Below are 1,153,433 nucleotides of genomic sequence, written 5' to 3'. Positions count from 1 at the left end.
GTAAACCACTTTTGCATAGAAGTCACTCGGCAGATGGCGAGGGCCATCGGGAAGGTGGTCACCCCCCTCCCCACAGCTGTGCCTCCTAAATGTGTGGGATTGGACGGACCTTACCCCGGCAGAACAGGAGTGGGTGATGTTGGGTTGGGCCATGGCTAAAAGAAACATTGCCCAGAAGTGGGGGGTAGCTACTGTGCCATCGTTGCACGCCTGGGCCAAGGATATGGATTTATCGATGGTGGCGGAGAAAACAGTCTATAAGGGTCGAGGCTGCCCCAAAAAATGGGATCACAAATGGGGACGATGGAATAAGTATCGGGGGACATTTGCATTTCTCCCACAATAGAACTCCGACGAGAGAGACAGGCCATACTAGACAATCTGGAAGGGGCTGAATTGACCTGAATGCTTGGAGAAACCTTGCCGAGGTACCGTGTGAAGGGACCCCCCTGGCCCTAAACTGTTCCGGGGATCACCTTGCTAATGTGTCGCTGCTTGCTGAGTCTCTGCCCTAAATGCCCTTGATGTACTGCTTATTGTCTCAAATGCTCAACGTGTATTACGTCTATGAAGGTGTTATATATGTGTCACGATTGCTGTATTGCTGCATAGCTCGTTGTTAATAAAAAGTTATTTTAAAAAATAAAATAATTAACTAGTCAGTTATTAAAGAAACCTGCAGGCAAATGTAACCACAGATGCCATAGTGATATAACTATAATTCCTATACATTCACTGTATTGAGCCACCTGGTTAGGGGGTCCCATATCTCTAGCCCTTGTTTTTTGCACGTCTGCCTTTTTTGGCATATATAGCCTTCTCCAGTTTGTAAGTGGCCAACAGTCGAGCCTGCCATTGGGCGCAAAGGAAGGAGGGTTCAGATCTTTCCAGTACGAGGCAATACAAATCCTGAGAATAGTCATTGCCACGAACAGTAGAGCTCCCCCCGTCTTAATATCAATTGTGTCATGCAGCCCTAGCAGAATAGTGGTTGGTATGAGTTGGATGTCTAAAAATAGAACTCCACCCAAAAACCGCTGCACTTTATCCAGTAAACGTTCCAGCTTTGGGCACATGGCAAACATATGCACCGAGTCTATGCTGAACTCGGAGCATCTCGGACACGTTGTTGCGCTACTAGTTCTCCATTTAGCGATTCTGCTGGGAGTTATGTATAGAAAGTAGCCTGTTTTATAAAATTGTGCTTGCAATTTAGCTGACAGGAGATGGGTTTGTGCCAGACTTAGGGCATGACAGAAGGTGTTAGGGGGGTATTCAGTTTCAGCTGCCACTTTTCGTCTATTTTACATAAATTATCGAGCGTTTGTTTATTTAGCATTATATAAATACTTCCAATCCGTGGTAGGCTTGGCCCTAGTAATTTGTCTATAAGGTCGATCTATGCGAACCCTGCTAGTCCACCAGACTTGTGTGTCAAATGGCCTGTAATAGCGTGGTGCTGAAATAACTGATTGTTGTCCAGATTATAGCAGGTTTTAAGATCACTGAAGGACCCGATGCCTTCGGAAGTAATCACATCTCCCAATTTAGAAATGCCGGCTTGGTACCACTGTTTAAGGTATGCTTTTTCAAAAATAAGTGGTAGGTTATTATTATTTCTGATGGGGGTATAATGATTCAATTTGCCAAGTCCAAACAGCTTACGTATATTAGAAAAAACCCTATAAGCGTTTGTCAAAGTCTTGAATCTGACCCGCTTGTAGTAACCAAATTCCAGCTGACACCAGAGATAACCCCTAACACTTTTGCCTAATAGTGATGTGTAGGGAGATGGCAGTCCAGAGGGGTACTCAACGGGATGATTGTGCATTAATTCGGAGCTATATTGCAAAGCGGCAGCCCAATAATACAGTTTAACATTAGGAAGAGCCCACCCTCCTCTATCTCTAGGTAGTGAATGTAATTTGAAGGCCCTTCTTGGCTGTGAGTAGGCCCAGATGAATTGGGAGAAGATTTGTTCAAATATATGCAACATGTTGTTGTTAAACTCTAACGGGATTGTCCTGAAAAAATAAAGTAATTTGGGGGGAAAAGGTCATTTTTAAGACATTACATCTCCCTACTATTGTCAGATGTAAATTGTTAATTTTCTTGAGTGACTTCTTCATATCGGCTGCTAACGTGATCAGGTTTTTTAAAACTATTAAGTCTAAGTCTGCAACTATAAAAACCCCGAGGTATTTGGCCTTTCTTAGTTACTCTATTGTCGGCCCAGTTTATTTTCCCATTTAAGATAATCTGCATTTTTGCTTTGTTAAGGGCATATCCAGATATCTTCCCAAATTCTTGAGCCTCTTGCTCCAGAGCCTTAATAGCCATCTTAGGTTCCGAAGTTATTATGGCAAGGTCATCGGCGTAGGCCATAATCTTCGTGTCCGTGCCAAACCTACTCACTGCCATCATTTCAGGATTAAATTAGATTTTTTTGATCAAAGGATCAATATACAGGGCGAAAAGCAACGGGGAACAAGGGCATCCCGGTCTCATTCCTCGTGATATCCTTATTTGCTCTGTCAAGTGTTCATTAATTGATATTCTGGCTGTAGGGTTCTGGTATAATGCTTGCAGTGCCTGCACTATCCTAGGACCGAAACCAATCCGCAGCATGACGATCCATAAAAATTGCCAGGAGACCCGATCAAACGCTTTTTCCGCATCAAGTAGAATTAATGAGATCGGATCTCCTGTCACTTTGGCAGCGTCAAATAAGGTGATGGTCCGACGGATATGCTCAGTGGTGCCATGCAATCTATGCCTTTCTGATTGACAGTTGTAGCTGTATCTTTCTATTTGGTCATTGCATGGCTCATTAGGCAACAGCTAAATAGTTTGTGATGCTAGTTATGTTTCTTTTAAAAATGGAAGTCGCAATTTTTGATTGAATGTGCAGTTTAACTTTTTCATTTGGGTATGGGTTATAAACTAACTAGACTTGATTGTTTGATAAATAATCATTAATAATTGAAAACAAAATTATATTTAGTTAGCAATCAATACATGTATTACAAAATCTAATCAATAGTACACAAAATCTCAATTTGGCATGAAAACACAGCAGAAAATCCTCTCCTATCCTGACTCCATTCACATTTGCTGCAAATCTCACTTGTAGGCAGTCAGTATAATGGACTCATTCCACCGCAAACCATATCCAACTGATTGCTGCTCACAAGGCACCTTTTTACAGAACTGTTTCCTTTGACCATGCCAGGCTGATCAGCAGTATCTTTACTTTACAGAAATCTGTAACGCAGTCAGGTGTGAATGTGGGCATGCTCTGTGCATTTGATTGGCAAATAACAGCATGGGAATAGAAACATTCTCCGAAAGGGTCCTGTTCTCAGCTTCCTTTTGCACCCATGGGTCAAACTCATTAATATACAAAGGGAACATTGGGCTAGATTCTCACTCCTGGTTCACAGAGAAATATTCTGCCTATTCTTCCTTCCTGAAGTGAACACTGTCATAATAGAATGGATACTACACCATCATTTTAAAGAACAATAGATGGTGAGATCACTCTTTAGTTATTCAGCAGGGTCTTTTATTTAGGAATCCACATAATGTACTCTTTTACATTTACATCTGCAGAACCTGCTGAAGGCTTGGAAAAGTGGCCTGAAATAGGATGGTCTCTCATGGCCACTAACTCCTTCCTTAACTCGGATGTTCTGCTCTGTCTGAAGTTCAGTCTGAAATAAATATAACATGATATTAATGTAGAGAAACATGCACCAGTGCATTTCACTAATACAGCATTTCATTTTGATTTACTTTCAGGTCATAGTAATTTCTTCATTCCATAAATCAAATCCATCAACTTCACCCTTCAACTAAAGGTTGAAACTCTGCTTTGGGCCTAGTTCATGTTGATTCCAGCAAAATGATTTAACCCACTCAATAATATCCAGTCAAAATAGTTGTATACTTATATATACTAGTCATCAAAAAAACTGCAGACGATATGTTTCAATATGGGAATAACTATTGATTAGTTAGCCACTCTGTAACCCTAACTAGATTTCGGTGTTTAGCGTCTTGTTAGCCCTCATCCAAGTTAGCTGCATTTGAGCAAATGCTTACATTTGAGCGACTGCCTTCCATATTTTCCTCAACATCAAAATCTGCATGTAAAAAGAAGGCGCTTGGTTCATAGTAATTTGCGAGTGTAGGATAGACTTTTCTTATAACCAGATTTTATAGATTTTGTTGCAGAAAGCAGTACAGAAAACAACAGTGCCTCACATACATACATTGCACTCACTATGACCTATAATATACCCAACTAGCATCCTCTTAGATGTTTTTAATCTTGCCAAAGGTATCCAGAATTAAAAAAAATTAACTATTCAGACGGCCATCCGAGATACCCGCTCCGGCAAAGCCATGGGTCCCAATGGCATCCCGATAGAATTTGTTAAATCTATGACTCTGAAGCTGGCGCCCCACCTGCTCGACTTGTACAAGGAATGCTATGAGACCGGTACTCTTCCGGCCGAAATCCGTGAAGCCACAATAGTGGTAATCCGCAAACCTGGTAAGCCAGCGGATGAATGTGCATCATACAGGCCCATCTCCTTGATCACAGTGGAGGCCAAAATCCTGGCTAAGCTGCTGGCCAACCGACTGCTTCCGTATCTCACGGCCCTGATCCACCTGGACCAGTCGGGTTTCATGCCTGGCCGAAATACCGCGCGTAATCTGCGTCGTGTCCACGGGGCCCTGGGTCGGGCGAGGACACTCCAAGAGGAGGCTCTATTGCTTGCCCTCGATGCCAAGATGGCGTTCGATACGGTGGCGTGGGAGTACCTCTTCGCCGTCCTTCCCGTGTGGGGTTGCGGCCTCGGCTGATAGGATGGATCCGACTGCTCTATACCCTGCCCACGGCTCATGTATCAGTCAATAACCACCGATCGACATCCTACTCCCTCGGCCGTGGCACGAGGCAGGGCTGCCCCCTATCGCCGCTCCTTTTTGCCTTGGTGCTTGAGCCACTCGCGGTCTGGATCTGGACCGACCCAGAAATCAGGGGCCTTAAATGGACAGCGGATCATGAAGATCGCATCTCTTTATATGCGGACGATATCCTGTTATACCTGGCCTCCCCGGCACGTTCGATCCGTCGAGCCCTACATATTTTCCATATCTTTGGGGCCCACTCTGGATACCAGATCAACTGGTCCAAATCCCAGATGTATCCCCTTTGGGGAGACCCGCCGCTTAGCCCTCGGGGATATAATATACCGGTAGCGCTACTGGGTTTTCAATATCTGGGTATTTTCATAACAGCGGACTCGGCATTATTCTATGAGCGAAATTTGGGGGGCCCATTACAACGGTTCAAATCCGACGTGTTCCACTGGAAAACACTGCCCCTTACCCTCCTGGGAAGGGCAGCCCTTTTTAAAATGCTAGCTCTCCCCCGTTTTCTTTATGCCCTTCAGAACACACCCGTACCGGTCCCTGAGTCCTATTTCTTAAAGATCGACGCAGCGCTGCGTGGGTTGTTGTTGGAGGCCGGGCCACCGCGCATCGCAATGCAAAAACTGACCATGGGCTGGTATGACGGTGGGATTGGACTGCCGGATTTACGCCTTTATTACCAAGCGACGCAATTGATTGTGATTAACCAGTGGGTGTTCGGGTCACATGACGACCCAAACTTCCGGATGGACCGCTGGCTCATGGGGAAGGGAGGGTACAACCGAGCGCTGTACTCCAACCCCAAGAAACTAGGCTTGACTGGCCCCACGGCCAGAACTGTGGAAATTTGGCATCTACTCCAGAGGCGAATGGGATGGTACGGACGGCTGACTAAGGCCACCCCCCTCTGGGAACCTGACTGTCTGGGCCGGCTGAGCTCCTGCGTCGGATTCGATAAATGGGATCTTATTGGCATCTCTAAGGTGGGGGATGTGTGTGGTAAAGGTAAGAAGGCGACCTTCGCAGAGCTTCAACTTAAGTACCAACTTGCACCCTCTGAGCACTTTCGCTATCTACAAATAAGCCATGCTATTGACCTCGCCCTACCCGCGGGTACTCCCCTTCCAGCTTCCTCGCCTTTGGAAGACAGATTGTTACTAGATCCTATGGACCGTAGGGCTATCTCCTTCACATATAAAAAGCTAATTAATAATCGCACTGACGGGAGGAGGAGCCTAGCGCGCATCCAAGATGGTCGCGTGAGCACAGGGCTCCCCGGACCCTCGCTGCTCCTCGGAACTTATCCTGACTTTATCCTGACTTGGTGGACGGAATCTGGAAGATGAATGCTGGCTGAACATTGACCTCCTTTCAGAAACCAAATCGGACCTGGGAATCCTGATCTATGGTGGTTTGAACTTTTGAGGCCCAACCGATGGCTGTGCCCGGCGCGAGGGTGAACTGTGGAGCCGGGGCGTAATTGAACAACAACGGCAGCGGAGCTGTGACAGTGGCCGCTCCATCACTGTCGGTTTCACTTTTGGATCTCTGAGGGGCTGGACAGTGGAATTGCTTGGTGCGGCTGGGTGTTTACTTGGCCTTTGCTTGATGCCTTTGTCTCCGCCTGCCACCAGTGTGCCCATTGACTTTGGTCCCCTCGCACCGCCACATTGCGGTCTCTGGTGCGGCTCCTGTCTGCTTTGCCTGTGCCCCTTCGACGCTTGATCGGTGGTCCCCTTTGGCGAGCGTGGTTCTCATGGGTGGCAGGGGGGGCCCCGAGGGGCGTAAGACTAAGACATCCCTCCGTGGGGGACCGGTCCAGACGAACAACATGGACCGCTACACTCAAGGCAGAGGGTCCCCTGGAGCGGCCAGTGTCCCCCCGGACGATGCCGGTGGTGGCCCGTCCGTTTCTCCGGATCTGTCCCTGCAGGACATCATGGGCGCCATTAACGGCATCAAGGAGACCATCGCTACGCAGTACGAGGCCTTGGCCCGTAAAATCGACACGGTGGCCATTGAGGTTACACTAATTCGGGCGGATCTCTCTAAGACCAACGAGAGGGTTCAATCGCTGGATGTGCGGACGTCTACCCTTGGTGCGGATGTGTCGGACCTACAGACCACTCTCGGCGACCTCAAGTCGGCCAACGATCAGATGGCCCGGCGACTGGAGGAATTTGAGGGACGGGCTCGACGCAATAACATCCGCGTCATAGGCGTTCCGGAGGCCTCCGACAACCACCCGGTTGATCTCATGGTTGAGGAGCTCATCCTCAAACAGCTTGCCCCCGCTGGCCTGAGTAAGTTCTTTGCCGTGGAGCGGGCCCATCGAGTTCCGGGCGGTCGGCCGCGACCGGGGACCCCCCGAGGCCTATTGTTGCCAAACTTTTCTATTACAGAGACCGAGATGCGATTCTGCAGGCCTCACGGGTCCATGGCCCGGTCCGATATGAGAATTCGTCTATTAACTTTTTCCCGGACTTCACCCAACTTGTCCAGAAACAGCGGATGGGTTTCCAGGGGGTGAAGCGTCGTCTCCGAGACCTGGGTCTTAAGTACTCTATGCTTTTTCCTGCTAGGCTCCGAGTGGAACACGAAGATCGGACTACCTTTTTTGACTCTCCCGCGACTGTGAGTGACTGGCTGGATTCGCTGCCGAACCGGGGTGACCGGCCTGGGCCCTTTGCCGGTACCGAGGGTGGCGGGTCTCCTTCGGAGTGACTTTTGGTCCTTGACTTTGCCATTTTGTATTGTTCGGCTGGGTTCTACTTCTTTTATGCATTTTGTTTCATTATGATCTGTGTGGGGGGCGGTCGGGGACGGGTCCCTTTCCTCCTCCGGGGTCTTTTCGTAGAATGGGGTTTGTAGGGCGACAGGCACACTGCAAGTTGGGGTGGTTTTTTGGACCGCAGGGGTGCAGGGTGGGGGGAGTTGGATTTGGGGGGGGGTTGGGGGGTGGGAGGGGTTGTTTTGATTTGTGTGTTTTGTATTCAAGGCGAGGTATTGGTTCTGGTCCAGTTTCAGGTGTTGCGCTATCTGCTGGGGGACCCTTGATTTATTGGAGGGGATGGGGGGGACGGGTTGAGATTGATGTCATGGAACGTCAACGGATTGGGGGACCGTATCAAACGGGGTGTTGTGCTGCAGTATTTGCGTCATTTGACTCCTGATGTGGTGTTTTTACAGGAGACGCATCTGGTTGGTAATGTTTGTCATGCCATGAACAGGGGGGGCTACCGACTCGTGGCCCATTCTGGTTTCACCACTGGCTCTAGAGGGGTAGGCATTCTCCTGCGATCTTCACTTCCGTTAGAGATCACCAGGGTAGTCCCGGACGATAGAGGGCGCTATGTGGCTTTGACTGGGAGGTGGGAGGGGCAGTCCCTTTCCTTGGTCTCTGTCTATGTTCCCCCGGGCCGCCAGAACTCCACCTTCTCAGACTTGGGTCGTATGCTGCTTGAGCTTCCTGACAGTCTTTTGCTTATGGGTGGGGACTTCAATTCGGTAGTCTCGGGTGACCGGGATCGCCACCCGCCCAGGGCCCTCCCTGCGGCCCAGGCGTGGCTTGGCGGACTCTTGGAGACCTTCGTTCTGGTAGATTGTTGGAGGTTAATGCATCCGACACAGTGTCAGTACACCTTTCACTCTGGGGCACATGGGAGTCTCGCCAGATTGGATTATTTTCTTATGCCCGCGGCCCAGACTGCCCAGATTCGAGAGGTTAAGCACCTGGCCCGGGGTATCTCTGATCATTCCCCACTGTGGTTGCTTTTTGACACTGGGACGCGGTCTGCTGGGCGGATCGCTCCTATTAACCCTTGGTACCTGCGAGACCCCACGATCCGCGATAGCCTGGTCAAGTCGATTGATCAATATTTCCTCAAGAATGAGGGGTCGGTGTTGTCCGCAGTGTCCCTGTGGGAAGCTTTTAAGGCAGTGCTCCGCGGGCATGCCCTATCCCAGATAGTGGTGGCTAAGAAGGTTAAGAATGAGGCGGTGGTGAAGCTGGAGACTGACATATCGGGGCTGGAGGCAGCCTTGGAGGCGGGTGTCTCTCCGGATGGGCTCCATGCCCTCAGCCTGAAGCAGTTTGAATACAAGTCTCTTGTTACTGACGCTGCCAAGACCATGTATAGGGAGCAGCAGGGTAGGTTGTATGATGCCGGGGACAAGGCGGGTAAACTGATTGCTTGGCTGGATAAGAAGGAGAGAGTGAATCATGTGGTCCCGGAGCTTCGGGTTTCGGATGGAGTGTGTGTGACTGAGCCTGGTGAGATTGTGAAGTGTTTTGCTGACCACCTCCGGGCGGTGTACTCCCCGGTGTCTGATAGAGATGAGGACGACTCTCGTCTTCTGCTGCGGGATATTGCCCTGCCCGGCTTATCCGTCGAGGACCGTGAGCAGATGGATGCCCCCTTGTCTGTCGAAGAGATTGCTACTGCGATTCGCTCCCTTCGCTCGGGCAAGGCTATGGGCCCCAACGGCCTGCCTATTGAACTGTATAAATTACGCCCGGATAAAATCGCGCCTTTCCTCCGTCGTATGTTTCAGGAGTCGCTCGAGAGGGGTTCCCTTCCCGCCGACCAGCGTCTGGCTACTATAGTCGTGATTCCCAAGGATGGTAAGCCACGAGACCGCTGTGCCTCATATAGGCCTATTTCCCTATTAAACGCAGAACCTAAAATCCTTGCTAAAGTCCTCGCCAATCGCTTGCTGAGCGTTATCTGTGATTTGATACATCCGGATCAATGCGGCTTCATCCCTCATCGTAATACCGCTCTCAACCTGCGGCGTCTGCACGGCGTCCTCGCTAGGGCGGAGTACTTCTCTGAACCAGCCATATTGGTTTCTTTAGACGCCACGATGGCCTTTGATACCATCGAGTGGCCATTCCTCTGGGCTGTCTTGGCGAAGTTTGGCTTTGGGGAGGGATTTCTTAGCTGGGTAAAGCTTCTTTATGCTGGACCAATGGCTCAGGTTGTTGTCAATGGGCGGGTTTCTCAGCCTTTTGCTCTCGGGAGGGGTACTAGGCAGGGGTGCCCGTTGTCCCCTCTGCTCTTTGCTCTCGCCTTGGAACCGCTCGCTGCCTGGCTCCGCTGGGAGCCCTCGATCAGAGGGATCCGGTGGGCCCCGGGCTTCGAGGATCGGGTCTCGTTGTACGCGGATGATATTCTCTTGTACCTCACCTCGCCGCGGCAGTCGCTTAATGTTCTCTTTGATGTCCTTACTTCCTTTGGGAGAAATTCGGGTCTGATAATTAACTGGTCCAAATCTTGCGTGTATCCTATCTCTGGTGACCTTCCTCTCTTGCCGCCTCGGCTTCCGATCCAAACATCTCAATCCGGCTTTAAATACCTGGGGGTGTACGTTTCGTTGGATCCGGCGGTCCGCTATGAGCAGAACCTCCTGTCTCCACTCCGGCGTTTGAGGGTGGATACGGCTCGGTGGTGTAAGCTGCCCTTGTCTCCGCTTGGTCGCGCGGCACTGTTTAAAATGATGTCCCTTCCCAGATTTCTTTATGCACTTCAGAACTCCTTCGATGTCATTCCGGTGGCCTACTTTCGGGAAGTGGAGAGTCTGCAGAGGAGACTGGTTTAGGACGGGCGGGCGCGTATCGCTTTGGCAAAGCTTACTCTCCCCTGGTATGACGGGGGCATCGCGCTTCCTGACATTAGACGGTACTATTGGGCCTCCCAGCTGTCGGCCATTAACCATGCCACGTATGCTCCTGGTTTGAACCCGGCATATGAGATGGATAAATTCCTGCTTCCCGGCGGTAACTATAACAGAGCGCTTTACTCTCGATCGGCTGGTAGGACCCTTACGGGCCCTACTAGGATTGCGGTACGGGTGTGGAAGGCGGCGAATGTAGCGATGGGCTGGAGTGAGCGTTTAACGTGTGCTACTCCCTTATTCGCCTCAGACCGCTTGGGAAGCCTCTGGACAACGAAAGGCTTTGAGCACTGGGACACGATCGGCATTAGCAGAGTGGGGGACCTATGGGTTAAAGGCGTGGTTAAAACCTTCGCGGCGCTCCAGAGCGAGTACGAGCTTAGTGAAAGGGAGTTCTTCCGTTATGCCCAGGTTCGGCATGCCCTGCTCTCGGTCTTTGGGGAGGGGACCAAGGTCCCTGTTTCTTCGCCCCTCGAGGACCGCATACTTGACGGTCACGTTCCCGACAGTACTATCTCTCTGATTTATAAAAAACTGATAAATAATCGGGCTGACCTCTTGGTGCGTCTACGGGAGGCATGGACGGGAGATGGGGTTGAGTTGGACGACGAGGACTGGCAGTCTGCACTGTCATCCCCTAAGGAGGTTGCCATCCCGGCCCGTCTCCGTCTGGTGCAGCTTAAGATTCTCCACCGTGTTTACGTGACGGGTCCCCGTTTGGTCTCGATGGGGTTTTCTGAGGACGGGCTCTGTAAGCGTGGCTGCGGGCTCAGTGCCACCTTTCTCCACATCCTATGGGAGTGCCGCGAGGTGGCGGAATATTGGCGCCAGGTGCATGAGGTTATGAGACGAGTCACTGGGGTCACTCTGTTGCCGGAGATGCGTCGCTGTGTTCTGAATGTGTGGGAGCCCAATGACTATAATGCGGCCCAGGCTCGGTGGGCGGCCCTGGGGAACATGATCGCAAAGAGAGATATAGCACAGCTTTGGGGTTCGCAACGGCCTCCCACCGTGTCTGTATGGAAGGAGAACATGGACTGGTGCATGTTCAGGGAGAAGACTGTGTATGTGGCTCGTGGTAAACCGGGGGCATGGGGTAGAATTTGGGGGCAGTGGAATGAGTATCGTGGGACTATCTGTGCTCCCCCCTGGTGGATACGTCTGAGGTTGCCTTGCCCCCCTGATCCTTGAGGGTTCCTTGCTTATCTGGCACATCTGAGTATAGATTCGGTTCTCCCGTGGCCCCCCCCCTACCTCTCAGTCCTCCTTCTTATTGACCGCTATCGGGTGGTCGGGTGTGGAGTCCCCCTGCTGTGGTCCGACGCCCATTTCATGTCGTCTCGCCTCGCCTTTTGTTTTTTAGTTGTTATCTATGTTAAAAGGGTGTATCCTGATTTCCCTTATGTGCAGTCTGATCTTCTGTAATATGCGGAGCCCCTGTGGGCCAGTCATTGTTTTTGTACTGTTTGATCTTTTTTGACTATTAGCGGCCGGCCCAGGCGGTTGTAGGCCCGTGCTTGTACCCTTTTCTCTGCACAATAAAACTTTTTAAAAAAAATAAATAAATAATCGCACTGACACAATGCAGAAGGTACGGGCCAGGTGGGAATCAGAGATGGGCGACTTGTCTGACGAAGAATGGAGGGATGCGCTGGCCTCCCCTCGGGAGGTGGCGATACCAATGCGGCTCCGGCTGGTTCAGCTCAAAGCTCTACATTGAGAGTACTTTGATGCAACCCTGCTGTGTAAATTAGGTAGGCGTACTGATGAGCTCTGCCTGCGAAATTGTCATCAAGTAGGCACATTTACGCATATCTTGTGGGCCTGCCCCCCCCCGTAAACCACTTTTGCATAGAAGTCACTCGGCAGATGGCGAGGGCCATTGGGAAGGTGGTCACCCCCTCCCCACAGCTGTGCCTCCTAAATGTGTGGGATTGGACGGACCTTACCCCGGCAGAACAGGAGTGGGCGATGTTGGGTTGGGCCATGGCTAAAAGAAACATTGTCCAGAAGTGGGGGGTAGCTACTGTGCCATCGTTGCACGCCTGGGCCAAGGATATGGATTTATCGATGGTGGCGGAGAAAACAGTCTATAAGGGTCGAGGCTGCCCCAAAAAATGGGATCCCAAATGGGGACGATGGAATAAGTATCGGGGGGACATTTGCATTTCTCCCACAATAGAACTCCGACGAGAGAGACAGGCCATACTAGACAATCTGGAAGGGGCTGAATTGACCTGAATGCTTGGAGAAACCTTGCCGAGGTACCGTGTGAAGGGACCCCCCTGGCCCTAAACTGTTCCGGGGATCACCTTGCTAATGTGTCGCTGCTTGCTGAGTCTCTGCCCTAAATGCCCTTGATGTACTGCTTATTGTCTCAAATGCTCAACGTGTATTACGTCTATGAAGGTGTTATATATGTGTCACGATTGCTGTATTGCTGCAAAGCTCGTTGTTAATAAAAAGTTATTTTAAAAAATAAAATAATTAACTAGTCAGTTATTAAAGAAACCTGCAGGCAAATTTAACCACAGATGCCATAGTGATATAACTATAATTCCTATACATTCACTGTATTGAGCCACCTGGTTAGGGGGTCCCATATCTCTAGCCCTTGTTTTTTGCACGTCTGCCTTTTTTGGCATATATAGCCTTCTCCAGTTTGTAAGTGGCCAACAGTCGAGCCTGCCATTGGGCGCAAAGGAAGGAGGGTTCAGATCTTTCCAGTACGAGGCAATACAAATCCTGAGAATAGTCATTGCCACGAACAGTAGAGCTCCCCCCGTCTTAATATCAATTGCGTCATGCAGCCCTAGCAGAATAGTGGTTGGTATGAGTTGGATGTCTAAAAATAGAACTCCACCCAAAAACCGCTGCACTTTATCCAGTAAACGTTCCAGCTTTGGGCACATGGCAAACATATGCACCGAGTCTATGCTGAACTCGGAGCATCTCGGACACGTTGTTGCGCTACTAGTTCTCCATTTAGCGATTCTGCTGGGAGTTATGTATAGAAAGTAGCCTGTTTTATAAAATTGTGCTTGCAATTTAGCTGACAGGAGATGGGTTTGTGCCAGACTTAGGGCATGACAGAAGGTGTTAGGGGGGTATTCAGTTTCAGCTGCCACTTTTCGTCTATTTTACATAAATTATCGAGCGTTTGTTTATTTAGCATTATATAAATACTTCCAATCCGTGGTAGGCTTGGCCCTAGTAATTTGTCTATAAGGTCGATCTATGCGAACCCTGCTAGTCCACCAGACTTGTGTGTCAAATGGCCTGTAAAAGCGTGGTGCTGAAATAACTGATTGTTGTCCAGATTATAGCAGGTTTTAAGATCACTGAAGGACCCGATGCCTTCGGAAGTAATCACATCTCCCAATTTAGAAATGCCGGCTTGGTACCACTGTTTAAGGTATGCTTTTTCAAAAATAAGTGGTAGGTTATTATTATTTCTGATGGGGGTATAATGATTCAATTTGCCAAGTCCAAACAGCTTACGTATAGTAGAAAAAACCCTATAAGCGTTTGTCAAAGTCTTGAATCTGACCCGCTTGTAGTAACCAAATTCCAGCTGACACCAGAGATAACCCCTAACACTTTTGCCTAATAGTGATGTGTAGGGAGATGGCAGTCCAGAGGGGTACTCAACGGGATGATTGTGCATTAATTCGGAGCTATATTGCAAAGCGGCAGCCCAATAATACAGTTTAACATTAGGAAGAGCCCACCCTCCTCTATCTCTAGGTAGTGAAAGTAATTTGAAGGCCCTTCTTGGCTGTGAGTAGGCCCAGATGAATTGGGAGAAGATTTGTTCAAATATATGCAACATGTTGTTGTTAAACTCTAACGGGATTGTCCTGAAAAAATAAAGTAATTTGGGGGGAAAAGGTCATTTTTAAGACATTACATCTCCCTACTATTGTCAGATGTAAATTGTTAATTTTCTTGAGTGACTTCTTCATATCGGCTGCTAACGTGATCAGGTTTTTTAAAACTATTAAGTCTAAGTCTGCAACTATATTAACCCCGAGGTATTTGGCCTTCTGAGTTACTCTATTGTCGGCCCAGTTTATTTTCCCATTTAAGATAATCTGCATTTTTGCTTTGTTAAGGGCATATCCAGATATCTTCCCAAATTCTTGAGCCTCTTGCTCCAGAGCCTTAATAGCCATCTTAGGTTCCGAAGTTATTATGGCAAGGTCATCGGCGTAGGCCATAATCTTCGTGTCCGTGCCAAACCTACTCACTGCCATCATTTCAGGATTAAATTAGATTTTTTTGATCAAAGGATCAATATACAGGGCGAAAAGCAACGGGGAACAAGGGCATCCCGGTCTCATCCCTCGTGATATCCTTATTTGCTCTGTCAAGTGTTCATTAATTGATATTCTGGCTGTAGGGTTCTGGTATAATGCTTGCAGTGCCTGCACTATCCTAGGACCGAAACCAATCCGCAGCATGACGATCCATAAAAATTGCCAGGAGACCCGATCAAATGCTTTTTCCGCATCAAGTAGAATTAATGAGATCGGATCTCCTGTCACTTTGGCGGCGTCAAATAAGGTGATGGTCCGACGGATATGCTCAGTGGTGCCCTTTTTCGGAATGAACCCATGCTGCCAGTTGGATACTAGAGGCTCAATATTTGAGGATAATCTAGATGCAATGATTTTAGAGAATATTTTAGAATTAGAGTTGATAAGGGTTATGGGTCTGTATGAGGACATCTCCAGTGGTTATTTGTCTTTTTTGGGGAATATTACGAGCTTTGTGGTAGACCAAGAGTGTAGTGGGGAGGACCCATAAATGATAGAGACTACCACATCCGAAAAAAGATCTTTTATTTGCTGAGAAAAGATTTGATAAAATTCAACTGGAATGCAATCCACTCCAGCGGCTTTGCCATCTGGAAGGCTTGCAAGTGCAGTTGCAATTTCTTCCTAGGTTGGAGAGATTTCCATTTGATCGCCATTCTCAGTGTTGAGTTCGGCTACCGGTATTGCTTCCAGATAATCAATAATCTCTTTTTCTATATATTCTGTAGGTCTCATATTCACTTCAGTGTATAATTTCTCATAAAATTCCCTAAAAGCCTCCTCTATTTTTATACGTTGGTTATTCCTTCTGAGTTTGTTTGAATTGAGGAGATTACATTAGTCGCCTGTTGTAGAGATGGCCAATAAGCTCGCTACATTCATATATCTTTTCTCGGGATGAGGCCCATTTTGCTGCCACTCTCTCAGCGAGTATGGTCCCCATCTCTGCCTTAGTAACGGCTACCATCGTTTGTGCTTCTTCAATTCCTGTTCCTGAGTGAACAGCCTGTATTAACTTCTTTTTTTTTTAGCTTTTATTATTTGGTCTTGTAAGGAATTAACCTGCTGTGAGAGGGATGGGCGAAAGAAAAACCGAGGAGGCCGAATTTGGGAATCAATGGTGATAGGATTTATTACATAAAAACCAAAACACAGGTATGGGTATTCCGTCTGTTGATTAACTGGATATCCTCGGAGACTTCCTTTCCTCTGTGTGGTTGTTCGCAGGGTTGCTTCTTACTGGCGGACAGGCTTGTAGTGGATACACACCCCAGCAGCCTCGGGAAAGACAAAGACAGAAGGGCGGTAAGTTATCTGGCTTTGTTTCTCTGTGGAATGAGAACCCTTCACCGCAGTAGGATACACCCGTTGTGTCCGTTCAGAAGACCGACTGGTAACAGCCAGATCGTGCCGAGAGCACAGGGAGGCAGAGAATGATACGAAAGCGGCAGAGGTAATAAGAAAAGAAAAAAGAAAACTAACGAAGATTCAGGACGCTCAAGCAGAGCAGTTTTATGAAGGTTGTTTGGGCTCGGTGGGAGTTCCCCACGAAGGTTGACACGTGCTCAAAGATAAGAAAGGAAACGCAGAATGGTGCTTGGTATTCATAGACACAGGAGCTTTAACAGTGGAGTGCAAAGAAAAAACGTTGTGCGTGCAAATACTATGTACAGTGCCCCGGTTACCCTGCCATCCTATAACCCACCCCGTTCTTCCTCCACCCCCTTCCCTTGTCACGTACTGCGGGAGCCGCAACCCTCCGGAGTTGCGGCGGCTCGTCAGCGTCTACCGGGGTGTCCACCACTCTTCGGACCAGAGCTCTGCTTCTTCCTCCTTCCTGTGAGAAGCGCCGGGGCTGGTTTCCTCGCTCGTCTCTTCTGGTTGTCCTCTGTTGTCCTCGCTACTCTTGTTCTCCGTCTGTCTCGTCTCCTCGCTGTCCCGCTTTCCTCCTCCTTCTGGTTCAGGCACACCGAGCTGTTCTTCCGGGGGGCTTTCGTACTCCACTAGTCCCGCCTTCCTGTTGTCCCATTGGTTCCCGCATCCGTCCGACGGGACTCCTCCCTGTGAGCAAGAGGCAGTGGCAGGGATTAACTCTTTCTCTCCCTGCCTTTGAAAGACGGGTTGGTGCGGTGTCAGGTGCAACGGTAGGAGGGGAAGGGGGTCTACGGAGGTCGCCGCCTCACACCTGTGCTTTCTCTTTTTTGTTCCTTCTGATGGAGAATTGGAGAGTCTCCCCCCCTTATACCTGCCTTTAATGTGTCCCATACAACCATTATCAGTGCTGATCCGGTGTTTATATCCCAAAACTCTCGGATCCAACCCTGCATGTGTTCACGATAGTTGTTGTCATGTAGGAGTGCTTTTTCAAAAGTCCAGTTCGAGTTTGGTCCTCCGTCTCCCCATCCCTCTAGATTTAAAATGAGTGGGTTGTGATCTGACAAGAGACGGGGAGCGGTATCAATGAGGCAGTCTTGGGCCAGTGAAGAAGAGACTAAAAAGTAATCAAGCCTTGCCAATGACAGATGAGAGGCTGAGAAAAAAGTAAAGCCATCTTGTTCGGGTTTCACATGGGTCCAAACGTCCTTTAAGCCGTGAGTTATCAAATTGAGCAGTGCCTGGAAAACCTTAGGTTCCCTGCCTCTGAATTTCCAAGATTCATCAAGTTTCCAAGCGCTAGGCAGATTTAGGTTTAGATCACCACATAAAATTAGAGTGAGTGGCCAGTGTACTAACTCCTCATTTATTCCATTGATTATCTCCGGATCGTCTAGATTGCTTCCATAAATAGAACAAATTGTGAAAACAAAATTAGGGGAAAGAAAACATCCTGCTATCACCCATCTCCCTAGAAAGTCAGTTTTTGCCTGATTAACTACTAAAGGTACTATCTTCGTGACTAAAATCCCAACTCCCTTAACCCTGGCCCCTTGCGTAGTTGCCCCAATAACTTTATAACCTAGAGAGTTCAGCAGATATTTCTGAGCCCCTTCGATGTGTGTCCCCTGGAGGCAGACAATGTCGGCCCCCAGTGTACGCAGAGCCTGAGCAGCTTTTTGCCTTTTCCCAGAATCGTTTAATCCACAGATATTTATAGAGACAATTCTAAGTTTATTTAGCGTGTTCATTATCTTTTTTTAGATTGCTTGACTCTGTGTAATTATCCAAGACCCCTTTTATTGGGGCCACATTTTGACTAAAGATAAGGATCATTCTTCTACCGACAACTAAGCAGTTCGTAATTCTTCCCTTTCTTTCCTTCACTCCCCCACCCTCCTCCTCCCACCTGACTCCCCTCCCCCTCCTCCCCCACCCCGGATCCCCCAAGCTCCACGCTCTCTCCTTTTTTTTCTCTCTCTGTTTTACTACCTCTCATTGAGTGTGCTGAATTTCCTGAATCCCTTCCCAAAATGAACACCCAGAGATTTGAACAGTAACATCACTTTTTCCCCCACTGCATTCATTACCCTATCTTACGATCTCTGCGGTTCTGCTTCTGTCTTTCTCTTTTTATCTCTGTTCTTTCTCGTGTATAGGACTTAAATATTGTTACATTGATTTCCCATTATTCTGTAGTCTCTCACTGCTTGTAATAATCACTGATAATGTTGATGGATCCGGGGAGGGGAACTATGTCATGAAATGAATTATTTGACTTTGTAATCTATTGTAAGGTTTAAATACAAAATAAAAAATAAAAAAAAGATGCCATAGTGATAAGAGTGTTACAACAAACAAATGATGGACGGAATGCTGACAATGCATACATTCTCCCCCAGTCAAGAGATCTGGGTTAAATCCATCGTTCTTTTGCCCACTACACCACCCCAGTTTAGACATGGCCATATGCAAATCAGTCTTGACCCTGTGCCTCATGGGAACAGTCCAGCCCGAACTGCCAAGCCATGTCTTCCCTGGACCGGAATCAAGCATCCTAGGACCGGTTTCTGGCTATCAGCCGTCATCACCCAGGATAGCTTGACTCCAGTGGCGTAGTGAGCACGGGTCCCACGTCTGGGAATACCCATCCCACTTAGGGCGAAAAGCGTTACAACAAACAAATGATGGACGGAATGCTGACAATGCATACATTCTCCCCCAGTCAAGAGATCTGGGTTAAATCCATCGTTCTTTTGCCCACTACACCACCCCAGTTTAGACATGGCCATATGCTTGTTTCCAGTCCAGGGAGGACCTGGCTTGGCAGTTCGGGCTGGACTGTTCCCATGGGGCACAGGGTCAAGACTGATTTGCATATGGCTGGGTTCAAACTGGAATGGCATGGTGAGCAAAACAACGATGGATTTAGGCCCAGATCTCTGTACTGGGGTGAATGTATGACATTGTTCTGCATTCTGTCCATCAATTGTTGTTTTTGCATTTGTCACCCCGAGTGGGAAGGGTATGCTCAGACGTGAGTCCCTTGCTCTCCATGCCACTGGAATCAGGCTATCCTGGCTGACGAGGGCTGAAAGCCCGAAACCGGTCCTAGGATGCTTGTTTCCAGTCCAGGGAGGACCTGGCTTGGCAGTTCGGGCTGGACTGTTCCCATGGGGCACAGGGTCAAGACTGATTTGCATATGGCTGGGTTCAAACTGGAATGGCATGGTGAGCAAAAAAACGATGGATTTAGGCCCAGATCTCTGTACTGGGGTGAATGTATGACATTGTTCTGCATTCTGTCCATCAATTGTTGTTTTTGCATTTGTCACCCCGAGTGGGAAGGGTATGCTCAGACGTGAGTCCCTTGCTCTCCATGCCACTGGAATCAGGCTATCCTGGCTGACGAGGGCTGAAAGCCCGAAACCGGTCCTAGGATGCTTGTTTCCAGTCCAGGGAGGACCTGGCTTGGCAGTTCGGGCTGGACTGTTCCCATGGGGCACAGGGTCAAGACTGATTTGCATATGGCTGGGTTCAAACTGGAATGGCGAGCAAAAAAATGATGGATTTAGGCCCAGATCTCTGTACTGGGGTGAATGTATGACATTGTTCTGCATTCTGTCCATCAATTGTTGTTTTTGCATTTCTCACCCCGAGTGGGAAGGGTATGCTCAGACGTGAGTCCCTTGCTCTCCATGCCACTGGAATCAGGCTATCCTGGCTGACGAGGGCTGAAAGCCCGAAACCGGTCCTAGGATGCTTGTTTCCAGTCCAGGGAGGACCTGGCTTGGCAGTTCGGGCTGGACTGTTCCCATGGGGCACAGGGTCAAGACTGATTTGCATATGGCTGGGTTCAAACTGGAATGGCATGGTGAGCAAAAAAACGATGGATTTAGGCCCAGATCTCTGTACTGGGGTGAATGTATGACATTGTTCTGCATTCTGTCCATCAATTGTTGTTTTTGCATAGTGATAAGAGTGACACTAACAAACAGCATTGAGCCCACCCACACACACAAGGTGCAGTGGGTGAGGATCCGATGAGGAAGCATGCCACTGGTGGTACTAGTGGGCGAGATTCCTTTTATATTAATCTAAGATATTCTAGGGTTCTTCACCCCACCACCAGGGTCCTCTGGGACGTAAGCGCAAAGTGAAATTAGATTGGGAGGCCACAGGAACACTAATATACAGGAGTGCCCACTCTCAGTGATAGAGTGAATTTAGAATGGCAAGCTGAGGATATCCTGAGCTATTACATCTCACTCCTGCTGTTGAAAAACATTATTAATATTCTAGGCAACATATAGAGTGCACATGACAACTGACTTGCCTCTTAGTTCACCAATGGCATTGTAGCCAGGTAGGGAACAGCACAAATATTTCTAAGTTCATGTTTGAGAAATATCACGTTTAATAAGTACTGTTGAATGTACTGATATATTCTGATGTGCCAAGGTGACACCCTTCTGCATGTTAAAGACCTACACATTTTTACATTTTGAAGAGACTTTATCTAATGTTTTACATGTTTGTTACACGTGTTTAAAAATTAAGATGTTCCTAAAGAAAAGTGGTGCTAAACACCCTCTTTCCTTCTTTTCTTTATACATAAGTTATTGGGTAAATAAATACCTGCCCTTCAACATCTTTCTTAATGTGAGCACTAAGTAAAGTATCCCTGATTTAGAACAGTGCCTACATTGTCACCAACTGCTAAATAAGGACTAGGCAGCTTCCTTGTGGATTGCAGGTTTGTATACCATATCACTTCTCATTCCTATTTGGGTTTTTTCCCTTTCTACTGCCCAAGAAGATATTGTCGCATGATAGGTATTGATGTAGATCCACCACATACTGTCCAGCAGTAAAGGCCTATTATAACCACCTCACAGGCACCACTCAGCCTTCAAAAATGTGGCACAAGCCAATCCAAATGCAACGAGTATTCTGATCAACACTGATGACCATCTCCCATATACCATCTTGGTTAAACATATGGCAGTCTAAATGACACCTGCGCTTAAAAGGGAGACCAAATTCCAACTAAAAGTTGTAAGTCAATTTAAAGTAGGAAAAAATTCTTAGTTCAGGGGCTGTTAAACTTGAACTCTCTCCTAATTCAACTATCTATCCACTCTTCCTGTTGTGTGGAGAAACCTGCTACAGAAGAAATGTGTGTCACCACGTCAACCTCCTCTCCAGTAGACAACCAGCCAGAATCTGAGGTATGTGCCATACAAGATTTGAAATGAGTAGGACTAAGGCTCCACAATCTTGCTGAATGGAAAGGCCATGGATCACAAATATGGAAACCTGTCAGTGAAATGCATGTACCCAAGCCACATCTGGCAAATCCACCTATGTTATCCAACAAATTCAAACCTGGTGGGAAGCATCTAGGGAGGGAAGTAATGTCTTGTCCCAAGGGGTTCTATATTTCTTAAACATTCTCAATGATTTCAATGCTCCTTGAGTCCCAACATCCTGAAGTCAATAAGTCAGAATTACCTGTTTTGTCCACTGCAGAAATATCCAGTGTCCATGGACCACCCCTTCGACATGAACTGCACTGGTAGAAGTGCAGGACAGGAATGTGCTAGAGATGACATCTCTCATTTCAGCAAGGCTTCCAAAGTCTCAAAAAAACAGCAGCCATCACGAGCGTGGTGCTATATCTATACCATGCCCGATCAACCTCGCTTGGCTTACTATTGATGCTTTACATCAGAGGATTCCTTTTTCCTTACTCTGGAAGCTTTCATGTTGTTTCACCTATAGAACATTTGTCCGGGACATAACTTCATGCTTCTCTTCTGTGTTCTGCCTTCTAGAACTTATATTGTCTCATGCCTCCTGCATCCTCCTTCCTGCAGATAGCAATACAAAAACGATTAAGTGTCATCCTTAGAACAAGGTAAAGCTGAAGCGATTAGTGTTGCACTCCTTTGTGGACCTGTACAACACTTCAAGCGGCTCCTCAAACAAAGGCTTCAGAGAAGAAAACAAGACATCTAATGATCATTTCAGGAACTTCAGACAATCAGTAACCTTCCTTTGCATAATCATTAACTTTGTGGACATTGGTAAATGTTGATTTCAGTGACAACGTGTATGAATAGGACACTGGATAGTAGCATGGTATAATGCTGTGTGGATGTTACGTTGCAATTGAAATCGCTAGTTACAGGTAAAACTGAGGCACAGCTATGAGGAGCAAAAAAATAACATGCATATTCCTATCTCTTACACTGTTGAGAAACAAGAATCCAAGCCCAGTTAAATATGTCACATGAGAAAAGAATTTATTCATGTTTAGATGCAGGATAATTCACCAATATAATTCACCAAAGTGACTTTGTTTAGCATCTCAGTCTTTGTAAGGGCCTCACCATTTATAATATATTTATTTTGTAAATAGTGGTAAGACATACAGAAAAGAGTAATTGAGTACTATTGCAAGTGACTGAAAGATGGCGGTCAATCACAGTAATACTTTTAAACCGCAGTGCTCGAGTTCAACCATCTTTTTTGTCTTTCTCGCCCCATTCCCCTTTCCAGTCTCCTTGTTGCTTCGGAATTCTATTGTGGGACTCAGGATTAGAAAGAAGAGTCAGTTGGGACCTGCATCAAGGTCAACATCAATCCCGTAGGATTAGTACTTCAAAGGTTGGTGCTTATTGTTCTTGACAGATGACAGCTCTTCTGAGCCAGATTCCGACTGAGGAGGGTGAAGTTTTTGGAGGAATGCCAGAGGGTGGCAATCAAAAGTATAAGTGAATGAAAGAAACTCTTCCAAATGTTTTGAGCTGGAGCCAATTAAGTACCTTCGGAGATTCAGTGTGAAAAATATAGATAATGGTGTTAGCAACTAATAGCGGCTGAGTAACTCATAGAGGAGTCTCAACCCTACTCTGGGAATACGTATCTGAACTGACAGACAATGAACCTAGAAGCCCGGAGTGTTTGCTGAAAAATGGTTATCTAGCAGGGCAAATAAGATAAAGCTGGAACAGCATGGTTTGAAGTCCAACTGGGAGAAGAACTTGCAGAAAATAGCTGGTAGCACAGATATTATTCTAGGAGACCAAAACCTGCACTTGAATAATGCTGAAGATTCTACAGCGCTAGCCCTATCCACCCTCCTGGAAGCTAACGATCTCACTCAACACTGCAATAAAAATAAACGCATATCAAGGGTTCTACCCTTGACGCAATCATCTCTAAACATAACATACTATCCCTCCACTTTATCCTACCATAAGACTGTACTGATCATCATCTAATCCGCTTTGATCTCAACACCACCCAACCAAAGTCACCCCCCCCAGCCAACCTGCCCAAGCACTGGGTGAGGAACATGCACCATATCCCCCAGGTTGAGTTAGAAAAAATAATCAGTTCTAAAATCATACCCCCACCCGATCTCTCATTCTGCCGATGACCTTTCCAACCACTACAACACAAAAATAGCAGAACTGGTAGATTCAGTTGCCCCTCTGAAACTCAAGAAATGAAGATCCATCCCCTCCAGATATTCGTTCAATAAAGAACTTAACAATGAGAGGAGACAACTCCGACTGGCTGAAAGAAATTGGAAATAGTACTGAAACTAGAGAGGTGGCCCCACTGTCCCAGGGAACAGGGCACTGAAATCCACTAGAGAAAAACTTCCCCTGGGTGTATAAAATAGCAGCAACACTTTTACTCACTAGCATACCATCCTCTCTAAGCATGTACCTTTACCTAAATCAACACGTAACAAATATAGTATTAAAAACGTATCCAAACTTGAGATGTAGCGCTTACAAATACTTTTATTTTTAATAAAAAAGAAGAAGCTCTGAAAATCAGAGTAATAAATAACATAGCATACAATACATCAGTTAAAATTCATACATGGCATGAAATAAACATCCTAATACATTAAAATATGACCAAAAAAACCTATAATGGATCAAGCCAAAAGCACAAGAAAATCCAATAGGAAACCCTTTCTGCACAGTTCTACATAACCTGTTACATGGATAGATCCAACATCACATAGTTAGAAACTGAAGAACTGGTAGGATAACTAATCCTTTTCCAGAAGTTCGTATGGTTGGATTCTGACAGACAGGCGTCGAAAACAGGTGAATACAGGGGGTTTATTCGAAATTATGCTCCAATACTCGCCCATAATATCCTTTGTGCCCCATATTTTTATACATTAACAACATCAACATGATTTCTATTCTTTTCATCTAAACCCATTTGCACTACATCTCTATTCGCGGTATGGTGGTGAATTTCCAACAGATTTAAGTTGTAAAGGGAATGTACCCCGCCCAATTTTATTGTTTCATAAATATATGGGTCTCTTTCCCAATTTTTGGTATCCGATCGGTTTCTTTTTTCATATACCGCCCAGCAAGTTAGGTAATTAATTTACCTGAAGGAAAACCAACATTATATACTTTAACCCTTGCAATGGAAAAATATACTGTATCACTATTTGTTTTTAACAAAAAAACACTAAAACTGCCACACATACTTACATTTTACCTATATTCTGCTTTTCTATGGACACCTACCCCATGACATACTTTAAATAATCACTTAGTGGAATTGTCAGCTAAAACCATTTATTAAATTACTTACTTTGTATTACAGGCGGTATTGTTGTGCCAAACTATTCCCCCTGCTTTTATATTACTTTATCTGTTCGCGTGTGCTGACAAGTACTCGTAAAATAACTCGGCTACACGTAGGAATGACCATCTCTGGGCAAATTTAAATCAAGAGCCCCAGGTTGACGATTATCGTATTTTGAGGGTTTGTACTTGGTTATCACCCCAAACTAAGAAAGCACAATGGAAAACATGATGTCACTACACGATATACATTAAAAGAAGTCATAACTATTCCGCTCGGCTTTAAACGTCTGTTTTACCCATTTACGAAGTTGATTTCTTTTGCTGAAAAATCTTTCCAGCCCCCCGTTCTTACTTCCTGACTGAGCCACGGTAGCCCTTACCTTAAAAATACGGCGTTACAGCGTCCGTAGTTGTATAATTTCTTTGCAACAAATGGCCCCTGTTTTAAAGCTCCATCTATTAATCAAAAGGGCGCGCAATCGCGCGTATTCCCGGCATGAATCTCCTCTTCCCTGCGCATGTCCGGCGGCCATCTCATAGTGCATAATAGGTAATACTGTTAATCCTAATCTGTTTGTATCAATGATGTGCCCCGGCCAATACTAACTCCATGGCAAACTTAGCGTAGGCTTTTTATATTTTTATATACAGATTAAAATATGCCAGCAAACCCTATCTATAATTTTTTCCATGGCTATTGTAAAGATCTTTTCAATATTGGGAAATCAACTTATTACGAACCAGTTGGCTAGGGATAATCCCATGATATTAACAGATATACCATCATTTAGAAAAACAAAATTGAAATAGATTTTTGTTAGAAAGAAATGTTATAAACCAATAGCTTACTAGGGGCGCATTCTCTTTTCTGGTGTTTATTGCAGACCAATGCTCACACAATCTCTGTCTGAATTCTCTCCCCGAACCCCAAACCGCAGGGACACACTATGAGGTACACGATGTTCTTACTCTTACAGTTGTTAAGTGTAGTAATTTTCTGTGTCACCCCATTGAGGGCTGCTTTCTTTGTTACAATGCATAAATCGCATACACTGCAATTGCCACATTTGTGGTTTCCCATCGCCTTGTTCCCTATGAGGGTCCTTTGTGTCTCCATTGCATCTTACCTGTAGGTAAACACTAGGGAGTTGCGTAAGTTCTTATTTTTCCTAAAAGCATACAAGGGTTTGGAAAGACTGGGATTTTCCCCATCATTGAGGATTTTCCAGTTTCGGTTGATTATATTTTGTTACTGATCGTGGAGAACTGGCTTACCATCACTATTTTATCTTGTGACTTATCTTTCTTTCCTCCTTGGAGAGGAGGCTATCCCTATTATAGAACCTAGCCCTCTTACAGGCGTGGTTGATTAACTTCTTCAGATAGCCTCTTTCTTTTAGTTAACTTTTCAGCTTTTCTGAGTGCATATAAAAGTCTTGCAGTGATGTACAGTTTATATGCAAATGTAGAAATTCCCCAAAGGGAATATTGTCTTTCTGACATTTTGGATGGTGGCTGCTATAATGCAGCAATGTATATTTGCCAGTGGGTTTTGTAAAAAGCTCTACAGCTAAATGTCCTTCCTCATATTTTATGCAAATATCTAAAAAGTTAGTCTTACTATTGCTGCTATGGGCGGTGAATTTTAAATGTTTATCGCCCAAATTCACCCATACTAAAAACTCATCCAACTTGTCATGCGGGCCCCTCCAAATAAAAAAGATATAATCTATAAAAAGATACTAGTGGTGGATATTTCCGTAAAACGGGGAAATTTCATTATATATGTGTTTCTCTTCAAATACGACCACATATGTGCAGGCCAGACTTGGAGCACAGGTTGCTCCCATGCTTGTCCCTTTAAGTTGTACATACAAATCTTCCTTGAAAAAAAAAAATATTATTCAAAAGCACCATTGATATGCACTTTAAGATGAATTCTTTATTAGTCCCTTCTGTATCTGATTTATCAAGAGTTTTTCTTACCTCTTCTATAGTATCTAGTTGAGGTATATTTGTATGTAGTGCCTCGATGCCTAGGGTCACCATATAGTCCATGTTGCTGTTGAAGTCCAGGGCCTTCTATCTTAGTGATCATGTCTGCCGTATCTCGTACAAAAGACTTCTGTTTTTGAACGAGGGGATTTAAAAACGCATCTGCGTACTTACTTAGTGGTTCTAGTAATATGTCTATAGATGCTACAAAAGGTCTAAGAGGAGGGTTTAAAAGATTTTTGTGCACTTTTGGGAGTCCATAGAAAGCAGGAATTTTAAGGTTCCTGTTATTTAAAAATTGGCACTCCTCTTAGCTAATCCACTCCTCGTTCTTCGCTAGCTCTAATAATGATCCTACCTCATTTTTAAGTCTATCTAATCTCACATGAGGAACACGCTGATAGTGTTCAAGGTTGGAAAGCGGTTCAAGTGCCCTTCGCTCGTAATGTACGAGTTACTTACCTTCGGTAACGATGTATCTGGTAGAGACGATTCTAGCCGCAGGTTCCTTCACGTAGAATTATCCCCAGGCGTGAGAGTGGATCCGGAAACATTTTTGCCACAGCATCCCTGCGCACCAGGGGTGGGGCGACATCATGTGACTCCGCCCAGGCGTCGTCCGCGCATGTGACGTCAGGGAGGTCACATAAGACCCGGCACGCCTACGTCAGTTTTATTTGGAGAACTTTTCCGCAGCACAACGTGGAACCACCAGATAAAAAATTGTGGAAGCATGTGAACAATGTGCGAAGAGCAGAAAAATTGGAAAGAAACAGTGACTAACAACACCACCAGAGTAGTGCCAACACCGCAGAAACCAAGGGCAGGGAAAGAAGAAGCAGAAACCTGCACAGTCACTCTGCCAGCACATAGACAGCCTCCCATCCCTGTGCCCCGGAGGCAAAGAACATGCGTAAAAGTCATGGCACACGTAGTAAACCTCCCCCCCCCATCCTGAGCAAGGAATGGGACCAGTCCCAAGAATGGGACCAGTCCCAAGACATACTATGACAACAAACTTCCTAGCCACCCCAACCTAGAGGGCAACCACCCACAAGGACAAGGGCAAGACATGGCCAGAGCACCCTCAATCAGAGGATAACAATGGAAGGAAGGGATGGGAGGGAGGACAGGGATTGAAAGCAATCCCCCCCAAACCTGGAGCAGCCAGAGCAGCAGGGCACCGGAAGACTGGAACCCCATCCTCCAAAGGAGGAATGAACCGCCCCCAGACGGAGGCACCCGTCAAGAACAAGGAAGGCACTCACAGGAGACAGCCCCCCTACCGGGAGGCGAGTACCGAAGACCAACCCAAGGGTCCTCGCAGAATAGGGGAGGAAGGGCGGGCCGTGAAGGAATCTGTGGCTAGAATCGTCTCTACCAGATACATCGTTACCGAAGGTAAGTAACTCATACATCTGATAGAGACTACTAGCCGCAGATTCCTTCACGTAGAATAGATACCCTAGCAATACCCACGTGGAAGGAGGGTCTGCGAAAGGACCCCACCAGCCAATGCAGAACAGAGGGCCTCACAGGGGACCAGATCTGTGGACCAGGTAGAACCTCGCCCCTGTCAGGCCAAGGGGACCCCCACCAGCAGAACCCTACCGACCCCAAGGGGATGTAGGAGGGAAAGAAGGCTGAAGAGGCTCGTGCCCTCACAGCAGAGGAACCAAGGGTAAGGATGGAGAGGCCGAAGCACCCACTCCCCCATAAGGCAACATAGCTTCTGCCCAATGCCAAGGCAGAAATGGCAGAAGAAGAAGAAGCCTAGAGGGCCCAAGGAAACGAGGGAAAAGAAGGCGAAACCACTCCAGATGGACAGCAGCCTGCCAGCCAGAAAAGCGCCGGCAGTCAAAGCCGCCAGAAGCAAGAAGAACGGCCCGAGGCCCCAGGAAGCCTGGCAAGGGAGAACACAGGATCATCCCAGACCTCAGGACAGGAGCAGGGAGAGGAGGAGATGCCCGGGCCACCAATACGAGTGGCTGCACACACGACCTCAGGAAGCAAAAGCAACCTACCTAAACGCCATGGAGAATAGGCACCCGAAGGCGACCAGAACCTTCTAGCAGAGCGCAAGCTAAATGACAGCTACCACTACCCCACATAGGGTACGTCAAGTCCCAAGATATGGGAACCCTCTTTGGAAGAACTTCTGCAGCAGAGGAAAAAACAAAAGAGCCACAGGGAAAAAAACACCCACCGCTGAAAGCTTGACAAGCAGCCCGAGCAAAGCAGAAGGCCCAATCTCAGGGCCAAGTCTGCGCAACAACTCCAGCAGAACCCACACACCATCAACACAAGGGCCGTCCAGCAGCCAATAATGCCAAAGCCCCAAGGAAGGACGTAAACGGCCAGAAAACACTCCACAGCCAGAACAACTGGCCTAAGAAGGCCCCGAAGCCACCCAACTCAGCAGTCACTGAGGAGGGGACGGGGGAGGAGGAGGATAAGGCGGAGGAGGAGAACGGAGCCCTGCCAAGAGCCTTAGGATGGCGGAGTCGGCCGGGGCATGGAACAACAGGCTGCCATCAAACGGAAGGTCGATGAGTCGCTCCCGAATAGTCTCAGGGAATACTCTGTCCCGAAGCCAAGCATGGCAACGGAGAGCGATTGAGGAAGCCATGGCCCGGCCCAGCACCTCTGAGATGTCCAGAGCGGAGCGGAGAATAAACACCGCAAGCTCCCGGCCATCCAATGCATGATGCCGTAAGTCCATTGGACCAGACTCCTGGGACGCCGCAGATCCCAGAGACTCAGCTGAGTCCCACAAACAGTAGGAGGCCCTAGCCAACACACACAAGGTGTTAAGGGCTCGCAGGGAAGTTCTGATGACACGGTGTCTTTTGGTTTCTTGGATTGACATGTTGCATGGAGTAATTCTATGTTTTGGATACTTTAATGTTTGGTGTCTATATAGTTGGCGGTGTTTGGGCTTGGTTTCACTATATCGGGTGGTCATAATAAGGATACACCTTTCTTCCTTCAATGTACAGACAATATAAATGTTTAGAACTCAGATGTTGGGATGTGAGAGATGTTTGTGTAGTAATGTAAAAATATTTTGTATTTAGATACATGTGCAACTGTGGTCCTGAAGATGGTCTCGGTGATTAAAACTTTCAGATAGGAGACCGAAACGTCGACGCTGTGACACTTCTTTGTTATAAACAACTTTCATTTGTTGTCTTCAGATATTACAAATTTTGAAACGAAGAATTTTTTGATATATGACCAACTGTGGATGGTGCATATGTGTTTATAAAAAAGTGTCATTAACTACTGCTTATATGTGCTGAAGTGAGACAGTAGTTTTTTGTTGCCATTGTTTAGATGAAAACTGTAGATTCCTTTATTGTACATAAAAAAGATTTTTTGGAGGGAGGAGCCTAGCGCGCAACCAAGATGGCCGCGTAGGTGCGAGGCTCCCGAGGACCTCCGCGACCTCCTGAATTAATCCTGGCGATATCCTGTCCTTGTTGAGGGGACTGTGTTGGGGAACCGGAGCTGAGGCGCCACCCGTTTTTTGGGCTCGAATCGGACCCCGAACGCCGGTGGGAGCATCGATCAAAGGTTGCGGCCTTCTCCTCGCCGGCCCCCCGGATTGGAGTAGTGGGGCGATCCGGGGACAAAGTGAATAACAGCGGCGAGCGGGGCTGGGCGACTGGCGTACCCCGCACTTTCACTTTCGCTTTTGCGCCCTCCTAGCTCTCAAGCCGGGTCGGGCTGCGGAGCGGGGTGCGGTGGCCTTGTCCAGGAGCCCGGCTGACCCGCCGGCGGTGGGTTGACCCGCGGTTCGGTGGTCGCCCCTGCCCCCCCCCGGCACCCGTGACTTGGTATAGCGGCCCGTTTGGGGAGCTTGGCACGACGGTGGAAGAGCCAGCATGTCCACCAAACAAGATGGCGACCGGGCGAAGGTGAAGACGACCCGCCGTGGCACGGCGCACCAGGCCAACAGTATGGACCGCTACACGCTTCAGAAGGGTTCTCCGGAGACATCGCGTGCATCCCCGGTGGGCCCGACGGAGGCATCTGCTCATCCGGTGGATCTGACCCTCCGGGACGTCATGGGCGCCATCGCAGAGATGAAGGCCCCGGTGGACCAGCGTTTCGACACCTTAGCGCAAAAAATAGACTCGGTCCTTGTGGATGTGAGCCTTGTGAGGGCAGACTTGTCCAAAACAAACGACCGAGTCGACTCCCTGGCCCACACCACAACGAGCCTCACGACAGACGTGGTGGCCCTCCAGAAGGAGGTGCGCCGGCTTGGCCAGGCGAGCGCCCTGATGGACCGGCGATTGGAGGACTCCGAGGGTCGGGCCCGGAGGAATAATGTCCGTATTGTGGGGGTCCCGGAGGGACGAGAGGCGGAGGCGGCGGATCTTTTCGTGGAAGATTTGATCCTGACCCATCTCCAGCCCCGGGGGCTGAGTAAGCTTTTTGCGGTGGAGCGTGCTCACCGGGTCCCCGGGGGCAGACCTAAGACTGGTGCCCCGCCGCGGCCGCTCATCGCCCGGATTTTTAATTTTCGGGACAGAGATGCTATCCTCCAGACCTCCAGGCAACAGGGACCGGTCAAGCTTGACAACATGGAGATACATTTCTACCCAGACTTTACTCCGGCGGTCCAGAAGCAGCGACAGAGCTTTCTTGGGGTTAAACGTCGCCTAAGGGACCTGAACCTCAAGTACTCAATGCTCTTTCCAGCCAAGCTGAGGGTAGAGGTGGATGGTCGCACGCACTTCTTCGACCGGCCCGAGGCGGCTGGGGACTGGCTGGACACTCTGCCTGGAGATCGGGGCCGGGGGGGCGGGGGGGGCGCGGCTGGCGAGGAGGGCCCGCCGGATCAGAATTGAGGGGTGACTGAATAGGCCTTGCTCTGGACGTTGTTCCTTCACCATTTATTGATTGCGTATGTTCCCCTCCTATGGAGGTTGCGTGGGGTCTGTTGGGGGCTTCCCTCCTCCTCTGGGGGACTAGTTAGTATTTTAGCTATGGGGCGACAGGCACACTGCACTTTGGGGGGGCTGTCTGAGCTCATGCAGGGGTGCAGGGAGGGGGGAGTTCTGTTGGGACCGGGGGGTGGGGGGGTGTGTTGTTTGTTAGCACCGCAGGGCAAACCCGCTACTATGTTGTTGTTATTAGGATGCTCGATGGGGGACGACCGATTGATTCGACGTATGATGGGGGGTAGGGATTTGACTGTGTTGTCATGGAATGTTAACGGCCTGGGGGATAGGATTAAGCGTGGTGTGGTCCTGCAGTACTTAAAACGTATTTCACCAGATGTTGTCTTCCTGCAGGAGACGCACCTTATAGGTATCTCCTTTCATGCAATGAATCGGCGGGGATATCGTTTGGTGGCACATTCCGGCTTCACCTCGGGCTCGCGGGGGGTGGGTATTATGATCAAGAACTCGCTCCCGTTGGAGATTGATGAGGTGCGCCATGATGAGAGGGGACGCTACATGGTTCTGGTGGGAAGAATGGAGGGTAGAGTGTTTATCTTTATATCAGTGTACGTCCCGCCTGGGTTACAAGCCACCACATTCGCGGACCTGGGGCGCCTCCTTCTGGACCTTCCGAGTGGCCTGCTGGTGGTTGGAGGGGACTTTAATGCGGTAGCCTCTGGGTCTATGGATCGCCATCCCCCTAGGGACCTCCCCCGGGCACAGGCGTGGCTGCCCGGCCTTCTGGACACGCTGGGCCTGGTGGATTGCTGGCGATTAAAGCATCCCGCATTGCGACAGTACACCTTCCACTCGGGTGCCCATGGTAGCCTCTCGCGGCTTGATTACATCCTTGTCCCGGCGGCCCATGCAGGGAGGGTGGGGGAGGTGCGCCATCTAGCGCGGGGTATCTCAGACCACTCCCCATTGTTGTTGCATTTCGATGTCTTCCCGAGGGGGGATGGCGGGGTGGCCCCAATCAATGCATGGTATTTGCGCGACCCCACCATTCGTGCCGATTTGATCAAATCCTTACAGCGATATTTCGACGAGAATGTGGGGTCGGTCTCTTCCGCCATCTCCCTGTGGGAGGCTTTCAAGGTAGTCCTTAGAGGGGAGGCCCTCTCCTTTATCTCCCATGCCCGGCGGCTCGAGCGGGAGGAGGTGACCCGGGTAGAGGCCGAGATTGCAGAACTGGAGGGTGACCTGGGGAGCGGGGTAACAGACGCCAAGTTGCATGTTCTACACCTAAAGCAGGCGGCCTATCGGGCCCTCGTCACGGAGGCGGCCAGGGGCCTCAGTAGAGAGCAGCAGGGGCGATTGTATGATGTGGGTGATAAGGCTGGCAAATTGATTGCGTGGTTGGATAAGAGGGAGAGAGCGAGCCGCGTGGTGCCTTTGATTGAGAGTGTTGATGGTGCGTGTGTCACCGAGCCGGAAGCCATTGTCTCCTGCTTCGCGGATTATTTCCGCGAAGTCTACTCCCCGGTTTCCCCCTGCTCGGAGGAAGATTCCCATGCCCTGCTTCGGGACATCGCACTGCCCTCCCTAACGGTGGAGGACAGGGATTCGCTGGACGCCCCTCCCACCTCGGACGAAATTGCCTTGGCTATTCGCTCGGTTGCATCCGGCAAGGCCATGGGCCCCAATGGTATTCCCATCGAGCTCTACAAGCTACGCCCGGATGTGTTGGCGCCCCACCTGCGCGCGATGTTCCTGGCGGCCCACTCGCAGGGTTCCCTCCCGCCGGACCAGCGCCTGGCCACAATTGTGGTGATCCACAAGGAGGGGAAGCCCCGTGAACGGGTCACATCCTATAGGCCGATTTCGCTTTTGAACGCGGAGCCCAAAATCCTGGCCAAGGTGTTGGCCAACCGGTTGGTTGGCGTGGTGGGCGACCTGGTCCACCAAGACCAATCTGGCTTTATACCGCACCGCAACACGGCGCTCAATCTGCGGCGCTTGCACGGGGTGCTCGCGCGTGTCCCGTTTGTGCGGGAGCCGGCCATCTTGGCGTCCTTGGACGCCACCATGGCGTTTGATACGCTTGAATGGCCATACATCTGGGCGATGCTGGCGAAATTCGGGTTCGGCCCGGGTTTCATTAGCTGGGTCAAATTGCTATATTCGGGCCCATTGGCGCAGGTGGTAGTGAATGGGCGAGTCTCGGCCCCATTCGCGCTGGGGAGGGGTACGCGACAGGGTTGCCCCCTGTCGCCTCTCCTGTTTGCCCTGGCCCTGGAGCCCCTGGCGGAGTGGCTGCGGTGGCACCCTTCTATCCGTGGTCTCCGCTGGACCCCCGAGCATGAGGACCGTGTGTCCCTCTACGCTGACGACATCCTTCTGTATCTCGCCTCCCCGCGTAAATCACTGATCGTCCTGGTTGATGTTTTGCGCTCATTCGGTCGCAACTCAGGCCTGGTCATCAACTGGGCGAAATCCTGTGTCTATGTGCTTTCCGGGGAGGCTCCGGCCCTACCACGGGACTGTCCGATCCAGATTGCCTCCCAAGGTTTTCGGTACCTGGGTATTTATATCACACTTGACCCGGAGGCCCGCTATGAGCGGAATTTGCTGCCCCCCCTCCAGCGCTTGAGGGAGGACGTGGTGCGCTGGCGGCGTCTGCCGCTCTCGCCGCTCGGCCGAGCGGCTTTGTTCAAAATGATGTCCCTGCCGCGATTCCTCTACGCCCTCCAGAATACTATGGACTTGGTCCCGGCACGCTATTTCCGTGAGGTGGAGGGCCTCCAGCGGCGCCTGTTCTGGGACGGGAGGCCGCGCATTGCTCTGGCTAAATTGACGCTCCCGTGGTACGATGGGGGGGTCGCCCTCCCGGACATTAAACGGTATTACTGGGCCTCCCAACTAGCTGCAATTAATCATGGCCTTTATGGGCCCGCCTTGAACCCGGCATTTGAGATGGATAAAATGCTCCTACCCGGTGGCGATTACAATCGCGCGCTCTACTCTGGCGCGCCCGACTCCCGTTTGACGGGACCGACGCGTGTTATGGTGCGTGTCTGGCACGCGGCTAATGCAGCTATGGGGTGGAAGGACCGTTTGACCCGGGCGTCACCGCTGTATGCGTCTGAGAGGTTGGGCTCCCTATGGACGTCGAAGGGCTTCGAGAAGTGGGACACGATCGGAATCAGCACGGTGGGAGATCTCTGGACGAGGGGGGGATTCAAAACTTTTGAGACGCTGCAGGCGGAGTTTCAGCTGCAGGGCAGTGAGTACTTTCGGTACCTACAAGTCCGCCATGCGCTGGGCTCCGTCTTCCCGGACGTCGCATCCATTCCGGAGTCTTCCCCCCTGGAGGACAGAGTGCTGGACGGCCATGTACCGGACAGCACGATCTCCCTCATATACAAAAAACTGATCAACGATAGATCGTGCCTGCTGACTAGTCTCCGCGAGGCCTGGGTTGCCGACGGGCTGGAGCTGGACGACGAGGATTGGATTTCCGCGGTGGCCTCTCCGAAAGAGGTGGCCATCCCGGCTCGCCTTCGTTTCGTCCAGCTCAAGATCCTTCACCGGGTTTACGTGACGGGGCCAAGGCTTCTGCGTATGGGTTTTGCTGGTGACGGACTGTGTAAGCGTGGCTGTGGTGCGCTGGCGACTTTCATGCATATACTGTGGGAGTGCCTGAAGGTGGAGCGATTCTGGCGTGGTGTGCATGAGGTCCTGCGTGTGGTTACGCGTGTCGCGCTGCTGCCTGAAGCGAGGAGATGCTTGCTGAATGTATGGGAACCGAATGACTATTCGGTCCCGCAGACGCGGTGGGTGACTCTGGGATACATGATAGCTAAGCGTGACATTGCTCAATTGTGGGGATCCCAGAGGCCCCCTGCGGTGTCGGCCTGGAAAGAGCATATGGATTGGTGTATGTTTCGTGAAAAGGTGGTGTATGTGGCGAGGGGTAAGCCTGGGGCGTGGGTGAAACTCTGGGGCCCCTGGAACGCCTACCGCGGGGGTATTTGTGAGCCACCACTGCTACCGGCTGCCTCGCCTGCTCCGTCTCCCTAGACGGCCCCCCTCCCTCGGCCGCGGGCGCGCGGTCCCCCAGTCCCTGGCCTACTCCCATTCCCCTCCTCAGAGTTCTGCTGCTGGTTCGGATCCCCCACTTATGGAGCACGTGCTGTCACTTTGGATTGCGGGTTGCCTTGCGGGTGTGGTTTTTTGGTGTTGTTTTGTTTCAAGAAAAGGGAACCGTACGGTGGGCTTGGAGCTGTGTGGCCTGCACCATTGATTACTCCTGTTTCACTGCTCTGCACTGCCGAGAGACTTTTACTGTATGTATGCAATATGCTTTTGTCATTCTAGCGGCCGGCCGGGTGGTTGTAGGCCCATACCTGTAACTTTTACGACCTGCAATAAACGGTTTCAAAAAAAATAAAAAAATAAAAAAAAAAAAAAGATTTTTTGTATCAAAGTACTGAAACCTATTAAGATAAAACAATATAAAAGATAAACAATAGAAAAAATGAACTGTGGTCACTTCGCTAATTGGTTCCTTGTCTGAGTTCTGTGAAATGAAGTTCACTACGGTGACTATTTAATTAATGAATACAAGTTGAGTAAATCCTCAAGGTGTATTATTGAGCAGATATATTATACCCAATGCCTTAGGGTTAAGTGGGTTGCCCTATTGTTTTGTAGACTGCAAACTAAGGCGGCCGTCCCCAAGGCCAAGCGGGATGGGCAAGGGCCAGACCTGGAAGTCAGAAGGAGCCGAAGAATGAGCAACCTGCCGCTCTTCCGACGAACACCTCTGGAAGGGTGGGGAGCCGCCCTTCGATGCCGGTGATAAAGACACCACACAGCGACCAGTCTCTGGGGAGGACGACACCAATATACAGCCTGCCTCCGGAGAAGAAGGAACGTCCGAAGACGAATCCACGGTACGACCCCTGCGCGGAGCCATAGAGTCTGCTGCTTAAGGTAGGACGTCGGCACCAGCCGGCAACACCGGACAAGGTACCTCCAAGTCACCCCGCACCGGAGATCGGAGCGGAGATCGGAGTAGAGCTGGAGCGGCACCGTCCCCGGGGTGGCCTCAGAATGACGCCGACCTGACCCCTGCCGAGGCAGCCACCGGCGTGGGGGAACGAGACGGGCCTGGGGAGTGACACGAAGCCCTCCGCCAGCAGCGGCCCAGAAGGAGGCGACGATCGCTCTGCAACCCATGTGGCGGCGCCAGGGACGATTCAACATCCGACTCGCCCTCCGACGAGGCAGCCGCCTGTGGGGAGGGACGAGAGGGACGAGAGGTCTTCCCTCAGCCTCGACCCAGAGCAGGATGAGTGTCCACTGACCCCTGTGGCTCCGCACGGTCCAGCTGCTGCTGGCGCCGTAGCGGCGTCACCTCGCCCTTAGACAGGACCACCTTGTCAAAGGACCGAGAGGGGCTCGGAGATGTGACCCGAGCCCCGGCGACCTCCCGCGACACCACAGGGACCCCGGCGGGAGTTTGCGGCGAGGCAGAGATGCCGTGGCCTGAAGGAGGTGCCCCAGAGGAGCCGCACCCAACAGTACCACATCCTCCAAGCCTGGATCCGAACCAGTCAGCGCTGGGGCCGGAGCCACCAGCAGTGCCGCAAGGGCCCTGCGCAGGGCGAGGGATCCGCCGATGCCCAAGGAGGGGAAGAAGGTGGAGACGCCAGCGAGGCCTGCAAAGCCGTCGCATATGTCTCCATTTGGACTCTCGACGCCCCAACACCGGGAAACGATGGATAGAACGACACGCCGGGCCGCATCACCCACGGAGAGTCCACGCCCCCAGTAGGCCGGAAACCAGCCCCCGGGGACAAACTGCGGAACTTACCCACCGGTGAGCGACGCTCACGTGACATCGTAGAAGGGCGAGGAAGACGACCACAGCCGTATCTGAAGCCGTCCGCCGGAGCAGACAGACTGGAGGACGTCCACCTGGAGAGACGTGCCGAGAGAAGTTTCATCCGGCGCTCCTGCCACGACTTCGGCTTCAACTGTTGGCACACCGTACAATCTGTGGTGCCGTGATCCTCCCCCAAACACCACATACAAATCAGGTGAGGGTCCGTCGCCGACATAAGACGCCCACAAGACGTGCAAGTTTTAAAGCCCGAAGGCATTCGCACACTGTTCCACCAAAAGAAATGGAAGAAAAAAGGGCCCTAACAGGCCCGTAGCAAGGATTGGATCGGCGTTGCACGCGGAAAAGGAAAAAACTGACGTAGGCTCGCCGGGGCGGGTCTTATGTGACCTCACTGACGTCTCATGCGCGGACGACGCCTGGGCGGAGTCACGTGATGTCGCCCCGCCCCCGGTGTGCAGGGATGCTGTGGCAAAAAAGTTTCCTGATCCAGTTTCACGCCTGGGGATAATTCTACGTGAAGGAATCTGCGGCTAGTAGTCTCTATCAGATCTACTGCATCAAAAACTACTATCCCAGCCCCCTTATCAGCTGGCTTTATTGTAACAGTACTATCTGATGCTAGAGATTCAATTGCTAGTTTTTGCTCTTTGGACACATTATACGTGCTTTTGTTTCGGGAGATTACTAACTTCCATTTTGACCACCATCTCAAAAGTTTCTATGTTTTTACCTACCATACCCAAACTAGGGGTGAAAGTGGATTTCAGACGTAATCCAGAGTCTTGTGAGGGTTCTCTATCTTGTCTGCATTCAAAAAATCGGCGCAATCTCACTTTCCTAAAAAACGCCCGAAGGTCTTTCTCCAGCAGTGGGAATAGTTTGGCACAACAATACCGCCTGTAATACAAAGTAAGTAATTTAATAAAAGGTTTTAGCTGGCAACTCCACGAAGTGATTATTTAAAGTATGTCATGGGGTAGGTGTCCATAGAAAAGCAGAATGTAGGTAAAATGTAAGTATGTGTGGCAGTTTTAGTGTTTTTTTGTTAAAAACAAATAGTGATACAGTATATTTTTCCATTGCAAGGGTTAAAGTATGATAATGTTGGTTTTCCTTCAGGTAAATTAATTACCTAACTTGCTGGCCGGCATATGAAAAAAGAAAACGATCGGAACTAAAAATTGGGAAAAAGACCCATATATTTATGAAACAAGAAAATTGATTTCTAAAGTACGCTTGACTGCGAGGTAAGCAGCTACACCTTAAATTTCACAGGTGTAATTGTTTCAATATGAGTTTTCTAGACTAGAAGAGTCATCATCCTACCCTTTCCTTATTCATAGAATCTGCATTTGGCCATTTGACCTTCAGGGCACTGGATGGCTGAGAAATCACTGATATATGCCTAAGTAACAGGCTACTCAATAGTAAAAGAAAAACAGAAGCTACGTAAACTAACCAGCCTGTTTAAATAAATGCCCCAAATTTTGGGAGGTAAGACTTTTTCATCTCCATATCAGAAGCTTACATAAAACAGATTAGAACGTTTTGTCTTTTTCTTCCTTTTTTTCTTTAAACATTTCACTATACTTTTTATGCTGATCAAAAAAGATGGCACCACAAGATTAGAGGCCATTGAAATGCCCTATCTAAACGTGTGACAAACTACACTCGCCACAGTGAGTGTTAAGATGTATGAACCTAAATGGAGTGAAAGTGCAGAATGAGTGGGAGACTTGGGTGGGGTAAATTCCCTTTACAACTTAAATCTGTTGGAAGTTCACCACCATACCGCAAATAGAGATGTAGTGCAAATGGGTGTAGATGAAAGGAATAGAAATCATGTTGACGTTGTTAATGTATACAAATATGGGGCACAAAGGATATTATGGGCAGATATTGGAGCGTAATTACGAATAAACCCCCTGTATTCACATGTTTTCCTTTTTCGTGTAGCTAAAACGTTACTCTGAGGAGGAGTAAATCCCTGATTTTTTAGTCCTGAAGAAGGTGTTTTTTCTAAAATTTGGTTCTCTTAACACCGAAACGGGTCGACGCCTGTCTGTCAGAATCCAACCATATGAACTTCTGGGAAAGGATTAGTTATCCTACCAGTTCTTCTGTTTTTAAATATGTGATGTTGGATCTATCCATGTAACAGGTTATGTAGAACTGTGCAGAAAGGGTTTCTATTGGATTTTCTTGTGCTTTTGGCTTGATCCATTATAGTTTGTTTTGTCATATGTTAATGTATTAGGATGTTTATTTCATGCCATGTATGAATTTTAACTGATGTATTGTCTGCAATGTTATTTATTTCTCTGATTTTCAGAGCTGCTTCTTTTTTTATGAAAAATAAATATATTTGTAAGGGCTAAATCTTAATTTGGGGTACATTTTTAATACTATATTTGTTACATGTTGATTTAGGTTAAGGTGCATGTTTAGAGAGGATGGTATGCTAGTGAGTAAAAGTGTTGGTGCTATTTTATACACCCAGGGGAAGTTTTTCTCTACTGAAAGAAATTGGTGGCAGCAGCCCTCTCTAACCAATCTCTCAATCTTCCAGGCTGAAAGGCCAAAATACAAAAAACACATCTTCAGAGTAAAAAGCCTCCTTTTTCCCAAGACCAACTGGACTGGTCTAAGAACAGACCCACAGACCTCTTCAACATCATCAAGCAGCAAAACTCTTCTTTTCATTAACAATCAGTCAGTGACTGAACCAAGCGCTGCGAAGAATTTGCCACATTTTTCTATGAAAAAATAACATTGAACTCTCTCTTAAACCACCCACCTCCACACTCTGCACTGAGGATGCCCCATTGTGCAAAAAGGGACCTCCCAAAGCCCTTCCCCTAAATGATGGCTGTCTCCACTCCCAGCAACACAGCACTCCATCCTCAACCCTCTGCAACTGAAAAATCCTGCAAACTGGACAACATTCAACCTTATCCATGAAGAAGAAATCCTCAAATTGCTCGCTAGCATGAAGCTAACATAGCACATCACCCTCCCTGCAGTGTTGGTAAAAAAACCGTTGTCACATCATCTCTCAGGTGCGGACCAAAATCATCAACTCCACTCTATCGAGAGGCTCTATGCAAGCCCCCCTCAAACTCAATCAAGTCACCCCCTTATCATAAAGCCAGACGCCGGCCAGAGTAACCTTAACAACTACAGACCAATTACTAACCTCCCTCTCCTGGCCAAACTCATCGAAAAATGTGTGCTTGTACAACTCAACAACCATATTGAAAGATACAATTTACAGAACACCTTCCAATCTAGGTTCAGGAAAGGTTACAGTACAAAGACTGCAGTGCATCTTAGACGACCTAAACAGATCTCTTGAAGATGGCCAGGCCTCCCTTCTAGTCCTCCTGGACCCCTCAGCTACCTTTGATACTATCAACCATGACATCCTCCCAAACACCCTCTTGGAGCAGGCAGGCATCAAAGGAACTGTCCTTCAGTGGTTCTCGTCCTTCCTGTAACAACACTCACAGCTAATCAAACCCTCACCTCAAGAGCAACGCTAATCTCACAAGGAGTCTCTCAGGGTCAATCATGTCTCCTGCCCTTTTCAAACTCTATGTTGATCCCCTTGTAATGATCCTGAAGCAAGCCGGAATTGCCTATGCAGATGACATCCAACTATACATTAAAGTCTTGTCAGTCACAGACATCTATCACTTAAATAGCACTCTCTCCACAATTCAGTCTTGGCTGTCCAGCAACCATCTTAAGCTCAACCCAAACAAAACCAAACTCCTTTGTATCCAACCCAAAGGAAAATCATTCCCCGTAGACATCTAGCTCAACAACCTCACTGCCTTAACCTCTCTGGCTTAAAATGCAAAATATCCATCTCCAACTCAGTTAAACCTCTGGGGATTACACTAGACAGTCACCTGAACATGAAAGAGCATATAAATGCCTCTGCCAAAAGTACCTTCTACATGCTGAAACAACTTAAAAAAGTCAAACCCTTCGTCCCCATTGAAGACCTAAAGACTGTGGTTCAAACCTTAGTCCTCCCCAAGTTAGACTACAGTAACGCAATGATTATGGGTGCCATACAATCACACCTAGCCCCTTTGAAAGCCACACTTCACACAGTGGCTAGACTACTTTCGGGGGAGAATCACTTCGACCACATCATCCCCACTCTCAGGAAACTCAACTGGCTACCAATCGAGGCGAGAGCTATACTCAAAACCTCTTGCATAACTCACAAAGCTCTCTACATGGATACACCAGTCTACCTCACAAATGAATTTTCAAAAGCCGGTCAAAAAAGGCCTCTCACGGCCTTCTCCTGATTCCACCAAAATTTTAAAAAGAGAATTCTTGCACCAGCTCCTTCTCCGGTAATGCGACCAGAATCTGGAACTCACTGCCTCAGGAGTTACCTGATAATCACTCATTCCATCACTTCAAGAAGAAATTGAAACTTCTTCTCTTCAACAAATATCTAAACCCTCCACCCTAGACCATCATACTGGTCTGTTTGCTTGCACCCCTCACCCTATAAATAACTTTGAACATCAATACCATGGGAAAACTGTTCCTCTACTCTCCGCACCTGCACAACACAATATTTTAAATACGCCTAAGGTATCCCGTCCATTGTTTTCACTGTCTGGCGCAAATTTCGTACATATATTGTTTTTATGTTTTTTATTTACCCCACATATAGCTCATGCACCTACTGATGTGCTAAGTCTGTAAGGCGCTATATATATTTAGAATGCAACTATCCCAAGTGCTGCCTTATTTATATATACCGTCTCAACCTCAATTATAGTCTATATACACTCCTGTTTCATCACAGATCTTTCTTTATATATTGTCATTATGTATTACTGTCTTTACTACTCATGTAAACTGTGCACCTGCTTTTTGTGATAACTTGGTAAACGCACATTATACAGATACACTGTACATACCTCAAACCTGTATCGTCAACACATCCATAAGTCTGACAAGTATTTTGTTTTCACTCTATCACTTTGTATTTATGTTTACTGTAAATGTAACTCATGTATTTGCTGATATCTTCGGGTCAAGTTCATGCTGTAAAAAACTAAAAAAATAAGAAGGGCCAGAATGGTTTGCAAGAGTCCTAGTGTGCATAGAAGTATAAGTGGCGCTAGGCTCCTATTCTTAGCTTGTACATAGAAGGACCGCAAGAAAGATGCTTTTACAAGAAGAACAGTACCATTAAGGTTCATTCATTGACGCCCCCATCCTCCATAGGCCGTATGCTATCTGTGAAAAGGAGTGCCTGTGAGGGCGCTGTAAAATTTAACCTGGTATCAACATCTAGGGAGAGAGATACTGCTCCTCACAATTACATTCACAGAAACATCATAGGGTTTGTGGTCAATGGGATATCTGGGGTTGAAAGGTTCCTGCCATAAGGGAAGCTAGTAGCCAGTGAAGACAACATAGAGTACCCAATTGCCAGTACTGAGGCAGAATTAAATGTTAGGCGAACCGTTGTTGTCAAGGGGTTAGAGAGAAGCAGAGGGTGCCCCATTATCAAGTGGAGTCTATAATTAGACCACAGACACAAGCACCAAATGGAGCATTGTGAGTGGAACAGAGCAAGCTCTGAGAAGCTATTGTTCATGGAAAACTCTGCCCCTACTCCAGATTATCGCTCACTATGTACCTCCAGACCAACACCGTCTCCTCAGCCTGCTTTAACACTCTCCGCTTACTCCATGAAACATTCAAATGGATCCCCTCTGAATCCATAAAAAAGGTCACACCTGCCCAAATCACCAGCAGACTAGACTACTGCAAAGCCCTCTATGCCAGAATCAACAAAAAACTCCTCCGCAAGCTCCAAACCATCCAGAACGCCGAGCCAGACTAATCCTCGACATCCCCAGGCACAACATCACCCAGCACCTCTGAGTGCTCCACTGGCTACCCGTCGAAAGAAGGATAACTTTCAAGCTGCTCAAGCACACGTACAATGTCATGGGTCTAGCTACTGTATATATATATATATATATATATATATATATGTGTATATATATATTCACTTAAAAAACCATAGGTTTCACACAGGTTATAGTTAGGTGGATATTTCACTCGTAAAAAACCAATGAAATTCCCCCGTTATAGTTAGTTCAGATAACTATAACTCGCGCGCCCGCAATCCACTGCTCATGATGTCACATATTACATCACTCATGACATGGTCAGTGGCATCACTCATGACATCACTGATGACATCATCCTTGTGAGAGAGTGGCGGTCGCGCGAGTTATAGTTATCTGACTGTCAGGGATTGTCCGGGACTATGTCAGGAACACAGTCAGTGACTTGAGCAAGGACTGGGGACTGGGTAGAAAATGTACTGTGGACAGAAAGAGTAATACAGCGCTGCCCAGAATCACACAGGAAGATCCAGGAGAAAAGATCCAAAGGGGAAGCCTGTACAGTGAACAAGATGGCTAAGACTCATAGAGGAAGGGCACTCACAAGGCAATTTAGCATTCAGACTAACTACACCTAGGACAGACGTGCAAGACATATATAATACAACATTAACAATAAAGAGGAGTGTGGGGTAACGCACTCAGGAGCTCCACACGTTAAGACTGAAGTTCAGTAAGTTCCTCACCCACAATTGCTGTCACAGATACTGACTGAAAATACCCACATAGGCAGGGTCTGTGGAGCTTATACCTATAGTGATGATATAACTAACTCAAAGACAATACTCACAGTGAACAAAAAACACCACCTAGGTAGTCAGCTGTGCCCACGGATCCTGGAGATCGAACAGGAACATGCAAGGCAGTAACTGCAAAGGGCTAGAACTAAACACAAGCACAATATACAAGGAGCTAGCAAGGAGGAGTGCTTAACAGGAAAGGAAGGAAATCACAGGGCACACTTGACAGAAAGCAGGTAACAAACATACAAGGTAACAGAAGCAAAACAGCAGAATAGAAAGAGAGCAAACTAGAACTGGAACCAAGGAAATGGGAAGAATGACAGGGACTGGAAAAGGATATACAGAAGGGGAGGCTACAAGAGTATACCAGTATAGTGCAGGTTAAGGAATCAAGAAAACAAAGTAGCATAGAAGGCAGTGCTGGGGCAGGAACAACAATGGAGCTAAGGCTCAGGAGTCAAGGTAGCACTGCAGGCCGTGCTGGTTCAGGAACAGGGAAATTACTAAAGCTTCAGGAGTCAAGGTAGCACTGCAGGCAGTACTGGTTCAAGGAAACAGGAAATAGCTACAGCTCAGGAAACAAGAAGTCGAGAGAGCACTGCAAACAGTACAAATCAGGAGCAAGAAATAGCTGAAGCCCAGGAACAGGAACAAAGAATAACTATAGGTCAGGAACACAGGAAACAAGGTAGCACTGCAGGCAGTGCTAATTCAGGTACAAGGAATAACTATAGATCAGGAACTCAGGAAACAAGGTAGCACTGCAGGCAGTGCTATTTCACGCACAAGGAATAGCTATAGCTCAGGAATAAAGGTACAAGGATTAACTAGAGCTCAGGAATCAAGGTATTTCAGAAGCTCAGAAAACAAGGATCGGTCTCACTGGAAAACAGCTACATTGACCAACACTGGGCTGAAGGATGCTGGGGTTTAAAAGAGCTCACAGTAATCACATGCAGCATGTGTGAGCAGGCTAGCAGCAGCCAGCCATAGGTGAGCTGAATTCCTCCACCCATCCTTGACTTGCAGGGGTGGAGACGAAGCAGGGAATTCTACATAGTGGAGTTCCAAACATGAGCAGGCTGGCTTCAAGTATGAGCAGGTTGGCTTTCACAAAACCCGGCATGGATTGGGAATGGATGTCAATTTCCAAATAGTGTCCAAATGTCTGGAAGTAAGGATATGCATGCAGGGGAGGGTCTGGAAGGTTATTAGAAAACTGGAAAGTCCCACTATGCGGCCCCCTGGTGGTGGGTCCGAGAGCACAGGGAGCGAATCGCGACACAGACTTAGGACCTGATTTAGATCTCGGTGGATGGGTTAGTGCCAAATTTTAAATCCCATAGGATATAATGGGATTTATATTTCAGTGGACAGGATATCTTTCACCAATGCAGCGGAGAAATCCATCTGCCAAGATCTAAATCAGACCCATAGTCTCTGAAATGGAAGTAAGAAATTCTCAGCTGGTCAATGCAGCAGGCTGTGGCCTAGATGGGTTCCACAAGGCCATATAGCCATTGGACGAAGTCACAGTGAAGCAGCTGACTTTTGGTGGGAAATCTCTGAGCATAAGAAATTTAAAATTTGCGCCCAAGGAAAGTCCCTTGCCAGTTGGATACTTTTGGGGCCCTCAGCCGGTTAAGATTCCTACCTCTGGTCTTAGTCCTTTTTTTGGAAATCAAATTCCTCCAGTGGGGCAAGGAAGAAAGCTGTGGCAAAATAAGGTTTAACAATGCGAGATACCTTCTCCGTGACGTCACGGTGAAAAGGATTTGCTGCTGCGAAAAAGCTGCGAAAAAGCTGCAAGTGGGAGCAGCCTGAAATTTTAGCCCAGTGGCAAATTACCTTTGTGGGATTGACTTTGCAGGTTTGTCCTGGTCTTCTGTGAGTTCTCCATGCAAAAAGTCTGAAAATGTTTATAAAGTGCCATGCTTTAGGGTTAAGCAGGAGTACACTCTGATTACAGTCAAGGATTCCAGGACCTCAGGAACAACACTTGGGGATCAGGACTTACTCTAACAAAAGGCACCAGCAGGGTCCCGGGCACGTCCAGAACTGATCAGCAGGGCTCTTCCATGAAAGTGGGTTTCCTGCAGCTTTAAATCCCTGTAGTTTAACTGGAGGTCAGCCACCTGACCCGTGGAGTCTGCTTCTTTGTCCTGCATTCAAGTGGAAGCAGGCCCAGCTCTTGGGATTCTCCTCACGGGTCTCAACAGCAGGTGCAGTTCTTCTTCTGTCTTCCACGGGTCCAGTAGCGTTCTGAAGAAGGTACCCCGGGGTGCCATATTTATGCCTGACACTAGACTGTGGCTGGGGGTGACTCCTGGTCTCTCCCTAACCAATAGAGAAAATGTTCCAACATAAAACCCTTTCTACTTTTGCAGCAGTTCTTGCGCGTCCTACTGTAAATATTCCCAGAGTGCCCCACTCTCCTAAAAACCGAGATTACAAAACCTTTTCCCTTGTGCTGAGCTCCTGTGCGCACCCTAGAGGTGTGGCCAGAGAAATGAGCAAACCCTGCCCGTGGTCACTCAGAACTGGTTCTGGGAGCCACTCCTCTCCCACTGGGGGTTGGTGCCTGGCTTGCTAGAAGAACAATAGACGGGGTAGGACAAGGTGTTAGCTACATCTGCTTTTGACACTGTAAGCACCCTTTGAAGATATGCAAGGGAATGTGTACAGTTCAGGAGACCATAAAGTCAACTTCACACCACACCCAAGGCCTTTTTCTCACCTCTGCCAATTCACATCTAATCAAAAGCCTTCCAGCTCCTGAGTGACAGTTGGAAACTCAGGCAAATGGACTTCTGGCGCTTCAGGCACTCTAAAGGTAATTTTGTAAAAGTGCCTTTTGTAAAATAATCATTACAAATCCGACTTTACCAATGAATTGGATTTGTAATAAATATTTTTGAATGTTCAGGCGGAGATAACCATTTACACTTTAATAAAGTATCATAATGCTTTCTTATGGAACAGCTAATCCTCTACTGGTGCAAATAGGTTTTAGGGCCTTTTCACTGTAAGGACATGTTTAACATTAAACTTTTACCTTTCCTAAGTTTACATATCATGCAAACTGCCTTATGGGAATGTAATGCCTTCTTAGAGATGGCTTATTATGGGGGCGCTAGAGAGCGCGCGGCCAAGATGGCTGCGTCTGTGTGAAGCTCCCGAGCAACGGAGCCGTTTTCCTCCGGTTCTCCTGCCCGGAGTGTGCTGCGGGGCTGCCAAGACTGCCTGTCCCTGCCTGTGGGGTCCCGGCGCCCGGTGAATCTTACAGTGGCGGCGGGGGCGGCCTCAGCCCGCATGCCGCCCCCCTTGGAGACCTGACCGGAGGACAGCACGGAGAGCGCTGGAAGCGGCGTCCGGCCGCGCGCATCACGCCGCGGCCTGCCACGAGGCGGCTGGGCCGCACGTCAAGAAGCGGACCGGCAACGGGAGGACTGAGGACCCGCGAGGGGGTCCCCCTGGGGCGACGGTGCACCTGACGCCTGCTGTATTGCCTGCACTGTGCTGACGCCCCTTACGCCGTGCTCCTGCCAGTCCAGGCACCCCAGGACAGCGGAGGCCTGCCGTGGTGGACGGTGGTAGAAGACGTTGCGACCAGAGGCTCTGGAGGTGGACATGACACCTGCACCGCCCGGGGGCCCGGTGAGTGACCTGCTGTGGAGGACCCCTCCCTGGGAGTGAGGCTGGGGACGGGCCCCTGGCGAGCGCCCGACTGCTGCCCCTCGGAGGCGAAGCGGATACCTGTGGTGGCGGGGGCGACCCTGGCGGCCGCGTTGTGGCCCTACTGCTTGCGCCGGTGGATCGGGGCGAGACGCCCAGGGGACTGACCACTCGTCTGCTGCTGGACGCGGGGGAGTGACTGCTGCGGACCCGACGGAGTGCGGCCTGGCGCACTTTGGCTACTGGTTGCCCACGGCTTGCGGTGCACCTCCCCCGCTGGCGACGCTGCCCTGCGCCCTGACATCCTTGGCGCTGGCCCGACTCGTGACGGCGGGACTGGACCCCCTTTGTTAACGGCGCCTGGTAGTGATTGGAGCCCCGATCGGCCTCGTGCACCACTGAGCCCTCTGAATGCCATCGGCGCAGCAGCTGGCCATGGGGCGGCTTCGGAACAAACAGGCTGAGACCAGACTGAGGGTGGACGGCCCTGATGCGACGCCGGGGCGCCCTGATGTGACCGCGGCGCCGCCCGCATCGACCCTGGAGGCCAAAATGGACGCCATGTTGGCGGCGGTCGACCGGCTGAGCAACACGCTGGAACAAACCCGCACCTCACTGGAGTCCCGAATCGACAAAGTCACGGTTGACTTCACCCTGCTCCACGCCGACCATCGCAGGCTGGCGGACACTGTTGCCGGTCACGGCCAGGCGCTACAGGACGTGCAGCCGATAGTGCGCAATCACTCCGCCACCTTGCAGGACCTGATCGACCGCGTTAACACCTTTGAGGACCGTGCGGAGGATGCGGAGGGCCGCTCTCGGCGCCAGAACATACGCGTCGTGGGCCTGGTGGAGGGCGAGGAGGGGCGGCGACCCGAGCAGTTTGTTGAGGACTGGTTACGAGATATCCTGCCCCCAGGAATGCTCTCCCCGCAGTTCGTGGTGGAGAGGGCGCACAGGGTGCCGATGCGGAAGCCTGTCCCCGGAGCCCGGCCGCGTCCTTTCCTGTTTCGCCTCCTCAACTACCGGGACCGGGACGTGATCCTCCGGGAAACGCGGAAGATGGGAGCCCTTACAATAGGGGGTGGCCCGGTGATGCTGTTCCCGGACTACACTGCGACTGTTCAGAAGCGGAGGAGCAACTACCTGGAGGTGAAACGCCGGCTCCGAGAGCTGCACATCCAATACTCGCTGCTGTTCCCCTCGCGCCTCCGGGTGGTCACGAAAGATGGGACACGATTTTTCGATGCCCCGTCCGATGTTTGGGACTGGCTGGAGGAAACGGGCCAGCATGGTGGCCCCCGGCCCGCGGAACCGGTGCCCATGGTGCGCAGAGAGAAGAGGCTGAGACGGCGGAGACAGAGGGACCGACGCGGTGGGATGGGGCCGAGTCCCCCGGCTGCGCCAAGTCCGGAGAGGATGCGTGTGGAGCGGCTGGAGGCTCTGGAGGCGGTGGCCACTCTGGGGTCTGTGAGCAGCCAGGGGGACGTGGCGGCTCGCATTCACAGTGACACTGAGACTGACCTGTCCTCCTCCCCGTCCATCCTGATTCCGGAAGACCAGGTGTTACCAGAGGTGACCCCCCAGACAGCCGACCTTCTGGGGTGAACTCTTGTTGGCTTGCATTGTGTCCACTGCAGGTACCCTGGGGTGTCGGGCGGGTTGTTCCGAACTACTCTCGGCGGGGGGGGGGAAGCCTTCTGCCTCTGCTGTCCACTGGACTGTGACTTTTGGGGCCCTGTACGCTTCCGTGAGTGAGACGAGGGGTTGCAGGGATTGAGGGGTAGCACGGGTCCCCCTTACACGTGGGCCGGGGACCGGGGTTTCGGGCTTGTCCTGGTTGCGGGGGAGCGGGGTGATGGCGATCCCTACTCACACTCCTCTGGGGAGAGGTTGGGCGAATGGCGGCCCTACAGACACACGAGGCCCTGACGGGGGTAACACGGGGCTCTTGCAGGCCAGGACCAACGGTATTGCTCTTTAGCCCCTCGCAAACCCATCTCTGACCTGGTAGTTCATAGGCGATTGAGCCTTACATGTTTGGACGAATGCCCGGTTCTGGGGTTCGCCCCTGTGGTTATGGAGTTCCTTTTGTTCACATTGTTTTTACTCTTGCCTCTTTACATTCGGCAGTGTTCTGCAGTTCTCTCACACACCATGTTCTTGCAGCAGGAGATCTGGGTAGCGGTCCTTCTGGTCTTTCTTCCCCCTCCCCTTCCCCGGCTGGCCCGCGTCGGCCGATGAACCTAGTGTTGTCCGCGCTCTACCCCAATGGCTGACACTGCAATCGTCACTTGGAACATTAGGGGCATGCACACACCGGCCCGCCGATATTCTGTTTTTGCCTATCTCCAGAGGCACAAGATAGGGGTGGCCCTTCTTCAAGTGACACACATGACACGGCTGGAACTGGATAGACTGCGCGCCCGATGGAGGGGACAGCTTTTCGGGACCACATACTCCGCGCATGCTCGGGGTACACTGGTTTGGGTACGGGCAGGCACGCCCTTCATATGCTCCGAGATGGTGCTTGACCCTGACGGTAGATACACTTTGGTGCGGGGGCGACTCAATGGTCACCCTGTGCTCCTGGGTTCTATCTACGCCCCGAACGTTGACCAACCGTCGTTCCTTGATCGCCTCTCGGTGGCCCTGACCCCGTATGTGGGTCTTCCCTGGCTGCTGGGTGGGGACTTTAATGCCGTGCTGGACACGAGCCTTGATAGATCCTATCCGCCACTCTGTAGTACACAGGCGGTCTCGAACGCAAGGAACCTTACTGATTGGCTGTCACGGTGGGCCCTTCATGACGTCTGGCGCACCTTACATCCCACTGACCGGCTCTATTCATATTATTCTGCGGTACATGATCTTCACGTCCGCCTTGACAGGGTGGTGAGCTCCCCGTTGCTGGACCCTTTGATAATCCAGGCGGATTACTTGGGCCGGACTCATTCTGACCACAACCCTCTTCGACTGCGTCTCTGCTGGGACCCGGGGAGACCCCCCATCCCCACTTGGAGCTTGCAACCGGCTGCTCTTGAGGACGCGGAGTTCCGGGCCTCGCTCGGCACAGTGGTCGAACAGTTCTTCGACCTCAATGAGGGCACGGCGGGGAGCACATTGACGGAGTGGGACGCGCACAAGGCGGCCATGCGGGGACACTGTCTGGGGGCGACGGGAAATATCCGTAAGCAACTTACGTTGCTACTCGCCGCTCTGGAGACTCGGCTACTGGCATGCGAACGTTACGGTGAGGGTGGTGGGCGTGACTCGACCAGGCTGGCCCGGCTTCGGGCACGCCATGCTGAGCTGTTGGAGAGGTTGCGCTGCCACAACTACGCTGCCCATTCGGCACGGGTCCACGCCACATCGGACAGGGGGGGCGATTGCTGGCCGGGCTGATCCGACAGGAATCGGGCTATGCGCCAATAGCCTCCATTTGCGGGCTGGACGGCACGCTGGTGCACACACAGCGGGAGATCCACCAGATGCTCACGGCACACTACAGAGATCTGTACACCTCGGTGGGGCGACGGCAGGCACAGGATCTTGATCTGTTCTTGGGGGCTGCCGGCCTCCCCACAGTTCCGGATGCCCACCAGGAAACACTGGAGGGTCCCCTCACTCTGGAGGAGATAGGGGACGCGGTGGCCTCGTTGGCCTCTGGCAGGGCGCCTGGGCCGGATGGTCTCCCGGCAGAATACTACAAAGCATACCGGGAGTCTCTGGTGCCCCGTCTGCACGCGTTATATCTCACAGCCCTTGAGGAGGCGACCCTGCCCGCCTCCATGAGGGAAGCCTACCTGATCTCTTTCCCCAAGCCGGGGCGTGATCCTACTCATCTAGGGTCCTATCGCCCCCTTTCCCTCCTCAACACCGACTACAAGATCCTGGCCAAGGTCCTGGCGGAGCGGCTGGCCCCCACCGTGCCTGTACTGGTGCACAGGGACCAGAATGGGTTTGTGCCGAAGCGCAGTACTTCGCTTAATCTTCGCCGGTTCTTCCGTGTTGCCGCACACGGTGCACAGCATTGGCCATGGGCGGGCTGTCTAGTGTTAGACCTCGAGAAAGCCTTCGATAGCTTGGAATGGGGCTACCTGGTGGCAACACTATCACATTACGGACTAGGCCTTGGGTTTCTGCAAATGGCGGCGCTCCTCTATAAGAACCCTGTGGTCCGGGTGAGAACTGGCCCGTATATTTCCGAGCGGTACAAAAGGGGGTGGTGATGGACGGAGCATCAGAACCAATCAAACACTCACGCCCAGTCAACAGATCTGGGTTTGATCCATCACCGTTCTTTAGCCCACTCTGCCACCCCAGTTCAGACATGGCCATATGCAAATCAGTCTGACCCTGTGCCTCATGGGAACAGTCCAGCCCGAACTGCCAAGCCATGTCTTCCCTGGACCGGAAACAAGCTTCCTAGGACCGGTTTCAGGCATTTCAGCCATCTTCAGCTAGGCTTGCTTGAATCCAGTGGCAAAGTGAGCAAGGGACTCACGTCTGAGCATACCCTGCCAACTTATGGCGAACAAAGCGGTACAAAAGGGGGTGGTGATGGACGGAGCATCAGAACCAATCAAACACTCACGCCCAGTCAACAGATCTGGGTTTGATCCATCACCGTTCTTTAGCCCACTCTGCCACCCCAGTTCAGACATGGCCATATGCAAATCAGTCTGACCCTGTGCCTCATGGGAACAGTCCAGCCCGAACTGCCAAGCCATGTCTTCCCTGGACCGGAAACAAGCTTCCTAGGACCGGTTTCAGGCATTTCAGCCATCTTCAGCCAGGCTTGCTTGAATCCAGTGGCAAAGTGAGCAAGGGACTCACGTCTGAGCATACCCTGCCAACTTATGGCGAACAAAGCGGTACAAAAGGGGGTGGTGATGGACGGAGCATCAGAACCAATCAAACACTCACGCCCAGTCAACAGATCTGGGTTTGATCCATCACCGTTCTTTAGCCCACTCTGCCACCCCAGTTCAGACATGGCCATATGCAAATCAGTCTGACCCTGTGCCTCATGGGAACAGTCCAGCCCGAACTGCCAAGCCATGTCTTCCCTGGACCGGAAACAAGCTTCCTAGGACCGGTTTCAGGCATTTCAGCCATCTTCAGCCAGGCTTGCTTGAATCCAGTGGCAAAGTGAGCAAGGGACTCACGTCTGAGCATACCCTGCCAACTTATGGCGAACAAAGCGGTACAAAAGGGGGTGGTGATGGCTTTGTTCGCCATAAGTTGGCAGGGTATGCTCAGACGTGAGTCCCTTGCTCACTTTACCACTGGATTCAAGCAAGCCTGGCTGAAGACGGCTGAAATGCCAGAAACCGGTCCTAGGAAGCTTGTTTCCGGTCCAGGGAAGACATGGCTTGGCAGTTCGGGCTGGACTGTTCCCATGAGGCACAGGGTCAGACTGATTTGCATATGGCCATGTCTGAACTGGGGTGGCAGAGTGGGCTAAAGAACGGTGATGGATCAAACCCAGATCTGTTGACTGGGTGTGAGTGTTTGATTGGTTCTGATGCTCCGTCCATCACCACCCCCTTTTGTACCGCTTTGTTCGCCATAAGTTGGCAGGGTATGCTCAGACGTGAGTCCCTTGCTCACTTTACCACTGGATTCAAGCAAGCCTGGCTGTAGACGGCTGAAATGCCAGAAACCGGTCCTAGGAAGCTTGTTTCCGGTCCAGGGAAGACATGGCTTGGCAGTTCGGGCTGGACTGTTCCCATGAGGCACAGGGTCAGACTGATTTGCATATGGCCATGTCTGAACTGGGGTGGCAGAGTGGGCTAAAGAACGGTGATGGATCAAACCCAGATCTGTTGACTGGGTGTGAGTGTTTGATTGGTTCTGATGCTCCGTCCATCACCACCCCCTTTTGTACCGCTTTGTTCGCCATAAGTTGGCAGGGTATGCTCAGACGTGAGTCCCTTGCTCACTTTACCACTGGATTCAAGCAAGCCTGGCTGAAGACGGCTGAAATGCCAGAAACCGGTCCTAGGAAGCTTGTTTCCGGTCCAGGGAAGACATGGCTTGGCAGTTCGGGCTGGACTGTTCCCATGAGGCACAGGGTCAGACTGATTTGCATATGGCCATGTCTGAACTGGGGTGGCAGAGTGGGCTAAAGAACGGTGATGGATCAAACCCAGATCTGTTGACTGGGTGTGAGTGTTTGATTGGTTCTGATGCTCCGTCCATCACCACCCCCTTTTGTACCGCTTTGTTCGCCATAAGTTGGCAGGGTATGCTCAGACGTGAGTCCCTTGCTCACTTTACCACTGGATTCAAGCAAGCCTGGCTGAAGACGGCTGAAATGCCAGAAACCGGTCCTAGGAAGCTTGTTTCCGGTCCAGGGAAGACATGGCTTGGCAGTTCGGGCTGGACTGTTCCCATGAGGCACAGGGTCAGACTGATTTGCATATGGCCATGTCTGAACTGGGGTGGCAGAGTGGGCTAAAGAACGGTGATGGATCAAACCCAGATCTGTTGACTGGGTGTGAGTGTTTGATTGGTTCTGATGCTCCGTCCATCACCACCCCCTTTTGTACCGTATATTTCCGAGGCCATCTCGGTTGGCCGAGGTACCAGGCAGGGGTGCCCCCTCTCACCCCTCCTTTTTGCGCTTGCCATTGAGCCCTTGGCGGCCACCCTGCGGGGGGTGTTGACGGACGGCATTCCAATGGGCGACGCCACCCACCAGGTTTCCTTGTACGCGGATGACCTCTTGATCTTCGTGCGGGACGTGGCGAATATCTCACGGGACCTTGAACGGGTTCTCACGGAGTTTGCAACGCTTTCCGGGTTAAGGGTGAACGCAGCCAAATCGTGTCTCTACCCGTTCCGTGATGATACCCTGGATCCCCGGTTTCAACTGGGAGGTGTGCCTGTCCGGTGGCAACCGGACACCTTCCGTTACCTGGGCATTCAGGTGTACCGGCGACCCGCTGACTTAGTGGAGGGTAACTTGGGCAGGGCGGTGACGGTGACCAGGGCCCAGATGCGTTTCTGGGGCACCCTCCCCCTTGCAGTCACGGGTCGCATTGCACTGGTCAAAATGGTGGCCCTGCCCAGACTCCTCTACTATTTTGCTAACCTGCCGACCTATATCCCGGCGTCCTTTTTCGCCGCCCTGGAGCGCTCCCTTCGGGATTTTGTGTGGGGCACCGCACGCCACAGAGTGGCGCTCTCTAAGTTATACCTCCCCACGGGTCAGGGGGGACTCGCGATGCCCTGCTTTGCGCACTATTACCTAGCAGCACAGCTGCAATGGGTGGCCAGGTGGTTGGCCGACCGGGAGAGGGACGACACGGCGTCCGTGGAGCCACCGCTCCCCCTGACGGATGTCATCGCGTTGTTCCATCCGACGGCCAGAGCGGTCAAGCCGGGGCCCCTTCTAGTGGCGGTGGCCTGCCAGTGCTATCGGCGTGCCCTCTACCTGACTCGGTCGCATACCCCATATGCCCCTGCCATGCCGATTGAGGGTTCACCTAGCGGTCGAGGGATATTGCGCTCGGCAGAGCTTGCCGACTGGCATACGGCGGATATTTGTACGCTGGGGGACCTCTACCACGACGGTGCGCTTATACCGTTCGCTCAGCTGGTGGAGGAGACGGGGTTCCCGGCCGGTCAGTTCCTCCATCACCGCTCGCTAGTCGCGACGCTGACGAGTCGGTGGGGTGCTCTTCAGGAGGAACCGGCGCAATACCTCATGATGCAGTACCTCCACGTCATGGGACGGGGCGGTCACATGATTCGCTGGTTCGCGGCCTCCTTGCGCACGATGGTGGCGGCGGACCTGTCTCCATTGCGGGGTAAATGGGAAGTGGATCTGGACCGTCCCCTGACCGACAAGGAATGGAGGGATACGCTACGGGGGCCCACACGGATACCCAGGAACCTGCGGTTTCGCCAAATCCAGTACTTCATCCTGCACAGAGCATATCTCACTCCCGACTCCATCAATCGCTATTTCCACCGGGCGGACGCTGAATGCCCACGCTGCAGGGCTCTGGATGCTGGACTGGTGCACATGTTATGGAGCTGTCCAGCGCTCGACTCATACTGGCAGACGGTGCATGGAGCGTTACGTACTTGCGCCGGCCCGCTGGCGCGGCGAGACTGGCCCGCCTGTCTGTTACACTTGTTTCGTAGAACTCCCCCCACGAAGGTTGCCTGTCGTTTCCTCGACCTGGGCCTGATTGTGGCGAAGCGGTTAATTACCAAGCGCTGGAAGGCGGCTGAACCCCCTCGGGCGCAGGCGTGGCGGAGTTCCTTGCTAGTGTGGGCGGGGGCGGAGGGTACGGCTTACTTGCGAGAGGAAACGTTAGGCCTCAGACGCACACCCATAGCGAGTCAATGGGACGTACACTTGCAGGTCCTGATGCAGCTGGATGGGGATGCCCTGGGACTCTGTGGGACACATACTGCGGAACCACTTCCTGGAGGGGAGGGGAATGGAGGTGAGCCTGGGAGACCCACTCTGGAGATTGGCGGGGAGGTCCCAGCCGAACCGGGAGGATGTGCGGACAATGCCATTTGCCTCTCATAGAACGATATGTCACGGGGGATGGGGGGCCGGGTCTGGGGGGGAGGGGTGGACTGGGGGGGTATCCTGAGGGTCGTATAGTCTAAGATCGAACCTGCTGCTGTTGTTCTGTTGGGCATCTGTTGTTTAACCTATCTTCTTTTACCCCATTTCGGTTGTTACATGAATCTGTTCAACTGCGGGCGGTGGCCCTGACACTTATTTGTTTGCATTACTCCACGCCTCGTAGTGGCGCTGGATCCTGCGGCTCACCGCATTCACAATTGGCGGATACTCCTCCGAGTACCGGACTCATTGCCTGTGGGATATCAAATTTATGATGTATGCTATGTCTATACCAACAAATGCTAATAAACAGATTTCATAATAATTAGAGATGGCTTATTATTATTTAACAGGAGGGTTTAGGCCTGTTACAAGGGGTTATTTTGACAGATTGAATTTGATGTTTAAACCTGCACATTAAAGTTAATGGTGGCAGACCTTCAGTCATGCATTGCATTGTCACTTTCGTAAATGCACAATATATGCGGCAGACCACTACTGACATTTAACATCAAAGGTCCTGGCTAAATTTTGTACCATATACTAGGGACATATAGGTAAGTTAAAGGTGCCAAATCGGAATTTAGCCATCTCAACATGTTTTAGGGATCAAAGCACAGGAACTAGATAGCAAAATCCCAGTGTTCATATTCCAAAATCCAGAAATTCAAATTTGGGGGTGACCACACAAAAAAGAGTTGTTTTCCTATACTTTCTCTCAATTAAAGAATATGGAACCTAATCATGTGACAGAAACTTTTTACTTTGAGCAAAAACGTATCTAATGAGCCAGTGGCATGGTCTTCTCCCATAGGAAGTGTAAGACTTCCTTGAAGATGAGATATAATTTGTAAATACAATACTGGGCTCATTATTCTCTTATAATCCAGCTTCCAGTTTCCAGGTTTGAAAATAAGGTTGCCCTTCTTGGAAATGTGCAGTCTTGGACAACATGGCTTCTGGGTCTACTTGGATGATGAAAATTAGCAAACATAAACAGAACTATGGAATGGTTTAAACCAAATCGAATTTACATACTTATTGCATAACAAATATGCATGCATTCTTGGGCATGTATGTAAAAATAAAGAATTTCACATGATCTTTCTGAATTTGAGTTTGAAGCAGGAGGTGTCAGAAAAGTTACCACCTGGAAACTGGCTTTTGATACCCAAACATTAATATAGAGATTGCTTTCTGATCCTTCCAATTGTGCACTTTAGTCAATGTAAACCAAAATTTACCAACTGTTGGATTGTTCACTCATTGATGGGGAATCTGAGCTGGGTCTAAGCCATGATGTCTTATTCAACAGTAATCGTACTCAGTATTAGAGAAACCTCTGGTTTAGACATTTGGTGTGTGTGCTTGGCAGATGAGCCAATCCGACAAAGCTACTATCTCTGTGATTTTGACAGATCACCTCAGGGGCCTTCATCATGAGTGGTTTCCAAAACTCGATAGGCCCAGTACCATCCAGCCCCATCTTGATTGAGATCTGCAGAAACACTGCAAATCTGTTTATTTTCTAATGGATATATTGGCTGCTGAAAGTAGCCAAATTCTATGTGAGAAAAACTGGGGTAAATGAGGAATCACAAGGCAAATTAAATCTAGAATTACTGATTCCCTCATAAATTCCTCCTTTCCAAGGACCCTCAAAGTCACATTTTAGTGGTGCCCTTGGTAACTTCAATAAGTCAAATTTGGCAGGAGGTTAACAGCCCATTCGTAATGAGGGCCTGTGTCAAAATTTCCATTAAATCGTAAAGATACTACTTTGAAGTGAATTATCTGTGGGCCTGGGGTAGCTAGCCTCTGGTCCCTCTGTAGAGAGCCACTTGAGTACTTAAACGATGACTGAAGAGGTTGTCTCTATGCACCACATATTTGGTGTTAATCTTTTTTCTCCATTGGTTCCGGCACCAGCATTGCTCTACTGCCAGAAAGAGATGTAGCCCAAGGGAGGCTAGCTCCATGTCCAGTGCAGCATGTGGGTTTCCTTCTTCTGCCCTACACCTTGATGACCAGTTGTCCCGATGGGGCACTGGCAAAGTTGCTGAATGATAAGCCAGTCGGTGGCACTAATAATTTGGGTATTCAAGTCAGCTCTCTGGTCTTCTAGGGTATTCTGTTAGGCAGCTCCATGTTTGAGCTACCTAGACAGTGGCTGCCCTGGGTTATCTGGTCAATGATTAGCTAGGTCCATCTGACTGGTGACTGGCAGGGCCAGCTGGTTGACGGCTGGTGCACCAGCTGGCAAGAGGGCTAACTACGGCAAGTGTCTCCAGCTTGTAGCTTTTCCCCAGTTCCATGCTTCCACTTCATGGGGGCATAATAATCAATTAATGATGGTTTCCTGTGTAGGCTCAAAGGATGCAAGAAACTTAACCCATCTTAGCTAAGCAGACGTGGGCTCCAAGAACATTCATAGCACACCTGAGCTCCAGAGACAACTAGTGGGCTCGAAGTCCTAGGAGTCCAAAGCACCCTGCTTAAACAAGACTCACTGAGATCTCTGTGAAGCCCCCATAAATGCTTGGCCAAACATGGGCCAGATCCACGTTCTCTAACTAGGTCATTGTCCCAACAGACTGCAGAGGAGTCTCATCCTCCTACGGGGCATGAAGCTCAGAACAGACTGCAGTGGAAGGTCAGTTAACCCCATGAAAATACCTGACGCCTGACCATCCTATCCTCACCCCCACAGTGGCTAGGACTCCCAGGAGCCAACTCAAGACACCTTCCCTAACCTAGGCAAGTTGAGGCAAGAAAGTAGTGGAATCTCCAGGAACCCTGCACAAATACCTGGAGCACAGACCCAAAAGCCCGGCCTCTAGGCACTGGCCAAAGCCTCTTTCCTACAGAAGAGTTGCCAGGTTTGCAAACTTTAAAAACATCAATCTGTTAAAGCTTGGCGGTTTTGAATTTTGTTGTGCACAAAATGTCACCAGTGAAATTTGCCCTTCTTACCATTCATTCTCTTGGCAAACTGGGCCAGTGGCCAAAAAAGGCACGCCAACTCTTGAGAATCGCTCATGAAACAATTTTGTTTTGTATAAAATGTACCCAGCTAAGTAAGTATGATAAATTGTGCACTCTCCTAGTCATTAGCATGGAACAGTCAAGTCTGGATAGTTCTCTTAAGAATGACTTGTGATGGCGGGAGAACATGGCGGCTGTGAGCTAGCAGCCGCTTGCTCTCCGAAATACCCGCGCCCACCTTCGGTCATAATACGGCTCATTAACGTATAACTCACCTTCCGGCTCTGCATTCACGGCCTTCGGGAGTCTTCTTGCATCTTTTTTCACCTTCTCTGCGGCTGTGGCTCGCGGGATCACGGGGGCCGCGGTGGTTTCTTTCCAGCGAGGGTGCTGGACCAGACGCGGACTTCCTGGCCGGGGATGTGTTGTTGAGAGGCGGGGCAGCACTCTCTCCTCCCTCGTTGGTCCCAGGCCGCCCTGGAGCTCCGCAAGGGATGCAGAGCGGCTGCTCGGGGTCAACTCCAGGGGAGCAGCTGAAGAGATAGTGGTGGCAGTCCCTTTCAGGTTCGGGTTGCAGGGCACCAGCAGCAGGAGCAGGAGAATTGCGGCGAGACATCGGAGCCTTTGGTGTCATCAGGTACAGGGGCTGCTGGGGCTGCAGGAGTGGGGACTGATAGCCCTGAACCAAAGCCTGGTCAGAAGCTGGTTGTTTTGGAAGCTCAAGCTCCCCACTGGGGTTCTGTCTCTGTTTGCAGTGTCCTGCAGCCTGCTCTTGTTACTTAGAAGGGCTCTAAAAGGAGCAGGAAGGGCGTCAAGGGCATCGGGGGGACTAAGTGTGGCTAAAACTTGGCAAACACAACTGAAAAGTAATTCTAAAATAGGCACTGAGAAAAAAATCAAAATTCCCCTGATTCCTGTCAAGATTCTGTTCTGAATGCAGATAGCGCCAAGCCTATAAGTAAGTTATTAGGTTTTATCTCCGGAGCCTCTCTACCAACGCAAGCTCTGATTAGCACCTCTGCTTTTCAGTCCCACCAAGTTAAGGCCAGATCTGTTAAACCCAGGAGGTCTAAGCATACCCCTGTCTGCACCATAGGCAAGATCACCCCCTCATTGCGCTCATACTTTAGAGTGCTACCTGAGGTTTTGCGCATAACCACAAAGGGGGGTGCCACAGGGAGAGTCTCGACGTGTCAAGTATCAAATCAACCTCGCTTCCACTGGAGAAAGACATGGAGGCAGAACAGGAAACAGAAGCAGAAGCAGATTCGGGCTCACAGGTGAACCCCAGTATGGTCTCTGACCCTCTGGCAACCATGATAAGTCCTTCTAGTCCTCCTACTCCCTCTAGCCTGCCTGGTAGCACTTCATCACAGCCCCAGATGACACTTTCGGCTAGTCTCGTTTGTGGGTCCGGGGATGCCTCTTCACCTTCAGCCTTAGAAGCCCTCTTTGTCACATTATTGGAAGATATAAAGAAGGGCTTCGCGGTCTCCGCGGCCAATCAGGGGGAAATAAGAAGCTTTTGTGAATCCCTTGAGAAAAAAGTAGATCTCTTGAATTCTAAAACGGCAACCCTTGAAAACAACGTGGGTGAACTGAAAGAAGTTCTTGGAATGGTAAAATCAGACATTACGGCGTTTAAAAAAGAAGAGGCGGATTTGCAGGATAGACTGGAGGGTTTGGAGAATAATGCTCGTAGAAATAACCTACGCATTTTGAATGTTCCTGAGGGAAGGAAGGTTCTGATCTAAGATCTTATATTATTTCATTGCTTAAATCTTCCCTACACCTTGAAGACTCTGAAGATATCATAAATCTTGACATACAGAGGGTGCATAGGGACCCCTTCCATAAGAATCCAAACAGAGCAAAACCCAGGAAGATCTTAATTAACTTTCTTACCTATGCGTTAAAAGAAAAGATATTGAATCTGGCACTGAAAACGAAGTCTGTGAACACCAAAGACTTTTCCTTTGAAGTTCGCTCTGACCTCTCTAGGTAGACTCTGGATAGGCAATGGGAACTGGGAAAAAGCTTGAAGAGTTTAAAAAGTTAGGTGCAGTTGTCCAGTTGAAATTCCCCGCATCCCTGAGGATTATGCACAATAACAAAATGTACAATTTAAGATCAACCCAGGAGGCGGATGAGCTGCTGGACTCCATCAATAAGAGGGCTTAATAAGGTCTTATAACGACGGGATTCGGATCAGGGCCTCTAGCTTAAATTGGGCCACTGGAAACATTCTCACCGCAGCAGCATATCGATACTATTTAATAGAGCATAGGGTTCAAGTTAGATATCTTAAGTTTAAACATGAAAGGAAATTTGGGGGGAAAATAAATAAATGAATAATTAAAATAAATAAGGTATAACCCTGAAAAAAAAAATAATAATAAAAAAAAAAAAGGGGGGTAATATAATTTAGTATGGAACTTAGAACTTCCAGGCCGAAAGGTTTTTCTTCTTTTTGTTTTTTCGTTTGTACACTAGGTGTTGGGGGTTGGGGCCTCCGAGAGCAGTCTCTGGACCTTGTCCAGATTTCTAGGGTAGGGGTTCTCCACGGGGGGCAGGTGGGGACACGGACACGAGGTTGGGAGGTGTTGCAAGGTAAAAAATGTAATAGAAATTTCTTCATTCTCCTTTTTTTAACAGTACCAATCTCATCTTTTAGAGTAACTATGGAATTTTTAGGGAGCTTTGCTGGTTGTAGGGTTGGTCTTTGGTGCTGGTCCTTGTGGTTGTACTGGTTTGATCCACCATGAGTGTTTTCCAGATCTTGTCCTGGAATGTCAATGGTCTACGTACAAGACCAAAGGGGAGATACGATTTTGCAATACCTTGGGGACTCCCCTGCGCAGGTCATTGTCCTCCAGGAAACTCATCTTCGTAATGAGGAGGTAACCGCCCTTTAAAAAGATAAAAAATGGGTAGGACCATATGCCTGCACTAGCCAGTCAGCTAACATAGGAGGGGTTTTAATTCTTTTCAAGACATCGGCCAGGGCACGTATCTTGTTCCAGTTAGCTGACCCGGGTGGTAGGTGGGTTATTGTGAAAGCTGCTATTATGGGATTCCAGCTCACCCTGGTTGGCTATTGTTGGCCAAATCATGACGACCCTTCTTTTCTGAAGACTATCTTTCTCCACTTGGTCGTTATACCTGACCCAGTAGTACTAGCCGGCGATTTCAATATTGTTTTGAATCCCCTACTTGACAAGACACCAAATAATAGAGCCAGGGTCCCATCTAAATAACGGGAATTTTTATTGGGAGCCATGAAGCAATTTGCCCATTCAGATACATGGAGGGAAAAATCCGGTCAGCAGATAGGAGCTTCGTTTAGAAACTTTAAGTATCTGCATACATCTAGAATAGACTATGTATTGATTAGTCAGACACTAAGAGGAAGAGTAAAAGAGATCTCTTACTTGGCTTCACATCTGTCGGATCACTACAGTATTTTGTTGGGGTTAGAGCTGACAAATCTTAGCCTCATCAGGTCATGGTCTTTCGACCGTACCCTTTTACTGGAGGAAGAGGACACTTCCTTCTTATCTCACTCAGGAAATAGTTTTTTTTGGAGGGGTTAATGTGGATTCGGCTCCTAAAGCAGTAGTTTGGGACTCTCTAAAAGCTTACCTGCGGGGTCAACTCATAAGTAGGTCAAGCTTTAGGAACAAAAAATATAAAGACGAGGTTTCATCGTTAGAAGCCAAGCTTAAAGTAGCAGAGGTCGATTTAATTGGGCAAGTCCCCCCCGACACCCAACAAGAGCGCCAGGCCAAGTATGATAACTTGAAGGGTCAGTTGGAGAGTGTCCTACATACCAGGCTTACTCGAAGATGGGAAGCTAGTAAGATTGCCCATTTCGAGTATGGAGAAGGGGCTGGGAAACTCCTCGGGTGGAAAGCCAAATCAGACCGGGTAAGGAACCACATTAAAGAAATCATTAGGGGAGACACCACTCTTTCCACAGATGAGGATATATGCAATGCCTTTCAGACCTTTTTCCAAAACATCTATTGTGAGGACAAAAGGGCGGTGAACTCTAGTGTCTAGAGTTGGCTCGAGGATATCTCCCTTCCCTCCCTGAACCCTGAACAGCAGCAACAGTTAGACCGGGAAATTACCCAAGCGGAGGTCAGGGAAGCTATATCGTCCTGTAAGAATGGGAAAGCTGCAGGTCCTAACGGGCTCCCAGCGGAGATCTATCGAGCAGTGAGTGATACCAGGTTCTACAAGAGGGGTTAGTGCTCCCTGCTTCGTGCAACGACACCACAATTATCTTGATTTTGAAACCCGGGAAAGTCCCTTCCTGCTGTGGGTCATATAGGCTAATTTCACTTTTGAATGCGGATTATAAGATCTTCGCTTCAATTTTGGCAGCCAGCTTGGGACGTGTGCCGGGTGATATTCTCCATCTAGATCAGAAGGGCTTTGTCAGGGGACGGCAGTTATCAGATCTTAGTTACGACCTCATTAGGGGCCATTGATGCGGCATCTGCGTATTCTCTTCCCTTAACAGCAATGACCCTAGATGCTACTAAAGTGTTTGATAGGGTGAACTGGAAATATTTGACCAAAGTCCTGGGGAAATTCATCTTAGGGCCAAGATTCATTCGATCGGTGCAGCTGATCTATCAGAATCCAAAGGCCAGACTTTTTGTGAATGGGAACACCACTGAGCCCTTTAAAATTTCGAGTGAGGCAAGACAGGATTGCCCACTCTCCCCTCTCCTTTTTGATTTATATATCAAGCCCTTTACTCAACGGCTCAGGGACGACCCTAATATTCAGCCATTTAAATTTGGAGAGTGGGAGAGGAAAGTCGCCTTGTACGCTGACGATATTTTAATTATGTCAGCCAATTTGTTAACAGCCTTCCCTGCAGTGATAACTCAGGCACAGGAGTTTGGTCTGGTCTCAGGATATGAGATCAATGCTGCTAAAACCGAAATTATGGCGTGAAATCTCGAGGAGACACAGCACCAGCACCAGTATCAGATTAGCCCTAAAATGAGATACTTAGGAAGTAATGTAGTTCAGGACATCACTAAGATTGCTGAGACCAACTTAGCTGGGGTGGCCAAGGAGTGTCGGAGGTTGCTGAAATCTTGGGCCCTGCTTCCATTATCCATCCTAGGCAGGGTAAACCTAGTCAAGATGTCAAGACTCCCCAAGGTTACCTTTCGTTTTAACTGTATCCCCTTACACTTTGAAACATATGCGATTGATAAGCTCCAGTGAGATATAAACTCATTTGTTTGGGCACACAAATCACCAAGAATAGCCTGGAAAAAGTTGAGGCAAGGAGAGAGAAGGGTGTCCTCGCCTTGCCAGATTTTCGGTTCCATGCTTGGGCTTTCCAACTCACCCATGCTCCTATGTTGTTGAAAATGCCGGTTAACACAGGTGCAGGGGCTATGTTCCTAGCAATGCTCAGAGGTGCCAGTTTAGTTGAGGAGGGTTTCTTGTTTAAATTCGGGGACCCGAACTTTTTCAAAAAGATTACGTTGAAGGTCCTACAAGGATTTGCAAAAACCTGGGCGAAACTTAGGGGAGCAACTACACTCAGCTACTTTTCCAGCCTGTTGCCTTTGTGGGATTCTCCTGGTACTCCAGAGTGTTTAAGGGATAGGCTGGCACCACCTTTGAGAGATGCTGGTCTAGCGGTTTGGGGGGATTCGGCTCACGACAGTACTCTCATTTTATGGGATCAACTCAAAGATAAAGTCGGTGAGGGTCCCCCCAGGTTCAAATATCTCCAGTTGAAAAGCTGGGCCCAATCTAAGCTAGATCATAGGAACTTTGTGGGGGAAGGCACTTTTTTAGAACATCAGTTGGTGTTTAAGCCATGTGGGAGAAGGGAGGTCTCATTTTGGTATCAAGCCATTGCAGACTCCATAGATGGCGAATTTAAGTTCGCTGAGGAACTGGGGGGGGTTCCTTACCTGCACAAAATTGGCCTCACCTTTGGCAAAGTTTGTGTAAGCTCTTATACGAGACGTTAAAACCTGCGTGGGTGAAGAGAAACCACCTGTTTACCATTCATAGGGCCTACTTCTCCCCACTCAAGCTTTATAAAATCTCTTCTGGTCCTCCGTCTGTTGTAAGAAAATGTGGGTTGGCCTCAGCTTCGGATATCCACATGTTTAAAGAATGCCCCGCTCTGTCCCTGAGCATTTTTGGACTTTCAGATAAAGTAACGGGCCTTTCTAGAACATTGCTTTTTTTATCCTATTTTGTTGGCCAGGAGAGAAATCTGCAAAAGGTGGACAGATCCTTCCCCTCCCATCTTCTCAGACTGGTTGTCATCAGCTGTAGTGGTCTCTTGCAGCAAGAAGAAGCTGGCATTCTGGGATTTGTTACTACTCAGATTGGGCTCAGGAAGTGTGTGAGTTTTTTTTCCCTGACTCCTATGATTATGTTGCCTCAACACACTCTGGGCTATGCCGTGGGTTTCCTACTTTATGTCAAGGGTCCCTCAGCTCTTGGAGCTTGGCAGAAGAGCTATCTCAGTTGCTCCATCACTGGCACCCAAGTAGACCTCTGGTACCTGTAGGCGGGCTTTTATATATTTATTTGCCCACCTTCTTCCAGCTTGCTGAGTTTGGTACAGAGATCATCGCTGCATAGTGAAGCGAGATGGGTGGCGAATGAGGACAAAATAAAATAAAAAATAAAAAAGAATGACTTGTGATACCTATTATGTTTAAACATCAGCGATAACCTGTGAATTTGAATTTAAGAAGATCACCTCAGGTCTTTAGCATAGGAAATTTGTTTCTTTAGCTGGTTAAAATCACCGCTGGTAATAAAAAAGAAAAAAGTACAAAAACAATATTCACAAGGAACTCATTTATAAGCAATGATCTATCGTTTGCGACTTCAGTCGTCGCTCTGAATCAATCACAGTCATAAATTTCAAAAATGACCTTGTAAGAAATGTAATATCAATCAAATAATAACATTCATAATAAGCCCTCACCGAACCTTTTTCCTTCCGGAATATACCTAACCTCAGCCGAGGTAGGTGTTTTTTAATATACAATGTCTATATCGCAGACTTCTTATCCAAAATACATATACAAAAGGATTAATTTATTCTTGACATTTATAGTGATTTGTGACCCCAAGTGAAAAAACCATAACCCCTTATTATGTGACAAAGTGAAAAAGACTTAAAAGGTTATTGGAAAATTATATAAGGACAGATTTAATACAATTTACAATGATTCAGTCAAAGCTGTCTCTTTTATATGTTATCAACGGCGTTTCGACCCGCTCTAGATACGGGGTCTCTTCAGGACTGTATTTCTGGGGACTAAAGAGAATAAGAAAGTATAACTATACAATAGTGAACCTTAATAATGTGGTATTAATGAAGGAATTGGGCTTAAGGGGCAAGGATCGTGGCTTACCAGTAAAACGCATACATATGTCCATGTAGGATCCAGTATGTGGTTGGTATGCTGGATGAAGGAATCTATCCAGACCTGAAATCAGGGAGTACAATATTTCAGTTCTTATACTAGATTCAATTATTAAAGGTGATCACCCAGGTGAATTAGAGGGTCATACTTACTTGGATTTTTCTTTATCAGAATTTATTTGATTGAGATATGTATCTTCTTATTATGAAAGGAATCTTCTACAATATAGATTCCTTGAGAGTTAAATCACTCAAGCGCTGGAACTCTGTAATATATTAATGGCTTAAATTACTGGCGAATGGCCCATGTTCAGTGTAATTCATTGTTGTTCGAGGCAACATTATACCATATTTCATAAGAGCCAGACTTACTTAATCTCACTCGTCTGTACTCTTGTTAATAGGAAGAGGATCTTCTTACATTAATTGTCCTTCGGTGGTTAATCACTCTAAGGCGCTGACCCACTGAAATTAATTAAACGTGAGGTTAGCGCAAGATCTACAACATCTAATATTGTCAATTACAAAAATCTCCATAAGCATATTAGGCGCCAAACCTACTTGATTACAGTGGCCCATTCCACAATCGAAATGCTTCCGTGATGAATCCGGCTGACAAAATCCTGCTGTGCTAACCGGAAATGGAAAATCACTATATATGCAAGACTATGTATTTCTCGCAAGTAAAAAGACGGCGAGATTGCGGCCATCTTATAGTGGTAATATGGATTGTTTTAACGCATGCAGGATACCAGATAGTGTGTTATATGCTGGGTCGTATTAGTTAACTGTTAACTATTTCATACTAGCGCTGATCTTCTTCTTAATATCAGTATAATATCGAACTATGTATTTCTCGCAAGTAAAAAGACGGCGGGATTGGCGGCCATCTTATAGTGGTAATATAGATCGTTTTAACGCATACAAGGTACCGGATAGTGTGTTATACGCTGGGTCGTATTAGTTAACTATTAGCTATTTATACTGGCGCTGATCTTCTTCTTTATATCAGTATAATATCGGACCCTGTTTAGTACATATTGAGACTAATTGGCTAGGTGTATAACAATAACGATAACGGCGGCCATCTTAAAATGATTGAGGGATTCAGTGTTGTATATTCCTTCATTAAAAAAGCACCAATTTATACTCTTCTTCTGCAACTTAGGATAATATATATTTCATAACACACCAATAATAGTCATATATACAGTGACATATTAAATTACACCATACAACAATAGTGTCATATATCGGCAAGTATTAAGGACAAAAATCTCTCAATCAGAGGACCAGTATGTTATATTAGCTAATCGATCTAGGTGCACAGGTGTCAAATGGTGTCGTGTCGCGTCATCAATTTCAATGGGAGCTGGCAAAGAAGTTCTGCTGCCGGGAAGATGCGAAGTGCCCGAAGAGATCTAAGCCTAGATCGAAGTGGAGAAGAACCTGAAAGCAGAGGGGACAGAGTCTGGGTCACTTGCCAGTGACCAGGAGCACGATAGGCGAATGCCCACCGAAGTCGGGTGATTTCAGGTGAAGAAGGTGAAGCTTGCCTCTTTAGCCACGAGGACCAGGAGGTGTCGAGGACAACCAGGAGCTGGATTTGAGCTGTCCTACAAAGGATGTCGAGTGCTGCAGCATTGGTACCCGGATTGGACACAACAAGCCTTGGCGACAGCAACCCATGCAGAAAGGAGAAAGATGCTTCGGTGCAGACCAGCAAGGTCAGAGGGACTCATCACGCGGTGGGGAGTCAGGGCACGTCTGGAGCAACCAGGGAAGCCCAAGGAAAATCGGAGTTGCCTTCTCAGGGACCCACCAGTCGACGGACCAGGGTTCGTGAAGGAGCCTTGAGCGGAAATGCAAGAACCGGGCTCACGGAACACACGTGGAGTGTAGGCCCACAATCTTCGGTGTAGATGGTGTTCAAAGTGGGGTCTACAAGTAACCCCAAGCACGACTTCAAGAGACGTCGAGAAGTCAATGCACTTGCAAGTGTGCACGGTGACCAGGAGTTCTGGTTCCACGTTACTCACGAAGGCTACAGGTCTCAGCTTTGCTGGGGACTCGGGTCGGTCTGTGAGATGTCTGGAAATCCTCTTCCTGGGCTGCAAATACTTCGGAGTCCGGCGGGAGCTTCGGAGATGCAGACTGGCAAAATGCTTTGTTGGTGCCTGCCAAGCAGGGGAGTCACTCCTTGACCTCAAGGGAGATTTCTAAAGTCCTCTAGTCTTGAGTAGAGCGTCGAAGTTCCAGGATTCAGCTTCAGAGTTTCATCCAGGGATATCTAAAGTCCTGTTGCCAGGGGTTCTTACTTATACCTAAGGAAGGGGTTGGGCTAGCTCTGGGGACCCACCTATGGGAGGGTTTTGAAAGAGGGGTGGCTACACCCATTTCCTTTGTCCAGTTTCGTGCCAGAGCAGGGGCTGGAAGCCCCTGAACTGGTTTGAGCTGGACTATGCACAGGGACACCAAATGTGCCCCCAGTGCAGGATTTCAAAGCACTCTGAGAGTGCTCCCACCCAGCCCCAATACACATAAGCCTGTCTGGGAGGTGGAGGCCAGACCCGTGTCTGTGGCTGCAGAATCCATTTTCTGATGTCAGGGCTCTGTTTAGTTGGTACGGGTATACCGGTGCTGCCATGTCTCTCCCTCTAGAAGGGTGGGATCATATTCTCACATCAGGAATTGATGTGTGGGTATGATTCCAAGTGTTTGACACCAAACACGACATGTTTACGTGCAGCCAGTCCAAAGTTAGCATTAACCGTTTTAGATATAATGCACTTAAGAGTATATGGTCAGGCTGCACCACTGACAACCCCGGAGAAGAGATTACGAAGGCTGCAGAGGGGCTCAGCTCATGCCCGGGCACCCTGCCTTCAGGATTGATAAGGCCTGCCATTGGGGTGACTGATAGGTTACTATGTGCAGTGATACGGGAGGTATAGTGAACCTATACCTCAGTAAGGGGTGCATGCACCACTTTACCCAGGCTGCAGTAGCAGACCTGTGGTGTCATTTTGAAGGGCTTTCCAGGGATAGCACAATACATGCTTCAGCCCCTGGTAGTCCTTTGGGGTACCTATGCCCTGGGTACATAGCATACCATATACTAGGGACTCACAAGGGTACCCCAGAATCCTATCTGGAGTGTACGTAAAGTACATACAATCAATTTAGAGAGGAAGCAGCTAGGCTGGGGTCCTGAATAGCAGGGCCCCAGCCAGACTAAAGTCGAAAAACAGTGAAACACCAGCAAAAAGTGGGGGTAACCATAAGAGGCAGATCCTACTCTCCTACAGCTTGCATACACGGTTCAAGACTGATGGGTGGTAGGGGTACACCCAAAGTTGTACTCCTCTTATTATGGGAAACTATTGCACAATTGGTGGCAGCTGAACAATGTCTACGGATAACAGGCAATTTACTTGTATCTGGTTCTCCCTGTGTAAATCTGTGTATTCTATCATCACTGGACCCCCAACGCCCTGACTGTAAAAAAAGGGGGGGGGGGGTGTGTGTGTGTTAGCCTGATGGGTTGGGAATCCTAATCTGAAGATTCAGATATGTACGTAGCCTCAACTGGTGGAGAGTGCAGACGTCTGCTGTCTCCCCTCCCTTATATGTCCTCCCAACCTTGCTACCTACAGCATTTGGCAAGAAAGCTTTGTTTGTGGTTTCTATTATTATCTTCTTCTACAGCGTAAACATCTTCCTTTATGCTCACCTTCTCTTGCTCAAAGCAAGTCTAGCAGGTCAACCTGTGGTATGAGAGGTGATAGTGATGATACACTTAAACAAAAAAGTGTGTGTGGGGCAATGGCCACAACAACACATCTATAGAAAGGAAAGCATTTTTATAGCATGCCCTACACCCTGTACTTGTCAGCCCAAGAGTTAAGAACCAAACAACAGCTCTGAATTGTTGGAAATTTTACTGTAAATCACAGCACAGTGGGCTTTGTGGTATGTCAGCCATCCTGAGGAAATATGAATTTTATGATCAGTTATGTCCCCTATCTTAGACCCCAACGGCTCCATGTACATGCTACAAGTACATGTATGTTCCCTCCAGTTCCAGCTATGAAGACGCAAATACATGTGCGTCCAACGTTAACATGTCCTCTTTCAGATCCGCCATGAATGGGTCGGATATTCCATTCCTAAGTATGATTGGCCACCGACTTTATATGGTATACTTTTCACGTTTTACAGTTCAGGCGAGTAGGCCCTGAATCCTGTCATCAAGTCTTTTCTTGCCTTCTGCCTCTGAAAGCTCCAGCCTGAGTTCGCATCTGTATCCATGAACTTTGTCCTACTCCCTGCGCGGCTAACGGGGCCTGACGCGGCCTGTTGCCTGCCAAAAAACTGTATTTCACCTTCAAGTTATCTGCTCCGCTCCTCATCCAATGCATTCCTGTCTAGTAGTTTAGGTAAACATCCTTCCAGCTACCGAGCAAAGGGCCCGGCCTCACTGTCTTTATGCAAGTAATTCATAGCCCCTGTTACCATGGAAGATCCATGCCCCTTCGCATCTCATGTAGACACTTAGACGCTTGTACACGCACTAACAGTCAGTATAGAGTAGATTCTGTCCGAGAGACCTTTCCTTTTGGATAATACAGTTCCTTAAACATAAGATATTAGATATGATTTGGGATTAGGTTGACCTGACCCCCCAGACTTCTGTCTCCTCACGTAGGGCTAAATGTCACGTTCCCTTCACCCCCTAGTTACACGTCAATCACACGTCATGCGGCTGCGCGCGCATCTCTGCCAAATATTTCTGCTGACATTGCAGGATTCTTTTATGGATCCACCCACTTGTGACATCATTTTAAATGACGTTTCTAGTATACGCCTATTATAACGCCTTTTTCATTACGTATGTGTATTCTTATCTGTATTATCAGCTGTTACGCCTCCTGCATCTGTCTTAATGTAATGCATTTCATATATATACTGTTACTTGTCAATAATGTATTGCCTATCCCTTCCTGAACCTTCGTGGTGATGGAATTCGATTGCCTGGTTTGAACCATAATTCCTTTGTAAGGAATAAAGTCCTTTTTTAGAACCTCTAATACCACGGATTCTGCCTCTTATTTTACTGAGTTATTCTTACTAGACTTTACCGCATAAAAATAGTACAGGTAATTTAAATATTTACCACATAAATTGGCGCCCGAATAGGGACACTTTCCCATCTCACGCGCCGGAGGTGCGTTGCAGGCCCGGTCTCCTGCCACAGCTGGACGGACAACTACGCGTACCCGCAGGATTTCCTGTATCTCCCTCCGGCCAAGCGGGGGTGACTGAGGCTGCGATCAACACCCAGACGAGGCGGTGAGAAGTGCGAAGTATCCCGACCAGAGCCTAGCTGAGAGAGCAAGATCCGAGGTATACAGAGGCCCACCAGGTTCCGAAGTTCCGAGTCGAGTCGAGTCCAGTCCGGTCCAGTCCAGTTCAGTTCCGAGGCCTTCCGTTCCGTGCTACCCGGTGAGTACCGTTGCTGGGGAGGCATTTAGACGTGCACATTAGTTTGTGCCGGTCAAGACGGGTTTGGGTACACAGATCCGGTCTGCACTGTTTCAGCAGTGTATCTGTACTGTTTAGCAGTATATCTAGTATATCTTGTGTATAATCCAGTATTATCTAGTATTAGTGTTATGTCGGTAACTAGTTTTCTTCTAATTATCATTGTGCGTTAAATGTTAAATGTTTTAATATGTTCTAAAAATTGTGGTATGAATGAGTGTTCATTATTGTGTTTATTGTATTAATTGTGTTCAAGTCCAGGTATCAAGAGTTTGAGTAAGAATCAAGTAGCAAGGTTTAAAGATGCCGTTCTTTTCAAAATTAAGACAGATCAAAACTAGAAAAGGGGTACTCGAAGAAGCTGTTCCCATTCCACCTAGGGACACTCCAGGGTACTTTATGTACCACAAGCATGGCCTAGATGCCGTATTATATCTTGATTTATGGGTGGACTACACCAAGGATTTAACAGAAAGTCAGAGATGGCCCGCAGCTGGGACGTGGGATGCAGATTGCATCATGAGAGTAGAAGAAGAATTATGGAAAAAGAAAGCCAGACAGTCACAGAAAGATGCCATTGAATTATGGCGTAAAGAAGCGCATAGACGCACAGAGAAAGCGCTCAGAAAAGAAGAGAAAAGTAGGGAGAATTCAAATAAAGCCCGAGAAAATATATTAATTGAGGAAGGTATCCGAGTAAAGACAGAACAAGTAGACAGACAACGAAACACTCTTATGAATGGTATGTATCCTCTTCTAGCCGAAGGTTTACCTAAGGCCACCCCGGAAATACCGAAAGATCTGCCACCTCCATTACTCCCAATTAAAGCACATCCCAAAACCGCAAAAGATATTTTCCTTTCTTCCTATTTAGACGATGTAGCTCCCGAATATGTTAATGTTCCACCACACGCACCACCTGTCGATGGTGCTCAACCCCAAGATCATCCGCCCCCAGCTCTGCAACAACAAACTCCTCCTCACATTCCAACCGTTCCATCTGTTTCTACCGCTTTTCCTGCATCTACAGTGTCTACCTTACATTCAACGAATCCTTTCGTGCCTAGCACCTCAGAAGGTGCGACAGGAGGTGCGACACCAATTTTTTCCACGCCACCGCCAGGAAATAAATTGACTTTTAGAGATTTAGCATACCAACGTACACCTCAAACAGCAAGATCCGACATGTTTAAGGAACATCTTGCAGATTGTAGATATGATCCAGTGCCCGGTAAAAATGACAGAATGCTGCTGTCATCACTACGTATACGACGAGCGTCCACATATTTAATGACACTACCAGGAATGGTTGCTTATCTAGACAATATATATCGCTTTGTCCAAACAGGGCAAGGCCCTGAAAGTATTAACGAGGCCATGGAATACCAGAAAGTAGATATACAGAGACTACTGTTAAGCTTCCTCATAAACTGCTTGATCAGAAACAGAGATAGGCCTGAGGTGGATCAGGATGAAATGCAAGTGCTTACCAGATGGGGTCAGAATATATCAGAAGGGAAACACGATAAACAGAAGTGTATAGTAGCTATGTGCCGAAAGATCCGTAAAGAAATAGAACGAATACATAAAACCAGATTAGAGGCAGACAAAACTGAATCAGAGGGAGAGGAGGAGGAAGAATCAGAAATGTCCACAGGACAATTAGAACTACAAAACAGAGAAACGATAGCTTATGTAGGTAAGGGAAGATCTTTTAACAATACCAGATACTTTAATGATCCAATACGTCCGATACGTCCAGAATGTAACAGAAATTTTCAAGCCCCTATGTTAAATACGAGGTCCCCTGAACACCTATTCCAGGCTGCTGATAAATTACTCCGAGACCGAAGGGGGTATCATATGCTCGATTCTATGGATGAACAAGAATTAGCTAGGTCAGCAGTACAATGGGCTGACAGTTCTGAAAAATACAGTGATGATGCGTTAGCACACACGTTTCTGAACCTTACCCTAGACGAACAGCGTTTAGCTGGTATATACATGATACAACACCTCCTTATATTATATAAAAGCCAACACTCCGATCCTGGTCCCCTACCTGATATATTGATAGAATTACTCACGAATAAATGGAGAGGTTCAGGTACTGATTTAATTAAAGAAATTCTAGAATATCGACACCAGTATATTGTCTTCGTATGCCCAGAACATGTTTCAGTTCCCACCGTGGAAAGAAAAACGTATCACATAGACAGACAGAATCCCTTACGCGAAGTGCACCCAGTCAAAGGTGAAGACAATACTTTTAAACGCGTGTTTGTGTACACGCCCATAACTAAAATTGAATTATTGGAAATGAAAAAAGTAGTACCTAGCCATGACAAAGACCCAGCAGGTTTCCACCGTGAGATAAAAGACATGTTACTCATGGGAGATTATACCTACCCTGACATTATGAAAATATTAAAAGTATTATTGCCTGCCGGTATTTACGAGAAACTCAAAGAGAAGGAATGGGAGGTGGGAGACCAAAAGATAGATTGGACAGTATTAGAAAACGAAGAAAAGGCCCGAGCTGCAGGTTCAGGGCTTGGGGAAAAGACTACAGCATTACCAGGATTACTAGTGCAAGTACTGCCACGTCTATTAACTACGAAAAAGGAAGACTGGGGTGCAATTTCAGCCTGTAAACAAAAACAAGATGAAGACACTAGTGATTTTTATTCCCGATTTGAAAAATGTTTTGGTATTAATAGTGGCATAAAAGCAAATAGCGAGTCGTATCCACATCTGTTTGTGACAAAACTAGTTGAAAATTCCCTGCCCCAAGTTAAGAATAGAGTATTGAAATTCGAGAGTACTTGGCAAGGTAACACCCCGTCACAGATGTTACAAATGTTACAATATCATCACAATAGAATTAGAGAAGAACAAGAACATGAACAAAGACGTATGAAAGACACGAAAATGAAAATGCTTGTTGCTCAGTCAGTTCCAGCTGACGGTCATAAAAAGGGTACGACACAGTCCAGTGATTCAGCGGTTCCTGTAAAAGGGACATGCAACTATTGTAAACAGCCAGGTCATTATATACACGATTGTGCAGTTCTGAAACATAATATCTCTACGGGTAAAACCAAGGAGAGACCACGTCCACCTAGACAGGATCAGATCCAACAACAAGTACCTCAGCATGTGCAACCTATGCCAGTTCCACAACAGACCGTAGCAATACCACAGCCGCAGCCTATTGCTGCAACACAAGCCACGACACAACAGATGTACCAGTATGCACAAGCTGACTATCCCGATTATCAGCGATACACATGAAATAACCTAGAGAAGGAAGTTGGCTTACCCCTTATTGAGGTTCCTGTAGACCAAGAGGGACCTTATGTACATAGTCAAGTATTAGGGAAAGACAGAAAATTTCTAGTTGATACAGGGGCAAGCAGAACAACTATAAGTCACAACGAAGTTCCAGGGGCACCCCTCTCAGGCTCACAGAATATTTCCCTTGGATTCTCAGGAAAGCCTATTATTAATGATGTATCGCTACCTCTTTCACTTACGGTTGGTCCATTGACACGAACTACAGATTTATTGCTTACTAAATCATGTCCAGAAAACTTGTTAGGTATAAAGACACTGAAAGCTCTAGGAGCTATAATATGTTGTTCTCCAGAAGGAGTACGATTATTTTTGCGTGACTTTAAAGGTCACTACGTGTCCAGAGACATGGATCACCGGTTACAGAATCTACCTGCACATTTATGGGCACAAGGCCCCACTGATGTTGGTTGCATGCACATTACACCATATCGAGTCACACTCAAAGCAGTAGTGGTACTACCACGAATGCGACAATACAAGTTACCTCCAGATGCTGTAGTGGCTTTGCTGCAAATCATTGACGAGCTCATTGCACAAGGAGTGGTTGTGGAAACAGACTCAAATGTATGTAATTCCCCGATAATTCCGATTCTTAAACGAACTGATCCAAAAGCACCGCCAGTATATCGATTAGTTATTGATCTGCGCGAATTGAATAAATGCATTGTACCACAATACCCCGTGGTCCCAGATATCTCTTCATTACTAACAGCTATTGATTCCGAAGCAACGTCCTTTACTGTAATTGATCTCAAGAACGCCTTTTTTAGCGTCCCAATCGATCCGGAAAGTCAATATTTGGTCGGATTCAGTTTAAATGGACGAAGTTTTAAATTCGCACGCGCACCTCAAGGATTCACAGAAAGCCCCAGCATCTATAGCCAAGCACTGAAAAGACAACTTGACAGTATCCACATGCCAGTTAACACTGCCCTGCTTCAGTATGTCGATGATCTGCTGATCACCGCCCGAAGCGAACCCGAATGTGAAAAAGCATCACTGACGGTTTTACAATTCCTAGCCGACAAGGGGCACAAGGTGTCCCCTTCAAAGCTGCAATTCTGTGTCCAGCAAGTTGTGTACCTTGGGCACTTGCTGTCCAAGGGGGGAAGACAGCTTACACCTGACCGCATTCAGTTAATTGTTAATATGCCGCCACCCAAGACACAAAAGGAGGTGCGGGCATTCATAGGCCTCACTTCGTACTGTAGGCAGTGGATCCCTCAATATGCATTTCTAGCAAAACCACTCATTCAGTTGACAACACAGGAGGCAGCGACATCGACTGTCCTCCCTTGGACTCAGGAACATACACAAGCTTTTGAAAGCTTAAAGAAAGCTTTATGTCAAGCACCTGTTTTAGCAACACCATGTTACAGTAAGCCTTTTACACTTTTTGTTACAGAACGCGAAGGTACTGCCTTGTCAGTACTCACTCAGGAACAAGCAGGATCACACAAACCATGTGCTTATTTTTCTAGTACGTTAGATCCCGTAGCTCAGGCTCTTCCTGCGTGCCTGAAATCAGTCGCAGCAACAGCTTTAGCGATTAGACAAAGCGATGCCATAGTATTAGGGCATCAACTGACAGTACAAGTACCACACGCAGTAGAGGTTCTCTTGAACCGGACACAAACACAACACTTGACTATAGCAAGACTTACCGGTTATGAACTTACATTGTTTCAGCCACACATAGAAATCAGACGTTGTAGTACACTAAATCCTGCCACACTTTTGCCATTAAGTGGAACAGACCCATTGGCACATGATTGTATTGAAGTCATTACTGTTACGACGAAACCCAGACAAGACTTGACAGATATTCCATTATCAGATCCAGACCTGACATTGTATGTAGATGGTTCATGCATGAGAACAAGTACAGGAGAGTTAGTGGCCGCTTATGCAGTCACAGCAGACACTGAAGTTATTGAAACCAATTGTATTCACACCTTGTCAGCTCAAGCAGCAGAGCTCATTGCTCTGACACAAGCCTGTATTCAAGCTACAAATAAGAAAGTCAACATATACACAGATTCACGTTATGCATTCGGAGTCGTCCATGACTTCGGCGTTCTTTGGCGAGAGAGAGGTTATTTAACTTCTCACGGTGCCCACATCCAACACGGACCCCTCATTCAAGCTTTATTAGATGCAATTCATCTACCTACTGCAATATCGATTATGAAGTGCAAGGCCCATACGAAAGTGACTGATATCATTTCTCAGGGTAACGACCTAGCTGACAGAACAGCTAAACAGACTGCTCAGAATCAGACTCATACAACTGACTTGACAAAGACAATAGTTCCGACACCAACACACTGCATGACAGTTAAGGATCCCGCCCTTGATGTAATTGACATACAGACACATGCTACACCAGAAGAAATAAAGAAATGGACTGAACTAGGAGGGATCCAAACGGATCAAGGATGGATGACGAAGGGAAAATCTATATGGTTTCTCCCCGACTCCATGGTTCAAGTTATCATTAATACAATACATAGCCCAGCGCACCTAGGAGAGAAAGCCATGCTAGATAGTATCCAACACATTTGGTTCAACAAACACTTGCGAGCAGCAGCCAAACAGAAAGTACGTACCTGCATGATTTGTTGTCAGTTCAATCCCGGTAAAAGCATTCCTGTAGAGCAAGGTGGATTTCAACCTCCTGATCACCCTTTTGAAGTCCTCCAGATGGATTATATCCAGATGGAACGATGTCGAGGATTCAAATATGTTCTCGTAGTTGTATGTGCTCTTTCCCGTTGGACAGAGGCTTATCCCGTCTCAGATTACACTGCCCCGACTACTGCCAAACAGTTAGTTCGAGAATTCTTCCCACGGTATGGTTTGCCCCGTGTCGTGTACTCAGATAACGGCCAGCCGTTCTCATCCGAGCTAATGAAACACGTTTCACTTCTGTTAGGCTATCAATGGAAATTCCACTGTGTCCGACATCCCGAGGCAGCAGGTCTCGTGGAACGCCATAATCAAACTCTGAAAATTAGACTGTCCAAAATCTGTAGAGAAAAAGGTGTCGACTGGATAGTAGCCTTACCAGTTGCGCTCTTTTACATGAGAATGGTAGCACATTCTCGAACAGGGCTATCCCCGTATGAGGTGATCTTCGGTAGACCACCAAATATGTGGGGGACGCCTATACCTCGTAAAATCACTGATGTTGATTGTAATATGCTGACAGATTACCTGGCTTCCTTGATGTCTGCACTACAATCTTGTCGTTCACAGGTAGCTGCAGCTTTTCCCGATAACACTGAGGTGAAGCCCCATGACGTGGTTCCAGGCGACCTGGTGCTTGTGAGAAACTTCGACAGGAGGAGCCCGCTGGAGCCTCGCTGGCAGTCGCCGAAGCTCGTTCTTCTCACCACAAGGACAGCCGTGAAGATTGAGGGCCGCAAAGGGTGGCTGCACTCGAGCCATATCAAAAAATTTCATGGACTACCCTCGGACGTGAACTTTCAGCCCTGCATTCCCTCACAGACTGACTCAAAACTCCCCCTGGTTGAAAAGACTGAGCGCGAGAATTATAAACTGAAACTAAGGTCTAGCAAGTCAGACAATTTGATTGTTTAAGTCCTCTCCAAGGTGAATCGGTTGAATTTGTCTCTGACATGTATCCTCTAGACCGAAATAGAGAGAGAAATAGACAGAAACAGCTCAAGAAACATGCGTACTGTAAATCACTTCGTAGCCACTGTATAGTGACATTATTAATTATGTTTTTTCTAAGTCTTCTGATCATTATCGCAAGCATACTATTACACATGTATTACCCTATTTCCAAGCATGTTTTCAATGCTACTGCCGAACATTCTTTTAGCGAATTACCTCCGCATGAGTTGTCCTATAGATTTGCGCTGCGCAACAACACATTCATTAGTATGTTACATCATTCCCATCAGACCAGCAATGCTACAAATTGTTGGATATGTGGCCGACTCCCTCCCTATCAGAACTACAAGGGAGTTCTGCCTCTCTTTCCGTATCCATTCACACACAATGGCTCCTGTGGAGCATGGTTTAGTTTGATTAATTCCTTAGATTCAAATTCAGTAGTTTACCAAGACAACTGGGTATGGGGAAACCTGAACCTAGTTTTACTTAAAGTCTGCTACCCTAACAAGGAGGGACTTCCCAAAAGAACAGGAACTGATCTAGAAAATGAAGTATATGGATTAGGTAACTTTACACTTAACCTCATGATTCTGAATGTTGAATCCGAAGCTGTACCAATCTTGCCCGCTATGTCAGTATTTCCAGTTAAAGGTGAATTATGTGTAAGAAAGAATGGTTCAATACACATGGGCCATAGTAAATGTACCACTGTAATCGAATTCAGTGATCAAGGCAAGTCTACATTTAGAGCTTCTCGTCATTCCTACTTCATATGTGGTCAGACCGCATATATACGTTTACCTCTAGATTGGGATGGTACCTGTTACATTGCATTCCTTCTGCCACCTGTTTTCCTAGCCCCTCCTGATTACCATAGGAATACCCATTTAGTACACAACAGACAGCAGAGAGATCTCCCGATTGTCGACTACACTGAAACGGCATGGGAGCAATACACAGATTTCAATAAAGGTTTCTTTCCCTACATAGGTACAGTCACTAATAGTAAGCTGATACGTAGATTAACTAGAACCCTTGAAGCAGTAGTGAATGAAACTACTTCCGCCCTAGGCAACTTAACAGAGGAGCAGTCTGCGATGCGGATTGTTGTTCTTCAAAATCGTCTTGTCCTTGACGTCATCCTGGCCGATAGGGGCGGAGCTTGTAGGGTCATCGGATCAAGTTGCTGTGTTTTCATTCCAGAAAACGCGCCGTCAGTATATAAAGCCATAACTCGCCTTCATAAGATTGTAAGCCAGATACACCAGAGTCCAGGCACCTGGACTTGGTCCGGTTGGTTCTGGAGCGTGTTGTCAGCCTGGGGATGAAGGATCCTATCCTTCCTAGGTATTGGCCTTCTCATACTATTCAGTTGCTGCTTGTGTCTACAATGTGGGCCAGCGATTTGTGGTCTGTGTGCCACATCGTGTATCCCGCATTCAAGTTTTCATTCAAGATCCCGGAAGAAGAAAGAAGAACAAATGATGCTATATGAACAGATTGATGGATTGATGAAGATCGATATTTCATGAAGGGTCCGTAGGGGACAAGGAGGGAATGAGGAAATATGAATTTTATGATCAGTTATGTCCCCTATCTTAGACCCCAACGGCTCCATGTACATGCTACAAGTACATGTATGTTCCCTCCAGTTCCAGCTATGAAGACGCAAATACATGTGCGTCCAACGTTAACATGTCCTCTTTCAGATCCGCCATGAATGGGTCGGATATTCCATTCCTAAGTATGATTGGCCACCGACTTTATATGGTATACTTTTCACGTTTTACAGTTCAGGCGAGTAGGCCCTGAATCCTGTCATCAAGTCTTTTCTTGCCTTCTGCCTCTGAAAGCTCCAGCCTGAGTTCGCATCTGTATCCATGAACTTTGTCCTACTCCCTGCGCGGCTAACGGTGCCTGACGCGGCCTGTTGCCTGCCAAAAAACTGTATTTCACCTTCAAGTTATCTGCTCCGCTCCTCATCCAATGCATTCCTGTCTAGTAGTTTAGGTAAACATCCTTCCAGCTACCGAGCAAAGGGCCCGGCCTCACTGTCTTTATGCAAGTAATTCATAGCCCCTGTTACCATGGAAGATCCATGCCCCTTCGCATCTCATGTAGACACTTAGACGCTTGTACACGCACTAACAGTCAGTATAGAGTAGATTCTGTCCGAGAGACCTTTCCTTTTGGATAATACAGTTCCTTAAACATAAGATATTAGATATGATTTGGGATTAGGTTGACCTGACCCCCCAGACTTCTGTCTCCTCACGTAGGGCTAAATGTCACGTTCCCTTCACCCCCTAGTTACACGTCAATCACACGTCATGCGGCTGCGCGCGCATCTCTGCCAAATATTTCTGCTGACATTGCAGGATTCTTTTATGGATCCACCCACTTGTGACATCATTTTAAATGACGTTTCTAGTATACGCCTATTATAACGCCTTTTTCATTACGTATGTGTATTCTTATCTGTATTATCAGCTGTTACGCCTCCTGCATCTGTCTTAGTGTAATGCATTTCATATATATACTGTTACTTGTCAATAATGTATTGCCTATCCCTTCCTGAACCTTCGTGGTGATGGAATTCGATTGCCTGGTTCGAACCATAATTCCTTTGTAAGGAATAAAGTCCTTTTTTAGAACCTCTAATACCACGGATTCTGCCTCTTATTTTACTGAGTTATTCTTGCTAGACTTTACCGCATAAAAATAGTACAGGTAATTTAAATATTTACCACAATCCCAAGAAACTGGGCAACACCAGCAGGAAATATGCACTATATATTTTTTGTTTCTCTTGAGTAGTTTGGAGAGAACCTTTAATTTAAATAGCCAGTGAGCCTGGCCCAACTACTGTAGTTTCTGAACATAAGCTGGTACTGTAAGGGCCTGGAAACACCTTTTAGGGCATCTGTACAGCAGAATCCACAAGAGGGAACATTTTTCTGCTGTGGTATGGAGTCATACTGTACCGTTTCCTACAACTGGGCAGCTTTGTAGCATAACCACACACCCTAAAGGAAGGGAGCTATGACTAGCTGGCATGGGGAAGTTTGTTAATGATTTGAGCTGTTCCTTTGTACCTATTTTCTGTAATATCCTTAATAATACCAGGACTCTGTAAATAGTTTATATGGAGGTTTATTAGTAACACCCCAGCCATCAGCTACTCAGGAGCAACTGACCCAAGGACAATCAAATGCATACAGAGTTCTGTGTTCTGTAGAACTTACCAGTCACAAGGGAATGTAGGAAGACACCACATTTTCCATACTACATGGTGTGCTATGCACCCCTGGAGTGCTTTTGAACCGCATCTGAGTTTGGCAGCACCGCAGTGGCTGCATATTCCAGAGGTCACATGAGGCAGCAAAACTGTTGATGGCTATCTTGGTTTGTCGCTGTGTACTTAAACAGCTGACGTAATCTGTTTATTTAGCTCCTGTTGCATTGTATATATTTGAGATGTTCATTTAGGAATAAACATTTCTCAGTTATAAATGCATGCTGCATATTGTTTGCATCTGTACATTACATGCCATTTGTATTATTAGAGTTGGATAGTACATCAATTATTCATATATTTATATATGTAGTCCTTAACCTCATACACCAGGTTCACATCATACCACAACTTTGGGAACTCCACTGGCTCCCAATACACAAGTGCACGTACTCCTCACCCACACCCAGGAAGCACTACACAACGCAAGCCCGGCAACCTGAATGGCCACATCCATTTCCACTATCCTTCCAGACACCTCCGCTCTGCCAGGCTCTCCCTAGCATATACACCACACACACACAAAAGCGTAGCAGGGGGGTCGCGTCTCCTCATACCTTGCTGGTAAAGCCTAGAACGACCTCCCACAACACATCAGAATCTCCTCCTCTCTTTCTGACTTCTACAGGAAGCTAAAGACCTAGCTCTTCCAGTAAGCCCTCCAGGGCTGGCCTCACACAGTGGCTACAAAGTGCATGGATACCCTGGCGTGCGATAAGTGCACTATAAATATACTGATGATAGAAGACAAGATTTATGGTGCTTTATAGAAGTGAAAAATGCAGCAAGATTAATATGATATTGATATCAGCCTGTACGAGCTTGCCCTTTTCAAAATAATCAGAAAAGTGTATTTAAGTAGGGTACAGACAAAAGCATTAGGCAGAGCGGAGAATCTTCACTTTTTAAGGAGGTTCAGATTGTGCAAAAAGAAGGTGTAAACACCTCTGTTGAAGGCCATCAGCAGCCTGTTTGCTAACAAAGTCTGGAAAGGGTTAGTGACCATCATCACTTTTTTAAATGATTTAACCGTTAGAATGTGGCAATTCATTTTATTAATGTGTTTAGTAACAATATTCTTTGCCACCAGATTGTTTATTATAATTACAGCAGTTTCTGTTTGTGATAAAAGGTGTATCAGAGCTCACAAACAAATAATCCTATACGTCTCGTAGGAGAGATGATTGCCCAGAACGCCCAATCATATTTATGTCTCCCAGGTTTTACTTCTGGTGGCAGACACGAAAGATTTACATCAGGCCACCCACTCTAAACAGTGGGTGGTATAATGATCTTACACTCCAACGACCCCTACTCCATTGGGCCATCAGATTACGTTTTCTGATGGCAGAGGCAGGATGCAAGTCCCTGAACCAGAACACAAGCAACCTTAGGCTGGTTTTGTCTTTGTTGGGGCTTATCTGCCCTCGGCGCATCCCAGTCTATTGGTGGACCTGGCCTGGCAGTTCAGGTAGGACTGTTTCCATTGCAGCAAGGTCAAGATTGATTTGCATATGGTTTGATTCAAACGGAGATAGCATAGTGGGAGAAAAACAATGAACTGGAATGAGGACTATGCGACTCCATCCATTACCTTGTAGTTGTCTTAGTCTTTGTTCTTGCACAAAGTTAGAGAATAGAGCTGCAGCCATTTTCCTGGTCTGAAGAACTTCTTTTGAAAAAGTAAGAGCGAGATCACAAGTTAATGCAATTAAGGATCCATAGAGGACTAGATCAAAATAATGTAAAAGCATACAATAACAAGCATTTGCAATGGAATAGGTCTCGTATTTGCTAGAGTTTAAGCTATTGGCATTCTAAATGACAATGCCTTTTATTTATATGGTTTGCTAATTAACATAAATAAAAAGCATTGCCACTTACTTTTTTTTTTTTGCAAAAACAATTTTTATTGCATATCTCAAATACAACTGGCATCTGCAAGAACCAAAGCATCATTGGCCTTCTCTCAAACATCAACACCAGCACGTAGTATCTTGTAAGCCAGTTCCGGTTACCAAAGCCGTGACCCCAAACAACCCCCTGCCAAATCTCCCTCCCCCCACCCACATGTCAGTGTGCCATACCCTCAGGTGCCGGGATAATTCCGTCTCGTAAGCAGCCGTGTTATCGGCCGCAGGCTATTCCTCACCCCCACGGGCAGGCGCCGAGCAAAAAGGGGAAGGGAAGCCCTCCCGCCCTCATACGTGACCCATCAACCGCCTCTCCACAGCTATACGGCTGCAGGCCGCTCCAGCGCGTCAGTGTCCTCCTCCGCATCTGCACCCCACCCCCGGAGGTCAGCCACTAGCGCTTCCCATGCATGTGCCATGGCTAATGCTTTTTCATCATTTCCCCGCAACGCTAGCTGCAGCCGGAGCGCACTCTCACTACCCGCCCATTTGGTGAAGGTAGTTCTCCACCTCGCAGCGCTGGGGCCAGATCTCGATTTCCAGTGCAAGGTAATTTCTCTTTTAGCCACCACAAGGCCTAAGTCACAAAACTTGCTCGTAACTTTCGTACGCGGCGTGTGGGGAAACCACAGCAGAAGACAAACTCCCATTTCTACCCTCAATTCCCGCCCCGTCACTTGGGTCAAGCAAGCGATGACCTCCCCCCAGTAGTCGCTTAGAACACCACAGGACCAAAACATATGCTTAAAGTCAGCTCCTTCCTCCCCACATCTAGGGCACTGCGGGGTGGGACCCCCAAAATATTGATATAATTTAGCTGGCATCAGATATGCCCTATGCAAGATGAAATACTGCACCAATTGAAACCTGGCGTTACGTGTACTTTTCCAGGCCCTCCTCTGCAACCTGGGCCACGTCAGGTCCGGGATGGGCTTCCCGATGTCCAGTTCCCATTTATCCTACAACGCTGTCAAAGGGGCTAGGTGTTCCGTTGCCATTCTCTGATAGAGGCAGGTAATGGCCTTGACTGTGCCCGCAGCCATGACCACATACTGACAACCGGCCGCCGTCTGCGGTTCAGAGAGTCCCGCATTCCAGTGCTTTTGTAAAGCCGCCACCAGGGCCGCGTGGAGTAAATAGTCTCCCCTCGGGATCCCGAAGGAATCCTGCAGCCCCTGGAACGGCTGGAGCGCCCCTTTGAGGTACAGGTCCCCCACCATCTGTATCCCCAGGTCTTCCCAGTGAGCCAGCCTCGACCAATCCCCTCCATGAGGGAGGGCCGTGCACATACCCAACAGGATCTCCGGGGCATAAGGGTGAACAATGCCGACCCTTCGCAGGCTACGATTCCAACACAACCGGAGCGTTCGCTCCTCAAGCGTTAGCTGCGACAGCTCGAGGCGCTGCTGGAAGACAATAAAAGAAAGCACATGGCGCGGGATCACTCTGCCCTGTGGGCCTTCGGGGCCTCTAAACTCCCTAGCCACTGCCTGCGTGAGCCATTGTAGTTGGGCAGCCAGATAATACCACTCAAAGTCAGGCACAGCAAGCCCTCCCTCGGCTCTGGGCCGTCGCAGTGTGGCCAGCGCCACCCGCCGCCTGCCCGATCCCCAGATAAAGCCCGTGATCATAGCTGTGAGCTTACGGAAGAGCGACACCGGTACCCAAATAGGGAGCGTACGGAAGAAATACAACAGGCGTGGGAGCACCACCATCTTCAGGAGCGCTACCCGCCCGGCTACCGATAGTGGTAGGGTGCTCCAGAATCCAATACTGCCCGCCAGGCCCCTGAGCGCCCTCCCTACATTCCCCTCCAACAAATCTTGTTGGGTGCGGTAGATACGCACTCCCAGGTACGGCAGACAGCTAGCCTCACAGCGGATTGCCCCCAGGGTGGGGGGGGTCCGCTCCCACTGGGCAATGGGGTACACACAAGTCTTGCCCCAGTTGACTTTCAGGCCCGACAAGTATCCGAAGCCCTTCAGAAGTAAGCATTGCCACTTACAATGCCAATAGCTGACACTCTTGTAAATGCGAGACCTATTTCCTTGCAAAGAAGCAGCCGCCATTTTCCTAGGCTGCTTGGAAAGTGAAAGCGCGCATGGCGTGCTGAATGTTGCAGGAAAGCATGTCGTGTCTGCAGTACGAGAAACTCGTTAAAGAAAATAGTGCTTACAGACTAAATAGCACATACCGTGTAACAACAGAAGTAAAAAGGCCAGTCCTCATGGGAGGTTAATGAAGACAAGATGGTACTAAGGAGGGACTAACAAGCCTATTAGTGAATCAGAAGCCAGAATTTACAAAGGACATTGACACAAGCAAATAAAAAATATGGGTGGAGAGTGGGCAAAGCTTCAAGTCCATACTCTAATACAGCAGTGCATGCGCTGCCCAGGCTCGACCAGAAAAGGGCTAGACCACTCATTGTGATATGAGACAGCTGAGTCAGGGGCTGCTTCGAAGGGACAGAGCTGTTGCTGGAGACTCACTGATGTAGGTTAGTTATCACGTAGGCACAGACCTCAAACTACAAAGTATTCAATTTACTACACATATTGCTCATGATGCCAGTATCTGTTTTCCCCAAAATTGAACACCAAACATTCTCAGGCACTGGGTCGAGTTAGTGCTATATACAAACAAGCATTGGCATAGCCAATAGGTCTCGCTTTTGGGACCTTATAAGTATTTAGTTATGCAGCACAATATCCTTGGTGCAATAATATCAACTGTTGCATGGCTAAAAACTTATAAGGTCCAAAAGGCGAGACCTATTGGCTATGCCAATGCTTGTTTTTAGAGGCCTGGCATGCAGTTTTAAATGTAGGCTGGTAAGAAAGGTGCCAACCCGAGGTGCAAGGTCTAAAGAGAAATAAGATAGGAAGAGAGGTGAGTTATAATGAGATAGCACAAATAGAAAGGTGAAGCACCGAATGACAGGTCAGGTAAACAAAGTAGCAAGGCAGAGAGGCAGGTAGAAATATATGAGAAGTAGAGAGTAAAGAGGTGCAGATGAGGTAGAGAGATGAGGCTAATACAGAGGAAGGGCGAGGGAGAAGTAGAGAATGGTGAAATAGGGAGAGAGAGAGACAGAGGTAAGACAGATGTATTAAACAGGCGAGACATTGGAAGCAGAGAGAGTGAACAGAAACAGTGAAGGAGATAGAAAGAGAGATGAAAGCAAAGGGAGTGATAGATGGAGTGGAAGAGGTAGAGAGAGCATTGTAGAGAGAAAGAAAGAAAATAATGGGAAAGGTGAGGGAAAGAGGACATCAATAAAAAGAGAGACATAGAAGGCCAATAGGTGAGGTAAATTGGGAGGCTAGATAGTGTATGAGAGGTGGGGAAGAGAGAGATGAGGCAGTGAGTTGTGAGGCAGAGAGAGAAATGGAAGAGAGAATGGCGAGGTAGAAAGAGGCATGCAAGAGGTAGAGAAAGTTAAGGTATAGATGGCAAAAATGATAGAAAGGGTAAGATAAAGAGAGATGAAATTAAGAGGGAGGTGAAGTAAATGGAAGAGAAATGAAGGGGGGTGAGATGCAAACAGAGCAGCAAGATGCAGAAAGAAGAGAAAGTAGAGAGAGAGAGAGAGAGAGAGAGGGGGGCACTTGAGGAGAAGAGAGGGGCAGAGAGCTGACCGAGAGCTAGAGATCTAGAGGTAGGATCGGAGAGAGGTGGCAAGTTGAGGTCATGAACGGTAAGTGCTGTGGGGCACTGAGGCTTATTGAAGGAGAGGTTTGACGTACAGAGAGAGTTTAAAGGTAGAGCAATAGTGTGGTAGGTACGTAGCCATGTATAAATAGGTAAAAAGGGAGTGTTTAGGTAAAGGAATGAGACATCGGACAGAAAGGTGCGACAGAGAAAGAAATGTATTGGGTGGTATAAAGAAGTGACAGCTATTCACAGAGTGTGGTATGTAGAGACATACTTTACATCACACTCGAAAAAAGGGATAGAAAAGCTAACGGTCTGCCATTATCAGGGTGGTGCGTATTTCACGTGTTGCCCATATTGCCTCCAGAACTCCTTTAAGGGCAATCCTCTGGATGCTACAGACCTCTGTAGTACAGGAGGCCTGTTGTCTCCAGCAGGCCTTAATCCCTGCACCATATGAATGAGAGTAGCCAAAGAGTATATTTGACTTTGGTGTATTCCCACGAAGTGAGATGTGCAAAGATGCACACAATAGCAGTCTCCCAGAAAAATGCAAGCCATTCTATTGAATGATGGGCTTGCACATTTGTTGAAGCTGGTGCAAAGTTTCAGAACATATGGTATGTCGGCTGATGGGGTCATGAGTGGAAAGAGTTGAATGTGGTGAATCTTAGCTTTGGTTGTGCTCTGTTCTGTTGCAGTGGATATGTAGACTTGGGTAAAGAGGTACATGAGAAAGGGTGACCACTGGGGGACACTGGCAGTGCTATTGAAGAATGCCGACTCTGGAGGGGAGGGGGCCTTGGAGAATCAGGGAGCGCAGAGTCAACCCTCGACTATGTCGGGCTAGTGGAGTACCGAGGGGATCAGGCACTGCCTTACTTGCGTTCCCAGTGGTCCTGTGTTAGGGTGTCCCATACGGAACTGAATGTCTGCCCATATACTAAGACAACAAGTCATGCCGGAGGCGATGGGGGGGGGGATAGGGGGAGGGGTTGTACTCAGGGTTAGTTGATCAGTTTAGGATTAGTCATATTGCTTATGCACTGAACCTGTTGAACGGAGGCTCCATGGTTAATATGTCTGTAAATGTGGCCTTGCAAGCTGCTCCGATGGTGGAATTGCTAGTGACTTTATTGTAAGGTTTGTAGGAGGAGCGATTAATCAGAGAATATGTCAGCGGGGTTCAGCGAGCATGGTTATTCTAGTGCAATTGCCCACTTAGATGTTTTCAGCGAGGGTCGATTACTGATTGTCATGTATTTGTATGATCTTGAATGTTAATGAACATATTTACAACAAAAAAAAATGAGAAAGGGTGACCACGTCACTCAAGGTCACGGTCTCTAATGCTGAAATGTTCACATACAAGTCACGGTTTCCAATGTGTTAGTCTACTTAGGACAATGGAAGAAAGGGAAGACAACAGCACCCAAAAATCATTTGTTGATCACACGAAAGGCCAGGCCTGGACATAGTATCTGTAATGACCTGGCGGGAGATGTTCTCTCTAGATGGGTGAAGTCTTCCTATGTGGGGAATTTGGGTGTAACTCAATACTGCAGTGGACTCACAGAAGCTTGTTTTGCAAAGATGTTAATATCAAATAGAGTGCTCTTTCCACACATAAACCCTTGAGTTGTCATCCAAGTATACATTGATCATGTTGGCAGTGCCACTGTATGGACATACCTCTGTGTGTCTGGAGTTGAGCTGCGTGTGAGCCAGGAGTTCCAACATTACTGAGGTGGAGGAACCTCCCAGGTGAGATTTGAGGAAACAAAGCATTGACAGATTAATCTGGGCTTTTTGTACTGACCTTTTGCTGGAGGACCATTGGTGTTAATCCTAGACCCTAGCAATGCTTCGAGTGCCATGTTGAGCATCTCAACCAGATGCTTCTGGTGAACGATCGCCAGTGGAATGGTTGAAGAATAATGGGGAATTGAATTGGTTAGACTGGAACCAATAACCACCTTTTGCATATGAGTAACTCCGGAAAGTTTACTGGGGGAAACTATGATCATGCATTTGTCTCGGAAAATAATGTTCTATGCACAACTTAAGAACCATGACACTGGCATCAACCTCATACGAAGTCGTAGTGCCCCTGACAAGATGGGCATGGAGTAGGAATGAAGGACAGGCCGGGTTTCACTGAGCCATGCATCGAAGTAACTTTCAACTCATAAGGTAACCTACACTGAAGGTATGACCACTTCTTCATGATGCATCTGCCACGGATCCTACTTGTTATGAATTAAGCACTGGTGGTGACAAGAATAGAACAGGTTATTTCAATAGTTAAGATAAGGCCAGCTCACTACTCATAGCAAGCTTTTTGCATTGCTGTTGGAAAAGATACTTTTATTTTGAAACCGGGTATTTTACTGGTTAAAGACTTGAAGGTCAACTCTCTTGTATTTTGGCACTAGTAAACATGTATTCGGATTGTAATTATAATTCTTTACCTGTCACGTCTGCTAGCACTTTAGTTGTAACCTGTAGGGGAAATACAGGGGAGTCAAAAGACTATAGATATGATGTGCACAGAACATCTGAATTCTACACCTATAAGACTGACCCTATATTTAGACTAAATTCTCGACCTTCTTGCAGATTCCCACCCTGAAAAATATATAGGCTCAAATCCCTGACAGAAATACATTGACGGCTGGTCTCTGGGTTTCTTGGAATGAAACAACCTAACAATAATTGGAAAAGTCCACAAACGTGCAGATTTTGTAGTTGTTCCCGTCTATGGTTTTAAGGAGGTTTCCTCACACTGAAATTGAACCACACTGTTTGCATTTTAGATGCGGATCAATCCAGCTATTTCTGAGTGTGAATTTGTAATAAACAATTATAGTATTTATACATCATCAAGTTTCTTGGATGGGCACACAACTCTGTGAACCTGGCCCTTCCTTATAAAGGCAGCTGTTGCTACAAACAGTTCTAGTTTCCTGCCCGCATCTGACCCCTTTCTCATCCCCATTGCACATTCTTTGCGCACTGCCAGTGAGCACGCACTGTCGTTAGTCAGGCTGAACAGTTCCTTCCTTCATGCCCTGTCTGTTAATTAATCTTCGCAGGAGGCTGATTGACCTCAGAGAGAGAAAGAGAGTTAGTAAGAAGAGATAGGAGGAAGCAGAGAGACAATGATACGAAAGTACGCGGAAGCATGAATAGTGCAGTAAAAAGACAAGCCTAGAGAAAAGTAGAGACAGAGGCTCATATAGAGATTGAGAGGGCAGTGGGAGGAAAGTAAGGGCTGGGAGAGCAGACAGAGATTGAAGTGATAGAAATATAAAGAGTGAAGCTCAGCCAAGGGCGGGGGAGGGTAGAAGAGGTAACGAGAGATGACATAAAAGGGTGCCCGGAGAGAGGCGCTTAATTACCCATGACAACAAAGGAAAGGCAGATGGGGGCTGTGCACATGCACGTGCACTCAAGCTTGTGGCTAGCAAAAGCCTGGGTAGCACTTTGAAAATCCACTCACTAAATGTCTCGCCAGAGCAGCTGCGCTGCCTAGCGAGACCTAACAAGCGAAACGCACAGTGTGATGCTGGGCAACTGGTGTTATTGTTATTGTCCTGTGCCTACTTCCCTTATCTGCCAGAACTCGCGCCTTGAGGCCATTTTTATCCCGATGGGTGGCATGTAAATAAATACATGTATTCATAGTCATGCCTTTCAAAGTGCTAGCGCTGAAAACCCTCTGTTGTATGAAACAGTGTTAACAATTCTCAGCTTTGTATGTATATCAGACTGATGAAATATCTCTTTCTAACGCAAGCAACTGGAAAATTATTCATATCCGTTTCTCTGCAGCATAATCGCCTTTTGGACGTGGCTGAATGCTGACGTGGGATCCGGCAGAGTATGTTTCAATAACACGTGGTTTGTACGTGCCAAGAAAATCAATAACTTCGAGAGGCTGTTGTGGTCAATTGTTTCAACCCTATCGGCATCATATTAAGCGTCACTTGCATTGCAAATATAAGCTAATGAAAGTTTTGAAACATTTCAGTTTGGGAAGACTGTGACCTTTTCACACTTCACTTTACACTTATCACTCACTCATCAGACAGATCTCGTCAGTGTAGAATCTTCAGAAAAGGCCGGTGAGTGCAAACCATCAGCTGAGAGGGGCGCTGGAGGAGGGGAGCTTTTGACTCTTGTCGCTTCGCACTGCTGATTCTGTTGCATTTCTTCCCTCTCCAGTGGTGCAGGTCGGTAGAAATGTGAGCACACATTTATTTTCTCGGCGGCTACAGCACATGTCTGTGGCGTCTCTTCACGCGGCCGGATGCAGCCTGAGCCGTCTCGGGCTGCCGCGCAGCAGCTGTATCGAAAACGTCAGTAATTAGCTGAAAGCTTGTGTCCCAAAGACCTTTTGAAGCCATGAAACCCCTTTCTTTCACCGGAGTGAAATTAAATTGCCCTTTATTTCAAACGCGGTTGAAATATTGGAGTCAGATTGTTGCATCTTCAACCCTGGCCCCAGAGGTTATGCAAACAGATTAGGTTCGAGTGGGGCAAGAGCTGCGCAGTATATTAATGAAGCCCCTCCGAACTGCAGCCGGGGGTGGTGCCTGGATGCTGCATCATGCGCTTGTCGAGAATAATCTAACACCAGCCTTTTCTTCCATAATTAAGTCTCGCAGCTCCCGGAGTAGTGACAGGTCCTGAATGTTAATCGGAGCCGACATGGCGGCCCGGCCCGTGACTGCCGCCGGAGAGCGGGCCCCGGTTGTTAATGACACAGTTTATAATAAGTTGGCATGAAGGGCTAATGGTGATGACAAAGCAGGCGTACCTTCATCTGGTCGCTGCCCCTACTCGCAGAATTTGGTGATTAGGCACTCCAGAGTCACGTGCTTCGCCGCAAGCAAAAGAGATGGCATGCGCATGCACAGCTCCTCTCCGGGCAGGCACAGCAAGTAGGAGACAGGGAGGTAACAAAACATGCCTCACTCCCAATAAGAAGCACGCATTTGGGAGCCGCGCCAATAAGAAGCATGGGTGAAGCTTCCACCCCTGCTTCGCAAGCTAAATTGACGACAATAGATCTCTCCAGAGCGAGCAACGCATGCGCTGCGTCGCTAGGCGAGACCTAAAAAGTATCATTGTAGTACAGTCAAATTGGGTATTAATAAGGCATGAACACAGGATGATGGTGTTGACGTTCATTCAGGAATAGTCGTTTGACCAGTTTTTTAAAGGATGTCATGGAAGGATTGGATCTGATCTCGGATGGCAGGGAGTTCCAAATTCTCGAAGCAAGACCAGTGAAATCACGGTTGTAAGATCTTTTCTTTTTGAATCTTGGAGGTTTCAAGAGAAGGGTGGACGTACTTCTGAGGTTCCGGCTGGAGCCCCATAGTTCAAGCTTATTTGCCAGGTAGTACGGGGTGTAATAGTGTATGGCTTTATGAGTCAGGCAAGCTATCTTGAGTCTGATTCTGGCTTCAATAGATAGCCAATTTAGTTGCAGAAGGTCTGGGGAAATGTGATCAAACTTTCTTGAGTCCGTTATGAATCTATCCGATGCGTTAAGGGTAGCTCTGAGTGGGGCCAGGCTAGCTTTAGGAAGTCCAGCAAGGGTCACCAGCCCATATTCCAATCTAGAGATAATCAATGATTGAACCGCCGGCCTGAGGTCTTCGGGGGTGAGGAAAGGTTTGATTTTCTTAAGTGTGTTGAGTTGGAGATTGGCTCCCCTAGTAGTAGCACTGATGTGCGCTTGCATGTTTAAGTGTTTATCCAAAGTGATACCTAAGGATTTGGCAGAGTCTACAACATGAGGGGTGCAGTTTAGGGCAGTGAGATTTTAAATCCAGTCAAGGGGTAGGAGCCGAGTGCTTGGGAGGGGAGATCAAAAGAAATTCTGTTTTGAGAGTATTTAGTAGGAGATGGCTCTGAGCTAACCATTGTTGGGTTTGTGCAAGTGCAGCATTTAATATTTGTATGTCCTCTTGAGATGAGATCTTCAGGTACAGTTGCGTGTCATCAGCATACATGTGGTACTGAATGTTTGCTCATTTCAGAATGATAGCAAGTGGCTCCATAAAGAGGGGGGGCGAGAGCGCTAATCCTTGGGGGACTCCAATCATGACAGGGGTAATGGAAGCAAGGGAGTGTTTGACTTTGATCCTTTGCGTGCGGTTATGCAGGAAGGAGGCAATCCAATTTAGGACTGGGCCAGAGAGACCCATCCTATATTGAAGAAGATCAATTAGGTTTCCATGTTTGATGGTATCGAAGGCTGAGGACAGGTCCAGAAGGATCAGAAAACATGGGACAGTTTGGTCAAGGGCACTCAAGGCGTCATCAACAAAGTGTGTTAGTGCCGTTTCAGTGCTGTGCCCTGATCTGAAACCTGACTGATGGGGGTCAAGGAGCTGATATTTCTCAATGTGGTTGCAGAGCTGCAAATGGATGCGTTTTTCAAGCAATTTAGCTAGAGTCATACTGATGGTTATGGGTCAGAAGTTGTTTAGGTCTGATAGATCCGCATTGGGCTTCTTAGGAATGGGAGTAACTTGCCCAACCTTTAGGCAGTCTTGAATCTTTCCCTGTAAGAGTGATTCATGAATGATACTGGACCAAAGCGGGAGAATGGCTGAGTTTAAATCTTTATTTAGCTTAGCAGGCAAAGGATCACCAAAATGGTTAGAGGGTTTAAGGGATGCCATGTTGTGAAGGAGCTCCTTGAGATCTGGGAGGAGAAAAGAGTTCCACGAGGCGTTGTTTTTGAGCAAGCAGCCCGAAGGCGAGGATACTGTCGAGGATTCTGCCAACTCTATTATATGGCCAACTATTATATGGTGCGGTTCTTCAACCTCATCATGTAATACACTTACCAACCCCTTTTGGACAAGTAGGTTTTGTTTTTCAAACCTTCAGCTCAACCCTGGGAAGCTGTAGCTCTGAGCAGCAAGGCTTACACAAAGGAACAAGTGTAAAACATTTAAAAAGCATCAACATAAAGTGAATTCTGGCCGCTCACGAACCCCCTCAGAGTAAAGAAATAGTGCACTCATGGGGGCCCCCCTTCCGTATTGTTTTTCACTACAAAGAGAAACTAAAGCAGATCAGAGATTGAAGGAGGCGCAGGTAGTCCTGGGGATCAAAGACAATATGGTTCAAGAAGAAGGAAACACTCTCCATTAAGGCACTAGAATCAATGCTCCTCGCTGGTGTGGAGTCCGGACGCCCGCCTCCAACCACAAACCAGACATAGAAACAATGGCAAGAGAAAGAAAGGCAGAAAATAGCTCTCTTGCTGGGTCACCGGACCTTTCGATCGCCCTTTGACTTAGAATGCATAGAGGATGGGAGACTTCACTGGGGAGCCATTGTTGCACTTGCACTTTACAGAGGAGCCCTTGCCAGCCCGGTGAAGAGGGGTCACCCTGCTATATGGCGCAGGAGCATTATAAAGGCCAGAGAGGCATCTCGCAGCGCGGTAGCCGTTGTTGCAATCACACTTTACAGAGGAGCCCTTGACAGCCCGGTGAGGAGGGGTCACACTGCTTGATGGCGCAGGAGCGCTATAAAGGCCAGAGAGGCATCCCGCAGCGCGGGAGACGTTGTTGCACTTGCACTTTATAGAGAAGCCCTTTCCAGCCTGGTAAGGAGGGCGCAGGAGCGCTATAAAGTCATCCTGCAGAGCGGGAGCCATAGTTGCACTTGCACTTTACAGAGGAGCCCTTGCCATCCAGGTGAGAAGGGGTCACACTGCTTGACAGCGCAGGAGCACTATAAAGGCCAGAGAGGCATCCTGCAGCGTGTCTGTCTATGACGGGCCCATCTTAGCCCGTCATAGACAGACAGAGGCCAGGACCCCGCTCTTGGTTTTTGGAAATCTTCGGTGCCTCGCCACACAGTCTCAGTGAGTGCATATCATAAGGAAATTAACAAAAGAATACATGTTGTAAACTCTCCCCATTAGCGTCTTGGGATTTTAAACAGTCCTTAACCTCTTGGACTTGCTCAAGATGAATGGAACCCTGATACACTATCATATTGGGTGCCTTATATAGAACAAACAATGGGGAAAAGAAAGGCAGAAAGCAAGAATATTATGGCAACTTCTAAAACTATAGCCGGTCCGTGCTTGATGCTTATTAACTACCTAATAGGGGCAATGGGGGGCAATAGAAAAACAGATAATGTCGGTGGAAGAGACTTTGAATTCTGAAAATGGGGAGCAGCTGTAACATTGATTAATGGACCCAAAACAGGCCTGTCCATCAGTAGTCCAACAGTCCACTAATGGCTGTGTCCAAAATGTATCTGATCATATACTAGTTAGCGATCAGGAAAGGGAACGAGGACTCCAATACAGGATCAAGAACTCCATGTACAAAGACACATAAAAAGTTATTCAAGCGGGGTAAAATACCAGCCCCATCTGAGGTAGGCACCTGTGGGAGATCACTTGTAAATACCCGGCCTTATGAGATGCACTAGTTAATTTAACTGAGCGATTAGCCTCAAATGAGGAGACCATAAGTAAACATCTAGGCAATATCATGCACTTTAATACCAATAACACAGCAAGGAGCAATGCCGATACGCCGGCAATTATGGGTAAGAGGATATCTCTCAGGCAAGCCCCAGAACTACTATTTTCAGTGGACTTGAAATGTGTAGGTATTAACCCTGAGGATTGTCCAGCAAAGTTAGCACCAAAAACTACATCTGGACCTATAAGGGCCTTGTTTGATTCCTCTTCTGTCGATACTAACAGAGCGAACCAGGAGAAGGGAATAAATGCCCGGACTCCTTTATTTACTAAATTTAGCAACGGCTATTCTACCATGTCTCGAACCCAAAACAGGCAACAGCCAGAGCTGGTTTGTTTAGACTTACCACCAGATTCTACTCCATACACGATAATTTTGGCAAATGTCCCTAAACGTCCAGTACAAGCTCTGGAAGCCTGGGATGTTCTGAGGAATAAACCTCTATTTTGGTTGGGCACAAAAACAGGGCTAACAGAAGCTCTTTTCGCTGAATTTAAGATGGCTAGGAGAGTTAGCTGGGTTGGTAAAACATACAAAACCCTTCCAAGAGATTGTGTGGTTTTAACATTTAAATCCCCACACTTAGTGCAAAGTATTCTGAGGAGAGCAGGGAATCATGTAATTACGACTCAGGGTTAATATAGTACCCTTAGGCTACTTTTACCAACCGCCGAGGGAACAACTCAGAAGACCCACTAGCAGGAACTATTTGGATGTGGCACATTACAAATACAATGTTTCAATTAGTAATCGTTTTGATAGTCTACAAACCTTAAAAGAGGTAGACTGACTAAATAAAGAAATAGATTCACATATTACACGAATTGAGGAACCTAGTCAAAACACGATAACTGAGTCACAAATATGTAGAACTGATCGCGGCCCAAGTCATGACATAGCAAAAAAGTTAGATTTGTTCAAACTATCCACAAAAAATATATGTGCCAAGTAGCTGGAACTCAGAGTACTATAGACACCCAAGTTAAGAGTTCAAACCCTGTAACACTCTCTATTCCCCGACATCCTCTGATAATGCCAAAGTTGTAAACACCATAGGCAGTAACAATCCAGATCTTTGTTATCTTGTTTTCTGGAATATTTTGGGCATACACTCAAAGCTCGCTAACCCACTATGGTTGGATTTCACACTGAAGTTTAATATAATGTGTTTTCAAGAAATCTGGGCAAAGGACATAGTGCACATTAATGAATATATAGAACTTTTCATACTGCAGCCATACCAGTGGAACATGGAAGGTCTGAGGGCGGGCTATCTAGATATGTATCAAAGTTTCTGAATATGGGTTAAGTTTTATTGAAAAATGCGGAAATATAGTATCAATTGATCGTATTCCATACTGATAGGTTGCATTGTATAGTTTTGATACATTTTTACAATAATGTGCCTTCTGAACAAATCCGGTGGTAATGAGAAAATTAGAAAATGAGTTAATATCTGCTCAAAAGGATAGTGCAAAAGATATGTTTATAATTTGGGGCGAAGACTTTAACTCTGTTCTATGCCCAAAAAATAGGGGGGGAAGTGTGCAGGTTTACGTCTGAGGATGGCAATAGTTACACACATTTCTCACGCACAAAATATGGGGAACTTCTAAATGAAGTTATGTTTGGATTTGATTTGAGGTTTGCCAATGAGTTATGCGTCCCGACTGTCGCCCTCAGACACACTTTCAATGGAAGAGGATGCTTTTCTATCACAGACTACATATTGATGTCAAATAGACACTCAACTAGAGTTAAGTCTTTTACAACTCACAAAAATGCCCTGAGTGACCATTTTCCATTAAGTGTTTCATTTACACTAATAAATAAACATTCAAACTTCAAGGATAAATTCTCTCAAGCTGCACAGAATATAGCCCTAAGTAAAGTAAATGGTTATTCCCTGCGCTGGTCGATGGTGGATCCATTGGAAATTAAAAAGAAAGTAGTGACCAAATGTAAATCTGCCATCTTGGCTTGTCTAGATGAAACAACCGCCTATGAACACTTTTTAAAAAAAATATCTTTTTATTGAGTTTTCATTTTGGTTTCAACAGGTAAACATGGATGTCCTGCCTGGTCTTCAGATATCAACAATCATTAAGTACTCAACTTGTGAAGTAGTCACTGTTTCTTCTACTTGATTTAGTGCATAGTTACCAGTAAAATTTCAACAGCTAATTTTTCACAAATTGGGGATCAGCTCATCGTGCATATCACCCTGAAGTAGTATCTAACATTCAAATGTGTATCGAACAGTTACTCATGAAATTAATTAACAACTGGGGTACCCAGTAAACTTAGACAGGCTATATTTGAAACAGTCTAAATAACTTAATGGTGGTCAGCTTACATAGATCTTCAATGCCTTTGAATGTTCACAAAGTGGGCAGACAGGAAACATCTGAAGAGGTAATGGGTCTTCGCTCCATGATAAACCCTCGGAGAATGATGTTTTTATTCATGGTGATGTGGCAGGTTGAAGGGTTTCGGGGGAGCTATTTCTTTCATCAGCATCCCTAGCTTCCCATTCTCTTACCACTTCCGACACTAAGTCCGCTATAGGGTGCCGTATAACCCCCTCCTATCTTCTTCTATTAATGCTCTTTCCTCCTCCCGGGCCCAGACTGTGACATAATTTTCCCAATGTGAAATATTAGGACCTGCGGGGGATTTCCATTGTAGCGCTATTCTCCTTTTTGCCAGAGCTAAATCTAAATCTATAAATCGAGATCCTACTTTTCTGGATTTAGCCTAGAGAATAACCCCAACAAGCAAGCTTCAATCATGTAGGGAATGGTGCGTGTGAGAACCTTTTGCAGGACTGTAAGGATTTGATGCCAACATTTAGGCAGGGGTGGGCAGTCCCACATCATGTGCTTAAAGTCTGCGTCTAGCTGTGCACAACGCGGACATTGCTTATCGTTACTATCTAACATTCTGTTAAGCCTATGTGGAGTGAGATAGGTCATATAGAGGATATTGAATTGGGTGTTCTTAAAGCTGGCGTTTCTAGAGATCGTCTTAGGCGACCTCCGCCCCTTCTTCCACTCCGTTTCAGATATGCTACAGTCAGTGAGTGTTACCCATTTCTGTTGCAGTGTTGGCAGTGTATTTTTGGCCATCTCTCTCAAGGCACGGTACAACCATTTAATTAGGTGTCTTGCCGACCCCAATGAAATCATGGCTTGCAAAAGTGCGTGTGCTTTCGGTTCTCGGGTACCCCTGCCCCATAGGTACTGGATAATTCAAAAACTGCCCTGGGTGCAATTCGTATTGTGAGATTAGGTCACCCAGAGGGATCATCACTCCCTTCAAGTAACAATCACCCGCTCTTACCAACCCCACCTCTTGCCAACCTCTCATTTGGTTACCGGTGAATAATGAGGAGGCATCCCCACGAGACAAGCCAACCAAGGGGAGGTCCAGGGAATAAAATGGATTGTCTGGTAGATGCATTATGCTCCTGTACCAGCTTCTCAAGGCCAACGTGAACAAGGTTCCCTGGGGCTGAGCCCGCTTCCTGGGAAGCATTAGCCCAACTATCAGTTTCCCCCTAAGGTCTGAACTGGGTGGGATATCCAGTTTCTCCAACCCAATCCCCTCCAGCCACTGGGCCAACCACTGCAGTTGAGCAGCCAGATAGTAGGATTCAAAATCTAGTGCTCCCAGTCCGCCCCCCCCCCCTCTGGTGTCCTCTGGTCAGTAGTCAGCGACACTCTGTTACGGCCCACATCCCAAATCAAGTCCCTCAGCAATATATCCAATTCCCTAAAACAAGTCTTCAGGGTGACAACTGGTAGATTTGCAAAGAAATTAAGCAAACTTGGCAACATGATTATTTTAGAAAGCGCCACCCTCCTAGTGAGGAGGCTAAGGGACCTCCAAAATGCAACCGATGATTTAAGAGAACGAAGAGCTGGGTTCAGGTTGCTCTCAAAAAGGTCTTGCTGATTATAAAACACTTGGATCCCTAGTTATCTAAAGGATCACGGGGACCAGTTAGTGCCCGTTGGAAGTAATGGGGGATGGAAGTTGCAGGGCAAGGGGGAAAACGTGTGTCTTGAAATGATTTACCTTCAAACCAGTTAGAGTAGCATAATCATTCAAGATTCCCATTGCGTCTCTGACCCCATAGTCTCCATTCCGTAAATATAAGAGTATATCATCTGCATAGAAGGAAATCTTGAACTCTCTCCCATTTAGCGTCAGCCCAATCTACCAAATCTCTGTTCTAAACTGCACGGCCAACGGTTCCATCGCAAAAGCGAACAGGAGTGGGGACAGGGGGCATCCCTGCCTGGTTCCCCTGTGCACTACATATGAACCCAAGATTATACCTTCCGTTCTAACTCTAGCTGAGGGAGAAGTATAAAGTAGTTTGACCCATTTGATCTATCCCTCAACGAGCCCCATAGTATGCATTACCTCCATCAGAAAATCCCATCTCAAAGAATTAAAAGCCTTTTCAAGGTCCACAGCCATAACCACTGCCTCAGGGTTGGTTGAAAGATCCTGGTGGAACATGACATAGTATAGTCGTCTGAGGCTACCTGATGTAGATCGGTTTAGGATAAACCCATTCTGGTCTGCGTGGACCAAAGTGCGCATGTGTGGAAGCAGTCTACTAGCTAGTATTTTACTTATATTTTAAAGTCCAAGTTTAGCATGGACAATGGTCTGAATTCTGAGACAGTAGGAGTGCCCAATGTAGTTTTAGGGAGGGGCTTCTCGAGACAAGGGGCCAGCTGATAACAACCACCTATGAACATGTTTTAAATTCATTCCAACAGATATCTGGAGCTATAAAAGAGACCCTATTTGTGCAGGAAAACTATCTGCACAGTAGAAATCAAGGGTTGTTCGATACTAAATGCACCTATGCATATTTTAGATTAAAACATGAGATACATAAATCACCTAGAAATATCAACAATATTAGATTTGCCAGAGGGGCATATCAATCAATCAATCACAACATTTGTATAGGGCGCTACTCACCCGGAAGGGTCTCAAGGCGCTGGGGGGGGAGGGGTACGTTACTGCTCGAATAGCCAGGTCTTGAGCTGCTTCCTGAAGGAGAGATGGTCTTGGGTTAGCCGAAGGTGGATGGGGAGGGAGTTCCAAGTCTTGGCTGCCAGGTAGGAGAAGGATCTTCCTCCGGCAGTGGCTCTGCAGATGCGTGGTACGGTGGCGAGGGCGTGGCTGGTCGATCGTAGCTGGCGGGTGGGCGTGTAGAAGGTCATGCGGTCGTTGAGGTACTTGGGGCCCAGGTTGTGGAGAGCCTTGTGTGCGTGGGTGAGGAGTCTGAACGTGATTCTCTTGCTGACGGGGAGCCAGTGCAAGTCTCTCAGGTGTCCGGTGATGTGGCTTTGTCGGGGGATGTCCAGGATGAGTCATGCGGAGGCGTTCTGGATGCGTTGGAGTCTTTTTTGAAGTTTGGCTGTGGTTCCGGCGTAGAGGGTGTTCCTGTAGTCCAGTCGGCTGGTGACGAGTGCCTGGGTAACGGTCTTCCTGGTTTCTGTGGGGATCCATCTGAAGATCTTGCGGAGCATGCGCAGGGTGTTGAAGCATGATGAGGAGACGGCGTTGACTTGTCTGGTCATCGAGAGGGAGGAGTCCAGGATGAAGCCCAGGTTGCGCGCGTGGTCCGTTGGTTTGGGAGTGGTGCCCAGGGCAGGGGGCCACCAGGAATCGTCCCAGGCGGAGGGGGATGATCCCAGGATGAGGACTTCCGACTTGTCTGAGTTCAGTTTCAGGCGGCTGTTCTTCATCCACTCGGCGACGTCTTTCATCCCTTCGTGTAGGCTGGCTCTGGCGGGGTCGTTGGTGAGGGAGAGGATCGGTTGGGTGTCGTCGGCGTCGGAGATGATGTTGAGGTTGTGTTGGCGTGCGATGGCTGCGAGGGGGCTCATGTAGACATTGAAGAGGGTTGGGCTGAGTGATGATCCTTGTGGTACGCCGCAGATGACTTCGGTGGCCTCGGATCTGAACGGGGGGAGGCGGACTCTCTGGGTTCTTCCGGCGAGGAACGAGATGATCCACTCCAGTGCCTTCTCTTGGATTCCGATGTTGCTGAGGCGCTGCACTAGGGTGCGGTGGCAGACAGTGTCGAACGCAGCAAAGAGGTCCAGGAGGATGAGGGCCGCTGTTTCCCCGTTGTCGATCAGGGATCTGACGTCGTCGGTGGCTGCGATCAGGGCGGTCTCGGTGCTGTGGTTGGCCCAAAACCCGGACTGCGAGAGATCCGTTCGTCTCGAGGAAGGCGGCGAGCTGTCTGTTGACGGTCTTCTCGATCACTTTGGCAGGAAAAGGAAGGAGCGAGATGGGACGGTAGTTCTTGAGGTCGGTGGGGTCCGCCGTTGGTTTCTTCAGGAGGGCGCTTAGCTCGGCGTACTTCCAGCTCTCCGGGAAGGTGGCGGTGTGGAAGGAGGTATTGATGATGTCCCGGAGATGGGTTGCGATGATGGCGTCGGCCTTGTTGAAGACGTGGTGGGGGCAGGGGTCGGTGGGGGATCCGGAGGGGATGGTGTTCATCGTGCGGGTGATGTCTTCGGTGCTGATCGGGGTCCAGTTGCAGAGGGTGGTGGTGGCGGGCGTTGGTTCGGTGGTAGGGTGCGTGGTCTGTGCGTCGAATCTGTTGTGTATGTCGGCGATCTTGCGGTGGAAGAACGAGGGGAGTGAGTTGCAGAGGTCTTGCGAGGGAGTGATGTCGTTGTTTCCGGCGCTGGGGTTGGAGAACTCTTTGACGATGCTGAAGAGTTCCTTGCTGTCGTGGGCGTTGTTGTCCAGTCGTTCTTTGAGTGCTGAGTGAGCACTTAAAGAGCGCAAAGAAATGCTGAGGAATGAAGCATGGATAGTCTTGCATGAAGCTTCTTTACCAAGAGACAGTTATACATTTTGGAAGGCAGTCAAAGTCCCTTTTCTGGTCACCCAAGACGTTCCTTCCATTGAGATAGCAATAGCAGAAGAACAATGGGTGGAGCACTATTCTACTATGTATAAATGTAGCATGCAAGAAAAATCCACGAGAACGCAACCATCACAGGACATTGTATTGTTATCTCCCTCTTGTCCCATTGATCTCCAGTTCACACTTGAAGAAGTTACTCGTGCTATTATAGCAAGTGTGGGTGGAAAGCTCCTAGGCCCAACTGGGTCCTCTTAGATCTTTATAAATCTAATTTGCTGCTATGGGGCCCGCTTTTAACTCGGGTAATAACAGCGTAGAAAGTTGGTCTGATTCAATCCTGGTTTACATTTTTTAAAAGACGATCACCAGGACAGAGTTGTTATCGGCTCATATCATTACTAGACTCCCTGGTCAAAGTAGTAGGGAGAATTATACTCAAAAGACAACAGGATTGGGCCTAACAATAGGATAATTTCTGAATTACAATTTGGTTTCTGCGAGGGTCTAGGTACTGTTAAGCAGAGTCTAAATTTGAATAATATTGTTGGGAAGTACACGCTAGCGAAGCAGGGCAGGCTGTTTTTAGCATTTGTAGACCTTACATCGGCTTTCAATTGTGTAATGCATGACAGGTTATGGAGGATCTTGGAGGAACTAGGTGTCCAATCCCCAATAATGTATTTTTTAAGGCATTTATATAGTGACGTAAAGGCAAGGGTGCGGCATGGTGTCGAGGGGAGTGCACTACCTTATTTAAAAGAGAGGGGTAAGACAAGCCTGTGTGTTGGCTCCCTTTTTATTTACACTCTATATTAATGGACTAGGCCAAGCACTGGTGAACCAGAGTCAGGACCTCCCACAAATTGCCAGATGGCCCATACCTGCCCTTCTCTATGTGAATGATGCCGTTTTGATGTCACGCACCCAAGTGGAACCTCAAAGGGTAGTGACTTGTTTCTCCTCATTTATGCATGATCTGGGTCACAGAGTAAATACATCAAAGACTTTTATTATGAGATGTGATGCTGGTAGTTCTAAATGTAGAGATATCTATATTGATGAGAAAAACGTTGAAGTCACAAAAAGATTTTCTTACTTGGGCATCCTCTTTGATCAAACCGGATCATGGACTCGGGCAGTCCAAGCAAAGACTAATGTTTATGAAAGCTACTGCTGCCTTTGCTAATTGTGCTAAAAAAATTGGGCAGACGACTACCGGTAGAGCTACTCCAAATCTACCAGGCTAGGTGTGTTTCTACAGCTATGTACGGCTCAGGGGCCTGGGGACACGCCGATTTGCACCCATTACAATAGTTGAGAATGCGTTTTTAAGATTCTTATTAGCAGTCCCAAATAGTACATCCTCTTATGTATGCCATTCCGAATTAGGTGTGCCATACATTTCAGATCTCACAAAAATAGAACCTATTTTAGTATGGCACAGGATCTGAACATCATTAAAAACGATGCGCAATTGGGACATTTTAAATGATAGTTTTAAACTTGAACGGGTATCGACTATACTGTGGCTAAAGTATGTTAACATTTTTATGTATTACCTTGGCCACCCCCATTTTTATAATGAGCCTATTTATTTATTTGGAAAAGTTTTATAACCTCTTCAATGCCCGTGACGAGCTGGTCTCGTCATGGGCCGCGGTTGCGCTGTGCCCATGACGAGACCAGCTCGTCATAAACCCCGCCCGCTAATGAAACGGCCGGCACAGGGCGGGGAAAGGGGCGGGCACTGAAGGGGATAAAGCATAAACAGGACTCTTACGGGTATGAGAGCACTGTACGAAGTGGCGAAAGCAAGAATAAAACAACACAATGGCACAAATGCTGTAGTTAAATAAATAAACTGTCAAAACAAATGAGGGGAAAACAGGGTCAGGGCAGGGCCGTCAGACAGTCTGGAGGGCCCAGAAGAGCTTCAGAAGGGAAATAGAACGATATAACAAATGAAACAGAACAAGCATAAAATAGATCGCCCTTTGACATGTTTCTTGAAAGATGCAGTGGATGGGTTGGATCTGATCTAGGGAGGAAGAGCGTTCCAAATTCTTGGAGCAAGACCGGTAAAGGCATGATTGTAAGTTCTTTTCCTTTTGAATTTGGGAGGTTTTAGAAGTAGGGTGGACGTACTTCTTAAGTTCCAACCAGAGCCAGATAGTTCAAGCTTTTTAACCAAGTAAACCGCAGTGTTGTAATGTATGGCTTTATGCGTCAGGCAAGCTATCTTGAAGCATATCCTAGCTTCGATAGACATCCAATTTAGATGTATAAGGTCAGGGGTGATGTGGTCATGACTTCTGGAACCTGTGATGAGCCTGGCCAATGCGTTTAGAGTGGCTCTGAGCGGGGCCAGACTAGCTTTTGGTAGCCCAGCAACGGTCACCAAACCATATTCCAGATGAGAGCTAACCAGGGATGAACTGCAGGCCGGATGTCCTCAGGCAGAAGGAAGGGCTTGATTTTCTTAAGGGTGTTGAGCTGCCAACTGGCTCCCCTAATAGTTGCACTGATGTGAGCTTGCATATTTAGGTATTTGTCCAAGGTAATACTTAACGATTTAGAGTCAACCACATGAGGGGTGCAGTTAAGAGCAGTGAGTTGTTTAAGCCAGTCCAGAGTAGGTGCAGAGTGGTTGCAGGGGGCAATCAAAAGGAATTGTTTTTTGAGAGTATTTAACAAAAGATGTTTCCGAACTAGCCATTGTTGAGTTTGTAAGAGTGCATCATTTAAAGTTTTTATGTCCTATGGAGAGAGATCTTCAAGTACAGTTACGTGTCATCGGCATACATGTGGTAATGAATGTTAGAACGGTTAAGAATATCAGAGATTAGCTCCATAAAAACGTTGAAAAGAGTGGGCAAAGAGTGCGGAGCCTTGAGGAACTCCAATCGTGACAGGTGTACTGCTTGCAAGGGAATGGTTAATTTTGATTCTTTGTGTGTGGTTGTGTAAAAAAGAGGCAAACCAATTTAAGACCGGGCCGAGAGACCCATCCTATGTTGAAGAAGGGCAATCAAGTTTTCATGTTTGATGGTGTCAAATGCTGAGGACAGATCAAGAAGGATCAGAAGACACGGGACATTTTGATCAAGGGATCTCAGGCCGTCATCAAGAATGTGAGTTAATGCTGTTTCAATACTGTACCCTGCTCTGAAACCTGACTGGTAGAGGTCAAGGAGTTGAAATTTCTCCATGTGATTACAGAGCTGCATGTGGATGCATTTCTCTAGCAATTTAGCTAGAGTCATGAAGCTGGTTATAGGCCGGAAGTTGTTAGGATCTACTAAATCAGTGTTGGGCTTCTTAGGGATGGGAGTGACTTGACCTGTCTTGGGGCAATCGGGGATCCTTCCCTGTAAGAGAGATTCATGAATGATCCGGGACCAATGACTGCTGTTACAAGAAAAGATCTTAATGAAACATGCCTGATATTATTGGATTCGCTTACACTATCTACAGAAATTGTGAAGACAACAGTACTGGCAAATCAAATTATTTTAACAACCTATAGTATTCAGCCCTATCTCAAAAGTTTTCCTGGTGGATATAATAGATTTTTATTGACCAGATTTAGACAGGGGATTTTATATAGATTAACAAATTTTCCAACTATTAACGATTGCTCAAGAGTGATGAACAAGTACCCTTGTGATGATGTCTCCGAACAATCAACACTTCATGTTGTTTTATTTTGTACATTTTACTCTGTGTAAAGAAAAATATGCATTTTACCACTTTTAAAGTCATTTGGTCTTAGGCAATGCAGCCCTGCATTTATAGCCCTACAATTTCTCAAAAATTAATATTTTATATGGACTTTATCATTGTTTGAAAAAAGTGTACTCAAATATATAAAAACTATCTTAAGGTGAATTTTTAAAAATTCTTACCGATATTAATGACTATGAAATCAAGATTAAAAAGTAGCATAATCTACCCAAACAGATTCTATATATGATGGTTTAATATTTTGTTTATGTGATATTGTTTGCTTTTATGATTATCTAAAAAGAAATTGAATAAAGCTTGGTTGACTTGACTTCACTGCAGGTGGGGGCGGAGGGATCCACCTGCCCAGACACGATAAGACTCTGAGGTAACGCTCCGGTGAATGGAAGAACTGAAGATATCCAGACACCTGCTGGCCGACGGCACCCTCGGGCTTACCCACCTTGACGCACTGTTATGAACTGGTTCATATGCTTAGTTCATTTTTGGATTTTCAGTTGTTGTTTTGTAGACATCCTTGTCTTTTGTCTCCGCACCAGTCCCATGCAGAACCTAGAGGTAGAGATAAACTGAAGCTCTAATGTACCTGCAGCTCACATGTGGTATCAAGTCATTTAAACATGAACACTGCATTAAAAATCCTACAACTAAACCATAGGTAAGGTCTTGAAGATCGTAAGACTCAAATGTCCGAGGCCCCAATCACCCAGTAAAATGCACCTGTCCCTGTTAGAGAACTCGGGGGAGGATGGGAATTATGCCTGTTGCAAGAAACGAACATCCTGTCAAGAGACACGGCATGCATGCGCTCTCGCCACTTCCCACACCAACTTTGGTCCTCAAGCCCAACCAAAAACAACAGTGTTGCTGTTCCCCTGAGCGCAAAATTCAACAGCAAGGTATTCTCCACTTTCACGGAGATCAAGGGGCGCTACTTGCAATTAGAATGCAGTGGGAATCTACACACTTCACCCAAGCTTATATCTACGCCCCAAACTCTCAGCAGTAGCCCTTTATCATTAAGGCCCTAACAGATGACCTAGCAACCCACAACGCAGCAATTTTGGTGGGAGGTGACTTCAACTAGTGATGCACTCTGTAATAGATCACTCATGCCAATGGTCCCCGCAAACAGGGGCCTTTACAGCCGAGAGCATGTGCTGGCTAGTGGATAATAGCCTCCAGGGCACTTGGCGCCACCAACACCCAGGAATGCGAGACTATACATTTTATTCAGCAGCACACAAAACATACATGTGCATAGATAATTATTTCGCTTCAGCGGCGCTGGCGCCTAGACCTGAAAGCATATCCATCGAACCACGATCCCTATCAGACCACGCAATGATCACTATCATGACACAGGCAGATACCTCTCAGCCGAGCCCGTCTAGATGGCGGCTTCGGGAAAGCCTCCTACAATCCCCGGCGGTCATGGCAGACATGCGCGCGAAAATGACAAACTACCTGCACACGAATGACATAGGGAACATATCCCTGGCCGCAATCTGGGAAGCACTAAAACTAGTGATGAGGGGAAATTTATTACGGTCTCGAAGGCCAAGAACAGGGTATGCCAACAGAAACCCCAGGGTTTGGAGAGCATTGGAAAGAAAAGGCTCCTGCTGAAGCACCTAGACCTAGCCAGAGTGGAATATGCTCTCCTCAGACTCTGCCACTATTTGAGCAGTAACCTCTGCGGTTGGATGCTTGCACAAAGGCTCAGAGCCAAGACGACGGCTGCAGCGATCGCCTCGGTCAGACAGGCCACTGGTGAGGAAGTACACTCAGATAAGCAGAGTGGAGATGTTTAAGACTTTTTACCGGACCCTATATTCTGAGCCTGACACTTCACATAAAGAGGCTCACGCTTATCTAAATAGAAGCCCAGTGACAAGATTACCAGAATCTATTGCATTCCAATTTGAGCAACCGATCCGTATCGAAGAGGTGATTTCAGCAATAGCTCACTTCAAGCTGCAAAAAGTGCCGGAACCTGACAGATACCCAGCTCAATTTTATAAGGCCTTCTGTCAAGATCTAGCCCCACTCCTTATGCGGCTGTTTAACTCCTTCCTCAAAACAGGCTCACTCATGGACTCCATGGCGGAAGCCTCCATCTCAGTGGTTCTCAAGCCATTGAAAGACCCCAGGGAATGCGGGTCATATCGACCCCTATCCCTACTCAACATTGACGCAAAACTCATCGCCGGAATCCTGGCAGCCTGGCTAAATCCACTGATGGCAGGGCTAGTAGATCTGGACCAGGCGGGTTTCATCCCCACACATTAGGGGGAACACAATACCAAAAGACTGCTTCACCTCATGGACGGCATCCATAGATCGCGTAGAGAAGCACTATTCCTATCGGTCGAAGCTGAGAAAGTGTTTGATCGGGTACGATGGTCTTATCTCTTTGAAACAATGTGCCACTTTGGGTTCCGGGAGACATTTAACAAATGGGTCCGCTGCATTTACAATGCCTCAAGAGTGTTTGTATGAGTCAATGGCACGTCCTCAGGCTCGTTCTCGATTGCCTGTGGCACCAGGCAGGGCTGCCCATTGTCCCCCCTTCTCTCAGGCAGGGCTGCCCATTGTCCCCCCCTTCTCTTCTCGCTTTACACGGAACCGCTACCGCAAAGAATCCGAAACGACCCACATATAGAGGGCATCTGTTTTGGAGCAGACACCCACAAGATTAGCCTCTAAGCAGATGACATTATCCTCTTGCTGGCGAATCCTGTGGCATGACTGCCGGCATTGCTAGACAAACTAGAGAGCTTTCGGGATTCAAAGTCAATCCAAACAAATCCCAGATCCTGAATCTATTGGTACCCACGGCCCACAAAGAAAGTCTGCGGAGACAATTCTCCCTGTCCTGGGCAGAGCATTCCATGCCCTATCTGGGCATCCTACTGGCCCATCCATCCCAAAAATTCTAGCACCAAACTATGCTGCACTCATAGACCAAAAGGCTAAGGCATTAGATGGTTGGAGCCACCTGAAGCTGGCATGGTTTGGACATACAGCGTCCGTCAAGATGACTGTACTCCCACACATTCTTTACATCTTTCAAATAGTACCACTGGCCCCACCCCTGAAAGCACTACGCACTTTGCAACTAGCAATTGATACATTTGTTTGAGGAGGCAAGAAACCACGCTTACTGATCGCTCAACTAGCGCAGCCCAAACATGAGAGTGGTGAAGGGCTTCCACCAGTCCATAGATATCTACAAGCAGCACACCTCCGCTATATAGTTGAGTAGAACCACCCTCTATCCGAAAAACACTGGTCCTTTATGGACCAAACAGTCGCAGGAGTAAATATATGGTGAGAAGCATGGCTACCACGCAAATACAGAGCATGAGGTCTGTAATCCTCCCTGATAATATCTTCCACTCTAAAAGTCTGGGATAAGGTGGCTTGCAAAATGGGGGTAACAACATTTCTATCGCCGATGTCCCCAATAGTGGGCAATCCCGATTTTCCCCCGGGCCGCAACTCAGAAATGTTCAACAGATGGAGAGAGCAGGGTGGTAAATAGGTGGGCTCCTTGTATGACCCCAATGGAATAATTCCCTTTGATCAGCTAAAGCAGGAGTATTCACTCCCACAGGTCGATGCATCCCACTATCTCCAACTCCGACACTGGGTGACCTCTCTGGCATATCAAATAGCGGCCTCACAACCACTCTCAAGTTTTGAAAAATGGCTTGTGTGCAAATACAGCGACAAACACCTAATCTCTGAGCTCTAAGCAATGACTTCTATTGGCAAGGAGGGAGGGCGAAACAAAGGGCAACTGCGGTGGAAGGAAGAACTGGGACACACACTCTTGGATAACTAATGGGCATACACTACAGGGCGCACCACACAGCGCACAGTACAGCTGGAACAGAATCAGCCTACAAAGTGAATAACTTACTGGTATTTCACACAGGCTCATATTCACACTTGGGATAAATGACTCTTGGGGAAATGTTGGAAGGGGTGTGGACTAACGGGCTTCCTAATCCAGCTGCTATGGCACTGTATCAAACCGACGTGCTTCTGGGCACTAGTGTTAAATGATATAGATAAGGCATTCAATGCCACTATTCCTCGCTTTCCAGCGTACACCATCCTAGGAACACCGAATCCTCTAACATTCCCTCCACGTTCCCTGAGAGGTAGACAGATAGTGCTATCACTGCTTGCAGTGCGGCAAGCAATACTGGCCTGATGGGGCTCCACAAATATCGCGGATCATACAGCATGGCTACATAAACTGTGGATAACATTAGCGATGGAACGTATGTTCCTAGTAGCAGACCACAAAGGGGAAACTTACACTGAGCTCTGGGGTCCTTTCATCCAGATCCTCTCTAAAGATCTTCGGGAAATCACCTGACCCAAATACTGCAATTACTCCCAGGGCGCTGGATAGATTTGTTTTCGCCCCCACAGGGAGGAACCACAGTTCAACACAGGTCCTGAATGGCCCACAATTTCCACGTGAGTTAGAAGGTTAAACGACTGGTGTGGAGACTGGGTGGGAGGGAGGAATTGGGAAGAACAAGTTACTTACCTTCGGTTACGCTTTTTCTGGTGGATACAGTATCTGCCTGTGGATTCCTCACCTTGTGAATATCCCCTGCGCCAGCAACATTTGGAAATTTTTCGTAGCTCTCCAAACCGACGAGGACGACGTCACAATAGCATGGCTCCGCACGCGGCTCCGCTGACGTCACTGGAGCCATAAGAAAGCCTCGTCGGCGTGATGACGTCAGTTCCGCCCTTTTTTTCAAATGCCTTCGAAGCACACGGACGGACTGACAACAATATATATACAGTATACACAGTACATAATATTCAAACCAACACACACAGTGTGAAGTCAATGCAGGAAAGCAAAATAAATAACACACTTCCTTTGAAAGTAACAGATAGATTTTATCACATTATCACTATTGTAGGTATACAAGGGTGGAAAACGGGGAGGTGGGTGGGTCAGTGAGGAATCCACAAACAGATACTGTATCCACCAGAAAAAGCGTTACCGAAGGTAAGTAACTTGTTCTTCTGATGGATACATCTGCCAGTGGGTTCCTCACCTTGTGAATAGAGTCCCACAGCAGTCCCCACTCCCGGAGGAGGGTGTCCACCCTTCTATACTAAAAAGTCCTGAAGAACGGAACGTGCAAAGTGTCCGTCCCTCCTCACCTCGGAATCTAAGCAGTAATGCTTCGCGAAAGTGTGGATGGAGGCCCAAGTTGCCGCTCTACAAATGTCCTCCACAGGAACACCTCTAGATAAGGCAGATGTAGAAGACTTTGCCCTGGTAGAGTGAGCCCTTATACCCTCTGGAGGTTCCTTACCGGCCAAAGAGTAACAGATCTTGATGCACAAGATAATCCATCTGGAAAGGGTGCGCTTGTGCACCGCTCTGCCTTTCCTGCAGCCAATGAAGCCCACGAAAAGCTGGTCATCCACTCGAAAGTCTTTAGTTCTATTGAGGTAAAAACTCAGCGCCCTTTTAGGGTCCAAGCAGTGAAGCCGCTCCTCCTCCTTGGAAGGGTGAGGGGGAGGAAAGAAGGTAGGAAGGGTAATGGACTGCCCCAGATGGAAAGGAGTTACCACCTTAGGCAGAAAAGCAGCCCTGGTCCTGAGTACCATTCTTTCAGCATGAATGGTCAAGAACGGGGGTTTCGAACTCAGAGCTTGAAGCTCACGTACCCTCCTTGCCAAGGTAATGGCAATGAGAAAAACTGTTTTAAAAGACAATAGCCTTAAGGGACACTTGTGCAAGGGTTCAAAGGGAGAACCCATCAAGTAAGTTAAGACAAGATTTAAGTCCCATCGAGGCACAATAAATGGAGTGGGCGGAAATTTGTTGGTAAGGCCCTTAATGAACCGTAACACAATAGGTGATTTAAATGAGGATGGCTGATCCGGCAAGCAAAGGAATGCCGACCAAGCCGAAAAATAACCCTTCACAGTAGCTACAGCAAAACCTTGCTGAGCTAGAGAGAGAGCAAATTGAAGGATGTTGGATAAACGATCCCTCAAAGGGTCAATAGACTTCTCCCCACACCAATGGACAAATTTGGACCACCTATAGGAATAAATAGACTTGGTCGAGTGACGCCTGGCAGACAAAATCACGTCCACCACGTCAGGCGGGAGAGAAAAAGAATTCAGGTTGCCCCGTTCAACCTCCAGGCATGAAGGTGTAAGCTCTGGAGGTGGGGGTGTAGATCCTGCCCCTGCGTGGGGAGGTCTGCCCTGAGAGGGAGACGGAGCGGAGGGCACGAGGAGAGGTGGAGAAGATCTGTATACCACACCCTTCTTGGCCAATCCGGGGCGATCAATATGACTTGGGCCCACACTTGGCGAATCTTCCTCAGAAACCGAGGAATCAAGGGTATGGGAGGAAACGCATAAAGGAGATGTGAGTCCCATCTCTACTGAAACACGTCCCCCAAAGCTCCCTGCATCGGATACTGGAGACTGCAGAATTACGGGCAGTGAGTGTTCTCATGAGTGGCAAACAGGTCCACCCGAGGAGTTCCCCACGCCCGAAAGACGTGACGAACCACCTCCGGTTGGAGCCTCCACTCGTGGTTAGCAGAGAACTGCCGACTGAGACTGTCTGCACGCACGTTCAGAACTCCGGCCAGATGATTTGCCATCAGACAAATCTGATGATCCTGAACCCAGGACCAGAGATGCAGAGCCTCTCTGCAGAGACAATGCGACCACACTCTTCCCTGCTTGTTGACATACCACATCGCGGTAGTGTTGTCCGTCAGGACTTGAACCGACTGACAGCGAAGGGAAGGGAGGAAAGCCGTGAGTGCCAAACGTATTGCCCGCAACTCCAAAAGGTTGATGTGAAGCAACCTTTCCTCTGGAGACCAAAGACCCTTGATCTCCAGATCCCCCAGATGCGCACCCCACTGTAGGATGGATTAAGCCAAGCCCTATTTACAACACTAAGTTAGCATAACCGAGATAATTGTTAGCAAGCCAGCTTGTCGTTTCTGCTGCGCTGCACACGACACTGTTGTTATGTGTTATTCATTTTAGAAATGCTGACTCGACTTTGCCTTACAGGATAACAAACTGTTGTTTCACATTCTTAACAGTGAAATGTGCCCTTGGTCTGTACATCATGTAAAGAACGAGTGTGGGTCACTAGAAGGTACAGAGTGTTGTGATTAGATTGATCGTACCACTTTTTAGACATATCATACATGCAGCTGCCAATATCTGAAGGACAAGCATCTTTAATATTGCAGAACAGTTTGGGTTTGCACACATTCGAACAGAAGAGCTGATGCATGAGAGAGCTAGCTGATCCTTTGATGTGATTCTACTAAGCTGATCTATACGGTATGGGGTCCCCCCTGTTAACCTAAGAGACCTTCTAATAGTCTAATAATAATGTATTAGATTCTAGAGAAAGGAGTGTGGCTGTATACCACTGTCATTATTATTATGATTGCTCCTTTCATTTTGTATGGTATTGTAACAATGCTTATGGTTCTGATCTGTACCGTTAGTCTGCTAGTGTTAGCCAAAGTACTGCATCTTAGGACGCGAGGTTTATAAAATAAACTCTTTCAACTTTACCGTGTCTGTATTATTCAGTTGTGGACTAACAAATAGATACAAACATGTATTTCGGATTCCCACCACTCCTGAGATATATCTAAGTCGCTTGTTCTGGTTTGTCTATACATTGGGACCGCCTAGCTAGATCTAGGCTAACGAATGGGATACTAAGCTAGTCGGATAAGGGGTTCTTGGTTCTGAGGGGAGTTTCTGGTACACCACATTTCTCTGAGGTCCTGGTCTCCTGCGCATAGTTCTGTGCATAAGCAGAATCCCTGCAACATGGCGCACCTAACGTTTGGTCTTATGATCTGAGACGCTTTAGTAGTACTTGTGTTAGTCCACAACCACCCTCACTCTCGTTTCCGGATAACAGGAGTGACGGTTTAACCTGCCTAGGTTTTGACTAAAGGTTCGTTCAAGCTTGATAATTAAAAAGGTTACAACTTTTGAGCCCAAGTGCTACAGTAGATATCGTTGTTGCTCTTTAGTGTGTCCTTATGGCGGTTAATATTCCCGCTCATAGTAGGGTTCCTCTGCGCACTCATTTGAGGGCGTATGGGGTACCTGATGACGGGATGGCCGTGGTCTTTGTGGTCAGTGCTGATGCCACCTACCCTTATGAGTTGTTTTACTCTTGGGTCACCTTTGAGGAGGCGGATACGGACGATAATTTGTTCCACGAATATACAGCCACGCCTGTGCCTGCGGTTTATGTCCCATATAGGACGCTAGAAATACCTATTTCTGCTTGGCAGCATACGATTTGGTTTAATGGCACCCTTCCCCATGAGGTCGTACCGGCGAGAATGGGCCCGTTGTCCATTGCAGGGGCCACTTGGCCAGTACTGGCCGGATATACACCACACCCACGCTACCTGACGGTGGGAGTGGGTGATTTACGAACGCTACACACAGCCCTGATTTTGGTCCATAGGGCTTTAGTGCAGTATGTGTCACGCACAGTACAGGTGGGAGCTCCTGCGGTTGCTGGGCACGGGGCTGATCCCCATCACGCGGTGGTGATAATCCCTGTTATGATTATTACGGCACTTTCCCTCTGGCGGTCTGAAGCGTCAAGTATGGATTGTCTTTCCGGTTTCCCTTTTTTACTTGTGTGCAACCTGTCTTTCATTGCCTAGATTGTCCCTTCCAGTGGGCTCTGGACTTGTGCCTGTCACACTTGGCGTCACCTGACCCGGATTTTGATGAACTAATGTGTCCCTTAGTGGCTCATGATTTTGATTGTTCTGGTGTTGGGTTTATGGCTTTGGGTGCTGCACAAGGAGTCCTTGGTGACTGGGATATCGGAGAGGCGGCTATTGAATTCCTTGAAAGGAGTTATATCGAGGATGCTGACAGTTGTCCTATTGTGGTGCTGGATGCTCCGATAATTGATGAACACGTGTGTTCCTTTCCCTTGCTAAATTGGATTGCAGATACTTTTGCGGACCGCTTCAATGATTTCCTCTTGGAAGCTGTTGCAACTTACGGTGCATATACCTTTATGGATTGACTGATTGACATTGTCACTCCAGGGTGCATCCAGGGCTGTTAATTTTTCATCGAAATTTTTTTAACTATTTTTTTAATTAATTCTCGGACTTTACACTTACCTTATATGGACTTATAGTTCATGCCCTTGGTTCCGTTCTATATCACTTGAACTCTGCGTTCTTGATAAGTGTATCCCTATTGGTTCGTGCTCCGATCATGGGGGGGTGTAGGATGGATTAAGCCATGCCCTATTTACAACACTAAGTTAGCATAACCGAGATAATTGTTAGCAAGCCAGCTTGTCGTTTCTGCTGTGCTGCACACGACACTGTTGTTATGTGTTATTCATTTTAGAAATGCTGACTCGACTTTGCCTTACAGGATAAGAAACTGTTGTTTCACATTCTTAACAGTGAAATGTGCCCTTGGTCTGTACATCATGTAAAGAACGAGTCTGGCTCACTAGAAGGTACAGAGTGTGTGATTAGATTGATCGTACCACTTTTTAGACATATCATACATGCAGCTGCCAATATCTGAAGGACAAGCGTCTTTAATATTGCAGAACAGTTTGGGTTTGCACACATTCGAACAGAAGAGCTGATGCATGAGAGAGCTAGCTGATCCTTTGATGTGATTCTACTAAGCTGATCTATACGGCATGGGGTCCCCCCTGTTAACCTAAGAGACCTTCTAATAGTCTAATAATAATGTATTAGATTCTAGAGAAAGGAGTGTGGCTGTTTAACACTGTCATTATTATTATGATTGCTCCTTTTATTGTGTATGGTATTGTAACAATGCTGATGGTTCTGATATTAACCATTTGTCTGCTAGTGTTAGCCAAAGTACTGCATCTTAGGACGCGAGGTTTATAAAATAAACTCTTTAAACTTTACCGTGTCTGTATTATTCTGTTGTGGACTAACAAATAGATACGAACAGGTATTTCGGATTCCCACCACTCCTGAGAAATATCTAAGTCGCTTGTTCTGGTTTGTCTATACATTGGGACCGCCTAGCTAGATCTAGGCTAACAAATGGGATACTAAGCTAGTCGGATAAGGGGTTCTTGGTTCTGAGGGGAGTTTCTGGTACACCACAATTCTCTGAGGTCCTGGTCTCCTGCGCATAGTTCTGTGCATAAGCAGAATCCCTGCAACACCACCCTAAAGTGGATGCATCCGTTATCACTGTGGCCACCGATGGAGGTAGATGGAAAGGCTTCCTTGAGACAGATTGCCCTCCACGTTCTACCAAGATAGATCCGCTGCACCTTCTCTGGAGATCCTCACAGACTCCCTGAGATCTCTGTTGTGCTGATACCACTGCCTGCGGAGGCACTACTGGAGCGCCCTCATGTGCCAGCGTGCATGGTTGACCAACAGAATGCAGGAAGCAAACAGACCGAGCAGATGAAGGAGCTTCAGGACTGCAACAGCCACTCCATTGTAAAACATGGGAATAATTTCCTGTATGTCGAGAATCCTTTGTGGAGGTGGGAATGCTCGACACACAGTAGTGTCTTTTACCGCCCCTATGAACAGGTTGCGCTGAGAGGGCACCAGGTGAGATTTTGGCACATTTATCTAGAAACACAATTTGTACAACAGCTGAGTTGTAACCTGCAGATGATGAAGCACCTTCTCTGGCGACTCCGCTTTGATCAGCCGGTTGTCCAGATAGGGGAAAACTGGAATCCCCGACCTTCTGAGATGAGCTGCCACCACTGCCATCACCTTGGTGAAGACTTGAGGTGCAGTAGTAAGACCAAACGGGAGAACTGCAAACTGATAATGTTGCGACCCTACCGTAAAATGGAGATACTTGCTGTGCGACTCCAGGATCGGAATATGAAAATACGCATCCTGCAAGTCGATCGACACCATCCAGTCCTCCTGTTGCAGCGCTTGAAGAACCTGCGCAAGGGTGAGCATCTTGAACTTCTCCTGCTTCAGAAAAAGGTTCAAGATCCTGAGATCCAGGATTGGACGTAGCCTGCCATCCTTCTTGGGTATCAGGAAATACCAGGAGTAGCATCCCTGACCCCTTTCCCGCTCTGGAACCACCTATATCGCACCTTTTTTCAGTAATGTTAGGACTTCCTCCTGCAGGAGAAGAAGGTGGTCCTCCGAGCAAGCACCTTGGCAAGGAGGGTAATTTGGAGGGAATTCCCTAAAGGGAAGCGCATACCCATTTTCCACAAGATTTAGAACCCAAAGGTCTGTAGCGACCGATTCCCAATCTTGCAGAAAATGGGTAAGCCGACCCCCCCACAGGACCAACATGATCCAGAATGGTTGATCTAGGGCTGCTTTGCTGTGGCAAGAGGGAGGGAGGTAGAGGAGGAGGAGGAGAAGGGCTGACGACCACGTGGACGACCTCTGTTCTTGCCCCTGTAGGTCTTATACAGGGTATTTTGCTGCTGCTGAGGCTGCCTGTAGGTCCGAAAGGACGACCTCCCAAAACCTCTGTACCTTCTGTAAGGCTCAGAGACTTAGCTGTGGCTTTGCTGTCCTTGAACCTTTCCAAGACTGCATCTGCTTTCTTTCCAAACAGTCCAGAACCATCAAAGGGTAGGTCTAGAAGTGTTGCCTGCACATCTGGAGAGAACTCCGATGACTTAAGCCAAGCACTTCTTCTTGTGGCAACCGAGGAGCCCATGATCCTGGCAACAGAGTCCGCAGTGTTCAAAGCACTCTGAATAACTTGACGTGCAGCTGCTTGAGTGTCCGACAAGACCTCATTAAAATTCTGCCTGTCCTCCTCAGACAATTTAGGAGCCATCTGTTTTGCAGAGTCCATTAGGGCTTGGATGTAACGGCCCAAAAGACAGGTGGCATTTGTGGACTTCAAGGCCATACTTGACGAAGAGAACACCTTCTTGGCTGACTGGTCAAGCTTTTTTGACTCTCTAGCCCCAGGAACTTGAGGAAATGCTCCAGAAGACTTCTTCGAACAGGCAGCTTGAACCACCAGGCTCTCAGGAGAAGGATGGGATGTTAGTAAGTCAGGATCTCCTGGAGCCGCCCTGTACCTCCTAGGACAGATTTTGACACTGCTGGAGCCGAAAAGGGCTTACGCCAAACCTCCATAACTGGATCAGTGTTGGCATCATTGAAAGGAAGCAAAGGCTCTACTACAGTGGAGGGAGAATGAAGAACCTCCGTCAAGATATTGGACTTAAATTCAGCCGTTGGGAGCTGCAAGTCTAAGAGCTCCGCTGCCTTCCTTATAACTGTGTGGTAAGGAACCACATCCTTAGAGGGAGCATCTGAAGGAGGAGAAAGCTCCCAATATGGGGACATATCAAAGCCACTTGCCTCCCTTAAGTCTTCAAATAAGTCATCTGACTCTTGAAGTTCACCTTCCTCCACTTCTATTGCCCGATACCTCTGCTCTTCCAAAATCCTCTGCGCCTCCCGCCTGGATCTTAACCTCGGAACCGGCATTGGCGGCACCACACATGACTTCGACAGAGCCGGAGCCGAACACGGATTCAGAGGCACAGCCTGAGCCAAACGAGGTCGAGCTGACGGAGCCGGAGATTAAGGGAATGGCGTCGACGTCCTCGGTGCCGGGAAATGCCAGGACGGCGCCACTGGAAGGAATGGCATAAAGGGAACCTGAGCATAGACCCGAGGAACCCCCAAATTAATGGCCACGGGACCCAAAGGTGCTCCAGAGGGGTACATTGCTCTTGTAAAGCCACCATACATGGCATTCAAGTAATGCGATGGGTCTTGACCCGGGCCAGGGAAAGGTGGGTAAGGGCCCGATAAAGGCTCAGGCTGAGGCATTACCGGACTTGGGCCAGTCGGCGCAGACGATGGAGCCAATGGAGTCGACGACTCATCAGGTACCGGAGCTTCTTCCACCAGAGCCGGAGAAGGAGCCGGATCAGGAGACCGCTCTGGAGAAGCTGCAGGCAAAGCCAGACGAACTGGTGAAGCCGGATTTGAAACCGAAGAAGAAGGAGAAACATAGTCCTTACGATGCCGAGGAACTGGAGAAGTCGATTTCAGAGCCATCTCCTTATCTGAACAGTGTAGAGAGCCGTGCCTTTTCTTCTTCTTATGCTTCTTTGATTTTGAAGCATGACCCGACGTCGACTTCGAACCCGACCTCGACCCGGACCTCGATCGCCTTCGACCTCTCTTCTCCTTCCTCATCTTCGCCATGAACAGCTTGGCCTCTCTCTCCTTTAAAGCCTTCAGGTTCATCTTACGGCAGCAAGAGCACCCCTCGACTTCGTGATCCGACGACAGGCACCAGACACAATCTTCGTGAGGATCTGTGATGGACATATGTCCTCCGCACTCTCTACAGGGCTTGAACCCTGACTTCCTCGACGACATCTTCAGGAAAGAAGCAAGAGAAGACCAGAAACACAATCCAGAAATACAAAGTAACTAGACAAGCTACGGAGAGTCCCAGAAAACCGTTAGCGTCGACGGCGCGAAAAAAGGGAACTGATGTCATCACGCCGACGAGGCTCTCTTATGGCTCCAGTGACGTCAGCGGAGCTGCGTGCGGAGCCATGCTATTGTGACGTCGTCCTCGTCGGCGTGGAGAGCTACGAAAAATTTCTGAATGTTGCTGGAGCAGGGGATATTCACAAGGTGAGGAATCCACTGGCAGATGTATCCATCAGAAGGGGTTGTTATTTTATATGCTTAAATTGAATTGTTTTGATTTTATATAAATTACAATCCATTTATCGTCGCCAGCCTCCGGGATGTAGGCTGTGTTAAACTTCACCATCTGATATACGTCGACAGCCCATGGTTGTAGGCACTCAGCTGTGTTAAGACGCGTTGGATCCTTTTAAATAAACAGAATGGTTCCATAAAAACCATCAAAACAATTGAACAAATAGACAAAATCATCAAAGAAATCCAACAACAAATTATAACAATAGACTATATTTTTAGACAATACAACTGCCTTTACTTTACCCGCCAAAGTCTAAATCAGGTCCATTCTATTTGTAATCAGGCAATTTTATTTTGATGATCTACAACAATGAGCAGCCATAAGTTATCCTAGTTAAATCTATGCCTTTCTGATTGACAGTTGTAGCTGTATCTTTCTATTTGGTCATTGCATGGCTCATTAGGCAACAGCTAAATAGTTTGTGATGCTAGTTATGTTTCTTTTAAAAATGGAAGTCGCAATTTTTGATTGAATGTGCAGTTTAACTTTTTCATTTGGGTATGGGTTATAAACTAACTAGACTTGATTGTTTGATAAATAATCATTAATAATTGAAAACAAAATTATATTTAGTTAGCAATCAATACATGTATTACAAAATCTAATCAATAGTACACAAAATCTCAATTTGGCATGAAAACACAGCAGAAAATCCTCTCCTATCCTGACTCCATTCACATTTGCTGCAAATCTCACTTGTAGGTAGTCAGTATAATGGACTCATTCCACCGCAAACCATATCCAACTGATTGCTGCTCACAAGGCGCCTTTTTACAGAACTGTTTCCTTTGACCATGCCAGGCTGATCAGCAGTATCTTTACTTTACAGAAATCTGTAACGCAGTCAGGTGTGAATGTGGGCATGCTCTGTGCATTTGATTGGCAAATAACAGCATGGGAATAGAAACATTCTCAGAAATGGTCCTGTCCTCAGCTGCCTTTTGCACCCATGGGTCAAACTCATTAATATACAAAGGGAACATTGGGCTAGATTCTCACACCTGGTTCACAGAGAAATATTCTGCCTATTCTTCCTTCCTGAAGTGAACACTGTCATAATAGAATGGATACTACACCATCATTTTAAAGAACAATAGATGGTGAGATCACTCTTTAGTTATTCAGCAGGGTCTTTTATTTAGGAATCCACATAATGTACTCTTTTACATTTACATCTGCAGAACCTGCTGAAGGCTTGGAAAAGTGGCCTGAAATAGGATGGTCTCTCATGGCCACTAACTTCTTCCTCAACTCGGATGTTCTGCTCTGTCTGAAGTTCAGTCTGAAATAAATATAACATGATATTAATGTAGAGAAACATGCACCAGTGCATTTCACTAATACAGCATTTCATTTTGATTTACTTTCAGGTCATAGTAATTTCTTCATTCCATAAATCAAATCCATCAACTTCACCCTTCAACTAAAGGTTGAAACTCTGCTTTGGGCCTAGTTCATGTTGATTCCAGCAAAATGATTTAACCCACTCAATAATATCCAGTCAAAATAGTTGTATACTTATATATACTAGTCATCAAAAAAACTGCAGACGATATGTTTCAATATGGGAATAACTATTGATTAGTTAGCCACTCTGTAACCCTAACTAGATTTCGGTGTTTAGCGTCTTGTTAGCCCTCATCCAAGTTAGCTGCATTTGAGCAAATGCTTACATTTGAGCGACTGCCTTCCATATTTTCCTCAACATCAAAATCTGCATGTAAAAAGAAGGCGCTTGGTTCATAGTAATTTGCGTGTGTAGGATAGACTTTTCTTATAACCAGATTTTATAGATTTTGTTGCAGAAAGCAGTACAGAAAACAACAGTGCCTCACATACATACATTGCACTCACTATGACCTATAATATACCAAACTAGCATCCTCTTAGATGTTTTTTTTTTTTTTTTTTGAAAACCTTTATTTCGAAATTCAGGACACAGCTATTCAGCCGACAGCCCGAAGGTTCGGCAGCATTGCAGGTTAGATACAGTAATGTGTCCCCGATACAGTACGATGAGTAATGCAAAGGTCCAATTTTAAGTAAACACAGAAAAAACACACAACAAACCCCAGCAAGGCAGAAACATTGAAATCCCATGGCGAAAGCCTCCAGGGGAGGCAGGACCCCACTCATCTACTAAGTATAAGACTGTGTGCGGAGGAAGAAGGGGAACAGCAGAGGCCCAGAACAGTTACCAAAACCAAACTGTGCTGGAAGGTAGGTCAGGGGGAAAGCTGTTCCTCGGGAGGTTCCAGATCCGGGGCAAGACATATTCCCCCCCTGTATTGGTTCCACCGCCCCCAGATGGCATGCCACTTCCGGGGGCGACCTCTAGAGCAGTAGACCGTCTTCTCCCTAAACATGCTCCAATCCATGTTCTCCTTCCACGCGGTCAGTGTAGGGGGTCCCGAGGAGCCCCATAATCGCGCGATATCCCTTTTTGCTACCATGTTACCCAGAGTCACCCATTGGGTCTGCGCCTCATCGAGATCAGTGGGCCCCCAGACGTTCAGGAGGCAGCACCGCGCCTCCGGCTGTACCACAATGCCCGTCACCTCCCCCATAACTGCATGGACTCTCCTCCAGAACTCCACAATGACGCCACATTCCCAGATGATGTGCAGGAAAGTACCCACCATACCACATCCCCTTCTGCACAGGCCGTCCTCCGAGAATCCCATGTGGACCAGCCTTGGCCCCGTAACATACACCCGGTGCAGTATTTTAAGCTGCACCAGCCTCAGACGCGACGGGATCGCAACCTCCTTAGGCGAAGAAACCGCTGACTGCCAGTCCTCATTATCCAACTCGAGGCCATCCCTGGTCCACTGTTCTCTCAGCCCCAATAGCAAGTCTGCCCGGACGTTTATCAACTTCTTATATATGAGCGAAATCGTGCTCTCGGGCATATGACCATCAAGGACTCGGTCCTCAAGGGGAGAGGACTCCGGCACCTTCTCACCCTCCACAAGGACTGATCGGAGGGCGTGACGCAGCTAGATATACCTAAAATACTCAGAAGGCCCTAGCTCAAACTCAGTCTGCAACTCCTCGAAGGACTTTACCCTCCCCTTATGCAGCACATCTCCTACCTTGGATATACCTATCAGGTCCCACTTATCAAAGCCCTTCGTGTGCCAGAGTCTTCCCAACCTTTCCGATTCAAACAATGGGGTAGCGAGGGTGAGCCTATCCTTCCAGCCCAGCGAGTCGGTCGCCATCTTCCATACGCGCACCGCCACACCTGTGGGCCCCGTGAGGGACGAGTCTAGGGACCGCGAATACAACGCCCTGTAGTAGTTGCCTCCGCGCAGCAGCCACCTATCCATGGCATACCCAGGGCTAAGGGCAGGGCCGTAAAACCCATGGTTGATCGCGCTCAGCTGCGTGGCCCAATAGTACCGTCGGATGTCTGGGAGCGCAATGCCCCCATCGTACCATGGGAGCGTCAACTTTGAAATAGCTATTCGCGGCCGCCCATCCCACAGCAACGTCCTTTGGAGGCCTTCGACCTCCCGAAACTATTTGGCCGGTACCCAGTCCAAGGTGTTCTGGAGGGCGTAGAGGAAGCGGGGAAGGGACATCATTTTGAACAGGGCCGCACGCCCAACAAGGGAGAGCGGCAGCCTCCGCCAACCTTCAACATCTCGCCTCAAGCGTGCCAAGGGGGGGAGCAGGTTCCTCTCATAGCGCACAACAGGATCCATGGATATAAAAATCCCCAAATACACAAAACCTTGCTGGGCAACCTGTATCGAACATGTTCTAGGGATCGGTGGGACCTCGCCACTAAGAACGTACAAGTACGATTTGCCCCAATTAATCACAAGCCCCGAGTTCCTACCGAACGATGCGAGTACGTCACAGACCACTATAAGTGACTTCTTCGGTGAGGCAAGATACAACAGGATATCGTCGGCATAAAGCGAAATACGATCCTCGTGATCAGGCGACCACCTAAGGCCCCGTATATCCGGGTGCCAACGTATCCACGCAGCCAACGGTTCAAGGGCGAGGGCGAACAACAGAGGCGACAGGGGGCAGCCCTGCCGAGTACCCCTACCAAGCTGAAACGGAGTAGATGCCCGACCATTTACCACAACATTCGCTAGTGGCCCCTCGTACAGCAACCGGACCCAACTCACAAACCCGCGACCGAAACCAAACTTGGCCAGCACGGCCCATAAGTATGCCCACTCCACCGTGTCAAAGGCCATCGTGGCATCAAGAGATGCCACAACAGCCGGTTCACGCAGCGTGCCCGCCCTGGCGATGACGCCATGAAGACGCCTAAGGTTCAATGCTGTGTTTCGGTGCGGGATAAAGCCAGATTGATCCGGGTGGACCAGATCGCCAAGTACCCTAATCAGACGGGTAGCCAGGAGTTTGGCCAGAATTCTCGGCTCAGCGTTGAGGAGTGAAATGGGCCGATAGGAGGCGCATCTATCTCGGGGTTTACCCTCTTTGTGTATGACCCCGATCGACGCCAGCCGCTGATCCAACGGAAGGATCCCATCTCCCCGCGCCTCCAAAAACATGGCGCGCAGGTGAGGGGCGACCCTATCCGGGAACAGTTTGTACAGATCGATCGGCAGTCCGTTCGGTCCAGAGGCCTTACCCGAATTCAACGCGCGAATCGCCCCCGCCACCTCATCGACCGTGATGTCGCCATCCAAATCATCCCTATCTATGTCAGAGAGGCAGGGCAACTCGATATCACGGAGGAGATCAGTCGAGTCTTCGGGCGGCCTGTCCGACACAGAGGAATAAACCCTATGAAAATACTCCGCGAAACACTCCACAATCCCCTCAGGTTCCACAATCGCCTCTCCCCCCTCTCCAATCAACTCTGGCACCACCCTATTGACCCGTTGCTTCCTATCCAGCCACGCCAGGAGTTTCCCTGCCTTATCTCCAACATCATACAGACGGCCCTGTTGGTCCCTGCTAAGGGTCTTGGCGGCTTCCGTCACCAGGTCCCTATACTCCGCCTGCTTCAAGCAAAGCTCATGCAATGAGGACTCTGTGACCTCCTCCTCCATATCCCCCTCAAGGGCCGCAATCTCCTCCTCCACTTGCCGCACTTCGCAATCCCTCCGATTCTTGGCAGTCACCACCAGGGAGAGGGCCTCCCCCCGAAGCACGGTCTTAAAAGCTTCCCACAGCGAGATCGCCGAGTCCACGGTTCCCAGATTGTCCTTAAAGTAATTATCTACCTTCTTTACCAGGGCGCTGCGCATCTTGGGGTCTCGGAAATACCATGGGTTAATGGGGGCCACCCTCCCTCCTCCCTCCCGACCGAGATCCAGCCGGATCCACACTGGCGAGTGATCAGAGATACCATGTGCCATGTGCCTCGCCTCGGATATCAACGAGGCATGTGCGGCCAGAGTGAGCAGGTAGTCAATCCTGGAGAGGCTACCATGCGCCCCGGAGTGAAACGTGTATTGACTCTGTGTGGGGTGCCGGAGCCTCCAGCAGTCTATCAGGCCAAATGTGTCCAGGAGGTCTGGAAGCCATTTCTGAGCCCCCCCTGTGTCCCTGGGCGGGTATCTATCCAGCAGTACGGAGCCCACAGCGTTGAAATCCCCTCCCACTACCAGCATGCCCCCCGGGAGAGTCAGCAAAGCCCTGCCCAATTCAGCAAATGTGGCGGCCTGCAGGGCCGGCGGGACATAAACCGAAACCAAAACCAAAGTCCTTCCTTCCCACCGCCCCGCCACCGCCACAAACCTCCCCCTATCGTCAACAATGGTGGAGTCCACCTCAAAAGGCAGTGATGCTCTAACGAGGATGCCCACACCCCTGGACCCAGAAGAGAATCCCGAGTGTGCAATGAATTTATACCCCTTCCTATTTAGGGCATAGCACGTATTGCCTATGAGATGCGTCTCCTGCAGCAGTACAACGTCTGGCATTGAGCGTTTCAGAAATTGCAAAACAATCCCCCTCTTAATGCGATCCCCCAAACCATTAACATTCCAGCTTATAACACTTAGGCCTCTACCCCCCATCCTCAAACGGAAAGAGGCCCACCCCCCACCCGAGGCGCCACCATGGAACAACCCTGAGGATAATCATCATGCCTTGCAGAAATAAACCCCCCAACAACAAATTCAAACTCCCCATAACTCCCCCCACCCTGCACCCCTGCTGCAGCTTAAAAAGCCCCCCCAACTTGCAGTGTGCCTGTCGCCCTACAAAAACAAAAATCTACAAAAAGTACCCCAAGGGAGGAAAAGAGCACCCCTCGTCCTCCCGCAACCCTCCACAGTTACTGCACACTGTTCAAATCTTCAAATATGGTCAAATCAAGTCAGGCCGGCTTTGAGATATCAGCCCTGTCCATCCCGGCCACTGTCTCCATGCTCAGCTGTGTCGTCCCCGGTCCGTCGCCGGGGCAAAGCGTCCAGCCATTCGTCGGCCATAACAGGAGAGTCAAAAAAGAATGTCCGATCTTCATGCACCACCCGTAGTCTGGCGGGGAAAAGCATGGCATATTTTAGGTCCCGTTCCCGAAGTCTTCGCTTCACCCCCAGGAAGCTCTGTCTCTGTCTCTGCACCTGCTGGGTGAAGTCCGGATAAAAATTCACCGACGCATTCTGGAAGGGGACTGGGCCCGTCACCCTCGAGGCTTGCAGGATAACGTCCCGATCTCGAAAATGAAAGAGCCGGGCGACAATCGGCCGCGGCGGGGCACCCGCCTTGGGCCGTCCGCCCGGCACTCTATGGGCCCTTTCCACCGCAAAAAACTTTCCAAGGCCCTTAGGCTTCAGATGATTGAGGACCAAATCTTCCACCAGCAGGTCCACCGAAGCCTCATCCGAGGACTCCGGGACCCCGATGACGCGCACGTTGTTGCGCCTGGACCGGCTCTCGAAGTCCTCCAGCCGGCGGGCGGTGAGGTCACTCTCGGCCCTCAGCTTCCGGACCTCGTTCTGCAGATCCGCAACCTCATCAGTGAGGCCCGTGGTCTTGTGGTCCAGGTCCTTAACGCGTTCGTTTGTCTTGCCCAGGTCCGAGCGGATCAAGTTGACATCCACCAGGATGGCATCCACCTTATGCGCCAGGGCCTCGAATTGCCTCCCCATCGAGGTCTGCATCCCATCAAGCGCGCCCATGACATCCTGCAGGGAGAGCTCCGGTGTCCCAGGCGAGTCCTCCTTCTGGGCATCCCGCGCCTGGCTCGATCCACTCGGCGATGTCTTCAGGAGGGCGTAGCGGTCCATACTGTTGACTTGGGAATACGTTCCCCGCCTGGTGGACTTAGTCTTCAGCCGATCACCTTCTGCCTTGCCCGACATAATGGACTCCAGGCAGTCCAATGCAGTGAAGACCGTCCCCTCTCAGAGAGAGGTATAAAGAGTGAGCAGGTCCGCCTTGTTCTGCCAAAGTAGCCCACCGAGCGTCCCCGGGGTTATAAAGCCACCCAGAGCACTACAGTGTCCGGGCAGACAAAGAAAACGAAACCGAAAGTGAAAGAGCGAGGGCCTCCGTCCGACAGTTCACACCTCACCAGGCCGTTGTTGATCAACTAGGAGTCGGGCATCCTGCCAACTCCAGCCCCTGGCATCTCCGGGAGTTAGGCCGCAATCTTACGCCAGTCATAAGTCCGGTTCCCGATGGGCGATCCGACCGCAGGCAGCATCAATCGCCTCCCTGGCAACTCAGCAACACGGTGCCATGCATACCATCAGGATTGGAGACAGGATAGTCGACGGAGGGCGCGAGGGTCTCGGGAGCTCTAAGCTCACGCGGCCATCTTGGTCAAGCGCTAGGCTCCTCCCCTCTTAGATGTTTTTAATCTTGCCAAAGGTATCCAGAATTAAAAAAAATTAACTATTCAGACGGCCATCCGAGATACCCGCTCCGGCAAAGCCATGGGCCCCACCTGCTCGACTTGTACAAGGAATGCTATGAGACCGGTACTCTTCCGGCCGAAATCCGTGAAGCCACAATAGTGGTAATCCGCAAACCTGGTAAGCCAGCGGATGAATGTGCATCATACAGGCCCATCTCCTTGATCACAGTGGAGGCCAAAATCCTGGCTAAGCTGCTGGCCAACCGACTGCTTCCGTATCTCACGGCCCTGATCCACCTGGACCAGTCGGGTTTCATGCCTGGGCGAAATACCGCGCGTAATCTGCGTCGTGTCCACGGGGCCCTGGGTCGGGCGAGGACACTCCAAGAGGAGGCTCTATTGCTTGCCCTCGATGCCAAGATGGCGTTCGATACAGTGGCGTGGGAGTACCTCTTCGCCGTCCTTACCCGTGTGGGGTTGCGGCCTCGGCTGATAGGATGGATCCGACTGCTCTATACCCTGCCCACGGCTCATGTATCAGTCAATAACCACAGATCGACATCCTACTCCCTCGGCCGTGGCACGAGGCAGGGCTGCCCCCTATCGCCGCTCCTTTTTGCCTTGGTGCTTGAGCCACTCGCGGTCTGGATCTGGACCGACCCCGAAATCAGGGGCCTTAAATGGACAGCGGATCATGAAGATCGCATCTCTTTATATGCGGACGATATCCTGTTATACCTGGCCTCCCCGGCACGTTCGATCCGTCGAGCCCTACATATTTTCCATATCTTTGGGGCCCACTCTGGATACCAGATCAACTGGTCCAAATCCCAGATGTATCCCTTCTGGGGAGACCCGCCGCTTAGCCCTCGGGGATATAATATACCGGTGGCGCTACTGGGTTTTCAATATCTGGGTATTTTCATAACAGCGGACTCGGCATTATTCTATGAGCGAAATTTGGGGGGCCCATTACAACGGTTCAAATCCGACGTGATCCACTGGAAAACACTGCCCCTTACCCTCCTGGGAAGGGCAGCCCTTTTTAAAATGCTAGCTCTCCCCCGTTTTCTTTATTCCCTTCAGAACACACCCGTACCGGCCCCTGAGTCCTATTTCTTAAAGATCGACGCAGCGCTGCGTGGGTTGTTGTGGGAGGCCGGGCCACCGCGCATCGCAATGCAAAAACTGACCATGGGCTGGTATGACGGTGGGATTGGACTGCCGGATTTACGCCTTTATTACCAAGCGACGCAATTGATTGTGATTAACCAGTGGGTGTTCGGGTCACATGACGACCCAAGCTTCCGGATGGACCGCTGGCTCATGGGGAAGGGAGGGTACAACCGAGCGCTGTACTCCAACCCCAAGAAACTAGGCTTGACTGGCCCCACAGCCAGAACTGTGGAAATTTGGCATCTACTCCAGAGGCGAATGAGATGGTACGGACGGCTGACTAAGGCCACCCCCCTCTGGGAACCTGACTGTCTGGGCCGGCTGAGCTCCTGCGTCGGATTCGATAAATGGGATCTTATTGGCATCTCTAAGGTGGGGGATGTGTGGGGTAAAGGTAAGAAGGCGACCTTCGCAGAGCTTCAACTTAAGTACCAACTTGCACCCTCTGAGCACTTTCGCTATCTACAAATAAGCCATGCTATTGACCGCGCCCTACCCGCGGGTACTCCCCTTCCAGCTTCCTCGCCTTTGGAAGACAGATTGTTACTAGATCCTATGGACCGTAGGGCTATCTCCTTCACATATAAAAAGCTAATTAATAATCGCACTGACACAATGCAGAAGGTACGGGCCAGGTGGGAATCAGAGATGGGCGACTTGTCTGACGAAGAATGGAGGGATGCGCTGGCCTCCCCTCGGGAGGTGGCGATACCAATGCGGCTCCGGCTGGTTCAGCTCAAAGCTCTACATCGAGAGTACTTTGATGCAATCCTGCTGTGTAAATTAGGTAGGCGTACTGATGAGCTCTGCCTGCGAAATTGTCATCAAGTAGGCACATTTACGCATATCTTGTGGGCCTGCCCCCCCCGTAAACCACTTTTGCATAGAAGTCACTCGGCAGATGGCGAGGGTCATCGGGAAGGTGGTCACCCCTTCCCCACAGCTGTGCCTCTTAAATGTGTGGGATGCGACGGACCTTACCCTGGCAGAACAGGAGTGGGCGACGTTGGGTTGGGCCATAGCTAAAAGAAACATTGCCCAGAAGTGGGGGGTAGCTACTGTGCCATCGTTGCACGCCTGGGCCAAGGATATGGATTTATCGATGGTGGCGGAGAAAACAGTCTATAAGGGTCGAGGCTGCCCCCAAAAATGGGATCACAAATGGGGACGATGGAATAAGTATCGGGGGGACATTTGCATTTCTCCCACAATAGAACTCCGACGAGAGAGACAGGCCATGCTAGACAATCTGGAAGGGGCTGAATTGAACTGAATGCTTGGAGAAACCTTGCCGAGGTACCGTGTGAAGGGACCCCCCTGGCCCTAAACTGTTCCGGGGATCACCTTGCTAATGTGTCGCTGCTTGCTGAGTCTCTGCCCTAAATACCCTTGATGTACTGCTTATTGTCTCAAATGCTCAACGTGTATTACGTCTATGAAGGTGTTATATATGTGTCACGATTGCTGTATTGCTGCATAGCTCGTTGTTAATAAAAAGTTATTTTAAAAAATAAAAAAACTTAACTAGTCAGTTATTAAAGAAACCTGCAGGCAAATTTAACCACAGATGCCATAGTGATATAACTATAATTCCTATACATTCACTGTATTGAGCCACCTGGTTAGGGGGTCCCATATCTCTAGCGCTTGTTTTTTGCACGTCTGCCTTTTTTGGCATATATAGCCTTCTCCAGTTTGTAAGTGGCCAACAGTCGAGCCTGCCATTGGGCGCAAAGGAAGGAGGGTTCAGATCTTTCCAGTACGAGGCAATACACATCCTGAGAATAGTCATTGCCACGAACAGTAGAGCTCCCCCCGTCTTAATATCAATTGTGGGATGTATGACATTACAACGCGGGTTTTTACAACGCGTGCAGTTACATCGCATGCGTTACAACGCATGCGATGTTACAACACTATGCCATTACAACGCAAGTCTTTACATCGACTTGCGCTAGATGGCGTGCTAACATTAAAAAAGTGTAATTTACTATTCCAACTCCAGTCCACTTAACAGTAGGGAAGGTGTTGGGATAGTAAACTACACTATTTGTAATGTTAGCACGCCATCTAGCGCAAGTCGATGTAAAGACTTGCGTTGTAATGGCATAGCGTTGTAACATCGCATGCGTTGTAACGCAGGCGATGTAACTGCACTGCGTGGTAAAAACCGCGTTGTAATGGCTGTTCCCCCAATTGTGTCATGCAGCCCTAGCAGAATAGTGGTTGGTATGAGTTGGATGTCTAAAAATAGAACTCCACCCAAAAAACGCTGCACTTTATCCAGTAAACGTTCCAGCTTTGGGCACGTGGCAAACATATGCACCGAGTCTATGTTGAACTCGGAGCATGTCGGACACGTTGTTGCGCTACTAGTTCTCCATTTAGCGATTCTGCTGGGAGTTATGTATAGAAAGTAGCCTGTTTTATAAAATTGTGCTTGCAATTTAGCTGACAGGAGATGGGTTTGTGCCAGACTTAGGGCATGACAGAAGGTGTTAGGGGGTATTCAGTTTCAGCTGCCACTTTTCGTCTATTTTACATAAATTATCGAGCGTTTATTTAGCATTATATAAATACTTCCAATCCGTGGTAGGCTTGGCCCTAGTAATTTGTCTATAAGGTCGATCTATGCGAACCCTGCTAGTCCACCTGACTTGTGGGTCAAATAGCCTGTAATAGCGTGGTGCTGAAATAACTGATTGTTGTCCAGATTATAGCAGGTTTTAAGATCACTGAAGGACCCGATGCCTTCGGAAGTAATCACATCTCCCAATTTAGAAATGCCGGCTTGGTACCACTGTTTAAGGTATGCTTTTTCAAAAATAAGTGGTAGGTTATTATTATTTCTGATGGGGGTATAATGATTCAATTTGCCAAGTCCAAACAGCTTACGTATATTAGAAAATACCCTATAAGCGTTTGTCAAAGTCTTGAATCTGACCCGCTTGTAGTAACCAAATTCCAGCTGACGCCAGAGATAACCCCTAACACTTTTGCCTAATAGTGATGTGTAGGGAGATGGCAGTCCTGAGGGGTTCTCAACGGGATGATTGTGCATTAATTCGGAGCTATATTGCAGAGCGGCAGCCCAATAATACAGTTTAACATTAGGAAGAACCCACCCTCCTCTATCTCTAGGTAGTGAAAGTAATTTGAAGGCCCTTCTCGGCTGTGAGTAGGCCCAGATGAATTGGGAGAAGATTTGTTCAAATATATGCAACATGTTGTTGTTAAACTCTAACGGGATTGTCCTGAAAAAATAAAGTAATTTGGGGGGAAAAGGTCATTTTTAAGACATTACATCTCCCTACTATTGTCAGATGTAAGTTGTTAATTTTCTTGAGTGACTTCTTCATATTGGCTGCTAACGGGATCACGTTTTTTAAAACTGTTAAGTCTAAGTCTGCAACTATATTAACCCCGAGGTATTTGGCCTTCTGAGTTACTCTATTGTCGGCCCAGTTTATTTTCCCATTTAAGATAATCTGCATTTTTGCTTTGTTAAGGGCATATCCAGATATCTTCCCAAATTCTTGAGCCTCTTGCTCCAGAGCCTTAATAGCCATCTTAGGTTCCGAAGTTATTATGGCAAGGTCATCGGCATAGGCCATAATCTTCATGTCCGTGCCAAACCTACTCACTGCCATCATTTCAGGATTAAATTAGATTTTTTTGATCAAAGGATCAATATACAGGGCGAAAAGCAACGGGGAACAAGGGCACCCCGGTCTCATCCCTCGTGATATCCTTATTTGCTCTGTCAAGTGTTCATTAATTGATATTCTGGCTGTAGGGTTCTGGTATAATGCTTGCAGTGCCTGCACTATCCTAGGACCGAAACCAATCCGCAGCATGACGATCCATAAAAATTGCCAGGAGACCCGATCAAACGCTTTTTCCGCATCAAGTAGAATTAATGAGATCGGATCTCCTGTCACTTTGGCGGCGTCAAATAAGGTGATGGTCCGAGGGATATGCTCAGTGGTGCCCTTTTTCGGAATGAACCCATGCTGCCAGTTGGATACTAGAGGCTCAATATTTGAGGATAATCTAGATGCAATGATTTTAGAGAATATTTTAGAATTAGAGTTGATAAGGGTTATGGGTATGTATGAGGACATCTCCAGTGGTTATTTGTCTTTTTTGGGGAATATTACGAGCTTTGCGGTAGACCAAGAGTGTGGTGGGGAGGACCCGTAAATGATAGAGACTACCACATCCGAAAAAAGATCTTTTATTTGCTGAGAAAAGATTTGATAAAATTCAACTGGAATGCAATCCACTCCAGCGGCTTTGCCATCTGGAAGGCTTGCAAGTGCAGTTGCAATTTCTTCCCAGGTTGGAGAGATTTCCATTTGATCGCCATTCTCAGTGTTGAGTTCGGCTACCGGTATTGCTTCCAGATAATCAATAATCTCTTTTTCTATATATTCTGTAGGTCTCATATTCACTTCAGTGTATAATTTCTCATAAAATTCCATAAAAGCCTCCTCTATTTTTATACGATCGTTGGTTATTCCTTCTGAGTTTGTTTGAATTGAGGAGATTACATTAGTCGCCTGTTGTAGAGATGGCCAATAAGCTCGCTACATTCATATATCTTTTCTCGGGATGAGGCCCATTTTGCTGCCACTCTCTCAGCGAGTATGGTCCCCATCTCTGCCTTAGTAACGGCTACCATCGTTTGTGCTTCTTCAATTCCTGTTCCTGACTGAACAGCCTGTATTAACTTCTTTTTTTTAGCTTTTATTATTTGGTCTTGTAAGGAATTAACCTGCTGTGAGAGGGATGGGCGAAAGAAAAACCGAGGAGGTCGAATTTGGGAATCAAAGGGGATAGGATTTATTACATAAAAAACAAAACACAGGTATGGGTATTCCGTCTGTTGATTAACTGGATATCCTCGGAGACTTCCTTTCCTCTGTGTGGTTGTTCGCAGGGTTGCTTCTTACTGGCGGACAGGCTTGTAGTGGATACACACCCCAGCAGCCTCGGGAAAGACAAAGACAGAAGGGCGGTAAGTTATCTGGCTTTGTTTCTCTGTGGAATGAGAACCCTTCACCGCAGTAGGATACACCCGTTGTGTCCGTTCAGAAGACCGACTGGTAACAGCCAGATCGTGCCGAGAGCACAGGGAGGCAGAGAATGATACGAAAGCGGCAGAGGTAATAAGAAAAGAAAAAAGAAAACTAACGAAGATTCAGGACGCTCAAGCAGAGCAGTTTTATGAAGGTTGTTTGGGCTCGGTGGGAGTTCCCCACGAAGGTTGACACGTGCTCAAAGATAAGAAAGGAAACACAGAATGGTGCTTGGTATTCATAGACACAGGAGCTTTAACAGTGGAGTGCAAAGAAAAAACGTTGTGCGTGCAAATACTATGTACAGTGCCCCGGTTACCCTGCCATCCTATAACCCACCCCGTTCTTCCTCCACCCCCTTCCCTTGTCACGTACTGCGGGAGCCGCAACCCTCCGGAGTTGCGGCGGCTCGTCAGCGTCTACCGGGGTGTCCACCACTCTTCGGACCAGAGCTCTGCTTCTTCCTCCTTCCTGTGAGAAGCGCCGGGGCTGGTTTCCTCGCTCGTCTCTTCTGGTTGTCCTCGCTACTCTTGTTCTCCGTCTGTCTCCTCTCCTCGCTGTCCCGCTTTCCTCCTCCTTCTGGTTCAGGCACCCCGAGCTGTTCTTCCGGGGTGCTTTCGTACTCCACTAGTCCCGCCTTCCTGTTGTCCCATTGGTTCCCGCATCCGTCCGACGGGACTCCTCCCTGTGAGCAAGAGGCAGTGGCAGGGATTAACTCTTTCTCTCCCTGCCTTTGAAAGACGGGTTGGTGCGGTGTCAGGTGCAACGGTAGGAGGTGAAGGGGGTCTACGGAGGTCGCCGTCTCACACCTGCGCTTTCTCTTTTTTGTTCCTTCTGATGGAGAATTGGAGAGTCTCCCCCCCTTATACCTGCCTTTAATGTGTCCCATACAACAATTATCAGTGCTGATCCGGTGTTTATATCCCAAAACTCTCGGATCCAACCCTGCATGTGTTCCCGATAGTTGTTGTCATGTAGGAGTGCTTTTTCAAAAGTCCAGTTCGAGTTTGGTCCTCTGTCTCCCCATCCCTCTAGATTTAAAATGAGTGGGTTGTGATCTGACAAGAGACGGGGAGCGGTATCAATGAGGCAGTCTTGGGCCAGTGAAGAAGAGAATAAAAAGTAATCAAGCCTTGCCAATGACAGATGAGAGGCTGAGAAAAAAGTAAAGCCATCTTGTTCGGGTTTCACATGGGCCCAAACGTCCTTTAAGCCGTGAGTTATCAAATTGAGCAGTGCCTGGAAAACCTTAGGTTCCCTGCCTCTGTATTTCCAAGATTCATCAAGTTTCCAAGCGCTAGGCAGATTTAGGTTTAGATCACCACATAAAATTAGAGTGAGGGGCCAGTGTTCTAACTCCTCATTTATTCAATTGATTAACTCCGGATCGTCTAGATTGCTTCCGTTAATAGAACAAATTGTGAAAAGAAAATTAGGGGAAAGAAAACATCCTGCTATCACCCATCTCCCTAGAAAGTCAGTTTTTACCTGATTAACTACTAAAGGTACTATCTTCGTGACTAAAATCCCAACTCCCTTAACCCTGGCCCCTTGCGTAGTTGCCCCAATAACTTTATAACCTAGAGAGTTCAGCAGATATTTCTGAGCCCCTTCGATGTGTGTCCCCTGGAGGCAGACAATGTCGGCCCCCAGTGTACGCAGAGCCTGAGCAGCTTTTTGCCTTTTCCCAGAATCGTTTAATCCACAGATATTTATAGAGACAATTCTAAGTTTATTTAGCGTGTTCATTATCTTTTTTTAGATTGCTTGACCCTGTGTAATTATCCAAGACCCCTTTTATTGGGGCCACATTTTGACTAAAGATAAGGATCATTCTTCTACCGACAACTAAGCAGTTCGTAATTCTTCCCTTTCTTTCCTTCACTCCCCACCCTCCTCCTCCCACCTGACTCCCCTCCCCCTCCTCCCCCACCCCGGATCCCCCAAGCTCCACGCTCTCTCCTTTTTTTTCTCTCTCTGTTTTACTACCTCTCATTGAGTGTGCTGAATTTCCTGAATCCCTTCCCAAAATGAACACCCAGAGATTTGAACAGTAACATCACTTTTTCCCCCACTGCATTCATTACCCTATCTTACACTCTCTGCGGTTCTGCTTCTGTCTTTCTCTTTTTATCTCTGTTCTTTCTCGTGTATAGGACTTAACGCTTAAATATTGTTACATTGATTTCCCATTATTCTGTAGTCTCTCACTGCTTGTAATAATCACTGATAATGTTGATGGATCCGGGGAGGGGGGACTTTGTCATGAAATGAATTATTTGACTTTGTAATCTATTGTAAGGTTTAAATACAAAATAAAAAATAAAAAAAAAGATGCCATAGTGATAAGAGTGACACTAACAAACAGCATTGAGCCCACCCACACACACGAGGTGCAGTGGGTGAGGATCCGATGAGGAAGCATGCCACTGGTGGTACTAGTGGGCGAGATTCTTTTTATATTAATCTAAGATATTCTAGGGTTCTTCACCCCACCACCAGGGTCCTCTGGGACATAAGCGCAAAGTGAAATTAGATTGGGAGGCCACAGGAACACTAATATACAGGAGTGCCCACACTCAGTGATAGAGTGAATTTAGAATGGCAAGCTGAGGATATCCTGAGCTATTACATCTCACTCCTGCTGTTGAAAACATTATTAATATTCTAGGCAACATATAGAGTGCACATGACAACTGACTTGCCTCTTAGTTCACCAATGGCATTGTAGCCAGGTAGGGAACAGCACTAATATTTCTAAGTTCATGTTTGAGAAATATCACGTTTAATAAGTACTGTTGAATGTACTGATATATTCTGATGTGCCAAGGTGACACCCTTCTGCATGTTAAAGACCTACACATTTTTACATTTTGAAGAGACTTTATCTAATGTTTTACATGTTTGTTACACGTGTTTAAAAATGAAGATGTTCCTAAAGAAAAGTGGTGCTAAACACCCTCTTTCCTTCTTTTCTTTATACATAAGTTATTGGGTAAATAAATACCTGCCCTTAAACATCTTTCTTAATGTGAGCACTAAGTAAAGTATCCCTGATTTAGAACAGTGCCTACATTGTCACCAACTGCTAAATAAGGACTGGGCAGCTTCCTTGTGGATTGCAGATTTGTATACCATATCACTTCACATTCCTATTTGGGTTTTTTCCCTTTCTACTGCCGAAGAAGATATTGTCGCATGATAGGTATTGAGGTAGATCCACCACATACTGTCCAGCAGTAAAGGCCTATTATAACCACCTCACAGGCACCACTCAGCCTTCAAAAATGTGGCACAAGCCAATCCAAATGCAACGAGTATTCTGATCAACACTGATGACCATCTCCCATATACCATCTTGGTTAATCATATGGCAGTCTAAATGACACCTGCGCTTAAAAGGGAGACCAAATTCCAACTAAAAGTTGTAAGTCAATTTAAAGTAGGAAAAAATTCTTAGTTTAGGGGCTGTTAAACTTGAACTCTCTCCTAATTCAACTATCTATCCACTCTTCCTGTTGTGTGGAGAAACCTGCTACAGAAGAAATGTGTGTCACCACGTCAACCTCCTCTCCAGTAGACAACCAGCCAGAATCTGAGGTATGTGCCATACAAGATTTGAAATGAGTAGGACTAAGGCTCCACAATCTTGCTGAATGGAAAGGCCATGGATCACAAATATGGAAACCTGTCAGTGAAATGCATGTACCCAAGCCACATCTGGCAAATCCACCTATGTTATCCAACAAATTCAAACCTGGTGGGAAGCATCTAGGGAGGGAAGTAATGTCTTGTCCCAAGGGGTTCTATATTTCTTAAACATTCTCAATGATTTCAATGCTCCTTGAGTCCCAACATCCTGAAGTCAATAAGTCAGAATTACCTGTTTTGTCCACTGCAGAAATATCCAGTGTCCATGGACCACCCCTTCGACATGAACTGCACTGGTAGAAGTGCAGGACAGGAATGTGCTAGAGATGACATCTCTCATTTCAGCAAGGCTTCCAAAGTCTCACAAAAACAGCAGCCATCACGAGCGTGGTGCTATATCTATACCATGCCCGATCAACCTCGCTTGGCTTACTATTGATGCTTTACATCAGAGGATTCCTTTTTCCTTACTCTGGAAGCTTTCCTGTTGTTTCACCTACAGAACATTTGTCCGGGACATAACTTCATGCTTCTCTTCTGTGTTCTGCCTTCTAGAACTTATATTGTCTCGTGCCTCCTGCATCCTCCTTCCTGCAGATAGCAATGCAAAAACGATTAAGTGTCATCCTTAGAACAAGGTAAAGCTTAAGCGCTTAGTGTTGCACTCCTTTGTGGACCTGTACAACACTTCAAGCGGCTGCTCAAACAAAGGCTTCAGAGAAGAAAACAAGACATCTAATGATCATTTCAGGAACTTCAGACAATCAGTAACCGTCCTTTGCATAATCATTAACTTTGTGGACATTGGTAAATGTTGATTTCAGTGACAACGTGTATGATTAGGACACTGGATAGTAGCATGGTATAATGCTGTGTGGATGTTACCTTGCAATTGAAATCGCTAGTTACAGGTAAAAGTGAGGCACAGCTATGAGGAGCAAAAAAATAACATGCATATTCCTATCTCTTACACTGTTGAGAAACAAGAATCCAAGCCCAGTTAAATATGTCACCTGAGAAAAGAATTTATTCATGTTTAGATGCAGGATAATTCACCAATATAATTCACCAAAGTGACTTTGTTAAGCATCTCAGTCTTTGTAAGGGCCTCACCATTTATAATATATTTTTTTGTAAATAGTGGCAAGAAATACAGAAAAGAGTAATTGAGTACTATTGCAAGTGACTGAAAGATGGCGGTCAATCACAGTAATACTTTTAAACCGCAGTGCTCGAGTTCAACCATCTTTTTTCTCTTTCTCGCCCCATTACCCTTTCCAGTCTCCTTGTTGCTTCGGAATTCTATTGTGGGACTCAGGATTAGAAAGAAGAGTCAGTTGGGACCTGCATCAAGGTCAACATCAATCCCGTAGGATTAGTACTTCAAAGGTTGGTGCTTATTGTTCTTGACAGATGACAGCTCTTCTGAGCCAGATTCCGACTGAGGAGGGTGAAGTTTTTGGAGGAATGCCAGAGGGTGGCAATCAAAAGTATAAGTGAATGAAAGAAACTCTTCCAAATGTTTTGAGCTGGAGCCAATTAAGTACCTTCGGAGATTCAGTGGGAAAAATATAGATAATGGTGTTAGCAACTAATAGCGGCTGAGTAACTCATAGAGGAGTCTCAACCCTACTCTGGGAATACGTATCTGAACTGACAGACAATGAACCTAGAAGCCCGGAGTGTTTGCTGAAAAATGGTTATCTAGCAGGGCAAATAAGATAAAGCTGAAACAGCATGGTTTGAAGTCCAACTGGGAGAAGAACTTGCAGAAAATAGCTGGTAGCACAGATATTATTCTAGGAGACCAAAACCTGCACTTGAATAATGCTGAAGATTCTACAGCGCTAGCCCTATCCACCCTCCTGGAAGCTAACGATCTCACTCAACACTGCAATAAAAATAAACGCATATCAAGGGTTCTACCCTTGACGCACTCATCTCTAAACATAACTTACTATCCCTCCACTTTATCCTACCATAAGACTGTACTGATCATCATCTAATCCGCTTTGATCTCAACACCACCCAACCAAAGTCACCCCCCCCAGCCAACCTGCCCAAGCACTGGGTGAGGAACATGCACCATATCCCCCAGGCTGAGTTAGAAGAATTAATCAGTTCTAAAATCATACCCCCACCCGATCTCTCATTCTTCCGATGACCTTTCCCACCACTACAACACAAAAATAGCAGAACTGGTAGATTCAGTTGCCCCTCCGAAACTCAAGAAATGAAGAACCATCCCCTCCAGATCTTCGTTCAATAAAGAACTTAACAATGAGAGGAGACAACTCCGACTGGCTGAAAGAAATTGGAAATAGTACTGAAACTAGAGAGGTGGCCCCACTGTCCCAGGGAACAGGGCACTGAAATCCACTAGAGAAAAACTTCCCCTGGGTGTATAAAATAGCAGTAACACTTTTACTCACTAGCATACCATCCTCTCTAAGCATGCACCTTTACCTAAATCAACACGTAACAAATATAGTATTAAAAACGTATCCAAACTTGAGATGTAGCGCTTACAAATACTTTTATTTTTAATAAAAAAAGAAGAAGCTCTGAAAATCAGAGTAATAAATAACATTGCATACAATACATCAGTTAAAATTCATACATGGCATGAAATAAACATCCTAATACATTAAAATATGACCAAAAAAAACCTATAATGGATCAAGCCAAAAGCACAAGAAAATCCAATAGGAAACCCTTTCTGCACAGTTCTACATAACCTGTTACATGGATAGATCCAACATCACATAGTTAGAAACTGAAGAACTGGTAGGATCACTAATCCTTTCCCAGAAGTTCGTATGGTTGGATTCTGACAGACAGGCGTCGAAAACATGTGAATACAGGGGTTTATTCGAAATTACGCTCCAATACTCGCCCATAATATCCTTTGTGCCCCATATTTTTATACATTAACAACATCAACATGATTTCTATTCTTTTCATCTAAACCCATTTGCACTACATCTCTATTCGCGGTATGGTGGTGAATTTCCAACAGATTTAAGTTGTAAAGGGAATGTACCCCGCCCAAGTCTCCCGCTCACTCAGCACTTTCACTCCATTTAGGTTCATACATCTTAACACTCACCGTGGCGAGTGTGGTTTGTCACACCTTTAGATAGGGCATTTCAATGTCCTCTAATCTAGTGCTGCCATCTTTTTTGATCGGCATAAAAAGTATAGTGAAATGTTTCTAGGGAAAAAGGAAGAACAAGACAAAAAGTTCTAATCTGATTCCTGTTACTCGTGTTTTATGTAATTTTCTTATATGGAGATGAAAAAGTCTTACCTCCCAAAATGTTGGGAATTTGTTTAAACAGGCTGGTTAGTTTACATAGCTCCTGTTTTTCTTTTACTACTGCGTAGCCTGTTACTTAGGCATATATCAGTGATTTCCCAGCCATCCAGTGCCCTGGAGGTCAAATGGCCAAATGCAGATTCTATGAATAAGGAAAGGGTAGGATGATGACACTTCTATTCTAGAAAACTCATACTGAAACAATTACACCTGTGAAATTTGAGGTGTAGCTGCTTACCTCACAGTCAAGCGTACTTTAGAAATCAATTTTATTGTTTCATAAATATATGGGTCTCTTTCCCAATTTTTGGTATCCGATCGGTTTCTTTTTTCATATACCGCTCAGCAAGTTAGGTAATTAATTTACCTGAAGGAAAACCAACATTATAAACTTTAACCCTTGCAATGGAAAAATATACTGTATCACTTTTTGTTTTTAACAAAAAAACACTAAAACTGCCACACATACTTACATTTTACCTATATTCTGCTTTTCTATGGACACCTACCCCATGACATACTTTAAATAATCACTTAGTGGAATTGTCAGCTAAAACCATTTATTAAATTACTTACTTTGTATTACAGGCGGTATTGTTGTGCCAAACTATTCCCACTGCTTTTATATTACTTTATCTGTTCGCGTGTGCTGACAAGTACTCGTAAAATAACTCGGCTACACGTAGGAATGACCATCTCTGGGCAAATTTAAATCAAGAGCCCCAGGTTGACGATTATCGTATTTTGAGGGTTTGTACTTGGTTATCACCCCAAACTAAGAAAGCACAATGGAAAACATGATGTCACTACACGATATACATTAAAAGAAGTCATAACTATTCCGCCCAGCTTTAAACGTCTGTTTTACCCATTTACGAAGTTGATTTCTTTTGCTGAAAAATCTTTCCAGCCCCCCGTTCTTACGTCCTGACTGAGCCACGGTAGCCCTTACCTTAAAAATACGGCGTTACAGCGTCCGTAGTTGTATAATTTCTTTGCAACAAATGGCCCCTGTTTTAAAGCTCCATCTATTAATCAAAAGGGCGCGCAATCGCGCGTATTCCCGGCATGAATCTCCCCTTCCCTGCACATGTCCGGCGGCCATCTCATAGTGCATAATAGGTAATACTGTTAATCTTTATCTGTTTGTATCAATGATGTGCCCCTGCCAATACTAACTCCATGGCAAACTTAGCGTAGGCTTTTTATATTTTTATATACAGATTAAAATATGCCCGCAAACCCTATCTATAATTTTTTCCATGGCTTTTGTAAAGATCTTTTCAATATTGGGAAATCAACTTATTACGAACCAGTTGGCTAGGGATAATCCCATGATATTAACAGATATACCATCATTTAGAAAAACCAAATTGAAATAGATTTTTGTTAGAAAGAAATTTTATAAACCAATAGCTTACTAGGGGCGCATTCTCTTTTCTGGTGTTTATTGCAGACCTATGCTCACACAATCTCTGTCTGAATTCTCTCCCCGAACCCCAATCCGCAGGGACACACAATGAGGTACACAATGTTCTTACTCTTACAGTTGTTAAGTGTAGTAATTTTCTGTGTCACCCCATTGAGGGCTGCTTTCTTTGTTACTATGCATAAATCGCACACACTGCAATTGCCACATTTGTGGTTTCCCATCGCCTTCTTCCCTATGAGGGTCCTTTGTGTCTCCATTGCATCTTACCTGTAGGTAAACACTAGGGAGTTGCGTAAGTTCTTATTTTTTCTAAAAGCATACAAGGGTTTGGAAAGACTGGGATTTTCCCCATCATTGAGGATTTTCCAGTTTCGGTTGATTATATTTTGTTACTGATCGTGGAGAACTGGCTTACCATCACTATTTTATCTTGTGACTTATCTTTCTTTCCTCCTTGGAGGAGGCTATCCCTATTATAGAACCTAGCCCTCTTACAGGCGTGGTTGATTAACTTCTTCAGATAGCCTCTTTCTTTTAGTTAACTTTTCAGCTTTTCTGAGTGCATATAAAAGTCTTGCAGTGATGTACAGTTTATATGCAAATGTTGAAATTCCCCAAAGGGAATATTGTCTTTCTGACATTTTGGATGGTGGCTGCTATAATGCAGCAATGTATATTTGCCTGTGGGTTTTGTAAAAAGCTCTACAGCTAAATGTCCTTCCTCATATTTTATGCAAATATCTAAAAAGTTAGTCCGACTATTGCTGCTATGGGCGGTGAATTTTAAATGTTTATCGCCCAAATTCACCCATACTAAAAACTCATCCAACTTGTCATGCGGGCCCCTCCAAATAAAAAAGATATAATCTATAAAAAGATACTAGTGGTGGATATTTCCGTAAAACGGTGAAATTTAATTATATATCTGTTTCTCTTCAAATACGACCACATATGTGCAGGCCAGACTAGGAGCACAGGTTGCTCCCATGCTTGTCCCTTTAAGTTGTACATACAAATCTTCCTTGAAAAAAAAAAATATTATTCAAAAGCACCATTGATATGCACTTTAAGATGAATTCTTTATTAGTCCCTACTGTATCTGATTTATCAAGAGTTTTTCTTACCTCTTCTATAATATCTAGTTGAGGTATATTTGTATATAGTGCCTCGATGCCTAAGGTCATCATATAGTCCATGTTGCTGTTGAAGTCCAGGGCCTTCTATCTTAGTGATCATGTCTGCCGTATCTCGTACAAAAGACTTCTGTTTTTGAACGAGGGGCTTTTAAAACGCATCTGCGTACTTGCTTAGTGGTTCTAGTAATATGTCTATAGATGCTACAAAAGGTCTAAGAGGAGGGTTTAAAAGATTTTTGTGCACTTTTGGGAGTCCATAAAAAGCAGGAATTTTAAGGTTCCTGTTATTTAAAAATTGGCACTCCTCTTAGCTAATCCACTCCTCGTTCTTCGCTAGCTCTAATAATGATCCTACCTCATTTTTAAGTCTATCTAATCTCGCATGAGGAACACACTGATAGTGTTCAAGGTTGGAAAGCAGTTCAAGTGCCCTTCGCTCGTAATGTACGAGTTACTTACCTTCGGTAACGATGTATCTGGTAGAGGCGATTCTAGCCGCAGATTCCTTCACGTAGAATTATCCCCAGGCGTGAGAGTGGATCCGGAAACTTTTTTGCCACAGCATCCCTGCGCACCAGGGGTGGGGCGACATCACGTGACTCCGCCCAGGCGTCGTCCGCGCATGTGACGTCAGGGAGGTCACATAAGACCCGCCCCGGCACGCCTACGTCAGTTTTATTCGGAGAACTTTTCCGCAGCACAACGAACCACCAGATAAAAAATTGTGGAAGCATGTGAACAATGTGCGAAGAGCAGAAAAATTGGAAAGAAACAGTGACTAACAACACCACCAGAGTAGTGCCAACACCGCAGAAACCAAGGGCAGGGAAAGAAGAAGCAGAAACCTGCACAGTCACTCTGCCAGCACATAGACAGCCTCCCATCCCTGTGCCCCGGAGGCAAAGAACATGCGTAAAAGTCATGGCACACGTAGTAAACCCCCCCCCCCCCCCACCCCCCTCCCCATCCTGAGCAAGGAATGGGACCAGTCCCAAGACATACTATGACAACAAACTTCCTAGCCACCCCAACCTAGAGGGCAACCACCCACAAGGACAAGGGCAAGACATGGCCAGAGCACCCTCAATCAGAGGATAGCAATGGAAGGAAGGGACGGGAGGGAGGACAGGGATTGAAAGCAATCCCCCCCAAACCTGGAGCAGCCAGAGCAGCAGGGCACCGGAAGACTGGAACCCCATCCTCCAAAGGAGGAATGAACCGCCCCCAGACGGAGCCACCCGTCAAGAACAAGGAAGGCACTCACAGGAGACAGCCCCCCTACCGGGAGACGAGTACCGAAGACCAACCCAAGGGTCCTCGCAGAATAGGGGAGGAAGGGCGGGCCGTGAAGGAATCTGTGGCTAGAATCGTCTCTACCAGATACATCGTTACCGAAGGTAAGTAACTCATACATCTGATAGAGACTACTAGCCGCAGATTCCTTCACGTAGAATAGATACCCTAGCAATACCCACGAGGAAGGAGGGTCTGCGAAAGGACCCCACTAGCCAATGCAGAACAGAGGGCCTCACAGGGGACCAGATCTGTGGACCAGGTAGACCCTCGCCCCTGTCAGGCCAAGGGAACCCCCACCAGCAGAACCCTACCGACCCCAAGGGAATGTAGGAGGGAAAGAAGGCTGAAGAGGCTCGTGCCCTCACAGCAGAGGAACCAAGGGTAAGGATGGAGAGGCCGAAGCACCCACTCCCCCATAAGGCAACATAGCTTCCGCCCAATGCCAAGGCAGAAACGGCGGAAGAAGAAGAAGCCTAGAGGGCCCAAGGAAACGAGGGAAAAGAAGGCGAAACCACTCCAGATGGACAGCAGCCTGCCAGCCAGAAAAGCGCCGGCAGTCAAAGCCGCCAGAAGCAAGAAGAACGGCCCGAGGCCCCAGGAAGCCTGGAAAGGGAGAACACAGGATCATCCCAGACATCAGGACAGGAGCAGGGAGAGGAGGAGATGCCCGGGCCACCAATACGAGTGGCTGCACACACGACCTCAGGAAGCAAAAGCAACCTACCTAAACGCCATGGAGAATAGGCACCCGAAGGCGACCAGAACCTTCTAGCAGAGCGCAAGCTAAATGACAGCTACCACTACCCCACATAGGGTACGTCAAGTCCCAAGATATGGGAACCCTCTTTGGAAGAACTTCTGCAGCAGAGGAAAAAACAAAAGAGCCACAGGGAAAAAAACACCCACCGCTGAAAGCTTGACAAGCAGCCCGAGCAAAGCAGAAGGCCCAATCTCAGGGCCAAGTCTGCGCAACAACTCCAGCAGAACCCACACACCATCAACACAAGGGCCGTCCAGCAGCCAATAATGCCAAAGTCCCAAGGAAGGACGTAAACGGCCAGAAAACACTCCACAGCCAGAACAACTGGCCTAAGAAGGCCCCGAAGCCACCCAACTCAGCAGTCACTGAGGAGGGGACAGGGGAGGAGGAGGATAAGGCGGAGGAGGAGGACGGAGCCCTGCCAAGAGCCTTTGGATGGCGGAGTCGGCCGGGGCATGGAACAACAGGCTGCCATCAAACGGAAGGTCGATGAGTCGCTCCCGAATAGTCTCAGGGAATACTCTGTCCCGAAGCCAAGCATGGCAACGGAGAGCGACTGAGGAAGCCATGGCCCGGCCCAGCACCTCTGAGATGTCCAGAGCGGAGCGGAGAATAAACACCGCAAGCTCCCGGCCATCCAATGCATGATGCCGTAAGTCCATTGGACCAGACTCCTGGGACGCCGCAGATCCCACAGACTCAGCTGAGTCCCACAAACAGTAGGAGGCCCTAGCCAACACACACAAGGTGTTAAGGGCTCGCAGGGCCGCGCTGGTCGAGGCGAACATGCTACGCCCCCAAGAGTCCAGCCAGCGGGCCTCCCAGGATGGCTGAGTCAACAGTGACGGCAGGGAGGGAAAAGCAGTCCGCAAAAGGGCGCTGGCGGCCGAGGGGTGAAGGGAAAGACACGGCGGGTCACGTGGTGCCGGGAGGTGCCGGCGCAGAAGATGCTGAGGCACCGGGTCCCCTGAGGCAGGACGCCTCCAAGCCCCCGTCAAGGAAGAAAGGAGCGAACCTTCAAAGGGAAGTAAGATTTCCCTCCCACCAGAGCCCTGGTGGAGAACCTCCAAGAGATGGTCTGCCGGAAAGTGAGCCACCGGGTCACCCATGCGCAGGATGCCCACAGCCGTGGACACCGCGTGAGCGAAGGCCGCCCCCGCCTCCGTAGGGCCCCGCGGTGGAGAAAGCAGCTCCTCCGTGGGCGACGACTGCAAACTAATGTGATGGTCGTATTCCCTCATGGAACTTAGGGGGACGAGTCTTTTAGTGACTGGGTGTGTGTTTTGTTACAGATTACAGACTGAAGAAACGTAGACGATAGCTGCCGTCTTTTGTAAGTAAGGTGTGGGAATTCAATGTGGATGTGTTCCGCCTGTTTTTCCAGTTGTGACGATGCGTAGGCTAAGTATTAAGGATTGTGTTCTGTTGGTCTTTTGATTTTGATTTAGTGTTTAGCTGATTGAGTGCCCCTGCGGTGGAAGACCGTGAAAGAGATATATAAAGAGAGAAAACAAGAATTAAAAAGGTTCAGTGCTAGCGAGGGAGTAAGTGTATATCTATATATTCCCCCACGAGAGAGACATTTACAAAGTGGTGTCTCTTTGAGTGTCTCTTGGCAGTTTAGAAGTTCTGATGACACGGGGTCTTTTGGTTTCTTGGATTGACATGTTGCATGGAGTAATTCTATGTTTTGGATACTTTAATATGTTTGGTGGCTATATAGATGGCGGTGTTTGGGCTTGGTTTCACTATATCGGGTGGTCATAATAAGGATACACCTTTCTTCCTTCAATGTACAGACAATATAAATGTTTAGAACTCAGATGTTGGGATGTGAGAGATGTTTGTGTAGTAATGTAAAAATATTTTGTATTTAGATACATGTGCAACTGTGGTCCTGAAGATGGTCTCGGTGATTCAAACTTTCAGATAGGAGACCGAAACGTCGACGCTGTGACACTTCTTTGTTATAAACAACTTTCATTTGTTGTCTTCAGATATTACAAATGTTGAAACGAAGAATTGTTTGATATATGACCAACTGTGGATGGTGCATATGTGTTTATAAAAAAGTGTCATTAACTACTGCTTATATGTGCTGAAGTGAGACAGTAGTTTTTTGTTGCCATTGTTTAGATGAAAATTGTAGATTCCTTTATTGTACATAAAAAAGATTTTTTGTATCAAAGTACTGAAACCTATTAAGATAAAACAATATAAAAGATAAACAATAGAAAAAATGAACTGTGGTCACTTCGCTAATTGGTTCCTTGTCTGAGTTCTGTGAAATGAAGTTCACTACGGTGACTATTTAATTAATGAATACAAGTTGAGTAAATCCTCAAGGTGTATTATTGAGCAGATATATTATACCCAATCCCTTGGGGTTAAGTGGGTTGCCCTATTGTTTTGTAGACTGCAAACTAAGGCGGCCGTCCCCAAGGCCAAGCGGGATGGGCAAGGGCCAGACCTGGAAGTCAGAAGGAGCCGAAGAATGAGCGACCTGCCGCTCTTCCGACGAACACCTCTGGAAGGGTGGGGAGCCGCCCTTCGATGCCGGTGATAAAGACACCACACAGCGACCAGTCTCTGGGGAGGACGACACCAATATACAGCCTGCCTCCGGAGAAGAAGGAACGTCCGAAGACGAATCCACGGTACGACCCCTGCGCGGAGCCATAGAGTCTGCTGCTTAAGGTAGGACGTCGGCACCAGCCGGCAACACCGGACAAGGTACCTCCAAGTCACCCCGCACCGGAGATCGGAGCGGAGACCGGAGTAGAGCTGGAGCGGCACCGTCCCCAGGGTGGCCTCAGAATGACACCGACCTGACCCCTGCCGAGGCAGCCACCGGCGTGGGGGAACGAGACGGGCCTGGGGAGTGACACGAAGCCCTCCGCCAGCAGCGGCCCAGAAGGAGGCGAAGATCGCTCTGCAACCCATGTGGTGTCGCCAGGGACGATTCAACATCCGACTCGCCCTCCGACGAGGCAGCCGCCTGTGGGGAGGGACGAGAGGGACGAGAGGGACGAGAGGGACGAGAGGGATGAGAGGTCTTCCCTCAGCCTCGACCCAGAGCAGGATGAGTGTCCACTGACCCCTGTGGCTCCGCACGGTCCAGCTGCTGCTGGCGCCGTAGCGGCGTCACCTCGGCCTTAGACAGGACCACCTTGTCAAAGGACCGAGAGGGGCTCGGAGATGTGACCCGAGCCCCGGCGACCTCCCGCGACACCACAGGGACCCCGGCGGGAGTTTGCGGCGAGGCAGAGATGCCGTGGCCTGAAGGAGGTGCCCCAGAAGAGCCGCACCCCAACAGAACCACATCCTCCAAGTCTGGATCTGTAACGCCCTGAACGTCTCAGGATCGTTTACAGACACGATAATGAGAACGCACCCACTTGTGAAGGTTTAGTTATTTTAATGAAGGCAAAATTAATACAAGGAATAAACAAAGGTTATAGTCACTGGAATCCTCCAGGCAAAGTACGTTACCAGCCCACAGCACGGATGGTCCTAGCCGTCCTCTGCATATACGCCGATCCCGGCGTATGCCAACAGAGGGCAGAAATGAAATGGCCGACAATGCCAATCGGTAGGCTGTGAGAGGCACGAAGAGTGTTGGGGAGAATCGAGGAGTCAGGGAAACACCCAGCCGGGGTCTCTACCTGAAGGGAGCAGCCGCTCAACCTCTTCCTCAGACTGCACCGGGACGCGGAGTCACCTCCTGGTGATGCGTCACCGATACCCCAATCACAAGCAAAGAAGACTGAACCGAGAGCAGCCGCTCGATCGATCCTGTGGACTTCCGAGTCTGTAACGCGGCAAACACCTCCTGGTGTGCGTTACAGCTGGCAGTCCCTGTATCTCTGGTCGGGCTGGGAGTTACGACTCCAACCAGCAAAAGCGCCACTGCGCTTTGACTCAGCCGAGTCAAAAAGCGAAGCTCAATGGTTATCCGGTAGAGCTTCCGGGTCCTTCACAGGTGACGATGGGGCAAGACACGGCCCAGGGAGTAACGACTCGACCTACCTCCGTTCTTGCCTTACTGGAGCACCACTCCGGAACACTGCTCTTCACTAAGCAGGTACGTCGGTGTAAACACAATATCCGACAGCGTTGTACCTCCCGGTTCCTCCCTTTATAGGGCGTGTTTTCCTTGAGTTATGTAACAGCTCTCCTGTTTACATAAGGGCGTGTTTTCCTTGAGTTATGTAACAGCTCTCCTGTTTACATAAGGGCGTGTTTTCCTTGGGTTATGTAACAGCTCTCCTGTTTACATAACCTCTCAACCGCTAAGCATCCTGGGAGATGTAGTCCGTTTTCGCTGGTTACCGTTTTCCTCCCCTCGCATGACAGGAATTCTTGACAGTACATTCTCCCTCTCAGCGGCTCCCCACGGGTCCAGCGCTGGCAGGAAAACGCCGATGGAACAAGGAGACCAAGCGCGGAGCATGAACCCCTTCAGCCGGTTCCCATGACTGCTCCTCCGGGCCATAGCCTTTCCATGCAACCAGGTACCACAGCTTCCCCCTGCGCCATTTGGACGCCCGTATGCCCGACACTTCATACTCCACCTCCGACTCCACGCATACCGGCCTAGGTGTCCCAGACGGCTTGGAGGGCGCTGGTTTGAGCAGTGATACATGAAAGACAGGGTGTATCCGCAATGACTGGGGCAAGCACACCTTCACGTTCACGGGACCCATACACTTGGTAATTCGATAGGCCCATGTACTTGGGATGGAACACACTGTTCTTTCGAAACCTCATGTTTCTTGTGGATATCCAGACGTAGTCTCCAGTGCGGTACAGTGGCCCGGGCCTTCTCTTCCTGTCTGCCGCAGCCTTGTATCTTCTCTTGGCCTCTATTAGGACAGCCCTTGAGCGCATCAACGTGTCTTTTATGTGTGCCACCCTGTCCGCTGTGGCGGGAATCCTGTCCTCTCTGAACGGATGTAGAAATGGCAAGAACCTGGGATGTTGGCCATAGTTGCTATAGAACGGAGATGCCTGTGTGGAGCTGTGAGTGGCGTTGTTATAGGCTATCTCCGCAACCCATAGCAAGTCGACCCATTCTTCCCTGCCCTGGTCCACAAAACATCGCAGATACTGTTTGAGCGTTTGGTTCAGGCGCTCGGTTTGGCCGTCCGTTTGAGGGTGGTAGCTGGTGGACAGGGCGGTCTTAACATGCAGCGCAGTGCACCAAGTCTTCCAGAATTGCGCAGTAAACTGCGACCCCCGGTCCGACACGATCACCCCAGGTAATCCATGCAGTCGTACCACATTCTTTAGGAGTAGTGACGCCAATTCCCCGGCCGTAGGGACTCTCTTGCAGGGGATGAAGTGCCCCATTTTCGTCAAGTAATCCACCACCACCAGTATTGCCGTCATCCCCTGGTCTACCGGTAGGCCCACCACGAAGTCCAGTGATATGCTATCCCATGGTCTATCCGGGTCGGAAGTGGATGTAAGAGCCCTTGGGTTCGGCCATGGTCGGCCTTCATGGTAGCACACGTAGGACACTCCTGTCCCCACCTCCTGACATCCACTCTCATGGTTGGCCACCAGAAATGCCGTCCCATGCTAGCCACCGTTTTTTCAAAGCCCAAATGACCTGCGCATGGAGAGTCATGGCACCAGATGAATGCTTGTTTCCTTAGCCTAGGCGTGGGTATCAATAGGCACCTGCCCTTCAGGGGTATCCCGTCCTTCAGCTGCCATTCTCTGTGACTGAGGAGCCACCTCCGCCATGCGAATGACCTGATCCCTCTCTTTATTCCCCTCAGGAAAGTATCCGGTTGGATAACCCCCAATACCATCCTCGGGGAAATGATGGAATGCTCGGTCGCAGGCAATGGTTCCTTAACTGCAGATTGACGGGACAGGGCGTCCGCCTTCCGGTTTTCCGTCCCCGGCCGATATGTGATGCGGAAGTTGAACCCCGCAAAGAAGATCATCCACCGCAGCTGTCTGGGAGAAAGGTGTCTTGTGGCCGTCATAAACTGTAGGTTCCGATGGTCCGTGTACACCGATACCACATGTCTTGCCCCCATCAACCAATGCCTCCATTCGGTGAAGGCGTCCTTGATTGCGAGAAGCTCCTTCTCCGCAATATGGTAGTTGCGTTCGGCGTCGTTGAGTTTGCGGGACATGTACGCAACGGGATGAAGCACCCCTGTGTCGTGGTTGCGTTGGGACAAGATAGCCCCCAGCGCCACATCCGATGCGTCCGCTTCCACCACGTAGGGGAGATCCGGATCGGGGTGAGCCAACACCGGCGCCTTACCAAAGGCGCTTTTCAGGGCCTCAAAGGCTTTGTTCGCTTCAGGGGACCAGACAAACTCCTTGGACTTCCTCAGTAGCTGTGTGATTGGGGCCACCAATCCTGAAAATCCATCTATAAACCGCCTGTAAAAGTTGGCGAAGCCAATGAAACTTTGGACGTCCTTCACGCTTTGGGGCACCGGCCATTCTTTCACCGCCTTGATCTTTCGTTCTGCCATCTCCTGTCCCTCTGGACTCAGCATCACTCCGAGGAATTCCACGGATGTGACGTGGAAGTCACACTTGCTGAGTTTACAAAACAGCATGTTTTCCCTCAGCTTTTGGAGCACAGCTTTGACGTGGTGTACGTGCTCCTCCACACTGGACGAATAGATGAGGATGTCGTCGATATATACGACCACGTAGATATCCATCTCCTCTCTGAATACCTCATTCAAAAAGTACTGAAAGGCTGCCGGGGCGTTGCACAGACCGAACGGCATGACGAGGTACTCAAAAAGGCCGAACCTGGTCTTAAAGGCGGTCTTCCACTCGTCTCCGTCCCTCATGCGCACCAGATGGTATGCCCCTTTCAAATCCAGCTTGGTGTAGATACGAGCTTTCTTGACCTGTTCCAGAAGTACACTGATGAGAGGCAAGGGGTACCGATTCTTTACGGTTATCGCATTCAATGCCCTAAAGTCCACACAGGCTCTCAGCTCCCCATTAGCCTTCGGGATGAAGAAGAGTGGCGAGGCGGCCGGAGACTTGGACGGGCGGATGAATCCTAGCTTGAGGAGTTTATCCAGGTACCCCCGGAGATGCACGTTTTCAGGCTCCGTCAGGGCATACAGCCTGCCGCTGGGAACGCTGGCCCCTGGCACCAGGTCGATCTGGCAGTCAAACTGTCTATGTGGTGGTAGCACTTCCGCCTTCACCTCATCAAATACATCCTCAAAACTGTGATAAGCCTGGGGGAGAGCCACATCTTTTTCTGCCGCTGTAGCCACCGTCTGACTCCCGCTCTCATCTGCGTCAAGGGATTCCGTTCTTATTCCACAATGCAGGATGCAATACGGTGACGTCAGTTCGATGCGATGTGTTGGCCAATCCACAGAGGGGTTGTGTTTCTGTAGCCACGGCAATCCCAATATGACGCCATATTGGGGCGCTCGGATGATGTTAAAATCGATTTGTTCCAAATGGTTCCTCCCACATCTCATCGGAAGGACCCCCGTGTGCTGCCCGATGGGCCCCGTCACCAATCGCCTTCCGTCTACAGCATAGACGTCTTCGGGTACAGCTTTGGGAAGAAGCACTAGCCCTAGCCTGCATGCCTCGTTGTGGTCCATAAACATGCCAGTGGCCCCTGAATCCACCATGGCCACAACGGGTATCCACTGGTCATGCACTCCCACGTGCACCGTGAGAAACAGGTGTCGTTGTCCCTTAGTGACCGAGTTGGAAAGTGAAGGGATGGATGAGTGACTCCGAGATGCCCCTTCTTTGGTCTGGGAGTCCTCTAGTTTTCCGCCGGTACGTCCACCACGGCTGTTACCGACCGGTTGGCCCGATAACGTGACGTCTTCGGTTTGGCAGGGCATTCACGTACGTAGTGGCCTTTTTTGCCACAATATAGGCACAATCCTTGTTTACGGCGTGACTCTTTCTCCGTAGCTGTGAGGCTCGCTCGTATTGCGCCGATGTCCATGGGTTCTCCCTTGGATGCGGTGGAAGTTTCAGGACTTCCCACTGTCACATAGGATGGAAGGGAGTTTCCTTTTCTCCCATGATCCCCCTTTCTTTCACTTAGCCTATGTTCCAGCCGTAATACCAGGTTGATAAGGCCCTCACATGTCTTGGGTTGTGGGTCAATATGAGCCACGGCGTCCTTGAGCTCATCGCACAGCCCGTGATGGAAGAGCGCCGTCTGTTTAGCAACAGGCCACTTGGTTTCCGCAACCAGCCTTCGGAACGCGTTGAGATACTGTACCAGGTCGTTGGATCCCTGTCTCAACTCAAGCATTTCACGGTCCGCCGTGTACGAGTCCGCCCTTCTGTCGAAGACTTTCAGGAATTCCTCGCGAAAAGCACCCCAATCACATAAGATGGGGTCGTCCCTGCTCACCAGAGGTACGGCCCATTGTGCCGCATTTCCAGCCAAATAGGATATAAGGAAAGCCACACGAGCCTGACTCGTGGGGAACGCCCTTGGTTTGCACGATAAATGTAGCGCCACTTTTGTGAGGAATACCTGCACTGTGTTAGGATCCCCACTGTACCTCTCTGGTGTTGCCAAGGGGACGGCTACCGGCATTTCCACTACTACCGCAGGGGTCTGGTTCGTGAGGGAGGTGCTGGGCGTGAGCGGGTCCAATTGGATAGCATCCAGTCTGGCTTTTACATCGGCTGTTTCTTGCCTGGAGGCAGCCAATTCAATTTGCACGGTCGCTAAAGCAGCCAGCACATCATCAAGTGTTGCCATGTCTGTTATCGACCGGGAGACAGTTAGTGTTATTAAGGTCGGATATTTTGTAACGCCCTGAACGTCTCAGGATCGTTTACAGACACGATAATGAGAACGCAACCACTTGTGAAGGTTTAGTTATTTTAATGAAGGCAAAATTAATACAAGGAATAAACAAAGGTTATAGTCACTGGAATCCTCCAGGCAAAGTACGTTACCAGCCCACAGCACGGATGGTCCTAGCCGTCCTCTGCATATACGCCGATCCCGGCGTATGCCAACAGAGGGCAGAAATGAAATGGCCGACAATGCCAATCGGTAGGCTGTGAGAGCCACGAAGAGTGTTGGGGAGAATCGAGGAGTCAGGGAAACACCCAGCCGGGGTCTCTACCTGAAGGGAGCAGCCGCTCAACCTCTTCCTCAGACTGCACCGGGACGCGGAGTCACCTCCTGGTGATGCGTCACCGATACCCCAATCACAAGCAAAGAAGACTGAACCGAGAGCAGCCGCTCGATCGATCCTGTGGACTTCCGAGTCTGTAACGCGGCAAACACCTCCTGGTGTGCGTTACAGCTGGCAGTCCCTGTATCTCTGGTCGGGCTGGGAGTTACGACTCCAACCAGCAAAAGCGCCACTGCGCTTTGACTCAGCCGAGTCAAAAAGCGAAGCTCAATGGTTATCCGGTAGAGCTTCCGGGTCCTTCACAGGTGACGATGGGGCAAGACACGGCCCAGGGAGTAACGACTCGACCTACCTCCGTTCTTGCCTTACTGGAGCACCACTCCGGAACACTGCTCTTCACTAAGCAGGTACGTCGGTGTAAACACAATATCCGACAGCGTTGTACCTCCCGGTTCCTCCCTTTATAGGGCGTGTTTTCCTTGAGTTATGTAACAGCTCTCCTGTTTACATAAGGGCGTGTTTTCCTTGAGTTATGTAACAGCTCTCCTGTTTACATAAGGGCGTGTTTTCCTTGGGTTATGTAACAGCTCTCCTGTTTACATAACCTCTCAACCGCTAAGCATCCTGGGAGATGTAGTCCGTTTTCGCTGGTTACCGTTTTCCTCCCCTCGCATGACAGGAATTCTTGACAGGATCCGAACCAGTCGGCGCTGGGGCCGGAGCCACCAGCAGTGCCGCAAGGGCCCTGCGCAGGGCGAGGGATCCGCCGATGCCCAAGGAGGGGAAGAAGGTGGAGACGCCAGCGAGGCCTGCAAAGCCGTCGCATATGTCTCCAGTTGGACTCTCGACGCCCCAACACCGGGAAACGATGGATAGGACGATACGCGTGGCCGCATCACCCACGGAGAGTCCACGCCCCCAGTAGGCCGGAAACCAGCCCCCGGGGACAAACTGCGGAACTTACCCACCGGTGAGCGACGCTCACGTGACATCGTAGAAGGTCGAGAAAGACGACCACAGCTGTATCTGAAGCCGTCCGCCGGAGCAGACAGACGGGAGGACGTCCACCTGGAGAGACGTGCCGAGAGAAGTTTCATCCGGCGCTCCTGCCACGACTTCGGCTTCAACTGTTGGCACACCGTACAATCTGTGGTGCCGTGATCCTCCCCCAAACACCACATACAAATCAGATGAGGGTCCGTCGCCGACATTAGACGCCCACAAGACGTGCAAGTTTGAAAGCCCGAAGGCATTCGCACACTGTTCCACCAAAAGAAATGGAAGAAAAAAGGGCCCTAACAGGCCCGTAGCAAGGAATGGATCGGCGTTGCACGCGGAAAAGGAAAAAACTGACGTAGGCTCGCCGGGGCGGGTCTTATGTGACCTCACTGACGTCTCGTGCGCGGACGACGCCTGGGCGGAGTCACGTGATGTCGCCCCGCCCCCGGTGTGCAGGGATGCTGTGGCAAAAAAGTTTCCTGATCCAGTTTCACGCCTGGGGATAATTCTACGTGAAGGAATCTGCGGCTAGTGGTCTCTATCAGATCTACTGCATCAAAAACTACTATCCCAGCCCCCTTATCAGCTGGCTTTATTGTAACAGTACTATCTGATGCTAGAGATTCAATTGCTAGTTTTTGCTCTTTGGAGAAATTATACGTGCTTTTGTTTCGGGAGATTACTAACTTCCATTTTGACCACCATCTCAAAAGTTTCTATGTTTTTACCTACCATACCCAAACTAGGGGTGAAAGTGGATTTCAGACGTAATCCAGAGTCTTGTGGGGGTTCTCTATCTTGTCTGCATTCAAAAAATCGGCGCAATCTCACTTTCCTAAAAAACGCCCGAAGGTCTTTCTCCAGCGGTGGGAATAGTTTGGCACAACAATACCGCCTGTAATACAAAGTAAGTAATTTAATAAATGGTTTTAGCTGGCAACTCCACCAAGTGATTATTTAAAGTATGTCATGGGGTAGGTGTCCATAGAAAAGCAGAATGTAGGTAAAATGTAAGTATGTGTGGCAGTTTTAGTGTTTTTTTGTTAAAAACAAATAGTGATACAGTATATTTTTCCATTGCAAGGGTTAAAGTATATAATGTTGGTTTTCCTTCAGGTAAATTAATTACCTAACTTGCTGGCCGGCATATGAAAAAAGAAAACGATCGGATACTAAAAATTGGGAAAAAGACCCATATATTTATGAAACAAGAAAATTGATTTCTAAAGTACGCTTGACTGTGAGGTAAGCAGCTACACCTCAAATTTCACAGGTGTAATTGTTTCAATATGAGTTTTCTAGACTAGAAGAGTCATCATCCTACCCTTTCCTTATTCATAGAATCTGCATTTGGCCATTTGACCTTCAGGGCACTGGATGGCTGAGAAATCACTGATATATGCCTAAGTAACAGGCTACTCAATAGTAAAAGAAAAACAGAGGCTACGTAAACTAACCAGCCTGTTTAAACAAATGCCCCAAATTTTGGGAGGTAAGACTTTTTCATCTCCATATCAAAAGCTTACATAAAACACGAGTAATAGGAATCAGATTAGAAGTTTTGTCTTTTTCTTCCTTTTTTTCTTTAAACATTTCACTATACTTTTTATGCTGATCAAAAAAGATGGCACCACAAGATTAGAGGCCATTGACATGCCCTATCTAAACGTGTGACAAACTACACTCGCCACAGTGAGTGTTAAGATGTATGAACCTAAATGGAGTGAAAGTGCAGAATGAGTGGGAGACTTGGGCGGGGTAAATTCCCTTTACAACTTAAATCTGTTGGAAGTTCACCACCATACCGCAAATAGAGATGTAGTGCAAATGGGTGTAGATGAAAGGAATAGAAATCATGTTGACGTTGTTAATGTATACAAATATGGGGCACAAAGGATATTATGGGCAGATATTGGAGCGTAATTACGAATAAACCCCCTGTATTCACATGTTTTCCTTTTTCGTGTAGCTAAAACGTTACTCTGAGGAGGAGTAAATCCCTGATTTTTTAGTCCTGAAGAAGGTGTTTTTTCTAAAATTTGGTTCTCTTAACACCGAAACGGGTCGACGCCTGTCTGTCAGAATCCAACCATATGAACTTCTGGGAAAGGATTAGTTATCCTACCAGTTCTTCTGTTTTTAAATATGTGATGTTGGATCTATCCATGTAACAGGTTATTTAGAACTGTGCAGAAAGGGTTTCCTATTGGATTTTCTTGTGCTTTTGGCTTGATCCATTATAGTTTGTTTTGTCATATGTTAATGTATTAGGATGTTTATTTCATGCCATGTATGAATTTTAACTGATGTATTGTCTGCAATGTTATTTATTTCTCTGATTTTCAGAGCTGCTTCTTTTTTTATGAAAAATAAAAATATTTGTAAGCGCTAAATCTTAATTTGGGGTACGTTTTTTTTTTTTTTTTTTTTGTTTGAAACCGTTTATTGCAATCTCAAATATATACAAGTGTGGGCCTACAACCTTCCGGCCGGCCGCTAGAGTGACAGGAGCATGTGACATACATACAAAAAAAGGCTCTTGGCGTTGCAGAGAGGTAAATCAGGAGGTATCAATGACGTGGGCCACATGACTCCGAGCCCGCAATACGGTTTCATTTTATAAGAACACAACAACACAAAAAAACCACACCCGCAAGGCAACCTGCAATCCGAAGTGACAGCACGTGCTCCTTAAGTGGGGAACCCCAACCATCCACAAGAATCTAAAGAGGGGAGCGGGAAGAGAGCAGGGACTGGGGGACCCTGTGCCCGGGGCCGGGGGAGGGGGTCAACTAGGGGGACGGAGCTGGCGAGGCAGCCGGCAGCAGCGGTGGCTCACAAATACCCCCGCGGTAGGCGTTCCAGGGGCCCCAAACTTTCACCCACGCCCCAGGCTTACCTCTCGCCACGTACACCACCTTTTCTCGGAACATGCACCAATCCATGTGTTCTTTCCAGGCCGACACCGCCGGGGGCCTCTGAGATCCCCACAGCTGCGCGATGTCACGCTTAGCTATCATGTATCCCAGAGTCACCCATCGCGTCTGCGGAACCGAATAGTCAGTTGGTTCCCACACATTCAGCAAGCATCTCCTCGCTTCAGGCAACAGCGCGACACGCGTAACCACTCGCAGGACCTCATGCACACCACGCCAGAATTGCTCCACCTTCGGGCATTCCCACAGAATATGCAAAAAAGTCGCCAAAGCACCACACCCACGCTTACACAGTGTAACGCCCTGAACGTCTCAGGATCGTTTAACAGACACGACAATGAGGACGCAACCACTTGTGAAGGGTTAGTTCTTTTAATGAAGGCAAATAAAATACAAAGAACAAACAAAAGTTATAGTCACTGGAATCCTCCAGGCTAAGTACGTTACCAGCCCACAGCACGGATGGTCCTAACCGTCCTCTGCATATACGCCGATCCCGGCGTATGCCAACAGAGGGCAGAAATGAAATGGCCGACAATGCCAATCGGTAGGCTGTGAGGGGCACGAAGAGTGTTGGGGAGAATCGAGGAGTCAGGGAAACACCCAGCCGGGGTCTCTACCTGAAGGGAGCAGCCGCTCAACCTCTTCCTCAGACTGCACCGGGACGCGGAGTCACCTCCTGGTGATGCGTCACCGATACCCCAATCACAAGCAAGAAGACTGAACCGAGAGCAGCCGCTCGATCGATCCTGTGGACTTCCGAGTCTGTAACGCGGCAAACACCTCCTGGTGTGCGTTACAGCTGGCAGTCCCTGTGTCTCTGGTCGGGCTGGGAGTTACGACTCCAACCAGCAAAAGCTCCACTGCGCTTGGACTCAGCCGAGTCAAAAAGCGAAGCTCAATGGTTGACCGGTAGAGCTTCCGGGTCCTTCACAGGTGACGATGGGGCAAGACACGGCCCAGGGAGTAACGACTCGACCTACCTCCGTTCTTGCCTTACTGGAGCACCACTCCGGAACACTGCTCTTCACGAAGCAGGTACGTCGGTGTAAACACAATATCCGACAGCCTTGTACCTCCCGGTTCCTCCCTTTATAGGGCGTGTTTTCCTTGAGTTATGTAACAGCTCTCCTGTTTACATAAGGGCGTGTTTCCCTTGAGTTATGTAACAGCTCTCCTGTTTACATAAGGGCGTGTTTCCCTTGAGTTATGTAACAGCTCTCCTGTTTACATAAGGGCGTGTTTCCCTTGAGTTATGTAACAGCTCTCCTGTTTACATAAGGGCGTGTTTCCCTTGTATGACAGGAATTCTTGACAGTACATCCTCCCTCTCAGCGGCTCCCCACGGGTCCAGCGCTGGCAGGAAAACGCCGATGGAACAAGGAGACCAAGCGCGGAGCATGAACCCCTTCAGCCGGTTCCCATGAATGCTCCTCCGGGCCATAGCCTTTCCACGCAACCAGGTACCACAGCTTCCCCCTGCGCCATTTGGACGCCCGTATGCCCGACACTTCATATTCCACCTCCGACTCCACGCATACCGGCCTAGGTGTCCCAGACGGCTTGGAGGGTGCTGGTTTGAGCAATGATACATGAAAGACAGGGTGTATCCGCAATGACTGGGGCAAGCACACCTTCACGTTCACGGGACCCATACACTTGGTAATTCGATAGGGGCCCATGTACTTGGGATGGAACACACTGTTCTTTCGAAACCTCATGTTTCTTGTGGATATCCAGACGTAGTCTCCAGTGCGGTACAGTGGCCCGGGCCTTCTCTTCCTATCTGCCGCAGCCTTGTATCTTCTCTTGGCCTCTATTAGGACAGCCCTTGAGCGCATCAACGTGTCTTTTATGTGTGCCACCCTGTCCGCTGTGGCGGGAATCCTGTCCTCTCTGAACGGATGTAGAAATGGCAAGAACCTGGGATGTTGGCCATAGTTGCTATAGAACGGAGATGACTGTGTGGAGCTGTGAGTGGCGTTGTTATAGGCTATCTCTGCAACCCATAGCAAGTCGACCCATTCTTCCCTGCCCTGGTCCACAAAACATCGCAGATACTGTTTGAGCGTTTGGTTCAGGCGCTCGGTTTGGCCGTCCGTTTGAGGGTGGTAGCTGGTGGACAGGGCGGTCTTAACATGCAGCGCAGTGCACCAAGTCTTCCAGAATTGCGCAGTAAACTGCGACCCCCGGTCCGACACGATCACCCCAGGTAATCCATGCAGTCGTACCACATTCTTTAGGAGTAGTGACGCCAATTCCCCGGCCGTAGGGACTCTCTTGCAGGGGATGAAGTGCCCCATTTTCGTCAAGTAATCCACCACCACCAGTATTGCCGTCATCCCCTGGTCTACCGGTAGGCCCACCACGAAGTCCAGTGATATGCTATCCCATGGTCTATCCGGGGTCGGAAGTGGATGTAAGAGCCCTTGGGTTCGGCCATGGTCGGCCTTCATGGTAGCACACGTAGGACACTCCTGTCCCCACCTCCTGACATCCACTCTCATGGTTGGCCACCAGAAATGCCGTCCCATGCTAGCCACCGTTTTTTCAAAGCCCAAATGACCTGCGCATGGAGAGTCATGGCACCAGATGAATGCTTGTTTCCTTAGCCTAGGCGTGGGTATCAATAGGCACCTGCCCTTCAGGGGTATCCCGTCCTTCAGCTGCCATTCTCTGTGACTGAGGAGCCACCTCCGCCATGCGAATGACCTGATCCCTCTCTTTATTCCCCTCAGGAAAGTATCCGGTTGGATAACCCCCAATACCATCCTCGGGGAAATGATGGAACGCTCGGTTGCAGGCAATGGTTCCTTAACTGCAGATTGACGGGACAGGGCGTCCGCCTTCCGGTTTTCCGTCCCCGGCCGATATGTGATGCGGAAGTTGAACCCCGCAAAGAAGATCATCCACCGCAGCTGCCTGGGAGAAAGGTGTCTAGTGGCCGTCATGAACTGTAGGTTCCGATGGTCCGTGTACACCGATACCACATGTCTTGCCCCCATCAACCAATGCCTCCATTCGGTGAAGGCGTCCTTGATTGCGAGAAGCTCCTTCTCCGCAATATGGTAGTTGCGTTCGGCGTCGTTGAGTTTGCGGGACATGTACGCAACGGGATGAAGCACCCCTGTGTCGTGGTTGCGTTGGGACAAGATAGCCCCCAGCGCCACATCCGACGCGTCCGCTTCCACCACGTAGGGGAGATCCGGATCGGGGTGAGCCAACACCGGCGCCTTACCAAAGGCGCTTTTCAGGGCCTCAAAGGCTTTGTTCGCTTCAGGGGACCAGACAAACTCCTTGGACTTCCTCAGTAGCTGTGTGATTGGGGCCACCACTCCTGAAAATCCATCTATAAACCGCCTGTAAAAGTTGGCGAAGCCAATGAAACTTTGGACGTCCTTCACGCTTTGGGGCACCGGCCATTGTTTCACCGCCTTGATCTTTCGTTCTGCCATCTCCTGTCCCTCTGGACTCAGCATCACTCCGAGGAATTCCACGGATGTGACGTGGAAGTCACACTTGCTGAGTTTACAAAACAGCATGTTTTCCCTCAGCTTTTGGAGCACAGCTTTGACGTGGTGTACGTGCTCCTCCACACTGGACGAATAGATGAGGATGTCGTCGATATATACGACCACGTAGATATCCAACTCCTCTCTGAATACCTCATTCAAAAAGTACTGAAAGGCTGCCGGGGCGTTGCACAGACCGAACGGCATGACGAGGTACTCAAAAAGGCCGAACCTGGTCTTAAAGGCGGTCTTCCACTCGTCTCCGTCCCTCATGCGCACCAGATGGTATGCCCCTTTCAAATCCAACTTGGTGTAGATACGAGCTTTCTTGACCTGTTCCAGAAGTACACTGATGAGAGGCAAGGGGTACCGATTTTTTATGGTTATCGCATTCAATGCCCTAAAGTCCACACAGGCTCTCAGCTCCCCATTAGCCTTCGGGATGAAGAAGAGTGGCGAGGCGGCCGGAGACTTGGACGGGCGGATGAATCCTAGCTTGAGGAGTTTATCCAGGTACCCCCGGAGATGCACGTTTTCAGGCTCCGTCAGGGCATACAGCCTGCCGCTGGGAACGCTGGCCCCTGGCACCAGGTCGATCTGGCAGTCAAACTGTCTATGTGGTGGTAGCACTTCCGCCTTCACCTCATCAAATACATCCTCAAAACTGTGATAAGCCTGGGGGAGAGCCACATCTTTTTCTGCCGCTGTAGCCACCATCTGACTCCCGCTCTCATCTGCGTCAAGGGATTCCGTTCTTATTCCACAATGCAGGATGCAATACGGTGACGTCATTTCGATGCGATGTGTTGGCCAATCCACAAAGGGGTTGTGTTTCTGTAGCCACGGCAATCCCAATATGACGCCATATTGGGGCGCTCGGATGATGTTAAAATCGATTTGTTCCAAATGGTTCCTCCCATATCTCATCGGAAGGACCCCCGTGTGCTGTCCGATGGGCCCCGTCACCAATCGCCTTCCGTCTACCGCATAGACGTCTTCGGGTACTGCTTTGGGAAGAAGCACTAGCCCTAGCCTGCATGCCTCGTTGTGGTCCATAAACATGCCAGTGGCCCCTGAATCCACCATGGCCACAACGGGTATCCACTGGTCATGCACTCCCACGTGCACCGTGATAAACAGGTGTCGTTGTCCCTTAGTGACCGAGTTGGAAAGTGAAGGGATGGATGAGTGACTCCGAGATGCCCCTTCTCTGGTCTTGGAGTCCACTAGTTTTCCGCCGGTATGTCCACCACGGCTGTTACCGACCGGTTGGCCCGATAACGTGACGTCTTCGGTTTGGCAGGGCATTCACGTACGTAGTGGCCTTTTTTGCCACAATATAGGCACAATCCTTGTTTACGGCGTGACTCTTTCTCCGTGGCTGTGAGGCTCGCTCGTATTGCGCTGATGTCCATGGGTTCTCCCTTGGATGCGGTGGAAGTTTCAGGACTTCCCACCGTCACATAGGATGGAAGGGATTTTCCTTTTCTCCCATGATCCCCCTTTCTTTCACTTAGCCTATGTTCCAGCCGTAATACCAGGTTGATAAGGCCCTCACATGTCTTGGGTTGAGGGTCAATATGAGCCACGGCGTCCTTGAGCTCATCGCACAGCCCTTGATGGAAGAGCGCCGTCTGTTTAGCAACAGGCCACTTGGTTTCCGCAACCAGCCTTCGGAACGCGTTGAGATACTGCACCAGGTCGTTGGATCCCTGTCTCAACTCAAGCATTTCACGGTCCGCCGTGTACGAGTCAGCCCTTCTGTCGAATACCTTCAGGAATTCCTCGCGAAAAGCACCCCAATCACATAAGAGGGGGTCGTCCCTGCTCACCAGAGGTACGGCCCATTGTGCCGCGTTTCCAGCCAAATAGGATATAAGGAAAGCCACACGAGCCTGACTCGTGGGGAACGCCTTTGGTTTGCATGATAAATGTAGCGCCACTTGTGTGAGGAATACCTGCACTGTGTTAGGATCCCCACTGTACCTCTCTGGTGTTGCCAAGGGGATGGCTACCGGCATTTCCACTACTACCGCAGGGGTCTGGTTCGTGAGGGAGGTGCTGGGCGTGAGCGGGTCCAATTGGATAGCATCCAGTCTGGCTTTTACATCGGCTGTTTCTTGCCTAGAGGCAGCCACTTCAACTTGCATGGCCGCTAAAGCAGCCAGCACATCATCAAGTGTTGCCATGTCTGTTATCGACCGGGAGACAGTTAGTGTTATTAAGGTCGGATATTTTGTAACGCCCTGAACGTCTCAGGATCGTTTAACAGACACGACAATGAGGACGCAACCACTTGTGAAGGGTTAGTTCTTTTAATGAAGGCAAATAAAATACAAAGAACAAACAAAAGTTATAGTCACTGAAATCCTCCAGGCTAAGTACGTTACCAGCCCACAGCACGGATGGTCCTAACCGTCCTCTGCATATACGCCGATCCCGGCGTATGCCAACAGAGGGCAGAAATGAAATGGCCGACAATGCCAATCGGTAGGCTGTGAGGGGCACGAAGAGTGTTGGGGAGAATCGAGGAGTCAGGGAAACACCCAGCCGGGGTCTCTACCTGAAGGGAGCAGCCGCTCAACCTCTTCCTCAGACTGCACCGGGACGCGGAGTCACCTCCTGGTGATGCGTCACCGATACCCCAATCACAAGCAAGAAGACTGAACCGAGAGCAGCCGCTCGATCAATCCTGTGGACTTCCGAGTCTGTAACGCGGCAAACACCTCCTGGTGTGCGTTACAGCTGGCAGTCCCTGTGTCTCTGGTCGGGCTGGGAGTTACGACTCCAACCAGCAAAAGCTCCACTGCGCTTGGACTCAGCCGAGTCAAAAAGCGAAGCTCAATGGTTGACCGGTAGAGCTTCCGGGTCCTTCACAGGTGACGATGGGGCAAGACACGGCCCAGGGAGTAACGACTCGACCTACCTCCGTTCTTGCCTTACTGGAGCACCACTCCGGAACACTGCTCTTCACGAAGCAGGTACGTCGGTGTAAACACAATATCCGACAGCCTTGTACCTCCCGGTTCCTCCCTTTATAGGGCGTGTTTTCCTTGAGTTATGTAACAGCTCTCCTGTTTACATAAGGGCGTGTTTCCCTTGAGTTATGTAACAGCTCTCCTGTTTACATAAGGGCGTGTTTCCCTTGAGTTATGTAACAGCTCTCCTGTTTACATAAGGGCGTGTTTCCCTTGAGTTATGTAACAGCTCTCCTGTTTACATAAGGGCGTGTTTCCCTTGTATGACAGGAATTCTTGACACACAGCCCATCCTCGGCATAGCCCATACGCAGAAGCCTTGGCCCCGTCATGTAAACCCGGTGGAGGATCTTTAGCTGGACGAAGCGAAGGCGAGCCGGTATGGCCACCTCCTTCGGAGAGGCCACCGCGGAAATCCAGTCCTCGTCGTCCAACTCCAGCCCATCGGCAACCCAGGCCTCGCGGAGGCCAGTTAGCAAGCCCGAGCGATCATTAATCAGTTTTTTGTATATGAGGGAGATCGTGCTGTCCGGAACATGGCCATCCAGCACTCTATCCTCCAGGGGGGATGACTCCGGAATGGAGGCGACGTCTGGGAAGACGGAGCGCAGTGCGTGGCGGACCTGCAAGTACCGAAAGTATTCACTGCCCTGCAGCTGAAACTCCGTCTGCAGCATCTCGAATGTTTTAAATCCCCCCCTCGTCCAGAGGTCCCCCACTGTACTGATGCCGATCGTGTCCCACTTCTCGAAGCCCTTCGAGGTCCACAGGGAGCCCAACCTCTCAGACGCATATAGCGGTGACGCCCGGGTCAAACGGTCCTTCCACCCTATAGCTGCGTTAGCCGCGTGCCATACTCGCACCATGACACGCGTAGGCCCCGTCAGGCGGGGGTCAGGCGCGCCAGAGTAGAGCGCTCGATTGTAGTCGCCACCAGGCAGGAGCATCTTGTCCATTTCAAATGCCGGGTTTAAGGCGGGCCCGTAAAGGCCATGATTAATTGCAGCTAGCTGGGAGGCCCAGTAATACCGTTTAATATCCGGGAGGGCAACCCCCCCGTCGTACCACGGGAGCGTCAACTTCGCCAAGGCAATACGCGGCCTCCCGTCCCAGAACAAGCGACGCTGTAGACTCTCCACCTCACGGAAGTAGCGCGCCGGGACCAAGTCCATAGTGTTCTGGAGAGCGTACAGGAAGCGTGGCAGCGACATCACCTTAAACAATGCCGCCCGGCCGAGCGGCGAAAGCGGCAGGCGCCGCCAACGCGCGACGTCCTCCTTCAAGCGCTGGAGGTGGGGAAGCAAATTCCGCTCGTAGCGGGCCTCCGGGTCCAGAGTGATATAGATACCCAGGTACCGGAACCCCTGAGAGGCAATCTGGATCGGACAGTCCCGCGGAAGGACGGGAGCCTCCCCGGAAAGCACATACACACATGATTTAGCCCAGTTGATGACAAGGCCTGAGTTGCGGCCAAAGGAGCGCAAAACATCAACCAGGACAATCAGTGATTTACGCGGGGAGGCGAGGTACAGAAGGATATCATCAGCGTATAGGGACACGCGGTCCTCATACTCGGGGGTCCAACGGAGACCACGGATGGAAGGGTGCCACCGCAGCCACTCCGCCAGGGGTTCCAAGGCCAGTGCAAACAGGAGAGGCGACAAGGGGCAACCCTGTCGCGTGCCTCGTCCCAGCGCGAATGGGGCCGAGACTCGTCCATTCACCACCACCTGCGCCAATGGGCCCGAATACAACAATTTGACCCAGCTGATGAATCCCGGTCCAAATCCAAATTTCGCCAGCATCGCCCAAATGTATGGCCACTCGAGTGTATCAAACGCCATGGTGGCGTCTAAGGACGCCAAGATGGCCGGCTCCCATACAAACGGAACACGCGCGAGCACCCCGTGCAGGCGCCGCAGATTAAGGGCCGTGTTGCGATGGGGTATAAAGCCGGACTGGTCTTGGTGGACCAGATCGCCCACCACGCCGACCAGCCGGTTGGCGAGCACCGTGGCGAGGATTTTGGGCTCCGCATTCAAGAGCGAGATAGGCCTATAGGATGTGACCCGTTCTCGGGGTCTCCCCTCCTTGTGGATCACTACAATTGTAGCCAGACGCTGGTCCGGCGGGAGGGAGCCCCGCGAGTGGGCCGCCAGGAACATCGCGCGAAGGTGGGCTGCCAGCACATCCGGTCGCAGCTTATACAGCTCGATAGGGATACCGTTTGGGCCCATGGCCTTGCCAGATGCGACCGAGCGTATGGCAAGGGCAATTTCATCCGAGGTGGGAGCAGCCTCCAACGACTCCCTGTCCTCCACCGAAAGGGAGGGCAGCGCGATGTCCCGAAGCAGGGCATGGGAGTCCTCCTCCGAGCAGGGAGAAACCGGGGAATACACCTCGCGGAAATAATCCGCGAAGCAAGAGACAATGTCTTCTGGCTCGGTGACACGTACACCATCCATTCTCTCGATCAGCGGGACCACACGATTCGCTCTCTCCTTTTTATCCAACCACGCAATCAATTTACCAGCCTTATCACCCACATCATACAGTCGCCCCTGTTGCTCTCTACTGAGGCCCCTGGCCGCCTCCGTGACGAGGGCCCTATAGGCCGCCTGCTTAAGGCGTAGAACATGTAGCGCGGCATCCGTCACCCCACTCCCCAGGTCACCCTCTAGTTCAGTAATTTCGGCTTCCACCCGGGTCACCTCCTCCTGTTCGCGCCTCCGGGCATGGGAGATAAAGGAGAGGGCCTCCCCTCTAAGAACTGTCTTGAAGGCTTCCCACAGGGAGATAGCCGAAGGGACAGACCCCACATTCTCCTCAAAGTACCGCTGCAAGGATTTAATCAAGTCGGCACGAATAGTGGGGTCGCGCAGGTACCATGCATTGATTGGAGCTACCCTGCCCTCCCCCCTCGGGAAGACACCAAAATGCAACAGGAGCGGGGAGTGATCTGAAATACCCCGCGCCAGATGGCGCACCTCTCCCACTCTCCCAGCATAGGCCGCAGGGACAAGGACATGATCAAGCCGCGAGAGGCTACCATGGGCACCCGAATGAAAGGTGTACTGCAGCTGCGTGGGATGTTTTAGTCGCCAGCAGTCTACCAATCCCAATGTATCTAAGAGGCTGGGCAGCCACGCCTGTGCCCGGGGGAGGTCCCTAGGGGGTAACGATCCATAGTCCCAGAAGCCACCGCATTGAAGTCTCCCCCAACCACCAGAAGCCCCCCCGGGAGGTCAAGGAGGAGGCGCCCCAGGTCCGCAAAAGTGGTAGATTGTAACCCCGGTGGGACGTACACTGATACAAAAACGACTACCTTGCCCTCCAGTCTCCCCACCAAGACCGTGTAACGTCCCCTCTCATCATGGCGCACCTCATCTATTTCCAGCGGGAGCGAGTTCTTAACCATGATGCCCACCCCCCGCGAGCCCGATGTGAAGCCCGAGTGGGCCACCAAGCGATAGCCCCGCCGATTCATGGCATAAAAGGAATTACCAACAAGGTGTGTCTCCTGCAGAAAGACCACATCTGGAGAAATTCGTTTCAGATACTGCAGGACCACACCTCGCTTAATCCTATCCCCCAGTCCATTAACGTTCCACGACAACAGAGTCAAATCCCTACCCCCCATCACATACAGAAGCCATCATTTGTCCCCCAAGGAGCACCTCAAAAACACCAACACAGTAAAGGGTTTGCCTTGCGGTAAAAACAAACAACACCCCACCCCAACCCACCCGTCCCAACAGAACTCCCCCCTCCCTGCACCCCTGCATGAGCCCAGACAGCCCCCCCAAAGTGCAGTGTGCCTGTCGCCCCATAGATGAAAAAACTAACTAGTCCCCCAGAGGAGGAGGGAAAGCCCCCAAGAGACCCCGCACGACCTCCACAGGAGGGGAACATACACGAGCAGTCAATGATAACAATAATATTGTCCCGAGCAAGGCCTACTATTTGTCCCTCAGTCCTGATCCGGCGGGCCCTCCCCACCAACCGCACCCCCCCACCCCCCCGGCCCCGATCCCCGGGCAAAGTGTCCAACCAGTCCCCGGCCGCCTCGGGACGATCAAAAAAGTGCGTGCGGCCATCCACCTCTACCCTCAGCTTAGCTGGAAAAAGCATTGCGTACTTAAGGTTCAGGTCCCGTAGGCGACGTTTAACTCCGAGAAAACTCAGTCTCTGCTTTTGGACCGCCGGAGTAAAATCAGGATAGAAATTGACGTCCATGTTGTCGAGTCTGACCGGTCCTTGTAGCCTAGAAGTCTGCAGGAAAGCGTCCCTGTCCCGAAAATTGAAAATCCGGGCAATGAGAGGCCTCGGCGGGGCTCCGGCCTTAGGTCTTCCTCCGGGGACCCTGTGGGCACGTTCCACCGCGAAGAGTTTACTCAGCCCCCGGGGCTGGAGATGGGTGAGAATCAAGTCCTCCACAAACAGATCCGCCGCCTCCTCCTCTCGTCCCTCCGGCACCCCAATAATGCGGACATTGTTCCTCCGGGCCCGACCCTCGGAATCCTCCAGTCGACGATCCATCAGGGCGCTCGCCTGGCCAAGCCGGCGCACCTCCTTTTGGAGGGCCGCCACGTCCGTAGTGAGGCCCGAGGTAGTGTGGGCCAAAGAGTCGACCCGGTCATTCGTTTTGGACAAATCGGCCCTTACCAGGCCCACATCCACGAGGACCGAGTCTATCTTCTGCGCCAGAGTGTCAAAGCGCCGGTCCACCGAGGCCTTCATCTCGGCGATGGCGCCCATGACGTCTCGGAGGGTCAGATCCGCGGGCAGAGCAGGAGCATCAGTCGGGCCCGCAGGGGACGTACGCGGCGCCTCAGGAGATCCCTTCTGGAGGGTGTAGCGGTCCATGTTGTTGGACTGATGGGCCGTGCCACGGCGGGTCGATTTCACCTTTGCCCGGTCGCCATCTTGCTTTGTGGACATGGTTGCAGTCCCCAAATCATGCCAATCTCCTCGAAAGGGCCGACAAACCAGTTCACGGGCTCCGGGGGGGGGGGGCGACCACAGGTCTGCAGGCCGATTCACAGACGGCGGGTCGGCCGGGCACCCGGGCAAGGCCACACCACCGCACACCGCCCCGCAACCCTACCTCGCCCGTCGGCAAGGAGGGCGCAAAAGCGAAAGTGAAAGTGCGGGGTACGCGAGTCGCCCAGCCTTACCCGCCGCTGTTGTTCACTTTGTCTCCGGATAGCCCCACTACTCCAATCCGGGGGGCCGGCGTGGAGAAGGCCGCAAACCTAAATCGGTGCTCCCGCCGGTGTCCGAGGTCCGATTTGGAAACGGAAAACGGGTGTCACCTCAGCTCGGGCTCACAAACACAGTCCCCTCATCTAGGACAGGATATAGTCAGGATTAATGCAGGAGGTCGCGGAGGTCCTCGGGAGCCTCGCACCTACGCGGCCATCTTGGTTGCGCGCTAGGCTCCTCCTCCCCAGGGGTACGTTTTTAATACTATATTTGTTACATGTTGATTTAGGTTAAGGTGCATGTTTAGAGAGGATGGTATGCTAGTGAGTAAAAGTGTTGGTGCTATTTTATACACCCAGGGGAAGTTTTTCTCTACTGAAAGAAATTGGTGGCAGCAGCCCTCTCTAACCAATCTCTCAATCTTCCAGGCTGAAAGGCCAAAATACAAAAAAAAAACACATCTTCAGAGTAAAAAGCCTCCTTATTCCCAAGACCAACTGGACTGGTCTAAGAACAGACCCACAGACCTCTTCAACATCATCAAGCAGCAAACCTCTTCTTTTCATTAACAATCAGTCAGTGACTGAACCAAGCGCTGCGAAGAATTTGCCACATTTTTCTATGAAAAAATAACATTGAACTCTCTCTTAAACCACCCACCTCCACACACTGCACTGAGGATGCCCCATTGTGCAAAAAGGGACCTCCCAAAGCCCTTCCCCTAAATGATGGCTGTCTCCACTCCCAGCAACACAGCACTCCATCCTCAACCCTCTGCAACTGAAAAATCCTGCAAACTGGACAACATTCAACCATATCCATGAAGAAGAAATCCTCAAATTGCTCGCTAGCATGAAGCTAACATAGCACATCACCCTCCCTGCAGTGTTGGTAAAAAAAACCGTTGTCACATCATCTCTCAGGTGCGGACCAAAATCATCAACTCCACTCTATCGAGAGGCTCTATGCAAGCCCCCCTCAAACTCAATCAAGTCACCCCCTTATCATAAAGCCAGACGCCGGCCAGAATAACCTTAACAACAACAGACCAATTACTAACCTCCCTCTCCTGGCCAAACTCATCGAAAAATGTGTGCTTGTACAACTCAACAACCATATTGAAAGATACAATTTACAGAACACCTTCCAATCTAGGTTCAGGAAAGGTTACAGTACAAAGACTGCAGTGCATCTTAGACGACCTAAACAGATCTCTTGAAGATGGCCAGGCCTCCCTTCTAGTCCTCCTGGACCCCTCAGCTACCTTTGATACTATCAACCATGACATCCTCCCAAACACCCTCTTGGAGCAGGCAGGCATCAAAGGAACTGTCCTTCAGTGGTTCTCGTCCTTCCTGTAACAACACTCACAGCTAATCAAACCCTCACCTCAAGAGCAACGCTAATCTCATAAGGAGTCTCTCAGGGTCAATCATGTCTCCTGCCCTTTTCAAACTCTATGTTGATCCCCTTGTAATGATCCTGAAGCAAGCCGGAATTGCCTATGCAGATGACATCCAACTATACATTAAAGTCTTGTCAGTCACAGACATCCATCACTTAAATAGCACTCTCTCCACAATTCAGTCTTGGCTGTCCAGCAACCATCTTAAGCTCAACCCAAACAAAACCAAACTCCTTTGTATACAACCCAAAGGAAAATCATTCCCCGTAGACATCTGGCTCAACAACCTCACTGCCTTAACCTCTCTGGCTTAAAATGCAAAATATCCATCTCCAACTCAGTTAAACCTCTGGGGATTACACTAGACAGTCACCTGAACATGAAAGAGCATATAAATGCCTCTGCCAAAAGTACCTTCTACATGCTGAAACAACTTAAAAAAGTCAAACCCTTCGTCCCCATTGAAGACCTAAAGACTGTGGTTCAAACCTTAGTTCTCCCCAAGTTAGACTACAGTAACGCAATGATTATGGGTGCCATACAATCACACCTAGCCCCTTTGAAAGCCACACTTCACACAGTGGCTAGACTACTTTCGGGGGAGAATCACTTCGACCACATCATCCCCACTCTCAGGAAACTCAACTGGCTACCAATCGAGGCGAGAGCTATACTCAAAACCTCTTGCATAACTCACAAAGCTCTCTACATGGATACACCAGTCTACCTCACAAATGAATTTTCAAAAGCCGGTCAAAAAAGGCCTCTCACGGCCTTCTCCTGATTCCACCAAAATTTTAAAAAGAGAATTCTTGCACCAGCTCCTTCTCCGGTAATGCGACCAGAATCTGGAACTCACTGCCTCAGGAGTTACCTGATAATCACTCATTCCATCACTTCAAGAAGAAATTGAAACTTCTTCTCTTCAACAAATATCTAAACCCTCCACCCTAGACCATCATACTGGTCTGTTTGCTTGCACCCTCACCCTATAAATAACTTTGAACATCAATACCATGGGAAAACTGTTCCTCTACTCTCCGCACCTGCACAACACAATATTTTAAATACGCCTAAGGTATCCCGTCCATTGTTTTCACTGTCTGGCGCAAATTTCCTACATATATTGTTTTTATGTTTTTTATTTACCCCACATATAGCTCATGCACCTACTGATGTGCTAAGTCTGTAAGGCGCTATATATATTTAGAATGCAACTATCCCAAGTGCTGCCTTATTTATATATACCGTCTCTCCCTCAATTATAGTCTATATACACTCCTGTTTCATCACAGATCTTTTTTTATATATTGTCATTATGTATTACTGTATTTACTACTCATGTAAACTGTGCACCTGCTTTTTGTGATAACTTGGTAAACGCACATTATACAGATACACTGTACATACCTCAAACCTGTATCGTCAACACATCCATAAGTCTGACAAGTATTTTGTTTTCACTCTATCACTTTGTACTTATGTTTACTGTAAATGTAACTCATGTATTTGCTGATATCTTCGGGTCAAGTTCATGCTGTAAAAAACTCAAAAAATAAGAAGGGCCAGAATGGTTTGCAAGAGTCCTAGTGTGCATAGAATTATAAGTGGCGCTAGGCTCCTATTCTTAGCTCGTACATAGAAGGACCGCAAGAAAGATGCTTTTACAAGAAGAACAGTACCATTAAGGTTCATTCATTGACGCCCCCATCCTCCATAGGCCGTATTCTATCTGTGAAAAGGAGTGCCTGTGAGGGCGCTGTAGAATTTAACCTGGTATCAACATCTAGGGAGAGAGATACTGCTCCTCACAATTACATTCACAGAAACATCATAGGGTTTGTGGTCAATGGGATATCTGGGGTTGAAAGGTTCCTGCCATAAGGGAAGCTAGTAGCCAGTGAAGACAACATAGAGTACCCAATTGCCAGTACTGAGGCAGAATTAAATGTTAGGCGAACCGTTGTTGTCAAGGGGTTAGAGAGAAGCAGAGGGTGCCCCATTATCAAGTGGAGTCTATAATTAGACCACAGACACAAGCACCAAATGGAGCATTGTGAGTGGAACAGAGCAAGCTCTGAGAAGCTATTGTTCATGGAAAACTCTGCCCCTACTCCAGATTATCGCTCACTATGTACCTCCAGACCAACACCGTCTCCTCAGCCTGCTTTAACACTCTCCGCTTACTCCATGAAACATTCAAATGGATCCCCTCTGAATCCATAAAAAAGGTCACACCTGCCCAAATCACCAGCAGACTAGACTACTGCAAAGCCCTCTATGCCAGAATCAACAAAAAACTCCTCCGCAAGCTCCAAACCATCCAGAACGCCGAGCCAGACTAATCCTCGACATCCCCAGGCACAACTACATCACCCAGAACCTCTGAGTGCTCCACTGGCTACCCGTCGAAAGAAGGATAACTTTCAAGCTGCTCAAGCACACGTACAATGTCATGGGTCTAGCTACTGTATATATATATATATATATATGTATATATATATTCACTTAAAAAACCATAGGTTTCACACAGGTTATAGTTAGGTGGATATTTCACTCGTAAAAAAACAATGAAATTCCCCCGTTATAGTTAGTTCAGATAACTATAACTCGCGCGCCCGCAATCCACTGCTCATGATGTCACATATTACATCACTCATGACATGGTCAGTGGCATCACTCATGACATCACTGATGACATCATCCTTGTGATAGAGTGGCGGTCGCGCGAGTTATAGTTATCTGAACTAACTATAACGGGGGAATTTCATTGGTTGTTTACGAGTGAAATATCCACCTAACTATAACCTGTGTGAAACCTATGGTTTTTAAAGTGAATTTGCAAGGTTTTTTAAATGCTAATTCCTAACTATAACGTGTGTGAAACCTATGGTTTTTTAAGTGAATTTGTATGGTTTTTTTAAATGCTAAGTTACGTATTTATTAATTATTATTTTTTTCAAGGCTTTTCACCGTGCGCTTTGGGCGCACCGTGCGCGCACCCCGCGATTTAAAAAAAAAAAAAAAAATGTTTTTTTCCCCTTGGGGGTCCTTCTGTGACCCCCTGACAAAGGCTAGGGTGTCAGGACCTCTCTTCCGTGCCCCCTTTTCACGTTTTCCACCTTTTTTCCCCATTTCCTTTTCAGTGCGAGAGACAAAATGGTGGCCGACACTTCCTGATTTCGACCGATTCGAATGTTTACCGACATCTAACAACCAATCAGAATTTCGCTCGCGTACGGTACCGTACGCGCACGTGCGCGCACCGTGCGCGCACGGTGCTCGCGTATAGATATTTATATGATTTTAAATGCTATTTTCTCAGGAAAAACTGAACAGATTGACACCAGACCTGCAAAAGGCACTTCCCTGACCTGAGGACTACCTCTCTGCCAAATTTCAAGTAATTCTGTTCAGCCGCTCGGGCTGTACCTTCGACTAAAGGTCCTATGGAAAAATGCATGGGGAACACGCGTTTTGGGACCCCCCTTTTTGCTCGGCCCCCGCTTGACGAATCACCCCGAGACTTTCAGGGTAGGAGCTGAGCAGAGCGCCCCATTTGTTTTGAAAATTTCGCGAGGATTCGTCAACCGGCGCCAAAGTTATTCAAAATAGAATTTTCAGATTTCCTACGGAAACACGGTCCTAACTATAACTATCTACTGGCGACCGCCAGTAGATTATATATATATATATATATATATATATAAATACTTGAAGATGAAGGATCACAAGAAAACAACAGCCAGCCAGGGCAAAAATAGGGATCCCAAAGGATACAATTAGTCACAAAGAAATAAAATATCCAAGAAAGAAGTGACTCAAACAGATAGATTCACCAAAGAAAAAAAATATATTTCCACTACAACGTTTCAGCTTCCGCCTTCCTCAGGTAGTACAAGATGGTTTGCTCTGTGGCTGCACAGATGACAGCTGAATTTTCAAATAGCATCATGAGTGAAGATTCCATTTGGAATGTGGAATCAATGCAGTCCTGAGAGCTCTTGAGATATGCAGTAATCAGGTTGTGTTGTCAGTAATGTTCAGTCCATCTGGATACAGTGATTTTAAACGGTACATCCAGAAGTTTTCCCTGGAGTCCAGTAGTTCTTACTTTGAAACATGTTCCACGGGGAAAATCTTCAAATCTGATAGTGAATGATCCACAAGGTTAAAATGATTGGCTACAAGCTGGTCAATTTTCTTATTAATTATTGCAGATTTGTGGTTCCTGAATCGTGTATGGAGGTCATTCACTGTTTGACCTACATATTGCTTTTTACAGCTTTGCCGTTGGCACTGAATCACATAAATAATGCATGTTGAGCGACATGTAAGTTGCTGCCTTATTGCATAGGTCCTTCTCGTAACAGAAATAGTTACAGATGATGTTTGTAAAAGATATTCACACGTGATGCACCTTTTAGAGTCACAGCAATGAACCCCTGCATTTGTTACAGCTTGCTTGAGTTCAGCTCTCACAATAAGAGATCGTAAATTTGGAGCTCTGCGGTAAGCAATGACTGGTGGTTTTGGAAAAACCTTTTGCAATTTTTCACAAGTGGACAGTAAGGGAAATGTTTTTTGCATTATATTTCTGTAGTTAGGAGCTGATGGATGATAGTCAACTACAAATGGAGTTCTGTCACTTTTGTTTCTGCCGTTGGTATTCCAAATAAGTGCTTCTCTGGGTAACTGCAAAGACTTGTCAATTTGTTGCTGTATGATATGCAGAGGATAGCCTCGCCTTTTAAATAATATAGCAAGCTCCTGTAGATGGTCTTTACAGGTTTCCTCATTGCTGCAGATGCGTCTTATTCTGAGTGCTTGGCTGTAGATGATGCTCAGTTTAGTGTGGTGTGGGTGACATGAAGTTCAGTTTAGATACAAATGAGCATCTGTAGGCTTGTGGTACAGATCAGTTGTAATTTTGTGTTCATGAATGGTGAGTAGCACATCCAGAAAAGGAAGATGAGGATTCTGTTTAGTATTGCTGCTGGTAAATTTGATGGTAGGATGGATATTGTTGATATAAGCTGTAAATTGTTCCAATGTTTTACTTCCTGAATTCCATATTATAAATATGTCATCAATGTATCGTAGCCATACCAGTGGTTTGATGCTAGAAGTAGCAAGTATACAGTTCTCTAGTTTGCCCATGAAGATATTTGCATAGGATGGAGCCATCCGAGTACCCATGGAAGTCCCTTGTATCTGCAGATAGTGTTTACCATTGAATGTAAAATTGTTGGATTTAAGGATAACTCTTGCAAAGTTGGTAAGCACATTTGTTGATGGCTTTTTCACAGTTCTTTTATTAAGAGCTTCAGATAATACCATAAGCCCATCCTCATGTGGTATATTGGTGTATAATGATGTAACATCAAATGTAGCCAGAAGAGTATCATCATCAAATGTGTAGGTTTGGTTTAATTTTTCAATAATCTGAAGGAAGTGACTGGTATCTTTAACAAATGCTGGAAGTTCCTGTACAATGGGCTGGAGGTGCAGGTCGACAAATAAAGATAGTCTCTCAGTGGCTGTGTCATTGCCAGAGATGATGGGACGGCCAGGATTGTTCATTTTGGGAATTTTGGGAAGCATATAAAATCTCCCAGGTCTTGGTTTGGGATGAACAAGTATATCTGCTGTTGTTTCATCAATGAGGTTTAAGCTCCTGTATCTTACAACCATGTTCTTAATTTCTTTGTTCAAGTCTTCTGTGGGATCAGTTTCTAAAGGTTTGTAAGTGTTGGTATCCATTAGTTGTCTCATTCCTTCCTCAATATAATCACTTACTTTCATGGCAACCACTGCACCACCTTTGTCTGCCGGTTTTATAATGACATCCATTCTCTGTTGAAGGAGGTGGAGAGCTTTTCTTTCTTCTAGGGTGATGTTATCAAAAATCCTTTTAGGTGTTGATTCCTTGATGAGTTTCTTGATGGATAAAATGTATGTATCAAGGACAGGATTTCTACCACATTGAGGAGTCCATGATTTGGGATGGCGGAACTTCTTAAATGGATCTGGATGGTAGCTTGGCAGATCAATATTAGAATTATTGTAAAAGTATTCTGCAAGTCTGCATCTTCTCTCGAAGGTTTTTAGGTCTCTCATCATGTTGGCAGTATTATGGTCCTTCGGTACAGGACAGAAATAGAGGCCTTTGCTCAAGAGGTTCAATTCGCCTGGTGATAGGAGCCCTCCAGTCAAGTCAATAACTGGGTTGGATGTCTGGAAGGGTTGTAGCTGACTGATGCTATTCAGCCTTTTTTGTCTTATAAATCTTCTATTCTTTTTATGCTGTTTACTCACAGGGCTTTCACTGACAAGAAAATCTCCGAAAACAGAATGATTTATGAAGTGGTGAGTTGGAAGAGGAGGTATATGAAATCTTAACATATCTCTTTTTAGTTTTGCAGATTTAATTTCAATAGCTTTCCTGGCAGTCATCTTTTTTACTACTGCAATCCTCTGTAGTATGTGTGTCACTTCAGAGTCACTTTTTGTGTTCTTTAAAAGTTCCAGTTCTTTTTGTAGCTTGGCTTTAAGCATCTGCATTTTTCGAATGGTTACTTTAATAGATACCAATAGTAGGGCCATTGATGAGTTATGCAGTAAAATATTCCATGTAGCGGGCCATTCACAACTAGTTAGTTTAAAAGGTGGCTTAGACTTAACCTCCAACCCCATAGGATAGATGTTAAGTTTTTTATAGATTTGTAAATGTGTTATTGGAAATTGGCACTTACTGATTTTCTCCTGGATGAACATCGCATATCTAGGATGTAGATTTGTTGTTGACATGGTGGTTGCTTCTGGCTTGAGTATCGGATCCAGGAAGGATACAGGTTTGTAATCCCAAAAACAGTATACTTGAAGATGAAGGATCACAAGAAAACAACATGTGAAGAAAACAACCTCTTGTCTAACCTATCTTAATTGTCAATGATAGTTATTCATCCATTTGGTAATCCCCAGAGCCACAATACATTTCAAGGACAACTTACTCTTGAGTCTATTTATTAGTTTTTATTTTTATGACAAATCATTTATATAATTTCATTTAACACATAATTTGTATACAAAATAGATATTTCCATACAAATATTTCCCATTAAATTGGGTGACAACAGTTTATAAGAATAGAAAGGACAAATAAAGACAAAAATATTTTTTGGTTCAAATAATTGAATTTGGAGAGACAATTAGGAAAACATTAAGAGAGAAACCCCATGAAAACATACCATCACACTGTCATTCTCACCTGTCACTCTACCCTTGCATACTATAAATCATACCACAAAAAGGTTTCCTTTTAAAAAAAATAAAAATAAAAAATAAAAATAAAAAAAAAAACACATCTGGTGTGAGATCCTGTTTAAGTTGAAGTCCAGGAATTGGTAAGATTCTTGAGAGAAACACAAAGGATTTTGGTCAAAACATTAACACATAGTTCTACTATGGGTCTCCCAGATATGTGGTCGCTGGTCGGTCTACGCACGTTTTGGAGACTGTATGCGAATTTCACGTCTCCTTCTTCAGGACAAATATATTTTTAAGAATTTCTTTATAGTCTGTGCGGCGATAAGGAGGGGTTCTCTCTAAAAATATAATCAGAATTGTATATATGAATGCAGACCTGGGGAAAATTAGTAGAGTAATTTAAGTATTACTTTTAATTGGTGCTCATACTAAATTAGAGCTCCTGCAGCCAAAAAGCAGAGATAAATTGCATCATTTAGTTATTTCCGTAAGAATATTTCAAAGAACAAAAGAGGATAGTACCCAAGATTTTAGATAGTCCAAATGTGCTCTCACAAAGAGAAATGCCATGTGAAAAGCCAATCTTTAAATATAGTGCTTAGTGAGAAAACACCCATAACTTCTAGAGATGTAGATTGTGCAGAGTCAGAGAGAAAGGGACGATATTCAGGTAAAAATTGCCTACATGTATAGTGCAGCGTAGAATACTCTCTGGTTCAAAAGGGACTGATCCGTTTTTCAACTTGCAGCATGATAGCAAATGCTCATTGGTTTAGGCTCTGTTGCTAGAGATAGAAAAAAGGTTTAATATTCTGTCTATGATCCTAGTGTTTTTAGGGCTGATATCAAAAAGGGCGACGAGTGGCATCTTACCCTATCATAGGTTAGTTTGTACAAGTATTAATATGTTTGAATCTGTTAGATGTTTGGTTCTTCTTATTTTCTTATTTTTCTTATATGCAATGCAGCAGATAAAAGCCACGCTTTCTAGGAGGCTATCTTGGTTCCATCTGAAATAAACCATTTTAATAATGTATTTATCAGAGGTCATATAGTGCGATAATTATTAGATGTATTTAGTTTTATTTTAGGCTTCGGTTGAGATCTTACCTAGATGGTTAAAGTACACAGTTCCACAGAGAATATGAGAGATATACTTCTTCTTATCTTCCGTAAGCTTTCTCAGTTAAGGCACTTTTGATGCTCAAAAATACATTCTATAAAGGGGAGATCAAATTCCTTAGCATTTAGGAATGGTGGTGTTCAATTGACAGCCATGTATAAATATGCAGTCAGTATAGCATGTGGATATCAATGAGTTGGATATCCCCAGATGCTCAGTATTAAGGTGCACGTGGTGCTCATACAAACAGTGTATAGGTTATCATGTTTTATCGCAGAAAATACAGAGCTGGTGTCAAGATAATCCGGGCATTAAGTGATGTTTTCTATATGCATATACAGACAAATGAGAGGTTAGATTCACAGTAATACTCTGTGGGTTACGTTACGGGTTTTCATGAAAATGTTGTACTTATGGTCAGGATCTAGACAGTATGGAAATTTAAGCCCACTGGGGCAGGATTGTGTGAATGGGTAGTACCGAAATTATCGGGATAGCCTTTGGTTTCATGGCACTTTATTGACGTAACCCACAGAGTATTACTGTGAATCTAACAGTGAGTACATACCGGGGCGTACTGGGGCCCAATCTGGTTCCTTGATAATGTTCGGAATCTGTGCCCACTAGGGCTTTAATATGTCTATAATAATTTTCTGCAATGATACGGTACAATGAAGGTATGAGCTTCCCAGTTTGTTCATGTGCGCACCCGCGCCTCGATAAAGTTTTTGTATTTTGAATTTCTTTATGCAAAGGATGAAGTTGCTCGAAGTTCCATGTATATAATTATTTGTCTTGTGATGAAATATCGCTTGAATCAATGGCCATATGATTGTGATTGTAATCTTGAAAAACGCAATGAATGATGATGAATTCAAGTATGTTGTCTATGTCTATGGCACGTGACCGGCACTTGCGCTTTAATTCAAAAAAATAACACAGTCTGTTGCCCGTGAGAAAGGAGTGATTTGTAACTCCGAAACGCGTCGGACCTGGTGTTAATAAACACGCATTTTGATTGTGGCCTCGGCTCCAGTGTTCTTTCGTCCCGTGAGGGGAAAGTGAGACGCAGTGGTATCGAGTGGATATATATATATATATATATATATATATATATATATATATATATATATATATATATATATATATATATATATATATATATATATATATAAATATAGGGATCAAAATGTATTTAACATGTATTATAACAAATTTATGTATGGCAAGAAAACTGTTGACATTTGTTTTCAAAATAACGACGCCAAAAAATCTGTTGTCTATGTTCATGGTTACGATGTCACGTTATCACGCACTTGCACTTTAAAAACTCAGGCTTCTATCGTTAGCGTCATGTGATCAAGGCCTCCAGTAGGTCGAAACGCGTCATGGCGGCGGTGCAGGTTATGGATTAAAATAAAGAATTAAGAGCACCTACTTCTGGGTCCGTGTTCGTCTCTGGCGTATTCATGCAGCGCATCTTGTGAGGCGATTCCTTGTGGCATATAAATATATATATATATATATATATATATATATATATATTATATATATATATATATATATATATATATATTCACTGAAAAAACCATAGGTTTCACACACGTTATAGTTAGGAATTAGCATTTAAAAAACCTTGCAAATTCAGTGAAAAAACCATAGGTTTCACACATGCTATGGTTAGCTGGAGATTTTACTCATAAAAAACCAATGAAATTCCCCCGTTATAGTTAGTGCAGGCAACTATAACTCACGCGACCGCAATCCTCTGCTGATGCTAATACTGTATTTAGACACTTATTTGCCCATGTCTTCTTCCATTAAATTTTAGCTATACATATATTACAAATATTTTTTTTTCATAAAGACACATATGTCATCAGCAGAGGATTGCGGTCGCGTGAGTTATAGTTGCCTGCACTAACTATAACGGGGGAATTTCATTGGTTTTTTATGAGTAAAATCTCCAGCTAACTATAGCATGTGTGAAACCTATGGTTTTTTCACTGAATTTGCAAGGTTTTTTAAATGCTAATTCCTAACTATAACGTGTGTGAAACCTATGGTTTTTTCAGTGAATTTGTACGGTTTTTTAAATGCTAAGTTACTTTACGCCGTTCGTGGCGTGCGCGCCCACTTAACGCAGTTCGTTCCGTGCGCGCACGGTGCGCTTCGCGCACCGTGCGCGCACAGTGAGCACGCGGTGCGCTTCGCGCACCGCGCGCCCCCTTTTCGCAGTTAGTGCCGTGCACGCACGGTGGGCACGCGGTGCGCTACGCGCACCGCGTTCCCACGTTACGCTTGATGCGCACCGTCCGCACATGGAGTACATATTATGCGCTTCGTTGTGAAAGGTAATATTTTAAATGTTCCTTACATAAATTATTCCATGCACAAAAGGTGCCCTTCCGGCACCTTTTGCACACGGGGTGGGGAAAGTGTGGATATTTTTTTTTTAATAAATAATTTTTACCGTACGCGTACGGTAAGCGTAATCGGCGTTTTTTCGAAAAAAAATAAAATTGAATTTTTTGCATTGGGGGTTCTTTTGGGACACCTTAATCAAGGCTAGGTGGTTAGGAGCTGTATAAACAGCCCCTTTACATGTTTTTTGCCTTTGTTTTTCCTCCCCCCCTCAGAGTGCGAGAGAGAAAATGGTGGCCGCCGCTTCCTGGTTTCGACCGATTCGAATGTTTACTAAGATCTAACAGCCAATCAGAATCGCGCTCGCGCACGGCACCGTACGCGTACGGTAAGCTTACCGTAAGCGCACGGTAAGCGCACCGTAAGCTGGCTCAGATATATATATTGATTTAAATGCTATTTTCTCAGGATCTACTGAACAGATGTACACCAGACCGACAAAAGGCACTTCCTTGACCTGTAGACTACCTCTCTGCCAAATTTCAAGTAACTCTGTTCGGCCGTTCGGGCTGTAGCTGTGTCTAAAGGTCCTATGGAAAAATGCATGGGAAAAACGCGTTTTGGGACCCCCCTTTTTTCTCAGCCCCCGCTTGACGAATCCCCCCGAGACTTTCAGGGTAGGAGTGGAGCGTAGCGCCCCACCTATTTTGAAAATTTAGCGAGGATTCGTCGACCGGCGCCAAAGTTATTCCAAATAGAATGTTGCGGATTTCCTATGGAAACAGGGTCCTAACTATAACTACCTACTGGCGACCGCCAGTAGGTAATATATATATATATTTATATAAAAGACTCAGAAGGCTTTCTAACTTTAATGAATTTAGATGTTCAATCAGAGTCACAACATGTAAATCTGGAGGAGGTGTGTACTCAATTGGGAGCGGGTGAAAGCAAAATGAGACCAAAATCCTACTTCTATCCTCAATTACCGGCAGGAAACAAGATAGACACCTTCCATGAAGCTATCATTCAAGATATTTACAAAATAAGAAAAGAAAGATATGTAGATAATCTTAAAGTGGAAGAAAGGAAAGCCTTGGAAACACTAACATCGGATGACAAAATTTAAATAAAAATAGCCGACAAAGGTGCAAACATCATCGTTTGGGACAAACAAGACTATGTCAAGATGGCATTTGAACAACTCAATGACATTATGTATTATGAAAAACTCAAAGTAAACCCCACAGCAAAAATGAAAATCAATCTGGATAATAAATTGAAAGAATGGTTGGATGCGGGGTTGATAGACCAAGATTAATGTAAATACCTAACAGTAGAACATCCAGTGACAGCAACAATGTATTTTTTGCCTAAGATCCACAAAAATCGCACTAGACCACCAGGACGTCCGATAGTGTCAGCAAATGGATCTTTATTCGAACCCATGGCTAACTACATTGATCATTTTCTGTTACCGCTTGTTCCTAATTTAAGTTCATACATTAAAGATACCAGCGACGTGTTGAAACATCTGAATGGTACCCCATGGCAAACATCTTATAAGATGATAACGATGGACGTTGTGTCCTTATACACAAACATTGACCATGAAATTGGGATCTCAGCCTGTAAATTCTTTTTAGGAGAAAGAAACATCCATTACAACAAACATAACATCATGTTGGAAGAAATGATCAGAATGTGCCTAACACAGAACGTATTTTACTTTGGGGAGGACATCTTCAACCAAAGAAAAGGTACTGCGATGGGTTTTTCTTTCAGCCCCAGCTTTGCCTGCCTCACAATGGGCTGGTGGGAACAGAAATGGGCTTGGCAACCCAATAACGACAAGTTTCTGAATAAAATAATCCTTTGGTTACACTTCATCGATGATCTCCTGATTACCTGGGATGGAACGGATGAGGAGTTCAAAGAATATTTTGCAATCTTAAACACAACACCAGCAATTTTCAAATTCACATATGTTTTAAGCCCAACAAGAGTAACGTTTCTGGACATTGAAATCTATATTTCGGAAAATCAGCTTCAAACAACTCTACACAGAAAATCTACTGCAACAAATGCTACATTACACGCAAGCAGTTTCCATCAACAATGCCTGTTCCAAAACATTCCATACGGCGAATTCCTACGACTTCGAAGAATCTGCTCTGAAAACAAAGAATGGATAAAGCAGAGCAATTTAACATCTAAAAGATTTGAAAAAAGAGGTTACCCCAAAAAACAGATCCAAAGTAGTTGGGAAAGAGCAAACGCTTTTGAAAGAAAAAATCTATTACAATCAAAAAAGAGTGAAACAAAAACCAGCACGGATGAAGAACCGATAAGATTCATAACAACTTTTTCAAAAGAATCTAAACAGATAAAAGATATCGTCAAGAAAATTGGAAGATTCTAAAGCTAGACACCACGGTTGGGAAAATCATGGGCAAAACACCAAGTATAACCTACCGAAGAGCTACAAATCTGAAAGATCGTTTAACACACAGCCACTACAGAAAAGAAAAGAGCAAAACATGGCTTCAAAGTAAAGGTTTTAAGAAATGTTACAATTGCAAAGTATGTTCAATTGCAAAAAATATTCAAGACATAAAAATGGCCGATGGAAAAAATTGGAACATCCAGGAACTCATTACATGTAAGAGCCAATATGTGGTCTACGTAATAGAATGTCCGTGTCAACTAAGATATGTTGGGAGTACGATATGTGAACTGAAAAAAAGAATACTGGAACACGTTCGAGCAACCATACATAAAGATAGAAGTAATGCAGTGGCAAAACATATGGAGGCAAATCACAATAGCAATTGGAAACTGTTAACCTTTTTTGGTATTGAAACTGTGAAGAAACAGGAGAGAGGAGGGGATAGAGAGAAAAAACTAAGACAAAAGGAATCATGCCACATTCTGAACTTACGATCTCTCACCCCACATGGACTCAATCAAAATGAGGAACTCTATACACATCTGTAAATGAACTGATAGAAACTTAGGATGGAGCGGTATAATGTACAATTCTATTTGCACCTCAAACATGTATGTACATATAAGGTTTTTTAATGACAATGTTCCTTGCATATCAAATGTGCGAATTACAAATGGGAAAATTCCAATCATGATTTAAAGTAGAGTTCAGATTTGGGTTATTTAAGACATGAATTATGAGAACTCACTCTCCACTGGAGGAGTCGCATTATATCATTTTGTATGTGTCTTGAAAATGAATTTACAAAACATGTAAAGAGGATTTACAAGCGAATGAGCTGATGTTAAAATCTTTTAATTTAATTCAACATTGGGAATATATGATCATTTTTTCACAATGCAGGGTCCATTAGAATTAATTTGTTAAGAAAAACATAATTTTCACTACAATTCCCAGAATGCCCCTTCACAAAAAACAGGAAGTGATGTAATGAAAAAGATAGGTTTATAACATGTGACCTAGAATGGGGGCGTAACCGTGAGCAAGGTCTCGGGGGAGACCGAAACGCGTTGGTTTTGTTTGTTATGGAGTGACACTACAAACATTAAAAATCATCAAAGTGAAAAAGCCAGACCGGAGTGCGACCCGTTTCTTTCAATGTGAGAAAGAGTGTGAAATTTATTGGCGGCCAGGCTCGGTCGCGGGACAACGCACAACTCTCAGAGCGCCATATCAGTGAAAGGAGCCGAAAGAAGGCTTAATATATATATATATATATATATATATATATATATATATATATATATATATATATATATATATATATATATCCCCTTGGGGTCTCCCAGAAGGTATAACAAACTGGAGTACAGGTGAGTGGCCAGTCTTAACATATAAGACCCTCCACAACATATATATGTGACTGGTTACAAAACCCTGTGTACAATCCGTCTAGTATAAAGAAACAAGCTATCAGAAATAAGGAACACGAGTTGCATACACAAGTATGCTATTGCAAGAGGCACCGGCAGCTTCCTTCCACATGTGCGCATGTGTAAACTGACAAAACGTGCTACACATGGAGAAGAGCAACAGCAGATGAAGGTACAGGTATTTAAACCGGTCCCTCCTTTGAGACTCGCTTAGCCTTGTTGATCGTCTGTGTTTACCTGGCTCCAGTCCCTTCGTTGGCGGTGTCTCTTCCCGGATTCTTCTCCTGGGCTCCGTCTTCTTCCTATTGGCTGCGCATACGGCTAGTATGTTCTCCTTCACTCTCCTTCTTCCGGTTTCACAACTGGGAACATCGAACCGAAACAGAAAACACAAAGAGAACCAAGAAAACAATGTTAAACAATCGCGTATTCAACTAAGGTAAAACAGAAGAAATTCTTGCAACACATTCCGGTGAGTTTTAAAGATCTTCTTGTAATTGTAAAAAAAAAGAAATGGACAAAGAAATTTGGATTGCTCGCTATTGAGCAATTTTGACTCAAGAAGCATTGAGACTTTAGTTGCGCCTGACAATTCAGATAAGAATCTCTGCAGTGAGATTAACCGCAATAATCTGGAACTAAGTGGTTGGTAAAAAGACATTGATATTCAATCAACCTACAGAGACAATTTATATATTTTTATACATGTGATGTGCAATGTATGATTTTCCTTAAATGTTTATTTGATAACATATGATTCTCGGCAATTACAAGTCAAAGTCAACTAGCAAGTCACAATAGAAGAAACATTTTCTTGTTTGGAGAGATCCTTCATTCAGAAGGTTAACAATTTGTAATAACCCTAAACAGAAAGGTTTTATCTTAGATACGATATATTGCGAAAAATGTAATATTGAGAATCTAAATTCTGGAAATGGAGCTACTTACTCATGCATACCTTCTCTTTTGTTTATGTTAGTGACAAAACAAAGAACAGTGTATCTGCACAAGAGTCATATATATATCCAGTCCCTCCTGTTTCCCCAAGATTTTAAAGAATCGCCAGTTATCCCAGAGAGAGAACCATTCGGTGCAGCCAGGCCCACCAGAATTGTCATCTTCTCTCCTCTTTATCTCGTCCCAATCCCCTTGGGGTCTCCCAGAAGGTATAACAAACTGGAGTACAGGTGAGTGGCCAGTCTTAACATATAAGACCCTCCACAACATAGGACCACAATACCTCAACAACAGTCTCTCCTTCCAAGCCCCCAAGAGAAACCTCTGTTCAACCAACCTCTCCCTGGCCACCATCCCACGCTTGTACAGGAACAGAGCAGGTTGAAAGTCCTTCTAGCTCGCATCCAAGACCTGGAATGACCTACTCCTCCACCTCTGGCAAAGCTCTACACTGGATGGAGTGCTGAAACTTTTCAGACACTCACCCCAAGTCACCGATCTGGGTTGAATCTATCATTCTTCTTTAGCTCACTTTGCCACCCCAGTTTCAGGAAAGACCTCAAGACCTGGCTCTTCAGATGATCCCAACGGAGCTGCCCCTTCCTACCCCCTCAGCACCTAACTGGTGAGTAATGCCCTTTACAAACCACTAGTTGATTGATTCAGTATGAGGTACCAGATGTAGTCTTGTCTTGGAGTCTGAGTCGCCACACGATTTCTTAGCTGCTACAGGACCTTCCTGTGAGGAGTTTTGCTTGGCACAAGTTAAGCACTACTCCAGAGAATTTCAGAAAGAGACTCAGGAACAGATCAGCATGGAAGGGGCCCTTAAACACTATTGTCCTCATTACAACTGGCCTCTGTATTCACGTGTGGATGGTACCATCATAAGGTCTCTTTAATGAGACATTTAGGCATCAAAAAACTAGGAGTACAGCGTGATGCTTTCGAACCTGATTAGTTTGCCAAGTAAGGGGTTCGTCAGGAGTTAGGACCAGTGCAACTATGGTGCTTTTACCTGTAGGAGATGCCCCATTTGAGCAGGTGGGCATTGAGCATATGGTTCTCTTTGACAATCCCCCTGCATCTGGCAACAAGTATATCTTGTTTGTGATGGCAGCTCTAAGGAGCAGGACTTCTAAGGTGCTAACGCACAAGTTACTACTTGTGTAACAATATATCTGTAAGAGACATTAGTTAGTGATAGATTCCTTACCTTAGAATATCCCCAGGCATCAGACTGGATCCCGAAAGTTTTTGTCAGCAGTACCCCTGCGCGTCGGAAGGTGGCATCGTGCGACTCCGCGTGTCCGTTGCTAGCGTCGTAAGCGCCGAGATGACATCACGGAGACTACTTAGGCGCCACCCATGCGTGCTGACGTCAGTTCGGTACACGACTTTCCGCGCCAGGAACGTAGAGCCATGTAAGAAACTGACCACTGGTGCCATGAAACTAGGGCCCTGAAAAGGATGACCTTAACCCTAGAAATCAGTTCGCAGAACGGGGAGGATGGGTGGGGCTGTAAGAAATCTATCACTAACTAATGTCTCTTACAGATATATTGTTACACAAGTAGTAACTTGTGCATCTGGAAGAGACACCTTAGTGATAGATTCCGTACCTTAGAATAGATACCCCAGCAATACCTACCCCGGAGGTGGGTCTGTGAACCAAAATCACACCAGAAAGTCCCGGAGAACCGAACGGACAAATAAGCAGTCTCTCCAGACTTGGTTGTCTAGGCAGTAGTGCTTGGTAAAAGTGTGCAGCGAGGCCCACGTAGCTGCCTGACAGATGTCCTGCAAGGGAACGCCGCGTCCCAAAGCAGTAGTGGCTGCCGTTGCCCTGGTAGAATGGGCACGCAGCCCCACAGGAGGCTCCTTTTTAGCCAACGAGTAACAGGCTTTGATGCAGAGAACGACCCACCGAGAGATGGCCCGTTTGTGCACAGCCCAACCTTTTTTGGCGCCCATGTGGCCAACAAAAAGTTGGTCATTCACCCAGAACTGTTGCGTGCGCTTCAAAAGAAAACGAGAGCGCACGTTTTGGGTCCAGACGATGGAGCCTCTCTTCTTCTTTTGAAGGATGCGGAGGCGGAAAGTAGGTGGGCAAAGTGATGATCTGGCCGATGTGGAAGAGCATACCAAGCTTTGGCAAGAAAGAAGGACGAGTCCTTCAAACCACTCTGTCCAGATGAACAAAGAGAAAAGGAGGTTTAGAAGAAAGAGCCTGGAGCTCACTCACTCTTCTGGCAGAGGTGATAGCTGTAAGGGCTATCTGCTGTTCCGCAGGAGCGTCAGGAACCTGAAGCGTATTCCTCAGCCTTCCCCAACGGTCTCCCGACTCTATCAGACTCTAGAGACTCAGGAGACTCGCTAGGGAAAACAGGGAAACAAAACAAGGGAAGGAGGGTTGCACTTCAATGAGTCACCGGCGTCTGGTTCGGTTGATACGGAAATCTACGCCTGGCATACACCCTGTAAAAAAAATACTGTGTAAACAATGTTACATACAAACGACCCCCCCTGTGGTACAACTCCGCCCTTGACCTCACCTACCCATGTGTCGTGTTTTCTAATCGTGTAACGGGAAGGCGTCAATACTTCACTGTAAGACCTATGCGAAGGAGAGTACAATGTTAGAACGGAGTAATGATCATTCCCCAACCTTCTCCTCTAACTCTGTTGTCTGCTTACCCCCTTGTGATGGTGTAGAGGAACTACCAACTCCCTGGCCTCTATTTGTCTGATGCACACTGTGGAAGGTAGTCTACAGAAACACATAACACAACAAGTCAGAGCAAACCTGAACACCCATTGAGCTCTTTATAAATGGAAGAAGTAGCGCAGTGCGCCTTTACCGTGTTTCTGTCGAAAAGATCAGCAACACACAGTGATTCACGCAAACCCCAGGGAGTGACAGGAAACGGATGGAGAAGGAGAGGTCTGGAAACACCTCACTAGAGGGGATACTCGAAGGAACACTATAAGGGTAGTAGTATCCTGAACCAGGTATGTGGCAGATGGAAGGAGCGGTGCCAGACTATGAAGTGTGTATCGTAGGGATAAACAAAGGAAAACTAAGGAGAGGTCAGAATAGGGAAATGCCTGCTAGGACGAGCGGAAATAGGCTCCCCTGGCTAACTATGGAAGGTTCAGGGGACCGCCCGAGATCCATGCAAACAGGAAGGGGTCAATTTTCTTTGTGGCATGAACGAAACCAGGTTACCGGAGTACCTCTCTCTTGGGTCCAAAGGGAAAAAGGGCAAGGTCCGCCCCGCTATCGTTGGTCAGGAGGCGGCCAGGAACCAAAACGCCACGAGGATCACTGAATGCGGCGATAAACAGCTAGCCGGCTTCGTTCAATAGAGCGAGGCCGGAAACAGGAAATACCAAGACCGGAAGTCAGGCAGCTGAGCGTTGGGACAGGAATGAATCTCGAGACAAGAACGCTAAGCGCGTTTCCTTGCCTCGAGATCTCTTAAATACTACCGCATCGGGCGTCGCGGACCGCGGGGCATGACAGCACACTCCCCCCACAATGTCCCCCCGACAGTTTGGGTTTATCAGGATATCGCTGGTGGAAAACGCGTGCACTGCGCTAGCCGGTTCCCATGTACGTTCTTCCACCCCATATCCCTTCCAGTGCAACAGGTATTGGAGGGTTTTCCCACTATACGAGAATCCACAATGGTTTCCACTTCATATTCCTCGCTACCCTGAATGTTAAGGGGCGCGGGCCGTCTCGGTACCGAAGTGCCCGGCTCAACTGGTTTAATTAAGGAGACGTGGAAAACAGGGTGAATCCTAAAGGAGGCAGGCAGGTCTAACTTCAAGGCCACCGGGTTGATTACCTTCAAGACTCTGTAGGGGCCTATAAATTTGGGATTGAACTTGCGTGAACCACTGAGCATCAAATGTTTAGTGGAAAGCCACACCTTATCCCCCGGTGTGTAGACAGGTTCTAATCTTCTATGTAAATCCACCCCCTCCTTGTAACGCACTTTCGCCATGTCAAGAGTCTCTAAAGTTACTTTGTGCAGATTTACAAGTTTGTGCACCAGATGATCCGCTGCTGGAATAGGACTGTCTGGGGAACACCCGGAGGGTGATAACTTAGGATGAAACCCCGCAGAACAAAAGAAAGGTGAGTGCTTGATGGAAGAATGTGGGCTATTGTTGTACTCTATCTCTGCCATCCACACCCACTCATCCCAATCCGACGGGGAATGCAAGACCTGGTTTCTGATATACTGCTCGAAACACTGATTAACTCTCTCAGTTTGCCCGTCTGACTGAGGGTGATGGCTAGAAGATAACCTGACATCTATGTGAAGCAAGGAACATAAGCCCCTCCAGAACCTAGACACAAACTGGGCCCCCCTATCAGAAATCAAAACAGAAGGGAACCCATGCAGACGCACCACCTGATGCAAAAATACTGAAGCCAATTCCATGGCGGTGGGCAAACCCTCTAGAGGGACAAAGTGAGCTGCTTTCGTGAATAGATCCACCACCACTAAGACAGTATTGTTCTTTCTCTTGGTAACCGGCAACTCCACTATGATATCGAGGGATACCGTATGCCAGGGACCTGGCGGGGAGGCCAATGGCAGGAGGAGACCTACAGGATTTTGGTGGGACACTTTAGTTTGGGCACATGTAGAACAAACCCTGACGTAAGTTTCAATGTCCTTTGACATGTTAGGCCACCAAAACCGTTCACGTAGGGGGGAGGAGCCAAGATGGCGACCAGGACGGCAGCGTAGACCCCCGGCTCCGTGAGCCTCCGCATCCCGCACGGATATCCTGCCTGAGATCCTCAACTTGTGCTACGTGGTCGTGTTTCTGAAGGAGAGGGGCTCCCGACTGTGTGACTCCGAGGTTTCTAGCCGTGCTATCGCCGGAGAAAACTGCATCTGAACTTTGCGGCCTGTGCGGCCCTGGAGCCGGGACATCGAGTGGACGCCGTGGCCGGGTGGCAGTGCGACAACAGCGGCCGGTGGTGACTGGGTGGAGTCGGCCCACCGGAGCGGTGCAAAACTCGGCCTATATTTCGGCGTGGTCACTTCTACTGCCCAGTGTAGCTGACCGAGTGCATGACCGGGGGTGCAAATCTTAGATCCTCCGGTGACTGCCCCTGCCTTGCTGGTGAGCTGCCCGGCCGCCGTCCGTATCCTGCCCCGATCATTGCGGGCCGCCCCCGGATTTCTACGGGAGCTGGTCCGTGGTGGGGACGACTGTTGCCCGTGACCACGGATAATTTTTTGCCTGCCCCCGGAACCCGGTCACCCGCGACGTGGACATCGCGACGCTTGTCCTGGGGTCCCGGCCCCGGTGAGGGTCGGGCATACTTGGCGGCCATCTTGGGTCGATGAAGCCTACCATCCTGTCCGCTGGGCCGCAGCGGGCCTGTGAGCGTACGATTTTTGTGAGTGTGGCGGCGAGATCACAGAGAGCTGAGCTGGGGTACGGCGACCTCCTCGAGGCTCTTGGTACTCTTCACTCCTCCTTGGTTCATGGTTTCGTGATCTTGGGGAGTAAGCTCGATGGTGTGGCGTCGGAGTTGGGGCAGTGGCGGCCCGCCTGTCCGCACGAACACAGAGTCTACCCACACTGCGCGCAGGAGGACGCTGTGGCGGCCCCCCCTGAGGTTAGTACACGACTGGACGCCCCGGCCAGTATGCTACAGTGTGTTCGACCTTCTGAGGGCCTGATCTGTCCCGGAGGCGTTGGACCTGAGTGGGATGTGGTGGCCTCATCCCGTGCATGCCCTCCTGCGACCCAGAGACAACTCCAGCAACTAATGTCTCTTTCGGCTGCTTCTGCCTTCCTGAACCTTGCGTGCAGTGCAGATCCTAGGGCAGCACTTGGAAGCCTGTTTCCTCACGCGGCGGACTGTGTTGATGCTCAGAGACTTCCACCCCACCTGTGTGCGTCGCTTCTCTGTCGTTGTTGGACATTCCTCTGCCTAGGAACATTGGGTATGGTGCTGGGTCGAGGGGTTGGCATGGGCAGAATTCCACTGAGTGGTCAGGGATGAGGCTGGCCCCTCGGGGGTGGTCGCCTAGTGGACGGGCGGGCTTGGGGTGGTGTGCTCTCCTGACATGGCTACTGGCACAATAGACGCATAATGCTCCCCATCGTGGTTTGAGAAGATTGTTTTTGTGCTGTTCCTTGTTCACTTTAGGGGAACCTTACCGTGCGGGAGGGAGAAGCCGGGGGTCTGTTATGAAGGCCCTCCTCCAGTTTATGAATACTTTCTCTACCCCCCCGTCTGGTGGGGGTCCTTTCCTACTTCTTTTTCCCTATTCTCCTACATTTCGGGTCTGGTTCCAGGGCGACAGGCACACTGCTGGGGGGGGGGGGCCGTACTCATCTGCAGAGGTGCAGGGTGGGGGGTTGGGGGAGGGGACTCTGTATTCCTTCATCTTTTTCCATGGCCTCCTTTTTCTTCTCTGATTCTTTTTGTCTTTCTTTTTCTGGGATCAGCGTGATACACCTCCTTTTGCTATGTCTCGTTGCCGTTCCATGTGTTCACAACTTCCGGGGTGTTCTTGGGGAGTTCTGGCAGGGGACTGTGGGCGCAGCTGTAGACTATGTTTTTCTCCATCCTGATGTTCTTGTGTTTGCGCCATTGACCGAATAGATTGCTGTAAATCGCTAACGTTCATTACTCTGCATATCCGTGATCGTTGTTTTAAAATTGCTTGTCACCTGATCCTTCTGCCTTGTTTCATCATAAAATGAAAACCTTTTTCTCCTGGTGCCCTACTTACGCTGTTCACAGTATTAGCAGTACGATTTTGCTCCCTGAAGTGCTGCCTGTGTTTATACTTGTCGTTATTGCTCTGATTGCTTAGCGGCCGGCCCCGGGGGGTTGTAGGCCCATACTTGTTCTTATTGAACTGTCAATAAAGGTTTTCAAAAAAAAAAAAAAAAAAAAAAAAAAAAAAACGTTCACGTATCGTCTGGATGGTTTTCTTTATGCCTGGATGACCCGCTAAAGGATGGGTATGATACCATTTCAAGACTTGTTCTTGTAACTCATGTGTAGGTAACACCACCCCGCCTTGAATGCAGACATACCCATCGGTCACCACCGTCTCGTGGGTGCCTACCACCTCCCGCATCTTGTCTGAGGCTTGAGCTAGCCGAATCCTTTTGCAGAACTCGTCTTCCATGAACACCCCACCTAAGATAGCGTCTGTGGGTATGATGTTTGGTATTTCTACAGGCTCATCGGGTTGTGTGAAACCTAAGCGAGATAAGGCATCAGCTTTACCATTCCTCCTCCCAGGTCTATAGTGAATTGTAAAGTCATATTCCCCAAAGAATTGAGACCAACGTAATTGTCTCATTGACAATGCCTTGGCGGATTTGAGGTATTGGAGATTGCGATGGTCTGTGTACACTGTAGCTGGGAAACGTGCACCCAAAAGATACTGTCTCCATTCCTCAAAAGCCTTCTTTATCGCAAGGAGCTCCTTCTCCCCCACTCCCCCACTGCGTAATTGTATTCTGCAGGCGTGTATTTGTGCGAGAAATAGGCTACCGGGTGGCAGTGCCCTAAAACAGGGTTCTTCTGACTAAGGACACCTCCCACTGCCACCTGTGAGGCGTCCACTTCTACCACAAAGGGCAAGGCCGGATCCGGATGCCTTAGGACGGGAGCTCTCGTGAAGGCCAGTCGTAGTCGTTGAAAAGCATCCTCAGCTTCCCTAGACCAGCTAAACAAAACACCTTTTTTCAACAGAGCAGTGAGGGGGCTTGCCAATTCCGAAAAGTCTCGTATAAAACGTCTATAGAAATTGGCAAAGCCCAGAAAGCTTTGTAGTTCTTTAACCGAACCGGGTGCAGGCCAAGAGAGAACCGCCGCAACCTTACCGGGGTCCATAGCTAGGCCCCATGGGGAGACAACAAAACCTAAGAACGGCACCTCCTGTGTGTGAAAGGTGCATTTTTCCAACTTACAGTACAACTGATTATCACGAAGGCGTTCCAACACCTTTCGCACGTGGAGAACGTGGTCTGACATAGAGGATGAAAAGATCAACAGATCGTCAATGTAAGTAATCACATAGTCGTCAAGCATATCTCGGAGTACCTCGTTTATGAAAAACTGAAATGCTGCAGGAGCATTACAAAGCCCAAATGGCATCACCAGATATTCATATAGTCCATACTTTGTACAAAATGCTGTTTTCCACTCGTCTCCCTCCCTGACACGCACTAGATGGTAGGCGCCACGCAGATCCAGTTTCGTGAAGAACTGGGCACCACGTACTCTGTCAAGGAGGGAGGAAATCAGGGGCAGAGGATACCGATTTTTGATGGTGACCAGATTCAGTTTCCTGTAATCTATACAGCAGCGGAGACCCCCCTCTCGTTTGGGTATGAAAAATAATGAAGAAGAGGCAGGAGAGCGTGAGGGGCGGATAAAGCCCTTTGCCAACATGGGTGCCGATCACGATCCGGTAAAAACCGGGTACGAACCGTCGGACGGAGCATATTCTCCGTCCGACGCGTACCCGGGCTCAAAAATATACAAACATGGAATTACGATTCGCACGGAAACACCATTTCCGTACGAATCGTACAAAACCCCGACCGACGAAAATAAACATACAAATGTGATCCGGGAAAGCGCCGACGTGACGTCGGGACGCACGCAGCCTGCCATTCACGAACCAGGAATTACGATTCGCACCGACGTCATCCCGCACGGACAATATTTTCCGGCAGGCAAAAACTGCCGGGAAATCAGGACGACGCGAACAAGGAGTACCTGCACGCGACGGACAGACATGGACCCGAACCTACGTGTCATCCCGGCCCTCATAGCAGTCAACCTCCTCTACAGGTTACGACGCAGACGCCGCAGAAGGTCAGAACAACAAAGGGAGGGGGGAAAGGGGGGGGCAGGAGCAGGGGCAGGCCACAAAACCCCCACCAAAGTCACACAGCACACATGCCCTGGACATACCTGACCCCCAGGCCCTGGTCACTACAAGGAGGTGGGGGCGTGTCCAGCGAAGCCAGCGTCCGCCACAACAGAAGTGCTTGACGACGCGAACCGGCAACACAACAATACAGGTACGCCTTAAGAGCGTGGGTACGAGTCGTACCACGCCCACACCTACGTCACCCCAGCAATGGCGGGACGGCTGTACCCACGTGGCAAAGGCCTGGGTACGGCCTGCACAAGCATTCCATAGCGTGGGTACGGATATGTACGGACCGTACCCCCACCCCCGTATGCATGGAGCGTACCCCCCACCCCAACAGTGTAAGTATGACCCGTACCCTCACCCGCGTACGTATGGATCGTACCCCCCACCCCAACAGTGTAAGTACGACCCGTACCCTCACCCGCGTACGTATGGAGCGTACCCCCCACCCCAACAGTGTAAGTACGACCCGTACCCTCACCCGCGTATGCATGGAGCGTACCCCCACCCCAACAGTGTATGTACGACCCGTACCCTCACCCCAACCGTGTATGTACGACCCGTACCCTCACCCACGTACGTATGGAGCGTACCCCCCACCCCAACAGTGTAAGTACGACCCGTACCCTCACCCGCGTATGCATGGAGCGTACCCCCACCCCAACCGTGTATGTATGACCCGTACCCTCACCCGCGTACGTATGGAGCGTACCCCCACCCCAACAGTGTAAGTACGACCCGTACCCTCACCCGCGTACGTATGGAGCGTACCCCCCACCCCAACAGTGTAAGTACGACCCGTACCCTCACCCGCATATGCATGGAGCGTACCCCCACCCCAACAGTGTATGTACGACCCGTACCCTCACCCCAACCGTATATGTACGACCCGTACCCTCACCCGCGTACGTATGGAGCGTACCCCCCACCCCAACAGTGTAAGTACGACCCGTACCCTCACCCGCGTATGCATGGAGCGTACCCCCACCCCAACCGTGTATGTACGACCAGTACCCTCACCCGCGTACGTATGGAGCGTACCCCCACCCCAACGTTGTAAGTATGACCCGTACCCTCACCCGCGTACGTATGGAGCGTACACCCACCCCAACAGTGTAAGTACGACCCGTACCCTCACCCGCGTAAGTATGGAGTGTACCCCCACCCCAACAGTGTAAGTACGACCCGTACCCTCACCCGCGTACGTATGGAGCGTACCCCCACCCCAACAGTGTAAGTACGACCTGTACCCTCACCCGCGTACGTATGGAGCGTACCCCCACCCCAACAGTGTATGTACGGACCGTACCCCCACCCCAACCGTGAATGTACGGCCCGTACCCACACCCGCGTATGTATGGAGCGTACCCCCACCCCAACAGTGTAAGTACGGACCGTACCCCCACCCCAACCGTGTATGTACGGCCCGTACCCACACTCGCGTATGTATGGAGCGTACCCCCACCCCAACAGTGTAAGTACGACCCGTACCCTCACCCGCGGACGTATGGAGCATACCCCCACCCCAACAGTGTAAGTACGACCCGTACCCTCACCCGCGTACGTATGGAGCGTACCCCCACCCCAACAGTGTATGTATGGACCGTACCCCCACCCAACAGTGTATGTACGGACCCTACCCCCACCTCGTATGCATGGAGCGAACCCACACCCGTGTATGTTCTAAGCGTACATATCCAGAGACAGGAGGGGTGTGTGCAGAGTCCTCCCAGCAGTGCCCAGAGACAGGAGGGGTGGGTGCAGAGTCCTCCCAGCAGTGCCCAGACACAGGAGGGGTGTGTGCAGAGTCCTCCCAGCAGTGCCCAGACACAGGAGGGGTGGGTGCCTATCACTCCCAGCAGTGCCCAGACACAGGAGGGGTGTGTGCAGAGTCCTCCCAGCAGTGCCCAGATGCAGGAGGGGTGGGTGCAGAGTCCTCCCAGCAGTGCCCAGACACAGGAGGGGTGTGTGCCTATCACTCCCAGCAGTGCCCAGACACAGGAGGGGTGTGTGCCTATCACTCCCAGCAGTGCCCAGACACAGGAGGGGTGGGTGCAGAGTCCTCCCAGCAGTGCCCAGACACAGGAGGGGTGTGTGCAGAGTCCTCCCAGCAGTGCCCAGACACAGGAGGGGTGGGTGCCTATCACTCCCAGCAGTGCCCAGACACAGGAGGGGTGTGTGCAGAGTCCTCCCAGCAGTGCCCAGATGCAGGAGGGGTGGGTGCAGAGTCCTCCCAGCAGTGCCCAGACACAGGAGGGGTGTGTGCCTATCACTCCCAGCAGTGCCCAGACACAGGAGGGGTGTGTGCCTATCACTCCCAGCAGTGCCCAGACACAGGAGGGGTGGGTGCAGAGTCCTCCCAGCAGTGCCCAGACACAGGAGGGTGTGTGCAGGGTCCTCCCAGCAGTGCCCAGACACAGGAGGGGTGTGTGCCTATCACTCCCAGCAGTGCCCAGACACAGGAGGGGTGTGTGCAGAGTCCTCCCAGCAGTTCCCAGACACAGGAGGGGTGGGTGCAGAGTCCTCCCAGCAGTGCCCAGACACAGGAGGGGTGTGTGCAGAGTCCTCCCAGCAGTGCCCAGAGACAGGAGGGGTGTGTGCAGAGTCCTCCCAGCAGTGCCCATGGAAAAAAAAGGGTGGAGTACCCACAGATCCAATTGCCAGAATTGTCAGTCAGGTGCACAAAGACCCTGCAGTACATGTAACACATGTGTGCGAGGCTGGGAGTACACACATGCATACAGCCTAAAAGGGAACATGTCCACATGAAGTCATGTCAACAGACTACATACACAAGTACAGTGATCACCAAGGATGCCACGAATGATGCAGGTGGAGACATCGCTCTGCATGCATGGCTAAAGTTGAAGGGGTCCGTCACACACCCAGCTAATGTAGACACAGCTCAGCGCTAAATATTGGGAACACCCTGCAGGGAAGATGTCAGGGTACACAGAGGAAGGAACACACCTTTGGACAATTTCACCATGCAGTAACTGCTTACATGAACAGAGAAACCTAGCTAACACCTTGTGATGGCACACAGATACCAGGGTACCCCCTATGACCAGCACACTACTACATTTCCCACACACCCAACACAAGATCACCACCCAAAATCATGTAGCAGCCCCACCAACAGCAATACCACAAAAGCAGTAGTGTTCTAAGGAAAAAAAAGGCTTTATTCAGCATTTCCAAATAAAGTGTGTGTGGATAAAGTTCAATATTTACAAAGCCCATAGGGCAGTCCATGAGTCACAGCTGGATGGGGGACACAGTGGGACGCGTGTCCCCTAGCTTGCCTGCACAGTCAGACTCCTTCGTCTTCCACAGCGGGGAGGGCATCATGTGGGGGGGAAGGACCAGGCACCGCAGGGACATGAGGGCGAAGGGTAGGCGTCGTGGGTGCAGGGATGGAGGACTCCACCACAGGGGGTGGGGCAGGGCCAAAGGCGGAGGCCAGGATGTCGCTGCACACCTTAGCAAGGTCCTCCAGAGACTCCCCTGCACCCAAAGGAACCACAGGCCCCAAGGAGGGGGGGGGGGCTATGGGATGGGTCGCAGCGCCACTGGGGGAGGGTGTGGACAGGGGGGGGGGGGACTCAACCACCCTGACCGGGGACTCCCTTGACCGCTTGCGGGGTGGTGTCACAGTGGGGCTCAGGGACAGAGCGGCCATGAAGGAGTCCTTGCCTGATATGTGGCCAGGAGAGCTGAGGGGAGGGGATTTGGAGGGAGTGGATTTGGTGGAATGCGGACTCCCACTCTGGCTGCGTGACTTACGTTTGCCCTCCGACCCAGTGGGTGTGCCTACTTCACCCTGTGTGTGCGTGCCAGGAGGTGTGCGTATGACCTTCCCTGCTGGTGTGGTGCCTGTGTCTGTTGTGGTGGGTGCATGCTGACGTCTGGGTGTAGGTGGGACAGGCATGGGAGTGGGAAGTGTGGATGGGTCAGGGGTAGGGGGTTGGACGTAGCGCTGCAGGAGACCCACTGCTGCAGTCAGTGTCGAGTCAATGGACCTCAGCAAGTTGCGTTGGTAAGCCTGCGATGAAAAAATGGCCTCCAAGTATGCCTCCATGTTGTTCAGCACTTGGCTGTGGCCATGAAGGACATTAAGCATCGCAGCCTGACCAACCTGCAACTGCCGCTGGATGTCCACAGACTCGGCATTGGCGGCAGCAGTGGAGACAGGGGCAGGGGGTGTGGTGCCTGGCAGGAAGGAGACATGTGGTGACCGGGCACGCTAGGAAGGGACACGAGCAAGTGGGAGGCGGCTGATGGCAATGGAGGGGGTGGGGTGAGATGTTGTGCCGCTGTCAGCTGCTGGTGCAGCCTCCGCCCACTCGGAGAGATCATCCTCGGACCCGTCAGCCTCATATTCTGTCGTGCCAGTGGACAGGTCCTCGGCCTCACTCTCCTCCGCCTCAGTACCACTCAATGTGCCAGCCACGATGTCAACGCTGGCACTGGTGCTCGGTCCCTCCGCTCCGTCTGTGCTCATGTCTCCCTCCGTGTCCCCCGACGATGCTGTGGGCAAGGTGAAGAGACAGCAATTAATCACACACCTGTATACATATGTCACATGAGTCCAATCTACATAGGTTACAGTGCATAGCCTGAAAAGAAAGATCAGTAACATCTACAAAACAAGGTACAGATGTAGGGCATGCAACACACAGTTGGTTGACCCACCATGCCACCACTGAAAATCCATGGAGAGCATGACACAATAGCAAATGACATGAAATGGAGTTTGACATAGGAGCCAGGCCCTGGGGACAATCCAGCACTGCATCTGCACCACACAGCGTTGCCGAAAATAGGGATGAGCAGGGACCATATCCATGAACTTGAGGCACATGCTGCATAGGTAATACTGAAAACATGCCCACCATGACTGGCTCACTGCACCTTGAGTGTATGTCCAGACAAACATCACACACTGGCCAGACCTAGCAAGGAGAATTCTGGTTTTGACATGTAGGCTTGTCCCGCACCAACCACCCCCTACATGAGACAATTTGTTGAGACACAGGTGGCACTTACATCTCTTAGTCTGGGTGAAATACACAGGGGCTACATAAATGCAAGATTGGACGCCAAATACCCAAGGTGCGCCTGTCCAAATAATCATGTACAAATGGCCATCATCAGATGATTGTAACAAGACACACAGGCACTGGCCACCGTGAGTATGAACAAGGAAAATCAGGTCAGGCTGTACAGTGGACACTTGTACTACATTTTACGTCAATATACATGGTGCCAGGGGACAATGGCACAGAGCACAACCTATGCTGTAGACACTGAGAGTGTCCACGTTTTGTGATGACACACATGACACCTATGAAAATATGCCCCAGGGGACATTAGTGGCCACACAACTCCATGGTCCTGAATGGGAATGACTGCAACACACGCCACCATCCCTGCACTATGCGTATCGCACACTCATGCACATCATGTCACAGGCCACAACATAGGACATGCGTGCTGTAAGGCATGACACTTGAGAGACTAACTCCCATGTCTGGACTCAGCATCAGTGCCAACTGACATGGAACCCACATGTACTGAACTGGACAGGGCACTGTGGAAATGTGGATTTTCCTGATCAGTTATGTCCCCTATCTTGGACCCCAACGGTTCTATATGCATGTTACAAGTACATGTATGTTCCCTCCAGTTCCAGTTTCGAAGACGCAAACATATGTGTGTCTACCGTCGACATGTTCTCTGTCAGATCCGCCATCAATGGGCTGGATATTCGATTCCTAAGCATGAAAGGCCACCGACTTTATATGGCTAAGTTACTCCATTTTTACAGTTCAGGCAAGTAGGCCCGATTCTGTCCTCAAAGCCTTTCCCTGCTCTCTGTCTCTGACAGCTTCAGCTTGAGCTCGCATCTGTATCCATGAACTTTGTCCTACTCCCTGTGCAGCTAACGGTGCCTGCCTCGGCCAGTTTTCGCCTGCCTGCCAAGAAGCTGTATTTCACCTTCGAATTATCTATTTTGCTCTTCAGCCGATGCATTCCTGTCTAGTGATTTAGGTAAACATTTCCTTTAGCTCACAAGCAAAGGACTCAGCCTTTCCGTCCTCCTGCAAGTGATTCATAGCCCTGCTGCCATGAAAAGCTTTCTGCCTCTCGCTTCTCATATAGACACTTAGGCGTTTGTGCACGCACACAGTCAGTATAGACTAGATTCTGTCCGAGAGTCCTTCCTTGTGGATAACATAGTTCTTTAAACATAGGATGTTAGATATGATTTGGGATTAGGTTGACTTGACCCCTCAGACTTCTCGTCTCCACATGTAGAGCTAAATGTCAAGTCCCTTCACCCCCTAGTTGCACGTCAATTACACGTCATGCTGCTGCGCGCGCATCTATGCCAAGTATTATCTTATAGATCCACCTATGTCTGATAATCCTAACCAATCATGTTTCTTTTATTCCTTATTACGCCTAGTTTCGATTACGTACCTGTCATGTCACTTTTCTTATCAAATGTTACGCCTTCTACATTCGTTTCATTGTAATGTACTTATTATAAAAATGCATGTCTGTCAATAAAGTATTGTACTTCACTTCCTGAACCCTCGCGGTGACGGAACCTGAAGGCCGCGACTCGAGTCGGCCATTTTGAATGGAATAAAGCCCATTTAGAAACTCTTATACCACGGATTCTGCCTCTTGTTATTTTGAGCTATTTTACTTTATTTTAAGATCCCGTATGAAATTCAGTCCGGTAAAGAAGATTTTATTTACCACATAATGGCGCCCGAACAGGGACACTTTCTCATCTCACGCGCCGGCGGTGCGTTGCAGGCCCGGTCTCCTGCCACAGCTGGACGGACCATAAACGCGTACCAGCAGGATTTCCTGTAAGCTCCCTCCGGTCAAGCGGGGGCGACTGAGGCTGCGATCAACCCAGACGAGGCGGTGAGAAGTGCGAAGTGTCCCGACCAGAGCCTAGCTGAGAGAGCAAGATCCGAGGTATACAGAGGCCCACCAGGTTTCTCGAAATCCCGATGTCCAGAGGGTCCGCTGTCCGCAGTCATCGAGTCCTGTCCATTCTCTGAGGCCTTTCGTTTCAAGGAGCTACTCGGTGAGTACCATCGCCGGGGAGGCGTGTTGACGCGCACATAGGTTGTGCCGGTCAAGACGGATTTGGGTACACAAATCCGGTCTGCACTGTTTAGCAGTGTATATGTACTGTTTAGCAGTATATCAAGTATTCCGAAGTATTCAGTTATTGTCAAGAATTCAGCGTGGTGATTAGTTAGGCAGACTGTCATCATTGTCGGTCGTTGTTAAAATGTTTAATGTTTAATGTTTAAAGTGTTCAAATATTGTGGTATGAATGAGTGTTCATTGTTCACTGTTCATTATTGTGTTTTTCGTATTAAGTGAGTTCAAGAGTAAGTATCAGATCAGTTGTCAATATGCCGCTCTTCTCGAAGTTAAGACAGATTACTACCAGAAAAGGGGTGCTTGAAGAAGCAGTTCCTATTCCTCCTAGGGACACTCCAGGGCATTTTATGTACCATAAGCATGGCTTAGATGCCATATTGTTTCTTGATCTATGGGTAGATTATACCAAGGGATTGCCGGAAAGTCAAAGGTGGCCCGTAGCGGGAACCTGGGATGCAGAATGCATCATGAAAGTGGAGGAAGAGTTATGGAAAAGAAAGGTCAGACAATCACAGAAAGACGCTGTTGAGTTATGGCGTAAGGAATCTCATAGACGAACAGAAAAAGCACGTAGGCAAGAAGAGAGGAGTAAAGAAAGTTCAAATAAAGTTCAAGAAAATCTATTAATTAAGGAAGGTATCCGAGTGAAATCAGAACAAGTAAATAGACAAAGAAATGCTCTTATGAATGGTATGTATCCCCTTCTAGCCGAAGGACTACCTAAGGCTGCTCCAGAGATGCCAAAAGACTTGCCACCCCCATTATTTCCAATTAAGGTACATCCAAAAGGGCATCCCAGAACCGCAGAAGATGTTTTTCTTTCCTCATATCTAGACGACGCAGCTCCCGAGTATGCTAACGCCACACCACATAGACCGTCTGGCGGAGGGGTTCAACGTCAGGATCAGGTATCTGTCCCCGTGCAACAGCAAGTCCCGATACAAGCTTCGGCAAGCACATCTGTTTCCGCATCTGTCTCCGCAGTCGATTCTACAGGGGTATCGACACCCATAGTTGCTGTGTCACGTTCAACGAATCCATTCACACCCGACGCCCCAGATGGGGCCACGGGAGGTGCTAGCAGTACCTTTACACCACCCAGAATAAATAAACTTGTTTTTCAAGAGTCAGCGCATTCACGTACACCTAAATTCGTAAGTGAACGTACGCTTAAGGAACTCCTTGTAAATTGTAGATATGACCCAGTGGTTGGTAAAGAGGACGAAATGGTCCTGGCATCATTACGTATCAGGCGAGCCGCAGAGTATTTAGCAAGGTTACCAGGAATGACTACGCATCTAGATAACATATATCATTTTGTTCAAACAGGACGAGATCCAGGATGTATTAACAGAGCTATGGAATTCCAGAAAGTAGAGATACAGGGGGAACTGTTACGTTTCCTCATAAACTGTGTGATCAGAAATCAAGACCGCCCGGGGGTAGACCCGAATGCAATGCTTATTCTTACAAGATGGAGTCAGAATATATCAGAAGGGAGACACGATAAGCAAAATTGTATAATAACCATGTGCCGAAAAATCCGTAAAGAAATAGAGCGTATTCATGAAGAAAGATTGGGAACAGACGAGTTTGAGCAAGATGAAGTGTCCGAATCAGGGAATTCCGCAAGACAGTCAGAGACCATAGCCTATGTAGGCAGAGGAGGATCCTGTGATAATGCTAGATGTTTTTCTGATCCCATACACTCAGTATGCCCAAATAATAGCAGAACGTATCCGACGCCTGTAATGAATCTGAAGTCTCCAGAACATTTGTTTCAAGCCGCAGATAAAATACTACGAGAACGAAGAGGTTACCACCTCCTCGATTCCATGGATGAGCAAGAATTAGCCAGATCAGCCGTTCACTGGATTGACAGTCCTGAAAAATACGGTGATGAGACCGTAGCACACACGTTTTTTAATCTCAGTACAGATGAACAACGTTTAGCTGGAATATATATGATTCAGCAACTCCTCATATTATATAAGAGCCAACATGCTGACCCTGGTCCTTTACCTGATATATTAACGGAACTACTCACGAACAGATGGAGAGGTTCTAGTAACAAGCTAATTAAAGAGATATTAGTGTCACGTAAGCAGTATGTCCTTTTTGTAAGTCCGGATCCTCTCTCGCTGCCCCGCAGAGAAAGAGCGCCGTACTATATGGATAGACAAAATCCCCTACGAGAAGTGCACCCAATAAAAGGCGAAGACAATGAGTTTCACCGTGTATTTGTTTACACACCCATATCAAAAATGGAATTATTAGAAATGAAAAAAGTAGTACCTAGTCATGACAAAGACCCAGCGGGTTTCCACCGAGAAATTAAAGACATGTTACTGATGGGAGAGTACACCTTTCCTGATATTATGACGATATTAAAGGTGCTTTTGCCTGCTGGCATTTATGAAAAACTGAAAGAAAAAGAGTGGGAAGTGGGTGACCAAAAGATAGACTGGACAGCATTAGCAGAGGAAGAAAGGGGCCGAACTGCAGGTTCAGGGCTCGGGGATAAAGTTAAACTGTTACCAGGTTTACTAGTACAGGTACTGCCACGTTTATTAACTACAAAAAAGGAAGATTGGGGTGCAATCACAGCCTGCAAACAAAAGCAAGATGAAGACACAAGCGATTATTATGCTCGATTTGAAAAATGTTTTGGTATAAATAGTGGTATAAAAGCAAGTAGTGACTCATACCCACATTTATTTGTGACAAAATTAGTGGAAAATGCATTGCCTCCAGTAAAGAATAGAATATTGAAATTCGAGAGTACCTGGCAAAGTAACACTCCGTCGCAAATGCTACAAATGTTACAGTATCATCACAATAGAATTAGGGATGAACAAGAACACGAGCATAGACGCATGAAGGATACAAAAATGAAAATGCTAGTTTCTCAGACAGTACCAGCAGATGGTCACAAAAAGGGTGTGACACATTCTGGTGATTCTGCAGTTCCTGTAAAAGGAACCTGCAATTACTGTAAACAACTGGGCCATTATGTACACGATTGTCCAGTCCTGAAACGTAATATAGCTACAGGTATTGCAAAGGAGAGACCACGATTAGTTAGACAAGATCAGAATGAACAAGGAACTATGCAGCATGGACAGTCCATGCCAGTTCAGCAACAGTCCATGCCAGCCTCACAGCAACCCATACAGTTTGTGCCAGCTGCACCACCGTTGCCTGCTACTGCCACACAAACCACGACACGACAAATGTATCAGACTGCACAGTATGAATACCCTGAGTATCAGCGTTACGCATGAACCAGCCTAGAGAGGGAAGTTGACTTACCGCTTATCGAGATTCCTGTAGATCAAGAAGGACCTTATGTACATAGTGAATTATTAGGTCAGGATAGAAAATTCTTACTCGATACAGGGGCAAGTCGAACAACTATAAAACGTAGTGAAGTTCCAGGGGCACCCCTCTCAGGCTCTCAAAATGTTTCCCTTGGTTTTTCAGGAAAACCTATTGTTAATGAAGTATCACAGCCTCTACCACTTACGATAGGACCTTTGACACGAACTACAGATTTATTGCTTACTAAATCATGCCCAGAAAATCTGTTAGGAATTAAAACTCTGAAAGCACTAGGAGCCATAATATGTTGTTCTCCGGAAGGAGTAAGGTTGTTTTTACGTGATTTTAAAGGTCACTATGTGTCTAGAGACATGGATCCCCGACTACAGACTTTACCAGTACATCTATGGGCACAAGGCCCTGCGGATGTTGGCTGCATGAACATTACACCCTATCGAGTCACACTGAAAGCAGGAGTGGTACTACCACGAATGCGACAATACAAGTTACCGCATGATGCTGTAGTGGCTTTGCTGAAAATCATTGATGAGCTGATTGCCCAGGGAGTAGTTGTAGAAACAGACTCCAATGTATGTAATTCACCGATAATTCCGATTCTTAAACGAACTGATCCTACTGCCCCACCAGTGTACCGATTGGTTATTGATTTGCGTGAACTAAACAAGTGCATTGTACCACAATTCCCTGTGGTCCCTGATATATCATCATTGTTGACAGCAATTGATTCCGAAGCAACATTCTTTACTGTAATTGATCTCAAGAATGCCTTTTTCAGCGTCCCAATAGATCCGGAAAGCCAATATTTGTTCGGATTCAGTTTAAATGGGCGCAGCTTTAAATTCTCACGCGCTCCCCAAGGATTCACAGAAAGCCCCAGCATCTACAGCCAAGCACTGAAACGAGAACTTGACAGTATCCACATGCCAGTCAATACAGCACTGCTTCAATATGTCGATGATCTGCTGATCACCGCGAGAAGCGAGCCAGAATGTGAAAAAGCTTCTCTGACAGTTTTACATTTTCTAGCCGACAAGGGGCACAAGGTGTCTCCTTCTAAGCTGCAATTCTGTGTCCAGCGAGTTATTTATCTTGGTCACTCGCTGTCCAAGGAGGGAAGGCAGCTTACACCAGATCGCATCCAGTTAATTGCTAACATGTCAATACCCCAGACACAAAAGGAGGTGCGGGCTTTCATAGGCCTCACTTCATATTGTAGGCAGTGGATCCCTCAGTACGCATTTCTAGCAAAACCACTCATTCAGTTAACCACACAGGAGGCAGCCACATCGACTGTTCTCCCTTGGACTCAGGAGCATACACAAGCTTTTGAAAACCTAAAGGAAGCTTTATGTCAAGCACCTGTTTTAGCAACACCATGTTATAGCAAACATTTTACACTCTTTGTTACAGAACGCGAAGGTACTGCCTTGTCAGTACTCACTCAGGATCAAGCAGGATCACGCAAGCCATGTGCTTATTTTTCCAGTACATTAGATCCCGTAGCTCAGGCTTTGCCTGCATGCCTGAAATCAGTGGCAGCGACAGCTTTAGCAATCAGACAAAGCGATGCCATAGTATTAGGACACCCATTGACAGTACAAGTACCACATGCAGTAGAGGTTCTTGTGAACCGAACACAAACACAACACTTGACCATAGCAAGACTTACCGGTTATGAACTGACATTGTTTCAACCACACATAGAGATCCGACGGTGTAATACATTGAATCCTGCTACACTATTACCTGTAATTGGAACAGACCCACTAGCTCATGATTGTGTTGAAATCATTGAAATAAAGACGAAACCTAGACAAGACTTGACAGACGTTCCATTGTTAGATCCAGACCTGACGTTGTATGTAGACGGATCGTGCATGAGAACAAGTACAGGAGATTTAGTGGCCGCGTATGCAGTCACAACAGACACTGAAGTTATTGAGACAAATTGTATAGATACTTTGTCAGCCCAAGCAGCAGAACTTATTGCTCTAACACAAGCCTGTATTCAAGCCACAAATAAGAAAGTTAATATATACACTGACTCACGTTATGCATTCGGAGTTGTACACGACTTCGGCGTGCTGTGGCGAGAGAGAGGTTATTTAACTTCCCATGGTGCCCACATTCAGCACGGACCCCTCATTCATGCTTTGTTAGATGCAATACATCTACCCACTGCTATATCGATTATGAAATGTAAAGCACACACGAAGGTTACTGATACCATTTCTCAAGGCAATGATTTAGCTGACAGAACAGCTAAACAGACTGCTCAGAATCGCACATTAGACATGACAAAGCCAATAGTTCAGACACCAACACAGTGTATGACAATTAAGGATCCCGCACTTGACGTAATTGACATACAGACACATGCCACAGCAGAAGAAATAAAGAAGTGGACTGAACTAGGAGGGATCCAGACAGATCAAGGATGGATGACGAAGGAGAAATCTGTATGGTTTCTCCCTGATTCCATGGTTCAAGCCATTATAGCTACAGTTCACAGTCCAGCACATTTAGGAGAGAAGGCTATGCTAGACAGCATTCAGCACATTTGGTTCAACAAACATTTACGAGCAGCAGCTAAACAAAAAGTTCGTACCTGTATGATATGTTGTCAGTTTAATCCAGGAAAGAGTGTTCCCGTAGAGCAGGGTGGATTTCAGCCTCCTGACCATCCTTTTGAAGTCCTCCAGATGGATTATATTCAGATGGAACGTTGTCGAGGATTCAAATATGTTCTCGTAGTTGTCTGCGCTCTCTCCCGTTGGACAGAGGCGTATCCCGTATCAGATTACACTGCCCCGACTACTGCCAAGCAGCTAGTTCGAGAATTCTTCCCACGGTACGGTTTACCACGTGTTGTATATTCAGATAACGGCCAGCCTTTCGCATCCGAATTAATGAAACATGTCTCACTTTTGTTGGGATATCAGTGGAAATTCCACTGTGTCCGACACCCCGAGGCAGCAGGTCTCGTGGAACGACATAATCAACTTTTAAAAATCAGACTGTCTAAAATATGTCAGGAAAAAGGTGTGGACTGGATAGTAGCCTTACCAGTTGCGCTATTTTACATGAGGATGGTAGCACACTCTCGAACAGGGCTATCCCCTTATGAGGTGATCTTTGGTAGACCACCGAATATGTGGGGGACGCCTATACCCCGTAAAATAACTGATGTTGACTGTAATATGCTGACAGATTACCTGGCTTCCTTGATGTCTGCACTACAATCTTGTCGTTCACAGGTAGTCGCAGCTTTTCCCGACAACACCGAGGTGAAACCTCATGACGTAATTCCCGGCGATTATGTTCTCGTCAGGAATTTCGATCGGAAAACCCAACTGGAGCCAAGGTGGAGGCTTCCTAAGTTGGTCCTGCTGACGACCAGAACAGCTGTGAAGATCGAAGGGAGAAAGGGCTGGGTGCATTCCAGCCATATAAAGAAATTTCATGGACTTCCTCCTGACACAAACAGTACTCCCCGTGTGTCTTCCCCCATTGACTCAAAGCTACCTTTGGCTGAAGCCAGTAGCACCGAACTCTATAAGCAGAAACTCAGGTCCAGATCCAAACTGTCGGACGATTTGATTGTTTAAGTCCTCTCCAAGGTGAAGCGGTTGAATCTGTCCCGACATGTATCCCTTAGGTCTGAATGATGTAGAGTCCAGAATCATAATGAAACGACATGCTTATTGTAAATTACTGCGTAGCCACTGTATTGTGACTTTATTAATTTTGTTTTTCTTGAGTTTTTTAATAGTTACTGCAAGTATATTGTTGCATATGTATTATCCTGTTTCTAAACGTGCTTTCAATATAACTGATGAACATTCTTTTAGTGAATTACCCCCACATGAGTTGTCCTATAGACTTGCGCTGCGCACCAACACTTTCATTAGTATGTTACATCATTCCCATCAGACTAGTAATGCCACCAATTGTTGGGTGTGTGGCCGACTCCCTCCCTATCAGAATAACAAAGGAGTTCTGCCTTTCTTTCCACATCCGTTCACACACAATGGCTCCTGTGGAGCATGGTTTAGTTTATTAAATTCCATAGACCCAGACACAGCAGTTTATCAACAACATTGGATATGGGGAAATCTGAATCTAGTTTTATTCAAAGTCTGTCACCCTAATAAGGAGGGTCACCCCAGTAGAACAGGAACTGATTTAGAAAATGAAGTGTATAAATTAGGTAATTTTACGCCTAATCTTATGATTTTGAATGTCAAATCCGAAGTTGAACTAATTCTGCCCACTATGTCAGTATTTCCAGCTAAGGGTGAATTATGTGTAAGAAAAGTTGGTTCCATACACATGGGCCATAGCCAATGCGTTACTACAGTAGAATATAGTGATCAAGGTAAATCTTCATTTAGAGCTTCTCGCCATTCTTACTTTATATGTGGTCAGACTGCATATATGCGTCTGCCTCTAGATTGGGATGGTACCTGTTACATAGCATTCCTTTTGCCACCTGTTTTCCTAGCTCCCCCTGATTATTATCGAAATGTTCATTTAGTACACAATAGAGAGCGAAGAGATCTCCCAGTTGTCGATTATACTGAGACGGCATGGGACAAGTATGTAGATTTCAATAAAGGTATCTTTCCCTATATAGGTACAATATCAAATAGTAAGCTGATACGCAGACTCACCAAGACTCTTGAAGCTGTAGTAAACAAGACTATAGCCGCCCTAGGCAATCTGACAGAGGAACAATCAGTGATGAGAATTGTTGTTCTCCAGAATCGTCTTGTCCTTGACGTCATCCTGGCCGATAGGGGCGGAGCTTGCAGGGTCATCGGATCCAGCTGCTGCATATTCATACCAGAAAATTCGCCATCTGTATATAAAGCTATAACACGCCTTCATAAGATTGTAAGCCAGATACACGAGAATCCAGGCACTTGGACGTGGTCCGGGTGGTTTTGGAGTGTGATATCGGCCTGGGGATGGAGAGTTCTATCCTTCCTAGGTATTGGCCTTCTTATGCTCTTCAGTTGTTGTTTATGCCTGCAATGTGGACCAGCGATTTGTGGTCTGTGTGCCACATCATGCATTCCATATCACAGTTCTCGTTCAAAACACCGGAAGAAGAAGGAAGAAGAAATGATGCTCCATGAGCAAATCGATGGAATGATGAAGATTGATATCTCTTAAAGGGCAAGTAGGGGACAAGGAGGGAATGTGGAAATGTGGATTTTCCTGATCAGTTATGTCCCCTATCTTGGACCCCAACGGTTCTATATGCATGTTACAAGTACATGTATGTTCCCTCCAGTTCCAGTTTCGAAGACGCAAACATATGTGTGTCTACCGTCGACATGTTCTCTGTCAGATCCGCCATCAATGGGCTGGATATTCGATTCCTAAGCATGAAAGGCCACCGACTTTATATGGCTAAGTTACTCCATTTTTACAGTTCAGGCAAGTAGGCCCGATTCTGTCCTCAAAGCCTTTCCCTGCTCTCTGTCTCTGACAGCTTCAGCTTGAGCTCGCATCTGTATCCATGAACTTTGTCCTACTCCCTGTGCAGCTAACGGTGCCTGCCTCGGCCAGTTTTCGCCTGCCTGCCAAGAAGCTGTATTTCACCTTCGAATTATCTATTTTGCTCTTCAGCCGATGCATTCCTGTCTAGTGATTTAGGTAAACATTTCCTTTAGCTCACAAGCAAAGGACTCAGCCTTTCCGTCCTCCTGCAAGTGATTCATAGCCCTGCTGCCATGAAAAGCTTTCTGCCTCTCGCTTCTCATATAGACACTTAGGCGTTTGTGCACGCACACAGTCAGTATAGACTAGATTCTGTCCGAGAGTCCTTCCTTGTGGATAACATAGTTCTTTAAACATAGGATGTTAGATATGATTTGGGATTAGGTTGACTTGACCCCTCAGACTTCTCGTCTCCACATGTAGAGCTAAATGTCAAGTCCCTTCACCCCCTAGTTGCACGTCAATTACACGTCATGCTGCTGCGCGCGCATCTATGCCAAGTATTATCTTATAGATCCACCTATGTCTGATAATCCTAACCAATCATGTTTCTTTTATTCCTTATTACGCCTAGTTTCGATTACGTACCTGTCATGTCACTTTTCTTATCAAATGTTACGCCTTCTACATTCTTTTCATTGTAATGTACTTATTATAAAAATGCATGTCTGTCAATAAAGTATTGTACTTCACTTCCTGAACCCTCGCGGTGACGGAACCTGAAGGCCGCGACTCGAGTCGGCCATTTTGAATGGAATAAAGCCCATTTAGAAACTCTTATACCACGGATTCTGCCTCTTGTTATTTTGAGCTATTTTACTTTATTTTAAGATCCCGTATGAAATTCAGTCCGGTAAAGAAGATTTTATTTACCACAGCACAAGCAAGGTCCCAAAACCTGTTACACACCACCCCCACACATGATGCTACAGGCATAGTTCATGTGGAGAAAGCGCCAGCCTACATTACCTTGTGAAGGAGTGACTACACACAGACCAGGGAACACATTGCAAGGAGGGGAAGGGAGGCAGGAGAGCACCGCTATACTGTGGGTAACAGGATCTGCACAGCACCTTTAAACCCTGGCAGTGTATCCATGCAACTGTGCACTTACAAATGCTGGTGACACACAACAAACACACATGTACCTACCCCCTTCCTGCTGCTGCTTCTCCTGTAAGCGCCTCTCCAAGTCTGGAAATACCACCGCCAGCACACGCTTGTGGATGTGGGTCAGACGGTGGCGCCCGCGGCTCTTATGGGTCTCAGGTGAGTCCCCCAGCAGGACCCGTGCGATCCTCCGCGTCCAGCACCGGATATCCTGCCAGTGTTTCCTCACCTGGGCCAGGCGCCGCTTGCGACCATCCGCACTCCTCACGGCACTGACGGCGGTCAGCCATATCTGCTTCTTGGCAGAGGCGCCTACCTGTGAGGATGAACAAGTGACACTACATCAATACACCAGGCACATGTGACAGAGAGACATATTAGAACAAACTTGCTGTTTACAACAAGGCATAGTATGCATCCAACGCATTGCACCATTGTCATAGGGACATGATCCTCTGGGGAAGGGCAAAAGCAGTACGTGCCATTGAAAGTACACAGGTGGAATGAGGGCAACTACACAAGCAATGATCCAGGCTCACACTGTGCATCACAAGCTACACCAGGATAATGTGCAGCACCTCTAAGCAGTCACATGCCACAGGCCACTGACGCTACCGCAGCAGAGTACACAGACACACACAGGCACAGGACATTCACCTGCCATTGCCAAATGCTGCGACAAACCTCACTCTGCACATGTGCCACTAGACGGGGGGGGGGCTCACAGGTGTGGGGCTGGCCCTGCACATCAGACACACAGCACTGCTCCCTGCTCACATCACATGGGCAGGGTATATCCATCCCTCATGCAGCCTGGGTGCCACACTCCACATATGCACCCACCCACATGACAGGGGACTTACACACACACCGATGTCCAGGGTACGAACACATCATGTGGACACTCTCAGCACAGGTACACAGAACTAACACACATCTGTGGGTACAGTCACCTGTCACACTGGGCTGACCACATAATCACATGAGGACTGTAGAGGCCACATTCCCAGGAGGACAAGACAGGCAGAATGTGGCATGCACCATGCAGTGATTGTCACAGTAAACACAATGCAAGTGAGGACGGCAGACATGCACCACAGCATGCACTGGCTGGGAGGCATCAGGCATTCCCCCCCCTGGCACCCCCCTACAGTACATAGCATGTGTGCCACACCTGGACACAATGCCAGAAGTCACAGTCACAAACAAGGGACACAGTCTGTGCTAGTATACTCTGCACTCACCTGATGCCCTGGTCGGCTATACAGCAGGGGGTACTGTGGGAGGATCACATCCCGCAAACCCAGGTTCTCCTCCAGGGTGAAAGGCTGTGACCTCTCCACAGACCTTGACATGGTTCCAGGGAATCAGTAGCAGCAGCTGGGTCGTCGAATACAAAGATGTGCAGGCAAGTGCTCCCTCATGGGACCTGGCTGCCTTATATCTGCCTTGCTGGCCTGTTTCATGCACAGGAGTACAAAGTGATTGGTCACTCACATTTGCATCCTATGTTTCCTCCACTCCCTTCAAACCTAGCACAGTCAGTGGGTTCTTATTGTGTTTTTTTCTTGAGCATGATGTCAACTCCAGAAACACATTGCAACAAAGTAGATTCATTCAAACTGACTACTGCTGTGCACCTGCTTAAAAAAATTCAAACTTTAAACTTGGTCTCCATGACAACCAGCATGCATGTAGGCCTTTCTACTTGTCCCTCATGTGTCCCCTATGTAATTTGGAGTTTCACACATAGGTACGGTGCGTCCCAGGGCCCTAGGGCACCACAAATGCATAGCAACGGCCCGTACAGGCGTGTGTATGGTCCGTATCACTATGGGTGTGCTTGCGTATGCGTACCCATAGTGAAAGTGAGCGTACGCACGCGTGTACGGTCCGTATCACTATGGGTACACATACGCGAGAACACCCATAGTGATAGTGAGCGTACAGGCGTGTGTACGGTCCGTACCACTAGGAGTACGCATACGCGAGAACACCCATAGTGAAAGTGAGCGTACGCACGCGTGTACGGTCCGTATCACTATGGGTGTTCTCGCGTATGCGTACTCATAGTGGTACGGACCGTACACGCGTGCGTACGCTCACTTTCACTATGGGTGTTCTCGCGTATGCGTACTCATAGTGGTACGGACCGTACACACACCTGTACGCTCACTATCACTATGGGTGTTCTCGCGTATGCTTTCCCATAGTGATACGGACCATACACGCGTGCGTACGCTCACTTTCACTATGGGTGTTCTCGCGTATGCGTACTCATAGTGGTACGGACCGTACACACGCCTGAACGCTCACTTTCACTATGGGTGTTCTCGCGTATGCGTACTCATAGTGGTACGGACCGTACACACGCCTGTACGCTCACTATCACTATGGGTGTTCTCGCGTATGCGTTCCCATAGTGATACGGACCGTACACGCGTGCGTACGCTCACTATCACTATGGGTGTTCTCGCGTATGTGTACCCATAGTGATACGGACCGTACACGCGTGCGTACGCTCCCTATCACTATGGGTGTTCTCGCGTATGCGTACTCATAGTGATACGGACCGTACACGCGTGCGTACGCTCACTATCCCTATGGGTACACATACGGCAGCACTCCCATAGTGATAGGGAACGTACACAGGCCCTCTGAGCGAAAGTACGGTGCCTTTCACACATCACAGTGGTGACAGGCAGCACACAGGAAGGAATAGGGCTGACATACTTGTCCATGGATGGACATCAAGGCATTGTCTGGGCAGTACTACATGTGTGGGGCACAGGTGTAAAAGGCTGTGATGTGGCACATTACTCCTGAGTCGAGAAGGCACCAGATGTATGATGAGATGTGTACAGATGTTATGTGTGACGGTGCAATGTGTGCCAGGCATGCCCTTAACTCCTTTGACATGTGTGCATGTCGTACTGCACACTTGGGATGAGCGTCACTGGCATGGCACGGTCAACAACACACGCAAGTGTCCCCTGATGCCCGCCACAGGGGTTACCACACCAGACATGTCACTACCCACGGTGCACGATGTGACAATGTCATGTATGTGAGGGGGGTTCCCATTAGCTTGATGTTGGAGCTCAATCAAAAGCATCAGCTGTTGCAGCAACCAACATGTGTCTGTGTGTAGATGGACATGGCACACTGTTCCGCACACCAGGCCACATGTGGTATCGGATGTGAGGTGCGTATGTATGCATGGGACACGGAGTAGCATAACAAGGACATGTCTGCATCCTCTCTATGAATGTGTGGTGAGTCATTACATGTACACCTTCATGGCAAGGTGTGTGGGCTGTCCTAGTGTGATGTCATGTGACCTGTGGCTCTAGTGTTCCGCTACCAGTCTCTGCAATCGACATCCTACTTCTGCTGATGTGTGGATGTATGTCACTCCTGTGTTGCGTCTGGCTGTTCACTTACACTGGGACACAGCTAATCCCATGCCATGGCATGTGGAGGTTCACAATCTCCGTGTGTAGCTGGGTCTTGGTAGGAGTGTCACCTGGCAGCCATACGTGTCCAGTGCATGTGGCACATACCTGACTCCGTATGTCGCATATGTGTATTGACAGATTAACATGTGCTCAGCACCAAAAAATTGTTGTTGTAGTGCACTCACTCTTCCTTGTCACTTCCAAATTACTGCAGAGCGCCGCCTCTTCCCCGAGCAATTCCGGACTTGGCTGACATGCGGGAGAATGACTGTATCCGGTGCTACCGCTTCCCCCAACCGTTGATTGTGGAGTTGACGGCGAGGCTGGCACCACACCTGCAACCGCTGCACAGGTATCCTACGGCACTGACACCCAAGCTGAAGGTAATGGCAGCCCTACATTTTCTTGCCACGGGTACCTTTCAAAATACCATAGCTCATGTTGGTGGCATGTCCCAGAGCATGTTCTGCCGTGTGCTGCATGATTTCTTAGAGGCCATGTTGCTTCACCTGGATGAGTTCATCCATTTCCCAACCCCTGAAATGTTGACTGGTGTCAAGCGTGGATTCTGTGCCCTGGGAGGGATGCCCCATGTCATTGGGTCCATAGATGGGACACATGTGGCTTTGGTCCCACCACAGGAGGTAGCGTACAGGAATCGCAAGCACTACCACTCCATCAATGCCCTTGTGGTGTGTCTGTCCAACATGGTGATTTCACATGTCTGTGCTCGTTTTCCAGGATCAGCACATGATGCCTACATCATGAGGCGTAGCAGGGTGCCTGAAATGATGACGCAGCTGCGCAACGAACGAGCATGTGCTGTTGGTGGGTACACTCTGTCTGTCCTGTATTTTGCGTAGACTTCCAGCACGACCGCTTCTCCTGTCCTACTTATGTCCATGTGCTTTCCATGTAGGGGACGCTGGCTATCCCAACATGCCATGGCTGATCACACCTCTCCGCAACCCCATCACGCCAGCCCAGCTCCGCTACAACACCGCCCATGGCCGGACAAGGTGAGTGATAGAGAGGACATTTGGCCTCCTGAAGAGCCGTTTCCGATGCCTCCACAAGACCGGCGGCGCCCTCCCATATGCCCCGGCGAAGGTCTGCAAAATCTTCATGGTCTGCTGCATGCTGCACAACATGGCAGTTGAGAAAGCTGTGCCACTCATCCTGGATCAAGATGATCAGGACCATCCACCCGTGGAGCACCAAGGTCTTGGCAATGGGGCTAGTGATGTGGAGGATGTGGTTCCGCAAGAGGACATCCGGACTCGGCTCATACGCGACTTCTTTGCTTAGTGGTGAGTACCAGTGTCTGTGTGTGCACGCATTGGTCCCCGTGTGGCATGTGTTGCGATGTGTGTGTCCATCTGCATGTATGGCACGTGAGTCAGAGGTGTGTGTGGATGTGTCACTGGAGTGATGGTGCCAGTGATGTGTATTTCCCCAGTCATAATTGTGACCTAGCATGTTGTCATCCTTACATGTGTCGAGTACATGCACATGCAAGTGGCTGTGCTTTTTGTGGCTGACTTCTTGTGTGTCTCTCTTCCCCAGGTACTTGCGCATGCTGTCTTCTGGTTGCATTGTTGTGGCACTGCTATTCCTCATGGACACGTCATCGTGTGCTGACTCAGCGTTACACGCACGGACAAGTTTGGAATTCTCCTTAGGGTAAGGGATGCATCAGGGGTGTATTGGGTGTGGCAGTTGTTTACGATGTATGCACACTGCCCCTGTCGATGTTTGGTTCCTCTGCAGACATGTCGCATCACCATGGTACACATGACATGCAGCTGGGTACACCTGAATAGATGGTCAGACTTGTTGACAGTCATCAGTGATGGGATTGTGGAATGTGATGATGGCATCAATGTGTGTTACACTGCCCTCGGACACATACGGTTTGCATTGGCTTGACATGGTGTGGGACTTCCACATCAGCGGATCAATAGTGTATGGCAGTCTCTCCGTGAGCAGCAGGGGGTGTTTAGCTGTTAGCCGACACTTGTGTGCCAGTTCCATGGCTATCACGCATTTGTGCTGCAGAAGGGGGGTTCCAGTGTTGGACCCACATGTTACTCCACATGACCCGTTCATGTGTACTCCGAGTTGCCTCTGCAATCCCGAATACATGACTAATAAAGGTGTCCCTATGCCTCCAAGGTGCCTCTTCTCAGTCAATGCTGGTGTGTTGCCACGGTGCATCCGGCATGTCTGGCATGGTTTTCCGTGATAGTGGCTATGTGTCTATTTGTAGAGTGGCAAGATGCAAGCTGTTTGTGTGGGATTAGACTGTGTATTGTGCATGATGTCCATGACTGTGTGGGTATTGTGACATGTGCCATCCCCATGCATCCAACGTTGGCCAGGCCACCATTCTCTGCATCCACCTGACTCAAGCTTGCAGGACATGGTTCTGCCACCTGTCCACACATACCTGGGTGCCACCCAGGACACTCCACATGATCCCTGACCTCTGCGCATGGCTGTCGCTGTACTCAAAATGTCTGTCGGCACGGTTGTGCGGCCACCCCCTCAGCTGGTTGGGCCCATCACGGGTGTGTATGGTGCTCCATGTCTGTCTTGCCTAATACAATGTGACCCATGTGTGTCCTGTGCCAGACTCAGGCCCCAGGGTGTGGATGGTTGAAGTCAAATGAGAACTCAGGCATGGTTAGACTTTACAAGACACATGTAAGGTAATAATGCAAAAGGTAGGCATCTTCTCTTTATGGTGTAACTTTTTATTTTGGTTGGGGTACGTGGGGGGGGGGGGGGGTATGACATGAGGGGCTTTCCGGGTGTGTGGAATCCAAAGTTCACTAGGGGAGTTGGTGTCCTTGCCATTTGAAATCCTCAGAGTCCATGCCACAGTCTTTGTCAACATTGGTCAGACAGTGACCAGCAAGTCCATGTGGCAGAGAATGTCTTTTGCTGCTGTGCTGCTGTTGCTCCAGTGGGCCAGGTGCCAGGCCAGGTGTCCTGGGAGATGGTGCTGTTGCGCCGACCCTCACGGTCTTTTCCGTGGACGACCCGCCCTCCTGCGGGGACCCTCAGAAGCAGGCCGTGACGATGTTTGGGATGCTCCGTCGGATGTCTCTTCCTCCTCCTCCTGATCCCTCCCTGTGGGTGGTGATGTTCTACACCTGATGGCACAGGGAGGGTTGCCCATGTTGTCGGCTATCCGACGGAGTGTACTGTGAATTCTCGTGAACACCGTCACGAGCTCAGCCTGTCTGTCCTCCATCCGCCCTTGGTGTCGCAGTAGACAGGCATGTTGCTCCGCATGTTGCTGGGCCTGCTGGGTCTTGATCTCCTCGAGGATGGACACAACCTGGGCCATGCCCGTGGTGTCCTGCCGGTATGTCTCCAGGATGTTTCTGACATGGGAATATACCGGTTCCCCAGCCAACTGGTCAGGCTCGCGCCTCCGCCGTCCTCCACTCCCACCACCCCTGCCCACTTGCACCTGGCCTGCCCTTGTGGGCACATCGGGTCTCCGGGACCTCTGAGGGGTGGCATTGGCGTTGTCGCCTGCCTCCTCCTGGGTGCCCGGTACACCGTGTCCCTCCTGGCCAGCCTGGCTGCATTGTGGTGGTGGGGCAGGGATCCTGGGTGTCTCCTGGGATGTGGCAGGAGTGGGGGTGGTGGTTGGCCCAGTTGTACCTGACGCAGGTGCTGCAGGTCGTTGGACACCAAAGGGGCCAGGTTGGTCGGGGTCGGGTTCGTCCACAGAGTGGTGAGAGTCGTCGCTGCCGGTGGCTCCGTCATCCCGCCGAGCCGGGTCCTGTGATTCTTCCCCCCCAGTGTTGGGGGGTGATCCATGATGTTGACCTGTGTGTGAGAGAGACAATGTTAATTTTGTTCCATGCAACATCCATGTTTCATTGGTTTCTAAGTTGGCACATTTCCTCAGGGAATTTGGATATGTCTTGCATTCCACTCACAGTGCACTTGTGCATGGGTATGTCCCTTGGCCACAGCTTTTGCGACTTTACCTATGTGTGGCACAGTCTTACTCGCTGCGTCAATTGTGACTGCAGTCAGCAGTGGAGTGGGCAGGTGTGGCGAGCCATGCATTGGCGCCTTCCGTGTTGCACTGTACGTGGGCACATGGAGTGGTTCCACACACTTAGATAATGCAGGTAGCTGTCGTTGTGCTCGTGCACAGGTTGTGACATGGCCCTGTGTTTTGCCATGGAGAAGAGGGGGGGTTCTGGCACTGGCCACCCTTGTCTACATGCACGCAGTCCACCTGCTGACGAGCAGACATTCCCACACCCCACAAGGCTGATTTGCTCTCCCTGTGTGTCCCTTTCTCGCTCCCTCTCTGTCCCCCTCTCCCTCCCTCTGTGTGTCAGCCTCCTCCCTCTGTCTGTCTCCCTGTGTCTCCCTCCCTCTCTGTCCCCCTCTCCCTCCCTCTGTGTGTCACCCTCTGTCACCTCAGCCCATCTTCCTGGGCACACACTGTTAGCAGATCTTTGAATGGCCCTTGGATTGTTGATGTGAGTTTGTTTCTGATCTCCAGGCACCCATTGGGTGTAGTGTCTGTGTCTGCGCTGCTGCTGTGGGGGTGTGTGCTGCCACTCTTTCACAGTGTTGGCTGTTCATTAGCTGCTGTCATGTGCAAGAACGTGCCGTCACCCCCATGTGTTAATGCAAGGCGTCCGCCATTTGCTGGCAAGTCTTTCCTGTGTGGGGACACACTGTTTGTCTGGCTGTGACCTAGGCCATATGGGCAGGGGGCATTGTTGTCTGCTTCTGAGTTGCACTATGTGATTTTTTGGGGCCCACACTCCCGCCATCCGGCTTACCGTGTCTTGTGTTGGTGTTTTCTGTGGCCTGTGACTTGGCATTGTCCAGCTGGGTGCATGGGGCATGGTGGCGCCAGTGGCATGTGCGTGTTCATGGAGTGTGGTTGAGTCATGCGATAGCTTGGGGTGGTTGCGTGCCTGTTTGTGAGTTTGGTTGTGGATGACGTTCCCCCCATGTGAGGTGAGTTGTTTGTGTACTCACCCGGGTCTCGGAGTCCTTCTAATCCATCCACTGCCACCACCGGCAGTATGGCCATCACCCTCTCCTCCCAGGGATGGTATTCTACGCATCTGCGGGGCGGCCCTCCTCCAGTGACGTTGGCCTGGTTGTGTTCGTCGGTCATTTTGGCTCAGACCCTCCTCCGCAGATCGTACCACCTGGCTTGGCATTCATGCCTGGTCCTTCTGGTGTCCGCAACTGCATTCACAGCATCGACAATCGGTGTGTGTGGATGGTTGTGGGTGTGCAGGTGTGTGTGTGAATGTGATGAGGGGGTGTTTGTGAAGGTGTGTGTGTGAAGGTGTGCAAGTGTAAGGTGTAGTAAAGGTTCTAGTATGGTGCTGTAGGTTGTCTGTGGGGTCTGGCAGCAGTGAGTCTGTTGCAAAGGCTCATGGTTTGTGTGTGTGGGCCCTTTTTATTGGTCCATTGGTGGGTGTGGCTGTGTTTGAAGTTTGGGTGGGTGTGTTATAAGGAGTGGTTGTGATTTGGGCCTCTGTTTGGAATTTTGGCAGTTGCTGGTCAGTGAATGTGTTGTTTTTGTGATTGTTGGACATGTTTTGTGGCTTTGTGCCATTCGAATGGTGTATTCCTGTGTTGTTTTGCTTTGTCCTGGTTGTGTACGTGCGTTTTTAACGTGTGTACGGTGTGTACTTCGGGCATTTTATTGTACAGTGCTGTCCTTGTGTCTGGCTTGGTACGACTCCTACATGCGCGATGTTGTGTGAAGGTGCTGGTGTTGGGGCCTGGGGTGCGCTCCGTACTTACACTGTTGGGGTGGGGGGTACGCTCCATACGTACGCGGGTGAGGGTACGGGTCGTACATACACGGTTGGGTTGGGGGTACGGGTCGTACATACACGGTTGGGGTGGGGGTACGCTCCATACGTACGCGGGTGAGGGTACGGGTCGTACATACACGGTTGGGGTGGGGGGACCGGTCGTACATACACGGTTGGGGTGGGGGTACGCTCCATACGTACGCGGGTGAGGGTACGGGTCGTACATACACGGTTGGGGTGGGGGTACGCTCCATACGTACGCGGGTGAGGGTACGGATCGTACATACACGGTTGGGGTGGGGGGACCGGTCGTACATACACGGTTGGGGTGGGGGTACGCTCCATGCATTCACGGGTGGGGGTACGTCTCGTACATACACGGGTGTACATACACGGGTGGGGATTCGACTCGTACATAGGAGGGCTGGGGGGGTGTTGGGCGCGTATGCGGGCACATGTCTCCATGGTTGCTATGGGAGTTCGGTGCGGACGGTGTTTTTTCCATACGGTTGTAACATCGGACGCACGGGATGGATCGTGATTCCGCGGTCGGACTTCACTTTTCACATTTGTACGGTAAATCGTCCGAGAACGTGTCGGACACATTTTACGACCCGAGGACGTGTGGGGAATAATTCCCAATGCGGTTCGTATGGACTTTTTACCATGCGAATCGTGATTGGCAGTTTGTACGGCACTTGTACGATTCGTACGGTAAAAAGACCGGATACGAGTCGTACGGGGAATTTTTTTACCGGATCGTGATCGGCACCATGGTGTCTAGATATTCTCTCAGATATGTGTTCTCTTTTTCAGTAAGTGAATACATCCTGCTGCATGGTATTCTGGCTCCTTTCTCTAAATCAATACGGCAGTCATATGCCCTATGTGGGGGAAGGACTTCCGCCTCTTTGGGGTCGAACACTGTAGTTAAATCCTGGTATGAGGAGGGCAGCTCGGGAAGGACTACTGCTCCTTTCACCTCAGCGGTGACGTGTGTACTTGCAATTGCTACTTCTGGTTCCGCAAGGGGACGAAACATAAGGGTGGATTTCTCCCAGTCTATTACAGGGTTGTGAAGTTTTAACCACGGTATGCCCAGTAAAACTGGAATCTGTGGAGAACGAATTAAATCAAACTCTATATCCTCTTGATGGCCGGGATCTATAACCATGTGTAGCATGATTGTTTGATGGGTTACTGGTCCTGAGACAAGGGGACGCCCGTCAATGGTAGTGACCCTGTTTACTGCACTTTTCCTTCTACAGGGTATCAGATTTTCTCTACCCCACTCTGAGTCCATGTAATTCCCTGATGCACCGGAATCTATCATAATGGCCACCTGCAACCCAATGTGTGCGACGGAAAGCTGGGCTGCTACGTAGAGATGAGTGATGGGATTAGTAGGGTGAACAGAAGAGACAAAACCATTTGAACCACCCGGGATCCTTGCCTCACAGGGCCCCGGGCTCCTTAGTTTCCCGCCTTATCCGATTGAGTGGGTTTAACCGGACAGGACCTCAAGAAATGGCCTGCTTTCCCACAATATAAACAGAGTCTATTTCTGCGCCTTCTTTGTCTTTCTTCCGGTGTTAGGGGACCCTTCAACACCCCTATTTGCATGGGCTCACTTTCATCTGCGCCTTTGGGAGTTTCGCTCTTCTTTTCCCTAGAAGGCACGTAACGATGTTCGACTCTTCCCTTTTCTTGCTTTCTCTCTTGTAGTCGATGTTCTATTTTGACTACTAGGTCGATGAGTTCCCCACATGACTCGGGTAAATCTACAATTTGTGAAAGAGCATCCTTCAAATCATCGCGTAGTCCCCTATAGAAGAGGGTGCTACGCTTTTCTTCTGGCCAGTTAGATTCCACCACTAGTCTACGAGAGGACGTAATATATTGTACCAAATCCTGATTGCCTTGTTTGAGTGCTAACAACTCGGTATCTGCTGAGTGAGTGTATGTGTGCCGGTCAAACAATTTACGGAACTCTCTTTTAAAGGCTGAATGGTCATGCAGCAATGGATCATTTCTGTCGACCAAAGGGATGGCCCAATCTGCAGCGGGGCCACTCAAATACGAAATCATAAATGCTACCCGGGATTGATCAGAAGGAAAACAAGTACTTTTACAAGAAAAGTGCAATTGGCACTGGCTAAGGAATGCGGCACAACGAGCAGCATCCCCCGAGAACTTCTCTGGGGGTGCTAGAGGAATGGAAGGAGGTGTGGTGACTTGGATAATCGATGACGTGACATCAGAACTCCCTCCTTGTGCTGCTCCAGCGTGATGACGTTGAAGAGCATCTACTCTCGCCGCCAAGGCCTGTGTTTCTAACTGTAAGTTCCCTATCATGCCGGCTACATCGGCTAGGGAAACTGCTCCTAGTTCCATGACGCTCGGGCAGAACACACCACTAGGGCTTAGCGTTCTGTAAGGGCAATCTGCTGTTCCGCAGGAGCGTCAGGAACCTGAAGCGTATTCCTCAGCCTTCCCCAACGGTCTCCCGACTCTATCAGACTCTAGAGACTCAGGAGACTTGCTAGGGAAAACAGGGAAACAAAACAAGGGAAGGAGGGTTGCACTTCAATGGGTCACCGGCGTCTGGTTCGGTTGATATGGAAATCTACGCCTGGCATACACCCTGTAAAACAAATACTGTGTAAACAATGTTACATACAAACGACCCCCCCTGTGGTACAACTCCGCCCTTGACCTCACCTACCCATGTGTCGTGTTTTCTAATCGTGTAACGGGAAGGCGTCAATACTTCACTGTAAGACCTATGCAAAGGAGAGTACACTGTTAGAACGGAGTAATGATCATTCCCCAACCTTCTCCTTTAACTCTGTTGTCTGCTTACCCCCTTGTGATGGTGTAGAGGAACTACCAACTCCCTGGCCTCTATTTGTCTGATGCACACTGTGGAAGGTAGTCTACAGAAACACATAACACAACAAGTCAGAGCAAACCTGAACACCCATTGAGCTCTTTATAAATGGAAGAAGTAGCGCAGTGCGCCTTTACCGTGTTTCTGTCGAGAAGATCAGCAACACACAGTGATTCACGCAAACCCCAGGGAGTGACAGGAAACGGATGGAGAAGGAGAGGTCTAGAAACACCTCACTAGAGGGGATACTCGAAGGAACACTATAAGGGTAGTAGTATCCTGAACCAGGTATGTGGCAGATGGAAGGAGCGGTGCCAGACTATGAAGTGTGTATCGTAGGGATAAACGAAGGAAAACTAAGGAGAGGTCGGAATAGGGAAATGCCTGCTAGGACAAGCGGAGATAGGCTCCCCTGGCTAACTATGGAAGGTTCAGGGGACCGCCCGACATCCATGCAAACAGGAAGGGGACAATTTTCTTTGTGGCATGAATGAAACTGGGTTACCGGAGTACCTCTCTCTTGGGTCCAAAGGGAAAAAGGGCAAGGTCCGCCCGCTAGCGTTGGTCAGGAGGCGGGCAGGAACCAAAACGCCACGAGGATCGCTGAATGCGGCGATAAACAGCTAGCCGGCTTCGTTCAATAGAGCGAGGCCGGAAACAGGAAATACCAAGACCGGAAGTCAGGCAGCTGAGCGTTGGGACAGGAATGAATCTCGAGACAAGAACGCTAAGCGCGTTTCCTTGCCTCGAGATCTCTTAAATACTACCGCGTCGGGCGTCGCGGACCGCGGGGCATGACAATAGCTACCAGGAAAGGCATCTTTAGAGTGAGAAGACGTAAAGGACAGTTATGAAGTGGCTAAAAGGGAGCACACATCAGATAAGTCAAGACAAGATTTAAGTCCCATGGAGGCATTATGAAGGGCACAGGAGGAAACGTGTGTGTAATGCTTTTCAGGAAGCAATCAACAATTGGGGACTTAAAAAGAGAAGGCTGATCTGGAAGCCTTATAAAGGTGGAAATGGCCGAGAGATAACCTTTGATAGTGCCCACAGTAGAGCCCTGCTGGGCCAAAGAGAGAAGGAACAGAAAGACCTCGGAAAGAGGGTCAGCAAGGGGGTCCACAGCCTTTGCTGTGCACTATGGCACAAATTTCTTCCACCTGCAGGCGTATACCGTCTTAGTGGAGGGACGCCTGGCTGCCAGAATAATGTCACAGACTTCAGAAGGAAGGTCGAAAGCTGTCAACTGTCGCCGCTCATTCTCCACGCATGGAGGTGGATGCTGGCCAGGTTCGGATGGAGGACCGTCTCCTGTTCCTGCGACAGAAGATCCTCCAGAAGAGGCAGTCGGATCGGGGGAGTGATTGCCATGCTGAGTAGCTCGGGATATCAGTATCTTTGTGCCCAATCCGGAGCCACAAGGATGGCTTGGGCCCAGTTGCGCCGAATCTTCTTCAGCACTCTGGGCAGAAGTGGTATTGGCGGAAAGGCGTACAACAGACAAGCAACTCCACTCGTTACGAAATGCGTTGTCGAGCGAGTGCCGCCTTAGAAATTCCAAAGCGCAGAATTGATGACATTGCGCGTTGTCTTCAGAGGCAAATAGATCTAACCAAGGCTCTCCCCACTGCAGAAAGAGACCTAGCGCCACCTCCGAGTGAAGACGCCATTCGTGATCCATCATGCACCGGCGACTGAGTATGTCCGATCTGGAGAACCTGCCAGGTGTTGAACCACCAAGGTAATGCCTTGATGTTCTAGCTATGTCCAGAGGCGGAGAGCCTCCTGACAGGGCCCAGGAGGGATGCATCCGTCACCACTGTTTGCTCCGGTTGGGGAAGGAGAGGGATCTGCCATTGACCCAATCGCGTTTCATGAGCCACCACTGCAATTGTCATGCAGTGCCCTCCGAGATCTGGACGTCATCGGACAGGTTGCCCCGATGCTGTGCCCACTGGATCTTCAGATTCCAGTGCAGAGCCTACATATGCCATCTGACATTGTACACTAGCAGGATGCAGGAGGCCATTAGGCCCAGGTGCCGGAGGGTCATCCTGACTGAAACCTGGGATAGAGGCCGAAAGATTGGAATCATAGCCTGAATATCCCGGACTCGCTGCACAGGAGGATAAACCCGAAACTGCGTCGAATCCAGAATCGCTCCGATGAAAGGGAGCTTCTTAGAGGGACTCAGGTGCGACTTTAGCACGTTGATGGAGAACCCCAGCAAATGCAGAAGGTCGGCCGTTGTCTGGAGGTGGGAGACGACTGCCTGGGGTGAGCCCGCCTTCAACAACCAGTCGTCGAGATAGAGGAAGACTGGAACCCCTGATCTGCGCAGATGAGCTGCGACCACCGCCATCCCTTTCGTGAACACCCGACGGGCACTGGTAAGGCCAAAGGGGAGAACGGCAAACAATGTGCTCCAGGCCTACCGTGAACCGCAGGTAAAGCCGGTGGGCCGGCAGGACGGGGATATGAAAATATGCGTCCTTTAAGTGCAATGCTACCATCCCGCCTCCAGGGTCGAGGGCAGCCAAGACCTGAGCCAGAGTCAACATCTTGAACTTCTCCTTCCGGAGGAAGCAGTTGACGTTCCTGAGGTCCAAGATGGGACGCAGACCCCCTTTTTTCTTCTCGGGGACCAGAAAGTAGTGGGAATAACAACCACATCCTACTTCTGGCCCGGGAACGCGCTTGATGGCCCCCTTGGCCAGGAAGGCCGTGACTTCCTGCTGGAGAAGCGCAAAAATGTCCCCCAACATGCGGTGGAACTGAGGTGGCATGGCTGGAGGGGCAGTCTCGATAGGAGGGAGTAGCCCCTTCGGGCGATATGCCCGGGAGTCCTTCAAACGCTCCAGCGCAGTATCTGCCTTATCGCCAAACAGGCGAGTACCATCAAAGGGAATGTCCATAAGAGAACTTTGTACATCCCCTGAAAAACCAGTGGACCGCAACCAGGCGTGGCGAAGGAGGGCCACTGTTGTGGAAATCCCCCTACCCAGTGAGTCCACGGTGTCTAGTCCACACCTAATGGCGAACTTTGCTGCATCTTTCCCTCAGCAACCGCTTGGGAAAGCACTGTCCGAGCCTCCTCCGGACACTGAGGCAGCACCTGCGCAACCGTGTCCCACACAGCATGGGAATAGTGGCCCAAGAGGCATGCAGTTTTCACCCACCGCAGCCCTAAGCTGGCAGATGAAAACAGTTTCTTGCCGAACTGTTCCAGCTTTTTGGATGCCTTATCCGGCGGAGCAGTAGGGAATGCGCTTTGGGAAGTGGAGTTCTGGATGACCAGGCTCTCCGGGGTTGGGTGGGTGGACAGAAAAGCAGGGTCACCCGGGGCCAGGCGATGGCGCCGGGCCACAATCTTATCCAGGGGAACCCCCGTGGCCGGTCTAGACCAGGTGCCCATCAAGACGTCAGTTAATGCCTCATTGAACGGAAGCAGGGGCTCAGAAGAGCTTGTTGCCGGCTGAAGTACTTCAGTGAGGAGATTAGTCTTGAGGGTCACTGTAGGCAGGTCAAGGGCCTCAGCTGCTCTACGGAGCACCATAGTGAATGTGGTGCACCTCCTCCATAGCCACAGCAGGAGGAGAAAGAAAACCAGGATCAGAGGAGAGGTCAAGGCCACTGGCATCCTCTAGCCTTTCCTTCCATTCCTGTTCTGACCCGCACTGTCGTGCGAGAAGGTCCGCAGACCCCTCCCAGTCGTCCCCTTCCTCAACTGTCCGTGGGACAGGCCGCGGTGGTGGTGGTGGTGGGGGGGGGGGGGTTGCAGGGGAATACAAATGGTCAAACGGCGCCGGGAACCAATTAGGCTCCTAACCAGGAGCAAAGTTGTCTGGGATCCCGGGCAAGGGCGGAGGTGGAATGAACGGAGCTCACTGCGGTGCTGGGATCGGAGCCGCGGGTGGCGCCGGGGCCGGAGCCACCGGCAGAGGTACCTGCGGTGCCAGGGCCGGAGCCGGAGCTGCCGGCGGAGGTCCCTGCAGTGCCGGGGGTCGGAGCCGGCGGCCATGCCGGCAGCGGAGCTGTCGTAAGGGAGGGCCCTCAACTGGGACCGCGGGCCCGAAGGCACGCTGGCGGGAGCCCCACACAAGGGAGGGCCCTCAACTGGGACCTCGGGGCCGGAAGGTTTACCAGCGGGAGCCCGAGGCCTGAGGAGGCGGTCCAAGGCTGCAAGAAAATGTTGCACCTACGCAGGAGTCGCTGACGGACCAAGATAAGGTGGGTAGGCCGTAGGTAGGACCCACAGGCTCCAAAGGAGCCGTGGGGGTGGTACCCCCGGCCCCCTCGTCTGCGTCCGGAGACTGACGAGGGGACGTCAGAGAGCTTCTTATGACGTCTCTTACACGAATCTGAGTGGGAAGACTTCGGCCCCGGTGAGCGATGACGATGGCTCCGTGAGCGATTTCTCGAGCAACCCCTGGACGTCGAACGGCGCGGAGATGACTGTCAGGACTCCAGTAGCTTACAGGACCGCTCCCGCAAGGCCTTCGGAGCCATGGCCAGACAGTCGGAACATTATCAGAGTCATGGTCACGCTTCAGACAGTAGAGAAAGACGCCATGGGGGTCGGCCACCGACATCGTACGGTGACAGGCCCCGCAGGATTTAAATCCACGCATCCCTATGTGGCACCAGGAGTCAAAGACTCAAAAATGGAAGACAAAAAGTCTCAAATGTTTAGTCAAAAAGTGACTAGGGTACGTGCTCTAACCGGATCTGCGCTTGCCGGCGCAGAAAAAGAAAGAACTGACGTCAGCGCGCATGAGTGGTGCCTAAGTAGTCTCCGTGACGTCATCTCGGCGCTTACGACACCAGCGACGGACACGGAGCCGCACAACGCCACCTTCCGCAGGGGTACTGCTGACGAAAACACCTGGGGATATTCTAAGGTAAGGAATCTATCACTAACATGTCTCTTTCAGATGAAGCCCCTTCTATGGCACAAGTTGAGCACTACTCCAGAGAATTTCAGAAAGAGGCCCAGGAACAGATCAGCAAGGAAGGGGTCCTTAAACACTATTGTCCTTATTACAACTGGCCTCTTTATTCACGTGTGGATGGTACCATCATAAGGTCTCTTTAATGAGACATTTAGGCGTAAAAAAACTTGCCGTATATACAGCGTGATGCTTTTGAACCTGATTAGTTTGCCAAGTGAGGGGTTAGTCAGGAGTTAGGACCAGAGCAACTAAGGTGCTTCTACCTGTAGAAGATGCCCCATTTGAGCGGGTGGGCATTGAGCATGTGGTTGTCTTTGACAATCCCCCTGCTTCTGGCAACAAGTACATCTTGTTTGTAATGGCAACTCTAAGGAGCAGGACTTCTAAGGTGCTAACAAAGCCCCTTCTATGGATATTTCCAAAGGTCAGATTTTGCGGGAAAGTAATTACCGACAGAGGAACTAACTCCTTCTTACATGAGAAAGTTATGGGAGCAAGCTGGTGTTAAATATCACTTCTCAACTGCATACCCCCTGCAGACCAATGGGTTGGCGAAAAACTTTAAAAAGACCTTTAAGAGCACAACTGATACTTTACTCAGGAACCCCAAGGAGAAATTATATTTTCTGACATGTCTCCTTTTTGCCTATCTGGAGATTCTATAGAATGATGTATAGCTTTCAGTCACTTTGTGATTCTGTTGGACATCTGTCTGTGGCACACTGACTTTGGTCAGAGAATGCAAACTACTCCCCCGTCCCCTGTAAAGGCCTCAGAAAGCTCATGCTGAAGTACATGTACGTTCTTCAGGCCAGCCACTAGCTGAAGAAGGAAAGGCATGACAGGAAAGCAATGCTGGATGGATATCGGGGGAAGAATGTACTGGTACTAACGCCCATTGGCCTTTGAGAGGTGGATAACAAATTGTATGGGGTATACCTTTGTTGACACAGGTGCTGAATGGTTGTTATATGATAATAGGACGAATATGTTCCATATGAGTGTATACTGTGAAGATCCGCACAATTGCAGGAGAGGTGGCTGAGTACAATAAGCCATACTGTTAGACTATGCCCTCTTTCCAGGGTCACCCCGAAACGTTTTGACTTCACCCTCATATTTTTGCTGAATTTGATTGTGGTCACTATCTCAAACATGGTAAAATTGGCTTACACCTGATTTGCACATTTAATTTACTTTTACGTCCCTAGTAAATATACCATAACCCCAGGGCTGGTAAATTAAATTTCACTAGTGGGCCTGCAGCACTTATAGTGCCACCCACTTTAGTAGCTCCTTAAAACATGTCCCAGGCCAGTTATTGCACCCTGAATCCTTTTTAAACCACCCATTCGACCCGTGCAAAAAAAAATATTGCCAAGCCTTAAACTCCCCTTTTATTGCATGTGAGTCACCACTAAAGTAGGTCATAGACAGCCCATGGCATGGGGCAGGGTGCATTGTAATTGAAAGGTCGCACATGTATTTTAAGTTTTATTTGCCACAAATCATTTTTTCACTACTGTGAGGTCTATCTGTACCACAGGATGACATTGGGTTGCCTTATTATATTTATCAAGTGCTAACTTTTGATTGGGAGTAAGGAGGACTCTCATGTTTGGTGTCTGAGAAATTGTAATTTAAAGTCCTTTTTGATGGTAATGTCGGTTTGTAAGTCACAATTTTTAAAATGTCACTTTTAGAAAGTTGGCCTTTTCCTGCACTAGATATTCGGTGCCTGCAGCCTGGTCCTGGATCATATGATTGGGTTTAGTTGGCAGAAGGACTTTGTGTATTTGTCCCAGACGGGCACATAAAAGACATAACAGAGGGATTAGGTGTTCCTGGATGGGCCATAACTGGTAAGATGGGGAGGGGAGCTGGGCACAGCCCCACTTGCAGATCAATAGGCTGTGGCCTGCTTGTACACAAAGGACTTCACATAAATTAATTGTGCCTGTTGCCAGGTTTGAGCCCAGGCAGGGGAGACAGGAAATACTAAACACATCAAAGGTAGATCTGTAGAACATTCTCCTACTTCAAAGAAGGACCTAGGTATAAAAAAAATAGGACTCTCAGACCCACTCTTCAGTTCACTTTCTAAATCTGCGGAAGGACTCTCAGAGTAAGGACTGCTTTGCTGTGTGGAGTCTGCCTTAAACCCCAGAAGCCAGCCTTGCATCTTCACCTGAACCCAGGATTACCCAAGTGACTCCAAGGAGATGTATGACGGAAGCCTGCATGCATTTATAATGCAGTCTCTACCCCGACTGCAACGTTATCACGCATTCCTTTACCACGCAAGTCATTGCAATGACTTGCCTTAGGGGAGTGCTGGACTTTGCAATAGTATAATTTAGTATTCCAACCCCAGTATACGCAACAGTATCCAACACCAGTCCAACAATGCGCCCCCTAAAGCAAGCCATTGTAACGACTAATGTTGGTAAAGGAACCCGCTGTAATGTCGCAGTTGGGGTAGCGACTGCGTTGTAAAGGCAGACAACGGTAATGACTGCGTAGTAAACACAGTTTGCTGGCCTCCTGTTCAAAGCCATAGGGACACAAAAGGCTCTCACCAGCTTGAAACTGCACCTGGACCCAGCCTGAGTGAGTCATGAACCCCCAAGAGGTGTCCCAACAGTCCTGGACCCTTCGTTGTAGTACTAATGGTGCCCAGATGGCCTAACCCCAAAACTGAGGACTTACAAAATGTTTCAGCCCAAAACTGATCTGAGAGCAAAGAGGAGACCTAGACTTCGCAGCTTATCCCGCAACTTTCTTCTCCGCCCCAGAAAATCCGTTTCAGCAGTCCTTCGCAAAAGGGATATCTGACTTTGTGGAACTGTCTTCGGCTACAGCCCTCTGCCTTGCCCTGCTGGAGATTTCCGACTTCCATTTCTGCAACAAAGTCTGAATGAAGAAATCTTCACTGCAGCTTTGACCCAAGGCCATCTGACAATGATGCTACCTCCTCAGATACCTCCTGCAGCCTTGCCCCACTGAATTTTACGTTCTCAGACACTTTTTCTCTGAATTTCTTTTAAGTCGGAAGTTAAGTGCTGAACGGGCCCAATCCACTTCTTGTATCCCAATGGCACCCCATTGTGGTCAGACAAACTTTTACTTTGACCCGGTCTCGTGGCGCAAGATGCCTGCAGTTGGCGCTATACACTTTTAGACACTAGTTTTTACTAAAACTTTAAAAACTCATAACTCCTGTTCTACCGATTAGATTTTTGTTGTATTGGTGTCAATTTATTAAAATGTACTCTATTGTTCTAAATTGATTTGGGATTTTTCACTGTATTACTGTTTGTGTGCTGCATAAATAATTTACACATTGCCTCTCAGTTAACCCTGAATGAATTTGTGCCAAGCTACCCAGGGTTAAGCACAGTTTAATTCAGTGGCTTTTTGTGGATCACCATGCAAGGGATTGTGGCTGATGCTCGATCAGGGCTCACAGCCCAGTCAACCAACAATCAAATTTCTCAGAGGCACTATTGTTACTTATTGAGGGAGAATGCAGGTCTTGGTTAATCTACCAGTAACTCCTGCCACCAAAAGCACATCCCAAGAACAGCTAGGATGACACTGCCAAGGAGTGATCACAATACTCTTTCACTCCTCAGGATATTTTAATTGCCAGAATTGACAAATTGAGTGCTTGTTCCATACTACCCAAAGTTGTCCTAAAACAGACTTGGCATGAAGCCAGCGTATTATTGGTTCTAAGCTCACTAAGCAATCTGTGGTTCCCAATTCCATCCAACAGGAAAAGGTATAATATTATGAAGCGGAAATACATTCCCACTTTTTAAAGACTGCATTAATTGTAAGCCTGGGCGTTGAACTACGCTCCACTCGCGTAGCTTGCAAAGTTTAGGCAACTTCGCGATTCGCGTAGAGCGCGAAGTTGCAGATTGCTACGCAATCTACCGCATAGCGTAGTAGTTTTGCTTCCTAGCCCGCTCAATATTCATTCTCGCGAGCGCGGTAACGTCTTACCGTGATTCTGTGTTCGCCAACTCGCTTTTCTGTCCATTCGCGTGAGCCACGAGATTTGTAATATGGCCGCCTGAGCCCGCGAGAGTGTGCGAACGCGAACACGTCATTCGGGCGCGCGAGCTGACTTCCGGCGGCTGTCTTGGTAAGATCGCGATCACGAACATGCAAAAACTACAATCTGGTGAAGAATATCTTTCGAGCTTCATAAAACCTTCTCTAAAATGATCATTTTGCTCAGAAAAACTCCTCAGATTGTGATTTTGCTGTAGTCTTTTGTGTACGGAGTCCTTTAATTTTTTTTACTTTTTTTTCAAGAGGAAGGAAGTGCCCCTGGGTCTCCAACTTCCTGTTCCTGTCCAGCAGGCTCCTCCCAGTGCTTTGTCCATGTGCTGTTCACTTTCATTTGGATTTGGAGCTGGAAGGATCACTTTGTGTGTCTCACTGCTGCATCATACCATTGGATTGGATGTATTTGAGGACTTTTTGATTTGAGATTTAATTTACTACAAGTAAGTTGGGGAATTGGTGTGTTTGTTTCATTGGGGCTTGTTTGTACCTACATTTTCTGGTATTTTCATTGTTTTTAAAAATTATTGTTGTGGGTGGCCTGTACTTTCAATAGGGGCCTAGTTGTTTTTCTCTGCAATTTCAGCCAGTAGGGTACCCATGGGTCCATGTTTCGTGGTGTCTGTTGAATTTAAACATTATGTAGGGCATGGATGGCATAGGATTGAAATGCTAAATGTGGTGTATTTCACTGTGTGTGTGCGTGTGTGTGTGTGTGTGTGAAATACCTTTGTTGGTTGTGTGTGCTTGATGTGTAACTTCTTTCCAATCCTTTCGTTGCCCTGTTGATTTTCATTTTTGTATTAAAGCTGTGTTGTTTAGCAGGCCTCCTTTGTCCGGTCATATATAGGCCTGCTTCAGTTCATTGTTTTCCATGGCCTGTTGTGACTGTGAGTGGCCATGATGGTTGTGGCAATTTTGGGGTGGTAGTTTAGTAGTGTGTGCTTCTTTTTCCATAAAGGCCTGCATTTCTTTTCTTTGTTCCCCTTGGTTTATGCTTGTTGTTGTTGTGTCCTGGCCATGTGTGTGGCGGCCATTTTGTAAAGGCAGGCATTGTGCTTTTGCCATAGGCTTACATTGTCTGTCTTCCATTTCTTGTTTTTGTGGGTGTGTAGCAGCCATTTTGTGGAGCCATCCAAGCAGTGTGCTTGCTTTTGCCATTCTGTTCCAAGCTTGTGGCCTAGTCTGCCAGTAGGCCCAGAAGTAGTCATCCTCAAATCTTTGGTGCATTAAAAACAGTTTGTGTTGTCTGTTGAATTTTTTACACCATGGATGGCTTTGGATTGAATTGCAAAAGGGGTGGAATAGGAGTTTTTGGGTCTGTGTTAAATAAATAGGGCTTTTCAGTCAGTAGGTAAGCCTAGGGATTCAGCTCACGTACTTTTGGTAACTCTGCACAGCGCGACAACGCGGACTTACAGTTTTTGTCATTTTCGCGCTCTCAATATGCGTGTTCGCGCACGCGATAACGACTATTTGTACAGTTCGCGATCCCGAACACGCAGCATTTGCAATCTGGCAAACAATATCTCGCGAGCAACATAAATCCTTCTCAAACGCTGATTTTGTGCATTTTGCTAAAAAAACTCCTCAGGTTGTCATTCTGCTGTAGTTTTGGAGCACGGAGTCACTTTTATTTCTTTAAAAATATTTTTAGGAGAGGAAGTAAGTTCCACAGAAACTACAACTTCCTGTTCATGTCCTTTGTAATCACTTTTTTGTTATTATTGTGGTGGGTGGCCTGAGCATGTGGGTGGTGGCCATTTTGTGGAGGCAGGCATTGTGCTTTTGCAATAGGCCTGCATTGTCTGTCTTGTATTCCTGACCTTTTCTTGTTTTTGTGAGTGGCTTGGCCATGTGGTGGCGGCCATTTTGTGGGACCAGCCACTGTGCTTTTTCCATAGGCCTCCAAGCTTGTGGCCTAGTCGGACAGTAGGCCCAGGGGTACTACTCATCAATCATCACGAGTGCATGGAAGTTAAACAACTGTTTATGTGTTGTGCGTTAAATTTCAACATCATGTATGGCTTTGGATTGCATTGTAAAATGTGGGCTTTACTGTTTTTCTGGGGTATATTTCACTTTTTGGGTGTTGTAAATAAATGCCTTTAGTTTTAATGTGTATATGTTCGTCGTTGTTGCTCCCTGATGCTGCACCCATCCCATAAGATGCACAAATTTGTATTTAGGGCAAACAAGCTACACTACATTTATGTTTTTGTTCTTTGCTATTCTTCTTGCTGAGTGTACACAGTACAGTACAAGTACACCAGGAGCCCTGGCCTTGCCAGTCTCATAAATGGCTATACTGTTGTTGTTCACCGACTCCATAAAATTTAATAATTGTGACCACCCACCAGACACTAAGAAGTTATATATTATATTATTGATCTTTTGACTGATGTTCTGGCTTTTTTGCTTTTAGGTGCACAAAAGACGGAGGAGGTGTGTCATCATCATCGACCATTGTGGTGCCAGACCGACGTCCTGCTGCTGTACACGACGTGACGTGTGAGTGACCTGACCAGGCATCTCTGCAACTTGTGCAACTGAGTGCTGTTTTGACATCTGAAGAAGATGCCCCCAAAGAAAGCAGGTAGCAGGTCCTCCGGTACCAAGAAAGTTGCCATGGAGAAGAAGGAACAGAAGAAGAAGGAAGTGTCACTTAAGTCTGGTGTGCCTCCCGAAACCTTTTTTGGGACACCAAGAATGACGCCTGCAGCAGCGGTGTCCGGGGGCTAAGCTGGGGCAGCACCTCCGCATCAGTGGGCCCAACCCACCAACCCAGGCCCAAGCAGATGAGTGTGGAAGAGGTAGCCAGCCTTATGGTGGAAAGCAGTGATGCTGAGCCTGAACTAAACTTATCGCTATCTCAAAGTAGTACACAATCAACGCAGGAGGGAACACAGCAGATAAGTGGTCAACAACAACAGCCGCAACCACCGCCAGCAATAGTAGCTGTAGTTCCTCTCGAAGTAGGGGCAGTTTAGGAAATTGAGCCTCATGCAGAAGAAGAAAAGGAAGCCACTCCTTCAGAAGTTCCATTGTCTTCCAAATCCCCAGCAAGGAAAAGGAGGGTTAGTACATCAAGTTCTTCACCAAGCCCCCCTTCTGATGATCTAGATGCCACTTGGAAGCCACAAACTGAGTCTGAGAGGGAGACACGTCACAAGAGCAGGCATGGGAAATGGAAGTTTCCAGAAAGCCTTACACGTATGGAGGTTGATGTAGAAGAGCAGGATGATGATGATGATGAAGATGAGCCAGTCATCACGAACATCACTCCTGGGCCTGAGGAGATGGAGACCAACATTTTTACACTATCCAAAATGACTGCGAGGGATGTAGCACGCATACCTCCAACACAGGTAACACCAACACAACCTCCAGCTTCCATATTTACATTAGCAAAGGGCCGGCAGCGTCCTACATCCAGCACAAGCACCACCTTAGCAGAAGTAGGTAGTGGTACTGCACAGAGTCAAATTCAACACACACCCTCCAGTTCATCCGGCATTGGAAGTGGCACCTCCAGCAGGAGACAAAAGTTAAGCTCCCCAGTGTGGGACTTCTTTACGGTTAGCGGAAAGGAGGAGAACATTGCTATATGCTCTGTTTGTCATACCTCTGTTAGTCGTGGTAAGCTTGGTACAAACTATGGTACCGGAGGACAAATGACCCATCTGAAAAAACACCACGCAATCCAGTGGGAGGAGCACCTTTGTCGCAAAAAAACTGGAACCATTGCTGTTGGTGGGGATAAACCAGTAGAAAGTCCGCTCACGGTGGAACAGGAAGAAGAAAAAGAGGGAGACATTCTCTGTGGTAGTGGTACACAAAGTAGCCCTGTCCCAAGCACTGCAGTGGTAACGCCCACGTCCTCAGCAACATCTCAGTGGCACAAGAGTAAGAGTCAGCCTGAGACACCAAAGAGTACTGCTTTTAAAAAAAAGTGCGATGTTGAGCACAGGAAGGAATACCACGCAGCCTACCATTCTTAGCATGTTTACTAGGCCGGAGGGGCAGTATGAACGCAACCACCCAATAGCATGTTTGTACAATGCAAAGCTGGCTAAAATGTTAGCACTGGACCTTCTCCCTTTTTCTTTTGTTGAAGGGGTGGGTTTTCTTGAATTTGTGACCATCATCTGCCCAAAATGGAAGGTTCCCAGCCACTACTATTTTGCAAGAGTTGCTGTTCCAGCACTACATCACGACGTGCTGGAATTGCTTGGAAAAGCCTTAAAACAGAGTGCTGTTCAGAGTATCCACCTGACAACAGACATGTGGACCAGTTGCCAAGCCACTGATTACATGTGCATCACTGCACACTGGATCTCTTTTTCGGGTGTTAAAGATATGATTTCTGAAGGTGTTGTTGACACCGCTGAGATTTTTAAAGACACTCGCAAACATGCAACTGTAGCTATGTTTGCTATGGAGAAATCTCATACTGCTGCAAACATTTTGGACGAGTTTAACAGCAAGGTGTTTGAGTGGCTGTGACCAAGAGGGCTAAACATTGGTTTTGTTGCCACGGACAATGGCAGTAATGTAGTTAGGGCCATGAAAAATGGTGGCTATTTCAGGGTCCCGTGTTTGGCACACTGCATTAACATTGTTGTTCAAGACTTTCTGAAAAATGAAAGCAAAGTCAGCAGCTTACTGACCACCTGCAGAAGAATATGCACACATTTCAACCATTCTTTTAAAGCCCGGAAGCAGCTGAGGGTCATTCAACGTGAGCATAAAATGCCAGTCAAAGCACTCATCCGGGAGGTGCCAACACGTTGGAACTCAACTTATTACATGCTTGAGCGTCTGTTTGAGCAGTACATACTGCTCAATGCTTATGTCATGAAAAGGTCAGGAGATCCTACTGTGAAAGGCATGACCGTTGAGATGGCCCAATGGGACCTCATTAAATGCCTGACAGAGATGCTACTTCCTTTTGAGGTCTTCACACGTGAAGTCAGCAGGGAGGACTGTACTATGGGCCAAGCTATCCCATTGTTGTACATGCTAGAGCAAGAGCTGAAGGAGGTGTCAGAAATGTTCGCAGGTGTGGATGACAAAGTAGACGCATATTATTTGGCGGACACCTTAGCCGCTCGCTTATCTGACAATACAAGGATTTAAAATAACATTGTGTCACATCGACATTATATTACTGCCTCAATTTTGGATCCACGTTACAAATTATTGCTGAGCAGTAATGAAGTAATTCCTTTTTCAGAAGTGGATGTTGCCAAGTACAAAACATTGATAGCTGAGGAAGCCACTGACTTTGAAAATGAACGGATCTTAATTAGAGGCCCGCCACCCCAGGGCAGAAAAAGTACTACAGGGCACCCAGAGTCAAGTTCTACTTAAGAGGCCGAGAGCAGTTCGTTTGCCTCCCAGCAGTCAACAACACTGCCAGCAATAACATCAACAGCACCAACAGGATCATCAGCCACATTTAAAAAAACGGCAGGTGATTGGTTTCTACGGAAAGGGTTTTGTACGTCCATTACTGATGCAAAGGCAAAAGAGGCCAAGCAAATCGGAGCACCCCTGAACATTGAGCGGATGGTTCAGGCCTATCGAGATGACACAACAGAGGTCTTCATGGAGCAAAGCCCATTGGTGTATTGGTATGGGAAAATAAGCCAATGGCCAGTGCTCAGCAGGCTGGCGATAAAGTATGTGGCTTGCCCTGTTGCAAGTGTCTCTTCAGAGCGTGCTTTCAGTGCTGCTGGTGCCATTGTTACTGTGAAAAGGACCAGTCTCTCGCCCAAAAGCGTGGAGAGGTTAACCATGATCAAAATGAATCAGCACTTTATACCACCGGAGTACAAAATACGTGATTCACAGAAGGAAGAGGAGAGCGACTTCGATGACATAAGTAGTGGGTTCTTACATTTTTTTTAATTGACATGTTTTTATTAGGGTTTTTTCATGTAATGCATTACAAGTAATAATCATCAGTATTATCGTAAGTTATTGTACTACGGCACAACATAACATTAGGGATCTATCAGGAAGTTAGCGTGTGTGTGTGTTGTAGTCCGTCAGTGGCTAAGATCTCCCGTGGTGTCTTGAGAGACTCGTCTTCCCAGTGGTCGGCTCCATCTGGCCCCCATGTATGTCGTCCCGGTCGTGTCTACATTTTCGGCCTCGGTCGGGGGTCGGTTGTCCCTTCCTATCGAGGTCCGAGCTGCGGTCCCCTCCTTCCTGGATTCCCTGTCATGTCATGTAACTACAAACAACGGTGTTGAAACCGCTAACTGGGGCTCTTGCTGCCAGTAGTGGGTTCTTACATGACGTACTTCTGTCCGAACCACCAGAGTTTGAGGATGAGCTCCTCTTCCCTGACAACTAGGCTTTCAAATTGTTCTTCCTTCCTTTAATTTGTGTATGACTGTGTATCTGTTTTTCTGGTTCAAAATCTAATCACAACAAATCCATCAACAGTCTCCTCTTTTTATTTCCCTTTTGGAGTTGCACGTCTATGCATAACTGTCCACTCCACTCCTCAGAATCCTGCTCCATCTTCCTTACTCTCCCTAAATACATTCAAGCAAGCCAGACATTGGATGGAGATGGAGAATAGTACAATACATATTGCCTCTAACAGTCCCTCCATAAGAAGTGAAACGTGACTCCAGCTATATTCCGTTTTGTTTCCAAGCCGAAAGAAACTCATCACTGACTGTCAGAAGGCTAAGCAGGCATCTGATCTGACAGCCAAAAAGAACAGCAAGACAGGTAATGAGTGATTATTGTGAATGATGGCATGCATTGCATTGGATGCTTGCTGACTACGAGTGAATGTGCATGAAGTTGAACTATACTAGTTTATCTACAAAGTAAAAGTGACTCAGGTGACAGTCAATGTTTCCTTGATGTTTAATAACCACATTGTACTCCTACCACTGCAGGTGCCGCCCAATATCCATTGCAATTTTGTAATATGGAATATATTATAAACGTAATCAGTCACTACAGACTGAGTTGATGTTGGAGAACACGTACCACACGGTCATGATGCTGCTGAGCATACTATCTTTGCACACAGTCAGTCAGTTGGATCGGAGATAATTGATGGAATAACTGCATTTCATGGACTGCCTTAAAAGGTAAACAGTTTCAACAAGAACCACAGCAGACCTAGGCTACATGTCCGTGTAGTGGTGTGGACTGGAGTAGAGTGTAGTGGTATGAGGGACAGTGGCGCATTGATTTAGTAACTTCATTTGGAAAATGGCATAATGCTAGGTTGCTGCAGTGCATATGCCTTTTGTCTGGCTCGGTCAAAATTTAAGGTAAATGGGGGTAGGGTGCCTGGCCTGTGCCGTGGTTGGCCTGTTCTGTGGCTGTGCTGGCTCCTGTCCCGTTGTTGTAGCTTAATGCTGTAGAGTAGACACTATGTATCCTATCCAAGCTGCCTCAGTCTGAAAGTGTTCTCTCAAGAGTCTTGTCTTCTCTTCTTGCACTCCACTGTAATTGAGTTTATTTTTTTTAATTCAGTTATTTTTCAATACCCCTTTTGTTTTTCCATCTACACTTAAAGGCCGGCCTTTAACCTGTGCTATAGTGGGAGAAACAACTCACACTTACCTTACCAATCCACATCAGGCAGGCAGTGGTATCCAAGATTGATGTGCGGAGTGTTCATGGAAGGGAGGACCTAGAGGAATGACGAGAATGATGCAACTCCACATTTGGACCAGGATAATACAGTAACTTTAGTATCATTCATCATTCGTCTTTAAATTTATTTGATTCCTTTTTTCTCTTCAATCAGTACGACTGTGTGTTGTGGTTTGTTTGGTAATTGATCCCTACAACTATTTTTTCATTTCCTTTGCTAGCTTGAAAAATAAAAGTAAGCCCGGTACAGCATGTAATTTGGTTCGGTCTGAGGGCGGCAGACAGGCAAGGCAAATTTCATATTAATAATTTCTGCCCTATACTGTCTAATTGTGTAGTAGTAGTTAGTAAGTACAACTCATTATCATTAACCCTCAAGTTCTCATCAGCATGCATGCATTTACTTTTTCTCACTTTATACTTTAATTCAGTTATTTTTCAATACCCCTTTTGTTTTTCCATCTACACTTAAAGGCCGGCCTTTAACCTGTGCTATAGTGGGAGAAACAACTCACACTTACCTTACCAATCCACATCAGGCAGGCAGTGGTATCCAAGATTGATGTGCGGAGTGTCCATGGAAGGGAGGACCTAGAGGAATGACGAGAATGATGCAACTCCACATTTGGACCAGGATAATACAGTAACTTTAGTATCATTCATCATTCGTCTTTAAATTTATTTGATTCCTTTTTTCTCTTCAATCATTACGACTGTGTGTTGTGGTTTGTTTGGTAATTGATCCCTACAACTATTTTTTCATTTCCTTTGCTAGCTTGAAAAATAAAAGTAAGCCCGGTACAGCATGTAATTTGGTTCGGTCTGAGGGCGGCAGACAGGCAAGGCAAATTTCATATTAATAATTTCTGCCCTATACTGTCTAATTGTGTAGTAGTAGTTAGTAAGTACAACTCATTATCATTAACCCTCAAGTTCTCTTCATCAGCATGCATGCATTTACTTTTTCTCACTTTATACTTTGATTTCTATGATAATGGATCATGGTCGTCTTACAAGATTGTGTTTTACTTTTGTTGTGTCCGTGCATACTGTCTGTTTTTCTTTGTCAAACCTTTCCCAATACCCCCCTTCCCATCCATTCATCAATCCCTAACCCTCTTCCCCCAGGCTGTGTGATTTATATTGAGGTGTGATGTAACTACATTAAATGTACACCAACAATTGATCACACGCTTGCTGGGGCAGATGTGGTGAAAGCAACACTAATTGAATTTCAACTAAGGCAGGGCAAGGATCTTCTTCTGCTTGCACACCCATGCTGTAGTTTACTTTGTTCTACTACTCCTCCCACAGTCTCTCAGTCAAGTGACTTTCTCTTTCTTTTTTCAAATGCTATTGCCAGTGTCTACTACTACCACCACAATAATGGCATCTTCTCCATTCATTTGGGAAACCAACCATGTAGCCATCATTGTGCCGAACTTCATCATCATCAATCACAGGTAAGATACGTTTGGTGGGAGGTATAATGGACGAGGAGGAGAGACTGACAATACTAGTATGACAATTAAAAATAACTCAATGAGGGGTACCGCATCTATCGGTTTGTGTGTTACAAAATCGGCAGATCTTTTACATCAAACACAGGCTGTGGGCATGCAGCAGCAAGGAAACAAAGTAACAAACCATCTAACTTACATTGAATTCGGAAAACAGTAACCCACCACAAAACATTAACATCATATGTTTAAGTAAATAATATAAAATTTAATATACCCTAACAAAAATAAACTATCCCACTCTGACCTAACCCACCCCCCTCCCTAACCCCAACCAATGTCCAAAACGAAAGTCCAAGTCCCAATGTCCGAGAGTGAAACCCCAACGCCCAAAAACCCACCCACCAACAAAAGGAATTAAAAAAGGGGCAAATGACAAAGTCCTCTATAGTCGGCGGGCCTTCAGGTGTTTATCCACCAGGATTTTTACCCGCTCCTCTAGGTGCTCCTCCAAGCGGGTCATCCGGCGGAGCAGCTGGCGGCGAAATGCCCTGCAGTTACATGCAGGATGGGGGGCAGCAGTGGTAGAGATGGAGGCGCGGCGGCGGGCGGCTGCCGGACCACGGCGCCGTAAAGCAGGAGGCAGGGCCTGACTGGGGCCCAGGGCACTGGAGGAGGCTGCAGCTGCAGCCACCTCCTCCTCCTCCGCCTGAGCCACCAGCCGGCGATAGTCATCGCAAATGGCCTCCAGTTTACGGCGCCGGGTCCTGGCGGCCAACTCCTTCCTCGATGGTTTTGGTGTGGAAGGAGTATCTATATCAAGAAAGAAAAAGAACATGTTATAACCAATACTCTTAGCAAAACAGAAACACTAAAATCATTCAACACATAGTGTCACAGTCTCACTAGCAAGCACAGTACATAACATTTGTGATTTGCTGGTAAGTATCTATACTCCTACTTCCTCGGACTCTAACATTTGTGGGAGTTTCCGGCATTATACTCGTACTATGTACTCCGGTACACCAGTCGTGTTGTTCTTATCTCTAGTTTAGCGCAATTACATAACCTTGTAGCCGGCATGCCAGCTCAGTCAGCTAAGCTTGCACCCAAGAGAAACAGATATGAGTCACATGATGCAGACTCACGTTAGTTTTATTTACTACTAATGTCTGCAGGTGGGAAAGCTCATATTTTTGTATTACGGCGGGTGGCACTGGCCATAGTCTGTCTGTTACATGAGGGCAAATGATCAATTTCACTTACACCCTGCCCTGGGTAGTACAAAAGGCTGATTATTTATCTGATCCAATGATCATTGCTTATATTTATATTATAGATGGTAATACGACATCAGGTCAGTAGCGATCCCGGAGTTCGAGTTTTACTATCTGGCGGCACAGCAGCAGGTCTTTACACAGGAGGTGGCAAGAGTATATTGGGGGCCGGAGCAAGACAGAGAAGGAGGCACCCCCCGCCATGTGCTGGCGTATATCACGCTGCAGCAGAGGCTGGTCATCGGAGACTTGTCCATGGAGGAACAGACGTTCAGACAATGCTGGAACCGATCGCAGCGACGAGCGGGAGTGCGGCGTCCGTATGCGCCGGAGATACCGCTGGGAATGGTGACGGCGCTCCCGCACGGAGGAGGTTGGTCGGGATTACAGGTGTGGGAGGAGGCGGGCCTACAAATGTTGGGCGACTTGTACGAGGAGGGAGCGTTGATCCCTTATCACACTCTGCAGGAGCGGTTTGGTCTTCCGAGGGGAGATTATCTGATGCACGCGGCAGTGACTGTAGCGATGCAGGAGCACTGGGGAGAGGGGCTCCTAGAGCCTACCACATCTGCGGCTTGCCAATACACCATGATGTCTGCTGGCACTTACAAAGCAGTGGCTTGTCTGTACTCCAGAATGATGCGCGAAACCTTACAGCCGATGGCGGCGCTGAAGGCGAAATGGGAGCTGGATATACAGACAGAGATCCCTGACACCACGTGGGCGGGTATAGTGAGGAGGGCTAGGAAGAGCACAAGGAACGCACGCTTCCAGTTGATACACTTTTATGTCCTCCACAGGGCCTACCTAACACCAGGTAACATTGGGAAATATTTCGGAGTGGAGGAGGCGCATCGCTATGGCAGCCTCCCTCCAATCTTCTTCCTCCAGTGTACGCATGTCCTCCTCCCACACCTTCCCCAGCTTATCCAATGAAGGCACACTGTGGGTGACCAAGGACTGGTATATCCGCTATATTTTTTTGGTTGCAAGGTCACCCATGACAATCTTCGCCTCCAACGGGCTAAACTCGGGCTTGGAGGCGAGGCCCTCCAGACTGGGGGGAAGCGCATGTCGAGCTGGAGGTACCGGTAAAACTGTGTCCGAGGCATACAAAATTCTTCCTGCAGATCCCGGAACGATTTAACGGACCCATTCCGCACTACATCACCCAGGGTGGAAATGCCGATAGCATCCCACCTGCTAAAACCTTGCAGGGCCGCCAGGTCGGGCAGGTGTCCGTTGTGCCACAGAGGAGTTTCCCCCATTAGTGTATTCCACCGCCCCATTCTTCTTAGAGATTGCCGCCAGACCTGGAAGACTACCCCTGTCACCGGCGGCAGCGCACCCCGCAATTTCGCCGAATAGAGGATTGTGTGTAGAGTGTACCGCCCCATGAGGTGCCGCTCCAATGCATAAGCCGGGCCCCCCCTGTCCCCATACCACCACTCATTGAGGACTAACAGATGTCAGGCCTGGTAGTATGAAAGGATATCTGAGGTCGCCAGGCCTCCACAGTAAGTGGAGAGAAAGCATGTGTGCAAGCCACACGCACCGCCCCTGCCCCCACAGGAACCGGCTCAGCGCCAAATTCACCAGTCGGAACCAGCGAGGCGCGATCGGGTACGGGTGATTCTGTAATTGATAGAGCAAGTGGGGGAGCGCAACCATCTTAAAGATCGCCGATCTACCATAGATAGGCAGCGGCATACGGGACCAAGTCGTAAGATCTGCACATACGCTCTCCCACACCGGTACCAAGTTCCGCTCCCAGGATAGTGTCGGTACCTCCGACAGGCAGACTCCCAGATACTTAAGTCCTCCCTCCGCCACCTGTAGCGCCGACGCCCACATGCCCAATCTCACCCGAGGACCCAAGACCCACAGTGTGGACTTGCGGGTCTCATATACAGCCCGGACGGTTCCCCAAAAATCTGCATTATCTCCAGTATGCGCGGCCCGACCTATCCATTGCCGTTAAGAAGAATAGGACATCATCCGCATATAATGCGATCCTGTCCGAAAGCCCCGGGCCCACTCAAATCCCTTCAGCTGTGCATCCATACGCACCCAGGCCGCCAACGGCTCCATGGTGAGGGCGAAAAGATAGGGCGACAGGGGGCAACCCTGTCTGGTACCACGTCGAATAGAAAAGCTGGGCGAGACCGCTCCCGCCACGCGGACCGAAGCTGTCAAGTTGGTATACGAGAGCATCACATACGACAGGAACCAAGGACCGAGGTTAAGCCGACGAAGGAGGGCGAACAGATAAACCCAGCTCAGGGAATCAAATGCCCTGTCCATGTCCGCCAGTAGGAGCGCAGCCGGCTTCCCCGTCTGCCGGACCGCCCCCAGTGCCACGTGTGCCCGCCGTATGTTGTGCCGCGTCGCACTCTGAGGCATGAACCCGGCCTGGTCCGGGTGAACCAATGCCGAAATGTGAGGCAGGAGGCGATTAGCCAGGGCCTTGGCCTCAACATTGAGGAGGGAGATAGGGCGGTATAAAGCATGCTGTTCCGGGGGCCGACCAGGCTTATGGAACACCACCACTTCTGCGTGCCGCCAGTCCAGTGCGAGCCGACCGGCCTCCCTGGTCTCTTCCACTGCCGCCCAGTAATAAGACGCTAGTTGTAGATTATATCGACGATGGAACTCACTGGGGAACCCATTGGGTCCCGGTGCTTTCCCAGAATTGAGCTCACCTAGGGCCTTACACAGTTCCTCTTCTGAGAAGGGGAGCTCCAACTGCCGGCACGTCTCGTCAGACACAGCTCTGGGCGGGAGATCCTCAATGAACTTGTCCACCGTAGCCTCCGGCAAACACTCCATAGAGGCGTATAGGTCCGCATAATAAGCGGCAAAGCTCTCCGCTATGGTCATAGGGTCAATTATCGGCGCCCCTCTCTCATCCAGCACCCCCGGGGTGACCTGGGGATGAAAAACACCCTGGCAGAGCCGATGTAACATCTTGCTCAACTTGTCGCCCCAGTTGGTAGATTCTGCTACGTGTAGCAAGCCATGTTGGCGAGCCTCATCCATCAGGAGTGAGGCGTAGGACTGCCGCGCCAACAGTAGCTGTCGCACCCCCGGTCCGCCGCCCTCCTCCCGGCATTGACGCTCGAGCCCTTCAATCTCCGCCTCGGCCCTAACCAACCCGTCTCGACGCTTCCTACGGGCCGCCACGCACCATGCAATGTCCACCACACGTAGAGTGGGCTTCAGTGCCTCCCAAAGTGTTACGGCACTGGGGACCGACCCCGCATTGGCGACAAAGTATTCCGCAATCGCATCCCTCATAAGCTTCTCGAACTCAGCGTTCTGCAAATTCCACACTGCTAGTCGCCAACGAAATGGTTGCCACCCCCTACCTAACCGCAGCACCACGAATACCGGCGAGTGGTCCGACAGCCCCCTAGGAAGGATCCCAGCGGACAGTACCCGCGTTGCAAGCGCCCGAGGGACGAAAACATAGTCTAGCCGAGAGAAAGACTTATGGACCGCCGAGAGGTACGTAAATTCCCTCCTATCACCATGTACGTGCTACCAGGTGTCCACCCAATGGAGGCTCCTAACCAGGGAGTGCAATTTCGTGTGCTGAGTGCCACCCAGGCCCCCTCCCGCCCTGCTCCCGTCACTCCCCAAATCCATAACATCATTCCAATCGCCACCCACCACCGCGGCCACGTCCGGCCTGTCCGCTCACAGGGAGAGCAACCGCTCCACCAAGGACCACTGTAATTGGGTGGGGCGTATACACAGCCTAGCACAATCGAGTCCTCCCCAATCTTGCCCCGAAGAAACAGGTACCGCCCCTGTTGCGCATGTACGTATGGGACCCTGCGATGTATCAAGACCGCTACTTCCCTAGAACCCTGCATGAACCCAGCATGAAAGACCTGCTGGAAACCATATCGCTGCAGGCACAGGGCCTTGGAGCCCATCAGATGAGTTTCCTGCAAAAGGAGAATATCAGCTCCGACCCTTTTCGCCTGATGCAGGACTGCCCCTCGCTTAATTTTATCCAGGACCCCTCGCACATTCCAACTAACAATACGAAGGGTGCCCAGGGACACCCCAGTCTCTACCATCCCACTAGCCATTGGGCAACAAGCCTTGATGTAGCGCGGATATAAGGTCCCAGCCACGGGTGTGTATGACAGAAGTGCACAATGTGAAATCGCAACTCATATCCCTAACCAAACCCCTTCCCCATAACAAACCCCCCTCTCCATACCTCAAAAACACTGAAGTACCTGTCGCGGCGGGGTTGGCTCCATGTCCCACAAACCCTGAGCTGGTGGGGATTCAGCCCTCCTAAGGGCTCCCTCTAGACCCTGAAAGCAAACAGTCACACAGTCCAATGAAGGAAGCACCCCAGCACCACCCTATTCACAAGTATCAAGGATCTAATGTCCGGAGCTGGGAGGCAGAGACCTCCCGGGACGGGGCTCCATGGGAAACAGAGCGCCTCCGGGATCGCGATCTCCTATCCCCCTTCCGGCGCTGTCCACGAGGATTCTTTGATGGCCCCTCGCTCAATGAGGAGTCTGACTGCAGACCAGGGGTCGTATTCACCCGCACCCGTACGGTTTTGTCAGTCCACTTAAAGACCTCTTCCGGAGAATCAAAGAAGTGGGTGCGGGATTGAAAGACCACTCGCTAGCGGGCAGGGAATAGTAAAGCATACGGGAGATTAAGGTCTCTAAGTCTGGCCTTTGCTGGCATGAACGATTGGCGTTGCTGCTGCACAAATCGGGTATAATCCGGGAACTCCAGGATACGTTGGTTGTTATAGAGCAAAGGTTCTTTGGCGCGGGGCTGCTTCAGCACAGTGTCTCAGTCAAGGCAATTTAGCAGTCCCCCCCATTACCGGTCTTGAGCGAGCCCCCACCGGGGACTTCTGTAGAAGCGCTCTGTGGGCTCGCTCCACGACGAAGCACCTGGATAGCGCATCCGGTGGGAGCCAACTCTCCACTACTGCGTAAGAAAGCGCTCCATATTGCCATTCTCACACCCCTCCGGGAAGCCAACAAAGCGCAGGTTGTTCCTCCGGGCCCGCCCTTCAGCATCCTCGACCCGAAGCGCCAAACCCCTCTGGATGCTCTCCAGACCCACCACCTTCTGCTTGAGAACGCCGACGTCATCTTCCACCCCAGAAATGCGGGTCTCTGCCTCCGTGATGCAGGACACAGCGTTCCGAAGATCTTGGCGCAGAAACATAACGTCTGCTCCCATTGCGCCAATTTTTGTATCCAGCATATCCCGGGATTGGGTGATTGCCGCCATCAGGGCCGCGTTGTCTGGTACGGCATCTTGAGACGGCCCGACGGCTCCACACGTCGCTCCCGGGCCCGTGAACTTGTCGATAGGCCCATGCTTCGTGGAGCCACTACCACCCTTGTCCCTCATCATGGGGCCTTTCGACGGACTCTTTGCACCTTCAGACCACGATGGACAGGACGCCGACACCAGGGCCTCCCCCGCGCAGGCACATCACAGATGAATCAGTCGCCCGGCCCGCGGGAAGGAAGAAGGGAAAGAAGAGAGGCGGGAAAGCACCCCCGAATCGGGGCCTGCAATCCACCGATGTGAGCCTCAGTCCGTGAACAGACCCCGCACCAACCTGCCCGTCGAAGTCGCCGGGCACCAAGGCCACGTGGCCCCACCAGGGACGCCGTCCTCCGGATCACAAACAGCACTCCCACCGTCCCAATGGGCGCGGCGTGGCCGCCGATCACCGGCCCCGCCACCACAGCCGAGGCCGAGATGCCTTCACCAATGCTGGCCCGCCAACCTGCATGCACGCCCAGGGCCCATAGTACTGCGACGGTCCAGCAAGATCCACCGTCCTCACCCTGCGGCCACGCTGTCCCTCCTGGTCTTGCTCTGGCCACTGGCCCGTCACGGGGCACCCCCGATGGAGCACACTCCCGACCCGGCGACTCTCCTCGTCAGACCTGGACTCCCCCAAGACTAGAAGAGCACAGGGTCCCCACTCCGGGGAACAACCAGGCAGCTCCCGTGGGCCCCCCCCCAGCCTCACCACCGCAGCCCGATGCAGCCACCGATCCCCCAGCGCAGTCACCAGTCCGGCAAGAGAATAAGGTGGGGGGGTTGGTGGAGGGCCCCCCGCCCGCCCTCCTGCTACCGCCTCACTACTGCTGCAAAATGCCCGGGAGGAGGGCCCCCGGCTCCTGAGGCCCCAGGCACCGGCATGACTCCTGGACGCGGTGTGCAGGCCCAATCGAGTCTCTCTGCTGGCCGGGGCACCCAGCCTCCCCCTAGCTCCTCACCGGTGTCCGCAGTGCAGGCTCCCGGGGCCGATCTGCCCGGCGAAAATCGCTGCTGCCACCGGGCCGTCTAAGCCAAAGGCCGCCGCGGCAGGCTCACCGGGACTGCCGCGTGGCTTGCGTCGCCTCTCGGGCACGCCGGAATAGACGCCCCGGCTCCGCCTCCGAATACTGGGCCGCACCTCGCGAGCGCGTCTGCATCCGCGCTCCACTGCCCGATCACTGCTGCCGCTCACCGAGCAGTCCCCTCCGGTAGCAGGTGCCGTAGCGCTCCCTCCAGGACTGATCGCGGGTCCGAGGGAGCCAGGATAGATGGCGGATGAGTGATGGGCTGGACGGAGCTGACTAGCACGCGTCCGCCATGTCGGCCCGCGAAGCCACGCCCCCATGTGCCTGCTCTTTTGAACAATGGACTAGTCACTTTTCTCCATTTACTTTCTTCAGTCGACATCTTCCAAATGGCAACAATTGTAGCATGCGATGACTGGGCTGCTTTGCTCCTTCTCTCCATGTTTGCATCTTCTTTTCTACTATAGTGAGCACTAGGCCCCAATATCTCTGGCTTGAAACCCACTCATGGCAGACCCCTTTGTGCACCTCCCCTGCCTCTGTCTCTCCACCAGCTGACATTCCTATGACATTACCTCATCACACAAAATGACCAGTGCACAATGGCCATCTTGAGTGAAGAACTGCTGTTGATGCTCTAGCTGTCATCCCACCTACCAGTGCCAGCTTTCTTTATAGCGCTGATCGGTTTATAGCTGCCATTGCTGCCCTCACTGCCCTCAAATGTCCACCAGAATTAAAAGCTTTGAAAACGAACATGAAGAAAAGGGAAAATGTGTCGGGAGACCGGGAGTATTTTTAAGCCCAAAATAATCAAGTTAGGGTCAGTCAGTCAGTCAAAACAACTTTATTTCGCCAACACAATGATGGCATAAAAAGTATTCTACAAGCACATCAGTTTCCGTTATTATTACAATTTAAAATTACATGTAATCACACAAATTTATTACAAAGATTTAGATAAAAAAATTATTCATATTTTAAAAAGGAATAATAGATCATGAATATACACAGAGTTATTGCACAATTCAATGGATTATGTTACAGTTTAAATATCAAGTTGGCAATATAATCTTCTTTTCTTCAAGTCATATAAAAAGAATGAGGCCAAAGCACAACATATAAAGGGATCAGACAATAGCTGTAGATAATACAAAGCCACACAACACTGTTTAAAATTCATTTTGCGTATGAGAGGGACAATAAATCTTTTCCTTTCTTCAACATAGAATTATCAAAAAACCAAGAAATTAAGGTCATTCTGGGCAGATCTTTTGTCACAAGGACAAGGTGGCAGTTCAGAAATCACATAGATTTTAAAAGGAAGACCTAACCTCAAGGGGATATAATTTAAACGAAATCTGATTAAGATATAACTATGTCGCAAATTTGTAACAAATGATATATAGGTTAGGTTTACATTAATCGGTGTTATGCTCGGGACAGCGTAATATACTCTGACTGTCGACAGTTTAAGATTAATATCCTGCCTCCTTGCTTGTAACTCGGTCAATAGATGGATGTTCACCTCTTTCTTAGAAATGGATAGACACGTCATTGGATCTTCGTAAAGGTGGTGTAGACCAACCATCTTAAGGTTGGATTCAACATATTTTAGTCAGCTGATATTGTTCACACCTTCTAATTTCAAAACATCATTTATGATGTCCCTAGTCAATGAAAGAGTCTCCTTACGCCAGACCGAAAGCCACATCAGAATGGGTGCGATGAGAATTTTTCACTGATATAGGGAGCTCTCAATTCCATGTGACAATTATAGTTGGAACACGACTTGAGCAAAGAAGCCAACTTTTTCAAAAAGGCATCTTCTATACGTTGCAATTAAGAGGGATCTGAGATGCCCCAAACAGCTGCCCCATAGGTGGCGGCAGAGACAGCTTTTGCTTCATAAACTTTCTTCACCACTTCAATAGGTTTGGTCCCAATTTTTTCGCAAATTTAAAAGGAGCCCCAATATTTCTTTCCAACAATAAACCCCTATTAGAGACCAAACTTCGCCAATTACTGCCTCGGTCTAAAATGATCCCTAGATAATTAAGAGTCCACAACAGCTAATTTCCCCCCTTCAGTATAAATTTGTGGTGATTTCCGCTGGTTTGGACCTGCAACAAAGACAAAAGACTTAGAATAATTAATTTTCAGGTCCAAACTATTAATAAATTTCACATACTCCGTTACGAGTCGGCGCAACGCGTCACTAGTACGCGCCAAATTCACTGCGTCGTCCGCGTATAAGAGTATCGGTACTTGAAGGGAGTTAATATAAGGAACATCTGGAGAGGACCCCAACAAAGCAGATTTTACAGCGTTTGTATACAGCACAAATAAAAAGGGGACAAGGACTCACCCCTGCCTCACGGCTTTAGTGATTGTAAAGTGGCTAGTGTATTCTCCTCCCTAGCCAAAATGAACACAGGCAGTTGCTCCAGCATACACGTCACGGATTATATTAATAATCTGTAGGTCAATCACCATTGCCTCCATGATCTGCCACAGCCTGGACTGTGCCATGCAGTGAAAGGCTGCCGACAGATCCATGAAGGCAAGTTATAAGTGACCTTTCTTAGCTGCTGTATATTTGGCTATAATTAAATTCAACTTCAGGCACTGGTCCAATGTGCCCTTTCCTTTTCTAAAGCCATATTGGCATGGGATAATAATGTTCTCCTTTCCAGAGCCCATTCCTCAAGCCTGTTTAAAAGTAGCCGGCCCACTAGTTTAGCAGTAGAATCTAATAAAGATATGAGCCTATAATTTTTCGGAAGCATTTTATCCCCCTTTTTATGAGGTAGGAGAACCTGTTTGGGCAATTTTTCTTAAAAACATTTGTTAAATGCGGTGCCAAAAGATCTTGGTTATCTAGAAAAAAGTCAATTGGTACACCATAGGGTCCAGGTGCCTTCGCACTTTTACACTGCTTAAGAGCGTATTTTGTTTCTTCCAAGGTGAATGTGACACTGCTTCCTGAACCAGCTAAACTTAGAGGGTGAAGTTAGACAGCGCCTCCTCGGTATTTCCAAATAGGCCTTCAAAATGAGTGACCCATGCCTCCTGCTCTACATGAGTGTCTGTTGTCATCCTTTTGTCGTCTCTCAGGAAAGGCGCATTAATCAACGACCAAAAGGACTGTGAGCTATTTAATAAGGCAGCCCCTTGCAATTTTTCCCACCAGTCCGCTTTTAAAAATGTTAACCTTGATAGCGTTGCTTTCCTGTATACCTGGCGTAAACACTTGAGCAAAGTTTGGTCTCTAGGTTTTGATTTTAAGGCCATATGGAGGTTCTTAAGTGATTGGGCACAATCATTATCAAACCAAACAGGACCCTTACGGTGCCGATTACGTATAGAAAGTATTACATTATTTTTAACTTCCAGTAGGATTTGTTCAAATGCTATAATTATGCCATCATCAGTTATTGGGTCTAGACATGTCATTATCTCCGATGCTCGTTTGGAGACTACGTTACCCACACACTTCACAGTGTCGACTCTCTCCCACTTCAATGCGATCCCATTCTCTCTTGCAATCACTGGGTTAATATGGAAATTAACAGGATTTTCACTTTTTAATAAAGCAGGGATGAGAAACGTGATTGCAGCGTGGTCAATGAAAGCATAAAAGTTGGTCTTAAATTGAGTAAAGATCTTCGAGAAGTGGGGGGGACTAGAAAAAGTGAAGCTTAACTGTCCAGTTAGGGGTTCAAAAGTATTTATAATTGTAGGAATATTTATAATTAGCAGCCTATTTAAGACTTTACCATAATCATTATGATTAAAATGGGTTACTAAATCCCCGTCTTCATCTACTAGCCCACACACTGATGGATTAACCTTATTACAAGGGTGAGCATTAAACTCCCCTAGCCAGATTATATCAAAGGGTTTATTATATACTTTCTCCAAATTGACAATCTCTAACCAAAGGATCCAAAATCACTGCATGATTATGTGGAAATATGGATTTTTCTGGTCAGTTATGTCCCCTATCTTGGACCCCAACGGTTCTGTGTGCATGTTACACGTACATGTATGTTCCCTCCAGTTCCAGTTATGAAGACGCAAATACATGTGCGTCCACCGTTAACATGTCCTCTTTTAGATCCGCCATGAATGAGCCGGATATTCCATTCCTAAGTACGAAAGGCCACCGCCTTTATATGGTTCACTTATGCCATTTTTACAGTCCAGGCAAATAGGCCCTGATTCTGTCATCAAGCTTTTCTTGCTTTCTGCCTCTGAAGCTCCAGTCTGAGCCTGCATCTGTGACCATGAACTTTGTCTCATTCCCTGCGCGGCTCACGAAGCCTGACATCAGCTTGCTGCCTGCCAAGAACTGTATTTCACCTTCGAAATTATCTGTTCCGATCCCTGCCCAATGCATTCCTGTCTAGTAGTTTAAGTAAACATTCTGCCAGCTACCGAGCAAAGGCCCGGCTTCTCTGTCTTCATGCAAGTAATTCATAGCCCTGTTACTATGGAAGATTCCTGCCCTCGCATCTAGTGTAGACACTTAGACGCTTGTACACGCACTAACAGTCAGTATAGTCAGTATAGAATAAGATTCTACTCTAAGAGACCTCTCTTCTGGATAACATAGTTCTTTAAACATAGGATGTTAGATATGATTTGGGATTAGGTTGGCTTGACCCTCCAGACTTCTGTCGCCACATGTAGAGCTAAATGTCAAGTCCCCTTCACCCCCTAGTTGCACGTCAATCACACGTCATGCTGCTGTGTGCGCATCTCTGCCAAGTATTTCTGCTGACATTGCGAAATTATTTCATAGGTCCACCCATATGTGACATCACAACCAATGACGTTTTTTTGTTACTCCCAGTTCCACCTACTTTTGCTACGTATGTATGTCTTATCTACACTATCAATTGTTACGCCTCTCGCATTTACTTCACTGTAATGCCTATTGTATAAAAGTGAATAATTATCAATAATGTATGTACTTCACTTCCTGAACCTTCGTGGTGATGGAACCTGGAGCAACCGATTATAATCGACCATTGGAATAAAGCCCATTCTGAACCTCTAATATCACGGATTTTGCCTCTTATTTACTGAGCTATTTTTATTATGTTCTGTATCAAATTAAGTCCCGGTAATTAAATTATTTACCACATAAATGGCGCCCGAATAGGGACACTTTCTCATCTCACGCGCCGGTGGTGCGTTGCAGGCCCGGTCTCCTGCCACAGCTGGACGGACAACAACGCGTACCAGCAGGATTTCCTGTATCTCCCTCCGGTCAAGCGGGGGCGACTGAGGCTGCGATCAACACCCAGACGAGGCGGTGAGAAGTGCGAAGTATCCCGACCAGAGCCTAGCTGAGAGAGCAAGATCCGAGGTATACAGAGGCCCACCAGTTTCCGAAGTCCCGAGTCGAGTCCAGTTTCCGAAGTGTTCGAGTCGAGTCCAGTCCGGTTCAAGTTCAGTTCAGATCCGTTCCGAGGCCTTCCGTTCCGAGCTACCCGGTGAGTACCATTACTGGGGAGGCGTTCTGGCGTGCACATAAGTTGTGCCGGTCCAGACGGGTTTGGGTACACAAATCCGGTCTGCACTGTTTTAGCAGTGTATCTGTACTGTTTAGCAGTACATCTAGTATATCTAGTATATAAATTCAGAATAATTCAGTTAATGCCGAGTATTATGTTCAGTAATTAAGTTTCCTTAGATCGTATCATCATTGTTGCTCAGGAATGTTAAATGTTAAATGTTTTTAGTACGTTCTGCATATTGTGGTATGAATGACTGTTCATTATTGTGATTACTGTATTAAGTTTGTTCAAGATCAAGTATCAGATCAGTTCTCAATATGCCGCTCTTTTCGAAATTAAGACAGATCACAACTAGAAAAGGGGTACTCGAAGAAGCTGTTCCTATTCCTCCTAGGGACACTCCAGGGTACTTCATGTATCATAAACACGGCTTAGACGCTATATTATTTCTTGATTTATGGGTAGACTACACTAAGGAATTACCAGAAAGTCAGAGGTGGCCCGCAGCTGGGACCTGGGATGCAGAGTGCATCGTGAAAGTAGAGGAAGAATTATGGAAAAAGAAAGCTAGACAATCACAGAAAGACGCCATTGAATTATGGCGTAAAGAATCATATAGACGTACAGAAAAAGCACGTAGACAGGAAGAGAAGAGTAAAGCGAATTCAAATGAAGTTCGAGAAAATCTATTAATCGAAGAAGGTACACGAGTAAAATCAGAACAAATAAACAGACAAAGAAATGCCCTTATGAAGGGTATGTATCCCCTTCTGGCCGAGGGACTACCTAAGGCTACTGCGGGGATACCAAAAGACTTGCCACCCCCATTATTTCCAATAAAGGTACATCCTAAAGGGCATCCTAGAACCGCAGAAGATGTTTTTCTTTCCTCATATTTAGATGACGCAGCTCCCGAGTATGCTAACCCCGCCCCACACAGACCGTCGGCCGGGGAGGTTCAACGCCAAGATCCTGAATCTATACCTTTACAACAACAAAACCTGACACAAGTTCCGGCAAGCACGTCCGTTTCTACATCTGTTCCTACAGCTACTTCTATGGCTGTGTCCACACCTATAGTTGCTGTATCGCGTTCAACGAATCCTTTCACGCCCGATACTCCAGACGGGGCTACTGGAGGTGCTACCAATATTTTTTCTACGCCACCCAGAATAAATAAACTTACCTTTCAAGAGTCAGCACATCCACGTACCCCCAAACTCATAAATTCCCGCACGCTTAAGGAACTTCTTGTAGATTGTAGATATGACCCTGTGCCCGGCAAAGAGGACGAAATGATCCTGGCGTCATTGCGTATCAGACGAGCCGCGGTGTATTTAGGGAAGTTACCAGGAATGACTATGCATCTAGATAATATATATCATTTTGTCCAAACAGGGCGAGATTCTGAAAGTATTAACAGAGCTATGGAATACCAGAAAGTGGAGATACAGGGGGAACTGTTACGTTTTCTCATAAATTGTGTGATCAGAAATCAAGACCGACCTGGGGTAGACCCGGAAGCAATGCAGATTCTTACCAGATGGAGCCAGAATATATCAGAAGGGAGACATGATAAGCAAAACTGTATAATAGCCATGTGCCGAAAGATCCGTAAAGAAATAGAACGCCTACACGAAGAAAGATTAGCGGTAGACCAGTTTGAACAAAATGAGGAGGAGGAAGGATCAGGACTGCCCACAGGACAGTCAGAAACCATAGCCTATGTAGGTAGAGGAAGATCTTGTAATAGTACTAGATGTCTTACTGACCCGATACGTCCGATACGCCCAGATACTAACAGGAATTTCCAAACACCTATAATAAATATGAGGTCCCCCGAGCATTCGTTCCAAGTCGCTGACAAATTACTGCGAGAACGAAGGGGTTATCATTTTCTTGATTCTATGGATGAACAAGAATTAGCCAGGTCAGCCGTTCATTGGATTGACAGTCCCGGAAAGAATGATGATGATACAGTAGCACACACATTTTTGAATCTCACCCCAGATGAACAGCGTTTAGCTGGGATTTATATGATTCAACAACTTCTTATACTATATAAAAGCCAACATTCAGATCCTGGTCCCTTACCTGACATATTGACTGAATTACTCACGAATAGATGGAAAGGTTCAGGTACTAAGTTAATTAAGGAAATACTAGAATCCAGAAGGCAGTACATTCTTTTTGTATGTCCAGAACATGTTTCATTGCCCATCAAGGAAAGACCGATGTATTACGTGGACAGACAGAATCCCTTACGAGAAGTACACCCAATAAAGGGCGAGGACAATCAGTTTAAACGTGTATATGTATATACGCCCATATCGAAAATAGAATTGTTAGAAATGAAGAAAGTGGTACCCAGTCATGACAAGGACCCAGCGGGTTTCCACCGAGAAATTAAAGACATGTTACTCATGGGAGAGTATACCTATCCCGACATTATGACAATATTAAAGGTATTAATGCCTGCTGGCATTTATGAAAAACTCAAGGAAAAAGAGTGGGAGGTGGGAGACCAAAAGATAGATTGGACAGCATTAGAAAATGAAGAAAAGGCCCGAGGTCCAGGTTCGGGGCTTGGGGACAAAACTAAAGCACTACCAGGTTTACTAGTACAGGTACTGCCACGTTTATTAACCACGAAAAAGGAAGACTGGGGTGCAATCTCAGCCTGTAAACAAAAGCAAGATGAAGACACTAGTGATTTCTATGCCCGATTCGAAAAATGTTTTGGTATAAATAGTGGTATAAAAGCAAGTAGCGAGTCATACCCACATCTGTTTGTGACAAAATTAGTGGAAAATTCCTTGCCCCAAGTGAAGAATAGAGTATTAAAATTCGAGAGTACCTGGCAAGGTAATACCCCATCACAAATGTTACAAATGTTACAGTACCATTACAATAGAATTAGAGAAGAACAAGAACATGAACAAAGACGCATGAAAGACACAAAAATGAAAATGCTAGTCTCCCAGACAGTTCCAGCTGAAGGACATAAAAAGGGTACGACACATTCCGGTGATTCAGCAGGACCTGTAAAAGGGACATGCAACTATTGTAAACAGCCAGGACATTACATACACGATTGCCCAGTCCTGAAGCGTAATATCGCCACAGGTATTACAAAAGAAAGACCACGGCCACCTAGACAGGATCAGAATGAACAAGGAGCACCGCAGCATGCACAGTCCATGCCAGCTCCACAACAGTCTATACAGTTTGTGCCAGCCGCACCAGCGTTGCCTGCTGCTGCCACACAAACCACGACACGACAGCTGTACCAGACCGCACAGTATGACTACCCTGATTATCAATGATACGCATGAACCAGCCTAGAGAGGGAAGTTGACTTACCCCTTATCGAGGTCCCTGTAGACCAAGAAGGACCTTATGTACATAGTGAATTATTAGGCCAAGATAGAAAATTTTTACTTGATACAGGGGCAAGTCGAACAACTATAAAACGTAGTGAAGTTCCAGGGGCACCCCTCTCAGGCTCACAGAATATTTCCCTTGGTTTTTCAGGAAAACCTATTGTTAATGAAGTATCACAGCCTCTTCCACTCACGATAGGACCTTTGACCAGAACTACAGATTTATTGCTTACTAAATCATGTCCGGAAAACTTGTTAGGTATAAAAACACTGAAAGCTCTAGGAGCTATAATATGTTGTTCTCCGGAAGGAGTAAGATTGTTTTTACGTGATTTCAAAGGTCACTATGTGTCTCGAGACATGGATCCCCGACTGCAGACTTTACCTACACATCTATGGGCACAAGGCCCTACTGATGTTGGTTGCATGAATATTACACCATATCGAGTTACACTGAAGGCAGGAGTGGTACTACCACGAATGCGACAATACAAGTTACCACCAGATGCTGTAGTGGCTTTACTACAAATCATTGACGAGCTCATTGCCCAAGGAGTGGTTGTAGAAACAGACTCCAATGTATGTAATTCACCGATAATTCCGATTCTTAAACGAACAGATCCAAAGGCCCCGCCAGTATATCGATTGGTTATTGATTTGCGCGAATTGAACAAATGCATTGTGCCACAATTCCCTGTGGTCCCAGATATCTCGTCATTACTGACAGCTATTGATTCCGAAGCAACATTCTTTACTGTAATTGATCTCAAAAATGCCTTTTTCAGCGTCCCAATAGATCCGGAAAGCCAATATTTGTTCGGATTTAGTTTAAATGGACGTAGCTTCAAATTCTCACGCGCACCTCAAGGATTTACAGAAAGCCCCAGCATCTATAGCCAAGCACTGAAACGAGAACTTGACAGTATACACATGCCAGTCAACACTGCTCTGCTTCAATATGTCGATGATCTGCTGATCACCGCTAGAAGCGAACCCGAATGTGAGAAAGCATCACTGATAGTTTTACACTTTCTAGCCAAAAAGGGGCACAAGGTGTCCCCTTCTAAGCTGCAATTCTGTGTCCAGCGAGTTATTTACCTTGGTCACTCGCTGTCCAAGGAGGGAAGGCAGCTTACACCCGACCGCATTCAGTTAATAGCTAACATGCCAATACCCAAGACACAAAAGGAGGTGCGGGCTTTCATAGGCCTCACTTCATATTGTAGACAGTGGATCCCTCAGTATGCATTTCTAGCAAAACCACTCATTCAGTTGACAACACAGGAGGCAGCCACATCGACTGTTCTCCCTTGGACTCAGGAACATACACAAGCTTTTGAAAGCTTAAAGACAGCCTTATGTCAAGCACCGGTTTTAGCAACACCATGTTACAGAAAACATTTTACACTCTTTGTCACAGAACGAGAAGGTACTGCCTTGTCAGTACTCACACAGGAACAAGCAGGATCACACAAACCGTGTGCTTATTTTTCTAGTACATTAGATCCCGTAGCTCAGGCTCTGCCTGCGTGCCTGAAATCGGTGGCAGCGACAGCTTTAGCAATCAGACAAAGCGATGCTATAGTGTTAGGACATCCATTGACAGTTCAAGTACCACATGCAGTAGAGGTTCTTGTGAATCGAACGCAAACACAACACTTGACTATAGCACGACTTACAGGGTATGAACTAACATTGTTTCAGCCACATATAGAAATCAGACGTTGTAACACATTGAATCCTGCCACACTTTTACCTGTAATCGGAACAGACCCACTAGCCCATGACTGTATTGATGTTATTACAATCACGACGAAACCCAGACAAGACTTGACAGATGTCCCATTGTCAGACCCAGACCTGACGTTGTATGTAGATGGCTCATGTATGAGAACAAGTACAGGAGAGTTAGTAGCCGCTTACGCAGTCACAACAGACACTGAAATTATTGAAACAAATTGCATAAATACCTTGTCCGCTCAAGCAGCAGAGCTCGTCGCTTTGACACAAGCCTGTATTCAAGCCACAAATAAAACAGTCAACATATACACTGATTCACGTTATGTATTCGGAGTTGTACATGACTTCGGCGTGCTGTGGCGAGAGAGAGGTTATTTAACTTCTCACGGTGCCCACATTCAGCACGGACCCCTCATTCATGCCTTATTAGATGCAATACATTTACCCATTGCAATATCGATTAGGAAATGCAAAGCACATACGAAAGTTACTGATATCATTTCTCAAGGCAATGATTTAGCTGACAGAACAGCTAAACAGACTGCTCAAACTCAAACATCCGACATGACAAAGACAATAGTCCCGACGCCAACACATTGTATGACGGTTAAAGATCCTACTCTTGACGTAATTGATATACAGACACATGCTACACCAGACGAAATAAAGAAATGGATTGAATTAGGAGGGATCCAAACGGATCAAGGATGGTTGATGAAGGAAAAGTCTGTGTGGTTCCTTCCTGATTCAATGGTCCAGGTTATAATTAACACTGTACATAGTCCAGCACATCTAGGAGAAAAAGCTATGCTAGATAGCATTCAATACATTTGGTTTAATAAACATTTACGAGCAGCAGCGAAACAAAAAGTTCGTACCTGTATGATCTGTTGTCAGTTCAACCCAGGAAAAAGCATTCCCGTAGAGCAGGGTGGATTTCAGTCTCCTGATCACCCTTTTGAAGTCCTCCAGATGGATTATATCCAGATGGAACGATGTCGAGGATTCAAATATGTTCTCGTAGTTGTTTGTGCTCTTTCCCGTTGGACAGAGGCGTACCCAGTATCAGATTACACTGCCCCGACTACTGCCAAACAGTTAGTTCGAGAATTCTTCCCACGGTACGGTTTACCACGTGCTGTCTACTCAGATAACGGCCAGCCGTTCTCATCCGAACTAATGAAACACGTTTCACTTTTGTTAGGATATCAGTGGAAGTTTCATTGTGTCCGACACCCCGAGGCAGCAGGTCTCGTGGAACGACATAATCAAACTTTGAAAATCAGATTGTCCAAAATATGCAGGGAGAAAGGTGTCGACTGGGTAGTAGCATTACCAGTTGCACTCTTTTACATGAGAATGGTAGCACACTCTCGAACAGGGCTATCCCCGTATGAGGTGATCTTTGGCAGACCACCAAATATGTGGGGGACGCCTATACCACGCAAAATAACTGATATTGACTGTAATATGCTGACAGATTATTTGGCTTCCTTGATGTCTGCACTACAATCTTGTCGTTCACAGGTAGCTGCAGCTTTTCCTGACAACACTGAAGTGAAACCCCATGACGTAATTCCGGGGGATCTCGTTTTAGTGAGGAACTTTGATCGAAAGACTCAGCTGGATCCTAGGTGGAGGTCGCCTCAGCTCGTGTTATTAACGACGAGGACAGCCGTGAAGATCGAGGGCAGAAAAGGCTGGATTCACTCAAGTCATATCAAGAAATTTCATGGACTACAATCAGATGTGAATACCACACCTCGTGTGTCTTCACCCATTGACTCAAAACTTCCTCTTGTTGAAAGGAGTAATTCCGAACATTATAAACTAAAACTCAGGCCCAATCAGTCAAGCAATTTGATTGTTTAAGTCCTCTCCAAGGTGAAGCGGTTGAATTGTCTCTGACATGTATCCCTTGGACCCGAATAGAGAAAGCACCCGAAAAATGTTGAAACGACAGGCGTACTGTAAATCACTGCGTAGTCATTGCACAGTGACGTTATTAATTTTGTTTTTCTTAAGTCTTTTTATAATTATTGCGAGTATATTGTTGCACATATATTATCCTATTTCTAGACATGCTTATAATATTACTGCTGAACATTCTTTTAGTGAATTACCTCCGCATGAATTGTCATACAGATTTGCGCTTCGCAATAACACTTTTATTAGTATGTTACATCATTCCCATCAGGTTAGCAATGCTACAAATTGTTGGATATGTGGCCGACTCCCTCCCTATCAGAATTATAAAAGAATTCTACCTCTTTTTCCATACCCGTTCACACACAACGGCTCCTGTGGAGCATGGTTTAGCTTAATTAATTCCTTAGATTCAAATTCTGCAGTTTATCAAGACAACTGGGTATGGGGAAATCTGAACTTAGTTTTACTTAAAGTCTGCCACCCCAACAAGGAGGGACTTCCCAAAAGAACAGGAACTGATCTAGAAAACGAAGTATATGGATTAGGTAATTTTACGCTTAATCTCTTGATCTTGAATGTCGAATCCGAAGTCACTCCAAGTTTGCCCGCCATGTCAGTATTTCCAGTAAAAGGTGAATTATGTGTAAGAAAGAGTGGTTCCATACATATGGGCCATAGTAGATGCACCACTGTAATAGAATTTAGTGATCAAGGCAAGTCGACATTTAGAGCTTCCCGCCATTCCTATTTTATATGTGGTCAGACGGCATATGTACGTTTGCCTCTAGATTGGGATGGTACCTGCTACATTGGATTCCTTTTGCCACCTGTTTTTCTAGCTCCTCCTGATTATCACAGAAATACTCATTTAGTACACAATAGAGAAAGGAGAGATCTCCCAATAGTCGATTACACTGAAACAGCATGGGAAAAATACACAGATTTCAATAAAGGTCTCTTTCCCTATATAGGTACAGTTACTAATAGTAAGCTGATACGTAGATTAACCAGAACCCTTGAAGCAGTAGTGAACGAAACTATTTCCGCCTTAGGCAACTTAACAGAAGAGCAATCTGCTATGCGGATTGTTGTGCTTCAAAATCGTCTTGTCCTTGACGTCATCCTGGCCGATAGGGGCGGAGCTTGTAGGGTCATCGGATCAAGCTGCTGCGTATTCATACCAGAAAATTCGCCATCTGTATATAAAGCTATAACCCGCCTTCATAAGATTGTGAGCCAGATACACCAGAATCCAGGCACTTGGACTTGGTCCGGGTGGTTTTGGAGCGTGTTATCAGCCTGGGGATGGAGAGTTCTATCCTTCCTAGGTATTGGCCTTCTCATACTATTCAGTTGCTGCTTATGCCTGCAATGTGGACCAGCGATTTGTGGTATGTGTGCCACATCGTGCATTCCACATCAAGATTTTCGTTCAAAATCCCGGAAGAAGAAAGAAGAACAAATGATGCTATATGAACAGATCAATGGATTGATGAAGATTGATATTTCTTGACGGGCAAGTAGGGGACAAGGAGGGAATGTGGAAATATGGATTTTTCTGGTCAGTTATGTCCCCTATCTTGGACCCCAACGGTTCTGTGTGCATGTTACACGTACATGTATGTTCCCTCCAGTTCCAGTTATGAAGACGCAAATACATGTGCGTCCACCGTTAACATGTCCTCTTTTAGATCCGCCATGAATGAGCCGGATATTCCATTCCTAAGTACGAAAGGCCACCGCCTTTATATGGTTCACTTATGCCATTTTTACAGTCCAGGCAAATAGGCCCTGATTCTGTCATCAAGCTTTTCTTGCTTTCTGCCTCTGAAGCTCCAGTCTGAGCCTGCATCTGTGACCATGAACTTTGTCTCATTCCCTGCGCGGCTCACGAAGCCTGACATCAGCTTGCTGCCTGCCAAGAACTGTATTTCACCTTCGAAATTATCTGTTCCGATCCCTGCCCAATGCATTCCTGTCTAGTAGTTTAAGTAAACATTCTGCCAGCTACCGAGCAAAGGCCCGGCTTCTCTGTCTTCATGCAAGTAATTCATAGCCCTGTTACTATGGAAGATTCCTGCCCTCGCATCTAGTGTAGACACTTAGACGCTTGTACACGCACTAACAGTCAGTATAGTCAGTATAGAATAAGATTCTACTCTAAGAGACCTCTCTTCTGGATAACATAGTTCTTTAAACATAGGATGTTAGATATGATTTGGGATTAGGTTGACTTGACCCTCCAGACTTCTGTCGCCACATGTAGAGCTAAATGTCAAGTCCCCTTCACCCCCTAGTTGCACGTCAATCACACGTCATGCTGCTGTGTGCGCATCTCTGCCAAGTATTTCTGCTGACATTGCGAAATTATTTCATAGGTCCACCCATATGTGACATCACAACCAATGACGTTTTTTTGTTACTCCCAGTTCCACCTACTTTTGCTACGTATGTATGTCTTATCTACACTATCAATTGTTACGCCTCTCGCATTTACTTCACTGTAATGCCTATTGTATAAAAGTGAATAATTATCAATAATGTATGTACTTCACTTCCTGAACCTTCGTGGTGATGGAACCTGGAGCAACCGATTATAATCGACCATTGGAATAAAGCCCATTCTGAACCTCTAATATCACGGATTTTGCCTCTTATTTACTGAGCTATTTTTATTATGTTCTGTATCAAATTAAGTCCCGGTAATTAAATTATTTACCACAATTATTATAAAGAGAGATATTGGCTACTCATAAATTTTTCCAATAATAATTTTGATGGTAATCAAGTTAGGGTCATTCTAATATCTTGGTGAGACAACATTCATTATCATTTAAACTTTTTCCCTTAGTGAAGGTCAGTGCCACTGGAATTATGCAACAGGGGAGAGGCAAATTATGCAGCAGGGTTGAGTAAATTATATGGCAAGAAAAGCCAAATTATGGGGCATAATGGGGCAAACTTTTGAAAGTATTACTTCATTATTTTGTGATTTTTTAGGTCGCGCGTTGAGGTTCTGGACTTTTAAGAGTCCAGAGGTGTCAGGGAAACAACACCCGAAGACCCCTGAGTTCCTCCTGTCTCGGTGCACAAAATAAACAGAGACGCGGGTTTCTCAATGGCGACGTCAAAGACCAAGGTTTATTTACTGCAGGGACACAGAAGTCATAGGAACCACACAGAGGCAGAATCTACGAGACTGTTCAAATTGCATTAAGTGGGTCGCTCCTTAAATACACGAAAAATGTCTTGAGGCAACATTACACGAATATTTCTCATGCCCAACCCGGTATCCCAAACAGACAATAAATATACATCAAACAATAATTAGTCGTAGGTTTTCGGTATTCGATCAGATCCCCTTGTCAGTTCTCCATTCTTCGCCCGATCCTCCCCATCATAAAAATCGTAACCTCCCCATTGTAAAAGCCCAGAAGGAGAGGAGCAGAGCCAGGTGCAAGGATTGAGAAACAGGATAAGAGGTGTTTATGGATCATAAATGGGCATGGCTATCGTCTTCGGCCTCTCGGTCAGGACAATGGACACGAGAACCAGTATAGCAGGACTGGCCTCAGGCAAGGGAGGCAGCTTGATTCTGCCTAGTCATGTAGCGTCAGCCTTTCTCGGGACTCGAGCTTACATGTCCTTAACAAGGTGATCCTGCCGGGGTCATCGTCCATTCATTGACTATGTGAGGGCAAGAAACAAAATGGACGCCGTATCTAAAATGGATGCCAGGACTTGACAACAGAATGCCCTATTCTTCAGTGAATTCAAGCTTGTTGCGTAGCGAAAATACTGTCATGTATATAATGGATCATTTGCGGTTCATTGGTACCAAAATCGTGTCAGTACTACGATACCGAATACTCGGGTTCGGATCGCTACGGAACCTCAGACCGTCCTTTTGCCCTTACATAGGCAATAGCTTACTCTATGTCAGAGTCCATTTCTATGTTCATTAGGTCACTGATATGTTGTTGTAGCATTACTCTATCCCGTGGCGTATCTCTAAAAACAGGTGGTCTTCTTACGCATGACGAAACACAAACGCTACATAAGGCAGGACCACGCTGAACGATGAGACAGCACGAGAATAAAAATACCAACGCAACACCAGTGACCATCAGAACCTTCCATCCCCACGCAGATAACAGGCTCCAGAACCATCCCATTAATGACCAGTCACCTTCCTCTACATGAATGGAATCAGAGATTTTGTGCAACTTAGAGATGGCCTTGTATACCGTTGGCGCATTATCTGGGATAAAAACACAGCAACTTGATTGGATCATCTTACATACCCCACCTCGATCTGCAAGTAACACGTCAAGGACCATACGGTTCTGTAACGTCATGAGGCGATCCGCTTGAAGCTCAGCCGTTAGGTTACTAAGGGCACCCGCAGTTTCGGTAATGGTGGATTCAACTACCCGTGTTAGTTGACATAGGTTTCTACTGTTGGCCATAGGCCCCCAGAACGGGAGGAAACCTTTGAAAAAGTCTCCTGCTTCTTGACCAGCAGTATCTTCTTTACTGAAAACACCTCTCACAACTCTCGTTTTGTGATAGTCCGGTGCAGCAGTGTATGTCGGAGGTAACAGTTGAGCGATATAACATGAGCCTGAGAAATCAGCGGGCAGCCATGTGTATGCTCTGTCTTGACAAACAAAATAGGTACCCTTAGCAGCTAAAAATGCAGGGGAAGATTGTGACGGGAAAACGTATGTTTCGATACAGTCACTCTTCCCTAGTCGAGCTTTCGGATTCCTCCCATTTCCTTGCAAGCAGACTTGACCTTGGTGAGGTACGACCCAGATCGGAGTCGAGCTTTTACGTTTGTTCTCACCCAAAGTAATGCCATATTCCGTAATGTTCCACCCCATGTAAACTCGCAATTCATCTTTGGGAATAAACGGAGTGTTATTGACGTCTCTAACCATGTCAGTAATTCCCTTTACCAAGGCTCTGTTAGCGGAGTTATACCTAGTGGAACGCGGAGGACGTGGGGGATAGGTCTCTAGAGCATAGGCGAACATGGTCTGAAATGCCCAGAATGATCCATTATAACTAAAGGGCAGAACTAGATAAGGGATGCCCTTATCCATGGTATGTGGTATCAAGCCACATACCCAAAAGTTCGTTGTGTTTACCACTAGTTGATCTTGGTGCAAGAGCTGAATGAAAGTGTTATTTATAAACTCGGAGCGTCGAGCTTGCTCGTGTGCAGGAAAAGGATGGAAAGAATGAATAGAAACAATAGTCGGAGAAACAGAAATATGGGGAGATACTGTAGACGTAACAGGTGCAAAGATCAATTGAATACCAAAAATAATTCCGCCTACCAGAGTTATAAAAACAATCAGAAGTGTCAGGGCACATTGCATTAGGAAACATTTGCTATATAGTATATCATATAGTTTGGTCTTGTGCACATTTATGACATTAACCCGTCGCAGTTCAGGAAGCTCCATCTTCTACAACCGTTCGCAACGGATGGTTTGTACCTGTTAAAAATTGCCTCTGTTTACCTTGGGAGTTCCCAAAGTAGACAGAAAAAACCGACCTTGTGTCTGGTTCCCTGCAAGTTTTAAAACAAGGCACACGTTACGACCCTACGGTAACCCAGACGGCAAGGTGAGAGAACAGTAAAAACAAAAAGATAAAAAATTAAAGCAAACTTCCTGACTGAATGGAATGCAACAAGATCAACACAGTTTTCAAACAGTAAAGTAATTAAGCAACGTCATTAGTTCATAGCATGAGAACGTAGATTATATCTGTACTTTCCAGGTCTTGTCTGATCTTGAAATAGCTGGTCTACAGGTGCAGAAATGTTCGACTCCACAGGTGATAAATGTTCACTTTGTACAACACTCTGTTCAGGGTTTGAAAGAGCAGTTCCTACTGAGGTGTCAGAGTTTTGCGTTTCAGTTTGTTTGTCCGCTATGTACTCTGCATCACTGAAAGGGATGAGCCTAGGAACAGGTTCTGTCTCGGATACACCAAATCCCTGTCTAACCCAGTTGTCGTAGGGGAGTGGGAGAGGGACACGTTTCGTATGGCTAGCGTGTACCCAGTTCTTTTTCCCAGCTAGTCGTACAGCAGTTCTCGTTGCCAGGAGCACCTGGTACGGGCCCACGAATCTTGGCTGGAGGTTCCGAGTTCGTTCGAAATTCCGGACCACCACCTGGTCTCCTGGTTTCAGCGTGTGGCCTGGACTCTCTGGCAGTTTAGGCAAGGATTCAAATACCTGTTGACGAATAAGGCTTAATTTAGTAGTCAGATCAAAAAGGTAATCAATTAACATAGGATATTCGATCTGTTTGAATTCCTTTGGCCTAGGGACTCCCCAAACATTGGCAGGACGACCGAACACAATCTTATATGGGCTAAGCCCTACTCGAGAGTGTACAGTCGCTCTGGTGGACAGTAGAGCTAAAGGCAGTGCGTCTGGCCAGGAAAGACCAGTGGAAGCTTGAATTTTAGCACGTTTCAGCTTCAAGGTACCATTGTACCCTTCAACCAAACCTGCTGACTGTGGGTGATTCGCACTGTGAAACTTCTGGACAATCCCCAGACCCGCACACACACTCTTCATAACTTTCCCTACAAACTCACTTCCGTTATCTGACCAAACAATCCGTGGCATACCATACCTAGGGAAGTACTCTTTGAGGAGGATTTTGGCAGTGGACATAGCAGTGTTATCCTTTAATGGGTATGCCTCTACCCATCTTGAAAAGGCACAGACTACCACCAGGACATACTTAAGATTGTTACACCTGTCCATGTGGATATAATCCAACTGAATCACTTCAAAGGGACATGAAGGGGGAGCAAAATGACCGACTGGGGTTGGGGTTCCCTTACCAGGATTATGCATCAGACATATCATGCAATTTTTCACCACTCTTTCCGCACACTTAGTGATTCCATCATTCTTCCATACTGGAGCTAACATTTTACAGATCCCTTTCGAACTGATGTGCGCCGCTCCGTGCGCCATCGTGACTACTGCAAGCACATACGCATCAGGTAACATCCAACGCTGCTGTTCAGACAGATCAACCCAACATCCATTCGAATCCATTTTACCCGTTCTCTCCCTCCACGCATTCTTCTCATTTTCAGTTGCTTCATTCTGGATTGCCTTCACACTTTCAATCGTGTTCTCACACATCCCTGATTCAGCAATCCATCTCGCAGACGTTGCAACGTACATTCGGCTCATCATGTTCTTGGCCGTCTCTTTGGCGACCTCATCAGCAAACGCATTCCCACGGCCAACATCATCCGTAATCTTTCGATGTGCACTGCACTTCACAATCGCAACTTCATTCGGTAGGGTCAGGGATTCCAATAGATCGCTGACTAACTGTCCATGTTGGATCTTAGTCCCATGGGACGTGAGAAAACCTCTTTCTTTCCACAGGCGTCCAAAGCTATGTGCTACGCCGAAGGCGTATTGGCTGTCAGTAAACACATTCACTCTCTTTCCCTCAGCTAAAACACACGCTCTTGTTAGTGCAATTAATTCTGCAGCCTGGGCAGAATTCTGACTCACTCTTGCGGTCTCCACAATTGTACTCAAGGTCGTAACTGCATACGCGGCCGTCACATCACCATTCTGTAATTTGAAACAAGACCCATCGACATATAAAGTGCCGTCTGGATCTAGTAACGGAGTATCTTTTAAATCAATCCGACCTTTTGTCTCTTCCTCAGTTCTGAAACAACAGTCATGGGGCTCTGAATCACTCGACTCTAGAGTAGTCGGCAACAGCGTTGCTGGATTCAGTGTGTTGCATCGCCTGATCTGAATGTGGCTTGCCAAAAGTGTCAGCTCATAGCCTGATAGTCTAGCACTGGTGAGGTGCTGAGTTTTCGTTCGATTCATGAGTGTATCCACAGTACGTGGAACCATGACTACTAACATGTTGTTCATGACTAGTCCAGCAGACTGTCGGATAGACACTGCGGCTGCTGCTGTGGCTCTCAAACAACTTGGCAATGCTCTGGCTACCGGATCTAATGTGGATGAGAAATACGCACAAGGCCGCTGTTTGTCACCAAATTGTTGTGTTAATACACCTAATGCACAACCTTCTCTTTCATGGACATATAGTGTAAACGGCTTACTGTAGTCAGGAGTACCCAACACAGGAGCTGAACACAGCGCATCACGTAAGTTGGAGAAACTCTGTTGACATTCATCAGACCATGGCAAAGGGCTCGGAACACCTTTTCCAGTCAGGGCTACCAATGGTTTCGCCATGAGAGAAAAATTTGGGATCCATTGCCTGCAGTATGACGTAATACCCAAAAACGCACGCACTTCTCTCTGTGTGCTTGGTACAGTCATCTGCGAAATTGCTTTGATTCTCTCTGGGGTCAACCTTCTTCCCTCCTTTGACAAAAGATGACCTAAGTAGGTCACTTCTTGGCAACAATATTGCAGTTTAGAAGGTGACACCTTGTGATGTAAGTCTGACAAATGACGTAATAAAGAAATTGTAGCTGTTTTGCAAGTTTCCTTGTCATCGGCAGCTAGTAAGAGATCATCTACATATTGGATCAGAGCAACACCAGGTGGAAGTACAAGAGCATCTAATTGACTTTTTAATGCTTGGCTATAAATTGAAGGGCTCTCACAATAACCTTGTGGAGCGCGCTTGAACCTGAAACTGCGACCTCCTAGGGAGAAACCAAAAATGTCTCTACTTTCTTCCGCTATCGGAATGCTGAAAAATGCATTTTTCAAATCGATCACTGTAAACCATGAGGCCGATGCAGGAATCAATGTCAATAATGCAGTGATATCTGGTACCACTGGAAACTGTGGAATCACAATTTTGTTAACCTCTCTGAGGTCAATCACAAATCTGTAGATTGGAGGTTTGGAAGGGTCAGTGCGTTTCAAAATCGGCAGGACAGGACTATTGCAGACTATTGCAGACATTTCCTCTCGTTTCCTCTATCACATCTTTCTGTATTAAGTCTTTCACGATCAGTAAGAGTGCTTGTTCACCTTCATTCGAAATCCGATACTGTGGGATTCGTGGGAATTTAACATTCGCTTTTAGACTTACCACATAAGGGGGAATTTCCAAAAGGCCTACATCGTTAGGACCAGTCGCCCAAAGAGTATCAGGGAGAGAACGCAGCTCCGGTGGGAGCTTATCCATCGACATGTACATTGGAGAGATGACTCTTTTGCCTAATGTGAGCTGTACTCCCGAAGGAGAACAGTACAATGTCGCATGCAGGCGTTTCAACAGGTCTAAACCAAGCAGATTCTCATTACAACCGGTTGTTAGGATAAGGGGTGCTTCTAGCTCGCATGGCCCAACAGAGATAGATAAAGGACTGGACACAGGATTGTGAACAGGGGCGCCTGAGAAACCTACTGAAGTGTTCGTTAAGCCAGACAAAGGTGCGCCAGGGAGTTTCGCATGCATGATTGAACTTTTTGCCGCACCAGTATCCAACAGAAACGGTTCGACCACGCCTGATGTAACTACTGCGACATAAGGTCCACTCTGATCAACTGGAACTGATACTACTCCCTCTCTTTGCCTGTGGCTGTCCTAGTACTCGCTTCTCTGAATCTGTTCATTATGATCGTAGTAATCCTCAACATGATACTGTGAAGATCTACTTGGCTGTGCAGGTTGTACATTTCGCTGATCGAAATAATTTGATGGGCGATCGGCCTGTGGTATCATAGTACCACGTCCTCTACCTCTAGGAGTTTGCATAGACCCAACACTACCTCTCTGAGCTGGGACACCACTGGTCTGTGCGTGCAGTACTGGACACTCGTTCTTATAATGGCCCTCCTTTTTACAATAGGCACACTGATTCCATGCTAACTGTTGTCGAGGAAATCCATAATTAAATCTTTGTGACGTCCCTTGCTGGAATTGCGGCTGTTGCTGAAACGGGGATCGCTGCTGTAAATCTGACTGGTTCGAGCGAGGCGGATATGCCTGTTGCAATAGTACTTCAGTCTTTAAATCTTTTGTTTTCTTTTCTGACTTTTCCTTCTCTTCTTTCTCTCTATTCTCGTAATACTGGGCAGTTGCAAGTATCTGTGCTGTCGTCGATACTGCCCATGCGCTTTCGGAATCCTTTAACTTATTACTAAGCTCAGGTAGTAAATTAAACACGAACTTATCGACAAACAACCTCTGACCTCCCTCAGTACTCATATCTTGCCCACTGTGGTCTACGAAGGTCTCTTCAAATCTAGTGAAGAAGTCAGAGACGCTTTCGTCCTTCTTCTGTTTGCATGCCGATAGTTTATCCCAATTTACCCGTAACGCTGGCATCAGCGTTTTCATCAGATTAATTATTCTGCCAGGTAAGTCAGCAATCAGAGGTTCAGGTTTAGCTCCGCCAACTTGTTGTGCGTCTGCCGCTACAATAGCTGGCCAATCACCTCCTAAGGCGACTGGGTGGTTCTCTTGTCGAATCTTGGCCCATATAGGCTGTGGCACTACGTTGCCAAATAGCATTTCAATATCTGCCAAATTCATGATACACGCCTGGACTGTTTGCGTCAACTCTTTATAATAACCAGCAGGATTTTTACGCGGGTCTGGCAACGCTTGTTTTACTGCTAATACTTCAGCTCGCTTCCAAGGGATGTGTATCCACACTCTCTGGAATTGTGCTGGAGCAGCTGCAATACCATTAGCCGCATTAGCGGCAACTGCTTCGCGCCATATGGGCGGAACTTCCCTCATCGGATACTGACCTCGTCTTTTCCTAGTAATCGGTGAACCATCATGGTCCCTTGAAATTCGAGGAGGGGAATCATCCCTATATGCTAAAATCAATTCTATCGCTTTCCCTACTTCTGAACCTATCACCCTTCCTGCGGCGAATTTCTGCTGAATATTTATCAGATCAGAGGGGACAGTATCTAAGTCATCATCATCCCATTCTTTACATACAAGAGAACACATCACGTCAAAAACATAACTTTGAGTTGGTTCGTTCCATTGCATAAAGGTGTCTAACACTCTTTGTGCATCATACTTCGCAGCTTTCGACATCCACCTAAGAGCTGTTGAATCTAACATTTCTCGTTCCTGGGGACCAGGAAGCTGGCTACGTCTCTGTATAGAGTCAGAAACGGGGGTCCCAATTAAAGACCTGTAGAGAGGAGTTAAGATGTTAGTTACAGAGTCGGTTATCTTCCGACGAACGGAAAGCGGAGTCAAAATCACAGGGCTTGGGGACAGGGCAGCTGAAGCAGATGATATAGTAAGGGTGGGAGTAGTAGGTAAAGCAGTTTGTGAAACGACAGGCAAAGGCGGAATAGGCGACCCAGGAAGAGGGGGCGCCGTGGGATCATTAATCACGGGAAGGACAGGAGCTGGAATCAAAGGAAGTGGAGCACCTATTCCAGGCTGACCAGCAGCTGGCTGTACAACAGGTAGTAACTGTGGTGCTGTAATACCCTGTGCATACGGTGGAGGTGAGCTCAACAGGTAAGACAACAGAGGATCCTTTTCAAGGTCCTCTATCGGCTTAGCAGGACAAGATGGCAATACAGGGTAACATTTATCAATTGCCAAATTATATTTTCTATTCGCCATCTCCATTGCTTTTTCAGTCTCGTTGACATGCAGCTGCCTAGCAGACTCCATTAAAGTCAACCCTTTCTCTTTCTGTTCTTTCTTTGTCTTCCTAATTTCTCTCTGTTTGGCTTCTTTACGCCATACGCGAAAAGAATCAAACATTGCCGGCCGGGCTTTCCTCTTAAACAACTTCATTTCTAGATTGTCTAGGATTTCGAAGCTACCATGCGGTGGCCAACTAAGGACACCATCTTTTCTGGTATAACGAACCCATACTTCATTATACGCAATAGGACCCACACCATGTTTACAATAGAGCTCATATGTAGGAGTTCCAATCGGAGGAACCGAACACGAATCCTCCAACCGGGAATCCCCGTTGCAACGTAACAAGGACAAGAAACAATTACTACTTTTAGTCATGACAAACGAAGACAAATTCCAACCAAAATGCGCAGAGAACTTAGGCCTACCAAAATGAACCAATACCAAAAACAAAGATTATCCTAACAAGAGCAACCAATGATAATCTACGAATCCAAAACGTATCCAGACAACCAAACTGAGCACGACCCACTTAATACTTAACTGAAATGTGGAAGACGTCACCAAGGAGAACCCGTCTACGTCTCGCCGTACTAAGGTCTGCACCTCGGGTCCAAGACAGGGCGACAGTCAGGGCAGCGGTCCTCTGTAGCCGTCTGGGAACGGGAACCCTCGTGGAAGAGATCGTCGGGCCACTTTTACGACATGCAGGGATCGATGAAGCGGGGTACCTCCCTCCGGAATCTTCACACGAAACTTCTCGAACTTTCAGGCTTTGGACCGGTACCGGATGACGTCGCCCAACGTTGGGCGCCAAATTGAGGTTCTGGACTTTTAAGAGTCCAGAGGTGTCAGGGAAACAACACCCGAAGACCCCTGAGTTCCTCCTGTCTCGGTGCACAAAATAAACAGAGACGCGGGTTTCTCAATGGCGGCGTCAAAGACCAAGGTTTATTTACTGCAGGGACACAAAAGTCATAGGAACCACACAGAGGCAGAATCTACGAGACTGTTCAAATTGCATTAAGTGGGTCGCTCCTTAAATACACGAAAAATGTCTTGAGGCAACATTACACGAATATTTCTCATGCCCAACCCGGTATCCCAAACAGACAATAAATATACATCAAACAATAATTAGTCGTAGGTTTTCGGTATTCGATCAGATCCCCTTGTCAGTTCTCCATTCTTCGCCCGATCCTCCCCATCATAAAAATCGTAACCTCCCCATTGTAAAAGCTCAGAAGGAGAGGAGCAGAGCCAGGTGCAAGGATTGAGAAACAGGATAAGAGGTGTTTATGGATCATAAACGGGCATGGCTATCGTCTTCGGCCTCTCGGTCAGGACAATGGACACGAGAACCAGTATAGCAGGACTGGCCTTAGGCAAGGGAGGCAGCTTGATTCTGCCTAGTCATGTAGCGTCAGCCTTTCTCGGGACTCGAGCTTACGTGTCCTTAACAAGGTGATCCTGCCGGGGTCATCGTCCGTTCATTGACTATGTGAGGGCAAGAAACAAAATGGACGCCGTATCTAAAATGGATGCCATGACTTGACAACAGAATGCCCTATTCTTCAGTGAATTCAAGCTCGTTGCGTAGCGAAAATACTGTCATTTATATAATGGATCATTTGCGGTTCATTGGTACCAAAATCGTGTCAGTACTACGATACCGAATACTCGGGTTCGGATCGCTACGGAACCTCAGAGTGAGGCAGCAAGCAAGCACTGCTTTGCGAAGAGCTGTGGTAGTTGAGTACGGAGAGAAGCTTTGCCCACTTTTCCCACCCTTATTTTTCATTGGCTTGTGTGTTTGTCCTTTGTAAATGCTGTCTTCTGATTCATTATGACGCTTGTTAGTACCTCCTTAGTACAGGCATGTCGTCATTCGTATCCTCCGATGGCTATTGGCCCCTTTTATTTGGTTGTTACACGGGGCATGGACTATTTACTTCGTGCACACGTAGCGTCATGCAGCTTTGTCCGGGCCTTCTCTCCTTCCCCACCCCCAGCCCACCCTCCCGTTGTCCGTGCCTTCTCCCCCCTGCCCGCCCGTTGTCCGTGATGCCAAGTTTGCCCACCATTTCCAATGCAATCGGTCTTGCTTAAATTGGAGACCTATCGCATTGCAATTGCTTGTTATGAACCTGCGATTGTAGATGTAAATCGGGCGCACATGTGACTTCTGCAGCAGCCTCCCTGTGCAGAATCAGAAACATGCAACCGCGGATCCCAGTTTCACAGAAGCCTTTGGAACCATTTTAAAATCGCAAGCAGTCTTGGGCTTTGCACCGGCTGAAGTTTAAGATAGAAAGGCCAAAGGAACTCCTGAAAAAGGAAACTGTTTCTCAAACCCAAAGGCCCTCTTGCGGTCTTGATGCACCAGGATCGTTGAGCCTGAAGAAATGGTTGTACAGTTGCTGGCAGCTTGCGTTTGTTAACCTTGCACTGGCACTTACAACTACTGTGACTGCTTTTAACCCCCTTGATTTCATGATTTTAGCATCTGATGTTTTAAAAGTAAGCGTACCTTTACTTTTTGCTAGAATGTAGTTGCTGGTTGTTACTAAACCCCCTTTATTACCACACAACAGTAAGGAGTTTCCAATACAGAATATTTCACATAAGCCTTTCACAACATCAAGGGCCATATGTAGGTAAGTGAAATTTACCGATTCCTAAATACTGAATTTTACCGAATCGGTATTTAGAAATCGGTATTCCGTATGTACCTAATTTTTCGGTAAAGATTACCGATTCGGTAAAATTCGGAAAATGGTTACCGATTCCACAATACCGACCGGTATTTCTGAATCGGTATATACCGAATCGGAATTTCAAAAACACATCAATTGAGGAATCAGCCAATCATGTGCAACCAACACCCCTCCCAACCAGGAAGTGGCCACACCCAGACAGGTGCACACAATCAGAACCCTCTGAAGAGGCTGGGAGTGCTGAGGAGTGCAACAGAGCCAGTGCCTGAACATTGTTAACTGATCCTGCACAATGGCCAGCCAGGACACAGATGGAGGTGAAAGGAAGAGGAAAATGAAATACAGCCAGAAGGAACTGCAGGTACTTGTGGAGGAGGTGGTGAAGCAGCACAATAAGCTTTTTGGAAAGCAGTCCCTGCAGGTTGCAGAGTCTGAAAAAAGAAGGATCTGGCAAGGAATCCAGTCGCAGGTAAATGCCATTGGAGTGACCCCCCGGGACATTGATGTGCTGAAGAAGCGGTGGTATGACATCCGGATCATCACCAAGAGGAAGATGGCTGATCTTAAAAAAACAGGCCAGCCAGACAGGAGGAAGGAACAGGGCACCTGCCCTGACAGACCTGGAGCAGCTCGTGGAGTCCACGATAGAGCCTGAAAGTGTCGTTGGGATTGGTGATGCAGACAGCTCAGCCAGAGCTGCTACCAAAAAAGGTAAGAAGCATGCGCAGCATTGTGCCCCCCCTTCCCCTATCCCAAATCCCCAATTGGGCAATGTGATTCCCACTCCAGTACAGGTTTTTGTTCAGACCAGCAATGCATTATGGGTGATGTAGTCAGGGAAACCCCCATCATGACAGGAATCGCACCGAACAACAAGGCATGTGACACACATCTGCGATAATCAGTTACAGGACAATGAGACAGTGTTGCAGAAATGTATTATGATGTGAGCAATGTAGGGCTGCAGGTACACTGAGCTAATGTAAATTTCTGTCCACAGGCGACATATCGCGCAGGACTGCTCAGGAGAAGGGAGAGAGGGCACCCCGGAAGCACATCACTGAGAAGGCCACCACGAGTGCAGGGCACACAACACCACCAATGCCAGCCTCACCACCACAGCCAGCCTCACCACCACAGCCAGCCTCACCACCACAGCCAGCCACGCCACCACAGCCAGCATTGTCACTACTGCTAGCCTCACCAGCATCAACACCACCTGCAGTGGTGAGACCTAGGAGGCGTGCTGTTGCCAGACTGCATGTGTCCGAGTCCTCCTCAGAAGACTCGAGGGGGGGATGAATCAACCACTGTGCCACTGGATGATAGCAATGCTGGGGTGCTGTCCACCGTTGAGGGAGCACACACAGGTGCCAGACGCCGCCGCAGGGCTCGTGTGAGCAGTCCGCCTCCACAGGGTGAGAGCCATGGTGTCTTCGGAGGGCTGGAGGCAACCATGGTGAAGGTGCAGCGCCTACAAGGCAAGGCAATACAGTCGGTACAATGACAAATGAAGTGCCTCAATGATAAAATGAGCAACATTGACAGGGGCATTTCCTCAATGGCTGAGGGCATGAGGGAGATGGCTGCGGGCATGCGGGACATGTCCCAGTCTGTGATGCTGCTGTGCAGTAAAATGGAGGAGGACAGAGCAACACGGCGAAGGGAGAGGCAGAAAATGGAGCACCATACGAGGGCAGTGAACCGACTAGCTACTGCCACCTCTCTGCTCTGCAGGCGCTCCGTGGCCATGCAGGAAGGGCTTGCGCACTGCAGCACTGATGTATCTAGGGGGCTGGCTAAGGTGACCACTGCTCTTGAGGTGCTGCTGACGAGCCAGTCTGCCAATACTGGTGCTATGGATGTTGTGGACAGCGAGGACACGACCAGTCGGAGCAGCATTACTCCCCCTGTCACAGACACACGGAGGAGCAGCAGTCGGCATGGGGCTGCCACTGGTCCCACAGCCAGTGAGGACAGTCAGTCACTGGCATCCCACACTGTAGTGCGTGGCCACAGACGCTGATGCAGGCCACACTGCCAGGACAGAGTTGGGTGAAGTAACTCATGACTTCCTACAATGGATGTCACCAATTTGAAAGCCCAGTTTGGCTGTTTGTGTTGTGGCGTAGTGCCCACAAATTAAAACTACGTCATTGCATCCAACAACTGGCTATGTCTCCTTACTTACTTAGAAATAGTTGCATGTGATCTCTGCCCGTCTCTCTCTCCCATCTGTTGCTGCTGGCACTCCTGCTGCGTTGGGCTCTGGCTGTGCAAAATCATCATCATCCTCCTCAAAATCTGTTATTTCCACTTCTGTACCTTTCTTTGTGGCAAGGTTGTGCAGCATTGCACAAGTAACAATGATCCTGCAGCAGATGATGAGTGTGTACTGGCGTGCGCCTCCGCTCTTGTGGAGGCAGCGGAACCTGCTTTTCAATAGTCCAAACGTGCGCTCCACCACGTTGCGTGTTGATTTGTGTGCCACATTGTATCGTCTCTCACTCAGGGTTGATGGGTGTAGGTAGGGAGTGAGGATGAATGACCGCACGGCATATGCACTACCGCCTAGGTGAGAAAGAGGGTGCCATTAGTCACATACACCAATATACATAAATCTGCGGTAAGTATAAGGGAGTGTCACAGTGATTTACCTAGCAGGTATCCTCCTCCAAATTCTCCCGCAACCAGGCGTGTGTAGATCCCACTGTTCTGGAAGATGTAGGAGTCATGGGTGCTCCCAGGAAATTTGGCTACGATGTCAGTAATTATGTTGGCAGCATCGCAGATTACCTGCACATTTATGGAGTGGGTGGACTTTATGTTCCTGTAGATATACTCAGTGGCTGCTGGTGGGCAGATTGGAACGTGTGTGCCATCGATGCAGCCTATGACATGCGGGAACTGTGCTATCTGGTAGAAGTCTGTCTTGGTTTTCAGCAGTTCAGCCTGTGTGTTTGGGAAGCTAATGTAGTGTTTCATTCTCTGCATCATGGCATCCAGGAACTTCCTGAAGAAACGGGACAGGCAACTCTGGGGTACCCCGCCTACCGCAGCTATCACCCCCTGGTAACTGCCAGATGCGAGTAGATGGAGGCTATACAGCACCTGCACATGTGGTGGTATGGCGTGCGCCCTTGTTATTGGATGGTCCAGGAGTGGGTGCAAGTCCCTTATCAGGTCCATGATGGTTTGGGGGTGTAGCCTGTACCTTTCATGTATCTCAGCCTCAGTCTGTTGGAAGAGTGTGATGCGATGTCTGTAAATGCGCTCCTCCCGTCTCCAGATCCTCATTCCTGCTGCCTGTAGACGTAGGCGCCTTGCAATCACATAGAGAGCCGCTATGGTGATCACGCTGTTGCATTTTGAGATTGCTTATATGCACTGTAGCTGATTACCACCTGCTTTCACTCAGTGTTAAATACCGACTCTTAAATACCGAATTTCATGCAATTCGGAAATACCGAATTTACCTACATCTCTTTTCTCGTTTTACCATTTCCTATTTACCGATTCGGTAAATAAGAATTCGGTAATTCCGATTCGGTAAATAAGAATTCGGTAATTCCGATTCGGTAATTTAGAATTCGGTAAAGATGAATCGGTATTTACCGATTCATAATTACTGAATCCTGCTTTTCGGCCTCCTACATCTCAATCGCCTAAATACCGGTCGGTAACGTGATATTTACCGAATTTCGGCCGTTACCGACCGGTATTTAGCTACCTACATATGGTCCTAAGTCATCAAAGTCAATGTCCCAGTAATGCCAACTCCAGCAGTCACTGGAGGTTAGGGGGTGTGCAACGTCACTTCTACTGCTGATGAGTCTGCGGGATGAAGCCACTGAATACAAGAATGAATATCGATGTGCTTCTGATTAGCTTTTTTGGTTTCGATTAGGATTTATCAAAGAATTGTTTCTCTTATCACTGGACTTTATTACTGTGTTTTTGGAACAGAGTAAATTGCCATTAATTTTCCAGCTAGTTGTGATGTTTTGCAATAAAATGTGCCCGCAAGATGTTGCCTGTAGTTTTAGAAGAAAATGCGAGGAGGAAAATATTAGAAAATGCCCATTGTTTTAAGTGACGCCTACAAAATGAAACTATATTAATACGGTCTGTTATATTTTAATGTTTTATTCATTTTCTCCTAGCTTTTCAAAACGTCTTGTAAGTGATTGATAGCAGTATTGCAGTTTAAGATATTATGAATTTATGATTGTAAAGTTGAGGAAAACTAAACAATAATGATATCAAACTGATCGGTGTTTCATGGGTATTCTCTACAGGCAAACTGGAACCCATTGTTAGCCATTTTTGGGGAAAATTACATCAAGCCAACATGTTCAGGGGCAGCAATGAAATATAGCTGTGTTCAAAGTCCTGCCTTAATGATTACATCTTTACGGGTTCAGTCTTCCAGGGAAGAGAAAAAAATCAGAGATAAAAAGCATTAGTAAAACCAGTACTTCTAGGTTTAATGTACTAACACGTGCAGCATTAGCAAATTAGAGCGGGAGGATGTCAGCAGAAAGGGTTATAGTTGTAAAGTAGTCTCTTCAGTGCAAGCACTCCAGTGGTGGATTAGGGATACACCCAAACTGCTAGTAAAATTAGGTGAGAGATTGATGTTTCACTGAGCTAGGATAGAGGTGCCCCTGCTGTTTGATCACATGTAAGCCAAAGTACGACAGATCGCCATTATTACAAGGATAAACCATATTTGTCTAACACTTATGTGGTGCAAAACTTTCATGGGCATTCAAGCGTAGTAACAAACTCTCAGAAGAGAGCAATACAATAAAATAAAAGGCCATCATTGATCTCTTGAATTCTAAATTATTTTCACCTGTTGATAAATCAATAACGGTTTTTATCTATAGACGGTCAGAACAATTTACATTGCACTTTCTGACATGCACATAGGAAAAACTTGATCGAACAGCTTTTTAAGGCTACAGTTTATATGTTGAAGAAGTGTAAATAACGAGCAAAAACATATTTGGTAAATATTCCTAAGTATTGACATGGACAGTACTCAAACACATTAAGGATTTATGTTCAGGTACCATCCAGCCATAATAACTACTGAATAAATTAAATTCGTCTGTACAATGTTCTTATTGTTAACTATAGATAAGGCATAAAACTAAGTCCAAATACATGTACATTTGAATGATAAAATGTACATTCAGACCTTTAAACGAATTTTCATGCCAACTAATCCACAATCGAACCTTCCAGAATATGAGAATGAGAAATGTACATTACTGTGCTTTGCATACTTCTTCTTTACTTATCGCTTTACCCAACACCTATTGTAACCTGGACTCCGATTCAAAACATGTTTCTTTTCAATCTAAGATTTCATAAAATGTGTGATTCCTCCTTTTTAGGTCTCGGCTAGCGAAGGCTGCGCTTGCGCAGTCTCGCTTGCGAGATTTAATGACGTGGAGAAGAGGGGCTTGAACCCGCCCCTCTTCTCTCCCCTTCTCCATTGGCTGGCCTCTTAAATGCTGGCCAGCCATTGGAGAAGAGGTTTGTCTCGCAAAACAGGCCCCGTCCTTTTCGGATTCGTGGGTGTTTTTTTTCGATATTTTTCCTGGGCGTGTTTTTCTCTCCTCCAGCCAATGGCAAGAGGAGAGAAAAAGAAAAACACGTCCCCAATCCGAAAACACGCCCCCGAATCCGAAAATGCCGCTGCCTTTCTCCAAGGCATTTCTGCTTCACCTCGGAGAAAGGCGGCGGTGTTCATGGCTCTCGCCAGGTAAGGCGCTGGGACGTGAGACACTTTCACCCGTCTCAACAGAGTCACAGAGAGAGTAGTGGTTCTAAACCGCAGTGAGGGGAAGGGGGGCAAGTATAGCTCCCTTACCCGCCAAAAACATGTGCGTGGCGTTCCGTTAATACCGGCACCCCACCCCGTTCTGGAAGTTGTTGCCTTACTTGGCTTTTACTGTGCCAAGGGGACTCACAGGCCACAACAAATGTTCTTTAGCGCAAAAAGCCTTGTATATGTCACGGGTCTAGGTGTCAACCAGTATATTGGGCCTGAGCCGGCCTCTGCCCATGCACCACAACCAGCTGTCATTAACCACAGAGTGCCAGCCCCTGGTGACGGCCTTCCAACGTGGTGGAGTTTAAGACTACTTAGATGGCCCCACTCACAGTGGAGCAGCCCCGCTGGTCCGAGCGCGGGGCACACGAAGGCCACAGTGTCTGACTCCCGGCGCTGGTGCTTCTCCGCCTCTGACCCTGGCCCTGTGGGCCCCGGAGTCGGGGCTGCAGGCGGCGCCAGCCACCCCGGCAGCCCGCGCACACATGCTGGTGGATTTTCCGCCACCGGGCAGCGTGTGTGGGGTTTTCTTTTCAACTTCTCGTTTCCTGTCAGTGAAACGAGAGAGGGGCGGGGAAGGAGGCTGGCACGGAAAAGGCTGCGCCGGGAGCCTGTGGGGTTTCTGTTGCTTTGTTTTCGGAAAGCGCACAAGTGTTTTCCCGTAGTCTTGGACAGCTGCCTTTGCATTCAGTTTTAATTCTGTTCGCGAGACGTCCTCCTAACTGGTGATGGCAGAGGGAAGCTGACCCAAATTTGAAGGCATCTATAACCTTGATAACCGTGCTTTTTATTCCTCAATATTCTAGAAATGCCCGGAAGTGTCCTGTTTTCTTTTTCTTCAGACGTGTCTACCCCCGAACGCACTCCCTGCCATTAAATGTGCTTATTGTATTGTCGACTGTTTTTCCTCGCTGTATACAAGCTTTAACAGAAACATTTTTTTCTGCTCTGTAAGTTACTTGGTGTCCAATATGAAAAATGTCACCCGGTGCCCGAGGGTCGGTTTAGAAGACCGAAGTCCGAGGCTGCGTGGTCCTGAATCTACTGCATGCCTCTTTAATCCGGGGCTACTGCTTTTCTCTAAATTTGCAGCCTATTGATAACAAGTGCTACGTGATTGTAAAGCGCAGTTTTACCCATGGTTTAGGTGTAGTTCGCTATAAACACTGAAGACGCGGGGTCCGCCGTGCACTGCCCCCCCCACACCTTAATTAAAATGGTCTCTTTACAAGAGGAGGGGGTCCTTGTCCAACTAAGAGCAAGGCGTGGACCCACCCCCAAACTCCAGGGGGTCATCTTGCGCGGCTACACCCAACGCCATCACCCCAAACCGCGTTCCGTTTCCTGTGGGATTTCCACAAGATCAATCCTCCCCAAAAGTTCATGTCTAGCTCTCCAAGCACGCTGGAAGGGAGGGGAGGGTGTTGTACACCGTCACCTTCTCAACCGGATCTCGGTTTCCCCACTAAGCTGTAATGAAGGGTGGGGGAGGCACCCATGACCAAATGCAGCTCTGCCACTAGAGGCTTTGTTATTATTATTAAGCATTTATATATCACGTAGTACCCTTGGGCATCCCAACGCGTACGGGTTCCATTGATGGGCCCTGCAGAAGGGGAAACCTGTTTGACAGTATGTTTTGTGTCTGTGTTGGGGAACGGCATATAAAGCATGCAATGACCTTGCCCCGAGAAGTTTGCCGTGAATCGTCTGCCCCTGCTCTCGTGCTGTACCATCCCCTCTCCATCTGCCTCTAAGATGGCGCAGCCGGGATCGGAAGCCGTGGCTCTGTGCGCGATGAAGGAGTTGATTTGCCCGTGGCGGCGGCGGGGAGGAGGAGGAGGGCGAGGCGCCTGGAAAATATTAAGAGCAGCAGCGTGTGATCTCCCGTGTGGCTGGATGCCATGGCCGGCTCATCCCCGGCAGCAGCTCCTACAAGGGTGGAGGAGGCGGGGGCCCCCACCCCCTTTCACCGTACTATGATTAAAGCAGGATGCGCGCGTGTGTGGCGTACACACCAACCACTCATTTTAAAAGTCCGATCAGTTTTGCGCATCGGATTTTTTGTCTCGCCCTGCCTCTGTGACTTGTAGACTGAACCTCGGGCAGGGCCGCCAGCGTGCAGCGTGACAACTAGCCAGCAAGACTGGGGCACTTCTGGGCTCACGGGCCAGTGTTGCCTGGAGTAGGCGACAAAGGCACAGACACTGCCGGGAGGGTTGTTTCAAGGCGGGTCTCACTCTCAATGGGGACGCCATTGCTGTGCCGTGTGTTTCTGGCCGTGCTGCTAAGAAAATGTCAGTAGCAGCAAAGTCCAACGTGAGAAAACAGCCATACACTAACAACGCCACTTCCTGTCCAGCATCAAACTGGTTTACCTGTCACTCAGAATCGACTTTATTCAGCTAAAAATAGCCACAAAAGCCTACAGGATATGTGCTAAAGAACAATAACATCAAAATACACAGCCCACCGTAGAAATTAAAACACAGGAATAAAATGCATAAAACATTGTTATATCATATCAGATAAAACAACAGCGTTCAAAAGTGTGCTAGACCCGCATGCTGCATAGTTGAGCGACCTTAGCGAGATCCATCAATACAATCATCCTAAAAGCACGGACCTCCTAGTGGGTTCTGGAGCTTGGAAAAACAACTACACAGCCACAAGTTTCATCATCTGACAGAAGTTTGTTAAAAAAAAACGATAGCCCTGCGAACAGGATCGTAACTTTCTAAGCCTCCTAAAAGGCACAAGGAATTGTTTGGTATACAATTTATAATAGCTGCAGAAACAGACAAGAAATTGTTTGGTATACAACTTATATTAGCCACAGAAACTCACAAGAAATTGTTTGGTGTACAATTTATTTTAGCTGCAGAAAAAACAGAAAGTGCAACATAATTTGTTTAAACAGATTACATGGGCATATTATCAAGCTTGTGCTGGTATTCAAGCCAGGAGCATAGGAAATATTTCATTGTGCCAGCCCTAAACAGTAGAAATCGTTCCCAGCTCCTACTTGTGTTCCACAAATAATTTGTGGGGTCCTCCCCTAGGTTAAGGTACAAATACATGATAACACTGTTTACCAAGGAGCTGCCTGTCACTCAGAGACAGTGAGTTGAACAGCTGACGCCATCAGAACTGTCAGTGTCTCTCACAACAGACTTGTGCACAATGTTTCAGTTGTTTTCGTGTGGCCTTTATTACCTAGGAGGATCACTAAGTGTATTTTTCTAAAACTGTATACTTATGATTGATGTTTAATGTTCTTCCTAGAGAGAGATCGGAGTTTTGTCTAGTGGAAGTTTTGACTCCTGGAAAGGTAGCACATAGGGTTAATGTGCCTGCAGCAAAGAACATGTACCATGCAGATCACAAAGTGCACATAATGTAAATAGGTCAGTGGGCTACTGCGTGTGTGTGTGTAGGTGGCTCTATTTGTGTGTGGGTTGCTCTATGTGAGTGGCTCTGTGGGTGGCTCTGTGTGTGGGTGGCTTTGTGTGTGTGGGTGCAAATGCAATAGGTCTTGCATTGGAGAGTGATTAAGCTATTGACATTGTAAATAACAATGCTGTTTCTTTAAATGTTTTAAAAACAAAAATAATGTCATGAGCAATGCCAATAGCTCTAACTTTAACAATGCCGAGACCGTTGCATTGTAAATGCTTGTTACTTTCTTCCTCCCAGACCTGTCCCATTCTGCAATGTTATCAGAAAAGGAGTGTCTACCTCTTTCTGTGCCCTATGCCAGTCTTTTCTGCTCCCAAGTCTTGGTCTCCCGGATATCAAAATCAGCAGGGGTCATTCAGTGCTTTGATTTTAAGGGTACCGCTTCTAAAAATTCATAAGAATGTCGCACCTTCAAAGGAAGATTTTAGGATCCGTTCAGCTGTGCGCTTACGCCTTTCAGTCAGTAATGCAGAGCAAACTCTACTCCAAAGCATAGGAGCCGTTACATGAGCACTAATCACATCACATAAGGTCAGATTCATTTTTTAAGGAGATGGAAGATTCAGTTACTTGCCTAGATCCCAGAATGTTGAGCCATTCCGTGACTCGAACCAGGTTCCCCAGGGCCGAGCACGGTAGCTCTAGCTCTAACGCCCAATCCACTCCCCAAAGTTACTTTAACAAAAACATTCATTTGTGTGTTTTAGAGACAGACTATAGCACTGCTTTAACAGGGATGTACAAGGTAAGTCTCTTCACCAAAATGCAAGGGGTAGCATAAGGGGCATCCCACTCACATGCCTAAACACACACGCACTCCCTCTCAGATAAACACACTCACCTGCAAGCATGCCTAAAGCATACTTTTAAAATAATTTTATTTACGTACCTTAGCTGCCAGATACAGCCATATTCCCGCTCATTATACTCCATTTTTTATTACACTCATAACGAATAATATTATTCAATATTTGTGTTATAAAAAATTGACAGAAAACCCGGAAAATGGAGTCTCAAACGACGTCAATTAGAACGAGCTGCTCCTGTGTTCCAGGCACTGATTTTGCGACCTCTGAGGCCAGGTGTCGCAAAGGCAGTGCCAGTTGTAGCAAGTGGCAAGCCAGAGGTCACGACCACTAAATTACGTCCATGGCACCGCCAAAGTAGGATAACTAGGAGTCCTTTACAAATGGTGTATCCTAAAACATGTGAATGGGAATCCTGCTCATGCACAGCATGCAGCATGTCACCCGAGCAGTATTTGGCTGCATCTGTGTCTTTTCTATTAGTGCACACCCATAAAACAGGCCAGACTGACTGGCTTTGCCAGTGCTTGTTATCACTTATTCGTATGCAACTTCAAAGAAATGAGTAATAACAACGTTCATGAATAGGTAGGATGGAAATTGATTACATTCAGAGCATATTAGGTAGGTTAATTTAACCTTATGAATTTCTGTTGAACAGGGAATTCCCTTCTGAGTGTTTTATCACCCCTGTTCTACCTCGGGATTAATTACTGACACCCTTTTTGTGCCCCACAGGCCACTTTCTGAAGTCATTCCATCTGATTGCCTTACACTTCAACTCCTGCTTTCCTGTTTTCGAATTCACCTTCCTGTCTCTTACACAAACTCTACTCCCCACCTGAAAACAGTAAATCCTCTCTTCCTTTGTCAATATTTTGCCAGCTGTGCACATTCTTCACAAACATTCTCATAGAATGACAATTACATTTGGCACATATAGAAACGAGTGCTTTTCAGAAGACAACAATATAATTTGAAAACGTTTATAACCTAGACATTGTGAAAAACTTCCACTGCCTTTACCTTCAGCTTTAGAGATGTCAATCACTTCCCCTTCAGAGAACCCTGAACTCACCCAGGCACTTACAGGCAACTCAGTTCATAGTAGTTATTCAAGACTTATGTTGCATACAAGGCAAAACTACGGAAATATAGCATTAAGGAAAAGGAAATTTATTTAAGGAATTGAGACACATATGACATGAAACATGAAGTAAAATGTGTGTAATGTAAGCAAGAACTGCTTTTACGTTAAGGGTTCTTACACTCCTTGTTGAAAAAGAAAGTTAAGGAAATTAAAACAGGACCTGGTAGGGAAACGTATTTCATTGTCAATTATTTGTTACTGTTGGTACGAAATACAGGCAGAAATCCCTTCCACTCCCTCTTTTAAATCCTTTAAATCCAGTGCCCACCCTTCACTGTATCCTTCTGTTTTGTTTGAATTGGTTTGCAAAGGAACTTTATTTAACACTTCTTACACTTGAATAAGCTTCAAAGCGCTTCCACTGGACAAGAAATAGCTCAGTGGCATGAACAGAGACTTTGATTCTATGCCTGAGTTGGGTACAAAAACGCCACAGAAGGCCCTTCCTCGTGAGGCGGTCTTGTTCCTCTAAGTGGCGGTGCTCTGACAATAAAATCACACCCAGGCTTAGTTTCACCTCTTTTATCAAACAAACAAAATACATTATCATATAAAGCCTGCTCTATTTTGAACGGATAATTTTTTTGTCAAAATGTTGATAGTTCCTATTTTAAACATATTTTTATGTCCCTCACTTCAATGCAAGCCCGAATGCAGACCCCATTTCATTAGTTCTTTTTAGGTCGAGCATTCAAGACCTCTTGTATATACTTTAGTATATACTTATATGTGTATGTACTTTGTGGGCTCTGGAGATCAGCCCTAGGACTTGTCTGTTTCCGCTTGGGGACTTTATCTGTTCAACTACCTCCATTTAGCTATCTTGATAGAAAACGACCAGTAGAGGTCAGTAAAATACAAGAATTGCTTTCTGCTTGTTCAACTGCCTCTATTTAACTGTCTTGATAGAACATGACCAGTATAGGTCAGTAAAATACCAGAATTGCTTTGTGCTGAGGGAATTTCTTTTTTTTAAACATTTTTCTGCCAACTGCCTCTATTTAACTTTCTTAATAGAAAACGACCAGCAGGGGTCAGTAAAATACCAGAATCACTTTAGCATTCTCTAGATTCCAGTCCATAGAAATTGTCTACCAAGAACAACCGTAGACAATGATATTTTTTTCAAATCTTGTATTTTCAGTGATATGACCACCGAAGGCCCTGATTTTATATTAAAAACAGAGCTTTGAACTATACAATTTCCTACTGAAAGGCAATATTTCTCTCCATGTGTTCCCATACCTGGCGTGTCACACAGTTTGGTGCTTACTTTCCCTCCATGTTAAAGAGCAGTAGATGTTTCAGCACCCAGGCTAATGTGCTGCATAGCTAAATACATATAAAGTCCCAAAGGCGAGACCGATTGCATTGCAAATGCTTGTTTCACTTGGTAACACTGTCTGAGCATTTGGTGCACTTCATGTTAACACCCACCAAGTAACCAGTGGGCCTTTACAAAGTGCCTTCCACAGGTCGCTGTTTTTAGTAACTTTTCAACCGTTTGAGCTGGAAATAATTTGGGGGGGGGGGGTTAAAACCTGCAGATTATGGAGCAGATGATGGATTATGTGGCACATGCAGCAAATCATATGCAAAAAATGCCACAGCTGCATAATTCCATTGGCCCTGTTGAAGGTATACGTATCCACATTTTCAGCGTTTGCCTTTATTCCAGGACCTTACTTTAATATTGGACCTTTGACTTGCCATTTGATGCCTTGCTGCTTATTAGCCTAATATTCACTTTGTCCCCAATTCAAAAATTTCTGGCTAGCCCAAACATGTCGGATTCGGGAAACCTTCGGGAAGGCCACACCCTAGGTGCCTAATAATGCTTTGAACTGCACCTGCGAGTTGTTCAATGGAACTGAGATGACACCTAGTCCATTAGATACTAGTAGAACATCTTCTAAAAGTAAGCAACCAGAAACGGTCCCCTTTTTTAGGTCGCTTGAAAAATGGTGCTAAAGAGATTCAGGAATTGTCCCCCATCAGATTCCACAGGTCCATACTGCCCTTGCTTCTTGTATTGATACCAAGCATAGATCCAGTGAGCTGAACACTAAGGGCCTTAGTCCCTCACCCCAGGCAAAGAGTGAGGAGGTGGAGTATTGTCTTCAGACGAGGAATCATTCTTGGGCATACCAAACTCTAGCTCCGTTATGCATCTCTTCACACTTTTAGCATTCACCTACCTGCAGGTGGATAGTGTAACCTGTTTTTGATACATTTGAGCTCTGGCACTTTAATTACAGGGAATGTGGCCGCCCCTCCACTGTATGGCCAAGTTTGCAAAACGTGTTGACCGAACTTTAGTAGAGGGCCCAGAGACTACTCTCTGGAGCAAATGCCCATGAAATACCTTCATAGGTAAACCCTGTCATTCCATGGAATTGGACCGAGTCTTGGGTCTTTCTTATTGAGATCTGGAATAGGACCAAGGAAGGGTTTAGCCAGCACTCAGATGCGACCAGACCCTTAGTTTAAATTCTTGATATTTTGGAGCATGCTTTCCCCTCCTATGACCCCCTTGCCTACCCAAAGATCACAGTGCCTTTATGGAGATGCCAATGCCACCACAATTACAAATGCTGCAAGCCTGTCCTTATGTAGATTTTTTTTGTTTAAAGTTCAAACCATAGAGGTTTATTAAAAATTGAAACAGTCAATACACAAGGCAAAATACATTGATTAGTCATTCAAATTCAAAATATGCAAATATGTGTAATATCTTTGGCAGCATAAATTAAGCCCTAATCTAATCATTGCCAGAGCCGAATACAGGGTAGCACATAGGCATTATCAATCAAGAAGAATCTGTCATAAGGCCTGCTCAATAAGTCAAGAGAGAGGGAGCATTTAACATACTCTAAATTCAGAGTGATAAACAGACCAACATGGAGACTGGTCTCTGATAATTGGGAAAGGAAATCTTCTCGTCCCCAAAATAATGAGCCTTTATGCATTTTCAGACAGCAACTGTGGTGTGACAAAGACAATTACATACCACGACCAATAGGTAAATAGAAAAAACATCACATGGTAATACTGACGTCTAATGAATATGTTGTACTATGCCCTGCACAAAAAACAATACTGCATTCAAAACAGCATCTCCGTTCGACCAAGGAAGTGTCCTTCATTTGTTTAATGTAAATTCGTCTGCTTAAGGAGCATTAGGAACAGGAAACATTACATTTGTTTTAAATGTTACAAAGCAAGCAAGACCACCGAACTCACTGAATTTCATTCTATTAAATAAACAATGAAAGTGACATTTGAGCTCTGCGGTGCACTGGCCGGGAGGAGGAAGATGAGCTTGAAAAAGTGCTAATCTAAAAACACAAGTTGGGCAAGGCCCCCCTAATGTTATCAACATGTCCTTTGAGACAGCGACCTTGCCGGAGAGCTGGAACCACGCCGAGATCAACGCCTTACTCAAGAAACCCAAGGCTGACCCCAAGGACCTCAAGCACTTCCGGCCACTCTCCCTGCTCCCATTTCCGGCGAGGTCATCGAGAAGACCGTCAACAGGCAACTGACCCGCTACCTCGAGGAGAACAGCATCCTGAACCCGTCCCAGTCCAGGTTCCGCAGCAACCACAGCACCGAAACTGCCTTTTAATCGCTGCCACCGATGACATCAGAGCCCTACTGGACAACAGAGAAACCGCGGCCCTCATCCTCCTGGACCTGTCAGCTGCCTTCGACACTGTCTACCACCGCATCCTACGCACACGCCTCCACGACGCTGGGATCCAAGTTAAGGCTCTGGACTGGACAACCTCCTTCCTCTCTGGCAGAACCCAGAGCGTCCGCCTCCCCCTTTCCGCTCCAAAGCCACCGAGATCATCTGCGGCCTACCCCAGGGCTCATCCCTCAGCTCAACATTCTTCAACATCTACATGGCACCACTCGCCCACGTTGCCCGACTGCATGACCTCAACATCATCTCCTACGCCGACGACACCCAGCTGATCCTCTCTCTCACAAAGGACCCCCTCACCGCCAAAATCAACCTCCACGAAGGATTGAAAGCCGTCGCTGAGCGAACGAAGATCAGCCGATTGAAGCTAAACTCGAACAAGACGGAAGTCCTCCTCCTCGGCTCCACCCCCTCGGCCTGGGACGATTCCTGGTGGCTGACCGCACTGGGAACAGCTCCAACACCCACCGACCACGCACGCAACCTAGGGTTCATCCTCGACTCTACTCTCTCCATGACAAAGCAGGTCAACGCCGTCTCGTCCTCCTGCTTCAACACCCTCTGCATGCTCCGCAAGATCTACAGGTGGATCCTCACCGAAACAAGAAGAACGGTCACCCAGGCCCTCGTCAGCAGCAGGTTGGACTACGGAAACGCCCTCTCCGCAGGAGCCTCGGCCAAAAATGACTCCCGCGCATTCAAAACGCCTCTGCCCGCCTGATCCTTGACATCCCTCGCTGCAGCCACATCACACCCTCTTGAGAGACCTGCACTGGCTCCCCGTCAACAAGAGGATCACCTTCAAGCTCCTCACCCCCATACCTCAACAGACGACTCAGCTTCTACACCCCCAACCGCCAGCTCCGCTCCGCCGACCTCGCCCTCACCACAGTCCCCCGCATCCGAAGAGCGACCTCCGGTAGCAGATCGATCTCTCACCTCGCTGCCAAGACCTGGAAGACCCTCCCCATCCTCCTACGGCAGACCCAGGACCTGCTAACCTTCAAAAGACTCCTCAAGACCTGGCTATTCGAGCATTAGCAGCACCCCCCCTCCCCCAGTGCCTTGAGACCCTCACGGGTAAGTAGTGAGCTTTACAAATGTCCTGATTGATTGATTAATGTTAACAAAATTTCATATGAAACACAGTAAAACATTTCAATTGTAACTCTCTACTATGTTTTTTTTAAAAACATATTTTATTGATTTTCATACTTAACAATCCAGCATGACAGCGAATCATATGTTACAGAATACATAAAGGTGTTCCATTCTATGATAAGAGGGCGATCATTACAACTTACATATCTTCTGTACAGAGATGTAACCACCATAGATGTTGCAGTGACAGTATCGTAAATCGTAGTAACAGTGTTGGTCTCACTAGTGTATGCATTCATCCTACGTCAGCTTTACATCCCCCCTCCATCCTATAACTTACAACGTAAACATTCCCACCCTCTCCCTCCCCTAGACTCACTCCTGTCCTCCCATGGGCCTATAAATAGTTGGTTTAGTCCCTGTTCGTTTGTATTTTCCAAATAATTGGGTGACAGCTATGCGTACATCTGGTTTGTTACTGCCTGGGGGATCTGTCTTGGGTTTCTACGTTTTGTATTGGTTAGGTGAGCATCTAGACGACAGCGTCTTATTTTAATGAAGCTTCAGAGGATAGAAAGAGTTCCAGCATTGCGTCCCATTCTAGTGGAATTGGGGTCTTTCGTAAGCCCGTAGCTTCCTCCCTCCTTATTGCCATGCTTTCAGCCCTACCCCATCTGACTACTTCTCCATGCCAGGTGAGTATTGCAGGGGACAATGCGGATTTCCACCTCATAGTAATTGAGCATTTTGCCAATATTACGGCTAAGTTAGCAAATCGGGATTGCACTGTTTGATTCTTGCATTTACGGCGCATTTACTATATTTGTAACAGTTCCTAGGACCTTCATCACATTTTCCCAGAAGAGGCCCAATCGAGGACAAGCCCATAACAAATGTAGCAAATCAGCAGTCTGTGCAAAGCATTAGGGACACTGATCTTCCTCCTCCGGGTACATCTTTTTTAATCGGTGCGGTGTAAGATGAATGAATGAATACAAAAATATTTATAGAGCGCGTAGCAACCCGAGGGCATTCCATTACTAGTAGCAGCTGTGCACAAACGATGGCAAATTACTGAGCGAGATTAAGGAAAAACCATGTTTTGAGAAGTTTCCGGCAGGCTAAATGGTTGGACTCATGACAAATGTGAGGGAGAAGGGCGTTCCACAGCCTGGCAGCGTTATAGGAAAACAAACGGCCACCGCTATTCACCTTTTTTATTCTGGGAACTGAGGCCAGATGGAAGTTATCCAAGCGCAGGCACCTGTTAGGACGATAGGGCGAGGTGATGGAGCAGTTGATAGGCGGTCCCTTCCCTTGTAAAGACTTGTGAGCAATACAGAGAGACTTAAATTGTATTCTCTCCATTATGGGAAGCCAGTGAAGGATGTTGAGTGCTGGTTTGGCGGATTGGCGGTTAGGAATCTGGAGGAGCATGTGCGCTGCACAGTTTTGCACAATCTGTAGCTTTGCGATGGTTGCATGGGAAGCTCCTAGATAAAGGGCATTCCTGTAGTCCAGGTGGGGAAGAAGGATTAGTTACTTACCTGTAATCCTAGTTCTCATCCAGGGGTATACTCATCAAAGTCATAATCTATGAATAATCCCCGCCCATGTGCGGGATCCCGGAGCATATAGAAAATACATATATATACATATATATATACATATGTGAAAACATATAAATGCAGCCTAATAATGTTCAACACATGGCAATGCTGTAAATTACATATCTTTGCATAGTAGTGCCCCCGTGACCCGTAAGGAAAAAAGGAAGCATCAGGCAAATTATAACACAGCACTGCTTTATTGCCATAAAGCAACATGTAATTGTAGGCATTCGCCAGTAGGCTGCAGTAGAGTATCAAGAAACCAAGAAAACTGACACCCTGCCTTTAAGGCATTAGAGTAGGGGGACCGTGCCTTTAAGGCCTGCCTGTGACCCCCTGCTCCCATGATGCACTACAGGTGGCAGTTGGGCCAGTTCTTTTTGGCGGTGCCTCCGCACCTGAGTAGATCTGTCTTCCATACATTACTTATTTAAAGAGAAAACATTGCTCGTCCGGGGAGGTGGGCGGGTCGCTTATGACTTTGATGAGTATACCCCTGGATGAGAACTAGGATTACAGGTAAGTAACTAATCCTTCTCATCCAGGGGATACTCATCAATAGTCATAATCTATGAATAGAGTAGCAAGCCCATACCCAAAGTCTCGCGGACGAGCAAACAACAGTTAAAAAGCAACAGCAAAACAAATTTTGCATCTACAGTTATGCAAACAGGTTCCTCAGAGAAGCCTGCCCCACCTGGGCGTCGGCCTGCGCGTCTGAATCTAGGCAGTAATGGCGCGTAAAAGTATGGACTGAGCGCCATGTAGCCGCTTTACAGATCTCAGACATGGGAACGTTGCGAAGGAGTGCTACAGTAGAAGCTTTCCCTCGAGTAGAGTGTGCTCTAGGTTTACCCTGTAGAACTTTGTGGGACAGTTGGTAAGCCAAAGCTATACAAGAGACAATCCATCTAGAGATAGACCTCTTGGCCGCAGCCAGCCCGGTATTAGTGGGCCCATAGTTAACAAAGAGCCTGTCTGACTTTCTAAGAGTAAGGGTCTTAGCTAGATAGAATTTCAAAACCCTCCGGAGGTCAAGAGAGTGTAGAGCTCTCTCCGGGGGAGTGGTCGGCTGAGGAAAGAAGGTGGGCAACGTGATCACCTGATTAATATGGAAGTCCGAAACCACCTTGGGCAGGAAGCTCGGATGAGTACGGAGCACCACCCTATTAGCATGAAACACAGTGTAAGGTTCCTTGCAGCAGAGGGCCTGAATTTCACTAACCCTACGGGCCGAAGTGATGGCTACTAAGAAGGCAGCCTTCCAGGTCAAATGTTGCAAGGAGGCCTTATGAATCGGCTCAAAAGGAGCTCCCATCAGCTTAGAGAGAACGATATTAAGTTCCCAGGAAGGGGAAGGAGACCTTACAGGTGGGTAAACTTTCTTAAGCCCTTCTAAGAAATCTTTTACCACTGGCATCTGAAAGAATGAGGTCTGGGTTGGAGACTTCCTATAGGCTGTAATAGCCGCTAAGTGTACTCTGATGGACGAGTACTTTAACCCAGACTTCGCCAAGTACAGTAAGTAGGGTAGAATAACCTGTTCTTGACCCCGGATCGGATCAAGGGCGTTATCTCTACACCAGAAGCAGAATCTTTTCCATTTAAAGCCATACGACTTCCTCGTGGAGGGCCTCTTTGCCTCCCGAAGAATGCTCATACAGTCCGGTGGAAGATCTAGATGTCCGTACTGGATGAATTCAGGAGCCATGCCGTCAAGCGGAGGGAGGGGAGATTGGGATGGAACACTCTCCCCTTGTCCTTGGTCAGCAAGTTCGGCAGGCATGGCAACCTCCTCTGTGGTACCTCCGACAGCTGGAGTAGATCTGGGTACCACCACTGCCGGGGCCACTCCGGTGCTATTAGGATCATCCGAGTTCTGGCCCTGTAGAACTTCTGAATCACACCCGGGATGAGAGGGAGAGGAGGAAAAGCGTAAAGCAATGTCCTCGACCAGCTGATCAAAAGCGCGTTCCCCTGAGATCCCTGTTGGGGGAACCTGGAGGCGAAGACGGGGCATTTCTTGTTGTCCGCGTCTGCGAACAGATCGATGTCCGGTATGCCCCACAAGCGGAAGATGTCTTGAGCGACGTCTTCGTTGAGCACCCAGTCGTGCGCTTCGACGAAGTCTCTGCTGAGGCCGTCCGCCTGCACGTTCAGGGTCCCTGGCAGGTGAACAGCGACGATCGTCAGGTTTCTCGCCAGAAGCCATTTCCAGATTGACTGGGCCTCCAGAGACAGGACCCGTGATCTGGTCCCTCCTTGCTTGTTCAGATAGAACATAGTTGTGGTGTTGTCCGTCTGAACTTGAACATAGTCGGTCTGCAGGGATGGGTACAGGGACTTGAGAGCGAGATGGACTGCTCGGAGCTCCAAGAAGTTGATATGATAGCTCTGTTCGGTAGCGGACCAGAGCCCTTGTACTTGAAGCCGGCCCATATGAGCCCCCCAGCCCTGCATGGAGGCGTCTGTGACCACTGTCTGTGTCGGAGGCGCCTGATGGAAAGGGACGCCGTGAAGCAGATGGGAGCGCTTCATCCACCACCGGATGGAATCCTTGGCGGCTTGATGAAGGGTAATGTGATCTTCCCAGCGGTCGGACCTCTGCGACCACTGATCCTCTAGGTCTTGTTGCAGAGGACGCATGTGCAGACGTGCGTTGGGCACGATGTAGATGCACGAGGCCATGGATCCCAGGAGAGATGACACTTGTCTGGCTGTGGGATATTCCGTGCTGAGAAGCGTGCGGCTTTTTTGCAGCATGGAGGATAACCTCTCCTCCGAAGGACACACGCTTGCGCTTGAGGAGTCTAGAGAGGCGCCCAGGTAGTGGATCCGCTGAGTTGGATTGAGGATCGACTTCCTGTAGTTGACCTGAAGGCCCAACGAGTGTAGAAGGTTTAGGCAGAACGAGAGATGACTCTGGAGTCGAGCCGGAGTGGAACTTTTTAAGAGCCAGTCGTCTAGATAGGGATAGACGAATATCTTCCGTTTGCGGAGAAATGCAGCCACCACCGCCATGCACTTTGAGAATGTTCGTGGCGCGGACTTGAGGCCGAATGGCAGGACCTTGTATTGGTAATGTTGGCGAAAGATGCGAAATCTGAGAAACTTCCGATGTTTTGCCGAGACAGGAATGTGGAAGTATGCATCCTGTAAGTCGATGGCACACATCCAGTCCCCCTGGTGTAGATGTGGGAAGATCTGGTGCAGTGCTAGCATCCTGAATTTTTCTCTTCTGAGAAATCTGTCGAGTAGGCGGAGATCGAGGATGGGTCTGTAGTCTCCGATCACTCCTCTTTTCTGAACAAGAAAATACCGGGAATACACTCCCTGATTTCTCTGCCTGTTTGGAACGTCCTCTATGGCGTTTTTGGAGAGGAGAGTGGCAACTTCGTTCTTTAAAAGCTTGTTTTGGCTGGGAGGGAGTGGCTGTTTCCGTGGGGGTACCTGCGGAGGGGGAGATTTGAACCTCAGCAAGTAGCCACGCTCTACAATACTCAGCACCCATCTGTCGTTTGTAATTGCATTCCACTCTGCCAGGTGAGCGGTGATACTTCCTCCTACCGGAGTGGCGAACGAGCGCGGAGGAAGTAAGTTTTCACTGCTTGGGAGGTTGCTTGTTAGAGGACTGCTGCTGTTTAGCATTTCCTCTTCCTCTGCCCCGGCCCCTTTGCTGAAACTGGGACCTCTGTTGGTTTTGAGAGGACCATTGGGGCGTTTGAACGCGCTGGTGAAAGGCACGTTTGTCGCCCTGGCGAAAGCGCTTGCGGAACTCTTTGCGTTTCTCCAGTCCCACAGCCTTTACGGTGTCCAATTCCGTTTTCATCTTGCTCATTTGGTCGTCCGCATGAGCTCCAAATAGCGATGATCCATTAAACGGCAGGTTAAGAATTCTTTTCTGCGCATCTGGTTTGAGGCCCGTTAATCTGAGCCAGGCCGAACGGCGGGAGCAGATGCCATGGGAGTAGCCATAAGCGGCTAGGTCTGATGCATCCGCCGCTGCGCTTATTACTTGGTTGGCCACCAGTCCGCCTTCATGGAGGATCTCCGTGAAGTCCTGCCTGTCCTCCCTCGGCAATTTCTCCACGAATCTGGCCAGGGAATCCCATAGGGAACGATCATACCTCCCCAGCAGGGCTGAAGCGCTAGCGACCTTCATGTGCGAGGCAGAGGTGTTGCACATTCTCCTGCCGTAGGAGTCCATCAGCTTGCTGTCCTTCTCAGGGGGGACAGAAGCAGATACTGAGGCTGAGTGAGACTTCATGGCCGCCGCCACTATCACCGAATCCGCTGGCGGGTCCGCCCTCAAGAATAAAGGGTCCTCGGTCGGAGCCTTGTACTTCTTTGCTATTCTCGAGGGGACCGAGCCCGCTGTAGCTGGTGTAAGGAACGTGGCCATCGCTGGTTCTAACAATCCTGGCACCAACGGGAGCAGAGGTCTGGGAGCTGACCGATGGTGTAAAGTATCAAAGATCACAGAAGTGGGTGCCTGAGGGACGTGCAGTGCGATGTTCAACTTCTGCGCCCCTCTACCCAGGACGTCCGAGAAAGTTATAATGTCATCCACCGGGGACACTCGCGATGGAGGCGTGGATGAAAAAGTAGGTGAGTAGTCCCGGACTGAGGATCTTGTGGAAGAAGTCCCAGTGGACGACCTGGTGCGTCGCCTCTTGTGGGAGCGTTCGCTATGGTGAGCCCTTGATCCTGATCTGCGCTTGGACGGTGATCTTGGACGTTTTGGCGTGGTGCGACGGTCCCTGGAACGAGACCGGCGTGGTGAAATTGGCCTTGGATCCCTCGGAGGCGATTTACTCTTGCGCGGTGGGGAATACATGCGGGAGTAGTCCGGTCCCGGACTCCGACATGCGCCAGCGCCCACATCTCATAACCAGCGCGGTGACAGTCCAAACCGCTTGGGTGATCTTTACGGAGATATTTGCACGATGTGCAGTCCCGGAGATGATGACTGTTCTCCTGGGGACCTCTCCGCGGGCGGTCCAGTTTTCGCCCTCGACGTCGAGTCCCTTGACGTCGACGACGTCTGCGTCACCATCGGCAAGTGTGAGGTATGCCGTTCTGGTCTCGACGTCGATCTCGACGCCGATCGCGGAGACCTCGACGTCGATCTCCTCTTCTCTGGCACCTGACGTCGGCTAGATGACCTCGACGTCGGCCTCTCTCGACGTCGACTGGGCGACTTCGACGGCGACCTCTCTCGACGTCGACTGGGCGACTGCGACGTCGACCTCTCTCGACGTCGACTGGGCGACTTCGCCGTCGACCTCTCTCGATGTCGACTGGGCGACTTCGACGGCGACCTCTCTCGACGTCGACGTGGTGATCTTGACGCCGATCTCGACGTCGGCCTTCTATGTCGCCAAGTGGGGGTAACCATTGACGGCGACCGGCCCACTCGCGGCGGAATTTACGTCGCCGCATCTCTCGACGTCGACCCCCTCGAGGGTGGCGGAGAGTGTCTCGACGTCGACGGAAGCCTCGACGTCGACGGAGACAGTCCAGATGTCACTAGACTAGCAGCCTTCGAGCCCGAAGGGCCGCCTCTCGACGCCGACTTACTTCTGTGCGGCGGAGACTCTTGATGGTGGGATGAATCCCTCGACGCCGAAGTTCTCTGCCTTTTCGCCGGCATCCTCGACGTCGACGGCGAACCTCTTGGACTCCTGGTCTTCTTGGAGCCCAGGGAGCTGGTATGTCGCCGTTTCTGTACTTGCGTAGCTGAAGAAGGTGGTCTTGATGAGGAATGCTCGCCTTCACGACGGCTTCGTGCCTTCTCCAGTCTTGCATGCAGTTTAATGCGCTCTCTGTCCCTCAGAGTGCGCTTTGAGAACTTCTGGCAGTGGAGACACTGGTCAGGATCGTGTTTAGATGGTAAACACACAATACACACCGAGTGTGGATCCGCCAGTGCCATTTTATTACCACAAGAAGGGCATTTCCTAAATAAAGGAGACATTCTGACTGGAAAAAATTGGAAAATTCACTGGAAACCAGCAGAATCAGCCCTTAAAAACCAGAAAACGTCGAAAAAAGCTTGAAAAAGCTGTAATTCAAAATTTCAGTCAAAAAACTGAAGAGCTCAAGCTCCAGGATCCTCACAGAAGGAGCCGGAAAAAAGAACTGGCCCAACTGCCACCTGTAGTGCATCATGGGAGCAGGGGGTCACAGGCAGGCCTTAAAGGCACGGTCCCCCTACTCTAATGCCTTAAAGGCAGGGTGTCAGTTTTCTTGGTTTTTTGATACTCTACTGCAGCCTACTGGCGAATGCCTACAATTACATGTTGCTTTATGGCAATAAAGCAGTGCTGTGTTATAATTTGCCTGATGCTTCCTTTTTTCCTTACGGGTCACGGGGGCACTACTATGCAAAGATATGTAATTTACAGCATTGCCATGTGTTGAACATTATTAGGCTGCATTTATATGTTTTCACATATGTATATTTATATGTATATATATGTATTTTCTATATGCTCCGGGATCCCGCACATGGGCGGGGATTATTCATAGATTATGACTATTGATGAGTATCCCCTGGATGAGAATTAGAGCCTGGACCATGAGTCTCCTTGCAAGGAAGGGTAAAAGAGGAAAACTTTCCAAAGCATCCTGAGGATCCCATAGCAAGTGGCCGCCAAATTCAAAGCTTAATGCTTGAAATTCAGATCGCAGTCAAGCCATATGCCCAGGCTTTTGATCTGTTTTTTAGGGGCAGGAGCAGGGCCGAGACAGTCTGGCCACAGCAATCCTGCATTAAAGATAGGGGAGCTGCCTAGGAGCATCAGCTCGTTCTTATTTCCGATCAACTTCAGATATGAAAGCTCCATCCACTTGACCATTTTCTCCAAGCACGCACCTAGGCCGGGGGAGGAGTTGTCAGAATGGTTTAAGGCCACGACGAGTTGTGCATCATCGGCATATGTGATTTTCTTGACGCCAAAAGGAAGAATTATCTCAGCTAGCAGGATCATATATGCATTAAACAGAGTGGGACTAAGGGACGATCCCTGCGGAACACCACAGCTGAGAGACATACATTTTGAGATATTATCTCCTTCGAAGATCTGAAAGGACCTATCTTCCAGGAAGGATTGTATAACACCATGTGTTGAATAAGTTTAAATTTGGCATTGCGGGATTATGTTTTTGGGGTATTCCAGTATGAGGTCCCATTCTTTGTCAATTATTTCTCTACCTATATCAATGCTCCATTTTTCTCTGAGCGCCGCAAGTGAAATTGCAGCGTGGGAGCGAATTCCCTTGTACAGTCATCGGGTTAAATGCCTTCCATTGCCAATAAGGTGTAGTGTATGTACTAAATTGTGCGTGGGGGGGCTCTCTACTGGCTGGTGCTGAATTCCGTCTAATGTACCTAGTGATGCTCGCATGTAGAATGTAAAGGGAATTTGGTACCCCTTGTTCTCTAACAAAGTTCTCATGGTCCAATAACACACTGTCAGCGAACAGCATCCTTACATGTTCACGCCTTCTCGTGTCCATCTGGAAATGCTTCTAGCTGTGCTTACTCTTGCTGGTGTGGGGATCCTATCAATGGAACATTAAGGGCGTAGGGGAGTAACCTATTAGTGTATTGTATTGCTGTTTTCCAATACGTGAGAGCTGTTTCAGCAAAAGGGGAGCCGCTGTTGTGATCCTTCCTCCAGGTAATAACATAGCATGGAGGGTCCCCTGATCTAGTGTCTGTTGCATCATCCCTATATCATGGAGGTTATGAACTGCAGCCCAATATGATAGCCATTGGAGTTGACTCGCATAGCAGTATGCCTTGAAGTCCGGGACTCCTAAACCTCCCTGGTCAGTACTCAGTTAAATTTTCGAGAGCCCTACTCTCGTGCGGCACCCACCCCATATTAATTCTAATGGAAATGTGTTTGAAGTTCTAGAAGATGTTTGTTGGTATTACCATAGGCAAATTGGTGAAATAATATAGCAGTCTTGGGAGCATAACCATTTTTGAAATGGCAACTCTCCACTCCACCGAGAGTGGCATTGAGGTCCAGAATGCAATCTGATTTTTAAGTGCCTTGGTTGCACATAATAAATTACCGTCCAGCAGTTCCTGTGTTCCCCTATATATTTGTATACCAAGGTATTTGAAAGTAGTAGGAGCAACTGGGAATGTCCAGGGGCCAAATGGGATCGGCTCTACCCATGCTGTATCCTTGAAATAGTAGGCATACGATTTGGACTCTGATGGAAAGGCCTGAGAGACTTTGGAATTGAGCACATATACTTGAAATGGGTTCGAGATCACACTGCAGGTTGTTTAAATAAAGAATGATATCATCTGCGTATGATGGGAGAATATAGGTGGTTTTCCAATCTTAATACATTTTTCCATGGCAACAGAACTAATTTGATGGCTAATGGTTCGAGTGCTAATAGGAACAAAAGTGGAGACAGCGGACATCCCTGACGCGTGCCATGGGCTACAGGGTAGGACTGTGAAATGTGGGCTCCCGTGTGCAATAAATTAACCCATCTCACAAACTCCAGCGGGATCTCAAATTTTAAAAGGGCGGTTAGCATATATTTCCAGTTTAGTGTATCAAAAGCTTTCTGCAGGTTTAGGGATATGCAACCAGCTCCAGAGTTATCTGCCATTGTGAAAGTCAATACGTGGTATAGTCGTCTAATAATGAGGGAGGTGCTACGGCCAGGCACGAAACCACATTGATCTATGTGTAATAGTTTTGGCAAGTATTGAAGCAGTCTGCGGGATAAAATGTTGCTTAATGTTTTATATTCAGTGTTTAGTGAAGAGAGAGGTCGGTATCCAGACATGTCCGCAGGGTTCCTGCCTGGTTTTGGGAGAGATGTGACCAGTGCCTGTCGTGTAGTGGGAGGGAGGGAGGGAGGGGCCCTGTATCTAGTGCTTCCCGGTATAGGCGCTCTAATTGGGGGACCAATGCTGACGAGAATGTCTCATAAAACTCCACAGGAGGCCATCCAGCCCTGGGGTTTTATTCCTTGAGAGTTCTTTAATTACTTCTTTAACTTCAATTTTTTTTTTAAATAACTTTATTTATTAGTTTCAAACAGGCAGTCGTATAGGCAAACAGACCCACCACCATCTATGTGCGGCCTACCGACCCCCGTACTTATGTGTAGTGGCGTAGCCCACTTTTACGTAGCCGAAGCCATTTCCTTAGGATCATGTCCGAAAGAAGAGAATGTCCAACATTAGGCCCGGCACGTGGTGTCTAGTTGAAAGGGCCGTACGCAAGAAGTCCATTCCCTGGTCAGACCCCCCCTATTTTCGCCCTCCCTATCCCAACTCCCCCAACTCTCCCCCCCCCCCCTTCCCTCCCCGGTACCGGTGTGCAGCTGTGCCGTGTGAGCGTGTCAATGAGGTGTCTCCTAAGCTGTATTCGCGGACTGAGGGGCGTCAGTAAGTCTGAGCAAGCGGAGGTATTTGGGGCATGTGACTTCTTAAATTCCTGTGCCAACAAAGAAAGGATGGGGTGCCAGATAGTACGAAAGGAATCTGCGGAGTGGGTGAGATTAGCCTGTATCCGTTCCATCCCAATAATATACCACAATTTATGCAGCCACCCAGTGTGAGTCGGGCGAGTTTGCGTGCCCCAAAGCGATAAGATATGGTGTACTGCTGCGCCCATTTGTTTCCCCCAAATGGATTTCAATGGGAAGGTGAGTGAGTTGGGCAACCCTAGGAGGGCATAGGCAGGAAAGCGGGGTATTTCGGTTTCAAAATAAGTGTCAATATCATTGAGGAATGCTGTCCAGTAGCCTGTCACCTCCCTACAGTCCCAGAGGATGTGCGTCAGCGTTCCCTCCTCATCGCAGCCCCTCCAGCAAGTGGGACTCCGATCTGGGTTCATTTTGTGCAGTCTGGCCGGGGTCAGGTACCAGTAAAGGGCGACTTTAACTGCCGCTTCCTTGCTGGCTGTGTTCCTGGCAGTGTGATTCGCTCTATAATAGATCTGTTGCCATTCCTTTAGCGTGAGGGTCCTGCCCAGTTCTATCTCTCACCGTTGCTGCCCCGCCGAGCGCTCCAAGGGTGCCGGTGGGCGTAACAAGAGGTATAAGTCAGAGATCAACTTACGGTCAGAATGCTTTGATAATAGCCATTTCTCATAGGTCGTAAGGTAACCAGAGTGTGCGTGTCGGGGTGAAGTAGCCAATGGCGAAGTTGGAAATATCGAAATCTTTTGGGGTCCCTGATCGTATGCCAAGTAGACAACTCAGTGTACGGGAGGAACCCGTCTAGACCGAAGAGGTGTCCAGCAGATCTACAGGCCGAAGCTCGCCACTGTGGGAATGCCCGTGTATCGAATCCCGGGGGGAAATCCGGGTTGTCAAATAAGGGTGTGAGCGGCGACGGGAAGGAAATAAGATTCCGTTGGGTTGCCACCACATCCCACACACGTAGTATGGAGCGAGTGATGGGAGGTACTTTGGTCTATCCGAAGGTTTCAGAAAAGGTATCTTCCACAAAGAGAGGCCAGCCATCGCTCTGTCCTGGAAGAGCCATCGTTTCTCCGACTCCGGTCGACTCCACTCTACGAGATAGCGAAGTTGCGTCGCTCTGTAGTATGTCAGTAGATGGGGAATGCCCAGGCCCCCGTCATCCGGGGGTCGGCAGGCTAAGTCCCTACGTACCCTCGGACGTTTCCCAGCCCAAATAAAATGGTGTATCTCTTGTTGCAATGAACGATTATAGCGCATGGGGGGTCCTACCGGAATAGTCTGAAATATATATAATATTTTAGGAAAAATTGACATTTTGACCGCTGCTACTCGGCCCAACGACAGGGGATGAGTCTGCCACCTACGAAGATCCCGAGTGATTTGGTAGAGGAGATTAGAATAGTTGCACACAACTGTTTGGTCAGTGGACGGAGTAAGAGTGATCCCCAAGTAGGGGATCTCCTTTTGGGGTCGCAGAACCCCGAGCCCTGGAAACGTGCCCTCAGCAGCAGTTTCGTTAAGGCCCAGGGGCAACAGCATAGATTTCCCAACGTTGACTGTAAAACCCGAAACTTTGCCAAAAGCAGTCAGCTCCTGCAAAAACGCTGGGACCGACCGACTGGGTGTATCAAGGGTCGCTTAGATGTCGTCTGCATATAAATTAACGGTGTGACGTTCCCCCCCAAAGGGGATACCCGAGATGTTGGGGTTGTCTCTGATCCGTTGCGCTAGGGGTTCGATGTATAGCGCAAAGAACAAAGGAGAAAGAGGACACCCCTGTCTAGTGCCCCGCCAAATGTCAAACGTCCGAGAACTGACCCCATTGACCCGGATCGTCGCTTGGGCTGGTCGTAGCAGCTTGCGACCCAGGCCCGAAATCGGTTCCCAATACCAAAGCGCTCTAATGTTCTGTCCAGAAAGCCCCAATCCACTCTGTCGAACGCTTTCTCAGCGTCGACCGAGAGTAAGATAGCATGCAGTCCCATATAATGGGCTTTTTCTATCAAATGCATTAACCGTTTGGTATTGTCGCTGCTTTGTCTGTTGGGTATGAAACCCGATTGGTCGGGTTCAATTATGCCCGGCAGACGGGGGCCCAACCTGGCCGCCAAGATGCCCGTAAAGAGCTTTAGGTCAAGATTGAGTAGAGAGATTGGACGGTATGCTGCGCACTGAGTAGGATCCTTCCCGGGTTTGGGAATGACGACAATATCGGCTGCTAGCATGTCTGCAGGGATAGAACCCGGGCCCTCGAAGGAGTTGAACAGGCGAGTCAGGATCGGAGCGAGGGATTGACAGAAGGCATTATAGAAGCCCGCTGAAAACCCATCCAGCCCCGGTGATTTCAGCGGCTTGAGGCGGGAGATAGCGCCTATGACTTCCTCCACTCTGATGGGTGCGTCTAACGCCGTGGCACCGGACGCATCAATGGCTGTTACCGCCGCCTGGCTGAGATAAGCTTCCCCTGAATCGTCGACCGTAGGATCCCTGCTATACAGATTTGCGTAAAAGTCACGAAGGGCTTCTGCGATCTGCTCGTCGCCTTCAACCCGCTCTCCGGATGAAGTGTGAAGGGCCGCAATTTTGGAGCGTTGAGCCCGGGCTCGAAGTTTGCTCGCAAGTAGCTTCCCGGTTTTATCCCCCCCTATGTAGTAGGAGTGTTTAAGCCGCAAGGCGGCATACTCCGCCCTGTCAAGGTCCAGGCTAGCCAATTGGGCCCTGGCTGACTTCAACTGCCGCCACATTCGTGGGGCCCTGGTGCGACTGTGTACTCTCTCGAGTTCTGCCACCTTAGCGGCTAACTCCTCCCTCTCCGCTGAAATGGCTATTAGTTCCCCTCTCACCACTGCTTTAAGGGCTCCCCACAATGTAGCCAAAGATATGTCAGGAGTGTCATTAGCCGTCAAGTAGTCAGTGATGCATTTAAGAACCTGCTGAGTGACGTCTGAGTGTTGTAGCAGGGACTCCCGGAGTCGCCACCTCCTGTTTAGACGGCACCGAGGGCATATGTCCAAAGTCACAGTCACGGCATCATGATCAGACAGAGCGGCCGGGACAATCTCGACGGTCCGGACCAGGGTGTGGAGGTCGGATGACCCTATAAAGTGATCGAGGCGAGCATATGTTTGATGTGCATGGGAGTAAAATGAGTATTGCGTGCTGTGGGGATGAGCCGCTCGTCAGAGATCCACCAGCCCCCTGCTCTGCAGCCAGTCCTGCCCTGCACTCGATATCGCCCCTGCACCCCCATGACGGTGACCTGATCTATCTTTTCCAGAGTCCATGACGAGGTTTAGGTCGCCACCAATTAAAATGTGCCTGTCATGATAGCAAAGTACCTCCGACAGGGAGTCTGTAAGAAAGGGCTCCTGCCCAGTGTTGGGAGCGTGGAGGGATCCTACAATGACGGGGGTGTCCCCCACCCAAAACCTGTGAGCCAACAGTCGTCCCTTTATCTCTGCTATTTTATCCCCAAGTCTGCCATGGAAGTGTCTCGACAAAAGTATAGCCACCCCTCCTTTCTTATCCGGCCCAGAAGAGTAGAATTGGTGGGGGAATGCCCGAGCTCTCATTCTATGCCAATCCTTGGACAACAGATGTGTTTCCTGTAACAGGCAGATCGAAGCCCCAGAGTTCTCCAAATAGCTAAGAATCGCCCGTCTCTTGATGGGGTTATTCAGCCCCTTCACATTGAGAGTGAGTGCCTGGGTTGCAAGGGTAGACGTGGTAGGTCGCTGAGTGTGTTTCAGCGGAGCCATAGGAGCTTGTGTGTAAGGGAAGCTAACGTGAGGAGTCCGCTGTGAAGCACCCACTCATAGATGTCACCTCCAACCACGTTCTCCCTTTGGCTGCACACCGGTATCGCCCTCCCCCCCTGTCCTCTCAACTCCCATCCCTGCCCTCCCTCTCCCCCTCCCCCCACCCAGCCCCCAACTAAACCTCCTCCAGGGTGACCCACCAAAACTTCCCCTGTCTCCCCTCGTCCCCCTACCCATGCCCCAACCGACCCCCCCACCCCCCACCCGGTACCTCCCCCCCTCCCTAACCCCAACAGAGCACCCCCAACAAGCCACCATTGTCCAATGCCCGCCCTCCAGAGATGCCAGCAAATGGAGAGGAAAGAAAAGGAGAGAGTAGGGTCTTCGTGTAGCCCCATCAACCCCGGCTCCCCCCCCCCCCCCCTCCCCAATTCAGCCATATTTTCTTGCTGTGGAATCCCCATGTGCTTCTTCAACGTCACTCGGGAGTCGAAGTATCATGCAGCGCCGCTTCCAGGGCCGATGCCCTCTCATGGAATATAGCCACTGCGTCCGGCTTTGATTCAGTTGTGGGCGAGCGCCTGTACCCCACCCTCCGCCATCCGTTCCCTGTCGATTGCTGCGAGGGGCTGGGGGAGAACGCCCGGCTTCGGTGCGTTAGGCCCAAAAGATCGCAAGTTTCTTGGAGTGAGCGCAGCTGCTACAACTTGCCATTCCATTTGAAGATGAGGCGGAAGGGGTGTCCTCATGAATACGGCACACCCTTGTCCTTCAAGTAGGCTGTCACTTCCTTGAATGCCTTCCTCTTCTGCAGAGTGAGGGAAGCCAGATCCTGGAAGAGGGCCACCGGCCGGCCCTGATATAGGAGAGGCTGTTTCAGCCGGGCCTCCCTGAGAATACGTTCTTTCAGATGGAAGTCCGGCAGGAAGGCAAGAATGTCAGGAGGAGGCGCCGAGGCCCGCCTCCCAGTTCCCACCCTGTGTGCTCGATCGATACGAATCTCAAAGTCCGAAGGTTCACCAAGAATCTCCCTGAAGAGGTCCCGAAGGTATCCAGCCACGTCTGCTCCTTCTTCTCGCAGCGGCACCCCCCTAACGCAAATGTTGTTGCGTCTTGACCGATTCTCCAAATCTTCAGCGTGCGCTTGGAGTTCTACCTGTTGCTCCTTGAGGCGGATAATTTCTTGCTGTAGGAGCTCTACTTCCTCGCTCCTGGACTGTTCTCAGTTTTCAAGGACTGCTACACGCTCCCCAAGGCCGTCAACCTCACGGCGTATTTCTCTGACTTCACCTGCAACCTCCTGTTTCAGAGTCTGAAAGTCGTCTCGGAGCGTGTTAAAGAGCCTCTCCAGAAACTCTCTAGTGATAGGCATGTCCTTCGGCTCCTGGTCAGGGTGGGGCTGGGACGCCAGCGCAGTGTCCCCCGGCGCAGAGGTTTTGGTGAGCATTTCTTTGAGTGTTCTCTCCCCCTTCTTCCTCATACCAGCCATCTTGCGACCCCCACCAGCGCCGTCTAGTCGCGCACTGCTACTCTGCTCGGGGGTTGCTAAGGTGTCCAGCTAACAAAGGAAACGCTGCTCCACTGCCAGACCTGTTCCGCAATCGTCCCACGGCTTCACCTCCGCTTGTCCGCACACTCACTGCAGGACCCCCGGCCGAACCCCCAGCAGTGGACTAACCTGATGTGCCCGCCGAGGTGGAAAGAGGGGGTCAGGGGGCTCTCCGCCCCCCCCCCCAGGAGCTCCGGAGACAGTCCAAGGCGTCTTATCCGTGCATGTTGGCTTTCGGGCCCGGGCCGCCCCCCAGACCACGTCGCTTCTCCTGCCGCTTCACCGGCGGGCGCTCCTGCGCAACAGGCCTCAGACGGGCGGCCCTGCAATCTGGCGAGGCACCCCCAGCACCGGGTATGTGATCCGGACCTAGCTTAGGCCCCTGGTGCGTCCTCAGTCACCGTTGCCAATCTCACATGTGGGGGTGCCTAGCGATATCAGCCAACCTTCGCCGTGGAGGCGGCCCACCCATCTGGGTCGGGAGCGAAGAGAGGGCCTCCGTACTCGGACCCTTCCCTGGCCGCTATCACTTGTCTGGCGAGGGCCTGCCCGCGGGGCCCGACACCCACTCGGGCCGCCCTCCACCTGTTGCTAGTGGGCCACTGTGTGCGACTTAAGCGTGTGCGCAACGCAGTCCAGCAACCGCCAGCTGCCCTCTGCTGGGAGGGGCACCTTGGGAGGCCCAGGTCCTTCTCTCTGCCTGTGTAGGCCCTCCTGCTGGTCTCCTGTGCCTCGCGCTCACCCTCGATTAGGGCCTACAGGCGCGCACCCACTGCCACTCCCGGCCGGGCAACAGGACTGCGATAGTGCTGCACACCACTTGGCGCTAAGTCCGCCTCCAGGCCTCCGCCTCACGGCGCCCCTGGCTGCAGCGAACACCTGTTGATGGAGGCCCCCCGGCCCCGGGCGCGATCACTCAGGTTCCCGGCTCTCCGCCTCGGGCCGCTCCTCTCCCGATGTCCGGAGCACCCCGTCACGCTCAGCCGCCAGCCTTCATAGAACAGCAGGCTCCTCCGTCGGAGTCTGCGGCCGGTCCGGAAGCGTCTCCCAGCTCCAGGTACTAGCGGCTGCCCGCCGCGGCGTCCACACTCGCCGAGCGCGGCTCGGACGCCATCTTCATCAGGACGCGCCAGGCAGAAGGAGAGTCACCACGCCGCCCCGGGCCATACAAGCAGCTCCCGGTGACGGCGGTCCGTGTGCCCAAGCTGTGCCACGGAATTGGGGAGCTCCATTGGGGATCTCAGTGGCGGTGAACCGGGGAGGGGGATCCCTAACTAGGAGCTTCCGGGAGTTGCGTCCGGCTAGGTCGCCATCTTGGCCACGCCCCCTCTTTAACTTCAATTTTTGAGATGGGTTCTGTTAACTCTTTGTGGTGTGCTTCTAATAAGTGGGGGAATACGAGACCATCTAGTAACGCCTCCAATGCATCTTCCTTGGGATCGCTAGGAGATGCATACAATGTTTCATAATACTTCATAAATGCTGTATTTATGTCCGATTGCCTGTCTACTGTGGTTCCCTCTGTCGTGTTGATTTATGGTATAGGGGTGGAGAATGGAGCATCTTTCAAACTCCTAGCCAGGAGAGAGACAGACTTATCGGCCTCAGCATGTTGTTTTTGTGTATATGTCAGTAATCTATGACTCGTAGTCGCTCTAAGAGGTCAGCATGTGTGATGCGGGCCTCTTGAAGAGTCGACTCCTTTGAGGTGTCAGTGATTGCTGTCTGCTCCAGTCTGCTTTCTATTTCTTTTAACTCTTTATTAATCGTTTGTCGGGTTCCCACTACTGTGCCGATAGCTACCCCTCTAATAACTATATTAAATGCCTCCCATTCTACTTTTCGTGATGCTGTAGTATCTGCATTGTCAGAGAAATAGTTAGAGATAGCTGTGGCTAGGGTATTGCGAAATACAGAGTCTTCTAGTATTTGGAGCTTCATTCTCCATGTTGGGATTGGAGTAGGAATTTTCTCCCAGGAGAATGTTACCTCTAGGGGGTTGTGGTCCGACAGTGTTTTCACAAGGTATGTGGTTTGTGCAATTTGTGCAACCAGCTGTAGAGAGCAAAATATCCTATCTATTCACGTCGTAACATATGTGGGGGAGAATAAACTGAATATTCCCGACCATTTGGGTTTTTAATGCGCCAAGCATCAGTTAGTGCCCATCCCTTCGCCCATCCATGCAGAGAGGCTGCTTGTTCCCTGGCGCCTGCTCCCTGCAATGGAGGGTGAGAGCGATCGAGGTCTGCATTATATCTCCTCCCAGAAGCCAGGGGAATTCTACCCAGTCAGCTAGGACTGTGTTAAGGGTACCTAAGAATATATCCTGCTCTGCATTTGAGGCATATATGCTGGCAATCACTATACGTGTACCGTCTAGTGTACTGTGGATCAGTACATATCTCCCATTCACATCCACTCTTTGGTCTAAAGCAACAAAGGGAGTGCTGTTTCAAATCCATATAGCAGCTCCCCTCTCAAATGCAGAGTATACTGTGTGGTATATTTGACCCCTCCATTTTTTCCGTAACTTGGTGGCCTCTGAGTTAGTGAGATGTGCCTCATGCCATAAAACAATATGTGACTTCCTCCTATTCAGTTGGGCATATATTCTGTGACGCTTATGTATAATCCCATTCCTCTAAAATAGCCATACATTTGTATATGATTTTTCTTACGACTTGTCATTCCTTGACATTTTGTATACATGGTGGACTTATCTGGGAGTGAGTCAACTGCTTGAATACCCTTAGCATTACCCAATACAAGGTTTCTCCAAAATACTACGGTGGACCAAACTATAAAATAAGTTTGAGTATAATACAACTTGAACTTTGGTGCAGTCGCAATGGGGAAGATGGATACCATAATCTGCTGTGTTTCTATGGGCGGAGTTCTCTCAGCTGCTATACGGTGAGCAGTCTATATATCGACTTTTTAATATCGAGGGACATAAATATCGAGTCAAAAATATCGAATGTCCAAAATATCGAAATAGCTAATATCGATGTGAAAAATATCGTTTTTTTTTTTACTTGTATGTCGATGTAAGTAATATCGTTAGTAATAATATCGACATGTGAAAATATCGTCATTGTGTGTTTAGTAAATATTTTGAAGTTGTTTGTATAAATAGTTAAAATGTATATAATATGAGAAATATTTATATTGTTTTAGGGGCGGGATGTTGGGTTATAGGGGATAAGGGTGGGGAGTGTTTTAAAAAAGTTAATTTATTTTTTTTATATATTGTAACATTTAATTATTAAATTTAATTTAAAATGTGAAATGTATATTTAATTTTAGGAGCGGGATGTTGGTTTATAGGGGATAAGGGTGGGAAGTGTATTAAAAATGTTTATATATTGTTTTAATTTTTTTTTAAATTATTTAGAAATTGTAAATTAAATTTAGAATTTTAAAAATAATTTTAGGAGCGGGATGTTGGTTTATAGGGGATAAGGGTGGGAAGTGTTTTAAATTTTTTTATATATTTATAAATTTTTATAAATAATTTTCTAGAAATTGTAAATTAAATTTAGAATTTTAGAAATAATTTTAGGAGCGGGATGTTGGTTTATAGGGGATAAGGGTGGAAAGTGTTTTAAAAATGTTTATATATTGTTTAATTTAAAAAAATAATTAATTTACAAATTGTAAATTAAAATTTGAATTTTAAATAAAATTTTAGGTTTATAGGGGATAAGGGTGGGAAGTGTTTTAAAAATGTTTATATATTGTTTAAAAAAAATTCAAATTTATTTAGAAATTGTAAATTAAATTTAGATTTTTAGACAAATTGTTAGGAGCGGGATGTTGGTTTATAGGGGATAAGGGTGGGAAGTTTTTTACAAATTTTTATATATTTGTTAATTTTTTATTAAAAATATTTATAAATTGGAAATAAAATTTTGATTTTTACAAATATATTTCGGAGCGGGATGTTGGTTGATAGGGGATAAGGGTGGGAAGTTTTTAAAAAATGTTTATATATTTGTTAATTTAAAAAAAAAAAATGACAAATTGTAAAATAAATTAAGAATTTTACTAATAATTTTAGGAGTGGGATGTTGGTTAATAGGGGATAAGGGTGGGAAGTGTTTTAAAAATGTTTATATATTTGTTAATTTTTTAACAAATTAATTTAGAAATTGTAAATTTAATTTAGAATGTTACAAATAATTTTAGGATCGGAATGTTGGGTTATAGGGGATAAGGGTGGGAAGTTAATTTAAAATGTTTATATATTTTTAATTTAAAAAATATTAATATTTAGAAAATGTAAATATATTTTAGAATTTAACAAATCCCATAATTAAATATAGATTTCAGTCAGAATATTAAATTAATTAAGTTCACTCTCCAGCACTTATCTTAATGAAATACAGACTGGAGTAGGAATAGTAAATTAATTAAGTTCATTGTCCAGCACTTACTGTAATTTAATATAGTTTGGAGTGAGAATAGTAAATTAATTAAGTTCAGTGTCCAGCACTTATTTTAATTTAATATAGACTGGAGTGGGAATAGTAAATTAATTTAGTTCAGTGTCCAGCACCTACCCTAATTTAATATAGGTTGGAGTGAGAATAGTAAATTAATTAAGTTCAGTGTCCAGCACTTATCTTAATTAAATATAGAGTGGAGTGGGAATAGTAAATTAATTAAGTTCATTGTCCAGCACCTACTGTAATTTAATATAGTTTGGAGTGAGAATAGTAAATTAATTAAGTTCAGTGTCCAGCACTTATCTTAATAAAATATAGATTGGAGTGGGAATAGTAAATTAATTCAGTTCAGTGTCCAGCACCTACTGTAATTTAATATAGTTTGGAGTCAGAATAGTAAATTAATTAAGTTCAGTGTCCAGCACTTATCTTAATAAAATATAGATTGGAGTGGGAATAGTAAATTAATTCAGTTCAGGGTCCAGCACATACTCTAATTAAATATAGGTTGGAGTGAGAATAGTAAATTAATTAAGTTCAGTGTCCAGCACTTATTTTAAATTAATATAGACTGGAGTGGGAATAGTAAATTAATTTAGTTCAGTGTCCAGCACCTACCCTAATTTAATATAGGTTGGAGTGAGAATAGTAAATTAATTAAGTTCAGTGTCCAGCACTTATCTTAATTAAATATAGAGTGGAGTGGGAATAGTAAATTAATTACGTTCATTGTCCAGCACCTACTGTAATTTAATATAGTTTGGAGTGAGAATAGTAAATTAATTATGTTCAGTGTCCAGCACTTATCTTAATAAAATATAGATTGGAGTGGAATAGTAAATTAATTCAGTTCAGTGTCCAGCACATACTCTAATTAAATATAGGTTGGAGTGAGAATAGTAAATTAATTAAGTTCAGTGTCCAGCACTTATTTTAATTTAATATAGAATGGAGTGGGAATAGTAAATTAATTTAGTTCAGTGTCCAGCACATACTCTAATTAAATATAGGTTGGAGTGAGAATAGTAAATTAATTAAGTTCAGTGTCCAGCACTTATTTTAATTTAATATAGATTGGAGTGGGAATAGTAAATTAATTTAGTTCAGTGTCCAGCACCTACCCTAATTTAATATAGGTTGGAGTGAGAATAGTACATTAATTAAGTTCAGTGTCCAGCACTTATCTTTATTAAATATAGAGTGGAGTGGGAATAGTAAATTAATTAAGTTCATTGTCCAGCACCTACTGTAATTTAATATAGTTTGGAGTGAGAATAGTAAATTAATTAAGTTCAGTGTCCGGCACTTATCTTAATTAAATATAGATTGGAGTGGGAATAGTAAATTAATTTAGTTCAGTGTCCAGCACTTATCTTAATTAAATATAGATTGGAGTGGGAATAGTAAATTAATTCCGTTCAGTGTCCAGCACATACTCTAATTAAATATAGGTTGGAGTGAGAATAGTAAATTAATTAAGTTCAGTGTCCAGCACCTACCCTAATTTAATATAGGTTGGAGTGAGAATAGTAAATTAATTAAGTTCAGTGTCCAGCACTTATCTTAATAAAATATAGATTGGAGTGGGAATAGTAAATTAATTCAGTTCAGTGTCCAGCACCTACTGTAATTTAATATAGTTTGGAGTGAGAATAGTAAATTAATTAAGTTCAGTGTCCAGCACTTATCTTAATAAAATATAGATTGGAGTGGGAATAGTAAATTAATTCAGTTCAGTGTCCAGCACATACTCTAATTAAATATAGGTTGGAGTGAGAATAGTAAATTAATTAGGTTCAGTGTCCAGCACTTATTTTAATTTAATATAGACTGGAGTGGGAATAGTAAATTAATTTAGTTCAGTGTCCAGCACCTACCCTAATTTAATATAGGTTGGAGTGAGAATAGTAAATTAATTAAGTTCAGTGTCCAGCACTTATCTTAATTAAATATAGAGTGGAGTGGGAATAGTAAATTAATTACGTTCATTGTCCAGCACCTACTGTAATTTAATATAGTTTGGAGTGAGAATAGTAAATTAATTAAGTTCAGTGTCCAGCACTTATCTTAATAAAATATAGATTGGAGTGGAATAGTAAATTAATTCAGTTCAGTGTCCAGCACCTACTGTAATTTAATATAGTTTGGAGTGAGAATAGTAAATTAATTAAGTTCAGTGTCCAGCACTTATCTTAATTAAATATAGATTGGAGTGGGAATAGTAAATTAATTCAGTTCAGTGTCCAGCACATACTCTAATTAAATATAGGTTGGAGTGAGAATAGTAAATTAATTAAGTTCAGTGTCCAGCACTTATCTTAATTAAATATAGATTGGAGTGGGAATAGTAAATTAATTCAGTTCAGTGTCCAGCACATACTCTAATTAAATATAGGTTGGAGTGAGAATAGTAAATTAATTAAGTTCAGTGTCCAGCACATACTCTAAATATAGGTTGGAGTGAGAATAGTAAATTAATTAAGTTCAGTGTCCAGCACTTATTTTAATTTAATATAGAATGGAGTGGGAATAGTAAATTAATTTAGTTCAGTGTCCAGCACATACTCTAATTAAATATAGGTTGGAGTGAGAATAGTAAATTAATTAAGTTCAGTGTCCAGCACTTATTTTAATTTAATATAGATTGGAGTGGGAATAGTAAATTAATTTAGTTCAGTGTCCAGCACCTACCCTAATTTAATATAGGTTGGAGTGAGAATAGTAAATTAATTAAGTTCAGTGTCCAGCACTTATCTTTATTAAATATAGAGTGGAGTGGGAATAGTAAATTAATTAAGTTCATTGTCCAGCACCTACTGTAATTTAATATAGTTTGGAGTGAGAATAGTAAATTAAGTAAGTTCAGTATCCGGCACTTATCTTAATTAAATATAGATTGGAGTGGGAATAGTAAATTAATTTAGTTCAGTGTCCAGCACTTATCTTAATTAAATATAGATTGGAGTGGGAATAGTAAATTAATTCCGTTCAATGTCCAGCACATACTCTAATTAAATATAGGTTGGAGTGAGAATAGTAAATTAATTAAGTTCAGTGTCCAGCACCTACCCTAATTTAATATAGGTTGGAGTGAGAATAGTAAATTAATTAAGTTCAGTGTCCAGCACTTATCTTAATAAAATATAGATTGGAGTGGGAATAGTAAATTAATTCAGTTCAGTGTCCAGCACCTACTGTAATTTAATATAGTTTGGAGTGAGAATAGTAAATTAATTAAGTTCAGTGTCCAGCACTTATCTTAATAAAATATAGATTGGAGTGGGAATAGTAAATTAATTCAGTTCAGTGTCCAGCACATACTCTAATTAAATATAGGTTGGAGTGAGAATAGTAAATTAATTAGGTTCAGTGTCCAGCACTTATTTTAATTTAATATAGACTGGAGTGGGAATAGTAAATTAATTTAGTTCAGTGTCCAGCACCTACCCTAATTTAATATAGGTTGGAGTGAGAATAGTAAATTAATTAAGTTCAGTGTCCAGCACTTATCTTAATTAAATATAGAGTGGAGTGGGAATAGTAAATTAATTACGTTTATTGTCCAGCACCTACTGTAATTTAATATAGTTTGGAGTGAGAATAGTAAATTAATTAAGTTCAGTGTCCAGCACTTATCTTAATAAAATATAGATTGGAGTGGAATAGTAAATTAATTCAGTTCAGTGTCCAGCACATACTCTAATTAAATATAGGTTGGAGTGAGAATAGTAAATTAATTAAGTTCAGTGTCCAGCACTTATTTTAATTTAATATAGAATGGAGTGGGAATAGTAAATTAATTTAGTTCAGTGTCCAGCACATACTCTAATTAAATATAGGTTGGAGTGAGAATAGTAAATTAATTAAGTTCAGTGTTCAGCACTTATTTTAATTTAATATAGATTGGAGTGGGAATAGTAAATTAATTTAGTTCAGTGTCCAGCACCTACCCTAATTTAATATAGGTTGGAGTGAGAATAGTAAATTAATTAAGTTCAGTGTCCAGCACTTATCTTTATTAAATATAGAGTGGAGTGGGAATAGTAAATTAATTAAGTTCATTGTCCAGCACCTACTGTAATTTAATATAGTTTGGAGTGAGAATAGTAAATTAATTAAGTTCAGTGTCCAGCACTTATCTTAATTAAATATAGATTGGAGTGGGAATAGTAAATTAATTTAGTTCAGTGTCCAGCACTTATCTTAATTAAATATAGATTGGAGTGGGAATAGTAAATTAATTCCGTTCAGTGTCCAGCACATACTCTAATTAAATATAGGTTGGAGTGAGAATAGTAAATTAATGAAGTTCAGTGTCCAGCACCTACCCTAATTTAATATAGGTTGGAGTGAGAATAGTAAATTAATTAAGTTCAGTGTCCAGCACTTATCTTAATTAAATATAGATTGGAGTGGGAATAGTAAATTAATTCAGTTCAGTGTCCAGCACATACTCTAATTAAATATAGGTTGGAGTGAGAATAGTAAATTAATTAAGTTCAGTGTCCAGCACTTATTTTAATTTAATATAGAATGGAGTGGGAATAGTAAATTAATTTAGTTCAGTGTCCAGCACATACTCTATAGGTTGGAGTGAGAATAGTAAATTAATTAAGTTCAGTGTCCAGCACTTATTTTAATTTAATATAGATTGGAGTGGGAATAGTAAATTAAATTAGTTCAGTGTCCAGCTGTCAAGAATTCCTGTCATACGAGGGGAGGAAAACGGTAACCAGCGAAAACGGACTACATCTCCCAGGATGCTTAGCGGTTGAGAGGTTATGTAAACAGGAGAGCTGTTACATAACTCAAGGGAAACACGCCCTTATGTAAACAGGAGAGCTGTTACATAACTCAAGGGAAACACGCCCTTATGTAAACAGGAGAGCTGTTACATAACTCAAGGGAAACACGCCCTTATGTAAACAGGAGAGCTGTTACATAACTCAAGGAAAACACGCCCTATAAAGGGAGGAACCGGGAGGTACAAGGCTGTCGGATATTGTGTTTACACCGACGTACCTGCTTCGTGAAGAGCAGTGTTCCGGAGTGGTGCTCCAGTAAGGCAAGAACGGAGGTAGGTCGAGTCGTTACTCCCTGGGCCGTGTCTTGCCCCATCGTCACCTGTGAAGGACCCGGAAGCTCTACCGGTCAACCATTGAGCTTCGCTTTTTGACTCGGCTGAGTCCAAGCGCAGTGGCGCTTTTGCTGGTTGGAGTCGTAACTCCCAGCCCGACCAGAGACACAGGGACTGCCAGCTGTAACGCACACCAGGAGGTGTTTGCCGCGTTACAGACTCGGAAGTCCACAGGATCGATCGAGCGGCTGCTCTCGGTTCAGTCTTCTTGCTTGTGATTGGGGAATCGGTGACGCATCACCAGGAGGTGACTCCGCGTCCCGGTGCAGTCTGAGGAAGAGGTTGAGCGGCTGCTCCCTTCAGGTAGAGACCCCGGCTGGGTGTTTCCCTGACTCCTCGATTCTCCCCAACACTCTTCGTGCCCCTCACAGCCTACCGATTGGCATTGTCGGCCATTTCATTTCTGCCCTCTGTTGGCATACGCCGGGATCGGCGTATATGCAGAGGACGGTTAGGACCATCCGTGCTGTGGGCTGGTAACGTACTTAGCCTGGAGGATTCCAGTGACTATAACTTTTGTTTGTTCTTTGTATTTTATTTGCCTTCATTAAAAGAACTAACCCTTCACAAGTGGTTGCGTCCTCATTGTCGTGTCTGTTAAACGATCCTGAGACGTTCAGGGCGTTACACCAGCACCTACCCTAATTTAATATAGGTTGGAGTGAGAATAGTAAATTAATTAAGTTCAGTGTCCAGCACTTATCTTTATTAAATATAGAGTGGAGTGGGAATAGTAAATTAATTAAGTTCATTGTCCAGCACCTACTGTAATTTAATATAGTTTGGAGTGAGAATAGTAAATTAATTAAGTTCAGTGTCCAGCACTTATCTTAATTAAATATAGATTGGAGTGGGAATAGTAAATTAATTTAGTTCAGTGTCCAGCACTTATCTTAATTAAATATAGATTGGAGTGGGAATAGTAAATTAATTCCGTTCAGTGTCCAGCACATACTCTAATTAAATATAGGTTGGAGTGAGAATAGTAAATTAATTAAGTTCAGTGTCCAGCACTTATTTTAATTTAATATAGACTGGAGTGGGAATAGTAAATTAATTTAGTTCAGTGTCCAGCACCTATCTTAATTTAATATAGGTTGGAGTGAGAATAGTAAATTAATTAAGTTCAGTGTCCAGCAGTTTTGTTTATTAAATATAGAGTGGAGTGGGTATAGTACATTCATTAAGTTCAGTATCCAGCACCTACTCTAATTTAATATAATATAGGTTGGAGTGAGAATAGTAAATTAATTATGTTAAGTGTCCAGCACTTATTTTAATTAAATATAGACTAGAGTGGGAATAGTAAATTATTTAAGTTCAGTGTCCAGCATCTACCCTAATTAAATATAGATTGGACTGAGAATAGTAAATTAATTAGGTTCAGTATGTAGTGGGAGTAGTATGTTAATTAAGTTTGGTAAATAGCAAATATTAGAATTAATTATAGAGTTGAATAGGAATAGTTAAATTAATTGGATTTAATTGACAAAAAATCTGTAGATTTTAGTTTGGGTTGGATAAAAGATAGAAGTTATATCAGAATGCAAATTCCAAATTATTTTTAAATTAAATAGTAGAAAGGAAAATAATATTTATTTTATAGTTGTTGGAATGTATATTCATTCGAGAGAAAATTTTGTTTATTATTACGCATATTCTAATAATTAAATCATTGAAATAAACATGTAATACATTAATTAATATTTAACATTTGTATTATAGTAATAATTTTTTTATAATGGATATATATTTGTTTAATGTATATTTTGGACATGAATATATGAACACACAAAATAAGTAAAAATTAAAAAATCAGATTTTTATAGCTGTATAATATTTATAAATTTATATTGTGTACTCTGAAATTTTTTAGAATTTATTTGAATTTATAAGGAATTGTATTTTTTGAAATATATGACAAATATATTTTAATTAATAATATTTATATTATATATTTAATATTGAAATTGTTAACATTTTAGAATATGTATTTTTTTAAATTTATTTTTGGTATGTTGTAGAGACAATATATTAATTATATAATGTTAATATATTTATTTTGTTAATATATACTGTTTTATTGATATATTAATATAAATATTTTATTTATTAGATTTATTTTTATACGTTAAAGATTTTTTACATAGAGACAAAAATTAGGTATTCTTTTTGAGTATTGTATTCTAATGTTTTACTAATTTTTAAAGTAATGTGTAATGTTAAATAAATAGTTAGGCTATTTATTGGTATTTTTTTAGTTGTTATGTTTCAACATGACGGTTTCCATCATTCCTCGGACCTCGGACCTCGACTGTTTCCTAACCACTCGCTGTTTCTACACTGACCAGTTAGGAGAAAGTGACTACACATTTTACTGTCTGATATATACCATACGAACGGTCTAAAGCTATCGACCTATTACCTAGATTGAACTCTGGGTCCTGCCGCTTTCGTCATACTACCCCCCGTTTTGACGTGTAAATATTTCTTATTGTTGAAACTCGCCTTGAAAATCCCATGTTTGGGCGAAATGCGTTGGCTGCGGATCTGGTCTCACTAAATCTTGGAATAAAGGAATTCAAGCAAATACTCAACTACTGTGTGGATTCGAAACACAATTGTTTATTTTGACATTAATTTACATTTCTTCCAATATGTTGCCTCTCATACTTGTGGATAATTGTTGTCTTGGTGGTCATTTGAGCAGCTGACCATTTGAGGTGGGCAATATTATCCTTACTGATAAAGTGAGAAGTCCAGGCTGAGCGTTCACGTAAAACCCTGCTGCTTTAATTTCCAAACTTCCTATGTTTGTTTGGGTCTTTTATTTTGTAACCGCTCGCTGTTGTTTTGGGTTATTTTGGTCGAATCCAGGTCGCGGTTTGGAGATGTTTCGCGTTTGAGAAGGTAAGAGTTATTTGCTTTATTATTAAATAGTTTTAAGTGTTTTGTGGAAGTAGTTATGTTGTAATAAGTGTGTATTGATTGATGTTTTAGAAGTTAGGGTGTTAGTAATAGTTTGTATACGGTTTTATAATTAACGTTGTGTTCCGTGTTTGTGGCTTTGTTAGTGTTTTGTTATTTCGGTGTGTTAAAGTTTTATAGTGTTTGAATAACGTTTGTAGTGATGTTTGTACGTGCGTTTTGTGTGTTTGTGGGTGGGTGGGAATGTTTGTTTCTCTTTTGTAGGTTTTACGGAGAAGATATTTTCGTCGGTTTCAAACACCTTATTTTTTTTAAAGGAAGTGTGTATTAGTTGTGTTTACTAATGTTTATTTAACACTTCCTTTATTGTTCGGGTTTCCAGGAGCGGTTATTTAACTTTTTAATATTTTTTGGGATTTTTATGGTTAATGGATAGTCGTTTTTTGGCGTAGACGTTGTTTTCGATAAACAGTTGTATTTTTACATTTTATTGGGATTTTTTTTGGATACCTATGGATTTTGAACTCCCTGGATTTATTTGGAAGGAATGTTATTATCCCATTGGAGCTACTACACAGGTAAGTTCATTTAAATATTTTTATTGTTGGTGGCCAAACCTTATATATTTAATATTGTTGTTGTGTACTTGGTTTGTTTAATTATGTTGTCTAAATATATGTCCATATAATTAATGTATATATTTTAGACCACATAATTAAATATGTGATATAATAAAGTGGATTATTTATGTTGTGATAGTTGTTTTAGTAGAATTGTGGGTTAATATTTAGAAAAGGGTTTAGAAGAGAGTTTGAGCTATTATATTTAAATACTCAAGTCCTCTTGTGGATGGGTATAGCTGTACCTGTTGTTGTAGGTAATTATACATTTGAGTAGTTTGTCTAGACTGTTTTGGTTTTAATTGTAGGACAGATTGTTGCATTCTTAATTCTTGGAAACTTTGTTCCTTTTGTATGGCAATTAGTAGTTTTTGTAGTGTTGGAGTTGTTCTCCCAGTAGAAGTTAGGAATGCATTATGCCAGCCCTCGACGGCGTTGTTAGTTTTGGCTTGTTGGTTGAGTGTACTTACATATACATTCCACCAAGGTATTTGGAACTTGGGCTGACGTCTATGGCCTGATCTGTGTAGTCTCCCCACCCAGGTATCCTCAAAATAATCTAACAGGGGAGATAACTTTACTTCATTTTGTTTGTAGAATGGACTTTCTAATAAAAGATTGTAATGTTCTGCAACATCTGTGGTTGGTACATAAGCTAGGGCTGTTAGAAGTTTTATTTGATGTGCAAAACTTATGTTAGTGGCGTATTCTACACTTAGTGAAGATTTTTGTAAATGTCTCTGTGAGAAGTTGGCCTGATATGTAGTGCTCACTATTCTAGTGATCACTGTGTATCATTCCAAACGACCCTTATTGATGATTGGTTGTAAGTCAACCTTTTAGACCAGCTATCCTAGTAGCGTGGATACGAGCAGTCTTAGGCTAAACTCTAGAGGGCGTGTTAAGCCAGCTGTTTACCATCACATATACCCCTTGAACACCAAGCGAAAGGACACCACACAAGTTGTTATGAAAATAAAGGATATTTATTTATAACAAGACTACCCTGGCTCTTTATGAGTCAGGGAGCTAAGCACAATACAAAACTCTTAGGAAAATACTTCTGGTTGCACAATTTACACAAATGCCCGAGGGCACGAAACCATTACACTGCAAGTGGAAGGGGAGAGGTTAGAAAGTCTAAAGTTACTGATTCCGGAGTGATCCGATCAGTGGGACTGAACGAAAAAGGAACTGGACACTTGTAAAGCGAACCTGCGATGGAGCACCGAAATGCTCGTGTTACCTAGCCCAGAGGCTGCGGCTGTAGAGGGTTCGGCGAGATGTCGGAAGTCCTCGTTGTAGTCTCAGGAGCCTGAAAGAAGAGTTGCTGGCAGGCGACCAGTGTCGATATTCAGCGAGATCCAAGCCTGGATCGGTGATAAAGAAAACCTGAAAGCAGAGGGGACTCAGTTCTCAACCGCTAGCCAGCGATCGTGTGGGTACCAGGAGGGTACCGGTTGAAGTCACCTCGACCAGGTGAGTGGATGACGTCGGACTCGGCTGTTCCTCGGACCAGGAGGCGCGGTGGCGACCAGGATGGAGGGCGAGCTGTCCCACGAAGGTGTCTGCTGTCGATGATGCTGGGCCCAGGAATGGGGCAGCGGTTCTTGGCAGGGGCAAGCCCACGTGGTGGAGTCAAGATGGCGTCTGGAGTGGACTAGGAGGGTCCGTGGTACTCCTCTGTTGGAGGGGAGCAAGAGCCAGTCTGGAGCAACCAGACTAGTGATGAAAAATCGTGGTGCGTCGTGAAGAGGGCCACAAGCCGGTCAGCCAGTGGTCGAACAACGCGGTGAACAGCAAGGAGCGGAAGGGCCCCCACGCAGATCTCGGGGATGCTGGGGAGGCAGACTTCGATGCTGGAGCTGCTCAGGGTTAGGGCTTCTCAAACCCTAGGTGCACTCACTCGAGGGTCCCTCGGTGGGCGTGCTAGATAAGCGTCGTGCAGGTTCTGAAGATGGCCGGTCCCGCAGGTCTCGTCACACCTACGACTCTCAGCTGGGCTGATGAGGCAGGTAAAAGGTCAGAGATGGCAGGGACTCGGGTCTCGTCGAGCTGGGCAGTCTTGATCCGTAGGAGAGACTTACAGCAAACCGCAAGCGCTTAGGTGGTGCCTGCTGGTGCAGGGTGGCTACTCCTTAGCAACAAGGGAGAGTCTTCAGAAATAGTCAAGAGTTCCTTTCGTGGAAAGTGGTTCGTGATTCGGAGTTATCCGATTATCTGATTATCCAATTTGGGAAGGGGACTCGCTCCTACCTTTATTCTAAGAAAAGGGGCTGGCCCGTGACTAGGTTCTACCTATGGGTGGAGCCAGGAGGGGGGTGGTTACACCCCTATCCTTTGTCCGGCTTCGCGCCAGCTCAGGGGCTGGTGTGCCCCCAAAACTGGTTTGAGCCGGGCTATGCACAGTGAGCACCGGGGTGCCACTTGCAATCACCTTCCTTTCAGCCCTGCCTACCTGGGATACACAAACCCTGTCTGGGATGGTGCTAACACCGCCCTCGACAGGAAACCCTTTGTCCAAGCTCCCTTTGCTGGAAGGTCCCCCAGCAGCAGGAGGTCAGACTTGTGTCTGGTGGCAGCATCCATTTTGTGATGCTGAGGCTTGAGTCAACTTTAACCGGGGTTCAAGGTTAGTTCCATGTCGTGTCCCTCTAAAAGGGGGGAATGCTAACCCCGTCGCCGGGACTGGCGAGGGGTTCGTATTCCCATTCGTATGACACCTTACTCGACATGTGTAGGTGATGCGATGCCAAAGTTAGCAAATAACCGCAAGGATTATAATGCATTAAAAGTAGTTGGCCCGCGTCACCATGGAACGGCTATTAGGACTTGGTTCCGCAAGCCGTCGACGGGCTCAGCTCGCGCCAGAGCACCGTCCCACATGATTCCCTGCACTCTGCCTTCAGGATTGATAAGGCCTGCTATAGGAGTGACTGATAGGAATCCATGTGTCCATTTTTAGGGTTTAGGTGTAGAAATACTACACCTACAGCAACGGGTGATTACACCACGTGGCCCCAGCTGTCGTGCAGCCAGTTGTGTCAGATTTGGGCGGCCATTCCAGGGGTGGCATAATACATGCTTCAGCCCCTGGTAGGCCCTGGGTACACCGATGCCCTGGATACCTGTGGTATGCTGAGACAGGGACTGACAAGGCGGCCCAGTTCCAATTAGTGGATGCACCTAATGTACATGTGTGTTAATTTCGAGAGAGAACAGCTAGGCTGTGGGTCTGATTGGCAGGCCCACAGCCGGAGAAAGTCGTAAACCAATGAAGCAAAAGCAAAAAATCTGGGTGATCATAGGATTGCAGACCCTACTCTCCTACATGACCCCCCCCCCAAACTTTGGGACAATAAGCTAACCTTGACCAGGTGAGTCTTCTTGCTCTAAGTGGAAATACCTGGAGAGCCCATCTGCATTGCCATGATCAGTGCCAGGTCTATGCTCCACTGTGAAGTCCATCCCCTGTAGGGAAATGGACCACCTAAGTAGTTTGGGGTTTTCACCCTTCATTTGATTTAGCCACAAGAGGGGCTTATGGTCGGTCTGAATCTTGAAGTGAGTGCCAAACAAGTATGGCCTCAACTTCTTCAGGGCCCAAACCACAGCAAAGGCCTCCCTCTCAATAGCTGACCAATTCTTCTCTCTGGGGGTCAGCCTCCTGCTAATAAAAGCTATGGGCTGGTCATGACCATCAAAATTCAGTTGCGATAGAACAGCTCCCACACCCAGCTCCGAAGCGTCTGTTTGGACAATGAATGGTTTGGAGTAGTCTGGACTCTTTAGGATAGGTGCTGTGCACATGGCCTGCTTTAGGTCATCGAATGCCTTCTGACAGCTTGCTGTCCACTGAACTTTTTTTGGCATCTTTTTACTTGTCAGGTCGTTTAGCGGGGTCACAATGGATCCATAATTTCTGACAAATTTCCGGTAATAACCAGTCAGGCCCAAGAAAGCTCAAACCTGAGTCTGGGTGGTTGGAGGAGCCCAGTCCTGGATGGCCTGTATTTTGCTCTCCAATGGTTGAACCTGGCCTCCACCTACAAGGTGGCCCAGGTATACAACCTGTGTCTGCCCTATCTGGCACTTGGTGGCCTTGATAGTGAGGCCTGCCTTCTGCAGGGCCTCTAACACTTTCCTCAGGTGGACCAGGTGATTCTCCCAGGTGGAGCTAAAGACAGCGATATCGTCCAGATACGCCGCACAGAAGTCGTCCAACCCAGTGAGAACTCGATTCACCAGCCTTTGGAAGGTGGCAGGTGCATTTTTCAAACCAAAGGGCATTACCACGAACTGATAATGCCCACCCGGGGTAGAAAATGCTGTTTTGGGCTTGGCCTCCTCAGCTAACCTGATTTGCCAATACCCAGCTGTCAGGTCAAACGTACTTAAGTAGTTGGCCGAGGCCAACCGGTCGATAAGTTCGTCTGCTCTTGGTATCGGGTGGGCGTCAGTCTTAGTGACCGCATTGAGGCCTCTGTAGTCCACGCAAAACCTCATCTCTTTCTTACCGCCCTGAGTGTGAGGTTTCGGCACGAGCACTACGGGACTAGCCCAGGGGCTGTCCGAGGGTTCAATGACTCCCAGCTCCAACATTTTCTGCACCTCTGTCTTGATGCAGTCTCTGACATGATCAGGTTGCCGATAGATTTTACTCTTTACGGGCAGACTGTCCCCAGTGTCGACCTCATGGGTACACCACTTGGTCTGACTGGGTGTCAGAGAGAACATATGTCGAAAGGATTGAAGAACCTGTTTACAATCCTCTTGTTGATGTCCAGAGAGGCTGCCGCAAAAGACAACACCATCTACTGATCCATCGTCAGGGTTCTGAGAGAGCAGGTCCGGGAGAGGGTCACTCTCCTCCTCCTGTCCCTCATCTGTGGCCATGAGCAAGCCCATGCCCTCCCTGTCGACATATGCCTTGAGCCTGTTTACATGGAGCACCCTGTGGGGGCTCCGGGGAGTTCCCAGGTCTACCAAGTAGGTGACCTCTCCCTTTTGCTCAATGATCGTGTGGGGCCCAGACCATTTGTCTTTGAGTGCTGCTGGGGCCACTGGCTCCAGCACCCACACCTTCTGTCCAGGCTGGTACACAGTTAGGACAGCCTTTTGGTCGTGCCAAGCTTTCTGTAATTCTTGGCTCGCCTCAAGGTTTTTAGACGCCTTTTCCATGTACTCCGCCATCCGCGAGCGGAGACCGAGCACATAGTCCACAATGTTTGATGCCGGCTTTCTGAGAGGTCTCTCCCATCCTTCCTTTACCAAACAAAGGGGTCCCCTTACAGGATGTCCGAACAGAAGCTCAAAAGGGCTGTAGCCAACCCCCTTCTGCGGGACCTCTCTAGGCGAACAAGAGGCAGGGTATCAGGACATCCCATCTCCGCCGAAGCTTTTCAGGTAGTCCGTGAATCATCCCTTTTAGGGTCCTATTGAATCTCTCAACAAGCCCATTGCATTGTGGGTGATAGGGTGTGGTGAACTTGTAGTTGACACCACATTCCTTCCACATAGCAGTCAGATATCCCGACATGAAGTTTGCACCTCTGTCTGAGGCGACCTCCTTAGGGAAGCCCACTCTGGAGAACACTCCAAGTAGGGCCCGTGCCACCACAGGTGCTGTAGTGGTCCTAAGGGGAATAGCTTCAGGATACCTGGTGGCGTGGTCCACCACCACCAGTATAAACTTGTGCCCTGATGCTGTCTGGGGTTCCATTGGTCCGACAATGTCGATCCCCACTCGTTCAAAGGGTACCCCCACCACTGGTAGTGGTATGAGGGGGGCCTTTGTCGTGCCACCTGACTTACCACTGGCTTGGCAAGTGACACAGGAGCGGCAAAACTCCTTCGTATCTTCGGACATGTGGGGCCAGTGAAAGTGTGGAACAATTCTGTCCCAAGTCTTATTCTGGCCTAAGTGACCTGCAAGGGGAATCTCGTGGGCCAAGGTGAGAAGGAAACCTCTCAGAGACAAGGGGATGACCAGCCTCCTGGTCGCGCCAGGTTTGGGGTCTCTTGCCTCGGAGTACAGGAGTCCATCGTCCCAGTACACTTTGTGGGTACCTGTGGCGTTCCCTGCAGCCTCAGCAGCAGCCTGCTGTCTGAGGGGTTCAAGTGAGGGGCAGTCTAACTGTGCCTTCCCCAAGTCTTCCCTGGAGGGTCCCCCTGAGCCCAGAAACTCAACCTGACCAGGTTCAAGCTCTTGCGGCTCAGTTTCCCTCAGTTCTTTAAGGTCAGCCTCCTCGGAGACTTGATCCACGACCTGGGGCAAGGGGGAAGGCGAAGCCTTACCCTTACTGCTCCTTTTCTTGGAAGGTGTCTGGTCTGTTCTTCCAGGATCCAGCACCTGTTCAGTGGGGCATCTTTTGGCCTGTGACCTGGTCACAGCAAGGACATGTGCTGGCAAGCCTAACATCTCCATGTGAGTCCTCTGCTCCACTTCTGACCATTGTGACGTTTCCAAATCATTGCCCAACAGACATTCTACGGGGAGGTCTGAACTAACCACAACCTTTTTCGGGCCACTTACCCCTCCCCAGGAGAAATCAACCACTGCCATACTGTGATTGGTAGTGACGTTGCTGGCATTGGTCACTAGGTAACTGGTACCTAGCATGATCTGTCCAGGGTCCACGAAGTTAGGCGTCACCATGGTGACACTGGCACACGTGTCCCTGTAGGCCTGAGCCACTTTTCCATTTATCAAAGGTGTCTGTCTGTATTTGCCCAAAGTATTGGGACTGGCATCAGGGGACATATCCATATCCCCTGTACAGACAAGGACGGCCTGAGTGAGCGTGCCGACTAAGTCGTCACTCCCCTCGGTTCCCAAGGTTAACCCAACTAATGCCTTGGGAGGCGCACTACCACTGCTGACTGTACTAGGGGGCGCAGGTGCCTTAGGGGCTGCAGTGGCAGGAGTTTGCCCTCCTTTCTTGGTGCACTCACTAAACCAGTGAGTCTTACTTTTACAGTATTGGCACCACCTTTTTGACTGGCCTTCTTGAGTCTTCTTCTTCTGTGAAGCCTGACCCCCACCCTCTTTGGTTTGTTGGGGACCTGTCGAAGACTTCTGGTCATTTTGTTCGTTCTTGTTACTACCCTTTTGGTCTGCTTTCTTCTGACCACCCTGGTTCTGATTCTGGTTCTGCTTGACCCTTGTTCTGACCCATCTGTCTGCCTTCTTTCCCAATTCTTGGGGAGAGGTCAGATCCGAGTCGACAAGGTGCTGATGCAACAATTGGTTCTGACAGTTGTTTAAAATCTGTTCTCGCATGATAAGATTGTACAATCCTGTGTAATCAGTAACCTTGCTACCCAGTAACCAGCCTTCCAAAGCCTTAGTGGCACAATCAACAAAGTCAGTCCAATCCTGAGACTGAATTTTCTGGGTGTCCCGGAACAGCACCCGGTACTGTTCCGTGGTTAAGCCGAACCCATCAATCAGTGTGTTCTTCAGGACTTGGTAGTTGTTAGCATCCTCAGCTCTTGTAGTGAGGAGCTTGTCCCTTCCTTTACCTTCAAAGGAAAGCCACAGTATAGCTGCCCACTGACTTGGGGGGACGCACTGGACAGTGCAGGCCCTCTCCAAGGCAGTTATCCACTTGTGGATGTCGTCCCCTTGTTTAAAGGGGGGCACTATTTTACTCAGGTGTCTAGTGTCTATACCCCTGTCTTTCTCTCTAGGGAGAATGCTGCCACCAGTGGGATCTTACCCACTTAATTTCTGCTCTCGGGCTAAGGCAAGTCTTTCTTTGGCGAGGGCAAGTTCTTCCCGCTCGATCCTCAGATTGACCTCTCGCATCTTCGCTTCATGCTCCCTCCTCTGAGGGGAAGTCATTCCTCTCTGAGAAGGTGCCTGAGAGACATGTGTATGAACCGATCTGCCAGAGCCTCTGGAGAGAGACCTAGCTCGTCCGTTCCCAAGGTTAAGCCTGCTTGAGCGTGGGCCCGGGGCTCCCCCAGTTCCATTCTCATGCCTGCTTAAGTTGGTCCTTGTAAGCCTGCCGACTACCACTGGACCTTTGTCTGCCTCGTCTCCCGATAACTCGTCCTCGTCCTCCTCCTCTGTGTGGAGGTCGAGGTCGGGGTCACCGAAGGTTCCCTCTAAGGGAGGCATGTTCCCATCTGCACTGGGGGGACCTGGGTTAGAGGACCTCCTAGCATCGTACGCCTCTAAGAGACCTATCAGTATTGCGATGGTAGGGTTAGAACCCTGGTTTAGCTTCCTGGAGGCACACAGTTGTCTCATCTCCTTGAAGCTAAGAGTTGCATATCGTGACACGACCTGTGGAGGGTCACTGACCACTAAGGGAGTCCCTGCAGACTCTCCGTGGACCGACATGCTTTTCTAGTGAGGTGTAAGTGTTGCACCTACCTACACTATGGGTTTACCTACTGATCCCTTGCTAAGAGTTGTAGTCAGGGTGTGCTAAGCCCTGTTACACTACAACAGCCGGTTCAGTAGAACTCGGAGTATTCTAAGTTAAGTTATATGTACCTGGGTACTTATGTGATCTTTCACTGCGATATTCTTAGGATACGTGTGGTAAAACAACAGCAAGCTCAAATCCCAACCGCTGCTCACCAATGTGAGAAGTTGGCCTGATATGTAGTGCTCACTATTCTAGTGATCACTGTGTATCATTCCAAACGACCCTTATTGATGATTGGTTGTAAGTCAACCTTTTAGACCAGCTATCCTAGTAGCGTGGATACGAGCAGTCTTAGGCTAAACTCTAGAGGGCGTGTTAAGCCAGCTGTTTACCATCACATATACCCCTTGAACACCAAGCGAAAGGACACCACACAAGTTGTTATGAAAATAAAGGATATTTATTTATAACAAGACTACCCTGGCTCTTTATGAGTCAGGGAGCTAAGCACAATACAAAACTCTTAGGAAAATACTTCTGGTTGCACAATTTACACAAATGCCCGAGGGCACGAAACCATTACACTGCAAGTGGAAGGGGAGAGGTTAGAAAGTCTAAAGTTACCGATTCCGGAGTGATCCGATCAGTGGGACTTAAACGAAAAAGGAACTGGACACTTGTAAAGCGAACCTGCGATGGAGCACCGAAATGCTCGTGTTACCTAGCCCAGAGGCTGCGGCTGTAGAGGGTTCGGCGAGATGTCGGAAGTCCTCGTTGTAGTCTCAGGAGCCTGAAAGAAGAGTTGCTGGCAGGCGACCAGTGTCGATATTCAGCGACATCCAAGCCTGGATCGGTGATAAAGAAAACCTGAAAGCAGAGGGGACTCAGTTCTCAACCGCTAGCCAGCGATCGTGTGGGTACCAGGAGGGTACCGGTTGAAGTCACCTCGACCAGGTGAGTGGATGACGTCGGACTCGGCTGTTCCTCGGACCAGGAGGCGCGGTGGCGACCAGGATGGAGGGCGAGCTGTCCCACGAAGGTGTCTGCTGTCGATGATGCTGGGCCCAGGAATGGGGCAGCGGTTCTTGGCAGGGGCAAGCCCACGTGGTGGAGTCAAGATGGCGTCTGGAGTGGACTAGGAGGGTCCGTGGTACTCCTCTGTTGGAGGGGAGCAAGAGCCAGTCTGGAGCAACCAGACTAGTGATGAACAAACGTGGTGCGTCGTGAAGAGGGCCACAAGCCGGTCAGCCAGTGGTCGAACAACGCGGTGAACAGCAAGGAGCGGAAGGGCCCCCACGCAGATCTCGGGGATGCTGGGGAGGCAGACTTCGATGCTGGAGCTGCTCAGGGTTAGGGCTTCTCAAACCCTAGGTGCACTCACTCGAGGGTCCCTCGGTGGGCGTGCTAGATAAGCGTCGTGCAGGTTCTGAAGATGGCCGGTCCCGCAGGTCTCGTCACACCTACGACTCTCAGCTGGGCTGATGAGGCAGGTAAAAGGTCAGAGATGGCAGGGACTCGGGTCTCGTCGAGCTGGGCAGTCTTGATCCGTAGGAGAGACTTACAGCAAACCGCAAGCGCTTAGGTGGTGCCTGCTGGTGCAGGGTGGCTACTCCTTAGCCACAAGGGAGAGTCTTCAGAAATAGTCAAGAGTTCCTTTCGTGGAAAGTGGTTCGTGATTCGGAGTTATCCGATTATCTGATTATCCAATTTGGGAAGGGGACTCGCTCCTACCTTTATTCTAAGAAAAGGGGCTGGCCCGTGACTAGGTTCTACCTATGGGTGGAGCCAGGAGGGGGGTGGTTACACCCCTATCCTTTGTCCGGCTTCGCGCCAGCTCAGGGGCTGGTGTGCCCCCAAAACTGGTTTGAGCCGGGCTATGCACAGTGAGCACCGGGGTGCCACTTGCAATCACCTTCCTTTCAGCCCTGCCTACCTGGGATACACAAACCCTGTCTGGGATGGTGCTAACACCGCCCTCGACAGGAAACCCTTTGTCCAAGCTCCCTTTGCTGGAAGGTCCCCCAGCAGCAGGAGGTCAGACTTGTGTCTGGTGGCAGCATCCATTTTGTGATGCTGAGGCTTGAGTCAACTTTAACCGGGGTTCAAGGTTACTTCCATGTCGTGTCCCTCTAAAAGGGGGGAATGCTAACCCCGTCGCCGGGACTGGCGAGGGGTTCGTATTCCCATTCGTATGACACCTTACTCGACATGTGTAGGTGATGCGATGCCAAAGTTAGCAAATAACCGCAAGGATTATAATGCATTAAAAGTAGTTGGCCCGCGTCACCATGGAACGGCTATTAGGACTTGGTTCCGCAAGCCGTCGACGGGCTCAGCTCGCGCCAGAGCACCGTCCCACATGATTCCCTGCACTCTGCCTTCAGGATTGATAAGGCCTGCTATAGGAGTGACTGATAGGAATCCATGTGTCCATTTTTAGGGTTTAGGTGTAGAAATACTACACCTACAGCAACGGGTGATTACACCACGTGGCCCCAGCTGTCGTGCAGCCAGTTGTGTCAGATTTGGGCGGCCATTCCAGGGGTGGCATAATACATGCTTCAGCCCCTGGTAGGCCCTGGGTACACCGATGCCCTGGATACCTGTGGTATGCTGAGACAGGGACTGACAAGGCGGCCCAGTTCCAATTAGTGGATGCACCTAATGTACATGTGTGTTAATTTCGAGAGAGAACAGCTAGGCTGTGGGTCTGATTGGCAGGCCCACAGCCGGAGAAAGTCGTAAACCAATGAAGCAAAAGCAAAAAATCTGGGTGATCATAGGATTGCAGACCCTACTCTCCTACAGTCTCCATATACATTGGTTTAGATGGAAGTAACATCCTTGGATAGCTGTATGGGGGTACAGTTTTAGAATGGAATTTATCATGGCTTGCTCAAAGTCTATGATAATTGTTTGAGGGTAAAAATCATTTGATTCTTGTTTTAGTTTTCCTAGCATTTCATTATATGTTTTGTTTTGTTTGTTAGGTAATAGTGCATAAATTAAAGGTATGGAAGTGTTGTGATATTGACCGTGTATTGTGTAAAGCTGGTAGAATGGTTTTGGGCATATTGTAAAGGTGCCATCCATCATCCATGTTTGGCATTGTTGCAGTTTAGTTATATTGTTTGCAGTAGCAAACATTATGATTCTTTTTTCTGGGCTTTTGTTATCAAAAAAAATAAAAGGTTCATTATTGTGGGTGATACTTAATTCTGGTGGAATGATGATCTCTTGAAAAGTTTTAGGGGATGGTATAGTTGTCGTGGTTGCTTTTTTGGTCCTAGCAATAGTTCTTTTTATAGAAGCAATTGATGGTAATTGGCCTCTTGCTTCTTTGGGCACTCTAGGTAATAGTTCTTTTAGGATTACACTTGTAGCAGTTTGTGAACCTGTGCTTAATTCTTTGATATTTTCAAGAGTTGATCTGACTTCTATTTCAGAGAGATTGGGTGGATGGTTATGCTCTCTTGTATATAGTACAGTTGTTTCTCTTGTTGTTGCTCGTCCGTAGCATTTGTTAGAATAATATTTAGTACACTTCCAGTTCACTTTTCGGTCAGTCTGCTTTTCTTGGGTGTATGTGTAACCCATGTAACACAATAGGAATTTTCCTTTCTGCGAAGTTATAAATTGGGCTTCTTCTGTCATCGTGATGTGTTACAATTCTGGAAAAAATGTATATGAAAATATATGCAATAGTACTTTATATATTTATATGAAAATAGCAAAAAAGCATTTTTTTTATATATACTTACCAAGTGTTTTTGGTTGTATTTGAATGAAGATGTTGTTTGTCGCCAAAATGTTGTTTAGTTGATTTAGTCTCTGAAAGATAAAGAACATTTATTGTTGTGGTTGGTTTAGTTTTTTAAGTGGGGTGGTATTGCTGTTTGGTATAGACTATATTTTTATTGTATAAACGCATTTTATTGTTTTACAAATTAACAACTCAAAAAACATTCCCCCGCCTTCACCTGTCCCGGAAGTACCACACATTTATCATCAAGACCAATTATTTAGGAGAATGAACAACCTTTCCACCCAGTTCTCTACCCCCCCCTCCCCCACCACATGTCAATGTACCCCCGTCCCCTACCCCTCTTACTATGTGCCCCTCCTGCCTAATAAATAAGATGCAGTAGCCTAACCTCTCACTAAGCAAACAGAGCCTACCCTCATGCCCAGTGGTATAGACTATAGGTGTTAATTTATACAGGTTTTTAAAAATTTAAAAAAGAGAACATGGATTTGTTTAGGGGTTTAGGATGTTTTGGGGTTTGAGTAGGATTTAATTAATATTTTATAAAGTATTTTGATAGTATACTTACTTTTTAGTGAGTCTTTTCTGGCAATCTTCAATATTTTCTTTAGCTGTTTGGAGTAATATCTGTAGTGGAAACATAAAGAGTTGGAATATATAAGTTAGTTATTTATTTGAGTAAAGATAAATGAGTGTTTTAGTTTAATTTGGCAGTTTAGTTAGAAAAGAATATTTACTTACGTTTTTAGAATAGTAGTAGGATGTAGGTTTCTTCTGTTTAGTAGAGTTTCTTCTTCGTTCAATGCTTTGGTTTAAGGCACCGTAGAAGACTTGTTTTAATTGGTTTATATAGTGGTTTCAAATTGTTTCTTGAATGTTATTGGTTGTTTTCTGTATGTGGCCTTTCTATTGGATGGTTTGAATTTTTTTTAGTTCATTGGTTTCCTTTTATGGAAAATGCTAAGTAAGAGTATATTTAGTTTTAAAGGAGGAGAGTTTTAAATCATTATATATAAAAAGATTGTTTATAATGTGTAGTAATTTTATTTAAATGTGTTCGAAATGCCAATGTGATAATTATTTCAGTGTTTTTTTATTATGTTGTTAAATATTGAGATCGCTATAAATGTTATGTTTATGTTTAAGTAGAATCTCATTTGAAAATGTATGTTTTGGTAAAACATTGTCTTTATGTTGTTGAAAGTATTGGTTTTATTAGTATTAGAATTGTCGATATATTAAAAAAAACGATATTATTGATGTCTATATTTTGGTTATCGATATTTGTGACATGTGTCATATTTATTAACTCATGTCGATATTTAGTATTGCGATATTAATGTGTGCGATATTTGTGTGATCGATATAATTGTATTACGATATTGTAGTGTCGATATTAGTGTAGTTTTTTAAATAAGTATACAATGTCGATATTTTTGATGTCGATATATTTGATGCGATATTTGTGTAGTTCGATAATGTGTCTGTCGATAATATGTCAGAGATCCCTGCTATACAGCTGGCCGGGCACAGGCCTTTCATAATGTAAATAAACTGCAAGGCCAGGGGGGCATATAGCTCAGTGTCTCATCTAACTTAGGGTATTTCCCAAGGCCAGATTAACCTCGGAGTAAGGTATTCAGCCCAGGTAATCGTTTATAAATTGTGGAGTGATGGAGGGGAAAAGAGCCATACTGTTCTCAGAGTCCGAATGTGGGTTAGTATCTTCGGAGGATTCGATTGACTCAGCCAGGGAGAGGGTATCTCGGTCGTCATGTGCTGCTGCTGTCATTTGTGCTGATTTTTGGCTTTCTATTACTTGTTCTGGAGATGGGCTGGTCTTCTTGTCTGTACGGAATGGTCCTCTGCGACCTGATCTTTCTTTACGTGACGTATGCGATTTTTGTGGTTTCTGCTTGGAGGACTGTTGACAACCCTTGCGATGCGCCGGGATTTAGTGTGACCTCCGGCCATTCCGCAGCCTCTGGGTTTTTGAAGAAGTAAGTTTTCTGTTCATATATCACTTTTAGTTGGGCCGGGAATAGGAGGGCATATTTGAGATTGTGAGCTCAGAGCGTCTTTTTGACCTCCTGGAAGGAGGCTCTCTGTCGTGCCAGCGTGCAGTCCGGGTACAGCGAGATTTGTTTGTTCTCAAATTGATTTGGGGCCTATTCCCTGGCAGCTTTAAGTAAAGTGTCCCGGTCTTTATAATTAAGTATTTGCACTATTATTGGTCTGGGTGGTGCACCAGCTATCAGTGGTCTCGTGGCTATTCTGTGTGCCCTTTCGACGCTGATGAATTTGGTTAGTCCCTCTGGGGCGATCGTGTCTCGGAGCCACTGTTCTACAAATTGTGTTGAGTTTGTTCCTTCGCTTCATTCCGGAAGCCCCACTATTCTTACATTGTTCCGTCATGAATGGCCTTCGGCGCCGTCCACCCTATCTTGCAGGCTGGACACCTGGCGCCGCAGTTGCTGTATCTGTTCTGCGTTGGCTTTGTGTTGTGGGACTATTTTAGTAAGAAGCATTTTATTGTTTTTCACAGTTGTAGCTGATTTGTCATGATCGGACTTTAAGAACGTGAAGCCCGTTGGTAGTGTGCTCATTTATTGCTCAATCGCCTTCCTTGATCTCGGACTTCCTGTAGGATAATATCTCATTTATCTGGAGGGTCTCCCATGGCTGTTGGTGGAATGCAGTCTGGATCAGGTACTTGGGCTGCGCCATCCTGCTCATTATGTTCTGCTCCCTCCTATGAGAGTGGGTCTGGTTGTTCCCCCCTTGTGCAGCCCATCTTTGGTTGTACAAAGGCGTGATTGGAGAGGTGATTATCGTTTAGGTTAGTGTCCCCTTCTTTCACAATTAATTCAGCTTCTTGGCCCCTTGTAAACAGTATGAGGTGATTTGCCGGATAGCCCCCAGATGAAAGGAAAAGGGTCTCTATATGGTGATGGAGCCTTACTAACGAGTCACCACTGCTTTTGGAGGACACTTGTGCCAGTTCAGTGGTGCATGCCCAGGGGGTTCCTTTCATTTATACCTGGATTCTAGTGGGCAGAGGCAGTTCTGGTTAAGGGCCACCTGGTGCAGTGCATAGCCTTACAGATACGCCGCACTCACTGCTTATCGGGGGCCTGATGGGGAGCAGGTGATGTGTGGCACTCGTCGCTTGTTGGGGCCCGCTGGTGGCAGACTCCAAGGCTCGTTTGTTCAGGCCTGGTCCGCCCACATGGTTTATGTAGCAGAGAGGCCCAGAGCCCGGGGTTCACACCACATCCGCAGTTCTCCTCCTTGACCCTACTGTGAGGGGGCTCTAGTGGATTTGGGCAAACCATAGACCACTGCGCAGCCCCCGACCCGATAACCCTGCAGCACCCGTTGTCGATTGAAGCCTAGTTTGGTGTAAGCCTCCGGGTTCTTGCAGGGGCGATGCGGCCTAGTGGCTCAGTGCCGGTCCAGCCTCAACAGGCTCCGGTCTGAAGCGGTGGATAGCAATCCAGGGTCCCTGCTGATTTTCTCACCATATACTGCAGTCGCTCCGCTGCATAGGTCCTCTGGAAGTTTTGTTACCAGGTATAGTTATGGGGCAGTTCCCGATCCGCCACAGCTGTCGTCCGACCAGGCCTAAGTCTGCGTGGGCCCCGGGGGTTCAACAGGGACGTCTTGATTCAGTGCTGCACTCATGGGCCGGTCTCGGAATCCCTTTTTCCGCAGCTGTGGGCAGGGTTCCGAGGATCGTGTCAGTCATCTTGTCTCTTGTCCCGGTCGATTCAGACAGTCTCGGCGACACTAAGGCCCAGTGGGGTCCAGACTCCAGACACCAAGGCGGCGTATTTTACCCGCGTCGGCTCCCTTGTTTAATGTGGCCGCGGCAGACACCTACTGTTCGGGGTGACTGCCTGCCCAGATCCAGCTCGGGGTAAAACCCAGGAGGCCCGGATGCGGCGTCTTATCCCGGCACTGCGCCGGCTGCCCAATCCTGGGGGACCCCCTCTCCGCCGACCAAGGGAGGGGTCTCTCAGCCCTGCATAGGACGCCCAGCTCCTCTTCGCAGCTGATACAGTTCATCCCGGCAGTAGCATGGGTCCGTTGAGTTGTGAGCAGTCTGGTGAGCGTCCTGTTTCTCAGGGCAGCATATTTTGTGCTATCAGGGCCCTCGCTCAGTGTGCTTGCGGCGGGCCTCTCCGGATCGCGGCGGCCTCCGCACCCGTGGCATTTGCTGGGTCAGTAATGTTGGTTCGACTATATCTGTTCTGCGGGCCGGAAACCAAGTTTTTCTTCTTTGCTTGTGTGGCCCTGGGCTTCAGGAGTTTGTTGGTCAGGTTTGTGGCTCTGGATAGACTCGTTTTTTTTTTAATTTGTTTTTTTAACGGAGTTTTATATAGCGCAAACTTTTCCCGAAGGTATTGGGTATCAGAGCGCTTTACATAACATCAGTTGCGTTACATGAGGACACAAAAGCTCGCAATTGATATTACGCGGTTTCTTTCAGGATGCAAGGCCTGGCCCGGAACTCAGCTAAAGCACGTCCGCCATGTTCGGGGCCTAGCCACGCCCCAGCCTGTCCTCATGTAGATACACAGTAAGAGAGCTCATGTGTTTCCCTGCACTCAGTTGGGCTCCAATAGTGGCTTCCTTTTTGAGGGTCTTTTCTTGAAGGAAGTCACCAAATGAACCAGCATGCACTATATATCTTTTTTAAGTGGTGTGATTTTGACAGTGCTGGCAAAAGAGGAGGCCTCATTGCAAGAAGGCAAGGTCCTCCGTGGCTGTGGTCAAACAGTAGAGCTCGCAGAGTAACCAGCATTTCTTCATGTCTCCAAGTGAAAGGCCAGTGGCTACGGTGGCCAAGGCATCATCTTTGTAGCTTCCCGGAATACTCAATCAGGTAAGCCTTTTTTCTCTTGCTGTAAAAGTCAGCAGTTACATTTCATTTTCCCTGCAGGAATAATAGTTCTAGCTTAACAGTCTGCTGCCTAGAATGTTCAGACTTCCCCTTTTAACAAAGAACAATCTGGCTATCTTTTGTCTTCCACAGAGAATGCCATGGTGAATTTTCAGTAAAGGTCTATCATCGCATCTCTTCTTTAAGAGGCTTCCCCAATACAATTATTATTGTGGCAAGCAGCTCAAAGGCCTGAGCTCTTTCATCAACTTCAGTTCCTTCTATAAATATTTAATTAACCAGCATTTAAACTGGAGCATATCCATCTTGAGGGACACCTTTTACCGACATGATGGTCTGCCAAGACTGGAAGGATACCTAGTTTTCAATTCCCATCTGTGACATCCATTTGCATTACCTCAAACTCAAGTACATCAGCTAATTCTTACAGTTCTGCTGCCTTCCCTTTAGCCTCTCATATGTCCCTTGTTGCTTCACCAAGCTTCTCGCATAGTGGTATGCCGTCTTAAAGCCGTAATGCCCTCACAACTCTAAGAATACCTGCAATAACCCATCTCTCTTTTTCTTCTCTATCGGTTGAGCTTCCAAGTGACCTTCAAAAAGCTTGCTTGCTCTCCCTCACTCCTAAGTGATAGACTTCCATGGCGTTGTTGTAGACACAAACCTGTGTCAGCTCCCAGTTCTGAGCAAATACTGATGGCATCCAGGTTTGGTAGTTTAGTGGACTAATGAGTCAACTGTACGAGCCTGTGTTTGACCTCATGGTCAAAGGTTCAAATCCCTGCAGATCCACTCAGCCTTTCATCCTACTGAGGTCGATGAAATAAGTACCATTGAGTTGGGTAACAATAAAGATCTATGATTCAGCGCCAAGATACCTGTCGCGGTGAACATGTGCTTTACAAATATGCATATTGTGTTTTGTTTTATCCAAAGAAGGATCTACATCAGAAATTGGACCACAGGTGCTACTCCAAAGAGGATAGGCAAAATCGTCCAAAATATTGGTAGCAAAACTATGCACAAATTGTGCAAAATACACCTTTCACTCATCAAGTGAAAACTGAACACAGGGAATGCCTTACATTCAAAGTTTCCTTGCGATTCTGACAATGGAAGTGGGTTGCATACAAAAGGTCTACTGCAAGACATTTTCTGCTTCAATCAGTTCATTGCAGCGCAAATGTGTGCAATTTCAGGAGCACATAGTAGAAAGGCAGCCTGGCTAACTGGCCAGTAGCATGCTTGGGATGTAGATATTTGATACAAATCCCCCAAAACATTGTATATTTGAGCACTATTGGCAGTGTCATAGTATATAACGTGACATGGAGATATCATTATTAGGTCTCGCCTAGCGTTGCAGTGCATGCGTTGCTCGCTTTGTGAGGCATGTAGTATATACTATAGCGGGGAAGCTTCGTGTAAGCTCCGCCCACTTTCCCCCCATCTTTTTGTTTGGCTTACATCCTAAATGCTGCCTTCTGATTGGTTTTCGGCTTGTTAGTCCCTCCTCCTGACGGCTATGTCGTCATTTGTATACTTCCATGACTATCGGCCCCTTTACTTTAAAAACAATTTTGTTCCCGTGGCTCACCCCCACCCCTTTCGCAGTCCGTGACTTCTCGGGCCACCACCCCTACTTCCCCCAAACTCCTGTTTGTGCCTTTTTGCCCGCCCAAACTCCCGTTTCAAATGCAATAGGACTCGCGTAAATGCGAGTTCTATTGCATTGCAAATGCTTGTTTTTAAAGTAGTGCGCATTAACATGCATTACATCGTACGCATGCCCCAAAAGTCTCGCACAAGGAAAAACAGGAAGTGATGTGGATAGGAGGATGTTTGGTTTCCAGGGCTCGCACACACCACTCGCGGTGAGCTGTTGTTTAATTTATATTTGTGAAAATGTACAGTTAGGCGCCATAGGTAGATGTTTCTGGACAAAACTACATATGTCTGGTGATACGTTGTTTATTATCAAAGGGTTGCAAATAATCTAGGTTACCACCATTTTATTGATTTCGGGAGGATGAAAGGCAGAGCCGCCACTACTGCGATTCGAATCTGACCGGGTTGATGTATCTACACGCACACAGAAGCCTTTGTTCGTTGCTCAGTGATGACACGTTGGATATGTATGACTTTTCCCCTTGACTTAACTAACGAACAGCACTCGCAACACTGGTACTCCTATCCAATCATCTCTCTTCTCTCTGACCCCCTACTAACACCCACCCCCCCCCACACACACACAAGTGTACTGGTACATTCACGAAATAAGACACCAGTCCCGACCGTATTACACTACACTCCCTTTATAGTCAGAAAACACCACAGCACAGCGCTGCAGACCACTTCAAATAGAGCAGCGCTACATAACTTAGTACTACACTTATTCACTAAATACTGGATTCACCCACAGAACTGCACCATGCGGCGCTCTCTGGAGCGAAATCATGTCACAGCACATCACTAGACAGCGCGTGCACACAGGCGCACAATGTACAGCCAAGGGCCTACCACAAGCCTATGCAGCGGCGGAAGGGTGGGGAGCCTCCAGGGGGCCCCCTTTCAGCTCAAGATCAATGAATATCTGTCACTTATGGGAGATTTGGTGGCCCCTCATCACATTCTGCAGGGGGGTGAGGGTCTCATTTTACACTACACGGCTATGCAGAGCACTGTGCCGATGACAGTAAGAACCACCACGTGTCACGGAAACCTCAACTATTTGAAACATCACCCAGAAGGAATGAGGTTGCCCTAAGACTATTACACTCTGAAACATCTAGTACCATTGTCATTGCCTTGGAAAAGCTTCTGAGTTGGGCTTGGGCCATTAGATCGCATGTTCTCTCTTCATGCTGATGGCTGATCTTGTTGTTCTCTCCATTGTATGCACTGTAGGTGCTGGCAATACCTAGGGTGGCCTGTGTTATAGATGTTGATTACTTGAACAATGCTAACAAGGTTTTTATAGTTTTATCAATTTTGATTACAATTCTATTTGTGCACTTTTCATCGTACTTATGACTAGTTTTAACTTTTAAACAAAAAGATTTTTTTTTTATCTTGTGCACATTTGTATCATATGAATTTGTCTCTTTGTACTTATGTGTGTTTCAAGAATTTGTGTTCCTGTAGTATGCTTTGATGACATATTTGTTGAATAAGGCTATTTGGATTGGATTGGACACGTCACCCTTGAATGCGCTGTGATGCCACACAAATGGCCGGTAGTGCCGCGCTATTTGTGCCAAATAACAATAAGAATTGTGACTTCTGCACTCATCTGACTGCGCTAAAGGGCCTCCGTAGAGCAACTCCAGAAAATACGTGAGCAATTTGATCTGGAGACAAACTCATGCATACCACATGCAGTAAAAAAAATGAGCACACAGAGATATAACCAAAAATCACACTTACATTACGTAAAATTTCCACTGTGAAGAGTAAAATTAGCAAATTAGTAGGGTCATAGCAAATGGGACACTGGTTTTTTTTGCATGCAAGCAAAATAAAACAGAAAAATCAGGGTTAGGCATGCCCTTTAGACTTTGGTGCCACTGCACCTGATGCAGGTAGATAAGCCCCTGCAAATTAGGCATCCACGCGTTACTTTAACGATTTCGCCGAAATTCAATGGTGGTGAAAGCGACCGGTCTGCCCATGGTCACATGGCAGGTTAGCATGGCACGCCGTCTGGAAATGAGAACAGGGCACGGACTTACCTCTGTAAAGCGGCTGCTCCCCCGCCTGGCTGTGTACCGCCCTCCGTCACAAGCTCCACCCCCGCCCTTAAGCCCTTTGCCTCGCCAACGCCAAACCCACCACACTTCACAGCAATCTGCCGGCTCCTACCCTCTGGAACCAACCCGACCGTGCCCAGACTGATCCCCTTGCATGCCCCCCAAGCTTCAAGCCCGTGACAACCACCACAACTCCCGTCCTCCAACCCCCAACCCCAGGATGCGCTCTGCCCCACACAGATCTCCTGCACTCCAGTCCACCCGCCGAGCCCAGCATCACACCCACGAATTGCAACCTTCCAACCACCACCAAGCCAGTCCCAGAACCAACACTCCAGCCCCACCAACAACCTACTCTCCCACACATTGTTCCAGTCCCGCTGCCATTCAAATCTCGAGATGGGGGCAAGGCAGTCCCCCATGCGCGCTGCTGCTGGGCCTGCATTTTTAGATGTTTCAGCACCCAGACTAATGTGCTGCATAGCTAAATACATATAAGGTCCCAAAAGCGAGACCGATTGCATTGCAAATGCTTGCTCTTTTTACTGTCAGTCGGATTGTCTAAAGCAGTTTTCTATCCATTTGCAAATGCTATCCAGTGAGCAGTCTGCTAAACCTCCAAGTGTAAATAAAGGGTCAAGAATCTAGTTTGCTTAAGCAACTAATTTGGCCACAGTTATGAATTAATTTTAACATCACAGGTGGCAAAGAAGAGAAATAGAGACTCAGATGCTAAGTGGAAACCCAAACATTAAATGCAGATTGATTCACACTAATAAGTAGCCGTAGCAGAAGCAATTGCAACATTTCAGACAAAATTGAGCAGCTCTTCCTATGTTCACTTGTTGACAGGTGAAGGTGCTTCTGACTCATTTTCAACCATATCGATAACAGTCACCAGACTTGTTTGGTACACGCCTACTGATGTCAGATGCTGCCGCAAGGACGGAGGAAGTGAGCGCGTGAGCCCCCAATCAAGTCTCATGAGAAACCCAGATGCAAGCTCTGTGGTTAGCCGTTTTGTCAGAGGGGGAGGGCACAGTCAGCCCTTAGTCAGCTCAGGGGCGACAGAGGGAACGCCGACGTTCACATTAGCGGAAATTACGGCAGGGGAGGGTCTCAACCATATATAAACTTATTTTGACTTGTACTTATTTTGGTTGTCTATTTACTTACTTATATACTATTGTGCTACCTCCTCTGATATGTCTGTAAAACGTATGTTTTGTCCCAAATTTTTGTCCTGAATTTTGACCTTCTTCCCTGAATTTTGACCCTTTGTCCTGAATTGTTACACTGACCGTCCTGAATTTGCACCCATGCCAGTTTGTCACCTTAGGTGCGTTCTGCCCAGCCTCCTAGCTCCGCTCTTTCGCTGGATTGTTTGCAGCAGGCCAGCCGCGGGAGAGTTTTACAGTGGGGGAGGAGGCAACTCACCCAGCCTCCTAGCTCCGCTTTGCTGTTGAATTGGTGGTCTGCTTCCTTTTTAGGTCGAGGACTACCGGTCTGCCGAAGGCAGAACCGGAAGTCGAGATTTAATGTTTCCTAGAGTGGCTCCTTAGCCCGCCTCTCTTTTTGCCTCTCCTCCATTGGCTGGCTTCCTAAACGGAGGCCCGCCATTGGAGGAGAGAGCCGTCCCTCCAAATAGGCTCCGTCTTTTTCAGATTCGGGGGCGTGTTCCTTGCTGTTCTTTCCACTTTTTAGCCACGCCCTTTTAGAACAGCAGGAACACGCCCCCGAATCCGAAAAAGTTTCGGAGCTTCCATCCGCCATTGTTTTGCTGTCCTCTGGCCGTGAGGATCTTCGTGCTGTTGTGAGTATAGTTGGCGGCGCTGCCCTTCGATGAGCAGGGATCCGCACCGTGCCTTGGACGCCTTTCCCCCTTGTTAGACTCTCTCTGTAGGTGGGGCCCCTTACAGCTAGTAATCACTCCCGACATGAGACATAGCGTGTGCGAACACCATGTCACTCGGACAGCACCACTGACTGAGCGGTGCCTTGCAGCTTTGCGCAAAAAGGTCGCGAATCCGAATTAACTCATTGGTTCGATTGGAGACTCACCCTGTGAACAGCCTTGAAGCACACACAATGGTCTGCACCGATTGTTTCACCGAAGTGTCACGCTTGGAGCATTAGTTGTTTTAATAGCCCCGTTGGCTTTAACGGAGGCTCGCACCGGGGAATCGCCGTCATTATGACAAAAATATCTGGCCTCTAAATTCATCTAGGGATATAGACAAAAGTTTCGAGGCGTGCGTATCCTTGCTATGTGTTTTAGCTACCCAAGGCCAGGGGGGAGGGGTGGGGGCTGGCTTGAGGAGGGAGGGGGCTGGTGAACCTGTTGAACTGCTGAGTTTGAAACCAGAGAGCACGAAAGCCGAGTCCGGCTCTCAATCCGGAACAAAGGTTGTTTTCGGGTAGAAACCCCTCTTCGGGACCACACAGAGGTAAGGACACTCGCGCCCGGGGCTCTTAATAATTGCACATGTATTCGGACCTGTACAGCCACGCTGTTAGGATGTTTTGCGTTCTCAGTGCTTGGCGTGGTTTATTCCATTCAGTAGGAATGTGGTTCTCTCTCTCTCCTTTTAGTTGTTTTTAATTATCGTATGTGTTTTTAAACTACCATGGACGTTGTTTGCTCGGTACAAATGGCGGTGGGCTGTGTTAACCTGTTGGGTAGCAGAGACATGAAAGATTTGGATGGTGTAGTTGATAAGGTTCGAGTCTCGGCGATGACTCCACATCCTGTGATTTTGGGCAAATTATTTAATCTCCCCGTGCCTACCAAAAATGAATGTATCTGTGTATAATGAGATTGCTGCTCGTGTAAAGCGCTCCAATACCCCCGGATCGAGTTCGCGCTATATAAAACTGAAGAAAAAACTCCCTTGCATGCATTAACTAAAACTCTCAATGAGTGCGCGCAGTTTTGGGTCGCTTTCTTGCCCTTTCGGTGATACTAGAACATACATGCCAACATCTTAAAACTAGCAAGAGGCACATTTTGGAGAAAAAAAATCTAGTTCAGTATTGTTTCTCGGCGCTTTGGCGGTATGTCAGAACACCGAGGCTAATAATATAGACATGTATTGACCCCCACGAGATCGACGACTATTATATGGTTTGGATCACCATACTTGTGGAGTGAAGAGTCACTATTTTACCTCTCCGGTGAGGGAGTGGCCGCCTGGCCATTGGAAGGATGACGTGCGTCAGCCTCTGCTCCCCAGAGAGTCTCTGTACCCCCAGCCAGCCTCTGTAGATGCAGTACCCAGCCAGTCAGCACGTCCCTGCACCCTCAGCCAATCTCAGCGCTACCAGTCTCTGTACCCAGCCAGTCTCTGTACCCTGCCAATCTTTGTATTCGAACCAGTGACCGCATTCCCGGCCAATTCTCGTAGCCACAGCCCTGCGATTCTTCAGCACAAATATAATGAAGTCCATGTTCTCCACTTTAGAACACAATTAAAAAGTAAATGTAAGTACTGTAACACTTATTTGTATTCGTGAATGAGCTCAGAGCAAATGCACTTTCAACTACTTCTCTCTCTAAAAAGATCACTACCTCACTCTCTCACTCCCTCACTCTCTATATCACAACTTCACTCTCTCTCTAACTCACTACATCACTCACTCACTCTCTATCTCTCTACCTCACTCTTTCTATCTCACTAACTCACTTTCACTGTCTCTTTCACTACCTCTCTCTATCTCACTACATCACAACACCACTCTGCTTACATCTCACTACCTCACAACATCCCTCTCCCTCACTACATCACTGTTTCACTACCTCACTCTCTCTCACTACATAACTCTCTCTACCTCACTACTCCACTCTATCTCACTACCTCACTATCTCACAACTTCTCTCTCTCAAAACATCACTACCTCACTCTCTAGCTCACACCCTCACAACTTCACTCACTACCTCAATCACTCTCTATCTCACTAACTCACTTTCACTCTCTCTTTCACTACCTCTCTCTCTATCTCACTACATCACAACATCACTCTATGCTTATATATCACTACCTCACAACATCCCTCTCCCTCACTACCTCACTCTCTCTATCTCACTACCTCACTCTCTATCTACCTCACTCTCTATCTCACTACCTCACTCTCTATCTACCTCACTCTCTCTCACTACCTCACTCTCTATTTCAATACCTCACTCTCTCTCTCTATCTCACTACCTCACTCTCTCTCTGCTAATGCAATAGGTATCACATATGCAAAAAAAGCTAATGCCAATAGAAATGACAATGCCATTTATTTAGGGATACAAAAATGATATAAAAATAATGAGCAATACCAATAGCTCTACCTATAATATTGCCGAGACCATTGCATTGTAAATGCTTGTTATTCTTCACACTGTAAGCAGAAGGCAGGATAACAGTAACATAAGGTAACTGGAGTCAGACAGCTGGGGCCTGTAATTCTGTGCTACAGCAGACGACTGTGTGCATGAGAGGCTTAAGACAGTGGCTACCTCGGTGGCCCAGAGGCAGCTGGCATTTGGCCAGTGCGGCTTGTGGCTCCCTCGTCTATCCCCCATTATCCTTTTTAATTTACCTAACAGACTCACATGTCCTCTGCTAAAATTAATTCATATTTCCATATACTCATTCACCACTTGTACTTTTTGGGTTCTGGAGTAGCGTGCTACTCGCTGAAAAGCACTTCGATGCCTCGTCTGGGTAATAAGCACTATATAAATGCAATTACAATTACATATATTTTTTCACTCTTCACCTATACTGTTCATCTATTCACTTGCCATCTGGATGTGTTAACTTAACGTCTGTCTGTTTCATTCTGTTGCTTGCTGCTTTGCCCGCTTTCCAACAATGCTTGCTGTTTATTGCTAAATCTGAAGGCGAGCTCAGATCCATGGAAAGTGGCCCAGCAAGGTCGTGCAGTGCATTGTTCAATGGAATAGCTGATGCAGATTTTTCTGAGCTTATTGATGTTGCTTGAGCATTCTCTGAACCCTTGGCCAGTGCGTGTGGCAAATCTTTTGGCCTGTTCAGCTGCCTATAAGATCGTGGGAATGGGGAGTTTTGAGAGGAAATGGTGACATTGAAGGAATTGCGTTCTGGTGGAGTAATTTCTTCCTCCCCTGAGTCAAAATCCAGAAGCAAAGAAATGTATCCATGGCACTAGAAGCTCCCAGCAAGTTTAACAAAAAAATCTTATCCCATTATTACTTTTTCCCCCCAGGAAAATGACTAAAATTGCCTCCGAGGCAGTGACAGAAGTCTCCAGTTTTTGTCCTTCCGTGCCGTCACTTTTGGCCATATCTTCTTCTCTGGCCTATGGATGTCCGAAGAGGGTAAGTGATGGCATTGGGACTTTGATGGCTGGCAGTGTTCTCGAGGGTCCGGTGCATCCACCTCTGACTTTGTCTGTCTTCTGTGGAGCTTTCTGCAGCTGCCCAGTTAACGTTTTTTAACCCCTTTGACAACATTATAGAAGACTATTGTTTTTAAGTTTATCTCAGGAGGGTGACCATTGTGGGTAGCTATGCACAGCCTCTGAAGCATCTCCAAATAGTGAATTTTGTGATGAAGCCGCTACAGTTGCCAGCAAAGAGGCAGTGCTCGGTGAAGATTTTACTCTCCCTGATATTGACATTAATTTGCAAATGGGGGATAGGGGGTCCCTCCGACTGTGGTCCGTCCCAGAAAATGCCAGATTAAGGGGATCTACTTAACCCAATTCCCCCCTCTTGCTCTCTGCGTCCATCACTACCTCCACTGTATTGTAGTTCTTTTCCATTGGCATGGGTTCCCTTTCAGAATTAGACCATGATGTCTTCCTTCCGATTACCCAACTGAAGACTGAAAATGCAGGAGAGGGTGCTTCATCCGTTGTTTTATTTTGTATTAAAAGATCTTATTTTCTATTTTATCTTTATTGAAAAAGACTGTGCTAAACTCTGATTATGTATTGGAAATGATGTCCTCAATTGTGTTTGAAGTATAGAATGCAAACAAGTTTGGCCCTACCAAGTCAAAGTCAGTTATAAATCCTATAAAGGATAACATCGTGAAACAAAAGTCTAAGATGGTTGTGCCCCTGGGAGGGGTAAAAGATACTACTGTCCCGGCTGGTACACCACTGCATTATGTGGTGTCCCCCAAAAATTATTGCATTCTTGATAATGAAGAGTTATGTTTAAGTATGTTGTTTGTGGACCCGGATCAGCTCTCCTCTTTGGGCACGACTAAGATGGAGATCTTTCGAATGTTTAAAAAGGAGTAAAAAAAAGCCAGGAAGATAAATGGATCAGCACCGCAGTTAGGTATGGGGCTGGAAGAGGAGTTGGCAATTAATAGTACATCGACCGCATTGCATCAAATCAACCCCGAGTCAAGTGGTATGCTAAGTAGGGTTCCAATTGAGTCTTCTGTAAAGAGATAGAAGGGTACGAAAGAAAAGGATAAAGAAAAAGAAAAAGAAGAATTCCTTTAACAAACAAATTGCATTTCCCTAAGGATTATAATATGAAGAGTCTGAGGGTTGGGGTTGACAAAATTCCCCCTTGAACAAAGTGCCTCAACTGCACCTATTACTCAGAATATTCTTTCTGACATGTCCCCCCGCCCTGAAGGGGCCTTGATTCCCATATTGAATGCTCCACTTGAACCTCTAGGAGTGGGAGGGAACAGGAAGTAGGGTCTCTTTCCCCTTACCAGACACAGGTTCTGGTCACGTTAGCAATCTGGTTGTGTGGTCTTGCAGGGAAAGTTCCCACTTAGGAGGGTCAAATAAGGGGTACCACGTGTCTTACCCACCAAGTACGAGAAATGTAGATCATGGCACTACAGTAGCCTCTGCCTCGTACCCCTGCCCTCCGTTCAACTATGGGGCAAAATCCTTTTGTCCAATGGTTGGGGAATCTCTACGGATGCCCCCAAAAGCCCGTCAAAAATAACTTGTATGGAGCAGAGCACTATGTAATCTGTTTTGGATTTTTTCCTGTTATTTGATAATGAGTCTCCCCCGTAAATAGCTCTATGCTAAATTTATCATGGAGATTGACACCTTTAAGTTGGTGAAAAGTGGTGACATTAAACATTTGATTATTAATTTGTTTCGTTCATCCCCTTATTCTAGAGTCACTTTTGGTTCCCTGGTTATCACAAATTTGGTTGTTCTGAATTGTGAGTATTTTCTAAAGCGAGGGATTGATGTCATCCCTGTCATTGAGTATTTGTAACCTCCTATTCAACAATCGAATGGTCCAAAAGTATTCAATAGTGATAAATGCAGTTGAACCTGGCACTGATTTTACACACGGGAATCCCAAAGACATAGATATTTCACTAGGGCATGGGGTCAAGTAATTAATGGGGTAGAGGGGCCTGCAATCCGGCCTCGGGCTACTGACTTGAAAGATGATCTCTCCCAGTGGAATTTGGTGGCGGATGCTTTGAATAACACTGGTCCTTTATCTAGGACCAATGAGCCTTTGAGATAGCTTGAGTAGGTTATTTCTGTCATTATGTGCGGATTAAGTCAAGATGAGGACAACATTTATCTTTTGAAATCTTTTGATCCTGTAATCGTGTGTTTACAAGAAACCTGGTCATGTACAGAGTTTGATTGCAGTGGTTATTTTATACTTTCCTGTAATGCAAGGTGTTTGGAAAGGGGCCATGTCACTGCGGGGTGGCAATCTTGCTGAAGAACATGGTTAACTGGAATCATGTAGTTTATAAACAGCCATTGAATTTGTTTCTATGCTTAAAGTTGTCCTTCCAGGTCGCTTGTGGCTGTCCATCCTTCTTTTGATAAGTGAATATGTATATTTCACCTGGAAAAACATTTGATTTCCTGGTGAGCTCACTCTTTGCTTGTGTTTACGATATTTGCATTACTGAAGATTGCCCCCGGGTTATAATCATGGGAGACTTAAATGCAAAGGTGTCTAACTCTGCCTCCGCAACATTTGCAAATGTTGACAAAGAAATATGTGCAAGAAATTGGCAAACTCTCCGCCACAATAGAAATGAGAGAAAAACAAAGTTTTTCTTAAAAAACCCTCACCCACCAGGGTTGCCCATGGTGGCATGCCTCATCACTGGGGTTCCTCCCGATCTGCTGTGGATCGAGGCGTGCTGTAACCAAGCAAATATTGGGTAGCACTTGTTGGTAACGTTTATGATAAAGACGGCGTTAGTGAGAGGGGAGTGGAGTGAAAGTGTTATCAAGTTAAAAATACCTGACTAGTAGAACACCCTGCTTTATTCCTGCCTCTAGCCGGTATGGTAAATATCAGGGGGTTCGTAGGAAGAAATACGTTTACAATGAGTCTATATTCCTCAAGCTCCCGGACCCATCACTTTCAGGGACCATAACCTAATTAACATCACCTGCCAAAAACGCTGAGGACAAATGGCTCCCTTTTTTCTGCAATTGCCACAAAGTAGCTTAGGTTTTGCCTCTGACTAGATGCACATATTGTCCTTGGGTTGAGTATTTCTGTTCCAGATTTCTCATTTATCAAACAGTATCTCTCCTCCTTGTGATGAAATGGAAAGGACTCATGTTTTGCTTACCCTATGGGTTTAATATTCACTCTAGTGTGACACTGTTTGTGGTAAATCCTCAACATTTTAATGTCATGTATCTTATTGCCATTTGAGGTTTATTGGGAGAGTTGTGATAGTGGCTGCAGAAGTTCTTGTAATCCTATGATATTCTTCCAAAACCTGTAGCCAAATGCCTATAGCCTTCCCATCCAGATAGCTGGTACCCTTCAACATTTACTTATCTACTGAATGTATGTACCAGCAGGCCAACTATCACTGGTTGGGTACTGCTAAAGAAGTATCCAATGTATGAGGCAGAGCGTCAACAGGCCTCTCTATTAACATGCTCAACCAGTTCTTGCATAGACAGGTCAAATCTCCCCACTCTCAGCAATCAAGTCACCTTAACAGCTGGGCATACTATTTTCAAAGGAAGTGTTCTGTGGCTGAAATAGCCATTAGCACCTGTGCCAACCAGAAGCTTCAACTAGGACTCCTCATGGTCTTCTAGGCAAAGCTTGCACTTTGCTCATCTTCGAGTCCACTATCAATTCCATGTGCAACATGGACTACTTTGTGTTTTCCTTTCTCCCCAGTCTCTGAAACAGCTGGGAAAAAGGTGGGGGAAGCCCCCATGCATTTAGGGCTATACCTCCAACCCAGACCCTCCCAGTGCTCCAGGTACCTTACAGCTTTTTCTCCCGCCAGCCAGAATTGGCCTCGCTGCTAGCAGCTTTTTGTCATAGAGACTTCAACCTGTCATGTAATTTCACTTCCCTTCTTCCAGGTCAATGCAGGATATCTTCTGTTTCTGCCTGTGTCATGAGGTCAATATCTTGGTGCAACCATGGACTGTCAGCTTCAGATAGGAAAGGTGTAGAAAGCTGGGTTTCTGTTGCAATAACCCCCACTTTTTGCCAGACTTCTGATGTACTTTGACTTGACGTGCCGTGGGTCCCTGCCAATCAGGTCCCCACGGCCTGTGTTCATTCCCCATAACTGTTCCTTGTACCCCTAATTGGCACCTCTCTGGCCACGTCAGTCAGTCCCTTGTAAAAGGTACCAAGGGCACTGTGGCTGGGGAAGGCCTCTAAGGGCTGCAGCACTTATTGTGCCAACCTTAGAGGCCCTGTACCTTTACACATTCTGCCATTGCAGGCTGCGTGTTTTGGTGAAGAACAAAGTGAAGAGTCGACATGGCACACATCCCTGTATGAAATGCCTGCAACCCACTGCCCTGGCAAAGGACAGCCACCTCTCCAGCTGGGTGCACTATACCAGTGGTAAGGGTACAGGTGCGTGAGCCCTGTACCCCTACAGTGTCTAGACCCATTCTTAAAACTACAAAAGAGTATCCTGCATGTGGTCACACTTCATCCAGGCCAGGAAGACCCATCTGTGGCAGGTAGCTTCAAAGGCCCTGCTGCCTTTGTAATGCGACACCCAGCCTCTCCTGCAATCAGGAGCAGGCCCCCTTCCTGTCTCCCCACCTTTTAGGCGGGAAGGAAGGCGGGAAAAATAGCACAGCCCAGAAGGTGTGTCCACCTTTGCCAACCCCACCCCTCAGGTGGGGGAGGCGAAGTGAAGCTCACTCTTCAGTGCCAGCCATCTTGCAGATGGCTGGCACTCTCCAATCAGGATTAGGAATTGTGCCCACTCCCCCAAATGGGGTGAGCACACAAAGGGTATAGTCACTCTAAGGTCAGTAGCCAATGCTGACCCTAGACCCCTAAAATGCCCCCTAAATACAGTATTTAGGGGGCAACCCTGAACCAAGAAAGCAGATTCCTCCAACGTAAGAAGAAGAAGGACGAAAGATGACACCCAGCAGAGGAGACTGCAGAGAACAACTGATTTGGCCCCAGCCCACCGGCTCGTCTGCATTTTTCAGAGATCCTGCACTAAAAGTCGCCTTGTCTCGCAGCCAGCGACCTCCAGAACCCCTGGGAGGACTGACTGCCTTCAACAAAGACCGGATCTTCTGTGTACAGCAGCCAAGAAAGACTCCAAGCCTGCTGAGGACAAAGAAACTTGACGCCTAAATCCACCACAGCACCTGATGCCTACGGCTGAGTCCGAGTGGCCCACTGGTCCCAGCGAGGTCCCCCAGCGCTCCAGAGTCCGGATCCACCGTGGGTTGACCCCTCCAGGACTCCCCGACGTCGCCTGCAGCCTCTGCACGAAGCACTCCCCCCCCCCCCCCCCCCAACTGCGAGTGGCCCGGTAAGGTAAAATTCGACCTCAAAAGACAAGCCTGCATTCAGCCACCCTGCACCCTGGAGGAACGAACCCAAGGTGCACCTACGTCCAGAGCCCTCCAACTTACCTGCCCAGCTATTGGTTCCTCACAGAAGTCTTCCTGGACCGAGCCTGCAGCTAAAAACCAAAACCGGCATCACCATTGAAAACAACAGGGCACCCGACGCCAAAACAGCACTCTGCACACAGCCGCCTCTGCGCCACTGCAAGTGCACTTTGGGTGCTAACTCGGATCCCCCTTTGCCCTGAGCCTGAACACTAGGAGCTTTACTCCCACAACCTTGTGGCCTGCTCGTGAGCAGCCACCAACCCGAGGTCCCTATCCCCTTTTGGATAACCTTGGGCCTCAGCACTCTTCACCTGGCCGCCCTAGTGCCGCTGAGGGTGCTTTGAGAGTGCATCCTTGTCCCTGGGGGAACCCTGGTACTCGCACAACAGAGTACTTATCTGTTAACCTATAACTTCCTTTCTCTCCATAGGAATACATTGACTGTTTTTCCTTGCAAAAATGTTCTAAGTGTGGAGTTGGTTTTGTATTGAACTTTTGAAAAACTACAAAGAACAAAAAATTGCTTACTTACCTTTCTCTCTAGGAAATGTCCCAGTGGGATATCTAGGTATCACACGGAGTAGAAAAAGTAATCCAGAAAGTAATTCGTACAGTAACTAAAAGTAATCTAACTAATTTCAACTGTATTGAAAGCATTTACAAACCTGTAAAGGCATTTTCATTCAGCTTGCTTGTATTGTTCAACCTGCCTTGAAAAGTATCCTATACACTTACCTGTGCCAGGCTTGCTTGGTTCTAGGAAATAAATACAACTAAATAATATTTTTATACAAATCAAATGGGTCTGAGTTCAGTCTTTGAGTGTGTGACATCATTTGCTGATTGAGTGTGTACAACAAATGCTCAACACTACCCTCTGATAAAGCCTTACTGCTCGCCCACACTACCACAAATAGAGAGTAAGGTGCTATCTACTTTTACCTTTTTCTACCTTTGTGGTTCCACTGGACTCTGTGCACACTATACCTCATTCTGGTATAGTATGTACAGAGCCAGCTTCCTGCAAAAGGGCAAAGAGTTTCATAGGATATTACACTGCCATACTTTTTAAAGTTACACTTCACCTAGGGAACCACGCAATAACTGGAAAGCATGTCTACATTTAAACCAACCTCCTCACATCACTGTTTATTTTATTTTATTATTTATTTATTTTATAGTTTTATAGAGCGCGAACCAGACCCGTGAGGTTATTAGAGCGCTTTACAGGATTAAGGGGGTGGTTGGGATTGATGGGAAGAAAGATGACATGCACTAGCACAGGCATGATTGGGTACTCCATTTCCTGTAACTCGGTCAGTCGCAGCAGGCATTAATCGCGGGTGGGGGCCGCGCAGGGAGGGGGGTTAATACATTTTAAAAACGTAGCTGTCCGTTGGCCGGCCGGGTCCTGCGTTTTCATGCTCTCCTGCCACCGGCCGGAACAGGAAGCAGACAGCTTCTCTCCCCTCCCCTTAGCCAATCACAACGCTGCAATGGCATCATTGTGATTGGTTGGGATGCCGACCAGCCAGGCGCGTATGAGGAGGTCATTTTCTCCATATAGGCTGCATGCAGCCTACATGGAGAAAAGGCAGAGTGTGCATGACTGGTTTGGTCGGCCCCAGAGGGCCGACCGAACAGTCGGCGCTCTCAGCAGTGGACAAGCCACTCCTCCCCTGCCCTAGAGCAGACCCGCCCGCCCCCAACCAAACCCTTCTGCCTTCTTGCAGTGCAAAAAGCAGACACATAAAATGGCAGTTTTACCATTTTATGTTTCTGCTTCTCGCACTGCGATAAAGCAGTGTGGCGATGCTCCTCCGCCCTAATGGAGGAGCCGCCCCTGAATAAGGTTCTAGTTGTTGGTTGAAGAGAAAATAGCCTTGGTCCTACTAGAGATGATTCTTGCCTGTAGTTGTTTTTTCCAAGGGAATGGAACGGCTGTTTGGGATTGGCTGAAGACCATAATTAATGGCTATCAAGCAGGCCCTATTCAGAAATCGTAAAACTCTTGTTAATCCAATTAAAAAAACCTATTTAAAACTATTGACAACAGTATCCCACCTTCAGATACCTGCCATAATACCATTATATTTTTATTAACATCTTGTATGTTTGTCAGTGCTGGGCCTCCATTGTCTGTGATAAAACTGTCCCCTGGACATGCTACTAAACTACCTAACGCACAGAAAGGGTTAAGGCTGCAGAGTAAGATCAACATTGTTTATACACTTTCATTATAGCATATAACATAGAAGGGTACTATAGCATCTCCAATGTCAAGCAGAAACACACACTACAATGTTAGGAGGGAATACAAGTGTATTTTTCTGTTGTGAACCTTTAACATGTTACATTTTAAAGGTCCATAGGATTTTAATAATTGCCAGCATTTAAATTCACATAAAAATGAATTGTGCTTACTCTGTTCAGTTCCAAACGTTCTTTGTCCTTTTCAACTGAGGAAGGTGTAATTCACTTTTATTTTTGGCTACTTTAATTGTATTCTCCACCAGGTCTTCAGCAGTGACATGCAATGGAAGTTCTGTCTGAACAGTCTGAAAATTAAAAAAACAAAACACTCATAATAGTATAAATAATCAGCGTTTCTGTCTTTCTATAAATGTTTATGATCATTAGGATAATCAGTTTGTTTTTAGAGTAAAACAAGTCTCCATCAAAGAGGGTTTCAGCCAGGTTTATAATGCATGTTGTGGAAACATTTAAGTAAAACAAACTATAGGCAAAAACAATTTGTGTCTGAAAATCCAAACCAAAGTGATCGCGGTTTCACATGGGACTTAGAGAACGGCCTCTCCCATCCTCAGCTATCACGCTTGACGCGGTATAACAGCCGCAGCCACACCCACACTATTAGAGAGCACAACTGGTACAACGGACGTGACCTGACAGACTGGCACTACTGCTGGGAGTTAAACCACAGATTAGTAAATTATCTTTAACTTCATTTTCTTAATATCTGAGCACGAAATGTCCGTACAATCTTTATAGTTTTAAGTTTAGTCGCCGTTTCTTTATTTGGGAGGATAGTCCCCATCTGGAATTTCCTTCTTACCTTTGTTGCATGAGGTTCTTGGTCCACTTTCTGAAGTACCGATATATACTTATATTTTGAGATGGGAAATCCAAACTACGACTGTATGCATCTCGTGTATTATTTATACATTCTGGAGCCCGATACAAGTGAACGCCAAGAGTCTTCTAACCGAGAACTCAACTGTTTTTCCATTTGTTGTCTTGTAGAAACATCGTTTGAGGCATGCAAGTAACCAGGCTTTTCGTCTTCAGGTGCTCCATGATGCATGCTTCCACTTTTTTAATCGGTGTCAGGCACTCACCCTTTTGAGCATGCGCGGTTACCTAGTCTGGGTCTATAGCGACACTCTTGAATGTTTTGTGTATAACCAGAACACATGTAGTATCAGCCTTCCTTACCTGGTGACGCCTAGTACAGCCTTCGGTCCACTTTGCTGGGGATTTAGCCACGACTTAAACTCTTTTGCCCGGCACTAGTAAACAGCTGACAGAACGGTGTCACAGTAATTGAGCCACACAATGCACTACTACAGACCTACTCCCCTCACCTCTTCTCTTGTTATCTTATATTATTTTTATAATTTGATTGATTCACTAACTTGATTTTGGCATTATTTCATTTGAAAGTTTGTGTGATCTCGTTCCCGCTTCATCCTGAAGAGGCCACAATTTAGAGGCGGAAACGTGTCGACCTTTACAAACTAGGACGAGCAATGATTACTCTATTAGTCATGAAAAAAAATAGGTTCGAGGCATATGAGCTGCAGATTACACACTTTTGCATAGATCGCCATCTGGTGTTGGGCCCGGAAGTTTGCAGTTTGTTTTTCCTCTTGGAAAGTCTTTGGAAGTCACGAGATCGGTGACTCCTCCCTTGGTCCGTATTGCGCATGGGCTTCGGCTCCATCCTCAGATTGTTTTTTTCCGCCATCGGGCTCGGATGTAATACTTTGCGCTCCGGCTCCGAACATTTCCAGTTCGACGATCGAAGCGGAATCCTCGCTCATCGCGTTATTGTTCAGATCCTGATCTCCTCATTCACCTTCTCTTCGACACACCTTCGATTCCAGTCGTCGATGGCGGCCTTCGGGCCTATCCAAGCTCCGGTCCCGGCTGATGGAAAGAACTCCATTCAAGAAGTGCCCTCGATGTGGGTCCAAATTCCCCCACACCGATCTTCATGAGGTGTGCAACCTCTGCCTCTCCCCTGAACACGAGGCTCGAGACTGTCCCGCCTGCAAGTCTTTCAGATCGAAAAAGACTATTCGAGATCGAAGGGCCAGACGAAACATGGCACACTCCTCGACCTCTGTTCCAGTCGACATCTTCGGGGACGACTTCGAAGCTCCGGGACAGCAGCACACCTTAGAGGACCTCGTCAGTGCTTCCGAAGCCGACGACTCGGATGTGGAGGACATCACCCCGGCACAGAGGGTCGTGAGTAATATACCCCCTCCCACACCCGCGCCGACACCCAAAAAGGCTTCAGTCACGCCTTCGCCTCCGGGCCTAGGCATTACCAAAGACACTGCTTCGAACACCCCACCTTCGGGCCCGGTGAAGAAGCCTAATAAACCTTTCGGCAGCTCGGGCTCGAGCCAGCCTGCCAGCGGTGCCGATAAACACACTTCGGCACCGAAAAAGAGACCGGCCTCTACCTCGACACCGAGCTCCGCACCAAAGTCCTCGGTGTCGAAACCCAGCCTTTCGGTGCCGACCAAACATCATAAGGCCCTCGACACCGACACTCCCGCGACGAAGCCTGCCTCGGCGCCGACCAAAAAATCGGAGGTTCCAAAAAAGCACGGCACGGACAAGCCTAAAAAGCCTTCGAAACCTTCGGCGCCGACCGAACAAACATTGTCTCAAGAACTGTTTACACCGGATCCTTTGCAAAAGACACTTACCAAGGATCCAAAAACTGGACATTTGGCACTTTCTTCTAAAAAGAGACATTTGGACAAACCGGCTCCGCCTCCACCTACAAAGAGGAAAGACTGTGCTACCTCCCCTTTCAGAGTGCCTCCCCCACCTCCTCAACCTCCTCCACCCTCTCCACCTCCGCCCCCTCCGCCTTCTCCACCCCTGCCTCATCGCTCTCCGACCCCGTCTCCAGACCATGATGATCAGGGGGACCCATACTACGATCCAGGGGATGTGCCAGAAGACCCCACCCCTACAGGACCCCCAGACCCATGGGACAATTATAATAACTCAGACATTCCAGATGTCCCACAAGATAACCTTTATCCATCCAGGCCATCTCCACCAGAGGACTCATTAGGTTTTCACCACCTACTTCAGAGGGTGGCACATTATCACGGGGTAGAGCTACACACTGACCCGGTGGAGGAAGATTTCCTCCTAGACACCTTTGATACCGCACATAGGTCTACTTCTATACTACCTATGCTCAAGGGGGTAATAAAACATGCGCCAGAGGTTTTTAAAGACCCAGTCAGGGCTAGGGTCATTAACCCACGCATAGAGAAAAAGTATAAAGCTGCCCCCACAGATCCTGCCTATATCAAAGGGCCAGCGCCACTGGATTCCCTAGTGGTATCCACTGCACGGAAGAGGTCAAACTCCCAGGCGTCAGGCGAAGCACCACCACCTGACAAAGAGTCAAAGCTACTGGACGCGTCAGGAAAGCGCACTGCGTCACAGGCAGCCTATATATGGCGTATCGCCAACACTCAAGCGCTATTGGCCAGATACGACAGAGCGCATTATGATGAACTAGAAACCATCATGCACCATCTCCCAGAGAAATACAGAAATAGGGCCAATGAATTAATTCAAGAGGGTAAGACCATAACTAACACCTCTATACGCTGTGCCTTAGACGCAGCAGACACAGCCTCCAGGGCCATTAACACTAGCGTCCTCCTCCGTCGCCATGCTTGGCTGCGAGTTTCAGGCTTTAAACATGAGGTACAAGCCTCCATATTAAATCATCCATTTGATCAAGAACATCTATTCGGTCCAAAGGTAGATGAGGCCCTCGAGAAGATGAAGAAGGACACAGATACGGCGAAATCTATGGGAGCCCTGCAGTCACACCCTCCTAGGCGCTCCTTTCGCCGCTCTTCCTTTCGGGGCACGGCCAGAGGCTACTCCTCAGATAGCGCGTCCACTTCCTACAAATCCCCTGCTCAATCCACCTTCACAAGGGGTTAAAAAAGAGGCGGCTATAGAGGCAATAACAATAAAGGCAGAGGCAAAACAAATACTGCCCGCTCTGCCACACCGCCTACCCAATGACTTCCCCCTGCTCCCTCCAGACCATCCCACTCCGGTCGGGGGCAGGCTACAAAATTTCCTTCACGTCTGGGAGACCATCACATCAGACAGATGGGTGACCCAAATTATTCGTTCAGGGTACTGCCTAGAATTGACATCTACCCCCCCCCCCAACATTCCACCCAGGCAATGCCCAATGTCACAAGAACATTCCACGTTACTAAAACAGGAGGTAATCTCCCTCCTACAAAAACAGGCGATAGAACAAGTCCCGCCCAATCAGCAAAATTTAGGGGTCTACTCCCTATATTATCTGATACCAAAAAGAGACGAGACTCTACGACCTATCTTAGATCTCCGGCCTCTAAACACATACATACATTCGGACCATTTTCACATGGTAACACTTCAGCAGGTACTTCCGCTCCTCTCCCAGAACGACTTTCTCACCACACTAGACTTGAAAGACGCATACTTTCACATTCCGGTACACCATGCTCACAGAAAGTACCTCAGATTTGTAGTGGACGGCCAACACTACCAGTTCAAGGTGCTCCCATTCGGGGTCACAACAGCACCAAGGGTATTCACCAAGTGCCTAGCCGTAGTGGCGGCACACCTCAGAAGACAGCACATTCACGTCTTCCCATATTTGAACGACTGGCTAATAAAAGCCACGTCCTACAACCAATGTGTACATCACACCGCCACTACAATCCAACTACTTCACCAGCTAGGCTTCACGGTGAACCACCAAAAGTTCCACTAATACCATCCCACACAAAGCAATATCTCGGTGCCACCATAGACACCTCAAAAGCCATAGCCTACCCCAATCCTGCCAGGATTGCAAGCATTCAGGCTTTGCGTCAAAGATTCATACCTCAACACTCTCTCCCAGCAAGAGTGTTTATGCAACTGATAGGGATGATGGCCTCTTGCATTTTCATAGTGCCTCATGCAAGACTCCAGATGCGTCCACTCCAAGAGTGCTTAGCGTGCCAATGGAACCAGGCCATAGGGCAACTGACAGATCTGGTGTTGGTAGACGGTCGCACCCATCACTCTCTGCAGTGGTGGAACACCACGAATCTTTCCAGAGGTCGACCGTTCCTGGACCCGGTTCCACAAATAATCCTAACAGACGCATCGCCCTCCGGCTGGGGAGCTCATCTATTACACCTCACAGTGCAGGGCACATGGACGCCGCAACAAAAGTTACTCCACATCAACCATCTGGAGTTACTGGCAATCTTTATAGCCCTAAAATCCTTTCACACACACATTTTAGGCAAGGCAGTCCTTATTCGCACAGACAACATGACGGCCATGTACTACATTCAAAAACAAGGCGGCACACACTCTCCACAGTTCTCTCAGCACAGAGGATATGGAGATAGGCAATTCCACACAAAATCTTTCTCCTAGCCCAACATGTTCCAGGAGTCCAAGACACCATGGCAGATCTGCTCAGCAGACAAACGCAGCAGATCCACGAGTGGGAACTTCACCCGCAGGTTCTTCACCCGTTCTTTCAGATGTGGGGGCGTCCACAAATAGACCTCTTCGCCACCTACGAAAACAAAAAATGCCCAAGCTTCGCCGCCAGATACCCACACCCATTGTCCAAAGGCAATGCGATATGGATGAACTGGTCAGGCAAATTTGCATACGCCTTTCCACCTCTCCCACTAATTCCATTAGTGGTGCGAAAGCTACAACAGCACTCCCTCACACTGATTCTAGTAGCTCCAACATGGGCCAGACAACCGTGGTACACCACGCTGCTGGAACTCTCGGTAGTGCCACACCAAAAGTTACACCTCTCACCATGCCTCATAACCCAGAACCATGGAGAGATCAGACACCCGGACCCAGCTCAGCTCAACCTTGCGATCTGGCTCCTGAGATCCTAGAATTCGGATACCTTAACCTTCCCCCTGACTGTATGAACGTCATCAGAGAAGCTAGACGCCCTACTACTAGAGCCTGCTACGCTGCAAAGTGGAAAAGATTTGTTGTTTATTGCCATAACAACACAATCAACCCTCTAGACGTATCTATACAGCAGATCATATGCTACTTACTCCATCTGCAAAGGTGTAACCTAGCATATACATCCATCCGGCTACACCTCGCAGCAATTGCCGCCTACCTACAAAACAAGGTAAGTGCAGTGGACAACCCAATATACCCTTGAGGGCTCGGGCAAATATGAATAAACAGGTAGAAAGGTGCCTTCAAGGGATTTGTTTGGTAAATAATTTGTATAATTTCGATTCTTAATTAAAGGTAGGGCAGTTATATACCTACAAATTTATTAATTATCACTTTTTCAATACTTAAATCAGCTTAGTTTGTCAGAATCAGGATTGAATAAGGTGTGAGTGAATCATCACATATTAACCTGAATACAATAAATTCAATAAACCTAAAGGAGGAGAAACAAGCGGGGGCAATTTCTGCGTTTACGCAGGAACTGCACCTATAAAGAAGACTATTTCTCAGAGGCAAAGAAATTAAAAGAGAAACTTAAGGCTCGAGGATATCCATCCAAACTGCTCAAAAGGTCCATGAAACGTGCATGGTTCAACAATAGAGATGCACTACTGACAGTCAAGGATCGTCCTAAAAATCCCCAAATAGTCTGTGTTTCCACATTTGGAACTCACACAAATGTCATCAAAAAAGTCATAAATAGACATTGGAGTCTCCTAAAAAATTTACCAGTTTTCGTTGAAAAACCCTTATTTGCTTTCAAAAGGGGTACCAACCTTCAAGACAGACTGGTTAGAGCATATGATGACAAACATCAAGACACAATAGACAATATGAGACAAATATCTCCCATTGTTGGTCATTATAAATGCAACATGTGTTTGGCATGCAATACCACTCAAACAACTAAAACTAGTGTCATTAACAACACGACTATCACCCTCAAAACCTTTTCGAACTGTAACACACCAAATGTGATATACTGCATACAATGTCCTTGCAACCTATACTACATTGGAAAAACAGTTCAACCAGTCAAAAAAAGAATTTTACAACATCAGTCTCGCATTAGATGTCGTACAGCAAATGCCCCCCTGGTAGAACACTACCAAAGCCAGGGTCACACAGATAAAGAAATGCGCTGGTGGGTCTTGGAAGTAGTTAAACCAACTAAGAGACAGAATAATGTGGATCAACTACTAACCATCAAAGAGGGTAGACTTATTTGTCAGACTGATGTAGTAAACCGGGGACTGAACTCAGCAACGGAATGGCATACTCTGGCCTGTATCACTTAAATATTCATCAAGTGACCACTTATAAAAAGATCATAACTACTGTAAATGAAATAGGGTTACACTAGAGAATGACTATTAATCATATGAGTCTCTATGTACAACGATTCCCTTTGTCACTATCTATTTTTTGATTATGTCTGACAGATTTATTCTGATGAAATACTTCTCTCCAGTGTACAGCAGATTCATCATTATTTTGTGTTTTCTCTCACGAAGTCTACCAAAGTTGATGTATGGAATAGAGATTTTGACTATAGCAATGTTTCATCATTTAATTGATTTAACATGTTTATGTTTAAATACGATTTGTAGCATAGTGACTATTGTTATGTACATTTTAGATTTGTATAGGTAGTTGTTTATACTCTAAGAACAAATCAGTGCTGCAAAATAAAATATTCTAGTTTTGTATAGGCAGTTTTTTATGCTTTAAGAGTAAATCAGTGCAAAAAAAGAAAATATTGAGTTGTGAAATGACTCTGATTAATTTATAAAGTCGAGTAAACGTCCCATTTAACATACTAAAGGGCAATCACATTGATCCTATATTTAAATCACTATTTGAATGAATTTACAAATCGATGTTTAGAAAGACTAAATTTCAACACTTCTATACATCGAACTATAAGTAACATTACTCCTAAAAACGGCAATGTTTGGTCAGTTCCAACTATATTGGACGATACAATACGATCAATAACAACAACAACCAATCCAATTGATTATTCATTATGAAATATTCACAATGCGAGAAGACAAAGTGATTTTTAACATATACTGGCACTCAAGATCTTGAATGAACAGAACAATCACTCCATTCAAAGATGGCCACCTTTTAGCGTTTTAGTCATTTGACAAACTTCCCCAAGTCCTTTTTCGCTATCTAAACAGCATAAATGCTGTCGTCAAACGAACCCTACAGTTGGTTCGACGTCCAGACGTGCATGCAAGACTCAAACCTTCAGAACAGCCAGGTATGTTATAAGTAGTTAAGCAGTGGAGTGTAAGACCCTTCTCCAACTTCTAACCTCAAACTAAATTAGATATTTTCTTCGTTTTAGATTAATTCGCTGACATCTTCACGACCACTTGAGTGTTTAACGGTGTCGGTAAACAGACACAAGAGTAGTTTTGCCACACAGAGGCTCTTTTGAGATTTAAATAACCTACAGGTATGTTCTAAGTAGCTCACTGCCTAAAATCTAGATCCTTTGTTTACCGCTGACCCAATAATTGATTAAATATATGTTTGATCTTAGATTAAGACGGGAGCTTTTTGACAATCAACTGAATTTCTTTGACTACAATATACTGATTAGTTACGAATTTAGGACGTCCCGCTTGATTTTCAGTGGATAAAATAACCCGCAGTGATTTGAGGTATGTCTTCATTGATTAATATACTTCAGTCTCTCAATATCTGGATAAGCTCGTTCCTATTATGAACTAGAAATACCAAGATTAATATGTTTATTCATTATTGATATCTCCTGATCACCTTCTTGGGCTCACAACATTAGAAGAAGTGCAAACACATCTCATGTTACGTATTTACAAGTCGTATCAACTCTAGCACAAACATTAGATCAAATAATGAATAGATTTCATTATTTTCTTCTATTTTTGCAAACAAAGACACATTAATGTTCTGGTGCCCTCATTTCAGTTAAATACTACAATATTCTTGGCAGGACTAAGCTAAATATCCTGACTGTTTGCACTGGGATAGTGTCAAGATACTAAGATATATATACCTTGAGGTCTGGAATAGATTGAAAATGTTTATTAACAACCTCTATAAATGTTGCCCCCATAAAAAGCCATAGGGACAACATTTAAGATCAATACGATGAGGATAAGAAAAAAATGGACTACCATTGCTTATAAAGACTAACCTACATTTTATATGTCTGACAACAATGATCAAAAAGCACAACTGATAAATGAGTTTAAAGGATTTATAGTATTAGGCTGACGCTTTTCATTATTTATTATGACTCGTTCTGGATCATTGCTTTGTTTATTCATTTATGTAAAACAAGTATGTTTTTCAATAGGAATGCGAAATAATTGTGACTATAAGTCTAGAGTAATATCCTAGATGCATGATTAAGAATATCACTAAGGAAACGACATATACTTTTTGGAGGAAAAGTATCGTTATTTAGGGTGTTGATTTTTCGTTAATTAAGACAATGTTCTTTTATTTTATTAGGGGTCAACCTTGTAAATAAAATTGTCCTGAGGATGGTCTTGGTAAAGAAAACTTAAAGACCGAAACGTCGACAATCACACTGTTTTCCAGAGAAATGGCTATATATTGTTGTGAAAAAGTGTTGGATCAATTTGAAAGTGAAGGCATCAAATATTGAAATATTTCCTTTCACTGTATTTAATTGTTGTAATTTGAAGTACCCTTTGTTTGAACTAGAAATATAAATTCAATTTTTATATATACACCCGCTTGTTTCTCCTCCTTTAGGTTTATTGAATTTATTGTATTCAGGTTAATATGTGATGATTCACTCACACCTTATTCAATCCTGATTCTGACAAACTAAGCTGATTTAAGTATTGAAAAAGTGATAATTAATAAATTTGTAGGTATATAACTGCCCTACCTTTAATTAAGAATCGCAATTATACAAATTATTTACCAAACAAATCCCTTGAAGGCACCTTTCTACCTGTTTATACCTACAAAACAGACAGCACCTATCATAATTCCCCCCAGTGTAACACCCTAACCTGTGTGGAACTTAAATATAGTAGTTCTCACAAGGCTAATGGGACCGCCTTTTGAACCTTTGCATAAATGTGAACTGCAATTTCTCACATGGAAAACAGCTTTCCTTGTAGCCATCACTTCCCTTAGAAGGGTCAGTGAGATACAAGCACTTACTATACAAGAACCTTATCTCCAAATGCACCCGAACAAGGTTGTCCTCCGTACCAACCCAAAAATCCTACCCAAAGTAATTTCTCCCTTTCATCTAAACCAATCGGTAGAATTACTGGGTTTTTTCTCGCAGCCTCAGACTGTTGCGGAAAGGGCTCTACACACACTGGATGTTAAAAGGGCCTTACTTTACTATATCCAGAGAACACAACCTTTCAGAAAGACAAAACAACTGTTTGTCTCTTTCTCTCCACCACATAAACGTAACCCCATCTCTAAATCAGGGATAGCTAGGTGGATTGTGAAATGCATACAGATTTGCTACCACAAGGCAAAACGCACGCTATCTGTTCCCCCTAAAGCCCACTCTACACGAAAGATAGGGGCTTCTATGGCTTTTCTAGGGAACATCCCATTAGATGATATCTGCAAAGCAGCTACATGGTCAACACCGCACACTTTCACTAAACATTACTGTGTAGATGTGCAAAACAAGCAACGAGCTAGTGTGGGCCAGGCTGTACTAAAAACACTTTTTCAAACCACTGCAACAGATACCGGTGGTCGCCGCTAGGGTTGGGAACTGCTATATAGTCTATGCAAAAGTGTGTAATCTGCAGCTCATATGCCTCGAACGGAATATGCTACTTACCAGTATGCATCTGTTCTTGGCATGTAGAGCTGCAGATCTACACACACCCACCCGCCTCCCCGGCTCCCTGTAACTGTTCCAGTCTATCTTATTTAGATACAACACACATAGGTTCCTTCACTATTATTACTACGCTCCATCTTTCCCTGTTGGCGAAAAACAATCTGAGGATGGAGCCAAAGCCCATGCGCAATACGGACCAAGGGAGGAGTCACCGACCTCGTGACTTCCAAAGACTTTCCAAGAGGAAAAACAAACTGCAAACATCCGGGCCCAACACCAGATGGCGATCTATGCAAACGTGTGTAGATCTGCAGCTCTACATGCCAAGAACAGATTCATACTGGTAAGTAGCATATTCCTTACTCGGACTGGGTGAAGACCACAACATTTTTGTTGCAATTAATTATCTTTAGAAATGCACTAGAAATATATGCTGGCACATGGAGACAGTGTTTTCACTTGTGTCCTCATATAAGGGCTAGCTATACACCTTTTGTGGACACCTATTTCAACTTGTACATTCTGTCAATAATTTGTGTGTATATATATTTTTTCAATTGAGTGTCAGCCACAATGTTGCATATGTTGTATGTTTTCTGAATCCGTGACTCTATGTAATTAATACATTTTGAGGAAGAGTGTTAGTCTAATTTCTGTACATCCCCAGATTCGGCTCAGCAATTCTGTTCAGAGTCTAATTCAAATCATATCCCTCCTGTCCTGTTTGCATAAAGACGATAAACAACTACTGTAGGTGTTATCTTCTTAGGAGTGTAAAGAAACAATAACAATGCCACTACTTTGTATCTGAAATCTACCAATCTCTTCCTGAAATGAAGCCAATGCAATATTGGTCATTACTGGATTACTCATAGAAAATCAACCATATTGGTCTGAATGATAAACCAGCATTTCCATTGTGATTCACTATATTGAAGATGATAAAGAGTAGCCTCTGTTCATTTTAACGTGTGTGAATTGGTACAGTCCTTTTCAAGTGATAATCATAATTGTGAAACACATATGGCATTTGGATTTTCAGAGGCGTATTCAGAAAAGCTAATTAACAAATGAATCAACATTGTTACAAATGCAAGACTATATTAACAGGCCACAGATGTGATAAATTTGTAACAATATTAATATAATTTAAAGGCAATACACTGCACTGCTAAGGAGTACGCTGGGTGGTTCCTCCTCACAAGTTGCCTTAATGGTTGAAATGATCTAAATACCTTGATTGTATCAATGGGTGCTAAATTGTAAGGAACGTAGCTAGTGAAATCTAAAACTTCGAGGTTTTATAAATTGGTAAGATTTAAGGTGCTCATTTTTCATACCATGTATAACTGGTACCCTCATCCAACATCCGATAGTGACAAGTCTCACGGAAAAGGACCTAGTGGTCAATCGAAGCAATTACCAACTAAGTGAGATGGAGAAACAAGTCTTGGAAAAGGGCCTTGGTTTTGTCCAAACTCGTGCATTAGAATGTTTGAATTGGGATGTGAACTGACTCAGTTTTTTGGTAAAGTCAGACTCTAGGCAGAGAGAATGTCCCAAGTGAACCCAGACTGAGAAACCCGGATTTCAAAACAAATTCCTTTTTCAACCCCCTGCCAAGTGCACATCAAATGAAATGATTACTTTTGAGCAAACAGACATCACTGAATAAGGAAGTATGTGGCTACATAAGATAAAACCGTTGGAATCTGTCTAAAAGACAACAATTAGCACTTAAGTCCCTCCAGAATACTAGGAACCTTGTGATCAAATCTGCTGATGAAGGTGGGAAGACTGTGCTCATGGATTTAACCAACACAGAATTTCTCAAACTACTCTCAGGCTCAGAGTTATGAAATGCTTCCAGAAGACCCTAGCCCTAGACTCAGACCCACCATCCACAACATGGTTGAGAAGGCTCTCACTCTTGATTGAATAACCAAAAATGAGGTGGACGTTCTAGTGCAAATCCCTGCTCCTCCCCATCACCCCCACTAAATCCCTTTATTTCACACCCTAACTAAGATTAACAAACCCTGGTTCCCTTCACCAGAATGGCATTGTATCCAGCCTCAACTTGATTCTTGAACCATTATCCCAGATTTGTGATTGGTTCTTAAGACCACTGGTTTGTAAATTACCTTTCTACTCAAAGGGCCCAAAGGATGGACTGAGGCTTTTACAGAATCTCGGAATGAACACCAACAATGATATCTGAATACTACAGATATAGAATCTCTCTATACCAATATTAGCCAAATTAGAAAATGTTAGGTTATAGAGCACATCATCAAGGACACGGAATAGGAATATATCACTCCCAGACATTATGTGATAGAATACATCTAGTTAGCCCTCATAGAGAATTTCTTTTGAGTACAATGGCAGCCTATACCATAAGATACAGGGTACATCGATGGGCATTACCTTCACCCCCAGTGTTGCCAGTGTTTATGTACACCAATTTGAGACTCAATTTATCTGCTCAGAGAATAATCCCTATAAGGATAATGTTAAGTTATGGAGCTGTGATATTGACATTCGTTTGGTAATTTAGCAGGGAGACAGCACTTCAGCAGAGGGATTCATCACACAGGTCAACGGGTGATGTCCATTTTTGCAAATTCTCCCACACCAACGATAAGATCTCTTTTCTGGATCTATCAATAAAAATGATTGACACTGAGTTTGAAATACAGATTTACAACAAATCCACTGACAAAAAATAATCATTTCCAACTTAACAGTCACCTTCTCAGGGGCCTTAGTGAAAACTCCCCTTCAGGAAATGTTTGAGAACCAGATGCAACTGTACCGACATCAATGTGTGCGATAAACAAACATCTCTCTCACCACAAACTTAGAAGTCTGCAAGTTTAGTGGGCCACTACATATGTGAGAAATTTCTATCTGTATTTCCACCAGTCCCACAAAAGCAGTAGACATAGGCCCTAATAGACTATGGCTCATCAAGGGATAAAGTAACTGACAATGTCATTTATCTGATCAAATGTCATTAATGTAGAGATGACATCACACAAAATACAAATACAAATTAACAAACACCACAATACCACCTGGTGCAAAAGAAGTACAAGCAAGATGTTGATACATTACTTGGAAAAACAACTTTCTGAAAATGTCCTTAAATGGGTCAGTTTCGAAAAGAAATGTACATTAGTAGTGGTGGGATGCACACCAGTGTACTCCATTATACAACCATGTTTGACTGCTTCAGGCATATATAGGCGTGCAAGCTGGATTCGTGCTCCGCCCAATTGCGCGTTGCAATCTAAAACAGACACAAGGGGACCTTTGCCAATCCCTCTCCAGCTGCACAGCCATATCCGTTACGAATTAATCGAATAAATCAATTTCATATTTCTATTCTTCAGTTCATCCACTTGTTTGCTCAATCGCTTTTCACCTTTCACATTTATCATCAATTCATTATACTCATTTACATATCACATTCAAGAATATCCATAAACAGGAGATGTTTCCACATGTCACGACTTTATTTAAAATTCACCCAATGCATTTCGGGATATTTCCCTTCGTCAGGGGTATCTATAAAAAAATTAATAAACACACCATCAGCCTGAATATTATAAAACTACTTGCAATGCAAAAACATGAGACCTCTTATTCATTTCTTCATAAAAGACCTTTCTTTCAAAAACACTACATGCTAAGCAACACAATAACGACATCTTCCGTAATCTACCATTAGTCATGTCTGCATTAAAACATTAATTCCTGTCAAACCACCCCGTTATCTGGAAAGCATCACATATCTCTAAATAAAGCACTTGCTTTTTTTGTTTCCAATTGTCTTAACTCCCGTGCGACTACCGAGCCGTTCTTTAACCATTCTTGCTCAGTGTTTAACCGCGCGCTTACCGTGACTTAGTACTCTAAATAAAACTCTCTCAGTTCCCACTGTTCAACAACAACAAAAAAAAATGCGAGGTGAAAGGTGAAAAGTGATTGAGCAAACAAGTGGATGAACTGAAGAATAGAAATATGAAATTGATTTATTTGATTCATTGGTAACAGATATGGCTCTGCAGCTGGAGAGGGATCGGCAAAGGTTCCTGTGTTTCAGTTTAGAAAAGAACATTGACAATCAAATAAACATTGCACAAAGCCTTTGGTAAAATAACAGCATTGGATATGCAGACTTCACACCCATATTGCAGGGTTTAATGATGAAATCCCATTACTACTAGTTAGTTAACCATGGACTATACCAATTCCACACCGTGAACGCTGACCTTTAAACACCTAACCTTTGTACTGGTATAAACAGGTCCACACTGTAATCCAAGGAACTGGAATTTTCAATACATCTGTAGTATTAAGTACACTAGGCATGGTCACAAGCAGCTACAGTTTACCCCTTCTACACAACTTATATTTTGAATCATTTATGGCTCCCAGCTGTAACAATCCTAGTGTAATGTTATAATTTGCAGTCAAACTCTATGACCATGATCTATTCTAAACTGACATCCCCCCCGGATAGACACTTTGGCTACATTGGATGACGTATACAGTACCTACTGGTGGTCGTTTGGGGGTGAGCCATGCAGTTGCGACCGAGAAATAGGGGTGTGAAAAAATGGTGTGTGTAATGTTAATTACTATAGAAACGCGTTGTTGAACCTACAGCCCGAACCACTTGGCGGAATTAAAACAAATTTGGCAGAAAGGTAGATGTTGTTACGCAGATTGTGCTCTTTGATATTTGGTGCAACTCCGTCCAGCAGTTTTTGAGAAGTTTAAGCCAAAAATGATAGATATATTTCTGGCCGCAGATATTTTGCGACAGTTTTGCGAAGAATCACAAATGCGCACGCCACAGGAACGCTCTGCTTGGCTAGATGCAACATGAACAGAAAGTTGCGGCTGACATTTTTTCGTCTGGGAACGGTTCCCGGGCTGAAAATGTGTGTGAAAGCTAACATAAAGGGTCAGGTGGAGATACTCTGACTCCATGTTTTAGAAATGGGCGTGTTAGTGGGTATTCAGTCAAAATATTGAGTTGGAAATGTCGATTTACACTAATATCGAGTATTAAATATTGTGACACATAAATATCGACAGTAAAAATATTGTGGTCAAGAATTTCGACTTTAAGGTACGAAATATCGATTTTAAAAATATAGAAGTCATTAATATCGTTTGCAAAAATATAATTCTTTGAACTATAGATTTTAATTAGTGTTATGTATTTTAGTATATATTTTAAATGTATGTGATGTATTTTTTTGTAGAAGTATTGTTTATGTTTTTTGATATGTGTGTTAAATCTTTAGTAGTTATTTATTTTATTTTAATAACATTTTGCGTTTTTTAGTTACGTAGTGGGTTGTGGGTTTATAGGGGAATAGGGTGGGAAGTAATGTAATCATAGTAAATTAATGAATATTTTTTATTTATTCATATTTATTTAATTGAGATTTTATAATGTTAATTTTGTTTTAAATTTTTTTGCTGTACATTTTAGGTGCGGGTTGTGGTGTATATAGGGTTAAAGGGTACAAAGTTATTTATTTGTAATTAATAATCAGTTTATTATTAACTAATTGACAACTATGGTAATTGTGTAATTAGTTTTAGGTGTGGGTTGTAGGGTTTATAGGGGTACAGGGTGGGAAGTAATTCATTTTTAATTAATAATTAGTTAATTAATAATTCATTGACAATTAAATATGGAAATTGTGTGATTACTTTTATTTGTGGAGTTTTAGGGGTACAGGGTGGTAAGTAATTTATTTTTAATAATTATTAATCAGTTGATAATTAATATTAAGCGATTGATCATTAAGAAGGGTAATTGTTTAATTATTGAGTGAAGAGTGGGGAGTAAATACATTTTACTTACTTTTTTTGTTTAACATTTTTTTATTGAGTTTTTTACATTTCTTTATCACAAATCAATATCTTCCATCGTTATCATACATTCACACATATCTGTCGTTGGGAGCTGAATAATGGTAAGTAGCTACACACCTATTGTTACTGCCTCACAGCCGTTATGAATTCTAAACATTGAAAACTGTTTCTGGGGGGAACCCTCCTTCTGGTTTGTGCTGTTATAAATACATTTTACTTACTTTATAATTAGTTGTTAAATATTATAATTTATTTCATTGAATTTTTCTTTTAACTGTGTAATTCATTGTTTTTACAGTTTAATTTGAGGTGTGGGTTGTGTGGATTATAGGTGTAAAGGGTGGGAAGTTAATTACATTTTGTGTTTTAATTCGTTTTTTAATTAATATTTGTTTGATAATTATTTATGCAAATACATATTTTTTCCTATGTGGCCTATGAGTTGTGTGGTGTTATAGGCTAGGAAGTAAATAGACTTAATTTATATAATAATTAATGTTTGTGTTAATGAATAATTTCTAAATAAAAATATTTGTTTCAACCTTATTTATTCTATTTAATATAATTTTTGTAGGTATACGTGATATGTATTTAACATTATAATGTGTTTTTATTTTTAACATTAAATATATTTTTATTTTTAACATATTCATATTTGTTTTACTTACTTTAAAAACAAAATGTATTCTATTGATGATATTTTGTTTGTTTTTATTTTTGAACTTTCCCTATTGCTGCACTGACTGGAGTGTGAATAGTAAATTTTTTTCCTCCACTATCCAATAATTTCCATATTGTTGCACTCACTGGAGTGGGAATAGTAAATGTTATTCCTCCGTTATCCAACATTTTCCCTACTGTTGTACTCAAGGGGGCAACCCTGAACCAAGAAAGCAGATTCCTCCAACATAAGAAGAAGGACGAAAGATGACACCCAGCAGAGGAGACTGCAGAGAACAACTGATTTGGCCCCAGCCCACCGGCTCGTCTGCATTTTTCAGAGATCCTGCACTAAAAGTCGCCTTGTCTCGCAGCCAGCGACCTCCAGAACCCCTGGGAGGACTGACTGCCTTCAACAAAGACCGGATCTTCTGTGTACAGCAGCCAAGAAAGACTCCAAGCCTGCTGAGGACAAAGAAACTTGACGCCTGGAACCACCACAGCACCTGATGCCTACGGCCGACTCCGAGTGGCCCACTGGTCCCAGCGAGGTCCCCCGGCGCTCCAGAGTCCAGATCCACCGTGAGTTGACCACTCCAGGACTCCCCGACGTCGCCTGCAGCCTATGCACGAAGCCCTCCCCCCCCCAACTGCAAGTGGCCCGGTAAGGTAAAATTCGACCTCAAAAGACAAGCCTGCATCCAGCCACCCTGCACCCTGGAGAAACGAACCCAAGGTGCACCTACGTCCAGAGCCCTCCAACTTACCTGCCCAGCTATTGGTTCCTCACAGAAGTCTTCCTGGACCGAGCCTGCAGCTAAAAACCAAAACCGGCATCCCCATTGAAAACAACAGGGCACCCGATGCCAAAACAGCACTCTCCACACAGCCGCCTCTGCGCCACTGAAGGTGCACTTTGGGTGCTAACTCGGATCCCCCTTTGCCCTGAGCCTGAACACTAGGAGCTTTGCTCCCACAACCTTGTGGCCTGCTCGTGAGCAGCCACCAACCCGAGGCCCCTATCCCCTATTGGATAACCTTGGGCCTCAGCACTCTGCACCTGGCTGCCCTAGTGCCGCTGATGGTGCTTTGAGAGTGCATCCTTGACCCTGGGGGAACCCTGGTACTCGCACAACAGAGTACTTATCTGTTAACCTATAACTTCCTTTCTCTCCATAGGAATACATTGGCTGTTTTTCCTTGCAAAAATGTTCTAAGTGCGGAGTTGGTTTTGTATTGAACTTTTGAAAAACTACAAAGAACTAAAAATTGGTTACTTACCTTTTTCTCTAGGAAATGTCCCAGTGTGATATCTAGGTATCACACGGAGTAGAAAAAGTAATCCAGAAAGTAATTTGTACAGTAACTAAAAGTAATCTAACTATAATTTCAACTGTATTGAAAGCATTTACAAACCTGTAAAGGCATTTTCATTAAGTTTGCTTGTATTGTTCAACCTGCCTTGAAAAGTATCCTACACACTTACCTGTGCCAGGCTTGCTTGGTTCTAGGAAATAAATACAACTAAATAATATTTTTATACAAATCAAATGGGTCTGAGTTCAGTCTTTGAGTGTGTGACATCATTTGTTGATTGAGTGTGTACAACAAATGTTCAACACTACCCTCTGATAAAGCCTTACTGCTCGCCCACACCACCACAAATAGGGAGTAAGGTGCTATCTACTTTTACCTCTACCTACCTTTGTGGTTCCACTGGACTCTGTGCACACTATACCTCATTCTGGTATAGTATGTACAGAGCCAGCTTCCTACAAAAGGGTAAAGTGTTTCATAGAATATTACACTGCCATACTTTTTTAAGTTACACTTCACCTAGGGAACCACGCAATTAATGGAAAGCATGTCTACATTTAAACCAACCTCCTCACATCACTGTTTATTTTATTTTATTATTTATTTATTTTATAGTTTTATAGAGCGCAAACCAGACCTGTGAGGGTATTAGAGCGCTTTACAGGATTAAGGGGGTGGTTGGGATTGATGGGAAGAAAAATGACATGCACTAGCACAGGCATGATTGGGTACTCGATTTCCTTTAATACGGTCAGTCGCAGCAGGCATTAATCGCGGGTGGGGGGTGCGCATGGAGGGGGGTGAATACATTATAAAAATGTAGCTGTCCGCTGGCCGGCCGGGTCCTTCGTTTTCATGCTCTCCTGCCACCAGCCAGAACAGGAAGCAGGCAGCTTCTCTGCCCTCCCCTTAGCCTATACACAACGCTGCAATGGCAGCATTGTGATTGGTTGGGATGCCGACCAGCCAGGTGCGTATGGGGAGGCTATTTTCTCCATATAGGCTGCATGCAGCCTACATGGAGAAAAGGCAGAGCGTGCATGACTGGTTTGGTCGGCCCCAGAGGGCCGACCGAACAGTCGGCGCTCTCAGCAGTGGGCAAGCCACTCCTCCCCTGCCCTAGAGCAGACCCGCCCGCCCCCAACCAAACCCTTCTGCCTTCTTGCAGTGCAAGAAGCAGAAACATAAAATGGCAGTTTTACCATTTTAAGTTTCTGTTTGTCGCACTGCGATAAAGCAGTGTGGTGATGCTCCTCCGCCCTAATGGAGGAGCCGCCCCTGAATAAGGTTCTAATTGTAGGTTGAAGAGAAAATAGCCTTGGTCATTCTAGAAATGATTCTTGCCTGTAGTTGTTTTTTCCAAGGGAATGGAACGGCTGTTTGGGGTTGGCTGAAGACCATGATGAATGGCTATGAAGCAAGCCCTATTCAGATATCGCCAAACTCTTGTTAAACCAATTAAAAAACCTATTTAAAACTATTGACAACAGTATCCCACCTTCAGTTACCTGCCATGTACCATTATATTTTTATTAACATCTTGCATGTTTGTCAGTGCTGGGCCTCCATTGTCTGTGATAAAACTGTCCACTGGACATGCTACTAAACTACCTAACGCACAGAAAGGGTTAAGGCTGCAGAGTAAGATCAACATTGTTTATACACTTTCATTATAGCATATAACATAGAAGGGTACTATAGCATCTCCAATGTCAAGCAGAAACACACACTACAATGTTAGGAGGGAATAAAAGTGTATTTTTCTGTTGTGAACCTTTAACATGTTACATTTTAAAGTTCCATAGGATTTTTATAAATGCCAGCATTTAAATGATTAAAATAAATTCACATAAAAATGAATTGTGCTTACTCTGTTCAGTTCCAAACGTTCTTTGTCATTTTCAACTGAGGAAGATGTAATTCACTTTTATTTTTGGCTACTTTAATTGTATTCTCCACCAGGTCTTCAGCAGTGAGATGCAATGGAAGTTCTGTCTGAACAGTCTGAAAATAAAAAATAAAAAACACTCATAATAGTATAAATAATCAGCGTTTCTGTCTTTCTATAAATGTTTATGGTCATTAGGATAATCAGTTTGTTTTTAGAGTAAAACAAGTCTCCATCAAAGAGGGTTTCAGCCAGGTTTATAACGCATGTTGTGGAAACATTTAGGTAAAACAAAATATAGGCAAAAACAATTTGTGTCTGAAAATCCAAACCAAAGTGATAGCGGTTTCACATGGAATTAGAGAACGGCCTCTTCCATCCTCAGCTATCACGCTTGACGCGGTATAACAGCCGCAGCCAAACCCGCACTATTAGAGAGCACAACTGGTACAACGGACGTGACCTGACAGACTGGCACCACCACTGGGAGTTAAACCACAGATTAGTAAATTATCTTTAACTTCATTTTCTTAATATCTGAGCACGAAATGTCCGTACAATCTTTATAGTTTTAAGTTTAGTCGCCGTTTCTTTATTTAGGAGAATAGTCCCCAGCTGGAATTTCCTTCTGACCTTTGTTGCATGAGGTTCTTGGTCCACTTTCTGAAGTACCGATATATACTTATATTTTGAGATGGGATATCCAAACTATGACTGTATGCATCCCGTGTATTATTTATACATTCTGGAGCCCGATACAAGTGAACGCCAAGAGTCTTCTAACCCAGAACTCAACTGTTTTTCCATTTGTTGTCTTGTAGAAACATCGTTTGAGGCATGCAAGTAAGCAGGCTTTTCGTCTTCAGGCGCTCCATGATGCATGCTTCCACTTTTTTAATCGGTGTCAGGCACTCACCCTTTTGAGAATGCGCGATTACCTAGACTGGGTCTATAGCGACACTCCTGAATGTTTTGTGTATAACCGGAACAGATGTAGTATCACCCTTCCTTACCTGGTGACGCCTAGTACACCCTTCGGTCCACTTTGCTGGGGATTTAGGCACGACTTACACTCTTTTGCCCGGCACTAGAAAACGGTTGACAGAACGGTGTCACAGTAATTGAGCCACACAATGCACTACTACAGACCTACTCCCCTCACCTCTTCTCTTGTTATCTTACATTATTTTTATAATTTGATTGATTCACTAATTTGATTTTGGCATTTTTTCATTTGAAAGTTTGTGATCTTGTTCCCGCTTCATCCTGAAGAGGCCACAATTTAGAGGCGGAAACGCGTCGACCTGTACAAACTAGGACGAGCAATGATTACTCTATTAGTCGTGAAAAAAAATAGTTACTCGGACTGGGTGAAGACCACAACATTTTTGTTGCAATGAATTATCTTTAGAAATGCACTAGAAATAGATGCTGGCACCAGGAGACAATGTTTTCACTGGTGCCCTAAATAAGGGCTAGCTATCCATCTTTTGTGGACACCTTTTTCACCTTGTACATTCTATCTGTCAATAGTTTGTGTGTATATATATTTTTTCAATTGAGTGTGAGCCACAATGTTGCATATGTTGTATGTTTTCTGAATCCGGGACTCTATGTAATTAATACATTTTGAGGAAGAGTGTTAGTCTAGTTTCTGTACATCCCCAGATTAGGTTTAGCAATTCTCTTCAGAGTCTAATTCAAATCATATCCCTCCTGCCCTGTTTGCATAAAGACGTTAAACAACTACAGTAGGTGCTATCTTCTTAGGAGTGTAAAGAAACGATAACAATGCCACTCATTTGTATATGAAATCTACCAATCTCTTCCTGAAAAGAAGCCAATGCAATATTGGTCATTACTGGATTACTCATAGAAAATCAACCATATTGGTCTGAATAATAAACCAGTATTTCCTTTTTTTTTTTTTTTAATTTTATTTATAAGTTTTATGAAGTTATACACAGGGCACAACACATTTGAAATGAAATAATATACAAAACAATACACAGGAAAAGAATATTATTGCAATACACAATATCTTTATAAAATACTCTCACTACTTGAAAACTTCAGTAGGGAGTCAGGTAGGATCCTCTTTCCATTTCTTTAATGAGTCCCAAATTTTTCTTCCTAATATTCTCCCTCTTTTCCCTTTTCTAGCATATATAGCATTCTCTAGATTATATATTGCCAATAATCGAGCAAACCATTGATGATACGATGGGGATATAGGATCTAGCCAGGCTGAAGTTATGCATAGTCTTAATACTGCCATTGCAACAAATAAGAAGTATCCCCCCTTCATGTGTATATCATTATGATTAACCCCAAGGAGAATTATCGATGGAGATAAAATTATTTCTACAGCTAAAACTCTAGATAGAAATTCCTCGATATTCTTTTGGATGGATTGCAAATGGGTACATGTTACAAGCATGTGAGTCAAATCAGCCTCTAAGCTTCCACATCTCGGGCATCTAATTCCCGAGAATCCTCCCCACTGAGCAATTCTCGCCGGAGTGTAATAAAGATGATAAATAGTTTTATAATGTTGCGCCTGTAGGGGTGCCGAACATAAAATACTCTGTCCCAACTCTAAAGACACATGAAAACACTCTTCTATTATATCCAGCTTCCTCCCCCATTTCTGCGCCATTCTATCTTTATCGTCTTGTTTAGCCTTTATCAATTCTGAGTAAAACCTCCGAATCGTGCAGTCTGACCCTGCTTGTACTAAATCCATAATTGGAATCCTAGAAAACCCAGCTGGGCCCCCCCGCTTTGTTTCAACATAGCTTCTTATTTGCTTTTTTTTTTATTTTTTATTTATAAGCATTTATTATTTAATGCAAGCAAGGTACAGCAATGTATAAAGAAAAAAGAGAACCAGTAATACAGTCCACAAATACACTTAATGATACAGAAAAAAGAAATAACCAAGTACATTACTTAGGTCAAGGTATCGTTAATCCAATTCTCTAAAGGACTCCAGAGTTCTTCACCCAACCTTCTCTTTTTCCTACTTTTAACACTATATATGGCCTTTTCCAAATTATACTTAGCAAGTAAACATGCTCTCCAGGTAGGAAAAGTGGGAGAGTCTGGGCTCAACCAGGCTTGAGTAATGCATGCCCTCCAAGTGGACATACAAATAAAAAGAAAATTTGTCTGTCCCACAGATAACTCAGATGGTGTCAGACCTATTATTATTAATTCTCCTGTCAAAACAATTGTCTGATCCATCAATATTGTTAAAAATGTTTGGATTTCTGACAATACAGGAGACAAACGAGGGCATGCAAAAAACATATGGAGAGCGTCTGCTGCGTAAAGTCCACATCGGCTACACAGTGTACCTACAGTAGTTGACCATTTGCTGATTTTGGCTGGTGAATAGTATAGATCGAATAAAGCCATATAGTGCTGTGTACGTGATCTTCCAGTTATTAGTATTGTGTTGGCCAAATCAATTGATTCTTGGATTTTGGTGTTGGTTAACCCCAATTTTTCATTCCATTTTTTTTGACATAGCAAAATATCATCAGGCAATGAGGCCAAAAGTAGATTGTAATATGCGCCGATCTTTTTTTTAGTGTAAAGACTGTCTATAAGAGGGATCCTAGTCAGCCGTGTTCGGACTGACGGGCAAAGGGTATTAAAGAAACTATGTATCTGCACATATTTAAAATAATCATTACAGGTTAGGTTGTATTTGGTCTCTAACACTGAGAAGGGGGTTAACTGGCCGTTCTCACAAAGATCGCCTATACAGTTGATACCTAAGTTACGCCAACGTGTCATAACTGTATCCTGAAAAATTGCAGGAAAGATATTAAATGACTTGAATGGAGTATACACCAAGATTTTGCCGATACCCATTTGCTTTTTAATTAGCCGCCAAGTACCGAAAGCCGCACTCAAAACCTTAAACTTTGTTTTTTTACACTTGTGTTTCTCGATAGGGGCATGCAGGAGTTCATGGCTGAGCCTATTACTGTGGCGGAGGTGCGCGGGGCGATTAAGGTGCTTCGCGGGTCCACGGCCCCCGGCCTAGATGGCTTCTCTGGGGATTTTTATAAGGCGTTCTCTGATCAGCTGGCGCCTCAACTGATAGAGGTGTACGCGGAGGCTCTGGAGCGAGGCTCCCTGCCAGCCACCCTCAGCGAAGCGGTGATAGTTCTCCTTCCTAAACCAAACAAGGACCCGACGTTGTGTAGTTCCTATCGGCCCCTCTCCCTTTTAAACTTCGACTACAAGATCCTGGCAAAGATAGTGGCCAACAGGCTCTCTCAATTGATGGAATTTATCATTTCGCCCGTCCAATCGGGCTTTGTCCCGCGTCGCTCCACGTCTTTAAATCTGCGAACGCTCTTTACGGTCCTCCATAGAATTAACCCTGCTACGCCGGCGGCGGCGGTCCTCCTGGATACCGAAAAGGCCTTCGACACCCTAGAATGGCCCTTTTTTCTCGCCGTCATGCAACGTATGGGCATGCCGGAGACCTTCCTTGCCACTACGAGGCTTTTGTATAGCCGCCCCACGGCCCGATTGCGTATAAATGGCACGCTGTCCTGTCCCTTCTCTTTAACACGTGGTACGCGGCAGGGCTGCCCACTCTCACCACTGCTGTTCATTTTGGCCATGGACCCTTTGATCTGACATTTTCAGGAGCGCCACCTCCACAGGGGTCTCCAGTTCCGGACGGGTCCATTGCTAGCGTCCCTCTACGCAGACGACACCATACTGTATGTAAGAGAACCGCAGGTCAACCTTGCCCCCCTGATACGGGAGATCCTCCGCTTTGGCGCACACTCCGGGCTGGGCATCAACTGGCATAAGTCCGTCATCTTCCCCTTAACCAGCGGCACCTCCCCTTGGCAGTGCGAGTACCCGTTGGAGTGGTGCTCGGACTCGGTTCGGTACCTGGGTGTGCAGATCCATCTCAACACGGACGAACTTATTCGTCTCAACTATGGCCGCGCTTTGGACAGGCTGGAGACGCAGGTGGAGGGATGGTTGAGACTCCCGCTGTCTATGTCGGCCAGAATTGCAATCATAAAAATGATAGTTCTCCCTAGATTTTTATACCTCTTCAATAATATCCCCGTCCCCATCACCCGGGCCTTTTTCACCGCGTTGCGATCCCAGCTGATCAGGCTGGTATGGGGCGGGAAGCACCCCCGGATTGGTTGGAAGACCCTCACGCTCCCTCCTGATAGGGGCGGCCTCGGGGTACCGGATCTGTATTTGTATTATCTGGTGGCGCAATGTGCACACGCCTACGCCTGGTACCACCCTGACGCTCGTATTCCGTTCCTGCGTCCCGAGGCGGATTTCGTTCTCCCGGGCCGTTTGGCGGCGGTGTTGCCTAAGGGGGTCCCCAGAGACCCAGTTGATATCCAAACGGTGTCCACCACAAGTTGGGCGTGGCACCGTCTTACTCGCTATCTAGCCCAGCCCCTCCTTTACTCCTCTTCTCTTCCACTTCCTAATCCCGGATTGCTGTCTGGCACGGGGGAGGCTCTGGTTCAGCGTACACTGACCAAGTTTCACCTTGCTACGACCGGGGACCTCTACCCGGGGGGCCACATATTTTCGGTCTCGGAGGAGGAGCGCTTCAGTGAGGCCACGTTCATGGACAAATTTGTCCTGCGCCGGCTTTATTGTGCGGCTCGCTCAGACATTGCGGGATTCCCTCTCGAGCCAACATCCTTCGAGCCTCTAACTCTCCTCATTGACAACGACTCGGGTGCCCACATGGTATCTAAGCTGTACAGGGCATGCGCGGCGCTGGTTCCATGTGAGGATGGCCGGTTGAGAGCGGCCTGGGAGACGGACTTGGGTAGGCCGATCACAGATGACCAATGGACCGCTTGCTGCAAGGTCACTAATGCGATCTCGCTAAATAGTCGGCATAAGCTCCTCCATTATAAATTTCTTCGCCGCGGCTACATGACCCCGGCTAGGCTCCACGCCATTGACCCTGCGCGCCCGCACACATGTTGGAAATGCGCTGCACCACACGCTGACTTTGCACACCTGTCCTGGACGTGCCCCAAACTGCAACCATATTGGACGCAGATCCACGAGATCCTTGGCGCTATGTTGGAACTCACGCTGGTTCCCACTCCGGAGGTTGCATTACTGGGCTATACAGTGAACTTCCCCAAGGGCGTCCGCAGGCTTGCCTCCCTGGGCCTGCTACTCGCCAAGAGGGAGGTGGCAAAGCATTGGGGCGGTAGGTCGGCCCCCACGGCCGGGACATGGCTCACGTCTATGGCTTATTGCAGCACAAACAGCGAGATATATGCCAGTCTCCTCCCTGCAGTTGCGCGTCCCAAGGATATCTGGGGCCCCTACAAGACTTATATCGCTAACCTCCCGTGCGCTTCCCCACCGCGTGCCAGCTCTGGAATAGTACCCACGGGAGTGGGGTAGCTATGGTGGTCCTCCCTGTGGGGATTGGGGGGAAGGAGTGCTCGCTGTGCGGGCTGCATTGGTGGAGCTGTGCCGAAAATGGGGGTGCCCACTGCAGATGGTTGGGGAGCCCTGACTGAGTCATTTCCCTTAGATGGGCACGGGCGGAGGAGACGGGTGGGCTCTGAATGGGGGGTCTTTCTATGGTCTGCTGCCATAATATCGAACTGCTGCTTGTATATGAGGGGGGAGTGTAATGATGTATCTCCGCATTTGTTCCTACTGATCTGCACAGCCGATATTCTTGCATTGTTCTGTTTTTCAAAACTCAATAAAAAAAGTTTAAAAAAAAAAAAAAAAAAACTTTGTTTTTTTAAAATAACTAGGTTCAACAATTCTCAAAAAACTACCATGACAGTCTGTACCCATTGCAAATTCATAAATAGAAGGTGTGTGGCTAACTGGAATACGTAATCGTGGCCCTATTATCAAAGGTGAAATAAACTGCAGCACTGCAGCAAGATAATAAAAAAGAAAATGTGGGATTCCCCAGCCTCCTCTTGATTTGGGAAGAATCATTTTTTTGTATGACCTACGATGACCTCTATACCCCCAAAGAAATCTTGCCGACATCCTTTCCAGCTGTTGAAAAAAAGTCAAGGGAAACGGTAGTGGGATTGTTCTGAACATATATAAGAATTTGGGTAAAATCAGCATTTTCAGAACGTTACATCTGCCAAATAAAGATAAATGGAAATGATCAATACGTTCTAAAGATGACTGCGCTTTTTTGAGTATGGGCATAAAATTAATTTCAGGAATGGCGCCAACTGGGGATGTAATTTTTATACCCAAATAAGTAGCAGCTGAGACTATATTTAGCTGTTCTGGGGGATTCGGTCCTACAAATAAAATTTGTGTTTTTTGTACGTTTAATCTATAGCCAGAAAAATAACCAAATTGCAATGCAAGGTCTTGTATTATTGGCATTGCCCCCTTAATATCTGTTGTCAATACAACGATGTCATCTGCATATGCAAGGGCTCTATATATTGTGGCAGACACTTGAACTGGTTTTATGTCCTCTGTATTATTAAGTCTATTTAGAAAAATATCAATATATAGGGCAAAGAGAAGAGGTGAAACAGGACACCCCTGCCGAGTCCCACGGTTTATACTGAAAGGCAAGGATTTCTTCCCAGCAATACTAATACAAGAAAAAGGGGCAGCATACAGTGCTTTTAGGGCTGTAATCATTTTAGGACCGAAGCCTTTTCGGATGAGAAGATCCCAGAGATATGGCCAGGCCACCCTATCGAATGCCTTTTCGGCATCCAACAGGGTGATACCCAAATCTATGCTTGAAGCGTGGGCCCAGTCCATCAAAGCAATCACTCGTCTGACATGATCAGAGGTATCTCTATCAGGAATAAACCCGTGCTGGGAGTGTGAGACTAATGTGGAAATAACCCCCGAAAGGCGTGTTGCTAATAATTTAGAATAAATTTTACTATCGGCATTTAAAAGAGATATAGGTCTATAGGAGGATGGTTGTAAGGGTGGTTTCTCCTTTTTAAGGAAAGCCATAATGATGGATTCACTCCAAGAGGGGGGTGTAACCCCTTTCTGTGCTTCCAAGCATGTTAAGAATAGTGCCTGCTTTAACACATGTCTGAAAATTTTATAAAATTCAAGAGGAATTCTGTCCGGTCCCATGGCCTTACCTGCAGGTTGAGAGAGAATAGCTGCTTCTATCTCCTCCCAGGTTATATCTTTGTCTAATGAAGCTTTCAACCTAGGCGACAGCCTGGAAAACTCATTATTGACGAGAAAGTTTGAAAGTGATTCCGTTGAATACGTGGTCACCTCCTCCATATACAAATTTTTGTAAAACAAACGAAACACCTCCAATACTTTGTCTGACTGATCATACACCTGACCAGATTCATCCTGTATTTTATTTATAGTGTTTAAGCTGGCTTTTTGCCGAATTTTCTTTGCCAAAAGATGTCCAGACCTCACGCCCATCTCATAAACCTGTGTTTTGAAAACAGCAAGTTGTTCTGCGAGTTTTGAGGCAAAATTTTCATACAGCCGGGACTTAGATATAGCTAAAGTGGCATTGATTTTCTTGGTATCTAAGGAGTTCTTAATAGCATCCACTAATGCTACCTCACAGTCCTGTATATCATTATAATAAGTTGTTAACTTACGTTGGTATTCCCTTTGCTTATTGATTGAATAAGATAGAGTTTCTCCTCTCACCCCTGATTTGAAGGCGTCCCATACCATCTGAACAGTCGTTGAACCCATATTAATTTCAAAAAAATCCTTAATCCATCTTTCCATATGTGCAATGTAAGATGGATCTACTAACAACCTCCGTTCAAATGACCATGTTGTTGCTTTGCCAGATAATATAAAATCTGTTTTAAATTCTGTTACTATGGGATTATGGTCCGATATTATTTTTGGAAATATCTCATACTTACAGTTGGATATTAATATAGATGATATGAAAAAATAGTCCAACCGAACAAATTTTTTGTGGGGTGCCGAGAAGAAAGTGTATCCCGGAAGAGTACTTCTTTTACTGAAGCCCACATCCTGAAGACTGAATTCGGAGACCAAACCATGTAATGCTTTAAAGATCTTCCTTTTTGAACCTGTATAGACTACTTCATGAGTGATATCATAATCAGGTTCCAAATGAATATTTAGATCTCCGCAGAGAAGAAGAGTAGAAGGCCAGTCAGTAAGCTCTACACTTAGAAAATTCAGCAGATCAGGATCGTCCGTGTTTGGACCGTACATGGAACAAAGAGTCCACGAGGTACACTCTACTACAATTTCGGCTATTACCCAACGACCATATTGGTCGGTCTTGATTCGTTTCAGAACAGCCTGATTTCTTCTACTAAGTATAGCTACCCCTTTGGTAGTAGTGCCTTGATTAGTGCAGCCAAGCACATACATGCCCAAGTCAGCTAACCAAGCTCTATTGTCCCATTTAAGATGAGTTTCCTGTATGCAGAGGAAGTCTAGTCTCATACTCTGGATTATTTGTGCACATATACCACGTTTCTTTTTATTATTAAGGCCACAGACGTTCCAAGAACATACTCTGATGCTAGTCATCGCGACAAGTTAGTTTCTAAACAGTAGATTGTCATTTGACATATGGGATAGATTGAATACTGAAAAAAAATTGAACCATCAAAAAATAGAAATAGGTACAGGCATAGATCAGAAAGTCCTACAAAATCATGCTCACAGTAATTCGCAAAGTAACTAGAGCTGTCCTTGCTTGCCCCCCCACAAAACACCGCAATCACCCACCACCCTTTGAACCCCCACCCCCCACCCTTCCCAGCACCCACCCACACGGGGTATAGGGACTGAGCAGTCCCTAAGATGGTGATGAGAAGAAGAGCTAGATGTAACTCACCGCATGTTTCCAACTGCCTAGGGTATCATAAAAAAAAAAAAAAAAAAAGGGAGAGCAGATGAGGATGGTCAATATATCACCTAAGGTACAATCCTTCAAGAGTAAGGGAGTAAGGGAAAAAAAGGAAGAGCAGACTTGATTCTCTATCCATCTCGTTGCATCGACCACTCTTCTGATTCTACTTAACCCTTGTATGCTTTGCGCATATCTACTCAATTCATCTCTAAACAAAGCATGAAATACATGATACCCATAATAGTCACATGATGCCCCTAATATGCCAGATAATTGACTGTTGTGGTGAAGACTTTATAATAACATCAAAGTGAATGTAAACAGTCTTTAGCAGTTTTCTCCGTAGTCAAAAAATATATTTTCTCCTTATTAACCACTTTAAGCTTTGAAGGGTTAAGTAAATAGGCCTGGGCGCCTTTGGCTTGGAAAAGGGGAATTAATTGGCGTAGCTGCCAACGTAGTTGAACTGTGGCATGGCAGTAATCTGGTCGAACAAAAAAATCTAAATTTTTCCCCTTGCGTTTTCGATCTGGACGAGCCAGATTATATAGAGCCTCCCGTGCCAAAAAATTATTGAGTTATTAAAATAGCTCTAGGCATCACTTTTGAGGCATCCCTAGCCTTCCTCTGCGAAAAAGGGAACCTATGTGCTCTTTGTATCTCGACTTCCCACTGCCACTGGGAAAGCTCAGGGAATGCTTCTACAAAAAGCTCGACTACAAACTGCCGCACATTTGTCCCTTCACTGGATTCGGGAATTCCAAGAATTCGCAGATTATTACGCCGAGACCTATTTTCTAAATCGGTCAATTTCCAGTTAATGTCATCCTTTAAAGTGTTGAAAGTGGAAAGTTGAGATTTCTGTTCTACTATGACGTCCTCAATAGCTGAAATTCTTCCTTCTGCTTCCAGGACTCTTGCAGATGTCTCATTGCATGTTCTCACCACTCTCCTGAAGTTATTCTGAAGGCGTCGGACTGCACCTTGTATCCGCAGATTCTCGGTTTTTGACTCCTCTCGATGTTGCAGCATGAGCTGGTATAGCATATTAAGTGTAACCTCTGGGTTAGTTTGATCAGCCATGACGCCTGCCGAGGAGACTGCCAGATCTTGAGAAGCCGGAGAGGGTAGCGTTGATGTTGAAGCTACAGGAGCCCTGCGTACTGTGTATTCTCCCTCACCCCACTCCCTTCTATCAGACAAGGGGGTTTCGTTGCAGTCCTCCTCTTCCATAGACGACTCCTGATCCTGATCCTGATCCACGTCTTGGAGTGAGAGATTCAAGCTGGTATCATCTCCCCAGTCCTGTGCCTCTACATCCATACTCCCGGCCTCTAATGCGTTGGAGAGGTCGGACATTGAGTAAAAATTGCCTGCTGAGTCAACAGATTCAATATCTTGGTTGGATTCTGTATTTGGGAGATCCTCTGAAGCAGTGGGTACGGGGTCCAGCAGCACATCAGGAGGTGCTAGAGAGGTGTCGGACGGAGCCCCACCTAGGTCCGGGCGCTCACTCCCCAAACTCCCCAAACTGTCCCCCGACAGAGTCTCCAGTAAAGAAGCGGGTGAAGTCTCCCCTTTTTGCTCCGAGGTTTCAATGATAGTGTTACTATTATCACATGACTTGACAGGTGGGTCAGATCTGTTAAGTACAGTAGTGAGAGAGGCAGTCTTGACAAGAGAGGAGCGCCGGGACTGCACCAAGGTCACATCTTTAACTATTTTGAACATACCTGGAATTTTCGGGGAAGCGCCAGTACTACATCCCCCAGAATGCACCACTGTGGCTCCGTTTTGCTTGGGAATATCCAGCTTCTTATTTGCAGAAACTTAAAAAAATGTCTCGTCTCAATTCCATAGTTTGACTGTATCTCCGAAAATTGGAGGACCCCTTGTGTGGTCCTGATGTCTCCCAGCATCCTTATCCCCTTTCTTCCCCATTCTCCAAAAACCCAACCTGAAAAAATATCTACTGGGAAAGTAGAGTTCATACTCATTCTAGTGTATGCATTATATTTGCCTAAGCCAAAACTTTTTGAGAATGCTTTCCATATATTATAAGCTGCTAGAATCGTCTTAAATCGTGTCCTTTTAAAGTAACAAAAATCGGTTTGTTTTAAAAATATATTCTCAGCTTCTACCCCCATGACTAAGCCATAAATTGCCAATGTACCCGCCTTATCTTGTCCTTCGACCTCTGCCCCTCCTATCAGACCCAGCATATTTTGTAGGGCCGCTGCCCAATAATATAGTTTTAGATCCGGAAGAGACCAACCTCCCCTATCACGAGGCAGTGCCATAAACCTAAGGGCTCTCCTTGTTTTTCCCTTTGCCCAGATAAATCTATTGATCATATGTTCACATTCCTTAAACCATTTTGTTTCAAATAATAATGGTATTGCCCTAAAAAGATATAAAAACTTAGGTAAAATCAACATCTTTATAATATTAGTGCGCCCCACAAGGGAAAGATGAAGATTCTCAAACCTATCTAGATCCCTTTTTGCCTTAAGAAAAACTGGAGTTGTATTTTTCTCTACCAATGTATCTAAATCAGAAGAAATAGTTACCCCCAAATACACCGCATCCTGCACCACCCGATGATCAGGGCAGTCTACGTACTTGTTCTTAATTATCTGAGTCTTATTGGCATTCATTTTGTAACCCGATATTTGTCCAAATCTGATGGCCTCAATTTCAACCTGCGCTATAGCTTCTATGGGATTAGATGTGATCACTGCCACGTCATCCGCATATGCAAGGACCTTACTATATCCCATGGGCGTGCATACTGGGCGAATCATATCACAGCTCTCTAGTCTTCGGACCAGGGGGTCAATATACATCGCAAATAAAAGCGGAGAGCAAGGGCAGCCCTGCCTGGTACCTCTCTTAATTTGAAAAGACTTAGTTAAACCTGAGTTAATCCGGATCACAGCACTTGGGGCTCTGTATAGCACTTGAATTGCCTTAATATAACCATCTTTGAGCCCTACTCTTCTCAGGGTATACCACAAATAATTCCAGGAGACCCGATCAAATGCTTTTTCTGCATCTAATAACATTACGGCCATCGGGTCTCCTGAAACCTCCGTGGCGTCAAAAAGTGTAATAACCTTACGAGCATGGTGAGTCGTACCCTTCCCTGGGATAAATCCATGTTGATTAGTACTCACAAGGGAATCAATTATTTGTGCAAACCTTGTAGCTAATATTTTAGAGAAAATGTTTGCGTCGGTATTCATGAGCGTGATTGGCCCATATGATGTTGGCATGGTGGGAGGTTTTCCTTTCTTCAAAATTACCACTATTTCAGCACCACCCCATGACTCTGGTACAGAGACCCCAGATTGTGCTTTCTGTATCATTATAACGAAGTCTTGTGAAAGAGCATCCCAGAATATCTTATAAAATTCGATTGGAATTTGATCAGGACCTGATGCTTTACCCGAAGGGAGATTCGCTATAGCGTTTTTTATCTCTTGTAGGTCCAATGGATCTTCCAACCCCTCTACTACTTCCTCTTCTATTCGCACCACTGGGATATCTTCCATATATTTCCCCATCTGATCCAGGTCATACCCATTTTGCTCGTCATAGAGGGAGGCATAGAATTTCCTAAATACCTCTCTTATTTCATCTTGACTCGTGCACAAATTACATTCTGAATCTATAATTTCTCTAACCTCACCTGAAGCGATCCTTTGTCTTGTGCGAATAGCTAATGTTCTCCCAACTGCTTCGCTAAATTCGTGGGCCCTTTCTCTATTAGTAAGATATATCTTAGCTGCCTTATTTGCAATAACCTCTTCAGCATCCATCTTTGCCTTTGTTAGTTTTAAAAGGGCCTGGTCTAGGGGAGCCCCTGCTAAAACGCAGTGTTGCAATTCTTCCTCCGCCTCCAAGACTGCCCCAGTTAACTCTCCTATTCTAGATTGTTCCTGCTTGCGTTTAAAAGTATTAAAACTAAAAGTTTCCCCGCGTATCCCTGCCTTAAAGGCATCCCAGACTATCCCTGTCTCTGCGCTATCTCTATTGTTTTCAAAAAACTCTTTGATCCAAAGAGTCATATGCTGGATATATTTCTGGTCTTGGAGAAGCCCGCGCTCAAATGTCCATGTTCTGACTTTCCTAGATCGGATAGGGATATTTAAACTCATAATCAAAGGGTTATGATCACTAAATATGCGGGGAAGTCTTTCTATCTTTGTGTAGGGCAGCATTATGTTAGAAGCAAAAAAATAGTCTAATCTTACACAGACCTGGTGAGGGGCAGAATAGTACGTAAATCCGCTATCTCCTTTTTTTAACTTCCCCCAAATATCAGACAACATATTATTCCTTACAAGCTCTCCTAACGCTCGATATACTCTTTTCTTTCTTCCCTGATACCTCCCATATGAGCCTGTCTCTACGCCTAAGCCATCTGCACCATTTATGTTAAAATCTCCTCCTAGTATAATCTGAGGTGACCAGGAGGATAATTCTGCATCTAGGAATTTAAAGCTCTCTGGGTCATCCTCCGTTGACCCATAGATGACCCCGAGGGTATACCACTCTCCCTCAATAAAACATTCAACTAGTGCCCACCTGCCCCATTGATCTTCCAGTTTTCTTCTAATATTCAAGTTTCTACTCTTTGATAGTATTGCGACCCCTCTATGTTTAGAACCTTGCTTTGAGTATGCTAATACTTGGAAACCCAACTGGTCCAAAAGATAAACCTGTGAAACCATAATATGCGTTTCTTGAATAAATATAAAATCGGCATTCATTTGCTTTAATGACATGGCAATTTTTTGTCTTTTTTGGCGATCGTTCAAACCACTGACATTCCACGTCGCTATTCTAATCACCATTGTATCTCAAGTAAAAACAATATTCTTGAAAGAAAAAATAGTAAGAAAAACAGAAATCATGGGAACTTTGCTTCTGAAGTATCACTACCTTGCTACCAATAATATTTTCAAATTTTCGTGCAACCTGCTCTCCCTGTGTATTTAAAATACATAACAATACTAATACTAATCCTCCTATTAATTGCTTATCTTCAGTTGTGCGGTTCTTAGTTTGTTGTGCCCTGTCCCCCTTCCCCCCACCCCCCCCCCACCCAGTGTCCCCCCTGCAACCCCACCCCCCCTTACTGGCAAATAGGTCAATCTTGACCTATATATGGCTACCTTAACCCTGAGATGTCATCTCCTCCTTCCCCCACCCACCTACTGCACTATCCTTTCCTACTTTTATCCCATACACTACCGGTTGATTCCCTCAGTACTACCCTCTTGTACTTATACTCGCCACAAAGATTATATTATGAGAATTCCTGTTATTCATCATATTCCTCGTACTGATCAGATTGTGTCTGAAATAATTACTTAACTCTTCTGACCCCTTTTATCCTTCAATTCCACCAGGTATTCCTGAGCAAGTATTTCAGAAGAGAACACCCTATGCTGCCCGTTAGCTATCACTTTTAAGCGAGACGGGAACATCAAATACACTTCGCAGCCAGCATTTTGAAAAGGAGTTATTAATTGTCTCATCCGCCATCTTCTTTCGACGGTAGTGTGGCAGAAGTCTGGCCGAGCGAAGAAGTGTATATCTTTATAAGACCTCTTTGTCGCTGGCTTTGCCTTACTCATAATCTCTTCTTTCGCCAAAAAGTTTCCAACGTAGACAAGGATCGCCCTTGGGTTACCTTCTGTATCTCCTCTTCTCTGGTTTAATGGGAACCGGTGGGCCCGCTGAATTTCATTTTCCCAGTTCCATTTAGTGATTTCGGGAAAGGCCCCTTTAAACAAGTCCACCACAAAGGCCCGGACATCCTGGCCCTCTTTACCTTCTTCCACACCAAGAAGCCTTATATTATTCCGCCTTTGTCTATTCTCAAACTCCTCAAGCTTCCAAAGGACATCTGTCGCTGTCTTCTCTTGTAGACATTTATCTTCCTGAAGCTTGGCGACTACATCCTCTAGCTTCCCAGTCCTTTCCTCTACCTCTGTAACTCTTCCAGCCATATCTGCATATAGTTTATTTACTTTGCGCAGGGATCCTTCTATTTTTTTATTGGCCTGTCTAGCTCTCCGGCCTTCTGCCCTTGCTTCACTCTGCATTTGTTTTAATGTTCAAAGTAGTAAATCAAAATTAGAGTTAGAGCTCTGAGCTGCGGCATGCTCCGGATAACCATGTTGAGTAGATTGCTGGGGTTGCTGGGGTTGAGGGTGTACAGTTCCCTCTTGATAGATCTGCGATGTAGCTGAATAATCCCAATCTAGCTTCTTAGCCACCTCCTGCTGCGTAGGGCTCGCTAGATTCTGTGGTAGGTCATGCCCTTTTCCATATGACCTCGTTCTGACGCTCTTCGACCTACGGCCTCTGAGGTCTCTACTCCCGATTGCAAGGTGGCTGCCGGGAGTCCGTAGGGGAAAGTCGTTTCTTCCATCCTCTACCCAGAGTGTAGTATTATCCCATAACTATGCTAGGAGATTTCAGGCGTCCACCCTTTTTTCTTCGGCACATATAGTGATTATGATCTGCACTTGGTCGAGTGATTTTTCAGCTCTGAGACATGAGGCATGGGACGGCGTCTACAGACACTGTTGAAAGTCTTGAGCCTAACGAACTCAACGGTGCTCTCTCCCAAGCACCGTACTGTGAGCCAGCTGAGTATAACCTTAGCTATTGTCTGGACCTCCAGCGTTCAGTGCGGAATAACGAAAAATAAGAAAATGACCTCCAAAAATCTGCAAGCTACAAAAGGGCCAAGGGACCCCGGGGCAGAAGAGAAAGATTATCTGAATGACAGTCCGGGACATAGCGATCCCGGTGCCCCTGCAGACAATTTGAGAACAAAGACTCGTTTGAAGATGCAGGCACAGAAGGATAGCGGGAAAAACGGTCGAGCAGAGAGATATGAGAGGGTCTCTAGGAGTGCTCCGAGAAAAGAAAAAGAAGTTAAGAAACCGAAGGTTTTGCCGGCTAAGAAGATCACTAAGAATCATACAGCTGATACGGCAACGGGATCGTCTGGGCTCGAAGGGAGAGATGGGAGAGATGCAGTTCTTCGCCAGCCTACCTTGAGAGAAGTTCTTTCTGCCACAGTGAAGACAACAGTAGCTGACCGAGGGCTGCTCCAGGATCAAGAGAAGGCTCCCCCCTCCTCCGACGATGTTGCTAGAAAGGACGTTGTTAGCAGCGTAGCCTCACGCATGCGGAGTGAGAGGGTGAGCGGTGAGCTGACTGAGTCCGACTGCGCACTGGGAGTCCGGAGCAAGAATTCAGTTCGAATTACAGCCGGGGGCGTATTCCCTGAGAACATAGCTGTATCAGATTCACTGCAGCACGAGAAGGACGATGACGACGATGTTGACACTGACCTCCTTGGCGCTTCCAGGAAAACCCAGGTACAGACACAGCCATGGGGGGGGGGCAGAATAAGACTATACAGTTGGTAAATGTAGAAAGTGAAGAGAATGATACTGGCCCACTCCCTGAGATTGCAGAACCTGAGCCTGGCCTCCAACCTGGGACCAAATTAGACACACAGCCCACTGCTACGGGAGAACCAGGTGATAGGCAATGCTCGGTTGAATTTCTAACTGAAACTGTTCAAGCTATTACTAGCGGCAAACAAATATTACAGCCCCTAAAAACAGTGCAGGGGGTAGCTATCCCAGGCTCGCCAACTGATGATTGTTTTTATTCAGTGGATGATGACGAGGAGGGCCAGGCGGGCAAAAACAAGGGTAAGGGTAAGGGCAAAGGTTCTTCCCATTTGGACTTAGCTACGGACTCAGCCTCGGGGTTAAGCAATAGATCTGATTCAGATTTGGATTCAGATTTGGATTCAGCTTCAGGGTCCTCTTCATTCTCATTGTCTTCAGGACACCAGCCCAGAAAATCTGAGGTTGAAATCGAGACCTCAGAAGTAGAATCATAAACCAGTATTTCCATTGTGAGTCACTATATTGAAGATGATAAAGAGTAGCCTCTGTTCATTTTAACTTGTGTGAATTAGTAGAGTCCTTTTCTTTTTTTTTTTTTTTTTTTTTTTTTGAAAACCTTTATTGACAGTTCAATAAGAACAAGTATGGGCCTACAACCCCCCGGGGCCGGCCGCTAAGCAATCAGAGCAATAACGACAAGTATAAACACAGGCAGCACTTCGGGGAGCAAAATCGTACTGCTAATACTGTGAACAGCGTAAGTAGGGCACCAGGAGAAAGAGGTTTTCATTTTATGATGAAACAAAGCAGGAAGATCAGGTGACAAGCAATTTTAAAACAACGATCACGGATATGCAGAGTAATGAACGTTAGCGATTTACAGCAATCTATTCGGTCAATGGCGCAGACACAAGAACATCAGGATGGGGAAAAACATAGTATACAGTTGCGCCCGCAGTCCCCCGCCAGAACTCCCCAAGAACACCCCGGAAGTTGTGAACACATGGAACGGCAACGAGGCATAGCAAAAGGAGGTGTATCACGCTGATCCCAGAAAAAGAAAAACAAAAAGAATCAGAGAAGAAAAAGGAGGCCATGGAAAAAAAGATGAAAGAATACAGAATCCCCTCCCCCAACCCCCCACCCTGCACCTCTGCAGATGAGTACGGCCCCCCCCCAGCAGTGTGCCTGTCGCCCTGGAACCAGACCCGAAATGTAGGAGAATAGGGAAAAAGAAGTAGGAAAGGACCCCCACCAGACGGGGGGGTAGAGAAAGTATTTATAAACTGGAGGAGGGCCTTCATAACAGACCCCCGGCTTCTCCCTCCCGCACGGTAAAGTTCCCCTAAAGTGAACAAGGAACAGCACAAAAACAATCTTCTCAAACCACGATGGGGAGCATTATGCACCTATTGTGCCAGTAGCCATGTCAGGAGAGCACACCACCCCAAGCCCGCCCGTCCACTAGGCGACCACCCCCGAGGGGCCAGCCTCATCCCTGACCACTCTGTGGAATTCTGCCCATGCCAACCCCTCGACCCAGCACCATACCCAATGTTTCTAGGCAGAGGAATGTCCAACAACGACAGAAAAGCGACGCACACAGGCGGGGTGGAAGTCTCTGAGCATCAACACAGTCCGCCGCGTGAGGAAACAGGCTTCCCAGTGCTGCCCCAGGATCTGCACTGCACGCAAGGTTCAGGAAGGCAGAAGCAGCCAAAGCAGACATTCGTTGCTGGAGTTGTCTCTGGGTCGCAGGAGGGCATGCACGGGATGAGGCCACCACATCCCACTCAGGTCCAACGCCTCCGGGACAGATCAGGCCCTCAGAAGGTCGAACACACTGTAGCACACTGGCCGGGGCGTCCAGTCGTGTACTAACCTCAGGGGTGGCCGCCACAGCGTCCTCCTGCGCGCAGTGTGGGTAGACTCTGTGTTCGTGCGGACAGGCGGGCCGCCACTGCCCCAACTCCGACGCCACACCATCGAGCTTACTCCCCAAGATCACGAAACCATGAACCAAGGAGGAGTGAAGAGTACCAAGAGCCTCGAGGAGGTCGCCGTACCCCAGCTCAGCTCTCTGTGATCTCGCCGCCACACTCCCAAAAATCGTACGCTCACAGGCCCGCTGCGGCCCAGCGGACAGGATGGTAGGCTTCATCGACCCAAGATGGCCGCCAAGTATGCCCGACCCTCACCGGGGCCGGGACCCCGGGACAAGCGTCGCGATGTCCACGTCGCGGGTGACCGGGTTCCGGGGGCAGGCAAAAAACTATCCGTGGTCACGGGCAACAATCGTCCCCACCACGGACCAGCTCCCGTAGAAATCCGGGGGCGGCCCGCAATGATCGGGGCAGGATACGGACGGCGGCCGGGCAGCTCACCAGCAAGGCAGGGGCAGTCACCGGAGGATCTAAGATTTGCACCCCCGGTCATGCACTCGGTCAGCTACACTGGGCAGTAGAAGCGACCACGCTGAAATGTAGGCCGAGTTTGGCACCGCTCCGGTGGGCCGACTCCACCCAGTCACCACCGGCCGCTGTTGTCGCACTGCCACCCGGCCACGGCGTCCACTCGATGTCCCGGCTCCAGGGCCGCACAGGCCGTAAAGTTCCGATGCAGTTTTCTCCGGCGATAGCACGGCTAGAAACCTCGGAGTCACACAGTCGGGAGCCCCTCTCCTTCAGAAACACGACCACGTAGCACAGGTTGAGGATCTCAGGCAGGATATCCGTGCGGGATGCGGAGGTTCACGGAGCCGGGAGTCTACGCTGCCGTCCCGGTCGCCATCTTGGCTCCTCCCAGTAGAGTCCTTTTCAAGTGATAATCATAATTGTGAAACACATATGGCATTTGGATTTTCAGAGGCGTATTCAGAAAAGTTAATTAACAAATGAATCAACATTGTTAAAAATGCAAGACTATATTAACAGGCCACAGATGTGATAAATTTGTAACAGTATTAATACAATTTAAAGGCAATACACTGCACTGCTAAGGAGTGCACAGGGTGGTTCCTCCTCACAAGTTGCCTTAATGGTTGAAATGATCTAAATACCTTGATTGTATCAATGGGTGCTAAATTGTAAGGAACGTAGCTAGTGAAATCTAAAACTTCGAGGTTTTATAAATTGGGAAGAATTAAGACTTTCTAGTGCAAACCCCTGCTCCTCCCCATCACCCCCACTAAATCCCTTTATTTCACACCCTAACTAAGATTAACAAACCCTGGTTCCCTTCACCAGAATGGCATTGTATCCGGCTTCAACTTGATTCTAGAACCATTATCCCAGATTTGTGATTGGTTCTTAAGACCATTGGTTTGTAAATTACCTTTCTACTCAAAGGGCCCAAAGGATGCACTGAGGCTTTTACAGAATCTCAGAATGCACACCAACAATGACATCTGAATACTACAGATATAAAATCTCTCTATACCAATATTACCCAAATTAGAAAATGTTAGGTTATAGAGACCATCATCAAGGACACAGAATAGGAATATATCACTCCCAAACATTATGTGATAGAATACATCTAGTTAGCCCTCATAGAGAATTTATTTTGAGTACAATGGCAGCCTATACCATAAGATACAGAGTACACCGATGGGCATTACCTTCACCCCCAGTGTTGCCAGTGTTTATGTACACCAATTTGAGACTCATTTTATCTGCTCAGAGAATAATCCCTATAAGGATAATGTTAAGTTATGGAGCTGTGATATTGACAATCGTTTGGTAATCTAGCAGGGAGACAGCACTTCAGCAGAGGGATTCATCACACAGGTCAACGGGTGATGTCCATTTTTGCAAATTCTCTTTTCTGGATCAATCAATAAAAATGATTGACACTGAGTTTGAAATACAGATTTACAACAAATCCACTGACAAAATATAATCATTTCCAACTTAATAGTCACCTTCTCAGGGGCCTTAGTGAAAACTCCCCTTCAGGAAATGTTTGAGAACCAGATGCAACTGTACCAACATCAATGTGTGCGATAAACAAACATCTCTGTCACCACAAACTTAGAAGTCTGCAATTATCTGTTTTAGTGGGCCACTACATATGTGAGAAATTTCTATCTGTATTTCCACCAGTCCCACAAAAGCAGTAGACATAGGCCCTAATAGACTATGGCTCATCAAGGCATAAACTAACTGCAACATTGACAATGTCATTAAACTGTTAAAATGTCATTAATGTAGAGATGACATCACACAAAATACAAATACAAATTAACAAACACCACAATACCACCTGGTGCAAAAGAAGTATAAGCAAGCTGTTGATACATTACTTGGAAAAACAACTTTCTGAAAATATACTTAAATGGGTCAGTTTCGAAAAGCAATGTACATTAGTAGTGGTGGGATTCACACCAGTGTACTCCATTATACAACCATGTTTGACTGCTTCAGGCATATATAGGCGTGCAAGCTGGATTCGCGCTCCGACCAATTGCGCGTTGCAATGTAAAACAGACACACGGGTACCTTTGCCGATCCCTCTCCAACTGCACAGCCATATCCGTTACCAATGAATCGAATAAATCAATTTCATATTTCTATTCTTCAGTTCATCCACTTGTTTGCTCTTTTCATTTATCATCAATTCATTATACTCATTTCCATATCACATTCAAGAATTTCCATAAACAGGAGATGTTTCCACATGTCACGACTTTATTTAAAATTCACCCAATGCATTTCGGGATATTTCCTTTCGTCAGGGGTATCTATAAAAAAAATTCATGAATACACCATCAGCTGAATATTATAAAACTAATTGCAATGCAAAAACATGAGACCTCTTATTCATTTCTTTATAAAGACCTTTCTTTCAAAAACACTGCATGCTAAGCAACACAATACCGTAATCTTCCGTAATCTACCATTAGTCATGTCTGCATGAAAACATTAATTCCTGTCAAACCACCCCGTTATCTGGAAAGCATCACATATCTCTAAATAAAGCACTTGCTTTTTTTTTCCAATTGACTTAACCCCCGTGCGACTACAGAGCCGTTCATTAACCCCTTCAGTGCCCCACCCTTTCCCCCTCCTGTGCCGGGCGTTTTATTAGCGGGCGGGGTTCATGACGAGATAGTCTCGTCATGGGCACAGCGCAACCGTGCTCCATGATGAGACTATCTCGTCATGGGCATAGAAGAGGTTAACCATTCTTGCTCTCAGTGTTTAACCGCACGCTTACCGTGACTTAGTACTCTAAATACAACTCTCTAAGTTCCCACTGTTCAACAAAAAAAAACGAGGTGAAAGGTGAAAAGTGATTGAGCAAACAACTGAAGAATAGAAATATGAAATTAATTTATTCGATTCATTGGTAACAGATATGGCTGTGCAGCTGGAGAGGGATCGACAAAGGTCCCCGTGTGTCAGTTTAGAAAAGAACATTGACAATCAAATAAACATTGCACAAAGCCTTTGGTAAAATAACAGCATTGGATATGCAGATTTCACACCCATATTGCAGGGCTTAATGATGAAATCCCATTACTACTGGTCAGTTAACCATGGACTATACCACTTCCACACCTTGACCGCTGACCTTTAACCTTTGTACTGGTATAAACAGGTCCACACTATAATCCTGGAATCCTATAAGACCTGGAATTTTCAATACATCTGTAGTATTAAGTACACTAGGCATGGTCACAAGCAGCTACAGTTTACCCCTTCTACAAAACTTATATTTTGAATCATTTATGGCTCCCAGCTGTAACAATCCTAGTGTAATGTTATAATTTGCAGCCAAACTCTACGACCATGATCTATTCTAAACTGCCAGAGACTCCTCCCGTAATCAAGGCTTGCAGAAGCAGAAACTTTGGGAAAAGGATGCCTATTGCCTTCATGCTTTTCCATGAATAAATGAAATGCAGTACTTCAGCCAGAGTCGGTGTGCCTCTTTGTAGTACAAGGAGGAAGGTTTGGTGGTATTTATTACTGGAAACCCCGCACCAGCCACACTGGCCACATTGATATTTTGGTCACAATATTTTTGTATGAAGATATTTTGAGTGTCGATGCCAATGCAAGCTTCATGAGGATATCATGTGTTTGAAGTTTAAAACCTCTTTTAGCATCTGAAATGGTATTTTCTGGGCTGCTTGGGGCCTTTAAAGGTAGCTTTAAATACGCTGCATGTCTGTAGACAAGGTGCACTGACATAAAAGAGTTGTCCATTGGCTCTAATCTGATACGATCAAGAGTGCGCTAAACATACACATTTCCTCAGACTAGAAATCCAGTTTCAATAGCCGCAGTCCATGGCTACCTATTTTCTAATTGTTTTATAAAGGTCACCAAGATTATTTACATTGGACCCTGGAGAAGATGCACACAATTGATTAATAGCAGATGACAGTGACATACTCTTTGTTGACTTTAGAAAACCATGATAATGAATACTTACCATTTTGGCAGACTAATAACGTGTTTTTCTTCATACAGTCAGTATGGCTTGCTCCTTCTAGGGCACCAGAAGTACATCTAGTTTGTGGGGTAACACAAGGCTCCTCCCTATCCCTGCATCTTTTTAACATCTACATCTGTCTCCTAATCCAAGCACTAAGAAACATGTTTTGCTCAATTTATACCCATGAAGATGATTTGCAGTTACTTTTTAGGCGTGATGGTTCTTCAGCTTCTACGGATAATTTTTAAAATGCAATACATTTCAACTATGATTGGATGAGCGGCAATTATCTCAAACTCAATGCAGATAAAACATAAATTTCCATCACAAACAGTAAAATGGACTATTGGAATGCCTCTTTCTAGCCCATCGACATGGGGGACCTGTCGTCCCCAAAGAAATCAGTCAAAAGCTTGGGAGTTATCATTGACAATAAGCTATTGTGATGAAGTCAAACACCCATGCAGAGTAAGTGTGGTGTCAAGAGGTTTTTTCAAGTCAGCAGTATACAGGAAACGTCCCATACACCACACCAAATAGCAGTAACTGACAATTCATGGACATCCCAGGACCAGTACAATAACACCATTCTAACTATAACATCATACTCCGTATAACATTCTATGATTACTTCATACAATACATTTTGCTCAACAACTAGACAGCAATCTATTACTAAGATACCACACATCTTACCCCCATTGTTTTTTATAAATATATTTATATATGTAAGCCTACCTAATGATAACATATAAAAGTGAACTTGGAGAATTAATCAAGTAAAACAGTAATTCATAGCAAAAAATGAGCATCATACATAGTCCTTGATGAATTTGGGAGGGTCAATTTCTCGTCTACTCCTTCTCAGTTTAAACTCATCACCCACGTTCGTGTCATTGGAACTTGTGCAACTCAAAGAATCGGAGCGTACAACTGAAATTCTGCTTAAGTTCCAGATACGGTTATCATCGGGCTTTACCGAGTTGTTGAACAACTTGATAATCCTAAATGGAGTTGAACATTTAGGCACTCACCACTTCTCACAGTACCTTTTTCTCACACAGTCACCGACTTTTTTTCAGTTTGAGAGGTGACATGTCATACGTCTAAGTTTTGCTTTATTTTCCAAACCTTTTCTTTCTGTGTGTCCTTCCACAACTCACTGTCCAACCCACCTCCCACATTCTTACACATCACCCAAGCCGGATACATCAACATATTAGGTCTTCTGCCCGTGAACAGGCCAAACAGCACTTTGCCTGAAATCGAATGAGTCGTAAGATGATATAGTCTCACTCTCTCAAAAACGTCACTTTTCCAATTCCTGTTCTGTGTATTAGTAATCTGGCTGGACTAATTCAATACTCTTTTAAATCTCCCTACCATCCCATTGGCTTCAGGGTGGTAGAGGAAACATGTTTTGTTATTAATCTCTTTTTGTGCCCAAAAATCTTCCACCTCGTTGCATACTAGATGTATCCCATTGTCTGTTAGGTTACACTTAAGAATCCCCCCTTTATCAATAATGTCATCAAGAAACCTGATGACATTCTTGATGTCTATGCTATGTGTACTACACACTTCCAGCCATTGCAAGAACATGTCTACTAAGACCAGAATTTAGGAATTACCTGACTTTCAAGTGGCTGGCCATCAGATATCCAACGACACCTCTCGCCAAATTCCGGGGCCTCCCTCACTACCTTGGATTGTACTCTGGTTTTACATACCTTATCACTTTCCTTGCATGCTATACAGTCTCTCACAACTCTTTCCACCTGTACATCAATACCAGGCCACCACAAATGTAGTTGAATTCTTTCTTTAGATTTTGAGATTCCCTGATGATCCAAATGAATGAGTCTTTCTCTGACTAAAACATGCCCCTCCACAGCAACCCATCAGCCACTGATAATTCCTCTCTCACATTCCAGTATTTAAGGCCACCTTCACTCTCTCGAATTTTAGTGTCCCAGCCCTTGCTGATCACAAGATCACTTCCTGCAATGCGACATCACTCCTCCTAGCCTATTATAACTTCAGTGAGCTTGCAGACCTCGATCTCCACCAGGACCCGCGGGTCTCTGCAGTCTACCTCAGTTTCAGGTTCTGTCTGTACAGAGACCAGGCTTGAGAGACAACCAGCCACCCGATTTCCGCTCATGGAAAATACTACACCGTTAAGTTATAATCCTGCAAAGCAACTACCCATTTGCTAATTCTGGAAGAATGGTATCTAAGTTCTTTCTACAAAAACATCTTTGAGAGGTTTGTGATCAGATCTAACCACAAAATCAGCACCACAGAATAACTTTTTCAACTTATTAATAGCCCAATAGCTACACAGTGCTTCTCTTTCCATAACTGAATATCAAGTCAAGTTAAATTCTCTTTATTTCAGCATTATGCCATAAAAGATAAACATAAATAATTAAAAAGCAGTACAGTAACATTTTTAAAACAACCTTGGAAAAGGATTGAACTTTTTAATACAGTTTAAAAGTATTTGTTTTTTTCTTCTTAAACAGGAGAAGATACATTACTCAACCCTTTGCTCATTTTAAAACAGTGAGCAAAAGTACAGGCTAAAATACATTACACATCCCTTCATTGATTTTTGGACAATGTGCAAAAATGCAAATCTCACCCCACCCATCCTCATAGACTATACAATAACCAACATCAGATTACAGAATAATAGTTTACAGCAGTCAGTTATTGTACTATTCTAGCAGGCAACTCTAGTGCTGCAAATGTACTGCTAATATGCCAATATGGAAATAAATACTTAGATAGTACAAATACTACGGGTTGACGGATATCAGTTTTAAGAATTCTGAACGTCTCCTTGTGCTGAGATGTCCCAATGTTCCTGCATGTGCGTACTAGCCACTTTGACCTAACTGTGCTGTATGCAGGGCAGAAGAAGAGCACATGAACCTGAGTGAGTTTTGTCAGCTAGACTGCTCTCCATTATTGGCCATGGGACCCCTTTTATGGAAGCAGTGGAAGAGTCCCAAATCTAAATTGCACAAATAACTATGGCCTGGGTTGGTTCAATTTCATCAAAAAAGCCCTCAATTTTATAGAAATCCTTTTGTGATATAAATCTGTGAGTCATCATTGTTAGACTTGGCATCTTTTGACGTGTTTCCCCAGAGTTTTTGCTTTCTGACCTCCTGGTTTTGTCTCTGTTTTTGCAGGTGTAAGGATTCTGCGCACTTTTCTCACTGCTGTCCAGTGGTAAAGTGCAAGTGCTCCTGGTATACAAAATATTATGGATTGGTGCTTCCATGATTGGCCTATTTGATTTATGTGTCAGTCCCTAGTAAAGTGCACTGCGCGTGCCAGGACCTATAAATCAAATGCTGTTGGTGGGCTGCAGCACTGGATTGTGCCACCCACACAAATAGCCCGTAAAGTGTAACTCTGGCCTGCCATTGCAGAGCCTGTGAGCAGCCTGGGGCTGCCATGTCGACTTGGCAAGTGCACACACTTGCAAGTCCTTAAGCCTTCACTTTTCTACATGTGAGTCGCCCCTCTGGTAGGCCCACGGTACCCCCATGGGCAGGGTGCATTGTATGTGAAAGGTAGGGCATGCCCTGGTATGTGTGGCATGTCCTGATAGTGAATTACAGCCTACTTCGTTTTTCACTATTGCAAGGCTACCTGTTACCCATAGGGCAGAATGGGCAGTTTGATTATTACATCCTATAATCCTAGCTGACCCAGGGAACATGGTAGAAATTTGAGTTTAGTATGCCTGAACTCAGAATGATAAAATGCATTTTTTAGTGAAGTTGGTTTTAACATTCTGTGTTTGAAAATACCACTTTTAGAAAGTAGGTATTTTCTTGTCTAACCATCCAAGTCTGCCTCTGCTAGGTTGTGTATTCCTTGTCTGGAGTTTGAGTGACAGGGGCTGGGGGATTCCAGGAGACAGGGTGAGTCAGCACAGGGCTGAATAGCAAGATCTACATGTAGATGGGTGGGAAGAGTTGCACCTGGGACCTGAATAGGGCTGTGCCTTCACTCCACAATGCTGGCTCCACCTCCTGTGGTGCGTCTGATGTCCCTGGCCTACACTGTGAAAGGAAAGAAAGAGCCTTGTCAACAAAGTGCTCCAGGACTGACCAAAACTGCTTTGGACTAGGCAAAGGCCTCTCTGCCTTCAGAGAACAAAGAGAAATTGAGGATAAAAAGGGGGACCCAGACCCCAGAATATTAGAACTCGCTGGAATCAAGGAACCTGCCAAGAAGAAGAGCTGGAAGAGCTGCCAGGAGGAGTACTGCCCCTTTGCTGTGTTGTTGCTTTGTTGGGTTGGCCTGCAGCTGCTGCTTCTGCCCTGGGCAGTGAAAGGACTGGAGTGAACTTTCTCTACTTGTGCTGAGTATCTCCAAGTGCCTGGAATCGAGCTGGCCTCCTGTTCAGCAGTCTCAGGGACTGCAAAGACTTCACCAACCTCTGGGTACCGCTTCTGGAACCGTTGTTTCAGTTGCCACAGAGAAGAGGGAACCGCGACCGACTCTGTCACCGTCTCTGTCGCTGGCCTTGTGTCCTGAAGGTACTGCCGGACGCCGTCTGCACGATCGTCACTGAGCCGCTGCATGCACTGCATCGAGAGGCACCGCAGCCCGCACCGCCTCGCTTCACTCCGCTGGCCTGGACTCCCCGACACGATCACCGCTGGCTCGACACCCGTGACCGCTTCGTCACGTCTCGCCCTGCACCGCAAGCCTTGGTCTCACCGACGCCGTCTGCACGATCGTTACCGAGCCGCTGCCTGCACTGCATTGAGAACACACCGCGCCCTACACCGCTTCCACTTTGCACCGTAACCGCAATGGATGCTAAGACTGACTCGCACCTCTGTGTGAGCCGCACTACGAAAGGTACTGTTAACGAGTCTGTTCACGCTGTTGTTGGCCCGTACCGACGAGCTCAGCTGGAACTGCGAGACTCTGTTATTTTCAGCATCGCTGTAGGCTCGGACCGAGCTACCGACTCGTACGAACTGTGTTTTCAACGTATTTTTGCAATTTAAAGACATCTTGCGAACTATCTATTTTTAAAGTACTGTATTGTGGATTTTTACTCGTATTTGGTCTTGTCTTAAGTATATAAAAATATTGGGTAATTTTTCTAAACTGGTGTGGTGTCCATTTGTAGTGGTTACACTGTATTACTGTTGGTTATGTGCAAATGCTTTACACACTGCCTCTAAGATAAGCCTGACTGCTCGTGCCAAGCTACCAAGGGGGTGAGCAGGGGTTATTTTAGGAGTGTAACTCCCTTATCCTGACTAGGAAGAAGGGTCCCTATTTGGACAAAGGTGCATGCCCTTGCCAACTAGAGACCCCCATTCCTAACAGTCATCAAACTTTATTTTGGTCATACAACCATAAAAGTACAGTGTACATTACAGCTCATACATAAAAAAAATTAAATTAGAGATAAGACATAAGTTACATAGCGAGGCTATGAAGGTGCAATGTGCAATACAGCTGAAACATAAGAGATTAAGAATAAGTTACAACATAAATTGCATAGCGGAAGCATCGGGCCATGTTGGACTACAGCCAGGTTTGTAATTCAAGTGCTAAACAACCTTCTATCTAGTACGAACGAGACAGTAACAACAAAAACCTCAAAAGAAACCATAATCTTCTAACAGGGTCCACTATGTTGCCATTGTTCCTCTTGCATGCAACCAATACAAATCTTGGATTTGTCCACAATAAAGTGCTATACTGATTATGCTTTGAACTATTTAAAAACAATTAAAATACAGAATTTTCCTCATCCTGCTAGCAGCAGCTTCCTCCTGATACCCCACATGTGACCAAAGAACTTTGTAACTGCCAAGGCGACCACTGGTCTTGGGTCTGATCTGAGTAATCGCAGAGCCTCACCATGGTTGCGTGTCCCCAACTGCTTGGATACAGGTGTAAACCACTTAGCTCTTGGATGTGACTAGGCTGGGAAAGCAAATAGTACATGTGCTGGTGTTTCAGTTGTAGCAGTGCAAATGGAACAGAACCGAGATGACGCTGGGGCATTGTGCAAGAAACTGAGAAAGGCATCGAGGGAAAACGTGCTGAACCTGAACTGTATTTATAATTTCCTATCAGTGGGTGCCTGTATTATGCCTAATTAGTGTTCCAAGGAGCCAACTGATTGAAAATCCATGACTTCTGAGGTTAGTCGGCCCCCATTGGAGTTAATGACTGCGGACTGATCTACCCAGCCCCAGTACTGCATTTTGATGTGAACTTTGGTAGGAAGTGAAATTGGCTCCCTATTTCCTTAGCCAACCTCTTTTATTCTGTTTGTCTAGGGAGATAACTTACTTGAGGGCCTTGGTGTATGAGCAGACCTTGGGGGTGGACCTAATCCTTCACCAAAACAGCAGTGGTCCTAGCTTAGCCTTGTATGCAATCAATTTCCTGCCCAAGTCTAGCCTTAACAGCTAGAGGGGCTGAACTATACTGTTCAAAAATGTGTTCTCGGATCTGGAGAGGTCTTTCATCCTTTCACATTTCAACTCATTATAGGGCTGAGCTCATTGCTTTAGATTCGTATATCTGCAGAGCCGCTGCCACTGGTTTGCTGTAGGAAGTACTATGCCCTTTACTCAAGGCCCCTGCTATTTGCGTGTGCTTCAAAGTCGATTTGGCCAAATGGGGCTTCCAGGACATATCTTCGGCTAGTGTTATACCCTGGTATTCGAAGGTGCGAACACTCTCAAGTAGGGTGTCTCTCAGAGTTGGTCTAACCTTGTAAGATTTGTAGGGATTAATCATCAAAAATTTCATTTTTGAGGTATTAATCTCTAGACCGCGCAAGCTACAAAAATCATTGAATCGGTTGAGCTGTAACTGTAGCCCCCCTGGAGTTTGTGCAGTGTGTCGTCCGGAAACAGGAGTGTCACAATCTTTTCGCTCCCCAGCATAGGTGCATCAGCTGGCACCTGCTGTAAAAACTGCACAACATTATTCATGTAGAGTGAAGAGTGTGGGAGCCAAAACATACTCTTGGTGAACGTCAATTGAATCGGTGAGTTGGCCTTGGGCACTCCAGCATACTTTTGGCAAACTTTGCATCATGCAGACGGATAACTAAAAATAAAATCTCCTTCGGCAGCCCCATATCTGTTAAGACTTGCCACAGTTTCTGTCTGGGGATAAGGTCAAAGGCAATTTTTAGATCAATGAAAGCCACATATAAACCCCCCAGTCCAATGACCACTGTCTTCCACAAGAGGGCTCGACAAACCACTTTTTGTAAAGAATCGATGAGACTAATGGGTCTGTAGTTACTGGGTAATGACCCGTTTCCTTTTTTGTAGACAAGGATCACCTCTGCTCCCTTCCATGACTGAGGAATTGGGGCACCCCCTGCTATAGCATTGGACAGGGTCAAGATATAAGCCAACCAATTGTGGCTGCCGTGTAGGAACAAATCGCCAGGGATGCAATCAAGGCCTGGAGCCTTGAGCGATTGAGTTGATGGAAGAAAGTACTTCGCTTCTCATAAAGAGCTCCTTAGAATAAATAAGGGGTGATTCTAACTGGGGTGTTGCCAGGTCAGGCAGACACAGTCCCACATACAAAACCTTAAATTGGTCATACCAAGTGGATATTGAAATGTTATTCGTTGGTTGGGGGGGGGGGGTCCTTTTAGAGTCCCCCTTTGTCACTAGGAGCCAGATTTTTTTTTAATTGTTGCCGGCACATGATTCCCCAACTTTCACCTATTCTCATTCCACTCCTTTTTTGCTCTGTATTGGCTTTTTATAGGACCTTTTCAGGTCTCTTACTAGGTCAATGTTATTGGACCAGAGTGCGGACGATAGTTGTCATTTTAGCTGCCTGCCCTCACGGTTGAACCATGTAGTCTGCGGGTATACACTAGAGCTAGACTTTGGACGGGGCAATGGATCGACAAAGTGAGTAGCCAACTGTTTGAAGAAGCAGGAGTGGCTGTGTGTTATAGCTTCCAGCCCTCCTGGTTGCTCAAGCAGGGCTGTAAAGCCTGCCATGCACCCACTCAGTTCTTGTTTAATTGACTGGAGCTTGTCCTCATCCAAGATCACCTTTCGCCACTCAAGGCAGCGATTGTCATTCATTGGGTAGAGCTCTCTTGATGTTAAATGGGGCCAGACCTGTTACAGGGATCACCCCAAGGGGACATTAGGCTCATGCATGGGGAGTTGTGGTCACTATCAGAACTTGTGCCCACAACCATGTCTATTAGCAGGGGCCATAATCTCAAATCTAGAAGAAAGTAGTTGATGTGACTTATACCCTCAGATCTATTGACGGTATTGGCACCTAATTTATCTGACTTGGTCAGCCTGTTTGTGACCCTCTTCCCAAAACCCAGAGCGATGGCATTTAACTGTAGTGCCTCTTACGACCATTTTTGGATGGGGGCAGGTCGAGTTGGGGAACTAGCCACAGATCATCTTACTATCTTGCCTCATAGACGTCCTCCCTCTCCAGGGGTTCGAACATCACATTGAAATCACCCGCTTGGATCAGGGGGTGCAGGAGACGCCTTCCCCCCAAAGCTCCTCAAGTACCTTTAAAATGGTAGATCCTGCGACCTGGCCTCCCCGGTTCCTCTCGTATAGACGTTATAAATGTCAAGGGTAGGACTTGTCTCCGCTTTGAGTTGGATTCTCAAGATGTCGGAGTTATTACTGGGAAGCTCACAAACCTTGCTATTGAGTTCTATCTTAACCCAAAGTAACAGACCCCCTGCAGGGTGTCCTGATTTACAACGAATAGCGAGGCGGTGGTAAGTTAGATAGCCTGACATGTGTAATGGAATAATGCTCCAGGTTTCTTGGAGAATACAGATGTCAAAAACTTCCATGAATTTGATCCAGTGCTGGAGTATCATCTTCGACCTCACCCCAGCAACGTTTCACGAAACCATCTGAAGCTTGTATATGTCCTTTGGCAACTAAGCCTTTGGAGAGATAGAACTTAAAGCTAGGGTTTCTACACAGGTCTGGGGATGACATGGGATAGTGGGTATTACTCCCATCGGGGACTATTCCCTAGATATTAATGGCCCCCTGGTGCCCGAATCCCCTTGACATGGCTAGTTACACTACTGCCCCCAGTTGTTGTTAAAGGGGCTAGCTGGCTCACCAAAGCAGGGCGTGAATCATGGCAGTACAGTCAATTGTTTGAGGCTAGAGTCTAATCTTGACCAAGGTGAGGAGCGATGGGAAGGTTACTAGTTGATCTACGGCAGTTAGGGTTGGTGGTACTTGAGTTGGATACAGGTTCTCGCAGGGGGGCAGGATCTTGTTTCCAGTGCGATTAAACTATGGACCAATCTACCATCTGTCAGGGACATTTCTATACAATCCATGAGGCTATTGGGGAGGACAAGCCTTCTTACTCACAGAATATCGTCCCTGAGCACCGACCTGCAACCTCTCACATGCCTAATTGCTTTATTCCTGAGAGCGTCTTCAACTTCGTAATCTGTGAATCATTACGCCCAATGTAGAGCTCACAAGTAGAGAAATTAGTTTAAAATCCTTTAAGCTTTTCTTTAATTTAACCAGGATCATACACAAGACTAGCTATCCCAATACTTCTCAGGGAGTCTTTGACAATTCTGATCCAGGGCAGACTACGAGGACCCTGGATGTGTAGTATCTCCTCCTCTCCTTGTCTATATGAAATCAATTCTGGTGTTGACCAGACTCTTCTCCAGAAGAGTAATGGCCTAAGAGCAATTCCCTCTGATATGGACCTAACCCCCATATCAAGTCTCAGAGGTACTAACTGCGTACTGACAGGGAGATTCAATAATTGCCTCAAAAAACAGTTTGCAGTCAAAACAAGAGCATTGGTGGGTTTATGGCCCCAGAGTTCAGCCCCAAACATAAAAGCCTCTAGTGCTTGGTGCATGTAGATCTTAATTACCAAAGAGACAGGGTTAGTGAAGGACCGCCTGAGTGCCTTTACAAACCCTTCAGTGTGTTGTGCTAGTTTGAGTCTGCATTTTGAAATGTGAAATGACCAATCAATCCGCTCACTAAGGGGTATCCCAAGATAATCAAAAGTAGATACCTGTTCTAGCGCAATCCTATTTATACTGGGATATGATCGCATGAAGTGGTATGCATTAAAGACAATAAATGTATTTCCAGACCCCTTAGATCACAGAACTTACTGAATTTGTCGAGCACTGTCTGAATGCCCAAGGGTGACCTCGAAAGGAGGAGAGTGTTGTCTGCAAACATAAGGGCCGGCACCTTCATCGAGGTTAATTTAGGGGCATCACGATCACAGGTATTCAAATAATCGATTAGCCATTTATGTATAAGGTGAATAGTGTCGGCGCCAACACAAAGTTCTGCCTGACACCTCTGCTAACCGGGATGGGTTTCGGTAACCTCCCCCGGTCTGCCACAGTGAACCTGCGCAAACTCCCGTTCATGTAACTGTTGTAAACAATGTCCAGTAGCCATAGTGTTGGTTGTAAGAAGGTTTATTAGAACTTAGTCACAAATAGGTAAGTAGATATCTAGCCCCGCCAGGAGCAGGATCTTGCTGCTCAGCCCATATCTCTAACTGAAACTCCAATCCCACAAACACTCTCTACATTCTAGATGACCTCACACACTGGCTGAGCAGCAGGGACTTTGAACACTGAGGAGGACGCATTATAATAAAACACATCTCCCTTTCTTTGTAAATATACAATGAAGAAAATTACAATTGAAAATATCGTGGGATGTAAGATGATAAATGATGAAACAGACCCATGACATTGGAGGCACTAAATATCAACGCACTTAAAAACCACAACGATATAATCCTGCAATTAAATTCACAATTGAACAGAGTACTAGGGAATAATGCATTGCAGCATACATCACCCCATCTTCCCCTTTTTGATAACAACAGAAAATCCAGTGAAATGTTAGGTGTTACATTCCACAAGCAATAAATACGTCCCACACAGTTACAATGCTAGTGTACAGATAGCCCAACACTTCTTTGCTTATCTATCAGGAACACTAACTAACCATTCCACTACGCAACACATCCACTCAAACAGGACCAGCCTGTTACCCTTCACAACATAAACACTCAAAGAGGACCAGAGTTCTTCCACACTCTACTACAATGGGGTGTAACAACATACCCCCTGATAACATTAGGCTAACCACATTGCCTCTACATCCTAAAGGCCTTAGAAAGGATTGTAAACTATACAACTCTGGAATTAACACACTGCCCCTACATCCCAACCCCTTAGGAAGCCTGAAGAACATAAAATGAAAAAATCAAAAACATTCTATTTCATTATGGTCTCAAATGAAGACCAATCTCATGCACAGACACACACGAGGGAAAAAAGCTGGCACAACTACACAAAACACAGGCAACACCACAGATTAATCTTGATTAACAATACACTCAGCTGTGAGCAATCTCAAAAATATTCGCCTTGCAGAAGCCCAGACCAACAATGACCAACGGCGTATGCTATGAATTTTAAGTACAAATAATCTTGTAGCATGGCATAAATTAGCATGGTATCATAAACACAAGTGGCATGAAATAGCACACACTAAGGCAACCACTTCTCACAAGGCATCACAAGACGTACACCAGCAGCTCGTTAGATCCAAAAATACATATTTCCTATTCTGAACTTTCTACACACCTTTGTCACATTCGCAACATAACCAACACCGAAGCATGTATAGCACCCAAACAAAAGTACTAACTGGCAGCTAATGTGCACTAGAAATATACAACAAATATTAAATAAATACATCTCAAAGTAAACATTAAGAATAGTACAGAATTAAAACATTCTAACAAAGACAGATCATAAGGCTTTTACACCAGTGAGGGGTTACTCACCCGAAGTTCCTCATGAATGCCTGACCCATTCATCACAAATGTTGGAGCCCCATAGGCATCGGGAATGCATAGTGAAACAAATGACAACAGATGAGGTAGTGTCCACAAAGCAGGGCTCCTTTTACTGCGTGGATCACGGAAGCATGCTTCCCACACCAAAGCGCCTCTCATGTTACTTGCTGTTAGCAACGACAACGTGTGCTGCCACACAATGAGTGCAACTTGAGTTCTACTGTTCTCCTTCTAGTTTTTAGGTCTTGCCTAGTGATGCAGTGCGAAAGCGCTGCCATCGCTTTGCGAGGCATGCAGTATACACTATACCTGGGTGAAGCTCCGCCCACTTTCCATCTATTAGTTTAATTGGCTTCCATTATAAATTGAGCATTCTGATTGGTTTTTAGCTTCTTAGTCCCGCCTCCTGACGGCCATGTCGTCATTATTATTCTTCCGAGGCTATCAGCCCCTTTACTGTAAAAACCGTTTTGTTCCCCTGCCTCTAGCCCTTCCCTCCCGCAGTCCGTAATTTTTTTCACCAGAACCACCCCCACCCCCTCCCATTCGTGCCTTCCTTAATGCCCGCCCCTCTGTTTCAAATCCAACAGAGCTCGCGTAAATACGAGTCCAGTTGCATTTTCAGTGCTTGTTTGTTTTCTGATTGGTGGCCCAAATTGCACTCTTTGTTTCACATGCGTGCGATGCCTTACATCATACGCATGTGTGACAAATCAGTGCTGTTTTTTTCCATTTGACTGTGGGAGGCAGAGACAGCACAAGCAGCGGCCGGGAAAATGCTGGGAGAGAGATAATGAGTATTTTCCCGGCCGCGGCTTGAAGTCACGTGTCTTTTTTTTTTTTTAAATCCTATTTCTTTAATGCTCAGTTTTAAAAAATGTGAGCCTTTCTTTGCTTCGGTGCAGCGGCTTCCCCACTTTCGGGTTGTGCTCTCTCAATGTATTATCTGCCTCAACTCTCTGACTCATATCAAACCTTATTCTACTACTATTTCCAATGCACTACTCTATTTATCACCCTATATCTCTCTCAATATAACCTCTCCCTCCACTCACTCATACCAAACCCCATTCCAATACTATGATCCCTAAAATAACCCTTTCTAAACTCTTCCCTCCTCTACTACTCCTTGCATTGTTTCATACCTCTTTTACTATTCAGATCTCCCAAGCAAGCCTTTATAAATCCTTCCTCCTGACTCTTCCCCCTCTACCTCCCCTGTACTCATCCCAAACCTCCTCCTACTGCTATGAACTCCATTAAAAAAACTTTTTAGACCCTTCCACCTTCTATCCCTCCACTATTCCTTTTCAATCTAAATAACAGACTAACCTGTCCACTGCTTAAATTAATTTGATATTTCACCTATACTAACTCCCCACTATTCCTGTTTGGGTTCTGGAGTAGCGTGCTATCCATCAAAAAGCGCTTCAACATCTCATCAGGGGCAGCAAGCGCTATATAAATGCAAACCCTTCCCTCTTCTATCCCTCCACTATCCCTTTTTCAATACAAATAACAAACTAACATGTCCACCGCTCAAATTAATTTCATATTTCCCTATGCTGATTCACCACTAATCTTTTTTAGGTTCCAGAATAGCATGGTACCCGCTTAAAAGAACTTCAACACCTCATCAGGGGTAGCAAGCTCTATATAAATGCAAACCCTTCCCTCTTCTATCCCTCCACTATCCTTTTCAATCCAAATAACAGACTAATATGTCCACCGCTCAAATTAATTTCATATTTGCCTATACTAATTCACCACTAATCCTTTTTGAGTTCCGGAGTAGCGTGATATTGCCAAAAGAGTGCTTCAATGCTTCGTATGGGGTAGTAAACGCTATGTCAATGCAAGTAGGCCACTGGTCCTTAACTTTTTGACTTCTGTGGACGTCTACTTATTCATTGTTGGAATCCAGACTCTACATTGACTAATTACTGGAACCCAGAGTCCCGACCTAATTTTGATGATTTTAAATGCAAAACAATGCACCGAGATAAGGTAAAACGCAATCATCAAACAAATACACAAATCATAGAGTCAATCACCCAAAAAATGTAAAAGTTACAATTTTCATTGGAAGGTTGGAGCTTTACTCAATTCAATTGAGACCAACCATCGTCCAAACTATACTCTGTTTCCTGCACTGGCAATGCTCCCACAAATAAAAATAAAAATACCAACTTACATTTTATCCTGCAATTTCAAATAACTTGCCATTTGCAGAATCTTTACAAATATTCAATTTTCAGTTTTGCTTTTTTATTTATATATACCTTAAGGATCAGTTTGTGTTTTATGTTTTTTTTTTTTTTTTTTAAAAAACCTTTATTCGTGCATCTTAGTAGAACAAATACGGGCCTACAACCGTCAGGCCGGCCACGATACGGTTAAGCACTGATACCAACATTACATCCCCTGTGCTTCAACGGTCAAGATTAACAACGAGTTATGAGTTATATACTGGAGAGATCCTTGACACCAGGGGAAGGAGAAGTGAAGGTTAATTTTAAGTTTTTAAGGTAATTTTATCAGGGAAAAAAGTCAGTGAAGGATAAGAACAAAATAGATTCGAGTCCGCCAGATAGCTTCACCACACGGGAGAGCAGCAGCATCATTAAAACAACAATGGAAGCAAAATCTCAAGCCGTGAGGCGGTGCAGTGATATAACAGGATAGTCACATGAGCAATTACGCACCCCTCCAGAGCCGCCCCCACTCAATCCACCCCACACCCGGACCCCGAATCGAAGCAAGTATAGCGCAGAGACATAAAAGAAAAAGGCCCATAGAACTAATTAAGAACAGAGAATTCCCCACCCCACCCTACACCAATGCGGAGGCTACGGCCTGCCCCCCCCCAGCATAGTGCCTGTCGCCCAATGAACCCGAAATATAGACAAGAGAGAAAGTAGGAATAGAGTAAGGAAAATAAGAAAACAGAAAAGAAGGTGGGGAGGAGCCCACGGAACACCAGAGCGCCCCAAACCATCAGCCAGCTATGGCCTCCACACACTGAGAACCCACTACGCCAAAAAACTGCGTGCGAAAATAACGTGTCACAACAATTTAAGCGAAGGAAGACAAATCGCGACGAGTGCACACAACACATACATACAGTTCCAGTCCCAGTCCAGCCCGTCCATGAACCATGGCGATATAAGTCATTCTAGCCCTGGCCCGATCGCGGGCTTGGGATTAAGCCAGCCCCTACATGAAGGCCCCGCATCCCGAGCAGACAAAGACAAGATGGCCGCTTGTGAGAAGATGGTGAAGTAGGATCACGAAATGGCCGCCGACCATCTATTGAGGTCTCTCTTTGCACCACATAAAATCCAGACCTGGCAAGTAGAGTACAGGAGTTCCACAGAAAAGAAGCAGTAGGCCACCGCGGACGATTCCTCGAGGCTGTCAGGTATCGCTCAGCAGGATACTCTTGCGGACGCGGTGAGGCAGGCAACAATGAAGCAGGCAGCCATGACCAGGGGAACAAAGTATCCGCAGTTGAGCTGGAGAGCGGTTGATCCTGGGTGCCGGGGACGCCGGATGCAGGCACCAGTGTAGCACAATCATACACCGCCGTTGCTTCCTCGCAAGAGGACAAAAGCACTGGTAGACCCACGCCTTGTTGATGACAAACAGAGCGCTCACGACCCGCAGCCGACAGTATGGAGTCAAACCGCTCACTCAGCGCCTGCAGGCCAGCACACATTTGTAGTCGAAAGTCCCGCAGGACAGCCAGAACGGAGCCACATGTCAGCGGAAGCTGGGCCCCCACATCGGCAGCAATCCGGGACGGCACTGTGGAGCTGGTGTCCGGAAGAGGGAGGGCGAAATGGGCAGCGGGCGAGACCGGAGCATCACCCCCCAGCCGCGAGCAGGCAATCAACGCCATGTTTTACCGCTGTACGGTGTAATGGCCAGGGGGGGGGGGTCGTGGCAAGGAGTCAATTCCCCTCAGGTCTGCGCCGCAACAGGGAAGGCCGACAGTCGCTTCTCTTCCCGCGGGTTCTCTTTGCCGCCGGCTAGGCAATAGAAGAAGGGGGTCAGCAGCCTCCCACAGCGCGGTCCTCAGAGCGGGGCAGGAGACCCGCCGCACCGGGGCCCACCCCACAGCTCCAGCCCGTCAGGCGCAGGGTGCAGAAGGTGTCCGGCCGTCCCTCCCCGGGCTCATCCGGCGACGATCCGTGGTGCGAGGTGAGATCGGGACCGCGGGGCTCAGGTTTGCGCTAGCGGGTACGGAAACTGCGGAGCTTCCAGGGGGCCGGCAAAGGCCACAATGGCACAGGGGTCCAGTGCAGAGAACAAAAGCACCCAGAACTCCGGCATCCGGGCGGGCTGAGACTCCGGGAAAGCGGCGGCGCGGTCAGCGCGTCTTCGCACACGTTGCACCTCGAGAATCGGCGAGGATGGGCATCAGGATAATAGTCCGAGGCCAAGGGCCGACGGAGCCGGGCGCTCAAGCGTCTGCTCCGGTCGCCATCTTGGCTCCTCCCTGTGTTTTATGTTTTAAGCAGTGATGGACCCCTTGAGTAGGTGTTGCGGACTCCAAGGGATCCCAAGACCACAGATTAAGATCCGCTGGAGTGATCTGTTTTCTTGGAAATGCTAACTGTGCATTGACTAGTGAGAGGAGACATTATCTTTCTCAAAATATACTAGAGGATAAGGGCTCTTACCCCTTAACAAGTTGGACACAAAACTGAGGGTTGCTTATTTGGACAATACTTTATCAGGGAAACAGAGAAATTCTTTGATGCCTTCAAATCTTTAGACATGGAGTAGATGCCTTATAACCCTTTAAGTGCAGTAGATGAACCGTTTGCATTCAAACCACTACCTTCAAATTGTGGTGGATGTAAATGTTCACCAAATCACACTGCAAATCAAAATCGTTCTGGGGCTTGCATTAAAAAAATGTTGGCTTTTAAAATTAATTTGAGAATGCATAGAAAGAGCATACCACATGTACTGATTTTTTTTTTACACTGTAACAATCATTGTGCAGAGCACATGATGTCACAGTCATCAATGATCAGGAGCACAACTCTGCCTCCAGGCACCAGTCAGTGGGGGAGACAATGTCCCCTTTCCAGCTGTACCTGAGCTTAGTGAATCCTTGCTTTGGGATCATACCCAGAGTGCAATCCCTAAGCAGGGATACACTTAGTATGGAGGGCAATGGGTAAGTGCTTTATTTCACATATAGAGACGCTGTGGAGATGGCTTGTCCAGGCATCAGGCCATGCCCAAACCATAATGATTCTATCAATCGGTCTTTCTGCACCCCAGCGAGGGATTGGGGTGGCGTGGAGAGAAAGACCACTATACACCTGGGATTTTTTTTTTGTGAAAATCTTTTTATTAACGTCGCTCAAGGTCTCACACAGTGTACAGCAGTGCTCAAATGCCTCGCAAACCATCAACATGACATTGCACATTTGTGGACTGACTGGGCAGCAAAATGGGCCCGCTACAACTGCCCCCCCTCCCCCCCCACCCCTCATAGCTCGATACCTGTGCCACGGACCCCACACCCTCTTCCATTTCTTAACACACCCTCTAGACCTATAGATCGTTTCCTCCGCCCTCTGACACCAATCCAGGTCCCTGAGCCATTGGTCCCATTGTGGGGCCGCCTGCGCCCCCCAACTGCTCGCGATATTCCTTTTTGCCACCCCGGCCGCTGTTGCCAACCAGATCTCATTGTACCTGGACCAGTCCGTGGCTCCCTTGATCAGAAGAAGTAGCCAACTGGGTTCCACCGGGACCGGCGAACCCACCACCTTCGCCATCATGTGGGCTACTTTGGTCCAAAATGGCACTATGTTCGGGCATTCCCACAGGATATGGATGAATGTGCCCTCCCCCTAACACCCCCTCACACACAGCGGGGACAGGCTCCTACCCCATGAGAATAAGTGGGTACGCGGGTAATACACCCGCTGCAAAATTTTAAATTACACGAGGCGGAACCGCATCGGTATGGCAATTTCACGGGGGCCCTGCAGGGCGTCCTGCCAGTTCTCGTCTTCCAGGCGTCCAACATCACCCTCCCATTGTCCGGGCAGACACCAAAGGGTCAGGCATGTTATTAATGAACTTACGGTAGATGGTGGCTGTTAGTTTCCCTGGAATAGGGTCTAGAAGGAGCCTATCCTCCAACGGAGAGTATTCTGGGAGCGAAGACCCCAAGTGGATGTGCGAGCGCAGGGCATGTATGAGGCGCAGATACTGGTAATGCTGGGAGTCGTGCATGTGGTACTCCTTTTGGAGGTAGTCAAAGGATCTAGGGGCGCTCCCCTTCCATACATAACCCAGGTAATCTATACCAATCAGCCGCCATCCCCTGAAGCCGGACAGTTTCGAGACCTCAGCTAACTGGTCCCCGAACCAGAGCGGCGTCCTACCCGTGAGGGTGCCCGCCCACCCCAGGAATTTATTGGCCTTCCTCCAGCACTGTATAACCACCGCGGTATGGGAATGTAGGTCCCTGCAATGCTTCCGCGAGTACAAAAGCTGTTCACAGTTGCCCCCCAGCATAGCATGCCTATCCACCCTGTAAGCCGGCTCCGATCCCGCCGCGTACACCCAGTCATTGACCACCTGCAACTGGGAAGCCCAATAGTACAACTGGACGTCCGGGAGGGCCAGTCCCCCGTCGTACACTCCCCTTGTGAGCTTTCGCAGCGCTATCCTCGGGTTTCCACCATCCCAGAGCAGCGTCCGCAGCGACTGGGAGATGCGGTTGAACACTCCCCCAAGGATCGGGTAAGGCGAGTTTTGCAGGATGTAGAGAAGGTGCGGTAGGGCCAGCATCTTGAGGAGCGCGGCGCGGCGCGCCCCATCAGGGACAGAGGCAAGGATCTCCAGTGATGAACGTGCGATGCTAATCTTGCCAGGTGAGGTTTAGTGAAAAACTCAACCCTGTCCCTGGTAACATACACCCCCAGGTACTTGAAGCCCTCAGACACCGACAGGCAGGGCACCCAGCCGGAATTCGTGGAGGGGGGCCGGAGAGGGGTTAAATCAGTGATTTGGCCCAATTGATCCTATAACCGGAGCAGCTGCCAAACAGGTCAAAGAGATGAAGCGCCTGCGCCATGGAGTGATACGGTCTAGCCATGTAAAGGACAATATCATCGGCGTATAAGGATATACACTCCTCCCACTCCTCGCTAAGCGATAGGCCCCAGAAAGCCCGGTCTCTACGAATCCAGTGGGCCAACTGTTCCAGAGCCAGGGCGAAGAGGAGAGGGGACAGCGGGCACACCTGCCTGGTGCCTCTACGCATGGGAAATGCACGGGACAGCGCCCCATTTACCCTCACCCTCGCCATCGGCTGTTCGTACAGCAGGCGCACCCAACCACAGACCGGTCCAAAGCCCAGTAGCTGTAAAACCATAAATAAGTACGGCCACTCGATGCTGTTGAAGGCCATTGATTCGTCCAGCGCCATCAATGCCGTTTGGGTGTCGTCCTCCCCCTTCAGTCATATAGAGAACCCCATAGAGCCCCGTAAATTGAGTCGAGTGCTCCTGTGCGACATGAACCCCGATTGGTCAACATGTACCAATTCTGAGAGAACCGCGAGCAGTCTCATTGCCAAGGCTTTGGCTAGGACCTTGGCCTCCACATTAAGGAGCGAGATAGGCCGACAAGACGAGCATTGATCGGCCAGCTTCCCAGCCTTGTGGATGACCACAATTGTGGCTTCTCGTTGATCCGGCGGAAGCCTACCCACTCTCCGCGCTTCAAGGAACATCTGCCTCATGGGGTCAATTACAATGTTAGCTTGCCTCTTGTAAATCTCCACAGGGAGTCCATTAGGCCCCTGTGCCTTACCAGCCTGGAGGGAGTTAAGGGCCTCGCCCAGTTCCTCCCTCGTGAATTCTACCTCCAGGCTGTCCGCTTGCTCCTTAGACAAGGTGGGCAGGGCAAAATCCCGAAGAAATTCCTCGCAATCCGACTCCGTCCTGGTGCACACCGGGGTGTAAATCTTCTCGTAATATGACGCGAAGACCTCGGCTATTGCCATGCCAGTGGTTACCAAGGACCCAGACTCATCCTTAATTTCAGCCACCCAGGATCGTTCCCGATCCCTCCTTGCGAGCAAGGCCAGTAGTTTCATACATTTGTCCCCCACGTCGTATATCCAATGCTGCGTGGCCAGGGAATATGCACGCGCCTCGCTCTCTGCCAGCGAACGAAGTTCCTTCTGCTTGAGGGCTAACTCATTGCCCTGCTGCATGGAAGGAGCCCCTCCGATACCCCTCTCTAGAGATGCGATTTCACTTTCCAACTGTCGGATCTGGAGCCCTTCCTCCTTCATTTGGGCGCCAATCAGCGCCAGGCCTGACCCCTCATCACCGCTTTGTAAGCCTCCCACAGGACCACCGGGGAATCGACCGAACCCTGGTTCTCCGCGAAATAGGATAGGGACCCCTCCCTTAACTTGTCAACTATGGAATCGTCCCTGAGGCGCCACGGGTCTATCCGGGGAAAAGCAGCCCTAGCAATTGCCGGCCCCCTAAGAATGACCCGCACCGGAGAATGGTCTGATATTCTCCTAGCCATGATATTGGAGTCCACAAAGTCTCCCAACTGGTCCCCAGGCGCAAATATATGATCTATTCTGGAGAAGGACCTATGCCTAGCGAAGTAGAAGGTGTAGTGCCTTTAGGAGGGGTTATGTGTTCGCCATACATCACAGAGCCCCAGTGCTGTGATAAAGCCCTGCAAGCCCATTTCCCCCCTAGTCCCCTGCCTCTCCCCTGAACGATCCAGGTCCGCATCCATAACAGCATTTGTATCGCCCCCCAGCACCAGAGTGCCCCGAGGAAGGCCCGCTATATGAGCCCCCAGTTTTGTGAACATCGGAGCATGCAGACCGGGTGGGATGTAGCATGAGCTCAAGACTATTGTGCGCCCCTCCCATCTGACCGCCACGGCTGCCATACATCCCGTGTCTTCCGTCCATGTACCTGTGGTCACAATTGGAAGGGCATTACGGACAAGAATACCCACCCCCCTGGAACCAGACGTAAACCCAGAATGGGCCACCATTCTATAGCCGAACCGGTCCAGGGCCCTGCATTTGTTACCCCGCAGGTGGGTCTCCTGTAGAAGCACCACGTCAGGTGAGTGGCGCTTCAAGTATTGTAGGACCAAAGTGCACTTTATTTTATTGCCCAGCCCATTGACGTTCCACGTCCATATCTTTAGGTGTGCCTGGTCCCCCATTCCAGATCCGCCCCCACAGACCCCTCTGGCCGCTTGCCTCCCACTGCTGTACTAGCATAATGTAACCTCTGAGTTTGAAGTTGAGACACCTAGAGCTAAACATAAACAACCCCAGAACTCCCTACCCCCCAACCCATCCCATACCCCCCTCCCTGCTACGTGGGCCCCCTACCACCCACCTGGAGAACACGCAGAGGGGCTGTCGCCCCATCATCCCCAACACAACAAAACGAGGGAACATGTGTCTGCAACCGCAGAAGAAGACAGATTATGGACTGATTGCCCAACCCATGAACGGAGCGCAGTTAACGGACTCCCCCCCCCCCCCCCCCTCCGGCCAGTGCCAGAGTCCTGAGTGTTCACCACCGGGCACAATACCCACCCAGAACCAGCAACTTTGGAGGTGTCTATAGTCAAACCAGCCTTCACCTGACTTTCCCAGAGTGCCAAGGACCCCAGTCAGCCCCCCCCCCACCTCCTGGGTACAGATCACCATGTGCCGGCACTCCCATTGAAATCACTCAGGTGCTGTCTGCTCAAACTGCCTGGACTCTCGTGGCTGAGTAGTGCTGCTCTGGGACCCCTGGCCCACGCGGTTATGGGTCGATCGGCGCGAGCTGTTCTGACGGCCCACGGTCCGCCATCCCTCCATCCAGTCGTGCGCCTCCGTCGGCGAATCGAAAAAGTACACTTTCTCCACATCCAGAACCTTGAGTCGCACAGGATAAAGCATCATATACTTCAGGCCCTGATCCCGAAGGGCTCTCTTAACTCCCTCAAACGACCTGCGTTGGTGCTGTACATTTAGTGTGAAATCCGGGAGGAAACGGATTGTGGCCCCCTCCAGCAGTAGGTCCCCGAACACCCGAGACGCCTGCAGTACAGCATCTCGGTCTCTATAGTTCAAAATGCGGGCGATGATAGTGCGCGGTGGAGCCCCCGGTTTAGGCCTCCCCCCCAGCGCTCGGTGGGCCCTCTCCACCGAGAAGAAGTTAGACAGGCGCTTTGGCTTAAGATGCTTAAGTATGAGATCCTCCACGATGCGGAGATTATTGCGCCGCGCCCTGCCTTCCTGCCATGTCCGCTTGATTTTTCGTAAGAATGGCCACCTGCTCCTCAAGCCTCTTCGTTTTGGATTGGAGGCCGCCAATGCCACTTTCCGCCTCCGCCACCTTGTCAGACATCTTGCTCAGGTCTGCTCGGAGCAGGTTAACCTCCTCGGTTAAGGAGTCCAGCTCGAGCTCCATGGTGCCACGCATTTCCATTATGGCCACCATAATGTCCTTAAGCGATGGGTCAGGCCCGTCCTAAGCCGCCCGCACCGCTGGCTCCCGCCCTTAAGATCATCCTCTCAGCCCATGGTGACCGTGTATTTGTCGATGTGGTTTGCTTGGCTCTGAGCGATCGGTTTGTTGCGGCCCATGGTCCCAAGGGGCCCGCACCCCAAGGAACGCACTCCCCTGTAGGCCGGGTGGCACTATGCTCCACCCCACCGACCACAAGGCTCTAGATCCAACGATGCGCGTACAACTTCCAATCGAAACAGCACCTCGATGACACACGTGGCCTCCCTGCCTGCGCCACTCGTGAGAGCCCAAGCACCAAGCGGATCCCGTCGCACCCTGCAGGGGGCTCAGCCAGCGCCCCGCAGGGGCCCGCTATACCGCCGGCCTCAGTTCTTGGTCCGGGCTCTAAAGGTCCAAAACTCTCCGCGGCCGCTCCCGCCGTCCCCTCCAACGCGGGCCCGCCAGAGAGCACGTATGATATGCTGCAATTTGAGCAAGGCCAGATCACAAGAAGCACCAACACCTTGCTGTCAGCTATGCGCCCGAATTGGTATGGTTGGAGAATTCCTGTCGCGTGCCAACTGCTGACTCACGCGCCTGGGGCGGGACGCGCTTCGTCGAGTCCAGTCACCAGGCCCTCCGAGGCCACCAACTTGCCTGCCGCTGGCGCTAGCAATGCACTCTCCCGGGACCCACCGCCTTCTTTGGGCCCTCGCACTCACGCCGGGTCTGGGGCCTCCCCTCTGACTCCGTGCACCAGTTCCAGTGCTTCTCCCTTCTGTGTCCGCCCGCCTGTGGGTCCCCAAAGGAGTGCAGCGCCTCACCGTCCTCCACCTCTGTCCACCACCGCTCCAATCACTGTCTCCGGCTGTAGACGCTTTGTGCGTGGAGCCAGCCGATGCGCCCCCACCTCAGGCACACCCGGTCCCTCGCCGGCACTAGGTCCCAGGAGTCAAACCTTAATACGGGGCGGCCACCGCCATCAGCGTGCCCGCCGCCCCGGAGCACGGAGCTTGTCATCAACAGGGCTGCGGCCTCTCCAGCTCCAAAAGCCACAGGACCGCAACGCTCAGCCCCGCTCTTGCCCGCCAGTCGCCCAGCGGGACACTCCGTCCGGCGCAGAGCTTCAAGGACGGAGCTCAGCGGTGGCGGGCGCCATTTTACCGCTTCTGGTCTCGCTGTCAACTCCTCCGATCGGCGGCCCGGGATTGCTGCAGGCAGGCCGCCTGGGGGGGAGAGAGCGATATCCCACCGCACTGCAGCTTCACAGAGCGGTAGGTACCGTGAGCAGTGTCAGAGTGTCGGATTGCGGGTGAAATGGTCGGATCTACTACCGCAGCTCTTCTAATGTGCGGCCATCTTCTTTGGCTGCAGGCCACGCCCCCCACACCTGGGATTTTTGATTTAAAAAAGAGGAGAGACTAGAGATTTGTTTAAAAGAAAAACAACAATGCACTATTAAAGCCCAAATCGGGCCTGACTATCACCATTAAAGACCCGATTCTTTCTGCCACCAACTGGGGGCATATTGGGGGTTTTGTCTCCATTTGATCCCTGCCTGTGAAAAGCAAAAAGCCCACAATACACCTGGAGTACATAGAAAAAAACACCTCTAAAAGACTCCACAGCCTTTTTGTGCACAAAGCCAACTGGACGTCAGGGTTAATTCTGGTAGACTGATAATTTCAGACACTGAATCCCCTGTAGAACGTGTCTCAGAATACATTGAGGTCTACTTGTCAATATTTTACCTTCACACATCAAAGATACCAAAGGTTTTTGAGACAAATTACAAATGGTACATGGGATTCTGAGTATTTGTTGGTGACTATTCATGTTAATAGTTTGCATACATGTATGAAACATCAAGCTGACTTGGAAGCAATTAGGTTTTTTATTTACTAAGTCAGTAAACTTTTTACAACATTCTCTGTTGATCATGGATTTATCAGAACTTGTACTCACCAACAGTTTTTTTCTTTGTCAAAATGTACTATTCTAACAACAGAGAGGGTCAGCGATTGTTATTGGTATCAATATTGTATCGAAAGCCGACTTCACTAATGCTATTCTACATGCAGGGTCTGGTTAGCTCAACAAAATAGGTCAACAACATTCCATTTGGAGACTTTTTGAGAGCTATCACAAATTGTACTTTACAAACAGAATATGAGAAACAAGCTGTGATAATTGCAGAGAGATTGCTCCAGAATGGTTACAATGTTATGACGGATTTTGGTCAAAAAGCGAGTAAATTATATAAAATGATTTACTGGAAGTTAAGATTTCTAACCTGGAGGAGAAACAAGATGTTGTTAAATGTATACCCACGTATAGTATAAGTAATAATTTAGTCTATAGAAGCCTTTTGAGACATTGGGGGAGTTTTCTCCCTAGATGCGGATATTTCTGTTATCCTATCGGAGGAGTTGTTAATTGCATATACGAAAGCACCAACATTGAGGGCATTTCTCAGTTCCAGTGATACAATAGATTATAAGGAACAGTTAGACCCTTTTCTGATAGTGGGTAATAGGTGCTGATGTTACAGAGAGAATTCTTTAAATGTGGTTTATGTATATGTTGTAAATATGTGTTAGACAGCACGAAAAGATTCACAGATGCCACCAAAAGGAATGATTTTGAAATTATGTCTTTTTTGAATTGTAACACTTGGAACTGTTTTTATAAGGTAATGTGCATTTGCACAAACACTATGTTGATTCTTCTTTGAGGAAATTGAAAGAACAATGGGAGGAGCACAGTTGAGTTATGAAGAATTATTAATTATCCTTCAGCGTTGCACTTTAGGAAATAACTTGGTTTGACAGAACTAGAAAGAATCAGATTTGTGGGTCTTAAACATATATTTTTCTCTCAGGAGAGTAGGTCATTTGGAAAACAAGGGTAGGGATAGAGAGATACATTAAATACAGTCAGACTGGGGTTGAACATTGACAGGGAGCTATATGCATTACTATAACTAACACCGTCTAAAGAAAAGTTTGTTAGAATACTATGTTGTTGGGTACTGAGATAGTGATATAGGTTAATAGAGCTACGGAAAATATCTTTATAGCTCCTGTCATATGAGTCATGATATTATTGTTTATTAGAAGCATCATGTTTTTTCTTTTGTGAATGATTAGTTATTCATTTTTAGTTACATGTACCTATTTTTGTTGTCATCAATTAACTGACGGATTTGTGATGTGACATTGCAATGTTGATTCTATGGTGATTGATGCTTTATGGTAATTAAGTTAGTTCAGGTAGATATGATTCAATAAATAGACTAATGCAAGAGTAATAACATAACAGTTAATGGTAGGTATATATTGAGCCATTGACTAAGGGGTTAGAATTAAAACTAATCCCTTCATAAATAAGCAATTGAAGGAGATTTAGTACAGAGGATAAAGTAAGGTTGGTTCGAGACTACAAGAAATGGGGGTTGAATTGAACCTAATGGGTTATTGAACTTTGATTATTTTTTGTAATATTTTTCTTATCGGTAGGAAAAATATTGTTAAAGTCGATTCAGAATTTTGTGTCTATATATTTATTCACACAGATTTTAGATGGATTTCTACTCATCATCATTTGTGGTGGTTGCAATACAGAATATTAACATTAGGTTAAAGAAGTAACTCAAATAACCAGGAAAGAGATTGGTTCACTTCAGGGGTCGTACCATGTGGTTAGGTTTGGCAGGCAATTTGAATTTAGTATCTAAAGGCAGTTTGGACTGATGTTTGGTTTGCTATTGCACGGTTTGAATTGCATCTTCTCCTTTACTAAAATACTGATAATGGGTATGTACTATCAGGTAGACAGTTTATCTTTTAGCAGTTAGAATTTTTGTGTTGAGTGATATTATGGTATACTTTGTACAATTTTGTTTTAAGGTTTGGATTTCAGATTCCCTTTTTTGGTGAATCGACCATTTCATGTAAAGCGCATTCCTGACAACTTATTACTGTTTAATTCGTTTTGAGTTATACGCACACTAGGCTAGTAGAGTTTAGAATGTAGTGATTGTTTTGTGACTAGTACCTATTTTTCGGTTAGATTCTCATTGTGACCTATTATCGCTTTAAAGATTTCATTCTCCATCATTAGAAGGACCAATGCGGAACTAGTAGAAGCTTTTGAGGTGATTGGAAAAGGTTTGGGTGAGCATTTGGCCATGCGCAGCAGAGAGTTGGCCACAGAGCCTCCCCTCAGACAGTCAGCCTTTTGCAGGCTGCCAACCCCATACCTCGCACAGCCTTCGACTTGCTCGTTGTACGGTTTGCCTTCAGGCAGCAAGGACCCCATTCCCCGGGACATTCTTTTTTAAAGAGGAGGAGGGCAGCGTAGGCCAGGAGGCGCAGGAGACCCTATGTCATTTAAAATGGAATAGGGGGTGGACCATGATAGATTGCTTCGAGAAGCTAGGGGAAAATGTAGCAATTGTGAGCTACTCCACCAATGGCCTTGAACTCTGGAAAAGCTTTATAGGGCCCGCATCCAACTGACTGTAGGTGCTGGAGATGTACGGCATCGGATTGCAATATCGTACATATCCTATGGGACTGTGCAGCACTTGCACATTAGTGGGGATCAGCATGGGACACGCTGAAGGGTGAGCTTGGTGTAATGGCTTAGTTAATGACTTATCTGACCTTGCTGCATGATCTGCTGGTCCTCCTAGATATGCAACGCCATTAAAGAAATTATCTGTCCACGGCATTGGCGAAAGTGGAAAACTTACACCATTGGAAATACACCACGCCGCTGCTTTACAATACGTGACTCTCAGATATGCATGGCATTGCTTCCGACAATAAGATTATATACAAAAGTAATAACCAAATTCAAAAACTGGAAGAGGTCTGAGGCTTTTTTTACATTTGTGACTAAGTCTGAACAGTGAGACATGGGGAGCTGGCAACAACTGACTATTCTTCCATCATTAACACTCGTAGACCAGTGGTCCTGTTCATAGCCAAAGATCTCTGACATAATTGAACGGTTTTGACATTACATACTCAAGCCCACTGGCATCCATGCGTTTATATGTCCCAGGGCAGTATGAGACGCGTTCACAATGCATTCACCATACAGATCCTATACCGGCCCTGACCTTAGCATTGTGTTTCACGATTTTCAGGAAGCAGGGGTGATGTAAAGTGTTCCCATCCTGAAGAAAAGGGGAATTGTTTATGGTACCGTCAATCCACACCTACCCCCTATCCACAATCTCACACCCTCAGTTGCTCTCTCTCCTAGGTATTTACCCACTTATGTTGTGTAACTCCTCCCTCTCACAGATAGAGGCTCTTTCAGTATCAGTAGTACTGTCATATAATGGTATCCGATGATGTTGTTACTCTCATGTACTTTTGCACTCAGACTGTGTTTGAAATTATATATACACCCAATAAGGAATTGAAATACAAAAATATTAAAATGGAGAGGCGCTGCACAGTTCCCCTCCCTGAGCCTTATTAGGCCATGAGACCATATCCTTCGGGGCTAGATTAAATTTTAAAACAGGAGACGGGACCGCAGGCCCCCCCTCCCTGAGCCTCATTAGGCCCCAGGGACCCCATCCCCTGGCACCTAATTCAATTATAAAAAAGGAGAGGGGAGCCACGGAGGCCCCATCCCGAGCCTCATTAGGCCCAGGGCCTAATTCAACAAAAAGGAAAGGGTCCACAAAGCCACCCTCAACAAACAAAAAGCACATGAGGAGGGTTGCGCCGCCCTTCCTCGCCGAGCCTTCTCAGGCTCCAAGGACCCCATGCCCCAGGGCCAAATTTTATGTAAAAAGGGGAAGGTGGCTGCTTTTATCCTGGGGTCAATTAAGCACACCACATGACAGCAGCAGAAGATCTGGTGAAGTGGCAAAGAACAACAGGACATGGCCAAGACAAGTATTGGCACCGAAATGGAAGTAAAAAAACTCAGCGGGACAAGGCGGATGGATATAGCCTAAGACAGTTCCATGTAGTCGAATACCCCTTTGGCGAAAGACCACTGATACCGATTTGCTGCTGTGTAGAAGAACGAAGCGGGAGAACCCACAAAGTCAATCCGACTGGCGATGAACTAGGGCAGATAGGCGAGCAGGTTGGTCCCAATCTCCTCCTGGTTATCAAACAAATGTTGGCAAAATTCCTCAGTTTTAGAAAGTGGTTATCTGGACACCCTTAGCACTACAACCAATGGTCCTGGACTGGTGGGACACCTCTTGGGGGTGCAGGACTCACTCAGGCTGGGTCCAGGTGCAGGTTCAAGATGGTGGGAGCCTGTTAAGTCCCTGTGGCTCTGAACAGGAGGCAAGCAAACTAGCCCATGGACTCAGTTCTGGTAGACCAGGGGCAAGTGAAGATACAGGGCTCAACAGCAGGGCTGGCCTCTGAGGGTTTGAGGCAGGCTCCAGGGAGCAAAGCAGTCCTTCTTGGTATAGCAGCAGTCTGGCAGAGGGCGCAGCAGGTCTCAGCAGTAGGCAGTCCTCTGGAAGTCCTTCAGCAGGTCTAATAGTGAAATAAAGAATGAGTCTGAAGGTCCTATTTTTATACCCTGGTGTCATTCTTCTGAAACGCAGAAGAAGCTTCTTGAAAGTTTCTTTGAAGTGCATGGAATTTCCTGACTCTCCTACCCTGCCTCCAAGCTGGGTGCAGTGACAATAGAGGGTTGATACCCCTATGTATGAAGGCAGAGTACAGGCTATTCAGGTGTAAGTGGGGCTGTGCTTAGCTTCGCCCCATCCTGACAGCAAATGGACAACTAAGGTACACCTAATCCCTCTATTGTGTCACTGTCTGGGAGAAATCCACAAAGTCCCACTGTCAACAACACCCAGACCCAAAACAGGCTACAGGCACAAAGGATTGAGGGCAGGAAAATGCCAACTTTCTAAAAGTGGCATTTTCAAAATTGTAATGAAAAATCTGACTTTACCATTGAAGAGGGTTTATCATTACAATTTCATAGGTACCAAACATAATATATAAACCTACTAGCAATTAGGAATTACAGCTTATTAAAAGTAATAAGGAATATCCAATGCTATCCAATAAAAGGGGTAGGCCTCACAGTAGTAAAAAACAAACTTGGGAGTTTTTCACCAACAGGACATGTAAAATGTACATGTCCAGTCTTTTAATTGCACAGCACCCTGCCCTATGGGCTACCTGGGGCCTACCTTAAGGGTGACTTATATGTAATAAAAGTGGAGTTTGAGGTGGCAATGGAGTTTAACTATCAAGTCGACATGCCAGTGCTACACTGCATTCAGGCTGCATTAGCAGGCCTAGGACAGATTTTGGAGGGCTGCTTAATTGGGTGGCACAATAAGTGCTAAAGGTTCACTGGTTGCATTTAATTTACAGACCCTGGGAATGCAGCATACCACTCTACACTGGACTTAAGAGTACATTAAATATGCCAATTAGGTATATGCCAATCAATCTGTGTCTAGCGGAGTGAGCACAAGCACTTTAGCACTAGTGAGCAGTGAGAAACTGCAGTGTCCTAAAGCCAACAAAACTGAACTTTAGCAAAAATGGAGGTCAGTAGGCAAAAGGTTTGGAGGAAGACCACCCTAAGGCTGACAGGTCTAACAGATAAATCTATCTGGGGGAAGGTTGTATTGTAATCTGGCATCCAGGATGAGTGAGGGAGGCTTATGTGCAAAAGGAATCGGACCTCATGGTGCATTAGCTGCAAGAAAATGTCAAAAGCCCTCATTAAGATTTCAAGGGCAGAACAGAATTCTGAAATCAGAGTCCATTCCACAAAGGAGGTTCTTTGCATGTGCATTTGTTTGCCTGAATCTTGTTGACGCTTTCCAATAAATTGCCAGTCTCTGCCTATTGTAGTTTAACTCCTAATCTTGAGCCACACAAAATAAAAGACACAAAATAAAAGGGTGGTCTGGCAACAATGGGCTGAGTGGCTGGAGATGCAGTTAGGGAAAGTATACCCCACAAACTTGTGTTTAATTGCGGCGCAATTGGCAACGTGTTGTAGAATTTGATGTGACTTTGAAAATACCGTTTGCCTTTGTACAATTATTTTGACTACTGAGCTAGCTAAAGAACCAAAACTCTGTATGGCTCTGCATCTCTATAATAGTGCAGTCAGCAAGAATTTTGCCAGATTATGAAATATGTTTATGGAGTCGAAGGTATTTCATGAAATAATACTGTTTTAAATAAATATTAAGATTAATGTAATGAATTCATTTCAACGATGAAAGAGAAGAAACATATAGAGACTTGAGTATTATGCCATCGTACAGATAGTACGAGTACAGGTTCACTGAGATTAACATCTGTAAGTAAAGCAACATACATTATTATTTCTAGTAAGATTCATTAAAATATCAGATATGGCTGATGTATGTATACTACATTCTGTTTCGCCGATTCCTCAGCACTTTTACCTGTGAGTGATGGGGGATCCCCTTTGTCATGGTCAATATCTCCAGCAGTGGGTCATGGGGGGCTTTCTTTTTGAAGTTAGTACTAAACCCCCTCCGTCATCCGCCTTCTCTCCGGTCGCTTATGCTGCCTTCTACCTGTGTCACGTGCTGCTGGAGCCCTTGTGCACCTCCTGCACTGCTCCGGAGGTTTTTGGGCCCGCGATCGGTGCTACCGCCGCCAGTGGGCGTCAGTTTACCCGGCCGGCCGCCGCGGAGTTAAGATGGCGGCCCCGCTGAAGTCCCGCTTTGCTGTGGCGGAGCCCTGAGGTGGTCGACCCCCCCACCCCCTTGGCGGGGGCTCTCCTGGTGGTGGGGAAGGCGGAGAGTCCTGGCTGCACCGTATGAGAGTCTTCGAGCAGCACTGCAGAGGAGCTTCATGGACAGGCGGTTCCCGCGCTGTGCGCGGGAACCTGCAACCTCTTGACTGCGGTGAGTGCGGACCTCAGGGAGCGGGAGATCGGCTGCCGGTATCGGGCAGCGGCGGTGTGGGGGGAGGCCGATCGCACCTGTGTACACCAGCCTTGAGGGCATCTGTATTTTCACATCGGCTCTCTCCCTCGCGGTAGTGCTTGAACTGCGGGGGAGGTGCGGCAGTCCTGGTCAGCCTCAGCTATCGAGCCTCGCTTCCCTGGGGGCCCCCCCTCCCCCCCTTTGACTGAACCGGCTGTGCGGAGTGGGGGACCGGTTGGAGGGTGCGCAGGCCTGTTACCGCTGCTCTGCGGGCTTGGTTCGTCATCCTGCTGGTTGGCCTGAGGAACCCAGAGCATTTCACTTGGGGCGGCTGGGGGATCGCAGCGTGGCCTGAGCTGTTGGTCCCCTGGCAAGTTCTTTCGGCACCCACCTCCAGCCTGGGTGGGCCTTGGAGGTCTGGTGAGGCGCTGACCTCGGCTACCAGGGCGGGTAGCGGAGGGTGGGCCCAGGGTCGGGCCGGCAGTTCGTCTGGGGACGTTGGTGGTAGCGGAGGTTACTCCAGGGGTCTGCTGACCACACCGAGGGTGTCCCTGGTGAGTGGTGTCGGGGTTGGAGATCGGCCACTACGTCGGGTGTCAGGCAGCCGGGTGGATTGATGCCCTGGCCCCCCCTCCCTCCCCTCCAGTATCACCCTCCGTTTCCGCTCTTCCTCTGGTTCTGGACCGGTCCCTTCCACCCGCCGTCAGGGCCGAACATTGGGTCTGCATCCCCAGCGGAGCCGCTAGGGGGGGGCCAAGGTGGGATTCGGCCACCGTGTCGGGTGGAGGCGGGACAACGCCTCCTGCCCCCCTTGTCGGAGTAACGAGCCCTGCGTCCTTCTAAACCGCGCTCCCTGTCGTGAGGCGTGTCCTTGACCCGTCTGGCGGGAGTTTGAAGGTCTTTTGCTGATCAGATTCCGGGCCTTGGCCCCCACACGGACTGCCTGTTTGTCGCGGACCTCTGCTTTGCCCCCGAGGGTGAGGTGGCGGCTATTAGACGGGGGGACCAGCTTGAAAAGGCTGTAGTAGTGGTCGCCACAAGGAGTGACCATTCCCCGCTGGGTTATCATGTGGGTCCTACCACCTGGAGTGACCCATTGGACTGCGACCGCCTTCCTTGGGCTCGGTGGGGACTTCAGGCGCCTGGACCTAAGTACCGACGGTCTGGGTGCGGCAGGTCCCCCCCCTCTTCCTCCGTGGACCGGCTCGCCCGTCCTGTGTCGATAGGAGCCGGCTCTGGTGGCCATAGGCAAAAGCTGTACCCAGCAGGCTCCGGCCCCCCAGACCCAAACGAAGATGGACCAATTTACCACATCGGACAGGGATCATGGCAGCGGAGTGCCCAATGGGTCGGGCGCCCCCGGGGGCGACCTCACCACCATCCTGCAAGCGATAGGCACATCGCAGGCATCCGTCGAGAATAAGATCGGAGAAGTACGGGTCGACATGGCTCTCATCCGTCAGGATTTGCGCAACGCAACGGCACGAGTTGCAGAGGCGGAGGCCCACATCTCGTCAGCGGAGGACGACATCGGCCAACTCAAGACCCAGGTGGCGCGCCTTCAGACTCAGACCTCGGAGCTCCACCGCAGGGCTGAGGACGCCAAAAACAGGTCGCAACGTAACAACCTGCGTCTTGTGGGGGTTTCCTGAAGGAGTGGAACATGGTCGTGTTGACACTTTTTTTTGTGGAATCCTGGGTGTGCTCCTGGATGCCTAAGGACTCCCTCTCGCCATGGTTTGCTGTCGAGCGGGCTCACCGCACCTTGGCTCCCCAACCTCCGCCCGGAGCCCCTGCCCGTCCCACAATTCTGAGGGTCCTTAAATTCAGAGACAGAGACGCTATCCTGGGAGCGGCCAGGGCAAAGGGCCCGTTACACTTTCAGAATGCCAGAATCATGGTCTTCCCAGACTACACCAGGGAGGTGCAGGCTCAGAGGCGAACTTATGACGAGGTAAAGCAGAAGCTCCGGAACTTGGGTCTCCGGTATGGCCTTCTCTTCCCGGGCCCGGCTCAAGGTCCTCTTTCAAAATCCAACTATCTTCTTTGATACCCCACAGGCGGCCTGGAACTGGCTCACGGAGGAGCGGCCCCTTGCGGCTCAGTCGCCCTCCCCTTCAGCACACCAGGTTCCTTCACAGGCGCTCTTGACTGCGCCTCAACCCCAGAGGCGCCGAACCAGATCCCGTAAGAAGACTGCCTGTCGGGGGGGGCATCCCCATCGCCAGGGGTATCGTCCGGGCGCCCCCCCTCTCAAGTTTCGATCCAGGGCTCCGGTTCCCCAGGCCCGCCTGCCCGGCGGGTGGACTTGAGTGGTAACCCGGGCCGCCCGGAGACCCCGAGCCAGACCGTGTTCGACTCTGACCTGTCTCGGAGCCCGGCGCTCTGCGGATCTGGTGACAACGAGGTTGCTTGACTAAGGCTGACATCGAACACTTTCCGATTTAACTCTCGAACTCTTAAGTGTGGAGCCGCCCTTCCGCCCCCTGGGGCAGAGGCCCTGCGGCCTTCGGCTGGAGGTCAATGTCGGGCTCGGTCCCCTGAATCGGTTCTGGACCCGCTCGTCTGTCCCCTTGGTTCTGGAATTGGGGGGGAAGCGCACGCTCTGGGGGCTCTCCACTGTTGTTTGACTCATTTCCTCCTTCATTCCCTGAATTCACCTGCAATTCATAATGTATGTAGTTCTATGTGTAGTGGCAGCTGATGTTGCATTTCATCCGTACCAAAGGAGGGGGGTCCATCTTCGCAGTATTCCTGCCTCGCTAACCGTTTTAGCTTAGCACATAGTCTGTTTGTAAGGTTGCTGTTTTGACCTATTTCCTTTCAGGGCGACAGATGCTTCCTTTTCAGAAGTGTAGGGTGGGGGCAGTTGGGGGGAATGGGAGAGGGGGAAGACCGTTATCTCCCGATTGTTTGTTGTTTTTAGCTGCCCACGGGCCGCTGTCTCTGGTTTTTCTTGATAGACACACACGTACAAATGCCTTCGACGACAAGCGACTCCTTACCCCACGCGCCCCTTGCACCGAGGCCTCGGGTGAAGTTCATTGTTTCCCTTGGGTTCTGGGACCGCCCGAGCAGCGGTCCCCCTTTACGCACACTACCCACCAAGATGATGTCCACTCCACATAGGGCCCTACACATCCTTTCCTGGAACGTGAATGGTCTTTTGGACCGGATCAAACGTACAGCGGTTCTACGCAATGCTCAGCGCCGTGGCCCTGACATCCTGCTCCTCCAGGAAACACACCTCCTGGGTTCCCGATGTAACTTCCTCACCCGCTACGGGTTCGACAGGGTTTGGCATTCGGGTTTCACGCGAGGTACCCGAGGGGTGGCGATACTGCTCCGGAAAGGGCTTCCCTTCACCCTGACACAGCCTGTAACGGATTTGCAGGGCCGATACGTGGCCCTAACGGGCAAGATCGAGGGGCATCCTCTTAACCTTCTGTGTACTTACATTCCTCCCGCCACTATGGCCTCTACCCTTAGCCAACTAACGCAGGTTCTTGCCTCCCTTCCCCAGGGTCTGATGGTTGTGGGGGGCGACTTTAACGCTGTCCTGCATCCCTCGCGTGACGCGACGGGCACCCCATCGGCTTCCCGTTTGTCCTCTGCAAAGCGACTTTCTGACTGGTCCTCCGCCTTAGGCCTCTGTGATGTCTGGAGAGTATGGAATCCCCGTAGAGCAGAGTAAACACATACATCCGCAGCCCACGGCACGCACTCTCATATTGAGCTGCTCCTGTTACCAGCTGCAGACTGTCAGTTGGTGACCGGGGCCGCGATCCTACCAAGGGGCCTCTCCGATCACTCCCCCGTCTCCCTCCGTCTCGGAAACCCCCTTGCTCGCACCCGCACAGTCTGGCAGATGAATGCCTGGTTCCTACAGGACGCAAACTTTGTTGAATCTCTCAGGCAGGAGTTGAAACCTTACTTTTCCACCAACGCCGGCTCGGTCTCCTCGCCGGGGACCTTGTAGGAGGCCGGCAAGGCGATGATGCGGGGGGTGGATAGGGGTCTGGTACATGCAAAGCGCAGAGAGCAGTCCGCCAGGCTGGCGCAGTTGGAGGCCCAGGCGGCACGGCTGGAGGGCGCCCAGGGTGACCTTGAAGATGCCGTCTCCATTCGTCAGCTCGCACTGATCCGTGAGGAGATCTGCCAGATCTCGCTGGAATCAGCCAAAACGCTTTGGCGCTCCTTGGTCACACGCATTTACGGTTGGGGCAACAAAAACTGCAAACTTTTGCATAACCTGGTGTCCTACCCCAAGGCCAACCGCATCATTCCGGAGATCCGGGGTGAAGGGGGGGCTCACCATGTCACCTCTCTGGCCATCGCTCGGACCTTCGCCAGCTATCACGTGACCCTTTATGCAGCCCAAACCCCTCAATCTTCGTTGGGGGCCCTATTGGCCGACACTGGGACCCAGTTGCCCTGCCTCTCTCAGACGGATTCTGCAACTCTCGACCGCCCCATCACGGCCGAGGAGGTACACGGGGCCATCTCGCTGTTGCGCTCCGGCAAAACGCCCAGGCCCGACGGCTACCCCCAGGAGTATTATGCGGCATTTAGGGACATGCTGGTTCCGTGATAGGTGGAGTTGTTCAATGACATGGTGGAAGTGGGGTCCTTTCCGCCTGAGACGGACGTGGCCACTATTGTAATCCTTCCAAAAACGCGGCCGCCCTCCCTCGCCTGCGCGGATTACCGTCCCATCTCCCTTATTAATACGGAGATCAAACTTTTTGCCACAGTGGTAGCCCAGAGACTTCGCCCCCTCTTGCAAACGCTGGTCCATCCGGTCAATGCGGTTTTATGCCTGCCCGGGGCACTCGGCATTGCATACGCCACCTCCACCTCGCTCTGGCACACCGCAGCCGTCTCACCCCGTATCTGGCCCTGCTCCTACTAGACTTCGAGAAAGCCTTTGATACGGTGGACTGGGGCTACCTGGGAGATGTATTGGAAAGGATGGGTGTTGGTCCCGTGTTCCGGCGTTTGATCTGGGTCCTATACTCCGCTCCTAGGGCTAGAGTCCTTGTCAACGGTGTACTCTCTGAACCCTTCCCCATCCAGAGGGGCACCCGCCAAGGCTGCCCGCTCTCCCTGCTTTTATTCGCCCTTGCGATGGAGCCCCTGGCTTGCCTTATCCGCCAAGATCCCCTCATTCGGGGTTGGGCCTGGGACCTGACCCAGATTGACAAAATAGCCTTATACGCGGATGACGTCCTCCTCTTTCTGGCGGATCCCGAGTGTTCCCGCTCGAGATGTCTGGATGCTCTTTCGGCTTTTAAGCAGATTTCCGGGCTCAGGCTTAACTCTGCGAAATCCACGCTGGCCCCCCTGCACCCCACACGGGCATGCTTTGATTTTCAGACATCCATCCCCCTGCGTAGGCAATCCTTTAAATATCTAGGGGTGTGGATCGCTTTACACCCGGAGCTCGAATGGGCCTTGAACATCACCCCTCTGGTTACTAGGGCAAGGGCGGACCTCAAGAACTGGCAATCTCTCCCCCTCAACCCTCTTGGCAGAAGCGCCCTTTTCAAAATGATGGTCCTCCCCCGCTTCCTCTACATACTACAAAATGTTACCTTGTATCTCCCGGGGAGTTGGTTCCGGGAAATGGACGGGGTCCTTACTCGCTTCCTGTGGGGGGGAAGGAGGCCGCGAATGTCCCTGGCGAGCTGCCGCATACCCCCCTATGACGGGAGAATGGGGGTGACTAATCTCCACCTTTACTACCTGATCAAGCGGCTTATCATGATCCATGATTGGTTTGCGAGAGGCTGGTCCGACCCGGCGTACAGAGTGGAACTTAGATCGCTAGATTTTTCGCAGCTCCAAGCCTATCTATATGGGTGCCCGGTGCCACAGGCTCTTCCCACCGTCACCAGGGCAGTGTTTATGGCCTGGCGTGCGGCGCTGAGATATGTAAAGTGGGATCGGAGACTTACCAGGCACACGCGCCTATGGAGTGGGACGTGGCTGGCGGAGGTTTCCTCTCTCCAAGACTTTCGAAGGTGGGACCTCATAGGGATCTGGCTGTTGGGGACGTCTGGGTGGGGGTGGGACCTCATAGGGATCTCGCTGTTGCGGGACGTCTGGGTGGGGGACCATGTCAGATCCTTTGCAGACCTACAACACCGTTACTCCCTCCATTCCTCCCAATTCTATAGGTATCTACAATTGCGGCACGCCCTTCAGGTCCACGTCCCTTCCCCCATGTCCTTCCCCGAATTCAGCCCCCTGGAAGCCCAGGTGATGATGGGGAACCTGGGTAGAGGAGGGGTGTTGCGGATCTACCGTTCCCTCGTGAACAACAGCCCTGGGGTCCTAGATCCGCATCGCGCTCGCTGGGAGGGGTGGTTGGCTCCCATGGAAGACGCGGATTGGAGGGACGCCCTTATGGCACCCAAAATGCTGACTACCTCCTCCAAGCTGCGTCTAGTCCAACTCTACTATCTCCACGCAGCTTACCTCTCCCCCGCACGCCTGTACAATGCCCGCGTGCGTCCCTCTCCGTGCTGCCAACGGGCTCCAGCTGACATCTACCACATGGTGTGGCAATGCCCCGCCCTAGCGACATTCTGGAGGGGGGTTGAGCAGGAGCTCACGCAGGCCCTTGGGTGGGAGGTGCCCCATGAACCGCGGCGTCTGCTCCTGGGGGTGTTTGACGGCCTTGATGGATCCCGGGCTGATAAGCGATTGTTGGGCACGGCGTTGGCGGTGGCAAAACGAGACATTGCGGCACTGTGGTCTCAGGCTAAATCCCCCTCAGTCCGGAGATGGAGGAGGGGAGTGGACTGGTGTGGCACTCAGGAGGAGCCTCTTTTTGAAGCCTGGGGATGTCCTGAACTGTTCGGTAAAATCTGGGGCAAATGGTTCAACTTATTGAGGATCTGAGGTTTTCGTGTGCTTCTTGTATATGGTCCTTTTCTCAGTGGATGGTATGCCCTCCCCCTGAATGCTTTTATGAATTCTTGTCATCTCTGATGATTGCTATGTGCATGAATAATGTGTCTGATTTATTGCCACTGAATTTCTTGTTCTCTTCAAAACCTAATAAAATTGATTATAAAAAAACAACATTTGTCGCCAATAGTGGGAAATACTCGGCTAAAAATACAGGTGGCCATAGCCACAATCCAATCCAAAGTACTTTGTCAAGCCATGAAGGGTCAGAGTCAACAACGACGGCAGCACTGGAGTAGAAGAGGACTCACAGGTGGACCTACAGAAATTAGGGGCAACTCGGCTCTCAAATTGTAATTATTTGTCAATGATTTCAACCAATCCGGGAGCCTGTCCACAAAGCAATTGTAATGTAGCACACGATCAACCCCAGCAGGGGTTACAGAATAGCCTGATTTGTTCAAAACAGAAAACATTTAGTTCATTGCTTACCACGTTGTCTAACACCAATAATTCAACATTGTCAAACACCAATAACTTTAAGCAATTATCTGACGTTGTCAGTGATAACTTATCATCGCTTGGGTCAGTTGGTGTGATGGCGACCGCCCAGATTCTGGGAGCAAAGCTGTACTCTAAAGTTCCTTTCAGTAGTCGATCGGAGTGCCAAGTATCACTTGCTATCCAGGCTGAAGTTTAAAGAGCCCTGGATACATCTGTATTTAATTTTTCAGGCTCTAAAAGTAACTCAATCTTTGGGAGAGATGAGTTTGAGGAGTATCTACCCTATAATGCATCACCTCCCTCATCAAGATGAAATCAAGGCCATGCTCAAGTCAAGTCAACCAATATGGTGACCTCAGACCATGTCACAGGTGAGAAATATGAGTTAATGAGCTCTCTTGACAACTCAGAACTATTGAATGAAATTAATAGAATTATCACAAATCTAATTGTTAACGCATCCCCCCTTCGATAGACGGAAGTTGTAGAGTCTTCGATTTGGTCAACCAAGATAACTCAGTAAAGCAGGATTTTGAAACTGCCCCAGTATATCCTGTTCTTTCTGCAATGGGTGCAATCAGTCCTACTGACAGAGGCCTTGGAATCCCAATCAGTTCTTATTGGTGAATAGGTCATAATATTAAAATAACTTTCAACTGCATGGAGCTCTTTCAATAAGAGTCTAATTGGAATGGATACAAAACCTTCAATACTATTAGATTGCACATCCAATCTGACAAGGATTGATGATTTAATTAGTTTACTTCAGCTTCACCCTGCAAAAATACATTCAAGTTTAAAATCAATGCATACACCAACTTCTTCACCAAACATTGCAACAGCCGTTTCCACAGTGCAGGACTTAAGCACACCTCGTCAAATTAGTGCCAAAGAATCAAATAATTCTTCTGCTACATCTATGCTTTTAACTATGCCTACGTCAAAAGTTACATCAGGAACACAGACTCAAGCTGTGGTTACAAATCTCCATGGAGGGACTCCTAGCACGGATGAAGAGTATGATGTTGAAGCAGGAAAAATCTCTGTAGCTCATTTAGTAAGATCCTGGGTGGCAGAGGCTGCATCAATTGTAGACAAGGCTCAAAGTAGTAACTCAAACTACTCAAAAGAACCTTTAGAGACTTATGTAAGCAAACGTCAATTAAAAAAATTGAAAATCCTTTTTAAAACCTAGACAAAAATTAAGCAAAAGAGGTCTGCTTGCTGATCCTACTAAATGAACGGGGACACACACCTTTTTTCCAATTTTTAGGAACGCATCATATTCATACACCAATACGGAGCCCTCTTCACGTTTACTCAAGTTGTCAAAAGAAATTTCTACTATGAAAACCATAACTCCTTCAAAGTATCTCCCTAGCTCCAAATCTTATGAAGTTCAAGCTTACAGTCAAGTTATAGAAGGGAGTGTCTCCAATATGCCTTTACAAACCACTTCATTGCAATTAACACTGTTATCGAAGCAGGACGTAGATGAACCATCCACAACAGGTATAATTACAGTGAAAGAACAGCAGTAAATCCTATACAGCAATGTGATTTCCATCTCAGATCAAAGCCTGGAAACCTCGATACAATTACCAAGCAATACAACTGCACAATACAGTTTAATAGTAATTTCTGCCAAGCAACACCAAAGGGTTTTATACTCCAATGATGTAAATCCAATTTAACGATCAGAGCATTTAACTAATCAAATATTCAGTGACATGACTGAACAGCACTGACAAGCAGTGATGTCTGCCAAGGGACTTAAAATTGCAGACCCCACGGGAGGAGCCAAGATGGCGACCGGGACGGCAGCGTAGGCTCCCGGCTCCGTGAACCTCCACATCCCGCACAGATATCCTGCATGTGATCCTCAGCCTGCGCTACATGCCCGTGTTGGTGATTGAGAGCGGCAACCGATCGTGTGATCCTGAAGTTTCTGGCGGCGGTACCGCCTGAGAAATGTTCATTTGAAGTTTGCGGCCTGTGCAGCCCTGGAGCCGGGACCTCGGGTGGACAACATGGCCGGGCGGCAGTTCAACAACAGCGGCCATTGGTGACCGGGTGGAGTCGGAATACCGAAGCGGAGCGAATATTGGCCTGAATCTCGCTGTGGTTGCTCCTACCATCGAGCATGGCGTAGCGGGTGCATACCCGGGGTGACGATTCCAGGGTCTTTCGGCGATTGCCTGGGCCCTCGCCAGTGAACTGATCTGACGCGGCCTGTGGCTCGTCCCGATTTGCGCGGGCTGCTCCCGGTTTTCGCGGGCACTGGCCCAGGAGGAGAACGACTGTTACCTGTGACCACACACTGGATGCATATTTTGCCTGCCTCCGGAACCCTGTTTGCAGTGCCATGGAACTTGATGCGCTTGTGCCTGAGTCCCGGTTCCCATCTGGGGTGGCCCTGCCCTGCGGCCATCTTGATGGGATGGACTCTATCATCCTGTACATTGGGTCACAGCAAGATTGGGAGTGTGTGGCGCAGAGGAGCGTAGCGGAGCGAGCGCAGGGGGCTGTGCTGGGGTACGGTGACCTTCTCGACGCTCTCGGAGCCCTTCATTTCACCCTGGTTCACGGCGCCCGGGTATTGGGGAGGAAGCTGGATGGTATTGCGTCAGCGTCGGAACAGTTGCGGTCTGCCTGTCCCCAGGTACACAAGGATCTGCTTCACCCTACACAGGAGGAAAGTAACGTGACCGCCTCTGTGAATAAGGGACAGCTGGAAATTTCGGACACTGTGGCAGCGGGTGGTCGGCTGGCTGTGGGGTCGGCCTGGTCCGGAGATTTTGGACTTGAGCAGAAGGTGGTGACTTTGTCCCATGCGCGGCCTCCGGCGACCCGGGCGATCTTCCCGCAGCGGTCGCTTGCTCTGGCTGATTCCTCCTTCCTGGACCTTGTGTGCGGCGCAGGCCCTGGGGCAGTACTGGGAAAGGTGATCTTCCCTGACGATGACTGTGTTGGTGTTCAGAGACATTCTCCCTACATGTGTGTGTCCCTTCCTGGTCTTCTTTGGACGCTCCTCTTCCTTGTAACTTTGGACATGATAATGGGTCGCTGGGTATGCATTGGTGGATTCGCAAAGCGTGGCCAAGGATAAGGCTGATCCTTCAGAGGTTGTCATTTAATAGGCGGGCGGGCTTGGGGGTTGTGTGCTCTCACGGCATAACTAATAGTGTAGTCTGTGAATAATGCTCCCCATTTCTCTTAGACATGGTCGAATTTTGGTTGTTTATTGTTTGTTTTGGGGAGGAATATATTGTGCGGGAGGGAGAAGCCAGGGGCATGATTGAAGGCCCTCCTCCAGTTTATTACTACTCTCTCCCCTTCTCTGTTGGGGGGGTTTCCTCTCTTTCCCCTTTTTCTCTGTTTCTTCTATATTTCGGGTCTGGTTCTGGGGCGACAGGCACACTGCGGGGGGGGGGGGCCGTAGTCATCTGCAGAGGTGCAGGGTGGGGGGTTGGGGGAGGGGCTTCTTTAGTCCTTTACTTTGTTCCTATGGCCTCCTTTTTCTTCTCTTATCCTTCTTTGTCTTTCTTTTCCGGGGTCAGTACGGTAGGTTTCCTTCGTTGCCAATCATTGTTTTTTATTTGTGCATCAATTTCCGTGATGTCTTCTGGGTCCTAGGGCAGGGGACTGCAGGCGCAAACGGCTCGTGACATTCCTCCACATCCTGAACCTCCTGTTTCAGCGCCAGTGACTTGATAGCTTGCTGTTCATTGTTGACGTTCACTACTCTGCCTGCCATTTTTCGCTGCTGAGAACTTGATTGGCACCTGATCCTTCTATCCCTTATTGTAAAATGAAAACCTTTTATATCCTGGTTTCCCCTTTGGGCTGTTCACTGGACTAGAGTATACTAGCATGGAGAATCTGCTTCCCGAGGTGCTGCGTGTGATTGAGATTTGCTTGCTGTTACTTTAACTGCTTAGCGGCCGGCCCCGAGGGTTGTAGGCCCATACTTGTCTTTGGTTGCAATGACAATAAAGGTTTTTCAAAAAAAAAAAAAAAAAAAAAATTGCAGACCCTACAAATCTAATTTAGGGATTGAACCAATCATCTAATCAGATATCCTCACTGCATGTGATGGATCTATTAAATTGTGTGGCAGACAGATTTCTAACATTGCTTAACAAGATGTCCATCCAGAGTCCAATGAAAAATTATCCGATCCACTTGTTAAAAATGATGTATTGACTGAGCGTAATTTAACAACGTTGTATCATCTATCAATTCAGTCTTGCATTAAGCCTTCGCTGGAGGACTCGGCCCTCAAAACGTTTCCGGGGATTGATCCCACTTGTAAACAAAATCAAGGATGTCAAATCAGGGGGTGCACAATTCACACAACGTAGGTAAACTTGTGAAGGTAAATTATGTTTTGGATTTCAAGCTAGTCTACCAATTAAGGGGGGCCCAAGATATATTAGATAATCAGAACGTATTAAAAATAATAGGATCTTTTTCAGATCTCAGCTCTATGTCCTCAGCTGATCTCTTCTGTCAGTTTGCTTTCTTGCAGATAAAAACAATAATGTTGAATTCACCAGAGTAACATGGTCCATGGAGGAGATCGCACATAAGATCTGGGCCAGAAAAGAAGAGCTCGGGGACTGGGGCATTCTAGTAGCACAAATGGACAAAGCCAAATACCTGCCCATTTGTGTACAGTCAAAGGAACCGTACTGCAAGAGGAACAGCCTTAACTTTAAAACATTGTGTGCAAGGGAACAACATACCTAACATCAGTACTAGAGACAGAACAGATTATAAGCAATTTATTCAGATCTTTTCATAGAATATTGCTGATATTGTTCACCATCTAAAAAGGTCAAAACATGATCTCTATACTTTCTTCAATAGGTTTCATTTTGGCATGGTGTTCTTGGGGAAATGACAACTTAGCATACCCAACTTTACAACCTTTGAAAAAATAGCCACAAACGCTAAATCTGGCCGTCTATCCGGAGGGTTACTCACTTTAATCAATAACCAATTTAAATTCAGCTGCAGAGAGATGCCGACTCTCTCTACTCTCTCTTAAACAAATTCTGCCCATTAAGGCAGGCAATTTTAAGAAGCTACATCTATATATTGTAAATATATATTTCCCATCTTCTAGGACCGACTTAGTTAACTTTACAAGAACCTTGGAAGAGGTGGAGTATTTAACCAAACTTTACAGAAACTTCCTCTGCATAGTTTCAGGTGACTTCAATGAATATCTTCTTGACGTTTTTCTTGATTCCAAAGAAGGGGCAGATGAAGCTTTCTTGATTCCTTCGCCTATGTTTTATGGAAAAAAACGAACCCATTCTCAGAAATTCAAGCATCTGTAAATGTCACATTCCGACATAGGTAGTGATTGGGGGCTGCTTGAGGGCATGTATGTATGCAGCGACACGAATACATAACACTTCAGCACTACATCACCCATAATCCTGTGGGGAACCTCGCCTGGCTTTGTATCTGAGCAATACATAAGCATCGCCTGCAGGGGGCTCGGTGCTTGTCACTAACGAAAGCTGTACCCGGAGGTTTGCTGAACGTAATGGTGGGCCAGCCCGGTATTATCTGCCTTCCCGAACGTCGGAGAAGTCTAGGGTGACCAACTGGCATTGGTGCAAATTCAGGACGGTGTGTGTAAAAATTCAGGACAAAGGGTCAAAATTCAGGACACAAATTCAGGACAGGAAGTCAAAATTCAGGACAAAACTTCAGGACAATAAGTAAGTTTTACAGACACATCAGAGGAGGTCGCGCAATAGTATATAAGTGAGCCCAGCCATACAGTGCTTAATTTGTAAAATATGAAATCTAGGTGCTCAAATGTTTGTAGGAGGACACATCCACTTTCCCTGGCTCCACTCACTTCCTTCACTGACTCCACCCACTTACTCTAGGAGCATTATCAACTCTGCGGGGGTCCTCGCTGCTGGATGGCCACCTGCCAGACGGGCAGTAAGTTAGCCACAGAAACCAACTGGCTCACCTCGCCGAGCTGTTATGCAATGGCCTGGACGAGGATGGCATGAAACCAGTACATGAAACCAATTGGCCACCAAGTGTTTACGTTTATGAAAGTGCCCTCAAATTCAGCCCTCTAGTGCTGGTCACGCACATAAGTCCCTAGCCCGAACCATCCACTAGTCACGCACATACAGTCCCTCGCCCGAACCATCCACTGATGGTTACACACATACAGTCCCTTGCCCGAACCAGCTACTGATGGACACGCACATACAGTCCCTTGCCCGAACCATCTACTGATGGTCACGCACCCAGTCCCTCGCCCGAACTGTCCACTGATGGTCACGCACATACAGCTCCTAGCCCAAACCATCCAGTGCTGGTCACGCACATACAGTCCCTAGACCGAACACTCCACTGATGTTCACGCACATAGAGTCCCTCAACCGAACCATCCAGTGCTGGTCATGCACATACAGTCCCTCACCTATATATTCAATGATGGTCATACATGGCAGTCCCTTGCCTAAAGCATCAAGAGATGGTCACTCATGGCAGTCCCTCATCCGAGCCTTCCAGTGTTGGTCACACGTGGCAGTCTCTCCCCCGAGGCACCAAGTAATGGTCACCTATGGTATTCCTTGAGACATCAAGTGATGGTCATTCATGGCAGTCCCTCGCCTGAAGCATCAAGTGATGGTCACTCATGGCAGTCCCTCACCTGAGACATCAAGTGATGGTCATTCATGGTAGTCCCTGAGGCATCGAGTGATGATCACTCATGGCAGTCCCTTCCCTGAGGCACTGAGTGACAGTCACATGCACAACAGTCTCTAGTCCGAACCTATATTAACAACGTGGCCAAACTGCAGCAGTATATATGTAGCATTGATGCAGATGCGCCGAGTGTATTATGCTATTTATTCCCACTGTGAAATGTGGAGAGGGGCCATCAATAAAGATGGGCAAAGCCTCAAGTGACTCCTGATGTCCTTATCCACTCTCAGCAAAGATGCCACCAAGTACCATTGATAACTGGAATAATACTCGTTAGTTACAGCGCTTAGAAGCATGAGAAGTTCTTTAAGGAGCATATTTACTTCATATGATAAGAAGTTAGTGGGCACAGTACTCTTCGTGGGTCAACGCATATATTGCAAGTCATGCTGTTTTATTATTAATAAAGTTATGCTTACGGCTCCATACCACCCTTCTGCTTCTTTCTACGATCTGTACACAACAGGTGTTAATATTTAGCAGGTCAAAGGGTCTCAACTACTCACCATGGAGAATGAAAGGCTGAGTGGCCCTGCCAGGATTCAAATTTGTGACTTAAACAAAAGCCCACAACCCCATTCCTCTTAACAGGAGGATGCCATACGAAAATACAATTTATACACAAGACAAATAGACCAGTTCTACAACTCAAGAAAAAGAAAACACATTATGCAGCCAATGACCAAAATAGCCATTTCACAACACCCAAGGAAAAACACCCAGTGAAACTAAATTCCCAGTTCGCTCACAGAAAACGGAAGCCCCAAAAAGCTGTGAAATACTATTTCCGATAATGGAATTATTTTCCAGCTGTAGTATAGTCGGCCCACAGAACACCACTAAACTGTGTAATCACCCATGCCTCAAGGTGCAACTCGGCACCCTTCAAGAACATGCAACATCCACCCCCTTAGAATGTGCTAGCATAGTAAGGCGGCGTCCTATCAGGAGGCAACCGCAAGGCCTTGTTAAACTCCACATGATGTACCGTAAATAGGCATGACCCCACGTCACATGTGAAGTGTACATAACACAGAGAGCATCTCATGGCTCCTTACTCAACCACACCCCCCCCCTACAACATAACGCTATCAGGTACCACTGACCGGACGTCTCAACCGTCACAAGAGCACAGCAGAATCACATCCATCCTTACAAAAACCTCCACAAGAGCGCAGCAGGGTATCCCCTTTGTTCATGTGTTTTTTTTTTTTTATTACGTTCACCACCACTGCCTCCTGAAAATAATTTATAGCCCCGGCCCTGACAATGAAGTGCCGGTGCTGAGCACCGGAAAGCAGCGGCACAAATTAAGCACTGCAGCCATATCCAAACATATTCAACCATTTGCAAACCTATCCATCATGTATCCTTCCATCTATCATTTCACTCATCCATCCCTTCATCCATCCTTTCACTCATCCATCCATTATCCATCCATTCACCCTTTCACCCTATCCATCTATACACTCATCCATCCACTCTTCCACCCATCCATCCATCCATTCACTCATCCATCCAGCCATTTACCCTTTCACCCATCCAGCCACCCTTTCACTTACTCATCCATCCACCCAGTCACTCCTCCTTCCACTAGGGTGACCAACCGTCCGTAAATTTCACGGACAGTCCGTAATTTCGGCCGTCTGTCCGTTGTCCGTGAAGGATTCTTTAACGGACGCCATTTGTCCGTAATTTTAACCAGGCACCGGTCGCAACACCCTAAAGCCGGCACAGGTTCCACCCACCTCCCTTCTTGACGCCGATGCAGTACCAAAGCTCAGATACCCAGCAGCACTGGAGCGGCACAGCGGGATGGAACCCTCCACCTTCCGCCCTTGATGAGCTGTTAAGAGGTGTTTGAAGGTGACAGAGGGAGGGGCTGCAGCTTCAGGCGCATGGGCATCTATTCATATGCAAACAGCCCTGAACGCCTCATGTCTCTGCAATTTAGAGGGGCCTCACACATTCCCTTTCTGCCCAGGGCCCCAAGCACCCTAGAACCGGCGGCCCATATTACACCAGGCAGCAAGTGGTTCTCTTCACAGAGCTTAATTACTGTCACTAAATTGTAAGCAAACCTCGGTTCTTCAAACATGCAGTATATAATGTAATAAAATAAAGAAATGGCACAATCGCACCCACACTGATTAACAAAGTATGGAGGACAATTAGTTAAATCAGTTCTATTGGAGTATCTCCTTTAAGTACTGTACATCACAGTGGGGGATGGCAAAACTAACATTTTGGAAAGAGAGTGTCTTCTCGTTGTCTTGTCCAGGAGGGGGGTGAGGAGCCCTACCCCACCCTGGAAGAGACCAAGATGATACTAGAATACTGAATGCCCACCCCTGTGCCCACCCTGGTGGATCCTGTCCCACCTCCTGTGATGGCTCCTGCCCCCCGCCCAGCGATGGCTCCTGTCCCCCGATTTGGTGGCTCTTGCCCCCCCACCTGTGATAGCTCCTTCCCCCCCCCCCCCCCAGGTGGATCCTGTCTCCATCCAGGGTGGCTTCTGTTCCAGCCCTGGAATAGCTCCTGCAGCGAGGGTGAAGTTCTTGATGGGCCTCTTCTCAAAAAAGACTCAGCTCAAAATTAATATGAAAAGGTGGGCGAGTGAGTAAATTAAGGGATGGCTGGATGGCTGAATGAATTAGTGAAAGGGTGAATGGATGAATGAACGATTGAATAGATGGATAATGAGAGAGGATGGATGGATTGATGAGTGAGTGGAAGGATGGATGAGAGAAAAGGTAAATAGCTGGATGTATGGGTGGAAGGGTAGCTGGATGGGTAAAAGGGTGGATGGATGAGTGAAAAGGTGGATGATGAGTAAGTGGGTGGATGGATGAGTGAAATGATGGATGGATTGATGAATTGATAAGTTCAAGGGTGAATGGATGGACAGATGAGTAAAAGGGTGGATGTAAGGATGGATGAGTGAGTGAAAGGGGGGGTAGATGGACAAAAGGATGAATAGATGAGTGAAGGAGTGAAAGGATAGATGGATGGATGAAAGAAAGGATGGATGAGTGATAGGGTCCCAATGGATGGATTCATGAGTGGATGAGTAGATGGATGGGTGGGTGGATGGAAGGAAGGATGGCTAAGTGAAAGGGTCGATGGAGAGAGAAAGGAAGGATGGATGGATGACTGAAAGGGTGGATGGGTGGAAGGTAGGGTGACCAACTGGCATTGGTGCAAATTCAGGACGGTGAGTGTAAAAATTCAGGACAAAGGGTCAAAATTCAGGACACAAATTCAGGACAGGAAGTCAAAATTCAGGACAAAACTTCAGGACAATAAGTAAGTTTTACAGACACATCAGAGGAGGTCGCGCAATAGTATATAAGTGAGCCCAGCCATACAGTGCTTAATTTGTAAAATATGAAGTCTAGGTGCTCAAATGTTTGTAGGAGGACACATCCACTTTCCCTGGCTCCACTCACTTCCTTCACTGACTCCGCCCACTTACTCTAGGAGCATTATCAACTCTGCGGGGGTCCTCGCTGCTGGATGGCCACCTGCCAGACGGGCAGTAAGTTAGCCACAGAAACCAACTGGCTCACCTCGCCGAGCTGTTATGCAATGGCCTGGATGAGGGTGGCATGAAACCAGTACATGAAACCAATTGGCCACCAAGTGATCCACTGGGGGGGGGGGGGGGGCAGGAGCTATCACAGGTGGGGGGGCAAGAGCCACCACATCGGGGGACAGGAGCCATCGCTGGGCGGGGGGCAGGAGCCATCACAGGAGGTGGGACAGGATCCACCAGGGTGGGCACAGGGGTGGGCATTCAGTATTCTAGTATCATCTTGGTCTCTTCCAGGGTGGGGTAGGGCTCCTCACCCCCCTCCTGGACAAGACAACGAGAAGACACTCTCTTTCCAAAATGTTAGTTTTGCCATCCCCCACTGTGATGTACAGTACTTAAAGGAGATACTCCAATAGAACTGATTTAACTAATTGTCCTCCATACTTTGTTAATCAGTGTGGGTGCGATTGTGCCATTTCTTTATTTTATTACATTATATACTGCATGTTTGAAGAACCGAGGTTTGCTTACAATTTAGTGACAGTAATTAAGCTCTGTGAAGAGAACCACTTGCTGCCTGGTGTAATATGGGCCGCCGGTTCTAGGGTGCTTGGGGCCCTGGGCAGAAAGGGAATGTGTGAGGCCCCTCTAAATTGCAGAGACATGAGGCGTTCAGGGCTGTTTGCATATGAATAGATGCCCATGCGCCTGAAGCTGCAGCCCCTCCCTCTGTCACCTTCAAACACCTCTTAACAGCTCATCAAGGGCGGAAGGTGGAGGGTTCCATCCTGCTGTGCCTCTCCAGTGCTGCTGGGTATCTGAGCTTTGGTACTGCATTGGCGTCAAGAAGGGAGGTGGGTGGAACCTGTGCCGGCTTTAGGGTGTTGCGACCGGTGCCTGGTTAAAATTACGGACAAATGGCGTCCGTTAAAGAATCCTTCACGGACAACGGACAGACGGCCGAAATTACGGACTGTCCGTGAAATTTACGGACGGTTGGTCACCCTACGGAGAACGCCGAGCTGCATTCCCGGGCTTCATTACATCTGAGGCGCGGTGCACGTCCTGGAGCCGTTGTTTGGCTCGGAGGAAGCTTCCTGCAGGACTCACCATGCCATTTTGACCGGTAAACACTTGCGCTGTAGCGCGACCCAAGAGCCACCTGAAAGGCTTGGATCGGGGCCTGTTTAACTATTCCGAAGTATTTTGTACTTTTCTCGTGCAAGCGCTGGTGCGCGTTCCAAGAGCCACCTGAAAGGCTCGGATTTACACACGTTTTTTGGGTGAGATATTACATGCGCAGGAGCGCGTTTCAGCGCCGGCCTGAGTTCCTTTTATTTTTACTTATGAGCAGAAGTGCTCTGGGAGTCTTCCTGAAAGGCAGCCAGCATCTCTTGCCTGGCTTCAACTGGATTATTCTTGTGGGGTTGAGCATCTGGACTACTCTGCAGAGGAGGGTGCTTCTTCTGCCCTGTGCTATGTAAATCCTATCATACTGTATTTCAGACAATAGTGTTAGGGGAATAGACTCTGACTCAGAACACTTTCAAGGAAGGCCTGCTTATTTCTTTTATGCTTTATTTTTGCTTTTTTGTGACTTTTCATAGTAGCTCATGCGGCATGATGAAAATGTAAGTGCTTACACATATCTCTCACTATCTTTCTGCTCAATTACATACTGGCTGTCAGATAAATGTATGTTGTGCTTGTGTATTGTTACAGGGAACATGGGGCTAAACAGCTGAAGTGACAGAACAGGAATAACGTTTACAACTCCACGTGCAGTCCCATCGTGTGATTTCGCAGCCGCATCTTTATTGTCTCTTTTGTCCCTTTTTTCCCTTTCTCCTTGTATGGTCTAGTCTGTTGAGTGATATTCTGTACTCACAGGTCATTCCATAGAGGGGATAGGGTTAAGCAGCATCATTCATTGCGCCCGCTGTATCCGGCTTCGAATGTTAGTGGTAACCTGTCGGGGGTCTGACAGTAAAACATTTATAGTTGAATAAGGATTGCTGTCTTAATGGATGTTTTCCAAACAATCAACCGGCAAGAAAGAAACTTCTTGCAAAAAACGTGAAGTTCCATTATAGACTACACTATCGTCCATTTTTCCTTCTTCCACTTGTGTGAGAATCAAGAAATCATCTTAAGGGAAGAAAGTAAGCACAATCCACAGGTAATCACTTTAAAGCACACACTCATGCTTTCAGATGCCCAAGTCTCTGCCAGCCTTCGCAACAATCATGCATAATAAAAAGTTTATATGGAACTCAAAATAATCATACAAAATTTCACCATTAGCTAATGTTAGGAGAAGCTCTAAATATAATCTGCAACATCGATGCAAAGGATTGCACTTGCAGAGAAAGGTGGGACAACATAAGAATTATCTCTGGCAGCACCACAGGGAGTCTGCGTTGCAATTTCCTACCAGACACGTGTTGGTGTCGCTCTACGCAGATGACATCACTCAGAACTATTGCCACTTAGCTCCAGACCCCGAGATATATGGAAGCCGCTAAAGACTTAACACACACCCCACAAGTAACAGACACTCTAGGGGCCTGCATGTATTACATCAGGACAATTCTACTTTAACTATGTTCTGGTTATGTTAAAAACAGTCTGGTTCTCATTGCTTAGCGATACTCTTATGCTATGAAAAAGTACTTACCTGTAATACTGAAAAGATAGTTCTGTGGAATTCCTGTGTGAATGTTAACTGAAATCTCAATAAAAAAATTAATTAAAGGATTATCAATGATCATCTCTTGCAAGACATAAGAACCACCTCACACCCGTTACAAAGACACATCTCCAAACTACTGATGGAAATATTCATTATAAAGAGGAAATACAGGGGATCCATGAAAAGCCTACTAACTTTTCCAAAATGTTCTGAATGATCTAATGCAATCAAACAATTGAAAGTGGCTTAAATACAGAAAATCCGTAAAGCGAAAAATACTAAGTGGGTTGGTAAGAAATGGGCCGCACTGCATGAAGTTATTGAAACAAAAGATGCTAAAACGTTCTGGCATCTTAAAGGGACCGGTATATCTTCACATAGGCCAGTAACATATTATGACATTCCTTTCAACATATGGGAGATGTATCACAAGACCCATTATGCGAGTTATGATACTGCAACGTCTACATTAAATCAGTATGCTCACAAAAGATTAGAAATATCAGCAAAAATATTGGCATAATTTGTAACCAAAAGTAAAAACTTGTGCAGCCCCGGTCCCAATGGGATCCCAATTTCAATAATGAAACCAGATCCTTTGTGGTGGAGCAGAACATTAAAACCAGTGTTCGATCGTGCACTGCTGTCCGGCAAGATACCAGTGTCATGGCAACGATCGATAATACAACTAGTCCACAAAAAAGAAAGCAGGAAATATCCAGCTAAATTTCGCCTATCAGTTACAACAAAACTCCTTTATCTGGAGACTGATATGATTTTTGCCCGTAACTTACGATGGACTAAAAGCAAAAGACATCCCTAATTAGTATGCAAAAGTAACAACATAAATTGTATGTGCCGTAAAACGGCAGGATATTTTTTAATTTATTAATTATGATCCCTATGTATGATAATCTGTAATTGGGTGCTTATTGTCTCCTTTTTGAGCTCATTTAATTTATGGTATTTTGTAATGAATGTAAAAATGTATACAATAAACAATGGTACTGCTATTGCAAGGCAACAAGGGCTACTATGACCTTAAAGTGGAACAAGACAGAAGGAGTTCATCTACAAGGTCATAGAACTCTGAGTTGACTTTCAACAGCCTTTTAATGTACAACAGAATGTATTTAAGAGCAGAATGCATTTACTGGTTACAATCTAGGTTCCCTTAACATGTGTGAGTGAATGCCCGCACAATGTTCTCCCTTGTACCATGCACACACAAGAAGAAAAAAAAACACATGGACTACTGATGGATGTCACCCAAGAGCTCAGTGTACCTGCTTTTTTAGGTCTCGGCTAGCGTAGGCTGCACAGACATGCGCAGTCTCGCTGGAGAGATTTTGTTTTTGGGTAGCTTTCACTAGCGGGTTTTAAGCCACGCCCCTCTTTTCCATTGTCTGGCGTCACCATTTATGCTAAACGGTGGCCAGCCATTGGAAAAGAGCTTTCAGCGATGAACACTTTTCTCTTTTAGAGCCGTCCCAGTTGGACTGACTCGCTTGACTTATGTGTGTGGTAAAAGGTTTCTTATCTTTATGGGGCCATGTGTTTCAAACACATGGCCCCATAAAGACAAGAAACCTTTCATGGCAGAAGGAAAGCAGGCCGCATATTTATTTTTGCATCGCGCTTAAAGTGACAGCGCGATGCAAAAATTAACAGTGGCTGACTGGCGAGCGCTTTTTTTTGCGTGCGTTTTACCTTGTTTTTGGTAGTTAGGACATCGACTCGTGATCTCTGGCTTGTGCTAGTTCGTAGATTTTCTGTTGCAGAGTGGACATTATCAGAAACTATTTGACTTCTGGGGCCATATCATGAGGGTGTATGTTCACGTGGATCAGAGAGTTGTGTGTCTTTTTTTTTTTTATAGAGTTGTAGTTTTTGAAGTGTATATAATTAACTCGCAGTTTCTCTGAGTTAAAGTGTGCACAGCTCGGAATCAGTATGAAGCAACTGACTACTCAATGTTTCTGAGCTGTACTTTCAGCAGCGTGTGCACTAACACGAGAAATTCGGAGACCGGTTATGCAGACCTTTAACACCATGGCACCTGACTTTCTAGGAGAAAAACCACCGTTTAAAATAGGACTTCTGACCCAGGTGCCCTTTCCGGGGCACCTGTATAAAAAGTCGCACAGCGTCCCTTTCAGTTGACATTCTCTGCCCCGTTGTGTGTGTACACGAGTGAAACTCTCTGGGAGAGAAAGGATGATAACAGCGCCTTTATCCGGGCTGTCTGCTGCTTAGCTACTCGGAGGGCGGCAGCCTTCAAAGAGACTGCTGGGTGACCCGATAAGGAGCTGAGCCCAGTGTGTGCTGAAGAAGGAGGGGTTCTGTGTGCTTGTGAACTCCCCCTCCCCCCCTAGCCCGCCGGGTTATTTGAATTTCCCTTTTCTATTATCACCAACAGCGTCTCCTGGAGCCTCGCGCTGCCTTTCCTTATCGAGAACGCCTCTCCTCCACTTCCTCTAGTGAACTTTTGTCAAGTCGGAAGTCGAATATATTGGAAGACAACCCCCTGCCACCAGCTGTTTCCAGTCTGCCCGCAATCCTAAGTTAGACCGGCGGCATCCACCAGATTCTGGCTACCCTCATGGTCACATTTACTCTTTTTGTCCCTCTACCATCGGCGGGAGAGGATGCTGGCTGTTCTTGGTGACCTTTCCTTGGAAAGTCATTTCATAATCATAATGTCACTTCAGAGCCTCCTTTTCTGCTCTACCCAGCCCAGTGTTGGATTGGGATCAACAATGGGCGCCAGCAACCTAAACAAGCATTAAAATGCAATAGGTCTCGCCTTTGATTAAGTTAAAGCCATTTGCTTTGCTAATGGCATTGTATAGCATAGCAAATGGCCTTTAACGTAATAAAAGGCGAGACCTACTGCATTTTTTTTTATTTTTTTTATAAAACCTTTATTTTCAAAAGTGAGGACACAGCTATTCAGCCGACAACCCGGAGGTTCGGCAGCATCGATATATAGAAACAGAGATGCGTCCCCAGTAGCGTGACAGGAGAAGTGCAAAGGTTCAATTTTAAGTAAACACAAAACACACAACAAACCCCAGCAAGGCAAGAACACTGAAAGCCCATGGTGAAAGCCCCCCAGGGGAGGCCGGACCCCACTCATCTACCAGTTACAGTACAGTGTAAAGAGGAAGAAGGGGGAAGAGCAGAGGCCAAAAAAGGGTCCATTAACCATACCGAGCTGGAAAGAAGGTCAGGAGGAAAGCTGTTCCTCGGGAGGATCCAGATCCGGGGCAACACATATTCCCCCCCTGTATTGATTCCACCGCCCCCAGATGGCGTGCCACTTCCGGGGGCGGCCTCTAGCGCAATATACCGTCTTCTCCCTTAGCATACTCCAGTCCATATTTTCTTTCCACGCGGTCAATGTGGGGGGCCCCGCAGAGCCCCACAGTCGCGCGATATCTCTCTTAGCGACCATGTTGCCCAGAGTCACCCATTGGGTCTGTGCCGCATCGTGGTCAGTGGGCCCCCAGACATTCAGGAGGCAACACCGCGCTTCCGGCTGCATAGCAATGCCCGTCACCTCCCCCATCACTGCATGGACTCTCCTCCAGAATTCCGTAATGACACCACATTCCCAAATGATATGCAGGAAAGTACCCACCATACCACATCCCCTCCTACATAGGCCGTCCTCCGAGAATCCCATGTGAACCAGCCTTGGCCCTGTCACATACACTCGATGCAGTATTTTAAGCTGCACCAGCCTCAGACGCGACGGGATCGCAACCTCCTTAGGAGAGGAAACAGCAGACTGCCAATCCTCATCATCCAACTCGAGGCCATCCCTAGTCCACTGGTCCCTCAGCCCCAGAAGCATGTCCGCCCGGACGTTGATCAGTTTCTTATAGATGAGCGAGATCGTGCTTTCGGGCATATGGCCATCAAGGACCCGGTCCTCCAAAGGAGAGGACTCAGGCACCTTCTCACCCTCTACGAGGACTGATCGGAGGGCGTGACGCACCTGAAGATATCGGAAACACTCGGAAGGCCCCAGCTCATACTCCATCTGCAACTCTTCAAAGGACTTTACCTTCCCCTTATTCAGCACATCTCCCACCCTGGAGATGCCGATCAGGTCCCATTTATCAAAACCTTTTGTGTGCCAAAGCCTTCCCAGCATCCCCGATTCAAACAGCGGGGTAGCGAGGGTGAGCCTATCCTTCCAGCCCAGCGAGTCAGTTGCCATCTTCCACACACGCACTGCCACACCAGTGGGCCCCGTGAGGGACGAGTCTAGGGACCGCGAGTACAACGCCCTGTAGTAGTTACCACCACGCAGCAGCCACCTGTCCATGGCATACCCAGGGCAGGGCCATACAACCCATGATTAATCGCGCTCAGCTGGGTGGCCCAATAGTACCGTCGGATGTCTGGGAGCGCAATGCCCCCGTCGTACCATGGAAGCGTCAACTTTGCAATAGCTATTCGCGGCCGCCCATCCCACAGCAACGTTCGTTGGAGGCCTTCGACCTCCCTAAAGTATTTGGCCGGTACCCAGTCCAAAGTATTCTGCAGTGCATAGAGGAAGCGGGGAAGAGACATCATTTTGAACAGGGCCGCACGCCCAACGAGGGAGAGCGGCAGCCTCCGCCAGCCTTCAACATCCCTCCTCAGGCGTGCCGGGGGGGGAGCAGGTTCTTCTCATATCGCACAGCAGGGTCCATGGAGATAAAGATCCCCAAGTACACGAAGCCCTGCTGGGCGACCTGTATCGAGCATGTTCTAGGGATCGGTGGTACCTCGCCACTAAGAACATACAAATACGATTTACTCCAGTTGATAACGAGACCCGAGTTCCTACCAAATGAAGTGAGTACGTCGCAGACCACTATAAGTGATTTCTTGGGTGAGGCAAGATACAGCAGGATATCATCAGCATAGAGCGAAATACGGTCCTCGTGTTCAGGCGACCATCTAAGGCCCCGTATATCCGGGTGCCAACGTATCCACGCAGCCAGCAGCTTAAGGGCGAGGGCGAACAACAAAGGCGACAAGGGACAACCCTGCCGAGTACCCCTCCCAAGCCGAAACGGAGTCGACGCCCGACCATTCACCACCACACTCGCAAGAGGCCCCTCATACAGCAACCTCACCCAGCTCACAAAACCGTGGCCAAAGCCGAACTTGGTCAGCACGGCCCACAAATATGCCCATTCCACCGTGTCAAAGGCCATCGTGGCGTCGAGAGACGCCACAATAGCTGGTTCACGCAGCGTGCCCGCCCTGGCGATTACGCCATGGAGGCGCCGAAGATTTAACGCTGTGTTTCGGTGCGGGATGAAGCCGGATTGATCCGGGTGGACCAAGTCACCGAGTACCCTAATCAATCGGGTCGCCAGGATTTTGGCCAGAATTTTCGGCTCTGCGTTAAGGAGTGAGATAGGCCTATATGAGGCGCACTTATCTCGGGGTTTGCCCTCTTTGTGTATAACCACAATCGTCGCCAGTCGCTGGTCCAACGGGAGGGTCCCACTCCCCCGCGCCTCCACAAACATGGCGCGCAGGTGAGGGGCGACCCTATCCGGAAACAGCTTGTACAGATCGACCGGCAAGCCGTTCGGTCCCGAGGCCTTGCCCGAGTTTAACGCGCGGATGGCCCCCGCCACCTCGTCAACCGTTATGTCACCATCTAGATCGTCCCTATCTATATCGGAGAGGCAGGGCAACTCGATATCACGGAGGAGGTCACACGAGTCCTCGGGCGGCCTGTCCGACACTGAAGCATAAACCCTACAGAAATAGTCCGAGAAACACTTTACAATCCTCTCAGGTTCCACAATCGCCTCTCCCCTCTCTCCCATCAACTCTGGCACAACTCTATTGACCCGTTCTTTTCTGTCCAGCCAAGCCAGGAGCTTCCCTGCCTTGTCACCTACATCATACAAACGGCCCTGCTGTTCCCTACTGAGGGTCTTAGCGGCGTTCGTCACCAGGTCCTTATACTCAGTTTGCTTCAAGCAAAGCTCATGCAGTGAGGCCTCTGTAACCTCCTCCTCTAGCGCTCCCTCCAGAGCCGCGATCTCCTCCTCAACCTGCAGAACCTCGCCATCTCTCCGCCGCTTGGCAGCTACTACAAGGGAGAGGGCTTCCCCTCGGAGCACGGTCTTAAATGCTTCCCACAGCGACACTGCCGAGTCCACGGATCCCTGATTGTCCTTGAAGAAATTATCCACTTTATTTACCAGCGCGCTGCGCATCTTGGGGTCTCGGAAATACCACGGGTTGATAGGGGCCACCCTTCCTCCTCCCTCCCGACCTAGATCCAGCCGGATCCATACTGGCGAATGATCCGATATACCACGCGCCATGTGCCTCGCCTCGGAGACCAATGAGGCATGCGCAGCCAGAGTGAGTAGGTAATCAATCCTGGAAAGGCTACCATGTGCCCCGGAGTGGAACGTGTATTGGCTCTGTGTGGGGTGCCGGAGCCTCCAGCAGTCTATCAGGCCAAGCGTGTCTAGGAAGTCTGGAAGCCACTTCTGAGCCCCCCCTGTGTCTCTGGGCGGGTGTCTATCCAGCAGACCGGAGCCAACAGCGTTGAAATCACCTCCCACCACAAGCATACCCCCCGGGAGATCCAGCAAGGCCCTACCCAGATCTGTGAACGTGGAGGCCTGCAGGGCCGGCGGGACATAAACCGAAACTAAAACCAAAGTTCTTCCTTCCCACCGCCCCGCCACCGCCACAAACCTCCCCCTATCATCAACAATGGTGGAGTCTACCTCAAATGGCAGCGAGGCTCTGACTAGGATGCCCACACCCCTGGACCCGGAAGAGAATCCCGAATGTGCTATGAATTTATAACCCTTCCTATTCAGAGCGTAGCACGTATTACCTATAAGATGCGTCTCCTGCAGCAGGGCAACATCCGGCATTGACCGTTTCAAGAATTGCAAAACAATCCCACGCTTAATGCGATCCCCCAAACCATTAACATTCCAGCTTATAACACTTAAACCCCTACCCCCCATCCTCAAACGTAAAGAGGCCCACCCCACACCCGAAGAGCCACCATGGAACAGTCCTGGAAATAATCACCATGCCTTGCAGAAATAAACCCCCCAACAACAAACCCCAAATCCCAGAAACCCCCCCCACCCTGCACCCCTGCTGCAGCTTACAAAGCCCCCCCAACTTGCAGTGTGCCTGTCGCCCTACAAAAACCCAAAATCTACAAAAAGTACCCTAAGGGAGGAAAAGAGCACCCCTCGTCCTCCCGCAACCCTCCGCATTTACTGCACTCTATTCAAGTCTTCAAATATAGCCAAATCGAGTCAGACCGGCTCCGAAAAATCAGCCCTGCCCATCCCGGCCACTGTCTCCATCCTCGGCAGTGTCCGCCCCCGTCCGTCGTCGGGGCAAAGCGTCCAGCCATTCATCGGCCATAACAGGAGAGTCAAAGAAGAATGTCCGATCTTCGTGCACCACACGTAATCTGGCAGGGAAGAGCATGGCATACTTCAGATCCCTCTCCCGGAGCCGCCTCTTCACCCCCAGAAAACCCTGTCTCTGCACCTGCTGGGTGAAGTCCGGATAGAAATTCACCGACGCGTTCTGGAAGGGGACCGGGCCCGTCACCCTCGATGCTTGCAGGATAGCGTCCCGATCTCGAAAATGAAAGAGCCGGGCGACGATCGGCCTCGGCGGGGCACCCGCCTTGGGCCTCCCACCCGGCACTCTATGGGCCCTTTCAACCGAAAAGAACTTTCCAAGACCCTTAGGCTGCAGATGATTAAGCACCAAGTCCTCGACAAGCAGGTCAACCGAAGCCTCATCCGAGGACTCCGGGACCCCGATGACGCGCACGTTGTTGCGCCTGGCCCGGCTCTCAAAGTCCTCCAGCCGGCGGGCGGCGAGATCACTCTCGGTCCTCAGCTTACGAACCTCGGTCTGCAGTTCCGTGACATCATCGGTGAGGCCCGTGGTCTTGAGGTCCAGGTTCTTAACCCGTTCATTCGTTTTGCCCAAGTCCGCACGGATCAGGTTGACATCCACCAAGATGGCGTCCACCTTATGCGCCAGTGCATCAAACTGTCTCCCAATCGAAGTCTGCATCCCTTCGAGCGCGCCCATGACATCCTGTAGTGAGAGCTCTGGGGCCAAAGGCGAGGCCGCCTTCTGGGTATCCAGCGACTGGCTCGACCCACTCGGTGATCCCTTCTGCAGAGCATAGCGGTCCATGCTATTGACTTGGGTATAGGCTCCCCGCCTGGTAGACTTAGCCTTCAGCCGATCCACCTCTGCTTTGCCCGACATGGTTGACACCAGGCAGGTTGGTTCAAATAAGACGGGTCCCTCTCAACGAAAGGAATCAGGAGTGATCAGTTCTGCAGTGGGCCGCCAGAGTAGCCTGCAGAGCGTCCATAGGGTAATAAAGCCACCAAGAGCTCTCCAGGGGCAGGGCTGACAAAGGGAGAGAAAGCGAAAGTGAAAGGACGGGGACCCCTGTCCGACAGTTCACACCTCGCCTGGCCGTTGTTGTTCAACTAGGAGTCGGGCATCCTGCCAACTCTAGCCCCTGGCATCCCCCGGAGATAGGCCGCAATCTTCCGCCAGGCATAAGTCCGGTTCCCGGTGGGCGATCCGACCGCGGGTAGCATCAATCGCCTCCCTGACAGGTCATCCACACGATGCCATGCATACCGACAGGATTAAAGACAGGATAGTCGACGGAGGGCGCGAGGGTCTCGGGAGCTCTGAGCTCACGCGGCCATCTTGGTCAAGCGCTAGGCTCCTCCTCCCGACCTACTGCATTTTTAATGCTTGTTTGATCACTGATGGGTCCAACACTTCCAGAAAGAGAAAGAAATTAGTGCAGTATGAAGCTAAAACTCAAGAGACCACTTGGTATTTATAGAACAAGCAGATTGAATGCTGTGATCCCTAGTTAATCATTTCCTGGGTGTCACTACGTCCAGGATACCTTGCAGTTTATTGTATAATAATTCTATGAAACTTTCTATGTCAGTCGTCCTCTTGCAATTTGCAAGAGCTAAGCCATATGGTTAGACACAATATTCCTTCCTTCAGAGGAAGACTCCGTGTTTGGGCATACTAATCAGTAGCATTAGCAGACTTCTCATTGCAGTGTTTTCTGGTGCAAAAACAAGGAGAGCTGGGAGGGTGGGATCTCACCCATTTTGTAAAAGGTTACTGACTCACTAAATGGGTTTAGGAAACAATACCCAATCTGTATTTAGACGGCATGTGTTTTGGGCATTCATTTCACACACGATTCCTTATGGAATGTATTATTGTTTTGCAAATGAAATCTGGTGAGAAAACATTCAGATTTTACCAACTACTGAAAGGTAGTGGTAACCTAGACGTGGATGGAAAGAGATTCCCAAGGGATGCTTCTCCTTTTGAGTGATCAAAAAGTTTACAGTAATAATGATATTGGAGACAGGTTTTTATATAATGATTAAAGGCTCCTGTTTATTATAAATAAAAGTAAATCGTTGTAACTGTTCTCTTTTGATATAAGCATTACAGGAATATTACATAAGTCTCTCCGGTTCCAAGGTTTGTAGAGGCTAAGTTTGGTCATGTGTATTGTCTGGTGTAGCCGGAGGAAATGTGGAGGCTCAGGTACACTAGTAAATGTATTAATTGTATGAAGCTATCTCAAGATTGTAAATAATAGAGCTAATGAATCCAGAAATTCAAAATATTTCCATTGCTAAGCCACACAATATACCAAGGCTTTTTACAAAAGTTATGGACAGTGGTTCAAGGCTGTCATCAATGAATAACTATGGGGCTCATCATGATGGCGGCGGACATCAGTCCGCCCGCCATCATCACGGTGATGGGACCGACGGCCAGACGTGCGGCAGTCCCACCGGCCCAATTAGGATGCGCCCGCCATACTTGCAGCACCGTCCGCAATGGTAAAAGGGCATGCACAGCATTTCCCTGCACCACACGGTGCCTGCCACTTGGTGCAGGGAACTGCATAGGGGTACCATGGGTACCTCCCCCAGTGCACCCCTTCATGGGGACCGCAACGGTCCCCCAAAGCCAATCCCCACCAGCCAGCTGCCTGCTCGGCACCATCACCATATTAGTGGCCCAGCTTCGCCCGGCCGGCAATCGCAACAATTGCCAACCGGCAGAAAAACAGCGGACGGCCTTTGCGTCCGCTGTGATACCCAACGCCATCATAATATGGCGGGGGTATTTCTCATTACGATAGCGTAACGATCGCCGGCCCGGCGGTGGTGATGGTTACGCCATCGTAATGAGCCCCCAAGTTATACACTGATACCATAGCACACCTATAGTTGCACTAAAATATTTGCAAACCATAGTAAGTCAACAAAAGACAGGACTTTGGTCTACCTTCTTATCAGAGAGTACTTTATTTCCTAACCTCATCCTCTGTATATACTGTTCCCAAATAGGTACAGTGTGCACAGAGTCCACAGTCACCAGAGGCTAAAGTTAGATATAACCTTACTCTCTAAAGTGGTAGCTTGGTCGAGCAGTAAGGCAGTATCAGAGGACAGTGTAAAGCATTTGTTGTACACACTGTCAGCAAATGGTCTCACACACTCAAGAACTGAACTCTAGGCCAATGGTTTTGTATAAAAATATATAGTTGTTTTATTTTAGAACCAACAATAGGTATCCAAATATACTTTCTCAGAATGAGATGCTTTAGATAAATACTTTTCAATTGGCAATAGACTTTTGAATGCAATAGTTACAGTTGTCGCAATAGGCAACACAATTTCAAACACAATATAACATTGAGATCAATGGGAATTTCTAGTTAAATGCAATTGATTACTTTTTGGATAACTTTCCTTACCACAGAACTGGATCCTAGATTCAGTCCTGGGACATCTCCTGTAAACAGTTGAGTAAAAACGTTTTGGTTACAGTAGTGATTTTTAAGGAATATTATTGTATTTTAAAAGTTGACACAAACTTTTTCACATAGAATCACCAATGTTATCCTATGGGAGGAAATTCACTTAGCAGATAAGTGGGGTTATTGTTACTTTTTCTAACTCGGTGTTGGATCCTGGATCCAGCACTGGGGCATCTCCTGTAAAAAGTAGAAAGAATGTGTTTTTGTTATACAGTCGATTTTTAACGAATATTTGTAAGTTTGCAAAATCGACACAAGAATTTCTGGTGAAAACCAAGCAATGTTATCCTATGGAAGAAAAGTGAGTTATCGGCTGTTGGGTAAGTACTCGACTGGCAGAGTTAAGGTTCTGGGCATAGACTCAGGGGTCTCCCAGGGTCAGGGTCAGGTAAGTACAGTTGTTACACCCTCAGCGGCACAGGGGCAGCCAGGTGCAGAGTGAGTTAGGCCCAATGTTATCCTATGGGAGGCAGGGGGCCTTTGGTTGGTGGCTGCTGGCTAGCAGGTCACGCGGCTGTGGGAGCTGGGCTCCTGGTAACTTGCTCAGGGCAAATGGGGAAGTAGATTAGAGTAGAGGTTGCACTCCCAGGGGCACTCGGGCGGCTGGGTGCAGGGTGCTTTTGAGCCGTCAGGCGCTCAATGGATTTCAATGGAGAGGCTCAAGAACGAACAAGGCTGCAAGCTCGGGGACGAAGATTCTTCAGGTGCGACTACCACTTCGAGAGGTAAGTTGGGTAGTTGGAGGATAGGTAGGCACCCAGGAGTTGGGCACAGGGGGCCGCCGGGTGCAGGGGTGCCTTTTGGTGTCGGGAAATCTTACCCTCTGCGGGTCGCGGTTGGAGGGGTCCCTGGTTCGGAGGCTGCAGGCGTCGTCAGGAGTGTCGAGGTGAGTCCTTGGGTGCAGGATTCGGGGTCACAGTCGCCGGGTGGATGTCCTCGTGGTCTTTGTTTACTCCGGCACAGGCCAGTCTTGGCGGGTGCAGAGTGTGCAGGGTTCGCGGTTCCTGGCTGATGCCAGGGGTCAGTTACTTGCTTTGAGCAGTACCACTGCTCGTCGGAGTCCCAGGTAGTTAGAGTCACAAAGCAGTCAGGTCGTCCGGGGTTTTTGAGGTTACTGACAACCGGAGATGCCGGGGTTTAGCAGGAGCAGGTTCGAGGGTCGACAGGCCGGTAGGGCTGGGGCCAAATCAGTTGGTGTCTTCCTCTTGTTAGCAGCTGCACGGCAGGTCTTCTTGTTCCTTGTTCTTCTTTCTTGTTTCGGAATCTGGATCTGAGGAAGGAAGGTTCAGGGTGCCCCTAAATACTAAATTTAGGGGCGTTACAGGTAGGTAAAGGGCAGGGACCAACGGGTCCCTTCCCTGGGGTGGTTACACCCCCTGTCCTGCCGATCTCCTGTGGGAGGGGGGCAGTAGCCTAGTCCTGATTGGCCAGGGCTTCCCATCTACAAAACGGCGAGAGCCCGGAGATGTGCTTCACCTCGCCTCCCCCACCTGAGGGGTGGGTTAGCAGAGGCTGGCACACCCTCTATCCTTCCTTAGGGTTTCCGGCCAGTCTTCCCGCCAGAGTGGGGGCCAGAACCGGTAGGGGCCAGTTGCTGAGTATAGCAAGTGGCCTGGAGAAGCTCACAAAAGGCGGCACGCCTTTGAAGCTTCCCCTGCCCATCCTGGGAGAGGAGACCTAGCACCTCGCCCAGGATGTGCATTATTGCAGGCCCAGGGGTCCAGCAACATGTCTGCTGTGAGGCAGCCTAGGCAGCCCCTCAGACAAGACATGGATTGTAGGTTAGGTTCAGGGGGCATCTCTTAGATGCCCTCTGTCGTGCATTGTACAATAAATCCCCCACTGGCATCAGTGCGGGTTAATGTGCTGAGAAGTTTGATACCAAACTTCTCAGTCTTCAGTGTTGCCATCATGGTGCTGTGGAGTTCGTGTAGACAAACTCCCAGCACCATATACTCTTAGATGGCAGCACTGCACTTACAGTGCCCAGGAATGGACCTGGGTACTGTGGAGGCACAGGGCTCATGCACCCATACCCACACCACTGGCATAGAGCACCCAGCTAGAGGGGTGGCTGATGTATGCCAGGGCAGTGTGTGTTGTGGGCATGGCACACAGGGATGTGTGCCATGTCAACTCTGTTTTGTTCTGCACCCAGACACTCAGCCTGCAAGGGCAGTGTGTGTGTGTCAGGATACAGGGCCTCTAAGGGTGGTACAATAAGTGTTGCAGCCCTTAGGGGCCTTCTCTGGTCACAAGGCCCTGGGTACCTAGTGTACCATTTACATGGGGCTGACATGTGGCCAGAAATGCCAATTGGGTTTAGGCTTCAACACAGTTTTAAGGAAGGAACATACTCCCTGGGTACCTGATTGGCAGGAGCCCGGGGCACACTCAGTCAAAGTACATCAGAAATTCAGCAAAAAGTGGGGGCATACCATGCAAGAAAGATGGCACTTTCTTACACATGGGTACCTCCCCCAGTGCACCCCCCTATGGGGCCCGCAAAGGGCCCCCAAAGCCAATCCCCACCAGCCAGCTGCCTGCTAGGCACCGCCACCATATTAGTGGCCCAGCTTCGCCCGGCCAGCAATCGCAACAATTGCCGAAAGATATACATATACACAAAATTCAGAAAGACGAGTCAGATGTTTTTCAATGTATTTTTCTGTGTTGGTAAAACGATACAAGACTTTCTTTGTGTTAGAGCTATATTTACACGCCTTGCACGCCACACAGGTTAAAAAAAACTTGGATTCATATTTTCAAGGTTTTGGTCAGTGAAACGTCATTCCTACAGAGCCTATCTTTGAGAGAATTAGCTTTTCTAAATGAGATGTTAGGAGATCCCTTCAACACCTCCTCCTAAAGTAGACTCCGTTTTCAAAATCTTCCAATGTTTTTTAAGAGATCTCTTCAATTCATATGAACCGCAATTATAGGTAGTTATATATCGGATTACATTATCAACTTCCTTTTTGCTGTTGGTATTCCTAGGAGCTAGCAATTCATCTCTATCAACAATTACCACTTTCTTAAGTGCACTTTTGATAGATCCAGCGTTATAGCCTCTATCTAGAAATCTAGTAGTCATGCATTCACAATCCTTTTCGAAATCTCGATCTGAACTACAGTTCCTCCGAGCCCGGAGGAACTCCCCATATGGTATGCTCTGAATAAGCGTTTTGGAGTGACCACTCTCTGCATGGAGAAGTGTATTTCCTGCAGTTTTCTTCCGGAAAAGTCTAGATGTAATTTGTCCATTCATCACTTCCAACTGTAAATCCAAAAATTCAACATTGATCTTACTCATATTACATTCAAATTTAAGATTGACATGGTTAGTGTTGAGAAATGTGACAAATTCTGTTGCTTGTTCCTGACTACCTTGTCACATGATAAAAAAGGCCATCAATATAACGTAACCATATTTTAACATGGTCGTTATATTGGGTGTAAGCTCCCACCACCCCATAAAGAGGTTAGCATAACTGGGAGCAAAGCAGGTGCCCATCGCAGTGCCTTGTCTTTGTCTATAAAAAGCTTCATTGAAAACAAAAAAATTGTTTTCAAGACAGAACAGAATCATCGTTAGTATCATTTCATTGTGTTGCAAGAAAGAAATTGAACGTGATTAAGAAATGCTTGCAAGCTTGAATACCATCGGTATGTTTAATGGATGTATACAAACTGCATACATCCAAGGTTATCAATAAGCAATCTTCTTGCCATACCAGACCATTGATCTTATTTAGAAAATCCTTGCTATCTTGAGTGTAGGACGGAAGTGTCTCTACATAAGGTCGCAAAAAATAATCCATATACCTCGAGGTTTTTCCAACAATGAGTCACTAGATGACACAATGGGTCTCTCCGGTGGTCTAAGTGGGTCCTTGTGCAATTTAGGTAGTAAATAGAGAATTGCTGTCTTAGGAGAGTGATTCAGAAGGTAAGAATACTCATTCCATTCCAGAATTCTCTGAGTGTGCCATATTTTCAACATACCATGGTAAGTCACATTGGCATTTTCAACATCATCTTTGGGGACCCTTTCATAACATTCAGGGTTCTCTATCTGTCGTAATCCTTCCTGTACATAGTCCTCAACGTTTAAAACAACAACATTACCGCCTTTATCTGATTGGTGAATGACTATGTTTTGATCCATTTGTAACGTTTTAACAGCCAATCTCTCTTCCTTATTTAGGTTATCCTGCTGCCATTTCTTTTTCTTGGCTATTGTTTTTAAATCATTGATAACCAAAGTTTCAAAAATGTCAATACCACAAGGTGGAAGTGCGGGATTGAAAGTAGATTTTGGCTTGAAATCATTAGGACAACTCAGGTTTACCTTGTAAAGATTGAGCACTGATAGGTTCTAAGTCAGGAAAATCAGAGAAGCATTATAAAGTTTAGTGATTAACTCCTTGCGCCCATCTCCTGACAGCATCGCCTGCAATGCCCGTTGAGTAGTGGGCTCCTCAGGGTACGCCGTGCGAATGGCCTCACGGACTCGGACGTATGTAAAGCCAAACATAAAGCCACGTTCCATGCCATTCTACGCATCCTGCAGTGTTTTAAATTGACCATCCTTATAGAGATCACCAATCCGAGTTATACCCACGGCAGCCAGCTCTCGTAGGGCCGGCGTCTCGCACGCTGCAGAGATGTCAGGGTGTGAAACTAAAGGAAGCAATGGAGCATATAAATACAATAATTGAGCCTGTGTCGGCAGCATTCGCTATGCCCATGCCGTGCACAGTGCAGGGTTTATTTCAGTCCGTGGGCCACCCGATCCCCCTGACAGGGTTGCAGCCTGCAGTGGCATTGGCAGGACAGCATCCGATTCTATAGCCACATGAGGCTGAAAACGCTGGGGGAAATGCCAGTAATGCGCAAACTACGCCTGTGCGCACAAGTAATATAAGCAAAGGTCAGGTTTCTCGAAGCCACCCAATTCAAAGGGCTGAACCAAAAGGTCCCACCTGCAACGGGGTTTCTTGCCGCCCCATACGAACGTCAGCAGTACCGATTGCAGAGTACAGAACATTGCCACATTTAATTTTATAGGGATGTTTACAAAGAAATAAAGTAGTTTAGGAAGAAAGGCCATTTTCACAACCGCTATCCTGTCTGCCAATGAGAGGGGCAAGTGTACCCATCTCTCAGCCAGTTACGTGATGCGCGTAACCGCACGGCCATAATTCTCGGTGACAACCGTATCAGGATCTCTGTGCACCCATATGCCAAGATATTTCACGGGATCAGACGTCCAGGTCAGTGGATAGTCCATCTCCACTGCCTTCGTATGTGCAGTGAGAGGGAATACCACCGATTTCGACCAAATGATCTCCAGGCCTGAGAATTGTTCAAACCGGACATATTCCCGGAGAAGCGTAGACAGGTATGTAGCTGGTTCGCGAACATATAGCAACATGTCGTCTGCATATAGGGAGACAATCAATGGTCGTTGCCTAAACCGTAGGGCAGGCTGCCCTGTGTTTTTGACGTAGTTTGCAGGCAAGGGGCTCCAAGGCAAGCGAAAACAGCATAGGTGACAGGGGGCACCCCTGCCGCGTGCCTCTCTCAATATGGAACAATGATGACACCCACCCATTTACCCGAACCCTGGCCACCGGATCACAGTACAACACCCTGATCCATTGTAAGAAAAAAGGAGGGCAGCCCATCCTGGTCAGAACCGTGAACATAAAAGGCCATTGCAGTGAGTCGAAGGCTTTTGCTGCATCGAGCAACACTGCCACCGCTTGGAAGTCTGGCTCAAAGTAATGTAGGCTGGAGAAGAGCGTTCGTAAGTTGTGAGTCGTGGAACACGCCATAACAAATCCAGATTGGCCTGGCAGAACCAGAAGAGGAACCAGAGGTTGTATCCCAGCAGCTATCATTTTGGCTAATATTTTTGCATCAATATTGATGATCGAAAGAGGCCTATATGACCCACACTGATTCGGGGGCTTGTCCGGCTTCAGTAATGTGACGAGGAGGGCCTCTCGAAGAGAGGGTGGCAATGTCCCCTTCTCATAGGTTTCAGCATAGACTTCTAATAGCCGAGGGGCCAGATCCGACGCGTAAGCCTTGTAAAATTCGCTAGGCAGTCCGTTTGGCCCTGCAGCCTTACAGGTTGGTAGGGACATTATGGCCTCTTTAACGTCCTCTTCATCAAACGGTTGCACAAGGTATTCGCGGTGAGAATTGGATAGCCACCCCCACGCGACGTCATCCAGGTATGCATCTATCACTTCGATCGGCGGAGAGGCCCTAGAAGCATATAGACTGGTGTAAAACCGTAGAACGGTATCACAGAGCTCCGTTATCGAATGGCGGGCTACCCCATCTTCATCAATAAGTTCTAGTATATTCTCCTGCCTACGCGGCTCTGCCAATTTTTGTGCAAAGGAGCGGCCGGGGCGGCCCCTCTCCACATAGTACCGTGCTATTTTCTTTCGGGAACAATGCAATACTTCTTGGTCTACCGTCTCATTATGTTCCGAGACAAGTCCCCTTATGGCAGCTAGTTTAGTGGTGGAGGGAATCAATTCATATTCACGTTCAAGTTTAGAAATATCTGAGGCTAACTTTTGTATCCTCCGACGAAGATCACGTAATACACCTGATTGGGCACCTATGCAGGCTCCTCTGATGGTAACTTTAAATGCTTTCCATAGTACTCCCGCACTGTCTACTGATCCCTCTTTTTCCCTAAAAAAGTTTTTGATCGCCTCAGCGATAGTCTGCCTAAATACCTGGTCCTTAAGTTCCGAAGGTTAAAGTCTCCATGCAAAGGCGGCTCTCATAAGTGGGAATTTGCAATTCCAGGAGTACAGGGGAGTGGTCGGATAGGGTATGCGCCTTGTGTGTCACCGCAATTGTCCAGGCACCAACCCTATCCGACACAAGCCAAAAGTCTATCTGAGACCAGGACCCATGCACAGATGAAACAAATGTACTCTCTCGACCAGCGGGGTGATGGCTGCGCCAGATGTCATAAACGTGGCCTGCATCTATTAATCCCATTAGCACTTTCCCAGCTTGTTTAGGCCGCATCTCACTACTGCCAGCTCCGTCGATGGTAGCATTCAGGCAAACGATAAAATCACCCCCTGTCAGGACCAGCTCTTCTCTTTTCGCTGGCGGGTGACACAGGAGCAGAACGACGTAAGCTCCCAATTCCTCCTCAGAACTCCCCAGCCACGTACAATATTAAATGCGTAGCCAGAAGAGCCCCAATGGGGAAAGGGGAATTGGACAGAGAAGAGAATGCACACACGTGTTGTCTTCCTTTCTTCTTCTTCTTATGTTGTCTATTTTTCTTCTGCTCTACTGTTCTAGTATGCTGAAAAATAAAATTACATGTAAATCACTCTCTGACTCCTCTTCTCTTTCTAACCTTGTTCTCCTAAATTCGCTCTAAACCTACCCAGGAGCTGTGTGCCTTTGCTTCTCTTCTTATGCTACTTGTTCTTCTGTTCTTAGTATCATTCACTGTAATGTAATGGACTTGTGTTATTTGTTATTCTTTCTCTTATTTCTAACTTCTAATTTCTCTCCACAGGTGCTCACTTACAGGACAGAGAACTGCAGCCTTGGTAAGTTTCCTTTTCTTCTTCACCTATATATATATATATCTTATTATCTAACTACAGTTGCTTCACTGTTGTTATTTTTCGTCACTGAGGTTAGACGCTATTTCTATTCTCTTAACCTTTTCTGAGTCATATGGATTCTGACCTCATGCGTGTTTTCACTCTCTAAATTGTATGAGAGACTATTAGGAAACGGCATTCACTTCAAACGAAAATGCCGCCACCTCTCAGAACTCTCGTCGAGTACCTTGTACTATTTAATATTCAAGACTTGTGCTGACTCTAGACTCGTACAAGATGACTTATTCAGAAATACTGTGCACTCGCTCTAAGGAAAAGGAGCTTCTGGCGAGCATACGCAGTTACAAGTTTTACGGACCCTTTCTCAAGCAAAATTGGAACTGTCTTACTTAGAATAGCTGGCTGTACATGAACTCAAATATTTCCTCAGGATTCTGGCGACGCGTAGCTTCTTTTCCCTAAACTAACGCAACGCGTTGAAGACACCTCCTACTCCTCCTACTGTTCCGGTGAAGTGCGCAGCTCTCCGCGCGCCTCACCTGTAACACTCCAATCTGCCAATCTGACTAGAGCGCTGACCCGTTTCCTATTAAGGAACACACTGCTGCCATGTTGCAATAGACCTTGAACCCAATGCTGTTTACACAGTTTAGACAACACGGCAACCATCATTCCTTTCTTCTTATACTGGATACCTTTCTTGATATGAGACCCTTTAGTTGGGGACCTGACACCCCCCCAAATGATTGCCGCAGGAGGGAATGCAGATATTCTACGCCAAACACCGGAATAAAAGGAGAGATCGTCTACATTGAGGCCATACACATTTACAAGCAACACACTTTGTCCACGCAATTGCCCATGCAGAAGCACCACTCGTCCACAGTCATCAGTTTCAGATCGGACCACAGTAAAAGGGACACCCTTCTTTTCCCGGGTCAACACACCCCTAGAGTAGGTAGAGTAGGATGAAGCAACTTTGGCACCTGCCCAGCGCGCACCTACTTTATTTGCTGACTCTGACGTTAAGTGCGTCTCCTGTAGTAAGGCTATTTGCACTCCCAATCGATCCAGGCAAGCAAACACAGAACTTATCTTTTTTTAGGTGTGTTTAGTCTGCGGACATTCCAAGTAAGGAACCTAACTATGCTTTTCATCTTTTAAATTCAGCTTTAACTGAGCACCGGCGTAAGATGACAGGCAAGGTATCCCCAAATTACCAGTACACATCCAGGCAATGGATGTCCAAATCGGCACCATCTTACTTCTGCCTGCCCCCAAAAAACCCCTCCATCCCCCCATCCACTTCAGCAACCCCAACATGCCAAAGCCATCCCAGTACCTCACCATACCCCCCAACATACCCAACCACAACAAAAATAGTAAACATTTGGGATACTCCCATTTGCGGGGGCACAGAGTGCTTCTAACCTCCTACAGAGTAGGAAGAGGCCGAGTAGGTCGAGTTTGAGCTAGGACAGTAAAGCATCAATGTCAGACACATATTGTCCCATACTACCCCATCACCCTGGGCATCAATACATCCTCATGAAAAATAAATTATTCATAGGTCACATCCAAATGCAGAACAAAAGTATTCAGTGGGGAACATCCAACCCATGACAGTTTATCTGAGCGTACAACCCATCAGGAGCAGACTGAGACGTCGTATGTCTGGGTAAGCATACAGTACACTTGTATCTCTTACTACTGCTCCTCCTCCTCCGGCGTAGGATCAGCCACCCGTCTCCGTCGCTTCAACTGTTTGGCATGCTCCAAAGCAGCCTTAGAAGATGAACATTTTTTACAGTCCCCGTCCGCCCCTATGCGTAGGAGAGCAGTGTACAACATCGCATACGGGACTCCTTCCGTTTGTAGAAATGTTTTCACTGGGCCAAATTCACCGTGAAGTCAGGGAAGGCCAGTGTGTTTCCTTGGTGCAATATAGTGCCCTTTTCCCTGGCTAACCTCAGTAGTGTCTCGGTCCCTATAGTTCAACAGTCTAGGTATGATGGGGAGGGCGGGGCCCCCGGCACCGGTCTGGCCGCAAGAGAGCGGTGGGCACGCTCCACAATGAACATGTTAGAAAGTTGATCAGCGCCAAAAAGATCAGAAATTAGGTTCTCTATGTAGGTTTCCATTCTTCCCATATTGGTGGATTCCGGCAGTCCGGTAATTCTGATGTTATTGCGCCGGGACCGCGCCTCCAAATCCTCATTTTTGGCCTGAATGAGGACTAGTACTTTCTCCATATTTAGTGTCTTGTCAGAAACTGTGCTCAGGCCATCTTCCGTAGCAGACACCCTCTGCTCCACCTCCCCCATGCAAGCATTTTGTTTTTCTGAGAGGACATGTGATCTAAACGAAGATTGACTGATGCCATTGTACCCTCAATTGCCTGAAGGCTGCGCTGCATGGATTCCAGCGTGGGGGGGGGGCATCGGCCTGGGCATCTGCCTCAGAATCCGAGGCAGAGTCTTTGATGATTTACGTGCCTTAAAATTTAGGCGAGGCTGTGACTTATCAGTCCTCCCCATGGTTCCTGCAGTGTAAAACACCTCCGCTGGCTAATATTAAAGCTGGGGTGCAATGCGCAGCAAGAAAACGTAATTTCACCCTGGGGCTCACTGCCTCGTTCAACAATATTCCGGAGAGCGCTTTAGTTCCTGTTAGGTGCGCACCCGACCTCCGAATAAGGCCACCAGCTCAGGCTCTTCAGGTTCACTCACTGTGCACTGCCAAGCTGTACCCCACGTAGGCCCCACCACAAACAGGCCCACACTTCACTTTATGGTGTGCTACACATTACAGTCAACCACATTTACTCTGGTGTTGGCACTCAATGATGGCAGAACAGTGGAGCATTAATATGGCCTTATCAGCTACAAGGCACCACCCAGGAGTATGAGACGCCAATCCCCGCCGATGAGTCGGTCCTAGCCTTGCACAACAATACTCTCCCTCGCGCCCACAGCTCCCCAGCAGAAACCGGGTCTCCAGATGCCACCCCCCACACCAGCCACAGCTCGTAGGCCGCGGCCCCAGCCCAGACCCCCGCCCGCCTCGGCAGCTGAAGCCTGGGCCGAACCGCGCCCCCACCTACCGTAGCTGGCGCCGGGCGGTGCAAGCCACGTCTGGCACCAGCAGCAGATCTCCTCGATGGGGGGCCAGCTGTACAGCCGGGGCGCGTACCTCCCGCTCCGTCCGAAACAGCCGCTGCACTTCGCAATCGCCGACCAGCTCCTCGCAGTCCTTCCCCAGCTCGATCAGCCTCCCAGCCTTGTACGTCGGCGAGGATCTCCGGGCAATGTGTTCAGAAGCGCCCAGCTCTGCGTTGTGGACTCGATGAAGCAATCCGCTACTACCTCGCGGCAGTCGCCATTTTCACAGCAGAGGCGTCGGGTAGGCAAGGAGCTCAAACACACACAATGAGCTATTCTTCAGGGCGGCAGTCACTCCCAACCAGTGCCACAGGTGGGTACAGCGTCAAATAAGTGTCCGAAACACTTAGATGCAGCTCATAACAGAAGGATAATGGACGGATTTCAACTCAGACGGGCAGCCTCACACAGGCGCGGCCATCTTGCCATGCGCCCTCTAGTGCCCCCCTGTAATGTATTTCTTTTCTGCATCATTTAAACCTCTTGAAATTAAGGCTACAGTATATTCTTTGTCATCAAGCACCTGAGTGAAAACAGCCCCTAGCCCTATTCCGCTAGCATCTACTGTGATAATATTTCTTCCTTTTAATCATAGGACTTACGTGCCGGGCAATCAAAATCACTCGTTTAATTTGTTCAAAAGATAGTTCTTGATCATTGTTCCTCTAAAATTTCAATTTTTTTTAAGTCTTCTTAGAGGTTCCACTAGGATGGCATAACCCTAGATAAAACGTGCATAATACTCAGTCATACCTAGGAACGATCGCAAAGAATCTTTGTTTTGAGGTACGAATGCTTCCCTGATGGCCTCCACTAAGTCAATATTGGGTGTGATCACTGCAGCCGATACGGTGTGCCCCAAATATTCAACACTGGTCTACAAAAAATGTCATTTTGACTTGTTGACAGTCGTTCCTCTATTCTCCCATAATTCCAGAACTTTGTTCAAAATACGAATGGTGGTTGAGAAAACATATTAGAATTCGCCAACTTCCCAAAACCTTTTTTTTCAAATGATAACAAAAGAGTGATTTATAATCTATTAGTAAATATTATGTTTAGGAATATCATACCACTTTGACTTGCTGCTTTAATGGTCAATATGCCTGTAGCCTGTAACTCACTAAAAACACATGCGAATGCATCGTAAACTTATTCATATTCAAACATTTGTGAATGGCATTCACAATTTATCTATGGTGTGCAAATAACCATTGCATGTACTTCAAACTAAACAGTGTCCTCAATTAGGTGTGCAAATCACCGTTTTGAAGTATCCTTTTCATTCTGAATAAATATAAAACAGAGTTCGCCAGAGGTGTGCAAATCACCGCTGTTGTTTGACAAATAAAAGAATCTTGACTTTGCGCGCCTGTCGCCGAAAACAGGCCAGTGATGGTAAATCTGTTTAAAAAATATGGCTGCCACAACCAAAACACCTTCTTCCCGTATCAAGTTGGGCTTGTTAGCCAACGTTGTGCTTGCGGAATGACACAGCCTTCTACAGAATGCGCACAAGCACAACCATGCTCTCACTACATCACCGTAGACTTCACGTGCATGCAGATTCTCAGTAAGGGATGTTGTGCGCTGTATTAAACATTTTCCTTACTTCAAAATGCCTTGCGCTGGTCGTTATTGCGCTGCTCTAAATCTTTAGCGTTAGTTTACCAAGGAGCAGTCACATTACTTTTCTTTAACCTGCTAGTAATACACCATTTTTTAAAATTCGTGTTACTAAACTTTCGCTTTCCTCTTTTGTAATATATATATCTATATATATATATATTTTTTTATAAAAGTGCCGATTCATGTAATTCGTCTCTGTAGGAAGCTGGGATTCTGTTGCAGTAACAGCCCACACACACACTTTTTGCCAAACTACTGATGCACTTTGACTTGATGTGCCCTGGGTCCCTGCCAATCAGGTTCCCAGGGCCTGTGTACCTTCCCAAAACTGTACCTTGTATCTCCAATTGGGACCTCTCTGGCCACGTCAGTCCCTTGTAAAAGGTACCATGGGCACCAAGGGCACTGTGGCCAGGGAAGACCTCTAGGGGCTGCAGCACTTATTGTGCCACACTTAGAGGAACTGTACCTTTACACGCACACACTGCCATTGCAGGCTGCATGTTTTGATGCAGAACAAAGTGAAGAGTTGACATGGCACACATCCCTGTGTGCCTTGCCTACAACCCACTGCCCTGGCATATGTCAGCCACCCCTCTAGCTGGGTGCACTATACCAGTGGTGAGGGTACAGGTGCATGAGCACCTGTACCCTTACAGTGTCTAGACCAACTCTTAGACATTGTAAGTGCAGTAATGCCATTAAGCCATTGTAAGTGCAGTAATGCCATTAAGAGTATATGGTACTGGGAGTTTGTCATTAAGAACTTCACAGCCCATAATGGCTTTACTGAAAACTGGGCAGTTTGGTATCAAACCTTAATGAAAAATGCACTCAGAAGGCATCTTAGAGATGCCCCCTGAAAAACAACCAGCTTCTGGTGGGATCCCTGACTGGTACACACCAGCCTGCAACCTCAATACATGCTTCTGGCCCCCTGGGGTGGGAGCCTTTGCTCCCTGAGCCCAGAAACAAAGCCTTTCCTGGGCAGAGGTGGTCACACCTCTCCCAGGCCAGGAACAGCCATCTGTTGCAGGGGAGCTTCAAAAGCCTTGCCGCCTTTGTAACACGACCCCCAGCCTCTCCTGGTATCAGGAGAAGGACCCTTTCCAGCCTCCCCTACATTTCGGCAGGAAGACAGGTGGGAAAAATTGGCAAAGCCCAGAAGGTGTGCTCACCTCTGCCAACCCCACCTCTCAGGTGGGGGGAGGCGAGGTGAAGCCCACTCTTCAGTGCCCGCCATCTTGCAGATGGCAGGCACTCTCCAATTAGGATTATGGACTGTGCCCACTCCCCCACTTGGGGTGAGCACATCAAGGGTGTAGTCACCCTAAGGGCAGTAGCTCATTGGCTACTGAGGAGACCCCTAAACGCCCCCTAAATACAGTATTTAGGGGGTAGCCCTGGACCAAGAAGACAGATTCCCGCAACCTACGAAGAAGAAGGACGAAAGAAGACGCCCAGCAGAGGAGACTGCAGAGAAGAACGGACTTGGTACCAGCCCTACCGACCCGTCTGTAGTATCCAGAGATCCTGCGCCAAAAGTCGCCTTGTCCTGCAGCCAGCGACTTTCAGAACCCCTGGGAGGACTGATTGCCTTCAACAAAGACTGGATTTTCTGTGAACAGCAGCCCTGTTCAAGAGAAACTCCCAAGACAGACTCTGAGCCTGCTGAGGACAAATAAACCGGACACCTGGAACCACCACTGCAGCCGACGCCTACGGCCTGAATCCGGGTGGCCCACTGGTCCCAGCGAGGTCCCCCAGCACTCCAGAGTCCGAATCAACTGTGGGTTGACCCCTCCAGGACTCCCCAACGTCACCTGCAGCCTCTGGACCGAGACACCCCCACCATGAGTGGCCCGGTAAAGTGAACTCCGACCTCAAAAGACACCCCTGCATCCAGCAGCCCTGCGCCCTGAAGAGAGCCTGAGGTGCACCTACGTCCCTGAGCCCTCCAACGTACCTGCCCCGCTGTTAGTGCCTCCCGTACATCTTCCTGGAGCGAGCCTGCAGCCAAAATCCAAAACCAGCAACTCCCAATAAAAACAACAGGGCACCTGATGCCAAAACAGCACCCTGCACCCAGCCACTACTGCGGTTGCACCTTGTGTGCTAACTTGGATCTCCCTTTGCCCTGTGCCTAACACCAGGAGATTTACTCCCACACCCTTGTGGCCAGCTCGTGAGTAGCCACTAACCGGAGGCCCCCTATCCCCCATTAGATAACATTGGGTCCCAGCACTCTGCACCCGGCCATTCTAGTAAAGCTGAGGGTGTTTCAAGAGTGCATCCATGACCCTGGGGGAACCCTGGTTCTAAACCCAGAATACCAACTCCCACAGACTAGTACTTACCTGCAAACCGATAACTTCATTTCCTCCCGTAGGATTGCATTGACTGTTTTCCTTAAATTCTTTTAAGTGTGGCGTTGGTTTGTATGAAACATTGAAAAACTGCAAATGTACAAAAACTGATTTACTTACCTTTTCTCTAGGAAATGTCCCAGTGTGATATCTAGGCATATCACACTGAGTAGAAAAAGTAACTTAAAAAGTAATCTAAAAAGTAACGTATAAAGTAATCTGTATAGAAACTGAAAAGTAATTTCGAAATATTGACTTACCTGTAATTCAACCAACTGCATTTGAACCTGCATTCAACTGTAAAACATTGCATAAGATTTTACAAAGTTTTATGTCACTTACCTGCACCAGAGGCTTGGCTTGGTTTTGGAAATAAAATAATTTATTAATGTTTTTGATACAAACAAATTGGTTTGAGTTCAGTCTTTAAGCCCGCTTACGATGCGGTAAGGAATGCATTGTAATCTCCTGTTTGGAATAATTTCCGACCGACCCATTTTGATGGAGTCAGTCGGAAATTATTACAAACAGGAGTTCCGAATGGCTGGCGACGGAGAGCCCGTCTGCCATTCAGAAGGCTTTAGCAATCCCTTGGCTGGCTCTTTCCGGCGAGGGATTACGATGGCAGTTTCCCACTGCCTTTCTGTGCCAACCTTTCCGACACAGCAAGTCATTGGGAAACTGTTTTTAGGGGCCCCCGAACAGGGTTGATTTGTATCCTAACAGCTGGCTGGAACCGATGACAGGAGGTCATTCCGTTCCATTTCCAAAGCGATGTCAGATAGACTCCGGTCCGTCCGACATTGCAATTGGGCCCTTTGAGTGTGTGACATCATTTGGTGCCTGAGTGTGTACAACAAATGCTTAATACTACTCTCTGGTAAAGCCTTACTGCTCTCCCACACTACCACAAATAGAGTGTAAGGAGCTATCTACTTTTACTTCTGCCTACCTTTGGGGTTCCCCTGAACGCTGTGCACACGATACCTCATTGTGGTATAGTATATACAGAAGAGAACAGCACAGTCAAACTTGAAAGTGTCTCCCTGGGCACACTGGTGGGTCTCGTTGTGGAGACCAAAGTTTGGAGTACAAATTGAATTACGCGTTGTGTATAGTTTCCACTGATTTTATTCGTTGTTTGTCTCTATCATTACTTGTTCATTTGTACATTAATTCATTCATTACTTGAGGTTATACTAGACATCTTGTAATTCAGATGTTTGTTACTTGTCCAATGCATTTCGGGTTCCTTGAACCCTTCATCAGGGACATATCTGTAAAACAATCATAATAAAGCAATCATAATGAGGAGACTAATAAATCACTAATACATAGCGATGGGTTATACAAGTTCAATCATCTATTTTATCGTTATAAATGAGGCTAAAGTCATAGTGCATTTAATGTTTGGGGAAAGAACTAAGTGTTCTCGATATGTCGATGTTTCAGTCATTACGTGTGGAAGCCAAAGCATGAATTAACATGTAAATGATTTTTCGAAGAAAAAGTACAGTTAATAAATTAAGATGTTCTCATAGCATGTTGTTCACTATGTGTACCAAAATTCCGTGAAATCTGTTTGAAATGTCGGAGAGCCTTCGCGCATTTGTTTCGCGATGTGTGCCAAGTTGCGTGAATGCTCTTCCAAGGTGTCAGAGTATCATGCGTTTGTTAGATGAAAAAAGCTAACTAAAAAAGAACCCTTACTTCGAGTTCGTGAAGAGTTGATGTACGTCTTGGTGGGGTTGTAAGGCGTGTGTTTGGATCTAACTATAAGTAACGATCTGTTCTATTGGTGCGTGAGGTCAAAGAAAAGGGATAAAATGTTACTTTGAGTACGTGAAAGGGTATTTTGGCGGCCATGTTGGAATTTGCGTGGTTGTTATGTGTATAATAAACTCGCTAAGAACGATATATTATGTGTTTTCTCGTATGGCGATGGTGATATGTTGGTCACCCAGTTAAGTTGGTGTATTTTAGGAAACAACGGTGTACTCAAAAGTGATATACATAAACGTCATTCATATATAATAGGAAAGGTTGGTGGCCATCTTGTGTTGGGAACATTGGTGAGAGCGGATTGCTCTAGATCTAGCGTTCGTGGTGGATCCCATTAGTGCTGTTTGTCCTTAAATAAAGGCTATGTTAGTAAATATATATGAGTGCATTTGTAAAAAATGCTGCTATTAGGTGAGTGTTGTTAACATGATAGTTTATGGGGCGATGTGAAAAGGGGTGACGGTGAGTAAATTTAAACTCTGCAGATGAACCTAAGGTGGTATATCAATATTAACAGTGAAGTTATAAAGGATGTGACATCCGAGTGTATTGTTGGTGTCTGAAAATAGGCTTAAATATGTTAACAGAAACACATTAAGGATTGGAGTTTATAAGATTGAAACAAAAAAGATCATGATGAACCCGATATACAGGTGGATTGATAGTCTCTATAGGTAACATTGATATTCAATACGGTCATTGAGTCCGTGTGGTTTCAGAGAATCCATTTTCTTGATCCAAAAGTTCTCACGTTGTAGAAGGTGTTTGTTGTTGTCTCGACCTTCTTTTTTTTGTCACAGTTTCCAAAATTTAAAAATTTCAGTTGGCTGATGTTGTGGTGGTTTTCGTTGAAGTGGATCGCAATGTTGGATTTAGTATTGTGGGTGCGAATATTGGATTTATGTTCATTGAGTCTTATTTTGATTTTTCGTTCCGTTTTTCCAATATAAGCAAGCCCACAGGGGCATTTCAATAGATAGATCACGTTGGTAGTGTCACAGGTGGCTGTGACATGTAGTTTGATTTTATATCCTTTCCGTGGATGTGTGATGGAGGATCCTTGAATGATGCTGTTGCAATTGTTGCAGTTATGGCATGGTTGGGTACCCTTGTAAATTTTACTTGTTGTTTCTTTTCTGACTTTCAGCAGTTCACCTAGATTTTTGTTCCTTATGAACGCAGAGATCGGAGGTTCGTTAAATATGTTGTTGAAATCTTGTTCTAATCTAAGGATGGGCCAATGTCGTTTGATGATTTTTTTAAAATTGTGGCTTACAGTAGAATATTTTGATACTAAAACGTTCCGTTCACTCGTTTTTGGGGTTGATTTTAAGAGTAAATCGTTACGTTGCTTGTTCAATTATTTCATTGGGATATCCTCTTTGTTTGAAACAATCATTTCCTGTGTCCTTTCATTTGCCTGTTGTGACTGTGAAACGATGCGTTTGACCCTTAGTATTTGTGAGTATGGTAGATGGTTTTTGAGGGATTCTTGATGGAAGCTGGTATAGTGTAGAATGTTGTTGCGGTCTGTTGATTTCCGATGAAGATCTGTGTGTAGGATGTTGTCGACATTGGTAATGGTCACGTCCAGGTAGGAGATGGTTTTGTCCTGTATTTCATAAGAAAATTGTATGCGTTCATTAACGGAATTTAAATCATTTAAGGCTTGTATGAGTGTATTTTTTGATCCATTCCAAATGATGAAAATATCATCAATATATCGAATAAACATCCTGTTATGTTTGTTCCATGGGGCTTTTGAAATGATGTGATCTTCCTCGAATTTCTCCATGAACAGGTTGGCATACGCTGGCGCTGCACAGTTGCCCATAGAAGTGCCAGTCATTTGTAGAAACCAGTCATCTTTCCATTTGAAATAGCTCTGGAAAAGGGTAAAGTGTAATAGTTCCATTAGAAAGAGTTGCATTTCCTGATTGATGTTGGAATGCATTAATGCATGTTCAATGGCTTCAATGCCAAGGTTATGTGGAATTGATGTATTAAGTGTTTTAACGTTGATGGTACATAATAGGATGGATTCTTGAGGGTCAATTAGTAATTTGTTGATTTGTGATAGGAAGTCCGTGGTATCTTTGATATATGTTTTCATTTTTGCTACACTTGGTTGGAGATATTTGTCGAGAAATTGACCAATGGGCTCATGTAGACTTCCTCTTGTAGATACGATTGGTCTGAAGGGAGGGTTGTACAGATCTTTGTGAATTTTTGGTACCATGTAAAATGTAGGGCTTTTAGGGTTGTTCTGTATTAGAAACTTCATGGTTTTGCCATTGATGACTCCGTTGCTGTATGCTTTGTCAACAATTGTTTTAAGCAGATTCAAGAATGACTCAGTAGGGTTATTATTGAGTTTGATGTAGGTGGTTTGGTCCATGACGTGTTTAGTTACTTCCCTGTCGTAATGTGACGTATCCAGGATTACGATAGCTCCCCCTTTGTCAGCTTTCGTGCACATTATGTTGGGATTGTTGGCCAGTCTCTTAAGGGTTCCAAAATCTTTATTTGTCAAGTTACTGCGTCTTTTTTTCTCGTAATTGATTTTCTTGAGGTCAGATTGTACGAGATAATCAAAGGAATCAAGTGTTTTGTGGCTGATGGGTGCCATATATGTACTGTGAGGTCTTAATCCTAGTAATTGATCCAGTTCATTTGGTCTTTGATTTGATACCACGTTGTCAAAGAAATGTCGTAATCTGAGTTTTCTCATGAACTTAAACAGGCTAATCTCTAGTTCGAGTTGCTTTGTCGAAGATGTCGGTACATATGAGGTGCCCTTTTGAAGTAACTTGAGTTGATACGTATTAAGGCTGTGTTGAGATATGTTGATGACTAAGTTTGTTGTGTCTGTTTCTTGCCTTTGTCTTTCTTTGTCATAGCTGTGATGCTTCTGGTAGTTGGAGCTCCTTTGTCTTTTTCCCCTCCGTGGTCGTCTCTTTCTGTTTGACCCGTTTCTAAAAAAGGCTCTGCTGGAGTTTGTTGATGTTGAAGGTTCTTCTCTGTGTGTTGTATGGTTTCTTGATGTTGGGGATTGTCTAGATCCATGAGTTGTTTCGAATCTTTGGACTCTTGGTTTATTTGACATGTTGCTCCCAGAGGATGAAGTATCTGTTTCTTGATGATAAGGTTTGTTTTGTCTTCTGCGAGCGTATATTTCAGCACAACCATATACCTCTCCTAGTTTGTAGTCGACAGTATCTCGTCGAAACTTGCGGATCTTTCTTTCGTTTATCTCTTGTGAGTGTTTAGTTATTTGTTCGTTAATGTCTTCTAGAACTTTGGTCCATTCATCCGATGACATGGAATTGGTTAATTCGTTAGAAACTGTAACTATTTCTTTTGATAGTTCTTCGAGGATACTAGAGAGTTCAATGATTAATAGGATGAGGTCAAGTGAACACTTGTTGAGTATGACGTACCAGCGATCTTTAAATTTTTGAGCATTTTTGCATAAGGAAGGTTTGAGAGGGATCCGCAGACCCCTATGTATTCTTTGTGCACTGTGGTATTTGATTAGTGTGCTGGCGTGGAGGATTTGGTTGATTTCGCGTTTTGAAAGGTATAATAGTTGTTTTATATTCTGTTCCTTATTACGGTTTGTGCTGGTTTGTGTGGTCTCCTCATGTATGAGTGCATAAATCCTGTTTACTTCGTCTTCTGCGTAGGTGAAAGTATCTGCCCTGAGGTCAGTGATGTTTGAAATTTCTTCATATGCCATTTTTTAGTGTGTGCTGCGCACGTTGTTGGCCGACAGTAATCGTGAGATAAAGTTATAGTGCGCGTGACGACGGGTTTTGGAATGCTCGTTTTTTTGTAGATTTATTTAAAATGTAAGTAGAGTTTTGTAGGTGCTCCTGGGGTGACGTTTCGGTCAGAACGTCGCTTTGAATATAGAAGAGAACAGCACAGTCAAACTTGAAAGTATATACAGAGCCAGCTACCTACAGTCTCCTGAAACCTGCGCCTAAACTTTTAACAATCATTTCTCCTCTTCCAGGCAATGCAGCAATTTTAAAGCTTTTTTAAAAAAATACATACAGTTCGTAGACGATGATCTTGTGAAAACCACTTTGTGAAAAACACAGTATTGCTCCAAATTCCTTTTCCTTGGTGGGCGTGTGAAGTTCTGCATTCATCCTCAGTTCATCACCAAATTGTAGTAAACACACAAATGCAGAGCAATTCAGGAAACTGGTTCATTGAGCATAAGTATAATTAAGCCCACAAGGGGCAGCACATCTGAACAGATGAATGCTCCTCTGGTGCAGCTTTCAATCTGCCACCAACATTTTAACAGACAAAATAAATACCCTAACTTACATTCTAACTATGACCTCATAACCTTCTGTCACAATTCACAGGCTAATACAACACCCATGCAGAGCTTTCCTGGCCCCTATAAAAGAGCTCCTGGAATCCTCAACTACTGATGTAAATAATCAGGATAAAACAAGTTATAATAAATAAATAATTCATATTTTACTTAGGGTTTTAAGGCGCTGGGGGCTGTCGGGGATCGAACCATGAACCCTGCCTATGGAGTCAGCCACTCTGGCCTCTGTGCCACACCTATCCCAAAGAGTTTTTTTCCCCACTAGTATTCCACACTGCAATGCTTTCTGTCCAATCTCAGTAACAGGTTCTTAAAACTGAAGTTAAGGAATTGAATGTTTAAAAGGTGTGCCGGTGCCTCCAGGGACCGTACAGGGACAACATCCCTATGCACTCACTCCAACACGTAGCACAATGGCAAAAAGATTTGTTATCAGCAAAAGCATACCCCAGCTTCTCAAAGGCAGTCTATTCAGCAATTCTCTGACATGCATATTACTGCATTTCCAATTCTTCACATTTTGCTTTGACGCAGTCAATATTTTTTCTGACAGAGATGGTGGCTTAGTAAAGGACTAACCGGCATTTCCAGGTGTGAAATACGTTTTTCTGCTCCACCAAGCTCAGTGGCCTGTTTATCAAGACGTTCCTTCATTTGGCCTCCTCGTAGGGTTACTGAGCCAATCTTGCGATCAATTATCTTAGGGTTACTTTTCAATCAGGATATGTTTTATTTCATCAAAGGATGAGAACGAGGGCTCCGACTGTGTGGCATCCACACCAGTAGCCTCGTCAGTATGTGCACCCATGAGGATTTCCTGCATTTAGAGAAGAGCTTGAACTCTCTGGCATCAGCCTTTCCAATGGCGGGATACTACAGGGAAGCAGGAGGAAGTAGGTATGGGCCTTAGCAGAGTGTCCAGCAGCTGTAGGAACTATAAATAGTAAGGCACATTCGGTGTGTGATTACGAAGCAGATGAGTACCTTATCAAGGAAAATCTTAATAGGACGTGGCAACACTATTTTTTTCCTCACTGATTCTGGTGACCATTCAACTTGTTTCGATACAGGCATCCAACCAAGATCTTTGCTCAAAGCCTGTCTACTTCTCTTCAACACAAAAGGACTTTTGACTGTGATGAAACTTGGCATTATTCTATACGCCCAGATTAGCTAAAAGACTGTTCCTGACAATTGTATGCACCCTTTAAGCACTCTGTTGAAACGCTCAACAAGACCATTCCCTGCAGTGAAGTGGTGCTGTGCTTGATACAATTTCTCTCAACAAAAGCTTTGAAGGATGTGGACGTGAATTGTGAGCCGTTGTCAGTTAAAATGTATTTTGGTAACCCTTCGCTCATAAAGTGTTTGTCCAGGAATTGGATTATACTGGCACTATCTGCATTTAATTTCTGGCCATTTTGAAAAATGATCCATCAAGACCAAAATACATTTGATTGTGCCATCATGACCCTCTACAGGTCCCAAAATGTCCAAACCTTCCCTTTACCAAGACATGCGTGGACACTCAATAGGGTTGAAAGAAACTTTACAGGATTTAAGACTCTTGTCAGAGTCATAGCAGGCTACACATTCCTTGACTTAACATTTCGATTTGTTTATCAAGGCCAGGCCATCAATAATTACTTTTGATCCTTTGTTTAGTTTTGGAAATGCCAAGATGACCTTCATGGCAAAGTTTGAGTAATTTATTTCTTAAACTGACTGGGGCAACCACTTTACCCATGTGAAACAGTAAGTCATTCTCAACGCACAACTCATTCCTGACTTCCCAAAAGACTCTTTCATCCGTATCAAGATTCTTTTTCTCTAGCCATTGGCTGTTAATGAATTGACAAATGCGCTGTAAAGTACAATCTCTGTACAAGTGATCTTTCCATTCAGACAATTCAATGCCTTCCAACTCTTCGCAGAAAAGTAGAGCCACTTTATCATCATCATCCTCATCCAGATGGTTTTCTCCATCAAGGGGCAAAGTTAATCTGCTCAAAACGTCTGTGACCCTGTTCTTGACTCCCGGCCAGTATTTTACATCATAAGTGTAGTCTAGTAATTTTACAGACATTTTACTTATTCTTGGTGATGCATTTTGCAGACCAGCTGTTGACAGAATTTTTACTAGAGCAGTATGATCTGAACGTAGTAGTCCATGGTAACCCCAAATGTACAAAAAGGAATGGTTGAGTGCCCAAACACACGCTAATGCTTCACGCTCAATCACAGAATATATTTCTTCTGCTGTAGTTAGAGATCGTGAAGCGAAAGCAACCACCCACTTTTTATTCTCATTGTCTCTTTGTGATAAAACTGACCCTAATCCTTCATTGCTGGCATCAGTGGTAACGATTATATGTGCTGTTGGATCAAAACCTTTGAGGAAGAGTGCATTGCAGATCTCTTTTTAAATGTTCTCAAATGCATTTTGACACATAATGGACCACTCAAATGTAACCCTGTTTTTGAGAAGTTGCCATATGTGATGTGTTTACTGAAAAATTACGAATAAACTTGGAATAGTACGCTGTTGATCCAAGAAACGCACTGACGTCATCCTTGCTAGTTGGACAGGGTGCCTTAACGATGGCCTCAACCTAACCTTGTTTGGGTTTAACTCCCTCCCTGCTGATGCCGTGACGCAGATACACAACTTCACTTTGAGCAAATTTACACTTATTCAGATCAACTGTAAACCCATTGTCTTTTAAGGATCTCAAAAACTTGCCTTAACCGTGCAACATGTTCCATCTTGTTATTACCCATGACCAAAATATCATCTTGGAAAAACTTCACACCGACCACCCCTTCAAAAATATTGGACATTATTCTTTGGAAAAGGGCGGCAGCAGATGCTAATCCAAATGGTACTCGGGTGTAGAAATAACAACCAAAAGGCGTTATGAATGTGGTGTACTTCTTGCTATCCACATGCAATGGTACTAGGTCATATGCCGATTTTAAATCGATGGTAGAAAATCATTGCATGCCTTTGGTGACACTAAAAATCTTGTTAATATGTATCCAGTCCATGTATTGTGGTGGTATCGTGGTGGCCAACGTCCACGCCTACTATTGTGCTTCGCACCTCCTGGTGATCAACGAATGGTGGTACGGCTCCCAGACAGATCCGTCGTATTCAGTTGAAAGGCTCGCCAAGGTGGGCACTCTGCTGCTCCATCTCCTGTATAGTTGCTCGTCCCTGGAGGCGCTACCCCCGGCCTGCCGGACAGTCATTCAGACATGGAGGCGGGTGGTTCGGTCCATGGGTTGGTGGGGTACGTTGACGGGTGTCACTCCCCTCTGGCAGGGTACACACCTCCTGCCTGTCTCGGCACTGGTGGGGTTTTCCGGTGGGATGATATTGGGATATCTACTCTCGGAGACATTATGCAGGGGACCACCCAGTTTCACCGTTATCTGCAGCTCCGCCACGCATTGACCCCCCCCTGTTACGGCATCTCGAGTCATTAACTGAGTTCCACCGCTGGAAGGTCGGTTACTGATGGGGGATCTGGGGGCCCACAAAATCTGGGAAATTGATCAAACTCTCACTACACACTCCAAGACCACTATCCACAGAACTCGGGCAGCGTGGGAGGCAGACCTGCCCGCCCTGACTGACGATGATTGGGAAGAGGCGCTGGCTAGCCTCCGGTACGCCGCCGTCTCCACCAGATACAGGCTAATTCAATTTAAATATCTCTATAGGATTCGCATCTGGAAGATGGGGGCTATTCAGTCCCCCATTTGTCTCCATTATGGCACAGACATGGGGGTCCTTCCTTGGGACTGCGGGACATTGCAGCTCTTCTGGTCGGGCGTGCTGTCTTGCATGGGGCAGGTTCTGGCGTGGGACATTCCGGCAGACCCTAGACTAACGCTTTTACGTAGCACAGAAGACACTGGGGGGAACAGGTATAAAAGACATCTTCTGTTTTTGGGTCTCACATTGGCGAAGCACAACATAGCGCAGCACTGGAAGGATACGTCCCCGCCTTGTCTAGCTAACTGGAAAAAGGCCATGGATAGATGCATGTCGGCAGAAGTTGCGGTGTTTCAGGCGAGGGGCTGTCCACAGAAGCATGGGAAGATCTGGGCACGGTGGGCCAAGTACTGGAGAATTGACTTGTCCATAATGGTGCAGCCAGCCGCCTGAGACCCTATTGAACGGCTGGTGGTGAATGATTTGCCAGTGTAAAGTGATGGTGCTACACGTGCACAGACGGGATCTCCATTGCCATGTCCATATAATGTATTTTAAGTATGGATGGTGCATGTTTTGGGGGTGGGGCCGGGGTGTTTTCAGTGATCTGATGTTACGCAGACCTCAAGGGAGGGTAATCTGCAGTACCTAGGGATTTTACGATATAAATTTCAAATGTACTTTGCTTGCTGGGCTCGGCCCATCTGGTACTATGGAAAATCAAAAAAAATCTGTTAAAAAAAATCCTGTTAATACGAGGCAGGGGAAATTGATCAACGAGAATATAATTATTCAGATCTCTAAGGTCAATACAGATTCTGACCTTAACATTGGGGTGTTTAACAACCACCAATGGAGAAACCCATTCACTTGACTCCACCTTCTCAATGATGCCATCAGAGACTAATTTTTTAAGTTCACTGTGTACTTCATCTCTAATGGACATTGGTAGGTGTCTGACTTTGTGTATGCATGGTGTTGTGTTATGTGTCATTTCACTCCGGTCTTCAAAGTTGTTTAACAGACCACTGTGCCAGAAAATACTTTCGGATATTCTTTATGAATGCCTGAGCTATCCTTGTCAAGATTATTTACTGACAGAAGGAGTAGTTTCTTTTCTGTAACTCCAGTTCTGTAGTAGGGGTATCTCTGTTATAGTCATAATCTAGTGAATAGTCCCGCCCATGTGCGCGGACCCCGGAGCAATAAAAAATAATCTCTAAAAGGTGACAAATCATGCAGACCTGCATACACCTTTAAGAGAGAATTTAATTTAAAGACAGATAATGCAGCCTATACCCACAGGCTACACTGTCCAGTACTTCAACTAGAATTCCACCAACATCCACAAACAGCCCTGCCTGTCTAGTTTTTCTCCACAAAGGAAAAAACCCTGCCTCTACCAGCAAAAGCCTCTGGAATGATAGAGAGGAAGGAGTGGACAGACAAGCCCCATAGGCTGCCATTATGTGGCTTGGAACAGGATACTGTGCCTTTAAGAAAACTTTCCAGTTTTCCAGAACTTTCCCCAGTATCCCAGAATGCCCAGCAGGTCCCATTTACTTTCAGTTCTTTTTGAAGGCGTAGCACGCCAGACCTGTAGCATTCTCCATATGAATAAGTATCTCTCCACCGGGGAGGAGGGCGGGCGCTTATGACTATAACAGAGATACCCCTACTACAGAACTGGAGTTACAGAAAAGAAACTACTCCTTCTGTAGTAGGGGATCTCTGTGTATAGTCATAATCTAGTGAATAGAATGGCAAGCCCATCCCCACACAACAAAAGCGGTGAAGAACACATAAGACACAACCACTACTGTGCGAACAAATTTCGCAGCGAAGCCTGCCCAACCTGAGCATCTGCCCTGGCATCCGAGTCCAGACAGTAATGCGCAGCAAAGGTATGGACCGACTTCCAAGTGGCCGCCTTACAGATTTCCGCAATCGGAACATTACGCAGCAAAGCCGTCGTGGCAGCTTTGCCCCTGGTGGAATGAGCCTTAGGTTTACCCCCTAAGGTCTTATTAGCCTTTTGATAACACAACTGTATGCAGGACACAATCCACCGAGAGATGGACTGCTTAGAGGTCGCAAGACCAGTCCTGACTGAGCCATAATTAACAAACAATTGGTCAGACCTACGAATATCCTTGGTCTTATCCAGATAAAATTTCAACACCCTTCGGACATCCAGGGAATGGAGAGCCCTTTCCGCTGGTGAAGAGGGATTCTGAAAGAACGTAGGTAAAGTTATGGTCTGATTGACATGAAAGTCAGAGATAACCTTAGGAAGGAACTTAGGGTGAGTACGCATCACAACCTTAGCAGCATGAAACACAGTATAAGGTTCTTGACAACATAATGCCTGAAGTTCACTCACCCTGCGGGCCGATGTAATGGCCACTAGGAACGCCGCCTTCCAGGATAGGTGCTGCAATGAAGCCTTGTGAATAGGTTCAAAAGGCTCTCTCATCAGTCTGGACAGCACCACATTCAAGTCCCAAGAAGGCGAGGGAAGTCTGACAGGAGGGAACACCTTCTTCAAGCCTTCCAAAAAATCCTTGACCACAGGAATCTGAAAGAAGGACGTCTGTGAAGGGCACTTCCTGTAAGCAGTCAAAGCAGCCAGATGAACCTTAATGGAATGGAAATTAAGGCCAGACTGCGCCAGATGCAAAAGGTATGGAAGGATGACATCTTCCTTACATGTTGTCGGATCAAAGTTCTTGGACTTACACCAGATACAGAACCTCTTCCACTTGTAAGCATAGGATGTCCTAGTGGAAGGTCGCTTAGACTCCTTCAGAATGTCCATACAATCGTCTGGTAGATTCAGATGACCGTATTGCACTATTTCAGGAGCCATGCCGCCAAACTCAAAGACGAGAGGTTGGGGTGCACCATCCGCCCCCCCGAACTTCGTGAGAAGGTCCGGCCTGCACGGCAACCGCATGTGAGGAAGGAGAGACCGGTGAAGAAGGTCCGTGAACCACCACTGCCTGGGCCACTCCGGGGCGATCAGGATCATCCGCGCCCTGGACTGGGACAGCTTGATGAGCACCGCCGGAATCAGGGGAATGGGTGGAAAAGCGTACAGAAAGCTGTTCGACCAATCGATCCATAGCGCATTCCCCAGCGTCCCCCGCTGGTAGTACCTGGATGCGAAGTCTCGGCATTTGCTGTTTTCGGCGGTGGCGAACAGATCTACGTCTGGAGTCCCCCACCTTGCGAAGACTTCTCCTAGTACTTCGTCGTTTATGACCCATTCGTGGTTTTCCTGAATCAGCCTGCTCAAGGCGTCCGCCTGAGCATTCTGCACCCCTGGCAGATGCGTGGCCGTGATCGTCAATCCTCGGGCCAGAAGCCAGTGCCAGATCGCCTGCGCCTCCTGCGACAGAGTACGCGATCTCGACCCCCCCTGCTTGTTGAGGTAATACATAGTGGTTGTATTGTCCGTCCGTATCAGCAGCGAGTTGGTCTGGAAAGACGGCAGGAAGGCCTTCAGTGCCAGGAAGACAGCTCTGAGTTCCAGGAAATTGATGTGGTACGTCGACTCCAACGGGGACCACGTTCCCTGAATCTGCTAGCCCCCGGAATGCGCTCCCCAGCCTTGGAGAGACGCATCCGTCACGACACTTTTCGTGGGAATGACCTTGTGGCAGGGAACCCCCTGAGGAGGTTTTCCACCGAACACCACCACTTCAGAGACTGAAGAGCATGTAGCGACAGCAGTATCTTGTCGTCCCAAGAAACCTGTCCTCTGATCCCACCGATCCTCCAAGCCCTCCAGCAGTGGCCTCATGTGCAGCCATGTGTGAGGAAGATACATGACGCCATCGATCCCAGCAGCGAAGACACCTTCCTCACTGTTGTCGATGGAGCGGTCATAGGGGCCTGAGTCTTCCGACGGAGTGACACTCGTCCCTCCTCCGAAGGAGACACGCTTACTGACAGCGTAGAGACGGAGGCCCCCACATACTGTATGCCCTGGACCGGCGACGGGACAGACTTGGACACGTCGATGTGCAACCCCAGCTTGTTCAAGAGAACGCACGTCTTCTGGAAGTGCGCTTGTGCTTCCGAGAAGGAGTTTGCCTTGATCAACCAATCGTCAGAGGCGAGACCGGCCCCACCGTAGGGGAGGGCATGATTATGAGAACTCGAGCCTTCCGAAGGATCGAAGAGTGTCTCCCCTCCGAAGGACATACAGTTGTTGAGCCAAGACAGACCTCTTGAGGTTGGTGCGGCGGCCCAAACGAAGTAAGAGAGAGAAAGTCCGAGTGAAATGCAGGCGCGCTACCTGAAAGTAGCTGCCTTGATCAACCAGTCGTCCAGAAACGGATAGACAAAGACACTGTTACTCTCATATGCGCAGCCACTACGTCCTTGCGTATGGAACATTCCGAGGAGTTGGCTCCAGGCCGAAAGGAGGCACAACGCAAAGATAATGGTCGTTGCCCACTGTGAAAAGCAGGAACTCGCGATAATTTCCCCGCCAGGGGTACGTGAGAATCTGTGGCCTCCAGATCTAATGCGCATAGTACGTCTCCCTGATGACGTTGAGGGGAAATCTAATGCAGGGACCTCCACCGGAATTATTACTCTTTGCCCCCACGAGTCGGCTTGTCGCCCGCCGAACACGGGTCCAAACTCGGTCATGTCTCCTTTGCACACTAGAAGGAACAGCGAGTACCATCCCATTCCATTCCGTCCCCGAGGAGCCGATCCTATCTTCCTTTACTGGAAGAGGGTGGTGGCCTCCTTCTACAACTCGCGCATCTAGCGCGATTGAGTTGGAGGGGCTGGAGGAGAACAGGAAGAGTCGCACGACATTCAGCACCTGAATGATTCAATGGCGGCCCGAGACCGCAGAAAACAAAATCTGGGAGGCATAACGCCGCTGGAGAGGGCAGGCGGCCTTAAGCCGATCTCCATGCCCCTCCCCACCTACCGCCTTCAAAGCCTCTGCCTCGGCCTTCATGCGGGCCACCTCGCTATCCGCATGGGAGCACAAGAGTTGTGGCAGAGAGCGGGAGATTAGAAACACCCTGCTGTGCCGCAGGCTTCAGAGATGTCAGACAGAGACAAGTATGTCGCCGTAGAACAAAACCATGGCGACGCCCAGGTTTCGCCTGAAGCGAAATATCTGCTGCAGAGCCGAAGAAGATATCCCATCATGCCCTCTAGACTATCCCTGTCTCTGGGCAGGAGATCCACCCTTTGGGGAAGGACCTCACACAGGGATTTAGCACAACGGCCCAGCAAGAGGTTTCATCTGTAGAGTCTTACGCATCACTGATGTCAACTATACAGGCCGCTCCGAAGCCAGAATCCACTGGCCGGTGACCGCATACGAAATTTCCTTTACTGGAAGTCAAGAATCACACACCAGTGAACAACCCGCTAAGGGGGAAATTCGTAAGAGCAGGAGAGCCCCTCTCCCTACTCACGTAAGATGCATCCCTGGCATGCCTGACCCGAGACCTTCCATAACGGTGACGACGGGATCTTATGGAAGACAGCGGAGTCCATGGGACCGATGCCGGCTGAGGAGCCACAGGCCCCTCGGAGAATGGGAGATGAGCCGGAGAGAATTCTGCGGCATCCCCGTGGTATCACCCGTGGGGGCGGAGCAGGAGGCGACCTAGATGGTGAGCCGGTACGCAGACACTCCCAACTAAGCGAAGGGACCAAAGTCCCTCGCTTCTGAGCGGACCACGTGTAAGTAGCCCCCGACTCCGAAGGGTTCCTCTGCGTCCAACCCCAGCTCAGCGTCGAGAGTCGACGTTGCCGGGAAAACGAAGTCCCCGCCTATGATGATAGGCTCCCTACGGAGCGAGGTCCAGAACGGGACCTCCCCATGACATCACCATCACTGCGACGTCACCACCACAGCGGTGTCGACCCTCACTTCACCGCGCCTCGACGCCGAGCATCACTGCGCCTCGACGCCGAGCATCACTGCGCCTCGACGTCAAGCATCGCCTCGACGTCAAGCATCGCCTCGACGTCAAGCATCACTGCGCCTCGACGTCAAGCATCGACGCCAAGCGTCGCATCGACGTCAGGCGTCGCCGTCGACGTCAAGCGTCGCCGTCGACGTCAAGCATCGCCGTCAAGCCTCGGCGTCGCCGTCAAGCCTCGGCGTCGCCGTCAAGCCTCGGCGTCGACGTCAAGCATCGCCGTCGACGTCAAGCGTCGCCGTCGACGTCAAGCGTCGCCGTCGACGTCAAGCGTCGCCGTCAAGCCTCGGCGTCGCCGTCAAGCCTCGGCGTCGCCGTCAAGCCTCGGCGTCGCCGTCGACGTCAGGCATCGCCGTCGACGTCAGGCATCGCCGTCGACGTCAGGCATCGCCGTCGACGTCAGGCATCGCCGTCGACGTCAGGCATCGCCGTCGACGTCAGGCATCGCCGTCGACGTCAAGCATCGCCGTCGACGTCAAGCATCGCCGTCGACGTCAAGCATCGCCGTCGACGTCAAGCATCGCCGTCGACGTCAAGCATCGCCGTCGACGTCAAGCATCGCCGTCGACGTCAAGCATCGCCGTCGACGTCAAGCCTCGCCGTCGACGTCAAGCATCGCCGAAGTCGACGTCAAGCGTCGACGTCAAGCGTCGACGTCATAGCATCGACGTCGGCGTCAGGCGTCGACGTCATGCAGCGACGTCATGCATCGACGTCATGCATCTACGTCAAGCCCTCGACGTCAAGCCCCCGACGTCAAGCCCCCGACGTCAAGCCCTCGACGTCAAGCCCTCCTTGACGTGGGCTTTTTCTTGGGGCGACGGAGAGCCTTCGGTGTCATACCTGCTCTCGACGTCACCGTCCTCGATGCTGACCACAGCATGGGACGTGGTAGAGGAGCTACCCTCTCCTTACCCAGAGGCTGAAGAAGATGCCTAGACAGGTGTCAAAGACAGAAGACGCAGGCAAGCACAGAAGACCAACTCTGTGAGCTTCAGCTGTGGCCTTTATCTCCTACCGCAGTCAAAGCCCTTGTATAGAGGCAAGACAACTGCAGAAATTCTGCTAAAAAACCACAGCAGAATGTAGAAAAAGGCCAAAGACGTCGAGTGAAACTTCAAAATCCAGAAAAAAAAATCACTAAAAATGAATAAAAACTCAAAAAATGAAGAGCTAATGCTCCAGGGTCCTGCTAGCAGGAGCCGGAAAAAAGAACTGAAAGTAAATGGGACCTGCTGGGCATTCTGGGATACTGGGGAAAGTTCTGGAAAACTGGAAAGTTTTCTTAAAGGCACAGTATCCTGTTCCAAGCCACATAATGGCAGCCTATGGGGCTTGTCTGTCCACTCCTTCCTCTCTATCATTCCAGAGGCTTTTGCTGGTAGAGGCAGGGTTTTTTCCTTTGTGGAGAAAAACTAGACAGGCAGGGCTGTTTGTGGATGTTGGTGGAATTCTAGTTGAAGTACTGGACAGTGTAGCCTGTGGGTATAGGCTGCATTATCTGTCTTTAAATTAAATTCTCTCTTAAAGGTGTATGCAGGTCTGCATGATTTGTCACCTTTTAGAGATTATTTTTTATTGCTCCGGGGTCCGCGCACATGGGCGGGACTATTCACTAGATTATGACTATACACAGAGATCCCCTACTACAGAAATGGATCTACACAATTTGGGATTAAGAATAATACCCAGTTTAGCCTGATCGCTCCAACCAAGGACAGAAGGTCCTTTCTTAGCCACAAATAGTTTGCATATTGCCTTCCTGTTTTTAAATTTGAATTTGAGATTACGAGTTCCAATGAAGTCTATGCTGTCACCCGTGTAGCTTTTTGCAATTACATTGGATTTTTCAAGACATGTGCCCAGTTTCTCTCCAAAATGCTGTTTCTAAATATCCTCATTAACAATGCTTAAGGGTGACCCAGAATCAGCAACTACATTCATCATTACACCACCCATGTTCACCTCACACATGGGTTACTTAACCTTAATAAGATTTACATTCAAAATGTCGTAGTCTGTGCAAAATGCAGAATTAACATTAGAGGAATCTGAATCCTCTGATTCTTCTGAGTTTACAGCATTATCCTTATGTACATGCTGAACTCATCTCCCACGTTTTGTATTTTTCTTTTTACAAACCTTTGCAAAAAGCCCCACCATACCACATGATGCACATTTCTGGTACTTAGCAGGACATTTCTTATAATTGACTAGATGTTAACTAGAGCCACAACTAGCATTTCTGACCAGACTGACAATCACCAACTGGCTTTCCAGTATTCTTCCTTTCATCATTGGCATTTTTTCTATGATTTACCCCTGAACTATTATTGCTGTTGTTAACATACTTATTGTATTTGTCAGAATTGGTCTTATGAGTTTAATCTTATTAGACTCACCTAACACAGCTTTAGCACATCCCCCTGTGAACTTTGCCTTCTTGACCAAAGCAACAACCTCTTTGACTGGAGACTTACCGTTGACCCACAGATTATCCTGAATGTTAGGGTTGCTCGTGTGCATAATGATTTGATCACGGATAAATTCCTCCTGTAAATTTCCAAATCTGCAAGTAAGTGCCAAAGTACTTAATGCAGATACATATTCACCAATATTTTCTGTTTTCCATTGTTTGCGTTGAAAAAACTTAAATCGGTCCACAGCTACACAAACATTTGGAGAAAAATGTGCTTCTAGATCGTCCAAAGCGATACCAAAGGGGATGATGGACGCAGCGTTTGAGCAAATCAAACACTCACCCCCAGTCAACTGATCTGGGTTTAATCCATCATCATTCTTTAGCTCACTCCACCACCCCAGTTTAGGCATGGCCATATGCAAATCAGTCTGACCCTGTGCCTCATGGGAACAGTCCAGCCCGAACTGCCAAGCCATGTCTTCCCTGGACCGGAAACAAGCATCCTGGGACCGGTTTCGGGTTCATAACCCTCATCAGCCAGGCTATCTTGAATCCAGTGGCAAAGTGAGCAAGGGACCAACGTCTGGTCATACCCTGCCAACTTAGGGCGAACAAGGCGATACCAAAGGGGATGATGGACGCAGCGTTTGAGGAAATCAAACACTCACCCCCAGTCAACTGATCTGGGTTTAATCCATCATCATTCTTTAGCTCACTCCACCACCCCAGTTCAGACATGGCCATATGCAAATCAGTCTGACCTTGTGCCTCATGGGAACAGTCCAGCCCGAACTGTCAAGCCATGTCTTCCCTGGACCGGAAACAAGCATCCTGGGACCGGTTTCGGGTTCATAACCCTCATCAGCCAGGCTATCTTGAATCCAGAGGCAAAGTGAGCAAGGGACCAACGTCTGGGCATACCCTGCCAACTTGGGGCGAACAAAGCGATACCATGCCACTGGAATCAAGCTATCCTGGCTGAAGAGGTGTGAAACCCCGAAACCGGTCTTAGGATGCTTGTTTCCAGTCCAGGAAGGACCTGGCTTGGCAGTTCGGGCTGGACTGTTGCAATGAGGCACAGGGTCCAGACTGATTTGCATATGGCTGGGTTCAAACTGGAACGGCATGGTGAGCAAAAAAAACGATGGATTTAGGCCCAGATCTCTGTACTGGGGTGAATGTATGACATTGTTCTGCATTCTGTCCATCAACTGTTGTTTTTGCATCTAGATCGTCCAAGGCATGTTTAAAGACATTATCACCCTCATGTGGTTTTTTCTCAATTTGATCGTATGTTTTTAAACCACCAGGCCCTAAACAATACAGTAAGACTTTTTTCTTCTTCTCAGGTGTAAAATCCTCATCATCAAAAGTATCCATCTAATTGCAAAAGTATTCCTTCCATTCCTTTCATGACATGCATGGTTCTCCCTTAGAGGGAAGGAAAGGTCGAGGATTGGTCAAGTTCATTAAATTCATGACACACATTGGACCTTCAAACGCAGTTGTGTCTAAATGGATAAATGCAGGAAATGGCACAAACTTAAGACCAAACAGTTACCCAACCAATCTTTAATTTCTAGAAGTAAACATTTCTTAAATGATCTATCTAAAAGTTATTCAAATTTGCTAGACGCCAACAAGATATCCAATTACTCTGTGTCAATATTCAATGCTGTGCTGCTGAAGACAAAAGGAATCGAAGTGCTCAAAAGGCAGACTTCAGTTCACCCAATATAGGCAATTTTCCCAAATAGACTCTCCTATTTCCGTTAAATTCGCATTTTCATGCAATTAGTAATGTTCAGGATTTTAGCCCGTTACCTTCAACAATCCTGAGAGAATTACTTGTGACGCGTTGCTAGCTTTGCTTCGGGATCGGTCGCTGTGCTCTGAAGGAACAGCGTTTTCTTAAACCCGATGAAGTGTAAGGTCAATTAAAGTAAATGTGTGCATTAAATATGGCCACCGATGTTTGCTTATGTATTGTTTCCACGGGCAATGGGCACACACTTTGACAGCAAACGCGCGCAATGAGTGCATTAAACATGGCCTCTGAAGTCTGCTCACATATGTTCTTCACGGGCAATGGGCACACACTAACTGCGTATGCGTGCACAGGCTACTGCTGATGATGTATGGAATTCCACGTCATCCTTTCAATTAAGCATTCGCTGTGTACATATCGGCAGGATGCTCCCAGTACGCATCCGCTCCACACTATAGTTACTCTCCTCACAGGATTTTCCCCACATTTTCTCACCGCATTAGACGTCTTTTGTGAATCTGCACTCTCAAAGTATATGTTCTTCAATACCGTCAATTATCCTTGTCGTATGTTCAAATTCAGATGACCTTCATAAAGTTTGCCTTCGAAGTCTTCCGTGTATATGGGCGTAGTAAGGAGCTAGACATTTGCATGATGCCACATTATAGAAATGATGAGAAGGCGCATGGAGTGGTATAAAGAGGTAAGTTTATTATAATAAGTCCCTCACACGTCAAATACAGATGCTGGCTCCCAAGTAACTGTCAAAACATTACCAGTAACTGACATAATGGAATGTGCTGGTATGGTGTGACAAGGGGTACCAATGGGAGAGAAATAATGCAGTTACATCATAAGGTTATATCTTGTACCACGATGTATCTGGTGCCAACCTACCGCATTACAAGTATTCACAGTTGTCAGCACCCCAGATGACAGGATGGTGAGCCATGTATCGAAGTTCTGAGGTCCTGCCGTCCGCATACCCAAAAGGCTTGCCCCAGGGAGAGAGGCTCAGCCCAGGGGCCATACAGTTTATTGAAAGAGGTCTGTGCTCTTTGGCATCCAACCACGAGCCACCATCACAAAATGGAGGGTACTGTGTCCCGAACGGGTCTCTTCAGTTGAGGAGGCACAGTAGAGAAGGAACCGCAGGTGCATTCAACCAGCACCCTTGGGTGGAGACCACAGCCAGGACACTGCCCGCACTAGAATAGGCCACCTAGTCTGCGTGGTGCTGTTTATAACAACCCCTAGCCCAGTGTGCTGTGTGACACTGATCCCAGACGAGACACGCTTTATACCCTTATCTGCAACAAGGACAGAGGTTTAGAGCCTCAGATGGCTGTCCACATTACAGCTGAACATCAAGATGTTTCAGTGCGAGCAGGAGCTTTAGGCTCAAGGAGCCATCACCTCCCGTGTGCTCACGATGTTTAATTTATATTTATTGTTTTTACTGGTCAGGTGAATCTCCTGTAAAAAGGATAAATTGCATCCCATGCAATTTGAAGGCTCAGATCTACTTTGTCATTCAAAACCTTGATATTCCAGATAACATATTTTACAGACACCACCAGTCTGACTTCCAAACAGGTTGGCAATGGTAACTAGTTAAGCTAATGGATTTCCTTGCCACTTATTAACTGACTTTAGCACGTTCTCTCCAACCACCTAATTTTCATCACCCATGTGTTTATAAATATCAATTCCCAGTGTGAAACTGATCCTGCACTATTCACAACTACTCCCCCACAACATGACAATGCAACGCGAAACCAACAAAAATACACAAGTGAGGTACAAAATTAAAGTTTCACCCACAATGCTGGTGAAGTTGGGTAATTCATCTTTTTGAGCCGAAAGACGAAGTTTTCCAGCATTATCTAATGTGATGTTTTGTTTCAAACCCGCTTTCTCCTTCAGTAATAAATCCTGCTGGACATATAACAGCCGGGAATTGATATTTCAGCATACCTCAACAATCACATTTGCATTCACAAAAATTTCAGACACCTCTGCTCATTTGGACTCCGACTTGCACATAACCTGCCGCTACACATAAGAGCCTCATCCCTTCATCAACTGTGCTAGAAGCTTAAGACCTGCTTTTCAAATAGTACTGCTCGCCCTGAGTTTGGCTAGACTCACATTTTCTCAGTGCCAGAATACCCTTACAGGTGATAGTAAACTCTGTTCCATTTCTTTAGTAAATTTTACTCGATTTTTGCGAAGTATATTGTTCTACCACTTGTCAGAATGCATCATTTTGGCCAATGCAAAGTTGCCATTAAATTCTTGCAAATGCTATGTACTAAGGAAGTATGTCAGCGGATTGGGTGCTTTTTGAAGTTGGCTGATAATGTCGATTCTCAGAGGTTTAATGCATAGAGAATCGTGATTTTATTAAAGACAAGGAGGCTAGCATTATGCATAACCATTTATTAACCACTTCTGAGCAGCACTTTAAAAGCTTTCTTAGAACTTAAATGAAGTCACACTACCCAGAACTCTATATAAGCCATCAACATTCCAGGTTCATCCTCTTTTGTTTCTGCCTCTTACTTGACGTCTTATTACTTCTTTTTCTGCCTTCCTCGAACTTTCTTCAAATTCATTATCTATCTAAATCTAAATAAATAAATTGTGTGAACAAAAAAAACAATCAACACTTTCCAAATATCTGAAAATTAAAAGAATTAGCCCCTTCTCCACTCAAGGGTGGGAGGGAGGTATAATGCTAGCCTCCTTGTTTTTAATAAAATCACAATTCTCTATACACTAAACCTCGGAGAACTGACATTTTGTGGCAAGATAGGAGGCTAGCAATATGCATTTTTAAAGTTCTTAAAAACTCCTTCGGAAACATGCTCCACTGGTCTGAAATAGAAGTCACAAAACACTCTATCATTTGACCAATCCACCGCTTTTAAAATCTCACTCGGACTACCTCCTGCTTCATACAAGTTTGAAGCCATAGCACCGCGCACAGCTTAAACCTTTCAAGATTTACACCAGCGTCACGTATTGCACCTTTTACCCATCTTGCAATAGTCGCTGCCGACACCGCCTTATACAGCTTGACATACGAAATTAATAGCTGATCCGTAACAGCACATCTGAATTCACTAACTCTCGTCTCACACTCTCTAACACATTTTTCCACACACAATTTAGGATGTTTCTCAAACGTAGGATAAAAAATTGTGTCTGACATAGTGTTGCTACGTCTTATAATTCTAAAAAACACAGCCTCTGGTTGAAAAAATTCACCTGAAATATCTAATGCCTTAACATCAGAAACCCTCTTGAAAGAAATCAAACACAATAATGTAGCCAATTTCCAAGATAAATGTTTTAAAAAATACTTGTAATTCTGCCATTTTTCAAACAAACATGTTAGCAAGCTGACATCCCATAAAATATTAAGCTTTGCATCTGGTGGTTTCTTCAAGCGAATCCCTTTCATAATCCTGCAAATCAACTGTCTTCTACCTAGTGATAATCCATCAACCAACGAACGACCAGCAACCACAGCTGATCTATAACAGTTAATCGTTCTATAACTCAAACCTTTTCTAAATAAACTCACCAAAAAGTTTGCGAACATCACTTCACCAGCCTCAACGGGATCCAAATCCCTTTCCGCGCACCAGCGTAACCAAACGTTCCACGCACTTGAATACCTCTTCTTAGTTCCTTTTGCCCAAGACTCCGATAATAATTCTGAAGCCTCTCCTGATAGATTTTGAAATCTCTCAGATCTCCTGAAATGCTCCAAACTAGAAGGTTGAGCATCCAACTCCACAAGAGGATGCTCATTTCCTTCTACATTTTCCAGAAGACCCTTCTCCGCCATCAATAAAAAAGGATCTGCAATTGCCAATTCCATTACTAAAGGGTACCAAGCCTAAATCACCAAAACGAATCTGCATTTCTGATTCCTCACTTGCATGACTACCCCCTGGATCATTGAAAAAGGGGGGCAAGTAGACCCTTTCATTTCCTTCCAATTCAGAGAGAAAAAATCCACTGCAAACGCTCCCGGATACGGCCTCCAACTCACATACCTTTCCAACTGATACGTCAGACGAGAAGCAAATAGTTCTACCTCCAATGGACGTAATTCCTTCTCTATTAACCCAAAAACCATCTGATTCAACTTCCAATCGCTGTAATCCCTTAGATTCCTCGAATTCCAATCTGTTATCACATTCTCCTTCCCTGGTAAGCACTGAGCAGTCACATTCACCTTCAATTCCATGCAAAATTTCCAAAACTCTTTCGCTAACTCTGATAACGTTCATTTTTGATCTGCTTCCGCCTAGTTTGTTTATATAAGTCACAGCAGTTATATTGTCCATCTTCAATAAAATCGAACTCCCTTTCACTTGATACCTGAAACCCTGAATCGCCAATTCTCCTGCCGTCAATTCCAAACAATATATGTGCTCCAATCTCTTGCATTTCTTCCATTTTCCACCTGTCTGTTGATCCTCCAATCTTGCGCCCCAACCAAGATTGCTCGCATCCGTCACCCACACAAAATCCGGACAAATTCCAAATATTTCCTGTCCATTCCATGCTTCCTAATTCTCTAGCCACCATTCCAATTCTTCTCTTGCCTCCGCATCCAGCATCACCATGTCTCCATACCAAAGCCCATTCAGAGCTACTTTCTTTACTCTCTATAGATTTCTGTAACGTAACGGTCCAGGTAACACTGTTTGGATTGAGGAAGACAAGAGACCAATAACCCTTGGAACTGTCTTAAAGTTACTGAAACATTTTACAATAAGGTCCTTACCTCCCTCTTTATCAAAGAAATCTTCTTCTCTGGTAACTCCAGTTTCCTTCCCACTGTGTCCACAACAAATCCCAGAAACTCCATTCTCTGTTCCCCTTTCAATTTCGACTTCTCTAGGTTCACTACATAACCTAACCTTCTTTAAATGTCCAGAACCATATCCACACTTTCTTCTAACCTCGTCAAATCCTGGTTCATTACCAAAATTTCATCCAAATAGAATATCAGACGGACTCCTCGTCCTCTTAAATGACCTATAACTGGTCTCAAAACCTTTGAAAAACACCAAGGTGCTGATGGAAGACCAAACTGAAAACATTTGAACTGATACAATTGGCTTTTCCACCTGAATTGAAGATATCGCTGGCTCTCTTTTGCCATAGCTACTCAAAAATAAGCATCCGTCTATCTTTGCTAACCAATCTCCTTCCATGAGAATGTCCCTTAACAGATGGATACCCTCCATCTGGAAATGTCTGTAAACCACAAAATATTTCAACTCCCTTAAATTTATTGCTGGTCTCCATCCTTTGTTTTTCTTTTCCACTACAAAAACTGTGCTTACATACCCTTTTTTCTCCTCGGATACCATTACTATAGCTTCTTTTTTCTAAATCTCCATTATTTCCTGTTCCACAACCTTCTTCGTTTCTTCCATGAACACTATCTCCCTTGGTTCCTTCTTTTGAAAAGGTTCTGTTATAAACTCTATTACATATTCTTATATTGTCTCTAATACCCAAAAATCCTTTGTCAAAAATGTCCACTCTTTTACAAACCGACTCAATCTTCCTTGTGTATTTGTCAGGATAGAACCAGTTACTTTCTTCATATTCACCTTGATTTCCTGTTTGAAAGAGCCCGGACCTTCCTTGAGCTCCCCTGCTCATTGATGCCCTCCCACGTTGTGGGTAGAAACGTCCTGAAAATCCTGTTCCACTTCCTTGAGAGAAACCTCCCTGATAGTATTGACCTCTAACAAAACTACGGCCGCAATATTGGCCCCGTCTTCCGGCCCTTCCATATAAATTTCCATCTCCAAACACCCTTCTCATAGAACTATGCGCCTTCTCTGGAGCCGTGAAGGGCTGTACATGTTTGCCCAGAGACTTCACGAAACCTTCTCCCAAAAAAAAAGTCCCTTAGATTTTTCACTAGACTCTTTGTTTGCCAAATTACCCAACTTTGGGCTAATTCTGAAAAGAACAGCTTTCCTCCTCTCTGCGATCAATCCTGCATTCGCGTTTCCAATGTATCATATAGACCTTTGATTCCAACCTCTCAATAAATTTACATCAATATCGGTTTCATTTAAGTAGGATTCCTCAACCCTATCGAATATTTTTGCAACTGGACCTAGAATGTCCAACAACATATCCTCACACTGTTTTAAGGATCTCTCTAATTCATTTCTCGGGTCACGGCCTAGTTTAAATAGATATGTGATGAGGACTGGGTCAAAATTAGGTGTCATTGTTTCCTTTACACCAATTACTGGGCAAGAACATTAGAGTCTCATGAGATTTCTCTCTGCCCTTTCTAAAGGTCGTTTTATCCAATGCTTGATATATTCCGCTACGTGACCTAAACGCCACCATTCAGAGCTTCTTGGATGACGAGTCTGTGTTGGATTAAATAACTTTTCACCTAAAGGATCTCTAATTTCATTTTCAGATTTACTGTTTAAATCTGAAAACTCATCCTTAAAATATCCTAGATCTAAAACATACTCATCTAAATCATCTTGATTTGACCAGGACGGCATTTCGCCTTTTTCTCTTGCAGGGTTTCCCTACCTCTCTTTTGTGCCGCTTAGGAGACCTGTATTTGTTGCACTTGCTTTATTCTTATTCTCTTTTCCTGATTTATTATTCATCTCATGTGTTTACTTTTCTTTAAACATTTTCCACCTGGTCCTCTCATTTGAGCTCCCTCTTCTTCTGAAAGAGTCCATTATTCTTCCTCCTCTAGCTGATCAAAACCGCTTTTCTGTTCTCTTAAAACTTTATCTACGGCCTCCTTAAATTTTCCTTCCAACTCCTTTTCAATTAACTTTTTAATTATTTCCTCCTGTCCTTCCTTCTGTATATTTTCGTTTTCACCCATTTTTAATTTTTTTACGTTTATTAAACGTTATTTGCTAACACAATCCTTTGTTTTTAGTCAACCCAACTGTAACTATTGTTTTATTTTTCCTCCACCGATGCTCTGCTGAACGTTGCTAAGCAACTACTCCCTGCTTTTTCACACACTTTCCCTACTTCGTTAAAAGCTGATTGAACAAGCTCAATTTCCCTTCAAGAGACACGTAAACCGCGTTCTCGTGAAGGAAATTTAGCTGTGACACAACAGGACGGCCTGCAAGCCATTCCCTCGTGTCTACCACTCCCTCGTGGGCGAGTCATTACACTCGCGCCTGCTTCTCCAGCAGCAATGGAGTCGCGAGCCGTAATGGTTGCACCTGCTTCTAAGGTACGATTACCTTCAATTCCCAAAACAGTATCTCTGCATGACGCTCGTGATCGTCGCGCTACGATCTACAAAACTAATCTGCTCGCGCTACGATCGACCTCTGATTTAAAAAACCTCCATTTGTGGTCAAATTGATACTAAATAAACTCTTAAATCTAATAAACAATTTTCTAAATTCCTAATACCTGCCTACCAAAACAAAAACACTCTCCTCATAACAACAGTATCCAAAAACTGGGTTTCTTCGCTTTCACACACAAAATAATTCTCTAAGTACTAAAATACAGTTTAATTATTAAAGTTCAATTTATTACTCACTAGTTTAATTAAATATTAGCATATCAAATTAATCATACCCAACACATTATCCACATAAGGTAATCAAACCAAATATATACTTATCTGCTCAGAAGCAGCAAACAAAAGAGGATGATTCTGGAATGTTGTTGGCTTATATAGAGTTCTGATTATTGTGACTTCATTTATGTTCTAGGAAAGCTTTTGAAGCGCTGCTCAGAAGTGGATAATAAAAGGTTATGCATAATGCTAGCCTCCTGTCTTGCCATAAAATTCTAGAAGCATGATTAACTAAATGCATTTTAATATATTTTATGTAGCTTATAAATTATGAGAAGATTATCATATTTCTGTAGTTTTGTTTTATCTGCTTTTTTGTGTTCCTATGGTATGCGAATAAAGGCTTTTGACTGACTGACTTTCTTGTTATGCCTGGTCATTCGGGGTACCTTCATTGTAAACCACCCTGACAGTACAAATTGTTTAATGACTATTTGGTTATGTTAAGGTATGGTAGTTCCATGAGCAATCTTTGCAACTGAAACCTATGCCATCTTCTTATGGGTGAAGTTGCTTAGGTGTTCTTTACTCCTAGTTCACTTGGTTTCTCACCTACCGGGTCATTGACCATGCCTCTTTGTAAAGCAAAGGCCCCGAGTTAAAATTCTTTCTCTCATGTACTAGGTGTTGGAGGGACTTCACCTTTCATGTCTCGGAGGAATTACACCACTGCTACACCAATGTGACCCAGTTCCCTTTCCCTGTTTGAAGTTCCATTCAAACTTATGCACACGTACAGTAGATTACTTAGATATTTGGCATACATCTCTGCAATGATACCTCTTCCCATACCTCTCCATAGCTTGCCAAATCACTTTTATCTTAGGAAGGATCTCAAAACCTTTTTTGTTTGTTCCCTAGTTTCTCTTTTTTTTCTCATTTAGCAGCTTATTCTCACAGCACTAAAAAGCAAAACAGCAAATCCAGTCACCCTGCTTGCAGCTTCTCTCCTGCTACAGATGTTTTAGCTCCCTGTATTTTCAAGACCTACTTCACTTTCTAATGCTTGTGATCCGTGCAGTGATCCTTGCCTCTGTGTCCTCCTAAGCTACTGAATGTGCTGCTCTATGGCCCAAAGATGCAGACATTCATCCATGCTTCCACATACTTTAGTCATCTATCCACACAAAATGTATACCTTCATCCATACCAATATACAGTCTTTAGACCCATACAACCACCTAGTCACCATCTACTCACCAACAATCCTCGATTCATCATACATGCCCTAAACATTTACCATCCACCACCATCCGATTGTCATTCACCACTTATTCACCATCCATAGTTGTACTAATGAATATAGAGCCCCCAAAATGTCATGGCACAAGAATATTGAGACTACAAAGCCCTAGTTATATATCACACATATATATCAAATTTGCAGGGGAATGTCACACAATTTCTTTTTCTAGTGAGATAGGGTATTGGTTTATTATCAAACTCCCCCATGTGTGTCTTTAGAGAATAAATTAAAAACAGGCCGGTATACTGCAGTGATGCTTGACAAGTGTTCAAAACTGAAAATTGAGGTGAGTCTAGGAAGTTCCTCACGTAAGCAAGACCTGAGGAGCAATTGGCAAGTGTTCACCAATTAGCTCACTGTGTCATCATCAGCACGTCCCTGACAAAAACGGAAAGCAACTCCCAAAGATCTGTGAATAAGGAAAAGCAATGTGTCCGCTAAAGTGATATTTGTCCAAATCAAAATAATCCAAACCCTAAAGACCCCAGTTGAAAAAGGAGGCCAGTTGTGCTGCTCCAAAATGGTAAAAGTGAGTTACGGAAACACAAAAGATCTGTCTTTAATTTTTGCTGTGTTCGTTTCATTTAAAACAACAGTGTCATGTTTAGACCATTTTAACCTAAATGTCCGACATGTTTTATTGCCATTGACTTTGTGGCAATTTCATCAGGGCCCCAATTCCACCTCAAGGATGCACCAGACCTATACATTTTGTATATAGAAAAGGAGATTAAAGGAGAAAAACAACAAGTAGTACAGGTAGTACATATATTTTGTTATGTTGAGCCCAGTAAAATAGTATTTTCTAGTGCTTGATGAATGGTATATTTACAAGGTAGTTGCCAGGTGGAGTCCTACCAGCAAGCCACCATTTAAAGTTATAAGAACATAAGAACAGAGTTACCTCTACCGCCTGGAAGTAGATATGTGCACATTATCAACCCGGGCATCCAGCATATTTCAAGTCTTGCCTCCGAGGTCGGCGTCAGCGTCTTCACTACAACCGCCGGTCCACACAGCTTGCTCAGTTGATAAGAGTGATACTTGGTTATAGATACAATATTCTAGATGAGACCTTCAGAAATGCACACATATGAATCTTTATTAGCGATGAATACTCTGTACAGTTGTAACACAACCTCCTTTTACTGATGGCTTTATTATCGCTCCCTTTTCTGTCCCACAAACTGGTCATATTTTTACCCACGCGGAGGTCGTCCAATATGGGAACTCCAAGATGCTGAAGGAAAAGTAAACTTGCACAGATTCTTATGAATATTCTACATGTACTTCTTGATGTGGTGTATTATGCATGGTCATGTAAACATGACCACATTGAATTAAATATGACTTACAGAAAGAAATAGAATAATTAGCAGCACCTATTGCACAGTGGCTAGCTGGCGCTCTGGTGGGGCCTCAATAGCTTGCACCAATTTGCTCTGGCACAGTACTGGCGGTGGCCCCTGGTGCTTCCAGAATGGAAATCTGATTATTTTTAGTTTTGTTGTTAATCTGTGGAATAAAACAAAGTTCAGTTATAGAAAACATGAAGGGAAAAATTATGCTAAATTTCATTAGAAATTCAGTTGCTTTTACATAGGAACAGTATATCTTGAATATACCATCTCAATGAGCAAAACAGTTTTACAACTCTGATGCACAATCCATTTGAATGAGAAAGATTATGGGGAAATGATCGAGATTCAGTGCACGCAGGAGGAGGTGGCCATCTGCCTAATTTTAACTAATTAAATTAGCAGATTTTTCTTTTTGGGACTTTTATGGAAATATATGATATTGCTCTGGATTTTCCCAATGGTCAAATAAATTCAATCAATGCAATAGAGAATTGATATAAAATTAGTGCTTCTCTTGTGTACAATAGATTGCCAAAGGCTACAAATCATTTTAGTACAGTCACTTAGAAAGCTATAAAATCTATTTAGAAAGTAATTAGTTGTGATAGGCAATGTCTACTACAGAATCCAAATTTTTTGTTTACCTTCTCAAACATAAGGATTATTATTTATTTGGAGTAAGTAACAACTTCATAAAATCAGTCATCCATAGTATGCCTTCTTTTGGATGCACTGTTTAAAAAACAAGTAACTGAGTTAACAGGTAACACAGCCCGTGAGAGGGAAACAATCCTCAACATATCTTAACCATGGTATATGGCGACCTTTCTCAAGGAAGATAATGTTCCAGAATCTCCCCATTTCGTTCGGTTTCCAGCCTGGTCCAGACTTTTACCCAACGGAGAAGCGGGTGAAGTGCTAAAACAGCACATAAATACCTGCGCCCAGCTCCTCATACACTACTTAAGATGGTACACCTTGCAGCACACTCAGCAGGTGCCTAAATTATTTGTTTTCAATGATGTGGACTTATTTAAGATCAGCTTAACCTCAAATGTCACAGGCAATTTTGACGTACATTTTGCTTGATATATCTTTGTATGGCTTTCTGCAGTTCCTTGCACAACCCGGACGTAAAACCTGAAATCGTAGAAATCACTATCAATAATTAATTATTTTTTGTTCCAACGAGGGGCTTCCAATATAATTTTGAATCACACTAGATCTCCAGTTTGGGGAAGGTTGGGACCTTGCACCTGGAAGTTTCTTACATATAGTGGGCTTAAGACTTGCTAATAATATAGAACTAGTGCTTCTCTTGTGTACATTAGATTGCAAAAAAGTCTACAATTATTTTTAGTACAGTCACTTAGAAAGCTAAAAAATCTATTTAGAAAGTAATAAAATGTGATAGTTGCATTTGGCAGTGTCTACTACAGAAGCCCAATTTTGTGTTTACCTTTACAAACATAATGAATTTTATGTCTTTAGAGTAAGTGACAGTAACATTACACACATAAAATTATTAAAATAACTCCATCCCAGCAACATATTGTACAACTTCCACCGCCTTGCCTGTCTAAAGATGTCTGTACACAATGAGAGCCGTCATTAAACTCACATCGCTTCATACAGGTCCAAATTATTTATAAAAGCAACAAACAAATGTAATAGTGTTTGCAGGCCCAACACAGTTCTAGCTCATGGAACGCATAAAGCAAAGCTGTAAAGGGTTATTTCCCGTCAGGAGGACCATGAGCTTTTTACGCTAATAATGTGAACTCTGATCTGTTTTTATTCAGGGTAAATAAGAACTAGGCCAAAATACATGCTTGATTGGCTCCTCTATTTTTACTAAAAGGTCATGAACAAGAAGACTCACTAGAATATTGTATTGAGGCAGATGTATCCTTAAGAATATCTCTCAAGAAAACCATGATATCTGAGTCCACACCCATTTAGAGAAGAATGTTCCATGGTTTGGAATGATTGACTCAATTGAAGGCTGAAGTGAGGGCCATAAAGGCAACATGGATCAAACTGATCTTGGCTATATGATACTATCTGATCCTTGGTGGTTAAGATTTGCACTCTAGGCTAGGCATGTCGGATCATATTAGATCATGGTAGGAAGAGTCTATGTCAGATTTTCACGATAACTGGTGAATAAGAATAAGTCCTATTTAAATTCACTTCACTTAGGTTTTAATTTTTTAAATATCCTGAAAATGTGGCATGGATAACGAGAGAGTAAAAAAAGGAGTTCTATTTGGATTCACTTCATGTATGCGGATATGTAAATATTCTTACAACTTTGGCATGGATAGCCAGTGACCAAGGTAATAAGTTCAATTGAGATTAATTTTACATAGATGTTCCTTGTCTGCATATACTGAAAATCAGATCGACATGGACACCCATGGGCTTCTTCATTCTACTGCAACAAAAGTCAATACCCAACATCAGCCACGCTAACATCCATTAAATAATGAACATATTACACTTCCATGTGGTCTCCCAGGATGTTACAAGGTGCAGACCATAAAACAATCAGGCCTGTCACAGGTCAAGCATTCACAAAGTAATTCAATGAGATCTGGCAGACTTCCAAGTCAAGAGGGCTGCCAGAAAATGAAAGGGTAACATAAACATCCTGCAGGTACATTTTTATCAGGTACACATAATTTGAATGGCACAGACCTACGGCGTGCAGCAAATGGCTAACAAAAAGAATGGAAAATAAAAGCATATTCAGGAACGAGATAGTACTGAGTGAAATCTTTAGCGCAAAAGCATGAGAATCGAGCTGTCTGGTGGTGGGAGTGTTGTGCTTGGAATAACCAGTGGGTGAGGGAACATATCAAACAAGAGCAGATTATGAATATGCCACCTGGTTTTCTGGATGTATTATGTATGGTCATGTAAACATGACCACCTTGAATCAAATATGACATACGGGCAGAAATAGAATAATAAACAGTACCTTTCACATGTTAACCATGTGGCTCTCTGGTGGAGCCTCTATAACCTGCACCACTTTGTACTGGCACTGTACTGGAGGTGGCCTACAGTGCTTCCAGAATGAAAACCTGATTTTTTTTGTTTTGTTGTTAATCTGTGAAAAAAGAAGTCCAGTTATAGAGAACATGAAGGGACACATTATGCTAAATGTCTTTAGACATTGTTACTTTTTCATAGGAACAGTATAGCGTGAACATATCATCTCAATGGGTAAAAACAGGTTTACAACTCTGATGCACAATCCATTTGAATAAGAAGGATTATAGGAAGATAACCAACATTCAGGGCATGCAGGATAGGTGGCCATCTGCCTATCTTTAACTAATTAAATCAGCAGATTTTTCTTGTTGGAATTATCATGGGAATATATGATATTGCTCTGGATTTTCCAAATGGGCAAATAAACTTAATCAAAGCAATAGAAAATAATATAGAACTAGTGCTTCTCTTGTGTACATTAGATTGCAAAAAAGTCTACAATTATTTTTAGTACAGTCACTTAGAAAGCTAAAAAATCTATTTAGAAAGTAATAAAATGTGATAGTTGCATTTGGCAGTGTCTACTACAGAAGCCCAATTTTGTGTTTACCTTTACAAACATAATGAATTTTATGTCTTTAGAGTAAGTGACAGTAACATTACACACATAAAATTATTAAAATAACTCCATCCCAGCAACATATTGTACAACTTCCACCGCCTTGCCTGTCTAAAGATGTCTGTACACAATGAGAGCCGTCATTAAACTCACATCGCTTCATACTGATACGGCTTTTTTTCTTCATTGTGAGTTATTGTCTTTGAATCATGGGGAAAATAGAGGTTATTTGACAGTGTTTGTGCTAGTTACTGTCTTTAATCACTGGTTTGCCAGTACTTCAGATAGTGTTGCCTTCCAATTAGGTAACTAAGTTCTTCTTTATGTACTTCTGCTTCTTGAAGTGTAACTAGGTTCAGTAGTAAGGGCTGTCTCCAGGAGGCAGAAGATGTTTTTTAAGTAAGATAGAGTATGATAAAGTGATCATGTGATTCATTTGTTTATACAGCTGGTATACCTAGAGTTTTAGTTTGGTACAATGAAGAAAACCAGAAGTTGCCAGCAACTTATAAAGTCAAGTTATATAACTCCAAACAAGGTTTTAGTGATTAACTACTTCAAACCGAAATGCAATAATTGAAAATTGTATTCAATTCAATATTCTAGTCTCGTGGAACACTGAGGATTATGTCTGACAAACCAGTCATTGTTGAGGCAACTGGTCACAACAGTATAACTCTTGTGCTATGGGTGTTGTATCCTTTGTTCTCGTTTTCTTAGAGATCAGGGTTCTTCAGAGTAATTCACTGGTGCAATTATGGTTCCCAAAGCCCAAAAGGTCACCACTCAAAAAGAAAACTGTATCCCAACACATAACTTTAGGAGTACTGCTGGTTTGCAGAGAGTAAACTTGACAGCATCTGTAGTTCTGGATTGTTCTCGAACATGTCAGTTGGAGATACAGCAGACACACACAAATTAAGAGAGATGGCCTATTTTCCTTTTTTTTAACTTGTCAAAAGTCAACATTGTTGGAAGCCACTGGTGTCAGGAATTAATACGTTTATTGATCAGTTAATTAAAGGTTTTACGATGAAAATAAAATTCAACATGGCTTTGAATGCACTCCGGAGATATCTGATCCTATAGCATTACATGCAGATGATGTCCTATTCTTCCTCACTGACCCAAAAGGTCTGGTTCCAGAATCCTTCAGAAAATGTGTATCTTCAGCGAGATGTCCGGCCTCCACATGAATAGTACAAAATCGTTGGTCTGCCCGTTAAGAGTGACCTTAGGGAGCGGCCGCTGGGCAGATGGCCTTGTCGGACAGCCAAGCAGTCTCATGGGCACGAAACCTAGAAGCAATGACAGAACGGGTGAAAACCTAGTCTAAACTCCCCTTGTCACTCTACAGAAGATCAGACATCTTCAAAATGGTTTCTCTACTCCTACTTTTATATCAACTACAGTCCTACCCAATTCCTTTGTCCTGGTTCTGTCAAATTAATGCCATACAAGGACATTTCCTATGGGGAGGTAGCACAGCCCAAGTCGCCTTACGCACTTACTTTCAATCCACATACTGCGGTGGTATAGCTGCCGCCGACAAACAATCCTACCTTCCGGCAGCACATCTGCAGATCTTGAACAAATAGTGGTACGGGCTCAGTGACGAGTCCGCATATAAAGTTGAACGATGGATCATGAGAGAACCCTCCATATACACACTCCTATACAATAGGTCTGACCTGAGAGACCTTCCTCACAGGTAGTGATCATGACCTGGCGACAGTCCCTTCATCAAAGGGAGATCCACTGTGGCGTAATCGCCTGCTCCCACAGGTTGAAGACCTTCAGCAGCTGGGATCGAATCGGAATCTCAACCCTAGGTGATGTAATGAAGGAGCATATCCTCAAACCCTTCCAAGACCTCCAAAAAGAATTTTCCATTCTCTACAAGTACTTACAACTTAGACAAGCCCTTCATCCATATATTAAAGACCTAACCAACCTTCCAGAATTCAGCCCACTGGAAGGCAAACCTCTTATGGGGGACCATGGGGACCACAAAATATCGAAAATCGACTAAAACCTGATTCCTATTAACCCCATTACCCTGGCTACCCTAAGAGTAACATGGGCTACCAATTTAGGACCTACTGATGACGATGACTGGGCTTAAGCACTCCAATCACCACGAGAGGTGGGAATCTCTACCAGACTCCGACTTATGCAATTTAAATATCTACACAGGGTATATTATACTCAACATAGACTATGGACTGCAGGGTTAATTGCTTTCCCACAATGCCAACGGTGTCAATCAGATGTGGGCACACTCACATACACGATATGATCATGTCCAGCCCTAGATCGCTTCTGGCGAGGTAACTTTTATTGCCTGACTGAGGTGCTGGCATGAAACTTACCTGGATCCCTGAAACTCACATCCCTACATTGTACAGAAGGAATCAGGGAAAAGAAGTACAAAAGACACCTGCTATTTTTAGGCCTTACATTAGCAAAACAAGACATTGCCATACAATGGAAGGCGGAGGCCCCACCTAATGTAACACTATGGAAAAAAGGAATGGGTTTTACTATGGAGTTGGAACTGCCTGGTTTTATTGCACGCGGCTGCCCGCAGAAACACACTAAAATGAGGCAGAGGTGGGCCACCTACAGAAACCTTCCTCTGGAGTCACACACTACAGCAGATTGTCAAATAGAAAGAGAGATAATGACATATGAGCATGAATAGTTTGAAATATAGCTTCACCAAGAGCCGTCTACACTGGAGACGCGAGGGACCAAGATAATAAATGTATCATGACATGGTGAATAGTTTGGTATAGTTTTGATACCTTTGGTATTGTATCATGTTTTATTTACATAATGTTTATACAGCAACTGGGACAAATGGTATTTTTAACATATCCTACATGTGAAGTGTATGTCTCAAATTGCCCAGATATTCTGGGTCTGAAATTACAAATGCTAATAAAATGTGTTAACAAAAAAAAATTACAAAAATTTGACAGACCCATCGGCTCAAATCACAGTAAAATTCATCAATCCTTAAAATACGATTTCAACAATACTGTCAACCAAAGCCACAGTAGTACTTGAAGGTTGTTAAAATACTATCACTAGCTCAAGTGTTAATCAGTACTCCTAATTCGTCAGTTTACAATTGGAGGGAGTGCAAAACAGTAATTTGCTACATGAAATGCGTCTTGAACTGCCATAACGATGCACTTATTCAGTGCACGCATCACAATAAAGTGCAAATGTGTAATTTTGGAAACGTGATGTGTACAAATGAGCCATTGGGCATTATTTGTATCCCAAATATAGGGATTATGAGAGGCTCTCAGTTTAAAATTGCTTACTTAGCAAACACATCTTGACTTTAAAATACGGTTACTACATCAAAAGCTAGTAAAAGCAGCTAATCATTCTGATTAAAAAATGTACATAATGCAAAACAAAGCGTTTGCTAGCAGAAGGCACCTTGAAGCAGCATTTTAATTCCCTTATTCCATGCTTGGAAAACAGCAGATGTATTGCTTTATGAACAATGGTGTCAGGATATACATCTACAACCACAGTGGGCCACATTCGGATATAAAAACATTTAGGGGACTATTTACAAATATACATTTACTTGTGAGTAACTCATTATAGGGGTGGAATCTGAAAGAATATCACATATGACCATACAGTTACACTAGTAGTAGCGAAGAACACCCCATGGAAAGGTTTAGGGGAAATTTATAAAAGTTTATTAAATTTTATAAGTATTTGTAAAACTATGTTTATGTTACAAATCAATGTAAAATAACTATTGAAAATGTAGAAAATAAAAAATGCAATAGCTCTATTAACTCACTCTTGAATTAAATATTTGATTAGTTAGCATATAATAAAACACATTTGCACTTAAAGCAAAAATGTTTGTATTTATTTATTGTGTACTAAACATTACTGCATGGTATGTATTTTTATGTTATAAAAGGTTATTAAGATGTTTTATAATAACATATTTAAACAATTCTATTTAATTAACCTAACAGTAAAATATATGTATATATTTTTGAAAAGTCAAAATAAATTAATTTATTAAACATTATTTTGTCTGAGATTTTAGTTTAAATACCTCCCTATCTCAATCATATTCTTTAGAAATGTGTTGCAGTACCAATGCCGGGCCATGTGTAGTGCTGGCCTTGCTCAACGTCTGAGCTGGAGCACAATCATTACTGTTTTGGGTCTGTTATGTTTGTAGTAACTATAGAATGCAGTTTTGGACAAGCAATGCGCTTACCCTTTTGAGGGTGGGTGCCTGGTGTTCCCTAAACCCATCCATCTTTTTTGTTTGAATCTGTTTAATGTTTTTTTTCAGGTTGATCGCAAATCATACAAACAACATGAAATGCTTCAGTTACATAGGCAGTGTAGATACCAGGAAGCTGAGGGCTATGACCCATAATAAATTGCATTCTACACAACAAGGCAGTACTGAGTGAAATTAGCCATTCACCAGCATGCAGGTGTCAGTTAGATTGAACGCAACCTCATAGGAGGTAAGATGCAATACAAATATAGTAGCCAGCCAAGAGGGCCAACAGCAAATGCATAGAGAAGTAGACAAACAGTTCCACTTTTGAGTAATATAACAATGAAAGAAAGGGAACCTAAGACCCCTCACGTCCCACACATACATTTCATTTAGTCAGGAAAACACATGGTTACACTAGTCAACGTACAAGTTCTGGGTCCTGGAACAGAGTGAACAGGGAAAGGTTAGACACCCCGTGGGTGCCATGTGGTTAAGAAAGGTCCTGGTCATCCGCTGCTCCCTCCCCACCCTCTAGTGGGCCATCTGGAGCCTCAGGTGCATGCTGTGTGGCGACCTGAAGATCGGTCAGCATTGTGTCCCAATTAGTAGCAATGGGAAGTTTGTGCAGCCCTAAGTTGTCTTCCCTGTACAGCAAGACACCTTCTGCCTGGGCCCATGAAATGAGAGATTGCATCCAGGCCGCTAGAGTCGAAGGCTCAGGTGATTTCCAACGCAGAGTAATGAGATGTTTGGCTGTCAGCAATCCCAGAGTAAGGAAAGGGGTGACCTTCTGTTTTTTGTCCCTGTGGTAGAGGCCTAAGAGGCATATTTCCCACAAGTGCAATGCAGGCGCCTTGTGCAAGTGTAGCACTTTACTTACTTTATTTCGCCCATAAGGTCATAAAAGTACACAGCACAGATAATTTACAATACAAAGGACCAAGTTAAAAACATAGATAAAAACAATTCATGTCACAAAAGAATACACATGCGTTCAAGATAAGGTAGACCTAAGGTGCTTGCTAGACACTGGATCTATAATGCATATCAGTATTTCCATGGCTGATCAAAGACCATCATAATATACATTTGGACCTTTTCAGCCACAGTGCGTGCCAATACCTCGATAACCCAAAGACCACAACTATGCTAGTATTCGTGCTCAAAGTTCTAAGCACCTCCAGGTAATGGCCAGGACCATTTTGCAAAGGGGAATTATCCATTTTTAGGTCTCGCCTGAGACAGCGCTTTAGCGCTGCTCAGGCGAGACTTATAGTAAGCGAGTTTTGGAAGTGCAAACAGTGGCTTTTCAGGCCTCCAAATACAGTGCATGTGCCCCAGGCGCGCGCACCATTTGGCAGCCTGAAAAGCACTGCCTGATCACTTGCTTTGATGTCCTCAGTGAGCCGTGCGGACACTGAGGACATCAAAGTGCACACCATTTGCCACCCCCTTGTTTTTTCCTTTGATCCCTATCTTTCCCTTCCTCAATCTCACCCTCTCCCTGCCTTTTACAACTGCGGCCCGCCCCCACTCCCCCCTCCCACTCCCTCCTCGTTTAATGTCGCTGTCATTGTCATCGTATTTTGGAGTGAATTCACAGTTTGAGTCCGCTCGCACTACGGTGGTTCAGCACATTAGATAGAGGCGAGCAGTTCTGGCCTGCCGGTAAATTGCGTTTGGCTCTAACTAACCAAAACCTTTAAAGTAAACATGTTGTTCCTGACTAGATTTCACATGCTTTACTTAATCTTGCATTACCTATGTGTTTGTTTTTTCAAGGATTTTGTTACTTATTTTTCACGCACCTATCACTCTTGTCTCCCCTCCCTTATAACCTATTTCCAGGTTCTCCAGCGCCACAACGTCATATAAATGGCAATAGCACTATGCAAATATAATCACTCCTCTGCAAATGAACAGACTAAAGTAAAAAAACATTAGATTTCAATGCTAAAAACTCTAACTTTCACAAATGCGAGACTGCTGCACGCTGCACACTGCTGCACGCCGCACACTGCTGCACGCCGCACACTGCTGCACGCCACACACTGCTGCACGCCACACACTGCTGCACGCCGCACACTGCTGCACGCCGCACACTGCTGCACGCCACACACTGCTGCACGCCACACACTGCTGCACGCCACACACTGCTGCACGCCACACACTGCTGCACGCCGCACACTGCTGCACGCCGCACACTGCTGCACGCCACACACTGCTGCACGCCACACACTGCTGCACGCCACACACTGCTGCACGCCTCACACTGCTGCACGCCTCACACTGCTGCACGCCTCACACTGCTGCACGCCTCACACTGCTGCACGCCTCACACTGCTGCACGCCGTACACTGCTGCATGCCGCTGCACGCCGCACACTGCTGCACGCCGCTCACTGCTGCACGCCACACACTGCTGCATGCCACACACTGCTGCATGCCACACACTGCTGCATGCCGCTGCACGCCGCACACTGCTGCACGCCACACACTGCTGCACGCCACACACTGCTGCACGCCACACACTGCTGCACGCCACACACTGCTGCACGCCTCACACTGCTGCACGCCTCACACTGCTGCACGCCTCACACTGCTGCACGCCGCACACTGCTGCACGCCGTACACTGCTGCATGCCGCTGCACGCCGCACACTGCTGCACGCCGCTCACTGCTGCACGCCACACACTGCTGCATGCCACACACTGCTGCATGCCACACACTGCTGCATGCCGCTGCACGCCACACACTGCTGCACGCCGCACACTGCTGCACGCCGCACACTGCTGCACGCCACACACTGCTGCACACCACACACTGCTGAACGGCGCACACTGCTGCACGCCACACACTGCTGCATGCCACACACTGCTGCATGCCACACACTGCTGCACGCCGCTGCACGCCGCACACTGCTGCACACTGCTGCACGCCACACACTGCTGCACACCACACACTGCTGAACGGCGCACACTGCTGCACGCCACACACTGCTGCATGCCACACACTGCTGCATGCCACACACTGCTGCACGCCGCTGCACGCCACACACTGCTGCACGCCACACACTGCTGCACGCCACACACTGCTGCACGCCACACACTGCTGCACGCCACACACTGCTGCACGCCACACACTGCTGCACGCCACACACTGCTGCACGCCTCACACTGCTGCACGCCTCACACTGCTGCACGCCGCACACTGCTGCACGCCGCACACAGCTGCACGCCGCTGCACGCCGCACACTGCTGCACGCCACACACTGCTGCACGCCACACACTGCTGCACGCCACACACTGCTGCACGCCACACACTGCTGCACGCCTCACACTGCTGCACGCCGCACACTGCTGCACGCCGCACACTGCTGCACGCCGCTGCACGCCGCACACCGCTGCACGCCGCACACTGCTGCACGCCACACACTGCTGCACGCCACACACTGCTGCACGCCACACACTGCTGCACGCCGCACGCTGCTGCACGCCGCACGCTGCTGCACGCCGCACACTGCTGCACGCCACACACTGCTGCACGCCACACACTGCTGCACGCCACACACTGCTGCACGCCACACACTGCTGCACGCCACACTGCTGCACGCCACACACTGCTGCACGCCACACACTGCTGCACGCCACACACTGCTGCACGCCACACACTGCTGCATGCCGCTGCACGCCGCACACTGCTGCACGCCACACACTGCTGCACGCCACACACTGCTGCACGACACACACTGCTGCACGACACACACTGCTGCATGCCGCTGCACGCCGCACACTGCTGCACGCCGCACACTGCTTCACGCCGCACGCTGCTGCACGCCGCACACTGCTGCACGCCACACACTGCTGCACGCCACACACTGCTGCACACCACACACTGCTGCACGCCACACACTGCTGCACGCCACACACTGCTGAACGGCGCACACTGCTGCATGCCACACACTGCTGCATGCCGCACACTGCTGCACGCCGCTGCACGCCACACACTGCTGCACGCCACACACTACTGCACGCCACACACTGCTGCACGCCTCACACTGCTGCACGCCGCACACTGCCGCACGCCGCACACTGCTGCATGCCACACACTGCTGCACGCCGCTGCACGCCACACACTGCTGCACGCCACACACTGCTGCACGCCACACACTGCTGCACGCCACACACTGCTGCACGCCTCACACTGCTGCATGCCGCTGCATGCCGCACACTGCTGCATGCCGCACACTGCTGCACGCCGCACACTGCTGCACGCCACACACTGCTGCACGCCACACACTGCTGCACGCCACACACTGCTGCACGCCACACACTGCTGCACGCCACACACTGCTGCATGCCACACACTGCTGCACGCCGCTGCACGCCACACACTGCTGCACGCCACACACTGCTGCACGCCACACACTGCTGCACGCCTCACACTGCTGCACGCCGCACACTGCTGCATGCCGCTGCACGCCGCACACTGCTGCACGCCGCACACTGCTGCACGCCGCACACTGCTGCACGCCACACACTGCTGCATGCCGCTGCACGCCACACACTGCTGCACACCACACACTGCTGCACGCCACACACTGCTGAACGGCGCACAATGCTACATGAAACACTGCTGCACGCCACACACTGCTGCACTCCACACACTGCTGCACACTGCTGCACGCCGCACACTACCGCACGCCGCACAATGCTGTGCACACTGCTGCATTACACACTGCTGCACGCCGCACACTGCTGCATGCCGCACACTGCTACACGAAACACTGCTGCATGCCACACACTGCTGCACGCCGCACACTGCTGCACGCCGCACACTGCTGCACGCCACACACTGCTGCATGCCGCTGCACGCCACACACTGCTGCACGCTACACACTGCTGCACGCCACACACCGCTGCATGCCGCACACTGCTGCATGCCGCACACTGCTGCACGCCACACACTGCTGCATGCCTCACACTGCTACACGAAACACTGCTGCATGCCACACACTGCTGCACGCCGCACACTGCTGCACGCCACACACTGCTGCATGCCGCTGCACGCCGCACACTGCTGCACACCGCACACTGCTGCACACCACACACTGCTGCACGCCGCACAATGCTGCACGCCGCACAATGCTGCACGCCACACAATGCTGCATGCCACACAATGCCGCACACTGCTGCACGCCACACACTGCTGCACACTGCTGCATTACTCACAGCTGCATGCTGCACGACACTGCTGCACGCAGCACACTGCTGCATGCCGTACACTGCTGCATGCCGCACACCGCTGCAAGCCGCTGCACGCCACACGCTGCTGCACGCCACACGCTGCTGCACGCCACACGCTGCTGCACGCCGCACACTGCTGCACTCCACACACTGCTTTTATGCGAGTTTATGCTACTGACATTGTAAATGACAATGCCTTTTATTTGTTTTAAAACCAAAGCATAAATAAAAGGCATTGTAATTTTACAATGCCAATAGCTCAAACTCTTATAAATGCGAGACCTATTGCATTGCAAATGCTTGTTCCCTAAGAGATTTGTAACTTGGGCAAAAACATAACAGATGAACAATGGATACGGGACTCACATTACAAGCAGGGCATTGGTCATCATCAGTTGGATCCTTACTTCATTTTTTACAAAAATATTTAGTGGGTATTGTTTTGTACCGAAACAATAACTTCCGAGCCAGGGGAGGGACAACTTCATCCATTGAATCCTCAAACCAGGGGGCTCATTTAAAATTGAGGAAATTGATAGTCAAGTTGCCCTTAACCTTAAGCAAAGCTTGCAATAGGGTTGTTTCCCAAAACATTTCCTTCAGCTTCTGCCTGGATACAGAGGACATGTTACCCGGGTCTAGCCAAAACCCCATCTTTCCAAGCCTCCCTAATAGCACTTTCAATGCTCTAAACCAAGGAATTGAGCTAGTCGAGGGAAGCTTTAGTAGCTTTAAAAGATTCACCCGATAAGAACAAAGATCATCAATTGTCCACAATCTGTGCCAAACCATCAGGAGTTTATAACTTATTTTGTGTACCAGCTGCCTTTGCACTAGATCCAAGAAAAGAGGCACCAGTGGGGTACTTGCAGGTAGATCTGTCAAAGATCTAAGAAATCGATTTTCAATAGATGACAGAAGGTTTATCGAGCTTGTGACCCAAAGTTCAGCCCCATAAAGAGAGCCCCCGAAGATTTTTGTGTTATAAATTTTAAGGGATGGTGCAAGCTGCCTTGAAAGTGTGTTGCTATGTATTTTACTAAGGTTTGCAGTCTGGAGTGTAAGTTGCATCTTCAACTTTTCAAAATGTGCCTCCCAATTAATTGTGGGGGTCAGGAGGATGCCCAGGCAATCAAAAGCATCAACCCGTTCCAGATTGCTATTACCAACTAGCACAGGTCTTTTATTAGATTTGGCCTTACCTTTCCTAAAAATCCTATAGTTAGTTTTGGTTTCATTCAAGACCAGGCCTCGCTCATCACAGAACTTGATCAAATCATTGAGGAGCTGCTGAAGTCCCTGCGATGTCTTTGAAATCAAGAGAGTATCATTGGCAAAGAGCAAGGCAGGGACTCTCTTGTTGCCGACTTTCGGGGCATCATACCCGTCTCTATCTAAAAAGTTGATAACATCATTAATCAAAAGAATAAAAAGAGCGGGGGCAAGAACACAACCCTGCCTTACTCCACACTGGACAAAAAAAGGGTCGCTACTTTGATTTCTCCCACCCATTCTTACCTGTGCTGTGTTCGATGTGTGAAGTCTAATTAAAACATCTCGAAGGTTCTGTGGCATACCCTGCTTCTTGAGGAACCTCCAAAGGTTAGCGTGCAGGACTAGATCGAATGCAGACCGTAGGTCTATGAAAGCCACATAGAGCTCTCCTGCTTTTACATGTACTTCCTTCCAATATATGCACAACAAACGGAAGGTTTGGTCCAGGGTGCTAGTTTTTGCTCAAAAGCCTGCCTGGAAATCACTCAGGACGTTTGACTCTGTGATTCAGTCCTGCAACCGAACTAAACACTGCTTAAAGAAAATCTTTTGCAAGGAGTCAATGAGGCTAATTGTCCTATAGCTGGATGGCTTCACTCTGTCCCCTTTCTTATAGATGGGGACAATCTCAGCATTTTTACACGAGGAGGGAATAGGGCTACCTCTAAGGATCGAATTAGATATATATTATATAATTATATAGATTATATAAGAACCCCAGAGTGCAAAATTAAGCACCGAAGCCTAGGGGAGATCGGTGGTGTGCCTAACATACCAAACAAATACTGGCTGACGGGGACCGTCATCTCTTAGAGAAAGAACAACGTGACACCCACGGCGAACAACAACCTAAATCTCGCATAGACGGCGGGGGGAAGAGGAATAAGCCCAACATATAGGAGAGGGCCACTATCATAAACTGGGACAATACGGTGCACCGAAGCCGGGGTGCCCAATGCCCAAATTCGGCCTGAGCGAAACAGAAACTTCTGACTGGGGGCTGCCATCTTTTATACCGCCAGCTTTGAAACTACGAACCAACAAACGTAAGCACCGAAACATAGCACAACTTTTAGGAGAGGGTGACTATCATAAACTGGGTCAGTACGGTGCACAGAAGCCTAGGGAGAAGATCGGAGGGGTGCCCAACGCCCAAATTCATCCCGAGTGAAACCGAAACTTCTAGCTGGGGGCCGCCATCTTTATACCACCATCTTTGTAACCACGAAGAAACAAAGCTAAGCACCGAAACCTAGCCCAACAAATAGGAGAGGGCTACTACCATAAACTAAGTCAGTACGGTGCGCCGAAGCCTAGGTAAAGATTGGAGGGGCGCCCAACGCCCAATTTCAGCCCGAGCGAAACCGTAACTTCTAGCTGGGGGCCGCCATCTTTATACCGCCATCTCTGTAACTACGTACAAACAAAGTTAAACACCGAAAACCAGGGGAGATCGGTGGTGCGCCTAACACTCCGAACAGATACTGGCTGACGAGGACAGTCATCTTTTAGGGAAGCAACAGCCTAAGTCTCGCATAGATGGCGGGAGAGAGAGGAGTAAGCCCAAACACATAGGAGAGGGCCACATCATAAACTGGGTCAGTACGGTGCACCAAAACCAAGGGAAAGAACAGAGGTGCGCCCAACGCTCAAAATCGGCCCGTGCGAAACCGAAACTTCAAGCTGGGCGCCACCATTTCTGTAACACACAACTACAGCGTTAAAGGGTGAGCAGTCAAAGCTAAGCAAGGGACAAAGTGCCCACCACCCATAACTTATGAGGGGCGACAGACCACTAACGGAGAGAAAATCATAAACCTCCAGGTAGAAATGAATCATAGCTAAACCTTTAGCACCAATCCGCCCACAGGCCCCACTCGAGCCAGCCTACAGTGCTACCTAGACATACCACCCCACCGACTAAAGCACAGTGTAAGATCCGCTGGGGAACACAGCCCAAGAGATTTCCAGGGGAGACCCAAGACGCAACCAATGAGAGCATAGATCATACCCAGAACGAAAGCTCAATACACCACAGAACGATAGCACCAAAAGGACTACAGCACAGCCTAACTGAGGGGGAGGCATAACGTGGAATAACCAGGTCATACAGAGCAGCTCACCAAACAGACAACTAACTTACGGCCTAGATACACAAACAAAGGACCATAAGCAACAGTCAGAGGACAACACTAATCGGCAAGTCAAAACAGATAGCAGAATCGGAAAAGGATAAAGACTTTCACATCCAATAAGGACCCATAAGAGAACCAATCATAGAAAGGAAGATCAGAGGAAAGCTCACCCTGAAACAGGAGAAGAGAGGATGAGCAACGATGGCTGGTAACGATGGGAAACCCTCGCAACAAGCAAAAAAAAACAAGAGTGAGAATCTGGATTCACCGATCAAACATAAACCAGACATTATCTTTAAAAAACTGGCAGACGTGCAAGATCTAGCGAAATCGACAAAACAAACCACAGATGCTATCCAGCTGGAACTGGCTGCAGTGAGGGCAGGCATACACGCAGCAAACAATAGACTAGCGGAAGTAGAGCAGAGGATAAGCGACGTGGAAGATAAAGAACTAAAATCCAACAAAGCCCTGCAAGAACTATCAAAAACAACAGCAATTCTACTAAAACAAACTGCGGAGCTAGATGATTGCAATAGAAGGGGGAACATGAGAATTCTAGGCATAGCAGACGGTGAAGAAGAGAAAAACGGCTCATGCATGACCTTTCTACAGGAAATAATACCTAAACTCACCAACCTGAAGTTCAATGCGCCTCTGGAGATAGACAAAGCATACAGAGTTCCAGCATACAGACCCACAAATACGATTGCGCCACGACCCATTATATCCAAACCATTGAGACTCCAACATACGGAAGCCATATTCGCAGTGGCCAGGAAAAAACAGAACTTGATGTGGAATGGTCAAAACACACGGCGGACATAAGAAAACGGTTCCTTGTACAAAGAGAGAAGCTGAGGAAAGAAAACATCCTCTTCTCCTTCATAGGTCTAACGAAATTCAAAATCGCAGACAGGGGCAGAATGCACATCTTCGAGGACCCCAATGATCTAACCAACTACCTACGAGGGCCACCTACACAAGATATGGAACTGTCGTAATCAAATGTGAACAAGAGAAGAGCTATATTATCAAAAAGGGGGGACCAAAGGGCTTATAAGAGGTCCAGCATACGTACCCAGGTAAACATTGAAAAAATGAAGAGTATGCAGTTCCTCAGGTGGAAGGAAGAGAGAGGGTGTAGGTGACAAGGAGACCGTAAGGAAGAGAAAGGGAATTCCTCTAGTCGGAACTAGGGTCCTCACACACCAAGCAAGCTAGGTGTCAGGCTTCATCATATGGACCTGCTCCTCGTCGGGACGGCGCTGCAATTCCCGACGGGCACCCTTAAAGGGGCTCTTTATCGGAGATCTTCTGTTCCTGGCCGTATGGTGAAGTGTGTGTGAGGGGTCTAGTGGTGTAGATGTGAGTAAGTGTTGGGGATTAAAACAAGTTGGATAATCCAAAAATGAAACTTTATTAAGGATGGCTATCCACTTGATTAAAAACAAAAACAGAGTGGCAGCTAGCTGACGTAAAGGTTCGGCTTAGCTATGCTCTTCTGTGGAGGTCAACATGTTTCATGCCTAGCGGTCCTAGTGATCCTTGGCAATTCTTCAGGACCTATTGAAAGTGTTAACTATCTACACAGTGTGGTGGATGCATATATTACCTACCACCTATGATATGGGAAACGGTCTCGCCATGTATCAATTGGGAACCTAAAAAAAGAAGAAAATAAGGTAACCAAGACAGAAGTATGGTAATCCGAACGTAGATTACAAACAAAGTCTCTCCTCCTGGGGGGAATGATGATAGACTATGTCCCTTCCTCTTCCTTACGGTCTCCTTGTCACCTACACCCTCTCTCTTCCTTCCACCTGAGGAACTGCATACTCTTCATTTTTTCAATGTTTACCTGGGTACGTATGCTGGACCTCTTATAAGCCCTTTGGTCCCCCCTTTTTGATAATATAGCTCTTCTCTTGTTCACATTTGATTGCGACAGTTCCATATCTTGTGTAGGTGGCCCTCGTAGGTAGTTGGTTAGATCATTGGGGTCCTCGAAGATGTGCATTCTGCCCCTGTCTGCGATTTTGAATTTCGTTGGACCTATGAAGGAGAAGAGCATCACCGGAACTGGGAGAGAACGTATAAACTACTTTCAACTTTTTGATAGTGAACATAAATATATATATATATATTTGAACATCTACCTCATCGTCAACATCTACCTCAATCAAAGTACTATATCCAATATAGCTAATCAATCTACTACCTCAATAACCAGAGGCCGAGATTTTTGACTTTCAAGAAGGACAGTGAACTGGGAGCTGATATGCATCTGGAAGGAACAATCCCGCGAACTCACCGACGCAGTCACACGCTTTTTCCCCTAGTAGCGAGAAGAAAGAGAAATAATATCCTTCTATACCTAAGTCAATGTCATAGCACAAATTTGCAGCCAACTATGTTTGCTAATAGATTAACTAAGATGCAAGTAACTGGCGCGTAGATGATAAGCATTATACTAATAACACCCCAGGGGAATGGAGCGGGAGCTTTGCTGTAACACGTCCAAATTTCAAGTTGTAGGACGCGGGGTGGGAGGGAGGGTTTCTGCGGGGGGGGGGGGGGGTATTTGTTTTGTATGTCAGTCTAGTAGTAGCACTGTTTTGTCAAGCACTCGTATTTCGTATCTACGCCATGTGCCCTCTGGCTCCCCACTTGTGCCACCGACATTATCACACACAGAAGGAGGGCGATCAGAGCACGGGTAAAGATGGATATATACACACAGAGAGACCGGAGATAAGGATTACACTCACAAAACACCAGGAGCCAACGTGAATACTTTCACAATGATAGGGATCAGGGCCCGATCTTTACAACCTCAATTTAAACCCACATAATGTCACTGAAACAAGATAATGCACTATCACTCTCATCCAACCTGAAGATAGTATCCCTAAATGTCAAAGGCCTTAACCATCCAGTCAAAAGGAAAAAAGTACTAGACTACTTAGCTAAAATGAAAGCAGACAAATTTCTCCTCCAGGAAACTAGGCTATCACAAGACGACGCAGGAAGGATTAGGGCTAGATGGATAGGGCAAATGGCGTGCTCACAGGCCACAGGGAAAAAACGGGGAGTGATCACTTTGATAAACAAGAACTCCAAGTTAATCATAGAAGACCACGAATGCGACCTAGAAGGAAGAGTCCTAATGACGCACCTGAAAAGGGGTGACGATAAATTTCACATACTCAATATATATGGCCCTAATACGGATGATACCACCTTCTGGGAGAACATATCAGAGAGAATGGATGCACTCCCACAAAATGAGATAACAGTGCTGGCAGGCGAGTTTAATATGGCACTAGACTACACATTAGATAGACAATCACAATGCCACACATTACCGCCGGGGGGTCATAAAATACTTAAGAATCTATGCACCAAATACAACCTGAAAGACACATGGAGACTTCAACACCCAGACACTAGAGACTACACCTTCTACTCAAACCCACACAACTCATACAGCAGGATTGACTACATTTTGATCGCTGGCTCTCACTCACATCTGATAGAGAACACAGATATAGCCACAAGAACAATCTCAGACCATTCCTGTATCAGCCTAACACTAAATGGTAGACATAATGAAGACCATCCGCGTAGGTGGAGATTCAACAGCGATGTCCTAAACAACCAAAGTAATAGAACCAGAATAGAACAGGCCATAAAGGAATACATCGACTGTAACGACACACCAGATTCGGACCCCAAAATAGTCTGGGACGCCCTAAAAGCCACAATTAGGGGTACGATCATGAACATCAAAGGCAAGATGAATAAGAATGCCAACACCCATTTAGACCAACTAGAGCAAGATATTCAAAAACCAGAATCAACACACATCTTAGACACAAAGAACGTAGGAGCACTCACAGAACTCGCAAGGAAGATGTATGAATTCAACAGAATTCTAAGCGAGAGAGCAGGTCTGTGGGTAAACAAGTACAAGGCAATCAACCTGTGCGAAGCCAACAAATCGGGGAAAATCCTGGCATCCTACCTAAAACACAAACAAAGACAACATACCATCTCCGCGATCACTGATTCCCGCAATATCACACACACACATCATAAAGAAATTCTACGCACATTTACTGGCTTTTACCAGGAGCTCTATAACAGGGACCAAGCACTAGATAAAAAGGGCAGCATCGAATACCTTAGCAACCTGAACCTCCCAAAAATAACACCAGAAGACGCACTTAGCTTGGCGAAAGAGATTAAAACAGCGGAAATAGAAATGGCAGTTAAATCTCTTAAATCTAATAAGGTTACCGGACCAGATGGCTGTACAGCCACCTTCTATAAAACATTTATCACGCTATTACAGCCAAAGTTGAAAAAAGCCTTAAACCACTGCGAAGAGACCGGGACGGTGACACAAACAATGACAGAAGCGAATATTATAGTCATACCCAAGAAGGGTAAAAACACCCAACTCCCACAAAACTATAGGCCTATATCCCTGATTAACGTGGATTGCAAGATATATGCAAAAATTCTGGCGGTAAGGCTGAACGAGGTACTCCCAAAACTGATACGGAACACACAAGTGGGCTTCCTCAAATCACGCATGTCACACGACAACACCAGACTTTTATGCCACATTATAGACAGGGCAGCCAGGCAAACAAACCCAGCAGTGGCGATCGCACTGGACGCAGAGAAGGAATTCGACAGGGTTTCGTGGCATTTTCTAGAACACTGCATGCGAAGCTTTAACCTAGGCAAGGCCTTCATAAAGAAAGTTATGGCTCTATATGACAAACCTATGGCCCGCATAGTGATCAACGGGGCCATCTCCGAACGCCTTACACTCAGCAGAGGGACAAGACAAGGATGCCCATTATCCCCCTCACTATTCTTACTCGCTTTAGAACCTCTAATCAGAGACATTTAGTCAAACAATGAGATGAGGGGTTTCACCATTAAAGACACTACAACGAAATTAGCTGCATATGCGGACGACATACTTGTCGTCACCGAAAGTCCGGAAACCTCCATAGTGGCTCTCATGGACTCCATAAACAGATACTCGGCGCACTCCGGCTATAAGCTCAACAGAGAAAAGCCGGAATGTAAACCCCTCAACATACATACCACCAGGAACACTTTGGGAGACTCGGGCCTCACCTGGCAAACCGGGTTCATCAAATACCTCGGCGTTTACTTTGACAAGGATCTTAAAAACACGCTAGAATACAACAAGAAAATGCTCTTAACCAAGATTAAGAACCTGCTTGAGGGGTGGTCTCCGAAATTCATCACATGGTGGGGGAGGATTGAAACAATTAAAATGATGATCACACCTATGATCAACTATCTCACTAACATGCTACCCCTAACCCTCAGTGTCGACTTCCACCACAAAATAGACAAGATACTAAATAACTTTATCTGGAGAGACAAGAAACCAAGGATGAGCCTTAAAAAACTAAGATTGACAAAAACCCTAGGGGGTTTAAACCTGGCAGACTTCAAGACTTTTCAAACAGCCTCCCTAGCAAAACTACTGGATTATACCAGACAAAGAATACACACCAGCGTGGCTGAAAATAGGGAGAGCCATACTAAATAACCTAGAACCAATAGCACTCCTAACAACCAACAGACATGGCACTCTAATGAACACTGTACTTACAAACACCATGAACGCCTTACTGAAAGTGGATCAAAAATTAGAAAATAGAATAACAGACTCGAGATGGGCATCATTATGGTCAAATAACAAAATAAAATACAAAGGCAAGACACTATATATGAAGACATGGGTGGAGGCAGGAATATCCCTTCCCATACAACTCGAGGATGAAGGAAGACCCGCCACTTTTAGTTCGCTCAAAAACAAACACACCCTACCGGACTTTGAATTACACAACTTTCTAAACATTAAAGCTGCACTGTCTAGAGCAAGAATGTCCAATGCCACACCTTCAATCTTCCAGTACATGTCTAGCCTCAACAAAACGGGACACCATGTGTCACACATCTATAGACTACTGCACCCAAACACATCAAGCCTCAACACTAAAACACAAACATATTGGGAGTCACAGCGAGGTAACTCTATAAATGAAAAGGAAAGCCAAACACTATGGTCCTCCCCCACACACAGTAAAATTACCCCGGTACTGGCTCAGACAAAATTCGGGATCTTACATAAACTACACTGGACTCCTGCTCGTCTGGCGAAACTGGGCATAAACACAAGCGACCTATGCTGGAACTGTAACAGCGAGAAGGGAGATCTTGCACACCTCATCTTTTACTGCCCTAAAGTTAAAACCTACTGGGGGAAAATCTTCAGCATTCTAACAGACATGCTAGGATGTTCCCTTAATCCATAGTTCGCAACCCTAGTAACTACACTTATCACTACAGACCCATTGTCTCAAAGAGATAGGGATCTACTTGACCTTTTGCTAACTGCCGGGATTAAACTGATCCTAAACAAGTGGAAGGACACATCCAAGGCATCGTTCAAAGGGTGGCTCAACTGGGTAACATACCTTAGGGGGGCAGACGCACTGTCCCTACGAGACTCACCGTGGAGACAGCCTAACAGAGGGATGTGGACATCCATGGATAAGTACCTAGGCCCATTTGAACCCCCCTGAAGAAGGCGTGACTGACACCTGCCACCTAGCTTCTATAATAACACACCAAGCTCCCTCTATCTCTCACGGTGCTCCTTTAAACTCACCGCAGAACAGGTAGCTTCCCCCCACCTACACACCCGAGAACTGTTATTAGAGTAGAAGGGGAAGGCAGGCTACAAAGAAAATTGAATGTTACGGAAGGTACTGTAGATCTTAGAAATCGCATATTTTGTGCATGTTTTATGTTTATGTACGACTAAATGTTTTAGTTTTGTGTGCGTATGTTTTTGTGTTGCCTTACTTATGCAAAAATCTCAATAATACTTTTGGGGGAAATAAAAAAAAAAAGAACCAAAGAACCCCAGAGTGCTACATCCTCTTTATAGAGGTCCTTCGACATTCGATCGGGGCCGGGGGCACGGGCCAGAATACAAGAGGCAATTGCTACTTGGGTCTCTTCTTTGGCAAAATGAAGGGGTTCACCCCCTACTCCCTCTTCAACTAGGCCTTCGTCAAAGCCCTCAATTGTCTCATCCCTAGATTCGTACAGGGTCCCAAAGTGTGTTTCCCAGTCCAATGGCTGTACTGAGAATTCTAGGGTGCTCCTATTCCCCTTAAGCCAATACGCTGCCTTGCTCCAGAAACATTTCGAGTCTCGGTCTAATAGTGCTTTCTGCAGAGATGACCATAGGGAACCCTCCCACTCTGTTGAAAATTGAAACAGCGATATGATTAAGCATTCACTAAAGACATGAATCTCCCTTCCTTAGACAAAAGTTTCTCTCCTTATGTTGCCTAATGTCCGGACTCCATTTTGTATTGTCATGTCTCCACGTGCTTTGCACGAGAAGAGTCCTACCTTTTCGCTAGTTGCTCTTGTAATCTGCCTAGTAACAGTCTATAAATAGCTCCTTTGACCGTCTGGCGCATGCCCAGACTTGACCACATCTGTTATCAGTTAGTCCTTGCTTGACCATGTTTTCGCGGGCTTAGGAGTTTGTTAACTCCGCCCACATATTGATCCTGCATCGAAAATGTCCATAAATGGTAATAAGTTCTGCTCTATGTTGTATCCACCCACTTATGAGCCCCTCTGTTGTGTATAAAAGGGGACTGTGTACGCAAGTTCTTTGTGCTACTCTATGCAATACTGAAGAGTATTGTATAGGTTGTAGGACCACCCTTAAGGGTTAATAAACTTGGTCTTTGTATTTGCAGTTTCTGTGCCAACTTCCTTCTAGCTTTTGTTACAGGAGAGCGAACCCTTGTATTCTGCGGGCCTAGCTGGGGCCTGTATTCATCAATTGGCGCCCAACGTGGGGCTCATCGGCGACTCGGATGCTCGAAGGACGGGTCGCGACGAAGGTGAGGAATTCGGCCGGGGATGTGATCACTGCCAGCGGCGTCTTTTAGTCCTGGCATCCCGAGGTTTTTTCCTTCCCTTCCGAGCTGACCATCTGGGTGGCGCCGGTCCCCGACTGAGATCTCTTCTGTCGGTTTGCCGCGTGATAACCGTTTGGGCGAATTTTGGAACTTGGCAGTTGGAATCTGGACACTCTTGATTGGTAAGAACCGTTGTACGGTACTTGCTCCGAGTATTTGAAGCCTGGGTTGGCTATTTGAGTTTGATTTGTGATGACCGGTCATATTTTGTATTTGATTACTGTGAGAATATATGCGTTGCAACACATATAGGCAGGTAATGTGGAGATATTTCTCCGGAGTTGTTTAAATCTGAACGGCGCAACGTTTAAGTGCCATTTTTGATAATACTGCATATTTTGCATTATTTTTGAGCATGCCTGCTTTTAGCGCACTCCGCAAGTGGTGCTGCTGCTTTGGAAACCGGTTATACCTCGAGGAATCTGCTCCAGCCCCCCCAGAGGGGACTCCTAATAGGGACATGTATGTGAAGCATGGTCTTTCCTCTATAATGTACAGCACAGTGTGGAGGAAATACACCATAAAGGATCCTGAGTTACGATGGCCTTTGTATGGATCGTTTGATCTGCGAAAGATTGAGTATGTGGAACAGTGTATGTGTAAACGGCGTGCTCGTCAAGACATGTTTGAATGTGTACGGTTATGGGTGAAGGAAGTGCGTGAGCGAGAGAAACGTGAGAAAGCGCTGTTTGATAAAGAGCAACGGAAAAATGATCATGTGAGAGTGCAGGAAGCGAAGCGTCGGGAAGAAAGAGAACTGGCGGAGAGACAAGAGAAAGAGCATAGGTTGCAAGTCTCGGGTCAATATGCTGTTCGCCAGCCACTTTATCCTGTCCTTACTAATCTTGAAGATGATTTTTATTTATTAGATCGTTCTCCGCCCCCTTATGTTGGCGCGTCTGCCCCGAGATCTCAGGATTCTGGATCGGTTTCGGATAAGGTAGACACGCGGTCCATGTTATCAACTGATCGTATGGGTGAGCTTCGGAAAATTTCTTTTCGTGCGCTTAAGAACAAGCTATCTCTTTCTGAATTATTGGAATCTTTGGAACATTGGCGGGATAAAGAGCAGCTGTATTTTCTTGAAACTTTTTCTCATGACGTGATTGCTGCCTTTCGGAAATATTCAAATGTTTTCGAGCCTGATGATGTAGTATCAGATTCTAAAGCATTACGTAACGGTGTTTTTTCTCCCTCCAAGGTACCCGATGCGGTTCGACGGCTGTTTGCATTGCGGGACGCGGTGTTTGAACTTAAAGTGAGACTGCGCCTGCAGGCAGGGGAGAAGGAGCAATTGGATTCACATATCGGCGGCAGCCAATCATCTACCTCCCATTCAGATAAGAGTGAACTAGTGCATGCTAAACCGATGCGAGAGGCGGCACCTTTGTATGTTCCTCCTAAAGGAGCAGGAACTAGTCCAGACATGTCTTCCCCCGATGCTAGAGGATATTTTGTGTATAATTGGGTTTATACTCCCTGGCATAGGGCTGATGTTATGGCATTAAAGAATGCATTACCTGACCCCCGCAAGAATCCAGCGGCCTTTTATGAAGAGGTCGAGGGGGCCTTGAATTCTTGTACTATGACTTTAGCGGATATAGATTTGTTTTTTGGGCTTATTTTACCACCGGATATGTGGCGATCTGTACGGAAGGTGGATGATAGAGCCGTTTTCAAGGCCACGTGGTCTGAGATTGAGGATGAGGATAGGGAGAGAAAACACGCGCAAAAGCCGCCCCAGCTTATTTTAGATCTTCTTGCTGCTATCTTGACTAAGTGTTAAAAAGATTGACTGGAATATGTTAGCCTCATGTAAACAGAAGGTCGATGAATCAGTTTCAGATTTCTTTACACGCTTTGAGGAGACATTCCATGATTTCAGCGGTCAGTCGCTTACGGATGATACGGGTCGACATCTTTTTGTTGATAAATATGTGGCGAATTTATTACCGGGAATAGCAGCTCGATTGAAAGCGAGTGAAAGTTCTTGGTCCACCTCGTCTCCGGCATCCCTCCTGACTATGGCTCAGTATTATGAGCGTCAGCAACAAGAAGCGAAGGGAAATGAGGAGAAGAAATTGAAAGATTTGAAAACTAAGGTGATGTTAGCACAAGTATATGGTCCGCCTCGTCGGGGTGTAGAAAGAGGTAGAGGAGGATTCTATGGTCCCCCCTCGGGTCGGTCAGATGTTAATAGGAATCAATGTGCGTATTGTAAACAGTCGGGTCATTGGGCTAGAGATTGTCCGGTATTATATGCATCCCGTCAGGGACGTGGTCAGGGACCACCGAGAGGTAGAGGGGGCTTTTCGAATTTCAGGGGGAATTCTAATGATCGTGTTCGCTTTGAACCTAACGTGCAGCAACGAGATAGACTTAATGTATTTGATCGGCAAAATCAGTATCAGATGTCTGGGAATGACCGCTCTGGGTACCATGATTCGCAGCATGCATAGGATTGCGTTGGATGGGGGTTGGAATCAGTTGAAGTACCGGTTGATCAGAAGGGTCCTTATGTTTCAGCAAATGTCTTGGGTTCTACTGATCGGTTTCTAGTTGATACAGGAGCCACTCGCAGTGCATTGTCCAAACAACTGGTTCCGAGGGCTCCCCCATCTGGCTTAATGGTTACATCGGTAGGGTTTGATGGTACACTCTCTCGAAGCCCTCTTTCTCGACCCCTTGCATTCCATGTTGACCACTTTTCTGCACCCTGTCCGTTTTTGCTTGTCCCGAACACGCCCGACAACATTATGGGTCTTGATATGCTCAAGTACTTCAGAGCAACGATCCGCTGCTCCCCTACTGGAGTGCGTGTGATCTTAAACGATAATCACCCTATGACAGAACGCATGTGTGTGGTTGCAGAGGATACTGTCTTAGCTTCCCTCCCTCGTACTTTGTGGGCTACTTCGGATACTGATGTGGGACAGATGGTGATTCCGCCTGTCCACATTAGTGTCCAGGAGGGTGCGGTGTTACCACGCCTCCCTCAGTATCGTATTTCCCAGGAGAGAGAGGAGGCACTCACACAGATAGTGCAGGATTTGATTAAGGTGGGGGTAGTGGAAGAAGTTCCCTATAATGTCTGCAACAGTCCTATTTTGCCCATTTTGAAGAAAGATACTGATACCAGAGTTTATCGTTTTATCATTGACTTAAGGGAAGTTAATATGATAGTGATACCTCAGTATCCAGTGGTTTCTGATATCACGACGTTACTTACTCTGGTTCCGCCAACGGCGACCATGTTTTCAGTTATTGATTTGAAAAATGCCTTCTTTTCGATCCCTATTCACCCTGATAGCTGATACCTTTTCGGTTTTACTCTGAATAATAGGTCTTATAGATTTTGTAGAGTCCCTCAGGGCTATACAGAAAGCCCTAGCATTTACAGTCAAGCATTGAAAAGGCAATTGGATTCCTTTGTTCTGCCCGAGGGTGTCGTCCTTATACAATATGTCGATGACATCTTGTTGGCGGCCGACACCCCGGAGTTGTGTGAAAAGTGTACGTTATCCTTGCTTTCCTTTTTGGCATCTCACAATCACAAAGTGTCGAAGAAGAAATTGCAATTCTGTAGACCAAAGGTGACTTATTTGGGTCACCTTTTGTCTAAGGAGGGGCGTGCACTCACACCAGATCGTATTCAAGCAATTCTGGACACGCCAGTACCTTCCACACAGAAGGATGTGCGTGCATTTTTGGGTCTTGCTTCTTTCTGTAGGCAATGGATATTGGGATTTTCACACATAGCTAAGCCGTTGTTAGCACTTTTGACAAAAGACACACCGATCCCTCTTCCCTGGTCAAATGAGTGTGAAATTGCCTTTCAGCAATTGCGACAAGCCCTTTGTTCAGCACCAGTGTTAGGGACTCCTGATTATACGAACCCTTTTCACTGTACGTGCATGAGAAAGATGGATGTGCATTATTAGTTTTAGTGCAGATGCACGGCGACAAGCAGCGCCCTTGTGCATATTTTTCGGCCGTACTTGATCCTGTTGCCCGAGCATTGCCTGGTTGTTTTCGCTCGGTTGCGGCGACAGCTGTGTCAATACGCCAAAGCGAGGGAATTGTGTTATCTCATAAGTTGTTGGTATTAGTCCCCCATGCTGTTGATGCCCTGCTTAATCAGACAAAGACGCAGCATTTGACCAGTGCTCGTTTAACGGGATATGAGTTGACGCTTTTGGCTCCTCATATTACGTTAAAGAGGTGTGCAACGTTAAATCCGGCCACATTGTTGCAGTTTCCGGAAACTCAGTCTGAAGCACGAGAAGCACATGACTGTATTCTTGTGACTGAGGAACAGACAAAGGGTCTTATTGATCTCCAGGATACGCCCTTTACAGATGTAGATGGAGAACTGTGGGTGGACGGATCATGCCTGAAGCTACCAGATGGTACGACTTCAGCAGCGTATGCAATTACCACATTACAAACAATAGTGGAGACAGCACGCATACCGCAGAAATCAACTCAGGCAGCGGAACTGATAGCATTAACACGAGCATGTGAGCTCAGTGCAGGATTGTGTGTGAATGTTTATACAGATAGCCGCTATGCCTTCGGAGTAGCGCACGACTTCGGCCTACTCTGGAAGGAGAGAGGGTTTCTAACGTCACATGGAGCACAGATAATGTACGGGGAGTTAGTTCACAACCTTTTAACTGCATTAACATATCCAAAGAAGATTGCTATAGTTAAATGTAGTGCCCATAAGAAGGTGGTTGATAAAATTGGAGAAGGGAATGCTTTGGCAGACCGAGTGGCACGAGAGACTGCGATGCAGCCTGGGGCTACTGCAATGTATGTTGTAAAGTCGCAGGCTGAAAGATGGCACGATGCAAGGAGGGAAGTGCTGGAAATGCAGAGGACCGCTTCCGATAAGGAACGGGAGCAATGGTCCAATGATGGAGAATTGGATGATGAAGGGTGTTGGAGAAGTAAGCAGATGGATAAATGGAAGTTACCCACAGCCTTCGTACAACCTATGGTTCAGATGGCACATGGACTAGCGCATGTCGGAGCTTCCGCAATTGTTAAATTACTCACACGAGTTTGGGAGCATCCGGAGATCGCTAGTACGGCAAAGAGGGTAGTGCAGACTTGCATGATTTGCCTGAGGTATAACCCAGGAAAGGGTACACAAACTCCAGCAGGAGGATTTGCAACACCTACTGCACCCTTTGAAGTTTTGCAGATGGATTACATTCAGCTTGAGCGCTGTAACAATCTGAAGTATGTTCTAGTAGTGGTTTGTGCCTTCAGCAAATGGGTTGAGGCATACCCTACGAAAGACAATACTGCAATGACTACAGCCAAGATGCTATTGAAGGAGTTTTTCCCTCGATATGGTGTTTGCAGATTGTTGTGGAGTGATAATGGACCTCATTTTATACCAGACGTTATCAAGTATGTCCTGAAAGGCCTAGGCATTACTCAGAAGTTCCATGCAGTGTTTCACCCTCAGTCTGCGGGATTGGTTGAGAAATATAACGGTACTTTGAAGCTTAAGATCACTAAGATCCAAGCTTCGACTTCTTTGACTTGGCCAGACGCTTTACCGCTGGCATTATTGTCAATTAGATCAATACCGCATTCTCGGACCGGTCTCACACCTTACGAGATCGTGTTTGGACGCCCAATGAATATTTGGGGTCCACCGAAGCCAAAGTCAGTGTATGATGTACCTTGTGTGATGATGAATGATTATCTGGCACAGCTAACGGATAACTTGGTTTCTATTCATCAACAGGTTCGAGAAGCGCTCCCTGATCGGTCCACAGGTGAAGGACATAACCTCCGGCCTGGAGATTATATCATGATTAAGGTATTTGAAAGGACGAACAGTTTGGAGCCGAGATGGGTTGGTCCTGAGCAAGTCTTGCTCGCAACGAGGACAGCTGTGCGAGTCTCCAATCGGAAGAACTGGATCCACTCCTTGCACTGTCGTAAAGTGCCGCCTGGATTGGTGAAGCCTGCTGTGTTGACCGACCATCGAGAAATCCTGACTGCGGAGAAAGGCCGTGCTGTGGAACCGAACGACACTAAGGAGCTCTTCCCGGACCAAGTGATTCCTGAAGGAGGAAGATATCATCTTCGACCGAGGAAGTGATTTTTTTTTTCCAGTATCCAGAGATGTTGTCAGAACAGCCCTTAGGTTAGTGAAACGGAGAGCCAATGAGGCAAGGGGGGGGGGGGGGGGGGGGGAATCAGCCCTGCATTAGTGTAGTGACACCCGTCTTGGCCCGCTGGTGAAGAAATCAACGGCTGCCTAAGGGGAAGAGTTCTTTTAGTTTCAGGAAGATATTGACTCTTTATTACAAGATGGAAAAGAAGAAGATTCTTTGTGCGACGAGTTTTATTATCATTGTAGCTATTGTTGGTATAACCACATGGTTTGTTGAAGACGTGACTCCTGCCCGTGAGTTGTTTGTTTAAACCACTCCAGTGCCTGAGGAGCACTACTTTTATACCCTTCCGTATCAAGAATTGAAGCATAGTCAGTCTTATTTGAATAACACTTTCATCCAGATGTTACATCATACCCATGTTGCCACCAATGCTACGAACTGTTGGATATGTGGTATGATGCCAGCTCATCAGAAGAAAGGAGGAACACCGTTCATACCTCTTCCTTTCTCTCATAATGGCTCTTGTAGAGCATGGTATACTTTGCTTTTTGCCACACGGAAACCTACAGTGGGACGATTACTTTTTAGACTTAATAGGGAATGTCATCAAGATAAAGATGGTTATCCACAAGCGAATGGGACAATATGGGAATGGGAAGAATATCGACCAGACAATGAATCGATCCCCTACATTTTGACGAACACTAGAGACACTGTAGGGAAGGAACAATTCGTGATTCAAGTGGCACAAGCTCAAGCGGACCTGTGTGTCCAGAGTGTGGGTTATATTCCTGTTGGTGTTAGCGACTATTATTGTTGTGAATATCGACGGACTAAATAATAGTACTTTCTTAGCCTCCCATAACACATACTTCGTATGTGGGAATAAGGGCTACTATCGTTTGCCAGCTGGCTGGTCCGGAGTATATTATGTAGCGTTCTTATTACCCCCTGTATTTTTAGCACCTGCATCTTATCATAAAGATTTGAAGTTGTTGAATAATGTGACTGTAAATAGATATAAACGTACTCTATCTATTGATGATGTTGATCAAACTGATACTAGCTTACAGCAGTATGTTGATTTTAACTTAGGATTGTTTTTCTTTGTTGGAGCTGCCCTAAATAGTAGGAAGGTTCGAAGATTAACGAGAGTTGTAGAGGCTGTGACGAATCAAACCGCTGCTGCTCTTGGGAATCTTACAGAAGAATTACAAATTACTAGAATTGTTGCATTACAGAATCGTATGGTATTAGATGTTATGTTAGCTGATAGAGGTGGAGCATGTAAAATTATCGGAAGTAGTTGTTGTGTGTTTATTCCTGACCATACGCCATCAGTTTATAATGCTATTAATAAATTGCATAAAATCGCAGCTGAGATTCATACAGAAAATGGCACTTGGACCTTTTCTGGATGGTTTTGGGCATTGATCACTACATGGGGATGGAAGATTTTAACTGGTTTCTGCATTATTGTGGCAGTTCTGTTTTCCTGTTGCATCTGTGTCCAATGTGGTCCTTTACTCTGTTCTCTATGTGTGTCATTCTGTATTCCTGATAAGAAAGCTATTGCCAATGTCACCTATCAGAAACATTTAACCAAAGAGGTGGAAGAGATGATGAAAATTGATATATATGATGATTATCCTAATAAGCCTAATGTCTTCAGTAAATGCTGAAAGGGTCGTCTGTTGAAAATTGAAACAGCGATATGATTAAGCATTCACTAAAGACATGAATCTCCCTTCCTTAGACAAAAGTTTCTCTCCTTATGTTGCCTAATGTCCGGACTCCATTTTGTATTGTCATGTCTCCACGTGCTTTGCACGAGAAGAGTCCTACCTTTTCGCTAGTTGCTCTTGTAATCTGCCTAGTAACAGTCTATAAATAGCTCCTTTGACCGTCTGGCGCATGCCCAGACTTGACCACATCTGTTATCAGTTAGTCCTTGCTTGACCATGTTTTCGCGGGCTTAGGAGTTTGTTAACTCCGCCCACATATTGATCCTCCATCGAAAATGTCCATAAATGGTAATAAGTTCTGCTCTATGTTGTATCCACCCACTTATGAGCCCCTCTGTTGTGTATAAAAGGGGACTGTGTACGCAAGTTCTTTGTGCTACTCTATGCAATACTGAAGAGTGTTGTATAGGTTGTAGGACCACCCTTAAGGGTTAATAAACTTGGTCTTTGTATTTGCAGTTTCCGTGCCAACTTCCTTCTAGCTTTTGTTACAGGAGAGCGAACCCTTGTATTCTGCGGGCCTAGCTGGGGCCTGTATTCATCAACTCCTTCTTAGCAGACTCAATTTCCTGTTTACACTTAGCTCTACAGATCACTATATCTGTACGAGAGTTTGGCTTTACAACCCTTAGTAGTGCATCCTTACTGAGCCTGCAGTCCTTGGTGTACCATGCACCCTGTTGGTCTGGTCTCTGTTGTGGACTGGATCTTTCTTTCTTTTGGGGATTTCCCTTGCGGCCTAGTAAATCCCTTATCTCTTTATATAATAGTTTGTGGCTAGGGCCTATTGTCTCATCAATGTACTCAACAGTGGAGCTAGCAGCTTTCTCAAGTAACGTGGAGACCTTCCTCTTCACTACGCCTGGCGCCTCCGGGTGTGCCTCCATCCAGTCCCATTTAATTCTCCTTTGATTATTTGTTACTGTAAGAATTCCTAGGTCTGGGCCGCCTATATTAGCAGGTCCCACAGGTGCCTGGTTAGTAAAAGTAAGGGCAAGAGCGTTGTGATCGCTGTCAACCCTTTTTACCACTTCCATATCAATGACTAAGTGCCAATACTCTAGGGATACTAAGCAGTAATGGATTCTACTTTCCTGAGCTAGCCTATGGAACGTAGGTTCCCCGTTGGGGTCAGATAATGTCCTTCCGTTGGTCGCTCTCAAATTATGCTGCATTGTGAGTGCCGGCAACCGCGCTCCTCTCTTACTCCACCTTACTAAAGGCAGGTCTAACTGAGGGACCTGCCATTCCCTATCCCATTCATCAGTCAGGTTTGGGGGGATTGGGGCAAGTGGCTCAAACGTACAATTAAAATCCCCACCCACCAATACCTGAGAGTTGTTGGAGTGTTGCGTCAGTGTTGTCAGGCAGTGACGAGACGAGCCGCGCCTACCCCACAGTGAGACGAGAACTTCAATTCCCAGCGACCATCACTGGGGGGGGAGGAGCCACGCGTATATAATCACGTGCGACACTGGGAGCGTCGTACGTGATACTGACTAGTTCGTCCTGGCGAGGATTTCGGCGTTTGCGGTGAGAACGCAAAAGCAACGAGAGAAACAACCCCCGGGCTCATTGCGGAGGCCCGTTTGCTGAACCGTCGCTCGGCTGAGCGGCGAGTTACCAGGGAGAACGCTGTGTCCTCTGCCGCGGTGGCGAACCCCGGTTTGCCCCCCCCTCTGATTGGCCGAAGGATTCACCCAGGTCCGAGGCCGTTTTCTGCACTTGTGACTTAAGACCCACCAAGGGAGACCCGGTTCCTGGGTTTGGAGCATCTACCGGAGGGATCCGATGATCAGTGGGCAGGTCGAGGAAGAGACCGGTAAGCCTCTTGATGTCCGCGAAGGATGTTAAGAGAATCCCGCAACGTTTCAGTGTACCGTTGGTCACATACCTTTGGCTTCCGGTGAGGAGGCCATGAGATAACTTTCCTTTTTTCAATACTCGGGCGAACTGGGAGCCAGTTCGCTTTCTGACTTACGAGGCCATTGTTTTTTGCAAAAGACTTAAAGGGACTGTGGTGTTGGGATTTTTTGCAGTGTTTTGGAATCTACCGTACATGCTTTTGCAGCATTCACTAGCCAGCTCAAGACTTTGCCGTATCATTTCCCTCTGTCGTGGGGGCCTAGTTCTTTTCATTTCTTTGGTTCTTGGAGTTGGCTGAGATCTTCTATGATTTATAGGGGATAGGAAGTGGTACGTAAGAGAGGGCATAAGGGGTCATTGTGAGATACACATGTTATGAGCCTGTCACTAACCCGGCTTTACCTTTTTGTGTGTCACAGCTTCCCATTGGTGAGAGAAGAATCTTACTTTCGGTACGACTTGGGGGAGCTTTCAAAACCAGAGAAAAGACTGCTAAGGGTACGGAACCGACTTAGCGAGAATGAAATGAGAGTAGTTAGGGAACATTACCTTGTTAACCTTTTTGTTTCTCTCGTTTCAGGCATCCCTTCCCTTGCAGCCCCTTCCCTACCCTATCCCTCGCTTGATTACCTCTATGCTCTGTAATTGGTTGTATAGTCAGAGTGTGGGGAAATCAGGAGGTGGACCCATATGAGCATCGCCCTGATCCTGAGGAGCTTGGACTATCGTGACAAGTGTCTAGAATTCGCTAAGTGTTAGTTTCTTCTTTGGCCTTCTCTAACCTATTATAAACATAAAAAATCCTTGTTTTAGCACCATTTTTGAAGCAAAGCTCCAGTGCAAGTATGTCTTTTGGGTCCACATGCAGTAATCTCACTTTAATCCCTAGTGCAATATTGACCCATACTGCTAGTCCTCCCGAGGGTCTACCCCGCTCTTTTCTAGTGGCATCTTTGGCATAGGTGGAAAAGCCACTTCTGTATGGGCAAGTAAGACTCCAGGTTTCTTGAAATAAAATAACATCAAAGGAGTCTACAGATGAGCACCATTCTCTATCTGCCATTAGCTTAATAATCCCCGCCACGTTCCAAACCAGTACCCTTAAAGAGTGGAGCTTCGACAACCCCCCTTTAGTGCCTTCAATTTGTTTGAACTCTTCTCTATGAATTCCTACAGCAATCCCAGTTCCAACAGTGGGAACACACTCACTGTTCGCATCTTTGGCTAGGGCTGTGGCACATGCTGGATGAGTGGAGTTTGAATTTAGAGGGCAGCTGGTGTGGATCATCCCTAGGGGACTAGAAATACCTATCCTATCAGCAGATGTTAGCTTCACAAGTGTAGCGTAACACCACGCCTGTAGCAGTGAGAATGGACAGGCCCATAGTATGTGGAGTAGATCTGTGTCCAACAAATTACAGTGAGGGCAGGCAGCATCTGTGTGGTGGAAATAGCGGCTTATTTTGGCGAGGGTAAGGTACCCCTGTGTATGATGTAAAAGTGGCTAAGTCAGAAATGAGCATTGCATGGAATATGAACTGGGCTTTCCAATAAGTTGACCCACCCCTGGTTTGTGCAGGGGCAAGCCAGGTCTTCTGCCTAATGACAGCGCAGGGGCTTGAGCTGCAGTGCAGTTTGGGTTCGCAACGAATCCGCAAACCAATGCATTAGGTGACAGCCCGGTCCCATCACATGAAGGCACTGTATAGTGAGGTGTGTCAGGAAGTGCTCTTGTGCCATGTCGCCCCATGTGTTCGCTAGTGTCATAATCAGTGAGGGGTGTAAAAGGAAATGACCAGGGGAAAGCCATTGTTGTCCATCAAGGTCTCATATGGGAATAGGGTACTGTCGAGGTAAAGTTCCCTTAGAGTATGAAGGCCGGCTGCGTGCCAGGCAGTTAGTGCTGCCAAGGAAGCGATGCTGTGGCCCCTGGGCGTACCGAGCAAGGCTATTGCTAGTGCATAGGGAATCGATAATCATGTGAGGTAAAGACATCGGCGAAAGCAGCGGTATGCCACTCCCAGAAGCAGAGAGTCAGGTGTTGATGCCCGGGTGCATGGGTGGAACTATTGAAGAGTGCTGGGTAAGTTCCAGGTGGGCAGCATTGTTGCAGTGTCAGCCAGCTGCAAGCCTGCCAGCCATTTAGCCACCAATTGGTAGTGGGAAGCAAGGTAGTACTGTTCGAGGTTCGGTACAGTGATCCCTCCCTAGTCTATGGGCAAGTAAAGCTTTGAAAGCGCTACCCATCAGCGAGAATCTTTCCATATGAATTCCCACATTAGTTTCTCAAATGAACAAAAAGAACAAGTTACTTACCTTCGGTAACGCTTTTTCTGGAGGATACAGTATCTGCCTGTGGATTCCTCACCTTGTGAATATCCCCTGCACCAGCAACATTCGGAAACTTTTGTAGCAGTCCACGCCGATGAGGTCGAAGACGACGTCACAGAGACACGGCTCCGCTCGCGACTCCGCTGACGTCACCGGCTCCATAAGAAGACCTCGTCAGCATGATGACGTCAGTTCCGCCCTTTTTCCCGTGCCTTCGAGGCACACGGACGGACTGACAGCAATATATACACAGTATACACAGTACATAATATACAAAGCAGCACACACAGTGTGGAGAATAAATAGGAAGGCAAAAGAAATAACACAATGTCTTTGACAGTAACAAATACATTTTGAAACACCATCATTAAAATTGTAGGTATACAAGGGTGATCAACGGGGAGGAGGGTGGGTCAGTGAGGAATCCACAGGCAGATACTGTATCCACCAGAAAAAGCGTTACCGAAGGTAAGTAACTTATTCTTCTGATGGATACATCTGCCAGTGGATTCCTCACCTTGTGAAAAGATTCCCAAAGCAGTCCCACTTCCGGAGGAGGGTGTCCACCCTTCTATACCAGAAAGTCCTGAAGGACGGAACAAGCAAAATGTCTGTCCCTCCTCACCTCGGTATCTAAGCAGTAATGCTTCGCGAAGGTGTGGAGGGAGGCCCAAGTTGCCGCCCTACAAATATCCTCCACAGGAACACCTCTAGACAAAGCAGACGTGGAAGACTTAGCCCTAGTAGAATGAGCTCTTAAACCCTCTGGAGGTTCCTTACCGGCCAAAGAGTAGCATATCTTGATGCACAAGACAATCCATCTGGAAAGGGTGCGCTTGTGCACCGCTCTGCCTTTCCTCCAGCCAACAAAGCCCACGAAGAGCTGGTCATCAACTCGAAAGTCCTTAGTCCTGCCAAGGTAGAAGCTCACCGCCCTCTTAGGGTCCAAGCGGTGAAGCCGCTCCTCCTCCTTGGAAGGGTGAGGGGGAGGATAAAAGGTAGGAAGGGTATTGGATTGCCCCAGATGGAAAGGAGTTACCAACTTTGGCAGAAAAGCAGCCCTGGTCCTGAGTACCATTCTTTCAGCATGAATGGTCAAGAACGGGGGTTTTGAACTTAGAGCTTGAAGCTCACTTACCCTTCTTGCCAAGGTGATCGCAATGAGGAAAACCGTCTTGAAAGACAACAGTCTCAAGGGACACTTGTGTAAGGGCTCGAAGGGAGAACCCATCAGATAAGTTAAGACAAGATCTAAGTCCCATTGAGGCACAATAAAAGGAGTTGGAGAAAACTTGTTTGTAAGGCCTTTCAGAAACCGTAAAACAATAGGCGATTTAAACAATGATGGTTGATCCGGCAAACAAAGGAATGCGGACAAGGCTGAAAGATATCCCTTTACAGTGGCTATAGCAAAACCTTGCTGAGCAAGAGAAAGGGCAAACTGAAGAATATCAGATAAACGAGCCCTCAAAGGATCAATTGACTTCTCCCCACACCAGAGCACAAATTTAGACCACCTATAGGAATAGATAGATTTGGTGGAATGACGTCTGGCAGACAAAATGGCATCTACCACAGCTGACGGGAGAGAAAAAAGAATTCAGGTTGCCCCGTTCAATCTCCAGGCATGAAGGTGTAAGCTCTGGAGGTGGGGGTGTAGAACCTGCCCCTCCGACTGCGAGAGGAGGTCTGCCCTCAGACGGAGACGGATAGGAGGGCACGAGGAGAGGTGGAGAAGATCTGTATACCACACCCTTCTTGGCCAATCCGGGACGATCAATATGACTTGGGCCCGGTCTTGGCGAATCTTCCTCAGAACTCGAGGAATCAAGGGTATGGGAGGAAACGCGTAAAGGAGTGGAGTGCCCCAACTCAACTGAAACGCGTCTCCCAATGCTCCCTGCATCGGATACTGGAGACTGCAGAAAGACGGGCAGTGAGCATTCTCGTGAGTGGCAAACAGGTCCACCCGAGGAGTTCCCCACATCCGGAAGATGTGACAAACCACATCCGGATGAAGCCTCCACTCGTGGTCGGCGGAGAACTGCCGACTGAGACTGTCTGCACGTACGTTAAGAACCCCGGCCAGATGATTTGCCATCAGACAAATCTGATGATCCTGAGCCCAGGACCAGAGACGCAGAGCCTCTCTGCAAAGACAATGAGACCCCACTCCTCCCTGCTTGTTGACATACCACATTGCGGTAGTGTTGTCCGTCAGGACCTGAACCGACTGACCGCGAAGGGAAGGAAGGCCTTGAGCGCCAAACGTATCGCCCGTAATTCTAGAAGGTTGATGTGAAGCAACCTTTCTTCTGGAGACCAAAGACCCTTGATCTCCAGATCCCCCAGATGAGCATCCCACCCTAAAGTGGATGCATCCGTTATCACTGTGGCCACCGATGGAGGTAGATGAAAGGGCTTTCCTTGAGACAGATTGCCCTCCACACTCCACCAAGATAGATCTGCTGTAGCTTCTCTGGAGATCCTCACAGACTCCCTGAGATCTCCCTTGTGCTGATACCACTGCCTGTGGAGGCACCACTGGAGTGCCCTCATGTGCCAGCGTGCACGGTTGACCAACAGAATGCAGGAGGCGAACAGACCGAGCAGACGAAGGACCTTCAGGATTGGAACGACCGCTCCATTGTAAAACAGGGGTATCATTTCCTGTATGTCGAGAATCCTTTAAGGAGGAGGGAATGCTCGACACACAGTAGTGTTCAGTACTGCCCCTATGAACAGGTTGCGCTGAGAGGGTACCAGGTGAGATTTGGGCACGTTTATCGAAAAACCCAAATTGTACAACAGCTGAGTTGTAACCTGCAGATGATGAAGCACTTTCTTTGGCGGCACTGCTTTGATCAGCCAGTCGTCCAGATAGGGGAAAACTGAAATCCGCGACCTTCTGAGATGGGCTGCCACCACTCCCATCACCTTCGTGAAGACTCGAGGTGCAGTAGTAAGACCAACAAAAGGACCGCAAACTGATAATGTTGCGACCCTACCGTAAACCGGAGATACTTCCTGTGCGACTTCAGGATGGGGATGTGGAAATATGCATCCTGCAAATTGATCGACACCATCCAGTCCTCCTGATACAGAGCTTGAAGAACCTGCGCAAGGGTGAGCATCTTGAACTTCTCCTGCTTCAGAAAAAGATTCAAGATCCTGAGGTCCAATATTGGACGCAATCTGCCTTCCTTTTTCGGAATCAGGAAATACCGGGAGTAACATCCCTGACCCCTTTCCTGCTCTGGAACCACCTCTATCGCACCTTTTTACGGTAATGTCAGGACTTCCTCCTGCAGGAGAAGAAGGTGGTCCTTCGAGCAAGCACCTTGACAAGGAGGGTAATTTGGAGGGAATTCCCGAAAGGGAAGGGCGTACCCATTTTCTACAAGATCTTGAACCCAAAGGTCTGTAGTAACCGATTCCCAACCTTGTAGAAAATGGGTAAGCCGCCCCCCCACAGGACCAGCATGATCCAGAATGGTAGATCTAGGGCTGCTTTGCAGTGGTGGGAGGGGCTGAGGAGGAGGAGAGCAGTCAACCTCGAGTGCGACCTCTGACTCTGCCTCTGCAGCTCCTTTACAGTGTGTTTTGCTGCTGTTGCTGCTGGGGCTGTCTGTAAGAACGAAAGGTAGACCTTCCAAAACCACTGTATCTCTTGAATGAACCCCTTGGCTGAGTTTGAAGGCCCAAAGATTTAGCCGTGGCCTTACTCTCCTTAAATCTTTCAAGCGCAGCATCCGCTTTTTTGCCAAAAAGTCCGGAGCCATCAAAAGGCAAGTCCAAGAGCGTTGACTGGACATCAGGGGAGAACTCTGAAGACTCGAGCCACGCACTCCTCCTCGTGGCAACAGAAGATCCCATGATTCTTGCTACCGAGTCAGCTGTATCCAAGCCACTTTGGATTACATGACGTGCAGCCGCTTGGGTATCCGAAAGGACCTCATTAAAGCTCATCCTATCCTCTTCCGACAGCTTTGGTGCTAACTGCTTTGCTGAATCCATAAGAGCATGGATATATCGGCCCAAAAGACAGGTGGCATTCGTCGATTTTAAGGCCATACTGGCAGAAGAGAAGACCTTCTTGGCCGACTGGTCCAATTTCTTCGCATCCCTGTCACTCGGGACTTGGGGAAAAGCACCTGTAGATTTTCGGGAACAGGCAGCCTGAACCACCAGACTCTCCGGAGATGGATGAGATGTTAAAAAGTCTGGGTCCCCTGGAGCCGCCCTATACCACCTAGCAATAACTTTAGAAACTGCAGGAGCAGAGAAGGGCTTACGCCATACCTCAATTACTGGTTCTATAATGGCGTCATTAAAAGGGAGCAAAGGTTCCGATGCAGTAGAAGGAGAGTGCAGAACCTCTGTCAGGATGTTAGGCTTAAACTCTGCAGAGGGCAACTGCAGATCTAAAAGTTCAGCCGCCTTTTTAATAACAGCGTGGTTTGGAGCCACATCCTTTGAAGGGGCATCAGCAGGAGGAGTAATCTCCCATTCAGGCGATAAATCCAGGCCATTAGCCTCCTTCAAATCATCAAACACATCGTCCGACTCCATCAGCTCACCTTCTTTTACTTCATCCATCAGGTACCTTTGTTCATCCAGTACCCTTTGGGCCTCCCTCCTAGACCTGATCCTCACTGCAGGAGTCGCCGTGACCGAATCCAATGGCGCCGGAGCCGGCGTCGAGCGTGGATCCAAAGGAACAGCCGGCGTCGAACGAGGTCGAGTCGGCGCCGGTGAAGAAGGGAGCGGCGTCGATGTCCTTGGCGCCGGTAGATGCCAAGACGGCGTCGCCGGAAAAAATGGCATGAAGGGAGCCTGAGGATAGGCTTGGGGAACTCCCAAACTGAAGGCCATAGGACCCATAGGACCCAAAAGTGCACCAGAGGGGTACATGGCTCTGGAGAAGACTCCATACATGGCATTAAGATAATGCGTAGGATCCTTACCTGGGCCTGGAATCGATGGATAAGGCTCAGGCTGAGGCATCACCAGACTCGGGCCGACCGGCGCCGACGGTGGAATCAGCAGAGCCGAAAGCTCACCCGGAGCTGGAAGCTCCTCGATCGGAACCGGAGACGAAGCCGGCGTCGGAGATGGAGCCGGTGCCGGAGCATGCTTCGGGGAAGCCACAGGTGACGACAGGCCAATAGGTGAATCAGGAACAGGAGAAGAAGATACAAAGTCCTTACGGAGTCAGGAGGACGATGTCGATCTCGGAGTCGCATCCCTATTCGAGTGATGTCGAGATCCATGCCTCTTCTTTTTCTTGTGCTTCTTGGACTTAGAAGCATGCCCCGAAGTCGACTTCGACGCCGACCTCGACCTTCTCCGGCCTCTTTTTTCCTTCTTCATCTTGGCAATGAACAATTTTGCTTCCCTCTCCTTAAGAGCCTTGGAGCTCATCTTGCGACAGCAAGAACATCCTTCAACATCGTGGTCCGATGATAGACACCAAACGCTGTCTTCATGCGGATCCGTTATCGACATGTGCTTTCCACATTCCCGACAAGGTTTAAAACCAGACTTCTTCGTCGACATTTCAGCTGAAGAAGAGAGAGAAAGAAACCAGCAGAAAACAAAGTATCAAGTACAGCTACAGAGAGAGAGACCCGAAATCCATTGGCGTCGACGGCGCGGAAAAAAGGGAACTGACGTCATCACGCCGATGAGGTCTTCTTATGGAGCCGGTGACGTCATCGGAGTCGCGAGCAGAGGCGTGTCTCTGTGACGTCGTCTTCGACCTCATCAGCGTGGACTGCTACAAAAGTTTCCGAATGTTGCTGGCGCAGGGGATATTCACATGGTGAGGAATCCTCTGGCAGATGTATCCATCAGAAAACAGGGTTGGGATGTGAAGGGGGAGATTAGCAAAATAATGGATGAATAGAGAAGGTGGGGGAGGACAACCATCTTAAGGAGGGCTATTCGCCCCGCCACCGATAGTGGTAGTGTTTGCCAAAAGGCCATCCGAGTCCTTAGGGATGTGGCAGCACATATGAGATATGCCATCAGATAGGTCTGTTGGTGAGTGATATACCCAGACGCCTAGATACCAGAAAGTAGAGGGTTGCCAAGTTAGTTATTGGTACCCCATTTAGAGTAAAGTCTGATTTTGGCAGGGCAGGTGTGAAGGGAAACAGGCAAGATTTAGCCCAATTGACATTTAAGCCAGAGGGATCAGCAAAGCGATTTGAGCATCAGATCGACCGTGTTGAGAATCAAGTGCACATCTCTAAGGTAAAGGAGCAAGTCATCGGCATAAAGAGAGATGAAGCGGATTCTGTCACCCAGGGCAAAGCCCCAGTCCTCGCCCTGCTCCCGAATAGCAATTGCAAGTGACTCTATTGCCAGGGAGTGGGGAGAGCGGGCAATCCTGATGGGTTCCTCTGTGTGTGCGAACAGACTGGGATAAGAAAGCACTTTTGGACCCTGGCTAGTGACTGGGTATATAGCAATTTACCAAGATAAGAAAACTATTCCCTTATACCATAGAGCAGGAGTATTTCAAACAAGAAGGTCCACTCCAGGGAGTTGAAGGCCTTCTATAGGGCCAGTACCAGACATTCAGCTTAAGGCCACTGGCACGGAGAGTACTTTAGGACACAAAAGAAATGCCGTAGGTTTAGAGAGGTGTTACAGGCCGAGAGAAACCCATTCTGCTCTAGGTGGACCACTGCTGGGAATAAGGGCGCTAGCCAGGTCGCAAGGATTTTGGGCAGCACTTTATAGTCAATATTAAGTATAGTAAAGGGTCTGTTCAAGTCCAGAGTGGGAGGATCACTATCTAGCTTGGAGAAGGAAATGAACTTCGCGGAGGGAGGCAGAGAGACCAGAGGCTGATAGGGATTCCTCGTGCTGTGTTTGTATGTAAAGAGGCAAGAAGTGGGGCGTAAGCTTTGTAGAATTTAGCAGGCAGGCCATCCGGGCCCAGGGTCCTGCCTGTGACAAGGACGTGCATTGCTTCTTGTATTTCAAAAAGTGTAATGGGGTCATTAAGTTCCATCCGTTGGCCTTGCATGATACAGAGCAGGGGCACAGTGGCGAGGAAAGAACCAATGTCTCGGGGGTTGGCATTAGACACTGACTGGTATAACGAGGTATAGTTCCATATCAGCTTGTTGTGTATGCTGCGCTTAGTGTAGAGCAGAACGTCAGCCGCAGAGCGCAGCGCCATGATGGGGTGCCTCAGTTGATCTTGGCATATCAACCACGACTGCAACGAGACAGATCTATCAGCTGTGACATGGGTGTGAGCTGAATGAGCAGCATAGTTAAGACAGCGCAGTCTCTCCAGTAGCGAAGTGTGTTCGCAGTGTGCCGTTGCCAGGTGGCAAGAGTTCGCCGGGTTGCACATTTTGTTTTCATGATCTAGGAGTTTACGTTCTGTTTAGGAGATGTCTTTGTCGAGCTGTCTGCGTATTATTTCAGTTGATCCCTAAACAATGGATTGTGATGGCCACCTTAAACGCGCCCGCTCGATCAATCTGGTAATTGCTGTGTCACTGTTTTTCTAAAAATAATCCTCAAGAGCTGTGCCAATAGAGGCGCGAAGGGGAGGTTCTTCTAAAGCTGCTGTTTGTAATCACCAAGTGGGAATGGTAGGGTGGCCTGTGTCCCATGTGAGTTGTAAATATTGGGGGTTATGATCAGAGTGGGTGTGGCCTAAATAATAGATGTGTGTGGCAGAGGGAAGAAAGTTAGGTGTACCAACCAACCAGACTATCCTGACGTGTAGGTGGTGCGGCAAACAGAAAAAGAAGTACACTTTTCCGTTTGCATTGCATAAATGCGAAATGTGAACTAGCTGCCAGTGTTGAAGCCAATCGTGTAGTGACTGGGCATTGGAGGTCGTGGCTGTGCGAAGCAGTGGAGGGAATGAATGATCAAGATCAGGGCTCAAGACGTAATTGAAATTGCCCACTATAAGCCACAAGCCGTAACTGAAATTGCCCATGGGACCGCACTCCAGCGGAAGATGGTATCAGATAGGCTGTGAAGGAACGAGACTTGTTCAGACTTAGGTGTATATATAGTGCCTTTGAGGCTATGGCGACAGTCTAGACAGCCCTTTACAAATACATAGCCTTCCTTTGTGTCTACAACAATGTCGTCCACAACAAGGAGACCCCTGGGTTGACTCATATCGGTATGCCCCAGGCATAGTAGGAGAAGTTGGTGGCAAATACCGGGCCGCCCCACTGTCTATGGAGCTTTGCTGCTTCAGTGAGTGTTAAGTGCATTTCTAGCAATAGCACTATGTGGGTTGAATGATAATTGAGATATGAGTAGACAACGTATTAGCGCAAGGGGGTGTGCATTTCCACCACATTCCAGGTGATAATGTTAGTTTGGGTCATGTATTTGATGGAGGAAAGTGTAATGGTCAGCCACCACACACAGGGTGGGAGGCCAACCCATAGACAATGCTTACATCATGTGGGTGTGAGCAATGGGGTCGGGCTCCAAAGAACAGAAAAGTCCAACTGAGAGGAAAAACCAAGAAAGAGCAATGAATACCATCAGAGCAGAGTGACAACTTGTGTCCACCCGAACTGAGTGAATCTAAAACGGCAATGCAAACAGTAAAGGAGGGAAGGCGCAGCAATCAAAGATGGGGCACCCCATGTGATAAGGAGGTGCGTGCATTGACTAGGGTGAGTGAGCAGCACCCTGTCAGGACATCATGGCATGGTCCAAAGCAACTACATTGTGTTATCAAAACATGACAGGGAAACCCAGAAACAGTTAAACCTCATGCCAGCTGTAAAGAAAGAGAGGGTAGAAGAAACACAGGTGAATCAACACTAAGCAACAGATATTTCAAGTCTGTCAGTCAAGCTGCAAAGCGTTCTCCAAAGTGCAGTTCAGATAATGTCATCAGCCATCTGCAGTTTCACATCGGGGGGAGGGACCGCTGAGTGAATCCTAGAAGACCATGTAACTGAGGAACAGTCATCGCTCAGGGACTAGGTGAAGCCATCAGTTCTGAGCCAAGCTTAGCCTCACGGATCGCGGTCAGTATCTGTAAAGCTCAGAGCCTTTCTAAGATTACTTGCTCTAGGTTGGGGACAACTTTGGGGAGAGGGAAGCGATGTGGTTGGTGTCGGCGTCCACGGCGGTGACCTCCAGAAATGACGCAAGGTACCATTGTCTCTGGTATAGATTGGGGAGGATTTGCATGGCCAGTTGAATCCAACCAATCCAAGGCTTCTCCCGGGATTTGAAAAAGTGTGTTGTCAACTCAGCGACAATACGTAGGCATGCACCAAACAGGTGAATATCGTAAGTCCAAGTCGTGGAGGTGACGTATGACAGCCAAGAAAGACTTCCTTTGCAATGGCATCATCATGGTGTAGTCTGGGAAAAACATGATGCAGGAGTTATCGACAGTAATGTCTCGAAGTTTCCACTTTTCTTGTGAGATGGAGGCTCGGTCACAGTAATGAAGTAGACAGAACAGCAGTGGTCTGCGATTGGAGCTTGGTGGGGGTTTACATGTCGGGCGCGAAGTGCCCCTTCAATTGAGAAGAACTGCGAGAGGTCATGTGGAGTAAGTATGTCATGCAGCAAGTGGTACACACAGACAGCTCTGTTTTGCCCCTCTACGCCCTTCAGGAGGCCAACCACGTGGACATTGTTTCTCCTGGCGCGGCCCTCTACATCTTCTGCCCGGCACTCCAGTGTGTGAGTTTGATCATCTAGTACCTATAATAATAATTTCACTTCTTGGGACTTCAATTAAAGTTCGGAAAGAGTTTTTTCCATGAATGGACCTTGTCAGCTAGTTTGCGGTGGTCCGCGTGCAGCAGTATGAGGTCTGCCACCACATGATGAATCTTGCTTTCTAGACACAGGTTCTCTCAGCGGCCTCCAAGATGATGTCCAGCTTGTGCCCAATGGATGAGGGCATGGCTGGAGAGATCCAAAGTGTCGGTCCACTAGCTGCCATGTCCGTAATAACAGATGGGTGCAAAGGAGTGTTCTGCGTGCCCGAGCTTAGTCGACCCATGGTGCTTCGATATATGTGCGGATTCTAGGAGGCAAATTCCAAGTCATTACACCAGTGGGTCCACTTGCCAATGCCTGCAGACCCCCATAGACGTTGCAGCAGGAGCAGTCCAGTGTGTGTTGCTTAAGAGTAGCCGCCACACAGGATACGGGGAGCCTGGGGTTATAGGGCCAGTGAAGGTGTGATACAATGGAGGCACAGCCAGAGCAAATCATGACTCCTGTTTCATGGTACTGTGTGGAGGGGCCCGCTTGCTAGCACCTTTGAGTGCAATGGGGCACCGCAGCACGAAGTGTTTAATGGTGTCTTTAGTCTGTGATTCCCTTCAGCAAAAGTGCTCAATTGAGGGACAGGCATGGGATTGAGGATGGGTCCCCCAGCAGCCCTGCATGTGTGTCAAGCGGGTCGAACCCGTCATGTATAGGCAAGGGAGAAGGTGATCAATGAAGTACAGAAGCAGTACAATCAAGGTTCCTGTGAGGCACGGTGCTCCCTGTGGGATCCCAAACAAATGCCCCTCGACCTCAGCCACACAGGGCCGATAAGTGGGTCGCTGAAGGACCACGTAGGAGTCCAACAGAAGAATAGCTCCCAGTGGACTGAAGTAGCACAGGTAGGGGAATGACTACGGAGATACCAAGGAGCAAAGTCTGAGTGCAGCATCTTCTCCTGCAGTCTGCTCTACCAGATCTACACTGCAATCCCCCAGTTGTCAATGGCAGTGTTCTGTATTGATTTTGGAGGGATGCAGTGGTGGGAGGAACAAGGAAGGGGCCCTATGTTTCCAAATCTCCCAGCTAGTGTGTGTGTAGTACAGGGTCTGCAGTGCAAGCTTTGCCAGGTAGCGAGGCAGTCAGGCCAGCTGCAGTGTCCCCATAATTAGGCCTCTTTCAGAAACAGCCTCGTCAAGGCAAGTCGAGCCGGTCGTCTCAGCAGAGCAGGCGGTGAAGGTAAGCGCTTCTGTGGAGGCAGTGCTATCTCAGGTGCCCACCCCGATAAACATAGTTTGTACAGGGATCTAGTGAAGCTGCAATCTCATTAATGTGAGAGCAGCCCCCACAGTGATAGTTCCCCATGCTATCTCCCAAACGTGGGTCGGGGACTCCAGGGTGCAAGCGGCAGAAGGGTGAACAGCACGCATGGGCTCAGGGCACTACGGGGTCCCCGCACGAGGGGGCAGTGCTGTCTGAGGTCTCAAGTCCCGACATCAGGCCCAGTAGTGTGATAGCATCTTCACTCACATCTGGCAACCACGGCGTAGTGGGGGAGGAAGAAATAGGTCTATTAATGACAGGAAGGATGACAATCAGAGTCTAATTCAATGTTGACAGGCGATATGTAGGATTTAAGGCGAATAAATGGGGTTGCATAGCAGAGCCTCATTAGAGTACGTCCTCCATCTTGGCTGTGTAAGTCAAACACATCCCTAAACCCCTCCATAGTCTTTCTTTAACCCCTCCTCCCCAAACCCCTCACATTTACTAGTAGACATTTGCCCGCCACGCCTCTGTGTTCCTCATTTACTATTAAAAGTAGCTGTAAATGTGAGGTTCTCTGCACAGAAATGTTGGAAACTATGGGGGCATAGATTTCCGCATGTAGTTTTGTTTATAACATTTTGCAGTATGTGAAAAGTGCTGTTGTAGTACTACTAAACATACTTCAAAAATGCAGTTTGTGAATAGACCCCTTAGAAGCCAGTTTCTTGGTTATGACTGGTCACAGTTTAAATTTTCTTGTGGTGAGCCACTGGCAGAAATACAGGCACCCACTGAAGTAGTTGTCTTCTATCTTTAATAGGGCAGGATCCCTATTGTTAGGCTTACAGTCTTCCAGAACGTCATATCTGAATTCTCTAGAAACTTGCATCATAGAACTATGATTAAATGGTTTCAGAATCAGTGTGAAAATCTGACCCAAGCAAAAAAGTATGTAAACTGAATGAGAATGGCACCTTACTTTTCTTTCCTACTGTCAGGACTGTCAGACATCTTGTCAGGAAAAGACCGTCAGTGAACGCCGTAGTGGTTAAAACTAGTGGAAGAATCAAGAAGGCTAAGGGGCAATGCAAATTACTGGCAAATACAGATTCCAAGATGGCCGCCAAGAGTCAACAGTTAGGTCAGCAGGTTAGCGCTCTAGTGCTCGCTCTCAATCACGAAGATCCAGGTGAAGCGCCCGTGCTGTGGAGCACTTCACCAGAGAACTGAGGAGGAGAGAAGATGTTGTTCATAATATGAACAAGAGGAGGGAATGAGAGAGGGTAGATTTTGTATCATAGGGGGCCCCTGGACCGTTCTGTCCACACCTGAAGTATGAGACCCTTGTCCTTGCCCTGCCAGCCTAATTTGTAGGCCGTATTAAATTGACCAGTGGGTCCTGTGTTACCATATATTTGTCCTAAGACATCCCTCCCACTTAGCCAGCATAAAACCCCTGTGTAGGCCCTTCTATTCAAAATATAGGCCTTTGTTAAATTGACCATAGTTCTGTCATTTTACTGTATAGCAGTCTGAAGGCAGGTCTGATCCAAATCATATTCAGCTTCTCTTTCTGCGAGGCCTTCTGCTCCAAACTAGTAGCCCCCACCCTACCCGTGTGCTCAGTTCACTGTATCAGAGTTCAACATCCCCCTGAAGCTGTCGACATACAGTAGGCTGCATCCTGGACTGGCACTTGCTTCCTGGGCAGGTTCACGTTTTTTAAGGAAGTGGCAACCGCAGAGCATCAAGTTAAAGAACAGAGGAGATTTTATACATGAATATATTGAATTCCCGTACAATACCCATTATTTTCTGCTTGCTCTATGAAACTTACGATAAGCGATTGGCCTGAGAGACTGACCTTTTCACCCAGTCCATTGTCAGCATTAAGTGGGTAAATGACGAAATGTCTGGTAAAATCTGCAGACGAAGCTTTTTGGGTAGCATACGTAGGTAGATGTAGCGTGCAAAGGAGCTCACAAAATGATATAAAAGGGAGCACCCACAGATATCGACGGACTACCTCGCCGTCTGTATGTAGGTAACAGGCTGTGCAGGTTTTCCCCAAGAGCTAGGAGCTCTTGTCGTCCTTTGCTTAAAATGTCTTGCTCTGCTTTGCTTGCAGTATCTTGTTTTATTTTACTTATATGAAATGTCATGGTATGTTTAAACATTGTATTCTTCACTTTTGCATTTAAACTGTTTGCATTGTAATTGCAGGAATGCTTGCTCTAAGAGTAAACGTCAGTGTTCCTAGGTAACATTTTCCTTGGTGTAACTTGTTTCTCATGATGCAATTATAGATGTGTTCTCTCTCTCTCTCTCTGACCGTACATTAATTGAGAAACAGAGAATATCATGACAGCTGAATGATTATCTGGATTCTGTATTTTGTACTTTATGCCTCTATTCTGCGGTTTCTTTGAAGTTGCATCTTCTCATTAAACTGCCATTGTATTCTGCCTCCAATTTTATGTCTTATATGTCTGTTTTCTTCATTTTTGGAGCAAGCGTTCCTAGGCACCCCGGCTCAAATTAAGGTGCCCCTTTTGTCCCTGACTCACTCTCCTGCTCAGTTCTGTGGGGGCTCCCGGGGCTCTGAGTACCGCCCCTAGCTTCCTTGGCCCGTAATAAATCTTCCCTCCAACAATGTTTCTGAGATGCACTGCGAAAGTTAGATAGGGAAATCTTCGTCGCGCATCACAAACCTTGAATTTGGGCAAGTCCGGAATTCCTGTGGAGACGTCCGTAGTGCGCGGTAAGACTGTTCAGTGTGAAGTATTTGGAGGGCATGCGCGAGTAGAAATTTAAAAGTGTCGCGTGTGCGGTCATGCGCATTCATTAGAGAACACTGTTAGGCATAGAGCTTGAGCTCTGTCGAACCGCAATAGTTTTTCTGAGAGAGAGAAAAGCAGAGTCAGCACAGGTTTAGCGCTAACCCTTTCAGCGCGCAGTAGACTACTAAATACTTTAAAGAATCATACTGTGAGAATTAATACTGAGTAAACATACCGGCTGGTAGAAGAGTCAAAGGAAAGAGTTGAGAAATCCAATTAACAAAATATTATTGGAGATAATAAAACCAAGGAAGAATTTAGTACAAACAAATATAGTCTTATGACTACAACAAGTAAGGTGAAGCAAGACTATAATATAATAAATACCTACCTACACAGAATCCATATATACGCCCCTGCTGATTCCAGAATAGGTGAGAAAGCTGCAAGAGAAAACAGTAGAATAATATAAGAAAGGGAGAACAACAACCAAGAATAAACACATATAACCTTTACTTACAGCACACGGAAGCAAGAAAAGATACAAATAGAAGAGAAGCAATGGTCACACCAAGACGGGGTAGGTATACAAGCTTAGAATAAGTTAGATAGGAAGAATAGAAGATAGGGTACAGAATTAACAAGTGTCATTTATCTTTCAGTCTAAAAGAACTTGAAGAAGACAAGAAGGAAAGAGTCAGAAGCAGAGGAAAAGATCAAAAGCAGTGTGACTGTCTCTTCTCTGTCGCATCCCCTTTCCCCCTGGGATTTGTTTGGCATACATGCTACTACATGCGTGTTGCTGAAGAACCCTAGTGAGGCATTGGGAACTTGCGACATTCTGCTCCTGTGCATTGAATCGAGTGTGGACCTGACACTTACGTTTGGGTATGTTGATACATTCTCACACAAATATAGGAGCATTAAGCAGTACAAAAGGTGTCATACTTTGATAACTTCTTCAACTTCTCAGCCCTCAGATGATGTAAATGCCATTCGTTTTGGGCATTTTTTGCAATGTTGCAGTTTCTTGTGGATTCTGGACAGTCTCTTTCTAGAGTCATCCTCGACATTGACTATCCTTAGTTCTCTTAGTGCTATTGTGTTTTTTTCAATGTATGTGGACAGCTCCTCTTCTTTCAAGGCAGCAATTTGGCTCATCTTCCTCACAAATGCAACAGCAAGGCTAATATGATGTCTTAGGATCGGTCTAGAGCGTAAATTAACAGCAACATGAAGTCCTGCTCATAGAAATTTTATAGTGGGAGCCGCAGAGTATTTCAGATGTTCAGATGAATACATCCTACTGGCTTGAGAAGGTCAGCATTCTTCAGACTGGAGGAGTTGGTGGGAAGTCAGAGCCAATGAGGAGTGTCCAATTAATAATTTCAGACAGCTACAGGTTGAGCTGGGGAAGGACAAACTGGCAGTTGCCCCTGGGTTCCTTTTGATTCCCTGTGTTTCCTTATGCTTACCTCATTGCCTGAGAAAAAAGTATGGCAGGAGAGTGGACAACAGCTTGTATGATGGTAACACCACCTTCATCACCTCTACCTCAACTCACCTGACATATTTAAAGAGTCCCATTGCTTTTTCACTGCAAGTGCTTCAGCTCAAGCAAAACCTGTTCAAAACCCACTCACCCCCTGATAAAATAGAGCTTCTAGACAGCCTTATTTTTTTTCAGAAACAAACCGCAAAAGCAGAGGTTTAGAAAAAATAAACGATCAATGACCATTTTTCCCTGAGTGGGAAACACTGGCTGTTTTTTCCTACCCGAGACCACCAGGTCAGAAGCCTTACTTTAAATAGGCACAGCTTGCGATGCTGTAAAGATGGCCGTTCTGTTGTTGACTTAGCGTATTTGTCAAATCATTTATTCTGGAAGGTTCACCTAGCACAAGAAACTAGAACTAATTGCATTGACCAGTTTTCCGGCTCACTTTCAAACACAGACTGGTGATCCCAATGGAGATGAGGGCACATGCTTGTGTTATTAATCTAAATATACTCACCTTTTTAACATGTTGTCCCAACATTTCAAGCAGTCAAAGTACTCCCAGTAGCAGCCTTTTTCTAGGAGCAACATTTCTCAATGTCTGGATACACATACTTGCTAGATACGCATATACAACTAAAACCTCTTTAGAGTTGAACCAAACTTAGTTAACTGCTGCCCTATTCATGTAGAACTGACTCCCTGCATAACCCACCTTACTGCCCCGTTAAATTAAAAAATCACTTCTTCTACTTTCACAGAACAGTAGAGGTTAAGTTATGGTTTGATCTAGCAGGCCGGCTGAGAGGGAAGCAAAGAAATGAGTAAGATAGGGAAGGCTATTTTGGAGCATTGGAGGATTGAGGGGAGACTTACTTGGGGACATGGAATGCAGTGGACGTTCATCCTGAGCATACGTATCGCTCCAGGATTTTCTATCCTCGCTTCTGATAGAGCAAGAGGGTGTATGCTTTATAAGCCCTGCAAAGTTCAATTAGCAGACATGCTGTGCTGTCAGAGGTTATTCCAGTATTCCGGATGCCATGAATGTATTGTGAATCTGTAAGGTAGTGTAACACTTCAAACAGTAAAACAGTGAAAACATTACACAAAAAGAATCCACACCAGTTTAGAAAAATAGAATATATTTTAATAAATAAAAGAAGACAAAAATCCAATAAGTAGAAGTTGAGATATGAACTTTTAAAAATGAGCTGTAAAATAGTGCTTAGAAGCAGAAGGCACCTAAATAAGGTATCTGGTTGTATCAGACCAGGACAAAGTCAAGAGTTCAGGCCGACCACGATGGAGCACAGGCCGGATAGAAGGACCCAGTGAGGCCTGCTGAACAAAATTGCCTTAATTTCTGGTTTACGCCGTCGAAGATGCAGGTGCAGTCAAGCGATGCGTCATGTTTCCCACGCAGTTGGGGTAATGTGTGAATTTTCTCTACGCAACGGCAGCAATGCAACAGTCCCGAAGGCGATTCACCGGGTATCTCCACGCAGTAGAGGTGATTTGTTGATCTTCTCCAAGCAGTGTTGGCGATGCGTTGGTTCCAAAGCAGCGGTTCCGGAAACGATGCGCTGGTTCCAACTGCGATGCATCGATTCTGTCCCCGCAACAGCTGCGATGCGTTGATTCTGCTCCCACTGCAGATGATTCATTGGTTCTGCTGGTGCAAACACCTAGGCTCACTTCCAAGGGTCCAGGACTGGGGTGGAAACACTTGGCAGGTCAGACTCACAGGCTGTTGAGTCCAAGCATTGAAGCAGGTTGGTTGAAATTCTTTTATGTCCCTGATACTTCAGATCAGGAGACCAGTTACCTAGCCCTTGGAGTCACTTGGTTTGAGTGATGTAGGTCCAGTGCTTCTCATACAGGCAAGAGAGAGCAGCAGAGCAACACAAGAAGACAGCAGCCAAGCAAACAGCAGTCCAGTAGAGTGTCAGTCCTTTAGCAGCACAGCAGTTTTTCCTGGCAGAGTGGTCACAGGTCCAGAAGTGCACTGAAGTCATGGTGTCTGAGGTCCAGTACTTATACCCAGGTGTGCCTATGAAGTGGGGGAGGAGACAAACAAGCATCTCTGAAGTACACAAAGCAAAAGTCAACCCATTCTGCCTTGGCTCCAGACTCACTACAGGAGGGTAGGCAGCCATTTGTGTATGGACAGGACACAGCATATTCAGGTATAAGTGTGAGGCTGTGTCCAGCTCCTCTCTCCCCTCCTCCCAGGAAGACCCAAAAAGGTCACACCTAAGCTCCCTTTGTGTGTGGCTGTCTAGAGGGAATACAAAAAGCCCAGCTGTCACCCAGCCCAGACTGAACAGAGACAGGCAGCAGGCACTGAATGGCTCAAGTAAGAAAATGCTTACATTCTAAAAGCATACTTTACATTGTATACCCTGCTGTTATTGCATTCTTGCAATATGCTCCATGCAGAATGGTCATTGATCATTACTTGTATTATCATCGGGAAACCGTATGAGTATCATGTTTTAATGGATCAAGGGTTGTTTTTTAGTCTGGGGTTCTTTGGCACAATGCACTATACGGGCACCATACAGTGTTCATACAGGAGTATCTATACCTTCAGTGTGGTTCATGATCTGATCGTATACGTATTAATTGCTCAAAGGGACATTTTCACTCTGTATGTTTTCTTTTATTTATTTGATGCTCAATACACTGCTAATGAAGTTGTAAACATGTGACACACAGTTTCATTTGTACAATATTTTGTATACCATGTCAGTTGCCTGTGTTATCATTTTGCTCATGATGGTACTCATTTGTTCTTGTTACACTTTTCTTGTAGCATTTCCGTTTCCCTTTGTGCACCAACTGTCTTACAGCATATTTTTACCATATACAATTTGCTGTTGCTTGTTTATTTTAACCCATGTTTTCATAACGTGTTTCTTGTCCACTTGCCAATAGTAGACACATCACTCGATTTGAGCAATTTTGGTGTTTGGGTCAGGTGACATTGCTTTGGAGTTTTGTACTTCAACATATGTCTTGCCATTAGTTTCCTCTCAACCTTTGTGATGCCTCTTTTTCAGTCTTTTTATTTCTCTGAACACGGAGGAGGGCTGTCCCCTTCCCTCATAGTATTCGCCGGTAGCATGTTTATTTAAACACACACGTCTCGCTTAACGCTAGTTGATTCACTTTTTCCTGACACCGTGTGTAGTTGACGAAGCTTTCAAGCGTTTGAGCACTGGTTTTCGGAGTAGGAGCCACACGTGGCTGGATACGGTTGTGTTTAGCATTTGTAATGGAGGAGCAGTAAGTGGTGTTTATGCTCCCCTAACTTGGTATTTACAGTACTTATGCTCGTAGTGGTAATGTGTATGTGTGACCACATATCACCTTTTTTTACAGTTTTGGGTCACAACTGACAAGTCGGAGGCTTCTCCTGCACTATATTCATTTGGGACGTTAGTTAGCTGAGCGGATGCCGTATGGGGCTGACCATGCTCTGTCTCTGTTTTTTAGGAGTTCTGAGTGTAGGCTAGATAAATATAGTTCATTAGATCATTATAAGCATGAGGAGCGGATTGACGCTCAGCGTGGTAACGCTTGAGAAATTTAACTTAGTTTCACTGTCATCACATTTACAGATATTATCACGCACAAGGTGATTACCCTGCCGGTGTCGTGCCTCCGGGTTGTGTTGCTCTGGGATAGTAGTTGCGTACATTTAATTAATCAATTGTTGGCATGGGTATGTGTAGCGATGCATTCACTTTACAATGGAATGTATAATCCACCATATATGGGTGGAATGTTATGCTTTGAATGAGTTGGAGTTAAAAGCTGTGAAGCTGAAGCGTAAGCTGGAGGTGTTTTACTTGTACTCTTACCAAATAAAGATTCTACATGGGGACGCTTTGCTGAAGAGGAAGCCCTGCTGCTGTTCTTTGCTCTCTGCCTACTGGGGACCTGCCTTTAATATCAACTGTTCGCCGGACACGCTTTGCGGGTCCCGCTTCACCAGAATTACCTTGGGGAGAACTGCGCTGTGTCCGTGAGGCTTGTGGTGCTCTGGGGAACTGGGTAGGGCTGCGAGCGTTTCAGCAGGGACTCCGTGTCCCAGGAGTCCCTGCCTGGCCGATTGAAAACACCTGGCCCGCTCTCCCTCTCAGCCCCGCCCCCTGCACACGGTGTGTGAAAAGGATTTTGCCTGCCTTTCCTCACTGGGACGCTTTGCTGAAGAGGAAGCCCTGCTGCTGTTCTTTGCTCTCTGCCTACTGGGGACCTGCCTTTAATATCAACTGTTCGCCGGACCCGCTTCGCGGGTCCCGCTTCACCAGCATTACCTTGGGGAGAACTGCGCTGTGTCCGTGAGGCTTGTGGTACTCTGGGGAACTGGGTAGGGCTGCGAGCGTTTCAGCAGGGACTCCGTGTCCCAGGAGTCCCAGCCTGGCCGATTGAAAACACCTGGCCCGCTCTCCCTCTCAGCCCCGCCCCCTGCACACGGTGTGTGAAAAGGATTTTGCCTGCCTTTCCTCACTGGGACGCTTTGCTGAAGAGGAAGCCCTGCTGCTGTTCTTTGCTCTCTGCCTACTGGGGACCTGCCTTTAATATCAACTGTTCGCCGGACCCACTTCGCGGGTCCCGCTTCACCAGCATTACCTTGGGGAGAACTGCGCTGTGTCCATGAGGCTTGTGGTGCTCTGGGGAACTGGGTAGGGCTGCGAGCGTTTCAGCAGGGACTCCGTGTCCCAGGAGTCCCTGCCTGGCCGATTGAAAACACCTGGCCCGCTCTCCCTCTCGGCCCCGCCCCCTGCACACGGTGTGTGAAAAGGATTTTGCCTGCCTTTCCTCACTGGGACGCTTTGCTGAAGAGGAAGCCCTGCTGCTGTTCTTTGCTCTCTGCCTACTGGGGACCTGCCTTTAATATCAACTGTTCGCCGGACCCGCTTCGCGGGTCCCGCTTCACCAGGATTACCTTGGGGAGAACTGCGCTGTGTCCGTGAGGCTTGTGGTGCTCTGGGGAACTGGGTAGGGCTGCGAGCGTTTCAGCAGGGACTCCGTGTCCCAGGAGTCCCTGCCTGGCCGATTGAAAACACCTGGCCCGCTCTCCCTCTCAGCCCCGCCCCCTGCGCGTCACTCTAACTATATTTTTGCCATCCCTCCCCGCTGCGCGGGAGCGCGCGGGGGAGCGCCCGGGGCTAAGCCCGGGCAAAGGGCGGGCCGTTTGAGGCCGTTCGAGGACGGTGGAGGCCGGGACCTGGCCACCCCCCCTTTATCTGTCCTGTCTCGCCGGACCTCCCTGGGGTTCGTACACCTGCCCCTTTATATATTCATCGGCAAGCCATTTATCCCACTGATACAATGGTGCTAACAAGAGGCAGGAAAAAAAAGGCAGCGGGAGGGGTGGGTAACCTCCTAGGACCAATGGACGATTTTATCATTAAGGCAAACTCTTTTATTGATCAGAGTATCAGCCTTATGGAGGGTAGGGTGTCTTTAGACCTTGCACGCGCCAAGAGATCTTCCTTGGGTACTCTAGCGAGTGTAAGATCCCCTGAGCTAGTTATTGCTCCTGAATCTAGGTCACTGAATGAAGGTAGGCGTAGCTTACCAAGCATGGTGGATTTATCTGCATCTCCGCTATCAGACCTACAGACCAGCACAGATCTGGAAAAATCCCCCGACCTCCTCCCGCAATCCCCACAGCTATCCTCGCAAGTTACACCAGACGAAACAAGAAGAGATAGAGGGAGGAGGGAGGGTGCTGTGAGGAAAAGGAAGATAGACATAAACCAGCCTTCCCTAGTTCCCAATACACCAGTTTTTAATAGATCAGTTTCTAGGCCTAGTTCAACTGAGAACTTACACTCGAGAAAGGTACAAGTAGTTCACTCTGCGATACTACATCGCTCAGCACACGATAGTTCCGACCCCATCTTTGTGGCCTCATTGACTGATGTCCCTAGTGGTGGAGACCCACTCGGGTCTGATAACTTACAGATGTCATTAAACAGTATAGCGGATCTATTGAAATCACTACTCACCCCAATAGATCTTAGGTTAACGAAAATAGAAAATAAATTGACCAATCTTTTAAATCTGCATAAGACTAAGCAGGTATCAGGGACACAAATTCCACGAGCAAAAAACCAGATTCAGAATCCAGCCAAATCAGCACCCCCACAAAATCGTATTTCTACTCCTACTGCCCCATTACAAAAATTAATTCCATCTACTAACTCAAAAATTAATAGTCCAGTAAAACCCGCCCCTAAAAACACCGCCACCTCAACAGTGGCAAGTACCTTGCCCCAAAAAACAATGGTACAAAATGCTCAAGCCTCAACAAATTCGGCCTGGCCGTTGATAGCTTCAAAAACGGCACCCTCAGTTTCTGACACAGGTGGTACGAGGGTAGATCAACTGCCCAGACTTCCTGTTGACTTGCCCCCGGAAGCCTACCCCCTTGTGGCAGTAATGACAGGTGTCCCTGAACTCTTGGATTATAATTCAGAACCCACATGGTCCCTAAAGAATAAAGTGCAATTCTGGCTCAACACTAATTGCCCTGTCCCACCGACAAGGTCCTACAGGATCCTTATGGTACGTAGAACCACCTGGGTGGGCCAAGGCCGGAAATCACTGCCAGGCGACTGCATCGTGGTAACCTTTGATGATCCTAGAGCAGTCGACCATATTTGTGCATGGGAAAAATCATGTGAAAGTGGAGGAATAAGCATCAAACGGCTTTCCTTCTTTTATCCACCAAGGTTGTCAAACATCCAAGAGCCATCTTGGCAACCGATGGGTCCCCGCTATTTCGACCATGACAGCCACAGGCAGACAATGGGTCCCTGCCATCCCCAATATGACAATTCTTGGAAAACGGTGGGGCATCGACACCTGGGTAGAGACTGGGACAGTTGGGGTGGGACACATACGTTGAGGGCGGTAAACCATGAGCGCACTCGCTGGGTTCCTTGGTCCGGTATTCCCACACATAACCGATTCAGCGGCCTAGAAATGGTCGATTGACCACTAACATTGATTGACCCCATTAACCCAAAGTCTATTTTGGACAATGTCAATACACCGGATTTAAACAACCCAGTTATATTTGGCGTAACAGAGGGGACTGGGGTAATAAGGACACAGGCGCTTGACGGTGCTAGCACAACCAATAGGGAATGTAGGCTTTCTTCCTCCATTCTGACTCCTCAGCTATTAACGACACAACATTTACCCAGCGATATTAGCTTTAGTATAAGCTCCAGTGTAGCAACCACGGAAGTTAGGCCGAGTTTTTCATCTTACAGCCTGATTACGTGGAACGTGGCAGGTTTGAGTAAAAAGGTCCACCAGCAAGCATGGCTGGATGTTATTAATAAACATACCATAGCCTGTTTGCAGGAAACCTGGACGACCGAGGAAATCCACATTATAGGATTCCAAACCTTTCATTCGCCCGCACTTATTAGTAAGCAGGGCAGGAATAAAGGAGGCCTTTGTACTTATGTGGCTACAACTGCGGAACTCAGGGTCAACAAGTGTCTTAACGCAGAGTTTTATCAGGTCCTGGTCTTTAAAGGGCCCCGCTCTGTCAATGTAATTTTAATTAATTTTTATAATAACGTACCATCTATCCATACAGAGCACGTTCTTCACAACTTTCTAAATAGCATAATATCTTTAATAGACAATCTTGTAGGTGAGAAGGTGTTAATCTGGGTAGGTGACTTTAATTGCACTGTCTGCCCCCTTTCTGCAACTGGTTTGTGCAGCCTAGCAGATTATGGGGAAGACTGCCCTACCCATTTCACCCACTCAAAATTAGGCAACTCCTTAAATAACATGATGTTCTATTTGAATTCATCCTTTGTAAACGAACTGTGCAGCCCGATCGTCCCGTTTCAACCAACTTTCAATGGGCGAGGGTGTAACTCCACCATAGATTTTACCTTAATGTCCCCGGCCCATGCTGGCTGCATAACCCTCTGGGAGACTGGAAAGGCTCTCTTCGGAGATCATTACCCCATATCATTCTCTGTAAAAACAATGGGAGAATGTAGTCAACCCAAGAAGAACCCTAATTATGCCCCCAAGGTTAATCTCGGTGCTGTAAATGGGTATGTTGTCAAATGGGATCAAGTTGAGCCAGCTGGCTTCCTCAAGAGCTTGGTTTCGACGTCTCTTGAGGATATTCACGTATGTTTAACAGCTGACATGGAGCCTGATAAAGTCGTGGCTGCCTTTTCTAATATCCAACGGACAGTAAAAGATCTTTTATTTAGAGAACATAGGCAAACAGCTAAGCGCCCACAGGGTTGGTTTGATAATAAATGCACCAAAGCTTTGACTTCTCTCAAAAAGGCCCTACAGACTAAACCAAAAAACCAAGACCTAATCCGTCAAGCTAGAGGAGCTTACAAATTGACCATTAAAACGAGAAAAGCCACCCTTAAGCGGGAGGCGTGGGCGGCCTTACGTGAGGCCTCGCTACAACGCGATAGTACATTATTTTGGAAAGTGGTAAATGCCCCTTACCTGCAAAGCAGAGCGGAAGATATCTTAGATGTGGCTATCCCAGGGGACACCTGGGTGAACCATTTTAAGCAGTTCTATAATAGTTCGACTGTAGAGCACTGTCCTCCTTCGCTAACTCTCAGTTTGATGGACCCCGGCGGACCAGGCGAGCGAAATGCTTTTCCGTTGAATATTACTTTCAGCCTCCAAGAGGTCATTAAAGCTATTAAGGACAGTCCACCCGGTAAGGCTCCGGGTCCCGACGGTGTCCCAATCGACGTCTATAAGGCAGAGATGGATTTATGGGCACCCTTACTTACCAATGTTTTAAACAAGTCTAACCAACAGGGATTTGTGGCATCTTGGCCTGACGCTACTGTCGTGCCAATATTCAAGAAGGGTGACAGAAAGACCCAAATTGTTACAGGCCAATCTCTCTCCTGGATGCACTGATGAAGGTGGCCGGTAGGATTATCCTAAACCGGATGCAGAGCTGGGAGACTGAAAATCAGGCCATCTCTAACTTACAATATGGTTTTAGGACGGGCAAGGGAACGGTTGAGCAGTGCTTGAACCTGGCCTTAATTATTGCAAAGTACACTCAAGCGAAGAGCGAAAAGTTATATATTTCCTTCATTGACCTAAGCTCAGCGTTCGATTGTGTGAATCATGAATTCCTCTGGAACACACTCTCTTCTTTGGGCCTTGATGCCCAAATCATCACGTTTATTTGTGAACTTTACAGGGACGCAGGGGCAAGGGTCAGATTCGGACGTCTGGGGGAATGCTCAGATAAATTCCCTATCTCGCGGGGGGTCAGACAGGGGTGCATATTGGCTCCCCTGTTGTGTACCATTTACATTAACTCTATTGGAGAACACCTAAGTAATTTTCAATATGACTACCCCGCCATAAAGGGTACCTCAGTGCCCCTATTACTCTATGCTGACGACGCGGCAATTATGTCGCGTACTAGGATAGGTCTACAGCGGGCGGTGGTTCAATTTACCTCCTTTATGAGGGATAGGGAATTAAAGGTGAACACTTCTAAATCTTACAACATGGTCTGTGGCAGGGGCCTTAGAAGTGCACCTTGTTCTATTTATCTGGACGCCCAAAAAATTGAAACCACTCAGAAATTTTGTTATTTAGGTGTGACTTTTGATAGGAGGGGGAGCTGGAAGCCGGCAATAGCAACAAGGAAATTAGCCTTTTTACGTTCTGCGGGAGCCCTGAACAATTTTTCTGCAAAAATTGGGGGGAAGCCCGCTATGGAACTAATACAAATCTATAAGGCCAAAGTTGTCTCCTCAGCCACCTATGGGGCAGGGCTCTGGGGGATAGAAAATGTGCAGACGCTACAAAGCTGTGAGAATCAGGTTATCTGCCACTTACTAGAAGTCTCCAAATTTTCATCAACTTACATGACCCATATAGAAGTAGGCCTTCCCTACATTAGTGACATTGTTAACATCTCCCCTCTTTTACTGTGGCATAAGGTCTGGGTGACAGAGGAGACAACCTTAAATAGGGAAGTAATTACCGACTGTCTCACAATGAACGGAATGGCCAATATTAGGTGGCTCTCCTACGTGAAAAATCTTTGTGTAAAGATAGGACACCCAGAATTCTTTGATAACCCGCCCAGTTTGGATGGGCTATCGAGAGCCGCCTTGAAAAAGTTGGCTCTTGATCACCGGGTAATGGAAAGATGGGACAAGAAGAAAATGAAACCTACTGTACTCCGGTTTCAGGAAATTACTCAGTGCGAGGGTCTCCAATATTATCTCAGCTCAGAATTAAGCCCATATGCACGCACATTGCTGACTCGCCTCAGATTAGGCATGTTCTTTCACTTAGTTACTTTTCCCCTCTGTAATGACTGGTCCACTGAAATTCCTTTGTGCCCATGTGATGATATCTCCAGACAATCGGACATACATTGTGTCTTTTTTTGTGTATTTTACAAAGTCCCGCGTCGAGCTCTTCTGTTACCCGTTCTGAGGGCATGGGGGATTCGTACCTGTAAATTAGCATACATGAAATTACTGCTATTAGAAGATGATTCCCTTATTCATGCAGTTTCAAGTTTCTTAAAATTAGTAATTAAATTTAGAAAATCTATGCAATCCTCATGTTCTTAATCTGTTTCCGAATTATTATGATCTGAATCTCTTTTTAATGATATTTTATCTTGAATGTATGATCGAATAAGCTTTTGTGTTTTTGACCCTGTTTTATCTTAAAAAATGTTTGTATTATGTGCTTTTATGATTTTATCCTAAATCGAATAAAGCTTGTTTTGATTTGATTTGAGATTCTACATGAATTGAATACTACAGAATCCTCATCTTTACATTTTTTTTTTGAAAAATCTGTTTATTGTTTTGCAAGTTTTACAGCTTACAGACAGGCACCAGGACTCAATTAACATTGACCATATCATAAAGCAGTAGGCTAGACCAGAGGAGCCGTACCGTGAAACATGGGGACCTTTCACCCGACAGTCAATGGCTTCAATGACCAAGTGTCAATAATACGAACCCCAGTACGATACACAATATCATGCTTTGGTATGATAGGTCCAGTGGTACAGTGCACAGAGTCTACACAAATCCGACAGGATGCTTGCGGTTACAGATAATAAAATGGAACCTAAACAGGAGGCAGAACGTCCAGAACCCCCAGCAACCAAGAACAGCAGCAGAGTCCGACCTGCAAACATATATTTCACATTATATCCCCAACCCCTCCGCCCCCCCGCCCCCAAGCACCCCCCAAACGAGCAGTCCCACATAGGAAACCTGATATTGTCCACCCTGGGCATCAGTCCTTACGCAGCTGACTACTTGGCAGGCTAACTGACCGCATGCACACGCTCAACCGTCTCCGGGGACACCCCTCCCTCCTGGGCAGTGTGTCTCCCCGCCATGTCCCCCTCAATCCACGTCAAGGCCTGCAAGAGACCTTCCCACTGTGTTGTGATAGGTGTCCTCCGAAGTCCCAATGTTTCCTCCCTCAGGAGAGCTATGCCTTCTGCTTTGGCCCATGCCTGGAGTGAAAACCACCATACCCGTGTGTGTGGTGGGTCCGGTGCCTTCCAGTGTTTGGTGAGTAGCCGTTTAGCCACCACCAACCCCAAGTCAAGGAAACAGGAAGTGACTTTCATGGCTGGTGTTCTGCGGAATAGGTGTAGTAGGTAGACGGGCCACTCAAATGGTATGGTGCGGCCTGTGCATATATGCAGCGCCTCGTGGACTGACCCCCAATATGAGCGCAGCTTGCGGCAACTCCACAGCATGTGCACCAGCCCAGTTCCCAACTCCGCACAGCGGGGGCAAGCCGCATCTATGCGGTGGAAGTATCTATTAATCATTTCGGGTGTGAGGTACGCCCTGTGGAGTATAAACAGCTGTATCTGGCGGAACCGCATGTTGCGGGGTACGCGTATCGGGCTCTGCAGTATCTTGCCCCATTCCCTGTCATCCAGCGGCCTCCCCAGGTCTATCACCCATTTGCGGCGAAGCGGTTCTAGGCTGATCGCCGCGTGCGTGCGTAGGGAGGCCGCAAACCACCGTATCAAGTGCCTACCCCGCCCCATCACATGTAGATTCTGTATGGTGAGGTGGTGGCTCGGTTCCACCGCCATGTCCCCCCATCTAGCAGTCAATGTCGCGACCAGGGAACGGTGTCTGAGGAATTGCCCAGGTGGTAGGCCTGCCTCATCTACCAGGGATTCGTAGTCCATGAGAGTGCCGTCCTGATAGAGGTCACCCAACGTCTGTATGTCCGCTGCATGTCACTCCACTAGCTCAGGGGCGGTGAGCACCCCCAGCCCGCTAGGGGAGCCCTCCAGTGGAATGGCCGGAGCATAAGGAACCAGGGTTCTAGTGAGGTAGAGACTGCAGCGGTAGCATTTGTAGGCTACTACCATGAGGAGTGGTGTCGGCGTTGAGGCTTTTGCGGCAGGATGAAAGAGCTTGGCAATGTCTGCCAGAGACAGGGGAGGTGTTGTTGTTGCAGTGTCATCTAGGCCCCTACCTGCCAACCAGCGGGCTATCCATTGAAGCTGCGCTGCCAAGTAATAATGTTCAAAGCACGGCGCAGCCAGGCCTCCCTTATCGGTAGGTAAGTAGAGCTTGGGCAAAGCCATCCTATGCCGAATCCTCATCTTTACATTGGCAACGATTTTGTGAACCCATAATGCGCAGGGGGCAGTCCTATCACCTCCACCCCTGGATTTCTACTTCTTCAACTACTAAGTGTTTCTACAAAGCTTCATGAAATCTGACTGATTTGGATGAAACACTGCTTGTTTCACTAGCGCTGAATATCTGATGGAGTGCTGTGATATTGTTCTTATTATCCATTATACCTGGATTGTGCTGGCGATGTGAGAATTGGCTTACTCCAAGACGTGACCTCTGCTGTTTGTGTCGTGATTGTTAACAAGAACTATAATCTTGAACAGAATTTCGAGGAAAATAAAGGGCTAATGCTGTTGAGAGTGGACAATGTTAGTGATGACTGTTTGAAGCGGCGTGGGACCTAACGTTATACCAACGATTGACTGTTGAGGCGGCGTGGGATTTAGTGTTTGAACCGGCATGAGAACTAAGAGTATAAAGCAACTGAAATTTAAACGACAGCGTGTTGTTGGGAGAAAAGCTGTTTTAGCACCCAGTATACTTGTGCACTACCGTTAAAAGCAGAGAAGAGAAATGGTTGAAAGTAAAAGTCTTTAGAACGTGCGCTTACCAAGACTCTCGTTGTGCTTCTACTTCTCCCTCTCACACTGGTAACATTCTACCTCACATCACATTGGCGGCTATTTTATATAGTTGGGAACAATTTCATTGTTCTACATTGAAATACGCTATTCTCACCAGAACGAAAGCTGGAAGTTAAATTTACATATCAGAACAGATCTTAAAAGGTCATTCAGTTCAACGAACTTTAACACATTTTTTTAAAAGTAACAGTTAACTACCAGTTTATTATTTATTGTTCTTTTAATTTTTTATGTTACTTAATTGTTTTATCTAACCACATTTTCTTACAGATACCGCATTCACATAGTTAAAGGAAAGTGGGATTGTGATAAACATTTATTATTCTGTACTATTTACATTGAGCTGTCTGTGGTTATGGCTAAATCACCTAGCTTTCTTGCTACCCCTGGTGAACCTCCTATTCCCTGGAAAGAGTGTAAGAAATTGTTTCTTACTTACGTGTTGGTGACTGGAGCTGACAAGTATGGTCCGGTACACAGACAAGTCATATTGCTCCATCATTTAGGTGTTGAAGGGAGGCGCTTATACGAAGATCTTCCAGAAATAACTCTAGGAATGGGAGATGGTCAACCAAATAATGTTTATGAGATGACACTGCAAATTTTAGAAGTTTGTTTCAAAACAAAGATTAATATTGTTTTGGAAAGACACAAAGTTTTCTGTCGTATTCGGAAAGTTGAAGAAGATATTGCAACATATGTTGCTGCTTTAAGGGGACTTTCACTAACGTGCAAGTTTGGAGAACTAGCTGATTCTCTCATCCGTGACAAAATTGTAAGGTGCAGAAATAACAAAAGGGTTAGAGAGAAACTTTTAATCAAAGATCCTTCACTCGAAGAAGCTATTCAGATTGCTAAAGGGTTGGAACACACAGATTTATGGATCAAGGAAATGGATAAATGCAGTACAACAATGTCGACTAAGGATGATATTCCAAAGACAACTGAGGTACATGCTGTTGTTGATGAAACTAAGATGGTGAAATCTGTTGCAAATTTGCATTCATTTAACAAATTGAATGAATCTGAGAAAACTCCTTTCCCAACTTCTAGATTTGATGCTAGAGTAGTTAAATGTTATCGTTGTGGTGCTTCTGGCCATATTGCTTCTAGTACTATGTGCATGGTAAGGAATGCCACCTGCCGAGCATGTGGTAGGAAAGGTCACCTTGCTAAGGTTTGTAGAACAAAAACCCAATTCACTCGAATACAAGAAGTACATGATACTTGTGAAAGTGTGCGTGGACTAATGTTGAGCGTAGAAGTTTGTGAAATGTCAAAGCATATTGAACCACTTTTATCTTTGGATGGTGTTCCTAGAGAAAGTGTAAACAAGTTAGAAAAACCTCATTGTGTCATTAACTTAGACGAATGTGGGATTGAAATGTTAGTAGATTTGGGAAGTTTATATACTTTGGTCTCTAAAGAGACATTTTCCAAAAAATACACGAGACATGTTGGTGTGGAACAAACCCGATATTAAGGCGACTGGATATGGTGTAAAAATCATTGAAATTGTGGGGATGAGATGGATGGCAATTTCTTTTAATGGTATCAAAGGTTTTGGACGGGTGTACTTGATTAAACAGGGCTCTGACCTTTTGGGGTGGCATCATCAAAAAGATCTTAACATCATTTTAAATCCGAACGCCACTGAACCTGGTGCTACTTCAGTTGTGCACAATATTGATACGTATGGTGTGAGCGTGATGGAGAAGTATTCCAAAGTGTTTACTGATGAACTAGGTAAACTTAATTTTTCCTCATAGAATCATTTTGAAAAATTATTCTAAACCGGTGGTTCACAAGGTGAGGAGTGTACCTCACCTCATGAGAGAACCTCTTCATGAAGAACTTAAAATACTCCTAGCTCAAAAGATAATAGAACCCATTGAGGCCTCTGAATGGTTGGCACTCATTGTGGTCGCGCCTAAAGAAGGAGGAAAGATCCGCTTATGTGTGGACTTGCGCGACCTGAATAAAAATATCTTGGTCGATAAACAGCCATTACCTAATATTTCAGAGATGTTAAGTGCAATGGGTGGAGGCAGTGTTTTTAGTGTGATCGACATGTCAGATGCTTATCACCAGATAGACTTGCATGAAGAATCTAGACACCTCACGTCTTTTGTAACACCGTTGGGGGCATATTGTTACTGTAGGATGCCTTTTGGATTAGCATCTGCCTCAGCAGTGTTCCAGAGAGTGATGCAACAAATCTTTGATGGGATGAGTAATGTTCTTTGCTTTCAAGATGATGTATTAAATGTGAGAAACAATAATACACATCATGATGAGATCTTAGATGAAGTGTTGAGGAGAATGGACTGACAATTAAGAAAGAAAAATGTCTGCCTTGTCCCCCTGATCCTTGAGGGTTCCTTGCTTAATTCGTTCATCTGAGTATAGATTTGGTTTTCCCGTGGCCCCCCCCCTCCCTCTCAGACCCCCTTTTTATTGACCACCCTTGGGTGGTCGGGTGTGGAGTTCCCCTGCCGTGGTTAGACGCCCTTTCAATGTTTTTCGCCTTGCTTTTTGTTTTTCTTTACTTTTGTTGATATTTATGTAAAAAGGGTGTATCCTGACTTCCCTTATGTGCAGTTTGATCTCCTGTAATTTAGCGGAGCCCCTGTGGGCCAGTCATTGTTTTTTGAACTGCTTGATCATTTCTGAATACTAGCGGCCGGCCCAGGAGGTTGTAGGCCCGTGCTTGTACCTTTTTTTCTGCACAATAAACTTTTTGAAAAAAAAGAAAAATGTCAATTAAAAAGAAATTGTGTAACTTATTTGGGACATGAAATATCTAAGGATGGAATCAAACCGAAAAAAAGTATTGTCTCTGCATTAAAGAATGCTTCTATTCCTCTTACCAAGGATCAATTGAAATCCTTCCTTGGTTTAGCGGAATATTGTTCTAAGTTCGTGGAAGGTTTCACAGAAATTGTGGAACCTTTAAGGCAATTAATGAAGAAGGGTGTTCTATTTGGATGGAATGAGGCTTGCAGTGAAGCGTTTGATAAAGTAAAACATTGTATTGCTCAAGCACCTACACTTGGTAATTTTCATGTCAATGCTAAAACATTTATTACCACTGATGCAAGTGCTGTTGGGGTTGGAGCCGTGTTGACTCAAATCTATGATGGTCAAGAAAGGGTCATTGGATTTGCGTCTCGGAGACTTCGTAATGCTGAAACATCTTACTCTGTTATTGAAAAGGAGGCTCTAGCGTGTTGTTGGGGCATAAATCATTTTAGGTACTTTGTTTGGGGTCAACCTTTCAAGATCCGTACTGATCACACACCCCTCATTCATTTGCTTAAGGGAGCAAGAGGTTTAGAGGGTAGTGTGACCCCTAGGATTTCTAGATGAATGTTATCAGTACTTGAATATAATTTTGAAGTGGAATATGTGAGGGGCTTAAAATACGTAGTTGCTAATTGCTTGTCCAGGATGCCCCTCGACATAGTGGAATTGGTGCTGGATGATAGGGTAGATGAGGAGATTGATGCGGTAAGGAGTGAAAAGGTGGAATTGGCTCTCAACAAAGTCGAGTGGCCAACTGCTACGTCTGAGGACATTTTTCTTCAACAAGTTATGAAATTTGTTATATGAAGGTTGGGGTGATCATGAGAATGATGTCCATTTTAAGAATTATCATCATATCCATGACGAGTTGAGTGTGCATCATGGAAGGTTGTTAAGAAGGAGCCAATTTTTGCCACCAGTAGGGATTAGAAGGAGGATTATTGATATTGCTCATGAGGGTCACCTAGGAAGGAACATGACGAAGAGGTGGATCCAGCAATCTTTCTGGTGGTCAAGAATGGACAATGACATTGAAGGAGTAGTAAAGGAGTGTCATGCGTGTGCGAACAGTGATAAGACTTAAGTAGTGAGACAGCCACCTTTGAGTTGTAATGTTTTTCCCAAACATCCTTGGGAGAGAGTAGCAATTGATATTTTGGATCCAATCCAAATTTGGTTCTCGCAACAGATTTGTGATGGTACTGGTACACTACCACTTAAAGTGGTTTGTTATTGAAACTACGAATTGCATAGAAACAGACAAAGTTGTAGGATTCTTGGAGAGAATATTTATAAATGAAGGAATTCCGAAGACCTTGGTGTCTGAAATGGCGTACAGTTAATATCAAAGAAGAAGGTAGACTTTTTGAATAAGTTAGGAATCAAACATGAAAGAGTTGCATTGTTCAGGCCCCAAGCTAATGGATTAGTGTAAAGGATAAATTGTTTGTTAATGGATAACATACAATTATCCTTGTCCAACGGATTGTCTTGATTGGAAGAATAGAAGAAATTGTGTGGTCATATAGAGTGACGCCACATTCTGTGACGGGTGCATCTCTCAAGGGTCGCGAGCCAGGTGTGAAGGAAGTACCTAGTTGGTTAAAAGATAAAGAATGTGTGTGGGTTGATCGTACTGTTGTTGAGAGTGATGTATGCAAAAAACAGTTAACTGCAACTAGACATTATAATCACAGGAAAGATGTTAGAGTGTCAGACATAAAAGAGGGAGATTGGGTCGTAACCAGGAAAAATGGGGTTGTAATCAAAGGTGAGAGCAAATTTTCGAGACCTTTTCAAGTAAAAACTGTGAAGAAGAATATTCTTATTTTAGCTGAAGGCTCTGCTTGGAGCACAGGAAATGTTTGTAAATGTAATCCTCCTCAATCTATTCTATGTGATTAATATGTATTCCGTTTTATTTGTTGGAACTATTATTCCTCCAGTTGTATTGTGTTATTGAAAATGATTTTTATTGTTATTTTAATTTCTTCCTTTTTTATATAAGGAGGAAGATGTGTAGAGATGCAGTCACTTTGCAATGGAATGTAGAATCCACCTACATGGGTGGAATGTTATTCTTTGAATGAGTTGGAGCTGTGAAGCTGAAGCGTAAGCTGGAGGTGTTTTACTTGTACTCTTACCAAATAAAAATACTACAGAATCCTCATCTTTACAGTATGATAAACACGCACGGATGGGATTTCACAACGTCTTAGTATTCACTTTGGAGGCATACGTATGATTCACTCAGCACCAGGCACGGCGACGTTGGTTCTAGTGATTTCACTTTTGGATAAGGGACACGTTTGGTGATGGTAACACCTGTTCTTTCATTTGATCTTTTTTCAACTTTTTTCAGGTTCTTCCTGAATTCTTCTAAATAGGGCTGTCTGTTCTCTCTAAAGATATTCACGAATGTTGAATTCCAAAACCTTGGATGTTCATCTCAAAAGATGTAATGGCCGCTATTTAAAATCTTTTGTTTTGATGAATAGGAAATGATGTATTCTTATTGCTATTATTATTTGCTTATAGAGTTCCCTGAAGAAGGGCTATTGTTTATGCCCAAAATGCTTTGGGATTTTTGTAAGCTACGCGGGAACGATTAGAACACCATCTATATTCATGTGGAATGGGTTTCCTAAGAAGCACCTGCGTTTGCGTAATAAATTATGAAGGAGTCATACTTAGCGCCTCAGGGATGATTCATTGATGGATTTTTGTATATTGGAATGTTGCTTATGTTTTGAGTTTTGTATGCACTGTGCTTAAATTAGTTTACTGCAAGTATAAAATCAGGTATACACTCTTCGTGTGAACAACAGTAGTGCACCTAGTGTCTAGGACATAGGTCCTAGTTTTTCCTTTCTACATTCTAAAAGCGGCATTTTCAAAAATGGAATTTAAAATCCGCTTGACCATAAATTGTGATTTTAAATTGTGATTCCAGAGACTCCAGATTTGGAGGTCTTATCTCTTCCCAGTTGGAAATTACACTCATAAAATGTAATAAAATAATCCCAATGTTATCCCATGGGAGAGATAGTTCTTGCCTTTTAAATACATTGCACCCTACCCTGTGGGTTAGACAGGGCCTACCTTAGGGGTGATGTTTATGTATTAAAAAGGGAAGGTTTGGATCTGGCAAAAGGGTTGGTTTGCCAGGTCGACATGGCAGTGTAAACTGCACACACAGGCTCTACAATGGTAGGCCCGAGACACGGTTAGAGGGCTACTTAAATGAGTCGCACAAGCAGTGCTGCGGGCCCACTAGTAGCATTTCATTTACATACCCTGGGCACATGTAGTGCACTTTACTAGGGACTTATAAGTAGATTAAATAGGTCAACTGGATTTGATCCACTATTACTATGTTTAGAGGAGAGAGCACATGTACCTTAGCCCTATGTAGTATCCTGTACATATTACTGTCTCACTTTAATTCATGAGGATTTTGTTATTCTATAATGTTAATGTTACTTAGCAACATGAAGAATCTCCAGAGAGTTGGTTGGAGCTGTTGGTGGAGCGGGTGCTGTTTGACTCCACTGACCATGTAGCCATTAATAAAGCATCTTTTCAAATGCTGATGTGCTTTGTTGTTACACACTAGTTAGCAGTAGTAAAGTGCTCAGTGATCAAAAGCTGACAAATACAAGGTCAGCAAAAGAGGAGGAGGAAGGCAAAAAGGTTGGGGAGATCTTTCAAAGAGGGCCATTTTCCCACAGTGGTCTTCCCCCAAACCTTTTGCCTTCACCCCTCCTTAGGACTTTGTGTACTTAACCACTGCTAATGAGTACTAAAGTGCATGTGCTCTCTCCCTTAAACATGGTAGAACTGGTGTATGCCCAATTGCCACATTTAATTTACCATTAAGTCCCTAGAAAGTGGACCTACATGTACCTATGGTCTGTAAATGAAATGCTCCTATTGGGCTTGCAGTACTTATTGTGCCACACACTTAAGTAGGCCGGCAAAACAACTCTGCCATTGCAGCCTGTGTGTGCAGTTTTCAACTGCCATTTTGAACTGGCAACATAAAACTTTTGCCAGGACCAAACCTTGCTTTCTAATACATATACGTAATTCCTAGACTAGGCCCTGAACAGCCAGAGGGTAGGGTGCAGTGTATTTAAAAGGTGGGCTATGTACTTTCAAGTGTTGCATGTACTGGTAGTGAAAAACTCCTCAATTCGTTTTTCACTACTGCAAGGCCAACCTCTCTCAGAGGATAATATTGGGTCACTTTGTAACATTTAATAAGTGATAACTCAATTAGATGCAGGTAGACAGGTCGCGTTTAGTGTCTAAAGAATTATAATTTAAAGTCCTCTTTAATGCTAAACTTGCATTTTAAGTTAGAATTCTAAAAATGCTAATTTTAGAAAGTTTGCATTTTCTTGTCCAAACTATTTGGTTTCTGCAGCCTGTTCCTGGGTCAAATGACTAGGTGTAGCTGGACATTGGTCTTTGTGTATTGCTCCCAGATAGTGAGACAAAGGGAAACTAGGTGTTGGCAGGATGGGCCACTCTGACTTAATAAGGGAGGCGGGCTGTCACCTACCACACTTGCACATCACAAAGGCTCTGCCTGAGCCATCTCACAAAGGGTTTATCACTAGTCGCTTGTGTTCCCAGGCACGCTGTGGCCAAGGCAATGTGGAAGGGAATACCTGACACCTCAGGGGTGAGAAGTTTATAGAAACATCTCCTACTTCAATCTGGGCATCAGGTATAAATATTGGACCTCAAACCCTAACTCTTCAGTATATATATGGACCAGTGGAAGACTCAGAAGATGTACTGATGAGCTGCTTTGCTGCAAGAAGTACTGCCACTCTGTAGTGCTGGCTGCCCAGCTTCCTTCCTGCCTGAGTGAGAAGGGCTGGACCCATATCTTTAACCTAGGACCACCAGAGTGACTCCAAGGGCTAGTTGGCTGGCCACCTGATAAAGAGCTTCAAGGACAGTATAGGCTTCCGCCATCTTGAACCCAGAACCTGGACTGTGCCCGCTGTGAGTCATGCCCTCCCAAGTGTTGCCACGTCAGTCCATCTCTCTTGGAAGTGGGTCTGCAGGTGCTTTGACTGTATGACATTGTTCTGCATTCTGTCCATCAACTGTTGTTTTTGCATTTGTCACCCCGAGTGGGAAGGGAATACCCAGACATGGGTCCTGTGCTCTCCATGCCACTGGAATCAAGCTATCCCGGCTGAAGAGGGGTGAAACCCCCAAAGCGGTCCTAGGATGCTTGATTCCAGTCCAGGGAGGACCTGGCTTGGCAGTTCGGGCCGGACTGTTCCCATGAGGCACAGGGTCAAGACTGATTTGCATATGGCTGGGTTCAAACTGGAATGGCATGGTGAGCAAAAAAACGATGGATTTAGGCCCAGATCTCTGTACTGGGGTGAATGTATGTCATTGTTCTGCACTCTGTCGATCAACTGTTGTTTTTGCATTTGTCACCCCGAGTGGGACGGGTATGCCCAGATGTGGGCCCCGTGCTCTCCATGCCACTGGAATCAAGCTATCCTGGCTGAAGAAGGGTGAAACCCCGAAACCGGTCCTAAGATACTTGATTCCAGTCCAGGGAGGACCTGGCTTGGCAGTTCGAGCTGGACTGTTCCCATGAGGCACAGGGTCAAGGCTGATTTGCATATGGCTGGGTTCAAACTGGAATGACATGGTGAGAAAAAAAAAGATGGATTTAGGCCCAGATCGCTGTACTGGGGTGAATGTATGATATTGTGCTGCATTCTGTCCATCAACTGTTGTTTTTGTGTCAAGGACAGTGTAGGCTTCCTTCATCTTGAAACCAGAACCTGGACTCTGCCCGCTGTGATTCGTGCCCTCCCAAGTGTTGCCACGTCAGTCCATCTCTCTTGGAAGTGGGCCTGAAGGTGCTTTGCCAGCTTAACTGTTGTGCCAGCAGAACCCATGCATTGCAACTCATCACCTTCCAAAAACTCTGCATCAGAGCCACTGAGCAGCACATCATTTCAGCAAACTCTGCATCGGATCTGCTGTGCAATGCAACTCTGAGGCAGGACTTTGCAGCACAGCCCGCAACCTCATCAGAACCGCCACTGCACGACTCATCCTTGACCATGCCTTCACATCGCAAGCCCCTCATCGACAACCTCCTCAGTGACAACGCAGTACTCCGCATCGCAAGCCTTGCAGTTTCTTCGGAACCTGCCGGTGCAAGGCGCATCTTCAACACTGGATTTCGCATTGCAAGCCCCTTGTCGGCAGCTTCCTTGATGATAATGCAGGATCTCACATTGCAGCATAACAGCTCCTATGAACCGCCACAGCGCAATGCATCCTTAAAGCGAGACTCTACATCACTCTGCAACCATGATTTAAGGTACTTTGTTCAGCCGGATTACCTGGGTAGCTGTAGCCCGCCCATGCTTCATCATGGCCATCCCGAACTTGTGGCTTTGTTGCGGTCCGACATGACCAGATAACTACAGCTGGCTATTTGTGCTTTTCAGTGCTATTTTCAGTTAAATCTTTAAAACTGCTTATCTGCTGTTCTTCTGATTGTATTTTTGTTCTTTTGGTCTTAAATTATTTATTACATTTTACTCTAATTTTCTAAATTGGTGCGGGATTTTTCTTGTGTTGGGCTTCACTTTATTGCTATTTGAAGTGCTGCATAAAGCATGGGGTTTGCCTGTAATTTCACTCTGGTATGGACTGTGGTTGCTGCTTCATCCCCTCACCCTGTAACCCATTTACTTACATGAGAAAATCATTGCAGTCTAGATCTAGATCTTCAAGGTGCATAGATGTGGTGTGAAGAGCAAATCTATACCTTGTCTATATGCACTTACCTAACGGTCTGTTGTCCTTCGATATTCTGTCCATTATATTCTGGTACCCGATATTCTTACGCTCCTATGCACCCTTGTGTCTTGAAAGCAGTAAGAGGAAAGCAGGAAGTCAGGAGGTGTGGTCGGGTCGGGCCATGGACGTAGTCACGGTGTGTGTGTGGTGTGCACAAAGTACAAAAAAAGGGGAACTGCTAACCCGAGCTTGGACCCTAATCCTCATGAAGGGGGTCTATTTCCACTGTTCAGCAACCAGTCCAGCAAAAAAAGGGGAAGACAGTACCCTTCCTCTGTCATGGGGGAGCAGCCCCAGATAGCCTCAACCCACTTGTATCAAATGAATTCAACTTAACATCCCTCGCACCTTCGACACTAAAACACCTGCTAGAGCACAAGACGGTTGCTTAGATACAATGCAACCTCAAACTTCAACTGTCCGCACATGATTCCACCCGGAATATAAGTCCAAAGGTATATTTAACATTTTAAACTGTGGCAACATCCTCAAACTTAGCCGAGCCACGGGCATGAGATTGTATCTATAGAGTTCATCGCGCCTGGGCCCGACCAGAATAATGAAACAACCAAGTTAACTTGGCGAACTACCACTAAAATCCTGGTACACACGACACCTTCAAACAGTGGGGGATCATCATCACCTCCGCAAAGTAACCTGGATACCCACACATCCTTGGAAGTCTGACCAATACGGTCAGATCAACAGTTCAGCCCAGAAGAATCTATTCGGTCCTCAGAGGTGTACTAGGCGAAACCCCAGCACCTCTAACTGAGCAAACGAAGGGTGACAACAAAAAACAAATTGCCGGTCCTGAAGGAGCACAAAACTGGGCGTGGCTGTCAGGGACTCAACTCAACCCGACTGCTACGTTGACAAATCAGCCTCCAAACCGTACTCTCTGAACCACCGCTCAAGATATGCTCCTGGAACATCAACGGATTGGCAAACAAACTGGGCGACCGGAACATAATTTCTTACCTATGCTTCTTTGAAATTGTCTTCTTACAAGAGACTTGGGCAGAGATCGCTCACCAACTGGAGGGCTACACAAATCACTACATTCCCACAACTAAACAACAGAAGTATGGCTGCAGCAGTGGAGGTCTTGCAATTTACGTATCCACAACCAGCGCTATCCATTCCTGGAAACATGACAGCGACACTACAGGACTACAAGTAGTGTGCCTATCTCTCAAAACAGCTAAAGGCCAGTCAAAGAGACTAACCTTGATAAATGTTGGAGAGCGCTAGGTGGCGCTAACCAAGATGGCCGCACCGATGTGAGGCTCCTGATGCTTGACCCCTCGCATCCGACCTACATCCGTGTACCGCTGTCCTAGAAGCGATCCAGAGGTCGCCATCTGCAGAGGAGCTGCTGCGCCACACTCGGTGCTGTTCCCGGGCGATTTCCTGCACCCAAGGCCGAGATCTGAGGCCCATTTGCCACGCCGGCATGAGGGACGCAACCGACTGGTTCCAAGGCCGGCATTGTGCGCTACGCGAGCCCCGCGGTGCCCTGGGAGGAGCGAAGGCCGTGTAGCCCGCGGCGGCCTGCCGCCCATCGCGGGAACCCGAGGGGGCGAACCCCTGTCCTCCACGGACCACAAGTGAGCTGGAGGGGGTGACGGTTGGTGGGGCGCCCCCGGAGCTGGCACGGGGCGGAGGCCCGGGACCAGCTGTGGCCCTGCAAAACGGGCGGACCGGCCCATTCTTCATCTGCACCGCCGGCTGGGAGCTCACGCCGGTGAGGGACGACGACCCCTCTGGTCTCCCCCACCCTGTCTCGTGTGTCGGGCAGGGGAGCCTCTGTCCGGGCAATCGGCCGAGCGGCGGCATCCTGCCAGGCCCCGAGAGTTGACGCAACGCGAGGGGTGAAGGCGCTTCGTGAGCACAAGCAGCGCCGGCCGGCGTGGGAGGTCGAGTCTGGCCTTGCTGACGGTGGAACCCACCCTCCCCCTGTACCACCGGCTGGGAGTTGCCGCCGGCGAGAGGGGGCGCCCCGTTCCCCCCGGATTTTGCCCAGCCTGACCGGATGGGAGGCCTCCATTTCTGCTGCCGGCCGGGCGGTGACATCCCGGCCCTGCCCTTGGAGAGGTCCTGCTGTCGGTCCGGAACCGGAGGCGAGTGCGGGGTGGTCCCACTGCACGTGACGAGCCTGCAGGCCCAGCGCGGGCGACAGTGGTTGTAAATGTAATGTAATGTAAATGTTGTAGACTTGTAAAGCGCACAGCTGCCCCAGCAACGGGGCGTCCCGGCGCTGTAGACCGCTGGGGAACCCGTCCTGGCTATCCCTGTGAGATGGTCCCTTTATGGGTATCTCCAAGGTGAAACCAGGCATCCCCGGCGTCTGTGGGGGGCCGTTGTAGAGATGAGGCAAGCTTAATGCCCAGAGTTGCCGAGTGTGTTCCTGGTTAGAGTAGGTACCGAGGCGGGAATTATCGAGTCCGTTTTGACCCTGGTCCACGACCCTGCCGCGTCGGGAATTGAACCCTGGTCCCTGGCCGATTCTCTGCTTACGGGTCTGCCGCCACTAACCAGTGAGCCACACCTCTCCACTGGTGGTGCGGCGGGCCTGGGGCTGCGCCTCAACTGGTGACGACTGCGAGTGTGGGCCGCGGCAGGGCGGCCGCTGTGAGGTGAGAGAGAGGCCTGGCCCGGATCGTAGCGGGGAAGTGGCGTACCCGACGGACTCCTGGCCTCCCCCGCTGGGGGACAGACGTGTCTCTATCCTTCCTCTCTCCCCAACACTTCGGTCCTTGGCCCTGCACCGGAAGGCTAATTGACTGGCGGGCATGGCCGGCAAGCGGTCCGCCGTACCAAGCCTAGGGACCGGCGCATACACCCCGGACGCCGCCATGGGCAAGGACAGGGGCACCAAGCCGGCGACCACGTCCCACCAAACAAAAATCGACCAATTTACGAGCCTGGACCCGCCGGGTGCGGGCGGAGAGGCGGCGCCGGCTCCCAACAAAGACCTAGCCGTCATCTTGCAGGCCATCAGCGCCTCCCGCACGTCCTTGGAGGGGATGGTCGGGGAGGTGAAGATGGACGTTACACTCCTGCGGCAGGAACTCCGCAACGCCACGGCCCGCATCACGGAGACGGAATCGCGGATCTCGACGGCGGAGGATGACATCCGACAGCTACAAGACCAAGTCCGGGAGCTTTCGACCCATTCCAAGGAGCTGCATCGGCGGGCAGCGGACGCCGAAAACCGAGCCCGCCGCAACAACCTTCACCTGGTGGGCTTTCCGGAGGGGGTCGAGGAGGGGGTCGAGTCTGGTCGAACCGATGACTTCCTGGACGCTTGGTTCAAATCTTGGATGCCGGCGGCCAGCTTGTCAACCTGGTTCGTGGTGGAGAGAGCGCACCGGTCGTTGGCAGCCAAACCTCCGGTGGGGGCCCCCCCGCGCCCCTTCCTTCTGAGGATCCTCAACTTCAGAGACAGAGACGCTATTCTGCGGGAGGCGCGAGTGAAAGGCCCCTTGTCCTTTAACAACCACACCATCATGATCTTCCCGGATTACACCCGGGAGGTCCAAGAACAACGGCGATCTTACACAGAGCTGAAACAAAAGATGCGCTCCATGGGCCTCAGCTACCAACTTCAGTTCCCGGCCCGCCTCCGCGTTGTTTTCCAGGGCAAGACTCTATTTTTTGACACTCCCTGGGCAGCATGGACCTGGCTCACCGTAGAAAGACCTTTGCGCCAGCCCGGGCGGGTGTCGCCCGTCAAACTGCCTCAGGACCAAGATGCAGCCAGGCTTCCGCGACCACGACGCAGGAGGCGCACGCAATCCCGGCGGCAGCTGGGACACGATCCGCGAGTGTGTCGGGGAGGGGAACGAGAGACTCCTCCGCCTCATCCGGGACATCCTCTCATGCAGCTGGGGGATCTCAGCGCCGCCCATCGCCCCTGCCGGATCAGTCTCCGACCCCCCTCAACACGCATATAGACCTTTCCGACCTCTCCCGCAGCCCTGCCATGTGACTTTTCTTCATGTTCTGCATTGACAGGGGGGGGCGGCGACCTGGTCCCGCTGCGGGGGCAACGAACTCTGCGGTCTCCCGCTCTTACGTAGCAACCTAGGACAGAACTCTTAAATCCATACTTCAGGAGGGGTCCACCACGCTCTTTACACCCTGCTTGGGGCCTTGTAGTTGTCAGTTACAGTTAGGGCGACAGATGCTTCCTTTCTCGAAGTGTAGGGTGGGGGGAGGGGGGTCGGGGGTGGGTGTTAGTTGGTTGTTCCTCCTTGGGAGGGTGTTCTTTTTAGTTTGGGTTTCCTTCTCACTGGGCCTATCACATAGCAGCACACTGCGAGTGCCACCACGTGGCTCCATACAGACACTTGTGGAAAGGCATATGTAGGGAAAACTGAACGCAAAATTAAAACTCGTATCACGGAGCATAAATCCAGGATTAGAAACAAAAATACTACCTCAAGCCTTGCTATTCATTGGACAGAAGCTCAACATACAATCTCACAACTTCGCTTCCAAATCATTGAAACCATAAATGTCAGGCCAGGGGTTGACATCACTAATCTACTACTACGCAAAGAAATCTTTTGGATTCAGAAATTGCACACCCTGGCTCTGTTTGGTCTCAACGATCGTTTAGATCTGTCATGTTTTTTGTAGACATTCTCCTCAACTACTCCTAGCTCATGAATTTTCAGTATAGCCTTTAACACTCTGGGGTTCCATATCCCTCTCCCTACACTTTCTTCACACTTTCTCTACACAGTATCTATATCTTTCCCCACAATCTTGCACTCGTCGTCTGTCTTCTCACCGCATTTACCCCCACTCCGTACCTCTAGCGCTTTATTAGAGTACTGATTGGCCACATTTGGACAGGATAGTCGTTCTTTGCATGTATATTGCCCGCTACCATTTGACCCTCACGTCCATTGCTCATTCTTAAGACCTTTATTTATTCTGGACACTTCTCATATTCAGACACCATTCCATTACATCTCTTTACGTCCCTAACTATTTTAGGGACTCACTAAGCTTCTATATCCCTCCTTCTTACGTTCATTGGATTCATTGTAGTACCCTACATAATGAACGGCCCCACCTCATTGGGCTCCCGTTTTCCTATATTCTTCTCTAGCTTCTTTTTTTACATCGTTTAAGTTTTATTTTCTCATTTCATCGTTTTTTCACTCCATTTGTATTTACATTCCCCGTGACATTTTTGGGATTCGATCTCTGACTACTCTCTCGTATTTTAGTCACGCTACACCTTTCCATCATGGCGACTCCGCTCAGTCCTATTTCCAGCTTAACTACACCCCGGAAATCCGCATTTGCATCAGTCTTTCCGTGCTGGTTGCATTTAATGGCGCGAGTTTTGTACTCTCTGGTAACGGACGCTTCCTGTCACTACGGTCCATGCTACGCTTCCTGCACGACATTAGTAAGTACTCAGCCTACTCGTGTGTCCGTCCTTGCATCACTTCATCACTTTGTCGTACTCCTCCTAGCACCTTTGTTTACTTTGTGCTTCTCTGTTTACAGTTCTCATCCTCATGGCTCCACATTCAGAATAGTTGGTAAGTGGGGTTTATTCCGTTCCCACCATGATCTACACTGGAATCATTATTTCTGTTTTTCATATTTTTTTTTTTTTCTTTTTCCTTTCCTTCCATATATAGCTTGATTGACAGCAGCATGTTATTTTTAAGGATCCACTTAGGGTAATTCATAGTTGATAGCTACATAATCAGTGATGTTTTTCATTGAGTATCATGTAATGTAAACCTTAGGTTTTTACAACATCTATGATCATTATGTCCCTTTTTGTTTGCAGATTTCCCCTGACGAAGGGACACCATAGTCCCGAAATGCATTGGGCTCATCAATATGTCATCATGTGATCAAACAAATGTACTATGTATCAGATTTTTGCTTTGTTAGAAATACATCAGGTTGATGACTGTAAACAATTGTCATATTATACTAATTGATTGACAATCTTTGTATTTATCCACTACATATATGAAACAATATATGTTCGTTTGATTCGGACCGTTGTGTTTGACCATTTTTTATGTCAATGTGATTAATAGTTTAGGGTCTTTGTTACCCTCAGCACTGTGCGCAGTGTCAACCATCAGTTGGTTGTCCTCTTCTCTCCATACAGACACTGGCACGCGCTCCGCTGTCGCTCGTTCTCCGCCATCCTTCATTGGCTTCCCCCAGCGTGGGATTCGTCATCCCCCTGGGGATCGCATGCTCCCCGTCCCCTCCCTGCGCGCCCGCACCGTTCGGTGTCTTCCCGGCGCCCCCCTGGTCGTTCCGCCCCCAGCGCGACTCGCTTCCACCGCTTCCATGGATGACCTAGCCCCCAAGGCCCAGCTGCGCATCCTGTCCTGGAACGTGAATAGCCTGTTGGATACGCTCAAGCGCACCGCAGTGCTTAAATATGCCCAGCGCGCAGGGGTAGACGTGCTCATGCTTCAAGAAACCCACCTCCTCGGTGAGAGATGTCCCTTTCTGGCACGCTATGGGTATGATCGGGTGTGGCACTCTGGGTTCTCCCGCGGCTCCCGAGGGGTCGCCATCCTCCTGCGCCGCTCCCTCCCCTTTGTCCTTACACAGGCAACCCATGACCCTCACGGAATGGGGATTGCCGTCTGCGGCACACTCGAGGGTAGGCCGATCAGCTTCCTGTCGCTCTATGCGCCACCCTCCGGATTGTCGCAGGCTTTATCTCACGCTGCATCTCTGCTGGCAACCTTCCCTCTGGGTACTGCTGTTCTTGGAGGAGATTTCAATGCCGTCTCGGCCCCTCAGCTGGACTCGTCGGGACCGATTTCAGACTCCAGCGCCGCGCGAGCAAGGCAGCTGGCGGGTTGGGCAGAGGCTCAGGGCCTATGCGACGCATGGAGGACTTGGCATCCACACACACGTCAATACACCCACACCTCGGCCGCCCATCACTCCCACGCACGTATTGACGCGATCTTCGTCCCCCCGCCGATTGCGTGGGCATCCAAGATGTCAGTATCCTTCCCTGAGGGATCTCAGATCACTCTCCGGTCCTCCTGAGTCTGGGCCCTCCACCCCGTACGGCCCGTCAGATGTGGCGCTTTAATGCTTGGTTCCTCCAGGATAAGACACTTCGTAAGGCGGTGGGAACCGAGCTGAGCCAGTACTACTGTAACAACGAGGGTTCGGTCTCTTTGAAAAGGCCTGCAAGGCAACCATTAGAGGCGCTGCCAAGGCGCACGTGGTGCGGCAACGCCGGAGGCAGCTGCAGCAGCTCACCGCCTGTGAGGCCCGGGCGCTGTGGCTGGAGCAATCTCTCTCTGAGCTCGGGGACCCAGCCGGGACTCGGCAGCTGCGGCTCCTTCGCGATGAGATTCGTCAACGATGACTTGACGCAGCCAAGCTTCTCTGGCAGTCTTCGCTAGCGAGAGTGTACGGATGGGGCGATAAGAATGGCGCGTTGCTACATCGCCTGGCCACCTATCCCAGGACATCGCGCATCATTCCAGCGATTGCCGACTCCGACGGCGTGCTCCAGTCCTCTTCTGTGGCGATAGCGGAAGCATTCGCCCAGTTTTACTCTCAGCTTTACCGGGCCCGAGCACCGGATCTTTCCCTGGCCACTCTGCTCGCGACTAGTAACGTACGACTCAACCGCCTTAGGCCGGGAGACTGGGAGAGCCTGGAGGCACCCATTTCCCTTGAAGAAATTGGGGAAGCGATAGGGCGTACGTCCGCTGGGAAGACCCCGGGACCCGACGGCTTCCCTCAGGAATTCTATGCCACCTATAAAGATAGCCTGGTCCCGAGGTTGCGAGATCTTTATGTAGAGGCGATTAAGAACGTCTCATTCCCCCGGAAGCCGACATAGCCACGATTGTGGTTCTGCCCAAGTCTACGCCGCCACCCACTGACAGAGCGGCTTACCGGCCGATCTCTCTTATTAACACCGACATCAAGCTCTACGCGGCTGTCCTGGCCCAATGGCTCCGGCCCTTTTTATCGAGCCTGGTCCATCCGGACCAATGTGGTTTTATGCCCGATCGGGGCACTCGCCATTGCCTACGCCGCCTCCACGTGGCCCTGGCTCACCACCACCGTTTAACCCCATACCTCGCTCTCCTGCTCGCGGATTTCGAAAAAGCTTTTGACTCGGTGGGGTGGGCCTACTTGTTTGACGTCCTGACCCACATGAGTTTCGGCCCTAAGTTCTTGGGAATGGTGCGGGTCATCTACGCACGCCCCCGTGCCAGGGTATTGGTCAACGGGGCGCTGTCGGGGCCATTTCGGATTGGCCGGGGGACACGGCAGGGATGCCCGCTGTCGCCCCTTCTCTTCGCGCTCGCGATGGAACCCCTTGCTGCCCTGATCAGAACTGACCCTTTACTTCAGGGCTGGGAGTGGCCGGGCCTAGAGGCTGACAAAATCGCCCTCTACGCGGACGACGTCCTGGTGTACCTTGGAGATCCGGTGCGCTCCGGACCTCGTGCAATGTACATCTTGGGCCGCTTTGGCCGAGCATCTGGTCTGTATTTAAACTCGCGGAAATCGGTTCTGGTGCCTCTGCACCCCTCCCGGGAATGTTTCGAATGGCAGGATACTATTCCCCTCCGCCGGTTGTCCTTTAAATATCTGGGCATCTGGGTCTCCCTTCTCCCGGAACTGAGCTGGGCGCTTGACGTGACCCCCCTGGTTAAGAAAGCCAAGGCGGACCTGGCGAGATGGCAATCGCTACCCCTCAATCCGTAGGGGATAGTGGCCCTCTACAAAATGATGATTCTTCCCTGGATCCTGTATGTGCTGCAAAACACTCCCCTATCCTTTCCAAGACCTTGGTTTCGTGAGCTTGACGGGATGGCGACAAGATTTCTTTGGGGTGGTGGGAGGCCACGGTTGGCTCTATCGTTATGCCGCCTGCCCACCTTTGATGGGGGTTTGGGCATGTCCAATCTCTACCTCTACTACCTGGCCACCCGCCTCCTGGTCATTCATGACTGGTTTGGGGGGGGATGGTCCGACCCGGCCTACAGGGTGGAATTAGGGGATCTAGGTTTCTCCTGTCTTCAAGACCGCCTGTACGGCGCCCCCATCCCCGCCTCCTGCCCGGATATTACCAAAGCAATATTCCTGGCCTGACGAGCGGCGCTCCGCCACACCCGGTTGACTGGGAAGCTGACCCGCGTCACCCCCCTGTGGCATGGGACATGGTTGCAGGAGGTTGCGGAACTAGAGGGCTTTAAATCGTGGGATCTACTCGGCATTTCCCAGCTGGGAGATGTCTGGCGGGGGGGGGGGGGGGGGGGGGCGTATGTGCTCCTATCCAGAGCTGCAGGCGCGCTTCTCCCTCCACTCATCCCAATTCTATAAATACCTTCAAATACGCCATGCCATATGCACCTACACCCCACTGGACGTTAGACTGCCGGACCACAGCCCCCCGGAGGCTCATGTCATGATGGGTAACCTGGGGAGGGGAGGCATTTCCAGGATCTACCGCTCCCTCATCAACAGCACCCCTACATCCCTGGAGGGCCTTAAGGAACGATGGGAGGGGTGGGTGGGTCCCCTGGATGAGGCCGACTGGCGGGATGCCCTTATGGTCCCCAGACTGGTGACGGCCTCCGCCAAATTGCGGCTTATCCAAATTTACTACCTGCACAACGCTTATCTCACACCGGCTCGACTACACCGTGCGGGCCTCTCTGCTGACGCAGCTTGTCCCCGTTGTGGCTCTGAGCCGGCCGACTTCATTCACATGGTGTGGTCTTGCCCGGAACTGGGGGGGTGCTGGAGGGGCATAGAAGCCGAACTCACAGAGGTCCTAGGGTGGGAGGTGCCACATGACCCTAGACACACCCTACTGGGCATCACTGACGGCCTGGATGGCACACGCCCGGAGAAGTTATTCCTCATGACGGCCTTAATGGTAGCGAAGCGAGACACTGCAGCGGCGTGGAAGCAGCCGCAACCGCCTAGCTTGGCCAAGTGGAGCACCGGGGTGGACTGGTGTGCGGCGCAGGAACGAACTCTTTATCAGGCACGGTGTTGCCCCAAGAAGTACCGAAGGGTCTGGGGGAAATGGCTGGGCAACATACCATAAAAGTGCTGTTTAGAAGAGGGGGGGGGACGGGGGGGTTCGGGGGGAGGGCGGGACCATGGCGCGTTTTCATGCTGTGTTGCTGTGTGGTGGTGGTTCGAAGCGCCCAAAAGTTTCTCATGTTGTACAACCCAAAAACAATAAAAACTTGTTTATCAAAAAAAACCTTGATAAATGTTTACACCTGCCCTAACCCAAGCTCAAGGACCGTTCTCTCTAAGAAACTGAACAGTATGATCCTAAACCTCAGAACAGAGAATGCCAGTATGGATATCATAATATAAAGATATTTTAACATGTGGCTAATGACCGAATTACCCGCAAATGAGATAACGCAGGCACATGATGGTGATTGGGCAATACCAACTCAAGATCTCCCCGGGTGGCACAAAGAGGACAAGAGAGGACGGGCACTCCAAGGAAACCTGGAACAGCTTGGTCTGAGAGCCCTTAATGGTCGACTAATCCCTGATAAACCACCTGGCCTCTCATACCTATCAAACACTTGGGGCTTCCCTAATTGACTTTACATTTGTTAGTCTTCCCTTACTGACCAATATCACTTTGTTTGGCTTTGGTGAAAAAATGGACAGTGATCACCGCCCCCAGGAGCTCACCCTCAACATCAGGTTAAATATTTATGATGTTTCAGCTGATCAAGGCTCTGAAAGTTACACAATCAACCTCAATCTCAACCTCAAATGCTTCGAGTGCTCCATCAACTCCCACCCAAACCTGGTCTCAGAAGCCAAACTACTACTAGCTAACACTCACAAACTAGAGGGAGACTTTGTCTCCAGCTGGGTAAGGTTAATTGAAACATTGGCAGGCCAGCATGCAAATGGGGGTAGAGGGAAAGACAGTGAAGCTTAAAACCGAAAAGTTGCATTCCATACAACGAGGAGGAACCAGTCTCTGAATAGGATCGCCACAAAAAGGACCAACCAGCTGTGGAGAAGCCTCAAAAGGTACCCAATGGATCCAAAAATAAGATGTAACCTAAGGGAAGCTCGAAGACATCTGAAGGTGGTGAAAAGGGAACACCACCGGAAGATATGGATTTCATTCTGGACAAAATTACTGTACGACACCAAGTCAAATTTCTGGCACACTATAGATGGACTGGGTGGTACTTTCCCAAAAGCGGCCTCTTCCAACATCTCGGAGCCAACATGGTATCACTTTTTATACAATCACTTCAATAAGTAAGTGCCTCATGGCATGGTTCGATGCTCACTCCCATCTTCAAGGGGGGGGGCGACAAAAAGATGCCTGGGAATGATTGTCTCATAGCTTTTATCAACAACGAAGCAAAGTATTTTAATAGCGTGTTATTGGACTCACTACAAACATAGGCAGAGACAAACAAAATCGTACCCCCAAATAAAACCGGGTTCATGAAGCATACAGGGACAACTATGAACCTCACCGCACACTCCTTTCCGATTGATCAGGCGGAACTCTACAACCACCCTGTCTCAATGGCCTTCATTTGAGGAAATATGGATTTTGTGATCAGTTATGTCCCCTATCGTAGACCCCAACGGCTCCATGTACATGCTATAAGTACATGTATGTTCCCTCCTGCTCCAGTTTTGAAGACGCAAATATATGTGCGTCCACCGTCAACATGTCCTCTTTCAGATCCGCCATGAATGGGTCAGATATTCCTTTTCTAAGTATGAAAGGCCACCGACTTTATGTGGTTCACTTTCCACATTTTACAGATTCAGGCGAGTAGGCCCGAATTCTGTCATCAAGCCTTTTCCTGCCTTCTGCCTCTGAAAGCTCCAGTCTGAGCCTGCATCTGTGTCCATGAACTTTGTCCTACTCCCTGCGCGGCTAACGGTGCCTGATCCAGCCCGTCGCCTGCCAAAAACTATATTTCACCTTCAAGATTATCTCCTCCGCTCCTCATCCGATGCATTCCTGTCTAGCAGTTTAAGTAAACATTCCTCCAGCTCCCGTGCACAGGGCCAGGCCTCGCTGCCCTCATGCAAGTAATTCATAGCCCCGTTACCATGGAATATTCCTACCCCCTCGCATCTAGTGTAGACACTTAGACGCTTGTACACGCACTAACAGTCAGTATAGTCAGTATAGAATAGATTCTATCCTAAGAGACCTCTCTTTTTGGATAACACAGTTCTTTAAAACATAGGATATTAGATATGATTTGGGATTAGGTTGACATAACCCCAGACTTCTGTCTCCACATGTAGAGCTAAATGTCAAGTCCCCTTCACCCTCTAGTTGCACGTCAATCACACGTCATGCGGCTGCGCGCGCATCTCTGCCAACTATTTCTGCTGACATTTCAGGATTCCCTTATGGATCCACCCACTTGTGACATCATGTATAATGACGTTTCTTAATTTACGCCCTCTATTAGCTACGTATGCACCTTTTATCAGCTGTTACGCCTCTTGCATCTGTTTCACTGTAATGTATTTTCTATAAAACTGCTTATCTGTCAATAATGTATGCCCTTCCTTCCTGAACTTTCGTGGTGATGGAATAGAATGCCTACAATTCGAATTGTATTCCTTTGTATAGGAATAAAGCCTTTTAAAACCTCTAATACCACGGATTCTGCCTCTTATATTTACTGAGTTATTCTTGATAGACTTTACCGCATAAAAAAATAGTACCGGTAATGAAATATTTACCACATAAATTGGCGCCCGAACAGGGACACTTTCTCATCTCACGCGCCGGCGGTGCGTTGCAGGCCCGGTCTCCTGCCACAGCTGAACGGACAAAAACGCGTATCTACAGGATTTCCTGTATCTCCTTCCGGCCAAGCGGGGACGACTGAGGCTGCGATCAACACCCAGACGAGGCGGTGAGAAGTGCGAAGTATCCCGACCAGAGCCTAGCTGAGAGAGCAAGATCCGAGGTATACAGAGACCCGCCAGGTTCCGAAGTTCCGAGTCCAGTCGAGTCGAGTCGAGTCCGGTCCAGTTTCAGTTCCGTTCCGAGGCCTTCCGTTCCGAGCTACCCGGTGAGTACCATTACCGGGGAGGCATTTTACGTGCACATAGTCTGTGCCGGTCAAGACGGGTTTGGGTACACAAATCCGGTCTGCACTGTTTTAGCAGTGTATCTGTACTGTTTAGCAGTATATATAGTATGTTTTGCATATAAATAAGTATTATCTAGTGTCAGTATGATGTCAGTAACTAGTTTTCTATTATTTATCATTGTTCGTAAAACTGTTAAGTGTTAAATGTTTTAAAATACGTTCTATATACTGTGGTGTGAATGACTGTTCATTATTGTGTTTTTTTTGTATAAAGTGTGTTCTAGTAATAAGGTCTAAAAATGCCGCTCTTTTCGAAACTAAGACAGATCAAAACTAGAATAGGGGTACTCGAAGAAGCTGTTCCCATCCCACCGAGGGACACTCCAGGGTACTTTATGTATCATAAGCATGGCCTAGATGCCGTATTATTTCTTGATTTATGGGTGGACTACACCAAAGAATTACCAGAGAGTCAGAGATGGCCCGCAGCGGGGACCTGGGATGCAGATTGCATCATGAGAGTAGAAGAAGAATTATGGAAAAGGAAAGCCAGACAGTCACAGAAAGATGCCATTGAATTATGGCGTAAAGAATCGTATAGACGTACAGAAAAAGCACTCAGACAGGAAGATAAGAGTAAGGAGAATTCAAATAAAGTCCGAGAAAATCTGTTAATTGAGGAAGGTACCCGAGTAAAATCAGAACAAGTAGATAGACAAAGAAACGCCCTTATGAATGGTATGTATCCACTTCTGGCCGAAGGGTTACCTAAGGCTACTCCGGAAATACCAAAAGACTTGCCACCTCCATTGTTTCCGATAAAAGCACATCCCAAGGGGCATCCCAGAACCGCAGAAGATGTTTTCCTTTCCTGCTATTTAGATGACGCAGCTCCCGAGTATGCTAATACCGCACCACATAGACCGCTTGCCGATGATGCTCATCGCCAAGATCCTCCGTCTGTACCTCCGCAACAACAAGCTCCGACACACATTCCGACAAGCACATCTGTTTCTACCGCTTTTCCCGCAACGACGGTTGCTGTCTCACCTTCAACAAATCCTTTCACGTCCAGCACCCCAGACGGTGCTACAGGAGGTACGACAGACATTTTTTCTACGCCACCCAGAGGAAATAAATTTTCCCTTAGAGAATTAGCACACCAACGTACGCCCAAACTAGCAACTCCCGACATGCTTAAGGAACTTCTAGTAGATTGTAGATATGATCCTGTGCCCGGTAAACGGGACGAAATGCTGCTGTCATCATTACGTATTCGGCGAGCTGCAATATATTTAACGAAGCTACCAGGAATGACTACACATTTAGAAAATATATATCACTTTGTCCAGTCGGGGCGAGGTCCTGAAAGTATTAGCAGAGCCATGGAGTACCAGAAAGCGGAGGTACAGGGACAACTGTTACGTTTCCTCATAAACTGTGTAATCAGAAATCAAGACCGGCCTGGGGTAAATCCGGAAGAAATGCAAAAACTTGTCACTTGGGGCCAGAATATATCAGAAGGGAGACATGATAAACAGTTATGTATAGTAGCTATGTACCGAAAGATCCGCAAAGAAGTAGAACGAATACACGAAGAAAGATTAGAGGTAGACGCCGCTGACCTAAACAGAGAGGAGGAGGAGCAAGAATCAGAGCAATTAGACACGATAGCTTATGTAGGTAAAGGAAGATCCCATAATAATACCAGAGGTTTTAACGACCCAATACGTCTAATACGTCCGGAATATAATAGACATTTTCCAAACCCTATGCTAAATACAAAATCCCCCGAACACTTATTCCAAGCCGCTGATAAATTACTCCGAGATCGAAGGGGGTACCACGTGCTCGATTCCATGGACGAACAAGAATTAGCCAGGTCAGCAGTACAATGGGCTGACAGTCCCGGCGAATACAATGACGATGTACTTGCACACACGTTTCTGAATCTAGACCCATATGAACAGCGTTTAGCTAGTATATACATGATTCAACACCTCCTTATATTATATAAAAGCCAACACTCCGATCCAGGACCCTTACCTGACATATTGACAGAACTACTCACGAATATATGGAGAGGGTCAGGTACTGATTTGATTAAGGAAATTCTAGAATCCCGAAACCAATATTTAAATTTCGTATGCCCAGAACACGTTCCAGTTCCCATCATGGGAAGAAAAATGTATCACATAGATAGACAGAACCCGTTACGCGAAGTACACCCAATTAGAGGTGCCGGTGATAACTTTACACGCGTGTTTGTGTACACGCCTATAACTAAACTGGAATTATTAGAAATGAAGAAAGTAGTACCCAGCCATGACAAGGACCCAGCAGGTTTCCACCGTGAGATAAAAGACATGTTACTCATGGGAGAGTATACCTACCCCGATATTATGAAAATATTAAAAGTCCTATTACCCGCCGGTGTTTATGAGAAACTCAAAGAAAAAGAATGGGAGGTGGGAGACCAAAAGATAGATTGGACAGCATTAGAAAACGAAGAAAAGGCCCGAGCTGCAGGAGCAGGGCTTGGGGAAAAGACTACAGCACTAGCAGGATTACTAATACAGGTACTGCCACGTTTATTAACTACGAAAAAGGAAGACTGGGGTGCAATCTCAGCCTGTAAACAAAAACCAGATGAAGACACTAGTGATTTCTATTCCCGATTTGAAAAATGTTTTAGTATAAATAGTGGCATAAAAGCCAGTAGTGAGTCATATCCACATCTGTTTGTGACAAAATTAGTTGAAAATTCTCTGCTACAAGTCAAGAATAGAGTATTGAAATTCGAAAGTACCTGGCAAGGTAATACCCCATCACAGATGCTACAGATGTTACAATATCACCACAATAGAATTAGAGAAGAACAAGAACACGAACAAAGACGTATGAAAGATACGAAAATGAAAATGCTTGTTGCACAGTCAGTTCCAGCCGATAGTCATCAAAAGGGTGATTCCGCAAGTCCTGCAAAAGGGACATGCAACTATTGTAAACAACCAGGTCATTATATACACGATTGTCCAGTCCTGAAACATAATATAGCCACAGGTAGAACACATGAGAGACCACGTCCACCCAGACAGGATCAGAATCAACAACAAATGCCTCAGCAGGCACAACCTAGGTTAGTTCCGCAACAATTAGCTCCGCAACAGGCAGCTCCACAACAGATCGTAGCACCACCACAAGCGCAGCCTATTGCTGCAACTCAAGCAACAACACAACAAATGTATCAGTATGCACAAACAGATTATCCCGATTATCAGCGATACTCATGAGATAGCCTAGAGAGGGAAGTTGGCTTACCCCTTATAGAGGTTCCTGTAGACCAAGAGGGACCTTATGTACATAGTGAACTATTAGGGGAAGACAGAAAGTTTTTACTTGATACAGGGGCAAGCAGAACAACTATAAGACGCAGTGAAGTTCCAGGGGCACCCCTCTCAGGCTCACAAAATATTTCCCTTGGATTCTCAGGAAAACCGATAATAAATGACGTAACACAACCTCTTCCACTTACAGTCGGTCCATTAACACGTACTACAGATTTATTGCTTACTAAATCATGTCCAGAAAACTTGTTAGGTATAAAAACATTGAAAGCTCTAGGAGCTATAATATGTTGCTCTCCGGAAGGAGTACGACTATTTTTACGTGACTTTAAAGGTCACTACGTATCCAGAGACATAGATTACCGACTGCAGAATTTACCTACACATTTATGGGCACAAGGCCCCACTGATGTTGGTTGCATGAACATTACACCATATCGAGTCACACTAAAGACAGGAGTGGTACTACCACGAATGCGACAATACAAGTTACCTCCAGATGCTGTAGTGGCTTTACTGCAAATCATTGACGAGCTTATTGCACAAGGAGTGGTTGTCGAAACTGACTCCAATGTATGTAATTCCCCGATAATTCCGATCCTTAAAAGAACGGATCCAAAAGCACCACCAGTATATCGATTAGTTATTGATCTGCGCGAATTAAATAAATGTATTGTACCACAATACCCTGTGGTCCCAGATATCTCCTCATTACTCACAGCTATTGACTCAGAAGCAACGTTTTTCACTGTAATTGATCTCAAGAATGCTTTCTTTAGTGTCCCAATTGATCCGGAAAGTCAATATCTTTTCGGTTTTAGTTTAAATGGACGAAGTTTTAAATTCACACGCGCACCTCAAGGATTTACAGAAAGCCCCAGCATCTATAGCCAAGCACTGAAACGAGAACTTGACAGTATACACATGCCAGCTAACACTGCCTTGCTTCAATATGTCGATGATCTGCTGATCACCGCCCGAAGCGAACCTGAATGTGAAACAGCGTCACTGACGGTTTTGAAATTTCTGGCTGACAAGGGGCACAAGGTGTCCCCTTCCAAGCTGCAATTCTGTGTCCAGCGAGTTGTTTATCTTGGGCACTCGCTGTCCAAGGAGGGAAGGCAGCTTACATCCGACCGCATCCAGTTAATTGCTAACATGCCAGCACCCAAGACACAAAAGGAGGTGCAGGCTTTTATAGGCCTCACTTCATACTGTAGGCAGTGGATCCCTCAATATGCATTTCTAGCAAAACCACTCATCCAGTTGACAACACAGGAGGCAGCCACATCGACTGTCCTCCCTTGGACTCCAGAACATACACACGCTTTTGAAAGCTTAAAGAAAGCTTTATGCCAAGCACCTGTCCTAGCAACACCATGTTACAGTAAACAGTTTACACTCTTCGTTACAGAACGCGAAGGTACTGCTTTGTCAGTACTCACTCAGGAACAAGCAGGATCACACAAACCATGTGCTTATTTCTCTAGTACATTAGATCCAGTAGCTCAGGCACTTCCAGCGTGCCTGAAATCAGTGGCAGCAACAGCTTTAGCAATCAGACAAAGCGATGCCATAGTGTTAGGACATCAATTGACAGTACAAGTACCACACGCAGTAGAGGTTCTCTTGAACCGCACACAAACACAACACTTGACTATAGCAAGACTCACCGGTTACGAATTAACATTGTTTCAGCCACATATAGAAATCAGACGTTGTAATACGTTAAATCCTGCCACACTGTTACCAGTAGGCGGAACAGATCCATTGGCACATGATTGTGTCGAAGTCATTACTATCACGACGAAACCCAGACAAGACTTGACAGATATCCCTTTGTCAGATCCAGACTTGACATTGTATGTAGATGGGTCATGTATGAGAACAAGTACAGGAGAGTTAGTGGCCGCTTACGCAGTCACAACAGACACTGAAGTCATTGAAACAAATTGTATTAACACTTTGTCAGCTCAAGCAGCAGAGCTCACCGCTCTGACACAAGCCTGTATTCAAGCCACAAATAAAAAAAGTCAACATATACACAGATTCACGTTATGCATTCGGAGTCGTCCATGACTTCGGCGTACTGTGGCGAGAGAGAGGTTATTTAACTTCTCACGGTGCCCACATCCAACACGGACCCCTCATTCAAGCCCTATTAGACGCGATTCATCTACCTACTGCAATATCGATTATGAAATGCAAAGCCCACACAAAAGTTACCGATATCATTTCTCAGGGTAATGACTTAGCTGACAGAACAGCTAAACAGACTGCTCAGAATCAGACTCACACAACTGACATGACAAAGACAATAGTCCTGACACCAACACATTGCATGACAGTTAAGGATCCCGCCCTTGATGTAATTGACATACAGACACATGCTACACCAGAAGAAATAAAGAAATGGACTGAATTAGGAGGGATCCAAACAGATCAAGGATGGATGACGAAGGAAAAATCTATATGGTTTCTTCCCGACTCAATGGTCCAAGTCATCATTAACACAATACATAGTCCAGCACACCTAGGAGAAAAAGCTATGCTAGACAGCATTCAACACATTTGGTTCAACAAACACTTGCGAGCCGCAGCGAAACAAAAAGTTCGTACCTGTATGATATGTTGTCAGTTTAATCCAGGTAAAAGCATCCCCGTAGAACAGGGTGGATTCCAAACTCCCGATCATGCTTTTGAAGTCCTCCAGATGGATTATATCCAGATGGAACGATGTCGAGGATTCAAATATGTTCTCGTAGTTGTCTGTGCTCTTTCCCGTTGGACAGAAGCATACCCGGTTTCAGATTACACTGCCCCGACTACTGCCAAACAGTTAGTTCGAGAATTCTTCCCACGGTACGGTTTACTACGTGTTGTCTACTCAGATAACGGCCAGCCGTTCTCATCCGAACTAATGAAACACGTTTCCCTTCTATTAGGCTACCAATGGAAATTCCATTGTGTCCGACATCCTGAGGCGGCAGGTCTCGTGGAACGTCATAATCAAACTCTGAAAATTAGATTGTCCAAAATATGTAGAGAAAAAGGAGTTGATTGGATAGTAGCCTTACCAGTTGCGCTCTTTTACATGAGAATGGTAGCACATTCTCGAACAGGGCTATCCCCGTATGAGGTGATCTTCGGTAGACCACCAAATATGTGGGGGACGCCTATACCTCGTAAAATCACTGATGTTGACTGTAATATGCTGACAGATTACCTGGCTTCCTTGATGTCTGCACTACAATCTTGTCGTTCACAGGTATCCGCAGCTTTTCCCGACAATACTGAGGTGAAACCCCATGACGTGGTTCCTGGGGACCTGGTGCTGGTCAGGAATTTTGACCGGAAGACCCAACTGGATCCTAGGTGGAAGTCACCGAAGTTGGTTCTACTCACCACAAGGACAGCTGTGAAAATCGAGGGAAGGAAAGGGTGGTTGCACTCGAGTCATATCAAGAAATTTTATGGACTACCATCCAGCGTAGATACTCAACCCTGTATTCCCTCACAGACAGACTCAAAGCTCCCCTTGGCTGAATTAACAAAACCAGAACTTTATAAACTAAAATTGAGGTCTAGTAAGTCAGACAATTTGATTGTTTAAGTCCTCTCCAAGGTGAATCGGTTGAATTTGTCTCTGACATGTATCCTCTAGACCGGAATAGAGAAAGAAATCATCAGATGCTGCTCAAGAAGCATGCGTATTGTAAATCATTTCGTAGTCACTGCACAGTAACATTATTAATTTTGTTTTTTCTAAGTCTTCTGATCATCATTGTCAGCATCCTATTGCACATGTATTACCCTATTCCTAAGCGTGCTTATAATATAACTGCAGAACATTCTTTTAGTGAATTACCTCCACATGAATTGTCTTATAGATTTGCGCTGCGCAATAACACTTTCATTAGTATGCTACATCATTCCCATCAAACCAGCAATGCCACAAATTGTTGGATATGTGGCCGACTCCCTCCCTATCAGAACTATAAGGGAGTTTTGCCCCTCTTTCCCTATCCGTTCACACACAATGGCTCCTGTGGAGCATGGTTTAGTTTGATTAATTCCCTAGATTCAAATTCCGCAGTTTATCAAGACAGCTGGGTATGGGGAAACCTGAACTTAGTTTTGCTTAAAGTCTGCTACCCTAACAAGGAGGGACTTCCCAAAAGAACAGGAACTGATCTAGAAAATGAAGTATATGGATTAGGTAATTTTACACTTAACCTTATGATCCTGAACGTTGAATCTGAAGCTACACCAATCTTGCCCGCCATGTCAGTATTCCCAGTAAAGGGGGAATTATGTATAAGAAAGAATGGCTCCATACACATGGGCCATAGTAAATGCACCACTGTAATAAAATTCAGTGATCAAGGCAAGTCTACATTTAGAGCTTCTCGTCATTCCTACTTTATATGTGGCCAGACCGCATATATACGTCTACCTTTGGATTGGGATGGTACCTGTTACATAGCATTCCTTCTGCCACCTGTTTTCCTAGCCCCTCCTGATTATCATAGAAATACCCATTTAGTACACAATAGACAGCAGAGAGATCTCCCAATTGTCGATTACACTGAAACAGCATGGGAAAAATACACAGATTTCAATAAAGGTTTCTTTCCCTATATAGGTACAGTCACTAATAGTAAGCTGATACGTAGATTAACCCGAACCCTTGAAGCAGTAGTGAACGAAACTATTTCCGCCTTAGGCAATTTAACAGAAGAGCAGTCTGCTATGCGGATTGTTGTGCTTCAAAATCGTCTTGTCCTTGACGTCATCCTGGCCGATAGGGGCGGAGCTTGTAGGGTCATCGGATCAAGTTGCTGCATTTTCATACCAGAAAATTCGCCGTCAGTATATAAAGCCATAACTCGCCTTCATAAGATTGTAAGCCAGATACACCAGAGTCCAGGCACCTGGACTTGGTCCGGTTGGTTCTGGGGCGTGTTGTCAGCCTGGGGATGGAGAATGCTCTCCTTCCTAGGTATCGGCTTTCTCATACTATTCAGTTGCTGCTTATGTCTACAATGTGGGCCAGCGATTTGTGGTCTGTGTGCCACCTCGTGTATCCCACATCCAAGTTCTCGCTCAAGATCCCGGAAGAAGAAAGAAGAACAAATGATGCTATATGAACAGATCGATGGATTGATGAAGATCGATATCTCCTGAGGGTCCGTAGGGGACAAGGAGGGAATGAGGAAATATGGATTTTGTGATCAGTTATGTCCCCTATCGTAGACCCCAACGGCTCCATGTACATGCTATAAGTACATGTATGTTCCCTCCTGCTCCAGTTTTGAAGACGCAAATATATGTGCGTCCACCGTCAACATGTCCTCTTTCAGATCCGCCATGAATGGGTCAGATATTCCTTTTCTAAGTATGAAAGGCCACCGACTTTATGTGGTTCACTTTCCACATTTTACAGATTCAGGCGAGTAGGCCCGAATTCTGTCATCAAGCCTTTTCCTGCCTTCTGCCTCTGAAAGCTCCAGTCTGAGCCTGCATCTGTGTCCATGAACTTTGTCCTACTCCCTGCGCGGCTAACGGTGCCTGATCCAGCCCGTCGCCTGCCAAAAACTATATTTCACCTTCAAGATTATCTCCTCCGCTCCTCATCCGATGCATTCCTGTCTAGCAGTTTAAGTAAACATTCCTCCAGCTCCCGTGCACAGGGCCAGGCCTCGCTGCCCTCATGCAAGTAATTCATAGCCCCGTTACCATGGAATATTCCTACCCCCTCGCATCTAGTGTAGACACTTAGACGCTTGTACACGCACTAACAGTCAGTATAGTCAGTATAGAATAGATTCTATCCTAAGAGACCTCTCTTTTTGGATAACACAGTTCTTTAAAACATAGGATATTAGATATGATTTGGGATTAGGTTGACATAACCCCAGACTTCTGTCTCCACATGTAGAGCTAAATGTCAAGTCCCCTTCACCCTCTAGTTGCACGTCAATCACACGTCATGCGGCTGCGCGCGCATCTCTGCCAACTATTTCTGCTGACATTTCAGGATTCCCTTATGGATCCACCCACTTGTGACATCATGTATAATGACGTTTCTTAATTTACGCCCTCTATTAGCTACGTATGCACCTTTTATCAGCTGTTACGCCTCTTGCATCTGTTTCACTGTAATGTATTTTCTATAAAACTGCTTATCTGTCAATAATGTATGCCCTTCCTTCCTGAACTTTCGTGGTGATGGAATAGAATGCCTACAATTCGAATTGTATTCCTTTGTATAGGAATAAAGCCTTTTAAAACCTCTAATACCACGGATTCTGCCTCTTATATTTACTGAGTTATTCTTGATAGACTTTACCGCATAAAAAAATAGTACCGGTAATGAAATATTTACCACACATTGACTACAAACCTGCCTTCGGCAGGGTCGATAGGGGGAAGCTTTGTCAGAAACCCACTCACCTTAACATCTCAGACACCCTGCTCAGGGCCCTGCATCTGTTGCACCAAGACACATGAGTAAGAATAAAAATAGGAGACAGATAGCACCTGTCATGGCCTATAAGCACTACGCAAGGCCTTAAGCAAGGCTGCTTCCTAGCACCCACCCTATTCAACCTCTTTCTATCTGACCTGACCCCAGCCGTAAACACAGTCAATTCTCATACACCTCAACTAGAGGGCTTTCATCTTTCAAACTTACTGTATACAGACGACCTGGTTCTTATCAGCAAAACAAAGATTGTCCTGCAACGCCTCTCAGACACCACAGCTGCATTTTCAACTAGGAATGACCTATTGATCAACAAGAAGAAAACTAAGATCCTTGCAGTTCGAAGCACCAGATCACAAAAGCTGGCATGGTTTCTGGAGCAGGAGAAACTAGGTGTAACCAAATGCCAAAAGTACCTAGGAGACTACTTCAACGACAACAGTAGATACCGGATGAACTAAATAAACAAGCATCTGCAATGCAATCGGTCTTGCCTTTGGGACCTTATAAGTATTTACCTATGCTGCACATTATCGCACATTACTGCAACATATCCTCACTACAGACTGCGTGGCAGTGATCTGGGGTCTTGCAGTAGATTTGGCACCAGCTTTGCAGCTGTAGTGGTGGAAGTGGCCCACTACAGAGACAGAAGTGGGTTGCCAAACACGGATTTTATTTTATGATTTTTTTAAGGCTGAAATTATGTATGTATGTAAAAAAATGAATTGTGCATTGTTCTTGAATTAACCACATAATAAAGAATGAATTTGAAATATTGAAAATGTATTTTCATTTGTTGAAAAGAATTCTGAATAATTAAAGCAGATGCAGGGGTTTCACATAAGGCCAGTTTCTGATTGCCGGGTTCCTCTGAAAACAAACCGCATAACTTGATATAACTGTTGCAAAAGTAGAAGGAAAACTTAGATGGTTTTCAATTAGCAGAGAAAGGAGCGATGGCTCAGGAAGTAAACAATCCCACTGGTGGTTACTCTGCCTGTGGTGTGGAAGATTTGGCACATTACAATGGGCAGAGATACCTGTGTCCCCACCTAATTGTTTGCTTGCACTTGTATTCCTGGATTATGAGTGAAACTTAATGGCTGGTGCCACACACTAAGGGATGTGAGAGCGTGCTCTCTGAAGTCAGGTATGGCATTACTTACATTGCCTGCATTTCTCTGGTGAATATTGAGGCTGGTGCAGATTCAGGGTGCCCAGCCCATATCCACAGCCAAAAATAACTTATAAAAAAAAAAGGAAAGCGTGAGCCTCAAGAGTAAAGCGCTACACTGGGAGAGAGGGTATACAAGGGTGTGAAAGTTATACTTTACAGGGGCTCACGTAGGGCATGTTAGGCAGCTGAAGCTTCTCACCGCAACGTGACAGAAAAAAATCATGTACTAAAGTGAGAAACCGCACTGTTTTCATTCTACGTTTTCGAGTTGGTATTTGTCACCCTCCACTGGTCACAGCGTGAAACTGTTTCTGTATAACATTTTGTAAGAAGAGTACGGTATTATTGAATTCCTATTTATTTGCGGGGTTCTTTAATGTGCTGCGTACTGCGGCCAGCACACTTTATTTAGATCACCTGATGTGTGCCACAAGAGTGAAAATCTTAGTAGATTCCAGTTGAATCTTGACACTGTGATAATGTCGCTGACTGATGTTCAATGGTGTCTGCTAGTGTCTAGCTAGGGCCGCCGGAATGCCTAGCGCGCAGGGAACCGCAGAGCGTGTCTCACCGTTGGGTCTCATGGAGCAGCAGCCGGGTGTGATCAGCCTGCACTCGCAGCAGGAGGCGGCCACCAGCAGCAGCCTGGCCTCCATCACGCCTCGTAAGTACGGGTCACAGGCAGAGCCGCCTCAGGCACGGGGACTGCAGCCGCAGAAGCCTTCCGTCATCAGCCTCGAGCGCCTCGGGAGGATGCCGACAGGGCGCGAGCGGAGTCCCTCCCGAGTGAGAAACAGAGCTTCTCCTCAGCCGTGCACAAAGCGCCGATCCGCTGCCAACTCAGGCCGATGGGGCTGTCCAGGCGAGCGCGTGGTGGGAGCGCTCGAAAGTGAAGAGACGCTGTGCGCGTCCAACTCAGGCCGATGGGGCTGTCCAGGCGAGCGCGCGGTGGGAGCGCTCGAAAGTTAAGAGACGCTGTGCGCGTGCTCATCTGCTGTCCGAGGGCAAGCTCCAGGTGCAAGCTGAAAGACACGCCGTGCGCGTGCCCATGTGCTGTCCGGGAGCAAGCTGATAAACACGCCGTGAGCGTGCACATTGGCTGTCTGGGAAAGTGCACATCTCCTTTCCCCCTTCCAAACTCAAGTCGACGACAATAGATCTCGCTAGCGCGCAGCGAGACCTAAAAAGAAAGGGATTGCACTATTGTTTGCTCTCAGATACATAAATACAAAGTTAAAAGGTCCCACACTTATGGCCCAGGCAAAGATTCTCCCAACCGTAGCTTGTGGTACTGAGGCACTTAAAGGGCAGGAGAGTGCAACACTTGACAAAACACTCACGAAGATCTGAATTACCAGCTTCCCTCTCACACATCACCAGCCCAAATAAGACTGGAATTTGGCATATGCAGGCAGGCCTTGGCACGCATAGCGGCCTTTGCAATAAGCTGGCATAAGCTCAGAGCCACAAAGGAAGGCACTCTGGGCTACCATGTAGGGACTGAACTGTATACAAAACAAAGGTCAGAAGGAAAGTGCTATCTGACTTAAGCCCTGAGAGCGCTTGGCTTAACAACTATCTGAGACTTAACTATTAGGCATCAGGAATTCAAAGCGTGGCAAAAATCTGCACAAAACGGCTCTCACTAATAGAAGATAAGGACCACCTCTTCACACAGAAACACAGCTGGATGACTTTGTACATCTACAAACACTTGAAACCACAGTGTTACCTAAACGAACCTTACAACAAATGGACCACGGCACCGTTAATTAAACTAAGGATAGGGGTAATCTCTATCCCAACTAGTTTTCCAGCCTGGAAAAGGGGCAGGGACTAGGCAACATGCCAGCTCTGCAAACAAAAATAGGACATAACACATGTACTGTACCTATGCCCTACCCTCCTAGAGGATAGGAGGGCTTTGTTATGAAGGGGGTGGACCCCCAAGGGCACAAGATCCTGCAGGGAAGCAGTGCTGGCCTGCTTTGACCCAACCAATATCATTTTAAACTGTGCTCTAGTCAAATTTAATAATTGTTTTTTAAGAAAGGTAGAGGCCCTGGATCATGCAGGTGAAGGGCTGAGAGGTGACCAGGTTTTCAATGTGACTGGCACAGGGCCCCCGAATTCACTGTTGTCTGAACGCACTCTCCGGTAGGCACCCTTCTTTCCTGAAACTGCTTTACAGGCCCAAGCTGATACCATCTGGGTAGAGAGCGAAGGCATCTATACAGAGCTCAAACTCCTGTCGCAGCGACAAAGACCACACCTCAATTCATTATTCTGACATACTTCTTTTTGCTCATCAGGCCATTTAAACACCTTTTACTCATCCCAGCTTTTAAAGCGTTATAGCACAAGGCCATCTTAACCCCTTTTTAGCTGAACCTACTGCACTTTATCACTCGACCAGGCCCACCTCTGTGCAATGGTGCTAACTGCCCAGTTTCTCATTCTCTTTTAGGAATGTAGTTTATAAGAGAGGAACCATTTTTTCAAAATATGTCATTTTGGATACAATGCCATCTTTTCATGTTACAAGGATGTTGTTCTTTTATTTCATGCATGTATTTTACAAAGAGGCATCCTTTTATGAAATATGTAATTTTGGATATAATGTAATTAATCATGTTGCAAGGGTTTTTATTAATCAAGCAATAAAGTCTTTCTTTCTTTCATATTCTATGCTCGATATTCCATATTACAGTCCGATCTCCTTTATTTACACACAATACTATAGGAACATGTGGAGGTCTACTCTGCTGCCAAGAAAATGTTACAGCTTTTAATTATATATATTTTTTTTATTGCATTACAAAAAACATATACTCTGCAATACCACAATACAAGGCAGCCTTACACATTACCCACCAAATCAAAAATAGAGACATCAAATTATAACAAACAAAAACAAAAATAATATCCTTAGCAATTATAATTATACAAATGGCTTTGGGAGATATAGGTATGCCACTGTCTCCGCAGATATGCTGCATCGTCAGTATGCCGGATATTTGGATTACTTCACATCTAACCCACTTCGCCCTGTGCATCTGCTAGTGCCCTTTGGTGTAAGAATTATCTCAATGGTTCCCATATATCCTTCGGCCTTGATGTTGTTGGCAATTCCTCTGCATATAGTTCCATATTGTCTTTGCAATAAACAAGATCTTTAATCCACTGTTCAATTTTCGGCGATCTTTTACCTCTCCATGTAATGGCTTCCCTGCGTTTAGCCAGCAACAACGCCAAGCGTATAAATCGGCCTATTGCCCCTTTTACATGTGGAACACAACACAATAAGCATCTCAAGGGTGTGCATTGTATCTCCAACCCCGACATTTCTGTTATATCCCGCACCACAGCACTCCAATAGCAGGCTACCCTTCTACAGTCCCATACAAGGTGCAGGAAGTCTGCTTCAAGTTGCCTGCACCTCCCGCACCTGCTAGAGTCACGCAGTCCATAGCGGTGTAACCTCACTGGCGTATAATATACCTGGTGTATGTACTTAAAATGTATAATACGTAAATTTCCATTCGGTGTCAGTTTGGCCGTCAAGCCACATTTATGTTACCACTCTGACATGGAAATCGGGGAGGTCAATTTGTCATTCCATCTCTCCAGGCTTCTGTCTGGGCTGTCATGTCTCTCGTCACGAATTGACCTATATAATTTAGTGATCAGTTTTTTATTAGTGGAGGCGTTTAACATCGGTTGCAAAGAGTGTAGTATGGGGGGCTCGAGGGGGTAAGTTCCGTAATGTGATCTAATTGCATGTCTAAGTCTGTGAAACGCGAATCGAAACAGCAGTGTAGGGTTGCTAATGTATTGCAGGGTGTCGGTGGTGTGAAATGTTCCTCCTGGATACAGATCTTGCATCAACTGTATGCCTGCCTCCTTTAATAGGCGCATCGCCCCTGCCTTGTGAGTCACTGACAGTGCGGCATGGCACTCTAGGTGCCTTGCTGGAGTATAAATGGACAGTTTGTTGGCCAGTTTTCCTATAACTTGCCACGCATGTACCGTGGTATCTATTGTATTTATGTCCGTTTTCGGGACTCCACGCTTCGTGTGTACAGCTTTTAATTATATATAATTGTTTATTTCATTTTAAGTGGACAACTGGTGAAGGAAACAGTGGCTCCGATTGTGGTGCAGAGCCCTTGTGTTCTCTGGATGAGCTAACACTGCTGCACAGCATTCACAGTGCAAAATATACCCAGTTGTGAATAGAGTATTAAAAACAATGACAAAATAATACATTTAACTCAGATGCTTTTGCGATAAGGAGAATTTTGCTTAACTAAAGCCCAGAATTTTCTAAATTTTTCAGTCAGTTGCGCCAAAGTGAGACAAAAAACTGTGCAATGTTGAGTAAGGTTAAGATTTGGCAATTCTTTCTCTACCCCCAGTGCTGGTGCAGGTTTGGCTGCCATGCGCCAATGCACACACCCTGACACAACTGCAAGGATATGTGTCTAAGTTTTTAATGGGAGGAGCACCTGTTTCTTCTTGGTACACCTGCCTCGTGGAGGCGTTAGGGTTTGGTGCAAATCCCTGTCTATGGGTGGTTAATTGGAACGCCTTCTTGACACAAAGGAGCACAAAATGCATCTTTGCATGACTTTGGGATACTTTGCACTAGTTTGCATTTGACAGTAAACTCGACCCCAACACTTTGACTCGGATTTGCATCACAAAAAAAGAGCAAACTGGGCAAAATGTTAGTAAATCTGGGCCAAAGTGTTTTACCAAAGTAACTTATACCACACATCTGTGAGCAATGCTCATGATGTTTTTCACAAGGCATCTATTAATGATGTTTATTATAATAATGATAAAAGATTGGTAAAATTAACAATTACACCAAAGGGTGACCTACTGATGATAGAAGAAAACAGACTGAGTAGTAAAAAAGACTAAACCGAACAATTGGGGATCTTGCTTATGTTTGTTATGCATCCTATGTAGGATCATTACTCTCCTCCCACATCTGAACCATATATCCATGGGCCATGCTTTTGATATTCAGGTGGACTGTGAAACTGCTTAACCTTAAGACTACCTCTTTATCTTTGAATCAATTTCAGAAGTTTAAGGGCCAGAATCTGGGTTGGGTTAAATGTAAATTATTAAAGCTAAGTCTCAGCTTTACTTTAACATGTATTTTCTCCCTACACTGTAAAACCGTCTTTGGAAACTAAATGTACATTTTGTGAACATATATTTTAAAATGCAATCCACATACGTTTGCATGAGTCTGAGCCTGCTTAAAGCACAAAGAAGATTTATTTAACCAATGCTCTTGCTGCTGAGCATAAAAAAATGCAGTTTTAGCCTGTTTGAAGGGGGAATCATGCCAGCTTACTGCCATATTTGGTCAAGTTTTAGATTCTGTGCAAGCAATGTACATGGTAGGTTTGATTCACAAAGTTAAAGTGCATGTGTACCATCGTGAGTCAGGCCCTTCATTTGAATTTTGCATTGCTTCAGCCTATCACCAGTGATGTAAAGTTTTATGATTTTATGCATAATAACATTAATATGAGAAAAGAAAATGTCATTTTCTCAGACAAAGTGAGGATTCTCTTCTTTAGAACTCTGGAGGACAATGTTCCAATGAGTGAACTGTTTTAAGGCCTCGTCTATTGAGACCACAATGGTTTCTCACGAGAACTTATCCTTGTATCTTAGGTAGCAAAATTGTATTAACAATTTAGATGTCTGACAGGCACCAGTGATGGGAACTGCACTACGGGATTGGAACTGCATTAAGCAATTCTGTGGGATAGTTGATGAATACAGGCCCCAGCTAGGCCCGCAGGACACAAGGGTTCGCTCTCCTGCAATGGAATCTATAAGGAAGTTGGCACGGAAACTGCAAAGTACAAAGACAAAGTTTATTAACCCTTAAGGGTGGTCCTACAATCCATACAACACCCTTCAGTATTGCATAGAGTAGCACACAGAACTTGCGTACACGGTCCCCTTTTATACACAACAGAGGGGCTCATAAGTGGGTGGATACAACATAGAGCAAAATCCATTACCATTTATGGACATTTTCGATACAAGATCAATATGTGGGCGGAGTTAACAATTTCCTGAGCCCGCGAAAACATGGTCAAGCAAGGACTAACTGATAACAGATGTGGTCAAGTCTGGGCATGCGCCAGACGGACAAAGGAGCTATTTATAGACTGTTACTGGGCAGATTGCAAGAGCAACTAACACGAAGATAGGACTCTTCTCGTGTTGAGCATGTGGAGACATGACAATACAAAATGGAGTCCAGACTTTAGTCAACATAACGAAAGAAACTTGGTCCTAAAGGGGAATTCATGTCTTTAGTGAATGCTTAATCACATCGTCGTTTCAATTTACAACAGACGACCCTTTCAGCATTTACTGAAGCCATCCGGTTTGTTAGGATAATCATCGTATATGTCAATTGTCATCATTTCTTCTACTTCTTTAGCTAAATGTTTCTGATAAGTGACATCGGCAATAGCTTTCTTATCAGGAATACAGAATGATACACATAAGGAACAGAGCAAAGGACCACATTGGACACAAATGCAACAAGAAAACAGAACTGCTACAATAATACAGAGACCAGTTAAGACCTTCCAACCCCAAGCAGTGATCAATGCCCAAAACCATCCAGAAAAGGTCCAAGTGCCGTTTTCTGTATGGATTTCAGCTGCAATTTTGTGCAACCTGTTGATAGCATTATAGACTGTCGGCGTGTGGTCAGGGATAAACACACAACAACTACTTCCAATAATTTTACAAGCTCCACCTCGGTCGGCTAACATAACATCTAACACCATACGATTCTGCAATGCAACAATTCTAGTAATCTGTAATTCTTCCGTAAGATTCCCAAGAGCAGCAGCGGTTTGGTTTGTCACAGCCTCTACCACTCTTGTTAACCTTCGAACTTTCCTACTATTTAGGGCAGCTCCAACGAAGAAAAACAATCCTAAATTAAAATCAATATACTGCTGCAGACTAGTGTCAGTCTGATCCACATCATCAATTGATAGAGTGCGTTTGTACCTATTTACAGTCACATTATTTAACAACTTCAAATCCTTATGATAAGATGCAGGTGCCAAGAATACAGGGGGCAATAGAAATGCCACATAACATACTCCAGACCAACCGGCTGGCAAACGGTAATAACCTTTATTTCCACATACGAAGTATGTATTATGGGATGCTAAGAAGGTACTGTTATTCAACCCGTCGATATTTAATATAGTAATGCAATCACTAACACCAACAGGAATATAACCCACACTCTGGACACACAGGTCCGCTTGAGCTTGTGCCACTTGAATCACAAATCTGTCTTTTCCCACAGTGTCTCTGGTGTTCGTGAAAATATAGGGAATCGATTCATTGTCTGGTCGATACTCTTCCCATTCCCAAATTGTCCCATTCGCTTGCGGATATCCATCTTTATCCTGATGACATTCCCTATTGAGTCTGAAGAGTAATCGTCCCACTGTGGGTTTCCGGGTGGCAAAAAGCAAAGTATACCATGCTCTACAAGAGCCATTATGAGAGAAAGGAAGAGGTATGAATGGCGTTCCTCATTTCTTCTGATGAGCTGGCATCATACCACATATCCAACAGTTCGTAGCATTCGTGGCAACGTGGGTGTGATGCAACATCTGGATGAAAGTGCTATTCAAATAAGACTGACAATGCTTCAACTCTTGATACGGTAGTGTATAAAAATAGTGCTCCTCAGGCACTGGAGTAGTCAACACAAGTAGCTTTCGAGCGGGAGTCACATCCTCCACAAACCATGTGGTTATCCCAACAATAGCTACTGTAAGCATAAAACCTGTTGCACAAAGGATTTTCTTTTTCTCCATGTCAGAATAAAGAATCAATATCTTCCTGTAACTAAAAAGGTTTGTCAGAACTCTTCCCCTTGGGCAGCGGTCGATTTCTTCACCAACGGGTCAAGACGGGTGTCGCTACACTAATGCAGGGCTGATCCCCCCCCCCCCCTTGCCTCATTGGCTCTCCGTTTCACTAACCCAAGGGCCGTTCTGACAACATGTCCTGATGCTGAAGAATTCACTTCCTTGGCCTGAGATGATATCGCTTTCCTCCAGGAGTCGCGTGGTCCGGGAAGAGCTCCTCAGTGCCGTTAGGTTCCACAGCACGGCCTTTCTCTGCAGTCAGAATTTCTCGTTGATCGGTCAATACAGCAGGCTCCACCAATCCGGGCGGTACTTTGCGACAGTGCAGGGAATGGATCCAATTCTTTCTGTTGGAAACTCGCACAGCCGTCCTCGTTGCAAGTAGGACCTGCTCAGGACCAACCCATCTCGGCTCCAAGCTGTTCGTCCTGTCGAAAATCTTCACCATGACATAGTCTCCAGGCCGGAGACTATGTCCTTCGCCGGTGGACCGATCAGGGAGCGCCTCCCGGACCTGTTGATGAATAGAAACCAAGTTATCCGTTAACTGCGCCAGATAATCATTCATCATTACACAAGGTACATCATACACAGCCTTAGGTTTTGGTGGACCCCAAATATTCATTGGGCGTCCGAAGACAATCTCGTACGGTGTAAGACCGGTTCGAGAGTGCGGTACCGATCTAATTGACAATAACGCCAGCGGTAAAGCATCTGGCCAAGTCAGAGACGTCGAAGCTTGGATTTTAGCGATCTTGAGCTTCAGGGTACCATTATACTTTTCGACTAGTCCTGCAGATTGAGGGTGAAACACTGCGTGAAACTTCTGGGTGATGCCCAGACCCTTCAAAACATACTTTATAACATCCGCTATAAAGTGGGGTCCGTTATCACTCCACAGAAGTCTACAAACGCCATATCGCGGGAAGAACTCCTTCAATAACATCTTGGCGGTAGTCATTGCAGTATTGTCTTTCGTAGGGTATGCCTCAACCCATTTACTGAAGGCACAAACCACTACTAGAACATACTTCAAATTGTTACAGCGCTCAAGCTGGATGTAATCCATCTGCAAAACCTCAAAGGGCGCAGTAGGTGTCACAAATCCTCCTGCTGGAGTTCGAGTACCCTTTCCTGGGTTATACCTCAGGCAAATCATACAGGTCTGTACCACCCTCTTTGCCGTGCTAGCAATCTCTGGATGCTCCCAGACTTGGGTAAGCAATTTTACGATTGCGGAAGCTCCAACATGTGCTAGCCCATGTGCCATCTGAACCATAGGTTGTACAAAAGCCGTGGGTAACTTCCATCTATCCATCTGCTTATTTCTCCAGCAACCCTCATCATCCAATTCTCCCTCACTGGACCATTGCTCCCGTTCTTTATCAGAAGCGGTCCTCTGCATTTCTCGCACTTCTTCCTTCGCATCGTGCCATCTTTCTACCTGCGACTTCACTACATACATGGCAGTAGCACCGGGCTGCATCGCAGTCTCCCGTGCCACCCGGTCTGCTAACGCATTCCCTTCTCCAACTTTATCGACTACTTTCCTATGGGCACTACATTTAATGATGGCAATTTTCTTTGGATATGTCAATGCAGTTAAAAGATTGTGAACTAACTCTCCATGCATTATTTGTACTCCATGTGACGTTAAAAACCCTCTCTCCTTCCAGAGCAGGCCGAAATTGTGCGCTACTCCGAAGGCATACCGGCTATCTGTATAGACATTCACACACAATCCTGTACTGAGCTCACATGCTCGTGTTAATGCTATCAGTTCCGCTGCTTGAGCTGATTTCTGTGGTATGCGTGCTGTCTCCACTATTGTTTGCAATGTGGTAATTGCATACGCTGCTGAAGTCGTACCATCTGGTAGCTTCAGGCATGATCCGTCCACCCACAATTCTCCATCTACATCTGGAAAGGGCGTATCCTGGAGATCAATACGACCCTTTGTTTGTTCCTCAGTCACAAGAATACAATCATGTGCTTTCCGTGCTTCAGACTGAGTCTCGGGGTATGGCAACAATGTGGCCGGATTTAACGTTACGCACCTCTTTAACGTAATATGAGGAGCCAAAAGCGTCAGCTCATATCCCGTTAAACGGGCACTGGTCAAATGCTGCGTCTTTGTCTGGTTCAGCAGGGCATCAACAGCATGGGGGACTAATACCAACAACTTATGAGATAACACAATTCCCTCGCTTTGGCGTATTGACACAGCTGTCGCCGCAACCGAGCGAAAACAACCAGGCAATGCTCGGGCAACAGGGTCAAGTACAGGCGAAAAATATGCACACGGGCGCTGCTTGTCGCCGTGCATCTGTACCAAAACTGATAACGCACATCCATCTTTTTCATGCACATACAGCGAAAAAGGTTTTGTATAATCAGGGGTCCCTAACACTGGTGCTGAACAAAGGGCCTGTCGTAATTGCTGGAAAGCAGCGTCACACTCATTTGACCAAGGAAGCGGAATAGGTGTGTCTTTTGTCAAAAGGGCTAATAATGGCTTAGCTATGTGTGAAAACCCTAATATCCATTGCCTACAAAAAGAAACAAGCCCCAAAAATGCACGCACGTCCTTCTGCGTGGACGGCGTCGGCGTGTCCAGAATTACTTGGATACGATCCGGTGTGAGTGCACGCCCCTCCTTAGACAAAAGGTGACCCAGATAAGTCACCTTTGGTCTACAAAACTGCAATTTCTCCGAGATACTTTGTGATTGTGGGATGCCAAAAAGGAAAGCAAGGACAACGTACTCTTTTCACACAACTCCGGAGTGTCGGCCGCCAGCAAGATGTCATCGACATATTGAATGAGGGCGACACCCTCGGGCAGAACAAAGGAGTCCAATTGTCTTTTCAAAGCTTGACTGTAAATGCTAGGGCTTTCTGTGTAGTCCTGAGGGACTCTACAAAATCGATAAGACCTATTATTCAGAGTGAAACCAAAAAGGTATCGACTGTCGGGATGAATAGGAATCGAAAAGAAAGCGTTTTTCAAATCAATGACTGAAAACGTGGTCGCCGTAGGCGGGACCAAAGTAAGCAGCGTCGTGATATCAGAAACCACTGGGTACTGAGGTATCACGATCTTGTTTACTTCTCTCAAATCAATTATAAACCGATAGACTTTGGCATCCGTATCCTTTTTCAAAATGGGTAGAATCGGGCTATTACAGACGTTGTAGGGAACTTCCTCCACTACTCCCACCTTAATCAAATCCTGCACAATCTGTATAAGAGCCTCCTCCCCCTCCTGGGAAATACGATACTGCGGGAGGCGTGGTAACACCGCCCCCTCCTGGACACTAATGTGAACAGGCGGAATCACCATCTGTCCCACATCAGTATCCGAAGTGGATCACAAAGTACGAGGGAGGGTCGCTAACACAGCATCCTCTGCAACCACACACATCCGTTCAGACCGAGGGTAATTGTCATTTAATATCACCCGCACTCCAGCAGGGGAGCAGCGGATCGTAGCTCTGAAGTGCTTTAACATATCAAGGCCCATAATGTTGTCCGGCGTGTTCGGGGCAAGCAAAAACGGACAAGGTGCAGAAAAAGAATCAACCTGAAATGTGAGGGGCCGCGAAAGAGGGCTTCGGGAAGTGTACCGTCAAACCCTACCGATGTAACCATTAAGCCAGATGGGGGAGCCCTCGGAACCAATTGTTTAGACAGCGCACTACAAGTCGCTCCTGTATCCACTAGGAACTGATCAGTAGAACCCAAAACCTCAGCTGATACGTAAGGACCCTTCTGATCAACCGGCACCTCAACTGATTCTAACCCCCATCCAACGCATTCCTATGCATGCTGAGAATCATGGTACCCAGAGCGGTCAATCCCCGACACTTGATACTGGTTTTGTCGATCAAAGACATTAGGTCTATCTCGTTGCTGCCCGGCAAGATCAAAACGAGCGTGATCGTTAGAATTCCCTCTAAAATTCGAGAAACCCCCTCTACCTCTCGGGCCACCCTGATTATGTCCCTGACGCGAAGCATGCAACGCCGGGCAATCTCTGGCCCAGTGTCCCGATTGCTTACAATACGCACATTGATTCCTATTCAAGTCAGATCGGCCCGAGGGAGGACCATAAAATCCTCCCCTACCTCTATTGACACCCCGCCGGGGCGGACCATATACTTGCGCTAACATCACCTTCGTTTTTAAATCCTTCGATTTCTTCTCCTCCTGGCCCTTCGCTTCTTGCTCCTGACGCTCATAATACTGAGCTATAGTCAGGAGGGCTGTCGGGGTCGCGGTGGACCAAGAACTTTCACTCGCTTTTAGGCGGGCTGCGATTGCCGGTAGTAAATTAGCCACATATTTATCAGCAAAAAGGTGTCGACCCGTATCATCCGTAAGTGACTGACTACTAAAATCATGAAACGTCTCCTCAAAGCGCGTAAAGAAATCTGCAACTGATTCATCAACTTTCTGCTTACACGAGGCTAACATATTCCAGTCAATCTTTTTAGGGGGAATGATGGTCTTCAACTTAGTCAGAATAGCAGCAGGGAGATCTAAGATAATCTGAGGTGGTTTCTGCGCGGGCTTCCTCTCCCTATCCTCATCCTCAAGCTCAGACCACCGAGCCTTAAAAGCGGCAACATCGTCCACCTTCCGCACAGATCGCCAAATATCTGGTGGTAAAATAAGCCCAAAAAACAGATCTATATCTGCTAAGGTCATAGTACAAGAATTCAGGGCCCCCTCAACTTCTTCGTAGAAGGCCGCTGGATTCTTGCGGGGATCAGGCAATGCATTTTTTAATGCCATGACATCAGCCCTATGCCAAGGAGTATAAACCCAATTGTACACAAAATATCCCTTAGCATCGGCGGAGGTAATATCCGAACTAGTCCCCGCTCCTTTAGGAGGAACATACAAAGGTGCCGCCTCTCGCATTGGTTTAGCATGCACTAGGTCGCTCTTATCTGACTGGGAGGTGGATGAGTGGCCATCACCGATATGCGAATCCGACTGCTTCTCCTCCTCAGCTTTTTGGCGCGCTTTCTCTTTAAGGTCACTCACCGCGTCCCGCAATGCAAACAGCCGTCGAACCGCATCAGGCGCCTTAGAGGGAGAGAAAACACCATTACGCAATGCTTTAGCATCTGATACCACATCGTCAGGCTCAAAAACACTGGAATATTTCCGGAAAGCAGCAATCACTTCCTCAGAAAAGTGGCCCAAAAAATACAACTTCTCTCTATCCTGCCACGGCTCCCAGGAATTCAACAATTCAGCCAGGGACAACTTGCCCTTGAGTGCACGAAAAGAAACTTGCCGAAGCTCACTCATTCGGTCAACCGATAACATGGATCGCGTGTCTACCTTACCCGAAACCGATCCAGAATCTTGTGACCTCGGGGCAGACGCGCCAACATAAGGGGGCGGAGAGCGATCTAATAAATAAAAATCATCGTCAGGATTATTAAGGACAGGATAAAGTGATTGACGAACAGCGTATTGACCCGAGACTTGCAATCTGCGCTCTTTCTCTTGCCTCTCCGTCTGTTCTCTGTCCTCCCGACGCTTCGCTTCCTGTGCTCGCACATGATCATTCTTCCGTTGCTCTTTATCAAACAGCGCCTTCTCACGTTTCTCTCGCTCACGCACTTCCTTCACCCACAACCGGACACACTCAAACATATCCTGACGAGCACGCCGTTTACACATACACTGTTCCACATACTCAATCTTACGCATATCAAACGATCCATACAAAGGCCATCGTAACTCAGGATCCTTCTTGGTGTATTTCCTCCATACTGCACTGTACATTATAGAGGAAAGACCATGCTTCACATACATATCCCTATTAGGAGTCCCTTCTGGGGGAGCTGGAGCAGATTCCTCGAGGTTTAACCGGTTTCCAAAGCAGCAGCACCACTTACGGAGTGCGCTAAAAGCAGGCATGTTCAAAAATAATGCAAAATATGCAGTATTACCAAAAAAATGGCACTTAAACGTTGTGCCGTTCAAAGTTACACAGTTCCGGAGAAATATCTCCACATTTCCTGCCTATATGTGTTGCAACGCATATATTCTCACAATAACCAATACAAGATATGACCGGTCATCACAAATCAAACTCAAATAGCCAGACCAGGCTTCAAAAACTCGGAGCAAGTACCGTACAACGGTTCTTACCAATCAAGAGTCCAGATTCCAACTGCCAAGCTCCAAAATTCGCCCAAACGGCTGTCACGGCAGGACCGACAGAAGAGGTCTCAGTCGAGGACCGGCGCCACCCAGATGGTCAGCTCGGAAGGGAAGGAAGAAAACCTCGGGATGCCAGGACTAAAGTGCCTCTGGCAGTGATCACATCCCCGGCCAAATTCCTCACCTTCGTCACGACCAGTCCTTCGAGCATCCGAGTCGCCGATGAGCCCCACGTGACGGGTGCCAATTGATGAATACAGGCCCCAGCTAGGCCCGCAGGACACAAGGGTTCGCTCTCCTGCAATGTAATCTATAAGGAAGTTGGCACGGAAACTGCAAAGTACAAAGACAAAGTTTATTAACCCTTAAGGGTGGTCCTACAATCCATACAACACCCTTCAGTATTGCATAGAGTAGCACACAGAACTTGCGTACACGGTCCCCTTTTATACACAACAGAGGGGCTCATAAGTGGGTGGATACAACATAGAGCAAAATCCATTACCATTTATGGACATTTTCGATACAAGATCAATATGTGGGCGGAGTTAACAATTTCCTGAGCCCGCGAAAACATGGTCAAGCAAGGACTAACTGATAACAGATGTGGTCAAGTCTGGGCATGCGCCAGACGGACAAAGGAGCTATTTATAGACTGTTACTGGGCAGATTGCAAGAGCAACTAACACGAAGATAGGACTCTTCTCGTGTTGAGCACGTGGAGACATGACAATACAAAATGGAGTCCAGACTTTAGTCAACATAACGAAAGAAACTTGGTCCTAAAGGGGAATTCATGTCTTTAGTGAATGCTTAATCACATCGTCGTTTCAATTTACAACATAGTGCGGAGTAATATGATTTCAAACTGTATCGTTCTTTCTTTAATATGCTTGGGTGGGATCGTGGGACCTTTGCACATTCAGACCAAAATGATGGTTCTCTTTGTGTAATTCCTTGCAAAAGAGGGTTGTGGACTCATTTCCCCCCACTCTTAAGAAGGCAACACTGTCCGTCTAACCTCTGATTTATGATTTACTTACTTGAGATGAATTTTATTTTGTTCCGCTATTTCATCATTTGTATTTTCATTCTGAGCTTCATGCTTTCATATGACAAATGACAGACTGACTTGTTGACAATTATCCTGCTTTCTGTAATGCCATTAACTTCCAATAAACCTTCATGGTTTGATTATAATACTTAGTCTTTTTTCGGGAAGCGTAATTTGCTTAACATTCAAATCGGAAATGTTATTTGATATTGAATTGATTAGAATAACCAACCAGATCCAGTTAGGAACATCAAAATCCTTTGGGAATAACATTGCCCCTGGTTTATCAGAAGTGCTTTTATTTGACAATAGAGAAACATCGCTAAATCAAAACTAGTAGTATAGGATGGGTTTATTTGGATATGTATAGATTTAATAGAATTTAGAGGGACCTTTATGGTTCAGCAAAATCAGTCCTTGAAATTAAATTTGCCCTGACCCTGACTTAGTCCACCCACTCAAATTCCAATCGTTCCTTGTAGATTAATGGCAGTGTTCCTGTACCTGCTCCTCGCATTGAGGAGAAGTGAGTATAAATAGGGCGACATGACACTAAGAGCGCTATTGAGAGTGTATTTATTACATATTGCACTGTTGGTATTTAGCTGTCTGCCCCAATCTTGGTTTCACAGCACAAATGACTCTCTCCCTTACACTTCGTTGTACGGAGAGTTACGGAATCCGTCAGAGGTGTGTCACATGACAGGGTGTTTCTAGTCAACAGTCAGCAGTGGGAAAGCCACAAAGGCAGCACGGATGTAGATGCAGGGAGCCCAGGAAAACTTCCCGCTCCTCCCATCCTTCACCCTTCATCTTTTGCCATGGTCTCGACCTGATCCCCGTCCCAGAATTTGAGAGCTCCCCCGCTCCTCAAACCTCCTACCCCCGCCCCAGTTTCCTTCTCGCTTCTCCTGCTCCCACTCACCCACAGGGAGTTGGAAGCTTCTGCAAAGCAGCTCCTCTCCGCTTTTCGGACCTCAGTGTATTGGAGCCCCCAGTCGGGGCGTAGCAGGCGATAGCGGACACAGTGGACATGGGCAGAGCAGGAGACAGGGTGAGGCATGTAAAAGAGCGAGTCAAGAGAGAAGGGGCGGCAGAGGGCCAGAGGGGGCCAGAGGGGGAAGAGAGGCAGAAGGTCCTGCCTCACGAGGCTGAGCCCCCTTACAGCAGAAACGGCCTGGCTAGGTCAGGTAGAGGCTTACGGCAGAGGTGTGCTCCCGTCACCTGTGCTTGGTACCCTAGCCCCCCAGAAGCTGCAGCCGGGGACACCCCATGACACCCTTTGAGAAACTCTGATAACACCAGCACCGGCCTTCGGCCGAACCCGGGAGAGTCCTCAGGCCTCGACTTTCATGAAGCTACAGCTAGTCACTTCCTTCATGCCACCACGGACCGCCTCTCACTATTATAATAGCCTCCCTTGTGTGCTCCACAACAGACTGACAGTCTGACAATTACTACGCAACCAGTCTGTCCATGCCTTGGCCCCAACTTGCTTTTTAGTTGGAAGCTAACACAATCTCACAAGCAATAACAGGACACGAGCAATTACATGTGATGGGCATCCCTTCTTCAGCCTTGACCCATACCCAGCAATCCTTAAGGGGCAGTCATGTAACAGTCTGGAGTCTGTCCAGGAAGAAAGTCAAACTAGGTAGGCCAGGAGAATCTTCAAAGTTATTGGGCAGGGCTAGCTCTCAAGCCTGCTCCTAAGTCAGCTCAGGAGGACAAGCCCTCAAGGCAATTGCTGCACGAACTGGCTCAAGTGACAGCTAAACCTTCCTAATTCTTATCAAGCTTTTATCAAGCTAACAGGAACCCAACATCAACTGTCCCCAGCCTCTACTGCACCCCACTTTTAGTTCAACTTAAAATCTGGTAAAACAAGGGATCTCCCGACCACGTGTGCAAAAAGGAGAAGAAGAAGAAGATTTTTATTGCACAATTAATTAAAATCATTGCAATCACATGCACATTTGTGAGAAGAAGTTGCCGCTGAACCAGGAAGAGGGAGCCCCGGGACGCCGCACCGCAGGTAAGGCATTTTCTCTTACTTTAAAATACTTTAAATTATTTTAAAATGAGGGCGGGCGGGAGGCGCGTAGTGGGGCTACGCGGAGCGCGCGAGTGTGCGTAGATTTGGCCACACTACGCGATGCTCCATGTAGCCCCACTATGCCCACTACGCCCAGGGTTAGAAGACCTTGAGGGGATCCTAGGGTTGTGATATTTAAAGCTGGAAAGAAAGACAGTGATGACAAACAAAATTGTGTAGAACCTATGCAAATAGGAGGAATAAAAGTCCCCTTATCAATAGAAGAAAAGGAAAGACGGCGTAAAGGGAATTTGTGTTTATATTGTGGTAAACCTGGACACTTTGCCAAGGACTGTTCAGTGAAGCCTAAAAAGAAGAAAATTGTGGATTGCACAGAAAAAATTACATCTGGATTGGAAAACTAATTCTCTCGAAGGATGGGGAGATCGTTCCTCCGAGAGAAAATAAAATATTGATCTCACAATACTCCACCAATGTAATTAATCGTCTTCCAAAATATATGACTGTCAGAATTACCTTTGTTATATCTGTCCAACAAAGACATGGTCTTTCAGTTTTGATAGATTCTGGCGCCACTGGCAATTTTTTATCAAGCTTAGAGGAACCCAGCATCAACTGTCCCCAGCCTCTACTGCACTTCACTTTTAGTTCAACATAAAATCTGGTAACACAAGGGATCTCCCGAGCACGCGTGCACAAAGGTGATGAAGAAGTTTTTTATTGCACAATGAATTAAAATCATTGCAATCACCTGCGCATAATGCAGGTATTTGGGGAGACTACGGGCTTGTATATGAACGAGCGTAAGTCTACCCTCTGGGTACTGGGGCAGATCCGGGTGCTTGGGCCTCCGCGGTGCAGGTGGCAAGTGGGGGGCTGAAATATTTGGAGGTGTTCCTGTCAGACGCTCGGTCGACCTCTTGGGAACAAAACCTGGTGCCGGTGTGGAACAGGGTGCGGGATGATATTCGGACTTGGTCTCACATGCCTCTGTCCATACATGGTCGTTCGGCCATCTTCAAGATGGTTGCCCTTCCTCGACTGCTTTATCAGCTACAAAATCATCCATATCCTATTCCCTCGGGTTGGTTTCGCCAAGTCAATGCCATACTGGGCCAGTTTCTCTGGGACGGAGGGGTGGTGCGGGTGGTTCTTCGTACATGTTTTAAATCCTCGTATTGCGGGGGACTCGCCACCTCCGACATTCTCTCGTACTATATGGCCTCCCACCTGCAGGTCCTGAATGAATGGTGGTACGGCGACAGGGCGGATCCAGCGTATAGCCTTGAGCGCCGCTAAATGGGAGATCACTCTCTGCATACACTCCTCTACTCTGCGCCTTTGCGGCGCTCTTTACCGAGCGTGACGCAAGTGGTCTTTCAAATCTGGCGACAGGCACTGCGGAGGATGGGTTGGTGGAATCGCCTCACTGGGGAGACGCCCTTGTGGAGAAATGGTGGCCTGCCACAATTGGCGACCTTGTCAGGCTTCCAGGACTGGGATGCGATAGGAATCTCAACGTTGGGGGATGTCATGAGGGGGCCTATTTTGAAATCCTTCCAGGAGCTACAGACGGACTTTCACATGCCGCGCACCCAATTCTTTAAATACTTGCAGTTCCGACATGCCCTCTCTCCCAGGCTGGTGGGTCTGGAGGAGTTGGACGATTTTAGCCCGCTTGAGGCGAAGGTGTTCATGGGGGACTTGCGAGACCATAAAATTTCGCGAATATACCAATCCTTGGTGACCCACTGCTCCCCGTCTCTGCAGCGTCTCCGTGCGGCATGGGAGGAAGATGTAGGTCAGCTAGAGGAGGAGGACTGGACGGAGGCCCTGGCCTCTCCGCGTGGGGCGGCTATCGCCGTGAGCCTTCGACTCATCCAGTTTAAATACCTCCACAGAGTGTATTTTACCAGAGCCCGATTGTATAAGGCGGGCCTAGTGGCTTCTCCACACTGCCTCCGCTGTCTGCGTGACGAAGGGACGCTGCTACACACGGTGTGGGACTGCCCTGCCTTAACTATGTTCTGGCGGGGGGTATTGTCATGTCTTTCGGAGGTTCTGGGTTGGGATCTTCCACGGTCCCCTAAATTGGTGCTCCTACATGTGCTGGATGATATAGGGGGCAATGTCTATAAGCGCCATCTGATGCTTCTGGGTTTTACTCTTGCTAAGAGGGATGTAGCGAGGGCATGGAAGGCGACGGCCGCACCCTCAATATCTGTTTGGAAGGCCGGACTGGATTTCTGTATGGGCCTAGAGGCCCCTATTTATGTGGCGCGGGGGGGGGGTGCCCACGCAAACATTATAAAATCTGGAAGCGATGGGCAGACTACAGGGGGTTGGAACTGGCACCCACTTCGGTGGAATAATTGCGTGGGTAGCGGACCATCTCCTCCCTATTGGTGGGGAACATGTAACACTTGATTGCCGGGCGCCACAGGGCCTTAGAGACATGGTGTATGGTGAAGACAGAATTGTAGCTGTGTACGGATTTGCAGCCTTGACTAACTGGGCGGTGCGATGGGTGGGGGGGTGGGGATGGTTTTATGTTCCTTTAAGTGGGGGGACTGCCTTTGTTCTGCATGTCTCTTCTGTATTTTTTATTAGTTATTTCATGAGAAAAATGTCAAAGAAGGTATGCGTAATTTTGCTGTTGCGGAAGTCTCTGGGTCATAGAGCTTCGCTAAATGTGTATTTGACGAATAAAATATGTTTACAAAAAAAAAAACATTGCAATCACGATTGATAAGGTACAGAATAAAGTGCATAAGTTTCAGTATTTAAAAATTTGGGCATTTAATTTAAAAAGGATTAAAACTGATGATGGTTGTCAGGATTCAAAAGACGCAAGATTAATCTGCCTGCGGAGTAGTTAATCAGAGACCCGCAAAAGAAGAAATTGCTGAGATAAATGTTTCATGGAGGAAAGCTTAGCAGAGGGTAAATGCCAAAATGGCCGCTCCTACTCTTAGGTAAGCGGTCTAGTTGTTGCACTAAAGAACCATTGCCCCAAGATTCGAGTTAAGCCTCGCGCGTTAAGACCTCAACGCATCTCACTGACGGAATTCTGTGATAACGCACCTTGTCTCTGTGAGTTCCTCTAGTCAGGTAGTCCGTCGGGTTAGGTGCGTTGTGTAGTCTTTAGGGATTCTGTTCTGAAGCCCCACAGGTTTGGGTCCCTTCCTCTGAAGACCAGCGTCTCGAGTATTTCGGTAACTGAGCTTGAGCGTTGTCCTACATTCCCGCGCATGCCTCGAATGAAGAGAATAATCACCATAGCTACATGGAGAGTGCGCAGTTCACCGGAGCTTCCGAGAAGTGTTCCAGCCAGCACTAATAATTCCCTCAGCTTTTCCAGTTCAGTCACGTCTTGGGAGAAATTGGCTTACTGAGGAAACTTCACTTACCTAAGCTTGAGAAAAGAATTCATGATAGAAGAGAGGCAAAGGTCAAGGACAGAAGGGTAGGTTGAGAACGATTCAGGACATTAGGAAATAGCGAAAGAACTGTAAGACAGAAAGAGTATTAGACAAATGTTGTGTATTTGTTTTTTCAGTCTCTTTTAGGTCTCTCAAAAAAAATCCCCTCGCAAACAGAAAAAAAGGGAAGCACTAAAGAGAGGTCAGGGGGAACCTAAAAGCCTTGGCAGTCTCTTCTCTGTTTATTATTTTATCCAAAACCCCTTCCCCCCACCCCCTTGAGCCTGCCGGACACTTGATAATACTAAGTAGGTGTCTGGGGGTTTTCGGAAGGGAATTGGGATAAACGCAACTTTGCTCCTGTGCAAGTCAAGGTGAGAGCTTCTCTGACAGAGTGAAGTGCCCATGTATTGATTGCACCCGAGCAATGGCAACACTAGGGTTAGCTTTAGAATCAATTCAAAAGGAATTAGTGGCTGTAAGGGAGGAGAACAAAAATTTACGAGAGGAAGTGATAAATTAAAGGAGAGAAACTTCAGACCTATCTTCGAAGATAAATAGATTCCCAGACACAGAAAGTGAAACATAAGGTATGAGTTCAGGGGGTTCATCTAGAATTACCACACAAGTAGTGCATTCCTTGTCCCCAGTCATTTCACTCGCCCCACCAGAACATTTTAGCAGGGATCCACAGAAGGCGCGGATACTTTTAACTTAACGTTCCTTACACTTAATGTGCGTCCTTCGATTTTCCCGGATGCACAATCTCGCGTGGCAATCATGCTGTCCTATTTTAGTGGAGATGCAGCATCATGGTCAATGTCTTTTGTCTCTAGAGATGACACATTACTTTACAATTTCGAAGAATTAAAAAAAAGAGTGTCTTCGGATTTTTGATCGACGAAAAATATCTCAATCAGTTGACAACGAGTTGCTTGAAGTACGCCAAGGAAATAGAGACTTAGTAGCCTATTCAGTCCAATTTAATAAATTGGTGGTGGAAACAAACTGGCCAGAGAGTAAGCGAGGAGCAGTTTTTTTATCGAGGTTTGAGGGACGAGTTAAAAGATTCTCTATCACAAATACCAAATCACCCCACAGAAATGTCAGCTTTAGTTGACCTGGTTTTGGAGACTGACTTCCGATTGAATGAGAGAAAAGGAGAGCGAAGAAAAGATTTCAGATCCACCATTCCACGATTTGATAGAGTAAGAACGTAAAACCCCAAATTTGCAGAGAACCAACAGGGGTCTGAACCTATCTCGACCATTTTGCGCGAGTTTGCCCGAAGAATCCTAAGAAGTCCTTTAAGCCGAAGGAAAACTTGTGGCACCATCAGTAGAGGGAGTTTGACTGATGGATGCGGACAAAGAAACAACTCCGAGAGAGCATTGATTGGCAAACACTCTGAAATCGTCATCCTCTCACCTGATAACATCAATGACAATTAAGTTTAGGAAAGTAATCATAATTAACATTTCAGTAATGATAGATTCCGGAGCCACTGGAATTTTTTGCGACCTTAAGTTTGCTGACAAGGTGGGATTAAGAGCAATTAAGAAAATAAAGAGTGAACCAGTGCAAGCCGTGGATGGGACTAATCTGCCTTCTGGACCCATTGTAAGTCATACTGAACATGTACAACTAATTTCTGCAGAAGGTCACAAGGAAGTTTTCCAATTCAACTTAATTGAAGCACCTTAATTTCAGGTCATTTTGGGTCTTTCCTGACTCACAGAACACAATCCTACCATCGATTGGAGCACCGTAACTATCATGATGGATTCAGAATTCTGTAGAAACCACTACTTTGGAAGAAAAGAAGGCATTAAAGAATCAAATCCAGCAGCTTCCCTATGCGATGCGGGTACTTCAGTGTGTTTGATACACACTAATGAAATTCAGTTGGAATACAAGGGATTTGAAGATGTTTTCAATGAAAAGGAAGCAGAGAAACTACCACCTCATTGTGTATACGACTGCAAGATTGATCTCAAAGTAGGATTCAACTTGCCTTGCAGTCAAGTCTATGCCTTGACCAAAAAAGAGAACCGGCACTTGAAGGAGTACATAGACAAGTATCTTGAGAATGTTTTTTGTTAGACCTTCCCAATCCCCAGTGTCATCCCCATTATTTTTTGTGCCCAGGAAGGAAGGGGATCTGAGAACCTGTATAGACTATTGTGTAATTAACAGGATCACAAAGAAAAATCATTACCCCTTACCCCTCATTTCGGTACTTGTGGATCAAGTGAAGGGAACTCAGATGTATACAAGGCTTGATCTGAGAGGGGCCTACCATTTGGTAAGAATGAGGGAAGGCGATGAATGGAAGACCGCATTTAGAACTAGATATGGTCTATTTGAGTACCAGGTGATGCCCTACAGATTATGCAATGCGTCAGCCGTCTTTCAATAATTTATCAATGACATCTTCGGCGAATTTATTGATCAGTGCGCAATCATTTATATAGACGATATACTGGTTTACTCGGCTACCAAAGAAATACATCAAGAAAAGGTACCAAGAATCCTACAAAAACTCAGAGAAAATAAGCTGTACGTAAAATTGGAAAAGTGTGCCTTTAATTTCACCTCTGGGGAGTTTTGGGGATTTGTAATCTCCCCTACGGGGATTACAATGGATAAACAGAAAATCAAGGCAAGTGTGAAAGAGGGTTTGCCAATGTTTACCGGAGGTTTATTAGCCAATTCTCTCATAAAATACTACCTCTTACACGACTGTTCAAGAAAGGAGTCCAATTCCACTGGTCCAAAGAGGAAGAAAAGCCTCTGAATCTCTGAAAAAAGATTTTACCACAACACCAATCCTCTTGCATGCAGATCCCTCTGGACCATTTTACGTAGAAACGAATGCCCCGGATCAGGCAATTGGAGGGGTAATATTGCAGAGGCATAAAGAAACAGGTCAACTTCATCCAGTAGCCTACCGATCAAGAAAAATAACCTCAGATGGAGTTAATTACACAATTTCAGGTAAAGAGTTGTTGGCGATAAAAGATGCCTTTAAAGAATGGTGTCACTACTTGATGGGAGCGAGACATACAGTAACGGTGCCAACTGATCACCGAAATCTGAAGTTCTTGAAATCAGCATGCACCTTGACCCCACGACAACTTCGTTGGTCACTATGCTTTGCGGATTATGACTTTGTAGTCACCGTCAGACCGGGAACCAAGAATGGGAAGGCGGATGCCTTGTCAAGGATAGACACAGAAACTCCTAAGGAACCAATTAAAAACCAGAGGATAATTCCTGAGTTAAGGATTGCGAGTGTGGTCACCCACGGTACCACTGAGAAACAGATTATGGAAGAAATGAACCCAGAAGAAATACTGAAATGGGCAGAGCAGGAAGATGGAAGAGGAGTCTGTCAGCAGCTACCATTTAAGGAAGGAGCTTTGTGCCTCCCAACTCGAGAACTACAAATTCAAGCAATGTATGAATGCCATGACAATCCATTGGCTGGCCACAAGGGGATTCTAAAGATTGAGGAATTAATAAAATAAGATTTTGGCGGCCAAAAATGACCATGGACATACATAGATATGTAAAAAACCTGTAAGATTTGTGCTCAGGGAAAATCTGAACGACAAGCCCCCAAAAGACTTCTGCAACCCATACCTATCCCTCCTTACCCATGGCACACAGTCACCTTAGACTTGGTAGTGGATTTGCCTTCCAGCCAAGGTTTTAATACCGTACTGGTAGTCGTGGATGCACTCACTAAAATGACACATTTCCTGGCCCTCAAGGGAGCTCCCACTGCTAAACAACTAGCTACACACTTTAGTACTCTGGTGGTACGAGAGCATGGCATTCCCAATGTTATAGGTGACAGGAATGGCAATAACAGGAATGGCAAGATCTTGACATTAATTTCTTAAATTCCCTTTATGGTTTATATTTCTCCCTGTGTGTTAGCAATAACATTACAGAAGCATAAGTGTCAAAATATGGCATCATGGTTTTCTTGAACTGCATGCACCTTTATGAAAAACAGTATTGTAATGTTGATAAGGTTGGTGAACTAACTCAGCATATAGGGTTTGTCTAAATAATTAAAAGAAGCAAGTTGCACGAGGCATACACGTGAAGTTACATGAGGCATACATGTGTTAACTGGCAGAGGTGTTCTTCAGTTTGCCTCATACGCGCAAGCAGCAAGAAATCAAGCAATTACCTAAACGTGTGACAGCGTTTGAAACGTGTACAAGTGTTCATGAATAGAGCGGTGCGCAAAGTTATTTAAACCGCGCCAGCTATCAGAACATTGCTTCGTCTCATTAACATTTTGGCAGCACTCACCTGTTTCCAGTCCAGCTCAGGTGTCGTCTGTCGAGTCTTCCGTTTTTTTCCCTTGACCTCAGCTGCGAGTTCCGGTCCCTGGGGGTTTCCTAGAAGTCCTTCCCTCCGGCATCTTCCAGTACCTGAAAAAAGAAAAGACAAGCTAAGTACTCGTCGCCTAGCAACCGATCGAGCACACGGGATCGTGTTTCTCTTAATACAAAAGAAATTATTTTAAGCTTTTGGGTTTATTTGAAAGATTGGAACGTTTAATTTTTTTTGTTACACAGGAGACTACAATTGGGCCTCAAGTTTTTAAACAAGTACTTTTCTCAGAGACTTATGAACATTGTAGAAAGCTGATTACAGGCAAAGAACTCGAGTTTGTTTAAAACCTAATTCCACAAGAACATTTAAGTGTGGAATTTAAAGGACAGTTCAACAATTAGTTCTGAAAAGAAAAAGATTAACCCATTGTGTTTCTAGTACTGTTGTAGGACCCTCCGGTTATTTATGTCACCCCCATAACAAAACAAACCATAACAGCAACCATTTGAGCAGGCAGATAGAAGTTGCCAGCATTGAAAGAACAAGAAAACTCAAGACATTATTTATTGTTAATACTTTTTTAATATGGTCGTTCAGTTGTACATAATGCTTTCTTGGTCATATACAAGGTAACAAAAAAGCTTCTGACACTTCTTTATTATAACTTTTCAGCATGCGGCACTTATGTACAGCACAGCTTAAGGACATATGCAAAGTCAATATCTCTGGCTAAACACTATTAAGGTCCCAAAGGCGAGACATATTGGCTATGCCAATGCTTGTTTGTAGAAGCAGACGCTTCTCAAAATGCATTGGGAGGAGTTGTAATGGAAAAGAATACTAATACTGGACACCTTCATCCCATCGCATTTTATTCTCAGAAATGATTGCCTGCTGAACAAAATATACAGTGGCTGAGCGAGAATTACTGGCAATAAAAGCTGTGTTTATGGAATGGAAATAGCACCTGTTAGGTGAAAAACACACTATAACAATATTTTCAGACCACAAAAATCTTCAATTTTTTACCTCAGTAAAAGCACTTACACCGAGACAAATGCGCTGGCTATATTTCTTCAGTGAATTTGATTTTCTCATTAATTATCGCCCCGGTCAGAAACAGATATTATCTGAAAAAAATCATGATCACACAGAAGAAGCTACTTCTCTTCAAAGCATTATTCCACCTGAATGGGTAGTAGCAGTAACCCAAGCAGAAACCTTTTTAACGGACATTTAAAAAGATTTCCAAAATTTGAATCATCTACAATGATTACGACATACTTTTTTTTTTATCCATAATGAATCTTTTTTACATGACAAACTCTTTATTCCACAAGAATCCCAACGTCAACAGGTATTAAGATGGAATCACGACTCAAGTGTAGTAGGACACCCTGGCATGAAAAAAACACTTGAATTATGTACATCAGAAATGTTGTACAGCAATATATCAAAACTTATCCAGTTTGTGCATGAAATAAATCACCACACTTAGCACCAACAGGGTTACTACAACCATTGTCTGTACTGCTTACTCCATGGCACACCATTAGTTTAGATTTCATCACAGATTTACCTGATTCTAACAATCACACTACAATCTTAGTGTTAGTAGCTTTATTGTACAAAATGAGTCACTTCATCCCTGTGTGAAAGTTTGCTTCAGAATTTAGTGATCTCTTTTTAAAGAACATTGTAAAATTGCATGCAATTCCTACAAAAATTATTTCCGATCGTGATCCTCAATTAATTTCAAAATTTTGGAAAACATTATGTACTAACTTAGGTATTGAGGTGGCCTTATCTTCAGCTTGGCATCCTCAAACTGATGGCCAAACTGAAAAAAATAACCAATATTTAGAACAAAGTTTACGTTGCCGAACATCCACGACAACATTACAATGGGATTTAGCTCTACCACTAGCTGAATTTGCGCACAATAACAACACCCATTCAACATTAGGTTGTTCCCCCTTCTATTTCCTAACAGGACTTCATCCACGATCCATTCCAATCATGCTTCCTAATGTGTCCGACACCATGCCAGCAGTCTCTGAACGACTAAGACAAATTCAAGAGTTACAAGAAAAGGCCAAAGTTAGTCTAGCTAAATATAAAAGCATTACTAAAATTAATGTTGATAAACACCGGCTGCCAGAACCACCCTACAAAGTAGGGGACCAAGTTTGGTTATCCACTAGAAATATCTAATTGGAAAGTCCAAAGAAGTTAAAACCAAGATTCATAGGTCCATTTCCTATATGTAAAATCTTGAACCCAGTCTCAGTTAAATTAGAACTTCCTGAAGAGTATGCGATTCACCCCGTTTTTCACGTATCCCTCCTGAAGCCCTATCATCCTTTAACAAGACAAGACAAACCACCTCTGCCCGTAGTAATAGGAGATCACTTAGAGTATGAGGTACAATGTATACTGGATTCTAAAAGAATACGTGGTCGATTGTATTACCTTATCAAATGAAAAGGTTATGATGCCTCAGAAAGATCCTGGGAACCTGAAAATCACATACATGTCCCAAGATTGATTCGGAAATGTCATGCTTTATATCCAGACAAACCCCCACCCCGTTAGGCGACCTTTGGGCGGGGGGCTGTTATAGGTGACAGGAATGGGAATAATAGGAATGGCAAGAACTTGTCATTAATTTCTTAAATTCCTTTTATGGTGTTGCCGATGCCAATAACCTGTTGCAAGGATCGCAGCCCAATCCACAGGAGCGAAGAGAAGTTCCCCACACTCCCCAAGCCAGCACCTGTATACAACAGATCAAAAGTGGAAGCAGGAGGGCAAGAACCTGTGGGAAAATAACAGAACAGCTATAAAACAATTCCCCTCCCACCTCAGAGAATACAAGTAAGACTCAGTGCCTGTTCTATAAAAACTAGACAATCTCTTCCCGGCTGGACATCTCTGAATGCAATGCAGGGACAGCTAGGAGTCGATATGTAGCGAGTGCACAATCTCCTTAAAAGGCTGTAGTCAGTAAATCATGAGAAAATAAAACAAGCATTTGCAATGCACTAGGTCTCGCATTAATTAAGTTTGAGCTATTGGCATTGCGAAATCTTGCAACACCAATTGCAACCAAAGTCTATAAATTGTAGGCCAAAAAAATGTGTATTTATTTTTGTAGCAATGGTGGCATGCTGCGCTTTAGTAGAATATGTTGAAAAGTAAAGTGTGCCATACTAGGATTGCTACAATAGTTAATTGTGTACGCGCTAACAATTGATGTGTGCCTTGATGGCTGGTGGTGTGTGTGTCGGTAGAAATTGTGCACTAATGGCTGGTGGTGTGTGTGCCTGGTGGAAGTGTGCACTGCCGGCTGTTGGTGTGTGTGCCTGGTGGAAGCGTGCACTGCCGGCTGGTGGTGTGTGTGCCTTGTGAAAGGGTGCACTGGCGGCTAGTGGTATGTGCCTGGTGGAAGCGAGCACTGAGTGTGGTTGGGTGTGGTTGTGGGTGTGTGTGTGTGTGTGTGGTTGGTTGTGTGTGTGTGGTTGTGTGTGTTTGGTTGTGTGTGTGTGGTTGTGTGTGTTTGGTTGTGTGTGGTTGTGTGCTTGTGTGTTTGTGTGTGTGGTTGTGTGTGTGTTTGTGTTACGGGGCAGCAAAGGGGACAGAAGGAGAAAGGCACAGAATCACGGGGGCAGTGAAGGGGACAAAAGGAGAAAAAGGCACAGAATCACGGGGGCAGCGAAGGGGACAGAAGAAAAAAAGGCACAGAATCACGTGGATAGCAAATGCTTGTTCTCTTTTGCTTTCAATCCTTATCCATCCACTGTGGTTTCAACATAAATACTGACCTTGCCTTAGGAGGAAGGATTGCGATAAAATCAGATTGCACTGCCATCAGCTCATAGATGAAATATCTGACCTTCTAGCCAGCAAGGGGAAGCACAGCCAGAGTGAGGTGAGGCCAATGCCATGCCCTAGTAACACGACTTACTAGATCTGCACTTTAACCATAGCCACTTTATAACACTGCTTGTCCACTGATTAGCATAATGCCCCATCCACCCAGGAGGGTGCCCTAACAATAAAAGGGCAAGGACAATGGGTGCCAGTCATCTGCCCTGGAAACATGGCAAAATAGACCTGAACTCGACAATCCCAACCCAGGATCCCCTTAGCTACCCTATTCATCATGGTTGCACAAATTCTATAAACTCTAAAAATTCCTTTCGGGGAGTGAGTAGGCAAAAACTAGAGGTGTGTTATCAGCGCCCAGCACCTTCAATGTATTCTACTGTTATATAATAATGTCTGAGCCTCTCTTGCGTTTTTGGAAGGGAGTTAGTGTGGAAGGGGCTCTTTCCTGCATCTTGAGTGGCACTCAACCGGATCTTCAGTGGTGGGCTGTGAAGAAGTACTGGACCCGTTGCCGAGCTAACAATGGTTTGGGAGAGGCACACGTTGCAGAATGGGGTACAGTATGGATGTAAAACCTGCCATATTTACCTGCTAATGAGTAAAAGAAGAAGCTGTGAGAATAGACTCACCCCTCTTATACCTATCTGAGTAGTGTATGGTGTAGGAAGTGGCACTCCCCCTGCTGCCATACTCTGAGAGGGGATATGGTGGGAGTGGTATTCACGCTACACTCTCAACTAGTGAGTGGAGATTGGTTTGTCAATGGCACCTGCCCGTCAGATGAGTGGGAAATTATGAGGAGGCGGCAGTCAGTTCCTCTCCTGAATTTGTTGAGACCGGCACCACACTAATGTTAAGGTCACAAGAAATATCAGAATTCTGTCGGGGTGGGGGAGGTGGTAGGTGTTGTCCATTCTTTCTGAAGAACTACATTGAAAACACCACAAGCTTCTCCTGAAAAGGTACACTTTCATGTGCATCACACACAGCAATCGCACAATATACAAGGTGCCATATGCTCACAGACACATGCTATTGCTGTATATATTCCATGTACATGCATGTTGCGGTCCACAAGAAAACGGATTAAGAAGAAGAAATATCCAAGCCTTGCAAGTTTGAGTAGCCTTGGAAAAATCCACTACCCTTAGGCAGGTGCACTAATGCATATCAACCCAAGCATGTAGAAGTTTGACTGCAATTACCTTCTGCATTTTTCTACCAATCTGGTTCAAGAAATGTGATCTTTTAAGAAGTAGGTGAAGGAGTTCAGCCGCAACACACAGCAAAAAGCCCTAAGCTTTTCTAGGAATGCAATGATTAAAAACAAAACAAATGTGCCAACTAACCCTGCAAACTGCTGGGTTTGAACGTAAGGCCACAAAATCGAAAAAAGTAATATACACTAAAGAATCGCATACATGGCACTAACAAAATATCTTCAGAATCTCCTTTGAGGGAGGATTCATTTTAAAGCAAATAAATCAGTACTGAATATTTAGGGCAGTGTGGATGAACTATTGACAGTATCGTTTCTACAGTACTTTAAAGGGCGTTTCTCTGCTTTCCTAACTCAGCAAATCAACAGGCTTCAGTAGTCTCAAAAGTGCCCTCGAGTGAGGAAAACTGAGTAGGTTTGTTCTAATATACACGTGCTCTGCATGTTGCTCGTTGCAGTAAGATGTGTCTCAGTGGTGGCAAAGAGGGAGCTTCACAGACACTGCTGTGGCAGTGCAGTGCCTAGAAAACAGATCTGCCTTTGGGCCTACAAAGCACAAGAAGAAAGCCTTGGTGTGCTCCGAGTGACAGCATTCAGATGCAGTGAGATCTGATTGGATGAAAACGAGTACTGCACGTTTAAAGTTTCCTGTCGGGGGAGTCAGTCCCTAGAGTAAGGCGGTTGGTATGAGAGTCTGGAGTCGAGACATGCCGCCCAATGGGTAGAGAGGTAGGGTGGGTACACAAACACAACCCTACATTTTGGGAAGGAGCTGGGAGGGGGTGCTGAAGGGAACGAAGGTTGTGTTTGTCTCTTGTTCCGTTGCGGAATAAAAGAATGCTGGACAAATTAGAAGGCTTTGGAAATACAGGGAAATACAGGGTTTCGGCTGCTTCAATAATATCAGCTAGGTGAATCGTGAGCCAGGATTTTTTTTTTAATATGTATCTGTTGAGAAAGAAAAGAGAATGTCACCGAGGAGGAACTGACACGGAGTTAAGGGAATGGCCACTCCTGGCACCTAATGTATTGTGCTTACACAAGTATTCTGAAAAGAAATACTGTACATACAAATTTGTGCAGGACATAAGGTTGTGTCATCATTATTCCTGGATGGAGGATACAACCCAAGTGGCCCTAAAAACCAAAAAGGTCGAGTGTGATGGGCTCGAATGCCTGATGGTATGCATTTTTCTCTGGCCGAACTTGCCGAAATCGTGTCTGTGATTGATGAACATCGTTGAGCTATATGAGTCTAGTTGGTGAAATAATGCTTAAACTATCTCTGGGTAAAATTGCCTTTTTAATCCAAGAAGCTTCAGAATGGGAAACGGTGGACACGCCTACAGGCTCAGCCTCAGTTCGGGTGTAAATGGCTGAAACGGGATGGTTTCAAGACAAAACTATGGTGCTTGGAAATATAGAAACGAGAAGCATGCCATGATGGAGCACAAAACACGAGGGACTGCAATGAACACTGTGAGTATGAAAGCAAACGCGCTCTGCAACGTTTTGCATCCGTCTCTTATCCACTGTCCTGGCTGACGGCAACGGAAGTCAGACTAGTCAGTGGGCTGGCAAAGGAAACAAGCATTGGCGTGCGAGCGGCCGCGAGACGCGATCGGCGGGGGGGGGGAGGGTAGAAGTGGGGGTTCTGAAATGAAAGTTAAAGATGGACGTGATACAGATAAAGCGGAGGTGGTTAAAGGATAAGGAAGCGGATGGTTGACGGACGGCGAGAGCACACTGCCTGTGGCCTAAAGCTTGAGTGCAAGTGCGCGCGCAGCAATGATTGGCGGCTGCGCGCGTGCACGCTCACGTGCACTCAAGCTTTAGGCCACAGGCAGCACTTTAAAAATCCAACTACAAAATGTCTCTCCGAGCCAGCGCATGCGCTGGCCTCAGCGAGACCTAAAAACCTTTATAAATACATTGATATCCCCGTCTTAGAGTGGGGATGGGCAAACGTGTCTCGCACGTGAAAGGAAAATAACAGGCTGTCAAATATACTCTACACGTTTAAAGAAACACACAGCCTGTTCGTATAAAGAAGTCAAACGCGCTCCGCGCATATACTGAAACAATGTATCCAGCCCAAAAAGTCAAACGTGCACCGCACGTGCTAGGAAACCATGTATCCAGCCCAAAAAAGTCAAACGCGTACCGCGCGTGCAAGGAAACAATGTATCCAGCCCAAAAAAATCAAACGCGCACCGCGTGTTTAAAGAAACAATGTATTCAGTCCAAAAAAGAAAATTCAAACGCGTACCGCGCGTGCAAGGAAACGAAGTATCTGGTCAAAAGGAAAGTCTTCCGCTCACCGCGCGTTTTAAGGATACAATGTATTTGACCACAAAGGAAAGTTAAACTCGGTTGCATGTACGGTAAAAAGCAACGTGACCGCGGCTTCAGAAAAACACACACAGACAAGGAATCGTAGAGTAGCTGACCTAGAAGTGCTAAATGTCACCGTTGGTGAGTTAGTTGTCGTGAGTCAGTTGTTCTGGGAGTAGTCCAAAAGTCAAGATACAAGGTCAGGACTCCTAGAACTCGAGAAGGTTGGGTCTTAGAGTAAGCATACAAATCACAGGAGCTCAGCAAACAGGAAGGGAACAAGATGCTGGGAAGAGGAGAAGGGGGCGTGAAGTCAGATTCAGGAGTCCGAAAGCCAAGCACCGGTTCCCTTGATTGGTTTGAATTTAAAAGCGTGTTCAAGCTCCGCCTTACAGAATATGTAAGGGACTCTCTGTAAAGTGTCTTAGTTTCTACAGAACAGGCACCTGAGCAACCTAGGAATGCCAGCTAACTGTGCAAGAAGCGAGAGGTCTAACATATGGTTTATATTTCTCTCTGTGTGTTAGCATTAAAATTACAGAAGTATAAGTGTCAAAATATGGCATCATAGATTTCTTGCAATGCGTGTACCTTTATGAGAAACAGTATTGTAATGTTGATAAGGTTGGTGAACTAACTCAGCACATAAGGTTTGTTCAAATAATTAAAAGAAGCAAGTTGCATGAGGCATACACGTGTTAACTGGCAGAGCTGTTCTTCAGTTTGCCTTGTGCGTGTAAACAGCAAGAAATCAAGCCATTACCTAAACGCGTGACAGCGTTTGAAACGTGTACACGTGATCATGATTAGAGCGAAGGTATTTAAACTGCGCCCGCTATCAGAACATTGCTTCGTCTCGTTAACACTTAACACTTTGGAGGCACTCACCTGTTTCCAGTCCAGCTCCAGTGTCGTTCGTCGAGTCTTCCGGTTTTTAGGTCTCGCTGAGCCCAGCGCATGCGCTGGCTCGAAGAGACATTTTGTATGTGGGCTCCAAAAAGTGCTACCAGGCCAGCCTAAAGCTACAGTGCATGTGCGCGGGCGCGCGCGCCGCGCTTACTTTCACTTTCGCGGCCGCTTTGATAACAGAAATCAACATGACATTTATAACCAACAGAGGCAACGCATTCTTTTTTAAAGTCGGCTGAAATGTAGAACATAGGCTTGTAAGCTAAAGGAAACTGGCCTTTACAACCCTTCCCTATCCTCTCTGACATACTGCCTCCCTCCAGTGCCTTGGATTCAGAAATAGACTCCCGAGCTAAGATGACTGTTGTGTTATATATAGTACCTGCAGCGGCGTCTGGGTTTTGCTTGAGCTGCTGTCTTTCTGCTGCGATTGGAAAGCCCCTCAGCACCGCCTGCTCCATCGCTTCTGGCAGCATCGGGACCACAGACATCAAGCAGACAGCTAGCGATTCAAGCTGCAATGGGGCTCAGGCGATCACCGGCTCTGTCTCTGTGCTGTTTCTGTGTACAGCGTGCACTGAGAGGTAGATATCCGCAACAGCGCGCGAACCCTCAGATGACAACCTCAGAACAGCACTCTTCCTATGCGCAGCTCACTTTACCCATGTGCAACAACTTGCTCCAGTGGGCTGCCATGACAGTGACGTGACTGTGCCTACCTCGCATGCGTCAAGGAAATAAACCAGCAATGTTCGTAGCCCGTCACCCGTGGTTAAATTAGTGGCCATTTTGAAGTAGGCGTATGTGTATCGAATTTAAACAAAATTCCAAAATTGAGTTACTTGTTAAGCTTATTTCCACAGATTTATTCAACATGTTATGTTTTCGGAATGTAAGAGACATAATTATTGAACTATGTTTATTTGTATAAAAAAACGCAGCTAGACTAACTCATGTGGAGTTATTTTGTAGAACATTACTTTTTAAATCTAGAAATATAGCACTTAGACTTTTGTTTACAGTATATGTTCTTTCACGAAATAAACCATAAACACTGCAACACTAAAATGGCCTCCCAATTGATGCACATTGTGGAGACTTTTGAACATTTCCGATCCTCATTCTGTAGTTCTGGGGACTCAATAGTTTCGCTTTAGTGCAGGCTCCAGTGGGTGGAGGTTACAGCGTGATAACCAGAGGCTGTAAATCTTGGGTTTTTCCTGACGGGCGTTGTGTTTAACGAAGTCAAAATATCTCTGTTGAACCTGATACTGAAATTATGTGACTTTTTATCGGAAGTGCAGACGCAGCGGCAGCTCTCGAAAGTTTCAGCTGGAGCAACACTACATTTCAGAGCCGTAAAGATCCTCAGCTCCGTGCACCAGTAGCTCATCCAGCCCAGGACATTTCTGTGGATTCTGACACTTATGATGAGTTTGACAGGGCTACAAATGCTATTGTGCAGTGAAAAAACATGGAGTGGATTAAGGTGCCTTTATTTTAGCTCTCTGGTGCTTAAAATTGCCTTTGCTTCAATGTGCGTCACTGGGGAAAATAAAGTCCCCGATTTTATTTCAAAATGTCCCTTTATCTAAATTTAAATGTTGGCATGTATGTGTTGTGTACTTGATTATTACTATATAGGAGGTGATTTTCCAGCTCCAATTGGCTCTAAGCTCTACTCTTCAATAAATAGATACACAAAGAATCTACGGGAAGCCCAGCAGTTTGTAAATGGCCCAAACCTTTATTGTGCTTCTTTTTAAAAGCTAAATATCCAACCTTTGAAGACAACAAGCATTTGCAATGCAATATGTCTCGCATTTACGCGAGTTTGAGCTATTGACATTGCAAATGACAATGCCTTTTATTTTTTATTTTTGAACATAAATAAAAGGCATTGCCATTTACATTGCCAATTGCTTAAACTCCTGTAAATGCGAGACCTATTGCATTGCAAATGCTTGTTCCCCTTGACTTCAGCTGCGAGTTCCGGTCCCAGGGGGTTTCCTAGAAATCCTCCACTCCGGCATCTTCTGGTACCTGAAAGAAGAAAAGACAAGCTAAGTACTTATTGCCTAGCAACCGCTCGAGCACACGGGATCATGTTGCTCTTAATACAAAATACATTCTTTTAAGCATTTGAGTTTATTTGAAACATTGAAACGTTTAATTTATTTGATACACAGGAGACTACAATCGGGCCTCAAGATTTTAAACAAGTACTTTTCTCAGAGACTTATGAGCATTGTAGAAAACTGATTACAGGCACATAACTCGATTTGGTTTAAAACCTAATTCCACAAGAAGATTTAAGTGTGTAATTTAAAGGACATTTCAACTATTAGTTCTGAAAAGAAAAAGATTAACCCATTGTGTGTCTAGCACTGGTGTAGCATAATTCAATTCATCATATTTGCAGATATTGTTTTCTCTCTTGTTTATTTTATTTCTAGTTTGGCAGCAATATACGCCTCAGGAATATTAATAACAGGTATGTTGACTGAATCAAGAAGCAACACGTGACAAGACTTTGAACAGAGTATAACTGATGTGTTGTTTCATAGATGTTCAGCGTAGAAACAAAATAACGTTGAATTAAGAGTTTCTTGCACAAGCTAGCCAAACAGAAAGACGCTGAAACATTAATAGAACCTGGTATGATTATAATTTATTGGGTTTAAGGACAAATAGTACAGCGATAAGGAAACAATTGTAGAGATACCTGAGATTAATGTAGTATTTTCTTTTAGAACCTGTACATCAGTCAACTCGGTTACTCACAACTCCCCAACCCTTCCAAGCTGAAGTATCACACCTGTGTCCGTTTCCTTCAGAGAGACATGATTCTGGAAGTAAGACAAGGTCGGAACCACAGCGTGTTTTGTCGCTCTTCTCTCTCAAATCCAATCCCTCTTCCCCCAGGGAATTATAGGGTTGGCCAGTGTACATTTCCTTGCTATTCTTGTAATTTTCAGAGGGATTAGGGAATAGTCGACATCAGTGGAGTAACAAAACTAGAGATCAGGTGAGTGGCTGTTCGAAACACCCAAAGTCATAGTTTCAGATCAGGGCTCCCAGTTTCTATCACAGTTTTGGAAGGCCTTTGTAGAGAGTTTAGGAATGGAGGCCAGTTTCTCCAGCAATTATCATCCAGAAACAGATGGGCAGACGGAGAGGGTGAATCAAGAGTTAGAGTAGTATCTTCGCTTATTCTTGTTAGACCAAGAAGATGATTGACCGGAGTACTAGTGGGCTGCAGAATTTGCACATAATAATGCAAAGAATGTGCCCACTGGGTATTCCCCTTTCTATGTGAATTATGGTAGGCATCCAAACTCCTTGGTAACCTCTGAAGAAATTTCTGTCCCAGCTGTAAAAACGTTGGTACAACATCTAACTCAAATCTATCAAACAGCATCTGAGAATCTGATAAAAGCAAAACACACTTACAAAGCCCATGTAGACAAAAAAAGAAGAGCAGGACCTGTCCTAAATGGTGGTGATAGTGTGTGGTTGAGTAATAAAAATCTCAGATTGGCAGGAAATCGTAAATTTCAACCACAATTTGTCGTTCCATACCAAATAGACAAGATAGTTCATCCAGCAACCTATCGTCTAAAGTTGCCGCCTAAGATGAAAATCCATGCAGTCTTTCATGTCTCATTGTTAAAGAAGGTACCTCTAGAAAAGGTTTTTGCCACCAAAACCAGTACAAGTAGAAACTGGAGTAGAATTCGAAGTGAAAATAATCCTGGCTTCAAAAAGAGTTAGAGGTCAACTATACTATTTAATGGGGGGCGCTAGGTGGCACACATCCAAGATGGCCGCACACCTGTGAGGCTCGGGAAGCTCGGTGACATAATCCGGCATTAATCCTCACTTCTACTGCAGGGGCGACTAATTCGCTGCCGTCTATCTGACCACTGAGATATCCGCTATCTTCAGGGAAAAAACTGAGGCCCCTGCGGTTTTCCCGCTCCCGTTGTGAGGAGGTGCGTGCTGAGCGCGTTGGGGCAGACGTTTCTGCTGGAGGTCTGGACGGCTGCCGCGGCTACTCTAGCCCTGCGGCGCACCATGAGGCATTAGGCCCCAACGCTGATTGACCTGCTTCGCTGCCGCACATAAACTCTCCCCCCTCGGGTCTTCGCTCCGGACGCTGTCACCACTCGCATCATCTATGGGAGCCTGTACCCATCTACTGTGACGGAGGGGTGTGAGATGCGGAGACTCCGGAGTGCTAATCCCCTGGAGGGAGGTGTGCCATCACAGTGACAGGTGCATGATTGCCGGCGCTTCCCGTAGTCCTCTCTCACCAGTGGAGGGACACATCGCGCTACACAACGCCCTGGGGGGCCAATCTGCTACTTACCTACCCGCTCTTGGCTCTCCAGTCTTTCCTGCTCACCCGAGGCCTCTGTGACCTGATTTAGGACTAGTCGCCTTGCTCACCCTCCACACTTACTGGTTTTTCGCCTGTCTGGCCACTGCTTCTTCCACCTTCGGGGCCTGTGCTCCTCCCTGACATCGGGGAGGCGTGGTGAGTGGCGGCTGGGAGACCGAAATACCTGGGTGAGAGACACGCCATTTCTGAGGACCCCTGTGGCGGCAGCGGGCGCGTGAATTCTAGCACATAAGGCGCCCCTTCACCTTCTCGCCTCCTCGCTCTCTGCCCGCAAGGCATCCTACACGGCCCGACACCTAGAGCGCCACTTCGACAATAAACTACTTGCCATTCATTGGCCTCCCCGTCCCCCTGGGCCTTTGCAATCGGCTGGTGCTGCTTCCGCCCTGCCTTGACATTCAGCGCACCGGCCTTGCTTTAGTTCATTGTATCTCCTGATCTTCCGCGCTGCGGGGGACTGACAGTGCTACTACCCGCGCACCTGCTCCTGCCTCTGTGCGCTGCCATATCACAGCCCATCGACCACAGACTCCTGCGCCATCTCCTCTATAGGAGTGGTTTCAAGATACAACTCGCCTCGGGGAGAGATAACTTTGCGGAGGGGCACACGCATTGGACTGTCGGCGGCCTCTCCCGCCCTGTCTCCGTGCCTCCGAACCCTGCCTCCATCCTCTAAGACGCCCCAAACCAGCTGCTTGTTCCTGTGGCTTCTGGTGCTCCCAATCTACGATTCACTTATAACTGACTTTCATCTGTTGAGCGGCCTGGGTGGTTGGTAGGGTGCGATGGGGAAACCTGATTGCCGTCAGCCCCGCTTGACCTTTGATACCAAAAAAGCTGCGACGAGATCTACCTCTGCTGACCCTGCGTCTGTTAACATGGATACCACACAACCTCCCTCGCAAACTCCTGAGGATGATGTCAAGACGCTGCTCCTAGCTGTACAACACAGTTTATCGGATTTATATGGGAAAATGGACGCCATGAACAACCGCCTGGATTTTCTGGTACAAAAAGTGGATAAGCATGATGGTCAATTGAAGGAAGCGGAATGTCGTATATCTGAAAACTAAGACACTACTACCCAGATGCAAACTCAGGTAGCGCAAATGGACAAACTGCTGAGAGTTATTGTGGCCAAAAATGAGGATATTGAAGCCAGGAATTGCCGCAATAACGTTCGCATACTAGGTATACCTGAGAGCACGAACACGGGGCGCATGGAGGATTACATTGAGCGTCTCCTAAAAAGATCCTTTGGTGAGGATTCGTTCTCCCCTCACTTGGTTGTAGAACGTGTCCATCGCTCCCTCGGCCCGCGGCCTCCGCTGGGAGTGGCCCCAAGACACATCATTGTTCGACTTCTAAATTATCGAGACCGCGATGTTGCACTTCAGAAGGCCCGTGAACTCAAACCTCTGCAAATTGAGGGGATCGCATTCACCATCTATCCGGACTTTACGCTGGTGGTGCAAGAGGCGCGTCGAAAATTCCTTGCCGTTAAACAGAAACTTCGAAAGGCTCAGATAGAATATGCTCTCCTATATCCTGCGAGGCTCCGGATCACGCATAATGGCAAACATGTCTTCTGCACAAATCCTCAACAAGTAGACGACTTCCTAAAAAGCATCTCGAAGCGCTCTACACGCCGTGATCGCACCTCCAGACCGCCCACACCTTCCTGTGGCTGACTGGGAGCGGAATGGATATCTGTTATAAACTGTTCTTGTTCTTACTATCTTGCCATCATGTGGTAGGACACTATCAGCACACTCGCAACTACCTGGCTGCGGATCGACCTATCAGCAACTTTCTCCAGCTGGTCCGGCACTCCTGTAATGTAAATGTAAATGTATTTGTACTTATATAGCGCACTTCTACCCAGGGGTCTCGTAGCGCTGTATTCATACCGCTGTGGAACCCTTCCTGGTTTTCCTGTGAGATGTCCACTCATGGGCACCCCCAAGGTGAAGCCAGGCATCCTAGCACTGTGGGGGCCGTTGTGGAGATTGAGCAACCTATTGCCCAGAGTTGCACAGTGGGACCCATGATTAGAATAGGCACCGAGGCGAGTATTATCAGGTCCGGGGAAATTGAATCCAAGAGCCGCCGAGGCGGGAATTGAACCCTGGTCCCGGGCCAGAACTCTGCATCAGGGTCTGCCGCTCTAACCATTTAGCCACACTTCTCCACTTCTCCTGTACAGACTCATGGACAGATAAGTGCCCTAGGTGCTTCTTTCATTGACTGTGATCAACACTGTATATTTGTAAAGCCTGTCGCACTGTGCGTAGTTGTGCATACCACATCACCGAGCACCCTTCCCCTTATTTGCCACTCGTTCCCCATAATGGGCTGACACCCAGGGACTGCGTTGCAGTTAGAGTTTGGCTATGGGAAGGTGATTTCTGCCCCTCCTGGTGCCCCCCCATGGGAGCTCCCCTATGTTATTGGGTATTTCTTGTTTTTCACTGTAATGATATTCTCTTGATGTGCTGGCCTATGCTACAGGGAATAGCTTGGCTGCCTTTTTTGGACTCTGTGGGTGGGCAACAAAATGCCGGCACAATTGGGGTGCCGTTGTGGGTGGGGGTGGCATGGGGCCTAATAAGCTGTTATGGGGATTATTTGTTGTACTGTTCTGTTTTGTGGGGGAGGGAATGGGATTTTGGGGGGGGTGGGAGGAGATGGGGATGTTTGTTTCATTGTTTTGTCACATATTGGACGATTACAGCTCGACTTGACAGTCATCTTAGGAGAAGATGTGCTACATTTAGGCACCCATATACTTGCCATCATTCCTCACCATACCAGTAATGACAACACAAACTGACCAGTGATGCATCAAGTTACTCATGTGGAATGTCAGAGGCCTCGGTAATCCCCGTAAACGGAGACAAATACTAGCGTATTTAGATAGTCACCACATAGCCATGCGCCAAGAAACACACATGGACTCCCGCCATCCTTCTTGCTTTGGTAGTAAATGGGCCTGTGTAAGAGTGCTCTCTTCATACTCAACATATTCACAGGGCACACTTATATTGGTCAAAAGAAATACACCGCTCATATTGGGTGGTATGCTCAGCGACCCCTCCAGCCGCAGTTGCGTTCTCTGGAGAATGCTGAGCATGCAATCAATCACTCTTGCCTGCAGTTATGGGCCGAACACAGATGATCCTGACTATTTCACCGCCCTCTGGGGCTGCATTCTTCAAATAGGCTCCACACATGTTGTATGGGGTAGGGACTTTAAAACTGCTCTATGCTCATCAATGGATCGTTCCAGCTCTCTTCCACACCATTATACCAATGCACGTGAAACCTTGGCGGGACTTATCACGGAGCAAGGCCTCGTAGACGTGTGGCGCTATATACACCCCGTAGCACCTAATATACAGCAGGGCACACAACCTGGTCCCGCTTAGACTACTGGATCTGTTCTCGCGGTATGACCCCTTGGATCCAGACTGCTAAACATCTGGCCCGCACGTACTCCGATCATGCGCCGGTGTACCTAGAACTGATCCCTCCTAACTCCATTGCCAGCCCGCGCTGCTGGAGGCTGGTGCCGGAGGCGCTTCAAGACACGGTTTTCCAAGCTGAACTGGGGGAGGACATTGCAGATTTTTTTTACTAGAAATAAAGGCTCTGTTGAACGTATGAGCCCGTTTTGGGAGGCTTTTAAAGTCACTGTCAGGGGTATATGCATTTCCAAAAGCTTTGGGGTTCTCTGCGATATTAGGAGAAATCTGAGACGCCTAGAAGCTGAAATCAAACAACTCGAAACGGACATGAGGAATACCTCCTCTGGTGCCCAGAATGCCGAGCTTCGCGAAAAACTCACGGACTTTACTGCTAATGCAGAACGTGAAGTGAAGTTCCGGGGCAAATACTTCATCGCTCGTAGATATGAGGAAGGTGAGAGGCCTGGTCGGGCATTGGCGAACACTATCAGACAACCTCGCTTTACTAACTATGTCCTTGATGTGATAGATAGCTCTGGGACACGCCGTAGAGATAGTCTGGACATTTGAACAACTTTGCCACATACATATATGAAGACCTATACAGCTCAAAACGCACATCCCCCCCCCCTCCCGATTTCACTCCCTATCTCGAAGACATAGTGCTCGGGTGGTTGGGTGATTCTCAGCGTGAATTTTTAGTGGCGCCATTTGAGGATGATGAGCTGCGTGAAGCCATCATGCAAATGAAGTTGGGGAGGGCGCCGGGATCCGATGGCCTCCTCATCGAATTCTACAAAACCCACATTGAACAGCTGCTTCCAGTATTGAAAGAGGTTTTTTTAGAAGCCCAAGAAACACAGAATCTGCCAGCCTCGATGAGGGAGGCGCTCATTACATCCCTACTAAAACCGGGCATACCTGCAGATCGGTGCAAGTCTTTCTCTCATAAACACGGATACAAAAATCCTTGCCAAACTGGTGGTGAATCGTCTCAGCCTACTGATGGACAAGGTGGTACTCCCAGACCAGTCAGGCTTTATCCCCGGCAGGGCTACCTCCCACAATCTTAGGACACTGTTCTCTATCCTGCAGACTGTAGACCCACAGTTGGCGCTTGTAGTGGTGTTCCTCGATGCCTCTAAAGCCTTCGATTCGGTGGAGTGGGATTACCTCTTCACCGTGCTGAAGTGTATAGGCCTTCCCATAGGCTTCATATCATGGATTCGGCTTTTATATACTTCTCCAACGGTGAAGGTATTGATCAATGGTCACACTTCGTTACCGATAGCTCTCTCGCGGGGCACTCATCAAGAGTGCCCGTTTTCCCCGCTCCTCTTTGCTCTGGTCATGGAACCCTTGGCGTCCAAAATCAGACAACACTACCAATATGTGGGTCTCCACTGTCTCCTCCGCCCAATACTTATTTCCCTTTACGCTGATGATGTCACCTTATACATTAAACAACCTCTTCAAAATCTTAATCCGCTGCTCCGCGAATTTGTTAAATTCGGAGGTTAAACTGGAATTCATATTAACTGGTCCAAATCGCAGATCTTCCTGTTAGCCAGCTCCGTCACTCGGTTTGACACGGACTTTCCCATTGCCTGGTGCGATGACGAAGTTAAATATTTGGGGATCCGAGTTACGACAGACAGGGATGAGTTAATGAGACTCAACTATGGATGTGCCTTTGAGCACATTCAAGGATGGATTAATCGGTGGATCGCCCTCCCCTTGACCATGGCTGGCCGCATATCCCTTATTAAAATGATAATACTTAGTATTTGTATTTATTCCTCAATATCCCCTACTACCCCGGACAAAATTTCTTCACCTCCCTCCGCTCTGAATTGACCCGACTGGTATGGGGTGGTAAACAACCGCGCATAAAGTGGGTCACACTCATGCGGCCATACTCACATGGAGGTTTTGACATCCCTAACCTTGAGCTCTACTAGGTATTCGCCCAGGCACATTATGTCCACTTTTGGTTCCACCCACCTCGCTATACTCCCCATGTCGCCACAGAACACTGTCTTGCGTGCCCTATTCCACTTGATGGTATCCTGCTTGCTAGGGCTGCACCTTGTGAGCGTTGCCCATCTTCCGTAGACTGTACGATACAGGCCTGGTCCAGCATACTTGCTCGTACACATGTTCCCTGCCTCTATTCTCCCCTCCTTCCGCTCACCTATCACCCAGAGATGCCATTATCGCAATAAGGAATATTTAAGAAAGTTGCGTGCACACGAAACAGCCAATGCTGGGGAGACTTATATAAACACAGTAAATTTCGTACCCTCCATGAACTCTGCCCTGACCCCACGCCCACCACCATGGAAACTTTCTTGTATGCTCGCCTTCGACATGGCGTTCAGGCCTGTAACCCCACATAACCATCTGAGCCCGAAACATTGGTTCCTCTGCATCAAGTTTTGCGAGCACCCACTTCTTCACACTTAGTCTCCACACTCTACCGCACCTATATGTAGATATTGAATACCCTCCATGTGCAGCCCGAGCTAAATGGGTGGCAGAATTGGGACAGGACACCACTGACGCGCAGTGGCTTTTCTGCTGCAAACAGACAGAGCAGATTTCCTCAATAGCAGACTCCGAATAATACACTATAGATTCTTACATCGCAGCTACTATACCCCAACTAGGCTTCACAACTTTGGTTTGCGTGACACAACCAGATGTGACAGGTGCAAATCGGATCACCCCGACTTCCTGCACCTCGCTTGGGAGTGTCCAGTGATACATATATACTGGTAACGGGTCCTCTTGGCTGTGGATTGTATGATTGCCATGCCCATCTCGAGGACTCCCCTTGTAGCCATTCTGTGGTACACCGCACAAATTCCTGCTAAGCACCGTAAATTTGTGTCATTTTGTCTGGTCCTGGCGAAAAGGCGTGTTGCTTGCAGATGGGGTAGGGGGCGAGCGCCAAAATTTAAAGAATGGCTAAGAGATATGATACTATGGCAAGATTAACTTTGTACTTACGCTGAATTACTACCTACCTCCTCACGCCCTCGTGACATTTGGAGCCCACTACAGACATATCTGCTGGAACACCATGCCGATACTGCGGACACGCCCTGAAGTCAGGACTCACCTCCCCATGAATACGCCAGTCAATGTAAGATGGGGTCCTCCCCCCTTCCCAGTTCCCCTGACGAATTATACACACCTCTTGGATATGTGTAGCACCCTGCATCCTGCACTTGCTGTAATAAGTAATGGTACAATGGTAAACTCCTGCTCTGTTGTTACTCTTTTGTAATGTATCATTGACATCACAGTCTGAATGTAGTTGATTGCATAGATCTGTATGTAATTCGGAACATGATCTTACATGCCTGCTCATGTTATTGCTGTACGCTCGCTGCATATACTGAAACTGTGACGGTACTTTTTTTTGACAAAAAGTTTTAAAAAACTATACTATTTATTGGACTGGAAGGGCTATGGTCCTGAGGAAAGATCTTGGAAATTGAATTCAGATGCCATGCCCCAAGATTAGTGAGATCATTTCACCAAAGGTTTCCAACAAAACCTCGACAGGAAGGACCTCCTTTGCGAGGGGGTAGTCAGGATTCAAAAGACGCAAGATTACTCTGCCAGTGGAGTAGTTAATCAGAGACCCGTAAAAGCTTGTCTGAGGGTAAATACCAAAATGGCCGCTCGTACTCTCAGGTACGCGGTCTAGTTGTTGCACTAAAGAACCATTGCCCCAAGATTTGATTTAAGCCTTGCGCGTTAAGAACTCAGCACACTTCACTGAAGGAATTCTGTGGTAACGCACCTTGTCCCTGTGAGTTCCCTTATAGTCAGGTAGTTTTGCGTCAGTTCGTTGGGTTAGCTGCGTCGTGTAGTCTTTAAGGATTCTGTTCTGGAGCCCGTCGAGTTTCGGTCCCTTTCTCTGAAGAACAGCGTCTCGAGTATTTCGGCAATTGAGCTTGCACATTGTCCTACATTCCTGCGCATGCCTCGAATGAAGAGAATAATCACCATAGCTACATGGAGAGTGAGCAGTTCACCTGAGCTTCTGAGAATTTTTCCAGTCAGCACTCGTAATTCCCTCAGCTTTTCCAGTTCTGTCACGTCTTGGGAGAAATTGGCTTACTGAGGAAACTTCACTTACCTAAGCTAAGTTTCCCTTCCCTTTCTATGCATTCGTAGTGAAAAATAATACCTTAATGGATTTATAGGATAAGAAGAATATACTTATCAATTTCATTTTTTCATAAAGATATCAAAATTATTGTAATTATATGTTCTTCTGTTTAATATTACAGTAGATATATAAATAACTAGAATTTTCTTGAGAAAAGAATTTACGATAGAAGCGAGGCAAAGGTCAAGGACAGAAGGCTAGGTTGACAAAGATTCAGGATATTAAGAAATAGAAAAAGAACTGTAAGACAGAAAGAGTATTAGACACATGTTGTGTATTTGTTTTTTCAGTCTCTTTTAGGTCTCTCAAAAAACACCCCCACAAAGAGAAAAAAAGGGAAGCGCTAAGGACAGGTCAGGAGAAACCTGAAAGCCTTCGCAGTCTCTTCTCTGTTTATTATTTTATCCAAAACCCCTTTCCCACCCTTGAGCCTGCAGGATACCTGATAGTACTTAGTAGGTGTCTGGGGGGTTTCGGAAGGGAATTGGGATATAGGCAACTTTGCTCCAGTGCAAGTCAAGGTGAGCGCTTCTCTGACAGAGGTGGATTAAACATATGGTTCTATTGATTTTTCGAGAGTCAAAAAGTCCTTTACAGCCATCAGAAATTTCATAAAGCGCACTGCCAACTGTGCTGAATCGCCTTTCAAACATTAAACCTGGGTGTCCTGACATGTCCGAACATTTAAAATGTACCAGATGGGGCAAAGTCAATAAAGGAAAAGAAAAGCAGCTTTGACCAGAGAAGCTGAGTGCGTAGAGTCAATTATTCTGGACAGCATGACACTACAACTTTCGGAACCAACTTCAGTAGTTGACAGTGTCACAATACCTGTGGACTTCGGTAAGTCTGGCACAACACAGACCGTGTCCATCTACGAGGAAATCTCAATGGAGAAATGCCAGCCCAAAATCCAGAAACCGGTCCTAGGATGCTTGTTTCCGGTCCAGGGAGGACCTGGCTTGGCAGTTCGGGCTGGACTGTTCCCATGAGGCACAGGGTCAAGACTGATTTGCATATGGCCAGGTCTAAACTGGGGTGGCACGGTGAGCAAGAGAATGATGGATTTAACCCAGATCTCTTGACTGGGGGTGAATGTTTTGATTTGTTCTGCATTCCGTCCATCAATTGTGTGTCTTTTGCTTTCTCGCCCTAAGTGCGCCAGGTATGCTCAGACGTGAGTCCTGGGCTCACTGTGCCACTGGAATCAAGCTATCCTGGCTGAAGAGGGGTGAAACCCCGAAACCGGTCCTAGGATGCTTGTTTCTGGTCTAGGGAGGACCTGGCTTGGCAGTTCGGGATGGACTGTTCCCATGAGGCACAGGGTCAAGACTGATTTGCATATGGCCAGGTCTAAACTGGGGTGGCATGGTGAGCATAAGAATGAAGGACTTAACCCCGATCTCTTGACTGGGGGTGAATGTTTTGATTTGTTCTGCATTCCGTCCATCAATTGTGTGCATTTGCTTTCTCGCACTAAGTGCGCCAGGTATGCTCAGACGTGAGTCCTGGGCTCACTGTGCCACTGGAATCAAGCTATCCTGGCAGAAGAGGGGTGAAACCCCGAAACCGGTCCTAGGATGCTTGTTTCCGGTCCAGGGAGTACCTGGCTTGGCAGTTCAGGCTGGACTGTTCCCATGAGGCACAGGGTAAAAACTGATTTGCATATGGCCAGGTCTAAACTGGGGTGGCATGGTGAGCAAAATAATTATTGATTTAACCCAGATCTCTTGACTGGGGGTGAATGTTTTGATTTGATCTGCATTCCGTCCATCAATTGTGTGTCTTTTGCTTTCTCGCCCTAAGTGCGCCAGGTATGCTCAGATGTGAGTCCTGGGCTCACTGTGCCACTGGAATCAAGCTACCCTGGCTGAAGAGGGGTGAAACCCCGAAGCCGGTCCTAGGATGCTTGTTTCCGGTCCAGGGAGGACCTGGCTTGGCAGTTCGGCTGGACTGTTCCCATGAGGCACAGGATCAAGACTGATTTGCATATGGCCAGGTCTAAACTGGGGTGGCATGGTGAGAAAAAGAATGATGGATTTAACCCAGATCTCTTGACTGGGGGTGAATGTTTTGATTTGTTCTGCATTCCGTCCATCAATTGTGTGTCTTTTGCTTTCTCGCCCTAAGTGCGCCAGGTATGCTCAGACGTGAGTCCTGGGCTCACTGTGCCACTGGAATCAAGCTATCCTGGCTGAAGAGGGGTGAAACCCCGAAACCGGTCCTAGGATGCTTGTTTCTGGTCTAGGGAGGACCTGGCTTGGCAGTTCGGGCTGGACTGTTCCCATGAGGCACAGGGTCAAGACTGATTTGCATATGGCCAGGTCTAAACTGGGGTGGCATGGTGAGCATAAGAATGATGGACTTAACCCAGATCTCTTGACTGGGGGTGAATGTTTTGATTTGTTCTGCATTCCGTCCATCAATTGTGTGCATTTGCTTTCTCGCACTAAGTGCGCCAGGTATGCTCAGACGTGAGTCCTGGGCTCACTGTGCCACTGGAATCAAGCTATCCTGGCAGAAGAGGGGTGAAACCCCGAAACCGGTCCTAGGATGCTTGTTTCCGGTCCAGGGAGTACCTGGCTTGGCAGTTCATGCTGGACTGCTCCCATGAGGCACAGGGTCAAGACTGATTTGCATATGGCCAGGTCTAAACTGGGGTGGCATGGTGAGCAAAAGAATGATGGATTTATCCCAGATCTCTTGACTGGGGGTGAATGTTTTCATTTGTTCTGCATTCCGTCCATCAATTGTGTGTCTTTTGCTTTCTATCCCAAAATCCACAGCAAATGAGTCTTCCTCAAAGACCAAACAGCAGCTATTTTTACCTCCTATTCAAACATCCTGGGTCTACCGTCCCCTTAGAGCCGATTGTTATAAATCAAATAGCTGCTACAGCTTTTCTCAGGGCACATCACAAGGGCGTCCCAGAGCGCTCATGGCAGCACAGACACTTTGCAGTTTATATCAAACGGTGCTACTCAAGGAGTTGAAGCACCGTCTGGCCCTACAACCGACAACGGGCAACCTGCCAGCACCAACTCAAATTCATTTTGTACTACAACATTTGTTTGTTTGTTTATAACATGTAACATTACTCCGCTCCTTTCTATTATACTTTTGTCGGGGAGTAGGAGTGTACCTCAAACGCCTGCCAAATCTCGTAATGGTGCTTCTCAGTCCGTATTTACCTTCCCCGCACAAGTCCACCTGAACACAGACAAGACTGACAGACTACCAAGCCTGGATGAAGGAGACTCTGTCATTCTAATAGAAGCTGCTGGAACCCAGACATGGCAACTGCTTTTGCACTCACCAGCTCCCACCACTTCATCTCAACTGTTGCCACAGGGGCTCCTTCATTGCTGAACAGCTAGGGCCCAATTACACACTAAAAGTGGCAATGCTAAATGTCACCAACCCAGTTCAGAGGTACACATAACTATGCTCTGGAGGCATACATCCTGGCAGTCCCACCAATCAGGACCCTCCATCCATCCCCCCCGAAACCAGACACATGCAGAACCTCTCCTCGCTCGCCTCTTCTGAGTGGAAAGCTGTGACAGCAATGGATGATGAAGATCAGCTAGATTACACAAACTCAACCCTTCAATCTCAATACGTTACACTTACGGGCACAACCGAGGGGCACAAGAAATCCACAAATAACAATTCAGAGAATCATTCAACAGATGTATGGGCTATCATGCTAAGTACCTTGCAACGTGGTGGGATGGGTGAATATGATGGTAATAAATGTCATGATATGTGCAGGCTCCACAATGGAAATATCAGTAAATGCAATGTGAATATATGCCATAGCCTGTGCCAACATAACCTCGTCAGTGCCTGTCAATGTCTACTGTAATTTGTGCCCGCAGCGCCGGCATCAGCAATAATGATACCAATGCATGTAGTAATCCATGCTTGCACGATAATATTATTGTTGCCAATAAGACCAACGTCAATGTACATTCAGACCAAAACAGGCATACTTTTGACAAGATGACAACTGTATGCACAATGTTGGTAATGTCGATAAAAAAGATACCAGGGGCTGCCATATAATTCTTAGATGTTCCAATGACCTCACATCATTGCTGTCAGATTCGCCCAAGGTGACCTCCACATCAACCCCGAGTCAGAGATAAGTGATCAGGCAGGTCCTGAGACCCATCTCCACGCTTATCGAGTAACAAGTCACCGGTGGGGTCCCCATTAAATTACTGGCAAAGAAGCAGCCAGGCATAAACCCTGATCAATGCCACAGATAAGATAGTTGCACTACAAACAAGTCTGAGGTAATTAGCCCCAATAAAACCCATTTGGCCAAAGGCTTGCGTTCCCCAGAAATACCACAAAGCCAGATACCACATGTAGATAGGGACACTCAACTAATCAGGACACAACATGCACACCACATGTAGCGATCATGCGCTCCTAACATCTGGACACAGACACACTGGCCCAAATTAGTTCTCCCCAAGGTCAAGAGCCATCTGTGTCCTTATCAGATGCCCAAATGTGATTGATTCATGACTAAGATGCTCTTGTGGTATGTAGAGAATAGTTTATTGTACCTCACAAACTGTATAAATTGACGGACAAAACCTTGTACATCGATAGATTTTGAGCAGACGCATTCTGTCCAGGCTTTCCTGGCCACAGAGTTCAATTAAACAAGCTTGTTCCTGCCAAACACCTCCTGTCTTTTTTCATTTACTTAAGGTAAATTCATATCCGAGCAACAAACTACCCTTAACATCGGTCTGAGAAAATGGATACTCAGAATAAATTGCTAAACACACTGGCAATATTCATGTCAGGGTTAGATGCAAAAATTGGAAACCTCAATAGCCTAATAACAAGACCTCAAAAAGCAGCAGAAGTCTTGGTGTCGGCAGACCCTTGTGCCTCTTCCTAGTTTTGGACAAACTACTGACTCCTTAAGGTCTCTTTGAAAGGGGTGCTAGTATGCCGGCAAGCAAGCTAGCCGCACTTTGTGAAGCTCCTGCCGCCCAGGGGCTTCATCCGACAATATCATGCCTTAGATGCTGCCATTGCACCAAAACAAAAGCTCCATTAATGACTGGACCCATGTGCTGCTTGATTCCGGTCCAGGGAAGACATGGCTTGGCAGTTCGGGCTGGACTGTTCCCATGAGGCACAGGGTCAAGACTGATTTGCATATGGCCATGTCTAAACTGGGGTGGTGAAGTGGGCAAAAGAACGATGGATTTAACCCAGATCTCTTGACTGGGGGAGAATGTCTGCATTGTCAGCATTCCGTCCATCATTTGTTTGTTGTAACGCTTTTCGCCCTAAGTGGGATGGGTATTCCCAGACGTGGGACCCGTGCTCACTACGCCACTGGAGTCAAGCTATCCTGGCTGATGACGGCTGATAGCCAGAAACCGGTCCTAGGATGCTTGATTCCGGTCCAGGGAAGACATGGCTTGGCATTGCACCAAAACAAAAGCTCCATTAATGACTGGACCCATGTGCTGCTTGATTCCGGTCCAGGAAAGACATGGCTTGGCAGTTCGGGCTGGACTGTTCCCATGAGGCACAGGGTCAAGACTGATTTGCATATGGCCATGTCTAAACTGGGGAGGTGTAGTGGGCAAAAGAACGATGGATTTAACCCAGATCTCTTGACTGGGGGAGAATGTCTGCATTGTCAGCATTCCGTCCATCATTTGTTTGTTGTAACGCATTGATCAGGGCTCACTCGTAGCGTTGATGGGAGTCTAGAGGAAGAGAAAGCTGCAGGGACCTTGACAACGGGCACATGCCTGCAAGTAACAATTGTGGATGAGCAACGTGGCTGAGAGCGGAGTGAGAACCCACCTCTAAGAAAGAACTGGTAGGTGTAGTGGAGCTGCTGGAGTCGGCCAAGCCTGCTGGCCTCTGCTTGATGGATCTACTACTAGGTGACCAACCGTGCGTAAACTTCACGGACTGCCCTTTATTTGAGCCTCCTGTCAAGCTAGAACAGACAAATATTATGACCTACCTCGGGATTGTTTTGGAGAGTAAAATGAGTTGGAAGCCCCAGATTGAAGCCTTGTCGCTTAAGTTTGCCCAGCTCACGGGGAGAACAGAGAAAGTCTGAGACAAAGAGGATAGGTCCAGCCATGAAGATTTATAATGCTAAGATAGGTTCTGCGATCTTGTATGGTGCGGACCTCTGGGGTTTTGCCGACCTGTCTGCTCTGGTAAAAATACAGAACAAATTCTTACGAAAATTGACAGGTCTCCCCTGTTCTAGCCCTACGATGCCTCTATTACTGGGTCTAGGCTGTCATGCAATAGATGACTTAGCGCACTTCAAGCCATTGGCTCTGTGGAGGAGGTTATGGACCACTCCTGAACTAGTGGCGTATGCCAAGGCCACCATGGATGTAAGATCCATCCTGGGTTCGGGTAACATCCCTTGGTTCAAGAATCCCAAACTATCACTTGAGTCAATGGGCTTGGGTAATCTGTGGTCAGATCCTGTCAACAATTTGTTTCCTCAAAAAAAAGTGTATAAAAACATCTACTGGGCAATAGTTTACCAGAAACACGCCTGCCAAATTCCATCTACATCTCAGTCAGGAATGTTCCTGGATCTCAAATCTATTCCGGCCCTAGAAGAATATTGGGACACAGTAACAAAGCCCAGTGACAGAAAACTCTACCACCAGTTAAGGGTTGGCTCCCTCCCAACGAGATTGTTTACAAAAAAATGGAAAGGTCAGGAATCTGATTGTTGTCGTAGATGCCCCGAACGCAAAGAATCGATTGCCCACATATTCTTTGAATGCCCGGTCTATGCAGCTCCTCGCGCAAAATGGCTCAAACCAATTTGTCGTAACTTGTCAATAAGGGTTGGGTCTGAGGCTCTAAGACTTCTCAAGTCGGACACAAGTGAACTAATTGTTATAGCTGTATCAAAATTTTTGGGTTGGGTATGGATCCTGAGGGCAAAACAGGACCTAGTGGTAGGTCTTCCTAACGACCTATTCTGATGGCTCTGAAATTAATTATGGTATTTTATCCTATTCTTGCCGTAGGTTTTAAACTTTGTTTTTATTGTTGTCTTTTACTCAGATTGTATATTGGTGTATGTTTTTAATGAGGTTTTTAGTATGGAAATGTCTTTTATGATGAAAAATTCGAAATGAAGACTTCTTGAACTTGAGCCTCCTGTCCTTTGTCAGTGAGGATATCTTCCATGGATGCCAATTGTCCGTAATTTGAGACATTGGAGCGAGCTGCCCTCCTGCAAGGAGCTTGAGAGTACTGTAACTCTCACTGCAGGGGCCAGCCTGCACTCCAGCTGTGATCTTAAGGGCCTTCAGCAGCCTCCTCCTGCCTAGGGACTAGGAAGGGTTGGTTAGATGTTGAGTATTTATTCAGAGAATCCAACATCAACAGTTTCTTTATTTACGTCCAGAAACTGAAAGGGCCATAACTTAGGGCAACAGGAAATGTGAAGAGTTCCTAAAAGGTTAATGCTAGTAATGGAGCAGGTAGGGGTGGAATGTAGTCAGTGGCATAGCAAGCTTTGCTTGACCTATGGCTGACTTTGCCCTGTTATAGCATGAAATAAATCGTCTGTTTGCTTTTTTCTGAGGCCTTTTTTCCCTCTGGAATGTTTCAAGACATCGACTTTAGAATTAGCTTCCAAGCTGACAGAGGGAGGAATACATTCTAAGACTTGGTATTACATTTTGCTGAGGCTTCGTGATGGGGTTGGGAGTGTGAGGAAGGGGTATTAGGAAGACAGGAACTTTCTGAGAGGGAAGCACAGAGGACATGCACTGGCAAATCTAACAGGTCTGCGTTTAATGTACTAACGCATGCAGCATCAGTACATTAGTGCAAGGTATGCAGGCGGGAGACAGGAGGAGTAGAAAGAGATGGCTATAAATGTAAAGTAGTCCCTCACGAGGTTCAATGAAGTACTTAAGTTGAGGTGGAAGGCTATACCAATAGCATTAGGTAAGATGAAAAGTCCACAGGGTTGAGCAAAGATGTGATCGACTAAGTCTCAAGCCAATGACTGAAAGACGCTAATCAAAGAAGGCCAATGTTTGAAAGCGGCAAACCCAAAACCTACTCTATGTGTAGTGAGCAATAGCCTATTGGACAGATGCAGTGTCAACTCAAAACCCAGTGGTAAAAAAAAGTTGCTGTATTGATAGAGGGAGCACTTGTTGTGCTCTGCAGACCGAAAATGCCATAAATGGGAAATATAAACATTTAGTTGCCTTGATTTGAGCTTCTGAAACTTTGGCTGCAGGCAGGACAGGCATTACTTTAGGGAGAGTGTAGGCAGAAGCCTTGAGAGTCTAGACGAGAACACTAGATTGCAACAAAATCCATAAATAAAGGCCATGTTGCTAAGGGAGAGGGAGTGCACAAATGGCACAATGCCATTTTGCGTGGTCCTCGAAAAATTCTTGCCCTAGAGCTGAATGAGGGACATAACCACAAGGTCCAATCAATTTGTCAGACAGAAGTAGGAGCCCTGGAGAAGGGCATTAACAATTGTACTTATTTGGCGTTATATAGCGCAAAATAGATAAATTACTCCCCCATTCTTTGAAAAACAGCATTTTCTTAACAAACTGTGGTTTTCTGTCTGCCTGTGTATATGTATATGCCATTTCTGTAATGGGAACTACTATCTAACTGTTCTGGCCCACAATAATACCAAAACACTCAGCAGTCTGCAGCAAATTATAGCTCATGGTTAATAACTCCCATTTCCTGCTTAATGCTCTTATACTCACACAAGACCTTATACTCACACAAGACCTGTCCAGTATGGATCTTATCCATTCCTCAGTACTGTACCAGCCTCTAAATCCAGGATTTGTAAAGTGCTGCAGATCACCTGTGAGGATTTTAAGGCGCTGATTGGTAGGTATGGGGAGATTAAGTGATTTTCCCAGAATCACCAGATGTTGATGCCGAGACTCGAATCTGGATCCCACCAGCTCCGAAGTCAGCAACTCCCGCCATTATGCCACAACCAGTCATTGCCAGCTGAACAGACATAGAATACCCGAAGCGATCTGACAAATAAAGCTGATCACTCGGAGGACTGCACTCTTGTCCAGCACTGCAGGTCCCAATTAGCTACATTCTATTTGTGCTGCTTGACATCTCACAATGGCACTCAGATATGAGATGCTAGTAATAAAGTCCATCCAAGCACATCTTCCCAATCACTTCTCTCACCAAACATGCCTGCTCAGGACCATGCACTGTAAACAAAATATCAGACTGGACAACCCAGAGCAATAATCATATAAATAGATTATGAAATACCACATAAAGACCTGCACAGTTGCTAAAAACTGCACACATACTAAAAAAATGTGAAGTGCACGATTGTCGCAACCTAATATAAACTTATTTTGACTTGTACTTATGTTGGTTGTCTATTTACTTACTTCTATACTGTAGCGTGAGCTCCTCTGAAGTGTCTGTAAAACGTACGTTTTGTCCTGAATTTCTTTCCTGTATTTTGACCTTATATCCTGAATTTTTGTCCTGACTTTTGACCCTTTGTCCTGAATTTTCACACTCACCATCCTCAAATTGCACCCATGCCAGTTGGTCACCCTAGCTACTATCTGTGTTGACCAACAGTGGAGGAACTGCGGAGCGGGCTGTTGCCAGGGCCTGGGAGCTGCAGAGGAGAGCTGCCAGGGTTGTGGAGGCCTGGGTCACGGGCGCAGCCTGAGAGAACTGAAGGGCCTGCTGATGTTTTGACACCCCCCTGCCTGCGTGCCATCCCATTAACCCACCCAGGACTGCTGGACCTCCCTGCCCCGACAAGCCAGAGAGAGGTGAGGAGCAGACTGGTGCACGGTGGGGGCTCACTGAGGTGTGTGCCCGGCTGTACTTCACAGTGACATCTGGGCTGCCATGAGGGCCTCGCCGGCTGTCCCCCTGGTGGCCAGGCCGGGGCCACTATAAGTAACAAGCATTGGCATAGCCAATAGGTCTTGCCTTTGGGACCTTATGTGTTTAGCCAGAACTTTTGGCTTTGATGTAGAGCATTCTGGCTGCTGTGCATCATGTTGAAAAGTTGTAATAAAAAATGTTAAGCATTTTTGTTATCTTAATACAAACCAAGACAACATTATATACATTATATACAACTAAACAACCTGATTAAAAAATTATTTTAACATACAAAATGTCTTCTAGTTTTTTTGTACTTGTACTGCTTGTAACTTCTTCCTGCCTGTTCTCATGCTTGTTTGTTATAATTTTTTTTGTTATGGGGGAGCTGGACATAAATAACGGGGGAGTGGAGGTTGCAAAACAGTAATTTAATTAGAACACGAGCAGCGGACGGATACTAGGGGAGAATCAACAGATGCCAGATTCCTAGGGCAAACTGAAGTGATGTTTAGGTGATGCTTAGGTGGTGCACTGATGCAAAATGATGTTTGGTGCTCAGGTAGTGCCACTATATGGTGTGGATTGGAGGTACGCTGTGGATTGTGGAGTTGAAATATGTTGTTAGGTGTGTAATTATGTGGTGTGTATTGGAAATGTGTGGAATTGCGTGGCCTGAATACTGTGGTGTTGAGTGAAATTATGCTTAGTGAAATTGTGTCATGGTGTGGAGTGCATTCATGTCGATTGGTGGTGTGTGACATAGAGTGCATTTATGTGGAGTGTATTTATGGTGCATTCAGTAGAGTGTAATTATGTGGCGCGTAATTATGTGGCACTGAGTGGTATTATGTGGAGTCTATTTATGTTGCATTGAGTAGAGTGTAATTATGTGGCGTGTAATTATGTGGTACTGAGTGGTATGTGGAGTGTACTTATGTTGCATTGAGTAGAGTGTAATTATGTGGTGTGTAACTATGTCGCACCGAGTGGTATTTTGTGGAGTGTATTTACATTGCAGTTAGTAGAGTATAATTATGTGGCACAGTGGTATTATGTGGAGTGTATTTATGTTGCATTGAATAGGGTGTAATTATGTGACGTGTAATTATGTGGTACTGAGTGGTGTTATGTTGAGTGTATTTATGTTGCATTGAGTAGAGTGTACCTGGCTGTCTTCCTCTGGCATCCTATTTTTTTTCATTCTAATGTTCTTTCCTTCATCGGTTGTTTTAGAAATATTATAACTTTGGCTGACGCATTACTGGAGGTTTGCCATAGGCTGTCATTTCTGTATATCTCCTGGTTGCAGTTTTATGTAGAATATTTCCTCGGACCTCTGTCCAAGTGATAGAAGAGCAAATTTGCTCTAATTCTTCATTGCTGTCATTCTTTCAGCACATCAGTTGGATTCATTCATGCCCCATATCTACGGGCGACCTTTTTTTGTCGAGTATATTGAATGTTGATAGATATGACATTTGCGCTGACGTTTTTCGATTATTATTCGATGTTGATTTTATCCATTTGTAGAGCGCTCTAATGCCATGTCAGTGTTCTAAATCTGATCTATGTGACTGCACGTGGACAGATAGGGTGCAAGGTCAGCTTTCGAGGACAGGTGTTTCAATCCTTCCATTTATTTCATTCCAGGCTCTATCGTCTAGCTCGGGGTATTTTTGTTTCATTATTCGTTGTTTGTAGTTTCTAGCAGGTTCTGCATCCTACGAGCGCTTTTAGTTGGTTGTCCTGCGTGGACTTTCTTTCTTCTTCTTGACTCTCGGCGCTACCCTGAGCAGCCTGGGCTTACATGTTCAGGAGCCCCTTGTGCTGCTCTCGCTGAGGTGTGCACGGGGAAGAACGAGTCCAGTTCACGTATCAGAAGTGGCATCTACCTGCCTGTTTGTTTCCTGTCCTTTGTTCACGAGTCTGTCGACAGGTGACCTTTTTGACAATAATCAGGAGGCACGTCACAGAGTTACCAGCACTGGCAAATGATACTGGGAATAAAGTCAGTTTTATTTTGCAGGGTGAAACATGATCTTGAATTGCATATTTGCAAGCTATAGTTCATCCGTAAAATACAATATTTTATAAAGGAGGTACACACCTGCCAATCGCGATACAACTTTTTAAATGTGCACTGTTACCCTTTCAAAAAACAGAATGCATTTTTAAACAGTCTAACGCAGATGGTACAAGCAAAAAGAAGGCAGCAGGGGGAGGGGCGAGAGGAGGGGGCGAGTGCGTTTCACTTGCGAGAGCGAGCAGCGCCAGGAGCGATAATTGCTCCCATATGGCGCCGCGCACTCCCGCAAGTAAATCGCCGCACGCGTTGCTATTGAAGGCTATGGAACGCGTGCACGTTTTTGGCTGAAAAGTTGTATCGAAAGCAAAAGGTCTTTTTGCCTTTGCAGCGCATGCGCGCTGCGTAGGCGAGACCTAAAAACGACTCCAGGCAGACCAAATTGCTATTTGAGTCCGACAGGCACGCTCGCACTGTGAGCAAACCCGTTGTAAGCTGCAACTCTGAGAATACCCTCATGGAAAAATCTCCTGGTGGGGATGATATGAAATCATTGCTACTGGCAATGAAGCAAAGTCTCACCTCCATTGAATCCAAAATGGACTCCATGTGCGCCAGGATGGATATTATCTCACGCAAACTTGTAAAACACGACAGGCGCATTGCCGAAACTGACGACACAGCTACGCATAGGAGCAAGCAACTCCTGAATATGGAAAAAATCCTTGAGGTAACATCAGTCAAGAACAAAGATCTCGAAGCGAGATCTCGTAGAAATAATCTATGCATTACAGGAATACCTCAAACCACAAATACTGGTAGGATGGAGGACATTGTCGAACGCCTATTGGTCATGATATTTGGGGCAGAGTCCTTTTCCAATATTCTCACTGTAGAGCATACGCACAAAGCCCTGGTGGCCTTCCTCCTCCAGGTGCGGCTGGGTGCCCTATCATAGTCCATCTGTTAAATTACAGAGACACTGTCCATGTCTGGCCAGAGAGAAATGTGTACTCCAATTTGGGGGCAACACCATCTCCATATATTCGTACTTTACATTGGCCGTCCAGGAGCGATGCAGGAAGTATAATCCCATCAAGCAGAAACTCCAACAAGCCAACATTCAATATGCCATGTTATAGCCGGTGTGGCTCCGCATCGCTCATCAGGGCAAGGCCGACATGTATTCAATAACCCTCAATAGGACAGGGGAATTCCTAAACTGTACCGTGGGGAGTACTTCCCCATCCACAAGATCGACGCATTCATCTTGGCCATCATCGCCACTATCAGAGGTGGAATAGCCTCCCTACCTGGACAGCGGTTATCTGTGCAAACGGCAGTCAGCAAAATACAGCATAAAGGACAGTGGATTCTAACTGGAAGGACACTGTGATACTGTTGTTAGTTGCAATGGTACATTTCAGACACTGCTACTGTTATCCTATCATTATAACATACTGAGTGTCACACCCATTAGGCAATGGGATTGGGATGTTTCAGCAATTGGCATCCTAACTTTACCGCTGTAAATACTCTATGACATGTGTGTTGTTATATTCCCTATAGGTACCCTATATATGTGCAGGTAACATTGAAACCTTTCACCTATATTCTTCCCTACATTACATACATAACGATTCTTAGGGACTGACCTTTTACCTAGTTACGACACTGCATTCAGAACGCGGGTTTTTCCCTAGTTCGAATCTCATACATTATTGCATGAGGCTTCTTGGAAGCACAGCAGGACTGACATCTCCTGTATAATATCTCTGTATAAAGTTTAGGCCCGACGTCATCGTTTAGGCCGACACAGTAACACAGCAAGGTAGGACCCCTGGATAGACCTGCGGGTATATATACATCACATCTTGCTTAGGAAGGGAGAGGAGACCGAGACTTCCTGGCTGACACACTGACCAGAGATGTTGAGGTTCCTGCATGCAGACACTCCAGCTAGCAGTGGTCTAACATCCCTCGCAGGGTGTCCAACTTGAGACCAGGACGGCGTCCCATATTCTCTCATTCTCAGGTAATGGGGTTGACTAGACCCTACAGGGATTCTTGGCATAACACCTACACAGCTGCTAGGTACATTTAGGTACTTCTAGTTAGGGAGGTATCGTAGGAGTATGCACCTTTTATCATGTGATTTATATACTAGTATGTAGTCATGATTATTGCAAGATGGTGGAGATTTTCCATCCCTTTACCTTCGTAGTGCTTCTAATCAAATATCTCTGCTCCTGTCTAATGGTTGTTGCAGCTCATCTATTCTACATAGAATAACAACTGTTCAATAAATCCTTTTTGAAAACACCCAGCCTGTTTATTCTGTGTATCTCTCTGAGACAAACTAAGTGAGCACCAGTGACTGAGCGAAAGGTAGTATATTATTTCAACGATTCTGAGGGATCAGGGTTGTCATGTTCTGAGGTTGCCAGAATCTATTCTCTCCTTGGTAAGAGGAGATTATAGTGGCACTGTGAGCTAGCTGATACAGACAAGCTAATGTATCTGGTGGGGGTGCACTGAATCAGTCTGCCACCAGTCCCACAGTTTATGTTATCCGAACGTGCAGATCCTGTATAGGTTATATAGGAACTACACGACATGGCGCCGCCAACGTTGGTTGGGTACTTATTTAACAGTAGAATCCGAGTAGTTCAGTCGTGCTATTTTCAGAGACCCCTACTCATAAAAACTAGAGACGTCTGGAGTGGGTGCGCACAAACCTATTTATTTGCTGGTTTATCAAGCTTGAAGAGCAATTAGTTCCTAAAATTGTGCAAAACATCTTATCTTGGTTTCCTTGAAAAGTATTTAATGTTTTAAAAACAATGACTAACCAGGTCTTAGACCCACTGCAACAAGCACTACCCCTCTCAGACGAGGAGGAAGAAGCAGATGCAATAAACATTGCACCAAATGTTAGAAATACAGTCACCCTGAAACTGCCAGAACATGGTTTAACACCTAGGGGTGGTATTGCAGTATTTGTGATTGAGGCACACGAATCAAACAGAACAGAGGTATTTTAGCTGTGGGTTACGTTCCCAGCAGCAAATGAAAGAACAAAAACATTTCACTCCTACACAGAAAGAGATGCACCAGTGGAATATTGTCTGTTTCAGGACATTAATGTTCTGCTTACGTAACAGGAACACTTATACTGGTTTAAAGGCGCCCTACCCCACATAAGAAGAAGAGTGAGACTGGGCCCATTCGGAAGAAAAGAGGCAACATGGCCCATATTAGCGGCCTACACACCACATCTAGACATTGAAACAATGCCACCAGGAGACATACTCACACAACACAAAGATTTGAAAACAATCTACAGAAACTTGACGCAATTCATCATGAGGACACTTACAGTCCAACCAGCAATGGTTGCAATAAATGAAACTCAAACTCAAATGCCCACAAAACGTGAACAAATGCCATTCTGGGTAGCTCAGAAAATAACTCAGCTAGAGGAAGTATTTCCGAATACTACCCCGTATGAAAAACACAGAATGTTGACAATCTGCTTGCCCATGGGGATAACACCACAAGTAGAGGATTGTACCACTTGGGGTACAGTCTTTGCTGCCATTTATACCAGAACTCATGGCATCCCGTCATTAGCAGTAGTACCAGACGTATTGAGACAAATACAAAACGAGTATGGAGCAGAGCCTGCTCTGAACTTAGGGATGAAGTTACTAGGCAACTATGCCCAGGTATCAGCCACAATATTAGCTAATGTTAAAGGGGAAGCAGCTTCAGTGGCTTTCTGCCAACGCCTAAGGGAGTTCAGTCCTTTAGAACAGGAACACAACTACCAAAAATATTTGAAACTGCATATGCAGAATTAGGCACAAACAGTTTGGGTGGCAAAGCTTTGAAACCACAACTGATGGGCAGTCCTGAAAAGGACACTTCCAAGCAGATACCTGCTTCAACTAAGAAGAAGTGGGACAAAAGAAACCAAAAAAAACTTTAAAAGAAACATATCTCAATCCAGAGGTAGATCGCCTCCACAGGAACCCTCCGAAAAGAGGTATAACCTTAGGAATAGGGATAACATTAGGAAACCTGACAGGTATCAGGATACTGATACACGTTCCTCTCGTTCCTTTCAGGGTTCATCTAAAAACTCTGAGAGGGAAGGATGGTCAGACAGACAAGAAGACCGTACAAAGCCCAGAGAGAAGCCGCACACTCAAGATTACACTTCTAAGAAAGAAGAGAAACCAAAGCAAATGCCATAGTTCAAAAAGCAGAAGGTTGCAGGTCTAAAGATCAGTCATGCCCAGAATTCTGAGGACTCGACTACTGAACGGGGAATGAGCTCTGACGAAGCTAGACAGTGCGGCAGAAGTAACAATAGCTCACCAGAACCTGATGGAATTTCTGGTGACAGCGGACTTGAATGAATATATCACAGTAGAAACACCTGATAGCAGGGTAAGTGAGAGGATTCAATCCACCCCATAATTCCTTTAAAAAATACTCCAACTGCACAGAGGCAGTATCCAATAAAGCAAGAAGCTAAAAAACAGGTCAGGGAGATCTAAGATCAACTTGAATACCAAGGGGTGATCGAAAATTGCACCTCATCAATGAATAATCCTTTGTTTCTGGTCATGAAACCTGACAATTCATATCGTTTAGTCTTAGATTATAGACATCTGAACATTTGCAGTCCAAAATGCACACAGTGCCGCATTAATGAATATTATTGTCCGGAAAAAATATAAAACAACACTTGATATCTCAAATGGATTCTTCTGCCAAAATATAGTGCCTGAAAGCAAGCATCTAACAGCCTTCTCAGCGCTAGGGTCCCAGCTGCAATGTTGTCCACTCCCCAAGGGTATAAGAACAGCCCGGGGTTGTTTTCAGTCAGAGTAACTGAGTTACTTCAAAATTTGGATGAAGAGGCATTGCACCATGTGAATGATATTTATCTAACGGACGATGACCTAGAGGAGCACTTGAACAGAGTGAATACCATAATTTTGGGATTTGCATCTGAGGGCTATAAATTCAACTTTAAAAAATCAAAAATTGCGCACCTCAGTGTCTTGTTTTTAGGATATGAGCTTTCAAGTGAACGGAAAAGCCTGGCAGACAATTTTGTTTTAGAAAAATGCGCGCCGCTCCAACCTCCAAAGTCGCTGAAAAATGTACAATGAATTCTGGGATTCCTAAATTTTGTTAGAACATACATTTTGGATTACGCAGAAAGAGTAAAACCTTTCTACGATTTAATAAAACCTGATTTTTCAGTGAGACAATGGACACAGGAACACACAGATATCCTTTGTTCCTTACAAGCTGACATGATAGCTTCCAAACACTTACAGACACTCGTAAACGTACACAACTTGGTGATCCGTATAATTGCGGGTCAATCAGGGTACACCTATCTGACTTATAATTAGGCTTTCCTGTTTTCAGTTTCTATTTTCGGTAAATTCTGGTGGTGTTTTTTCAGTGTTTTCCAGTGATTTCAATACCTCAAAAAAACAGTGCTTTTCAGTGGTTACTCATTTTTGCGCCATAAAAAACAACTGAAACAGTGTTTTACCTGTGTTTATGGAACACTTTCCTTTTATTATTGCTTGCTTTCTTCATTGATGCATGGTCTTTAGACAGTGTATGTACAGTGTATATGAGGTCCAAATATATTTTTACAAAACAAACTTATTGTAGTACACCATACAATATTTCTTCAGTGAGGCTTTGATCATTTGCGCTCTCTCTTTCCTTCCCATGTAAACTTTTATTTGTGAAAGGGCCCTCTCGGCATTGGCACTTGACTGGCAATGCCAAAACAGCCAGTACACAATTTGCCAACTTTGGCCACTGATGTAGCGTTCCATGCCAAAACTGGTGCACCTGAAGGTTGGCATTCTCTGGGACAGGTTCTGCAACATATGCATTGAACTGGCCTTTTTCCACATGTTAGGAAAGATCCCATGTGAATCTACAGATGCTTTCAGGGTGACATTTTCCTTTGTAGCATGTGTGGCTGTAGATATACTTGCTCTAAATATACCGTAAAGCATTACCCACATAAGCAGTGGCAAACATATGGTCAAGGTAAATGCCTGAATGAAAGCCATTAAGACTGTCTGGCCAACCATAGACTGTTGGCGGGCCATGGAACAGGCAAGATGGCAACTGTGTAGAATTGGCGTATATGTGATCCTCCGAACCAGACCCCGGCGCTGTGGATTTCTTACTCCTGCGAGGGCAGTGCCTGTGCTGACTGAATGTGCTGCTCGGGCGGCTCCATCCAAGTGAGAGAGTCAATAAATGAGTCTGTTTATTTCCTTTCAGGCTTGGAAATCACAGACCATTACAATACTAGTGCAGCTGACCACAGCGTCTCTCGAATCTCTAGAACATTAGTACGAAACATTGGAGCACCCTTTTTATGATGGAGGGCATTGCGCTGTTTTATGAGTGCAAGCTAACCATCCAAGGCTGCCATGGCACTCTGCAGCTACCCTTGAGTCAACTTCAAACTAATTTTAACTGGACACTGAAAATCTAGAACAGCAAAGTGAATTAATTACATTTGTCTCTTATTTTCCCGACTGGAAATGCAATCGTGTGTTAACTTCTGTGTTTAGAAACTGGTGTTCTACATGAAATGGTCGTGGGAAGAACCAAATCATTGAATGCTGCCTTTTCCGAAAACCGGCACTAGTGAAACAAAATATAAAAAGTGTTTCAGAATATCGATGGCAACGTGCATTGCCAATGAACCCAGGAGCGGTCATTATTGTATTGATTTTTACTGGGGAAAGTAATTTTTTTCTTACCAAGTGTCCCTGGAACTACAAAGCGCCTATATATTGCGCAGTCGGTAAAAGGAGGCCTAGGCCCAGCTGCCAATGCTAATGATAACCAAAGGCCGCCTGGTAGCTGCAGGGATGGGGCATGAGGGCTGAGAAGCTTTGCTGTGCGAGCAGAAATGAAAATAATTTCCATATCAGTCAGCGGCACGAGTGAGAGGAGCAGCTTTACTACAGCATACCGACAAACCTGTTCTTTCACTCACGTCTGGGCCTCCGGCTCCGGGACGGAATAAGCTTCAAGACTCCTCCCTCCAACACGAACCTGATCCGGCTAGAGCAGGGTGCAGCTTGCAGGTCTCTCGGGTGCCCCGGTCCCGTTCTCGCCTCTGTTTCACTGCCCGGCCCGACCCCTCCAACCTTTGAAATGTTGACAGCTGCAACCGCCGGTCACTGCTTCACCGCCCCCCCCCCCCCCACTCCCCTCATGCCGCCAGGACTAGACGTGCACATTATGTGCTGGGGAGCAGCTATTCACGTTACTATTTTAAATTTAGAGTGGTGACTGATATGGGATGACTCTGTACTCCTGGGCTTTACTGCTGGCTTTATCCTGCTGCAGATACCATGTTGGACGCTGTGGAAGAAGGACGCCATCTTAATCAGCAGGATCTCAACATGCCTGCGAAGAACGCAAGCGGATCGAAAGCTCAAGGTGCTGTAATGATCCAGACGACGCCAAAATAAAAAAAAAAGCTCTGTTCTTGAGTAATGTAATCGGGTTCTCATAAACAAATGCGCAACTGCTTTGGGCGAAGTTCACGTTATATTCCGCACTATGCAAGATGAGCAAAGGCAGCAGTGCAGCGGCTGGCTGATCGGATCCAGCCGCGATGGGTGCCCTCAGCGGCTAGGAGCGGGGCACAGTCATGGGCAGAGCCGGGGACAGTGTAGCTGCAGGGGCTCTAAGAAGGGGCGAAAGAACAACAAAGACTCGTTAAGCAAATGGTCTTTTAAAAGACCTGTGAAGTACTTGGGTGCGGCCGCAGCAAGACAGCTGGCAGACCACAACAGCTCCTCTCCGCCCACGTGAGCGAGGCAGGGTGCCTAGTGTTGTTTTGGCCCTTGGGCCATTCACACCTTAATGGGGTGACTCACCTTCCGAGCTGCTTTCTTCTCGGGCCAAAATTGCTGTTTGCTTGTAACGCTTTGGCTCCATCAAGTGGCCAAGTGATGCAATAACTCTGAAAATCAGTGATACTCGGTTTAAACCGAGTCAGCTGATTTTCATCTGGTAGGGTACTGTCGGGCACAGTCGGTTTTAACCGAATTCCGGACAGCCTACTTATAATGAAGGTGAAACAGTACCAATTGCATACAAATCAAATTTGCATACATATGCTGGGATGCGCTTCGCATCTACAGAAAAGATTCTAACAGCAGTACAGACTGCTGTCGTGAGAGAAAGATTACTGGCCCATGGGTAACGAATAATAGTAGTGACTCCAGTTCTAGCCTTAGAGGCTGCAACAAAGACGAGCGTTCCTAACGCTAAAGCCTTACATCCCAGATGGATACAATGGGCTAATTCTCTCAGTGCAACAGATGTAGAATACAGGTGCGACCAAAATCTAAAGACACAAGCATTTCTGCAATACAACCAAGAATATCCTCTACCAAACGAAATAATGCCTCTAGATCAGTTTGAATATATAATTTACATGGACGGATCTGCTCTACTGGCCATAGGAAGTAAGCAACAATATAGTGGGGCATATGCAATCGTTAAAGGTTGCATGCGGGATGGAAAGTTCCATCCAAGTTGAATGAAAACGCAATCGCTAGGAGACTGCACGGCACAGCTGGCAGAGTTAAAAGCCTTGATACTGGCACTGGTAAATACGGATAGAGAATTCCACACACTAATTGTGTGCGATTCATTTTACTGTGTGCAGTCATATAATGAATACTTGCAACACTGGGTTCAAAACGGGTTCCAGGATGCAAAAGGTGGCACAATTAAGCACAGAATGCTATGGGAGCAGGTAGTGGAGTTGAAAACTGAACTACAGAGGGCTCACATGATACATACACGGAGTGATAAACGTGATTGCGTTCATGTTGAAGGGAATTCATTGGCTGACGAAGCCGCAAAGGGGGCTGTATGTACGGCTTTCGTAGCTGCAATCACTCATTCTAAAACGAGAATAGACTGTGAGATTATGGTGGCTGTCATTGCTTCACACAAAAACAGCAAAGCAGTAACAAAAAGATTTCCACTCCAGTACTCCTACAAGTTAGATGCCAATAACATTCCATATGCTAAGATTCCTTGAGTGGGGAATTAGAGTAATTCTAAACATGGATCGTAGGCTAGGTTTAATTCTAGCAGCATACAAAGGGATAGGTTCTGCACATGCAGGAGTTGCGGCGACGGTTTCTTTATTGAAACAATGCTATTGGTTGTCTGGGTTAACAAAGCAGACTAAAGGCTATGTCTTGAAATGCAACATCTGCCAGCAGATGAAAGGTTCCACCGTTACACGTCCAGCGCATACACCATTATTAATATCCGACAAACCACTAGCATGTGTTTACTTGGATCACTGCAGCCCCTTACAAAGAGACAGGTTTATCATGGTTGCAGTGGATTCCTGCTCAAGATTCCTATGGGTGTGGCCCCAACGCTTGGCTGATGCTCAAACTGTTATAAAAGATTTGTGAGTCTTTATGGGGACATACGCAATTGGCACATTACATTCTGACCAGGGCCCTGCGTTTAGCTCTCAGCTTACAAGGAGGCCATGTGAGGATTCGGTGTAGCATTGCGGTACTCCTCTCCGTACCATTCAGAGGGAAATTCGGTCGTGGAGAGGAAAAACTGAGACTTAAAGCAGTCTTTAACAGCTAGAGTATTAGGCACGGGTAAGAGCTGGGTAAAACATCTGTGTGGAGTGATGCAAGCTTTGAACAACATGCCAAGAAGTTCTTGAGGGGGGTTCACTCCATATAAGGTCCTATTTGGGACAAGAATGTGGGTACCTGATCTTGATTGGGAAGGCGTAGTGGCGGATGAAAAACCTTTTGACATCCATGATCGTTTGGCTGTTTTACAGGATCTAAATAAATCCAGGACACAACAAAGTAATGTCCATATGAAGCAGACCGCCACTGGGGAAGTCAAATCAGTCACAGCAAGACCTGTCTGGATCCCAAAAGTCGGGGATCTGGTCAGAGAGGAAATAGCAGACAAGAAAGAATTTGGGCCATCACACAGAAAGCCAGTACAGGTCCGAGCAGTCGAAGGAACAAGAACTGTACTTCTACCGCCTCTTGCTGGGAAAAATGAGAAAAGATTAGTCTCAATCGACCTAATAAAACCACACTATGTGGCCGATACTGAGTAGTAGGCCACGTGTATTCCAAAGTAGCAGACGCTCTCCTCTTGCTACAATTCAAGAAGTTCAAACGAAAAGGCTCATCACGTTTGAAGAGTCCCCTGTACTGAATGAAGGACTATGCAATAATGCTAAGGAACTCGTTCCTCTTGAACCTGAAGTTCAAATTCAGAATCAAAATTAAAGACAAATTTCAGTTCGACCAAATACAGATGTCTACATCAACATGGCTCTATAAGAGCAAACTACGATTTCCACAAATCCTGATGCAATACCAACAATTGATCGAATTGCTTCTGGCTACTTCATAAACTTTTATATGTTTTCTTTGGATCCAAGTGAACGTGAAATGATGCCAGCCCAACAATCACGCAAGCAGCAAGTTAAAGACTTTCTGAACTTTCTTAAAAAGACTTACCTGGTGTCACCTTGGGTAGAACTATGGGTAATCACTGGGATACTTTTCTTTCTTTTTTGGGTAGGCTTAGTAATAGTTTTTAGCATGCTTGTTAATGGAAAATACCTTCGACAAAGCTCTGCAGCCCAAAAGGTGAATTTAATTTTAAAACCACACCAATCATCTCATCAAGAACAAAGAGACTTGTCATCAGTGAACATTACAGCAGTTCCTATTCCTGATGGTATAGTTTGGGACAAGGTTGATTTCGATATATTTGGCCCAACCGCCCTTTAAAAATTCCACATGGGGGGGCGTGGCCTAGCAAGCCATCATGGCGGACGCGTGCTAGGAGAGCTCCGTCCAGCCCATTTCAAACTCCTTCACTATCCTGCTTCCCCGGTCCACCTCCACACCCAAATCATAGCCTGAAGGTGGTGTGAACAGAGGGTTGTTGCTCCTGCCGCTTTGTGGATCGATCGGTGGTCTGGAGCGGGTGCTGTCGGGCAGGTCTTGATTGGGACCGCCATCTCTGAGATCGGGCGGCCTGCATGGGAACCGACGCATCGGTCTTAGCGACGGCTGGGGCGCTGCCTTAATTGAGTGGCTGATTTTGGCGCCGAATGAGTTGCGGTGGATTCCTCGGACCTCGTCCGCCGGGAGCAGATTGCTGTCCCCCCCGTCCGCTGCATTGCTGTGAGTGTTGCTGATTCGGCGGCTGCATCGGGCTGCGGGAGGAAGTGCCGGTGGTGTGTGAGGCGGGGCCCAGGCTTGCATCGGCGGTCTCTCGGGCCGCGTGAGCCTCGACGGAGGGTTCCGAAGTGGTGGCCCCTGTGGCGGAGTCTCCTACAGCCCATCTTTGTGTCCGAGACTTGTGGGCCTTTGATCGGCGGCTGTGTCGGGCCGCGGAGGGGGAGTGTGGGAGCAGCGGACACTGTGTAGGCGCTATTCCCCGGCTTATTGGGCCTACCCTTGCATTCGTCGGACCTCTGCCGTAGGCGACTATGTGGTAGGGCTGTTCTTGCCGCTTGGACGCTACAGCTGGGGCCCCGGTGGGGTTCTGTGCGGCACACGTATTTTCCCCCTCCCCCCCCGTGGTGCGGCAGGCTCGCCTCAGCGGTCAATTGGGCCACGCGACCTCGCTAATCAGCGTCCTGCTGTGACTGCGTTGGTGACATCCCCACTCGGTGCGGTAATTCCTGAAGGGTGGAGGCCGGGTCGTCTTTTGCCCCCCCGGGCTCTAGATTGGGAGCTGGACTTTTGTGGAGACCTGGTGAATGGTGTTCCTTTTGTGTGTGGCCTGTGGCTGTGTGGGGGCTCCACCCTCACCCCCCCCTGCTTTTATATTTCGTGAGTGGTGGCCGGGCCGGGCCACCTTGGGGGACCCCCTCTGCTGGACACTGGCCTGGTGAGCCGGGGTTTCCGGTGGCCATTGTAGAACTCCACGTTATTATCTTCCCCCAGTGTCCTCCCGAGGCCCCCCTTACATTGAACTGCATCACACGAGGGGCGCCACGCTCCTTGGCCCATGGGGCATTTTTGTATCTGCCATGACGAAGGACCGGCCGGGTGGGGGATCGTCCAAACAGGGCACAATTGACAAATTGACGGGCCCTGGGGCCTCTGCGGTAGCATCAGGGAGACGTCCGGAGCGGTGTCTGATAATGCCGCCCTTCTGGCCACCATCACACAGTCGAGAGTAACTCTAGAGGCCAAAATTGGAGCGGCGGGTTCCGATGTCATCCTACTGCGTCAAGATGTCCGCAATGCAGTGGCACGGATCACGGAGATTGAAACGAGGATCTCTGGGGTGGAAGATGTGGTAGACACCCTGCAGAAGCGGGTGTCCTCCCTGGAGACGATCCAACGTGGGCTGGCGTCCCGGGTGGAGGATGCTGAGGGGAGGGCCCGGCGCAACAACCTACGCTTTGTTAGATCCCTGGAGGGGTGCGAGGAGGGTGGTATGGAGCGGTTCCTCACCCAGTGGCTTGAGAGTTGGCTCCCTCCGGGGTCATTGTCTATGTGTTTCGTGGTGGAACGCGCCCACACGGCACTGACCAAGTGGCCCCCACCTGGTGCCCGCCAGAGACCTGTTATCGCGAAATTGTTGAACCACCATGACAGTGACTTATCCTGAAACAGGCGAGGGCCAAGGAACCGCTCCTGTTTGACAATGCCCGCATCCTAATATTTCCTGATTACACTAAGCTGGTCCAGCAACGATGGCAGTCCTTTATGGCGCTGTAGGCCCGTCTCCAGGAGCTCAAACTTCCTTATGCCCCACTGTACCCGGCCAGACTGCGGGTGGTCTATCGATCACGTACCCATTACTTCGATTCACCAGAGGAGGTCTTCCAATGGACAGATGAAACAGTGCGTCTCGGGCCGCACACACTGTCCCGAAGGGACTCAGACTCCTCGTCAGCTGAGATGGTGCGGAAGCCAGCTGCGCAGAAGGGGAAGGGGAGCAGACGCTCCAGGTCTAGACGTCGGTTCCAATCATGATGTACCTCCTCCCGAGCTCCTTCGGCCCAGCGATTGCCTGCCACATCGGACTGATTTGTGGGGGTCTAATTTTTCTTCATAGTTCTATTGTGGCTCAGCGCCTGTTTACTGCATTGAACTGCTTTGTGGGGAATGTTTTACTTCATTAATCTCTAGATATGTTTGCCTTGACCAGGGAAGCACGATTGAGGGCCGTTACCCCTGCAGTACATCTGTTGACAGGGGTAGGGCCGGCTGACGATGGGGTGTAAGTTGGGGATCCATTGGTGGGCGGGGGCGACCCGCTGTTGGGGTCTGTCACGCACGCTCTCCGCGACAGATACTTTGTTGTTTTTGAGGTATGGGGTGGGGGGGGTGTTGTTGGTTTGGTTGGGGGTGGGGGGGTTTGTTGTTCGGTCGCACTAGCCTACATTGCTTCTGAGTCACCTTATATAGTTTGCATGATCTTGCCTGGTATATGCTCCTGTTTCGCACACTCTCATGGCATGCCCCCGTGGTGATAAGCAGGATTCCTTAGGTACGCTTCACGTGATGAGCTGGAATGTCCGGGGGGCGCTGGATAAAATCAAGCGTGGCGCGATACTTAAACTGGCGAAGCGCGCGCATGCAGACATCCTCCTTCTGCAGGAAACACATCTTATGGGGAATAAGGTGCTATGCTTTCAACGCTTTGGGTACATACATGTCTTTCACTCCGGATTTGTAAGGGGTTCCCGAGGGGTGCGGTCCTGATACATAGAAGGGTCCTGTATACACACATGAAGGCATGGAGGGATGCCTAAGGTAGATATCTGTTTCTCCAGGGGATGATAGGGACAAAATCTATACTTTTGGGCAGTGTATATGCCCCCCACCCCTTTCCTGGGGCTTGGTTGAAAAGCTCATGACACTGTGGACAGATATGCCTGATGGGTTAACGGTTGTGGGGGTAGACTGGAATGATGTATTGGACCTGGTTGGGGATCGATGGCGGCCTGGCGGCCCGTTGGCCACAGGTAGGCCCACTAGACTGCATTCACTGGTATCGGGTCTGGATTGGGTAGACCCTTGGCGTCGCCTGCATGGAACGACACGGGGGTTTACATATTTGTCGGCCGTTCACGGCTCCTTTTCCGCCTTGATGGTATCTTTGTTCCCCGTGCCTTGGAGCACAGGGTGGTTGCCACCGATATTCTCCCGCGGGTCTTTCAGACCACTCACCGGTCATTCTTACGCTGCGTTTGGGTCGAGCACAACAGCCATTTCGGTGGCGGCTCTCGGCGTGGAATCTTCAGAGAGAGGAATATAGAGAATGTATGGGAGACGCCATCGATCACTTCTTGTCCACCAATGTAGGGTCGGTGGAGGGAGCTGACTACTTGTGGGAGGCAATGAAGCCCACGCTTCGAGGGGTAGATATCTCGTACTGCGCAGCGGCCCGCAGAAAACGTATGGAGGATCTTGTTCAGGCAGAGGCAAGGTTACTGAGATTGGAATCCCGTAGTAGGGATGATGCCGACCACCCCGCCCGCCGCCAACTTCTCTTGACACAGCAGGAATATGCACATCTCATGCTTGATGAAGCTTGGCAGACGACCCGCAGTAGAATTTACCAATGGGGTGACAAATCCAGCAAGTAGCTGCATAGGTTGTGTCAACAGTCGGTGTACTCCCAGGCCCTGCCAGGCATTCTGGGCCCGGATGGGTCCGCTCTCACTGACCCCTCTATGATTGCTGAAAGCTTTGCAACGTATTATGTGGACTTCTATGCTCCTAAGGAGTGCCTTCCCGATGCGGTGGTGTGTCGCTTTCTTTTTTTTTTTTGTAATCTTTTTATTAACCTTTTTACTTACAACCTTTACTGCATTACCATATCGTGTTTCACAACGTACATTACAGCTTTTGCGAATACAATCGTAATCAACAGGAGAGACCCCTGTCGGGTTCTTCATTATCTTGACACCTGTCTCCATCAACACTCCCTCATCTCCTTCCCCCAATCCCTCCACGTGCTCCCCTACTAGTCGGAAGTGTCTGATTGTGAGTCGTCCTGTGGGGGGTCGCAGATGTTGCCCCGATATACATTCCACTTTCCCCATATCTTGGTCCATTTTTTGGGGCAGCCTCTATGCACGTAGACTGCTCTTTCTGTCACCATCAGTTCGTCCATACCACTGCACCATTTCCTGAGTGTCGGGGCTTGCCTGGCTCCCCAGTGCTGCGCTATATCCCTTTTTGCTAAGGCCACCCCTAGAGCCACCCATGTTTGTACTGTCTGAGTGATGTCCGCTGCCTCCCAGACATTGAGGATGCAACCTCGTGGATCGGGGTGTGTCGCTTTCTTGATGATCTGCTGCCCAAGGCTCTCCCTGATGAGGTGCACCAGGAGCTGGATCACTCACTCACCGCGGAGGAGCTAGGTGCGGCGCTGGGTGAGCTGCAACCTGGGAAGGCCCTGGGACTGAATGGCTTCCCATGCAAATTTTTTAAACGCTATTTTCTGCAGTTGGGACCCCATTTTTGTGGAGAGGTGGAGGGGGCCAGGGAGCGGGGTTGTCTGCCTCGTGACTGGCGGCACGCGTTGATTGTAGTGTTCCATAAACCGGGAAGACCCTTAGATCAGCACGCATCTTATTTCCCCATTTCCCTCCTTAATGTGGAGGCCATGGTGTTGGCCAAGGCCTTGGCCAACCGCCTACGTGCCCATTTTACATATTCGGGACATCCCGATCAGGCCAGGTTTATGTCCCAGCGGGCGACCCGCCACAATATACGGCGCGTGCACGTAGCGGTGGCGACTGTCCAGGGGCTGGGGGAGCGGCCCGCGCTATTACTTGCAGACATGGACAGGGGTTTGACTCCCTTAGTTGGGTGTATCTCTTCGCACTTCTCAGTAGATTGAATTTTGGACCACGCTTCCTGTCCTATCTGGCCCTTCTATATACAGATCTGACAGCGTCCGTGCGAGTGGCGGGCACCGTTTCCTCCTCATTCTCCATTGGTCGGGGTACTAGGCAGGGGTGTCCGCTGTCCCCCTATTTATTTGCGCTGGCCATGGAGCCTTTAGGGTCCTGGGTGCGGATCGACGCACAAGTCACTGGACTGGAATGGGCAACGGGTTTATCGGATCGTATTGCCTTATATGCGAACGATGTACTCTTTTTTTCTCACGGATATTGATAAGACGGGCCGCGCCTACTACGCATTATGCAGATATTCGGGGAGACCTCTGGCTTGTACATGAACCCCCGTAAATCTACACTGTGGGTCCTGGGGGGAGAGGCGGGCCCCGGTTCCTGGGCTTCCTCTATTCAGATAGCCTCTGGAGGGTTGAAGTACTTGGGAGTGTTCTTAACCGACTCTCCGATCCATTCCTGGGACAGGAATCTGGCCCCTGTATGGGAGCGGGTGCAGGGGAGGAGATTTTAAAATTTGGTCCCACATGCCTCATCCATTTATGGCCGGTCGGCAATGTTCCCTCTAATTTTTTTCCTCTGTGTGCGGCAGAGGAGGGCCTCTGTGCGCTGCTACCATGGTTATGTGCGGCAGGAACCAGACCACGCGCGCGTGCAGCGCCTAATGTCACTCCAAACGTTTACTTAAAAAAGTGAAAAGATGGTGCATTTTCACACATACAGCTCCACGTTAAGGGTCTTAGGGACGGTTTCCAAATTGGATAAAGACGCCATGACATGAATTGGTTACACAGGCAAGTACACTTAAGGTTTAGAAAAGCACAAGACTCCAAAAGGTGGTACCATCATAAGATTTTACTAAAATTCTTAACTGGAGAACTGTTCATTGGGTGGGGAAATATTGAGAGCCTATACAATATCACATATACACAATAAGTTACAAAATTACATAACATTTACAATTTGATGTGAAAGCTACTGAGTTAAGTTGGGCTATCCTGCCAGAGATAGTTTGTAAAACTGACATCCAGGCAAACATGGACTGTGGGAGAGGGACGTTCAGACAAGTCAAGTGGCATCACTAGATGGGTGACAGGGTTGCTTCTCATGGCGATCCTTGCCATTTTTCCAGTGCTGATAAACTTTATCAAGGTCAACTTTCCCATTCAGGAGGTAGGCCTTTGTCCTCATCAGCATATCCAAATGCTTCTGCTCTAGTCTATTCCTCAATTTACTCTTGATAGTATTCATGAGGCTGAATCCTCGTTCACAATCTGCACTAGATGCTTGAAATGTTGCGCAGACATCAACAAGCTGAGACACCACACTATACTGAGCAACATTGCGTACTGTGAAATTCACCATGTCTTGAAATGTTGTAAATAAACCACCCTTTACATGTTCTGCCATCACATATTTATAGTCTCTGTATTGTCGAACAACATCTTCTGGTGTTTCACAATCACCCAGGACCAAGACATTTTTATACTTCAACAAGTCTTTGTATATTCTCAGTTCCAAAATCAAAACGTGATTGTGTTGATATTGCCTGGATTTCATAACTTGCCCATTCTTTCAGTTCATCCTCAGGGAACCTTTTTTGCATGTGCTCACAAAGAAGGGAAACAAAAGACAAAATAGGCCCACTGTCAAACTCTTGCCTTTCCTTGTACAACGCCATCATATCTCTTACGTTGCTGCTCCAAAAGACAGTGTCCCCCAAATACTGCTCCTTAATTTGGCCAATCTTTGCTCTTGCATACTGTACAGCTTCAACAGTAGTCAAAGAACTTTTTTGGAACAGTTTGCACAAAGATGCAAATTCACTCAGAATGTCATTAAGTACTGCAAGGGAAATGTGGTAGTTTGAGTCAGATAGCTTTTTGTAACAATATTTAGCAACTGGATCAGTCTCTTCAACTTTCTCATGCTCAAAGTACTTAAGAACAGCCTCGTAATTCCGAATTAGTGCACCAACTGCCAAATGCCTTGAAAGCAACCGGACTTCATTCAATGGTCGAAAAGAGACCACTTCACAATCAGTGACCAATGCCATTTCATCCAGCTTGGACTTCCTTGCAGGAGATCTGAAGAACACAGTGTGGACAGTCCTCAATAATGTCTCCATCTCTTTAATCATTGGAACCCTCTTCCAGGCATCATCAATCCCAAATCTTCTCGATGAGCGACACAATGCTGCTCAACTAGATGGGGAATAGATTGTTTAAGGCGAGTAGCAAAACCATTATTTTTACCCAACATCACAGACGCACCATCGGATGTGAACATGACCATTTTCATGAGGTCCAGTTCATTGGCAGTGTAAAATTCCTTCACAGCAGTAGTGATAGCCTCAGCATTACAACTTGTCAGCTTCACTATGCCCCCAAACAGTGTTTTGTGCTCTGTTGAGGTTACAGGTCGGAACTTGAAGTAGAGAATGAGCATTTTTGTAACAGAAATATCTGTGCTCTCATCAATTATCAATGTGTGATACAAAGCGTGCCGAAGTTCTGCCATACCTTCACCGTGTATCACGCTATTGATGGCCTCAAGGAACTCAAAGGCATAGTTCTTGCTCCTCCAGCTGTCTGGTATCTTCACATACAAAGCTAGGTGGTCATGGATGTCTTGTACAGATAACATTGAAGTATTCATCTCGACAGCCAGCAACACATTGTAGATGAGAATCTTTATCTCTCCTCAGGCAGGGATCTTTGTCGTTCAACTACTTCCATTCTATTTGCTTTGTCAGTGGCAGTTTCTGTCAGCATTGCCCGCACTCCATAACCAAACCTGGCAGCAGCACTTCTGTTTCTCAATATCACCATGGCAGACTCGTGAACTTTGCGAATTAGATGGCGTTTCAGGTAATCCAGTTTCCAGCCATCACTCCATTTCTTCCCTGTGGAAAAGCCCCCAACAATCTTGGCTTCTGCACATGCTCTGCAAATCAAGCCCACGTCTGGACTGGATTGAAATAGTTCCCCAAGTTGCACGCAAACCTTGCTTCGTGATTTCAGTGTCTCAGCCTCCACAATTTCTTTCATCCACTCTTCCTTGAATACAATGCAACATTTCTTCCTTTGTGGTGAAGCATCACACTCTGCAGAAGGTACAGCTTTGCGCTTGAACATATTTGCGATAACTGGGTTTAGCCTGCTATGCCACAAAGCCTGCAAAATAAAGGAACATTGTGAGAAGTTGGCCTGATATGTAGTGCTCACTATTCTAGTGATCACTGTGTATCATTCCAAACGACCCTTATTGATGATTGGTTGTAAGTCAACCTTATAGACCAGCTATCCTAGTAGCGTGGATACGAGCAGTCTTAGGCTAAACTCTAGAGGGCGTGTTAAGCCAGCTGTTTACCATCACATATACCCCTTGAACACCAAGTGAAAGGACACCACACAAGTTGTTATGAAAATAAAGGATATTTATTTATAACAAGACTACCCTGGCTCTTTATGAGTCAGGGAGCTAAGCACAATACAAAACTCTTAGGAAAATACTTCTGGTTGCACAATTTACACAAGTGCCCGAGGGCACGAAACCATTACACTGCAAGTGGAAGGGGAGAGGTTAGAAAGTCTAAAGTTACTGATTCCGGAGTGATCCGATCAGTGGGACTAAACGAAAAAGGAACTGGACACTTGTAAAGCGAACCTGCGATGGAGCACCGAAATGCTCGAGTTACCTAGCCCAGAGGCTGCGGCTGTGGAAGGTTCGGCAAGATGTCGGAAGTCCTCGCTGTAGTCTCAGGAGCCTGAAAGAAGAGTTGCTGGCAGGCGACCAGTGTCGATGTTCAGCGAGATCCAAGCCTGGATCGGTGATGAGGGAAACCTGAAAGCAGAGGGGACTCAGTTCTCAACCGCTAGCCAGCGATCGTGTGGGTACCCGGAGGGTACCGGCTGAAGTCACCTCGACCAGGTGAGTGGATGACGTCGGACTCGGCTGTTCCTCGGACCAGGAGTCGCGGCGGCGACCAGGATGGATGGCGAGCTGTCCCACGAAGGTGTCTGCTGTCGATGATGCTGGGCCCAGGAATGGGGCAGCGGATCTTGGCAGTGGCAAGCCCACGCGGTGGAGTCAAGATGGCATCTGGAGTGGACCAGGAGGGTCCGTGGTACTCCTCTGTTGAAGGGGAGCAAGAGCCAGTCTGGAGCAACCAGACTAGTGATGAAACACTCGTGGTGCGTCGTGAAGAGGGCCACAAGCCGGTCGGCAAGTGGTCGAACAACGCGGTGAACAGCAAGCAGCGGAAGGGCCCCCACGCAGATCTCGGGGATGCTGGGGAGGCAGACTTCGATGCTGGAGCTGCTCAGGGTTAGGGCTTCTCAAACCCTAGGTGCACTCACTCGAGGGTCCCTCGGTGGGCGTGCTAGATAAGCGTCGTGCAGGTTCTGAAGATGGCCGGTCCCGCAGGTCTCGTCACACCTACGACTCTCAGCTGGGCTGATGAGGTAGGTAAAAGGTCAGAGATGGCAGGGACTCAGGTCTCGTCGAGCTGGGCAGTCTTGGTCCGTAGGAGAGACTTACAGCAAACCGCAAGCGCTTAGGTGGTGCCTGCTGGTGCAGGGTGGCTACTCCTTAGCCACAAGGGAGAGTCTTCAGAAATAGTCAAGAGTTCCTTTCGCGGAAAGTAATTCAAGATTCAGAGTTATCCGATTATCTGATTATCCGATTATCCAATTTGGGAAGGGGACTCGCTCCTACCTTTATTCTAAGAAAAGGGGCTGGCCCGTGACTAGGTTCTACCTATGGGTGGAGCCAGGAGGGGGGTGGTTACACCCCTATCCTTTGTCCGGCTTTGCCCCAGCTCAGGGGCTGGTGTGCCCCCGAAACTGGTTTGAGCCGGGCTATGCACAGTGAGCACCTGGGTGCCACTTGCAATCACCTTCCTTTCAGCCCTGCCTACCTGGGATACACAAACCCTGTCTGGGATGGTGCTAACACCGCCCTCGACAGGAAACCCTTTGTCCAAGCTCCCCTCGCTGGAAGGTCTCCCAGCAGCAGGAGGTCAGACTTGTGTCTGGTGGCAGCATCCATTTTGTGATGCTGAGGCTTGAGTCAACTTTAACCGGGGTTCAAGGTTACTTCCATGTCGTGCCCCTCTAAAAGGGGGGAATGCTAACCCCGTCGCCAGAACTGGCGAGGGGTTCGTATTCCAATTCGTATGACACCTTACTCGACATGTGTAGGTGATGCGATGCCAAAGTTAGCAAATAACCGCAAGGATTATAATGCATTTAAAAGTAGTTGGCCCGCGTCACCATGGAACGGCTATTAGGACTTGGTTCCGCAAGCCGTCGACGGGCTCAGCTCGCGCCAGAGCACCGTCCCACATGATTCCCTGCACTCTGCCTTCAGGATTGATAAGGCCTGCCATAGGAGTGACTGATAGGAATCCATGCGTCCATTTTAGGGTTAGGTGTAGGAATACTACACCTACAGCAACGGGTGATTACACCACTTTGCCCCAGCTGTCGTGCAGCCAGTTGTGTCAGATTTGGGCGGCCATCCAGGGGTGGCATAATACATGCTGCAGCCCCTGGTAGGCCCTGGGTACACCGATGCCCTGGATACCTGTGGTATGCTGAGACAGGGACTGACAAGGCGGCCCAGTTCCAATTGGTGGATGCACCTAATGTACATGTGTGTTAATTTCGAGAGAGAACAGCTAGGCTGTGGGTCTGATTGGCAGGCCCACAGCCAGGGAAAGTCGTAAACCAATGAAGCAAAAGCAAAAAATCTGGGTGATCATAGGATTGCAGACCCTACTCTCCTACATGACCCCCCCCCCAAACTTTGGGACAATAAGCTAACCTTGACCAGGTGAGTCTTCTTGCTCTAAGTGGAAATACCTGGAGAGCCCATCTGCATTGCCATGATCAGTGCCAGGCCTATGCTCCACTGTGAAGTCCATCCCCTGTAGGGAAATGGACCACCTAAGTAGTTTGGGGTTTTCACCCTTCATTTGATTTAGCCACAAGAGGGGCTTATGGTCGGTCTGAATCTTGAAGTGAGTGCCAAACAAGTATGGCCTCAGCTTCTTCAGGGCCCAAACCACAGCAAAGGCCTCCCTCTCAATAGCTGACCAATTCTTCTCTCTGGGGGTCAGCCTCCTGCTAATAAAAGCTATGGGCTGATCATGACCATCAAAATTCAGTTGAGATAGAACAGCTCCCACACCCAGCTCCGAAGCGTCTGTTTGGACAATGAATGGTCTGGAGTAGTCTGGACTCTTTAGGATAGGCGCTGTGCACATGGCCTGCTTTAGGTCATCGAATGCCTTCTGACAGCTTGCTGTCCACTGAACTTTTTTTGGCATCTTTTTACTTGTCAGGTCGTTTAGCGGGGTCACAATGGATCCATAATTTCTGACAAACTTCCGGTAATAACCAGTCAGGCCCAAGAAAGCTCGAACCTGAGTCTGGGTGGTTGGAGGAGCCCAGTCCTGGATGGCCTGTATTTTGCTCTCCAACGGCTGAACCTGGCCTCCACCTACAAGGTGGCCCAGGTATACAACCTGTGTCTGCCCTATCTGGCACTTAGTGGCCTTGATAGTGAGGCCTGCCTTTTGCAGGGCCTCTAACACTTTCCTCAGGTGGACCAGGTGATCCTCCCAGGTGGAGCTAAAGACAGCGATATCGTCCAGATACGCCGCGCAGAAGTCGTCCAACCCAGTGAGAACTCGATTCACCAGCCTTTGGAAGGTGGCAGGTGCATTTTTCAAACCAAAGGGCATTACCACGAACTGATAATGCCCACCCGGGGTAGAAAATGCTGTTTTGGGCTTGGCCTCCTCAGCTAACCTGATTTGCCAATACCCAGCTGTCAGGTCAAACGTACTTAAGTAGCTGGCCGAAGCCAACCGGTCGATAAGTTCGTCCGCTCTTGGTATTGGGTGGGCGTCAGTCTTAGTGACTGCATTGAGACCTCTGTAGTCCACGCAAAACCTCATCTCTTTCTTACCGCCCTGGGTGTGAGGTTTCGGCACGAGAACTACGGGACTAGCCCAGGGGCTGTCCGAGGGTTCAATGACTCCCAGCTCCAACATTTTCTGCACCTCCGTCTTGATGCAGTCTCTGACATGATCAGGTTGCCGATAGATTTTACTCTTTACGGGCAGACTGTCCCCAGTGTCGACCTCATGGGTACACCAATTGGTCTGACTGGGCGTCAGAGAGAACATATGTCGAAAGGATTGAAGAACCTGTTTACAATCCTTTTGTTGATGTCCAGAGAGGCTGCCACAAAAGACAACACCATCTACTGACCCATCGTCAGGGTTCTGAGAGAGCAGGTCCGGGAGAGGGTCACTCTCCTCCTCCTGTCCCTCATCTGTGGCCATGAGCAAGCCCATGCCCTCCCTGTCGACATATGCCTTGAGCCTGTTTACATGGAGCACCCTGTGGGGGCTCCGGGGAGTTCCCAGGTCTACCAAGTAGGTGACCTCTCCCTTTTGCTCAATGATCGTGTGGGGCCCAGACCATTTGTCTTTGAGTGCTGCTGGGGCCACTGGCTCCAGCACCCACACCTTCTGTCCAGGCTGGTACACAGTCAGGACAGCCTTTTGGTCGTGCCAAGCTTTCTGTAATTCTTGGCTCGCCTCAAGGTTTTTGGACGCCTTTTCCATGTACTCCGCCATCCGCGAGCGGAGACCGAGTACATAGTCCACAATGTTCGATGCCGGCTTTCTGAGAGGTCTCTCCCATCCTTCCTTTACCAAACAAAGGGGTCCCCTTACAGGATGTCCGAACAGAAGCTCAAAAGGGCTGTAGCCAACCCCCTTCTGCGGGACCTCTCTGTAGGCGAACAAGAGGCAGGGTATCAGGACATCCCATCTCCGCCGAAGCTTTTCAGGTAGTCCGTGAATCATCCCTTTTAGGGTCCTGTTGAATCTCTCAACAAGCCCATTGCATTGTGGGTGATAGGGTGTGGTGAACTTGTAGTTGACACCACACTCCTTCCACATTGCAGTCAGATATCCCGACATGAAGTTTGCACCTCTGTCTGAGACGACCTCCTTAGGGAAGCCCACTCTGGAGAACACTCCAAGTAGGGCCCGCGCCACCACAGGTGCTGTAGTGGTCCTAAGTGGAATAGCTTCAGGATACCTAGTGGCGTGGTCCACCACCACTAGTATAAACTTGTGCCCTGATGCTGTCTGGGGTTCCATTGGTCCGACAATGTCGATCCCCACTCGTTCAAAGGGTAGCCCCACCACCGGTAGTGGTATGAGGGGGGCCTTTGTCGTGCCACCTGACTTACCACTGGCTTGGCAAGTGACACAGGAGCGGCAAAACTCCTTCGTATCTTCGGACATGTGGGGCCAGTGAAAGTGTGGAACAATTCTGTCCCAAGTCTTATTCTGGCCTAAGTGACCTGCAAGGGGAATCTCGTGGGCCAAGGTAAGAAGGAAACCTCTCAGAGACAAGGGGATGACCAGCCTCCTGGTCGCACCAGGTTTGGGGTCTCTTGCCTCGGAGTACAGGAGTCCATCGTCCCAGTACACTTTGTGGGTATCTGTGGCGTTCCCTGCAGCCTCAGCAGCAGCCTGCTGTCTGAGGGGTTCAAGGGAGGGGCAGTCTAACTGTGCCTTCCCCAGGTCTTCCCTGGAGGGTCCCCTGAGCCCAGAAACTCAACCTGACCAGGTTCAAGCTCTTTCGGCTCAGTTTCCCTCAGTTCTTTAAGGTCAGCCTCCTCAGAGACTTGATCCACGACCTGGGGCAAGGGGGAAGGCGAAGCCTTACCCTTACTGCTCCTCTTCTTGGAAGGTGTCTGGTCCGTTCTTCCAGGATCCAGCACCTGTTCAGTGGGGCATCTTTTGGCCTGTGACCTGGTCACAGCAAGGACATGTGCTGGCAAGCCTAACATTTCCATGTGAGTCCTCTGCTCCACTTCTGACCATTGTGACGTTTCCAAATCATTGCCCAACAGACATTCTACGGGGAGGTCTGAACTAACCACAACCTTTTTCGGGCCACTTACCCCTCCCCAGGAGAAATCAACAACTGCCATACTGTGATTGGTAGTGACGTTGCTGGCATTGGTCACTAGGTAACTGGTACCTAGCATGATCTGTCCAGGGTCCACAAAGTTAGGCGTCACCATGGTGACACTGGCACAAGTGTCCCTGTAGGCCTGAGCCATTTTTCCATTAATCAAAGGTGTCTGTCTGTATTTGCCCAAAGTATTGGGACTGGCATCAGGGGACATATCCATATCCCCTGTACAGACAAGGACGGCCTGAGTGAGCGTGCCGACTAAGTCGTCACTCCCCTCGGTTCCCAAGGTTAACCCAACTAATGCCTTGGGAGGCGCACTACCACTGCTGACTGTACTAGGGGGTGCAGGTGCCTTAGGGGCTGCAGTGGTAGGAGTTTGCCCTCCTTTCTTGGTGCACTCACTAAACCAGTGAGTCTTACTTTTACAGTATTGGCACCACCTTTTTGACTGGCCTTCTTGAGTCTTCTTCTTCTGTGAAGCCTGACCCCCACCCTCTTTGGTTTGTTGGGGACCTGTCGAAGACTTCTGGTCATTTTGTTCGTTCTTGTTACTACCCTTTTGGTCTGCTTTCTTCTGACCACCCTGGTTCTGGTTCTGCTTGACCCTTGTTCTGACCCATCTGTCTGCCTTCTTTCCCAATTCTTGGGGAGAGGTCAGATCCGAGTCGACAAGGTGCTGATGCAACAATTGGTTCTGACAGTTGTTTAAAATCTGTTCTCGCATGATAAGATTGTACAATCCTGTGTAATCAGTAACCTTGCTACCCAGCAACCAGCCTTCCAAAGCCTTAGTGGCACAATCGACAAAGTCAGTCCAATCCTGAGACTGAATTTTCTGGGTGTCCCGGAACAGCACCCGGTACTGTTCCGTGGTTAAGCCGAACCCATCAATCAGTGTGTTCTTCAGGACTTGGTAGTTGTTAGCATCCTCAGCTCTAGTAGTGAGGAGCTTGTCCCTTCCTTTACCTTCAAAGGAAAGCCACAGTATAGCTGCCCACTGACTTGGGGGGACGCACTGGACAGTGCAGGCCCTCTCCAAGGCAGTTATCCACTTGTGGATGTCGTCCCCTTGCTTAAAGGGGGGCACTATTTTACTCAGGTGTCTAGTGTCTATACCCCTGTCTTTCTCTCTATTGAGAATGCTGCCACCAGTGGGATCTAACCCACTTAACTTCTGCTCTCGGGCCAGGGCAAGTCTTTCTTTGGCGAGGGCAAGTTCTTCCCGCTCGATCCTCAGATTGACTTCCCTCATCTTCGCTTCATGCTCCCTTCTCTGAGGGGACGTCATTCCTCTCTGAGAAGATGCCTGAGAGACATGTGTATGAACTGATCTGCCAGAGCCTCTGGAGAGAGACCTAGCTCGTCCGTTCCCAATGTTAGGCCTGCTTGAGCGTGGGCCCGGGGCTCCCCCAGTTCCATTCTCATGCCTGCTTAAGTTGGTCCTTGTAAGCCTGCCGACTACCACTGGACCTTTGTCTGCCTCGTCTCCTGATAACTCCTCCTCGTCCTCCTCCTCTGTGTGGAGGTCGAGGTCGGGGTCACCGAGGGTTCCCTCTAAGGGAGGCATGTTCCCATCTGCACTGGGGGGACCTGTATTAGTGGACCTCCTAGCATCGTACGCCTCTAAGAGACCTATCAGAATTGCGATGGTAGGGTTAGAACCCTGGTTTAGCTTCCTGGAGGCACACAGTTGTCTCATCTCCTTGAAGCTAAGAGTTGCATATCGTGACACGACCTGTGGAGGGTCACTGACCACTAAGGGAGTCTCTGCAGACTCTCCGTGGACCGACATGCTTTTCTAGTGAGGTGTAAGTGATGCACCTACCTACACTATGTGTTTACCTACTGATCCCTTGCTAAGAGTTGTAGTCAGGGTGTGCTAAGCCCTGTTACACTACAACAGCCGGTTCAGTAGAACTCGGAGTATTCTAAGTTAAGTTATATGTACCTGGGTACTTATGTGATCTTTCACTGCGATATTCTTAGGATACGTGTGTGGTAAAACAACAGCAAGCTCAAATCCCAACCGCTGCTCACCAATGTGAGAAGTTGGCCTGATATGTAGTGCTCACTATTCTAGTGATCACTGTGTATCATTCCAAACGACCCTTATTGATGATTGGTTGTAAGTCAACCTTATAGACCAGCTATCCTAGTAGCGTGGATATGAGCAGTCTTAGGCTAAACTCTAGAGGGAGTGTTAAGCCAGCTGTTTACCATCACATATACCCCTTGAACACCAAGTGAAAGGACACCACACAAGTTGTTATGAAAATAAAGGATATTTATTTATAACAAGACTACCCTGGCACTTTATGAGTCAGGGAGCTAAGCACAATACAAAACTCTTAGGAAAATACTTCTGGTTGCACAATTTACACAAGTGCCCGAGGGCACGAAACCATTACACTGCAAGTAAAAGGGGAGAGGTTAGAAAGTCTAAAGTTACTGATTCCGGAGTGATCCGATCAGTGGGACTGAACGAAAAAGGAACTGGACACTTGTAAAGCGAACCTGCGATGGAGCACCGAAATGCTCGAGTTACCTAGCCCAGAGGCTGCGGCTGTGGAAGGTTCGGCAAGATGTCGGAAGTCCTCGCTGTAGTCTCAGGAGCCTGAAAGAAGAGTTGCTGGCAGGCGACCAGTGTCTATGTTCAGCGAGATCCAAGCCTGGATCGGTGATGAGGGAAACCTGAAAGCAGAGGGGACTCAGTTCTCAACCGCTAGCCAGCGATCGTGTGGGTACCCGGAGGGTACCGGCTGAAGTCACCTCGACCAGGTGAGTGGATGACGTCGGACTCGGCTGTTCCTCGGACCAGGAGGCGCGGCGGCGACCAGGATGGAGGGCGAGCTGTCCCACGAAGGTGTCTGCTGTCGATGATGCTGGGCCCAGGAATGGGGCAGCGGATCTTGGCAGTGGCAAGCCCACGCGGTGGAGTCAAGATGGCATCTGGAGTGGACCAGGAGGGTCCGTGGTACTCCTCTGTTGAAGGGGAGCAAGAGCCAGTCTGGAGCAACCAGACTAGTGATGAAACACTCGTGGTGCGTTGTGAAGAGGGCCACAAGCCGGTCGGCAAGTGGTCGAACAACGCGGTGAACAGCAAGCAGCGGAAGGGGCCCCACGCAGATCTCGGGGATGCTGGGGAGGCAGACTTCGATGCTGGAGCTGCTCAGGGTTAGGGCTTCTCAAACCCTAGGTGCACTCACTCGAGGGTCCCTCGGTGGGCGTGCTAGATAAGCGTCGTGCAGGTTCTGAAGATGGCCGGTCCCGCAGGTCTCGTCACACCTACGACTCTCAGCTGGGCTGATGAGGTAGGTAAAAGGTCAGAGATGGCAGGGACTCAGGTCCCGTCGAGCTGGGCAGTCTTGGTCCGTAGGAGAGACTTACAGCAAACCGCAAGCGCTTAGGTGGTGCCTGCTGGTGCAGGGTGGCTACTCCTTAGCCACAAGGGAGAGTCTTCAGAAATAGTCAAGAGTTCCTTTCGCGGAAAGTAATTCAAGATTCAGAGTTATCCGATTATCCGATTATCCAATTTGGGAAGGGGACTCGCTCCTACCTTTATTCTAAGAAAAGGGGCTGGCCCGTGACTAGGTTCTACCTATGGGTGGAGCCAGGAGGGGGGTGGTTACACCCCTATCCTTTGTCCGGCTTCGCCCCAGCTCATGGGCTGGTGTGCCCCCGAAACTGGTTTGAGCCGGGCTATGCACAGTGAGCACCGGGGTGCCACTTGCAATCACCTTCCTTTCAGCCCTGCCTACCTGGGATACACAAACCCTGTCTGGGATGGTGCTAACACCACCCTCGACAGGAAACCCTTTGTCCAAGCTCCCCTCGCTGGAAGGTCTCCCAGCAGCAGGAGGTCAGACTTGTGTCTGGTGGCAGCATCCATTTTGTGATGCTGAGGCTTGAGTCAACTTTAACCGGGGTTCAAGGTTACTTCCATGTCGTGCCCCTCTAAAAGGGGGGAATGCTAACCCCGTCGCCAGAACTGGCGAGGGGTTCGTATTCCAATTCGTATGACACCTTACTCGACATGTGTAGGTGATGCGATGCCAAAGTTAGCAAATAACCGCAAGGATTATAATGCATTTAAAAGTAGTTGGCCCGCGTTACCATGGAACGGCTATTAGGACTTGGTTCCGCAAGCCGTCGACGGGCTCAGCTCGCGCCAGAGCACCGTCCCACATGATTCCCTGCACTCTGCCTTCAGGATTGATAAGGCCTGCCATAGGAGTGACTGATAGGAATCCATGCGTCCATTTTAGGGTTAGGTGTAGGAATACTACACCTACAGCAACGGGTGATTACACCACTTTGCCCCAGCTGTCGTGCAGCCAGTTGTGTCAGATTTGGGCGGCCATCCAGGGGTGGCATAATAAATGCTGCAGCCCCTGGTAGGCCCTGGGTACACCGATGCCCTGGATACCTGTGGTATGCTGAGACAGGGACTGACAAGGCGGCCCAGTTCCAATTGGTGGATGCACCTAATGTACATGTGTGTTAATTTCGAGAGAGAACAGCTAGGCTGTGGGTCTGATTGGCAGGCCCACAGCCAGGGAAAGTCGTAAACCAATGAAGCAAAAGCAAAAAAATCTGGGTGATCATAGGATTGCAGACCCTACTCTCCTACAAACATGGTTAAAGTTGATGCCTATTCTCATGATTGCAATCCGTCACATAATACTGAGGCATCGCCGGCAAAATGTAGAGTGTAATTACCTGGATTTTTCTGTCCACTGCCCTGCCCTGCCCTTTCAAACTTAAATGTAGCACTGTCCGTAGAGCCTGCAAAAGAAGTAAAGATTGTCACAGCACATTGTGAATTTGTAATACAGAAATATACCATGTGCACCATAAGGGTACTCTACCAAACAATGACCTGCTCTGCTTGTACTCGTGTATGCCCGTTCAAATGTGTGGGGTACTGTCTGCGAAACCTACAACAGAAGAAAACATGGGTAAGGTATGTTGTTATACTACAATACACAAGGTGCACCACAGTTTAACTCTACCAAACAATTACCTACTCTGCTTGTACTCACGTATGCCTGTTCAAATGTGTGGGGTACTGTCTGTGAAACCTATAACAGAAGAAAACGTGGGTAAGGTATGTTGTTATACTACAATGCACAAGATGCACCACAGTTTAACTCTACCAAACAATTACCTGTTTGTTCTGCCTGTACTCACGTCTGCCCACACAACTGTATTGGTAGCACAGTCTCACAAACTTGTAAAAGAAAAGGGGTGCAGATTGTGAATCTATTTACCCAGCACCCCCCCAAATCCAATGTGGAACATAAACAGAATTACCTTGTCTTTGTGGGTACTCACGCCTGACCATTCAAATACAAATACCTTACAGACTGCAAATCTGCAATTGAAGACAAGATGGTTAGCAAAGGCTCTAAGAGTTACAAACAATGAATGGAACTGGCCCAGATACTCCAATAGGAAAAACGACCAAATAGTTACCTGGGATTCCAGTTTAGGCAAATAGTCACGTGCCCCTGTGCTTCATTATTAGCATCCATTAGGCTAAACTTATCTGCACCTCCCCACACAATCCAGCCACTCTCCTGCATTTTCTTTACCTTTTGCCAGTCACACACATTTGCATGTAATCACATTTACAATAGACCATGGGTACTCGCAAAGATTTTTCCAAGGGCCAAAAATATTTGGTTGTGTTGTGACAGAGGGCCACACTGATGCGTGCAGGGCAGTGGTCAGGGACTTGGGAGGTGTTAAGGTGGACTTGGAGAAGTATGTACATTTAGTGGCTGGACAACGTAGTACCAGAAAACTTGGGCTCAATACTGGCTTCTACGCTTCACTTTGGCTGGATAACTCTGAAGATTGATGGACCAGCTGCAGAGAGATCTGATTTTTGTCTAGTGGAAGTTTTGACTCATTATAAATTAGCGGAGGAGGTCAAAATGCCTGATGCAAAGCAGGTGAACCATGCAGATCACAAAGAAAAATTAGCTATTAACTATCAAAGAGCTGCATGCAAACTGCAAGGTATAGATTAGAGCATTATGAATTCCCCTCCAGTCTTTCATTATCCTAATGCTGCAAAAGGTTTAACTTGGGTACAAATCAATTCTTATAATTAAAGCCAACCCCCAACCTTGGTATTACATTTTAAATTCTCAGTGTGTGCTTTTTTCAGACCAAGAACTTTTAAACTACACTGTATCAGTATGGATGCCTTGAGACTCCTACAACTTGTAGTCCCCTGTCTGATGTAACATTTCCTATACATTGATTTACACACTATGATTCAGTGTCTTTGTAATGTGCATGCAATGTAAAGTGGAGTTAGGTAGATTGGGGTGGAGTAGGTCAGATTGGGTGCATTGGAGTGTAATAGATTGGGGTGGAGTGGGGTAGAGTAGTGTGGGGTAAGTGGTGTGGAGGGGAATGGAGCATCACAGCATGTTGTGGAGTGCCTTGGCATGGAGTAGCATGTTGTGCAGTGGAGTGGCGTAGAATGGAGTGGCGTGTCAGAGTGGCAGGGCATAGAGCGAAGTGGAGTGGTGTATGCATGGTGTGGTAGCACACTACCATTACAGACAACACATTTTCAATTGAAATGAGCATTACATTTATATCAAAATGGGGTAAACCTCCACGCAAACAATGTGTGCATAAGTCATCACCTAGTGTATTGGTGTGTTTGTATCATATTCAAATATTTGTTTCCACCACACTTTAGAATTAAAAAATCTTTTTTTTTGCTTCATTTGTACTGATATTAATCTCTTTTGAAAAATCAACAGTTCATTTTTTTAATGTGCTAGGCATCATGTCAGCATACATGTGTTAATTTGAGTGTGGATTAATATTCTGCACAGTTAACAATGCTCAATTCAGATTGATATACATAGGCTTCCCCACACACAGAATTTCCCAATTAGTCCGTTACTGGAGTTGCTACCCAATTGTGAATTCCAAGGTGTAGAGAGGTAACAAAGTGTTCAGCAGCAACAGTTGTGGCTAATTCGGCTAATTTGTGGCTAATTCGTTCAGCCATAGTCTCAATTTCTTTGCAGTTGAACCTGAATATAAAATGTGGTACCATTGATATAATGGTACCTGCAAATGCTGTGATTGGTGGCTAACTCACAGGTGATTTGACTGACTTGAGGAAGACAAACGTGCATTTTTCACTGCTGTAATATATGTGCACATCTTCCTAAATGCCTAGTTTCGTTACTCTATTAGAACTATATATCAAACATTTGCCTATCAATGATCTGTTGATTTTATAACAGCTTGGACACATACATGCAAATCGAAGTTCAGGATACCCTGGCAGATTTTACAGTAATTCCAAAATTGGCAGTATGTCTTTGAAAGAATACATATCTTGTCATTTGATATGAGAAATGTAAAATCTAACCAAACCCTTCAGTATGCAGTAAATAATACCTATAAAACAAGTCTGTAGCTGTTGTATTTCTGTAATCAAAAGACAATATGTGTCTATTCACTTTGGGTTTAGGGTGATAATGAAACTCACTCAGAAGCTAAGACCAGAGGAATGCGCTTCTTGAAATTTTCTAAAACTCAAGGGAAGAACCGCAGTATGATAAAAATCAGTGGCAGCCGGTGAAGTCTGAAAGTAGTGAGGCACAAAAAATGAAACCAATAATTTACTAGAGTGTGCGATCTGACTATCATATAGAGGGTTTGGGAGGGTAAAGGAGGTACTACAACAAGTGGGGAAACCATAAATACAACTCTGATCTCGTAATCCAGCAGGTGGCCACATTATGTAGCATTGAGGAAAGTGGTCATGTACTTTGAAATAAAGCTGCATACTTAATAAATAGCAGGTCGTATCTGTGCTGTGTTCTCGAAGCTCCTGTTTGTTGGAGACTTATAGCACACCATGCCTCTAGGTGCCTCTTGACTAATCATTCGTGTCCAGCTGGTCTGGGATTCATTTTGTAAATCTACATAATATTGGCAAGTGTGGACACTGAAAGGTGGCAAACAATCCGGAAGATAATGTGTTCAGGTCCATAAATGCATACTGAGGGTTCGTGCAGGGGTTGAGACTGTGCCCCTAAATGGAAAGATACTCTCATGCACATACCCTAGTTAACATAGGATGGCATTCTTGGGATTCAGCCAGCAAGCAGTAAGAGGCGGTCATTTAAAAGAGTGTGAAAAAGTGTTCAGTTTCTATTCTACCAATAAAAATTGGATTTGTTACAACGGTATCACAATTACCACCATCATCCTCCCCCTAACTTTCTCTCTGCTCATTACTCACTTCCCCAGTATGCATTTGCTGACAAAGTTCTAAAATGAGCAATCCATTTTCAATTGTCAGGTTTTTTTTTTTCAGAGTATTTAATGATTAGTTTAGGCTTTTTCAAGAGATAGCAAGTAGGTAATTTAGAATGTGCCACTGCAGAGCGACCAGTCAAATTTCAATAAATTCAAACCTTTACCATAAAGAATATTTGACCCAAAAGAGTTTATGTAAGGGGACTAAGTATGCATAGTCCACCCATTCACTCTCAAGACATACTGAGCAAGCAAGTCTCTTATGCACGCATGTTTTCATGTTTTAACCCTGTAAATTTCCAAAATTACTCAGTTTAAACACAAAGTAGTACCAGGATGGACGACGGCGTTCCTTAATTTTTAGTCAAGAAATGCAGCGAAAGGATACTCGGTAGAAGTGGAAAAAAATCCACACAAAAAAAATCGCATAGCTTCGACTTTACAATTTGTAGAATGACATCACTTATGCTGACCCTTAAGAAAAGCATAGAGCTAGTGTCTGTGTTGCACGTGGGTACACCATGCCATAAAATCTAAGGAAAGAGGTGTTTAGTGTTTATCAATGGCATATTTTGGCAGGCAGGAGGACAGCATAAGGAGTGGAGAAATGTCAATCATAATTACACAGAAATGTTGAACATGTCACACATAGCAATCCGAAACCTTGGTAGCTATGGCTTCCTCTACCCAGACCAGCTGCCTATACCAATAGTCCTTCTCTCGTCCTTTGCACCCCCCTCTCCTTAATTCCTGCTGGTCTTTCGTTGCCCCAAGGCAGTAGCACCACGAGTAGAGCCCTTCATGAAGCTCCCTCGGTGCTACCCATCCCTTATACTCTGCTCTCCTCGCTGTATTGTTCTTTTAGTAACGCGAGGCTGCGGGACAGATTGAGTGCTTTTATTTAAGTGTCCATGTTAATTGCAGCCCCTTCACGAGCTGTGATTAACATGGATACTTAAAAAAAAAGCACTCAATCTGTCCTGCAGCCTCGCGTTACTACCAAAACATAGCAAGTTTAAAAACACGGCATTTGTTTTTTAGACTAATCTGCCTTGTTTGCAGACTTGTTGTATGGTTCTCTTAGTAACGCGAGGCTGCGGGACAGATTGAGTGCTTTTATTTAAGTATCCATGTTAATTGCAGCCCCTTCACGAGCTGCGATTAACATGGATACTCAAACAAAAGTACTCAATCTGTCCCGCTGCCTCGCATTACTACCAAAACGATACAGCAAGTTGAGAAACAAGGCAGATTAGCCTAAAAAACACTTGCCGTGTTTCTAAACTTGCTGTATTGTTTTGTTAGTAAAGCAAGGCTGCGGGGGGAGATTGTGTGCTTCTATTTAAGTATGCACGTTAATCGCAGCTCGTGAAGGGGCTGCAATTAACATGAATACTTAAATAAACACACACAGTCTCCCCCGCAGCCTCGCTTTACAAAACGAACAATACAGCAAGCTAAGAAACAGAGCGTGCGCCTGAGGGGAATTCAAAGAAACATGCGGCATAAATAAAAGAAATCCAAGTGGGCACGTTACCACACTTACCTCCGCTCCCGAGTTTCGCCGCCGTCCTCCGCAATCATGAAATGCCTTTTAAATGCGGCGGCGCGAATACTCTTGCGGGATGTGCGCACTCTGGGTTTGAGGAGTGCGCGCGCGCGCGCGCCTTGTTGGGAACAGTGCCGGTCGGCCATTTTCAAGATGGTGTCGCTTCCCCGTCTTCTGTACCAATTACAAAACCATCCTTATCAGATCTCTCCTGGCTAGTTCAGGCGTGTCAATGCAGCCTTGGGTCAGTTCTTATGGGCTGGCAGACTGGCGAGGGTAGCTCTGTGGACATGCTTCCAATCCACGTATAGTGGGGGATTGGCAACCTCTGATATCCTATCCTATTATATGTTCTCCCACCTCCTGGTCCTTAATGAGTGGTGGTATGGCGACAGGGCCGACACGGCCTATGTGGCCGAGTGACGTTGTATGGGAGATAATGCCCTCCATACTATACTGTACTCTGCGCCGCTGCACAACTCCTTGCCACCGGCTACAAAACTGATCTTTCAAATATGGCAACAGGCATTGCGGAGGACGGGGTGGTGGAACAAGTTATCTAGGGAGACTCCACTTTGGCCGAATGGGCGTTTGCCGCAACTGGCGGGGCTGTCCGGTTTTCGGGGTTGGGACTGTATTGGCATCTCTACACTCGGGGACATCATGCGGGGCCCAGTGCTAAAGTCCTTTCAGGAAACACAAAAAGACTTCCATATGCCTAAAAGTCAATTTTTCCGATATCTACAGCTCCGACATGCCATTACTCCTTACATCGAGGGGCTGGGGTCCCTGGCCGAGTTCAGTCCCATAGAGGCAAAAGTATTCATGGGAGATCGCCATGACCACAAGATCTCCAAGATTTAGCAGACCCTAGTTATTCATTGTTCCCCCACACTGCAGCGACTTCGGGAGGCTTGGGAGGGAGACTTAGGCCTACTAGAGGCAGAGGACTGGGTAGAGGCTTTGTCCTCCCCCCGAGGGTCATCTATAGCTGTAAGTCTTCGTCTTATTCAGTTTAAATATCTCCACCAGGTCTTTTTCACCAGGGTTTGACTCTGGAGGGCGGGATTGATGGCCTCCCCGGTGTGCCTTCGATGCCAGCAGGAGGAGGGTACTGCCTTGGCACGGTTCTGGCGGGGAGTCTTGTTGTGTTTATCCGAGGTTCTTGCCTTGGACCTCCCTCGTTCCCCAAAGCTAGTCCTGCTCTATGTTATAGATGATATAGGAGGTAACATATACAAACGCCATTTGATGCTCTTAGGGTTTACTTTGGCTGAGAGGGATATTGCCAAAGCCTTGAAGGCTCCGAGGGCGCCCTCGATCTCAGTGTGGAAAAATAGCATGAATTTCTGTATGGGGCTGGAGATTCCTATTTTTGCGGCCAGGGGATGCTCGCTTAAACACTATAAAATCTGGAGGCGTTGGGCAGACTATTGCGGTCTGGAGTTGGAACCAGTATCGGTGGCCAGGCCTACAGACAGGATGACCCTTCCCCAATAACTGACAGGCAACGCTACTCTTTCAACACAGGTGCAAGGTGTCTTGATGACTGTGATGGTTCATGCATGGTACTGCTTTGGGGTAGGTGTGAGTGCCACGGGGATTTGGTTTCGGGGTTGGTTTTGTTAAATTTCTTTTTGTTCTTTGCTCAATATTTCAAATGTATTGCTCTTCATTTGTTCTATATTTTCATTGAAATGGTCAAAGTCAATGCTATGTTCATTCTGTATGCATGAGTGGCTGGGTTACAGTGCTCTGCGTAATATTAGTTATTTGAAAATTAAAATCTGTTTTAAATTTTTTTTTTTTTAATTCCACATTTGTTCAAAATATCATTAAGCGATATTATTACCTCAAGTACCTTTTCCGATGATTGGGATTCTGAGACTGTAAATGACATGTCTGATTTGGAAAAATCTGCTGCATTTTCTAATAGTGAAACATTGGAAAGCACAACAGATTTCGAAACAATGTATTGTTATCAACATTATGGTCATCATTTTGTGCATAAATCTTCTAATCCTAGTAATGTATTCACATACCACCAGTGGGAACATTTTCCAAAACAGCCGAAAGGCAGTTGAAAAAAATTTACACAAAAGTTTCCATATTTTTCAGGGTTTAATATGTCCAACCCAGCCTCATATTATTATAAGTTTGCACCAAGATACGCACAGAAGAAATGTGTTAACAAACACCAAACAGATTTACTCTGCTTCCTTTATTTCCCAGTTGTCTGAACAAGGTTACGACTTATGGAAAGACACCATAGACTTAAAATCAGTCTGTGGTACAAGAGAATGGCAAGTTGGGGGAACGGAAGCTTGGTTCAGAGCATGCCTTATTAATCAACACATCATGTTTTTGAACGAGACAGTGCAACAGAAGTCTTGACTTGGACTTACCAAGAACAAAAACTTGAACGCACCTTGGCTGCCAAATCCATCATACACCGAGGGTATCATAACATCACAGAAAGAGATTACAGTAGATGACATTATATAACACATCAGACCCTGATTGGAAGAAATGGTTGATTTGTCCCACAGACACCAATAGTTGTCAGGCAAGATTCATGGGTAAAACTGAAGGATTCGCTATCCATAGGCCAGATCAACGTTATGGTACAGAGAGAACACCCAGGGGTAGTGACATCCTACTACAGTGTTGGGAAGTTGTGCCTTGATTGGCTAAAGACCTCAACACTCACAAAGGTGAAACAACATTTATCCTTACTATCACAGGATGTGGATCTCTGGGATTTTATACTAGGTCCCAGGAAGCCACGTCAGAAACGTTTCATTTATGCTGTCTACAATGAAATATGGAAAATATCCCAACAAGAGGCCACAGAGAAATTACATGAACTAGACCGTATAAATCTAGTAAAAATCTCTAACAGTGGTAGACAATTGGTTAACTACATTTACCTCCAGGATATACTCCTTAGGCAACATTGTATTTTCTGCGATAGACATACTAGAACAAGATTTTGCCATATTACAACATAGGCAATATCAATTATGTTCTACTATGTAAGCTGGATGCTGCAATCTTTGCGTGCAGGCTATGTGACTTATATTAACAGCACTTCTCTGTTCTCTGAATACAATCTAACAGACAAACAGATAGAAATGGCACAAAGGGGAGCAAAATATAGAATGCTGTGTATCAAAAAACTGGATAGATTATCATTTACAGTGGCAGAATCACTGTCCACAGAATGGCTTATCCATGGCCACATACCTCTACCGGTCACTACTTTTCAGTTTCAGTATTGCCTTGAACAAAAGCAGGCAGGCAGATATGAAAAATGGGTAAGGAATACATTAAGGAATCATGAGAATTACCATAAAGATTTCAGTGCCGGAGTGGGGATCGAGAAGTGTTTCTAAGAGGTACAAACTGTGAGAACACTTTAAGCGGATCACTCCTATGTCAGGATATAATGCTGCACGAGGCTTGTAATGGTTCTGTAGCAAACTTATCCGTCATTTGAGCGGTGCCCCAGCTGCAGTGATTACTCCAGCATTCGGGCTACTTTCAAATGGGAGTTACTTGATGATGAACAGTCAAGGCTGCTGCGGAATGCTCCCGGGCATCACATATCTGGTAACCATGAGCTCCAGGGTTACGTTTTGTATGCAAGTATTGTTTCCACCTACACATACAGTCAGGGAGGCGGCGTTATGGCCTTCACTGAATGTTTCTTTAATATGGTTTGATACTCTTAAGTAGAATGAACGCCATGCTTCTACAGAGGTCTGTGCCCTTAACCACCGCTCGAGAGACTTCTTATCTCCAGATCGCAAGGTCTTCAGCAGAGATAAAGGCGCTTATCCATACAAACTGCCCTTTCCATTTCGCAGAAATGGTAAATCGTATCTTTAACTTGTCTGACACGACGGTAATATTCCACCTATTTAAGAACATAGGTTCTGGACTTCTGGGCACCTTTCAGACAGTACTTGGAGTTATACCAAACTTCATACATTCCATATTCGGAAGCATCTTTGGAGGACTTCCGCTTATCCTGTTTCTAATAGCAGGTATCCTAGGAGATGGAAAAAGCTCTCCTGGAGCATAAATACCGTGACCGCATGGTACACATCTAGGCACACCTCGCCTATGCGAACTAAGTGCATCTTGGTTCTTGTCATTTTGACCAGTCTCGATGGACTGCATCTTACCTGTCCTCCGATGTCTGTTTTGCAGAGAAGAATGTGTGTTAGACCTTTGTTTGACACCCCCGTCATGTGCGCAACCGGACGTGAATGCTCTACTGGACCCGATAATGGCCCATTTTCTGCAGTGTCCTCAGCGCATCCCGATGTTGTTGGCGGTATTCCTTGAGCCACCACAGGCTGTAACTACACCTGTTGATATGAACACCGGCTCCTCCACTGGCACCCAGGTTTTGGACGGCACACAGGCTGCCCCAGCACCGGCTGTGGACAGTGAGGAACATCATCTGTGCTCAATTGAAGTACTCTGTGAGATGCTACAGGGGTCGTCTACTGCAGAAGCAAGTAATGGAAATGTTGTGTCTACCAGCCGGCACACAAACAATTGACTCTTTTGGCTCATCGTGTGCTGGAAGAAATTCGCACTTTTTTTTAAACAAGCTCAATTTGGGAACTCAAAAACAAAACTGACATTCCTTTCATTTTTGGGCATACATGGCTTTCTAATGCTTATAGTGGTTAGGACTATAACTACGGACACTTTAGAGCTATAGCTTGCACATTTTTGGGGTACCATTTTTACGTTTTATAGAATTTGTTTTAAAAATGTTGTACATTTTAGCAAAAACAAATGTTTTTATAAACTTTGTGCGTACCTATATCTAGTAAAGCTATTAGTACGGTAATAAGTTACATATGTCGTCCAGTCGGAAGAGGAGTGGGTGTTATATTCCATATAGGTACCATATATAGGTGCAGGTAACATTGCAACCTTTCACCTATATTCTTGCCTACATTACATACATAACGGTTCTTAGGGACTGACCTTTTACCTAGATACGACACTGCATTCCGAAGGTGGAGTAGGTGCACACAAACCTATTTATTGGCTGTTGGTTTATCAAGCTTGAAGGACAATTAGTTCCTAACGTATCCGGTGGGGGTGCAAGGAATCAGTCGGCAACCAGTCTCACAGTTTAGGTTATCCGAACGCGCAGATCCTGTATAGGTTATATAGGAACTACACGACAGTGTATGGTAGGGCGAGAGACCAGGATGCATGCTAGCGACCATCACATGCCCACCGCGTGGTAATATTACCATTCTAGAAAGACAAGAAGAAAACGGTAACACACCGCAAAATTTTACAAGTGTTTTCCAGGTTCTACCAGCGCCTTTATACTGCACGCAGGACCCAAGCAGTGAATGTAGATGCCTACCTGGAGGATACCTCCTTGGGATGGCTTAGTGATGCTCATAGAGAATTCCTCTCTGCTGACATAGAGGAAGACGAACTCAGATCAGCTATAATGCACTTACATTCAGGTAAAGCTACCGGTCCGATGGACTGCCAGTTGATTTTTACAAAACTTACATAGACAGGCTAACCCCGATTTTAAAATCGGACTATTATGAGGCCATCTGCCTCTCACTATGCGCGAGGGACTGTTGATTACCCTACATAAGCTGGGCAAACCAACGGAGCTGTGGGATTCCTACAAAACCCTCTCCCTCATGAACTGCAATGTGAACATTTTAGTGAAAATTCTTGCCAACCGCCTCAGTCTTCTGATGCCCTATTTAATTCTCCCTGACCAATTGGGATTCATCCCAAATGACCTTCGCGCTTCTTCAGGACATTAACCCAGGATTAGCTGCAGTGGCTTTATTTTTAGATGCCACTAAGGATTTTGACTTGTTAAAATTGAATTACTTGCTGGTAATTTTAAGATGCATGGGATTGTCTCCCTCCTTCCTAACCTGGATCAATGTGTTATACTCCCAGCCCATAGCAAAACTACAGTTCAATGGAATCCAGTCTGTCCTTTTTCACATACAGCACCAGGGGTGCCCGCTGACACCGTTGTTATTCGCATTAGCTGTTGAGCCACTCGCTGCTAAACTACATCAACACCACCGGGAGTATGCCATAATATACCCCACCAGGCATATACTGGTGTCATTGTATGTTGAGGACATCACGCTATATTTATGAGATCCGCAATACAGTCTGAATGGGGTATTGCGCAAGTTTGTTCTTTTCGTGTGCATCTCAGGGATACAGATCAACTGGGAAAAGTCAAAAAATTTCCCCCTCACCCTGTCAACGATGCAGTTTCAACCGGACTATCAATTGCTGTGGTACGATACAGAACTTAGAGACAGCGAAAAATGTAGATTTTCCACAGCCTCGGTGGGCTGTAAATCTGGATTTTATTAAAGACACGGAGGATAATATTATGCAATAAATCCTTTAATGCCACCACTCAGCAGCATGTTATAAGCTTCTTAGAACATAGAATAAAGAACTTTGAACAACAGTCCAATTCAATAAAAACCCCCAGCAACCAGTCCTCATCCTTCTTATGTTGGCTGCGAAATAAGATAAAACATTGAAACTTAAACGAACTCTCAGTCTGTAAATATTTTTTAAAAAGTGAAAAACGTCATCCTTCCTGAGATGTAACAATGAATCCAATAAGTTCCAGATAGCTTAAGATTGACCTGCATAAAACAGAAAAACATCAGGGTAGGGAAAAATATGAGAGGGATAATATTAGCCTCCGGGTCTTGACATAAAATGGAGATTTTCCACAGCCTCGGTGGGCTGAAAATCTGGATTTTATTAAAGACCCGGAGGCCAATATTATGCAAGTTCAAAGCATATTAACCAAACATCTTGCCGTAGTTTCAATAGGTTTGAAATAAAAAGGTCTAAAAGAATCTGAAGACCAATTAGCATTTACTGACCTATAAGCTAAGCCCCTAGAGAACAATTCAGTTAAGAAATTCAAAACCTGAACTACATCTGCTGATATGGGATCCAGGTCCCTTTCCACACACCAACCATTCCACTTATTCCAGGCCGATTTATATGCCTTCCTACTTCCAGGTGCACAGAATTCATCAATGAGTTTTGAAGCCCCCGATGAAAGTCCAGGCTTTCTCCAGACTCTCCTGAAGCCTCCCCTTTGAGCGTGGTCCTCCCATTCTGTTCACATACCTCAGAGCTGAAACATTGCCCATTCTCAAAATGGCAGAACATCTGGCAGTGCGATCCCCAAAGCATTTTATTGCAAAAGAACAAGCTAACAATTCTAAACAATTTATATGAAGCTTCTTTTCCTGACTTGTCCATCGACCACCAGTAGTTTGAGATCCGCATCTTGCACCACAGTCTTCCAAACGTGTATCCTCCTCTACAATCAGATCCGCATTCACTCCAAAAATTGATCGCCCATTCCAAGCTTCCATATTTTTTCAACCACTAAGTCAACTCCTGTCTTGCCTCTAATGAAAGACAAATATTCTCCAAATATTTTAAACCATTTCTCAAATGTAAAGCTTCAATCTCTGTAAGGACCCGTAATGGACCTGGGAAAATAGCTTGTATTGTAGATGATAGAAGACCAGCAATGCGTGCTAACATTCTTAAAGAGATATAGTTCAACTTGAGTATTCTTTAATTCCTTTCAAATTATTTTTAACTTCTCTTTGGGTAACTTCAGAACACCTTCCAAAGTATCTATCACAACACCCAAAAATATAGTTTGCTGATTTGGAACAAATTGAGATTTTTTTCAGTTCACTACGAAACCCAACGACCCCAGCAAGTCTACGGCTAACCTTATATGAGAAAGAAGAGTCTTTCTGTCCTGATCCATTATGTTGTCCAAATAGATTATCAGACGTATACCCCTCTCTCTCAGGTACGCTTGTCACTGGTCTCAGTACCTTCATGAAACACCAGGGCGCTGACGACAGGTTGAATGGCAGACAAACAAATTTCCATGATTTCCATTTCCACACAAACCTCAGAAATCTCTGATGATCCTTGCAAATTGGAATCTTAAGATAAGCATCCTTCAAATCCAAACGGGTCATCCAATCCCCTTTCAACAACACATCCATCAGCAAATGTATCCCCTCCATTTTGAAGTGATGATAAATCACCCAATCGTTCAAATCTCGCAAGTTTATCACTGGACGCATACCACCCTTGTACTTCCTTTCTACCAAATAGATGTTGCTTACAAATCCTTCTACATGTTTCCACTCTCATATAATTAGCTCCTTTCTGTAAAAGATCCTGAACCTCCAAATCTATCAACTTCATTAAATCATTTGGGAAGTTTAATTTCCTTGGTAAAACCCTCTGAACTGGATGAGCAATAAACTCTATACGAAATCCTTGTACAGTCCCTAAAACCCAAGGGTCCCTTGTGATCGAAAACCATGCATGACAAAATTGGGCAAGTCTGCCGTCCAATTTTAGGAGGATAACAGAAGGGTCTAGACTTACCAGTCGATCCTCTGCTCCGCCTATATCCTCGGTTGTATCTTCCCCTCGCTCTTTGTCTCTGGGGGTAAAATTCGCCACCGTGGAAATATTGTTGACCTTGGAAACCTCTGTATCCACGATTGAAGGAGCCTCTAGTGATGCCCTGGCCTCGGCCGGGGAAAAGACTCTGCATTCTCCCAGCCCAAACAAAAACACGATCATTAAAAAGCTTTTTTATTTCCCTCTTTGACTTTTGAAGGGAACTAAAAGCTCCAAAATACCTAGACATGTCCTTTATAAATGCTTTACCAAAAAGAAGACCATTTGCCAAAGGCCCTTCTTCCTTAGATGCAGTATCGGCTAATTTCGGGTCAATTTTAAGTAAGATACTTTTTCTTCTTTCAATGGTGAGAGCTTTATTAGCGTTACCTAGTAAGCAGAAAACTCTCTGAATCCATTGACGCAGTTCTTCAACATCTACATTGTTTTTAAAAACATAGGCCTTCTCTGCCATGTCGAAAATCTTTGACAACGGTCCAACAACATCCTACAGTCTGTCCTGACAAGACTTCAAACCATGATCAATTCCCTTTCTAGGGTCATGACCCCCTTTAGCAATAAAGGCTGTGATCTTTGAATCCAGCTCTGGGGTCACCAACACTTTATTTTCATGCTAGGACGAGGGCACTCTGATCTCAGTCTAACGCGCACCTCTTTAGGTATCTCCCTTCTGATCTAGTGTTGAATGTATTCAGCCATGTGATCGGAAGGAGTCCATTCAGGAGAGAGAGAGGATGCTTTATTAAAAAAGGATCAAACATGCTTTGGCCCAGTGGGTGTATTAGAGAAACGCACGCTTTTCCTAAAGTCTCTTCCTTTCTCAAACTTGTCATATGTGACATATCATCTTCTGAATCGAAATCAGAGGAAGAACTGATTTCAACCTCCGCACTACCGGAAGATTCATCACAAATCACTGTTTTATGTTTGCGCTCTCTCTTAGCCGCATTATCTCGTGGGCCTTTAACCTGTCCATCTTTTATGCCCAAGGCATCATCCTCTTGCCTGTCGACACAGCAGACATGTTCTACCATAGTAGACCTTTTCTTTTTACCCAGTTGTACACTGTAAGACACATGCTTCCTTTTGCATGAAGCTTTTTTATTTGAACCATGAGCAACTTCAGTTTCTGGAGCACACCAAAATCTCTCCTCATCCTGTCTTGCTGATTTAGTTGCAAGCAATTCCAACTTTCTTTCCATACGAATTGACACTTCCGTTGTAATCTTTTCAATAGCTTTGTTAAGTTTATCCTCAAGTGAACCCTGTCCTTGTTCCATAATGAAGAATATAGATCAAAAGATTCTTTAAACCTTGCTTTAAATGAACACTTGCTTCAAATAAACACCTCAAAACCAGCTCATTATTAATCTAAACCTAATAACAAAACCTTTCACTTATTAAACGATCTTTTCCTTCAAAATAATTTAATACATTCCAACAACATGTCTTTAGACATACACACTAAAATATAACAAACCGTCTTTTCCAATCACCAAAAGGCTAATGTGAACAGAGAAACGTTCTCCTCAAGAGCAATGTTCCAGTCAGAGAAGTTCCGCCGCTATGGCAATAAACTTTGACCAAAAGTCAAAAGGTTAACACCGTCTTGTGCCATTACGGAAAGAAAACATGCCCAAAATTCTTTCGCTAAAAGAAATTCGAACGCACATGACGTCTCGAGTGCACGTAGGCTCGTGAATCCAACACGGCGAATGCAACTCGCAGGAACCAGAGTTCCTCACAAACCTTGTTATCGACACGCTTGAGGTAAGAGTTTTGCGCTCGCCTTGCCGCAACCATGGCAACGGACTCGCGAGCGCATAACGGAACAAAAATCAGTTAGACTTTAAGTTTGACACCCCAAACTCTCAACTTATTAAGGCTTAAATACAACCCTTTGTCAAAAATCGGCTAATAATACAATAACAAAAAAAATACGAACTCAAAGCCACTTATAGACAGAAAAGTACAAACACAAAAACAAAGATAAACTGAAACATTTTGAATGTCAAAATATGAGAATAGAACAAAATCAAAACCTACGCTTTAACTTCACAAAGCAAACAAGTCACATTAATACGCATTAAACTTAAATTAGTGTAAACATCTAAGTTCATATATAATGAAATTCTTAAAGCCAATAAAACATTTTTTTATAAAATAGAAGTAAACATTTACATCCAAAATAACATAAATATCAGTAAACACAATCTTTCAAAAAGAAAGAGTAATATAATTATTATTATTAATAGTACTTATCTCATAGAGCAACAGTAATAAAAGAAGGATGAGGACTGGTTGCTGGGGGGTTTTACTGGATTGGAATGTTGTTCAAAGTTCTTTATTCTGTGTTCTAAGAAGCTTTTAGCATGCTGCTGAGTGGTGGCAATAAAGGATTTATTGCATAATATTGGCCTCCGGGTCTTGACATAAAATTAATCCGAATGACCTATGGTACCGCTATGGACGCTATCACGGACAAAGTCACGCGTTGGATATCACTGCCCCTCTCCTTGGTGGGCGTATATCCCTCATATAATTGGTAATATTGCCGGAAGTGGTTTATTTATTTCTGAATATTCCTTATTCACGGGGCGTCATTTCATCGTGCCTTGAAAACGCAATGTATTATTATTAGCATGGGTGGGTAAACAACCACGCATTCAGTGGGACATCCTCATGAAACCCTTCTCTAGGGGTAAAGTCCCCAGACATGGAGCTATACTTCCTGGCAGCCCAAAAGCACCATGCTATACACTGGCATAAACCCACCCCTTTCTTGCCTCACCTAGCTATAGAGAAGGGATATATGCCTCTTGTACCCATAACAGCATATTCAAACACCAGCGGGAGAATGCCAGGGACAGCAGATTCCACAGTTGCTTGCACAACCACAGCATGGGTCAGAATGGCAAAACTACTGAACAAACCATTGATCCCACTAACCTACCAGCATTCATTTCCTGTGACACATGAAACGGCATGTAGAGCGATGCTCCAGAAGATTGGCATCCACACTTGGGGAGATTTATTTCTGAACAGCACATTTAAAGACAGGGAAACATTTTTTTCTGGGGCGCCAGTGACACCGCTAGACATTTTTCATTACATAAGACACCGGCATAACATTAAGATGGCATTCCTGATTTCCCATGAGAATCCCCCATTTTAAATACACTGCATGCTCTTCTTACGGCCACAGTCCCAGAAACATGCCGGACTCACCAGGGCGGGATGGGATGCGGAACTTGAGACCTCAATTATAGAGTGGCTTTACAGCTGCTCCAGTAGCAGGTTACGGATCATACATTTCACGTTCCTACACCATATGTATTACACGCTGCGCCGCTGTCACTTAAGACCTGATGATAGCTGTGCCTGTTGCGGCGCAGAAGGGACAGACGTCCTGCATCTATCTATCCTGTGCTTGTGGGCGTATACGAGCCTTCTGGCAAGAAACCGAGGACGCTTTAGTCCCAATGTAAGGTCGCTCACTTAACCGCACGTCACCAAAAGCACTACTGGGATACACAAACGAGATAGAGTCAAATTCCAGGAAATACGTAGCACTCTGTCTCCTATTGGCTAAGCGTAGGGACACATGAAAATGGGGTAGAAGACATGCACCTAAATCCAAGGAATGGTTACATGATTTCACCTATTGGAAAGAGAAAATTACCACATATGCAGAGCTACTAACTCCTTGTTCTAAACCCCGGGATACATGGGAACCTCTGCAGGCATATTGGATGACCCAAACACCAGATATTACAGGGGCACGCTTGACACAAACTGCAGGAAAAGATCCTCCTGGGGGCACAGCTTAGTATCCAACTGAGAAAGGAAGCCACGTGTGTTGCCCCGACTGACAATATCTGGGCTACTTGTAGAAGATGCTGAAATGTGGAAAATGTTTTTTATTATCTGTGTTTGGTGTATGTCACCACCCCAACTGTACTTGAACATGCATTTATGAAATTGGATATGCGTGATGTTATCTTAATTAATACACTGATCCACACCATCTAGAATAGATGAGATCGATTTTATTTTAAACAACTCTATGGATGGACATGAGCAGTACAAGAACATCAGAGATCATGGTTACTGTAACTCGACTGTCTTGTAATTGCATGTTAAAACTCAATAAAGAAAGTATTAAAAAAACAAGCATTTGCAATGCAATAGGTCTCGCATTTACGTGAGTTTGAGCTATTGGTATTGTAAATGGCAATGCCTTTTATTTTATGTTTTGATTTTTATAACATAAATAAAAAGCCTTGTCATGTACAATGTCAATAGCTTAAACGCACGTAAATGCGAGACCTATCGCATTGCAAATGCCTGTTAAAGTAAATGTACACCTACATTCTGAATGGCGCATTCACAGTAACAGGGCGCACTGTCCCAGCCTGCCCCGGCGCACCCAGGTATTCGTTATCTAATACTGCCCAAGTGGCCCTGTTTACCTGACTGCACCCTTGTCACAGCTGGTATAATTTCCTGCTAACCGCTAGAGCTGCCCTTCTTTTAAAGAAAAAAACTTCAGGATCTTTCTTCTCTCCCGAGTTCTCAAAGTAAAACAAAAAATATGCAGAACTTTGAGTCCACAGACTTCACATTAACCCTTCACCAGGGCCCATGCAGTTTGCTGTGCCCCATGGGCCCTACCTCAGACCTTCCGGACAGATGTGGACCGCTGGCCTCATCCCATGTGCTGTGATACCATGCTCATCCCATGATGACTTATTATATAAATACAATGGTTCTGTCGGGAATTTCTAATTTATTTTAGAAAGTTCAAAAAATATTCATTACATGTAACAGATATCAGATAAATGAGGAAAAAAGAACACACCAATAAAAAGTTTGCAATTTGGTAATTTAAGGGTATAAAGTATTATAGGCTGTCGTAATACATAGGTTCAAAAGAGCAAAATATTGGTGACTTGTGGTGATAAAGTGACATGTGATGATAAATAGTATATACAATATATTTCAAATGCGGCAAAAGTGAATAAGTAGAATAGAAAGGTACATTATTTCTTGATATGTCTTTATTTTCACATATGCTACAAGATCCTATGTGAATTAATCTGTAATCAGAAGCATTGTGTAGACATATAAGGGTGCGTCGACGTTTCGACCCCGTGTACTGCGCAAAATATAATAAGCGTCACGACGGGTCTTCCTCAGGACAGTGCAGATGGGTATACAGCCCAAGCGCAGATTTTGGTTAATATCTACGGGCGAGAAGGTTTTCTCAGTCAAAGTTGTAGTCCTGGTGAATCAGGAGGAGGCCTTGAAGATTTTTGAGGTAAAAGGATGATGTCTTCAATAAATTTGGGGTTTTAAGCCAGTCGCATCATTTACGCGATCTGTAGTTCAGCACGTCTTGTCAGCTCTCAGTCCGGTGGAATACTGGAGCAAATCAACATCCCATGATGACATCACCAGGCCTACTCTCTCGAGTTCCAGTGGGAACATCAGACCTGACGCTGCCACCCACTGCATGAATATTAACAAGATTTCCGCCTGGCTAAGCCTGCTAGAAGGTTTTGTTCAACGTTATCTTCAAATACCCTTGCAAGCTCTTCCTGGAACAAAAGTGGAGCATCTATTGAGTCCGATGGCCAATTACATAAGGCCAAACTTGCGCAATGAAAACTTGTGGGTGACTGTACAAGCCGTCTGCGAGCGCATCCAAAGTTATGCACAAATGCATGCCAAGAAGTGCACCCAAATCTACCCCAATGCACTCCACCAAAAAGGACAGTGTAACACTCGAAGTAAAGGGGCCAATAGCCGTGGGAGGGTACAAATGACGACATGGCCATAATAAGGCGGGACTAACAAGCCTCATAATCAATCAGAAGACAGAATTTACAAAGGACAAAGACAGAAGCCAATGAAAAATATGGGCGGAGAGTGAGGGAAGCTTGTCTCCCCATACTCTACTACTGCCTGCCTAGCAGAGCGAGCAGCGCATGCCTGTTGCCGCTAAAGCTCGACCTAAAAAGGTCTCTTTGAAACCTCCAACTTTGACAAATGGTCCCTTACTGAATGCGGCAACCAGAATCTATTAGTCTGCATTGCACTCTGGGCCTATTCACATAATAGCCTCTTCCACAGCTAGCCAGGAGCCACCTACAAAGGGCTCAATCATTACTGATAGTGACAATACAGTTGGTGAAAACCATCAAGGGAGCATCACCGTCTCACCTCTCCCACGCCGGCCCTACTCCCGGCATCGATACAGGCCCCAGCAGCTGTCTTCCAGGTACAAACCAGATTGCCATAGCACTGCAGGATCAACAGTCAGACGGGCAACCGAAGAAGAATCTGCACAAACACAGGGAAAAATGAACACGAGAAAAACCATTTACTTCTTAAGTAAGGGGAGTAATAACTCCAAACCGCACAGCAGGGACAATTACATTGGTACAAGCGACGGGATCAAACAGTGCCGATAACACAGAGCCCTGCATCGTGCACCCTAAGGGAGCCTCCCAGAATGACCTGAGCAATAGGACAGAACAGAGTCAGGAGACAACCCAGACAGGAATTCAAAATCATGACTCTACAACACTGCTAAAGGAAGCCTCGGGCAAAATCAGAGGAATCTGACTGCCTAGCACAGGCCATCCAGCAGGCAGGGCCCATTACCTCATGAACAATCTCTCTGACATGCTCAGCTTCATAAATGGGAGTGCCCAATCTGTTCCGGTTGCTGACCAGATAAAAAAACACGCACAATCAGACCAGTGCGTGACTTAAGTCATCTTGGCCCAGTAAACTCAGCGCCCAGGACACTTGCAAGAAAGATGCAACAACAACCGCAGAAAGAAATACAGCTGGACGAGCAATCAATCAATCAATCTATTTGTAAAGTGCACTACTTACCCGTGAGGGTCTAAAGGCGCTGAGGGAAGATGGAACCGCTACTGCTCGAAGAGCCAGGTCTTGAGGAGTCTTCTGAAGGCGAGCAGGTCTTGGGTCTGCCGCAGGTGGGTAGGGAAGGTGTTCCAGGTCTTGGCGGCGAGGAAGGAGAAGGCTCTGCCGCTGGAGGTACCTCGTTGGATGCGGGGGACAGCGGTGAGGGCAAGGCTTGTGGAGCGGAGCTGGCGGGTTGGGGTGTAGAAGCTGAGTCTGTTGTTGAGGTAGGCTGGTCCGGTGTTGTGGAGTGCTTTGTGAGCGTGGGTGAGGAGCTTGAAGGTGATCCTCTTGTCGACGGGGAGCCAGTGAAGGTCTCTCAAGTGGGGGGTGATGTGGCTGCGGCGGGGGATGTTGAGGATCAGTCGGGCGGAGGCGTTTTGGATGCGTTGTAGTCATTGCAAGTGTTTGGCCGGGAATCCTGCATAGAGTGCGTTGCCGTAGTCCAGCCTGCTGCTGACGAGGGCCTGGGTCACCGTCCTCCTTGTTTCGGTGTGGATCCATTTGTAGATCCTGCGGAGCATGCGGAGGGTGTTGTAACAGGAGGAGGAGATGGCGTTGACCTGTTTTGACATGGAGAGGGAGGAGTCGAGGATAAAACCTAGGTTGCGTGCGTGGTTGGTGGGTGTTGGTCCCAGTGTGGTCGGCCACCAGGAGTCATCCCAGGTGGAGGGGGTGGGTCCGAGGATGAGGACCTCCGTCTTGTCTGAGTTCAATTTTAAAAGGCGGCTGCTCCTCATTCAATCTGCGACGGCCTTCATTCCCTTGTGGAGGTTGGTTTTGGAAGTGAGTGGGTCCTTGGTGAGGGAGAGGATGAGCTGGGTGTCGTCGGTGTAGGAGATGATGTTGAGGTCGTGTTGGTGGGCCACTTGTGCGAGGGGGGCCATGTAGATGTTGAACAGTGACGGGCTGAGGGATGAGTCCTAGGGTACTCCGCAGATGATGTCGGTGGCTTCGGAGAGGAAGGGGGGAGGCGGACGCTCTGGGTTCTGCCGGAGACGAAGGCCGTGGTCCAGTCGAGGGCCTTCTCTTGGATTCCGGCTTCATGGAGGCGAGTCTTTAGTGTGCGGTGGCAGACCGTGTCGAAGGCGGCTGACAGGTCCAGGAGGATAAGGGCTGATGAATCGCCGTTGTCTAGTTGGCGCCTGATGTCGTCTGTGGCGGCGATGAGAGCTGTCTCGATACTGTGGTTTCATCTGAATCTGGACTGGGATGGGTCTAAGATGTTGTTGTCCTCGAGGTGGCGGGCCAGTTGCTTGTTGACGATTTTTTCAATGACCTTCGCCGGGAACGGGAGCAGGGAGATGGGCCAGAAGTTCTTGAGATCCTTGGGGTCCGCTTTGGGTTTTTTGAGGAGGGCGCTGATGTCGGCGTGCTTCCAATTTTCCGGGAATGTGGCTGTCTCGAAGGAGATGTTGATGACCTTCCGTAGATGGGGTGCGATGGTTGCGTCTGCTTTGTTGAATACGTGATGTGGGGAGGGGTCTGATGGTGAGCCTGAGTGGATGGAGTTCATGACCTTGTGTGTCTCGTCGTCGTTGACGTTGGTCCAGGAGGTCAGGCAGTTTGTGTGGGTGGTGTTCGCAGGGGGGGTGGGGTCTGGCATGGTCGGTGTAGACTGGGTGTTGGCTGCGGCGGGGGATGTTGAGGATCAGTCGGGCGGAGGCGTTTTGGATGCGTTGTAGTCATTGCAGGTGGTTGGCCGGGATTCCTGCATAGAGTGCGTTGCCGTAGTCCAGCCTGCTGCTGACGAGGGCCTGGGTCACCGTCCTCCTTGTTTCGGTGGGGATCCATTTGTAGATCCTGCGGAGCATGCGGAGGGTGTTGTAACAGGAGGAGGAGAAGGCGTTGACCTGTTTTGACATGGAGAGGGAGGAGTCGAGGATAAAACCTAGGTTGCGTGCGTGGTTGGTGGGTGTCGGTCCCAGTGTGGTCGGCCACCAGGAGTCATCCCAGGCGGAAGGGGTGGGTCCGAGGATGAGGACCTCCGTCTTGTCTGAGTTCAATTTTAAAAGGCGGCTGCTCCTCATTCAATCTGCGACGGCCTTCATTCCCTCGTGGAGGTTGGTTTTGGCAGTGAGTGGGTCCTTGGTGAGGGAGAGGATGAGCTGGGTGTCGTCGGTGTAGGAGATGATGTTGAGGTCGTGTTGGTGGGCCACTTGTGCGAGGGGGGCCATGTAGATGTTGAACAGTGTCGGGCTGAGGGATGAGTCCTGCGGTACTCCGCAGATGATGTTGGTGGCTTCGGAGAGGAAGGGGGGAGGCGGACGCTCTGGGTTCTGCCGGAGAGGAAGGCCGTGGTCCAGTCGAGGGCCTTCTCTTGGATTCCGGCTTCATGGAGGCGAGTCTTTAGTGTGCGGTGGCAGACCGTGTCGAAGACGGCTGTCAGGTCCAGGAGGATAAGGGTTGATGTAACGCCGTTGTCTAGTTGGCGCCTGATGTCGTCTGTGGTGGCGATGAGGGCTGTCTCGATGCTGTGGTTTCGTCTGAATCCGGACTGGGATGGGTCTAAGATGTTGTTGTCCTCGAGGTGGCGGACCAGTTGCGTGTTGACGATTTTCTCAATGACCTTCGCCGGGAACGGGAGCAGGGAGATGGGCCGGAAGTTCTTGAGATCCTTGGGGTCCGCTTTGGGTTTTTTGAGGAGGGCGCTGATGTCGGCGTGCTTCCAACTTTCCGGGAATGTGGCTGTCTCAAAGGAGATGTTGAGGACCTTCCGTAGTTGGGGTGCGATGGTTGCGTCTGCTTTGTTGAATACGTGATGTGGGCAGGGGTCTGATGGTGAGCCTGAGTGGATGGAGTTCATGACCTTGCGTGTCTCGTCGTTGTTGACGTTGGTCCAGGAGGTCAGGCAGTTGGTGTGGGTGGTGTTCGCAGGGGGGGTGGGGTCTGGCGTGGTCGGCGTAGACTGGGTGTTGAAGCTGTTGTGGATGTCAGCAATCTTGCAGTGGAAGAAGGTGGCCAGCGAGTCGCACAGTTCTTGTGATGGAGGGATGTCGTTGGCGCTGGGGTTGGAGAGTTCCTTCACGATGCTGAAGAGCTCTTTGCTGTCGTGTGGGTTGTTATCTAGGCGTGTTTTGAAGGAAGATCTCTTGGCTAGTCTGATGAGGTGGTGATGTCTGCGGGTGGCGTCCTTGTGCGCTGTGTGGCTGTCCGGAGTATGGTCTTGGAGCCATTTCTTCTCCAGATTTCGGCATGCACGTTTGGGGGTCTGGAGCTCTTCGGTGAACCAGATGGCTTTCTTGCTGGTGCGGCTGTTGGAGGGTTTCTTGAGCGGGGCGCGGGTGTTGGCGCAGTCGTTGATCCACTGTCTGAGGTTGCGGGCGGCGGCGTCTGGGTCGGTGGGGTGGGTGGGTGGGTTCTGGGCTAGGGTGGTCGTCAGCTGGTCTGCGGTGACTTTGTTCCAACATGGGTCTTAACTTATGTCACTGAGGCAAAGCATTCCCAATTCATTTACCATGATCAAATTGATCAAACAACCCATCTCAACATGAACAGTAGCCGTGCTGTCCTAATGTATCTAGAGTACAAATCAAGAGGCCGATTCGACCTTCTCAGCCGAGGTAACATCCTTTGTTTACTGAGTAAAATCCCGGAAACTGCAAACTTGTCCACAGCCGACATTGTTTCAGTTGAGTTCCTGCCAGCTTGTCCGGGTTACTCAAATGAAACCTTTGAGGTGACTTGGGCCTCTAGCACAGCAGTAAATCAGGTCGTAGAGGGTCACTGTTACCTTCAAAAACTGGGCATTTGGGTACCACCAAATGTAAAGGAGGCGTACCCTCACATTTCGCTTGCACAAACAACTAACCAGGTGCTTACTTTCCCTAACAACATACCCATCTGAATCCTAAGAAGTGCATAAAGTAAATTCCCCATCTGGCCTTGGAAAGGCCTCCTGCAATAGGCACATGGAGCCAGAGTATTATCCCACACTCACGACTGGAGCTGGCTCCCAGGAGTCCTGAGCCAACCAACAAACCAATTATGAATGAGCCCCTCAGTGTCAACACTTTCTGTGCATGCCGGAAAGTTTCAAGTTTGCTTCTGGAATATCAAAGGCCTGCTCGACAAACTAGCAGACAATGAGACATTTAATTACTTACTTTCCCTTCGGATAATTATGCTATAGGAAACATGGGCAGAAAAAGTCCAGATGATCTCAGGATACATCAGCTACAGAGTCCTGATCACAAAAAAGCCCTCTACGGATGCCCTTGTGGAGAACTAACAATCTATATTATAAGCCACCATTCAAAGGAGTCATTTTTTGAAACCAACAGTCTTAAACAGCCTGCAAACATTCTTTTTTTTAAATGAAATTTTTTATTGAAAAAAGGCATGTAAACACTGCAAACATTCTTACTCACCCTCAATCAGGGACCTCTGTTGCTTAAGCTAGCCTTTACATAACCCTGAATCAGGGACCTCTGTGGCTTACGCTAGCCCTTGTGAATATCTACATATCACCAGAAAACAAACTGGCAGCTAAAGAATACCTGGCCAGTGAAATCCTAGAACTGCAGGACGGTTCCGCCCCCTTCGAAATAATACTCTCGGGGGATTTCAACACAAATCTGCTCGGTCAGGACAAAGAGACACAGGTGGCTCAGCAGGCCTTCTGGCAGATCCCAGACCAAGCTCCAAATTCAATAATCAAACACGATAAACAAGGCAGAGCCTGATCACCGAGTTAGAGTCTATAAACTTGCGAGCTGTTAATGGTCGCTTTCACATTGACTGCCCACCATCATTTTCTTTTCACAACCACAAGGCATGAACACTTAGAGACTTTACAGTGCTCTGGGCTCCCCTTTTTCACTTAGTTTCAAGTTTTTAAATCACTCCACGGAAAAAAGCGGCCACCTACCTACCACAAGAGCTACCCCTTACCCTGACCATTGACTATAACAGACACATTCCAAGGCGGTCTATGCAGTTAATGGAAAAAAAGGCTAAGTGGTCATCAGGCACAATCACCGACCTATCTGAAGAAACTAAAGGCATATGGACAACGAAACTAGAAAGACTGAGGACAGTCTATACGGCTTGGGAGCAATTCACAATATAACTCATAGACAACCACACACACCTGGATGACAATTCCAGATGTGATCGTAAAGTCCATCAGTAAAAAAAGAAATGGAGCCTGAATCAAGCCCTACAATTACAACAAAGAAACCCCAGGGATGAAACGTCAAGAGCAAACCTGACTGAGTCCAGGTCAGCATACAGGCAGCACCTGTGGACTTAAGGGAGAGAGGCAACAGCCAATCTATCTGTCAAGCTCCTGTGTGACTTCAAGGCAAACAGGCTCACCAAGTTCTGGAATCGGGTGAACAACTTAAACAAGCTGTGCAAACAAGAGCTATAGCTAACATCACAGAAGAGACTTGGTATTAATACCTTGCACATCATTTTGGTAGGTCAAGCCCTAAATCAAGCCAGATGACGAGCTTAATTTATCGACTGTCCTTCCTGGCCACAAATCTGGTTCAACCGAGCCAGTGGTATCACGTCCGTTGCCCACTCAAGCTGTTATAATCGAGAAGGGGATTGTTAAAAGTTGAAGAAAAGGGGCACCAGGACCAAACGGAATCCTGGTACTCTTGTTTAAAGAAGACAATTCATTCTGAGCAGAACACTTGGAATCAGTATTCGAGGGCATAACCACATCTAACATCATCCCCAATTCATGAAATGGCTTAACAATAACGCAAATTTACAAAGAGGGCAAGGCTAATGATGCAGCAAATTACTGGTTATAGCCCTTTGGAACATAGAATCCAGGTACTTTGCTGGGTGTCTCCAGGAGGAACTAGAACCTTGGGCATCAGACAACAGCATGATCTTGTTTAACCAAACAGGGATCTCCAAAGGTACAGGAACAACCTCAAATCTCCTGTCCATATCTCTTCTATTGGACCACAGCATGGCCACCAAACAATCTCTTCATCTTTCATTCATAGACTACAAGGCCGCTTTTGACCGCATAGACACAGGCAAACTGTGGAACAAACTAGCCAGCTGGAGCATACCTAACTACCTGTTGAGGGCGATAATCCTTATCCACACAGACACTTGGGTGAGGATCAAGCTTGGGGACGGTGCTCATCTTTCAAGGGAGACTCCAACCTATCAGGGGCTATGACAAGGGCGTGTCTTAGCTCCCACTCTTTCCAACCTTTTTCTAGCTGACCTACCAACCAGCTTAGCGTAAGTATACTCTCCCACCCCGAAACTGGGGAAGTTCCCACTTCCGTGCTTGATGTACGCCAATAATTTGAGTCTGCTTAGCCGAAGATCGGGCTCCAAAGGCTTTTGGAGACTACAGCACAATATTCTACCATCAATGCTATGACCATCAAGTTAAAAAGCAAAAAAATAATGTCTTATAGGAAATCAGTGCGACACCCAAATCAGTGGTACTTGGGCAGCAACAAAATCGAAGACGGGCAGGAATATAAATACCGGGGCATGCTCATGGACAGCAGAGGCTACTTTAAACTGCAACTAGAGTTAATGTGCTGGAAATCCATCACCCTTACACCTGCGTTCAAGCATATTAAAGCAGCTACAGGATCTTCCACTTATCTACCTTTGCTGACAATAATTCAGGCAATACTAATTCCCACCATTGTGTATGGAAATGAAATTCTCATCACCAGACTCTTTAGATCGGTGTTTTTCCTACCAGCATAGACGTCTCTAGCCCAGCTATGTCTTGCATTTTGCCTAGTTAAACAGTCAATTGCAAGAGAGAGTGCCTTCATTAAATTCTGTTATAAGCTAAGGGAGGCTAGCACAGCGACACTCTGTTTCCTCCTTTGGAACTAACTGAACGGAAGGTCCCACTCTCCAGCTACAAACTACCTTGAAAGCTCCCTGGCATTACTAGAACAAACTCAATGGGATTCCTTTGTCAGCTACCACCAAATTAAGACCACGGTCAACAAACGTGTCAAAGCTTGCTCGCTACTTGTAGACAAAGAGTTAAACGCTAAGAGACACCATGCTTGACTTACATTGGCGTCTTACACTAAATTTGCACTCCAGCCATACCTGGGCATAGCCAACAAAGCACAGCTCAAAGTGAACTGATAGAGGACACCTGAATTGTAAAAATTTGCAACTGACTTCTGCCAACAGGATATTAAAATATTCATCTTTTAAATCCAATTTTACCAACCAATCGTTCCTTTGTAAGATATCCCTTCAAAGATGGATTCCCTCCATCTTGAAATGTCTGTAAACTAGAAACCAATACAATTCCCTCAGATACATCACGGGCCGCAAGCCCTTGTCCTTCGTTCTAACCAAAAATATTGTTTTCACAAAAGTTTGTTCTACTTTGGTAACTTTTTCTATAGCCACTTTCACTAACATTTCCTGCACTTCCGCTGTCACCAAACCTTGAAGGTTTTCCTGGCAATCCATCTGTCTCGCCTCCTTTAACTGAACTGGTTAATCTCTGAACTCCATTGTGTAACCCTATATCGTGAGTAAAACCCATGTCTCTTGTTAACATCTTCCAAATGTTCACATAAGACCTTAACCTTCCCTACCTTTCCTTGGGAAGAACCAAAAACTGTCTTCATACATACCTTGAATTCCTTGTGTGAATTGCACCCTTCCTCTGTGCTGACTACCTCGTTAGTTCTTCCTCTTTGCAGATAGAGCCCAGTTGCGGATTGAAATCCTTCATAGGCTGTATGACCTTGTGATTGGTAATGGGACCTTGCGAATGAACGACTAGGGAAACGTCCCCTTGCCTGTGGCTGTTCAAAAACACGACTTCCAAAGACACTTTTAAGAGAATACTGCGCCTTATTAAGGTTGGTGAAGGTAGACACACATTTACCTACACCCTTCACCAAACTTTCTCAAAATAAATACCCTTTTGTGTCGTCTGTAAGTTCTTGTTTTGCAAAGTCACCTAATTTTGGGCTATTTCTCATTAAAATTGCATTACGTCTTTTCATCATTAAGACCGCACTGGCATTTCCCAAAAAACACACTGCCCTTTGGGACCAGCCCTGTAAAAGTTCATTATCCACCGGCAATGAACTAACTCTGGCCTCCCCTGCCACGTCTAGGAGTCTTGCCAAAGGCCCTCATAATATCCAGTAACCAATCTTGACATTGTTTCAATGACCTCTCAGGACCTTTTCTGGGGCCATGCCCAATTTTGAACAAAAAACTGATGAGGTCAGGATCTAAATCAGGACGAGAACAATCTGCCCTCATGAAAGCCCTTGCTTCTTTTTCTAAAGGCCTTTTTACCAACAACTTAATGAACTCCACTACATGAGGGAGTGGCCACCAGTCGGTACTCCCGGGGTACCTAATCATTTCTGGGCGAAACATATTCTCACCCTGTGGGTCCTTTACAATTCCTCTTTCCTTTCTTTCTTTCTCAGCCTTATCTTTATCCATATCCCAGCCATCGTCGTCATAGTCGTTCGGGATGAACTCATCATAATCATAATTTCCATGGTCATGGCTAAATTCACCATCAGGGATAACCTAATTCTCCCTTGTGCCGCCCTGGACACCATCTCTTTTTACTGTGACGAGCACTTTTATCTATTGTGGCGCTAGGTTCACCTCTCTAACATGGCGCAAATCTGCCACTTCGCTCGATATTTTTCGTCTTCATTTTTCTCTTTCCATATCTACTCTCCTTTACTCCATCGTCCTCCTCCATAGACCAATATTCATCCCCCAATACATCCACTAATTTCCTTTTCCTTCTAAAAACTGATTCTAAAACCTCTTTTACCGAGGATTTTACCTCCTCGTGAACCATCTTCCTCAATGCATCCCCATCTCCTCCTGAACTCTCACCCTTCTCACTCATCTTATTATAAATCATTTTTTATAATACTAATCCTAACAAATGATTTCACTCCACACTCTGTGCCTTTATAAAACGCTTGTAATCTCCGATCTCCATGCCTTCTTTTATCCTTCTTTTTTTCCACTGATGCTCACTTTCTGTTCCAAAAAATGGTGAAGCGAACTCCGTCAGCTGATCTGGCAGTTTGCCAGCATTCTTGGTAATCAAAATGTCTCCCCACATAACGTTTTCACGTGACCCTACGCAGCAACGCCACAATCACAATTACGGAAGCCCTGGAAAAACTAACCAAGCTCCTCAGGGCAACGTTTGAATGTCTTTGCGAGCGAGTCGCACGCCTGCCACGAGGGTCACGAATCACCCAGCATGAGCGAGTACACAAGCCACTCGTCGTAACCGTTGACCCAAAAGAGGGCTAAGATAGAAAAAATCTCTCTAAATAGCAATCCCAAAATAAACCACTAATGTCGAATGCCCCCTAAACAAAGTAAATACCCATAAAATAAATATATGTTTGAAATACTTACCATCCTAAATTAAAAGAAATACAACTCAATAACGTTGCTGTTAAATCTACACTGCAACCCAAAGCATCTATACTAAAGTTTTCTCAAAACAACCAGTACATAAAAACGATCTCTGCACACAATACTTAGCTGGCAAGGAGCAGCAGATAAAAGAGGAAGATAGCTGCTGGCAGGAAAATTATATAGATTACAGGAACATTCTAGTTCTGGAATTTTATGGTTGATCTGTATTGCTTTCAAGTGCTGCAAGGAGCTGCCATTAAAAGATGTATGAATAATGCTAGCCTCCAGTCTTGATATGTCTAACACTATCCTCCTTAACAACACCGATGAAAATGTCAAGCATGCGCACTGACCGCTTTAGTTTATTTACTTTTCCAGTGCACTTGTCACTTCCCTGCACTTTGCTGACACCTTCTGCCGGCAGCGTATAACAGTTGCAGGACACGCTTCGTCCAACGAAGGGCACTTTACCTTCTTGACAGGCAGTAGGAAGTCACCTTCTTGACGAGTCAGGGCGATTTACCTCTTCAAACTATCTACGTAGGTTCTGCAGTCTCTGTTAACTGCTCGTCGCCAATATAATTGTAATAATAAAGCTCGAACTAAGATGATGTAGATATGAGTTTATTCAATGCACTAGAAAAAGCAACGGAAGAGTTTCTAGCTCTAGCAACTGCCACCCAGTAACTGCCATTGCTTAAACAAGTCACCCCTTACATTCTGACATAGAACACCATGACCTCACAGATATCACGCCATAGAACACTAGACAGGGATATCTTAATGACTTATTTTAACTCTAAATATGCATTTCTTAGATCCTAAAACTAAATCAGTAATCATGTTGGTTATTATTGCTTCATAACCAACTATCATTTGTTATAAACATATAAGTGAAAAATAATTCTCAATCTTATCAAAATACTAGGCAATTGAAAGTGCTATACATTCAGTAGTAGTTAACATCCCAAACCCTGCACATTTTCTGTCATGTGATTATAAAACAAGTCACCCCTTAGATTCTGACATAGAACACCGTAACCTCACAGATATGGCATGTAATGTGTGCAGACATCACGCCATAGAACACTACACAGGGATATCTTAATGACTTATTTTAATTCGAAATATGCATTTCTTAGATCCTAAAACTGAATCAGTAATCATGTTGGTTTTTATTGCTTCATAACCAACTATCATTTGTTGTAAACATATAAGTGAAAAATAATTCTCAATCCTATCAAAATACTAGGCAATTGAAAGTGCTATAAATTCAGTAGTAGTAAACATCCCAAACCCTGCAAATTTGCTGTCATGTGATTGTAAATCAGGATGGGGAAAATAATTATAATCCACTTATGCATCCAGAAATATCTATAAATTTATAGAGAATGCAAGTGAACGTTAACACATTTGAGGTCACTACTGTGGTGGCCCCCCCTTTACTTATGCCTTGAACCCAGGATAGACACACGCAGACACTGTGGTGGTGGTCTGGGCCGGAAGTCCCGTGCGACCTCCACCCATTTATTTAAGCTCTCTGGCCACGCCTGGCCAGAAAGTGATACATTGTGTGTAGGCCCTTCCGGGCCACACGCATCTCGGTCCGTTTATCGGAAGACTAGACCATTACATCCCTTCCCAAATCAGTGTCCAACAGGAATGTTAGCTGAAAGTCAACATGCAAAATCTGCTAGCCTCTGACTCGGCTTGGGATTTGGTCTTAGGTTGTGCCGGTGCTGCGTGTCACGTTGGCTTCGTGGCAGCTGGCACAGCTTCTGGGTTGTTGGGTTGGCCGCCGCCGCAAGAGATGAGTGAGTAGACTCGGGACTATTGGTCGGAGTGTCGTTGGATCGCGGTGATGGACTGCCATTGGGAGGGTGGTCATCACCGGTGCCACTGGGAGGTGACAGATTAGCATCGTCCGGTGGTACTTGCTTGAACCAGGAAATGTTCCGGGTGATGGTCTCTCCTCCTTTCGTGGCAGTGAGCGCAGTTCTGTTAACATTTGTAACTGTCCACAACCCCGGCTCATATGGTGTGTGGAATTTTCCCCCGCTGCGACGGTGGCGCACCAGGATGGTGCATCCGGATGCCATGACTCGGGCCCGTGCTCACCTCTGGCTGCTCGCCCGGTTGTTTGTCGTGAGTCGTCAAGTTTGCGTGTTGACGGGGTTATAGGGTTCTGGCTCCCAGTTATCAGCCACTGGAACGGTGTCTCGTCCGGGACCAGCCAGAATTAGGGTCCACGGCGACCGCTGCATGGTGCAGTGTGGGGTGCTGAGATATTCTCTCAAGAACCGGTGAAGGGCTACTTCACGATCAGCTTGTTCTGCCACAGCTATGTGGAGGGTTTTGTTTAGCGTTCGCATAAAACGTTCAGCTTCGCCGTTAGCTTGGGGCCATTGCGGGGTGATGCGGTGATGCCTGACTCCCAGTTGTGCGAGTAGTTCTTTGAACTCTCCCCCTTGGAACGGGGGCCCGTTGACTGTTTACACCACCTGGGGTAGATCAAATAGGGCGAATGCTTTCTCCAGTACTGGCTGTAGATAGGTGAACAATGTGGATGGTATAACCTCTACTTCGTGTAGCTGTCGACCATGACAGCGGTTACTCGTCCGTCAGGGAAGCTCCCGAAGTCTAGACTCACCCATGACCAGGGGGAGGGCACCGGATCTTTGGTCATCACTGGCGCCTCAGTGCTGCTGGTGAGTTGGCATGCCCGGCAGTTCTTCACAACATCGTCTACGGCTGCTGCCAGGCCAGGGAACTACACCTTTTCCCTCATTCGTGATTTCAATTTCACGGTCCCTTGATGGCCTTCATGTGCTAAGATAGTCGCTCGTTCTTGGAGGGTTGCTGGGATGACAATTCGTGATCCTCGGAGTATCAGGCCATTGTCAGTGGCGCTTAGTCCGTCGTGAATCCTCCACATGCTTCCCAGCCGGGATCGGTCGGTTTCATTCCAGCCTGTTGTGCTGCGGAGGAATCCTTCCCACGACCCCCGTTGCAGAGCCTCCAGTACTTTCTGAAGAACTGAGTCTTTATCGGTTTCTGCTTTGATTTCTTCGAGGGTGAGGGCTCGCGGGCACAGCCATTGGGACAGCATGTGTACGTATTCTTCAGTGTGCCGTTCTTGATCATCTTCTCTTGAGGCTACTTCTGGCGGGTGTCGGGACAGAAAGTCGGCTGGATTCTTGGCTCCCGGCCTGTACTCTATCTCCAGTTGGTAGTGTTGCAGCTGTATCGCCCATCTTTCAATCCTGGGGGGCGGATGCGGAGCGGTGCCTCTGAATAGAGGGAAAAGTGGCTGGTGATCAGTCACGACTTTGAAGGGGTGTCCGCTGATGTAGAGGTGGAAATGATTACACGCCCATTTTATGGCTAGCTCTTCTCGTTCGATCTGGGAGTAACGAGCTTCGGTGGCTGTGAATGCTTTGCTTGCAAACGCTAGGGGAGCACACTTGCCAGGCTCAACTTCCTGGGCGAGGAGCGCCCCTAGCCCTACGGGGCTGGCGTCAACTATTACTTCCGTCCAGCGTGCAGTGTCGAAGTAGGCCATGGTGGTTTTGCTCAGCAGGGCCTCTTTCACCTTCAGGAACGCCTCAGCTTCTTCTTTCCCCCCTTCCAGGTGACATATTTCTGCTTTCTTCCGCTAGCTTTAATTGGTGGTATTCAGCGTTGAGGTCAAGTTTCGAGAACCACCTGGAACCGTTGAGATCTGCTAGGATGTCATCAACTGTCGGTGTGATATGTCGCTCTCGTTTTATTGCTTGATTTGGCATGTGCATGTCGATATGGAGGCGTATCTTTCCGGGCTGCTTCGGTTTTTCAGCAATGACCATGGGTGAGACCCATGGCGTCGGTCCGGGGACTTTTTCTATTACACCTTGCTGTTCTAAACTCTTCAATTCTTGCTCGACGAGTGGTCGGAGGTGAAATGGTATGCGACGGTGTCACAGGGCAACTGGTTTCACAGCTGTGTCAATGTGTAGCTTTACTGGCGGCCTCTTCATGCTCCCTAGGCCTTTGAAGAGTTGTGGGAAGAGCTCTAGTATGTCCTCGGTCCGTAGTGTCTTGACCGCGGTGGCGAACGCTACTAGTCCTAGATCTTCCGCAGTGTGACTGCTTCTTAAGATTTCTGCTTCCCAGTCTATGACGTGGAACGTCGTGGTTACTTCAAGAGGGTCAGATTTCACTTGTACCTTCCATTTTCCTTTGAGAGGTAGCGGCTTCTTGCTTCCGTAGGTCAGGATCTTTACGTTCGACGGGATTAATTCTGGTTTCGGTTTCAGTTGTTTGTATTGCAGGAAACCCATAACATTTACAGAGGCTCCGGTGTCAATTAGAGCTGACACTGATGTTCCGGCAATCTCAATGGTGCATGTTGGTTGGGGCCTTCTCCTCTTCTTGAGATCGCTTGCGAATGATATTAAGTACGCTTCTGCCTTGTCATCTGTGAACGAGTCTTCTAGATACTGCCTTCGATTAGCCGGTGTCTTCATCAACTTGGGGTTCTCTGTCTCGTCTAGGGAGAGCTGTCGTACTGCTTTGGACGGTGGTCGTCTTCCGTGGGCTCCTCTGCCTGGAGCTCCTCCTCTGCAGACGCTTGCGTAGTGGTAGGGGATGCCGCATTTGGAGCAGGCTCAACCTTGAGCGGGGCATTCTTCCGGAGGGGTGCTCTTCGTTCCCGCAATAGCTGCATCGCGGCCCTCGCATGTTTTGTTCCGCCATCTTCCTCGAGCGCCTCTGGGTGCTGTGCGCACTGCATCCGCTCTTTCAGTCTTTACCTTCGCCGTTTTTTCAGCTTGCTGGGTTAGTGCGGCATCCATAACGGTGGCCCTGGCGTCGGAGAGCTCGTGTGATCTTGCTAGGATGAGAATCTCCTCCATGGTGATCCCTGGTTGTTGCAGTATGAGGGTTCGCAGCTGTTTGTTGCAACAACCTTGGATAGCTTGTGCTCTTACTTCTTTACTCTGATCATCATCAGTGCAAGTACTAGCCAGTTCTCGCAGGCGTGCGTGAAAGACGTCCATCGTTTCGCCCTCCCTCTGCCGTGCCTGACGGAGCTTGAAGCGCTCATAGTCAGGGTTGAGTTGCGGGTCGAAATGGGCGTTGAGCGCCCTGACAGCTGCCTCATAATCTGTGGGAGCACCGGTGTTTGGGAAGTGGGCAAACAGTTTATATATTTCTTCCCCGTCTAAGTGTAGCAGGAGTGATCTTTTTACTGCACCATCTGTCTCGCGCGTGGCAGTGAAATAATTGTTGAGCCCGCCAACCCAAATTGTCCACCTGGAAGAGGCTGTGGCTGCATCAATCAGCGCGCTGAATGGGGGTAGCGCCGTGATCTGTGAGTGTTGGGATGTGGGCTGCACCACAGGTGGGGCGGGCGGCCTGCCTTGTGGTTGTGCAGGTGGTGCAATTTGCTGGGCTGCTGGCGCAGCTCCTTGTAGGCACATGGCGGCCTGTTGGCAGCAGTGAGGTAGTTGTCCACGGTAGGGGCGATCAGCGTCACGCCTGGCAGGATTGGCCTCACTTGACCTGTTCGGCCACCCTGCGCTATCTTCCCCTGATGACACCCTTTTATGATGGTGTTGTGTGTGCCTTCCTGTTCAGAGTCTCTTTCTGTTGTCCTTTTTTTTTTCCTTGTATTGTTCCTTGTGCCAGTCCCTCTTCCCCCTCAGCAGCTCGCTGATCGCCTGTGACAGTGGACCCTTGCAGTTGCACACTTCCCTGTTCTCAGCGGTGGGGCTGTGGGGCACTCACAGCGTGCTCACGCGCTGCCAGAAACAACGCTTGGGCTCCTTTCTAGGGTGCGGATGCACCGTCAGGCCACCAGGTTGCGCCCTCGCGAAGGAAAGCGAGGGACACAGCACGTCTTGGCAGGTCGCAGACGCGGCTCAGCGGCTAGCAGTGGTGTGCAGCGGGGAGACTCCTCGCGCGGAGCAACTCACCCGTGCCGAAACCCGGCTGGAGACAGCCGGAGCGATGGCGCATGAGGAGCGCTGCGGGAATGGCCTTCGGCTGTTGGTGCGGCAGCGGGCTCACTCGGAGGGCTTCCGATGCGGGCAGGTTTCAGGCACACTGGTCACGCGCTGGGAGGACGATCCCTGGGGACTCGCAGGCACAGGTATGGCGGTGCCGGTTGGTGGGTCTGGACGCCCACCCTCGTCGCCAGTATTGTGGCCCCCCCTTTACTTATGCCTTGGACACAGGATAGACACACGCAGATAGTGTGGTGGAGGTCTGGGCCGGAAGTCCCGTGCGACCTCCGCCCGTTTATTTAAGCTCTCTGGCCACGCCTGGCCAGAGAGTGATACATTGTGTGTAAACTATTGTTCGTATGTGTGTTGCCTACTTCCCAGGACCACCAGATGCAAAGAAATACAACCTGTGAAAATTAAAGATTCACTTGCCTAAAGCCTGCAGTACACATAGTTACAGAATGACTGCATATTGAATAAAATATGTGATTTCACTATGTTTACACAACTTTTCAGAAAAGTAGCCACCCTGTGAAATCTTGCCAAGCGTTGCTCCGCCCATTTGCCTAGGACATATGTCAAATTCATGTGGCTGTGATATCCTTCACCTGTTAAAACACAGATAAATCCTCAGAGGAGATGAGGCCATTAGCTGTACTATGAATAGATATTTAAGGGCTCCCTTTCGCTAAAGGGACACTCCCCTCTGTTACCTACGTGGCTCAGTGTTAGGCCTGCTGGGAATCATGCCAGCCACACTCCTTGGGCAAATGTAGGATCTCTCTTTTCTGGGATATTCTCATTTGAATCTAGTGCTCACTGGCAAGGGTCACTGCATGTTGAATAATTTTCAAATAAATGGACTTCTACCAATTGGAGTCTTTTAGAACAAAATATTTTACTGGGGTTGAAGTTATTGGATACAATTCAAGATGCAAAATAAATCACTGTGGTATTGAATTAAAGTAAACTGAGCATACTTTGTCATTCTTCTCAGTATTGCCGTTTTTATCTGTAGTTCTGCCTACTTTGAACATCAAGCCTTTTGCAATGAATGACTGATCTTTTGGATGGCTCACCAGAATTTAGGTTCTGAAATGGTTAGAAGAGTGAGATGAAGAGGTAAAGTTTACAGATTCCAATCAATAGTTGTATTATATCTTAAAAATGAGAGCAAACTTTGATGTTTTCGGGAGACAGTGGATAACACGGTCAGTATGTCAGAACTACTGAAGAACTACTTTGTATTTCACAGTTCAACTCAATGGCTGGGAATGAAGGGTAAGGCCCAATGCTAAATGGAATATCTACTCTTGCGCACCGTACAAGGCTCAAGTTATATCTGATTGGTTTCTTTCAAAAGAAGCATTGTTCCATTTGGGAAATATTTCCAACTTTCAGCTGTCGGATTCACATCTGTCAAGCAAACTATTAATGATTAAATAGTTTGTAGACCTGTGACAGGCTATGACATTAATTTATTCAATAAATATTCTGACGATAACGGTTCTAAGAAAAGCTATTTGCATGGAAATACATACCAAAATGATAATAACATTATGCAAACGGTAGCAAGTTTTGAGCGTAATTGCAGGTCATACAGTGAAAAGTGATATTTGGCAGTACAGTAATTAAACAGTTGATAACTAGCATAGACAATTATACCTAACAGACCAGCTATTCAATGTAAATGATGGTTAAAAGGGGTTCCTTAGATCAAAGGTAATACGTTTTTTTTCTCACTAGCCGCTAGATTTTTTCAAATTAAATTTAATCCAGAATATTCCCCAATCTAATAACCTCACATATAAAAGATTGATTTTCTTGTGGGTATGGGTTGTATAATAACACATCCGACGTTTACATGGAACCAATCAAAGGTCTTCTTCTGTCAACTAGGGCTGTCACAGTTGAGAATAAGCACTGGCAAAGCCAATAGGTCTCGCTTTTGGGACCTTATATGTATTTAGTTATGCAGCACAAATCCTTAGTGCAACAACATCAACCATTGCATGGCTAAACACTTATAAGGTCCCCAAGGCGAGACCTATTGGCTATGCCAATGCGTGTATGTATTTGAATCATACACCTGGCCATTTGAGGTATTTTTTTGTAATGTGCCTCTTTCAGTGGTGCCTATTACCTTCAACTTACTTTCTCTAGAATGCTCAGTCAATAACTTCTTGATAATCCAATAACTACCACTATTCTATGAAAAAAACTGAGAAATCACTAAATTGTTCCACCAATCATGTATGATGAATGCTTATCGATCTGTTGTTACTTAGAAAGTAAAACCATGGCACTTGTCCCACTCCCCTTCCTACCTCCATAAAGGATACATGCAAAGCTGTGGAGACTGGAAGCGTATAGGGGAGCCAGCTCCATTAGTTAAAGCTATAGTTCAGCATCTTCAGGGGCTAATTACTTCGGTGGGAGTCAGTATGTTAATGGCAGTGCTTAGAAACGGCAAAACTGCAGTACGAAGCGCTTCATAAAATGACGTTGTAATTAGGTAAGCGTTGCCATCCCCAAATCCAGGTATTAACGCTTCAGTTTTCGAGACACTGAGCTGAGGGAGATGTTTTTGTCTCGTGAACATGACACAGACCTACAATGACAGGTAAAGCTGCCAGGAACACAGAACAAGTTATTCAACTTGGCTTGGCGGGGGGCAGGTATGAGGCTGAGCACGAGGTGAAAGGGGCCCTCGCACTTACACGGTTACTGGAAGTTTGTGATGCTGCTCAGTCCGAGCGCACGTAGCCTGGTGGAAGCTGCTCTCAGCTGCGGTGGGGTCTGTCCCTGCTCTACACCCTCCTGTAGACCGTGCTGCATTGAGGGATCTCGGAGCAGTAGCGCTCCGTAGTACATAACCTGAGTGGAAGAACTTCAACATTTTGAGTCAAGAGTTGAACGCTAGTCATTCCGGCCAGCCAACAGGTAAAAATCACTTCATCTTTGAATTACCATGCCTTTAGCGAATATTAATCAAATTGAAGCATAAAACCAGGGCATTAAAGGGGATACAAAAGTTGGGCTTGGCGAGGAGGAGAAATGGAAAGGCACAGTGGTTGAGTTTAAAGCCTGCCCTTTTGTAACTGAACGTTATGAGCTTTATATTGTGTTTTGTACATCCGTGTTATGAGTTGGTTTGCTCTTTGGTGTATGCGACGCCAATGAACTAAATTACTAAAACATTTTAGGACCTGAAGCTTACCGTCCTTATCTGTCATTACCCTCGGGCGGGACGGCGGGACAGAAACACAGACCCAGAAGTTAATAGTGAATTATCATTGGCAATAAATAGTAGGATAGTAGAATAGTGGGTCATTAGATTCAAAGGGGAGACTGGAAAAGCCGCAAAAGTAAAAGGGATCGCGCGCACGTGGCCTAGAAAGTAAAAGCGATCGCGCATGTGTGCGTACATTTCTTGAGAAAGGCAATGTGTGAAAATTAAAGGTTCACTTGCCTAAAGCTTGCAGTACACATAGTTACAGAATGACTGCACATTGAATAAAATATGAGATTTCACTACATTTACACAGGTTTTCAGAAAAGTAGCCACCTTGTGAAATCTAAGTTGCCTAGCATTGCTCCACCCATTTGCCTAGAACAAAAGTCAAATTCATGTGGGTGTGATATCCATCACCTGTTAAAACACAGATAATAGATCCTCAAAGTAGATGATGCCATTAACTGTACTAATAATAGGTATTTAGGGGGTACCTTTTGCTAAAGGGACACTCCCCTCTGGTACCTACATGGCTCAGTGTTAAGCCCGCTGGGAATCATGCCAGCCACACTCCTTTGGTAAATGTTGGATCTCTCTTTCATGGGATCTTTTCACTTCAATTTGGTGATCACTGGCAAGGGTCACTGCATGTTAAATGATTTTCAAATAAATAGACTTCTACCAATTGGAATCTTTCAGAACAAAATATTTGACTGGGGTTAAAGTTAATGGATACAATTAAAGATGCAAAATAAAGCACTTTGGTATTGAATTAAAAGTAAACTGAGCAGCTCTGTCTACTTTGAACATCAAACCCTTTGCAATGAATGAAAGATCTTTTGCATGGCTCGCCAGAATCCATTTTCTGAAATAAAGAAAGGTTAGAAGACTGAGATGAAGGAGTAAAGTTTACAGATCCTAATCAATAGTTGGATTATATCTTAAAAATTAGTGCACAATTTGATGTTTTCAGAAGACAGTGGATAACATGGTCAGTATGTCAGAATTATTGCAGAACTACTTTGTATCTCACAGTTAACTCAATGGCTAGGAATGAAGGGTAAGGCCCAATGCTAAATGGAATATCTACTCTTGCGCCCGGTACAGGGCTCAAGTTATGTCTGATTGGTTTCTTTCAAAAGAAGCATTGTTCCATTTGGGCAATATTTCCAATTTTCAGCTGTCAGAATCACATCTGTTGAGCAAACTTTAAATGATAAAATAGTTTGTAGACCTGTGACTGGCTATGAGATTAATTTATTCAATAAATATTCTGACGATAATGGTTCTATGAAAAGCCCGTTACATGGAAATGCATACCAAAATGATAATAAAATGATGCTAATGGCAGCAAGTTGAGAGCGTATTGCAGGTCGTGCAGTGAAAAGTGATAGTTTGCAGAACAGTAAATAAACCATTCATATATAGCACAGAAAGTTATACCTAAGAGACCAGCTGTTCTATGGGAATGATGGTTAAAAGGAGTTCCTTAGATCAAAAGTAATCTTTTTTTTTTTTTTTACTAGCTGCTCTATTTTTTCAAATTAAATTTGATTCAGAATATCCCCCAATCTATAACCTCATGTATAAAAGACAGATTTTACGGGCATGGCCTGCAGCCAACAACGATGGCCGCGGACTAAAGAAGCTCCGGGAGCGGTGCAAGTTCCCCTAAATATCCGACGCTCCATCCGTACAATTATCCTGCCCCACAGACTGCTAATAAGACCGGAGGACGAGCGGCACCGATAGATCCAGCCCTGAGGCCGTATCGAGACTGAGACGCTGCGGAAGCCGAGCGGAAGGAGGCGGCCTTGTTGAGAGCCTGCAGCCGGGACCTATATTTTGCCAAAGACCCGAAAATCGGCGGTGAGGCCCGGCGGGGGACGAGCGGTGCGGCCCCCAAAAAAGGGGCGGAGAGCAGCAGCGGCGGCGAGAGACGAATGCAGGCGCCCAGCACCAGCGTAACAACGACCCACACTGGATCAGCGCTGGAAGGGGAGAGTACATCGGGGACGATCTGCATCGCCATCGGCGCTCGGTGAGCCCCGGAGGAAGGACACGAGGGGGCGGCCGAGTCGCGCGGTGCCGAAGAGTGTGCTGTGAGGGAGAGACACGCAAATAGCTGGGCCCTAAAGGTGAGAGGGAAGTGAGAGACCTGATCCCACTGTGGCCCTTCTTGACTGTGAAGAGCAAGTAAATTAGTACGGAGCACCCTTCATAAAAAATAGGGCCAGGAGGGCCTCCAATGAGCTAAGAACCCTGTAGTACTCTGGGGCGTGCCACTGCCAGTCTAAATAGCGTGGTGAAGGCTCAAAGAGAGCAGAGCTAACAGGCAGTAACATACACAGGCCCCGGGAGAAGCATGAACAGGGGACCCTGCGTGCTCTGCAACACCTAAGACCCCCTGCACGGTGGTGCTGGAACCACAAAAAACAGGAACTGCCTTTCGCTGCACGTGGGGGACAGCGGTGGCCTCGGACCCCACAGACCAGTTGTTGCCCACCAGACAGGGAAAACCAACAGGCCGCACTTGGCAGCAGGTCCAGCGGCAGGCGGCGGGGATTACCTGTCAGAACTGGGCTGATCAGAAGAAGATGGGGGGCAGGGGCCAACGTGCGACTTCACAGGCAAAACTCGACAAATATGCGTTTGCGAAAGACTCGTGTGGCCCGCCAGAACGTAAGGGGCTGTCCGATGGGGCCCTGGACTCGGAGGGAGCAACCAAGGTGACGTTAGAGGAGATCATGGCAGCTCTTACTAAAGTGCAATCTACGGTGGGTTCGATCTCCACGGATGTTTCCTGCCTCCGAGCTGATTTTCAAAAGATGACCGCCAGGGTGACTGAAGTAGAGCAGGTGGCAAAGTCCCTCACTAAAGACACCGCCTCGTTGCTTCACGGAGTTGATCGGTTGGAGGCTGAGAATAGACTCATGGCGGCAAAGTTGGACGATCAGGAGGGGCGCTCCCGGCTGAATAACGTTAGAATTACGGGTGTCCCCGAAAGCGAAGGGAGCCCCACCATGGACCTCTATGTAGAAGATCTCATACAATCTAAACTCCAGCCTCGGGGGCTCTCCACCCTCTTCTCCGTGGAAAGGGCGCACAGAGTACCGGGAGGTAAGCCCAAGCCCGGGGCGCCCCCCAGACCAATATTGGCCCGCATCTTTAATTTTAGAGACCGAGACGTTATATTACAAGCAGCAAGGGTAGCGCCGCTATTGCGCATCCAGAACTCCATGATCTCCTTCTTACCGGACTATACAGCGGCGGTGGCCAAACGTTGCAGAAGCTTCATAGAGGTGAAAAAAGAACTTCGCCGCAAGGAACTTCCATACTCAATGCTGTTTCCGGCAAAAATGAGGGTGGTGGCGGATGGAAAGACGTGGTTCTTTGAAACGCCAGAGGAGGCCCACGACTGGCTTGAGGGATGGCAGCGTGCGGAGGGTAATGGAAGATCAAGGAGGCGACAACGACAAGATATAGAAGAAGAAGAGGACCCCAAGACATCCGGACAGGAGAGAAAGGAGTTGTGTCCAAAAAGTACAGACACTGGGGAGTGATATGATTGGAAGTTGCAATGAGACTTGCGACGTGGAAGTGAGATGAGCCCATCGTGAGGTGGGAAAAATGTTTGAGCGATGGGGTTTTGGACATTGCGACCCTCCCTTTCAGGTGATGCTATCAGCAAATAAGGTTAGCAGGATCAATCGGGGCGATGCACAGTTTCAATGGTTACAAGACTGTCTTTGAGGCTGGGGAGAACTGCGACGGCTCTCGGACTTCTTCCCCCCTGTGGAGAAGTGTGGCTCAGGGGTTAGAGGCGGCAGACCCGGAAGCTGAGATCGGTCCTGGACCAGGGTTCAATTCCCCGCCTCGGCGGGTCTTGGGCTAAAAATTCCACGGACTCGATAATTCTCGCCCCGGTGCCTCCTTGACTCACAGGTTCACACTCTGCGACTCTGGGCAATAGCTTGCTTAATCTCCACAACGGCCCCTCGTGGCGGGATGCCTGACTTTCACCTTGTGGATACCCTGCTATCTCACAGGGGAATACCAGGACGGGTTCCCTAAGCAAGCGCCGGGAAACCCACTGCGGGTAGCTGTGCGCTATATAAGCTCAACTACATTTACATTTACATTTACACGCAAGTACTGTTGATGGGATTGAAGCACTCTGCTATGTTGGGGTGGCGGGTAGTTGGGGATCCGTCTGGCAGGGGAGCAGGGAGGGGGGTGGTTGAGGGGGTTTGTTTTTCATTAGTGGATTTTCGGACTTTTGTGTTTTGTTTTTGGTTTTTATTGTTCATCAGTCACCTTGAGTTGGTAATGGGAATACACCCACAAGGGACACGTTTATCGACTAGAAATATGGAGGAAATGTTAGATGCACCACAAGATTGGACCATGACATATGTCTGCTCACACACAAATCGCAAACAATACCATGACAACTGCGAGTTTGCAACTGGATGATCGCCATGCCCCGGGCGGCCCATTGACCGTGATATCGTGGAATGTGAACGGCCTGGGCAATAAAATTAAGAGGGGGTTGGTGTTAGAACACCTCAAGAGGCACACTCCATCAGTGGCTCTCCTACAGGAGACCCATTTAGTAGGTACGGCCGTTAAGGCGCTCGATAGATGGGGTTTCAAAATGATAGCACATTCAGAGTTCACCGCTGGTTCCAGAGGAGCTGGGATCCTCCTCCGTAAGAGCTGTCCCTTAGTGGTGACCAGGAAGTGGACAGACGACCAGGGACGTTTTGCTGCGATCGCCGGGCAATCGGAGGGGCACAACTTCAATTTTGTCACGGTATACATCCCCCCGGCATTGCACTCACTTGCTTTCCCGGCTCTGGGGAGTTTCCTGCTGGGCTTACCCCCTGGAGAACTGATACTAGGGGGCGACTTCAACACCACATTGGACGATGAGTGGGATAGGCAACCCCCAAGAGGGCAGGGTGTAGTTTCATTGCCCTTACGTGACTTCATAGACGCAATGGGACTACTGGATAGCTGGCGCATGCGACACCCCACAGAACGTCAATACACACATCACTCTAGCGCGCACAACAGTCTCTCGTGTATAGACTACTTCCTTACCTCCCCTGCCTGCATTGATAAACTACAGGAGATCAAACACCTTCCCAGGGGTATATCTGATCACTCGCCAATGTTGCTAACTTACTCCTCATGCCTATTAGGTAGGAGACGTACTTTCCCGATACATTCCGGGTACATGAAGGTCCCTGGCGTGCGACAGGCCCTACATAAAACTACGAAACATTACTTTCAGGAAAACATACAGTCTGTTTCCTCACCCATTGTCCTCTGGGAGCCCTATAAAACGGTGCTGCGCAGACAGGCCATTGCAGTAATTACAGCCCACAAATGTGACTCGGCACACCAGGTGGTGGAGCTCGAGGAAGCAGTGGCCAAGGCAGAAAAAGAGCACACCAGAGACCCCACCGACGCAAACACACACACACTAAACCTCGCTAAACAAACATATAGAGACCATCTATGGGAGGCAGCCCGGATACGTCTTACGAAAACGCAACATACAGTATATGAGATGGGGGACAAAGCGGGCAAATTGCTAGCGTGGCTAGACAAAAAAGAGAAAGCCAACCGCTGGGTGGCACGGCTACGTTTGACCACTGGAGAGGTTGTGACAAATCCTGACGACATAGTGATGGCCTTTGCAAATCACTATGAAAAACTGTACACCTCTGTTGTAACGACTACCGCCGAGGACAACTTAGCATCCCTACAGGACATACAACTTCCACGACTGACTTCGGAAGACGCGCTGGCACTGGAGGCGGATCTTTCAATAGAGGAGGTCGCCCTGGCCGTTAAAAGCCTCCAGTCAGGGAAAGCATTGGGGCCGAACGGGATTCCGGTGGAGTTGTACAAGCGGGAGACGGATACGGTAGTTCCGCACCTGCTGAAAATGTATGAAGCCAGTCTGGAGGAGGGCATACTTCCCCGTGACCAAAGGGTCGCGACACTGGTAGCAATACTAAAACCCGGGAAGCCCCCTCATGAGTGTACCTCCTACAGACCAATCTCACTCCTCAACGTGGAAGCCAACATTTTAGCAAAGGTGCTAGCGACCCGTATACAGCCTCATTTACGGGCACTCATTCACCCTGACCAATCAGGCTTTATGCCAGGGCGAAACACGGCAATGAATATTAGACGACTGCACGGTATACTGGCCAGTGGGCCCTACATCCATGAGGATGCAGTTATTATCTCGCTAGATGAAAGTATGGCATTTGACCGAGTGGAGTGGTCCTTCCTCTTTGCAGTGCTTGCGCGTTTGGGTTTCGGGCCCAAATTTTGTGCATGGGTGCGTTTGCTGTATACGGAACCTCTGGCGCAGGTGGCGGTGAACGGATGTCTGTCAGGAGACTTTGCGCTGGGACGGGGGACTAGACAAGGGTTCCCTCTCTCCCCACTACTGTTCGCCCTGGTGCTGGAACCGTTGGCGGCATGGATAAGGCAGGATCCAGTTATTACAGGCCTAAAGTGGACGGAGAGCTGGGATGACGGTATCTCGCTATGCGCGGACGATATCTTGGTATACCTGACGCGACGGAGCGGTCCATAGGTAGCCTACTGGACATTTGTGAATCCTATGGTAGACTATCCGGTTACTTGATCAACTTGGCGAAATCAGTGCTTTACGTCTTACATGGACCCACAACACAGCTACCCAGAGGGGTGACGATATCAATGGCGGAGGATGGTTTTAAATACCTCGGCATTAACATCACACCTGATCCAGCACTATTCTTTGAACGCAACCTACTTCCGCCCCTTAGAAGACTACGCAGCGATGTCAAGCACTGGCACTCCCTTCCGCTGACGTTGCTAGGGAGAGCAGCTTTGTTCAAAATGATGGCTCTCCCTCGATTCCTCTATGCACTACAAAACACGCCCATACCAATCCCAGACTCCTACTTTAAATCAGTGGAGGCGGAGGTGGGCTGTCTGCTGTGGGAGGGTAAGCCTCACCGCATAGCTCTCTTTAAACTGGTGCGGAGTTGGTACGATGGTGGAATCGCCCTGCCCAACATACGTCTATACTATTGGGCCTCCCAGCTCATTATAATTAATCAATGGCTACACGCACCGCAAGGCGACCCGGCTCTACGAATGGATAGGCACATGATGGGGTTGAAGGGGGTCCTCCGAGGCTTGTACGATAAATCCCTGAAAAATAAGCTAACGGGCCCCACAGCACACACCGTACAGATATGGTACACAGCGCAGGGCGGGCTGGGTTGGGAGGGGGTGATCACTCAGCAGACGCCGCTGTGGGTCTCCCCCAAGATAGACATGATACACCTAAGTAAAGGATTTGTGGGGTGGGTCCTAATAGGCATCTCCAGGGTCGGAGACCTCTGGAAACGGGGTGGGGTGATACCGTTTGAGCAGTTGCAGTGAGAGTATCAGATGGAACAAATGGAGTGTTTCAGATTTCTGCAAATACAGCATGCACTAAGGAAAGCCATGCCTAGGGGACCGCCCTACCTGAATCCTCCCCACTTGAGGATCGTTTCCTCACAGACCACCTAGCCAAGAAAGCTATATCGTTGACATATCTTAAACTGGTGAACCATCAAAATGACCCCACAGAGTGGCAGGAGGCGCTGGCGTCCCCGCGGGAGGTGGCGATCCCATCCAAACTAAAGCTGGTGCAACTTAAAATACTACACCGGATATACTACACTAGATCCACACTTCATAAAATAGGGAGGGCTGATACTCCGCTCTGCCTACGAGGGTGCGGCCTCCAGGGCACCTTCTATCATATCATATGGGACTGCCCTGACATCACTAGATACTGGAGGGAGGTTATGGCAACGGTCTCCCTGGTTACCGGTCACGATGTCCCCCCTGAGCCGCGGATGTGTTTATTGAATGTGTGGGACGCTACTGATCTTAACCACGCCGACCAAACCTGGGTGGCCATGGGACTAGCATTAGCAAAGAGGAACATTGCACAACACTGGGGGGCGCAGTCAACCCCCTCCCATGCGTGGTGGTGTCGTGACCTAGATGGCGCCATGATTGCGGAAAAGGTGGTATGTAGTAACATGGGTTGCCCCCGGAAATGGCAGCAGGTTTGGGGAAAATGGAACACATTCAGGGGTAATATATGTGAACGCCCTCTGCCGGACTCAGAGTCAGACCTGAGCGAATAGAATATGGGCATCATTACACTATAAGGGATGGTGGAACCAGGGAATGGGAAAAGCTCTACGATGCTACATGAGATGTATGTAAAGGTGGCCTATAACTGCATAATAGTACTATTACGAATGTTACAACTTGAACAATCTGATTGTAAACTGTGTCTTGAGAGTGAAGCCTGTATTGACAAAAGGTGTACAATTACTGTTAATAAAAATTGCTTAAAAAAAAAAAAAAAAAAAGACAGATTTTCTTGTGGGTATGCGGCATATAATGACACAGACAGCGTTTACATGGAGCCAATCAAAGGTCTTCATCTGTCAACTAGGGCAGTCACAGTTCACAACAAAGGTGTCTTTGGGAGAAAAATAATAGAGGACTGAATTGACATATTTCAGCAGGTATACAGGGAAAGAGCTGAGATGGTGAATAGAAGGCTTTGACATGGAAAATGTTTGGAGGGCCATGTGTTGGGAAGTAAAAGTCCCCTGACTTGTGACAGATATGCACCCCTCCCCTGAATGCCCGAGCTGAATGGATATCTGAACCTCTGGAAATGTTTTTTGGTCTTTGCGAACAAAGTATCATGCATGTCCACTCCACCACCACTTAGTTCTGTCTCATAGTAAATTTAGGGGTTACACGTGAATATGATAAAGGGTGGTAAGGGTAATTTTAAGGTTTAGGGATGGGTAGTGGCAAAGGGTGGTGAGGGGTAACTATAGGGTTTTGGGTGAGTAGTGGTAAAGGGTGGTAAGTGTTAAGGGGTCACACAGCAAGAACAAGTCCACAACGTAGATGCTCCAAATGTGTATTTCTTAGTTAAAGTGCTACAAGTACAGCTCCCAGGTACACTAGGTCGGCTAGGTAACTGACCCAGTGGAGATCTGAGTGGGGGTGATGTGCTCCCCAGATTCCAGGTGAAGGGCTAGTGGCGGACCCTGAGGGGTCAGGGTCCGGCAGGTGGTTACCACGGGGTGGCCCATGGTGGTGGGTGGCCCCAAAGGTGGGGTAGTTTTCGAGCTAGGATGTCACCCTGGAGCTAGTGTAACCAGTCAGGTGGGTCCTAGGGGATCTGAATCCCAGGACGAAAGCATGAGGGTGGTCCCCAGCTCGACGCAAGAGGTGGACTTCTGTGAGGTAGTACCACCCTGAACACAGGTGGGGTCCATCTTAAGTGAAGGGACCCTGTGTTTTACAGAGGGGTGGTGCAGGCCTTGCCGGGATCTTTAGGGTCCCTGGCTGATGGAGGTAGTACCGCCCTAAAACAGGTGGGGCCTATCTTAAGTGAAAGGACCCTGGGCTTCAGAGTAGGGCGGCGCAGGCCTAGCCGGGATCTTTAGGGTCCCTGACTGAGGCAGGTGGGACCTATCTTAAGTGAAGGGACCCTGCTCTTCAGAAGGGTTGGTGCAGGCCATCCAGGGATCATGAGGGTCCCTGGACGGTCTCCCAAGGTGCTGCAGGGAACCGGGGAGAGCCATTAAAGGTGGGCCTGGTTGTAGCTAACTCGGGCCCACAGGTTCTCTAAGGGTACTCCGGGAGGGGAGCGCGCCTCCTGGAGGGAAGGGTGCATAGGCCCTGTTCTCGCAGCAGAGAACAAGGAAGGGGTCTAGGTTCCTGGGGTAGTTTCCGTGTGGAGCTACTGAAGGGGTGAATGAGCTGTAGGATGTCAGACGAAACACCCTCAGTGTTCCTCCCTGGCACTGCCAGTGTGGTAGTGAGGCCGGTCTGAGGTCCTATCAGGGAGCCAGGCCAGTGGCCAAAGGGTGCTTTTCTATGTGGGGAAAGCACAAGTGGCTGCGCTTTCTTTAGGGAAGCCAGTCATCCCGAAAGGGTGGTGGCAGCCGAATGAACCCAGCGGCAGGCTGAGGGTGAGGTTCCAGAGAGATTGCATCTTTGGGGTGCAAGGACTAAACGGAGAGAGGGTATTGGTTGGATCAAACTCCGGAAGGGAAACCAGCTAGTGACCCAGGGGATGGGATGAAGACCTATCCCAGAAGACCGCATCGGTGCTGAGCCTTAGGCACTGTACCCTTGTCCTGGGAAGTGGTAGGCATAGTGTTGCATGCCCAACTGCAAGGGTTGGCCTAGTTAGGCTGAGTCCATGTAGACCATGAGTTACCTAGAGGTATCTAACCTAGAGCCCGGAGGGTTCTTAGGGTAGTCTGGGATCCCTGTCATGGGTGGAGATTTCATGAATAGGAGGAGTTGGTGGTCTAAGCGAATAACTGGTGAGTAAGGGGGTCTGGTCAGAACCCCTTTTAACTAGTTATCACTGACTACGGGACGAATACCCATGTAGAGTGGCTATTTCTTCCCTGTAGGAATCAGCTGGGAGTGGCGTGTGTTAGAAGGTGGTTCTGATACTCTGGGTGCCCGGATTTCTCGCTTTTTTGAGCACCTATTTGTTGGTACTCACCCACAGTGAACTCATGATGAAAGAGACTGGGTGTATTTTACTGGTGTCCCCCTAGCTTGACTAGGCCGCATCGCGGTAGCTGGTGTAAGGGGCACCAGGCTGGTTACATGCAGACGCATGTGTACATGAGTGTGCACACGTGTGTGGGCTGCGCAGGGGAGATTCCTGGCGTGCGCAGTCCAGGAGCAGCTTCAAAGTGAATGGTGTGGCAGAACTTATGCAGAATTGGGTGGTGACATGGAATAGGCTTTCTACAGTGGGAAGAAACATGCCAGTGAAAGTCAGTGTGCGTTACAGTGTTTATTCCATTATTCTCTTATGGGCATAGGGAGCACATGGGCTAGTTTTACTTTCTTAAGGCCTACAAATTCCAGACACGCACTAAAGTTCACTGTAACAGGTGTGAGAAGAAGTATTCTGCAGAGTCCAAAGTCATATTTGTACTGCTTTTGGGTCATCCAGAAATGTCATATTTCTCTGAGTCAGCCATAACCAGGGCCTGGCTGGGGGCTGACCTCAGCCGGCTGGATTGATGACCTTTCTTCCAAGAGCTAAGGCCTCCTCTCCAAGGAGAGAGAAGATGGGTGGAGCTACAGGCTCATCCATCAGCTGCTGTCACTGGGTGCCAGGCACCAGGCTGCACAAGGGAGTAGGCAGCACTGGGGGAAGGGTTTTTTTTCAGAGACCATGTGGCAGGAGACCCCTGGACGACGCCATTATGAACAAACCCAGAGGCCTGGGCAGGAAGGAGGGAGCAGGGGCAGAGAAGTGATGTGTCGCTGTGTGATAGAGCAAACAGAGACTTCCTGCCAGCCCCCTCCCCAAATCTTTAAAAGAACTTGCACAGGAAGAGGAGCTCTCTCTGGAGTGTGGTCTGCTGAGGAAGACGGGTGCTGGAGCCTGGCACAATGGGCAGTTGGAAGGAGAAACCCCCTGACTGTCCCAGGATCCTGAACAGCGCCAGGAGAAGAGACCAGGACCAGTGCGCAGAAGCAGGGGCATCTGCGGAAGGAGAGGAGAGGCCCAGGAGGAGAGCCAGGTGAAAGGCTGGCGCAGGGAGCCAGTAGAGACAGCTCCCTGCTGAAGCCCCTCCGTGAGACCAGGTGGGCGAAGGAAAGGGCTCCCAGTGGCTGGGGTGCGCCGCAAGGAACAAGAAGAGGCCAGAATCGCGGAGATCGGACCCCTGGCGACTGAGATACGCAACCAGAAGGTAGGCGACCTTTGACCGTTCGAAGGACAGACAAAGAAGCGCGTGGGGCTCTGCCGCCGGTCCATGATGTCCCCCGGGGTGGGTCAGATCCCGGGGACTGCCCCCTACAAGAAGTAAAAGGAGGGGAGCGCCGTTGCGACCCCGGGGAGAGGTATCTGGGGGCCCGGGATCCCAACTCCGGCCCCCAAGTGAAGTGGGGGTGCGCCGTCTCGCACCCCTTGAAGGTGCCCCCGCGGGGTGCCAGGAGCCCACCCTGGACCCCGCTGAAAATGAAGGCGGGGAGTGCCGTCGCTCTCCCCGTGAAGATTGCAAAGGGGGCAAGGCCCGGGATCCCAACCCCGGGCCCCGTGTGCGGAGAAGGAGGCGGGGAGCGCCGTCGTGCCCCCCCGTGAAGAGGTCTCCAGGGGCCCGGGACCCCATCCCCGGGTCCTGAAGCAAAGTCGGGGAGCGCCGTCACGCTCCCTGTGAAGTGGTTCCCGCGGGGTGCCAGGAGCCCACCCTGGCCCCCGCAGAAGAGGCAAGTCGGGGAGTGCCGGCACGCTTCCTGTGAAGCTGGAGAGAGGGGCCCGGAACCCCAACTCCAGGCCCTGAGGTGATGGCAGGCGTGGGTGGCACTCCCCCAAAGTCCAGCGAGGGCCGGAGAAGTCCTGCGCGTCTGCCCGCCGGAGCGGGCAGACAGAACTGCGTGGCCAGCTCCCGCCGCAGCATGCGAGGGGGCTGGCAGGACGGGGAGCTGGCGGGGGCAGCCGGGGGTGGGCCCCGGGCTGCCCTCCATCGTGAAGGCATGCGGGGGCCCCGGGTGGGATCGGGACCCCGACAGGAACAAGAAGAGGTGCGAGGGGCGCGGGTGGGGCCGGGCCCCGAAAAACGGAAGGAGCGGCCGGGGCTGGGCTCCCCGAGCACGCATACTCACCTGGGGGTCCGGGTGGTACCGGAACCTCCAACAAGGGAATGCAGCGGCCGGAGGCACACATCACGGCTCTCCCCGACTCAGCGGGAGAGACGCTGTTATAATGTTCATGAAGCAGGAGAGCCTCGCCCCATAATGCCTGGCAGTTTTTTCTGCGTGTGGTGGCCCCAGGAGGACGGGCTCACCACGAGGTGTGTGCCAAGGTGCAGGGGTAGCTGCTGGAGAAGTGCAGTCTCCCCCAGCACAAAAATGGAAGTCCCTCCCTCAGTCTCATGGGGACTTGAAAAGGATAACCCCTCAAGGGCTCAGCCAGCATTTCAATACCTCCTGGGCTAGAACTTTCATTCTACAGCTGGGGGTGTCTTGAGAATTGCACCAAGGGATGAAGGACTGAGCTCGGGATGTCTGGAGAAGGGCATCTCCTGGAGGTGAAGAGGTGTAATTGCACCTGTAGTGCATTTACTAATGTTATTTCTTTCAGAGGGTTTGAAAGTCACATGTGTAACTTGAAGTACCTGTTTAAGTTGAGGTCATAAGTCAAGTGGCGTTATGTTGCCAGACATTCCTGCTAGGGTGTCTGGCTGGATATGCTTAATCCTGTTATTTAATCTGTGATGCCTTAGGGGCTGTAATTGCAACACATTCTAATGTCCAACAAATGTGATGAGTACTGTCATTCTAAAGTGACAGTGAAAGTGACAGTGAAAGTGACATGTGTTCTTGCTGCTGCGCTTAAGTGAAGAACCCAGACTGTTAGCCCTTAAGATGTAGAGGGTGTGTACTTCATGGTCAGTAGGACATGCTCAGTCAGGGTTGTGTGTCACCAGGGCAGGTGTACCTATTGTAAATGCTTGTTGAGGTTAACGGGGTGGGTCGCCGCTGGCATGATGCCAGTGCGCAAGGCCCTTGCTCCAGGTTAGGTTCAACTAACTGCATTTGGGGGCAAGATGATGTTCATACCTGGGAGTGGTGGTACTAGACACCCCCCACCCCCACCTAATACAGCTTATGTATATTTGTAAATTGGTTCATAGTATTGAGAAGTATGTGTGTTTAATAAATGTACTCTTACTTTTATAAAGCAAAGTACAGACTGGACAATCAATTATTGAGTGTTATTTCTGCGCACCTGCAATTGGCGATTACTAGCCCACACCACCTTCCTTGAGTAAGCCTAAGACTGCTCTGCAACGCTACCCTCTGAGAGTCAGGTGCTACAATTGGGTGTTTGGTTCCCAGTGAAGGACAAATGTAGTCATGTTATTTGTGCAGGCCTCACAGATACTGCTCGTTTTCCAATAGCCACAGTATATAAAGGACACAAAATGCAATGTGTAGCTGCAATTGATGGGGGCCAAAATATTGTATTGAGTGTTAACGATGATAGCAAAGTGGGGGCGTGGCCAAAATGGCAGCCAGGATGGACGACCACTAGTGAGCTTTATGCATGGCCCGCAACAACCCTGTATTTTCCTCCACCAGCCGTCAGTTCTTGAGTCCTGGGTGCCTTCCTCCAGTGTGGGTGCAATTTCCACTGTGAGTATTGCGGGGGGCTGTGCCCACAGAGTAACAAATTGTTGGTGCGGACTGCCAGGCCGGGAGGCCGCTATAGCTGCTGCGGCACTGCACGACTGCAGACCGCACCACACTTTGGAACGGCGCCTGGACGGCGGTTAGGGGACGAAGTGATAGCGCCATTGCAGGCCTTCAAACGCTGGGGCAGGCACCTCGTTCAGTACCTTCCGTTACAGACAGAGGCCCCTCCCTGTTCTTCCCAGGTTGTGAAGTGGGGGTGCGCCGTCTCGCACCCCTTGAAGGTGCCCCCGCGGGGTGCCAGGAGCCCACCCTGGACCCCGCTGAAAATGAAGGCGGGGAGTGCCGTCGCTCTCCCCGTGAAGATTGCAAAGGGGGCAAGGCCCGGGATCCCAACCCCGGGCCCCGTGTGCGGAGAAGGAGGCGGGGAGCGCCGTCGTGCCCCCCCGTGAAGAGGTCTCCAGGGGCCCGGGACCCCATCCCCGGGTCCTGAAGCAAAGTCGGGGAGCGCCGTCACGCTCCCTGTGAAGTGGTTCCCGCGGGGTGCCAGGAGCCCACCCTGGCCCCCGCAGAAGAGGCAAGTCGGGGAGTGCCGGCACGCTTCCTGTGAAGCTGGAGAGAGGGGCCCGGAACCCCAACTCCAGGCCCTGAGGTGATGGCAGGCGTGGGTGGCACTCCCCCAAAGTCCAGCGAGGGCCGGAGAAGTCCTGCGCGTCTGCCCGCCGGAGCGGGCAGACAGAACTGCGTGGCCAGCTCCCGCCGCAGCATGCGAGGGGGCTGGCAGGACGGGGAGCTGGCGGGGGCAGCCGGGGGTGGGCCCCGGGCTGCCCTCCATCGTGAAGGCATGCGGGGGCCCCGGGTGGGATCGGGACCCCGACAGGAACAAGAAGAGGTGCGAGGGGCGCGGGTGGGGCCGGGCCCCGAAAAACGGAAGGAGCGGCCGGGGCTGGGCTCCCCGAGCACGCATACTCACCTGGGGGTCCGGGTGGTACCGGAACCTCCAACAAGGGAATGCAGCGGCCGGAGGCACACATCACGGCTCTCCCCGACTCAGCGGGAGAGACGCTGTTATAATGTTCATGAAGCAGGAGAGCCTCGCCCCATAATGCCTGGCAGTTTTTTCTGCGTGTGGTGGCCCCAGGAGGACGGGCTCACCACGAGGTGTGTGCCAAGGTGCAGGGGTAGCTGCTGGAGAAGTGCAGTCTCCCCCAGCACAAAAATGGAAGTCCCTCCCTCAGTCTCATGGGGACTTGAAAAGGATAACCCCTCAAGGGCTCAGCCAGCATTTCAATACCTCCTGGGCTAGAACTTTCATTCTACAGCTGGGGGTGTCTTGAGAATTGCACCAAGGGATGAAGGACTGAGCTCGGGATGTCTGGAGAAGGGCATCTCCTGGAGGTGAAGAGGTGTAATTGCACCTGTAGTGCATTTACTAATGTTATTTCTTTCAGAGGGTTTGAAAGTCACATGTGTAACTTGAAGTACCTGTTTAAGTTGAGGTCATAAGTCAAGTGGCGTTATGTTGCCAGACATTCCTGCTAGGGTGTCTGGCTGGATATGCTTAATCCTGTTATTTAATCTGTGATGCCTTAGGGGCTGTAATTGCAACACATTCTAATGTCCAACAAATGTGATGAGTACTGTCATTCTAAAGTGACAGTGAAAGTGACAGTGAAAGTGACATGTGTTCTTGCTGCTGCGCTTAAGTGAAGAACCCAGACTGTTAGCCCTTAAGATGTAGAGGGTGTGTACTTCATGGTCAGTAGGACATGCTCAGTCAGGGTTGTGTGTCACCAGGGCAGGTGTACCTATTGTAAATGCTTGTTGAGGTTAACGGGGTGGGTCGCCGCTGGCATGATGCCAGTGCGCAAGGCCCTTGCTCCAGGTTAGGTTCAACTAACTGCATTTGGGGGCAAGATGATGTTCATACCTGGGAGTGGTGGTACTAGACACCCCCCACCCCCACCTAATACAGCTTATGTATATTTGTAAATTGGTTCATAGTATTGAGAAGTATGTGTGTTTAATAAATGTACTCTTACTTTTATAAAGCAAAGTACAGACTGGACAATCAATTATTGAGTGTTATTTCTGCGCACCTGCAATTGGCGATTACTAGCCCACACCACCTTCCTTGAGTAAGCCTAAGACTGCTCTGCAACGCTACCCTCTGAGAGTCAGGTGCTACAATTGGGTGTTTGGTTCCCAGTGAAGGACAAATGTAGTCATGTTATTTGTGCAGGCCTCACAGATACTGCTCGTTTTCCAATAGCCACAGTATATAAAGGACACAAAATGCAATGTGTAGCTGCAATTGATGGGGGCCAAAATATTGTATTGAGTGTTAACGATCATAGCAAAGTGGGGGCGTGGCCAAAATGGCAGCCAGGATGGACGACCACTAGTGAGCTTTATGCATGGCCCGCAACAACCCTGTATTTTCCTCCACCAGCCGTCAGTTCTTGAGTCCTGGGTGCCTTCCTCCAGTGTGGGTGCAATTTCCACTGTGAGTATTGCGGGGGGCTGTGCCCACAGAGTAACAACTTGTTGGTGCGGACTGCCAGGCCGGGAGGCCGCTATAGCTGCTGCGGCACTGCACGACTGCAGACCGCACCACACTTTGGAACGGCGTCTGGACGGCGGTTAGGGGACGAAGTGATAGCGCCATTGCAGGCCTTCAAACGCTGGGGCAGGCACCTCGTTCAGTACCTTCCGTTACAGACAGAGGCCCCTCCCTGTTCTTCCCAGGTTGTGGACTGCGCTGGTGCTGTGGCGGTGTAGCTGGGAGGGTATTGTGGTCCCTCACTGCTGATCCTGGACATTGTGAAACATCGGCCCAGCCTCATATCCCACTGGATATCAGGTGCCTCCCTTCCCCCCAACCTATTATCCTGAATACACCGACTGCGCAGGATCATCACAAGACTTGCCCTGGACTACACACTGCACCGAGACCAGCCGTCAGTTCTTGAGTCCTGGGTGCCTTCCTCCAGTGTGGGTGCAATTTCCACTGTGAGTATTGCGGGGGGCTGTGCCCACAGAGTAACAACTTGTTGGTGCGGACTGCCAGGCCGGGAGGCCGCTATAGCTGCTGCGGCACTGCACGACTGCAGACCGCACCACACTTTGGAACGGCGTCTGGACGGCGGTTAGGGGACGAAGTGATAGCGCCATTGCAGGCCTTCAAACGCTGGGGCAGGCACCTCGTTCAGTACCTTCCGTTACAGACAGAGGCCCCTCCCTGTTCTTCCCAGGTTGTGGACTGCGCTGGTGCTGTGGCGGTGTAGCTGGGAGGGTATTGTGGTCCCTCACTGCTGATCCTGGACATTGTGAAACATCGGCCCAGCCTCATATCCCACTGGATATCAGGTGCCTCCCTTCCCCCCAACCTATTATCCTGAATACACCGACTGCGCAGGATCATCACAAGACTTGCCCTGGACTACACACTGCACCGAGACCTCTTGCGAGCTATGGGGTCGGCCAGACATAGGCAGCCGCGGGCCACTCCTAAAACCTGTGAGAAGCGGACCTTGAGACAAACGACTCCCTCGACAGATCACAGTCAGGTTTCCGAGCAAACCACAGCACCGAGACCGCCCTCATCGCAGCTACCAACAACATCAGGTCCATGCTCGACAACGGGGAAACGGCTGCCCTCATCCTCCTTGACCTCTCGGCCTCATTCGACACTGTCTGCCACCGCACCCTAACTACACGCCTCCACCACGCCGGTATCCAAGGCAAAGCCCTGGAATGGATCACCTCCTTCCTCGCCGACAGATCCCAGCGAGTCCGCCTTCCTCCCTTCCACTCAGCAGCCACCAAGATCATCTGCGGTGTTCCTCAAGGCTCCTCGCTCAGCCCCACCCTCTTCAATGTCTACATGAGCCCCTCGCAGCCATCGCATGCCAACACAACCTCAACATCATCTCCTACAAGTGGAGGAAGTGTGTTGTGTGGGAAAAGTAACAAGAGTAAAATCACAAGATCTTCCCCACTCGCTCCAGTGAAGATTCCCAGGGAATCATGGATCAAGTTTGGTTTGGACATTGTAGGTCCATTGAATAGTCTATCATTTCAGGAGTGGGTGTTCTTCTGATGGTGTATTATAATTCGAAGTGGGTGGCTAGCAAGTGTGTAAACTGATTGAACACAAAAGTGATGATGGAATTCTTGAAGGAGGAGTTTGTGAGGGAAGGAATGCCTCAATTCCACATATAATGGTGTCCAGTTATGTTCTAGCAAAATGTGTGAATTTCTTAAAGGGTTGTTCATTGTTCATTCAAAAACTGCTCTCTTTTCACCACAAGTCAACGGTCTTGCAGAAAGAATGAATAGGTGGTTGAAGATTGTAAAAGCGAAGCTGTGGAAACAAATGTTTAATTGACTGGAATCCTCAGGGAATAGATCAAGGGTAGATCAGCTGGGTCAAAGATCACCCATCTTTGGTTAAAAGCATGGTTGGAAGTGGGAAATAGGGAAAAACGTCCTGAAGGAGATAATATCAGAAGACGAAGAGATTATCAAATGAAGTACAAAATCAGATTTGATGACAAAAATTGAGAACAGCTGGGGTCTGGCATGTAGGGGATGCAGCTTTAGTGAAAAAAAATGCATTTGTTAGGAAGGGTGTATCCAAATTCGTGGGCCCATTTATCATTTGGATGGTTAAGAAAAATGTGGTTGTTCTGGACTCTGGAGATGTCTGGAATATGTCCAAATTGGTAAGAACGAAACTGGAGAATTGAGGGCTTTGTATCTTTGGAACAAGCATGGCAAATCTAGTTTAGTTATGAGATGCTTCTAGTAATATTGTATATATCCTAGCTTAACGTGATATATTGTTATTTTTTTTAAACTGCCATTATGTGTTGTTGTTATTGTTTACTGTATTTCCTGTAAGTTTATTTTGTTCAATTATTTTTTTTCGTCTATGATTTTCTTGGGTGGAAATATGTGTTATGTTTGCACATTGCTTATGGCTGCCATGGTACAGAACCATTATAGTTCATAGCCTGTGGAACCTTGTATGAGTGATCCTAAGGGAATTGTGAAGGTGGAAGTTGAGAGAAGAAGGGAGCTTGCTTGAGGGTTCTTGTACTCCAGATCTCAATGAATACATCTTCACTTTAATCTACAACTGGAGTCTGTCTACTTTGGGAGGAGTACATCGTAACACTAACACTAGAAATTCTGATCCTCAAAGACTATATTACGGACCTAGTGGCGGCATGCCAGGATTTTCTCAGGCAGGATAAGGCAGCAAGGATATCACATGGCCCAAACTTTCTACGGCCCAGAGAAGGGGCACTGGGTGCACGAACGTTGCATGCTTCTGTGCCACCTCCCTCCTCCACTACACCTACCACTGCACAAGACGGGAGACTGAGAAGAGGTGGTTCTATGGTGGACCACACAATGACAACAGGTCCCCTATGGGAAGTACAGTGGAGATATAAGGTACAGAGAATGCCTACATTATATAAATCACCGGTAACAAATGCAGCATTAAAGGTCTGGGATAGGTGAGCAGTGAAATGGGGCTTACGATCTTTCCCACCTCTTTTTTCCCCTAATGGGGCAACACAGACTTTACACCGAGGCACAACAGAGAAACCTATGGTCCTTGGCAGGAGGGGGATTTAAAACATTATGAGACATGTTTGACGAGGGGCAGATCAAACCTTTTAATCAGCTGAAGGAAGAATACAGCCTATCAGAGGGGGAGTGATAACGATTTTGGCGGCTTCGCCACTGGCTCCTTCACCCTGCAGTTAAAAGGAGATCGACCAGGGTGCCGACGCCTTTCAAGAAATACCTGATCATAGCTCCCAATGACGCGTACGTGGTCTCTATAACCTACTGAATGCTGAACTCACGTCAAGATACAGGCAATCTCTCCTTCCAGAAAGCATTGGACAGAGAACTACATATCACCCTTGACGCAAACCTTGACGTAATGTGGAGAAGAGGGGTCCCTAACACACATTATATGGACTTGCCCATAGATCCAGGGGTTCTTGGATGGGATTCTACTGGTGATACAACTGATAACAGGTTCGGAGCTCACCCACTGCCCAGACGTTATGCTACTAGGCCACCCACATCACGACAATTACCCCTTGGGAGGCAGGAAAGGAAGGCTTATAACCCTACTGTTATTGGCAGCCGAGGAAACAATTCTAGCACTATGGGGCCCAAAGGGTGGTGCCTACCATGAAAAAATAGATCGAATAATTGTCGGTCAGTCTTGGATTTTCTATATAGTCATGCGGGAATAGAGCTCTTGCTCCCAGCAGCCTGGGGGGTCATTCAAATATGGCGGCGGACTGTTCGAGACTTGGGCTGGTGGGAGAAATTGAATGGGGAGACCCTGTTGTGGCATGGAGCTTTCCTGCGACAGGAGTCTGCGCAGCTGGGGTTCCGGGCCTGGGACCTCATAGGCCTTTCCACATTGGGGACATCATGAAGGGAACAGTTCTCAAATTGTTTTAACAATTTCAGGATGGATATCAACTCCACTGCAGACAGTTCTACTTACAGTTCTGGCATGCCTTATTTTCATATATTTGGAACACTGAGGACTTGCCGGAGTTTAGCCCACTAGAGGGCAGGCTTTTAATGGGGGATTTGGGTTCCCACAAGATTTGACAAACATACCAGGCCTTTGTGACACATAGCCACACCACCTTGACAGCGTTGCGAGAGGCTTGGAGGGGAGACATAGAAGACTTGAACGACGATAACTGGACAGAGGCCTTGGCTGCCTCTCATTGTGTCACTATATCATAACACCACCATCTGAGCCAATTCAAGTACCTGCATACGGCCCATTATACTAGACACCGCCAATGGCGGATAGGTGTGATATCCTTCCATGTATGCCTCCCATGTGGCGTGAAGGAGGGGACCTTCCTTCACACGGTCTGGAATTGTACCACATTGCAGCCCTTCTGGAGTGGTGTGACCTCTTGCCTGGCCCAGGTGTTATCATAGTAGATTCCTCTTGATCCCAAGCTGATTCTCTTTCACAGCACAGTGGAGATCTGAGGGAATTGATATAAACAGCATCTTTGGTTTATTTTGGGGCTAACATTAGCTAAATGCGACATCGGCCAGCTTTCGAAGGCGGAGTCCTGCCTTCGATGGGAGGGTAGAAGACGGCCATGGGCAGGTGGATGGATCACAGTCTTTCAGGTGAGGGGCTGCCACCAGAAACATGGAAGGATCTGGAAGCAATGGGTAGATAATAAAGGCACCGAGTTATCCCTGTACGGCCAGTTTACGCCTTCATTGAGAAGGAGGTTCAATCGTATGGTTCTGAGATGTAGTAGAGGGTCCTTATTTTTTGTACGATACATTTGGCCATGGCTATCAATGATGTACAGTGTTATGGGGGGTTGTGTTCTGTCTGTGCTTGTTTTATTGGGTTATGTAATAATGGTATCATAGAGACCTGTTGCAGTTATATCTAGGTATTCATGCGAGGGCCGTTCAGGCCTTGATGTACAAAAAACTTTAATACAAATATTAGGGAATACATTTAGGATCTTCATATTTTTACTTTACTACAACAAATACAAAGTGGCCTGCGTACTCTCCTTATTTCAATATTGGGCAGAACAGGAGAATTTAAAATGATCATGTTACATACATCAAAATTATGCATAGGAGATTACTGACAGTTTTTTTACCACCATTTGCACAATGATTCAAAACATCCTGTGGGTGTGCAAGTAAACAAGGGTTTCCTTTATAAAACACATACAAATATCTTAGTAGAATCGGCTGAGCATCCCAGACATTTACCTAACTGTATTATTAGGCATCCCAGTTAGTTACTATTAATAGGCAGATCTTTGGTGAGAGAGCTGGCCCATCACATAGGTTAGAAATACATTTCGTTGGGGGCAACAGGCGTCCAAGGTCATCTCTATGGGGCCAGGATTTCTCTGTTGCCACAATACCAAACATAAACCCCTTTATCATGAAAATTATACTCTTCATATGGAAGATAGCACTTCATAGGCTGGAGTTGCAAACTTACAGAGGAAACTCATCTTTGGCAAGGAAATAGCTTTTCCAAAATGTGGAGATGTAAAGCTTTCAGGGGATTGAACTATACTGAGGTTTCACACTTGAGAAACATTTGAAATGAAAGCCATATTAAATCATTCAATTCTTTTGATATTTACCAATAAGATGCCCTCGAGCAGTGCTGAGGAAGCCTTATTGTGTTTCCTTAATTTAATACGGTGGATGTAAATCTATCTATAGTGCCAATTATAAGTGGGGCAATGTTTTGGCCTTTCATTTCTTGGTAGCCCACACTCTCGACCAGTTAATAACACTCCGTTCCATGTGGGGGAGAGACATTGGGGGCATAGATCACAGTAGGTGGCCACAGCCAAAAATTGCACCCCGTGAAATAATCAGTCGTATTGCATCTCATACAATTCAAATATCTCCCAAAACATATTACACCCCAGAACGACTTTACAGAATGTTCAGGGGGCATATCCAAATTACATTTGGTGCCATGCTACTTGTAAATTTAACAGTAAAGTGGTCTGATGACCTTATATGTGCTATAGAAAACCAAATGTCACAGGTACATATGTGCACATGGTATGGGACTGCCCGATAATCCTACATTACAAGTCTCACATTCAGAGCACACTGTCTTCGGTGGTGGTATAGGTGGTGACCTTTACCCCCACAATAGCAATGCTAGACATACAGGAGATGATACGTCGTCCCACATGTGCCAATGCCTAGATCGGTATAGAATGCTTTGTATATATGACAGAAGAGAGGGACCCCTTGGTAACCCAAAGGACTAGGGTTCAAAGCTGAACAATTTAAACAATATTGTCCTTTGGGAAAAACAATTAAAAGATTCTATCTAACTTGGGAATATTCTCATCCACTTACAGACACACACTTCAATTTGTTCAATATTGGCACAAAAAAGATGTATAACAACCGTATTTGCTTCTTCAATTTATTAAAAACCGACAGTTATTCATACATTATATCATAAAGTTCATTAAAAATAAAAATCTTAGATACTGAGTATCCAATGATCTATGTCAGCATGATTTTAAAAACACATATACATCACAATAGATAATTTCTTGTACGAGAGTGTACACTAGACAATAAGACTTTGTCATTTACGTCCACAATTTTTTCCCAACTTTTTTACATATACACCTTCCTGCGTTTTTTCAATATATACGTCTATGGTGATATGGAGGGAATCAATTTGTGGTTGTATACATAGTGTTGTTTGTTTCCTCTTTAGAAATATTTAATCAAACAACACCAAGAGAAGGAAGGTGAAAACCATTAGAAAACCTCCCCAGACGGTGTGCTTGCATATACATACAGAAGACGTTCCAAATAGAATTAAAAGGATAAAGCCTTTAAAAAGGTGATGTACTCAATTATTATGTAAAGAACTTTGTTCTATTTTTAAAGTTGAAACCGTTAAAACAATGTACGTAATTATTTATTGATAGGCAATTGAACATTGAAATTGAAGATGCACGGCGATTTTTAACCCAGAGCAGAATCAGAGGCTCGACTAAAAGAGAAATTAATAATATAAAAGGTAGGAAGTATATTCTTTTAGAGTAAGAGACATCACGTAGAATCAGGATATTGCATTTGAGTACACGAGAGCAACCAGAGGAGGAGAGTAATTCCTGTACTGTCTTGCTTTATATACATCATAGACTCGGGATTTAAAGGACAACAGAGAAACCAGGAAAACTGCATACTTCATTCAATAAGTAGAAGTGCAGAGGAAGTGCAGTACGATTTATCTCAAGTAAGTCGTAGGTAGCACATAACAATAAGAATTAAGGATGATTGAGTGTGAGATAAGCATGGAGATTTTTAAGATCTAACGGAAAGATAGTATGTGTAATTCTTTTAATGTCTGAAGTAAGTCAGAGGCAGCACATTAAAATAAGAATTGAGGATGGTTGAGTGTGAGATAAGCATGGAGTTTTTTAAGATTTAACGGAAGGATAGTATGCGTAATCCCTTGAATGTTTGAAGTATGTCCGGTGTGAATTCACGATATTGGCATAAAAAACTGTAGACTAGATGGTGGCATTGTATGTAGTAGAGTAATGTGAGGCTAACTGACAGTTGGCCATTTGCTCAACAATGAAACATAATGTTTAATGTGTCTAATGTGTATCACAAGGCTGATTGCTAGTTAGGCATTTTTATAACAATGGAGTATAACGTGTGTATTTGCATTTTTAGATTCTCAAAATATAAACAAGAACGAGAGGAGGAACATTATTGTCTTGAAAAAGAAGGCTTTATATGTAATATACCTTCGAAACGCGTCGACGCAATTGTATACAACCACAAATTGATTCCCTCCATATCACCATAGACGTATATATTGAAAAAACGCAGGAAGGTGTATATGTAAAAAAGTTGGGAAAAAATTGTGGACGTAAATGACAAAGTCTTATTGTCTAGTGTACACTCTCGTACAAGAAATTATCGATTGTGATGTATATGTGTTTTTAAAATCATGCTGACATAGATCATTGGGTACTCAGTATCTAAGATTTTTATTTTTAATGAACTTTATGATATAATGTATGAATAACTGTCGGTTTTTAATAAATTGAAGAAGCAAATACGGTTGTTATACATCTTTTTTGTGCCAATATTGAACAAATTGAAGTGTGTGTCTGTAAGTGGATGAGAATATTCCCAAGTTAGATAGAATCTTTTAATTGTTTTTCCCAAAGGGCAATATTGTTTAAATTAGAATGCTTTGTAGCCAGGAAAGATGTAGATAGTGTCCTTTCTGTAGCAGTTGTTGTGGGGAATGGATCTCTGTTCCTACTTTGAAGTACACATATAGAGAGCTAGAGTCTGTGCCTGAAAACATGAACAAATCTGGGGGACCTAGTGGGAACACTTTAACAATAATATTCCTCAGGTCATCTTTCACCTCCTCTTTACTCTACCACTGTCCACACAACAGCCAGGCACACAACGGGGTAAATATGGCATGAGACCTTGTTGTCTGAGGTCCGGACTGCCACACAACAAAGGCTACAAATTCACATTGGCAGCACAGTGCAAACCTGTAAACTATGACATGACATTCCACATACTTATGGACTATTCAATACTAACAAACTGTGGTATGGTGTAATAAGCTTTATTCTTGTCTTTCACTGCATAACATGTATTATTGTAATCAGTGTTAAGCAGTGGCTCATCCTCTGTCTTTTATGTTAAAACTCTATAAAACACAATAAGAAGTTGCTGAAAAACTGAAAAATTCTTAAAGAACCGTATCTCCATTTTGGTATAAAAACAAATCATCATATTAATTAACTGAAATTATATTCAAAAACAAATAATCTCTGCTCCCAGAATATTTTCTTTTTTCGGGAAACATCCTAAACAAAATGTGAAGAAATCCCTATGCGTTTTCTACTACGGCAGGAACAAAATTAAACCATTACCTTTACATAAATGCCTAAATTCCCTACTTATTGGAAAGCCATCACTCCAATCCAAGAGAAAGATCTCTCCACGATCATCAAGTAACTTAAGTCAAAAAACTACTATACTGACCATCCAGGCATTATCAAGGGCAAATTCCACATCTTGAAAATGAAGCCAAAAATGATCGCTACTTCACTCTCACAAGGTGTCTTCCCTTAACTCTTTAAAGACTGGCTAAATTACACCCTTTCTCAAAAACCGTCCCTTAACTCAAATGTTTTGCGAAACTATCACTCTGCTTCAAACCTATCTTTTTTTTTTTAAAACAGATTTTATTTCTCAAAATTACACATATGGCGTTGATCTCTGAACCCCAGAGACAACTGCCGCATGAAAGAGACACAAAATTGACTTTGACCATTTTACACATTTAAAAAAAAGGAGAATGTGAAAGGCAATACAAATAAAATCAAACTCTCTAAACAACCACCCTCTCCCCCCCCAGCGCACTGTCCCCCTACTCCGGAGCAGCATAACACTAATTTGAACTGCCAGTGGTCAACCCAAGAGCCCACCTTCCACACCATATCCTGCCAAGAAATCATTGACAACCCATCATGGAATGCTACGAACAGGGAAAACCTGAAATAAGAGACTTGGGGGGGGGGGGGTCACACTGGGTCTTGACCTCGGTCCCCCCGCGGCGGTTCAATCTCCAAACCGCGGTAAACTGCCCAGTGCCTCCAGATCTTGTAGTGCTTCCGGGGACACCCTCTGGCTTCAAAAATAGGGATCTCCTAACCCATGCAAAAGTACATACTATTTTTCCAAGCCGAAACTGAGGGAGCCACTGCCGCCTTCCAGGTCTTAGCTATGTCCCTCTTCACCAAGGTAAAACCTAGGAGCATGAAATGACGCTTGTAAACATTGCCCCCGATCCCTTCCATCACATGTAGGAAAACTAGCTTCGGCGAACTAGGAAGCTCCCATCCCAGGACCTCAGAAAGGCAGGCCAGAACGCCCCTCCAGAATCGTGCCAATGCAGTGCAATGCCATGTGGTATGCAGCAGGGTCCCCGCCTCTTGTTCGCAATGGAGACACACTGGGGAAGCCACCAAGCCCGCCCTCCAGAGCCGGACCCTGGTATAATACACCCGAGAAGATATTTAAATTGAATAAGCCGCAGCCTCATTGCAATAGCCACCCCACGCGGGGAAGTCAAAGCTTCTGTCCAATCCTCCTCATCCATTCAACCCACATCACCCTCCCATGCCTCCCTTAACCGCTGCTATGAAGGGGAACAATGGGTAACCAAAGATTGATACATTTTTGAGATCTTATGATCCAAGAGATTCCCCATAAATACCTTGGCCTCCACCGGTCTGAACTCCGGCAGAGAGTCTAGGCCCTCCAGACTGGGAGAAATGGCATGCCTAAACTGCAGGTATTTAAAGAATTGAGTCTTCGGCATTTGGAAATCCTTCTGAATGTCTTGAAAGGACTTCAAGACCGGGCCCCACATGACATCCCCCAGAGTAGATATCCCAATACTGTCCCAGTCACGGAATCCGGAAAGCCTCGCCAAATGCAGAAGGCGCCCATTATGCCGCCAAATGCGGAAGGCGCCCATTATGCCATAGCGGAGTCTCCCTAGTCAATCTGTTCCACCAGCCCATTCTACGGAGCGCTTGCCTCCAAATCTGAAAAACAATCCTTGTGGCGGACGGCAGAGAGCGTCGCAGCGGGGCAGAATAAAGAATAGTATGTAGGGACCAGTCCCACATGCAGCGCCGATCCACGGCGTAGGCTTGGTCCGCCCTGTCTCCATACCACCACTCATTCAAGACAAGCAAATGTGAGGCACGTAATAAGACCAAATATCAGAGGTTGCTAGCCCTCAGCAATATGTCGACAGAAAACAAATCCGAACCGCCACACGAACCGCCCGCCATCCCAGACAAATTGACACAGGGCAGCATTCACCTTGCGGAACCACCACGGGGGAACCAGATAGGGATGATTTTGTAATTGATACAAGAGGCGCGGGAGCGACACCATCTTAAAAATAGCTGACCGGCGGTAGATAGACAGAGGCATATGGGACCAGATCTTAATATCCTCACCCACCCGCTCCCACACTGGTGCCAGATTTCACTCCCATGCCGTTGTGGGAGAATCAGACAGATAGACCCCAAATATTTCAAGCCACCGTGCGCCATCTGAACCGACGACACCCAGGAACCGATCCAGCCTCCACCTCCCAACACCCCCAGCGTAGACTTCTGGGAATTCATGTATAGACCCGAGGTTTCTCCAAAGACCTGCATGATACGCAACAACTGGGGGCCGGTCCTATCCAGATTGGTGAGGAAAAACAACACATCGTTGGCATATAAGGCGATGCGATCGGACAATCCGCGTGCCCACTCGAACCCAGACACCTGAGCATCCATCCGCACCCAAGCAGCCAAGGGCTCCATTGCCAAGGCAAAAAGATAAGGGGATAACGGACACCCCTGCCTGGGGCCCCATCCGATAGAAAATGCAGGGGACACGAAGCCCGCAATTCGCACAGACGCCGTCAAGTCTGTGTACAACAAGGTCAGATAGGACAGGAAGCGTGGCCCAAAATTGAGCCTCCGCAGGAGTGCAAATAAGTACACCCAGCTCAAAGAATCAAAAGCCCTGTCCATGTCTGCTAGTAAAAGCGACGCCCGTTCCCCCAGTCCCTGAACCGTCACGACCGCTACATGTGCTTGTCTAATATTGTGGCGCTTAGCGCGTTGGGGCGTTGGGGCAAGAACCCAGCCTGATCTGGATGTACGAGCGAGGTTATATGTGGTCGAAGACGATTAGCCAGTGCCTTGGCCACGATCTTGGCCTCAATGTTCAGAAGGGAATTAAGGGGATATGAGGCATGGTGCTCGGGCGGTCTGCCGGGCTTGTGAAATACTAATATCTCCGCATGCCTCCAATCACTGGGCAATCTCCCCTGGTCCCTGGCCTCCTCCACCACCCTGCCAAAGTGGGGGCCCAACTGCAAGAAATATTTTTTTTAAATTAGAATGGGAATCCGTTTGGGCCAGGAGCCTTGCCGGAATTCAGATCAGCCAATGCCGCCCCAGTTCTTCCTTTGTAAGTGGTTCTTCCAGCTCTTCCCGGACATCATCCAGGAGGGCCTTAGGTGGGAGATCGTCCAAAAAACGGCCAATGACTTCCGCTGATAAACATTCCACAGGGGCATACAATTGCGCATAATACACCGCAAAATTACTAGCAATGGCCGAGCGCCAGATACAGGCAACCCATCCGACCCCACGAAACCAGGGAGGACCTGGGGGCGAAGAGAGCCCTGACATAATCTATGCAACATCTTACCCGATTTGTCACCCCATTGGTAGATCCTACTGCGGGTGGCCAGCCAGACCTAGCGAGCCTCGTCTAAAAGGACATGGGAATAATTCTGTTGAGCCAGCTTTTTCCCACTGCGTGAGTTCCGCGCTGGATATTGCTCGATGCCCCCTAGGAGTGCCTAGTATAGGGAGAGACGTCCGTATGGTGTAATCTGGTGTGTGAGGCGAAGGCAGCAGCGATAGCACTGTTACGCCACTCGCAGCAGCAACTGTGTGGGCATGCCACCTTTCCTACTGGGGTGAAAAGGCGCCACTATCTGAGGTTGGGTGTAGCTGGGCGCCTGCGTTGCTGTATCCTCGAGATGCTGCACGCTTAGCCAGCGTGCTACCAACTGGAGCTGCGTGGCCAAATAGTAATGCTCCATGTTGGGCAGTGATAGGCCTCCCTGAGCGGTCGATGGGTACATTTTAGCCTTCGCCACTCTGCTTTGCGATCCTTGCCAAATAAACTGTTGCATGTCTGACTCCAGGTGTCTGAACAGCGGCGGCCTAAGGTGAAGCGGCAAGTTTATGAAGTGATAAGAGTAAACGCGGTAGGTCCACCATTTTTAATGGTGCAATTCTGCTCATGACCGCCAGTGCTAGGGTATTCCAGAAGGTCATCTGTGCCCGCACTGCCGTGATGGCATGCGTCAGGTTACCTTCAAGGAGATCCTGCTGGTCTCGATATATATGAACCCCGAGATATCGGAACGCCGTGATTTGCCAGCGTACCTATTTGCCGCTGATGATTAAGTGTGGATCTGGGGTATTCTCCGTAAAGGGGTATAGACATGACTTGTCCAAGTTCACTGTCTTGGAAAGAACTGGGGCCCTGTGTCTAGGATACGTATAGGCGTCTACACAGGTCGGCGTGCGGATCGACAGATACGCTCATTGAGTACAAATGACCCATAGAGAGAATAATTTTTTATCTAATACGTGCACCGGAACCCAGGTATATTCTTTTTGTGTTGAAATTTTTTATTAGCATTTCAGAATCATTAAACAAAAACAAGAAAACTCAAATACAAGTAATAAGGGTAAGGATCATATGATAGAGATTAAAAAGTAAATTCATATATAAAACAATATTTAATATTATGCTATCTAGGACAATAAATATATATAACAATATATAAAGGAAAGAGTGAAAAAGCATACACAATCAAGTTTTAAAAACGAAATGATAACAAATACAAACATGTTAAAGTAAAAAAGGATTCCATATCTGTGAAAATAACTCTAGTTGATCTTGAATATTATATATAATCCTTTCGTGCGAAGCATTTTGAATCATAGCAGATAACCAGGACTCTTGAGATGGTGGAGTGGAAGATTTCCATTGTCTTAATATACAGATTTTAGCAGTTGCAAGCGCGGTATGTAGGAAACGAGATTGTGGTTTAGAAAGAGTGGGAACATTTCTGAAATCATGTAATATAATATTAGCTGTGGAGAGGGGTAACTGCAGTGAGATAGACTTATGTAAGGTCTGACCTATGTAAGACCAATAATGTTTAACCAATGGACACGTGCAAAGAATATGAACAATATCACATCCAGAAGCATTACATCTCCAACAATTTGAATGTGGTAACAAGCCTGCCTTATATAATCTAACCGGAGACCAATGCCAGTCATGTAGAATTTTAAATAAGCAAAACTTTAAACGAGCTTCTCGAGCTCCCTTATCCAAACCATCTAGTATATTCATCCATTCCATATCTGAAAAAGAAGTCTGTAAACGTGTTTGCCATTTATGACGGAGATCGCAGGATAATGGGTGTGAAAATAATTGAGAAGTAATTGTTTTGTAGAGACCTGAAATGACACCTTTCTGTTTGCCCCAAATTTGTAAATAAAACACTATTGGTGATATAGATAATGACCAAGGTGTGGCACCAAGAGCTTTGAGAAGAGATTTTCTAAGTTGATCGTATTTGGCATGCTGCAGCGGAGGTAAGTTGAATTCATCCGTTAACTGTGATAGAGGTTTAAGATCCCCGTCATGGAGAATTTGGTCTAGTGTGAGAATGCCTGCCGATTTCCATTGAGGCCATAGAAAGCTTCTACCTTTAATGCGTATTCTGGAGTTGTTCCATATAGGAGCCTTTACATGTAAACGAGAATTAATGCCCAAGATACGATGCACTCTTTGCCATATCTTACGCATTGCAGACAATAGGGGGTTACGTGGATCTATTCGGCTTGAACCAGATCCATATAAAACTGCAAGACCATTTGTTGCAGAGAGAAGATGTCGCTCAACATGGACCCAATGTGGTGTATTTAAATTATCTTGGAGCATGTATGAGAGCTGTGATAAATGCAAGGCAATGGTATAATGTTCAATGGAGGGAAGACTGAGACCACCATAGGAATGATGAGCATTTAATTTATGTATATCCAGACGAGGTTTAATAGAACCCCATATGAAAGATTTAATTTTGGAATCTATAAGGCGCAATGTGGATAAGGGAACATGAAGAGGAAGCATACCAAGAATATAAAGAAAGCGCGGTAACGTAACCATCTTCACCGTTTGAACTCTGCCCCATAAAGACAGACCCAGCGCTTTCCATTTATCAAAATCTCGTTGCATCTGAATGATTAAAGGCCCTAAATTATCTGATACCATGGCGTCCAATCCCTTATTTACCAAGATACCTAAATATTTTAACCGAGAAGGTTGCCAATGAAATGGATATCCCTGTATCACATCCCTTGAGGTGCCATCTGAAATGGGAAGTGCTTCACTCTTATCCCAATTTATTTTATACCCAGAAAAAGAAGAAAATTCCTCTATAATTTGAAGTAACGATGGTAAAGATCTGTTTAAATCAGTAATAGTGAGCAGTATATCATCCGCATATAGATAAAGTTTAGATTCACCCACCGGTAAGGAAATACCGACCACATTGGAAGATTGCCGAATAGCGGCCGCTAAAGGTTCAATGGCTAATAAAAATAAAAGCGGGGAGAGGGGGCTTCCCTGGCGGGTGCCTCGCTGTATAGTAAAAGTATCGGAAGTAAATCCTCCACAATTGACCAGTGCAGTGGGTTGTTCATATAACAATTTAATCTTTCTTATAAATTGTTCTCCCAAACCAAATTTTTCTAAGATTAGGAATAAATAATCCGACTCCACTCTATCAAATGCCTTTTCAGCGTCTAATGATAATGCCAAAGCATCATCCTGTAAAGATTTAGCAGTATGCAGAGTGTGAGCTAGGGAGCGTAAATGATTTCTGGAAGATCGACCAGGTACAAAGCCCACCTGGGTATTATGAATGAGAGAGGGAATAACTCTGCGCAGACGAGAAGCAAGAATACTAGCTAGAATTTTAATGTCACAGTTAAGAAGTGAAATGGGACGATAACTGCTACAAAGAAGTGGATCTTTTCCTGGTTTTGGTAAAACTGCTATTACTGCTTTATTAGATATATAACCTAAGGTGGAAGTACGTTCGGCTTCTTGAAATGCCGCATGCAAACAGTCTATAATTTTATCTCCGGACCAGCGATAAAATTCTGCTGGAAAACCATCCTCTCCTGGTGCTTTGTGATAAGGAAGTTTAAGGATAGCGTGAGAAATCTCTTCTTTACTAATGTCTTCATCCAGTATGGATCTATCTTCATCAGAAAGAGATGGTAGTTCTAATCCATTTAAAAAAGACAACATTTTACCCTGATCTATATGGGCGTCTGGAGTGTATAAAGATTTATAGTATGTGGCAAATTCATTAGCAATATCCTGAGGACATGTTAACATGGAACCCTTAGAGGATTGTAAAGCAGGGATAGCCATAGCAACCTCTCTTTGCTTCAATTGTGCTGCTAGAAGTCTACCCGCTTTTTCACCCTGTTCATAATGTCTTCCTTTCATTTTTTGTAAGGCATATTCCGCCTTGGAGGTGAAAAGAGAATTTAATGCCATGCGTGATTGTTCCAGTAATTTTCGATTTTGTAAAGTAGGGCTTTTAGTATATAAACGTGTGAAATTGGTAATGTCTTGTTCCAATTGATTTTGTTTAGCAATATTTTGTTTGTTGAACTGGGCTGCATCTCGCATAAGTCTACCACGAATATCAGCTTTAGCGGCAGCCCATATGACCCTGTGAGAATCCACTGAATTTTGATTAAATGTGAGATAATCATGAAGATGTTCTTGCAATTGTTTTTTACCAAGGGGTGTTTTATGACGTTGGATGTTCATTCTCCAGGGTTTACGACCTGGTTTGGGTGTCCCAGTCTGTAGGCACAAGAGGACCGGAGAATGATCAGAGATGGATGCCTCCAAAATACAAGAATCTTGGATTGATTGGACCGTTCTTTGAGAAATTAAAAAGTAATCCAATCTTGATAAGGTGCCATGGGAGGGAGATGTGAATGTATATTCAACATCATTTGGGTGTGATAAGCGCCAATGATCTATAAGGCCGTTGTCTGCAATGATATCATTCATAAGGGCTCTGTCCGCTGCATTATTCTTATCAAGAGGTCCAGTTTTGTCCAAAACTGGATCTCTCACCAGATTGCAATCGCCTCCGATGATGTATTGTGAGGCATCAATCTCTGACAGCAAACGATTCAAACGTAGAAAGAAATCTTTTTTAGCACCAGTAGGAGCATAAACTGAACCCACACATATATGAATATTACCAATGCACATTTTTGCAAAAACATATCTGCCTTGTGAGTCTTCCCATGTTTTAAGTACACAAACTGGTAATGTTTTTCTGATAAGGATTGCTACCCCACATTTTCGAGTAGGGCCTGCTTCTGAAGAAGACCCATTGCTGATACTACTGTGGATAACTTTACCCACCCAATCTCTACGAAGTTTTTCAGACTCGAGTGTATTTAGATGAGTCTCTTGAAGAAGAGCCACATCCACCTTTTTAGATTGTAAATAGGAAAGAACCTTCTTCCGTTTGATATAGTGTGTTAATCCATTGACATTCCAGGATATAGCAAATAAATCATGAGCAAGGACCATGTTAGAAATAAAAATAAATAAATAAAATAAAATTTTAAAAAAAAAAGAAAAAAGAGAGAGACTTGCAAAAAGATGTGATGGAAATGGATATAGAAGAGGAAAGGAAAAAAGCCACCAATAAGAAAGATAAATAAAGATAAAGTATAGAAAGCAAATAAAGAAAGATTTATAGACTACAAAAGAATAATAGAAAGAGTATAATAGAATAACAATAGACTTTTAACCGCGGGTCTGGGTGCACTATAGCACCGCTCTGGGCCGGAACTCCATTAATAAGGAAAATCCAGGGCTAGAACATTTAAAGAGAGAAAAAAGAAGGGAAAAAAAAGCAATTTAAAGTGGCCAATAACATTGATATGAGAAGCTAGGAAAGAAAACCCTTACAGAATAAAATAAAGTAAAAATAGAAAATATGAACTAAGCTGGTAAGGAATATAAAGGGATATAAAATCTGCCCTTTAAAGGATAGCATATTAAGAGAACATAACATTTATATTATAACATTTTGGAAATATATTAGAAGATTTAAGTCATAGTAAACTAAATATTGATAAAGATATAGGATTTGAAATCTATAAATATCTAAGAATAGGTCAAATAGTCATCATAGAAAAAATAACTATATTGCATGTGATAGATAAATCATGCACTAATAACCTATAAAGGACATAATCAAGAAATATAATAGTAGTGAATAATCAAAATCCATAACCTAAATAATAGCCCTAATAAAAGATAAGCATGAAAAGTTAATACTGAGACATTTTGATGACTAATATATGTAAAATGCTACAGAGTTGTGACTATCTATTCATGAATACAGGAAAATAAATAGAACATTCCAAAAGAACAAGAGAATTTAACCAGTAAAACACCACAGAGATCATCTATATCTGTCAATTAGAGAGACATAAGCAAAAGTACCTGCAACCTATGGCTTAATAAGTTATATAGGAGCCATGACATCAAAATTATTTCTCATTAGAGGCAGACTTTAGAGGAGAACGGGACTTATCTCGACGTTGTTCCTGAGTTAAGGTGGAGACAGTGTTTAAGGCGGAAGATGTATCATCTTGACTGCGAATAGACCGTTCAAATTCTCTGCCTCTTTGACGGGATTCATGTAGATTGCGACGCATGTCATCCACAGATGTGGGAATAGCTTGAGGATTCCGAGAAGGAGCAGGGGTAGGAGCAGACTGCGTGTCCATGTCTTGAGATGTCATGTCAACCAAAAAACGTTGTAATTCATCTGGATTGTAGAAGTCTCTGGTGTCCCCATTCTTAGAGACTCGAAAGCGTGCTGGATCAAACAAACCATACTTAATGTCTAATTTCCTCAATTGAGGTCTCATGGAGAGAAACGCTTTCCTTCTTTCATTGGTGTCACGGGAAAAATCAGCTGCCAATCGTATTTCATAACCGTCATAAGAGTAGGAACCCTGAGTACGTGCTGCTATCAGTAGTTGTCGAACTTGCTCATGCCTTAGGAAACAAGCAATAAGGGGTCTTGGACGTGTGTCTTTACCATGCCGTGGATGACCTAATCGATGTGCTCTCTGGATCTCAAGCGGTGGATCGAACTGTATGCCAACTAATTTAGGGAGTACATCACACAAAAAGGCTCTGGTATTCTGGCCTTCAATTTTTTCTGGAAATCCAAAAAAACGAATATTGTCTCTTCTGCTGCGGTCTTCTAAATCCACTAACTTACTACGCAGAAAAAGAAGTTCTTCATCTCTAGACTGCGTTGATGCGATTTTATTTTCAACAATTGTCAAACGTTGATCAAGACCCTCTGTTTTAGCATGGAATAGTGCTATGTCAGCTCGTATTGATTTAGTTTCTGAGGTAAGAGATGAAATGTTTATATCCATGTCTGTTAGCCGACAGCTGATTGTTGAAATTTCTTGGAAAAGACGATCCATGGCCGCATTGGATACCGCCAAGGAAGTATTATGTGCCTTATGAGAAGTTGATGCAGTGGAGTTTTTTCCAGACATCTTGCGTGGTTGTTTTAATACATCAGCAAATAAAAGTGAATGAGAAGGTGTGTTTCCACTCTTGTTATTAGACATTCACTTCTAACTTCAAATGTCAGGGAATATTTAAAACTGCAGACAAATAACCCTTCAAGTAGAGCGATCCAAAAAGCAAGATATAATCAAGTGCTACTGGAGTCAAAAAGCATTGAGGAAAATATCGCAGCAGTTTTATGTAGATTAGATAAGTAAGCAACCAGTAAACCTGCAGCTGAAAAATCTCCTTATTTTAATGAAAATTATCATGAGAGAAATACTTAAGTTGTGAGGAGAAAAATAAATGACGAGTTTGCGCTATATGAATAGCATTGATGCATATTGATGTACATGCAGATAGCATTAAAGCTTTCAGGGAATGCTGGAAAAATCACTGCAACAATCATTTCCCTCACTTTCTTTCAGTAATAATCCTCATGTGAAAGGAAAAAAAAAGCAGATTGCGCAGTTCTGCACTTTGATTATGTTAAGTCTCAAGTGGAGTTGTCATTCATCATATATAAAATATGAGACCGGGAAGATTACATTCAGACTGAGGCCTGCAACACTTGTAGCCCAATTAGCAGGTAAGCAGTGAATATAATGTGCTATCAACTCACTTCCTTTTTTAACACATGTCTGTACACTGATTACTTTTAGCCAAAAGAAAAGCTACCTTTTTTCATAAATACATTTTCCATTGTTAGTCCATTTAGCAGAGGAGCCATGTGTTGAAGCAATGTTTCTTATTTCACTGAAGCAGTTGAAAAAAAGCTTAACCTTAACCCAGAGAACATAAATTACTGCTGGGCCTGGCAGAAGTGTATTGAAACAATGTTTCTTGCTTGAAAAGGAACTGTGGAAAAATGCTTAAAAAGGCAACTTAATAATATGAGACAGCAGAATTTCTTTAAATTGTTGTATTAGCAGTGAATTGTGAGTGGTTTTTTCCTCAGAATACAACACTTCAGTTATAGATGATTATAAAAAGGGCCGGTTTACCTCATGAAGTAAAAAAATTTTTTGACCGGGAATGTTTCCTCCAGCCGGTGTCTCTGGAGTCACAGCCCAATTAGCAGTGAGATCATCGGGAGTTCAGGTTACGCAAGCACGGGGATCCTAGGATTCTGCAAGGCCCAGCAAGCCACAATGTATCCACACTTCAGAAAAGCCAGTTAGAGATAGTCTAGCAGGACAGAATTTTCACAGCTGACAGCTTCAATGTTCCGATTGCTCAGAAATGCCAAAAGAACATCCTTAGACACCTGCAAATAGATGTTCAGTCCATTTGAGTGCCGGCCCAGAGCAGAGCCTCACAGTTAGGCGGCCATCTTCCTACGTGGCCAGACCACGCCCCCCCCAGGTATATTCTTAAAAGAAAAACTACAGTAGGCAGATCGACACCCGATCCAACGGGTTGGATGGTCCAATATCAACAGGTTATCTGTTGGGGCAAAACCATCCATTCATTCTTCTGTCGTGAAACCGGCCGTAGTAAAGTGAGACAAGACATGAGATATATTGGTCTGCATTGAATCTACAGCCATAGAGATATCCAACAATTAAAAAAGCCTGAGATTTAAAGGACCCCCTGGGCGTGTAGAAACACCCATTCATAAGAGTCAACATACCAGGATCGCCTATACTAATATCTGGATGCCTATATTACAACTAGCGATACTGTGAGGGAGTCCTGATGAAGGCCGTGCCGAAACGCGCGTAGTCGTACAACATACCGCCAGTCCTTGCATACCATCATAAAATTGTCTCTGTGTTTTGTCTTTTTCTCCTCCCATTTAGAAAATTGATTGTATAAAGTTCAGTAGAAGGAAAAATTGTCTGTATGTATATGTCTTTGACATGTGACAATAAGGATGTGAAGTAAGACAACATAAATTAAGAGAATAATTTTCTCTCTATCATGTATAACTAAAATAATATGTATATCTTTGTATCATAAAAATATTTATAATAGATGAATTTTTGATACTTTTATAACAAAATAGAAAATAATAAATGGAAAAAAATATATACACTAGCTGATATTTGTGTTACTAATTATTGTCAGTTAGCATGTCAATACATTCAGAATTTCTCTGCCTGCTATAATTGCAAATTAACTGCGCCCAGGTGTGTTTATTTATATGTTATTGTACCAGTTCACTTTCAGTGCAGACACTAAGGCAAATTGGACCAACGTGTTCTCGATTGTCGTTCAGAATTGCCCAACATCTCTGAGATATATGAGCAGGTCATCGGAATAAAGCGAGACCGCATGCGTGCCGTCCCCTAAGGGGATTCCCAATTCATCTTGAGTGTTGCGTAGCGCCTCTGCTATTGGCTCGACGGCCAGCGTGAACTGCAGAGGGGAGAGCAGGCAACCCTGCTTTGTGCCACGTTCGATAGGGACCTGCTCTGATATGTAAAAACCCGTCTGATTTTGGCTGTTGGACACGTATATAACAACTGAACAAGGCCCAGGAACACGGCTCCCAGGTCCTATTTATGCAACACAGCAAATTGGAACCCCCACTCCGGGGTGTCGAATGCTTTCTCTAGGTCTAAGACCGGACACCCAGCATGTGGCCAATTGTCTCCTGATTAATGCGTCACTTGGAAGAACCGACGCAAATTCAATGATGTGCTACGGGCCGGCACAAAACCATTTTGGTCTACATGTACCAGGTGAGGTACCAATGGGGCCAGTCTATTCGCCAAAATTTTCGCCAGCACTTTGTAATCAGTGGTAAGTAGTGCAAGACCCAATTAGCACTACATCTCTGTGAGGTTTGGGAAGAGACACTAGCAGGGACTCGCGAAGAGTGTCTGGCAACATGCCTGCTTCATGTGCATTTTGATAAACTGCAAGGAGTCGTGGCGCCAAGATTTGCTGGAATGCTTTATAAAATTCGGCTGAATATCCATCCGGTCCCGGCACTTTGCCCGTGGCGTGCGAGCCGATGGCAGCCTGCACTCTCAGCAATGTAAGTGGCTCTTTCAGCTCGGCTCGTTGCTCTGTGATGCGATGCAGACCCAGGGGAGTGAGAAATTAATCCATGTCTGCAGGCATTGCACAGTGTCAGGGTTCACAGGAGGATTCCTCCTCGTGAGCCCATTGTAGCCAGCATTTCCACCTCAAGACTCCACAGGCTAAGCTCTAAGTCTCGCCGTGGCCTCAGTTGGCAAATGAGTTGGCGGCGCTGAATCTCCAAGATGGCCGCCAACTTGCCCGATGAACAGCAGTCTAGTTTTTCTTAGAATCTCGGTCTGGTGAAGTTCGCGCTAACATTCTACTGCGGACTTCACCGGAGATTCTTCCCCGTCAAGAGCTCACCCGCCTGTTTCCATTGCGTTAGCCAGAGAGGGTAGAGTTGTCGGGCGACGTCTAGTTTCACCGGTATACTGCATTCATAGAATTCCTTTTGTTCCCAAGGTTAGTGTATTTCGCGCATGCCCGAACAAAATCTTATCAGTTTGGTTTGGCGCATGCTCCCGTGAGGAACAGTGTTCCAAGTTCTGAGCAAGGCTAGTAAGTGAGATAAACGCGGACATGTAAGGTTCCTCACGTCGCGTTCTTGTCACTTTTGGGCAGTAACTAGTTAAAAAGTATTAAACTAGGCATTACGTTAGCCTGCAGTTTTTCACAGAAAAAACGTAGTTTCAGTTCTGAGAATTATAACAACTCTTTAAAATAATCTAGAGTATAATTACCGCCTCATTGCTCTTAGTAATAATTTGCAAAGAGCTATCTACAAGCAAGGTTTCCAGTAGAAGTTAGGATACTCCTGGGTACCCAACAGATTTTCAACGCCCTCTATAATATCCTTACTTAAGACAAATCTTGACACTTACCTGAGTTTCTCCCTGGTGAAGAGTATCTTGTTGTGGGGTTCGTTTATAGCTCTACCTGCAAGATACAAGAATCAGTGAAGTTTTTCTAAATACTTCTCTCATTGCAAGCTACTACAGATTCCAAGTTAATCAACAAGAGAAGACAGTAGAAGTGAGGCTAAAGCCAAAGATTACTCTGGTAAGGCTGAGTTATTTAAGGTGCTTATAGTTAAAGTATTAACAATAAAAAAATGTATCATTGAGAACTGTAATCTATTGCAGCTACCCACAGAAGAAATAAGAAAGCGTAAATAAGAACAGGCAGAGTACGAGAGAATTGGCAGTAACTTCTTATCCCCAACCCCTTTCCCCCCTTGGTACGTACCTGTGACGGAAAACTAAAACCTAACAGGAACGTTCCGAAAGGGACATTGGGAATTAGCGTCGCTCTGCTTCTGTGCAGTTGGAAACTAAAGAGATTGTGGTCCTGACAGAGTGAAGTGCCCATGTTGGTACTTGCAACCGAGCAGAATGGCAGAGGGATTTGATGTAAAAAATGTATGGGAAGCATTCAAAGAGATTTAGAAGCAGTCCGAGAAGACATAAAGATTTTGAGGCAATAAATAATTAGTTCTAGAAGGGAAACCACAGAACTAGCTAGTAGGATGGAAGATTCCTCTTAAGGGGCTAGCAAAAAAACTCCGACTTTCGAAGCCCAGAGACCAAACACGAGTACCTTATCCTTTGCTCCGACCCAAGTTATCCACTCATTATCTCCAGTAATCCCCCTAGCACCTCCAGAGCGTTTTAACGGCGACCCTCTAAAGGCCCAAATCTTTTTGACACAATGTTCCCTTCACTTTATGTGCCGTCCAACGATTTTCCCGATGCTCAATCTCGTGTGGCGTTTGTCTTGTCTTACCTCAGCGGAGACGCTGCCTCTTGGTCATGCCCTTAGTGACTAAAGACGACCCCATTCTGTACAACTTTGAAGACTTTTTTTTTTTTTACTTTATTTAGCATTTTGGCCCATATCAAAGCAATTCAGGCATAGAGGTTTACTGTCAGCATCAGTACAATTGAAATAGCAATGGCAAATCTCGCAGGTTAATATTACAAATTTGACATGTCGTGTGACTTGTAGTATAAGGGGCTCAGCAAAACATTAAAACACAATCCCATAAGCCCTCCCCAGCCTATACAGTGTAACCATAGCTAGTCAACAACAGGTCTCCTGGAACATCTGAAACTCCTAGACAAAGAAAATCACATCATCTAAGAGTCATGTGCATAGCGAACGTGTTTAGAGGAATACGTAGCCAATTGTAAGAGTGATGTAACTGATTACCCCACACCTTCAGGGACTATACCCCGGTCCAATTGAGAGCTGATGACTTGTCGAATAGCTGCCACATAGGACCTGTATGAGCCCCAGATGTCTTTACGGTGGGCGGAGCTAGGCATTATGCAGGCGTAGACTTCACTGTTAATGTTGCAGTGAGCTAGGCTATGCAGCCAGCCTTGTAAAGTGGGAGCTGATCTGCGGCTCCAGTCTATCACTATTTCTCTTTTAGCCAGCAGCAAACAGAAGGATGCAAACCTTCTAACACTTCTGGGGAAGTGTACCGTGTAACCCAGTAACACCACTTCCGGTATTGGGACAAGGGATAGCTCAGTCATGGCGCCTAGTGTGCTGTGTATCTTCTCCCAGTATGTCTGGAGTTTAGGACAGGTCCATGTAAGGTGTGCAAAATCTGCGTGTGGGGCAGAGCATTTATGGCAGTTGTGGGGTCTGGAAGGATCCAATCCCTGTGCTTTGGTGGGAGTTATGTAGATCCTACACAAGAACTTAAAATGGAGTTGTTTGTGTCTGCTGTGAATGAGAATTCCTTAGTGACCGTGCAGCACTTAACCCATTGATCGTCTGTGATGGGGCGGCATAGTTCTACCTCCGAGTCTTTATGGACCTTTTCGCCGTTTACTGGTCTCATCCCAGCACATGTTTTATAAAGTTTGGATATTAAATGAGCCCCATTTACTGTAGTGATGAAGAGGCAGGTATTTGTCAAAAGTCTTTATTCCAAATATTAAGATAAAAAAAACAGGCAAGCGCCAGGTAGCACGGCTTCCAGCCCCGGGCACCAACTCCAACTGAAAGCCTAAGGTTGGAACCCAAAGAACACAAGAGCATGTTCTATGTCTCGCACTGCCCACGAAACATTAAAGGAATACAATACCATAGAGAAACTGAATATACATAAGTAACAACTGCAGAAGTAAACACGATACAACACATCCCCCCTCCTAGGAACAAGCAAAAGGTAGGGGTTAATTCAAAAGGAGTGAATGGAATGCATGGGGGGGGTGTACGGGTACAAAAGAGAAAGAAGGGGAAGGAAGGAGAGGATAAAATAGGAATACATCAGAATAAATATTAAATTAATCAAATATATTAAGTTCCATCACATATTCCTTCAGCCTTGCTGGAAGGACTCTCATCCTCTTGTTGTACTCACTTATAACATCACTAGAGTTTGTAGGTTCAACAGCCTCTTTACAATTATTGCCAGTTCCAAAGACCCTTACCCCCTCCTCAAAGAAGAAGTAGAAGCGCCGTGGTGATATTAGTGGTGGAAAGATTAGGGACATTTGTGGGACCACCATGAGTGACTTCAGAAGCTCGGTATCCATCAGAGCCCAAATGGGATTGTAAAGCGCTATTATCAAAATAATCTTCCACCCATTCAAAATTGGAAGGACGTTCATGCTCCTGCGTGCCTTCTATACAATGATGATTAAAATTAATGGTAACATTCTTACGGTTCCACACTCTACCATCACTAAGTCTAATGGAATTTCGTAAAACCTCCACCACTTGTTGTGGTGTATCAAATTTACTTTCACCTTTGGGGATTTTAATTGGTTTTTTGATACGAACCCAGTCACCCACCTTAACAGAAACCTCTTTTGTGCCATGATGTGCATCATACTATTCTTTGCTTTTAGTATGTACCAGTTCTAGATCATTTTTCACATCAGTAGGGGACCACTGTTGTACTTTGCCTTTCAGAAGCCAACCAGGGTTGAACTTACATCTGGGTGTCCTCCCCCTCATCATGATAAAAGGGGACAACCCTGTTGTGGTCTGTGTAGTAATCCTGTAAGCCTGCACAGCTTTCTGTATCTCCAGTTTCCAATTCAAACTCTTACTCATAGCCGCTTGAATTACGCCGTTAATCACTCTATTAAACCGCTCCACAGTGCCTTTGCCACTGGGATTATATAATGATGTAGTTTTGTGTTTCACCCCACACTTTTCAAAATAGTCCTTGGCCATGTTTGACAAAAATTGTACACCCTTGTCACTCAACACGCACACAGGTAGCCCTTCCCACACGAATATTTTGCCCAGAAATGCTAAGACCACCTGGGTGTCTACTTTTTCCACAATTTCAACAATGGGCAATTTAGTGAAAAGATCAATTGCAACTAGGCCATACTCCTTTAAATCCCCCACAGGTCCAAAAATGTCAACAGCGATGGTCTCCCAAGGAAGACTGGGAATTAACCCCTCACTCATCAGAGGTCTCAAAGTTTTTAAAGACATATCTGCAGAGCAGAAAACTTTTACACAAAGCATTCAATGTCTTTATCGGCCCCAGGCCACCAAAAAATGCCTTTAACAACCAATTTAGTCCTAATGATCCCAAAGTGACCTTCGTGACACAAATGTAACATCTTATTGCGTAAAGTCTCAGGAGGAATGATCCTGTCACCTCTCATTAACACGTCATTGTCCAGGGACAGCTCCATACGAATGTCCCAAAAAGCTTTCAAAACAGCAATAATGTTGTGTTTTCTAGGCCATCCTTTGCAGATGTAAGTGGAAACCACTTCTAAATCACTGTCTTTATGTTGTTCGTCCACCCACTCAGCTTTGGTGATGGCTGGTGTACCAGAATCATGAATATAGGCTATACTGAAATTTCCCCAGGGGTCATCCACACATTCTTCCAAAAGAAATGGGTAACCTAGACATACAGTCGGCAACCACATTGTCTTTGCCTGGTACATAAATGATCTTGTAAATATACTCTTTCATCCTCATGGATATCCTAGCTAACCTTGCCGAAGCCCCCACACTGCCTTCAGTGGTCAGGATGCATACCAAAGGTCAATGGTCCATGCGAACAGCCACAAGCTTGCCCCATACAAAGGCACGAAAATGCTCTAGGGCCCAAGCACAAGCCAGTGCTTCCCTTTCAATGATAGGGTACTTGCTTTCTGCAGGGGATAAGGCTCTCAAGGCAACTAAAATGATTTTTTCCTTACCATCGCTCCCTTTTTGTGAAAGAACTGCACCCAGTCCTTTGTCACTAGCATCTGTAGTTAACAAGCACTCTAAATTGGGGTCAAAGCTACTTAGAGCGTTCACACGTTGTAAATCCCACTTAATCGACGTAAATTCTTTCTCACACTCATCCGACCAATCAAACTTCACGTTCTTCTTAAGAAGAGAACATATTTTGTAAGTTTTTGCAGCAAAATTTGGTATGAATTTAGCACAATATTCTGCCATACCCAGAAAAGATCGCACTTCTTCCTTAGAAGTAGGAGCGGGTGATGCAAGAATAGTGTTTATAAGTGAAGGCTTTGGTTTGAACCCCTCCTCACTTATGATGTGTCCAAGGTATGAAACACTTCTTTGTGCGAATTTACATTTGGATAGTTCAACAGTCAAACCAGCAACTTGCAGTGTCCCCAGCACTTTGTTCAAAACAGAATCATGCTGCTCTTTCCCACCCGCAGCGATTAAGATATCATCCTGGAAAAACGTATGCTCTCCATTTCACCAAAAAGCCTGTGCATCAAACGCTGAAATACACCAGCGGCCGATGCAAGGCCAAAAGGCATACGCCTAAACTGGTAACACCCAAAAGGCGTAATTGAAGCTGTGAGCTTCCTTGATTCTGGTTCAAGCATGACCTGATGATAAGCTGTGGAAAGGTCTATGGTGGAAAACCAGGTTGCGCCCCTTAGAGAAGAAACCATCTCATTAATTCTTCGCAGGGGAAGTCTCTCGATAACAATGTTATTATTTAAATGGCGCAAATCAATGCATAAACAGATTTTTCCGTTGGGTTTCCGTGCGACCACAACCGGAGAAATCCATTCCGAAGTGTCTATCTCTTCGATAACCCCCTTAGATAATAAACCTTGAAGTTCTTTGTTAACTTCATCTCTTATTAACATAGGAATGGGTCTCAACTTATGCACTTTCGGTTCAGCTTCATTTTTAAGAACAATCCTGTGTTCAAATCCCTTAAGTGCCCCTAATTCCTACCCAAAGACACCTGGATATGTATTCATTAAGGCTTCTACTACTTTAGTGGTCTAATCCATTATAAGTACTTTTTCTTCACTATTAGGATCCAGTATGATGTGCAAATTTTTCTGATCAAACCAGCCAAGGACTGAAGGTCCAAGTTTGGCAACATATAGTTTACCTCTGGCTGACCTTCCTTTTAAACAGAAAGGTGAGCCATCTGAACCCCAGCATATCTATCTTTTCTCCAGTAAAACTTACCGGGTTTATATCAGAAGCATCCAAATGATACCCAATTTTGCCCACAAACTTTGTCTTCCATACTTCTTAATTTACAATAGTGTATGGTGAGCCTGAGTAGGCATAGACATTTATAGTAACACCACCTAAAGATATCTTGCATTTAGGTTTACCTTTCAAAGAATCCTCCCTAATATTCAAAAGATAATTTCCTTGTAAATTTTTAATACAACTCTCTTCCACATCATGGTCTTCTACAGTGCCCTCCTCATCATCATTACATACATACTTCACATTATTCCTCCTAAGGCACATTTTGCTAAAATGACCTAGAAGACCACATATACCACACTACTTTTTTAAAGCAGGGCATTGTTTGCTGAACGCTAAGTGTTCTTTACTGTCACATCGATAACATCTTCTCTCCTCTGGTTTCCTGTCTCTACCTGCATTCCAATGGGGTTGACTAACCCAACATCCCGAAGCTTGTTGAGTTTGGGTTTTATTTGGAATTTATAATTTAAAAACACCCCAGAAGCTTTTACAGTTTCTTTCTCTGATTCTTTGATTACAGTTGCGCATCTTCCAGACATTTCAGACTTCCTCATTATGGCTAAAACATCCTCTAGTGGTGCATCTCCATTCACCCATAAACAATCCTGTATAGGTGAATTGTTATTATGCATGACTAACCGGTCACGTATCAAATAATCGTGGAGTTCTCCAAACCTGCAGTTGTAGTGTGGGTTAACCACGCCCTATGTACAATGCTAAGTTAGCATAACCTCGATGGCTGTTAGAAATCCAGCTTGCTGCTTCTGCTGCTTTTGCACGCGACACTGTTGTTACATGTTATTCATTCGAGAACTGCTGACTCGACTTTGCTTCACATGAGAACCGTCTGTTGTTTAACATCCTTAACAGCGAGCAGTGACCTTGGTCTGTACACCGTGTAAGGAACGAGTCTGGGTCACTAGACGGGGCAGGTTATTGTGTTCAGGTTGATCGTACCACTTTTTAGACATAACATACATACAGCTGCCAATACCTGAAAGACAAGCCCTTTAATATTACAGAGCAGCATGTTTTCTGTTACATTCGAAACGAAGAGCTGAAGCAGGAAAGAGCCTAGCTGATTCTGTGATGTGATTCCACTAAGCTGATCTATAAGGTATGGGGTCCCCCATGCAAGCCTAAGAGACCTTTTATTAGTCTAATAATACCTTATTAGTTGCTAGAGAAAGGAGGGTGGTTGTGTTCCACAGTCATGATTATTATGATTGCTCCTTTCATTTTCTATGGTATTGTAACAATGCTGATGGTGCTGATCCTAACCATTTGTCTGCTTGTGTTAGCCAAAGTACTGCATCTTAGGACGCGAGGTTTATAAAATAAACTCTTTAAACTTTTACCGTGTCTTTGTTATTCTGTTGTGGACTGATATATAGCTACCAACGGGTATTTTGGGTTCCCACCACTCCTGAGAGTATCTAAGTCGCTTGTTCTGGGTTGTCTATACATTGGGACCGCCGAGCCAAATCTCGGATAACGAATGTGACACTAAGCTAGTCGGATAGGGGTTCTTAGTTCTGAGGGGAGTTTCTGGTACACCACAATTCTCTGAGGTCCTGGTTTCCTGCGCATAGTTCTGTGCATAAGCAGAATCCCTGCAACATGGCGCACCTAACGTTTGGTCTTTTGATCTGAAACGCCTTAGTAGTGTTTTTATTAATCCACAACGCCCTCACTCTGGTTTCCGGATAACTTGAGTGACGGCTTAACCTACCTGGGTTTCGACTAAAGGTTCTTTCAAGCTTGATAATTAAAAAGGTTTTCTTTTTCTGAACCCCAGTGCTACAGTATAGCTTTTCGTTGTTCTTTCAGGTGTCCCGATGGCGGTCAATATTGCCACGCATTGTAGGGTTCCCCTGACCGCACATTTGAGGGTCTATGGGGTCCCGGATGATGGCTTGGCTGTTATTCTAGTGGTAGGCGCTGATGCGGCGTTCCCGTATGAGTTGTTTTACTCTTGGGTGACATTTGACAAAGTGGATGCAAACGATAATTTGTTCCACGATTATACTCACACCGCAATGCCTGCTGCCTATGCCCCTTATCGGACACTTGAAATTCCCCTTAGTGCCTGGCAGCATACTATTTGGTTTAATGGCGCCCTCCCCCATGTGGTAGCGCCGGTGAGAATGGGCCCGTTGTCAATAGCAGGGGCCACATGGCCGGTGCTAGCTGGTTATGCTCCCCATCCCCGCTACTTGACTGTGGTGGTGGCGGAGTTACGAGTGCTACACACTGCCCTGATTACGGTCCATAGGGCGTTAGTGCAGTACGTGTCTCGCAATGTGCAGGTGGGGGCACCTGCGGTTGCGGGACACACGACTGACCATCATGCGACGGTCATAAGTCCAGTTATGGTTAATTCGGTTGTCGACAAGCGCCCCCAGCAGAGGGATGAATTCCTGTGAGGAGGTGGGGCCGGGGCCACGATGTCCAACCCCTGTCTCACCTGGTTTAGGGGGAATACGAACGCCAGAGGGACAGCGTAGGTCTCGAAACGCAGTTCCGAACCGTCCCTCTACCACACCCCCCTTTCCTCTCTCCCTGCAGACGGACCTGACGCGGCACGAGGGAGGGGCTAACCCCGGAAGCAGTCCGGCTCCACCACTCAAAGGAGACCTGACCCAGGACGTACTCTCTCGAAGCGGAGCAGGAGGAAGACAAAGGACGACGCGAGTAGAGCAGGGAGAAGAGGAGACGAACGACCGCGAACCGGACCAGGACGAGATCGAGGCGGAGGAGCCGGAGGAGTTCTGGAGTGAGGACTGGTGGTGTCCCCCGGAGGAGGCTGTGGAGCGGCCGCAGCTCTGGAGAGTTGCGGCGGGGCCGGGTGAGTAACGACACTCCAGGGGAAAGGCCGGTAGGGTAGAGGGCGGAGGGAGGACACTGAGGGTGGGTAGGGCGGAACCGGCACGGGCGGGATCCCGGGGCACTGATAGTTTATTCCCCCTGCACTTCTTTTGTTGTCCTGAGTATCTCTTCGTGGTTTTCCTGAGCACCGAGCGTGTCTGGCGGGTCTTGTATATCAAGCAACCGGACACAAATCCTCCTCACCAGACGCACCACTCCCCGCACGACCCTTTGGTACATTTTCTTTTCTTTCTTAGCGTGAGCCGAATTACCTAGGGTGACGTAGAGGATCTACACTTCCCTCATTTTTGGTCTTTCCTTAATACACAAAGTGGAGGCACGGTGTTCCCAGTAACAGGACCACCTTCCCCCAGAACCACGGGTGAGGTGACGGTTAAAGTAACCCTTACTCTAAGTGAATCTGACACTGACGGCCCCCTGTTTCTTCTTTGCATGAGCCTTCGGGAGGAACCAACCACGGCCGAAGAAGCGAAGCAAACACCTTTGAGGTCCAACTTTGAGGAAGAAGACGACGACCAGCGTGGCCCCAGTACCTCTTCAGGAACGAGAACCGATATCTTTCCAACCCCCATAGCAAAGAGTGGCCTGTCTGACAATAAATCATTCTCACTTGGAAAATATATTCAGCCTCCGCGTCTGTATATCCGACCCGCCCTCCCACAAGTGGTGTCAGAAGTGGGATCCATAGGAGACATGGAGGCGGCTTTGGCAAAAATGGCCAAGAACCAGGAACATCTCGGGAAAGTCATGGAAAGGTTCCTTACTGTGGTGGAGGAAGATCGAGGGAAGATTCAACAGGCACTTACCGGACAAAGACAGTCCCATGGAGCCGCTATGGACAAACTCACCGAAGTGTTGGGACATCAGCGAGGACCTACCACTCTTCCGTCTATGGTTCTCCAGCGCTATGTGCCCGGGGAAGACCCTGATTTCTTTTTCAACAATTTCGAACGCCTGGCCACGGCAGCGGCCTGGCCGGCAGACAAGTGGGGTCAGTATCTGGGTCCTCTCCTTTCCGGAGATCTCCAGGCGGCATACCAAGCTGCCACCGTCCAAGGAACCGTGTCTTATGCAGATATCAAACAATGTATCATGGAGCGTTTAGGAATAGATGACGAGTCGTATCAAATTGCGACATATCAAAGAAGGTCCTCAGGAAACTCCAAGGGCACTGTATTTTCGGGTGAAGGACATGGCCGATTGCTGGATAAAACCCGCCACCACCGACAAAGACGGGATTATGGCAAAGATCTATTTGGAACAGTACCTATCCTCTCTACATCCGCCCATCCAAAAGTGGGTACGACAACAGGCCCATCTCACCTTAGAGACTGCCGTGGAAATAGCCAGTGCCTACAGCCGGGCACAAGAAGTGCAAAAGGGGAGAGAAGACCAACCGTGGAGACCGGGAGGACACACCACCCATAGACCCCCTCAACCTCCTGTAAAAAAACCCGAGCATCTTACCCTTGTACCCGGTATCCCAATCCTACGACCTCCCACCCCTGGACCCCAGTGCTTCCACTGTGGTGGAATGGGACACATTGCGAGGTTCTGCCCCCAAAAGGAAGAGCCGATGGAAATTGGAGTGGCACGTAACTATTACTGTACGTACACCACAAAAGAAGCACCACCCTATCACTGCCCGGTGAAAGTAAATGGACAAGCCGCGATGGCCTTGGCGGATACGGGCTGTCGCCAGAGTGTGGTTAGACCACAGGATTGGGAACCCAACATACAACCCGGTGGGGACATCGTGGCTATTCGTTGTGTACATGGAGATACGAAACAGTATCCCACTGCTAACGTTCAGATACAACACCAAAACGACGTAGGGACTTCCCTGAAGGTGGGTCTCATTCCCACTTTGCCGGAACGAATTATTCTGGGAAGTGATTATCCGAACCTACCCCAAATGTTGCATAACTCCACGAAGTCGGAAAAGGATTGGTGGAGCACTGCCCCGTTCTCAATGGAGGAGGAACCGGAGTGGCCACCCTCTAAGCCAAGAAAAACTAAGAAACAGAAGAGAGCAGAAAAAAAGAAACCCATCATGGCTTTACCCACCGTCCCGGTAGAAAACCCGTGGGAAGCAGATCGGAACTTCCATGCTGCACAAAGGGAAGACCCAGCACTGCAAGAAGCCTGGAACTCCGCTATAGACAGCGAGGAACCCCAACGAGTAGGTCCCTACTTTTTCATCAAAAAGGGATTACTGTATAGAAAAGGAACTCCTACCCAACAACCACAGTTGTTAATCCCAGGACCCTTCCGAGAGAAAGTACTGTTCCTGGCACACAGTCATTTGTTGGGCGGACACTTTGGGGCCGACAAAACAGAAAAACAGATCATGGAACGCTTTTATTGGCCTGGCGTTTACCAACAAATTAGAAAATACTGTGAGGAATGTCCGATATGCCAAAAAACCAGCAGATACAGGCCCCCCCCTGTTCCCCTTCGTCCTTTGCCCATCAAAGACGAACCATTCCATAGAGTAGGGATGGATATCATTGGTCCCTTATTGCCCTCCAAGAGCGGGTGTCGATACGTGCTGGTCATTGTCGACTATGCCACCCGTTTCCCGGAAGCGATTGCCCTACGCCGCCCCAACGCTACCAATATCGCTAGTGCCATGATTAAGGTGTTCTCCCAAGTAGGGTTCCCGAAAGAGATCCTTACGGATCAAGGGACTCCCTTTGTGTCTAAGGTCCTGAAACAATTATGTGTCCAACTAGGGATTAACCAAATCCGAACCGCAGCCTACCACCCGCAAACAGATGGGTTGGTGGAGCGGTATAATGCCACCCTCAAGTCCACCCTAAAGAAATTATTCGATTTGGAATCACGAAAATGGGAGGAGATGCTGCCCCTAGCCTTATTCGCAATTCGATGCAAAGTGCAGAAAAGCACAGGTTATTCCCCGTTTGAGCTTCTCTATGGACGACAGCCAAGAACCTTGCTGGAGATGGCCCAAGAAAAATGGGAGAACGAAGCGGAGAATAGCAGGCCATTAGTGGACTATGTGTCCGCTCTGAAAACCCGCCTTGGCCAAATCCGAACTATAGTCCACAATAATTTAGAGATATCTCAGGTGAATCAAAAGAAACAGTACGATAAAAAGGCAAAAGAGAGATCCTTTAAAGTGGGAGATTCAGTCCTGCTCTTAATGCCTTCCTCAGATCACAAACTGCTAGGCCAATGGCAAGGCGCGTACACGGTGATTGCACAAGTAACCCCAGTAACCTATCGGATAGACCTCGATCCCACTAGAGGCGTGTCCCAAATCTTCCACATTAATGTACTGAAGAAATGGGAAGGCCCGGTACCTGTAGACATAGCCCGAGTAGAAGACCCGTCCCCGTTATTCGTCCAGTGCATAGAAGCCACCTTAAACCCAGAATTGAGAGAAGAATTGATCTCCACCCTCACTCCTCTTCACCATAACTTCTCCACCTCCCCCGGAAGAACAACCCTCGTAGAACATGCTATTAAGACTGCTCCGGGGAAAAGGGTACGACTCCGACCATATCGGATACCCGAGGCCAGACGGCAGACGATTAAGGAGGAAATTCATAAAATGATACAGATGGACATAATTGAACCGTCCATAAGTGAATGGAATTCCCCAATCGTCTTAGTGCCGAAACCCGATGGTTCGGTGCGATTTTGTATTGACTTCCGGGAAGTGAACAAAATATCGGAATTCGACACGTATCCACTTCCCCGCGTGGACGAGATGATAGAAAGGATCGGTCGCGCTCAGTATATCAGCACCCTTGATCTCTGCAAAGGGTACTGGCAAATACCCCTGCGTCCCCAAGACAGGGAGAAGACCGCCTTTTCCACACCTGATGGCCTGTTCCAATTTAAAGTGTTACCCTTTGGGTTACATGGCGCTCCGGCTACTTTCCAAAGAGCCATGGACGTAATCCTACGGCCCCATGAAGAGTATGCCGGAGCATACATCGATGATATAGTCATCTATAGTGATTCCTGGACCCAACACATGTCTCACCTACAACGAGTGATACAAGCGTTGGAAACATATGGCCTTAAAATAAATCCGGCGAAAAGTCATTTGGCAGCTCAGACGGTGAAATATCTGGGGTATTTATTGGGGGAGGGCGTCATCAGGCCCCAGGGCTCCAAAATGTCGGCCATCTCACAAATACCGTTACCCCGAAACAAAAGGACCCTCCGGGCATTTTTAGGGTTACTCGGTTATTATCGCCGCTTTATCCCCAACTTTTCCCACATAGCGGCCCCCCTCACTGACCTGCTGCAAAAAGACCGAAACACAGAACACATCCTGAAAAACCCCGGCCCTGACATCATACACGCATTCGAAACATTAAAAACCTCCCTTACTTCTGACACAGTCCGGATTATTCCCTCCCATTTGTCCTACAAACAGATGCGTCAGACCAGGGTTTAGGAGCTGTGTTATCCCAGGTCACCAAAGAGGGAGAAGAAAGACCCATAACCTACATTAGCAGAAAACTATTCCCACGAGAGAGCAGATACGCCGTGATAGAAAAAGAAGCACTGGCGATTAAAGGGAGAGACTTCACCCTCTATACAGATCACGCCCCCTTAGAGTGGTTATCCCGAAATAAAGGCAACAACGAAAGGGTCATGAGATGGTTCCTTGCCTTACAGCCCTATAGGTTCCAAACGAAACATCGTAAGGGAACGGAACAAGGGAACGCGGACTTTTTGTCACGATATCCCCAAGACTCAGGACCTAGTAGTAAGACAGCAAGGGAAAAGGGATGTGAGGAGGTGGGGCCGGGGCCACGATGTCCAACCCCTGTCTCACCTGGTTTAGGGGGAATACGAACGCCAGAGGGACAGCATAGGTCTCGAAACGCAGTTCCGAACCGTCCCTCTACCACACCCCCCTTTCCTCTCTCCCTGCAGACGGACCTGACGCGGCACGAGGGAGGGGCTAACCCCGGAAGCAGTCCGGCTCCACCACTCAAAGGAGACCTGACCCAGGACGTACTCTCTCGAAGCGGAGCAGGAGGAAGACGAAGGACGACGCGAGTAGAGCAGGGAGAAGAGGAGACGAACGACCGCGAACCGGACCAGGACGAGATCGAGGCGGAGGAGCCGGAGGAGTTCTGGAGTGAGGACTGGTGGTGTCCCCCGGAGGAGGCTGTGGAGCGGCCGCAGCTCTGGAGAGTTGCGGCGGGGCCGGGTGAGTAACGACACTCCAGGGGAAAGGCCGGTAGGGTAGAGGGCGGAGGGAGGACACTGAGGGTGGGTAGGGCGGAACCGGCACGGGCGGGATCCCGGGGCACTGATAGTTCATTCCCCCTGCACTTCTTTTGTTGTCCTGAGTATCTCTTCGTGGTTTTCCTGAGCACCGAGCGTGTCTGGCGGGTCTTGTATATCAAGCAACCGGACACAAATCCTCCTCACCAGACGCACCACTCCCCGCACGACCCTTTGGTACATTTTCTTTTCTTTCTTAGCGTGAGCCGAATTACCTAGGGTGACGTAGAGGATCTACACTTCCCTCATTTTTGGTCTTTCCTTAATACACAAAGTGGAGGCACGGTGTTCCCAGTAACAGGACCACCTTCCCCCAGAACCACGGGTGAGGTGACGGTTAAAGTAACCCTTACTCTAAGTGAATCTGACACTGACGGCCCCCTGTTTCTTCTTTGCATGAGCCTTCGGGAGGAACCAACCACGGCTGAAGAAGCGAAGCAAACACCTTTGAGGTCCAACTTTGAGGAAGAAGACGACGACCAGCGTGGCCCCAGTACCTCTTCAGGAACGAGAACCGATATCTTTCCAACCCCCATAGCAAAGAGTGGCCTGTCTGACAATAAATCATTCTCACTTGGAAAATATATTCAGCCTCCGCGTCTGTATATCCGACCCGCCCTCCCACAATTCCCTTACTGGCTTGCTGAAAAATTTGATCAATTTAAAGCCGTGTTTCCCAATACTTCACCTGTGGATAAACACAGGATCCTCACTATAACATTACCTAAGGACCTGGTCCCGGATATTGTCGACTTTGACAATTGGGGCAAGGTCTTTGCTGCGACTTATGCGAAGTGTTACAGCACTTCGTCTATGTCTGTACTGCCCTCGGTCATCAAGAAAGTCCAAGAGAATCATGGTGCCGAGGCAGCGATTGAGTTGGGATTGAGGCTTGTCGACTGCTTCGATGTGGTTAGTTCCATGGTTATGGGCAACCTCAAAGGAGATGCCATGCAATTCCAGGTGTGCAATATGATGGCACTTGTGGATCCTGGCGACAGGCCAAATGAGTTCGCTAAAGTTATAGCGAAAGCCTACAGAATGGTGGGTCGTAGCGCCTTGGGTGTGAAACCCGCCGTAGTCATTCCGACTGCAGTACAGCAGCCTAAAGTGAGTTCGTCAACAAAAGACGAAAAGCCCAACTTTCCAAAACAAAGTTGGCGAGCTAAGAAACAGGGGAAGCAGCAAGAGAAACGGAGGTCTCGTTCTGCATCACCGGTGCAGACAAAAAGTGAACGCACTTATGATTTGCGTGATCGTTCTAACATTAAGTCACCTGATAGATTTCAGGTTCCTGAACAACGCTCTCCTCGTTCTTCACAGGAAATATCGGCTTATCAATCCGGTGGCGGAGATCGTGGAAAGGGAAAGGGTGCTCATGGTCGTGAGCAGCCCCGTCAGACTGACGGTAAAGGCAAACAGGACGAGTCTGCACGTCAAAGACCACCGTTTCAAAAGAAGAAAGTTGCTGCACTGACTGCGAGATATGCCTCAGATGGTACGGACACAGCTTCTGAACCAGACATGGGCACTAACGCTGCTAGACAGCGCGGCGGAAGTTACAATAGTGCGACAAGCGCTGCGTCCGTTTCTGGCGGCGACAGCAACTGATACATATGTAAGTGTTGAAACTGCTGATACTCGCGTAGCCCCCCCCTGAAAGAATGTTTAAAATTACCCTTTTAATTGAAGGTGACATACAGCGTAAAATTAAGGTGGTATTTTGGGATCATCTGACCTCCACCTATGATATACTTTTGGCGGAGGCTGATTGGCCCCCGGCTTTCGCGTTGGAGGCTCCTAGAGGGGAGGTGGTTATCCTCCCTTCCTTTGGGCACACTGTGCCATTGGAACATTCTAACAGGTTAGCCGGGGAGTGGGCGCAGGTGCTTGCGCCTGCGTTGTACCGTACCCAGGTTGGTTGGGACAAATTTTCTCCCAATCATAAGATTCCGTTGCGGTCGGAGCCCCAGCTCCAACCCCAATACCCCATGCGTCGCGAGGCTAGGTCTCACGTCGCGTCTATCCTTGAACAATTGGAATATCAGGGAGTGATTGAAACATGTGTGTCACCCATGAGTAATCCTTTATTTACTGTGATGAAGCCTGACGGTTTGTACCGCCTAGTTTTGGATTACCGGCACTTAAATTCGCACTGCCGGACATGTGCGGTACAGAATACACACAGTTCGGCTCTCGTCGATAGTCTTGTGAGAAAACGTTTTAAAACTACACTTGACATCTCCAATGGCTTTTATAGCCACAACCTGTCTCCTCATAGCTATGAGTGGACAGCGTTTACCTCGGGTGGCAAACAAAAATGGTTCAAGAGGCTCCCAATGGGCTATAAAAACAGCCCTGGGGTCTTTGCTGCTCGTGTGGTCTCACTCTTGGAGATGATTGACCCGGAAGCATATTCGTATGTGGATGATATCTACCTAACGGACGACGAGTTGCTTCCACACCTTGCTCGTGTGGATAACATAATAACTATGTTTGCTGACTATGGTTACAAGTTCAACTTTGCCAAGTCCCACATTGCCGAGTTCACAGTGTTGTTTTTGGGGTACGAACTCAATAATGAGGGTCGAGGCTTGGCTCCGCAGTTCCTTGAGAAATGCGCACGCCTCAGTACTCCTTCGACACTGAAGAAATTACAATCATTGCTGGGCTTTCTGAATTTCGGTCATACCTACATTCCTGATTATGCCCAGCGTATCAAGCCGCTTTATGCCTTGGTACAACTTACATATACCAAATCTTGCTGGCTGCCTGAGCATACGGCTGCATTGCAATCATTGCAGTCTGATCTTCTAGCTTCGAAGTTTTTACAAACTTGTGATAACCACACTAACCTGGTCATTAGAATCGTACCGGGTGCAGTGGGTTTCACCTACTTGACGTTCAATGAGGGCGACACAGTCCCCATTGCATACAAATCTCATCTGTACACTTCGGCTGAGCTGCGCTTTTCCGCTGTCGAGAAAGTACTGACAGCAGTTCAGATGGCGATCTTGAAGGAGCGAGCGCTATCACAGGGAAAGCACATGCTGGTGGTAACACCGTACCCTGCCCTTGAGGCGGTTACTAAAGCCAGTGTACCCAATTCAAAGGCTTTGCATCCAAGGTGGATACAATGGGCCACCTCCTTGACTTCGCCGGATGTCACATATATCTTTGACGCAGCATTACAGACACAGGAGGTCTTGGAGTATGAATTTGTTCATCCGGCTCCTCTGACTTTGCGCCCGCTCGTGGAGTACCATTGTGTCATATACACTGATGGGTCTGCGCAACCCGCAACTGGATCAAAGCACGCCTATTCAGCGGCCTGCGCAATTGTAGTAGGTTACTTTCGTGAACGGTGAGTTCCAGTCTGATGTCGTGCATACGCAGTCATTGGGTGATTGTACCACGCAGTTGGCAGAGCTGAGAGCTCTGGTGCTTGCACTGGAGTTTGCTGATGCTCGGGTCACCACTCTTATAGTGAGTGACTTGTTTTATTGTGTTCAATCATACAACGAGAATTTACACTTTTGGAGTCAGAATGACTTTCCTGATTCGAAAGGTAGCACAGTTAAGCACAAGATGCTTTGGGTTCGAGTGGCAGAACTTAAAGAAGGCCTGCCCCTCGTGAATGTAGTTCACACTCTTGGTCACCAGCGTGTTGGTGTCCATGCTGTTGGTAACAGTTTGGCTGACGAGGCAGCAAAAACCGCAGTGGCGACATATTTAGTAGCAGCAGTTACAAGATCCAAAACTAGGATTGATGATGACATCTTGGCAGCTATTGCTGCGTCCGAGACAGGGACGGGCTTTCCGAAAGGATTCCCTTCCCGCTACCATTATAGTTTAAGTCCTGATAATGTCCCTTTAGTGAGGATTAACGACGTTGGTGACAGATTGATTCCCAACGCGGACTGCAGACCATCTCTGATTACAGCTGCCCACGAAGGTGTTGCGTCAGTGCACGCCGGCGTTTCGGCGACTGTGTCTCTTTTACAGCAGTGTTACTGGTGGTACGGTTTGTACAAACAAGCGCGTGCTTATGTCCTTTAATGTGACATTTGCCAGCAGATTAAACCTTCTACTGTCGCGCGTCCACCACAAACGCAGCTGTTTATATCTAATCAACCACTTGCGTGTGTTTATTTAGATCACTGCGGTCCTTTTTCCTCTGATACTGCGTACAAGTTTATCTTGGTTGCAGTGGATTCATGCACACGTTTTCTGTGGGTATGGCCGCAAAGGAGTACTGATGCCCGGACGGTCATCAAGGATTTGCGTGTCTTTATTGGGAGTGTTCCATGTGGAACTCTTCATTCTGATCAGGGCCCTGCGTTTGCCTCTAGGGCTTACAAAGAAGCCATGAGAAGTTTGGGGGTCCAAGTCAAATTTTCGTCTCCATACCGGCCTGAGGGCAATAGTGTTGTGGAGCGAATGAACCGTGACCTAAAGCAGTCTTTGACAGCAAGGGTATTAGGTACAGGCCGAGGCTGGCTGACCCACTTGTATGACGTGCAACGTGCACTTAATAATCTCCCTAGAGCGGGGGAGGAGCCTAGCACGCATCCAAGATGGTCGCGTGAGCACAGGGCTCCCCGGACCCTCGCTGCTCCTCGGAACTTATCCTCACTTTATCCTGACTTGGTTGACGGAATCTGGAAGATGAACGTTGGCTGAACCCGAAACTCTTTTCAGAAACCAAATTGGACCTGGGAATCCTGATCTATGGTGGTTTGAACTTTTGAGGCCCAACCGATGGATGTGCCCGGTGCGAAGGTGAACTGTGGAGCCGGGGCATAGTTGAACAACAACGGCATCGGGGCTGTGCCAGCGGCCGTCCCATCACTTTCGGTTTCACTTTCGGATCTCTGAGGGGCTGGACAGTGGAATTGCTTTGTGCGGCTGGGGTTTCACTCGGCCCTCGCTTGGTGCCTTTGCCTCCGCCTGATACCAGTGTGCCCATTGACTTTGATCCCCTCGCACCGCCACATTGCGGTCTCTGGTACGGCTCGTGCCTGCTTTGCCTGTGCCCCTTCGACGCTTGCTCGGTGGTCCCCCTCGGCGAGCGTGGTTTACATGGGAGGCAGGGGGGATCCCGAGAGGCGTAAGACCAAGACATCCCTACGCGGGGGACCGGTCCAGACTAACAACATGGACCGCTACACTCAAGGCAGGGGATCCCCTGGGACGGCCAGTGTTCTCCCGGATGATGCCGGTGGTGGCCCGTCCGTCCCTCCGGATTTGTCATTGCAGGACATCATGGGCGCCATTAACGGCATCAAGGAGACCATCGCTACGCAGTACGAGGCCTTGGCCCGTAAAATCGACACGGTGGCCATTGATGTTACGCTAATTCGGGCGGATCTCTCTAAGACCAATGAGAGGGTTCAATCGCTGGATGTGCGGACGTCCACCCTTGGTACGGATGTGTCGGACCTGCAGACTGCTCTTGGCGACCTCAAGTCGGCCAACGATATGATGGCCCGGCGGCTGGAGGACTTCGAGGGACGGGCTCGACGCGATAACATCCGCGTCATAGGTGTTCCGGAGACCTCCGACAACCGCCCGGTTGATCTTATGGTTGAGGAGCTCATCCTCAAACAGCTTGCCCCCGCTGGCCTGAGTAAGCAATTGTAGCAAAACTTTTTCACTACAGAGACCGAGATGCGATTCTGCAGGCCTCACGGGTACATGGCCCGGTCCGATATGAGAACTCATCCATTAACTTTTTCCCGGACTTCACCCAACTTGTCCAGAAACAGTGGATGGGCTTCCAGGGGGTGAAGCGTCGTCTCCGGGACCTGGGTCTTAAGTACTCTATGCTTTTTCCTGCTAGGCTCCGAGTGGAATACGAAGATCGGACTACCTTTTTTGACTGTCCTGCGACTGTGAGTGACTGGCTGGATTCGCTGCCGGACCGGGGTGACCGGCCTGGGCCTTCTGCTGGTACCGAGGGTGGCGGGCCTCCTTCGGAGTGACTTTTGGTCCTTGACTTTGCCATTTTGTTTTGTTCGGCTGGGTTCTACTTCTTTTGTGTATTTTGTTTCATTATGACCTGTGTGGGGGGCGGGCAGGGACGGGTCCCTTTCCTCCTCCGGGGTCTTTTCGTAGAATGAGGTTTGTAGGGCGACAGGCATACTGCAAGTTGGGGTGGTTTTTTGGACCGCAGGGGTGCAGGGTGGGGGGAGTTGGATTCGGGGGGGGTTGGTGGGTGGGAGGGGTTGTTTGGATTTGTGTTTTTTGTTTTCAAGGCGAGGTATTGGCTCTGGTTCAGTTTCGGGTGTCGCGCTATTTGCTGGGGGACCCTTGATCTACTGGAGGGGATGGGGGGGACGGGTTGAGATTGATGTCTTGGAACGTCAACGGACTGGGGGACCGTATCAAACGGGGTGTTGTGCTGCAATATTTGCGTCGTTTGACTCCTGATGTGGTATTCTTACAGGAGACGCATCTGGTGGGTAACGTTTGTCATGCCATGAACAGGGGGGGGGATACCGGCTCGTGGCCCATTCCGGTTTCACCACTGGCTCTAGAGGGGTAGGCATTCTCCTACGATCTTCACTTCTGCTAGAGATCACCAGGGTAGTCCTAGACGATAGAGGGCGCTATGTGGCTCTGACGGGGAGGTGGGAGGGACAGTCCCTTTCCTTGGTCTCGGTCTATGTTCCCCCGGGCCTCGAGACTCTACTTTCTCAGACTTGGGTCGTATGCTGCTTGAGCTTTCTGACAGTCTTTTGCTTATGGGTGGGGATTTTAATTTGGTTGTCTCGGGTGATCTGGATCGCCACCCGCCCAGGGCCCTCCCTGCTGCCCAGGCGTGGCTCGGCGGACTCTTGGAGTCCTTCGGTCTGGTGGATTGTTGGAGGTTAATGCATCCGACTCAGTGTCAGTACACATTTCACTCTGGGGCCCATGGGAGTCTCTCCAGATTGGATTATTTTCTTATGCCCGCGGCCCAGACTGCCCGGATTCGAGAGGTTAAGCACCTGGCCCGGGGTATCTCTGATCATTCCCCACTGTGGTTGCTTTTCGACACCGGGACGCGGTCCGCTGGGCGGATCGCACCTATCAACCCTTGGTACCTGCGAGACCCCAAGATTCGTGATAGCCTGGTTAAGTCGATTGATCAGTATTTTCTCGAGAATGAGGGGTCGGTGTTGTCCTCAGTGTCCCTGTGGGAAGCCTTCAAAGCAGTGCTCCGCGGGCATGCCCTATCCCAGATAGTGGTGGCTAAGAGGGTTAAGAATGAGGCGGTGGTGAAGCTGGAGACTGAAATATCGGGGCTGGAGGCAGCTTTGGAGACGGGTGTCACTCAGGATGGGCTTCATGCCCTCAGCTTGAAGCAGTTTGAGTATAAGTCTCTTGTTACTGACGCTGCCAAGACCATGTATAGGGAGCAGCAGGGTAGGTTGTATGATGCCGGGGACAAGGCGGGTAAACTGATTGCTTGGTTGAATAAGAAGGAGAGAGTGAATCGTGTGGTCCCGGAGCTTCGGGTTTCGGATGGAGTGTGTGTGACTGACCCTGGTGAGATTGTGGAGTGTTTTGCTGACCACCTCCGGGCGGTGTACTCCCCGGTGTCTGATGGAGATGAGGATGACTCTCGTCTCTTGCTGCGGGACATTGCCTTGCCCGGCTTATCCGTCGAGGACCGTGAGCAGATGGATGCCTCCCTGTCTGTCGACGAGATTGCTACCGCGATTCGTTCCCTTCGCTCGGGCAAGGCTATGGGCCCCAACGGACTGCCGATTGAACTGTATAAACTACGCCCGGATAAAATCGCGCCTTTCCTCCGTCGTATGTTTCTGGAGTCGCTCGAGCGGGGTTCCCTTCCCGACGACCAGCGTCTGGCTACTATAGTGGTGATTCCCAAAGACGGTAAGCCACGAGACCGCTGTGCCTCATATAGGCCTATTTCCCTACTAAATGCTGAACCGAAAATCCTTGCCAAGGTCCTCGCTAATCGCTTGCTGAGCGTTATATGTGATTTGATACATCCGGATCAATGCGGCTTTCTCCCTCATCGTAATACCGCTCTCAACTTGCGGCGTCTGCATGGCGTCCTCGCTAGGGCGGAGTACTTCTCTGAACCGGCCATATTGGTTTCCCTAGACGCCACGATGGCCTTTGATACCATCGAGTGGCCGTTCCTTTGGGCCGTCTTGGCGAAGTTTGGCTTTGGGGAGGGATTTATTAGTTGGGTGAAGATCCTTTATGCTGGACCAATGGCTCAGGTTGTTGTCAATGGGCGGGTTTCTCGGCCTTTCGCTCTCGGGAGGGGTACTAGGCAGGGGTGCCCGTTGTCCCCTCTGCTCTTTGCTCTCGCCTTGGAACCGCTCGCTGCCTGGCTGCGCTGGGAGCCCGCGATCAGAGGGATCCGGTGGGCCCCGGGTTTCGAGGATCGGGTCTCGTTGTACGCGGACGATATTCTTTTGTACCTCACCTCGCCGCGGACGTCGCTCAACGTGCTTTTTGATGTCCTTACTTCCTTCGGGAGAAATTCGGGTTTGATAATTAACTGGTCCAAATCTTGCGTGTATCCTATCTCCGGTGGCCTTCCTCTCTTGCCGCCTCGGCTTCCGATCCAAACATCTCAATCCGGCTTTAAATACTTGGGGGTGTACGTTTCGTTGGATCCGGCAGTCCGCTACGAGCAGAATCTCCTGTCTCCACTCCGGCGTTTGAGGGTGGATACGGCTCGGTGGTGTAAGTTGCCCTTGACTCCACTTGGTCGCGCAGCACTGTTTAAAATGATGTCCCTTCCCAGATTTCTTTATGCACTTCAGAACTCCTTCGATGTCATTCCGGCGGCCTACTTTAGGGAAGTGGAGAGTCTGCAGAGGAGACTGGTTTGGGACGGTCGTGCGCGTATCGCTTTGGCAAAGCTGACTCTCCCCTGGTATGACGGGGGCATCGCGCTTCCTGACATTAGAAGGTACTATTGGGCCTCCCAGCTGTCTGCCATTAACCATGCTACGTTTGCTCCTGGTTCGAACCCGGCATATGAGATGGATAAATTCCTGCTCCCGGCGGTAACTATAACAGAGCGCTTTACTCTCGATCTGCCGGAAGGACCCTCACGGGCCCTACTAGGATTGCGGTACGTGTGTGGAAGGCGGCGAATGTAGCGGTGGGCTGGAGTGAGCGTTTAACGTGTGCTACTCCGTTATTCGCCTCGGAGCGCTTGGGAAGCCTTTGGACAACGAAAGGCTTTGAGCACTGGGATACGATCGGCATTAGCAGAGTGGGGGACCTATGGGTTAAAGGCGCGGTTAAATCCTTCGCGGCGCTTCAGAGCGAGTACGAGCTTAGTGAAAGGGAGTTCTTCCGCTATGCCCAGGTTCGGCATGCCCTGCTCTCGGTCTTTGGGGAGGGGACCCCGGTCCCTGTTTCTTCGCCTCTCGAGGACCGCATACTCGACGGACACGTCCCCGACAGTACTATCTCCCTGATTTATAAAAAACTAATAAATAATCGGGCTGACCTCTTGGTGCGTCTTCGGGAGGCATGGACGGGAGATGGGGTTGAGTTGGACGACGAGGACTGGCAGTCTGCGCTGTCATCACCTAAGGAGGTTGCCATCCCGGCCCGTCTCCGTCTGGTCCAGCTTAAGATTCTCCATCGTGTGTATGTGACGGGTCCCCGTCTGGTCTCGATGGGGTTTTCTGACGACGGGCTTTGTAAGCGTGGCTGCGGGCTCAGTGCCACCTTTCTCCACATCCTCTGGGAGTGCCGCGAGGTGGCGGAATATTGGCGCCAGGTGCATGATGTTATGAGACGAGTCACTGGGGTCGCTCTGCTGCCGGAGGTGCGTCGATGTGTTCTGAATGTGTGGGAGCCCAATGACTATAATGCGGCCCAGGCTCGGTGGGCGGCCCTGGGGAACATGATCGCAAAGAGAGATATAGCGCAGCTTTGGGGTTCCCAACGGCCTCCCACCGTGTCCGTATGGAAGGAGAACATGGACTGGTGCCTGTTCAGGGAGAAGACTGTGTATGTGGCTCGTGGTAAACCGGGGGCATGGGGTAGAATCTGGGGTCAGTGGAATGTGTATAGAGGGACTATCTGTTCTCCCCCCCTGGTGGATACGTCTGAGGTTGCCTTGTCCCCCTGATCCTTGAGGGTTCCTTGCTTATTTCGTTCATCTGAGTATAGATTTGGTTCTCCCGTGGCCCCCCCCTCCCTCTCAGGCCTCCTTTTTATTGACCACCCTTGGGTGGTCGGGTGTGGAGTTCCCCTGCCGTGGTTAGACGCCCTTTCAATGTTTTTCGCCTTGCTTTTTGTTTTTCTTTACTTTTGTTGATATTTATGTTAAAAGGGTGTATCCTGACTTCCCTTTATGTGCAGTTTGATTTCCTGTAATTTAGCGGAGCCCCTGTGGGCCAGTCATTGTTTTTTGAATTGCTTGATCATTTTGAATACTAGCGGCCGGCCCAGGTGGTTGTAGGCCCGTGCTTGTACCTTTTTTCTCTGCACAATAAACTTTTTGAAAAAAAATAAAAAATAATAATAATAATCTCCCTAGAAGGTCTCTGGGTGGGCGGACCCCATACATGATGCTCTTTGGAGTACGAATGTTTGTCCCGGACCTTGAGGGTCTAGACATGGCTGTGGCTGCCGCGTCTTTTGACCTAGATGATCACTGTGCTGTATTACAGAATCTACAAGAAGCAAGAGACATTCTGGCGAAGGAACACGTACCCTCTACATGCGAAGCTGAGCTCCAGATTCCGGTAGTCGGCTGGCTACCTCGAGTTGGTGATCTGGTCCGTGAGAAGGTGGAGAACAAGAAAGAGTTTGGCCCCTCTTATCGTGCACCAGTCCCGGTGCTTGGAGTCCAGGGTACCCGTACAGACATTTTACCACCACTTCCAGGTCGCAAGGAAAACAGGTACATCTCGATTGACAATGTCAAGCTACAGCGAGTGGCCGATACTTCATAGTATGACACCTTCAGTTTCTTGCCCTTCCATTCTGTGAAATTCTGTTGTGCTGCCGCCCTCGACCATCATGCCTGAAGTTGCAGTTGAGATGCAAGCTGTTGCTTCCCCTCTTATACCGCCCGTTGATGGTGGTTTGCCTGATGATCCTGAGTATGCTTATCCTGCAAGTGTCCCATTGCCTCTTTTACACTCAACAGCGATTGACCAGTCCCGTTCTTCCTTTATCACTGAATCAATGACTTCCACTGCCCCATCCAAAATTGCTATATTTTTTGCCTGGTTCAAGAGACATTTTTTAGTGGCACCATGGACTTACATCTGGCTGGTGCTAATCTGTGTTTTTTTGTTCATGACAATTGGCTTTGTGGTAGTGTTTTTTAAAATTATAAATGGACACTACCTGAATGAGCGATCTTCGATTGAATCCATTGCTGGAACTTTGGCCCCCCATTCCTCATCACACATTATGAAAAGGGACCAGACTTTTGTGAACATTACTGCCTGGCCTGTGCGTGATGGGATTGCTTGGGATGCTGTTAAATTTCAAATTCATGGACCTACAGAAGTGATTAATGTGCCTAATGTATTTCGTGTTTCTATGGGTGATGTCGTTAAACAGAATATTAGATCTGATGATTGGGATGTACACGCAATAGAAGCACTGTTTTCTGATCTAAAATATTATGCTGCATTTGATGCTGAGGATTTATATTTAAATTCTGCTAATTATGGTGAACAATTTTGTTATCAACATTATGGCACACATTTCCTACACAGAGCAAATATATTTCGGAATTTTGTTAATTACACACAATGGGAACATTGTCCGACCCCTCATCAGGGCAGTTCTGCAACGTTAGTGAACAAGTTCACATACTTTTCGGATTTCAGTGTGTCTAAGCCGGCCTCCTTTTATTTTAAGATGGCACCTGAAACCGCCTCGAAGGTGCGGTTGACACATACCAAATTATTATATTCCAAATCCTTTATGGACGAATTGGCAGTCGGAGGCTACGAGCTATGGAAAAATACTGTCGATCTTAAATCGGTTTGGGGTACTAAACCGTGGCAGGTTCAGGGGACAGAAGCTTTGCATCGTGCCTGTCTTATCCCTAACCACATGTTATTGTTAAATTCATCTATTTTTCAGACGACGTGCTTTGGCTTATCTACGTCTAAAAGGATGAATTCCCCCGCAATCCCGGACCTGGGGCTTATCCCGGTTGGGGTAATTACACAGATCTTTCCCTTCTTAAGTTGCAGTCCCTTATTTCCAACTCCACCTTTAATGTTTCGGCATTTAATCCTGAGGGTTGGTTGGTTTGGCAAACTGGTTCAGATTCTTGTCAACGTCGATTTTTAGCACTGACACCTGGGTACACTCAAGTTAGGGTAGATCCTCGTTTTGAATCATCACACACTGTAACTACCTACTCTGTGGGTAAGTTATGCCAGTCATGGCTGCAACATTCCACATTAGCGTCTGTTAAGCTACATTTGTCACGTTTAGACGACAAAATTGATTTGAATGATTTTATTAAAGGTCCTGCAGTAGGCAGGTCCAAAAGATGGGTATATGCTATTTACAATGAAGTTTGGAAATTGTCGCAAATTGAGGCTGCCTCCAGATTACGTGCTATTGACCAGGCCAATATGGAAAAAGTGTTGGCTGTGATTGATAATAGTATAAATCCCTTGTCTTCTAGGATTTACACTTTAGATAATATTGTTTCATCTGTTGTAGATATTGTGCAGGATGATTTGTCTGTGTTGTACCATGGCCAGAATCAGTTGCGTTCTGTTATGCAATTTGCATGGACTTTGCAAACGTTAAAGGCAGGGAAAGTTCCATGGGATTACATGAATGTTTCCTCTTTGTTCCTCCCTGTTAATTTGACTGCAAAGCAAAAGTTTATGTCTATGAAAGATGCCACTTATTCATTACTGCACATTGAGAAATTAGAACCTTTGCCTTTCTCTGTTGCCGAGTTAAATTCGGCCACGTGGCTTATTCACGGCGTTATCACTTTACCTTTTGCGCTTTTTAAATTTAGTTCATGTATGAAACATTATGCTCTGGGTAGATATGAACAACTTGGTAGTGCGTTCCTGCACGAAGTTTGGTCGCTCCCATTTACATATAGATGCATGCGGGAGGGCACAGAGGTTTATCTGAAAGGTGAGGAATGCACTTCTGCTCCTGATCATTCTGTAGTGTGTAGACATATGCAATTACATGGTGCTTGCAATGTACACGCTCCTAATTTGGCTTGCGTTTTAAAAGGTGTTCCTGTACCAGTTATAACCCAGTCGTTTACACTGCTTGCTAACGGTAGTTATTTGCTTTTAAATAATGAGAATTGCTGTGGGATGCTGAAGGGAGTTCCGTACATAGTCACTGTTTCCCAGCGTGTAGTTTGCTGTAATAATGTCCTTTTCCCGCCCCCGCATGGCCGGCTCGATGTTTCTATCTGGCCTTCGATTCCAACCTTGAGCGCAGAGTTCAACCAGATGAGCAGAATAAGGGCTCTTTTGTCTCAAAGGGAGGTCGCTTTAACTTCATCCCGTGAAACATTTCTTCTTCACGTGGCTAACACCCGCACGGAGGTGCAGGCGCTTTTGAATACTGACCTCCCCTTCCATTTTGGAACATTGATACAGACTATCTTTAATGCCTCGTCTACGACTGGCATAGTTCATTTTTTTAAACTAGTGGGCTCCGGCCTCGTGACCTCTTTTCAGACTGGTTTTGGTGAGATCCCCGCGTTTTTTCATTCTATTTTTTCCAGCGTCTTCGGAGGCTGTGATTGACTTTCTGGAACGAAGTTATATCGAGGTGCCTTCCTGTTGTCCCCGTGTGGTGCTGGAAGCTCCGATTGTGAGTGAACACGTGTGTTCCTTTCCCCTGTTAAACTGGATGGCAGATACTTTTGCGGAATGCTCCAATGATTTCCTCTTGGAGGCTGTTGCAACTTATTGTGCCTGTACTTTTATGGATTGACTGTTTATCATATTCGACCCTTGATGTGTCGAAAGGTGTCGTTTTTTCCCATTTTTTCATGGTTTTATTCCACCTGACGACATCTTTTTTTCTGTTTTTTTTCTTTTTCGAACGTACACTTACCTTATATGGACTTATAGTTCCTGCCCTTGGTTCCGTTCTTTCTAACTTGAACTCTGCGTTCTTGATGAGTGCGCCTCTAGTGGTTAGTAGTCCGATCAAAGGGGGATGTAGTGTGGGTTAACCACGCCCTATGTACAACGCTAAGTTAGCATAACCTCGATGGCTGTTAGAAAGCCAGCTTGCTGCTTCTGCTGCTTTTGCACGCGACACTGTTGTTACATGTTATTCATTCGAGAACTGCTGACTCGACTTTGCTTCACATGAGAACCGGCTGTTGTTTAACATCCTTAACAGCGAGCAGTGACCTTGGTCTGTACACCGTGTAAGGAACGAGTCTGGGTCACTAGACGGGGCAGGTTATTGTGTTCAGGTTGATCGTACCACTTTTTAGACATAACATACATACAGCTGCCGATAGCTGAAAGACAAGCCCTTTAATATTACAGAGCAGCATGTTTTCTGTTACATTCGAAACGAAGAGCTGAAGCAGGAAAGAGCCTAGCTGATTCTGTGATGTGATTCCACTAAGCTGATCTATAAGGTATGGGGTCCCCCATGCAAGCCTAAGAGACCTTTTATTAGTCTAATAATACCTTATTAGTTGCTAGAGAAAGGAGGGTGGTTGTGTTCCACAGTCATTATTATTATGATTGCTCCTTTCATTTTCTATGGTGTTGTAACAATGCTGATGGTGCTGATCCTAACCATTTGTCTGCTTGTGTTAGCCAAAGTACTGCATCTTAGGACGTGAGGTTTATAAAATAAACTCTTTAAACTTTTACCGTGTCTTTGTTATTCTGTTGTGGACTGATATATAGCTACCAACGGGTATTTTGGGTTCCCACCACTCCTGAGAGTATCTAAGTCGCTTGTTCTGGGTTGTCTATACATTGGGACCGCCGAGCCACATCTCGGATAACGAATGTGACACTAAGCTAGTCGGATAGGGGTTCTTAGTTCTGAGGGGAGTTTCTGGTACACCACAATTCTCTGAGGTCCTGGTTTCCTGCGCATAGTTCTGTGCATAAGCAGAATCCCTGCAACACAGTCTATTGCCAATTTCTTTAGATCGTCCAGCCACTCATCTACCATTTCTTCCTTATTTTGCTTCCTCTGGAAGAATTTATGTTTTATAACTCCTATGCATACCTTAGGAGCAAAATATTTACCAATGTCTTTGAGTGCACATTGAAAAACATCTAAAGCAGCATCGGCAATTTTTGGCATACGAGAATATGTTTTTAACCCAACAGGGCCCAAAGAGTGGAGAAGTATTCTTTTCTTCTGTTCCGGTTTCATTTTCCAGGCCTCATCAATAGCACAAAAGTAGTTTACAAAATACTCTTTCCTCTCTAACCACACAATGCTCGGTTGAGAACCAACAGCCCAAAAGGGATGACGTGAACTGATGGTAAATATCTGTTGTGCCATGGCTTGTTCTGCTCCTACAGCACTTTGATCTCCTTCATCCATAAGTGGAAATGTTAATAAGTGTGAATGAGAGGAAGGAATTCAAGAAACAATGAGGATGTCCAGGCAAGGAGGAACAGAACTCAAATGGCACAAAAGAGAGAAAAAAAAAAATTCAATTCAAAAAACGTAAACTGGTTATGTCCCGACTCTCTCACCTGTTTCCGTTCAGTAACACGAAAGAAAACGTTGCCAATAATGATCCCGCGTCACAAGAGTTGTTTGCAAGCTCCGACTCTGTTACGAGCTTTACTAACCTCTTGTTCCTTTAATATGGTGAATTACTAGGATTAAAAATGCCCGCTACGCAAGGTCACGCAGCGTGACCTTGCGTGATGATATCACCTCGTACACGCTGTAACTGCGCATGCTCCATGACATCATGAAGATACAGCCTCCAGCCTGGAACACCGCCGCTGCTCAGAAGATGCAGCCGATGGCAGTTCCCCCAACGGTCACAATAGAAATCACCAGGTACAACATTTTTCTACCTCATCAAGGTCTCCAACATGATGATGCTCGAGCGTAGATTGTCTGAAGTAATCCACACGTTTGGTGATTCCCACAAAATATTTCATCTATTGCAATAAGACGCTGCATGCAATGATGAATCCGCCAAAATGATCAATTTGTCGATCGGTGGTTTTGTTTCCGTGGTCGTCGCCAATTGTAGTGATGAAGAGGCAGTTATTTGTCAAAAGGCTTTATTACAAATAATAAGATAAAAGAAACAGGCAAGCGCCAGGTAGCACGGCTTCCAGCCCCCGGCACCAACTCCAACTGACAGCCTAAGGTTGAACTCTCAATGATCAGCGAAAGAGGAGGGAAAGAGTCAGGTTATATGGGAAAACCGAGCAGTGTGGCGCGCAAAGCCAAGTGGATCCGACCCAATATGAAACTGTCCATAAAGGTGACGTCGTGGAAACGGTCATCCTCAGACACCGTGAAGATGTGCCCATCAGGGTATAAATCTCCCAGTTTGGTAATGCCAAATTTGGCTAAAGTGCGCTGCACCAGCCTTTCACCGGTAATTGGCAACAAGCGGGCGTTGGGGAGAGGTAGAACAACTTTCAAGACTTTAAAAATAGAATTCCTTTGAATTTTTGATAGAAGAAAAGTGTCACAGGCTACAGATAATGAACTGCTAGAGTTAAGACAAGGGAATCGGGAGCTGGTCACCTACTTGGCTCAATTCAACATGCTGGTGGTGGAGACAGATTGATCAGAAAACAAGAGGGTAGCTGTTTTCTATCGAGGACTAAAGGAAGAGTTAAAGGACGCCTTAGCACAAATTCCAAACCATCCTACGGAGACCTCAGCACTGGCGGATTTGGTTTTGGAGATCGATTTCCGGCAGAACGAACGGAAAGGTGAGAAGAAGAGAGAATTTTGACGGAATGTGCCCCGGTTTGATTGAGTTAAGTCAGACACTACGCAAGCAGCAGAGAATAGCACAGGTGTGGAACCAATGTAAATTGGCACAATCAGAGGTCCTTTGTCTAAGGAGGAGAAGGAGAAAAGACGACAGAATAAACTGTATATCACTGAAGAGAGTGAGAGCAAAGAACAGTACAGTTGCAGTCTCCCAAATATATATGCTTTCACAAAAGGCAACTACTGATATCTATTTCCAAGAGTTGTTCAATAGATCCCCGGGCTCAGGTTTTGAGTCAATTCCGGTGGTATTATGTCTCAGATGTTGTCCTGGACCATAACCATTCTAACTCCTTTAGGATATCCACAGATATTGGAAAAGACGCCTCACTCACTTAATAGTGACATGCTTCATCATGTGCGTCTTTCCACACCCAGGTAAGATGGTACTACCTGGCGGACTCAACCAAAAGATGTTATGGGAGTTCTTATATAAATTTTTTCTGTTTATGCAGGGAACCAGTTGGATAAAAGGTTTAAAAATACCTACAGGTATACCCCAATGCTTTGCTTTATTCGTGGGGTACCTGGGGTAATGGATAAACGTTTTGATAGGGTTATTGTGAACTATTTGGTTCAGATATACCCTTATTCATGTGCCAACATGTTTCGGCCCACGCCAAGAGCCCTACCGGGTCTGGGGCCTTCTTCAGGGCTGTGTTGTTTATTATATGGTTTCCCTGGTTGTTGTTTAATATTACACTTAATATAAACAATGACTTTTCTGAGGCCTATTGCACTCACCTATTTAACGGAATCCAGTAGATTATCTGGAAAAAGAAAGAAAAAACAAATCTATGTACCTATTACTTGATCTATATTGAAAAACCACCATTAGTGACATCTATAAATATCTGTGGTACTATGATATATTCCATTCTACCCAGGACTAACAATGGTGAAAAATATCCGCCCATACCTGGTGTGTCTATAAGTCTAAGTGCACCCATGTTACTAAAGTGTGACTTAATTTCACTCTTCCGCTTCCAAAACGTCATCTCTTCTCCACGTGCAAAAGCTTATTGTTTGTTTCTGAATACCCAGGTGACCATCATTTGACACAGGGTGCATAAAGAATTATAAATCAATTATTTATTATTTTGTGATCACCAGATGTGCTAGCCTCACCTACTGCTTGGTGCTAATATGCACCATGCGGGTCTCATGACACAGGGCGTCGTCTTGTAGTCACACACTGGAATGAATCACAACGTATAACTACAATCAATATCCACTTGGTCTGATCTATATTCAGATGCAGCATTATATTGATATAATCTGAAGGACATTGTCTTAGATCTAGGCTGGGCATTCCTTACAGTCTGCCTTCAATGATGGTATATTACGTTTCTATTATCCGATCCTGAAAATCTCCGCTTGTTGTAGAAAGGTATTACCAATGTGAGCTGTTCTCAGGCTGTGATGCATTCTCCTTCTCCTTATTTATTTAAGTACAAAAACTCAATTGGTTTGCCCGTATCCGGTAGATTGTTCTACAGGGAAAATACCTATGCTATGATTTGGTTACCGGTACCAATGTGATCGGATAGTTCTAAATCATAGTATGTATTCAGGCTATTGCTATTTTCATGTTACTCATAGCTTGTAATTAGAGAACCATTCAGGGCAGGTATCTGCGGTGTCGGCCCTCCAGTTCTCTACACCCCTGATGTTAACTTCGTTAATCGCCATTGCCCATCTGTTAGGCTTTTGGACAAAGAAGCGCGCTGTACGCCATTCACTCATTCGCGTATCTCATTCTCTCAAACAATTACGTCCTTTGCCATCACTTTGCCCGTGTCAAGTACACATTCATTCGAGTTAAATACAATCCCCGGTGTATCCACTTAAAGCTTACTTCGTCAAAGATCAAACGCCATGGATCCACCTAGGTTTGCCATCGCCCGCCGTCGTACCGATCTGGTGGCCGGGCGGAAGTTTAAATTGTTACGTCGTGACGCACTCAACAATGTCGCCAATTAGGAGGTGTATGTGGGACGTCATCTATGAGCGTCGTCGTCGCTGCCTTCCCTAGGGGTTATGGGGGTTGTAGGCTTGCAAAACGGGCCGTTTTCTAGCAAGACACCACCCGCCCTCTCGTGATGTCAGTAATACAAAGCACTTCCTATTTTTAACTAGAATATGTGTGGTAGTGGGAAAATCCCTCTAATACACTCACTACACAGAGAGAGATCACGCTAATCAAATAGACGTGCATCGTTGTTTATTGTGTGTTGACCTGTTGCCGCCTCCCTCCATTTCAAGTATAGTTATATCTGTTTATGAAGTCGTTACTCCATCAATGTACTCTGTATGGCTTTAATCAGGTTTTTTTAGTGGGGTTACAATTTTTCATATATTGCCTGGGACCTCTATTGAGTCCCATATAAAGTATCTTCGTTCACAGCTAGGTGAAATTCAAGCATTATTAATGATGCAATGCATCTGTGGGTACAGAAATTTATATTCGAAAAATATGTCTCATCCCTTCGAACCTTATTATAAATTGTCTGTCATTATTTAAGTGGTCATGTGGTTGTTATTAATTCAGATGCATCCTGCTTACAAATTGGATTGGTTCAATTAATGAATGTACCAGTATTGAACAAACAGTGTGTAATATAGGACGTATGTATTAATATTGAGTGCGATGTATACCCCCAAATCATTGTATAGTTCATCGCTGTTGGGGGGCAGACTTATGTTAGTGAGGCCCATTGAATTTCTTCATTAAGCCCATTTATGACACTTGAGGTACGATAAATCCACCGTTGTTCTACTTTTAGAAGTTGTTTTTCATTGCTGTCATTTGTCAGTCTCTCAATGATTGACCACGAGAAGTCATTCTCGTTATGTCCTGTCGTTTGGAAGTGTCGCATCATCTTCGTGACTGTTTTCCCACAACGAAAGGTGCTCCGATGTTCATTTAATCGCGTTTTAACTTTGCGGGTAGTCATGCCTATGTATATCAGTTTACATTTGCAAGTCATAATGTATACCACATTGTGGCTATTACAATTGGAGAAAGTTCTCTGTTCCCATGGTGTTCTCAATCCCAAATCTATTGTCTTACTTGTTTTTGTGAGACAACAAACATTACAATTCCCACATGGGAAGTGTCCAACCACAGCAGGTAGGTTCCAGAGTGTGTTGGTAATATCTCTGGTTCCTATTTGTCTTTTAGGGCGGGAAAATCCACCTCCACAATTTGGATACCAATGGCCACCATACCAAACACCTTTTTTAGGGAGAGGTTCAATCAGAGGAGGAAACAACCGGAGAGGCCCCAGGGTCCAGTGGCGAATGAACCAAGAAGAACAGACAATGCAAGACGCGAGACCCAGCACGAGCAAGAACCAACAGGTTCGACGGTACAACAAAGGGTTTTGAACAAGGGATTGGGTTTTGTACCCACGGCAAGGACCGATCTATTTAATCTGAGGATTGAACTTTCAGAATTTTTTCGTAAATTAAGACTATCGGTGTTCTTTGCAGAAATAGATAACACACAAGAAACTGTGGAGGATAAAAATACCGGCTTGCGAAAAAAGTCGCATTTCATTCCCCCCAATCATACCATGCCTCCTGCACTATTGGCTTTTGAAAAAGGAGTCACACTAGAAGTGGACCAATTGAAAACTAATGAAAAGAAAGTGTTCAATAATATTACCACCATAGAACGTGACGCCATTAGAAGTATTGATGGAATGAAAGACATCATAATAAAACCAGCAGATAAGGGGGGCGCAACAGTGGTCATGTCTATTGAAATGTACCAGAATGAATGCAGAAAACTACTTGACGATCCACGCAATTACAAGCGCCTTCCTAAGGATCCAACGGAAGTGCTAAAACAAAACATAGCTAATTTGGTTAATGTAGCAACTGAGGAGGGATGGATTACACCAACAGAAGCAGTGTTTCTAATTGAAACAAATCCTAAGGTTCCCTACTTCTACATTTTACCTAAAGTCCATAAAAATATAGATCCACCACCGGGGAGACCAATTGTATCCGGGATCGGATCAATCCTAGAACCCCTGTCCAAATTTACAGATCATTTCTTAAGACCGATTGTCCATAAAATGCCATCATACCTACAAGACACCCGTGACATCTTAATTAAACTCCAATCGGTGTCATTTAACGATTCCACAGATCTCCTGATTACTCTAGACGTGCATTCCCCAAGAAACGTCATTAGAAGTAATAGAAACGTTGTTGGGGATCCAACACTGGACATCCATTACTCCCATAAAGTTCATTATTGAATGTGCTAGACTAGCACTCACCAAAAACTACTTTGAGTATCAAGGCGAATATTTCTTACAGACCCATGGCACTTCAATGGGCATGACCTGTGCACCATATATAGCCTGTCTGTACGTCCACGATTTCGAACAAAAGTATATCTACACTGACACCAACCCCTTTTCTAACAAAATGGTGGTATGGAAGCGATTCATAGATGACATCTTGCTCATATGGAAAGGAAATGAATGTGAGGCCTCTGATTTCCTGCACTGGCTTAATTCCAGAGATCAATATCTTAAATTTACAATGACTGCAAAGAAAGACTGGATAACGTTCCTGGATTTGAAAATCTGGCCAGATAACGGGAAATAAAAAACTGAAGTCTTTTATAAACCCACAGACGTGAACAACCTATTGAGATGCGATAGCTTTCACCCCAATACATTGAAAGACAATCTACCGGTAGGACAATTTCTAAAACTACGTAGAAATTGTACAGAAAAAGAAACTTACATAGTCCATGCGAAGAAGTTGACAAAGAAATTACATGAAAAATCCTACCCCGCAAGATTGGTAAAAGGAGCATACAAAAGGGCGCTCAACATCCCGAGAGACGCATTATTGGAGACACACCAAAAACCAGACAACAAGAAAATGGTATGTGTAACAACTTATGGCACAGAATCCAATAAAGTAAAGGGGATTATCTTAAAACATTGGAAGACCCTAAACTAAGGAACTCTCAAAATGGATAAGCCACTCTTTGCATTCAAACGAGGCAAATCTCTACGCGACTCAGTAGTACATACCCGCCCTAAAAGACAAATAGGAACCAGAGATATTACCAACACACTCTGGAACCTACCTGCTGTGGTTGGACACTTCCCATGTGGGAATTGTAATGTTTGTTGTCTCACAAAAACAAGTAAGACAATAGATTTGGGATTGAGAACACCATGGGAACAGAGAACTTTCTCCAATTGTAATAGCCACAATGTGGTATACATTATGACTTGCAAATGTAAACTGATATACATAGGCATGACTACCCACAAAGTTAAAACGCGATTAAAAGAACATCGGAGCACCTTTCGTTGTGGGAAAACAGTCACGAAGATGATGCGACACTTCCAAATAACAGGACATAACGAGAATGACTTCTCGTGGTTAATCATTGAGAGACTGCCAAATGACAGCAATGAAAAACAACTTCTAAAAGTAGAACAACGGTGGATTTATCGTACCTCAAGTGTCACAAATGGGCTTAATGAAGAAATTCAATGGGCCTCACTAACATAAGTCTGCCCCCCAACAGCGATGAACTATACAATGATTTGGGGGTATACATCGCACTCAATATGAATACATACGTCCTATATTACACACTGTTTGTTCAATACTGGTACATTCATTAATTGAACCAATCCAATTTGTAAGCAGGATGCATCTGAATCAATAACAACCACATGACCACTTAAATAATGACAGACAATTTATAATAAGGTTCGAAGGGATGAGACATATTTTTCGAATATAAATTTCTGTACCCACAGATGCATTGCATCATTAATAATGTTTGAATTTCACCTAGCTGTGAACGAAGATACTTTGTATGGGACTCAATAGAGGTCCCAGGCAATATATGAAAAATTGTAACCCCACTAAAAAAACCTGATTAAAGCCATACAGAGTACATTGATGGAGTAAGGACTTCATTAACTGATATAACTATACTTGAAATGGAGGGAGGCGGCAACAGGTCAACACACAATAAACAACGATGCACGTCTATTTGATTAGTGTGATCTCTCTCTGTGTAGTGAGTGTATTAGAGGGATTTTCCCACTACCACACATATTCTAGTTAAAAATAGGAAGTGCTTTGTATTACTGACATCACGAGAGGGCGGGTGGTGTCTTGCTAGAAAACGGCCCGTTTTGCTAGCCTACAACCCCCATAACTCCTAGGGAAGGCAGCGACGACGACGCTCATAGATGACGTCCCACATACGCCTCCAAATTGGCGACATTGTTGAGTGCGTCACGACGTAACAATTTAAACTTCCGCCCGGCCACCAGATCGGTACGACGGCGGGCGATGGCAAACCTAGGTGGATCCATGGCGTTTGATCTTTGACGAAGTAAGCTTTAAGTGGATACACCGGGGATTGTATTTAACTCGAATGAATGTGTACTTGACACGGGCAAAGTGATGGCAAAGGACGTAATTGTTTGAGAGAATGAGATACGCGAATGAGTGAATGGCGTACAGCGCGCTTCTTTGTCCAAAAGCCTAACAGGTGGGCAATGGCGATTTACGAAGTTAACATCAGGGGTGTAGAGAACTGGAGGGCCGACACCGCAGATACCTGCCCTGAATGGTTCTCTAATTACAAGCTATGAGTAACATGAAAATAGCAATAGCCTGAATACATACTATGATTTAGAACTATCCGATCACATTGGTACCGGTAACCAAATCATAGCATAGGTATTTTCCCTGTAGAATAATCTGCCGGATAAGGGCAAACCAATTGAGTTTTTGTACTTAAATAAATAAGGAGAAGGAGAATGCATCACAGCCTGAGAACAGCTCACATTGGTAATACCTTTCTACAACAAGCGGAGATTTTCAGGATCGGATAGTAGAAACGTAATATACCCTCATTGAAGGCAGACTGTAAGGAATGCCCAGCCTAGATTTAAGACAATGTCCTTCAGATTATATCAATATAATGCTGCATCTGAATATAGATCAGACCAAGTGGATATTGATTGTAGTTATACGTTGTGATTCATTCCAGTGTGTGACTACAAGACGACGCCTTGTGTCGTGAGACCCGCATGGTGCATATTAGCACCAAGCAGTAGGTGAGGCTAGCACATCCGGTGATCACTTATTGGTTTCGCAAAATAATAAATAATTGATTTATAATTCTTTATGCACCCTGTGTCAAATGATGGTCACCTGGGTATTCAGAAACAAACAATAAGCTTTTGCACGTGGAGAAGAGATGACGTTTTGGAAGCGGAAGAGTGAAATTAAGTCACACTTTAGCAACATGGGTGCACTTAGACTTATAGACACACCAGGTATGGGTGGATATATTTTTCACCACTTTTAGTCCTGGGTAGAATGGAATATATCATAGTACCACAGATATTTATAGATGTCACTAATGGTGGTTTTTCAATATAGATCAAGTAATAGGTACATAGATTTGTTTTTTCTTTCTTTTTCCAGATAATCTACTGGATTCCGTTAAATAGGTGAGTGCAATAGGCCTCAGAAAAGTCATTGTTTATATTAAGTGTAATATTAAACAACAACCAGGGAAACCATATAATAAACAACACAGCCCTGAAGAAGGCCCCAGACCCGGTAGGGCTCTTGGCGTGGGCCGAAACATGTTGGCACATGAATAAGGGTATATCTGAACCAAATAGTTCACAATAACCCTATCAAAACATACTTTTTTTATCCATTACCCCAGGTACCCCACGAATAAAGCAAAGCATTGGGGTATACCTGTAGGTATTTTTAAACCTCTTATCCAACTGGTTCCCTGCATAACCAGAAAAAATTTATATAAGAACTCCCATAACATCTTTTGGTTGAGTCCGCCCAGGTAGTACCATCTTACCTGGGTGTGGAAAGATGCCCATGATGAAGCATGTCACTATTAAGTGAGTGAGGCGTCTTTTCCAATATCTGTGGATATCCTAAAGGAGTTAGAATGGTTATGGTCCAGGACAACATCTGAGACATAATACCAACGGAATTGACTCAAAACCTGAGCCCGGGGATCTATTGAACAACTCTTGGAAATAGATATCAGTAGTTGCCTTTTGTGAAGACAGAATAAACTGTGCCTGTACTGCGGAAGTGGAGGACATTTTGTGAAGGCGTGTCTGAAGAAACCTAAGACTCCATCGAAGGAAATGGAAAACTTGCAGCACCACCAGTAAATGGAGTTGGGCTGGTGCATGCAAGTAAAGCAACAACTCCAACGAACCATCAAGTGGCAAACACGCTGCAAGTGTCCCCCCCTCATTTAATTCTGACCATGACGCTAAAGTTCCAAAATGTAGTTTTGAAAGAAATCACGGTTATAGTTGATTCTGGAGCAACCGGAAACTTCTGCGACTTAAAATTCGCTAGCCACATTGGTTTACGAGCCATCAAAAAAGAGAGAAGCCGGAACCAAAACGTTGTCTTCTCAATATCTGGGAACCCACGGACCTAAACAACACAGCCAAAGATTGGGTGACACTGGGCATGACCATGGCAAAACGGAATATAGCGCAATGTTGGGGCTCCAGGCTTAACCGTACCCTCAGTCAGAGGTGCAAGGATATGGACATGGCAATGGTGGAGGCGAAGTCAGTCTACATTCACCGAGGGTGCCCCAAAAAATGGACAAGGGTATGGGGGAAGTGGAACACCTATCGTGGAGAAATATGTGAACCCCCCACAAGATATATCTGGATCAGATATTAGTGAATGACCACACCTTGACACATGACAATATTTGAACTGTTATACTTGTTTTTTTTGTTCCCATTGCCGCAGATTGACGAGTTGTTGATGTATATACACGGCAAGAATATTCTATGTCAAATATCTAATCTTTGTTGGTACACCGTAAACGATTATTATACTACAAGACATTGTAACGATAAACGAAATGTTAATAAAATTGTTTTACATTTTTTTTTTTTAAAAGAGAGAAGTGAGACCGTCGGAGCTATAGACGGAACCAATCTGACGTCCGGACCTATAACAAGCCACACAAAGTCAGTGTGTCGATGATTATTACAGAAGGTCATCAAGAGGTTCTACAGTTTAATTTGATCGATGCCCCACAGTTTCAACTCATCGTAGGACTCCCGTGGCTAACGCAACACAATCCATCCAGTGATTGGGGGGCTCAAACAGTTAAGTTAAATTCCGAATATTTTAAAGAACACTGTTTTCCAGAACGAGAAATTCAGTCAGAATCAAGTGTGGCCGCACAGGTTTGTGAGAATGGTGTGTCAGTGTGTGTCATCCAGACAACCAAAATTCCCAAGGAATACGAAGACTACGCTGGCGTATTTGACGAAACCGAAGCAGAGAGGTTACCACCTCACAGGCCTTACGACTGCAAAATCGATTTGGAGCCAGGGGCGAACCTACCATGCAGTCGTATTTACGCATTGACCGAGAAAGAAAATCTACATTTGAAGGATTACTTGAAGAAACACCTTGAGAATGGGTTTATCAGACCATCCCAGTCCCCAGTCTCCTCTCATCCCTTCTTCATACCGAAGAAGGGAGGCGGCTAAAGACTTGCATCGACTATAGAGCAATTAACAGAATAACCGTAAAAAATCGCTACCCAGTGCCTCTCATTTCGGTACTTTTAGACCAAGTGAAGGAGGCTAAGATCTACACCATATTAGACCTGCAAGGAGCCTACCATCTGATCAGACTACGGGAAGGTGACAAGTGGAAGACGACCTTCAGAACGCGGTACGGGTTGTACTAATACCTAGTGATGCCGTATGGTTTGTGCAATGCTCCTGCAGCGTTCCAACACTTCATCAATGATCTTTTGAGCGATTTCATAGACAAATGTGAAATTGTGTACATCGACGATTTACTCGAACACGGAAGAGGAACATCGAGAACAAGTCCGAGCAGTCTTAAAGTGCTTGAGGGAAAATTCACTGTATGTCAAATTGGAAAAGTGTTTGTTCAATACCACCACCGTGGAGTTCTTAGGATTTGTGTTATCACCTTCCGGCATTACGATGGATGAACAGAAGGTGAGGGCTGTAACTGAATGGAAGTCCCCCACAACCATTAAAGAAGTTCAGAGCTTCATTGGGTTCGCGAACTTCTATAGAAGATTCATAACCGAATTCTCCCAGAACATCCTGCCTTTGACACGGTTGTTGAAAAAGGGAGTGACCTTCAAATGGTCTGAAGAGGCTGAAGAAGCCTTTAATTTGTTAAATAAAAGTTTCACCACAGCACCAATCTTACTGCATGCACACCCAACCGAGCCTTTTTACTTGGAGACAGATGCCTCAGAGCAGGCCATCGGGGGGAATTCTCTCCCAAAGACATAAGGATACGGGACAATTGCATCCGATAGCGTATCGTTTTCGTAAACTCAATCCAGCAGAAAGAAATGACACAATTACTGAGAAGGAACTCTTGGCCATAAAGGAAGCCTTTAAGAATTGTAGGCACTACTTGATGAGTTCGAAGCACACAGTGACTGTATTCATAGACTATTGAAATCTGAAGTTTTTTAGATCAGCCCGTACCCTCACACCTCGTCAACTCCGATGGTCACGATACTTCGCAGATTATGATTTTGTTATCACTTACAGACCAGGGTCGAAGAATGTTAAGGCAGATGCATTATCGAGACTAGACACAAATCCTAGAAAAACACAGTTGAAGACCAACAGATAATTCCAAGCGACAAAATCGTAGGAGCAATCTTCCAAGGAACCTTAGAATAACAACTTCTGCATACGCTAAATAAAAAGGAAATGAAAGAATGGCCTGCAGAAAACCCTAGGACGGAGATTCCGGATGAATTGCCCTATCAAGAACAAATGATATACCTGCCCACGAAAGAACTCCAAAAGCAAGCTATGGACGAGTGTCATGACGGCCTAATAGCAGGCCATAAAGGAGTACAAAAAACAGAAGACCTAATTAAACGAAAGTTCAACCAGCCTTGAGACAAATGATCCCCCTTGTACCTCTAGTTGTTGATGGGTAGGTTAAATACGAAGTTAAAAGAATCTTAGATTAAAAAAGAGTTAAAAATTACCTCTAATTCTAAATTGACTGGAAAGGTTATGGACCTGATGAAAGATCCTGGGAGAAAAGTACTGATGTCCACGCTCCACGCATGGTCAGACCCTTTCACACAAAATTTCCCAGTAAACCACGACTGGAGGAAACCACTCGTTGAGAGGGGGTACTATCAGGTTTCACAGGAGGTTTCCTCCTCATGAGTCCATTGTAGCCAGCATTTCCACGTCGAGACTCCACAGGCTAAGCTCTAAGTTTCGCCGCGGCCTCAGTTGGCAAATGAGTTGGTGGTGCTGAACCTCTAAGATGGCCGCCAACTCGCCCGTTGAGCAGCTGTCTACTTTTTCTTAGAATCTCGGTCTGGTGAAGTGTACGCTAACATTCTACTGCGCACATCACCGGAGATTCTTCCCTGTCAAGAGCTCACCTGCCTGTCTCCGTCTCGTTAGCCAGAGAGGGTAGAGTCGGCGGGCAACGTCTAGTTTCACCAGTATCCTGCAATCATAGAATTCCTTGCGTTCCCAAGGTTAGTGTATTTCACGCATGCCCGAACAAAATCTTCTCAGTTTGGTTTGGCGCATGCTCCTATGAGGAACAGTATTCCAAGTTCTGAGCAAGGCTAGTAAGTGAGATAAACGCAGAAGTGTAAGGTTCCTCACGTCGCGTTATTGTCACTTTTGGGCGGTAACTAGTTAAAAAGGATTAAACTAGGCATTACGTTAACCTGCAGTTTTTGACAGAAAAAACGTGGTTTCAGTTATGAGAATCATAACAACTCTATAAAAAAATTTAGAGTATAATTACCGCCTCATTGCTGTTAGTAATAATTTGCACATAGCTATCTACAAGCAAGGTTTCCAATAGAAGTTAGGATACTCCTGGGTACACCATAGATTTTTTGGCGCCCTCTATAATATCCTTACTGAAGACAAATCTTGACACTTACCTGAGTATCTCCCTGGTGAAGAGTATCTTGTTGTGAGGCTTCATTATAGCTCTACCTGCAAGAAACAAGAATCAGTTAAGTTTCTCTAAATACTTCTATTGTTACAAGCTACTACAGATTCCAAGTTAATCAACAAGAGAAGACAGTCAAAGAGAGGCTAAAGCCAAGGACTTATCTGGTAAGGCTGAGTTATTTAAGGTGCTTATAGTTTAAGTAGTAACAATAGAAAACGTATCATTGAGAACTGTAATCTATTGCAGCTACCCACAGAAGAAAGAAGAAAATAAGAGCAGGCAGAGTACAAGAGATTTCGCAGTCTTCTTATCCCCACACCTTTCCCCCCTTGGTACTTACCTGTGACGGAAAACTAAAACCTAACAGGAACGTTCCGAAAGGGGGATTGGGAATTAGCGTCGCTCTGCTCCTGTGCAGTTAGGAACTAGAGACTGTGGTCCTGACACACGGTGTGCTGATCGGTTGACTCTGGTGTAATGTGTGGTGAACTCATTGTGAATGTCGCATTGCGTGTTAAGTACCAGTCCAGCAGGCCGCAGTCTCAGTATTGGGGCAAGCGCTTGTTCCTGCCGGATCATGCATGCCAATAACCCGCCCACTCTGTCTGCCGCCGCAAGAGTGCACGCAGCATGGGATGCATAATTTAAACAGCGGAGACACTCCAGTACAACAGCTTGTTGTAGGTGCTGCTCGTCCATATCTGGCTGTACTACGTTACCCTGTGCCAGGTCGGCTTCAAGTCGAGTCATATCATCGTCTATGTGTTTAACCTCGCCGTCTAGTTGTTTCCTACTATTCCAACTTAGTCCCATACACTGCCCCCTGACTACTGCCTTGCCGGCATCCCACAGGACGCCCGTATCTGTGACCGATCCCTCATTATTCTCAAAGTACTCCTCTAACGTTGTGCCTACTGCTGTTCTGAATGGGGTATCCTACAGCACCAGAGGTTGAACCCTCCACATACGGCAGATGGGACCGTCATCCTTCCCTTGCAATGTCATAATGTGTGGGTTATGGTCCGAATGTGTTTTGCCTAAATAATCCGCTTAAATGCACTCAAAAAGTGGTGCGCTCGCAACAAAGCGGTCGATACGGACGTGAGGCCTGTGTGGATGTGAGTAATATAAGTATAGCCGCACCTGCGGGTTGAGGGTTCTCCATACATCTGCCAGGCCCCAGTGGCATAGCCCTTTCCCTAGATGTCTAGCGTTAGAAGTCGCCGCTGTTTGTGGGAGTGGTGGAAATGATCTGTCATGTGTTGTGTCTAAGACTGAATTGAAGTCACCCCCCAGCAACCAGGGAACATCGCACCAGCATGATAGCAGGTTCGTGAGTGTGTGCCAGAATGTGCCCTGTTCCGTGTTTGTGGCATATATGGAGCCTAACACTACACGCTGACCATTGAGGAGGCTCTTAGCAAGCACGTATCTACCATATGTATCTATTACCGTCTCCTCTGGTTCAAAATAGGTACCGGGTCGAACCCATATCAAAGCCCCCCTAGAATAGGCCGAATAACCTGTGGTCAGTATGTGGCCTCTCCATCTCTGCTGCAGTTTGTGGATTTTGGGTTGCGAGATGTGGGTTTCTTGTAGAAATGCTACGTGTGCAGCGTGACGCTTAAGATATGCATATATTGCATACCTGCGGGCTGGCGTGTGGATACCCCTGACGTTCCAAGTGACTACGTTGGTGGGCGGCATATGGTATGGTTAGAAGGCAGTGTGTCAAGCAGCTGATGCGCTGTGCAAGGTATGAGGGGATGACACGATGAGTGCTGTGTATGTACAGAGCATGGATGCGATATCCGTAGATGTGTGAGTGCACTAACTGCAACTAAGGATGCGAACAACAAGTTCAGGGGGTACAACTGGGATAAGAGCAGAGAGACAACGTGTGTCTGCCCAAACAAGTAACAGCACCATACGGTGAGTCACGGCTGCGCACGCCGCTTCAATCCTATTGGGGGGAAGAGGGGGGTGGGTCGGGTGTAAATCGTGTAGGTGTCAAACCTTGCAAGTCTAAACCCGCGTTGTACGTTGACGTGTGTGCACTCATGCCATATCTCGTGTTATTCGCTCGTTTCTTGCAGTGTGAATTGCATGCGCATTCGAACCAGGCCTATTATGATGCGGGGTCGCAGGTGTGCAGTATGAGGTTACAGGCGTATGGAACGTATACTTGCATATCCATGAGCCTCATTTAACCTCTACATCAAATCGTCTGCAGTCTGGGGAGCCACATCAGGGAGCGATGGCAGGTCTTCGTTTATTGGCCACCTGGCCTGCGAGCTATCCTCGCTTAGCGACTGTTCAGAGGAAGCATCTGCATCTCTGCTGTACTGTCAGTTTCTCAAGTCTGCTACTGCTTGCAGCGCATCTCTCCTTCTCGCAGCACTTGTTCATGATTGGGGGGGGTGCCGCTATGTGTATTGGTGAGTCTGTTGTGCGTGCTCGGGGCCTGTCGCTGCGATTCCTGCGGGCTCTCACTTTTGACTCCACGTTCGTTGCTATGCCTCTGGTTTGGGGAGGTGTGTCCCTTAGTTTCAAGCCAGTCCCATGAATCGTCTGCCGTTTTGAAGAAGTGCATGGCTCCATCGGCATCTACACGCAGCCGGGACGGGAATATGAGAGAGTATTTCAAATGTAAGTCTCGCATGCGTCTTTTGACTGTAAGGAAGGCGCTCCTTTGCCTTTTCAGTCCCAAGGCGTAGTCTGGGAAAAAGAGAACTTGCCAGTTGTCCACTGTGATCGCCTCCATTTTTCTGGCTTCACAGAGCACTGCATCTCTATCCTTGAAGTTCATGAGGCGAAACAGGAAAGGTCTCGGTCCTGCTCCCGGCGGCGGACGCTTCGACGGCACTCTGTGCGCTCTCTCCACGGCAAAGAGAGCGTGCCCTGCTGTATCAGCGACTGTAGCCAGGACTCTGTATATGCCACCGCGTCTCCGCCTTCCATGCCTTCAAGGCAGCCCCACTACATGCCCATTATTCCTGCGAGAGCTGCCGTCTGCATTGTCCATCCACCGTTCTAAGAACTGTAGCCTGGAGGTGAGATGATGAATCTCTGTGTTCGCTTCTTTGGCTATTGGGGCAATTTCCTTCACCTCTGCAGCTAGTTTGTTGACTCTCCCTGACAGTTGCCGGTGATCAGCATGAAGAAGCGTGAAGTCTGCAGTGACCTTGTCTATGCAACCTTCAAGTGATGTGCGAGTCTGTGTCAGCGCCTCGCTGATCCGCGTCACCACTTGGAGCACAGGGTCTAGTTTTGATTCCAAACTGGAAGTCTTGGAAGCGCCCGACGCCTCAGACTCCTGATCGGATTGAGCCGGACCTGTCGCCGGCCGTGAAGTTGCTGTTCCCGTGATTGTGCGCTGCCTGCCCATATCGCTGAAATGGTGATGGCACTACGTGGGAGGGCAGGATATTGCGTTACAAACTTCAACATGTGTCAACACTTCTGGGAGCTCCGCCCACAGGACTGTGACTGTTGCTTAAAGGCTGAGGCCACCGTTAACACATTGAGGCTGCACGTTTGCTGCATGTGATTACTGTGGCAAGACTGCACGCTACTGTCAGGACTGGAATATTCGAGTCAAGATTAATGCATAACAGACTCTCAAAAAGGTCTAAATACTGGAGACTGCCTAATTCCCCCTTGGGAAAGGCCCGTCGATCGGCATCTTTGAAGCTGTTGTGGTTGCTTCTAAGACTGATTTAGCTCAGTCCAAAAACTGTTCTTAGGATGGCAGTCGCACAGAGAAAGTTGGATAGTGCCCGGTCGAGTGCGCAGCTCGCTGAGGCAGTGTTCTCGCAATCGCGCTGGCACGCTGATCGCACTTCAACCGTTTTTCCTCAGAGGAAGCAGCGTTTCTTTTTCGTGCACGCTGTTCCTGGAAGGTTCAGTCATGAGATTAGTGTTTCTTTTTCAATTTGAGCTCCTTTTGGCAGGTACGCTTGTACCTCTGTACAAGTATCTATTTGACAGCAGTATTTGTCGACCCTTGGAAGGTATTTAAGTTTTAGATTGCCTTTTTTGGATTATTTTGTGAGAAGCTCGTAATTCCATGAAAAGGCTATTTTTGGCAGCAGAAATAATATCTGAATCTACTACTAGTAAGGCCTTTATGACTATTTGTGTACAGTTATTCGTTTTCAGTAGTTCTTCAAATTCAGTAACCCTTCAGAGCGATTAATTCTGGAGATATTAAAACAACTGGCATTGAATTGACTTTGAACTTTCAATTAAACTGTACTCGAAATACTGGAACTATAATAAGTTATTCTGAACCTTCTTCGCATGTAGAGCTGTTGAGAAGTTCCTAATTGATCTGCGCGCACTCAATGAGCAGCAGTGTTCTCTTTGAACAGAATATTAAGGAAGGAGAATCAGAATTTTCAAATTCATCGTATTTTGGAACATTCAATGCAGAGAACTAATTTGAACTGAATCCTCAGAATAGAGCAGCAGATATCTCAATCATTTCATACAGTAGATATATATATATATATATATATATATATATATATACTGGCGGCCGCCAGTAGATAGTTATAGTTAGGACCCTGTTTCCATAGGAAATCCGCAACATTCTATTTGGAATAACTTTGGCGCCGGTCGACGAATCCTCGCGAAATTTTCAAAACTAATGGGGCGCTACGCTCCGCTCCTACCCTGAAAGTCTCGGGGGGATTTGTCAAGCGGGGGCTGAGAAAAAAGGGGGGTCCCAAAACGCGTTTTTCCCATGCATTTTTCCATAGGACCTTTAGACACAGCTACAGCCCGAACGGCTGAACAGAGTTACTTGAAATTTGGCAGAGAGGTAGTCCTCAGGTCAAGGAAGTGCCTTTTGTAGGTTTGGTGTAAATCTGTTCAGTAGATCCTGAGAAAATAGCATTTAAATCAATATATATATCTGTGGCAGCTTACGGTGCGCTTACCGTGCGCTTACGGTAAGCTTACCGTACGCGTACGGTGCCGTGCGCGAGCACGATTCTGATTGGCTGTTAGATCTAAGTAAACATTCGAATCGGTCGAAACCAGGAAGCGGCGGCCGCCATTTTCTCTCTCGCACTCTGAGTGGGGGAACAAAAACAAAGGCAAAAAACATGTAAAGGGGCTGTGTAGTAAGCTCCTAACCACCTAGCCTTGATGAAGGTGTCCCCAAAGAACCCCCAAGTCCAAAAATTCAATTTTATTTTTTTTCGAAAAATCGCAGATTACGCTTACCGTACGCGTACGGTATTAAAAAAAAAAAAATTATCCACACTCTCCCCACCCCGTGCGCAAATGGTGCCTGCAGGGCACCATTTGTGCATTGCATATGTATATTTTTCATTTAGTATGCGTACGGTACGTGTACGGTAATAAAAAATAAAATAATTATCTCCACTCTCCCCACCCCGTGCGTAAATGGTGCCCGCAGGGCACCATTTGTGCATGGCATATGTTATACATTTAGAAATCTAAAAGCTTACCTTTCACCACGAAGCGCATAATATGTCCTCCATGTGCGCACGGTGCGCGAAGCGCATCGTGCGTACATGGCCCATCCACGGCACTAACTGTGTAAAGTGGGCGCGCGGTGCGCGAAGCGCACTGCGTGCTCACTGTGCGCGCACGGTGCGCGAAGCGCACCGTGCGCGCACGGAACGAACTGCGTTAAGTGGGCGCGCACGCCACGAATGGCGTAAAATAACTTAGCATTTAAAAAACCGTACAAATTCACTGAAAAAACCATAGGTTTCACACACGTTATAGTTAGGAATTAGCATTTAAAAAACCTTGCAAATTCAGTGAAAAAACCATAGGTTTCACACATGTTATAGTTAGCTGGACATTTTACTGATAAAAACCAATGAAATTCCCCCGTTATAGTTAGTGCAGGCAACTACAACTATAACTCACGCGACCGCAATCCTCTGCTGATGACATATGTGTCTTTATGAAAAAAAAATATTTGTAATATATGTATAGCTAAAATTTAATGGAAGAAGACATGGGCAAATAATTGTCTAAATACAGTATTAGCATAAGCAGAGGATTGCGGTCGCGTGAGTTATAGTTGCCTGCACTAAGTATAACGGGGGAATTTCATTGGTTTTTTATCAGTAAAATGTCCAGCTAACTATAACATGTGTGAAACCTATGGTTTTTTCACTGAATATACATATATATGGTGGTGTCTTGGAAGCTAGTGGATGATTCACTTTCAGCCTGTGAACAAGGGCTGATGCGGCCCGAAACGCGTCAGGCAGAATGAAACGGACCGGACGGAGTGCCAGCTCCACGCGTGATTAAAGCTTTTGTTGGAAGCAACCTTCTGTAGTGTGCGGCCTCGTTCTTTTGGACAAACTTTGGCATATATATATATATATATATATATATATATATATATATATATATATATATATATATATATATATATATATATATATATATATATATATATATATATATATATTGTACTTACTACCAAATTCTCCATCTGCCATCTATCTGCAAAAAAGAGATATAAGATGACTGTTAATACTGAGGATTGATACAATCACAACTCAATGGGTACTTGCGTAAGGATCTGCACATCCACACAATTAGTCAATTGCACAGAAGTACCTTATATCTTGCATATCGAGGTGCTACAATGGTGTTAACAATACCCACCCATCAGGGTATCAGAAACGTTAGGACAAGTCCTAAAGCAACATATAAATTCAAAATACACCTGAGCACACCCAGAACAAATGATGTCTGTAATCCAAGGGTAAGGTTAAGGCCCAAACAACATGTGCAGCAATCAGTTATTAAAATGTCCTTTGGCTTTTTAGCATAGAGAGAAGCTTATTCATCAGGTCTTGTTGCAGAGTTTTAATGATCACAAAAGTGCGCAGAACAGCAGCAGCCTTAACCTTACCCTTGGATTACAGACATCATTTGTTCTGGGTGTGCTCAGGTGTATTTTGAATTTAAATATTGAGGATTGAACTAAAAAGAAGGATATAACTATTAATATAATAGAGAACAGCTAGTCCACTGAATATTACAGGTAATAAGGGCACAAGTGAGGGCTTTGAGGGATAATTGGGAGGCAGTGTAGAAAATAGTAACATTATGTTTGTTGTTACAGGTGTCCAAAAGATATCCAGAAACTACTAGAGGAAGAGGCACAGCAGTGGCAGTCTCTCTTTCTCTCTTGTCTTCCCAATCCCCTTTCCACCTCTTTACTCTGAGTTAATTGTCTCATTGACTCACAGTGGAGTTTGGGATTTGTGAAATTGTACATCGCTCCCGTGGAAACTGAGTTTAAAGGTGCGTGGTACTGACAGATTGATGTGCCCAAAAAACCTTAAACTTCCACTTGAGCAATATGGCAGAAGGATTTGATGTTAAGGCTTTGGCAACGGTTTTAGAAGGGTTACAAAAGCAGTTGAGTGAAACTATGGAAGATGATAAGATTCTCAGAGATGAGGTTAGTAAGTCTAGTCAGGAAGCAAATTACCTTAGACTGAGATATTTGTAGCAGGGTATAGTGCTTTATCCAGAGAACAAAAACCACAGCAATTTTCCCCATCCCCTTCAGCTGCTGAATTGACCACACAAGTTGTACATGCCATTTCCCCTACTATTCCATTGGCGGCCCCCGAGTGATTCAATAGTGACCCTCATAAAGGCTCAAATTTTTCTCACTCAGTGTTCCCTGCACTTTTTATGTAGGCACATAATCTTTAAAGAGGACCAATCCAAGGTGGCTTTCATATTGTCCTACATGAGTGGAGATGCAGCTGCCTGGTCGATACCACTTGTAAGCAGTAATGATCACATACTATATGACTTTGAGGAATTTAAAACTGTGTTTCTGCGTATTTTTGATCGGCGAACCATTTCTCAAACTACTGACAATGAGCTGTTAGACCTTAAGCAAGGAAATCGTGAACTGATTGCTTACCTTGCAAAATTTAACAAATTAATTGTGGAAACCAATTGGCCTGAAGCCAAGAGAGCGGCCATTGTCTACCGAGGGCTTAAAGATTAATTGAAAGATGGTCTGGCCCAGATTCCGAGAAGAACCACAGATGTTTCAGCTCTAATTGATTAGGTACTTCAAATAGATCAGCTACAAAACTAGAGGAAGAGTGAGCGTCATGGAGATGTACGACATTTTCCACCTCGAATAGACAGATTTAGGCCAGAGACTCAGGTCAGTGAATCCAAATCAGTAGAAGAGCCAATGCAAATCGGCATGGTACGAGGCCCATTGACCAAGGAAGAAAGAGAAAAGCGTAGAATTGGCAAGCTTTGTATGTATTGTGGAAATTCCGGCCCTTTTGTCTAAGAATGTCCGAAGAAACCAAGGAATAATTTGTGGGTAAAAGACAAGCCCCATCAGTAAGAGGAGTTGCTCTGGTCGGTGCTTCTGATATGTCAAAGCCCGAGGCACATTTGATTGCTAATACATTGCAATCTATAGCTTCTCATCTTATCATTTCTTGTTTAATCATATTTGGAGTTTCTGAAGTTGATGAAGTCTCCGTCATAATCGATTCAGGAGCTATCAGGAATTTTTGCGATATAAAATTTGCAAAGTCACTTGGAATTCGCTTTCCCCGAAAGGAAAAGCCAGAACCAGTCTGGGCCTAGATGGTACCAATCTTTCTTCTGGACACATTAACTAAAGTAATGAGGACATTTCTTTCTGTGGACCAGGTTCACATTTAAGTTTGTTGAGCTTCAGTCTCATCGATGCTCTGCAATTTCAGCTTATTTTAGGATGACCTTGGCTCACAGAGCATAATCCGAAGATAGATTGGGCAAAAAGAACCCTGGAGCTGAATTCAGACTATTGTATGAAACAGTGTTATCATCAGACAAAGATCTGTCATCAGCCAACATCATAGTCATTGTTAGCACAGCAGTCTATAATAATTTGTACACTTGAAGTTACAGAGATTCCAAGAGAATATCTAGACTTGGCATCAGTTTTCGATGAACAAGAGGCAAAGAAGTTTTCCTCACCCCCGCATTGGGATTTTTTTATTGGTTGGGGACATCTTTTTATTGTATATTCGGTTAACGTGCATCAGTTCGGTTACAGATTATTAAATATACATACATGCTTCACATCCCAAACAGCCTCTTCAAAGGATTATACAATCATTACATTGACAATATAGTTATGTGAGTAACATCGTTCCGCTTCCTTTAGTCACTCATGTCGTTTTTGACTCGTCAGGCGGTGGATCACAGATATTTCCTCTAAAGTTGTTCCAACTTCCCCAAACCTGCTTCCACTTCTTGGGGCACCCCCTATGTGTATATAATGCCTTCTGCGCCACCATGGCTCCATCCATATCGCTACACCATTCCTGATGTGTTGGAGTAGCCTGTGCTCCCCAGTGTTGAGCGACGTTGCATTTTGCTAACATCATACCCAGCGTTGCCTAGTATTGAGCCACATGGTTTAGATCCGTTCGTTCCCAGATGTTTAAGAGACACCTCTTGGGTTCTGGAGATATGGTGGCTCCGCTAACTTGAGTACTTGTATGCATAATTGCTCCACAATACTTCGCTATCTACGGGCATTCCCACAGTGTATGATAGAAGGTGCTGATTGCCCCGCAAGTTCGTAAGCAAAGTTGGCTATCAGTTTTATGTATCTTCTGCAGGGTTACTCTTGTGCAGTAAATTCGATGGAGTACTTTTAACTGCACTAGCATTAATTTTGACGGTATCGCCACTTCCTGTGGGGACGCGAGTGCCACCTGCCAATCTGTCTCGTCTAGCTCTTCTAAATCAGCCTGCCATTTTTCTCGAAGAGGTTTTGGAGGGTCTGGTTGGTTGTTGATAATCTTACGATAAGTTAGTGAAATGGCGTTCTTATCCATATATTCGGTGAGGAGCCTATCCTCTAGTGGGGAGGCCTCCGGGAGGGTAGTGCCTGAAGGAATGGCCACCTTGAGTGCATGCCTGATCTGAGTGTAACTGAACCTTTCTGTGGGCGCCTTCTCATACTTCTCTTGGAGTTGAGTAAAGGCGATTACCTCTCCCTTACATGAGAGATACCCCACTCTTGAGATTCCTATTAATCCCATTGTTTGAATCCCTTACAATCACTGAGTCTACCCAGCTTTTGGGTTTTCCAGAGCGGAGTTAGTTGTGTTATAATACCATCCCAGCCCAGCTCTTTAAGCACTATATGCCATATTCGAACTGTAAGTGTGGTTGGTCCCAGTAAGGGTAACGTTCGGGAATTATTGTAGAGCGCTCTCATGATTCCTTCCTCTCCCAGGACATATCTATCCATGAGGAATGTCGGTTCAATTTGAGGGGCATGGAGCCACTGATTGAGCACGATCAGTTGGGAGGGCCAGTAGTATGTTTGTACATTTGGGACAGCAATTCCACCATCATACCATCCTTTAACCAATGTGTGCATGGCTATGCGGGCTAGATTTCTGTCCCAGAGGAGGTTGCATACTTCTGCTTCAATTGCCTTGAAATAGGTGAGGGGAACTAGAAATGGGGTATTTTGCAGGGTGTAAAGAAATTTAGGGAGTGCCATCATCTTGAAGAGTGCAGCTCTTCCCAGCAGCGTCAATGGTAGGGATTGCCAGTGTTTGGTGTCACCGCAAAGCCTTTTCAGAGGTCCTAGGAGATTTTTCTCCATAAATTTCCCAGACAGTGGTGTAATATAGAGGCCTAGGTATTTGAAACTTCCCTCCACAACCTGCACCATACATCCCCTCGGCAGTTGGGGCGATGAGCTGCTTAGGACATATAGAACCGATTTGATCCAGTTGATAGTGTATCCAGAGAATCTACCATATACCTCACAAATGTCCAGGAGCCTGTTAAGCGAGCGCCTGGGGGATGCCAAGTACAGCAGAACATTGTCTGCATATAAGGAGATGCAGTCTTCCCACGCCTCTGTCCAGAGGAGCCCATGAATAACCGGGTCTCTCCTTATCCAGGCTGCCAGCAGTTCTAGCACCAGGGTGAATAGGGGCAGGGACAGTCCTGTCGTGTTCCACGCCCTAGGGGGAAGTCAGCCGAGATTCGGCCGTTTACCACTACTTGCGCCAAAGACTTTATGTATAGCAACTGTACCCAGGCGCAAAACTTGGGGCTGAAACCCATGTGCTTAAGGACGGTAAAAAGGAAAGGCCACTCGACCATATCAAAGGCCAAACGCACGTCCAATGATAGGATGACGGCATACTCCCGGATGGTAGGTATACGGGTCATTACGCTGTGAAGGCGTCGCAGGTTGAGTGCCGTGTTTCTCCCAGGCATGAATCCTGATAGATCTGGGTGTACTAATTTGGTAAGATAGGGTTGCAATCTGGCGGCCAGTGTTTTGGCCAATATTTTGGCCTCTGCAGTAAGAAGTGATATTGGCCAGTAGGACGTACAGTCTTGCGCTGGCTTTCCAGGTTTGTGTATAGCCACTATTGTCGCCAGTCGCTGGTCCCTGGGAAGTTCACCTGCATCTAAGCTGGCATCATACATGTTGAGCACGTGATGGTGTGAGTTTAGTTGCTGCTTTTTTGTACAGTTCAATGGGCATGCCATTAGATCCCAGAGCTTTACCTGATTGTATTGTACCTATGGCTAATGCTAATTCATCCAATGTGAGATCTGCCTCGAGCATCTAGGTGTCATCTAGTGAAAGCGTGGGCATCTGAATATCTCTGAGGAAAGCCAGAGCCTCTTCAAGTGTGGCTGTGGCCATCGGAGTGTATATATGCTCGTATTGGAGTGCTAGTGTGTCTACTATCCGTTGCGGGTCTGTTATGGTGTCCCCTTTTTCTAATTGTAGCTGTACCACCCAGCGACTAGCTTGTTCTCGTTTATCCAGACAGGCCAGAAGCTTGCCCGCCTTATCAACGACTTTGTAACACTTATGCTGAGTGGCTATAAGCTTGGCTTTTGCTTCCTCTCACATGTAGTCTATATATTCCTTCTTTTTCAATTTTAACTTGTGGGCATTGTTAGAACCCGGCGTCTCTGGTTGGCGCAGGTATGAACTTGCGACAAGCAGGGACCCTCTCCTCAAAGTCAGGGCGTAGGATTACCTCTTTAAAAATAACCCCTGCTTACCCTCGTACGTGGTAGTAACGTGGCGCGAGCAGTCAGGCTAGATTTCCAGAGGGCATTAGGTTAAGCATTCAAGGTATCCCACACAATAATCACCACCCCACCACACAAAGACACAAGGCTGTATTTATAGTAAAATAAAGTTCTTTATATATAAGATCTCTTTAGGCAGGTTGCAAAAATACAGTTCTCTTGTTCAAATAATGTTCCAGTTACTTGCAAATGCTTTCAGGCAGTCCACAGATGTTAAAATGGCAAAATTGTACTTGAAATCACTTCTTTAGGGTGTCTGTGTGCTTCGTAGCGCCTTGCGTACGCTTCGTACGAGGTTTTGGACGTCGCTTGCCAAAGCTCACGCTTCTCGCGTGAGCACGCGTACTCCGGACTCAAACCGTACGGACCGTACCCACGTAGGTACCCATCGTACACATTCGGGAAGCTCCTTGCCGAAGCTCACGCTTCCCGCGTGAGCGCCGTCAATGTATTTCCAGCGGGACGGTGCAAACAGCTGATTTTGGATCGTACAACGGCTCCCAACACACGCGTTCGTCGCGTAGGAGTTCTACAGCGCTAGTACGGCCCGGACCAAGCAGCGGGCGGGTCGTACAGCAGCGCGCTTGCACACAGTACCTGATTCTTCGCACAGGCGGTGATCACAGCAGCTTCAGGGGTCCTGGCAGGAGCGTCCCACGTCGCGTTGTCGTCCCGTCTTGGCAGTGGGCGGCGGTGCTTCGTGGGGTGCTCCAGGACAGTCTTTGGCCACACGATCACGGGCAGGAGCAGGGGAGGCAGCTCGGGGGCAATCTCTTCAGAGCATCGCACTGTCAGCTTTCCAGGGGATCACCAGTGTGTCAAAGGTCCTCGCGGTGATCTCGGCGGCGCAGGGTCGCAGAGGCTCGGTGGTTGGACAATCAGGTTCTTTTCCTCGCGTTGCGAGCTACGGCTCGGAGGGGCAGTCACTTGCGGTGCTGGGACCAGGTGGACAGGTCCTTGCGGTGCTCGTGGTAGCCCCAGGTGGCAGATGTCGCGGTGCTTGGAAAGTGAAAGGGGTGCACACAGGTTCTCTGGGGGTCAGCGTCACAGGATCGCTTCCAGCAGCTTCTCCTCTTCTGGGGGAAAGGTAGCGCCCACTGTTCCTGGGGCGCAGTTCAGGGGGCAAGTTCACAAGCAAGCCCTTGGAGATTGCAGAGGGACAGTATTCTTCCTTCAGCTTCTCCAGGTCCTTCTCTTTCAGACAGAGGTTCGTCTTGGTGTAAACAGGATCTGATTTCTTAGGAGCAGGGCTCCTTCTTTTATAGCACAATTCTTTTGTTCTTTGTCGCCAGGGGGCCTGGCTCAGTCCAGTTCTGGAGCACTTTGTTGTGGTGACTCTGCTCTTTCCTTTCAGCAGCAGGGCAGAGACATCAGCCGCTCCACAGGGGGCGGAGCCGGCATTGTGGTGGCAGAACACAGGTCTATTCAGAGTCAAAGGTGTACTCCTCCTACCCATCCTGGTGTAATCTCTCTACCCACCACCTGGTAGCCAGCCTGTCTCCTGGAATTCCCCAGCCCTGTTCCTTTACTGTTACTAGGCAGAACACACACACACAGCAGAGGCGGACTGAAATGGCCAGGTCAGTAAATACTAACTTTCTAAAAGTAGTATTTACAAACACAGGTTATTAAAATAAACTTTACTAAAAGAAGTATTTTATTATTCTGAGTTCAGGCATACTAAACTTGACTTTCTACCATGCTCTATGAGTCCACTGGGATTACAGCGTGTAGTATTCTGGCCTATGGAGAGCAGGTAGCCTTCAATAGTGAAAAACGAAAATGGCTGTAATTCACTATTAGGACATGCCACACACATCAGGGCATGTCCTACCTTATACCTACAATGCACCCTGCCCTTGGGCCTACCAGAGGGGTGACTAAAATGTAGTTAAGTGAAGGTTTGGGGACTGGCAAGTAGGTGCACTTGCGCAATCAGCGCGACAGTACCAGACCGTGTGCAGGTTCTGCAGTGGCAGACCCTAGACACATTTTACTAGGCCGCTTCTGTGGGTGGCACAACCAGTGCTGCAAGCCCACCAGCAGCATTTGTATTTACAAGCCCTGGCACTCCTGGTGCACTTTACTAGGGGCTGATAGTAAACCAAATAAGCCAAACATGGACACCAATCAATGTATACATTTTACCATAGGGAGAGCATATGCACCTTAGCACTGGTCAGCAGTGGTAAGGTGCCCAGAGTCATAAAACAGCCAACACCAGGTCAGAAAAAATACAGGAGGAAGGCAAAAAGTTTAGGGATGACCCTGCAAAAAGGGCCGAGTCCAACACAACCCCCTTCCAGCCAAAACGCAGGGCAGACCAATCACCACCGGGATGGTCTTCCCTGCTTGGGGCGATAGAACAAGGACCTGGCCCGCAACTGCAGGGGCAGACTCCAGTTCTATGCCAATCTGAACCTATTGGAATCCCTCTGTCCATACTCTCAGGGCCCACCAAGCCAATCCATGGGGAACCCTTCCCCTCACCTGTGGACACCACCTGTGCAGCACCTAACCTTAACTGGCCCACAGGTGTGTCCCAACAGACAGACAGCAAAATGCTACAGTGGCCACTGACAGTAGTCAGGGATGAGACCCAGGCCGTATGCCTCTCAGGGCTCTCAATCCTCTGTGGTGCCAGGGAGCGGGGGCAGTAGCCCCAGGTGCTTGGCACCCTTTGTCCATTCTCCCACTTGTCAGGTCAGGTATGACATCCTGGCACTGACCCACCAGCCCCAGGACTGTACCCGGCGGCTGGACCAAAGACTGGGGTGGCCTCTCCCACACCCGGTCCTCCTCCTTGGGGCTCTGCACCCTCCCACTTGGAGTGGTACCCCCTTCCAGAATTGCCAGGGCACCTGGGGCAGGTGTCCTGCGCAATTCGCCCACCAGTTCAGGGGTTCTATCCTGCAACTGGGCGTCAAGGTCAGGGGGGACACCCTGAACCTGGCCCTCCAACCTAGGGTCTAAACCCTTCAGTTGAGCCGGGGTCAGAGGCGAGGACTCCCTCCCTCTGTACCCCCTTCCAGATGGCTGCACACTCCCAACTGGAGTGGAACCCCCAGAAGCAACATGGGTCAGGGCACTGATTACAGTTGTCCCACCCTCCAGGTCAGACAACACCTGAACCTGGCTTCCCAACCCTGGGACCAACCCATGCGGTTGAACGCTCGCCTGGCGCACCAGGACTTCCCGGGGGGCACACATGCCCCCCCTGAGGGTGACACATAACTCATGTGTCGTGTGATAGTCTGCCTGGCGCAGATCTCCCCACCCCTGTCCATCTGACAGTGCGCGAAGATCCCCCAGGACAGAAGTGGTGTCACCATGGTCATTCACTGGTGACGCAGCCCTTCTGGCTGGCCCCTGACCCACTGGTTCTTCCACTGGGGACTCTCTCCCCCTCTCACCCCTCAATCTGGACTTCTGCACCCTCCCAACTGGAGCGGTACTGCCAGACACCAGAACTGATGGAGGTCCGATTACAGACACTCCCAGCTCACCAGACACTAGGGGATCCTGCACAACGGGCAGCCCCTCAGGACAGACTAGGCTCCCCACCTGGTGTTCCCTTAAAGAACCAACCAGGCTCTGAGACTGAGGTTGGGCACTACCGGGACATAACCCATTCTCACTCCTTCCCCTTAAAGACAGGACGTGAGGCCCTACACCCCTCTCACTACTACAGGACCTAGCTGGGCTACTCTGAGCCACTTCCACCACACTGGGTTTGAAGATTCCTGAACCACTCCTCTCGGGATCAATCCCCAATACCTTTCCAGACCCTCTGGACTCCACCAAAAGGTCTGTCTCCAATGTGAGCTCTCTGCGGTCAGAGAACTCACCTTCACACAGGTGTTGGCATAGCTCTGGAAAACAGGGACTTACAATATGCTCTCCCACAATTGGATAACACAGCCCCCTAGCAGGGTTAACCAAACTATCCTTCACCTCACCATCCAGTGCCTCACACACGTACTCCACACCACTCTCCTGAGACTGGCAAGACAGTATCTGACTGCCTCTGTCACACAACCCACACTCTTCTGGGCGGTCTTCACACTCACCCACCAGGACTTCAATTCTAGGGGAACCCCTCTCCCTGCACCTCTCATTTAGAGTCAGTAGAGTGTCCCTCCCACCACTAGGACCATGAACCCCTGAGCAAGTTACCCTATACCCTTCAGGGATACTGCGCACTTCTGGAGCTACCTCATGCCCTTGAACCTCCTGGTGTATGTTAACCCCCTCCTTCAAGTCAGGCGCCACATCTCTGGGTGTGCGTACTACTCTCTCAGCACTAGAAAATTCAATATTGCTGCCACCATCTGAGCTGGATTCCTCCTCCCACTCAGAAAAGCTCAACCTCTGAGCTACGCACCTTTCTTGCTGCTGGGCTGAGACACTCATAGCCTCAAGCCTCTCGAGCTCCATATCAAGTTTCTTCATTCTCAAGTCATGCTCCATTTGCATTTTCTTTTCTTCCAGAGCCAGTTTCCTGCTTTCTAGCTGCAATTGGCGTTTTACTTCCAGCTCTGCCAACTTCATCTCATGATCCCTGGTGGCCTTTCTGTCTGCCAGCTCCTCTGGTGACAGTCCTCTGCCAAAACTGCGAACGCTTTCCGCTGGTTTCAATGGTGTAACTTCCTTAGTTGCACCCCTTGATTCAATCCAGGCTTTAAGCTCCTTGTAGAGATCTTATTTGTTTTTGCATCCTGCCTCTGGAACCTTGAGCTTCCTGCAGAAGCACTTGAGTTCAGTTCTCTTGTAGCTGTCCAGTTTTGACGCCTCCCATTCCATTCCTAGGATTTCAGAAGTTTCAGAGATTGATTTCTCAATGCTGTTTGGGCCAGGCATGACTCCAAACACAAGGGATCTTCTTTCTTGGCAAGCGAAGTTAAAATTTTAAAAGTTCTGTGGCTCAAGCTACTGGACTGTCCTCATTGTGCAATGGTTAGTAATCACTGTGCAGACACCAAGAACGCAAATCCATAAATCCTCACCGCTGCCACCAATGTTAGAATCCGGCGTCTCTGGTTGGCGCAGGTATGCACTTGCGACAAGCAGGGACCCTTTCCTCTAAGTCAGGGCGTAGAATTACCTCTTTAAAAATAACCCCTGCTCACCCTCTAGGTAACGTGGCGCGAGCAGTCAGGCTAGATTTCCAGAGGGCATTAGGTTAAGCATTCAAGGTATCCCACACAATAATCACCACCCCACCACACAAAGACACAAGGCTGTATTTATAGTAAAATAAAGTTCTTTATATATAAGATCTCTTTAGGCAGGTTGCAAAAATACAGTTCTCTTGTTCAAATAATGTTCCAGTTACTTGCAAATGCTTTCAGGCAGTCCACAGATGTTAAAATGGCAAAATTGTACTTGAAATCACTTCTTTAGGGTGTCTGTGCGCTTCGTAGCGCCTTGCGTACGCTTCGTGCGAGGTTTTGGACGTCGCTTGCCAAAGCTCACGCTTCTCGCGTGAGCACGCGTACTCCGGACTCAAACCGTACGGACCGTACCCACGTAGGTACGCATCGTACACATTCGGGAAGCTCCTTGCCGGAGCTCACGCTTCCCGTGTGAGCGCCGTCAATGTATTTCCAGCGGGACAGTGCGAACAGCTGATTTTGGATCGTACAACGGCTCCCAACACACGCGTTCGTCGCGTAGGAGTTCTACAGCGCTAGTACGGCCCGGACCAAGCAGCGGGCGGGTCGTACAGCAGCGCGCTTGCACACAGTACCTGATTCTTCGCACAGGCGGTGATCACAGCAGCTTCAGAGGTCCTGGCAGGAGCGTCCCACGTCGCGTTGTCGTCCCGTCTTGGCAGTGGGCGGCGGTGCTTCGTGGGGTGCTCCAGGACAGTCTTTGGCCACACGATCACGGGCAGGAGCAGGGGAGGCAGCTCGGGGGCAATCTCTTCAGAGCGTCGCACTCTCAGCTTTCCAGGGGATCACCAGTGTGTCAAAGGTCCTCGCGGTGATCTCGGTGGCGCAGGGTCGCAGAGGCTCGGTGGTTGGACAATCAGGTCATTTTCCTCGCGTTGCGAGCTACGGCTCGGAGGGGCAGTCACTTGCGGTGCTGGGACCAGGTGGACAGGTCCTTGCGGTGCTCGTGGTAGCCCCAGGTGGCAGATGTCGCGGTGCTTGGAAAGTGAAAGGGGTGCACACAGGTTCTCTGGGGGTCAGTGTCACAGGATCGCTTCCAGCAGCTTCTCCTCTTCTGGGGGAAAGGTAGCGCCCACTGTTCCTGGGGCGCAGTTCAGGGGGCAAGTTCACAAGCAAGCCCTTGGAGATTGTTTAAAAGCACCAGTTGAATCAAAGTCTTTTCCTTTAGTCTTTTCCTCTCCTTCCAGCAGACAGGCCCCCACTGCAGGCCAGTCTCTCCAGCAGAGGGACAGTATTCCTCCTTCAGCTTCTCCAGGTCCTTCTCTTTCAGGCAGAGGTTCGTCTTGGTGTAAACAGGATCTGATTTCTTAGGAGCAGGGCTCCTTCTTTTATAGCACAATTCTTTTGTTCTTTGTCGCCAGGGGGCCTGGGCCTGGCTCAGTCCAGTTCTGGAGCACTTTGTTGTGGTGACTCTGCTCTTTCCTTTCAGCAGCAGGGCAGAGACATCAGCCGCTCCACAGGGGGCGGAGCCGGCATTGTGGTGGCAGAGCACAGGTCTATTCAGAGTCAAAGGTGTACTCCTCCCACCCATCCTGGTGTAATCTCTCTACCCACCACCTGGCAGCCAGCCTGTCTCCTGGAATTCCCCAGCCCTGCTCCTTTACTGTTACTAGGCAGAACACACACACACAGCAGAGGCGGACTGAAATGGCCAGGTCAGTAAATACTAACTTTCTAAAAGTAGTATTTACAAACACAGGATATTAAAATAAACTTTACTAAAAGAAGTATTTTATTATTCTGAGTTCAGGCATACTAAACTTGACTTTCTACCATGCTCTATGAGTCCACTGGGATTACAGCGTGTAGTATTCTGGCCTATGGAGAGCAGGTAGCCTTCAATAGTGAAATACGAAAATGGCTGTAATTCACTATTAGGACATGCCACACACATCAGGGCATGTCCTACCTTATACCTACAATGCACCCTGCCCATGGGCCTACCAGAGGGGTGACTAATATGTAGTTAAGTGAAGGTTTGGGGACTGGCAAGTAGGTGCACTTGCGCAATCAGCGCGACAGTACCAGACCGCACGCAGGTTCTGCAGTGGCAGACCCTAGACACATTTTACTAGGCCGCTTCTGTGGGTGGCACAACCAGTGCTGCAAGCCCACCAGCAGCATTTGTATTTACAAGCCCTGGCACTCCTGGTGCACTTTACTAGGGGCTGATAGTAAACCAAATAAGCCAAACATGGACACCAATCAATGTATACATTTTACCATAGGGAGAGCATATGCACCTTAGCACTGGTCAGCAGTGGTAAGGTGCCCAGAGTCATAAAACAGCCAACACCAGGTCAGAAAAAATACAGGAGGAAGGCAAAAAGTTTAGGGATGACCCTGCAAAAAGGGCCGAGTCCAACAGGCATTGATTGCATTGGGAGTCTGGGAATGTCTGGCCTCTGAAGACAACAAGGGGGGGAAACTGTTCCAAGATGAGTAGTGCAAACAGTCACTGCCTCACTGCATATAAAGTGAGAAAAACAGGAAGGAAAGAGGAGTATACTAGGTCTAGGACTCAGTGGGGAAGAGCAAGTCTCATCTCTTGTTGCCCTCACACACCCCGAAGGATTTCATGCTTCATCATCGGGCAGTTGCTCCTCATTGGGCCGGCGCTGCAATGCCCTACGGGTTCCCCGAAGGGTCACTTTTTCTGAGATCTTTTGAGAGCTGCCGTTTAGTGCATGCGGGTGTGTGAAGTGAGTCCTAAGTGGAGGGTAATTAAGTGCGAGCAGAGCGTTAAAACTGTCTAGTGTTACCAAAAAGATGTTTTCCATTCAATTTTTGCAAGGAGCCTTCCACTGCTCCGGAACACTTTCTCACATTTTAAGTAACGTTTGTTCCGTTTGAGGTAGAATCAAATCTTTTTTGTTAAAATCTGCAGATTATGCAGCAGATGATGCATTATGTAGCAGATGTGGCAAACCCATAATTATGCAGAAATGTTGCTGCTGCAGTAACTCATAATTCCAGTATTCCTGGCTTTAAGTGACTTAATCAATTAACATCTGGTAAGAAGGCCTGTTTTTCCTTTAACTCTCTGCACTACCGCCACACCCTTGCCTTCAGGCAGGGTCACCCCAAAGTCAGAATTAATCATTAAGGGGCAGTTTTTGGGTGAGAGCCGAGTCCATGGGGTGGCAAGGAGGCCAGCAGGGTTGCATTCAGATGCAGAGCTCTGCTCCTCTTGACCCCTGGGGCCTCACAGTAATGGCCCAGGAGAAAAAGGAAAGGAGCGAGATTCCCTTATATTGTCAAAGAGATGGCCCAAAATGAGAGCACAGTGAGGGTACTCATTTTTAGGTCTCGCCAGCGCAAGCGCTGCTCTGGCGAGACATTTAGTTAGTGGGCTTTTAAAAGTCCTACCACAGCTTTTTGTGTGGCATTCTGCATGCGGTTACGCGCACAGGCACGAGCAGAGGCGCCATCTGGCTTTCCTCTCACTCTCCCGCGCGTGTGCCTCGCTCTGCCTCTCTGTCTTGCTCACCCCTCCCCCACCACAGAGCACGTCTCTCGGCCGCGTGTCTTGCGAAATCGGCCACACGCCTTTACCGCTTCAACACCCCTCCCCCACCACAGAGCGCGTCTCGCGGCCGCGCAGGGGGCAGACAACTTTTTAATATTGTAAGCCATTCACCACAACCATGGCGAATGGTACCTACAAACGAGCTGAAGGAATCCCTCTCCAGCCACAACCATGCACCAGAGTGCAGAACTCGTGAGAGCGTGGCTTGTCTGATCTGGTTCCAACATGTGATATACTCCGCTGTGTCCACTTGGATACTTGAACTGGCAAAGGCAATAGGTTTGGCTTTACCATACTAAGGCAATTTCTTCAATCTCTTTGTGCCTAGGCCATCAGGAAAGCGAGTTAGCAGGCATTCCAGCACAAGCATACAGCGGGATCTAGTTTCTCAATTATATCCACTCTCGCCTTTTCTAAGAAGTCCACAAGTACAGAGTAAGTTAACTTGCCGGCAACCACTTCCATGCTCACAACCCGCCCCTTCACTTCTCAAACCCGCCACTGAGTTCGCGTCTAAAAAACAGACTAATCGCGTTCCAATTGGCACCCCTTGGGCACTATACAAATGAACTTCATAGCTATACAAATTAACTTAATTGGGGCACTGCTGTTTTGCCCCGGGGGTCCCTTTGAATGATATAATATGGACGCTAATTTCATTGTTTCTTAACGCCCACCTCTTTCCTCGTTTAAGACACGCCCTCACCCCAAGTTCTCAATAAAGCTTATTTGATAGTTCTACCAGCTAAGCTCTCAATTTATTTTATTATATTTGTAGTTTCATATAGCGTGATCTCGACTCGTATTGGCAAGCTTTACATGAGCACCAATTAAGTTACGCAAGGACACATTCATTTTGTATTAGGCACAAGGAGATTACGTGATTTGCCCAGAATCACAGGATTCTGTCGTTGAGTCGACGCTGAGGCTCGAACCTAGCTTCCCCACCTCCAAAGTCGGTAGCTCTGTCCACAGCCTGTGTTATTTTAGGCAGTTCTTTGTGAGTGACAAAATCCTCGCAGTAAGAAACGTCTAGAGTAACAATTTAGCACCGTGAACGTGCTCATTTCTAGCTCCATGCTTAGAATCACTAGTTTTGCAGCTATTAATGCCCAATATCTTTTCAGAATCTGAGGCTCTAATTACGCTGGATTTTCTTTTCTGTTTGCTCACCAGCCAATAAAAAACACGAACAGCAATACCTAGTAGGAATGTGTAACAAACAACAAAACACGCGATGCAAAATGTCTACACACAACACTAGTAACATATAAAATGCTTCTGTCGTAGTCTCTTCCTCTTTCTTTGCTGCTCACAGCAGCTGATAAGCCCCATTATCTTTATGTATCATATTTCATCCGTTAATGTGTATTTTCTTATTTTTATTGACATAGCTAACTTTTGCCCATTATGCTTGCAGGGCTTCTCCCTATCGGCTTAACGCCGGCTCACTCAATCCCATCACAGTCTAGTTTGGGTTGTAATGTCGACCTAGGGGTGTTCACCTCAGCACCCCCAGGCTGTTATTAAGTTTTGGTTTGACCCAAAGTCACATGACTGCAGGAGTTTAATAAAAAGGAGCGGAGCAGCACAATGGATTGTTCTGCACCAGCTACGATCCTTGCTGTCTGTCTGGGTCATTGCGCACTGGCGCAGGCCTGGACACGCAGCATACCCTTGAAGCCAACACCCCCCCCCAGCTGTTTTATGTGGCCCCTGCCGCATCAGCAAAGTTTTGCCCTCTCCCTGCCCCCATTTCTGGACCTTAGTTGGTGCAGCCTACCACACGGCACCAGCTTTCTGGACTGTGTACACCACACACACGCACACAGGTGGACCACCCCTCCCCCATTCTTTCGCTCTCACTCCCTTTGAAAGAGGGCGCCAGGGATCTTCGGACCTGCCAAGCAGCAGCCACCGCCCAGCAGCAGCCACCGCCCTGCTACGGCACACTAAAAACAAGCATTGGCATAGCCAATAGGTCTCGACTTTGGGACCTTATAAGTGCTTAGCCATGCAACAGTTGATCTTTTTGCACCAAGGATATTGTGCTGCATACCTAAATACTTATAAGGTCCCAAAAGCTAGACCTATTGGCTATGACAATGCTTGTTTTTTTTTTGTTTTTTTAGAAATGGCCAGAAACAGCTTCCTTGGAGAAATACCCAAAGAAAGGGGACAACATAAGGTGCCTTTCTAAAATAAAAATACATTTTAAAAAAGGCCATTTATTAGCGCAGCAGATATTGCTGCCAGGTGTGTGAGTGGCCACTGCTTCTCAATTATGGATAGCTTACCATCAAAAAGTACAGTGGGACCATTTTCCTTGCTAGAATTAGAGCCTAGGTCACCCTTTGTGCTTTTCATCTCAAAAGGGAAGAAAGAGTCATTGGTGCTACAGGTACAGTGGCACAAAGGCCCATGATTATAAGGAGCCAACTAAACCCCTATAATGGAGAGGAGTTGGCCTAAGGGCGGTCGACCTTGAGTCTGGGGAACTGGGATTGAGTCTCGGCAATGACTCTGAACATCCTATGATTCTGGGCAAATCACGTAATCTCCCCGTGCCTAACAAAAATGAATGTGTCCTGATGTAACGCAACTGGTGCTATGTAAAGCGATCTGATACCCATACCTTTGGGTCAAGTTTGCGCTATATAAAACTCCATAAAATAAATTTTGAAAAATTGCTCTTTTAGTATCCTTTCTGGCTTGCATTAGGGTCCACTGCACACTTGCCAGTGTTGATGTGGGCCTCGGGCAATGGCCCATGGAAGGGGAAAATCAAAACAGAGGAGACACCTTTGTTTGGCCTCAGAGAGATGGCAAGGAAGGTGGAATGGCAAGATGGGAAGTCAATGTTGTTAACAAAGGACAGAAGAGACTGCCCTTTTTGAAAGGCAGTAGTTTTCATTAATGAAGCAGATGCCAGCAGCACTTGGGCCCAGGGTCTGAGGGGGGACCACTGCAATTATGATTGTCTTCTTGGAAAAGGAGGCATGAAAGCTTAATTTTATTTCTAGGATTAAGAGCGGGGGCACCCTTGCAAAAAAGGGGAATCTTTTTTCTGAAAGGGATTAAGGGACCATTTCAAGATTTGAGTGATGGTGAGGCATGGTGGGGAAGGTGTGAAAGGCAGAGGAGACAGCCTGCTACTCGGGACTACATTTATTACTAGTGCAGCAGGAGGGAGGCCACACCTTGAAATACATTGCTTAAGGAGGCTCAGAGCAAAAAAGTGTAAAGACCTTTGATATAAGGTCATGTGACAGCTGCGCTGTCAAGCCAGGCCAAAGAGGGCTGGCGAACAAGAGATTTAAGTGAAGAAGTTTAGGAATAAAATCCCTCGGTAAAGTGCTGCAAGGCAGAGACGTTTTAAGGTATGGGCAATGTGGGCTCTGGCTCAGGACCCCATCCTTTCAGAGGCCCCCTGATTGAGCCAGCTCTGTCCTGACTGAAGTCTTGCCTTGGTGACCTTGAATATTTCTTGAGCAGATTGTTTAAAATACTGTTTCCTTTCAATTTTTTATGTGAATGGAGTTAGAGTATATTACAGACATTTGGCAGAAAAATTGTTGTGTTAATGATTCATGAAACATCCATAAAAAAGTTTTTTTAAGAACAAAACAGGACCTCAAATATAAGAACCGGGTGGGTGTTAAAGACATTATTTGCAGTATGTTAGTGTTACAATATTGAAAACACACGTCACTATCCCTGAATATTATATGTAACAACTGTAAAATGTGGACGCGCTTCTCCGGTTCACGGTCAGTGACATGGCCAAAGACAGCGTGAAATACCCGAAATTGGATCATAAATTCAAAGCTGTTCCGAACAGGGGCCCCCAAAATCCATTTGGCTCCGGCCCCAAACATCCTTAATATGTAAAGTAGATGAGTGGAGAAAAATGTTCACGAAAATAATGCCGTACAGTCAGCAGCATCAAACCTACGTTTTCTGAAAGTTCTTCCACAGGCGGCGTCTTTATTTACTGTGATGTGATGTGACTGACTGAACTACGCAATTTCCACTTCGAACGACGTCAGTGGCTTCACGCCGAGGAGTAGACATAGGCGTCAGAACAGGAAGAGGGTGACCATGGCTGCTAAACATATGATTTCTGGGAGACCTCTCGGTAAGGACAGCGGCGAGTTCAGACGGCTGGCGTGCCTAATAAAAATGATTTGTACATTTTCTATTGAAATTAAAAAAGAAATGTTTTTGAAGAATGTTTGAGTTTTTAAATACCGTTTCGTATAGAAATCGGAGCATAATTATTTTTTAACGCATGCTTTTTAAACCTTATTGTGTGTAATTAAGTTACGTTTCCAAAACCACCATATTGCCTTTTCTCTGTAATTTTATGAAAACTTTGGTGGAACAAGTAGCAGTTAAACATGGCCGCCATACAAGCCTAAGAGCATTGTTCTTCTGTGTTTACTGGCTCCCGTTGATAGGCTAGTGTGCAATGGGCGGTGCCTTGAGCTTTGAACTGCTCGGCGGGTAGACATTGGTGTTCGCTGGGGTTTGTTGTTGTATGTAGCACACAGTGGTTCCTTGTAATGGGAGCTGTGACCGCTGACATAGAGGAGACAGGGGAGAGAATGGCGACCCCAGGCGAGGGTACGAAGATCACTGTACCCAGGCCACCTCCAATCGAAGACTTCGCCATCGTTAAGCCCATCAGCCGAGGGGCATTTGGCAAGGTGTACTTAGCTCGCAGAAAGGCCACTGGTAAACTGTATGCAATGAAGGTAAGATCTCAAATATTGCACACATTGCAGACATGCCAATCCTCCCGAATCCGGCGGGAGACTGCCGATTTCAAGGCTAGTCTCCCGCCTCTCCATTCCATAAGCAAAACCCGATTCCCCGGGTTTCATCTGACAGGGCTTGGTATTGTGTAACGTGCTAATTCTTCCATACTCTGAGTGGCCATGCAGGGGCTCTAGAAGGGGTGAAAAACCAACAAAGCCACATTAATAAGCGAATGGTCTTTTAAAGACCTGTGAAATACTCGGGGGCGCCGTGTGTGTGCCCGGGGAGCTGTCTCAGCCCGGGCTGCGGAGTGGGGGGGGGGGGTATGGACTGCCAGCAACCTGCCAGGCCAGTGCACAACACTTGCATCACCCTCTCTCTGCCTGCCATTGCGCTCCATGCTCCTAATAAGGTAAGAGAAAAACGTCTCCCACTTTGCTTTCTGAAATGTTGGCATGTATGACATTGTTGCATGAGTCGGCCTACCAGCACTTATGGTCCCAGGGTTTTCAAACTACACAGTCCTGGCTAGTTATGCTAGTATAGCCGACATTCGTGAAGGAAACCGTTTTCTCTAATTGCCTGCGTACATTTATTTGGTTAAATGTGTCTGGGATTACAAGCCACAGCTCCTATCTATATCATACAAGCAGCAGGGGACAAGCGATCAGGTTTCTCAGCCCAGTCTGTCGTCTGCGTCCATTATTGTTTTGATAATCACGTCTGTCTCATGTCAGTTTTTTCAGCTCTGAAACTTTTATTTGTCCTTGTGAAAACGCCTAGGTACTTTATGACACCATTGTATTGCTAATCAGATTTATTTCCTTCGGTTAGATTACCTAATTGACAGTCCTGTAAAATGTGCCATTCGGCTTAGTTGTGTCCTTGATGTGTATGGCTAATATTAAGATGTTTTTCTTAGTCCCCTTTTTTTTTTTTTTTTTTTTTTGCAGAGAGGATAAAAATACACCCTTAGAAAAGCCCATGTGCCTAAAACGCACACACTTTATCAATACAGCTCATGCGTTTGAAACGTAAAAGCTTAGACCTCACAGAGTATATTATGCTGTGATGACTGATACATGACCATGCACGAACATTGTTTTCCCCAGCGACTAAAGGTGTTGTGGTGTATTTATGTATGTTGTCTTCAAATCCTTGCTTGCATCTTTGAGCAAAGCATATATCCCTGTCTTAGTCACTGTGGCTTAGTTTCTTTCCTTGGTGATCAAATGGTAGCTGTGTAGATGTAATTTAGTGTGCTTATTACAACAACCAATACATTTAGTTAGATACGGTTCAGTGTATTAAAGGGATTCTCCATTATTATTATTGTTGTCTAAAGCGTTCATACAAAATCATTATGAGTGTGAACACCAGATTTGTTGATATGCCTGTAGTTCAGAACAAAACATGCTTTCTAGTGTGGCAAGAAAACCTGTGAAAATATCCGTGTCCCCATTCTTCCTCCCCCCCCCCCCCCACACCCTACTTCAAAGACCGAGGAAAGTGTATGGAACCAGATCATCTGATCTCTAGAGATTCAAAAGAGGTAGGTGCATGTCAGATTATTGGCCGGGCCCTCTCCACTTACAGCTCAACAAAGGGGCCAGTAGTGAGTGACTATGTGTGATAGTGCTGCCACACCCTCACTTTGCAGGCCTCCACTGACGCGACGCTGGTTGGTGGATGCTAATAATGGTGTGTAGCGACCAACCATTGCTATCTCCTACTTGCCATGGGTCAAGGCATACCCATTACACATATAGACATTTCTCTCTGTGCCAGCAGTGGATATAACAGGCACTCAAGCACCATCTTACCATCATGTAGAGCATGTCACTGGGCTGAAGAGGATAGTGCATTTGGGGGGGTGGGGGTGCAATTGGGAGTGTTTAATTCCTATCGCCGGACACCAAGGACATATTGTTTGGGGTCAAGATCAACAAGGTTTCCTATTTATTTTGTCCACTGGACAAATAGGGCCAAGCTTCTGTAGCACAAAGATTTTGTCTGACAGATTGCATTACCACAGTATGAATCTGCAAAAGAGGATGGTTTGCCTCTAAGGGAAGGTTTCTATCCATGCATATATTTGTTCAGACTTGTGTAAGTTATACATTGAGTAGGGTGACCTCTCTAAGGCAATACAGGAAACCCAGCTTGCATTACTGACTGGTTCCAGTATAAAACGGTGTACTCCTTTTTGGAAAATGTAACCACTTGAGGCTATTTGTAATGCTCCCTGATTCCTTGCAATACAAGTGTAAGTACGAAAGCGAGATTGGTGATTGCTGTCAAAATAAAGTGTACATACAAATTATAATTTAAAAAAAATAATTCTAAACCTTTTTGCATGTTAATAACCATTTCTTCAATGCATCATTTCGTAAAAAAGTTCTAAGGCATGCAAATATTTAAACAATTAACAGTAATGGAGAATCAATGTAAAACCGTTATGGGCTACATGAAAATAAATTAAGGAAAAAATTATTTAAGAAGCTTACAAAAAAGCAGCCCCAGGTATATGTCCTTGCACTAGCCCCGAGTATATGTCCTTGCACTGTGGTAGATTGACAACTTTCAGAAATTCACAATTGCTTACAGACATAGGCCTGGAAACGCTTTATTAGCAAACTTTTGTGGATTCAATTTCCACGTGAGCAGGTATACAAGTGTACAAGTTCTCATGCCAAAATCTAAGCAATTGAAAATTTATTTGGCATACACCCACATTTTTTCTACTGTAGAAAAAGATTTCCTCCTGTTATTATCAAGAGCAAATTCCACCCTTTTCCTGGGTGAGAAAAGTTGGTGAGTACCCTTAAACATGTTAGTTTGTGGGTGCTCAGACTCGTAGGGCCTTCCTATCCTGGAGCTACTGCTTCCTGCCTACTTCCAGCACATGTATGCATATTTGCAGAAAAGTGGCAAAATCAAAGCCTTGCTAGAATCCAAATCCAAAGAGGCTATTATCCGTGCTCTGTCTTACTAAGAATACTGAGGGGAAGAGGAGGAGGAGGAGGAAGGAGAAGAGGAAAATGAGAGGGACCCCTTTTTCGCCAAAGGAAAGGTTCCGAATTCAACTAAGAAAATTTAAATATTCCTTTGGTAAAGCACTTAAAGTTTCATCATTAACAATATGTGGCCATTCATTCCCATACAACTTTTATTCAAACAAATCTATCTTCACACATTAATAGAGAGAATATCTCCCTCTGTGCACTCTTCTATGTATATTGTGCCACTATGCATAAGCCTATATTTAAAAAAAAGTTTTACTTTATCAAAACGTTTTTTGATAATATTCTACACAATTCAAAAAGATTATTGCCGTGTTGCATTAATTTAGGAGCATATTTCATCAACAATTTTATAATACCATTGTTGCATCAATCATATCAAATATACACAATTTTTATTTAAGAATCTTTATTCGGTGATTAAAAAACACCATAAAAGCACACATACATATACATAGATAAAACGGCATTAAATATTAGTCAAGATCCTTGTGCATAAATAACAATAAAATGCTAACATACAAGGCTGTAAATTTAAAACAGGGAGTCACAAGTCTTTTAATCCTCTCCCCTCGTCTTCCTTAATCGGACCGCAACCTTGATAAAATTCATAACACAACACAAGGTTAGCGGGTCAGAAGCTTTTTGCAAGTAGATTAATGCATCTCTGGCATGTTCCAGGTGAGCCTTTTTTAGGATGTCTACTAGGAATCTACGCCTGGGCATTGAATAATAGGGACAGAGCAAAGTAAAATGAAGGGAGTCCTGCGGAGACCGATTGTCGCAGCCGCAGGGTCCCTTCTGCTCGATTGACATGGTAAAACCTGCTGGCGAGGCCAACATAAAAGGAAGTAGGCTCAGTCTGAAACGGCACATAAGAAATCTGTCCTGTGTATTGTGTACAAGATACAGGTAGGGCTCCATACCCTCCACACTCTTCACCAAAGTATGAGCCTTTATTGACTTTTTTTCCCCTTCAGCCAGAGCACGGCATTGGGTTTTCCGCTCTAGGAAAATTTCCCCTACTTGTTTCTTGTGCTGTGCTGAAATGGTGGTGGGGTTCTTGAAGAGGTTTCCAAACCCTAGTTCCTCGAGTGTTTCTCACATATTTGAGCCATGGGATACGCATGCAGTGGGTCCTACCTAGGCAGTCCAGTAAGATTTTTCTACTTAGATGCGCGTCTGGATTTACCCAGATTTTTAGCCACGCCACAATTGGCCTAAGTTTTAACAAATCGACCAGATATGGCCTCCCTAGCTCCCTGTGAGCTATGAGTCCAGCAGTGCTGGGTGGTACCCTCAGGATAGATTTCAGATGTTTGTTCTCTTCCTGGTCAATTCTAGAGGTATTCACGAAGCCCCAAACTTCTGCCCCATAGCTTACTTTAGCGCATGTTATGGAGCCATACAGGTTCATCACCTGTTCCGGACTCCATCTGCCCAACCTCCTGCCATATCCGGCTATTGCCCCGTTAGAGGCAATCATTTTGTTACAGCGCTCTTCCACCAAGGAGTTAAATTGAAGAGCACCATCAAAGGTTACTCCGAGATAGGAGAACGTTTTAACCTCCTCTAAACAATGGGAGCCTATTGTGTAAGAAAATTTTGAGGAAGGTTTTTTGCCTGCCAGGAGCACGTAAGATTTGCTTAGGTTGACAGATAAGTCCAAATCGCTCATAAACTTGACGAACCCATCTATCAGAATCTGTAGGCTTCGTGGTGTACGCGCCAGCAAGACCGCGTCGTCTGCGTAAAGCAGGACAGGGATTTGCCGCGTCCCAACCCTTGGGGAATCTGCCTTTAAGCCCAAAAGAAACTGTTCCAAATTATTAATATAAAGGGAGAACAAAAAAGGGGCAAGAATACAACCTTGTCTGACTCCACTTTTGCATGGAAAGGAGTCCGTCAAACCTCCCTCCCTGTTAAATCTAACTCTAGCCGTGGTGTCGCTATGCAGCTCTCTTAGTATGGTAATTAGGCCGCTCTCGATCCCCATCCCTGCCATCATGTCCCACAACTTCCCTCTGTTGACGTGATCGAATGCTGCTGCCAGGTCCATGAATCCCATATAAATGGGTTCCTTACTGGCCAGAGTATATTTGGCAGTCAGCATATATAGGTTCAGGCATTGGTCGCTGGTGGACCTCCCTGACCTGAACCCATATTGAGTGTCCGAGAAGATGTTGTTCTCTTCGGTCCACTCGGACAATCTGTTCAGGAGTGCCCTTCCCAGAAGTTTAGCCGAGACGTCAATCAGGGAAATAGGCCGATAACACTAGGGGTCGTCCTTGTTGCCCTTTTTAAAGATTGGCACAATGATCGCTTTAGACCATGATGGAGGGAGACCGCAGGTGATAGCAGTGTTTAGGACCCTGGTCATCAGTGGGGCCCAAAGATCTATATTACTAAGAAAAAGGTCAGGGGGAATTCCATCTGGGCCCGGGGCTTTATTCTTAGTTAGACTCTCCATCCCTGCCGTGATCTCCTTAAGGGTAAATACTACCGGAGGAGCCTGACTTGGGGTTACTGATGACTCTACGTGGGGACCCGATTCATGGTTATACAGGCTCCTAAAGTGTGTGACCCACTGCTCCGGGAGGATGTTAGCCCCTATCTCCGGAGAATCATTTTCTTGAAAGGTCGGTTTATTAATGATTCTCCAGAACCCCGCTCGGTCCCTTCTTTCCCCTGCCTCTCTCAGATCTGCCCAAGCTTCTGCCTGCAGGGTGAGTTTCCTCCTTTTGGTCTCTTTTTTATATTTTTCTCTACATGCCCTGATTACTTGTGGATCTCGTGGTTTTGACTTAAGGGAGCATTTCAGTTCCCTCAGTGCCTTGGAACAATCTTTATCAAACCACCGGGGATTGACCAGATTACGCGTGGGCGCACTGGACCTTAGTAATCCGTCTATCAGGTTGGCAATGTGGTTAAATGCTTCTAATAACCTTGGTCCCTGGACTTCCAGATCCAAACATACATTTATGGCCAGCAGACCCTTATCGCTCAGGTTTTTATAGAACTTTGCCCCATCTATTTTGGACCATTTCAGTCTCCTGCCTTGATCGGTGACCCTCTCCACGATTGAACGATGGGCATTGGAGCCAATACCCGCCCTATATGCGAGCATTAAAACAAGCGGGTTATGGTCGCTGAAAGTGTTCCAGTCTATCCCTACACTGACTACTTTATTAACCAGGGATCTCGAGACCAGAATATAATCTATAATAGACGAGCAGCCCCTGCCCTTAAAAGTTGGTGGGAGTGTACCATCCGACTGTGGGTCTACCATATTAATGGTGTGCTCCAGGTCGTACTTAAGCCGAAGCAACCTAAGAGCCGACCCAGTAGGCGAGTGAGAAAAATGCGGTCCCTTCTCAATTGGGCATTGCGCCCAATCTGTGTTCTTTTTGACCAGTACCGGACAAAGGTGACAATTAAAATCCCCCACCACAAGCAGTCCACCAGACGGTCCCTTATTCTGGGATATGATTTCTTTTCCTAACCTTTGGTCGAGTTCAGTTAATACCGGGGTGTGGCTATTTTCTAACTCGGTGCTATATATGTTAAAAACAGAGAAACGTAACCCCTTTCCCTGGAACCGAACCGCCTGTATCCCATATGAGCACCAGTCTGGAAAGGACCAGGTGCCTGGCAGGTCTAAATCGACATAGATGGACAAACCGCCCATTGCTCTCCCTGAGCTAGATTTTCGGGTGGGAACAAAAAAACACTTGTACCCCTGCAGATGGTAGTTATTCTCCACAGCCCATGTCTCCTGTACACATATAATGTGAAATGTTCTAATGAAGTCCACCCATTCCTTATTGTTGAATTTGCCCGCTATACCCGCTATATTCCATGAGATAAGTCTCACACCCTCTCCACTCCATTCAGCACCCCCCTGGGCCCTTGGTCTTCTTTCCCACATTGATCTTTGCATTCCCTGCCCATGTCCCCCTCCTGTCTTGTCTACAACTATTTCCTTTGGCACAACGCAGTTTGGTTCCCCCTCACCAACCACCAGGATTTGCTGAGCCTTGGATCTTTGCTCCTCCAGTCTTTCTACCGTACCTCCAATTTCTATACAACCCTGGGGGGCATTGTCTGTCTGTCAATCGACCCCTTCAAGGCCATTTAGGCAATGGAACCGGTTATAGGAAAAAAAGGGTTGTTCAGGTTGGCCACAAAACGGCCTAGGGTTGAAGGCCTGGTGACTCCCCCTCCTGCCAACCCTCTCCCAGTTGTCATGAGTTTGGGGTTGCTGAGATAGGACTGGGATGATGGGAAAAAAGAACGACACATGGAGGGTTTGGATGGTGGATTCCCTAGATCTGTTTTTCCCTTGACATATATGGGACACCGTTCCTGTGTCCCTAAAACTCACCAGTATGCAGTCCCCTGTAATAGATTTTTGTGTTCTTCCCACCCATGGTACCCTTCTTACCATTATAATTTCGTTATTAAAATGTGTCGGGAGGGGTCTATTTATGTTTAACCACTTGATTACCCTACTTTTTAGGGCACAAAAATCCTCCGTTTCACCTTCCTCAAGTGGGGGGACACCTGCCATAACGACAGTAAAAGCATTGGTCTCTGGAGGTAAATTGGGTCTGCGTGGTCTCAGGGTGAGCTTCATTAAAGGGGTCGGGGTGCTCTTGTCTACCGGCTGTGCCGGGGGTACAGATCCTAAAGGAGGGTTGGGCATATTGGTGTTAGGGGGCTTAGCTGTTGCAGGCTTTGGCCTTGTGGGTTGTTGCGAGGGTGCCACATTCACAGCTTGTGGAGGGACTGGATTGGCGACACTATTTGCCGACTGCTTAGGGGCTATAGTGGAGGGAGTGGACTCTGATTGCCTTCTCTGTCTGCCAGCTGGAGTTTTCAGACTGCCCAATGTGGCCTCTAAAATGGTTAGTCTGATCTCAATCTTTTTAATACTCTCGCTGATCGGTAATAACAGGGACCTTAGCAAAAATTCTAGGTTTCCCAGCGGGACAACAGACAAGGGAATATTAGCAATACCAACTCCTGTGTCTTTTATCATAATAGGAGCTGGATCCTCATGAGCAATGGGTTTAGGGTGTAAATCGACCAATGGTTTCTCTACTAATGTGGGGGTTTTTAAAAACTTCCCAAAATCCGAGTGTGGAACCTTGGGTTTGCTCTTTCCTTGAACTCCCCTCGATTTCCTCCTGCGTTTATTTGGAGGAGGTCCAAAGGCTACTTGTGTGTTAGTTGGCTTAGATTTAGTTTTCCTAATCTTCGAGGCTGGAGGGGCCGGAGGGGGTTGGGACACTAAATCAATGGTCACCCTTGGGGGGCTAGAACTAATTTCTGGGGCTATACTCAAGGCTTCAACTGGTGATATGTTAGTGCAATCCCTCAGCAATAGTGGGACATCATCAATTCGGGACAACTCCTCCCTTGGTAAAATAAGTTGGTCTCCGAGGGGCGTGTTTTTCATATTATCTATTGAGCGTCTCCGTTCTGCCCTTAACCTGGACAGATTACACTCTTTGTCCCCCTCCCCCACTGCCCGGGAGAAATAATTCTCTAGAGTCCTATTCTTTGCTCCACCCGGTTTTAGTGGGGTGCTCTCCCTTGCAGGGGACGGCATAATGTTCACAATAAATTAAACTCGGCGGGCGGCTCCACCGAGTGTAAAAGACCAGGGATCGGAAGCACAATCCAAGAGGGTAGGCCCAGCCCGGCCACCTTCGGCCCCGGACGGCCACAGACGGTCCCGCCCTTGTCCCGGGCTTCTCCCGGCGCCCTCCCGCGCCGCGGAAGAAGCTGCACCTGATATAGGGGGAGGATGCTTAGGGGGCGTGGCCAGCAGGGAGAGCGTCCAGGTGCAGGAAATGATGGCAGCACAGGGACTCCTGGGCAATGGAGTCCCTGATCCTCACCTGGCGCTCGCAGCCCTGCTCCCCGAGATTCAGGCAGCTCCCCTGTCAGGAATCAGCAACGATGCGCCCAGGCACACGGGCGAAGCGGGACCCGCGGAGCGGGTTCCGCGAGGTGCAGCAGCAGAACAAACAGCCCAACAGGAAGGACCTCGCAGGACAGAGCTCGCGCTCACAGGTCAGTCAATGTCTCCCAAAGAGCTAGGGACAAGCAGGCTCTTTTCAGCTGTGCTTAGGGGGCGTGGCCAGCAGGGAGAGCGTCCAGGTGCAGGAAATGATGGCAGCACAGGGACTCCTGGGCAATGGAGTCCCTGATCCTCACCTGGCGCTCGCAGCCCTGCTCCCCGAGATTCAGGCAGCTCCCCTGTCAGGAATCAGCAACGATGCGCCCAGGCACACGGGCGAAGCGGGACCCGCGGAGCGGGTTCCGCGAGGTGCAGCAGCAGAACACACAGCCCAACAGGAAGGACCTCGCAGGACAGAGCTCGCGCTCACAGGTCAGTCAATGTCTCCCAAAGAGCTAGGGACAAGCAGGCTCTTTTCAGCTGTGCTTAGGGGGCGTGGCCAGCAGGGAGAGCGTCTAGGTGCAGGAAATGATGGCAGCACAGGGACTCCTGGGCAATGGAGTCCCTGATCCTCACCTGGCGCTCGCAGCCCTGCTCCCCGAGATTCAGGCAGCTCCCCTGTCAGGAATCAGCACCGATGCGCCCAGGCACACGGGCGAAGCGGGACCCGCGGAGCGGGTTCCGCGAGGTGCAGCAGCAGAACACACAGCCCAACAGGAAGGACCTCGCAGGACAGAGCTCGCGCTCACAGGTCAGTCAATGTCTCCCAAATATACACAAGATAAAACAAGTAAAGAATAATAAAAAGGGGGAAGAAAGTATTCATAAGACCATTCACTTTTGTCATAAATGCAGCCTATTGTTACAATCTGATCAGAGCTAACTCACAATCAATCCACACAATTTTTTTCAAACAAATTTTATTTGTCAAGTTGTGCATATATTGCAGAGCTCTGCACCCCAGAGACGTCTGCCCAATCAAACCATATAGATATGACTTTGACTTTCCAACGATGTCCATGCATATATATGCAACAAATAAACTATAAACCCCAACTCACCCCCCCACCCCCCCCTGATCGCACAAGGTCTGCACAGTCCTGCCCACCACTTATATGCATAACAGGGCAAATTGATCTCTCCGAATCCCCCCTCCATAGCACCCCCACATCCCATGGTGTACCTATGACTTATAAAAACACACAAGATGATGGACGGAATGTTGCACAGTGGCAAAACATTCACCCCCAGTCACAGATCTGGGTTTAATCCATCGTTATTTTGCTCACCACGCCATCCCAGTTCAGTCATGGCCATATGCAAATCAGTCTTGACCCTGTGCCTCATAGGAACAGTCCAGCCTGAACTGCCAAGCCATGTCTTCCCTGGACCGGAATCAAGCAACCTAGGACCGGTTTCGGGGTTTCACCCCTCTTCAGCCAGGATAGCTTGACTCCAGTGGCATAGTGAGCACGGGACCCACGTCTGGGCATACCCTTCCCACATAGGGTGAACAGCAAAACACACAAGATGATGGACGGAATGTTGCACGTTGGCAAAACATTCACCCTAACATATATTTCCACAATAGTAGAATTCAGGTGCTCACGCAATAAGTGAAAGAAGCATGACGTGCAAAGTGATAGCGAGGTTTAAAATTACAGCATTGCATTAACAGCAATTGTAGATAACTCTTTAAAAACTTTTTATACAATAGGAAGAGTTTGTTGTAAGGGGTCAACGGCGTTTCGATCTCAATTGTTCAAGATCATCATCAGGACATATATGGTGAGCAAGCTGGATTGGTACAATAATCCGTGAGGCGAAATGCTGGCATATGAGATCAATTAGCAGCTGTGGGTGGACGAATTCACCCGGTTTAGAGCATAAACTAATCGCTCATGAGACTTGTCAATTGCTGTTTAGTAGGTTGGAATTGCCGGGACAGCTGTGTATAATAAAGCGTGTGACTCGCTCCCGGAGAATATACAATAGCTGCTAATTGATCTCTTATGCCAGCATTTCGCCACACCAGAACCATTGTTCTTCTAAAACATTGATAGTACGAAAGAATATCCGAGGACGCCAGCCCTCCGCAGTAGGTGGACAAGAAGCATGTGCGAAGAGCTACATGCACCTCCCCCCCCCCCCCCCCCCCTCCTCCTCCATAAGAACTGCCCAAGCGCTGCATTCACCTGTTGGAACCATCGGGGAGAGATCTGTTATGGGTGATTTTGCAGCTGAAAGAGGAGCCAGGGAAGCGCCGCCATTTTGAAGATTGCCGATCTGCCATATAATGTCGGGGGCATACGGGACCAGGACTTAAGGTTTTCGCAGGTCCGTTCACAAACGGGAGCCATGTTACGCTCCCAGGAGATTGCTGGGACGTCCGACAGGAACACCCCTAGGTATTTCAGTCCGCCCACTGAACCGGGGAGATCCACGTGCCCGTACCGTCTGCTCTCCCAGAAGCCATATTGTCTATTTACGGGGATTCATATAGAGTCCCGAAGTCTCCCCGAAAATCTGCATAATGCGCAGTAACCGCGGCCCCGTCCTATCTATATCCGTAAGGAAGAAGAGGACATCATCCGCATACAATGCGATCCTGTCGGGCAGACCTGGAGCCCATTCAAATCCCCGAACCTGCGCATCTATATGCAGACGGAGGCCAATCCACATTATTTCATCTGCTGTGCTAACGCGTTCTACTGATTAGGCTTCAAATGCGTTGATTCGTTTTGATGGTATCCTTCTGGTTTACACCATCTTTTTCAAGACCAACAGTAACTCTCACTTTTATATTAAAATAACTTGCACCTATTCATAGAAAATGGCAATTACTAAGTATACTCATTGATCCATTGGTGTTGGTAAAATACTCCTATGAAATGCAACATACGTCCTTCTAAAATCATGACACTGTATCATCACAGAAAACAACTAAACAATACATAAAAATAAATGTATGAACATTTTAAAATGTTTATCTTCAAAATGCATATCTATATAGTATACACATGCTTTGTGGCACCACTATATCTCAATTATCCATCTCATCCATTGGTCCTGACTCAAACCCAGCACCAGTGCTCTTTTTAGGGTTTGCTTATTTACTATGGAACTGTCACCATCGAAATCTGATGAATGCCATCGTTGGTATCACGGACTGACCTCCCGGGCTTTCCTGTCAAAGAGTGGAAACCGTCTTTATCATTTATTTGAAAAAATTATTCTAAATGGTTTCTTTTGTAATAACAATAGTTTGCCCTCACGATAAAATAATCTATGGGGAATGAGAGAGTGTTTTTTCTAACCTCATTTTAGCTTATATCCTTTTCTTATACATCCCCTCTATTGCCCATTACAACAAACTCTTTTCCCGAGGGTTATTGACATACCTTAAAAAAAAGATTCATGTGTGGAGGGATTATTTCCTGTTCTGATAATTATATCCCTTATTTTAGTACCAATCCAATACTCGTAGATTTCCAATGCGTGGTTACAATGTTCTGCAACACTATTATTGAATCTGTAACTCAATATGGAAATATACCATCCTAAATTAGAATAGCGTAACAAATGTCGAAAAAAAATATAGATTTATTTATCTAATTAATCAAGCATGACCTACGACACCGCTTATTTATGTATAAATCATTGTTTGTAAATAGGATGTAACATTCCTAAGCGCTCATCCTCAATAGAGTTTTACTGAGAATACTGCACTGATTTTTCCTAGCACTACATCTCACCAAAAGGAACAAGTGATGATTTTTACATGGCAAGTAGATGTGTGAACCATCCTTTCCCTCATTCTAAATATTTTATAAAATTCCTTACCCCTTGACTGGGATCTACCAGGTATTACGTTTGAATGAGGGATATCAGAAGAAGGAGGAGGAATGTGGGAAAATGTGTATTCATGTGTTTAGTTGTATAAGTTCTCCAGGATTTCAGTGTGTATTGCAGCCTGATCGTGGTATTCATTTACGTAAACCACACCACAAACTGAGTTTTCTCTGCTTAGCTCACTAGTAGCACTTGGTGAGCAATGCCCTCTCTTCAGCGACAGGTGCAATATATGATGTCACCATATTATCGTTTGGTTATACAGCTATAGCCACCACTCAGTAAGTTAGCCAAATGTTGCACTGCCAAAGCAAAATGAATGACCTTGAACTTTCTCAACTTTACAAGTGCAAAGATTGAGGTTGTTATTTTGGGCGGCTTGCCAGTCGTTGGCCCAGTTCTTTGTGGCCCCTGGTTTCATCTGCTGTTTGAAACCTCTATAATATTTGACTCTTTATTTTTCAAATTGCATGTTGTTTCATTTCTTAATGTGGAAAGTACTTGGTGTATCTCTTTTAACGAGGAATCACTGCCTCACGTTTCCTAGCCCATGTCAACTTTGCACATTAGTGTTTTGTCATCGGCTGAATACTCACCAATTCCAATCATTGTTCCTGTGGTTTTATCTTGGTCAATAAATACATGCATCTGAGATGTACTGCAATTTCTAAGCACTCCATAGTGGTTGTGGTTTATTTATTTTCTTTTAACCTGTAAACCCCCACTCCCACCTTTGTTTTACGTAAATGTTGCCCTGTGATGACAGGAAGTATACATTTTAATTCTGGGTGAGAGGACGTGACTGAGGGGAGTGCTTTTCCACCTAATAGTATTTAGAAAAATACTTTGATGCCGCAATTTCAACAGTACCATGTAAAGGTAGAGGAACACCTTTGACCCTTTCACATCAGTAATTGTTTTTGCTCATGAGACAATGCACTTATTCATTTTTAAAGCTCAATGTGGAATGCTGTACACTTTTCTGGGTAGTTTAGGATTCTAGAATGTTTACGATGGAGATGTTTATTTCTGCAGGGAAATGTGTATAACGCACATAGCCTGCCTACCTCTCTTGCCACTGCAATGATTAGGCCTGCAGCAGGAGTCCGCCACTTAATGTGTAAAGAGATTGTACTCGCACAAGATTCCCAAAAGGAAGATGTAATATTCAACATGTGGACGCCTTGGACTTGAAGTTACTCAAGGTGTTTTCTGTATTAACTGTTTTCCAGGTTGTAAAGAAAGCTGACATGATTAATAAGAACATGGTTCAGCAAGTGCAGGCTGAGAGGGATGCCCTGGCGCTCAGCAAGAGTCCTTTCATTGTTCACTTGTACTACTCCCTTCAGTCGGCCAACAATATTTACCTGGTAAGTACATATCTAACGGCAGTGTTGCAGACATGGCTTTGGGCATAATGAACATTGTATTCTCGGAGTAATTAGTGTTCAGTTAATGAGCCGTTATTACTTATAAACATAACAGAAGCCTACTCCTTTGGTTGGTTATCTTGCATTGGATTGCTTTACAACAGTTATTTTGTTTAATCCGTTTTTCGGAGTGGGGTGTTATTCATCTATGAACAGTTAAGTGTCCCAAGACCTGTAGCTCCTAGACCAAATTTGGCAATTTTTTATACTATGCAATGATCTCTTCTGCACCACGATACTTTTGTGCATGTATGATGGTCGCCTCTGTCCTGCCTTGTTCCACTTCTCGCATTGGGAATATTTTCAACCAACAGAATATGAAAACCTTTTACATCTGTCCGAAAAAGCACTCAAGTAGTGAATGCAACACTGAGCTAATAATGCAAGGTGTCCTTTTGTGGAAATTTCGACTCTATTATTGTATTCCAAAATAAATGTTTTATTTTCTGCAAACATCTTATCAATCGAATGCTCATAAGAGTAGAATTTGCCAGTTCTGAGTTCTTCTTTTGTAAACTCTTTAAAAAAAAAAAAAAAAAAAAAAAAAAAAAACAAGTTTTTATTCCTGTTCCTTAAAAGAGAACCTCTCTGCTGGTCAGTTATTTCCCAGTCTTCCTCTCTTCGCTCATGATTTTCACCTTACAACTACCACCTCATGAATTCTCATGGATATCAGTTTGAAAATGTGTTTTTTCGGTCCAGGTAATGGGATTGCTTTTCTTATTGGTGGAACTGTGTAAAAGAGCAGTGTAGATGTAAGTAAAACCAGCCTTCTACATAGGAATTGCTCCGTATTTATTTTGGTGGGTGTATTCGAAAGAATAAAATGCATTGGCAAAACCAATAGGTTTCGCCTATGCGCAATCTATTGACTTTGTCAATGTATGTTTTTAGGTTCCGCCTGCGTAGGCTGTGCAGTCTCGCTGGCGAGATCTTATGATTTTAAGGGGCTTTAACTATCGGGCTTTAAGCCCCGTCCCTCTTTCCCATTGGCCGGCGTCACAGTTTATGGTAAACGGTGGCCAGCCATTGGGAAAGAGCTCTTCATGACGTACACTTTTCTCTTTTTGAGCTGTCCCACTTGGACTGGCTCGCCTGCTTTCCTTCTGAATTAAAAGGTTTCTTATCTTTATGAGCAACACATGGCCCCATAAAGATAATAAACCTTTTACTTCAGAAGGAAAGCAGGCTGTCCAAGTGGGATGGCAGAAACAGAAAAGTCTACATCAGCTGCCTGGCGAGCGCTAAAACATGGGCAGCACGAATGTATTGCTCCCGTTTTTAGTTTGTTTTGTAGTTTTATTCAGAGAAAAATGGTCCCGGACGTATTGGAGCGTGAGCACCAGATACATTAAACAGGGGTTTTAGGCATGGGAGATTAAGTGATTTGCCCAGAATCACACGATGCTTAGCCGACGCCGAGATTCCAGCCAAGTTTCTGCGCCAGCCTCTTGTTGCACATTCTCTGGAGATTGCATTTCACTCGGTTTCACTACTAGAAACAAGCTGGGATCTGATACAAGGCTCGGGGTGGCAGCCAAAATGTTGCTCAGTGCCTCCCAGGGGTTGGGTTACAGCCCGCAGGGGCCTGGGGGAGGGGCGGTAGGTAATGAAGAGAGGAGCAAGGACTGCCAGCCGAGACCGCAGACATGTACGGAGAGAGCAGACTGGCAGAGACAGCACAACTCCACCGAAAAATAAACATGCAGCTACGGCGAGACTCTTAGCGCGCTATAGACTGATCACCAATGAAAGTAGACCGACAGCTGTACGGAGACACGCACTGCTAGAGACGGGTGACTTGCAGCTGTATAGAGACACTCCCCGCCAGAGACGCGCCACTCACAGCTGTACCGAGACTAGACGCCCACTGTGAGAGACGGACAACCTACAACTGAACGGAGACACCCGGTGACTAGCTGCCTACTACTTGAAGGAGACATCCACCGTCGGAGAGAGCCTAGAGAGACATCAGCTCTCCGTGGCTGCCTAACTTCACCAAGCAATTACTTTCACGATTTAAAAGAGACACCCGCTTCATCCAAAGAGACAGCCACAGAAGGTTGTGGGCAGGACCCCACAGACGCACTTTGATCGAGAGAAGAGCCTGATACAAACCTCCCGCGCTGGCCTGACACTAACAGTGAAAGGGGGCCCTTCACTCTCACAGTGTGACAGATCTCCCTGTACTCTGAGTGTGAGGGAGCCCCTGACTCTCGCAGTGTGAGAACTCCTTGATACTCTTGAGTGTGAGAGACCCCTTGGCCCTCAAAGTGTGAGCGCACACGCTGTGAGACTTCTTGCTTCATTCACATAGTGGGAGAGTGGCAGTTGCAGGAGCCAGGCTGCTTCCCACCCAAAAGGAACTCCATCTTAATGTGGGCTCGGGCATAGTAAGAAAATTAATTTCTTCCGGTTGGCCAAATGCCCGCTCAGATTAGCAAGGGTGCAAATAAGTGGAACCAAGAGGAAATGCTTCCTTCCTGTGTCTTTTGTGCAAAGACTGCTGTGGTGCCCTGGTGCCACTACACCTACTGGCTTTTTCTAAATGAGCGTAAATCGCCACAATTTGCATGGCTTTCATTGAATTCCAGAGTTTACAAACTATAATTCATATCTGCATCCTGAAGCCATGCGTTTGTCGGGATCGTTCCTTCCTAAATGTGGGCGTCCCATTGGCCACCTTCTTTTTGGCCTGTTATTGCCTGACTTCTGCTTTGGCAGAGCGTGAGATGGGATACCGTGTTTTGTGCCCATCCAGCCCCCCCCCCCCCCCCCCCCCCCCCCCCACTCGAGTTCCTCGGTCTGTGCGTGATGGGCTAGCCGCAGGCAAGGTGTTAGCAGCGTAAGGAATATAGAAGAGCGCGAGAGAGACAGAGCTGGAGGTAAAGCGAGAGATGGACACCTGGAGAGAGGGTAGTAGAGCAAGAGGAGGCAGGGATGGGACCAGATGAGAGGAAATGAAGGCAAGGAGACAGGGAGCATGAGGAGGAAAAGAGGATAAGAGAGGGGAGGGTACATAATGAGAGACACAGGTGAAGGAGACATGAAGAGAGCGAGGTAAAAGCAGGGAGAGAGACAAGAAAGGTGAAAAAAAAGGAAGACGTGAGAAAGAAATGTGAGTAAAACTAGAAAAGCTGACATGAAGAGACAGAACTGAAGCAAAGGATGGAAGAGGACTTCAAGAAAAAACCCTAATGTGAGAGAGGGGTGGGGCAGGAAGAGAGACCCGAGAAGCGAGGGAGACAAGAGCGATTCCCAGAGACATAAGCAAGGCAGGAAAAGTGAAAGCGGCAGTGATGAAGGGAGGGAGGGAGACAAAATAATGACAATAAAATAGATCAGATAAATCCGCAGGTATAGGGAGAAGAGGAGCTAGGCCAAGTCGCAAGAGATAGGAAAAGTGAGATAGGAAAAGGCAGAGATTCGTCTGGAAAGAGAGTTGGAGACGGATTAAGAAAGAAAGGCTGGAAAAGAGACAGCAAGACATAGGAACAGCATGAGAAATGAAGGCATGAATAGGGAAAGGACATGGAGAGATGTGTAGGAAGACTGGAAGAGCGGGAGTCGCCAGCAGAACAAGAATTGGCAAAGCCAATTGTTAGGGCTTCCCTCTTGGCTTTGCTAATGTGTTTTGCCAATGCTCTTTCAAACCAAAAAAATAAAAATTGCCCATGCTAAACAGCATAGCTGTGTCTTTATGCACATGCGCATCATGATTAGGGCTCCCAGTTACCACCGCTTGTATATTTCCATTTAAAGCACTAAACATACAGAGCATGAAATAATAGCTCCAAAAGAGGGAAGGCAGAAAAGTAATTGAGAGCGTAGCAAGCGAGAAGAGCAGAGCAAAAAAGATGGGGAGAGAACAGTAAAAAAGACACAAAGAAATAAAAATGGAGCAAACGAAACAAAAGAAAGGGAGGAAATGGACAGATGGGGAGTGAGCGGTATAAAACGGAGAGAGAAGGAAAACAAGATGAGGAAACAGTACAAAAAAGAAAAGATGATAAAGAGACGAAAGAAAACCAGGTTAAACAAGCATTAAAAATGCAATAGGTCTCGCCTTTCATTAAGTTAAAGCCATTTGCTTTGCTATACAATACCATTAGCAAAGCAAATGGCTTTAACTTAAAGGCGAAACCTATTGCATTTTCAATGCTTGTTTTAACATTTTGTGCAACATGGCTTAAAGAAAAATAAAAAAACACCATGACTTGGCCAGCCCTTCATAGTGCTTTTTTTTCCGCTTTAAGCCATGTTGCACAGCAGTCATGCTGTTGTGCAACATGCATGTATATTGGTATCGCTGCCGCTTTGCTTTTAATAACCTAATTTTAAACAATTGTATTGTATGAATTGAATTTGACATGCCTTTTTTAACTCTTCGCGCTTGGCACTTTTCCTTGCTGGTGTCTGCTTAGGAAACTGGATGCGGAGTCATACAGGGATCGGGGAGAAATCAAGTGATCTAACATCCCTATTGGGACAATAGAGACGTGCTGGACATTACCGGTGTGATAACAGCACTGTATGTAATTTACACTACCAAGATCAAGGGATTGAAGCACTAGATGATTACACCCACCCTCAATGATTCCTCAAACTGTACTTCCAAGGAAGGTATTTATGAAGTTTGGTGCACCTGTAATCTTATTTACATTGGCCAGACCACTCAGAAGATTAGATCCAGAGTTAGCCAGCACTGTAGAAGGATTAGGTGCAAGCTGATGCCCGCACCCCTAGTCACACATGTTGCTGAGAAGAAACATACAGAAAATGTAACAAGATTTTTAATCATACTAATTAAACAACCACCTAGAAGGGGTAATCTGCAAACTCTGTTGAGCAAAACGGAATCTCGCTGGATGTTGAAATGTAACTGCATCATGGATGGTCTTAACACAATTGTGAAATATAACTCCAGGCCTCGAAATCTACTCTCTACAAAGAGTTGGATTTAATCAGGGCGAGCTATTTTTAGGGCCTACTCGCCTGTTCTGCAGAGGTGACAAATAACAGCAATTCTGTTCACTCACAAAGTGAATGAGCAGTTAAGGTGCCTTTGAAATCTTGTTTTTATCTTGTCACATTTGCTCTGCATTCAGAGACCGAGGGCCAAAGACTGTTTGTCTTCCTATATTTACTTTTATTTCTCTGACTGTAAAGTTAAAGTGTTTTGTAAAGTAAACTGTGTGACAATCGTGCTGTGCAAAGTGTGTGAAATGAAATCTGTAAGATGTCAGGCTTTTTTCTAATAGTAGTGAAATAGCTAATAAGTGAAATGTACAAACATTTCAAAATATATTTAATTATGAAGACACATTTGTATTTCTGTGGGGTGAAAAAATAATTGTATAGGATGAAAACAAGAATGTGCAAATGATAAATATTTTTGCTGAAAACCAATTTCCAAAAATTGTTTATATGCTATATAGTTTTATCAGTAAAACTGCATGTTAGTGGGAACGTGTGTGGCCATTTGATTGGAAAATGTGCTGTCTGTAAATGAACTATATGGCAAGCCAGGAGTTATGTTTACCTTGTATGTGGGATCGATTCTTATAATGCATTAAGCAAATGTTTTGTCTATTTTAAATAAAACGTTATTTTGTGCAACAAAAATGCTGAACTCTCATATTTGAAAGTGCTCTTATATGTGCTAATGAAGAAAAAGGCAGCTCCCATAAAATAAAAATTGTCTTAGGATCACGCAATTTGAGAGCAGTTTACGAGTCCAGTACATTAGTTAGGTCGTGTAGATTATTCAGGTTACTCGACCTGCAGGCCTAGTAACGTTTGTATGAGTTTTGAAGGCCTGAACTCTTTTGTTTGTACTTAATTCATATGTAACACATTCGATTTGATCTATATTGCGATGGCTGTATCTCATGTATAATTCATGTTGCGTAGCCCTGAATTTGTAAAATCTTTTAAATTCTTTTTACCATGAGCCAATTCTTACATGAGTTCTTAAGGTTTTTCTGTAAACTATTCATGCTATTGCGTTCAGTCCGTGGTGGTGAAATTGTAACATACAATTATGCTTTATATTGTATCAAAGTATTATGCCTATTATGATATGAAACTCAGCCTGCGTTTCTTGTGCTACATAACCTGCCCTCCTGTGTTTCATCCAAGTAATGACTGAATTTGTAATTCACATGGAATGTATTTCCACTTCAGTTTTTGTGCAGTTTTTTAGGTCTCGCTGAGTCAGAGCATGCGCTGCTCTGCGAGACATTTAGTAGGTGAGTTTTCAAAGTGCTACTGGCTGGCCTAGCGCTTGCGTTCACGCACGCGTGCAGCCGGCCGCCATCTGTCTTTCATGGGTGATTAGCACCACTCGGCCGCACGTCGCGCAGCCGCCATCTGCCTTTCTTATCTCTTCAGACATGGTAAACTTGGTAGCAATGTACCCTATTTTCATCCTCCGCTTCCTTGTCTCTATTTAAATCCTGTCACAGGGGATACGTACCAATTGTCATTTTTTTCGCCTTTCTCCTTGTTACAATTCCTTTCATAGGGTGGCATTTTTATTGGCTGGGAAGTACACCAATGATATTTACTTCAATAATAAAGTTACTTTTGCAATGGAACACAAGCCTTCCCTCGGTTGCGCAATATTGTCATTGAACTTAAACAATAAAGTTACTCTTGTTATAGACCCAAGCCCTCCCTCTGTTGCGCACTCTACTTGAGAACGTTTGTACACTTCCAGTTCCAATTAGATCGATTAGGTTAACGTTCTAGTTTCAAATAGCGCTTACACAGTATCTTTAAAAGTGACCTCCGGCCTTGTCAATCACGTGTCCTTATCCGGAACACAGTGATCGGCCGTGAGGAGTTCAGAGCACAAACGCTTTAGGTAAGACCCTGTCCGGACCTTTTCTCTTACTTTAAATCCAGTAAACCACTGCTCAATTTTGACTCTCAAATGTATTTCAGATCTGTCTTTGAATTCTTCCGTCATCCCGTACAGATTGACCTCACGGCGCCCTCTACATGACTTAAACCCACACCCGGTCAATATTTCATCAATACTTTACAGACTGTGTATCATACTACTGCTTGTTTCCTTTGACTCGGCTCGCGGTGCCACCTCCCACCCACTGTTGCGTGGTTGCGCTGACTCTGGTGCACTTTTGATTGTTTTTATTGGAACAGTGACAAACAGTTTTGCATCGCATCCTTAAAGAGATGGTGGGAAAACTCAACATGCGATATCAAACATGTTGCTTTGTTTCCAAACCAAGGGATAGTTTTACTGAATTATTCATGTGCGTTGTATTTTTTCCGCATGGCCTGGTAACCTGCACTGATGTGTTTGGCCACCTCTTCGGACAAGCTCATCTCTACCTCCAAGGCTTGTTCAATCAGCTGTGGGGTAAAGATAATACGCTTCCTGTTTGACCATTGACAACGCGCCGACCAGCCGGAGTTCAGTTAAGAACTGCTTCTGAACCCTCTGCGTGAGCCGCATGTCGGCACTTCAAGACCCCGCTGTGACGGCTCAGCCTTTCACCGCTGTGAGCGTGATAAAATGAGAAGAAATGTTGAATTTAGAATTGTAATTCAATACAAACAATTTATATGCTAAGTTCTGAGCACGCTTAGGTAGTTAGGTTGATATAATTATACGCTGCAACCCGTGCCTTGCACATCAAACCACGTCATAAGACGAAATATTAGTGTTGACTCGAGCAGTGTAAGACGATTCCTCTCTGCATCAGTGCAAAGCGCTTTTGCAGCTCTGTTTCTGAGACTGTCGGACTTGTTTTAATTAGCAGCCTGCGCTCTGTTTGCCCCCTCCCACTCTTCTCAAGTGTGTGCACACGCCTTGCGGCATTCAGAACTGTTTGCTTTACAGCGCTGACATGCGCCCACAAGCTACTTCATGACGCTAGCTATTAGAATGTCGGACAATAAGCAGATGTAGCTTCTAGAAGTTTAAAGTTTAAAACTTTTTTTATAGCCCTTCCTTTTAGTTTGTACACAGCTTTGCTCTGCAGACTGGAGATCGATGCGTGGAAGCAGCCATTACAGGACATGTCACTGCTTAAAATCACGAGTTTGATATAAACTGCAAAATATTGGCCGGAGGCAGCAACAATCCTTAAATACTGCGTGGGCGGCTGCACCCCCAACACCCATTGTTCAGTTCGAGTGTAACAAATGGTCACAAATTTATTTGCAGAGGATAACACCATGCGGGCAAGTGAGGAGACACTGGTTATAAAAGCCAGCCCTCCAAAGTTCACAACAGGCAGTTTACTCGCTGGACTCTTATCTTTCACAAACTGTGTACTACCAACCGATGGCAAATTGGCCTTGTGAGGTCGCCAGACTGGGCCACTAATTTTACTGCTATTTTGCCACCAAATAAACCCCACCCCAGCTGTCTCAAATTGAAACGTTTGCAAATTACGTGTTTAAAATGCAGACATTTGGCTCATTAAGAGCCGCACAGGAAGCCATTGTAATGCAGCGGGGGGAGAGGGGGTCCCGTGAAGCCTGGTCTCCCCTGGGGGCATTCAAGGACGGGCCTGCAGCGTTCATAGAGCTCTGTCTAAGCCCCTGCTGGCACACTGGCGGCCCCTTGCTTTTATCCACCCAGGTTGTCAATTTTATCCGCTTTAAAGGGATTAAATGCCCCTTCTGCATGTGAAAATAACTGGTGCCGAGCTCTCGCGTTTCGCAGCTATTTCCAACAAACTGCTCATTCACTCTGACTATTTTTATTGACATTTTGGCCATGTTTAGCTCATAACTAAACGAAGACTACGAGGCCCAGAATGCAGAGGAGAACAACGGACTGGTTTAGCTACTCACAGATTTACCTGGCAGCATTGAGAGCAGCGTGGGAGCATCTTTAATTTTGGCGTGAAAAGAAAATTCTTAGAGGTTAAAAAGATTAAGCCAAGATGAAGACGGCGCAGACCAGGTGGGATCAAAATGGAGCAAAAGAACCGCCTGCAAGGTGACTTTCATGCAGTCTTGTCTTTTTCGACCATCACCCCGTAGTAAGCATGCTGTGACTTGTGTAACTACTTTTTCTCCATTATAAACATGGTTCAACCCAGGATGCTCGGTGATATAGTTTCCATTCCGCCTGCCCCCACTCCTGCTCATCCACTCCTCCTCCACCCCCACTCCCCCCTCTCTCCCGCCACCTACACACCCTCTCTCCCATACCTCCACTCTCCCCTCCACTCTCTCTCTCTCTCTCTCTCTCTCTCTCTCTCTCTCTCTCTCTCTCTCCCTCTCCCTGCCCCCTCTCCCTGCCCCCTCTCCCTGCCCCCTCTCTCTGCCCCTCTCTCTGCCCCTCTCTCTGCCCCTCTCTCCCCCCTCTCTCCCTCTCTCTGCCCCTCTCTCCCTCTCCCTCTCTCTGCCCCTCTCTCCCTCTCCCTCTCTCTGCCCCTCTATCCCGCCACCTCACTCCCCCATCTCCCCCTCCACCGCCATCCACTCCCCCCTCTCTCCCGCCATCTCCACTCCCCCTCTCTCCCTCCACCCCGCCCCTCTCTCCACTACCACTCACACCTCCCTACCTCCACTCCCCCTCTCTCCCTCCACCCCGCCCCTCTCTCCACTACCACTCACACCTCCCTACCTCCACTCCCCCTCTCTCACTCCACCACCACTCCCACCTCTCACTCCACCTCCACTCCCCTCTCTCACTCTGTTAGACCTGTCAGCCCTTTGGGTGGTCCCTCCTCATCATTATTTATTTTGTCCCACTTTTGCCTCAAACCCTGTTAGTATTTTTCCTTTTTGGGAACCACCAGACTTTTTAGTATTGATGCAGATTCAGGGAGCCATTTTATCTACCCCTGGAACTTCTGTCTGAGGGCCTGGAGCACAAAATGGAGTCCACCCATTGTCACCTGTGACATCACTGGAACCTACCAGCACCTTCCAGAACATTCCAGAACCCTGTGACAGTGTGAGGCAGGTTTAGAATGTTGGGAAGGCATCTCCAGGTTGGCAGTTGGAGTTGGCAGTTGGCACCTGACTGGTGAAGAGAGAGGAGCACAGAACTGAAGGAGGAAGGAGTGAGGCAACAGGGGTGGAAACTTGTGCCTGGAGTGGGGTCCAGAAACCCACCCTTGATACTAGTCCCTGCTGACTGAGCCCAGCCTGGAGCCCTGTGTGGGAGAAAGCAAGAAAAACCATCTTAAGGACCTGGACAGCCGGAACAGGCCTTAAAAGTAAAGAACAGCAAGTTCCTGACCTGGTTACTGGTAACTTCCTGAAGTCCGACGTCGAGAAGCCTGGAGACCTGGAGCCCGAGGTGGAGAAGCGGCGCTGACTGGAAAGCAGACGTCGTACCCGGAGCCGCCAGAGGTCGAGAGAGGGCGCCGACGGAGGTCGTGGAGACACCAGAGGTCGAGGAGGAAGTCACCTGAGGTCGAGTGTGCGGCGTCGATGGGGGAGTGAAGTCCGCCCTCCGGAGTCGCCGGAGACCAAGGTGAAGCGTGCCGGAGGTCGGGAGTGGAGATCGCACTCCGGAGTCGCCGGAACCTGAAGAGAATCGTGCCGGAGGTCGGGAGTGGAGGTCGCACTCCGGAGCCGCCGGAAGTCGACATCGAGCCAAGGCCGCCCGACGTCATCGAACCGGAACCGCCTCCCGGCGTCGACAAGAACTGTCATTGAGCCGAGGCCGCCGACATCGAACCGGAACCGCCTCACGGCGTCGACACGACTCCAGCGGCGTCGGAACTTCATAAAAAGGGCAGTAAGTGGAATAGAGGGCGCCTAAGGCCCTGTGAAGCCCTAAGAGACCATCCTAGAGGCTAGAGAGGTGCTGGAACCAGCTTGATAGTGCCAGGGGTGAGCTGAGACTAATACAGAGGGGTTGTGTAGTGTGGGAGAGCCAGATCTCTAGATTCCCCCTTGATCTACCTCAGTTTAGGCCTCAGCCTTGTCCAAGCCAGGTAGTACACCCCTCAGGTCATCCAAAACTCTACAAGCTGGGATTGGGCCAAATCATCCCATAGTACCTCAGGAATGTGAACTGATTTTCAAGTGTCACTGTTGGCTTTTATTATTTATTGAGAGCACTGTATTTATTGTATTAATCCTATTTATGGCCTCGCAGTATTTATTGCCTCACAGTATTTATTGTTTCACAGTATTTATTGTCGCACAGTATTTATTGTCTCGCAGTATTTATTGCCTCGTAATATTTAATTGCCTTTTATGTAATGCACTTATATTTATGCCTTGATTATTTATCATCTACCTTATTTATTGAATCGTTGAAGTATTATTGATTTGATTTACCCTTCCACAGGAAAAGCCTTGTGTACTGTGATTGTATTATTATTTATTTAATCAGCAACTAAGAGAAAAGAAGATAAAGAGATATATTTTCAGTATAATTTTGAAGGTGTAGTGTCGTTTTTGGAACGGATGCACGCATGGTTATTGTGTGGGTATGACGTATGCTTAGCACGGTGCCTGATCCCTGACCACTCGAGCCAAGCTACCACAGTGTATGTCTGGGAGAACACCACCACCCTTCCGGTGTGGGAGTGTTTTTCTAACACACTCCACCTCCACTCCCCTCTCTCACTCCACCTCCACTCCCCTCTCTCACTCCACCTCCACTCCCCTCTCTCACTCCACCTCCACTCCCCTCTCTCACTCCACCTCCACTCCCACCTCTCACTCCACCACCACTCCCACCTCTCACTCCACCACCACTCCCATCTCCACTCCCCCTCCATCTCCTTCCCCCTCCCTCCCTGCACCTCCACTCCCCCCTCCCTGCACCTCCACTCCCCCTCCCACCTCCACCCCCCCCAACCTGCACCTCTACTCCCACCCTCCACCTCTACCCCCTCCACCACCCTCTCTAAAGGCCTTAAAGGCAAGACCTATTGGCTCTGTCAATGCTGGTTTTATTTAGTGCCTATTATTCTCGAATTACCTCCTCTTTTCATGTGATGTATGAGCACATTGACACACAGGGATTCTTCCCCGGCAATAATTTCTTTCGCAATATGCTTTATTCTGCATATTTTTCCAAAATATATCCTTTTTTTCCTCCAAATATCATGATGTAACTGTTTTAAAAAAAAAAAGAAATAAAAGTGTTGCAGTAAACATTACAGTACAAAATAGGTAACCATACAGCATCTCCAACATCCGATCCCCAGCAGCATCTCCTACATGACGATAATAGCAGATCAGGATACAATAGAGCCCCACCCACCCTCCCATCGTCCAAGTGATCATAAGCTCATTAGGTATTCGGTAGAGCCCAGGGTGTCCCACAGATATGTCGTTGGGGAGTCCATATGTCCGGCTGTAATATCCCAGGCAGTTCCTCTGAATACGTTGCTATTGTATCTCTACAATATATCATGTCTTGCAGCCCAGGTCCCACACCACTCTCCACCAGAACCTGTGGATGCCTGCACATCTCCATGCAAGATGTATTAGCTCCCACCCTGTTTTCTTTATACATTAACGGGGTGGTGGATCTCCTTAGAGAGGTTCCAGCTGATGCTCCAGTCCTGGCTGGTGAAAAAGTTCCTACTCTCCTGTTCGCCGACGACACTCTCCTGATTTCCAAATCCCCGGCTGGCCTGCAAATTTTTTTAAATAGGTTTGACTCCTTTTGCAAGTCCCATAGTCTCATCATAAATACAGAGAAAACTAAATTAATGGTTATCAATCCTCCAAGACGTTTTAGATATGCCTTTAGTCTGGATGGCACACTGCTAGACATTGTGGACTCCTTCGACTATTTAGGCATACGCATTGTAAAAGGGATGAAGTGGAGCTCGCACTTGACCAAGATGTTCCTATGCCACAAGAGGGTATCTGGTGCCATTATTAGAGAACAACATCTCTCTACTAGTCGACCAGTGGCACCGGCCCTTGTGGTATATGAAGCACAGGCATTATCCAGCTCTATGTATGGGGCAGAAATTTGGGGTTATGAAAACATCCATGACCTGGTCATGTCTGAGAACAAATTCATGAGGAATCTTATCTCTGTTCCCACTTCATCTCCTCTAAAACCTTTGTTTTATGATTTAGGCAGACACTCCATTCAGGACATTGCACGACTCCGACCTTTATTATTCTGGGCAAGACTGCGACGGACACCGGAACTTGCCAAATATGCCGCAGGCTTAACTGAACTTATATCAGCTGATATTGGGAGGAGGTTAAAATGGATTTCCCATGTAAAACAAACGCTGAGAGCCATTGGTTATGAAGACTGTTGGGAATCCCAGGTACCCCCCTCGAAACAGGACCTCAAGAACGCTTATTGGAGTTGGGTTAATACAAGAGAGCTGAATAATGTAAATATGGGGAAGATGAGCGAAGCTTTTTTTTAGCATAAGCCCTTTTGTAAATTGGAACCCTATCTTGAATTTATTCAGACTCCACTTGACAGATCACTATATGTGCGCTTCAGGTTAGGGTCCCTTCCTCTCAATTTTGTTACTGCTAGTTGGAAGGGTCGTTCACCTATGTCTGTTGGCTGCCCGAGTTGCGCAGCACCCAAAGAGACTATTCCCCATTTCTTATTTGCCTGTTTTTATTACAGAAGAGCGAAAGCCAAGTGGTTGAGACCGATTTGCAGAATGCTGGGTAGTCGTGACTACCGCATTGTGTTATGCATTCTACAAACAGGTACCTCGTCCCTCACTATTGTTTGTGGAATTGCTAAGTATCTGGGTTGCGCTTGGCTTCTGCGGGAAAAAAAAACTCGCTCTTCATATGCACTAAATTATTCAAGTGGCCTGTTTTTATTACCTGATTTTTATCCAATTATAATGAAATCTGGGTCTCTAAGCTTCCTGTACTTTGCACATATTGTTTTTATCTTGTCACATAGTCTTTTTAGATATATTTATGATCGATTAATTCTTTTTATTGTTAATGTCTACTTGATCCTTTTTACATTATTCTATGTTGTGCTTTTATGATAATTTTTATCGAATAAAGCTTTACCTACCTACCATGCAAGATGTAGGAACTCGGCATCTTGTTCCCCGCACCTCTGACATCACGCATCTACATGCAGCCCGTATCTGCACAATCTAGCTGGTATATGGTACATTTGCTGCAGGTATTTGAAATGTACAAGTGGTACATTGCAGTTTGGGTCTGCATTCCTGTTAGTTTACAACAAGATACCCATTCCTCCCATGTCCGGGCGTGTCCAGCAATGCATTCCATCTGCTCAGTGCCGTGTCTGAGCGCAGTGAGCTGTCCACTTGTATAGCATTGTACAGTTTAGTAATATTTTTGCGGGTTGGGCTAGTAATTAGTATTTGTAGCGCATCAAGCACAAGGGGCCACTTGGAAAGGATGGATAAAGGTGCCTAACTCCCGCTCTGAGGCGATGATACAGAAAGAGAAATGGTGGGTATTTATTACTGATACAGGCCATGTCCGCCATTGCTATGAATCGTCCATTCAGATGAATGTCCCCCAATGTCGTGATGCCCTCCTGTTGAGAATCGACAGGCTCCCCTCTTCTTGTGCCACTGAAAGGGCCGGGTGATGTCCCAAGGGGAGAGCACATGCATATAATGGCAGCTTTTGCGTCTTTGCGCCCAGTGGGTGCCATGCTGCTGTAATACAATGTATTGTGTTTATATCAGCTCGCTGGGTCTCTCTCTGGCAGTGGGGGAAATCTTTCCTAGCAGTATGGGGTATTCTCTCTCTGCCTCAACTGCGAGATGTGTAAAAGCTGGGTGCTGGTACCAGTAGTGTGCATATTGTGCTTGCGTGCATAAATAATACAGATAGAGATCTGGTGCGCTGAAGCCTCCCCGCTCATATGGCCATACCATCATTTGCCATGCGATTCGGGCTGCTTTCCTGCCCACATGAACCGTATTAACTGCATCCGCAATGTTTAAAAAATCGTCTGTGGTAGCCTGATAAGAATATTACTGAAGAGATAGAGGAACCGCTGTACTATTCTCATTTTATGCCACTCTGCTAAAGGTAGTGCATTCTTATCCAATTTTTAACTTGTTCCTCTAACTTTCCTATGGTCAGGCAATAATTCTTCCTGATCAGTCTCTCGGGCTTGTGATGAATCCACACCCCAGATACTTCACTGGGACTTTGCAACCCTGTAATGGATATTCCCACTGTTGTGGTTTTGTGCTCGACATCAGCGGGATGACTTATGATTTATCCCAGTTGACACTGAGACCCGAATGTTGCTCGAATCAGACATACTTGCTTGGTATTGTGGACATGTGTGCGGATGGTTGCCTCACGTAAAGGACCATGTCATCTGCATATAATGACACTCCTAAAGGGCTCTGTCTAAATCAAAGCACTGCCCCCTCATGTCACTTACACACCACGCAGGCCAGCGGTTCTAGCGCTGTTGTGAAAAGGAGTGGTGAAAGGAGGCATCCTAGTTTGGTGCCTTGATAGATATGCAGTGCCAGGGACATATACCATTGACTTGGACCCTTGCTCTCGAATCTGTGTATAGTAATTTAACCCACCGCACAAACGCCTCTGGGATATTCATACGCTCCAGTATAGTGAAGATGTATTCCCACTCTATGGAATCGAAGGCCTTGGCGGCATGTAGGAACACTGCCACTGCTTCCAGCTCCAGGTTGAGCTGATGTTGAAGCGCAAATATCGTGCGTAGGTTCTAAGTGGTTGATTGTGTTAGGATAAATCCGGACTAGCCTGGAAGCACTACATGTGGCATTAGTGGTTGCACTCTATTAGCAAGAATCTTCGCTAAGATTTTTGCATCGACGTTGATGAGTGAAAGGGGTCTGTAAGAGTAACATCGCTTCAGCTGTTTATCTGGCTTGAGGGAGGTGGCTATCAGGACCTCACGCAGCGTCAGGAGGAGAACTTGCTGACCATATACCCAAACATATATTGCATGGGGGTGAGAGGCAATCATCTCTGCATATTCTTTATAAAATTCACGTTAGCCTATCCGGGCCTGTGGCCTTCCCATTGGGCAGAGCTCCTATGGATTTGTGCATGTCTTCCAATTCAATAGGCCAAGATAATTATTCTTGTTGCCCAGGCGAAGGCCACGCCAGGGCACCATCTTCTAAATACCAATCTTTATCAGCAGCTTTAGTTGATGCACACAAGGTGTATAAAGTACCATAAAAATCTACAAATTCCTTCAGAATTCCCAGGTTGTCATAGTGCCCCACCCCTTTGTCATTTACTATTTTGATCACCTGTGTCGGGCCTCCGCATGGTAGCTATTTAGTCGCTAATGCCTGCCCCTGCCTGTCTCCCTCCCCAAAACCCGGGGCACATATCTATTCGAGGGGTATTTGAATTCCCTTTGGGCTAAATTCTGGTAGTTAGACATGTGGGCTCTTAGAGTCGCTAGAGTGGCATAGCAGGGTCTGGTTTCGTACTCCTGTTCCAGTTGTCGGATTATGAGTTCTAATTTGGTAATCTGTGTTTGAATATCTCTTAATATACCTGCATTGGTGCTTATACTGATAACCCCCCCCCCCCCCCTTATCGTTGCCTTAAAGGCTTCCCATAGAGTGCCCACAACAGCCTTACGTCTTCATGTTTTTTTTCTCCTAAAAACTTTGAGGAAGATCTTTCCTTTTATACCTCAGGAGTTACAAAAAACAGTGATGGTGGCTCTTTTCCTTTCAAAGTTGGATTATTCCAACACTCTGTTTTTAGGGATCGATAAATTTCAATTGCAGAAATTACAGTCATTGCAAAACGCTAAAGCTAGGCTGTTAATGGGTCTACGTAGAGGACAACCTACCTCAGCGGGAATTGGATCCCTTCACTGGTTGCCTATTAAACAGCGTATAGAGTTTAAATCTCTAACACTTGTGCATAAGGCAATTTACGAAGGTGCTACGGACGATCTACAGAAACTTTTTGTACCGCATGTTCCCTTACGCACCCTCAGATCGGCCACTCAAGGTCTTATCAAAGTGCCAAAGATAAGACTAGAAAGTTGGGGTGGCCGAGCAATCACACTCCGTGCAGCCAAACTTTGGAACAAGCTGCCTCAAGCTATGAGGCTTCAATCCAACCTTCAGCTTTTTAGGAAGAGCCTGAAAACCCAGCTTTTTGCAGCTATATTGGCCATACTCCTTCGGCCTTTTCTGTCACCACACTCACAGCGCCAAGACGCCTCGGCATTCGAGCGCTATACAAACATATAAAAATAAACACTTTAGACACAGAGTTCTGATATATTGCAGAGTATTCACGAACGGCTTGACTGATTGTTTCTTTATTGATCGGGGCGGTGGCTCTAAACCTCCATGGAAAAGGGGGGTGGGGGTGTATGTAGGAACCCCACTGACCCTTTTGACTGGTGTGTGGTCCGACAGCGACCTTGAAAGATGCTGTATGTCTACCGCCTACATACTGGCCATCCTGGTTGTCAGCCAGTAAACAAGGCGGGACCACATGATATGGTCAGGCGAGATGAACATGCCCTCCTGACCCCTGGGTTGCGCACCCTGCATGTGTCTACCATGTTAAAGTCATCCATCCCCTCCCTTAGTGCTTTTGATGCTTGTTTGCTCGATCCATGGAACTGTGTGGATCTGTTGGCTGTTGCATCTAATGTCGTGTCATCATGGAGCTGCCGAGTACTGCTTGTCATTACCAAATGTTGTTGATTTAGTGTAATATCAATAAAGTTATTGGCCCGTAGACCTCTCACCATTGTACGCCCCTCAGTCATGGGGCACTTCGATGGGAAGCACTTTCGCTCCTAGTGTAGCGGGGCTCTATGTCTTTGACTTTGAAACTAAGTTCATATTGACAAATGACAATCCCTTTCGGTCACATATCTTTTGGAAGAGATATATAGATGATGTCCTTGCCATCTGGCAAGTACCAAGAGGAACCCTGAATGAATTCTTAAACTGGGTCAACACCTGTGATAACAACCTCAGGTTCACACACAATGTGGACCCCCAGACGATGATCTTCCTAGATGTTATCACGAAAGAGAATGGCCGCTTGGAAACTAAGACTTATCACAAACCAAGTGCAAAGAACAACCTATTAAGATTTGAGAGCTTTCACCCCAGAGACCTGAGGGAGAATTTACCTTATGGCCAGTTTCTGAGATTACGCCGGAATTGTAGTAAGACCATGGATTATCGGAGTCAGGCCATGGATTTGACACACAAACTCACTGAAAGAGGTTACCCAGAAAGAATTATCCACCAGTGCCAAAAGCGAGCAAGGAACCAACCGAGATAAATTCTTTTGGAAGATAAACATCTCCCAGATAATGAAATTCCTCTAACCTGTGTAACAACATACAATACAGCGTCCAACATGATGACGAAGTCTATTAACAAACATTGGTCAATTATTAACACTGGCAACCTGCACTGGGAAAAGCCCCTGTTCTCATTCAAAAAAGCAAGGAGCCTAAAAGATACCTTGGTGAACACCCGCCCAGTAACAACAGGGAAGGCGAACCCACCAACTGTACTGAATGCTTGGGGACTGTCAGACGTTGTAGGCCACTATTCTTGTGGCCACTGTAGTGTCTGCCATCTGACTAGCAACACAAAGACTTTGGATTTGGAACAAGGTAAGACTTGGACCCAAAGAGCACACACGAATTGTAATAGTACCAACGTGGTCTATCTGATCAATTGCCCGTGTAATCTAAGATATGTCGGCATGACAACAAGGAAAATAAAACAGAGAATTTGCGAGCATCGCAGTAACATCAGATGCAGAAGAGCCACAACTAAGCTAACTGAACACTTCCTTGAAAGAAATCACACGACAAATGATATGCGATGGACTATCATTGAACAAATAAAATCTGGTTGCAATGTACAACAGAGGCTTTTTGAAAAGAAACCAAGGTGGGTGCATAGGCTGTCAACTCACACCAATGGCCTGTATGATAATATTCCTTGGAACACAGTATTGACTAGATGAATATGTATTCTTCACATGGTCACATTGATTCATCTTTCCATTGTCTTGATCCACTTGTTATAACCTGGCTGTTCCATACCGTTCTGTTGCAGACCTTATCCATCTTGACTAGAATCTATTTAGAGTGGGTCTACTGGTGATATATTTGGGCAGCACGTCTTGATCATCATGAAGCCGAGCCATTTTTATGGAGGTTTTTTTGAACGTGTCTGTAAACTAATTATTTATTGTCATAACACAGATGTCACTCCTCCTCCTATCTTGGAAGGAACGAGTTACACTTCACTTTACCACTTCCGCGTGCTAACGTACACCGCTTGACCTGCACGCCAGCTTTGACTGAATACTGTCCCCCTCAGAGCGAGTATCTATTTAAGCGTAGGTTGGTGTTAACAATGACTAGATTGGGCAGCACTTCCAGACCTGTTTAGTGTTGAGCCATTTAACGAAGGCACCCCCTACGTGCTAGTTAACAGCTTTATTGTCATTTTCCCTTTGTATTTTATTCTATGGAGTCATTTGTCCTAATGCAGAAATAACCCTCTTTTTTTACCGTAGAAGGATTCAGTAAAACTTTATGATTCCACTTCCAATGCGCACTCGCGTAGATCACATGGCCTGCACGGCAGCGTCACACCATGTGACCCGGAAACACCGTCCTGTAAGAGAGGCTCCTACTGGGTCTCTACCATTCCACCGGGGATTTGATTGATCACAAGTAGGCAGAAACGCGGGCAGTTGTGTATTTCTGTGTGAGTACGATCGTAACACAGGGGCTCCCCAATCGCGCGCTGAACACCACTTTGATTGATGTGACTATGGTATATGTTTATTTTCTCCATCTAGATTTGGAAATTACAAATTGTGTGATCTCGTCTCCCATGAGGTGCACAAACTCCGCTCTCTAAGTAAGCGCACTTGCCCTCTCCCTCTTTTAATTTCGATCGTTGGTTTATTTCACTTTGTCACTAAGCTAAGCGTTCTGGATAGTCACTTCGTTTTAGCGGCACGCCCACCGCATTGAGTAAGGCTGTGTTTTTACCCACCACTATATTTGAGTTTCACGTGGGTTCTCTTTTACCAGAGCTATCGGGATATTCCCCGTTTTACCCCTGGTTACACTGGTGCACTGGTACATTTGTACTCTTATCAGAGTACTTTGACGCCCACTACTTTGCTATTCGTATGAGTGGGTATGGAATTGATGTGTATGGCTCATGTTCACTACTAATTTAGGTGTGTGACTTCAGACCGCTTCTATTATATTTGTTACTGATTGTTTGAGTCAACACCCTCACCTTTGGTGAGGTCCTTTTAGTGCTGCACGTCTGTGTTACGCACACCGAATTCTATTGGCAATTAGTATGAGCACTGATTCAACGAATAGAGTGACGATTATGTGTTTATATGTTTGTCCTTTGTTCGTTTGTCTTTCATTACAGATTTTTCCTTTCGACAAGTCGGAGAAAGGTTTTCCTAACGGTGAGTAGCGGGTTGGGTTTCAATCACGGATCGAGGGCAGGGCACACCTTAGCGAGTGTGCACCACCCAGGTCACGTTTCAAGGTCCTGACGAAAACCAAAGCAATAGCTACCTATGGTTGAAACATGTAGACCTACTATATATTGTTTTCACTCTCTTTTGTTTATCATCAGATACCATAGGTCAATTTAACCTTTTTTGGCATCTTCACTACTTTTTAACTATTGTCCAAGTTACCCTGGAATAAAATATTTTAATTGGGTTAAATCTGGCCAATTTTTTATCTAAATTCACTATTCACCTTCATCCCTAAAAAAACAGCTCCACTGTAGTCGGGTGTCGCAGCACACCCGGATTGCACTCTGCTATCTGGGTGGGACCTCGATGATGAAGCATGTCACCAACCAGGTTGGTGAGTGAGAGGTCTTCTTAAATATTTTTTCTGCTCCACGTGCCAATACTCTTTAGACAGTTCTCTGTCGATTGGGAGTACTCCCTATCTTTGTTTAAAACTGCACTTCCCAACACCCACTTTTTTGTTTCGTATACATTTCTCATTTAAGATCAGCACGATGAAAAAAAACTTTTTTTGCACATTATTCAGATTAGATTTTCCGGATAAAGCTTTATGCGAGTATCTATACCTGGAAATGTTTCCACTCCCACCAGTTTTTAGGTCGAGCTAGACCGCACATGCGCTGTCTCTTCGAGACCTGCTGTAATCAGTCTGTGGGCTTCAAGTCCATCCCCTTTCTTGCCATTGCTTTTCATTAGTCTATGTCCTCTAAAAATTCTTGCTTGTGGGGGTCGTGGTCTCGCTGTCAATGGTGTGAGATGCACGTCGAGGAGCTCCGGCCAGCCGCCACACTTTTGAGCCATTATCGCGGAGCTAGGGCTCAATGGGCGCCACTTTTCGGGGCGCACGGAGTGAGGGGCCTCCACCGACAAGCAGACAGCGGGGGCTCGCTGGCAGCGGTGGGATTGTGGCCTAGTGCCGGCCTCCTGGCTCTGGGTGCCGTGGCCGCCATCTTGTGGCCTCCTGATCCGGGTCTCCCCTGAGGCCTGCAAACGATCTCCCGGGCCCCCCTGGACTTCCATGGTGCTGCGCCCCACCAGCAGAGTCGCTGGAACACGCCGGAGACGGTGGCGCCTCAAGATCTAGCTTGGGGCTCCTCTCTGTTGCTCCGGCTGCCTGCCCTTTTGAGGTCAGGCGCGGGCTTGGTGGCAGCCGGGATCCCCTGGAGAGGGCCGCGAGGCGAGTTCCTGAGGACAGAACCCAGTGGCGCTGCTGTGTGGCTGGCGGTGGGCTGGGGCGGAGGGGGTGGAGGCCCCAGGTCGGCCCCGACCTGACCTTACTGCAAGGCACATTGGACTTGGCGCGCTGGGGCCCTGCTGAAGGTGGAGAGGTGGTGTTGGGACGTTGCCCCGGAGAGTAGACCCCCGCAGTGACCACGCACCCTGCATGAATTACCCCGGCCTGAGCAATAGGCCTCACTTTGGAATTGCTGCTGAGGGGGCCTCGCACACAGCCTTCCAGGCCTGCACAGGGGCACCGACGCACTCGGCCATACAGCTGGGGCCCGTGGCGGGACCGGCTTGATGTTGCTGCGCTCGTCCCTCAGAACGGACCGACCCTGACACCGCATGGACTAGTAGGACTGGGGCGCTGCGACAACTTCTTTGCACCGTTTTTACCCCTGCGAGCCTCTGTCCTTGTGCACTACTCTGGTGACCCCTGGGCCCTGCAACGACCGGGACAGGGGATACAGCGCCTAGGGGTGCGTGGACGCTTGGCGTTAGGCTGTGACCCCGCTGCACTTCCCCACCCCCCACCCCTGCAGCAACCTTACCTCTGGCCTGCTGGCTTGCGGACTCCCTACGACATTCCTGCGCGGGATGCACTGGAGGCCTTCCCGGAGCACTGTGGTTTTTTGATGCCCTGCTGGCTGGGGCCACTGGAGAAGATCCTTGGTGCACCTTGACCGGCTTTGCCCTGCCCCCCCCCCCTTCCCGGGCACTGGCAGGGCCCTGCACTGTCTCACCACAGGGACCTGGCCGGCCCTGCTCCGGACGCCTGATCAAGGGAATATTTTGGCCTGCATTGTTAGACTGTGGTACCCTGCCCGCGTTGGCGGCGACACTGTAGCCTACCCCTGCACGCCCCGGCTTCATCTACCCTCCCCCACTCATACGCACTACTCACTGGGAAGCCTCTCTTACCTTGTCTCGTGTCCTGCTGCCTAGTATTGGGGTAGATACGGCTGTACCCCTTAATTGCCCCCCACGGCCTTATGCCCTCCTTTCACCGTCTAGCCTGGCTTTGGAAAGTGCTGGACTCTGCTGGGGGATGACACGCACCAAGACGGTGAACGACGCAGCGGCTCCCCCAAAGAACAACCCTGTAGCTGCGCTCTGGGGCAAGTCGGTCGCTGTGGCCCCCAGAACAATGGACTCGTAAAATGTAGGGGACTCTCCACCGGTCACCCAGTCCTTCATGGCCTTCTTCATGGCAGAACTGAAGACGAAGGTCCATTCATGTGTCCGGGAACTCCAGAGGGAGTTCACTGAACTTGGGGAACGAGTGGACGGTGTTGAGCGAATGGTGGATGCGTGTACAGAGGACCAAGAGCAACTCTGGCAGCGCCTGGCTACCCTCGAGGAACAACACATTAAATTTCAATTAAAGCAGGAGGACTTGGAAAACCGGAGCCGCCGCAACAATCCGGGGGGTTCCAATTTGAGCCGAGGGGTTGGACATCATGACCTATGTGGCACAGCTCCTCCACGAGGTCTGGGGTGACTGTGACACCTCTCCACCGGCGCTGGATCGTGCACACCGGGTCTCTGGCCCCCCTGGACGACCGGGCCTCCTCCCTGACATCCTGAACCGGGTTCACTTTTTTTACGGAAAAGGAGGCAATCCTAAAGGCAGCGCCTTCCAAGCAGGGACTTGCCTATAAGGATGCCAACATCCAGATCTTTCAGGACCTCTTCCCCCTTGACGCTTCGGAGACGCCGAAACTTTAGGCCTGTGACCGACAAACTGCGAAGCCTGAACATCCAATACCAGTGGGGCCACCCCTTCGTGCTAATCTTCCAGTGGGGATCCAAGCGGCGGATGGTACGATTCCTCCAGGAAGCAGCAAATCTTCATCTCTCTCACGCTGCCCTCGAGTCCTGTACATCCGCCTCCCCGTGCCCAGGTTCCTGCCAAACCCTCCTGGTCCCAGGTTAGATTCAACCGGCGCTCTCTGCATTCCGGAGAGCAATCGTCCTCGCAAGCCAAAGATGACATTATACAGCACATTCGCTCCATGGAGGGGGGATCGCCCCTCGACTAGCCCTCTGTCCCTAACTCCCTAAGTTGGCTAGGCTCACACACGCTGGTGGTGTACTCTCCTCCTGTGCCTGACGCGGTGGCGCATAGCTCCATGACTTGACAGCATCCCAGCTCCCTGAAAGCAGTGTTGGTGGCACCGGATCACCTGCCCAGATGACCTCTCCTGTGTCCGGCGACTCTCATTCCTGGGAGAGTGACTTCACCAGGACCGCCTGCGCCCCTGGGCCTCGACTGTCCCTAGACTGGAACAGGACACTGTGGCCCTGTTGGCCAATGTTGATCGTTCTTGTTTGGAATGCCTGTCCCTCTTCTTTCTCTTTCTCTTTCTCTTTGTCCTTCTCTCGCCTTTCCTCTGTCCCTTTCTCTCTCCTTGGTGGGCGGGGGCGCCTCTTGTGGTTTTTCTTCTGCTCTCCAAAAGACAGAGGTTCTCCCCCCTTCTCCTTGCCATTGTCCTGCCTTGCTCCCCTATGAGATACTTAGGCCAGATCGCACTCCCCATAGGTCATGACCACTACCCCCTGCTTGAAAATCCTCTCCTTTAATGTTAAGGGGCTCAGCTCTCCCAATAAACGGCACCAGATATGGCAATATCTCCTTCAGCAGCACCCTGATGTAATCCTTTTACAGGAGAATCACCTGATGAAAGTCGATGGCCCATCCCCGGTACCCCCTCCAATTCTGTGCTTCGGCCTTCTCCAAAACAGCGGGTGTGGCAATACTCTGTGGCCCTGGCATTCGGCAGGTGAGATCTAAAATCTTCCGCAGCCCAGATGGCCGCTTCCTTAAAGTTGAGGTCTTGATCGGACACCGGTCTCTCACATTGTGCAATATTTATGCCCCTAACCAGGCACAGGATTCTTACCTCTGAGCCCTGTTGAGGGAACAAGTGTCGCATGATGACCCTTCACTTATTATAGGGGGCGACTTCAACCTGGTTTGGGACCTCGCCCTGGATCGTATCGACGGCTCCTTTCAGGGAGCTGGGGCTATGTCCTCTGCCTTAAAGAGGCAACTAGCGGATCTCGCGCTACTTGACTCTTGGCGGTATCACTCCCCCGAAGCTCGTGACTACTCATATTACTCACACGTGCATCGCTCATACTCATACATTGACCATATCCTTATCTCGCATGCCCTTATCGGTGAGACTGTTTCTGCTTCTATGTCTGACATCTCGGTCTCTGACCACGCTCACGTGGAACTTCTTCTGCGCCATAGTTCTGCACGCGCCCCACTTCTGCCTCGCTGGCGCCTCCCTCCACATGTCCTCCGGGACCCTGTGGATGTGGTAGAATTGCGAACGGCCATTGATTCCTACTTTGAACTTAACGATATCCCCAAAACCCCCTTCCCTGTTGTGTGGGACGCATTCAAAGCCACCATCCGCAGCCACATCACCTCCATCGCGATTGCGCGAGCACGGGAAGCGCGCCTTTTCAAAGCTAATCTCACTAGGGATCTGAAGGTCCTTGAAAGGCTCGACCAGGAACGCCCTTCACTTGCTCATAAACGAAGACTGGCTACCCTCCGCGGTCAGCTGCCGGCCCATCGAACTAACAAAGCTGAGGGCGCTCTGTTAGCGCTGAAACAGCGCTATTACTAGGGGGGTGACAAGGTGGGCACGGTCTTGGCGCCTGCGGAAACGTGCAGCTAAGGCCCACATCGCTAACATTCAACTTGGAGATGGCACTTGCGCGACCACAGAAGCTTCTAAATGCGCCGCCTTCCAAACCTATTACTCCTCCCTATATGCCCCAGCCTCGCCCTTCCCAGACCTGATATGGATTCTGCTTGATGCCTGCCCCTGGACCCCACTCAGTAACTACCATGCCCAGAAGCTGGAGGACCCAATTACGTGCGAAGAGCTCGCTGGGGCCCTGAAGGACATTCCCATCGGGAAGTCTCCGGGGCCGGACGGTCTTTCCTTATCTTTTTATCGCATGTTCCTGCCGCAGCTTCGGAAGCACCTCGTCAGTCTCTTTAATTCCTTCGCCACCGACGCTGGTCCATCCCAGTCTATGGGGCTAGCGGAAATTGCTCTTATTCCTAAACCGGGCAAGGACCCTGCACTCAGCTCGTCCTAACGTCCCGTAGCACTGCTTAACACGGATCTGAAGATCTACACGAAAATACTAGCTAAACGACGGGATCCACTTCTCCACAGCCTCATAGAACCGGACCAAGTTGGCTTCATCCGCCATCGCCAAGGCGCGGATAATGTGCGGTGCATTGCACACCTGGTGAGTAAGGCCCACCATTGGAGCATCCCGGCTTGCCTTCTGTCGCTTGACGCGGAGAAGGCGTTCGACCGGGTGGACTGGACCTTCCTTCGGGCAGTTCTACATAAAATCGGGCTCGGCCCATTAATGATAGCTCGAATGATGGCTCCTTATTCATCCCTGACGGCCCAGGTACGGGTCAATGGCCGGCTCTCCTCTCCTATCTCGATAGGCAGAGGTACCCGGCAGGGGTGTCCCTTGTCGCCCTTATTATTTGCTCTTGTAGTGGAACCCCTCGCCATTTTAATCTGCCAGGCCCCTGACATCCACGGCATTCCCTTCGGCGGCCACCAGCATAAAGTGGCCCTTTTTGCGGACGATCTCCTGCTTGCACTCTCACAGCCCCACGTCTCCCTCCCGGCCCTCCTGGCTCTTCTTCGATCATTTGAGTTGGCGTCTGGTCTTAAAATTAATCACGAGAAATCTTGGGCTCTCAACCTTACGATCCCTCGGGACGAGATCCCAGTGCTCCAGGCCTTAGTTCCCTATCAATGGGCCTCCCACTCCATTCCATACCTTGGTCTCCAGTTAACCCCCACTCTCGCTTTTTGGTCCCAAATTAACTGGCAGGAATGCCGAAAGTCAGTCCTCTGGGACCTACGAACATGGAAATCACTCACTCTCTCCTGGTTGCTCCCCAATTTTTTTAAAAATCTTTTTCAATCTCTTCAGACTCCCATCCCGCTCCACCAGATCAGCAGCCTCCAACGAGATATTACCATGTTCGTCTGGGGAGGACGCAGGCCGTGCTTCTCCAACAAAATTCTCATGTCTCCTCGCGATAGGGGCGGGTGGGCTGGCTTGCCCCAACCTTTTGGAGTACTATTGGGCTTATCACCTCCATTTTATTTCAGAGTGGATGGCTTGGCAAAACGAAAAGGTATGGTTCCACATGGATAGGGCGGTGACTGGCAGATCCATCTGGGACCTTCCATGGCAGCACCGGGCCTCGCGGTCGCACTGTGCCTACTTGGGCCCCACCACTCGGACAGTACTAGATATTTGGGATAAAATTGCAGTCCCTAAGGGCCTCACCACATTCCCGTCCCCCTTTACCCCTATTGCTGGGTATCTCCAATTTCCACCGGCAGTGCCTCCCCTAGCGTTCTCCGATTGGCTTTACGGTGGGTGTCGGACCATTAGGGACCTCTTCCTGGGTGACCCCTTTAAACTTTTGATCAGTGCAAGGCAGACTTCCAACTCTCGGAGGGAGCTCGATTGCAATATATCCAACTGCGACATTGGATACATACCTCCTCCTGGGCGCGGGCAGCCACTCGACCACTTGCGCCTTTTGAGCGCCTAGTGCGCGCCTTTAATGACTCTAAAGGGCTCATATCCCGCACATACCACGTATTGCAACATCCCTCACTCACTACTTCCCATCTCTAGCAGCGCAAATGGCAATCAACCATTACCTCGGACGTATCCCCCGCCCAGTGGAGTCGTCTGTGACGTGATATCCCGAAGGTCTACCGCTGTATCTCCCACCGGGAGACCGCCTACAAGACCATGACCCAATGGTACTATATGCCTCTCAGATTGCGCAAGATGTTTCCTGCGACATCCCCTTTATGTTGGAGGTGCTGGAGCGCCACGGGCGATTTCCTACATATTTGGTGGTCCTGTTCTTTCTTGACCTCATACTGGAAGGAGATCCTTAGCTATATCAAAGAGGTGCTTGGCTTTCCCCTACATGCCACAGCTGTTCTAGGCCTCAAACCTGACAATCTGCACGCACTCACACGCAAATACTGGCACATTTCCCTTCGCATGCTAGGCGCTGCCAAACAGCTCATTGCTCCGCACTTCTGTTCCTCCCACGGAGCAGGGACTTGTACTGTTTCATTCCGCTATGGTTCTTTGGCTGTTCTTTGGGGTACTATTTTTTTTCCTTGGTTTCCTGCTCTGTTACTAATTGTCTGTGTTTAGCTTCAGGGCCCTAGCTGCTTACAGTCAAATATAGCATTCTTTCTCCCACCTCCTCTTAATGCCACAGTTGTGTTACTGCTTCCTTTTTTAATGCTGCCTCCACAGTCAGTTGGGCTTTTTCTAGAAGGATATTTGCTTGGTTTGGGCTTCCGTTTAAGGAGGATTGGACTCAGTCTTTTTAGGGACGCCTGCAAAGGGTTTACATCCTGTCCCCTCCATTTCCTTGCTTTTCATTGGTTCCTGTGTGGTCCATTTACTTTTCCTCCAGTTCTATTGGCTGTAGCATATTTTCCTGAATTGCCCAATGTTTGTTCTCTCTTGAAGCGAGCTTCCGGAGGCAAAGTCTGCTTCCCCAGGGCTGTCCCCCCTTGTCTCCATTGTGAGGCTCTTGCCCTCCCTCCCATTCAAGCTGCCACCACTGTCAGTTTAATTGGCTGCCATTTGATTCTCACCGCCTGTCTGGTTAATCCCATTTTGTGTCTGCAACGCACTATTACTGGAAGTTTCTTCCATTTTGTTACTTGTACCTTTCCACCATATGCTATTTTAAAATTTGAGTTATGACTTTGTGTTTATGCTGGGATAGTATAATATTTGACAATATAATGAGAGCGTGCATGCACATGTGGGACTGTTGGTGCATGTGTTATTCAGTTTGCCCTGTAATACTGAGCCTTGGTGTAACTCTGAAACGATGAGTACCTGCACAATATGTAGGCAGGTAGTTTGTGCAGTTGCCACGTTTATTTTTCAGTCCTTCTGTTTGAAATGGGATTTTTGGTAGGCTAGGGCATGTGCCAAAGCCAGGCAGAAACCACCAATCTAGTCAGGATAAGGGAGTTACACTCCTAAAATAACCCCTGCTCACCCCCTTGGTATCTTGGCACGAGCAGTCAGGCTTATCTTAGAGGCAGTGTGTTAAGCATTTGCACATAACCAGGGCTTGACAAATCCACTCGCCCGCTCGCATTTGCGAGGTAGAATTAATGAGGACGAGCTATTTTTAGGTCCTACTCCCCCTTTTTGGCGAGTAGGAAAACAAACTAACTTTTGTCCTCTGTCTTTAAAAACGGAGCAAATGTGACAAGATAACAATATTTAAAGGCATTTTTATTGCTCACAAAGCAAATGAGCAATAAAGATGCCTTTAAATCTTGTTAACTTGTCACATTTGCTCCGCTTTCAGAGACGGAGGTCAAGTACGTTGCAGTTAGGTCGAGGAGATTTTTCAAGGTACTAGACCTGCAGGACTAGTGCCATTTTTTTGGATTTTTCGAGCCCTGATAACCAACCGTAATACAGTGTAAGCACTACAAAAGGACGCCACACCAGTTTAGAAAAATATTCAATATTTTATATACTTAAGACAAGAACCAAAACGATAAACATCCACAATACAGTACTTAAAAAGCTGCAGTTAGCAAAATATGCTTGAAAACCAGTTCCTTGATGTCGATAGCCCCATCCGGGGCTATCACGGCGTTGTGAGCAAACGGATCCAAACAGTTCTGGCTGACCGCGGTGTCGCGGGCCAGCTACGGTGTCGGTAAGACCCTCAAACAGTACCTTTTAGAAATGCAGGGCGTCGGCGGCCTCTCGCTGAGCTTCTGAAAGCACGGCGCCGCAGGTGTCGGTTCCGGAGGTCGGTGCAGGAGTCGTCGGGCCCGTGAAGTCACACGCGTTGCAGATCGATCTCCTCTCTGTTGAAGTCAGGAGCGCTGGCGTCTGTTGCGAAGTGCAGCGGTGCGGCGTGCCGTGCCCTCAGGTCGTGGTGCGAGCAGCGGCTCGGTGGTGACGTCCGATGGCGTTGTCTGTGAGACCAGGGTCGCGGTGCTCGTTGCGGTGCTGGCAGATCGCGGTGCAAGCAGCAGCAGCGTCGTTGCTGAAGCACTCGTCTGCTGACGAACGGGAGTCGATGGCTCCGGTGTCGGTAGGCCAAGGGTGTGGTGTGGGATGAGGGCGGTGCGTCGTGTAACTTTACGAGAGGTGCCCTCGAACCACGGTGCAAGCAGCGGCGTAGATTTCGGCATGGAGCGTCATCTGGGATACCAAGGCATCGTCGTGAAGTGTGGCGGTGCAGAGTGCGGTGCCCACAGGTTGCGGTGCAAGCAGCGGCTCGGTGGCGGCATCAGCAGGCGTCGTCTGTGAGACCAGGGTCCTGTTGCGGCAGGTCGTCGGGTTGCTTCTTCTGTTGCAGCACAAAACACACAGTCCCCAGTGCTGAGGGCAGAAGAGCTTGAAGTCTTTGCTGTTACTGAGACTTCTTGAACAGGGGGCAAGCTCTACCTCAAGCTCTTGGAGATTCTCACAAAAGTAGATTGCAGAAAGTTCAGTTCAGTCCAGTCCAGTCCAGTCCAGTCCTTTCACTGCCCAAGACCGAAGCAGCCACTGCAGGCCAACACCGCAAAGCACACAGCAATGTGGTAGTTCCTCCTCACAGCTTCTCCAGCTCTTCTTGATCCAAAAGAGTTCTAAAAGTCAGGGGTCTGGGCCCCAATACTTATATCCCTAAATCTTTTGATCTTTTAGGCAGAGAGTGTCTGTGCCCAGCCAGAACCAGTTTTGCCTTCTCTGGTGTGACTTCCTGGCAGGAGGTGGAGAAGGCATGGTCAGAGGCAGACCAGGCCCTTTGAGGTGCAAGGAAATCTCCTCTCCCCCCCCCCCCCCCCCCCCCCCCTTACCCATTTGTAGCCCAGGTCTATTCAGCCCTTTCCTGACCCACCTAGACTATCTGGAGCCACTCCTTCTCCCCAGCCTTCTGTCATCCGTAACCCAGACAGGCAATCCACATTACAGCAGAGGCACATGGGATGCACGAGCAGGAAAATACCTACTTTCTGAAAGTGGTATTTTCAATCACAGAATGTAAAAATCAACTTCATTAAAAGATGCATCTTTAGATTCGGAGTTCAGGCATACTAAACTTTATTTTCCTACCTAATTCCCCAAGCCAGTTATGTTTATAAGATGTTATAAACAAACTCCCCATTCAGTCTTGTGGGGAACAGGTAGCCTTGCAATAGCAAAAAACGAAATTGCCCGTAATGCACTATCAGGATATGCCACACACACCAGGGCATGAAGGTGAGGGACTGGCAAGTGTGTGCACTGGCCAAGTCGACATAGCAGTTACAAACTGCACGCAGACTCCGCAATGGCGGGTCTGAGTTACCTTTTCTGGGCTACTCACGTGGGTGGCACAATCGGTGCTGCCGGCCCGCTAGTAGCATTTGATTCACAGGCCCTGGCACACTCGGTGCAATTTACTAGGGACCAACAAGTGAATCAAATATCATATCATGGAAACACCAATCCATAACACAATTTACCACTGAATCACTTGCACTTGACCACTGATCAGCAGTGAGAAAAGTGCGCAGAAACACTACGCCAGCAAAAACAGAGGCAAAACCGTGAGGTCAGAAAGCAACTCGGGTGAAACCCGCCAAAAGATGCCAAGTCTAACACCTTCTATTCTACGTCTCCAGTTGAAGCCAGCACTGCTTTCTGCACAGCTTGGCTGGAATTTACATTGTTGCAGTTTATTGTTCAATGTGCTTAAAATACAAAACGGTACACAAACCAAACGTTGCAGGAAAAAGCTAGAGTGCACCTTCACAGTTCACTTTCCCACACTAAAAACACACTTAAGTCCCGACCCTATTTCCCCCAAAAGAGGGAATGGAGTAACGAAAGAAGCCACCTCCTGGAGCTGCACTTGGGGCATTCTTTCTTTCTTAAATCTTTATTTCGACTCATAGGGCCATAAAAGAAATACAATACAACAAAAGACAGAAGAAACATTTTTTTCCAACAAGAAAACATCTACGATTGGGAATGGGTACATCATTTACAGAAATTTTGCAGCAGATAGGAACTCATATAATACGATTTAGAGTTTCAATTCATCAAAAAAGTTCTTCTAATGTTCCATACAGCTGCTAAATACTTGCTAACAGCAAATACAGTAAGGGGGGATAAATCGGATTTTAACAATCGGTAGGCATCTAAATGATGCCAAAAAACCCCAATTTCTGCAGATGGGAATAATCCACTTTTTCCTGGGATTCGCATAAGAAGGACAACAAAACATTAAGTGGGTGTCCTTCTCGAACTCATTAGTACAGGCTGGACAATTTTTTAAAGTAGGCGGGTGCCATTTACTAGTAAGGGCTCTAATTGGAAGTGCATTGTATCTCCATTGCAGAAATAATTTTCTGAGGGCAATGGGGTTGATATCGTCCAAGACTGTCTCCAGTTTATAGAAATCCTTCATTATTAAGAATGTATTAGTCATTGGCCCCGATATATCACTTGCTAGAGAGGTGGTCATGCTACGATCGTTGTATAGTGCGACCAAATCTTTGCGGGATACAGTACCACAGGCCTCTTGCGGATTTGTCCACAGGGCCGATAGACCCAACCCTAATAATTCGTCCTTTACATACTTGAGCCACGGAATGTTACGTAAAGCTGAGTGATGATAGAGTTCCATAAATTCAGAGCGATAACTCGAAAGTTCAGGGGTTATCCAAAGTCGCCTCCAGAAAGTTAGGGGCTTCACACCTAATTCCTCCTTTATTGATCCCAGTCCCAGGTCAAGCCTAAGGGGCGCATTTGTTGCCCCAAAGTTCTCCGCCATATATTGGAGCCGCACGGGCCTGCATTTTATAAATTTCAAGTGGCGGACCAATGGGGTGTGTCATGGACTGATTCCATAAATTCAAAATGCCCCCCACTTTTTGAGTTAACTTTAGATTTGATTTTGTCTGATGATGAGACCATGTCATTTTTTCATTCAAAGTCAGTCCCAAGTACTCAAACGTATGGACCCTCTCTAGACTTATACCATTAATAGTCGGGTTAGGGCGAGAAGACCTGGGGGGATTAAAAATCATAAATTTTGTCTTGGCCGTGTTGATCTCTAGCCCCCGATCAGCACAAAAAGAGGCGAAACCATCTAAAACTCGTTGGAGCCCCATAGGAGTCTTAGCTAGGAGCAAGGTATCATCAGCGAACATAATAGCTGAGATACCTATACCCGCCAGTCGCGGTGCGTCTCTATTTGGTACATCGTTCAGATGAGAAATGAGGCCGTTTACATAGAGGCAAAACAGGGTGGGTGCCAAGACGCAACCCTGCCTTACCCCTCTTTCAACTGGGAAGCTGGATGATAAACCGCCTTCTCTTCCACATCTGACCCTTGCAAAATTATTAGTGTGAAGACGCACTAGAATCTGCAAGAGAGGACCTGGGAGGCCTAAATCGTGCAAAACGGACCGGAGTTTCTTGCGCGGAACCAAATCAAAGGCCGCGCGTAAATCAACAAAGACAGTGTAAAGAGAGCCCCCCTCCACCTTAACTGTCTTCCAGAAAAGCATCCAGCAAATCGGTCTTGGCCGATCTGCAGGCCCTATTGTACCATTGGGGCCGTCTAGTAATCCTTTTCATACAGGGAACAATTGGGTTAAATAAACCAGATAGAGTTGAGAATAATTATTTATTAAGCTTAGCCAGTTTTCCGCAGTAGTCAGGGAAAGAATACTGCTCTATAATTTTTGCTACATCATTCAATGCTAAGCCGACCGTTGCATAGACTTGAGATAATTCTCCTTGGTTACCAGCCAATTTAGCCCATTTAATTCTGCGCTTATTGTTAGTCAGAATAATTCTATTTGATGCCTCCAAGTTGGTTAGTGGCCATGAATCACCAAAACACACACCCGATAGAGAGAGATCCAATATCAGGGGATTATGGTCGCTCTCCCCCCTGGTGACCACCTGAAAATCAGATACTCTGTTCCACTCCCTACACTGTACTAAAATATAGTCAAGTCTAGCCTCCCTTCCTGATTAATTATTTCGTGGGCCTTGGAGGGTTGTCTGAAATTGTTCGTCCATTACAGGCCCTGATCGAATGGGCCATCGTCAAGGAGGTGATTTGGACAGCTAGGGGGGCCCAGGCCCTCACCATGGGACCAGCAACGTGTGGGATGTTCCAGATTTCATCCTCCTCTTGATTTATTTGATCCACCAACCCCTGAAGTGGTTCAAAATGGGAATTAAAGTCACCAGCTATGAGAAGCATTGTTCCCTCAGGTATCATGGTTAAAACATTAGATAGGACATCAATCACTCTGGATTCCGCACATGGATTCACGGGCCTAGCATACACATTAATCACCGCTAACTTGGTGCCTACGTCGTCAGACCCAGTTTCTAAGATCACAGCACTGCAGCCCAAGTGAGTGGCAACCCAAATTGTTAGACCTCCTGAGGGGCGGCCTCTACCTCCCCACACAGCCGGAATTGTGAAAGAGGCGAAACCCACTCGATGATATTCTTGCCTAGCCCATATCTCTTGGAAACAACATATATGATGGAGATCTATAACGATCCCCATAGAGGGCAGTGGAGCTTACTAGCTAAACCGGCTATATTCCACGAGAGAACTTTGTATATAGGTGGACAATTTGTAACAACATCAGAGTTTTTGCACATAGGAGGTTCACACAAATTCAACAAGGGAGTGGTAAAAGGGACAGCAGGAGGAGGAGGGCAAAGAGACTGGTGTTTGGTAGGAAGCGGCGCCTGAATAGAAGAATTAAAATTGACAACCCCCCAACTCAGTCAGTCGACCTCTTCCAAACAAGCATGCCTATTGTTACACCGATAATCAACACAAGAAGGCACACCAAAGCGAATGTGCCTCTGTCTTCCTCTATACGGATTGAAGCCAACCCTAGTCCAGTTTCCGTCCCATCTCTGCCTGAGAAAAAATATCAGTTGGAGGATAGAAGGAGGACAATGGTAGAGGTTTAATAAGAGAAGCGGCAATATTGCCAGTAAAATTACAAATGTAAGATGCAGTTAGGGAATTACTAAAATTCACCAAGATACAATCGCCCTTGATATTCTTTATAGTACTTCCCAGCCAGGGAACCCTCCTGACCATTAGAACCTCAGACCTAATATTAGGGGGGAAGAGGCCTATGCATATTGAGCCAACTAATCACTTTGTTTTTAAGAGAGGCGTAGGTTTCTAACTCGGGATTAGTAAGCTCTGGGACACCAGTTAAAATTATAACATAGGGTGAAGCTTCAGGGGGGAGATTGATTACATTTTTCCAATTTACATGGACCGTATCTGAATGAGTGCGATCATCTGGGTCCCCAGAGGTTCGCCCTACTTCTAATTGGTTTGGATTTGGTGCACCAGCAGGGTTCCTAGTTGGAATTAGTGATTGACTTTGAACAGGTGAAGGAAAGGAGGATGAAGGAATAGAAGCTGTAGGCAAGGTCAGATTAGTTATAGGTGGCGATGTTCTGGATGGAAGAGGATCCATTCTGGGAAGGGGGTCTGTCGTAACTACAGATGTGAGAGAAGAAGGTATTTGAAAATCATTCATGCTCAACCCAGATGCATTGTATGTTTTACCTCTACTCCCTATAGGGTTGCCTGGGGCTATTACAGCCCTTTCTATTTCTTTGAGCTTTAAGTCAATTGCATCAAACCTTGCCAACAACGGACTAAAAAAAACCTTAAGAACATTATTTAGAGTATCGATAAGACCGGCATTCCCCCTATCAGGCCCATCATCTCGATCCAGGACAAGTGGGAGAAGCTCGGGTTGGGAAAAAGTTAGCACTAGTGGTGAGTTGGATAGAGCCCTAGTATCTGGAGCTATCCTAGTGAGGATGGTAGTAGGTGTGTTTACGGTGTTAATGAGGGAGCGATCCAATCTGGCTTTTTTCCCTCGCTTGAAATTCCCCTCGCGTTTCCTTTTGGGAGCCGCCGTCTGATGAGGCAGATGGACACGGGTCAAGCAAGGGTCGGTTAATACTTTGTGCGTGGATTGGGGTATACACTCGGGGATGGATTGAAGTGTGTCTCTACGAGAGGAGGTGCTAGATCTAAGGTCTTGTAAGACAGTTTCAATTGTTTGATCGATGCTGTCCATGAGAGCTATGTGTGAATCGTCAGGGTTAGAAGGAGACCTTGCAGATGCTAGTAGGCCCAGCGAGGACCTCCTAGTGCTAGTGATCCTGTCAGATAGGCGCCTTTCTAACATGTTCAATTCACCTTGTATGACGGAATTGGCCCTAATAATAAAATTGTCCAGAGTACCTGATACAATAGGCTGAGCACTTTTAAGTTTGCCTCGGGTATCCATTATAGCAATCTTTTTTTTTTTTTTTTTTTTTTAAACGTTTATTTATATCAGTCTGGAACACAGCTATTCAGCCGACATCCCGGAGGTTCGGCAGCTAGTCAAGCAACACATGAAAGCGTCCACAGCTCTAGTACAGGAAAAAGACAAAGGTTCCGGTTTTTTTAAACAACCTACAATGAATAACGAAAGCAAGGCAGTATACACAATAAACTTGTGCCAGTTCCCGATGGGGGCGTGGCCCCATTCCCATAATCAGGTCAAAGCCACCGGTCGGGAGGATGAGGGAGAAGCAGAGGCGCTAACATTCTAGCATAGTTCCATCATGAAAATCCCAAGTTGGAAGTGAAACTAGGGGGAAAGTTGCTCCTCTAGTGGTTCAGTGGCCGGGGGCAGACATATATCACCCCTATATTGGTTCCATCGTCCCCATATCTTATGCCATTTCTTAGGCCACCCCCGGGCACTATACACCGTTTTCTCCCTGAACATGCTCCAGTCCATATTGTCCATCCATGCATCCAGAGCGGGAGGTCTCTGGGAGCCCCACAATCGCGCTATATCTCGCTTCGCCACCATATTTCCTAGGGTCACCCATTGAGTCTGCGCAGCGTCATAATCAGTAGGACCCCAAACATTCAAAAGACAGCGCCGCGCCTCTGGCAGCAGTGCAATGCCCGTGACCTCCTGCATCACTACATGAATTCGCTTCCAGAACTCCGCAATCACACCACATTCCCATATGATATGTAGAAAGGTGCCCACCATCCCGCAGCCCCTCTTACATAAACCATCCTCGGAGAAACCCATATGAATCAGTCGGGGCCCAGTAACGTAGACTCTATGAAGTATCTTAAGCTGGACCAGCCTCAGTCGTGCGGGGATCGCGACCTTAGGAGAGGAGATGGCGTACTGCCAGTCCTCATCATCCAGCTCAAGGCCGTCCCTAGTCCACTGATCACGCACCCCTAGGAGGAGGTCGGTCCGGACATTAACGAGCTTCTTATAAATTAAGGAGATTGTACTCTCCGGCATATGGCCATCCAGGATCCGATCCTCCAAGGGAGAGGACTCAGGCACCTTCTCCCCCTCGACGAGGACGGACCGCATGGCGTACCTGTGCGTACCGGAAATATTCCGTACCCTCCAGTGCGTACTCCGTCCGTAGCTCGTCGAACGATTTAACTCTCCCCTTAGCCAGCAGGTACCCCACCCTGGATATGCCGATCAGATCCCATTTCTCGAATCCCTTCGTGTGCCAAAGTTTTCCCAACATATTGGAGTCAAACAGCGGAGTGGCGAGGGTGAGCCTATCCTTCCAACCCAACGAGTTCGTAACCATTATATCAATCTTCTAGCAGCCACCAACAACAGTTTCAGAAAGCCAAGGGACAGGGCCCGGTCCGGGCTTGAACGGGCTTAAACGGGCCCGCCCTTTGCCCGGGCTTCGCCCCGCTCGCGTCCCGCTCACGCGATAGTAGGCGTGGTTTTAGTAGTGGGAGGAGGAGGTGCCGGGAAGAGGCACCAGGTGCGGTGTACGAGTACGTTGCAGGGCACCCTGGACCTCGCAGTCCCAGCGACGATGGCAGACTTCAGGGGTAAGTAGCGCTATATAAAATGTCCCAACAGCTCCTCCAGAATTAAAATGCAGCTAAAACCAAAGTCCACGCCTGCGAGCGGCTCCCGCGAAGCGGGGGCCGCGAGGCGTTATGAAGGCAAAGATAATGAGAGGAGGGGCCGGGAAGAGGCACCAGGTGCGGTGTACGAGTACGTTGCAGGGCACCCTGGACCTCGCAGTCCCAGCGACGATGGCAGACTTCAGGGGTAAGTAGCGCTATATAAAATGTCCCAACAGCTCCTCCAGAATTAAAATGCAGCTAAAACCAAAGTCCACGCCTGCGAGCGGCACCCCTTGGGGCATTCTACTTCTCCTGCACCGCACAATCATCCCGCACACATCACCTCTTAATGTGAACCTGACACCGCAACTAAAGAAGAGCCTGAGCACCATGGGCACTCTGGAGGGAGCAGCAGCCGACCTCTGCACCATGAGCAGGACTGAGAGCATCTGAGCAGCCATTCCCCATGCTGCCTTCACTTACCCAGCAGCTACTGCTGCTGCACTTCACGCTCAGATAAGCTGATACCCTTCTCCATACGAAGCTTCACACCAAGGGTAGAAGTCTCATTTGTTTTGTTAAAGCCCTTTAATTCTCTTCTTGCCATAATCATTTATTCATTTGGCCCCGTCGGTGCTACGTTCCAAGACAGAACAAACAATCAATCTTTGTGTACAGAGATGCTGAATTTTGCTATCAAAAAATGTATTTCCTCCAAGAACAGAGGATTGTGCCATGTGTCCGTCCTCTTAGGTACTGGATTGAAACCATGGTGAACTTTGTTATTTCTCTGTTGGACAAATAATTTTTTCAGTTTATCAATGTTGGCTGAACATGCAATGTAACTTCAAAGGCTCTGTCCTAGATAGCCTTTTTCTACTATGGAACTGGTTCCTGAACTTTATCCTGAGAATCGTAAAAGCAAATTTGCTGAAGGGAAACAAAAGCAAATCCATTTTGCATGGTAATTTTCTGCCATGAATTAAGAATACTTAACTTGTGTGTTTTTTCTAGTGCAATGTCTGATCATAGCAGCCTAGTCACTGACCCTTCCAAGTATGTTTTACCTGCTTCTGTGAAGATGTAGCTTAAATATGTCCAACTGTTCACTTTCTACACTATCGTGCTCACAGCTTTGGATTTCCAGCCAAAACAGAAATCCAAAAGGGTTTTTAGTATCATTCACTGGTTCTTTTCTAGTTTGTCTGACTCAGTATTCTTCACCAGACTATTTAATTCCTTTTGATTGGAGAAATTCCAATCTTTCGTGTCATCCTTATGGGAATACAGACCAAGAATACAAGTATTTTTGTGCCATGTGTAATAAGGAACTATTTATGCATTATAACGTGTGTTGTGTGCAATTTAATTAAGATGATGTAATCTGTAAAGACAAAGTTTAGGTGACGGAACTTGACGATCTAATGGTTTTGAAAAAGGTGATCAATATAGATACTGTGCGTTTTTTGTTGGAATTTCTGTGTTCACATTCAAAGGCAGTTTCTCTGAAGTAATTCATGTCATTACGCAAGAGTATTTTGTGTAATTGTAGCCCTCTGTATGTGTTACTTACTAGAAGAGATGGACACTTTAGGCAGGAGTATGAGCCGTGGGTACATTTAAGTATGATTTGGGGTTGGGCAAATGTATAGTACAGTTAGACAAAGCATGAGTGCCAGAAAATGTGAGATTAGTCTAAGTTGGGAACCCTTAGTCCTGTGTTTCATGTAACTAGAAGATGGGGTGGGATGCTTACTTTTTTCGGAAGGTTTGATATTCGAGAGTTGTAATGTGGCCTTCAGGGTGTACATTTCATGCTTGTTCTCTTTCCAATTCAGGCACCTAGTCAATATGTCTGGGAGTAAACCCGTTTGCTTTTCCTTTGAGTTGTTGTTACTTGGCAAATGTTCTCTGGTTAGTAAGCTATTCCTATTTGGGAAAGGAAAGGGAACAAACCTGAGTAAAAATGCTAATGTTTTAGTCTGCCCTTTAACTCCCACTATCAATCTCCAGCTTGGCTAGGACAATCATGTTGCTCCACCCAGGTGACGCTAGTCACAACTTATGGTGAGGTGAAGGGACCTGCAATGACATGTTGAGTAAGTGTTGTGCAGCCGCAGGCTTGCAGTTTTATTCTGAAGGCACGGTTTCAGTTCTTCCCTCATTATTAGTTGGGTTCCTAAGCATTGGAACCTGAAAATAGCCGAATGGACTTATACCAGTTGGTAGAAGGTATTACTAGGCAAGTAACCTTTTCCTTTTAATGGCTTCTTTTAGTTGCGTTTACAGTGTTGATATTGAATGTATTAGAAATGTTTTTCTTTTGGCAGATTATGGAGTACCTCATCGGTGGAGATGTTAAATCCCTCTTGCATATTTATGGATATTTTGATGAAGAAATGGCAGTTAAATTCTCCTCTGAAGTGGCTCTGGCTCTGGATTATCTTCATAGGCACGGTATAATCCACAGGTGCGTGTTGAGAGGGACTGTGCTAATCAAGTGTAACTTCATCTGTCCAGGATACTTGTTTGGAGATTACCTATGCTTGTCAACAGTGTGCATCTGCTCCCTCCAATCACAGAGTACTTATTTCTTAAATATGTGGGCCTCTTTGATTTTTTTTAAATTTATTTATTTATTTTAGTTTGAGTTTATTTTATTTATTTTCTTGTCTGTGACACTCACAATGCAAATTAAATTACATGTAGACTCTCCAACCAAGGAGAGTAATTTAGTTAACAGTTGTGGCAGTAGGATAGAAATTGAACATTGACTGAATTGGTGTTCTGTTAACCAATTTGTGGCCACATTTCATGGATCTGCTTTATTAGAACTGTACTTTAATGTGTATCTGGTAGTATAACGTTTTCAGTGCAGGTTCATAGAGCTAGTACAGTTACAGCCATATTCATGTATGTAACTAGCTCACTTGTGGTCGAGTGCCACACTCTAAGAGGAGCAGATGCAGAATTTATCGACTATTTCAATTGATTAACTGAATCACATTATTTTGAACTATAAACCTATGCTGGTGCAAGAGTTATAACACAGTTAATGAAGCTTTACAGCACACCTGGACCAGACATAAAGAATACAACAGGTGTTGAGTAGAGAACTTGTTAGCACAAATGAGGATTTTTTTTTAAATTGAGCCTTTTAACAAAACTACTCGTAGTATTGTGTACCTATCCCCTTCTTATGTTGCGTGGCAGACATCTAGTGTGACGATGGATAGTTGGTACATGAGTGTGTGTTACAACGCTCAGGCGGTAAGGACGGAGTGAGACTTATCTATTCTTTTGACCTCTCTTTATTTAGACACGTAGACAGACAACCATTCTCTGTAATTTGTGCCGGGGAACAGGCTCAAAACGTCTTTAACTTGTGTCACGCGGTTCTTGGATCCTCTTGCTTGTAGGATGCTCGGAAGAGAAAAAAAAGCAAACAAAAAAAACACAAAGAAATCAGAGTCAGAGGTCTCTTTTTCAAGTGCTTATCTCTACGGGGATAGGGAGTGAGGTGATATGCACCAGCCGGCCACCAATGTGAGGGAAGGGGGAAAACAGGCAGGAGTACACTCTGATGTGCAAGGTTCACTCTGTCGGTAACCCGCCTCCCCTTTAATGCCCGTAAACGGACACGTACCTCTGCAAGCCACTCTCCTCCAGGAGCGTGGCAGGTCTCTGCGCGGTGTCGCTGTAATCTTTGTTCTCGGTCAGGAACGGCGGACGAGACCCCCGTGGCTCCGTTGTTTCCTTCAGGCTCAGGCGTCTGTGTCAGGAGGGACTTCCGCTGGCTGGACTTGTAGACGTCATCTTCTCCCGGCGTCTTCTGAAGTCCCGCGTACACACCACGTCTTCCGGGTTCTTCCTCTACGTCCTTTTTTTCCGACTTTCAGGGAAGACGCTATACGTGACACACTCCCTCGGGCGGGGCTAGCCACAGATACCTGGTGCTTCTTAAAGGGCCCTCAATCCTGTGGTACTACGTTGTAGGTGGTCTTCACGAGACTGTTGTCCTGAAAGGATAAAAAAGGCATGGCGTGATCAGGGAGGGTATCGTCCTCTAGTTCATGCATTGGGATCTGATTTACGGTCTCGTGACAGTGTGCCTCTCCAGGGATTTGGTGACTCAATGTAGCTAGTCGTAAGGTTTCAGTTTGAGCTTTTAAGGACCTACGTGTGGTCTTAGAATATGACCCATCAATAATATGAAAGGGAAGCTTTAATTTGTGTTTCCTAGGCATTTTTATTAATTTGTCATTACAGAATATTATGGCAAGAATTTACAGAAAGTGCATGTCATTCTCACAATAACAGTGCAAATAAAACCCTGCATGAAAACATACAGACTCAACAGTTGTCTGCAAAAATACCGTATGTCTGCAGATTAAAATCTAATGTTCCATACAAAATCACCTCTTTTCGAATATGCAATGCCCTATCTCTCCTTCCATATTACAGCTTTCCGGGAATACAATGTACATTTGTAATCAAACTCATTTCAACCTCACTGATGTGCACCAAACCTCATATTTTTATCACAGTCCCTTCCTTGATGCACACATTTCCCTGTTGACCTGCACCAGTTAACGTCCATGTATCGTTCGACATGTATGATTTGAAAATGGGATTGGGTGGATAAAAGTTATTTAGAGTTTGTAGTATGGGGAGCTGTCAAGGAGCCACTGCTTCTGAGCATCTCCAGGTATAGGAGAGCTCACACAAGAGCTGAGTTTGGCAACATGGCAGAAAATCCAAGAGCTGAAGCAGGTAAACAGTAGGTCCTCCTGAATCACTGAATTGTTTCATAAGATTACTTGGACCTTTATCTCCTTCAGAAGGACTGGAATCCTTTTGTACTTGGTGGAGACATTAAACAGTGGATTGAGGAATACATAAGGGGTTAGCATTTTTGGCCTCCATTAAAGAGAGCTACCATCCTTGTGGGTGGGCATTAGTATACTGAACAGATCTGCCAACTCCCACTTTGCCACCTTGTGTCACATTATATCTGCTCCTTTCACACGTTCACCAGATGAGGAGCTAATATCACACAGTGGGCTCAAACTTAGCTGGAAACCCCTGCAAAGAGCAGGTTTCCAGCTAATTGTTTTGAGGTTTAGCTTAGCCGATGTCTATTACGAGGTGTGAAACCTCCCCAGGACATCGGCGGCAGCCTCAAAAGCTTGGGTTTGTTTTTTTTATTTATGGGGGAATGGACAGTCGTGGGAAGGGCGGAGGCTTGTTGTAGGGGTTGGGCTGTGCATTTAAAAGTGTTGCTTGGCAAGAAGTCCCACCCCTTCATGGCCACGCCACCTCACACAGCTGAAAAAATACACAAATTGGAATGTCTGCCTGATTCCATATGAGCTAAAATCCATTTACTTAAAATCCATGTGTTGGGGCTCATGGCAACATATTTCTGATTGGTGCACTCTCTATCAAATGGTGAGGGAGGGTACCCTCATTTGGTTGGCCCAATACCCCAAACACCAAAGTCCATGATGGTTTCCCTTTGTCATTAGAGTGACATAGGTTCAGAGTGCCGCACTAAAGGGACTAGGGGTAATATTCTCTGACACAATTGGACATAATAGTTTGTAAGAAGAGACCAATAACTCCTACAAAGCAATGGACATATCATCTAAGGTCTTGTGTACTTGTATTATATTGGAGTGGTTTTCATTATTCAGAAGGGTCCAACGGTGATTTATTAATTTGAAAGGTAGATCCCCTTACTGTACGATGCACATTGACCATGTTCACCTTTAAAGTATGGTGGTTTTTGTGCATTTCTGTTTGCGTACTGTGAAACTGTAAGAGTTGCATTATCACTGCTGCAGTGTCCACAATTCGTGTTTAATTTGTATGTTTGTGGATGGCATTAAAATTGTTAATTCTTTTGTTTTCTATATGTAGGGACTTGAAGCCAGACAATATGCTGATTTCCAATGTCGGCCACATTAAACTGACAGACTTTGGCCTCTCAAAAGTTACTCTAAAGAGAGGTGAGGGAATCCGTTTTCAATTATGGCACGATGGGATGTCATCCTGGTGATAAAGTATTTCCTAGCTCAAGTTGTACATCATGGAGCATCATTGCCAACAAGTATTGATTTTAGGTTTTTTGCCTAAAGTGTGCTTTGACAAGCCTATTGCTTACTACAGGTTGGCTTTCATGACAGTCTAATTCCAATGTTTCTTATACAGTGGCTTTCCTTCCTCTTGTATTTGCTGCTCTCCTGTAGCATAGCTTCTGTACCACTCTTGGGGATTGAATGACCAGTATTCTTCAACTGCTTACATTCAGGGAATTACTTTTAGCACTCACCGTGCATGCATTCTCTTGCTGTCTTACTCTTTTGCTACTTTGCCACTGAAATTCACACTGAGCTCTCCGTGGTACACTGCCTTCTCCTTGCAGTTTGTCTGTTGTAGCTCCCATCCCATCCCTCCCTGTCCTGTGCTTTCCATATTGTTTTCCCTTTCCTATTTTGCTCAAGTTTCTATTTTTCTCTTTTTTTACTTTTTTTTTTTTTTTTTTTTTTTTTGAAAAAACCTTTATTAGCATTTCAACCAATAACAAGTATGGGCCTACAACCCCCGGGGCCGGCCGCTAAGCAATCAAAGCAACAGAGATCCAATGTTGACACAGGCAGAACCTCGGGGAGCAGAATCTCCATGCTAATATATTCTCGGCCAGTGAACGGCGCAAGTAGGACACCAGGATTAGGAAGGCTTTCATTTTATAATAGGGAAAGACAAAAGGATCAGGTGCCAAACAATTTCCCAGCAGCGAAAAATGGCAGGCAGAATAACAAACGTAAACAATAAACGGCAATCTATCGAGTCAATGGCGCTAAGACAGGAAGTGCAGGATGTAGAGAAGTATCATGACCAGTTGCGCCTGCAGTCCCATGCCCTAAAGCCCAGAAAAACACCCCGGAAATTGTGGCACACATGAAAAAGCAGTGATTCACAACAAAGGAGTTGTACCACGCTGATCCCTGAAAGAAAAACAAAGAAGAATCAGAGAAGAAAAAGGAGGCCATGGAAAAAAAGGGGTAAAGACTAAAGAATCCCCTTCCCCAACCCCCCACCCTGCACCTCTGCAGATGAGTACGGCCCCCCCCCCCCCCAGCAGTGTGCCTGTCGCCCTGGAACTAGACCCGAAATATAGAAGAACAGAGAAAAGGGAGTAAGAAAAGAACCCCACCAGACGGGGGGGTAGAGAGAGTATTAATAAACTGGAGGAGGGCCTTCAAAACATGCCCCCGGCTTCTCCCTCCTGCACGGTAAGTTTCCCCCAAAGCAAACAGTAAGCAGCACAGAATCGACCATGTCAAAGATAGATGGGGAGCATTATGCACCAATTATACTAATAGCTATGCCATGAGAGCACGCAACCCCTGAGCCCGCCCGTGTACTAGATGACCACCCCTGAAGGATCAGCCTTATCCTTGACCACTCTTTGCAAATCTGCCCATGCATACCCCTCGACCCAGCGCCATGTCCAATGTTACAAGGTAAAGGAGTGTCCAAAAACGACCGGGAAGCGACGCACACAGGTGGGGTGGAAGTCTCTGAGTACCAACACAGTCCGCATCATGGAGGGACGTCTTTCCCAGTGTTGCCCAGGATCTGCACTGCACACAAGGTCCAGGAAGGCGGAATCAGCCAAAGTAGACAACTGTTGCTTGAATTTTCCCTGGGTCGCCGGAGGCCGTGCACGGGACGAGGCCACCACCTCCCACTCAGGTCCAATACCTCCGGAACAGATCAGACCCACAGCCAGCCGATCACACGGAAGCATACTGTCCGGAGTTTCCAGCTGTTCACTAATCTCAGGGGTGGCCGCGACATTGTCCTCCTGTGTGCAGTGTGGGAAGTCCCTGTGTACCTGAGGACAGGCAAGCCGCAACCGTCCCGACGCTGATGCCACACCATCGAGCTTACTCTCCAAGACCCCGATGCCATGAATCAAGGTGGAATGAAGGGCACCGAGAGCCTCGAGGAGGTCGCCGTACCCCAGCACAGCTCTCTGCGATCGCTCCGCCACACTCACAAAAGTCACACACTCCCAATCCTGCTGTGACCCGGTGGACAGGATGGTAGGCTTCATCATAACAAGATGGCCGCCGGGTAGGCCCGACACGTATTGGGACCGGGACCCAGGGACAAGCGCCTCAAGGTCCACGTCGCTGGAAACAGGGTTCCGGGGGCAGGCAAAAATTTATCCGTTGTATGGTCACGGGCAACAGTCGTCCCCACCACGGACCAGCGCCCGCGAAAATCCGGGAGCAGCCCGCGAGAATCAGGGCGAGTTACGGGCGGCGTCCGGGCAGCTCACCGTCGAAGGCAGGGGCAATCGCCGGAGAATCTCAGAATTGCCACCCCGGGCATGCACTCGGTCCGCTACGTTTAGCGGTAGGAACGACCACGGCGAAAGGTAGGCCGAGGTGTGCACCGCTCCGGTGGTCCGACTCCACCCAGTCACCACAGGCCGCTGTTGTTGAACTGCCACCCGGCCAAGGCGTCCACTCGAGGTCCTGGCTCCGGGGCTGCACGGGCCGCAAATTTCAAAGGCACATTTCTCCGGCGGTACCGCCGCCAGAAACTTCGGAGTCACACGGTCGGTTGCCACTCCCATTCACAAATACGAGCGCATAGCGCAGGCTGAGGATCTCATGCAGGATATCCGTGCGGGATGTGGAGGTTCACGGAGCCGGGAGTCTACGCTGCCGTCCCGGTCGCCATCTTGGCTCCTCCCCTTTTTTTACATTTTTAATTGTAACCTCCCTGTTCCACTAAGGTCATTGTTGGTCAGCCCAGCCTCACCATTTTCTTTTAAACCTTTTGGTTCAGCATGACAGCTGCAATTTGCAGCCAGGTTTCTCCTATTTGCAAAAAATGTGCTTTAGCTTACTTTTTATATGTGTGTTTATCTTTTGTTCTTAAATTTACCACTCCAAGATGGGCATCTTGGAACAGAGAATAACAACAAAATGGCTGTTGCATTATGACGCAGGTGTGGTGACACTAGGGCTGCAATGCATCATGTCACGTAGACCTAGAAGTCAACATTTTATTCTTGTTACTTGTACCCCTCAGAGATGCGTCTGACTCTCTTGTTAAAATCTATTCAATCTCCCATAACTGTGGTCCTTAATTTCTCTGATCCTTTACTTTGTGCTGAGTGGTGCGGTTATGTGTGAAGACCTTTTGCTGTAAGAATAGTGCTCCTGTTCAAGGGCACAGCAGTGTAGCCCCAGACTGAGAGTTCCTGCATTAAAGTTGAAGCTGTTCTTGCTTTCCTGGGCCAGCTGCTGGGCCCTTCACTGTAAACCTGTATTGGTGTTACCCAGATCTGTTATCTAACATGCCGTTCACATTCAGCTCTGAACTCTGCACTACATCACCACATGACTAGAACCAGGTTTGTTTCTGCAGAGAGCAAGCCCCTGATTGTTGCAGCCACAGTTTGGAAATCGGAAAATTTAGACTTTGAGTACTGAATTGACATGCTATTAACTACATGATGCAGAACCCTGGACTCCTTTAAGTGCCTTGAGGTTGCAACCAGTTTCCCGGTGGTACCCCCTTGAAACTCTGAGATTGCTGGAACTAGTATACATATCTAGTGGTCCCCTAACTGTGTAGATTAACTCCTGTTACTGCAGTGGGAGCTCTGGGGCCCTATTAGACAGTACAATTCATTGCATAAAGAGAGCTATTCGATTTACTTCTACAAGCGTGTATTCGAGCATTTACCTGAATTACTGAAGCGTTGTATTTTAGAAACTCTGTTTCACTTAATTATTTTTACCCTCCTAATTGTTCTTACTTACTTGAATTGCTTGTGTTCTCCTTATTTCCCTGCCCTGTGGTGCCCGTAAGTAAGAGCGGGTCCACCATTAGAAGGTCAGCGTGCTAGTTGTTTGCAAGTAGGAGGCATAAAAACCCATGCTGACGCGGGCGCGCCACAGGCAAGCCCGTCTGTGCCCTGAATGCACCATGGGCCAGGACCCCTGGTTTTTTTCTCCCTCATTGCTACTCGAGGGAACAGCTACTTGCATTAAACAAGAGTAAGTGCTGCAACTCCCCCTTATGGTAAGAAGGAGAATACTCCTCATTGCTGTAGCCTATGCAACCCCCCCCCCCCCCCCCCCCCTAGGTTAACCCTATATCAGCTTACTCGTCAAACTATACCGAGGGCTAACTACTCGCCCAACGCTATAAATAACTTGCTTACTAGTTTCCTACTGAATACCAGATCCCTGATCAAGCACAAATATGCATTTGAGAGCTTGATGTAGACTTCTAACACTGATCTGGTCTTTTTAACTGAAACTTGGGCCAACAAAACATCTGAGCTCGACTGGATTGAAACGTTACCAGCCGGATACGACTTAGCGTAGATAGGGAAAAGGGGAGGCGATATAGCGATTATTTGCTACATCAATCTTAAGGCGACATTTGACCCTATGCAGTATTTAGGAGTAGAAGCGCTGATGTTCAACTTCAAATGCAGTAATACCATGTCCTTCCCTGGATTACCACTCTACCAACCAGCCGCTGGGGTCTAGGGCCCCTTTTACATAATCCCTGCCAATGTTTGTGGAACCATGCCTTGATTTCCCCACTTTTACGCTACTTGGAAATTTTAATTTTTAAATCATAAATAATACAAACACCTCCTTTCTGGTACATAGTATGGCCTGTTTTGGACTGACTCAGATCATTACAGAGCCAACACACAAGACCTGTCGCACATTAGTTGGAAATTTTCACGAATAACTCCAACCTCATTTCGGAAAAAGTACTGCCGTTAACCTGGACCGATTACTGGGCTATCTTCTTCAAACTCCTTCTTTCAGACTGCCTGCTACTAAGACCCGACTGTGGCACAGAGTTAATAAAACTGACTTAGAAGAGGACCTGTTTAGATACCCTCCCCCACTAGACCAAGACCACAACAAGACTGCTGATAATTTTGACCGCTGGGTCAGGTCGGCAATCGATCTCTTGGCTCCAGATAGATTAAACAGAGCAGGAACCAACCTTCAGCCCCATGGTACACTGCAGAACTTAAAAGTATAAAATCCAAGTGCAGAAGTTTAGAACGTACCTGGAGGCTAGATTATAGTGAGCAGGGCAAATTAAACTACAGTCTACAAGGTCGAGGTATGCTCCAGACACTGTCAATGAGGTGCTAATAGAGGACAATGCCTCTGGGATCACAACTACCTGTCAACTGCTAAATCTTCTCCTCTCTAGCCCCGAAGAGAGTAAATGATCTATTATTATCCATTATGTCTCGCTCCCGTCTGATCCCTGTCCTCCCTCAATACTTGAAAACACAAGATAGAAGAGACAAGGGATTTAACTTTCTCTGACTCCCTTACCGATATTTAGTCTCACACGACAGAGAAACACTAAATAACACAAATAACTCCCTCAATACTTCACATGGCTACGGATCGAGTTAGTTCATACTTGGCCTGCTCCTGAACTACAATTTTCCCGGTCTCTTGGAAGAAAGATTGCCTACCTCTCCCGACCAAAATCTTGGAAAAATTCATTAATTAAGAGCTGGTGTGTTACTTAGAATCTAACCATCTGCTTGAGACCACCCAACATGGATTCAGAAACAGCTTGTGGGGGGAGGGCCGTCCTCCTCCTGCTCGACCTCTTAGCAGCGTTTGATACTGTTAACCATCGGGTACTAACGCAATGGCTGGAGTCGGTAGGAATTAAAGGGACGTCTCTAACGCTGCTCTCCTGCTTCCTTACGTTGAGGGAACAAATACTGTTCTGGGATCATCTTACATCTGAGGCCTTTTCGCTCCCTTGTGGAGATCCTCAAGGGTCAGCACTGTCACCCACCATGTTCAACATCTACACCCCTCCTCCCCCCCCCCTGCTCCCTAGATAAGCTGATGCTGGGTTTTTGTTGGTTTTGTACGCTGATGAGACGCAGATAATTATATCCATATCCTCTGGTGCAGATGAAGTGGTGGTAGGTTCCTCAACTGTCAGAAGCGCATTATTGGGTGGATGCATCAGAAGTATCTTAAACTAAATACAGATAAAACGGAGGTGGTAGAGTTCGGAAAGGGAACAACACTCTGGAGTGGCCAGCAAAGGCTGGACGCCTTCCTGCTCCCATTGATAAAGTCAGAAACTTGGGAGCTTTGTTAGACTTTGTTAATTTCTCAGCCCAGATCAATCTTATAGCCTCATGTTTATTCCTTCTAAAAACCCTGCATAAGATTCTCCCTTTCATTCCACAAGAACTGAGAAAACCCGTATTAGTCGCCCTTATTCTTTCTAGAATTGCAATGCTATTTTCATTGGCATTGATAAACGCCTACTATCAAAACTTGAGTTCTTTCAGAATGCTGCAGTGCGGGTGCTGCTGGACATCCCTAAATTTCATCCCATCTCCAGCAGCATTAGGGACCTCCACTGGCTACTGGTCCAGCAAAGAATGGGATTTAAGGCTCTGTCTGGTGCATAAAGCACTACACAGGGGAGTGCCTCTGGATCTACGGAAACGTTTTTTCTGACATGTCCCACGGCGGGACTTAAGATTAGCCAGCAGGGGGCCAATTCAGGTCCCTAGAATTCGAAGGGCAAGATGGGGCGGAAGAAGTCTCTCCCATAGGGCAGCTAAGCTTTGGAATACGCTGCCGATTCGAACTAGATTACCATCAAACAGACTCCTGTTCAGGAAGGTGCTTAAGACCTGGTTATTCTCTTCCAAGTAAGCAGTAACTACACCCTGGGCTTCTTTCGGGTGAAGTACATCCGGCTTTCAGTGCCAAAACGCTTCGGCATAAATTGCGCTTTACAAAAGATTACTTCACTTTTACATTACCAAAAAAATCCCTCCTCCAGTGATATTTGACTCTCCGATTCCCTTGTTTGCTTTCGGTCTTGTGGTGCTGCTGAAGTGGTTGCAGAATTGTCTCAAACCCACTGAGTCATCTTCCTTGTACACTGTACAGTGCCCATTTGTTCACAGGTCTTCGAGAATTTGTGAAGCTATGTGGCATCCAAAGTACATGTAACTCCTCGAAGTGAAGATTATTTCGGGAGGCTCGATTTTGAGTCTCCCAAATGCACTAATGCTCCACACAGGTTTCGGTGCCAGGATGTATGACAGCCACCGCTACCACTCTGCACCCGCTTCTCTCCACCGCTTTGCCGCCCTCTCTCTCCGGGCACTTCACGCAGGGTGCAGACCCGGGGCCGGCTAGTCCCAATGTGTTCCTCCAGTGCCACACACATCAGCTGATGGTACGTAGGCCGCAGTCCGCGGCTGTTTTTAGGGAGCCACAGTGCACCACCTTCCCAATAGGAGCATCGAGGTGCCCACTTCTATGCTTTAGTCCAGGGTGTTGCTCGTTAGGTTGGTGGGGCAGCGCTCTGTCAGGTCACCAGCTTCTCTCCGACCAGGGCCCAGGCACCGTCCACAGGCCCTCTGGTTCCGAGCTCTGCCACCCAGCTCACGGCCCCGCAGATGGTCGGCCGAGCTGTCGCAGGCCAAAGGAGGGGTGCATGTCACTGCTAGGCGTGTTTGAAGGTACTTAAGGGAAGATTTAAGGCACGATGATCAGGATCAACAGCGGATATTTTTCAGGCTGGTGCGGAGCTTTGAAACTAAGCGACTGTGCTCCGCCTCCATCTTGGCCACGCCCCCACCAGAGGCATCTTTAATGCTATATGATGTTCTTGTGCATTGAATTTGGCTACTGAACAAAATGCATATTTACTCTGATATACACCTTTTGTATAGTACAGGATTATGGAAATGTGTGAGAGATGTGTAGATTTTTGATTGCGCTATTGAACCACAATTGTGTACATCAGTGAGACCTCTGAGAAAAACTAGTGTCTGTTTCAACATTTAAATATTTTTTAAGAAATGGCAGTTAATTTTCAGAAAACTTGCTGGGCTATTTAGGCACAATGTTCAACAGTTTTCACCTGCTTTGAATAGGGGTAGTTTAGGAAAAGGGGGGGGGGATAAGCAACTTGTTTGCTGCTTTTTTGTGTATCAGTCAATTATTCTGATTGTTCTGCTGTTTTGAGGAAGAAATATAGTTTGCCTCTCCAGTAAGACAACTGGCGAAGGGCAGTACATAAAGGAGAAGAATATCCCCACTCATCTTGTGGTTTCTTCAGGTGTTCCAAAGTAGAAAATGCTAATTTTACTCTGTTTAGTTATAACCAGTCCTGAGAGTGTTGTCATCAGTAAGAAATGGGTCAGCCTATTAGTGCGTCAAGGAGCTGTTAGCACCTGTGGAGACTATTTGATGTAATGTTACTTGAGAAATAGTTGAAATGAACAGATAACTGCGGTGCTCATCAGGCTATATGGCCCTGTGCTATTAGTACATTGTCTTTATATCTGGCTTCAGGCATTCATTTTGGAGAAACACTACCTAATTTAAATCGCGTCAATTTATTTTCTTCTTTTTACTGGTACTTAGATATGCATGCACAAGTTCTACCTGGTACATTGGAAATGAGGTTGATATAACTACTAAAGCTGAAGTTTCCATATGTGACTACTTTTGATTGTAGCATTTAATTTGTTTCCCTCACATTTTAGAAATTAATATGATGGATATCCTTACAACACCTTCAATGGTGAAACCTAAACAAGACTACTCGCGGACTCCAGGACAACTGTTATCTCTTATTAGCTCATTAGGCCTTGTAAGTACACACAATTATGTTAATTACTATGTATAATGTGTATATCACATAGAACTGAGCACCTAAGGAACATTTTTAATCTGAATTACCTCTATTGGTAATATTAGACTAACCTACTCTCATAATGTTCAACCAATTTCCAAGAGTGAAATCCTAAGGCATTTCTTTTTTAATGTGGTCTGCTATTGCATGCACTGATGTAATGCTTCTTTTGTGAATTGGTGTCTAAGCATAGTACCTATGCAGAAACGCAAAGGTTTAGTGACCGGCCTTTTTAGGTCTTGCCTAAGAATGTGCATGACTTTTGTGTGCACGATCTTTTATTTTCTATACCGTGTACGTAGAGATGCCCATTGCTTACCATTGGTTAGCTTCATTGTTACTCTACTTTTCTTGCTTCTTATTGGTCAGCTGTGTAGGCTTACTTCGTCTTCGTGTTGTCCTTCCCCTGGAGCATGGGCCTATTGCATGTTTTTAGGTATCCCTTTTTTCTTTTACCAGACTATGCCTTTTTCAGCTAGCTTCCTCATGTACTTCTTCCCAGTCCTTCCTTCACTCATCTGTGTTGCTTCTTGTCCCCACACACCATCCCTCCTGTTGTCTGTCCAGTTGCTTCTTGCCCTCGCCCTCTGTTCTTTTTGTTTTAGACTTGTTTCTTCTTGCTCCCACCTGCTGTCCCTTGTGTTGGTTTATCACTTCTTGCCCCCACTGTCCTACCATTGTGCCTGTTGTAGGTTCTTTGACCCCCCTCACCTTCAGTTGTTGCTTGTCCCCACTCCTCCTTTGCATTGGTGCTTGCCCCATCCCCCCCACACCATAAACAAGCATTGGCATAGCCAATAGGTCTCGCCTTTGGGACCTTATAAGTGTTTAGCTATGCAACGGTTGATGTTGCACCAAGGATATTGTGCTGCATAACTAAATACTTATAAGGTTCCAAAAGCGAGACCTATTGGCTATGCCAATGCTTGTCTGCCCTGCAGCCACTTTGTAGCTGATGCTAGGTTCATCTGACTCATTAGCTCTCACCCTGTCAAAGTTGAGAGAGCCCCTGATAATAGAATGCTAGTCCAACTGAAACCTTAGATTTCAATGTATTGGCTTGGCTGGAAGAAGTGGGGATTTTTAGGTGAAATATGAGCAAATGTGGTTAGACTCTGCATGAGGAATAACTGCTAAATGGAGGGTGCCAGTGTTGCCTCGTCTCCATGTGAGTCATCAACTCCCTATATAACATGCAGTTGGGTGACGCAGGGGCTCATGATGTCCACTAACAAATACCTCGCAGTGGCCACCTCAGTGACTGGCAGCCTGCAGCACAGAGAGCCCTGGATCCTGAGGGGAGAGGGGGGGGGGGGGGGGGGAGGGAGGTCAAAGGGTTTTTAGAACAGGGAACTGTTTCCAGGAGAGGGTAAGGCACGGGGAGAGTGAGCTCTGAATCAGAGGTGGAGAAAGAGAGTTCCACAAGTGCAGATCAAATGTAATGAGGAGTAAGGAAAAGTGAGTAAGAGGGTGAAATGAGATGATCATGTAAAAGAATGAGCAGGAGTGGGGAAAGAGCATCATGTTATAGAAAGAGCTTGAATAGCAGGAGAGATGGAGTTGAGAGTGTGAGAGCGCGGTATCCGAGAGAGTGCTCCAAGGGTAATGCTACAAAGAGGACAGAAGGGAAAAAGCAAGATAGACGAGAGGGGTGCAAGCAAGCTTCAGTGCTAAAGATAATAGGAAAGAGTGTGAAATAGGAGAAGGGCAATAGCGTGGAAGTAGCGAAAATCGACAGCAGTCAAAGAGGACAGAAAGAGGAAGCCAGAGAGAGCGCAAGATCGGGAAACAAGATATAGGAAGATAACAGAGAGGGGAAGACAGAAGCAAATAGAGAATGGAGTAAAAGTAATATAGTATGAAAGAAACCTAAAGAGCGACAAAGAGGAAATGACTGAGGCGCAGAAACAGACAGCAGGAACAACAGCTTTTAAAACAAGCACGCGCGCCTCGCGCTGAAAGTAAAAAAAAAACATTTGACGAGGAGAGGCGGAGGCAGCAGGGGAAGGGGAGAGAGGAGGGGGCCTGCGCATGTTTCCCTTGCAGGAGCAAGCAGGAACAATCTGTTAATTCCAAATAGATGGTTTCAAAGCTCGCTACCGCTTGGGAATCGCCAAACGTGCACGTGTTGCCATTGAAAGCAATGCAACGTGTGCACGTTTTTGGGCCAAAAACAGAATCGATTCCTAAAGGTCTCCTCCTACGCAGCGCATGCTCGCTGCATAGGCGAGACCTAAAAAAGCGCTATGACAGTCACCACTGGCTGAGTCCTAGCACTTTTTTAGGTCGGTTGTGAGCAAGTGCTGCTCTGCAAAGAGCTGTGGTAGTTGAGTACGGACAGAAGCTTCGCCCACTCTCTCCTCCCTTATTTTTCATTGGCTTGTGTGTTTGTCCTTTGTAAATGCTGGCTTCTGATTCCTTATGAGGCTTCTTAGTCCCTCCTTAGTACAGCCTTGTCGTCATTTGTATCCTCCCATGGCTACTGGCCCCTTTTAGTTGGTTGTTACACGGGGCATGTACTATTTATTTCGTGCACACGTAGCCTCACACAGCTTTGTCCATGCCTTCTCCTGTCCTCCCCCTCCCTCCCTCCCTCCCGATGTCCGTGCCTTGTCGTCCCCCCACCCTCCTTCCCTTGTTTGTGATGCCAAGTTGCCAACCATTTGCAATGCAATAGGTCTCGCGTAAATTGGAGACCTATTGCATTGCAAATGCTTGTTTTTGTAGATGCCATCACATTAGAATGCTTAAGCCAAATGCATCATGACAAGATGCCAAACGCATCCTGACATACAAGTTTATTGTTATGTTAATGGCAGGTGTCGGGACCTAGTATTGTGGCGTTTATGACCAGAATTGGTTGTCAGAAAAAGGGAGTCCTAAATTAGGCAGATGAACGAGTGGCTTTTAAATTCCGGGACCGCTCTGCTTTGCCGCTATCGTGGTAGATGTGTTTTTTACAGTCTGTAATGGGTTCATAATTCTCGCTGCTGTTCGCTAAACGTGGCTACTCTCTTGTGTAAACAAAGTGGCAATTTACCAAAGAGACAATAAAAAGAAAATACATTGGTTCACAATTGTGTTACGATGCTGATCCGTTGGAATATGTGTGTCTGCTCCCGGTTTTAGCATCTGGCCGAGGTGTTGTCCTTGCTGAGAAGCGTTACTGACACACATTTAGTCCTGGGTCTTTATCCATGTCTCCGAAAACGTGTTTGTGTGCATTGGACGAAGACGCTGGCCTGATAAGTGATGCGCTTATGTCATAACCACCTGATGACTGAGGTGGTTGTCACAGTCCAGCTCCCCAAGGAAAGAAGGGGATCCTCATTGCTAGTAGTACTGGGTTTTTTTCTTTTGAAAAATATAGTACTAATAATAATAAGGAGCCCCTTCTTTCCTTGGGGAGCCACAAAAAAGAAAAAGCAAATTTTAAGTTGACTGCACAATTTGGCCAATACAAAAATGTTTTTGAAAAACGTTTAGGTCCTGGGGGTGGGGTGGTTTCTGGGGCGGCATATGGTTATGCATGTGCTTAAACTTTTTTCCTAAGTGTCGTACATTTCCATTCATATTGTGCATAAATTATGCGTTTAGTAAAATGGGTTCACACAATGTAGGCTATTTGTGTAGAATGGGTCTCGCCATTTTAGCTAATGCTACGCATTTATTGTGTATGCATGTAGGTTGTTTTTTTTTTGTAGTTCTGACCTAAGTTGAATTGCAGATTCACCTAGCCAGTTGTGAAGGAGAGCTTTGCTATTACTAAAGACAATGGAGAAGAATATTAGTAATGCTCGGTTCTCCTACTGTTTATTAATCACAGCACTACAACAACAAAACAACAATATTCAATATCCTGCAGTCCCCACATGAAATGACATAACACACCTACTATAAAAGGGTTCCGTTTTCTTGATGCGTCCAGAAGTAGAGTGTCAGTCCATGGGTGAAACGATGGACCAAAAACTGTAAAAGAAAACCCTGCAGGAGCCACAATACATCCTCTTGGTCGTTCCGGCTGTCATCCGTAGTCCAGAGATCTATGTCCACTGTAGGCTGAGGTTTTGATGAAGGCCACATCCACTGGTCAGATCAATGCCGGATTTGGTGCTCCAAATGTACAGGAAATTACAAAGACTCATCAGTTATCGGGTGGGGAGGCTCTATTGTGCATGTTCAAAGTGAATTAATTACAGACATTGCCACCTGACCAGCAGGTTTACAATAAAGGTCTTTAAAAGAAGAACCCCATGACCAATCTGTGACCTTCGAGATACGCTCCAATGTAGTCCTGCCCAAAATACCTTGGGTGCCATGGCACTCAGTGTACCAAAAGTGGAAGTGTCTACCCCTGCTCTCACCATCACCATCTCAACCCATATAATTAAAGTTGTGCGAGTAACCGTATGAAAAGTCTTCCACAAAGCTATGATTAACTGAGACGCAGGAGTTTGCACCCACTCAGTCACCCAATATATTGGTGGAGCATCACCCCACACAGAATTTGGGGTGCATTGCAAAATATGAAAATTCCACAATGGAGGATGCATTTTTTTCTTCCGACAATGCGAATATTAACCCCTGTAGGTGTGACCTGCATAGCCGTGATGTCCAATGCTCCGACGTTTGACACCCTTTGATGTAAACTGAAGTTGCATGCAAAAGTCCTTGCACATCTGTAAACATCGGAAAGATTCCAATCTGCCAGGACCAGTCTGTTATGATGAACTAACATATGACACTGGCCATAGAGGTTCCTCAACATCGGAGGGGGGGGGGGGGGGTCCGCTACTGCTCGAGCAGCCAGGTCTTGAGCTGCTTCCTGAAGGCGAGGTGGTCTTGGGTCAGGCGGAGGTGGGTTGGGAGGGAGTTCCAAGTCTTGGCGGCCAGGTAGGAGAAGGACCTTCCTCCTGTGGTGGCTCTTCGGATGCGGGGGACGGCGGCGAGGGCGTGGCTGGTCGATCGGAGCTGGCGTGTGGGAGTGTAGAAGTTGAGGCGGCTGTTGAGGTATCTCGGGCCTTGGTTGTGTAGGGCTTTGTGTGCGTGGGTGAGGAGACGGAAGGTGATTCTCTTGTTGACCGGGAGCCAGTGCAGGTCTCTCAGGTGTCCGGAGATGTGGCTGTGTCGGGGGATGTTGAGGATGAGTCTCGCAGAGGCGTTCTGGATCTGCTGGAGTCTCTTCTGGAGTTTGGCAGTGGTTCCGGCGTAGAGGGAGCTGCCGTAGTCTAGTCGGCTGGTGACGAGGGCCTGGGTGACCGTCTTCCTGGTCTCGGTGGGGATCCACCAGAAGATCTTACGAAGCATGCGCAGGATGTTGAAGCACGACGAAGAGACGGCGTTGACTTGTCTGGTCATGGAGAGGGAGGAGTCCAGGATGAATCCCAGGTTGCGTGCGTGGTCTGTTGGTTTGGGTGCGCTGCCCAGGGCGGGGGGCCACCAGGAGTCGTCCCAGGCGGAGGGCGAAGAGCCCAGGATGAGGACTTCCGTCTTGTCTGAGTTCAATTTCAGGCGGCTGTTCATCATCCATTCGGCTACGTCTGTCATCCCTTCGTGTAGGTTGGCTCTGGCGGTGGCGGGGTCGTTGGTGAGGGAGAGGATCATCTGGGTGTCGTCGGCGTAAGAGATGATGTTGAGGTTGTGTTGGCGTGCGATGGCCGCAAGGGGGCTCATGTAGACATTGAAGAGGGTGGGGCTGAGCGAGGAGCCTTGAGGAACGCCGCAGATGAGTTCGGTGGCTTCTGATCTGAACGGGGGGAGGCGGACTCTCTGTGTCCTTCCGGCGAGGAAGGAGATGATCCATTCTAGTGCCTTCTCTTGGATTCCGACGTTGCTGAGGTGCTGCACTAGGGTGCGGTGGCAGACTGTGTCGAATGCCGTGGAGAGATCCAGGAGGATGAGGACAGCAGTTTCTCCGTTGTCGAGCAGGGCTCGGATGTCATCGGTGGCTGCGATGAGGGCGGTCTCGGTGCTGTGGTTGGCCCGGAAGCCAGACTGCGAGAGGTCGAGGGATCCGTTCGTCTCGAGGAAGGCGGCCAGCTGCTTGTTGACGGTTTTCTCGATGACTTTGGCCGGAAACGGGAGGAGCGAGATGGGGCGGTAGTTTTTGAGTTCGGTGGGGTCCGCTGATGGTTTCTTCAGTAGAGCGCTGAGTTCGGCGTGCTTCCAGCTCTCCGGGAAGGTAGCGGTGTCGAAGGAGGTGTTGATGATGTCCCGCAGGTGGGGTGCAATGACAGCGTTGGCCTTGTTGAAGACGTGGTGAGGGCAGGGGTCGGTTGGAGATCCGGAGTGGATGGAGTTCATTGTGCGTCGGGTTTCTTCGGTGTTGATCGGGGTCCAGGCGCGGAGGGTGGTGGTGGGGGGTGCCTGTGCTGTCGTGGGGTGCGTTGGCTGTGTGATGAAGCTGTTGTGTATGTCTGCGATCTTGTTGTGGAAGTAGGAGGCGAGGGAGTTGCAGAGGTCTTATGATGGGGTGATGTCGTTGTTTCCGGCGTTGGGGTTGGAGAGCTCTTTGACGATGTTGAAGAGTTCCTTGCTGTTGTGTGCGTTGTAGTCCAGTCGTTCCTTGAATGCGGTTTTCTTGGTGGTGTGGATCAGTTGGTGGTGTTTTCGAGTGGCGAGCTTGAGGGTGGTCATGTTGTCTGGTGTTGGGTCTCTGTGCCAGGCTCTCTCGATGGCTCGGCAGTTCTTCTTGGAGCTCTTGAGTTCGTCGGTGAACCATGGTGCTTTCTTACTGCCGGGTCTGCTAGGCGGGGTCCTCAGAGGGGCGAGGTCGTCTGCGCAGTTTCAGATCCACTTCGTGAGGTTGTTTGCGGCCTGGCTGGGGTTCGCTGTGCTGGCGGGGGGGGGGTCCTGGCTCAGGGATGCGGCGAGCTGGTCGGCTGTGATCTTGTTCCAGCTTCTGCGTGCAACCTGTTGCTGGTGGACCGTGTTCTTTCTGAATTTATTTATATATATATATATATATATATATATAGATATATAGATATATAGATATATAGATATATAGATATATAGATAGATATATTAATATATTCGGACTGCACTTTGCTAGTAAAGCCATAGAGAGTTCATGGGCTGGAAACTCAACAACTCAAGTTCCCCAGCATCATGATGGCTTCACTGAACACAGTGTTTGGTACCAACAACTCCTCTCAATAAACCCATACTGATACCAGTGTGGCATTTACTGAAACATGTACCAAAAGGGCACCTCAGAAGTGCCCCCTGAAAACCTACCAACCCTGGTGGGGTCGCTGACCAGCTTAAGGCAGCCTGCCACCACCAGACATGTTTCTGGACCCCTGGGTCGAGAGCCCCTGCTCTCCAGGCCAGAAACGGGCTCATCCTCGGCGGAGGTGTCACACCTCCTCTCCCAGGTTGAGCACAGTGCTTGAGAGGGGATCTTCAAAGGCCTTGCCGCCTTTGTAATGGGACCCCAGCCTCTGCTGCTAGCAGCAGATGTCAGCCCCCGGTTTAAACCACACACTTTTGGTGGGAGAATCGGCGGGAAAGCCAGAATTTAATAGGGGATGTGCCCCCCCCTTCGCCAACTCCACCCCTCAGGTGCTGGAGGCGAAGTCGAGCACATTTTCCAGAACCCACCATCTTGAAGATAGTGGGACTTATCCAATCCGGGCTAGGGCTATGCCCCTCTCCCACAGGAAGATGGCATAATAGTGGGTGTAGACACCCCAGGTAGGGAACCCATTGGTCCCTGCCTGTTACTCCCCTGTATCACCCCTATATCTACCTTTTAGGTGGCACCCCCAGACAGTGAAATCAGAATTATCATGACTGAAGAAGAGCCGGACACTACAGCGTCGCACCAGCGGAGAAGACATCAGACACTCACTGATTTGGGCCCAGCCCTACTGACCTGTCTGCAGCCCCCGATGACCCTGTGCTAAAAGACGACCTGTTCTGCAGTCCAGCGACCTCCAAAGCCTTGGGAGGACTGCCTGCCTTCGACAAAGATCAAGATCTTCAGTGTACAGCAGACCTGTACAGAAGAAACCAACTTTAAAGAAAAGGAACTCTGCTCTGAGGAACGGCGAAACCGCCACCCGACTCACCTCTGCACCCAACGCCCGAGTTAAGGTGGCCCACCAGTCCTGCACAGGTTCCCCAGTGCTTCTGAGCCAGAGTCCACTGTGGGCTGACCCCTGCCGGACTCACCTCAACGCCTGTTTGGCGGTCAGAATCTGAGTTTGTCCCAATGCTTTTCAATGGCGACTGAAGGTGTCTGGAGCCATACTGCTTGCAGGGAGGTAAATCGGTTGCAGGGTCCAAGCTTTTGGGGGTTAGCATCAGCACATGGGAGGCCACAAAGCCGCACCAATCATACACCACCAGCGGCACAGGGTCCAAAGTCCGTGCTGAGCCCCCATGCCTTTTAATGGGGATTCTTCTCTTGGCAAACAGGCTACAAGCGTGGCACCGGAGGTTGCAGGAGGGACACTGTATAAATAACTCCGCATACAGTGTGCCATTTCAAGGTAAGGAGTTTATTCATATACCATCTGATGTGTCCCGGTCCCTTCCTGGCCAGAAGTCAACTGACCAGAATTGAACCCTACTTTGAACAACAGCTGTCATGTGGAACTCGTAGATAAAGAGATTCCACATGCAGTAATAAACAAGCACAGGTTAATCACAACACATCTTTTTCTTCACAATTAAAAAAAACGTTTAAAACTATAATAAACGAAGAGTTAAGAAGTAAGTAAAACAAGGCATTGAGAAGATTATTATAAGCAATCAAAAGAAAGAATAATGAAAAAGGATACATGAGAAAGACAAGAGGTCACCATACATAACCAAGATACACTGGCATTTTACGTTCTCTGGTTTGCTTCCCTTCAGATCCCACTCAACTATTTGAACCTTCCCTTGGGAGAACCACAATGTCAGAGGCTCCTTGAATGCTCGCCCCTGCCACCCAGTGGTGGGTGACTGGAAGAAGGACCAAAGTCATTGCCAAAGTCTGCATCTTTCATAAATATGGAACAATGGACAGCTTCTTCATACCCTGTCAAACAAACACCGCCTTTCTGATGCAAGGCAACTCTACGTTTGTTGTAATGTTCTCCATTCTCCAGGAACACGTAAAAATCACAAGATCGCTTGACCATGAAAGGACCTCTGAATTTGGCAAGACCTTCTGATACCCTTCCTGCCTTGACTTTCACCCAATCCCCCGCTACAATCATTGTTTTCTTGCTAATGTCATCAACAGTTGCACCATTGTGCACAATACACTCCTTCATCTAGCCAGGCTCTAAAGCATCACCAGGAACAAGTCCTCATCACTTCAAAACGAGACGTACCCAATGAGTCCTGTACAGCAGTACAATATGCCCACACCATCTCCTCAACAGCTTCATTTGCCTCCTGATTGCCAACACCAGCCGTTTGAATGACTCATTTCACCTCTCTGTTGACCCTGGGGATTGTACAATGAAGTACACTGATGTCTGATACCGCTACCGACCAAAAATTCTTCCATTGCCTTGGAGGTGAGTTGTGCACCATTGTCCGTCACCAGAACAGAAGGAACACCTTCTTCACGAAACACTACTCAGTGCATGAATGGTGTTGCACGTGGGGATGTAATTCATGAATTTTACACGTAACCACTTGGAATATGAATCTACTCAAACCATAGCGAACTTAAGACCACTGCATACCTCAGACATAGGACCGATAAAGTCCAAGCAAACAGTGTGCCAAGGTAAACCTGGGTTGGTAATATGACCCATGACGAATTGGTCTCCAACTCAAAGACGTTTCTCATTTTCGTCACACTCCACGCACTTGACAACCCAATCGATCACCTGAGCATCCAAACCAGGCCACTAAAATTGTGCTTTGAGACGCCTCTGCGTCAAACTTTGTCCCAAATGTCCTGAATGAGCCATAGCTACCAACTTCTGTCTCAGACTATCACGAGGCACAAAATTCTCACCCCTCATAAGAATATAGCTGCCACGTGTAGACAACTCCTCTACCAGCTTGACAAAAGGTTGTACAAAACTGGTTACACAACTCTCCCTCCGTTTACCCGAAATCACCATGCACATCACATCCTCAAGCGTAAGGTCTTGCCGCATGGCCCATACGGACATTGTCGTTTTTCACTAAAATTAGCATGAGCTCGTTGCAGCTTACCTGCTGCATTCCACACGTTACTACGAGTCTTTATTTTTTTTTTTTGCAATTTTCTCAAAGTCTCCTTTCAGATGAGAACTCATCGCTGTTTTTGCTCTCTGCATGTTCCTGGGATTTTTACAGAACATAATGTGCAAGGTCGAACAACAATGCCCCTTGTTATTTTGTTCTGGCCAGTCCTTAGCCCTGAGACAAAACATACCGATGCAGCTGTTGTTTGGACAGTGTACTTGGGTTTTTAGTGGTGTGCACGAATAGGTGGCATACACTTGGAGAGGGACCGTTCTAGAGACGAGCGCCCATGATTTAGATCTACCATCTATAGGCTAAGGTATGGGGTCTGCTGACAAAGCCCATAGATCTTCTATTATATAATAATACTTCTTAGCAAGGGGAGGGAAGCACTATAGTCCTTTCTCCATTGTATTTTTATGATCTCTCCCTTCATGATTTATGGACTGTCTGCTATGCTGACAATATTTGTACTATGCATTTTCTTGCTTGTTGTGGCCCGAATAGTGCATGTTAGGGCACGTTAGTTGAAATGAATATTTTAAACCGTTTCGTGTGTCCATCAGATCTTATTGTGGACGAGTACAAAAAGTGAGCGAAAAGATGTGTCTTGTTACTGGGATTCCTGAGAGAACTGGGAGTGTTGTGTTCTGGGGTGTCTAAACATTTGTTTCTCCGGGAATGAGTAGGAGAGTAAGTGAGACACTTTAGCTAGTTGTGAGAAAGTGGCTCTGTATATACTGTTCCCAAATAGGTACAGGGTGTAGAGTCCACAGTCCCCAGAGGCTTGGCAGAGGCTAAAGTTAGATATAACCTTACTCTCTAAAGTGGTAGCTTGGTCGCGCAGTAAGGCGGTATCAGAGGACAGTGTAAAGCATTTGTTGTACACACTCAGTCAGCAAATGGTTTCACACACTCAATAACTGAACTCTAGGCCAATGGTTTATATATAAAAAATATATGCTTGTTTTATTTTAGAACCAACAATGGGTATTAAAATATACTTTCTCAGAATGATATGCTTTATATAAATACATTTGCAATATGCAATTGACTTTTGTAAACAGCTACAAGTGGTTGCAATAGGCAACACAATTCTAAACACAATAATGCATTGAGTTCAATGGAAGTTTCAAGTTATTTGCCACAGATTACTTTTAGGATTACTTTTGGAATTCCAGGACTGGATCCTAGATTCAGTCCTGGGTCAGTACTTGGAATCAAGTGATAAAAGTCGACTTAATTACTGTGGTGATTTATAGACAATATTTTGCTATTTTAAAAGTTGGCACTTCGAAAATATTTAATAGAAAACAGTCAGTGATTTCCTATGGCAGAAAATTCAAGTTGCAGGTATAGTATGTTCTTGTTACTTTTGTAATCCAGTACTGGGTGCCTAGACTCAGTACTGGGACCTTTATCAAAAGCAGGTAAGTAATTACGTTTTCAGATATTATATGATTTTGAAACAATATTTAAAGATTGCAGAAATTGATACTTAGAAAAAAATTCACAGAAAAACAGTCAATGATTTCCTATGGAAGAAAATTGGGAGCTCACCTAAGAGCAGGTGAGTGTTTTCGTTACTCTGCTGATTTTTGGTGAATATTTTAAGTTTTGAAAAGTCCACACTTAGAAGAAATTTCAGAAGAAACCAGTGAATGTAACCCAAGGAGAAAATTGAGTTATCGGTTTAAAGGTAAGTACTCGACTGGCAGAGTTAAGGTTCTGGGCATAGACTCATGGGTCTCCCAGGGTCAGGTAGGTACAGTTGGTTCACCCTCAGCGAGACTAGGGCGGCCGGGTGCAAAGAGAGTTAGGCCCAATGTTATCCTATGAGAGGTAGGGGGGCCTTGGTTGGTGGCTGCTGACAAGCAGGCCACGCGGTTGTGGGAGCTGGGCTCCTGGTCACTTACTCAGGGCAAGTGGGGAAGTAGATCGGTGTAGAGGTTACACTGCCAGGGCCACTCGGGCGGCTCGGTGCAGGGGGCTTTTGAGCCTTCGGGCGCTCAATTGATTTCAATGGGAAATCTCCGGTTTAGAAAAAGACTGCAAGCTCTGGGACGAAGATTCTTCAGGTGCCACCCCCACTTCGAGAGGTAAGTTGGGTAGTTGGAGGATAGGTAGGTACCCCGGAATCGGCACAGGGGGCTGCGGGGCGCCGGGTGCAGGGGTGCCTATTGGTGTCGGGAAATCTTACCCTCTGTTGATCGCGGGTGGGGAGGCACCTTGTTCTGAGGCTGCAGGCTTCTTCAGGAGTGTCGAGGGAGGTCCTCGGGTGCCGGACTCGGGGTCACAGTCGCCGTGGGGTCGTCCTCGTGGTCTTTGTTCACTACGCCCCAGGCCAGGCTTGGCTGGTGCAGAATCTGCTGGGTTTGCGGTTCCGGGCTGCTGCCAGGGATTAGAAGTAGATTTTGAGTAAAGCCTCCACTCATGGGAGTCCCAAGGGTTGAGAGTCAAAAGGTAGCCAGGTCCTCCGGGGTTGGTGAGGTTGCTGGCCACAAGAGATGCCGGGATTAAGCAGTAGCAGGTTCGAGGGTCGACAGGCCGGTAGGGCTGGGGCCAAAGCAGTTGGTGTCTTCCTCTTCTTAGCAGCTGCAGGGCAGGTCTTCTTTCTTCTAGCTCTTCTTCGGAATCTGGAATCTGGGGAAGGAAGGTTCAGGGTGCCCCTAAATACTAGATTTGGGGGCGTTACAGGTAGGTGAAGGGCAGGGACCAATAGGTCCCTGTCCTGGGGTGGGTACACCCCCTATCCTGCCTCTCTCCTGTGGGAGGGGGGCAGTAGCCTAGTCCTGATAGGGTAGGGCTTCCCATCGACATGATGGCGATAGCCTGGAGATGTGCTTCACCTCGCCTCCCCCACCTGAGGGGTGGGGTTGGCAGGCTGGCACATCCCCCCTCCGGCCAAGCTTCCCGCCAGAGTTGGGGGTTGCAGTGGCCTGGGGAAGCTCAGAGGCGGCATGCCTTTAAAGCTTCCCCCTGCCCATCCTGGGGGAGGAGATTTAGCGGATGGAAACAAAGATGAGGGGAAGGAATGCCAAGGTTTTTTTTAATGAGGCCCAGCATACGTACCCAAGAGACTATGTGTAGACAATGAGTATGCAGTTCTTAACAAAAAGAAAGATGACAAATAATAACTGTAATGTAGCCACCAGAACAATGCAGGAGAGTGATCTCCTTGTTGGAAAAAGACCCTCACACACCTAACAATAAGGTGTCTTGAGGTGATTTAGCACCTCGCCATGGATGTGCATTGTTGCAGGCCCTCCTACACAGGGGTCCAGCAACATGTCTGCTGTGTGGCAGCCTAGGCAGCCTCAGAACAGACATGGGTTGTAGGTTAGGTTTTAGGGGGCATCTCTAAGATGCCCTCTGGGGTGCTTGGTACAATAAATCCCACACTGGCATCAGTGTGGGTTTAATGTGCTGAGAAGTTTGATACCAAACTTCTCAGTCTTCAGTGTTTCCATTATGGTGCTGTGGAGTTCGTGTTTGACGAGCTCTCAGCACCATGTACTCTTAAATGGCAGCACTGCACTTACAGTGCCCGGGAATGGACCTGGGTACGGTACGGGTACAGGGCTCCTGTGCCCACACCATTGGCATAGGGCACCCAGCTAGAGGGGTGGCTGATATATGCCATGGCAGTGTAGGTGATGGGCATGGCACACAGGGAATGTGTGCCATGTCAACTCTTTGTTTTATCTTGCACCCAGACACCCTGCCTGCAAGGTGTGTGTGTGTGTGTGTGTGTGTGTGTGTGTGTGTGTGTGTGTGTGTGTGTGTGTGTGTGTGTGTGTGTGTGTGTGTGTGTGTGTGTGTGTGTGTGTGTGTGTGTGTGTGTGTGTGTGTGTGTGTGTGTGTGTGTGTGTGTGTGTGTGTGTGTGTGTGTGTGTGTGTGTGTGTGTGTGTGTGTGTGTGTGTGTGTGTGTGTGTGTGTGTGTGTGTGTGTGTGTGTGTGTGTGTGTGTGTGTATCCATCCTTGTGGGGACTTAGGTGTGATAACACACTCACGCTGTGGGGACTTGAGTGCACTGTGGGGACCTGAACCCAGGTCCCCACAAGGCAATGTCTTCTAAATGATAAAAAATGGCTTCAGGAACATCTGTGTCGATTTTTACAACTTTTGAAAAAATTGCCTTGTGGGGACCTGTGTTTCATCAAGTGTGTTTATATTTGTGCTCAGCTCTGCCCCCGTAGACTGGAGATGGTACTGCAGTCTTAAACACACTTTGCATTTAAACACACTTTGCTCACCAGAATCTCATGCTAGCAGCAGAAAGGGCAGATATTTCAAAGGGAAAGCTGCATAGCCATGTGATTATTCAAATATGTTAATGAAAATTAACAATTTTTCTATTTATTAAAATTAATTTTTTATTTACATGAAGCAATTTAACTTAGACTTTGTGTCTGAAAATTATTTGAGGTTTTATAAATATTGCTAAAGGCAATTAGGGTCAGTTTCTAACCCCAGGATACTTCACAATTGTCTTTTGATCTGTATCTGCAATTAAAGAATGATGGTGCACTGCGCTGAGATAGGATATAAACTGATCTGAGTGTTTTTTGTAAATAACCTTGAGGCATAAATGCCTATTATTACATTTTAATGCTTTTATCAGGAATTCTGAGTTTTTATGTTGCGTTGCCTTTGTTCACATACTATGATGCACTATGGAATATGTTCTTTGAGATGATGGCTAGATGTGTGAGTGACTAGCGCTGTATTGTGCTAAGGGCTACGTTCTTGCATACAGTGAACGGAAGCAATGTTATGCACGCAGCGTGTGGAAGTAGCTATTTAAAAGGCAAGTGATGCTCTTCTAAAATTAATTCACTTCTTGAAAGATATATTCGATTATCAAAATAATATTTATTTTGAGTGATTTAAAGAGCAGAACAATATGCAGAGAATAGAGCGAGCACCAGAAATTTGTGACAAGGAACAGTGTGGGATGAACGAATTGCCATTGTGCCAAGTTGTTTGATACCTTTGCAGTAGGTCAGCACACCTGAGCATCTTTTTTATGACTAGAGAGTTAAACAGAATGTTCGAATTTCTGCCTTTACATGTATTATGTTAGAATTGTGAAAATTATGGGTTTCTTTTGTAGGAAATGGGTTGATTACATGCACTTAAACAAATAGGATTAAAAGATGTTGATTGGCTGAGTATACCACATTTATGTTCAGCCAGACTACAAAAATGAACTGCTTTGTCATGATGACATATTCATACACAAAAGCAAAGCCATAGAGAAAATTAGATTCCTACGATGGAACTTTAAATTTCACCTTGTATGAAAACTGTCAATTATTTAACTAAGTTACTGTTTGCATAGCGACTAAAACTGGAGGACAATCAGGCTTCCTACAACCAGACACACACCTTTCCATCATAGTGCAAAGAGGTCTGTGTCATGTCTAGGTTTCCAGTACAAGATATTTGCCTAGACAAACTTAAAAAATTTACCCACTTTAGATGTGTGCTGCACTGTAAAGGTTTTGGAGAAATAAAAGCATTCCTCTTTTTTACCCTGTCCTCCAGGATGCATTATTTTTTGGGCCAAACCCTGCCTAATAGTGATAGGAGATAGGGTTTTACATCAAAAAACATGGGTGGTTGCATGCGAATGTCCATGTACCTCCATGGCACTCTCCTTTGATGCAGTGATGCAAAATACTGCATTGCGTTACTTACAGGCACATTTCCATGACAAATCACTTTTTGATCAAGATAGTAAATTAAAAATAAACATTTTGTGCTAGATTGCCTCATTTTTGTAAAGCAAACCCAGTGCAAAATGTTGGTACATCTGCCCATGTCTTCAAAAAGCAGCATAGTCGATTTGTTAAAAAACAAATCCTAACCAGACTTAATCAATAAAACTAGAAGAACTAGTAATGGCAAAATTCCCCTTCAAATGACATCTTTATAAAGTTGCAAATAAGTCACACAGTAACTACTTAACCATGTTAGAATAAGTATAAGTAGCACTGCTTTAGAATTCAAGTTTTCACAAGATTTTTATACATTTTTAAGTCACTGTTGTCGTTGGCTTCTTCCTCCTACACATTTATTGGTTAGATTTCCAAATGCGTTTATGTTTAATATCATTAACCATAGCCTAAAATATCGAAATAAAACAAAATTATAAAAAAAATGCTGTCTTGGCAGTGCACTACACCTGTCATTTAAAAGATGGTTAAAACTGATCCCTGATTTCCCTCAGTAGAAGTATTCTGTTTCTTACAAATTGCAAAATTGTATTTCTTCTAATGCAGTAAAGTACACAGGCAGTTTAGGCAGTTTAGCACTGATGTTTGCATTGAGATAAAGCACTGCAAACTCAAGTGATTTTGGTAAGTAGTAGACTTTCAGAATATTTGTCCTTTTCTTTAGTCCGTTTCACCAATATTAATTAATAGAATGGTATGGGAGCTCAGTGGTTGAACATGCGCTCAAGAGATTATAATGTGATGTGCATTTCCAAGTTTACACGTGTGGCAGGGCTGACGCCACCTTTTCCCCTTGATACCATTGACTTATGTCATGCAGTCATGTTTCATAATAGTGCTGAAAGTTGGATGCACTTTGGGTAAATATCTTTTCAAAAGAGGTATTAGTAATTATATGATAAAGTTATATTTCTAAATGCATTATTCCTTGTAAACCTTGGCCGAGACTGACCAAATTTTGAAAGCCAAAAACTGGGGCATACCATAAACATAAAAGGAGAGCTACAATTTGGCAGCGCCCATGGGCATAGAATGCGGTTCTGGGTAACACTCACCAATATAGAAAACGGATGACATAGAGGCACTGAGCATAAATTAAATGTAACTTTTACACACCATATCATATTTAATTACATAATTTCTTATAAGGAATCTTAATTATTCTTGCCCTGGTGCACGTTAAGACATGCTTCCTGTGTGTTTAGTTGACCATCTTTGAAAACCAGGACATATATGGAATTCAAATAAATTGCCAGGACAGATGCTGAAAAAACAGAACCGTCCTGGCAAATTGGGATTTCTGGGCACTGTACCTTACCTACACCCAGTAGCGGCTCGCATAGGGCGTGCTGTGGGGTGGTGAGGCGGGAAGGGGTAGGGTGGGGGTATGGCAAACACAGACATAGGAGGGAACGGAGGAAAGTAATTATTACGTTCCACCGAACCGTCGTATGTCCGTGTTTGCTTCCCCCGCCCTTCCACCGCGCAGCACGCCCTATGAGACCTGCTACTGCCTACACAGATGTTTCATACAAACTGACAGTGATGTTCCTTCTTGCATAAACATTCTTATTTATAATAGATGCCAAACTCTTCGCTTTCAACAACATGCATGTCCAAATGTAAAATATAACTGTTTTGTTATGGTTCATAGTGGCAGTGGTTGTAAGTAAAATGTTGCTGTTTGTCATTGATGCTGGTGTTTGCCAATTTTAGACATTGGTTTCTTACATAACAGACAGCACCCCAGGTTGAATCATTGCTAAATATTCCCAATGTAGAAATAGTAATTTGTCACAAAGTCCACAAAAGTATGGCCGCCACAGCTGGGCTCCTAGCACACAATCTTTTGTAGGAACTTGTTGATACTTTGAAAAGTAGAGCTACACAATTATGTTGAGACAGTCTGTACAAGAGAGTAGGCCTGAACAAAATGTTGTTATGCCCGGCATAATCTTTTCTGCAGTTTGCTTTATGCTTTTTAGCTGAAATTAGACCGTTATGCCACTGTGATATTTTACATTTAGGAGAAAAATACTATTGTGGGAGTACTGGAATAACATGAACGAATCGAAAGAGAGCAGCTGCTGCTCAAGTCATGTGCAATGTGCATGTCAAAGTGCACATGAGGATGCATTTCATACTAAAAGATAGCACTAAATACCAGCTTTTCAGCTCATGTAATTGTGTGTAATTTCATATAATTTTCCATAAAGTCGTCATAATTATGCAAATGGAAATTATGTGAATTTCACACACCTCTACCACCATGGGCAAGCCATCCATTAGGTAAAATATAACTTCCTTACAATACAAGTCAGGCTGCACCCCTGTAGTTACCTCCAGCTACAGCCCTTCAGCCCTTAAGCCCAAGTGAGACTGTATCCCTGTGTCCAGCTCAAACTGCAGTCCTATGCCTACCTGAGACTGCAGGTCCTTGTCCAGCTCAGGCTGCTTGTCTATGTCCAGTTGAGGCTGCAGACCTGTGCTCAGCTCTGACTTTTTTTCTGTGCCCAGCCTGTAGAACTATGCTCAGCTCAGAATTCATTCCCATGCCCAGCCCTGACTAAAGGTCGGTGTCCAACTCTAACTGTGGCCACGTACCAAACTCTTCCTGCAGACCTGCACCCTTTGCAGGCTGCAGACCTGTTTCCAATCTGAAACCGCAGGTATGTGCTGAGAAGAAACTGCAGGCCTGTGCCCAGCTCAGACTTCATGCCTGTGCCTAGCTCTAGCTATAGGTCTGTGCACAGCTCTGACTGCAGCTCTGTACCAAGGGAAAACCGCAGCCCTGTGTGCATCTTTACCTGCAGACCTGTCCCCAGATCATCCTGCAGAACTGAGACTTCAGGCCCTTGACCAGCTCAGATTGCATGCTCTTGACTAGGTCAGACTGAAGATCTGTGCCCAGGTCAGAAATGTAATCAAGCAGAGTACGATGAGTAAGGCTCAAAGATGGGATGGAGTACCAATGTACATATTTGGTAATAAAATCACTCTTTGGACTCCACTTATCACGAACAAGCTAAGAAGTGCCGCTGCTATTGGTCCACTTAAATCCTGGTCCACTTCTATTATCGTTCCCACCTTTGAAAAGGGCGACAGATCAGATACATGTTTCTATCGCCCTGTTTCCTTGATCGATTCCACATGCAAGCCGATGTCAATATGAATAATGACACATTCATGTATGAAAATGAAATCGCATCTTTATTGTCAAATTTACTGTTTGTGAATTCCATGTCAACCCTGACTCAGAAATACGAAGTTATTAGGCCCTGAGACCCAGGCCAGAGGTCACTAATTGAAAGGTCACAGGTGGGGTGGCACATAGCAGATCAATCCCACAGATAGGTGCAGAGACACCACAATGGTCCAGGGAGATTGGCCCCAATAAAGCTCACATTGCCGGAGGGGTGCGTGTGCTCCCAAAACACCATAAAGGCAGATGCCACATGAAGTTAGGAACACATAGCCAAGTAGGACACAGCACACACAGTGGTCATGCTCTCCCCATGCTGGAAATCTAGACACATTACTCACTGGCCGCATTGTGTCTACGCAAGTTCAAAGCTCACCTGGATTCCTCATCCAATACATTAATGTATGTCTCCAAAGATAGAGGTTCACATTCCTTACCATAAAAGTATCACCAGAACTGTTTTATTGCATTCAAGGAACTGTATATAAATCCATGGTCTACCAATTGTAAATTGAGACAGTCCTCAGAACCTATGTCTGTGGCAGTTCTCCCGGTTGCATTGTTTAATAGAACAGACTGTTCTGTTTTGCCAGAAGCTTTTTGTCTCTTGTTTTTTCAAGGTATTTCATGTTGAAGCAACAAAGGTTTTGGGAAGGATCTTGTTAGCCCGTTTGGAGGCCTGGTAGCTTGTCCCCAATACAGTATGGGTTCAGAAGGGTCTCGGCACGACAGAGCAGTATGTGGAGTGAAGTACAGTGAAATGGGTAGAGTGGACTGATGTGCAGTGCATTAGAGTAGAGTGGAATAGCATACAGTGGAGTGGCAGAGAGTACGGCACGTTACTTTAAACGTAGCGTGAAAGTGTGTGAATGGATGTAGATGTAATGTGGCAGTGTAAATGGTAATTTTTGGTAGTAGATGTAAATAGTTTAAGTAGTGTTAAAGTTATAGATCTGACAATACTTACTTATATACTGTGCCTTGGTATACTATGGTAACATTGCAGTATAACGCGGTAAATACCGATAACAAGGTAGCATATGACTGGCTAGCAACTGTGTTTACAAAACATAACAGGCAGCTATGTAGTTTTTAGCCCACTTTTGTTCCATTCTGGGTTAGGGCCTTAGATATAGGTAAGTAGTGTTTTTTATTGTTGTACCCTACCAATTACCAATGTATTAGAGTAGTAAAAGGTAGTGAAAATTAATTTATATTTTTTGCTATATTTTTAAAACAGTTTATAGAGAACTACGCTAAAACCAACAAAGTACCATGGTAGTTCAGGAAAAAAATTACAACATTAAAAAAAAAATGCAATGTAGTACACTATATTAGTGAAATATAATGTAGTAGAGTGTGTTTAAAATTTACTACCATATCTTTTATTTTTAAGTAGCGTGTTAAAGTGCACTGTAGTACACCATATTTGCAAAATATAGTATACTACAGTGTATTGTAAAGTGTGTTACATATTTAATTTAAAAAAATTAAGTACTGCAGGTATGCCTAGGTAGGACTGCGGTGCTGTGATATTTTTTTAAATATTGAGTAACTTATAATTAATTTTCCCTACCTATTACCACTTTGTTAAAGTGATAATAGGTAGGGAAAATATATGAAACCTAATACTCACCTATATCTAAGGCCTAAATAAGAAAAGCTGAAGTGTACGTAAATCCAACATGGTTGCCTTTAAATTTTGTAAAGGCAGACATAAGCATTCACCACAGTACTTTCGCAAACTTTTGTGTAACTACAACAGCCACCGTTATCACTAAGTTAAAATGCCTTATAAATTTGAGAAATAGTTACCCTACTTATCTGTACTACCCAAAAGGATCATCTAAACACCATAATCTTTACTCCAGCCACATCAGTGCAGCCGTTTTTGTGCTACATGCAACACCAAAGTCTATGGAAATTACATTGGTGGAAAAACCTGTTTTGGGACCCTGGTTTTTTCTCTGCACCCTCATAATGAATTACCACAAAACTTGCCATCAACAGTCAATTTAGCTATAGGCTAGGAAAGTATTGTAGAGATTCATCAAATGGGAGCAAAGTTATTAGAAAGCAAAACTCCAAGGAATTCCTATCTCTGGGATTCCTAACTAGAACTACAAAGTGGCTACTGGCACTCTGAAATTTATATCTAGATGTATATATCTATATCTATCAAATGTTGCTGTTTTTTGAGAGGTTAGGACCTAGCCCTCTTTCCTTTTTTGGTATGTTCTGGGGGTAATCTCAAGTCCCCCTTTTTAAGACAAAACCTACCTTTACCCCTATCTGCGCCCGAATCCTAAAATCACCCTTATCTTCCTTCACCTCTATCCATCCCTTGACCCTAAAATCACCCTCACCTCCCTTGACCTTATCCCTTAACCCTAAAATCCTCCTTACCTTGCTTTACCTCTTCCAACTCATTCACCCTAAGCTTAACCTTACCCTAACCTCCAATTACCTCTACCAGCCATAATCCTAAAATCACTCATCCACTCCACCACATTGTGGAGTAGTGTGGCTCACTGGTGTGGAGTAGTGTGGCTCACTGGTTAGAGGCAGCAGACCCGGAAGCAGAGGACGGCCCGGGACCAGGGTTCAATTCCCGACGCGGCAGGGTTGTGGACCAGGGCCAGCGGACTCAATAATTCTCGCCTCGGTGCCTACTCTAACCAGGGATCACACTCGGCAACTCTGGGCATCAGCTTGCCTCATCTCCACAACGGCCCCCCACATTCGCCGGGGATGCCTGGTTTCACCTTGGAGATACCCAGGAGGGACCATCTCACAGGGATAGCCAGGACGGGTTCCCCAGCGACCTACAGCGCCACGACGCCTCGGCAGCAGTGCTCTTTACAAAAAACACATACAAAAAACACATACATACATACATACTCACCTCTCTATACCGCTTCCAACCTCTTCACACTACACTTACACATTAACTCTAATGTCACCTTACCTCCACTGACACATTAAACCTAAAATCACCTTTACCCTCAATATCTATACCTACTCAGTAACCCTTAGCCTCCTTTTCCACTATGCACCTTGTAACCATAAAATCACTCATAACCCCTTTACCTCTACTTACACCTTGACCCTGTTTCGTTCTTTAAAATAACATAATGCTATTTAAAAAAAAATATACTTACCTGTGAAGTAAAGTACTGAGTGGTAAATGATTCATGGTAAGAGTAAAAATCTATTAGCATCATTTACCTGCGTAGTACTTATTGTGTGGTAAATAGTGATAGGTAATTGTCATGCAGGGTAAAAAGAAAATCATGGTAAAGGTTAAATATCTGAGCCGGGCCCAGTTGGAGGAGAGTTGACTGGTTGCTACGGGTACAGCCCTGTCAGCATAGGCCTGGACTTGTTTACTTAGGGGGATATTTACAAGCCCCTTGCGTCACCGGACTGTCACTTTTTTGTGACGCTCTAGTGGTGCAAATCACAATATCATATTTATGAGGCCACACAAACCCACAATGCGTGTCTTTGAATGGCCTCATAGCTATGGAGTAATGCAAGGCAGCACAAATCGTTGAGTTGTCTTACTCTGCACTCAGGAGGCGTTCCATCGGTTTTGCTGAATTTTTCCCAGATTTACTAGAGCGCGTAAACCTGGGGAAGTGCCAAAACCTTACGCCTCCTGAGGTGAGACGTAACAAGGAGAAATAACTTTATTGCTCCTGATTTTTTCCTCCATTTAGGATTATTTCTGTGCAGAATTGTGCCACTTCCTGCAGAAAAACAATTCTGCTGACAACACAAGCACCCTTACACCATGGTGCAAGGGTGCATGCATTGGAGATAGACTGCCAAAACGGTGCCAGTGCAGGTGGGAAGGACGGGAATGCACTGTATTGCATACATACGGTACATTCCTACCCTTTCGCTTTGACGTAGAGCACTGCAGCAAGCTGACTTGCTTTGCTGCCCTACACCAAATCCCCATAAATGAGGGCCTTAATTTCTTGCACTTGCTACTGTGCACATTTAGGAGCAGATTTACCAACATTTAAAGCAATTTGGTTTCATCACAAAAGGGACGCAAACCAGCACAATGTTTTTATTAATATTTACTTTCAAGTTTTGTGTTCGAAATTGCCTAAAAGTAATGTCATGCACTGCATTGCATTACTTAGCGTAAAGGGGCATTACATGGACTCTCCCATGCAACCACCCATGCTTTTTGACAAAAACCCTATTCACCAAAAATTCGAGACAGTATTGTGCATCAAAAATTAACATTATGTGAAAGCAGGTGTTAAAAGGAGAAATATTTTCCTTTCAACTCTCTTTTCTGACTTTTCATGTGTGCTGCACTGTACAGCACACATACAAGGAAATAAAAGTTTGAAAACTGGTCTGAGCATAGTATTTTGTACTGGAAGGGAATCCATCCAGTACAAAGCTTATGCTAGACTCTCGATGCACCCTTGCATTTTGGTGCAAAGGTGGCGCACTGTTTTGTATGATTATTGGTGTATTTCTTGATTTTATCTGTCTTTGAATCGTGAAAAAATTATTTTAATTTATCTTTTATTTCTATGTGTATAAAGTCTGGAGACTGTCAGTTTTTTATTAGATATCTTTGTAATATTTTATATATTTTGTGATATATGTGACTATTCGTGAAATCTGAATAAATTTGAGAAAAAATCTTTTACATTATCTTTTTGATTGCATTTTTGATGTCCATTCTCATCCGGTTAATGTGTGGTCTGTGTGGTTTATTGGCTGGTGAAATATATAGATCCAAAGGAGGTCTGTTTTTTTACTAAGGTCATTTCTGGTACCCCTCTCCTTTGGTCTAGGGGTCCCTCTCTCTCTGTTATAAAAATAAGCAGAGGTGGGGCACAACAGCAAAATTCTGTGCCGGCGCTAGGTAGAGTGGAGGAGAGAGCCATTTCGCTGTAGATATGGTGCTCTCCTGCTCCTTTCGTGTCATGCAACGGAGCGCAGTACAGCATTTTTGCCACCCATAGGATGTTGCGACAGAGCCATTGCTAACAAACATTGTGGCAGTAACTCCATACAGACAGCCATACCCTCCTGCTGCAGAACACTTGATCATGCAGTCAGGGCAGTCACGACGTGCAGGATATTTGTGTTACATATTTCTTACTGGTGGCCTGACAGTGAGATTATGTGTGGCCTTCATCTCTTTATCGAGACAGGTAAGAGTCTTTCCCAGTTACTAGGACCAGCCTACGGCTGTCAAGGCCAGCTGTGGTTTTATAAATCTGCAGCCTGAACAACTTCTCAATAGCAATTTCAGCAGCACTCAGGCAGCGACTTTCATGCTCTGCAGAGGCCAGTTCAATTAACATCAGCACCACCATGCAAGCCCGACACTTACACACAGTAAGTACACACAGTATCACTAGAGATGACAGAGGTGGTCAACTGAAGCAGTAAGGACACTGACATCCAGATATATCCCCCAGAGACCCATGTACCGATGTGTTCTCATACTCACAGCTAACTGAATCATGCACAGATTTTATAAAAAAGACAAGAAGTAAAGTTTTTTAGTGCACCCAGCTAGGGCCCTGTCACTGACTTGTGAAATGCTGAAATACACCTGTGGTCAACACTAGGGTTCACTGCCACCCAGGTGTAGCAGAAAAAAAGCAGCCATTTGTTTTACGTTTTGCCATTCTGCAAGGTCAAAAGCTGTAGGTGAGAAAGAATTTGTGTAAAATTCTCAATGTTCATTGGCAACATGGCAAATTGTTTTTAGTATGATCATTTTAGAAAGGGGAAGTGGGTTAATGACCTTCTTTTTTGGGGGGAGGTTCAGTAATTGTAATGTCCTTTTAGAGCTTTTCAATACTCAAAAGTGGCTCATTTCTGATATGTATCTCTTTACATGCACTTAATTTCTTGGTTTTACTCACTATAAAGTGTTATCATTCAATGTGTCATATGTTTGGCATTAGAATGCCATTCATAGGTACACTGAAACCATAAACACTTCCCAGTCTCCCTTCAACCAGGCTTCCTGGTGTGCCCTAGGGCCATAGTCACTGCCCCAAACTCAACAGCGCCAAGCGCCTACTTGATGTGCCTCACCCAGCACTTACACTACTCATCCCCTCTATCACCTCCAGATCAAGACATCATAGACATACCACACCAACATAGCACACAATTCCAACCAGATATATATCTTACTAAACACCACACACCCACAAACTACCAAACACACATCTCAACTCATGCTCATTAAAGCACATTGTGTTGCCCACCAAGCTCCAGACACTGCAGACCTTATCACAGGCCACATTTTCGGTACATTCTTCATCCTTGAAACCTGACCCCATTCTCACACATCCTATGCATCCTCTTACTTAGAGATTAAAATATTCAACATGCACATTACAAAGAAGGAGGCCTTGAGGACATCAACAAACCCTGCCTGGTCCTGCAACCTTAGTAAATAACAGAAATGAAATAATGAATGCTTTTAACACACCACTTCCCAGTGTATACAACCCAATCCAGCACCTTTTATCTCACCTACAGATCTCTTCGATAGAGGAAAAAAATCTGACCTTCTCACTACCTTATCCAGTCAACACACCTTGCCATCCTCTTCAGTGACTTCAAACTCCCAAACAAAGCACAAAGAAAGCATTTGACACCATTGTGAACCGCTTTGGGGAAATTCATGGTTATTCAGTTTTCACTAAGCAAAGCTATTCCAAAGGCCACATCGTCAATGTTGCCCTCTCAACATTGCCGACCATTCAGTACAAACCAACGGTTACAACTGAACTGGATCAACAATATCCCTATCTTCATCAGCTTGCTTCACATTCAACGGACACATCAACGTCAGACCAAAAGAGAGCAGCAAAACAGGGAACCAAACACAGCTTATTGCTTTTAGAAAAAATAAATAAAGCTTAGTTTAGATAGATTGTCAGTTTATAAAATAAACTAGATTTAGATGTCGAGCAGTTGCAAGACACAAATGAAATCAAAGCAAATGTTCTCTGCAGCCGTTCAGTGGGTGTCCATAAACCCATACGAGTGCAACAGGGTACTGTACACACTATTTTTAACTGGCAAAAATGGGCTGACTTTTTTAATGATCTGTCATTTTTTAAATTAAATGTTACATAATTATGCTATCTCCCTTCATCTGGGTACTCCCCACTTTATAATGGCGGGATATTTTGCACATAGGAAGCCAGCATAACATCTAAGTATAATGGACTCCCCTCATAAGGTGCCCTTAAACATTCTGTAAGTGTTTACACATATTATGTAAATAAACCGGAATTATATTCATCATTTGCTGTTGAGGAGCTCTAATACATTAAAGGAAATATAATGCAGAAAGAAATAGGTATGTTCCTAAATGGGGCTGGCCTTTCTTGGAGTATGCGACTTTTAAAATGCTAGGATTCCTTGAAATTGCAATTGGTTTGAAAGCGACCCCATTATGACTGAGCACCCCAGTGCACAGCACGAGACAGCTACACTCAACAAAGGCAACTAGCACATTCCTTCACCTGTCCTGAGCTGTGAGGCACACCATACCTTAAGCAGTAGCACAAAGCAAAAGTTAATCGATTTCATTAACATATCTATAGTTGCTGAGCAACTGCTCCCATCCCCCAGGCCCCACCAGAATCTCCAAGCATTGACAGGAAGATGCACTGTGCCTTTGGCCTCTCTGGAGCGGTGTAAAGCGAGCTCCACAGAGAAGTCTGGCAGATGTATATATCCTGTCGGAAATAAGGGCTGTAGGCAGATAATTTTCAGGTACACACATGTTTGCAAACATTACTATTTGTATTTTAGCCTAACAAGCAGTTAAAAATGTATTTTGCTACTGCAGTGTGACGAAAATTTCATTTTAAAACAGTGACCTCTTCAGTATGCTTCAACTAATATTACTGCTCTGAACAAAGTCGCAATGATTTTGTAACTAGGCAAATATTTGTTTAATTGATGGTGCAATCAGAAATACGTTAACATGCCAGCTAAGAATACATATTGCAGGCCACAGCGTTTCAAATTATTGTAATACACAAAAGCTACTTCGGTTTTAATTCAAATCTATGTCTAACCCCTAAACTGTCTAAAAAATGAAAATATTCGTAATCTTTATAATTACGCACATTCTCCTTGAATGAAAATGCCAGCACCATTGAGAGGAAAAAGAAAGAAAACATGGACAACTTATAAAAACATGGGTCGCATGCAATCCCCAGTTTTACTTTTTAGGTTTTATTATAGCATTCTACCTATTGCCCCTAACGTACAGATATAGGGGCATATTTACCAAAAAGTCACGCAGCACAGCAAGTCACCATGCTGCGCTGCGCTGCGTGGCAGGGCAGGAATGCACCGTATTAAACATAATACTGCGTATTCCTTTCTTTTCTCAGCGCTGACGCCCGATAGGCTGCCTAGCACCAACGCAGTCACCCTTGCACCATGATGCAAGAGTGCCTGCACTATATTATGGATTGGGACACCTTCCTGTGCAAAAACAATTCCCTGAGGCATATTCCTCTGTCTGTGTGTGCTGGAGAATGCAGCACACATAGAAAGAGGAAGTAGTGAGGAGAAACAAATATATTTCTCCTCATTACGCCTCTCTTGGGAAGGTGTACCATTCTGATTAGGCCTGGGCAAAAATTTCGTTCCGTTCGCGGAAATTGCGATAATTTGACATTTTTGCGTTCCGCGGAGAGCGCGAAAATGTCAAAAATTCCGGTTTCCGCAGCTTGGCGATAATTTGTTTCTTGCTCGCGCTGTAAAATGATACATTCTCGCGCGCGCGCGATCGCCTTACCTGAATCCCTGCGTTCGCCGACAAGTTTTCTTGATCTGGTCGCGTTCTCCATGAGATGTTGTATTGTTTTTAGCCATTTGCGCTGTCTCGCGACAGTTCGCGCCCGCAGTGACGTCATGCGTCGCGCGATCACGTCTTTCTTCTCGCGATCATGCACCGCGAGAACAACTCAAAACAAGATGGCCGCGCCCGCAAGCAGCCACATGGGTAAGTTGGCGACCCGCAACCATGCAGAAAATCGCGCGAACATGCCGGAAAAAAACTTCCGCATCTTCGCGATATTTCTGCTTGTTTGCGATAATTTTAAACATTCTCGCGATAATTTGCGAAGGTTAATTCCGCAAATTCCGCCCACCCCTAATTCTGATGCATTCTCAGGTCTACCAGTAATGGTGAATCTGGGAATGCTTCAGAATCCCCTCTTGATTAAGCTCCATGTCGACCTTCATGGAACTGGTATACAGACTTTCCTAGGATGAGGTGAGGGCAGCTCTAGTACTGTGTATCAAAGATCATGCTATTTATACATTCTTCTAGTACTGCTGGCCCACTTTGTCCCTCAAAGTTCATCCTATTCTACACCTTCCCACTGCCCTACTTCTTGCATATTTCCCCATGCCTTCAATCATTTAACACACCTATTTTATTCTTTTACCATCTCGGTCTTCTTTCCACCTCCCTCGAACTTGTACTACTTCACAATTGCTATCTTCTTCTGCCCCACACTTGCTTTCTACCTAGTGTCCATGCTTACACACTTCGTTCTTTACTTTACTTTTGCACTATTCCTTCTTTCCCATGCCCTTGCACTCTTCCTTCTCTTGCCTGCCCTTGCACTCTTCCTTCTCTCGCCTGCCCTTGCACTCTTCCTTCTCTCGCCTGCCCTTGCACTCTTCCTTCTCTCGCCTGCCCTTGCACTCTTCCTTCTCTTGCCTGCCCTTGCACTCTTCCTTCTCTCGCCTGCCCTTGCACTCTTCCTTCTCTCGCCTGCCCTTGCACTCTTCCTTCTCTCGCCTGCCCTTGCACTCTTCCTTCTCTCGCCTGACCTTGCACTCTTCCTTCTCTCGCCTGCCCTTGCACTCTTCCTTCTCTCGCCTGCCCTTGCACTCTTCCTTCTCTCGCCTGCCCTTGCACTCTTCCTTCTCTCGCCTGCCCTTGCACTCTTCCTTCTCTCGCCTGCCCTTGCACTCTTCCTTCTCTCGCCTGCCCTTGCACTCTTCCTTCTCTCGCCTGCCCTTGCACTCTTCCTTCTCTTGCCTGCCCTTGCACTCTTCCTTCTCTCGCCTGCCCTTGCACTCTTCCTTCTCTCGCCTGCCCTTGCACTCTTCCTTCTCTCGCCTGCCCTTGCACTCTTCCTTCTCTCGCCTGCCCTTGCACTCTTCCTTCTCTTGCCTGCCCTTGCACTCCTCCTTCTCTCGCCTGACCTTGCACTCCTCCTTCTCTCGCCTGACCTTGCACTCCTCCTTCTCTCGCCTGACCTTGCACTCTTCCTTCTCTCGCCTGCCCTTGCACTCTTCCTTCTCTCGTCTGACCTTGCACTCTTCCTTCTCTCACCTGCCCTTGCACTCTTCCTTCTCTCGTCTGACCTTGCACTCTTCCTTCTCTCGCCTGCCCTTGCACTCTTCCTTCTCTCGCCTGCCCTTGCACTCTTCCTTCTCTTGCCTGCCCTTGCACTCTTCCTTCTCTCGCCTGCCCTTGCACTCTTCCTTCTCTTGCTTGCCCTTGCACTATTCCTTCTCTTGCCTGCCATTTCACTCTTCCTTCTCTCGCCTGCCCTTGCACTGTTCCTTCTCTTGCTTGCCCTTGTTCTCTTACTTTTCTTGCCCGCCCTTGCACAATATCCATCTGAAGTATGAGTGTAAGAGAACGGAAGCATGCATTCCAGGACGTCTTGCTGACAAGTGGAAGCGTTTCCTCACAAAACACTGGAGGAATTGTTGAGGACCACAGCTGGTGACACTGTTAACCAGCTTCGCACTCATATAAGGTGACATCCTGAGATCTGCTTCTGGAGAAACTGAGGACCTACTTGTATGGAGAGTCACCCTGTTGGATGAGAGACACATTGAAGGTGTCCCTGCCAGAGGAGTCTGCCCAGAGGAGAATCCGGCTCTAGTCCTGTGGAGTTGCTGCCCAGAAAGAAATGGACTAAGTTAGCCTTCCAGCTATGATTGCTCAGGGACGCCTTTGGAAGGAGCAGACCTGCAGGACTCTGGGTTTAACCCTGTGCCTCTGTCTATGAGTGTGCATGCCTGGTTGTCTCCCCTGAGCTTTTAGGTGATCCTCTGTCCCCTTCTTGACATTGGAGTGATCTGTGGGGATGCTTGCAGGAACTGCACTGGACCTAGAATGTATGGTTTGTTCTTCACCTGTTGCAGGTCCTATCTGAGCCCTAAGGATTGCTACACCAAGAAACACTAACCCACATCCTGCAGTTCTATTCTGGGACTAAACTGCACTTCGCACTTGCAAGTGCACCTGTCATATCAGACCCTCACTGGATACTCAAGCCCAAGTTCTAAAACCAATGTTAATCTTAAAATAGATTTCTGTTACTGGCTGCAAGAACATGTGAGTGGGGGCTGGACTCTTCATTTGTGCAGTATGTTTGCTGGACCTGTGAGGTTAAAACCTGCAGTGGCTAACTGGCTCACCTGTGACCATCTGCACTCTACTAAATGACTCCAGGGGGAGGCATTAATAAGCAGTGTAGCCTGACGGGTGCTCCGAGTGGCATCGTCTCATGATGCAAATCACTGCACAAGCTGAAAGTAACACGGCTTCTGTGTAAGCAGGGGTTCAAGACTTAACATTGCCAGAGACCATCTTGTGAAATTAAAGTATGGTACATTTATAGAGGTGAATGTGAAAGCAACATAGTAAATAAACTGTACATGGCAGAACTTTAACATAATCCACATAACAGCCAAATAAACAAGGGCGGAGCTACTATTAGTGCAGCACATGCTATGGTACCAAGGCCCTGTGGTGTGAAATATTCACTGTTTGTCAAGTATGGCAAAGGACACTAAAATTATGCAATTCCTCAGCTTTGGCTTTTTTCCCCGCATAATTAAGGATCTGCTGCATTTGCCACACAATCCATCATTAGCTGCATATTGTGCAGATTTTTAACAAATCAATTTGTTTCTAGCTCAGACGGATCCAGATTTACTATCTGCACATCTTGCAAAACCCTTCACAAAGGTTAATTGCTTCATCTTTCAGTTTCTTATTAATGTATTTGGTTGTTAAACTGGTACTAAAACAGTATTACCATGTGTAAAAATTACAAAATAATGAAGTAGTGTTATAAAAATGTGGCACTTTACCACATACGTTGCCTTTTCTGGCAGCATAATTTAACCAACCCTGCTGCATAATTTGGTGCTCCCTGCCAAATAATTCCAGCGCCTCTGATTATGGCTGTTTTCCAACCCAACCATTGATAAGTGGAAGACGTTTTTCTTGCCCGCATCAGGGCTCATGACAACTTTGTAACGCCATAGCAAATAAATAAATACCCCATAAATATTCTATAAGAACGAGCCTGCTAAAAGTGCACTTGACTACCGTTTGTTTTTATATTTAGAGAGTAGGCCATGAGCTGAAAACAAAGCAAATAAATAAGTGATGTCCTTTTTAGACATATGTAAATATAGGTATTTGAGCATAGAAAAGTCTTTCAAACAAACACTATAACATTACATTTTTACAGTGGTGGGATTGTAGTGTGCTATGTTTCTACTAGGATTGGCAAATGCACACACTCTCATTAAACATCTGTGATATAACTCTCCCATGTGTGTTTTTTTTTAATGCACCTGCAGCTTGTGTGAATCTACTGCAATCTATGCTGAATTAAAAAGAAGGTAATGAACATGATTGTAAGTGCACCCAGCGCTTCGACGCCTCGTTAGGGGTAGTAAGCGCCACATAAATGCATTACAATACAATGCAGTACATGCGCATCCTAGTTGTGTAACCTTGCCATCAAAATCAACCAGTCTATGAATTTCCGAGTGTCTGTACTGTAAGGCCTCTGGAAGCACCTCCATATTTTCTAAACAACACTGCAGAACATTATTGCACACTTTACTTCAATGTGCGTGTGATATTTATGCGAGTCGCATTAAAAAAGATTTTAACATTCACACCGGTCATTAAAAGGAGATGCATGATGTTCAGGATTCTTTCGAACTTGAAATCCTTGCTTTGAAATTCGGGCCTGTTAATAGCTACTCCTTTGAGAACAGGTGGTGTAAGTGTAAACACGACTCTGCAAAAACGAAAAAACAATTCCATGACAGGAAATGAATCCTCTCTTTTTTGCCTCGCCCTTTCCTCTGTGTCTGGAGAGGGGACGAATACACTTGCCTGCCTGCAAACAAACTCGAGGCAAGGCTTCAGGATGGGCCACAGACTTGCAAATGCGCAATTCCGCATAACAAAAGGCGCATTAGCAGGACAAGAGACCTGCGCGCTGACGGCTGCTGGAGTTCATTCCTCTTTCAACCTGGGGGGAGGGGCCCCTCATCAAAGAGCTCACCTTTCTGCAGAGGAGCAGCCTGAAGGCTGAAGCGCCCAAGCAGGGGCTTTCTCTGATCCAAGGCTTCTGGGCAGAGTTATTTCACAAATAAAACAACATATATGTTTAGAAGTGCAAGTAGCAAACGCTTCCGAAGACGTTGTTGCTGTAGCAGGATTTATTTTAGAATTAAAGAATGCATCTATATAAGGAGGTTGCAATGAGTGAGGATACATACGTCTGATGTCTTTCAATGTTTCTGAGCCCGTCGGAAGCTATTTTTCAGCTATTATATCCAAAACTTTCCCATCCCAGTAACTCCTAAAACAATCAGTGAATAAAGTTCTACACCAATGATAACAGGTTAAGTGGCCTAATTTGTTCTTAGTGCTTCGGTTTGAGTCAATAGAGGCACTTTCTTTTAAAATGCAGGCTTATAGTTTTCTTCAAGGCAGATAGAATTTCTATTGTAATCAAACTTTTAAACATCACTGGTATTATTTTAAAGTGAGCCATGTCCGAACACTGGGAAAGCTGTGTTTTCAAGGGAGTGTAAGTGCTCCATATAACATTGTACTGACTGCGTCCTGTAGACAGACGTGTCTATGTCCTCTGAGTGTTCTGTAAGGTGGTATGGTGGCACTGTATAACAAGCATTGGCAAAGTCAATAGGTCTCACATTTGTAACCTATTGACTTTTCCAGTGGTTTGTAGCTGAACTGAAGAGCATGTGCGATGCACGACGCATGCACTAGCCTATAAAATGATTCCGACAATTTTCTGTCTTTTTAGTTAACAATCCAAGTTGAATCAGTAACTAAATAGACAATAAAACACCCAAAAGTATTTTTTTTAAAGCAGGCGGGCAGGATGAACAGAAGCAACACTGGGGAGTGCGGGGGAATGGCAAAGCAACACAGGGGAGGGGAATGGTGTAACGAAAATATAAATCCAGTATTTGTAAAGTGCACAGCTACCCATAGACATCCCAGTGCTGGGGGCCGTCGGGAAGATTAAGCGAGCTATCGCCCAGAGTCACATGGTGCTGGGCTGACCTGCCGCTGGTGCCAGGGATCGAACCGTGATCCCCAGCGTCTGGCATCAGTTGCCCTGGCCGCTGCACCACACCTTCCCTAACAAGTGGGGTAGTGGGGGGATGATTTATGTATGGGTTCTGTCCTATATGATCAGCATATATGCTGAGTGTTTACTTACCTTCCAGGTGCCTGCCGTAAAAAAAGGTAGGTTTGGCCATTATTGCTACGTTTGTTGTCTTGGATGCATTCGAGGATTAGAATTGAGAAGGACAGTCTCTGTACTTCATCCTCTTTTGGTCTGCCTCAGAGTTAATTTGCATGTCATCTGAGAATAAGCTAATCTTATGTTCACACTGGAAAGGAATGCCTACTATATATGTGTTCTGCTTTATCACAGATGCTAGAGGCTTTATTTATAAAACGAAAAAAGAATGGAGACAGGGGCATCCATGTTGGGTCCCCCAAATGGGTTTCTTCTAGGAATTTCATGTCTATATTGTGTTTCTTAATTAGTGCCAACATTTTTGGTGTGTGGTTAGTGAGTTGAGCCCCCTGATCAATATTCAGTCATTTGCCACTGCCTACCACTAAGTGTCACAAACATAGTGATCTTCCTTATGTTTTTGGTCCCGTACACTACCTACCAAATTAAACATTGCTAAAGTCTTCATAGCAAGAAAAATTTCAAAAGCAAAAACGAAATAACCCAATGTTTTACACTTTTGATTGTTCCCCATTTCAAGTCATTGTTCTCTTTGATTATTCCTAGAATTAGGCTTGCTTCTGTCCTCTTCCATTTGGGAGGTTCATTGCCTGCTTTGACTCACACAAGAAGCAGACTTTGGTTCAATGTCCCTCAAAGTAAGTCAGAGGCCTATGAGGACTATCAAGCAAAAGCGAATCCGCTAGACGTTACTTAATGCTAATAACTATTGTTACTGCCTTCTCTTCACCAAGGTTGTGGACATAGAACCTGGAAGAGTGTAACCTGGCTAACCCCAAATTGTAGGTGTGTGTGTTCTGCCAGCTTTAAGAATATTTTTTCTTCATTTAGTAGGATTTCCTTCCCACTGTATGCACTGTTTCTGTTCCTACATCCACGGATACTAACAGATATTCTGCAATGTATGAATTTAGCAGTTAAAAAGGAAAGAAATGGATTGTTCTGTATAAAGGTTTCTGTTTCAAATTAGGCCTGAGCAAAATTTTAATTACGCCAGAGTAATTTCAGTAATTATGCATTATTCTTGTGATGCAAAATTACGCAATTATGTTAGCTTGCGTAATTTTGGGCAACACGTCTACCCCAGGAGCACAGGAATAGCAAACTAAGACAGAGTGGGTGGCTACTGCTGTTTGTGTCAAGTAGCATTTAGTGCTGGATTATGCTTCTTGCATATTTACTCATAATTATGAGTAATTTCGTGGTAATTACGGGTAATTATGCTGGGTTATGCCATCTAGGCCCACCCCTATTTAAAATCAGTATGTATGTCATATTTTACTAGCATGGCTGGCAGCAAAAACATATTTTTGCTTTTACATTATTAATGAATTTTGTATATTTTTAATTATCAATGGCGATTAATAATCTTTTTCACTTCGGAAATCAAAGCCTATCAGAATGTCTTGTAAACAACTGCTTTTAATTCCATTTTGATTGAATTTGATTTTATAGAGACTATATGGTGTTGCTAGGCTTGGGTTGCAACCCAAAATAAATAAAGTTAAATTTGATCTGATCTGAAAGAACAGTTGAGGCAATATAACAGTACTCAAGATGTCGATTCCACTCCTTGATGCAGATATATAAATGTTTTGCTTTGCCCCAGCGTGGTGACACAGGGCAACACAAAAACTAAATTCAAAGCCATGCTAGGGTACCCTGCCTTGTTTTACACTGTGTAGTGGAGGCATTACATGAGTGGGTCGTGGGTATTCGCATGCATCCACGATTCATGCTGATGAATTCTCAGGTAGACCTAGGAATGCATCAGAATTGTACGCCTTCCCACCAGAGGCGTAACAAGGAGAAATATAATTTTTCCTCCTCATTGTTTCCTCTTTCTAAGTGTTCTGCAGCACACTTAGGAAGAGGAAATGGTCTCTAAGGATTTCTTTTTGTGCAAGAAGGTGTCCTTTCCTACACAAAAACAACCCTGCCTATAAAGCAGGAACCCTTGCACTATGGTGCAAGGGTTCCTACTTTAGTGATAGGCACCACTGAGTGCACCAGTGCAAGAAGAGGACAGGAATGCACCATATCTTGATAGATATGGCACATTCCTGCCCTCTACCTTTCACACAGTGCAGCGCAGCAAGGTGTCTTGCTCCATTGTGTATATTGAAAAAATGATGAATCTCCCCCCTACTGCGGATTCATAAATGAGGAGCGGCTGCACAGGCCTTGAAGTCCAAATACATCAAATTGGACATTTCCCCAAATTTGAAGTAAAGACAAAAAATAGGACTGAAGAGAGATTGGTTCCATTGGATCCTAAGTCAATGAAGACATGGAAAAAAGACCTATTGTCACCAACGGCCGAGTGCCTTTCATACCCAATATATGTCACTTTCCATTGGGTCACAAGACTTTGTTTGGAACACCGAGTGCCCTAACTGATATTGGTGTCTCTGAACTGCAACAAAAAAAATGGAAATCCACTCTGGTGTCTGGGGGTGTTCCCTTAAGGGATCTACTGAGCAGTATCCATTAGAAACCTACTTTAGCTGGAGAAGTTGACGCCAAAATTGTTTTTATGTAAGCCTTCTCATGGGGAAAAATGATTCCCAAGATAAATATGTCTCTACAAATGTTTTGAGGAAATATTCTCCTTTTTCTCAAAGCTGTTGAAATCAGAAAACTTAGCAAAGTCGTTGTATTTCCCCACCAGCAGAAAAAAGGAATGTGCGACACTCAATAACAGGTGCAGAAGAACTTCATAACCAGTGCATACTTCAGTTACAATTTTCATTCAATAGTTGGGCTGAGGCAAGAGGAAAAGACTATTTAAGGAGTGTGATGGAAGGCACAGTAGACTTATTGCAAATGTGTTGGAATTGTAACAAGCATTGGCATAGCCAATAGGTCTCGCCTTTGGGACCTTATAAGTGTTTAGCCATGCAACAGTTGCATAACTAAATACTTATAAGGTCCCAAAAGCGAGACCTATTGGCAATGCAATGCGGCCCTGCGAAAGTGATCGCGATCAAACATCAAATCATACCGCGAAAGTGAAAGTAATCGCGGTAAAGCGCGGCGCGCGCGCGCCCGTGCACATGCACTGTAGCTCTAGGCTGGCCTGGTAGCACTTTTTGGAGCCCTCTCAATGAGTCTTGCCAGACCAGTGCATGCGCTGGGTCAGGCGAGACCTAAAAATGAGCAGGTCCTTCTGGGTAATCTGAAATCAAACTCATGCTCTGGGGAAGGCAAAGTTTCAGATGCCAAACCAGAGCATCAGTCTGTTTCAGACTTTCAGTGCTCTTCTGGCTGACTGACAGTCCCCCTAAGCTCAGGTTCTCCAGTTCCTGGTGCAGCTTCTCACAAGCCCAGTGACACTTGTCAAGAAGTCCCTTGTTACCTCAGATTCTTCAGAAGCCAGAATGTCTTCTTATTTTTCCAGCTTGTAAGCCTCTTTGCTTTAAAATTTGTATTTCTTTACTGCAGACATTGACACATTTCTGAGTTACATACTCTTCTTATCACTGGGAGAACTCTTGGGACACGTCCATAGTATTTTACAGTCAGAAGTCCTAACGTACCCAATATTGGTCAGGGCATCATGTGATGTGAAATTGTCGCAAAGAACATTTTCTGTTGCTTATCACAAAAATAATTGCAGGATATTTGCTGGATTAGCTGTAGCCTTCTCTTGTGCTTTTGCTTCTCAGGTCCCCCTCTACCAATTCCTAGCCAATAAAATGTTCATTAAAATGAAAAAAACATTTAATTTTTATTTTGTGCTATATTTACAGTACAATCACACAATATTAGCTAGTCGCTAGACGTGGGGCAGTCAGGATTTGTTATATATTCTGCTTTATAATTAATAAGATGTGCAGAAGGCCTGATGTGATTCTCCGCATGTCCAATAAGTAGCTCGTCTATCAGAGCAGCATTAGACAGAACAGCTGAATTAATGAACACAGTGTAAAGAGCATATAAACAGGGCCACCGAAGGAAAGGTACTGTGGAGGAAAGATTCCCGTCAGGGTTCACCAAATTTTGCACCATGAATAGACTAATAATGCAGCAACAAAAATGAGGCATCTTATGCAAATCAAAGCAAACTATGCAGCCCGTTCGATTGCCTTATTATTGAGCAATTTTGACATTGTGACTCACAATACAGTGTATATAGAAAATCCACAGGATACTCAGCCAATTCTGTTCACAATAATGGGTGTTCTTATATGTGATACACAAACACCGTTTAATACATGCACACCATTTTATTAATGCTGTTCTTTCTACCTCTTAGATTACAATAGTTTCTGTAAAACATTTATGTTGCACATGGAAACATGCCTACGTGAACATACATACCGGTGATAAAATGTGCGCTTATTTCTGTTTAAAAATGTGTCTCGAGTTTATCCTGTATATATACAGCCATTGGATGCACCTTATTCCATTACGAAATATTACTATTACATATTTAGGTGTTTCGCTAGGAGGCACCATGACAGTGAAACCGTAAATCCTTTCAAAGAGATGTGATAAAGTAGGTATTATGTTCAAATCCAAGTGACCTTTTTTCTGTGTCATAATTTCTTTTTGTAATCTGAGCGCACTAAGGCCAGCAAAAATGAAATTAGTAAAACAGGAGGTCTGAGGGCAAAAGAGTCTGAAGAAACCTTTCCTAAGGATGCCAGGTCTAACACGTGTTCTCTCAGCTGAATGTGGGAGAGCTACTTCACCCCTTGGGAGTTCTATTCTCTAAGGGCAAAGAACCCAGAGAGTCCATCAGCAATTGCATGGTCTGTTCCAGAATGATGTTCCACCATAAAGTCCATTCCCTGTAGAGAAATGGACCACCTCCATAATTGGGATTCTCACCCCTCAACTGCACTAACATTCTGAGGGCACTGTGGTCTGTCTGAACCCAGAAGTGAGTGTCAAACAGGTATGGTCTTAACTTCTTTAGCGTCCAGACCAAAGCAAAGGCTTCCCTTTCTATTGCGCTCCACCTCTGTTCCCTGGGAAGTAGCCTCCTACTAATGAAGGCTACAGGCTGTTCCAGCCCTCTTCATTTAGCTGTGAGAGCACGCCCCCTACACCATTCTGTGGGGTGTCTGTCTTAACAATTAATTATTTGGAGAAGTCTGGAGCCTTGAGCACAGGTGCCATGCACATGACCTCCTTCAGGGTGTGAAAAGCGTTCTGGCATGACTCTTTCCAGATCACATGATGTGGCTGCTTCCTAGAAGTCAGCTCTGTCAAGGGGGGTTTACAATGGTGCCATACCCCTTGATGAATCTCCTGTACTAACCAGTGAGGCCTAAGAAGGCTCTCACTTCTGTCTGGCTCTTGGGGTGGTTCCCAAGCGAGAATGGCCCAATCTTGCCATCTCCCACTTTGTGACCCAAGTGGACCATAGAACCCTGTCAAATCTAGTGCTTTCTGACCCTCATAGTCAGGCCTGGACTCTGCAGAGCATGAAGCACTTCTCTGAGGTTGCACAGGTGTTCCTCTCAGCTAGAGCTGAAGACCGCAATGTCATCTGGATAGCAGCATAGACGTTCTCTAAACCAGCCAGGACCTGATTCACCAACCTCTGAAAGGTGGCAGGGGCATTCTACATCCAGAGGGGCATGACCCCGAACTGGAAGATACCTTCTGGTGTAAAGAATGCAGATCTCTCTTTAGCCCCATTGGTCAAGGCAATCTGCCAATACCCCAATTTCAAATAAAATGTGCTGAGGAACTTGGCAACTTCAAGCTGATCTATGAGATCATCAGCTCTGGGGATGTGGAGTGCATCAGTCTTAGTGAACACATTGAGCCCATGGTAGTCCACACAGAGCCTAAGTTCAGGTGTGACACCTGGAGGGGCAGCCTTGGGAACCAACACCACTGGGCTGGACCATGGGCTCTTTGAGGGCTCAATTGCCTCTAATGCCAGCATCTTGTTGACTTACTCCTTAAAGCTCACTCTCACCTTATCAGACAACCTGTAAAGTTTGTTCTGGACATGTGTGCTGTCCCCAGGATCAATATCATGGGGACGCCATGAAGTGAGTCTTGGGGTAAGTGAGAACAAACTAGGCAAACTGCCCCAGCAGCTGGCAGAAGTCTTCCTGTTGATCTAGGGTCAGTGTTGGGGAGAGGCTGACACCCTCCACTGGCCCATCTTGCTCCATCATCCGTTACCAAGAGCATGGTGATCTCAGAACTCTCAAAGTGGGTCTTGAGGCAATTAACATTCAGGAACCTAAAGGGGTTCCTAGGAGTTTTAAGGTCACCCAAGTAGGTGACATCGCTCATGCGCTACTTCACCTCACAGGGCCCAGACCAGTGGTCTTGCAGAGCACAGGGCTCCGCAGTCTCCATTACTCACACTTTTGGCTAGTCTGAAACCCAACCAGTCGCATTATGGCCATACCAGTGTTTCATGTCTCCTGGCTAGTTTTCAGATTTTCCTGGACAAGTTTATGGAACCAGTCTATTAGGTTGCAAAGGGGTAGGATGTAGCTGACCACATCCTGGGGGGCTCTCCCAGGAGCTTGCTCCCAGCCCTCATTTACCAAACCGAGAAGCTCTCTCCAAGTGTGCCCATACAGATGTTTAACCCCTTTCTGCAGTTCCTCTTTGTATGCAAACAAAAGGTATGGCAGGAGGGCATCCCACTTAACTCCCCATGGGTTTTGATACACCCATAATCATACCTTTTAGGGTTCAGTTCAACCTCTCAAAAAAACCCTTAGCGGTTGCCCACCATGCAAATTGCAAGATTTGCAACCACTGAATGGCTTTGTACATCAATCCATTAGGTTGATAGAAGTGTGTGATATAACTCCACATATAGGTGCAATTTTACAAAGATATGATGGAAGATGAAAGGAAAAGACTCTGCAGGTTAGCTCTTGTTACATTGATCTATTAAGTGGATGTTGAGCATACAAATCATTGCAAAAGAGCTAAATATGAACAGATGATGGGTACTTGAAGTCTGCAATGATAGCAGAAAGTGTTAGCCTTATTGCAGCAACAATAGTGCGAATAAACGATGAATTAAAAAAAATCCCTTTAGCAGCATCTCACCCCAACTTGGCCCATAATTTGTAAGTTTGGTTTGGCAGAGCAGCGGTTAGTAAAAAAAGATGGAATAGCTATGGCTGACATTAAAAAGTGGTAGGGGACAACTGTACATTGATCATGCCTGCTTTCTTTTGATAGAATGCAGCAAATTGGCATGAGAAACATGCATTTGCGTAAGCTAATATATTGTCATGTGGAAAGCTGCCACCATCATATGCCATATACAGCCTTGCAGGCCTAGGCAGAATCTTACAGGTTTCAGTGGTGTTATTATGCTTCATGCCCAGGTGATTAATAGACCAGAATGCTACCCTGAGCGATCACCAGTGGCTGAAATTAATTCAGACATTCCATTCATCACTGTACTGTTTTTTGTAGTTGACACCCCAAGTTTGACAGGTATGCCCAGACATGGATCCCATGCTCACTGTGCCATGAGACTCAAGCTGCACCCTACTGAAATAGTCTGAACCCAGTGTAGGGGTTGCTTGTGTTCCATTCTGTAGGGGACCCTGCCTTCCAGTTTGGAATATACTGTTCCCATGTGGAGCAGGGTCAATACTAATTTGGATAAGGGGTCCTCTGTCTAGAAAGGTACGGTGGATAAAAGCAACGATCTAGAATACAGCCCGGTGTTATTATTGGTTGGGATCAATTCAGGTATTCCAGCCATCGCCAAATTGTATTTTGTAGCTTGTGCCCAGGTCTAGCACATATATAAAATATGTAGCATCTTAAACTGAGGGACAGCTTCACATGTATAGATTTAATCATGTAACCTCTCTTGCACCTTGTTGTACTTTGTATGTTTTCCTTATTGTATCCGCTGCCTTAACCAACTCTTCCTCATAACCTGATGCCAGGAATTTTAGCAGAGTTGATTGGCCAGGATGGTATTCTTTTCCATTCCGCCCGCCTCCGTCTAGTAGGTCCTGCAGACAATACTTCATTCAGATGGTCCACAGGCTGATATTGATCTAAGTCAGTGGCTTGATGCCTTGCTAGTCGGTACTACTTCTTCTTCTGCTACTCTGTAGGTCATTGGAGCAAGAATGTTTGTAGAGTCTGAGGGCTTATTTGAAGGCCTGACACTAAAAAGGTACGAGGACGCCCTGCGTATAAAAGAGCGCTCAGCGATGGTAGGCGCAGACTTCTCGGAGTTCAGATGGAGATCAATTTTACTGTTTCTATTTAGCAGGAGGAAATGGTCTTTGATGTGAGTGTGTAAATCACAGAGCAGCCTTTTCCCTTTTTTATTTTTGCAGTTTTTCAGATCTTCCTTTGACAAGAGCTTTTACCGAGGACCACCTAGGTTGACTCCAAAGCCAGACAGTTAAGGACGTTTTGCATGTTTGCCTTTTTAACATGATATTTTTTATTAAGAGAAAATATTTTAAAAATGAAACAATTAGCCCTACCAAGTACTGTGCATCACAGTTTAGAGTTTCTTTTCAGTGTATGTCTCCACATCACACCATTGAAACGTTGCCAAGCTAATTTAGTAGCTCCTCTCTGGCTTCATATCGCTGAAGGCGTTCTCAGCACGGCAGTCCTAGTGTATCTTATGGTACTTATTTTATGAACCTTGCAAGTATGAAAGGCTGAGTGGAAACACGAGAATCCAAACATGTGAGAGAGAGGTCAAACACATATCAGTCAGGAAGATTCATTAGTTTAATAAGCCGCCAGACCAATATGATCCGTATGGGTTCTTCAACATCCCTATTATTACACACATCACTGTGGAGACTTGAGCATAACTATAATCGCACACTATGTCTGTATAATCTCTCTGTGCACACCTACAATCACACACTATCTCTGAGGGGATCTGTGCATCCCTATAATCACACACTATCTCTGTGGGGACCTGGGGTTGTCCAGAATAACACACTATCTCTGTGGGGACCTTGACATGTCTATAATCACATTCTATCTCTGTGGGGGCTTGTACATCCCTATAATCACACACTGTATCTGTGGGAACCTAGGCATGTGTATAATCACACACTATCTCTGTGGGGACCGGGCATGTTTATAATCACACACTATCTCTGTGGGAACCTGGGCATATCTATATTCACACACATTCTCTTTGACGACCATGGTAATACTATAGTCACACACCATCTCTGTGGGGCCCTGGACATCTCTATAATCACACACTATCTCTGTGGGGACCTGGGCGTGTCAATAATCACGCACTATCTCTTTGGGGATAGTGGTAATGCTATAAGCACACACTATCTCTGGGGACCAGGACATCATTATAATCCATTACACACTGTCTTTGTGGGAAATTAAACATGAGTGCTATCACACACTATCTCTGTGGGGCCCTGTGCTTCGCTATAATCCCACAATATCTCTGCAGGACTTGAGCATGACTATAATCACACACTATCTGTGACTTACTATAATCCCAGATCATTTTTGCAGGGATCTGAGCTTGACTTATATAAAACACAATTTCTCGAGGAACCTGAATATATCTATCATAACCCTCTTTATATAGGGAGTTGAGCATGACTATCATAACACTTTTTATGTGGGGACCTGAAAATGATTGTAACCAAACACTATCTCTGAGAGGACCTGGGTATATCTTTGATCACACTCTATCTCCGTGGGACCGGGGCATGTCATTAATCACACACTATCTCTGCGGGAAGCTGGGCATGTCTATAATCACACACCTTCTCTTTGTCGACCATGGTAATACTATAGTTAAACACCATCTCTGTGGGGACATGGACATATAATCACACACTATCTCTGTGGGAACTTGGGCACAGTAGCGGCCCGTCGTGGGAGTGCTAGCGGGTGCTGAAGTGGGGCGGGGGAGGGGCAGGGTAGAGGGTAGTAAAGTATGGAGAACGGACGTTTAGAGGTAAGTAAACATAATAATAAATAAAACAAATTCTGTTGCGCACGCTGCATCGCATTTGGCGATGCAGCACGTGCAAAACAATTTGTTTTATTTATTTATATGTTTACTTACCTCTAAACGTCCGTAATCCATACTTCACTACCCCCCCCACCCTGCCTCACTCCGCCCCACGTCAGCACCCGTTAGCACTCCTATGACGGGCCGCTACTGCCTGGGCATGTGTATAATCACACAGTATCTTGTGGGGACATGGGCATGTCTATAATCACACACTATCTCTGTGGGGACCTGGACATCCCTATAATCACACACTGTCTCTGTGAGGACCTGGGTATATCTTTAATCACACACTATCTCTGTGCGGACCTGGGCATGTCTTTAATCACACACCATCTCTGCAAGAACCTGGGCATGTCTATAATCACACACATTCTCTTTAATGACCATGATAATAGTATAGTCACACACCATCTCTGTGGGGACCTGGACATCCCTATAATCACACACTATCTCTGTGGGAACCTGGACATCCCTATAATCACACACTATCTCTTTAGGGACAGTGGTAATGCTATAATCACACACTACCTCTGTGGGGACCTGGACATCAAATATAATCCATGGCACACTATTCATTGTGGGGAAATAAACATGAGTGCTATCACTCACTATCTCTGTGGGGACCTGTCCTTCACTATAATCCCACAATACCTCTGCAGGACTTGACCATGAGTATAATCACACACATATCTGTGACTCCACCTCAGCATCACTATAATCACAGACCATTTTCGCAGGAATCTGAGCATGACTAATATAATACACAATTTCTCCAGACACCTGAATCTTTCTATCATAACCCGCTTTATCTAGTGAGTTGAGTATGACTATCATAATACTTTTTATATGGGGACCTGAAAATGATTGTAACCACACACTATCTCTGTGAGGACCTGGGTATATCTTTGATCACACTCTATCTCCGTTGGGACCTGGGGAAGTCTTTAATCACACACTATCTCTGCGGGAACCTGGGCAAGTCTTTAATCACACACTATCTCTGCGGGAACCTGGGCATGTCTATACTCACACACCTTCTCTTTGACGACCATAGTAATACTATAGTTAAACACCATCTCTTTGGGGACATGGACATATCTATAATCACACACTATCTCTGTGGGGACCTGGACATGTCAATAATCACACACTATCTCTGTGGGGACCTGGACATCCCTATATTCACACACTGTCTCTGTGAGGACCTGGGTATATCTTTAATCACACACTATCTCCGTGGAGACCTGGGCATGTCTTTATTCACACACCATCTCTGCAAGAACCTGGGCATGTCTATAATCACACACATTCTCTTTAATGACCATGATAATAGTATAGTCACACACCATCTCTGTGGGGACCTGGGCATGTGTATAATCACACACTATCTCTGTGGGGACCTGGACATCCCTATAATCACACACTACCTCTGTGGGAACCTGGACATCCCTATAATCACACACTATCTCTTTAGGGACAGTGGTAATGCTATAATGACACACTATCTCTGTGGGGACCTGGACATCAAATATAATCCTTGGCACACTATTCATTGTGGGGAAATAAACATGAGTGCTATCACACACTATCTCTGTGGGGACCTGTGCTTCACTATAATCCCAGAATTCCTCTGCAGGAGTTGAGCATGCCTATAATCCCACGCATATCTGTGACTCCACCTCATCATCACTATGATCACAGACCATTTTTGCTGGAATCTGAGCATGACTAATATAATACACAATTTCTCCAGGAACCTGAATCTTTCTATCATAACTCACTTTATTTAGTGAGTTGAACATGACTATCATAACACTTTTTATATGGGGACTTGAATATGATTGTAACCACCTACTCTTTGAAGACTTGAACATAACTACAACTATACACTATCGCTGAAGGGAACTTGAATATAATCACACTCTTTCTCTATGGGAATTTGAGACTGATTATAAGTAAATATTATATCTCTCGAAACCTGGACATGACTATAATATTCAGACACTATATTTTGGATGATTTGAGCATGAGTATAATGAGAGAGACCAGGGCATCAATATAATCATGCACTATCTCTGTGGGGGCTTGAAAATGACTATAACAAGACACTACCTCTGTCAGCTCTAGAACATTTTGCACACCATATCTTGGGGGACTATTATTGTACAGCTATTCCAAGGTAATGATGAAGTAGATGCAAAAAAAAAGGTAATCTCAACTTGGTTTTCCCATCTGACCACACTGCATGCTTTTTGGCCTTTACTGGAATTTAACTATTCATTGTTTTCTTATCCCTCAAGTTTGTGAGAACTCAGCAAAAGACTAGATATCTGTAAATCCCTTTACTTGGACTTTATATACTATACTCTACTGAGAAATGCATTATCATTAAAATCTATTTGCTGGATGCTCCTAGGACACAAAGAAGCATTCACGTATGTTGACACTATCATGAAGCAAAGAAAAACAACATTTAGCCATTTGTTTGTGAATGTATTCATTCAGAAATGATAATTATTGAGTAAGTCCCCACAAGGATGGTAACACATGTTCAAGTCCCCACAAGGATGGTTCTGTGCGCGCGATTAAATAGCAATATATTTGCAGATTTGAAGCAGGATCCTATATAATGAATTTTTTCTTAACATTTTTCTGTCATTGGTATGTTTTTAAAACATTGGGAAAGGTTAGTCCCCACAAGGCAGGTGTTCACACATAGTCCCCACAAGGAGAGTGTGTGTGTGTGTGTGTGTGTGTGTGTGTGTGTGTGTGTGTGTGTGTGTGTGTGTGTGTGTGTGTGTGTGTGTGTGTGTGTGTGTGTGTGTGTGTGTGTGTGTGTGTGTGTGTGTGTGTGTGTGTGTGTGTGTGTGTGTGTGTGTGTGTGTGTGTGTGTGTGTGTGTGTGTGTGTGTGTGTGTGTGTGTGTGTGTGTGTGTGCCCCATTTACCAGGGGCTGACATGTGGCCAGGGTTTGCCAATTTGGGTTTTGTGTGTTTAAGGAAGGAACATAGGCACTGGGCACCTGATTGGCAGGAGTCCAGAGCACACTCAGTCAAAGTACATTCAGCAAAAAGTGGGGGCATACCATGCAAGAAATATGGCACTTTCTCACACTAGTCGGTCCTGGGTTTGTGGGTACTAAGGTGGTGGGAAGACTCAGTACCTATACACCAAGGTCCCATTTCCTGTGCATAGTTCTGTATTTGTGCAGAATCCCTGCAACAGTCTTTGTCCATAGCTTGACACCAATCCTCCCTTGTGACAGCTCCTGCGCACCCCACAAAAACATCTTGCACAGATGCAACTGAACCTTCGTTTTCACGTTCATCCACAGCAGGGCCTTGTACCACATGCCAATCCAGAGCAAGGTGAGATAGACCATCTGCTTGCACATTCTTCCATCTCTGGGTATGCTCGATCTCAAAACATTACTCCTGGAGTCTAGCAGCAAATCTCGCCAGCGCCACCAGGGAGAAAGATTTTAATGAGAGGCTTATGGTCAGACATTAAAGCAAAGTGCGTACCCCACACATACGTACGGAAGTATTCGACACCCCAAGCAGCAGCCAAAGCATCCCTTTTCAATCACAGGATAGTTTCTTTCAGTTTCAGTCAAAGTGCGTGAAGCAAAGGCTACTGTTGTTTCACCATCACAATGTTTTTGTGGAAGTATGGCACCCACCCCTATAGCAATAGCATCTACAGTCACAATGGAGTTGAGTTTGATCTCAAAAAGAACCTTCTCTGTTATCATCATAGGCTGGATAGAGCTTTTGCCACCACCTCTCAACGTCTTTGAAAGGAGACCTTTTAGTCTCCACACACTAATTATTTCTCATCTCTAATGCGCAACAAGGACAGTACATTTATTTTACAGCCGCCATGAGTTTTTTGTGAGTAACTCTTTGTATATTGTTCGTGTCAGGATATTATACTATTACCAGTTTGTTGTCTGAAGATTTATGGTGTTAGTTATCGGATTTCAGTATTGATTAGATCTGGTACAGATATTGAATTTTTTCCTTTTTCTTTTCTTCTCTCTTCACTTTCTCCCTTTTATTTATAAAAGGTAGAATGCTGTTTCACTAAGGTATCTAATCTTTTATTACTGTTCCTATTTTCTTGTTTCGTAATAGTCCCTGTATCCGGTTTTTATTTTACTATAGACATATATTTTACACTATATTTATAGTTTTCTTCTAATCACTGTTGTATGTTGTACCTTTTTGCTGCTATTTACTTCAAAAAAGTTTTCTTAAACTAAAAAGAAAAGGGGACCAATATGTACGCCTTACAAATTTCTTTCTTTATATTTGCAAACACATTTCTTGTGCCGCTGACCATTCAAACATCTTTCCATTCTTTAGTAGCACTCTCATGGACTCCGTCTTATCTGAATAATAATGTACACATTTTGAATAATATTCACTTAGACCCATAAACGATATGAGCTGGTCTTTGTCATGTGGAGCAGGAGCTAAATGTTTTGCTCCGAAAATGTCTTTTTTTTTTTTTTTTTTTGGCCTTACTCCACCAGCTGACAACTTATAACCTAAGTACTCAATTTCTTCTTTCAAAAAGGAAAATGTTTCCATCCTCAAGGCGAGGCCCACAGCAGCAATCCTTTCCAATGCAAGTTTAAACACAGTATTATGTTCATGAACGGATTTCCCAAAAATGAGTATGTAATCTTGAAAGTTCATGACATTTTCTAGGCCTTTGAAGATGTCCGTGAGCATTCTTTGAAACACACTTGCGACTGATGAAATGCCAAAAGTCATTCTCGTAAATTATGTTCCCTCCATGGTGATGAAAGATGTGAGAGGTTTTTAGTCTCAGTGAAGTTTGATCTGATGGTACTCGCTTTTGAGATCCAGTTTAGAGAAAGACCTTCCTCCCTTAAGCATCAAAACCATCTCATTGATTTTGGGCAAAGGGTAGGTATCAGCTACGACATTCAGATTGAGCGCCCTCAAGTCTACACAAAATCTGAGGCTCCCCTCCGACTTGCGTGTGATCACCACCGGAGAGACCCAACTTGAAGCCTCTACTGGCTGCATTACTCCTTGCTGTAACATTTCTTGAATTAAACCCCTCACTTCTTCACGCACTACCACAGGGACGGCAGCCTCCTTCAAAATAATGGGCATATCCCTTTAAGAATCCCAAGTCTTCCTTGAACACTGCACTGTTCGCATTAAGAATATTTTCAATGTATTCTTGCTCAACCACCATAACTTGGGACGGTGGCCTAGGGTTGACAATACTGTGAAAATCATATTGAAGGAGCCAACCCAGAATTGGTGGCTCACGCTCAGCTACATGGACCTTCCCCAAAATTGAGTTTTTGCATCCATAAAACCCAAAATGTCAATAGATTCCCCTTGCTAACCCCCTGGAGATATGTCCTTCGGTACAGTCCAGCCACCACCGATCAAACACAGCTTTAGGAATGATGGTATACATTGATCCAGTGTCGATCATAAGTTCAACTTCCCAATTGTTTATAACAAACAAAGCTTTGGGCCTGTTCTGTCTCTGTACATCTTGTGCTACTCCATCAACATCGCTCACCATAAGAATCCTGTCACTAGACTCAACATGACACACTAAACACACAATATATATAAGAGGGTCCAAAGGGGATTAGTTTAAGGACCATAACACCTTCAATCCCCAGCAAGTACAGAAAAACTAACAGAAGATCTTAGGTCCAAACATGACAGACAGAAAGTCCCTGAATGCTGTGAACAAGATGAAGACCTCTTCAAATAGTCAGTATATCACTGAGCCAGAAGTTAAGAGTCCATCAGCCCACCCTTATTGGCGGAGCTTCGTCATCTGAGACTCTGAGGGATAGAGGTCTGGGCCCATGATAACGAGCCAGCCGGCCCTGTTGGGTGCCCGTCCCAGTGATCCCAAAATAGAATAGTCTCCTGGCGCAGTGTATAGAACAACTATTGAGGACTCAGAAAAAATGTGCAGTGCTCTAACGTGAAAAGTGCATTAAAAACGACTACATGGGCAAAATATATGTTTATTAGGGATTGCTCAGGTGTCGTATCTAAAACCAAAAATAGTCTTTAAACAAAGATGACTATTTCCTGACTTGGTCTCGTGGGGTCGACATGTTTCAGCCGTAATGGTTGACTCACCCGGATTTCTTCAGGACCTAAATTGATTGAAAACAAGGCTACTGCAGGATAAATCTATTCAGTGAAAAATAATGTGAAAAAACAAACCCATCCTCTAGGATAATACGACGTTGTTATTAAATAAAGTGTGGCAATAGCCACCCTACCAGACTAACCATCTTTTTGCTCAGGTACAAGAGTTTATCTTCTTTCCTAAAAAGATTTGAGAAGAAATCAAACCATAAGAAAGGTCTCTCACATGCAAGTAACACAGCATCAATGACTCCTATCATGCAGTGCCCTTTTGTGCACTGTCATCGTTATCAAAACCATAGCATTGCTACAAATCAATAGAGTTTTTTTTAAAACATAAATTGGTCTCACCCAGCTTTCTGTGGGAGAAAAGCCTCCCCTCACCCGGCTGACTGCTCGGTGAAGGAAGCCCCGCTCTGTTAAAATGTAAGGACAAAAGAGAACAAGTTGCATGTAGATACTAGTCCCTTGATATTCCTTACAGTATATTCAACATCTCAAAACCACTAAATCCCTAACTCTGATAGAAAAGCCCCTCATGTGTGACAAGACAGACATGCCAGGAAAATTCTCAGTTCGTACAACTACCCCACCTTTGAATTTACATATTACTTAACATAGGCAGGAGCTGTTACTGGCCAAAATGGTATAATTAAAAAACAGAAACAACAGAAAGAAAAGACCAGGGGGCCTGTCTCCCTTCATACAATTGAGGAAGTATCACCCTCTCTCTATGGGCTAATGGCGTCAGGTCCCTCTGGAAAGGCGGTGCTACGCGCTGTATTATCTTTCATTAGGAGAGTCCAGTGGCATGATAATCTCCCCAAAACAGCCAAAGCAGAAAGTCTCCTCCCAACGGTACCAAGGATTTCCCTCTCCTTACCTGTCCGTCGGTACTTCGGACCGGACTACAAGGAGTGTGGGAGGTGACGACAGGAAGGAGGGGAATCCTTAAATACCCGTTCTAATTGGATCGTGACGGCATTCACGACAAACAGCTGTTTAGTGCAATCTCATGTCCGACCAGCATATTGAAAGGCGCATGCGTAATGGTGACAACACTCGACTTGATGCGCATGCGTGGTCTGCATAGTTATGAGAAGATAGTGTCTGTGCGCGCGCTAGATTTTCAATATACAAGGGAACCGGTGTCGGAATGGATAAATGAAATAAAACAACATTGTTGCCCATAACCAAACCACCAAGCATTCAGCGTTTATTAGAGTTAGAGTATGGGGATACTCTTTGTGAGAGCGTCGGCGGAGAGACAACACTCGATTTGGTGCGCATGCGCGGTCTGCATAGTTATGAGAAGATAGTGTCTGTGCGCGCGCTAGATTCTTAATATGCAAGGGAAGCCGGTAATGGAATGGATACATTAAATAAAACAACATTGTTGCCCATAACCAAACCACCAAGCATTCAGCGTTTATTAGAGTTAGAATGTGGGGATACTCTATGTGAAAGCATCGGCGGAGAGACACTAGTCTCTGCGCATGCGCCCGACTCAGGGTCGTCAAGATACTGACAGTAACCACACATATTGGGCAACCGGAGCAGGCATATGGACGGTGATTATGATTCATGCCACCGTTTCAGTATGATGGGCACACACACTAATCTGACTACAGGCAAACCCATTATACGGATACTATAACAGCTCTAATGCTGAATCGCTTACTCTCATTCCTCGGGCCCAATAATGTGGGGCATGCCTCGGTAGGTAAATTGAAGTCAAAACACGTACAAGAGTTATATTAATAAAATTCAGATATGCTGTCTGTAAGAATAAGCTGGCTCAATTCTCAAGACACGCTCTCATCATAGGTGTGTGGGTGTGTCTGAGATATTAGATAATAACCAACCTAGACGTTCTTCGTCACATCTATCTAGCCTGAAAGATATTAATAGATTCTGTAGGCAAAAGTCATATATACAGGATATGACAGTCCTTATCCAATGCAAGCCAGGGATACCCATAATCCTACGATCCCTCGCCAGTAAGGACAAGGTATACGGTGCTGTCCTTCATCCTACTGGTACTAAACTGAAGTATGTTAATTGTATCAAGACATACGGGTGTTCATCGCTATAGTGCCCTGGATGTTAATACTAATCTAGCTCATTGCCTTCATGATACAAAATTGCTCATTAGTGAAGGTATCCCTGATAGAGTACAGAGATGATGGTGAGCTGCACATATTATCATCCGCTTCCGATCGAAGTCCATGGAATATGGTCATTCAGGCCATGTGTATCCGTTTTCATTTTGAAAATCCATCTTTGTTCTCTTGTGAACAGGAATCTGGAAGTATCCGTTATGTGTTGGGGAATCAGAGGTCGTTCTAGCACGATCCACCTCAGATCATCGGCTTTATGTCGTTTAGCCAAGAAATGATCTGTGAGGCAAGTGGACTGTTTTTTACATCGGATCGTGCTCTTGTGCTCACTGATGCGGAGCTTAATCTTGCGTGTCGTGTGTCCAATGTACTTCAGAGAGCACGGGCACGTGATCATGTATATCACGCACTCAGAGTTGCAATTAGTGTGCCTGTTTAGTATCCAAGGGCGACTTATACCTATATCTACTGATATAGTCTTGGTCGTCTGAGGACTGACTATTTGAAGAGGTCCTCATCTTGTTCACAGCATTCAGGAACTTTCTGTCATGTTTGGACCTAAGATCTTCTGTTAGTTTTTCTCAACATGACACACCCCACGTTCCAATGCTAACAAAACTCTATTGCGATTAGGCCATTTTGCAAAGATGTGCAGAATGAGTAATCTGCCACACTTCCTACACTCCTTGTATTTGCAAAGCAAAATTTAGAGTTGGATGAATGACTAGAGGTGCCTCAACGACTGCAAATTCTTTTGCTTTGCCTAACAGTCCCACCATACTTGATGGACTTGCTAGTGAACTTGAAAGCGGTAAAGGGCTCCACTGGTTTACTGATAGCAGCCACTTCAGCGACACCTCCCTTTTGTTTTTTCCTCTCAAGTTCACGCATGCAAGAAGCAAGCTGTTCAAAAACAATAGCCATGTCAATGGCTTCCCTCAACATGGGATTTTTGGCTGCCCATAGCAGTTCCTGGATTTTCTTCTCTCTGCACTGAACTATCAATTGATCCCTTATTAGCTCGTCAGTCATAACCCCAAGTTTGCACTTCATGGACAGCTCACACAATCGTGAAACAAACTCATCAATTGACTCATCTACTTTCTGTGGTTGAGTATAAAATTTTGTAGCGTATCATGACCACGTTTTCTTCCCAACCAAACCTGACCTCCAGTCTACGTTTAGGTTAATCAAAAACATCTAGCAATGGTTGACCACCTGGGTTTGTAGCTTGAGGCAAAAATCAAAAAACTTGTCCTCTCTGCCTAAAACACTTAACAACGCCTTTTCTCTGTAAGGACGAAATTCCGACCAACCAAAGCCGCCAAATAATTATCAAACATTATGACATAATCCTCCCATGGGACTAGTGTTGGTGTTACAGACGTGTGCCACGTTAACTGCTGACGTACTGGCACGAAGTGGGCTTTTAGAAGTTTCACCCATTGTCACTCTAACCAAAAACCAGTATACGAATGTTAACTTTGAAAGACTAGGCAAACCTTAAGGGGAACACTACAAAAAAAGACAGAGGAGGATCAAAAATAAATGTAACGGTACTCTAGAATAAGAAATTGGGTATTGATCCTAAGTCATTTAAACATAAAAGAAAACTGCACCGTTTACTCAAAACCCTGACTGGTGTGCGTATCACCGTGAAGGGATGACACGCAAACAGTGTGCGAGCCACTTTAAATGTGTGTGAACTTCGAAATAATGCGAGCAAAAAGCATGTGGAGCATCTTGAAAGGCTTTCTTTCATCCACACGAGGGTGTGCATATCACCATGAGACAATGTCATTCGCACCAGGAAGAAAGAATGTAAAGGGGCGAGCATATCACTGAAGCCACTATGACACGCTTAAGGTGTGCGTCTAACCAAGAGAGAAAAACACCTGTGATGCGTCGCTCGACAATCTTGTCGCAGTAAATAGATCTTGGACGGAGTGCTGCAGCCACAGTACCGTAAACTAGTGATCCATCCTTCCAGATTGTTTCGGCTCAGCTCACCTGCCTCAGTTCACTCTACATGTAGGAATCGTTCCAGCCAGACTGCGACAAGAGCTTTAGTTGCAAGTACCTCAACAGGCAGTGTTCTGTTCGACCCTCTCAAGATGGTGTAACTTTAATGTATTGCGTCAGTGGAGCACTGAAATGCCTACCGCAGGGAAGGCAAAATCTTGTGTTCCGGTGCGGACAAGACAGCGTTGCGTTGACGTGTGACGTCGGTGGAACGCAGTGATGCGCTGTAAGCTTGCTCTGTATATACTATACCAAAATGAGGTATAGTGTGGACGGAGTCCAGTGGAACCCCAAAGGTAGGCTGAGGTAAACGTAGATGACACCTTACCCTCTATTTGTGGTCGTGTGGGTGAGCAGTAAGGCTTTATCAGAGGGTAGTGTTAAGTATTTGTTGTACACACTCAGTCAGCAAATGATGTCACACACTCAAAGACTGAACTCAGACCAATTTGTTTTGTATAAAAATGTTAAGTTATTTTATGTCTAGAACCAAGCCAAGCCTGACACCGCTAAGTGAAATACATGCTTTTCAAAATCTTATGTATTGTTTTACTATTGAATGCAGGTTCAAATGCAGTTGATTGAAATACAGGTGGGTCGAAATTACTTTTCAGATTACTTTTTAAGTTCCTTTTTCGACTCAGTGTGATATGCCTAGATATCACACTGAGACAGTTCCTAGAGAAAAAGTAAGTAAAATCAGTTTTGTACAGTTGTAGTCTTTCAGGTTTTCATACAAATCAACTCCACACTTTGACTGTTTTCCCATGAAAAATTGTTCTATGTGTTCTTGTGGAGGGAAATTAAGTTATCGGTTAACAGGTAAGAACTCCGTCTTTGGGTTTTGAGTTTCTGGGGTTAGAACAAGGGTTCCCCCAGGTTCATGGATGTACTCCCAAATCACCCTCAGCGGCACTAGGGCTGCTGGGTGCAGAGTGCTGAGGCCCAGTGTTATCCAGTGGGGGACAGGGGGCGTCTGGTTGGTGGCTGCTCATGAGCAGGCCACAGGGTTGTGGGAGCAGAGTGCCTGGTGTTAGGCTCAGGGCAAAGGAGGATCCAAGTTAGCATCCAAAGTACACCGGCAGGGGCGCCTGGGTGCAGGGTGCTGTTTTGGCGTCAGGTCCCTGTTGGTTTCAATGGGGATTCTCGGATCGTGACAGACTGCAGGCTCAGGAACGAAGATCTTCTGGAGGTGACCGCTGGCTGGAGAGTTAAGTTGGGATGCTGGGACACTGTCTGTTGGTCCACCCATGGCCATGGGACTTCGGTGCATGGGTGTCTTTAGTTATTGGATTTTCTTACTAGCTCCATTCATGGTCGGGGGGTTGGGGGGGATCCTCCAGAAAGAGACTGCAGGCATCGTGGAGAGGGTTGAGGCAAGTCGGAGATCACCAGATCTCAGGTCAGGATCTCCGGAGAGACCTCCTTGTGTCGTTGAGCCATTTGAACTCGGGCCGTGGGCGTCAGGTGTGGACTCGCAGATTTGGCCGGAGCCAGAGTCTGTTGGTGAACAAATCCGGTGTTCGCAGGACACAGTCTTTCTTGTGGAAGGCAGGACAGGTCCTTTGGATTCTTGATGTTGCTGGCTGTGGGAGACACCGGGATTTCGCTGGAGCAGGTTTGAGGCGGGGACAGGCCAGTAGGGCTGGGGTCATGTCTGTGGGCGTCTTCCTCTTCTCTGAGGAGGCAAGGTTCAGGGGTGCCTCTAAATACTAGATTTAGGGGTGTTACAGGTAAGTAAAATCTTGGGACCAATGGGTCCCTTCTTTGGGGTGGGTACACCCCCTATTATGCTACCCACCAGTGGGGAGGGGGCAAATTACTCCCTCTGGTTGGCTGGGTCCCCTCATCTGCAAGGTGGCAGGGACTTCATCTCGCCTCCCTTACCTGAGGGGTGGGGTTGGCAAAGGTGGGCAACACCTCCCTTCCCTCTCGGGGGTTGTCCTACCGATTCTCCCGCCCTAGTGGGGGGTCAGAACCAGTGGAACCAGTTGCTGGAAGCGGCAAAAGGCCTGGGGAAGCTCACAAAGGTGGCAACCCTTTGAAGCTTCCCTTTCGTGGATCCTGCCCATCCTGGGGGGGGGGGGGGGGGGGGGGGGGAGGCTTTGCAACTTGTCCCAGGATGTACCAAACTTCCCAGTTTTCAGTAAAGCCATCATGGTGCTGTGGAGTTTGTAATGACAGACTTCCAGAACCATATACTCTTAATGGCATTACGGCACTTACAAGGTCTAATAATTGGCTTAGATACTGTAGGGGTACAGGGCTCATGCACTTGTAACCTCACCACTGGTATAGTGCACCCAGCCAGAGGGGTGGCTGACCTATGCCAGGGCAGTGGGTTGTAGGCATGCAAACAGGGATGTGTGCCATGTCGACTCTTCACTATTTTCTGAACCAAAACACGCAGCCTGCAAAGGCAGGGTGTGTGTGCTTAAAGGTACAGGGCCTCTAAGGGTGGCACATTAAGTGCTGCAGCCCTTAGGGGCCTTTCCTGGCCACAGTACCCTTGGTACCTGTGGTACTATTTACAAGGGATTGACCTGTGGCAGAGAGTGCCAATTGGGATTTGTTTTTAGTGCAGTTTAGGGAAACAACCTAGACCCTGGGTCCTTATTTGGCAGAAACTAAGGGCACACTCCGTCAAAGCACATCAGCATTTTAGCAAAAAGTGGGGGTAACCATGCAAAAAGAGGGCACTTTCTTACAACTGGTAACTGCGACCGATGGTGAAGAACAGCTTGTAATCGATGTGAAGTCGTCTTTAACTTCATAAGATACTTCATGGGCACCTCCGACGGCTGGGCAGCTCCGATAGCTAGACAGCACCGAAGAATGCAGCGTGAACAGTTCTCAAATCTACGCAGGGATCCTTCGGATGGTGACAACTGGTAACCTTGTCGCAGACAGCGTGGCATTTCAAGGTAAGGAGTTTATTCATATACCATCCTATGCTTCGCGGTCCCTTCCTGGGCAGAAGTCAACTGACCAGAATGGAACCCTACTTTGAACAACAGACGTCATGTGGAACTCCGAGACAAAGAGATTCTATATGTGTCACTAAACAAGCACAGGTTAGTCACAATAGAGACCAATGACAGCCAAGGTAAGTAGAGATGTAGGGGGTCATAGTGGCACCGTTGGTTCACCTCACCAGGGGCATCTGGTGCAGGGGTGCCTTTCGATTTATAAGTCTTCCTATCGGGGCCAGTCGGGGAGGGAATCCTCTGGATTCACACTGCAGACTATTACTCCAATGGTGCGGTGAGCATTACTTTTTTCTTTTTTTTACAAAAAAAATCCTGTTTGGGATTTCTCTTTTTGCAAATAAAAGAAAGAACACTCTTTGCTACATGGCTGTCCTGCTGACGCTGCCCTGCAGCAAAGAGTCGAATGCAAGGCTGTTCCGGGCAATGCTTATATAAATGATCGCCTGCTTGGTGTTCATTTATAAATTAGGCAGGAGGTCCTTCTATCATGGAGATGGAGTAATTTTACTGGAGTTATTTACTCCGTCCCCATGGTGGAATGATAGGCCGTCGGTCTTGATTTAAAATCAGGCCCTTAATCTTAACTATATTGCCAATATATAGCTTCTTTGCTTCCTACATGAGTCTAAATATCTGTCATTTGATCTGCCATTGTCTGTAGGTAAATCCTGCTAGCCTGCATTGTACCGGTCTCTGTTTATTCACTGTACAGTAAAGAGCCAAGTTAGAGGGTCCAGCAGGTTTGTGATGAGGCAGTTCATGGGCCTCGTCTGGTATGTGGGAGCCACCCAACTGCTGAATCTACCTTTATGAATTAGCTTCCTGGTTGAGTTTTTGTTTCGAGTAAAACAACTCTATTGTAGTTTATAATGCAGAGAATTATTTCTGGTGAAGAGGATCCTTGGAACACGAACATTGTGTAAGCAGCTATAATAGTTATTTATCTGGAAGAATAAACTCTGCAATTGCAGTTGTGGTTCACATGGACCCAAAAAAGGGAGTAAGAGGTTAGTGGAAAGAGAGAAAGCAAATACAATCACACAAATATTGTCATAAAATACCTCTTAACCATCCAGGAAGAAAAAAGCTCAAAGCATAAAGTTAAGCATCTCAATCTGTGGCATGATTTCTGCAATGCGTGAACCTTGCTCTCTTTTGTTTCATATCCGTTTTACACTCTCACTGTGTCTGTGAGACCCTTAAGCTGACTTTAAAGTACTTGGAGGCTAAGAGTTAGTGGATCTCCCGGTCTCCATCTCAGGGCGATATCTTGTTTGGCTACCAAAAGCTGAAGTGTCGCCAGTGTTTGTGAGGCCCTAGTTCCATCCCACCCATCAATTATACGTAACATCACCACGTTGGGTTCTAGACCAAATCGGATTCCCAAAACATTACTCAAGAAGGTATATACCCTGTCCCCAGTATAACACGATCTTGGAACATTCGCATATCACACGTAGAAAAGAGCCCCCCTGTTGTCGGAATCTTGGACAGGCCGAGGTAGAAATTCTGCCCATATTCCAAAGTCTAAATGGATTGTGAAATACTCTGAAAATACTTTAAATTGGATGATCCTAAATCTAACTGATCTTGCATGTGTACATGAGACCATACAGTCTCCCGTCCAATCCTCATCTTCCGTTTCTCCAAGATCTTCCTTCCATCGTGTCTGCAAAACGATCGGGATTCCTGTTGAGTTAAAAATGAAAGATCTGTATTCTAGAGATACCTTTCGGATCCAGTTGACTCAACTGTTGGCTTAGCCTTTAGTAGGCTGAACTCCAGTACTAGTTGCATGCCATCGCTGTGGGATGCAAGTGCATGTTGGGTTTGTAAATGACAGAATAATTGAGTCTTGGCCAGGCAAAAATCTTCTACCAGGGCATCAAATGACTTGGGGGGGGGGGGGGGGGGGGGTTTGATTAAAACTTTGGTGCTGCATGAGTGGGTCGGTATACCACAGCCTTGCTCCCGCACTGCCAAAGTTGACCGTCGGCCGCCCGCCAGCATTGCTGTGGCAATTTCTTGATGGCCGATAGCAACTCTTGGCAAGGAGACCCTGTACAAAAAAGAGAGCACCCCATGTGGCTCAAACATGTCCAATTCCAGTCTAACCGCTAGGCTTCTCTATGCCCAAATATCCAATCACTGAGAGAAATTAATTGGGAAGTTAAATAGTAAATCAGGGGTGCCAAGACTATGCTAAAGCGGAGAGTGCCCAGACTACACTTATATGGAGACCTGTGTGTATTTAATCATCAATACTCAAGTTACTTCCCTAAACTCAGAGAAACGCCCCTATCGAGGATTGTAGGTCAGGGAAGACTTGTAAATGGATGGATAGATAGATAGGTACCAGGGCAGCAGCACCATTCTCTTGAAGAGAGCACTGCACCCCATAATGTTCGTTGGGAGGGAAACCCAACCCTCAAAGTCCCGCCTGGTGTGCTGCTCAAGAGGTGTTGCATTCTGATTACCTCCTGCACCAGTGTCCTCAAGGACCGAATCTTAAAGTATTAAGGTGCAATGTACTGGGTGATAACATCAGTGTTGTTCTGGCATGATCCACCTCCTCCCCACCCCTAGTTGCTGTCCCTGCTGCTGGTAAAAAAGATACACTTTCAGAGTATCTCTGAATATCTAAGGGTGAGTACCGATAGAGATTATTCCAGCACCCGACAGGCCTTTTAGGCTCCCTTTCTTGCATGCCAACTGTGAGGAGACCCCAAAGCCTGCAGACGTCAGAATGGTAAATAAAAAAACTAGGAGCTCTGAAGATATATGGCCATCTTGGAATCCTGCTGACCCATCTCCTTTTCTTTAACCTGTGATTATCCTGTTTACAACGTTTATCAGGCTGAGCTGATAGGCAGTCTCCTAGCCAGCTATGTAGACGAAAGGATAAATACACATTTTATGTTTTATTTCTCGTAATTGTTACCCCTCCACTACCAATAATCCCTAGTAAAAATTCTTGACAACGTTTGGGGATCTTAGTGTATTGCAGGTGGTTTCTGTATTTGCAAATGGCTATTAATGTAGTGTGTTGTAACATAAGTCTATTGTTGAAAAAAAATTAAATAATCGAAATTTAGGGGCCAGTTACGATGTTGTCCGGAAACTCTTCCAACCAAATCGGTTTCGGAATAGTCTATGACCGAATCAGGTTCTGTGAGTCTGATCAACCAATGACGATGGTTCCGTACATCGTTCGGTCAGAATCACATTGACTTCAATGGGAGCCTATGTTCCGAACGAGAACACAGGCTCCCATTGAGAAAAGGGGTGGTTGGGGAAAACCATGCACCCTGTGACTGGCACCCCATGGTGCCTGCCACTCTGCATCATGGTAAAGAGGGGTCCCATGAGTACCCCCACGGGCCCCAACCGGAGCCCTCAGGGTGAAGGGGGGGTCTGCTACGGGCCCCCAAATCAGATTCTGACAGCTGTTTCGTGTTGGGCAGACCAATTCGAAACAGCTGTCCGAATCGGTCATCGTAATCGCTCGGTCAGAAACCTTATCCATAGAGCTGTATGATTAGGCTCCGAACTGCTTAGGCTGTCCGAATCCCGTTTGGAACCGAATCCGACCGCCCCAACGGTTTCCTTGCATCATAATCTGTCGCTCGGAAATCTGTCTAGTTCGGTCGGAAACATCAAATCGGATTGCAAAAACAACAATTGATGTACAGAATGCAGAACAATGTCATACATTCACCCCAGTACAGAGATCTGGGCCTAAAACCATCGTTTTTTTTTTTTGCTCACCATGCCATTCCAGTTTGAACCCAGTCATATGCAAATCAGTTTTGACCCTGTGCCTCATGGGAACAGTCCAGCCCGAACTGCCAAACCATGTCCTCCCTGGACTGGAACCAAGCATCCTAGGACCAGTTTCGGGGTTTCACTCCTCTTCAGCCAGAATAGCTTGATTCCAGTGGCATGGAGAGCACGGGACTCACGTGGTGACCAAAATAACGATGGATTAAATCCAGATCTGTGACTGGGGTGAATGTTTTGCCAATGTGCAACATTCCGTCCATCATCTTGTGTGTTTTGCTGTCCGCCATTTGTGGGAAGGGTATGCCCAGACGTGGGTCCTGTGCTCACTACGCCACTGGAGTCAAGCTATCCTGGCTGATGAGGGGTGAAACCCCGAAACCGGTCCTAGGGTGCTTGATTCCGGTCCAGGGAAGACATGGCTTGGCAGTTCGGGCTGGACTGTTCCCATGAGGCATAGGGTCAAGACTGATTTGCATATGGCCATGTCTGAACTGGGGTGGCGAGGTGAGCAAAATAACAATGGATTAAACCCAGATCTGTGACTGGGGGTGAATGTTTTGCCAATGTGCAACATTCCGTCCATCATCTTGTGTGTTTTCCAAATCGGATTCTCATATTCCGAATCCCGTTTGGAGCCTTTATAAACGACATCGGAATCGGCCCCTTAGTTTGAATGTATTGGGTTTAGATAATTGATTTGAATATGGACATGCATCATTTTAGCTCACTGCCCAGAAATGCAGCAGTAATCATTCTTATACTTGAGTGGCAGAAGTGTCTTTATTTTTTTGAATTCTCTGTCAGGACCGGAGATGAGGATTATGCTATTCTTTCTTCACTTTACTGAATAGCAGCCATTTAAAGTCAAACTTACAAAAAAATAAAAAACTACCATTCCCGTGGAACATGGAGATTTACCACAAAGTTAACAATATAGTGTCCATGGATAGTGTCCAATCCATCCCCACCAATCATGGAGCTCCAATCTGTTCATAGTCTTCACTATCCATTCCCCCTCTTTCTTCGCTGCTCGTAGCCAGATAAGTGTGGTTTTTATTAGGGGTGGACGGAATTTGCGAAATCCACTTTCGCAAATTATCGCGAAAATGTTAAAAATTATCGCAACATGCAGAAATAGCGCGAAGATGCGGAAGTTTTTTTCCCGCATGTTCGCGAGATTTTCTGCATGGTTGCGGCTCGCCAACTTACCCATGTGGTTGCTCATGGGCGTGGCCATCTTGTTTTCAGTTGTCTTGCGGTGCATGATCGCGAGAAGAAAGACGTTATCGCGCGACGCATGACGTCACTGCGGGCGCGAGACAGCGCAAATGGCTAAAAACAATACAACATCTCATGGAGAACGCGACCGGATCAAGAAAACTTGTCGGCGAACGCAGGGATTCAGGTAAGGCGATCGCGCACGAGAATGTATTATTTTACAGCGCGAGCAAGAAAGAAATTATCGCCAAGCTGCGGAATGCGGAAATTTTGACATTTTCGCGCTCTCTGCGGAACGCGAATATGACAAATTATCGCAATTTCAGCAAACGGAACGAAATTTTCGCCCAGGCCTAGTTTTTATTACCTCTGCTTATGTTTCTAGAATGTTCTTTAGTATATGCTTAAATGCTTTTTTATAGCCTTGTGGCGCTCACTATTGTATTATTTGTGTTAATATGCCCTTTTTCTGGCCTTCTGGCAATGATTACTTAATTTGCCTCACGCGTTGCTAGTGCAGGCTTGACTGACTTCGAGCGCGGATGCGCACATTGATCGGCTCTCACGCCGGTTCACGTCTGGCTCGGTTTGCCTGGTTCTTGTTTTTCCCTACAGGTTTTTCCTTTGTTGATTCCTTATCGAGTTACCAGTTACTCAGGTTGACTCGATTCCGGCCGTGCGAGTGCCTGAGCTCCCTAACGGCCGTGTACCACGGTGCCTGGCTTGGCGGGGCATTCCTCCGACTGCCAGAGTGTGCGCGCATGCGCCTTCAGCGCGCGGTGCGTGAGATCGGGATTCCGCATGTTCTGCGCATTCCAGCAGAGCCGCAGTGCCGCAGGGAGCCTTGGTCGCCTGTCTGACTACGCCCGTTCTAGCGGGTCTGTATTGCTGGCATTAGGCAACTTGCTATTACTTACGCCCCTGTTGTAATTCCATTAGGCAGCTTTGGTGATCTTTCCACCCCTGGGGTCTGTACCGTAGGCCGTATTGCGCTCCTTTTGGAGTCAGTAGCATAGACCCTTAGTGGTCTTCAGGGACTCTCTTTAGGCAGGTTGCCCTCAAAGTATCTGCACCAGGGCTGCAGGGCCCCGGCTTCAAGCCCACCTAATTGCGAGCTTGGCTCGCCCAAAGTAGAGGCTGCCACCCAGCCCCCCATATCGACTTCCCCTGTCGCCTCATACTTACCAACTTCCCTGGTCGGATTCTCATTACCCTGCCGCTATGGATCCTTACCGGGATGACCAGGGGGAAGAGGTCCCTCTCTCTGCGCTACAGTGAGACGGTGACTTTTATGAGGCAGTAGATTCATCTATCCATAGGGCGGTCCCTGAGGCTATGGCCCCCTGGAGAGTTGCCTGTCCCGCCAATTTGCGCAAGCATGCAAAATATTGGCCAAAGCCACCCCTAACTTGCCGGCCACTACCCTGCCTGGTGATTTCCCCCCAACCCCAACCCGCTGACCAACAGCCTCCACCAGCCAAGCGCACCCGCGGCACCGGGGTAGACACTGATGCTTTTGACCACCTCAAACAGGCTTTTCTAGCCAGTACCTCCCCACCAGTACCCCCCACAGACCCGGGTGATGGCGATCACAGGGATACCGATGACGACGCTGGCCTGTCTCTCCCCTGGCGCCCCTCCCGCCCCACATCCACCCAGGATGACCAGGGCCTTTGCGCCTACATGCTAGACCCGGACGATATCCTTCAGCCGAGGTCCTTGGACTGGGCCCCCTCCGACAAGGTTTCCCAGTATGTGGTGAGCCATATCCGACGGCCCCTGGAACCTAATGTCTGTAACTGTGTTCGAGCAGAATGCCTACGCCCATCCCTAGAGGGCAAAGTGGCCTCAACACCTGACATTGACCTCCGTATGGCCACGTTCCTTCAAAAATTTGTTAAGGACCCAAAGAAGCGTTCTCCCTTCTTCCCTTCTAAAAGTGGGGGCTGTCTGGCACATTTTTTCTAGGCGTGGACTTCCATCACGTGGGATACCTGGGTCCTGCAAACGGTACAGGGATTCCGAATAGAATTCCACAGGGAACCCTCACAGCCCGCTGCTCCGCTGCCTTTGCTTCTTGTCGGCAGACGCCGCCTTAGTCGGTCAGAAGGTCCAATCACTCCTGGACAAGGGATCGTTCACAGAAACCCTGCCCCATCCCAGAGGTTTTATCAGCAACCTCTTCCTGGTGGACAAGACGGTTGGGGGTCAACGGTCGGTTATCAACCTCCGCGAATTCAACGAGTGGCTGGTCTATCGCCACTTCAAGATGGAGGGGATCCACCTCCTTCAGGATATCCTCAGGCCTCACGACTGGATGGCGCGCATGGACCTCACGGACGCCTACCTTGCGATTCCCATTTTCACTCCACACCGGAGGTTCCTCCAATTCTTCTGGAGGGACGTGACATATGAATTCACCATGCTGCCGTTCGGCCTCTCCTCAGCGCCTTGGCGCTTCACCAAGGTCCTCCGGCTGGTAGTAGAACGCCTGAGGGCATCAGGAATGGGCTCATCGTGTACCTCGATGACATCCTGCTGATGGCCCAATGCCTGAGAGCACTCTCTTGCCAACTTCAGACATCGGGCGATCTCCTTCAGAGTTTGGGGTTTGTCGTCAACGAGGCCAAATCCACCCTGGTCCCCGCCCAGAAGGCTGTTTTTTTTGGGTTTTTTGATCGACTTCGTAGAGTCTTCTCTCAGCCTCCCGTCCCAGAAGATGACAAAGATCCGACACGAGATTCGGAGAGCTCTCACTCAAACACGGATCACTCTCAGACAACTGGACCTCCTAGTCTGCCTCCTCTTGGCCTCGATCCAGGCCATATTTCCAGGGCCGCTGCATTACCGGGCCCTCCAGTGCCTCAAAGCCTCGCACCTACGCAGAGCCCTCTCCCACACACAGAAAGTGATCCTCTCGGTGGAGGCCCGGGAGGAACTCCATTGGTGGCTCACCAATATGGAAGCTCGAAATGGGAGAGCAATTTTCGGTTCCGCGCCAGATATTGTTATAGAGTCCGCCAGCAGATCAGGCTGGGGCGCGAGATGTGGCGAGTTAACCACGGGAGGTGTGTGGTCGCCACTAGAACGACGACTACATATCAACTGTCTGGAGCTCTTAGCGGGCTCGTTTGCAATCCAGTGCTGGACCAAGGACGCGATCAGGTCCTGCGTCGTCCTCAAGATGGACAGCATTTCGGCGGTCCGGTATATCAAACACCTCTGGGGCACCTGGTCAAAAGCCCTCTCGGACCTAGAAGCGAATTTCTGGCAGTACTGCATCGACCACCAGATCGCCATCACGGCGGAATACCTTCCCGGGCAGGACAATCAAGCAGCGGACTAACAATCACGCCATTTTCACGATGTGAGTCTGTGGAAGTTGCACGCGGGAGTGTTTGTGGATCTCCAAAGCAATTGGGGTCCCTTTTCAGTAGACCTCTTCTGCTTCCCGCTTGGATCACCAACTTCCCCGGTTCTTCAGCTAGAGGCAGGATCCCGTAGCGGAGAAAACTGATGCGTTCCTTCTGGACTGGCAAGAGGAATCCGGCTACGCCTTTCCCCTGTTAGCCATGATAACGAGGGCTTCGGCCCAAATTCGCCGCCAGGGGCCGAGCGTGGTGATAGTAACCCCGAATTGGAGGTCACATGTTTGGTTTCCAGTTCTTCTGGAACTTTCTTGGGATTCTCCAATACCTCTCCTCCACTTTCCAGCTCTCCTCCTCAATCCCGACAAGGATCCCTACCCGCTCATCGTGCAAGGCTCCCTAGCCCTGATGGCGTGGCGAATTACAGGGGATGATGGGTGTTCCCAGGCCTTTTGGGAGCGACTGAGAAGTTCATGTCCAAGGCCTGGGCCCACAGTACCGTAAAGCGCTATCGCTCCGCCTGAAGAAGGTGGCATCGTTGGTGTGTGCGACGGGGTCTTAATCCCGTGGCAACAGATGTGAGATCTATCCTTAATTTTCTGGCCGACTTAGCTGAGGACGGTCTGGCTTACAGAACCATAAATACCTTCGGTTCTGCTATTTCAGCAGGCCACACCATGGTGGACGGGTCCCCGGTGGGAGAACACCACATGGTCTGTCGCCTCCTTAAGGGCATTCGCCTCTCTGTACCTCCGGAGCCCCGGTATTCGGCCCTCTGGGATGCTAACCAGGTCTTGAACCTGTTCCTATCCTGGAAGCCGAATAGGTTCCTTGCTAGGAAGGAACTCTCGGCGAAGCTGGACATGCTCCATTGCCTGATCTCTTGCAGACGGGTTTCGGATGTCAGGGCCCTGGACATCTCCAGTAGGATCTTTTCACCTACGGGGGTTACTTTCACAAACCCTAGGCGCACCAAGTGCGGGACGAAAGCCGTTTCATATCCCGGATTCTCCAAAGCTGTGTGTTATCTCTTGCCTCAAAGCCTATGAGGAGATGATGTAGGAGTTCCGCCGTCCCGGAAAGCGTCCGCTGCTCATTGCTATCAAGAAACCTCATAGGGCTGTCTCTTCTCCCATGATCACCCGTTGGGTGAGATGGGCGATGCAGGAAGCTGGCATAGACTTACATGCCTTCGGGGCACATTCTACCAGAGGGGTGATGGCCTCTAAAGCTTTTACCCTGGGAGCTCGTCTGGAAGACATTCTGAATGCAGCAAACTGGTCTTCAGACTCTACCTTCAAACGGTTTTACTTTAAACCGGTAATTCAAATGGCTCACTTGGTGGTGAGCAAGCTTTACACGAGCACAATTTTCGCCTCCGGTCCTGACCTAGAATGAAAAATTTCCTAGCTATTGGAAAGGAAAGTTTCAATTCTATTAAGGACTCTGAGGCGAGGATTATCCCACCCAGGGAACAAATTCTTTGTGACTTTCCCACCCTCGTAATGGAGTAAGTAAACCCTCTTGTTCACTTATGTTGACATTGATTGTGCATGATTTCACTGAAGGTGTTTTAATGTGGTTTCCCCTACAGGGCTAATACTTAGCCATGGTTGTCACCTAAACTATGTTGTTTGCTTTCAGCAGGAGATTTCAACAAACAGGATTCATGAAGCGTCCCTGCTGGCTGATCTTGAACGACAAAAGAGGGAGAATGGATAGTGACAGAGGACTATGAACAGATTGGAGCCCCATGATTGGTGGATATGGATTGGACACACTATCCATGGACACTCTATTGTTAACTTTGTGGTTATTCCCTATGTTCCATGGGAATGGTAGCTTTGTTTTTTTAAAGTTTGACTTTAAATGACTGCTATACAATAAAGTGAAGAAAGAATAGCATATTCCTCGCCTCAGAGTCCTTAATAGAATTTAAACTTTCTGTTACGATAGCTAGGACATTTTTCATTAGCTTTCTTTTCTGGTCCTGTTGTTCTGGCCAAAATAGAGGCTATGATAGCATTGATTCCTGTTAAGCTGTTCAGTGCTTAAGGGGTTTTATGTTGCCTCTACTTCAGGGTAGTCTACTACGGTTTCTCACTGCCTAATATTTATATGGCTTCCTGTGATTTTGTAAATGGTTTATTACATGTTTGTCCCTCGTTAACTTATTTTGCTGCATCACGTTATCCATGCACTTTATTAAGATTTGCCTGAATGGTTCTCTAGCCCCATAGACCCTATTTTCCCGACCCTAGACTGCTGCATTACTAGTACACCAGTAGCACCACACTGTAACATCACACTTCAAATGCTATACCACAACTATAGCACTAGTATTATACAATGGGCAGCAACAACAGCATCAAAAATTCAGCATTTCAGTACTGCACCTGTAACTGACATTACAGCCCCAACACTACATTTTTACCACGATTTACCATCTTGCATCTAATTGCATGCTAATGTTGGCCACCCTCACATTCTGACAAACTTTGTAAAAACCTACAAGGCTCTGAAATGTTTAAAAGGCAAAGCATTACACTGAACTACTAAATAGACAATATTGACACAACTGCTACGATATTAGAACTGCCGCACATGTCCTGTTGTCCGTGGCTCCTTATTCTCCACTCTGGGGCCAGACTACAGCATAAGCATTTTACCCAATCAAACCTTTGTATCTATTTGTATTTGCCTTTTAAGTTCTGGCGTAGTTGGGCACAGCTTTAGCTATTTTGCCAACCTCATTTAATAAAAAAATAATATATAAAAAATACATACTTCTATTAGTTGAGGTTTTGGGTCTGCCCTATTCATCCATTGGTTTGTTCAGCTTACATTTAGATGTTGCTCGTGCCCACTACAGCATTCTGCATGGGGCAATGTGTGTCATAGTTCAGCCATTGACACTTTTGCACTGTGTGTGACAATGTTTTGACTGATCTCATGTTCACAACAACCTAAAGTATTGCACTTAAGTGTCTAGACTGATGGGCCAATTTGTTACTTTACCGATGTTTTGTCTTTCGACTTTTTATCTTCTTTTTATTTTTTGTCATCTTTGTCTTCATGGTAAAGACATTCAAGTTAGTATCTTTTCTTTGCACCATTAAGAATCCTATTTTTCTAAGATGTCAGTGTTTGTACCTATTCTTAGTACTCCTGCTTGCTAGGTAGCCTCTGCACTGTTCTATTAAATTTATATGTGATGGATGCATCTTTTGCATTAAACATTTTTATTACGAACATATGGCTGCCATTTAGGTGGTGGTGTTATCTTGTAGCCATTCTGATGAATACAGCTATTTCTCAGGATACTAGGAGTTTTGGTGGAGAAGGCCTGTTGCCTTGTTTTATTTTTTTACACTTCATCTCCACTCTGATGTCCTGACCTGAGTTGTACTGAGAGCCACCAGAGATGGCAAGCTTGTCAGCCAGTTAGGCTGGCTGCCAGTCACGATGGCTTTGTAGATGTTGCAGCTTGTTTTGAAGCTGGTGCGGGACGGCAAGGGGAACCAATGGAGTTCCGTGTTGGGGGGTATTTGGGAAATGTGGTTCCATTACGTAATCCCTTACTGAGGTTGCTGCTGCATGTAGCTTGCTATTGTGGGCTAGTGTTTAGTCTGGGAGACTGAGGGCTTCAACAACCGTTCTGGAGTCATTTACCTGAACAAATGGTTTCACTTTCTCAGGTAGAGAGAGCATGTATCAGGCTTGTTTTGTGTTGTTGGCGAAGTGTTCTTATGTGATCAAGTTGTTTCTTAAATATGAAGACAGGTGTGTAAAAAGTTGCGATTGTTTCTTTCTTCTGTATTATAGCCAACACCAGGTGGTGGGAAAAGGCATCCTCCAACTTTCCAAACTCCTGCTGCTATGTCTGCCGACAATATTCCTTCAACTTTCTGCACCCCGATGTCTGTGAACCTCAAGGAAAAGTCACTTCCATCAAGTAAACTACTAGTATCCTGTACGTATAGAAGTATTTTGGTGTGAAATATAGAAAAGAAAAATATTTAGATATTAGTTGCTCTATATATTAGTTAGATAGTGGTAGTTGGGAATAGTAAATTTATCATATTCTTGATTATTAGGCTGGTGCTGATGGGTTTTAATAGTTTTGAGATGTAAAAACATGAAGTTGAGTTCGTCCAGTCTGAATACTGTAGACACAGTTTGAAAGTTAATGGCTAAATTGGGTGCCAAGACAAGAACTGCTTAGTTATTTATGACTGTTGGTGGTTTTTAACTTTTGGTTGGACAATCCCGATGTTTATGCCTCGGAGGTTGAGAGACTGTATGGAGATCTGCTTCAGAGAAGAATTAGGATTTGAGGCAGAGAGTATGGTCTTTGAATTTATTAACCTCTCTAAAGCCATTTGTTAGAGCTCCCCAATGCAGAAGAAAATACCACTAATGCCTTAATTGTGAACAGAGTAGAAACAAAACCCTCATAGTGGTAGAGAAAAGGTAAACCTTTATAATGCAGTTACGCAGCAATAATTTCCCCTCGGACGGTCCCTTAAATGCACCCTTATGAGAGTCCATGCCACTTTCTGAGACTTGATGCCTGAGAGCAGAGGTAGGGAGGTAGTTCTTGGAATGTCAGATCAGTGTTTTTTTTACTTGATACCAAGGGAATAAAGCCTTGATTACAAGGGAATAAAGCCTTGTGTTGCAGAGATTTCCACTGAAGCCTTCCTATCTCAACTTGTGTAACATTTGTTATTATCTGGCGTTTGTTCATGTGGCTATCTGCAGAAAGGCATGGTGCAAGTTTGGGATCACCCAAACTGGAAATAGTTCTGCTTAAACTGCTATCCTTGTAAAGACAGATGAAAGAAAGCAATACTGTTGATTCTATTACTCTTAAAATAGTGTTAAAGTATTGCAGAAGCTCCATTCTCATTGTACTTAATGTAACACAGGGATGTGCTTCAGATTAAAAACCCATTTGGATTAGATTGTTGCACAGTTCAAACTCTTACTTAATCTGTCCCATGGTAGGTGTGATTAGCTCACCCAGTCTTATTTATTTCTTTTTTTGACTTTCTATTTCGAGACTTATAGTTTTGATTTGTTCCCATTCAAATCTAGTTAGTTATCAGTAAAAAAATAAAAATTGACTTGATACATATGTCAACTTTGAGCGCTGTAGCTGCATTCTGTGCTCTTACAGTATCGGACAGTTGTCTCAGACAGAACTGGCAAGCACATAGCTGAACTGACAAAATGCTGTCTGGGGCAGCTTTTCCGATTGTGCCCAGTCCTTTTGTGGTGCTATGATCCAGTCTGCCAAACCCCTGTTCTCTTCTATAGCCGTTCCTGAGATTTCTTTACTCTTTGTCCAAATCTTGACTCTTGAGCTGAGATGATCTGGGAGAATCAAATAATGAATAATTGGTGCACTCCTCTGTTTTTTAATGGTCAGATCAAAGAAATTATTCATCAATCACATTACCTTTTTTCGTTTCACAGAACAAACCACCTGATGAAGTACATGGCCGGGGGGCGGGGTGGGGTGGGCGTCTAAAATGCATTTGGGATTATGTTAAAAAAAAAAAAAAGAGGAAACTATATACATAAACGTCAACTCATATTGGCAGATTGATGTATAAGATGAAATTGGATGAATAAAATATACGCATAAGATTTGGAAATTTTATTTTTAAAGGATGTCTAAAAAAAAAAAACATCATCCACTAAGAATACTGGTTGGAACTCAGAAAGGGGCCACAAGTAGTGCTTGAGGGAGACACTATCCTTGTGAAGGTATGGTGCAAAAAAATCAGTGATCGTCGAAGACTGGGGCAAACTGTAGTATTACTAACAGACCTCCATTATCATTTGATGCTTAGTACGCCTGTATGTGAACCATACTAGCTAGGTTGACCTTGTTTCCTACATACTTTCAGAGAACATTTTTGTAGTTAGAGCTATTTTGAAAATAATTGAAGCTCTCTCTCCTTCTGCTTTCAGGTCCTGATAACTCTCCCTTCAGTCCTGGAATGCCTGCAAAGTGTTTGACTCCAAATTTACTTCAGTGCAGACAACGGTTCGGTACTTCTAGTGCAAGTACCCCGTCCCGCATCTGTGCCTCAAGTATGGAATCTGGGTGCTCTGCTAGCCCAAGGTGGGAAAAAGATATCCAGGTTTGTAGCATTTTTCTTTTAAATTCCCATCTACCATTTTAAATATACATCAAAGCACATTTGTCCCAAATTGTTTTTTATTTAATTTTCCATGCATCACGTGACTTTACTCCTAAAATTACATCAATGCAATCATCACACTGTTGGAAAAAAAGAGAAGAAGTTAATGGATTTTTTTGGGCACCATATACATTCAAACTGGAATTGTTGAAAATTCAGCAATATCTGACAGTTTTGTTAATTTACTTAATTTAACCTGCTAATATTTTGTACTGACAAAACAAAAAGGAACATTAGTAAGGACACTGCTGCTGTGCAGCACAGATTTCCAATGGAAAATGTAAACTTTGGATGCTACCCCCAAATCCTCTGCCTCTACATAAATGTTGAGGCTGGCAGATATCAATTTGGAGCATCATATAAGAATAAGATTCCTGGGGCGAAGAAGATGGAGCCCCATCGTCATCTTCTTTAGCCATACTTGCATACCGCAAACCTAAACTAGCACTTCAAGCACTGACCTAGGTTGTCAGTTTTAATTGCACATCATCTAAGTTAGTCTGGTCCAAACAGTGGACATCTACATATTTAGCCTCTGTAGGGAAGCCAGCCAACCCAAGTCACCCCATGACCTTTAACTGAATGCTCAAAGCATCTTTATACTGAGATGAGTCTTAGGAAAGATGTGAGAGTAAAGGTACATAAATCTTGTTGCAGTACTAGGCCTGGTCAAGATTTCAATTGTTGTGTTGAAATTCATGTAATTCCCTAATGTATATTTGTTGTTATGCAAAAGAACGCTATTTCACATTTTGCAATTTAGTGAAATACTTGCATATGGGAGACTTGCTTATGCAGAAAATCTCTCGGCAAGAGACTTTCTCCTTGAACTAGTTTTCTGGTTTCTTGTGAGACTCTCTTATGCAAAATGTGCACATGTGTGAAAATAGTCATGTTGGATACCTACAAACCACATTTCTCTGTCAAACCATAATTTATTAAAATATTCATGGAATCAAGGAGATTAAAAAATTCCCACACCCATAATCAAGACACAGAAGGGATGATGCATAGATAAAGCAGGCTTTAGCATCAAGACTTTGATATTTTAAATGGAAAGGTGCTTATTTTGATCTTAGAGAACCTACTTATTTGACCTGGCTTGTTTTCCAAATACCCAGAAAAACTGAAAACCTAGGGAGACTGCAATTTATTTTATAATCTAAATTACATTACTTTTGATGTTGGTCTAAGAATTAATACAATATTTTTCACATTCATCTTAATACTATATAGGCACATCTCATTTGAATGTGATTTTGAACAAAAAAGTAGTGGTCTAACAATTGGATTGGAATACCTGCACTTCAGAGGACATAAAGTTTCTTCCAAAGATGTTGATACTTTAAATTTCTTAGAGGGGAACTTTCTACATGTCCCTTGACTGTAAACTACCTATTCTCTCTAACTATGCCAACTGACCCATTTTTATTTCATTTTTTACTTTCAACTGGCCATAGGGAACTTGTTCTTCTTTTGCTGTACCTTTTTTGGAGTGGTCTTCAATTTTGCTGACTCCTGTCTCTGGAAAAGTAATTCTCAATTCTGATATCCTAAAAAAAAAACTGGCTTTCTTTTCCTCTTCCATGCATACTGTTGAAAAATAACTTCAACCAATATCTGTGAGCTAGACGTTTCTTAATTTCCTGTCTTTTTCAGGCAACTTTCAGCCAGTGAGTTTGCATTTTCTGTCACAAAGCTCAGGTATGTCAAAAAAGTCCAAAAAACATATAAGTCCAAACAGTTTTCCTTCGATCCGCCACTTCCACCATTGACAATTAATTTAGCTTTTGCAGCTATGTTTTATCAGATTTGTTATCGAACCCAATGTGTAATTTTCTGGCTGATTGAGTGTGGCCTATCATAGTCCCTTGCTAATATTGCTAATAGCATCACTTGCCATGTGAACCTTGCTGTACACCAGCATGACTGCCATGATCAATTTATCTACAGTGCTATACTTTATTTCTGGCATGGAGAGTTTGATGGAATAATAGGCAGCAGGAAGTATGTTGACATTTTATTCAGCTGTGAGAAGATGCACCTATAGTACAGTCTGAGGCACTGGCATATTTGAACTTAGATGAAGTAAGACCAGCACTGTTAAAACAAATCTTCAGTTCAGCTTTTTTTTTTTAACAGCTATTTTGTAATTAGGGTAATCGTTTGATAAACCTCCTAACTTTTAGTAGAAGCTAAGAGTATTTGATTTCAATTAACACAGTTGGAATGTGCCAATCCAATGCTGTTTTGAGATTCTTGTTTTCTGTTTGGTTCCCTCAGGTGGCAAGAACTTCCTCCGAAAGCTAGATGTACTCATACGAAACTCATAAAATTGAGATATATCTGATAGGAAATCATGCCTTGCTCCAATGTTGCATATTGAAGTAACTCCTTAGATGCTTGCAGTACACATGCTAGAGTAACTAGTGATGTAAGAATGCATTACCAGGCAAACCATTAGTCCAAAACAACCCTACACAGTTTATGCACACCTTAAATGTAGAAACATGCAACCATGGCATCTAACCCAGCCTTAAGCCCACACAGCCGAGAAGTACATGCAAGGCTGGGTTTCAGGTTTTGTTAGGAAGGTCTGGATTACAAATGCCAGCCTGAGAATTACAACTGAGCTCTAGGGACTTCCAATGCTTTACAAAACCCCAACAGGCAGAATGAAAGAGAAGATCAACATTCACTCGCAGTGACACAAGTTGTTGAATTAAAACAACTGACAGAAAAACTGAGGAATCGTGGATACCCAAAAAAAACCATCCAAAAAGCACAGAAAAGAGCAAGGAACCAGAACCGGGATAGTCTACTAGAACCTAAAATCAATACGACTACAACCATACCACTCACCTGTGTCACTACTTATAACTCCATTTCGAATAAAGTTGCGAGACTGATTCAAACCAATTGGAAAATCGTGACCTCAGGAAAACTTCAATGGGAAAAACCACTGTTCTCCTACAAAAGATCGCAAAATCTCAGACAGTCTCATATCTACCCGCCCCAAAAAAACTGTGAATACCCCCAGCACTGTACGGAATGCATGGGGTTTACCAGAAGTGACTTGCCATTTTCCATGTGGGAACTGTAGCATCTGTCATCTCACACAGACAACCAAAACCCTACACTTAGAGGAAGGCAAAATTTGGACTATCAAGAGACACACAAACTGTAACTCTGCAAATGTAATTTATCTTATTACATGTCCTTGCAAACTACGCTATGTTGGCATGACCAGCAGAAAAATTAAAACCAGAATATGCGAACATCGAAGCAACATCCGCTGCAAAAGGAGTACCACGAAACTAACAGACCATTACCTCGCAACGGGACACACTACCAACGATATGTCCTGGGTAATAATCGAACAACTTGAGCCAAACCTGGGAAATATACAGGAACAGTTTTTCAAAAAAGAACAACGTTGGGTGTACAGACTATCCACCAACATATCAGGGCTTAATGACAATGTGCCTTGAAACAGTATACGACGTCTGTAACCATATACATTGACACATAAACATACATACCCTTATATATTCTCATGACCCATACCAACATCACTCAGTATGGACCACGAATCTTTAAGTAATTGGGTATCATAAGTCTAGGACAGACAGTAATATAGATACATATAGATATGTCACCTGTACCCTATATATCTATTACACCTAAGATAACTTCATGACACCTGTCCCCTTAAGAGTTCACATGTTGATACCTATACATTACATCTGCTCCGACACATTTTTGTGACGCATAACTTCTAATGCACTACATCTATCCCCTCAATAGTTCACATAGATATACCAATATTCTTCCTGCAGTCAGTGCTTGTTGTGTGTTTTTTTCAAGATATCCGATTTAACTTTATTTGGATACTGACACATACAAATATATCCACACGCATGCGCCTCCCTTTCGAGCACCAGCGTGATACACCTTCACGCCACCTTCACACGTGATCGTTCTCACGGTATGTGATTGTTTGCAAATCGCTCAAGACGTTGCGCTGGCAACCAACGTTATGTGGATATTGACACATACAAATCTGTTCACACGCATGCGCTTGTTTTCCGAACACTAACGTGAAACACCTTATCGCTAGCACCAATCGTTCTCACGCTTTGTGAATGAAAATAATTCGCACTAGACATCCCAACCCCCCGCTGTCTCGCTACGCATGCGTCGCCCTATGCCCCAATGAACATCAACGTACTAGAGGTCCTGGGCATCTTCTCACATGATCATGTAAGCACTTCCGCTTCCTATTTAGTGCCGGCTCAGCTACCTGAACAGGGCTTAACAAGCGGATCCGAGCGGCTGCGTAGGTGATCACGACCTTCCTCCCCTGGCAAATGTGAGTACCAACTTTCGAGGAGCCATACCAATGCTGCACATATTGGGTTCTTCCACGTAACTTTTCTATCCAGATATCCTCATTACCTCTCTATCTCGATAGGGTCAGCATGGGACATTGCAGGCTGATTGGATTTCAGAGGCATAATACACTCAGAGCTAATGTGAGACCGCCATTGTCAGTCCTTCATGTTGTTGGTCTGTTTTTATGTTTTACGTGATTTTCACAGAAAAAGAACTACGCGCCACAACTAGATATACGTTGTTGAATGTCGATTTTGTATGTCTGAAGTCTGTCTTTTTGGTTTACGTGATTACTATCACGCGTCACAACCAGATATATTTGATTACATTTAGAAGGTAAATGTAATACTCCACCTAGGAATCCCCATAGGCGATAATGTATATGAGTACAATGTGCCCAATTTTTCGCGCCATTATCACTTACCCTCATGTACCTATGGATTTCCCGCTTATTTTTAGCATCACCGGGGCACATTGTAGCCACGCAAGTCTTACTTTTATAGTGGTCAGCCATCATGCATGCCCACCCTTCCACATGCATGAAACCACCAGCTATAAACAAATAGGAGCATGCATTAATAATATTGATGCATGAATAAACAACTGTGTATTTGTACTTACTAATCTTTTTATTTACAGGTACTCCGATCAGAGGTTTTGTGAGTAAAAACCACAACCCACTACACTCACAGCACACTTTAGGGTGTGTGCTGATATCTACACCCCACGTGGCCTCTTACAATTTTCGGGCTACGCACTATTTTTTGGTCCTGAAGAAAGCCTTAAGAACTATTCCAAAGGCTGAAACTAGTAGACCTAAATTAATCAGGGATACTAGGGTATATACCATACCCCACAGAAATCCCGTATCTGTTTTTACTCATGTCCTAGGACCCTTCTATTAAAAATTTTCAAAAGGGTATTCCAAGAGACATTTTTAACTCATAATCACACTCTCACATAGCACATCACTTCCTTTTCACTAAACAACCTGCTCCGCTGTAACTCAGACGTGTAGCACAGCTGGATTGCATTAGGTAATCCAGTTGGGCCCCGATGATGAAGCATGCCACCTACTAGGTAGGTGGGTGAGGGGTTTTTTACAACAGTTGTTCTACTCTCCTTTTTCTTTCTCACCAAAGGTAGCGGCATAAAGTACTTGACCGCATACACCTGGTTAATAGAACTTGTCCATTTTGTTTCTGAATTAAAACATTTAGCATAAAGAAAGTTTTGATATTTAGCATAATTTCTACTATCTGATGGAATGTAATCTCCAGTCTGTTTTTTTTTTTTTTAAAGCAGTAGAGTAAACACCACTTTTTGCCGTCACCGAGGTTGAGCCTTAAAACAGACTCAATGACTTTTACATTTGGACTATTTTTCTTTTTCATTTGTTGAAGAGCAAACAATAGAACACATTTTCTCCAAGAAAAGTGACTTGCACTGTTGTGCTAAATTTATTCCCCACCATTACTGAGAATAATTTGAGAAATGCAGCATTGTTTTATTAATTAGTAGTAAAATCATTATCTCTGTCCTGATGAAGACCATTACATTTACATTGCCCCCCAAAATGAGGTTGAAACTGAACGTGCAGACCAAACACTAGGGAGCCAGTGGAATGCTAAAGCAAAGAACTGAAATACTGAAATGTAAGGAGTTCTGATTACCTATAGTGTAGAATGACATTTATTAACCCCACAGCACCCATTACTAGTGAGCACCCTTCAATTCAATCCTTTAGGGTGTCTTCAATCCCTTATGGTGTCTTCAATATCCATGTAAATTATTTTGAACCCTTGGTTTTCTCGTGTAATTTATCAAAACCAGAAATGTCATGTGGTACAAAAGCATCACAAAATAATCAGAGCACTTTTGTGGTGGTCAAAAAGAGACCTCAAAATATTGCTATGCGTGTTTGTTTTTAAATTTATGGATTGCTTGTTTTGGAATTTATTTTGTTGTTTACATGAGAAGGAATATATTTGTATAATTTGTAAGGATGTCTCATGAGAACATAGAAAGGCTGACACGTCTGTTTCAAAATTTGTAAAATCATATTTTCCGGATGCCAGAAATCCACTTTGGCAGCAGGCTGCTTTGGAAAAAATAGTGCATGATCTATACCTGACTGGAGGACATGTCTTTTGTGATGTTTATATTGAGCCCCACCTTCAATGATATTAAACTGGCCACCCCCTACCCTCAAGCAGTTCATAGACTGGGTGTTAACAAGGTCATTTCAGATGTGACCCAGAATTGTGGTGTGTCGATACGTTTGAATTTAATTTCCTCTTTATTACTCTGGCAAAACACCATATCCAGGATGGGTGACTTATTTATTAGCTTAATGTCAGCTGGGTTTTCTCAATTACCTTTCCTTGTTCTACTGCTTCACTTGGTATCTTTGTAACTTTATAGGTAGAGATCATGAAATTCCCTGCTGCTCTGAAATATGTTCATATGGCATGTCCAGATCAATGATCTTCTTCAAACTAAACTTTATAATCTGTAAAGTATTGACTCCCATTACTCAAGGCTGTTTAAAGTCTTTATCTGGAAAGGTTCACACAGATAATGATTTGAAAAATACAATAAAATAAATATTAGAAGTTGAATGCTTAAAACGCTTGACCATAAATCCTGGAACCAAAGATGAGTTGTGAATCCTAGCTCAATATTTAATTAAGTCTGGCCAGTTTACCTACGCCACCATCAGTCTTCTACATAAGCAAAGCTATTCTGTCTATAAAATGGGAATTGACAAACATGCAGATAAAACATGAGAAGGGCACATGTAATGATACATTTCACTAAAAGCTACACACAAATATGGTGAGTGACTAGTGGCAAGACAAACAAAGGGTACATAAATGGGGCATTAAAACAGTGTTTTTTTTGTAACACATACCATATCAAAAATAAAGATTCAAAATCAACCTTTTATTATGGAACATCCTTTCAAATATTTTCCTACAGGGCTTGCATCCTAACAATAAAGAGGAGGTAAAGGTAAGCTACAACGAACAGAAAAAAGGTAAACCATTTGCTTAAGGGCAGTGCAGCTCCATTTTCTTATAGAAACTGCAATGAACCTATTTAAAATATTAATAATAAAATAAGGCGCTATATATAATGCACAACATTAATGTTTTATGAATACATTACAAACCGTGTAAACAGTTAACATTGCTGCAAAAGATAGAGTAAAAATGTGAACAACTACAAACCAGAGAGTCAAAGGTTCTAGACCTGCTAATGGTATTCTAAGAAAAATCAAAATGTATATTCTAGCCCTCTGCTGAGTGCTATACCGGTTGTTAAAGACCCTGAACCCAAGAAATAAGCCGGAGCCGCAGGTGAGGGCCTATAACGAGACAGAGCCTATAACAACTGGTACAGTCCAAGGCAGAAGGGCTTGAAGTCTTTTAGAATATTCCACTCACTCAGGGTAAAATGTTCTAAATTAAACTGGGAGGCACAGAAAAAAACACTGCAATGTTGAAGCAGAAACCCTTTACCATCAATTATTGGCCCTGAGCTACTTCACTGTCTTTAATTCAGCTCTCAACATTACGGTGTTCTAATACTTTTTTAAAGAATATAAGAGCTGAAAGTTACATCTAGTGACCTTTCTTTCATTAATATAATTTATCTGCAGACTCATCTAGAGAAACGTTATAAAATGAAAACACAAAAGCAATGTTGTTAGACCTGTCAGCCCTTTGGGTGGTCCCTCCTCATCATTATTTATTTTGTCCCACTTTTGCCTCAAACCCTATTTGAATTTTTCCTTTTTGGGAACCACCAGACTTTTTAGTGTTGCTGCAGATTCAGGGAGCCATTTTACCTACCCCTGAAACTTCTGTCTGAGGGCCTGAAGCACAAAATGGTGGCCACCTGTGACATCACCAGCATCCACTGGAACCTACCAGCACCTTCCAGAACATTCCAGAACCCTGTGACCGTTGGAGGCGGTTTAGAATGTTGGGAAGCTAAGACAGAGAGTTGGCAGTTGGAGCTGGCAGTTGGCACCTGACTGGTGAAGAGTGAGCAGCAAAAACGTGAAGGAGGAAGGAGTGAAGCAGCAGGGGTGGAAACTTGTGCCTGGAGTGGGGTCCATAAACCCACCCTTGATACTAGTCCCTACTGACGGAGCCCAGCCTAGAGCCCTGTGTGGGAAGAAGTCAGAAAAACCATCCTGAGGACCTGGACAGCAGGAACAGGCCTTAGAAACAAGAGAACAGCAAGATCCTGACCTGGAAGCTGGTTTCCCTGAAGTCCGACGTCGAGTAGCCTAAGACCTGGAGCCCGAGGTGGAGAAGCGGCGCTGACTGGAAAAGCAGACGTCGTACCCGGAGCCGCCAGAGGTCGAGAGAGGGCGCCGTCAGAGGTCGTGAGGAATACCAGAGGTCGAGGAGGAAGTCACCCGAGGTCGAGTGAGCGGCGTCATCGGAGGAGTGAAGTCCGCCCTCCGGAGTCGTCGGAGACCGAGGTGAAGGGTAACGGAGGTCGGGAGTGAGGATCGCACTCCGGAGTCGCCGGAACCTGTGAGAATCGTGCCGGAGGTCGGGAGTGGAGGTCGCACTCCGGAGTCGCCGGAAACCTGTGAGGAGCACCGGAGGTCGGGAGTGAGGATCGCACTCCGGAGCCGCCGGAAGTCGACATCGAGGCAAGGCCGGCCGACGTCATCGAAGCCGAGGTCGCCATCGGACCGGAGCCGCCCGAAGTCGACATCGAGTAAGACTGCCCGACGCCATCGAATCGGAGGCCGAGATCGAACCGAGGCCGCTGACATCGAGACCGGAGCCGCCTGCCGGCGTCGTCAAAGAACTGACATTGTGCCGAGGCCGCCGACATCGAGCTGGAACCGCCTCACGGCATCGACCCGACTCCAGCGGCGTCGGAGCATCAGAAAAAGGGGCAGTAAGTGGAGTAGAGGGCGCCTAAGGCCCTGTGGAGACCTGAGAGACTGCTCTAAGGGGCTAGGGAGGTGCTGGAACCAACCTGACTGTGCCAGGGGTGAACTGGGACTAATCTAGAGAAGTTGTGTGGAGAGAGAGAACCAGGTCTCTGGTATTTTCCCCCTTTATCTACCTCAGTTTAGGCCTCAGCCTTGACCAAGCCAGGGAGTAGACACCCCCAAGCCTTCCACATCCCCACAAGCTGTGCCTGGGCCAAATCAGCCCTTAGGAATTCAAATGTGATCTGATTCTATGAGTGTCACTGTCAGCTTTTAATTATTTATTGGAGGCACTGTATTTATTGTATTTAACCTATTTATTGCTTCACTGTATTTATTGGTCCACAGTATTTATTGATGCACAATATTTATTGGTTTACAGTATTTATTGCCTCAGAATATTTAATTGCCTGTATGTATTGCACTTATATTTAGGCCTTCATTATTTATGATCACCCCTATTTATTGAATCATTAAGCCAGTAGTTATTTGACCTGCACTATTTAAAAAGTTTGTATATTGTGATTGTTATTTATTTATCTAATCAGCAACTAAGAGAAAAAGAAGATAAAGAAAGTTATTTTCATAATTTTTACGGTGTAGAGTCGTTTTTGGAACGGATGCACGCATGGTTATTGTTTGGGTATGTTGTATGCTTAGCACGGAGCCTGATTTCTGACCACTCGAGCCAAGCTACCACAGTGTGACCGGAAGACCACCACCACCCCTTCTAGTGTGGGAGTGGGGTTTTCTAACAAATGTGTTCTAGGAATCCAAGTTAAATAGATTTTGTGAAGACTGTTTTCAGTGAAACATTAAAGTCATTCTCTAGAACTTCTTTTTTTATCTATAACCACCAAACTTCTTCAGTGTAGTAATTCTGTTTCAGGATAAAGACAAACCAGACCAAAATGAATTAAGATTTCAACGTAATACGATACTGCATGTATAAAGTCCAGAAATAGTAGGTTAGGAAGTTAACATAGTAAACATAAAGGAATGTTGAATTAACTTCATTTGCACCAGTATCTGCGTTATTTGTAGGCTGATTACAGAGTCTCGGCAAAGAGAAATGGTATGCACACAATGATTCTCCGTTTGGAAAAGCCTTTAACAAAGTCGTTTTTTATATGTTGACCTCTCCGGTCTCAACAGGGAGAGGTAGCCAATTTTCCTCTACCAAACCAGACGGTTGGTTATGCTTTGCATGGATTCAAATATTTAGTGCTGGATAACTGTTGCAGAGATTTTTTTTTTTGTGGACAGGTTTTCTTGATTGACTGAGTGAAAAAGTCCTACAGTGCTTCAATATAGGGGATCATTCATGAGTTTGTTTTGTATTTTCTTCTGAAAATATTTTTTAAGTTATCAGACAAGGCAGTTGTATCAGTGCATTTATTGTTTTATTTGCATATTTTGTAGTGTGGATAACTTTTAAGTTAAACATTGTACAATATTCTAATGCTTCTGAACTTGACTTCTTTTTTTCCTAGGAAAGTGAAATAAATCTTTTTCTAACTGAAAAGTTAAAACTAAATAGCATGTCAGAAAAGCTAACTAACATGACACCACCAATTAACAACGAATCTGAGGGTAAGGCATTTACTAGCACTCCCAATGAAAGTGATGATATCATGAATAAGAAGGGACTACAACTTGAGCAGTTGGACTTGAAAGATACACCTTTAGTTTCCTCTTCTGCAAAAGGTTTTTTCAGGAAATGCCTGTATAGGCAGACTGACGAGGAACGAATTTCTGATGAAACACAGATAGACAAAGACAATTTCAGGATTTCTTCACGTTTGGATGATTTCTTATTGGATGCTAGCAAATGCAGGACAGAAGAGGAAAACTTTGAAAAAGCAGGAGGCAAAAGAATATTTGAACTAGTTGACAAGAGCCCCAGCCAAGAAGTCACCGCAACCAAAAAAAGTAATGCAGACTATAACCGTGGCTGTCAAATTACTGATTTGAAGTCAAAACCCAATACTGGTTTAACAGAGGAAATAAAGTTTCTCATGCTTTCTGCCAATGAAGGCCATACTGAGAACTACAAGAACATTGAAAAAACAGATGTTTGTGAAAAGCAAGCATCAGAAGTCACAACTACCCCATCAGTTGCTAAAAACCTTCTCTGTGAGCTGGATGAACAGTCTGATAAAGATGGCAATAAGACTCCTGTCGGCTCCAGCATTCTCTCAAGTGAGGACATCAAAACTTTAGCCATAACCTCAAGCGTGGACTCTGATACATCTTCCCATAACATGTCTATTTCAGAATGTCAGATGGACAAAAGCATTTCTGAATTGAATAAGGGTGTCAAAGAGCTTTCCTTTGAGGAAACCAGAGTGGACAATGTATTGTCTGCTGTGTCGCCATGTTCGGAGACCCACAACATTGCACTGAAACCAATAAATGACCATGCTTCCCAGTGCAAGCCTTTGTCCCGGGAAGAAGGAGAAATATTAAAACCTATCCCGCATGCCCTTAACGAGGTGTGGGCTTCTCCTTCTTTGGGGAAAATAACTCCATTTTCTGGCTTGAGGAAGAAAAACGTTGTCATGTTTAGAAGTTTTAACAGTGCAATTGTAGGATCCAATGTATCGGAACCATCCAAAATAAGTATTGGTTCTGCAGAAACCATGGATTTCTCCCCAGCATGTAGTAGTTCATACCGCATGGCAGTTACTCCTGCACAAAAACGGCAGTCTTGCAGTATTTTTCAGGTAAGCGGCCAACCAAGGCTTAATCTATATTTTGGAACATGCTATGTATGTCTTTGGAAGAATCTGATTAAAAAAGTACAATGAAAATGTAGGTTTACATAGGAGTGCTTACACTGGTCCCTTATTGCCTCACTTTACACTTTACTCACAGACTAAACCGTGTTTTCCACTATATGCACTGCACACCGAAGCCGTTTGAATTAGGCTTGCTACATTGATGCTACATACAAAGTAATAATCGGAAGCTATTTACTCTAGAGTCCAGAAATGAATGCATAAATCTTTTTTTTTTTTTTTCTTTTTCTTTCTTCATCTTTCCATTGTGTGCTTTTGTACCATAACCTATTTCAGATTGAAAGTCCAACCTGGCAAGCATTTACTATGTTGATTTTTTTTTTTTCTTTTAGTCTTTTAATCACATCTTGTTCTAGCACTCCTGTGCATTTTTAGGTTTCGCGGCTAGCGTTGCAGTGCGCATCTCTGCTCGCGCAGCGAGAGACCTCTTGTAGGGGTTTCAAAACAGACCTAGGAATCGCACGCTTGTGTGTGTGCTTTTTCCTTTTGGCCCATGCTATTGGCCATTGCGTGCGTCTTTTTATAAAAGACAGCACGCAAATGGCCATGGCCTATTGATGTCTATTACGCTCACCGCTTTCAATTATCGTGCCCAGACACGGGCGCGATAATTGAAACCACATGGCTCACTGGGGCGCGCGCGCGCACCACTCACGGGCTCACCGCCTACTCCCCCTCTCGCAATTAACTTTCGTGGCCACGGGGCCGCGCTTGTTCTCAATGTCAACACTGACATATATTTCCCGGCATGCAATGTGCTGCGAGATCAAAAGACTGGATTAGCAGACGGTGCCACAGATGGCATGGTGCTATCCAGCAACTATAATGTATACCGGAGATCTTTTCTACCAATGACAGCCTCTTTATCATGTCAGTCTCTTTCAGTGACACTGACTCAACACTGCTAGTCTCTGAGCCCCGTCTTTAGCCTGACAATCCTTGAGACTGTGCGTGTCTAAAAAGCCTGTTTCATCAGCAGGTATGTCTTCGCAATGCCCACCTGACTAGTCAGTCCATACAATTAATTGCCTTGGCAGGGTAGCATATACTGTCATATCTGCGCCTGTCAGTATGCAGTGTTAACACCTGTCTCTCTGCAGTGCCCCCTCCGTGCCCCCCACCCGCACAGCACATTCACGCTCTGCGCTGCTCGCCGCTGGTGCAGTCAGTGATCTTGCTATTGCGCTCCCTCGTACAGCTCTTCCTCGCTGTAGCTTACAGTCAGCTGACAGTGCCCTGGCAATGCTCGACTTACGGCAACGATCCAAGTTCCACAAAGCTAAAGAAGCTGTTGAGAGGTAGGCATCAAGATAAGAGAAGGACCACGATTGTAGAGCGGGATATAGATCATTTAATAAAGAAAAAACTGGTATCCTGAAACGGTTACAGTATCAACATTTTTATTGGATTTATTTGCGTTAAACTAAAAGTACTTGATGGCTTTAAAAAAAAGAATGAACTCATGAATCCAATAAGGGTAGGAAAAAGGCAGCAGTTATTATATTCGTAAACACCTTAGTATGTGTTACGGTATACCTTTGAAGTGAATTTTACTAGGATGCGCGTGTCTTATATGTTCACTTCTCTTTATACACTGGCGGTCTTTCGTTTATCTCTTTCGTTAACAATCTGTCTTGCCAGGATCAAACATGGAGGCTAGGTGGAAGCATGTCCGGGTAAAATGTTGACGTAGTTTACAGAGCGGCGACTGCTCAGTAGCCACGAATGGCTCATCGCTATGTCTGCCAGGTGCTGTTGCCCCGCCCTTTCCTCGCTTCGCACACCTCTCACTGACCCGGCGTGACTAGGCAGTCAGTGAAGTCGCTGAAGCCGCCGCTGGGAAATAGAGCCTTTGCGGCCGGTTGCAACAGAAAATAGGACGTAGAGTAGGCTGTGCTTGCCATGGTGGGGGTGAAGGCGATCGGCACGGATGCTGAGTTCCAGCCAGAGCTGAGCGCAGCAGAGGCACGCCTTAGTGTGGTTAAGTTCACCATGCGAGGGTAAGGAACGTCAGATAGCTAGCCGTCGGCTATATCCTCTCCTTGTAGATGGCCTTTCTTACACTCATTTAGCTAGACCATACACTGCATGCGTCCTTGGTGTACAACCCACCACTTCGTCCTCCTGCCCGTAGCTTTCCACACTTCTAAGACTCATAGTGGGTGCCTGGGGCTTAGTTTCCTTAAAAAAAAAAACGACAAGTATCATACCTCAAATTTGGAATCTAGGGTGGGATAAGATCTATTAGCGCGTCTGGAATGCAACTATCATTTGTCTGTGACAATCCATTGCGACATCTCAATTTATCCTGTGTACCCTACTTCATATCCAAAGATGGCGCTTCTTTTATTCTTTATCCTATAGAGTGTAGTTACACCACTAGCCTGCTCTTGTTTGAACCAAGCAATCACAGATCCTCTCAGCCAAGAATGTTATAAAGAGTAAGTCTTTAATTAAGTTGAGCTGCTTGAAGAACAGAAAGAGAAAGTCTCATTCATGTAGGTGGTCCAATTTCGTTCGGTGTTCAAAGCCACTCCAAATACTATGAGCAGCACTTTAGTGACAGAAAGGCAACTGTGTGCTGTTAGAGGGCCACGGAGCTGTAGCTCACCATCATCTTAATGAAAATCCTTTTCTACAGTTGACCTGCTTACCTGTTATCCAGTGAGGGGTTCTCGAATCACGGACCGCTCTGTAGTGCTAAGGTACCTTCGGGTCGAGTTTGCGCTATATACTTTTTCATTTACTTAAAATGTCTTTCTCCTCTGTTACTCCTGTGTCCGCTCCCCATTACTTTTGCAATGCAATAGTTCTCCCATTTACGCGAGTTTAAGCTATAGGCATTGTAAATGACAATGCCTTTTATTTATGTTTTAAAAACAAAAATAAAAGGCATTTTTATTTGCAATGTCACTAGCTCAAACTTGCGTAAATGCGAGACCTATTGCATTGAAAATGCTTGTTAAATATATACCCAGTTCGAATATGTTTTGCAGATCTTTTGTTAATCTTTTCCCGGTATTTACATACTTCCTTTTTCAAAGGGTGATAGTTTAGCTGTTTATGATCTATAATAACAATATTTGTTGAATCTACCTTGTGTAGGCTCATCTTTCCCACATGATGTGAGCCCTCAAAATTATTTAGTTTTAGGGTGTCACAATCTTTTTTACAGAGGAGTGCCAAGTATAGTTACGTTTTAGTTTGATATCTTAGTGATGATTTTTTTGTTTTTGCATGCGTGCTTAAAGGAAGGTTCCAGTCATCGTCAAAACTTCAGGGTGCTTAGGTGGATTTTGGGTACTGCTGCGCCTGAATATTTGCTTAATTGTTTACGCTGGAGTATGCCAGTACAAAATACGCCCCTTAAAACGTGTGACCTTGTGTCACTGACCTCTTTTTCCCAGTCTTAGTTTTGTATATGCATCAACTTTGTTGACCATGACATTGCTTATTTGTGTTTTTTCGGGGAGTTGGAAGTGGGCTAAGCACAGAACAAGATCCAAACGATATCCCCAGGGCAGCAAGATCTGGAATGCATATAATACTGTTTTAAGTTATATAAATTAAAAGATGACAGACCTCCTATGATTAAATTATTACATTATGTGGGTTATAGTCCAGGTTCACTTTGGTTGATGTGGTTGGGCCTACATGTCAAAAAGGATAGCCTAGCTGTGAAGCACTGAATCCTAATTACCATGGAATCATATGGTAATCTTATCCACCTGCATTGAGTAGTTTTTTCTGAGCATTGTTGTTTTTTGTTGCTACTAAACAAATTATTCGGCATTGGCCAGGGGTGTAGCTGAGACGTTGTAGTATTCAGGGAGAATTAGCTGTTCTCCTAGGGGCACAAATATTGTTTCACAAATGTTAAGCATGTTTGATTCCAGCTTCTTTTAGTAAATTCAAAAACACTGATCCATTTAATTAGCCCCCGAACAAAATTGGCACTGAGAAATGTCTGTCATCCTTCTCAGACCACTGTGTTTTTAAACTAAGTCTTCTGTGAGCAGGGTAACGCGGAAACACCATTTCGGACTCCAAAGAGCGTACGAAGAGGTGCTGCTCCAGTAGAAAGAGATAGGATACTCGGAACACCAGACTACCTTGCCCCTGAGCTGCTTTTAGGAATACCTCATGGTAAGTAAAATATCCACAAGTATACTAATCAACTTTTTGAAGTTAGTTGAAAATGTATTTTAACATTCATTTGCACTGTGTAAAACACATAAGTTATATATTTGGGAACATTCAGCCTACCTATGAGTATAAAAGTGTTTTAAACCTTTTTGTACCATGAACCTGTCTTTTTCCGGGCAGGATCAAGAGGCATGTAAAAATGGCTACATGGCATGCATTCGGTTAGAGGTTTAAAAAAACACTTTCTAGTTGAAAACATAGTCTCAGTCTCTTCCTCCGGGCACTCCCTCTATTCTTATGTCATTATGTAATCATTGAACCTAGACCTGTTACAGCTTGCGTACCTCATGCAAATAAAACATTCTTGATAAAAAGTAGAGCTCTGTTGTGCAACTTAAATGTTGTATATTTCTAAAAACCCTTCACTTTACTGTTACCAAGAGCATGCTTTTTTAAGTGCATTGCGCTTTTTAGCTACGGTTCCAGCTTCTTTAGTGTCCATGCATTAAAAAGGCTTTAAATGTGCCTATTGCTGCTCTTTTGTTTTTTTAATATAAAGTTGAGTTAGTGTGGCTAAGAGACAAGACGCACGCCAAATTTTCACAAGGAGTATGTTTTTGGTGTAAATGGTGACGTAAAATAAGTGTTGACAATTGGAAGTGATTTTGCAATCTCCTATTCAATGAAATATGCCATGAAAGAGTTGGAAAATATGTGGGCAGTAGATTTTAGTGTTACGCCTTAGCCCATATTGCACAGATTGTGGAAGAAATAACATGAACATATATTAGCAATACAGTCTGGTATTAAATAGGAAATGTACTTCTCCACCAAGCCCCTTACAGCCATGAATGTCATTCGTGTGTCAACATGATGAAATGTCAGCTTCCTTGCTAGGGTAAATCTGAATTTGAGACTCAATAAGGTAGACTAAAACATGTTTCAATTGATGGGCATAGGTATTTTTCTCTTTCTTATAAATGCTAAAAAAAATGTCTCCTGGAGGGAGAAAGTGTTTCAGTGATGTAGTTCAATTAATGGAAAAATACAAACTGCGAAATCATACTGGAGGAAACTAAATCATGGAAAACCTATTTTAAGGAAAGGTCATTTAAAGGAAATACATGTAAACCAAAATGAAAGGTTAACATTTTGAAGGCAAGATAAGTTTATGGAAAAAAATAAAATGACATTACATTTGGGTGGGGTTTAGGAGTAGTAAGGGGTTTTTGGGTTCAGGAATGAGTACTGTTTAGGGGTGATGAGGGGTTTTTAGGGGTCAATAATGAGTGGAATTCAGGAATATATAATGTCTTTTTCAGGGTTCTGGGATAGGGTGAGGGTTTAGGGGTGATGACGGTTTATGACGGATCGGGAATGGACAGAGTTCATTGGTGGTGAGGGAATTGTTAGTGATCTTGAATGACTGGAGGTTAGTCGTAGTAAGGGGGTTTTAGGGATCAGGCTTGGAAAGGAGTTATGCGGTGGTGAGAGTTTTCAGGGCTTAATGATAATGGAGTGTTCAGGTGTTAAGGAGCTTAGGGTTCACAACTGGGCATAGTTTAGGGCTGGTGAGGGTTTTTTAAGGTTCAGTGATGGACAGAATTTAGAGGCGGTTCAAGGCTTTGCAGTGGATGGAGTTTTGGGATGTTTAGAGGTTTCAGGGGTCAAGAATGGGTTCAGTTTATGGACAGGAACAGTTTTTGGGCACTGTAACCGGTTAAGCTTAGTGAGGGGTTTAAGGAGCTAGGGGTGGGTGTTTAGATGTAAAAAGGGGTTTTTAGGGTTCAAATACAGATGGAGGTTTAGGGCTAGAGAAGAGTTTTGCGGTTCAGGAGTGGGTGGTGTTAAGAGTTGGGGCTTTTAGAGTTCATGGATGGGTGGAGTTTAGGCATAATAAAGGTTTTAAGGGATGAATGGTGTTTAGAAATTGTGAGGGGCTCAGGGCTGGATGGTGTTTTGGGGAGTTGAGGGGTCCGAGAATTAAAATCCTCCAAAGTAATTCTTTGACAACGTTGAAGATATAAATCTGATATAATGACAGGCTGCGTATAATAGCTAGTTGGCTTTCTGCACGTTGCAGGACAGCTTCAAAATCTCTGGAGAAGCAGCAAGTGTGAGAAAGTGTGTTCAGAAAAGGAACCAGAAAAGTGAGACCAGGGCCAAGGCATAATTTCCAGTGACAGCAAGCCTGTTTTTCTTCTTTTCAAGAATATTATGGGAAGCTACTGCTTTTGCATATTTGCGCCAATAAAACTTAGGGATTCTTTTCAAAAATTGGGATGTTATAATTACTGCCCATTATTGTCCAGTAAGGATAGAGTTCTGTTCCCTTAAAATGGTGGCCTGATGACAGAGTATGAACACACCTGTTGCCTCCCACGATAATTACAAACCCTGGGTGGGGAGGAGGTATACCTAAAATGGTGACGTCTAGAAGTCTGGGACACAGAATAGAAGGGGAGTGCTTAGAAGAAGGGGGATGGGTGTAAATAAGTCATGTGGATATCCACGCACAACTTCATACTGTCTCATTCAGACCTGATACACAGCTTCATCAAGTTGTTGTTTGTAATACGTTTGCTTGAAGCATCACATGGGTTATGTATTGTCTTTAACCCTTTTCTGTTTACTCTAAAGTAACAACTCTGTTGCAGATTTTAGTGTAATCTTCAAACAGGGGCGCTAATAACATTGGGAAGATGGTCCCAACACTGCTCATTGTTGCACTCCACTGATTAACTTCTACTCCTTGATTTGCGCTCTATTTATGCTTGCTTTTTAATCTTGCTTAGCATGTTGAGTTGGGGAGGAAAATTCTAGCCAGTTTGCAGTGATGTGCAAGCGTAACCAGGTACATTTGACTTGCACCACAATACTTTGTGAAATGTGCAAAACGCCTTAAATCTAATTGTTTGACTCACTGAAAGCCATTTAAATGCCTTCAGTGCGTACATTTCCAAATAAAATGGGGAGCGCAGGTATTCATTTATAACTATATCTTACATATGCAAAACGAAACTAATTTGTTTGCAAATCTGCAAATATATTTTTGATGAGACTTAGTACACGAATGTCAATGCAGATTGCTATATATAGTATATTAGAATCCAGTTTTTAAAAGACATTGTCAAACACAGATTAAAAAAGAAATATTTACACATGAATTAACAATTGTAATTTTTTTTCCCTTCATATAAATGGGTTGGAACAAGTTTCAATTACCGCCAATGCAGACTGTCCACTTATAGGCTCGCCCCTCCTTGTACTCCTGTATGTGGATGGCACGGTTTTAATGGCGAGGATGGCTAATTGTCTTGCAATGCCTTTTAACTCTTTAGACTCTTTCATGGGGGAATTAGCTCTGTCTGTCAGCCTCACCAAATTATACATGATGTTGTTTATCACTGTTTTTATGGATTCTTGTATGTATGCTTTTATGGTTTTTGAAACCTAAACCAAATAAAGAGAAATTGAACACATATCCTCAAACTGAATATACATATTCTGTGATCCTCTTGTGCCTGTCCACATTTGAAAATAATAGGCAGCCTCTATACATTTTCTTCAAAAGTTAATAATCCCCAATTTTTGTTGAATTGCTGATGTACTTTGACTGAGTGTGTCCTGGGCTCCTGCCAAACAGGTGCCCAGGGCCTTTGTTCTTTCCCTAAAACTGCATTAAAAACAAAACCCAATTGGCACTCTTTGGCCACAGGTCAGTCCCTTGTAAATGGTACCACAGGTACCAAGGGCACTGTGACCAGGGAAGGCCTCTAAGGGCTGCAGCACTTATTGTGCAACCCTTAGAGGCCCTGTACCTTTATACACACACACACACATACACATTGCCTTTAAGGCTGCGTGTTTTGGTGCAGAACAAAGTGAAGAGTCGACATGGGACACATCCCTGTGGGCAGGGTCCACGAAGGGAAAGCTTGAAAGGCTTGCCACCTTTGTGATCTTTCCCAGACCTTTTGCTGTTTCCAGTAACTGGCCCCCACCGATTCGGACCCCCCGCTGTGGCGGGAGAATCGTCGGGAAAACCAAGTGAGGAAGGGAGGTGTGCCCACCTTTGCCAACCCCACCCCTCAGGTGGGGGAGGCGAGGTGAAGCACAACTCTGTCCCACCATTTTGCAGATGGGGGGGCACCCAGCCCACCAGAGTGAGGCATATGCCCCCCTCCCACTGGAGGGTGGCATAATACGGGGTGTACCCACTCAAAGGAAGGGACCCATTGGTCCCAACCTTTACCTACCTGTAACACCCCTAAATCTAGTATTATGGGGCAACCCTGAACCTTGCCTCCTCAGACGAGAACCAACCAAGAAGAGAAGAAGGACCGAAGAGCCGTGCTGAAACTAAGAAGAGGAGGACGCACACTGACTTGGCCCCAGCCCTACCGGCCTGTCCCCACCTCAAACCTGCTCCAGCAAAATCCCAGTGTTTCCTGCAGCCAGCAACCTCAAACCCGGAGGATCTGCCCTGCCTTCCACCCCAAAGACTTTGTCTCCCGTGAGCACCGAATTTGCTCACCAACAGACTGTCCCAAGCCAAAACAGTGAGTCTGCACCACTCTGTGCTCGAAGCCCACGGCCTGAGGTTAAATGGCCCAACACCACGAGGTCTCCCCGGCGTTCCTGGCCCGAGATCTGGTGACCTCTGACCTGCCGCGACACTCCAGACGACGCCTGCCGTCTCTTTCTGGAGGACCCCCACAACTGCTACCAGAGCTGGTAAGAAAACCAGACGCTTATAGACACCCGAAGTCCCACGGCCTTGGGTGTCCCAACTGACGGTGTCCCAGAATCCCCAGGCATCCCATCTTACCTCTCCAGAAGATCTTCGTCCCCGAGCCTGCAGTCTTTGTTGAAACCAGAGAATCCTCATTGAAAACAATAGGGCACCCAAAGTCAAATCAGCACCCTGCACCCAGCTGCCCTTGTGCCACTGCAGGTTTACTTTGGGTGCTAACTCTGTTCCCCTTTGCCCTGAGCCTAACACCTGGAGCTTTCCTCCCACAACCTTGTGGCCTGCTTGTGAGCAGCCACCAACCGTAGGCCCCCTATCATCCATTGGCTAACATTGGGCCTCAGCACTCTGCACCCGACCGCCCTACTGCCGCTGAGGGTGCTTTGAGAGTGCCTCCCTGACCCTGGGGAACCCTGGTTCTTATCCCAGAAAACCAACTCCCACAATAAAGTACTTACCTGCTAACCAATAACTTAATTTCCTCCCATAGGATAACTCTGACTGTTTTCTTGTGAAAGTTTCTAATTGTGGCGCTGGAAAGTCTATGAAAACCTATACAAACTGCATTTACTTACCTTTTTTCAGGAAATGTCCCAGTGTAGTATCCAGGTATACTACCCTGTGTAAGAAAAGTATTTTGCTAAGCAATATAAAAATACTACTGAAGTAGTTACAAAGCAATTTCAATTTCAAAAAGCTTTATTCGACAGTATGTCTTAAAAGCACAATAGTCCATAAAATACAACGCAATAAATATATATCATAGACTATATACAGACTTTAAAAAATCATTAAATCCAATTAGTTACTGTCGAAAATGTACTTAAAACAATAATATCAGCTAAAAGAGTCACTGGGTATAAAAAGTGTCTTAGCTCATGGAAAATACTAGCTAGCAGCAGGTTTGGTAAGTGTTCGACTACGTATTATCCAGGACCAACCTAAAAACTTTGCCACTGCCACCGCTATATAAGGTGAACAATCGCAACTCAATATCCTTAATGCTTCTTTATACTTTCGAGTTGCCAATCTGAGACAAATGGGTCTTAGCCACCTACGGCAGGGGGCAGCATAGAGAGGGCATACAAAAAGCAGATGTGCTACGGATTCGGGCATATCTGAGCAGTTATGACATCCGGCATCCTTAGTTTGGGACCAATTACTTGTGAATGCCTTAACTGGAAGGGTGCCTACTCTAAATTGAAAGTATAATTTCCGGTCTTGCGGCCTCTCAATAATGTCCCAGTATGATTCACATTTTGGGCGTGTTTTATGATCCAGAAACCTACCAGTTAAATTCGATGTCGAATTAATTCTATAAAATTCTGTCTGGACCATCTCCCAGTATTTTCCTTTTATGTCTTTCTTTGTTGGGAAAGCTGATACTTCCGGCTTATTCCATAAAATATTCAGGTCTAACTTTAGCAAAAGAGACCTGATTTCCTTTAACCACTGGATTTTATGGAATTGATCAGCCTGGATCACATCCTTCAGACCCCGGGCATAATGCATTAATTCTGGAGTCGTCCAGATGCGTCTCCAGTACAGCAATGAGCGCAATCTGGCTAGGTCAGATATGTTCTTTCTGCCCAAGTCCATCAAGAGCGGAGCAGTTGGAGTACTTTGGGGCACACATACCAATTTACGCAAAAAAGTATTCTCTGCTCTTGCCAAACTATTCAGATTGGTAAAGCCCCAAAGTTCAGAACCATAGAGAGCTGTATTAACAACTTTCATATTATACACCTCAAGCGCAGGAGTAATTGGCCTAGTTTAAGGGATAGGGCACCTGCAAGCTGGTGGAATTTTAACAAGGCCATATCCAAATGTCGGTTCCATCCCACATTCGTTTGTAGCATAAGTCCAAGATAAACAAAGGAATCAACCTGCTCAAGAGGTGTACCGTTGAGCAAGATGTTACCCTTGAAGGATTTGGCCTGATTCAATGATATAAACTTTGTCTTTGGGATGTTGATCTCAAGGCCTCGCTGACAGCAGAACTCCCCAAATGCGTTAACGGCTTTCTGTAAGCCGCTCGGGGTTTGCGAGACAATTAAGGTGTCGTCCGCGAACATGAGAACAGGCACTCGGGCTCCTGCCAATATAGGAGCATCAGTGGGGGAGCTACTGAGGTGTTCCACTATTCCGTTTATATATAGGGAAAACAGGGTGGGGGCCAGGACACACCCCTGGCGAACACCACGCTCAACGGGGAATGGCTCTGTGACTTCGCCCTGGGCCCCCATCTGATTCTCGCATAGTTGTTCTCATGCAGGCGGACAAGCAAAGTCAAGAGATCTGACGGCATCCCCTGGCTGGCAAGAACAGACCAAAGTTTACAACGTGGGACTAGGTCAAAGGCCGTCTTTAAGTCCACAAACACTGCATAAAGTGTCCCCTTAGAAATCCGCACATTTCTCCAATATAACAAAATGAAGAAGAAAACCTGGTCGATCGAACTAGTGCATGGACGAAATCCAGCCTGAAAGGGGGATAAAATATCTTGATCATCAATCCATGCTTGAATTGTACTCTGGATCAGACGACCAACCAGTTTTTGGGCTGAATCTATGAGGCTGATAGGCCTATAGTTATTTGGTAATGATTTGTCCCCCTTTTTAAAAAGGGGGATAATCTCAGCTCCAATCCATGAAGATGGAATGGGGGCACCGCTAGCCACTGAGTTTGCTAAGAGTGCAAAATACTTGCACCATGTGGGCCTGTCACTCAGAAAGATGTCAGCTGGAATGCCATCCGTACCTGGGGCTCTGCCTCCGGTAACACAGTCTAATGCCCTATCTACATCATCAGCTGTAAACAGATTATATTGATAAAGAGTAATAGGTGGAGGATTACTAACTGGTAACAGCTGATTGCGAGCATATTGTGGTCTGAAAAATTCTAACCATGATTGCTGTGGTACATTATTTTGTGGGGGGTCCCCTTGTCCATCCCTGTCCCATTTTATGATATTCCAAAATTGTTCAGAATCTTTAAAAGCACATGCCGATTTCAGATCCTACCACCTATCCTCATCCCACTGTCTTTTTGCCGCCTTTTGGACTGATCTATAAAAACTCCTTGCCTCGCGTACTCTCGTAGGGTCCTTAGCCTTTACTTCTTTGCTCAGTATTGACCTTGCATCCCTACAGGCTTTATTGTACCATTTAGCTGTAATCGTTTTAGAATTTCTGTTTCCCCTGGGACAGGCCTTCTGGAAAAAAATCTTGAGTCTAGAGAATAGGTTTTTATGGACGTCTAGCATTATACAAGGAAAATCCTGTCTGTCAGTTTGGGTATTTATTTCCGTCAGTGCCTTTGACTTCAATCTTAAGTGCAGCCATCTGGACTGGGTTCACTGCTATTTTATCCCATTTGACATGGCGCAGATTATTAGTAGCTACAATATCCAGAGTGGAGATTACTCCAACTTTTGGCTCTACTTTATCCCCCTTTGGGACATTAAAAAGTGAACATAGAGGGTTGTGGTCACTTTCTAACCGTGGTTTAACGGCCATATCAACCAATCTATGCCATAATCTGATATCCACAAGGAGGTAATCAATTTGACTGCTGTTCCGCCCATTATCAAAGGTGCATGCACCATGTTGATCAGAAGGGGTTCTCCCATTAGCAGCTCGAAGTCCTCTTTCGAGGCACATTGATTTTAATTGAATTGCTGCAGCTGACCATCTTTTGATGGCCCGGGAGATCAATCTTAGGGATACCCCATCTATTGTCCTCTTCAGCAGAGATGTCCTGATCTTCTTGACCAAGTGGTTCATAGGTAGTGTTGAAATCACCCCCCACTATTGGGACAAACTGTACAGGGAGATCCTCTAGTTGAGTATCAAGAGCTGTAACAACCTCTGAAACACGCCCTCCTGGTTGGCCTCTGGCATAGACATTGAAAATGGCCAGTTTGTTGCCATCAGGCCATTCAAGTCTAACTGCCAGAATGTCATTTATCATGGCTCTGACCTTCTGTGCCTTACAACTGAGGACCTGGCGAATCCATATCGCCAGGCCTCCAGCAGATCGCCCTTTTAGGCTTTTAACAGCAGGGACAAAAAAGTTAATGTAGCCTACTCGAAAAACCGCATCTATCGACCAGGATTCCTGAAAAAGGATGATGTCATACTGGTCGATAAATGAACACCATTCCAAGGATGGAATCTTGTTACCAATTCCAGCAAGATTCCATGAAATTAGGGATAATCCATCCTTTCCGGATTGGGGGATGTTCGATTTAATAAAATTGTTTGGGCCTCCCAAAATCACATCTTGCCCCTCTAGACAATGATCTACCTCTAGTTCAGCAAGAGGGTGAGGGTTTAGGATTGTGCCATGAGTTACAAGAGAGCTTTCTATGCTCCTTGGATCCAAGATCCCGGTTATTTTTAGATGGTTGTCATGGGCGGACTCTAAGGTCTTTTTTAATGCCACCAAGGTACATGTATGTGAGGTTGGACCAAAATGGTCACCCTCATTAGGTGGAAAATTATTGTTCGATTGAGTCTCCCTATGTGAGCTGTTAAAAACATTATGACCTGGACTCGACAGTCAATCACAAGCCTCCATGTCAGTCAATACCCCAAAGCGATTCATCAAGTTAATTCCAGCAAGAAGAGATGGTGGACCCCCTTTCACTATTGGGCGGAAATGAATGGGCGTTAGGGAAGGCCTAGAGCTACGCTGCTTACACCATAATTGGTCATAAAAAAATTCTAGAGTTAATGGAATTATGGCTGAGCTCCTAGATTGAGGGGGGAATAGATTCGCTAGAATTATCAGCAATGTTTGGGGATTAGAAAAGTTTACAACTATACAGTCACCCCCAAATCTCTTCTTACTAGTTACAAAGCATATGTACAGTATTTCAAAGTATTGCAGTACAAGTATTTACAACTGCTTTCAACTATACTATTTACTCCAATGTATAAAACCACTTACCTGCACCAGGCTTGACTTGGTTCTAGAAATAAAATTACTTAACAATATTTTTTATACAAACAAATTGATCTGAATTCAGTTTTTGAGTATGTCACATTTGCTGCCTAAGTGTGTACAACAAATGCTTAACACGACTCTCTGATAAAGCCTTACTGCTCGCCGACTCTACCACAAAAAGAGTGAGGTGCTATCTACTTTATCTCTGCATACCTTTGGGGCTCCACTGGACTATGTGCAAACTATACCTCATATTGGTTTAGTATATACAGAGCCAGCTTCCTACAACCAGGTGGTAGCAAGGGAAAGGTCTTGTTCAGACAAAGTATGTCTGACAAGTTTATGTGTTAATTTGTGTGTAAATGTTTGTCTTGTTTATCGGTGTATGACATAATGTCTTTTATAAACTGTAATATAATGTACTCTCAAATGCACAATGAAAATGAATAAATATACACAAGGTTGTGTAGAAAGATGGAAATTTGTAATGACATTTGTGTACCAAGTCTCACAAAAAAAGATTTTTGGTGAGTAGCAATCGAGTTTTATTTTGCATACGTAAGCTACTGTTATGAATTGATACCATTTTTTGCGGTCCTTCTATTAGCCCAGGAGTAGCAGTTGGCATAGGACGCCTCCCCCTTTTTAATTTATTTTTTATTTTTGAAGTTTCAGTACTTGAACACCATGCTCATGCGCTACGATGTTTTGTAGCCTCTGTACCGTTTGAGTCTCTGCTCTAGGAATATCCATGTGTATGATGATGCAGTTTTAAATTGCTGCATGGCGCTTGCTGACTTTTAATAGACTGAGTTAAGTAGCAAGAGTACCTTTCTGACATGTTCAGCAGGTGGTTCACTTTTTTTTCCTTGAAAGGTATTTTGTTAAATTTAACAACTCATACAAAACAAGCATTTACAATGCAACGGTCTCGGCATTGTTAAAGTTAGAGCTATTGGCATTGCTCATGACAACGCCGTTTCTTTAAATGTTTTAAAAAAAAAAACATAAAAATAATGTCATGAGCAATGCCAATAGCTCTAACTTTACCAATGCCGAGACCATTGAATTGTAAATGCTTGTTACTTTGTTGTATACAAGTGCATGCATTGTTAGGATGTCAGATGGGTTGGTCTGTCTCAGTGCTTACACAAATAATTTAAATAGCACTATTTTATTTCTTTTATAGCGCTACTCATCCCAATGCAGAGTGTTAGAGCACTTTACATAGCATACACATTATCCATTCCAAATAAGTCATGTAAGTGTGTAAATTAATGTAGAAGATGTGTTACATGAGACAGTCGGGGTTAGAAGGTGTGGTAGTCAAATACACTTCATAGCTCACTGTAGTCTACTGGTGGGATTCCAATTTATTGACTGCAAGTAACAAAAGGATCTCTGTGTTCATAGCAGTTATCCATTTACCAATCGACATAAAATAAAAATCAGTGATCTGTTACTTGATATGCGTTGCAGGAGACAACTTAAAAAAAAAAAAAACATTTTATTTAATTTTCAGTTGCCATGGTTATTGACGTTATGTGCTTTGATAGCACGCGTTATAATTTCACTCGCACACTGCCCGACTTGGTTAATCCATCCACTTATTTTTTAAGACTTGTGCCCTGGGCAGGACGCATAAGGGGCTGAACCCCACTGGGGAGCATAAGAGGCCAAAATCCCTGCGACAATGCAGAGGGAGCCCACAGATGGGAAGAATCCCAGATAAGAAGCAGATAGAATGAAGCCAGCCTCCGAGATAGAAAGGCAGGATAGAACCGTACACAGAAGTAGACAGATTGAACCCCAGACAGAAAGCAGATTGGATGAAACACAGAAATCCTAGACAGGAAATAGATAGAATACTTTCCAAACTAAAGTTAACATGCCTCTATCTAGGTTACCAAGGAAACAGCAATCCAGTAGCCCCGCTTCTTTTAGGCTAGATTTACACGATATAAAAATATCACAGACATGCCTATCAGAACATAGCCTCCTGTCTAATCATTGACTTAATCTTTCCTTTCTTTCTTTGACCCTGTACAGTGCCCCACTACCTTTTGCCTGGTTTAGTTCTACAGACATACCACACAACTATCCATAGGTACAACTTCATAATGTATTCTGGTGCTTATTACCGTGATGACTATCAGTGAAACTAATTTGACTAAGCCACAAAATCACAGTGGTCAGTAAACGGAGAGCCCAGACCGTGGGCATGGCAGCCTGGATGACCTGGGGTCATCTACGAAGCGAAGTCAGACGAGAAACGGTATAACCGGTCATACAGGAAGCAGAGAGGAGCACCGAGGGAGAAGGAGGCGATCGTTTCAACTTTCAAGTTATGTAACTTGAAAAGATTGAGTCTTTTTACTCTGTTCTTTAACTTGGTCCGATCACGTGTCACTTTATTTAAATCAGTGATGTGCAGAAACACAGTTACTCGTGAGCAAGGAGCTCTAACTACGAAATGCGTAGAGTGTTTTGGGTCGAAGCCTAATAAAATTTTACCTTACAAAATTGAGTACACGGCCTGCTGCTTGGTGTATGAGGAGACAGCATTGGTTGATGTAAAGGGACTCGCCATCCCACAGTGGAACGCCGTGATTTGTGGACGGGGTGAGGCGACTGTGCTTCACGCTTTGCGGTTGGATGAATGTGAGATACCCCCACCCACCCCATAGTACTTCGGAGTGTATTGGACCGCCGGTACAGTTGCCCGTTGTGCCGCATGTGGATTTGTTGTATGGCGGCGACGGATTGTAATGCGGACCTTATAATTCCCCATTTTGCAAGAGAGCTACACAGCACGAACGGCTTCCTCTCAACGAACGCGACAAGAAGTTTAAAAGAGGAGTTTGCAGGCGGTAACGCTGACATTAGTGTTCTACCAATATTAAATTATGGGTATGACGAGAAATCTGAAAAGCTTCGAGGCAGCTGGCAAAATGTTCGAGAACTACAAAACATGTGAATCACTGGAGCGAAATGAAGGAATAAATAATGCATCACCAAACAAACAGAAGATCCCTTTAAGATGGGGGGGGGGGGGGGATTCGGCAGTAGCCACGTGCAGAGACGTAGAAGGGATCTGCCTTTTGTGCCGCGGCGGAGGCTCGAAGAGTGGCTTGGGAGCTGGAAATGTGGCAGACTGCGGTGCCCTGAGCTGAGCCTTGCTGCCTTTCTCCGTGGTGAAGCAGAAATGCCTCGGAGAAAGGCAGTGTCCTTTTCGGATTCGGGGGCGTGTTTGGAGAATGAGACTTTCTTTAAAAAACACGCCCCCCGATCCGAAAAGGACGGGGCATGATTGGAGTGACGGGACCTCTTCTCCAATGGCTGGCCAGCATTTACGAGGCCAGCCAATGGAGAACAGGGCAGAAGAGGGGCGGGTTCAAGCCCCTCTTCTCCCAAGTCATTAAATCTCCGGACTTCCGGTCTGCCGACCGGATGGTCCAGAGACCTAAAAACACTATTTGTAACAATCACAGTGCTTGTGGTTACAGATTCAAAAAACTGTTGGGACTACCCAGATTTCCCCTGACCCATTTTCCCTGGGATAAGTCATATGATCAAACTTGCAGGTGCACTTCAAGATCTCTGGACTCCGAAATCTTGCTTTTTTTTGTGTGTCTCCAGTGAACATCATTATTCATCTCGTTCCACTTTTATAATCATGTGTATGCTTGACCTTAGGTCCTTTAGTGCATACAAACCTGCCCGCCCTTCGGCTAGGTAATCAAGCAGTGGTTTCCATTGTTTAATTTCCCCATTTGGTCGCTTCTGTTTTCCATTGTCAGTAGTGTGCCCAAATTGCCTGCCCATTCTTGGATACTCTGGGCATGTTTTGTTTTCCATTTCTGGGCTGTCTGTTAATTTGCTGCAGGCACCATATTAATTACAATCCTCCATTCATTTCTGTTCATTCCCGGGAGCTATGGAGGCTGGGTAGCACAGCTGGCTTCAAACCAAGTATTATCACAGCCTGGTCCGATTGCATTGTATAGCCTAGAGGTCTGGTTATGTGACTAAAATTTCCTTCCAAAAAGTCTGTAATAAATGGCTGGACCACCAGATGTGAAAATCCTCTCCCCCCTGGGCCACATTCCCGTCGACATTACCCATTTACATTTCCAAGCATACATTTAAGTTTATTAGTGATAAGGTGCCACGTGAACATATGTTTCCCTCTATTGCGCTGTGAAATTCTAGGTTTTCCAAAAGGGGAATAAAGGGAGATAGAAAGGGTGGTAATCTATGCGCTGCATTAGACAGCTGGAATCTGGTATCAATCTGAAAATGTCTGAGAAGTAGCCTACCTGCAGTCTGTAAGATCTAGGAAGCCACACTACATCCCACTGAGCACAATTCATGATGGCTGCCTCCATATGTATCCAGTGCATTTCAATCTTGCTTATGGGCCACTCAAATAACACCTGGAGTAGGGACGCCCTACCTACCACTGAAACATCTTGTGCAACCCCTGACCCTTTTCCTGCCCAGGTGAGGGGGCTAATTTTTTCCTGCAGGTTTTTCATATCCTTACAGGTAGGGTCTGGTACAGACATTCATTTTTACAACGGCAATCCTCTCCTGCCTCAAAATAAAGAGGTTGCCAACGCCTAAAGTAATTTCTAATTGTGTCAAATAGCCTGGGATAATTTGCTGCATATAATTTCCTAAGAGTGAGTGATTTATAGGTCCCTAAAATACTTGATTTTCTGTTTGGTCCATTTAAAATTGGAAATTTTTAGAGATCGTGGTTTCTGTGCTATGGGATAGCGTTACTCCTGGCATCTTAGATTTGTTCAGAACGACCTTGAAGCCAGAGACGGCACTATCCTCACTTATAATATCTAGAACCCCTTTAAAAAAATGTGACCGGATCTGTCAAAGCCAGAAGAATATCTGCTACAAATAAGTGGTCTCCTTCAAAGGCATTCGTCCCCAGGGCACATTCCTGTGTGTCCTACCTACTAATAGGGACATTTTGAAATCATTCTCCATTAACAATTATTTAGGCAATTCAAGATTTGAAGTCTCTGTCTGTCCTTGTTCTCACATTCGGACGCATGCCTATACTAGCCAGCATCCGACTAAGGAAAGGCCAGTGAACTAAATTGAATGCCTTTTCCGTATCTAATGATAATATTGCTAAAGGAATCTTCCGAAGTTTCAGATTTTTCTGTAAAATGTAAGACCCTCCTAAGGTTGTCATGTGCTTATCTGTTAGGAATGAATCCAGATTGGTCCAGATGAAGTAAATAGTGTAAGTGGGATAATAGCCTTTTTGCTAGGATTTTAGCAAAAATCTTTGCATGAGTATACAACAGGACTTTTGGCCTTTAGGAAGCGGATGCATAATCAGGGTTGTCTGCTTTGTGAATTAAAGTTCTATTAGCGTCTGTCATCGATGGAGTGAATGAACGCAACTGAAGAAATTAATTAAATATGACCACGTCTTGTAGCTAATTCCAAGTGGAATTGTTTAAAAACAGATTTGTCAATTCATCAGGATCTGGAGTTTTATTGAGGTGCAGATCTTTAATTGCCACTTTTTCTTTGTCCAGCAAAATCTGGTACTCCATCACCTTGCAGTTAGAAATTGTTACTTATTGGAGATTGATAGTGTGCAAGAAGGAACCTAGTTTTGCCTGTTCCACAGGTTCCTCAATGCAGAGCTTAAAATAATAAGATCTAAAGCCCTCCATTTTGCCTCCTCATCACAACAGGAGAGGCCAATCGAGCCAACCACGATGGAGATTCGTCTGGCAATGGAGAGGGTTCTGAGCTGTCTTGTCACAGAGTCCATTTATTTGCTTTCCCGTAAAATCTAATAAAATCTAATAAACTTTTCTTAGTCACCAGAAGATTACGTTGTTCTTTTACAGATGTTACCTCCCACAGAAATTCCAGAGAGCCAGAACTGATATACTACTCTTCTTTTGTCTTGCGTTCAGCTTCTAGTTTTTCCTTGCTGAGATTGCTTATGCATCTTTTTTCCTTTCTTGAGGTTATGCATTATCCTCTAAATTCTGCCTTAAATGAATCCCAGAGAGTACCTCCACTGTTTTATTCTCTGCAAAATCATTCTTACTCCTCTCTAAATCCTGCACTTTAAGCCTATCTTTTAGTAAAAATGTATCACAGATTATCAAACTGTAAGGCTTTTTTTTAATTAATACTCCATCCCCAATCCAAATCCCGTGTGATTTTAGCATGGTCGGATATTGCAATCCTCCCTCCTGTAATAGTTTTTGTAGAATTTAGGAGTGATTCACTGCCTTATGCCAGGTTAGATTAGAGGAGAATACTTGTAAAGCGCATGGCTGCCTCGGCAAAGAGGCGTCCCAGCGCTGAAACAAGATGAGAAGGGGTACAGCCGAGGGATTAGAGTTGAGAAAAGAGCCATGTCTTCACAAGCCGTCTGAAGACTTGGTGGTCAGAGATGCTGCGGATGTGTAAGTGAAGGGAGTTCCATAAGGTAGGTGCCAATCGCCTGAAAGAACGGCCACCAGATCTGGCTCTTCAGGTGCGTGGAATATGAGCGAGGATGAGATTAGCTGAACCTAGTGCACAAGGTGGGGAGTAGAGGGAGCACATGTCGCTCAGAATATCTGGACCGATACCGGTCAGAATCTTGTGCACGGTGCAGAGTGCCTTAAAGTGAACTTGATGTTCAAGGGGCAGCCAATGCAGACGAAGGAGAAGATTTGAGACATGGCTGTACTTAGGGAGAAAAATGATGGCACGTGCTGCAGCGTTCTGAACCCGCTGCAATCTGTTCACAACAGCCTTATTAGAGCCAAGGAGAAGCACGTTACAGTAATCCAATCGGGCCAATATGGACGCTTGCATAATCGGTTGCCGATTTTGGGCATTAAATAGACCGAGTATCATTTTAAGGCCACGTAGCAGCCCAAAACATTTCCCTGCCACTGATTTGGCATGCATCTCAAAAGTAAGATCTTTGTCAAGCATAATGCCCAAGTTTCTCACTGCAGGTTTAGGGGCCGGAGGGACTCCAAGGGCTGGAGGCCACCATTCATTATTCCGAAGATGGGAGTCTTTGCCAATCTGAAGGATCTCAGATTTCGCAGAGTTCAGCTGCAAGAAGTTAGCTGTCATCCATTCTGCAATGGCCAGAATGTCTTCTTTAAATTTCGCACTGTCCCATCTGGGATTGTTAGACAAGGTGATCACCAATTGGGTGTCTTCAGCATACGACACCAAGGAGATTCCCCTTGCTTTGGCCATCCGTGCCAGTGGACTCATGTATATATTAAAGAGCGTACCCCACAGCGCAGAGGATGGGTGCGGGAGGCAAAGGGAGGGGCTATCACTTAGAAGGTCCGATCGACCAGGAAGGAGTAGAACCACGATAAGGCTGTATTACTAATCCCTATCTCCTCCAGACGATGGAGCAAGATTTCGTGGGAGACCGTATCAAATGCCGCACTCAGATCCAGCAGGACCAAAGCTGAGGTCCTGCCAGCATCCGCTACAAGTTTCAATTGTTCTACCACCGTCAGCAATGCAGACTCGGTGCTATAGCATGGTCGGAAACCATTTTGAGAGTTATCAAGTATATGATTAACTTCCAAGAAATGAGTTAACGTCGAGTTCACATGAGCTTCCAGAATTTTGGATAAAAATGGGAGCAGTGATATTGGACGATAGTTTTCTGGCTTGAAGGTGTCCAATGAAGGTTTTTTAAGTAGCGGGACCACTTTTGCATGTTTTCCAAGATTTTGGGATCGCCGCCGAAGCGAGGAAGAAATTCAGTAGATCAAGGCACTTCGGTAGGAGACCCTGTTGAACTTTCCTAAAGGCGTCAGGTCTAAGGGGGTCATCTGGAGATCCTGATTTAATTTTGATCACTAGTCCCTCTAGGTCTTTGAGGAGGATGTTGGGTAGAGATGTGAGCGAAACTATCTCAGAGCAGATGTGCATATTCCTCTCATTGGTGTCATGAGTTCCAATGTGATCAAAGTTATGGTAGATGCCCTCCACCTTCTCGAGGAAGAAATTTGCCAGCTCCTCACATTGTTGGCTGGAGGAAATGTTACTGCCCGGTGCTGAGGGAGGGGTGACCAGATCCTTCAGAAGAGGAAAAAATGGTTTTACTGCAATAGGTACTGGTGGTAATCAGTCTGGAGTAGTGGGCTGCTCTAACTAGTTTGTGGTAGGATTTGATAGCTGCGCTATACTGTGATTTAGCCTGCAGGTCATATGTACGCCTCCATGCTCTTTTTAGAACTTAACATTTCTTCCTAGCTAGGGTCAGCTCCTCGTTGAACCAGGCGTTGGCCCGCGTTCCTTTAGAGTGAGGGAGTTTGAAAGGAATGCAGATATCTAGGGCTTGGGTTACCCACCTGTGAAAGAGTGCATCAGCCTCTTACATATTAGAAGATCTATCTGGTGGTTTTGTACTCAAGGCTGTAAGAAAAGCCTCCTGGTCAAATTTATGCCACGGCCGTTTCAGTGAGTGGGGCTGATTAGACTGGGACTTGAAGTCGACCAGTTTTAGTCTCATTAGGATGAGAGAATGATCTGTCCAGATCATGGGGAGAGAAGTTGGAACTTCCAGTGACTCAAGGTTAGGAAAAACAGGATCAAGGTGGTGCCCGGCACTATGCGTAGCGCCGGGAACCAATTGGGTCAGTTGGCAGGCTACCAAGTCTCCTAAGAGGCTAAGAGTGTCTGGGGATTCTAGCATTTCCAGGTGAAGATTCAGGTCACCTATAATATTAAAATTGGCAGTCTGAAGAGTGAGAATTGAAGTGGTATTCGCAAGGGCTTCTCTGAAAGTTTTAGAAGGGCCAGGTGGACGATAGATTAGGAGGCCAGAGAAAGTGAAATTAGCACTTGGAGCAATTTCAAAAAGCGCGCACTCACAATCTGGTAGATCTTGGGGAGTGAAGCTGCAAGAATGCACGGTTTTATAGACGATGGCAATGCCGCCCCCTCTCCCCCCTGTTCTATCGAGACTGCAAATGGCATAGCCTGTGGGGAGGGCAAGTGCAGGTATAGCCACAGAGGCCTTGGAGAGCCAAGTTTCTGTTAAAAAGAGAGCCTCCGGTAAATGGTGCTGGAGGAGGTTGAACACCTCGGCATGATATTTGGACAGTGATCGGCAGTTAATGCTCAGAATGGAGTCTATCAAAGTCCTGGGACCTAGGGGTAGAGGGTGTCCTAGAGGTTTTGTCCTAAAGGTGCATTGTCCACAGAAGGTAGGGCAGTCATCTGGAGCCCAACTGTGGACCCTGCAATCACCGACATTTTGTAAGGGTAGTAATGACATGCAAGAGTAGGCTAACATAGGTGCCTTGGGAGAGGCAGAATCCCTGGCTCCTGGCGACGTCCAGGCGCAGACGGGCTTGTCTTCGGCGCAACAGCGGCGTGCCAGCTGCACGCGTCCTCGCAGCGGCGCCCATTAAATGCCACGGGGGGCTAAACAAACTCCACCCGGGCTGCGCACTTATTGACTAAGAGCCGATCAATTAGCGCGCAAGCTCTGCTAAAGCTGGAAGTGAGAGCGGCGAGTCGGGTGCAAATAGTCTTCGTTACACTTTAAAAAGGAGCAGATTAAGAAAATTGTGGGTGCAATAGTAAAAACACTTAAAATCCTGTTCAACAATTGTTCCCCCAGCAATTCCCAAACCAGTTCCCCAGCTCAATCTAGTCGCGTGTCCTCGCAGCGGCGCCTATTAAATGCCACGGGGGCATGTCCTCGAATAGTCTCTATCGACATGGGAGAAATAAGTAAACTTCATATCCTGATCATGTTTTCCCCACATAATGTAATAAGACTGTTTTTGAAACCTAATTCTTAGCGTTCCTGACATCAACCCTCCCAAGTATCTAACTTGGCATTAAGGGCTAAATTAAAGCCTCCTACCCAAATGAGTTCTCTTGTTGACCACTCCTTCAAATGATCAAATCTGGCAGAATAAAATGTCTCCTGTCTGGCATTCATTGTGAGTAAAACAATACCTGTTTCCTGTAGATTCTTCTTTACTCTAAATGTTTGTTCCTGTAATGTATTTACTACAGGTTGATACTGCATTCTCAACCTGTAGTAGGAGATGTCTTTGTATTCACATCTTTTCGTTGCAGCGATTGTCAAATATTGGAGAGAATACACCCCTTCCCCTTTGTGAATGGGTTTGCAAATGTGTTTTAGGAGCAGGCAGTGGTACCAATGCATCCCGTTTTCCTTTAAGGAAAATCAGCTGCATTTTAAAACAAGCATTTGCAATGCAACAGGTCTCGCATTACTTAGAGTTAGAGATTTTGGCATTGTTCATATTTTGGTGGATTTGTTTGTTGTTTTGTGTACTGAACGTGTTAGCTAACTACAGTTTTGTATGCATCTGTAGAGTAAGTATGTGTATTATACCTTTCGCATTGAATATTTACTGGTGTAGCATCAGCTAGGGTAGCAATAATGTGTATTTGTAGTTGTGTTCTAGTATTATTTGTAGATAGTGTTGTGTTGTAAAATTGGTATGTGTTTGTGTTAATTAGTATGTAGTCCATAAATATATCCAGCACAAATGTATTTTTATAATTTTTTTATTAGACATAAATTTTTGCTGCAATCAAGTAAATATTAGTAAATAGTTTCTGAATTATTTTAGAGACAGTTTTTATTATTAGCGGTACGTTATATTTGCTCAATAATTTCTGTAATACATCCACGGAGAGAAACACACACAGAGACCAGAAAGACTGAGACAGAGAAATACAGAGACACTGAGACATAGAAACAGAGACAGAAAGACACACAGAAAAGAACACACAAAGAACGACACGAACAAAGAAACAGACGTGCACACAGAGACAGAAATGCACAGACAGACAGAGGTGTATACATAAAGAGAGACATACACACAGACACAGACGCACGTGCGCGCACACACACACACACACACAGACTGAGACACACACAGAGAGACACACACACAGACTGAGACACACAGAGACACACACAGAGAGACACATAGACAGAGAAACAGAGACAGATGCTCACAAAGAGAGAGAAGAGGAAAAGGGGCCGGGGAAGGGTCCATCTATCCGTACTGCTGGTGAAGAGGCCAATGCGAGTGTCCAGCGAGACGTGCTCAACAGACGGGTGGCTTTCTTACCGAGCATCCACCCCCAAAACAAGCACAGGAGCAGCACAGTTTTGTTTAAAGACCAGAGTAATGGCGATATTAGCAGTTCAGGAACACCCAGCTTCTATTGCGCATGCATACTTCCTAAACATATGGTTGTAAAATGTACTGCTCGGGGTACACATAGAAGGCAGCAGATGTTGCCCTGTGGATGATTTATCGACCGTGCAACTAAGGATCAAGAGTTCTAATCCCAGATTACCCGTTCTGTGATTCTGGTCAAACCACCTTATCTCCCCTTATCACCTCTATTTCCTTATCTGGCAGACGCCGACTTTGACAGGTATAATTAAATCGTTTTTTCCTCTATCTGGATGAAGTGTTTTATATACATCTCAAAAGCAAGGTCTGTTTGTGGTGCCAGTCTATAAACATGTAACCCACTACCATTCTCTTTCCAGAGAGCGCATGACAGCACTGGTGTAAGGGCTAATGGCGCCCTGGGCAGGGCTGCGGACCGGCACACGTGCCACCAGCTTGCAAGATCCCATCCGACGCGGAGGCAAGCCCGTGCGCTGCCCATCTCCGGGCAATAAGGAGAGACATTAATGCCACTGATCTCTGCCATGGCCTCCTCCCCTTCACCCACTGCGCACGCAACACATTTACCGCTGATAAAGGTGTGAGAAATGTAAGGGGGTAAGACAATAGGGGCACCTGGTGCACCCCTATTTCACACTGTTAATCTGGTTTACACATCCCGCCTACCTGTCTCCACGGGGCTCCGCACGGTGTGTGGCAGCGGAGTGAGTCAGAGGTGTGTGAAAGCGGGGACGCAGGGTAAAAGGAAAGAGGGTTCTTGTTCCTGGGTTTGCCGCGCCTCTGTTCCACTGCATGCAAACGAGACCGTGTATGCTCGGGCTCTCCACAAATATTTACTGGTAAAACATGCCGCTATGCTACCGCCTTGCAAGCGTTTGAGGGTAAATGTATCCCTCACACCTGCGCCCAGGTGGATGTGTTTAAAGAAACCGGGGGGGGGGGCTATAGACTATCTTTTAAAAACTGGTTGACCGGTGTCCTCCAGGCAGGTGCGGGATGCTGTCGGCGGTTCTCAGAGCATCGGATAATTCTTTAACGGGGTGGAGGGGGGGTAGAATCTGACTTTAAGCCAAGTGGCGCAGCCTTGCCGGAATTGCCGTAACGCAGAGTTACACTGCACGCATCTACACAAGGTGATAGGGTGACACAACCTAAATCTATGTTTATGCTTTGGCTAAAACGCAATAAAAAGCCCATGCCATGTTTTATTCAGAGTCCCCTTAAAAGTATTACTCGCTTAAATATGAGGCTCACTGTCAGGTAAACACCCTGCCCTTTCTGCAGACAATCCCAGCTTTGGCAGGTGCCAAGTGCACCCAAACGTTAAATATATGGTGGACAGCGAGCCCACCATCACGGACAGCTTTGTAAGGCTGAGTTACAAATGATCCATACCGGTTATAAACCATCTCGCGTGTCGAGGAGGTCATCTACCTTAATAAGCTGGATACTCCGGGGGAAGGTGGAAATAAAGCCAATGAGCACCTTGGCTGTCTGCATGTAGCGCCAGCAGCACACCTACCTGCTGTGGAAGCCTACCCACCCTACCTCCCACATGCCCAGTACACTGGGCTGAGGTGTGGGGGCGACGGGCTTGTGGAGTTTGCTTCGGGACTTCCTGTGGCCTCCCTGTAGCACAGCTGGACCTGTGGGGGCCCTCCGCGAGGGGGCATTCCCCAAGCGTGAAAAATGGGTCCCGGGAGACCTCGTCTGAAACTGCAAAGACTGCAGCGGGAACGAAGAATAGAAGCCGGAAATGAGGGTTTTCACTTCGGCGAGGGTGACTGAGGGGGCACCGGCGGGGGACAGCAGAGTCAGGCTTGGAGTGGTGCGAGGGAGATAAAAGTAGTAAACAAGCCCGCGAGTGGTGTGCGCGCGCCACAGCAAGGCATGTGCTTTCAATTATCACGCCCGTGTCTGGGCACGATAATTGAAACCACATGACGGCCGGTGCGTGTAATAGACACCAATAGGCCATGGGCGTAGCAATGCGCCCGCCTTCGGCCTATTGCGTGCTCTCTTAATAAAAAAGACCACCGCAAACGGCAATACCGTGGACCAAAAGGAATTGCACGAGCGTGTGCGATTCCAGGCTCTGTTTTGGAACCCTCCACAAAAAGACATTCGCTGCGCGAGCAGGGTTGCGTACTGCATCGCTAGGCGCGAGACCTAAAAAAAATATAATCTGCTTTATTAAAAAAGCAGTCACAGACTTGGTGGTCTGCTGACCCCAGCATGCCACCATACCTGGGAGTGCTAGCCATTCCCAATGGGGTCGCAAACAGCCTCATTAATATTCATGAGGTATGCAATTTGTAACCCCATTGAGAATCGCAAACAGTGTCTGAGACACTGTTGTACTTTAAGTTTAGCGAGTTGCAAATAACGAGTCAGTTTTTCGCAATTTGCGACTTGCTAACCTTAATGGCTGTGAATCTGGCCCTATGCTTCTTAACTAAGGATTTTAACCCCCTGATATGACATGCATTTTACTGTATTGTTGGTGGGCGGAATGTTTTTGTATATTCTAGTCCTGTATCAGCACAAAGTAGCAATCCAGCCCTAGTATTATGGAGGTCAGTTACATTGTTAACTTGAACCCTGAAAAGAATTCTCAAATCACCTAATACCGAACTCCTTAATAGTCCTTTTACTTGAATAACAAATCCCAAACTGTGATGCATCTTCCTGGGGATGGCTATAGCTTCATACATAGCGCCTGGATGACGTTTGCCATGGTCTCACCTGCTCCTTCCCTCCCACAAACCAAATGTAAAACCAGAAGGAAATGCAAAACAGTATTATTCTAATGGAGTATACTCCTTGCTTCATATGGTCCTAGAGATTTTGAAGAAAGAGAGGAGGGAATAGCTTTTCTTCTCCTTGCACCCAGGTCCAGACATCATATACTGTAGCCTTACTATCACTTTTTGTGTGCGTTACTCTCCTCGTCGCACGTGCATTCTGTAGCGGGTTTGCCTATTCCATAGCTCTATGGTGAGTGAAACGGCTGCTCTCCAGCAATTCGGCTTATCCTGAGATAGAATCTTAAAAAGTCTCAGAATGGTCTCTAAAACAAATTCCTTACTTTTCATGGCTATCCAAATAATTTTGTCTGAGTTTTGATGAATCCAGTTTTGCTGTGATATCTTTAGGTCAGGCATCAGATGGCTCCGACTGTATAGGCTCCGATAATCTGGACCTTGAAACAGTCATCTTTTTTGAGGAATGGCTTGGAAGTGATTTGCACAGTATTCAACAACCGTGGCTCCCTCTTTCGCCTCACTTACATTGCAGATTATAATGTTACAGCTTCATGATCAGTCCTCCAAGTCAATGCACTTATCTCAATCTCTTTCAGTTCTTTTCCTTCGTTGTTTTTTTCCTCACTCAGCCATGGAGCGGGACAATGTTTTGCTCTGGTTTCCTATAGTGGGCCAGCAGATGTAGCCTCTTCACCACTGACTGAGGGATAATGCTTTCAATGTTATTTTAGACACTCTCCATTTAGCAGCAATTCAGCCAGGAAAAGGGGCGCTCACAGGAGCTCATCCCCGCCACATCTTCAGCGCCCTACTGTAGCCTGTGCAGCCAAATACCCTGTTCCGAGCTTCCGGTGAAGCTGCAGATCGCACAACACTATTATCCGTCATCCACACCAACAATGTCTCCTCTCCGTGGCTACGATAGGGGCTTACAACAATGCCAACAAGTTCAGCCTGCCCAGCAAACCCTTCAGCCTTTTTGTGACCATGGTACGCGCACACACCACATGGACAGGATAGGTGGCATGAACAGGTTTCCACATCTCGCGCATTTGCAGCTTTAAAATCTTTAGTGTTTCCTGGGAGGCAGGATCTGTCATTTTCTGCCATAGTGGAAAGCGACCACTTCAGATCAGTGGGTGTGAAGACTTGTCCAGTGAGGTAAGCCCTACCGTTTCTCGTCACCCCTGTCTCAATTTCCACTATCCTTAAAATGGCTGCCTGAGAATCATCTGTCCCTCTTGCAGCAGGAGGGTAAGGCCTTTCTGGCAAAAGGATCCACGGAGAGAGTGTCTTCATAAGAACAATGCTTTGGTTGCTAATCCAGCAATTCTTTGGTGCCAAAAATGAACAGAGGCCTTTGTCCTATTTTAGACTTTTCCCCTATTTTATACCTTTGCCCTCTCGGTGCCTTCCTGTGGACAAATGCAAGATTCTCACCAAGACAGTTTTCTCATACCGTAAAGTTGGTGCGGCGGGTGAGTGAACGGCAAGCCTTTGGTCAACCTGCTATACACTACTTCCTTACCAGACAAGCTGGTCCTGAGAACCCGAGCTTCCTTTCTTCAAAAAGTGGGGACTCCTTTTCATGTCTGGCAAAACATGACCCTACCTGTGTTCTTCGCCTCTCCTCACCCCTCTAGGGAATAGGAGAAAGTCTATAAGGGCTCTTAGCTTTTATTTGAATCGTACTATTGAACACAGTGTTCATAATCCAGTCTTTCTGGGATTCACTGGAGTGAAGAAGGGCAAGGCAGTGCAGAAGAGAACTATCTCTCTGTGGATCATGCTCTGTATTAAAATCTGCTATGCATTTTGTCAAGAAGCAGCCCCCAAAAGGGGTGTGTGCTCATTCCACCAGAGCCAAGGCTGCTACCACTGCATTGGCGCTTGGCGTGCCTCTTCTGGATATTTTTCAGGTGGCTACCTGGATGTCACTCCTTATGTTCACAGAATACTAATGTCTAGGCAGCCTGGTCTATTGAGGTCTGCATTTTGCTCACTCGGTCCTGCAAGACTTATTGGTTTGAGCCAGTTGTCAGACCCACCACCTGGGAGATACAGTTTTGTTATCTATTCAAAAGGTGAGGCGTCTGCAGGTAGAGGTATCGGTCAGAAATACAAGTTACTTAACTTCGATAACTCTTTTTGGTGTATGCTATAACCAGATTCCTCACTGATCCTCCCATCCTTCCCGTTACGTGAACTAAGCCCTTTTACCCCTAAAAAGGTCCCAAGTATAGAGATCTGTACACTGGTCAAAGCCGATTTGCTGTTGAGGTGCAGACAGCCTGGAAAGCAATTGACCTCAGGACGTTGGAGTGGTGCCTATATGCAAATCCGCACTGTTACCTCCGGAGAAGAATGATGTTAGCGTAGAAGCGCACAATGCCACCTACCAACACAGGTACTGCTTAAAAAAGTTTCCGGATCCAGTCTGACACCTGGGGAATATTCAAAATGTGAGAAATCTGCGGATAAACGGAGTATCTACCAGAATGAATGTTACCAAAGGTAAGTAACTTGTTCTTCCAGAACTATGTCTGCCATACTAAAAGGAGTAGGTTTAGTTTACCCAGTGGCCCTTCTTTACTCAGAGTTCACTCTATTAAAAAAAAAAAACATCATGATCTAAAAGCCAAGTCACATAGTCAAATTAATAGTTTGTCAAATCATGCTCTCCTGTGTCAAAGTATTCCACTGTTCTTTCTAAAGTGTTTCAATAATGCAACCACCATGTGGTCATAGTTGTAGCCTACAGTAACAAACTTCTTGTCAATGTTTATAAATTGGGACTGAGTGCTCCAGTACTCTACTTGTCTTAAGTGAGCAGTAATATTAAATTGCCAGTTTTATTACGTCCACATCCTTGCCACAGCACGAGCTCCCAGAGCCGTTTTGTTTTTAATGACACACCTCTCCACACAGTAATGCATCGAGGAATGAGCTGTCTATTTAGGTCTCATATTATTTCTTCTGCCTGGGGCTTTACATTCCTATGTGCCTGCTCTGAATCTGTGTCCCTGCATGTTCTTCTGCTGAGCATGCTTCTACTTCTTAGGACTGCAGTGTAGTATAATGCTTAGTGTTCAGAGTTGTCTCTGCTTTCACTGTACCTTCAGGAGCTGCTTTGTAATTTGTAATAAGTCGGGAGTAGTACTTTAGGAGTTTGATTTTGACATTGTGAATTCCTAATTATAACGTCTTGTTGGGAATAAAAACATTAGTTATTGTTCAATTATGTTGGCTTGGTTGATATTAGCCAAAGTCTTTCAGCTGGGAGTATATTATTTTCTTATAATTTACCTTCTGCCTTTAGGTGTACTATTTTTTAAAATAAACAGTGCTGAGCAGTTCTCTGAAACCCTTTTGTATGTAGTGCTGTGGAAACCCTGTTAATAAAAGATGCTAAGAATGCAAGCCAAGTTTTTTTAAATTTTTTTAAATATAGCACAAAGACTGTTCCTCATCTTTTTTTAAAAGAAAACTTGAATGTTTATTTGGTGTGTATTTATGTTCTAAGTTGCACTTTATAATAACAATTGCATTCTTAATACATTTCTGTTTTTACATGCAGGCCTTCTGAAATGTGGTGAGTTGTTTTCCCCATAAAAAGAGGGATGCTAATATATGCACTTAGAAATAACCAGATAAAGTGTAATAAGATCACAAATGCTCAGATCAAATTTTAATTGCTGTTTTTGTTCACTGCAAGCCATGTAAATTGGCAAATGGCAGAATATGTGTGCATTCTTAAGGGGACGTCAACAGAGCATAAACGATTTAGTGCTTTGTGCTTATGTTCAAATTCTCCTAGAGACAGGTACACAAGTATAGTATTAAAACTGCTTTCACATTAATTTTACCCCTTGACCTTTCACCAGGTGATCTTTAAGTCTAGCTTATGTTATGAGGGGGTGTGCAGCTGATAGGGTTCACGTGTAACTAGACAGGACCCTAAATCATAGTGTGAGTGCAGGATAATCTGTCTGGAGGTCACACCCCGAGGTCCACCAAAATTAAAAGGTAAATGTCAATGAGGAGACTGCTCCTGCTGATTATAAAGAGGTTCTTAGAATACATGCTCAAGATTCCAAAGTTGATCCGTAAAGATTCATCATTTTATTCGTTTTTAGGTGATCGAGGTAGCGCAAGAAATGAACAGCTGACAAGTGTTTCGGCCCTATAGCTATCCCGCCAAGTGCTTTCTCAAGGCTGATCAGCAAAAACATTATTAAGTCCTAATATATATTGTATACGCATATAAGAGAGAGTCAATTGTGTAGATGCAAGAAGTGGAAAGACCACAGAAAGTACAGATAAGGGTAAATAGGGAACTGCCCAGAGTAAGAAGCGGGTAAATAGGGAACTGCCCAGAGTAAGAGGCGGAGCAGAAAGGAAGAGGAAAAAAAGATGAAGAAATAGAAAAGTGAATGGAAATGGGAAAGAAGAGAATACGTTATAAGCATTAAATGTATTGTATTGCATTCATTCATTTTGTTACATCACAAAATCGCTTCCGTTATATCTTCCATATTCTTCATTACATGGTATACATAGTAACGGGCGCATAGGAATACAAATGTGTAGAATAAGGCATGCAGTGTGATGGCCAAGGATACCACTGCGACGAGTTAATATTAAACAAAATCAACATTGTCATACACAGTTTTATACGTATACCTCAATAAGTGGCAGATAGCATGTTCTAAAAGCTAATATTCATTTAAAAGATCAATATAATTAGGTCATCAGCATAGTTTAGATATATAACTTAGTAAGTTGCAGATAGCATCCAAAATAAGCAAAGGTTACAACTTAAAAGTACAAACGCTTGTATTTGTCTGACTCTTATGGAAGAAACCTCAACCATGTTAACAATCTAATTCATAGTCATCTGCATCCATATTATACAGTCATATGTGCATGGTCATAGTAATGTTCAGTGGTAACTATCCTTAATCACATATAGTGGGTAGGTATCAAATTGTGACAATTGGGTAAATCGAGCCTCCGCTGTATAATAAATTCATCCCAATAATGCATTAAAAAAAAAGTGTTAAAATTGCTGCCTAATTTCTGAACAATATCCAAAACAGTGAGTGGTAATGAAGATCACTCGCCATCAATTTCTTAATTTATATTTGTCTGTTCCCTACCTATTCTAGAACAGTCAAATATAAATTAAGATATATGGTGAGTGATCTTCTTCATCACAACTCACTGTTTTTTAACTGCAGATTCCCCACTGTAGATTATCCGCCAGATTCAAGACTGGATCCAGACAATCTTGGAGCAGTGCTGTACAATGCCTATATGTGGCATTGTGTTGCTCTACACTGTAAACATAGAGCAGAGACTCATATAAGCACACATATGTACGTTGACATCTGTTCCTTTCTTTCTCTGACTTCCAAGGTCCAACACTTTGTTCCCTCCCTACTTTGTCATTATTCCAACGACTCCCAAACTTTTTTCACATTGTGCTAAGGAATGATCTCCCCACTGAAAATAACAGAATCCAAGCCATGTTGCAAATGCAGGAAGCTGGTGTTGGCCATGGACCAACACAAGGTGTGCCTTTGGTGCATGGGCCCCGGACACAACTCAGTGCCCTAATGCACCTGAAGGCAATTTGTGACCGGAAAGCAAAGCGGTTGTCACCGAACACAAGAATAATGGACAGTATTAGCTCGTAGCTCTCACTACAACTCGTGAGGCTGTTCCCATGAACTTTCCTCTTCCTGCCTGGAACCATCAGTAAGTCGCAATTAAACTGCAGGTCTAAGAACGCATGATTCTACCCCGTTCCGCCACTCTGACTTCAAAGAGAAAGGGCGAGGGCATTAAATGAAAGTTGCACTCAAAGGTCACCAGCTTGGAACAGGTTGGTGAGTTGGTCCTGTTGCAACCCAAGTTACCCAGGCCATCCTTTACCCGTGCTGCAGAACTTCAGTGTGCTTCTGGCTCACTCTGACACCTCTTCGAGCCCCCATAACCATAGTGACCTTCAGATGGGTTACCACACGTGGGCCCTTAACTGGCACCTGCTCCCTTGGGAACCAGTTACCGGGCCCATACCTACACTAGTCCTGACTTCCACTGCAGTCCGAGATCTATACCACTTCCTGTGGGTTGTTATGCCACTGATGTAGGTGTATGATCTGGTGCTGATACCCATGCCAGATCACAAATCTGTCACCCTAGAAATTACAAAGTGCAACTATTTGTCATGCATCCCAACTCCAACCCATTTCTTCTACTGCATCATAGCTATCCGCAGAAGCTCAATGTTATTGATTCTGTGCCAGAGACTAGTGCACCTTAACGTACTAATGATGAGGGGGATGGCTTGCACCACTACGATTATTATACTGATGCTACCTTAAATCTTGGTTTACCAAACTCCAGTAGGTTTGATACCTCCCCTGAGTCAGAGCTTGACTTTCCGCATGGGCCACCAATGGAAGAAAGTGACTCATTTGCAGTGGCAGCTTGGATAACAGCTTAAGCACTAGAATTAAAACTGCCCTACATTGAGACTAAAACAAATGTTATGAAAAATGTTGCAGCCAGGGCCAGCAACATCTGATCCCTCACAGATACTTTAATGGCAACCTGGTCAAAACCATGTTCTTGCTCAACTGTTAGGTGGCCAGACAACATAGCCCAATGCCCGCTGATCTGGATTTTCTCATTATGCACCCTACTCCATTGTACAGGCTTCAATCAATAAAGTGAACCCTAATTCATTTCCGACGAGTTCCCCGAATAGAGAATTCAAAAGGATTGATACCTTTGGCAAACATGTTTTCTCTTGCCTGCCCTGTGGTCCATAAATGCAGTCTTTCTTTTGGGCCAGTATACATGTGCCTTTTCAGGACCTGGCTAATGAGATCTTGCCGGCAGTCCAGGAGGACCTAGCGGCCTCTCTGGCAAAGCTGATCCATGCCAGGCAGCATGCGGCCAATTAAGTTATTTGTGCAGACTAAAATACCACGTATGTCATTGTCAGGGCAGTGAGGGTACGAGTGATGTGCTTCAGGACGCAACTGGATGAGGTCAGCTGGATTCTCCGGCGATGTACAGGCATCAACAATATATTTAGCTTTTGACACACTCCTTCGGGGAGAAGGCGGACTAAGCTTTGGAATGCTTTAAAGACAGCAGAGCTAGAGCATACCCCCTGGAGCTGTCGATCCCTGCAAGACAATTACCCCCACCAGTTCTGAAATGTAGGAGCTCTCCCAAGGAGTTAGCATAAAGGCAGAAGCAGCCTTATCATCCAGAGATGCAACAGGCAGTCAAGTCCTTTCTGGCAACAGACGTGGAACCAGCAGACAGTGGGTGGGCCAGAAGAGACACCATTCCTTCAACTCCCCTTCCCCTGCTACAACTGACAGCAAATCGCTTTAGCTTGCTATCAGCGGCGCATGCCCAACGAGTGGTCAGGACAGGGTATAATACTTCCTCCTTTGTTGACGTCTCATCACGTCTATCAGATGAATCTTGCAAATTGTTCCAAAAGGCTATGCCCTACATTTTCTCTCCTACCCGACTCAACATCTTGTCAATCCTGCTACAGGAGGTACACATGTTGATCTCAAACTGCCATAGTTGGGGTACCAGAGTCTGTAAAAGGAGGATGTAGTCATTCTCGCTACTTTATCTTCCCAAAAAAGAACAAGGGCCTTAGTCCTATGTTGGACCTTGAAACCCTGACCTTCCTTTGATAGGACAAAGGCTCACACTGGCTCAGATCCTTTCTGTCCAGGACCCAGGGTACCGAATAGTGTCCCCATGACACTTATTTTCATATGCAAGTCCTGTAGTCCCACAGATGTCACTTGTGGTTTAAAGTGATTCAGGGCAACTTACAGTTTGCGATGCTTCCTTTTAGCTCATCAGCGCCCCCCAGGGGTTAACAAAAGTTAGGGCTGTGGTTGCTGCTCATCTTCGGAGGTTGGGAGTTGCTGTATTTCCAGACCTTGATGACTTGCTGCTAAAGCTGAGCTCACTTTTGTGCATCATCGATATCCTCAGAATGATGGCAGAACTCCTAACTTGTTTGGCGATTTACTGTAAACCAGCCAAAGCCCCACCTGATTCTTTCACAGAGGCTTCCATTCCTTGCAACGATCCTGTATTTAGTGGAGGTTAAGGCTTTTCCTCCGCTGCAACAAGATTGGAACATTTGGGTTATGATCCCGATGTTTCCAGCTTGATTCAGTTGAGGACGATTCTGAGGCTTCCTGTCCTTTTAGCCGTGTGTATCATCCTGTCAAATATGCCATGAGGCTTATAAGTCCTGCAATGGAACTTAAAGTCCTAGTGGGCCCAGCCTCAAGGTCACCTTTCTGACACTGTCCAAGTCTCAAGGGAGACAAGCCACGATCTGCAGTGTTGGCCGCTCAATCACAATCTGTCCTACAATAGGCTAGTCTCTCCTCCCCACCCAGAGGTGATGGATTCATCACTACTTGGCTCGGGTGGTCAGTTTGGGAAATGGGGAAGAGATGCCTCTGGTCTCCAGTGGAGGATCAGCTCCAAATCAACCTTTTGGGGCTATGAGCCATCTGTCTGACCTTTTAAGGCTTTCCTGCCGTACACCAGGGGAGACTATGTGGTATTTCAACAAGCAGAGCTACCACTTCGTATGGTCCTCCTGTATCAGCAACGAGGCAGGGAATATCACCCAAATCTCTATAACTTATTCTTTCCGCATAGAGATTTGCAGCTGCTGCAGTTGACATCTTTTGATTTGCAGCCTGAAATGGTGCATGTCCTCCTCGCTGCAGATGCCCCTCCACAAAATCCATCTACGGTGGACACTGGGGGTAGTTCATAACTGGGTGTGGTGCCTGGGACGCTGACTCCTTACTGGTGAACAGTGAGATGTCCTGTTTTTGGGTTTAGCCCAGGGAGGCTTTGCAATGGGATATGTAAAACGGTATTTGGCAGCTCTTTTAGCCTTTCCACATTTCGCAAACAAATAGTCCTTGTTTAAATCACTTGTTTTGATGAGGATTATTAAAGTTTTTTACACTTATGTTCACTCCTAAACTTTTTGTTATACTAGAACGTTATGCCTTTCGAGCCCATGCATAGCTGCTTGCTGTCTCTCCTGACCTTAAAACTGTCTTCCTCATTATATCCGCTTGTCACATGAGTGAACTGCAGCCACTTTGAGTGCGTGTGCCCTAAGCCACCTTTTTTCCCTAATGCAAATAAACTCCGTGCCCCTCAACCTTAAAATCCAAGATGGGGAAATCAGATAATTTGTGTTTTATGCTTTTTGGTGCCATTTTCACTTAAATCTTTAAAAAAATCAAGTCTTCAATTTCCTTAGGCGTATTTTACTTATAGAATTGTCCTCTGTATTTTACATTTGTTGTGGTTTAAAAAAAGTTTTTTTGTGACTTTCTCTACCGTATGTGCACTGCTTTAATACTTTACATATTGCAATTGATTTAAGACTGACTGCAATTTACCAGGGATTAATCACAGATTTCATTTAATTTGTGAGACATTTAGCAGGTGGTGGCCTTATCCTTTGAGGTGGATATTTGTCGATCCCAAATGATAATTTACTTTCAGACTGTGGCACCCATAATTTCTGCTATTTTGTCAACTCCATAAATTGCACTACTTTATTTACAAGATGAGTTAGAACTTGATTACCTCTTGATCAGCTTCCGAAAACACTGCGTCCGCAGGTGTCTGTTCCAGAGGTTGGTGCAGGAGTCGTCGGGGGCCCTCAAAGTCACCCGCGTTGCAGGTCAGTCTCCTCTCTGATGGAGTCAGGAGCGCTGGCGTCGGCAGGCGTTGTGTGCTGCGCTGCGAAGTGGGGTGCCCTCAGGGTGCGGTGTGAGCAGCGACTCAGTGGCGACGTCAGATGGCGTCGTCTGTGAGACCACGGTCACGGTGCAAGATGAATCCGGTGCTCGTCACGTTGCTGGCAGGTCACGCTGCAGGCAGCGGCGGCATCGTTGCTGAAGCATTGTCGTCGGCTGACGAACTGGAGTTGATGGCGCCGGCGTGAGGAGACCAAGGCTGCGGTGCGGGATGAGGGCGATGCGTCGTGTAACTTTACGAGCGGTGCCCTCGAACCACAGTGCAAGCAGCGGCGTCTCTTTCAGCGTGGAGCAACGTTGTCGGGGATACCAGGGTGTCGTCGTCAAGCGAGGCGGTGCAGAGTGCGGTACCTACCGGTTGCAGTGCGAACAACGACTCATTGGCGGCATCAACAGGCGTCGTCGGTGAGACCAGGGTCATGGTGCGGCGGTGCCCTCTGCGGTGCAAAGGCATCGTCGCGAAGCGCTGCAGAGTGTGGTGCCCACAGGTCACGGTGCGAGCAGCGGCTCGGTGGCGGCATCAGCAGGCGTTGGTGAGACCAGGGTCGTGTTGCGGCGGTGCCCTCTGCGGAGTAGACAGTGGCTTTTCTTCTGCTGCAGCACAAAACACACAGTCCCCAGTGCTGAGGGCAGAAGAGCTTGAAGTCTGCTGTTCCTGAGACTTCTTGAACAGGGGGCAAGCTCTACTTCCAGCCCTTTGAGAAACTCACAAAAGTAGATTGCGGAAAGTTAAGTCCAGTCCTTTCACTGCCCAAGACAAAAGCAGCCAATGTAGGCCAACACAGCAAAGCGCACAGCAAAGTAGTAGTCCCTCCTCACAGCTTCTCCAGCTCTTCTTTTTGGCAGTCTTCTTCATCTAAAAGGGTTCTCAAGTTTAGGGGTCTGGGCCCCAATATTTATATCCCAAAGTCCTTTGTTCTCTTGGGCAACGAGTGGAGAGTGTCTGTGCCCAGCCAGAACCAGTTCTGCCTTCTCTGGTGTGATTTCCTGGCAGGAGGTGGAGACCGCATTGTCAGAGGAAGACCAGGCCCTTTGAGGTGTAAGGAAATCTCCTTCCAATTCCCCCATTGCAGCCCAGATCTAGTCATCCCTTTCCTGACCCTACCTAGACTATCTGGAGCCCCTCATGCTCCCCAGCCTTCTGTCATCCAAAACCCAGACAGGCAATCCACATTCCAACAGAGGCACACAGGATGACTGAGCAAGAAAATACCTACTTTCTAAAAGTGGTATTTTCAAACACAGAATGTAAAAATCACCTTCCCTAACCTAGAGTTCAGGCATACTAAATGTTATTTCCCTACCTAGTTCCCAGAGCCAGTTATATTTATACGATGTTATAAACAAACTTCCCATTCTGTCCTATGGGGAACAGGTAGCCTTGCAATAGTTTAAAACGAAATGGGCTGTAATTCACGATCAGGACATGCCACACACACCAGGGCATGTCCCACCTTTCACATACACTGCACCCTGCCCACAGGAGTACCCTGGGCCTACCTTAGAGGTGACTAACATGTAAAAAAGGGAAGGTTTAGGGCCTGCCAAGTCGACACAGCAGTTACCAACTGCGCGCAGACTCTGCATTGGCAGGTCTTAGTTTCCTTTTTAAAGCTACTCGCGTGGGTGGCACAATCGGTGCTGCAGGCCCACTGGTAGCATTTTATTTACGGGCCGTGGCACACGCAGTGCACCTTACTACGTACTAACAAGTAAATCAAATATCCAATCATGGAAACACTAATCCATAACACACTTTACCACCGGAGCACTTGAACTTTACCACTGATCAGTAGTGAGAAAAGTGCGCAGAAACACTACGCCAGCAAAAACAGAGTCAAAACCGGGAGGGCAGAAAGCAAAAACTATGGGGAAACACGCCAAAAGATGCCATGTCTAACAGTTGGTTAAAAACTTGCTAATGATCTGCGACAGTTCCGAATGACCAAATAGGCAAAGTAGCCACCAGCCTATGGGCCCCACTTCTTTTAGGGGCCCCTCCACAGCAGATCAAAATAATAGTCATTTGATCCTGAAAGAAAATTACAATCAAGCTTTCTTAAATATTGTTTCCAAGAAGAAGAAAAAATTCACTCAAAGAAACGAAAACTTTACATTACAGACTATCGAGCAAATACTGTATTAATGTAATGTACCCATTAACAACGTAAAGTACATAAACCAGAGACATCAGTTTCACATAACAGATTGTCTCTTAAAAGCTCTTCTGGCAGCTATCGGTTTGTAAGAAAAATCTGGTGCATTGGGTATTAGGGGAAATTATGACTGCCTCCACAGGGTTTAATCTAGCACTGATCGCTGCGAGCCCTCCATTGACTTTTTCTAAATGCAAGCATTTCTAGCAGCTGCCACATTCTCAGTGAAATAAGTAAGGGTCCAGAGTAGACCTTCAATATCGTCCTTATCTTTCAAAGTTTGCTGCTCCAATAGTGTCAAAACAGGTCTCCAGTTTAACAGTTTGCATATTATGTTAGCTGTTCTAGACTAAGGTTTTTGGACTCTCCTGTGGCCTACTGCGATTTTTGACAGCCTGTCAAATAATAGGTAAAACCCTGTACCTGACCCCGCACCGGTCTAGGGGCAGTTGACGCTGACAGCGGTCTATATGTCTCGCATGCTATCACACTGCCGGAACTCTAAATCCCACCAATGCTCCTGCTGTTCCTTAATTCCACTAAACAGCATTTATAGGTAGATGCTATCATTCTTGTTGATTTTCTTTTTCTCATATCTGATACTCACAACTGTTCACAATGTAATAAAAAAAAATGTTTTAAACGTTTGCGCTTTTCGCAAAATTGCCCATTGACCCATTAAGTTATTGGCAAAACCTGCCATTTGACTTGTGTTTTTAAATTAGCCGTGTGCTTCAACTGCTTTGAAAACACCAGTGGCAAGTGTTCAATAAAATTTCACTAAAGTATCCAGTGTTCAAGCTGGAGGACTAAGCCCCTATATTTCCGTTGAAAAAAGACTACATCCGAGAAACGTCAGCAACTACAGATTTGTGTTCTTTTAACTTTCTCCAAAACTGCAACTTGAAGCAGAAGGTCTCCTATATTTACAGAAGTAAAGAAACCGGGTGAATATTTGTTAAATTCAGCGGGGGCATCGCAGTAAGCCTTTATTTGAGTGGCCTTATGTTAGTCTAATCCCACAATAACACTTGGTTTTGTCAATCCTTTGTGAATGTGCGAATGAAATAGCTCAGTCTCAAAAAATAATTTGTGCGCGCAAAGTCTATGAAGGCCTTGCTAGGTCAAATTAGTAACTGTAGATACAAAGCTTTTATATGTGTATTCCAATAAAATAGGTAATATTCTGTAGGGTCAGTGTTACCCTTTCTCCCTTAGAGGTATTTCTTGCTCCGACCAATCAATCAGAAGTCATTTGCCATGGTGTAAGGAGCCTTGCAGTTAGCTATTTGTGTGTTTAATATTTGTAGATTTTGGTAAGTTTGTGACTACATGCACCCACATAGAGTAATTGCAACTTCATAATTACATGTCGCTCAACTTGTATATCTATACACTCAATGTATACCGCAGAAGTATTGTTGCTGTCTAGGCCATACTAATTGGTAAAAAATCCTGCTATAGAAATTACACTGATATATATATCTGCTTGGACATTTTGCTGGGAATCGGTGACATGCCTCTTCAAAACAAAGAGCCACAAATAAATAAATCTCATCATGGGAGGAGTCTGATAAAATGTGAGCTTTGCACAGAATTATTTGGAGCATCAGAAAATTGAAATATTGAGAGCTCCACTAAAGACCGTTGAGTTACTCGGGGATAATAATGGCTTTTACACATCTCACCATCATTCAGGGGTGGGGTAATATCTTTCACCCAGTGCCTAGGACATATTGTTGGGGGCCAAAGGCAACAAGTTTTCATCTTTATTCTGTCCTTTGGACATGTAGGTCCAACCCACCCACCCCTGCAGGTCAAACCTTTTGGCTGCCAATTTATAGTATCACATTATGGATCTTTGAAAGAGCATTGTGTGCTGTTGAGATGATCTACTTTTCGAACCTGTATTTATTGTTCATGAACACAAAACCTCTATGGGCTCTCTAAAGAAATGCTGCAAACTCTGCTTGCACTACGGACAAGAGTGCCAGTATAAAAATATGTACACTTTTTTGCTAATTTTAACCATATAAGGCTACCTAGAATGTTCCTAGAATGCAGTGATTAGATGCATAAGCTCGAAAGCAAGATTGATTATTGTTTCATTTCAAAATAAAATGTACACAAAAAATATGCAACTAGAGGGAAAAAAAGTGTTGCTAGCGACTGAAATTGTAGCTACCATTTCCTTGGAACGTGATTTAGTAAAACATGTTTGATACACAGTAGTATTTCCCAAAAATATCAATAATGGAAAAACAGTCTAAAGCCAGATGTATGAAGCTGGCTCTTTATTGGATATATCAAAATGTGATATATTGTTGTGAAGATTCCAGGGGTTTCTTGAAGAGTGGGCAGGGGGCTTGCTATGGCAATCCCAAGATGCTCCGTTAGGTTCTAATGTGGTCGGTAAATATTCAATTTAGGTGCGTGGGGGGGGGGCATGTAGGGTAGTAGCTAATGGGATATTTACCCTCCGGGTCACTACACAGTTAAAGTGGGCAGACGTGTATGATCTCTCCATTTACCCTCTCTGTCCATCCCATATGGAACTTAAAATTAGAGAGCCAACACATTGCTGGCAGTGTAGCAATCATATGGGAAACTGGAAGAATAAATGCAACACTAAAACGTACATATTCCTGTTCTCTCCCCTCCCTAGCACCTCATTCAGGTGTATGTTCTGTTTGCTGCCACCACTCTACTTTTAAATTCTCCTTTCCATTTTACATTGTTTGCCTTAAATGCCCTGAAACACAGGAAAGACGGTCGCCCCTTGTCTATTACTATCGCACCCTATCCACCTTTCCTTAGATAAAAACAAAAAAAGAAGACTGGCAATTGTTACCTTTTAAACTGCAACTATAAAAATACTGAATTTTAAAGTGTATGGTAAATTTAAACCGCTCCCCGTCTAACCTCATAAAGTGGATTATGGCTGAAGCTGAACATAAATGCACAAATAATAATTAGGCTCAGATAATTTGCTGGGGTTGTGATCTTATTAGACTTTGATTTCGGCTAATAGGAGGTATTTGGCTGTGCTAGCATGTTGATTTCTGGTTTTGTCTAAAACTGGTCTTTTACTTTTTTATTTTTACGCTGAGCTGGGCAATGACTACCTGCAGTGCTTCAGCGTAGCAGTAAAATGAAATGGGTCACAAGTTCAATTTTCATCTAAAGTGTTTATTTTGGTATGCTCCAAAATTGTCAGACAAGCTCAAAACTGTGCTATTGAAAGGGCAATCAAACCTCTAAGAGAGCTTGATTTGACCCTAGCTATGGTGGCTGGGTATTATGTTTTTGATTGAATAGTCATGCTGATGAATGGCTACACATCCATGCTGAGAACATTAATTCTGCTATTTAACTTGTGGTGTGCAGTGTTTGAGGTCCGAGCTTGTTGCTAAATAAACTGTAAGTAGATTCAATCTAACAACTCAAATTGGAAATGTGACATTAAATGTTCAAATGTGCATGTTTTGGCTTACATAGTACACATGCTTATGACCAATTATATTTTCTTCTTGTACCTGTAGTGACCAAAAACTTCTCACAACTTGAGGACTAGAAGGTTCTTTCAAAAGATGGTTAAGGAGCATTAGATTTCAACATGGTCTCTGCAGAAGTCCTTACACCATGCTTCCATCCTCTAATTTCCATACACAGATTTCCACATTTTCATTAGTGATAAAAATACCTTGGCTCAGTAAGAAAGTGCCTTTTTCTGTATGTTCACCCTTCTACATTTTGGAGAGATGCTGCTGGTTTTTCATAAAAAATACAAAACATCATAAAATGAGTCGTGTCCTGTGGAGATAGACCATCGCAGCGACAGGGCAGCAGAGTTTGGCCCTTACTACAACCCGTAGGGTGAGCAAGGAGGAGGTGAAAAAGATCAAACCGGAACTTCGTTAGCAGGAATCTGTCATACGAGTTTATGAATCCCAGTAAGTAAGGCTCTACCACTTTGAAGGTTTTTTTTAACATGACAAAACGACATACGGTAGGCTTCCGGAGCTCCCTCTCTTCTCTTAGCTTGCCATAGCCCGCTGCACAAAAAAAGATGCCTTTATAAGGTTCAAGTCTCTTAGTTGTCCGGTCTGGATTGGTAAAAAGATCACCTCTCCCCATGCTCATTAAGCTCACTTTGATGTACTTTAGCCACGGTATGTGTGGGGGGTGATCAAGGGCCAAACATACTTTTAGGATGAGTTTATTTAATGTTGTCCCTTTACTGGACAAAGTTGTTAGCCATTGGGATAAAGGATGAAGCTCTATCAGGTCAGTTATATATGACACACCAAGCTCCTCCTGTATTGTGAAAGAGGGGGTGCCTTAAGGAATGGATAGAAGCTGTCTCAGAAACTTATTTTCCATGATTTGAAGGTCCTCATTCTTAGTATACCCCCAAATTTCACTGCCATATAATGCCTTGTAGAGACACTCAGCACTGTAGAGCTTTAGTAAGGCTTCCACTGGTCTTTTCCCCAGTCTGGTTGCAAATTTAAATATGGCTGCGGACTTTCTGGTTAGGTCATTTCTCTTATGGCTGCTGCAGCACTTAATTGTGCCCCCATTACAGTAGCAAGGTAGAAACATGGCCTTAAGTCTAACATCGCAGCTTCTAATCTGCCAACTCAGAATAGCAAAATAAACCCTTTTGTCAAGTCCAATCCTTAATATTAATAAGTCACTCCTAAGAAAGACCTGGTAGCCTCATTGGCTATCATAAACAAGCATTAACCACTAAGTACTAACTTCCATTTGTAACTAACATAGATCGTACTCCAAGGTAGCAAATGATTCTTTACACTAAGCCAGACGTATTCCTTAACCCAGATTTTAAGTAACTTTTAAAGCAGTAGTCCAGACCTTTGGCAGCCTTAGGGACTGTCTAAAGCAGTTGTCACCAGAGACAACAGGCTTCACCGCTCTTGAAAGTGTGTAGCTCTCACAGGAAGAGGGAATTGAGAGTAACCGTTGGAGGTGTGACCTGCTCCAGCAGGATGACTACCGGGCGATGACCACAGATGGCCAGCTTCAAAGAGGCTACTGCCTCAGTGAAGCAAAGTGAATCACGTAACGACAGGCTAGCTCCTTTGATAATCAATTTTATTAAGTTTTCAATGTAACCAAACAAACAGCACCATTCAGTTACATCGCATGCGAATAGTCCAGAGTAAGCACAGTTCACATTGATATAAAAGGTGACATACATGCAAATCAAAGGCCCAAATCCCTAGAAGCATTCCAGAGACCCAGCCGACCCACCTTAAAACTCTCTCACCCCCACCCACTTCCCCCACATTCGTCAAAATTTCCCGGGGCATCACCTGGCCACATAAAGAGGTCGTTCCTGGGCGGCACACCAGTCCACCCCCCTACGCCAGCGCGCCAATGTTGGTTCTGCAGCCGTCAGCCAATGGGCAGCGATATCTCTTAGCTACCACCGAGGCCGTGTTAAGAAAAATCTTTTCATCTCTGCTACCGTCCAGACTGTCAGTTATGCCCAATAGAATACACGTTGGAGCCATAGGGACCTCCCAGCCCAAGACCTCTGTCAGTTCCCCTGTTAAGGACTCCCAGTACCTCTGTATCGCGGGACAAAGCCACACCATGTGATAAAAGTCTGCGCTGGGATGGGAGCAGCGGGGGCAAAGGGAATCCGACAGGAGCCCTGCTCTGTGAAGGCGCAGCGGCGTAAGATAGGCAGCATGCAGGAAGTAAATTTGGACCAACCGAAGCCGCGCCGAGACCGTGATTATTTTGGGACCCATCAAGGCATCTCTCCAGTCGGCATCCTCTAGCATCCCAAGCCAGCCCTCCCACTTCTCCCGGAGGTGAGAGAGGGAGTTGGGGGTATTATTAGTGAGTGATCGGTATATTCTGGAAATCCCCCCCTTTCCCCAAATCACCAGTCATAATCTGCGCCTCCGGCGGACTGTACTCCGGCAAGGAAGTACCATCTGAAATGTATAAGCGAAGGGCATGGCGCAGCTGCACGTAGCGGAAAAGTTGGGAGGGGTGGAGAGAATGCCTGGCCTGCAGGTCCTGAAAGGAGTGCAAGGGGGTACCACTCCAGACATCGTCCAACAGGGATATCCCAATGAGGTCCCACTGCAGGAACCCTACCAGGGACGCCACCTCCCCGAGCCGGGTGCCACACCAAAGGGGGGTATATTGCAGGCTAGCTCCTTTGTGTAGGCAGGCAAGCTGACCTTTTCTCCATAGGTGGAAACTCCGTTGCAGAACTGTTTTTTCAGGAGGAGTGGTATGTGTGCCCAGGGCTCTTCACAGGGGACGAAGGCTTGCACCATCTTGGTCGTGTCTAGAGAAGGGTATCCTGAGATTGTTTTATGACTAAAACACCCAGGAAGTGGTGTAAAGTGGAAAAGGTTGCCTTGTGGGACTATTAACCCAATGGCTAGATAGTCCTGCACTCCCACAAGTATGAAGATGGCATAAAAGCAGCACCCCAGGCACACAGTCTCCGAATACAACTGAACTGGACAGAAGGACTGCCCTGCTGCACCCTGGACCCGGCAAAGAGAGGATGCACCAAATACTGGACTGCACCTGAGGGACCCACGAAGAGGATTGTGCCGCCTGGTGACCACCTGGGGTAAAGAGCTCCATTTCTGCCAGGACAGATTCCGAGGACTAGCTCGCTGGCCTCCTGTTAGCTTTTCAATGGTCCTGAAGCTTAAGGAAACGTGCACTCCTCAAGAGTCCAGCTGCATAGGAACGCCTGACCGCAGCTGGGTGCTGGCTGCCTGCTTTGATGACTGAGTCCTGACCTTCCCGATATGTCCCCAAGTCCATGGAACCCGTAGCAGAAGTTGAAGTGGACCCTTGTCCCCAGAAATGAAAGATTTGGTTACTTGTAAGAAACCACTGAGTAATTGGGAGACCAGTTGAGATCAGTTGTACCTGAAATGGTTGCCACCATTGCATTGTGGCAGTTCCAGGGGCTTCCCACCAACATTTTGGTGGGCTGTCCTTTCAGCCCTTCTCAGACTCCGACTACTGTGGTTACTACGTGTATATGATACATCAATAGGAGATTTATATCTTGTAAAGAGTCCAATCCCAAAATGCTCTGTTAGGGGGTAGTGTGGCCGAGCAGCCATCCACTTAACACAGAGGAGTGCAAGACATCTGAAAATACACGCTATGGTCAATAAATGAGTCACATGACTCAAGGAGGATATCCACACCAATTTATAAAAATAGCAAGTATCTTTAAATGTGTCTAAATATTCGGGCATCAGAAGAAAGTAGTTCAGGTAAGTATGTTTCTAAAGAGAAATACTTTGCAGTTCAAAAGTCAACACAGTGCTATTTCTGAGTTCTGCAATTTTAACCTATGGGAGGAAAATCATATGTGGTTTACCAGTACTCATCAGCGGTGTACAGGGGACATCTCCAGGAGTTTAGGTGAGTGGGGGGCAAGGGCATAGGCAGCACCAGTAGTACACCACCTATGGAGAACGGTCACGGTAAAAAGAGGGTGCCGGAGAGGACTGGGAGACCAGTCTGTTGAAACCCACAAGTGACTTTAGTTCCTACGATGTTGGGGACGTGGGGGCACCTTTGTTTCTCTTCTCCTCAGGACGGGATTTCAGAGGGTCTTGAGGTGTCTGGTTTCTATGTCTGGTAACACTGGCGTTTGAGAGGGCCTGCCAACAGAGGCCGCTGGTGACACCGGGGAGCTCACAAGGAGTCACTTCACAGTGGGCTCGGTATCTGGAGGGCTTGGGGACCACGCTGACACCGTTGGCCCACTTTGAAGCGGGCTGAGGGACTGTGGTGCAGTGGTGCTTTGCGGCGAAGGCGGCAGGTCTCCTGAGTTTTGGCACAAGTCCACTTTTGGTGCAATAGGCGAAGTCAGCTGGCAGGGTTGGTTCAGGTCAGTTGCAGAGTCTTCTGTTATTGTTGTGCAAGTCTTCTCATCCGTATACTCTCTTCAGGTCGTCAGGATCTGCTCTTTTGATGCTAGGGGCTCCTCTAAATATTACATTTAGGGGCGTTAGGTGGGTGTGGGGTAGCAGCCAATGAACTATTGACCCTTGGGGTCACCATGCCCCCTATATGACCACTTCCTGTGGGAGTAATCCTGTCCCAGAATTCCTAAGTATGCCATTACAAAGATGGCTACTTCTGAAAAGTCGTGTCCACGTCAGTTTAGCCCACCTTAGGGGTGGTAGCCACAGGTTGGCATGCCTACCTGACTAGCTAATTTTCCCACCTGTCCAGGTGCCAGAGGGGCTCTGGACAAGGGGGTCAGCTTCCTCTCCTGTGAGAGGGAGCCAGATTTGCATTTCAAAGGTGGCAGCTCTTGAAGCTTGCAAGCCCAGGAAGGCTAATCAGCAAGTCAACCTGTGGGAGAAGTGACACCCTCTTTCCGGATATACTTTAGTTCTGGGTCTCCTGGGAGCAAGGGCTCTCACTGTAGGAGGTTAGAACAGTGTCTCGATGAACGGCTGGAAGATACCAGTCAAGGAGCACACCAGAGGCTGGTAGGTTTTTAAGCGTCACCTCTAAGGTGCTCTCTTGATGCGTGTATTGGGAAATCCATCAGTGGAATCAATGTGGGGTTATCCATACCAGATGTTTGATACCAAACATCCCTATCGTCAGTGAAGCCATCATGTAGCTGGGGAGCTCATTTTCACCAGTGTCCAGCGTATGTTTTAAATGGCTTCCCTGGTCACTTGTACAGGCAGTAATAAGACTGACCAGCACAGGGGCATATCTGCTCATGCAGGTATGCCCTTGCATGTAATATTCAGCACTCTGCCTTAGGGCTGTCAGGTCTGCTGTAGGGGTGTCTTACAAATTTCACATGCCGTGGTAGGGGGCATGGCACACAGGGATGTGACGTGTACTCTCACTTTTGTTTGCACCAAGACATGCAGCTTGCGATAGCAGGCCTCCTGCATGTGAGTGAGGGGTCCATGAGGGTGGCACAATTTGTGCTGCTGCCCTTAGGGACCCTCTTTAGTATCCTAGGCCTTAGGAAACAGGGGTGCCATTTACTAGGGACTTACAGAAGGTGCCAATTGGGGAAACAATTGTTCAGTTTTGGGGAAAGAGCTCTGGCACTAGAGACCTGGTAAGCAGGAACCCAGTGCACTTGCAGTTTGAAATCACATCAGTTACCAGGCGGAAAGTAGGGGTGACCATGTCAAAAAGGCCGACTTTCCTACACTATGCCTCCTCACTAGGCTGGGGTGCTCATCTGGAAGATATGTCTGTGCGGGGCCTTTGTTCAGCGTCGTAGATGTGCTTGAGCTGCAGCGGTCGATCTTTCTCCCTTCCACCTCTGGGAGCAATATCCAACAAAACGTCTGTCCTTTATATCAAAAGACATGGCAAGGGAGGTTTGTAAATACCCCCCTCCCAAAATTGAGAAATTAATCCCCTGTGAAAGTAGGTGCAGTGACGTTGGATCCTCTCACTAGCAGGCTCCTTCATAGTGATGGCAGATGCTGTCAGCTGACCCACACTGGAGAACCTAAAGTCTGAGCTGCACCCAGAAATGACGGAGGTGATCTACTCTTGACTAGTGTTTCTGTTCATGGATCTCTTGACCATGGACCCGAACAGGAAATGTCCTCTGCTTTTTGCCATACACTTACATCTTGATGGTTATTGGGGGATGTATTCAGGTTTAAGTGGTCTTGAGACTGCTATAAGCTTTTCCACCAATCCTGCTTCTGTTACAATTACAGGGGAAAGTGTGAGAGGACGTGTACAGTTGATTCTGATACCACAGACTCCTTGTTAAGTATGGGGTTATGTTGTTCTGTTGGCATGTAGCACTTGACCACCCCCTCCTCTCCAGTGCAGAGCGGACCACCTCTCACAGCAAGATGGTCGGATTCTCATCTCCAAATCTTTCTGCATGCATGGAGATTGAGTAATGCCCCATTAAAGTACTTTTCCTTCCTGATAAGGTCATCGATGTCATTTTGGAGGCCAGGAAGCTTGCTTCCAAATTCTAATACGGAGGTCGCTGGTGTAAGATTGTTCAGTAGTGCAAGTAGCGAGACCTCAACCCCTTTAAATGTCACCTTTTCATTGCCTTGTGTTGTCTCTAGCTTAGCAAAGGGGTTGGTTGGGGGTATGTGGGTATACGGTTTGTGCTGACTGCTGGGTTGGCCAAAGCCTTTCTTAAAGACCTTCTTTCTCCTTGTGCAGTCCACTCCTCATGCTTCTTTGTCAGATATACTTCATGGATCTTTTAATGTTGTGGAGCTGACTTGAAGTGGAAGAGTGTGCCCACTGCCAAAAAGCATTCTGTACTAATCCAGCATGAGTAACACATTCCCCTCCCCTCTGACATGATATCCACTGATTACACACATCTTGACATTATGGTTTTCAAGTTCTCTTTTGGTAGCAGGAGCAGTACAAGGGAGAGGCTTGTTTTTTTTTTGTGTGAACTGGGCTTTTGAGAGCAGTAGACTTGAGTGGTTTCTGTAAACATTGACTGAATTCTCGGTGCTCTAATGAAGGGCATTTCGGCGTAACTGAGTGCATTACTGGAACGTGCTGAGGTTATCCATCTCGAAAAATAAATGGGAGAGGGCAGTGGTTACAGTGATGTGGGAGGAAAGTAGGACAAAGCTGAGAATAGACTAGTTAATGAATTACTGGGTGGATGATCAAGGAAAAACCACTGCACCATGTTATAAAATATTGTCTCTCACTTTCAGCTTCCTATATTTGTAGCTTTGTTCAAGGCCCCTCGACCTCTCAGCTCCTTTATGAACTTCACTATTCTAGTCTCTGTGTTAATCTCTGCTACACCATATCATCACCACCACAACCACTGCACTACTTAACATCTGCCTCTAGGCTAAATGCTTACAGCGCTTGTCATAGCTCATGTTGCTATCTGCAGCCCTGTTTCTGAAGCTCCCAAGTGATCGGATAGTCTATTCTAGAAAAGACTGACTCTTGTCCTGGAGGCCAGTCAGACCTTGCAGTGGCCACATTAACCTAATCTTTTGTGCTACGTGGCCATCAGTCATCTTCCCCTGGTCCCTCAGCCAAAGGCAGGGTCAGCACCCACAGCTCCTGGCAGGTGTTTATGGGAGCCAGCAACGACGTGCATTACTGGCATGCCCACACCTAAGGCTGCTTCTGTTGCTCTCAGAATCTTCACATCTTGCAAAGAAGAATGTTTCTTGAGTTGTAAAAGTATGGACAGGAAAAACACAGTGGGCTCTGACTGGGCTTCAAATCTCATATTAGCTTTGTAATTAGCAGTCGGGCCATGGTCGGACACCGATGAGACTGGACGTGCAACTGTGGCGCTTGTAGCTGAGCTCCACCATCCTGTGGAAAAGCATTGAGCAGCTGCTTAAACATGTGGCCCGTAACTGGTAGCGAGACCAAAGCACAAAATGAGCAGAGGGGGGCTGAACGGCACTGCCTGAGGCGGAGGGTGGTGGAGCACCTGAAACGGCACCTGGTGGCGACCAGTAAGGGTGAACTCCTGGCACAGACATCCGTATGGCATTGGCGACACGCAGGGTGCAACTATAGGGACCACCGGCTACATACCCTGAGGCAAGACGGACACCACTCGAACGCATAGCGGACGGAGATGGCATAATATAGCTCTGAGGCGAGCAAAACAACACAGATCTGGTGGCTGCCCCAGGGGCAATAAAGATAACAGCCTTGTCCAGCCACTTACAGGGCACTGGGGGTACACGTGAGATGGAGAGAGACATCCGTGTAGCGGCCATTAAGGCCAAAGAATAGTGACCATCATGAGGAGGTTAATAAGGCCCACTGAGGGATAGCGCACCCTCATAGCGGAACAGCTGGCTGGCGTCGGTACCTCATGCTGCAGAACCGGCCTGGTGGAACAGCTGAGTGCTGCAGGGCGGTGAGCGGGTGAGAGCCTGGAGCACATATGTGAACTAGGACAACAGAAACTGTACATCCCTGGGTCCTGCAGAGCGGCAGGCCGTTGCAGGGGAGTCGGCCTGTGGCGCCGCATCGCGTTGCTGTTGAGATCCTTGCGTGGGCAAGAGTGCACTACATTGACAATTGTGCTAACTTGGGCTTCACAAGTGATGTTGTATTCAGTGACATGCCTTCCCACGAAGCCTTGAAAGTGCACGTGACGTAGTCGAAAGGAAATGGGGGACATATCACTGGAAGTGCTCTTGCATCTGGGGGCGCATCAAGGAAACTGATTTGTTTAACTATTGCCACCCTACAATTGCTGGGATAAATAGACCAGCCTGTGTTGGAAAAGTACAGATCAAGTATCCTCTTATCTTCGTGTACTTCCTGTCTGCTGAAGATTTCCGGATTGGTGAGCTTGGCCAAAATGGGATTACGCAAGGTCCTGTCACTGCTTGCCTTAGATCTTATGGGCTTGGGCCCTCAGTAGCTCCCCTGCCGAAGACAGTAGCTCTGGGAAAGAGCAAGACCCCCAAACTGTGCCTCGGCTGTTTGTGGTTGTGGAACAACCAGTAGAGGTGGACATTGGTGTGCAAGTGAATCCCCCCCGCCACCCCTCCGCCCCCCCACCCCCGATGCTGTGGTGGGTTTTAACACAGAAGAGCCGGACACGCTTGCTATTAATAATGGGCAAATGTACCAGGAAGAGGGACATTAATAAACTCTGCATAGGCCAGGACATGAGCCTCCCACAAAATTAGCCCACGAGCGCCACTCCGGACCCCATCTTGCAAGCTATTGAGGCCTCTCGGGAAGGGCACTAGATCTTAGGTTCGACAAGTTGGAAACAGACCATGGTCTACTGAGAGCTGACCACATGTAGTTGGCGGTGCGATTCAGAACATCTGAGCACACACTGGAAACGGTGCTGCCAAACCTCACAACAATGAAAGAGCAAATGACTTTGATGGCACACCGAGTTCAAACGCTAGAAAATAATCTATTTTGGAATACATATAAACTTTGCACAGCTCTGAAGAGGACATTTCCTCTAGAAAAGAGATACTTGTCTGTCTAAGACGCCGAAAACAGGACCCGGAGAAGTGACATACGTATAATAGGGCTCCCTGAGCACAGATTTGACTTCCTACTAAGAAACATCGCTCCACAAGGAAATCATCCCTGAGGGTCTCACCATTTTTTACACTGGAAAGGGCCAACCGAGTGCCTGCACGTCCCCCCACAACCGGGCGCTGGCCCTCGCCCTGTTGTTGCTAAAGTACTCCATTATAAAGACAAAGACCAAATCTTTGTCCAGGCACACCTTGAGGTGGAAATCAGAGTGGAACATTAAAAAAAGGAATTACCTTTCTTGACTTTACAAGAGAAGTACAGCACCAAAAAGCATCCTTCACTGAAGCTAAAATACGACTCCAAAAACTTGGCATTACCTACGCGATGCTGTTCCCAGCACGACTTATGGTTGCTTGCAATGACACCGCACTTCTTCACGGAGCGCATACAGCTCTGGAATTGGCTTGACAAGCTACCCAGCAGGCAATGACAGCAGACACAGAGAGACCAACTAGACACTGGGAGCCACCTACAAAGAAGTTGAATCATAACATGTAGCTGTACTCTCTCAAGGCCCAGGCATTGCAAGAGGGCCAACAGGCAGTGGCAGTCATGAGAGGCCTAGGGTCCATACTTCCATCGGAACAAGATGAGGGGGACTAGGTGGGCTGGACTCCGTTCACAACTCTTATTTCCTCCAGCACTTCATTCCAGGCACTGCAGATGAAGTGACTTGAAAACAAGGAACTTGGCGAGATCCAACTATTGTATACAGATAACCCTGTCTGCAGGGGGGCAGATGCCTACAGGGTTGCGAAGTGTTATGGATGTGCTGCTAAACATTTGCTATAACATAGCTGGATGGTGTAGACCGAAGCAGGGAGATTGAAGACATCTCCCCCCCCCATACTTCACTTCACTTGTGAGAATGACTTAAATATGACTGTTGCTGAGTTTTTGGCTAGTTCGGATGGAAGCTGTTTCACTTCTTGTCCTGGGGATTGGGAGTTGGGAAGTTACAATAAGCTTTTTGGGGGTGCTTGTACTGTGTTTCCCCTACTTCTGAGGTGCAATTAACTAGACAATGGTTGATTACAGCCTGCAAACCTTGTGCTTGCCGACAGGTGTATAGTTTGCATGATCACTGTTATCGACTACAATGGCATCCCACGTAACATACATGATAATAAGCTGGAATGTCAGAGGCCTGAACAATATGTCCAAACGATACAAAATACATGCCTACCTTAAGTGACGGGGGTGCATATTGCCCTTCTCCAAAAAACACATCTTACTGGGCCAGAAAGGGATGCCCTCCAAAGGAGCTGGAGATGGCAGTTATTCGCAACTACATATTCAGCATTTGACAGGGTGTCCTAATCTGGGTCTGTCTGAGGGTCATTCCAAAAGACTGGCAAATTAATAGAACCACATGGGAAGTATGTCCTAGTATTGGGCAGACTAGCAGGGCATGATCTGGTCCTGGTGGGTCTGTATGCCCCTAACTCGGAGCAGGGGGGATTTCTGGCAGACCTCTCTAGGAAAACCTCACCTCATAAATCCTATTATTCTGGGTGGAGATTACAACTGTGTAGCGGATCCCACAGTAGATCGATCACATCCTCCCTTACGGGACCAGTGATTAGAACAGCACACTTTTTCTGGGACTGGCAACAGCGATGGGGCTTGGTTGATGCATGGTTCCACATGCACCTAGGAGAAAGGGACTACTCTTTTATTTTTTTTTTATTTTTTTTCTTCTCTTCTGGAATGCATGAGCTGCATGTCTGGTTGGACACCTTCCTTTGCTCCCCCGAAGTACAAGGACGAATATGTCATTTGGAATATCTATCTCCCTATATCCGTTCATAACCCAATTTTGATCACGCTGGATTGAAATCGGAAAAGACCAGTGAGTCCCGACTTGTGTATGGAAGTAGAGGCACTAGACGATCCAGTATTCCGATCGGCATTAGGGGCCACAATTCGCAATTATTTTGAAGATAATACATACACAATGGCCTCTTTTCTGACCGAGTGGGGTGCCTTCAAGGCGGTAATTGGGGACAATGCCTCTCGGAGGAGGTAGGAGTTTGATGTACACTGTTAGCAAAAGTACAAGCCCAAGAGGGCGAGAGAGCGCCCTGGACGGACGGAATTACGTCAGCTACTAGAGGCAAGATAACTGCTTGCAGCAGACACTGAAAAGCTCTGCTCTTTCCATCATCATGAAGATATGATTCAGGCACATGCAGAGCGAGACAAGGCAGAGGCCTGTTGGCTTGTTTAACCAGCCCTATGCCCAGTAGCTCGTAGATATTGGCATTCGAAACCAAAAGCAGGGCCGGGTTATACGGGCAGAAAGACATTAACATTAGAGTTAAAGTACTATACAAATCTATACGCCAGTTATCCCTGGCACCATTACCTAGGCGCCTTGGCGGGATTTCTGGGTCCCATAGAACATTCACAACTGGAGATGGAGATTGCAGAGCACTTTGGCTCCCGGTGACCAGCACTCTCTGTAGGCCAGTTACAGCTCTATCTCTGAACTTTCACTTGAAAGGTTGAAAGGAAGAGTAGGAGAAAACCTCAACGTGAGTCGGCAAACCAAAACCTACAGTAAAAGGTCATGCCAGTGGAGGTATTGTATTTACTCAGTAACCGTATAAATGCCAGTGGAGGTATTCTATTTTACTCAGTAACAGTATAAATTGGAGTCCTATGACATTTGTCAGATGTCAGACATTGTCGGACGCTGCGTTGCAGGTAAGGACGCAGACATGGGGAACCCAGGAGTTTAGACCATCTTCTGCCACGTCTCCCCTGCCCCCGCCCCTCCCACCTCTGGTAAGGCACCCAGATTGAGCTATCCCCGGATCTCAGCGACATGGCTGCAATCGGCACTGGAGTCTGTAAAAGGCACAGGCACGGCTACAGGCAGTACCCGGGCGTTTTTTATGTACGGGCAGACAGCAGCGGGTGGTTGTAGTCACATCGGTCTCCTCCCGCCCTCCTCATCACATGTCACTGCTGCACTTCACTGCCTGTAGGCCGCTTCTGGGCTCCTGCGTCCCACACATCGCTGCTGCACCTCAGTCTGCCTGCTCAGACTTACGCAGGCAGGTCGCTTCTGGACATCCGCGGCCCCTGAGCGTCCCTTGAGCATTGGAGTGGGACGGGCGCCTGAGACTCCTTGGCCCATGGACTTTTCCTTTCAGTAGCCTTGCACGTCCAAAAGAAAGCGTGCTTGTGCCCCTTTCCCCTGCAGAAAATAGCAGTGACCCAGAGACCCGGCAGGGAAGGTGAGGTGGCGCTGTGTTGTGCTGGAGTTAACCAGAACCAAGAGTTTGGGAGACTGGAAAGCTGAGCCTGGAGTCCAGAATTATACGTAGCAGTCAGGACACAGCATTAGGAGCTGTTGTCGAGGGTTGTGCCAGGTCGGTGCGGAGGCGACCCAGACAGGATTTGGTGCAGCTTGTACCCCTGGTGAAAGCTGTCCCCCCCCCCCCCCCCTCCCCCCCGGCCACGCGGTCCTCAGTGTATTCTACCAAGCATTAACTCAGGTTACTCTTTTGTATTTGCTTCAACAAGCCAACAACCTACAATGTGGTTGGGGGAAAATGTGAGGTGCCTCAAAACCAGCTAACAAACAAGGTGGAGCCAAGAAGTAGAAGGTATAACACATGGAATTGATGACCAATGACGAAGGATTCCAGGACCCAGTGTAGGACATAGGCAAAGATGACACATTTAAAATGCCCTGCAGGGGACCATCTCCACACTTCAAGAGGCCAATGAGCAAGACAATGACAACGATCTATCCAGTGAGAAGAGGCCTCTCACCAACAAAATAGAGCACCAACAGCTATCACAACAATTGCAGTCAGAGCTCAACTCCATGAGTAGCGCAAGCTGACTGGATAAGATCTCAGAGTTCCAAACCCTGTTAGACATCAACTACTCAGAAACTCGTAGGCAAAAACACCAGTCCTTCCACTGCTGTTGGCAGAGGCATGGGCAAGAAAATTCAGAGTAGCGTCAGCTCCTGACACAGCCTCCTCAAGCAGTCATGCAGTCACCAGATTGGCTTGCTTAAAGATGTGCTAGAGGAAGACCCAGATGATTCAGCATGTTGGCAAGAGATTCTCTTGAGCCAGTTTTGAACAGCCGCAGGCATCACCTCCCGACCAACCATGTGTGTTTATCTCGCTACCTTGTAAACACGACTATAACATTTTACTCATCCCACTCAAACTACCTCAGGGAGGCTACACTGCTTATGAAGAAGGGAGCCACCTCAAGAGCAGCATTAAGAAGCAAACCAAGGAGTCACCCATATTCAAAATAAATAAAGCAATTTGGGCACAAGGGATACAGGAGGAACCAAACAAAAGGCAAGAGGCCCAAACAGAAAGGCCCTTCGCAGGGCCAATCAACCACCCACCAGATTCCTACTTCAGGCAACAGCTCCTAGACACCATGGAAGTAATTGGAACGGCGATAACATACCATGCAGACAAAATGAATATAAGTTGACTTACTAAATGCACTAGCACAAGCACCCCACGTACAGGGAATCTAACAAAAACTACAGGCATTGAACACATAATGGTAATAAAAGTGTGACAGGACCCAGCACGTGTCTACCATGCGGCCACTGCTCCTCGATCATAGACAAACTTGCGACAGTTCCCATAATAATGACAGAACTATTGGTAGAAGTGAAGGAGACTCTTAAATAGATCTACCAAGGCCAACCAGCAGTTCAACAATATTCAATGTAGTTGCAAGAACCAGTCAACACAAGCTCCTACTACAATTCCTTTGCAGAGGTAGTCCAACATTGATGTAGCCTCGCACATAGAGTTGATACAAAAGAAGGGTGCATTAAATACCTCCTCAACTCCGTCAGTCCCATCGGAAGAATCCGCAGAAGCTTCATCAAATACTAGCTCATTATCCTCGCGAAGAGGGAAAGTCAGGATAAGTGAAGGCAAAGAAAGAGCACTTACATGTCACTTATTCAAATGCAAGCCTTCGCTAATAACCGTGACAAGAAGACTGCCATAGAAATGGGAGAACATACCACACCTGCGGATGCTCAAGCAACCAAAAGTAACAGCGACAAGAACCACTCAAAGAACCGGTCAAACATACAACTTCTGCCATTACTCCGTATCCAATATTTAGGTGTCCAGAGGCAGCCGAGGTCACGATCACAAGATGTCGAGCCTATCACCTTGCTTGAAGAACACAAGCCCATCTATAACCCTCACAGGTGACCTCTGTCAACACAATAAATAAATCAGCAACTAACTGGAGTAGTGAAGCCTCTTTGGCAAGATCTCAATCAATTACAGACCCCAGTATCGAGGGCATCCACAATGGCAGAAGCTCTTACCCAATCGCGCGGCTTAAATCATTGCACGAAGCATAGCCAGATGCAAGAAAATCAAGAATATTCATTGGGGGAAGGCCCCCACTCTGAACCCCAAAGAACCTCTCCGTATCTCAAGAAGTCAACTACCTATGCCACAAAAAACGTACTTGGGGCCAATAGAGGCATCAGTAGGGACCCCCACACAGCGTTATCGGAGACTGACGTGGGATTTCCCAAGCCAGGAAGGTGCTAAGATTGACTGATTCAACATCACAAATCGAGGGGCTGTCATGGCATTTTAAATCAAAGTGCAGTACTAAGACTACTTGAAGCATTGCCAGGCTTAAATCACATCAAATCCAGAAACCTAGAAAGAATTGAGTTCAGACCAAATCCTGAGCTACCAGGGAATTGCATCACAATCACCACTTGGTCAGACAAAACTATAGCAGCGCAAATATGGCAGCATAGGGAAACCTTTGCAACATGTGGAATCGAGATCGCGAAGGCAGAGCCAATACATCTACTGCAACCGCCAAAACCAACGCACAGCATGCTTAAGGGTACATTTAGCCCAGATCACCCCATTGTAATCAAAGGAGGACTGCAAATAATGAGGCATATTTCTGCTGTAAGACCAACACAGAAGATAGGCAACCCTGACGACTATCAGCTAGCTGGGCCCCACAATGGCAGATACAACAGAGAGGCATAAGTGAGGCCTTCAGGCTCCACTCCTCCAGCTTACCCCTGCAAAATATGCTCTTAGCACATGAATGGCTTAAGCAGCAAGGCCGGTGATGATGATTTCATGAAATTGTTCCAAGAACACGAGGTCCTGCAACTGCAAGAAACCTGACGGCTATCAAATATTCTATTGTCGGATTCAAGGAATATCAGAACACAGCCATCAAAAAAGCAAGGAATAGCAAAGCAAAGGTCGGGCTGTCGATCTATATTTCAACTGACATACTCTGGGCCCATGAAGAGGTGGATCTCGATACGACATTGATGCAGTGTGTCAAGCTTGAAGCAGCACCTTTTCTGATGGATACATCTGCCAGTGGATTCCTCACCTTGTGAATATCCCCTGCGCCAGCAACATTCGGAAACTTTTGTAGCAGTCCACGCCGATGAGGTTGAAGACGACGTCGCAGACACGGCTCCGCTCGCGACTCCGCTGACCTCACCGGCTCCATAAGAAGACCTCGTCTGCGTGATGACGTCAGTTCCCTTTTTTTTCCGCGCCGTCGACGCCAACAGGTTTCGGGGCTCTCTCTCTGTAGCTGTTCTTGTTACTTTGTTTTCAGCTGGTTTCTCTGTCTCTTCTTATGCTGAAATGTCGACGAAGAAGTCTTGATTTAAACCTTGTCGAGAATGTGGGAAACACATGTCGATAACGGATCGGCATGAAGACTGCGTGTGGTGCCTGTCTTCGGACATGATGTGGAAGGATGTTCTTGCTGTCGCAAGATGAGCTCCAAGGCTCTTAAGGAGAGGGAAGCAAAATTGTTCATCGCAAGGATGAAGAAGGAAAAAAGAGGCCGGAGGAGATCGAGGTCGGCGTCAAAGTCGACTTCGGGGCATGCTTCTAAGTCTAAGAAGCACAAGAAAAAGAAGAGGCACTCATCTCGACATCACTCGGATAGGGATGCGGCTCCAAGATCGACATCGCCCTCCCGACGCCGTAAGGACTTTGTATCTCCTTCGCCTGTTCCTGATTCTCCTATTGGCCTATCGTCACCTGTGGCTTCACCGGAGCATTCTCCGGCCCCGGCTCCATCCCCGACACCGGCTTCGTCTCCGGTTCAGTGTGAGGAACCTCCTGCTCCGGGTGAGCCTTCGGCTCCGCTGATTCCACCGTCGGCCGGACCGAGTCCGGTGATGCCTGAACAATATCCTGCGTTTCCAGGACCAGGTCAGGACCCTATGCATTATCTTAATGCGATGTACAGAGTTTTCTCCAGAGCCATGTACCCTTCTGGTGCACCTTCGGGTCCTATGGCCTTCAGTTTGGGAGTTCCCCAAGCTTATCCTCAGGCTCCCTTCATGCCATTTTTTCCGGCGACGCCGTCTTGGCATCTACCGGCGCCGAGTACATCGATGCCGCTCCCTTCTTCACCGGCGCCAACTCAACTTCGTTCGACGCCGGCTGTTCCATTGGATCCACGCTCGACGCCGACTCCGTCTGATTCGGTCACGGCGCCGCCGACTCCGGTTGTGAGGATCAGGTCTGGGAGGGAGACCCAAAGGGTTCTGGAAGAACAGAGATACCTGATGGAGGAAGGTGAGCTTATAGAATCGGCGGATGTGTTTGAGTTGAAGGAGGCTAGTGGCCTGGACTTATCACCTGAATGGGAGGTTACTCCTCCTTCTGTTAGTCCTTCAAAGGATGTGGCACCATACCATGCTGTTATAAAGAAGGCGGCTGAACTTTTAGATCTGCAGTTGCCTTCTGCAGAGTTCAAGCCTAACATCCTAACAGAAGTTCTGCACTCTCCTTCTACTGTTTCGGAGCCTTTACTCCTTTTAATGACGCCATTATAGAGCCAGTGATGGAGGTGTGGCGTAAGCCCTATTCTGCTCCGGCAGTTTCTAAAGTTATTGCCAGGAGGTATAGGGCAGCTCCGAGGGACCCAGACTTTTTAAAATCTCACCCATCTCTGGAGAGTCTGGTGGTTCAGGCTGCCTGTTCCAGAAAGTCATCAGGTTCTTTTCCCCAAGTCCCGAGTGACGGGGAAGCGAAGAAATTGGATCTGTCGGCCAAGAAGGTCTTCTCTTCTGCCAGCATGGCCCTTAAATCGACGAATGCCACCTGTCTTTTGGGCCGATATATCCATGCTCTTATGGACTCAGCAAAGCAACTAGCCCCAAAGCTGTCAGAGGAGGATAGGATAAGTTTCAATGAGGTCCTTTCGGGTACCCAAGTGGCGGCACGTCGGGTGATCCAAAGAGGCTTGGATACAGCTGACTCAGTTGCAAGAGTCATGGGATCTTCTGTTGCCATTTAAGCCGCGTGGCTTAAATCTTCAGAATTTTCCCCTGATGTCCAGTCAACACTCTTGGACTCGCCTTTTGATGGCTCCGGACTTTTTGGCAAGAAAGCGGATGCTGCGCTTGAAAGATTTAAAGAGAGTAAGGCCACGGCTAAATCTTTGGGCCTTCAATCTCAGCCAAGGGGTTCGTTCAAGAGGTACAGGGGCTTCGAAAGGTCAACCTTTCGTTCTTACAGACAGCCCCAGCAGCAGCAGCAACAGCAGCAAAACAATCTGTATAAGAGCTACAGAGGCAGAGTTAGAGGTTGCACTTGAGGTCGTCAGCTCTCCTCCTCCTCCTCAGCCCCTCCCACCACTGCAAAGCAGCCCTAGATCCACCATTCTGGATCATGCTGGTCCTGTGGGGGTTCGGCTTACCCATTTTCTAGAAGATTGGGAATCAGTTACTACAGACCTTTGGGTTCTAAATCTTGTAGAAAATGGGTACGCCCTTCCCTTTCGGGAATTTCCTCCAAATTGCCCTCCTTGTCAAGGGGCTTGCTCAGAGGACCACCGTCTTCTCCTGCAGGAGGAAGTCCTGACGTTACTAAAAAAAGGTGCGATAGAGGTAGTTCCAGAGCAGGAGAGGGGACAGGGATGCTACTCCCGGTATTTCTTGTTTCTGAAAAAGGACGGCAGATTGCGTCCAATATTGGACCTCAGGATCTTGAATCTTTTTCTGAAGCAAGAGAAGTTCAAGATGCTCACCCTTGCGCAGGTTCTTCAAGTGCTGCATCAGGAGGACTGGATGTTGTCGATCGATTTTGCAGGATGCGTATTTCCACATCCCCATCCTGAAGTCGCACAGGAAGTATCTCCGGTTTACGGTAGGGTCGCAGCATTATCCGCTTGCGGTCCTTCCGTTTGGTCTTACTACTGCACCTCGAGTCTTCACGAAGGTGATGGCAGTGGTGGCAGCCCATCTCAGAAGGTCGGGGATTTCAGTTTTCCTCTATCTGGACGACTGGCTGATCAAAGCGGAGTCGCCAGAGAAGGTGCTTCATCATCTGCAGGTTACAACTCAGCTGTTGTACAAATTGGGTTTTTCGAAAAACTTACCCAAATCTCACCTGGTGCCCTCTCAGCGCAACCTGTTCATAGCGGCGGTACTGGACACTACTGTGTGTCGGGCATTCCCACCTCCACAAAGGATTCTCGACATACAGGAAATGATTCCCTTGTTTTACAATGGAGCGGTCGTTCCAGTCCTGAAGGTCCTTCGCCTGCTCGGTCTGTTTGCTTCCTGCATTCTGTTGGTCAACCATGCACGCTGGCACATGAGGGCCCTCCAGTGGTGCCTCCACAGACGGTGTTATCAGCACAAAGGAGATCTCAGGGAGTCTGTTAGGATCTCCGGAGCAGCTGCAGCGGATCTGTCTTGGTGGAGCGTGGAGGGCAATCTGTCTCAAGGAAAGCCCTTCTATCTACCTCCATCGGTGGCAACAGTGGTAACGGTGTATATATATATATATATCTCTACCTAGCTCTCAAGCACAACACAGAAAAAATTCACTCCTTGATATGGCAATCAAAACCCTGAAGTCCACATATCCACAAGCAAGCATAATATTGTCAGGGGACTTCAATATGAACTTTCTACAGGGCTCTGAATGAAAACTACCAGGCCAAACCCAGGAAACGCTGGACAACCAAACCAGGCATGATAAAAAATGCATCTCTGCGCTTGAGGACTTGGGCTTTTTCACACTTATTGGACGTAGCCCATTGGACCACCCGGCAGCATTTACAAGAGTGACTGACGGGGCCTTTTCAACTATAGACTTTACTCTGGTAGAGCCGGACTTGTTTAAGAGCATCTCCAATTTCATTATAAAAGGAAGGTTGGACAGCGATCACTTTGCCCAACCCTGGAGACCTGGATTTTATCCCCTCCAGGACTCCAGAAATTCAGGGTCTCCTCTGTCATACCGCCATTAAATCTAATTCGCCTTAAATGGAAGAGAAAGATGATAGAGGCAATAATGGAGGTCAGTACCACCCACCTTTCTCCACACCTGCCAGGCTGTGAAGATAGGTCGACTCCTGCGCAGGTCTTGGTGGCATTTGTTGATACACTAATCTCACAATTTTCGATCAAGCACCCAACCAGAAAATCAATAGGACATAACAGGGCTGAAAGGTTAAACCTCTAACATCGCTAGAATGAAAAAAGCCTACAAAAAAGCAATCTGGGTGGTTAAAGACTAGTATAATGAGGGAATCTGGGCGAAACTGCTACATGCAAGCCTGATAAGAAATTCCAAACACTTTTGTGCTGAAATAAACAACTTGACCAGCGGCAGCAACCAGCATTACAATTCTGATATCACGGAAGCAATTTGGATAAATCGTATGACCCCTGTTTATTACCAAGCAGCTAAGGCCAGTTCCCCATCAAGGTATACAGAGCCTTGATGGGCCCAATCAACTCTGAAAACATGTAAGGCTGACCAATTACAGATTGATCTAACGCAGGTTGTGTATTACAACCCTGACTCCATGGAAGCTGTTCGGGCAAACCACACTACCTCCAACACCAAGCAGTTCAGGCCAGTTCTCCATTAAGAGACGCGATCCTTGCAGGGCCCGAACAACTCTGAAAACGCCCATTGTTGACCAATTACAAACTGATCAAAAACAGGTTGTGCGCACCTTTAAGAAACTCATGTCCAAGGTGGCACCAAAGCCAAACGGCCTCCCAAGTGTGTTATTTAGAAAGGACCCCAGTTTCTGGTCAACACATCTAACCCCCTAGTTTACATATGCTTTGGAAACCTGCATTATCCTGGAATCTTGATTAGCCAGTATATTTCAGCCAGTCTATAAATCTGAGGAGCGTTCAAACCCTAACTACAGACTAATTGCCTTAATAGATGTGGAGGCTAAGATATATGCCTCAAATCTGCTGTCTGAATTAGAGGACTGGTTGACCAGTACAAACCTAGTTCCCAAAACACAAACCGGCTTTAGAGCAGGAATGAGCATCTTAACCAACCTATCAATTGTCACTCTTTTGGCCAAGCCATAATCAAAACCAGTAAACTCTGTGCTTGTTTTATCAACCTCAGAGCAGCCTTCTACAAGGTCCCAAGAACCATGCTATGGAGAAAGATGGCACGATGGGGAGTGCCAGCGAAACTGTTGAAGCAATTATCAATCTCTACTCAAATACATGGATACAAATAAAGCTAGGAGACAGCCGAAACATAACCAATACAATCTCCAGTAATAATGGATTAAAGCAGGGATGCGTCTTCGCTCTCTGCCTGTTCAACATGTATTCAGCCAACCTAGAGAACCATCTATGTCAAGTACAGGGAGTACCCCCAGCCCTCCCCAGGTTGTGCAACGAACCAATAAGAAGCTTGCAGTACGCTGATATTGTCCTGCTTATTGACACGAGTCAGTTGCTGAAATTGATTGCCTTGGTGACACCTATAGCCTAAGCATTGATTTTAGCCTACTGCTTTTAACTTGATTAACTTTTTTTAAAAATGTGTATTGCTGAAATTCTTACCTGCACTCTGCATTTTCATTAATCTGCTGTGTTAATGCCGCTCCACGGTCCACCACTGGAATGCCCCGCTTGTTGTGGAGGGTGCCGGCATCTTAGAATCCTGGTTCCCGGTTTCTGGGAGCTGTTGGGGGCAGAGCAGGGCGGTTAGCGCTCTAGTGCTTGAAGCCTACTTAAACAGCATTCCTTCCTCGACGTGCAGCGGTCGCACCCGCGCCAAAGGCAAGCCTATCTGCGCTCGGCCGACCGGGGCCAGGGGCCTCTCACCATGCCCTTTTTCTTAATTACTCCGCATCAGATTTGAAGCGGTTGCAGAGGAATTGGTCTATTGAAAATGAGACCCGGGCCAAACTTGACGAGGTAGAGTTTCTGACACATAGGGACACTCATCCAGAAATCTCCCATTCATGTAGCAGTCGTGAGTCTCCCGTCAATGTTAAGGTCCTACCAGCTACAGCTATCCTCGAGTAACCGGAGGTGAAGGGAATTACAATCTGCTATTTGAACGCTCGTTCAATGGTAAAACATCCGCTCGAAATTTTTCAGCTCATCGACTCTGATAAACCGGACATCCTCCTCCTTTCTGAAACGTGGCTTACTGCTGAGTCTGTCCCCGAATTCTTGGCAGCAGTGCCTGACAACTACTATATTCTTCAGGCTAAACAGTCCTCTGGTAAAGCCGGAGGAGGGATCGCAGACCTTATCCATCTTAAACTCCAGTTCACTTTATTAGGGATCCCAGGTATTCCCTCAGTCTACAGCCTAATACTGAAATTTGAATCTCCGCAGTCCTCTTTTATCTGCGCTTTATTTTATAGACCCCCCTCATCACATGCCCACATTCCCTCAATTGCTAGGCGATATGATCTCCCACTTAGCTATCAACCACGCCAGAATTCTTATAATTGGAGATTTTAATTATTGGCCTAATGATGCACAGGAAAGCGCTGACCCTATAGAATTTGCTGATCTCCTTTCTGGAATGAATTGCACTCATCATGTGAACGCAGCCACTCACATAATGGGGCACGTTTTAGACCAAGATTGGACATCTAATCTGGAAATTTCTAAGTTTTTTATTTCTCCATGTACATGGTCGGACCATCATTTTATTACATTTACGTTCTCCAGTATTTCCTTCACTAAAAATTTACTGACAAGGTATCATTTGGCCAGAAACTGGAACCGTGCTAACATTGGTGGATTTTGTTCCTTATTAACTGACACAGCTCCTATTGCACAGGAGTCTCTCCACATTCAGGCAAAAAACCTCAAGACGTGGCTGGAATCTGCCAGTGATGGCATTGCCCCCCTTAAGAAAATTAATATAATGCGTTCCCCATGACGCTCAAAGATGGTTTTCTAACGATTTAAAATTAAAGAAACTAACTTTAAAGCAAGCTGAACGTAGCTGGAGACGTGTTTACTCCTTGGACAAAAAGGCCTACAGTAATACTGCTTAAAGAATATAAAAATGCTATCCTTGAGACGAAGGCTGAATATTTTTCCTCAAAAATTGTAAACTCGGCGAACAAGTCCAAGGATATTTTCTCCATAGTTGACGAACTCGCCAAACCGGATAGTCATGGCAAAACCTGTCCCCTCGCAATCCTTATGCGACTTTCTCAATTCCTACTTCATTGAGCTAATTGCCACAATTAAGTCCAGTATCCCTTCTATCTCCAATCTTCTGTCAAAACTCACATTACTTGATCAAATCCCCCCCATCTCAAAGGAAAACATCTTTGTTCTACTTCAAAAAGTTGGCTCTGATGCTCCCACCGATTGCTGCACTCCTCACATTTTACGTGAAGCTTTTCTTACCTATCCGGACCCTATGTTCGCACTTCTTAACCATTCCCTTAAATTGGTATTGTCCCCAACACCTTCAAAAGTGCTGAAATTGTTCCAATTCTGAAGAAGCCCAACTATGATCCCCTGGTTCTTAGTAATTACCGCCCCATTTCGCTGCTGCCTTACCTAGGAGAATTTTTGGAAGCTCATGTAGCAAATTGTCTTAGTTCCTTCATTGTACACTCCCACTTTCTTGATCCTCATCAGGCAGGATTTAGACCTGCACACTCAACAGAGTCAGTTATCCTCGCAATTGTGGATGAGCTCAGAAGGGGTGCTGACAAGAGCCTCCCCCAGGCCTTGGTACTCCTAGATTTATCCGCTGCTTTTGACACGGTCTCCTGATCGACCGTGTCAGCAATGCCGGGATCCAGGGTCTGGCGCTGAAGTGGATTTCCTCCTTCCTCAGCAACCGATTTCAAGCAGTCCGCCTTGCCAATTTCTCATCCAAAAAAATTAAACTGACCTGTGGGGTACCTCAGGGGTCTTCCCTGTCGACCCCTTCTTTTTAATTTGTACCCATTACCTTTGATCTGGTCACTACGTGAAAGAATGGTTGAAACTTTTAACTATTCTGACAATCTGCAGCTGGTGTTTGATATCAATTCTTCCATTGCTTCAGTGTCCAGTTTCCAGTCTACCTTGAGCTTTATCAGTGATTGGATGAATGACAATCAACTGAAATTGAATCCTGATAAAACTGAGCTCATTTTGACAGGTGGACCAGCTAACCCGTTGAACTCTTATATTTGGTCTCCATTTCTGGGTAGCTCCCCACTTCCAGCAGGCTCTGTTAAGAGCTTGGGGATTGTGATTAGTAGCGATCTGTCCTTGAAAGCCCAGATTGGCTCTTTGGTCTCCGCCTGCTTTTTCCACCTGCGAAGAATCCGGAAGATCAGTAGATTCTTGACCACTGAGGCTTTGACTTTGGTCGTCCTAGCCTTGGTAATCTTGCGTAATGATTACGCCAACTCATTATATGTTGGTATTTCAGCATATCAATTACACCGTTTGCAGTTGGTGCAAAACCACGCGGCCAAGTTAATCGCACGTCAGCTCAGCCGGCATCATATTAAACCTTTGATGAAGAGTCTACATTGGCTTCCAGTGGCCAAACGCTGCGCCTTTAAGCTGGGAGGTACCATCTTTAAAGCCCTTGCCGGGAATGGCCCATCTTTTATTTCTTCAAAGATTCAGAGTTCTATCCCTTCCCGAGAACTGCATTCTTCCCATCTAAACCTATTGACCACTCTACCATTCATACGCAAATAGCATGTAGGGCTCAGACTTGCGATCCTGGCTCCGCAATTTTGGAACTCGCTTCCCATGGAAGTGAGGTCGCCGACCCCCTATGCTTAGTTAAGGAAAAAGCTTAAGACCTGACTTTTTCCCCAAGATTATCAGTAATGTAATTGTCCCATCAATGCAGCGTCCCCTTTGTTCTTAGCGCCATGAAACCGCTTGGTGTACGTGTATTTAATAAATACTTTTAACATATTATAGCATAAGTCATAGGCCTGCAGTGGTCGATTGTTAAACTACTGTATTACACCACAAAAGTGCTTTTGGACCTTAATTACAACAAAACAAATGTCTATTTTTTCGAGCACGAACAGACAAGCCAGTTTCCTCTGGAGGGCAAAGAGTAACGTCCTGGAAAAGGTCACAACTTAAAAATAACTTGGAGTGCATTTAGACCACCATCAGAATTACAAACAGCATGCACTGTCTAGGCAAGCAAAGGCAAACAAATTGATGTTCGCTTTTAAAACCTTGCAACAAAACCTAAGACTGCTCTACTAACTATCTTTTGCAGGTCGTAGGAGCAAAATTCATCCCCCCTCCATAGCGTATGGCTCAGAATTACTCTAAAGCAAAGACCCTGTAAGCTTGAACACACTACAATCAAGCCTCTTAAAAAAACATTATTCAGGATTCCACAATATTTCACAAGCCCGCATCGGGCTTGAGTTCGGGCTACATAGTCCGGTCCCGGTCAGACAGGGAGCCCTAATAAAATATTACTGGAGAAGGAGGACAGCAGACGTAACCTCTTTGGGCCACCAGTGTTGGCTTGAAATAGAAAAACAGGCTAGCACCAAGAAATCTGTGTTCATTCTATCACAACAGACAATAACAGACCTAAAATTAGAAGAGGCTTGGCACACCGTAACAAAATGTCCTGTGTTCAAACGGGCGACTAACAAAGCAGCTAAGCTTCAATCACTTTAAACAGACAAGGCAGCCTTGGCGAACAAAAGCCACGCGTGGGCTATTTTGCCTGCATATAAAGTTCTGAGAACCCAGCCATACCTGTCGCACACAGTCAAAGAAGCACGACTTGTTGCTAATGAGGCTGGGAGTCTTTTAGTTAAAAGACCTAACCCTGGTATGGAAACTGTCCTGGTCCACCACGTGGTGTCGACTCTGTGGACATAGTAGTGAAACATTGCTCCTCTTGTTGTGCATCTGCCCGGCTTTACTATCACTTGGGAAGAAACTACTGCATCCGTCTTTAAGACTGTTGCAAATAAGATCATGTCGGCCGGCCGCGATTAAGCGATTAGGAGGGTCCCAGGGCCAGTCAGCATGTAAGGCTGTGAATTTTCTGACCCTAGCAGCCAAGGAGGTGGAAAGATCAAGAGTTTCTGTGAGTCCCGGTCTGGCGTGGCAGACGGTTTGTGATTCGTTGTATTGAAGAGAATTTTATAAGACCTTTTTCAGAATTTTCTGGTATTTAAGGCAGATTGATCATTACAGCACTTTATGCTCCTGGAGCAATAGTACCGATCTGCACCTAATTAATTTAAGCATGTCAACATTTGCTGCAGAAGCACTTTTAAAAAGTTATCTAATTATGGTATGTTATAGAAGTTTTTAAATGTTTTTAATTAAGATGTACATAATCGTGGTAAGTTCTTTTTAAATTGTGTTTTTAGCACCCAGACATTAGGCATTGTACGTTGGCCACAGAACATTTGCAGCTGTGACCAATTTCACAAGTAGCCACTAAAAGACTCCCTGTACTTACAGTAAATCATAGGCAGCAGTAAAACGACAGTGGACAACTTACCTAACTGATTGAACATTTTATGCAATCTCACCTGTCGAATTTGGTCCGTCATGTTATTCATGTAAAAACCGAAGAATAATAAGCTGCTATTCATACATTGCTGGCCATTGTGATATTATATTGTTGTAACATGTGTGAACTTTTCTTTAAAAAAAAATCATTTTATGAAATTCATCTGCTGATTTAGATTGTAAAGGGTTTTAATACCATACACAAAAAAATTATAATACGCTCTCCCCCACCACACTCTCTTCCACCTGGCACCATTACCTGGCTCCTTGGCGGGATTTCTGGGTCTCATAGAACAGTTGCGACTAAAGATAGAGATAGTGGAGGACTTAAGGGTCCCAAGGACACTGCAAAAGGTCCGAGCAGCAATGAAGTCCATGGCACGGGCCTGAGTACCAGGAACTGACAGATTCCCGGTAGAGATTTATGCGACTTGCGTGGAAGAACTGGCCCTTAAACTAGTGGAGCTATATGAGCGTGCCCGAGAAGCTGGTAGCCTTCCATCCACAACTAGGGAGGCGCTGGTGATCCCGCTGCCGAAACCAAACAGACCCTATTCAGATGTGTGCTCTTATCGTCTATTATTAACATTGAACATGGGTTATAAAATACTAAGTTGTCAACTAGCAACACGCCTTCTCCTCCACATTCCCACTCTCATTCACAGAGACCAGAATGGGTTTATACCAATGCGAAACAAAGCTTTTTCGCCGACGTTTGTCCATAATGATGACATCTGAACTGGGAGAGGATAACGCATCAGTTATTTCTGTTGACCTAGCAAAAGCATTTGATAACCTCTGCTGAGACTACCTCTATGGTGTACTAGATCGCATGGGCCTGGGTGGAGGCTATACTCCATGGACAAGACTTTTATATACCAATTCAACAGCGTGGGTCCGCATGGGGGATGTAATATCCTGCCCCAATGAAGTGGAGAGGGGTACCAGGCAAGGCTGTCCCTTCGCCTCATTATGGTTTGCCATTGCGGTGGAGTCGCTAGGTGGCTAGAGAAGGAGATGATTACCGGGGCATAAAGCACCATGGGATCTCGCATAAGATTGCGCTATATGTAAATGATATGCTCCTATTTCTCCATAATATCGGGGGGAACTTGCCAGGGGCAACATCACTACTAGGGCGGTGCCGAACCAATTTGGGGATCTATATCTATTGGCAAAAATCATCAATATTCCCTCTTGCTAAAACATTGCTAGTTCCTCCTGACCTGGGCGGGCTGACCTTGGAGGGCTCATGCATGAAATACCTGGAGGTCAAGATATATCATGAGGTGAGTGATGTACTTGATGGTAACATTAATGCGGCGATCAGATCTCTACGGGCCATCGTAAACGTCTGGGGAGTCCTCCCTTTGTTGGTGACAGGGAGAGAGGCTGTCATGAAAATGGTGGCACTGCCCGCTTCCTTTATTACTCTACAAAAGTTTGGTGCAGAGTGGCTTTAGCTAAACTGCATCGCCCCTCTTCTGATGGGGGATTGGTGGTGCCAGACATAGATTCCCATTATATAGATGCCCAGCAGCAGTGGTTCAATCATTGGTTATTTTGCCACCTGCTTCCCATACCAAGCTGATGGGGGCCAGGCACTAGAGCTTCATGTATTTTAGCAAATTCTGTCCTCCAGTGCTGGGGAACCCAAGAGAATTAAAGGTGATGAGACCCAGCCTCCCCAACCTTACAAACCAGGGGTGCTATTACAGTGGCTAGCTGCGCTGTTGAAGCATGTGCACTTGGAGGGATAGTGGACTGGGTGGGACGGGGTGTGACTAGCATGGGTGACCTTTTTTCAGGAGTCCTATAAAGAACTAGCAGGCACATATGACCTACCCCCGGGACAGTTCTTGTTAAACCAGACCGTGACAGAGACCTTATGGGGTCTTTGGCAGACTGGACTGATAGAGCCACCTACTCAACAGTGCAGTAGAGTACTCTGCACGGCGACTGGTAGGAGAAGGGCTGTAGCCTTCTTATTCCAAGCAATACGGGAAGATATCAATAGGTCATAGGCCATTGGTGGTGCAGAAGTGGGAGAAAGATAGCTCGCCCAATCATTGATGCAGATTGGTCCAAGATACTAGCTGTCAGACCCAAGGTCTCCCGAAACGCACAATTTAAATTCATAAATTTTTATTTCCTGCATAGGGCATACCTAACCCCTTCGGAAAATTGAGAGGATTTATGCTGCACAGGACGTATCATGTTCAAGATGTTTTGAGCAGGGAGTAGAAATGATCCACTTGGTGTGGAAATGCCCAGCCCTAAGAGGTTATTGGAAGCAAGTGGTGGCCTGTATCAATGAGGTCACTGATAGAACGGTTCCCTGTGGAATGTCTCCTAGGAGGATTCCATGCCCACGAAAAAAAAACGTAACAACCAACTTTGTGGACCTGACCATGATCCTCGCAAAGCGCGAGATCGTGATGAAGTGGAAAGCCACAAATGGTCCACGAGTAACCAAATGAAGTGACACACTGTTAATATGGGCAGGATACGAGGATGCCACTTTGCACCTGGAAGATAGACAGGGGCATTGCACCCTCGAAAGAGCAAAAGCGTGGGATACAATATTAGAAAGTGTAAAATCACCAGACACTGATTTCCCTGATAGTTGCATACATATAGTGTAGCATGCAAGGGGTGATCGTACCAGAGGAGCAACCTTAGAGTCCAGACTGTCATCAAGTTGGCGGGCACGAACACAAAAGCACACATGAAATGGAGAATAGTAATCGTTTCAATGCTATACTGAAATTATAGGGCTTAAGGGACAAAGCAGCACAAAGAAATTACTAGGAGGGGGGTAGCATGGAGAAATATAGGAAGATGGGAAATGAAAATCGTTATTATGTAGTAACAATGGATATGAAGTACAGATTTACATAATGTAATTGAACTTGGAAGTTAAAGAAACAAAACTGCTCAGTAACTGTACCAAACAAAATGCAAGTACTATCCCCCACATGTTGGAATGTGTTATGAAAAAACATTAAAATGTTGTTTAAAAAAAAATCTAAAAAACGTAGTAATTAGCAGTGCCATTAAGCATATTATTTATATTCCCAGCCTAACTGTACCCTCAAGTCTAATGAAAGTTGGGGCTCGTAAGACCACTGCATTGCTGTAGGCTTCTCTCCATCCTACTGACTTTTGTTCAAAAACCATCTCCTACACATTCAAGAAATGTTACCTTCAATTTTCTTAAGATTTCAATAAAATGTTTTATATGCAAGGGCTCTAATCTTAGCTCTGCGACTGCTTGTACTCAGATTGCCCTTTTATCAACTCTGTTTGTGGTCAAGCACATTTTATATGTAGGCACTTGAACACACTTCGCTCTGTGCATAAAAGTTGTTAAAATCAAGAATTCCTAGGCTGGAAGGATGTGATATCCTCGAGCTACTATACCAACCAAGGCCAATATCAATTTTCAATCAGAAGTTCAATTAACCTCCTCAGTCTGAAGCGATGAGCACCCTCACTCTCTGATGGAGCATCAGCGTAAATGCTAAAGAAAATAAACTATAAAAAGTGAATAAACTGATATCGGAGCTTGGGTCCTCACTCAAAAGAGGCATCTACTCTGGAGCATGTTGTAAAATGCATGGGCTACTGTATTTTATTTACTCTAGAGAAGTTACAATACTAGCCTAAACAGTCTCCTTTCCTACCCTCCCATTTCAGCCTTCTCCAACCACTAATTGTTGGTATCAGAGTGCTGCACCTTCGTCTTCCTAATTCTACACCCGTGGTTTAATTTCCCCTTCCTTTTTTTTTTTTTTGCATTACAGATGCATCATTCGAATGCTGGAGATTACAGAAATTCTGTATCCTATTCATTTTACACTTTAACATTTCCGGTCTTAAAAGTGGAATTCCTCACACGCCTCTGTCGCCTGGTTATCCATACATTTCCTTATGTGTGCTACTGATTGATCAAAGCACCAACTCAGGAAATCACCTTTAGATGTGTGCTGCTATTTCTGGGCATGGCTTGCTCATTCAAGTCATCAGTTGGAAAATAAAAATCTCTTAGGAATCCCAATAAACTTTGCACAGCTCTGACGAGAGGCCATTTCCTCTAGAAAAGAGATACTAGTCTATGGTGCTAGCTCGGAATCATTATTTTAGTAAAATAAATTTACCAAGGAATTTCTCCATACCAGGCCAACATAGGGGCCAGTCCTTCATTTCCCCTTCCTCCCGCCACCAATCAAAATCTCCATTTGCTAGTACATATTGATGCAATCTAAGGAGAGAATCCATCTTCAGTTAGGCTTACACACTACACCTTATTTGAAGATTTAGACATGCTCTGTGATTAATTAAATACCTTTTCTGAAGAGAGAAAGATTACAAATAAAGAGCACTCTGGATAAAAGGGGAGGAGCTTCTTGAAGTGCTCGATGGATTAAAAAGGTAGCAGTAATTGTCAAGTTACAAAAGCGGTGACATCAAATGTCTGAACTGCAGCAGCGATTACTACCTTGTACATTCTTTTTAATGCACTATATATATATATATATATATATATATATATATCCTACTGGCAGTTGCCAGTAGGTAGTTATAGTTAGGACATATTTTCCATAGGAAATCCGCAACATTCTATTTGGAATAACGTTGGCGTCGATTGACGAATCTTCGCGAAATCTTCCAAACTTTTGTCCAGCTCCGGTCCGCTCCTATCCTGAAAATTTCACGGCGATTCGTCAAACGGGGGCCCGAGAAAAAAGGGGGGTCCCAAAACGCGTTTTCCCCATGCATTTTCCCATAGGACTTGTTGACGCAGCTACAGCCCGAACTGCTGAACGGAATTACACCAAATTTGGCAAAGAGGTAGTCCTCAGTTCAGACTCGTGCCTTTTGCTTAAATGGTGTAAATCCGTTCAGTAGCTCCTGAGAAAATTAGAGTTAAAAAGATAGATATATCTGGGCGGAGCCTAACCACACATCTCATCGTGAGATCTGATTGGCTGTCAGTACTTCATCCAAGAAGTGTTGGCAGCCATCTTGGGACCAATATACATGATAGCACCTCATTAAAAAGTATTGCAGTTAATAGAAGGTTTTAAGACTTTAGTTACACTATAAATCATTTGTTGATGGTACCATACTCATTTTAGGAATTGTGGTATGTTCTAAGGTGATTTCACCATGTGAAAAAGCCTTCTGCAGTGATATCATGAATCATAGTTGAGAGAACTATTTTCTCATGCTTTTTCCACAGAGGTTTGGAAGGTGATCTACAAGCTAAACTGAGAGCATATTTTCTGTAAATTCACATTATCTTTCAGAGTCATGTGAGAATGAAGTCTGACATTCTCAGTAAAACATGTACATCCAACAAGGGCAGAGACTGTTAGTTGATTCCTTTGTGTTCTACTGCAGCTTCCCAGAGTGTTCGAAAGAACAACTAGAGCGCTAACAGTCCTACTTATGACAAAAGTATGGCACACCTGAAGCCATCTTGATTGGAATAAAGTGGTAACACTTTTAAAACATTTAATTTACAAAGGAACAAAATGAGGGGGTTCATTTTGCCATAACAATTATGATTAGTGCTGCAGAAAGAAAAATTAGGGCACATTTTGACTTCTCAAATCCTCTTCTATTTCATAAAACAATTCTGACATGCAGACTGAAACATGCACTTTGAATACCAGCAGCAGATTTCCCTGGTGAGCAGTAGCTTTACTACAGTGATCTAATGAGCAACTAGAGTGCTAAAATTCAGAATTTATGGCAAATGTGTGACACATCTGAATGCCTTCTTGATTGAACCAAAGTAAAAAAACAAAGTATTTCCTACTGAGGAGACTGCAGTAAATGAGGAAATTAGGAAACTTCATGACAAATCTCTCAAGATGGCCACCAGAGACAAAAGAGCCCAAATGTAGCCCAAATATCACCCAGATGTAGCCCAAGTATAGCCCAATGACAGAATGTCCCAGAGTGTTCTAACGAACAACTAGAGCGCTAAGAGCTTACTTTTGACAAAAGTATGGCACACCCGAAGCCATCTTGATTGGAATAAAGTGGTAACACTTTTAAAACATTTAATTTACAAAGGAACAAAATGAGGGGGTTCATTTTGCCATAGAAATTATGATTAGTGCTGCAGAAAGAAAAATTAGGGCACATTTTGACTTCTCAAATCCTCTTCTATTTCATAAAAGAATTCTGACATGCAGACTGAAAAATGCACTTTGAATACCAGCAGCAGACTTCCGTGGTGAGCAGTAGCTTTACTACAGTGATCTAATGAGCAACTAGAGTGCTAAAATTCAGAATTTATGGCAAATGTGTGAATATCTGAATACCTTCTTGATGGAATCAAAGTAAAAAACTGAAAGCATTTCCTACTGAGGAGACTGCAGTAAATGAGGAAATTAGGAAACTTCATAACAAATAAATCTCCCAAGATGGCCACCAGAGACAAAAGAGCCCAAATGCAGCACAAATATCACCCAGATGTAGCCCACATGTAGCCCAATGACAGAAGTGTGCAAAACACTTATTTTTTGTGTATTTGCAGTTTTATATAGTGCAGACTTGTCAGGTATTGGAATGCTTTACATGAGCATTGGTTACATCACACAAGATCAAATTCATTTTGGTTGTAGACATGGGGAGACTAAGTGATTTGACCAGAAACACAGAATGTTGAGCTGAAGCAGAAACTCCAACCTGGTTCCCCATTTGCAAAGTCTGCAGCTCTGGAAGTAACACCACATCCTCTCCCCTAAGTGCAACATTTAATCAAGTGGCCAACTGGATAAAAAACATAAAGATTACAAATAATTTAAAAGTTCTTTGTCGCTATTTGAAAACTCAGAAAATATGTCCTCATTTTAGTTTTTTAGAGCACTAACCATAATTTTGATGCAAATTAGACCCTCTCATATATGTAATTTCTAAAGGAAATGCTCTAGGTATTACAGTTTTGATTACAGGCGTTCCACACTTTTGTAATAAATATAGAATGTTAGCAATCTAGTTGTTCATTGGGATATTGTTTAGACTCAGAGGCCAGGGGCACGGACTCTGAAAATTGAAGACCGGTAGGAGAGTGCAGAGGCAACAATTTGACCACACTGGGCAGGCAGGAAGGGCATTGGCAGCACAACAGACTATGGAGGGCAGTGGAAAGGGGGGCAGGGGCAACAAACCAACAATACAGGACTGGCAAGAGAGGCTGTGGCAATATATACTAGACCATTGTGGGCAGAAGGAAGAGGCAGTGGTAGTACAACCATACATGCCAACAGACCCGTTTCAGCCAGGAAACGTCCAATGTTTTTAAGCTCAAATGGGCTTTATTTGATCTGTCTCTTGTCTACAATCTCCTATATTTCAATGTAACTCAAAGGGGAAAATCAATACCCCAGTTTTTTTTTCAAAATCTCCCTCTTATCAAGTTCAAAATGTTCGCAAGTATGGTACATTGTGTCATGGTAGGCAGGAGGAATTGGGGTAGGGACATGGACTCGGATAACAGAGGACAGGAGGGACATGGAGAGGTGCACCAAACTGACCCTACAGGGCAGGCATCAGGGTTTGCAGCAGCACAATACACCTCACAGCGGGACGGGAGTGCAGCACAACAATCCATAGAAAGCAATAGGAAGGGGACAGGACCATGCACATGGACAACAGAGAACAGAGGGGAAAGAGGCAATGGTAGCTAGCTGACCATAATGGACAGACAGGAGAGAAAGCTGCAGCATAACAGTCCATAAAGGGCAGGAGGGACGGATCAGGGGCATTACAATGGAACAGACAAGCCAGGAGGGAGGGAATAGGGGTCTGCACATGGAAACAGAGAGCTGGGGGCAAGGGGGCAGGGCAGGAGCAGCACGATGACCATGGAGGTCAGGCAGGATGAGCACTAGAAACAAGACACACCATGGAGAGCAACAGTGAGACTATGATGGCATACACACAGACCATGGAGGGAAGGTGGGAGAGGGTCAGGGGCAACTAGCTGACCACACAGGGAAGGTGGGAGGGGCCATGGCAGCACAGAAGACCATGCATGGCAAGCGGGAGGGTTAGTGGTAGCACAATGGCTATGATAGGCAAGAAGGAGGGTGCAGGGGCATGCACAAAGGACCATGGAGGATAGAAGGGAGGGTCAGGACCTGGGCACAGACAAGAAAGGTTCAGGGGAAGGGGCCTCACAACAGACCGCGCGGGGCAGGCAGGAGGAGCAGTTGCAGCGCAACAGACCAGGGAGGGCAGAAGGGTGTGGCAGTAAAATGGACCATGGAGAACAGGAGGAAGGGGATCGGGGCATGTCATGTGGACAGGCAGGTTGGAGGTGGCAGGGACAGGTTACAGTCATCTGACAATGCTAGGCAGGTGGGAGGGGAGTGGCAGCTCAACAGAACACTCAGAGTAGATAGGAGTGGCAGGTCCATGGGACATGGTGGGCACAAAGGATGGAGCAGGGGCATGCACAAAGACATCGGAGGGCAGGGGGAAGGAGAATAGGGGCAGCAAGCTAAGCACAGAGGCTAAGCAGGAGGTCAATGATGGGCCATAGAATTGGGCAATGGAGGGCAGGAGAGTGGACTGGTACATCATGCTAAATGGAGGGCAGTGGCAGCACATCAGACCATGCATGGCAGGAGGGAGGAGGCTAGTCCATGGATTCAGACAACAGAGGATAGGGAGGAGGTGGATGGGGCAGCAAGCTAACTGTTCAGAGAAGGTGGGTATTAGGAACTTTATTGTTTTTAAAATGTGTGTCTGTGCGAACTACTTAAAATATGAACAAGTATGCAGCATAATCTCACTTTTATTCAGGAAGAAGAGGACGTTTGTGACTGTGACTCCGGCCTCACTTGGCAGAAACACCCCCTGACCCTCCACCCCCCATCGCAAAATGTAATGCCCTTAAAAAGGGTAGGTGGACGCAGTGTTATATAGAACATAGTCCTGAGATCACGATTGAAAGTGAAAACTAGATATAGTATATGGTATAAACTATGCACCAAAAAGTGTGATATAAGATGAACCGGGGCGTGAAATATAATGTGCAATACATTGTGCGCAATGACAGATTCATTGGAGAGCGCGAGATAGCACAGGCACGAGCGCGTGCTATGCGATATGCGCCTTGGAGTGTAATATGCACAGGGCAGTGTTGTGTAACCTAACTAGTCTCTAAAGTTGTAATATAAAATATGTGCTGGGGAGTGTAACGTTGCATATGCACTGTGACAAAGATATGGATCCCAGATTGTAATATGTATGGCATAGCGCTGTGCGTTATACATAGGCATCAAAGAAGGCATGTTAGATGGGGCAATATAACCAGTGCAAAGGCAAGTGTGGCATGACATATTCACGGGGTGGTGTTACAGTACACATGGGCTAGAGAGTGTCATAGCATACACACTAGCTGGTGGAATACAACACAGAGGTGTGTGGCACTCGGCGGGCACTGGTGGGTGTAACACAGCATTGGGCTCAGCCAGGAGCACGCTGTGACTCTCAAGTGAGGATCGTCTCCTTTCCAGAGAGTAAAAAAAAAAAGTACTACACATCCGGCGGTGGATGTGTGTTTTATTAACCGTGAGGGTGGCTTCTTGCATAGTTTGGTCGAATTTTGGTCGAATCCCCTTTGAATGGCTTGGTGTGGGTGTGTATTAAATGTGCCCGTCAATAGCTACCCATGTTTGTATAAATAAACGACAAGGGTGTGTACTTGGAGAGTACCCACCAACGGGGGCGCCGGGATTAGGCACGGAAGGGCGTCAGACACGTCAGAGCTTCACTAGCGGTGTAAATACATTCCACGTGGATTCATTGTATGCATAGTCGCCTTTTAATGAATATCGCGCAAATTGTCATGGTGATAGGTACATACGGTTTGTCCAGCATGTCCTAGGTGTTTCTATAAATATATATATTTTTAAAATAATAAAAAACAAAGGCCGGCCCCGGGGGATGGGGTCCCCGGGACCATAAGTGGCCTGAGGTGGGGGGCAACGTAGCCCCACTCCTAAAGAATTAAAAAAAAAAAAAAAAGGCTATGACACGGGGGTTGGGGTCCCCGGGGCCGATTAAGGCATTGGGAGGGGGGGCCACGCCTCCCCCTTCCAAATAAAAATTTTTCAACAAACAAAATTAGGGTGCAGGCCCTGGGGGATGGGGTCCCCAGGGCCTATAAATTAGAAAAAGAAGGGGGGCCACACAGCCCTCCTTCTTAACAAAGTAAAATAAATAAAACACCGGCATCGTGCCGGAGGCTACGCCCCCTCCTTGCAGCACTCTGCAAACGCGCCCCCTGGCCAGTTGTAAGTTGGGGAATTGATTCCCCTTCAATACTGAGGGTCCCTGAGGGCCAACTAGCCCAACAGGTATCCCCAGTATGCGTCAGGGAGCTGCGTTGCAGACAGGTGTTCTGAGTCCACGCCCCTTTTTACACCTCTATGCAACGCAGCTCTGTGGCACTTACTGGAGGTACCTAGTGGGCTAGTTTGACCCTAGGGACCCTTAGGATTCAAGGGGACTTAATCTCTCAACTTAGAACGGCCACAGGGCGCGTTTACACAGTGGTGAAGGGAGGGGACGGGGCCTAAGGTGACGTGTGCAAACACGCCCTGTGGCGCGTTTTAAGAGGTAGTTTTAATCCTCTGCCCTATTATATACTAGGGGCTTACAGAGGAGGTCATGCTAATCACAGGGGGAACCCAACGCATAGTGTTCCCTAGTGTATGTAGGTGTTTTCACTGTATTCTGAGTGTCTTTTAACATAGCACTGGCTCTAGGACTGGTTAGTCAGACTCAGTTACCACCAGTATCTGTCTGAAAAAGTTGAGGGTACAGGATGATTTTGCAGCAAGGCTTCTTTCTGCTCTTCTGTTTGTTTTTTCTGCACATTATCCTTCTTCATGCACTTTTCTTCGTCTTTGAGGACTTCTGTTGCTTCTTTCTGCATTTCTTTTTTTTCTTTACTGTGCGTTTTTTCTTCTTTCTTCACATGTCCTATCTCTGTAGGCATAGTTCGAAATTAGCATTTAAAAAACCTTTGAAATTCTCTGAAAAAAAACATAGGTTTCGGGCACGTTATAGTTGGAATTAGCATTTAAAAAACCTTAGAAATTCACTGAAAAAAACATAGGTTTCAGGGGCGTTATAGTTAGCTGGACTTTTCACTCGTACAAAACCATTGAAATTCCCCTGTTATAGTTAGTTCAGCTAACTATAACTCGCGCGCCCGCAATGCACTGCTGATGACGTCACATATTACATCACTCATGACATGGTCAGTGACATCACTCATGACATCTCAAATGACATCTCAAATGACAACACTGATGACATCATCCAGTGAATGAGTGTTTTTCTGAAAATTACATAGGTTTTATATATGTATATCTCTAGGTCGATGGAAGAATAAATGGGTATATAAGTGTCTAAATGAATGATTTGTTTTTGAAAAATTGATTGTATAACTGACTGATTAAGTGTATCTTAGTGAATACATGGCTTAGTGAGTAATGTTTAAATATGTCACTTGACTCGTATCCAGGACAACATCACCGTCCAAAGGGAATCATAAGAAGTTTAGAATAACAGATGGCTACATACATTACCTATTTTTATATTTTGTTTTCCCGAGAAATTTCTATTTATTTGGTTCACATACCTTGTGTTGTATTTTTTATGTGCACATCATTTATTTTGACTAGTGTAGTCTTTTTTTTCCTTTGACTGAAAAGCATGCATTATTTGTCTTACCAAAGTCTTGTTTCGTAGGCTCCTACCTGTAACAACCCAGGAGATTCTTAGCTGTCTCCAGAGACCAGTCTTATTAGTTTCAATATCAATACACCTCCTTACAATACCAGCAGCCTGTGGACATCAGAGTTCTAATAAAGAACCAGAACGTTCACCTACCTCAGAGAAAGTGCTTACCCTAGGAGACATGCCGCTGAAGGAGACTGCTTTAGAATCGTTCACCTTCCTGTACAGAAGGCTGAATATATATATACATTAAAATGTTTCTAATCTTTGATGCTAAAAGGCCCAGGAATAAATGAGTTCCTGAAAACACTCCTTTCCACATAGTGTTTCATCATTCCTTATATTTAACTCTCAATACAAATTGTTTTGATGACTGCTCACATTCATTCAGGTAGGTGCAACTACTGGTACGAGTAAGTGGAGAAAAACTAAAAAACAAAAATGTCCAAACCGCAGCTCATTCCGAGGATCTGGCTACCCATTGGAACACACATGTATTAAATTTAAAAACCTAAAATAATCTGCTTCTATATATTTAAATGAAAGATTTAAAAAAAAAACTTGGACATCTTAAGGGAATGCTGGATTTAGGTAGGGACTTCTCTTGTTAACTATTTTAGCCCAACTTAAAAATATGTTCTGTTGTAAATGACAAAAAAATACCTACCCTCAAATTTGTTCAAACCAACTGTTTTCACCTCAATACATCAATGCTCATTTACTCCAGCTTGCTTACAGGGATATCTTTAAATATCAACAGCTCCTAATCCAGCAAAATCACATTCAAGAGTCCCTTACTTTTACTTTGCTTGTAGAATGGTAGCACTGTAGTTATTCATAAGTACTCTGTCTTATAGCTAGAGTAGAACACTGGAATCAAACGACAGACTGCATCTGGTGTTGTAAGTGTAAGTTTTATTTTGCTTGTTAGACATTTATGTACCATAGATTAGGACGATAATTATGAATTTATAGAAAATGCCCTAATTTTAGCTAGCGGTAAAAGGTTAACTGGTCTCTTTCCCCTGTCAATGGCTGTATTCTTGTTTCAAAAGACGAAAAAGTAAAACCCAACTGGTTTAATATAGTTCATACTGTACATAAAGAATGAGTCATTCTTTATCAGAAAAAAACTTTTTTTCATTTTAGGTGCAAATTCAGGTTTCAGTTGCTTCCGTTGAGGTTGATGTCTTGAATGTATTTATGCCGCACAATAAGATATTTGAAAAGTAAATATGCAGTACACTCTTCATCACTGCAGTTTCTTGTTTGAGAATGGTGCTTCCACACGCTTCAAGGAATGAACATGTGGTCAGCCCAATATGGTATTTCAGAAGACAGATAGTAGGATTTGACTGAAAGCAAAGAAAGACACAGTTTCTACAGGGTTGTTTTCCGCAGAGTATTTTACTAGGGTAGGAAAAAGTAGTATTAATAAGACGGCTCACATTTGCTTTCATGCACCATAAAATCATGACTTGGCAATGAATAATATTTCGAGTAATTCTGCTTAATATGTATATTTTATTTTTTAATTAACCACTGAATTCTTTAAAGCATCTACATCCATTTTGCGTCTATTTGTGTGATAGAATTTCAAAAATCTAGAAAACAATTCCACAGAATTAGGGGCATAAAAGATTGAAGTTGTTATAATCTTTATGAAAGAGGTCGCTTAAGCTATGTGTGACAGTTACTTTAATCTATTTCATTTTTATAAAACATGCATGTTCAGTTTAGAGAACAGGATACAACAGGAGGGAAACAACCGTTTTTCAGTCGACTCAAGAGGAAAATCTGCTAATAAGAGCCTGTCTCTCGATCCACTGAATGACATTGTTAATACCTCGAGTGAACAAGATATAGAGTCTTGATCACTGGCCAAGAATGGTACAACAGTAGCTGGAAGTGGGTGTCGGGGGTGAAGGAATAATCGTCCATTCAGACGCAATCGGAATGTATTGAAGACTAGACCTTGGCCAGGATGAAGAGATTAGATTAACAGTCCTTCTGAAACTGAGGAAGCTGTTCTGGAGTTTTTGCTGTTATAAAGGACGTCACAGAGAGGATCCATGTTTCTTGCCTCTAGTCCGATAACTCGTTGAGTAAGTTCTGTTAAACTGATATTCTGGAAGATGGAAAACAAACAGCTTGGACAGGTATTCAATCAATCAATCAATCAGGGGTTTATATAGAGCGCTACTCACCCGTGAGGGTCTCAAGGCGCTGGGGTTAGGGGGGGGGGGGGGGGGGGGCTCCGGATCAGTCGAAGAGCCAGGTCTTGAGGCCCTTCCTGAACTTGTGCAGGGTTGAGAAGCGCCTGATGCTCACCGGGAGCTCAAATGGCTCTGTAAACCTTTACGGACAAGGTAGAGGCCTCTGAAGTGTGAAATTTCTTTTTTTGGCACCAATGGAGAGACGTCGGATGATGTTGGTCATTGCAGCATTTAAGGCATTGATTGGGTAAAAATTTCTAAAAAATTAATCTGCTACAAACTGTCAATTCGAATAATGTTGCTCACATTTTGTAACGATAGTTCTGATGTTTACTACATTACCTTCACAGTGTTTGTATTACCCCTTTCTCCTCCCTTCAGTTTCTTCAGCCAGTTCATAGAACGTTTGAGACTGGAAATATCAAAGGAGCTGAGGTCGCCGGCACAGCCACAGCAAATAATCTCTAGTGTTATAACATCCAGCAGTACCCAGGCTATCTTTTATCCATTGCTTCTAGGAATAGTTCATAATCCGTGATTCAACCGACAAAAGCCAATAATTAGTAACACATTTATCTCTCATCACTGTAGGTAATGCAGCTAGGAGAAGTACCAGTGCTTGTATATTTTCAGCAGTCACCCGCACTACAATAGGAAATCTGACCACAAAGTAATGAGCTCCACATGGTTAAGACCTGGGATAGAGAAGCCACTGTCTCTACAACCTTTACCTCTGATATAGAGAAACCACAGAAATGTATCCATCCAAAACTCTTAGGGACTGCTTTCCAAAGCCAGAGGTTAAAAAGTTAGAAACTGGAACCTGTAGAATTATTACTACACTTAAAAAAAACACCGCACTGCCATTGTCACAAGTATGGGGCTAAAATCATTATACCTCTGTTGTATTTGCTACCTACCTGTTAACCTCAATTAAAAATACACTAAACTTGTGAATGCTGCATTCTGACAGGCTGTGGAATTTTTTGTATTTGAAAATGCACCAATTAGAATGTAAAATGTTAGCAATCCTGTTCCCGTGGCATTTACATTTTCATAGTGCTTTTTTGTGTGCCTATGTAACACTTGGCTATGGATACACCTTTGTCTATCAACCCTACTTTTAATAATTTTTGATTTACAACTGCAAAGCATCCTCCTCACACCTTTTGTTTTGTGCACCAATTGTAGGTCCTGCCGTGGACTGGTGGGCACTTGGAGTTTGCTTGTTTGAATTTTTGACGGGAATCCCTCCGTTTAATGATGAAACGCCAACGCTAGTATTCCAGAATATTCTAAACAGGGGTAAGTATTTTGCTTTTCAAAGGATATGACTTCACTCTCTAGTGGTTGAGTTTACATTTATGTAATTTGGTTTACAGATATTCCTTGGCCTGAAGGAGAAGAAAAACTGTCTACGAACGCACAAAGTGTAATTGAAATTCTCCTGTGTATTGATAGTACAAAGCGAGCAGGACTTAAAGGTGAGATTTTTTTGCTTTTTTTTTTTGTCCTAAAATATATAACCCACCCACTGTGCTTTATTTAAAAAAAAAAAAAAAAAGTTTGAGTAAGTAAATCTGGACTTAGGCATGAACAACAACCTATGTATTTATTACTTAAGGAGAGCACAACATATATTGTAAACCCTCTTCCTAGAGGCTCCCTGCTAAAACTGTGCCTCGGCTTTCTCAAGTTCTTCTATGATTATGACTCTTAAACTTTTCTGACTGGATTGCGTATAGTAAATGGGCATCAACAGATTTGGGAGATAGAAACGTATATGCCTAACTTCAATCTTCTGAAAAACATCCTCTGTAAATAACTTCCATGAAAAGGGGGATTGTGCCCTCTTCCCTGATGCTGTCAGATGTGTTGCTATATGGGTCAATGCCTTCACTATGGAACAGTCCTTAAAAAGGCTATATATTTGCTGTGTGTATCCCAAATAGTAACTTACTAAAATCTACATTAAATGAATTGCAAAATATTAAATAAAATTTTACTTAAATTGTTCACATTCAAAGGTTATTTATTTCTACTTTTTTCTCTCTTGGGTGTTTTTTGCCTGTACCCGTTGTCTTTTGAAAATTAGAATTTACATATCCTTGGGGTTATATGGAAGTAAATGAAACTTGTAACCATCAGCATCCTTGCATTTCTGCCTCCATGTAGACTTTACATTTGATTTTGCTTTTAAAGTCATTACAATTTTTCTAGCTCTGGAAATTAGAAGAAACATACCAAGTAGATATTTTCATCTCATTGTGGATGTGCAATTCATCTCCCAGCTGTCTCGCAGAAGAAGTTTTCTAAATGTACCTGGGATTTTTGTGTGTTAGTGTAGCCAGCTCTAAATTGTTGGCACCAGTACTGACTGACTGACCTGTATCTTCTTTTCTGGTTTAAGTAAGAACAAAGAGGGTGACTTGAGGTGGCAATGGGCGTCTGGCACATTCAACGTTTCAAAAGTGTGTAACATACACATTGAAGAGGATAGAAGGACACAGCCATGAAGGTGGTAGCAATTTAGGGAGGTGACCCGAAAGCGTTGATCCTTTTTTTTTTTTTTCGCTGCATGGAACTGATTCAGCCCAGCATAGTACCTCACTGGACCTGTTTAATGCAATTTGTTTGTTAAGCATGTATTTGTAATTTACTTTGTCCCCATTCCTCTGTGCTTGGAGAATACACAGATTTGACATTTATAGACAACCTGCACTGCTGGCAATATGGCTATGTGAGATAAACGCTCACAACTAATACATTTAGTGATCTGCAGGTCATGAGTTTGAAACATGTCAAGGTTGACATCAGCCTTCCATTTTATTTTTTAAATCGGTGAATTGAGTACAATTTAACTTGCTTACTTATGGGCGTGCATTTACAGTTTGCAAACATTGAATCAGTGGCATCTGAAGGGCTACATAAAAACGGTTAATATATATTAAAACAAGTTACTGCATCATTAAAGGAATATGATGTTGCAAACCAGTGCTTAATTTGTGCCGGTGCTTAGCACCGGCACTTAATTATCAGGGCCGGGTCTACGCATTTGCTGCGCACGTCACATCTTGATGATATAAAAAATTTACCTTACTGTACTCGCAGCGTGTTTTTCACGTCTCCGAGTGCGAGTGACTCGTGGCGGTTAACTGTGTTGCGGGCGGCTGTGAGACTTCTTAGTCACTTAGCCTGCCCTGAAGAGAAGATTCATATACATTAATAATAAATAATATGCTGAACATGGCGGCCCGGGCCATGGCCCTTAGTTCAAATTCACTCAGTTTTGCACTGTTGCCACTTGCCGGTGGGCGGGCAGGACACACACACTGACACTGATTTATTTGGGCAGGATTTGGTTTCTGATGGGAATAGGGGCTGTGCGCGCCGTAGCGTGCGTGCGCAGATTTTTTTTAACATTGCCACGCCGACTCAGCATAACCATCGCAGCTCACCACCACGAGTCATCATTGTTCAATTCAGTCCGAGTCCCGATCCGACCGACGAAGACATTGAGGGCAGGGCAGCCTGTGCTGTGCAGGTATCGATCAGCCAGGAGTACAGTACTGTCTTTCTGGTAGCAAGCAGCACCAAGCCGCCTAATCGTAATCAGTTATTAAAGGCAGTGCCGGCCGCCCACCACGAGAGTAACGGTAAGAAGTTAAGGAATAAAGTAAACTAACTTACTTAATACTAGTAGCTAAGAAGCCAACTAACTAGCGAGGCCACTGCCATTCTAATATGCGCCGTGCCAAAACCAACAATTATTTTTTGGGAGCGTGGTAGTGAAGGTCCGGTTGTCAGATCACTGGCGTAGTGAGAGGCAGGCAGGCAGCTTGCCTTCGGCGGCTCCATAAGATATCATAACAGAATCAGATGGATACGATTAATGGATGTGATTCAGATTCACTGAATGTCAGACCAGTGCCTGGCCTAGTAGTAGCCGCCGCGCGGTGCCCTCAGCAGCACACTTATGTGATATCTCGATCATAGGGCCTGACCGCGCCGCAGTACTGGCCTGCCAGGTTTAAGTTAAAAGACCAAGGCCCTGCCCGCCGGCTGGCTCGCTGATTTGTACAAGCATGGTGCGCAGCCACGCACGAATTAGGTTCCCACAGTTTCGGATTCACTTTCTCAGGTATGGTCACGTTACCGTTGTCTCACAGTCAACAAACTGCCCTGAGTAACCCCGGGCGTTGCCTAAAAGATGGGCAAGCAGAGGCATTCCCTCGTTCTAACTTCCATCAGGGTACAAACAAAAAATGATGTATTAGTCTGAGTTGAGTTACTAAAATCATTAATTGATGATGGTCGGTCGGTCGGTCCTGTAAAATAACGCTCCGTCCGAATTTCTGAGGCGTCGCGTCACGTCACAGTGTCACACGGTGCCGGTTGTCGGATTACCATTGTGGTAGCTCTCCTCCGGCTCCACAGGATTCAATGATTCACTGGCTGCCCGGCCTAGTAACCGTCGGGCTCACACGCCGTACACTTCTATCTCGATAGGGCCTTCCGGGGTTAAGTTAAAGCCAAGGCCCTGCCCGTCCAGCCCCTGACTTGTCAAAACATGGCACGCACCGAGCACGAATTAAGTTCCCTGTAACCCCTTGCGTAAAAGAGAGGCAAGCGGCATTTCCTCTTCCATCCGGGTACAATTATGTGTGTGTGTTTCTTGCTCACAGAAGGTCATGAACCAATGGTCCAGTCCAGTAAAACAAAAGGCGTCAAAAATCTTGACTGGAATAAGTAAATCCAGCGCTTGGCATGCGCTCCAAAACTTTTTTTTTTTCCAAGAGAACTTTTAGGCTCACTTGCCCAAATGCTTGGCGGGATCTATATCCGTCCTCCTGCCCGGCCCTTTTCTAGATTTATTCAGGCTTTAAAGTGAAACCTTGTGCACGCACAGGTCGGAAATTACGGTCTCGTACCCACGTACGGCCAGTGATTGATAGCAAATTAATCATGATTACGGGGGAGTTTATCCCCCCTTCTCTCCTATGCCAGCTTTATTTCCATAATTAAAAAGTGACAATAGAAAAGAGAGGACAGGTCTAAATGTAACTGTCCTGTCATAAACAGACACTGCTGTACATTTCAAGATCAATCAAATTCAGGGAAATGCCTTTCCTTTTTGTTTTTTCATTTTCAAACAATTTTAAACCAATTTAGGTATGTGTACTACATTGTATTTCTGCATTGTGGCCAGTGGCAGAATATATACTAATTTCACCACAGTGACTTGAGCAGGGGCAATACCACTGTGAATATTCACCAGTTATCATTCATATTTTGAGCTGCCTTTCCGAATTCAGTGCTCTTTGCCCAACCACCAGCGAGGGAGGATGGGTGGGGAGGAGGGGGACACATGTTTTTTTGGGGGGGGGGCAGGGGAGATGGGAGGAAGGGGGCGGGTAGTCGGATTATTTTCGATTGTCTGCCAAGCAGTACCTCTTGGTTTCAAGCTGCCCACGTCTTTTTATAGGTTAACAAGGCCTATTAATGTACAGTTTGGTTCCCGCGTGTAACATGGACGCCTCCTTAATGAAGTTCAAGACTGCACTGTCTTCAATCCACCTTATGCTTTTTCATTCACCACCAGACACTCACTGCCCCGTTATCTCACCCTTGAAGTTTTTTTTTTCAGGAACAGAAGTAGGGCTTCTAAAAAGTAGTTTCATAATAAAGCTGCATTTATTTGCTTTTTTTACCGTTTGAATCCCTGGTGAACCCAGTTGTTTAATGTTATGCTATTAAAAGAGTATTAATTGGGTGTTTGCACAGTTGAATCTATTTTGTCACCATTTGCACTGATGGCACAAAACAAAGGGAGCCACTTGGAAGGGTGTTCCTAGGGTTGCAGTCATCTGTCACCAGCCAAGAACACTAGAGGTGGAGAATGAAAATCCCAGATCTTATTACCTTGGATAGTACATCAAAGAGTAATGGCAATATTTTCCCTACGAGAACGCCTGTTTTTCTCTTTCACATATACGGTGGTGTTGTGTAAAGGAAAGTGCTGTTACCAGACTGATTTTCTCTAATAGCAGTTATAGGGGCGAAGGGAAATGCTATATTTCTCAAAAAAACACACATACAGAATTTTGAAAATGTTTGTTCAGTCACCTAATCCAGTATGCAATATAAGGGGAAAAAGGGGATTGCAGCCGTCTTAACCTGTCCTATCAAAACCTAACTATGAGGAATGCTCCTTTGCTGATATTCAGATCGGTTATTACATCTGATGTTTAGCAGTCAGTGCCAGTTGAGGATGTGGTGGAGCTAATAGAGTAAGTGGGTGGGGCAAGTGGAGGAAATGGGTGGAGCTGTAGAAAAGTAAGTTTGGCTTCCAACAAATATGTGAGCACCTGCACTTCATATTTTACAAATTAAGCACTGTTGCAAACTAAACTTACAGTTCACTTGTTGTGAATCTTGCCAACTTCCACAACACAGAAAAAACATATTTAGTGAATATATAGGATTTGTTCCTATATTGTTTGGTCTGTAATAACTTTGCCATGCTCCCAACATTTTCTCAAACTTACTAGGGATATTCTGGTTTGAATAATCGCCTTTCTGTCACGTGCATGATAACATTTCATAGTACAATCTGTCCTGTGTAGGGCACAGGTGATTTCCCCAGTGTCGGCCAACATCTCTCATTGCTGTTCTAACACCAAAGTAGCATATAGTACGTTTATTTCTAGTTAAGTCTACGTTAGTTGGAATCTCATACAAGGCTGCTTGTAAGATCTTTAAGATCTTTAGTTCGCATTACAGTAGCCTCCTGATCTGTCGACTCTAGATCTCATGTGTCTATCTCCATGAGCTCCTGATGCGCTTTAGGCAGTCGGATCTCTTGTTAGTTAGGTTTTGTAAATGGTCAATATTGCTGCCTGTTCAGCTATCCGGGCGAAATAATGTTTCTCTTACAAACTTCTAGCCACATATTCCTTACCTTCTGAAAATTCCCCAGACGTCAAACTAGGTCCGTAAAATTTTCAGAAGTACCACTATTCGCAAGTAGGTGGTGCGATACTGCTCCACACTGCCTCTATTCCTGTTTGAAAATGACAAGTGGGACCTAGATAGGCGCTACTGCTGTGCGCGGACATCTGTACCTTATTTTCTGACCCACCAGATGCAGATCCGGAGCTCCCTCTGGTCTCTTTGAGACACTAGCCTTGTATTTGTTACAAACTTTTTCCAGTGTGCAAAGGATGTCACCCCCTAAAACGACAGGTTTCAAGCCTCGTAGAAACTGTTGCAAACAAATGTCTGACAGATCCCCATCAGGTGTGCCTGTGGTGCTTAAGGTTGCGCCAAGACTTCAAATCCCACTGAGACTGCGCATCAATAAAGCTGAAGGCCATCCGGGACCACAAGGCAAAACTTTACATCGCCAAGCACAAGAAAACTCTCCACTGGGACTGCTCGAAGTCCTACTCCATGTCCAAGGTTCGTTCTCACAGTCGACTGATCTGCTGCAGAAGTATGTCTTTGTCATGCTATAAGTCCTGGGGCAAGCGTAAAAGACATAAGTTGAAGTGGGATTCTGTTTTCTCACACCACTTGAATCACGTCAACTTTCTCGATCCCATTACAAAGTCAGCAGATCCTCCCTGATAGGCATTCCCTTTGATGGGACTCGCCTATTCAGGGACAAGGCTGATTCTGTTCTTAAGCATCCTAAGGAGAGCAGAGCTACCGCTTACTCTTTGGACCTTTAAGCAGCACCAGCTGCAACAGTTTCTCCACCCCGTGGATTTGGCCGAGATGCCTAGCAGGTCCTCCCAACATTTCATCACTAACACAAATGGAGTTTGGGCTCAAGCACCATTTGTATTAGTGAATTCTCTGGCACCTCCAGACTTGGACGACCCTCCTCTCTTCTTTGGGGATCGCTATCGATGTGCCAAATCACACCTTAATCCTTCTCAGACACTCCCTTTTATCTGAGCCATTCTGGATGCAGTTCGCTTTCGGACCTTTCAGTCCAGGATTTCAGTGAAGCTGAGTCTGATGCTTCTGAGACTGGTGGCCTCCTACATCCTGCTGGTCGAGCACACTAGATGGCATATGCGGTCCTGCAATGATATCTCAAGTCTCAGTGGGCCCAACATCAAGGGTACCTCTCAGACCATGTTCAGATTTCGGAGGAGGCTGCAATAGATCTTCAGTGGTGGGTACTGGCCGCAAGTGGAACAGCAGCACACCCCTATGCCTTTCCCACACAGAGCTACCAGTGGTGACCAATGCATCGTTTCTGGGTTAGGGTGGCCATTTGGGAGAAGTGGAAATCTGAGGCCTCGGGTCTCCAGCTGAGTGCCGGCTCAATATCAACCTTCTGGAGTTGACAGGCCATCCACCTGGCATTAAAAGCCTGCCTTTTGTGCATCAGTGGGAGGCTAGTACAGGTGCACACGGACAACATCGCCGCCAAGATGTACTGCAACAAACCTGGTGGGGTCATAGACCCTATGCCTGGAGGCATTGCACCTCTGTAAATTGCTGGAGCACCAAGACATCTTCCTGGTGGTGAACAACCTGGCAGGCTTATTGAATGCTAGGGCAGATAAACTCAACAATGCCCTGTGGTTCATGAGTGGGAGTTACACCTGGAGGTGATGCAGAGATTCTTCCGCGAATGAGGAGAACCATGGCTCGATCTGTTTGCCACTGCAGAGAACATGCAATATCAGTACTTCTGCGCATTGGCATTTCCAAGGTGTCTCTTGCTCAGATATTCATTCCGCCTCGAGTGGAAGCTTGGGACGTCTGTATTCCTTTTCGCCAATACCATTCCTGCCCGGCGTTCTCAAGAAGATCAGTGCAGACCAGCCCCAAGTTGTCCTAGTATCTCTGGACTGGGAACAGATTGTGTATATCCTCCGATCAAGATTTGATTAAAAATGTATAAAGCGCGCGATTGCCCAATGGCGTCTTGGCGCTGGGTCCGATGCACAAAGGATTCCTGGACATAATAGTGTGTTGCCTTAACAGGTGAAAAGCCACGTTTTTACGGCTTTTCTAAACCGCTAAAGTGAAGGACTGCTTTTTATCACAATTGGGAGGAGATTCCAGTTTTTCTTCTCCCTCCCCACCGCACCTGCTTAAACCTAGGGACTTGTATAAGATTTGTGTGGGCCTAGCTCAGGCTTCTGGTCGGCACATACCATTTCAAGTGTGATCTCAAGAACTGTGGTCCTAACCCATGCAAGGCCTTAAAGGCCAGGCACAGAGATTTAAACCTAATCCTTTTATCCATGGGTAACCAATGAAGGGCCCTCAATCTATGTCCAACTGGCTCATATCTGGGAATATCGAGGACCAGCCTTGCAGCAGCATTCTGCAGACACTGGAGTTTTGAAAGATGTTGGGCTTGGATCCCTGCATACAAGGCGTTGCCATAATCCAGTCTGGATAAGGCCAAAGCTGTGACCAATGTTTTACGTGACTCAAGGGGAATGAACGGGCAGACTCTTCTAATCATCTTTAAAATATAACAGATGGTCGAAGAGAGTTAGTTTATCTTGGCGTCGAAAATCAATTTGTTGTCAAATAGGACTCCTAGATTTTTGACCTTTCCCACTGGTATTGGGCAGACGCCAAACCTGGCTGGCCACCAATTAGGAGACCAAAAATCTGTCTTTGATCCCAACAGCATAAACTCGGTTTTGTCACTGTTCCGCTTCAGGCAGTTTGGCTGCATCCACTTATCTACCTGCGTCATACAGTCATTGAATTGCTCAGCTGTTTCCTTCAAGTTGCCTGTAACTGACACCACTATTTGGGTGTCGTCCGCATACGATACTGGATGAAACCCATACTGCCGAATAATCTCTGCCAGAGGAGCAAGGAGACTTTAAGAATTTGGATGTAAAATCTCCCGGTTTAACCGAGAATGATCTGTCTCTTAGAAAAGATTGCATGAACATGAGTGCAGAATCTTGAAGCCCCAATTCAGCTAACCGAGCACAGAGTATCTCATGGTTCACAGTGTCGAAGGCCGCCGAAAGATCCAATAGAATCAGGGCGGCCTTCCCTCCTGCATTTATTATACTCTTCAGTCCCTCTGTTATAACCAATGGAGTTTCTGTTCCATGCTCTTCCCTGAAACCATATTGTGATTGGTCTAAAAAGTTTTTAGATGTTATAAATTCTGTCAATTGGTTATTTAGCAGTTTTTCAAAATCTTTAGCTGGAAATGGGATTCTGGATATTGGCCGGTAGCTGCGGAGTTGTTTTGTGTCCAGATTCACCTTTTTAGGTCTCGCCTGAACCAGCGCATGTGCTGGTCTGGCAAGACTTTTTGTGAGGGCTCAAAAAAGTGCTACCACTGTAGCCTAGAGCTACAGTGCATGTGCGTGGGCGCGCGCGCGCCTCACTTTCGTGGCCGCACGGCCGCTTTGATGTTCTCCGTGAGCCTGTTTATTACTTCTATGTAGTAATGGTGGCACCCGTGCGCCGCCATTACTACAGAGCAGTAATAAACCGAAACAAGCATTGGCACAGCCAATACGTCTCGCTTTTGGGACCTTATAAGTATTTAGTTTTACAACTGTTGCATGGCTAAACACTTATAAGGTCCTAAAAGCGAGACCTATTGGCTATGCCAATGCTTGTTTTAAAAGTGGGAGCACCGATGCTGTTTTCCATGTGTCTGGGAATTTATTTGACTGAATTAACTCAGTGAACACAAGAATTAGTTGTTCGCTAAGAATTTCTGAGAATATGTGCATCACTTTGGGTGGGCATGGGTCTGTTGGACCCCAGGACCTAATGTTCTTTACCATCAGACTGATTTGTTCTGCCGAGGGAGGTAAAAAGCAGAACCCAGTTTTGAAGTAGAAAAATCTATGCCCTGCTTGAAGTCATTGACTAAATTGCTGGCGTTATTATTACTCTTAAAAGGTTCATATACTGATGTAACTTTATCTACAAAGAACTTTCCGAGAGTATTGCAGAGTTCTGTACGACTTTCCATTTGTTTTACAGCAGGAGGATTTGCTAGCTTTTTGTAGCGAAAAGCTCCTTGTAAAAGTTCTTGGCCTCACTTATTTTTGGTGTATAAAAATAGCTTTTTTTCCCTATGAGCAATTTTTTATATTCCGCCAGCATTCGTGCATATTCCCTTTTCCTATCTTGGTCTTAGTTTGTTCTCCATTTCCTTTCGGCCCTTCTGCAGATTTGTTTTTGTGTCCTGAGTTTCTCCATGAACCAAGGTTCTGACCGATTTTTCCTCCTAGAAACAAAACTTTTTGTAGGGGCTACAATATTGACCGCGGACTTAATCCATGAGCAGAGCCTATCTACGGCCACATTGCTGTTAGGCCCTGCTTCCGGTTTAGTACTAGCAAATAAATCCTGTAGCGTAGGAGCGTCAATATTGGCCCAGTCCTGATAGGTAACTAGCCTGTGCTCATTTATGCAAGTTTGCTGTTCCTGATCTATAGTTACAGAGAACAATATAGTTTTGTGGTCTGACCAAGGCACAGGTATTATTTAATCAATTTTAATGTTGGAGTTGGAGGAGAAAATCCCTTCCAATGTGTGCCCGGCCACATGTGTATCCTGTTTAACAACCTGATCTAGACCGAAACTGGCCTTCGCGTCAACCATAAAGGTCGTATTGTTGTCGGCTAGTTGTTCTAGGTGATCATTAAAATTTCCTAGAATCGTAAAATCGGGGCAATAAAAGTGGATTCTAGGATAGGGCTAAGTATATCCAGGAGAGGAGTCCGTGCTCTATACTATAAAGTATTAGACCTTTTAGGGAATGATTACTGTCAGGTAAAACCTGAAAGGATAGAAATTCGCAATCATGGGAACTACCTGCTGTTCACCCCCTTGTAGCTCTTCTCTGAAAATAATCGCCAGCCCCCCTCCCCTCTTCCAAGTTCTGTCTGCTCGAACAGTGAAGTAGCCGGTTGGGAGTGCTAGTGCGATGTCCACTTCTGAGGCCCTATCTGCCCAAGTCTCCGTTATAAAAGTCAGGTTCAGTTTATGAGACTCCATAAATTCTGCCACCTCTGTGTTGTGTTTTACTAACGACTGTGTGTTAAGTAGCATCGCCTTAACGACCTTAGTAGCCTTCTTAACTCGGGGGGGCGGGGGGAACACCTTGGTTGTAGCGCATTAATTTTTGTATGATTACATGTCAGTTTACAATGCTCACACTGCTTGGTCTCAGTCTGCATGTCTAAGAGTGGACATTCTGGTTTACCCTTGAGCATATATAACTCGTTGCGGGTGTACGTTCTACCAGGTGATCTAATCAACAAAAATGCAGGGGTTCTGGCCCTAGGCCCGGGCCAGGCGCAGACGGGCTTGCCTTTGGAGCGCCCGCTGTGCGCTTCCGCTGCACGTTCGTTCTGGCATTGGTTTATGAAGAGTGAGCAGCGGGAACAACTAGCCCGCTCACCCGCCGGGAGTAGCAATATCCCCAGAAGTGTGTATGGAAGCTAATGCCCAGAAATCACGCTCCGTTCAATCGGCACTTGCCGTGACGGACCGGGGTGCGGGCAGGAAGAGCAATGAAGTCCCTAATGAAAGTGCAGAGTGCAGCAAGAATAAAAGCAGTAGCAGTCCTATTTTTAAGACATCAATAGTAAGCCTGTTTGACTAATATAAAATACCCAGTGCAGTCGGTATAAGAATATAAAAGTAATAGCAGCCTTATTCTTAAAACCTAAGTATCATGCCGGTTTTAAACAAACATCAATTAGCAGCACAACGGAATCCTACCGTGTCGGACTTAACGTCCATTCTGGCTTTGGTTTATGAAGAGTGAGCAGCGGGAACAACTAGCCCGTTCACCCCCCGGAAGTAGCAAGATGCCCCTCCAGGAGGACCTGCTGTCGCAGCACCAGAGCAGAATCCCGCACACAGGCCTTTGCACTCTCATGCTTTGAGATTGACAGTGACAGCTGAACACTTCCGACCTTCCTCTGGAGGTGGTTGATGTTATCTTGGTAGCCAGATGACCCTCAACAAAATTGTATACGTCTGTCATTGGGACTAATACGGGTTTGGTGTGGCACATGTCAGATTAACCCTATCCAAGCCAAGTTGTCTGGCATTCTGATGTTAGCACTGACTCTTGCCTGGCAAGGCCTTGCTTTCAGTACTATTTAAGGTTATCTTTTAACTGCCTTATAGTTGCCAGATTAGCCCTCGTTGTTCAATCACCGGTTGTGATGCAATATTAAAAGGGCTGCAATACATGTTACCCCCTTCTCCATTTGTCATGCCCCAATGGGATCATAATCTGGTCTAGACCTACTTAGTGTGCACTCCGTTCAAACCGTTTCACAGCTGTCTCTTACGGCTCTTTATGATTAAGACTGTCTTCCACATTGCCATCACCTAAGCATGGCGTGTGAGGGAGCATCAGGCTGTATCAATCCACCATACACTTCCTTATTCCCAGACAATCTGGTTCTGCAGACTCTGGCCTGTTTATTGTTGAAACTTATAACAGCATTTCATGTCTGTTAAACTATCACCCATTCGGCTTTCGCTGTTCCATATCACCCTTCTAATAGGAGGAGAGACTCCACCACTAGGACCCCAAGAAAGCACTGACCTCATATATAAGATTGTACCACAGAACACCAGGTGGACTATCAGTTCTTTGTGTGATTTGCTGTAGTGAAAAAAGGCACAGGTGTGCAGAAGCATACCATCTCCCACTAGATCGTGCTCGGTTTTAAGATCTGCTAAGCATTGACTAAAAGATATAGAAAAAAATGGTCCTAGACTTATTTCAAACTGCAGTTTAGTTATGAGAACAGTTTAATTATGAAAACATTCATTTTTCAAAAACCACATTCAGATACGTATATGTTCAGCATCTGGTTATTAATGCACAACCATTTATCAAATATGTACATCCTCAAATGACTCAACGGCACCAAATATATCTCCAATAGTTACTGGTTATTATATCTCAATTATTTTTATAACAGATCACCATATTAAATGTTTTAACAGAGAGGTTCCTCCAAAGGGAGTGTGAAAGGGAAAATGTGCTCGTGAATAGAACAGATGTGAAATAAGGGAGTCGAGTCAGAATAGAATTCACCAAAACAGTCAATTTTCACTTCGGTATCCTAAGCAAACCGGCTATGGTTTATAATGTCATCAGTTCACAACTAGGCCTGTCCCTCATAGATGGTTCCAAAATGTTGTTTTCTGATTTTCTTAAGGTGCACAGAGTTTATCATCTGTGGAATGGACAGGGCTGGGGTGGTATCAGGTACAGGCCCACTGGGGGAGTGTCGACATTTCGACCTTGACGCATAGAGGGTAATTTACATCCTCAGCGGACGAGTCTTCCTCAGGACAAAGGGGAAAGGGGGAAACCTATAGTTGGGTAAAGTCAGGATACAGTCCCTCGTGTGATGGTCCGCACAGTGTTTGCAGCGTAACTACGGCTAGATCAGAGGAGTTGTAGCGGCAGTGTTTGAATTAATCAATCACTGGTGAATCAATCGCCCACAGGATCTGATTAACCAAGTTTTAAACGCAGCCCGGGGATCCATGCTGTACTCCTAGAGTCAGGCATTGACTAAAAAGCAGCTTCATTTTACCAGGGCTAAAGCTGCTACTACTGCATCCTAGATATTTGCCAGGCACCTACATGGACATCCCTCCATACGTTCACAAAGCACTGTTGCCTGGGCACCTAGGTGCAGGGGCATTTTGCCTGCTTGGTCCTGCATGACTTTCGGGTTTCAGTCCATTCTCAGACCAGCCTCCAATAGGTACTGCAATGGTATCTATTGAAAAGGGGAGGAATTTGTTGCTAGAAGTCTATCAGAAGCGCAAACTACTTACCTTTGGTAGCGCTCTTTCTGGTAGAGACTAGCCACAGATTTGTCAGTGACCCTCCCATCCTCCCCACTCGGTGATTGGACTCTACTTATTAATAAAATCCCAAGTCTAGGAATGTGCACAATGCTTACAACTAATTCGCTCTTCAGCGTCCGAATCTGGGGGTGCGTAAGCAACTGACAGTGCACTGGGGTGGCATCTATATAGGCCCCACAAATCATTTCTAGAGCAAAACTACATCAGTGCTGAGATGTACAGTGCCATCCATTGGCTTGCAGAGGTAATGACAAAGTTTCTTGATCCTGGTGAATATTCAAATGGTGAGGAATCTGTGACTAGATAGTATCTCTACCAGAAATAGTTTTACCAAAGGTAAGTTACTTGTTCATTCCTGGATTGTTTCCTCCAGAAGGTTGAAACAGTCTAGCAAATCCTATAAAGTGAGGAGTTCTCAGAGGGCACCCTCAGCCCCACACCATTGAGCATATTTCTGATTCCAGATCATCTGCAAGATCATTTACAGGGTGTTTTGTACTGCATACAACAGCTTTGGTAGGATTATTTTAAAAGTAGTTTCTCTGGCCATCCATATAATTAGTAGTTTGTGCCAATTTTGTACCTCATTGTGAAAGTTAGCTGACAGTACCTGTTAGATTTTGGTCTAGAAATGGTGTTCTGCTTTGTGTTTTTCTTTTCTTTTTGTAAGCCGCCTGTTTTGGTCCAGGAAACCTGGAGTGTTCTCTAAAGGCTTGAAACATGGCAAGTATTTAGGCAATGTTCAGAGAGTCTGCTATGTATAAGATAATGTCAGCTGCATAGAGAAATATCTTTTTGCTCCATGCCTAAGCTGGATCTACTAATTCAGGTCTTCTGACCTGATCCAGCATGCCAGGAGATCTACTGCCAGTCTTAACAAGAAGACGGTGGGATGGAGCGAAAGCAATCCTGCCTCTTTCCTTTTTCTCCAAGTCAAAGTCTCAAATAATACCCATTAACCCTTCCTGCCACCAAGGATTTCATATCAAGCAATTTAATTAAGGCCCACCTCTTCAGCCTAAATCAGTACCATAGTTTGGTATTGCCAGTCAATGTAGTCCGATGGCTTTTTGCTGTCTTGCGCAAATTCCCTCATCTTGTCTATGAAAGTTTATCCTAGTAGACCTTTATGTCAGAAAGTCTCATTGGTCCTGATTTATCAATGTTGCTAAGATTTGCAATATTCTATTTACAAGTAATTTGACAAGTACTTCGTTCCTCATACCAGCGAATTTTACTACTTAATGTGGGAAGACTCAGTACTGGGCTTTTCTTTCTTCTAAATGGGGATGATGGTGATGTCAGAGGTCTAGGGTCAGTTCTCCCACTTCAGCTACGTCCTTGAAACATATTTTAAGTTAGTGGGGTCAAACCTTCGGGGGCCCAGAGTTTAAACAGTTTTCGGAACACTACAGTTTTGCATCTGTTGAATGGCCCTTGGCACCTCTTCAATTGTTAAGTAATTTTCAAAGTCATTCCAAACAAGTGATGTCAACCTTGTGAGGAGCAAATTGGTTAGAAAGACACCTAGTTCACAGGCTCCACCGGTCTCTTTTGCTGGGTACAGTACAAGTAATAATTTGTGAAGGAATGTGCTGCTCCTTAATGTGAGGTTATAGTCCTGCTCTCCATATCTATTTCCTGCTTCCCATCTCACCTCCTCTTCTCTCTTGCTTAATCAGTTGAGAAATAGTAGTATTGACTGAGTACTATTCCTACCTCCAACCAAACCATCTGTCCGTCCCAGGGCTCTTAACTAGTTTGTCAAGTGTGTGGGATTGCTTGGGTATCCTCCCATCCCACTGACCTGTTGGTATTTGTTGCCATTAAATCATTTAAATCTTCACCTATGATGTTTGTCTACAGGTTTTCCTAGCAGTAGAGGTTTGATTTGATTCAGCGTGGCTGCCTGAAGGTGTGATGCAGAGTAAACATTAAAGAGTGCAGCAAGTTCTAACCCATGTCCTGTGCCACACCCACATAGTATCCACTGGGATTGAACCATTTATGATGGACTACAAAAGGGGTGGGGGTGGGGAAGAGTATATTTCTTCAAGTTTGATTTATGTCTGTGAAAACTTGGAGAAACCGGAGTGCACCATTGATGTATTTTACCCTTTCCTGGAACTTGCATTCAGAGACCATTATCTGGGTCTGTAGTAGTAAAATTATGTCAGGGTTTTATCTTCTGAGCCACTACTCCTCTTGTAATCCTGTCCTCAAGGCTTTCAACATTCTAGGTTATCACATTAAGAGAGTTATCTACCTCAAGCTACAGTGCTACGTGTTGTGCATCTATTCACAAAATTCCTATAGTAAATTTCCATCCTGTCCTTATCGAAAGGCCCATAGCTTTGTGAACTAAACCTGATAACCCAATATGTTATGTCCTTAGCTGAATTCCCCCAGACCCTACTCTCCTGTACTGCGGATTTAGAACCACCCACTACCTCAGTTTAAGTAGAATTAGTTGCCTTCCCTTCCATACTCTGATTTAAATCCAACCTTGGTTCCTACATATAGTGTTTTCTCTTGATTTCTTCAGGAATCTGTATGGATCAGATCAATCATGGGCATCACACAAAGTACATAAGTGTTCAATCTGTCTCCCTACAGGTTTACAGATTTCTAGTTGGTGATCCCCTTTGGTTTGTAATCTGTGTCTGTATTATCGCTTTCTGTGTCCTTCAAAATCCAGCCCCACTCATATCTGCTAAGCTTGAGCACGAGGAATAATTACTGATTTTCAAATAACTGGGTCCAAACTGAAGAAGCATGGTGGGCAAAAGAACGATGGGTTGGTATGCTTTCCTCATTGATTGTCGGTGGTCAGTGGTTAGACTTATTGCAAGTATTTCTCCCATCCCCTTTTGTATGTTTGATGTACCATCCTAAGTGGCAAGGGTATGCCCAGATGTGGGTCCAGTGCAAGGTGAAATCAGTCTTGTGTTGCTTGTGTTTTGGTTCAGGGACTGCTTTGGCTGTGTCTAAACTGAGGTGGTATGGTGGGCAAAAGAACTATGGGTTTGAATGCTACCCTGAGCGATTGCAAGTTGTTAGTCTTATTGCATGCTTTCACCTTTTGTTTCCTCCCATTCCTCTATCTCCATTAGTACTGCTGAAGTTGCTAGCTTCCCCGGCAACACTGATTCCAATCCTCCTGGAGTAGCCCAGGCATTTCCGGACTTTCTGCAGTTGTTGATAAAACCACACAAATCAAGTCTTACCAGGTTGCAAGGCCAGTTTTTCAATATGAATTGGCCGTGATTGAAATTGGTAGGTGTGGCTTCTGTAGTTAGGTAGTGTGGTCACTTGACTACTTCAGGCCTGTATGGGCCTATAACTAGATATTTTTATGGAAAAGGTTTTACCTTTTGGTGTCAATAAAATAAATACAATCTCATTTTATACAAAGAAGATGTTATCATACTGTGCTTACTTACTTCTTCTGGCGAAGTTCAAGCTGCAATTTTCTTCTATTAAAGTGCACCTGACCGCAATAACTGCTTATATGAAATGTCCTCGTCAGCCAAGCAGCTGCTGAGGTGTTAGTTGAAGAGCTAGGTTTTCAGACCTTTCCTGAATTGTTGCGAGTTGGAAGCTGTTCGGAGGTGGAGGGGCAGATTGTTCCAGGATTTGGTGGCAAGGTGAGAGAAAAAGAGCTGTGCCGCTCCTGTAGAATGCGAGGCGTGTCAACCATGCAAAGCAATGCGGAGCATAGTTGTCTGGTAGACTTGTGGAAGTTCAACCTGTCTAAGTTATGCTGGTCCTATGTTGTGAAGTGCCTTGTAGATGTGCAGTTTGAACTGGTACTATTTGGTGACAGGGAGTCAGTGTAGTGCCTTGAGGAGGGGGTGATGTTGGTCCGTCTCGGGAGGTTGAGGACGAGCCTGGATGCATCGTTCTGGATGGTCTGAAGTCTGTTGAGCAGTTGTGAGGTGATCCCCACATGGAGGTGGTTGCTGTTGTCCAGTCGGCTCGTGATGAGGGTCTGGGTGGTGCTGCGTCTGGTGCTGAAGGGGAGCCAACTGAAGATTTTGTTGAGCATGCTCCCTCATCTTGAGCCTGCTGTCTAGTATGATGGCGAGGCTCCTTACGTGTTCTGTGGGTGCGGGGCAGAGTCCCTTTGGCCACTAGGAATCGAGGTGTTGCTCCCAAATATTAGTATCTCTGTTTGGTCAGTGTTTTTTTCGAGGCATCTGTTCGGCATTCCAGCTAGCGACGCTGGTCATGCATCTGTGGAAGTTTTCTTTGGTGTTGGTGGGGTGTGAAGACAGGAAGAAGATGAACATGTCTGCAGCATAGGAGATGATGTTCAGACCAGAGTGACTAAAGGGGCCATGTAGATGTTGAATAGGGTCAGGCTCAGTGAGAATCCTTGTGGGACACCACATATGATGTTTCTTGGGCCTAAGGTGTGTGGCTGGAGGCAGATGCTTTAAGTTCTTCCAGAAAGGAAGAAGGCAATCCATTTGAGGGCATTACCCTGGATCACCATTTTGTGAAGTCCATGTAGGATGTAGTGGGACACTGTGTCAAAGGCAGCAGAGAGCTCTAGGAGAATCAGGGCTACTGTTTCTCCTTTGTCTAGTAGAGTCCCTGATGTCATCTGTTGCTGTGATCAAGGTGGTTTCAGTGCTGTGATTTGAGCAAAATCCAAATTGGAAGGGGTCCATTAGGTTGTTGGTTTCTAAAGGTGTGGCGAGTTGGAAATGTAGAAATCTAGAACTTGCGCTGGTAAGGGGAGCAGGGACGTCAGTTTTTGTGGTTCTTTAGGTCCGCAGTAGGGTTTTTTTAAGGAGCGTTTTAACTTCCACGTCTTGCCATCCCTCTGGGAACGAGGCTGAGGCGATGGATCTGTTGATGATGGTGGCAAGTTCTTTGCTTATGGTGCTGTTCCCCAGGTTGAACATGTGGTGGGGACAGGGGTCCCTAGGTGCTCCTGAGTGGGTGGTGTTCATGATGGTCACAGTTGTTAGCGTTGAGAGAGCTTCCCATGCGGTTAGAGAGTCTTTGTCGGGGTCAGTGAGGTTGAGGAGTCTGAATTAGGCTGTTGGAGGTTCGTAGATATTGGTGATTTTGTTGTAGAGGTCTGCCCATCAAAAATAACTGACTCTGAGAGGCAAATGCTAGCACACAGCATCATGGGAATGGAAACCACTTGACTTAAAGGGACAGACCGCCCTTTTCTATAGCCATTTTGCTGTTAAGCTTATTAAATCTCCTTTCCCTTAAATGTTGTCAAGTTAGGCAGCACTTTTCTGATCGGGTGCTGCAGTCTAGTTTTGTAACAGGGTTCAGATGGGACTAGTAAATTTGGCCAGTGGTAGGTTGTGGAAAGTGGTACATAGCATGAATTATGCTGAACTGTGCACCCAATTTGTAATTCAAATCTATGGTTTGTGTTTTGGGCTCTCTGCATGCAGTGGAAAATTATTTAAAAGGTTGTGATTTTTAAAAAAATGACTACAATTGAGAACCAGGAAGAGAAGTAACCAACCAATATGATAGAGACATCTAGCCGCAGATTACGTACCTTAGGATTCATGCCAGACTTGATCTGGAGTGTTTTTTTACAGCTGCCTCTGCAAATCAGTAATGGGTGTCGAGCGGCTCTGGAGCGAGTCGTCCCCCAGATGTGATGTCCATATTAGCCCTTCCCTGATGCATTGACACCAGTTTCTTCTTTTCCGTGCTTTCAACACAGATCCGGTAGCAGTTCCTCAGGCAGCTTTTCGGCCTAAATTTGACGTTTTCCCCACAATAGTGTGCCTTCTACCTCAGTCTTCAGGTTTCCAGCCTTGTGGGTCCTTTGGACAGCAAATGTTGGTGACAGACCCTCATTTTATTTGTATGTGGTACCTGAGGGATCAGCATGACTCAGAGGAGTGCTACTTCTGTCGTCAACTTGGACCGAAGGCACTGCGGGAACGTCGTCTGAAACTCCTAGCGGTGAGGCTGAAATAAACCTCCAAGACTTACAGTCGACCTCGGTCTCCTTCTCGCTCCACAGTCCATTCATGAGTCCGTTCCAGGAGCCGCTCCTGTGGACGTCACTCTCCATTGACGCCCGGAGGTAAGTTTAGGCACAGGCGGTCAAAGTCACAGCATCTCATGACTTTAACACGGAAAACCACCTCCCACTCTTCAGTTATGGAGCCTATAAGCGAGTCCGCCCATACCTCCCTACCTTCCCCTGGAGCACCCAAGGGCCCCAATGAGGTGTGAAGTGCCTTGACTGGATCCACGCCCGCAGGTTCGCCCTCGGCTGCAGTTAGGCCTTCTGATCCCATTGTCGAACCAGTTTTGGCGCCGATGCACACACCTTTGGGGTTCCCACCTTTTGGAGCCTGTAACGATTAGCCGGCGGCAGCGAGCGACTCCACGCCACTTTTCACTCCCGTCGATGCTGCTCCGGCGCCATCAGCATCGGTGCGATGCCGGTAGTGCCGTCTGGCTTGGACATCCTTCCTCCGCTCTCTTTCAAGCTCCCTCCTGTTTTTCCTTCTGAGGACTACAGTTTTTGAGGTGATGAAGAGGAGTTGTGGTTTCTGCACCACATTTCTGACTCAGCTCAGCCTCTGCTGCAGGATAGTATGCTGGGTGAAGCTAGTGGCTTAGAGCCTTCCCTCGCCTCAGGCCTTCTTTTTGCCCCAGTCCTTGCCTCGGGGGCAAGCTCCACCTTGGCTGACATGCTAAGGTGTGTTTCTGTGGTTTGGGATTTGACACTTCCTTCTGTGGAAATGACTACCGATCCCCTGATTGGCGTCCTCCATCACAGCTAAACAGGGGTGGATCAGGTGCCCCCTTATAGTGAAGCTCCGTACAACATTTTGTTGGGGGCTTGGGCTAAATCTGATACAGGAGACTCTATAATTTTCAGTCAGTTGTCTCAACTTCGGTCTATTGTCAATGTATGTGTGTAATTATATGTATCTTTCGATGGATACCTCTATTGTATAGGATTCCTACACAGGTCGGTATCCCTGCTTGTTGCAGGAGTCCTGGGTTTATATTCCCGACGGGAAGGATATACTTTTAGTGTATTATTGATATACTGGAGGGGGGGGGGGGGGGGTCGTCTATCTTCATGTGTATATATGTGTTCACGTTTATACGGATATATATATTGCAAGTATAGTTGTGCTGTACTTCTTCCACAGGGCGTACATATCTGTTTTTGTAACTACACCTTTCTTGGTTTTCTAGTACGACTTTTTCCTTTCTCCTTTGGGCCTCTACATTGCATAGTTCCGGAGGGTTACCTTCTCTATTGGAGAGTTTTCTCCAACCGAGGGTGGTCCCTACCAAACGTTCTTCTTGCAGTGCTCTTTTGTTTCAGCATTGATTGGTTTTCTCTCCCTCTGCATTGTGGAAGTGCTCTAAGATTCCCTTTTTCTCTGTTAATCAGGGTAGGGTTAGCTCACATACTAGTTTCCACGACAAAGAGCTGGAACTCTAACTCAGGGATATGGGCTGTTGTCCTTGATCCTTTAGACTTGTCCAGTCATGGTTTGGATACCTTCGACAGGGCTACATAGTATCATTGTTTCTTTGAAGTGTTCGCTCCAACCCTTTCTTATCCTTGTGCTGTGGGTAATGTTGTGCACATGATTTTCACTGTCTTGCAGACTTCAGCTACCTATAGGCTTCCCACGGTCCTTCTGGTGGAGCGTTTCCATATATTCTTTAGCCAGCCTGGTCACTTTACCCTATAATGGACCGGCTAATCCTATTCAGGGATCTTTTGTGGGTTCAGGTCACAGACCCTCCTCCAGGGACGGTGTTGCTTGGGTATCTAATTCTAAGGTAAGGAATCTGTTGCTAGATGTCTCTATCAAGTAAATAAGTTACTTACCCTTCTGTAACGCATTATCTGGTAGAGACAGGATCTAGCCGCAGATTCCTTACTGAGCCACCCATCCTCCCCTCTCTCCGAACTGCTTGTCGTGTTACCTACAAGATCCCTTTCTTGGCATTCTGATGCCTTTCTTTAGAACTTAGTAATTGTTTGACACAAAGATGTCTCTTTTTTAGCACACGGTTTCAATAGGCAGTTTCTATAAGTAGATCCGCGTTTTTGGCGTGACAAATAGTCACAGAAGAAACTGTCATCAGCCCATCAGGGTAGGCTTTATATGGACGCTGTCGACGTCACATACATAGGACAGAATTGCTTTACTGCTGCGCAGAGGTAATGCTGTAGTAAAAAAAAAAAAAAAAATCGGGATCCAGTCTGGCATCAGGGGAGAGTTCCAAGGTGTAAAGAATCTGCGGCAAGATCCTGTCTCTACCAGATAAGGAGTTATTGAAGGTAAAGAACTTATTTTTTCTTCTCTCGCATCCTCCTATTGTAGTAGATGTATAGCAGATGATTGGTTTGATTATCATGGATTTATTGTGCTTTTTGTTTCTAGAACTGAAGCGTCATCCACTGTTCGATGGCCTAGACTGGAATAATCTACAAAACCAACAAATGCCCTTCATTCCGCAGCCTGATGATGAAACTGACACGACCTATTTTGATGCTAGAAACAATGCTCAGCATTTGACAGTCTCCGGTTTTAGTTTGTAGCTGAAACCATTTGGCTGCAAGTTTTTTCTGACTGGCTTATCTGTCACTGGCTGTTGTATTAATAAACTTTGTTTGTTTCTTTTTATTCTGGTGATCAGTGTGCTTTTAAATTGTAACAGAGAAAATCTGCAAAGCCGCCTGAACAATGCAAATTAAACGACCTATGCACTTTTCTTTACGCAATGGTTAGAAGTGGCTTTACTCCAGAAAATACATTTTATTGAAATGAACATTTTGGTATTTCAGCTAATGCACTTTATGAGAACATGTCATTCATCAAGTAATTTATCCTATTGCAAATGTCATATTATGTATTTATATGTACCAAAATCTGTATATATGTTATTTTTTGTAGACAACATTAGTTCTTTAATAATGTTACAAAAACACTGGTTTGTCTCATGACTTTGCTGTTTGAAATTAAGCTTCTGCTGCTCATGTGTGGACAGTTCTGATTGACTCATTGTATAGGTCATTTTTAATGTAGTAGAAAAGTAAATATTTTGCTTTTATTATAATCGCTAAATTATATAAATAATGTAATATGTTTGTGTAAGTAGAACCATCTGTATTTGATGATTCAGCAAAGTCTAATGGAGCCATTTCTCACAACCAGTGTTCAATCACAGGTTTGTCGCTGGTGTGTGCTCACGTTTAAAAAAAGAAATGACAAATTACCCAATAATTGTAATTTCATTGCAATATAGGCAGCTCTACAGATGTCTTCAAAGTACAAACCTTATTTTTTCCTATTTGAAAACGATGTACGAAATCACATTTGCAATGTTTTAGTAGTCACTGGAACTCAAGACATAACAAAAAATACAATTACAGCAGAAGATTAAACTGAAGACAAACAAATGTGTTCTGTGGCATCTTTAAACTGTATATTTTCCATGTTAAGACCAAGCAAAGAAAAGTTATTTGAATAAATGGGATCTGTTCCGTAGTTTTATGGTAGTTGTCAGTCTCAAGTCCACTCCTCTGCCACTCTCACCCTTTCCTGTACACAGCAAAATGTATTTAAGGCCTTCGAGTTTTGAGATTATTTGAAAAGCACTCTTTTACTAATAAAACACCATGTAAGGCATGTACATATCAATCATGAATTTGAGATGCTTTCACAGCGCCGTCATGTCTCCTCCTTATGCTCATCCAGCTGTAGTAACCAACATACATTCATACTTTTCAATATACTATAAGAAATCAGTGAGGTTAGTGTGCTGAAGGTTCTGTTTCAATATGGTCTGTTGAGCTTTTGCTTAGGATTTGGTTATGTTTTAATTTCTCAGCTGATTGGATCAGAGGGAAGGAAATTAGAAGGGCCACATGTGGTGGACATTGCTTTGTGAAGGTGATCAGTTGGAGTCTGGCCACCTGGCGTTACTTGTTGGCTTTGTCTCGGAGCATGACTCTTTATTCATAAGCTTGCATGAAAACCTCTGCTTTCAAACACTTCGTAAATGGAGATATTTCAGTCCTACTGTTGTTTATGGGTAGAAAGTATTTCAGAGATTTAGGTTCTGTACTCCTACGCCTGCTTTTTATCATTTGAATTTCCTCTGGTAGGTGATTTGTGCTGATCAGACATTCCACTGTTGGTTGTAGTGGGAAGTCTGGTGCATCTTACATTCCATATCCCTCTGCTAAAGTCCTTGTGCATGATGCACAGGCCTTAAAATGCAAGCTTGGCTGTGTCGTGGAAACAAATAGAATTATTTTAAGGCAGGTTTAATGTGATGACAATTTGTTCAATTTGATGGCCAACCTTGCCACTTAGGTTTGCACTCCTAGTTGGTCTTTCAAATTTTTGGGTAGGATCGTATAAACTCCACTTTTGTCCAGTCTTACCTTAACTGTTCTGGTTGTTTTACTTAAAAATAGTTTGGAGCAGTAGCAGGACTTTGAACAAGATGCATCATTATAATTTTGTCGTTCACTCCTTTTTTAACTTACTAGATGAAGAAGTCTGGTGCCTAGATTTTTCTTATTCGGCATGGTGCTAAGGTTGGTGCAGATGATGAAGTGTGTTGGAAAGTTATTGTACCAATCTTTGTGCCTCCCAGTTCGAGATTTAATGGTTAACACTATTTTCTATCTAATTTTGATGGAGAACAATTGCATTTCTTCTTCATTGTGAACTTTCCTCCATGCTCTAGTTGTTCTTCAGACAAATAAGTAGATTAAGGTAATTCACCATTTATTTTAAACTTTTAATAACTATACAGTCTGTCCTGGTTTGAAGAAAAGACAAGAACACTGAATTATTCTTTTTTTTTTTTTTTAACATTCTCGATTTGTGGTATTCACTTTACAGATCTACATTTTTTTGTTTTCTAAGGAGTGTACAATTTATGTTGTATATGAAAATAAGATTAATACAACGGTAACCATAGACACCATTTTTAATGTATCTGCGCATATGCTATAACTACAAACTAGTTCTGCTGTTCTGTTTTTGGTTTCCAATAAATCAACAAACCTTTGAAAAAAAATATGGCGTCTTCCTTTGAATGAGACACATGCTAGTTTTCGTGTAAAAGTCTGTGAACCAACTAGTTGTGTTTTTCACTGTAGTGTTGAGTTAGACCAATGGGTTGTGTTTTTGTTTTACATTTTTTTTTTTAACATATATTTGTTTTTAAAGTGCTGGTACACAAGGTACAAGCTGTATGTAAAGATTGAAATGTTTTGCATGTGTACAAGTAACGCAAATGGCATATAGGAAAGAGGTGTCCTTTGTTGCTGAGCCCATATAATGAAGAGCAATCTTACAGGTCGAATTGGATGGGGAAAAAACTAAGTGTGCTCTGTAAGAACAGAACACAGGCATTTGATCACTTTAGAGCATGACGTCGTAATATTCAAGAAGCAGTACATGAGCCTTAGCTTATAGTTATAGTCTGCTATAAGCGCATTATAGGATGTGGGTCTCGATAATTTTCCTGCATGTTAGGAAGTCCCTGTGAGTTTCGAGGACAGAGATGAGAAGTTACAGAGGCTTGTGCATTGTCAATCAAATAATCTTTATTCGTATAAAAATATCCATAAAAGCACAGTTCATCACTACCGATGGCAAGTACAATACAAGTTTTAAAACATATAAATATACAGTATCATCCAATACAAATACAAAATTACAATAATAAAATCACAGTAAAAAGGTTGGACGAACCTGCAAAATCTAGCAGCATTAATAACAAAGTATGAGGTATAAATCAATGTGCAAAGTCAGCAGTATGTTGCAAATAAAGTGCGATAACGTGCAATAAGTCAGACAATAATAGGCATCAAGATACAGATATAATTTAACTAAAGCCCCATTTTCAATCCTACCAATACTAACAGCATTATCAAAATATTTAGTTACGGGTATAAAAGCAAAGATAAAAAATGAATTTCACTAGGCAGTGTTACAAAATTTATGGCACATTAGGGTTCGTTCATGGAAGCACTTGAGCGTACCGCAGCTTGTAAGAACGTGCTTACTCGGACAATCAGATCATCACTTCCTAGCCGTAAAATTTCAAAATATGCTGATTTAAAATCAAAGATAGCCCATGCCTTAAAATAGGGAGTTAAATACTGTTTTGTATATCTAGCGTAAAATTTACAAAAAAGTAAAAAATGTAACAATGTTTGTTTACTACCAATACCGCATGGGCAACACAACTGCTCAAGGTTGCTATTAAATCCCATCGGGAAGCAAAGTGAATATTTTATACTACCATCCCTAAGGCGGAAAAGTAAGCTCCTTTTCCATCTCCCTATATTCTTCCTGCGATATTTCTGTGGCATATGATGTTGAGTGCTCGGTACCTCCATAAAGGGCATATACCTGACAATCTATGATTTATGATGCTCGAGTTTCTGTCTTTCTTTATGATACAGGTCATACAGCGTCCCCCTAAGTGATTTTATACTTGTGCCTTCCAGTGCTAATGGACATAAAAAAAATATGCTCCAACTTCACACTGGCTAAACTGTTTTTAACTGCAACAAGCCAAGGTATACTACCACCCTTATTGCATTTAAGGCAATCTATAATTATCTCTCTTGTTAAAATTGCAGCGGGGTTCTGCCATATTTTTAGCCAGAATACAGCTGGACGAGACCTAATAAAATCCTCCACATAATATAGGTTCAATTCCTTGTGGCATATGTAAGTTGGAGATGAGATTTGAGCCCCGAGGATTTTTCTACAAAATCTATTCTCTTCAATTTGGATCCCGCCACAATTTACATACCCCCAGACTTCAGCACCATAGGTGGCCGTCGATACACATTGCGATTTATATATCTGGATTAAAGGTAACACCACCTCTGCTTGTTTTGGCTGCCGAAGGCTAATTATAGAATTAACCGCTTTGGAAAGTTTTCTTCTGTGGGCTACATGGGCTTGCCAGGAGCCTGATTCTGAAAAAACTAAGCCCAGATAAGGAAAAGTGCTTGTGCGTGTTAGGGATACGCTGCCAGATGTTATAGAATTAATGCCGTGTTTTTTCGGCCCACACATCATTATATAAGATTTTTTAAAGTTAGTGCAGAGGTCCAGTTCGGCCATAAAAGACACGAACCGCGTAACTAAAGTGCGAAGTGCATTGGGGGTGCGGCCCATAAGGACCGCATCGTCTGCATGTAAAAGCACAGGGAATAATTTGCAATTAATTTTCGGTACATCATTGGTCATTTTAGACAGGGAGTTATGTAATTCATTTATATAAAGAATAAAAAGTAGAGGAGCTAGAACACAGTCTTGTCTAACCCCTCTACCAATGACAATATCCCCAGAAACCTCCGCATCATTGCTTATCCTCACCCGTGCCTTTAAATCCCTGTGCAAATACGCCAAAAAATAGACCAAAGCCTCATCCAACCCATAATTTAAAAGAATCTCTCATAAACGTGATCTACTAACAAAATCAAAGGCTGAGGTTAAATCCATAAAACCCAAATAAAGTGGAACTTTTTGAGCGCTCGTATATTTGCCCAGAATAAGTTTTAAGTTCAAGCACTGTTCGACAGTTCCGACATTACTTCTAAAGCCCAGCTGACAACAATTTAAAATTTGGTTGTCTTCAGCCCATTTCCTGATCTTATTAAAGACAACCCTGCCCAAGATCTTCAAAGTATTGTATATCGGGGAAATTGGGCGGTAACAGCTGGGATTGGATCTGTCACCTTTTTAAAAAATGGGCACAATGATACTGGTCGACCAAGTGCTCGGGACAGCCGTATTGGTCAGGTTATTAAAAATATTGCATAGAAGGGGAGCCCAAAAATCTGGTTAATGTTTTATAAGGTCGATTGGTAGCCCATCCGAGCCTGGGGCTTTATTCCCTGTACTTTTGTTTTATGGCATCCTCGACTTCAGTTACAGTTATAGCAACCTTTAAGACTGGGGGGAAGGTATGACTATTGGAGATCTTTGTGGAAGCTGTATAGATTCTGGCAAAGTGCTCCACCCATAATTCGCTAGTTATATTAGTTAATGGGAGTAATATTTGAGCCCATAGACCTCATGGGTTTAACTTCTTTCCAGAATCCAGTTACATCCTTAAGTGAGGCAGCACTAGCAAGATTAACCCAGCGCTCTCTCAATATCTCGTCTGAGCGTAGTTTAGTTGCTTTCTTATAGCAGGCTCTTAATGATCTAATTTGGGTGTTATCCCTGGGTATGGCCGCTAATGCTTCACGCAGTTCTCTGTTAGCCCGCGAGCATATGCCATCGAACCATCTGGGATTCTTGCTTGAGTTGGTAACAGGTCTTGAGATTATATGTTTGATACCAACACATAAACCACTAAAGGCCTCAATCATCTCTGCACCTAAGGTGCTGCTTGATAGGCACGTCTCTACCCGTTGGGGATACGATTTTATCATGCGTGTGAATAGAGCTTTATTATCTATGCCCTTCCAAATCACTCTAAATTTGTCAGTTGATGCCTCCAAATGTTTAGCCCCTATTTCCCTTTGGGTAACAAATTTAGAAAAAATCTAATGGTTGTTAAAATTGGGTTATGGTCACCTTGGCTAGTACATAAAACCTCAGCCTTTACTAAAAAGTTTACCAATGAAGATGATATAAAAATATAATCTATAATAGATGAACAGCCACGTCCTCTGTAGGTAGGCAGTTGCCCCTTATTTGAGTCAACGCCTGCCTTTTCCATTACATTGATTAAATTACGGGAAGAAATATAATTGCAAGGTTCCTCCCCTCTTTTACATAGGTTGACCTTAACCGGGGCAATGGTTGTATTGTCAATACCACTATGCAGTCGTACGTTAAAGTCACCACCTAGGCAGATTCCGTCCAATTTACCATACCTCTGCTCATCTTCTAATTTATCAATAAATTCAAACAAATTAATAACATTCCTATTTGGTATTGATGTAAAATCATTATTATAAAAATTAATTAAACATATCGAGGCCCCCTGTGAATAAACCGTGGCTTGAAAGTTCTCGTTATTAGTCACCAAAGGTTTAATACTACCCCCGGCTGAGATCTTTATCCATGTTGATAACCCCCCGCATGAGCGACCTGTTTTAGGGCTGGGTACAATACTATAGTATAACATGCAAATCCTTCAGGGAACAATTCAGTTGTGCACCATGTCTCCTGGAACATCAGAATGTGGTAATTACTAACCAGATCGACCCACTCCATGGAATTCAGTTTGGATCTTAATCCTGCAACGTTCCAGCTGAGCACATTTAAGTTAGAATCTAGGGATCTGGATTCAGTAACAACCGGACCGACCATTAAGTGTTCCACTAACTCTGGTGCAATAGTCGATAGTTCACTCTAGTCAGTCCTGGCTCTCCAGACTAGACAGAACGGTAAACCGATTCTGTGTGATGTGTGTCGGGATAATAAGATTACGTGTGCCCAGAGGAGGTTTGTAGAAAAAGCCCAGAGGTAGTGAGTGTATGCGGTTTGGGGCAATATTGTGGTGCATTTGAGCTCTTAGTAGCCATTTCACCAGGGAAGGACGTCTAAAATTCACGACTATACAGTCACCTGTAATGTTCTTATCTGAGGGTCCTACCCATCCTACATGTCGCACCATTAAAATATCATTGGCGTTCACCATCCCTAAGCCCTTATAATTCGATAACCAATCAATACTCTTATTCTTTAGTTGTTCCCAGGACTCTGATTGGTCTTTCTTCAAGGGTGCAGCTCCAGCTAAAATTACAACGTAAGGGCAGGCTTCAGGTGGTAAGTGGAGAACATCTTCAGATGGATTCTTAACCTGATTTTCAAGAATAGGAGTAACGTTCGGAGCAGTTGCCATACTTGTGAGAACGGGGGCCAACGCCACATCGGTGACTGATACTAAATTTCGAGACAAACTATCACTAATGGTCCTATTGCCAGGTGCTGCGTTTGTCAAGGGCATCAAACTGGGGATAGGTTTGGGAAAAAAATGCTCTTAGAGTTGCCACACTTATCACATGCAGTATTAACAATAGGAAGCATACAATCACCACTCTCCTTTGATATACCCTGATAAATTGTGCATTGTGTATGGAACAATCTTCCACTCAGTTCTTGGTGCTTGTGCTGGCAAAGCAACAGTAGTTTTGTAGAGGTCAATCTCCGAGGTCTGAAATGCTGGTACCATTAATCCTTGGGCTGTTGTGGCACTCGGCCATGTAGAGATCTGTGGGCGGTTCACTGTTTCTTGAATGTGGATGTATTTCTGACCAAAAGCCAGTGGAGTGCCTTGAGACCAATTGTTGTTTGATCAGGACATGTTAGCTTAAAAATTGTTGAGTCATCTAGTTGATATATACACTCACACACTTTATATAAGCAACCCCAATCACAGAATATTGGTGTCTCAATAGGTATGCTGTGGAGATCAGGCTCCAGTGCATGCCATTGACATTCAGTATCCTTGTGACAATGAGGTAGATAGGCAGAAAACCCTGTGTATACCCCATCTAGGTTTGTTAAGATGCTTACTTAGGGCCATTCGACCCGCCACCACACTAAGTTCAATATTGAGCTGACCACTCCTCACCAGAAGGACTATATTGCTCTGCAGTGCCAGGTTTTATTTATAAACTCTCCATCTGCATCTCAAGCATGTTGGGGAGATGTCACAATGAATGCTCCAGAGCTTGTTCCTTGTAAGATAAACTCGGTGAAGATGTATGAACTGAATTAGGCTGGCATACCAGCTTATCTTGGAACCGTCAAGGCATCGCACCACTCTTCTTTTCTCAGGGGTCCCGTGTCTGCATCCCATCCCTCTAGTAGAGCAACAAAGAAACCTGCAGTATTGAACATAAGTGAGCAATAAAGTAGTGAATTCCTATGTGTGCTTGTTTCTCCCATCATCAGCATGGCATCCAGTGGGTTAAAATCTGGTATTCCTTTTAGGTTATTCATGTATGGAGATTAAATACCTGTAACTTTGCTGTGTCCAAATAATTATGTTTGCATAGTTTGAACTCCAGCTGTAAGTATGCAGAAGGGCAGGTTGTACTGTGGTTGACAATGTTCCCCAGGGTGAAAATACTAATGGCATCCCATTGGTTGAATCACTGAGGAGAGTGAACCAGCTTTAATGTTGCACTCACCCACAGCTGTTAAGTGATCCAGCTGATCGGCTATAGGGTTGCCAGTCACACTCAGAACACTGTGCTAGTGGTGGTGCAAAAGCAAAGCTGAATAGTTTTACCATATAGAATGTGTAGTGGGTGCAGGGTTCATATGTCCTAACATTCAACTGCAAATGTGGGATCAGAATGTGGGCTATGAATTCAATCATTGATCGCTGCCAGCTCCGAAATGCAGCAGTCTAGTTTTGGACTTATCACAGATTGTAGTACTACTGAAACAAAACAGTGCAGAACTTTCAACATGTGCTTGCCTTCACTAAGGTACAAACAGTCTGGCGAATGTAATCCTTTCTATCTTTTATTTGCGTTTTGGAATTCTTCATTTAACAGTTGAATGCAAACCACTTTTAATGAGGTGATCTAATTTAAACAGTACACTTGCTACGAAGGTGTTTGCCTGAGATCATGTGTCACTTCTGTTACATGGTAAACTACCCAGGTAAATCTTCCTGCAAGAGAGAAACCCCTTCGCAAAGTCCATTGGTCCCAGAAGCTGCACATTTCAAAACACAATGATTTTGGTAGTGTTTAAACAAAGCAGCAAATACCTCTTCAACTGTCTTCTTAGGGGGCCTCTGTGTAAGCTAATGCACTAACCAAAACATTCAAAGTCCACAGCTAGATTTGAGAGAGTAGTTTGGAGAGTGGAAAGAGGATAGCATTTAGAGAACAGATGATCATCTTGATAACCGCATTCCTTTGGTGGGTGAAAGGAAGGTCAACATAGGAATGGAGTATTATCATTGTATTTTCTTTTCTTGGTAACACAATAGCTCATACTATGGGTCAGCAGCGTAGATCACTGACAACTAGAGTCCTGACAACTTTGTTTCCTCTGTGACTTGTGATGTGATTAGCCCTGGCTGTCTGATCAAATTATCCTAACTGGTTGTTCATCTCTTTTCTTTCTGTACATAACTCGTTATGCAAAAGGAAGACCGATGTACATTAGCATTTACTTTCTTTACTTAAGTATTGGTAACGTTGAATCACTTTGTCGTAAGGGAGAAAGGTTTCGCAGTGTTTAATCTGAGGTAAGGGGAGGTGATTAAGCAAGAAACCAAAGGACTTTCTTTAGGAGGAAGTGAGGCATCTTTCGAGAACCACTTAGCTTAGCTGTTTATTGGAACTGTAAATGATAGTTATAGGTTTGTGCTCTTGAAATTCTTGTGTGTTAGAGTTTAGAGTAGGGATAGGATTATGGGAATGGATTTGAAAGAGGAAGTAGTAAGGCAGTGAAAGTTTGAGAAGGCTATTTGGGGGTTCATAGTCGGAAAGGTAGAGATGAGTCACAGAGGAGGGATGGGACTAAGGTTGAAAGGATTTTTTTATAACAAACTGAAGACATCTTATATATACGTGTGTGTGCTTATATATATGTGTGTGTATAAATATATATATTACCGACTGGCGGTCGCAAGTAGGTAGTTCTGGTTAGACCTAGTTTCCAGCGGAAAAGCATTTTGTTGACTTGCCTATAACTTTGGTGTTTTGAGCAATCTTCATGAAATTTTCACAAATAAAAGTGTAAAGGTAGGTTCTGGATGTCATGGAAAGTGTGGGGGTGATCCGTGCAGTGGGGACCGAGAATTTGTGGCTCGGAATAAGGTTGCGTTTGTGTTGTTAATTCCCATAGGAAACTTTAGCCACACCTACAGCCAAAACCTCTGAACGGACTTGCATCAAATTTGGCAGGGAGGTAGATGTTGGGTCAAGGAAGTGCCTTCTGCCTATTTTGTGTAAATCTGTTCAGTAGTTTTTGAGAAAATTATAGTGATGTCTCTGGCTGCTGATATTTTGCAATGGAAATGCTCTGATTGGCTGGACGCAACCTGAACAGAAAATTGCGGTATCCATTTTATCTATCGGGAATGGGTCCCGGGGTTGAACATTTGTGTGAAAGCCCACATAAGGGGTCAGGGTGGAGATACTCTGACCCCATGGTTGAGAAATGAGGTTGTTAGTGAGACAAGTTATAACAAAGCGACCACTAGTGCGCCCCCCCCCGTACCATTGCGAGGACATCGCAACTACCCATGACGTCGGGGAATATTGGTAGAAATCTAAAAAAAAATATATCCGTGAATCATTAATATGCATTGTTATAGAGATATTGAGATTTTGATAAATGTATTTATAGTGTTATTTATTTAGAGAGTTATCTACTGTGATGTTTAGAATTCAATATATAGTTATAATTTTTTTATGTGGTGGTGGCTATTAAATTCCTGCATTTGCTATCCGATTTCGTGACGTACTGTATGGTTCGCGATTACCGGTGTCATCTCGATCTCCGGCCTAACCGTGAAAACAGAAAATAGGTTTTAGAGATGGTTGTTACAGAAATACACTACAAAAACATTAGTTTGAAGTGTACAGTATAAACCCAAAGTGTGTAAAATACTGTAATATGTGTGCATATATTTGTTTTCACTTTATGGAAAAGGCGCGATCAACGCGGTTAACCGCGCCATCGCGCGTCCCAAATAACCGGGAACACAGAAAATAGGTCTGAAAAATGGTTTTTAAAGAAGTATGTATATAGTAATATGTGTAGTGCAATGTTCAGAATGGAGTTTTTTACATATTATTTTTGTATGTGTTGGTGGTCATTGAATGTCTGCTTTTGGTAACGTTTTCGCGACATGTCCGTGGGAATCGCGATTACCGATGTCATTGTGATCTCCGGTGTCACCGCAAGAAGATAAAATAGGTTTTAGGGACAGTTTTTAAAGAAACTCCCTACAAAAACATGATTTTAGAGAGAACTGTTAGAAACACCTAGTTTGTAAAATACTGTAGTATGTGTGGATATATGTGTTTTAGACTTTATGGAAATGGCACGATCGTCACGACATCACTGCGATGCCCTGAATAACTACGAAAAACGAAAATAGATCTGATAGATGGTTTTTAAAGAAACTTAGTACAAAAATATGAGTTTAAACATGCTTTGAATGAAGTATGTGTTTAGTAATGTGTAGTGCAATGTTCATTAGGCAAAACAATAACTACAAAAAAGATGTGTATATATATATATATAAGAAAAGTCCACAGGGCTATAAATCGGCCCCAAGGAAACCTCGCACTCCACAGCTGATTTTTCCAAAAGATTTATTCTGGCGACGTGTATCATCCGACCTCCGGCTTCTTCACGGCCAATCCACAATAAATTGAGCCCCGTCACCTTATGAAACAAAGAAAAGGGCTGGCCAGCATGTTGTACACCAAGAAGGTCGAGGTAATAACGTTTTTACAGGCTTCAGTAATAAGAAAACAGACGATAAATGAGAGAGATTATAAATGAGAAATTCCTTCTCACAATTGCCCATGTGTATTGGAAATTAATGATTGAATTCAAAGTGAAAAATCAAGGATAAAAAGATAATGCAATTTAGCCAATAACATAAAACACATGATAAGGGGCATATAATAAATTCTTCTCAGATAGTCCATAATATCAAGTGATGCCCCGGCCAAGGACAAATTGAAAAATGAAGAGCCAACAAGTAGTTAGTGGCTAGTGCCCAACGTATCAAGTAGCACATACATTACATCTGGGTAACATTTTTGTGCACAATTTGCGGTCAAGCACACAAAATTGTTCTATTGTCATCAGCTACGTTTCATAGCCAAGTGGCTCTAAAGTCCTGTTATGGACACGCACGACGTCCTAATACATATCTAGCCCGTAAAATAATAAATGCTGATAATCAGCGAAAAATATAAACCCCTGCCTCAAACCCCGATTCCACTAGATTCCTACTAAGGGGCCAATTCCGATGTCAGATGGACCAGAGTCCGTCAGACATCAGTCAGGAACTGGAACCAAACAACCTCTTGTCTGTTCCAGACCTGCAAATAGGATGCGACCGAACCCTTTTCGGTTGCAATCCTATACTTAACAATGGGAGCATGCATTCCAAACGGAATGCATGCTTGCATCGTCAAGTGCAGAGGTACTGTCTATCCCTTCAACCCGTGGCAGGCAACCCAAGGTACCTGCCACGGGGTGCAGGGATCAACAGGGGGGCACCATCGATGGCCGCCATTTGGCAGCCTCGCACCCATGGGGGCCCCCAAAGACAGTTTGCCAATGCCTTTCTTTGTCGGAAAGGCTGGCACAGAAAGGGAGTGGGAAACTGCCATCGTACTCCGGTCGTAATACTGAAGGGTTTCTCTGAGCCCGTCAGAAGACATCCAGAAAACAGAGTTGGATTCCCATCTTCTGGCAGATGGATGTGTGCTTCTGGCTTTATGTGTGAATGTTCTAGCGATGGGATTCTGAATTCTCTGTAATATTCTCAATGTTGAAAAGGGTGAGCTGTGATACAGACCATTAGCATAATCCAGTTTAGATAGGACAATAGAGATGATAGCTTGAACTTTGTGAGTGAATCCTAGGTGTGGGAAAGATGTGTATTCATTGTGAGAAAGCTTGATTTGGTTACTTTATCCAGTTCTGCATTCATTGACAGCTTGTCGTCCTTGATAATTCTGAGAGTTTCTTACCTCCTTAGATATTTTTGGCGGTCGTCCTATATCATCCGGCCAGGTGGAGATAGGGTCGTAAGTTTTCCAGTCACCACAGGTGAGAGTTTTGGTTTTAGAGGCATTTAATTTGAGGTGGCTCCATGTCATCCATTGCTCAAGGCTTGGCGGCAACTGCAGATTTTGAATGTTCCAATGTGCTTTGGGTTTTCCAATTTTAGAAGTATCTGTGTTGTTATAGCAGGTGAAGTCAAAGCTATTGATCAGATCTGGTAATAATTTAATACAGATATTGAAAAGCATGGGTGAGATGTTTGAGCCTTGAGGAAAATCTGCTTTAATGCTGCATGGTTTAGAAGAGTATGGAGGAGTATGTATCATAATTATTCTATTGTGCAGGTACGGTGTGATCCAAGCAAAAGCTTTACCCTCTATTCTGGCTTTCTCAAACCCTTTGGTTAGTGTCATCATCTACTGTCTGAAAGGCTGCCGAAAGGTCCAAGAGAAGAAGGGCAGCAACCTATTTCTGGTCTATTGTGTTTTTAAGGTCATCCTACATAGAGATAAGGGCCAATTCTGTGCCTCTTCCTAGACAGCAGCCAGTTTGGCAGTAGGAAAGTGTAGCATTGTCTTGAATGAATTGTGACGTCTGGGTAAAAGCTGCCCGCTCCTATAAACTTGCGGAGAAATGGTCCCGTTTGCTATGGGTCTGTAGTTACCCGGGGGTCTTGATCGCCCACGTTGGGTTTTTTTAATAATAAGGGCATATATGCCTTTTTAAAATTCTTCTGTGAAAACTCCTGCAGGAGTTCACAGAATGTTTTTTAAGATTTGAGGTGAACAAGTGTCTGAGGGGCAGCCTGCTGGCTTGCTTGCTTTTACAAAACCCAAAAATTCAGTTGGTGACAGTTCTTTGAAGGAGTATGGAGGCTGTGTTTGCCTTTTCCTGGAGAGTTTTGTAAGAGTCGGTTGGGGCTGTTTGATTCTTATTCAAACAACAAAATACCAACATGTTTGCTTTAGTTGTGTAGTGATTTGCCAGGTTGTTACAAAATTGTTGTATAATTTGCAGATCTTAACAACAATAGATTGTTACTAGCTCAAATAGATCACAAGTTCCTAAAAATGCAGCAAAGCTTGTTGCTGTGCAGTGGAATGCCCTTTGCAAAAGTTGAATGTTCACCATTCAGTTGCGTATTGCTGTATTTGGGTGTTAAACTAAAATAATTAATGTGAGACTTTTGTCCAGACAGTGTAACCATGTAAAGAGGGAAAAATAATGAACTTATACAAAATATGCCACACCATGCTGCATAATTTGCAGGTTCTGGCAACATAATTTAGTAAACCCTGCCACCTAATTTGGTCCTCCCTTGCTGCATGATTCCAGTGGCCCATGGTAAGGTTGAAGAGACCTAGGTAATTAGAAGTTGCGGTGCTTGGGATATGGTTAGCTAATTGGGTGAGCAACAGAAAATTAATGGGTGTTTTGGGGAACATTTGTTTTGAATTATGCTACCTTATGTTCTAGAGATATCAAATGTATGTGTTACACGAACATTCCTTATGGATCAAATTCTGAGCAAGAATACACAGAGGGGCAAAAATCAACGGGAGGGAGTGACTTTCGAAATACACAATTTTTGTGTCTTGCTGCGTTTTATACAGGAGGATTACCCGGTAGATTTGTTTTTCTTCCAATAAAACAAACGAGAAAGGTAAGATGTCTGAGGCAAGGTGATGTTCATCCGCCCTACAGCTCATTTGCATACCCTGCATGGTTTAACATTTCTTTTCCACCACTCGGTGAAGATCGTAACCTGTGTTGTAATTTGTCTCCACCCGCATCTATACTATGGATTTAGATATATATTAATAAATTAAGGGGAGTGAAAAGGTGCAGTAGAGCATGGGCTAACCCTCCTCTAACACATAACTTTACATATACTTACAAACTTTACTATAGAGCCCAGCTCGATTGGATCAATCTAAGAACCCTCCCATCGACCTAAGAAGAAAAGAATCCTTTTACTTTAAAGAACTCCCACCCACAAGGTGTAGTGTTGTGTGAGTTAGACATGACAACCCATTTTGCTCTTGTGGACTCCATAGAACTGTGACATATGTTAGAGAAAAGTGAAGAGAATGCAGATTTAGAATGATGAGTTTGTAGTTGCACACAGACAAATAAAGATGAAATGTACACTAAGCTCCATGTGTACAGTAGTCATTGAGTACCCAGGCTGGGGAGGACACTACAACTGGTGACAAGATATGGGATAAGTAACCTCCCAGAGAGTTTGACGTGGTCTAGCAACCTGCTTGTGCGTGCACCTCCATCGAAGTGCAGAATCGATATTTGGTGTATGTGGAGTTAAAGTGGAACTCCAGCCAGTGTAAAGCAGTTGACGATGATGAAAGACTTTCTGAGATGTCTACAAATCTTGGCCAAGAATCTGCTTGTAAGGCCATAAAGAGAGGCACTCCACTCCTACGCAAGCTTTGCTATACACATCATAAGGAGTGATAACGCTGCTGTCAGAAGCGCCGAGAGGCAGAGATCAACCAGATGTCAGATAATACAAAGAGACTCCTAAAAGCAAAGCTATTAAGAGACAAAAAATGGTCATCTGCTTACCAGAACTTTGTAAAGAGGAGAATCATACCACAGTGTTGCGGGAGGTAACCCCAGAAGACATGCCTGGGGTTGTGCATACAGAGCTGTACATACCCGCAGCAGCATGCCACCAAATCTGCCAGGTGGTGGCTCAGAACACAGAGGTCTCCAGAAAAGTTAAGGGCTCCACTGGAGACCAAGAAGGGAGGTCAAGGTTCAACAGACTGACCAAGATGACTCAGAGGCCAGCACAGCACAGGGCTTTAGAGATGGTATGGATGAAGCAGATCCTAGCAGACAACAGACAATATCGTAGAGACCTCCACTCAGTGTCAGCCAATCATGCAAATGGTTATAATACTGCTGCCTTCCTGAAACCACCACCATTCAATACCTCTAAAATTCTGAATATTGACGACAGATGGACTGCTTGGATTGAGATATTGGATTTCATAGATGCGCCAGAATAAACATATAACAAGATTATCAACTACCTTAAGATACTAGCTGGTGAAGGTGTAAAAGAAATCATGAAGAAAACGCCACAAGCTGACAAAATTGCATACCGTCAAATCAAAGAAGTCTTGAATCTCGAGTTCAATCCAGTGCTGATTGTAGATCATGAAAGGTATGTTTTCAGTCATCAAGAATGACAGAATGTTGGTGAAACCATTGACAAATTTGTTGAAAGACTGGATAGGCTCAATAAACACTTTAAGTTCAATGATGAGAAAGCTATACGCATCAGAGTTATTGACGGATGCCTGTGTGATTCATTCAGACAATGAATGCTGAGAGAAACTCTTAGTCTGGAGTGAGTTCTCATGGGTTCCAGAGCTAAACAGCTGCTAACATGGAGGCTGGAGGTGCCCAGAGTAAGTCAGTCATAAATGTGACAATTAAGCCAAAGCAGAGGAACAGTGATGTCTCCAAGGAAAACGTTGTGCTTTTCGTTTCCACATGCGAGTAAATGTCCCACCATGGGACAGGTTTGCAAAGGCTGTTGTAAGGAGAACCATTTGTAATGGTTTGAAAGACAAAGGAAAAAGTAAGTGTGTCACGGCACAAAGACAAAATGGCCGCTGGAACGTTTCAGGATCGACGTTTGCCGCATGCCCATAAGGCCAAGCTACCACATCAATTGAGGCAAATCGACACCAAATGAAGTCGATCGTCATCTAATTCATCATTTGTTTAAAAATTCTTCAGTATCTACATAAAGTGAAGACGATGGTGGTTTAATGTAGATGTTTACCACAGAAAAATGTTTGCAAGTTAGACTGGCCACTTGTGAAAAAAAAAAACCACAGGTCAAAGAAAAGTCAACATGAAAAAGCACCAAAGTCATTCAAACATTGTCCGAAGATTACACTAAAGGTAAACGGTTGCTCAATACCTATTATTATCCATAGTAGTGCGTTGATAAACATAATGCCAGAGGAGAAACACAATGAACAATCTCTGTTCCTACGACTTATGTCATCGAACACTAAAGTGTATACATGGGCTGCATCCATGCCATTAAAAAGTCAAGGTTCATTAGAAGCCACGATGAAACACAAGAAAACAAAAGTACAAGCACCCTTTCATGTACTTCAAGGTACAGCTTCAGGTGCCTGCTTACTCAGTTTCAGCACAGCTGCTGTTATGGGAGTGATCTCAATGAACTATAACATGAAAGCTCATCACAAAATAATGTGAGTTCCCTTCATTGGTTCATGGTTTAGAAAACTCAAGACTATGAAAGTACATTTACACATTGAGACGTCCGTCCTATTACTCCTAGGCACAGACTAACTGCATTTCATTTACAGGAAGCTGTTCACAAAGAACTTGAATCATTGCGGAAACATATTATTGAACATTCCTCTGGTCCAATGCCCTGGGTTTCTCCCATAGTGGTAGTGCCCAAAAAGGACAGTGAAGAATCTGTACGCTTCTGTGTTGCCAGGTGTCAAGCAAACAAGGCTATTGAACAAAAACTGCATCTAATTCCACACATCGCTGACATGATCACTCAATTGAATGGTGGGAAGGTCTTCCCTTGCCTTGATTTAAATAAAGGATATCATCAGTTGGAACTCCAGGAGAGCTGCAAATGCATTACAACTATTTTTTACATGCGTTGGTCTGTTCCAATACAAAAGACTACGTTTTGGTGGGTCATCAATTGCAGAGCTGTTTCAAGATGTCATTCGGCATATCATACAGCTTGTCCTGAATACGTTTAATTATAGTGATGACAATGGTTTTTGGAGCCACGCAGAAGGAGATGATAAAGTTCTCACGGCGGTGTGACGTTTACTTGCAGATGCAGGTTTGACTTTGTCTTTAGGAACTCATATTTATCAGCATTCAAAGGTAAAATCCTTTGGCCATATCTTTTCTGATGGGGGATGACACCTAATCCAGCTAAACTGCACGCATTGTCAACTCCCAGTCCCCCACAAGATGTTTCCCTATCTGAAAGAGACACGTTAGTGATAGATTCCTTACCTTAGAATATCCCCAGGCGTCAGACTGGATCCGGGAAGTTTTCGTCCGCAGTACCCCTGCGCATCGGTAGGCGTCATTGTGTGGCTCCATGTAAGTAGGTGGCGTCGTAGCCGCCGAGATGACATCGTCGAAGCTACTTAGAAGCGCCCACGTGCGCTGACGTCAGTTCTTTCTTTTTCCGCGCCAGCAAGCGTAGATACGAGAGAGAGCAGTACCCCTAGTTAATGTTTTAACTTGGTTTCTGAAAACTTGTTCCTCTTGTTTTGTCGAGTACTCGACTCCTGGTGCAGTAGGGATGCCCAGGTTTAAGTCCTGTAGGGCCTGCCGTCGGAACATGTCGGTAGCAGACCCGCACGACATGTCTCTTCTGCTTTGGGCACACCCATGACCCCGAGGTGTGCCCTGATTGTCGGGCCATGGCACCGAAAGCTTTGCTGGAGCATTTCCGAAAGTTGTTGGAGGTCCGGCAATCGGTTCTGCGCCGATCGAGGTCCCGCTCCCTTGGGAGGTCGAGGGCCTGGTCGCGGAGCCGTCACCATCGCTTGTCCGACTCGGGGACAGGTAAGTCACGGCGTCATAAAAAGTAGAAGAAGCAACATCGCTCTTCGTCTACCCCTCACCGGTCGCAGTACGCAGTGGAAGGGGCAGGCGGTCACTGTCACTCCCCTGCGGCTTCGATGGAGCCTTCGTTGACGCCTGCGGCCTACCCGGCCTTTCCAGGCCCGCACGCGACTCCGGACAAAATACAGGCTTTCTTTTCGGCCATGAGCCGTTTGTTTGGCTCATCTGGTCGTTCTGGAACGCCTTGGGCCCCGTGGACCCGTTGGGTGGTTCTGCCCCCGTGCTGCCGCCTTTGGCCCCAGCTATGCCGGCACGATACCCTACAGCGCCTCCGGCGCCGGACGGCACCGAACCGGGATTGGTCTTTTACCCCCCGGTTCTGTTTCTTGGTGGAGAGTTTATCCCATTTCCCTGGGCACCTCATCCATACCGGCCTCTTCAACAACCAGTGGACGCAGGGGAGTACTGGGAGGGGTCTGAAGACCCTCTCGCAGCTCAATTCGAAGATGAGCCAGAATGGGAAGGTGATATGGAAGGTCCAGTGGATCTGGATTTCTCTCCACATCCTGGTACACTGTCCCCCTCTTCTGTGGCTACAGAGGAGGTTGGGACTTTTTCTGTGGTGTTGCGTAGGGCGGCTGAGGCTCTTAACCTCGAGCTCCCTTCTGTACCTATCAAGACCAATCTCCTGACTGAGGTACTGCAGCCACTGTCGTCGTCTGTGGAGCCGCTGCTGCCCTTCAACAACGCACTTACTGACGTCCAGTTGAGCACCTGGAACAAACCAAACACAGGGGCTCCTGTGGATAAGGGTGTGGCGCGCCACCATCGCCCGGCGACACCAGCTTTCTCACACAACACCCGACGCCTCAGTCTGGTTGTCCAGGCCTCTGCCTCGCCGAGCACATTCCCTTCTGCCCCTCCGGACAAGGAATCTAAGAAACTGGAGCAGTTTGGGGAAAAGATTTTCACTACTGCCAGTTCCGGGTGGTAAATACTGTGTGCCTGTTGGGCCGCTATTCACATTGTGTGGGACATGGTGGCACAGGTGCTGCCTCAGTGTCCTGTGGAAGCTCGGGCGGTGCTCTCAAAGGCCATTACCGAGGGGAGAGATGCTGCTAAATTCACTATCCAGTGTGGACTTGACACGGCCGATTCACTCGGCAGGGCACTTTCCTCAACGGTGGCACTCCACTGTTACGCTTGGCTCACAACAACTGGCTTCTCCGGGGATGTTCAGAACACTTTGTTGGACATGCCCTTTGGTGGCACACGCCTCTTTGGTGACCAGGCGGATAGCACCCTGGAACGCTGTAAGGACTCTCGGGTTACAGCCCAGTCCTTTGGTCTCGCCACCACACGCACTCCCTCGTGGTCTGCTTTTCGCTCCTTTCGAGGTCCGGGTCGAGGTGCCCAATCCCGTTCCTTTCAGGCCTGCACAGCCACAGTCTCAGCCCCGGACGTGGGACCAGACGTGGTGGGTCCCGAGGACAGCGGGCTGGTCAATCCACCACCGCTCCTGCCACCGCCGCCTCAAAACCTTCCTAGTCCGGTGTTTCAGGCCCACCAGACGCCAGTGGGTGGCAGGATTCGCCATCACCTCCCCCACTGGTGCACCATCACTTCGGACAGGTGAGTTCTGCGGATAGTCCGAAGGAGCTACTCCCTCCCCTTCGAGTCTACCCCTCCAGGCATGCCACCTCAGTACCACCGCATGTTGGGGGATCACTTGGCACTTCCCAGGGGGGCCATCGAGGGCGTTCCGATGCCAGAAGTAGGTTGTGGTTGTTACTCCCACTACTTCTTGGTTCCAAAGAAGGACAAAGGTCTGCACCCTATCTTAGACCTCCGGAACGTCAATCGCTTCCTCCGGAAGAAGAAGTTCAAGATGCTCACGCTTGCTCAGGTCTTGTCTGCCCTAGACCCACAAGACTGGTTGGTAGCGTTGGACTTGCAGGATGCTTATTTTCATATCTCTTATCTGTGCAGATCTGGGGTTTCAGTCTTCTCCCTATCTCGACGACTGGCTGTTGAAGGCGGGTTCGCCCCAGGCAGTCATCTCCCACCTCCACACTACGGCTGACCTCCTGCACTTGCTGGGGTTTTCCATCAACGTGCGAAAGTCGCACCTGATTCCATCTCAGAAGCGCCTCTTCATCGGAGCGGTTCCGGATACGGCGCAGTTTCGGGTTTATCCTCCCGAACAGCGAGTTCAGAACATTCGGGCTATGATTCCGATCTTTCGGCCCTGGTCCTGGGTTTCGGTCAGGAAGGCCCTGAGGCTGCTGGGCCTCATGGCCTCCTGCATCCTGCTGATCTATCATGCCAGATGGCATATGCGGGCTCTGCAGTGGGACCTGAAGTTCCAGTGGACGCAGCATCTGGAAACCTGTCCGACTAAGTCCCGATCTCGGAGGGCACTGCACAGGACTTGCAGTGGTGGCTCACGGATCAGCGTTGGGTCAGCGGCAGATCCCTCTCCCTTCCCCAACCGGAGCACACAGTAGTGACCGACGCGTCCCTCCTGGGATGGGGCGACCACATGGTAGAGGCGGAGATCAGAGGCCTCTGGTCTACGGCGGAGTCCAAGCTCCATATCAACCTTTTGGAGCTCAGTGCGATCCTACTTGCACTGAAAGCATTCCTTCCCTCTGTCAAGGGGAGAGTAGTGCAGGTGTTCAGACAACACCACTGCCATGTGGTACTGCAACAAGCAGGGCGGGGTGGGGTCGTGGACCCTATGTCAGGAGGCTCTATGTCTGGACGTGGCTGGAACGTCAAGGCATTTCCTTGGTGGTTCAACACCTGGCAGGTACCCTGAACGCCAGGGCGGACGACCTCAGCCGAGGGTGCATGTTGGATCAAGAATGGTGTCTTTACTCAGAGGTGGCACAAGGTTTCTTTCAGCAGTGGAGAGGACCTTGGTTAGATCTATTTGCCACTGAAGAGAACGTGCAATGTCAGCAGTTCTGCGTGTCGGAGTTTGCAAGGTGGCACTCTCTCGGAGACGCTTTTCGTGTTGTGAGTGGAGTTGCGGTCTATTGTACGCCTTTCTACCTATACCACTTCTGCCCAGAGTGCTGAAGATCAGACGCAACCGGGCCCCAAGTCATTCTTGTGGCACCGGACTGGGCTCGAAGAGTTTGGTATTCCGAGCTACCCAGTATGAGCGTGGATCCCCCGATCCGATTGCCTCTTCGGGAAGATCTCCTGTCACAGCAACTGGGGACGGTCCTCTACCCGAACCTGTCCAGCCTCCACCTCCTTCCGTGGAGATTGAGCGGCGACAGTTGATTCCATTTGACTTGCCTCCTGAAGTCTGTAATGTGATTCTGGCAGCCAGGCGTCCCTCCAATACAACGGTATACGCCTGTCGTTGGAAAACATTTGTGGCATAGTGCACAGCAAAAGCTGTAGATCCTCTTTCTGCTTGTCTTTCTGAGGTCCTATTGTTCCTTCTCTTTGGCCCAGCAGGGCTCTGCTCTGGGCACTATCCAGGGCTACCTTTCTGCTCTTTCAGCCTTTCTTAGGCTGCCTGTTCAGCCCTCTCTTTTCAAGTCCCCAGTTGTCAATGGATTTCTCAAAGGCATTACTCACCTTTTCCCTCCTATTCCTTTTGTGATGCCTCAATGGGACTTGAACCTGGTTCTCACATACTTGATGTGCGCTCCCTTTGAGCCTCTTTATAACTACCCTTTACGGTTATTAACTTTGAAGACTGTCTTCTTGGTGGCCATCACCTCCGCTCGGCGGGTGAGTGAGCTCCGGGCTCTTTCCTGGCGATTCATCCGGACAAGGTTGTGCTTCGACCGCGTCCCTCCTTTCTACCAAAAGTAGTCTCTGCCTTTCATCTCGGGCAAACTGTCACTCTGCCCACTTTCTTTCCGCACCCTTCACGGAAAGAGGAGAAGCTCCACCGTCTGGACCCAAAACGTGTGCTTTTGTTCTATCTCCACCGCACACAACAGTTCGGGGTGGATGACCAGCTCTTTATTGGCTACGTGGGTGCCAAGAAAGCGTGGGTGCGCAAGCGGACTATCTCCCGATGGGTTGTCTTGTGCATTAAAGCCTGTTACTCTCTGGCTAAAAAGGAACCTCCAGTTGGGCTGCGCGCCCATTCAACCAGGGTGACAGCAGCTACTACATCCCCCTGCAAGACATCTGTCAGGCAGCCACTTGGGCCTCGTTGCATACTTTCCCAAAGCACTATTGCCTTGACAGTCGGGTCCGGAGAAACGGCTTCTTTGGCCGTTCGGTTCTCCGTGACTTTCTGGTGTAATCTCACTTCGCAGACACACCACCGGGGTTGGGATTGCTTGGGTATGTATTCTAAGGTAAGGAATCTATCACTAACATGTCTCTTTCAGATGCACAAGTTACTTACTTGTGTAACGATATATCTGTATGAGACATTAGTTAGTGATGGATTCCTTACCACCCACCTATCCTCCCCGTTCTGCGAACTGTTCTCTAGGGTTCAGGTCATCCCTTTTAGGGCCCTAGTTCTATTGCACCAGTAGTCGGTCTCTGGCATGGCTCTGCGCTCCTGGTGCGGAAAAGTTATGTACAGAACTGACGTCAGCACACGTGGGTGCATCTAAGTAGCTCCGACGATGTCATCTCGGTGGCTACCATGCCACCGTCGTACGTGGAGCCGCACGATGACGCCTACTGACGCTCAGGGGTACTGCTAACGAAAACATTCCGGATCCAATCTGATGCCTGGGAATATTCTAAGGTAAGGAATCTATCACTATCTAATGTCTCTTACAGATATATTGTTACACAAGTAAGTAACTTGTGCGTGAAGTTCATTCCTTGGCATGGCCGGCTACTATTCTAGATACATATGAGACTTTGCCACCAAGTGCTCCGTTGAGAGACTCGACAAAAAAATAACGTTTCATTTCATTGGTCACATGAATGCGAGCAAAGTTTTAAGAGAATCAAACAAGCTATTGAGAATGCTACTGAACTGGCATACTTTTATCAAAAGCTTCATACAGAGGTTATTGTATTTGCTAGTCCAGTTGGGTTAGGCCTTATCCTTGCATAGCAGATCGGACACCCAAATTCTGAAAGACATATTGTGGCATATGCAAGCAGGCGTTTGTCCCAAACTGAGCATGCTTATTTACAACCTGCGAAAGAATGTTTGGCAGTGGTGTGGGCTTGCGAACATTTCCACGTATTCTTCAATGGAAAGCCGTTCATGCTTGTGACGGATCATCAACAGACCATCCTTGGCAGGCCGAGATGCCTCCTCGCATTGAACATTGGGGTCTAAGATTTCGAGAATACAACTACAAAATCGTGAACTGTTCAGGGCAAGATCACAACCCTGCCGATTATTCCTCACAAGTGCCTCTACAGTTCCATGGCACCCCTTCCAAGACAGCTGAAGCCTACATACATTTAATTGTGAAATCAAGCACACTAGCTGCCATTTTGTTGGAACAAATTGTCACTGCCACGAGTCAAGATAGTGAATGTTAAAACTGAAAGACATTTCACATCAGTCTTGGAACAAGCACACTCGACCTCTTACCAGTGACAGTCAACACCAAAAGTTTAAAAATGACAAAGATGAACTGTCCATTAGTCAAGAAGGCGTTATCCTGAAAGGTTTGAGAATTGTTATTCCATAGTCTGCGACAACAGATAATTGAAGTGGCCCATGAAGGACATTGTGAAATCGTTGCTACAAAATGAGGTCTCTCAGACTGAGTTTGATTCCTTCATCTTGATGAGAGCTGGAAGAGAATTGAAAGCCTATCACCTATACAACTGTCTTTCATCAAACACCACTCAACACCTTAAACATGTTAGAGTTGCCAAAGCATGCATGGGAAAGAATTGCTGTTGACATCTTCGGTCTTTGTGACAATGGATATCAACGGATTGTGATTGTTGATGAATATTTCAGTTTTTCATTAATAGAAGATCTCTGATCCATTACTCAAGATAGTCATCGAGAGATTAGAATGCACCTTTGCCTCCTGGTGTGTTCGGGCGATCTTAAAAAAAGGACAGCCGCCCACATTTCGACTGTTGAGAATTCAGAGACTTTCTCAGTCATCTTGATGTGAAGCATCAGAAGAGCACACCTTTTTGGTCACAGGCCAATGGCCTTGTTGAACATTTCATAAATACTCTCAAGAAAGTTGTCAGTGTACTGTAATGGAAAAACTTGACCTTAAAACTGTCTTGAATCCAATCTTTGAGCTTACCATTCCATCCCTCACTTGATGACCACAGGTCAAAGCCCTCAACCTTGATGTTCGGGAGAGCCATGACAACCAAGTTACCTCAATGGATCGGGAAACAAAATTGAAGGCCTATGCAGACAAGCATTGACATGCAGAAGATGTCAATTTAACTAGAGAAGATTGAGTGCTTGTTTGTCAGTCTAGAAAACTAAAATCTGATGCTACCTTAGATGCTGAGCCATCACATGTTGTGACCAGCAAAGGACCCATGATGACTGCCCAACATCCTGGGATGTCCATTACTCTAGATTTCTCGCATTTCTGACATGTGGTTCATCGCTCATCAGGCACTGATGTCAATTTAGAGACTGGGTCTGAAAGGACAGTGGAAGACGCCCTGACTAAAGTTGTTCCTACATTGTCAACGCAGACTGCCTGTCCCCAGTTTCTGAAGACACAGTCAGGATGTGTGATCAGAGCGACACGAAGACTCATCGAGGAGCTATGATTGTATATATTTGTAAAAAAAAAAAAAAAACCTTTTTTATTTAAGGGGCGATGTAGTGCTGTGTGAGTTAGCAATGATGGAACACTTTTGTCTCCTGATGGACTCCATAGAACTGTGACGTAAGTGTTAAAGCGGAGTGAAGTGAATGCAGGTTTAGAATGTTGAGCAGGCAGTACATGTGGACGAATAAAGACGTGTTATACTAAGCTCTGTGTGTGGTGTAGTTATTATCAGGAACCCAGGCTAGGGAGGACGCTAAACAAGGGTACCCCCTTGGTGACCTGCTTGGTCATAGAGTTCCTTCCCATTCCATTACGGAACTGGGCGTGCTACAACCTGTAAGATACATGTGTGCACTCTGTTGGAAAAGGATTAGGGTAGTGAGTGGGGTTAGGGTTACTCTTTAAAAATACCTGCTTGGTAGCTGTAATGTTTTAATCGGGGCACCAGCCGGTATGATTAAAAACTGAAAAATGTATGAAGTTCAGGGGTTGTTGTTATCCCTACTTCCTCTTGGGGTCAACATGTTTCTGCCACTTTTGTTCCCAAATGTTTGTGGCTTTTGTAAGGGCTGATTATACTACCACAATCTACACCTTATTCCATAATACTAATGAAACTGCTGAATTTACTATACATACGTCAAGCACACCTAAACCACCTACTTGGTGTCTGTAAATGGGTATCTAAAAAGATATGGAAAGAACATCATTGTTCAAGGATTATGCACAGATGTTGAAAGACTGTGCTCTCAGCTCCTCGTTCATGCCGTTAGGTGTATCACATAGCCATAGCACTTTTTAGGTCTCGCTGAGGCCAGCGCATGCGCTGGCTCGGAGAGACATTTTGTAGTTGGGATTTTAGTAGTGCTGCCTGTGGCCTAAAGCTTGAGTGCACGTGAGCGTGCACGCGCGCAGCCGGCAATCACTGCTGCGCGCGCACCACTCGCGTGCTTGCCAAACAGCGCTCCCGTCCAAGCGATCGCGATCACTTTCGCTTTGATCGCGATCGCTATTACTTTCGTTTTCACAGCCGCGCGGCCGTTACTTTTACGGCCGCGCGGCCGAATGCTTGTTTTAAAATTGTTGCCGTACTCTTTCCTTCCACCTCTTGGTTAGGCTCACTCCTCCAATACCGCCACCCCCAGCCGTGCGTCTGGTTACTCATCTAGACTATTAATAAAAGCATGTCCCGCAAAACTGGTCCCCATAATGACATATGGTGACACAATTTGGTTACCATACCGTAAAAAACCACAGTGGAATTCAAGAGGATTAGCGGTACAAAAAAATGTTGCGTGAGATCATGCGCTCGTGATATGGAAACTGGCCGGGTGGCTCATGGCGGTACTTCGCGCGCTAGAAACTGCTGCATTGCAGGTCCAATAAAAGTAAACAGTGCCCTGGTGCTCGTTCCTCACACGCTGCCTTCACTACCCTGACTAATGCCGACTCAATGACTGGCAAACAGAAAAACAGATACAATTGGAAGCATTTTTTTCCTGGAATCACTGAAACCTGACTAGGGACAACAGGACCGGACATTTAGACGCTAATTCATGCATCATTGAGCACGCTATCAGAGCCCCACAGCCAATGAGTAACTTGTAAGCGTTTCCCAACCATTCCAAAGCCACAATACATCACCCAACCACAACCAATGAGGCTAACTGACAAAAGCTTTCTAGCCAATCCAATGACATCAGTTCTTCGAAACGAATCCAAGATCGCCGCACTTTCACAGGCCAAATAAAAATGTTTCCTCTTACTTAATTGGCTGTGAGCACCTATGTGCCATAAGATTTGCTCTCTTTTCTCAGTAATTACGGAACAAAAGACGTCTGTTAAAGAAGTGATTACGAACTGTCCCCTGAAATTCTGAACTGTTTTTTACTTTAGGAGCCTGTCATTGAAAGTAAAGCTCCGGAAAAGACATGCCTTTGTTCAACACCAACCCTTACGATCAAGATGTGGGTAAGTGCTGCCTCCAAAAGAGGATGGTTTACCCCTTCCCACCCAGATGTCCTGTAGTGCCTACCACTTCATGTGAATCGCTCATTGGCTTGCGGTTGTCAGGAAGCGTAATTGCTCCCGTGCCAGTGTGCAAGTATGAGAAAGACATGTGGCTGCTGTAGTTTGCAATTCACTTTCGATTCAAACTACTTTTAGTTCTTTCTGTTTGTATAATTTGCGGATCTCTAACTTTCAGAAGATGGTTCTTACTTGTACTTTGAGACCTTTGTAGAAGGCCTTTCCTTAAGGTATTTGGGCAATTTCCAGTTTCATCATATACATATGCATTAGTCTCAGTTATTTTGCTTTGCCCAATTTAGAGTGCTATGAATTGTCATTTGCTTGTTCTTCTCTTTTCACATCACAGTTGACAGGGTCATATTAATGCATCTGGAGGCGTTGACAATGTTCTTCACTCGAGCTTTGAGCTGGTTTCCTCCCCACAGGCGTGGCGTAGATCCTTTGTTTGTAATAGTGCTTGTTTCATCTGGTATACAATCTCGGGTCTCGTTTGGATGAGCCCGGTTTGGATGACCCCAGTTCTGCTCTCATCCATCTGCAGAAGACGATCAGCCTGCCAACTTGGAGGGCTGCCTGATGAATTCTATTATAACCTGTGGCCAGGGGGCATTTTGTGTGCACCAGAAAGAGAAAAATCGACATCTATGCTTCTCAAAACTCTGAAGGAGTGAGCTGCATGGCCCTCCACTCTGCCTAGCAAGAAAATGCCTCTAAACCAGGGTCCTACTTGGGGTGACTTTTGTTGTCTAGCATGCTACCCCTGCTTGTAAGCTCAGTGGCTTGTAAGTGGCTTGTAAGCTTCATAACTGGACTGAGCATGGTTTGTTTTAGTGAGTGTGTGTTTCATGTATGTACTTTTGCCCTCATTATGTTTCATAGAGGTAATCATGTAAGTGCCTTCAGTACACTGACCTATTAGGCCTAGGTTTGTTTAAACTAAATCCCAAACTAGTAAACCCTACTTCCATGTTAGAACACGTTGTTATACAGGGCAATAACTTCATCTCTCAAATCTTCAGTTCCCGTATATGTCAAGTTGGGGTGATGCTTCTTCAGTCACCCAGGCCAGACCTTTCAATATCCTAATAGATCAAGGAGTTACCATGATGCCATCATTTCAGCAGTGTTGGAAGTCCGATAATACGATTTATGGTCCCTCTGGGAACCGTTCCCGTGTTTGGCCTATTCTCAGTCCTTACGATGGTAGCACTGGTATTCACACATGTAAACTAAGCCCATGAAGCTTCTCTTAACTGTTTACTTGTTGATGCAATGTCAAAAATGATGGAACGATGCTGAGCTTTGATGCCCTTGTTTTAGGTTCATTGCATTGTGTCCCTTTAGCTCCTTGAGTAGAGGGTATGTTGTATCCTCAATAGAAATGTATTCTTCAAAGCATAGCCCCTCCAGAGATTCTCTGACTCTTGTACTACAAGATGAACAGAGATGAACTGAGAACAAGCATTGGCATAGCCAATAGGTCTTGCTTTTGGGACCTTATAAGTGTTTAGCCTTGCAACAGTAGATGTTGTTTCACCAAGGAAATTGTGCTGCATAACTAAATACTTATAAGGTCCCAAATGCGAGACCTATTGGCTATGCCAATGCTTGTTTTTTTTTTTTTTGCATCTCTTATATAGCGCGAACTCGATCCGAAGGTATTGGAGCGCTGTACATGAGCACTGTATTTACATTACATATTCAGGCACGGGGAGATTTAGTGATTTGCCCAGAATCACAGGATGTGGACGCGACCTCGAGGCTCGAACACAGGTTTCCTGCACCAAAGTCAGCAGTTTAAGCCGACGGACCACATCCTTTCCCCATCCTCTGTGAGCGTATGTCAAAAAATTGGTTTGTCCATGCGGGAATAAACAAATGCAAACGAGGGCACATCTAAAACTCATATGGGACAAAACCAAGTGTCCTGCGCGTAGCGGGTACAATCGTTTTAAGGCACTTAATAGTGCTCCATAACTACACGAAGGTGAGGGGAGGCTGTTGTCACTCTGCATTGAGATTTCAAATAAAACAAAAGAGAAAGTCAAGATTTCTGAGGCAAGGTGATGTTCAGCCACCGTACAGCTCATCTTCATACCCCACAAGGTTAAGCATTTCGTTTGTTCCACCACCCGGTGAAGACTGGAATCTGTGTTGTAATTTTTCTCCATCTGCAGCTTCACTTTGGGTTTAGATACGCACATTATTTTGTACGCTTTGAGAAAGACTTACCACAAAATCTGAGTTGATGCACCGGAGAGGCTGTAGATGCCCCGAGTTATTTCCGGGGTTTTGTATTTCCTTTTCCTAAGAACTATCTTTGTGATGGACGTGTGCGTATGCACTCTTCGTCTTTGTGCGAGGTCCCACTTTACTGTTCTCTGCGCACATTAATGTGTTCACTTTTTTGGGAGGTTTAGTTCTCTTTCAAATGTCTCCTATTCTGTATAATGTGGGAATCGGAGAGATCTCCAAAATAGTTCCCGTTTTTGAAGTGGCTGTTTTCATTTGTCTGACATTGAGTGATTTCAGCGGTTAAAAAAAAAAAAAACATGAAGCCATCCTCTCCTTGAAGCAAGCTCCTGCTATGAGAATGTTTTTTAGGGGAACCCAGTCCGATTATACCGGGTGTCCAGCAGAAATTTGAAAAACAATAAGAAGCGTTTGCTCCGTGTTAATTGTAATTTAATTGTGGTCCACTTTGTATACTCGGGGATTAATCCTTATTCTCAAACGTGAGTTGATAAGCTTGTGCAATGCACAGCAAACGATCCTTTGACGCCGCTAAGAGCTAAAAGCTACCAACTGTGTATGCAAAGAGTGCTCCCCTCCCCACTAATCGCGAGTGGCAAAGTGGGACAGCTCTTAAATGGTGGGAGAGAGCAACACAGCCATCTACTGTCGGATCCTCTGCGAACAAAGCCTGAGAGGTTGATCCACGTCGATAAGAATAGTGTAACCCCCTAGGCCATTGCACAAGACAACAGGCAGTAGAGCACCTCCAGCGCTATTCCTCTGAAGACTGTGGAACTTCTACCTCCAGCCCTTCCGTACAGGCCACAGTAGAAGGCTGCGCTAAGCCACGGCGAGTGGAATCCTCCTACAGGTAGCTTGCTCGGACCACAGTGGCCGCTCTGACCTCCTACATGGGCCACATAATTAAACCCCCTCCATCTGCCCACTAGGCCATATGAGATAGGTCACAGTCACATTCCTTCTAAAGCACTTAATATATGGGCGAGCCTGGAACACTACTAGACAAGAAACCAAAACACAAGGGTCTTCTTAAGATCATGTTAAATGTATATTGGTCTGTATTCCACTCCATGTGATAATTCGGGAGCTGGTTAACAGAGTGAATGCAACTCTGACACGAGTGCTAAAGTTTGAAGAGATTGTTCCTTGATTTGATCAATAGTTCCATTTGGTCTTTGTTAGACCTGGCAGCATTGGCGTGAGTCTCCCTTCCATTTTTTCGCTGTGCCACCTCTGTTTTTTCTGGTGATAGATGCTCTGGGCGCTGCGCCACTGCCATTCAGTGCCGCAGCGCGGATGCTCCCTGTGTAAAGATGACATATGAATTGATGTATCCCTGATTGGCTTATTTGGTCTACCTGTTAGTCCCTAGTAATGTGGCCTGTGTGTGCCCAGGGCTGGTAAACCAAATGCTGCTGGTGGGCCTGCAGCGCTGGTTTGCGCCACCCACAGAAGCAGCTTGTAAAGTGTGTCTCAGATCTGCTACTGCAGTGTCTGTGTGCAGTCTAGAACTGCCATCTTGCCTGTGAAGTGCACCCACTTCCCAGCCCCTCAACCTTCCCTTGGCATCATGTAAGCCACCACTATGGTAGGGTGCATTGTATATGTAAGGTAGGACATGCTCTGATGTGTGTAGCATGACCTGGTAGTGAATTACACCCAATTTCGTTTTTCACTACTGTAAGGCTAGTGTTCTCCATAGGGCAGAATGGGAGGTTTGGCTATTACATTCTATAGTCCTAACTGACCCACAGAATATGGTAGAAAAACGAATTTAGTAGGCCTGAGCTCAGAATATTAAAATACATCTTTTAGTGAAGTTTATTTTTATATTCTGTATTTGAAAATACCACTTTTAGAAAGTAGGTATTTTCTTGCCTAAGCCTTCCAGTGTGCTCTGCTGTTATGTGTATTGGCTGTCTGGTTTTGGAGGGACAGGGCAGGCTGAGTCAGACCTGGGTTGGATAGAGAGATCTGCATTGGAGTATGGGGAGGGGTAGCTCCTGGACCTGAATAGGGCTGTGCCTGGCAAGGTGAATGCTGGCTCCACCTCCCACTGTGCGTCTGATGGCAGACCCCCGCTTTCTGAAAGGAAGGATGCAGCCTGGTAAAGTGCTCCAGGGCTGGGCAGAACTGGTTCTTGCTGGGTTCAGCGACTTGTAGCTTCTGAGAACAAAGACTTTTGGGGTATAAATATCTGTGCTGAAACCCCTACAATTTGTATTGCCCCTGGATCTCAAGACCAACCTCTGTCCGTGGAACTGAAGGAAAACTGCAGGAGAGGACTGTCCTTGTGCTGTGTGCTGTTCCCTGGATTGGCCTGCAGTAGTTGTCATTGGACTTGAAAGAAGAGGGAAAAGGAACTGTAAGAGAACTTTTTAATCTTGAACATGCAATCACCCAAGGGCTAGAGAGAGAACTAGCCTCCTGACTGAAGTCTCGGGCCCAGTAGACTTCATTTCATTGCTAAAGCCTGTTAGCGAGCTGCCGCAGCCGCGGAGCATCAAGAAATCCGTCACACGGCTGCGGCTGAGTGCTCGCTGACCAAATCATTGCCCCGCACATTTGCGTGCCTCAAAATCATCGCTATCGCCCGTTTGCGAGCTGCCACAGCCGAGGAGCGCCAAGAAATCCATCGCACGGCTGCCGTTGAGTGCTCGCATGTTTGCAGGCCTCGAAATCATTGCCCGTTTGCAAGCCGCCGCAGCCGAAGAGTGCTCAAAAATCCATTGCGCTGCTGCTGCTGAGTGCTCGCTGACCTGATCATCGCCCGCACGTTTGAGGGCCTCGAAACCATCGCTAAGATCCATTTGCGAGCCACCGCGACCAAGAGCGTGAGGGAAAACATCGCTATCACGCCGTAGCGGCATTTTGTGGATTATTGACACCAACATCCAGGAACTGTGAGTAAAAGGGTCGCAGAGATCACTGCCTTGAACTGAACTTTGCATTCCCCACTTGAGCTATTTTTGCAGCATCAAGAGAGTATTATTTTTGTACAGTATTGTGGCTTCCTCGTTATTTGGTCTTGTGATAAGCCTATATATAAAGATAACTATTTATGATGACTACCTGTGTTCTGTCACTTTGTAGTGTTCCTCACTGTATTACTGTGTATGGTCATAGATGCTTAACACACTGCCTCTGAGATAAGCCTAACTGCTCGTGCTACGTTAGGGTGGAGCAGGTGTTGTCAAAGGGGTGCAGCCCTTCACTCTGACTTACATAGTAGGGTCCCTGCTTGGACAGTGGCCATCCACTGCCAACCAGAGACCCCCATTATTAACAGTCTTGATCCAGGATCCTGGCCTGCAGGTATATCTTGTAAATTCAATAAAAAATGTGTACGCTACATTGCTCCCATGTATGGGACAAGGCTCTATGATCAGTCCCATTTTCCTGCAGCAACAGCTTCTCGTCAGAGTTCAACCACTTTTCCAGCTTTTTATAGACGTTCCAGGCTTGTTTATCTGCCTTGACTGGATGATTTGGTGAGCTTCATTGTGGGTCCAGTGGAGAATCACCCTCTGAAAGTTCCAGCAAAAGATGCAGAAAGGAGGAGCTCATACAAGGCTGGAAAGTAATTCAACCTTCAGTCCACCATGTCTGAGGTGGATACATCGTTCAATGTTGAAACCATCCAGAAAAGACCTCCAGTTTGTTCCACGGATTCCAAGACTCTTGTAAAATGATTGGCATACTGCACCGTAGCGAGCGAGCGATCGTAGCGAGCCTGAACAACCTAAGTGGGGTTTGGGGGGGGGGGGGTTCTCCCCCCCTTAGAATTTTTTTTAAAAAGTGAGGAAAAATGGTGCATTGTCAAGCAAATTTGAGAAAGCAGGAAGGTTAATAAAGCTGCATTTGCGCTAAGATTTTTATTTTCTTTAACACTACGTTTCTTTTTGGTATTAAAAATTGAGCTCCTCTTCAGATCTTTCGGTCCATCCACAGTGTAATGCAAATTAACTGCTTAATGATTTTTTTTAAATAAATGTTTCTTGAGACGAAATTGTGGAGGTATTTTTTATATTCCTATCCTTTGAGGAATATCTCAGTATATGTACACTCAGTAGAGTAGTAGCGTAGTACACTGTCTCTGGCAGCCACACACTAAACCAATCCAGAGTGACGGCTCACCCCAAACGCTGCCTGCCGAGAGCTCCCACCAAAACTGCATTCCCAAAGTGATGTAGTCATTACAGCAGGTCTGGGGACAATCCTGTGACCCTCTCCCCGACTTTCCCCCCATATTATGTCTCTGATAATTGGTAATCTCTTTTGGTCAGCTGTGGTATTCTGTGAGTGTGACATGTAGTGGCATTACCCCCGACTTTTCCCCTTCCTCTGGTCAGAAGTCAGTATTGACATAATTAAGGCTGCCTGCAGTGTAGTGTGAACATGAACATCTCCATCCATTCACGCACCTGCTGCCCGTACGGACCCTAACTGACGCGTGGCCCAGAGCGTCGTTCACAGCTCATGTACCTCTCTCGTGCACCGTATATCATCACTCAGCTAGCTCAGCTGGTCTTCGGGAGCATGTCGATGATGGGATGGTCACTGCAGTGCCTGAACGTCTGCACTGCCCCTGAGGGCTGCAGTCTGCAGTCTGCAGCGGTCTCACTGGGCCTGATTGGAGGGTAGGCCTGAGCGGGTGCTGCTCTGACAGGTCCGTCTCCGCTGCTCTGTCTGCCACAGGTGGCACAGCCAAGTGTGTCGAGGTATGCAGACTGGCACTGTGCCGACCTCCCGGTGTGTAAAGTGGAGCGCTCTCAGGGAAACAGTTCTGCGACGTTTAGGGCAAACTAGGCCTTCTCAGGATTAAATCTATACTTATTTTAATAGTACGCAACCTGCCCGGACCCCGGCTAGCCCTCAGCAGGAAGGACAGTAGGCCTTCACTTTTCCCACGTTGTTTTCATATCTTTCATATATCTTGTTACTGCCTCCAGTCCCAGGCCTCTCGACGTTGCCACGGCTCGAGTTGCCACTGGTCACAGAATGGGCCAGAGAGGCATAATTGGTTTCAGCCCGTGTCAGACACATGCAATTCCCCTCACTAATAATGGCAGTGTGAGGTAGCAGCAGGCCTCATATTTGAGAGGTTCCGTGGACAGTGCGAGATGCATTGTGCATTCCCGATTTAGCACCCTGAATTATAACTTCGTCAAGAAAGGTTTGCCCTTAATCTTTTTCAGAGTCGCTGTTTGATGGATAGGGCTGGCACGGCCCTCAGACTGAGTATAGTGTATGTGTGACAGTGTGAGTGAAGATAAGGGCCGGGGGAGCAGGCATGACAGAGCAGGACAGGAGGAGGCCTTTGCATAAAATAACTCTAACACAAATTAGGAGAAAATGTGGCCGCCCGACTCTTACTTTTCTCAGGATCTTTTTCTTGGTGAGTTCAGTCCACTAGAAGACGTGTCGGACAGTACTAGTACGTCTCAAGACACGAGCAGGCGAGCCACCAGCAGTCCAGTTAGCAGTACACCAGCACGAGGTCTAGTGTGTGTGGTGACATGAGGGAGTCGGACTGCTGTGCTGCGAGCCTGCGACGTCACCACGACAGTGTCCCAAAATGGCCAATCACTACTGCATGGCTTCACATGAAGCCACAGTGGTTGGCCATACAAAGTGCGGCTGCGGCAGTGCCACCACCCACGCGCGGCACCCAATAATGCTTATGTCTGCACTTCTGCGCGGTGTCTCAGCCAACCCTGGTGCTGCTTGCAGCGCCAGGATTGGCTAAGGGCACAGTTAATCCCTGCCCATTATGAGACCCGGGGGCTGCTGCCTGGCTGCTGTATGAAGCAGCACCCTTCCTTGGATCCCTCGCCAGTCGCTCAGAAAGGGGAAGGTAGTGTGCGCATGTCCGGGCTGGTCATAAAAATGACCAGCCCAAAAATGCACATGCGCACTACTGCTGCAGCTGCGTCTGTCACTCAAGCTGCCGCAGCCCAGCCCCACCCCCTTCAGCTCAGTCCGATTGAGTCAGGCATGTCCCGGTAGAGGGTATACTATTCAACGAGACGTTTTTACTTTACTGGTAGGCAAGGCAAGGCATTGGCAATTAAAATTTATTTAGTGTGACGGTCGACTGGTGAATGGGTCCATGTGGCTTAGTGGGGCAACGCCTCAATGGACGCACCGCCCCTGCTTAGAAGGAAAGCAGAAGATGAGATGCGGTGGAGAGAAAGATTTCCCAAATGTCAGTAAGCATTGTGAAATCAGCCAGTTCTTCTAAGCCTCTATGGCTGTTTTCTTGGAGATTTATGGACACCATTTATGAAGTATCTCCCAAAGCGAAAAAAGAGAAGACTTCATGGAAATTGTTAAAACATGGATGTTAACCTGATAGGTGTAGCAAGGAATACTCCGCACCTAGCTACTGTGGACATTCGCCATAGTCTGAATAATACATTCTTGACTCAGAGTTACATCGTTGACCCCATAAGCTAATCCAAAGATCTAAGTTACCATTTAACGGGTCATCTATTTTTTAACCTTAGGCAGACGAGGAGTTTTAAAATATTAAATCAGAAGCTGTGATCTTAAAGTCTTTTGGGCTACAGAATTGCAAGTTTGTTCCTCGTAACCAATTTAGATTCTTCCGCAAGGGCAAACAGCACTCATACCCCTTTCTGGATAGCAGCCGCCCTTTTAGAGATTGAAGTATTTGTGAGGAAGAATTGTTCAACAGTCTCCTACTGCTTCAGGGAAGCCCCACCAAAACTATGTACACCACTGATGAGAGCCCTGGCATCTTCCTGCATGGCTAGAATTTACAAAGACGTGAATATTCTATATTGTGTACGGGTACAAAATTAGATTTTTCAGCTCTGCCCCCATATTCCACCGAATGGTTGAAATCCTGTAATGCTGGTCAGCTAGTTCAGGAAACTTACACTCCTGGAGAAAGGCACAATAAAACCAGTGCACTGACATCGACGAAGCAAAGGAGTCGACTTACATTTTTCCTTAGCAAGATGGATGGTCCCAAGCAGAATTTCTGCCCATTTTGTATTTAAAAAGGTAATCAGATGGAAGAAGATCATGATCCCGGCTCTTCGTCAGTTTTCTTTCCACATTTTCAGCAACGTGACTGAGTGTGTACTCTCGATTTGCAGGACATTTATTTTATGTACCCATATGCACAAGCAGGAAACAGATTTTTTCCCTTCTCTAATGCACAAAAATTGTTACCTATACAAAGTTCTTCTCTTTGGACGTTTTTTTCCATAAGTTGTGGCAAAAGCACCAGAATACCTTTATAGGAAAGGAGTATTTGTTTATTTATCCATATGATTTGCTGATCAAAGCCTTCTCTCGCCACCATGTTCTTTAAGGACAATTGACTAAATTTTGAAGTTAAGACTTCATGTAAATATCAAGTCAACATTAATTACTACAAAAGCAATTCCGTACTAAGGAGTGGTCCTAGACACGAAAGTAGGAAATGTGTCTCTGTCTCAAGAGATATATTTTGAATAACCAGAAGTGGCTGTATATTTTAATTGGGCAGTCTCCTGTTCATCAAGTATCATCCTTTTTGGGATTCACGGCCTCCTGAATCTCCCTAGTCTGGGATGTAATGTTGCACATGAGACCTCTGCAGGAGTATTTGGAGGACCAGTGAAGAGAGAGGTCAGAGAGTTGAGACATCTAGGTGCGGCTGTTGTTTCTTGCCTTTATGTCCTTGAAGATATGGTGCAAAAAGGAAGAATCTTCTAGCTGTAGTACGGTCTGTACTTTGATTCATAAACAGGACTTGGACTCTTCTTTAGAAAGTTTGGGTGCTCATATAGGCAATCCTAACCCTCAGGTCTGTGGTAAATCGACAGTGAATTGGTACCACATCAACATGTTGTACCTAAGGGCAGTACACCTTGCTCTGAAATCTTTCTTGCCGGTGATCAAGTTTGTCCTTCTGCTTCAGATGCACAGCATGTCAGTTACATAATATCTGAACAAGCAAAGGGGTAAAGAGTCCGGAGTCCACTGCCAGGAGGCTCATAATGATTTGGCACTAAGTGTTCGCAAGTGGAATCCGACCGATTGCAATGCATTTTCCAGGACTGCAAAACATAAAAGTAGACATATTAAATCATCACTTCTGAGAACATAACAAATGGGTTCTAAATAACGAGGTGTCAAGAGATATCTCCTGATTGGGGTGTCTAGAAATAGGCTCGTTTGCTACTGAAATAACACAAAATGCCCGGTTTAGGTCTCCATGTTTTCAGAACTTCAGCCCGTAGGAAATGCATTTTTGAAACGCTGGTCGAGAGGATTTCTCTACAGTTTTTTCTCTGAACCCTCTTCTGCTCAGGGTGATAAGCAAGTTCAGACTCAGCAACACAAAGGTGATACTCGTAGCCCTGGACTAGCCTAATCAATGGTCATACCGGGACCCTCTTCAGAAGACCCTTCCAATAAGGTCCGAGTTTCTGTCCAGGATGTCGGGCAAAATGTTCCCTTCCAGCCTTCCATCACTTAACTACAGCCTGGTTCTTGACGTTCTACAGTATAGATACTTTAAATGGCCTAATGACTGTATAGTGAAATAACTAGGACAATAGTCGTAAACTCTAGGTGCCCTACCAATAGGCACTCAAAAGAGTGTTCTTCATTATACATACACAAGTGATAAGATATCGCAAAACAATTAATCAAAAGCAAACAAAGTCCATCATTAAGTACTCTGGAACACTGGTAGTAGCTCAGAAGAGTCTTTTCATTATGAGCAGGCTTGTGTGTATCCAGAGGGAAACTTAATTCAAATGCGTTGAACAGCAAACACATGAATCCCACGAGTTATAGCCAAATCCCAATGCATTTTGGGCATAAACTGCTGCCCTTCATCAGGGGAATCTACAAGCAGATAAATACAATATCAGAATACCTTCTCAGTCAACTATTAATATACATATCCGTGAGGTGAACTTTAAGAAATGCAAAGTAAAAGGTAGAAGATATAAAAAAAAAATTGATGAAACTCTAGCAAGAACGGAGTACAATGTGTGTATCGCCCAGGGAAAAAGAAAATAAGAAAATACCGCCTGAAAAAAGAAAAAGTGTTTACTGAACCCATGTCAAAATACTATTCTAGTAACAAGCCACGATGTACCAACAACTGGCACGGGTTGGTGAAGAATGTGAAGATTCATGCAAATATAGAAATGCTCCTGTCCAAATCGTTCATACCCAACCAGTGGCATGCAGCTTAAACTGAAAAATAGGATGTGCACATGCCTAGATCCAAATTGCCAACACGTCATGCATTATTTACCTAAAGCCTGCAAAAGGACACAACAGGAAATGATCCAGACCAGAATCCAAACCTGGCAGTCACACTATAAGAAAGAGAGAAAGAGTCTCAAACTGTGATGAGCCACTCAATTTTTAGTTAATTTACATGCATATTACATAGGGAAACTCACCAATTCTAGTGGCAGCAATTAACGTGAGACCCGGTCGCTTGACGATGTGTGTAAGGTGAACGAGCCAGGACCGCTGGTTTACCAAATGAACACGGATCTTGACTAGTACTGATGGAGCCACACGTGAAAAACCCTCTGCACCAACAGGAAAACGAATTAACTATACTGAGACTCAAATGGCTGACAGACATGCGGCAAAGTGCTCCAACGTTAAACTCACCAGGGTCTTGTGCAACGCTGTATCGTCAGCCCAACAAACACCAGGAGCAGTCTGATACATTCAGTGAGGAGAGGAGGTCTCCCTGACAGACGCAGATAATAAAGCACTGTGATTGAGAAAGAGTTTGCGCGGTAATGTGCTGCCCGGAAGTTGAATGTGAAACGCAAAGTCGTCCACTGCTAAGTTAAAAGGACAGACAATGTGACCCGTAATATCGTAAAGAAAGGATAAAATCCAAAGATTTTTTTTTTAATGTATGCCTACTGACGATACTAAGTGAAAAAGATGCAATAGTTCAGACGTGATAGTAAACATTCATGATCAGAGTGTACAAAAATCGTACACGAATCACTGGAGGATGAGTTAAGATGAGCGAACACCCACATCATGTACATTATCACTTTTAACAATTCATCCCAGTAAAATGTGTGACGGTAGCAGGACTGGCAATCCCGTATGAAAGGTTCCCAACAAAGAGTAACAACAATCAAGACTTGCTGATATTCATGAGAAAACTTAAAATGAACAATGACAATCACATACATGCGGCTAGTCCACTAACTAACTGCAAAGTAACATATCCGCTCTAGTGACAAAATGTAGTGTCCATGATTAGACATGATGCATCTTGTAAATACATTCACGCAGAATCAAATGGTTAGGCGCAAATGTTAAATGCGCTATGCATATGGAATTCAATGCTCTTAACTGTAAAAAATGTGAGACTGCCCACATCCAGAATGAAACGTACAGTGATTAGACCAAAACAAGCTAGAAAGCAGTTGTGAACCAAAAAACTGTGTGAACCAGTAACAAGCTAGAATAAAGGACATGATTTCACAAACAGAAAAGATAAAAGAAAACATTCAAGAAGACCATTAAAAAAACTGTTAAAGAAAACAGGAGAATTCAAGCTTGTCATTTAAACCTTTTGGCTTTTTTAGTGATTGTTATATCAGCAAACAGGGCAAGTGAACTTTGAGAGACTTCTGGACAGGTCTAGTCTCCTCTAAGCATATAGGCAGGTAGATGGTTTCTACGTGCTATGAAAAAGCTAATTGTTCACCTGGTAAGAGTAGGGCCAATTTCAAAAGGAAAGGTTGCTACTGCGGCTCTGATGAGGAATTACCCCATTCCGGACAGTCACTTGGAGATTAGTCCATACCTTTGCAAAACATGTACTACAACAGTGGTTCCTAAACCGGGGTCCGCGGACCCCCAGGGGTTCGTGACACATTCCCAGGGGGTCCGCAGGCTGCAGTTTTAAAAGCACTGCATAGTTCCTTGCATAATCATCAGTTTTTGGGCAGTAATAAAAGTGTCAAGATAACTCCAGTGATTAATGTACCTGCTGGAGAGCGATGAGGGGGTTTGTCCAGTGGCAGCTTTGACTCATCTAAGGAAGCGCAGATGGTTAATATGCCTGCTGCGAAGAATGTCTACCATGCATTGTTTTTAAAGCACTATTTTGTTTTGCGCATAGCTCAGTGGGTTCCTGCTTTTACCATAGAGATTATTTTGCTATGGTGCAGTTCACTAGATCCAATCGTAATCTTTTTTTTTTTTTTTTTCTTTTTCTAAAACCTTTATTGACAGAGTACATCAACGTTACAGCCGCACGCCTACAACCCCTCGGGCCGGCTGCAGTCCACCACAGTTCTAGCCATCTTCTGTAAGATACACAGCCAGTTATCCGACAGCCCGGAGGCCCGGTGGCGAGAAGCTGCAACACATCTCACTGATCAATTCAATTCTGTGCCTACTAAGCTCAGGGTCATACAGGTGCACTTATCTTATTGTCGCATGTCCACTATGTGCGGAATCGGCAGAGTCCGTCTGAAGGAAATCCGTTCAATAATCTACTGTTAACTAGAAGGCACCTTTGTCACAGTAATGTATGATACACAGCAATGCCCTCACCATAGCCCGGGTGATCATGTTATGCGGCAACTCAAACTCCCGCAGCTCCCGCCACAGCGATCTCAGGATTAAGCCGCAGTGAAGGGCTACCCTCCCAGCTACCCGTCCACAATCGCCGCTACCCAACCATTTCCCTTCACAGTCAGGTTCTACGTGCTAGCGTTCCTCCTACCACGGCCACGTATGGACACCTCCACTCCTCTACTCCTAGAGCGTTTCCATTCTGGGCAGCTCAACCATCCAACTCCACATCAGTGTTTTCCCCCTCGTAGCTGTAGTGTCTCCCGCTAGCAACACAACCTATCCTGTCAGCAGTCGTCCTCCAGCCAAGCCTATCATCCCAACAGATCCCGATCTCACTATCCCACACCGTGCGCAACAGTCTCAGGGCCCGCCCCGCCTGCCTCCCGAGTTCCGTCCATCCCTGAAGTGCCCTCAGCCGCTAAATATGCTCTGAACGGGTCCAAAATGTCCTTGGCCCTACTACGCATTGGCTGCGTTTCTGCATATATTATGTTCTGTTCCTGACAGTGTAGTAAATCGGCGATCCACTCCTTAAATTTCGGTGCGCGGCCCCTCCCCCACCTACAAGCCACTCTCCTTTTCGCCATCAATAGTGCAATATCTCCGAATTTCCGATGTGCCTTCGGTATACCCACACTGTAGCCCAACAGCATCATTAACGGATCGCAGTCTATCGCGTCTCCTATCATAACCGTCAGCAACTTGTGCAGCTAGCCGATATCTGTGAGGTTAACCCGCAACAGTACGCCGACTGCGCTTCCGTTATGTCCCTCCCTATATCCTCACTCCACTGTCTGAGCGCTCTGCATTCCCCGCCCCCACTATGTTCCCGAATGCTGCGGTACAAGTGCGAGACTAGATGTCTGCCATCCTCTGACGTAAGTACAACTTGCAGAGGCAGTACCACCGCCGGCTCCGCTGGAAAGTGCGGTAGGACGGCCTTCAGTCCCTGTCTCAGCCGAAGATAATAAAAGACAGCTAACGGCGTGTGCCGATCCCCATGGAACCACTGCTCTTTCGTCTTAAACTGACCATTCAGGAAGAGATCTCCCCAGCACCGGACCCCAAGGCCAGCGCACATCTCCTGGAACTCCCTCTCCTGCAACAAGGATAGCTCCAGGTGGTAAGCCAGTGGCAGTTTTGGTGCGTATAAGAACGGAAGTGCAACTTTGCGGAGGATCCGCTGCCACGCATCCATCGTGCACGTCACCGTTGCGGCCGGCGTGTCGAGCACCCTGGTTGAGCCTTGAATAATACCTTTCAGTGGCAGCGGCCGAACTATCCAGTCCTCCACAGCCAGCTGCGGCATAAACGGCGTAGGCACAAACCAGTGGTACGCAAAGAGGGCCTGAGCGCTAAGATAGTAGGCCAAAAAGTCAGGGACATCAAATCCCCCTCTACCATAGGGCTGGGTAATAATTGACCATGCCAATCGAGGCTGCCTTCCAGCCCAAAACAATCGTATCAATTCCGTGCGGAGCGTACGGAAGAAAATAGCACCCGGATAATAAGGGACATTTTGTAATAAGTATAAAAACCGAGGCAACACCACCATTTTAATAAGTGATGCCCTCCCAGCCATGGTGAAAGGCAGAGTAATCCATTGCGTCACATCATCTCGCGCTTTCTTGTTGTAGTGATGGCTGCCATCCGATCTGTCCAATCCCGGGGCCAGCGCCACATTAAAATCGCCACCCCATAAAATGTGCATGGAGCCAATGTTGATCATCTGTCCCCATAACTGTGTAAAAAAGGTCGGCGAGTCAACATTAGGACCATAACAGTTCACAATCGTGATTGTGTCAGTACCTAGCTTGCCCCATAACAGCACAAATCTTCCTTCCGTATCCACGCGCTCACCAAGCTTCACAAAAGGTACAGTCTTTTTGATCCAAATCGCCACCCCCCTAGCATACCCTGAGTAGGACGAAAAGCTGCGGACCGCCGCCCATTTGCCAGCCAGAGTATAGTGCGATCGGGGGCTAAGGTGTGTCTCCTGCAACAATGCGATCTGTACCTGGTGCTGTTCTAAGTAAGCCAGCACTTTTCGGCATTTTCTAGCATCATTTAAACCCCGGACATTCCACGATAGAACCGCGATCCTCTCCCTCCTTGCCATCTCAGTCATCTTTCAGGCTATACCCACTCTCCCGGCAGCATCCCGGCTTCCAGCTCCCCTCCTTCGCATGCATTCGCATAGTCATCCATGTGCACCACATCAGCACCTGCAACAACCCCAAATAAGCAAGCAGCACAGCCGTCCTCGTCTGTTCCATCCCAAGTACTCTCCGTGAACGAAACTCCCCCCTTGCCCCCAATCCCCCCTCCCCCAACCTCAAACTCCGAACATCCACTTCCGCAATGCCCCCCCACACCCTCCCCCCTCCCACTGAAGCAAACCCCAACCTGCCAGCCATGTCCCCTCCCCGTCCCTCCCACAATCGCCCCCCGAACAAGGGCGAAAACAGTTTCCATAGCTCCCCATGAATTCTCGGGTAATTCCCCCTCATCTACTCCAGACTCCCCCCAAGCGCGGCAGTCTGACTCGATGACCCAGAGGGGGTGTCCGGCGGTGTAATCATTGGCAACTTTAGAGTACGAAATCAGCCACAACGTAACTCACAAGCTATGGAGGAAACACAGTTACATCATCTACAAACATCTCGTGCAAACCTGCAACTCTGCCAACGGTACCCCCCATGTCTCCCATCCCTTCAGGCCCGAAGAGATACGCAGAGTATCCAGTCCAGTGCAATGGCTGCATCAAGTAATATCACAATCGCAGTTCCTCCACAAAGTACTTACTCGCCCCCAGAGGACAGTGTACATTGTTCGTCTTCTCTACTCACTGTTCGCCGTCCATCCTCTCCCCGGGCAGCGGTACCTGCTCATCGTCCACCTCCGCACCAGGTTTGTGGGTACATTTGTAGTGCTTGAGGAAGTCCTCCACCTGCTGCGGAGTCGTGAAAAACCGCTGTCGGCCCTGGTATGTGACCCGCAGACGCGCTGGATAGAGGAGCGCGTAGTCCAGTTGTAGTGTTCGCAGCTTGGCCTTCACCGCCATGAATTTCCTGCGCTCCTCCTGGACTATGGGCGTGAAATCCGGGAACAGCGTAAATGAGTTACCCTCATAAGATAGAGACCGTGTGCCCCTCGCTGCTCTCAGGGCCGCGTCACGATCTCGGTAGTTCAGCAACCGGGCAATGATGGGCCTGGGAGTCGCCCCAGGTTTTGGTCTAGGGCCCAGGGAGCGGTGTGCCCTCTCCACTATAAAGTGGGGAGAGAACACCTCCGAGCCAATCGCTGTGAGCAACATCTTTTCCACATACTCCTCCATTTTGCCCACATTGGTCGACTCCGGGATTCCTATGATGCGGACATTATTGCGCCTGCTTCTCGCCTCCAAATCCTCGTTCTTGGACGCTATGACGCGCAGCAGATTATCTATTCTGGTGAGCTGCGAGGTGTGCTGCGAAACTGTGTCCTCTGTATCCGATATCCGTTGTTCCGCACACTTCAGTCGCTCCTCGTGCGCATCTAATTTATGCACCACTGCATCCATTCTCGACGATATCCTATCCACTTTATCAGCGATCGTCGCAAACCCTTGGCAGATCTCGCGCAGCATCTCCTGCAGGTTCGCCGTCACAACCGAGGAATCCCCCGCAGCACCAGTCGCTCCATCAAGGACTTGCGGCGCCTCCAGAGGTTTAGTCCCCTTCTTGCCGGACTCGAACGGCAGCTTGGGCTGTCTCGTGTCCGTCTTGCCCATCTCAACCCGCTGGCAGGACAGGACTTCGCACCGTGAATCGGAGCGCTCTACAATCAACACTTCAACAGCAGCAAGCCCACAGCAATCATCAGGCGAATGCAAGGAGGAGACGAGGGCACCACCCCAGAGCCGGAACCAACTTCCCGATGTGTCCCCGCGTGAGGCTTTCTCGAGTCGTCTGCAGCTCCGATGCCCGGGCCAGCACAGTCGATGGCCCCCACCAGCGAACCCGTGTGTGGCGCAGTCACCGCGCCAAAGGGATGGCGTTCAATCCTCCACTAATGCGCCTCGTGGCGTCACCACCCAGCTCCAGCGGGTAAGGAAGACCGGCCAGCGGGAAGTGCCATGCGGGCGGCTCCCTCTGACCCACAGCACACCCTAAGCAGCAGGCGGCTCCCAGTGACCGGCAATACAGCCCGGGGCAGAGGCAACGCGTGGTCGTCCAGCACAGCCCCTCAATCCACTCAGGCAGCGACACGGGCGCCATCAATTCCCTCCGCCACCTTCACGGGCAACTTCTGGGACCCACAGGCCCCTGGGCGCCAGCGTCCGCGTATCCGAGGTATTCCGGGGCAGCGCGCGACTCCACTCTGGGGCCCCTGTACTTCGTGTCAGGTCTGATTAGGGGGAGGGGGGCTCTTTCACAACCCTCCCGGTCCTCCAGCCAATGTCCGCTTCCCCCCCCCGCAGCACGCAGGGCTTTCCACCATCAAGTCCGCCGGGGTGCCCTCAGCTGCCACCCCCGGCAATACGTCCACGGCAACTCCACCAATGGGGGGGGGGGGGGAAATTTCTCCGCCCGTCCCTCCAGTAACACCTCTGGCCTGGGGGGTGGGGCCCACGCCGCTCACCTCGCCAGTGCCAGTCCGCAGGGTCCGCCTCGCGCCCTTCGCGTATCAGTGGCCTACGGCCGTTATTGAAGCCCCGGTCTCGATTAGGAGGCGTCCCCAGCAGTCCGCCTTGCGTCCTCCAGCCGCTCAGGTCGCCAGAGCTGCCGGAGCTTGTATCTTCCGCAGCGTCGGGTCTACCAAGCTGCAACTCGGACAGCCAGCACCGGACCTCTTTGGCATTCGCTGTGTGTAATTGCAGCCCTCCAAGTTGCCAATTAAGGATGTTATGCAGGATAAATGTCGCCGGACTGCGGGTGCCTTACACTAAGGCGACCATTCGCTAGTGCGCCACCTAGCGTCCCCTCAGATCCAATCATAATCTAGCACAATGAGCTATAAACTGCCATTAAAGAGCTGCATACAACTGCATGGTACAAGTTAGTAAGTTATGCTTTTTCCTAGTCTTTCATTATTCCGATGCTGCTAAAAAGGTTTGTTTGGGTAGAAATAAATTATTATTATAGTCAACGCTAACCCCTGTGTTATGTTCTGAATCCTGACTTTGTGCTTCTCTACACCAAGCACTCTTAAAAAATGCCTACCAGTATGGATGACATGTGAATCCTACACCTTGTAGTCCTCTTTGTCTTATGTCACATTTTCTATTCACTAATTTACACAATTATGATTCATTGTCTCTGTATGTGTGTGATGTAAAGTGCTCTGAAACCCTACAGTGGTATGAAAGGTGCTGTAAGATAAATTAAATGTACGTGACAGTGGAGCTATGGAGATATGAGAGGCGCTGTTGGAGGGTAGTAGTGAGGGAATTATTGAAGATTGTCATTCATTGAAGATTGACAAAAGATTGTTGTATCCTGGTGCATAGTAAAGTCATTATTTACTATGCTTTAAAAGCTAATACAATTTAATATATAATGACAAACGAGTTGTAAAATGCACCATTTTCCCCTAAATTTTCTTGGGGGAGAGCCCCCCAAAGTCCCCTTTGTAGTGGCCAGGCTCACTTGCTGTGCACTATACGGGGACTGGTGTGACAACATTTGACAGAGCAGCTTTAGGTTTCCAGTCCAGCCTTCACAGGAGCAGGAGCCTCGGCAGTAAATAAAACCAAACAATGAAAAGTTAGTTGCGAGATGCAGCACCAACCTTCCCGTTAAGATTTTTTATTTTTGCAAATATTGTTAATATGAAAATACTTAAATCTTTAGTAAATCAAGTCTAGTCTTTGTTTGGTGTGCACACGTGTGTGTTTATTTTTTTGGAATTACAGTTTTAATGTTTGACATTTAAATCATACAAATTGCTTTGGGGTCCCCGGCTTCCAGTAGTGACTCAATGGGGGTCCTCAGGAGTAGAAAGTTTGGGAACCACTGTACTAAAACATGTCTGTACTATGACTCTAGGATGGGCCCCTTGGTTGAACATGCTTACATTGGTAACTTATTTATCTAATGATTCAGTTCTGCGGTACTGATGGTGTTTTCAAGGTTGGATTATCTTGCTGATCTTTTCTACCTTTTGAAAATTCGAACCTTGCTTAATTCCCTTGGCTAAACCTCTTTAAACCTTTTTATTTAGGTGAACATCCTTTTTAATCTTTTATTTCTTTAATAATTCATGTCAGCCCTTCAAAAAATCATTTCTTCATAAATTCAGTCCTCCGTGTGTGACATGTATACTTACTATGCATTTCATAGTATGAATATGCTCCTTGATTAGAAATATCACTCTTCCTATAGCTTTATGAATTTCAAGTCTGAAGAAAATGATATATCAAAATTAAAATATTCACTTTTTATGCAAATATACTTTGTATAAAAAAAGTAGATGTTACTTGATGGAAGTAATATTGTGTTCACTTAATTACAGAAATAACTTGTAACTGCTTCCAAAATCAATATTATACACTGTTCAATCCAATGTCCTCAAAGTTCATCATAAATAGTGTGTAATGCTTCTAGTCAAGTCCTTGTTTACTTAATCCATGTGTTCCCCATCAGATGCTCATAACTGGAAATTCCATATGTTCTTTGTTCCTATTTACATTATAGTGCTAGTGCTAACTTGCCTTTATGAACTGGATGGGTTATTCTAGCATTTCCAGCAATACCAAATCTGGTTGCCTTTATCCTTACCGTGTCACTCTGTTTTTCGCTAACGTTTTCTGCAGTTTGTCTGGTCTAATGTAATATCATCAGGATGCCGTCACCATAATGTGCGGGGCATTCTTAAGATCCTTTCTATGTAGTGGTTTGCTCATTTTCATTCTCCATTGAGAAAGGGTAAAATTCAGTAAACCTCCACATTCTAGCGATTTTGTGATAATCGCCTATTTACAAACATTGCTGTGTCAAAAATGTATATTAACACATTCACATTGTATTAAAATGGCAATTCTCATTGAGCGTTCACATTCCTTTAATTTCATAATCATTACTTCAATGACAATGAACTGTGTCTATCCCCAATTTCACATTTCATTATAAATATGAATGAAACGCATGAAGTTTTGAAATGTTAGTCCTTTGGGAGCCACAACTTCTACAGTAATTATCCACTAACAATCCTGGTTCAAAATGTTATTTCTACCATCACTCCTCTAACGTTGGTAATTTTTTTTTAAATCTTATTTTGCAAAATTATGTTAGAGTACCTCAAAAAACGTTTGCTACCTGACCATTTTTCATTTATTTCATCAGGCTCATATTGTATGTTCTTGACTGGTCTCTCTTAATTGCCCTGCGTTGTAGGCCCAGGGGGACATTGAGGTTCTGTAGTGATCCGAACCTGTGTGTTCGGTATCGTAGTACTGACACAATTTTGGTACCAGTGAACCGTAAATGATCCCTTTAGTATGTGACAGTGTTTTCACTGTGCTACGAGCATGGATTCACTGAGAAATAGGGCATTCTGTTGTAAATTCATAGCATCCATTTTAGATACGGCATCCATTTTGTTTCTTGCCCTCACATAGTCAATGGACAAGCAATGACCCTGGCTGAATCACCTTGTTAAGGACACGTAAGCTTTAGTCCAAGGAAGCTGATGCTGCGTGACTAGGCAGAAGCTGCCTCCCTTGCCTGAGGCCAATCCTGCTATACTGGTTCTTGTGTTCGTTGGCCTGATCACGATTAGGAGGCCGAAGACAGTAGCCATGCCCGTTTATGACCAACAAGCATCTCTTATCCTACTTATCTATCTTTCACACCTGGCTCTGCTCCTCTCCTTCTGGGCTTTTACTATGGGGAGGATACAATTTTTATGATGGGGAGGATCGGTCGAAGAATGGAAAACTGACATGAAGACTTGATCGAACACTGGAAACTTACAAATAATTATCGTTTGGTATATGTTATTGTTTGTTTGGGATACCGGGCTAGGCATGAAAGATATTTTTGCAATGCTGCCTGAAGACATATTTGGTGTATTTAAGGAGCGGCCCACTTTGTACAATTCGAACAGTCTCCTAGATTCTGCCTTTGTGTGGTTCCTATGACTTCTGTGTCCCTGCAGTAAATAAACCTTGGTCTCTGACGCCACCATCGAGAAGCCCGTGCCTCTGTTTATTTGTGCACCAAGGCAGGAAGGAACTCAGGGGTCTTTTGGGTGTTGTTTCCCTGACACCTCTGGACTCTAAGAAAGTCCAGAACCTCAACATCTAATTATGAAAATACAGTTTGAATTTAACTCTGGTTTGATTTTCAACTTTTATTATTAACTTACTTACATTTGTGAATCGTTTAAATGCAAAAAATAGGATTCCATTTTAGAACTTGGGCTATCACTTGCCTGTGCTTCAATATGTTTTATTATTTTACATGAATTGGTACAATAAGTATATACTTATGCAATTAAATCTTTTTCCCTAAGATATTTGATTGTTCCCCTTTTTCTTTTGTTGAATATTTTTATAGGCATTTAAACACTCGGAAAACAGTACAATCAACGACTATCCCCTGTCAGGGCATGTCAATATACAATTACCATCGCATAAATTCCCCAGCTATGAGTCAACAGTACATGGGTAAATCGTTGCCCCCCCCTAGTCACCCTGCAGGATAATCCTTAGAGGCCGACCCCTGGCGTCCCCCCGTAGGCATAGTATATACTCGCAGGGCGCGGGGTCCCCACACAGATGGTACCCCCATGTAATTGGAGCCGCCAAATAAAGTTCAAACTTCA

At 46.4% G+C, this 1,153,433-nt stretch overlaps 1 protein-coding gene and 4 long non-coding RNA genes across 8 annotated transcripts; 1 reads left to right on the top strand and 4 right to left on the bottom strand.

The window, feature by feature from the left end:
* Nucleotides 1–121,786: 121,786 nt before the first annotated feature.
* Nucleotides 121,787–243,976, bottom strand: LOC146789542 (uncharacterized). The gene is made up of 4 exons (XR_014969815.1): nt 243,905–243,976; nt 188,270–188,394; nt 139,515–139,873; nt 121,787–122,852 (listed from the first exon to the last, which is right to left on the bottom strand). It is a non-coding gene; the product is annotated as an uncharacterized LOC146789542 (long non-coding RNA).
* A 480-nt stretch (nt 243,977–244,456) lies between these two features.
* On the bottom strand, nt 244,457–435,388 carry LOC146789541 (uncharacterized). The gene is made up of 4 exons (XR_014969816.1): nt 434,808–435,388; nt 380,124–380,257; nt 359,647–359,780; nt 244,457–244,528 (listed from the first exon to the last, which is right to left on the bottom strand). It is a non-coding gene; the product is annotated as an uncharacterized LOC146789541 (long non-coding RNA).
* A 75,987-nt stretch (nt 435,389–511,375) lies between these two features.
* LOC146789540 (uncharacterized) lies at nt 511,376–643,546 on the bottom strand. 3 transcript variants are annotated; one of them, XR_014970115.1, is made up of 6 exons: nt 643,341–643,546; nt 635,754–635,875; nt 562,551–562,602; nt 515,429–516,573; nt 514,640–514,771; nt 511,376–511,810 (listed from the first exon to the last, which is right to left on the bottom strand). It is a non-coding gene; the product is annotated as an uncharacterized LOC146789540 (long non-coding RNA). The 3 variants fall into 3 exon arrangements; XR_014970116.1 differs by having other exon boundaries at nt 516,403–516,573; XR_014970117.1 differs by lacking the exon at nt 515,429–516,573.
* Nucleotides 643,547–646,072: 2,526 nt separating this feature from the next.
* Nucleotides 646,073–844,749, bottom strand: LOC146789539 (uncharacterized). Its single transcript, XR_014970118.1, has 4 exons — nt 844,661–844,749; nt 819,860–819,914; nt 777,099–777,153; nt 646,073–646,176 (listed from the first exon to the last, which is right to left on the bottom strand). It is a non-coding gene; the product is annotated as an uncharacterized LOC146789539 (long non-coding RNA).
* A 429-nt stretch (nt 844,750–845,178) lies between these two features.
* On the top strand, nt 845,179–1,105,705 carry MASTL (microtubule associated serine/threonine kinase like). Of its 2 annotated transcripts, XM_085631753.1 has the most exons (12): nt 845,179–845,462; nt 859,542–859,679; nt 899,826–899,965; nt 903,418–903,506; nt 912,119–912,225; nt 981,492–981,639; nt 983,649–983,821; nt 994,736–995,968; nt 1,000,063–1,000,189; nt 1,080,950–1,081,063; nt 1,081,141–1,081,242; nt 1,103,053–1,105,705. In XM_085631753.1, the coding sequence occupies exons 1-12, from the start codon at nt 845,271–845,273 to the stop codon at nt 1,103,208–1,103,210; spliced, it is 2,721 nt and encodes a 906-aa protein (XP_085487879.1). In that variant the 5' UTR covers nt 845,179–845,270; the 3' UTR covers nt 1,103,211–1,105,705. The 2 variants fall into 2 exon arrangements, with proteins under 2 accessions (XP_085487879.1, XP_085487880.1); XM_085631754.1 differs by lacking the exons at nt 981,492–981,639; nt 983,649–983,821.
* The last annotated feature ends 47,728 nt before the right edge of the window (nt 1,105,706–1,153,433 follow it).

This window comes from Triturus cristatus, chromosome 10 (assembly GCF_964204655.1).
Source record: "Triturus cristatus chromosome 10, aTriCri1.1, whole genome shotgun sequence".
Classification (NCBI taxonomy): Eukaryota; Metazoa; Chordata; class Amphibia; order Caudata; family Salamandridae; genus Triturus; species Triturus cristatus.
Note: the sequence above shows the minus strand (reverse complement) of the source record. Positions and strands in the feature narration are given on the sequence as shown.

Excerpts from the sequence above, each read along its gene's own strand:
- MASTL (XM_085631753.1), top strand. The coding sequence starts at position 845,271 with ATGGGAGCTGTGACCGCTGACATAGAGGAGACAGGGGAGAGAATGGCG. Across the intron at positions 859,680-899,825 it reads CGGCCAACAATATTTACCTG|ATTATGGAGTACCTCATCGG; the intron begins GTAAGTACATAT and ends TTCTTTTGGCAG. Across the intron at positions 899,966-903,417 it reads AGGCACGGTATAATCCACAG|GGACTTGAAGCCAGACAATA; the intron begins GTGCGTGTTGAG and ends TTCTATATGTAG.